This window comes from Dendropsophus ebraccatus, chromosome 12, assembly GCF_027789765.1.
Source record: "Dendropsophus ebraccatus isolate aDenEbr1 chromosome 12, aDenEbr1.pat, whole genome shotgun sequence".
Classification (NCBI taxonomy): Eukaryota; Metazoa; Chordata; class Amphibia; order Anura; family Hylidae; genus Dendropsophus; species Dendropsophus ebraccatus.
Window position 1 is genome coordinate 13,346,163 of NC_091465.1, and position 1,153,433 is coordinate 14,499,595.

The window sequence follows — 1,153,433 nt, forward strand, 5'->3', positions numbered from 1 at the left end:
ATTTTGGAAAAAAGGACAAAAAAGTCTAATTTTCTGATGGGAACACGTAAGCAAATCGGCCCCTATAACATCCTGATTTATAAGAGTTTGGTGCCACCTTTGAAGAAACTACAAACTTAAGCGCTGAATCTACAAAAGGAAACTATTAAATTATAAAGAAAACTTTTAGATTTGTCTTTAATGGAAAAAAAAAAAAAAAGTAGAATCCGGAGCAGTGTGCCACCTCTGATACTACATGGCGCGGTCTACGACTCTCTCAGTATACGGCAGAATATTGTTGCTGGGTAGTTGATACTATGCGGAATCCGGCAGCCCAGAGAAATCAATTTTGCCGTGGATTATTAGAGCGAGTGAAGGATAAGCTGCCGGTAGTAGAGACCCCAGATGATTCAGAGGACTTTATTCAATTGTGTATTTATCAAAGACTGAAAGAACAAAAGAAAGGCTGCCAGCATCCGGAGACGGCTCTAACATCTCTGTCAGCCATCACTGAACACCCAGACACGGCCTGGGCTGATGCCGTCCAGATACCTCTTTACTGCGGTACCAAAAGAGGGACAGTGTACTGGAAATTTAAGCTTCCATAGTGGGGGGAAAGGGTCATTCCTAGTGTTTGGCATGCACTTAAAGGGGTATTCCACTCCAACGTAACTTTTGATATGTTGTTGCCCATGGTGAGACTAACAATTCCTTCTATAGTTGTTATTATCTGTTCAGTCTCCTTTCCCCAGTTCTGAGCTGCTGCTTTCTGATAAAGACACAAAAAATCTGTGTGTGAGCCTTTCTCTCTGTCCCCCCCTCCCTTCTAAGACAGCCGATGTAAACAAGTCTCTGGCAGGCTGTATCTGCAACATTGTAGTTTCTTTGTAATACTTGGAGGGTTTATCACAGCGAGTTCATCAGCAACTTGATCTCAGAGAAACCCTCCCAGCATTACAAAGAAACTACAATGTTGCAGATAAAGCCTGCCAGGGACTTGTTTACATCAACCATCTCAGAAAGGAGGAGGGGTGGAGGGGGAGAAAGAGAGAAAAGCTCATACACAGATTTTTGTGTTTTCAGCAGAAAGCAGTACAATACATTATACATAATAGGAAGCATGGAAGCGTGGAATGAATGGTTAGTCTCACCATGGGCAGCAACTTATCAAAAGTTATGTTTGAGTGGAATACCCCTTTAAAAGAACTGGTGCCGGTACTTGAGTCGAACATTTTTCGAGTAACAAACCCTGTTGAAATCAATGGGAGACGAGCATATAACCAGGTGCCCTCTGCTTGGCAGAGCGGATGGTGCCCAATTAACCCATTGGGGGACATGTATCATCTGGCGTTCCAGGGGTTTTCGGCAGAAATTGCCGATTTGCGCAATATTTTATTTGCAAATGGCCGATTTGGGAATAAAATATTCGCAAATCGGCACTTTCCGCCGGGTACGCCAGGGGGCGGGGAGGGGGTGTGAAGGAGGCGGAACGGAGGGTTCACCATCCGTTCCGCAAAAAGATACCCTGAAAACCTACTCCAGTCCTCAGCTGGCGTAGGTTTTCGGCGGTGCGCACCAGAGCGCACGGGATTTATGTAGAGGCAGTCCGTAAAAAACGCCGGACTTAATAAATGTCCCCCATTGTATTTTTATGTTGTTTTAAATTTTGTATATTTCATCCCTTGAAGGGATGTGTAAAGAAAATACACAAAAATTACAAGACAAAGGTAAACTCCGCCGGTGTGATCATACAGGATTTGATTACGGTGGCTGAAAAAGTTGGATGCAGCCCTAGGCCATGTTCCCACTGTGTAAGTTTTGTAATAATCACGGCCATCATTACTATGGAACTTACGTTGTGCTGCCGTCTATGGAATCCCGTCCGGAGTGTACACACATAGGGGGAGATTTATCAAACATGGTGTAAAGTGAAACTGGCTCAGTCGCCCCTAGCAACCAATCAGATTCCACCGTTCATTCCTCATAGACTCTTTGGAAAATGAAAGGTGGAATCTGATTGGTTGCTAGGGGCAACTGAGCCAGTTTCACTTTACACCGTGTTTGATAAATCTCCCCCATAGTGTACACTCCGTCCGGGATCCCTAGTGGTGCCGCATGAAACTGATATGTCAGTTTTCTGCGTTCGCTATTCATTGAATAGCAGCCGCAGACAACCTGTCGGTTCACACAATGGAGCACGCGGCTCCGGCCGCACGCTCCATTGTGTGCAGAGGGGAATTCAGATGCGGGTGCACACTGATGCACCCGCATCCGAATTCAACTGCAGTGAAGATCATCTGGCCGCTACTGCAATACTGGCCGGGTCACGGAACGGCCGGTGTCTTAGGGAGTATGGGAAAACATGGATACAGCCATTGGCCTATGGCTGTATCCATGTTTTTAAGGACTTCTTGATTGTTCGGGATTCAAATGCTAAACAATCGGACTTGGACATGCTGGTGTTGCGCTCATGTCTAGTAATGATGAAATAAATATTTATATTGCAGGGAAATCCTGACAATGTGGTTTCAGGCATTGGTTACAATTCACATGAAGATTTTCGAAAAGTTTCTGCATGGCCTTCAGTGTTGCTCCTTACCGCTGCCAGCCGATGGAAGTACATATAAAATATTTTTTTAATAAAGTTATAGCACAAAGTATTATAACAGCCCTGTGTAAGCGTCTCTGGGGTACCCCTTTAAGATACATCCAAAATAGTCACCTGCAGGTTTATCTGGATGATTCGTCTATGATCCCGTGTGTTATTACAAAGAGAGGAATCAGCAAATCCATGGAAATGTGAAGATCTCACATCAGGATTTAAACCAGGATGTGTGAATCTGTTCATGTCACACGGGTGGATCCCATCCCCCAGCTGCAGAGATTCCCCCAGGGTAAGCTCAAAATGGGCCTCTATGTGGATGGGACTTCTCTTCCTGCCCTGGTTCATTCTGTAGCACCACCAACTCTTTAGGGGTAGTTGAGCAAAGAAAAGAAAATCTTACATCTTCCAGTACTTATCAGCTGCTGTATGTCCTGCTGGAAGTGGTGTATTCTTTCCAGTCTGGAGAGCAGGAGAAGTTTTCTATGAGGATTTGCTACTGCTCTGGGCCGTTCCTGACATAGTGCTCTCTGCTGCCACCTCTGGCTATGTCAGACTGGAAAGAATACACCACTTCCTGCAGGACATACAGCAGCTGAGAAATACTGGAAGACTTAAGATTTTTTAAATAAAAGTAAATTACAAATCTGTATAACTTTTTGATACCAGTTGATTTGAAAAAAAATAATATATATATATATATATATATATATATATATATATATATTTATTTATTTTTTTCCCACTGGAGTATCCCTTTAAATTTATTATAATTTGTTTTTATTATTTAAATTTTGTTTAAAGGAGAAGTCTGGCCACAAGCATTTGGTACCAAACAACAGGGACACAGGGGGAACATAATAAACTGTGCCAACTCATTTCTCCCCTTGACTCTCCTGTGATGTATTGTGGCTCCGGGACCTCCGCCAGGCTGTGGGATCTTCTGCTCAACTGATGTTATGACCCGGCTGATTGACAGCCCGCTCAGCCAGTCAGTAACTGGGGCGGGATGCAGGGGTGATTCTAGCCTCTCTGCTGCCCGAGGCAAACTATAGAATGACGCCCCCCCCCCCCCGTCAATCCGCCCACATTATAATCCACTACTGCCCCCCCCCCCCACTGCTGTCCCCAATAAACATAATGTTTGGTCCCTTGCTGCACAGAGGATGTCAGGAGAGGAGGAGGCTGACTTTATAGGAGAGGTCCCAGCAGCACAGAGGATGTCACGAGAGGAGGGGGCTAATCCTATAGGAGAGGTCCCAGCAGCACAGAGGATGTCAGGAGATGAGGGTGCTAATCCTATAGGAGAGGTCCCAGCAGCACAGAGGATGTCAGGAGAGGAGGGTGCTAATCCTATAGGAGAAGTCCCAGCAGCACAGAGGATGTCAGGAGAGGAGGGTGCTGATCTTTTAGGAGATGGTCCCCCTCTTCCCCCCTTATAGATGGTCCCCCTCTTCCCCCCTTATAGATGGTCCCCCTCTTCCCCCCCCCTTATAGATGGTCCCCCTCTTCCTCCCCTTATAGATGGTCCCCTCTCCCTTATAGATGGTCCCACTCTCCCCCCCTTATAGATGGTCCCCCTCTCCCCCCTCCCTTATAGATGGTCCCCCTCTCCCCCCTCCCTTATTGATGGTCCCCCTCTTTCCCCTCCCTTATAGATGGTCCCCCTCTTCCCCCCTTATAGATGGTCCCCCTCTTCCCCCCCCCCCTTATAGTTGGTCCCCCTCTTCCCTCTCTCCCCCCCCCTTATAGATGGTCCCCCTCCCCCCCTTATACATGGTCCCCCTCTCCCCCCTCCCTTATAGATGCCCCCTTATAGATGGTCCCCCTCTTTCCCCCTCCCTTATAGATGGTCCCCCTCTCCCCCTTATACATGGTCCCCCTCTTCCCCCCCCCCTTATAGACGGTCCCCCTCCCGCCCCTCCCTTATAGATGGTCCCCCCCTTATAGATGTTCCCCCTCTTTCCCCCCTCCCTTATAGATGGCCCCCCCCTTATAGATGGTCCCCCTCTTTCCCCCCTCCCTTATAGATGGCCCCCCCCTATAGATGGTCCCCCTCTTCCCTCTCCCCCTCCCTTATAGATGGTCCCCCCCCTTATAGATCGTCCCCCTCTTTCCCCCCTCCCTTATAGATCGTCCCCCTCTTTCCCCCCTCCCTTATAGATGGCCCCCTTCCCCCCTCCTACCTTATAGATGGTCCCCCTCTCCCCCCCCCCCTGCACAGCAGATAAAACAAAAACAAAAAACAGCACACAACTCACCTGCCCTCCGTTCCCCCGTCGAGCCTCTCTGGTCTGGTCCCGGCTGATGTGCGGCTGCCCGGGGTGTCCCGTCCTGTCCCCGGCAGCTCGCGCATCACAGAGCTCCCCGTGCGCCTGTGCCTGTGACTTCCGGCGCACGGGGAGCTCTCTGATGCGCGCGCTGCCGGGGACAGGACGGGACACCCCGGGCAGCCGCACATCAGCCGGGGGACTAAGGCTGCATTCCCACGTTCCGTGATCCTGACGGATCACGGACGTGGAATGCATGTACTGGAGCCCCCCCGCCCCCGGGAAGTATCTGTAATGAGATGCTGTGAGCGGGGGGGACTGTATTCATAAGCGCCGCGCTGTAGTATCAGCACCGCGCGGCTGATTTAGTACAGCGCGGCGCTTATGAATACAGTCTCCCCCGCTCACAGCATCTCATTACAGATACTGCCCGGGGGCGGGGGGCTCCAGTACATGGTACAGTCAGGGCCGTTTTAATACATTGGTGGGCCCAGTGCACAGCCCTCAAGAGTGGGCCCCCCCTTACCTTTCTGCACATTGTATAATGTACTGAATTTGCCCCCACACTGTATCAAGAGCCCCAGTACATACAGTAGTTACCTTATAACACTATTTCCACCATTCAGTGATTACATATTACATAAAAACTGCACTAAACAAAACAGAAAGATATCACCATTGATACCATTACATAATACCGCCATACCATGACCCCTATCAGTACAAGCCTATAACAGAGTGAAGTTACATCCAGTGACTCACCGGAGGCGTCTTCTCCGATCAGAGTCTGTCACCTTTTCTTTTTCTCTCCATCCAGCGTGGGCCACCTTGAAGTCTTCTCCTGGCTGTGAATCTTCTCTCCAGAATCTGCCAGACAAATATTTTAGGCTCCAACACATACAGTAGTTAGGTCCCTTGTACCCCTATACAGTAGTTACACCCCTCTGTACCCCTACATAGTTACACCCCTCTGTGCCTCCATAGTTTTAAGGTGTCCCTGTAGTATATAGACCCTCATGTGCTCCTCCAGTTATATACAGCCCTCCTGTGCGCTCCCCCATTAGTATATAGCCCCCCTGTGCACTCTCCCCAGTAGTATATAGCCCCCTGTGCTCACCCACAATAGTATATAGCCCCCCTGTGCTCTCCCCCAATAGTATATAGCCCCCCTATGCTCTCCCACAATAGTATATAGCCCCCCTGTGCTCTCCCACAATAGTATATAGCCCCCCTGTGCTCTCCCACAATAGTATATAGCCCCCCTGTGCTCTCCCCCAATAGTATATAGACCCCTGTGCTCTCCCCCAATAGTATATAGCCCCCCTGTGCTCTCCCACAATAGTATATAGCCCCCCTGTGCTCTCCCCCAATAGTATATAGCCCCCCTGTGCTCCCCCTCAATAGTATATAGCCCCCCTGTGCTCTCCATAATATATAGCCCCCTGTGCTCACCCCCATAGTATATAGACCCCTGTGCTCCCCAATAGTATATAGCTCCCCTGTGCTCCCCAATAGTATATAGCCCCTGTGCTCCCCAATAGTATATAGCTAACCTGTGCTCCCCAATAGTATATAACCCCCTGTGCTCCCCCATAGTATATAGCCCCCTGTGCTCCCCCATAGTATATAGCCCCCTGTGCTCCCCAATAGTATATAGCTCCCCTGTGCTCCCCATAGTATATAGCTCCCCTGTGCTCCCCCATAGTATATAGCTCCCCTGTGCTCCCCCATAGTATATAGCCCCCTGTGCTCCCCCAAAGTATATAGCTCCCCTGTGCTCCCCCATAGTATATAGCTCCCCTGTGCTCCCCAATAGTATATAGCCCCCTGTGCTTCCCAATAGTATATAGCTCCCCTGTGCTCCCCCATAGTGTATAGCCCCCTGTGCTCCCCCATAGTATATAGCTCCCCTGTGCTCCCCCATAGTATATAGCCCCCTGTGCTCCCCAGTAGTATATAGCCCCCTGTGCTCCCCATAGTATATAGCTCCCCTGTGCTCCCCCATAGTATATAGCTCCCCTGTGCTCCCCCATAGTATATAGCCCCCTGTGCTCCCCCAAAGTATATAGCTCCCCTGTGCTCCCCCATAGTATATAGCTCCCCTGTGCTCCCCAATAGTATATAGCCCCCTGTGCTTCCCAATAGTATATAGCCCCCTGTGCTTCCCAATAGTATATAGCTCCCCTGTGCTCCCCAATAGTATATAGCTCCCCTGTGCTCCCCCATAGTGTATAGCCCCCTGTGCTCCCCCATAGTATATAGCTCCCCTGTGCTCCCCCATAGTATATAGCCCCCTGTGCTCCCCCATAGTATATAGCCCCCTGTGCTCCCCAATAGTGTATAGCCCCCCGTTCTCCCCCATAGTGTATAGCCCCCTGTGCTCCCCCATAGTATATAGCTCCCCTGTGCTCCCCCATAGTATATAGCCCCCTGTGCTCCCCCATAGTATATAGCCCCCTGTGCTCCCCCATAGTATATAGCCCCCTGTGCTCCCCAAAGTATATAGCTCCCCTGTGCTCCCCCATAGTATATAGCTCCCCTGTGCTCCCCAATAGTATATAGCCCCCTGTGCTTCCCAATAGTATATAGCTCCCCTGTGCTCCCCAATAGTATATAGCTCCCCTGTGCTCCCCCATAGTGTATAGCCCCCTGTGCTCCCCCATAGTATATAGCTCCCCTGTGCTCCCCCATAGTATATAGCCCCCTTTGCTCCCCCATAGTATATAGCCCCCTGTGCTCCCCAATAGTATATAGCCCCCGTTCTCCCCCATAGTATATAGCCCCCTGTGCTCCCCAATAGTATATAGCCCCCGTTCTCCCCCATAGTATATAGCCCCCTGTGCCCCCCCATAGTATATAGCCCCCTGTGCTCCCCAATAGTATATAGCTCCCCCTCCCATATAACATTGAAAAAAACAAACACTGTTACTCACCTAGGTCCACGCGTTCCTCTTCTCTTTCCTCCTGTGGCCGCACTTCCTGCGGTCACAAGAGGCTGCACTCCCCTTACCCTCGCGCCGACGCTCCAGTGACGTCGGCCGCTAGAGGGAGAGCGCGGCCTCTTGTGACCGCAGGAAGTGCGGCCACAAGAGTGAGTGACTGACAGGGAGGGAGCCAATGGCTCTCTCTCTGTCAGTGTCGCTGCTGCTGCAGCGCTGAAGCGCCGCAGCAGCAGCGGGCGGGGGCAGCGGCGGACGGGGGGGCCCTGCAGGGGGCGCCATGGAGGGGTAAGTAGATTACCCATCCATGGCGCTCCCCCCTGACAGGCTGGTGGCCGGAGCCCTGTGCGACCGCACTGGTCGCACATAGCAACGGCCGGCCTGCTCGGGGGGGCCCCTTTAACCAGTGGGCCCGGTGCACGTGCACCATGTGCCCTCTGGTTAAAGCGGCCCTGGGTACAGTCAGTGGCGGATTATAATGTGGGCGGCCGCCCGAACCGCTCATATTATAATCTGCCACTGAATGCCGCCCCCATGAAGATAGCTGGTGGCGCCGCCTGAGGCAGACGATTCAGGTCGCCTCATCATTGCGGCGCCCCTGGCGGGATGTCGCTGCAGTCACGGATTGCCTAAGCGGGCTGTCTATTATCCAGGACAGGCATTTTCCCTGTCATCACAATTTGGGGGAAAATTCCTTCAGGTGCGGGTCCTGAGGTCAGTCAGGTGGGGGTCCTGAGGTCAGTCAGGTGGGGGGGTCCTGAGGTCTGTCAGGTGGGGGGTCCTGAAGTCGGTCAGGTGGGGGTCCTGAGGTCGGTCAGGTGGGGGTCCTGAGGTCGGTCAGGTGGGGGTCCTGAGGTCAGTCAGGTGGGGGGTCCTGAGGTCAGTCAGATATGCGGGGTCCTGAAGTCGGTTAGGTGGGGGTCCTGAGGTCGGTCAGGTGGGGGGGTCCTGAGGTCAGTCAGATGGGGGGTCCTGAGGTCAGTCAGGTGGGGGTCCTGAGGTCGGTCAGATGGGGGGGTCCTGAGGTTGGTCAGGTGGGGGGGTCCTGAGGTCTGTCAGATGGGGGGTCTTGAGGTCGGTCAGATGGGGGTCCTGAGGTCGGTCAGGTGGGGGGTCCTGAGGTCGGTCAGGTGGGGGGTCCTGAGGTCGGTCAGGTGGGGGGGGTCCTGAGGTCGGTCAGGTGGGGGGGGTCCTGAGGTCAGTCAGATGGGGGTCCTGAGGTCGGTCAGATGGGGGGTCCTGAGGTCAGTCAGGTGGGGGTCCTGAGGTCGGTCAGATGGGGGTCCTGAGGTCTGTCAGATGGGGGGGGTCCTGAGGTCGGTCAGGTGGGGGTCTTGAGGTCGGTCAGATGGGGGGTCTTGAGGTCGGTCAGATGGGGGTCCTGAGATCGGTCACATGGGGGTTTCCTGAGGTCGGTCAGGTGGGGGGGTCCTGAGGTCGGTCAGGTGGGGGGGTCCTGAGGTTGGTCAGGTGGGGGGGTCCTGAGGTCGGTCAGGTGGGGGGTCCTGAGGTTGGCCAGGTGGGGGGGGGGGGGTCCTGAGGTCGGACAGGTGGCACATCGTGGGCACAGGGAATGTTATGGCCGGACTTCTCCTTTAAACATCCACGTAAGTGATGAAATATGCAAACCCCACCCAAACTGGAGACAGGAGGCGTGTTGTTTCTGGACAAAGGGGGCCATGTTTATCTTATCCTGGATAACCCCTTTAAACCATGGCGGGTAATTCAGCCATCTTTACTGGCCGTTTTCTGGGCGTCTTGTCCCTTATAAGTACAGAGCAGCTGGCGGGGTGAGACGGGAACCGCGTCTTCTCGGGCCGCTACAGTGTACAGGTAGGCGGCCACATTTACCACCTCTATGAAGAATCTCTCATTGTGGCTGATCTGTATCTGTGCCGGTGGATTATTATTATTATTGCTGGTACATAGAGACAGCGCTCACCATCTGCCGAGGGCGTCTGATATCATCATCTCCGTCTCTTTTCGCAGAACTTTCCTGAGCAGTGAATCACCTGGATGTCTCACACAGGGTCCTTGCTCAGACACCACCCACACTCCTCTCTGTGCACAGAATGTGAGGGGGAGCACAAGCCAGGGTCCTCGTGTGCTTCATCATGGGCTGCTGGTACAAAAGGTATTGGAGTAGATGGGGAGAGCGCGCCCACACATCCATTAACCTCTGAGAGGAATGGCTGCTGCTGGATGATGAGCACAATACATAAGAACACTGACCTTTCTGAATGTGTCACCCGTCAGTCCTGCCAACACCTCCCACAACCTGCAGAGGAGCAGGCCGCACTCCGCTCTGACCGCCACTAACTAGTCTTATAAGGTAGGACTCCCAAATGCCTTTGTTACTGTGTGACTTATCTGCTGCTGGAATACAGGTAGGTGGGTCTCAATTATATATATTATATGATAAGAAGTCACGTACATTACTTGGCTTGTTCTTAAAGGGAAACTATCAGCAAGTTAGATGAATCTAACCCGCTGATAGTGGGCACAGGGCGGTAGGGATGGGAGGTATGTCTCTTATCTTCCTCCTCTGCGCCATTCCCGTGCAGTTTTAATGTAGTCCTTTTTCCGGTATGGCCGTTTGAAGCCCTGCCCCCGTCCGGCCGAGGTGGATCGGCCGTCTTGGGGCGGGGCAGTGCTCCCAACAAGCTTAACAGACACAGGACTACATTAAAGGGGTACTCCGGCGGATAAAAAAATCTTTGAAATCCACTGGTTTCAGAAAGTTATATTGATTTCTAATTAACTAAAATTTATAAATCTCAAGTCTTCCCATTATCAGCTGCTGTATGTGGTGTATTCTTTTCAGTCTGACACAGTGCTCTCTGCTGCCACCTCTGTCCATGTCTGCAGAGGTTTTCTATGGGGATTTGCTGCTGCTCTGGATGGTTCCTGACATGGGCAGAGGTGGCAGCAGAGAGCACTGTGTCAGACTGGAAAGAATACACCACTTACTGCAGGACATACAGCAGCTGATAAGTACTGGAAGACTTTGGATTTTCAAATACTAAGTAATTTACACATCAATATAACTTTCTGATACCAGTTGATTTGAAAGTAGATTTTAGGTTTTAAAGTAGAAGTAAGTTACAAATCTTTAAAACTTTTTGACACAAGTTAATTTGAAAGAAAAAGATTTTCGCCGGAGTGCCCCTTTAAATAAGGAGAATAGGTTAGAGAAAAAAATGAAGAAGAAAATTCAGGAAAATGAGATCCCATAGCACTATGTATTAGTGGGATCTATGGAGTCGTGTGTGAGGGACTACTATGTACACAGCTCAGTGGAGGGAGAAAGGAGAAATGGGCTGAGAGAGTTACAAAGGGCCAGTCTGCAGCAGACTCCTGGGAAATACAGTCCTGGTCACATGATCACATTGAGGTCCACCCACAGAAAGATAGTAGAGCCGCAGAGAGGTGAACATTTCGGCTAAGGAAGGTAAAAATGACCTCAGAGGGCGACTGTGTTTGCATGAATGGTGTTAGGATAGTGATATCTATTACTCCAGGGCTTTATTTTTATTTTATTTTTTTTGCATTTCGTGGGATAACCAACATACACAACCCTGGCCCAGTAATAGGCCCTGTAAGCGAGCGCTGATCTAACAAATACGCCAGGGTCGGGATTGAATGCGCTGCATGCTGACTTCTCCCAGCTTGTTCTCCTGATCGATTGTGGTCTTAACACTCAGAATCTGACCATTTCCATCATGTCTCTCTGACAGGTTAAAAGTTTTTATAATGACAGTGCCTGTGTAAGTGTATGGGTGTCTCCCGACTCTCCACCAACAGACGATGTAAGTGAAAAGAAGGATTGGAAGAGGTAAAATCAGGGTCCAGGGAGTAATATTATCAGGGGGGAGAGGTGGTTTTAGGGACAGAGAGTGATATTATTAGGGGAGAGAGGTAGCATCAGGGTCCAGGGAGTAGTGTTATCAGGGTTCCAGGAGAGGTAGGGGAGTTATATTATCAGGGGCCCGGGAGAGGTGGTATCAGGGCCCAGAGAGTAATATTATCAGGGGGAGAGGTGGTTTTAGCGACAGAGAGTAATATTATCAGGGGGGAGAGGTGGTGTCAGGGCCAGAGAGTAATATTATTAGGGGGGAGAGGTGGTATCAGGGCCAGAGAGTAATATTATCAGGGGGTAGAGGTAGTATCAGGGTCCAGGGAGTAATATTATCAGGGGGGAGAGGTAGTATCAGGGTCCAGGGAGTAATATTATCAGGGGGGAGAGGTGGTATCAGGGCCCAGAGAGTAATATTATCAGGGGGAGAGGTGGTTTTAGCGACAGAGTAATATTATCAGGGGGGAGAGGTGGTATCAGGGCCAGAGAGTAATATTATTAGGGGGGAGAGGTGGTATCAGGGTCCAGGGAGTAATATTATCAGGGGGTAGAGGTAGTATCAGGGTCCAGGGAGTAATATTATCAGGGGGCAGAGGTAGTATCAGGGTCCAGGGAGTAATATTATCAGGGGGTAGAGGTAGTATCAGGGTCCAGGGAGTAATATTATCAGGGGGCAGAGGTAGTATCAGGGTCCAGGGAGTAATATTATCAGGGGGTAGAGGTAGTATCAGAGTCCAGGGAGTAATATTATCAGGGGGTAGAGGTAGTATCAGAGTCCAGGGAGTAATATTATCAGGGGGTAGAGGTAGTATCAGGGTCCAGGGAGTAATATTATCAGGGGGAGAGGTGGTTTTAGCGACAGAGTAATATTATCAGGGGGGAGAGGTGGTATCAGGGCCAGAGAGTAATATTATTAGGGGGGAGAGGTGGTATCAGGGTCCAGGGAGTAATATTATCAGGGGGTAGAGGTAGTATCAGGGTCCAGGGAGTAATATTATCAGGGGGTAGAGGTAGTATCAGGGTCCAGGGAGTAATATTATCAGGGGGTAGAGGTAGTATCAGGGTCCAGGGAGTAATATTATCAGGGGGTAGAGGTAGTATCAGAGTCCAGGGAGTAATATTATCAGGGGGTAGAGGTAGTATCAGGGTCCAGGGAGTAATATTATCAGGGGGTAGAGGTAGTATCAGGGTCCAGGGAGTAATATTATCAGGGGGTAGAGGTAGTATCAGGGTCCAGGGAGTAGGGTTATCAGGGTTCCAGGAGAGGTGGTATCAGGGTCCAGGGAGTAATATTATCAGGGGCCCGGGAGAGGTGGGGGAGTAATATTATCAGGGGCCCAGAAGAGGGGGGGATTTATATTAACAGGGGCCTGGCAAAGGTGGTATCAGGGTCCGGAGAGTAATATTAACAGGGGCCGAGGAGTAATATTATCAGGGGTCCAGGAGAAGTGGTATCAGGGTCCAGGGAGTAATATTATCAGGGTCTGGGGAAAAATATTATCAGGGGCCAGGTAGAGGTAGTATCAGGATCCAAGTAGTAATTTTATCAGGGGCTTGTGAGATGTGGTATCAGGGTCCGGGGAGTAATATTATCAGGGGCCTGAGAGAGGTGGGGGAGTAATATTATCAGGGGCCCAGTAGAGGTGGTATAAGGGTCCACGCATCAGGGTGCGGGAGATGTGGTATCAGGGTAAGGGGAGTAATAATATCAGGGTCCGATAGAGGTGGTATCAGCATCTGGGAAGCAATATTATTAGGGGTCCATGAGAGGTAGTATTAGGGTCAAGGGAGTAATATTATCAGGGTACGTGCAGCAATATTATCAGGTACAGGGAATAATATCGTCACGGTGCAGGAGAAGTGGTATTGGGGTCCCCGGAGTAATCTTGTCAGGGGTCCAGTTGAGGTGGTATCAGGGGCCTGGGGAGTAATATTATTGGGGTCCGGTTAAGGTGGTATCAGGGTATTAAGGGGTATATTATCAGGGGCCTGAGAGAGGTGGTATCAGGGTCCAGGGAGTAATATTATCAGGGGTCCAGTAGAGGTGGTATCAGGGGCCTGGAGAGTAATATTGTTAGGGGCCCAGGGAGTAATATTATCAGGGGTTCCGGTAGAGGTGGTATTAGGGTCCGGGGAGTAATATTATCAGGGGTCCGGGAGTGTAGTATTATCAGGGTCCCGGGAGTAATATTATCAGGGGTGTTATATTATCAGGGTTCTGGATGAGGTGGTATCAGGGTCCAGGGAGTAATATTATAAGGGTCCAGGGAGTAATATTATAAGGGGTCCGGTTGAGGTGGTATCAGGGTCTGGGGAGTAATATTATCAGGGCCCGGGGAGTAATTTTATCAGGGACCTGGAGTAATATTATCAGGGTCCGGAGAGTACTGTTATCAGGGACCTAAGAGAGGTGGTATCAGGGTCCAGGGAGTAATAATATTAGTGGTGGTGGGGGAAGTGATATCAGGGGCCTGGGAGAGGTGGTATCAGGGTCGGGGGATAATATTATCGGTGGTGGGGGGGTAATATTATCAGGGGTCCGGTTAAGGTGGTATCAGGGTCCGGGGGGAATATTATCAGGGGTATGGGGAGTAATGTTATCGGTGGTGGTAGTGGGGAATTACATTATCAGGGTCCGGGGAGTAATATTACGGTAGTGTGTGGCGGGGGAGTAACATCATCAGGGTCCGGGGAGTAATGTTATTAGGGTCCAGGGAGTAATATTATTGGTGGTGGTGGGGAAATGATATTTTAGGGGTCCGGGGAGTAATATTATGTGTGTGTGTGTGTGTGTGTGTGTGGGGGGGGGGGTGAATGATATTATCAGGGTCCGGGGGGTAATATTATCAGGGTCCCGGGAGAGGTGGTAACAGGGTCCTGGGAGTAACATCATCAGGGTCCGGGGAGTAATGTTATCGGTGGTGGTGGTGGGGGAGTAACATCATCAGGGACCGCGGAGCGTTGCTCGGAGCACTGAGATGTCGCTGTCCACCGTCGTTGGTGCTGAAATTCAGTCCCGGCTCCTGTGCGCTCCTCCCGCTCCCCGGCTTGGACCGGTCTCCCTCCCAGACACCGCTGGTACTGGTTCCGGTTCTGCTCCGGTACCGGCCCCGCTAATGCGCATCATACTGCGGCGCTGCGCTCTCTGCACAACAACTCACCTTGAACCTGGAGCTCAAGAAGTCGACTGCGACTGGTACCTCCCTACGCAACGCCCGCCCACCTGTCCAAGCTGTAGCCAATCACCTTTCAGCTTTCCTGGTCGCAGCCAATAGGCTCCCAGCTTTCAGAGGCGCAGCCAATGAGCCGGGTCCGTGGGCGGTGCGAGGCTGTAAAGAGCCGGGTTAGGCTGTGGCGCGGTGCTGGCTGTCCTGACCTGCCGCTGAGCTCGGAGCGGGGCCGGGATGGAGAGCGGGCAGCGGGCCGGCGCCGAGGCATGATCCGGGGAGCGGCGGGGCGAGCACGGAGCGGCGGACACAGCGGTGTGGGGGGAGGACGGAACGTGTGAGATATGAGGCGGCTCCCGAGCGGCGCTCGGCTCTACTATGATTCGCTATGTGCTCGCGGTGATGGCGAGTGTGACCGGCGCCGGGGGACTCGCTGCTCAAGGTGAGTGCAGCCCGGGAGGGGAGGACGGGGAGCGGGGGACGGAGGGGTCAGCGCCGCCGGGAAGGTCAGCACTGTCCCGGGGAGATGGAGGACGAGGATGGGGGCGGGGGAGGCTGCTGGTGGGGGAGCAGGATGGTTACAGGGAGGAGGAGGATGGTGGTGGTGAGGAAGAGGATGATGGTGGTGGTGGTGGTGAGGAGGATGGTGGTGGTGGTGGTAGTAGAGAGGAGGAGGATGGTGGTGGTGGTAGTAGAGAGGAGGAGGATGGTGGTGGTGGTAGTGAGGAGGAGGATGGTGGTGGTGGTGGTGGTGAGGAGGATGGTGGTGGTGGTAGTGAGGAGGAGGATGGTGGTGAGGAGGATGGTGGTGGTAGTGAGGAGGAGGATGGTGGTGAGGAGGAAGAGGAGGAGGATGGTGGTGGTAGTGAGGAGGATGGTGGTGGTAGTGAGGAGGATGGTGGTGAGGAGGAAGAGGAGGATGGTGGTGGTAGTGAGGAGGAGGATGGTGGTGGTAGTGAGGAGGAGGATGGTGGTGGTAGTGAGGAGGAGGATGGTGGTGGTAGTGAGGAGGAGGGTGGTAGTGGTGGTGGTAGTGAGGAGGAGGGTGGTAGTGGTAGTGAGGAGAAGAAAGAGGGTGGTGGTGGTAGTGATGAAGAGGAGGATGATAGTAGTAGTGAGGAGGAGGATGGTGGTGAGGAGGATGAGGGTGGTGGTAGTAGTGATGAAGAGGAGGATGATAGTAGTGAAGAGGATGTTGTGGTTGATGGTGGTAGAGGTAGCAGTTATGGTGGTGGAGAAGGCTGGTAATGAGTGAGGATGATGGTGGTGGTAGTGAGGAGGAGCAGGAGGATGATGGTGGTGGTAGTAGTATTATAGTAGTGATGATGATGCTGGAGGTTATCAATGCATAATGACTATAGATGAGCATTATGGGTAATAGGGGCATTATGGGTAGTAGGTGATGAGGTCGGAATATCTTTATAATGGAATGGAGGGTGATGGTGACGGATGATGATGATGATGGGTGAGGAGTGAGGATGATGATGGAGCTTGTCCGTCAATGTTGAGACTTCTTAGTGTCCTCACCCACTGCCACAGAGTTTCTGACAGGGGACGTTAGGAAGCGGCACAGAGCTGAAGTTGCAGGCTGGTGTGAAGTTGAGGTCAGGAGAAAGCTTAGTGCTGAGGTGGCAGGATGGCGCTAAGTGGAGATCAGAGTGGTTAGAAGTCCAGGTGACAGGGTGGCTTCAAGCTGAGGTTGCAGGGTGGCACAGACTTGTAATTGCAGATGGAAGGAATTGGAGGTCACACCAGAGCTGAGGTTGCAGGGTGGCACAGAGTGTTCAGATTGAGGGGTGGTGTGAAGCTGAGGTCCTGGTGGCGCTGCAAGTCACATAAATTCTAGGTCACAGGGTGGTACTAAGTTGAAGTTGCAGGTTGGCATGAGGCAGAGGTCACAGGATGGCACTGAGCCGAGGTTGCAGGGTGGCGTGATGCAGAGGTCACAATGTGGCACACAGGTACAGCTGAGGTTAAAGGGTGCTGGAAGGTGGGGATCCCAGGGTGGCAGGATGGTGTAAAGTGGAGGGCATAGGGTGACACAGAGCTAAGTTTGCAGGGTGGTGCTGAAGTGGCTGTGGGGGAACCACCCCAGATGGTGTACGATGGACACTTCTTGCAGTGATGACACCCGGTTGTGCTCCGCTTATCCCCTCCATGTTTGTTAGGTTCCCTTCAGTTAGTGCTCATATACCATGTCATCTCTATAGTGCAGGATTACAACTGTCTTCCTCCTTCCAGATACAGCGCCCCCCTCTGCCCTCAGCTTGTGTGTGGTACTGCAGTCCAGACTTAGTCACATCACTGCAGTACCAGACACAACCCACAGACGGGCGCCGCTCATGGACCTAGACTGCAGCTTCTCACCCACTCGGAGGCGATTGTATTAGAAGTCAGTCCTTGGCCGCATCTTGTAGCGTCTGGGAGGGTCGTGCCCCCTCAGCCCTGACGCCGCCTCCTGCAGCGGGCCCCTCTGTAAATTTCAGCCGCTTCCCTTCTTCCTGCCATCACATTGTATCCGCTGCTTTTTAAGCACCATGAGATGTTCCCTGGCAGAGAAGCTCCTGCAGCCTTCACCTCATTTCACCTCCGTGCACGCTGCCGCTGCTTCCTTAAAGGGACAGGACTCTCCCCAGGCAGAAACGTCAGGATTCGCCACATGGGCAGGATTGTAAGCTCTGCGGCCCAGGTTCAGCCATCTCCTCTTGTAAGCTTCGCAAGTCATAGGCGGTGGATCACAGTTCGGGGTGCAGGGCCTAGTGGATGGTTGGTGACGGGCACTTTCAATATTTAGATCTTTAAGGGGGGGGGGGTTCAAACTGGCAGCTCTTCAGCTATTGCAAAACTACAATTCCCATCATGCCCTGGCATGATGGGAATTGTAGTTGTAAAAGAGCTGGAGAGCTGCCAGTTTGGTACCCATGATTTACGACAGGGGTAGGGAACCTTGGCTCTCAGCTGTTGCAAAACTACAACTCCCATCATGTCTGAGCTTTGGCTGGCCAGGCATGATGGGGGTTGTAGTTTTGCAACAGCTGGAGAGCCAAGGTTCCCTATCCCAATCTAGAACGTGCCACATGTGACTCCTTGGAATCGGACAGCTGCTCTAGGCCGGGTCGGGCCTGGAGACGGATAGGACTGTTGTCACATGCAGAACGTTGAGCCCTCTAGTAGTTGCAAAACTACAACTCCCATCATGCCTGGACAGCCTTCCGCTGTCCAGGCATGATGGAGATTGTAGTTTTGCACCAGCTGGAGGGCCAAAGGTTCCCCATCCCTGCCTTAGTACTTCCCAGCATTACCACTAGCCCGCAGGGCTCGCAGGCAGCCGCCTGGTACTGAGGCGTCACTTGCCGCCCCCATCGTCCCTCTGTTTGGGTGTCAACATCTCTGGGATTTTTGGAGGAGTTTTTTCTCTTGTTTAACTCTATTTTCAGTCATAGTAAACAACCTGGACTGGGTACGACGGGTGTTTGGCAGATACGGCGTAGACGCCACCCACACGGCCGCCCACGCTCGCTGGTGGATTGATATGAAACATCTTGTAAGTTCTCACTAACGCTCTATCACTTCCCGTCATGGGGCCAACAATCAAGTGAGAATTTCTTTCCCGTCATTACGTTATTGTTGTGACAGCGTTATCACAGCACAAACGGATGGGAGTGCGGCTCCTCCAGCGTCGTCTGTCACGGGAGGACCCTCGTCTCATTGGCAGCTGGTGGAGGAGCCGCTGCGTACTTACCACATCCAGAGCCGGAATGAGAGTCCATAGTGTGGACACCCGGGGGGTTGTGGTCATGTGATTGAGAGAACATACCGCCATCATACGTACCGTCATTTCCCTCAAGGGTTGTCGGCTGACGTGGTCGTGGGGAACGTGATTTGTCGTAGTCATGTGACCTGTCCCCATGGTAAGACCTGAGCTTCTGGCTGAGGCACTGTATATTTGGCTTTGGCCTGCGGAGCGCTTCAGCACCAGGGACAGCTCCCGGCCCGGCTCCTCTCATGGCTGTGGCTTCGCAGAGCTGAGGGTCTGGTGCTGCGCCCTCCATGGACGCCGCTATAGGGTCTATGATGGACTCCTGGGGTAGTGTAGATTTTTGTAGCCTCATTGCTAAACCTTGAGATAAATCATGGGAAAGCGTCTGGGGGAGGTGATTCTCACACCTGCTGACTGCAAGTCACACCTATACTATAGTGTACGTGGTTTCTGGTCTTATGCGAGAACGATAATGCAGGATATATAGAGGTGCAGAACACGTATAGGGTGTATACTGACCTCACACACGCACGTAGAGGGTGTCCATTGGCCTCACACACACACACACACACGTACAGGGTGTATACCAGCCTCACACACACGTGTACAGGGTGTATACCGGCCTCACACACACGTGTACAGGGTGTATACCTGCCTCACACACACGTGTACAGGGTGTATACCGGCCTCACACACACGTGTACAGGGTGTATACCGGCCTCACACACACGTGTACAGGGTGTATACCGGCCTCACACACACGTGTACAGGGTGTATACCAGCCTCACACACACACACACACACACACACACGTGTACAGGGTGTATACCAGCCTCACGCACACACATGTACAGGGTGTATACCAGCCTCTCACACACACACGCACGTACAGGGTGTATACCGGCCTCACACACTCACGTACAGGGTGTCCACAGGCCTCACACACACAAGTACAGGGTGTATACCAGCCTCACACACACACGTACAGGGTGTATACCAGCCTCACACACACACACACACGTACAGGGTGTATACCAGCCTCACACACACACACACACACACGTACAGGGTGTATACCAGCCTCACACACACACACACGTACAGGGTGTATACCAGCCTCACACACACACACACACGTACAGGGTGTATACCAGCCTCACACACACACACACGTACAGGGTGTATACCAGCCTCACACACACACACACATACAGGGTGTATACCAGTCTCACACACGTACAGGGTGTATACCAGCCTCACACACACACAAGTACAGGGTGTATACCAGCCTCACACACACACACACACACACACACGTACAGGGTGTATACCAGTCTCACACACGTACAGGGTGTATACCAGCCTCACACACACACAAGTACAGGGTGTATACCAGCCTCACACACACACACACACACGTACAGGGTGTATACCAGCCTCACACACACACACGTACAGGGTGTATACCAGCCTCACACACACACACACGTACAGGGTGTATACCAGCCTCACACACACACACACACGTACAGGGTGTATACCAGCCTCACACACACACACGTACAGGGTGTATACCAGCCTCACACACACACACGTACAGGGTGTATACCAGCCTCACACACACACACACGTACAGGGTGTATACCAGCCTCACACACACACACGTACAGGGTGTATACCAGCCTCACACACACACACGCGTACAGGGTGTATACCAGCCTCACACACGTACAGGGTGTATACCAGCCTCTCACACACACACACGTACAGGGTGTATACTAGCCTCACACACGTACAGGGTGTATACTAGCCTCACACACACACACACACGTACAGGGTGTATACCAGCCTCACACACACACGTACAGGGTGTATACCAGCCTCACACACACACGTACAGGGTGTATACCAGCCTCACACACACACACACACGTACAGGGTGTATACCAGCCTCACACACACGTACAGGGTGTATACCAGCCTCACACACACATACAGGAAAAACACATCACAGGGTATACACTATCCTCACATACAGGGTATATACATTACATGCAGAGTGTACACTATCCTTACATACAAGGTATATGCCTCACATACAGGGTATATGCCTCACATACGGGGTATATGCCTCACATACGGGGTATATGCCTCACATACGGGGTATATGCCTCACATACGGGGTATATGCCTCACATACGGGGTATATGCCTCACATACGGGGTATATGCCTCACATACGGGGTATATGCCTCACATACGGGGTATATGCCTCACATACGGGGTATATGCCTCACATACGGGGTATATGCCTCACATACGGGGTATATGCCTCACATACGGGGTATATGCCTCACATACGGGGTATATGCCTCACATACCTGGTATATACCGTCCTCACATACCGGGTATATATATATATATCACATGCGGGGGGTGTATATATATATATATATATATATATATATATATATATATATATATCACATACCGGGTATATACATCACATAAGGGTATATACCGTCCTCACATACAGGGTATACACCATCCTCCCAGCTCTCGTACATCGCACACTTCCAGCCACGCTCCCATCAGAGATAATGTGACAGCAGCGAGTGCTGCCCCGGTGCTGACACGGCCCCCATCATCAGTGTTTGTCATTTGGGGTCACCCTGCGCCCCCTTCCTCCCCCCATTGCTGTCTATTTTTTGTGTGTCAGAAATATCCACTGATATCTCTCCCTGGAGCCAATGATGTCACCATCAGCCAATCACATTGCCGGGAGACGGCGCTAGTTACAGACTCGGTGCGGTGTGCAGGCTTCCTCGCTCCCTTTAACCTCTTCATTGCTGCACACTGACTCCTCTGGCTGTTAACCCTTTCTTGCTCACACAGCAGGCTTCTTTCTCTCTGGTAAATCTCACATATTAATCCTCTGCATATGGCTGGAGTGCTGCAAGGGGGACGTTACATAATAGACCGTCACTACCTGCTGAGAGTCACTTTAAGAAGCAGAGGGCTGGGTAGTGTGCGCTCTGCTGTGTGTCTAGAGATTGCACAGGGGACCCTTGATAGAAGACGATGGTGGGATGAGAGTGCACTGCCTTACTGTGTAGACATGAAGCTTCAAGAGATGGACCTTCCACATTTTAAGTTTAGAGGCTGCAAAGTTGAGAGCTCTGCAGGGGGTGACTGGGTGCAGTGGGGGGAGCTCTGCAGGGGGTGACTGGGTGCAGTGGGGGGAGCTCTGCAGGGGGTGACTGGGTGCAGTGGGGGGAGCTCTGCAGGGGGTGACTGGGTGCAGTGGGGGGAGCTCTGCAGGGGGTGACTGGGTGCAGTGGGGGGAGCTCTGCAGGGGGTGACTGGGTGCAGTGGGGGGAGCTCTGCAGGGGGTCACTGGGTGCAGTGGGGGGAGCTCTGCAGGGGGTCACTGGGTGTAGTGTGGGGAGCTCTGCAGGGGGTCACTGGGTGCAGTGGGGGGAGCTCTGCAGGGGGTCACTGGGTGCAGTGGGGGGAGCTCTGCAGGGGGTCACTGGGTGCAGTGGGGGGAGCTCTGCAGGGGGTCACTGGGTGCAGTGGGGGGAGCTCTGCAGGGGGTCACTGGGTGCAGTGGGGGGAGCTCTGCAGGGGGTGACTGGGTGCAGTGGGGGGAGCTCTGCGGGGGGTGACGGGGTGCAGTGGGGGGAGCTCTGCGGGGGGTCACTGGGTGCAGTGGGGGGAGCTCTGCAGGGGGTGACTGGGTGCAGTCGGGGGAGCTCTGCAGGGGGTGACTGGGTGCAGTGGGGGAGCTCTGCAGGGGGTGACTGGGTGCAGTGGGGGGAGCTCTGCAGGGGGTCACTGGGTGCAGTGGGGGGAGCTCTGCAGGGGGTCACTGGGTGCAGTGGGGGGAGCTCTGCAGGGGGTCACTGGGTGCAGTGGGGGGAGCTCTGCAGGGGGTCACTGGGTGCAGTGGGGGGAGCTCTGCAGGGGGTCACTGGGTGCAGTGGGGGGAGCTCTGCAGGGGGTGACGGGGTGCAGTGGGGGGAGCTCTGCAGGGGGTGACTGGGTGCAGTGGGGGGAGCTCTGCGGGGGGTGACTGGGTGCAGTGGGGGGAGCTCTGCAGGGGGTGACTGGGTGCAGTGGGGGGAGCTCTGCAGGGGGTGACTGGGTGCAGTGGGGGGAGCTCTGCAAGGGGTGACTGGGTGCAGTGGGGGGAGCTCTGCAGGGGGTGACTGGGTGCAGTGGGGGGAGCTCTGCAGGGGGTGACTGGGTGCAGTAGGGGGAGCTCTGCAGGGGGTCACTGGGTGCAGTGGGGGGAGCTCTGCAGGGGGTGACGGGGTGCAGTGGGGGAGCTCTGCGGGGGGTGACTGGGTGCAGTGGGGGAGCTCTGCGGGGGGTCACTGGGTGCAGTGGGGGGAGCTCTGCAGGGGGTCACTGGGTGCAGTGGGGGGAGCTGTGCTAGGAACAACCTCTGTTATGACACATTGCATCCTGAGATGATGTGTGAATCGTACGAGCATGTGGTACTCCCAGATTTATCTAATGCCTGGATGGGGTCTCGGCACTGTGTAACATGCCATTGTATTCTAATTACAGTAATGCTTTAGGCTCCATTCTTGGGCTTCTATGATGGAAGCTCAGACAGCATATATGGAGGTGATGTATAGGGGTCTGGATGTCTGACGTGTGACCCCCAACCTCCTGTGTCTTGTCTCTGGTAAAGGGTGCTACATTAGCCTGTTCCTTTCTCACTCTGGAGTCATGTTGTCTCTGGAAGAATTTGGCCATGTTTTTCAAATGCTGGATAATCCCTTTAAACAGAGATGTGCGGCCAAGAACAGTAAATTTTACCACCGCACAAAAGAATCAGTCAGCCGATGAGTGGGCATTTTCCCTGTCGATGATTGATCGCTGGCACTTTTATGCGAGCTGATTATCAGCTATTGAGCCTTCCTAGGAACACTCATTGCTGATAATCAGCCAGTGTAAAAGTGCCTTAACCCGTAATCACCTGCAGCATCGCCTCTGAGATCCCTGACATCTAATCTCTAATCCCACTATGGGGATTGGAGCCCTACAGGCTGTAGCTCTTTTCATGGAACCAGTTTGCTGGGCCGCTCCCTTGCTAAATTTATTCTCTAGGTTCCTACCTCTTGAGTTCTAAGTCTTGTTTTTGTGATTGGCTCCATCCCTGGACTTCATATATAAGCTCGGCCTTAGCACCTCATCCTCGTGAGATGATTGTGCTTCCAATCTTGATCACGCTCTCTGCTGCTTTGCTGCCATTCCCCAGGAGAGTGCTAATAACTACACTACCTGTTCACCGACCTGGCTGATTACTGACCTGCTGCTTCTCGTACGCTGCCTATACCCATCCAGTGTTATAGCGGGGGAACTGGGATCATGCCCCCAGACAATTCCCGTGTAATCTCACAAAAAATAGAGTCCGATCTGACAACTTTAGGCAATAAGTTAAGACTGACGAACTCTATTGCCAGATCCAAAAACCCAAGGTGACTGAATTACAAGGACAACTTCTCAACTGATTTAGAAGACTTTATTTCATTTTGCTTCCAAATTGGTTTAAAAAATATACTGAAAAAGAAAGGAAAGACTGCCGGCATTTGGAAACAACCCTACCTTTTTTTCCCTCTATCAAACCACTGAACACAATGGCAAAAGACTAAAACTATACGTAAACCTACACCGATTGATGCCATCCAGAAACCTCTTAATACAGTAGAGAATGAGAGAGGTCACGTTGAAAAATGGTGGGGAAGAAAATGTCATTTATCTGCTGTAATAAATTCAAAAAGTCCATAGCCTTTACTGGTACCAAAAGGACGCTGGTTGACCTCAGGGGGATCAACCAAAACACCACAGACACCATCACGTACCTCGACGTCAGTGTATTCTAGGACATTGCATATTTACTAGTACCAAGACTGGAAGCAAGCCTCGTCCTTCTAAACCAGGGACGGGAAACCTTTGGCCCTCCAGATGTTGCTAAACTACAATTCACATCATCAGAGCGATTGGACATCTGTTAAGTCAGGATGTATTCAGTATCTTCGCAATTCGTCATTCCTATAGAGGTCACAACTGGAAATCGTAGGGTGGCATGCTCTGTCACTCCCCCCCCAACAGGTTTCCAATAGTTCTAGTAATTTCCCTGGTTTTTGATCATCGTGCCAACTGGGCATCAAGGACAATTACTTTTTCTTCTGAGCTCGATATATAGCAAAGGATAGTGGTTGTACCATGTTAGTAAAATGTATGTGATGGTAAATACTTTTGTGTCAAAAAGCCCCAAAGTATCTCAGTTGTGATACCTATATGGCCTAAAAAAAATTGTATATATATTCACAAGCTTTCGATGTACAAATACTTGTAAATCGAGATGAGAGAAGTTCTCTCATCTCTTGTTAATTTAAAGGGGGCGGATCTAATCTGCCTATAGGGCCTAGGCAGCTCTGGAGGAAGGTATGTGTCTTACCTTTCTCCTCGGCGCCAGTCCCAAGCTGTTAGTCGGGGTAAAATCTGCTCCGAAGCACCCTTAGGTGCACTGCCGCGTCATTTAGCCCACCCCTTCGAATGATAATTAATGGAGCTGGATGACGCGGCAGTGCTCCGGAGAAGAGTTTACTCCAAGTAACAGCGTGGGAATAGCGCCAAGGGAGAAGGTAAGACACATATCTTCCTCCTCATTGTCCCCGGCGCTATAGGGGGCTTTCAGCAGGTTAGATTTGTCTAACCTGCTGATGGTTCCCTTTAAGTGGGAGGAAGAAGTCTATTTACTGCGAAAGCTTGTGAATGTAATGTATATTTATATATATATTTTCGATGGCCATAAAGGTATCACTCCTAAAATTCTTTGGCACTTCTAAGTGCTATAATAATAATTTTCATCATTTCCGAGTGGCTGGACATCTGCAGTTTACTGATGTCTACAGCAAGAAAAAAAAAATTGCTGATCAGCTACATCCTCATCGCCCTACTTATCACCCTTACAACCATCCTATTGAATCGCTTCCCGGAGCAACCATTCCTTTTGGGTGAATTTATAACCTTTCTGATCCAGAATTAAAAGCGCTCAGAGAGTACTTAGATGAAAATTTAAAGAAAGGCTTCATTCGACCTTCTTCTTCCCCCAGCTGGGACGCCTTTGTTCTTTGTGTAGATTTAACTTTGCAGCCGCGCATTGACTTCAGAGAACTAAATATGGTAACTTCGCAATTCTCTCTCCTTTAATTCCGGAGTTGCTCAAAAGATTCCATCCGATCAAGATCTTCATCAAGTTAGTTCTGAAAGGGGCCTATAATCTTCTACAGATTCATCTAGGGGATGAGTCAAAAGTTTAGTTCAGAAGAACATAAAGACATTTAGTATTATGGTTATGACCTTTTTTGATCAATTTGTTGTTGCTTGTCTTGATCTCCTTGTATATTTACATACTTTGGATGAGCATTGTGGGTCCATCCTGTTAGTCTGTAATACCAACAAGAAAATATTGTTTACGTCAAGATCTGAGTATAGATCCCGGTAAAATCAAGACCGTGGTTGACCGACCCTCTAAGAAACTTAAGAGGTCTAGCGTTTTATAGAATTTACCCACCAGTAAAAACGTCTCCAACAGTATTTGACAAACTAAAGACTCACTTCTACACTTTTACAGTTTCATCCAGATCCTACAAAACCTACGGGACTGCTTCTCCAACAAGTGCAACTTCATCCATGTGCATTTTCCTTCTTTATATATTATCTGCAGACAAACTATGGTATTGGAAATTAAGAATGTTTGACCATTAAAGTGGCCATGTCATATAGATAAACTTATGATATGCCAAATCGGTGAAAAGTTTTGACCACTCGAGAAGCACAAGCTAGTGCCCTTCACTTCCTGTCTGGCCGTAATCTCCCTCCAGCTGCACTGGATTGGCTCCAGAGACTTATAATGGAGCCCGTGTATTGGAGCAGGATGGAGTTTGCAACCTGCCACACAGTAAAGGGGCAATATATCTAGAGATGGGCAAAAGGTCTAAACACTCAGACCCGAGAGAGCAAAGCTTTTGACATTTCTTACAGGTCAAAAGTTGTTTTTTTGTTTTTTTTTACGTGACAGGAATGTTTTAAGATGGCTTTCTCTGCGTAAAGAAATTGGAACTCGTCAGACTGACCTCAAAAATTTCATAGTGCAAAAAGGTTATCTACAAAACAAGCGTGATATTCAGTGTTCAATTTTATAAATGGGATTGGGCCTGGCTGAAATAACAGCAAGACTTGCACCTTGTTCAGCACACTAAATGAAACTTAAAAGGGTCTATGTCCAGTTATATGACTGGATCCACTTTCAGACTTCCCATAAAAACCCAACCTTAGCACTTCCTATTTGTGAGCTCTTCACTGTTCTTCTACCAGTCCCTGAGATACTACAATAAGGTGTACCAAACTCTGGCTGTTCATTCATCTCACTTCTGCCTTCCATATTGCTAATACCCGTGTACCAAACTTCGGCGACATGACTCTGGTCCTCACTATGACACCCTAGACATCTAACCTCAACTTATTTGCATAAGTGTCCCTCACTGTGAGACAAGGGGCCTATTATCCAGCACATGAAGCATGCATGTTTCTTGTTAGTCCTGGCTCCCATAGACCTGTGTGTCCATCCCCCAAACTGAAAGTATTGCCTGAGAGCCTTACCCCTCATTTATAAGATTTTAGGTGACTCTTAATAATCTTTATTGTCCCCACTAAAATGGAGCGGATGGAATGGTAACCCACAGCTCTTCTCTGCCCCAACAACCAATCCCTATTCCAGATTCTAAACGTAGCCAAATTTTTGGAGACATACCTATTGAAATCTAAGGAACCATCTAGGGAAACTGAGGAGTGAAGTTCTAAACAAGAAGAGTTCAGAATAGTTGCATTGAATATTCAGCAGTCGCCAGTGACGGGCATGATGTGCAGTGAGTGTGACAGGATCTCCCCCACCCCGCCACCCCCCCCCACCATGCCCCTAATGCTGCTATAAATATGTAAGTTATGAATGAGATTATAAATGTTGATGTTCTCTACGGATCCCCAAGTCGTCTCCACCGGAGCAAAATTCTTCCAGTCCACCGGATCTCCTTAAAGTGTAACTGTCATTAGAAAGCTTTACAGAATATAAGCGATCCTTATGGATCTGTCCCCTTTTGTGGAAAAGTGCTTCTCATAGGTGCACCCCCTCTCCTAATTCCTATAGTAATTTGCTAAGCAAATAGCTGTATACAGGCAGTAGCAGAGCTCTTACGTCCCTCTCTCTCGCTCTCAGGTGGTACTCGATGCTTGTGACGAAGCATTGGGTAAACTTGTTTATGGAGCTCTACTGGGAACAACAAATGCACAATGCAACACTGCCACTACCTGTACATGACTGTCAACTTAATGGGGGAAGGGGGGCTTAATACATGAGGGATCTTAATAGCTTGTCCTCACTTGGCCCCTTCTCCTATCCATATTGATCCCAGCATGCAGAGAGTGACCTGATTGGTGTCAGACCTGTAAGGGGTCCAACCACCACCCTGCCACAAAAAAACAAGTGCCGCTCAGTTGTTATTGCATTGGCAGTGGCATAGCATTGATCAGTGTAAATAATCCAATAAATTATAGTCTCCTAGGGGGACTTAAAGTGTGTGGGGGGGGAAATAATCAAAGTTTTTAAAAGTACAAAAAAAACTCCCTACTAAGAGTTTAAATCGCCCCCTTTTCCTATTTTTCAATAAAAAAAAATGTGTTATACTCGCAGGTTCTGAAATATTAAAAAATATTTGGATCCCGTAAATGAAAAAATACCACCAAATGCCAGGATTCCTGATTTTTGGTCATATCCTCTGTTCGCTAAAATGGAATAAAATGAAATAAAATGGCCCATCTTCCCGAGTCTGCTATCATTAAAAATATACGAGTTATGACTCTTTGAATGTTGGGAGTTACAGATTTGCCAAAAATTTCATACGGGGGAAGGGATTAATAAGACCCAATACAGAAAATGAAAAAGAGTGTGTACTTATTTCATGACTGTATGTATGCCTGTGTATCACTATGTGTATATTTGTATATACCCGTATGTATCTGTGTATGTGTGCCCACGTTTGTATGCCTGTCTATGTGGCAGGAGGTGATAGCTGTATACTTGTACACATGACCCGCTCTCTGCCCGCTGTGTGGATATTCTCCCCCTACACTGTAACATCAGATTCTCAATGTCCATATTTTGCAGGTGGTTCACGGGAAGAGCCACAGTTTGTGACAGCGCGTGCAGGGGAGAGCGTGATCCTGGGATGCAATGTCATCCATCCCCTCACTGCCCAGCCTCCTCCTTACGTGGTTGAATGGTTCAAGTTTGGCGTTCCCATTCCCATCTTCATCAAGTTTGGTTTCTATCCTCCTCATGTGGACCCAGAATACGCAGGTGGGTAAAGACCCAATAATGAATATACTGCTATTGACCTAATGTGACTTTAGTAGACACCTGTTGTCTCTTGTCCTCTCGTTGGCAGGCCGTGCCACCCTCCATGACAAGGCATCGCTGCGCATCGATCAGACTCGCTCACAGGATCAGGGCTGGTACGAGTGCAAGGTGCTAATGCTGGAGCAGCAATACGACACATTTCACAATGGCAGCTGGGTCCATCTCACGGTGAACGGTGAGGAGATGCTGAGGGGGAGTTCATGTTGGATAAGTTGTCTCCATTACTAACAGCAGTGATGAGTAGAAACACCATAGGCTGTATCCATGTTTTCCAGAACTCCAACTTTTGCAGCCACGGGGAGTCAAATGCCGAGTGTTTGGATGCGGAGAACGTTGCCAAACCCAAACAGTTCGGTATCTCCACTCAACACTACTAACAACCTCTTTTTTTTTTTCTGTTGTTGGCCACAATGGCTTCTCTGTGACCACTTACTGTATGGGAAGGCAGGACACTCAGGCTGCCCAATGTAGTGTAGTATAGAGGTACTGCTGCCAGGAACATGCTATCGGGCAATGCTGGTGGTCATGTGATCAGGGGGCAGGGTCCTCAGGTCCCCCAGCTATAATCTTTCTCTTTCCTCAGCCCCTCCCACCTTCACTGAAACTCCGCCCCAGTATCTGGAAGTGAAAGAGGGCAGCAGCGTCACCCTTACTTGCACTGCATTCGGGAATCCAAAACCCACTGTCACATGGCTGCGAGAGGGCGAATTTCTCGGGGGAACCTCAAAATACCAGGTAATGGTTGAACAAGAAATGTGATGATGTCTCAAAGTGGTTCTGTGCAGTGTCCGTATATACAGGACAAGAGACGTGGTAAGGTGAAATGTCGTTTTTAGTCTGACTTTTTTCCATTTATAGGTAAATGATGGCAGTCTCACCATCTTTTCTATTGGGCGTGAGGACCGAGGATCGTACACCTGCCGTGCTACCAGTATTCAGGGGGAGGCCGTGCACAGTACTCGTCTGTTAGTCCAAGGTGTGATCCTGTTCCCTGTAGTCGCCTCCTGTTTTCTCTACACTCCCTATACTCACTACTCCCTCTTCTCTCCGCGCTCCCTATACTCACTACTCCCTCTTCTCTCCGCGCTCCTTATACTCACTACTCCCTCTTCTCTCCGCGCTCCTTATACTCACTACTCCCTCTTCTCTCCGCGCTCCCTATACTCACTACTCCCTCTTCTCTCCGCGCTCCTTATACTCACTACTCCCTCTTCTCTCTGCGCTCCTTATACTCACTACTCCCTCTTCTCTCCGCGCTCCTTATACTCACTACTCCCTCTTCTCTCCGCGCTCCTTATACTCACTACTCCCTCTTCTCTCCGCGCTCCTTATACTCACTACTCCCTCTTCTCTCCGCGCTCCTTATACTCACTACTCCCTCTTCTCTCCGCCCTCCTTATACTCACTACTCCCTCTTCTCTCCGCGCTCCTTATACTCACTACTCTCTCTTCTCTCCGCACTTCCCATGCCTCCATTCTCTCTGCACTCCTTATACTCACTGCTCTCCATTCTGTCTGTGCTCCCTATTCTCCCTGCCTTCCTCATACTCCTCCCATTGTCTCTGCGCTCCACATTCTCTCACTGCCTCCTCTTCTCTTTTCGCTCCCTGTTCTCTTTACTACCCATTCTGTCTCTGCTCCCTGCTCTCTGCACTCCCCATACTCTCCTCCCATTGTCTCTGCATTCCCCATACTCGCCTCCCATTGTCTTTGCGCTCCCCATACTCTCCTCCCATTGTCTTTGCGCTCCCCATACTGACCTCTTATTGTCTCTGCGCTCCCCATTCTCTCACTGCCTCCTCTTCTCTTGCCGCCCCCTGTACTCGCCTCTCCCCGTTCTTTCTGCACGTCTTACCACTTCCCATTCTGGCTGTTCCCTGCATTCATCCCCTTCCATACAGCATCCCTGTGCTGGGTTCTGTTTCTGGCCGCTGAGGTCATGTATGTTCCTTTCCCCCAGGGTCACCGTTCATTGTTTCCCCTCCTGAGAACATCACGGTTAACATTTCCCAGGATGCTTTGTTCACCTGCCAGGCCGAGGCGTATCCAGGGAACCTCACCTACACCTGGTTCTGGCAGGAGGAAAATGTCTTTTTTAAGAAGTAAGTGGAAGTGGGTGACAGGCGATTAACCCCTCATGTGCTGAGCCCCAGATAAGCTGTTAGTAACGGGGGGGGGGGGGGATGTTTCTGGAACCAGGATGAGATGCTGTGACCCCGTGTGTCATGGTCCGGGGATTTGCTTCTTTTTTCTTTTCATATTTCCTCTTTTCTTGTTTCTGACATGCAGCGACCTAAAGATGAGGGTTCGCATTCTGATCGATGGAACGCTTATCATATTCAGAGTTAAACCCGAAGATGCTGGGAAGTACACCTGTGTGCCTAGCAATAGCCTGGGACGCTCACCATCAGCATCCGCATATCTCACTGTCCAGTGTGAGTTCCACCCAGGGGGTCTAGCTGGGGGGGGGTATCATGTCTAAGATGGGTCTGGGGGGTTCACATTTCAGTGGTTGGAAGTGTAAAACTTTATGTATGCACTACTGCAGGAATGAGGAATCTTCAGTTCTCCTGTGCTTGTAAAACAGCTGGAGAGCCGAAGTTCCCTGCCCCTGTACTGCTGTCTGGGCAAAAGATTTGCAAGAGTTAATAGCCTGCATTGTCTGCATTCTCCATATTTATAACCTAACAGACCCGGCACGAGTAGTCAACATGCCCCCCATCATCTACGTCCCGGTTGGTATTCATGGTCACATTCGCTGCCCGGTGGACGCAGTGCCGCCTGTCACCCATGTGAAATGGAATAAAGATGGCCGCCCCCTGCGGACTGATAAGGTGCGTGCTCTTAGCTTCAGGTTCCACATGTGTAGTCGTGTTTTGTTTTTTTTTTCAAATTTCCACGTGTAGAGATTATCCCAGGTAAAGTTTGAGCAGGTGCCCATAGGAATTAAAGGGGTTATCCAGCGCTACAAAAACATGGCCACTTTTTCCCCTCTCTTGTATCCAGATTGGGTGGTGTTTGGAACTCTGTTCCATTGAAGTAAATGGAGCTTAATTGCAAACCACACCTGACCTGGAGACAAGAGAGGGGGGAAAAGTGGCCATGTTTTTGTAGCGCTGGATAATCCCTTTAAAATGTGTGTGTGTGTGGGGGGGGGGGGGGGGGAGTGCACGCTGCTCTGTAGAGGGTTTTCAGGGGTCCTTACCTTTGGGTATGCAGCTCCCACTTCACAGTAAGTGCAGGATCAGTCAGGGATGTGCTCCTTACCACTTTCCTGCTTTCAGCTGTCAGGTTGGAAACTGCTTGAAGACGGATCTATTCACATTGAGGAGGCGACAGAGGAGTTACTGGGCACTTACACCTGTGTGCCTTATAATGCGCTGGGGACCATGGGCCAGTCCCCTCCCGCTCGGCTGCTGCTGAAGGTGAGTGTCATGAGCGATGGCTAAACAATCAGTACTATAAGTGAGGGAGGAAAAGGGTTCAGTCCACCATGTGTCTGCCAAGAGGAGATGATGGAGTCTCTCATTGTGATTTGGCTGCCAGGAAGAACAGAAAGAGGGTTGAATTATTTAGAGGGAATCTGTCACTAGATTTATTTAACCTTAAATGAGGGCAGCATAAACTAGTGACAGAAATGCCGAACAGATCGGTGTATTACTTACATCATTTTGCTAGCCGTTCTCCTAATATGCAGGAGGATAGGATTCTTGCCACATCCCTCCCCCCGCCCTCCAGCTGCTGATTGACAGTTGACTGCCTATACACAGCATGGATAGATAACTGCCAATCATCTGCTGGTGGGTGGAGTTTTCTGCTTCTCATGAATATCCAGTACTACTGGGCTCATGCATATAATGGAGAGGACTACTTATTGTCCATGTTATTCAGGAGGAGATCTCTGGATCAGCTGCTAAGCCCCCCCCCCTCCCTTGCACATGGCTTATTATAAGAACATTTATTATATATACATTGGCAGATGTCCCCGCTCCTCCTCCTCTTTGCTCCTGTGTTCTCGCCTTTATTGTCCTCATTAATATCCGCTCTGTAGTATTACCACCGCTGTTGCTTTGCCTCTAGGACCCGCCCTATTTTACGGTGCTACCTGGCTGGGAGTATAGGCAAGAAGCTGGCAGGGAGCTGGTGATTCCTTGTGCCGCTGCTGGAGACCCCTTCCCCTCCATCTCCTGGAGAAAGGTACGTTCAGGGTGCGGGGTGATGCATAAATGTCTAACTTTAAAGGGTTAAATTTGGGCTATGTGCCCCTGTATTTAGGTTTGCTGATTGAGACGATCAATTATCCCACCAACATGTGGCAGTCACAGGGCAGCAGCATGGTTATCCCTGTATGAGGCTGGTATCTGGGTCACAGGAGGCAGTTTGACAGGGTGAGGGGGACTGTGACCCGGATACCACCCCCCCTCATCCTGGAACCCGGATACCACCCCCCTCATCCTGTAAACCGGATACTATCCCCCCTCATCCTGTGACCCGGATACCACCCCCCCTCATCCTGTAAACCGGATACTATCCCCCCTCATCCTGTGACCCGGATACCATCACCCTCATCCTGTAAACCGGATACCATCACCCTCATCCTGTGACCCGGATACCATCCCCCTCATCCTGTGATGCCACCTCCTGTAACCCGGATGCCATCCCTCCTGATCCTGTGACCCAGATACCAGCCCTTCTCATGCGGTTTTGCTGCCTACTGTGAGCCATATACTGGCCCCCCTCATTCTTTGACACCATCTCCTGTGACCCAGATACCAGGCTCCCTCATTCTTTGATGCAACCTCATTTATCCCAGATACCATCCTCTCCATCTGGTGACACCACTTCCTGTCCCTCATCCTGTGCCACTGCCCCCTGTGTCCTAGATACCATCCCCCCTCATCCTGTGATGTCACCTCTAGATACCAGACCCCTCCCTGTCGTGCGATGCTACCTCCTGTCACCCTTATACTATCCCCCCCCCACCTGTTGATGCTGACTCCTGTGAATAAAATACCAAACCTTCTCTTCTTGTGACACTGCTACCCAGGGCCGCCATCAGGAATTTCGGGGCCCCATACAACCAAAGTGTCTGGGCCCCCCACATTAATAAAAAAAAAAAATTGTGTGTTCGACCCACGCCTTGCTGGGAGGTATAATTTGGTTCAGATCAATTCTAGAGAACTGGCTCATATTCCCCATTTTCCCCAGTGGCTTAAAATGTAACCTCTGTTATACAGTTATAAAATTGTAGAAACTAAATGTGAACAAGGTGCAATTCAAATAGACACTTACTTGTATAGCTGCCTCTTGTGCTCTGTATGCAGTGCATTATACTCACCCCTGCAACGTACAATTTATAGCGTGTCTACAAGCCCAGCGGGGCTCATTATGATGGAGACTAAAACTTATACAAGAGTGGGGTAGGGGTTCCCCTGTATTCAGAATGCTGTTGAGTACTAGGCAATGCCCCGTTTGGGGTTATTGAATTTCGAGGGTCTGGGGGGCTGTGTGATTTGTATATGTTCACCAATATACCCCCCCCCCCCCCCCCCCCCCCCCGGTATGCTCACTAACATAGAATATGTTGATAAGGCTAATATAATGAGGCTGTTCCATGTTAGTGAGCATATACAAATCACCCCCCCCCCCCAGGCAGACTAGTTTAGCTCACCCAAGCCAGTGATAGCGAATACATGGCGGTGAGAACGCTTTCTAGGAGATCCTGTTTGTGCAGCAGAGGTGTCTTTATCCTGCTCTGCATAGACCCTCGAAATTCAATAATCCCAGACGGGGCATTGCCTAGCACTCAACAGCATTCTGAATACAGGGGAACCCCTACCCCATCACAAGAGACAGCTATACAAGTAAGTGTCTATTTGAATTGCACCTTGTTCACCTTTAGGTTCTATAATTTTATAACTGTATAACAGAGGTTACATTTTAAGCCACTGGGGAAAATGGGGTATATGAGCCAGTTCTCTAGAATTGATCTCACACACAGACACCAGCACACATGTATACAGACACCAGCACACATGTATACAGACACCAGCACACATGTATACAGACACCAGCACACATGTATACAGACACCAGCACACATGTATACAGACATACAGACACCAGCACACCAGGGCACGATGAAGTTTGAACTTCTGCAACCTGGAGAAATCACCTGATATCACCTGCAGTCCTATGTAACACCACATAACACAGTGGTATCTCTGAGTACAGATAATGTAGTAGATTTCACCTGCAGTCCTATGTAACAGCACAGATAACACAGTGATATCTCTGAGTACAGATAATGTAGTAGCTGTCACCTCGGGGCGCCCCTACTAAATGATGTTCTACAAAATAAGAAAAGTGTCATACAGGGACTCACAGGTGACGTCTTCTTTGATCTGAGGCGTCACTTTCCCTTTTCCTCTCCATCCGGCCCAGTCCTCCATGATGAGTCCTTCCAAATACGTCTCATCCCCTTAGAACCTGCGAGACAAACAATTTAGGCTCCGCACATTTCTAGCAACTTCCTTTCCTTTCTCCCCCCTGTAGGCTCCCATAGTAACTGCGCTGTGTGGGATGCCCCCTGTATGTAGGATCCCCTGCTGTGCCCCCTGTATGTAGGATTCCCTGCTGTGCCCCATGAACTAATAATGCCCCCAGAGGTACCCCCATGCACTAATAATGCCCCCAGAGATGCCCCCATGAGTTAATAATGCCCCCAGAGGTGCCCCCATGAACTAATAATGCCCCCAGAGGTACCCCATGAGCTAATAATGCCCCCAGAGGTGCCCCCATGAGCTAATAATGCCCCCAGAGGTGCCCCCATGAGCTAATAATGCCCCCAGAGGTGCCCCCATGAGCTAATAATGCCCCCAGAGGTGCCCCCATATACTAATAATGCCCCCAGAGGTGCCCCCATATACTAATAATGCCCCCAGAGGTGCCCCCATATACTAATAATGCCCCCAGAGGTGCCCCCATATACTAATAATGCCCCCAGAGGTGCCCCCATATACTAATAATGCCCCCAGAGGTGCCCCCATGAGCTAATAATGCCCCCAGAGGTGCCCCCATGAACTAATAATGCCCCCAGAGGTACCCCATGAGCTAATAATGCCCCCAGAGGTGCCCCCATGAGCTAATAATGCCCCCAGAGGTGCCCCCATGAGCTAATAATGCCCTCAGAGGTGCCCCCATGAGCTAATAATGCCCCCAGAGGTGCCCCCATGAGCTAATAATGCCCCCAGAGGTGCCCCCATGAGCTAATAATGCCCCCAGAGGTGCCCCCATGAGCTAATAATGCCCCCAGAGGTGCCCCCATGAGCTAATAATGCCCCCAGAGGTGCCCCCATATACTAATAATGCCCCCAGAGGTGCCCCCATGAGCTAATAATGCCCCCAGAGGTGCCCCCATGAGCTAATAATGCCCCCAGAGGTGCCCCCATGAGCTAATAATGCCCCCAGAGGTGCCCCCATGAGCTAATAATGCCCCCAGAGGTGCCCCCATATACTAATAATGCCCCCAGAGGTGCCCCCATATACTAATAATGCCCCCAGAGGTGCCCCCATATACTAATAATGCCCCCAGAGGTGCCCCCATATACTAATAATGCCCCCAGAGGTGCCCCCATGAGCTAATAATGCCCCCAGAGGTGCCCCCATGAACTAATAATGCCCCAAGAGGTACCCCATGAGCTAATAATGCCCCCAGAGGTGCCCCCATGAGCTAATAATGCCCTCAGAGGTGCCCCCATGAGCTAATAATGCCCTCAGAGGTGCCCCCATGAGCTAATAATGCCCCCAGAGGTGCCCCCATATACTAATAATGCCCCCAGAGGTGCCCCCATGAGCTAATAATGCCCCCAGAGGTGCCCCCATGAGCTAATAATGCCCCCAGAGGTGCCCCCATGAGCTAATAATGACCCCAGAGGTGCCCCCATATACTAATAATGTCCCCATGAGCTAATAATGCCCCCAGAGGTGCCCCCATATACTAATAATGCCCCCAGAGGTGCCCCCATGAGCTAATAATGCCCCCAGAGGTGCCCCCATGATCTAATAATGCCCCCAGCGGTGCCCCTATATACTAATGCCCCCAGAGGTGCCCCCATGAGCTAATAATGCCCCCAGAGGTGCCCCCATGAGCTAATAATGACCCCAGAGGTGCCCCCATATACTAATAATGTCTCCATGAGCTAATAATGCCCCCAGAGGTGCCCCCATATACTAATAATGCCCCCAGAGGTGCCCCCATGAGCTAACAATGCCCCCAGAGGTGCCCCCATGAACTAATACCCCCAGAGGTGCCCCCATGAACTAATAATGCCCCCAGAGGTGCCCCCATATACTAATAATGCCCCCAGAGGTGCCCCCATATACTAATAATGCCCCCAGAGGTGCCCCCATATACTAATAATGCCCCCAGAGGTGCCCCCATATACTAATAATGCCCCCAGAGGTGCCCCCATACACTAATAATGCCCCCAGAGGTGCCCCCATATACTAATAATGCCCCCAGAGGTGCCCCCATATACTAATAATGCCCCCAGAGGTGCCCCCATATACTAATAATGCCCCCAGAGGTGCCCCCATATACTAATAATGCCCCCAGAGGTGCCCCCCATGAGCTAATAATGCCCCCAGAGGTGCCCCCATATACTAATAATGCCCCCAGAGGTGCCCCCATACACTAATAATGCCCCCAGAGGTGCCCCTAAAAAAACAAACATCCTACTCACCTAATCCGCGCTGTGCAGGCAGCAGCTCTTCCTCCTCCTCTTCGGGCTCCATCTTGCGAGCCGCAGGGACAGGACTTCCGGCAGGCGTAATGACGTCACATCATCACGCCTGCCGGAGAGGTCACGGCCCGGCCTCCCATAGGCTGCTGGTATGAAGTGGCGGCAGCCTATGGGAGAGAATACAGGAGGAGGACGCTGACAGGTCCTTCTCCTGTATTCTGATCGCGTTAATGTTCCGCCCGCTCACTGTGCGGGCGGAACATCAAAGCGATCAGTGCATCCCGAGAAGCTGCGCGGCCGCAGCTTCTCGGGATGCTCAAAAACAGGTGGCAAGGGGGGCAGTGCGGGCCCCCCTAGCGTAGCGGTCAGGGGGCGGCGGCCAGCGGGCCCGCCTGGCCCCCCCCCCCCCCCCCGTGTCCCTATCGGCGGCCCTGCTGCTACCTGTGACTATATCCCCTCATCTTGTGATGCTGGGTCTTGTTACCTAGTTAGAAGCCCCCTTCTCATCCTGTGACACCACCCTCTTTGACTCTGATACCAGCCTTCCTCCTCCTGTGACACCACCCTCTGTGACCCTGATACCAGCCTTCCTCCTCCTGTGACACCACCCTCTGTGACCCTGATACCAGCCTTCCTCCTCCTGTGACACCACCCTCTGTGACCCTGATACCAGCCTTCCTCCTCCTGTGACACCACCCTCTGTGACCCTGATACCAGCCTTCCTCCTCCTGTGACACCACCCTCTGTGACCCTGATACCATCCTTCCTCATCCTGTGACACCACCCTCTGTGACTCTGATACCAGCCTTCCTCCTCCTGTGACACCACCCTCTGTGACTCTGATACCAGCCTTCCTCACCCTGTGACTCTGCCTCCTTCTGTCACCCAGATACCAGCCTTCTCATTCTTCTGTTAAGATTCATCCTCTTGGTCCTCTAGTTGGAGACAACTAGAGGACAATAAGGGAGACTCCCCTTATCCTATATATGTGTATGTGTATAACTACATATATAAAATATATATATATATATATATATATATATATATATATATATATATATATATATATAATATATATATATTTGATAATTACAGGTGTGATCTCATCCCCCCCCCCCAACTGCCATATAAATTGCCCCTCAGAGGCCACTTTTGGGTAGTGTACCTCTTGGGCAGAGAGCACTAGCTGCTAGATATGGTTCCACAACGTGCTAGAAGACATTTTGCTCAGTAGAGAGGATCTCCGTGAGCATCTCCAACGTTTTCATTGTTCACCATCCAGACACAGGACGCCCCTTCATTACACTCCCTTTGTGTGCTCTGGGTACAGCATTGCTGGTCTCCTTACAGTTTGCTATCTCGCTCACTCTCTGTGTTCTAAGATGGGCGCCCTCTTTCGTCTTTGTATGTTTTGATCTTTTTTCTCTATGTTGCTGGTGGGGTGCCCTCTTGCAGTTTTATTTTTTATGCTTTCTCTGTGTTCTGAGCGGAGTGCCACCTTACAGCTGTGTGTTTTCCATTTTTCCAGGTAGGGCGCCCCTCTTCCAGCAAGCACAACGTGCTGCCCAACGGCTCCTTACAGTTTCGATCCTTAAGTAAGGAAGATCATGGAGAATGGGAATGTGTGGCCAGTAACGTAGTCACCAGTATCACTGCCAGCGCCCACCTCACTGTATTTGGTAAGTGCACCCTGGACATCCTGATCATTGTTGTTGCTCCGCTTTGTGTCCTCCCCATCGTCTCCGCTTTGTGTCCTCCCCATCGTCTCCGCTTTGTGTCCTCCCCATCGTCTCCGCTTTGTGTCCTCCCCATCGTCTCCGCTTTGTGTCCTCCCCATCGTCTCCGCTTTGTTTCCTCCCCATCGTCTCCGCTTTGTTTCCTCCCCATCGTCTCCGCTTTGTTTCCTCCCCATCGTCTCCGCTTTGTTTCCTCCCCATCGTCTCCGCTTTGTGTCCTCCCCATCGTCTCCGCTTTGTTTCCTCCCCATCGTCTCCGCTTTGTGTCCTCCCCATCGTCTCCGCTTTGTGTCCTCCCCATCGTCTCCGCTTTGTGTCCTCCCCATCGTCTCCGCTTTGTGTCCTCCCCATCGTCTCCGCTTTGTGTCCTCCCCATCGTCTCCGCTTTGTGTCCTCCCCATCGTCTCCGCTTTGTTTCCTCCCCATCGTCTCCGCTTTGTTTCCTCCCCATCGTCTCCGCTTTGTTTCCTCCCCATCGTCTCCGCTTTGTTTCCTCCCCATCGTCTCCGCTTTGTTTCCTCCCCATCGTCTCCGCTTTGTTTCCTCCCCATCGTCTCCGCTTTGTTTCCTCCCCATCGTCTTCGCTTTGTTTCCTCCCCATCGTCTCCGCTTTGTGTCCTCCCCATCGTCTCCGCTTTGTGTCCTCCCCATCGTCTCCGCTTTGTTTCCTCCCCATCGTCTCCGCTTTGTTTCCTCCCCATCGTCTCCGCTTTGTGTCCTCCCCATCGTCTCCGCTTTGTTTCCTCCCCATCGTCTTCGCTTTGTTTCCTCCCCATCGTCTCCGCTTTGTGTCCTCCCCATCGTCTCCGCTTTGTGTCCTCCCCATCGTCTCCGCTTTGTTTCCTCCCCATCGTCTCCGCTTTGTTTCCTCCCCATCGTCTCCGCTTTGTGTCCTCCCCATCGTCTCCGCTTTGTGTCCTCCCCATCGTCTCCGCTTTGTGTCCTCCCCATCATCTCCGCTTGCTTGCAGTGGATAGCGACATTTTTGTTTTATCTAGAACCTGAGAACGTGTCCTGACCTAGTTCTGGTGGTTACAGTGTATCGGCACAGGCAATCCTTACACAAGATTGAGCTTGAAAAGGTTGATTTCAATAAAACATAACATGCCCCCATTCCCCAGAGGCCGTATGGAGCCATAGACGTACATATACAGAATATTAATATGTGTGTCAGCCACTAGTCCATAAAAAGAATCTGCGTCAGACTTGCTGTATAGAGGAAACCTATAGAGATCCAACGTACATAGTCAGCTTGAGAATATGGTCCCTGCCTGCCCGAATGTACCACGGCCCTGGAGTCCCTGGCTGTGTGCCTGTTCCCTCATAACCCCTTCGGCCTACCTGTGAGCTATAGCCTCTGCTTGCCTACTCCCTGAGGCCCCCTCCTGACCTTGCCTTGTAGCCTCCACCAGCCTGCCTGCCTGTGTCCCATATCCCCCACCTGCCTGTGCCATGTAGCCTTCAATACCCTGTCTGCCCACACCCTGTATCACACATATGCCCCACTTGCCTGTCCCCTGTATGCCCTGCTTGCCTGTTCCCCGTAGCTCTTGCCTGCGCCCCATTGCCCCCGCTTGCCTGTCCCTTTTATAGCTCTTCACTGCCTGCCTGTCCCCTATTTCCCTCGCCTGCCTGCCTGTCCCTTTTATAGCTTTTCACTGCCTGCCTGTCCCCTGTAACCCCCTTGTGTCCATGCTCTGTTTCACCAGCCCACATGTCTGTGCCCTTTAGCCCCCCGCCTGGCTGCACCCACAGGCTCCATCATCCTCTGTGTCTCGCTTCTTGTTTGGGGAGATCCGTGACGTGTCGACCCTCTTTTTCCAGGCACCAGTCCTCACGCCCCTTCCAGTGTCCGGGTCCTGGTGTCTATGAACACAGCCAATGTGTCCTGGGAACCTGGCTATGACGGAGGATTTGAGCAGACATTCTCAGTTTGGTACGGCGCTCTGTGAGTCACCCAGCATGCTTTGCAGCTTTCTCTCCACTGTCTTGATGTGTCTTCCATTTTCTGCTTGGGGACGAGGCCCTGATGTTGCTGAGCATTCCTCCCTATGTGTATATGTGTGTATATACGGGATCACACATATATGGAATGCCGAAACCTCCGCCTGTGTTGTGTGATGACGTATTGATGGTTAGCGCAATCTGATGTGTATGTAGCTCCAGAAGGTAGGGAAGGCCGTGCACCTGACCCTAAACATTACCCAGAGGCCTCTTGGGAGGGTGGGGACTGCTCCTCTCTTGTGGGGGTCTTCAGATAATGAGGGGCGCACAGTCCCTTCCAGTCGGTCACCCATGGTGCGCCATGGTGTCCGGTGATTGTTACGTGTCTGTTCTGTGGCTTCTCTAAAGGATCAAACGTGCGCAGTTCGGGCCTCATGACTGGGTCTCCATGCCAGTAGCCGGTGGGGCAACCTCCCTCCTCATAGACTCTCTGGATCCGGAAACCGAATACCAGTTCAGTGTTCTGGCGCAGAACAAGTTGGGGACGAGCTCGTTCAGCGAGGTGGTGACGGTGCGGACGCTGGGTGAGGCTCTCTGTAATTCGTTATTTTGGTGATTCTTCCACTCTTCCCCCACCTGATTGTCTCTTCTTGTTCTCTTCCTTTCGAAGCCTTCCCCATCACAACCCCCGAGCCGCTGCTGGTCCTGACCTCACCCCGCTGCCTCATAGCTAATCGCACCCAGCAGGGAGTGCTCCTCTCCTGGCTCCCACCAGCCAATCACAGCTTCCCACTCGATCGCTACATTATGGAGTTTCGCCTAGCAGAGCGGTGGGACATCTTGGATGACTCGATTGCAGGGACAGAGACCGAGATCCTGGCGAAGGAATTGTCCCAGGTACGGAATACCCCAGAAGGCTCCAGGCTTGGTGCAAAGTCAACTGATGATGTCACAACAGGATAATGTCAATAACTGAAGAGGGAAAGTGTCACTGTCGTCAGAGAAAACTTCTGACGTGTCAAAAGTTTTGAACGGTCTTGGTCTGAGTGTTCAGACTGGTACCGATCAGAAGAACGAGCGTGGAGAAGACCACGCTAAGCATGTGTGCTCCCCGCTCTGTGTCACATGATCAGTCCGGCTCGATACCAGTCTGAACACTTGGACCCGGACCGATCATGTCTCTATGACATGTCTCTATGATGACAATGACACTTTAACCCCTGATACCCTCCGACCCTTTTTGTCCAGTTACTGCAGCTTCTTCTTGCTTTTTACTTTCTAGGACACGTGGTACGAGTTCCGGGTGCTCGCCGTCATGCAGGATCTCATCAGTGAGCCCAGTAACATCGCCGGAGTGTCCAGCACAGGTACGAGGAGCCGCACCTGCTGTGTGCACCAGAAGACGTCATCTATAGTCAGCATCTCAGGTCTAGGGATAGTTGCGTCAGTGGGGCGCCCTCTGCTGGAGGCTTTCTGATAATTCTTACTTAACTGAAAGCAAATGACATCACACATGAGGAAGCTCCTCTCTTATAGTCACCAGGACCCCCTCTCTTGTATAGTGCAAGCTCTCATGCTTTGGAAGGACTGTACAGCATCATGGTGTCTAGTGAAGCTTCAGTATAGTATGTTATACACTATAATAGTTATGGGTTCTCTTCTGTCCATCAAGTTGCACATATGGGGTGGGGGTGGGTGGGTGAATACTTTTTTTGCCTTACTTTTTCTTTTGACCTCTTAGGGTCAGTTAATGTGCTTCTCACTGTATGTGATGTAGACCTGGTCTCTACCTTTTTTAGATGTCTTCCCCTCCCCAGAATTGAGTGATGAAGGCTTTGCGCGGCCTGTACTCGCCGGAATAGTGGCTACTATCTGCTTCCTGGCTGCTGCAGTTTTGTTCAGCACATTGGCCGCATGTGTGGTGAACCGACAGAGAAAACGCAAGCTCAAGAGGAAGAAAGGTGAATGGAGACGTCTGCACGCTAGCCATGAAATGTTCTTCACACCTACCCTACATGTCTACATATATACACACACATGTCCGTCACACATACCATATGTCATCCTCTATGTACATATCTGCTATCTGCCTCTGATATCCACCTGTAATGATTGTCATCGGGCATCCATCACAGCATCTATGTAGTTTTGTGGTACGTCATTGATGGTCTTATTAGCACCACCATGATGTGACTGGTTGTCATGGCTGACCAGTACAGTCCCAGTTTGAATGGATCTATATAATGAATGTGTTACATTTATAGAAAAATAGAAGATTGTAGACAGAAAAAGCCCCCTGGTCCCATCTAGTGTCTGTCCTATTAGTATTTCCATTCTTATTAACTAAGATAGATAGATAGGATAGATATATTACATTTTGTTATTGTAGATTTACCAACCACATCTGCTGGAAGTTTGTTTCAAACATCTACTACTCTTTCAGTACAGTAATATTTTCTCACGTTGCTTCTGATGTTTCCCCCAACTAACCTCTCTCTGTGTCCTCTTCTTCTTGGGTTCAGTTTCTTCCCTCCTAAACCTTTATTTAGTCTTTTAACATATATAAAGGTTTCCATCATGTCCCCTTTTCCCTTCTTTCCTCCAGACTATACAGATTCACATCCTTTAGTCTTTGCCGATGTTTTATGCTGCACACCCTCCACCATTTTTGTAGACTTCTTTGGACCCGCTCTATTTTGTCTGTTTTTGTAGCTGAGGTCTCAAGATCTGGACACAATATTCCAGATGTGATGTCCCTAGATCTCTATACAGCGGGATCACAATCTCCCTCTTCCTACTGATTATACCTCTCGTTATACAGCCCAGCATACCATTATATATATATATATATATATATATATATATATATATATATATATATATATATATAGCCCAACATATCAGTATAATATATATAGCCCAGCATATCAGTATAATATATAGCCCAGCATATCAGTATAATATATAGCCCAGCATATCAGTATAATATATAGCCCAGCATATCAGTATATTTACAGCCCAGCATACAATTTAATTTATATATATATATATATATATATATATATATATATATATATATATATATAGCTAGCTCAACTAGCTGACTAATTGAGTGATCATTAACCCATATGTTCTAATTTGATATATTTTATATATTTACAAATATTTATCACTATGTATATACATTTATTTATCACTGGCACTTATATCTTTTTGTTACATGTATTTTATGTATCCTTATATACACAGAAATGTATTTCTTCACGGTTTTTTACCTTTTCCACATTGATTGATATATTTATTGTTTGCAATTGAGTGCCAATATATACCATACACTGTAGTATTCACTTGCTTGAGAAAGGACCCCATTGACGCGTCTGAAACGTCGCTCTTTGTTGTTATGAGCCAATAAATCTTGGCACGGATCACATTTTTGGAGTGCTGCAGTCGTTTTGATATTTTTGAGTGCTGCGGACTCTTTTGTTTATATCTATCTATCTATCTATCTATTATATATATATATATATACACACACCCCAGCGTACCAATATATACCGCCTAGCATACAATTAAATATACAGCCCTGCATACCATTTTTATATTCACAGCCCAGCGTACCATTATATACATTTTTTACATTTGACCACATATCTAGTAAAGCTAACCCTATTGTCTAGTAAATCAACCCTATTGCATACTTTTGTGTCATCAGCAAACAAACCTTCTCCTATGTCGCCATACTTACCTACCGAACCTTCTCCTATGTCACCATACTTACCTACCAAACCTTCTCCTATGTCACCATACTTACCTACCAAACCTTCTCCTGTGTCACGATACTTACCTACCAAACCTTCTCCTGTGTTACTTACAAACGTTAAACTGTCCGATTCTCTTAAAGATCCTTGGGAAAAGGTTTGCCGTGTCCAGAGATTGGTGAGATCTAGACAATATAAATGTGTAATGTGCTTAGCATAACCCATGTCTGTCTTCTGTCTCTGCAGATCCACCTCTCTCCATTACACACTGCCGGAAAAGCATGGAGTCTCCGTAAGTAAACCCTCACAATGGTTTCAATGAAAGGGGCCTGAAACTGGGCTGGTAATGCTCACATCTCAGTCACTAGTATTGAAGGGGTTAGGTAAAATACATGTTGAATCATCTCCCCTACTGGAGACTAACAATTGGTTCCATACAAGTCTTTAAATTTTCAGCATTTCCAATGTTGTTCATACATGACAGATGCAAAAACCAGTCAAAATCCAACATGAAAAATCAACATTTCCAAAGTCCTTGTCAGGTGCTATCATGTCAAAAGACAGATTTCTGACATTGGACGCCCAGGCTAAGCTGCAGATCACTCCAGGTGGACCATGAGCGATTACTTAAACAAAGGCACTGTCATATACCTCATATATGGCCAGGACTGAGCCATGAGGCCTAATCCTGTAAAAGAACAGCCTGGTAGGACCAGTGTCGTCAATGAATCAGAATGCAGATGTTAAATGGGAACTCCTGCACATGGCGGCTTCCTGCATTTTATCCTGCTCTGTCTGTTAAGAGACGGATTTTCCCTGACAACAGGCAGTGGACAGCGAATTTCAATGAGACACGTAGGAGGAGATTTATCAAACATGGTGTAAAGTGAAACTGTCTCAGTTGCCCCTAGCAACCAATCAGATTCCACCTTTCATTCCCCACAGGCTCTTTGGAAAATGAAAGGTGGAATCTGATTGGTTGCTAGGGGCAACTGAGCCAGTTTCACTTTACACCATGTTTGACAAATCTCCCCCATAGTGGCCAAGCTTGTTAGGAATCTCAATGACTATGAAGTTGTTTAAAACCATAGAGCCAGATATCCTTCAATTTCAGCTATTATAATAAATCCATATTTGTAAGCGGACATCTCCTATAAGTATCACTTCTCCAAAGTTTCCTTGTCATCATCAGTGATAGGATTACACTGACAGGTAACACCTATAGTATATACATTTAATAAAGGATCCACCATTCACAGTAGGTGATAAAGATTCCCCTTATCCGCTCCTTATAAAGTGACTAGAGATGAGCGAACCTGGAGCATGCTCGAGTCCATCCGAACCCGAACTTTTGGCATTTGATTAGCGGTGGCTGCTGAAGTTGGATAAAGCCCTAAGGCTATGTGGAAAACATGGATATAGTCATTGGCTGTATCCATGTTTTCCAGACAACCTTAGAGCTTTATCCAAGTTCAGCAGCCCCCGCTAATCAAATGCCGATCGTTCGGGTTCGGATGGACTCTAACCCGAACCCGGTTCGCTCATCTCTAAAAGTGACCAATGAACAGCATGCCCACAACACTATCTCATAGAAGTCTATAGGTAATTCCCATAGCTCACTACCTCCTTCTCCTTCTACAGTGACCTCTGCACAGGTCACAAAGCATGACCACAACACTTTTGTAGAAGTTAGTAGGTGATGGTCACAGCTCACATCCTTTCCTACATCGGTCACAGAGCATGTCCACAACACTTTAAGTCAGAAGGTGATGGTCACAGCTTAGCCCCTCCCTCTGACTTCTGTGCAGGCCACAGAACTTGCCACAACTCCCATAGAAGTCAGTGCTCGACGCACCTTCTTGTACAGGGATGTCTGCAGGGGCTACAAAGCATGCCTAGAACATTCTCCTATGGAAGTGATTAGGTGATGATTTTCACAGTCTGCTTCCTCTTAGTAAAAGAAAGTAGAGTTGATACATTCCCTTTAAGTACAGGCCATTCTTCCTGTCATGTGGCACATTACATCAACTACTAGCGACCGTCCAACCTGTACATAACACTGAAAGTCTATTTCCAGAAAACTTGGTCTAATTCTGTTTTTAATTATATGGACATCAAAGAACGAGGTGCCTCTGTTATCCAGAATAGGGATCCACTGGATGGACCCACTAATGTCCAGGCTGTGATCTCTAAACCTGTGGATGTTGTATTTGTCAATGTTTTAAGCCAAGATCATAAATTTGTAGCCCCCTATATGAGGCATCCTTTTATTTCTCTTTAGGTTGTCGTCTGGAAAGGTCAGTCCAGAGAGTGTTCGTACTCTTCGTGCTCCATCAGAGTCTTCAGAGGATCAGGGTCTTCCAACAAAAAGGCCCCTGAGCCCGGGGCGTGAGAAGGAGTTGTCACTGTACAAGAAGACCAAACGTGCCATGACCAGCAAGAAGTACAGTGTCAGTCAGGCAGAAGCCGAAGTCACCACTCCCATTGAGTTGATCAGCAGGGGACCAGACGGCCGTTTTGTCACAGGGGGTCCTGACCAGGAGCCGGCTTTACGTAGCAGAAGAATTCAAGGGTTTCCATTTGCGGAAGAAACGGATATGTACCCAGAGTTTCGACAGTCAGATGAGGAGAATGATGAGCCGACTGGTTTGAAGTCCCAGCTTACCCCATTGTCATCCAGCCAAGACTCCCCACTCCAACCTCCTGCCTACAGTCCACGTTTTCAACATCCATCTCCAGAAGGAAGGCAGCAGGCCTCGGGTCAGTCAAGACCTGGTGGCTACCATCATAGCCACTTGTATGGCTACTTGAGCAGTAGTCCTCGGGATTCAGATCCACCTCCACCATTTTACATGCCAGAAGTTAGTCCACTAAGTTCTGTCATGTCCTCCCCACCTTTGCTTCCGGAAGGCTCTTTCCCACCTATCCCAGAAGAGAATGGGGAAAACAGCTCTACCAGTACTTTGCCTCTTACCCACACTCCAACTGGGGGACGCTCGCCAGAGCAGTGGGGAGGCCCAGACTTTCCTTTTGGAGGATTGGAAGCTCCTCCATCTCCTTCCATGTTCATCCAGCACCGGTATGAACCTAGTGAGATGAGGCGCCCTCTACCTCCACCTCCTCCAGCCCCCTTTCCCCGGGGGCGCCCACCTCCCAACTCATTACAGGTTCCATCTTATGCAGCTATCTTGCCTCTGGAACCACATCCAGGCTGGGCAGGAAGGTTGCCTAGTCGCTGTCCACATCCTCCACACCCAACTTCTTGGCAGGATGCAGCTATGCAACTGGCTGCACAAGGCCAGCTCCGGCACACTAGCCAAGGGATGGGGATCCCGGTGCTTCCTTACCCAGATATCCCTGAACCAGGGCCTTTTGGGATGGATGCTCGATGGTTTGAAAGCCGGACGCGTCCACAGATGAGCCCCAGACAGCATCGCAGATTGGAGCCAAGCTTACATCAAGTGGTGCTGCAACCTTCCCGCCTTTCTCCACTGACCCAAAGTCCCCTAAGCTCTAGACATGGATCCCCTGAGCTCAGTGCCAGAGCCAGGCCTCGCCCCGGTCTGCTTCCCCCACCTCCAGACTGCTCTGGCATTGCCCTGCAGCCTCCAGGCTTTTTACACAAATCGCCTCCTTCTTCTGGATCGCCAGCAAAGAGCAGTCATGACAGTCCTAGCTACCGCCCTGCTCCACCTGACTCCTCCCCTCATGCAGACGGACGCAGGAGAGACGAGCGAATACACGCAGAGACAGCGGTGCTGTGCACTGCAGGGTGAGTGTGATGTTGTGGTGCGGTACAGTCTTACTACTCATGGTGGTGGTGGTGGCGGGGTGGGTTCTCGATTTATCACTGCTATAGGATAATTTAGGGTTCTAGGTAGATCACGTCCTAGCCTTATCCTGACTTTTTCCAGCAGCTTTTATCTTTACGGTCTCTTTAAAGGGGAACTAAGTATAATGTGTAGATATATAATAAGCAACCACATGTAAAAAAAAAAATTCAATGGAAAGCTCTATACCCTGAAGACTGAGCGATGGTGGCAGCTCCCCACTGCCGCAGAGATTGTTACTGTTCACCTGTAAGTCTGGTTATGGAAATATCTTGCACTTTCCACTATTCTGAGTGTTGTAGATTTAGAACTCTGAGACCTTTAATCCAACACCCTAGACATGCACTAAGACTCTATGCAGAGATGACGGGCATGTTCTGGGCCACACTTTCATTTGCTAAAAACATTGCCACCTACTGAGCGCACACTGCTAAGACCAAGCACACAAGGGTTCTTATAACTAGAACCAGTCTGTTGGTAGTATTCGCCCCCCCCCCCCCCCCCCCCAACGCTGTGCAGGAGGTTTGTACTTTTCAGACTATGTCCTGCTAAAGATTTCCAGCCCCACCATGGATGGATGAGGCTGTGTCACTACTCGCCGCCGGTATCCTACTGGGTGACCAAATTATGTGCCGCATTGAGAGGACATCAGATTGTGAGTGGTTTGGTTAATGGCGGCTGTGAGTACATACCAATAACAGGGCAAGATGCAGTACAACAGGAGTTGCCGATCCTTGACCAGGTCCTTCTCCATGATGTGGTGCAGGGGCCATTCATGTTCTGTGCCAATAAATGACATCAGTAATAAAGTGTGATGTGCACATTGAATAAAACATGTTTGTGCTCTCTGGGTCTCTCCATTCTTTACGTGGGTGTACTACCAGCATGAGAATGACAGCTGTAATGGAGAAAATGGATAATCTGTGGAGAGATTCGTTTCTGTCTGTCCTGTGATTTGTGGTGACTTCCAGAAAGTCCCTGTAGACTTCGTGTAGTTGCAGGATGTGAGGAGGTGGTAGTTAGCGACATCCCCTGAACAGCAGGACAGACATTGCTCCCATAGAGAGACCATTTTACACCGCGAGCCACATAACCTAGACATTCGAATTTACACCCAGTGGCCGCCTTGCTGTGCTTACACTTTGCCCAGAGACTTAGGGGGTCATCCACGGTCTGCAACTGGGGATTATAAGCTACTGAATGGACTTTGCAACTCCCAACATCATCGTTCTTGATAATGCCAATAGCTCCAAAACAGTTTAAACCCTCCCGCTACAGTACTGACACAACCGTGGCTGTGTCAGTACAGTAGCACAAAGATTTAAACTACCTCAGAGCTTCATGTGGAGAGTTAGATGTCTAGTTTGTAGGACATCGTCCGTGTATGGACAGCGTGGAGGCCCCCGTAGTCACCTACCAAGGCATCCAGGTGACAAGTGCCTACGACTGGGTCTAAACGTAGCAGGTTTGGCCCTAATTCCACCATTACTCGACAGCAGACTTTGTGACATAGAAGTTCTTAGGATTGGGAACATCTAAAACAGGATCTTAGACTCCAGATTCAGGACGGAAGAGAGTCTTCCTGATTGAGTGAGGCCTTATAATCTGCACACCAGCAAACCTCATGCAGCAGAAATGACCCCACCGTCTCGTGTCCCGTCCCTTCCTCCAGTGTCTCAGTATAGTGGCAATGTCTTTTAACAATGTGTCGGTTGTCTTATGTGTTGTGTAATATAAGGCATAGCAGTGACTGGCCGGATTAGTGTCAGACTATGCTGTTTCTTATACCTAGTTTGGATGCTCTTCCCATCTGTAGGTGTGCCGGAGTCCGTCTATTAGCAGCAGTTTTTGCTTATTTCTCCCCAAGTGCAGCCCCCACCACCCCGCTTGCTTTCCGTAGTGCTGCCCTTAGTAACTGTGTCTGTTTTTGATTGATCTCAGCTATCTGAGCAGTGTTGACGTCTTGAACTCCTCCATCCAATAGGTAAGGGTGATCCATGTCCGAAGGGGGAAGAGGGAAGTGCGGGGTGGGCTCCTGGAGGGTGGGGAACCATTGGGGGGGGTCTTTTCCTCTGTTTATTAACCCCAGCCTGCTTTAAAGGGGAACAGTGCACAATGCTCAGAGTAACACAACAAATTCACCATTACTGCCATTCACAAGTAGGCTCTCCATATCGTGTCACAAGAAGCTCACTATTTTGCACAAATTCAACAAGGCCGGAGAGGTGAACTTTATTCTTCTAGTTCTCAGCAGTCCTACAAGTCGCAACCTGGTGCTCACTTTAGAGAGCCACTGGTATTGCTGTAGAGGGTGTTGAAGTAGATGTTACCCCAAGTCCAGGAAGGATCATGGCTTAGCTGTAGAGTGTGTCGAAGTGAATGTTACCCCAAGTCCGGGAAGGATCATGCGTCACCTATTACATAACAGATAAGCAGCGTTCTAAATATCAGAATTATATCACAATAACCGCATGATGATGTCATTAGGGGAGGTTGGGCCATGTCTACATCAATGTTGTAGTATAGGTGGACAGGCCAAACATGATGCCAACTTTAGGTAGTTTGGGTTGGGTTTAGATAAAGCTTTGCACCAGGTTGCAAGCTCCTTAAAGGGTATTCCCATCCACAGGATAGGAGATCACAGGGGTGTAATCTCCGCAATTGACCCCCCCCCCCCCCCCCCCCCCTTTAGGCTTCCTATTTGGTGTACAGAAAGTGTGTGTAGGAGTAATATTCTATCAGTACCTCTGTTGGAGGACACATCAGTGTAGGTGTAAAAGTTTAGCCTCCGATTAAAGACTTCCAGAAGAAAAGTCCATAGTCTTTGCATGATGGGACTTACCATGTATAGCTAATTGTTCATTCCATACCTAATGGAAACCTTAGAAACCGAGACCCCCATGTTGGTGGAGGCACTGTCTAGAAGATTTTCCTTGCACTGGTGTATCAGTAACCACCTCTGCATATAGGCCACACATGCAGCTCTTCTAATGCCTTCTAGATCACCCTATACTAAACGCATTCCCAGGGTTGTGGATAACCAGATCCCATTATATTTATTCTGAGTTAGGACAGGACTTTATATCTGGTACCACCACATGATTGATATCAGACGTGAGGGGAACTTCACTTGTCAATAATAGTCTGCACATGGTAGACGGGAGTCAGAAAAGTATATGACGTAAGATAGGGGCATGGTTTAAAATAAGAAAATCCAGTCTTTGATCTAGTTCCCCTTAAAGGGATTATCCAACCTTTTAAAGGTTTGTGTATGTGTGTGTGTATATGTATATATATATATATATATATATATATATATATATATATATAAAATCTGCTTGATAAAGATTATAAACATGTTATGCTTCCCTGTCCACGCTCTCCCCGGTGTTCCGATGTGGCCTCTCCTGTTTCCCCCACTGACTGCAGCTCCGCTACTTCTGAGACCAATTTGTCTCAGGAGTGACAGCCTGCTCAGCCAATCACTAGGGGACACCAGAGAGGCCACATCGGGACACTGAGGGAAAGCGCGGAGAGGTAACAATAACATGTCTATTATATTTACCAAGACTGCAGGAATCTATATAACAACTTTTTAAACACTGGGTAACCCATTTAATCTGTGAATCTACAAGAAGGGGGGAAACATGGTAGCAGCCAAGTTTCCTCATCGTAGAACACACACACACACACACACACACACACAAAGCTAACTGCATAGAAATCTGAGTAGATCCACAAATCAATGACCCTTCTACATCCCATCCAAAGTTGCTGCCATTATGGTCTACATTAATGCACATATGGACTGAATTATTTACAGTGGCAGTCCATAATACCACCACTTCACATCTCGTAGAAGTCATTGAGTCTTGGTAGTTTGATAGGCTGCACCCTCTATAGACAGTAGGCTCAAGGTAAAAACAGGACTCCATAATTGGATGGTGCTGAACATTGGGCTTCTTCCTGGGCGCCAGGTTCCCCTTTAAAGGAGACCAGTGCAACTCCTATGCATGATAAAGCTTTGTTCTAATGGTGTGATTGTAGCAACCTCCTCCGTCTTCCTCCTTCCCTGTCATGGTGACACCCTCATGCAGTCAGCCATCCTAGCAGTGCTGTACAACCTGGGGCTTCCTCTCCTCGGGCAGTTTCTCCACCTTGTTTGCCATTACTGCAGTCTCGTCCGTCAGTAACAAGTCTACTTTAACATCCACAGTTGTCTCTTTCCTCCAGTGTCTTTTGTTTGTCCTTTTTTTTATCAGTACCTTCCTAACTTTTCAATGGTTTTCATCATTCCTTGAAATATTTTAGTGGTAAAAATGAATGTAGCGATACCGTCCAACTTTGATAACCTCTCCATTCCTTTTTGCATTGATGAGAGCCATAGTAGGAACCATTGTAAATCGGATACTAAACATTGGTCTGGTCATTCATGTTCTAAGGCAAGGATGGGGAACCTTTGGCCCTCCAGCTGTTGCAAAAATACGATTCCCATCATGCCTGGACAGCCAAAGCTTTAGCTTTGGCATTCCAGGCATGATGGGAATTGTAATTTTGCAACGACTGGAGGGTCGGAGGTTCCTCATCCTTATTCTAAAGCTAAAGGTCTGCATAGACTTCATACTTTTATCAGTATCAGTATAAGGTTTATGGGCCAACCACCCACTTACAGACAATGTAGGTGGAGATAGGGGTCGGGCATGAAGGAAAATAGTTGCCTCACTCTTTCTCGGAGATATAGGGCGGCTTATCCCTCCCCATAGAGACCACGAAAACACTTAACCGTGTTGAACATTCCTATGTATGGGCAGGACAGGAGAGAGAACTTACGGCTAAGCGATTGGCCATAACTTATTGAACGTGTATGTCCACCTTTTAGACATTGATGTACAGGGAAGTTGTGGTAAATGGTGTTTCATTACATTGTATTTCCCAGAAGCCATTGCCTGAAGTCTCCCGAAAGGTTCAATGCATCTGTGTAATGCCTTCACTTTGGGAAATCTTCATCTTTACTCAAACGTGAGCTGACCTTGGATTAAACTTGGATTCTCTCATGAGTCACACAAAAATCGGGCCAGCACTGTTGCAGGAAATGATAAATACCTCCCAATGTCTTCTATCCTAGATACATGATAAGCAGAACGTACAGCTGTGGTCAACACCATTGACGTCTTTGAATTAAATACACCGCTTAAAATATACTCTTCTATGTTTAGAGAAAGAGTGTTTGTCACAGAAATGCAAAAGACACAAATGACAAAAAACATAGAACCTAATGCCAAAACAACCTGAATCGCGAATGTGTTCACTGCTAAAAAATAAACAAAAAAAAAAGACAAGATCAGACTAACCTGTGTTGAATGAGAACAGCTCTGTTTCCATCTTTCCTGTCTTACATGACTGTCGTTAGTCTAGAATTGGCAGCTTTGATGCCTAGGAAGGCCAATTTCATTCCCTGTTCCTTGGTTCACAATGGTTAAGAATAGAGAGCTGTCTGGGCGGAGCAGTGATGCTGCCCTATCCAAGCCAAAACCGCTTACAGGGTGGTGTCTCCAAAGACCTCGGCATCCCAGCTTCAGCAACTTGAAATCTTTCCGAGAAGTTTCTCGAATGTGGTGGAAAGTTAAGAAGTGATAGGAGAACTCTACGGAAGTTGGTTCAAAATAATGAACATCCTAGAAACTTCAGCCTGAGAGTGAGCCAGAATAATGGTTCCATCATGTACCGTACATTACATTCTGAATTAAACAGGGCTCTATGGGTGAAGAATAAGATGGACCCCACTGATTAAAGAAAGGGTCCAGAAGACTATTACGGTGTGAAAAATTGTTCAAATTTAAATCATAATCCTTTCAAGTGTATGGAGGCAACGATCAGAAAGTTGGAAGGTGGAAAAAAGGACTGTTTTATATGGACGGCATTGAGTCTTGATCTCAAGGTTCCCAATGAAAAGTCTTTGGCAAGATGAAGTGTACTATTGGAAAAACTGGAAAGAATTTTAGTGTAAGAAACTCTCAGAAGAGAGGAGCAAGAAGTTACAAATGTCTACAGAAATACCTGGAGGCGGCATTGTTTTCACCGGTTAGAAAAGAGGCCGATAGTCCTGTCCATGTCATACTAGAGAGGGGGCCTATAATCCTGGCCATGTCATACTAGGGAAGAGGCCTCTAGTGCTGTCCATGTCATACCAGGGAAGGGACCTATCATCCTGGCCATGTCATAGTATTCTTTGTTTTTCAGAAATGACTAAATGTATGGTGACAGATAGCGATGAGCACAATTCTCAGAATGCCTGTCTGGTCCAATTCAATCAAATAGTCTGCGGGTTCAGTTTTGAGGCAGATTCAGATAAGGAAGTGCCTGGTTCTCTAGAAAAGTGACACTTGGAGGTCTCCTAGGACTGTATCCAACTAAGATCATTAAGGCCAAGACAATATCTATATGGTCAAAGTGACAGCAACGTATACACAATATATATATATATATATATATATATATATATATATATATATATATATAATTATTATTTTTTTTTTTTACTTTTTAGTATTAAAAACGGTCCATACTTTTTTGCGAAGAAGATGGCTGGTATCGGAAGAAGCAACATCTTTTATATTTTTTATTATTTTATTTATAATGTGTGTGAGGAAACCTTTGCAAACATGGCAGAACATACAAACTCCTGGCAGATATTGGAGCGGATTCGAACCCAAGCATTGTCTTTCCCTCAAAGCTGTAAAAAAACATTTTTTCTTCCAGGTGCAGATTTGGGCGAGTTAGATTTTACAGGGTAAGGTTTCCATAACACACACAAAGCTGTATGTAATATTATGGAGGAGGCAAAGATTTTGAGCTGTATAGGGCTCCTAGTAGCAGTACAAGGTGTAGTGGTACCTGCAGCATAGAGTATGCAATATGATAGACATGTGGGTGGTGGTAGTAGAAATGGCAGCAGGGGTACTAGTAGGTGTAGCAGTGGCAACAGCAGTCCAGTATGAAACATGACAGACAAGACTGGAGATGGGTGACTGTGTAGGGCTAGTAGTAGCGGCAGAGAAGATGACAATTTTTGCCCAGTGCTGTTGAAAGGGGCATTATATAAATAAGCACATTGATTTTTTTTATTTTTTTTTAAATTAAAATATAAATATTATTCAGACACAGGCTGAAGTTTGACAGTGCAACATCTCACTCCATGAAAATATAGTTGGATACATTGATGTGTAAAGGCAAAAAGTACAGGTAATCCCAGCACATTTCAAACACTATTGGTTCTTAACATGTTCACAATCAAAACACTGTATAAATGCTTGATGCAGAACAAAACAATATTATCAACAAGAAGAGTTTAAATTTTCACTTGGACACAGGCTGAAATGGCACGAATGCTGGCTTGATTTACGACCATACCATTTTTAGTGGCACTGACAATTATATTCTTAGTACTGACTGCATTTTGCTGTCAGCAACAGGATTTAACAGGCTGAAGTATCATTTGCTGTATGAATTCTTCTTCCATCCCTTGTCGCACTGGCTATTGTTGCAGACTACACTGCTCCATTGCTCTCTCGTCCAGTCTCATCAGGTGTAAGAAAGCATGGCAGGACTTCAACTTATACATATGAAAGGACATAATAAAATATCAATTAAGGAAGCGGATTGGTACCAGACCTACAAAAGTGTGGAAGTATCTCTACTAGTGCCTAGCTGGTGATACTAACAAAATGATTCAAGACACTAACTGCATAGTGCTATCAGCAACAGGATTAAATTGTCACTTGGACACAGTCTGGAGTGTTACATTGCTTGCTTGACCCAATGGCATGGTATCTGCTCTCATGTATTATTAAAGATGATTGGTGATTGCTGCAGTCTTAGCAATGATTTCCTTGGTCTGCAGGAGACAGGCAGTGACTCCTATCTCTATCTTAAATTTATCAACTCAATTTTCTCTTTACTAGATAACACACCACTGACACTGATCCACTATCTAGTTATCTGTATTCAGTGGCATAGCTACCATAGAGGTAGGGAAGGCAGCTGCTATGGGGCCCTTGGGGGAGGGGGGCCTGGGGATTTACAGTGAAGATAAAAGTCATCCTGTGTCCTTCTGCTTAACCCCTTATGTACTTCTGTGTGTAAGTGACCCAAAGTTCATTTACCTGCTGCAACACAAAAAAGGGTTAAAAGCAGAAGAGGAGGAGATCTCTGCTTCACTGCTCTCATACCCCTTCCTCTGTTCTCTGGAGCTTCAGCAGAGGTCAGGGGTTATCAGTGCACAAGCAGTAAAGCAGAGATGTCCTTCTCTTCTGCTTTTAACCCCTTTTTTATGCTGCAGGATGTAAGTGAGGTTTTTGTCACACAGCAGTACATAAGGGGTTAAGCAGAAGGTAGTCTGCTCCTGTACAACTTTGTGTTGTGCGTGGTAGTGGGGGGGGGGGGGGGCGTACAGTTTTTGCTGCTATGGGGCCCCCATGAATCCTAGCTGCGCCCCTGTCTGTATTCTCACTTTCTGTCTGATGTCTTCCTGACGATTTCCTGCTGCTTTATAGTGTCTGTAACTCATCCTGTCATACAGGAAGGGCTAATATCCAGCAGGATCGTTCAATGCTTTTGTCAGTACAGGAAGGGCTGACTGCAGGCATTATGGGGAAGCCTGCCAGGCCACCGCCCAAGTAATTGTGAGCCTTCATCTTGCTATCCTTAAAGTGTTGACTGCTAATTAAGATATTTCATGAAATTTGGGCCAAATCCCCAATTTTTGCTGTATCGATTCATTTATCTCTAGTGACAAGTTGGCTTTTGTTGAAAGTATTTGGGCACACTATTACATCTTTCTGAAGCTCCAGAGTTGGTCTAAATCCACTTAATTCTGAAGATATTGACTTTTTTATACTTAATTTTCAAAGGTGTCATTATTGTTGACCACAACTGTACATTTCTTTTAAAAAAATTAAATCTTAATAATTGAAAGTTCCTAAAACGGTTACAGAAATATCTTGGAAGCCACGTTGACTCTTATGACTCTCAGCCAAGGCTGCCACAACATCCAGTCAATCCACACATCCTGGATCAATCAATCAATCAGTCTTCAGCTTTTAGACCATTCATGTCTTTAGCATTGGACCACTCAGCTTTAGATCCCCACAATACCGCGCACCCATGAATTCTTTAAGCCAAATTTGGGAAATTGTAAACACAAACAACCTCATTTTACATAGGGACGGTCGGTAACCTCATAAACCAAAATATAATTGTTCACCATGATCAATTTAATATGCACCGCTACCTTTAAAGTGTACCCGTCATAACTCCCTCTGTCGGACCAACAGAGTTCCTCTGTTAATCTGGAAACTTGTGTCTTCTTGGACACCAACAAGCACTGAGACCTTAATGCGCGCAACGCATTAAGGTCTCATTACGTGTTGAAATCCAAAGAGACCCAAACTTACAGATTAACTGAGAAACTCGACACTGATTTGGCAGTGGGCGTCATGACAGATACACTTTAATTATTAAAGAAAAATGTAAAGGCCATACACATATGCTAGCTTTCAGCTAAGTATTCATGTGTTTGGAACTAAGGGGGTAAACTGATGTCAGACTCCACCGACAGCTGCTTATCTCTTCCTCAAGAATAAGAAGCTGAAATGTGACTTTCCTGCTCATTCGTTTTTCAACATAATATTTTAGAGGAGAATCAAGAGGCCTTCATACACATGAGGTGGTTGGCTAGTTCTGCTGAATTTGGTGGGTTCAGATAACATGTAGAATGTTTTTGGACAACTTAGTAAACATTTAGTTCTTTGGGACTTCATTTGCTGGGCTCTACAGCCTCTTGTTACAGTGATACATTTTTGTTCTGTTCTCGTTAGCAAAAGAGTTTAAAGGAGAAGTCCCAGGAAATGTAAAAAAAGGGAGGTAGGCAGGGTGGATGTGGGAAAAAAGAAACAAAGTAAACTTACCTGTCCCTGTGCCTCCGTAGCGCCACTGCAGGTTCCCACTGACAACTGCCGGATATACGTTTAGTCTGGAATCCGGTACGTCATGTACCCAGCTCTTCCAGCTGCAATGTCATAGCCTGGCTCAGCCAGGTACATGATGTTGCAGCTGGAAGAGCTGCGGGTGACCGACGGCTGGCAACGGGGCCCAGGAGTGTTGCTACCGGGCACAAGGACAGGTAACTTTACGTGATTATAATTTTCCGCACCACCCTTCCTCCTCCTTTTTTTGAATTTTGCTGGACTTCTTTAAGGGTCGTATGAACAGAATGCATAAGGTATAATGCAGTATAATGTTCTGGGTATTAAGTTGACCCTATGTTTGCCAAAACAAAGAGTTACTGTTCTGTGCAAAACAGTACTTTTATTTAGGAACCTATGGACAAAGTGCCGCAAGGTAAAGGTGCCCATATAATTTTTAGGATAAGGTGTATGGAGGCCTCCCAACTCTCCACCGACAGATGACAAGTAAGAGCTTGGGCGTGATCTATTCTCACTGCTCGATACTTTTGTTCTCAAAGGGATAAGCTGGCTTAAGAGCTGGCTGGCCGTGACTAACCTCTCCCCATAGAGACGACATTACCATGCAGAACGTTTTTGTATATGGGGAGGCCGGACGAGGTAACCGTCCAACGATTGTTTGACAAACCGTTATTGAAGGTGTATAGGCATCTTAGGAATAGAATAAAATAAAAATAGAAGCGTTAAGGTGGATCTGTATGTTTGGGGTTGTTCCTCTACAGCATGCTTTATTTATATATATATATATATATATATATATATAGGTGCCTTGCAGATACCTGGGAGTGAGTTATAGCAATGTGTTTAACCTCACCTTCATCTTCTCTCCGCTGCAGGCTTGGGTTAGCTGCTGTACCTGAGAGGTCAGAAGTTGTGAGAGATGATCGCGTTCATAAGCCCAAAAAGTCCACCAAGGGCAGATCTAAATCCCAGAAGTACTCCGGTAAGAACGCTGCTCCTGATGTCAGGTGTGAATGGGGTTATATATATCAGGATTTTAAAGAACCGCTCCAATAACCTTCCTCTGATAGTCCTCCCATTCTTCTGCATCAGTCCACTCACTATTGCTTAGTAATGGACAGAGCTTGGGATATGGGGCAGGGGCTAAATGGCCTTTGTGGTTAGAGCCTGGTCTGCACAGCGTTACTCAAGATCAACCAAAATGGTAAGATGCCAGGCTATATTATGCACGGTGAATGGCCGCTTTATTAGAGATGCCTGTGGTCCTCTAACAATTGGATCTTCCTGGTATGGAAGACCCCAGAGTGCAACATAAAAAACAGTAATCAGATTTCTGGGGATCAGTTTCAGCATAAAACCACATTAGATGAGAAAATCCAGGGATCTAAGAAACTTGGAGCGTGCTCTGGTCATTCAGGGTAGACTTGTCATTGCCTAAATTTCACTACCAACCTTGCGGGTTTTTCTAATGTAAAGAGACTGGGTCAATTGAGATAAAATATCCAGTGAAAGAGGACCGTTTGGATGGAAACAAGTCATCACCGGAACGTCCCAGAAGAGCGTGTCAGTAATCTTTCTGATGAACAGACGGAGCACAGTCAGGAAACAGCAGCAAAATACAAGGCTGGTGTCCCACTAAGGTGTCGGAACCCAAAACTCGCCTCTTCCGAGCTTGAATACACTATAACGGAAGATGACCCTCTTTAGCACCATTGTGTCTATAGTAAGTGCATGCCAGTGGACAAAGGGGTAAAGACTGTCTCATTGAGCAGTAGAGAGAGATGGATCCAGATTGCTGTGGCACGATGATGAAGGGGACCACAATTTGGCACAATCACTGACCTCTTCCTGTCAGGTCTAAACAGTTTAGGTTGGTGGTGTAATGGCATGGGGAGTGTTTTCTAGCCATTTTTCCTCGTCTGACACTTGTCAATGGAGGTTTTAGACAGTAAGACTTATCTATGGATTGCTGCAACCAAGTCCATCCTTCCATGGTGGCTCTTTCTTCTATTGTAGAAGGAGATGCAGCAGGACAATCCACAATCAACAAGGGTCAAATGGTAATGGAGAAATTCCATATGTTCTGGAACATGAAAGAGTTTTCCAGGCTTCACAGTTCTTATATCTCTACGCTGTGTCCATCTCTGGTATGAAGTAGAACGAGCTCATCAGAGCATGTTGGGATGTCCATCTTGCGTGCATGGACCAGTAATACTTGAGAACTATTTCATCACAAATTGCTGTGGTTCTGAACACCATAGGAGGTCCAACATGCTGCTGGATGGGGAGAGTGGCTCTAATAAAGGGGCCATTTGGTGTAGGTTATTGTAGAATCTGTAGAGTTAGTATGACCCTGCAGGATGAAGATCCTTTGGCTAGGTTGCAGTAAACCAGAGAAACTAACTCAGCAGTGATGGATGTTTTAGAATCACGTAAGAGGAGCTACCCCCCTACAATGAACAGCAAAAAGTGCACTTACTATTCTTAAATATTCAATGTCCGGACCATATCCACCATTGCCTGGCAGAATGTACTGCTCTCTGGGCCATCTTCACTGCTAAACTACAGCTGCTAATGTAACGTTAAGCTCCAGGTCCTTCTCTTCCACCGCTGCATCAGGAAATGGCTTCAGTATTTTCTCTGTGAGACATTCGGATCAGAACCTGCTGAAGGTCCTCAAGGACTGGACTGCTCCAGAGGGTTGGGGAGAATGAAATATTTAAAAAGTTATCTATTATATAAAAAGTTGGTCCCCCTTTAAAAATTATTTTTGTGCAATTTCTTTTAGGGCAATTAAAGTCCTTTTACTACTAAATACATAGCGGCACATTTATCAATTTGTGTTTTTCTGTTTGTTTTGCGCTCCCTTTGTTTCCCACCGCTGATTTATCGAGAGAGATTCACGCTTATGCTAAATCCAGCATTACAGAAGCTGCTTTGCGCTGGTGTTGATTTTTATACATTTTCCGCAGCCCATAGGGTGCACAAGGTGAAAGCTTGGAAAAAAAGCACACAGATTAGAGATTTGTATCCAGTTTACGCTAGAAGCAGACTTTGATAAACATGTCCCTTATGTTAGAGAGTAAAATGGTGGGGGATCTCAGCTGGGTCATATAAGATTAATGCAAGTTGTGTTGTCTCTAGCAGATGGATCCACCTCACAGGTCCACCAGCCAGCCCCAGCCATGTACATGGACACTCGCTGCATCCGTAGGAAGAAACGCCCAGCTCGACAAGACCCCTTCTTCCGTCTCTCTGCTCTGAGGGACGAGCTCTGTCACCGTTCACTGTCTGACGATCGGGCTGCCATCCTGACCAGCACAGAGCCCGATGACTCCAGCGGCCATGCCACACTTCTGTGACCATCTTTGGAGACAGGCCTATTTCAGGTCATTTCTGTCTCTTGGTGCTGCCACTCTCTGCCCTCCCTTTTAAAGGACTTCACACTAAAGCGTGAGCAGCGAGTTGTGCGTTCATTGCCTACCTCACCAACCCTGTGTGTGTGCCGAGTATACACTCACGCCTCACACCTTGGAGCAATGTACAGTGTTAAGACTGCTAGATCTGAAGAATCATGCGTACGTCACAGCTCGGCACTACATGTGGTTTTGACTACATCCCGCCCTGCTAGCGGTGATAGCTCGGTATCTATGAGGCAGCATACATGTCATTGCAGGCCTCACATGCCATGTATGTATGTTGCTGGAGAAGGCTTAATCATGTAGAACAAATGTTCTGTTTTTGTTTTGTTTTTCCCAAGAGGACATTAACACCACTAAAAGCTGTATCCATTTACCACGGTCTAATTTGTACTACCGGAGTCAGACACCACTAGTACTAACAACCCCAATTCCAGTCTCCAAGGGCATTCTCCGAGACACATGAGCTCAGTTGGGATTCGGTTGCACCATTTATACTGAAATATTTTACTAAGAACATTAGAAGGATTTTACTAAGAACATTAGAAGGATAAGGATGGGCCATTCGGGGCTCGGAGACACAAGACAAGGTAGTACAAGTTATCTGTCAGTGAATGGGGCTTTTTGGTGTTACCGTTTCTCTTTATTATAGGCTGATAGAAGCTTCACTTGTGGAGTTTGGGGTCTGATACCTTTGATGGTTTTTATCCAACTAACAACACTCCCAAAGCTGTCTCCTTGTGGTTACTTGGAACAAAACTTTAATGGGATAAATGTAGGTAGTCCACTGTTAGGCTATGTTCTTTTCTTTGCCATTTTGTGGCCATATTTTTGGACAGCTGTCATTTCAAGCTAAAAATACAGCCGCAATTTGCATAGTACAGATGTATTTTCTGCTAAAAGGAGGGGTGTGAACATAGCCTAAAGGTGCCCATACATTTTCAATAAGTGTCAGCTGATCGATTATTTGGCCGACATTTCTCTCTTCTGGTGTCCCCATTGACAGGAACATTTGACGTGGCTAATTGTTCCTGTGTTCTGTATGGGAAGAGGAGCGGTAAGCTGCCAGACTGTTCGGGCGGTGGCATATCGCTCCCAAAATAAAAATAATCGGGCAGCAGAAATTGCCCAAACCTTTTTTTCCTCCATGAGTGGAGAGTCTGGAGGTTCCCATATGCATATACTGTCATCCAAACCCACTAGTGACAGAGGGTTCGGCCATCTTTAGTATAAGGTGTATGGGTAACTTTAACATGTCAAGTAACAAACAATGAGGGAGAGATATGTAGTGCAACCAAAAGTTAATACAGAGTAGCAGAGCAAAGTAATGTAGCTTAAAACACAATAAAGGCGAGTACCAGAGAGCAAAGGAGAGTAATGTATAGTAATAGAGGGTGAAGGAAAGTTATGTACTGTAAAAAGGAGTAAAGAAGAGTAATGACTATATTGGAGGGTAATATACTGGAACAGAGTAAAGCAGTTATACAGGGCAAAGAAAAGTAATGTAGAGCTACAGAGACTAAAGGAGAGTAATAGAGAGAGAGAGAGAGTAATGTTGGGTAACAAACAATGAAGAGGAGTATATAGAGTAATAAAACAAAGGAGAGCAATAGAGATCAAGGGAGAGTAATATACTGTAGAAGAGAGTGAAGGAGGGTAATACAGAGTACATGAGCGTAATGGAGGGTTACACACAAAGAAGGGGAGCATTGTAAGATAGTAGAGAGTAAGACAAACTGAAAAAGAGAAATATAGAATACCAAAGAGTGAAGGAGAGTAAAACAGAGTATAAGAGAAAGGAGTGGATTAATGTAGAGTAACAGAGAATAAAAGAAAGTAGAGTAATACACAATTCAGGAGAGTAATGTGGAGTACGGAGCATGAAGGAGAGTATTACAGAGGACCTAGGTTGGAGAGTAAGGGTGGGGTTTTATAGTAACCAAGGTTGGAGAGGTTGGATACTACTAAGGTCGGAGAGTAAGGGTCCCATTAGATGAAGCGATTTTTAAGGATAAGTGATCACAAACGAGATTGTTTATTGTTAGCCTGAAATCGTTCACCATATTACGCAGAACGATAGTCGTTCATTACTAGGATCGTTTTCTCCATCTGATCCCAGCAAATGAAGGAACGATGTGCAATTACACTGAGCGATTAGTGAACGAATGTGGAATTACATCCAACGATTAACAATGATTTTAGGGTCAGATCTAAATCAACGATCAACAAAACATGAACGGTTTTTTGATCGTTGCCTGCAATTACACAGGCCGATTATCGTTTAAATTTGAACGATATTCCACACGATAATCGTCCCGTGTAATAGGGCCCTAAGGGTGGGGCTTTTTAGTCACTTGTAGGGATGAAGTGATTGGGGCGGCTGAAGAGTATTGTTGGGGTCGGAGAGTTGGGGTGAATTACCGTTGTTTGCATTTTAAGCAATAATTCCCATATTTTCAGAGTCTGCTGCCGATGGTTCTGTAGTATTTTTCCACTCCATTGTGTCATTTGCTGCAGCCGTCAATAAGGGGCGTCATGTTTCAGATCAATGACATCGCATTGTTGTCCGCTATCGGTAACATTACCCGTCCTAGTGCCAATGATAAGAGCAGATACATGAGGGAAGCCAGGAGCTCCGCTCGCTGTATATAGTTCCACCATCACAGTCTGCCTCTTCTCATCCATTGGTTGATAATGTATAGCTGCCATCTCACATACGTAGAGACTATGTGACCACAGTGACCATCAGTTAAAGGTGCTTTATAGTAGCAGATTTCTACAAGACTTTTGTGGGTCTATAGAATATAGCAATATATTTGTTTTGCTTTTTTATATATTGGGTAAAGGATGAGGGTGCATTCATTCTATCACGGTGAACTCTGGAAATGTGTTTTTCGTAGATTTACAGAGTTGTGCATGGCGGGGGGGGGGGGAATAATAGAGCACTGACAGAGCGGATCTGTAAGGGGCAAGTATCCAGGGAAATGCATTGTCTCTCTTCTCTCCTGGCTGCATTGCGTTCATATATTGCCTTCTCACTGGAGAAGCTTTACATTAACAAAATCCACAGTAAATCAACCTGTCCAACTTCCACAGGCCGAGACGTATAACCAGAGAAGGTTGTACCCAGAGTGGTTCCATCGTTCAGTATTCAGTCCCTAGGGAACTCTTGATCATTTAGCCTAGTGGTCACCACACATCATACAGTCCCTATGAGGCTTGTGGTCAGTGTACCTAGTGGTCAACACACCAAGTAGTCTGACAATTAAGTCTCTTTGGAGCTTGTACCTGGTGGTCCCTGCACAGTATCCCCATCATCCAGTCCCTATAGGGCTTGTGGTTGCCGCACATGATAGCCACCGCACAAAGTAGTCTGAGCTTCTACCCAGTGAGTAGTCTCATCATTGTCACTAGGAAGACTGTACCCAATGGTCACCACACAGAGTAGTCTCATAGTTTTCTCTATGGAGCTTCATCCCAGTGGTCACCACACAGTGTGGCCTTATCATTGTTTCTATGGAAATTGTACCCAGTGGTTGCCTCTGTCTCATATTTCAGTCCCTGTGGAGCTTCTACCCAGTGGTGACCACATACAATAGTCCCATCATTGTCTCTATGGAGATTGTACCCAGTGGTCACCACACACGGTAGTCTAATCATTATCTCTATGGAGGTTGTACCTAGTGGTCACCACACACAGTAGTCTAATCATTATCTCTATGGAGGTTGTACCCAGTGGTCACCACACACAGTAGTCTAATCATTATCTCTATGGAGGTTGTACCCAGTGGTCACCACACACAGTAGTCCCATCCCTGTCTCAATGGAGATTGTACCCAGTGGTCACCACACACAGTAGTCCCATCCCTGTCTCCATGGAGATTGTACCCAGTGGTCACCACACGCAGTAGTCTCATCTTTCAGTCCCTGTGGAGCTTTTACCCAGTGGTTACTACACGCAGTAGTCCTATCATTGTCTCTATGAAGATTGTGCCCAGTGGTCACCACACGCAGTAGTCCCATCCTTGTCTCCATGGAGATTGTACTAAGTGGTCACCACACACAGTAGTCCCATCATTCAGTTGCTATGGAGCTCTTTGGTGACTTAAACATGTTCAGGACATTTGTATGGAATGTCAATGCAGCCAATAAGAGTAATGGGTTAAACCACATTGTGTACTTGGTGTGCACACAAGAGATTAAGTAAGGCAAATATCTATATAACGTACTGCAGGCTACTCACCCTATTGTGTTATGGGGTTCCCTCCTCTCTCCTAGGCTTACATATTTTGGGAATATTCTCCGTAAGGGTTTGTGTCGATAAGTCACATGCATCTTACTTTTGATGAGATTGTATGGAACTGGGGATCCCAGGAATTACCATAAAGCTCAGCCATCTTTGTCAGTGACTACTACTTGTGTTAGGAAGGGTGTACCATTGAGTCCCTTTGGGCAGTAGCAGATGAGTGTCTTTTTAACTATCCAACAATCGTAGCCTTTTAATAGCTCGGCAAGAAGTAATGTCTATAATATAGTATTTATTGTTACCCACTAAGCAGGTGTCACATTGGCGATTAACTTTGTGAGCCCATTGGCTACAGAGATGGTGCTGTGCCGGCCTGTTTAACAATGGAGAGAAGTCTAAACGATCCATGGTGAATGGAAACGGGATCGGGTCATAAGCTGAAATAGGTGTCGAATCCTTTACTATTCCCAGATCAGCAGCAATACAAGAGACCCTGTGTACCATAAGGAATGAGAGTGATTTACCCAACCTCAAGGCTGTGTTACAGAACTCCATGGAAATGTTTCCCGTAATGGATTTTGGAGTTCTTTATGAGTTGACGGCTCCAGTTAGCTAGTCCGGTAAGTGTTAGGTTATTGTACACGAAGAAGCACAAGATGTTTATACTGGAGGAGGAGGCAGAATTATATTATATATATATATATATATGTATAGAGATGTTTGGTCTAATTCCTGTAAATGGAGAACTCTAGTGGAGTTGTTCCTCCCAGGCTGGGCCCTTGCTTTGGGTCTCAGATCTGTGGCAAAAGGTAAGAAGAGAAGTTGCGGAGTTGTTTGCACTTTGTACAGTACATTGTAAGCCCTAATGCCTCTGTGCCCCCCAGTGTAGGCTCTTTGGTGAACAGATCTAGTTCTAGAAGAGAGCTGCCACCCTGAACGGACGTGCGGATGCTTTGCGGCTGCAGAACTGTATTTATATATATATATTATTATATGTGTTGTCTGTGCTCTTCTGAGCTCTGTAGATTGTAAGAACGGGTCATGTATTGGCAAAAAACCACAGAGGGGAAACAGCAGAAGCCCAAGATAGAAAACAGCCGTCTCCCCCACACAACCCGCTGTAAACGTATACTCCCGTTTCTATGGCAGTGACGTGGACACGCGGCTGGAACTGAGGGGGGGGGGGACAATTTGCCGCGCACGTGACCGATCACGATTGCTCTGATTTTGGTCTCTGGATTTCCAGTCGCTGGAGGGATCCAGGAAGGATTTTGTGTTGTACATAACTTATTTGTATCTTGGAGCAGTTTCTTTTATATGGCAAGAGGTATTCTCATACAGTTTCTGTGCAAATATACAATTCTACATATACAAATAACCTATATAAAGAGATTATATATAGAAATATATAGTAAAAAAAAAGAGAGCAGAAAGTCTATATCTATATATAGATAGATATATGTTTTATTTTTGTATGGAGCTGCTAGTAGCCACAGGCTCGATGTGGATACAACTTTCAATGGCTGCTGTGGAAATAGTTGTCCAGTAATAATTTAGCAGTTTTCCTTATGGGGACGGCAATCTGACCTCCCTAGGTGGGAGAGGGTCATTGGTGCTATAGATTTCTGGTCATAGTTTAGATTTTTTTTTGGTGCAGTTTCCTAGCCAGATAGGTATTAACAAGGGGAAGTGGGGTCTTTGGATTATATCTTCATTGTGCTGTGTATCTGTCCAACTGGGAGGTTAGCTGGGGGGGACGACTGTTGGATGACCTTGGTTGTATGATGAGTATGAATGCTTCAGATTCCTAAAGACCTTCTGACAAACCCTGTAAATAAACAATGGTGCTCATATACCAGTGCAACTAATGTGAGATCCAACCATTTCATCACTGACTGTGTGAGTTCTGGCCACCATAAGGCCATGGATACCAAACCTATGGCAGTCGTTTTGGCTAGTAGCTTTACTAATATTCTCTTGCCTTTCTAATGACATTAAACCTCAACATACTGTACTGTCTGTATACAAGCCAATGGTGATGTGCTAGGTGCCCCTCAGATGGACAAGACAGTTGTGAATGTGCTATAAAGGACATTTTTATTTTAATGGTGAAAAGGTCCCAGGATAGGCAGGTGATGTTTAGAAAAAGCACATTGCGGTCCCATAAGTTCTACCAACTCTACTTTGATCCATGATTGTCTTTCCAGTGATCGTTTAGTATCTATGGGATAGACCTGCATGTTAAGCCCCTGAGGAGGGGGATTCTCTGTAGGAAGCCTTGCCCCTTCAGTGCCTTATTGCCATCAGAAGCACATATGCCATCTAAAAAAAACAGACCTGTTCAAGCCTTAGCTTGTAGTACACATGAGGTGGGGAAGGATCCTCTGGTGCTTGTGCTTGGATTATCTGGAGAAGTTATGTTGAAGGGTGCAATGTATACATGGCCAGAAGCAAAAGCTAAACATCCATTGCACTTAGCGACTTCTTCTTCTTCTTTGAGACTATAGAGATGTTTCACGTTACAGAAATATGTCCTCCCCCCGCAGATGACTCTACTGGGTCGCGATTGAAGAGCAACAACCACTTGAGGCTCAACTTCAGGATGGCACCTTGTAAAGTCCTGTCATGTCTTCTTGTATGTGTTCCCCATGAGGTTGATCTCACGGCCTACACCTCTAAGCCCTAAATTCTGGACTTAAAATTGACTAGACTTTGAAGTTAGCTTTCATAGTAATCTTCTTCACTTACAACCAACACATTTCTAGTAAGTGAATAGTAGCCCATTGCTCACTTTAGAGAAAAAAAGTAGAGATATCGATGAGTTCATGTTTTTTTTATTTCAATAATGAGTGAAATTAATGTTGTGCTCTGTTTACACCACATTCGGAGTATACAGCTGTCTGCCTATACACTACATAACCCTGTACTGGGATGACTCTCATTGACTCCTATTAAATCCTTAAAGAGGTTGTCCACCTTAAACTAACATGTTCCCTATCCACAGGATAGGGGACAAGTAAGAGATTGCGGAGTTTCCGACCTCTGTACCCCCTGCCGAACTTCAGAATTGCCCCTGACTCCTTTGTTATGGATACAGCCATGGGTACGACTCATGGCCCATGGCTCTATTCATTCCTATGGAGCCGGTGGAAAGAGCAAAGTGCTGTGCTCTTGTCTCTCCAACAGCTTCAATCCTTCTCTATAGAACCACCAGAGAGAGAACAGTACTGCACTTTGCTCTTTCCAGTGGCTCCATAGGAATGAATAGAGTCATGGGCCACGTGCCGTACCCATAGCTGTATTTATAACAAAGAAGCTGGGGGCAATTCTGGTGATCAGTGGGGGGTACAGATGTCAGACCCCCCCACAATCCTCTGGATAGGGTATAAGGTAGTTTAAAGTGGACAACCTCTTTAAAGAAGAGGGCACTGAAGCATAGGCAACTGAACTTTTTATTACGGTTAAAGGGGTTAACAAGGGCTACAAAAACAGCACCTTACCTGTTCACAGGTTGAGGGTGGTATAACAACTCGGTGACATTCACTTTATTATAACTGAGCTGCAATACCACAAAGAAACTGAGGACAAGAGGGGCGCTATTTCTGAAAATAAGCAAGTCTGTCTAATCTTGGATAACCCTTTTAAATATGGAATCCAAACAGAAACCAGCCCAACATATGTGAAAAGTTTTCTGTTGTCATATGGCCGGAGTCGATGAGGTCATAATGTGCACTGCCTGTAGTAATGCAAACAAAAACTTATAACCCTGTGCAAATCACAGAGCACTCCCGATAGGCATACACTTCCTCATGCATTACGTAGAACCCTCGTAGTGAGACAGTTCCTGTTACTTTGGGTCAGTACTACATTGTGGAACGTGTCAGCCCGGGCACTGTAGACCCGTGACAATGGCAGGTCCATTACAGTTGCTGACGTTGGCTGACACTCAGACCAGCTGTATAGGGGAAGAAATGATGTGTGGTAGAGTCTTTCGTACTACAGGATATAGGGACCATCATCCGCCAAGATCTTACGAGCAGTCATCAGCTTGGCTGTAAATGCGTTTTATAATGACTCTCCCGCAGTTAAAGGGAAAGAATTAAGCTTTTTAACAATCGTGGAAGGTCTCTATGGTAGTAACATCATACGAAGGACCCTCTTATGCCCTGATTTGTAGGGTTTGACGCAATATTGAGCGGTTGATGAAATCTTTCCTTCCCTGGTCATGGATTGGGTCTTCCGCATCACCAGCTTCTTTCCAGCAGCTTTTCCTTAAAGAGGTTATCCATTGTTAGAAAAACATGGTCACTTTCTTGCAGAGACAGCACTGCTCTTGTCTCCAGGTCAGGGGTGGTTTGCGATCAGGCTCTATTCACTTTAATGGAACTGAGATACAAATCCTGCTCCCAAACTGGAGATGAGTGGCGCTGTCTCTGGAAGAAAGTGGCCATGTTTTTGTCGAGCTGGATAACCCCTTTTATTCTTCCTGAAATATAAAGAAAGCTATAGGTGCAAGGGATGTTAAAAAAAAAAAAATTTGGAAAAAAAATCTTTGCATAGTAGCAGTTTCCTTTAAAGGGGTTTTCCCATCTCAACTTATATAGTTATACCTGTAGGGATTGTCGAGTTAAATATTTTTTGAAGTACATTTATTTAACAGAACTTTTTTTCCCTTCTCTTTGACCACCATTGTGCTCTTGGTTGGTATATACTATATATATATATATATATATATATATATATATATAAACTCCTACAAGTTTAACTATATTAGTTGGCATTCGAATCCCCCTTTGAGCCTGTGAGGAGGTCATGGTGGGTTATTAAGGGTAGTTTCACACATGCTATTCTGATGCGGAGTGGATAAGGGAAAACAAGTTGATTCCTATATATTTATAATTTATTTTTCTTTTTTTCCACTTTATTATTCATTCCTGGCATTGGCTTCAAAAACTGCATCCAAATGGCAGGTGGGAAAGTATCAGGAGGAGACATAGTCATCGTAATCTACCAGTAGCTCAGCCTCGGCCGTCATCTGATTCTAGCAGAACCTAAAGAGATTAATGTTTTTCACAGTTTTTAAGGGAACCTGTCATGGCTTTCACGCTACCTGAACTATGAGCCATAGGGGTGGTGCCTAGCGGATTCTTCCCGCCCTGCCAGCCTTGATTGATAGATCTCTCCCTTTACCCAGACAGAAAGAGATCAATCGAAGAAAGTGGTGCAAGAAAAAGTTGCCGGGAACCTTTGAGATGACTCGTGGTTGGGACAGAGGGTCTTTTATAGATTTGTTCTGGTCCGTCTCCTTTAAATAACCCCCATCACCTCCTCACTTTCCAGAAATCTTGGTATGTTTCCGCCCGGCACTGAGTACTAAACAATTTAGTGGTTTTTCAGCCAATTCTGGCGTTTTCCTACTGAGTCTTTAGAAGCTGAAAATCAGAGTCCAGAAACCTTCTGCTGATGCGTGAAACATTCTTGTGGTTCACTAAAGGGTAAGTTAGAATTGTTCTCACCTCACTCGTAGACATTGGGAAAGAGCATCTACAGGTCATTTTCAATAAATATTTGTACAAGTGAATGCATATTTAATGAACAAAGAGAAGAAATAAAGATATGAAATCTGTTTTATATTCCTTCTTGTCCGGTCTCTTCTTTATTACAAATAATTACAAGCTATAGATGCAAAATTGTAGACAGATCATTAAGTACCACAAAAGCAAAAGGAGGGGGATGGGGAACTGAGCCGGAAATTTATCCCAACCACTTGATATAGTATACGATTGAATAGACTCCTGTAAGTCGCTTGGTCGAATAGAACTATTAAACCACATAAACGATTAGATGACTATAATACAATGAAAAGAAAACTATGCAACCTCTGGAGGCCAACAGACTGAATCCTGGTCCATACGTCTATGGAGGATAAGGGGAAGAGTGGAGAGCAGCTACAAGCTCAGTGTTGCTGCAACGAGGTCCTACAGCAACCATATGTTCTAAAACTTTCTAGGATATTCCAGATGGAGGTTAAATATTGGAGGTATTAATTTATAATGAAAGGAGACATGGTGCGTCTTCATAAGACATTTCGCTGGAGGGTCTAAAGTAATCTTGGAGGAGGAACTGTAGTATTGACTAATAGGATACAATCTGTTCATTTTCAAAAAATTAGAAAAGGTTAGAAATATGTTACAACTAAATCTCCGGGAGAAGTTCAGATTGAAGAAGAGTGGCTGCGGTCAGTGTGGAAAGGCCGGTTGGGATCCAAGTTGGACCCAGAGGGAGAATATGGAAGGAGTCACAAAAAGTGAATGGCCTGGCCTATGTTTTAGGCTGTAAGGGTGAACAGAAACCTCCAGGAGCCAGAGATGTCCCACACTCTCAAGCAGTTAGAAAAGTGGCATTGCACTGTGGGACAGGATTGTGCAAGGAAAATACAGCAATTCTTCACCCTGGAAATTGACATACTGTAAGGGGCAGGTCCTGATCAAGATCTCTTCCTTTAATGTAAAGTCAATAATGCAGCAGATAACGGGTTTTGGGACTTAAAGGGGAACCATCAGGAGGTTAGACAAATCTAAGCTGCTAATAGCTCCCTAGTGGGCATATTGAGCATAAAAGGTATGTCTCTTACCTTCATCCTCGGCACCATTCCCATGCAGTTGTTAATGTAATTGTGTCTTTGGTAAAGCTGTTAGGAGCACTGCCCCACCCCCAGAGCACTGATCCACCCTCAACTGGCCCATCCCTTCTAATGATTATCAATGGAGTGAGCCGGCTGGATTAGTGCTCGGGGGGCATCCCCATGTTGGGTATCCAGTATGTTAATAGTTTGTAGAATGAGTTTTTATGTTTCTTCTACCAATATCTCAGACATTCACTGTGGAAGTTTCACCCTCAGCACTGTGACAAATACACTTTAAGGCTATGTTCACACTACGTAAGTCTCCGGATGTAGCGCGTTCCGTGAATAAGCGCCCGGAGATTTACGTAGTTTGCGTACAATAGAAAGTATACGATGTACGGCTGCACAGTTCACACTACGTACAAACTTACGCCCGGATCGTACGCGGCGCCGTAAAAAATGAACCAGACCATTGTTTGAGGACGAAAATGCTGTAACTTACGCCCGTAGTGTTACATGCAGTCCCGTACGTAGTGGTGATTTCTTCATTTTTTCACTTTTCTTTGCCGATCCAAAAGGTTCTGTGGGGTGTCCGGGGCTAGGCGAAGATTTCCAAGTAAAAGACCGCTGTCAGATCGCTACGTAGGGCGCTCGGGAAGCGTAAGTAGACTACGGGCGTAAGTTCGCGGTCCGTACGTAGCCGGCCGCAAGTAGCGTAAATTCCGGGACGGAGTTTAACACGTATATGTCCGGCCGCGAAAATATGCGTAGTGTGAACATAGCCTAAAAAATAAGGAGACTAACGTCATCCTCGATTTGTAATTTGTTTAACATGAGTTCACTGGTGCTCTGGCAGGGTCCAAACCACTCGAAGCTGACCATATTCTCGCTAGATAGACAGATGTGGGTACACTCGGGGATCTCAAAAGCAGGTGTAGCTGTCCCACAAAAGCTGGCGGGATTACGGGTAGGATATCAAAATGGATAAGATATCAAAGCCGCTGTGAAGAAATACCTTACGAATATTAGGGGGATGCTACTGGAGCTTGGTCCTCCCCTATTGTGCTGCTGTCCTGGGCTGGGGATGCAGAAAGGTACAAGGGGATCTAGAAAAGCCATATGTATAGCATCATTAAATGGAGAGGATGGAGCTATCTCTCAAAAGTCTATGGGGTAACAGGGCACATTTGTATGGCTGTATTGTCACTCCTGTCGGTGACTGTGTGGTCCTCTTTAGGAAGAATGGTTAGGGTCAACATGTGTTTCATCTGTTCACACACATAGCTAGACTCAACTAACTGCGTTGTGTCCCTGACAGGGGTCCTGGCATCAGCCTGGCCCTGGCTTAACTTCTGCAGGAACTGCTTGCATTTTGTCCTTCCTCTCAGAGAATCTGTATGAGACTAAAGTGTTCTTCCTCCACCAGTGAAAACTCCTCCTACAGTCGCCATCTGTATGCCTGCCTGTGACTGGTGGGGATGAGTGTACGCAGGAAAAAGAAGAGAGATGAAAGGTATAAAAGAAAAGGGCATCTCCTATTGGTCAGCATAAAACACATGGCACTCATAAAACATTAACCCATTACCTTCCTTGACTGTGCAACACATACAAGGATACACTGGCACCTGGTGGGAAAACTCAATACTTTATCCACCACTTAACCTAAGAAAAATAGCTTTTTGAAAGGTGCATAGGAGAAGAGAAAAACACCAGTGGTGGGACACCACACTAGATAAAGACGAATTGTAGTTGGCCAGCCACAGAGAATGGCGAAGATGGATCTTCCTTCATAGGTACCAAGCCATGTCCCTATGTTCTTCAGTCTTCTAAGATATGACAATCCCAAAGCTGGCCACACACAAAGTTACTGTCAACTGATCCAGCTAATTATGTTGGGACGGGCCAACCATCTCGCGTCTATAAGGGCTTCCCGAATCAGGATTTCACCATTCCTGGAAAACGTGATCCATCAGGCCAGTTCCACTTTTTTTTTTGCATTGCTCCATGCCGTACATAGTAAGCGGCAATGCCCTGTGTGTCCCGACACTTTTCTAACATAGCCAGTTGTAGCTGCTGTAGATTTCAGTGTATGACGCATGAACTGTCACAGATGCATTCCATTTATTAGGAAGCGAGCCTCTGAGGTCTGTCCTGGACCGTCAGTGCCCCCGAATTCAATATTCTCATAGGAACAGATAAGACCAGTCAACGACGCTGCTCATCAATCTTGAAAAGAAGAAATTTGCCCAGACAAGGCCCGTAGATTGTACGGCTTTATGGTCCACATTGCAGGGGTGAATTGTTTTTGTGAAATCAGATAGAAGGAGACGTACATATAAAATATAAAGAAATCCGGTAAGTGAGGGAGTCCGCTACTCAGATTACTGATAACTACAGTGATGCCTGTCTGTACTAGCGGGGTTAAGTAGACGTTCCAGAGAAGCTCGATCAGCAGCTGTCTGCGTACTTACAAACACCATTCCTTTTATTGCAGAAGTAGACAGTATTGCAGCAGTGTCTCATTCACTTGAATAGAACAACATTGCAATACATCAAAGGGTAAGCAAGTACAAACCAGCCGGCCTCGGATGTAAACATTACGGAGATTGTAGCATCCAACAAAATACCTGAGGAATAGAGATGAGCACAGCTCCAGCATGCTCGGAACTGTCCAAACCTGAGTCATTACCAGTGGCTGAAGAAGTGGGATGCAGCCCTAGGGAGTCCTGGAAAACATAGAGCCAAGCATGTTCATTTCTACTGAGGACTCCTCAAACAGTCAATCAGTGAGGTGCCAGGAGTCATCCCACCATATTCAAATATTAAAGGGGTTCTCCAGTGTTACAAAATAATGGCCACAACACCAGAGACAACATTGCTCTTTTCTCCAGTTCAGGTGTGGTCTGCAATTAAGCTCCATTCACTTCACTGGAATTGAGTTGCAAAACCTGCACCCAAACGGGAGACAAGCAATGCTGTCTCTGGAAGGAAGTGGCCATGTTTTTCTACTGCTGGCTAACCCCTTTACAGCGAATGTACCATCAGTACATTCGCTTTAAGTGCTGCCCATGAATAAAACGGCGCTGGCATGGGGATGCCGGTACCGCTGTTCTTTTTTGAACCACGGCCCGATTCCCGTGCACAGCGCCAGTCTATTAACGAGGACTGGCCTGGGCTGAAGAAGTGGGAGGAAATCCCTGCCCCTCTATGATAAGGCTCCATTGATTCTAATTCAGCCGTGTCACAGAGGGGCGGGGGTCCTCCCACTGGGGGCGGGCCGGCTTGCCTCCAGTGCTTCAGCCTGGGCCCGTGGCCGGCACTAGACTGGCACTGTGCACTGGAACCAGTGATTTAAAAAAAGGACCGTGACACTGGCTTCCCCGCGCTGGCGCCATTTTATCTATGGGCAGCACTTAAAGCGTATGTGCCTGATGGTACATTTGCCTTAATGACTATTCAGGTGGCACTCTGCAGTGAGGTCACTCCAGCCGCTCATCATTGCAGGAAGAGTATTCATGAAGAGAGAGCGGGTGGATCAGTGCTGTATCTCTACCTGAACAAAGGGGTCGGACATGATGGAAAATCACTAGAGATGAGCGAACCGGGTTCGAGTCGATCCGAACCCGAACGTTCGGCATTTGATTAGCGGTGGCTGCTGAACTTGGATAAAGCTCTAAGGTTGTCTGGAAAACATGGATACAGCCAATGACTATATCCATGATTTCCACATAGCCTTAGGGCTTTATCCAACTTCAGCAGCCACCGCTAATCAAATGCCGAACGTTCGGGTTCGGATCGACTCGAGCATGCTCCAGGTTCGCTTATCTCTAACAATCACTGTCACCACTGACATCCTCTAACTTGTGTGAGAGGTTAGGCAGGACAAAATAAGTTAGGAAAGCCATACGACTTTAATATCTGCATTAGAGATGAGTGGACCTCTTCCAAACCCGAGTGTTCAGCATTTGATTACAAGTTGCTGGAGAAGTTTGACGCAGCCCTAGGGAGTCCTGGACAACATGGATCCAACCTATGGCCTATGGCTGTGTCCATGTTTTCTAGGCAGCCTTAGGGCTGCATCTAACTTCTCTAGCCACCAGTAATCAAATGCCGCACGCTTGTGTTTGGACGGACCTGAGCTTGCTTAAGGTTGGCTCAACTCTAATATGCATATTTGTTACAATAGTTGCAAGTCACTGTAATACTTTTAAACAGCCACAAGATGGCAGCAAACAACCGGAGATGAACTTGATGTTTGCAGCATATATAACATAACAGTACAATGACATATACACAGCAGGGAGCAGCTCAGGACAAGTCCAATATGAATATATGTTCATGTGTCCTGAAAAAAAACAACAACCAGGCAGCGTAGGCGAATATTCTATGTAGTGGATATTATCCTGAGAAATATCAGTGTGTGGAGCCATATAGTGTACAAAGGAATAAAGGAGAGAAGCGGATAAAGCACACCTCCAGGCTATTTGATCAATAAGGAGAACGATGGCGTACTGCGTCAGAGGACTCGGCCTTCATAATCATTCAACCTAAACCTGATTGAGATGGTTTAGGATGAATTGGACCACAGGGTGAAGCAAATGCAGCCAACAAGTGCTCAGCACCTCTGGAAATGCATTAAAGACTATTAGAAGACCATTCCAGGTGAATACCTATGGTAACTGCACCTATGTAGTAAGTTTGCTTCTGTTATCATTTCTCTGCAGGTAGCTTGTCTCTCTTACCATATATATAGTAAGCTTGCTTTTGCTATCTACTGTATATATAGTAAACTTGATTCTGTTACCATATCTATGCTGTAAGCTTTGTTCTGTTACTATATCTCTGCAGTACAGTAGGCTTGGTTTTGTTACTATATCTATGCCGTAGTCTTGGTTCTGTTACCATATCTATGCTGTAGGCTTGGTCCTCTTACTGTATGTCTGCAGTACAGTTGGCTTGGTTCTTTTGCAGTGTCTATGCGGTAAGTCCAGTTCCGTTTATCTATCTATCTAGTAGGCTTACTTCTGTTTTCATCTGTGCATTTAGTTCCATTCTGTTATAGTATCTATGTAGTTTGTTTGGTTCTGTTACCAGATCTATTCTGTAAATGTGCTCCTGTTATCTTATCTATAAATAAAAGGGGTGGTTCAGCAAAAAATATTTTTATTTCAGATTAACTGGTGCCAGAAATTTGTAATTTACTTCTACTAAAAAATATCAAGTCTTCCATTACATATCAGCTGCTGTATGTCCTGCAGGAAGTGGTGTATTCTTTCCAGTCTGACACAGTGCTCTCTGCTGCCACCTCTTTCCATGTCAGGAACTGTCCAGAGCAGCAGAAAGTCCCCATAGAAAACCTCTCCTGCTCTCCAGATTGGAAAGAGAACACCACTTTATTTAGGACATACAGCAGCTGATAAGTACTGAAAGACCGGAGATTTTTTGATAGTAAGTAACAAAGTAAAGTAAGTAACAAATTAAAAATCATGTTCTAGCACCAGTTGATAGGAAAGATTTTTTTGCTTCCCCTTTAAACTTGGTTATTTTACTGTATAGATGCGGTGATGTTAGATTTTTTGCCTTATCTATGCCATACATTTGCTTTTGTTGTTGTATCTCTGTTGGAAGCTTGGTTCTTTGTTATATTTGAGAGTTTGGTTATGTTATACAGTATCTACTGTATGTGCTTAGCTACATTCTGGTGTTTCATTTGGTTCTGTTGCTTTATCTATATAGTGAGCTTCGTTTTGTTACCATATGTATATAAAAAGTATGCATCTCTTTTTTAACATGTGTGCAATGAGTTTGCTCCTGTTACTGTATCTATGCACTGAGCTTGGTTCTGTTACTGTATCTATGTACTGAGCTTGGTTCTGATACTGTATCTATGCACTGAGCTTGGTTCTGTTACCTTATGTATCTAGGTTTAGTATTTTCTGGTTTGTCTGTCCTACAGTTGCATGTCAAAATTAGTTCAGGTAAGCATCGCTGGTCTGTTTAATGTGCAGCAATCATGTTAGCCTTATGTTTAGGGTCAGCACTGCCATTTTGCTTGCCACCATTTTAGCATTAGACATGTTTGCTGATATGCTTGCCTTTCAATCCTTGGTTGAAGCTTTTCATTACTGTTACAATTGGTATTGCTCTTTTCTGTCTTCCAGTCCTTAGGTTAGGGTTACAGTTACACAAAAACACAGAAAAATGCAACACCTCACCGCAACAGCAGGATACAGACCCACCACAGACATGAAAATAGTTAAAAGCAGCCCCCCCCCCCCCAAATGCCAAAAAAAATTCCCACAAAAATAATGTGTCTCTTGGTTACTATTTGCGAACAGCGTAAACTGCCCCACCACGATAAGGTGGCCTCATATCGGGGCAGACCCTACACTGTAATGGCCTCTCCATGGGTGAGACAGGTAGAGTGCACGACCAAATAGAGGCAATTTCAGCCATGGCAACGTGCTCCTGCCTAGTGTGAACGGTGTTCTAGGAGAGCTGACCAATTTTTTCTTTTTCTCTGTGTAGGGTTGCAGTTAGCCTAAATGTGTTGCTCGCCTTGTGGTCAAGGGGGTTACAATTATGTAAATATTGCTGTTTTATTTCAAACTTTTCTGCTAAATCCTGTATCATCCAGTATACATTTTACTACCACGTTCTTAGCTGCCTAGCTTATATCGGCCTTCAGAAGACATTTCAACATGACCAAAGTTGACAAATAACCTGTTCTTCTTGTTCCCAGGCATTATCGATGACTGGTGAATATTAATCTATATGGCAGCTAAAATCTACTATCTATCTACTGTGCCCTGGAGACTATATCTAATTATTCCCTCATCTCTCAATCTAGGATATGTGTGCCTTACAGGGGCAGAGGTAAGATATATGAGGGGGGAGTGACTGACCATCCAGTGAGACTATTCCCTGAAGCTGCAGGCACTGTACATGTACAAATCCAAAAAGCTGATTTGCATAATGTGTAATAAAGCAGACGGACTGCAGATTCACTTACACTACCACAGACATGAGCGACATCCTGTATTATACTCCAAAGCTGCACTCACTATTCTGCTGGTGGGGTCACTGTGTACATACATTACATTACTGATCCTGAGTTACATCCTGTATTATACTCCAGAGCTGCACTCACTATTCTGCTGGTGGGGTCACTGTGTACATACATTACATTACTGATCCTGAGTTACATCCTGTATTATACTCCAGAGCTGCACTCACTATTCTGCTGGTGGAGTCACTGTGTACATACATTACATTACTGATCTTGAGTTACATCCTGTATTATACTCCAGAGCTGCACTCACTATTCTGCTGGTGGGGTCACGATGTACATACATTACATTACTGATCCTGAGTTACATCCTGTATTATACTCCAGAGCTGCACTCACTATTTTGCTGGTGGAGTCACTGTACATACATTACATTACTTATCCTGTACTGATCCTGAGTTACATCCTGTATTATACTCCAGAGCTGCACTCACTATTTTGCTGGTGGAGTCACTGTACATACATTACATTACTTATCCTGTACTGATCCTGAGTTACATCCTGTATTATACTCCAGAGCTGCACTCACTATTCTGCTGGTGCGGTCACTGTGTACATACATTACATTACTGTATTATACTCCAGAGCTGCACTCACTATTCTGCTGGTGGGGTCACTGTGTACATACATTACATTACTTATCCTCTACTGATCCAGAGTTACATCCTGTATTATACTCCAGAGCTGCACTCACTATTCTGCTGGTGGGGTCACTGTGTACATACATTACTTATCCTATAATGATCCTGAGTTATAACCTGTAGTTCTTTTATGTCAGAAATATAAAACATTACAATAATAACAATAACACAATAATACACATAGCACACGCCTCACTTCCTTATTAAACTATACAAAAATAGTCTTTTTTAGTCTGTAAATGTATTGACTGGCGCGGCCTCATTCACATCACACATCTTTTTCCTAACACCCACACTTACTTTTATTAGCACACCTACACACATGCAACAAATAGCACCGACATTTATTTAATAATAATAATAATAATTATATACCTATGTGGTGTCTCCCATTTCTGGATAAGAGGCTGAAGCCATCATCTATAGGAGAATACCCGAAGAGGAGCCCATATCCTTCCTGGGCACTTCGGGGGGAAAAACTACCGCCAGAACCCCCCTCCGCCCCTTATTCCGAAGAAGAGGAGGAGATGTCATCAAGGCCTTGGAATCTATTGGAAAGACGGACCAGATCATAGACAGTTCCACCTTCCGCACTCACCCTCAATCACTTCACCAGTCATCCACCCCAGACCACTCCCTCATATACACTGACTACTAGACAGAGCAAAGATCCAAGGCACCAAAGTAGTATTACACATCTTCTCTATAACGTATAGCATGGCACCATAACGACAATGTGTCACCTAGATTGTCTGTCACTGATTAGAGTTAGATACTAAAACTTTTATTCTAATCTCTTTCTATTCTCTGACTGTAAATTTCACTATTTGTACATTGTTATGGGGGCGGCCATCTTGCCTGGGATATTCTTACAGCATTTAGTGACATGCTTTACAGCAAGACTCATGGACATAGACAGAGTCTGTCCATTTGAGATAAATGTGAAACATTACTGAGCGCGCTCTGTGACCTTTGAAGAGGTCATTCCTCCGTCTACTGATGTCACATGACGCTGCAATGCTGTACAGATCACTTTACGGCAGCCTCTTTTCACCACAGACAAAATAGGAAGTCTCTGATTAAATTTAGCCCCAGTGGTGAGAATGAAAACAGATATCAGGATTATTATATAATATAGATAAAAAAATGGAAAATGAGAAAAAACATCACCAAAAATTCACAAAATTGAAAGTTTCCAATGGAGACCACAGGAAGCAAATTTATAGGGATGTTTTTTTGTTGTTGTTTTGTTTTGTTTTTACCTATAGATCACATTTTCCAGGTAATAGTATGACCCGGACAGAGGGATGGACAGAAGATTATTTTCAGCCTTACATGCTGTAACTATGCCACTAAGGGAAGGGTTATACATGATTTTTTTCTCTGTCTTTCTGAATATCACTTGAATATATTTGATTGTTCTTTTACTAAAGAAACTAAAAAATGCAGCGAGAATGGCAAGTGCGATCCCCCCTAAGGCTAGGTTCACACGTGGAACATGTGAAGTAGGACTTTCAGGGAGTGTTGATCATTTTCCAGCATCTGGATGGGGCTGTGTGTGTGCTGCAAGCTGAAAAATAATGAAGTGTTTAAGGACACTTAAAGGGAAACTAACAGTAGGTTCATCCACCCCAACCTGTTATCTACCTGGAGGTGAAGTGATGAAGATTCCATCCGTGTTCTTTGTATCCAGATTAGAGATGAGCTCAACTCCAGCATGTTCAAGTCTGATCACTCGGCATTTGATTACCGGTGGCTGAAGAAGCCTGTTGAGTCCTGGAAAACATGGATAAAACCTGGCCTATGCTTGTATCCATGTTTTCTCAGACTCCTTAGGGCTGCATCCCACTTCTTCAGCCACCAGTATTCAAATACTGAACAACTGGAGTTGAGCACTGTCCAGCACTTTCTTTCAAGCAGCTTCCTAACCGATTACAGTATTGTAATGGTTGCCATAGGTGCCACGTTACCCTCAGACCACTCTCAGCCTAATGTTCCCATCATCAGGAGAAGCTGGTAAAAAGCTACCTTCATCCTTGTGCACTTGTAGGGTCCCAGCACAGGTGTGCCACTAAATCTTATTGCACCTGAGTAAAGTTCACACAGAAGGGGATGAAGGAGATTTTGTTAAGTGTTTTCCCCACTAGGTGTCACTGTATTTATTATGTGTGTACTGTACAGAGCACAGCTGAAGGTCCAAGGGTTAAACTGTTGCTGTCACATGTTGTGTTTTATCCACATACAGGTGCAGGTTCTATTCCCTCACTATTCTGCCTATCCTGTCTCTTGTCTCTTACCCACACACAGCCCTATTAATCACACACTAGCTAAGTTACCCCTATAAAAAGGAGCTGGTTCTTGGTATGAGGGCTTTTTGGTGTCAGAGGGAGACGTGGGAGACACAGAGAGCACAGTTCCTGCTGCAGTGAAGCCAGGGCCTGGCTTAGGCCAGGACCCTTGTCCGGGACCTAGAGACTTATCTTTTTCTTGTGCAAGTGACCACAGCTAGCATGCAGTGCTAGAAAATCCTAGGAGGGAGTGACGTCCCCTGAGGAAAACCTTCTACAAGACACAGGGCAGTCACCTAAAGTTAGGTACTGACCCCAGTAGGGCAAATAGCATTAAGAAAGTTGAAGTATCCTACTGTAATGCACTTCTACTCTGGGAAGTCTCAGAAAGTCTGCTCAATCCAGTGCGGGACCTGGGACCTCATACTATTCTACAGGGAAAAAGGCAGTCAGATTAGAGAATCTATATGTGAGTAGAAGTATCTTCTTCTGTTCTCCACTTCACTATCCTAGCAGAGTACATTGCTACATTGGACAGGGTCTGCATAGCGGGGTCTACAGCCCTGTACCCTGACCCAGGAAGTCTCCCTCACCTTCCAAATCATAGCAGATCCACTTCAGCCTGGGGCTTACATCAGGGGACAGGACTGTGGAGGTAATCTCTACATAGCAGTAACCCCTCTCTCACCGGACAGAGAGTGCTGCATGTTTGTGCCCACATCTGTCCTGCTCATTCCTTCATGCTCCCTGCAGTCTCTGTCAGCCCTTGTGTTTCCCATGCTCTCCATTCCTGCTATAATGTGCCTGCACTTACACTCAGCTATGCACACTGCTACTATTATGTGCCTGCACTTACACTCAGCTATACTCACTGCAGCTTCTATGATGTGCCTGCACTCACACTCAGCTATACACACTGCTTCTATAATGTGCCTGCACTTACACTCCTCCATTCACACTGGTGTATAGAAAAGTTTCTGGCACTGTCCTCTGGCACAGCTCTGTGATTCTCACTTCCAGATTGGTCCATGGTGAAAACACCACCTTCCCCATTGCTGTCATGTGACAACACAGACCCTGCTTCTCTATTCTAGCCCGTTGTACTAAGCTACTGCATTATAGGGATCTGCATCTCCATCCTGTATCTACAAACTGCGGCTGTTTTTTCAGGTTTATGCCCTTACTATACATTATATACCACATGCTTATTGCTATACTGTACGGTAACTTATAATAACACATATTCTGCTGTTTCTGAATGTTTGTTTCATCTGTTTTACATGTTATTCCGAATAAAAAAAATCATTATTTTTGGGGTGTGGAACCAATTCTCTGCATATCAGTGATTTCTTATGGGAAAATTTGCTTTGGTTTAAGAGTGGATTTGAATTACAAGCACGGTCCCGGAACAAATTATGCTCGTAATCCAAGGCACCACTGTATTTCTTGCACCTATACACCTGTTCACACTTGGGTTATCAGAACCGCAAGTGCAGTGCCCGTCTGTCCGAGGGTGGGTTCTAACACCACTCCTGCCCACCGTGACAAGTGCCCAAGTGACCCTACACCCACGCAGCAGCCACACCACCGCATAGCCACCCCAGCTCACGTCACTCTTCCTCACAGTTTTTTTTTTACAATTCTCCAATGATATGAGAGTCATTTATGACCAGCGATAAGCCTCATTAATACTGCGTAATGGATTGGAATATGCTCCTGGTATTAGGCTGTGTTTAGGAGCTTCCCTTCTGCGAGCGCAGTTTTCATTCAGGAATCTCGACAGCTGTGGGTTCCCTAATATTCCGCATTGTAGGAGTCTGCATTTATCCATGCACGGCTCTCGGAGTTCAGCTCTGCAGGATGTAAGGTGTGATGGTACAGCAGATGGTAGAGATTCTTCATCTCATGCATCACTGTGTGTTACTGACCTTTTCCAAGCACAACTGGGCCATGTGATGTATGCAGAGCCATACGGAGGTGGCATGGGGGTCATTTGCCATGCATTTTGCAGCACATGGCACCAGGTGGTCATTGCGATGTATGGATGGGAGGTAAGCTACTTTGCAGGTTTTTTTCTAGTGGAGCATAGCATAAGAATCTACATGCCACTTTCTTTTTGTCTTCAAGGGGAAGAACTACCCCCTTATTATAGCCAGTGTGAAGTCTATAATATTCCTGCAGTGTGCATGGTACCCGTATTTCATGCGGCTGAGTAGTATCCTAAAGGGAAACCTGCTGATAGCTCCCTATCCGCACGGGGTGCCGAAGAGGAAGGTATGTCTCTTACCACCCTCCTTGGCGGCATTCCCGCGCTGTTAGCAGTGTAAGCCTCGGTCTGGAGCACCGTTAGGAGCAGTGCCCTTCCCCCTGACTCGCTCCTTGGGTGGGCCAGCTCGCACTCTGGGTGCGGGGCAGTGCTCCCTATGGTGCCCTGGACTGAGGATTACACTGCTAACAGCTCGGGAACAGTAATGAGGAGGAAGGTAAGAGACATACCTTCCTCTTCGGCCCCAGGCGCAATGGGGGCTTTTATATATGGCAGGTTATATATGGCTAACCTACTGATAGTTCTCCTTTAAATTTAGAGTAGTTTAGAGGGCCAGTTGTACCTTGTTCCCCTGTGGACAATGTACTGCTGGGCTGCTATGGGGTCCCTTGGGTTGTTATCCCAGTGGGCCGGAGCGGTGTAGTGACCCTCCCTGACTATTGGTACTGCCACCCACAGAAATGGGTCACTGGTGCTGGCTAAGCAGCCGGTGACTGTGACTGACGGGGACAGGGGCGTAGCAAGCACCTAGAAGGCGGTCCATGTTGGGGGCGGTCTGGGGGCGGGGAAATAGCCTAACAAAAGTAACTGGCAGGAAGTGGCAGAACACCACACCAGCGTGACAGGCAGAGGTTAAACAGCTTTCCCACCCACCCTCCCTAATGTTTTTTTCTGTGAAAGAAGTTTATTTGTTTGTATGTGTTTATTGACTGTTTAATACTGTTGTCACAGCTTGGCGCTGGGGGGGACCTTGCAGAGGAGGAAGGAGAAGCATCGGCGAGGCACCCGGCAGAACAACTAAGACATGCCCACCGCCGGAGCGGTGGCCTGGCATTCCGGTGTCCTCGCCAGGAAGGCGACAGCGCAAGGTCCTATCCTCACAGTATAAAAATATATGTTAAAAGTTTAAAATAGTTCTAAGAAAATTAAAAAAAGCTGTGGCCTACCCCCACGCATTTATAAAGAACAAAAAGTTGTCAGTGTGTAATTAAGTAGCATAAGTTGGGTTTATTGCATTTCAGAGGCAAGATAGCCAAGGTGCAATGGGATGCCGGCAGTCGGGGAAATGTCCCAAGGAGTGCGTGTATACTGTGTTGGTGTGGAGCAAAGAATCACAGAGTCTTTTTACCATAAATAATCTCTTGTCTACTTGGAAAGTACTTGTGTGCAGCAGAATATACAGCTTTGCTTTGACAGAATACGTGACACTTGATAAGACACTGTGGTAGGAGTATAGTAGAGAGTACAGTCATGCTGACTCAGTTTTGTGTTGAGAGATACAAAGAATCAGAGTAGCAGAGAGGAGGATGTCGTGAGAGTCCCAACCCAAGCAGCACCGTGCTCTGCCGGGAGGTAGAGAGAGACACTTCAGAAGAAGAAGAAAAAACTTGTGCCTTGATCCTTGAGTTTTCTCACCACGTTATACCCACCAGGGTCGGGTGACCCTTCCTATGAGGGTGACACAAGCCCCAGACCTTACCTGGTATGAGCAGAATGCTGACGGTTCTCTGCTGACAGTCGCGCTGCGAGATAGAGTTCCTGGGCTCTTAGCAACTTTGCTCTATCCGGAACAGTTCCTAGCTTTTTTGGCTTTTCTGTAGATACTGTCCTGCACTGTGATTCTCCTAGTCCACGGTGTGGGCTGAGATGATCTCTGACTTTTCCTCTCCTGTAAGAGTTCTAACACGGCATAGTGTTGTGTAGAGTAAACTGAGAAGAAACTGTTAGCTGTGTCTTGTCTTGCTTCCTACCCATATGGGGACCTGACTAAGACTAACCCTTTTAAGGTAGGGGGACCTGACAAAGGGCCAGGGCCCAGAGGGACCACCGTAGGGAGCGTTCTAGCTTGCGTCCTTCCCCTACAATGTCCAACACAGAAAGACTCATACACATCCTCTACCCATGTGACTTCCTATCTCCAGTGTATCCTCAGTGCGCTATGAGTGGGTGAAGAGTGCATGTAGAAGAAGTAAAGTGAGAGATGATAGGACAGAAGAAGAAGAGACTCCTATAGCTTCACAAATCCATGTGACACACAAATAAACAATAACCCTTTCCATACTTCAGCCGTGCACCATCTAAATACACACATCTGTAACAGTGGCATAACTTTATCACTACTTCACTTACAGGCTTTTTGGAAGGGTGTAACTACGAGCAACACCCATGGTGGGACACCACACTTACCTGTCCACATTCCCCCAGTGTCCTCCTGTCTTGTTTCTGTGATTCCACGCTCACCTCTGGCGCCTCTGGCACTTCCAAACCAATCTCCGAAGTGACAGACTGCTCAACCAATCACTGACCGCTGTGCTGTTCTGTCTCGGCCAATGATTGGTTGAGCAGCCTGTCACTTCAGAGACTAAATCAGAGGTGAGAGCTGCAGCTGCGGTGACTAAGGAATCCCAAAGACAAGGCCGGAGGACAGCGGTGGTGCCTGGAGAGGTAAGTGTACTCTTTATTATTTTACACCCTTAAACCAAAGGCTGCACGGACATCGCTAACAATGCTGCTTAATGAATGAGCCACGTAATAGGCTACAGCAATCTTCAAGTACTTATTAGCTGCTGTATGTCCTGCAGGAAGTGGTGTATTCTTTGCAGTCTAACACAGTGCTCTCTGCTGCCACCTCTGTCCATGTCAGGAACTGTCCAGAGCAGCAGCAAATCCCCATAGAAAACCTCTCCTGCTCTGGACAGTTCCTGACATGGACAGAGGTGGCAGCAGAGAGCACTGTGTCAGACTGGAGAGAATACACCATTTCATGCAGGACATACAGCAGCTGATAAGTACTGGAAAACTAGAGATTTTTTAATAGAACTAAATCACAAATCTCTGGCACTTTCTGGGATCAGTTGATATGAAAGATTTTTTTTTTTGCTGAACTCCCCCTTTAAGTATTGTACCTCTACATTGTGTAATTGTTTATCATACTGTGTTTTACCAGATACATAGACAGAGACTGTCAGTAAAGAGTCAAAGTTGTTTCTCAGAATATTGACAAATGTGTGTTGTTAGGCTGACCGCCCTGCTGTGACAACACTACACAATACATACATGTACAACAATACTAGCCGGTTACCATCAGCATTTAGTGTAAACTTCTTACCTTTAAAGGAATCTGCGGAAAAAAAAAAATAATAATCACCATCGTTTATTGGTGTCATAATGTGAAATGAAGCCACTTTCTGCTGTGCTGTTATTCTGTACAGTGTACGGATCTCCCCTTGAAGCCATCGGCCTGGGCCCTGTGATGATAGGGAGGGGGCTGAGCACAGTAGATAAGCCAGACATGAGCCCTGTTCTCTGTCACCGCTGTCTCCATCTCTGGCACTGATACTATTATTCAGGAGGACTGTGGGAGTGCGCCGGCTGTCATGGATCCTGTGAGCTGCCGTCCCTGCCTCTCCTGCCCGATGACAGCAGACACAATCCTCCGCAGCCTCTTCCCTGCTGCCATGCTGGATCTCTCAGACTGCATGCTGGTCATTTATATATAATCTCCGCTTACCATCTTCCTCGCACCATATAATACTTACCTGATCTGTCGTCCTTGCCTGAGCAGTAAGGCTCCGAACTTTGAGGGAACAGTAGATGTATACTGTGCAAACTGTTTCCAGGTGTTTAAATAAAGTTTGTGTGTTAGATTGTTAAAAAATGTTGTTGACTGGAGTACAGTGACAGGTGACTGCGGTATATAGATAACAGACAGGTGACAGCAGTATATAGATAAAACAGACTGGAGTACAGTGACAGGTGACACCAGTATATAGATAACAGACAGGAGTACAGTGACAGGTGACTGCGGTATATAGATAACAGACAGGTGACAGCAGTATATAGATAAAACAGACTGGAGTACAGTGACAGGTGACACCAGTATATAGATAACAGACAGGTGACAGCAGTATATAGATAAAACAGACTGGAGTACAGTGACAGGTGACACCAGTATATAGATAACACAGACAGGAGCACAGTGACAGGTGACAGCAGTATATAGATTACACAGACAGAAGTACAGTGACAGGTGACACCAGTATATAGATAACACAGGCAGGAGTACAGTGACAGGTGACACCAGTATATAGATAACACAGGCAGGAGTACAGTGACAGGTAACACCAGTATATAGATAACACAGGCAGGAGTACAGTGACAGCAGTATATAGATAACACAGACAGGAGTACAGTGACAGCAGTATATAGATAACACAGACAGGAGTACAGTGACAGGTGACAGCAGTATAAAGATAACACAGACAGGAGTACAGTAATATTGTCTATTGTGCCTATGATATTTAAAGGGGTTATCCAGCGCTACAAAAACATGGCCACTTTTGCCCCACTCTTGTCTCAAGGTCAGGTCTGGTTTGCAATTAAAGGGGTTATCCAGCGCCACAAAAACATGGCCACTTTCTTGCAGAGACAACATGACTGTTGTCTCCAGTTCTGGTGCGGTTTGCAATTAAGCTGCATTCACTTCAATGGAACTGAATTACAAAACTCCGCCCAAGGTGGAGACAAGAGAGGGGATGTCTCTGGAGCAAAGTGGCCATGTTTTTGTAGCACTGGATAACCCCTTTAAAGCGGCTCTGTACCCAAAATCTGACCCCCCAAATCACTTGTACCTTCAGATAGCTGCTTTTAATCCAAGATCTGTCCTGGGGTCCGTTCGGCAGGTGATGCAGTTATTGTCCTAAAAAATACTTTTAAACTTGAAGCCCTGTGCCAAACGGGAGTATCTGTGCCCTAACTTTGCACCACCCCTCCGTCCCTCCTTCCCACACTCTTCATCATTAGAAATGCCACTAAAACATTTTCTCTATGCTGAACATTGCACAGGTCCTTAACGATCCAGACCATGTGCCGGGCTGAGACAGGTGATGAATAGGAGGCAATCTACCTGGAGCATTCCTAATGATGAGGAGGGTGGGAGGAGGGACAGAGGGCTGGTGCAAAGTTAGGGCACAGATACTCCCGTTGGGCACGGGGCTCCAAGTTTAAAAGTATTTTTTAGGAGAATAACTGCATCACCTGCCGAACGGACCGCAGGACAGATCTTGGATTAAAAACAGCTATCCGAAGATAAAAGTGGTTTGGGGGTGGGGGTGGGGGGTCAGATTGTGGGTACAGAGTCGCTTTAAGCTCTATTTACTTCAATGGAACTGAGTTTCAAACCCCACCCAATCTGGAGTGGACAAGAGTGGTGCAAAAGTGGCCATGTTTTTGTAGTGCTGGATAACCCCCATAAGGCAAGAAAGCTCAGGCAAGATGACCGACTCCATAACAATGTGCCAAAAAAATTAAATAAAGTAAAGTAAATAAATTACGATCACAAAATAGAAGCAGATTAGGTGGAGAAAACCTTTCAGTATCTGTCTGTGATCAGTAAAACAACATCTAGGTGATCTATTCCCTCTGATTGGGCGTCTTATTATGATTGGTAGTATACTTATCACACATGTTATGATATAGAAGGTGCTTATGCATGCTCCGCCGCATGTTAATACAATTCAGTGACCATTTTAAGTGTACACAAATATCCCAGAACAGATATACTGTATACCTTCTGTGCTGCTGGGCTTCCCTGATCGGGGTTTGACATGAGTAGCACAGAAACTAGCAGAACTGCAGCAGGGAGGCCATTTAGCTGTGTGTAAGCAGACTCTCCAGGACCTGTGACTATGATGTCATCACAGGTCCTGCAGAGTCTGCAGAGCACTATGGAGGAGAAGAGCTGTGAAGGTATGTAAGAGGGGAGGGGGCAGGGGGGCCACTGTGTGTGAGTGTGTGGCAACGTGACCATGTGTGTGGGGTGGCTACCTATTTAAAGGGAGGGGCAAGGTGAACAGTCTGTGTGTGTGTGTGTGTGTGTGGCTATGTTGATGGGGATACCATTGCATGTGGGTGGGCTATGTATCTATGTGCAGGGATAGGCAGGGTGAACAGTGTGTGTGTGGGCATCTATGTGAGGGGAAGGGCTGGGTGAGGAGAGGGAGCAAGGCTTTGTGGGGGGGGCTATGTTTAGGGGACTGGGGGCTACGCATGTAAGGGAAGGGGCAGGGATACTTTTGTGTGTGTGGGGGGGCTATGTTTGGGGGCATACCATTGGGTGTGTGGGGTATATGTTTGGGAGGATACCATTGGGTGTGTGGGGGATATGTATCTATGTAAGGGGAGAGCAAGGGTGACCAGTGTATGTAAGGGGGGCTATCTATGTCAGAGGGGCAAGAATAGGCTGTGGGAGGAGGGCAGATTTGCCAGTCTGTTTGTGAAGGGGGCAACATGAACAGCGTGTGTGTTTTGGGACAGAATGACCAGTCTTTCAGAACTAAAAAAAAAGTTTGTTTGTTTTTTTAAGTTTCTTCTAAGTCATCCCTTTTAAAATGTAAAACTTCTTTTTCTCATTTTTCAAAGAAAACAAATCTACAGAGACTGGTATCACTGCATGTGGAAATGTCCAAACCACTTAGATGTAAGGTTATTGCTGCACATATATCTCGTGTGGTGAAAGCCACTTTAAAGCTGCTATGGGGGGGGGGGGGCTATGGTTTTCTTATCCATCACTGTGATACTTGGATTAGCAGCATTAGAGGGAAATCCATTTATGAAAAATAAAATGCAATTTTTATTTCATCCACTAGATGGAGCTCTTGTTTTGATGACTATAGGGGTCCCTTACTGAAGGCGTAGTACGAAACCTTCGCACTTGTTCAGTATCTATTGAGTAGAGATGAGCGCAACTTGAGCATGCTGGAGAGTCCGATCATTCAGCATTAGAATGATGGTGGTTGAAGAAGTTGGATGCAGCCCTAGAGAGTCAATGGCATTATTAATTTGTTCCCAGACTTCCTAGGACTGCATAAGATTCCTTCAGATACCGCTATTCAAATACTGAATGATCAGACACAACCATGCCCCCCCCCCCGTCCTGTATGAAAAGGTTTAGGGGGAGATTTATCAAACATGGTGTAAAGTGAAACGGTCTCAGTTGCCCCTAGCAACCAATCAGATTCCACCTTTCATTTTCCGCAGAGTCTGTGAGGAATGAAAGGTGGAATCTGATTGGTTGCTAGGGGCGACTGAGCCAGTTTCACTATACTCCATGTTTGATAAATCTCCCCCTTAGTCTGCGTCGCGCCCAACCAAGCCTGCTGTAAGCAAGATGACTACAGGTGGCTATACATCTTCAATAACTGAACAGTCGATCATCATTTCTCTCCCGTCCTCCCCATACACAGGAACGTTCAGCCCGGCCAAGCAATTTTGTGTTCTCTAAGAACTCTGGCTGTGGCTTATCTCTCTCAGAACAAAGGCACCTCTTAGTAAATCCGGCAGAGAGAATGGGGGTGTGGCCTAGTGTAAGAGCAGCGTACGGGGAACTGAGAGAGAACAGTTATGTGGCCAGTGATCAGATGATTGGGCTGTTAAGAGTTCATCTTAAAAATTTGGACGGCAGTGGGGGAGCAGGGTGAGGTAAGAATGAGTATGTGTATTATGTTGTACCGAAGGGCAGCATTGTGTACAAACTCTTAAAGTGGCGGAGTACCCCTTAAAGCACTGTTTTTAGGGACCTGTCCAAATAACATTTTAAAATCCTTTTTTTTTTTTCTCTTTCAGAATTTAAAAAAAGCCGGCGGGACGCGAGAGGATGTAGTATGGTAATTCTGGTAATTCTTAATCCCTCGTTCTATCATAGTGACATAAGCCTAATGCTCGAAGAAGAATAATCAGGGGTGACTGGAATCTATAACGGATACTTTGCTGGGGCGACACTGACACTGTCTCTCTGTGGAAGGGCAGGTTGTGTAGTCATGTCAGATGCCCAACACCACAAGACTTTGTCACGGATGAGATTAGAGATGAGCAAACCTCCAGCACGCTTGGGTTTGTCTGAACCTGAACTCTCAACATCTGATTACCGGAGGCTGAAGAAGTTGGATGCAGCCCTAGGGATTTCTGAAAACCGTTAGGGCTTCATCCAATTTCTTCAGCCACTGGTTATCAAATGCTGAGAATTCGGGTTTTGACGTTCCCAAGAAATGGCTGGGTCCCATAGCAAACTTTTGATTGAGCCCCCCCCCCCCCTCACACCCACCCAACACTATGCCATTAAGTGTAGTTCTAAAATGGTCACCATACATTACCATTGTTACTAAACAAATCCAGTATACTAAGATGACTTATATAAACAGTACCAGTTTACAAATACCATCACATACTGACTATTATCCCCACTCTGCTACTGTACAAAGACCAATATCACCTCCTACAATTACCATATAACAGTAAATATCAGCCCCAGGCTCTGTAGACCATATAAGTGATTATGGTGCAGTTACAGTAAATGACTCACAGGGGGCATCTTCTCTGAGTAAATCACAGGAACATCTTCTCCAATCGGAGTTGCTCCCTTTTATTTTCACTTTCCATCTGGCCAGGGCCATCTTGAGGACTTCTCTCAGTCATGTCTTGTTGCCATAGAATCTGCCAGGAAAACATTTCAGGTTCCTTACTCATACCGCATCACTAACCTCTACATTTGTATTGCTCCCTGTGTGCCCTCATATAGTAGTTAGCCCATAAAGTTTTACCCTTCTGTGTCCCTGTATAGTAGTCAGACCCCTCTCTGTTCATCTATATAGTAGTTAAGCCTCCTTGTGCAGGTATTATCCCCCATGTAGGTAATTCCTCCATAGGTAGTCCCCCGGGTAGGTAGGCATTGACCTGTAAGTAACCCCCCAATTGTAAGCCCTCCAGGATGTAGTGTACCCCTTGTACGTATCCCCTTGTAAGAAATCCCCCCTTCTAGATAGACAGATTTATCTGACTGATTATTGAAGCCAAAGCCAGGAGGAATATACTATAAACAAAGAACACGTCATAAAGGAAAGGCTGAGATTTTGTGGTATCCCACCACGGGTGTTTCTGTTTTGAACACCCCTCACAAAAGCCTTGTACTTCAAAAGTAAAGTGGTGATGAAGTAATGTAAAGGTTTTGCAGCGCAGGTGACACTGGAAATTTTATTAGACACTTAGCTCAACTCAGGTAACTAGGACTGGGGCTTGTGTCACCCTTGTAGGACAGGTAACTCGACACTACGGGGCAGAAGGTGGTATAGCGACAATGGTCGAAACCTGGGCACAAGTATTATTCTTCTCTCAAGTATTCACTTCTCAAGTATCTCTTCTTCTAAAGTTCCAGCAGAGCACAGTACTACATTGGGATGGGACTCTCAAGACAAACTCCTCTCCACTTCTCTGAACTCTCTACTCTTCTCAGCACGTAACCAAGTCCGCACTGCTATCTTACTCTGTACCTTAACAACTCTCAGTACAGAGCCAGTGAAAGCAAGTCTGTATCAGTCAGGTATTATTCACCTGTATTACGAGAGACTTGCCAGTAAAGAACAGTTTTATTTATTCTACTGGGACTCAGTGATCATTGCACCAGTACCTACTGTGGGGATGAGTTCAAATGGCAATATAAAAGTCTTTCTCAATATGCAGTTTAGCCAAACAGCAGTCCTTTTATTTTCAGCATAGAAGGGACAGCAAACTAAAACACTAATGGCTTGACTTCAGCAAAACAGAATTTAAAGTCCAAGTGGACGTCACAAACTCACAAGTCCTTTTCAGTTGCGGGTTCACCCGTTAGGATGTGGAAAGGTGGGATGGCACAGCTTCCAGACACCCACCAGCTTCCCAGCTGACACACTCCAGCACTGCAAGTCCCACAAACTCCAGAGTTGGGACCACACCCTCAGCTCTGCTGAGCTACTTGGATTCTATCCAGCCACAGAAAACCCGGCCTGGAATACGTGGGAGCAGTCATCCCACCCAGCTCTAAGACTGCTCCAGTGAAAGGCCGGCCCGGATCAACTGTGCAAACAGCCATACTATTCAACAAAAAGTGTCAGTAACCTAGGGTTACTGACAAAAGCTACCAGCTCACTTCACCGAGGCCAGGCACCTCGGTGACACGTATCGGTCATCTACTATGACCCCTTGTACCTTCTCACATACCCCCCCCCTCTGTCCAAAGCCAGGGGCTTGGGCACCTTCAGCCACCAGACTATGCACCCTTGACAATGCATCTGCATTTCCCTGCATTTTTCCTGGTCTGTGTTCTACTGAAAAGGAGAACTCTTGGAGGGTAAGGAACCAGCGGGTAACCCTGGCATTATTTCCTTTTTTATCTCTCATCCACTTAAGTGGGGCATGGTCCGACACTAGCCTGAATCTCCTTCCCAGTAAGTAGTATCTAAGGGAGTCTAGTGCCCATTTTATAGCTAAACACTCTTTTTCGATGATGGCATAATTTCTCTCTGCTGGGGTCAGTTTTCTGCTAAGGTAAATTACTGGGTGCTCCTCCTCGTTCACTACCTGGGACATCACTGCACCTAGACCGACATCCGATGCATCAGCCTGGACCACAAACTCATGGGAGAAATCCGGAGCCACCAACACTGGCTGTCTACACAGAGACTGTTTTAGTTCCTGAAAGGCCCTCTCTGCCTCTGGGGACCACTTCACCATGGCCGACTTTGTGCCCTTTGTAAGGTCAGTCAGGGGAACTGCTATCTCCGCAAACTTGGGGACAAACCGCCTGTAGTATCCCACAATACCCAGAAATGCCCTGACCTGTTTCTTCGTGAGTGGGCGGGGCCAATTCTGAATAGCTTCCACTTTATTCAATTGCGGCTTAATTTCTCCTCTGCCAACTATGTACCCCAAGTACCTGGTTTCCTCCATCCCTAGGGCACATTTATTTGGGTTTATAGTAAAACCAGCCTTCCTTAAGGCGTCTAAGACAGCCTGAACCTTAATGAGGTGACCTCCCCAATCATGGCTGAAGATGACAATGTCATCTAAATATGCAGCAGCATACTTCCTATGGGGACGTAGAACATGGTCCATGGCCCTCTGGAAGGTGGCAGGAGCCCCTTGCAACCCAAATGGCATCCGGAGGTACTGAAACAACCCCTCAGGCGTGGAGAAAGCAGTCTTCTCCTTAGCTTCTTTGGACAGTGGGATTTGCCAGTATCCCTTAGTGAGGTCCAGGGTGCTGATGTACCTAGCTGGCCCTAGTCGTTCCACCAACTCATCTACCCTTGGCATGGGGTAGGCATCCATCGTGGATACTTCATTAAGTCTGCGGTAGTCATTACAAAATCTCCATTCACCATTTGGTTTTGGCACCAACACTATTGGGCTGGACCACCCGCTTTTGGACCTCTCAATCACCCCCAGTTTTAACATTCTCTGGACCTCTTTGGCAATGACCTCCCGGCGGGCCTCAGGGATCCTATATGGCTTTAGGTTTACCCTCACTTGGGGATCTGTAAGGATCTCATGTTCTATTACACAGGTGCACCCGGGAGTTTCCGTGAAGAGATCTTTATTCTTCTGCAGCAGTTCCCTACACTGTTGTTTTTGGGAGGGGGACAGGGTCTCTGAAATTTTAACTGTCTCAAAGGTGGTCTCTGGTTGTGTCACCAGGCAAGAAACTTCAGGGGGGGTTCTCTCCTTCCACGGTTTTATCAGATTAATGTGGTAGATCTGAAAGGGCTTCCTCTTTCCTGGTTGATGGACCTTGTAGTTGACCTCCCCTATTTTCTCCACTATCTCGTAAGGACCCTGCCACTTGGCTAGGAACTTGCTCTCCACAGTAGGGACTAACACTAGTACACGATCTCCTGGATTAAACTGTCTCAGACGAGCAGACCTATTATAGACCCTGGACTGTGCCTCTTGGGCTTGCATAAGATGCTCTTTTACCATGGGCATCACCTTGGAGATCCTTTCCTGCATTTGGGCTACATGCTCTACCACACTTTTGTAGGGCGTGACCTCACTTTCCCAAGTCTCCTTTGCTACATCTAAGAGACCCCTGGGGTGCCTGCCATACAATAATTCAAAGGGGGAGAACCCTGTAGAGGATTGGGGCACTTCTCTAATGGAGAACAACAGGTATGGTAAAAGACAATCCCAGTCCCGCCCATCCTTCTCCACTACTTTCTTTAGCATCGCCTTCAGGGTCTTATTAAAACGTTCAACAAGGCCATCTGTTTGTGGGTGATAGACCGATGTGCGCAATTGAGTGACTTTCAATACCTTGCACAGTTCTTTCATTACCTTAGACATGAACGGAGTTCCCTGGTCTGTTAAAATCTCTTTAGGAATGCCTGTTCGGGAGAAGACATGGAATAACTCCCTGGCGATGTTTCTGGATGTGGGACTTCTTAGGGAGACAGCCTCAGGGTACCGGGTGGCATAATCAACAAGTACGAGGATGTATTGATGCCCCCTAGCTGACTTCATCAACGGCCCTACCAGATCCATTCCTATCCTCTCGAAGGGAACCTCAATAATTGGTAATGGGACCAGAGGACTACGAAAATGGGCTACCGGGGAGGTGACCTGGCAGACAGGACAAGATTGACAGAAATCCCTAATCTCTCTGTAACATCCTGGCCAATAGAAACGCTGTAGAACCCTCTCAAGCGTTTTGTCTGCCCCTAGGTGACCACCCAAGACATGTGAGTGGGCCATATCCATTACCATACGCCTATATGGTCCTGGCACCAGTAGCTGCTCCACCACCTCATCTCTTATCTTGGTCACCCGATATAACAGGTCACTATTCATGGCAAAATGTGGGAACCGGTCGTCTGCCCTAGGCTCCTGGGGAACCCCATTAAGGACCACAACATTCTCTAGGGCGCCTCTCAGGGTCAAGTCTCTGAGTTGGGCTGTACCGAAATTACCCCGGGACACCTCCAAGTCAGGGACATTATCCTCTGGGGTAACCTCAGTCTCATTTTCCCCTACTAGGGCGGTCATAGGGAACTCCGGGTTTACCTCCTCTTCCCGACCCCCCAGGTTGGCTGAACCCCCTGGACGATTTGGCATAGTGGTCTTTTCCCACAGGTCCCAGAACAGGGGGCAGTCACGACCAATAATAGCTTCATGCATCAGTTTTTTAACCACTCCCACATTATGTGACAGGGTACCCCAGTCTGTCTTCAGAACCACCTGTGCCACAGGATACACCTTGGTGTCCCCATGGATACATGTGACCCCCAGATTTTTCCCAGGGAGCAACACATGAGGGAGAGAGGCTGAGATAAGTGTGACCAGGCTTCCTGAGTCCAATAGTCCTGCGGCAAGAGTCCCATTAACAGTTAGGGTACACATTTGGGGTCCCTCCCCATTGGTGGGAACAGCGCTGCATGCTGGCTGCGCAAAGAGGGAAATGCGGCGGCCTGCAGAGCAGTCCATTGGCTCTGTTGTGAGTGGGCACTGGGCTGCCATATGACCTGGACCCCGACATCTCCAGCAAATGATCTCCCGAGAAGGCCCTTTGGTTATGGGTTCCGTCCCTCCCCTGGTCTTGGGACGACCCTCTCGAGAGGATTTCGGGGCAGATAACTTACTGTCCAAGTCCCTCTGGGCTCCCCAGTAGAGAGACTTATGGTTCTCTGGTCCCCTCAGGGATTTCTCCACAGTGTGAAACCTCTCCACCAGTCCCACCAGGTCATCTGCAGTCTGGGGGTCACCCTGTGCGACCCAGCACTGGATAGGTCGGGGAAGAGAGTGCATGAACCTGTCCATGACTACACGCTCCACCATTTGGGCTGGGGAACATAGCTCAGGCTGCAACCACTTCTGAACTAAGTGTAACAGGTCAAATAGCTGGGATCTTGGAGGTTTGTCCATGCGGTAGGCCCAATGGTGTACCCTCTGAGCCCTGACAGCCAATGTGACACCGAGCCGTGCCAAAATCTCCGCTTTCAACTTGGGGTACTCTTTAGCGTCCTGCAAAGCCAAATCATAATAAGCCTTTTGGGGCTCCCCGGTTAAATATGGGGCCAGGACTTCAGCCCACTGATCCGGCGGCAGCTTTTCCCTGTCAGCCACCCTCTCAAACACGGTAAGGAAAGCCTCGATGTCGTCCTCTGGCGTCATCTTCTGTAGAGCTTCCCTCACAGTCCTCCTGACTTTATGTCCCTCATCCAGCATGGCTCCGGGTGGATTTTCCCGAGCATGAATGGCATCTGACAGCACAGCCATCTGCTGGATGAACAGTTTGTTAGTCTCCTGCTGGGCCTGCATTGCCTCTGTATGCGCCCTCTGTTGTTGGAGGTTGGCTTGCATTAGCTGTTTGATCACCTCCTCCATGGCTGCTGGTGTGGTCTGGCTCTGTACTGCAGCCTTGACCTAGGACATATAGAAAGTTCACAGGATTGCTGCCCGCATCCTCCACCATATGTGGGGATGAGTTCAAATGGCAATATAAAAGTCTTTCTCAATATGCAGTTTAGCCAAACAGCAGTCCTTTTATTTTCAGCATAGAAGGGACAGCAAACTAAAACACTAATGGCTTGACTTCAGCAAAACAGAATTTAAAGTCCAAGTGGACGTCACAAACTCACAAGTCCTTTTCAGTTGCGGGTTCACCCGTTAGGATGTGGAAAGGTGGGATGGCACAGCTTCCAGACACCCACCAGCTTCCCAGCTGACACACTCCAGCACTGCAAGTCCCACAAACTCCAGAGTTGGGACCACACCCTCAGCTCTGCTGAGCTACTTGGATTCTATCCAGCCACAGAAAACCCGGCCTGGAATACGTGGGAGCAGTCATCCCACCCAGCTCTAAGACTGCTCCAGTGAAAGGCCGGCCCGGATCAACTGTGCAAACAGCCATACTATTCAACAAAAAGTGTCAGTAACCTAGGGTTACTGACAAAAGCTACCAGCTCACTTCACCGAGGCCAGGCACCTCGGTGACACGTATCGGTCATCTACTATGACCCCTTGTACCTTCTCACACTACACACAAGCTACACCGTCCTTGGGTCATTTCCCTTTTCTGTGTGTCGCGGTACCAACAGTGCGGGTGGGTCATATCTCCACTCCGGACCACCATGATCAGCGCCCAAGGGACCCGTCACAACCCGGCAGGTCACCGACCATTGGGTAGCAATATAGCTAGCCACACACTTAAAGCAGGTATACCATCACACCTGTGTGCTGAACTAGCACTGGCGTCACGACAACCTCCTAACCGGCTGAGCTATATTCCACCGACCATCCACCATAGAAGTGGCATCACACATAACCATCTAGCAAGTGACCGGTCGAGAGGCTAGCACAATTTTTCCTCTTTTCAAATCCATTCCTGGTTTTGTCTTAAAAAATCTGTCAGATAAATCTGTTGGTGGAAACGCACCACTAGTCATCCACCGTGTAGATAATCTACCCTGGTAGTTAGCCCCTTTGCCTTATGTAGTCATATCCCGTGGTAGTTAGCCCCCTCCTGTAGGCATCTACCCTTGTAGTTAGCCCCACTCAGTAGGTATCCTACTTTAAGTTAGCCCCCCATACACACCCCATGTACTCGAGGCAATTGCAGCAACCCAGGGGGGCAAGATATTATGTGCCTGGCCGAGGTGATATGATGCACCGCTGGGGAACTGGTCACGGTGGCCAGGAATGGTATGCGCCCACCCCTGGATACACTGACACACGGTTTAGGTTGTGCGGGTGTTTTGCAAGGTGAATACTGAGTCCAGGTAACAAGGTAAAACAAGGTTAAGTCTTTACTGAAAGTTTTTGTAGTGCAATACACAGTCTTTCTCAGTACAATAGGCAGTCTGTTCACAGTAATGATGGTCTCTGTAGAAGAGGGAATACTTGTAGTTTTCTAACTAGTAATAATAGGCAGAATCTGTAAGATTCACAGCTGGTACACTGGAAGACACAGCTTTCACTCTGGTAGGAATATAGAGATTAACACTTGGAACAGTCTCTGAATACAGTATATACTTGGGAAACTTGACTTTAGTGACAGTGACTTAGAATAACATTGTAACGCCCGGAGTAGTGGATCCACTGGACCGGCACCAGCGATGGCACAAACCTCACCAGGGAGCGGAGTCTAAGGGGCCGCTGGTTTTCACCAGAGCCCGCCGCAAGGCGGGATGGACTTGCTGCGGCAGGCGACCCCCAGGTCGCTACCCCTGGCTTGGTTGCTGGTGTCGGCAGGCGAGGCGTGGCAGGAGATGGCACAGGCAATAGTCTGCAGATCAGAGAGCACGTGACAGGCTGGACACGGGAACAGGTGGAGTGACAGGGGAACAGGAACCAGGAACGGGGACTTGGGACCAGGTAACGGACAGGACTCAGGAACAGGGACTTGGGACCAGGTAACGGACAGGACACAGGAACAACAGGGAGCTGGGCCAAACGCTATGGGAAGCATGTAGAGGCTCCCACACTAAGGACAGGGCATGCTGGGATTTATAGGGGAGTGATTGGTGACACTAACCAATTAGGAGCGCACTGCCCCTTTAAATCTGAGACAGCCGGCGCGCGCGCGCCCTAGGAGGCGGGGACGCGCGCGCCGGCCGGCACAGACCGCGACATGCACGGAGGAGAGGTGAGGCGCCCCAGGGGCCGAAGCAGCAGCAGCGCCGGGTCCCTACACAAGGACCCCGGCGGCTGCACGGGACAGGAGGCGGTCGCGGCGGCAACCCGGAACGCGGGAAGCCGCCGCGGCCGTGACAAACATTTGGTAGTGCAGCGGTGGTGACTTTTGACTGCCGGTTACAGGTTAGGGCCCTATCCAGACCCTAGAGTACTCAGCTGGGGGCTGTGTGAAGTAGAATCCTACATCCACTGGAATAACCTCCACCTAAGCTATCTTGTGAGCACAGAGTGACAGAGGATAAGGAATGCAGGCGACCAAGTGGGAAAGCTAGTCGTCGAGGTGACCCCTTAGGAACCCTATCACTTGCAGCAGAATCCTTGGCTAATAGCACTTACCTAACTTCTATCTTTGTCCTGGAATGATCATCAGGAACTTTGAAGATGCCGCCCAGCATGGATAGCGATTGTTCTGCCTTTTCATTGCATCCTTACAGTGAGGTGCTCTAGCTGGACATGCCTAAAATTGTGGAAGGTGACAGAAATAAGAAATAATCTCTCATAATAAGTTAATCCCGCAAATGGGTCCTGGCCGCCTGGCCAGGCCTTGGTAGAATCTCCTCAACAGGCTCTCTCTGTAATACATGCTCTCTCTCATACAATATGCTGGAATACTCTGCTCCAACTAGTCCTTACCCTATATATATATATATATATATATATATATATAACTCTTCAGGGGGGATCTAATTGGTCATAGGGACTAAAATTACCCTCTAGGATAGGTTGGTGACCTCTGAGGTAGCGAACTCAGGGATTGGTTAAACATAGAATCAGCAGACAGTGGCATGAGTCATATATGCAATACAGTGATCTGTTAAACCTTAAAGGGGCACTGTCAGCAGGTTATGCCCAGAGAACTTGCTGATATGCCGCAGAAGCTCTTTACCTTAGGAGTTGATCGCTGTTATGAACGCTCTTCTGCTCATCTGCATTCTTCATTAAATCGCTAATTGCCCCTATGAAAATTTAGGGCCTAATAGCATTTGGGGCGTCGCCTCCGTCCCAGAGCACCACAGCGTCCCACCCAGTCCGCCTCCATCTGGCTGGGCGAGCTGTGCAAGAGGGGAGGGGGCGGAACAGATGGGGTGGACTGGGCGGGACGCAGTGTCGCATCGGGATAGAGGTGACGCCCCAAATGCTCAGGGGCAATTAATTTAATGAAGAATGCAGATGAGCAGAAGAGCGTTCATAACAGCAATCAACTCCTAAGGTAAAGAGCTTCTGCAGCATATCAGCAGGTTCTCTGGGCAGAACCTGCTGACTGTGTCACTTTAAGACAGTTACTCCTTCAGCCATGTAAATAATAGAGTGACATCAAGTGGTGGGAGCAGCACACTACAGGCTTCAGCCTCAGAGCCTATAACACATAGTACCGGCCTATAGATGCTTACTCTGGGACACTGCACAACCCCCTGTAAATTAAGCCCCTTCCCCCCCATGTAGACAATCCCCTGCCTATTAACCCCTTTTCCCTAGGTTAAAAAAAAACAGCTGCAAAAGACGTCCGGTGTCTCTTTCCTGTACCTCTTCTGAGTGCACAAGCGATGTCACTCGTGCGCTGGGGGAGGGAGTGGGCTCCTGTGCCCGGAGGCTGTGTGCGGTCACAAGAGTGATTGGCAGGGTGGGGAGCCAATGGCTCTTCGCCCTATCATTTATGGTAGACGCCAGCCTGTATAAGGCATGGTGTCTTGGACTGCTGGGGCGGTTGGAGAGCAAGGGGTTAATGTGCTGTGTGAGGGGTGTGAACGGGTTAACTGTGGGAGGTTGGGATTTCTGGTCGTTAAGGGGAGGAGAAGAGGTTGGCAGGAAGAGGCAGGTTAGCAGGAGGAGTTTATGGGGTATATAAGGCTGGTAAGGGGCGGGCTCACCCTCTTTCCCGGTTTCCAGCAAGGAGTTGTGAGTCAGGAACGCTATGTCCCAAGAGCTCGAGTTAGCTGATGCGCTGTGGCTGCAGATGCAGCAGGACCCGACTTTCCTCAGCCGCCTGCTGGCTGGTGTGGGGGAAGGATCCGGTTCCATGGCAGAGCCTGTTGTGCCCAGAGGTGGCCGGCGGTCCGCACGGCGAATCCGCCCACCTGCGCGCCTTAGCCCCAGTCCTCTGCTCCCTGCGTCACTTCCGGTTGCGCGGCACTTGGCTCCGCCCCTTCCGCCTGGCGCGCACGTTGCTGTCTTGGCCCCCGGCAGTGTTACGGGTCCTCCACTACCTCCCGCAGGGCCCGTTCTCCCCGCCGTACACCCTGCCAGCACCATGGGCAATCAGGCCTGTGCCTCCCCTGCTTCACAGGAGTCGGGGGAGTGTAGCTCCCAGCCCACTTCAGCTCCCAGCCCACATCAGCAGACAGGTGAAAGCAGCCTGAACCTGCCTGCTTTGTCCCTGCCACCCACCCCCCCACTGGCTATTCTCTCTCCTGCAGATGCTCCCATCCCAGCTCCCCCACCTCTGCCTCCTTGTCCCCCTAGTGCTCCGATAGGATATCCTGCGCAGCGTGGATGTGATCAGGCCTCCTGTAAGGAGCGGCTGCCTGTGACTGTGCAAACCTGTGAGGGGCCCCGTGCCGGTGCTTGTGGGCACAGGCGTTCTCGCTCGCCATCTTATGCCTCATCTAAGGGATCTTCTAGGCATAGGCGCCGCAGATCCCGTGAGTCTAGAAGCCGTTATTCTCGGCGGCATTACAGGGAGTCTAGAAGGAGGAGTCACTCGAGGCAATCTAGGAGCTCTAGGTGGCGCTCCCCTTCCTCACAGTCATCATCAGGTACCCCCTCGAGCTCTGAAGGGGAGTCAGTGCGCAGTAAGAGGCGGGAGCCTTCCCGTCGCAAGAGGAGTTCGTGCACCTCGGTGAGGCCAGAAGCTACAGCCCCGGCGCCAGAAATCCTACCATCAGCTCCTCCGGCTCCGATCCAGACGGTCCAGTTGGCACCCGCGATGTCTTCCAGCGTGATGTCCATACCTCAAGAGGTTCCTGGTCAGTCATCGCCTGCTTTTGGGGGTGAGTTTGACTTTGCACGGGCTTGGGGGGGGGCGGGGGATATAGTTCCTGCCCTTAAGGCGATTCTCAGTAAAATTGACCCGTCCCCTGAACCGCTTCCTCAGGTGGGGGTTAAGCTGCCCCCGGCTAAGGCGAGTGTCCACAAGGATGCTTTTTTCTGCGGGATTAGCCCGCTGGGTACTCATCTGGATGAGGAAACAAAGGTAAAAATCTGGAACAATCAATATGTGGACATTTGGTCTTTAATCACTACAGATCAGCATACGGTTGACAAGGAGAGAAAAGTTACTGCTGATCGGTATGATAGAAGACCAAAAGTCGCAAAAACTATAAATAATTGGCTCCAGGCTTTCTCAGTGTTGGGTTGTGTCATGGGTATCAAGCATCCGGAGCGTTGCTCCGAGCTCTTCATTTACATGGATTCGATATACAGCGCCTTTAAATCCCATGGAGGTAGTGCTTGGTGGCGTTATGACGAAGAATTTCGCAGACGCCTTGCGCTGCAGCCGGATATTGGATGGGGAGTTAAGGCTACCGATGTCTGGCTGCGCCTAATGATGGCGCAGAAGAACAATCCCTTTCCCTCAGCGGCCACTGCCCCAGCAGCCGGAGTCTCGGGGGCAGTGGCCGTGCGACGGCCAGGAACCTGCTGGCTCTTCAATGAAGGCCATTGCAGGTTTTACGGACTTTGCAAGTTCCGCCACGAGTGCTCCACTTGCGGGGGGCAGCACGCGGTGGTTAAATGCCAGCGAGCAAAAGTGCAAGGAAAACCAGCAGCGGGTGCTGACGGGAAAGACCCCGGTGAACGTGGACGCGATGCGGCCATGGTTAAGTGAATACCCAAAGCATAACTCCGCAAAACAATTGTTAGAAGGTTTCACCTACGTTTTTTTCATACCTTTCTATTTTTCTCCCTTTCCGTTGTGGGCTGATAATCTGAAATCTGCCCGAGAGTCACCTGAGGTCCTCGCTGATAAGGTCAGTCTTGAAATATCGTTGGGCAGGGTTGAGGGCCCCTTTGTTTCCCCTCCTTTTTCAAATTTACGAGTGTCCCCTCTCGGTGTTGTCCCAAAAAAGGAGGTTGGTAAGTTTTGTTTAATACATCATCTTTCCCACCCGAAGGGCAGTTCCGTTAACGATGGAATTCCCAAGGAGGATGCCGTGGTCTCTTATGTTTCTTTTGATTGTGCTGTCCGCCTCCTTGTGGCGGCTGGCCGTGGTGCCCTCCTTGCGAAGTCTGATATCCAGTCTGCCTTTCGGCTTCTCCCGGTTCACCCTGAATGTTATCATCTGCTGGGGTTCCAGATAAACGGTTTGTATTACTATGACACTTGTCTCCCTATGGGCTGTTCCATTTCGTGTCACTTTTTCGAGATGTTCAGTTCTTTTCTCGAGTGGGTGGTACGACATGAAACGGGAAGTAATGCAGTCATTCATTATCTGGATGATTTTTTGTTTGTGGCCCCAGCGGATTCAAATTGGTGCGGGTTTTTGTTAAACACCTTCCGTTTTTGCATGCGAAAGTTCGGGGTTCCCATTGCGGAAGAAAAGACGGAGGGTCCTGTTACTTCTCTGTCTTTTCTGGGAATTGAGCTTGATTCGGTGGAAATGGTTTTCCGCCTGCCGAGGGACAAGTTGGAGCGCCTGACATCCCTTATCAACGGGTTTGTATCAGTCCGGAAGGTCACTTTGCAACAGATGCAGTCATTGTTGGGATTGCTGGTATTCGCGTGCAGAGTTATGCCAATGGGCAGGGTGTTCTGCAGGCGACTATCACTGTCCACCAAAGGGGTCAGGCTTCCCAGCCACCGCATACGGCTAACTGCCGCACTTAAGGCCGATTTGCTAGTGTGGAAGGAATTTTTGGGTTTGTACAATGGACGAACCTGCTGGCCCTCCGAGGAGGTCTCCAGCGTTGAACTGGAATTGTTCACTGATGCTGCCGGTTCCTGCGGTTTTGGGGCCATCCTGGGCAAGGATTGGTGTGCCGAAGCGTGGCCTCAGGACTGGGAGGAGCTCGGTTTATGTCGTAACCTTACACTGCTGGAGCTTTTCCCCATAGTAGTTGCGGTTGAGCTATGGGGTCGAGCTCTCGCGAATGGCCGTGTGTGTTTTTGGACGGATAATCTCAGTGTCGTTTTTTGTATTAATAAACTCACGTCATCTTCCCTCCCTGTTTTGTCTTTGTTGCGGCACCTTGTGCTGCGCTGTTTAGAGTTTAATATTGTTTTCCGGGCCCAGCATGTCCCTGGTAAAGTTAACATGGTGGCTGACGCATTATCACGTTTTAATTGGCAGGTTTTTCGACATCTCCATCCGGAAGCGGCCCTGCACGGAACAAAATGCCCACAGCGCCTCTGGGAATTGGTGACGCTCGGCTGCTCCCCTTAGTGCAGGCGTCGGTGTCTCAAACGACTTGGGCTGCGTATGGTAAGGCGTGGGCTGAGTGGCTGGGGTGTGTTGGTGCGAGGAATATCGCTGTGTGTGAGGATGACCGGATATCGGCCACGGTGGAGTACTTGATATCGCTACGGGAGAAAGGGCTGTCAGGGGTGGTTGCGCAGCGTAGGATAGCTGGTGTTAATTTTCATTTCAAGCTGCGGGGCTGGGCGGACATTAGCAGCAATTTTGTCATCCGCCAGGCCCTTAAAGGCTGGAGGAGGGGGCAGACCCAGAAGGATAGCCGCAGGCCTATATCATATTCCTTGTTAGTTCAGCTTTTGAATCAGTTGGAATCGGTTTGCCGTACGGAGTTTGAAGCCTTACTTTTCTCTGCTGCTTTCGTTCTTGCCTTCTATGGGGCCTTCAGGGTGAGCGAACTAGTGCCTCCATCAGGTCTTCGCCCTGGAGGACTTTTAACTGAGGACGTGTTAGTTTCTAATGGGATGTTGCGGGTCAAGGTTCGCAGGTCAAAAACTGACCCGTTGGGCCAGGGCTCTTGGATTTCGCTATCCCCTGTTCAGGGCCCTGCGTGCCTTGTTGGTATTGTATCTAGGTACATGGCGGCTCGTCCTCAGGGCACTCAATTTTTAGTGCATGCGGATGGCGTCACCTTATCTAGATACCAGTTTCAGACAATAATGAAAAAGACCTTGGAGGCGGTAGGTGCGCCTCCGGCGGAGTTCGGAACGCACTCCTTTAGAATTGGCGCAGCTACAGAGGCAGCTAGAGCGGGCTTGTCTGAAGAGCAGGTTATGAGGATAGGGCGATGGAGGTCAGCGTGTTATGCCTCTTATGTGAGACCGGAGCTCCTTTTCTAACGTGTTTTTCTTGCAGGTCCTAAACGCCCGGTGGTTTGGCTAATTGGCCATTCGTATATACTGGGCGGCGCAGAGAACGGCACATCGTCCTGGAGGCAGATCTCTCGGTTTCCGGGATCTGGAGGTGCACTGGAAGGGAGTTAAAGGACTTCGTTGGTCAGAGGTCCTGTTCCAGGCGATTGAAGTTGGACGTACTGTCAGTTCTCCCATGGTCCTTCTAATTCATGCTGGGGGGAACGATCTGTGTGTGTTGCGTTTGAACGAGTTGTTGACCATTATTCGCTCTGACCTCGAACGGTTGCCAGGGTTTTTTAACGAGGTCGTGTTGGTGTGGTCGGAAATAGTATCCCGGGTCAAGTGGCAGGGTGCCAGGGATGCAGCGGCAATGGAGAGAGCCCGTAGGACGGTTAATGCCCGCATGTCTAGATACGTGCGGTCAAAAGGGGGCGTGGTAGTTCGCCATAGACAGTTGGAAGGGGACAAACGGAGGCTGATGATATCAGACGGGACCCATCTCAATGATATCGGCTTGGACATATTTCTGTCTGGGCTTCAGGACGGGGTGGAGCAGGCCCTTTATATCCTTGGGGGGGGGTCGGAGCTCGGTCTAGGTGTAGCCGAGCCCCTCCGTGGCGGAGAATGAGCAGAAGAGAGCAAGGTGGCAGTGCCCGTCGGCCTTCCGACGGCTTGCACAACCCCAAAGAAGACCGTTCTGTTGTTACAAAATTTGGTTAATAAAGCTGTGGCCGACCCCGTCCACTTAAGTTGGAATAGTTGTCCGTACAGTTATTTCAGAGTTCAGCACCGACACGCTGTAGTGGGGTTATCCTAGCAGTCGAGTTCTGCATTTAACTCCGGGTTAAAGGACCGGATCCCGGGCAGCCCAGAGGCCATTTGCAGCACCTGGGACACCCGCTTGGTTATCCTATCGTATGCTGTGATTACCTACTGTAAGTGAGCCTCAATCTAAAGCTTTATTAAAATATTTATTGCTATATGAACCCCCTTGTAAAAACTATAAAGATGTTTTGGTAAAACTTGTGTTATCCTTTAACATAACAATACTTGTAGCTCCACTTCTTGCAACAGGATGACAATATTCACCCCCCTGGAAGCATAAATGAGGGAGACAAGTACATTATAAAAATGTCTATCACATCGAGCTATAAAACATCCTGTGGCCCTGGCCATTGGATAGAAAATTTCCCCTGATGAGGATAATAATATACAGAATTTGGATAGCACAAAAAACATACATGATGATTTTTAAATGAAGGGTTTGTGACACTGGCGCATAAAAGAAAAGTACTCAACTGGTTAAGAACAATACAGGATAGGGTTATGTTCCCACACAGTATTGTTTCTCAGTACTTTTGGTCAGTATTTTGCAACTAGAGATGAGCAAACCGGGTTCGGGTTCGAGTCCATCCGATCCCAAACGTTCGGCATTGGATTAGCTGGGGCTGCTGAACTTGCATAATGCTCTAAGGTTGTCTGGAAAACATGGATACAGCCAATGACTATATCCATGATTTCCACATAGCCTTAGGGCTTTATCCAACTTCAGCAGCCACCGCTAATCAAATGGCGAAAGTTCGGGTTCGGATGGATTCGAGCATGCTCCAGGTTCACTCATCTCTATTTGCAACCAAAACCAGGAGTAGATTGAAAATACAGAAAGGCTATGTTCACACAGTGTTGAAATTGGCTGGATGGCCGCTATTTAATGACAAATAACGGACTTGTTTTAAAATAACAGCAATTATTTGCCATTAAATGGCGCCCAGCTTTTCTGTGCTTTCAATTGACTGATGATCTTCACTGCAAAATTCTAAGCAAAAAAACTGTGTGGGAACATAGCCTAAAGTTGCAATTTCCACATGGACTGTCTCCGTCTATAGGGATGCCTGATCCCATATTTTGCTTTCATTGGCTCTTGCAACAGTTATAATGGGGCTGATGCACTGCACTATGGGGTTGAGATCAATGCATTATGGGCAAGCCCGCCACCGGATGCCCAAAGTTATGTGATCCTCCATCTCAGTGCCACTGGTTGCAGTGTACAAGGGGCCGCCAAAGTTCCTGGCTTTGCACAGGACAAATCGAGTCAGAGTTCTAAAAGTTCACATTTATTCAACCCAGTGTCTTCAATTTGGCGGCCACAACTTTGGAGGTGTGCGAAGGTGCATTGTTTACTGTTAAGAAAATTTGGAACCCACTTGTGCATGTCTAGTATATCGGTAATAATAAAACCAACACACTCCAAGGAGATGTCCGGTATCTGGGCTATCTTTTTGGCAGACATCCGCCAGTCCTCAAGAATCAGCTTATGGACAGCATCTCTTCTTGAGCGCCCACTGCAGGGTTTATCTTCAATGGTGAAATGTCAAGTCTTGAAACGAGAAACCCAGGTCTTTACAGTGCTGTAGGAAGGACACTTCCCAAAAGTCTGTGACCTCTTAGAGTACATGTCCTTTGCAAACTTTCCCTGGAGAACCAAAAAATTTCACGGCGACCCGTAACTCCACAGACGTGAAAACTGCTTGTGCCTCTTCCATCTCAAGTTCTACCCAAAATTAAAAATAGTTATAAGAATTGTCAACGTCTGATATTTGCACAGTTATATAACCAGATATCAAGCTTTTGTATGGCGCCAAATGATTTTTTTTTTTTATTCCAACTGGAAGGGAGCAAAGACAGGAACTTATTAGCCCTCCTCGTATTTCAACACCTCCATTATGGCCTCATTACCCCAAATGGATGAGAAGGTGATTTTGCAAAATCATTAGGAAATTTCATGAGTATCGGTGCGTAAATATGATGTAATAATCTGAAATGCTTCTTCTCGTTTCAGCAGAATCCAAGTTGATATAGCAGCCATTACTGTTATCCCTATACGCAGCAGACTATACAACCACATCAGCCATGGAAAGGAGCAAGAGTGACCTTTAGGACACAAGTCACCTACTCAAATTAGGACAACATCCATCTATTTCTAAGCGACCTTAAAGGAGTAGTGCAGCATTTTTCTTTTTCTGCTTAATTAACACACATTCCAATTAACACTACATTCTCCCGGGCACCATCTTGGGTCGATGTCGTCACAGCAGGAAATGGGAGATAAAGAGACCCTGGGGGCAATGAGGCAGTGGGGGGAAATCCCATATATCTGCTTTGCCCGGCTCATGTATTATTCACTGTTCTTCATGTTTAATTCTTAGAAGATTTTTCCCCTATTAATACAAATAAGAAGATGGGTTCTCTTATTGGATCCCCATGGCTCCCAGCATGTGGGCTCAGCATGGACGCTGGGACAGACCTACACGATGGCTCCATTAGTGTCTAACAAGGGCGGACCCTGTTCTTACATCTCACTGCTTCCTCCATCATCACTCTGGGCTTTTAAAAGGAATGGGAACCTGCTGAGTATTGTACACAGTTCACTGCAGCAAAGTGCAGGGCTCCGCGGTGGGAAAGTTATAGACTTCCGGAAGAAGAAGGTGCAGCCGGAGCGTTCGCCGTTGGTTCTGGTCGGCAGTAAAGACTTCTTGGTGACCTCATTGACTATAGTTTCCCGTCTGATTCCGGCCTTCTCTGCAGAGCGGGAATTTATCTACATTGAAGCTGTTCTGGATATTGGGGTTAATGTAGAAGTTCGGTGCTATTTATTAAGCAGTTCTTGTATGAAAGGTCTTCTTGATTTTAGCTGTGATGAGTTTAATGGAGTGCTGCTTAATGCAGTGATACATGGCAGGCCAGAGAAATGAGAACAGCCGGGAGGAAAATCTCATCTAAACGGAGATCTGACCATCGCTGCCTGAAGACTGGAAGAGGAACATTTACTTGGCAAACATCCATTAAAACCTGTGGCTCTTGAAGATGAATTCATATTCCAGAGGACGTTCTTCCAGATTACTCTCTCATGGATTTAGACTCTTCTATCCCCCTCCAGACTTCTCTGTCCTCCTCTAGTCTTTCCTGCTCCACACTACTTCTGCCATTTCCTTATCTGAGTGTTGTTGGATTCTAGCATTCCAAGCAAAAGGTTCTGTCAGATGTTTCTCCTGTACTCCTGTATATCCTGACCCTCTTCTGTCCTTCCTGCCTCTTCAGTTGCTGTCTCGGATTGCCTGACCTGTTTCTGAAGCCGCCTGTCCTGATCCTTCACCTATATGACTACGATACCCGTCTCATCCCTAGTCCTGCGCTGACTCTCCTGCTGAACACTGTGTGGCTGACATGTATACTCGGCTTATTCTCCTATGCCTGGCACCGACTCGTTCTTGGGAACTAGCTGCTGCTCAAACCGGCACCACTCTAGCCACAGAAGTTTCGCATCCTGGAGCGGGATAAAGGGTGAAGACCTAGAGGGCATTTAGACTCCGCTCCCTGGTGTAGCCCAAAGCCAGATCAGTTGTGTAGCACATTGGTTCCAACCTTGCTGTCTGTTACACCCTCCTCTAGACTCCTATGTCCCTCTCCAGACTCCTGTGCCCCTCAGACTCGCTGATAGGACCGGAACTCCCCAAACCATCACTCATTTGGTGGATGACCTGGAGCTTTGTTGCCTTCATGGCCAGTAAAGGGAATTTCCTTGCCGATTATATCTTCTTGGCTGTGGTTCAGAGATGAGCAAACCTTGAGCACGCTCGGTTGCATCCCAACCTGAGTGCACAGCATTTGATTACCGGTGGTTGCAGAAGTTGGATGCAGCCATAGGGAGTCCTAGAACACCCAGTATGACAGTGCACGTATATCTGTAGTAGAAGTCCACACATGACTGGTATTATATGCAACAAGAGGTCAGTAGGGGAGAAGACTCACAAACTGAATATCTGTACAACCACAATTCTACATTGTGCAATACTGGATAGAAGTGCAGGAAATCATGTGGATTTATGGGGCTCTTCCTTCTGCAGGTACCAAGAACAGGAGGCTTGGACTGCAGACACTTGACCTCTATCAGATAGATGCAGTTTGCATTAAATGGTACAAAGAAAAAAGGAGAAGGCAAAGTCAAGGGTTGTAAGACCGATGGATCACAGAACGGTACTTGAAGCCACATGAGGGTCATAGACCAGAGAAAGATCAGATTATTGCAAGTAATAAACAAATACAATGACTAACCTTTTAACCCTAGCACTGGAGATCACGACTACTCATCTGGGCTGTGACTAGTCATCTGGGTGGTGTCCTAGTTACGTCCCTCTGCCTGTCTGCGTGCTCTGCAGGAGCGACTGACAGGAAAACTGGCCAGAGTGGCCCCCTGACTCTCATGCAACATTAAAAAGCGGTTTACCGAGACCTGAAGTTAAGCAGCTCTTTAAAAATCTCCAGTCTTCCAATACTTATAAACTGCTGTATGTCCTGCAGGAAGTGGTGTATTTTTTCCAGCCTGACACAGTGCTCTCTGCTGCCACCTCTGTCCATGTCAGGAACTGTCCAGAGCAGTAAAGGTTTTCTATAGGGATTTGCTACTGCTCAGGACAGTTCCTGACATGGACAGAGGTGGCAGCAGAGAGCACTGTGTCAGACTGGAAAGAATACATCACTTCCTGCAGGACATACAGCAGTTTATAAGTATTGGAAGACTGGAGATTTTTAAATAAAAGTAATTTACAAATCTATATAACTTTATGAAACCAGTTGCTTTAAAACGTGACAAAACCAGTGGCATGTGCACAGCTTCTTTGGCAGTAATATTTTCTCCCATGCCCCTGGATGTCCATAACTACCACTTTAAGAAGGGTCCTCCCCTGCAGCGCTCTGGGGTCCCTTATTGTGAGACAGTGCGATGGTGTGGAGTCACTGCAGCATTACGATACAACAGGAATAGGCGTACAATACTAGTGCCTACTGCAACACTGCCAACAAATGGCTTTCTTGTCACTGTCCCTTTAAGGATGAGCTGCTGAGAATTGATTTCTACTTTTTGACTAATTTATGCTTCATATAAAGGCCTCATCTTAAAGTGCTATCCCATCAACCCCTCCATTACTCTCCAGAAAATAACAGCCCTACCACCTCTCTCTTCAATTCTCCAGAAAATGACATCCTACAGGCAGCAGCAGAGCAGGTGCAGGAGCAGCAGGGGTCAGTGACGCCGGTCCCAGTCCTATACCCACTGCACCACCTCTCCTCCTCATATCTGCATCATTCTCGCTGGCAGCGTGGAAGAGAAAATATTAACATTCATGACACGGGCAGAGAGGAGAGCCGAGCGAGCTAATCCGAGCAGGTTAATTCCCTGCTCAGTTCATTCTGTCTTATTAAAGCCAGCAGACACCCCGCAGATGCCTCATTACCTGCGCCACTCCGGCTGCAGCACTGTCTGTAATGACTGGAGCAGAAGTCTACCTGCTGGGAGCGGGGACAGCGATACAACCCCAGCCGCCACCCTCAGAAGGAACAAACAACCCTGCAGAGGAGGCTCCCAAGTGAACTCAGCAGACGCATGAGATACAGACACATAGGATACAGACAGCTGTCTCCTATAACTACCCCATAAATGTGCAGTGAAATGACTGGAGACAAAGGCTCTCAGATCTCTCTCCTCCAGACTCCCCTGTCTCCTTCAAGAAACTCCTCCTCTCTGTCCCCCTCACAGACTGCTCAGTCCTCCTCCAGACCCCTTTGTCCTCCTCCAGATTAACTCTTCTGACCCCTATAGATTCCTCTGTCCCCTCCAGACCCTTTCCCCCATCCTCTGCATGGCTCCGTCCCATCCAGTCCTCTCAGTCCCCTGCTCCAGAATATCCTGACCCCCTCCAATTCCAGACAAAGGTCCTATTACATGTGTGGTGACCACCCCCGGTGTGGAGGTACGGCCAGTCACTTGCCAGATGGTTAGATGGTTCTATGGTGGTTGGCCGAGATGTAGCCGTGCCCAGTGATGCTTTGTTGTGACACCAGTGCTGGTTGGGCACACAGGTATGGTGGCACACCTGCTTTTATTTTAGTGGGCCAGCTATACCTTGTTCCCCTGTGGTCAGTCACCTGCCGGGTTGTTGCGGGGTCCCTTGGGTACTTATCACGGTGGTCCGAAGTGGAATAGTGACCCACCCCGACTATTGGTACTGCCACCCACAGAAAAGGAAGATGAGCCAAGGAAGGTGTGTGCGCTGTGTCGGTGCTTGACGAGAAATCACAGAGTCTCTTTATCATAAATAAAATCCTATTTACTCTGAAGATACTTGAGGTAGGTAGTAGATCATACAGCTTTGCCTTGATACAATACTTTACACTTGATTAGACACTTAATACTTTAGGATTCAGATCTGTATTGAGAGTAGAAAGAGGGGTACAGATGTGCTGACTGAGCTGCGTGCTGAGAGGTAGAAGAAAGGATCAGAAGAGTAAAGAGGAGGATTTCGAGAGAGTCCCAACCCAAGTAGTACTGTGCTCTGCTGGGATGTTGGAGGTAGAAATAGAAGAATACTTGAGAAGAGAGAGGGAGAATACTTGTGCCTGTGTTTGACTCTTTGGTGTTTGCACCACCTATTGCCCTACCAGTGTCAAGTGACCCATCCTAGAGGGTGACACAAGCCCCAGACCTTGTTACCTGGGATGAGCAGAATGCTGAGGGTTCCCTGCTTCCACCCGCTCTGCGAGATAGAGTTCATAGGCTTCTAGCAACTTTGCTCTATCCGGATCAGTTCCTTACTTTCTTTATGGATACTGTCCTGCACTGTGTCTCTCCTTGTCCACAGCGTGGGTTAGGATGATCCCTGACTTGTCCTCTCTAGTGAAGGTTTAACACTACATAGTGTTGAGTGAGGTTGCTTGAGATGAAACTGTAGGTAGCTGCATGTGCTATGGTCTACCAGTAGACTGCACAACTAAGACCAGGGCCCAACTGGACCGTTGTAGAGAGCGTTTTGGCTTGTGTCCTTCCTCTTCAGAGTCATAAGGCAAAAAACGCTACACTTCCTCTACCCATATGACTTCCTTCCTACAGCCCCTGTAAGGTGTGCTGTGAGTGGGTGCGGAGAGTGTATGTGAGAAGTAAAAAGAGTACTACAGCTGTGCAATAACTGAATATACACACTTGCAATAACGACACCTTGTTGCAAAACTCTGGTACTACTACATAACCACTTACACTGAAGAAGTACAGGCTTTTATGAAGGGTGTAACCAATAGCAACACAAGTGGTAAGACACCACATATGCAACAATTTGCATATATCTTTGCTGTCAGTTTCCAGGTCACAAGCAGTGTATACTTACCATCAGTGCTGCTTGTGATCCAGCATCCTGCTCTGTTGGCTTCCTAGTCTTCTGGTTGCTCGCTGTATCTTCAGGCCCTGCCTCCTCCGGCTGTCAATCATTCTGGAGGAGGAGACGGCGGCCAAAGAGGGACGGAACAGCCAGATGCCGCATTACAAGCAGCGTGGATGGTAAGTATGTGCTGCTTGTGATCTGGAAACTGACAGCACAGATGTATACATATCATTACTGGTCACATATAACCCTGTTTACACAGGAAGATGTGCGGCCGATAACAATAAATTTTGAGGCTGGCTTAAAAGACACGATCAGTCGAGGAGGTTTGCTGGGTCCTCAGATGATTGCTGTCACTTTTACATGGGACTATTTTTAGTCACAGGAGCATTTCTAGCAATGTTCCTGTCTGATAACTGGCCTGGGTAAAAGGCTCTTTAGTCTCCTCCAGGCCACATTATCCTCCTCCAGACTATTACAGTACAAATCTGGGGCTGACTCTACTAAACATAGAAGATTGGTGGCAGAAAAAGAACGCTGGGTCCATCTAGTCCGCCCCATTAGTATTTCCCTTCTTATAGTTTTAGGATAGATTTATGTTTACCCCAGGAAGGTTTACATTCAGTTATTGTAGATTTACTTTTTTTGCAATCTGAGTACAAGGTGAAAGTTACACTACCGTTCAAAAGTTTGGGGTCACATTGAAATGTCCTTATTTTTGAAGGAAAAGCACTGTACTTTTCAATGAAGATAGCTTTTAACTAGTCCTAACTTTAAAGAAATACACTCTATACATTGCTAATGTGGTAAATGACTATTCTAGCTGCAAATGTCTGGTTTTTGGTGCAATATCTATGTAGGTGTATAGAGGCCCATTTCCAGGACTATCACTCCAGTGTTCTAATGTTACAATGTGTTTGCTCATTGGCTCAGAAGGCTAATTGATGATTAGAAAACCCTTGTGAAATCATGTTCACACATCTGAAAACAGTCTAGCTCGTTACAGAAGCTACAAAACTGACCTTCCTATGAGCAGATTGAGTTTCTGGAGCATCACATTTGTGGGGTCAATTAAACACTCAAAATGGCCAGAAAAAGAGAACTTTCATCTGAAACTCGACAGTCTATTCTTCTTCTTTGAAATGAAGGCTAATTGAAGATTTCCTACAACGGTGTGTACTACTCCCTTCAGAGGACAGCACAAACAGGCTCTAACCAGAGTAGAAAAAGGAGTGGGAGGCCGCGTTGCACAACTAAGCAAGAAGATAAGCACATTAGAGTCTCTAGTTTGAGAAACAGACGCCTCACAGGTCCCCAACTGGCATCTTCATTAAATAGTACCTGCAAAATACCAATGTCACCATCTACAGTGAAGAGGCGGCTGCGGGATTTTGGGCTTTAGGGCAGAGTGGCAAAGAAAAAGCCATATCTGAGACTGGCCAATAAAAGAAAAAGATTAAGATGGGCAAAAGAACACAGACATTGGACAGAGGAAGACTGGAAAAAAGTGTTGTGGACGGATGAATCCAAGTTTGAGGTGTTTGGATCACAAAGAAGAACGTTTGTGAGACGCAGAACAAATGAAAAGATGCTGGAAGAATGCCTGACGCCATCTGTTATACATGGTGGAGGTAATGTGATGGTCTGGGGTTGGTGCTGGTAAGGTGGGAGATTTGTACAGGGTAAAAGGGAGTCTGAATAAGGAAGGCTATCACTCAATTTTGCAACGCCATGCCATACCCAGTGGACAGCGCTTGGTTGGAGCCAATTTCATCCTACAACAGGACAATGACCCTAAACACACCTCCAAATTGTGCAAGAACTATTTACAGCAGAAGCAGCAGCCGGTATTCTATCATAGGTAATGGAGTGGCCAGCGGAGTCACCAGATCACCACCCCATTGAGCTGTTGTGGGAGCAGCTGGACCGTATGGTACGCCAGAAGTGCCCATCCAACTAATCCAACTTGTGGGAGCTGCTTCTAGAAGGGTGGGGTGCAATTTCTCCAGCTTACCCCAACAGATTAATAGCTAGAATGCCAAAGGTGTGCAATGCTGGAATTGCTGCAAAAGGTGGATTCTTTGACGAAAGCAAAGTGTGATGTAAAAACAATGTTATTTCACATACAAATCATTATTTCTAACCTTGTCAATGTCTTGACTCTATTTTCTATTCATTTCACAACGTTTGGTGGTGAAGAAGTGTGACTTTTCATGGAAAACACAAAATTGTTTGGGTGACCCCAAACTTTTGAACGGTGGTGTAGGTCCCCATACACCGTATACTTCTGTTGGCCATACCCACCAACTTGTGACGTGTTCAGCCATCAGTATAAAGTGTATTGGGGCTCTCCCAACAGTCTGCTGACAGATGATATTGGTAGAGATAGGGGGTCGGGCATGATGGAAAATCACCGCCAGACCCTTCTCTATAGAGAATACTGGATTGATTGACCGTGATGAACGTCCCTGTGTATGGGAAGACTCGACGCTGACAGCCAAATGATTGTTTGCCCGTCAGTTATTGAAGGTGTATGGAAACCTTAAAACTGAAGATAGATTAATTTTTTGTAGTCACACCCACACTATATATATATATATATATATATATATATATATATATATATTTATTCTAGAAAAGAACATACGGCACATATATCAGTGACATACCCTTACAGCATAATGTGGATGGGGCCTGAGCACCCAGTGCCGGAGCAGTACCTACTGCAACACAAACCTGCAGAACTCAGGAGCCTAAAAAGTAAACCTCAATATTGCCAAGTGAAAGTGCAGAACCTACTGGGCATCATGCAAGTAAAGATTAGAGGGCGACAGAGAGTGAATCCTCCGGGCACTTATATGGCTAAGGGCCCTATTCCACCGGACGATTATCGTTCAGATTATCATTAAATTGTTCGAATCTAAACGATAATCGTTGGGTTGAAATGCAGTTAACGATTAACGACTGAACGAGAAATTGTTGATCGCTTTATAAGACCTAGACCTATTTTTATGGTTGCTCATTCGCAAAACGTTTGCATTGAATAAGGGTGCGTTTACACAGAAAGATTTATCTGACAGATTTTGGAAGCCAAAGCCAGGAATGGATTTGAAAAGAGGATAGATCCCAGTCTTTCCGTTATGACCTGATCCCTGTTTATAGTCTGTTCCTGGTTTTGGCTTCAAAGATCTGTCAGATCAATCTGTCTGTGTAAACGCACCATAAGACGTCGTCCGGTCGTTTGCAGTAGATACGAACGCAATAGCGAAGAAATAGTGTAGAAAAAAACTATCGCAAATACGATCATAAGTAACGATTTTCGTTACATGGAAATGAGTGAATGTTTTCTGGTCTTTCGCAATAGCGGTCGTTTGAGGTCGTTAATCGTTAATGATTATGCAAACGAAAATCGTCCGGTGGAATAGGGCCCTTAGTACCATTTCAGCTTGTTTCCGTTGCTTAAAGGGGCTGTTCAGGCTAAAAAACATGGTCACTTTCTTCCAAAAACAGCATTACTCTTGTCCTCCGTTTGGGTCTGGGTTTTGCTGCTCAGTTACATTGCAGAAAATGGAGCTGACTTGTAATACCGCACACAACCTGAGCACAAATGGGGCGCTGTTTTCTTGCCAGAAAGTAGCCTTTTTTTTTTTTTCTTATTCAGGATTACCCCTTTAACAGTAATAGAGGTTTGCGGTTTGTGGCGTTGGAGTCACCATTGAGCAGTAAGCTCCGGCAGGTGTTGCAGACAGAAGGGGAGGAGGGTCAGCGAGCCCAAAGTAAGGCTCCCAGCTTCTGCATGCTTGGTTAATCGTGTAAAGCAGGGAAGTGATAAGGACCTCTATGACACTGAGCGCAGTCATTGTAGATATAGACTCTCAGCTACCACTTACATGGTCCCCCCCGCTATTAAGGCAATGAGGCACTATGCACACAGCCCCTCCGTCTGCAAACAAATTAAGACTCCATTAGCTTAATGAAGGTTCCTGTGTCCTCGGTCTGGGGTTGTCTTAGCCCAACAGCAGGCGCGCGAATGAGATGGCACAATGTGAGAAATACGCACAGTAACCCTTCAGACTCCGACTATGCCGCACATTGCCCTATTGGTTCTTAGTTTTGGCCGTTTCAAGGGAATAGTCTGTTGTCTGTTTTTCTGACCTGTCACGTCCCAATGTCAAAACTCAAATATCTCAGGCGACCACTGGTGTATTACATGCAACTGGTTCTTACGGGTTATAGAGAGGTTCCACAACAGTACTTCTGGATAGTTAAGTAGTATGGTCGTGCTGTGACCTTCTGTGCAGTTTTTTTAGAAAGTGCATTGAGCAGAAACAGACCAGAACTGAATATCCTGGAACATTCTAGAATTGCTTATTGCTTATATAGCGCAGCATAGGCTATTATTATAGAATGAGGTAGAAGTTCTAGTAAATTCCCTATGTCTACCTGTGTTAGCTGATGCAGCAGGCACACTGTAGGTTGTCAGCCATGTTAATTTGCTCTCTAAGGCCTTATTCACACGTCCCGCAAAGTTGTCCGCAATCACGGATCAACTTATTGCCCATTGATGTCTATTGGGCTATTCATATAGTCCATTCTTTTGCAGATCCGCACTCCATACTGCAAAAAAATAGATGTCCTAGTGCAGATCCGGGGCCGGCTCCATGTTTTTGCAGGCCCTTGGGCAGCAGAGCCTCAGCGGATTCCTCATCCATCCACTATGAACCCATCATCCACACACTATGCACAATCACGTGAGACACCACTAACATACACAAACACACATCACTGACTGACACAGACACTTACTGACAAACACATTACTGACTGACACACACACAGCACTTACAGCTTAGTCTTCTCCCTTCTCCTCCCTGCCTGGTCGATCTCCATACTGTTGGTTTGAGGACCGGCGGGTCATGTGATCAGGTCCTTTCCCCTTTTCTCTCTCTGTACAGCTCCTGCTCGGTCTCCTGTGTCTTGTGATGTTCACCGCTCTCACCCTGCACTACAGTGCATAGTTGCCAACAGTCCCGATTTTGCTGGGACTGTCCTGGATTTGACAGGGCAGACCCAGCAAATTAATGTCCCAGGTATGTCCTGGCAAGCCCCACCCCCGTGATGTGACGCCCCGCCCCCGGTAACAGTCCACAATGTAAAGCTGTCAGTATTGGCAGGAGGCTGTATATTCTGCCTCCAGCCACTAGATGGCGCTCTCTCCTCCCAGCTACAGGGCCGGGCAGGGACGCTGGGAGGAGAGTGAAGGGAGCCTGAAGGACGAAGATGTCCGTGTGCTGCAGGGAGACAGGTACTGAGGTGTCCACATGAGGGGATTATGGTAGAGGAGGAAAAGCTATATACACTGGTGTGAGAGGCCAGGAGAATAGTGATCAGAGCTGTGACTGGTATATACTGTATACACCGCTCTGATTACCAGTCTCCTAGCCTCTCACACCAGTGTATATAGCTATATACCTCCTGCAGCATCATCCCTCATGTGGGCTCCTCAGTATACCAGTATATACCAGTCACACCACACTGTATTACACTAGTGGTATACTGAGGTGTCCACATGAGGGGATTATATACCAGTATATACCAGTCACACCACACTGTATTACACTAGTGGTATACTGAGGGCCACATGAGGGGATTATATACCAGTATATACCAGTCACACTACACTGTATTATACTGGTGGTATACTGAGGTGTCCACATGAGGGGATTATATACCAGTCACACCACACTGTATTATACTGGTGGCATACTGAGGGCCACGAGGGGATTACATACCAGTATATAATATACTGGTATGTAATCCCCTCGTGGCCCTCAGTATGCCACCAGTATAATACAGTGTGGTGTGACTGGTATATAATCCCCTCATGTGGACACCTCAGTATACCACCAGTATAATACAGTGAGGTGTGACTGGTATATACTGTATATACCAGTCACACCTCACTGTATTATACTGGTGGTATACTGAGGGGCCCACATGAGGGGATTATATACCAGTATATACCAGACACACTACACTGTATTATACTGGTGGTATACTGAGGGCCACATGAGGGGATTATATACCAGTATATACCAATCACACCTCACTGTATTATACTGGTGGTATACTGAGGGGATTATATACCAGTATATACCAATCACACCACACTGTATTATACTGGTGGCATATTGAGGGGCCCACATGAGGGGATTATACACCAGTATATACCAATCACACCTCACTGTATTATACTGGTGGTATACTGAGGGGCCCACATGAGGGGGATGATTCTCAAGGAGGTAAAGCCCCAGTCTGCCCTAGCTACCCCCAAGTCTGCTCAAGTCACCCCCAGTCTGCTCCAGTCACCCCCAGTCTGCCCCAGCTACCCCCTATCTCCCCCCCAGTCTGCCCCAGCTACCCCCAGTCTGCTCCAATCTGCCCCATCTACCCCCAGTCTGCTCCAATCTGCCCCATCTACCCCCAGTCTGCTCCAGTCATCCTCAGTCTGCTCCAGCCATCCCCAGTCTGCCCCAGCTACCCCCAGTCTGCTGCAGTCACCCCCAGCTACCCCCAGTCACCCCCCAGTCTGCTCCAGTCCCCCTCAGTCTGCCCCAGCTACCAAGTTTTCAAGGTTTCATGGGGCCCCCATGACTCCTTGCTACACCCCTACCACTCATCTGTTCCTGTACTACTACACCCCTTATCCGTTCCTGTACTACTACTACTACACCCCTCATCTGTTCCTGTACTACTACACCCCTTATCCGTTCCTGTACTACTACATCCCTCACCTATTCCTGTACTACTACTACTACTACACCCCTCATCTGTTCCTGTACTACTACACCCCTGTAACGCCTGGAGTAGTGGATCCACTGGACCGTCACCAGCGATGGCACTAACCTCACCAGGGAGCGGAGTCTAAGGGGCCGCTGGTTTTCACCAGAGCCCGCCGCAAGGCGGGATGGACTTGCTGCGGCAGGCGACCCCCAGGTCGCTACCCCTGGCTTGGTTGCTGGTGACGGCAGGCGAGGCGTGGCAGGAGCAGTAGGCAGGAGATCGCGCAGGCAGAGGACAGAAGCCGTGCTCGCAGGTGGCGGACAGGACTCAGGAACAATGGGAAGGCAGCGGGCAAGGATAGGGACAAGGACTAAGGACAGGAACAACAGGGGGCTGGGCCAAACGCTATGGGAAGCATGTAGAGGCTCCAACACGAGGGACAGGGCATGCTGGGATTTATAGGGAGTGATTGGGTGCAACTACCAATTAGGGACGGACTGGCCCTTTAAATCTGAGACAGCCGGCGCGCGCGCCCTAGGAAGCGGGGACGCGCGCGCCGGCCGGCACAGACGGAGAGCGGAGCGGGACGAGGTGAGGCGCCCCCCGGGGCCGAACAGACTGCAGCGCCGGGTCCCAGCATCGGGACCCCGGCAGCCGCGTCAGACAGAGGGCGGTCGCGGCGGCGGCCCGGAGCACTGGACGCCGCCGCGGCCATGACAACCCCTTATCCATGCCTGTACTACTACATCCCTCACCTATTCCTGTACTACTACTACTACACCCCTCATCTATTCCTGTACTACTACTACACCCCTCATCTGTTCCTGTACTACTACACCCCTCATCTGTTCCTGTACTACTACACCCCTCATCTGTTCCTGTACTACTACTCCCCTTATCCTTTTGTGTTGTTGTGACTGTAAAGTTCTAACTGAAAAATTCTGGAAAAAAAACCCCCAAGCAATGGTGACAAGCCACACCCTGTTAACCGCACACATTATAGGCCACACCCACAATAAGCCACACCCCTTGTTGTCAACGCTAAAGTGTCCCTGGAAAAAAATCTCAAATGTTAGCAACTATGTACAGTGAGCGGGCTGACCATTAGAGCACCCTCTCTGGGCTCCGTCACTTGCCCGGGTAAGCCCTGTGCTGACGCTGGACCTGTGCCGATTGTGCAATACAGATTACCAATAGGAGTCTAATCAATCTAGTTACATTTTTTATCAGTTCAACATTTTTGCGGATTCAGCTACACTACAGATGCAATTACAGACAATTTTTACAAATAGCCGACCTATATGCGGACCTGAAAAATCACTGAACGTGTGACTGAGGCCTAAGATGATTCTAATGCTGTCTTAATTTCCCATAAAGCCTCTGACTTTGCAGAAAAATGGATGGCGTCTCATCACTGCAGTTCCCCTTATGAGATCTAAAGTGATCACATGGTGACCTAGTCACCTAGATGGCTGGTGGAGTCAGAAGAGGAGTATAACTACTATACTATATATCCCATAGAGATGGCAGGGAAGCAGAGACTGATAAGTAATGATGTCATCCTGCACGTCACAGGAAGTCACCTGACCCAGGACTGACCACTTCCTCTAAAACATTAAACACTGTGATTTTCTGTGGGTCAGATTGGTGACTACACTACCTGGTTATATAATAAAACATATAGATGCAGCTACAGTTGTACAGATGGCACTGTTGGACCAGCGATGGCGAGTGGCATTCCACCCACGGCCTAGGCACTTTACTGCCTGATATACATGAACAGCTCAAAATCCACACCGACAACAAGAAAGAGGGAGAGGTTTGTTCTGTTTGTCCTGGCGGCAGAGTGAATGTTCACAATAATCGAAATAGTGGCACACCTGCGAGGAACAATACTGAATTACACTACCTCCCTTTTGGCGTTCTGTCATACTCCATTTGACATGCAAATAATTCACTCATTGGAGGGTCCATTAATCATACAAAGGAATAATTATTGTAGTTATGACTCACGGACCACCGCATAGCAGGTATTCACGTATCTTCAGTCTTTTATTCCATGAAAAGTACAGATAAATCCACAATGCTATTGTTGAGGACAGATCATAAAGGGCATAGCCCAGTGTTGTTGCTACTTTATGGGGTCCACCTGGTTTGAGTAAAAAACAGGGGGGTGGACCCCATGACATAGCAGCAGGACTGTGCAATGCCATGTTAGAGTAGGTTCACACTACGGAAGTGTGGATTCCGTGGCTCATACCCGTTCACAGCGGCACGCATATCCCCCGGCTCCACAGACACCATTCTATGGTCGGGCCGATTCCACTGTCCTCTGAAAGAATAGACATGTCAGTTTTTTCGGCGGAAGGCGTAATCGGCCTGGCTATAGAATGGTGTCTATGGCATGACCGGATAGGCGCGCTGCCGCTAACGGGTACGAGCGACGGAATCCGCCAGAACTTATCCGCGAGGATACCGTAGTGTGAACCTACCCTAATATCTGGTTTAGCTGTAGTGTTGTGGTGCATTTTGAATTTATTCAGAGAGCTGCCAGGAAAACATGAATACGGCCTATGGCTTATGGCTTTATCCTTGATCTTAAGGACTTTTTAGGGCAGCGTCCAACTTCTCCAGCCGCCAGGAGTCAAATGCCAAGCCTTCAGTTATGTATAACGTTGCAGAACCCGAACAGTTCAGCGGGTCTTCTTCACCTGTGGTGGCCGTGGTAAAGGAACCAATATATTCTCTTCCACACCAGGAACTGTGGGACACACTTGGCATCTCTTGGGGTTTCTACCTTTTTCTTCTAACCATCTCTGTGACCAGCAGGGTTTTCCAGGTTTCTTTGCCTCATGTCATTGTTAATCGGTGCCATTTTATTGTCATGCCCTGCCTGCTTCCAGGGGCACCTCCCAAACCAAGACAGATTTGTGTAGATTTAGGAGGTCCTGGCAGGGCTATACTTGGATATCTCCTAATACAATGTCTGTAGATATTGACCAAATGGCCTGGACAGGGGTGTAGCTAGGATTCATGGGGCCCATAACAGTAAAACTGTATGGGGCCCCATGAATCCTGTACAGCCCTCCCCCCCCCCCCCCCCCCCCCACACACACACACAATTCACTTGTATCAGAGCCCTGGCATACGAGTGATGTCACTGTTGCACCGGGCAGCTGGGAAAACAAACGCAGAGGGACTGCGCCTAGCTATATCAGTACATGCATGGGGGTGCCCTTTTGTGGCTGGAGGTACAATGCCACCTTTGACCACAACAGAGGCTGGCAGGACAGTAAGCCCTGCCAATGGTGGCAGATGTGGGTGCTATGACCGGTAGCTACCACACAGGCCCTGTAGCAGTTGCATGGTCTGCCTCCTTGGTAGCTACTCCACTGGGCCTGGAACAAAAAACAAATAATAGGCCCTCATGTAATGTAATGATAAAATATTTTGTGTTCTTTTCTATGGCTACGGCTTCATCCATGTTTTTCAGGTAACCTTAGGGCTGCATCCAACTTCTGCAGCCATCGCTAATCAAATGCCGTATGCTCGGGTTTGGACGGACTCAAGCATGCTTGAGTTGCGCTCGTCTCTAATAACCCACCCTACGGATTTCTGCAGCGGTCACATGCCACGCTCCCATTGTCAGCTTAAACTTTTTTAAATCATTTTCTGTTTGTTTATTGATTCTGAAAACTACAGATAGTGATCTGACATGTGAAATGATGTGTGAGGCGAGAGCTGGGGAGGACAGGGGCTGCAAGGTTATTAACACATAGCTGGCGAGCCATTCACGGCTGATTAGCCGACATACTCTCATTACACTGCTATATTGTCCTCGGATATAGGAGGGGAGGGGTCACCATAATCCAACATAATCATCTCTAATGAATCTTGCATTTGATATCATGCACCAAGCCTGATACATGGTATATACTACATCTGACATATGGGATAGTATGATATGTAGGGGCAGTGAGTTCTAGATAATAGGAGAGGCACAGGGAAAATCTGGGAGATGTTTGTATTGGGAGCAGAATCGGGGAAGATATGTAAGGAACGTGGGGAGTAGAGATGAGCGCAACACAAGCATTCCCAAATCCAATTGTTCAGCATTTGAATACCGGTGGCTGAAGAAGTTGGAAGCAGCCCATTTGGGTTAGTTTTGGAATTAGTCTTTGATTATTGTAGTGTGTAAGCGTTATTGTTTTAAGGGTATACCATAGTCCAACACACCAGATTTAGTGGTTTGCATTTTTTGACTGCCAGGAAAACATGGATACAGACATAGGCTGTATTCATGTTTATCCAGACTCCCTAGGGCTACATTCAACTTCTTCAGCCACTGACCTTTAAATGCCAAAGGATCGGACTTTAGGTGTGCTCATGTCTAGTGGCTTAGTTACTAAGGGAAACAGTTGCACATAGTCCAATTAGAATATGACTCTGCTGATGGGGATCCTCACAGTTTGGCTTGCTGTGATTTGAGAATAAGAGACCAATCATACTCACAGGACAACTCTGAAGATCTATCACACAGAGACGTATGCAATAGCACGATCACCGATGTAAAAGCCAATCTCCGAACAGAGGCCTAAAAGAGAATGGCAAAGCCAGGGAGCCCATAACCAAGAAGCAATTTCTCTAATCGTCGAAGAAGAATGAAGATGGATCCTCGCAGCTGGAACAGAGGTGACTTGCTTTATGTGACTTTGTAAAGTCCTGTAGTTGAGGAAGTACACTGGAATCCTGCATGTAGGATAGTCTCTTTGCAGACACTTCTGGGAATCTAGATCTTGAAGTAGACCTCAGCAGACTTGGGTAAAGTAGAGAAAACTACAGGAACTGACAGGAACTGACTTTCACGAGCTGAACTAATAACAGACATGAGCACTTTTGTTAGGGTTTCTTCAGTTTTGGCTCCTGATGGCTTCAACAAAGCTGAAATGGTGCCTGGAAATGATCAGAATAAAAGGGAGGCCCCAATAGCCACAAGGTGCTTCTCCATTTCCGGGGCCAGAGTCAGGGTGCACTAGAGACACATATGTTTCTATAATTGGCAGGATCGGAATATATTGTTATTAAGTTGTGTTTCTCTGTTAACATCTGTTACAGAAAAAAGGATTAAGGCTAGGTTCACGCTTAGCAAGCACCCGGCATACTGCAAGCTGTGCCATTTCGACAGCTACCATTAACGTATATTGGAGTTACAGAAATAGCGTGAGAAAGCACACTCAGCTTTTTTCAGAATCACGGCCACCTGGGACCACAGCGACAGGGCCTGATGGGACTGGACTATTAGAGATAGGTGCAGGTCTTAAAGGTGAGTTTTGCATGCATCAGAAATATATGGCATATCCTGTCAATATGTTATACATGTCTGAGATTGAAATACCCCTATAGGCACACTGCCTACAGATCCAGTAAACTCCAGATCTATCCAGATTAAAGGGAACCAATGGCTGCAAGATCACTTGGTTGTGTAAAAGGTCCTCCAGTTCTTTGGTGAGCCAGTCCAACACTGGCTCCAAACATCCTAGGATGCACATTCCACCACTTAGCACTGATCTCAGTGACTTTGTTTCTGTCACAACAGGAAAATCCACAGCATTGACTTATTCACATGACTTGCCGGAGGACATTTTTTTCCTTATGAGAAATCACCCCAGTAAATCTCATTTCCTTATTCCCAGGGAATCTACTAATGACTGCACAGAAATTGTGCAAGGAAGTCGCGCTCTGTGAAGGGAGGAGCACCAGACAAATGATTTATGTTCTTAGGGGAAATCAACATGTAGGAAAGTTTTGTGCCTAAAGTTACGTAATGAGTAAGGGTCTCTGTACACGGCCCAATATGAAGCATTATTGGCGATTGTTTGCAGTGGCTTTAGAGGGCACAGATAATTGTGAGGGTGGGCCACACGAACAATTACTGCATCATTTGTGCGTCCATTTAAGTATATTACTATTGGCTGCATATCCTCTTATTACACTGGGAAACGTGTGGCCAATAGCAATACATTTTTTCCTGTTCCTCAGCTGATCGCTGATACTTTTACGCAGGTCGATTTTCGTCCAAAGGAGCATTTCTATGGAAGGTCCTTCTTATAGTCAGCCCGAGTAAAAGGGGCTTTAAGCCAGTGGCCATGGTGGTGAGAGAGATCTGCTCCCATAGTGCTGAAGGAAAAATGGGCTGAAAACTCAATTTGAACTAGAAATTCACGCAGGTGTTTTATATCTGCAGATTTTTATTTTTATTTTTTTAAATTGTATCGTATTGTAAATTGTAGTGGAATTTCAATGCATTGTGCAAACAGAACCTGTTAGAAAGAGCACTGGTGATACAGCATTGTAGACAAGTCGGGGAAGAACAGTATGAGTTCGGAGACACTGTGGGAAGAAATAGTGTATAGACATCAGATTCAGGAATGGAAGGGGAAATTAAAAAGGTGTGAAAATTGAGGCCTGCGATGATGCTGCGTAGTGCGGTATGCACCAAGGCAAAGACGAGCTGCTAGATACATTTCCAGGTGAATGAGTCAGAGTCTTACGATAAAGAGGCTGAGTGTAAGGACTGAAGGCAATGAGAGTAATGGTACACTGCAGACTGGGTCAGAGACATGAGAGGGATGGGGCTGGATGAAGAGGGAGACAAAGAGCTCCGTTCTAAAAAGATCCAATTTCTGGTAATGACTGTTTCATAAAGGCTCAATCCTTTGTTCTCGCTGGACACAAACCACTGCTCAGATCTGTTTGAAGGTAACAGGAGAATCTGAAGAAGACAGAGGTGTGTGAGGGGAACTGAGAGGTCTATAGGGGCAGAGGGGTTTGAGGGGAAACGAGAGGTCTGAAGGGGCAGAGGGGTCCCAGGGGAACCGAGAGGTCTGAGGGGAACTGACAGGACTGAAGAGGCAAAGGGGTCTGAGGGGAACCAAGATGTCTGAAGGGGCAAAGGGGTCTGAGGGGAACTGAGAGGTCTATAGGGGCAGAGGGGTTTGAGGGGAAACAAGAGGTCTGAAGGGGCAGAGGGTTCTGAGGGGAGCTGAGAGGTCTAAAGGGGTCTAAGGGGAACCGAGAGGTCTGAAGGGCCAGAAGGGTCTGAGGGGAACCGAGAGGTCTGAAGAGTCTGAGGGGAACCGAGAAGTCTGAAGGGACAGAGGGGTCTGAAGGGAACCAAGAGGTCTGAAGGCATTTGGTGAAAACAGGTGTGTAGAGTGGACAAAGGAGTCTGATGGAGAAAAGAAAGAGTCAGAAGGGGACAGAATAGACAGTGGAGTCTAGAAGGGACAGGAGAGACTTAGAACACAGTGTACATATGTATTAGGGGTTAGGAGTAGAGATGAATAAATCTTGAGCACGCTCGGGTTCGTCCAGACCCAAGTGAGTGGCATTTGATTGCTGGTGGCTGCAGAAGTTGGATACAACCCTAGGGAGTCTATGGCTGTATCCATGTTTTCCGGGCAGCCTTAAGGCCCTATTACACTAAACGATTATCGGCCATACTTAGCCGATAATTGTTCCCTGTAATTGTGCATGCTGAAAGATCACGATCGGCCATCATGCACAATGTCGGCTGATCGTTCAACATGTGGAAAAATTCTGATCAGTGCAGCGACGGCCTGCTGCTCATCACTCCATGCAACAGGAGCATTAGCAAGAGACTGCCGCTGACTTCAATGGGCAGCCCGAATGATCTAAGGATTGTTCAGGCAGCCCCTTCCACTGCTCGCACTGTCTGTGTATGTAATACCACAGGCAGCGAGCAGAGAACAAGGGGGAGACCAGCGCTGACCTCACAGGTTGACGATCACTTACCCTTTATATTGTACCATGTAATAACGGCCTTCAGGGCTGCATCCAACTTCTTCTAATAAACAACCAGGTTTGTCCACGCTTGCTCGAGGTTCGCTCATCTCTAGTTAGAAGGAACAGCTGCACTAGGATTTGTTATCTAAGCTGTATGGCCACTTTAAACTCCGACGGCTTCTTCCCAGAACTGAGCTGTTTTTTAGATAAATCGTAAAAAACTTCTATAATTCTAAGAAATGTTGCAGAGCGGCCACCATCACCCCATCCCGGCTCGAGAACAACTGACGCCATGACGCCCCCATGGATTTAGAAATACGCCTAAAGTGTGAACAAATTCACCTGTATACATCTGCTTTTTCCTGTTGCCAGCTGCAGTTTTTTTCCCTCTGTATTTCGGTATCTATATTCAGCTATTTATACTCACGCTAAGTTTCACAATCTATGTTTCAACCGTGCGCCGACCACATACTCGTGGGTTGGTGGTGTTTATAATAGTCTTTTGTCTGCGTTTTCATTGGAAATCTCAGTCACAGATACATAGGGCAACCTTACCGCTAAGCTTAGTTTGTATGGATTAGGTTCTTGGAGTCAGGAGTGGCTACGATGATCTCTGATGCAGACCACCAACAAGGATGACTATTGGCACATAAATAGTAATTATCCTGAATGTGTGTTTCTTATATGCAATCTAGAAGTATAGATCCAGGATGTCTAATATAACTTAACTTAAGGGTACAAACCCACACACCGTATACGCAGCAGTTTAATGGTGAAGATTTGATGCTGTGTTCAGTTATTTAGATCTAATCTGCTGCGTATTTGCTGTGTATTTGCAGCGTATCGCAGCAGTAAATACGCAGCATATACGGTGTGTGGGTTTATACCCTAAAACTTTAAAAATATAATACTACAAGCCATTGTAAAAGGCCAATGCATGTCCAGCGTTTAAACGCCCTTACTCAACCACGGACTCCTCTTGTTCTTTGCATGGGCCCAATTTCATTTTATACAAAACATAACCATTGACTAGCCCTCATGGCCACCAACCCGTGGCAAATAGAGGTTGTCGGGTAGATGTGTGTGGCATGTGTACAGCTACATGTCTACATTCAGTAGCTAAGAATCCTGGAGGACCTCGGATTGTATGGTCAGCTCTCCTGTCACACAGTACCAAAACCTCTGTAACCACACAGTCACATGATACTGACTGAACTGTTGCATAACACAAAACATTGTCTCATGGTAAGCATGCAGAGTTGATAATATAATTAACAAAGGTTAATATAATATAATTAGCCTAAGTTAATTGCCCTTAGTCGATATACATCCTGTATGATGAGCGGGTTTCTTTTCTTGTGTGAGCTTGACTGAGCATGGGACAACTCTATGGAAGCCCTTGTGCCAGTATGAACAATTACCACAATTATAACCAGTGTAAGACTACAAGTCCCAGCCACCCCACAGATGTGCTCCCCCACTGCAACATCCAGTGCTAGAGATGAGCTGCTGCACCGCCATGTTACCACGTGGCCGTAACACACCTGAGCTTCGTGTCCTTCGGGTCTTTTCTATGACAGCATCTTCCAGGCAGAATCTTTTGCCTTTGTAAATAAAGCTTTGATGTCTGCAGTCGATGAAGGGTTAAGGTTAACAATTTTCGCTACATCCATTTATTTGGAAACCCAGTGGATTTCCCTGAGTGTCCCCGCTCTCTGCTCTGCATCCAGCCGCATGCAAAGAGGTTTTATTGGCTCTAGAAACGCAATTTAGTGACGATCAATTACTCATCTCAAATGGATTCACAGCCGACCGGCTGCGGCTCTCATACTGATCAATACAGCAGCCCAAGCACTAGACAAGTTGACTTTAGTGTAACTCCTGGGACTCTGCTACATCCCAAGCATCATTCTTATCCTTATAAAGAGCAGTGGACGTGTGAGCCCAATGGGCCATGACATGGACACTACAGATAGGGCAATATGGGTGAGTAAGAAGAGGAATGGAACTAAGCTAGTAATCCCCCCGTAGATAGTGCCCCCATGGTAGGCATCTCCACTAGTAGATAGTGCCCCCATGGTAGGCATCTACCCTAGTATCCACCCATCCCTCAATAGATAGTGTCCCCCATGTTAGGCAATCCCCCCTGTAGATAGTGCCCCCATGGAAGGCATCTCCCCCAGTAGATATTGTCCCCCATGGTAGGCATCTCCCCTAGTATCTCCCCCAGTAGATATTGTCCCCCATGGTAGGCATCTCCCCTAGTATCTCCCCTTCCCCAGTAGATAGTGCCCCCCTGGTAGGCATCTCTCCCAGTAGATATTGTCCCCCATGGTAGGAATCTCCCCTAGTATCTCCCCCAGTAGATATTGTCCCCATGATAGGCATCTACCCTAGTATCTCCCCCAGTAGATATTGTCCCCCATGGTAGGCATCTCTCCCAGTAGATATTGTCCCCCATGGTAGGCATCTCCACTAGTAGATATTGTCCCCCATTGTAGGCATCTACCCTAGTATCCACCCATCCCTCAATAGATAGTGTCCCCCATGTTAGGCAATCCCCCCTGTAGATAGTGCCCCCATGGAAGGCATCTCCCCCAGTAGATATTGTCCCCTATGGTAGGCATCTCCCCTAGTATCTCCCCCAGTAGATATTGTCCACCATGGTAGGCATCTCCCCTAGTATCTCCCCTACCCCAGTAGATAGTGCCCCCCATGGTAGCCATCTCTCCCAGTAGATATTGTCCCCCATGGTAGGAATCTCCCCTAGTATCTCCCCCAGTAGATATTGTCCCCATGGTAGGCATCTACCCTAGTATCTCCCCCAGTAGATATTGTCCCCCATGGTAGGCATCTCTCCCAGTAGATATTGTCCCCCATGGTAGGCATCTCTCCCAGTAGATATTGTCCCCCATGGTAGACATCTCCCCTAGTATCTCCCCCAGTAGATATTGTCCCCCATGGTAGGCATCTCTCCCAGTAGATATTGTCCCCCATGGTAGGCATCTCTCCCAGTAGATATTGTCCCCCATGGTAGGCATCTCCCCTAGTATCTCCCCCAATAGATATTGTCCCCATGGTAGGCATCTACCCTAGTATCTCACCCAGTAGATATTGTCCCCCATGGTAGGCATCATCCCTTGTATCTCCCCTACCTGAGTAGACAGTGCCCCACCATGGTAGGCATCTCCCTTGTATCCCCTCTCCCCCAGAAGATACTGTCCTCATGATAAGCATTTCCCTTGGTAGTCCCCCCCCCCCCAACCCAGTAGATAGTGTCCCATCTCTCTTGGTAATAATGGTAGTGTGATGAGTTAGGCTAGATGATATTTGCCTGTCAGCTCAGCCAGAGATGTTAATGTTGTGACGCCAGTGATTGTCCAGCACACCGGTGTGATGTTGGTACCTGCTTGTTTGTGTGGCTGGCTGTATTCCCCAATGGTTGGTAACCTGCCAGGTTGTGATGGGTCCCTTGGGCTCTTGTCACGGTAGTCCTGAGTGGCAACAGACCCACCTGGACTATCGGTACCGCCACCCACAGTCCAGGGAGTCCTAGTAATGTAAAAAAAGAACAGCTTTACTATAAAATTCTTCAATAGTACAATATACTTTCACAGAATAGCTAAATCATTGACTGAGACTTTAGCGCTTAAACTCGTTGTGCTTAAGGAGGTGTAAAAGAGAGGTAGTTGTAGTGGTGCTTGGAGAGTTCAGTAGAGGAGAAGAGTTTGTCGAAGGAGCCCCAACCCAGTGTAGCAATGTACTCTGCCAGAACTTGAAGAAATACTTTATAGTGAGAAGTTTACATGTAGTTGTGTCTGTCCACCTTGTACCCTACAGTGTCAAGCTACCCATCTAGTAAGGGTATTACAAGTCCCACCCGTGGTTATCTGGGCATAGCTAAGTGTCCGGGGGTGTCCCAGTTACCCTCACTGCGAGATAAGATACGTAGACCCTCTTTATGGTAGCTTTGTCCTATCCAGGCTAGTCCCTCTTGTGTTCAGGATACTGCCCGGCTCTTTTTAGACGTGTTCTCGGCGTAGGTTAGAGTGTTCCTGGACTCCTCTCCCTTTAAAGTGCTTAGCACTGCATACTGAACGTAGTGGTAGTAAATAAAGAACTGGTTGTCTCTAGCTGCATCTATACACACACTGGGGGAGATTTATGAAAGAGTGTAAATATACACCTGGTGTAAACTGCCCACAGCAACCAATAACAGCTCAGCTTTTATCCTACCAGAGCTGAAAGCTGAGCTGTGATTGGTTGCTGTGGGCAGTTTACACCAGGTGTACATATACACCCTTTCATAAATCTCCCCCACTATGTCTAGACTAGACTGCACTTGTCCCTGGCAGCAGCCAGGCCCTGGCTTAACTACAGCAGGAACAGTAGGGTTTGTATCTTTCCTCTCTGAGAATCTGGTAAGAACTGACTGTGCACTTCCTCCACCATGTAACTCCTCCTACAAGGGCCTAAAGTGAGCTTCCCTGTGAGTGGTGGGGACGAGTGTGTGCATAAGAAAGGAGAAAAAAGACAGGTTAGAAGTAGAGAGCATCTCCCCTTTCCGAAGCTTTTAGAGAGGTGCACAGGAAAAAGAAAAACACATGTGGTGGGACACCACAGTAGGCATCTTCCTTGGTAGTAATCCCCCCTCCCCATGTAGGTATCCATTGTAAAAAGAAAAAAGCCATACTCACCTGGCTTGGGCTCTGTAGCAGTTCTCCAGGGCTTCCTCTCCCTGCTATGTGATCATACGATTGACATCCTTTTGTGCAGGAGAACTAAAGGGGAGCGGGTCTTGTGACCAGAGACACAGTGCCCCCCTGGTTAGGAAGGCTGTTGTAATAGTAATAGAAGTTGGTAGTACATTGTAGTAATTAATAATGGTATCTAATAGTAATTAGGGTATGTTCACACATGGAGACTCTTAGCACTAATGCAATGAATGATGGCTAGATGGGGATGAGTGACCAGGGAGAGGAGAGAAGCAGCCCTGCAGTTTGCAGTATAAGAGTCAGCACAGTAAAACATACTGCAATCTTACCTCACCAAGTCCCCAGATAAGCACTGGGCAGTCTGACCTGTGATTCCAGCCTTTTTTGTGCCCAGACAGTTTCCAAACTGCAGGGGTGGTTCTATCCTCCTTCTGCTCACACATCCCCCTTGGCCCCTCCCCCTTCATAGGAAATAATGGACTCAGTAAACCATCCTCTGTAAGCGTACGTGCACACTACGGAATCCCGATGGAAAACCCATAGCGGCTTCCGCAGCTCGCACCCGTCGCGAACTCTGGCGGCCGCGCGTATTTCTGCCCGTGCCATAGACTCCATTCTATGCACGTGCGGATTCTGCCTTCTGTCACAAAACTGACATGGCAATTCTTTTAGCGGACAACGGAATAGGCCCGGCCATAGAATGCGTGCGGCCGCCAGAGTTCACAAGCGAGTGCGAGCTGCGCAATCTGCGATGGGTTTTCAGGGACTATTCCGTAGTGTGCACGTACCCTTATGATGGAGGACTTTACCTTGATAAGGCACAAATAAGAAGTGAGGGGGGCAGGCTGTTGATCGTTCTCCTTTAAAGAGATTAAAAGTACCGACTAGCAGCACGTAAGAAAAATTTGATTTATGACATCAGATTGCTGCTATATGAGTCCTTCGACATGTTGAAAGACAAACGACTGCAACGATCGGCCGATAATCGTTCCATGTAATAGGGCCTTAAGCTATATCTCCTACGGGGTGGGGGCGTTTAATGAGTTTTAATTAATTTATATGTTCCTCCCCTGCACCTGTATCCTCCTCTCCACCATACACTCATGTACCTGTATCCTCCTCTCCAACATACCTTGCTGTACCTGTATCCTCCTCTCCACTATACCCTCCTGTACCTGTATCCTCCTCTCCATCATACCCTCCTGTACCTGTATCCTCCTCTCCACTATACCCTCCTGTACCTGTATCCTCCTCTCTACCATTCCCCCCTGCACCTGTATCCTCCTCTCCACCATACACTCATGTACCTGTATCCTCCTTTCCACCATACCATCCTGTACTTGTATACTCCTCTCCACCATACCTTGCTGTACCTGTATCCTCCTCTCCACTATACCCTCCTGTACCTGTATCCTCCTCTCCATCATACCCTCCTGTACCTGTATCCTTCTCTCCACCATACCCTCCTGTACCTGTATCCTCCTCTCCACCATACCCTTCTGTACCTGTATCCTCCTTTCCACCATACCCACCTGTATCCTCCTCTCCACTATATCCTCATGTACCTGTATCCTCCTCTACACTATATCCACCTGTATCTGTATCCTCCTCTCCACCATACCCTACTGTACCTGTATTCTCCTCTCCACCATACCCTTCTGTACCTGTATCCTCCTCTCCACTATACCCTCCTGTACCTGTATCCTCCTCTCCACCATACCCTCCTGTACCTGTATCCTCCTCTCTACCATACCCTCCTGTACCTGTATCCTCCTCTCCACCATACCCTCCTGTACCTGTATCCTCCTCTCCACTATACCCTCCTGTACCTGTATCTTCCTCTCCACCATACCCTCCTGTACCTGTATCCTCCTCTCCACTATACCCTCCTGTACCTGTATCCTCCTCTCCACCATACCCTCCTGTACCTGTATCCTCCTCTCCACTATACCCTCCTGTACCTGTATCCTCCTCTCCACCATACCCTCCTGTACCTGTATCCTCCTCTCCACCATACCCTCCTGTACCTGTATCCTCCTCTCCACCATACCCTCCTGTACCTGTATCCTCCTCTCTACCATACCCTCCTGTACCTGTATCCTCCTCTCCACCATACCCTCCTGTACCTGTATCCTCCTCTCCACTATACCCTCCTGTACCTGTATCCTTCTCTCCACCATACCCTCCTGTACCTGTATCCTCCTCTCCACTATACCCTCCTGTACCTGTATCCTCCTCTCCACCATACCCTCCTGTACCTGTATCCTCCTCTCCACTATACCCTCCTGTACCTGTATCCTCCTCTCCACCATACCCTCCTGTACCTGTATCCTCCTCTCCACCATACCTTGCTGTACCTGTATCCTCCTCTCCAGTATACCCTCCTGTACCTGTATCCTCCTCTCCACTATACCCTCCTGTACCTGTATCCTTCTCTCCACCATACCCTCCTGTACCTGTATCCTCCTCTCCACCATACCCTTCTGTACCTGTATCCTCCTTTCCACCATACCCACCTGTATCCTCCTCTCCACTATATCCTCATGTACCTGTATCCTCCTCTCCACTATATCCACCTGTATCTGTATCCTCCTCTCCACTATGCCCTCCTGTACCTGTATCCTCCTCTCCACCATACCCTCCTGTACCTGTATCCTCCTCTCCACCATACCCTCCTGTACCTGTATCCTCCTCTCCACTATACCCTCCTGTACCTGTATCCTCCTCTCCACCATACCCTACTGTACCTGTATTCTCCTCTCCACTATACCCTTCTGTACCTGTATCCTCCTCTCCACTATACCCTCCTGTACCTGTATCCTCCTCTCCACCATACCCTCCTGTACCTGTATCCTCCTCTCTACCATACCCTCCTGTACCTGTATCCTCCTCTCCACCATACCTTGTTGTACCTATATCCTCCTCTCCACTATACCCTCCTGTACCTGTATCCTCCTCTCCACCATACCATCCTGTACCTGTATCCTCCTCTCCACCATACCCTCCTGTACCTGTATCCTCCTCTCCACCATACCCTCCTGTACCTGTATCCTCCTCTCCACCATACCTTGCTGTACCTGTATCCTCCTCTCCACTATACCCTCCTGTACCTGTATCCTCCTCTCCACTATACCCTCCTGTACCTGTATCCTCCTCTCCACTATACCCTCCTGTACCTGTATCCTCCTCTCCACCATACCTTGTTGTACCTGTATCCTCCTCTCCACTATACCCTCCTGTACCTGTATCCTCCTCTCCACTATACCCTCCTGTACCTGTATCCTCCTCTCCCCTATACCCTCCTGTACCTGTATCCTCCTCTCCACTATACCCTCCTGTACCTGTATTCTGCGTTACACCATTTCCCATGTACTCTTCTCTACAAGTATCCTCCTCTATTATAACCTCAACTACATAGTCTCATACGTTTACTCTCCTCTATGTATTCCCTATACAGTATCTTCCTCTATCCTACTATACTGTACTCTCCTCTATACCGTATCCCCGGTATCCTCCTATACTCTCCTCTATACTGTATACCGTATCCCCGGTATCCTCCTGTAGTCTCCTCTATACCGTATCCCCGGTATCCTCCTATACTCTCCTCTATACTGTATACCGTATCCCCGGTATCCTCCTGTAGTCTCCTCTATACCGTATCCCTGGTATCCTCCTATACTCTCCTCTATACTGTATACCGTATCCCCGGTATCCTCCTGTAGTCTCCTCTATACCGTATCCCCGGTATCCTCCTGTAGTCTCCTCTATACCGTATCCCCGGTATCCTCCTGTAGTCTCCTCTATACCGTATCCCCGGTATCCTCCTGTAGTCTCCTCTATACCGTATCCCCGGTATCCTCCTGTAGTCTCCTCTATACCGTATCCCCGGTATCCTCCTGTAGTCTCCTCTATACCGTATCCCCGGTATCCTCCTGTAGTCTCCTCTATACCGTATCCCCGGTATCCCCCTATAGTCTCCCCTGCTGTGTAGTCTCCCGTATCTGCTGTCCGGTAATAACCCCCATGGGGGCGGGGCTGAGGCAGTAACCCTTGCAGGGCCGGTGACAGGTGCCGCGTCCCCGGCAGGACTCGGCAGCCAATGGCAGGCGGCGGGCGGGCTCAGTGCGGGGATAGAGCGGTGGCTGCTCGGAGCTGTCACTGAGCGGAGACCTCGGATTTCGGCTGCAGCATCACCGGCATCTCGGAACCTCAGAGCCGACACCATGCGGGGGGCGCCCGCCGTGCTACCCCGAGCCCTGTGCTGTCTGCTCGGCCCGGCGCTATCCGTGCTGCTCTCCACTGCAGGTACCGGCGCAGTGCGACCCCGACACCTGCTGCACCGCGAGCCCCCCCCCCCCCCCCGACACCTGCTGCACCCCGAGCCCCCCCCCCCCCCGACACCTGCTGCACTCCGAGCCCCCCCTCCCGACACCTGCTGCACCCCGAGCCCCCCCTCCCGACACCTGCTGCACCCCGAGCCCCCCCTCCCGACACCTGCTGCACCCCGAGCCCCCCCCCCCCCCCGACACCTGCTGCACCCCGAGCCCCCCCCCCGACACCTGCTGCACCCCGAGCCCCCCCTCCCGCCCCCTGACACCTGCTGCACCCCGAGCCCCCCCCCCGACACCTGCTGCACCCCGAGCCCCCCCCCGCCCCCCGACACCTGCTGCACCCCGAGCCCCCCCCCCCCCCCCGGACACCTGCTGCACTCCGAGCCCCCCCCCCCCCCCCGACACCTGCTGCACCGCGAGCCCCCCCCCCCCCCCCGGACACCTGCTGCACTCCGAGCCCCCCCCCCCCCCGACACCTGCTGCACCGCGAGCCCCCCCCCCCCCCCCGGACACCTGCTGCACCCCGAGCCCCCCCCCCCCACACACACACCTGCTGCACCCCGAGCCACCCCCCACACACACACCTGCTGCACCCCGAGCGCCCCCCCGACACCTGCTGCACCCCGAGCCCCCCCCCCCCACACCTGCTGCACCCCGAGCCCCCCACACACCTGCTGCACCCCGAGCCCCCCACACACCTGCTGCCCCCCAGCCCCCTTATGCACCCTCCAGCCCCCCCACACCTGCTGCACTCCGAGCCCCCCCACACCTGCTGCCCCCCAGCCCCCTTCACACCTGCTGCACCCTGAGCCCCCCGACATCTGCTGCACCCCGAAACCCCCCCACACCTGCTGCCCCCCAACCCTCCCAACACCTGCTGCACCACAACAAAACCCCCAACACTTGCTGCCTTCCCACACCTGCTGTGCCCCCCAACCCCCTGACACCCCAATACCTAATTCACCTTATCCCCCTTCACACCTGCAGTACCTCCTCATCCTCTATCCCCTCCACACCTGCTGCACCCCAACACCTGCTGCCTCCCCACAGCTGCTGTGCCCCCAACCCCTCCAGCACCCCCAACCCCAGCCACACCTGCAGTACCTCCTCATCCTCTATCCCCTCCACACCTGCAGTACCTCCTCATCCTCTATCCCCTCCACACCTGCAGTACCTCCTCATCCTCTATCCCCTCCACACCTGCAGTACCTCCTCATCCTCTATCCCCTCCACACCTGCAGTACCTCTTGCACCGCCCTCTCTATACCTGTTGCATCTCATCACCTGCCCCAACACTTGTTGCATCTCTTCCTCCACCCACATCTTCTGCGCCCCATCTGCTCCCTTTATTTCCTGCTGCATCTCCTCTCCTGCCCCCCAGTATGTAATTCTCCTCCCTCCCCCTCAATACCTGCAGCACCGAATCCTCTGTCCCCTCTGCACCTCATCTCCTTTGTGTTGCATCTCACTCCCTGATGCTTCCTCTGCCCCCTACACCTCAACCGCTTCCCCCATCACCTGCTGTACCTTATCCCCTGCTCACAGCGCAGCATCCTATCACCTGCTTTCTAAACCAGCTGGATATCCTCCCCTGCCCCCAACACTTTCTGTAGCCCATATCCCTTCCTCCCCAACACTTGCTGCCCCTAATTTTCTTCTTTACTAACACCTCCTGCCGCTCATCCCCTTCTCCCCCACCTCCCACTGCTCCTCTTCCCCTTCTTCCCCACCTTCCGCAGCTCCTCTTCCCCTTCTACAGCTCTTTGTCCCCTTCTCCCCCACCTCCCACTGCTCTTCTTCCCCACCTCCCACTGCTCCCCTTCTCCCCCACCTCCCACTGCTCCTCTTCCCCTTCTCCCCCACCTCCCACTGCACCTCTTCCTCTTCTCCCCCACCTCCCACTGCACCTCTTCCTCTTCCCCTTCTCCCCCACCTTCCCTAGCTCCTCGTCCCCATCTCTCCCACCTCCCACTGTACCTTGTATCCTTCTTCCCCAGCACCTGCTGCCCTCATCCCCTTCTCCCTAACACCTGATGCACCTTTTCATTTTCTTCCCCATCATCTGCAGCACCTCATTCCATTCTTTCCCTTCTTCCCCAACACTTGCCGAAACCCTCCCCCCCTCCCCCCAACAGTATGTATGGTGGAATGTGTCACCTTATTATCTTCTGGTTTCTCTCTATTACACCTTCTCCACCCCCGCTTAATATCCTCCTTATTTCTTCCTCTTCTTACCCCCCATCACAGTCGCCTCTGCTCCTGCACCTTCTGTATATTCTCTATGTTTTGTATATACTGTAAGTGAATGAGGGCCGTCGGGTCTCTGTCAGGTTGTGGGGTGGATGGGGGGATTCCGTCTGGGAAGTGAGTCGAACTATTGGACAGGATGGAGTGTACCATCCCATACAGGAGCCACGTAGTTGGTCGGACTCTGGCGCAGAGTGATGACTGGGTGTCAGGCTGTAGTAACACAATCATTGGCGCATCCATTGGAAGTTCCGTCACTTCTGATTAGAATAGTCTTGTAGTGTTATTATTGTTAGACTAAGAAGGAGATTTATTAAACATGCTGTAAAGTGAAACTGGCTCAGTTGCCCCTAGCAACCAATCAGATTCCACCTTTCATTTTCCAAAGAGTCTGTGAGGAATGTAAAGTGGAATCTGATTGGTTGCTAGGGGCGACTGAGCCAGTCTCACTTTACACCATGTTTGATAGATCTCCCTGTCCATTAGTAAGTTCTGCCGGTCATAGTTTGATATTGTGTGATGGATCCAAGCAGTAAGAGTGATGGATGTGGCCTTATCCCTGCTGTCTCCTCTGATGAGAATGTAGTTGAGCACTGAAGGGTTAATGCTTCATACTTAGAGGAGGGCATTAGGTGTTGCACACATCTCCGGGTGGATGCTGGGAGCTGTAGTCATAAGGATTGCGGGGTATGTTTTCCTATTTCAACTAACTAGGAATGTTTTTTTTTTTTTTTTTAAATCTTGGCCAACTCCTTTTAGTGACCACTGCGGTGTAAGCCGCTGGCGGCTCTGTCTGTCCCGCGGGCTGGAACTCTTGCTCCATAGTTTTAAATAGGAAAACATTACATTACCCACGTTACTTCAGCCTCTGCTCCTGGGCTCACAAATGGGCCGTGTGATGATCTATATGTGTGATGTAATGATATGTATGTATATAATGTGAGTGATTACAATATTAGAACCAGAGGATACGTTTATTGGGGATACTGTACAATTGTGTGGAGGCTCTAGTACCCTGTTGGTCGTCTCCAGCCTGGATACAGGATGAGATACGGTCAGGCATGGAGGATACAGGTTCCATATGGCGGCCTGCGGCACATTTGCCCACAGATGTTACAGCCGGGCCTGTAGATCCTGCACACTCCTAGGTTGGTGAAGCTGCGTCCCAGTTGGTCCCATTAATGGCTGGAGATAAATCTGGTGACCGGGCAGACAAGGAGGTGGCACAATCTGGTGGAGACATTACCGGGAACCCTTCCTGTGTGTGGGCGACCATTATCCTGCCAGGAGACACAATACATGTGGCCCCAGGATGTCCTGTACATATCACTGAGCTGTTGGTGTCCCCTGTATCAGTACTAGGGGTGACCGACTTGTATGTAATGGCTCTCCAGATCATCGCACCAGCAGGGGGCAGTGTATCGCTCCACAGCAGAGGCAGAATTGAAGCGCTCACCAGGAGGCCTCCATACTTCAACCCCACTGTCATCAGATCCCAAACAGAACCTGGAGTAATCACTAAAGACTATACAGTTCCAGCCTGTAGTAGTCGATATTTCTCATTCACAACCTCTGCAAATGAGGACGATTGTTGCTGGCTGTCAGTGGCAGGAAATGAAATGGGCAGGGGGACCCAAATCTTTCCTTCTATTGTGCCCCCGGAAATGGTCTGGGCAGAGATGGCGGTGCACTGAAGGGCCGTTTGGCGTAAAAGGAAACCCCGAGAGCATTTCGTTTTTGTCAGTGGATCATAAAATCTTGTACTGGTGGTCCTTCTGGGCAATCCAGAGCCCGATCACCATGTAAGCACTGCTCCCAACAGCTTGGACAGAATTCATCGAAACTACTATCCTGCTTCTAGCAGCCCAAAGTCGGTCAACTGAGAAAAATGTCTTCTAGTTCCAACATAGAGTATAGTGGGCACCACCCTATAACCTGAGTGCTAAACCAATGCAATGCATTTTCTTCATAGTCCTTCTCTCTTAGAGACATGCCTAGTAGTCAGCAATCTCTCACAATGAGGTTGGTGCTGAGTTTCCCATCAGTCTGACATTTCCATCTGGGTGCATTATTTTATGTTTTGGGGCTTAGTGTATATATACGGCGCTGAGCCCCGCCATCTGCTCATTGGTTGACTGGCACTCCGATGGATGTGCATGTATACTGATAGTATCGTATTGGGAATGGGATAATCCAATAAGCCGACATGTCAGAGGGGTCAGATGTGAAGGGGCCTTGTGCTTAACCCCTTAAGATATAAAATTAATGATTTTTACAGGCCAACGGTGGCCGGCTCGGGGAAGAGGTTGTGCAGCAGTAATATGACCGTCACAGGTCGCTGCTCTTTAAACTCAAACATTAACGTTAGGCTCATAGTAGTTCTCAGTGCTGGCAGTTCTCACTCCGCCATAACAATAAAGTCCTTCCAGTTCTGTGCTGCAGAGTCGCTACATATGTTCTTAGTCTCCTGAGCCCCTAAGGGACAGTCCGGTGGCATCAGCCCCTGTCTAGACCTTTAGAGGTGTATTCTGGAGTGTCCTGCTTTCTGTCATCCTCAGATGGGTTGTATCACCACCTATGTCCTCTCCTCTCCCTCGGATAAGTGCACCCCCACACGAGTCCTCCTGTCACTGATCGGCATCACATAGGACATGGCAGCCATGCTTGTGGCAGCACTGTGCCTTCATCCAGGCCTGGGAAATTTATGTACAGAGCCCTGAGTGCTAATCTTTGGGTACGGCTGATGTAGCTACTAAAAGTGGTCACAGTATAGAATCATAAAGAAATAGCAATCTCCGAGGCAAGAGGTCTATAGGTACAGTATAAAAAGTACATCCCCCAAAGGGGACTTCTAAACCTGGACCATCCAGTATGGTTATATAGGTTCTGCTACAAGGTAAATTCTTCCAAAAAACAACTAAGATATCATAAAAGGTTGCATAAATATAAAAATGATGTGAGTTTATGAAAGCAGGGCCTCCTAATAAAGATGCCCACCGTACAGTTACACAGTCCGATTAAGCGGGTTGTATCTGGTATGATAGGCAGGAGAGCAAAGGACCCATGCATTGTGTGAACAGAGCCTTTCTGTGCTTTCAATCCACTCCTGGTTTTGGTTGCCATGAGGACCAAATACTGCCTGAAATATACTGTGTGTGAACCCAGCCCAAGCCCTGATGCTTGCTGATTCCCCCCTCCTTTCTGGGTCCTGCTCCTTGCCACCCTCCTCATCTCTCTGGTCCTGCTCCTTGCCGCCCTCCTCACCTCTCTGGTCCTGCTCTTTGTCGCCCTCCTCACCTCTCTGGTCCTGCTCTTTGTCGCCCTCCTCACCTCTCTGGTCCAGCTCCTTGCTGCCCTCCTCACCTCTTTGATCCAGCTCCTTGCTGCCCTCCTCAGCTCTCTGGTCCAGCTTCTTGCTTCCCTCCTCACCTCTCTGGTCCAGCTCCTTGCTGCCCTCCTCGCCTCTCTGGTCCAGCTTCTTGCTGCCCTCCTCACCTCTCTGGTCCTGCTCCTTGCTGCCCTCCTTGCTGCCCTCATAACTTCTCTGGTCCTGCTCCTTACTGCCCTCCTTACCCCTTTGCTCCTTGCTGCCCTCCTCACCTCTCTGGTCCTGCTCCTTGCTGCCCTCCTCACCTCTTTACTCCTTGCTGCCCTCCTCACCTCTTTACTCCTTGCTGCCCTCCTCACCTCTTCGCTCCAGCCGCTCAGCTCCCTCCTCGGCCCTGCTGCTCACGTTTCCTCGCAGATGATCCGCACTAATGAGGTCGCTGACATTTGTGATCTGTGGACATTGCACTGTAATTTGGTCACTGAAATGTCAGCCATGCTGGTCATATAAGCCCACAAGTGTGATCTAACCCCAGAGTCTCAGTCGTGTTACACATGAAGCGGACGCAGTCTGTTAACCCTGAGGTGGTAATGGCTGGAGGCAACGAATTCCCTACAGCAAGCCCCCCCCCCCCCCTCCTTCCCCAGCTCATGGTCTTTGAGATGCTGACTTTATTTCTAGGCAATTGCAAAACCATCACTCCATAATGTGCAGGCAGCAGAGAGAATAACCGGCACACCAGACCCCTTGTCCATGGAATCCCTTTTTTTTCTCTCTGTACAGTATCTGGGAGGTGGCTTGTATGGGGTTAAGAGCTCTGATAAAGATGATGGCTCTTTACTTTCACACCTCTGGAATTGGCGCTACTCGCGAGGTCACATTGTAAGGAAAGGATAGTAAATTGGCTGCAAGGTAGAACGTTTTTCCCTTTAGTAATTCCTAAAGGAATTTGAGTGGTGAAGGGCCCATGGCATTCTGTGAGATCACAATGGAGGGGGCCCATGGTGTTCTGTGAGATCACAGTGGAGGAGGCCCATGATGTTCTGTGAGATCACAGTGGAGGAGGCCCATGATGTTCTGTGAGATCACAGTGGAGGGGGCCCATGGTGTTCTGTGAGATCACAGTGGAGGGGGCCCATGGTGTTCTGTGAGATCACAGTGGAGGGGGCCCATGGCGTTCTGTAAGATCATAATGGAGGGGGCCCATGATGTTCTGTGAGATCATAATGGAGGGGGCCTGTGGTGTTCTGTGAGATCATAATGGAGGGGGCCTGTGGTGTTCTGTGAGATCATAATGGAGGGGGCCCGTGGTGTTCTGTGAGATCATAACGGAGGGGATCCAAGGGTAACATCTTCTGTAGCCAAAGAAGACTAAAAATATAGATCCTCTATGTGGAATCCATGAAAACAGGCCGCCAGTTGCAAATATGAGGGGTTTGGTCTGACTACATCCCTCCCCTTTCTGTGGTATATCAGTCAGCAGGGAGTGGTTCTGACTACATTTCTGGTATCTGCTTCCATAAACAAAGTGTGGTGTCCCACCACAGGTGTTACTAAGCTAAACACCCCTCACAAAAGCCTGTAAGTGAAGTGGTAATGAAGTCATGTTTTGCCACTAGATGTCAGTAGTATGTGTATTCATGTATGTATATTGCACAGCTGTAGTGGGTTATTGTTTTATGATCTGTACACCAATGAGAGTTACTCCTCTCTTCCACCTATCTCTATTCTTTTTTTCTTGCACTCTCTTCTCCACCTCTCACAGCAGCTGTTACACACCCTGTAGGAAGTTCTCACATGGGAAGAGGAAGTGTAGACCCACACTTTGTCAAGTTTGTCTTTGTCTTTGTCAAGTTTCTGTAGAGAGATGACGCAAGACAGGACAGTCCCTGTTGTAGTCAAGCTGGGCCCTGGCTCTGCCGTTTCCCCTGTCAAGGACACTTAGTCACACCAATGTAGTCTAGTCTGGAGTGTGGTAGTGAACAGACATATGGAAGACACAAAGACTTTCTTTCTTAAAGGAACACTTCTACCTATAATGCAGTGCTAAACACCAACAGAGAGGACAAGTCAGAGATCACCCCAACAACCATGCTGTGAATAACGTAAACACAGTGTAGGACAGTATCCTACAAACTAAAGGAACTAATCCAGATACAGCAAAGCAGCCAAGAGCCTACCTACTCTATCTCGCAACGCAGGTGAAACCAGGTAACTTTGGACACCTTGCTGAACTCAGGTAACAAGGTCTGGGGCTTGTGTCACCCCAGTAGGACGGGTCACCCGACACTGTAGGGCAACAGGTGATTACAGCGACAAAGGTTGAAACACGGACACAAGTATTCTGAAGTATCCTTCTACTCCTTCTGACGTTCCGGGAGAGCACAGTACTACATTGGGTTGGGACTCTCAAGACAAACTCCTCTCCGCTACTCTGAACTCTCACAACCTATTCCTCTCCACTTCTTTGAGCTCACTCTATTCTTCTCAGCACACAACCAAGTCAGCACTGCTACTATACGTTCACTACCTCTTCAGTTCTCGGTGCAGATCTAGTCAAGTCCAAAGTGATTGTCTACTTGTATGCCAACATATTCGTCAGTAAAGGAAGATTTAATTTATTTTACTAGGACTCAGTGGTTATTGTACTAGCACCTACACGTCAGTTACACCGTCCTTGGGTTATTTCCCCTGTCTGTGGGTGGCGGTACTCACAGTCCGGGTGGGTCATACCTCCACTCTGGACCACCGTGATAAGCGCCCAAGGGACCCATCATAACCCGGCAGGTCACCGACCATTGGGGAAAGGTATAGCCAGCCTCAAAAACTAAAAGCAGGTGTGCTCTATACCTGTGTGCTGATTCAACACTGGTGTCACTACACTATACCATCTGGCTGAGCTGTACAACCACAATTGTAGTGGAGTCACACTCTACCACCTAGCAAGTGACTGGTTGCAGCAGCTACAACACCACCCGGCAGCTGAGCACCACCACAACAGCTCAACCACTGGTGGAACTGGAACCGTTTATTTCAACCCTAGTATTCATGGATTCGAAGGTCTGAATGTTTTCCAGGAGGCCCTGTGAACAGGACGTGACAGGAGTAAAAGGTGTCTGGATATTGGGAAGGCATGGGTACATGCTGTGGACGGGAGACGGGGGGGGGGGGCTTCCTGGAAGTGTATAATGACTATGGCAGAATATCATGTACTGTAGGATGCAAAATGAATGCCTTCTCCCTCCTTGATGGCATACATTGTATGTGCACTGACTTCCTCAAGGTGATCAGATGTGTTGTAGCCACATCACGGCAACAGAATTACCAGCACTTCATTAATTTGCAGCCCCCGACTCTCTGATGGGCCCTGACCGGGTTCACAAGCTTTTAGTTTGATATTTGGTGTAGTTTCATGTCTTTGTTGGGGACATGGCAGCACCGCAGATGTGACTTTTATTCCAGACAAATGGAAATTGCATTCCTGGTGCTGTCAGGGGTGTGCGTCATCCAGTGCTTTGCACTATGATTAATAATATACTAAATCCCCACAATAGTGTCCCACATAGTAGCGCCCACAATCGTGTGCTCCATATAGTGCCTCACTTAGTAATAGTGGCCCATGCAGTAGCCAGCCCTCACAATGGTTATTAGTGTCCCATATAGTATTCAATCCTCACATTAGTGTCCCATATAGTAGACGATACCCTACTACAAGAGTGGGCTGGACTTACCTCTCCTGACTCCTGCACTGTGGCTCCTCTGGCTGCAGGACACACCTGGCACAGTAAGTGTCTGTGATGTCACCATGCTGCCGGAACGTAACACTGTCATCTGATAAATAGTATTGCGACAGGCAGCATGATTACATCATCCCCTCACTCTCTGTGCTGGGCGTGTTCTAGGCCACAGGTCTGAAACTGCTTGAGGGACAGAAGTTAGGACAATGCAACAGATTATAATATGGGTGGTCCTGAAGACCGCCCATATTTTAATCTGTCAGTGGGCCTGTTCTAGGAAATCAATTGATTTCCTTGGCTGGCCAAAAATGAGGGCACCATGGGCAAGAGTTTGGCATGCCTGATCTAGAGGATAAGGTGTGGAGTCTGCGGATGGAGAATTCACAGGTGTGGCAAGGACGGTGCTGACCGTAACTTGTATAGTGTGTAATGTGGAGACGTGAGTAATGATTAGGAGACCTACCTGAGTCTTGTCATGTTGTGTTTTAGCTGATGGTATTCTGGCCTTGCAGAAGGTCCTGTATAGTAGTATGGTCCATTGTCTCCCTGCACCTGTGGAAGCCATCACTGGCCTACAATATGTATATCATATAAACATCCCGCCATAGAAATCAGAAATGGGTTTAAAATGGACTTTTTAACGTTTTTACGCAATTTTACAGTTTTTTTCGCTTATGTCATTTACCACACAAGATCAGGAATATGATGTGTTTAATGGTTTGTTCAATCGATCACGTACACATCGTACAAATCAATAGTACAGGCGATTTAAAAAACTTTGTAATTGGGTTTATTAGCCGGAAAATGCATTTTTATCATTGAAGCTCTCCCCCCTGTCTTCATGGTTCTCTTATGGAGAGGGGAGGGGTGGAGGGAGATGAGGCACCAAAACAGGACAACAAAGAGTTCATTTACAGCTACATCACCAGGCTATCTCCTCCGAAGTCAGCACTGACTTCTGAATACCGGCTTTCACACAGGTCCCGCTGTGTAATCCTTTGTTCTCTGCTTCCGACTAATCTCCCTCCTCCCACTCCCCCCCCCTCCATAGGTTACACGGGACTTGACTGATGTAAAAGAGTTGAGATTTCCTGATAATGAGCAGTGAATAAGAGAGGGGGGGGGGGATTTTTAATTTATAAATAATATCAATGCTGTTCATATGATCTTTGTAATCGGCGCTCAGTTACTAAGGGACCAGCGTCATAACGTCACTGAGGCCTGGTCCAGTAAGTATGACAGATCAGCTTCTCGCGATCACAATTGTGAGAAGCCGATCTGGCCACTACAACACCAATGAAGGCTTTTTACCAGCATTTAAATGCCGCTGTCAGTTTTGACGATCAGTTTGTGACGGCTATGAGCTGCTCTTCGACTTTTCATTACGGTAGGAGAATTGATATTGTGCTGACTAGTGTACTTCCACCTACTGTACGCTTTCAGCACTCGACTCTTTTCGGCAGCTCCATAGGAATGAATAGAGCAGCGCGTCACTTGCCGTACCCACGGCTCTATTCAAAACAAAGGAGCCCGTGGGGGGTATGACAAATTAGTTTAAGGGGGACAACCTCTTTAAGCAGCAGTGTCCCGTGCCTGTATCCAGCGTTGGCCCTCTTCCCCCCCCTCCCACCTTCTCCTGCTTCCACTTCTGGTCCTGGAGAATTCTTTAAAGAGTTGTGTGTTTTTTGTTGTGAGAGTAACACTTCTGATTACAAGACCCCAGGGTAGAAGACACAAAATTTGAGGGTTCCTACCCCCCCAATCAGGCTCTGTGCTGAAGGTAGGCACATGCAGCCGTTTTGTTCCAGGCCCCTCCGGAGGCATTAGGGCACTGAAGAACCTTTCAGTCTAAAGAGCCGTAATTCTCATCCTATTTTCTGCCTCTGAAATGTTTCCTAATCTCGGCCTGCGCTTCTCCTGGAGACTGCGGCACTGAGAATCAAAATGATATTTTCTAAAGGTTAAGAAGGGATTTTGTACTTATCCTCGGAGCTGCTGAATGGAAGCCGTACCCTTTTCAGCTTTCTGTCGCACATCAGACTCTTGAAGGTGTCATAAGGAGACAGAAGATCAGGATGAAGTGCGGATCCTCAGAACTTGTGTCAGCGGTTGGAGCCCAGAGGATGCAAATTTACTTTTATACTGTGCCGAGAAGAAGCCCACCATCCTGAAGCCCTTACCCCGCAGCGTGTATGGGCTATAATAATACAGTAGTCATTATAAAGCACCAACATATTCCACAGCGCTTTACAATACAGAGAACCTATGTAGACAAAATCAGACATTAGGCAACCAGTCTCCTGCCATCTTCTAGACTGAATAATGTGATTGACATGGAAGTAAAGTCATACTCCCATTGGTTTTAAACAAAAAGTAGTGAAATTAAGGAGTGTGATGGTAGATATGCAGAAAAAGAACATTAGCAGATTGTATTACATGGATAACATGGTAAATGGAGGGCAAAGATATAGGCAGGTGCAGCACTGGGGAGAGCTTTGTGGGTGAGAGTGATAAGTATGAATGTATTCTACATTGAATGGTAACCGGGCATTGATCAGCACAGGGTTTAGGCATCAGTGTAGAGAGTGGCATAGGGTTAAGGGTTATAAAATCCAGCAGGGGCAGAGGGGAAACTGATTACAAGTACTAACTTACCTTCCCCCATGCATGCGGTGACTGGCGATATCAGCCGCAGGACATTTTCCCCCGAGATGTGATGACGTCACAACTTGGGGTTGGGGGGGAGGGGTTAAGCCTGTCCTGGCTGATGGACTGGCCGCTCAGCCAATTAGTGTCTGGAGCAGAAAATTCATCAGCCAGGTTGTGACGTGTCAGCCCGGCTGGGGTTCTGCTGCCAGTCCCACCGCTTACCACGGGCACAGGGAGAGATTAGTTAGTACTTGTAATCAATTCCCCCCCCCCCCCCCCCCTTGCCGGCTGCCGGATTTTTTAATCCGCCACACTTCTCCTTTAACGCATAAGTGCAGCATCTCAAAAGAAAGATGAGGTAGACTATTGTATTCTGGATGGACAGGAGAAAGGAAAGTTTGGCGAAGGCAAAGCCTTGAGACATCTTTTTCTGTGGTTGGGTTACATGCTGAAGAAGAGTGTAGAAAATTGAGAATTCTGTGTTATTTCAACAATATTCAAAAAATTTTTGAAAAAAAAATCGACAGTTGCCAATAAAAACCCACTTGCCACTGAAAACGTCACCAATGAGGAACCATGTGTAATCCTTTATAGATATACTTATAGGCTAAATAAAAATGCTCTGCACATGTTTCCTAGATGAAGTTGTGGTGTTCTAGGTGATGAATGAGCACCACCATTAAAATGGCCTGTCCTCTTTGAGATTTTAGTAGGTTGCACTCTGGGGATGGCCATCTCCGGCACGCACTAGCCAGCCGCTGTCTTATATTCTCAGATATTGTGCCGCAGGCTCATTTGGTAACAAGAACAATTACCTGATTTCTACATTGGCGATGCTCTCTATGCACATTGTCCTGGAGATAATTTCCGGTTGGATGTTGTCCAGGTCCTCGCCTCCTGCACTGAGAAGGAAATACAGGTCTGCTCGTCTTCTCTTATGGCGGCCAGCGAAGGGAATGCCTCACATGCAGAACAAGTCTCTTCAGTGTATTAGCGGTGTTGTGAGGTGTCTGCTTCCCTCATAGGAGGTCCCCTCTTGTGTGTGTTACAGCCACAGCCTCTCGGTTTGCACCAGAAATACCCAATAATTCCTCCATCGATGCCTCCTGCATCCTCTGACATTACCCATCATGCTGTGGGATTTTACCTTCCCTCAGTGACTCTGCACCACTCCAGTCTCTTACCATGCTATGTCTCCTCTATGTTCTCTCGTCTCTGCATTCATCTTGCCCATACTCGCTCTCCTTTCGTACATCTCGCACTCTCTCCTCTGTTTACGTCATGGGCTTTCACGCTCCTCTGTTTTCATCCCACCCACTCTCTACTCTTTTTCTTCCTCTGTCTCTCTGTCTCCTCTCCAGCAGGGTTTTGGAGTAGGAGGAAACCTCCCAGCTGCCCTCTCTCTATTCTGCATATATTTTGTACTCTCTCTCCTCTGCAAATGTCACAGCCGCATACTCTTCTCTCTCTCTCTCCCTACATCTTTACTGCATCTTCTCCTTTCTTCCGCTCTCTTCTCTACATACATCTAGCACTTTGTCTCGGGGTCTTGTGATGGCCTCTGTTTGTCTCTCCCATGCTCTACTCTTCTTTGTCTCCTCTCGTCCTCTCACCCTCATTTTACTCTTCACCATCTCACTTGCACTTTGCTCTTCTCTATCCTCTCTCTATCTCGCCCACTCTCTTTTTCTTTTTCCTCTTTTCTCTCTCATTTTTCTCTCCAGCAGGGTTCTGGAGTAGGAGGAAATTTCCCAGCTGCCCTCTCTCAGGTTGACAAGTACAATTATTCTTGTTCATTGTAATTAAATGGTTTAATTAGGCGAAGTTCTTGTCAGCGGCCGCCGTCGCTCTTCTGCTTTTGGCGTTTCATGGGGAATGAGGTAAAGAAAACCGCTCAGAGGGAAAAAGAGACACCTCTTTGGCCTGAACCCCTCCTGGTGCTGATGGCCGTAGGAGTGCATTTATTTTGGGATATCAGGGCCAATTTCTCTACATCTCAATTTATACATTTTCAGGTTATGATTTTTCTTTTTTTTTTCTTGTTCAGTTTTGGGCTGTGGCTCAAGTGAATAACTTTTCTGTAATATTCTATCTAATATATCACATCTATGCTGAGACTCTGCCTCTGCTCACACTCGTCTTCTCTGCTCTGACATTTGTCTTGTCTGATCAAATTTGGCTTCCCTCTGTTTAAACTCACTATCTCTGCTCAGACCTATTTTCTGCTTAGACCCATCCTTCAAGTTCTCTGCTTAGACCCGTCCTCCGGGTCCTCTGCTCAGACTCTGGTTCTCTGCTCAGACCCATCCCTCAGGTACTCTGCTCAGACCCGTCCTCTGGGTTCTCTGCTCAGACCCATCCTCTAGGTCATGGGTCTCCAAACTGCTGCCCTCCAGCTGTTGCAAAACTACATTTCCCATCATGCCTGGACAGCCAAATCCAAAGCTTTAGCTGTCCAGGCATGATGGGAGTTGTGGTTTTGCAACAGCTGGAGGGCCGCAGTTTGGAGACCCATGCTCTAGGTTCTCTGCTCAGACCCATCCTCTAGGTTCTCTGCTCAGATCCATCCTCTAGGTTCTCTGCTCAGACCCATCCCTCAGGTTCTCTGCTCAGACTCTGGTTCTCTGCTTAGACCCATTCCTCAGGTTCTCTGCTCAGACCCGTCCTCCAGATTCTCTGCTCAGACCCATCCCTCAGGTTCTCTGCTCAGACTCTGGTTCTCTGCTTAGACCCATTCCTCAGGTTCTCTGCTCAGACCCGTCCTCCAGATTCTCTGCTCAGACCCATCCTCCGGGTTCTCTGCTCAGACCCATCCTCCGGGTTCTTTGCTCAGACCCATCCTCCGGGTTCTCTGCTCAGACCCATCCTCCGGGTTCTTTGCTCAGACCCGTCCTCCAGATTCTCTGCTCAGACCCGTCCTCCGAGTTCTCTGCTCAGACCCGTCCTCCGGGTTCTCTGCTCAGACCCATCCTCCGGGTTCTTTGCTCAGACCCGTCCTCCAGATGCTCTGCTCAGACCCGTCCTCCGGGTTCTCTGCTCAGACCCATCCTCCGGGTTCTTTGCTCAGACCCATCCTCCGGGTTCTCTGCTCAGACCCATCCTCCGGGTTCTCTGCTCAGACCCATCCCACAGGTTCTCTGCTCAGACTCTGGTTCTCTGCTCAGACCCATCCTCCAGGTTCTCTGCTCAGACCCATCCTCCAGGTTCTCTGCTCACTGCTTTGTAGATGTAAAGCTTTGTCCACAATTCTTGAACATGATGAATGATAAGTAGCTGCTTTCTAATGGAAAGGTGTGTTAAAACCAGTTTGGGAGCAATTCATTTTTCACATTAATAATATCCATAGATCATTGCGGCCTTAGCCCTGTACCCTCCTGTCTGTCTATAAATAAAGCTCCATCTTGTAATGGACTTTGGGTCACGTTTCCTAGCCTTGTTCAGTACTTAATGCAAACTTAAATGGTATGTATCTCTTAAATTTAGTTTTTTTTGCTGATACTGTCAGATACTGAAATATATTCAATTATTCTAATGAGTTTCTATGTTGTAACTTTTTATATTTACCCTTTTTGGACATTATTATGCGGGCAGTCATCTTGTCTAAGCTGTTTTTGACAGCACTTAGTGTTATGCTTTACAGCAAAACCCATGGACATTTGCAACAATGGAAAGAACCTGTCCCGTTAACATAGATGGGAAACATTACTGAGCATACTGTGACCGTTGAAGACGTCATTCTATGGGGAAGGGGGGAGGGACTGAGCTGTGAGCTTCATCTATTGTTTTCTCTATATGCTGGTGTCACTTTTCACTGTAATACTTCTCTTTATCATCACAGACAGAACAGGAAGTCTCAGCTTAGTTTTAGGCCTTGCTAGAATGAAAATTGTAAAATTTCAGGATTATTTTAGAATAGTAAAATGGAAAATTAGAAACTAATCACAAAAAAATCTTAAAAGATAACAAGTCCTTTTTACATACTTGTCCATATACAAGGGAAATGTTATTGATGGTCTATTCATTTTAAATCAGCCCTTTTGTGTTTCAGTTAGTCACAGTATTCATCTCGGATTGCCGTTGGTAAATAGAAACGTTCTTACTTGTCTCCCAAACCCGAAAACTTGTTCAGATCAAATAATGACAAGGCGGATTATTACAGCACACAGCACCACCCTCCCGCACCTGAGCTGGACCTTTACTTGGGCAGCATTATTCCTATATAAGGGCCTTATTCCACAGGAGCGATAATCGGCACAATTTGGCCGATTATCGCTCTGTGGAATAGAGAGAACGATCAGCCAATGATCGTGTCATCGGCTGATCGTTCATTTAGGTTCAGACCTAAAATCGTTGTTCGCCACCAGCGCATCGCTACGGTTGAATAGCGGTGCGCGGTGACCGACCGACGATTTCAGCAGAACCATACCTGTCCGGGCTGCAGGACTTCTTCTCCCGGTCCCGCGCGTGAGCATCGGCTTCGGAACGGAGCTGTCTGAACTGACAGACCGCTCAGCCAATCACTTGCCGGAAACGCCGCGGCAAGTGATTGGCTGAGCGGTCTGTCAGTTCAGACAGCTCCGTTCCGAAGCCGATGCTGCCACACGGGATCGGGAGAAGAAGACCTGCAGCCCGGACAGGTAATGTATGAAACAAGGGCTGCAAGAACATCGGTCACTATGCAGCCCTTGTTTCATGATCGGGGCTGTGGAATAGGCCCAGTAAACGAGCAGATCGGCGCTCATTTACATCGTTGCTCGGCTTGTGGAATAGGGCCCTAAGCCTATGGCAAGCTAAAATAAGTCTGCCAGTGAACCTGCCGTGTAGGCTGATGGATGCTGCCATCTTCTGTATGGCCTCCTTTGTTCGCCCTACTTTCTGCATTTCTTTTCTTGATGCCTTTATAGAGTGAAATGAAAGAATTTCTAAATTGTTAGGTGGAAGAAGGGACAATCCTAAAGATGGGAGATGTATTAGAATAGCCTGGACCAGGGGCTATGCAGGAATATTGTGTACATGAGGTTGTTTCACTTCGCAAAAAGAGTCGGCCTGAGGGAATCCACAGAGCCAGAGGTTTCCATCCTGAGGACACATTTGTAACATTGCTTAAAGGGGTATTCCACTCAAGAGCTAAAGAAAATAAAATGCTCCCATACTTAACTGGTCTTACGAAGTCTCCCTCAGTATTTTGAGCCATCTCCTGTCTTTCTAGCTTCCGCCGTTCCTGAGTCACACATTTTTCTAAAAGCCAATCTATATCTAAGTTGGGGCCAGCCAAACTACATTTCCCAGCATGCATTGCACCTCAGAGCCAATTGCCAAGTATCGGTCTTGTCTTGCAATGTCTGCCCATTGCTGGCTGAATCTGCTTCTGCTGTACACTGTAAACAAAATATCTATCCATCTTCATAGATTAGAAATAGAGATATGAAACAACTGTCTCCTTTCCCTTATACTGCTCAGGAGGCTGTGACTGTTCTTTTTGTTTCCCTGCCCCTTGGCCAGGTGCTCACTGATTGGTGTGATGTCAGTGGTGGGTGGGGTTACAGATGACGTGTTACAGCTTCCTGGCAACAGAAGATGATATCTGGCTAGTTCTGGGTTTTGAGACTCTTAAATGAGGCTCTACAGGATCTTTTTTGTATATTCATATATCCCAGGGAGCAATGCACCTAGGATTTTACTGTATTGAGCCCTTTAGCTGGCAGCCGACAGTGTTATCTTTGTCTGGTCTCCTTGAGATCAGTGATCTGTTTCCCTTATGGCAACAGAAGAGACAGAGATCATGTGACTTTGGTCTCAGGAGTGGAGACCGAGTGGACCAGGAAGTGAGGAGTCAGGAATGTTCTGCAGACAAACAGCCCAATTCATCTAATAGCTACACATTACGGGTAGGGATTGAACAGGGTTAAATCTTATGGGGAGTACCCCTTTAATGCCAGTCTGCAGCGCCATCAGCGAAGAATATGATTGTCGTTACAGTTGTAGGTGAGATGGATGAGGAAGCTTTGTTGCCTTACAGTTCCAAAGGTAAAAATGTTACCTTCCTTTTATAAGCGCAGATGTCTCGACATGTCTACTGTACAGTCTGAAACCGGACAATTACCCTCTATAGAGGAGACAGGAACATAGCTTACGGGTAAACGTGAAGGACATTGACTGGAGGGCGGCAGCAGATAGGGAACAGAGAACCTGAGTTTATATCAGTGTCAAAAGGGATATCTGATGATATACTGAGAATTATTATGGAATACAGTGAAATAATGTGATCCTGGGAATGTAGCATGTGCCTTGTGGCTGCGTTCACTGGCTGGTGCGTCCATTTAATCTCCTCTGTAGATTTAGGTAAATCCAATAAAGAGTTTCTATCGGAATTGGCGTCACAGAACCGTGAGACTCTGTGTCAGGTAAAGCTCTTCATATACAACTATAAAATCTTTCTATTCCTCTTCCATCCTGTGGTATAAATGCTGTAAGACTCCTGACTCTTCACTTTTATTTGTCGGATTGTGTCAGGGAAATGAAAAGCGTTCAGTGGAAAACCTGTAATTACCCCGAAAATTGTAACGAAAACAAAACTCCTCCTCATATCTATACCGAAGGCAAGAAATTAAGATTGTACTGTAAATATTTTTAACTGGTTGTATGAAGATTGATGCTGATCCACAGCGGAGCGATCTGCGGGGGGTGGTTACCCGTGAAGGAAAGTGGTCACCCAGAGGATGTGGTCTACCATGAGTGACACAATGGTCTGTGTTTTTTGCAGGTTAACTCACGATAGAATTCCCTTGACAGTGAACATTGAAAATAATGTTGATGACACGTGGCAGGGTAAGGTTGCCAACCTCTTGGTCCTCTCTTCCACAGCTCTTTTGCCAGTAGGGTTCTGCATGAGCTGGAAAGTCTTTGACCCTGGGATGCTCCGCCGATGTCCTGGCTGGTCGTAGGTGGGCATCCGTGATGTAAGCAGTGTAAATCAAGAGACTTGTTGTAGCATAACAGGGAACATTTCCTGAACATCTTTCATAGGTTGAAGGCACAAGTCTTGAATAGTTGCAATAACCAGTATCTTGGGCAGATGATGCAGGTGGTATACAGCACTGAAGGATTTAAAGAGGTTGTCCACCTTAAACTAATTTGTCCCCTATTCACAGGAGAGGGTCCAACTTCTGTACTCTGTACCCCCTGCTGATCTCCAGAATGGTCCACGGCTTCTTTGGTTGGAATACAGCTATGGATACGGCACGTGACCCACGGCTGTGCTGTACTTGGGGCTACACAGCGACTCAGACACATTGAAGATTGTCGGCAGAAAAAGACTACAGGGTCTTTGAGTATTTCCCTTCTTTTTATCTTAGGATAGATATATGTATATACCAGGCAGGTTACATTCTGTTATTGTAGATTTACCAACCACATCTGCTAAAAGTTTGTTCCAAGCATCTATTCAAGAGAGAAAGAATGGAGCCGTCCGGGAGAGCCGAGTATCCTGTGGATACGGGACAAGTTAGTTTCATGTGGACAACCTCTTTAACCCATGTGGAGTGATTCTTTAGACTAGTCCAGAGATGTTAAATTTCCTAAAGTACTTAAGCTCGGCTTTAGGCCAAATTTAAAGTTTTAGAAGAATTTGTGACACTTTAAGTCTGCGACCTGATACCCTTGTCATCTTAGTTTGTGGCACAATCTTCCACTTAACAGAGATGTGGCACTTCATGACAGGACTCCGTTGTTGCAGTGTGTCAGTGGGATGGTATGGCCCAGGGTGGCAGGACATTTTACTGTTTTGTTTTTTTGTTTTTAAGAAGGTTCTCCTCAGGGCAGGATACAGTACCTGGAAGATGATTTCCCCTCACCAGAAAAAGCACACTGTTCAGGGCATTGGTGAAACTTCTTACGGACCATGTCCTCCTCCATATAGTCAGTAGCTGTCTTTTCATCTGTCCCTGAGGGAACATCATGGAGACCTGGTGGTAGAAGCGGAATCCAGACCCCTGAGCCTCCTGTTTACCATATGAAGGTCACAGAACTAGATGAATGCATCCACACTGCTGTGACTTTGGCCCTTGCATTTACATGGCTTTAGGCCAGGGCCTGCAGAAGTGGCCCCCGGGGTGCTGACTGTGTGAGGTCTGTGCTGGATGTGAGCAGAAGCCTCACATAAGCACCAGGCCAGATTTATGCCACTTTCATCCTTCTGAAATCGACCTGCAGGGACCTATTACAGCTTTACTGCAGATTTGCGTTTGGATAAAGCATCAAATGGGGGCAGAGAGGGGCAGGCGAGTGCCGGTGATCTGGGAAGGGGAGGGGGGAGGTCTGCTGTGTGTAAGAGGTGACCTCATGTGAGGCTGCTCCCGGTGTCATGATATAAGTGACCCTACATGATGCTGACCTATGTGTGAGGGTGTAAGGAGTGACCCCACATGACTCTGCACCATGTAAGGTTGTAGAGAGTGACCCCATGTGATGCTGCTCCATGTGTGAGGGGGTAGGGAGTGACCCCACATGACGCTGCCCCATGTGTGAGGTGGTAGGGAGTGACCCCACATGTGATGCTGCTCCATATGTGAGGGTGTAGGGAGTGACCCCGCATGACGCTGCCCCATGTGTGCAGGTGTAGGGAGTGACCCCAAATATTGCTTTCCTGTTCTGAGGTTGTGCCAGTACGGATTGGATCCATCAGAACAAATCTGCTGGGAAAATTCCTATTTTCATGTCACCTCCCAGTTGGAACATGTAACTAGTGTGACAGCAGCACAGAGTGTTTCAGATGGTGATGTGCAGGTGTTGGAGGAACAGTGAGGTCACATAAATCATTGCTTTATTACTTACCCTCTATAGCTGAAAAACATTGGCACCTATGAAAACATAAAAAACTAGCTTCACTATGTTGGGAAATCCTTCCAGTTGCAGTTTTGGGGTTGCTTTTCCATTTTTATTTTATATATTTTATGCTCTTGACTGTAGAAAGGAATTGGGTATTTTATGTTCAGCAATATGTCTTCCTGCATTGGGGTGATAGACTGGTGGTTGCTTACGAATGAGGAGGAGCTCACAGTCTTGCACAATCGGAGACCATGTTATCGGATGCCAGTTACAGTACGTTTAGTAGTGTTAGGAGGAAACCCATAGCTCTTCTCCAGCTTCCCCTCCATTTACCCATGATTCTCGTGTTGAAGGTGCAGAGCATATGATTGGTATAGTACCCAGTATATAATAAATTTGTGATCTAATGAAGTCTTGGGGACTTGTCTTGTCGCCAATTGTTGATGGTTTGTTCGTCCCCAATGGGTCTGATTTTGCTGGTCTTTTAGCCTTATAATTGCAGCCCCTCATATAAGACTGAATGTCACTTCAACGAACACTAGAACCAAAAGAAGAGCACTGGGACCATACAATATATAAGAGGCACATCACATTATAGACCCACACTGTGATGTGACCTGTCTGGATTATCAATATCCTTTGTCTCAGTTTTTACAAAGAGTCCGGGCCCCGTGTCTACAGAACCTGAACCGTGATTGGCGCCCGATCCCTAGTCCCTGCTGTGTGAGCTGGAGGTCACCTCTGCCGCCGTCGCTGGGAACTCTTTCATCGCTTTGTCACATGAGGGATATTTAGTTTTGGCTCTAAAAACACCAATTACTTTCTATGTTGTTATCAAAATCCCTTTTTGTGAGCGAGATAAATTGCAGCCATTTCCTGCGAGGCTCGAATGCTGATAGGGTAGCGACGTCCATTAATAATTGACATGTTGGTCTTAACAAATGGTATCCCGGCTCATAATATCCCTCCCCGAATTGGTTGGCTTAATAGCGTTATTATCGCCGTGCCAATCAGCTGAGGCCTCGACAAGTACAAATCAAAGATCAAAGACGGCGGTTTTATTATCCGTTTACTCGTCTCATTATTTTATGGCGAAAGGGAAACAAAAATGTGTCCAGGAGATAAATAAGAAGCGTTTGGTGGAAATTAGAATGAAACACAATTATTTGTGCGCGGGATTAAAGCTGCGTCCTCAGCACTTTCTAGATGAAGCGTTGAATTGTTCTGTTTCATGTCGCAGCCATAAAGCTGATTTCTTAGGGCAACTTCTTCTAAACTGCAGAAGCAGCTTCTTCAGGAGCCTCAAACTGTAATTCAGTTCAAGGAAGCCCGTAACTTGTATCTGGTCCCTGACGTGAGGACGAGGTCACCGGCACGGTATTATGTCAATAATGGTTACAGGCATTGGGACTATAGCAGGAAAATTATGGAGAAAACCATTTATTCATGGCTAATTGTTAAGATTGGAGACTGAATGACGCAAAACAGGTGCAGCCCTGATGCTGGCACCCACCCCACTGTCCCTGCCTACTTGCCTCAACTGCCCTAGGCAGCAGCGGACAACTAGACGACTGTACCTAACTTAAACTTAAAGTAAACACGGAACAAGAGAAATTGACAAATAACACAATAGATCAGGTCAATTCCAGGTCAAACACACACTAGCATGGCAATACAGAAACGTGTCCAGAATCAAAGCCAGAAGATCAAAATGCCAGTGAATAAATGCAGGAGCATTGCTAGGTCAAGAGGGAACTCTGGGTCTGAGGCTCTATAGCAGACAAGAAATGGACACAAGTGAGGGATACTAATGGGACCAGAAGTCCCAGCCCAGACAGCTGACTGGCGGTATCAGCAGTCAGTCAGCTGATTGCAAACAACTAACACCTAGGGCCAGTCAGCGGGGGTTGGTGAGGCCTCGGACGTTGCTATATCAGAAGAAAGTGCCGCCACACCCCTAGCAACCGGTTGAGCTGGTCGCCTGGGACACCGTCTGCATGCTCTCTGCACCTGACTAGGCTGGTTGTCAGGGACTCTGTCGGCAAGGAGCCGGTCGCACGCTCTGGCAGCAGTGCGGGCCGGGCTTGCAGGTTGTTTCCTAACACTAATTCTCCACCTTTTGGTTTTTTTTCCCCATTATTTTCTTGGTATACTGGGAAGAGTTGGGTCAGGGTTCATGCATATAGGACAAAGAACACAAAGCTTGTGTCGCTACTTCCAATATTTGCCAGGAAAACCACATTTTTACATTGATATTCCTTATCAGGGTGTCGCCATCGTGTACCGGACTCACTGCGGACCTTCACATTAGACAGGATCACTATTTATATATAAATATATACTTGAGCTGAACAAGTGAACGTTTCCTCCTACTTCCTAAACCTCAGTCTCCGTTTATTGCCGGAGGAAGCTGCTGATCTAAGGAGACAGTGCTGAGTAAGAGGTCGTCCATCCCTTGGTTTATTCTGCATTATAGGAGACAATAGCTCCCTGTATGAGGGTCTCTGTATGTTTTTCTGTTTCATGGTCACTATATGAGGGCCTATATTCTAAGATAGCTATATACAGGTTTCTGAGTTAAAATCCGTGACCTAAGATTTGTGATCCTTAAATGTTCTCCCTCATCTTCTTCATGGGGTTAAATACATTGAAGATGCTACATGCTGCATTTTCTTCCAGTAGGCAGGGGCAAGGGAAACATAATAAACCAGTGTGACTTCTCCCTGTGCAACATCACTGGCTTCAGGATCCCTGCTGGAACTCATTTTCCCCAGAGTTGTGATGTCATTACAATGGATTGACCTATCAGTGACTGCAGCGGAGTCCTGTCCCAGTCAGTGATTGGCTTGGTCTATTTTTCGAATCGCTGACTGGTTCCCACCATCTGCGCCAGTTTCTTTATATGCAAATAGGGCCGCTCTGTACTCTGGAGAGGGGCCCAGCACCCCCTGTACACTGATATCCCCTCCCCTTGGTGACGCGCCTCCCTCACAATCAAGTCTGGCTGTGTCACCCAGGGGAAGACTTATCGGTGCACTGGACCCACCTCTGTTACACATATTTGCATATCAAGGAACCAGTGCAATTTCATTTAAAAAATGGGTTGCGCCACTGGGATCTATGCTACAGTGCCAACCAGCTCATGTAAAAAAAATTGTGTGAAAGGGTTCTTAAAATGTCCTAATTAACTAAGCCAGAGAGTCACTCGAGGTCAGAACTCAACGTCACATATAGCAATACTGTATACCCAGAAGTACTACCAATCTGGATGAGGGGACAGGATAGTACTCCGTACCCAGAAGAGCCTTCCACAATATTATTCTTTGTCCTTATTGGGCCATAATGTCGACTGAAAAGACCTCAGCTCTCCGTAATATTGGATGACACTGTCTGATTCCTGTCGGATTTCTGTGCTTTTCCTGAAAGGTTGAAACTTGCTTCTGGCGCAGTTGTGGTAAATTTCTCTGCTGAAAGCTTTTAGCCAGGGGGTGTATGTTTGATTTAAAGGGGATCGGACTGGGACCCCCTGAGGACCCGCCGCACAGGTAAATAATTCATAGGTCTGTACACGTAACCTTCAGATGGCCGCACTCCGGGGACACTGTCGGCAGCTGTGTCTTCGTATAATTGGGATCTGGTCCTGATGGGAAGAGACTTGATGATCATGGCCTGATAGCAGAGCGGCGACTCTCCTGGCTATTGCCTAGTTTTTCTCTTCTATAACTTTGCGTTCTGAACCCTGAGTGTTCCCCGCGAAAGTATTTGTCAGTGAATGCTACATGCATAGAGCGAGGGTCTGATGGAGAGGCACAGGCCATTCTACGCAATGACATGATTATAGCTTCTATTAATAATAGATTGTTGTGACCAGTCTGGGACACCCAGTGAAGCTCAGGTGGTGGTCACTCGCTGCCCTTCCACTTTCAATGTGACAATGGGATCAGCAGGGACCTGGTCTTGGATCGTTCGCAGCTGCACTTAGTGCACATTTCCTGCACTTGTGATGGATTTGCCTCCAACCCCCCCCCCCCCCCCCTCCATGACAACCTAGTGTATGTGGGCATTACCTAATCTTATATGACTCTTTTGTCAGGTTCTGGGTCAGTCGTAAGAGCCACAAGAAAACTGCAAATTCCAGAATGTGCAAATTATAAAATATCTTGGAGAAATAATATAGACTTCACCCAGTGGATTCTGACATGACGGCTGAAAACACGGGCAGATGGCACCACCTCTTCAGCTGTCAAGGCGTCAGCAGCCGTTCTCCGACTGTAATGTCTGTATTACATCTCAGAAGCTCGTACAGTGTCAGAATTGAGGGGAACCATGAGGGGTGAGGATCCCAAACCAAGGAGCAGCTGGGGTCTGAGTGCTGCTTCTGCTGGGCTTCCTAAAGCGATCCCTGGCAGCAGACTTCTGGTAGGGGCATTAGATACAGGATACATGGAGACTTTCTGGACCTACTGATTGATTTTAACTCTATGACAGTGAGCGTGCACCGGACTGCATGCAGCGCAGTGTATTGCCTTATACTGTGCCTGTAGCTCGATCTCTATAATCTATCAGTCTCTGTGTGGCTCTCGCCTTTGCGGGCTTCTCTAAACGGGGTTAATTCTCATTTTTACACTTGATATTGGAACATTTCCAAGATTGTTTTCTTTTTCTTGCGGATGATATTTGCATGTTCCCAGCAGATAAATTTCATTGAGATGTAGAAGAGGGATCACTCACTGCACAATGTTCAGAAGTGAATGCTTTATACCGTTGTGTTATTGTCCTCAGCGGCTGGCCGCTCCTTCTTTTGGGCCCCAAGTCCTTCTTTTTACTGGGGAAAGAGTTCAGAGTGTTACGCTGGGCCGCTGTCTGTTGCTTAGGTTTAGTGGGGTGTTTCCCATAGAAGAGAGATCATTCACATGCACATAAACACGTTATGAGTGTGTAGACAGTTGTGTGATAGTCCCAATGGGCTGCTCCTTTTTGGGCTTAAAGGCCAATTATCAGGTCGATAATCGCTTAGTGTAATCGGACATGTTGAAAGGCCACTATCAGCCGACATGAACAGCTGATCGTGGAACGTGGTGAAAGATAAGGATTTGTACAGCAATGGTCTGCTGTGTGGCGTCCTGTGTAATAGGAGTGGCGGTGGCAGACCTACGGACCGTTCGGGCAGCAAACAACCCATCCCCTCCCGGTTCTCTGCTCCTCCCCGCTCACTGTCCATGTAATATAGCACAGACAGCAATTGGGAAACTGGTTGGAAAGCAACAGGTTGGTCGCCCAGATTATCGTGCCATGTAATATTAAGTCTTTTGTTTTTCAGGGTAATGGAGTTGGGGTGTTCCACGGGACCACTGTCTGTATACTGCTCAGGCTTTATCCATATACACAATATACAGGCATGAATGCTGTATTGTAGACAATTGTGTGACAGTCCTGAGCCCAGTTGCTCTTTGTCTCGGGCCTGAGTCCTGTGTTCCTCCCATGTTATACCTGCAGCACTGAGGATGCCTGTGCTTAATACAGCGTGCGCTCTGCTACAGTGATTCCTGCCTCTCCCTCATCTTATGAACGAGGAGCGCCTTCATTTCGACGAGGTCGCGTTTGTCTCCGGGGTTAATTGATTTCCAGAGTTTTAATTAACAGAATTCCATTTTGCCCTAATAAGAAGGATTCCTGGAAGAGGAGCAAAAACTGTGAGGCGACAAGTGCGGCTCCTGATAAGCCGGGCGATGTCTGTGCGGCCGGTGTGCACCAATAAATATTCATGAATGAGGAGACGCTTATCACTTAGGACGAGGACGTGTGGCGCAGATCTGCTGACTGGTGAACTTCTCTGAATCAGGCCTCTATATTAGGCTGGGCTCCCCTCAGTATAGCATGCATGTGCTGCACAGATCTGTGCGGTAGAGGAAACTCTTAGGTTTCAGGGGTTAGTTTTACATGGGGGATGGGGACCCAGTGACCACTAATGGGAGATGGGGGGCAGAGTGGCCACTGATGGGAGATGGGGACCCAGTGACCACTGATAGGAGATGGGGGCAGAGTGGCCACTGATGGGGCATGGGGGCAGAGTGGCCACTGATGGGAGATGGGGGCAGAGTGGCCGCTGATGGGGGATGGGGGCAGAGTGGCCACTGATGGGGCATGGGGGCAGAGCAGCCACTGATGGGAGATGGGGGCAGAGTGGCCACTGATGGGAGATGGGGGCAGAGTGGCTGCTGATGGGGGATGGGGGCAGAGCGGCCACTGATGGGAGATGGGGGCAGAGTGGCTGCTGATGGGGGATGGGGGCAGAGTGGCCACTGATGGCAGATGGGGGCAGAGTGGCTGCTGATGGGGGATGGGGGCAGAGTGGCCACTGATGGGGCATGGGGGCAGAGCAGCCACTGATGGGAGATGGGGGCAGAGTGGCCACTGATGGGAGATGGGGGCAGAGTGGCTGCTGATGGGGGATGGGGGCAGAGCGGCCACTGATGGGAGATGGGGGCAGAGTGGCTGCTGATGGGGGATGGGGGCAGAGTGGCCACTGATGGCAGATGGGGGCAGAGTGGCTGCTGATGGGGGATGGGGGCAGAGTGGCCACTGATGGGAGATGGGGGCAGAGTGGCTGCTGATGGGGGATGGGGGCAGAGTGGCCACTGATGTGAGATGGGGGCAGAGTGGCTGCTGATGGGGGATGGGGGCAGAGTGGCAACTGATGGGAGATGGGGACCCAGTGACCACTAATGGGAGATGGGGGCAGAGCGGCCACTGATGGGAGATGGGGGCAGAGTGGCTACTGATGGGAGATGGGGCAGAGTGGCCGCTGATGGGGGATGGGGGCAGAGTGGCCGCTGATGGGAGATGGGGGCAGAGCGGCCACTGATGGGAGATGGGGGCAGAGTGGCCACTGATGGGAGATGGGGGCAGAGTGGCTACTGATGGGAGATGGGGGCAGAGTGGCCACTGATGGGGGATGGGGGCAGAGTGGCCACTGATGGGGGATGGGGGCTGAGTGGCCACTGATGGAGGATGGGGGCAGAGTGGTCACTGATGGGAGATGGGGGCAGAGTGGTCACTGATGGGAGATGGGGCAGAGTGGCCACTGATGGAGGATAGGAGCAGAGTAGCCACAGACAGTGGTAGGTGGAGAGCAGCCACTGATAATGGATGGGGAGGAGGGGCCACTGACTGGGATGGGAAGAGTGGCAACTGATGGAGATGGACAAGAGTGGCGTCTGATTGGAGAGGGATAGAGCAGCCACTGCTGTCCCACTGTAAGTTCGGGATCAGTATAAATTAATGGTAGAAACTTAGAAAATCTTGGTAAAGCTAAGGGAGGTATTACACGTCCCGACATTTAATGTAAGTGAGCGCCAAGCTGCCAGATTGGCGCTCTCTTACCGAGCCTATTAGACTCAATTATCATTCAGCAAAAGCTGCATGGACATTGTTAGCGATTGCTGTATATAGTAACCAATTAAGTATATACTTTACCTTTCCACGGAATGGGGTTGGGTTCTGGGGAGAGGGGTATTACAGACCAGCCTGAATTACCCATAAAGAGGGGGCTGGCATCTGAGAAGGTAGGGTCCCAGTGCTGGGGTTAGGGGGTTACTACAGAAGAGCCTGGATTATCCATACAGAGGAAGTTGGCGACTCTGGGGTCCCAGTGCTGGGGTTTGAGGGTTATTACAGATCAGCTTGAATTATAAGATAAGGAAAATCTGAGACACGGTCTGACAAGCAGAAGGAACACAGACTGAATCACAAAACATAAAACTGAAGTACCGTGGGGGGGAGCGCTCCAGGGAGAAGTTCAGGGGGTGGAGGGGAGATGTAAGGAATCTTTTCATCTGGTAAATATAAAGTCATCTCATGAAAGGAAGAGATGAAAGGGTAAATGGGTTGAAAACACTACATGTCATGGAAGGCAGGGATTAATAGGGAGTCAGTACACCGCCATGATGTGCCTCCTAATATGGCTGCTTACAAATAGCAACAACACAGTAAAGAACCCAAGTGATCTGAGCCGAAGAGACGTTTCAGGATAGAAACTTCCTCTTTATGGAAAGATTAAAAGCCAATAGTGTCAGTAATGAGTGATGTCATATAAGGAGTATGTGTGATGCTTAGATGTAATATGTGATGTCATTTAAGGAGTATGTGTGATGCTTAAAGAGACTCTGTCAGTAGGTTTCTGCTGTCCTATCTCAGGGTAGCATAAACTAGCGACAGAGAAGCTGAACAGAATGATGAATCATGATGTATCATTACATTGTTCTGTGCAGCTGATCCAGAGATCTCCTGAATAACATGGACAATAAGTAGTCCTCTCCATTATGTGCATGAGCCCAGTAGTCCTGGATATTCATGAGAAGCAGGAAACTCCGCCCACCAGCTGCTGATTGGCAGTTAACTATCCATGCTGTGTATAGGCAGTCAACCGGCAATCAGGAGCTGGAGGGTGGGGGAGGGGTGGGGCAAGAATCCTATTCTCCTGCATATTAGGAGAACGGCTGAACAAAATGATGTAAGTAATACACTGATCTGTTCAGCATTTCTGTCACTAGTTTATGCTGCCCTCATTTAAGCTAGTGACAGATTCCCTTTAAGGCTATGTTCCCACTTTAGGAACATATTAGGAGAATGCGGCCTTCTTGTACTATAGATGGACGCTAATAATTATCATGAATGTTATTAGGGGTCGTCTATATTATGGGACAGCCGCCTTCCCCATGTTATGTTCCTGAAATGGGAACATAGCCTTAATGTGATGTACAATGTCATACAAGAAACCCTTTTGTTGCTCGGATGTGATGTCATAAGTAGTCCGTATGCTGCTCAAAGGTGATGTGTGATGTCATCAGCTTTCAACAACCTGATTGGCAGGGAGATCTCACATAAGGTAGATGCCCCCTAGGACCCCTCTATAAGATTGCTTACTTGTGGAGGCTTTCATTACTTATAGATGATGCTGAATGGCATCATAACCTCGTTCTCTGTTCTAAAAGCATCAAGATTTCACCCTGAAATCAACGAAACTGCGAGTGATTCTGCTCCTAGCCCCCACCCAGCGGTGCAGATAATCGGCGGCACCAGGGGGAACACATAGAAGCAAAAGATGATGAGTAAGGTAATTTTATGCTGAAAACACTGCAGATTACTTAAAAACGGCTATTAGCAGCTCTTCATAGCCTTTCAGGACGTATGATATGAAAATGATTCTTGGGATAACCCCTATAATGGACTGACTGCGTGATAATAAACGAAATGATTATACACAATGCCAGTCTACTGCATCTATATTATCTTAAAGGGAAAGTGACAGCCGAGAGTTGTGGGTAAAACCGCTGGCGGTCATAGAAAGAACTGTGTGGTATAGGCAGGCAGTAATGGTAGTTCACCAAAATTACAGTACAATGTAAGGCTGGGTTCACACAGTATATTTCAGGCAGTATTTGGTCCTCATGTCAGGTCCTCGTAGCAACCAAAACCAGGAGTGGATTGAAAACACAGAAAGGCTATGTTCACACAATGTTGAAATTGAGTGGATCGATCGATAATCGTCCTGTGGAATAGGAGACAACGATCAGCTGACATTGTTCATGTCAGCTGATCGTTGAAGTCGTTTGTCTTTCAACATGTTGAAAGACAAACAACTTATATAGCAGCGGCAGCAGCAGACCGCCGCTGTATTCTATGGGCTGCCCGGACAATCAACCGGGCAGCTCCCCCCGCCCTCCCCGGACTCTGCCGCTCGTTTGCTCCTCAGAGTCGGGCCGTGGAATACGGCCTTGAGATCATTTTAGCCGACCAATGACAAAATGTTATCATTGAAGAAGTTCATTCCGGTAAAAATCTTTGGGTGAATGATCAGGACAGGACACTAGCAGGTTCAGCAGACAGTATATATTGTATTGGGGCCACCCAAACCTATTGTTCTCAGAGGGATAAGCAGACACCAGAGTTGTTTGGCTGCCACTTACCCCCTTCCCCTATACTTAACACATGAACATTTCTGACGAAAGTTAGTATATGAAGAAGGAGAGAGAGAGAGAGAGAGAGAGACGTTTTGGCTGAATGATCATTTGTCTGTCAGTTATCAAAAATCTATGGCTCTGACTGCAAAACTATTGTTATGGTCACTTATAGGGATTCTGTCAGGCCCCTACCAGGTACAGAGCTGCAGACACAGGCAGGTAGATGGAGAGATAAAACAAGTCATGATTTTGGCTTTGTTGATGGCCATTTGCAAAGTTATAAAACTGCATTTTTACTCAAAAGCTGAAGGGCCACAGCCATCAGCTTGTACTAGTATTTTCCTTGGAAGATGAAGGGCCACAGCCATCAGCTTGTACTAGTATTTTCCTTGGAAGATGAAGGGCCACAGCCAGCAGCTTGTACTAGTATTTTCCTTGGAAGATGAAGGGCCACACCTATCTGCAGCTCCACCTGTTCCCTTTAAGTTTCCCCTTAAGTTTTGTTCAACCATCAACCTACCTGTATCTAATGTGTATGGCCACCTTAGGTTATTCCCGTCTGCAGCATGTGTCCAGTATTAGGATGACTAGGGGTCTTCCTCTTAAGTTGTTATGCTTATTTCTTTAATTTATGACTTTGTGGCCATCTTACTATGTGCCTATTGAATATAATGGAGCCCGTAGATGATTGATGCCTGCCTACTGCACACATAACATCTGAAGATTTCAATAGTTGGACTAGAGCTGAGACTGACCCCTGTACCCGCACGAGTTGCGTCTGTGGTTGTTTCCTAGGTTGATCAGAAGGGTCCGTAACCAGACACAACCTCTTGACTTGGTCCTGGACGCTGAGCGAACTCTGGAGTGAATGATGAACATTCATTTTCCAGAAGCCGCAGCTTCTCCTCCTCCTCGGCTCCCAGGACGTGTGAAATATTTACAGCGTTCTTATCTGAAGACTTCATCTAACAAGCCAAATAAAATATTAAATCTGCCTGATTAAAATCCAATCTTTCCCGTCTGTTTCTCCACAGCTGATAATAAGGAAATGAATCAGAATGGCGTGTGTGACAGCTTTCAGTATTTAATTAGCAGCGCAGCTTGGCCCCTGGTCCCGTTACCCGCTCCACCGCTGATCTCAGGTGCAGACACTGAGGTATTAGGAAGAGATCAGTCAAATGAAAAATAATAATAATAAGAGGATGATGAGTAACTTTAATGGATCCGCTCATCCTCTGCAGGCAGCTGTGCAGACTTGACACTGTATTTGTGGCCTGTACCTTAGATGGTCAATCCTCCTCCATAAATGCTCTTGGATCGATAGTCCTTAGTTCATTGAATTTACCACAAGCAGAAAAAATAACATTAAAAACATTATTAACATTAAAATATCATTTGGTCCGGACTCTCCAGAGATACAATGGGAAAGTAGGTCCCAAGATATAGATTTATTGGAATTTATACTGGAAGTGGCCCCTTCCTGACGCCTCTAGCAACTTTTGGAATAGAGACCTTGGGATTTTTGGGAGTGTGTATTATAATGAAGTTCTCTTTACGGGAGTCCTATGTGGCCTAACTCTCTCGTTCTTGATACTCGGCCTTTGTTGGTCCATTAAACTCTTGTCATCTCTTGTGATCTGTTCCGGCACCAGCACAATTCCGAGGATAGAGGGAAGCACACAGTGATATATGGGACCGAGTAATGATGGGCTGTCATATAATAATACAGTCCAGTCCTGCACCCCTAATTAAAGGAGATGTTGCAACTCTTAAAGGGGAACTCCAGGTAGAGGTTAAAAAAATTAAACTTCTAGCATTTGTTTTGGGGTTTTTGTTCTGTATTGTGTTTCTGTACTTCCTGGTTGAGCAATGCACTTCTGGTTCCAGAATGCAGTGCTTTCCCTCAGCTGTTCATCATAGTCCACAGTCCTTGCAGCAGCCGCTTCTGGCCGGTCAGAGATGTTGAATCACTCAGGGGATTGATGGATCCACTCAAGCCTCCTGTGACATCACGCCCTGCCCCCTGTCTGCATCATCAGCCTGTGCTCAGCAAACACGCACAATGTGAGACAGAGGCATGAAATTTTTGTCTCCCAAGGTGGGAGAGCAGAGGGAGCAGGAGACAATGGGGATTGGCACAGAGGCCATTTTTCTTCACTTCCTGGATTTCTATGAGCTACCAGTGTGGCAGAACCGTAAAGATATGGTAATACATTGTATAGACATATCTATATAACTTTTAATGTACTTTTAATATAAATAGTTTTTCCTTATGTGGAGTTCCCCTTTAAGGCCCCTTTACACGGGTCGATTATCAGCCAGGAGTGTTGCTTGAAATGCTCCTTCGGGAGATAATCGACCCATGTAAAAAAGTGACAGCAACATCTTTTGTGCTGGCTTTATCTATCGCCATTGGCCATACATCTTCCTGTGTAAACAGGATGTTTAGCCAATATATTCAAATGGCCCCCGAACAATACAGTGATCATTCGTGCGGCCTGACCGCTTGATTCATCATGCCTTCTGGAGGCACTGCCAATGAACGTCAATGTCACAGATTGGCGCTCTCTTGCATCCTTGCACGGTCACACATCTGGCCTTGTAAAAGGACCCTTACATCTGAGACGGGGTCCATGTCTTGAGGAGGCAGAGAGGTAGCAGAGAGATGGTGTGAGAAAATGATGGAGACAGTAACTTCTGGATGCCTCCATTCACATGCTCGGCATTCTGACCTCAATATTTGATTTTCTGCAAATATATTAATTTTTTTTTTTTCTTTTTAAATGTTTGTAGTTTATTGTGCTGAGCACTGTATCCTTGTTGTTGGACGGGTGTGTAGCATCTGGCTGACAACTTAATGAGATAAAAGCCTGTTTCTTATCTCACTGTGGGACATGAGGGAAGTTCTGAAGGAATCTGCAAGATGTGTCAGTCGCCCGGGAAGCACAGCTCATGAATAAGAGATGCTGATCAGAGAGGTGCAGCTGCCGGCTCAATATATTAGGGGGATAAGCTCCTCAGCTGACTGCTCTGCATATGAGGGGCCACCCTGGAAGGACAGCATTAGCCATAGCCTCCACAAATCCACAGCAGAGATGGAAGGATCTGTCCATAGGACGCTGTAAGTTGTACACTACACATAGAAGATCTCTGTGGAAGAGTGGCAAGAAAAAAGACATGATTTTAAGAGTAATGGAAGAAGACTAGAGATGAGCGAACCTCGAGCAATCTCGAGTCCATCCGAACCCGAACTTTCGGCATTTGATTAGCGGTGGCTGCTGAAGTTGGATAAAGCCCTAAGGCTATGTGGAAATCATGGATATAGTCATTGGCTGTATCCATGTTTTCCAGACAACCTTAGAGCTTTATCCAAGTTCAGCAGCCCCAGCTACCAAATACCGAACGTTCGGGTTCGGGTTTCGCTCATCTCTAAAGAAGATGTGTCTGGCGTTCACCAATTGGCATGTGGCCAACTCCCCAATCACATAGAAGAAGCTTCTCTACCAATGTGAGACTAACTGGGAAGGTTTTGAGTGTCATGGCAAACGCTGTGTGTGGCACAAACCCAACATTTGCCATCATCCCAAGATACATACAGTGAAGCATGATGGAGATGAAATGGAAAACTAGTTGGGACTGAAGGAAAAATGGATTGAAGTAAATACAGATGAAAAGCACCAGAGAGCGAGGGGAAACATGGAACTCGGCCAAGACCCCAATCCAACGGAGAATGTGTGGGAGACCTGAAAACTGCCGGACACCAATACAACCATCTAACTGTGAGGAGCGGGAACAGTTTTACCTAGAAGACTGTGCACAAATCCCAGTTTCTGCATGTTCCGAACTAATAGAGACATACTCCAATAGATGGGATATACCCCAAGAAACAAACCAGACTCCAATAGACTAGACAGACCCCAAGAGACTTGCATTCCAGGCCCCAAGTCTTCTGCTACAGAAAGGAACTATAGCAATGTAAGTTGCACTTGTACAATGTAATTGAGAAAAGATCAGCATCATGTTGACCTTTCACTGAGGGCTCTTAGGAGAGGACCGAGCGCTCAGCTTAGGTTCAGTGCATAGAATAAATTGGAGAGCAGTGAGCAAAAACTAAATGCCAGATATCATCCTGGAGCATCTGTAGGAAGGGTCAGTGGAGCCACGTCTCAAGTCTTCATCCTCTTGTACCTGCTGTCATTGAGGCACAGCACAAGATTCTACACCGAAGGCGGAGGTGGAGTGTTACTAGGTAAACAGGCCAGCCATCTTCCAAGATCATCCGGCTTTCCATAGACTCTTTTTAACCTAGGATAAGATTGAAATGCCGCTCAGTACTGAGACTATCGATCGATTAAATGATCAATCTAATCTATCTCCATCTTTAGTGTGTAATATCTGTTGTTAGTTGTACTCTATCTCTTCAGCTGGTAAATTGCTTTCTTCATGCAATGCTTTGTGAAGTGACAATCGACACTTGTAGCTTCTCGGCACCTTCAGCCGATCAGTCATAAATCTGTGAAGGAAGTCATTCATTGTAGGGGACAGTACCCGGCAGATATTCCCTACCTCCGATTAGAACGCTTTAATGCAATAGCATAGTCCCTATCTGAATATGCATTTGGATTTGCTAAATCTACCAAAACAGTAGAGAATGCTTCCATCGGTGGTTGTGATGCATGTTGGAGAGCAGTCATGAACCAGTTTCCGTCACATCCGGTCGCTGTTCATATACATGGTGCTGATTGTTGTCTTCTCTATGCTGCCAAGGTTATTCGAGATCCAGGGCTGGAAGATGAATGCCAAGTTATCATCCATCTGTATGTCTAAGGATACCTGCAGAGATGAGCGCATCTTGAACATACTCTTACCGTCCTAACCTGAGCGTGCAGCATCCATATTTTTCCAGATTTCCTAGGGCTGCAGCCAACTTCTACAGCCATCGGTAATCAATGTTGCATGCTCAGGTTTGGACGGACCCAAACGTGCTTGAGATTCGCTCATCTCTAGATACCTGCAATCCTAGACCTCACATTCCAGTTTAGGTGCTGGGGCCTCTGCTGCTGTATTGGATGTGTTTTGTGTGTACTTGTCAATGGCAGTGATTCACATTGTGCAGTAGCCTGCTGCGCCCAACACTTCGTGCTCGGTTGTAGCTGCGCCTTCATCAGACGTCTGAGGACACGCGGAGTCACGAGGCTGCCTGGAGCAGTGCGGGGGGGGGGGGGGGGGGGGGGGGGTCCGGGGGAATGAAGATTTATAGATGACATTTTACTTTTGCTGCTCTTCAGAAGATGCACAGACAAATGTGACTTGTTTTGACAGTCAAATTTTGACAACTTAACAGAAATAATTCCTATAATTATCAGATCCCAGGGGCTGCCGCCGAGCAGATATGTGCCGCACAGACAATGGTGCTGAGCTATTTGCTGTGATTTTTCCTGGGAGGTGGTGCATACAGTGTGTGAAAGTCAATACATGATCACAGGGTGCTGAGGACACAGAGGATCCCGAAATACAGGAGTCAGAATGCTACCATGGGGCACTGAGGACAAAGAGCAGCTGGAAATACAGAAGCTGATATGTGACTACAGGTGCTGAGGACATGGAAGTATGTGACCGTGGGCGCTGAGGATATGGAGGAGTCAGAAACACAGAAGTCGATATTTAACCAGGGGACACTGAGGACATGGACAAACCAGAATTACAAAAGTCACTGACACCGAGTGGCACAGTCCTCTCCCCGCTTGTTCTAATGATCGTTATGGGTCTGAATACTCAAACCTGGACCAATCCAAACTTTTGACATATCTCTATGACATGATATAAAAAATTCAATGACCAGAATGCCCCTTTTAATAACACATTTTTGTGTTGTCTTTGACCACTGGGTGCCCAGTCTTTGCAGATAGTAACACATTGTGTAGGAAAGATCCTCTTCACACGAGGAATGGTAACATGCAGAGATTAATTTTTACTTCTGCAACCACCTCCACCCTCCACGGCAACACAGATTCAGATTCCAGACTCTTAAATGATTTCAGATTTCAAGACCTTTAAAGTCAGACCCCAGACCAAATCCTACTATTTGGCTGAGCGGCTGCGGCCTGTCAGTGCAGAGACCAGAACAGAAGGGAGCAGAAGACAGAGCTGCAGAGACCAGGGAAGGCCCGAGGACACCTGTGAACGTGGGAAGGTAAGTTAATACTTTATTAATTTACAATCATTAGCATTGGCTTTGTTTCTCTATTACACGTAGCGATGCGCCCCCGGCGATTTTAGGCCTGGACCTAAAGAAATGATCAGCCGATGAGCCGTTCTCTGTATTACACAGAGCAATAATTGGCGAGACCAGCCTGATTCAGCCAATTATTGCTCCGTGTAAAAGGACCCTAACTCTATAGGTCCTTCTGCAATACAGCAAACTCTGCAGCCATTTGCTTCAGTAGTACGGTTATAGCAATGCCATCATATTTGTATAGGTCCTGGACAATTCTTTGCCTTCATGGATCACTGCAAATCACAGTTTGGTTGCAGTAGCCCCCAGTAGTGTCAAAAACCACACTGAAGCTGCAGTGTATACAAACTCTTTAGCCACTTTGGGAGGTTACGGACCTCCCAAGAGCTTTGAGACCCTAACTCTCCATACTATGTAATAAGTGCTCCCCGCCACCATTCTACAGGTGATCAGGGTCAGTCTCCTTATCTAGTAGACAATTGGATTGGCCTTGCATTGCATTCTGCCCTGGTGATGGCTAAAACATTGTGCAGATGAAAGCTGACATTGTGTGCCGGTCATCTTGTTCGTGTTTTTTTTTTTTTTTCCTTGGCCATTACCCATTCCGACCTCACGTTAATTAAATAAGAACACAGCAACACTTAAAATTTTCTCCTTTCTCCTTGTTGTAACCAAGGGCAGTGCAGGCGAGTGTTGTGAGGGAGATGCTGTCACATGGAGGTTAAGAAGCTTTTATTATCAGCTTTTTGTGTTCTTTCAGGCAATGGTTCCCCTGATGCAAGAGAAAATTACAAAGGCGTTCTATGGTAATCAGCTGTAAACGCTGTTGAGTGGATGGCTGGACTCTATAATGATGCATGGGATTAGTAGGGAACTCTCCTGTGAGGTGAAGCGGCCAGGGCCAGGGGCTTTTATATCTCCGGCAATAACACTGACTCAGGTAGCGATAGGTGGCAGAGCCATATAGAATGAGGACACAATGACCTAAAGAATAGAGGCAGCAAGGACACTAACGTTTGACGGATTGAAAATGGAGACATTGAGGCTCATGATCTATTAAGGTTTCCGACATAATGTTTCCAGCTGGGCACAAGATGGTAGAACTGGACTTCACTTATAGCCGTTGCCTTTTTGAGGTCTTAAAGGGTTTATCCAGTGCTACAAAAACATGTCCACATTCTTTTAGAGACAACAGGACTCTTGTCTCCAGTCCAGGCGATTTTAAGAAACTTTGTAATTGGGTTTATTAGCCGAAAAATGAATTTTGATCATGAAAAAGCAGTTTGAAGCTCTCCCCCCTGTCTTCATTGTTCTCCTATGAAGAGAGGGAAATAAAAGACCAAAACAGGACAACAAAGAGTTAATCTACAAATACATCACCGGCTATCTTCTCTGACAGTCAGCACTGACTTCTCTTAACTCTGAATATGCTGTCACCCACCTCCGTGTTGTGTAATCCTTTGTTCTCTGCTCTCTGCTGCTAACTCCCTCCTCCCCCCTCCCCTCTCTATAGAACAAACATGTTGTGTCTGATGCAACAAGTCACAATTTCCTGATTTTTTGCAGTGGATGGAAAAGTCTTTTTAAAAGCAGATAATGGCATATTTGCCCAATAAACCCAATTACAACGTTTCTTAAAATCGCCTGAACTATTGATTTCTGGGAAAAAACCCCTCTAATCTGCAAAATTTGCCCCAATAGATGGATACTAGATGATACCAAAGACAATAACCAAGGCTGATGAGTTAAATTTAGGATAAAATGCAGCAATTTTAAAATTTGCAGAACCTAATACCAGACTACAATACAATACAAGAATGAACCAAAAACAACTCGACTGACTAGGAACAAAACTAAACTAGAACAATGGACTAGAGAACAACAAGAAATATAGAGTGCATAGGTTATAATCCGCACCATGCTACAACCATCAGGGATAGTTAGAGAGAGAGAGAGACTAACAAATCAGAAACCTAATCAAAGCTAGCCCAAAGCCGAGACATACAGTACGATCAGCCAATCCACACTAATCCGTGGCAGCTATACCAATCAAATTATTAGAAGAAGACAATAGTAGAATGATGACTGGGTTACTGCAGCCCAGCTCCCATTAACTTCAATGGGACCTGAGCTCCAGGAACTCAGTGCCATCGCTATACAGTGTAAAAAAGCAGTCTAATGTACACTGTATACATCCATTTGCTGCAGCTCACACAAACTGGTTGATCAAATACCTAAAATAAGAGAAACCCTTTAAAAGATTGTGACTCCTGGCATATAGAGAATTGGAACGCTGAGGCTCATGACACATAGGAGACATTGAGGTCGGAGGCATTGAGGGTTATAACTTATAGAGGATAGCGACATTAAGATTGATGATACACAGAGAAATCTCTTGACACATTGAGATTAGATATACGAGCACAAGGAAGACGCAATATACGAACACCAGGATCATATTTAAAGATACTGGTACCACCAGTCCACTTTGGAGGCTTAGTTAGATTGGTCCTCTAATATGTTGTACAGAAAAAAAGTGTAAGGGCCAAATATCTCATAAGATGTTATAGAGTGGGGGGAGGGGGGGGGGGTTGCCTATAGTGTAATATCCCAGACATTACTCCTTTTCATGGCGCATATTAGGTTCATGGCACACAAAGCACAGAATCCTCATCCATGAAGAATACTGCTCTTGAAGCCTTTTCATGGTTGGCGTAGTGAATGTGTCTGGCTTCACTCCCAGAGACTGCAGAATGGAAACTGATCCCGAAAAATCTGGTCAGCCTGCCAGGAGCAGCATGAGGAGGCCTCAACATCAAGGCTTAACACCAGGATGGGGGGAGGTCCAGGTGTCAGGGTCGTTGGAGAAGCATCTTGGCTGGTGGAATACTTGATGAAGAGGATGATATGGAGATTTAATGACAAAAATGAATAGGAGGAGGAGGATGGTGAAGATGATAGGTGGATGAAGAGGAGGGTAACTGTGATAAGGATGAGGATAGAATGATCAATATGGTAATGATAGGAGGAGGATGAAGGTGAGGAGGTTGATGAGAAAGGGATAATGATGATGATAATGAGAAGGGTGAATGAGTAGCATGATGAAGGGGGAGGATGAGGACATGATAATAACAATAGTGCCGTTGCCTGTGGTGCTGAGGGTAGGAAGGCTCTGGTGTTTCTAATGGGACACTTGTCACAATGGCCAGGAGTGGGGGTACTCACCCCCGATCACATAGGCTTTGGCACTTGAAATGGTAGCACGATGTTGGTGTGGCGTCAAAAAAAGGACAGAGTCCAGCACGTAACCAAAGTGACTTTTACTGGAAAACTTCAGTCCAGTACAGATAGTATTACTCAGAACTTTACAGGTGCAGGTTAGTGTAGTGTGTGAGGTAGTGACTGAAGAGTAGAGGTAGGAGTAAAGGTAGAGCTTGTTCAGGCCAGGTGTAGGGACTGTCTTAGGGGGCCTTGTCCAAGGAAGAAATGTGTTCTGCCAGGATCAGGGTGGAGAATAGTAGAGAAGAAGGAGAAAGAAGAATACTCATACTCACATATAGATAAAGATATCTGACAGTCTTCTGCTCAACCAGGTCATTGAGTGCCAGGTTGGGTAGTACGAGCCCTAAGCCTTTAAAACTGGGCATAGCAGACTTCCCAAGACCTCCCAGAATAGCTGTGCGAAACCAGTAAGATACTTCAGGTGTACTGTGCTTTGTCTTACTGAGGATCAGTCCTGAATAGACATGAGCGAACCTGGAGCATGCTCGAGTCGATCTAAACCCGAACTTTTGGCATTTGATTAGCGGTGGCTGCTGAACTTGGATAAAGCCCTAAGGCTATGTGGAAAACATGGATATAGTCATTGGCTGTATCCATGTTTTCCAGACAACCTTAGAGCTTTATCCAAGTTCAGCAACCCCAGCTAATCAAATGCCGAACCCGGTTCGCTCATCTCTAGTCCTGAACATTCTTTAGACTGTCCTGAAACTTTAGAAGAAGCCCTGGCATGGACAAGGTGTTCCCTAGAGGACGGTTACCCCTTCTGAGGTTTTAGCACTGCATCTTCAGAGAAGGTCTTTCACTGAAGAAGATCTCTCTCACTGTTTTTGTGTGTCTCTCTCCAAAACCAACCAACTGAAGACCCACCACCACCACCAGGAACTAACTGGGCTTATATAGGAGTGACCGTGTCTAACCTCCTATTGGTTGGGCTATACAGGAAACAGGAGAAAGAAGTGTAGTTGGTTCAGAACCATGTAAAGCACCTGTGATTGATTAGAAACTGCAACAGGTAACTCTTGTGTAAGAGCACAGCTGAGGGACAGACAGTTTAGGGGAAGTGAGACATCTAGTGGTAAAAGTGCAAAACAGCAACTTCATCCCCTCTGTGTAACACCTGACGGAGTTACCTTTTTACAGGTGGAATAAGAACTTAGTGGCACAACTGTACACTACACTAGAGAATGAGAGCACAAGTTTGTAATGTCAGGGTACCCCTGTAACATGGTACATTGAGTGGCACATGTATGTCCTGCACATGGCAATGACCAACCAGGCGGTATCATCAATAAGGCACCAAGGGCAAGGTGTTGTAAATGGATGCAACTTTAAATGTGTGAATGTAATGACTATTTATGTAAATACAATTTAGGGCAAAAAGTTCTTGGGGGACATGTATCAAAAGGCGAAAATTCCTTTTTTGGTGCAGATGGGGCAGATTGGTGTAAAAATATTCGCAAAGGGTATTTTTGCGAATATTTTATTCGCATCTGCCTATCTGCGCCACCTTCGCCAGTGAGGCGGAGAGGGGGCTTTATAGGGGATGTGGCAGCAAGCAGAGGGGGCGTGGCCTCTGCGTGAGCCGCAGAGGCGGAAAAATGACACTGAAACCTACGCCAGCTCCAATCGGGATTTATGTAGAGGCAATGGGCCTCTACATAAATCCTCTGAGCTCCGGAGGTGCGGGGACATTTGTAAGCTCGGCATAATGCCTCTAGCCTGGATACAAGATGAGATACACTTGGATATGGAGGATGCAGGTTCTGTATGGCGTCCAGCAACACATTTCCCTACAGATCATAAAGCTGGACCTGTAGATCCTGTACACTTCTAAGTTGTTCACATAGAAAAAAACTCACCGGCACTACGAGTCACAGGCTGATCTTTGGTCAGTATATGGATACTCACACCACGGTGATCCAATTGGTGCTCAGTTCATAAAGTAGTCCGTATGAATGTAATGAAAGAAGAGATCCACGAATGGCACTTCACCTAAAATCTTCACCTTTATTGTATATAGACAGTATAGGACATGGACATCACGGAGGAACTCGCTCCCAGCCTACGTACATTTACCGCTATCAAGCGCTTTCTCAAGGCAACATGGCTTTGTTGCCATGGCCATGTTGCCTTGAGAAAGCGCTTGATAGCTGGAAACGTACGTAGGCTGGGAGCGAGTTCCTTCTTTATGTCCATGTCCTATACTGTCTATATACAATAAAGGTGAAGATTTTAGGTGAAGTGCCATTCATGGATCTCTTCTTTCATTACACTTCTAGGCTGGGTTCACACTATGTATATTTGAGGCTGTATTTGTGAGGCTGTATAGCAACCAAAACCAGGAGTGGATTGAAAACACAGAAAGGCTCTGTTCACATAATGTTGTAATTGAGTGGATGGCCATCATTTAATGGCAAATATTTGCTGTTATTTTAAAACAACGGCTGTGGTATTGAAATAATGGCCGTTATTTACTGTTATATGGCGGCCATCCACTCAATTTCAACATTGTGTGAACAGATCCTTTCTGTGTTTTCAATCCACTCCTGGTTTTGGTTGCTATGAGGACCTGACATGAGGACCAAATACAGCCTCAAATATACTGTGTGTGAACCCAGCCCCTTCTCGTCTTCCTATTGTAGTTTCCCGATATGGGTGGTTCACTAAGTTTTATGTTCCCTGGGTAAAAGGTAACTCTGTCAGATGTCATACTCTGGGATGATAGATGTTGTTTTACACTGTCACCACTTGGTGTCTCACTGTCCCTTATTTCTGGGCACAGCTGAAGGAATGTCAAGGGTTAGCTTTGTCTACTCTTCTGTTGACCAATCGCTAGTTCAGGTGCCTCACACTTTTCCTACTATCACACTCTTACACTTTTCCTCCTATAACATTCTTACGCTCCACCAATAGTAGGTTGCTTAGTTCCTGATGGGAGCGGTCTTCTGTTAGTTGGTGTTTGGACAGAAAAGGTTTGTTTGTGAGAGAAAAGCTATGCAGTGCTAAGCCCAAACGTGGGGTAACTGTCACCTGGGTACAACCCGCCTACGCCCGGGATATCCTATACAGTCAGGACAATCTAACTACAAGATCCACAGAGGAGCAAAAAGCACAAAGCTGAAGTACTCCATTGGAAACTGTTCGACCTACTCAGGAAATCTTCAGGTTGTGCAATTCTGGGACTCGTGCAACAAACCTGACACTTGCTGGACTTATTTTACATAATGTGGTGTGTATTTTATCTCTGAGTCTTAACCATTAGTATAAGATAAATCTTCTTCTTCCACACCAAGTCACACTCTAAACCATCCTGGCAGAGTACTATACTATTAGGCCCCTTGTTCTGCAAGAAAAAGCTGTATTGCACAAAAGATCTTACGTAAAGCTTATTTCTGGTTGGGTCCTGGACTCTGTCCTTATTTCGCACCTGCACCCTCACACTGTAGTACCCTTACAAAGCCTAGTGCTAGTGTATCTGGGAGTGGGTATCACTACTCCTGGCCACCGCGACAAGTGACCAAGTAAAACACCACCTAGCCCACTGCTGTTACCACCTAACAACCCCAAGTCCCGTCACTAGTACAAGAGGAACCACACCCAGGTTCCCATCCCATGGGCCTAGCACTCCTATCCCCAGCTTCTTTTGTAGAAGGTAAAAAGGAACATTCTCCTGATTTTCTGTAAGGGGAAAAGCCTCAGCGAAATAATGTACAGAAAGATGGAGATATATGTAATCAACTAATATGAACAAGACCCTTCTGTCTGTATAACAGAGCTTATCTGCTCTCTGTATCTGAGCCTATCTACTTCCTGTGTATCTGAGCTTATCTGCTGCCTGTATATCAGAGCTTATCTACTACCTGTATATGGGTGGATTCACACTACGGAATCCGCGCACATAAGTTCCGGCAGATTCCGTCACTCATACTTGCTCGCGGTGGCGCGCATCTCCGCCCGTGCCATAGAAACCATTCTAAGGCTGGGCAAATTCCGCCGTCCACCAAAAGAATTGACATGTCTGTTCTTTCAGCGGAAGACAGAATATCCCTGACCATAGAATGGTGTCTATGGCATGGGTGGAGATGCGCGCCAATGCGAGTAAGTATGAGTGACGGAATCCGCCGGAACTTATCCGTGCAGATTCCGTAGTGTGAACCCACCCTATCAGAGCACATCTGTCTGTATATCAGAGCTTATCTACTTCCTGCTTAACAGAGCACCTCTTTTGCCTGTGTTTCCAAGCTTATCTGCTGTGTGTATCAGTGCATTTTTGCCTGTATATCCGATCTATTTATGCTTATCTGCTATCTCTATATTACAGTGTGTCTGCTGCCTGCAAATTAGAGCTTATCTGCTTTCTATCAGAGCTTATCTGTTACCGGTTATATCAGAGCTCATCTGATGACTGTGTATCAGTTCTGTTTTCTTTTGTCGTCATTATATCTGAGCATACTTGTTTATTAGGGCCCTATTATACGGAGCGATTATCAGCCAAACTGGTCAATATAATAATAAAAAATTATTTCTTATTTTCTTATGGATGTACCCTAGGGGGACTACAAATGTGTAAAGTAATATATTTTTAAAATTACAAAAAGTAATCCTCTATAATAATTAAAATTACCCCCCTTTTCCATTTATTAAATTCTTACATGGATAATGGGGTGAATGGGGGAGGAGCTTTATTTGAACCATGCGTACAGGCACGCCGGTCTTTCTCCCATAGATCTCGGTGGTTTATATTATCTCTTTAGCTTATTAAAGAGCCTTTTACACAGGCCAATTATCTGGCATAATCGTTTGAATTTAAGCGATAATCTTTTGGCGTAAAACGCGGCAACGATCAATTGACGAGTGAAAAATCGTTCATATGTCGTTGATCCCATCTGCCGAATCGACCCAATGTGTCAGATTATTGCTCCATGTAATAGAGCCCTTAAGGCCCTATTACATGGAACGATTGTCGGCCGTGATAGCAGCGATCTGCTACCGATATTTTGAGCAATAGGAGCGGCGGCAGCAGACCGCCGCTATCCTCTATGGGCTGCCCGGACAATCTATCGATCGCCCAGGCAGCCTCCCCTGCACTTACCCGCTCGCTGCCACTGTGTGCAATAGGGGCTTTTGGGTACTATTACACCAAGCTATTATTTGACGACTAACGATAAACAATCTCAAAAGACCACTATAGCAAACGACCTGAAATCGTCTACCCAGTTACACGGAATGATGATCGTTACTTATGATCGTTCTTGGGTATGTTTTGTCGTCGCTATTGCGTACGTATCAGCTATGACTTCTTATTACACTGAATGATGTGCGAACAATCAAACGATAAAAATAGGTCCAAACTCAATCAGACGACCAACGATTTCACGTTGGTCGTTTAATCGTTGTCTGCTATTACACAAAACGATAATTGATCCTTAGGGCCCTATTCCACAGTAACGATAATCGGCTGAATCGGGCCAAATGGGGCCGATCCGGCCGATTATCGTTACTGTGGAATAGGGCCCTAAGGTGAAATAGAGAGAACGATCAGCCGATTATCGTGTCATCGGCTGATCGTTCATTTAGGGCCAGACCTAAAATCATCGTTCCCCCACCGCGCATCGCTACGGTGAATAGCAGTGTGCGGCGGGCAACCGATGATTTGACAGGCTGCAGCATCATACATTACCTGTCCAGGCTTCTTCTCCATGCTGTCTTCATCCCCGAGTCCCGCGCGCTCTATCTTCAGAATGGCCGGTCAGCTGACGGAACGCTCAGCCAATCACAGGCCGGGACCGCCGGGGCCTGTGATTGGCTGAGTGTGGCCTGTCAGCTGACCGGCCATTCTGAAGATAGAGCACGCGGGACCCGGGGATGAAGACAGCGCGGAGAAGAAGCCTGGACAGGTAATGTATGATGCTGCAAGGGCTGCAAGGACATCGGTAACGATGTCCTTGCAGCCCTCGCTCAATGATCATCGGGCCATGGAATAGGCCCAGTAAACGAGTGGTGATCTAGCAGATCGCCGCTCGTTTACATCGTTGATCGGGTCCTCCCCGGCCCGTGGAATAGGACCCTTACTCTCTGTATTTCAGTGCTTATCAGCTGTCTGTGTATCAGAGCTTGTTTGCTTCTGTCCATAGATCTGCTGCCTAAAGACCATATTAGACAGCCCAGAGGCTATTACACCGGGAGATGTGGGGCTGACAGACAATTATTTTAAGTGTTTGCTAATCTGTCAGCTGACCACTGGTCCTATTACACGAGGCAATAACTGTCTGATGTTACCTTCATCTGCTACCTTCATATCAGAGCATATCTGCTACCTTTATATCAGAGCATATCTGCTACCTTCATATCAGAGCTTATCTGCTACCTCTTAAATCAGAGTTTATCTACTGCCTGTGTATCCAACCCCATTTGCTGCATGTATATCAGACCTTAACTGCTGTTTGTGTATCAGAGCTTATTTGCCATTTGTTTACCAGAGCTTGCTTGCTATCTATATATCAGAGCTTGGCTGCTGTCTATATATCAGAGCTTATCTACTTCACCAAAGCTTATTTGTATGTGTGTGTATATATATATATATATATATAATATATATATATATATGTATGTGTGTGTGTGTGTGTATGTATAATAGCTTTTCTGCTGTCTATCAGAGCTTATTATCTACCTGTACATCAGAGCTTTCTTGCTACATATATATCAGAGCTTCTGCCTGTAAATCAAAGCACATCTTCTGGCTGTATGTCAGAGTTTATCTGCTGTCTGTGTGTCCGAGCTTGTTTGTTATTTGTATATCAGAGCTTACTCACTACATGCATATAAGAGCTTATTTGTTGCCTGTGTTTGGGAACTTTTCTCCTACCTTTATATCAGGGCACATCTTCTGCCGGTATATTAGAGCTTATCGTCTATATGTATCAAAGTGCATCCTCTGCCTCTATATGAGAGCTTGTTTGCTGCCTGTATATTAAAACTTACCTGTTACATGTATACTAGAAATTATCTGTTGTTTGCTTGTCAGAGCTTTTCCCATGTCTGCATATTAGAGCTGATCTGCTGCCTAAATGACAGAGCTTACCTGTTACCTCAATATCAGAATTTATCTGCTACCTGTATATGAGAAGTTATCTGATGCCCTTATATCAAAGCTTATTGGCCACATGTTTATCAAAGCTTGTCTGCTCTTTGTATATTAGTGTATCTGTTACCTGCATATCAGAGCTTGAGAATGGTCTTCCTATCAGAGCTTGTTTGCTACCTGGGTATCCGTTGCTTTCTTCTCTGTATTAGAGATGAGCGAACCGGGTTTGGGTTCGAGTCGATCCGAACCCGATTGTTTGGCATTTGATTAGCTGGGGCTGCTGAACTTGGATAAAGCTCTAAGGTTGTCTGGAAAACACGTATACAGCCAATGACCATATCCATGATTTCCACATAGCCTCAGGGCTTTATCCAAGTTCAGCAGCCACCGCTAATCAAATGCCGAAAGTTCGGGTTCGGATCGACTCGAGCATGCTCCAGGTTCGCTCATCTCTACTCTGTATATAGGAGATCATCTGCTGCCTGAATATGAGAGCTTATCTACTGTTTTTAAGTCAGAGCATGTCTGGAAGGTTCATATAAGAGCTGTCAACACCTGCTGCCTGTACATTTTATCTATTGCCTGTATATCAGAGCTCATCTACTACATTAAGGCCAATGATTGGTGTAAGTGAGTGCCCTTGCTTTAAAGGTGTAAAACAATAAAGACTATACTTACCTCTTCATGCTGCCCTGTTGTCCTCCAGCCTTGTCTATGGGATTCCTCACTCACTGCAGCCGCTGTTGACACTTCTGAATCCATCTTTGCAGTGACCACTCAGCCAATCACAGTCTTAGATGGGACAACGCCATGCCCAGTGATTGGCTGAGCAGCCTGTCACCACAGAGACGAGTTCAGAAGTGTTAGTGGCAGCTGCAGTGAGTTGGGAAGCTCACAGAAGGACTTGGGGAGCCTGGACAGGTAAGTACATCTGTATTGTTTTCTATATCCAATGAGCCGTCGATCATGCAGCAGCTATTACAAGGAGCAATGTGTGGCCGGTGGACGATGATTTTTATATATTTTTTTTAATGTAAAAAACAAACAAAAAAAAAACGATCAGACAATGATCAACTCCTCAGCTGATCATTGTCTTTATTACATGGAGCTATATCTGCCCGATTCTTCCTAATTTGGCAGATAATCGGCCTGTGTAATAGGGCTCTTCATATCAGCCTATCTGCTGTGTGAATGGTGTTCTAGGAGAGCTGACCAAATTTGTCTTTTTTTTCTGTGTTCCAGTTGGGGTAGTGGCTGCCTCTACTTGGTCGTGCACTCCACCCATCCCACCCAGGTGGTGTAATTACTCTTGCTGGTATTAGACGTATCTTGCATGCCCAGAGCATAGGTGTATTTCATGCCATGGAGAGGCCATAGTACAGTGTAGGACTGTCCCGAGCATGAGGCCACCGTAACGTGGTGGGGCAGTTTATACCATTTTCAAGTAACCAAGAGCCTCATTATTTTTATGGAAGTTTTTTTTGGCAGTTGGGGGGGGGGCTGCTTTTAACTATTTTCATGTCTGTAGTGGGTCTGTATCTTGCCGTTGCGGTGAGCTGTTGCATTTTTCTGTGTTTTTGTGTATCTGCTGTGTGTATATCAAAGTTTATCTGCTGCCTGCATATCAGGGTTCATCTGCTTACGGTATATGACTTTTTCTTCTGTCTGTATGTCAGAGCTCATTGCCTGCCTGTACATCAGAGCTTATCTGCTGCCTGTACATCAGAGCTTATCCGCAGCCAGCTCTTCGGCTGATTAGATTTTTTTGTGAGACAGTAAAATTTATTGTTATCGGCCGCACATCCCTCTGTGTAAACAGGAGATGTGCAGCCGATAACAATTAATGTTAATGGCCGCAGGAATGTCGCTACAATCGTTGCAGCCTGGCCGTTTTATTTATTGCGAAGCACTGCAAGCGGTGCTTGTTTTCACCAAATCGGGCCATGTAAAAGGACCCTTAGAGCTTATCAGCTATCTGAATATCTGAGCTTATCTGCTGTTTTTATATTTTAACTTAAGGTATGTTCTCTCTTTATATAAGAACTTATGTGCTGCCTGAATATAAGAGCTTGTTTGTATGTCAAATCTTATAGAAAAGCCATGTATATCAGAGAATATCTGCTGTCTGAACATTAATATATTTTATTTTTATATATTTTTATATATATATTATATTTTTTAATATTTTAGTTCCGAACCCATATACTGTCTGTATGTTAGAGCTGATCTACAGCATGTATATAAGAGCATATATGCTGCCTACATTAGAGCTTATCTTCTCTCTGTATATTAGCGTTTATCTGTTGTCTGTCTATCAGCGCTCATCTTTTTTATTTTCTATATTAGAATATTATCTGCTGCCTCTATATTAAAACGTATCTGCTGCCTGTATTATCTGTGGTTTATAACTGCTTTTCTGCTACCTCTATATTAGAGCTTATCTTCTGCCTTTTATATTAGAGCTTATTTATTGTTTTTTTTATTACAATGCTTTTCCTGTCTGTAAATCATTATTTATATGCTGCCTTTCTATCAGAGTATTTCTTCTGCTTTTCCATTAGAGCTTATTTATTGCTTTTACACCAGAGCTTATCTATTGAGCTTTATTTTGAAAGCTCATCTGCCTAAATAACAGATCTTATTTGGTCTCTGTATATCAGAGCATATAGGCTGTGTGTATAGTATATCACAACTTATCTGTTGCTTGCATATTAAAGTTTGTCTGCTCGTTGTGTACCCGAGCTTATCTTCTGTTTGTATAGTAAAGCATATCTGCTTTCTTTTTATCAGAGCTTATTTGCTGCCTGCACATCAAAGCTTATGTACCACCCTTATATAATAGCTTATTTGCAGTCTGTATCAGACCTCATCTGCTACCCATACTGTGTATTAAAAAAATGCCTGTATCTGCTGCCCATATTTAGAGTTTATCCACTAGCTTTAAATTTGATCTTATCTGCTGATGGTATATCAGAGCTTATCTGTTTCCGATGTGTAGGAATTGATCTTCTACCTACTGTATATATTAAAGAATATCTGCCGTCTGTACATCAAAGCTTATCGTCTACCTATATGTCAGCACTTATCTGCTGACATTGTATCAGTGCAAACAAGCTTTTCTATAAATGATTGCTTTTCTGCCATCTATATTTTAGAGCTTATCAACTGCATGTATAGTTGAGCTTATCTGATGCCTCTAAGTTAAAGTATATCTGCTACCTGTATGTCAGTGATTATTTGCTGTCTTTACATATAAATGTTTTCTTGCTGCTTGTATATTAGAACTTATCTGCTGCCTTTATATCAGAGCTTATTTGCTGTTTTTTTTTATTAGAATGCATCTACTGTCTGTGTATCAGAACTTGTGCTTCCTTAATATCGGAGCTTTTCTGACATTTATGTATTAGAGTTTGTGGTAGTTGGTTGGTGGTTGCTCGGCCAGTGATGTTATTTGTCGTGACGCCAGTGCTAGTCAAACACAGAGGTGTGATGTTGGTACCTATTTGTATGTAGCCGACTTGTGTCCCCAAATGGTTGGTAACCTTCCGGGTTTGTTGTGGGTCCCTTGGGCTCTTGTCGCGGCAACCTGGAGTGGCAACTGACCAACCTGAGTTGTCGGTACCGCCACCCGAGCCCTATGCCCAATTTAGCCCCTACTCTGTAGTGAAGTGATACTTGTACTCACGTTTAGACTATATCTGACCGCCTTCTGCCCCCTAGTGTTGTAGAACCCATCCTAGGTGGGTAGCATGAGTCCCAGTCGTGGTTATCGATGTAGCTAGGTGTCTGAGATTTCCCAGTTACTTGCACTGCGCAGTAGGATACGTAGACCTTATTTATACGGTAGCTTTGTCCTACTGGGATCAGCTCCTCTTTCTTCTGGAGTCTGTCTTGCACTTTTTAGACATGTTCCTGGTGTGGCCTAGGGTGTTCCTTGGTGGCTGCTCTCCCGTACTTGTTGCTTTAGCACTGCATAATGAAAGTAGCTGTTGCTTTAGAAATCTTTGTGGGAACTAGTCTCTCCTGCATCTCTCCACACTAGATATCTAGTTTAAACTGACTGGTGTCCCTGACGGGCCCTGGCAAAATCCAGGCCCTGGCTTAACTACAGCAGGGACTGTCTTGTTTGTGTCCTCTCACACTGAGTCACTGCGTCACAAAGAAACTAAGTAAGACTGAACTGCTCTTTCTCCACCAGTAACTGCTCCTACAGGGGACTTTGTGTACCTGCCTGTGAGTGGTGGGGATGAGTGTGTGCAAGAGAAAAGCTAGAGAGGATAAAGAGAAATAGCACCTCTTAATGGTCAGCACATAACACATGGTACAAATAACATTAACTCATAACCTCCTTTAGCTGTGCAATAGTAATAGTACATATACATATAGAAAATACTGATACCTAGTGGGGAAACTGCATACTTCATCCACCACTTGTTTAACCTGAGAACTTTAAGACAGATGCATAAAAGAAACACTGGCAGTGGGAAACAAGTTTTTCTGCTGCCTGTTAATTAATTAAAGCTTATCTGCTCTCTGTATATTAGAGTTTATCTGATATTTGTATATTAGATAATATCTACTGCATGTGAATTAAAGATTATCATCTTATCTACTGTCTATTAGTGTATCTGCTTCCTTTATATCAGAGCTTTTTTGCTGTCTTTACATCAGAGCTTTTGTGCCACCTTAAATTAAAGCTTATCTGCTATCTGTATATCAGCTAATCTGCTGGCTTTATATCAGATTGTTCTACTGCTTGTATATCATAGCTTTTTTGCTTGTTATAGATAAGAACTTTTCTGCTGCTTGTATATTCGAGCTTATCCATTATATCAGAGCTTATTTACTTTCTCTTTGCAGAAGAGCGCATCATTTGTCTGTATCTCAGAACATATCTTCTGCCTTTTATAACAGAGCTTTTCTGCTGCTTTTAGATTAAAGCTTTCATGCTGCCTGTAAATCAGAGCTTATCTGTTCTCTGTATTAGAGCTTATCTTCTCTCTGTATATTAGAGCTCATCTTCTGCATCTATATCAGAACTTATCCTGTATATCAGAGCTTATTTGCGCTCTGCATATTAGAATATACTTGCTTTGAGATTATGACGGCTTATTTGCTGCCTGTAGGTCAGAGCTTATATTCTATCTTTACATTAGAGCTTATGTGCTGTCTGTACATCAGAACTTTTCTGCTTCCTGTATATTTGAACTTATTCGCTCCATGTATATCTGCGCTTATCTGCTCCTCTATATTACAGCTTATCTACTGCCTGCATATCAGTTTCTCTTCTGCCTTTGTATCAGAGTGCATCTTCTGCCTATATATCAAAGCTTGCTGCTACCTGAATATCAGAATTCATCTGCTGCCTATATATTAGTCCTTATCTGCTACTTGTATATCACAGCTTTTCTGATGCCTTTTTACGGGAGCTTGTCTGTTGTGTTTTTTTTTTTTTGTTGTTTTTTATAACCGAGCTTATCTGTTGCCTGTATACCTAATCTATCCCCTGTCTGTATATCAGTTCACTTATTGCCTATTAGTTTTGGCCTCTTGTTCCCTGGGAATCTCCAGATCCATAGGGTTACATTTTTTCACAGCGAGAAGATTCTCTCCTTAATCAGTAAGGTTTTCCCTGTACCATTTGCACCAGTATGGTCTATGCCGAGACCTTAGGATATAAGGTTGTACGGCTTTATTAGCTTGTGGTAAGCAGGAATGTTTTCTTTTATTGCCAAGGAGAAGAGAACTTGCAAACGGTAAAGTACCGTAGTCACCGCAATTCCAGCATGACTTCACTTCATGTACCGTAACATAAGGAAGCCAAATTTGTAAAGTGGATACAGGTTTGTGGACCTTGGACATTAGTGGATTGTGGCCTTTAGACTGCAGTCCTCGGACATTAGTGGACTATAGCCCAATAGGAATTATTGGACTGTAGACCCCGAACATTAGTTCACTTCTTTCCTGGCTGCTTCCATCCTTTTCTACTAGTATGGTTGTGAACAGTGTGGAGCAAGGATCCTTGTTTGCCTGTTGGCTGCTCATATCCGGATTCAGTTGGTGTCCAAGTCAGTTGCACTCCCGTCCTGTAGCCTTAGAGCCATATTAGAGGCCCCAATATGCCAGATAAGCTAAAAGTCTATTACATGGCTTGACTATCATACAGCAAAGGCTGCACAGACATAATTATTAATGTTTGTGCACCCCTTGCTTTATATAGTAAATAGTATACTTGCCTCTCCATGTTCCTAGTTGTCCTGCTGCCTCTTCCCAACTGACCAGAGCAGCCCCTGAAGCTTCTACACCAGTCTCTGATGTGACAGGTGGCTCAGACAATTACTGACCAAGACAGAATAGCCCCACGGCCAGTGATTGGCTGGGGCCCTGTCACTTCATAGACTGGTGTAGAGGCTTCAGCAGCGACTAGGACAGTTGGGAAGAGGCAGCAGGACACAGCGGAGAATGGACAGGTAAGTATACATGTTTATTATTTACTATATACTTTTATTGGCCGTCGACCATGAACCTCCAATTCCATGGAGCAATGCGCAGTTGGTGGCCGATGGTTTTATAACACGTTGAAAGACAGCGATTAGCCAATGATCGGCTCCTCAGCTGATCATTTTCTTTATTACAAGGCGCAATATCTGCCAGAGAAAGGCAGATAACTACAGACCTTACTGTAGGTCTGTAGATGTTGTCCTGCCACATACAGTACAAGGAGAGCAGGACTGTTGGGGACCCTGTTATAGGGCCTGCATTGGTTGAATACCATAAAGTTAATCCATATCACAATTTACTGCAATCCCTACGAGGCAGTGGCTTCGTCCATGCCTCATGTTCCTTCCATGTTGGAGGCCATGACGCAGTACAGTCAGGGGACACACAAAGCGGAAAGGTAGAGCAGAGAAATCGAGGTAAACAGGAGGAGGTGGAGGTTCAGGCTACAAATCAGTTGCAGGAACAGGTGTTGGGGTGTAACGTTCCCCCATCCCTCTCTGTGGTCGGCCATTGTTAGAGCTGCGGGGCGCTGACACTAAATTATTGGTTAAAGGTCATTGCGTTTCCTTCTGATACCCCGCTATTTCCCGGAATAATTGATTTATCCCAGACTTAATAGAAATGAGAATCTTAAGGCCTTCATGTTGTGTATTGGTTTTTGTCATGTCATCTCCCAAAAGGTCAGACATTTGTATCTATAGCGCATCTGTCTGCAGGGCTCGCCCTCTGCGCTCACCGCTCGGATTACGAGGGGCGCCGGAGACTTTGTAACACGTTTTCAGTTTGTCTGTTGACAGGTTGAAAAATTGCAAAACAAGCAAAAGTGGCCTTTCCGGGCGATGAACTGTAATGAGTTGCTGGAGGAAAGTGTCCCTAAACATCCTGACGCGTCCCTGTCATCTCCCCAAGGACGGCAGCGTCGCAGGCAGATGTTTCCTCCGCCTGAAATTGCCACAGGACACAATGAAATTGGCTCTTTTGTAGGCCTTGCAGGGGCTGAGCACAGGATCCTCCGTATCCGCCTGACTAGATAGTCTACCGTCATTTGTATTAGTTAAGTGTATGAGTAATATCGTCCTCATCAGTCAGGGACAGGACTAATGGAATAATAAATCTCTGGCAGCCAATATGGCTGTGGTGTTTATCGGGAGCAGAAGTTGCTTTCCAGCTCCGGGTCTCGGGACCCGTCTCCACACTTTTCCCTGAGATGGCGAGGAACTTGTATTCTGAACCTTCCCCCCACCATCATCCAGATTTTTCAACTGGTCGCATGTATTTTATATCTTCATGCGATGGTCTGCCCCCGTATATCGGGGTAACATATGGAAACGATGCCAGATTGCCAGGCAGCAGAATGAGCAGGGGAGCGGCACAATGTGTGGACACTGCGGAGGCGAGAGGAGGAATGTGATTGGAATGGAGTCGGCGTGATTACAGGTGATTGTGTCTGAGGCGGCACACGGCATGTGTGTGTGTTTGGAATAGAAAGAGCCTATTACTCCAGACTGAGATTTTAGGAAGTTCCGCGTTTCGTAAAAGAGGTTTGTGCATGTGAAATGAAGTGGCGTCCTCTCTACATTAGGACATGGAAATGATCCCTCCTGTGCTCCTGGAATCAAAGAGGCTGAAAAACAATCTGTAAATTGCAGCAAATACGGCCAGAGCTGTAGCACGGAGCGGCGCCCACGAACAGATAGCGTAGATTGCAGCCATGGATCACAGCGGGCGCTGATCTTTACACAGTCACACCTGGTTCTCCAACCTTCAGGATCCATGAACTGATCAGTGACCACACTGCAGCACCATGACCTCCGCGCCGTCACACTGCTGCACAGCAAAATAGACCGGAATACACCGCGAATAACTGATAATACAATGCCTGATACCATAGGACATGGGTCTCCAAACTGCGGCCCTCCAGCTGTTGCAAAACTACATTTCCTATCATGCCTGGACAGCCAAATCCAAAGCTTTAGCTGCCCAGGCATGATGGGAGTTGCAGTTTCGCAACAGCTGGAGGGCCGCAGTTTGGAGACCCATGCCATAGGACATCTCATCAATGATGTCACAACCACACCACTTATGGGAATAAGCATGTATGTAAAATGTATAGTATATGAACCATAAAAGCTGAAAGCACTAAAGGTGAAAGCTATACCAAATATCTGCATTATCTCTAATATGGCCCTGCCCAGAGAAGAAGTCGCCAATCCACATAGAGTCACCATCTAAATATTTTTATATCTGCATGCTTTTGTTAAATTAAACATGTAGTGGTAAGCTGATTTTAGTACTTTCACTGCTGTTGTTGTTGAGATAATCAGGAGCACATACAGTTAAATGTGGCACCGTGTTTGACAGAACTGAGAGTCATTGGCTCCTGGCCCTGTCAATCACTCTTCTGGCCGGAGGCCACGTTATGCCTCCAGCCACAAGAGGCCACCCCCCACCCCAGCGTTGTGGCACACGAGTCATGTCACTGGTTCGCTCACAAAGCCACAAGACAAATGGAGAAGAGACAGAGGGAGAAGGGGTTACTGATGCACTGGGGTTGCAAGGTGCTATGTAAGCTTGTAATCCCTATATAAGGCCTGGCCTATATTCTTAGTAATAGTTATTATGCAGCAGCACAGTTAGTCAGTGGAGGACATGAAGGTCTGGTGCACGCCTCAACCGCCGAGGATCATAGCAGTTCCAATGCCAATAAATGTATATTCACGAGGCAGCAATCCATTCCACTCTCAATATGTTTTCTTTCCACCGGATGCAACATTTCAACCATAACTTGCTTGAGAAAGACTGTTATGGTCGAAACATTGCATATAGTGGAATAAAGACACAGAGAGTGGATTGGATTGCTGCCTCAAGAAAATACATGTATTGGCCTAAAGTCTCAACATACCTTCAACATCTTAGTAAGTGAAGTTAAAAGTAAAGTCTAGTGGACATCAATTAAACAGATGTAGGTTGATAGAAGTAAGCACAGAAGGTGTTGCAGGCAATCAGTGTTATATACATACCTGGGCTTTTGCATTCAGGGGGAACACCCACTGGGCTTTTGGAGGTCATTTCTTTACTAATAAAAAGACAGATTTCTTTGCACTGGAGGACTTAATCTGTAAAAGCAATGTATGCGTGAAATCAGATTGAGAAGCCCTACACAATTATGTACACACTTTAAACCCCTAAACCCTGTGACAAATCCACTTTAGGGTATATTCACACAAACGGATTTGCAGCGAGATTCTCGCTGCGAGTCCGGCAGGTCCTGGCAGTTCCCACACACTATATACTCGCTGCGGTCTGCAATTCTACCGCCCTTAACCCCTTCTGCTCCCGCCCGGCTCCCCCGCTGTAAGCATACATTACCTCTCCTCGCTGCACGGGTCCGGCGTCCTGCTCTCCCGTCCGGCCAATCAGTGGCTGCGGCTGGGCAACACACTGATTGGCTGGACGGGAGAGCAGGACGCCGGACCCGTGCAGCGAGGAGAGGTAATGTATGCTTACAGCAGGGAATTGTCGGGCGGGAGCAGAAGGGGTTAAGGGCGGTAGAATTACATACTCGCTGCGGTCGTTCAGTATATAGTGTGTGGGAACTGCCATGACCTGCCAGAGTCGCAGCGAGATTCGTGTGAATATACCCTTAACATAGCAGTGGCTTAAAGGGGTAGTGCGGCGCTAAACAATTACTTACAAAATAACACACATTACAAAGTTATACAACTTTGTAATGTATGTTATGAATGTGAATGGCCCCCTTCTCCGTGTTTCCCCCCACCTGTCCCTCATGCCGGCTCCCCCTCTGCCACGTCACCAGCTGCTCAGCGGCGATTGGCTGAGCATAATTGTGCTCAGCCAATCGTGGCAGAGCATCTGATGACGCGGCATAGGGGGGCCGGCATGAGGGACGGATGGAGCGGTTTGGCCGGCCTCCCGAAGACTACGTCATTGTCCCAAGATGGCGAACGGGGGTCGACACGAGATGCGGTGCATCACACTTCCGGGTCTAGCGTGGGTGGGGGGAAACACGGGGAAGGTGGCCATTCACATGCATAACACACATTACAAAGTTGTAGAACTTTGTAATGTGTGTTATTTTGTGAATAATTGTTTAGCACCGCCCTACCCCTTTAAAGTCTCAGTATATCTTTGACTCAAAGACTCAACAAAATCTCAATGTTTCCTTGGTCCAAAGTCTTAACTTAACCTTGGCCAGAATGTAGCCTTTGCTTGCCATGAAGTCTCCACATCGCCCTGACCTTAAGCTTCAGGCCTTGACCTAAAATCTAATAGAAACATTGGCTTAAAGTCTGTGTAACCTTGGCCTGAAGTGTTAAGTTTCCTGTTGTTCTGTAGTTGTATTGTATCTTCTTGCCAATTCTCATTCAAGAGTTAAGCTTTACTCCTTAGACACAGAGATCTCTAATTTACTAGAACCTGGGGCATAGCTAAAGGCTCATGGGCCCTAGTGCTAAATTTCAGCTTGGGTCGTCTGCCACCTCAATACTGTCCCTTTTATGTTTCCTGTTCCCATTTCTAAGAATCTGTAAATTTAGGTCCTTGATTTTTTTTTATTACACTGAGCTTCTGCCGAAAAGAACAGTGTTAGGCTCATAGTGATTGCAGAGCTTGCTTCATTGTAAGTGCCGGGATAAGATCTCACATAGCAAGGAAAGGAGTTACTGTAGTCAATAAACATCTTATTCACTTTCGTCCTTTATCTTAAAAAAACACGCACATGATAGTACCCCCTCCAGACTGTTTAAACTAACTCGGATAAAAATATGTGGCAAGGGATTTGGCAAAAACATAATCAGACATGCCACGTACAACTCTATGAGCCCAGCCCAATTCCATACTCCTGCGACTCCATATTCCTGCACTTGCCAGGTGCGCAGCCATGTCCTCACTCACTGATTGTTGACTAAACGCACTGGTGGCCAAACAGCAATGTCCTCAGCCACTAATGTTTGTCCAGCCGGAGTCATTGAGGGTTATCCAGACTTACAGGCATGTCCTCAGCAACTAATGGTTGTCCAGCCGTGGAGCATATCCTCACCAACTGATGGTTGTCTAGTCGTACAGCCATGTCCTCAGCCACTGATGGTTCTCTAGACATACAGCCATGTCCTCAGCCACTAATGGTTCTCTAGACATACAGCCATGTCCTCAACAACTGATGGTTCTCTAGACATACAGCCATGTCCTCAGCCACTGATGGTTCTCTAGACATACAGCCATGTCCTCAGCCACTAATGGTTCTCTAGACATACAGCCATGTCCTCAACAACTGATGGTTCTCTAGACATACAGCCATGTCCTCAGCCACTGATGGTTCTCTAGACATACAGCCATGTCCTCAGCCACTAATGGTTCTCTAGACATACAGCCATGTCCTCAGCAACTGATGGTTCTCTAGACATACAGCCATGTCCTCAGCCACTAATGGTTCTCTAGACATACAGCCATGTCCTCAGCCACTGATGGTTGCACAACCATGCCCTTAGCCACTGACTGTTGTCCAGCCAACCATGCCTGCCCGCTGAGAGTCCACAAATTATTACTCCTAGGCTCTACTTTTCTACTAGTTGATTGTAGTAAAAAAAAAAAAACTAAGACACTTATACACCCTCATACACTCAGACAACCTTTAAATTCACCTTGCAAAGAATTGTTAAAATTTCAAGCAAAGGGGCACATCTTACAACCTTCCATGAGTCAGCCTCTGCTTTACAGAACACACGTTTCAGTGACTTTATTCAAACTACCTGGCACTTCCTCTAGTTTGAGTGATGCTTGAGTGCACCTAACTAGCCAGGCTCCAATGTCCAGCCTGATGTTTGTCAATTTGTTGCATTGAATTCATATCCGTTAAATTGTGCCCAGTTTTGATTAAACTTGTATTAGATGCTGCATGTGGCACCATTTCAGGCCTCTCTGGCCAAACCACTTACCTCTGAACTTGTAATTTGGAAGGCCAAGTCTGAATCGATATTGTTGCTTTCCAGCTTTGTCTTGTACCCAAATGACAAACCCACTAGATTTTGTGCCTTTTGATGGTTGAAGCATCACAATTCTACCAAATTCTACAAAAATGGGGGCTTGCATTATTTAGGGGCCCTCTGATCCAAGTCAACCTTTACTATGAGAATGTTTCCCCCCACCTAGAAAACCATACCTAAGGCTGTTACTTCTAACAACTAGGGTGCTGGATATTATTTCTTTATACCTTATCACATATGTTCTACTTGAGTCTTCAAGAAGGCATGGACTTATAATCTGCACTCGCCTATGGATTTCTCTTTACTCCCAGTGCTTCAACACTCTTCTTACTGCAATAACCAGAGTTGGATCCACCGTTGGCCTCAGTTGGAATAGAAAAGATCCAGCCACCACTAAAGAGTAGGCTTACCTTTGTAATCACCCATTCTCTTCTTAACAAACAGTTAGAACATCATGTTTTCCACCAATTTACTTCTCATATAACTTCAGCCAGATTCTCCTTTTTTCTGTCAGCCATGTGCTGTTCGCCATTGAACTTCTGAGGTCATATACTATAAGATAGGATCACAATCTGCCTGACGTGGGAAGGACATTTGTACTTAAGGTCCTTTTACATGGCCCAATATTGGTCCATGCAAGGACACAGATGAGGGCCGATCAGAGAGATCAGCACCCGTTTGTAGTGCCAAGGATTGGGCATTTCCCAATCTTTAGTGGATTGCTGACAGTGGCCAACTATTGGCCAGAGGAACATTTCAAGCAGTGCTTCTTGCTGATAATCGGCCCATGTAAAAGGCCCATTTAGCATGCATTCAAGGTTGGCTAAAAGTTCCCATTGACCCCTAGACAAAGCACCCATCTTGCTGTCGTTCACCCCACAATATACTTGGCTCTGTACTGAATGAATACATACCTGCATTAAATGTCTAGCCTCAACACAACCTCTGATTTACCAGAAAGTATTGGGTCCTGACGACCTAGAATCTTCTGCCCCTCTCAGTGTATGACTAGTTCTGTATGTGGTATTATATCCAGCTTCTTATAGTATAAGGAAGGAGCGACGGCCACATCCTCCACCAGGACAGCCGGGTGAATCATATAGTGTGCAGCTGATTGCTTTCACAGCGATTTAGAGCAATTTCGTTCATCAACATGACAATATAGTTCCATTTTGCAATCGCTGTGTCGTTGCACTGAAATGTCTAATTTCTGCTTGCAGTGAAATAAAACTGAAGGAAGTCGGGTTAATTGTGCTGTGTACAATTGGCAAAGATCATCAGCTCTACAGAAGTTACTAAAAAAAAAAAACATATCTGTTTTAAAAAGTTTTTAAAACTTTCTTGGCATTCAAAAATAAAAAATAAAAACAGGTAAATGTACACTTTATATTCACCATCCTTCTGGTGACTATCGGGGGTTGAATTTCCCGCCGGCCACGTCCCTGTCAGCTCTGGTTGGCATCTTTGGATCTCCCTCACTTCCAGTGAAGTGAATGGTAAAGAAAAGACTAGTGGTGCTCATATGCATTGGCAGCTTTTTCATTGGCTGGATCGCATCCAATGGCTTCCAGCTTGCTCAGCCAATCATGGTGGATGGGGGGTGGGTGGGGGCAGATAGGTATTAAACATACATTACACAGTTATATAACTTATGTTAGTTAAGAAAAAAACATTAATTTGCCGGAGTTGTCCTTTAATAGTGCACAACCATTTTTTATTTCCTACTAGAGATGGGCGCAACACCAACATGCTCAAGTCTGATCGTTCCTCATTTGATAACTGGTGACTGAAGAAGTTGGAGCCCTAGAGAGTCTGGAAAACCATGCATAAAACATATGGCAGGCATGAGGAATGAGTATTTCGCCTCAGGCGGCAGATTCTGCGCTCCTGCAGGGGGCGGCAGACAGCCTGTCCTGCCGCAGACAGCCTGTCCTGTCCCGCCGCCAACGCTCACCGCTGTCTCCCGCCGGGCTCCCACACCGTCAGCCAGCATCCAGCCATTCTGTCCCGCCGCCAACGCTCACCGCTGTATCCCGCCGTCAGCCAGCATCTCCCTCCAGCCTGCGGTGAGTGTCGGCAGGGGCCGCGGTCGAATCGGAGCGCCGGGTGGGGGGGGTTGAGAGGGATAGGGATTTCTATTAGGCTTGGTGCTTCGGGGGGGGGGGGATGTAGGGGAGGGGGCGATTTCTATTAGGCTTGCTCCGGGGAGGGGGGGGGGGCCAGTGAGGGCGGCTTGCCTCGGGCGCCAGAGACCCCAGAAACGACCCTGATGGCAGGATTTGCTGGGGCTGCATCCAACTTCACTTTCTTCTATACTCCTTTTGCTGTGCCATAGACACGAGGACACAATGGGGGAGACTTACCATACATGGTGAAAAGTGAAACTGGCTCAGTTGCCCCTAACAACCAATCAGTTTCCACCTTTTATTTTCCGAAGAGTGACAAGTGAAATCTGATTGGTTGCTAGGGGCAACTGAGCCAGTTTTACTTAACACCATGTTTGATAAATCTCCTCCATAGTTTATACCAGGGATGGGGAACCTTCGGCCCTTGAGCTGTTGCAAAACTACATTACCCATCATGCCTGGACAGCCGAAGGTTCCCCTTCTTTGGTTTATACAGTCGTAAAAGTTATAAAAGGCTGAGAACTGGGAATAGAAGTGAATGCTAGTGATGATGTAACTGTCCCCAGCTGTATATTACCACTGTATATCACGCCTTTGTATTATGTCTGTGTGTCATATATGTGAATCGACGCTATATATTACGCCTGTTTATCACATCTTTATATCACTTCTGTATATTACGCCTGTAGATCACATCTGCATATCACTTCTGTATATTACCTCTGTATATCACTTGTCTACATCACCGCATTCCTTATAATGAATTGCCAATATTCATATCCACACTGCCTTATCCCCTGGCTTACACGAGGGACGTAATGGAGACGACTTGATATCCCTCTAATATCACATCCACATCAGTAAATCCCTTAAATCTGACTCTGCGGAGAAGCGGCGGAGGTAAACGACGAGAGTCCTCATAAACCATCACAGGAGGGGGCTCTAGACTGAGGCGTTCAATCTTCGGTCTACTTTGTCCCCGAGAGCCCTGCCCCCCCGGGTGTCTTCATCGTCAGAGGCACTTGGGCACCTCGGTGGGACAGATTATCGGGGTACAATATTGGTCTGTGCTGTATGAGAAGTGCATAGTCTGTCCAGAATGTAAGGGATCACTTTTTGGGTTACACCCATGCGGACTAAGGACTCTGAGAGAGACAGTACTTCTCTTCTCATTGCTGTGACAGATAATGCCATATTGAAAATGTATCCACACCGAGCTACACTATCACCCACTAGTGAACATATGTGTGACAGGATGGCTGTTTTTATACTACAGATACGCTGGCTTGTTTACCTGCAAAAAAGTCTCATCATCCACCAGGATGTAGATTCCACCCAAGAGGTAAAAAAAATATTCTTACTCACCAAGTCTCCCTGAGTATTTTGAGCTGTCTCCTGTCTTTCTAGCTGCCGCTGTTGCTGAGTTACAAGTTTTTCTAAAAGCAGGTCTATATCCAAGATGGTGCCGACCGGGAAACTACATTTCCCAGCATGCAGTGCTTCTCCCTGATTGGTCTGTGATGTAGCAGAGCTGATACCCACATGATGTAGCAAAGCCGATCATGTTGCAGAGCCAGAGGGGTCTGTCCGCTCTTACTGCCGGCCTGTGCGGCTAGTGCCGGAAAAGTGCTGTGGGCAGGGGGTGACATTGGGATGGATGGTCTTGGTGGCATTGCGGGATGTTGGCTGAGGTGCAGGAGTGGATTGATGCCACTGATGTGACCTGGCCTGTATATCTGAAGTTGACCCAGCCAGCGTCGGACTGGGCCACCGGAGGATCCTCCGGTACGCCCTCATACAAGCGAACGCTTATTAGAGATGCTGTATCGGAAGTACCGGCCCCAGCACGCACAGAGCTTCCTGAAGCGTGCGCCGGGCGGGTGCGGGACAGGGAGCGGAGTGTCAGACGGGGACGAAGAGAAGAAGACAGCCGGCGGGGAAGCCAGTGGTCAGGTGAGTTTTTTTATTACTTTTTATCTGCACTGGGGGGCATTTTTAAGGGGGCTAATTGGGGCCGGCCATCTATAAGGGGGATATCAGGGGCATCTATGGGGGGGATATTGGGGGGTGCGTCTATAAGGGGGCTATCAGGGGGGCATCTATAAGGGGGCTATCGGGGGGCATCTATAAGGGGGCTATCGGGGGGCATCTATAAGGGGGCTATGCGCGGGGGGCATCTATAAGGGGGCTATCAGGTGGGCCATCTATAAGAGGATAAGAGGGGGCATCTATAAGGGGGCTATCGGGGGGGCATCTATAAGGGGCTATTAGGGGGGGCATCTATAAGGGGGCTATCAGGGGAGCCATCTATAAGGGGGCCATCAGGGGGGCCCATTTATAAGGGGGCCATCAGGAAGGGCATCTATAAGGGGGCTCTCAGGGGAGCCATCTATAAGAGGGATAAAAGAGGACATCTATAAGGGGGCTATCAGGGGGGCCCATCTATAAGGGGGCCATCGGGAGGGGCATCTATAAGGGGGCTATTAGGGGGGCCATCTATAAGGGGGCTATCGGGGGGCATCTATAAGGGGGCTATCAGGTGGGCCATCTATAAGAGGATAAGAAGGGGCATCTATAAGGGGGCTATCAGGGGGCTATCGGGGGGGCATCTATAAGTGGGCTATCAGGGGGGCCATCTATAAGGGGGCTATCGGGAGCCATCTTTAAGGGGGCTATCAGGGGGGCCCATCCATAAGGGGGCCATCGGGGTGGCATCTATAAGGGGGCTATCAGGGGAGCCATCTATAAGGGGGATAAAAGGGGGCATCTATAAGGGGGCTATCAAGGAGGCCATCTATAAGGGGGCTATTAGGGGGGCCATCTATAAGGGGGCTATCGGGGGGCATCTATAAGGGGGCTATCAGGTGGGCCATCTATAAGAGGATAAGAGGGGGCATCTATAAGGGGGCTATTAGGGGGGCTATCGGGGGGGCATCTCTAAGTGGGCTATGAGGGGGGCCATCTATAAGGGGGCTATCAGGGGGGCCCATCTATAAGGGGGCCATTGGGGTGGCATCTATAAGGGGGCTATCAGGGGAGCCATCTATAAGGGGTATAAAAGGGGGCATCTATAAGGGGGCTATCAGGTGGGCCATCTATAAGGGGGATAAGAGGGGGCATCTATAAGGGGGCTATCGGGGGGGACATCTATAAGGGGGATATCGGGGGGGCATCTATAAGAGGGCTATCAGGGGGGCCCATCTATAAGGGGGCCATCGGGAGGGCATCTATAAGGGGCTATCAGGGGAGCCATCTATACGGGGGATAAAAGGGGGCTATCAGGGGGGCCATCTATAAGGGGGCTATCAGGTGGGCCATCTATAAGGGGGATAAGAGGGGGCATCTATAAGGGGGCTATCAGGGGGGGCATCTATAAGGGGGCTATCGGGGGGGCTATTAGGGAGGCCATCTATAAGGGGGCTATCAGGGGAGCCATCTATAAGGGGGATAAAAGGGGGCATCTATAAGGGGGCTAACAGGGGGGCCATCTATAAGGGGGCTATCAGGTGGGCCATCTATAAGGGGGCTTACAGGGGGGCCATCTATAAGGGGGCTATCAGGGAGGACATCTATAAGGGGGCGATCGGGGGTGCATCTATAAGGGGGCTATCGGGGGCCATCTATAAGGGGGCTATCGGGGGCCATCTATAAGGGGGCTATCCGGGGGGCATCTAAAGGGGGGGTATCAGGGGGGGTATCAGGGGGGCATCTATAAGGGGGCTATCAGGGGGACCCATCTATAAGCGGGCCATCAGGGGAGCCATCTATACGGGGGATAAAAGGGGGCTATCAGGGGGGGCCATCTCTAAGGGGGCTATCAGGTGGGCCATCTATAAGGGGGATAAGAGGGGGCATCTATAAGGGGGCTATCAGGGGGGGCATCTTTAAGGGGGCTATCGGGGGGGCTATTAGGGAGGCCATCTATAAGGGGGCTATCAGGGGAGCCATCTATAAGGGGGCTATCAGGGGAGCCATCTATAAGGGGGATAAAAGGGGGCATCTATAAGGGGGCTAACAGGGGGGCCATCTATAAGGGGGCTATCGGGAGCCATCTATAAGGGGGCTATCAGGTGGGCCATCTATAAGGGGGCTTACAGGGGGGCCATCTATAAGGGGGCTATCAGGGGGGACATCTATAAGGGGGCGATCGGGGGTGCATCTATAAGGGGGCTATCGGGGGCCATCTATAAGGGGGCTATCGGGGGCCATCTATAAGGGGGCTATCCGGGGGGCATCTAAAGGAGGGGTATCAGGGGGGGCATCTAAAGGGGGCTAACAGGGGGGCCATCTATAAGGGGGCTATCAGGTGGGCCATCTATAAGGGGGCTTACAGGGGGGCCATCTATAAGGGGGCTATCAGGGGGGACATCTATAAGGGGGCAATCGGGGGGGCATCTATAAGGGGGCTATTGGGGGCCATCTATAAGGGGGCTATCCGGGGGGCATCTAAAGGGGGGTATCAGGGGGGCATCTATAAGGGGGATAAAAGGGGGCATCTATAAGGGGGCTAACAGGGGGGCCATCTATAAGGGGGCTATCAGGGGGGGCATCTATAAGGGGGCTATCAGGGGGCCATTTATTAGGGGGCTAACAGTGGCCATCTATAAGGGGGCTAACAGGGGGGGGCCATCTATAAGGGGGCTAACAGGAAGCCATCTATAAGAAGGATAACATGGGGGCCATCTTTAAGGGGGATAATGGGGGGGCATGTATTAGGGGGGTAAAACAGGGGGCATCTATAAGGGGAATAACAGGGGGGCCATGTATAAGGGTGATAATACAGGGGGGCATTTATAAAGGGGATCACATACAGTCAGCCTACCCACTAAATAAGGGTGTAAAGGGGACAATACAGATGTGCAGTTTGTATAGAGATGAGGATGGTGACAGAGTGTGGAGCCTAATATGTTTCTCTGGCAGATTCAGTGGATTCGTGGCTCCGAGAAGTTCTCATAATGGCCCAGGACAGATGGAGAAGATGAAAAGGGAAGAACTCTGATCAGAGAAGACGCCCCTTGTGAGTCACCAGATGTAACTGCACTGTAATGTATATGGTGTATAGAGCCTGTGTAGAGCTGCGTCCACCTCTATATGACTGGATGAGGTGATAGTGATCTGTGTACAGTGGATGTTATTCAGTAGCATTAGTCAGTATGTGGTGGTGTTAGTCAGTATGTGGTGGTATTAGTCAGTAGCAGCTGTATAAATGTAGGGATTTGTCACAGATACAGATGAATGAATGGAAAGGACGGGGTCAGCATGTCGTGTCTCACTGGTTCTATATTGGTGGGCCCCAAGGATCATTTCCTCTGGTGGGCCTCAGATACCCCAGTCGGACACTGGACCCAGCCCATTAAAGAGAAGGAGGGCAAGTCTTAAAAGGTGGAGGCCAGGAGCAGGGAGTGAGATGGAGAGGACTCTTTTAGCGTTTTTTCTGAATCCAGAGGGGGTGAGTCCATGTAAGATGCAGAAAAACAGCACAGAACTCATAATTACTTCATTTTACAGAGATGAAACTCTATGGGTGGGCTTTTTATTAATGTAAAAATGATTTGGGGTGAAATACCCCTTTTATTGAGAGTATGTAATAGTATTGTATCTGTGGCCACATGTATCATGGGGGCAGGGGAGTCTCCTATGTGATGTATCTCTGCCCCCTGCATTCCACCTGGACGGACATGAGAGTGTGTCCATGTTCTCTGTCTCTGTCTATGTTCCCTGTTCTATTTTTCCAGACTGTCAGAATAATCGGATGAATATTGGAACGTTTCAGGGGCTATTCGCCCCACCCCAAAAGAATGACTGGCCTCATATGTAAATTACCCTAGTGTGTATGAGATTGGGGATTTAGATTGCGAGCTTCTTGGGTCAGGATGATGTCAGTGATACATTGTGTAGAATAGGACAATTACATTGTAAAACCCTAATGTTAAGGATTATGGGAGTTATAAAGTGTGTATAATGGAAACATTACATTGTGAGCTCCTGGGGTCGTAGATGATGGGAGCAATACATTGTATGTTGGATAAGGGGAATAGAGTGTGAGCTCCTGGGGTCAGAGAGGATGGGAGCAATACATTGTATGTGGGATAAGGGGAATAGAGTGTGAGATCCTAGGCTCGGGGATGATGGGAGTGATATAGTGTATGTGCAAGAAGAAGTTCAGATTGTGAGCAGGGATGATGGGAGTGATACAATGTGTATAATAGGAAGATTACATTGTGAGCTCATGGAGTCAGGAATTATATATTGTATGTACAAGAAGTAGTTCAGAGATTGGTGTTAGGGACGTATGTGTGAGATGACACCTCTGTACAGCACTGCCTAATATGTTGCTGCTATATAAATAATAATAAATGTCTTGACAGAAACTGGATGAGTTCCAGGGCGCAGGCATTTCATCTTCTTACGCACGATCATCAGCTTCACGCCTGCCACAGAGACCCATGACACCCGAGGCAACCTCTCGGCGCTGGAGCAGGATCCTCTTATTAACATGTCAGGGAGTCATAGAGGAGGGGGCTGCTGACAGCGGAGCCCACGCAGGATCATACGGCCACAATTACCACATGATGTAGGGGGGAGAGCGAGGGCGGCTGCTCAGCTGAGGGGTTATTGTTACTCATGAGGGGGGGGAATATTTGGTAACCAGTGAATTGGAATTACAGAACCTGATACAGACGGACAAAGAGGGAAGGATAAAAAGAGGCTAATACAGAGGGACAGATACAAAGAGGCTAATACAGAGGGACAGATACAAAGAGATTGGTAGACTAATAAAAGGGACAGATAATCAAGCTGATACTGATAAAGAGAGAGAGTAATGATGTGTGGTGTCCTACCATGGGTGTTGCTTTTGGTTACACCCTTCATAAAAGCCTGTACTTATTGTACTTGAGTGAGGATGAGGGTAATGATGAAGTTTTGCCACTAGATGTCACTGCATTGGGTATGTGTACTCAGATGCTGCACGGCTGAAGTATGCAAAGGGTTATTGTTTATTTGTGTGTCACATGGATCTGTGAACCTATAGGAATCATTTCTTCTTCTGTCCTATTATCTCTCCCTTTACTTCTTCTATTGCACTCTTCAACCACTCACAGCGCACTTTAGATACGATGAGGAAGAGTAGTTCAGTCTTAGCCAGAACCCCGTATGGGTAGGAAGCAAGACAAGACGCAGCTAACAGTTTTCTTCTCAGTAACGCTACACAACACTATGCAGTGTTAAACCCCTTTCAGGAGAGGACAAGTCAGAGACAACCTCAACCCACGCCGTGAACTAGAAGAGTCACGGAGCAGGACAGTATCCACAGACCGCAGTAAGCTAGGAACTGATCCGGATAGAGCAAAGTTGCTAAGGACTATGATCTCGCAGCGTGGTTGTCAGCAGGAATTCCTTAGCATTCCGCTCATCCCAGGTAACAAGGTCTGGGGCCTTGTGTCACCCTCATAGGACGGTTCAGCCGACACTGGTGGGCATTAGGTGGTGTGAAGACCCAAAGGTCAATACACAGGCACAAGTATTCTTCTCCTTCTTTGAAGTATTCTTCTACCTCATCCTCCAACATCCCATCAGAGCACAGTACTTCTTGAATTGAGACTCTCACGACATCCTCCTCTCTGCTGCTCTGATTCTTTGTATCTCTCAACACACTAGTCAGTTCACACGACTGTACCCTCTACTACTTCCTATCACAGATCTGGTTGCTGTGTTGTCTACAAGTATTATCAAGTGTATTATCATTATTATTAAGTGCTTTCTCAAGAGAAACTTATACTGACAAAGCAAAGCTCTTTAACTTGCTGCACACAAGTACCTTTTAAGTAAAAAACAGGTTATTTAAGCTAAAGGGACATTCTGATTCTTCTCCTCACACGGACACAGTATACACTACAGCCTTGGGACACTTCCCCTTTCTGTGGGTGGCGGTTCCGAGTTCCGTCTGGGAGGGTCATTTCACCGCTCTGGCCAACCGTGACATTATCCCAAGGGACCCGGTGGCAACCCGGCAGGACACTGTCCACAGGGGGAAAAGGTACAACCGGCCTTCTAAAATAAAAGCAGGCGTGCCAACACACCTGTGTGCCTACCCGGCACTGTCGTCACAATATAACATCTTAAGGTCCGGCTGTATCTTGGCCAACCACCACCGGAGTGGCGTCACACCATAACACCTAGCAAGTGACCAGCCAATCCTCTGACAACACCCCGGGGGCATACCACAGATACACTATAGACGTGTTGGCACAGAAAGACCTCATACTGTTAGAACTGTGATGGTGAACCTATGACACGCATAGCCATGTTCGCTGACACGCGGGCACATACAGTGACGTATGCGGCCACATGCCAAGAAGGATGCTGGTATGCCCCACCGGCAGCACAATTATAGTATCCAGCCTCTGGCAGTGCTCCCCGGCCTGTCCCGCTCCACGTACCCTGTCGTGCATACCACCCAAAATTTGCGTGCTCCACGTTACTTGGCACACTGTTGATTGGATGTGCAGCGGCGCTACACTCCTGCACAACTTAATCTGTGTCTCAAAGGCGCCCAATGGGGCAGGGGGACTGGGGATGTATGCTGGTGATGGGATGAGGGGGCAGGGAGACTGGGGTGTATGCTGGTGATGGGATGAGGGGGCAGGGGGACTGGGAGTGTATGCTGGTGAAGAGATGGGGGGGCGGGGGGCAGGGGGACTGGGAGTGTATGCTGGTGAAGGTATGGGGGGGGGGCGGGGGACTGGGAGTGTTTGTTGGTGAAGGGGTGGGGACTGGGGGTATATATTTTTGTTATTTAAACTATAAATATTGCAAACTTGTTTTTTGCCGTAGTGACACATCTAGCGAGTTATGCTCCGTTTTTTGCTGCATTTTGACCCACCAAGCTGAAAAGGTTACCCATCACTGTGATAGAGGCTAATATAGAGAGGCTGAAATGCAATGTCCATGTAATAATGCAAACGCCTACATTAAAGCTGTCATAAAATAATCCGCCATCGGCTGCTAATCTATCGGTGTGATAGTCGATGTGCGGCTGACTGCTGAATAGAGGAAGGCGCTGCCCTGGCCGCATGGTTATCATGTCATGTAAGTGAGTGCTGATCTGGCAACTACTACTGAGACACTGATACAGAGAGACTGATATATAGACACCAATACAGGAGCTTTCACTGAGAAACTAAAGGCCCTGTTACACTAAACAATTATCGGCCTTACTTGTCCGATTACCGACCATTCAGGCCGATAATTACTTAGTGTTATAGGGATTTTAGTTTCTCAGTGAAAGCTCCTGTATTGGTGTCTGTATATCAGTCTCTCTGTATAAGTGTCTATATATCACTGTATGTGGTGGGCCGCCCTCCTGATGCTGTATGTGGTGGGCCGCCCTCCTGATGCTGTATGTGGTGGGCCGCCCTCCTGATGCTGTATGTGGTGGGCCGCCCTCCTGATGCTGTATGTGGTGGGCCGCCCTCCTGATGCTGTATGTGGTGGGCCGCCCTCCTGATGCTGTATGTGGTGGGCCGCCCTCCTGATGCTGTATGTGGTAGGCCGCCCTCCTGATGCTGTATGTGGGGGGCCGCCCTCCTGATGCTGTATGTGGTGGGCCGCCCTCCTGATGCTGTATGTGGTGGGCCGCCCTCCTGATGCTGTATGTGGTGGGTTAGAGGCCCTCCTGATGCTGTATGTGGGGGGCCGCCCTCCTGATGCTGTATGTGGGGGGCCGCCCTCCTGATGCTGTATGTGGTGGGCCGCCCTCCTGATGCTTTATGTGGTGGGCCGCCCTCCTGATGCTGTATGTGGTGGGCCGCCCTCCTGATGCTGTATGTGGTGGGCCGCCCTCCTGATGCTGTATGTGGTGGGCCGCCCTCCTGATGCTGTATGTGGTGGGCCGCCCTCCTGATGCTGTATGTGGTGGGCCGCCCTCCTGATGCTGTATGTGGTGGGCCGCCCTCCTGATGCTGTATGTGGTGGGACGCCCTCCTGATGCTGTATGTGGTGGGTTAGAGGCCCTCCTGATGCTGTATGTGGTGGGCCGCCCTCCTGATGCTGTATGTGGTGGGCCGCCCTCCTGATGCTGTATGTGGTGGGCCGCCCTCCTGATGCTGTATGTGGTGGGCCGCCCTCCTGATGCTGTATGTGGTGGGTTAGAGGCCCTCCTGATGCTGTATGTGGTGGGCCGCCCTCCTGATGCTGTATGTGGTGGGCCGCCCTCCTGATGCTGTATGTGGTGGGTTAGAGGCCCTCCTGATGCTGTATGTGGGGGGCCGCCCTCCTGATGCTGTATGTGGTGGGCCGCCCTCCTGATGCTGTATGTGGTGGGCCGCCCTCCTGATGCTGTATGTGGTGGGTTAGAGGCCCTCCTGATGCTGTATGTGGTGGGCCGCCCTCCTGATGCTGTATGTGGTGGGCCGCCCTCCTGATGCTGTATGTGGTGGGTTAGAGGCCCTCCTGATGCTGTATGTGGTGGGCCGCCCTCCTGATGCTGTATGTGGTGGGCCGCCCTCCTGATGCTGTATGTGGTGGGTTAGAGGCCCTCCTGATGCTGTATGTGGTGGGTTAGAGGCCCTCCTGATGCTGTATGTGGTGGGCCGCTGCTGTATCAATATTACATGATTTACCAGGAGACCTTTCCATGAGCAGAGAGCGTTGTGCTCAGCCACAGGGAAATATTCTCCAGGGTTAGATGGGATGGAAGTAAGCAGCTTGGATGTGTGTCAGATCATATCCTAGTGACAGACCTCCATTGGTCACAGTAAATGTCTGCACCCCTGCTGCAATATGCTATATCCACAGTCTCTGACAGGTGCTGGACTATCAGACATTCTGCATTACAAGACAGAGCCCAACACAGAAGAACACTATAAGATGCTGTTGATTTATTAAAACAATGGGCCGAGATGAACCAGTCTCAACCAATCACAGCTCAGCTTTCATTTCTCCCATTGGGCTGTGATTGATAAATTGATTGATTGGTTGGACAGTTTGATAAACCTGGGCAAATGTGCCCTGTCCTGCGTCCTTCCCTCTGCCCTGTCACACACATGGAGTGCTTCCCTTGCCTGCACCTGGTGTCTTACCTTCTCTCCCGTCCTCTGTTCTGTGTCCTGCACTCAGTTTTCCGTCCTCTGTTCTGTTCTGTGTCCTGCGCTCAGTTTCCTGCCCTCTGTTCTGTGTCCTGCACTTTTTTCTGCCCTCTGTTCTGTGTCCTGCACTGTTTCCTGCCCTCTGTTCTGTGCCCTGCGCTCAGTTTCCTGCCCTCTGTTTTGTGTCCTGCGCTCAGTTTCCTGCCCTCTGTTCTGTGTCCTGCGCTCAGTTTCCTGCCCTCTGTTCTGTGTCCTGCGCTCAGTTTCCTGCCCTCTGTTTTGTGTTCTGCAATGTTTCCTGCCCTCTGTTCTGTGCCCTGCACTCAGTTTCCCATCCTCTGTTCTGTGTCTTGCGCTCAGTTTCCTTCCCTCTGTTCTGTGTCCTGCACTCAGTTTCCCATCCTCTGTTCTGTGTCTTGCGCTCAGTTTCCTTCCCTCTGTCCTGTACTCAGTTTCCCATCCTCTGTTCTGTGTCCTGCGCTTAGTTTCCCGCCCTCTGTTCTGTGTCCTGCGCTCAGTTTCCTGCCCTCTGTTCTGTGTCCTGTGCTCAGTTACCTACCCTCTGACCTGTGTTCTGCTGTATGTTCTCTGTCCTGTCTCACACCTGGTGTCCTGCCCTGTGTCCTGTCCTTGGTATTCTGCCCTCTGTGCCCTGCAAATGATTTTCCTGTGCCAGATATAGCTGAGGCGAATCAGTGGTCTGGGGTTACACCGAGCTGTGCCAGGGGGGCTGCCATTTGGCTGGGCTGGCTCTCTGCTCCTTGTATTGTGCTGTCACTTTGGCTTTACTCATTGAGGGTGGATGTGAGTGATGCTTAGTGGTTTGTGAAGGAAAAACCTGATTAACCCACTCAGTGCTAGAGGCCGTAGCCTCCTGGGAGGGCAGAGGATTATTCCAGTGACTGCACCTTTATCCAGCCACACAGATCTATGCCAGGGCTGAGGGACGTTCTGCCATCAGCTACGTATTGGGGACATGCAAAATCTGTCTCTCAAAATGCAGTTCAGACATACGACATGTCATCCTAAAATACTGATCAGGGATAAGTGTCCATAGAGAAGACTTTGTGGCAACGTGTAAAGGTGACAAAAATTGGTGTAATGTGAATAGGATGTGACATAAAAAATGGAAATCGGTGTCAGGCTGGAGGGTAAAGCTCCTGGCTGGGATTCTCATAGTCATCTCAGTGCTGAAGCCATTATCTACAGAGACTTCTTCCAAAGATTTTTTTTGGGGGGGATTTTATGTTTTATGTACGTAAGACCCTCAAATCCCATGATGGAGAGACAGCCCCTCATCAGTCACAGACAGCCGCACCTGCCATCATTTAGAGAAACACCTTAACTGCCATTAGTCAAAGAGACATTAACCAGCCCCCTTAGGGAGGTCTCCTCACTGACCATAAATCAGAGAGACACCCTCACCATCCGTCAGAGAGACACCCATCAGCAGTCAGAGAGACACCCTCACCAGCCAAAGACATGCCCATTACCAGCCATCTGTCAGAGAGACACCCATTACCAGTCATCAGTCAAAGAGACATTAACCAGCCATCAGTCAGAGAGACACCCTCACCAGCTATCAGTCAGAGAGACACCCTCAGCAGCCATCAAATAGAAGCCCATCACCAGTCATCACTCAGAGAGACACCCTCACTAGCCATCAGTCAAAGACACCCTAACCAGCCATTAGGGAGACACCGATCACCAGCCATCAGAGAGACACCCTCACCATCCATCAGAGAGACACCTTTCACCAGCCATCAGTTACAGTGACACTCTCCCCAGCCATCAGTAAGAGAAACAAGATCACCATCCATCAGTCAGAGAGACACCCTCACCAGCCGTCAGTCACAGAGACCCCATCACCAGCCATCAGTCACAGAGACCCCATCACCAGCCATCAGTCACAGAGACCCCATCACCAGCCATCAGTCACAGAGACCCCATCACCAGCCATCAGTCACAGAGACCCCATCACCAGCCGTCAGTCACAGAGACCCCATCACCAGCCATCAGTCACAGAGACCCCATCACCAGCCATCAGTCACAGAGACCCCATCACCAGCCATTAGTAAGAGAAACAAGATGACCAGCAATCAGGTAGACAGTGGGGTGCTACTGTATCAGCCCAATGCTCTGGGTTTCTGATATATCCCCCCAAATTCTACTGCTGTATAGGTGTGAATCTAGCCTAAGAAACACCCTCACCAGTTATTAGTCAGTGCGGCACCCTCATCAGCCAGTAGTAGAAGACATCGCACCATCAGTATAAGAGACCGTTTACCAACCACAGTAAAAGAGACCTCCCTCAACGGGTATGACGACATATACTGTAGCGTACTGTCAGCAGCTCTGTTCACTTTAATGGTGTGTACATAGTGAGCAAGTGACTATGTTTGGGCCACTTTCCGCACATCTATACTTGAATAGAACCTAACAGCAGGTTCTTATAAAGCATGTAAAGCTGCTTTTATGTACCTGAGGACAATGTGATTCATCTATTACAATGAAGTGCAATGGAATGAAATGAAAAGGACATCATTAGAATCTTCATCAGAACGCTTTCCGATAACATCAGTTTCTTATGTCTGAACCTGCTGTTCGTTTCTATTTAAGCAGGACTCAATAGTCTGGTCTGCCGCATTATTGAGTCCTACAGAATTAACGTATACCTTTAGAAAGTGGCCTGAACATAGTCAATAGTTGACAACCTTGGTCCATGAAGCTCTATGGACTCATTGGGAGAACGCCATGGTACATATCGGTAACCTTTCTCGCTGTATACTGAAAGAGTAAGACCTGATGGGAATATAGCTTAATAACCTCATCTAAAGGCAGGGTTCCTAGCCATATACCGCATCCAGTTGTCTTGATATTTTAGGGCCCTTATATACAGCTTCAGGTACAGTCCATGAGACTGTCCCCCCACTCACATCTCAGACCAATAGTCAGTCATTACGAGCCGCCTTCACACTAAATGGCCCCTTTCTCCGGGGACGAGCCGTTACATTGATGGTGGAGAGCTCAGGAGGGGATTACAGAGTTGAAAGGAATGGATGCTTAGGCTTCAAAGAGGAAGAATTTCTGTGTGTAGCAGAGAGCGGCCGAGAACTGAGAATCCATTTCTCCACCGACCGAGGAGCTTGCTTCACTTTAACCCTTCATTTCACTGTCCGGAATAAAGTGCACCCTATTGGACATGCCATCAATAAAACAGTGACTATGACTACAGGATCCACAGGTTCCAAAATAAAGATCCGCACAATGTACAGAATCCACATGGTCTAATCTATAGAATCTACTGGATCCACACACTCTAATTCCGGGAATGTACAGGGTCTACCTGTCCTAATCCATAACGTGTGGATCCTGTACAATATAGAGATTAGAACATGTAGATTCTGTACATTGTGTAAATAAGGGATGAACCTGCTAAGTCCCCTACCCAAAGGAACCCAACACATAACCTGCACTTCATTAATAAAAATCCCTGCTCTTCATCCAGAAGCCTCAGTTCGGCCATTGAGGACTGTCTGCACAAACATGTCCCATCACACACCTGTCCCCATACTGTGGGCCCTCGTCTTGCCACTGCAGCTTTGGATGAAGGATTGTAATTTCCTCCTTATATCATAACCGACTCTTGTTAACCTTACACAAGGACCCTCCACCAGGGAGGGTGGGTGGTAACCGTACATTCTTTCTGCCTGTCCCCTGCTACCTGTAAAGAAGTATCCCAGCACTCACCAAATTCTTAAATGTTTGTTCAGTAAGTGTCACATTAAGCAGGTACAGGAGGAGGATGCGTTTCAGCCTAAGGCCTTCACCAGCTGATGCATCCTGCTCCTGTACTTGCTTGATGTGACACTTACTAAACAAGCATTTAAGAATTTGGTGAGTGCCGGGATATGTCTTTACAGTTTATTGTGAGCCATTCCTACCATGAACACCACCACCCTACAGAGTGCCGCCTTACTACTGTCACACTACTGTCCCCTGCTACCTGGCCCCTTTTATACCTGTAACCCCGGCCCCTTTGCCCTTCCTTCTCAATTCCACCTCCCCCAGGTATTTCTATGGCATACATATTCCCTTTGTCCTAAAAGCCTTCTCCTCTACATTATTCCCTTTTCTCCCTCACTAGCACCATCTTAGCTACCCTCTCAGTTTTCATTTACCTTACTCCTGTACCTATATTGTCCCTCTCAACCTAAATAAGTAACCCCCAACCCATGCTGTAGTGGTCGATGAGACCCCTATGGAGACCACTTTTCACCCAACTTGTTGCTTATTAGAACATGTAGACCTTGTACATTGTGTAGGTTCTGCTGTATATATTGTTTGGATTGGAACATGCACCCTGTGAATCACAGTGTACAACATATACACAATCTATAGGACCTATATAGTGTATATGATCTACATGTTCTAATCTACCCAGGAGTCCTTTTACATTCATGTAATATGTATTTTGCAGGCTGTCCTCTTGGGACCTGCAGTCATTCTTGGCAGGCGATGCTCTGCAGCAGCTTTGGTGTGATGTTCTGTGGTTATTCATAGGAAGTCTTCTCTGTATTCCGGTTCTGTATTACTCACATTTTGTTGTCTCTTACATATGTCGGGATAGCAGTCTCTGCAGGGAAGCTGACTGGTATGTGGTGTAGCTGCTCGGCGGGTCCTCAGGGGCCGACGTGGGTACAGATTGTCAGTGTATAGTAAGGGAGTAGTACGGCCACAGGGACCCTAGACAGAACATTTACCTGAAGGAGGGAGGGAATAGTGCAGACACAGGGACCCTACACAGAACCTGTACAGGAGGGAGGGAATAGTGGGTGCACAAGGACCATACAGCCTGTACCTGAGGGAGGGAATAGTGGGAGCACAAGGACCATACAGAACCTGTACCGGAGGGAGGGAATAATGGGAGCGCAAGGACCATACAGAGAACCTGTACCTGAGGGAGGGAATAGTGGGTGCACAAGGACCATACAGAACCTGTACCTGAGGGAGGGAATAGTGGGAGCACAAGGACCATACAGAACCTGTACCTGAGGGAGGGAATAGTGGGTGCACAAGGACCCTACACAGAACCTGTACCTGAGGGAGGGAATAGTGCAGACACAGGGACCCTACACAGAACCTGTACCTGAGGGAGGGAATAGTGGGTGCACAAGGACCCTACACAGAACCTGTACCTGAGGGAGGGAATAGTGGGTGCACAAGGACCATACAGAACCTGTACCTGAGGGAGGGAATAGTGGGAGCGCAAGGACCCTACACAGAACCTGTACCGGAGGAAGGGAATAGTGGGAGCACAAGGACCATACAGAACCTGTACCTGAGGGAGGGAATAGTGGGAGCACAAGGACCATACAGAACCTGTACCTGAGGGAGGGAATAGTGGGTGCACAAGGACCATACAGAACATGTATCGGAGGGAGGGAATAGTGGGTGCACAAGGACCCTACACAGAACCTGTACCTGAGGGAGGGAATAGTGCAGACACAGGGACCCTACACAGAACCTGTACCTGAGGGAGGGAATAGTGGGTGCACAAGGACCCTACACAGAACCTGTACCTGAGGGAGGGAATAGTGGGAGCACAAGGACCATACAGAACCTGTACCTGAGGGAGGGAATAGTGGGAGCGCAAGGACCCTACACAGAACCTGTACCGGAGGAAGGGAATAGTGGGTGCACAAGGACCATACAGAACCTGTACCGGAGGGAGGGAATAGTGGGTGCACAAGGACCATACAGAACCTGTATCGGAGGGAGGGAATAGTGGGTGCACAAGGACCATACAGAACCTGTATCGGAGGGAGGGAATAGTGGGTGCACAAGGACCATACAGAACCTGTATCGGAGGGAGGGAATAGTGGGTGCACAAGTACCATACAGAACATGTACCGGAGGGAGGGAATAGTGGGTGCACAAGGACCATACAGAACCTGTACCGGAGGGAGGGAATAGTGGGTGCACAAGGACCATACAGAACATGTATCGGAGGGAGGGAATAGTGGGTGCACAAGGACCATACACAGAACCTGTACCGGAGGGAGGGAATGGTGGGTGCACAAGGACCATACACAGGACCTGTACCAGAGGGGGGGGGAGGGAATAGTGGGTGCACAGTGACCCTACAGAGAACCTGTACTGGAGGGGGGGAATAGTGCGGACATGGGGACCCTACACAGGACATGTACTGGAGGGAGACAAAATATGCCACAAGGACCATACACAGAACATGTACCTAAAGGAGGGAGGGAATACTGCGGCCACAGGGTCCCTACACAGAAACTATACTGGAGGGGGGGGGGGAATAGTGCGGCCACAAGGATTCTCCGGTACATGTTCTGTGTAGGGTCCCTATGTCCGCACTATTCCCTCCCTACAGTTCAGGTTCTTTGTAGGGTCACTGTGCACCCACTATTCCCCCCTCCCTCTGGTACAGGTTCTGTGGCCTCACTATTCCCTCCAGTACAGGTTCTGTATGGTTCTTGTGCCCCCACTATTACCCCCCCCCCCCCCCTGTGTGGTTCTTGTGCTCCCACTATTCCCTCCCTCCAGTACAGGTTCTGTGTAGGGTCCTTGTGCTCCCACTATTCCCTCCCTCAGGTACAGGTTCTGTATGGTCCTTGTGCACCCACTATTCCCTCCCTCAGGTACAGATTCTGTATGGTCCTTGTGCACCCACTATTCCCTCCCTCCGGTACAGGTTCTGTATGGTTTTTGTGCTCCCACTATTCCCTCCCTCCGGTACAGGTTCTGTATGGTCCTTGTGCTCCCACTATTCCCTCCCTCAGGTACAGGTTCTGTATGGTCCTTGTGCACCCACTATTCCCTCCCTCCGGTACAGGTTCTGTATGGTCCTTGTGCACCCACTATTCCCTCCCTCAGGTACAGGTTCTGTATGGTCCTTGCGCTCCCATTATTCCCTCCCTCAGGTACAGGTTCTGTATAAGGTCCTTGTGCACCCACTATTCCCTCCCTCAGGTACAGGTTCTGTGTATGGTCCTTGTGCACCCACTATTCCCCCCCTCCGATACAGGTTCTGTGTAGGGTCCTTGTGCACCCACTATTCCCTTCCTCAGGTACATGTTCTGTATGGTCCCTGTGCACCACTATTCCCTCCCTCAGGTACAGGTTCTGTATGGTCCCTATGCACCACTATTCCCTCCCTCCAGTACAGGTTCTGTGTATGGTCCTTGTGGCCTCACTATTCCCTCAGGTACAGGTTCTGTGTAGGGAGGGAATAGTGAGGCCACAAAAACTATACAGAACCTGTACTGGAGGGAGAAAATAGGCCACAAGGGCCGTACACAGGACCTGTGCTGGAGGGAAACGGAATAAGGGGCCAGGAGAAGCCTACTCAGAACGTAAATTGGTGGGAAAGGAATAGTGGGGCCGCAGGAACCCTACTCAGGACCTGTACTGGAGGAAGAAGAAACACTGGCGCCACCTTTATCAGTGGGGCCCACAAGGATCCTACAAAGAACCTATACTGGAGGGAGAAGAAATAGTGCTGCCCACAGGGATCCTGCAGAATCCTGCTGTAGGCTGACTGTGTGTCTATTCCTATATTTGCCACTTTGTGTGTGTATAGAGTATGTATAATATATATATATATATATATATATATATATATATATATATATATATATAGGACTATGTCGGCGATACAAGTGTGTGCTGGCTTGCATGGCGCAGTTTTGACCGCAGAGCTCTGGACTGTCCAGATGGTCAGTTTGCAGAGACGGCTCCTTTGGGTCGGGCCGGGAGCGCTCTTGGCCCAGATGTCTCGTCAGCGCACTCTCATCCGCCGTCCTCATTAGCACATTGATGAAGGTTACACTGGACTCCAGCACAGCTTCAGGACACATCATAGGAGGTCGGGACATGAGAGCTGAGCCTTGTATACAAATGAGACCAAGCTTCGAAACGCGTGAAGGAGATAATGTGTGAGCGCTGCCTAGGATTAGTCTGCCTCCTGGTGTCTGAATGCGGTATGACAGCCAGAGATCTGTTCAGCAGCAATGTGTATGATGGCACAGAGATATATAATTACTCCAGTGGGAGTAGGTTGGTGTCAGTTCACATTAGTTTTATGCACCTTTTAGTGTCTTTTATAGAACTTTTGCCATCGGGTTAAATTGCATTTTTGTTGTCTTTTTGGTATGAATTTTCCAAATTACAGTAAAAATTGTGCCATTTTGCCCAATCAACGTTACTTTCCTTACTGGACAGAACCTGTTACTTGGGGACTATTGGTCTGCATTGAGGTCTCTTCACCAGTGGCTCTGTCTCTGCTGCCACTCCTTGTGCATCTGTGGGGCTCCTTTAAGGGGTACTCTGGTGAAAATCAGTTTTTTTCAAATCAACTGGTTTCAGAAAGTTATACAGACTTGTAATTTTACTTCTATTTAAAAATCTTAAGTTTTCCAGTTCTTATCAGCTGCTGTATGTCCTGCAGGAAGTGGTGTATTCTTTTCAGCCTGACACAGTGCTCTCTGCTGCCACCTCTGTCCATATTGGGAACTGTTCAGAGCAGGAGAGATTTTCTATGAGGATTTCTACTACTCTGGGCAGTGTCCTCAGTGTAACCATGACCTCTGCAACCCCTATAGCGATGGTCTGAGTGTGACTATTACAGTGCTCATGGTCATTGTATATATACCTTGCTCTATACAACCACAGTCTCTTCACAGTCTCTTTTCCATCTGCAACGACCCATTACAGATCATGCAGTTACTGCCATCGTATTACTCCTGTCCTATTAGTCCTATGCAAAGCATGGCTGCCTTCACTTAAAGAGGTAGGCAAGTACTTTTAGTATTGGGCAGCACTTACCATACTGTCCAAATGCAGAATAACGGCGCTTTCATACAGCGTTACAGGCGGTCTCCGGAGGTAGCCATTCTTACAAGAACCTTACCTGGAAGCACATAGGGTTAACTCATCGACTCCAGCAAAGTGTCCTCTCCTGTTGAACTCTCCAGTGTCATGGGACTACAAGGTCTGCTAGAAGGAGTTATATATCCTACGGTCTCCAGGAGAATGACTGTTTAGACTCTATGGGGGGCATTTATTAAGTCCGGCGTTTTTTACGCCGGACTTAAAAATGCCCCCGCAGCTCCGGAGATTTATGTAGAGGCGGATTGCCTCTACATAAATCCCGTGTGCACCGCCGAAAACCTACGCCAGCTGAGGACTGGAGTAGGTTTTCGGTGTATTTTTGGGCGGAATGGATGGTAAATTGTGCTGACTCTGAGTCCGCGCCCTCCGTTCCGCCCACTACACGCCCCCTTTCCGCCCCTCTGGCGTACTCGGCGGAAAGTGCCGATTTGCGAATATTTTATTCGCAAATCGGCCATTTGCGTATAAAAAAATACGCAAATCGGCACTTTCCGCCAAAAATCATCCGTACGCCGGATGATACATGTGGCCCTTTGTCTCACCTGGTACCTGCCAGGCTACTTTGTGGCTGTCACATCTCTATTCAGACCTGCTTCCTGCCATAGGAAACCGCAGCTCAGTCTTGCTGAGAACTACTTTACAACACAGATTTCACCTGCTGCCGACCAGTCAGTAAACATCTTCTTGGTGGGGAAGTTTAGGACTTTTTTTTTCAAAACAAAGGCTAAAGGGGATTTACTATATACCAGACACGCTCCGCAGGGTCTGTTAACACCAGTGACACCTCCTTTATCACTGCTGTGACAATTAAGATGGTACCCCAGGATGAGATCCCACTACTACTGCCAAATTCTAATCCTGGTAAAGTACTGCAAGTCCCAGCTTTGAATCATCTGCACCTATCTGGTTGCTTGATATATCCTAAAGTACATCTCTAGAATAAAATAAAGGCTCTCAGACACCAAATATAACTCTATAGGATGAGGAATCCTGATATCCCCCAAATGGACCCCAAGGATCACCCTGATAGGGTCAGTTTTTGGCCTGTGCTTGTAATGTGGGGCAGTATGGAGGTGTCTGTACACAATCTCTACCACATCAGCCTGTCGGTGTCAATCTGAATATGCCATCAGCTATCAATTTTTGGAGATTACAATAAGCGCTGCTGCAGGTGTTGGCCTTCATCTATTCCATCAAGAAGACTCACTTGTACACCATTATATTGTCCTGATTTGGGAGGAGAGCGATTGCAGTCCTCAGGCCTAGGCTGTAATTTATTAGCTGCACAGTACACACTGCATATGGGATTACCAAGAAGCAAATCAGCAATGATAGCAAACCTCCAGCAGATGGCGCACGGACACCATGTAAAAGCAGATCTCCAGCCAGACACCAGTATACACCACAACCTGAATGTACCCAGATACCTATACACTGTGTATACACCACAACCTGACTGTACCCAGATATACACTGTGTACACCCCACCACCTGACTGTACCTAGATACCTATACACTGTGTATACCCCAATACCTGACTGTACCCAGATACCTGTACATTGTATACACCCCAATACCTGACTGTACCCAGACACCTATACACTGTGTACAACCCACCACCTGACTGTACCCAGAACCTGTACATTGTATACACTCCAATACCTGACTGTACCCAGATACCTGTACATTGTATACACCCCAATACCTGACTGTACCCAGATACCTATACACCCCAATACCTGACCCAGATACCTGTACACTGTGTACACCCCACATCCCGACTGTACGCAAATACCTATATATGTTGTATACCCCAATACCTGACTGTACCCAGATTCCTGTACACCCCAATAGCTGACCCAGATACCTGTACACTGTGTATATCCCACCTCCAGACTGTACCCAGATACCTGTACATTGTATGCACCCCAATACCTGACTGTACCCAGATACCTGTTTACACCGCAATACCTGACTGTACCCAGATACCTGTACAATGTATACACCCCAATACCTGACTGTACCCAGACACCTATACACTGTGTATACCCCACCACCTGACTGTACCCAGATACCTATACACTGTGTACACCCCAATACCTGACTGTACCCAGATACCTATACACTGTGTACACCCCAATACCTGACTGTACCCAGATACCTATACACTGTGTACACCCCAATACCTGACTGTACCCAGATACCTATACACTGTGTATACCCTACCACATGACTGTACCCAGATACCTATACACTGTGTACACCCCAATACCTGACTGTACCCAGATACCTATACACTGTGTACACCCCAATATCTGACTGTACCCAGATACCTATACACTGTGTACACCCCACCACCTGACTGTACCCAGATACCTATACATTGTGTACACCCCAATACCTGACTGTACCCAGATACTTATACACTGTGTACACCCCACCACCTGACTGTACCCAGATACCTATACACTGTGTACACCCCACCACCTGACTGTACCCAGATACCTATACACTGTGTACACCCCAATACATGGCTGTACCCAGATACCTATACACTGTGTACACCCCAATACCTGACTGTACCCAGACACCTATACACTGTGTACACCCCAATACCTGACTGTACCCAGACACCTATACACTGTGTACACCCCAATACCTGACTGTACCCAGACACCTATACACTGTGTACACCCCAATACCTGACTGTACCCAGACACCTATACACTGTGTACACCCCAATACCTGACTGTACCCAGATACCTATACACTGTGTACACCCCAATACCTGACTGTACCCAGATACCTATACACTGTGTACACCCCACCACCTGGCTGTACCCAGATACCTATACACTGTGTACACCCCACCACCTGACTGTACCCAGATACCTATACACTGTGTATACCCCACCACCTGACTGTACCCAGATACCTATACACTGTGTACACCCCAATACCTGACTGTACCCAGATACCTATACACTGTGTGCACCCCAATACCTGACTGTACCCAGATACCTATACACTGTGTACACCCCAATACCTGACTGTACCCAGATACCTGTACATTGTATACACCCCAATACCTGACTGTACCCAGATACCTATACACTGTGTACACCAGTGGGAATTCCCGTGATGTGCTGGTTGCTCTCTCCGGGGCTCATGATTTGGGTGAGGGGTATACACTATATGACTGGGCTCAGGTGGGAGGTCTCCTCATTGGGGGAGGGGTCTGTCCATCAGGTGCAGTGTCCTCCCTCCTCTGACTTCCCCAGGTGTGTAGTGAGTAGTGAGAGGAGACCTGTATACCACTGTATGGAGTGTGATTCTCAGGTAAGTATACAGGAACATGTGAGGCTGCGGATACTGTATATGGAGACGTTATACTGCTGCAGCTGGGGACAGGTGATGTGCTGGGACCTTTCTTCTAGTTTTGATGTTTATTGATCCTTGTTGTTGGTATTTTCCACTGTGACTCCTGGCACCACCGCCCATAAGCTTCCTGTAGGGGGCAGCAGTATCACTGTCCATCTGCTCTGTGAGGGTATGTGCACACTGAGGAAATTTGACGGAAAATCCGTTGCGGAATTCGGCACTCGCGGACTGCACCAGGCGTGCGCGTCTCCACCCGTGTCACAGACTCTATTCTATGCACGGCCAGATTTCACGTTTATTCTTTGGATGGATGACGGTATCCGCCCATGCACAGAATGGAGTCTATGACACTTGACAGAGACGCGCACCCGCACTAGTACCTACAGTCATTGTACTATTCATAGTGATGGTGTAAAGTACTATAGTGTTCTGCTGGTCATCTGCATAGGCCAAGACTGCACCACTACTAAGAGTACAAAGATGGTACGGCCAAGACTGCACCACTACTAAGAGTACAATGATGGTACGGCCAAGACTGCACCACTACTAAGAGTACAAAGATGGTACGGCCAAGACTGCACCACTACTAAGAGTACAATCATGGTACGGCCAAGACTGCACCACTACTAAGAGTACAAAGATGGTACGGCCAAGACTGCACCACTACTAAGAGTACAATGATGGTACGGCCAAGACTGCACCACTACTAAGAGTACAAAGATGGTACGGCCAAGACTGCACCACTACTAAGAGTACAATGATGGTACGGCCAAGACTGCACCACTACTAAGAGTACAAAGATGGTACGGCCAAGACTGCACCACTACTAAGAGTACAATGATGGTACGGCCAAGACTGCACCACTACTAAGAGTACAATGATGGTACGGCCAAGACTGCATCACTGTCATACCTCCCAACTTTTTGGGCGACCAAAGAGGGACACTTGAGGATAGAAATTTTACAGACATTTCTATTATTTTTAATTCATGGATGCAATCACACATCCAGGATCCGCTGCAGATTGATGCAATCACACATCCAGAATCTGCTGCAGATTGATGCAATCACACATCCAGAATCTGCTGCAGATTGATGCAATCACACATCCAGGATCTGCTGCAGATTGATGCAATCACACATCCAGGATCTGCTGCAGATTGATGCAATCACACATCCAGGATCCGCTGCAGATTGATGCAATCACACATCCAGGATCCGCTGCAGATTGATGCAATCACACATCCAGGATCTGCTGCAGATTGATGCAATCACACATCCAGGATCCGCTGCAGATTGATGCAATCACACATCCAGGATCCGCTGCAGATTGATGCAATCACACATCCAGGATCCGCTGCAGATTGATGCAATCACACATCCAGGATCCGCTGCAGATTGATGCAATCACACATCCAGGATCCGCTGCAGATTGATGCAATCACACATCCAGGATCCGCTGCAGATTGATGCAATCACACATCCAGGATCCGCTGCAGATTGATGCAATCACACATCCAGGATCCGCTGCAGATTGATGCAATCACACATCCAGGATCCGCTGCAGATTGATGCAATCACACATCCAGGATCCGCTGCAGATTGATGCAATCACACATCCAGGATCTGCTGCAGATTGATGCATTTAGTTACATTGATATCTGCAGCAGATCCTGTATATGCGATGCATCCTTAGGTTCCAGTCACACATCAGTAACCCTGTCTGTGATTGCAGCCCCACAATTGCGGACAGGATTACAGATGTGTCTCAGTAACTGTTCACATTTGCACGGACGCGCTGTCAGGTGACACAGACGCACAATGTCTTAATCATTTTATGTGTCATGGATCATGGCCCCAAAATGGATCCGTAACACCTTCATATGTGTGTACAGGGCCATATGATCTGCATGTGTGATATGATGTGTGACAGGGGCCATAGTGTCACATGTAAAGATGAGCGAACCTGGAGCATGCTCGAGTCGATCCGAGCCCGAACTTTCGGCATTTGATTAGCGGTGGCTGCTGAAGTTGGATAAAGCCCTAAGGCTATGTGGAAAACATGGATATAGTCATTGGCTGTATCCATGTTTTCCAGACAACCTTAGAGCTTTATCCAAGTTCAGCAGCCCCAGCTAATCAAATGCCGAACGTTCGGATCGACTCGAACCCGAACCCGGTTCGCTCATTTCTAGTCACATGATCCATCTGAATATAACAATGGTTAGGATCCAACTCGCAGAACATGATGTAATAATCTGCATGTTAGGGTTGTTCTCGATCCGCTATTTTTACTCCGTGATCCGTGAAATTTTCTCCATAATTCCATCTGTTTCCATCCGCATAAAATGTTGAACTGGTTAAAAAAAAAATTGACTAGTTTGCTTAGATCCACGCTTTTCACGGACGTCACAGATGCGTGAAAAACACGGATGCCAAAGACTTTTATTGGCTAATCCGTGCCGTGATCCGAGTTACGACATGTCCGATTTCTTCCTGACATGGATCGTCAGAAAAGATTTTGCGGCCCCTAAAATTGTCCGTGGTTCCGGATCCGGTCACATGGAGTTTCACGGAGTACCTCAGGCTAGGTACCAGCACAGTATTTTTGCTCAGTATTTTGCAGCCAAAACCAGAAGTAGAGTAAAAACACAGAAAGGCTATGTCACACAGTACTGCGGTGTTTTCATTGGAATGATACAGTACTGTGTGAACACAGCCGAAATATTATTGTGAGTATAATGCCACCTGATGAATGACACCTGCCGCATGTGTGAAGTAAGGGAGTCCAGCCAGGAGTCTGACCTTGGGATCTGCGGCTTGTTCTGATCCTTGATGTAATGAGGGCGATTATTCAGTGTCCGCTGCCGCCTGATGAGTGATGGGAGTGATGTGCCAGGGAGAGAGGATGATTAGTCGAGCGCCATATTGATCCCGGCACAGGAGCCGGACACCATGCAGATAATGCAGCAAGTGCCCCAGCAGCGTCTCCATAATATATAGGGGGATAACTGTATACCGGGTACAGGCTGCAGGATCAGTGATGTCACCGCTGATCTCTAGTGATGGATAGGCTGTATTCTCAGTGATGTCACTGATCTCTAGTGATGGATAGGCTGTGATGTCACTGATCTCTAGTGATGGATAGGCTGTATTCTCAGTGATATCACCGCTGATCTCTAGTGATTGATAGGCTGTATTATCAGTGATGTCACTGATCTCTTGTGATGGATAGGCTGTATTCTCAGTGATGTCACTGATCTCTAGTGATGGATAGGCTGTATTCTCAGTGATGTCACCGCTCATCTCTAGTGAAGGATAGGCTGTATTATCAGTGATGTCACCGCTGATCTCTAGTGAAGGATAGGCTGTATTATCAGTGATGTCACTGATCTCTTGTGATGGATAGGCTGTATTCTCAGTGATGTCACTGATCTCTAATGATGGATAGGCTGTATTCTCAGTGATGTCACTGATCTCTAGTGATGGATAGGCTGTATTCTCAGTGATGTCACTGATCTCTAGTAATGGATAGGCTGTATTCTCAGTGATGTCACTGATCTCTAGTAATGGATAGGCTGTATTCTCAGTGATGTCACTGCTGATCTCTAGTGATGGATAGGCTGTATTCTCAGTGATGTCACTGATCTCTTGTGATGGATAGGCTGTATTCTCAGTGATGTCACTGCTCTCTAGTGATGGATAGGCTGTATTCTCAGTGATGTCACTGCTGATCTCTAGTGATGGATAGGCTGTATTCTCAGTGATGTCACCGCTGATCTCTAGTGATGGATAGGCTGTATTCTCAGTGATGTCACCGCTGATCTCTAGTGATGGATAGGCTGTATTCTCAGTGATATCACTGATCTCTAGTGATGGATAGGCTGTATTCTCAGTGATGTCACTGATCTCTAGTGATGGATAGGCTGTATTCTCAGTGATGTCACTGATCTCTAGTAATGGATAGGCTGTATTCTCAGTGATGTCACTGCTAGTGATGGATATGCTGTATCCACTTGTTGGGACACTTGTGACACGCTCCTATAGTACAATGCTGAGTATTCTTCCTCTAAGGTAACTACTATATTTCTTGGGCACCAGGGAAGGTGACAAATAATATTCTGAGATTTTAGACCCATTGTGAGGAATAGAAATAATAAGTGATGGGCAGTGCCGTCTCGGGGCAGATACCGGGGTGGTCCGGGACCTCTCAGAAGGGTCAGACCAGGCTTGTGGATTCTCAGATCTCTCATAGACTTACTGAGCTGTACACGACCTGATCCGCTCTTCCCAGGATTGGTTGTCCCTCTGGGACGGGAGACTCTGGATGACTTTCTACTCTGATCCTTGTGCCCAGTGCTGGTTCTTTGCACCCCAGATGTTTAGACCCCATGTTGCACCTGTCACCTGCCCCTAATCCGGCTGTCCCTTGCCCATGGCAGGCAGTTGCCCCGCTGCTCTCCCTTGTGGCGGTGTTGTCATCCTACACACTTCTTTCCCCAGCCCCCCCTGGTTCCTTGGCCCTCTGTGTGCCAGGGCAGGGGGTGCTGGCTGCCCGGCCTGTCACATCCTCTGCTGCCGCTCTCAGCTGCTGTCAGACTCTTTTTGTTAAGTTGTTGTGGGGACAATGAGTGGGACGGACCCTTCCCCCGACGCTTGGTAGATGTCACACACGCTGACGTTCTCTTCATGTGGCAAACAGCTGTTTGAGGTGATAAATGGCCGCCCCAAGGAGAGCAGTGTACCGGGGAGGAGGGAGGGGGTCTCATGTACTACCGGGGAGGGGGTCTCATATACCAGGGAGGGGGTCTCATATACTGGGGAGGGAGGGGGTCTCATATACTGGGGAGGGAGGGGGTCTCATATACCAGGGAGTGAGGGGGTCTCATGTACCGGGGAGGAAGGGGTCTCATATACTGGGGAGGGGGTCTCATATACTGGGGAGGGAGGGGGTCTCATATACCGGGGAGGAGGGAGGGGGTCTCATATACTGGGGAGGGAGGGGGTCTCATATACCAGGGAGGGAGGGAGGGGGTCTCATATACCGGGGAGGAGGGAGGGGGTCTCATATACCGGGGAGGAAGGGGGTCTCATATACCGGGGAGGAGGGAGGGGGTCTCATATACCAGGGAGGGAGGGGGTCTTATATACTACCGGGGAGGGAGGGGGTCTTATATACTGGGGAGGGAGGGGGTCTCATATACTGGGGAGGGAGGGGGTCTCATGTACCGGGGAGGAGGGAGGGGGTCTCATATACTGGGGAGGAGGGAGGGGGTCTCATGTACCGGGGAGGAGGGAGGGGGTCTCATGTACCGGGGAGGAAGGGGGTCTCATGTACCGGGGAGGAAGAGGGTCTCATATACCGGGGAGGGAGGGGGTCTCACGTACCAGGGAGGAGGGAGGGGGTCTCATATACTGGGGAGGGAGGGGGTCTCATATACCAGGGAGGGAGGGAGGGGGTCTCATATACCGGGGAGGAGGGAGGGGGTCTCATATACCAGGGAGGGAGGGAGGGGGTCTCATATACTGGGGAGGAGGGAGGGGGTCTCATGTACCGGGGAGGAAGGGGGTCTCATGTACCGGGGAGGAAGAGGGTCTCATATACCGGGGAGGGAGGGGGTCTCACGTACCAGGGAGGAGGGAGGGGGTCTCATATACCGGGGAGGGAGGGGGTCTCATATACTGGGGAGGGAGGGGGTCTCATATACTGGGGAGGGAGGGGGTCTCATATACCAGGGAGGGAGGGAGGGGGTCTCATATACTGGGGTGGAGGGAGGGGGTCTCATATACCAATAGGGAGGGGGTCTTATATACCAGGGAGGAGGGAGGGGGTCTCATATACCGGGGAGGAGGGAGGGGGTCTCATATACTGGGGAGGAGGGAGGGGGTCTCATATACCGGGGAGGAAGGGGTCTCATATACCGGGGAGGAGGGAGGGGGTCTCATATACCAGGGAGGGAGGGGGTCTCATATACTACCGGGGAGGGAGGGGGTCTCATATACTACCAGGGAGGGAGGGGGTCTTATATACTACCGGGGAGGGAGGGGGTCTTATATACCGGGGAGGGAGGGGGTCTTATATACCGGGGAGGAGGGAGGGGGTCTCATATACCAGGGAGGGAGGGGGTCTCATATACTACCGGGGAGGGAGGGGGTCTCATATACTACCAGGGAGGGAGGGGGTCTTATATACTACCGGGGAGGGAGGGGGTCTTATATACCGGGGAGGGAGGGGGTCTTATATACCGGGGAGGGTCTTATATACCAATAGGGAGGGGGTCTTATATACCGAGGAGGGAGGGGGGTCTTATATACCAATAGGGAGGGGGTCTTATATACCGAGGAGGGAGGGGGTCCTATATACTGTTATGTCTGGCAGGCTTCAGCTGCATGCCCTCTATTAGATCCATCCAGAAAGATGTGTCTGTATCCTGCAGCGCTGCGCCCCCCCCCCCCGAGACGCTATATACCTATATACCTGCCCTCTAACGTCTACCCCAAACATTAGCATCCCAGTCCTGTACTCCAAGTACATAACTGCCCAAATATCAGACTGCCCTGGAACCTGAGTATATGTATACAGGCGGACCAGTATGTGATAGATACAGTATACAGGGGGTCGTGTGTTATATATACTGTGGTGTATGGAGGAGGGGGTGATGTATGTGTGTGTGTATATATATATATATATATGCTGTAGTGTATGGGGGTATATCTATGTGATGTATACAGTATACAGGGGGCTTCTGTGTTATATATACTGTAGTGTATGGGGGTATATCTATGTGATGTATACAGTATACAGGGGGCTTCTGTGTTATATATGCTGTAGTGTATGGAGGAGGGGATGACCAGTATGTGCTGTATACAGTAGATAGATATTGCCGAGTATCCAGCTACTTGTCTGTGACGTCATGTGACGTCACTTTATGACGGAAGAAGCCGGTGAGTTCGGGAGGGGAGTGTAGGAGGGACGGAGAGCGGGAGGCGGCGGGGAGGGCTGATCCGGGGAGCGGAGCAGCAGCAGCGGCGTCAGTCACACACAGGCACCGGCAGGCAGGGAGCGGGCTCCGGGGACATGTAGCAGGGAGAGCCCCGGGGGCCCCTGGTGCTGCTGCTGTCGGTGTCAGCTGCGCTGTGTCTGGTTGTCGGCGGGCGGGGGAGGGGCAGGATGATGGGGGTCGTCGCCCCCTGGAGGTGGCTGCTCGCCCTGTGTCTCAGGCTGCTCTTTCTTGTGCCCGCAGGAGTGCCGGTGCGGAGCGGGGACCCCGGCTTCCCCAAAGCCATGGACAACGTGACGGTGCGGCAGGGGGACAGCGCCATCCTCAGGTGAGAGGAGAGACTACATGTACTGTGTATATAGTGTGTGATATAGGGGACAGCGCCATCCTCAGGTGAGAGGAGACTACATGTACTGTGTATATAGTGTGTGATATAGGGGACAGCGCCATCCTCAGGTGAGAGGAGACTACATGTACTGTGTATATAGTGTGTGTGATATAGGGGACAGCGCCATCCTCAGGTGAGAGGAGACTACATGTACTGTGTATATAGTGTGTGATATAGGGGACAGCGCCATCCTCAGGTGAGAGGAGAGACTACATGTACTGTGTATATAGTGTGTGTGATATAGGGGACAGCGCCATCCTCAGGTGAGAGGAGAGACTACATGTACTGTGTGTATAGTGTGTGATATAGGGGACAGCGCCATCCTCAGGTGAGAGGAGAGACTACATGTACTGTGTATATAGTGTGTGTGATATAGGGGACAGCGCCATCCTCAGGTGAGAGGAGACTACATGTACTGTGTGTATAGTGTGTGATATAGGGGACAGCGCCATCCTCAGGTGAGAGGAGACTACATGTACTGTGTATATAGTGTGTGATATAGGGGACAGCGCCATCCTCAGGTGAGAGGAGACTACATGTACTGTGTATATAGTGTGTGATATAGGGGACAGCGCCATCCTCAGGTGGGAGGAGACTACATGTACTGTGTATATAGTGTGTGATATAGGGGACAGCGCCATCCTCAGGTGAGAGGAGACTACATGTACTGTGTGTATAGTGTGTGATATAGGGGACAGCGCCATCCTCAGGTGAGAGGAGACTACATGTACTGTGTATATAGTGTGTGATATAGGGGACAGCGCCATCCTCAGGTGAGAGGAGACTACATGTACTGTGTATATAGTGTGTGATATAGGGGACAGCGCCATCCTCAGGTGGGAGGAGACTACATGTACTGTGTATATAGTGTGTGATATAGGGGACAGCGCCATCCTCAGGTGAGAGGAGACTACATGTACTGTGTATATAGTGTGTGATATAGGGGACAGCGCCATCCTCAGGTGAGAGGAGAGACTACATGTACTGTGTATATAGTGTGTGATATAGGGGACAGCGCCATCCTCAGGTGAGAGGAGACTACATGTACTGTGTATATAGTGTGTGATATAGGGGACAGCGCCATCCTCAGGTGGGAGGAGACTACATGTACTGTGTATATAGTGTGTGATATAGGGGACAGCGCCATCCTCAGGTGAGAGGAGACTACATGTACTGTGTATATAGTGTGTGATATAGGGGACAGCGCCATCCTCAGGTGAGAGGAGAGACTACATGTACTGTGTATATAGTGTGTGATATAGGGGACAGCGCCATCCTCAGGTGAGAGGAGAGACTACATGTACTGTGTATATAGTGTGTGATATAGGGGACAGCGCCATCCTCAGGTGAGAGGAGACTACATGTACTGTGTATATAGTGTGTGATATAGGGGACAGCGCCATCCTCAGGTGAGAGGAGACTACATGTACTGTGTATATAGTGTGTGTGATATAGGGGACAGCGCCATCCTCAGGTGAGAGGAGACTACATGTACTGTGTATATAGTGTGTGATATAGGGGACAGCACCATCCTCAGGTGAGAGGAGACTACATGTACTGTGTATATAGTGTGTGATATAGGGGACAGCGCCATCCTCAGGTGAGAGGAGAGACTACATGTACTGTGTATATAGTGTGTGATATAGGGGACAGCGCCATCCTCAGGTGAGAGGAGAGACTACATGTACTGTGTATATAGTGTGTGATATAGGGGACAGCGCCATCCTCAGGTGAGAGGAGAGACTACATGTACTGTGTATATAGTGAGTGATATAGGGGACAGCGCCATCCTCAGGTGAGAGGAGAGACTACATGTACTGTGTATATAGTGTGTGATATAGGGGACAGCGCCATCCTCAGGTGAGAGGAGAGACTACATGTACTGTGTATATAGTGTGTGATATAGGGGACAGCGCCATCCTCAGGTGAGAGGAGAGACTACATGTACTGTGTATAGTGTGTGATATAGGGGACAGCGCCATCCTCAGGTGAGAGGAGACTACATGTACTGTGTATATAGTGTGTGATATAGGGGACAGCGCCATCCTCAGGTGAGAGGAGAGACTACATGTACTGTGTATAGTGTGTGATATAGGGGACAGCGCCATCCTCAGGTGAGAGGAGAGACTACATGTACTGTGTATATAGTGTGTGATATAGGGGACAGCGCCATCCTCAGGTGAGAGGAGAGACTACATGTACTGTGTATATAGTGTGTGATATAGGGGACAGCGCCATCCTCAGGTGAGAGGAGAATACATGTACTGTGTATATAGTGTGTGATATAGGGGACAGCGCCATCCTCAGGTGAGAGGAGAGACTACATGTACTGTGTATATAGTGTGTGATATAGGGGACAGCGCCATCCTCAGGTGAGAGGAGACTACATGTACTGTGTATATAGTGTGGTGATATAGGGGACAGCGCCATCCTCAGGTGAGAGGAGACTACATGTACTGTGTATATAGTGTGTGATATAGGGGACAGCGCCATCCTCAGGTGAGAGGAGACTACATGTACTGTGTATATAGTGTGTGATATAGGGGACAGCGCCATCCTCAGGTGAGAGGAGAGACTACATGTACTGTGTATATAGTGTGTGATATAGGGGACAGCGCCATCCTCAGGTGAGAGGAGAGACTACATGTACTGTGTATATAGTGTGTGATATAGGGGACAGCGCCATCCTCAGGTGAGAGGAGACTACATGTACTGTGTATATAGTGTGTGTGATATAGGGGACAGCGCCATCCTCAGGTGAGAGGAGACTACATGTACTGTGTATATAGTGTGTGATATAGGGGACAGCGCCATCCTCAGGTGAGAGGAGAGACTACATGTACTGTGTATATAGTGTGTGATATAGGGGACAGCGCCATCCTCAGGTGAGAGGAGACTACATGTACTGTGTATATAGTGTGTGTGATATAGGGGACAGCGCCATCCTCAGGTGAGAGGAGACTACATGTACTGTGTATATAGTGTGTGATATAGGGGACAGCGCCATCCTCAGGTGAGAGGAGACTACATGTACTGTGTATATAGTGTGTGTGATATAGGGGACAGCGCCATCCTCAGGTGAGAGGAGACTACATGTACTGTGTATATAGTGTGTGATATAGGGGACAGCGCCATCCTCAGGTGAGAGGAGACTACATGTACTGTGTATATAGTGTGTGTGATATAGGGGACAGCGCCATCCTCAGGTGAGAGGAGACTACATGTACTGTGTATATAGTGTGTGATATAGGGGACAGCGCCATCCTCAGGTGAGAGGAGAGACTACATGTACTGTGTATATAGTGTGTGATATAGGGGACAGCGCCATCCTCAGGTGAGAGGAGACTACATGTACTGTGTATATAGTGTGTGATATAGGGGACAGCGCCATCCTCAGGTGAGAGGAGACTACATGTACTGTGTATATAGTGTGTGATATAGGGGACAGCGCCATCCTCAGGTGAGAGGAGAGACTACATGTACTGTGTATATAGTGAGTGATATAGGGGACAGCGCCATCCTCAGGTGAGAGGAGAGACTACATGTACTGTGTATATAGTGTGTGTGATATAGGGGACAGCGCCATCCTCAGGTGAGAGGAGAGGTTACATGTACTGTGTATATAGTGTGTGTGATATAGGGGACAGCGCCATCCTCAGGTGAGAGGAGAGACTACATGTACTGTTTATATAGTGTGTGATATAGGGGACAGCGCCATCCTCAGGTGGGAGGAGACTACATGTACTGTGTATATAGTGTGTGATATAGGGGACAGCGCCATCCTCAGGTGAGAGGAGAGACTACATGTACTGTGTATATAGTGTGTGTGATATAGGGGACAGCGCCATCCTCAGGTGAGAGGAGAGACTACATGTACTGTGTATATAGTGTGTGATATAGGGGACAGCGCCATCCTCAGGTGAGAGGAGAGACTACATGTACTGTGTATATAGTGTGTGATATAGGGGACAGCGCCATCCTCAGGTGAGAGGAGAGACTACATGTACTGTGTATATAGTGTGTGATATAGGGGACAGCGCCATCCTCAGGTGAGAGGAGAGACTACATGTACTGTGTGTATATAGTGTGTGATATAGGGGACAGCGCCATCCTCAGGTGAGAGGAGAGACTACATGTACTGTGTATATAGTGTGTGTGATATAGGGGACAGCGCCATCCTCAGGTGAGAGGAGAGACTACATGTACTGTGTATATAGTGTGTGATATAGGGGACAGCGCCATCCTCAGGTGAGAGGAGAGACTACATGTACTGTGTATATAGTGTGTGATATAGGGGACAGCGCCATCCTCAGGTGAGAGAAGACTACATGTACTGTGTATATAGTGTATGTGATATAGGGGACAGCGCCATCCTCAGGTGAGAGGAGACTACATGTACTGTGTATATAGTGTGTGATATAGGGGACAGCGCCATCCTCAGGTGAGAGGAGACTACATGTACTGTGTATATAGTGTGTGTGATATAAGGGACAGCGCCATCCTCAGGTGAGAGGAGAGACTACATGTACAGTGTATATAGTGTGTGTGATATAGGGGACAGCGCCATCCTCAGGTGAGAGGAGAGACTACATGTACTGTGTATATAGTGTGTGATATAGGGGACAGCGCCATCCTCAGGTGAGAGGAGACTACATGTACTGTGTATCTGTATATAGTTTGTATAGATGTCACATTGTTGCTCCTGGACCCTCTATATATTATGTACTTTATGTAGGGCAGGTATATAGAAGCAGATACATGCGTACGGGCACAGAGATTTGAACGCTATGGGGCAGGTGTGCCAGGCAGATACATGGACGGGTGTGGTTCTGGTACATTGGGGCACATACATGGACGGGTGTATTAAAAGTGTATAGGGGTAGATACCTGGACACTTATAGGGCAGCTATACAGGGGAGGATATGCATACAGGTATGGGGAAATAGATTTAGAGTGTGTATAGTAGCGGATACATGGACATGTGTAGGGCAGGTATATAGGGGTAGACAATCATATTGCAGCTGTACAGGGGAGGGTTTGGGGTAATACTCAGATTTAAAGTGTGTATAGTAGCGGTTACATGGACATGTGTAGGGCAGGTATGCTGGGGTACATATATAGACAGCAGGTATTGGGCAGATGCACAGGTTGGGGGAAGGTGTGCAGGGGCAGCTTTGTAGTAAGTTTTAGAGTGTGTGTATATAGGAGCAGATACATGGGCAGGTGTGTGGGCAGCTATAGGACAGGTGCACAGAGGTAAATGCATGGACAGGTCTAGGGCAGATACATGAACAGGTGGATGAGGCAGATTTGCAGAGGCATATAGATGGAGCGGTATACAGCAGGTGTTCACAGGAAGATACCTTGCCAGGTCTACAGGCATATAAATAGATATACATTAGTTCTACAAATACATTGACAGGTCTGGGGCAGGTGTCCTGGGGTAGATACATGGGCAGGTCTGGGGCAGGTGTCCTGGGGTAGATACATGGGCAGGTCTGGGGCAGGTGTCCTGGGGTAGATACATGGGCAGGTCTGGGGCAGGTGTCCTGGGGTAGATACATGGGCAGGTCTGGGGCAGGTGTCCTGGGGTAGATACATGGGCAGGTCTGGGGCAGGTGTCCTGGGGTAGATACATGGGCAGGTCTGGGGCAGGTATTCTGGGGTAGATACGTGGGCAGGTGTTCTGGGGTAGATACGTGGGCAGGTCTGGGGCAGGTATTCTGGGGTAGATACGTGGGCAGGTGTTCTGGGGTAGATACGTGGGCAGGTGTTCTGGGGTAGATACGTGGGCAGGTGTTCTGGGGTAGATACGTGGGCAGGTGTTCTGGGGTAGATATGTGGGCAGGTGTTCTGGGGTAGATACGTGGGCAAATACATGAGCAGGTGTTCTTTGGTAGATACATGGGCAGGTCTGGGGCAGGTGTTCTGGGGTAGATACATGGGCAGGTGTTCTGGGGTAGATATGTGGGCAGGTGTTCTGGGGTAGATATGTGGGCAGGTCTGGGGCAGGTGTTCTGGGGTAGATACGTGGGCAGGTGTTCTGGGGTAGATACGTGGGCAGGTGTTCTGGGGTAGATACGTGGGCAGGTGTTCTGGGGTAGATACGTGGGCAGGTGTTCTGGGGTAGATACGTGGGCAGGTGTTCTGGGGTAGATACGTGGGCAAATACATGAGCAGGTGTTCTGGGGTAGATACATGGGCAGGTCTGGGGCAGGTGTTCTGGGGTAGATACATGGGCAGGTGTTCTAGGGTAGATACGTGGGCAGGTGTTCTGGGGTAGATACGTGGGCAAATACATGAGCAGGTGTTCTGGGGTAGATACATGGGCAGGTCTGGGGCAGGTGTTCTGGGGTAGATACCTGGGCAGGTGTTCTGGGGTAGATATGTGGGCAGGTCTGGGGCAGGTGTTCTGGGGTAGATACATGCGCAGGTGTTCTGGGGTAGATATGTGGGCAGGTGTTCTGGGGTAGATACGTGGGCAGGTGTTCTGGGGTAGATACGTGGGCAGGTGTTCTGGGGTAGATACGTGGGCAAATACATGTGCAGGTGTTCTGGGGCAGTTGTAGGTCACTTGTCATGTACGGGGGCAGATACATGGGCAGGTCTGGGGCAGGTGTAGGTCAGTTGTCATGTACTGGGGCAGATATATGGGCAGGTACATGGGACCTGCTGACCTTGTGTCATGTCGTCCGTTTGCTCTGGGCCCCAAGTCTTAGGACTTAATCTGAGACTCGTTGGGGGGGGGGGACTATTAGGGTTATTTGAGGTCTATTATACTACACTTCTTCAGCTGGATATGTCGGCAGTGTGGGATAAGTGTACCTCCCCCCTCCGTCCCCCATCCCAGGAGGGGTAGGTAGTGTCGGGTCCCCATTCAGTTGTATATCAGCATAGATAATGGGGCACCTCTTTATGTTCCTGTTTCCTGACTCTGACGGATCCTGGCGGAGCTGATGAGGCTGATGGGACAGGATCCGTCATCAGTTCTCCTTATAGTGAAAAGTGTGAAGGGCTCCTACCGGCTATAACGTCCTGAATGTGTGTGTATGAGCAGCAGGGGGCGATATTCACCTTCCTGACTGCTGGACCCTGTAGTATCAGGATGTAAACACTCGGAGTAGCAGTAACCTGCTGTGTTCTGACCGCAACTTGTATCAGCCGTGCACGCCTTCCATTTATTACAGCGGTAAATCTGGCGGCACATTATCCTGCCCGGTGATGACTGTCCGCGCCCAATGTGTCCTCTGGATTCAGCTTCACATCATCCTCTGTGCAGTCTTTTCTGCAGGGAACTGTATGCTGAACGCCAGGACTACTACCCTTCTATTACTTCCCCCAGAGATGAAGGTCGCCCTACTGTGGAGCACATGTTAGGGTATATACAGCTCTATACACATTGCAGGGTCACATGCCCTGGCAGAAATACATAAGTACTGTTATGTGCAGGCTAGCCGTATCTTGTTATATGTGTGTGTGTGTATATATATATATATATATATATATATATATATATATATATATATATATATATATATATAAAATAAAATATTACTACTATGTGCAGTAATCTGAAGCATAGCCGGTATAGGGGACTTGTATCTCCTACTGGAGTCAGGTGTCAAACTCACAGGACTCCAGCTGTTGCAGAGCTCCCATCATGTCTGTACAGCCTAAGCTAAAGCAGGAGGGCCGGAGGTTTGACACCTGTGCCCTATTGGATACTTGTATCTAGGTATTTAAGATAATATACTGTTATGTGCAGTGACCTGGAGGATAGCCGGTGTAAAGCGACTGTATCCCGTGCTTCCTGCAGGATAGTCGTGTGTGTGGGTGTATAATAAACATATATATTAGTGACCTGGAGCATAGGCGGTGTAAAGCACTTGTATCCTGTGTTTCTTGCAGGATAGTCTTGTGTGTGTCTATCTATCTATAATGTGCAGTGACCTTAAGGATAGCCGTTTTAGAGGACCTTGAGGATAGCCAGTGTATGTCCTGCAGGATGGTCATGTCTGTATAATAATACACTGCAGGGATGTAGAGGATAGCCAGTTTTAGAGGACTGTACTTATATATTAGTATTATGTGCAGGGATCTGGAGGCTAGCCGGCTGTAGACGCATATGTAGGGATTTGAAGCATGTGCTGTGCAGGAGGAGATGTCTTGTGGCTGAAGGTAATTGCACATTTCCATCTCCCTTTTGGCGCCCGGATCTGATCCTGTCACAGCTGATGGTTAACTTGTCAGGGCTGCGCTCGGTTTTGTAATTCCAGGCGGCAGTGACGAGGACGGAGCTGACTGCTTTATGGCAGGCCTCTCTCTCTAATATGTTGATGATGAGGAACCTGCAGAGCGTTACACTAGATGATGTCGTCCATCCTCTCCCTCCTCCGATGAGTCTCCCTAATACGACGCTTAGTATTACAGGGTCATGTGATTCTTCTGCCATCTCTGGGGGGTCACCACACAAATACATTAGCGTTTTTGCAGTCGCTTTAGGCTTTTCACGAGTCCCGTGACGTCCGGGGTTCACATACTAATTGGAATCTTCTAGAGAGGCATCAGGACCGATCACCTGTCGACGCTGCGTCACTGCTGAAAAACAAAGGTGATTTTCTGTTTCTTCTCCTTCTCTTAAATCTAACGCTTTCCAAAGCAGATAAATCCAATTACCGTGTTTCCCTTCAGGCGCCGAAGAGAGAGATTAATGCCGGTGTTTTGGCAGCAATAGAAAAAGAAATGGGTCACAAGAACAATGAAAAATTGCAGAAAAAAGCTGATAAACCAGAACGTGTGGCGCAGGGAGCAGCGCGCCGGGTATTTAGTCGAACACAAATGAAATGGATCCGTCCTATTAAAGAGCCGGGCACAACCAGGGGAGGGAATCGTTCCAAGAGCCGAACCAGGTGCGGAGATGGGAGATATAGAGCGCTGCTGTGTGCGTCCATGTGACAGTCCACATAGTGCGTCACCAACCAGTGGCTGTTTATGTGGTGGCATATAGTGCACAGCTTGGTGTCACCGCCACCTCTGGGCAGTCTACAGCTTGGCGTCACTGGGCATTCTATAGCATGGCTTTACCACTGCCCCCCTGGGCAGTCTACAGCCTGGCTTCACCACCGCCCTCCGGGCAGTCTACAGCCTGGCTTCACCACCGCCCTCCGGGCAATCTGCAGCCTGGCTTCACCGCCGCCCCTGGGCAGTCTGCAGCCTGGCTTCACCACCGCCCTCCGTGCAATCTGCAGCCTGGCTTCACCGCCGCCCCTGGGCAGTCTGCAGCCTGGCTTCACCGCCGCCCCTGGGCAGTCTGCAGCCTGGCTTCACCGCCGCCCCTGGGCAGTCTGCAGCCTGGCTTCACTGCCGCCCCTGGGCAGTCTGCAGCCTGGCTTCACCGCCGCCCCTGGGCAGTCTGCAGCCTGGCTTCACCGCCGCCCCTGGGCAATCGACAGCCTGGCTTTATCGCCACCGACCAAATTTTTTTTTTAACTTAATGATGTTCATCTATAATTTAGCAACCAGGTGTTTTTAGAGCCAAAGGCACCCATGTGGTTTTTGCCATTGTGGAGTCCTGCACATGGCTCCATGCATGTATAAGTTGGCAGGCCCTGGCACTCTGACAACGAAGCTGTCCATCAGGGCCTCCTCCACCGCTCGTTCCACTCATTCATTTCTCACCATTTTTCTATACGGCTAATACTCTTCTCCCAATGAATTGTTTGCGGTGAGTGTGAGCGTGCTCCAGAGCAGGAATCATCATGCAGCCATTTAAATAGCTTGAGATCGGAGGCAGCAGAGGGTACGCCCATTGGAAGAGCAGCTCAGGACATGGCTGCAGTAGAATACTGTGTAGGGAATGACGTGATGGGTGGCCCCACCGTTCCTCTTTGGTCCAATTATATTAGTGTCTGTTGTGTAAATTCTTCAGGTTCTCCTGTCACCTGATCTCTATAGGATTCATCAAGAGAGATCAGATCTCCTGGGGATCCCCGCCGCCTGTTCTGTGGTTGTTCAGACATCTATGTGGAGGCCCCGCAGCCAGGATAATCTCCGCTCCCACATGTCCCCTCCACCTCCATACCATTGTCTGATATGATCTACTCTTATCCTGTTCTATTTTTTCATCCCCTAGACTGTGTGTATCAGTTGTGTCCTGAACATATAGATTCTTATTATGAGAGTACGTGATGGATCTTCATACTCTGCAGGGGAGAGTGCTCCGTTGTATGTATCAGGCCTCCTGTAGGTATAAATGTAAATCCTTCTCATCAGTCCTAAGCGAAATACAAGAAAAGAACTATAGCCATGACCCAGATGTAAGGCTCCATTGGGACACTGATGACGTGTCTGCTCCTCGATGGCCTGTTTTATCCATTAGCCGAAGTCCCATATGGCTGGGGGGATAAAATGGTGGGATGATGGCAGCTTCATGCAATATCTAGGATCCCAACGTAGAGTGGTGTGTAGGCATCTGGTACCTGGTGAAGCTTGTGAAACCCAATAACCCTGATCTCACTCAGGCTATGTTCACACTACGGAATAGGCAAGGTATTTCAAGCGGCATCCGCTTGAAATTCCTTGCCTATTCCATAGTGTGAGCATACCATAACCAGGCATAGGCCAATGGAACTTGGAAGTCTATTCATTGGCACTTTTATTGCAGTGGACACCTTCGCAGAGAATCCAATAAATGTAGGTTGTAAAGGGCATAGATTAACATATATTTTTTATCATTTTATAGCCCTTGTTTGCTTTTATCCTGTATATTATATTATTATTCATTAGCCGTGGTATGGGCTTCTGTATGGATGATAACGGGCAGAAGCTGTGTGTGTAGAACAGGTGCGACCTCTTTCTTTAACAATAAGGATGGACGTGATCCAAACTGTTAAAGAGCTACCAAGTTTATTGGTCTCAGACTAAAGGCCCTATTACACGGAGTGATAATCTGCCCAGTCAGGCCGATTCTGCAGATTATCGCTCTGTGTAAGAATATGATCAGCCAAACGATAATTGGCCGACCGCACATTGCTGCGTGACAACTGTGTAAAAAAATTATAAATATTATGTATACCTCTCCACGCTCCCCGGTGTGCCGATCTAGCCGTGTAATATGGCGTTAACACTTTTTGACCAACATGGTCCTTCTTCAGGTCATAGACCCAGCATCAAGCAAAAACGATTTTTAAACTCTCGATGCAACTGATGAAGAACCGTATTGCTTCCAAATGTGGATTAGAGATGAGCACAACGAGAGCATGCCCGAGTCTGATCGTTCAGCATTTAAATACCGGTGGCTGAAAGGTTGGGGTCTGGAAAAAATGTGGATACAACTATAGGCCATTGGCTGTATCCATGTTTTCCAGAACTTCCTAGGGCTGCATCCAACTTCTTTAGCCACCGGTATTCAAATGCCGCACGATCAGACTCGAGCATGCTCAAGTTGCGCTCATCTTTAGTGTTGATTATTAAGGCCCATAAACTTGGTACTTGACCACTTTAATTGTTTTATCGTTACTGAGCGGGTGCATTTTCCGTGCTTCTATCTTGTATACGCCCCGCTATTGACCAGTCAGCCTGTTGGATACAGTAGTCGACATGGCGGCACCAGATATTTTAGTCTATGCTCTTTATTTGGTTTTTTTTAGTATGCCTGTGACGTTAGGACCCCTGATTTGTATAAAAGGTACACCCTATCAGTATTATAGTAACGTTTAGCAGACCAGACGGACCCCCGGAGCCGCACGATGAATGTGCCGACACGTTTGCTTTGTTCATCTTTTCATGTGGTTTTCTGCTGTGGTCTTTAAAGGTTTTTTTCTGGCCGTATCTCTCATGATGATAATGGTCTCCTGCCTCGTAACGCCTGCAGTATTTCTTCCATTGTGGATATCATTGCTTTTGGAGCTCTCCTATTGTAATTACACTAATTCAGATCTATTTTTCTAAAGTCAATCTATTTGCCTGAATGAGCTCATCATGGAGGACGTATAGACTCTGCGGCTCCGGAGCTGACCATTGTGTCTTGCCCGTAATGTTTGCAGATAGGAGTCTTTCTGTGGAGGTTGATTGGGCCTGTAATAAGTGGCGGCATAGCTCAGGTGGATGAGTGGTCACCATGCAGTAAGTGGCCGCCATAATCTTGGTCGTCATGGTGTGAGATGAGGAATGTGGAGCTTTTCCTTCTCCCTGCTGAGGAAGAATTCCCAGCCCGCAGAGCGTTGTCTTCTCTCAGGATAGCAGCGCGTCATCACCCCTTTCAATGTGCTTCTAATTGGCAGCAAAATGAGTCACAAGAACCTCCAAGGAGCAGATGTCTCTGTATATATTTATCTAGATGTGTGGAGGGAGAGGAGAGAAGAGGAGGATTACAGTTCAAGGCGATGACTTATTAAATCTCATAACCCAACTGCTACCCAGCATTATGGGGCCCACCAGCTGTCCGTGCCAAGAGAGCCTCCTCCTGATGATGGAACTATCTAGAACCATGATGCTCTTGGTTGGGTTCTGGAGTCTTGAGCTCCATTCTATAGGGAATTCTTGTGTCCCAGCAGCAGAGACGACAGGAGTGCAGAAGACAACTCTTCGCCTACTCCGCCTGCGCCGGTGAATATGTGAGCCGGCCGGCACGTGGGGAGTAGGTGAGTAGCTGTCTTCTGCGCTTGTGTCATCTCTGCTGCCAGGCGGCCGGGGCAGGGGGCTGTACTTTGGGGGTTCCGTGCTGAATCCTCCTCTGGTCATCGCGGCACTGATCTTGTCAATCAGGCCTTAGAGTTGGCACTCACTCTGATGATACCTTGGACTAGTTGTGTTTCACGATCAAGCCAAGAGCTTTAGCTTTGGCTGTCCAGGCATGATGGGAATTGTAGTTTTGCAACAACTGGAGGGCTGGAGATTCCTCATCCCTGATCTAGTTCTTGGCTCATAGATGAGGGGTAGACAGTAGTGCAAGGCAGGGAGGTTTCTGGTGGTCCTGTTAAGAGAGACACCCGGTTTATGCTTCCAGGCCTGTTGGCTGTGCGCCCTGAGGGGGAGGCTCGCTGCAGGGTAGAGATGGCGTCACATCTGCATTGTTTCTGTAAGGACATGACCTTGCAGCATTTACCACCAATAATATTTTAATGGCTGACATTGAGGTTAAATTATTATAGTCCGACCGCATTATAAAGTCCTTTTGCTGCATCTTTAACCCGAAAGACCCTAACTCTCCGTCCTGGAACTACAGAGAGCGCACTTTTCAGATAAGAACCTCTCCGAGCTTCTCGTAACTTCTGCCAGGACGTAAGAGACTGGAAATGACAGCATCCGAGTTCGCCCTTTTATTGCACAGACTGTAATGGACGTGATAATTCTGTCTGGGGTGACTGACGGCTCTTCTCGCTGACAGGCCTGATGAATAATTAACTCCTCGCTGCTCGGAGAGAGAGGTTGGCGCTCGCTCGCCGGCCGTGCACTGTCTCTGCAGCAGTCAATCCACATCAACCATTCGGTTTTTTATTTTTAGGGTCTTGTTAAAAGCTTGAACTTCAGTGAATTTATTTGATGGGAGTGATTATCTCCTGCTGAATAATGTGCTGATCTTGGGCTGCCCATTATATATAGTGATTCATGCCGTACAGCCAGGGACTGCAGTGCAAAAAATGCATATGGTTTTACAGCAGATCGCTGCGGTGTTTCGAAGCTGTTTTTGGCCTAGTGGTTTGGGCAGATGAAGCTGATATTTTTAATATTCTTTACCTGTCGTGACCTGTGACAACTCTTCCACATGCTTCTCTGCTCTGGAGAGTGTTTCCTCCTATTGCACATTACATACTAAGATTTTTGGGATATGACATTTTTTAGGATATGGCAATCCCCCATAAACATTTTGGGCATTGGCTGTTTTGGCCATTGAGCGGCCCTCATTTCACATCCAAACAATGGCCATTATTCCACAAATATATATTTTTTAAAGGGAATATACAAAATAACCATAGCCACTTTATTCCTGAGACAGAACCACTCTTTCCTCCAGCTCAGGGTTTGCAATTAAGCTCCATTCACTTTAATAGAACTGAAAAACTTGCGCCCAAACTGGAAACAACAGCGGGGCTGTCTCTGAGAGAAAGTGTCCACGTTTTTCTAATGTTGGATAACCCCTTTAAATTAATGGCTAATATTTGGCTTTAAAAAAAAAAAAACTCCACAAAAAGACATTGTGTGGTCAGCACCTTACTCTGCAAATATTATGGTCTTTGTCTACCGTAAAAATCCTCTGTGCCCTAGAATGACAATGGAGCAGCCCTGTTGTCAGTGGTCATAGGTCGCACACCAGGCGTACAGTATATACTTGCTGGCAGCCTTGTTTGATGACCCTTGGGTCTGGGATTTACTTAGAATGTATTCTCTTGCATTGATGGTTATGATTGACACCCTGGATTATGTCGCAGAACAAGGTCTCCCCACTTGGCCGGTGACTGCTCCCTCCCCAGCCGTTCCCGTGTGTCTCCCCTGGTGCCGCTGGCTCAGCAGAGAAGCGGGTGATTAGCTTTGTTAGCTGTCACGGTCTCTGAGTCATTACTTCCCAATCACTCGTTGGGATAGATTATTGTATGCACAGGCGAAAACCTGAAATGTATTGTGACAAAGACACCGGCTCTTATGATAAGTTGGAGTAAGTCAGTAATCAAACAGATTCGCTCTGATACTAAGTGACGGTAATTCTGTTACTGCTCATTTCTCGGCTCGTTACGACGCGGCAAATGATCTACTTCCAGAAGGTGGAAACACTCGGTGTCTGACAGTAATGACCGCGCAGCCGCCGTGAGTGCTGATCTGCTGCAGGTCCGCACAGAGCTCTGACGCCCTCGTAGTGCGGCTGTGTGGCGGTCGTATTCCTGCTTTATTACAGCGTGAATGATAGTCTGGGGCGGCACGAATTACTGAGTGTAAGGTAGGAGCTGAGCAGTCACATAATGCAGGTTGTTTTCTGCTGATGTCTATGGAACTCTGTATGAAATAACCAAAGACTGTTGTGGAGTCCGCAGCGAAAAAGTTGTGATGTAACAATGGCGCTGCTGATCGTCCCTGCTTGCTCTGTGACTGTTGTGATACCGGTGTCCATCGGGCTCTTATCACCTCTGCCGAGGCCTCGTCTAGAAATGTGCATCCTCCGCAGTCTCTGGAGCTAAATGTCCATTATCGCTTCCCGTGTCCCCGAATCCCTCTTCCTATTCCGAAGCTGTCAGACACTCGTCTGCTGTCGCTCTTCTCCCTAATGTAGCGCTGTTTATTTTCTCATCTTCAGACCTGTCTCAATCAATCTCCCCTCAACCTCGGAATCTTATTCCGCAGCTGTAACCCCTTGCTGCCTGCATCCTCCACCGTTTTTTTTTTTAACAGGGATTACTCCGGGTGACTGCGGAAAACGGGGCGCTGCCCGGCGCTGATCAGATGACAGATTGGAGCACACAATAAATAACATTCATCCTGCAGTGAGAAAAGAACCCATGTTATCTGTAGACGCGGAGATTAACGCCTGTCATCATACGTCCTCCTGCGGACCCCCAGGGGCCTCTGTCTCTGCTTTAGTATTTATATTGTTTGCTCATAAGAATCCAGCGCAGTCCACAGAGCTCCACAATGGCAGATAAAAGACACTGACATTTCTCTATAAATACATAAAAGCGACTTGTCAGGGCAGACACATTACACAGACACCCTGCCTGGGAGACGCTCATCTCTCTTCTGTGCTGTCTCTCCCATTGTACTGTCACCCTGAGCTGTCTCTCCTGCTGACACTCTATTTACGGACGGCCTCGCTGTCCATCATACGTCATACTTGTCCCTTGTTTCCTGTCTGTCTCCCTCCAGTCTTCAATATATTCTTGAATTTCATGTCCTAACCAAGAACGAGTCGCCTGAGAATCAGAAAATGACTTGTAGAACTAGAAGTCTCATCTTGCCCTTCCAGCCACTTTGCAGGATAGGAAAGTTCCCATTTTCACCCTTTGTTCTAGGTATATGAGGCACAGGGTTGGGGCGATGGCAAGGACATAAACTTTGACAATGCTTCTTCAGCTATTGAGGAGGGGAAGGATAGGATAGGAATTCCTGAACAGGAATTCTGAGCTGTAAGTTTATTGGCGGAAAACCCCACATTCTAGCGTTAGCAGAAAGGCAATAAGGCACCTGCGTAGAAGGGCACCTGATCAGATAAAAGCCTGCGTATAGGTGCCGCTCCACTCCTAATAGAAGCAGCAGGAGATGTCATCAATAAACAGCGAAGACATCCAGGACAGGCAATCTTCTCTCCGAGACAGCAGATTATACAAAGCGTAGGATTATTTATGTGGCCCTGCAGGGCGCACCTGTCCTTCACAGACCCACAAGCCTCGGTGCTCTGCAGGGGCGGTGAGGTGGGGTCCAGGGTAGCTGTGGAGGGATGGTATAAAAGAGATGTCCTGTCTGCATGACTGAGATGTGGGGTTTAGGGTAGATATGGGGGATAGTATGAAAGTCTAGGCCCTTGTGTCCTGCAGGACTGAAATGTGGGGTCCAGGATGGGTATGAAAGACAGGGCTCATGTGTTCTGCAGGAGGGAAATGTGGGGTTCAAGGTGGATATGGGGGATGGCATGAAAGACAAGGCTCTTGTGTTCTGCAGGACGGTGATATAGGGTTTATGATGGGGATGGTATAATAGGCAAGGCTCTTGTTTTCTGCAGGACAGAGATGTGAGATTCAGGATGAGTATGAAAGACAAGGCTCATGTGTTGTGCAGGAGCGAAATGTGGGGTTCAAGGTGGAAATGTGGGATGGCATGAAAGACAAGGCTCTTGTGTTCTGCAGGATTGATATGTAGGGTTTACGATGGATATGGAGGATGGTATAATAGGCAAGGCTCTTGTGTTCTGCAGGAGGGAAATGTGGGGTTCAAGGTGGATATGGGGGATGGCATGAAAGACAAGGCTCTTGTGTTCTGCAGGACGGAGATATAGGGTTTATGATGGGGATGGTATAATAGGCAAGGCTCTTGATTTCTGCAGGACAGAGATGTGAGATTCAGGATGAGTATGAAAGACAAGGCTCATGTGTTCTGCAGGAGGGAAATGTGGGATGGCATGAAAGACAATGCTCTTGTGTTCTGCAGGATTGATATGTAGGGTTTACGATGGATATGGAGGATGGTATGATAGGCAAGGCTCTTGTGTTCTGCAGGACGGAGATATGGGGGTTAAGGATGCATATGGGGGATGGTGTTATAGAAAAGGCTCTTGTGTTTTTCAGGGTGGTGATGTGGCTATCAGAGCAGACAAGGCTCTCTTGTGTCCTGCAGGAAGGAGATGTTGGGTTCAGGGGAAATGAATAACAGACAAGGCCTTCACGTGTTCTGCAGGCAGAAATGGGGTGCAGGGTATAAATTGAAGGGGGGATGACCAGGTTCTTATGGACTTCAGGCAGAGATATGGAGACAGGATGTTATAGGGGGATGGCATAAAAGACCAGGCTTTAAGGCGCTCTGCAGGACAGAGATGGGGTTCAGGATAAATATGGGGGGATAGGATAAAAGACAATGATTTCTTGTGTTCTGCAGGCAGAGATATGGGGTTCAGGGTGGACACGGGTGGGGGCAGGGGGATAAAAGACTAGGCTTTCGTGTGTTTTGCTTCAAATGCTTCCAGTTTTTGTTCCAGGTAATCTTATTATCTTTATCTATAGAAGTCCAGCTCCTGATGTTCGGGGATTAACGGGATTAGTGGTAATAGATTCCTACCATTGTTTTCTTCAATTCTGATCTTAAAAGAAACAATAATGAACAGTGCAGAGTTCACCCTGATTTCGGCACTGAGGGAGTCTTGTCCATAAAGCAGACAAGTTTGGATTTCTCCATCGAAAGTCATTGTCCATAGTGGTGGACGCGAGGTGGACATCCAGTGCAGCAGTGTGGGGCATTGTCATAGAATTTCTCCTTCTAAATGTTCGTGCGGGGCTCGTGTATGTCACTACCTCTCTGTCAACTCTGCCAATGGAGGCTAATGGGAAGCGTGAGGACAAGTTGGGAGATCTGCCCGTTGTGTTCTCGTGAGATGTGGCCATTCTTCAGGGTCTCCGATGTGTTATTGTAGCCTAGAGTCTCTGTGTTGTGTTCTGCTGAAGTGTAATTAGTTATGATGTACGCATAATCGGGCGTCTTCGGATAGGTCATGTATTCTGTACGCCTCCTGTAAGGATTGTGTTTTGGTTCTGCAGCCGCCGCTCATCGCTCTCGGGAGATTCTGTACGTTGTGCTTTAAAATTCAGGAGGCCAAATATAGGAAGTAACAAATCTATTTCTGCAGTCGAGACGCCAGACTGATAACTCGTAACATGCCTGTTGTGCGGCGCTGATAACTTGTTGGCAGATCGTCTCGTTTATGATTCCAGAGGGTTTATTACATTGTGTCTGTCACCTAAACACATTCAGCTGCAAGTTTTAGGGTGGTGTTAGACAAAAAAGTTTCATTTTAGACCTCTACAAATGCTGGAACCATATGGCTTTGTCTCTTCCTTTATTTTGGAGCTTCATTGACAGCGGTTGCCGAATATTCTGTCCAGGTCATGAGGCTGAGCCTGGCAATGATATGGAGATGTTATCCTGCCTTGTGGCTCCTCTGCTGTCCTTACTAAGGACAGAAGGATTATTTGATGATTCTTGTGTCCAGCTGGACTAGAGCAGAGCAGTACAGCAGACCGCTGCTTCTATAGATCTGCTGGCAAGGCTTAAAGGGGTACTGCAACTGGGTCCTTTTTCTGTGATGCCTGGGGAGGGGCGTGGGTGAAAACCATTAAATTTACTAACCTTGGCTCCAGCAATGCCGCCCCCTGGAATTCCACTGCTCTGGTCCCCCAGTGTCCGGCTTCTTCCTGGTCTAAAACGGGACTTGCGACGTGATGTTGCAGGCCGGCTGCAGAATGCTGAGCGGGATTGCCATGTTCCGTCTCAGACCAGGAAGCGGCCAGACACCGAAGGACATGGTTTTGTGCAATTAACCCTTCAGGGTGCTGGCAAGGTTATTTTATCACTCCTTCTGCTGTTATTGAGCCTCTGAAAGCCCTCTCCATGGATCGTAGTACACATATGGACTTCTATACAGACCTTTGCTTCACTTCTCTGTCCAGTCACAGGACAGCACATACTTCTTTATGCTATCCCAAAACAGAACTCTGGACTTAAGACTGGCACTGTGCTGAGCCAATGGTTTACACACTAAAATACTAGACGAGGGAGCAGATTCACTGGGTTCGCGAGGTGCTGTGTGAGTAAACATCCATCAGGATCACAGCAAGGAAAGGGTAAATAGATAGGTAATAGGTAAATAAATTGCTGCTGGAGCGCTAAAGAGAGGGGAGGCAGATATTACACTGCAGCACTGTGGACATGCAGCCGTAGATTTACACAAGGGGCAGCTGCCCAAAACTATGGGCAGCTAGAGAAGGAAGCCTTGATTTACCTTTGAGGAACAGCGTTGATCATCTTTCTCTCCTTTTCCTGCACATAGCAGTGTGTAAACCCTGCCCCAACTTACTGTCATTTGTCCTGATCTACCTGACGATGTCTGAGACAGATTTCCCCTGACAACAGGCAGTGAACAGGATATTGCATAGAAGTGAGACACCTAGTGGCCAGGACTTTAGAGCTGTTTTTCTAAGGTAAAGAGTAATTTTTGGCAAAGGATTTACAACTATGTTAGAAACCACATAGGCTATCACATGGAAGAACATTGTTTAAAACACCAGTGACCATTTAATGTGTTGTCTGCTACTGAAACAGAAACATCCTACTACATGGCACCTCATACCTCTGTTTCCCAGCCACACGTACATCTCAGCTTGTCCCGGTAGGTGGGACACTGCCATAGAAATCACGACTTGAATGAGGTTTGTGTAGAGTGAAGGAGTAACATTTGGCTGAGGCGCTGTCCCTGGTGCTGATGACTCCCAGCCCTCGCACTCCCACATTACAGGCCATTATTTCAGCACCGGCTGATTCCAGACACGTCTCCACTCCAGTACTTGGGTAATTGCGGTAACCTTCACATTCTCGGTATGAGACATTGTGTGCCGCAGCCTTCGCTGCTCCTCTACATCCCCTGCTCCATTGACCCCTCCACGTCTTCTTCACTTCACGGCCTGAATACGAGGACTCTGTTGTCTTGTGTTGCACCTGAAGCGTCTTTCTGCCTCCGATTCCCTATGTGTGCGCATAAATTATCACTCCTAGTGAGAGGAGGCGAGTGTTTAACGCTTACACTACATGCTGCACAGACTGATTCACGACAGACCCAGCTTTCCAATAACGGACAATTTCCTTCGAATTTTTCCCTACGATAACTGTAGACGTGATGACTTGTCCATCATGGAGGCTGTTGCGTCAGTCTTACATCTCCACGTAATGTGTGTGTGACCGGCGTTTAGTGCTCTGATGCATGTCTTCAGATGTGCTATGACTTTGGGGCCCCAGGTTTTGGCATTTTATGTACAATATGCTTAGAAAGTCTTCAGGTTCTTAAACCCCCCCTGCCCCCAACCCCCTCCCCCCCAGCACGTTTTGTAATGTTGAGCCCTTGTGATAAAATTTAAAAAAATTACATTTTCACCCTATCGTTTGCACTCCCCATAATGACAAAGTGAAAACAGGATTTTAGAAGTCTTTGCTAATTTGTTGAAACAAAAAAACGAAAATCTTGCATTCAGAGTCTTTACTTAGTACTTAAAGCGTCCTTGGCAATAACTCCAGCCTCCAGTCCTCTTTGGTATGATGCCACAAGATCTACTCATCTAGTTGTAGAGATTTTCTGATATTCTTCCCTTCAGTTCCTCTCAAGCTCTGTCAGGTGGCTGGAGACTAGGGATGGTCCGAACCTGCCAAGGTTCGGGTTCGTACGAACCCGAACTCTCTGCAATGATTCCCGCTGTCTGCCCGCTCGGCAATGATTCCCGCTGCCAGCGGGAGGACCGCCTGGAGAACTGGGATACAGCCATAGCCATAGGCTGTATCCCAGTTTTCCAGGCGGTCCTTCCGCTGTATTCACCCGCTGCACGGAGCGGCCAGACAGCGGGAATCTGATGCCAGAGCGTTCGGGTTCATACGAACCCAAACCTCAGCAGGTTCGGACCATCCTTACAGTGGGGAACCATTTCTGGTCAGGGCTCTGGTTGTGTCACTCAAGGACATTCAGGAGTTGTACTGAAGCCGCTCCTATGTTGTCTTTGCTGTGAGCTTAGGGTCATTGTTTTGTTGCAATGTCCAGAGCATTCTGAATCAGGTTTTCCATAAGAACATCTCTTACTGCTGCCATAAAAGCCAGATTGGTGGAGGCTGCAATGATGGTGACCTTCTGAAAGTTTCTCCCATCTACACACGGGATCTTGTGAGCTCAGCCAGAATGACCATTGGGTTCTCGGTCACCTCTCTTACCAAGATCCTTTTTCTTGATTATTTAGTTGGTGGGGTGACCATCTTTAAAGAGGAATTCTGGGGTCGGACTGAACATAACCGAGGGGGCGGCTGAACATAACCACATGCACCTACCTCCCCAGCTCCACTACGGGAGTCTGCTGTCTCCTGCTCCATTTCTCTGTCCACTGACTGCTTCCTGGTCTGAGCAGGGACCTGGGTCATGACGTGTCAGCTCTTCTTAGCCAGTCAGTGGTCGAGGTGGGACACCGCTACTCCTCCCTGGCTCTTTGGAAAAAGATGTCTGGCCCTTGACTTCTCCTTTTAAGAATTAGGAATGGTCCTAGTTGTTCCAAATTTTTCTATATACATAAGAATATAGATTAATGAAGAATTATGGAAGCCACAGTGACCTTGGGAACTTTCAGCAGTTTTTTTGTCCCCCTTCTCCTGATCTGTGCCCCCATGCAATCTGAGCTCTACAGGCAGCTCTTTCCTCCTCATGGCCTTTCTTTGGCTCTGATATAACTTGTCAGCTGTGAGACCATATATAGACAGGGGCGTGTCTTTCCAAATCCTGTCCAATCATCTGAATTTATCACTGGTGACTCCAATCAAGCTGCAGAAATGTCTCAGAGATGATCATGCATAATGGGGGGAGCCAGAGCTTAATATCAATCATCACAGAAAAGGCTCTGAATACCTATGTCCATGTAATATTGTAGTTTTTGCCTTTTATTATAATTTTGTAAAAATTGCTTTAAATTTGTTTTAACATTTTCATCATGGGGTATTGGATGCAGTATAATGAAGGGAGGATTTTCTTTTAAGGTGTATGCGTGTATGCATGTGTCTATATATTTAAACTGACTAATCCATACAGGGGTTGCACCTGTGGATGCTCTTGAGTTCCAGACTTGACCTATTCTTGGCTGCCGACAGTAAGCTGGATGTAATGCGAGCTGTGATAGTGTCATGTCTTCTGGTGGATTATTTCGGGATCTTCATATATAGCAGTTTACATTCTAGAGGCGCTGAGTGTAGATGTTTGGATTGTTGTGCGGTGTCATTAAGATGAATGGAGCCCTCCAGGCGCTGTGCTCTGACGTACGCTGTGTTCCCAGCAGCTGTGTGTACAGTAGTGCCCGCTCTGGCAGGGAAGGGGTGCGTTCCGCTGTGACATTCATTTCCCAGTGCTGGATTTTTTTTTTTTATTTTTTTTTTTTGGCACACACTGTATAATTGATGTCATTTGCTCAATTACCCTCATATGCAATCACACAGTATTATGAGAGTGAATGTGCATTTCAGATAAAAGAAAAACGAAAAGCGAGTTTCCAGCACAATTGTTTTCTCTAATCCACCTCTGTTGACTGTAACTCCTTCCTGCCGGGGCTTCTTTGTCTTCTATGGACACACAACGCATCCTGGGAGCCTCCATGTTGCAGTGCTTCTAGTATTCTGCTCCTTGGGGGCAGGCTTATCCTACTCAGGGGAGTGTCTGCAATGAAGGTGGGCGTGGCCTGAACAGAGCACCAGCCAGCTCCTGACTTAGATTTTCTCATCTCTTTAAATAGTTTTCAATTTACAATTTTGATGACCTTAAAATATTTGGTGAGAACTGAAGTCGTGATACTGGAGCTCTTCACTTTACATGCCTGTCGTGTCTCTTCTCTTTAGCGGTTCACACGTTGCGGAAGATTACCCAGCATTCCCTGCTGCACACACCCAACTCTGCGTGTAATTAGCAGGCGGCCATCTTTAATTAGAGTCCCGACTCGCAGTTCTTCTGACACGTTATTAAACACTCATTAGACTCTTGCTAATTCTTATTAATGCTAATGTATGCGCATTTCTTAAAGCTGCGGCTCCTGACTGTCAGAACCGCATTGTTGGGAGTTTAAGGTCGGTGGCTCCTGTGACCCCCTCCCCTACCCCCTCCATTGGTCCTCGGCCATGTTCTGTGCTGTGATGGATTGCGGACTTCATCGTGTCCCTTCTTCGGGAGGTTTTTATCATACTGAATTGATTATACAATCACTGAAACTTTTATCTAGTTCAGGGACGGGGAAACCTTTGGCCCTCCAACTGTTGCAAAACTACAATTCCCATCGTGCCCGGGTTATCGGAGAGTTGATGTGGCATCTCGCCATGTTTCCTTTCCTTTCTGCAGAGATTCTGCATTGTCGCAGTAAAGCTCGGGAGGTTTTGTCGTCTCTGTGGGTGTTGTCAGGTTGTAACATGGCGCTGATCATGTCATGACTACGAGAACGCTAGTAAAAGTGCTGCATGGGGGGGCGCTCTCCATGCCGCACTTGGGGAACAGCAGGACGTCAGAAATCCACAATGAATATTTATGTTTCGTAATGTTGACAGATTAATTATGCAAATACCATTAGAGATAAACAAACATTGTTCGCTGCATGTTCAGCGTCTCATGTGGCGTCTCCGCACTCTCCACGGAGAAGTCTCCGAAGGGGACCTGCCATGCTGCATGTGGGGATCATACACCCACACTGGATCTCCTTCTGCTGAGAAGACAGTGGGAATATCATGTATAATAAGTGAGTATTAGCCATACTACTGTGGGTGCTGGAAAAGCAGTGGATAGGAGAAATAGTTGGCCTGTACACTCAGGATCTGTCCGTATCCATTGTTGTATTTTACAGGTTACTCTAGATCTGACGACAGATTATCTGCCAAAGATTTGAAGCCAAACCCAGGAACAGACTATAATCAGAGAACAGGTCATAAAGGAAAGACTGGATTTCTTCTCTTTTCAAATCCACTCCTGGGTTTGGCTTCAAATCTTTGGCAGATAATCTGTCGTCAGATCTGTTGGTGGAATAGGGCCTTGCTGGGTTCACACTACGTATATTTCAGTCAGTATTGTGGTCCTCATATTGCAACCAAAACCAGGAGTGGATTAAAAACACAGAAAGGATCTGTTCACACAATGTTGAAATTGAGTGGATGGCCGCCATATAATGGCAAATATTTGCTGTTATTTTAAAACAACGGCTGTTATATTGAAATAATGGCCGTTATTTACTGTTATATGGCGGCCATCCACTCAATTTCACCATTGTGTGAACAGATCCTTTCTGTGTTTTTAATCCACTCCTGGTTTTGGTTGCAATATGAGGACCACAATACTGACTAAAATATACGTAGTGTGAACCCAGCCTTAGGCTGCGTTCACACTACGTATATTTCAGTCAGTATTGCAACCAAAACCAGGAGTGGATTAAAAACACAGAAAGGATCTGTTCACACAATGGTGAAATTGAGTGGATGGCCGTCATATAATGGCAAATATTTGCTGTTATTTTAAAACAACGGCTGTTATATTGAAATAATGGCCGTTATTTACTGTTATATGGCGGCCATCCACTCAATTTCACCATTGTGTGAACAGAGCCTTTCTGTGTTTTTAATCCACTCCTCGTTTTGGTTGCAATATGAGGACCACAATACTGACTGAAATATACGTAGTGTGAACGCAGCCTAAAGGTGTAACCTTATGACGGTGGTGTTTTACTTTGTGCTCCGATAGTGACAGTGAATTACAGAAAGTTAGGGGTCTAAACTACTTGATCTAATGATGGTGGTGTGTTACAGGGGGCATGGGCCTATACCTTATGACAGCTTTGGCTGTCCAGATATGATGGGAATTGCAGTTTTGCAACAGATGGAGGGCAGAAGGTTCCCCATCCCTGTCTTATGCTGTAGTAGTGGGGGGTGTTACAGTAGGTATAAACGCTATTATGATGTGGTGGTGTTTTAGAAGTGGTTACGGGGTATAGGCACTATGATATGGTCGGGGCAGTGTGTTAAAGGGGAACTATCAGCAGGTTAGACAAATCTAACCTGCTCATAGCCCCGTATTGCACAGGAGACGCAGAGGAGGAAGATATGTCTCTTACCTTCCTCCTTGGTGCCATTCCAGTGCAGTTAGTAGTTTGCTCCACAGTCCTGTAAGACATTAGGAGCACTGGGACACCCATTAGGAGCACTGCCTGCCCCCATAGAGCCGATCTGCCCCTGGCCGGCTGCCCCCCTCCAATTATAACCAATGTAGCAGATCTAGATCAGTGCTATTGGGGCAGGCAGTGCTCCTAACGCCTTACTGTACCTTGGAGCAAAATACTAACTGCATGAGAGCAGCTACGAGGAGCAAGGTAAGAGCCATACCTTTCTCCTCAGCGTCTCCTGTGCCGTATGGGGCTATCAGCAGGTTAGATTCCTCTAAAGGCCCTATTCCACGGAACGATTATCGCCCGTATTCGGCCGTTATCCGCCGCTACGGACTATAATCGTCCCGTGGAATAGAGTGCAACGATCAGCCGACATCGTTCATGTCGGCTGATCATTGCAGTCGCTTGTTTTTCAACATGTTGAAAATCAAGCGACTGATACAGCAGCGATCTGCTGCCGTCGCTCCGTTGAATAGGAGCGTCGGCAGCAGACGCTGCTATATCCTATGGGCTGCCCGGACGATCAGCGATCCCCCGGGCAGCCCCCCGCCGCCCCTCCCGCACTCACTGCAGCCGCGCTGAATAGCGGCGGCAGCGAGCGGGGAACAAGGAGCAAACGAGCGCTGAGAGCGCTCGTTTGCTCCTCTAAACGACCCGTGGAATAGGCCCTTAACGTGCTGATAGCCCCCCCCCCCCTTCCATTTTTTTAAAGAGGAATATGATTGAAACCATTAAATAAGGTTCAGGAGGGAAGTTTTTTTTTTTTTTATAGAAAAAAAATAAATAATAACCTCTTACTGTGTCCTCTTGTTCTTGAGTTAGTTTGGGGGAAAGTTCAGAAGCAACACAAGAAAATATTACTTTACTGAAAGAGTAGTGGATACTTGGAACAAACTTCCAGCAGATGTGGTAGGTAAATCTACAATAAGTTAATGTAAACCTGCCTGGTATATACAGGCAAGACTGTCCTGCTGGAAGTGGTGTTTTCTTTTCAATCTAACACAGTGCTCTCTGCTGCCACCTCTGTCTGAAACAGGCACTGTCCAGAGCAGGAGAGGTTTTCTATGGGGATTTTGAAAGAATACACCACTTCCTGCAGGACATAAGCAGCTGATAAGTACTGGAAGACTGGAGATTTTTAATCTGTAAAACTTTCTGAAACCAGTTGATTTGAAAGAAAAAGATTTTTGCCGGAGTATCCCTTAAAGAGGGCATATACGCTATGTTCTGGTGGTGGTGGTGTTACAGGGGCTATATATCTTATGATATGGTGGTGGTGTTTTACAGGGGGATGTCGATCTGTTTTGTGGATGTATGGGGGATATGGTTGATAGGAGTTACAGTAGATTGTTTGACTGCACTGATACATGATTCATGAGTAGATCTTGTTTCCTGAACTCTCCAATCGTTTGCCTGACACCCGCAGCCCGGATACCACCCGCCACCATGCATATTTTTGTAAGATTCAGTCATTTGAAGTGTTTTGAGCTGCGTATAATTAACTGTGTTTATGTTAATTTTTATTCCGAACGCCGTCCTGTTCCTGCTCATGTTTATGGACAAATGTGCATCTGTTTACATTAAAGCGTATCTGTCATAGGGTGTCACGCTCGCGAACATCGCCCAGGATCGCGTACCAGGGCGTTATGGGGTGTAGCATTCACTTGACATCCATAATGTTGATTTCCTGGTGGAAGATTTATATCCCAAAGTCCCTGGACACCGATCAGGGCAGAGAGCAGGATGGAGCGGGACATTTTTTTTCCCTTATCCATGTCGCTCACCAGGCCGGTGATGTGTGGGAATTTTGGGCACATGTAGTTGGCTTGAAGTTGCTGTGATTTCCTCTCGCCCTCTAACCATGACTTTACATGTAAAGAACGGCATGTTCTTCAGATGATGTTGCCACGCTGTATGTCGTTCTCCATCTGGGGGGAGGGAGGAGATGTCCTAATGGGTGTTTGTTTGTTTTTTATGACGTCTTGAGGCCAAAACCAGTAGTGACTGTGGTGTAGAAAAGCTGAAATATTTGCTCCATCCCAGAATCAAGTATGATACATAAGGACTTGTTCTGGCACGATGGGTGGCGTTAGGTTGTTACACATCCCCTATGCGATTTCCACGGCTGCCTCCCACCTTTACCTGGTTCCCGAGGCACTTGATGGACATCTTCCTCCTGCCACACACAAGACTTGGAGTCCCCATTGTGGGCAGAGGATGAAGAAGGATTAGGTTTAATTATCTTGGCTCCGTGTGTTAATCAAGCTGGAGACGCAGCCGCACTCTGTAATCTGTATTGCTCAACTACCTTGGTAACCATCCGTAATAAAGCCGATCCTGCTGTCTCCGAATCTATTTTGGTCGCACTAACATTTTCTAGTCCCGAGATACAGAAGGATGACAAACACCGTCCCTGAGACATATTGAAATTGCTGTTATTAAATCCTCCAAATTCAGCATCTTCGATGGAAGAATTCAGTCAGTAGTTTAATATCAGGTGGTGGAGCTCGGCCCTGCCATCGGTAAAGCACTTCTGTGTAGACGTGGCAGCAGATGGCACAGTTTACATCTGTAGTACCTAGAGTCTCATCATGCCCAATACTATGATGACTCTTTGGTAGGAAATCACACTATGAAATCACACTACGAAATCGGTAAAGAATTGACATGTCAATTCTTTGGGTGGATGGCGGATTGAGCTTGAGACATCCCATTAAATCAATGGGACAGGCAGAATCTCAAGCGGAGCCTTTGCGCGAACTCTGCTTGAAATTCTTTGCCGATTCTGTAGTGTGAACATACCCTTATTTGATGTGAATAGTGGTGGCTTCAGTCCATCATCATAACTACTAAAGGCCCTATTACACAGAGATATCGTCCCATGTAAAAGGGCCAGCGATCCGCAGACAAGGGCGCAAAAGCTTGCTTGTTGGCTGATAGCCTTTTTTAAAAATCTGTCTAAAGATAATTTGCATGTTTGTGCTGACCTGTCAGCACAGTTATGAAGCCCTATAATAGACTCTGCAAGTAACTGAGGCTCCACGGACTCTTGTTTTGCATATTTAAATTTTTGGAGTGGAGACTCTTGATTGAGTACTTCATTGGAATTTTTTTCGCTGTTCTCCTTGAGTTCAGTGATTACTGTGTTTTGTTGGTTGATTTGTAATTGCCCCGAATAGCCAGAAACCTACCCCACACTGACGAGGGGCAAATACCCCGAAACGGCTGTCTGTGGGTGGAAGCCTGCCTTTGCAAGCCCTTGTCATGATCGCAATACTCGCACCTTGAGTTAGACATTGACAAAAGGGGCCACCCTGTTGTTTCCCTGTCTATGTTCTAATACTCGGAACCGAGTGGGACTTAAGGGGTTATTTATCAGGGTGGTGTGGTGCTCTCCCCATCATGGAGGCACCCCGTGGCAACAGGCTAGAGATATCTGGCTATCCCGTGTTTTGAGACTCGTAACTGAGGCTCCACGGACTCTTGTTTTGCATATTTAAATTTTTGGGGGCATCAGTGGAGACTCTTGATTGAGTACTTCATTGGAATTTTTTTTCCCTGTTCTCCTTGAGTTCAGTGATTACTGTGTTTTGTAAGTAAGCGGCGATCTAGCCAATTGGTGCTTGCTTACATGGTGACTCGGACTGTTTGACACGGCCTTAATGGTAAACCTGCTCATATGTCCCTATAGTGCTTGGTGCATTAAGGATAAAGGTAAGTTTCATACCTTCATCCCAGATGGCATTTTTGTGTACAGTGCTTAGTCATTTAGTTCATATGCTAATGAAACAGTTTGGTGCACTGGGTATGGGACTACCACCCTTTCCGATGGGGTAGCGCTCTGCAGTGAAGTCACACCGGCACTCATCAATGCAAAGTGTTGGTGGAACCTTTATTAGAAGAGGCGGGCCGGCCAGGGCGGATCTGTGCACTAAGGGTGGAAGTCCCACCCCCAGTGCGCCAAACCACCTCATTAGCGTATGGATGAAACTACAAAGTACATGGAAATGGCGCATGGCATGCTCAATGCCCCTTGCGCTATAGGAACATAATAGGCCTTGCGCGCCTCCCATTGAAACGCATAGAAGGCAGCATTCCCCGATTCCGCGGGCAGGGGTTCTGCATGGAATTTCAGCGCCGATTCTGTAGTGTGAACAGGCCCTTAGGGTTTTTATTTAACTTCAGTAGTCGCATGCTCAGGTTCAGACAAACTCAAGCATGCTCGAAGTTTGCTCGACTCTAGTGCTCGTCTCTCTGATGCTATGACGAGGTTTTAGTCTGTGACGGTGTAGAGAGCTGATACAGTTAATTTTAAGTAAAGCTCGCTGACCGAACTTGGGGCTAATTGACATCTTGGTGGAGACTACTTCCCCTTTGTTAACAATTTAAGGTCCTGGAACCTCCTGACAAGTCTTCGTTCCATCTTTAATGAAATCATTGAGCTTTCCCATGCTCATTAGTCAGTGGGAGACATTAGTAATCTCAGATAGAGGCACGATTCACGTAGGGGCTTTATGTCACTGTGAAATATAATTAGCAATTTACTTGTTATCTTGGAGAGGTTTTACAGAACGATGGCGTCCGTACCGTCCGGCCTCCCGCACGAATATCCTTTAAAGTCTATAACTCTAAGAGGAACGGACAAACACAGAGGTTTCTTGTGTTCTGCAATTTGTCGATGAGCCTAAGATGGCAAAATCTATTGATCCCATGAAAAAGAAGAAGCCCTGTCACTTCCTGCAGTATTCTCTTCTAGTGACTGAAGCCTTACTGGTGTATTATTGGTGGAGTGCTGGTGGCACAAAGTATGTATTCCTCTATTGCCCACATCACAAATTATCAATAAAACAGTGGAGACAGTGTACAGACCATGGCCAAAAGTTTTAAGAATGACACAAATATTATATTTTCACATGATCTGCTGCCCTCTGGTTTTTATGTGTGTTTGTCAGATGTTTTTATCACGTACAGAAATATAATTGTAATCATATTATGAGTAACAAAAGCTTATATTGACAGAATGAGTTAATGCAGCAAGTCAATATTTGCAGTGTTGACCCTTCTTCTTCAGGACCTCTGCAATTCTCCCTGGCTGCTCTCAATCAACTTCTGGACCAAATCCTGACTGATAGCCGTCCATTCTTGCACAATCAATGCTTGCTTTTTGTCAGAATTTGTTGGTTTTTGTTTGTCCACCCGTCTCTTGATGATTGACCACAAGTTCTCAATGGGATTAAGATCTGGGGAGTTTCCAGGCCATGGACCCAAAATCTCTATGTTTTGTTCCCTGAGCCATTTAGTTATCACCTTTGCTTTATGGCAAGGTGCTCCATCATGCTGGAAAAGGCATTGTTGATTGTCTAACTGCTCTTGGACGGTTGGGAGAAGTTGCTCTTGGAGGACATTCTGGTACCATTCTTTATTCATGGCTGTGTTTTTAGGCAAGACTGTGAGAGAGCCGATTCCCTTGGCTGAAAAAAGGGATTAATTAGAGAAAATGACTTTCCCCCAGTCCTCAGCAGTCCAGTCCACTCCCTGGACCTTTTGCAGAATATCAGTCTGTCCCTGATGTTTTTTCTGGAGAGAAGTGGCTTCTTTGCTGGCCTCCTTGAGACCAGGCCTTGCTCCAAGAGTCTCTGCCTCACAGTGCGTGCAGATGCACTCACACCTGCCTGCTGCCATTCCTGAGCAAGCTCTGCACTGCTGGTAGCCCGATCCCGCAGCTCAAACACTTTTAAGAGACGGTCCTGGCGCTTGCTGGTCTTTCTTGGGTGCCCTGGAGCCTTTTTGGCAACAATGGAACCTCTCTCCTTGAAGTTCTTGATGATGTGATAGATTGTTGACTGAGGTGCAATCTTTCTAGCTGCGATACTCTTTCCTGTTAGGCCATTTTTGTGCAGTGCAATGATGACTGAACGTGTTTTTTTTTTTAGAGATAATCATGGTTAACAGAAGAGAAACAATGATGCCAAGCACCAGCCTCCTTTTAAAGTGTCCAATGGTGTCATTCTTACTTAATCATGACAGATTGATCTCCAGCCCTGTCCTCATCAACACCCACACCTGTGTTAATGGAGCAATCACTGAAATGATGTTAGCTGGTCCTTTTAAGGCAGGGCTGCAATGATGTTGAAATGTTTTTTGGGGATAACGTTTATTTTCTAGGCAAATATTGACTTTGCAAGTAATTGCTGTTAAGCTGATCACTCTTTATAACATTTTGGAGTATATGCAAATTGCCATTTTAAAATTGAAGCAGTAGACTTTGTAAAAATATTTGTATTATTCTCAAAACTTTTGTCCATGACTGTAGATACATGATGGATCTTGTCTGTGGATTGATCCTGTTTTATACTCCAGAACTGCACTCATTGTTCTTCCAGTTGCTGGGGGCATTTGGCAGTTTCCTTTTGACATCTGATGTATTGGGACAGCAGATCCCTACGACTCATCCACCTGTATTACAATAAAAAGTTAAATTCATTCATTAGAAATGTTCTTGTAACAGACCCTTAAGGTCCTATTACACCAAGCGATTATCGGCCACTCTGTGTAATAGGAGAGGCAAATAAAGATCATCCAGACAGCCCTTACCATGGCCCCCTGCTCCTCCCTGCTCACTGTTGGTCTGTGTAATAGTTTCGACAGCGAGCGGGGAACGCTCTCTGTCGAACCATTTTGTCCCAAATGGTTTGTTTCTGGCCTGTGGGAGGTGGAGGCTGAATAAGTGTGTGTGTGTGTGTGTGTGTGTGTATGTGTAGTTGTACGGTGACCCTTGGATGGTGTCAGTTCTTCAGAGGGTATTGCTGACGCTGCGCTCTTATTATCACCTTTGTTACCTCTGTACATCACTCTTTTTGTACTTCATTGTAGGATCCTTGTTGTACAAGTTCAGTTTTGACCTGTATAGATTTCTTCCGAGAGTAGCCTCGCTCCCTCCACCAATCATTATCTGGTCTCTTATTGTGGAGACCTTTCTGGCTCTTTACAGTCACTTGGCATTGTTTCTTGGTCTTCTTCGTGTTCTGTTATATGGTGTAAGAACAGTGTGGAGTAAGATTTAGATGTACAGTGATAAGGACTGAGCAGCCATCACAGCCTGGATGATATGGGGGTCGATAGCTTTTTCAGATGTGTCCTTGTGACTTTACATGGGACTGCATATCATATGGGAAGAACTGTGAACAAAAATGAGGATAAGACACAGTAGACATGTAGAATACATTCCTGCATTTAGGGGTTAACAAAGCTATAAGCACCATATCAACCTAATAAATGACATTGACATCTAATTATAAACTAGCATGTATAGATCATCGTATACATAGAACACAGTAATAGTAACCCTTCAGATGGGGAAACAAAAATAAGTACGGAAATATCTTCAGGGAAACGCTGCGTATTTTCGGTTTGGGGTCACAAATAAGGAAAAAAATCTTCTGGGGATAAAGATATAGAGCAATGATTGGTTAGTGTCATGGTTCTCCTAAGCCTCATACATGACTGTGCAGTAAAGGCCATGCTACTTTACAGTACAGACGTGTTTCGTCCCGTATAAGCTCTGAGCACAGCAGGGCGCCCGACGCCATAGGAATGCATGACTTGCATATTCAGGATCCCTTCACTTGCTGTAGCCTGAGGGGTCGCTCTGAGCCTGTGAGCCACTCATCCTTCCTGTGATGTTCTGTGCACATTCCCAATGCTCCTGGTATATACCGAAAGCTGGATTGGGCCTAATTATAATTAATGAGCCGTTTCCTGAGAAAATGCTGCTCTGCTGCTGCATCTCCTCATCGGCAGGGAATGAGAGGATCCGGCATCTGGAGAACAATTTCTTAGCTCACACACGTCTTCATTCTCAGATTTTTTTGTCTATTAATTATATTTTCACACTTTGGACTCAAGTCTTGGCTTAAAACAAAATCAAAATATCTAATGAAAATGAATCCTAGTTAGACTCATAGTTGAAACCAAAGGGTTAATAATTGAGAGCGTCCCCTGCTGAGGGCGGCCGGTGTCAGAGAGGACTAGCGCCTCGGCGACCACTGCCGCTTTATCATTCTGATTCCTTCTCTGTCCATATCCACTGTCGTCTCGTGTAAAGCCTGGTGTCATTTCATGTGTTAAAGCTTCTCAATTTGTGTGAAATATAGATGTGTTCGAAAGGAACTGGACCGTACCAAATCTATGTATTACTCTGCCGAGAGATGGATGGGAATGTCCTGCACATGACCAATGGAATGACAATATCCTCTGCTCCCAAAGCTGCCGCTGCTGCTATTTGTTTGGTTTTTTTGTTCCATCCAGTCCTTATTATAAACGTTTTAAGAATGTTTGGGGGTAAAAAGGTTCTTGGAGGATGTCCCTAGTAGCAAGATCAGTACAGGAGGGATATGTCCCTGATGAAGGAGACTGAAATCTTCGAAAGTGGATCTGATTGGCTCAGAATAACACAGAATTAAACAATACGGGAAGGGGTAATGTCGCTACCTACCAGGAAACTGTTGGAGCCCTTTGGGAACCAGCAACACTACAGAACCAGTGGTGGAAGGCAGGTAATGACCATACGCTTATACTTTATTGCAGTGATCCGGACCAAGGGGTTCCCCCAGTGATAGGTTTGCTATAACTGTGCTTGGGTATTCATTTTTTTGTTGGAGGATGTCCCTAGTAGCAAGATCAGTACAGGAGGGATATGTCCCTGATGAAGGAGACTGAAATCTTCGAAAGTGGATCTGATTGGCTCTGAATAACACAGAATTAAACAATACGGGAAGGGGTAATGTCACTGGCTGCGCTACTGTCTCGATGTGCACACTAACCAAGCACCTACCAGGAAATTGTTGGAGCCCTTTGGGAACCGGCAACACTACAGAACCACATCAGTGGCGGAACGGTGCTTAGGTATTCACTTTTTTATGGAATTATTTCTATGGTTGACGACTTGAGTATTTTGTTTGCCAACATTTTAGATGATTGGACAACTTGTTATTATTCTTGCGAAGAGACTAATCATAATCTCCTCATAGTAATCTCCTGTAGAACTACAAGAAGTGGCGAGCCAGCAAGGCAAATGTTACCGACCCAAGATTTTAAAATTGGTTAAGTCAGTTAATTTGATTGAAAAACTGACAACAACACTGCGCAAAATAAACGCAATGACCTCACATATGAGATTGAATATCTTCGACGGGAACGGAGATGCCAAGAATGCGTCAAGTGATTTTCACCATGGAATACACTGTGGAGCCCGCAGGAGTCGACACGCTGCCAGTCTCGAGGAGTTAATGATACGTTTTAAACAGGTTCCTCCAGAAGAGAACATTTAATGGTTTTACAATAAGCAGGTGCTGGCTCTATGGATGTAATTGACGGGGAGGGGGGGGTGTCTTGGTTCAATAGGTGCGTTTCAGAATTAAATCATTTTTACTGCGTTTTCACTTCACAAACACAACAAGTGATCATTATAATGTTGCTGGAGAGACAACAAGGGGCACAGGACCCCGCATTCTGAATGCTAAATTTAAACAACCCTGGGGCTCTTTGCCAACACATGGGAAGCTCTTAATTTCATGTAGGGTCAATAAGCCGTACACTCTATATACGTAATCTACATATATTCATGAGTAGCCCATCAGTCTGAGGGCGGACCCGGTGGTGGGCTGCGGGTTTAAATAAATAGCTGCACCTGATGTAATGTGATTTCGATATAAGGCGGCATCACCACAGATAGTCCCACAAAAATCCAGTCAGGATGATGACCTGTGTGCCATAGGTACAAGTTGGAGACCTCTGAGATATAATGCTCTTGGTCTTCATTAGAGTTGAGCATCGAGGCTGGACTGTTTGGGTTCTGTATCATTCTCCGAACCTGAATGCTCGACATTTGACTCCCCCTGAACAGTTTGGCCTCCTCTCTCAACTTTGGTCTTCATCCAACATAAAAAGTTATTCTGACTTGAACAAGAACGTGCCCATATAGCTGGCATCTGTAAAAATATAATGAAAACAAATAACTTGCACATACTCAAATTCCTTACACCACTGCTGCCGTCACACAGTGCACTTTCTCTCTGAGGTTGGCATGTGTATTGCCTGCTCAGCCAATCAGCAATTGAGGTAAGACATCACTGCAGCCACTGACTGGCTGAGCAGGCACCATCCACAAGAAGTGCTGTGTGACAGGACCAGCTCTGACAGAATGGTGGCAGGGGGAGCGAGGAAAGTAAGCATATATTTGTTTTTTTCATGGTCTCCAGAAGTACCACCACATTTTTTTACAACTTGGAATACCCCTTTACAATGACAGTGAAGAGTGTCCAGTTTCATAGCCTTTGTGGAAGAAAGGGGTTTCAACTCACTGTAAAAGCTTTACGTATGGAGACCTGACAGCCCTAGACATCACACCCTCTGCTTCATGCCCCATTCTTACACCTGGCAACACCCCCCTGCTTTATGCTCTATACCTATACTGGACATCACACCCCCTGCTTCATGCCCCATTCTTACACCGGACCTCTCACCCCCTGCTTCCTTCCCCTATATCTATACTGGACATGTCACCCCCTGCTTCATGCCCCATACATACACCGGACCTCTCACCCCCTGCTTCATGCCCCATATCTATACTGGACATAACACCCCCTGCTTCATGCCCCATATCTATACTGGACATCACACCCCCTGCTTCATGCCCCATATCTATACTGGACATCACACCCCCTGCTTCATGCCCCATACCTACACTGGACATCACACCCCCTGCTTCATGCCCCATATCTATACTGGACATCACACCCCCTGCTTCATGCCCCATATCTATACTGGACATCACACCCCCTGCTTCATGCCCCATATCTATACTGGACATCACACCCCCTGCTTCATGCCCCATATCTATACTGGACATCACACCCCCTGCTTCATGCCCCATATCTATACTGGACATGTCACCCCCTGCTTCATGCCCCATATCTATACTGGACATCACACCCCCTGCTTCATGCCCCATATCTATACTGGACATGTCACCCCCTGCTTCATGCCCCATACCTACACTGGACATCACACCCCCTGCTTCATGCCCCATACCTACACTGGACATCACACCCCCTGCTTCATGCCCCATACCTACACTGGACATCTCACCCCCTGCTTCATGCCCCATATCTATACTGGACATCACACCCCCTGCTTCATGCCCCATACCTACACTGGACATCACACCCCCTGCTTCATGCCCCATACCTACACTGGACATCTCACCCCCTGCTTCATGCCCCATATCTATACTGGACCTCACACCCCCTGCTTCATGCCCCATATCTATACTGGACATCACACCCCCTGCTTCATGCCCCATATCTATACTGGACATCACACCCCCTGCTTCATGCCCTATTCTTACACCGTACATCACATCCCCTGCTTTATGCCCATTCTCACACTGAACATCTCACCCCCTGCGCCATGCCTCATACCTACATCGGACATCACACCCCGTGCTTCATGCCCATTCTCACACCGAACATCACACCCCCTGCTTGATGCCCCTTTCTCACACCAGACATCACACCACTTGCCTTGCACCCAATGTCCTACCCCAATGCCTCACACATTGTTGGCCCATTATTTCTTCTCTTTCCCAGTCTGGGAAACACCAGCTGCGGCCTCAGATCATCTTCTCTTCCCTTGAGATTTCATCTTGGTTCTTCTGGTCAGTTGTGCTCCGTCCAGCTGGCATCCTCCTTCCGCTGAGCAGATTGTGCTTCTTCTTTCCAATCATCCATTGTAAATCGCAGTTTTTTCCCCCCTCCTTATTATTATTTATCATCGCTCATTTTTCATCAGAAGACTCCTCATTGCTTTATTGGATCTGCATTGGCCTTTTGAGTAGTGAATTTGATTAATGCCAAGCTCTGATAATGAGGCGATGCCAACACAGAATGTTCTATGCGTTGTTCCTCCGCTCCTACGCGGGTGAGGGGTGCAATCCGCTCTCTTACCAAAACACAGACTGTCACATTTCTATTCCAGGCTCCTGCTCACATTTGATTGATTTGAAAAGATGGACTGTACAAGTCGGAGGAGGGGGCCATGCCATAGCAATATACTATACACGTCCAAAATATATAGTGTGCGTATATAGATAAATAGTAGGGGCTATGTCTGCTAATAACTGTGTACAAGGGCTTCCCCTGCTGCCCTATAAAAAGGCTGTCAGAGGCTACTTCTGGGTAGTGTACCTTTTTGGTGGGAGATCATTGACTTCTAGACATGTCTCTATGAAGACATCATCAGTGCATCATTGGACTGAGCGAAGCAGGACGGTTGTTTCAATCAATTTACCTGTCTATGGGATCCCCAGTGTCTGGCAGGTGCCTTGAGGTCCATTGGTCTCTGGAAGATGCCATGGGTTCCCCCAGCGTCTGGCAGACGCTATATAATACTACCACAAACAACCCAAGGCTGGAACAAAGTGGTCTCAGGGGCCCCTGAGGAAGTCCACGTGATGGAACATGTGGGGTTGTTCTCTGATCTATTTGTAAGATAGATAGGATAAAGGAAAAAAAGCTAAAGGCGGGAGGCGGCGCCTCGTGTGATACCGTAGGTACCAATGGGTAAATGGAAAGGTAGATGGAGGCTCACCTTAAAGCCCCTTGGGCTTGTAGCATATCACCCCTTTATTTTTTAAATATTACCATCATCGTTCCTGTGATTCCTCTGAGGCAGCGCTGGCATCTAGGAGTTTGACGCTTTTTTTTCCGCTATTTGTAAGATAGCAGTTGTTTATTTGTATTTTTTTTTAGATTTATTCCATATTTTTCTTGCACTTTGTGGCACTTAATAATCCGCTTATAAGACCTTTATGCACTTGCACTTACATTCAGTTATTGTAGATTTACCAACCAAATCTGCTGGAAGTTTGTTCCAAGCATCTACTACTCTTTTAGTACAGTAATATTTTCTCACGTTGCTTCTGATCTTTCCCCCAGTAACCTCTTACTGTGTCCTCTTGTTTCCACCGAGAACAATGGGCAATATTACAAGCATTTTCCTTTTACCCCATAAGGGTGTGTGCACACTAGGGAATCCCGTCAGAAAACCCATTGCGAATTCCGCAGCTCGCACCTGCTCGCGGACTCTGGCGGCTGTGCGCATTTCCGCCTGTGCCATAGACTCCATTCTATCCACCGGCGGATTCCGCTGTCCGTCCAAAGAATGAAGAAAGAATGGACCTGCCGCCAGAGTCCGCAAGCGGGTGCAAGCTGCGGAATCCGCAACGGGTTTTCTTTTGGGATTCTGTAGTGTGCACATACCCTAACACAGTGCTTCTTATACTTTTACAACTGGAGCCTCACTCAACAGACAAAGTGATACCCAGGCCTCACCAGACTAACCAAGAGGGTGCTTGGGCCTCACCATCTATGGTGAAAATCCATGCAAATATGAAAACTATTGCTCAGTTTACCCTTTATTAGTCTCCCAAACTCTGTACAATATTAAAATAAGTACAAAATAAGTCAATAATGCTCATAAAGCAGTCAAAAAGCAGAGATTTTTACAACGAGGGAAAGGACTGTGCAGCTAATAGTTTCTTTTTTGAAAAATGCCTCCCCAGCTGAGCCTCACCAACAACTAGGGGGCGCCACACTGGTGAGGCCCGGCTCACAGTTTGAGAAGCACTGCCCTAACGCATGCTGGGAGGCTATGTGAACACTGTGTAACCTGTATGGGTGATTTGTTTCCGATCATGGCCTCCTTCCTTGCACGCCCCCTCATTGTATATCCATACAGTGATCATCCGCAGCTCTATACATTTTCGGAGTATACTTTTTGAGTAAAAGTCATGAAGTTACAGGTGTCCATAAAATAAAATTTCCCTATGCGCCATGTTGGGCTCAGCTGTGTAATCTGGTTTTTAATATATTTTTGAGGATTTTTGTCCCAGCTTTTCTGATTGAATGAGATTTGCTGCTTCGGCGGAGGTTAGATAAGGTGTCGGTGATAGCGTCGGCTCTTTTATCCTCCAGAACCTCTTCTCTCAGCAGCCGAGAGGGGTAAATAGAGCGGCTCCTGCATTAATGGGGGTCCGTGCAGCCACAGACACAGCAGATGGTTCGTTCTGGTGCAGGGACTGTGGAGGGCTCCGGCTCAGGAGTGAAGAGATATGCAGGGGCATGCCGGCTGAGCAGATGGCACGATACTGCAGAACCGGCCTCCCTCCTTTGCCCTGGTGCTTTTGGCTGTGATACTCAGACCATGCATGTCCTGGATTATCGGTATACGCTGTTCTCAAGGTCATACCCTGTAGATCATCCTGGCCTGACACCGTCCACTGCTGCCCCATCACCTCTTGCTCTGCCTTGCATCTGCGGTATAATGGGCCTGTACAGGAGTTACTGGGAGATGCCAGCACCTCACCAAGTGTCAGTCATACAGAATACCTGCTGATCGTGACACCACACACTGACCGTAGTTACAGAATAACGACAGACACTAAAAATGTACAGGACAGGAGAAGTGGTACTGTGCACTGTCCATATATACAGAATAAGAGCAGATGCTGAGGATTACACCCAGCATACAGGACAGGAGAAGTGGTACTGTGCAGTGTCCATATATACAGAATAAGAGCAGATACTAAGGATTACACACAGTATACAGGACAGGAGTAGTGGTACTGTGCAGTGTCCATATATACAGAATAAGAGCAGATACTAAGGATTACACACAGTATACAGGACAGGAGTAGTGGTACTGTGCAGTGTCCATATATACAGAATAATGGCAGATACTGAGGATTACACCCAGCATACAGGACAGGAGAAGTGGTACTGTGCACTGTCCATATATACAGAATAAGAGCAGATACTGAGGATTACACCCAGTATACAGGACAGGAGAAGTGGTACTGTGCACTGTCCATATATACAGAATAAGAGCAGATGCTGAGGATTACACCCAGCATACAGGACAGGAGAAGTGGTACTGTGCACTGTATATATATATACAGAATAAGAGCAGATACTGAGGATTACACCCAGTGTACAGGACAGGAGAAGTGGTACTGTGCAGTGTCCATATATACAGAATAATGGCAGATACTGAGGATTACACCCAGTATACAGGACAGGAGAAGTGGTACTGTACAGTGTCCATATATACAGAATAATGGCAGATACTGAGGATTACACCCAGCATACAGGGCAGGAGAAGTGGTACTGTGCACTGTCCATATATACAGAATAATGGCAGATACTGAGGATTACACCCAGTATACAGGACAGGAGAAGTGGTACTGTGCACTGTCCATATATACAGAATAATGGCAGATACTGAGGATTACACCCAGTATACAGGACAGGAGAAGTGGTACTGTGCACTGTCCATATATACAGAATAATGGCAGATACTGAGGATTACACCCAGTATACAGGACAGGAGAAGTGGTACTGTGCACTGTCTATATATACACAGAATAATGGCAGATACTGAGGATTACACCCAGTATACAGGACAGGAGAAGTGGTACTGTGCATTGTCCATATATACAGAATAATAGCAGATACTGAGGATTACACCCAGTATACAGGACAGGAGAAGTGGTACTGTGCACTGTCCATATATACAGAATAAGAGCAGATACTGAGGATTACACCCAGTATACAGGACAGGAGAAGTGGTACTGTGCACTGTCCATATATACAGAATAAGAGCAGATACTGAGGATTACACCCAGTATACAGGACAGGAGAAGTGGTACTGTGCAGTGTCCATATATACAGAATAATGGCAGATACTGAGGATTACACACAGCATACAGGGCAGGAGAAGTGGTACTGAGCACTGTCCATATATACAGAATAAGAGCAGATACTGTGCTTTGGACTGAGTATGGATGAGCATATTTACAGTACTAATGAAGCGATGTCAGCCTGCTGCCCTTGAACTCTGTGCTGCTCTGCTCCAGGTGGTTGAAAAAGCTGGATCCAGTCCTGGGAAACTGGGAAGAGTTTCCAGGACTGGATCTGGCTTTTGCAGGCACACGTACCACCACAGAGTTGGGGTTACATCCAACTTCAGCAGCTACCAGTAATGAGATGCCGCACGCTTGGTTTCGGACGTGCTCAAAGTTTGCTCATCTTTAACTGATACAATTACTTCAGGTGTCCTGTACTGCTCCGAGACACAGAGCCAAATCCTTGGACAATCGAGGACTGGTGCTGAGCATTTTATATGGCTTATGTGCCTTGTAAAAGACTCTTTCTGCCTGTTTCCCCTCTTTGCAGTCTGTCCCAGACATTTTCCTCTACTACAAGAAGCCAAAGTAACTGGAGCCATAGGCGCTAGTCTCTCGTAGTTATGTATCTCTACGTCACGTCCATTCTAGAAGATGGTGGTTGTCCTTCTTCCTTGTGGATTCCGCACAGGGAATAAGCAGCTTGTATTTTTCAGCTGAAGCCTCACATCTTGCAGCGACGGAGATAAGAGTTGGTCTGTATGTAAGGAAGAAAAGAACCGGGTTGGGATGAGACATCTCAGGGTTGTTGTAGGAACCTCCCGGGGTTCTGCGGACCCGTTGACCCCTTGTAAGAGACTATTATACGCACCCTTAGTCTTCCAGAACACTCTCCAGCATCGCTTCTCGCAGCTCTCTCATCAGCAGAGCGGCTGCCACAGGGGAGGCTGCTCCTTGACCTTCACGAGCTCATTTTACTGTTCGGCAGTAGATGGGAGCTGTTCGTAAGGGAGCAGCCTCCCAGCCGCCCGCTTTACTTCTTCTTTATCATATTCTCCTTTCCATAAGTTTGAAATTTTGTGTGATCTCATTTTTTTTTTGCTATACAGAATAGAGGGGTGGTTTGATGCAAACATCACATTGGACATCATCCATTCAACGGATAATATCGGAGCAGAACATAAAGCTTTGGGGGGTGGTTCGTATTGTTGCCTTAGCACTGCGATCTTGGATTCAACTCCGAGTCTGGCTCTTCTCAGGGTATATTCATATGATTTATATCGGCATGGTTGTTCATGATTCCTGCTTCAAAAACTTTGCAGTGTCCATGTCAAAAACCCTACTGGGGAACCACTCGAAATCAATCAAAATTAATGGAAACTTTTAAAGGGGCACTCCGGAGGAAAGAAAATTTAATCAACTGGTGTCAGAAAGTAATACAGATTTGTAACTTACATATATTAAAACTTTTCGCGTTTTCCAGTACTTATCAGCTGCTGTATGTACCACAGGAAGTGGTGTATTCTTTCCAGTCTGACACAGTGCTCTCTGCTGCCACCTCTAGCAGCAGTAGCAAATCCCCTTAGAAAACCTCTTCTGCTCTGGACGGTTCCTGGCATGGACAGAGGCGGCAGCAGAGAGCACTGTGTCAGACTGGAGAGAATACACCACTACCTGCAGGACATACAGCAGCTGATAAGCACTGGAAGATATTGTTTAATAGATGTTATTTACAAATCTTCTACAATTTCTGACAGCAATTGATTTGAAAACATTTTTTTTCCCTCCGGAGTACCCCTTTAAGGTTGACTCCATGCTGCCCACGGTTCGGGGAAAGCTGCAGCACAGAGCTTCACGCCTTTTTCTAATGTGAACTTACCCTTTCTGTGTATGGGCGGGTTGCCTTTGGATACACCTGGTTTTCTCCCACGCTTGGCTCACACATGGTAGTTTGCAGAGTATTTGGTCCTCCTTCTCACCATTGATTTAGCCAAAACCAGTAGTGAAGCAGACATGCAGAAAAGATTTTCAACTAACTCAAGTAACGTTTTTCTGTGTTTTGGATCCACTCCTGGTTGTGGCTCAGTGGAAGTTGGTTTTCTGAAGATTAATGCTGGCAGAATTCCCATGTGTCTATATGGACTGGGCATATATTTTGTACACATGACACTTCACATAAAGTGCCTGATGTATTTGCTGATTCCACGCTCCTGAGTTCTGGCCGTGGATCTATTTCTCTTGCAGTTAAGGAGGCCGCTTTGCTGGATTCTTTCCCATTGCCCGCTGCTCTGACCTTTCCTAAGTGCCAAGTTCTCCTTAGACTCAGATGAGTTTTTCTCTTTTTATCCTGCTGCTTGTTCGATTTGTCAGGACTGAGATCTTACCTTAACCAACACTTCTTTGATGACAGCCACCTGTCCCTGCAAATAGTCTAAATGATAACATAGGAATATATAGACCTATGACTGATCAAAAAACAGCCCAGTAGTATCCCTGTGGCCCTAAGCCATGAGATGTGCCAAGACAGTGGGGCACCCTTTCAGGTATGCCTGAATATGTGCCCAAAAAAAACCTGGTGACTCCTGTGCGCCATATTTATTACGTGTATTGGCTAGAATGTGACATCATGTGCCAAAATGTTGTTTAAAATGCTGATGAAACGAACTAATACATTTGTTGTATCTGCAGACAAACAGCCTGAGCTACTGTGATAAATCTGGCTCATCCTAATGCCCCTATTCCACGAGTCGTTTGGAGGAGCAAACGAGCGCTATTAGCGCTCGTTTGCTCCTCGTTCCCCGCTCGCTGCCGCCGCTATTCAACGCGGCGTCAGCGAGCGGGTGAGTGCGGGAGGGGCGGCGGGGAGCTGCTGGGGGGGCTGCCCGGGGGATCGCTGATCGTCCGGGCAGCCCATAGGATACAGCAGCATCTGCTGCCGACGGTTCTATTCAGCGGAGCGACGGCAGCAGATCGCTGCTATATCAGTCACTTGTTTTTCAACATGTTGAAAAACAAGCAACTGCAACGATCAGCCGACATGAACGATGTCGGCTGATCGTTGCACTCTATTCCACGGGATGAATATCGTTCGTAGCGGCCGTTATCGGCCGAATACGAACGATATTGCTCCTCTAAACGACCCGTGGAATAGGGCCTTAAGGCTACGTTCACAGGTAGCAGAAGTGGCGTTCATTCTTCAGCGCGAAGAGAGGAGCCGCTCGAGCCTCCCATAGACTGTCATTATGACAAGGCTGGCGTCATTCCGGCGCGGAATCCTGCCACTTTTTGCTACGTGTGAACGTAGCCTAAAAAAAGCAGATTTATCTTGGTGCAGCAGAAAAATGGTCGGAAAATTTTGATGAAGACCATGTAGAGATTTACACAGATTTTTATTATTTTTTTATTGTTCATTTGTATTCTAAGCACAAAATGAATCAAAGGTGCCTTTAACTTCATTAACGTCAAGCAGCTTTTTGTTACCTTGACCCTGCACCTCCACTAATGGGGACTGCTGCAGGTACAAATTAAAGAGTAAAGTTTTACACGCCTACATTTTATCATCAAGAGCCTTTAGGACATCCAATTCTAAATACATACACATTAATATGGCCAGGCGACGTTTGTCACACAGTAGGAATGTGCAAGGGCAGATGTGCAGTCGTGTGGTGTAGTACCCTCTCATGAAGGCTGTAATAACCACCGGGTCTGGGTGTGCCGCCTGTGAGCCGGGCTGCTCTTCAGCATCCTATAGCAGACATCTGATGTATGTGAGATATTCAGCTTTCTATAGGGGACATCTGATGTATGTGAGAGGTTTCGCTTCCTATAGGGGACATCTGATGTATGCAAAGTGTTCTGCTTCCAACAGAAGACATCTGATATATGTGAGGTGTTCAGCTTCCTATAGGGGGTATCTGATATATGTGAGGTGTTCAGCTTCCTATAGGGGATATCTGATATATGTGAGGTGTTCAGCTTCCTATAGGGGGCATCTAATGTATATGAGGTGTTCAGCTTCCTATAGGGGGCATCTAATGTATATGAGGTGTTCAGCTTCCTATAGGGGACATCTGATATATGTGAGGTGTTCAGCTTCCTATAGGGGGCATCTAATGTATATGAGGTGTTCAGCTTCCTATAGGGGATATCTGATATATGTGAGGTGTTCAGCTTCCTATAGGGGACATCTGATATATGTGAGGTGTTCAGCTTCCTATAGGGGATATCTGATATATGTGAGGTGTTCAGCTTCCTATAGGGGACATCTGATATATGTGAGGTGTTCAGCTTCCTATAGGGGATATCTGATATATGTGAGGTGTTCAGCTTCCTATATGGGGCATCTAAAGTATGTGAGAGGTTTACCTTCGTATAGGGGACATCTGATGTATATGAAGTGTTCAGCTTCCTATAGGGGACATCTGATGTATGTGAGATATTTAACTTCCTGATGTATGGGGCTGACAGTTCAGGCTGTCAGGCTGAGAAAGAAGATATGTTGAAAAGCCCTTGGGAAATTTTAAATAAAAAAAAAAAAATTCCATCAAGAGACAAGAAAAGGTGATAATTTGAAGGGATCGGACGAGACGAAAATCAATTTCATTTGGAATAAGATGATAAAAGTGAGTTCATTTTGACCTGGAGCCAATGGGGAGGATGAGTCCGAAGATAATTGCTGATCCGGATAAGCTTGTCACCCACTGATGATGAGAACGTCCTCCGTCCTGCTCCGCTCTACAGGTCCCATATGGGGGCACTGTTTGTGATTATGTGTAGCAGTTGTTTGTTTTTTTTTTGGGGGGGGGGGGGGGGAAGCTAATGAATATCGAGGTTTTCATGCTGGCCAGTTATATTCATAAATACATGTGCTATCAAAATTAATAGATAGTCAGTCATATTCTGGCTACTGATGAAGAACTACCCAGTTTACGACCCCGCTCCACTCCTCCTCCAAACAGATCCTCTCCTCTTTGGACTCGAGTGGAATACTCTATATATCCCATCCTTATATTGCTGCTTCCCCCATATCCGCCATTCCATTTCCATATGATCCTTCAGTGCGGTCAGGACACAGATGAGGCCTTCTGTCCTCTGGGCCCTGCGCCTCTTATCTGTCCAGACATTCATCTCGTAAGAGATTTCCACAACATTAACTCTTCAATTGCTAAATGGGGCTGCAAATCGTGGCTCCGGAGTACAGTGCAGAGGGTCAAATACATGGAAACCTAAAGTAAACAGATTCCAGCTCTGGCAGAACAAGCATTTCCGCAACATTAAACGTTTAATATTAATAATCTCATTAACCTGGAAGAGATGGGGACATTGCTGTGTTATCCCTGGAGACGTGTCTAGGAATAAAGTGAGAATCCCTGAATAGCATCCAGCTTCCATGTCGTATGTAACAATGCTTATAATACCGCTGTCCGGGCCCATGGTGGGCTTCTACAGATTGTGGACTGGCAGGAGCTTCACAACCTTCTCAGTAGCCTCACATCTACAAATGACACCAGTCGAGGCCGGACACCGGCTAACGTCTTATCGATAGACATCCAGCTGGATGAGAATCTTTGGTTCTGGGAGCTGGCGCTGTATCTGTAGTCTGGATTAGGAGGAATCCCGATGAATTCAGGCTCTTATACCGTCTCTCGATTTGACAAAGCAATAAAAGATTTTTTTTTTTTTAAAACCTGTAGAAAAGGTGGGGGTGGTAATGTGGGGCTCGTAGTTTTTCAGCCTTGTGTCTGTCTTCTTGGATTTCTGCGTGCGATTTGGCTCCTGATATTGTCACCACTGCAGGCTGTCATCAGGTGAGACCCCCGCTCCTCATTAGTGTACTTTATATAGCTTTCCGTACATCCATTGATACGCCCTGTGCTGTCGTATTACATCAGACAGATGGGAAGGTGATGGGTGGGAGGATTCACACGGAATGTCACAATGCTGCACCTCACGCTTGGCACACTTATTCCTGGTCCAATGTATAAGTAGGCAGGCCCGGACTGGTAATCTGGCAAACCGGGCAAATGCCCGCTGGGCTGGCCGGATTACCAGTCCGTGGGCCGCCCGGGTTGCACAATAAAAAAAAAAAAATCACCGATGCGGCCCGCTCCTCCCACCGCGCAGCCCGCTCCTCTCCTTCCGGCCCGCTCCTTCCACCGCAGCCCGTCCCGTCCTGGCCCGCTCGTTCCACTGCAGCCCGCCCCTGCTCCTGGCGTGCTCATCCAATCAACTCGGAGCAGGAGCGTGGGGCCGCTGCAGCTGGCTGTGGCGCATGCGTTGTACATGCACAACAGCCAGTCGCAGCGGCCCCACGCTCCTGTTCCACATTGATTGGTTGAGCACGCCAGGAGCAGGGGCGGGCTGCGGTGAAAGGAGCGGGCCGCACGGAAAAAAGCGTGCTGAGGTGGAAGGAGCAGGCCACGGAGGGGTGAGGTGGCAGAAGCGCCGATTCGGACAGGCGGGGGGAGGCGGTGGCAGGGGCGGGATTGTCAGGTGGAGGAGTGGAGAGGGGAGGGGGGGATTTGTCAGGTGGGAGAGTGTGAGTGTGTGGGGGGGGATTTGTCAGGTGGGAGAGTGAGTGTGTGGGGGGGGGGATTTGTCAGGTGGCATAGTGTGAGTGTGTGTGGGGGGGTTGTCAGGTGGCATAGTGTGAGTGTGTGTGGGGGGGGGTTGTCAGGTGGGATAGTGTGAGTGTGTGGGGGGGGGGTTGTCAGGTGGGATAGTGTGAGTGTGTGTGGGGGGGATTTGTCAGATGGGATAGTGTGAGTGTGTGTGGGGGGGATTTGTCAGGTGGCATAGTGTGAGTGGGAGATTTGTCAAGTGGGGTAGTGTGAGCGTATGTGGGGGATTTGTCAGGTGGGGTAGTGTGAGTGTGTGGGGGGGATTTGTCAGGTGGGATAGTGTGAGTGTGTGTGGGGGGGATTTGTCAGGTGGCATAGTGTGAATGTGAGTGTGTGGGGGGGATTTGTCAGGTGGGATAGTGTGAGTATGTGTGGGGGGATTCGTCAGGTGGGATAGTGTGAGTGTGTGTGTGGGGATTTGTCAGGTGGGATAGTGTGAGTGGGAGATTTGTCAAGTGGGGTAGTGTGAGCGTATGTGGGGGATTTGTCAGGTGGGGTAGTGTGAGTGGGTGATTTGTCAGGTGGGGTAGAGCGAGCGTATGTGGGGGATTTGTCAGGTGGGGTAGTGTGAGTGGGGGATTTGTCAGGTGGGGTAGTGTGAGCGTGTGTGGGATTTGTCAGGTGGGGTAGTGTGAGCGTGAGTGGGGGATTTGTCAGGTGGGGTAGTGTGAGCGTGTGTGGGGGATTTGTCAGGTGGGGTAGTGTGTGAGTGTGTGTGGAGTGTCAGGTGGGGTAGTGAGTGTGGGGTGGATTTGTCAGGTGGGCTAATGTGTGAGTGTGTGTGTGTGGGGGTCAGGTAGGGTAGTGTGTGAGTGTGTGTGTGTGGGGGTCAGGTAGGGTAGTGTGTGAGTGTGTGAGTCTTAATTAGTGTGCCCCTGTCAGCGGCCGCCCCTCCGAAACATCATGCTCAGACTGACGATAGTGCCGCCCACCCACAGCCCACGGGACCGCAAGTTTATTGGGAGGATACGGCCTGCGAGGAGATCAGAAGAGAGAAGGACCCGCTGTATTTCAGAATAAGGTGAGTATAATGTTTTTGTTTGTATTTGGCAATGCGGGGGGGGGGGGAATGGGGGCTGTATTATGAAGCAGAGCACAGGGGGAATTACTGTGGGGGTGCAGCACGGGGGGATTACTATGGGGGTGCAGAACAGGGGGAGTACTATGGGGACAGCACAGGGGGATAACTACTATGGGACAGAGCACGGGGGGGATTATTACTATGGGGACAGCACAGGGGGGATTATTACTATTGGGGCACTGCACAGGTGGCCTTATTATTATATGGGAGCACAGCAGGGGATTCTATATACAGGGGGCAACCCACATACCTACTAACTTTACTGTAGAGATGAGCGAACCGGCTGAGGTTCGGGTTTGTAAGAACCTGAATTATCGGTTTCTGATTCCCGCTGTCTGGCCGCTCCGTGGAGAGGGTGGATACAGCCAGAGGACTGTCTGGAAAACTGGGATACAGCCTATGGCTATGGCTGTATCCCAGTTTTCCAGGCGGTCCTCAGGCTGTATCCATCCTCTCCACGGAGCGGCCAGACAGCGGGAATCAGAAACCGATAATTCAGGTTCATACAAAGCCAAACCTCAGCCGGTTCGCTCATCTCTACTTTACTGCACATGACACAAAAAAGTGGAAGTTGTTGTAAGTGCGGAACCTAAGATGTTTGTCTGGCAGGTTCAGAAGAGATGAATTGTAGCTGCAAGAAATCATCATGGAGGTCTGGGCTGGATGGAGAGGAAAAGGGAAAGTGACACCTCAGAACAAAGAAGACGTCACCTGTGAGTCACTGAATGACTTTTTTGCCTCAATTTGAAAAAGGTTGAATAACACTGCTCCATGTCATAATACACACACTGCTTTTATCAAGATTCGCCCTGTAGTCAAAATTACCTAGGGGGGGGGGGGTTAAGGTGGGGTAGTGTGTGTGTGTGTGTGTGGGGGGGGGGGGGTCAGGTGGGGTAAGTAGTGTGTAGGACTAGGACTACAAAGCCATTAGCAAAACCATGCAGCACCAGAAGTCGCACTGATGCCTGATAGAGAAAAGACACGCGCTGCCGGGAGAGGAGCTGCAGGAACGGGTCACAGGAGAGTTGTTGTTTGTTTGTTTTTTTCTCTGGTGGGGGCACTGTGGGGGGGACACTAGTAATTGGAGCATAGAGGGGCTTTAATCAAATATATGGGGCACAGATCGGACTTGAAGTGAAAAATATGGGGCATAGAAGAAGGATGTAAATATACACGTGGTGTAAACTGCCCACAGCAACCAATCACAGCTCCTCTTATATTTTACCAGAGCTGGAAGCTGAGCTGTGATTGGTTGCTGTGGGCAGTTTACACCAGGTGTATATTTACACCCTTTCATAAATCTTCCCCTAAGCGTTTACTGTGCAAGAAAGAGGCAGATCAGCTAGGACAGGTGTGTGTGAGAGCCGGTGATGCAGCACATCGCACTCACATTGTCACACAGTGTGGCTCCTGGCAGTGTCACTCTGGTTGTGTCCCCTCTGTGTTACCTGGAGGAGGTGCACACTATAGAGAATGGAGAAGTACAGAGGTGGTGCACACTATAGAGAATGGAGGAGTACGGAGGTGGTGCACACTATGGAGAATGGAGGAGTACGGAGGAAGTGCACACTATAGAGAATGGAGGAGTACGGAGGTGGTGCACACTATAGAGAATGGAGGAGTACGGAGGTGGTACACACTATAGAGAATGGAGGAGTACGGAGGTGGTACACACTATAGAGAATGGAGGAGTACGGAGGAGGTGCACACTATAGAGAATGGAGGAGTACGGAGGTGGTGCACACTATAGAGAATGGAGGAGTACGGAGGTGGTGCACACTATAGAGAATGGTGGAGTATGGAGGGGGTGCACTCGAGAGATTGGAGGTTGAGAGGATTGAGCTGTGTGGGGAGAGGCAGTCTTGGATCTGTGTTTCCTTTGGAGTTTGCAGTATAAGTTAATGTGGCCTGGGGTCTGAAGTTACATGTTGGGGTATGCATTTTAGGCCTGTGTCATACATTTTTTTGGGGTCCAGGTTATGAATTTATTTCAGCGTCTGTGAATTCCATTTAGTCAGCAGTCTGAGATAATTTATTTAGGCGTCGGATAGGGGAACAGCACAATGACAGGAGTGGGGAAAGATCCTCTGTAATGGCTGTATACTCTCAGCATCTATGTACATCTGCTATGGGATATCACTGCTGTATACTCTTCTATAGTCTGCAGGGAGTAATACTTCACATATGTAAAAATTTCTGCTCAACATGTGTGGGGAATATATATGTGGGCTGGTGGGGTTTGTGTGCCAGGGCTGCTTTTCAGCCCCAGTCCGGCCCTGTAAGTAGGTGTCCATTGCCGTACCCCTGGGTGTGTAATAACATTACATGAGAGAGGAGCCGCTCATCTGGGCTGTGCCTGTGATACCGAATAAGCATCTCCTGACATTAATAATAATAATTATGAGCGGCTTCTCGATGCCGCAGCGGACGCTCCCCAATACCCACAGAAGCTGCTGTAATGTAAAGGCCACAATGAAATTAATTACCGCTCAGTACTGACGGGAGACGCAGATCCTCTGAATTCTCTCAGGTTATTAAGGTTAATTAAATGAAGGACCGGCTACAGAATAATGACTTACACCCAGTATTATACTCCAGAGCTGCGCTCACTATTTTGGTGGAGATATCATGTACGTATGTTACAGTACTGATCCTGACTTACGTCCTGTATTATACTCCAGAGCTGCACTCACTATTCTGCTCGTGGGGTCACTGTGTACATACATAACATGATAACACATCCATAAACCTATGGATAGGAGATATATATATATATATAATCACAGTCCCACAGAAGCCCTCCTCCTCCTGCCCACCACCCAACCTCACACTAAACCCCAAACCTAGGTGCAAAACAAACACTAAAAATAACAGCAATAAATATACATAAAACAAACGTAAACACTAAATATATTCAAATAAATACACTAATATTATACACAAAACAAAGTTTATGTAACATACATATGCAGCAAACCATAGTGAGGCTTTTCCACTGCATACACAACCAACAGCACTATATTCCTGTATGATTACAGCACAAAACAAGTGTCTCAGGGGTTATTCACACATTCTGTGATTACCGTCCATGCGTGGGATATGTACTACAGACTGGATCCATGAACCTCCCAGCATTGCGTATCAATATGATGCCAAGAGCTCTGAAACTGTTTAAATGTTCATGTGCTGTATTGACATAGTCCAGCGGGGCTGTATCAATACAGTAGGGCGAGCATTTAAACTGTTTCGGAGTTCCTGGCAAGATCATGGTATGAGATGCTGGGAGGTCCATGGATCCGGTCACATATCCCACGCATGGACGGTAATCTCAGAACATGTGAAGAACTCCTAATTTGTCAGCATCAGCCCCACCAGGAGAGGAGACAAAGGTCGAGGGAAGAACTTCTACCTCCTACACCTGACCACTAACCTGACTAAGAAAGAAGTGCTTCGGTCCCAGCCTCCAATGTTTCTGAATGCTTCATGGGCCCATTCCGCATAGAAGAGACAAGCCAGCCTGGGTGAACTGATGGAAGGGTAATAAAAGGAACACGCTACCACAATCCTGGGGCACATCCTCGTTCCTCAGGGCTCCTGCATGTAAGTTGTGCCTCAGTTTCCAATGGAAGCCGCCCAACCCAACCTCCAGAACTGGACCTGGGCAGTCCTTGAGCTCCAGCTTCTTTTGGGAATGGAGTGACAAGACCCTTTTATCAAGAAGTGTCCTTGAGTCCCGACCTCCCACATCCCCAAACTGGCAAATTACCTTCAGACAAAGAGAAGCCCCCATCAGATGCAACCCAGGGTGTGTGTCCTATGCAGGACCGCTGTATCCTGCCACCATCCACAGGTCAAACAGCAATAAATCACGGACACCATCACTTCTGCAAAGATTTCTCCTATTGTATAATTCATTTAATCTTTACATCCATTCAGACTGGAGGTAAAGATTTAATGAATAATACAATTGGAGAAATTTCCGCAGAAGTTATGGTGTCCGTGATTTATTGCTGTTTGAATTATCTTCAGAACCGGGGTAGAATTTTTTTTTTTTTTATTACTATTAAATATTTATTTTTCCAAAAGAATCGGGGTAGAATAAGCTGGAAGATGCTCATGTGGGGTGTTAACTTCACTAGCCCCCTGTCTTAATGGAAGAAAGTCTGAAGCCATCCCCTACAAGAGAATATCCATAGAGGAGACCTCCAGAGATTTGCATGCAATGTAAGCCTTAAAGGTATTCACCATAGAGGTAACATCCCTCCTGACTAGGTTCAGTCTATTCTCCCAAAAGATTTAGAAGAACACTGCCCAGATATATCAGAAAAGGGAGCAGAAATGTTTGGATCAGGGTTACCCCCTTCCAGATAAAGACTTTGCTGTCCCAGTTTTTCTTGGGGTAATCCCCGTGGCCATATTAGATGCCAAGGACTTTTACAGACTCTTGGGGCTCCGGAAGGACATCTGGCAGATCAAAGCCAGGATCTCCACCTGTATGCCAAAGACTCTCTCACACTTATCCTGGTGGATCTTGGATCTAGATGCTTCCGAGTAGGGGTCCACCTCTGATCTCACTTGTTGCACTTCCCCTTGTAAAGAGACAAATATGGTGACATGGAAATGGGATGATTGGAATTGCTGGGCTTTATCGAACACTGGTTGTACTGCGTATGCCTCGTTATTTGTGTGGGTGGGATTGGTAGTGTCGGCTATGATCCTCTATTCTGTTTAGCATCATTTCATTGCATTACTACATCAATTTTGTGAAGACACTGCAGTACTGCCATGAAACTCTCTGCATGGACATAGCCCTAATTTCAATGGAGACTATTAGTGAGATGGTGAATCACTCGGGGGGTGGAAGACAAGATCCAACCAAGCCTCCTGTGACATCAGAGGATGATGTGTTATCATAGGAGAGGGGAGAAGCTGGGGGTCAAGAAATTTTTTTAGTTCTATCTTACATTTCCTTCAAAGTTGAACCACGGAAAAGCCACTAAAATGAGGACTATTGGTAATAACATTAAATTAGAAAGTTATTTATCTTGGGGTGATAGTTTAATTTGAAATGCAATTTTCTGATACTGGAGTACCTCTTTAAGCCAATGAACAACCCCCCCCCCCCCCCACAGACCAGAGGTGTTCATGGTCATCCCAATCAATTGCTTTTGCCTGATCCAATGACAGCAAGTACCCCTTCCAGTGACCCACCCTACCCTGCTCCACACCCTCTAAGACACCAGGCGCAGCACTTAAAGTACTGTGACCTGGACAGAGCAATGCTGAGCCTCTCTGGAGTCTCGTGACAGCATTGACGTCCCTTCAAAGACCACCTACTGACTACTGACCAACTGACTATGGACCATAGAGCCTCCCCATTTCTCATTTAACCTGTCGGCATTCTACCATTGCAGTAAAGAGAAAACTGCTTCTCCGCTATACAGCTTGGCCACAGCAGACTAGGAGGCTATTTATCCAGTCCCTTTTTAGCTTTAAAAATTCATGACATGTCTTAAAAAAATAAAATAAAGGACGTAATCAATACAGCTAAGAAAATCAAAGGCCACAAATCAGCTGTATCTGACAATAAAAGCTACATCAATGGATGCCCAGAGAGGCACTCAGCGACCCGGGAACCATAGCTGGACACAGGATCCTGGGCCCTCTCCATTTCCCAATGCTCCTCTACACCTCCATGGGCATTCATCATTGCTTTCCCACAGTACCTGTAGTACCTCCGAAACCTGTTGCACTTCTAATTCCACAACTTGCAGCAGCCTTGTGTCTCTATTCTGTCACTATGGGTTTAGGGAGGCTGGAGCTGCATTACGTGCTTGCTGGTGGCAGTCCTTCTGTAGCTGGTTACTGGTTTCCCGACCCACCACATACCTAGTTTGGGGGGCGAAAGTTGGTGTTCTTGTCGTCTTGCTAATAACACGATATACTCTTCTTCCTAGTGAATGGAAGAATAACTTGGGAGGCCCAGGTAGGTGACTTTCCCACCAACCCTAGAGCTCGCCAAATACTCCTTGTACCAAATACAGGAAGAAAGCTGCCTCTAGTGGCCAGAACAGGATACTTTAGAGCTGCACTCAGTATTTTGCTGGTGGGGACACTGTGTACAAACATTACATTACTGATCCTGAGTTACATCCTGTATTATACTCCAGAGCTGCACTATTGTGCTGGTGGGGTCACTGTGTACATACTGTACATTACATTACTTTTCCTGTACTGATCCTGAGTTACATCTGTATAGAGATGGGCAAACCGAGCTTCATTTAGTTTTCTTATGAACAGAACCATTGGCCTTTGAATTGCGCTGTCTGCCCGCTCTTTAGAGAAGGTGGATTGCCTGAAAAACGTGGATACAGCTTCGCTCATCTGTAATCCTGTATTAGACTCTGGGGCTGTGCTCACTATTTTGCTGATCCATAAACTTCTATAATGCGGGGGAGGACACAGATGACTGTACGCGGCATGTTGTGAAAACAAGATTTCAGCTGTAAATCTACATAAGTGTGAATTCAGCTGTAGACTAAGATACAGTTCACTGTAGTTTTGATAAATGAGTATTTTGTCTAGGGTGCTCATGCCGGACAGGTCCTGTGCAAGCTAGCTTCTGCTCCTCAGGTCTCCTATGTATGATGAAGAAGGTGCATAGGTCCTGAAACATGTAATACTGTAATACTGTGCAGGTACCAGCCGCTATCACTAGTGCAGTGCTCAGTGCTGCCACCTCGGTGAATAATGGCGCTGCCTGGACTGAACTAAGTTTGTGTTGTCTGCTTGTGAATTTCCTCCACTTTCTCATCCTGTAGAGCGAGTTATTTTAGAGCAGCGTGAATGAGCATTTAACACACAGTCTTCATCCCCAGGCGCCATGCTGGTAAAAGCTGCATTTATGGGGATGTATATAATTTAGGCGTGATGGCTGACAGCTTCCTGGGATTTGCTCGGCTGTTTTGTAATGGCTCCAATTTCCATATGTAGTCTAGAAGACTGAACAACTCTGAAGGAGAAATCTCACAGCACGACACATCTTATTCTTCGGACACTTATCATCAAGCCGCTCCTTTAACGTTGTCGTTATAGGGAAATATGTGATTCTTTACTCCGTCCAGAGACACAACTGGGCCAGACTCTGCCGGGCTGTCCCTAGCCTGAAAAAGCAATAGATGTCGTTTACCTGTTGTGCAGTGCCCAGTCTGAAGTGGTAGAATACAGGAGGCAATAGATTGAGATTTTCTTCTCTTAGTCCTAGCTCTAAGGGCCCCATTAGACAGAAAGATGATCAACCTTAGGGTGGGTTCAGACTACGGAATTCTTGCGGAAAAATTCAGCCGAATCCAGTCGCTAGAACGTGCTCGTGGCGGCGCGCCTTTCCGCCTGCTGATTCCGCTATCCTCCGAAAGAATTGACGTGACTATGGTGTCTATGGCACGGGTGAAGAGGCACACGGCCGTGAGCGCATACAGGCAATGGAATTCGCAAGAATTCTGTAGTCTGAACCCACCCTTACTTGGCCAATTACCGACCGTTCAGGAAGATAATTGTTTAGTGTTATAGCACATGCTGAAAGATCACGATGTGTGTGGTGACGGTCTGCTGTGCATCTCTCAGTGTAATAGGATTGGCGGTAGCAGACGGCTGCTTTTATTTAATGGGCTGCCCAAACGATCTAACTATCATTTGAGTGGCCCCTCCCATACAGGCAGCAAGTGGGAAATAAGGGGGAAGCAAGCGATGAGCTGACAAGTCAAAGTTCGCTGTGGTGGAGGAGGGATAATGTAGTGGGGTTGTTAGTTCCATTAAAGGAATATTTAGATATTGCAAACAATTGTATGCTACCAACTTTGACCCACATAGACCTGACCTCAATCCCATCCAACACCTTTAAGATGAACTCGAACAAAGATTAGGAGCCCAGCCCTCTTGGCCAACATCCATGTCTGGATTCACAAATGGTCTGCAGGATGAATGGGCAGAAGTTTCTACAGACACCTGCAAAATCTTGTAGACCTAGTAGAGTGTAAGCTGTTATTCCTGCAGGGAGCAACTGCTTATTATTACCATTTGGATTTGGAATGGGATGTCCTAAAAGCTGGGGATAGAATGTGGAGGGAGCCCAATAATTTTCTCCATTTAGTATAGAACATCCATTCTTGGATCAGGCCTCTCAGATTTGATTTTTTTTTTACCCCTTATATAGGCTATGTTCACATTATGTGAACATCCGGCTGTTCTGTGACCCCGGCCGGGTCACAGAACGGCCAGTCTTAGCCCGGATCATCCCGGCCAGTCTTAAGTACCGGCCGGGTGATCTTTCTGTCCGTGGAGTTTTTTCCGGCGCCGCACAGATCCCATTGAAGATAGGCTATGTTTCCACCCCGCAAAACTATGGCCGTAGTTTTACGTAGTGTGAACATAGCCATATACTGTGATGTCAGCTAAGACAGGCTGGGTCAGCTTCATCCCATAACCATCCGGTTCTGGTTCTTTGTATCCAGTTGTCTGTCTCCTGGGCCTTCACGTCTCCGTATGTCACGCATTGCTGCAGACTCTGCTTCTGTCTTGGTCATCAGCCACTGACCTTTGGTCATCCAGTCCACTGTCTCCAGAGCTTACATGTTGTCTTCCAATGTTACCCATTGCTGTCGGTGCAGTTCCTCGTGATCTTCTTCCTCTAGGTCATTGCATCCAGTTGTCTGTCCTCTGAGCAATCTTTCTTTACTTTGCACACTGTTGCAGCTGCTCCTTGTGATCTTATTCATGAGTAACCCAGTTGTTGTGCCCTACATATTTGCATTTCCGCATGTTGCACATTGCTTCGTGTGATCTTCTGATCATCTGTTGTCTACATGATCACATCTTTTCCTTATGTCACACAGATCTGTGGCTACTGCTCCTTCTGATTCTGGGTCATTGTATTTTGTCGTCCGTGGTCTGCTCTCCTCATAACACTTTGCTGTGCCTGATGGTGGCTCCTCGTGATCTTCTGACCTTAGGTTTTCGTATCTGGTCATCCATCCTCTGCACTCCCACCTCCTCTTGTGTTACACGTTGCTGCAGTTGCTGCTCCTCTTGATCTTCTTGATCTGTGGTTTCTCCAGCTCTCCGTCTCCTGCATGTTCACTTCTCCTCACGTCACACTTTGCTGCGGACGCGGCTCCTCATGATCTTCATTTGTTTTCTGCCGCCTGACGGGATTCAGCAGTAAATGGCGGAGAGCAGCTAATTTGAAATAAAGTGTAAATTGGTGGCGCAGGTGGAGTGGAATGCAGGGCAGAGCCGGCGGTTTAATAAAGCTGAAGTGATGAGCAGGCGGTGAATTGTCGCCTGCCTCTGTCTGATACTTGTTTCACATTTGTTTTCAGTGTTCACAAACGATCTTCCCGATATTTTACGTGGAAGAGGCCCCTAAAGCACTGACTGCTGCTCTGCATGTAAATGTCTCATTACTTGGAGCCCCGCACAGTGTCTCATCCTGGGGCCCCGAGAGATGGGGGAGAATACGTTAGCCAGATTGGGGTGGGAGTGTATGTGTGTGATTTTGCTCTATATATACACAATGCATGGCAGCAAATGTCGACACCTAATGTGTGAAGAAGTGGTACTGTAGAAGTGGTGACTGCTGACAAACGGGTGGTGGTACTTGAGAATGAGGAGTGAGACCTAGGCCTATGTGCAATGACCTAGGCCTAGAATATAAGAAGTTATACTGTGCAATCCCTGCACATACAACCCTCAGAGTCTTGTACTGGAGAGATACGCCCTGTACATCTTCCTTTGCCACTTTATATTTGATCCCTGGTAATAAGAGATGGACTGGCCCTCTTGGCTGCCGTCCTTTAGCAGAGCTGAAGGTCGAGGGCTAGTGTCCAGAATCCGTTCTTCTTCTGACTCACATTATGTATTTATCGATCCGTTCCTCATCTGCTCCTACAGATTACTTCTTCATGGTTGTAAAACAAGTCAGCAATGTTTTGTGTCTCCAGTAAACGGATGACGTTCTCATCAGCGGCCACGCTCTGCAGGTCAGACCAATGTAAGCCTCTCATCACCATAAAACAGAGACTCCTTCAGAGCCCCACCTCTTACTCCATCACTATGCGTCTGCTCTAGACATGCAGAAAGACCTGCAATCGCTCCAGCATTCGGGGTGATGACCGCTTTCATGATGAGGGTTCTGGCTGAGAGGTTTTCACTTGGTGTCTGCAGTGCATGGTTACATTCCCCAAGAAAGTTCCTGGCACGTACAGTATGTCAAAAATATTCATGAGCCCACATGTACTCAATGGAGACAAAAGCATGACGTTTGGCATTTATTGCGCCATTTATGTTAGGCTGCTGTGAACTACTATTCTATACAGAGATATTCAGTAAAAAATTTACTTTTATGCTATATGGGCTGTCGGCTGAGCAGATGTGGCCAGTATGGTGCTGGCGGTGCTGGCCAGGACCTGCTAATATGGACAGAGAAAGTCACTTCCTAATGTGGGAGAAGAAAAAGATTCAGTATTGTCTAGTCTTGGACTATGGATCGGTTGGCTGGATGTGTTAGTTGGTCACTTTGGTTGGCTGGATGTGTTAGTTGGTCACTTTGGTTGGCTGGATGTGTAAGTTGGTCACTTTGGTTGGCTGGATGTGTAAGTTGGTCACTTTGGTTGGCTGGATGTGTAAGTTGGTCACTTTGGTTGGCTGGATGTGTTAGTTGGTCACTTTGGTTGGCTGGATGTGTAAGTTGGTCACTTTGGTTGGCTGGATGTGTGAGTGGGTCACTATGGTTGACTGGGTGTGTGGTCAGGTCAATCGGGATGGCTGGATGTGTGTTAGGGTCATTCTGGTTGGTTGACTCGATGTTTGGGTCACTTTGGTCTGTTGGCTATCTGGTACACTGGTTGGCTTAGTGTGTGTAAATGTCCTATTACACAGAGAGATTATCTGCCAAATCAGGCAGACGTCTCCCCATGTAATAGAGCCAGCGATCAGCAGATGAGCCAGCAAACGCTTTGCTCTTTGGCTGATCGTTTTCTTTCAGCATGTTAAAAGATAATCTGCCGCTGGCCGCACATCTGTCTGTGTAAAGTGATGAGCGGCGGACTTCTGAGTAATGCTGGCCATTTTTGCCCAGTCTGAACGATTATCAAGCCATGTAATAGGCTTCGTAAGTGAGCACTGATCTAACAGATCCATGTTTGTTAACTCACAAGTCCTCCCATGTAATACGGCCTTTATGGTCACTGCTTGTCTGGGTCAGTCTCAGATTGTGGGTGTGAGGTAGATTCACTATTGGTTGGTTCGGTGGCTTATGGTGCCTTTACACAAATTTATCTGACAGTTTTTTGAAGCCAAAGCCAGGAATGGATTTGAGGAGAGGAGAAATCTCAGTCTTTCCTTTATGACTTGTTCTCTGTTTATAGTCTGTTCCTGGCTTTGGCTTCAAAAATCTGTCAGATAAATCTCTCTGTGTAAAGGCTCCCTTACTCTGACTGGGTGTGTGAGTGCGTTACTATGATTGGCTGAGTGTGTAAGTGATTCACTGTGGTTGGCTTGGTTTAATAGACTCACACTAGTCAGATGGGTGTGTGGTAGGGTCACTGGTTGGTTGGGTTAAGTTGGTGATACACCTTCAATAACTAAAGGCCAAACAATTGCTTTGCCTTCAGTTATCTCTCCCGTCCTCCCCATACCCAGGAACGTTCTGCATGGACGAGTGTTCTTGTGTTGTCTTTTGGAAAAGGAGGATGAAGCCGCAGCCAGAGAACTCTTACTGTGGCTTATTTTTCCTGCAACAAAGGAGACCCTCCTGTAGTTTTCCATCACACCTCACCCCTATGTCCACTGAAATCATCTGCCGGTGGACATGTGGGATCCACAAGTGGTGGGGATAGACGACTATAGTGAAAGCTGTATGACACGGTTGTCAAACCTGTGGCCTTCCAGGTGTTGAAAAACTACAATTCCCTTCATGACTGGACAGCCAAAGCTTTACCTGTCCGGGCATGATGGGAATTGTAGTTTTGCAACAGCTGGAGGACTTGCTCTGGTTGGGTGTCTGGTAAGTCATCTTTGACTAGTTGGCTGGGTGTGTGTGGGGGGCACTATGGTTCGCTAGGTGTGTGTGTAGGGGGGTCACTATAGTTGGCTGGGTGTGTGTGTGGATCATTCTGTTGGCTACGTGTGTGGGGGTCACTATGGTTGGCTGTGTGTGTTTGGGGGGGGTCACTATGGTTGGCTGGGTGTGTGAGTGCATCATTCTGTTGGCTACGTGTGTGGGGGTCACTATGGTTGGCTGTGTGTGTTTGGGGGGGTCACTATGGTTGGCTGTGTGTGTTTGGGGGGGTCACTATGGTTGGATGGGTATGTGAGTGTGGGTCACTATGGTTGGATGGGTATGTGAGTGTGGGTCACTATGGTTGGCTGGGTGTGTGAGTGCATCATTCTGTTGGCTATGTGTGTTTGGGTCACTATGTTGGCTGGTTGTGCAGTATGGTCACTCTGGTTGGTTGGGTCTGTGGGTGCATCTTCGTATCTGAATGAGGGACTGCCTGCTATGACCAGCCAATGTCTGACCAGCAGGTTCTGATGTTACTTGCTATCTCCTGGATTAGATTATTTGTGAAATAACAAATTTTATTCTGTATTGGGAAAAGGGGATCATAAGTGTAATAGAAAACTGGTCCTTGTCAGATGGACAGGTGGCAGCACAGGGGGCTGAGCAATGCCCCCCTTATTACCTGATTTTCCCCATGTCTCTCACTCTGTCCTGCACTGCCTGAAGGTCACATAGAATGAATCTCATTGACATTTGATTGAATATAAATTACCGTGCACTGAGCTATTGTCACACTGTTTACACCTTAATGAAGTGCAGCAGCATCATGTGACAATGTGGCAGGAGGCTGCGACCACTAGGGGCAGCATCTGTCCAGCCTCACAGCATATATGATCTATAATAAACATTTCCCTATTCACATGGCTCCATAGAAGCCTATATGTAGGAAAAAGCTTGAGCCTAAGATTCTACATATAAACACCATACAAGAACAAGAAGAGCTGCAGTGCAAAGAATGAGCGGGGACAGGGCTGCAGTGTAGAGAATGAGCGGGGACAGGGCTGCAGTGTAGGGAATGAGCGGGGACAGGGCTGCACTGTAGAGAATGAGCGGGGACAGGGCTGCAGTGTAGAGAATGAGCGGGGACAGGACTGCAGTGTAGGGAATGAGCGGGGACAGGACTGCAGTGTAGGGAATGAGCGGGGACAGGGCTGCAGTGTAGGGAATGAGCGGGGACGGGGCTGCACTGTAGAGAATGAGCGGGGACAGGGCTGAAGTGCAAAGAATGAGCGGGGACAGGGCTGCAGTGCAAAGAATGAGCGGGGACAGGTCTGCACTGTAGAGAATGAGCGGGGACAGGGCTGCAGTGCAAAGAATGAGCGGGGACAGGGCTGCAGTGTAGAGAATGAGCGGGGACAGGGCTGCAGTGTAGAGAATGAGCAGGGACAGGACTGCAGTGTAGGGAATGAGCAGGTACAGGGCTGCACTGTAGAGAATGAGCGGGGACAGGGCTGCAGTGCAAAGAATGAGCGGGGACAGGGCTGCAGTGCAAAGAATGAGCGGGGACAGGGCTGCAGTGTAGAGAATGAGCAGGGACAGGGCTGCACTGTAGAGAATGAGCGGGGACAGGGCTGCAGTGCAAAGAATGAGCGGGGACAGGGCTGCAGTGCAAAGAATGAGCGGGGACAGGTCTGCACTGTAGAGAATGAGCGGGGACAGGGCTGCAGTGCAAAGAATGAGCGGGGACAGGGCTGCAGTGTAGAGAATGAGCGGGGACAGGGCTGCAGTGTAGAGAATGAGCGGGGACAGGACTGCAGTGTAGAGAATGAGCGGGGACAGGACTGCAGTGTAGGGAATGAGCGGGGACAGGACTGCAGTGTAGGGAATGAGCGGGGACAGGACTGCAGTGTAGGGAATGAGCGGGGACAGGACTGCAGTGTAGGGAATGAGCAGGGACGGGGCTGCAGTGTAGAGAATGAGCGGGGACAGGGCTGCAGTGTAGAGAATGAGTGGGGACAGGGCTGCAGTGTAGGGAATGAGTGGGGACAGGGCTGCAGTGTAGAGAATGAGCGGGGACAGGGCTGCAGTGTAGAGAATAAGCGGGGACAGGACTGCAGTGTAGGGAGTGAGCGGGGACAGGGCTGCAGTGTAGAGAATGAGCGGGGACGGGGCAGCAGTTAAAGGGCTGCAGCCTGAGGCGAGAGTTGGGTCTCACACTGACTGTAATAGATGGTGTAGTTCAATTTAAATGACTAATCCGAGATGCTCCCAAATGAAGCAGGACCGCAGTGTAACCATAGTAACATAGATTATAAGGCTGATATAAAGCTTCCATCCAGTTCAGCCTGTTACCCTGAAAAGAAAACTTCCCGACTCCAAGTCGTGAGAATAAATCCAACCCTTTTCCAGAACTTGGTGGCAATAATCTGCAGTATTATACTACAGGATATAGTGACTATATACTCCAGACCATAGTGACTGTATCCTGTAATATTATTACACTCCAGTACATGACATAGGAGAAGGTTTGGTAGGTAAGGATAGTGATAAAGGAGAAGGTTTGGTAGGTAAGGATAGTGACATAGGAGAAGGTTTGGTAGGTAAGGATAGTGACATAGGAGAAGATTGGTAGGTAAGGATAGTGACATAGGAGAAGGTTTGGTAGGTAAGGATAGTGATATAGGAGAAGGTTTGGTAGGTAAGGATAGTGATATAGGAGAAGGTTTGGTAGGTAAGGATAGTGACATAGGAGAAGGTTTGGTAGGTAAGGATAGTGATATAGGAGAAGGTTTGGTAGGTAAGGATAGTGACATAGGAGAAGGTTTGGTAGGTAAGGATAGTGACATAGACGAAGGTTTGGTAGGTAAGGATAGTGATATAGGAGAAGGGTTGGTAGGTAAGGATAGTGACATAGGAGAAGGGTTGGTAGGTAAGGATAGTGACATAGGAGAAGGTTTGGTAGGTAAGGATAGTGACATAGGAGAAGGGTTGGTAGGTAAGGATAGTGACATAGGAGAAGGGTTGGTAGGTAAGGATAGTGACATAGGAGAAGGTTTGGTAGGTAAGGATAGTGACATAGGAGAAGGGTTGGTAGGTAAGGATAGTGACATAGGAGAAGGGTTGGTAGGTAAGGATAGTGACATAGGAGAAGGTAAAGGATTGCCAATGACACAAAAGTGTGCAATAGGGTTGATGATCCTGGATGTATCTAATATAGAAAATTATTTAGCTTTACTAGATATGTGATCAGAACAAAGGACACTGTAGTTCAATGTTTCCAAATGTAAAATAATGCACTTGGGTCCTCTGTCCTCTATCCGAGTATCATATCAGCAGTTTTGTGATCGTAAAGACTTCAGAAGAGAAGGTTTTAGGGGCAGTGACACCTACAATAAGTCACCAGTGCAGCCAGATGGCAGGGAAAGCTAATCCTATTCTGGGCTATATATAATGGTATGCTGGGCTGTGTATCTATATTTGGTATGCTGGGCTGTATATATATGTGTATATATGTATGTATATACTGTATATATAATGGTATGCTGGGCTGTGTATATATAATGGTATGCTGGGCTGTGTATATATAATGGTATGCTGGGCTGTATATATAACAGTATGCTGGGCTGTATAGCTAGAGGTATAACCAGTAGGAAGAGGGAGATTGTGATCCTGCTGTACGGAGCCAAAGATGGGATACAAAAGAGGCAGGAAGGTCTTAATGGGAATCTGTCAGCTGCAATTCACTTTCCTAACTGCTGACCGTCTTAATAGCGGTTAGGTCAATATATCCTATATATCATATATCCATGATGCATGATGCTGTCAATCAAGCAGGGATAGGGATGGGAGGGGGAAGAGGTTTGCCAGCTTGCTGCACTTAAAGTGAATCTAGCTGCAGTCTACAGTTTCTAATAGGGCAGGGGACAGGGAGGGCGGCCATACCTTTATTTAGAAGGTCCTTTGCCCCATTAATGAGAAATCGTTCTTTTTCTTAATATGTAAATTAGTCGGTTTGGTGTATCGGTCCTGTAGACTTGAGTGCACTGATCGGCCCGGGATGATGTGATGTGACTCCCTGCAGAGGGCCATTATGAATACTCGTGTGTTGCAGTAGTGGGCAGGTGGGCCCCAGAGCACCAAACTGCTATGTTTATGCAGTAAGAAAAAGCAAGCTGCGGACCTTCGAAATAAAGGTATGTCCGCACACCCTGCCCCTGTCCTATTAGGACCTCCTGGAAGATTACATCCGAGGTTCAGAAGAGAAATAAGAACCTAAATGCAAGAATGAGCAGCCACAGTCTGAGGTTATTGGAGAAAGATTAGAAGCAACAGGAGAAAGTATTATTTTACTGAAAGAGTAGTAGATGCTTGGAACAAACATCCAGCAGATGTGGTTGATAAAAATAATACAAAGGCAGACAAGATGGACTTGGTGTTGTGTTTTTTTTGTGATGACAATCTTCTATGTTTTTGTTATTAGTCTAAGTAGTTATTAGGTCACCCCTCAGCCATGTGACACTGTTTCTGGGTATTTTAGTCCTCCCGTAAAATGTGAAGGAGAATGGGAGCAGCCGCCAGAGGCGATTTCCAGCATGATGAAAATGCTCGGCTGTTTTTATTGCATCTGCGGGATGTGAATTGTTGATGGTAAAGGACAACCCTCCCCCCATAATTACCAGACATGATGTAGTACCTCTCGTGGCCACCAGGTGTGATAGACGCCATATATACAGGCTGCCTATCCTATACCCGGCACACATAGTGAGAGCCACAGTATATCTATAGGGCTGAACACCTGCAGAAACTGAAGGCGTTTCTAATTGTGACTGCTTCCCCTGTCACTAGATATCAGGCCCACCTTGCGTTGCTTAGTAACAGTCTGACTGCCGCTCCAGTGATGGGAGTTCCCGACTGGAGTCATTGGATCAAAACCAGTGTCACTCATATTGGAACCAGTATGTCTTGAATGATGTCATTACATTGTCTGTACCACACAGACTGTCCACAAGGGGAACACAACCTCCTATGACGTGAAGGCCTTCAGCAGGTCATGACGTGTGAGGTCCGCTCTGCCAGTCAGCAGCCGTAGTGGGGTCCCACCTCGGGCTCTGTTGGTCAGTGGTGTGGACCTGTTGTTTCCCCAGGGCCAACCCAAAATACTGCTGTCCGGTAAGATGGTGAGATGCTGTTTGACCAGACAACAGAGAGACAAGGAGGTTGGTGGTGTACCTATAACTCCTTTACTGATAACTTAAAGGCACATGTTCAGTCCAGTTGCATACAGTTCTTAATACTAAAGGGGTACTAATGGGTTACTGTGCTTTGTGAGGAGAATTTAGAGAGAGGGTCTGCCAGAGAGTTAGTTTGTCATTACAAGTGAGACGCTGGTGGGTACTGTGATCCTGTAGTTCTTTTCCCCAATGGTCTTTCTTTCCCTGTCAGCTAAGAAGCTTCCTGCTTAGTATTTAGGCCAAGCCGAAATTCACTACTTGCGGTTCCTGGAAGTGCCCAGGGGTCCTTGTACATCTTGCCCCTCAAACTCAGAAAGATACAGTACAGAGGCCTAAGTTTACTCTGCTAACCAAACATACTCCTCTTGCAGACCCTTTCCTGGATGTTGAAAGCACACCTGATAAACTCTCTCGCACAGTGTCTCTAAGAGGCCTATTCCACGGAGCGATAATCGGCCCGATTTGTCAGATTATCGCTCCGTGTAATAAACACAGCGATCAGCCGATGACAACGATCATCGGCTGATCGTTGATATAGGTTTGAACCTATAATTGTTGTGCGCCAACCGCGCATTGCTACATGTAATAGCGGTGCGTGGCCGGCAGCTGACAATTTACATTACCTATCCATGCTGCAGGGTTCCTCTTGCGCTCTGCTTCTCCCCGGTTCTGCGTGCTGCAGCTTCAGAGCAGGCCGCTCAGCCAATCACTGGCCGGGACCGCCGCGGCCAGTGATCGGCTGAGCGGCCTGTCAGCTGAGACAGGCCGCTCTGAAGCTGGAGCGCGCGGGGCCTGGTGAGAAGAAGACCGCAAGAGGAGCCCTGCAGTCTGGACAGGTAGTGTATAAAGTTGAAGCAAGGGCTGCAAGAACATCGGTAATGATGTCCCTGCAGCCCTTGTTAAACCATAATCGGGCTATGTAATAGACCCAGTAAACGAGTGCCGATCTAGCAGATTGGCGCTCGTTTACAGTTATTATCGGGCCCCCATCGGCCTGTGGAATAACACCCTTAGGATATGTTCACACTGAGGAATAGACTAGAAATTTCAAGTGGAATGTCCAGCCACGGATCTGCTTTCTGTCCAAAGGATTGACATGTCAATTCTGTGGGCGGATTCTGGTAGAGAAATCCCATAGAAGTCATCGGGGCTTTGAATGTCCGCTTACCACTCGCATTACGAACCTATTCTGCCAGAGCTGAAGAGGAGGAAATTTCAAACAGAAAACTTTCCTTTTCAATTCCTGGCCTATTCCTCAGTGTGAACATAACCTAAGTCTCACCTCCAATTGTCGTCTTCCCTGCTGCTCAGCTTGTAATCCATCTGTTAAAGGAGAAGTCTGTCCAGACCCATTTTTTTAGCAAATGCTAAAGCATTGGTGGTCACATAACATTTCCTGTGCCCGGGTGTGGTGTCCACCTGTCCTGTGGGTGGCGCTGCTTTAGACTCAATGGTGAATCTCTGGTGAGGGTGATACGTTCTGCTAATGAGCTCTTAATATTTGTCGCAGTCATCTTATGCCGGCAGCGATCTCCGCGTTACTGATTTACGGCTCTAGCGCCTGGCGTGGTAAGAAGTGGAATGATTAACACCACGTGTTCTGAGAGAGAATTATAAATACGCCATTAACAATCTTTCCGTAATGATCCCGGCACATGTTTTATTCTAGAAAAGTGGAACCATTTACCGGTAAAATGTATCAATAAATACTCCGGATCCGTGCCGCGCCGCGTTCTGCAAGTTCCCATAATTGCAATCAGCGCTTTTATTCTCTGTAATGTTTCCACAGGTGAATGAATTATCTCCTAATGAACGGCACAAAGGCCGCCACTAATAAAAGCCATTGTTCCCAGCAGGAGCTGGAGGAGCCGTGGAGACCACACAATCAGGAAGCCTCCGACTACCCAAACTTACATTGTGGCACACAAACGGTTAACAAGCTGAATACACATGCCCCTCCGAGAATACACCCAGCACCACACAGACAATGCACAGTACTACTTCCTTCCTCCTGTATGCGAGGAATAATTCTCATACACATATTCTGTATGTATAGATCATGCAGGTCTGGTTCTTTTCATGTCATGTGCAATAGTTAGGACTCTATGTAGCAGAGATGGACCAAGTTTGGTCAGTAGACATGGTAGAAGGGGATGTTAGATGATGACATGGAGGTGTTCAATGGAAAAATGTACAATGTTATGTAATTAGGCTTATCTTAAAAATGGTTAGTGAACTTGTGTTTTTTATGCATTGCTTTTTCTTTTCTGTAAAACTGTAATTTTATATTTTTGGAAAAAATAACTAAAAAAAAGTCCCAATTAGTTTTTGTGTCTCCAGCCATTGATGTAGAGCATAGGCCCAGTGCAGTTGCTAACCTTGGTTACATTATGGAGGCAACACTGTGTACATACAGTAGTAGAAATCTAAGGGACAGCTGCTTAGAACTTAGATACTCTGGGCTGTGGTAATTTTTTTTTGTATGGCTGGGGAGGGGGTGGATATAGAAGGCGCCGGTCACTTACCTCCCCGGTTCCAGTGCCGGGTCCCGGATTGCGCCGCCCTGTTCTCTTGTACGGCTGCCGCTTCCTGGTCTGAGCAGCGGCTCAAGGCAACTCAGCCATTTAGTGGCCGAGGCGGGACTCCACTACGACCATTAAATGGCTGAGCTGCCTTGAGATGTCACGTCTAAAGCCGCAGCTCAGACCAGGAAGTTGCAGCCGGAAGGGAGAATGGGCCAGAGCGATCCGGGACTCTGCGCTGGAACTGGGGAGGTAAGTGCCCGGCGGCTTCTATATCTACCCCCTCCCTGGTCGTACAATAAAAAATGACCCACGCCCGTAGTACCCCTTTAAGGGGCTTATTACATGTGAAAATTATTGTGCAAATTATCATTATCGTTTTGTGTAAATGCAGGCAACGATGAGTCGACCAACGAGAAATCATTGTTAGTCGTTCCACCATAATTCCACATTGTTCTTTCCTGTACTTGGATCAGATAGGATAAATGATCGTAGTAACAACTATGATTATGTGTAATTTGGTGAACAATTTCAGGTTAAAGATGAACGATCTTGTTTGCAATCATCCATGGTTAAATTTTAATCGTTAAAAATTGCTTTATCTAATAGGACCTTTAGTCAGGTTCAACAGAGAAGCCTTGATTTACCTTTCTGGACTGTGTGGATTAACTGTAGGGGCAGACCAGGTTTACAGATTGCAAGTCCACAACCCAGACTCACCCTTTCTTCTGCATGTATCACAAGCTGTACCCTGCACCGCGCAGCCTAGCCTTCTCCATACCCAGCGACTGTCCATTGCTTTTAGCCCTGATGCTGGTTACTGACTGAGGCTGCTATCTACTGCAGTTGCTGGTTATGTATGTCCATCTCAGCTATTATAGGTAGACTCATCAAGGGAAATATTTTTGTTTGTACATTCATTTGGCAAACTTGCCTCTTTCTCCTGATATTCCGCTCTTTTCCCCACATTGCTGACAACTCCTTGTCTAGGTTACTGACCACCACTCTTTAAAAGCTGTATACCTACATATATACACCAGTCAGATCACTGCTTTTACATGTGGCTGCTGCTAATGACCAGCATGGAGTATTTGCCGTGCCGGCTTTTTAACCATTTAGATGCTTCTGTCAAAGTTGACTTAGACAATGCTAGTAAGTGCATGCAAAAGGACGCTGGATGACCTCAATGAGATCAATCAAAACAACACTGAGGCACCATCACGTGTCTTAACGTCATTGTATTCTAGGACATTGCCCCCTGGTTTCCTTGACTGGAGACCTTCCTTGGCCTGGTTGTTCCTTCCCGGAGGAAGGTCTAGCTAGCTCACTACGTTGAGACATGTGATGGTGTCTCTGGAGTGTTCTTTTGCATATTTGATTTCCCAGGGGGCAATGTTCTAGAATACACTCACATCGAGACACGTGATGGTGTCTCTGTGGCGTTTTTGGTTGATTTCCCTGAGGTCAACCAACGCCCTTTTGAGTGCACTTACTAGCATTGCTCCCACTAGCCAGAATCCTACTCCACACTGATGAGGGGCAAATATCCTGAAACAGCTGTCTGTGGATGGATACCTTGCTTGGGTGGTTTCATTGACTGGAGACATTCCTTCGCTTGGTTGTTCCTTCCCAGAGGAAGGTCAGGCTAGCTCACTGATGTTGAGACTCTGATGGTGTCTCTGGAGTGTTTCTTAGCAAAGGGAAACTGACTGTGATCCGGCATCTCATTCTCTGGCTGCTGCTGTATCTTCAGCCCCTCCTCCAGCACTATTGACTGCTGGAAAGTCGAAGAGGGGGATGACAGATCACACAGCAGTAGGGATGTCACGATACCAGAATTTTGAGTTCGATACCAATACCAACTTTTTTATTTCGATACTCAATACCATTTCGATACTTGATTCAATATAATGCTGTTTTCTGATTCCCATAACTTTTAAAATCTTTCAGCCGGTAGGGCTGTCTGAGAGTCTTTTTTTAGTGCGCAGTGATTTGCAGCTTTGATTGGTAACGTGTTTGCATATATGACTTTTTTGGTGCAAACACTGTATACTGTGCGAGATTGGGAAGGTAGTATGGCTGACACACAGTATAGTATGTTGGGGGTAGTAGTTGTATGGCTGACACACAGTATAGTATGTTGGGGGTAGTAGTTGTATGGCTGACACACAGTATAGTATGTTGGGGGTAGTAGTTGTATGGCTGACACACAGTATAGTATGTTGGGGGTAGTAGTTGTATGGCTGACACACAGTATAGTATGTTGGGGTAGTAGTTGTATGGCTGACACACAGTATAGTATGTTGGGGGTAGTAGTTGTATGGCTGACACAGTATAGTATGTTGGGGATAATAGTTGTATGGCTGACTCACAGTATAGTAGGTTGGGGGTAGTAGTAGTATGGCAGATGCACAGTATAGTAGGTTGGGGGTAGTAGTAGTATGGGAGATGCACAATATAGTAGGTTGGGGGTAGTAGTAGTATGGCAGATGCACAGTATAGTAGGTTGGGGGTAGTAGTATGGCAAATGCACAGTATAGTATGTTGGGGGTAGTAGTATGGCAAATGCACAGTATAGTATGTTGGGGGTAGTAGTATGGCAAATGCACAGTATAGTAGGTTGGGGGTAGTAGTATGGCAGATGCACAGTATAGTAGGTTGGGGGTAGTAGTATGGCTGACACATAAAACAAGTATAGTATATTAGGGGTAGTAGTAGTATGGCTGACACATAACATTAGTATAGTATATTGGGGATAGTAGTTGTATGGTTGACACATAGCTATACAACTACTATCCCCAACATACTATACTGGTGCTGACCCAGCACTAGTATAGTACATTGGGGATAGTAATAGTTGTAGGGGAGCAGAACCCTCACCTCCTGCTCCATGCTGCCCGGTCCCGGCATCACTCCTCCCTCCCTCCTCGTTGTGACTCCCAGCCCCCACACCACACAGGCCGCAGCCTCCTCACTACGGGACAATCTCTAAAGCCATCGGCTGAGGCGCACGGAGCGGCTCGGATGCTGCTGACACAGCGGCATCTACACAGTTTTTTTTTTATTTCAAAAAAATTTTTTATTTTCCATTTATAATTCACATAATAAATCCTTTTACCTTAACTACAAACCATCCCTAAACACAAGTACCCCTACCCCCCCAAAATGCCTATTGTTTTGGCTGCCCAAGTACCCTTATATACAAATACAAACAATAATATTACTATCCTGTGGGATTAAACCCCGAGGACGCCCAACCTATACTTACTTTAAAATTCAAATCTTTAATATCTTTCCTCCACCACCCCCTCTAAAGTAAATAGAATTATCTATCCAGCAAACATTCGGGCATCAGCGCGGCCCCGCCCGCACCACCCCCAGGACCCCGGCGGAAAGGGACGGGGACAAAACCGGACCCCCCAACAGCCCATACTGTCACTTTATTACAAAAAGAAAAAAAAAATCTACACAGTTAAATAGCCGGTGTAACTGTGTAGATGCCGCTGTGAAGTGTCAGCACTCAGCAGCATCCGAGCTGCTCCATACGCTGCAGCCGATGGCTTTGGAGATTGTCCCGTAGTGAGGAGGCTGCGGCCTGTGTGCGGGGGCTGGGAGTCACAACGGAGCACAGCCCAGTATAAATACCGCTCCATTAGTGACAGCGGCATGCCGTACCCGGACGGCCCGTGAAGGTTGCAGACCAGGGGTCGGCCAGTGGGAAGTGTGGGGTTAACCCCCGGCCCTGACACTTGTGCTGTGGCACGCTGGCTCACTAACCTGCTTGACCGGGCAGATGGATAGAGATGGAGCAGAAGTTGGTGAGCCGCGTGGGGGAGAGAGATGACACCGGGACCAGGCAGCATGGAGAAGGAGTTGGTGAGCCGCGCGGGGGGTGGGGAGCACACAGAGAACACGGCCGGCGCTCAGATAGCCGCCGGCCGTGTTCTCTGCACTATACTCTGTTAAGCTGCGCTATTGCACATCTTAACATAAAGTATCGATACCAGGAAATCCTGGTACCGAACCGTTTTTTTGCCCCGAATATCGATATTAGTATCGATATTTCGGTGCATCGTGCATCACTACACAGCAGCACAGAGGGTAAGTACTCTATGCATTGTTTGTGATCTGTAAACTGACAGCACAGATATATGTATATCTGTTCTGTAATTTTCCATGGCTGCACAAACAATACTAGGATCAGTCGTGCAGCCCAGCAGCTCGATTTGTTATGTCATTTATAAGGACCCTAAGAGATGCACAGATATGTAGATGGGGGAGAATATGTTGCAGATTAAAATATAGGCACTTTGGGCAGCCATGGGATTCATGGGAGCCTCAGGTGCCAGGCAGCCATGTAGACTGCCTAGAAAACAGTCCGCCACAGAGTCTACAGCATTACTGCAGCCGCCGGTTGTTGTCAGTCTCACAATTGGGGACATGTTGACTGATGAGGTCTGGCAGCATCTGGGAAAGTCTGAGTCCAAGTCACAGCGCTCATCTCATACATGTACCAGGACCTTATCATCCTTACTCATTCCCTGCTGCCATAACATTTGCTGCCTTTTTACTTCCCGCAGGAAGTCTCAGTAGTCAGAAATCTGGAAAGCTTACACTCTGTGTTATATAAATGAACCGATTGTGCAGTTTGACATTAAAGGGATTGTCCGGGATTAAAAGAAACATAGCTGCTTCCTTACAAAAGCAGTGCCACACCTATCCTCAGGTTGTGTGTGGTATTACACCTCAGCTCCATTCATTTTAGTAGAACAGAGCTGAAATACCACACACGAAAAGCAGACATGTTTTTTTTTTTCTATTCCTGCGTTCTAACTCCGGATATTCAAAATTTTTTTGTAAAATGGCACAAAAATTGTGTGTGAGCATAGCCTAAATCATCTTGTTCACAGATCTATCATTTGTCAGATGTAGCTCAGCGGAGTCTGGGGGCAGGCTACGCGCACCTCATGCCACCAACATGAAGGGAATAGTTAGTGACCACCTCCCCCTCCGTCCGGCACGCTCAGGAGACAGGTCTGTGTCATGCAGAGACATAAGCTCCACATGCAGCGGCCTAATACAGCAATGCTGGGGGCTCGGCTCACAACTCATCCACTGTGTCACAAGACATCAGTGGGAGCCAAGGCTGAAAATAGCTTCAGTAGACCCCATCCTGTGTCCTCGGATCTGAGGCTTCACTAAATGATGTGCCGCTCCGCTATAGACAAAGTCTGCAAAAAGGACAATGGCCGAAAATATTGGGGTGAATTGTAAGAGTGGAGGTGTTCTGTGCAGAATTAATACTCATCATCTACGTATATCTTACACATTGGGGTTGGACCATCCTGGTGTGCAATAAAGACATCAACAGGGGTTGTGATTGTAAGCCGTTTTGCAATATACTCGCTTTATTTTATACGTTTTCTATGTTTAAATCAACATTATACATACGGCCAAACTGTGCTTCATGCTCCCTTACAATATCTGTTCAAGAGACCAAGCACAGGAAGTCCCCGTCCTTTGCGCACTGACTCAAGGGAAGACACCTGTTCGTCATGCAGGTTGTATATTAACTGAGGGCAATTAACTTTTGTGAATCCTTTTTATCATTTCTGCATCTTACCAGGAGACAATGCCTCTTTGTTATATAATAGTTCAGTCACTATAATGTCAATGTCCTGTGACAGGAGAGCTGACAATACAATGCGAGAGAGCATGCGCTGTACACATGCACAATAAAGGAAGACATATGTATAACATTGATTTAAACATAGAAAGTAAAGAGAGTATATTGATAAATTGCTTGCGATCACTACCCCTGTTGATTTCTTAAAAAAAAATAATTCTACGACAGTGTCTGCAAATTTTGGGTTTACAATCCTGGTCTTGGCTGGCTGTGCATGGTGTGTGTGGTCGTGTGCCGTGCACGTGGTCAACAGCGACCGTATATAGTCACATGGTAACAGGCGCTGTGCAGAATGTGCATGGTCATAGCTGACTATGTATGGTGCACATAGACCTGGTCACCCTATACGATGTATGTGGTGACAGCTGGCTTGGTATGGTGCATGTACTGATCCCGTTTATCCCAGACGATCAGCGAGGCTTGTAGATTCTCTCCAAGAACAGACCAAGCCTCATCCTACTGAGATGACTGTTTTCCGATCGAGTGTAATAAGATGGAGTCTGCTCATAGATCACCTCCTTAATATGCTCGTAGTATTTCATTACAGTGCCGTCCTGCCTACTGTACGCAATAAAACCACTTCTCATTAGTCTGCCAAGGGCGGCCAGGACGTTGTCTCAGAGATGCAGCCGTTCTCTTCTCCTTCAGGTCTGGAGCTTGTGCCCAGCAAATCAGCTGCCCCGTGCGGGTCTGTGCTCCACGGGGACACATGAATTCTTCTCTGCAGAGTATCGCACACTGCAGGCCTGGTGGATGGGCACAGCACACATTGCTGCCTGTATTGGGTTAATTACAGCAGTATCACCTCCTCCACCCATCATTCCTCAAGACAATCAATATATTATTTGCACCCTGTAGACAATATGAAGGCAGATTGACACCAGACCATGCTCCAGCGCTGGAGCTCCAGGGGGTGATGAGCGTCCGGCTGTCCCCTCAGCGGGTAACCTGTTATTTTCCATCTGTCGTGGAATGTTCCGCTTCCATGTGGCGATTCTCGATCTGATTTGCTGCCTGGGACGTGACATTACAGCAACTTTCATTATCTATTTCCAAACTTCTCAGTGTATTCTGTGTTGGGCTCTTGGGAGGGCCGGGACGCAGATTTCTATAAATTCATCGTCCTTGTGTTCAGTCAAGAGACGGGAGATGTTCTGTGCTCCTGATTTCTGCTTTAGTTCCGAATCTGGAAATAACAGCAGTCGAAATTGCTTTCTTTTTTTTCTTTTTCATTTTGTGAGAATTTCACGCTCAGTCAAGGAGCAGATTGAAAAGCCGGAATTACTGGAGACCTGCAGGTAGATCTGCAGAACTTCACGGCTCTGAGAGCCGATTCTCCAGCAGAGCATTGCTGCCTGCACCTTGTACACAAGCTGCCTCTTCCTGTTAATCACTAATTCTGATAATTACTATAAACTCAATAGAACCACAGAGCATCGCACCCATGGCTGCTTCACCGCTGACCCATATATTGATCTCCTTTCCTGCAGAGGGTCTAGTCTGACCACCAAAACTGCAGACATATGTGCATGCCATATTGCAGGGGTAGAGAACATTGGCTCTCCAGCTGTTGCAAAACTACAACTCCCATCATGTCTGGACAGCTAAAGCTTTGGCTGTCCAGACAAGATGGGAGTTGTAGTTTTTGAAACAGCTGGAGAGCCAAGGTTCCCTACCCCTGCCATATTATATGAGTCACCTGTAAAATTACTTGCAGGTGATTTAGCTGTAATTTCATGTGAGATCACACAGTAAAAAGCCAAGCGTTATCTTAAATGAGCCATGCGATAACCTATGTGATTCTTAAGATATTTATAAATTGCATTATTAATCAAAGATGACTCTATACCCCTGGAAAAAAACGCTCTGAAGTCTTGCACACTAGGTGTCTTACTTCTACTACTGTCTTAATTTACTGTCCACTGCCTGTTGTCAAGAGAAACTTGTCTCTAGTAAAAGATAGATCAGGACAGAACACAGAAAATAGGCATGTGTATTTGCATGAGCTATATGCAGTGAAAGCTTAGCAAGGGCTGGGCTTTTATATCAAATTACATACCAGCACCCAAGACTGTTTGTTCTTAAAGGGAACCAGTCGGCACATGACGGGACAGAGAGCCGTGACTAGTCACAGTTAAGATGACTAGTTCACTGCTCTCTCCCTGCCTTGCGCACAGGATTAAAATGCATTTTACCGGGCTCGAACCCTACAGATCCCCGACACAACAGGAGAGCTGACCACAAGGTGCGTGCAGCCATTCTGGGAGCCCAAAGGTTCAGCACAAAGGTTCCCTTTAAGATGCTCTTGCCAGTCAACTAGACCCGCCATTATGGCTCCTATTACTGTTGCTCAGATCCTTACACTTGCTCATTATTCCTGTTTTTACCGTTCACTTAAAGGACTGGTTAGTTGCACCTAATGTATCCCAGCCGTTCACCTGTCATGTATTGTGTGCTCCAGTCTATAGACGGGCCTCATCCTGTGAGGAGATCTAAGAGACTCTGTTACTTCTGCTGAGCACCCAGGCCCCTCCGTCCTCCACTTTATTTCCTTTCTATTACTTAGCAGCTGAATCCCCATTCTCCTGAATTCTTTGTAGATTTTAATTACGCCGTGTTTCTGGCGCTCATTGTTGTGTCTGCCTCTCATGCCGCTATTGTCTGCACCATTCTCTCTATTAATATTGTCTTCTGCTGCCGTCTTAGGTGCTCGGATCGTCTCTCACACATTCTTACAGGAGCGCTCTCTGTTCCTGTCCTCATCAGTCTCTCCCTTTGCTCGGATTCCTCGTTTCCCGGCCCCTCAGAGATTTGCACAGAATTGTGAGATGAGTCACTGGCTCAGCTGGGGACACAAAAGACGACTTGAATAGAGAATAGACAAGATGGGAATGTCAGCTGAGCAAGAAAGCAACAAGCCCAGGGGATGAGTGACTGCTGCAAACAAGCGTCCTGAGACCCTGGGGCCCCCAGAGATCTGGCAGCAGCTGAAGTGGGGGCCCTAGCTGGAACATAAGGGGGGGGGGGGGGGGGGGTATAGGAATTTTTCTTGAGTGTTTCTTCTCCAACACTTTTTTTGATTATAAATGAGTCTGAATTGATGCTCTGCGGGGGAATGGGCTTTGTTGGGGGAAGGGGGCAGCAGGGCTCTGTAAGATGACAAGGACTTTAGAGGAGGGGGGTCTCGATTTAAGTCAGGCGATTTATAAAATCTATCAGGGGGAAATTGATTACAACCCCAAATTTCCTTCCCCCCCCCCCCCCCCCACTGCTCTGGGATCTCTGGTGCTGACCCTGGGGCTATTATGAAGGAAGTCAGAAGATGCCAGAGACTCTGTTAGAGTGGGGGTGCCAGGGAACGTTATTAAGGAAACAGTGGAAGGGGTACTGTCAGGGTAGGGGGATTCCAAAGTGCAAGGGGTACTGTGTGGATTATGGGACAAGTGGGGTGAAAAAGTGGCTAGGACTTTGTATAGTGGAGGCTCAGAAGAAGCCATGTTGTCTTAAAGGTAAGTAGGGACATAAATAACAAGGGGCAGAAGAGAGGAGGGATAGACTGTGGCAGGGGCTGTGAGGGAGTCTGCTGCGCATCGGTCGTGTGTATTAGCACCCCATGCAGATCTGCAGCAGATTTGATGCTGTGTTCAGTTATTTACATCAAATCTGCTGCGTATGCTGGGCGCACCTCACAGCAGTACCACTTATACTTCTCTGATGGGGACCTTGCAGGTGGATTATTATATATCGTGAACATTGAGCATTAAGGATGTGACCCCTGACTGGCAGATTGTAGTGTGTGCCCACCATGGTCTGACGTTTCTAGATGTTGTACATGGGGTTGAGCGCTGAGTGCTATACACCATGATATCTATCTTTATTAGGGATGGAAAATGCATGCGGGTTATAGGTTTATCCATCTATAGGTCTCTGCGGTATCCCACATGGTGTTCGCCACCCGTGAGCACCCAAAATTGCATTGAAAAGTGGTCCACTGTGGGGTGGTCTTCTCAAAGAAATTGCCACCATATATTTTGCATAAAAGCTCTGAATATGTGCTGCCTCTCTGGTCATGTACCGTATATAGAGAAGCCACAAATTCCGCATGTTCCGCAGGCCGGACGCTGTAATGTCTGTTAGTACGGGCGCCAAGATCAAACTCCTGGCAGACAAGCGGTTAAATGATGTCTGTTCTCCTGGTAAAACACACATGTAGCCTCTAATGCTCAGAAAATCTCCAGATAATAAGACAGGGAAGAGGCTGGGATTGCGCTGCTCCATGGATCTTGTGTCCCGGATCTGATGGCAGCTGTTGAGCGAGCAGAGTATTTCAGCAGTAATAGTACCTTAATCTCTGTAGCTCCCTCATCAACAGGAGATTGGACATGAACCTGGCCGGGAGGATAAAGGATGCTCTGCTAGATTTGTAGTTTACTCAGAACTTCTATTTCAGTCTCTGCTCGTCTCGAGATTCTCACATTGCAGATAACCGAACGCACTGGATATATATGTAAGGAAAGGCGATTAACAAGGATCCTCAGCGCCTTCTTCTGCTCCCAGATATTGATCTGTTCTCCTAATGAGAACTGACATCTGGCAGCAGAACATGAAGCTACATGGAGGGTGCACGAACCTCCGCGAGGTAGATGGAGATGGATGCTGGGGGGTGTTTACTTACAGTCCACTACCGACACCAAGCCTCATCTGTCTGGCTTTTACCTGCAGACAAGATGACCAATCTTTGTTCCATTTTGACGCGTGGACATGTCACCGCCATACATCTTACTGAGGGCTATGGCCAACATATAGCACAGAAGGAAATTTCAATTTCAAGGTTTTATGTTTATGTTTTTAGGCATTCAAGGGGTTATTTGGCTATTAAAAACTTCTTTTGTATGTTGCTGCCCTTATATGAAACATAATAGACAAACATCTTAAAGGGGAACTATCAGTTAGACTAATCTAACCTGCTGATAGCCCCCTAATGCACACGGGCTGCGAAGGAGGAAGGTAAGAGACATTGTTGTTCCCATGCAGTTAGTAGTTGAATCCATGGCTGGGAGCACCATTAGGAGCATTGCCCCGATCTGGGCTGCCCTGTCCATTGATTATTATTAGAAGGAGCGGGTTGGTTCGGCACAATGGGGCAGTGCCCCTAGCGGTGCTCCCAGACATGGATTCAACTAACAACTGCACGGGAACTGCGATGAGGAAGAAGGTAAGAGACAAGTTCTGTCTTGAAAGTGGCAGCTGACCAGGAGACACCGCAGGAGGACACCGGGGGAGCATGCAGATGTTTGTTATGTTGGTAAATGCTGGACCACCCCTTTAAGAGTCTGTTCTCAGCAACTCAGTACTCCAGCTACTGCCAACTGGACTTACGGAAAGCAAAACAGGAAGTGTGAACTCGCACTTAAAGGGGTTGTCTAGGCATAGAAAAACAAGGCTGCTTTCTTCCCGAAACAGCAGCTCTCCTGTCCTCACCCTCTTTGGGTGTGGGGGGTTGCAGTTCAGTTCCACTGAAGCAAATAGAACTGAATTGTAATACCACACACAACCTGAGGACAGGGGTGGCGCTGGTTTTGCAAGAAAGTAGCTGTGCTTTTTCTAATCCCAGATAAACCCTTTAATACTGTTGTACCCCCTCTCACAACCTCATAGAGACACTGTAGCATGAGCGGCCCTAATACCGGAGTCTCTTATACCTGAATCTGCAGCGCCGAGGACTGAAGGTCCCTGATATGATGAATTACTTGTCATGTGCTGCAATATAATGACATCTTGTCTTCTACAGTCACTTTTTCTGTGGGATTAATGGGAACAGCGCTTTCTCTATGGGTCTAGCGTGGAGCTTGGAGTTTTGGGCAGGAAATAAGTGGTTAAGCGTTCTCCTCCTCAGCCCTGTAATGCAATGTTTCCCATAGTGACATGGGAGAGATGGATGCGCAGCCCTGTTCATGTCTGTGGGAGAGGTTAATTGCACTGATATGCTGAGCTCTCCAGAAGACAGTGGAGTAAATCAGGCCAGAGAAGGGGGGGATGGCCGCTCCATGGGCAAGTCACACCAATCTCATAGCCTACTTCATACAAGTGCAGGAATGACTGTATTACACGGGCTGACTGCTGCCTTATGCAAGAGACGATCAAGTAGCCTGGAATTTGTTTACAGAACCTATTACACGGCTCCACTATGATGTGGATAGGACTGCATGAGTGATTTCTGCTATAATTTCATCAGAATTGCAGAGAAACACAGAGGATTGTCATAAAAAAAAGACCACCTGGTCCATCTAGTCCAGGGATAGGGAACCTCGGCTCTCTAGCTGTTGCAGAACTACAATTCCCATCATGCCTGGACTGCCAAAGCTTCCCTTTGGCTGTCCATGCATGATGGGAGTTGTAGTTTTGCAACAGCTGGAGAGCCAAGGTTCCCTACCCCTGTTCTAGTCTGGTTTTATATTATTTCCTTTCTTACTATCAGAGATGAGCAAACCTCTGTCCAAACCTGAGCATGCAGAATTTGATTACCATTGGCTGCGGAGGTTGGATACAGCCCTTGGGAGTCCTGGAAAACATGGGTACAGTCTATGGCCAGTGGCTGCATCCATCTTTTCCAGAGACCTTAGGGCTTCATCCAACAAATTCAGCCACCAGTGCTCAAGGTTCGCTCATCTCTACTTATATCTATCATACATATATATATCCTAAGATAATAAGTTAATCCCCGGCAGGATCCAGGGGTTGCAGAACACGGCACCTCTGCCACATCGGTCCGCAGAATATTATCCCGAAAGACTTTTGGGGGCTGTTGTCTAATGTAATTTCAGTGGTGTGCTCCATTTTGGCCCTGTGTCTTCCTTATCATGGAATCATGGACATTGACCTTAGACACGTCACGCCCTCAGATCTTTAGACGTTCGTCTGGCATCTCCTTTGAGCTCATTGATGCTTCTTGGTGACCTCTTCAGCCAGGTTTCCCTATTTGTGGATAATGGCTCTTGCTGCCTTCATTGGAGTCCAGAGCCGCAGGATTTGGTTTGTAGCCCTCGCCAGACCTCAGATCTCAATAATTCAGTTTTGTTGTATCCGTAGGCGGCATCGTGTACGGCTTTCTGAGACCTTGTTGCTTTACATGGTCAGATAAGGGGGTAGAGTAAGGGCTTTATTACACCAAAAGATGTCTGACAAATTATCTGTAAGATTTTTTCAGCCAAAGTCAGGAACGGACTATAAACAGAGAACAGTTCGTAAAGATAAGACTGAGATTTCTTCTCTTTTCAAATCCATTCCTGGCTTTGGCTGAAAAAAATATGTAAGATACGATAATCTGTCAGACATCCTTTGCTGTAACTCTGCATTTGTTTATGGAACTATTACATGGCTCCTCTGTTGTGTGACTAGGACTGCCTTAATGATGGCTCGATCCTTGGTTCATCATCTCGAACATTTAGGTGTGAAAAATATGGGGAAATTGGGTTGATAGAAATACTTCTCAACAGTCCTGTATTATTCCACCCCAAACACTAACTTATCTCTAATAAGAGATGACAAGTTATTAACTATAGAAATGGGGCACAGTGACCTCTCTTGTAGAATGCTATACATTGGTAGGAGGGGTCCAGGTGATGGCCCTATCAGTAGACTATAGTACGTGGGTAAGACGTCAGAGTGAATGTTATATGCACATAGGAACGGTGGTCTAGGTTACATCACTTGTGTAATACAGTATGTAGAATAGAGGGGTCCAGGTGATGATATTACCTGTAGAATATTGTATGTAGCAAGCGTCTGGTGATGACATCATTTTGAGAATACAGTAGGTAGGTGGCCAAGTGACCTGTCATCAAGCAGATGCCTCTTACCTGACGTGTTCTACAAGTGATGTGAACCCAGATCCCTTCTACCTGCAGTATTCCACATAATTTGTGAGTACTGTATGTAAATTGGTGTATGTGTAATGATTTCACTTTTAGGTTAAGACATCACATATACATACTGTATGTAGGCAAGAGCCTTCTGAATGATATCACGTGTAGAATACTGTATGTAGGCAGGAGGCTTCTGGATGATGATATTTACTAGTAGAATACTGTATGTAGGCAGGAGGCTTCTGGATGATGACATCACATATAGATACTGAATGTAATGAAAGAAGAGATCCACGAATGGCACTTCACCTAAAATCTTCACCTTTATTGTATATAGACAGTATAGGACATGGACATCACGGAGGAACTCGCTCCCAGCCTACGTACATTTACCACTATCAAGCGCTTTCTCAAGGCAACATTTTTTCTATGTGATACTGTATGTAAGCAGGAGGCTTCTGGGTGGTGACATCACTAGTAGAATGCTGTATGTAGGCAAGAGGCTTCTTGATGATGACATCACTAGTATACTACTGTATGTAGGCAGGAGACTTCTGGATGACATCACTAGTAGAATACTGTGTGTAGGCAGGAGGTTTCTGGATGACATCGCTAGTAGAATACTGTATGTAGGCAGGAGGCTTCTGGATGACATTACTAGAATACTGTGTGTAGGCAGGAGGTTTCTGGATGACATCACGAGTAGAATACTGTATGTAGGCAGGAGGCTTCTGGATGACATTACTAGAATACTGTATGTAGGCAGGAGGCTTCTGGATGACATCACGAGTAGAATACTGTATGTTGGCAGGAGGCTTCTGGATGACATTACTAGTAGAATACTGTGTGTAGGCAGGAGGTTTCTGGATGACATCGTTAGTAGAATACTGTATGTAGGCAGTAGGTTTCTAGGTGACATCACTAGTAGAATACTGTATGTAGGTTGGTGGCTTCTGGATGATGACATCACTAGTAGAATACTGTATGTAGGTTGGTGGCTTCTGAATGATGACATCACTAGTAGAATACTGTGTATAGGCTGGAGGGGTCCAGGTGTTGATAGGCTCCGGGATCATTAAATTGGGCAGATTCTTTGCTTATACTGCAGGGTGAGGTCCTTCAGGCCCTGGGTCTATCTTGTCCTCTGTCTTTCTTCACCCTTCATTACTTCTCCCTATAGGGGGCCTGGCTGATGATTTTGTTATTTTTTCCCCATTTCCATGAAGTCCAGCAATAATTGGCGATGTCCTTCGTTCGCGGTGACTTTCTCAGCCGTCCAGCTGCTCTGCAGATAATTAATACAACAACAGAGCGGCTCCAGAAATCATTCTTCCTGCAGATAAATAGCCGAGCTCTCCTGGGCCTGGAGTGTGCACAGCGCTTTATCCAGCTTCCATCATTAACCGCTAGTGTGCCGTCATCCATCTCATACCGATAGTCCCTGTCCATGCCCTGTGTCCGGTTCACACTGCCGGCTGTGGCTGCTGGAATTTACAAAATTGTGAAGAGATTAAAGGAAATTGTCACAGGTATCAGAAGAAACTGTGCGCCGACTGCCATTATGTTCACTGCAGATTAGTATAGTAACATCGTAGGCAGTTGTATGCCCACATTCCCCTCTTAGGGTATGTGCCAGGTTTGGCGCCATTTTTGTTTTTGCTTTCACTGCCAAAGTAAAGATGGATCCAAAAATATGGCAGATGTGGGCAGAATTGACTGTAGACTTTCTGCTAAGGCGAACCTTAAAGGGGTAGTCCACCCAAATTTTTTTTCTTTCAAATCAACTGGTGCCATAAAGTGCCAGAGATTTGTAATTCACTTCTATTAAAAAATCTTAAGTCTTCCAGTACTTATCAGCTGCTGTGTGTCCAGCAGGAAGTGGTGTTTTCTTTCCTGTCTGACCCAGTGCTCTCTGTTGCCTCCTCTGTCCATGTCAGGAACTGTCCAAAGCAGGAGCAAATCCCCATAGAAAACCTCTCCTGCTCTCCAGACTGGAAATAATACAACTTCCTGTTGGGCATACAGCAGCTGATAAGTACTGGAAGGCTTGAGATTTTTTAATAGAAGTAAATTACAAATCTCTGGCACTTCATGGTAGCAGTTGATTTGAAAGAAAAAATTTTTTGGTGGACTACCCCTTTAAAATAGACTTGACGCTCTGCCATTCACTGTTATTGTGTGACCCATCAAGAGTTATGATGACACTAGTATATGGGGCCTGGTGAACCTGGCATAGTCCCGGCAGGTACCTGGCAGAGGAGCATGTATGTTTCATTCTCTGATCATTGAAGGAACATTGGAACATTCAACACCTACAGCCATAATCCATCCACCTGGCTGCCCCAGCCAACACACCTAAAAGTCTACCATATGTTAATGCCTGGAGGCTGCCGCAACCTGACTTGTCCCTGCTGATGAAAGAGCTGCAAAATCTGTTTCCTTTACATAATATAAAATCAGCACAAAACTCTTCATCACATTGTGAGATTTTTGAATGCGAGGAGCGACCATGACTTACGACTCTCAACGCTTTCCCTCCTTCACAATGGATGTTGTGTGCGTATTTCTACACTATTACACATGCATTTATTACATTCCAGCAAGCGGCCAATATAAAGGAGGTGAAGGCCTCTGGGTCAATTATTTTTATCACGAGAATGTGGTGGAGGCATCTACACAGTAACTACTCAACACCAGTGATGGCCATAATTTCCCCACTCTGGTGTCCAGTAATGCGGCAAGATGCCCAGAGAAAGCACAGTATATCTTCATCACATTGAGGGTGGATTCATGTGCAGGAGGCCTGACTGTGCCCTTATTGAAAAGGGAAGATGACTTCTTCTCTGATCAGTGACTTTCTTTGCTTTTCTATTGGGCTCCAGCTGCCCCAAAGCCGCATCTTGTCTTGCGTCTACAGAATTGTTGGAAAAGCATCTTGGACTCCTCACCTGCCCAGAACTTTTGGAACCCCATCTATAGTGCTGGTATAACCTGAGTCTCCTCTATATATAATTCTATAAGTTATACATCTTCTTGTATACAGTGATTCAGACCATGCTGGTATACTGCAATGATCTTGGGATATTAGGATGATTTCTTTTCACTTTTTCAGATAAATGATAGGTGAGTGTTCCGGTGATTGTTACATTGGATTTTGATATGTCTCTCGCCTTGTCCTTGCTTTTCTACTATGATGTTCTCTTCCATAACGTTTGTCCTCGATGTGGCTGACTCTCCCCTCCCCTGCACCTAATCAATAGCGCAATGATGATGGTTATACTGTGGGTCCTTGTAAATCTCACGGGCTTCGGTATATATTACAGCCTCTCCATTTATTCGCTCAGGATTTGCTAAAAGTAAGAAATGGAATAGGTATATGTGTGTTATATGGATGCAGGATGAGGCGGCCACAGGGATGCAGATTGGGTAACAGCCCCCGATGTAATTACAGACCCCTAGGGGCCAGAACACTCTTAGCTCTGCTCTTCCAGTGTCCATTATGAATGGCGTTTTATTACCACTTTCCCTGCAATTGGACAGAGAATCTGGTTGTAAAAGTCTTGCAAGAATTAAAATTTTTTTTCCCCCAGGGTATTGGTGACTCTATGGCCTTATACTGTGATGGTGACAACAGACCTGTAAATGAACTAAGGCTAGGTTCACATTGTGTTTTTACAATCCGTTTTTTTCAACCGTTTTTTTGCAAAAATGGAGGAAAAACGGGTGAAAAAACTGATGCATTTGTGTGCATCCATTTTGATCCGTTTTTCTATTGACTTCCATTGTAAAAAAAAAAAGATCAAAATGGATCCGTTTTTTTAACGGACGCAAAAGTAGTAGGATCCGTTTTGATCCGTTTTTTTTTACAATGGAAGTCAATGGAAAAACGGATCAAAATGGATTCACACAAATGCATGTTTTTTTTTCATCCGTTTTTTTGCAAAAAAACTGATGAAAAAAAACTGATGAAAAAAACGCAGTCTGAACCCAGCCTAAGAAACATGATTCCTGCCTATGGCTGTATCCATGTTTTCCAGGACTCCCTAGGGTGGCATCTAACTTTTCCAGCTGACGGGAGTCAGGTTCAGAGAACGTTGCCGAACACAAACAGTTTGGCAAGTCCACTCAACACTTAGGGCCCCAATAAACCTTCCGGCATTATGCTCTGCAACTGTTTATATCTTTGCGGTACTGTACTGACACGCACAGCTTCCATGCATGGACGGTGTAAATATCCCCTTGCTCTTTCCCCACCCTCTGCGTAACTGTGCATGCATCGTCAGAAATAGTGATGCACGTGGCCTGAGCCCTGTACTTTATACCCACCCTCTGCATAACTGCACACACTGTTGGGATACCATCACGTTTCTAATGCAATTTTGTGAAATCATGGTAAAATGGTGCAATTTTACCACAATTATGCAAACTGCGGCAAAAAAACTGTGTGATTTTACAGCATTTATGCAAATCACTGTAAAAATGGCTAAATTTACTGAAATTTGGATAATTATGGCACTTTTTACAGCAAAATCTTGGTAAAGGTGCAACTATACCACCACAGTTTGGGCTGTTATGCAGATGGCTGTGAGCGGTTGTTTAGCTTGGATGGCCTGCATCACTGTTAGTGTAGAGATGTGTGAACAAGGCCTATAGGTGCTTAAACACCTTTAATATCTCTCCCAGCCTCCCCGTACATTTCAGTGTCTGGCATGGCCAAATGTTTATGTGTTCCCTATGGGAGGTATGAAGTTAGCAGCCATCATAATGCTTTGGCACCAGTCTATCCACGAGAGGGGCCATCAAGGGCTCCGACTTGCCAAAAGAATGAGCTGGGCCGGGAGTGGAGATGGCTAGGAGGAGTAGAGAGAGCAGGGTGAGGTGCAGACTGTTAGGAGGAGGAGGAAGAGAGGGAACAGGGTGGGTGCAGACTGCTAGGAGGAGGAGAGGGAGCAGGGCGGGGATACAGACTGCTAAGAGGAGGGGAGGGAGCAGGGTGGGGTGCAGACTGTTAGGAGGAGAGGAGGGAGCAGGGTGGGGTGCAGACTGTTAGGAGGAGGAGAGGGAGCAGGGCGGGGATACAGATTGCTAGGAGGAGAGGGAGCAGGTTGAGGTGCAGAGTGTTAGGAGGAGAGGGAGCTGGGTGAGGTGCAGACTGTTAGGAGGAGGAGGAAGAGAGGGAGCAGGGTGGGTGCAGACTGCTAGGAGGAGGAGAGGGAGCAGGGCGGGGATACAGACTGCTAAGAGGAGGAGAGGGAGCAGGGTGGGGAGCAGACTGCTAGGAGGAGGAGAGGGAGCAGGGCGGGGATACAGATTGCTAGGAGGAGAGGGAGCAGGTTGAGGTGCAGAGTGTTAGGAGGAGAGGGAGCTGGGTGAGGTGTAGACTGTTAGGAGAAGGAGAGGGAGCAGGGCAGGGATACAGACTGCTAGGAGGAGGGGAGGGAGCAGGGTGGGGTGCAGACTGCTAGGAGGAGGGGAGGGAGCAGGGTGGGGATACAGACTGCTAGGAGGAGGGGAAGGAGCAGGGTGGGGTGCAGACTGCTAGGAGGAGGGGAGGGAGCAGGGTGGGGATACAGACTGCTAGGAGGAGGGGAGGGAGCAGGGTGGGGATACAGACTGCTAGGAGGAGGAGAGGGAGCAGGGTGGGATACAGACTGCTAGGAGGAGGAGAGGGAGCAGGGTGGGTGCAGACTGCTAGGAGGAGGAGAGGGAGCAGGGTGGGGTGCAGACTGCTAGGAGGAGGTGAGGGAGCAGGGTGGGGTGCAGACTGCTAGGAGGAGGTGAGGGAGCAGGGTGGGGTGCAGACTGCTAGGAGGAGGTGAGGGAGCAGGGTGGGGTGCAGACTGCTAGGAGGAGGAGAGGGAGCAGGGTGGGGTGCAGACTGCTAGGAGGAGGTGAGGGAGCAGGGTGGGGTGCAGACTGCTAGGAGGAGGTGAGGGAGCAGGGTGGGGTGCAGACTGCTAGGAGGAGAAGAGGGAGCAGGGTGGGGTGCAGACTGCTAGGAGGAGGTGAGGGAGCAGGGTGGGGTGCAAACTGCTAGGAGGAGGAGGGAAGAGAGCATGGGTTGGCTGCCAATGATCTACTGACTCATGAGATTAGACATAAGCGACTTTTGAGCACACTCAGGTTCATCCAAACCCGAACAGTCGGTGGCTGAAGAAGTTGAATGCCGCTCTAAGGCTACCTGGAAAACATGGATACAGCCATAGGCCATAGACTGTCCATTGTTTTCCAGGACTCCGTATGGCTGCATCCAACTGGTGCTCAAATGTCTGAGCGTGCTCAAGGGTCGATCATCTCTAGTAGACAAGTTAGAAAGCACCAAAACACAGAAAGGTATTGAAATCTATTTATTTATGCATATCCACATTTTGTATGACTTTTTTCACTTGCTGCCCTGGATAACCCCCTTCAAGGGGACCAATCACTAGGAATTCTCCCCTGCAGCTATAAATGCATTGCTTTATGCCCCCCAGCACTGTTTCCAGCCATAAAGTAATGGCTACGAGTGATCACCCCTCCCTGCGAGCGCCAGCACTCAGGGACGGCCTCTCTGTGACGCTGTAGACTCCTATACACCAACGCTCACAGGAAAGCGGGATTGCCGAAGATGTTTTCCGCCAGCCGTGACCTGTTAGCAGCTAAGGACCGCCTACATAGGTAGTGCGCTTTCAGGCCATATAAGTAACGCTCATAGCTATTACTTATATGGCTGGAAACGGTGCTCAGGGCCATATAGCAATGTACTTATAGCTGCAGGGGTTATTTTCCAGTAATTTGTTCCCTTTAACTCTTTGAGGTGATTTGTGACATTTAGAGGGATTTACAATAGTCTGTGAGCATATCGGTGAAAATTACTGCCTAGTATATGGAAGCCACGTGTTGCATCGCTGACCATGATCATCTGCACTAGACACAGCCTTGTTGTAGTCTCCTTTTCCTAGATTTGGTTATAATTGAGGTACAAGCCTCATAGGTTCCTTCTAGGTATCTGAGAATAGGATTGTGGGCCGGATACTAAAGCTTCTCATGGGACAGATGTGCAATCTAGATGATGGTTCCTCAGAGAGAATCCACTGTAAAAGTAATGAGAGAACCTGGGAATTGGGGACTCCCATAGTCACATGATGGGATGATGAACGTTATAAATATTGGAACATAATTATATCTGGGAGAATCTCTATAAGAGTTAGAGACTTAGATGGTATATGCAATGTGCTCCCCCAGTTAGGGGGGTGCAGGCAGCACTGTGTAATACAGTGGAGAGGGGTCTTGGTCTTGAAGGGTTGGTAAAGAATCCCTGACCCGTGGTGATGGTGTGTGACTACTCTGCAGCCATGTCCATGTGGCGGCAGCTCGGGGAGCAGGTGCGCGCTCTGCACACTCTATGAGATTGGATCCTCACTCGGCTGCTGATTGAGATCGGTGTTCACTTAGAATTGGATTTGCAAACAGCGTCCGTGAATGAGGGATGATTTGGCGAGTTATGACCTGTAATAAGCTCCCTGCTCCCAGACACCACTGTCCTTCCGTCTAAATCTCCTTTCTCATTTCTGCAGAGCAGATGAGGAGCACCAGGGACCATTTTGCAGCAGCAATTTTCAGGCCGCTGGTGTCAGTTTCTGTCCTATTTTCTATTTTCATGTATTTCTGGAATGACAGCCGGATAAACAGATCTGTAACCTGTGCGGCTGACAGGCCCCATCACCGCTTAGCGCTGTATCGGGCTCTGCGTACATTGGGCGCTCACACTAATCCTCATGAAATGTGCTGGGGGGGGTCACTGGCTAAATAACAATGATGCCAACCGTAAGCCAAATGATATTCTGTAATAAGCACCGTAAGCTGCCGGACACTGTCCGGGGGTGGACGTGTGACATCTTCTGGGGTGGTCTGATGACATGTGTGACGTGCTCTTCTGAGGTATTCTGATGACACGCGTGACGTCCTCTTATGGGGTGTTCTGATGACACGCGTGACGTCCTCTTATGGGGTGTTCTGATGACATACGTGATGTCCTTTTCTGGGGTGGTCTGATGACATACGTGATGTCCTTTTCTGGGGTGGTGGTCTGATAACACGTGTGATGTCCTCTTCTGGGGTGGTGGTCTGATGACATACTTGATGTCCTTTTCTGGGGTGTTGGTCTGATAAGAGGTGTGATGTCCTCTTCTGGGGCGGTGGTCTGATGACATGCGTGATAATCTCTTCTGGGGTGGTTTAATGACACATGTGATGTCCTCTTCTGGGGCGGTGGTCTGATGACACACGTGACGTCCTCTTCTAGGGTGGTCTGATGACACGTGTGACATCCTCTTCTGGGGTGGTTTAATGAAACATGTGATGTCCTCTTCTGGGGCGGTGCTCTGAAGACATGCATGACGTCCTCTTCTGGGGTGGTGGTCGGGGCAGAGCTGCTGTTCTCTCGTTTGGGCTTCGCTGTCAGTATCTTTAGTGTCAGCGTGCACAAAGCTATAAGAAGAACAAATCTGTGACATGGTAGATAGCTGAGCTGTTTTCTGAAGGACGCCTCAAGGACACATCACTTTACATCTTCCTTTTCTTTCATTACAACAAATATCTTGAGAAGGAGGTAATGACTCGATGGGCCTCTGTGTATGAGGGGGGGGCTGTAGGATAAAAGGGAGGTGATGGTTACAGCAAAGATCGGGCTAGACAGGTATGAGCCTGGTGGGCATGTGATGGGACCTCAGGCTCTCCTGAGTTGACACAGAGGGGGGCCGTCTCCCATCGATGTTACCTGCTTAATTTTTGGTCTTGAGGATGCAGCAATTTATTTAAAGTGTACCTGTTGTTATAACTTTCAAAATCTAAATTAACAGTAGATGTGATATAAAGCAAATTTGCAATATACATTCATTATTGTGTTGTTGTTTTCATGCTGTAAAACAAAGCTGAACTTACCAGAAATCCAGGTCGTCTCCTGAAGGCAGCTATATAACAGCTATACTTACCTGTACTTAGGTCCAGTCTCCTGAAGGCAGCTATATAACAGCTATACTTACTGTATCCAGGTCCAGTCTCCTGAAGGCATCTATATAACAGCTATACTTACCTGTATCCAGGTCAAGTCTCCTGAAGGCAGTTATATAACAGCTATACTTACCTGTATCCAGGTCCAGTCTCAAGAAGGGAGATTTTCTGACTTGTGCCGGTTGAAAAAAAAGAGACTAAACACAGGAGTTTTGACCAGTACAGAGAGTCACGTTTCAATGTGTCCATCAATCACATGACTGCCTTCTCTCTGTGAGCGCTCAGATGGCCTGGGATACACAGCACTTCCTGTTTTCTGACACTTTCTTGTTTTTTGAGAAAAAAAAAAAAAAGTTAGAAAATAGGAAATGCTGTGTTTTCCATGATAACTAAAAAAAAAAAAATAATGAATGTAAATTGCAGACTTGCTTTATATCACATCTACTGTTGATTTAGATTTTGAAAGTTATAACGACACGGACACTTTAAAGTGACTGTACCACCAGGTCCAGGCTGAAGCACTGGAGGCGGGCCGACCCACCCTTAGTGGGAGAAGACCCCCGCCCCTCTATGATAGGGTTCCATTGATTCTAATGGAGTCATGTCATGGAGGGGCTGGGGTTTCCTCCCACTAAGGGTGGGTCGGCCCGCCTCCAGTGCTTCAGCCTGGACCTGGTGGTACAGTCACTTCAAGGTTTGTTAGGCCGAGCTTCCAGGAGCCGTAACTTTTTAATCTTCACGTTGATGTAGACATTTCCTACAATGGGGGCCATATCATTTATTGACATATATTTGCCTGCACCGTTCCGTATAATTTACTTTATTCACAGATCATAATAAAAGCGCTTACTGTACTTTACTTCATATCTTACTACTTTTCTACAATAAAATCATGTTTTATAGAAAGAAAATAGTATCGTCAAATTCCAAGAGCCATAATTTTTGTAATTTTCGTGTTTTTTTTTATGGGACGAATTTTCTTTTTATTAGGCCCATTTCATGATACATATACGGTAGTTTGATTGCCTTTTTTTTAACCTCTTTTATAGAGATTTTTTTTTTTTTAAATGTGCATTTATAACCCCCCCCCCATGCACTATACAGTATACCTCAGTGTATATCACATAATGCTCCCAATGGTTCCCTCCATTTACACACAATTGTCTGCATCTTGCATGAATCAGAAAGTTATTCAGATTTGTAATTTACTTCTATTTATAAATCTCAACTCTTCCAGTACTTATCAGCTGCTGTATGTCCTGCAGGAAGTTATGTCTTTCCAGTCTGACACAGTGCTCTCTGCTGCCACCTCTGTTCATGTCAGGAACTGTCCAGAGCAGTAGCAAATCCCCATAGAAAACCTCTCCTGTTCTGGACAGTTCCTGACATTGACAGAGGTGGCAGCAGAGAGCACTATGTCAGAGAAGAGGTTTATGATGGGACAGTCTGAGTCCCAGATGTTATTATGGACACATGTATCTATTTCATGATAGGAATATAGGATAATGGTAATGCTGGATCCATGACATGATGGACACAGACGGCACTCTATGGACCTCACTATCGTATCTTTCATTTTACTGGATGACTATGAGCTTTAGCTATAGATCTGAACCTAGTTCTATCCATCCTATCTTATGGCAGGGGTCTGGAAGGGGAGCTCCATCTATTACAGGGGACTTCTGGGGCTGATCCGTCCTCTCCTTACCAGTAAAGTGATTTCAGATTGACTGCTGATTAATAACGTTATTATCGGTGCTGCTGGCAGCGGGCGCGGAGTGCGTTGGGCCCGCTACAAGGACATCTGGCGTCCTGCCCAGGAATCTCACCGCCACCGGCCATAATTCCCTCTTCCCTCCTCAGCCCCCCGCATGTATCCGCAGACTCCCCCTTCTTAATGAAATTAGCAGAGCGCTGAAGTCCGGCACGCGTGTAAATCAGCCGAATGGCGTCTTCTCCATGTCCAGCGATTCTCTAAAACCTTCACACTTCATTAGGAGGCTGGCGTGGTGTTAACCCATCACATGCGCCTTAATCTATAGACATGAATGTTGTCATGTTACTCCAGCACAGGAAGGGTTAATGGATTCCATACTCATCCGCCAGGTCCACAAAGGCCTGGGTCCCACCGCCTCCCTGATTTATACAGGGCCTCCCCAAGCGATGAGGAGGCTGGTGAGGATCTATAGAGGCTGCTGCACATAAGCTTCTCTTACATTGTACTAATCCATTCACTTAGAGCAGGATATCTGTAACAGCCGATCGATTCTCACATGGTGTTAATGAATTTAGGATAATGCCACCTTAATCCTCCCTGGCTTTCTGGAGACTCCCCAGTGCTGGCTGCACTCACGGCTCGACACGTTCTCTGAATCCTCTTAAGACGAGCCGCACTTTCCTCCGTCCCCGGACGTACATTGTCACGATGAATGCGCTTTGAATTTCATTTGTAGCTTACCCCAGAGAGAGCCGCATGTAAAGGTGAACGATCCCTACTAACAAAATGTCGCCTGCCCCAGCCAGGGGTGGACTAGTTCTGGTCTCCTGCTGACTTCCAGGCAGCAGCCCCTGCTGGTTCAGTGTCCGCATCTGGACATGAATATAGTTACTTAGTTAATACGGTTGAAAAAAGACACATGTCCATCAAGTTCAACCAAGAAGGGGATGGATACAGGGAAGGGGGAAGGGTGATAGGTTCTATACATATGCATTTATATTATTTTGCTCTAAGAACTTGTCTAGCCCTCTTTTGAAGCCCTCTACTGTTTGTTGCTGTGACCAGATCCTGTGGTAGACTGTTCCACAGATTCACAGTTCTCATGGTAAAGAAGACTTGTCGCCTCCGGAGATTGAACCTTTTTTTCTCTAGGCGGAGGCAATGCCCCCTTGTCTCTCCAGGCGCAGGCACCGCCCCCTTGTCTCTCCAGTCGGAGGCAGTGCCCTCTTGTCCTTTGAGGGGGTTTTACCTGGAACATCTTTTCCCCATATCTCTTGTAGGGGCCATTTATATATTTAAATAAGTTAATCATATCTCCCCTTAAACGTCTCTTCTCCAGACTAAACAAATGTAATTCTTTTAATCTCTCCTCATAACTAAGATGCTCCATTCCCCTTATTAGTTTAGTTGCCCGTCTTTGTACCCTCTCCAGCTCTAGAACGTCCTTTTTATGAATCGGGTTCCAAAACTGGACGGCATACTCCAGATGGGGCCGCACCAAAGCTTTATAAAGCGGTAATATTATATCCCTGTCCCGTGAGTCCATGCCTGTTTTAATGCATGACAATATCCTGCTGGCCTTAGAAGCAGCTGACTGACATTGTGTGCTGTTCTGTAGTCTATTATCTACAAGTACACCCAGATCCTTCTCTATCAGTGACTCTCCCAGTGTAACTCCCCCCAGGACATATGATGCATGCGGGTTATTAGTACCCAGGTGCATAACTTTACATTTATCCACATTGAACCTCATTTGCCAAGTGGACGCCCAAACACTCAGTGTGTCTAAGTCATCCTGTAACATCTGCACATCTTCCATAGACTGTACTGTACTACAAAGCTTGGTGTCATCTGCAAAGATAGAAACATTGCTGTTAATTCCATTCTCAATATCATTAATAAACAAGTTAAACAGAAGAGGGCCCAGTACTGACCCTTGGGGTACACCACTTATTACCGGGGACCATTCGGAGTAGGAATCATTGACCACCACTCTCTGGGTACGATTATTAAGCCAGTTTTCAATCCAGTTACACATTAAATTTTCCAAACCATAGACTTTAACTTACCCATCAGACGTCCATGAGGAACTGTGTCAAACGCTTTAGCAAAATCCAGGTACACGATATCCACAGCTGCGCCCCCATCCAGGCTTCTACTCACCTCTTCGTAGAAACATATTAGGTTGGTTTGACAGCTTCTGTCCTTAGTAAAACCATGCTGGTTATCACCTATAATACTATTAGCAACTACATATTCCTGGATGTAGTCCCTTATAAGCCCCTCAAATAGTTTCCCCACAATGGACGTTAAGCTTACAGGTCTATAGTTACCTGGGGAAGTTCGAGAACCTTTTTTGAAGATCGGCATTACATTTGCCTTACGCCAGTCCCTCGGCACAATACCAGTAAGCAAAGAATCACAGAATATTTCATACAAGGGTAGAGAAATTACAGAACTGAGTTCCCTAAGAACTCTGGGGTGTAATCCATCAGGCCCTGGAGCTTTGGTTACATTGAGTTTGTTTAATTTATCTTGGACCATATCTATAGTAAACCAGTTCAGTACATTACATGTGTTAGCAGCACTGGCCCCACCCACCTCAGTACTGGCCCCACCCACAACAGCTCCATCCTCTTCTTTTGTATATACAGAACTGAAGAAGCCATTAAGTAACTCAGCTTTCTCCTGATCCCCAGTTATTAATTCCCCGTCGCCATTATTTAGGGGTCCAACATGCTCTGACCTTGGTTTTTTTTGCATTAATATATTTGAAGAATTTTTGGGGGTTTCTTTTGCTTTCTATAGCTACCTGCTTTTCATTGTGAATTTTTGCTGCTTTTATTACATTTTTAGAGGTTTTGTTGACTTCTTTGTAATGTTTAAATGCTACAGCTGACCCCTCTGATTTGTATTTTTTGAATGCCCCTTTTCTCTCATTTATAGCCCTTCTAACCTTGGTTGTAAGCCATGTGGGATTTGATTTTAACCTTTTATATTTGTTACTCATAGGAATATATTTGGCAATACAGTTATTTAATGTGGATTTAAGCTAAAAGTCACTATATTGTGGTCACTATTATTCAAGTGTTCATGGACAGTGACATCCCCAACCAGCTCAGCGTTGTTAGAAATAACCAGATCCAACAAGGCATCACTTCTAGTTGGCTCCTCCACAAACTGGCCCAGAAAATTATCCTGCAGGAGGTTAAGAAATTCCCTCCCCTTTGTGGTTTTAGCTGAACCGTGACCCCAATCTATATCTGGGTAGTTGAGGTCCCCCATTACCACTACTGTTCCCTCCCGGGCAGCCCGCTCTATTTGTCTATTCAACTGACCATCTATCCCCTTAGTAATGTTGGGGGGTCTATAGATTACACCAAGAATAATTTTTTCACTCTTTACCTCCTTCTGTAGTTCTACCCATAATGCTTCCACATCATCACAGTCATCGCCCACTATTGCATCTTTTACACTCACTTTAACCCCTTAAGGACAGAGCCAATTTCGATTTTTGCGTTTTAGTTTTTTCCTCCTTGTGCATCAAAGGCCATAGCACTTGCATTTTTCCACCTAGAAACCCACATGAGCCCTTATTTTTTGCGTCACTAATTGTACTTTGCAATGACAGGCTGAATTTTTGCATAAAGTACACTGCGAAACCAGAAAAAAATTCAAAGTGTGGTGAAATTTAAAAAAAACCGCATTTTGTTTATTTGGGGGAAATGTGTTTTTACGCCATTCGCCCTGGGGTAAAATTGACTTGTTATGCTTGTTCCTCAAGTCGTTACGATTAAAACGATATGTAACATGTATAACTTATATTGTATCGGATGGCCTGTAAAAAATTCAAACCATTGTCAACAAATATACGTCACTTAAAACCGCTCCATTCCCAGGCTTATAGCGCTTTTATCCTTTGGTCTATGGGGCTGTGTCAGGTGTCATTTTTTTGCGCCATGATGTGTTCTTTCTATCGGTACCTTGATTGCGCATATACAACATTTTGATCGCTTTTTATTACAATTTTTCTGGATTTGATGCGACCAAAAATGCGCAATTTTGCACTTTGGGATTTTTTGGCGCTTACGCCGTTCACCGTACGAGATCAGGAATGTGATTAATTAATAGTTCGGGAGATTACGCACGCGGCAATACCAAACATGTTTATTTATTTATTTGTTTACTTTTATTTATAACCTGGGAAAAGGGGGGTGATTCAGACTTTTATTAGGGGAGGGGGCTTTTTATTGACAACACTATATTTTTTTTTTTACACATATACTAGAAGCCCCCCTGGGGTTAGGGTTATTCCCCCTGGGATTAGGGTTATTCCCCCCTGCGGTTAGGGTTATTCCCCCTAGGGGACTTCTAGTATATACACTTTGATCTCTCATTGAGATCTCTGCAGCATAGATATGCTGCAGAGATCCATGAGATCGGCACTCGTTTGCTTTCGGCTGCTGCAGCCGGAAGTAAACAGGTGCCGAGCCGGGGACGGCGCCATCTTGGAGTGGTCCCCGGCCGGCTTCAGAAACGGAGATCGCTCCTCCGGGATAACATCCCGGAGGAGCGATCTCCGCCACTAGACACCAGGGAGACGCTGGATCCGGTAATCGGATGCAGCTGTCATGTTTGACAGCTGCATCTGATTACTGTATTAGCGGGCACGGCGATCGGACCGTGCCCGCTAATACCTACGGTCCCGGGCTACAAGCGGCACCCGGGACCGCCGCGGTTCAGAGCGGGGTCGCCGTGCGGCCCCGCTCTGAACGCCCTTACCGGCAATAGGGCGTACCTATACGCCCTTTGTCGTTAAGGGGTTAATATCACTTCTGACATAGACATACTCCTCCTCCCCTTCTGCCCACCCGGTCCCTTCTGATGAACAATGCAAATCCCTGAATATTGACAGCCCAGTCATGTGAGGAGTCCAGCCAAGTCTCAGTCACACCAACCACATCAATGGACTCCTCCAGAACCAAGGCCTCTAGCTCCCCCATCTTGCTGGCTAGACTTCTGGCATTAGTAACCATACATTTTATATTACCATCGAGTTTAACCGCTTCATTATAAGAAATAGGATTTATTACTGTGCTGTGGCTACAATCATCCTCACTGTTCATCCGCAACATATGGATCTCCCTATCCACTGCTCTTATCCTCCCCCCACAGGACCCTTCTCCTCCCTCCTCAATGTTCTGTCCCCTCTCTAACCTATCCGCCACTATATTACATACTACATTGTCCTCCCTCCACATCCCTAGTTTAAAAACCTCTCCACCCCTTCTAGGATTCTCTCCCCCAGCACAGCGGACCCCCTTCCATTAAGGTGCAAATTATCTACGGAAAACAGTTTGTACCCCAATGAAAAGTCAGCCCAGTGCTCTAAAAACCCAAACCCTTCTCCTCTACACCACGACTTGAGCCATGCATTTAACTCCCTAAGCTCCCGCTGTCTTTCCTGCGATGCGCATGGCACAGGCAGTATTCCAGAGAATATGAATGGTGGATAGAGATATTGGGTTCCAGTCTCATTATGGGCAGGAGGAATCTATAGATGGTGATGTGTCCTCTTCTCACATATGATCTGTCTGGTCTCTGAGTTCTCCTCTCTCTTGTTATAAGGGTTTCCTAGTTGAGAATCCTGAAGTGACCTGCTCAGATTAGGCACTGAAGTGGCAGAACATTTTGCTTGCGGGGCAGCGGCTGTGCGGCTTACTGACCACGAGTCGGAGTTTCCTCAATTTTCCGTCCTCTAATTCACTTCTGTCTCCACTTTGGGAAACATGCGGAGCTTAAGAGCAGGAGAGCTAATCCCGGCAAGAAAGAAAAGGCCATTACCTTGTTTTAAAAAACATTTGTGCTGCGAGAGTTGCAGACGAGCTTCAATGTGTGTTATTGAGTGGAACCTGCGCAGCCGGGGAGCGAGCTGTAAAGCCGGAGCCCGGAAAGTGCACCGCCTCGATCTGCTCCCGGAGCTTGTGTGCCGAGTGGAATAATCACGCTTCCAGCAGAGACTGTAACAGCTTCCAGAAGCTGAGCCCAGATCAATACCAAATGCCAAACCCATGGCACCGTGCTATGGAACAAGAGGGGTTAATGGTGGGCACTGGGGCTGATCTTTGCCCAGGGTCCCCCCCCAGGCAGGTGGTGGTGGTAGAATAAAATCAAAGTCCAATATGATTGAAGCAATGGGGGAGATTTAAGCAATGACTCAGCTGCCATGTTCCAGAAGGAAAGGGAAGATGTGTGTCTGAGCCCCGTAGGCTGCAGATGTCGCCAAGTGGTTACAATACCGTATAGCGTCAGTATAAGGTCTCCTAGTAAAGATCTGTGTAGTCAATCATGCGTTTCGTAAAAAAATAAGTACAAGGCATTACCATAGAGCAGAGATCAAAAACCTACAGTCCTCCAGCTGTTGTAAAACTACAATTCCCATCATGCTTAAGCTTTGGCTGTCCAGGCATGATGGGAGTTGTCATTTTGCAGTACTGGAGGGCCGAAGGTTCCCCATCCCTGCCTTAGAGGGTGCAGCTTGTCGATTGCTATAATGTGAGAGTGATTATCGGTAAGGGATCTGCAAACCCCGTATGTGGTGTTCAGTATACTGAAGAGCTCTATATTTACCGAAGTCTCCTCTCCCTTCTCTCTGCAGGTGCACGGTGGATAACAGAGTGACCCGCGTAGCCTGGCTGAACCGCAGCACCATCTTATACACCGGCAACGACAAGTGGTCCATAGACCCCCGGGTGGTACTTGTTGCCAACACCAAGAGCCAGTACAGTATTGAGATCCAGAATGTGGACATTTATGATGAGGGACCCTATACCTGCTCCGTGCAGACAGACAATCACCCCAAAACCTCCCGAGTGCACCTCATTGTACAAGGTAAGCCGGGCGCCCAGCATTGGATGGTCAGTCTGGAAGAGGCAGGGACCTTGTTACTAGGTGCTCGGAATTGGCACAGATTTGTGGTCTGGTATTGTGCATTAGCTAATGTGGTGGAGGTCCTCCTGTGTCTGTCCAGGGCTGGCGTTATATTCTGCAGGGGGAGCTTAGTGTGTAAGCTCATGCATGCGAGCAGGGACCTCACTCCTCTTGTATGGATAACTATATGTATATCTCTGTAATGTCTGATTTCTGTCTATGTATGTACCCCAGAATTGTAAAGTGCCGCGGAATCTGTTGGCGCTATATAAATAAAAATTATTATTATATTATTATTATATCCGGATGAGATGACCGTCCCTAAAGCTGTTACGTTCACAACAGACTTATAGGGGTTATACAGCGTTAGAAAAACATGGCCACTTCCAGAGACGGCACCATTCTTGTCTCCAGTTTGGGTGGAGGTTTTGTAACTCGGTTCCATTGAAGTGAATGGAGCCTAACTGCAAACCACACCTGACCTGGAGACAAGAGCGTTGCTGTCTCTGGAAGAGGCCATGTTTTTCCAACACTGAATTTTAATGAGGCAACTATTACTATTGAATTCTCTCATAATTTGTGCCAAGATACTGTCTTACTTGACTTGCATCGCATTTATTATGTGTTTTGTTTTTTTTTTGCCTTGTATAAAAAAGGGACATAGCATCAGTGAAAAAGGGGGCATTGCCAAAATGCACCAAAAATGAGCACACAAGTCTGGTGTAAGGCGAATAGCTTGTCTGCCTAGAAGGCAGTCTATGGATACAGTAAATCTGGGGCATTTGTAGACTGTCTACATTGGCCATACACCCTCAATATCACTTCCCATCACCTATATGGGAACCAGATCACTGATCTCAGGGAGACCAGCCAAAGATAACACTGTTGGCAGCAGGCTAAAGTGCTCAGTGCAGTGAAACCTAGGTGCATTGCTCCCTGGGACATATGAATATGCAAAAAAAAAAAGAGCCCATGGAGCCTCATTTAAGAGACTCCAAATACAGGACAAGCTAGATATCCCTCCGGGAAGGACCCAGCTGAGGGGTGGCTCCTGTAGGGAAACCACCAAAACCACCATATTAAGTGGCTCTATAAGTCAATGTAATGAGAAGGGAAAAAACAAGGCCAGTCATCCATCCACTGACAGCTGTTTTAAGGTATTGCCCCTCATCAGTGTGGAGCAGGATTCTGGCTAGGTGGGAGTAATGCCTAGTAGAGCCATAAGAGAAACAGATCACTGATCTCAGGGAGACCAGCCAAACGATAACACTGCCGGCTGCTAGTGAAAGCGCTCAATGCAGAGAAATCTTTGGCTGGGTTCTTCCGGGAAGGGATATCTGGCTAGTCCTGTGTTTTGAGACTCTTAAATGAGGCTCCACAGGCTCTTTTTTTGTGTGTCACCTACATAGCATCCAGGTAGAGGGTAAGGGCAGTGACCTGCAGGGGGCATCGCTCCAGCCTGTTCTTGCATACAGGGATGTTGTATGGACTTGTCTGCTGTGACCTCAGTCACTTGTATTTGTTTCCTCGACCTCCATGATGTCACTTTCCTTCACGCTCCACAATCTTATGAGCAGAGAAATCTGTTTACGAGCATGAAATGCTTCATCTCCCTTCATCACAGAGTCCAGAAAGAGCCTCATAAATCCTCAAACTACAACCCGAGAGGGATATGTCACGTCTTGCTTTCTTCCTTCACTCTATATCTGTGTGCAGAGGGCAGGAATAGAGAGATGAGGATGGGGAGCACAGTGTCCCCACTATAGACCATTGTGTGTCCTGTCAGATCCCCCACAACCGTGCAGAATCTGGAGGATACAGACAGCAGATGAAATTGTGTATTGGGACATGAAAAAAAATAAAATAAAAAAAGAGCTCAATATTACTGTACTGAAAGAGTAGTAGATGCTTGGAACAAACTTCCAGCGGATGTGGTATGTAAATCTACAATAACTGAATGTACCTGCCTGGTATATACATATATGTATCCTAAGATAATGAGATATGGTGTCACTGACGATCACGAGTCGCCCCCTATGGTCCAGTGACAAGGGATGACACCCTGGCAGATATCGCTGTGTATTAGGGTCATCGATCAGCCAGCAAACAAGCAAAAACCGAATTCTGACTACTGAAATTCTAACTAAAAGGAATCGACTGACGGTCCTAATAATCTTTTGATCTGATGGACCGAATAATCTTTTGTTGTAATAGGTCATGTTAATAGGCAACGATCAGCCGACATGTACGATGTCAGCTGATTGTTATCTTAAAACGTGACTTATCACAACGATAACACTAGCGATGGTCTGCTTGTCGTTGCTCCATGCAGTAAGGAGCAGCGGGCAGCAGACCGGCAGTCTCTTCAATGGGCCACCTGGACAATCTAAGGGTCGGGGTAACCCCTCTCGCTGACCCGCTCAATGCCTGTGCCTGTGATAGCACAGACAGGCAGCAGGGAACGAGGAGCACTGATATGACAGGTTCGGCGCTTGCTTGATCCTCAGTATCAGGCCATGTAAAAAGGGAACTTAAGGTGGCAAATACACCTTTAATGTCTGAGAGTTATCTCTCCCATCCTCCTCATACACAGGAACGTTTGGCTGTGTTTTCTATGGGGAGCAGAGGGTTAAGCCACAGCCCAAAGAGCTCTGGCAGGAGCTTATCTCTCACAGAACAAAGGGGTCAGGCAATGAATTTCTATCACGATGACCCCTATCTCCACCGACGTCAGCTGTTAAGCGAGCCCCATATAACACCAAAACTTCAAGGTGTATGGGGGCGTTTACATCTCCATGTGTAATGCAGTATTGCTGCCGATGGCTGATTAAAGTAAGGGGCCACACAAATAATTCTATCATGATCATAAAGCCGTGTAATAGGACCTGTAACCGAGCGCCAATCAAGAACATCTTACTTACAGTGGGGCTCTGGCCGGGTAATATGGTCTTTACTAGATGATCGCGTGTTGTGATTTGTGCCCTTTGGATTGAGTGAGTGGGGTATATGGGAAATTGGGCAGAAGTGGTCAGTAAGTAGGATAGGGTGACAGAACATTGTGAATGGGGGGGGGGGGTCTGGGGGGATTCTTTAGGTTAGATGAGAGACTGTTGGGGAAAGAATAGGACTAATAAGAGATTAGTGGAGCCGGTGGTGGATGAGGAATCCGTGGCCCCCCCTGATTTCTTCTCTGAAAGAAATTTTGGTGGGATAATAATAGGTTACAAGTCCTACCTTCTGGTTGTACATCACGGTGACAAATGACGGCATTTATACGACTTTGCTGAGCTTGATTTAATCGCAGCTGTAATTATCTATGTCCTATTTATTACACTGGGTAATTCCCAGCTAATGATGCAGAGATGTCAGGCTCCAGAAAGGAAATGAATGTATCAGGCAAGCCTCTCGCTGTATGGAAGAGCGACGCTCAGCTCCAGATCACTGTGTGCAGGAGCCACGCTCGGCTCAAGGTCACTGTGTGCAGGAGCTACGCTCGGCTCCAGGTCACTGTGTGCAGGAGCTACGCTCGGCTCCAGGTCACTGTGTGCAGGAGCTACGCTCGGCTCCAGGTCACTGTGTGCAGGAGCCACGCTCGCTCCAGATCACTGTGTGCAGGAGAGACGCTCGGCTCCAGATCACTGTGTGCGAGAGAGATGCTCTGCTCCAGATCACTGTATGCAGGAGAAACGCTCGGCTCCAGATCACTGTGTGCAGGAGAGATGCTCTGCTCCAGATCACTGTGTGCTGGAGAAACGCTCGGCTCCAGATCACTGTGTGCGAGAGAGATGCTCTGCTCCAGATCACTGTATGCAGGAGAAACGCTCGGCTCCAGATCACTGTGTGCAGGAGAGATGCTCTGCTCCAGATCACTGTGTGCTGGAGAAACGCTCGGCTCCAGATCACTGTGTGCGAGAGAGATGCTCTGCTCCAGATCACTGTATGCAGGAGAGATGCTCTGCTCCAGGTCACTGTATGCAGGAGAGACGCTCGGCTCCAGATCACTGTACGCAGGAGAGACGCTCGGCTCCAGGTCACTGTATGCAGGAGAGACGCTCGGCTCCAGGTCACTGTACGCAGGAGAGACGCTCGGCTCCAGGTCACTGTTTGCAGGAGAGACGCTCGGCTCCAGATCACTGTACGCAGGAGAGACGCTCGGCTCCAGGTCACTGTACGCAGGAGAGACGCTCGGCTCCAGGTCACTGTACGCAGGAGAGACGCTCGGCTCCAGGTCACTGTACGCAGGAGAGACGGCTCGGCTCCAGGTCACTGTACGCAGGAGAGACGCTCGGCTCCAGATCACTGTGTGCAGGAGAGACGCTCGGCTCCAGATCACTGTGTGCTGGAGAGACGCTCGGCTCCAGATCACTGTGTGCAGGAGAGACGCTCGGCTCCAGATCACTGTGTGCTGGATAGACGCTCGGCTCCAGATCACTGTACGCAGGAGAGACGCTCGGCTCCAGATCACTGTGTGCAGGAGAGACGCTCGGCTCCAGATCACTGTATGCAGGAGAGACGCTCGGCTCCAGATCACTGTATGCAGGAGCCACGCTCGGCCCCAGACTCCAGATCACTGTGTAGAGGAGCAACACTCTGTTCTTGATTCCAAATCAATGGGGGGGGGGGAGATTAAAAGTATTTTTCTGTGTTATAGAAGCACAGACTGATATATGAAGGGTACAACATGTGTCTTTAAAGTGTCACTGTCGTTATAACTTCAAATCAAAATCAACAGATGGTAATAATAATAATAATACATTTATTTGTATAGCGCCAACAGATTCCGCAGCACTTTTTTTCTATGCATACAGTACAGAAGTACATAATACACAGTTAAATAATTAGAATAAATAAAAATACAAAGTATAAACGAGACCTGCTTGTTGGCGCTTACAGACTACAACTTGGAATGACACGAGGCATAAGTGCTTCATTTGTCCAAGGTCCAGCCATTGTACATAGATGTGATATACAGCAAGTCTGCAATTTACATTCATTATTTTTATTGCTGTTATCATGCTGTAAAACAAAGCTGTACTTACCAGAAATCCAGGTCCAGTCTCCTGAAGGCAGATTGTCTGTCTGACTTGTGCTGGTTGAAAAAAACAAACTAAACACAGGAATTCCGGTGAGTACAGAGAGTCACGGCTAAATGTGTCCATCAATCACATGACTGCCTTCTCTCTGTGAGCGCTCAGATGACCTGGGATACACAGGACTTCCTGTTTTCTAACGGTTTCCTGTTTTTTTGATTAAAAAAAATGTCAGAGAAAAAAAGCAAGTGCTGTGTTCTCCATGAAAACTAAAAAAAAATGAATGTAAATTGCAAACTTGCTTTATATCATATCTACTGTACTATTGATTTAGATTTTGAAAGTTAAAACGACAGGTACACTTTAACCTAACAGAGTCAACAGTTTGGATGGTCAATTGCAGATGACAGATTCACTTTAAAAATGGTTATCTGTGCCTTAAAAAAAACCTCCCTAAAATTGGCTGCATTCACTTTGGTGTAGAGATGAGGAACCTTCGGCCCTCCAGCTGTTGCAGAACTACAATTCCTATAATGCCTGGACGGCCAAAGCTAAAGGAAATTATGGTTTTGCAACAGCTGGAGGCCGAAGGTTCCCTACCCCTGCAATACCACACACAGAGGATAAGAGTGGCGCTGTTTCTGGAAGAAAGCAGCTATGTTATTTCTAATCCTGTATTGTCCCCCTTAACCATGATGCTAAATTAGCCCAAATAGTTACAGCTTGGTGCAGGTGCATTGCCAGATGTGGCAGGACATTGGCTAATGCGAGAAGATGTAGCATGACAATTGTTGTTGTGGTGGCTGTTGTATTGTAATATAGTGTGTGTATATATATATATATATATATGTATAATATAATATGTATATTAAAATATTTTGTGAACTCAGATGAAAGTGAAGACTATATATACATTCATGTTCTAGAGAGCAACAGTCTAACTTTACTCTTGGTCGGTGAGGGTTACCTAACACCCCCTGCTTCCCCTTAGCACAGTCTCTTTTTACATCGCCACTTCCGCTGTTGCTGCCCAGGATGACTACGTTTGGGTTTGTGTCTAGACCAAAGGTTACTTTCTTAGCCCTGGACTTGAGCATGCTTTATGGCTGTATCCATGTTTTCCCGGACTTTCTAGTGTTGCATCCAACCTCTTCAGCCACCGGTATTCAAAAACTGATTGATCGGCGTTGTGCTCATTATGCTTTTTTATGGAACCGCACTGATCCTGAAGACGGGGACCCAATAGCCAATAGTCCCGGGCACTGCTGGATGCCCTCCATTTACTATGCCAAACACTTCCCTATGGGTGGTGAGCGCTCCATTCATTGTGGGGAGTATTGCGGCCCCATTCTTTCGATTGGTGGAGGTCCCAGTGGTTGAAGCCCCAGTGATAAACGTGTTGCCTATGGATAGGATATAACAAGCAGAGATGGGAATAACACTTAAATTGCACTGTATGTTCTCTGCTTGTTCCCCTCTAGTAGCTGAAGTCCTTACATTGGCTTATATTACATATTAATGCCATGAGTTTCTGTTGTACAGTGTGGCTTCGCCTTATATCTATAGATACCAGTGCTATACATACTCACCCTGTGGAGCTGCAGGCCTTCAGTATCCAATGTCGCTTGTATGCTGGGCTACAAGAGTGCCTTGTGTGCTTGTGGCTACAAGAGCGTGGAACCAATAGTCACTACAATGCAACATTGTATAACTGTGGTCGTTCATTACAGTCACTCGCAGTTAAAGGGTTAGGCTCAGCCCCCAGTGGCCAGGTGCTGATGCCGGCCCTGCCACCCCCTTTGATCATCAGGTAATGCCCCCTGAGGCAGACACTTTAAGTTCCCTCATGGTAGAATTGCCCTGAGTATTTCACTATTCTATCTATTTAATGGGTTTTCCCTTCTGAGCTTGTCATCCCCTACCTGCAGGACAGTAGATAAGCCATTTGCTGGGGGTTCTACCTCTCCTGCGGGTACCCACCCATCTCCTCGAAATGGGGACACAAGCTTCCAGCAATAAATAGAGCCCCCCAATGAGAACGAATTGAGCTCCATCCTCACTGGTGCGCTGATCGTTCTATTCATTGCAGGGCATTTGTGTCCCCATTCTTACGATCAGTGGGGGTCTCAGCAGTCAGGCCCTCAGCGATCAGCTTGTTATCTCTTATCCCTCAAATATGACAAAAAAAAATGACAACTTTGTTTAATGTGCAAAACCTGATTTTGTATAAAAATGTTCAGACTTTTTTTACCTTCTGCATTGTGTGTGTGTGTGTGTGTGTGTGTGTGTGTGATTGACAGATTCATCTTAAAACCCATGGCGGTAAATTCCCTGAGTGAGATTTCTTTTTATATTGGTGGATGGGAATACTTTTGACCTTCTTCAACAATTTGGGTAAAATATCTGTAAATGCAGCAATGCTTTATTGGTTAGTTTACTACTTTTTGAAGTTTGTATAAGTTTACCAGTGATCTATTTTGGACTCAAAGGTCCTTAGTCATATACACTGGCAGCAGATTGGATATAGGATTATAGTTTTATGGATTGCTGCTGGTTTTTATAAATATCATCTTCTAAAAGTACAAGATTTTATTGGACCTCCTGCTCTATGGTGGTTAAGCAATGCACTCCGCTATGTGGACCCTGACGGGGGCTATAGAAGTCTGTATGCGGGGGGCATTCTTATTATGGAGCATGAGCAACACTCAGTCAAGATGACTGTACGAGGACCGTAATTTCCTTGACTCCAGATCACCATACTAGAGACATAATTGCCCGACTCCAGAATACTGTATGAAGAACGCAATCGCCCAACTCCAGATCACTGTACAAGGAACTAATTGCCCGACTCCAGATCGCTGCACAAGGAATGTAATGGCTTGACTCCAGATCACTGTACTAGAAACATAATCGCCCGACTCCAGATCACCGTACTAGAAACATAATCGCCCGACTCCAGATCACCGTACTAGAAACATAATCGCCCGACTCCAGATCACTACACGAGGAACGTAATTACCTTTACTCCGGATCACTGCACGAGGAACGAAATCGCCCAACTCCAGATCACTGTATGAGGAATGTAATGGCCGACTCCAGATCACTGTATGAGGAATGTAATGGCCGACTCCAGATCACTGTATGAGGAATGTAATGGCCGACTCCAGATCACTGTATCAGGAATAAAAGCCTCACTTTTTTTTTAATAACCATCAGTAAGATACAACATCTTGCTCATTGGTGACACTATTCTGTCCTGGTGCCCATATCACAATGCCGCCCACACCCAGGCTGCCCCTGTAGAGGAGGTCCACCCGCTCATTGGCCGTATAAACCGGTGATGTGGAGCGGGGCCAAGAGCGAATGAAGGATCACGTATTGCAGAGAACAATGTGAGATGAGCTGTTTACCATAATGAGGGAGATGTTGGCGATGGCTGATGTTCCTGCAGCCGCCGCCGCGTCTCTGTACATTCTGTTATAACACCTATTGATCACTTCACAGGGAGACGATCAAAGCTGATAAACTCATACGACATTATGAAACAGCCATTAAGGGATAAAGTATTGTATTGATGAGGCCTTCAGGTTCTTCCGGTGTCAGTACATTGTGGAAGCGTGATGAGCATGGCAGGTATATGGATCCATCAGTCTTCTGTCTGCACCCACTTAACCCCATACATCAGCTGATACTCTCCATCAATACACAGTCTGTTTACTTCTGCCAGTAATAATCCTTACTGACCTACACACAAGGTGTTAATGTGTGGGGAATTGATGCCGGCCCCTGCTGATCTGTGACCCAGGCTGATCCACCTGCTGATCTCTGGTGGGACACATGGCGACGGGCTCCTCTGCTCTAGATAAGGAAAATGTATAGCGGAATAGGTAGAGTAAAAATAAAATGGCGCAATACAGAAAAAGAGATGCTTTAAAACTATAATTTTATAAGGAACGCAGACACATCAGGAGAGCAGAGGGCACTTAAAGGGGTTATCCAGGCTGAGAAAAACATGACCGCCTTCTTTCTCGTCCTCAGTTTGGGTTTCGGTTTTGCTGCTCAGTTTCATTAAAGTGAATGGAGATAAATTGTAATACCGCTCACAACCTGGGGATAGAGGTGGCACTGCTTTTCAGTTGTAGACCCACATGCAGTGACCTGACCTGGGGTTTATCTCCTAATTATTGAACATATGGGGTATTTCCCCCTTCAAGGACCTGTAGTAGGGAACATCACGTGGTAATGTGTGATGTTCTCTACTACAGGTCCTTGAAGGGGGCAATACCCCACATGTTCAATTACCGCTTCTTATTCTGCCATCTTCTCTGCTTTCCTGCTGCTGACTGCACATTGTCCAGTAACAAAGCAGTGTCAGTGAGCAGCAGAGCTGTGTGTGTGAATACGGAAAGTACAACATAACCCTACAACCTGTGCTGGAGTGGCATGGATAGGCAATGTGTGTGAAAGGGACCATGGGGACTGTAGCTCTCCTGCACAGAACTTGTGAGCAATGGTGGTGTCCTAGTTAGATACATGTAGGTAATTTATTTTTTTTGTATTTTTTCACCTTAGAAAACCATTTAAATATATTTAAAGTGATATTGTCTGATTCGTAGTTTAAACCCACTATGTAGTCCCGATAGCGCTTGTGGCACAGAGGATGAAGGAAATTTCCTTACCTTTATCTTCAGCTCCATTCAGCTTGTAGTCTAATCCATATACTAATGAGACACTTTGGTGCACTGAGGGCGGGGCGGATCCATCCGGCCCCGCCCCTTTCAATGAATATTCATCAAGTGCACTGCAGTGGAGAGTCGCAGAGTGATGTCACTGCAGAGCGCTGCCCCAATATACGTAAGGGGTGGCGGCCAGACGAGACTGATAGCTGCACTGAGGGTGGTGGCCCCTCTACCAATGCACCAAACCACCTCAAAGCATATGGATTAAACTACAATCTTAACAAAAATGGTGCCAAGTATCAAGGTAAAGAAACTACCTTCATCCTCAGCATCCCATGTGGTATCAGGACATAACAGGAGGATAGATGCGTCTAACCTGTTGTTAGTTTCCCTTTAAGAGCCTTTACCCATTACTACAATGCTCTCTGTTTTTTCACAGTTCCACCCCAAATCCTAAACATCTCCACAAATATTACAGTCAATGAGGGAAGCACGGTCACCCTCCGCTGCCTGGCCACTGGAAGACCTGAACCAGCAGTAACGTGGAAACATTATTCTGGAAAATGTAAGTATGCGTCACTGTTAACATAATTATACTGCACAAGTGGCTGCAACCTACGAGTTATGTGAGTGCATGCAACCTGTAACTATGGATGGAGTGCTATCCACTATTATTATTGGGCCCTGCTTACCTGTATTATAATGTATAGGCTGCATATACTCACATCTGTATCTGCAGACTGCCTGCACTCACACATATTAGTAGCCTATAGATGCAGCCTATAAACTATATTGCAAATACATATAATCAGCAGGTAATAATGTGAGTGTATGCAACTTGCGGATACAGGTGTAAGTGTTGCAACCTACAATGACAAATGTGAATGTATGCAAACTATAAATTATGAGTGTATGTGACCTGAAGATATGGGAGCTTAAAGGGCAACTCCAGACAAAATGTTTTTCTTTTAGATCAACTGATGTTAGAAAGTTATATAGATTTGTAATTTACTTCAGTTAAAAAAATCTCAAGTCTTCCAGTACTTATCAGCTGCTGTATGTCCTGCAGGAAGTGGTGTTTTCAGTCTGACACAGTGCTCTCTGCTGCCACCTCTGTCCATGTCCGGAACTGTCCAGAGCAGTAGCAAATCCCCTTAGAAAACCTCTCCTGCTCTGGACAGTTCCTGACATGGACAGAGGTGGCAGCAGAGAGCACTGTGTCAGACTGGAAAGAATACACCACTTCCTGCAAGACATACAGCAGCTGATAAGTACTGGAAGACTGACGTAAATTACAAATCTCAGTCACTTTCTGCCACCGATGTGGAAGAAAAAAATTCTCTGGAGTATCAGATTAACATAACCTGCAGATTCTGATGTGTATTTACTTACATCCATATATGTGGGGTACATGCAATCTGTAGATTCTGATGCAAGTTTGTATATATGTATGTGAATATATGCATCTATTATTTATAATGCGAGTGCATGCAACTTGCAGATGATGATGTCATCTGTAGATAATAATGCAGTTGTATGTAATCTGCAGAGAGTACATGCTACATACACTGGGCAGGATGCATAGAGTGTGAATGTACATAAATCCTGGATGTTCAGTAGGAGACGTTTGTTTGTTTTACCGTCGTGTCCTTGTATGAATCATTGGCAGGAAGCAGCGTCAGAGTCCTGACTGTGGTGGCAGTAGCTTTCCACTCTCATCTCTTTATACTAGGTGTGCATCCATGTATATACAAGTATTAGAGTGTATAGAGGGGGAGGGCTCTATCCCTGAACTCTCAGCTGCTGGGTAGACGATGCTTTCATTTGGTTCCTGCTTCCTTGGTGTAAAGCTTCACAGACGTCTTTCTCGCTTTCTCCCTTGGTGGTCGGTTTTAATTGGAGCATAATATTTAATCTTAGTAATTATACCAAGTAACTTCACAGCAAGGTCAGATAACAAGGGATGGAGCCGGAGCCTGGGGTTGTCATTACAGACGAGCTTGTACATGTAAAGGAACACGGATAATTCCGGGATAATCAGGCGTAATCGCAGCCGGTCCCCGTGACCCCCCTGTGTCATAGTGTACCTGGCTCCCCCCCCCCCCCATGTCACTGTATGGCAGCCGCTCGGTGCGTTCCGTCTCCTATCTGCTCGTAATTAGCTCCTCTAAACCCTCCGCACATTTAAATAAAACTCTCATTTTCCAACCTGAGAAGGACGAGCACATTTGCATATTAAGTGTAAGATCTAATTAAAACTCTACACATTTCTATTTCCACTCTCCTTTCTCTGCAAGTTCCCTTGAGCTGCCGGCATCAGAGTTACTCTGTCTGCTGTCCCCATTCTGTCACTCGCTAAAGTCACAGCGAGGCTCTGGCTCATAGACATGGCGGCTAACGTGCGTGTGTGTGTGTGGAATCGGGAAGGGATGAAGGGAGCCGTGCAGGTGCCACATAAGAAATACACAGCAGCTGGGGGGGGCACCATGTCCAGTACGGAGCTGGCATCTGCTGCTATGGCACAGGGCTCTGCTAGTTATATACTGAAGCTTCACAGACTCTACAGAGATGCAGGACTAGTAACCAATGTGGGTATGGGCCCAGACCACAACAGTGCAGGGATAAGGAACCTTTGGCCCTCCGGCTGTTGCAAAACTAAAATTTCATTCATTGGCTGTCCAGGCATGATGGATATTGTAATCGTGCAACAGCTGGAGGGCCGAAGTTCCCGATCCCTGCCCTAAGAGATGGTGCTGCCCAGCCACACATGCTGGAAATTGGCTGTCCAGGCATGATGGAAATTGTAATTTTGCAACAGCTAGATGGCCGAAGGTTCCCGATCCCTGCCCAAAGAGATGGTGCTGCCCAAAATTGGTCTCTGTCCTCTGATCCCTTACGTACTATGGTAAACTTTTCTAGTGACCATCCCTCCGGTCGCTTGCACATGCTTACCAGAACTTTCCTCTAGATCAGGGATGGGGAACCTTAGGCCCTCCAGCTGTTGCAAAACTACAATTCATATTATCATTATTATTATTTATTTATAAAGCGCACTTAATTCCAGAGCGCTATACAGGCGACAGGGGTAACAAACAAGAACATTACAAGATCAAAACACATTACATGAAGGCAGATGGCAGACTGATACATGGGGAGGAGGACCCTGCCCGCGAGGGCTTACAATCTATAAGGTACTGGGAGAGAAACAGGAGGTGAAAGTGCAGCCAGTCAAGTGTGATGCCGAGTTATTGTAGGTTGTAGCCTTGTTTGAAGAGATGGGTTTTTAGGTTACTTTTGAAGGACTTGATGGTGGGTGAGAGATGGATGTGTCGGGGTAGCGAGTTCCAGAGTATGGGGGAGGCTCGGGCAAAGTCTTGGAGGCGGTTGTGCGAGGTACGAACAAGGGGGGAGCGGAGACGGAGGTCACTGGAGGATCGAAGGTTGCGTGAGGGACGATAGCGGGATATCAGGTCAGAGATGTACGGAGGGGACAGGTTGTGTATGGCCTTGTACGTCATGGTCAATAATTTAAAGTGAATACATTGGGCAATGGGGATCCAGTGAAGGGATTGGCAGAGGGGGGAGGCAGAGGCAAAGCGAGAGGAAAAGTGGATTAGTCGGGCGGCAGAGTTAAGGATAGACTGGAGGGGATCAAGGGAGTTAGATGGAAGGCCAGAGAGGAGGATGTTACAATAGTCCAAGCGGGAAATAATGAGAGCATGTATCAGCAGTTTGGTGGAGTCGGTGGTGAGAAAAGATCGGATTCTGGAAATGTTTTTGAGGTGAAAGCGGCAGGAGGTGGTCAGGGCCTGAAAAATGTGTTTTAAAAGACAGGGCCGAATCAAAGGTGACCCCAAGGCAGCGGACTTGGGGGACAGGGGATAGAGTGCAGCCATTGATAGTGATTGTCAGATTAGACGGCAGGGTAGAGCGGGATGGGGGAAAAATGATAAGTTCTGTTTTGTCCATGTTGAGTTTTAGAAAGTGGGAAGAGAAGAAGGAAGATATGGCCGATAGACATTCTGGAATTCTGGATAGCAAAGAGGTGACATCCGGACCAGAGAGATAGATCTGAGTGTCATCAGCGTAGAGGTGGTACCTGAAGCCGTGGGACTCTATGATATGTCCCAGACCAGAGGTATAGATGGAGAAGAGAAGAGGCCCAAGCACAGAGCCTTGGGGAACAAGGTCAAGGAGAAGGAGCACAGAATATTGGCGTGAGGTTTTGGCAGTTAGCAGGTCATTGGCCACTTTGGTTAAGCCAGCTTCTGTGGAGTGGTGGGGGCGGAAGCCAGATTGCAGGGAGTCAAAAAGCGAGTTAGATGCAAGGTGGGAGGATAGTTCATGGTAGACATGTTGTTCTAGGAGTTTTGAGGCAAAAGGGAGAAGCGAGATGGCGCAATAGCTGGATAAGGAAGTAGGGTCAAGGGATGCTTTTTAAGGATGGGTGTGATGGTTGCATGTTTATATGGAGATGGGAAGATTCCAGAAGTTAGTGATAGATTGAAGAGATGTGTTAGTGCTGGGACAAGTGTTGAGGAGAGGTTGGGTATAAGGTGGGATGGGATTGGGTCAAGTGCGCAGGTGGTGAGATGTGATGTGGAGAGTAGTTTGGAGAGATGTTCTTCCGTGATGGTGGAGAGGTGAGTTAGTGGGGAAGAGCACTGGATGGGCATAAGGGGGAGCTGAGGGGACTGTAAGGTGAAGCTTTGGCTGTCCAGGCATGATGTTAATTGTAGTTTTGCAACAGCTGGAGGGCCTAAGGTTCCCCATCTCTGATCTAGAAAGAAGGGTTTCTACAAATTACCCTAGTAGTGGACTTGGAGACTTTAACCATGTAGTACATGGTGGTCTTCTCCAGTATCTAACCTGTAATGCATCATGTTGCTAAGCTAGTGCACACCCCCCACCCACCATGGTCAAGTGGACTCTACCCTCGCACGTCGCTCCAGTCACCCCTGATATCCTCGTACGACCTTGTATTGGTTGCAGTCAATCGTCACAGCTCTTTCTCGTCTTCAGCCCACAGGTTTGTAAGTGACGATGAATATCTGGAAATTACCGGAATCACGCGAGAGCAGTCGGGTCAGTATGAATGCAGCGCGGCCAATGAGGTGGCGGCCCCGGCGGTGCGACACGTTACAGTCACAGTCAACTGTGAGTATTCTCCATATGTTGTGCCAGTGGGTTTCGGCTCGATACCTCCAAACTTGTCGTATTAAAAGATCTCAATAAACAGATCCTCCTGAGCCAACAGCTGCTAAACCACTGCAGAGCCTGCTCCTCCCATGTAGCTGGGGCCCCGCTGGCAGCTGCTGAGTTGTAATGAAATTTTACCGAATAATTCTGGTCTTAACAGACACCGATGTGGGATGGGCTAGGTATATGGGGTCGTAAAAGGAGGATCCAGCACTTCTAGTGCACATAATACCTTCCATTTATGTAAAGATCAGCAGAATATGTTGGTGCCATACAAACACCAGTGATGTAGTGGCCTCCCCTGGGGGTAATGACCCTCACAGTGCAGAAGGTGCCATCTTTATAACTCTCCTTTACCCCCACAGATCCTCCTTACATATCTGATGCCAGGAACACGGGGGCATCAGTCGGACAGAAGGGGGCGCTCCGCTGCTCCGCCCTAGCTGTGCCGCTGGCTGAATTCCAATGGTATAAGGAAGACACCAGGTGACTGTATTTCTTGTATTTCTTTCTGTTTTCATGACCAATAACAAATGAACAATGGTAATACTGCAGGTGCACTATAATTCTCAGTGCTATTACTATCTCGCATTTGCACCCTAAAGGTGCCCATATCAGTCAACTCTCAAAGGTGTATGGCAGTTATCAGACAGATCATGGTGTTTGGGTGAGTGATAAGCCGCCACCAGAGCGTTCTGGCTGCGGCTTACCCTTCCCCATAGAGGACTGGAGATCTGGACCTAAAATTATCATTAATCGTTCGCTGTAATTCCACGTTCGTTCGCTCAAGTTCCGCATTTGTTCACTGATCGTTCAGTGTAATTGTACATTGTTCGTTGTTTTGCTGGGATCAGTAGGAATAAACTATCATAGTAACTATCGTAACTAACGACTATCGTTCTGTGTAATATGGTGAACAATTTCAGGTGAAAGATAAGCAATCTCGTTTGCGATTGTTTATTGTTAGTTGTTAATCGTTAAAAATCACTCCATGTTATAGGACCCTAACACATATGGCCAGAGTCGATACAACTTAGGGCCCTATTCCACCGGACGATTATCGTTAGCATAATCGTTAACGATTAACGATCTCAAACGACCGCTATTGCGAAAGACCTGAAAACGTTCACTCATTTCTATGGAACGATAATCGTTACTTATGATCGTAATTGCGATCGTTTCTTCTTCCGTATTTCTTCGCTATTGCGTTCGTATCTATTGCGAACGACCGAACGATGTCTTATTCAATGCGAACGATTTGCGAACGTTTTGCGAACGAGCAACGATAAAAATAGGTCCAGGTCTTATAAAGCGATCAACGATTTCTCGTTCGGTCGTTAATCGTTACTGCATTTCAACCGAACGATTATCGTTTAGATTCGAACGATTTAACGATAATCTGAACGATAATCGTCCGGTGGAATAGGGCCCTTAGACTTTCAGGCGAACCCACCAAAGATAGCAGCTTTGGCCATTTTTACTCTTTGGGTATGGCAGCCTCCTGACTCTCCATCGACAGGTGATATTGGTGGAGAGAAGGGTCAGGCATGTTCAACATTGACCCTGTTGTTCTTGGAGAGAGAAGCTGGTACCAGAGCTGTGTGGCTGCAGCTTAGAGGACATATGGTTGCTCAGCCTCCCTCCGGGTTAGGGCCAGCTTATGGGCCCTATTCCACGGGACGATTATCGTTCAGATTATCGTTAAATCGTTCGAATCTGAACGATAATCGTTCGGTTGAAATGCAGTTAACGATTAACGACCGTACGAGAAATCGTTGATCGTTTAATAAGACCTGGACCTATTTTTATCGTTGCTCGTTCGCAAATCGTTCACATTGAATAAGACATCGTTCGGTCGTTCTCAATAGATACGAACGCAATAGCGAATAAATAGCGAAGAGAAACGATCGCAATTACGATCATAAGTAACGATTATCGTTCCATGGAAATGAGTGAACGTTTTCAGGTCTTTCGCAATAGCGGTCGTTTGAGATCGTTAATCGTTAACGATTATCCAAACGATAATCGTCCCGTGGAATAGGGCCCTATCTCGGGGCTAGTAATTGAATTGCCCCATGTAGTCTTGAGGGGGATGGTGACCAGCTCACAGAAGCGATGAACATGAGGACTGACGCTGCTCCCTCACATTGTGGCTGTGTGTGATACTGGACTGTATGAGGCTGAGCCGCAATACCAAATGCAACCAAAGACAAGAGGGGTGCTGGTTCTGGATATACATATATCTGACCTGTTCCTGATGCATCTCCTCCTGTGATCTCTAGTACGTGATAGGGGAGACACATTATAAATAGAAGCTTCTCCGTCTATTTTTGGTGTCAGGAATTAATTCACATTCTGCGTCCGCTGCTGAATCGTTTATTGGATATTTGCATTTTCTTTTGGCATCTTATTTCTGAGCCTCAGCCAAAAATGAACCGCAGCTGCTGTGAGGACTCCGATTCTCCTTACTGTGGTTTACGGAAAAAAATGTGAATATTTATAACAGGAATCAGTTTCTATATATATATGGGGGGAAAGAAGGATAAAGATATGCTGGGAAAGAAGGGGGCGCACGGTCAGCATCAGGTTGCTCAGTGCACTCACATATAGAACATTACTGTATATAGAGGAAGAGACAGTCGTCATCATACACCCAGTAAGCATGCAGGCTGTGCGGTACATACTAGATCCGTATTATTGACCCTTATCTTTTACTTTTGATCGATGAGTATGTTTCCTGATTCCCGCAGAGCCCTATTTATACTCTGCCATAACCAGTTCCATCTGAATAGCCGTCTATGTGTTATAGGATTGTGCAGACGGTCACATCCCGGAGACACCTTGCCGTCCTACAATTATTATTGTTATGTGACAAAGCTCGGCCAGATTGTGGTCCAGGCCTGTGCACCTACTCGGGCATGTAACGTGTGTCTATCTGCTCATCATAGGTTATCTAATGGACTGGAGGGGGTGAGGATCGAGAATAAAGACCATCTATCCATCCTGACCTTCTTCAATGTTTCCGAGAAGGACTATGGCAACTACACATGTGTGGCATCAAATAAATTGGGAAACAGTAACGCCAGCGTCATCCTGTATGGTGAGTAACATGATGCATGGAATACGTTCACTGAATGTCATTCACTGAATGTCTTGAAGGTTCGGAGATGTACCCAAAACTAATTTGTAGATGTGGAAAATATTATCTACCGTTTACAGGGGCTTCTGAGTAAAATCGTTCATGTGCCCCATGTCCCATCTTGGCCCCATCCCAGTGTACTGTGACACTTCCCTCTATGGTGTATGGCAGGGATGGGGAACATTTGGCCCTCCTGCCATTTCAAAACTACAAGTCCCATCATGCCTAGCAGCCAAAGCTTTAGCTCCGGCTGTCCGGGTATGATGGGAATTGTAGTTTTGCAACAGCTGGAGGGCTGAAGGTTCCCCATCCCAGGTGGTCTCAGCAAGGTCTTGTCTGCTCCGGTATACAGTCCAGCCTGTGTATATTGCAGTGTAACTTCACAATCATAGTGGATAATAGTACACGTGACTAGGATTTGTAGCTGCTATTCTGCTCAGCGTTGTCCTTTTCAGTTTGGGTCCCGTTGCGCTTTTACCCAAACATATTCACTGGTCACATGACAGACAGGAGGCGGGGCATGTAATGAATATTTATGAGCACCCATTTATATAATGATACGCATGAAGTTCCATATGTCGCAGTTTTGCTCTCGTTGTTCCCCACAGACTGCAGCAGCAGCCAGATCCGCATGTAGGACGGGTAGGGCGGCCGTCACACACAGCTTCTTGGATAAACTCATCTGCAGTTCTTGATGCAGTTTTTTTTAACCAGAGCTTAGAAGTGAACCCAGGAATAGAGGTGATCGAACATCGGAAAATCTTAGGTTCGATTGAACTTGAACCTTGTTGAACCTTCCATATTTGATTCCCGAAGCCTTTCTGGTCCGTGGGGAAGAAAGAGACAGCCCGGGTACTGCCTGGAATTCAGAGATTCAGCCTAGGTAATAGGCGGAATCCCTGAATTCCAGGCGGTACCCGGGCTGTCTCCTTCCCCACGGACCAGGAATCAAATGCGGAAGGTTTGAGTACGCTGAAACCTGCAAAATCCTGATGTTTGATCATCTCTACACAGGAAGAGGGAGAAGTAGATATCTCCCCTTCCCTTTAAATCTGCTTCTCATTTGGCCCAGTGTGTGAGCGCTCCCCTAGCAGGTGTTGTGGTTGTTCGAGGAAGGTTAACCGGGCTGCAGTGCTTATTATCAGTCCTAGATGTGGCTCAGCGTCGTGCACCGCGTGGACCTGGATGTTAGTGACTCCCGGCGCAGGATATTCAGGGATGTATTTGCATGTCGGGTGGGAAGTAGAGAAGCAATTAGCTTCCCTTTACCGCACATCAGTAAATACAATTACGGCAGAGACTCTGCCTCTCATTTCAATTACGACAACTTGTCGCCTTCTATTCACGGCCGGTGCCACCGCTACTCTGTGTCACCTGAATGGGAACAAAACTGCATTGTGAGAGCCAAAGTAAAAGCATGTATTTACAGAGGGTGTTTTTGTTTGGGGAGTTGACAAGTTCATTTCATGTCCCGTCCCCTTAATGAAGTGAGAGTCGCTGCCACGTTTCCTTCTCTGCATTAATGGAAAGTTTCTCCTTTCAGGTCCTGGAGCTGTGCAGAATAGGAGCAGCTCAGCCTCCACCACCTTGGCCGCCACCTGCCTCTGGTGCTCCATCCTCTATTCCCTCACTGCGTTTTGATGGCGCAGAATCGCGTGGAGGTGGGGGCTGTGGAGAGACATCCAGAAGCTACAGACACAATAGTCATCTTCTCCCACCCCACAGGAGAGACTACTCCCAAAAACACTGTGGGTGACGCTTCGACCCTTCCCCCATCCTTCGGGTTATTTCACGAGATTGGAGCAGATTGCTGGTCTCAACAGACCGACCTCAATCCCAGATGCCCGGGGGAGCTGAAGCTGGTTTCTTGTGTTGGTGTCTTTGTAAATCCCTGTGTGACGCTCTGCAGGAACGTAAGAAATAAAAGATGGTTTGGTGGGAGAGAGATGTACTAAAAAGACTGTATCCATGGAAGGAGCATCCCCCTCCACCTGCATCAGTAACTCTAGGAACAATCAACATTTGTGTCGAGGGACACAGAGGAGCCGAGTTACTGGACCTACTGGAAAACTCAGGCTCTGGCGAGAGAACTTACAGAAAATGAGCATAAAAAGTGAACTCTGGATGTGACGCTCTCAGAGAAGCAACATGTCACCTATACGGAGATGACTAAGACTCCACCAGTGCACCCACCTATCTACACCGCTCACCCCAACCAGTCCTTTATGCCCCCCCACTCTGTAATTTAGTATCTGCACTGTTTTCTGCCTCACTATCCACCCCCCGTAAGTAAGTCCGTCCGGTAGTATCGGCTGTGATTCAATACACATAGATTTTCTCTCATTCATTGTGCAGTGCAATAAAGGTTAAATAGTGACCCTGGTGGCCGGAGAAGTGCCTCACCGGCCGCAACCAGACTGTCACATTCCTAGATATTGATGGTTATTGTATCAAGCACATACAGCGTTCAGTAGGGTCTTGTGTAAGGAGAGCGGTTATGTTCATGCATGGTAAGGGCGGCCCTGGAGCATTGGAGGTTACTGTCGGAGTCCTACTTGCTAATTTACAGCAACTCCCCCCCCCTCCCCCCCCCCCCCCCCCCCCGATTCCACCACCTGCCTCCCATTCCCAATGTTGAAGTACTGTAAGTAAAATTGTGTCCGGTGGCAGAGTCGCAGAGCATTGCAGCGGAGCTCCATCTCACAGTCACTGCACTGTCTGGAGCAGGCACTGGGAAGTGCAATGCTCTGCGGTGCTCTGTCACTGTTAGATGTCATTGCAGCAATAGTCTGATTCTATGGAGGAGCACGTTTGGTGTGTTGTGAAGAAACTGAGTTTGGGATATTTTCATTTGGCTCTTTTAAACCCTAGGAGGCTGGCGTGTCCAATCTGTGGTAGTCAACGCAGACATGGCCAGGTCGCTGCATGTTCCACAGCGTTTGTACACTTTTCTAGGCGAGAAAAGTCAGATGGTTGTAATCCTGTGATGTGTCAATAAAGTCTGATCTTTGTATTTTCTCATCTCCTTCCATGTTTTGTTGAGCAAACACATTGCAGCAATCTATTGGCTAAAGAGCTGTATTTCACGTCCCGAGCAGCTGCGAGAGCCTGTAAAGCACATGCGTGTTTTTTTTCAACAGGTAGAACAGACCTGATCAGCTGACAAACATTTGCTCATTCGACTGCTGATCCCCAGCCCTATTACACAGAGCAATAATGGCCTCTTGGTCACATTACTGCCCCCTATGGCTGTATGTATGTTTTCCAGAAGTCCCTATCATTACATCCAACGGCTATCAAATGCCTAACATTTGGATTTGGACTAACCCAAATGTTTGGCAATGGTTAGTGTGGCAATCTTCCTTCCCCTTCACTCCCTGTTCAGGCCTGCACCAGAGGCGTAATTCTTTTGGGAACACCAATGACTGCATTGTGTATAACGGCGCTGCTGAAAGGCAGGATATTGACAGCGTATCCTGCCGCCAGGTAAGAATGATAGTTACACTTTAAAGTGTTATGGTCATGACATACACTGGACCAGATTGGCGTGCAATCCATTTTCCATACTAAGCTTGGGTATCCATGGAGATGACCACGTCGGGTCCATACTACACACAACCTACGTCCTGATCCAATTGCGACGGTGTCCATTACCGATCACATGTGGTTGTCTCCATGGATACACAAAGTTCCAATGGAAAGTGGGCTGCACATCAATCGGGTCCAGTGTACACAGGTACCATTTACCAGTCTAGCTGAAGAGATATCTGAATAAACCATAAATCCTGTGTGTCGTTTCCTAATACGTCTTACACCCACAACCCTGGGCTGTCATGCCGTGCTGGGCTACATACAATCCCCATCTGCGTCACGTTACACCGCTCGCTCCACCATATGAAAATTCATAAAGTTTAAATGAGAAAATTGAATGAAGAAATTCTCCAGGAGCTGTGTAATGATCATTGCTTCATAATAAAAACTGCTGATTTCTCAAGGAGATTTCTATTGTACTTATTAAAAAAAAAAAAAAAAAAAAAAAAAAAAAATTCTCTCTAATTATGATCATGAGAATCCAGTTGTGGATCGGGACACTACTCCTCCCCAATGATGGGACAAGCAGTGAGCACATATCTACAGCCTCCACAATGGCCGCTGCTGAGAGAAGAGCACCACCACCTTCCTCACCTTGTGTCCAGGGCAGAAGCTTCCTTTGTCTTCATGGTGACAGCTGGCACTGGGCATGTGGTGGGCACTGCAGGATAATACAAGGATTATACTATGGAGGTGACAGGATCATCTGTATACAATTTGTGGCCGCAGTATTATTACACAGTAAAACACAGATGCCTCGTGCAATGAAAAGTAAAAACCTATCCTGAAGGACATAGCCGCGATCTCACCAGGAGCCATAAGAGGTCTCCATCTGGTCAGCAGTCGTCTTTATTCATCTAGCCACATCATCATTTGGTGTTCACATTCATGATTTTTGTCTCTTTTTAGCATATATTCTGAGAAATGCTCCCAACACATGGTAAACTGAGTGAGTAGTGGATCCTAATTGTGACATCAGTGTAAAAAACACATTGTGAGCTTTTCCAAGACTCATTGTCTATCGGTGATGGTTACCACTAGAGATGAGTGAATTTACATTACAAACAACAAAGCAAAGCGCTTTGTTTGCTCCTCAGTTGACTTATACCTTGGCTGCCTTTGATCTCCGTGCCACTTAGGGTGCCTGTTAAAGCTGGACCCAGTCCTGAGAAACTGGGAGAAGTTTTCCCAGGACTGAATCCAGCTTTTCCAGGCACCGGGGGTGGAGCGGCATATAGGCCGACTGCCGACCAAACGAAGTGCTTCGCTTTGTTTGTAATATACAGGAAATTCAGTTATATGTAGTTACCACTCTTAGCCATCCACTTACTGAATCCCTCATCCATAGGTTAGAATAGCATCGGTCTAATGGCTACATCTAGAATCTTAGACAGACAGTGAGCAGGGGACATGGAGGGAGCTGTCAGAGCCACCATTCATATACTGTAGATCAGATGTCCAAATGCTGTCATGTTGATGTCTTATTTTTACAGCAATATTCTTACAAAGAACGTCGTCTATATACCAAGCATTATCCATACAGTACATGGCACATCATCTACAAACCACATATCATCCATACTCCACAAATTATCAGGCATCAGGATTTATCAATAGTTTTTCAGAAGGTTTTGGTGTAAACTTGTTGCATGTGTTTGGGCAGTCGCTTACTTACTCAAAGATGTGAGACTTTTCCAGTGCTTTCTGCAAAAATTGATTAAATACTGGCTTGACGGTGAAAGCATTGATACATTCTCTCTGTATTCTTTATTTCATCAAATTAAGAGCATAGCAGATTCATAGAAACAATAGGGAAGGGCTATTCTGCTTCAGCTGCACTTTATCCTGGTCCTAGTGCCTAATCCTAGGGCTGGGGTGCAGCCAAGAATCATCCATACGCCATGTGTCATCTATATACAGAGCGTAAGTCATACACAGTGCATCATATAACTACATGGCATTAACCATACACCACTCCATCTATATACTGATTATCCCCATAATAATAATACCTTTACTAATATAGTCATCTATATACTGACTGATCCCTGCATCAGCACACCTGAGAAGCCATAGATGCCAGCTTTTGGAGCAGATGTGCCCCATCATCATCAATGATATGAGGGGCTCTCCTGCCACCCCAAGATCATACAGACACATATAGATAATGTGGTTCTAAGTCACATACAACTAGAGCCAATGTTCCATGGGAAAACATAGTGGAAGAGACACCGTTGACATGGAGGATATACAGTATATACATATACTGCTCTACATGACGACATGTTACCTGTTTCTCCAAGGTGACGAAATGGTCTATCTGCACTAATAAAAGGGATTGCGTAATACCTTCACAGGGAATGGCATCTACTGCCTATGGGGGAGGGTGTGAGAACATGTACCTTCTGTGTTCAGGAAATTAAAGACAATAGGGACAGAGTGACAGAGAACAGTGCCCCATTCAGGCACTACGGAGAAACACAAGTTGTAGTCTTAAAGGGGTGCTCCGGCGGGGGGGGTCACTTTTTTGGGGGGATCGGGGAGGAGGTGGCTGAAATAAAAGACGTCCACTTACCTCCCCAGTTCCAGCGGCGGGTCACTCATCGTGGCGCTCCAGTCCCCGGCCGCTTCCGGATGTCTGACGCCGCCCAAGACGCTACGTGTCAGGGCCACTCAGCCACTCAGTGAAGGAGGCGGGATTTGAGCGGACCTCAAACAGATCCCGCCTCCTTCACTGAGTGGCTGAGCGGACCTGAGACGTCACGTCTCGGGCCCGCGTCAAGACACCCGGAAGCGGCCGGGAACCGGTGCACCGGAGCGCCGTGATGCGGGACCCGCCGCTGGAATCGGGGAGGTAAGTGGACGTCTTTTATTTCAGCCACCTCCTCCCCGGTCCCCCCCAAAATGCCCCCCCCCCCCCCCCCCCCCCGCCGGAGCACCCTTTTAAGGCCCTATTCCACCAACAGATCTGACAACAGATTATCTGCCAAAGATTTGAAGCCAAACCCAGGAGTGGATTTGAAAAGAGGAGAAATCCAGTCTTTCCTTTTCGAACTGTTCTCTGGTTATAGTCTGTTCCTGGGTTTGGCTTCAAATCTTTGGCAGATAATCGTCAGATTAGTTGGTGGAATAGGGCCTTTAGACCTGGCCTTAAATACTCAGCTTGGCTGTTCCCGGTGTTTAGTCGGCAGTACTTATTCTTTATATGTGTAGGGCAGCTGTGTACCCCGCTGCAAGTTTACCACAGTCATCAACCCTGTAATTTCCAGTTGGTAGGGCTGCGGACGGCACAGGACAACACACACTCACACTCAGGTGGACCATGGTATGTATGTCTCAGTATATTTATATTATGTTAACAGTGTACTCAGCTCTTTACAAGATTATTACAAATATAAAGAAAATATAATACAGTAACAAACAATAGTGAGAAGGACGGCTACTTAATGATGGTGCGGAGAAGGGAGACCCTGCTCTGAGGAGCTTACATTCTGCACAATCTCTCCTCCTGCTCTAGACGACGTGAGGTACAGAGGTCGTGGCCATCCCAGGAGCCGCTAATAATTCCCTATCATGACCGGTCACATCTGCAGCAATTCCCATGGGAGTTTATCATCATTTCCATCATGGTCTTTCTGCTCCATGTTGTAGAAAGAGGATGATGAGGGTTATACTCGTCCCAGGTGTCACCCGTTATCTTACAACTTTGCTCTAGATTCCTTGGTGGTGTGAGTGGCCAGGAGTCAAATCTTTACAGGATACTTAGCATTTCTGAGATGACCCTATTGCTCCTGGCCAGACGCAGGTCACAGTCCCTGTGATGGATAGCTCCTTCCCCTGCACCTTACGCATGACACACATGATATATCCAGATCTAGCGAAGCTCGTAGAACGGGGGCTGGTAACACTTCTCCAGTGTCAGGTCAGAGGGGTCTCCCGGACGGTTACCTGCCCTTGTGCTGTATACAGGTAGATGCATCAGTTCTATCTCCAGTGATTGATCAGTACGCGGAAAATAACTAGGCAGAAACCAAACCATGAAAGAGGTGATAGCAGAATGTTTGTGCTCGGCAAGTTTCAGGGTTGTAAACCATCTAAAAGTGATGAAGAAGAATAGCGCTGGGGTGGAGACTGGGGTCTGTAAAGCTTGCCTCATACACACCGATAACACGTTAACCTCCTAGTACATGGAAAGTCCCAACCTGCCAACTGTCCATGTGCCCTTCCCACCCGCGTGTGGACTCTAACACTAGACACATGTCTGTGCAGCACGGAGAGACATCTCATATGTGCTAGAGAACATCTTGTGACCACATCACTACTGTGGTAGCCAAGATGGTGGTCACCAAGACAGGAAGACAAGTGGTTTCTATGTGACTAGGTAACACCCAAGGGGATTCTGCGGAGGGATTAACTACTGATCAGATTGTATGCATGCAGCAAATGCTGTGGTGCTGGGCTGTAATAACATAACTATTATAACCAAGGCCTCTGGATCAGGTGTTTTAGTGGAATTCAGGTTGCAGGTTCAACCCAGTCTGAGTACAGTGGAAAAAATGGCACATACAACTAGTAAAAGAAAAAAAAAAAACCCTAATACTTTAAAAAGTGGATAGAAAAAACATGGCTGCCACCCTCCATAAACAGTCCCACCCACGACCCATGGACAAGAGTGGCACTATTCTTGGAAGATCCTAGACACCCACTTTAAAGAGTAACTAACATTCTGTCTCGGCGGCAGGATATACATTAAAATGGCAAGTCAATTATACAGCACTGTTAGAAGTCCAATAAACTTGCATTGTAATGCAATGCAAGTCTATGAAGCTTTCGGCAATACTGTATGCTGCTCGCTTTAGCAGTGGGCTATGGACTTGCTGGGAAATTTACACATATATATTCTGCTGCTTAGGAAGAAATTAGTTCACTTTTAACCACTGCTCTCACGTTCATAATAATACTTCATATCATCACTTTACCAATCTAACCGGTTCAGTCATTGCTCATCATGCGGTTGACTAGCCAATAGGTGGAACACTCTACATTACATAATATCTGTTGATATCCATCTCTCCTATCACGTGTCTTGTAGTTGAGTGGTCTTTGCTGGTGTAAAGGGTCGGCTACATGTGCTTTTTCACTGTGATGACAGAGCTGTGCAGTCCTATACCTATCCTGAGCTCATCGGGTCTGGAGAATGTAGCTGTATTGGACTAACCCCAGGATGGAGCATGGGCACTGCTCCTAGTCTCGGTACAACTCCACCACTGGAGACCAGATGGGGTCCATGCCAACTGTGACCATCTAGAGCTTTGACGTATTTGTGTGTGTGTGTGTGTGTATATATATATATATATATATATATATATATAAAATATATGTATTATATAATATATATATATATATATATATATATATATATATATATATATATATATATATATATCCCCCCCTTTGGATCCTGATCCTGCCCTTCCACCATCAAAAAATAAAAGTCTTACTGACAATCATCAGATATAAGGACAAAGGAATAAATGATCCAGAAGACCACCCCAGGTTTGTTGCTGGGCTCATTCCCCCGCTCAGGGCACCCCTCTCGCCTATACAATAAAGTCTCAGACTTTCTCTTTTCCAGACGACGTACACAACGTATCTTGAGCAGCATCTGAGAACACTGTGACGGCACCACGTTAACATTCAGTACAATCCCCTTTCTCAACAGGGAAGACCTACAGAAGGCAGCTCCACTGATCCCAGTCCCGCTGGAGAGAAATATACCAGAGCAGATATTGATTCCCCCAGCAGTGGAAAGTTTAAGTATTGCTCAGCCAGTCCCCCAGCATATAAGTAGGGTTGAGCTTTGCTCTGCAGGCGTCCTGGTTACAGAAAGGGAATTGCATAACTGATCACCCCGCAGTTCTTGAAGATAAAAGTGGAGAGACACAGTCCATGGTTTGCTTGATCAGGGACAGCGAGATGTGTGATGTCCTTCTGAAATGAACAGAACAAAGTCACATGGTTTCGTGAGCGTCGACTTGTGGCTAGTCGGCCGGCTCAGCTCAGTCCTTGGGTCTGCCCGTATCCCCCCCTCCCCCTCCCCTCGGCTGTATCCTGCAAAAGTCCCTTCACCGAGAAGGTGCAGATTGTGGTGTTTTCTCTCAGCGGTTTCCTTGTTTAAACAATCACTTGCAGTTTTTTTTTTGTTGTGGTTTTTTTTTTTTTTTTTTTTGCTTTTTTTTCTTAATATTTTGCGACATCAGATTTTGTAATTTCTTTTCATTACACTTGTTTTAATTTTAGAATTTCCCTCCTGTGAGGACCTCGGACGGTGATTTGCATTTGTCAAAACTGGGCAGGTGGAAGTAGAAGAGACAGACAAAGCACGAAGAAGAGGAGAAACAGAGGAGTGCAGAGGAGACATCGAGAAGAGCCGCTGTTCCCGTCGTGAACCGCTCCGGGGCCTGAGGAGAGAGGCAGACCACATGTGTGAACAAGCAGAAAGTAAGATCAAGAGCAAAAAAGACAAGACACAAAAACAAGACAATCTCACCACACCGAGAACATGGCAGACATGAGACATTAGATTTATCAGAGACCCCAGCGATAACATACAACATGAACCTCACTGCACCAGGATCATGGTGGACATGAGACATCAGATTTGTCAGGGACCCCAATGAGAACACAAAACATAAACCTAACTGCACCGAGAACATGGCGGACGTGAGACATTAGATTTATCAAAGACCCCAGCGGGAAAGCACAGATCTAAAAGGGAGGATGAATGAGAGATGACAATACAATCTCGGGATGATCTCTGCAAGGATGATGCGTGGAGGGTTGGGTTGCAGATAAAACCTTGGTAACAGCTGCCGCTTTTGTCTACAAAATGTATAAAACCATTGCTGGACAGCGCCCAATAAACACACATTCTCCATCTCACAGCTGTAGACATTCAGCTCCTCACCAGCAAGATGCGTATGTGTGGTGTATGGTATACAGTATATGTGGCACACAGCAGGGTATGAACAAGAAACCGAGCTGTCCTCATAGAGGACTGCCTCTACACATACACCCGCCTTATAATGACATCTACAGCATAGACAGGATGTGGCCACCACTATTTCATGATGCCACCAAGGGCTCCAGTGCCAGCCCCACAACATCTTGCCCCTTACTCTCTCAGTACTAAGAAAATAAAAGGAGAAAAGCAAATAATAAGAGATAACAACCAACAAACAAGACATCCCACATGGACACAGCGAGAGTCACAGACAAGAACATCAACCCCTCAGACAACGGTAATCTACTACCAAGTCAAGGCACGGATCAGGCAGCTATAAGGATGGGAGTAGCGGTGAGATCATGTGATGGTGCGGTGGATGCTGTATAAATAGGTGTTATGCAGGTCAGAAGCTTCACATCCATGGGGCGTCTTCCCTGCTAGATTTTATTGAGCGCCTGGTGCCCATGACCTGCAGTGCATTTCGCGCCTGACTTCTGTCTTTACCATATTGAACGGCTTGTTGTCTAATTAACCCTGTGACTGTCAGGGGAAACGTGAGCAGGAAAAGGTTAAGACACCAATTTAGGGTAAGGACAGCCGCGGTGTCTAAGAGATGGTAATTACGAATGTTAACAGAAGATCGGGCAAAGGGTTAAATATTGGAGACTATTGTGGAGCACATCTCAGGGTTGATAACTATTCATGGGATTGAATGGAAGAAGCAGCATCAGACCTGGTCATATAGGGGGACCCCTACCTAAATAAAGTCTAATCCTACCTCCACCAAAGCTCTTCTGGTACTGACAGGACCCACCCCTGGTTCACCTGCTAACCCTAACCTCTCATCTTCTAGAGCTCTACAGTCCATCTGTAGATCCGCAGAGTCTCTGACTGATAGATACAGGCGTGTGGTGCGGAAAGGGGAATTGTACAGAAAAAGGGTCTGCATGGCAGCCTATACCTGAGGAGGAAACCACTGTGGAATGACTTGTGCTGTGTCTGTAAGTGACTTTTTACTTCCCCCCGCGCCCCTATTTTCAAACCCCCCCCCCCCCCCCTCGGAGGCCGGACTTCTGATGACATGATGGCGGGGTAGAGCTCTGAAACATATATGATCACAGAAGACCAGAAAGTGAGAAGGCTGAGCCGAGAAGACCAGAGAATGAGAAGCCTGAGCATAGGAGACCAGAGAATGAGAAGCCTGAGCATAGAAGACCAGAGAATGAGAGGCCTGAGCTATAGAAATCAGGGAATGAGAAGTCTGAGCATAGGAGACCAGAGAATGAGAAGCAGGAGCAGGAGACCAGAGAATGAGAAGCCTGAGCAGACTAGACCAGAGAATGAGAAGCCTGAGCAGGAGACCAGAGAATGAGAAGCCTGAGCAGAGGAGACCAGAGAATGAGAAGCCTGAGCAGGAGACCAGAGAATGAGAAGCCTGAGCAGGAGACCAGAGAATGAGAAGCCTGAGCAGACTAGACCAGAGAATGAGAAGCCTGAGCAGGAGACCAGAGAATGAGAAGCCTGAGCAGGAGACAAGAGAATGAGAAGCCTGAGCAGAGGACACCAGAGAATGAGAAGCCTGAGCAGGAGACAAGAGAATGAGAAGCCTGAGCAGGAGACAAGAGAATGAGAAGCCTGAGCAGGAGACCAGAGAATGAGAAGCCTGAGCAGACTAGACCAGAGAATGAGAAGCCTGAGCAGGAGACAAGTGAATGAGAAGCCTGAGCAGGAGACAAGAGAATGAGAAGCCTGAGCAGGAGACAAGAGAATGAGAAGCCTGAGCAGGAGACAAGAGAATGAGAAGCCTGAGCAGGAGACAAGAGAATGAGAAGCCTGAGCGGAGGAGACCAGAGAATGAGAAGCCTGAGCAGGAGACAAGAGAATGAGAAGCCTGAGCGGAGGAGACCAGAGAATGAGAAGCCTGAGCAAAGGAGACCAGAGAATGAGAAGTCTGAGCAGGAGACCAGAGAATGAGAAGCCTGAGCATAGAAGACCAGAGAATGAGAGGCCTGAGCTGAGAAGACGAATTAGAAGCCTGAGCCAAGAAGACCAGAGAATGAGAAGCCTGAGCTTAGGAGATGAGAGAACGAGAAGCAGGAGCTGAGGAGACCAGAGAATGAGAGGCCTGAGCTGAGAAGACGAACTAGAAGTCTGAGCCAAGAAGACCAGAGAATGAGAAGCCTGAGCTTAGGAGACGAGAGAACGAGAAGCAGGAGCTGAGGAGACCAGAGAATGAGAAGCCTGAGCAGGAGACAAGAGAATGAGAAGCCTGAGCAGAGGAGACCAGAGAATGAGAAGCCTGAGCAGGAGACAAGAGAATGAGAAGCCTGAGCAGGAGACCAGAGAATGAGAAGCCTGAGCAGGAGACCAGAGAATGAGAAGCCTGAGCAGGAGACCAGAGAATGAGAAGCCTGAGCAGGAGACCAGAGAATGAGAAGCCTGAGCAGGAGACCAGAGAATGAGAAGCCTGAGCAGACTAGACCAGAGAATGAGAAGCCTGAGCAGGAGACAAGAGAATGAGAAGCCTGAGCGGGAGACAAGAGAATGAGAAGCCTGAGCGGAGGAGACCAGAGAATGAGAAGCCTGAGCAAAGGAGACCAGGGAATGAGAAGCCTGAGCATAGAAGACCAGAGAATGAGAGGCCTGAGCTATAGAAATCAGGGAATGAGAAGTCTGAGCATAGGAGACCAGAGAATGAGAAGCAGGAGCAGGAGACCAGAGAATGAGAAGCCTGAGCAGACTAGACCAGAGAATGAGAAGCCTGAGCAGGAGACCAGAGAATGAGAAGCCTGAGCAGAGGAGACCAGAGAATGAGAAGCCTGAGCAGGAGACCAGAGAATGAGAAGCCTGAGCAGGAGACCAGAGAATGAGAAGCCTGAGCAGACTAGACCAGAGAATGAGAAGCTTGAGCAGGAGACCAGAGAATGAGAAGCCTGAGCAGGAGACAAGAGAATGAGAAGCCTGAGCAGGAGACAAGAGAATGAGAAGCCTGAGCAGGAGACAAGAGAATGAGAAGCCTGAGCAGGAGACAAGAGAATGAGAAGCCTGAGCAGGAGACAAGAGAATGAGAAGCCTGAGCAGGAGACAAGAGAATGAGAAGCCTGAGCGGAGGAGACCAGAGAATGAGAAGCCTGAGCAGGAGACAAGAGAATGAGAAGCCTGAGCGGAGGAGACCAGAGAATGAGAAGCCTGAGCAAAGGAGACCAGAGAATGAGAAGTCTGAGCAGGAGACCAGAGAATGAGAAGCCTGAGCATAGAAGACCAGAGAATGAGAGGCCTGAGCTGAGAAGACGAATTAGAAGCCTGAGCCAAGAAGACCAGAGAATGAGAAGCCTGAGCTTAGGAGATGAGAGAACGAGAAGCAGGAGCTGAGGAGACCAGAGAATGAGAGGCCTGAGCTGAGAAGACGAACTAGAAGTCTGAGCCAAGAAGACCAGAGAATGAGAAGCCTGAGCTTAGGAGACGAGAGAACGAGAAGCAGGAGCTGAGGAGACCAGAGAATGAGAAGCCTGAGCAGGAGACAAGAGAATGAGAAGCCTGAGCAGAGGAGACCAGAGAATGAGAAGCCTGAGCAGGAGACCAGAGAATGAGAAGCCTGAGCAGGAGACCAGAGAATGAGAAGCCTGAGCAGACTAGACCAGAGAATGAGAAGCCTGAGCAGACTAGACCAGAGAATGAGAAGCCTGAGCAGGAGACAAGAGAATGAGAAGCCTGAGCGGGAGACAAGAGAATGAGAAGCCTGAGCGGAGGAGACCAGAGAATGAGAAGCCTGAGCAAAGGAGACCAGGGAATGAGAAGCCTGAGCATAGAAGACCAGAGAATGAGAGGCCTGAGCTATAGAAATCAGGGAATGAGAAGCCTGAGCAGACTAGACCAGAGAATGAGAAGTCTGAGCAGGAGACCAGAGAATGAGAAGCCTGAGCATAGAAGACCAGAGAATGAGAGGCCTGAGCTGAGAAGACGAATTAGAAGCCTGAGCCAAGAAGACCAGAGAATGAGAAGCCTGAGCTTAGGAGATGAGAGAACGAGAAGCAGGAGCTGAGGAGACCAGAGAATGAGAGGCCTGAGCTGAGAAGACGAACTAGAAGTCTGAGCCAAGAAGACCAGAGAATGAGAAGCCTGAGCTTAGGAGACGAGAGAACGAGAAGCAGGAGCTGAGGAGACCAGAGAATGAGAAGCCTGAGCAGAGGAGACCAGAGAATGAGAAGCATGAGCAGATAAGACCAGAGAATGAGAAGCATGAGCAGAGGAGACCAGAGAATGAGAAGCATGAGCAGAGAAGACCAGAGAATGAGAAGCCTGAGCATAGAAGACCAGAGAATGAGAGGCCTGAGCTGAGAAGACAAATTAGAAGCCTGAGCAAAGAAGACCAGAGAATGAGAACCCTGAGCTTAGGAGACCAGAGAATGAGAAGCATGAGCAGAGAAGACCAGAGAATGAGAAGCCTGAGCATAGAAGACCAGAGAATGAGAGGCCTGAGCTGAGAAGACGAATTAGAAGCCTGAGCAAAGAAGACCAGAGAATGAGAACCCTGAGCTTAGGAGACCAGAGAATGAGAAGCCTGAGCATAGAAGACCAGAGAATGAGAGGCCTGAGCTGAGAAGACGAATTAGAAGCCTGAGCAAAGAAGACCAGAGAATGAGAAGCCTGAGCTTAGGAGACCAGAGAATGAGAAGTCAGAGCAGAGGAGACCAGAGCTTGAATAGTCTGAGCAAAAGAGACCAGGCAACAAGAAGCCTGAGCCGAGGAGACCAGAGAATGAAAAGCCCGAAGATGAAAAGTCTGTGTGTGTGTGGTGTGTATTGACTCCTTGACTCCTCCACTGATCACTTTAAGTGGATGGCAGTGATGAGAGATCAGGTTACAGAAGAAACAGGGGGAGATAGAAGGGAGAGAGAGTTCTGCTTCTGATAAGTGTTCTGCTACCTTTCCTAGTGCTGGATTCACACTGGTAACTACTGTAGAGGTCGTCCTGCTCCCTGTCTCTATGTGTGCTGTGTATGGGAAACATCCTAATGTCTCTGTCCCGTCTGAAAAAAATTACAAAGTTGGAGCCTGCAGAGGGGAAACTGCCGAAAAATACTGGATACAAGTCATACCATGTTCCTATATGCTTACTCCTCATGTATACTGTTTATGCTAATAAAGTCACCTAAAATGACACTTTAATTGCTGAGCAGAACAAGTGAGGTTAGAACCTGGATGACGTATATAGCACATGGATATATAGCGAACAGAAATCAAACATCATGCATTCTTTTGAAATGGCCATCTAAAAGCGACCAGTCATGCAAGAGGACACATGCGCAAAGCCAGCACAGTGAGAGACGGACACCCCCAACATTAACAGGTGAAGGGCCCGAGTGCTCAGTACTGCTAACACATCCAGAGAGTTACAGGATGAGGTCTACACAATGCTATGCTCTGGTGATCAGCAAATAGTGTTTATGAAAGTACAAAATGTTAATACAGAGACACGAAAAACGCCATGACTCCGGGGTTCTGCTCATCACTGATGGACCCCGAGGCCTTCTCTTATATTAATAACCAGCGGTACCAGATGGGAAAGTTGTCAAGTTACAGGGAATAGAAGCAAGTCAGCTACGCAGGAGGCAGGTGAGCAGCTAGGCAGGGAAGCCAGGGGTGGGCATGGCAGCAATGTGTAATACTAACCTTTAGGGGGGGTCAAGGCAGCAGTGGTCTCTTCTAAAAATCAAAAACATTGTTTATTAGGGAAACAGAAAGGCCCAGAAAAACTAGCTGAACACTCATCACATGACTAGAGGAAAAAGAACTCCCTCAGTTCTCAATGGTCATGGCTTCCTATACAATGGAGATTACCATAGTATTTAGGCACAAGCGCCATGAGGAGGTGTCCAGATTCTATGGGCTAAAACCACTGTACCCTTCCTGCCCTCATTCCGGTCTCCTATGGGTGGTGGGAAGCAGCTACCAATGCCCAGGGAACTCATGGAGAAGTCCTGACCTGGGCCATAGAGAACATCCTGCAACATAATGCTTTACTGTGTTATGCCAGAGACTGGAGAACGAGCACACGAGAAGGTTAGAGAAGAGGGAAAACGTGAACATGAGAGAAGCAGCAATGACGGAAGAAAATGCGGCCATCACCACCGAAGAGGAAGCATAAGAGTTAAACGTCAGGTCGTGAAGGACCCATCAGAGCGCCACAAATACGACGACCCAAGACCTGAGAAGAGACCAGCACATACACAGAGTCTACCAACAAATGAGGACGACGCCAATTAGTAACCACCGTCTAGTATCAGAGGACACACAGAGGTCAAGACGCAACCAGGAGGATTATGGGTAAGTGGTAAAATAGACATTCAATGCATGGACAAGGGATTCACAAGACAGGGGGACACTGTACTGACCTTGCAGCAAGGGTGAGCTGGTGGACTGGAATTTTTCTACAAATGGTAGGAGATACGGGGTGGGGAGGGGGGGGGAATAAAAGGGGCGGCGTTTACACAACAGAATTATAAAAAATAAAAAAATAAGCAAAGCAAAAAACAGTGGTAAAACGCATTCATCTTCACATCCCAAACACCCCGCTGGCACCGCGACAGGATATCGACTTTATGATTCAGTAACAAACAGCCGCAGATGGGAACTTCTATTTATCAAGAACTCGGGAGCAATGATTATGTAAGGCGTCTGGGGAAATGTGTGAGTGAATGGCGGGGCGGCGTAATGGACTGCGGGCACACAAGCTCAGGGGTGACCCAGCAGGAGCCCCCCCCAGCAGGGGATGCAAACCACAATGATATGTGACAATCCTTCACACCAGGACAAGCAGAGATGCTCTGCAGGACGACTGCTGGGACACAGCGGCCGTCAATTCACATCCCTGCACAGAAACATCCACAAGAGATGGCGACAAAGACACGTAGAGCTATGGTGTCCTATCTATATCCACAATACTGGCATGATGGGGGGCACAGCACAGACCCACCGCTTCCCCACCATAACACACTTTATAAGACTCCAATATCTGATACATCTAAATGGAGATGGAGGAGACGGGTGGAGGGCACACACAATGCACCGGATGTGCCACACGGGAATGACGGCATCTACATCCCCGCAATGAATCATCATTAACTCATGGAAGGGTCACAGGTGGCACTGAGAGATCTGTTGCTTTCCTTCACTGCTGCAATCATGCATGGCGCTCAGATGCTGTGGGGTCTATGGCAGGTGTCCGATGTCTTGCTGTGTATTCAGCATCCACACACCCGCTCAATGCATAATGATCAGGAGGCCCCATAGAGCCAACAGAAAACCGGCACATCCAGCAGGCCCATGATTCCTCAATATAACTGCTTCCTGCCCCCCGGGACCGGCAGACATCAATCTAATAAACCACAAACAAAAGCCCCAGACACAGTATATAGGTGTATTATATATGAGAGCCACAAATATCCAATGTGAGAATAGGTTCATCATGTCTGAGCAATGGGATGAATGACTCCTTTGTACAGGATTTCACCTGAAAACCTCTATTATCTATTCAGCTCTTTTCCCCGAATTCCGGCTCACTGAGCCCTGACCAGACCTCGGCAGCACGGGCACCACTTCACTGGGCCTTGGTGTATACAAAGACCTCAATAGGCACCAATGGAAAACACTGCCCTGGTGTGTGCTCCTTCCACCAGCATCTCAGTAATGGCTGCCGTCTCAGGGGTCATTTAAAGGGCTTAAAGGGGTTGTCCGGCGATAAAAAATTATTCACAGAATAACACACATTACAAAGTAATACAACTTTGTAATGTATGTTATGTCTGTGAATGGCCCCCTTCCCCGTGTCCCACCACCCCCACCCGTGTACCCGGAAGTGTGGTGCGCTATACATTACCTGTCACGTGCCGACCACGGTCTCCGATCCTCAGCAGTGACGTCTTCTTCGGGAGGCCAGCGGATCTTCCCGAGTGCCGGCCGCCCTCTGCAGCGTCATCCGAAGCTCAGCCGCGATTGGCTGAGCATAACTGTGCTCAGCCAATCGCGGCTGAGCTTCGGATGACGCTGCAGAGGGTTGCCGGCACTCGGGAAGATCCGCCGGCCTCCCGAAGAAGACGTCACTGCTGACGATCGGAGACCGTGGACGACACAAGATGCGGTGAGTATAATGCACCACACTTCCGGGTCTAGCGTGAGTGGGGGGAAACACGGGGAAGGGGGCCATTCACAGACATAACATACATTACAAAGTTGTATAACTTTGTAATGTGTGTTATTCTGTGAATAATTTTTTATCGCCGGACAACCCCTTTAAAGTGGACACTCGACAAAGCCATAAAGCCCCTGGACACGGTGAAACTCTTACTGGACCCTGCCCAGCTTGAGACTTACCAAACAGAATGACGCTGGCGTTGCTGTGTCCCAGCCGGTTCATGGCCACACATGTGTAGTTTCCGTAGTCTTGTTCTGAAACGTTGAAGAATGTTACACGAGAAAACGTCTCTCTGTTCTCCACCTTCACTCCTTTCCTGGAGTCGCTCAGCCTGCAAGAAACAACAACCTGTCAGGTCTCCGTAATAAAACACATGGAAAAAGTAACAGAGAAAACTGGATTCTCCTATTTGGCCTCTCTCCACCCTGCCCTCCTGATCCTGATTACATCACTCCTGTCCTACTTCTGTGTGTTTCCATTTTGCCTTTCTTCCCCTTTTTGACTTCACCCACCTATTCCTGGGTGCTTCCACTCTGCCCATCTACACCTGTCTGTATCCATCCTGTCTTCCTATTCCCATGGCTTTCGCCTTGTCTGTCTACTCCTGTACGCTTCTATCCCAACCTGCTAATCCAGTGATGTTCCATCCCCTGTGTCCTCCTGTCTGCATCCACTGCTGAAACCTGTCCCCAGGCGGGACATCGCCACGGCCAGTGATTGGCTAAGCGGACTGTCACTGCTGGGATGGATTAGGTGCGGTCAGCAGTGGGTGCAGAGACACGTCGGACATACACCAGGGGAGCATGGAGAGATAAGCCTAGCTACATCGTTATTATTTTCTATATTCTAACACCCCTTTATCAGCCATTGGCCACGCATCCCCGATTACACAGAGCGATGCACGGCCGTCAGCCCATGATTTGTAAACACTAGCTCTCTCCTCAGCGGATCATTGTATATTACACAGAGCGATGTCTGATCCGGCAGATATTTGCTCTGTATAATCTGACTCTTACTCCTTTCTGCTTCCCTCCAGCCTCCTAATCCTGCATCCTGAGATTGGAGTTGCAGCTCCTGTACAGTAAGTAGCACTAAGCATCTCTGGACAATTCATCTGTGCGCACCTACCCTGCATCCACTACTCCTGAATGCTTCTAAGGCTCCTTTAACAAGGCCCAATATGGGTCTTGGCAAGAATGCAATTGAGTGTTGATCAGTGAGATCAGCGACTATCTGCAGTGCCTTTATAAAGGGATGATTAATCATGTGACCAGGGCGCAGGGACAATCACTGGAACGCAGGATGGATCATTTATATATATTGCTATCGGCCGCACATCTCTGTTTAGACAGGGGGATGGGCACCTGATAGTAATACATTTTTCTGTCGCACAAAGGATGAGATCAGCTGGTAAGTTGGCGTTTTTTGGCTCCTCAGATGATCACGGACACCTGTACACAGCAAATTAGTGTCCAAACGCAACGCTCCTTGTCAATAATCTTCCAGTGTAATAGGGTCCTGCGCACCCACTCGCCTGCTTTCACCCTACTACTGTATATGCTGCCATCCTGCCAACCTAATGTGATATAACAACCTATTCTGGAAGAAGGAGATGAAAACCAGCGCGCAGAGGTAGTCGATATTTCACTCCCCTATGCCTGTGTACCACCACATTGCTCTATTACTCTCTGCTTATCCTACTCCTGCCTGCTTCCACCCTGCCCTCCTACTCCTGTCCGCTTCCACCCTTCCCTCCTACACCTGTCTGCTTCCACCCTGCCCTCCTACTCCTGTCCGCTTCCACCCTTCCCTCCTACACCTGTCTGCTTACACCCTTCCCTCCTACACCTGTCTGCTTCCACCCTTCCCTCCTACACCTGTCTGCTTCCACCCTGCCCTCCTACTCCTGTCTGCTTCCACCCTGCCCTCCTACTCCTGTCCGCTTCCATCCTGCCCTCCTACTCCTGTCTGCTTCCACCCTGCCCTCCTACACCTGTCTGCTTCCACCCTTCCCTCCTACACCTGTCTGCTTCCACTCTGCCCTCCTACACCTGCCTGCTTCCACCCTTCCCTCCTACACCTGCCTGCTTCCACCCTTCCCTCCTACACCTGTCTGCTTCCACCCTGCCCTCCTACACCTGTCTGCTTCCACCCTGCCCTCCTACACCTGTCTGCTTCCACCCTGCCCTCCTACTCCTGTCTGCTTCCACCCTGCCCTCCTATACCTGTCCGCTTCCATCCTGCCCTCCTGCACTTGTCTGCTTCCACCCTGCCCTCCTACACCTGTCTGCTTCCACCCTGCCCTCCTATACCTGTCCGCTTCCATCCTGCCCTCCTGCACTTGTCTGCTTCCACCCTGCCCTCCTATACCTGTCTGCTTCCACCCTGCCTTACTACACCTGTCCCCTTCCACCCTGCCCTCCTACACCTGTCTGCTTCCACCCTGCCCTCCTGCACTTGTCTGCTTACACCCTGCGCCCCTACACCTGTCCGCTTCCACCCTGCCTTACTACACCTGTCCGCTTCCACCCTGCCTTACTACACCTGTCCGCTTTCACCCTGCCCTCCTGCACCTAACTGCTTATACCCCGCCCGCTTTCACCCTGCCCTCCTATTCCAGTATGCCTCCACCTGCCCTTGTATTGCCATGTGCCTCCACCTGCCCTTCTAGTGCTATGTGCCTCCACCTAACCCTCTAGTGCCATGTGCCTCCACCTAACCTTCTAGTGCCATGTCCCTCAACCTAACCTTCTAGTGCCATGTGCCTCCACCTGCCCTTCCAGTACGATGCAGTCAGCAGCCTGTGTTAGTTCAATGGCAGTCAGAATTCTTACCTCTTATCTTCTTTGTACCAAAAGAATTCAGCGGAAGGAACGGCAAGAGCGTCGCACTGCAGAATCCCTTGATGTCCCAATGGGACCCCAATGTTCCGTGCATCCAAAATATAGGGGGGATCTGCAGAAAACATGCAATCATCAGAGCCTGAGTAATGTGGGATCAATAGTTCACAGTCCAATCACATCACATCCACATCAAGGTACCGAAGCAGCAAAACCCGCAACCCTCCCGGTGCACAACGCTGGCAAATTGATAAGTACATGATGGTCAAAGTAATAGACAATCAATATGCTAATGAGCGCAGAACATGAGGAGCCGCTGTCACAGAACCGCCGCACAGGCCTCCAAACCAGCAGACACGTGAAAAACAAGCAATAAACCAGAAATTATGAGCCTGGAAAACTTTAATATGGCGGTAATGTGAGAAAGTGGAGCCGCAAATAATTATCATGCAATACATAGTGCAGCCGCTATACTGAGAATGACATAAGCATTGCCGCTATACAGAGAACGACATAAGCATTGCCGCTATAACATAGGTATCCTACACCAGCAGGGGGAGAGACCAGGAAAAAGAACATGGCAAACACCCTCTGTATATAGTGATATGCTGGTATAACCTGGGTATCCCCTGTATATAGTGACATGGAGCAGGCTGGTATAACCTGGGTATCTCCTGTATATAATTTTATATGTACAGCTGGTATAACCTGGGTATCTCCTGTATATAATAATATATGTACAGCTGGTATAACCTGGGTATCTCCTGTATATAATTATATATGTACAGCTGGTATAACCTGGGTATTTCCTGTATATAATTATATATGTACAGCTGGTATAACCTGGGTGATTCCTGTATATAAATATATATGTACAGCTGGTATTACCTGGGTATCTCCTGTATATAATAATATATGTACAGCTGGTATAACCTGGGGATCTCCTGTATATAATTATTAATGTACAGCTGGTATTACCTGGGTATCTACTGTATATAACTATATATGTACAGCTGATATAACCTGGGTAATATCTTTATATAATTATATATGTACAGCTGGTATAAGTTATACATCCACTGTATGTAGTGACATGGAGCAGGCTGGTATAACCTGGGTATCTAATACAGGTATATAATAAAACAAAAATCATAAAATCAAGAGCAGAATTGTGAATTGTCTACAGTCTGTTTGGGCAATAGCGGTCAAGTGTCCTCAGCTATAACATAGGCTTAATAATTCCAGATGACTGGGAATAGCTGTGCGGATCAGAAGATTTACTCACAGTTGACTGTAACTTTAACCCTTCTGACGTCGGGGGAGGAGACGTCATTGGCGGCGCTGCACTCGTATACCCCAGATTGTTCTCGTGTGATTCCCGTGATCTCCAGGTACTCGTCTTCACTCATAAAGCCATGTGCTGTAAATGAAGGACATACGTGATACATGTCAGTGCCGGCTCCAGCTGAGGGCTACAACAAGGACACATTAGAGAGGAGACATCACACATATGTGACCGGAGCAGGACCGGCCAGGCACCTTGATGATGGATCATGGCAGTGGACAGGAAGGGGTTACCCAATCACTGCGGGCCCCCCTCCCCTGCTCTCCCTGTCTGTCACCAGCGGACAGGGTAATTCTAGGTTAGGAGCGGAGCGGGAAGCAGGAGATGTTCTGAGCTATAAAAAGAAAGATCGGGAAATAAAAATCTCCCAGCATTTCTGCTGCTTCCACCGTCTCCTATTTAACCCTCTGTGTGCTGACAGCGGAGAGCAGCAGAGGATGGCGGCTACATGCAGGGCATCCGGAGAGCGAGGTCTCAGCCAGTGAGGATGAGGATGATGATAGTGAGGATGATGATGGTGAGGATGATGATAGTGCATAGATATAGATCAGGCTCTGGTGTGTGGTGTTAGGTGATGATGATGGTGAGGATTCCTCATCATCCTCACCCTCATCATCGCCTCACACAACAAACGAGGCCTGAACAATATACATACACTATTATCATCCCCACCATCATTTCACAATCATCATCATAATCCTCATCATCCTCACCATCATTATCACCTAATATTGCAACACAACAGGTACTGAACTATATATATATATATATATATATATATATATATATATATATATTCACCATCATCATCTCCAACAGACATTGCAACACACCAGAGCTTCAACTATATCAACACTCATCATCCTCCTCATCACCACCTAGCAGTTTAAAACATCAGAGACTAAACTGTATCCAAGGGTGATTCTAGCCTCTCTGCTGCCCGAGGCGAACTATAGGATGACGCACCCCCACCCCCCCCCCGTCAATCCGCCCACATTATAATCCACTCCGACCCCCCCCCCCCACTGCTGTCCCCAATAAACATAATGTTTGGTCCCTTGCTGCACAGAGGATGTCAGGAGAGGAGGGGGCTGATCTTATAGGGGAGGTCACAGCAGCACAGAAGAGGTCAGGAGAGGAGGGTGCTAATCCTATAGGAGAGGTCCCAGCAGCACAGAGGATGTCAGGAGAGGAGGGTGCTGATCTTTTAGGAGATGGTCCCCCTCTTTCCCCCCTTATAGATGGTCCCCCTCTTCCCCCCCTTATAGATGGTCCCCTCTCCCTTATAGATGGTCCCCCTCTCCCCCCTCCCTTATAGATGGTCCCCCTCTCCCCCCTCCCTTATAGATGGTCCCCCTCTTCCCTCTCCCTTATATATGGTCCCCCCCTCCCCCCGCACAGCAGATAAAACAAAAACAAAAAACAGCACATAACTCCCTACTATCCGTTCCCCCGTTGAGCCTCTCTGGTCTGGTCCCAGCTGATGTGCGGCTGCCCGGGGTGTCCCGTCCTGTCCCCGGCAGCGTGCGCATCAGAGAGCTCCACGTGCGCCTGTGGCTGTGACTTCCGGCGCACGGGGAGCTCTCTGATGCGCGCGCTGCCGGGGACAGGATGGGACACCCCCGGCAGCCGCACATCAGCCGGGGGACTAAGGCTGCATTCCCACGGACGTGGAATTCCGGTACCGGAGACCCCCGCGCCCAGACAGCATCTGTAATTAGATGCTGGGAGCGGGGGAGACTGTATTCATAAGTGCCGCGCTGTAGTAACAGCACCGCGCGGCTGATTCATTACAGCGCGGCGCTTATGAATACAGTCTCTCCCGCTCCCAGCATCTAATTACAGATGCTGTCCGGGCGCGGGGGTCTCCGGTACATGGTACAATCAGTGGCGGATTATAATGTGGGCGGCCGCCCGAACCGCCTATATTATAATCTGCCACTGAATGCCGCCCCCATGATGACAGCTGGTGGCGCCGCCTAAGGCAGACGACTCAGGTCGCCTCATGATTGCGGCGCCACTGACTGTATCCACACTCATCATGCTCACCACCACCATCATCATCCTCCAACAATCAGGGGCCTGTCTGCCGCATGGCGGGGCCCCCATGGCTCACTCCTGCAATACACTGGGCACCCCAACATCATTAAATGTCTTTTTCACTATAGGCGCCCCTGATGAGCACTTGCAGTTAAATGTTAAAGGTTATGACTAGAGATGAGCGAATCTGCCGAGGTTCGGGTTCGTATGAACCTGAACTCTCGGCATCGGATTCCCGCTGTCTGCCCGCTCCGTGAAGAGGGTGGATACAGCCGGAGGACCGCCTGGAAAACTGGGATACAGCCATAGCCATAGGCTGTATCCCAGTTTTCCAAGCGGTCCTCAGGCTATATCCACCCTCTCCACGGAGGTGGAAGACAGCGGGAATCATTGCCGAGAGTTCAGGCTCATATGAACCCAAACCGCGGCAGGTTCGTTCATCTCTTGTTATGACTACACTTGATGGGTTGTAGTAAGAAAACATACTAACAACACCCGGTATACAGGTAGGGAGACATTATACTGTACACTGTTTATACAAAGCAGATATTGAGACTCACATTAAGAATACAGGATAGGAGAAGTGGTACTGTGAACTGTCCATATATACAGAATAAGAGCAGATACCGAGGATTACACCCAGTATACAGGACAGGAGAAGTGGTACTGTGCAGTGTCTATATATACAGAATAATGGCAGATACTGAGGATTACACCCAGTATACAGGACAGGAGAAGTGGTACTGTGCAGTGTCCATATATACAGAATAAGAGCAGATACTGAGGATTACACCCAGTATACAGGACAGGAGAAGTAGTACTGTGCAGTGTCCATATATACAGAATAAGAGCAGATACTGAGGATTACACCCAGTATACAGGACAGGAGAAGTGGTACTTTGCAAGATCCATATATACAGAATAAGAGCAGATACTGAGGATTACACCCAGTATACAGGACAGGAGAAGTGGTACTGTGCACTGTCCATATTTACAGAATAAGAGCAGATACTGAGGATTACACACAGTATACAGGACAGGAGAAGTGGTACTGTGCAGTGTCCATATATACAGAATAATGGCAGATACTGAGGATTACACCCAGCATACAGGACAGGAGAAGTGGTACTGTGCACTGTCCATATATACAGAATAAGAGCAGATACTGAGGATTACACCCAGCATACAGGACAGGAGAAGTGGTACTGTGCACTGTCCATATATACAGAATAAGAGCAGATACTGAGGATTACACCCAGTATACAGGACAGGAGAAGTGGTACTGTGCAGTGTCCGTATATACAGAATAATGGCTGATACTGAGGATTACACCCAGTATACAGGACAGGAGTAGTGGTACTGTGCACTGTCCATATATACAGAATAAGAGCAGATACTGAGGATTACACCCAGTATACAGGACAGGAGAAGTAGTACTGTGCAGTGTCCATAAGTGGTAAGAGAAGTGATCAATGGACAGCAATGTAACAGATCAGGATTTTCAGGGTCTCCTCGGTCCCATAAGGTGTGTGGTGCCTTGGACATGGTCCCATCAGGTGTCACGGCAGTCACATGACCTCCCTTGGCTCTGTATGTATGTATGTAACCATATGATTGTTGACCCGATGCTACAGCAGCCTGGGCCTCTCTCTCCACAGGCCGTGTGATAGGAATAGTGATGCCCCAAGTCAAGAAGGATATTTATAAAACGTGTTTTCCATAAATCAGCGCAGCGTGCAGCGTCAGCCATGTCAGATTAAATATGTAAATGTCAGCCCCTTGTTTACCCTGTGAGGGGATGTGTAACCTTCATAGACGGGATGGGAGCCATCACTGATCACAACAAGATAACTGTAATCTTCCCGTAAGCAACTCAGCTAAATTACAGATTGTTTCCTTGTGCGCGGCGTCTCCGATGATGATCGCCGCGTGTCCTGATTACCTGAGCGGGATCGCTGACATGTTATTCCAATCACTCACATTTACATCCCTCGGCTGGATATGGAAATCCTCCGCAGCTATGGATACACTCAGGTCTAGTGTGAGTACACGGAGGGGCCCCATAAGGCGAGGGGACCTGCTAGCGTCTATCGTCTATAACTCCAAGATGGTTTATTAACAGCGTTACGCAGCTCTGATTCGGGTAGGCCGAAAATATTTATAAGGTTAAAGGGGGAACCCCAGAGAAAATGTTTCTCTTTCAAATCAAGTATATAGATTTTTAAATTACTTCTATGTAAAAATAACAAGTCTTCCAGGACTTATCAGCTGCTGTATGTCCTGCAGGAAGTGGTGCATTATTTCCAGTTTCTTTCCACAGTGCTCTCTGCTGCCACCTCTGTCCATGTCAGGAACTGTCTAGAGCAGGAGAGGTTTTCTATGGGGATTCTCTGCTGCTCTGGACAGTTCCTGACATGGACAGAGGTGGCAGCAGAGAGCAATGTGTCAGACTGGAAAAAATACTCCACTTCCTGCAGGACATACAGCAGCTCATAAGTACTGGAAAACTTGAGATCTTTATATAGAATTAATTTACAAATCTGATAAAATTCTATGGTATACCCCTATAATTACTAAGAAGATTAAAGGGGTACTCCAGTGAAAATCTTTTTTTTTTTTTCAAATCAACTGGTTTCAGAAAGTAGATTTGCGACTTACTTCTATTTAAAGATCTCAAGTCTTCCAGTACTTATCAGCTGCTGTATGTCCAACAGGAAGTGGTGTATTCTTTACCATCTGACACAGTGCTCTGTGCTGCCACCTCTGCCCATGTCAGGAACTGTCCAGAGCAGCAGCAAATCCCCATAGAAATCCTCTCCTGCTCTGGACAGTTCCTGACATGGACAGAGGTGGCAGCAGAGAGCACTGTGTTAGGCTGGAAAGAAAACACCACTTCCTGCAGGACATACAGCAGCGGATAAGTATAGGAAGATTTCAGATTTTTTTATAGAAGCTAATTACAAATCTTAAATCATAAGTTTATGACACCAGTTGATTTGAAAGAAAAAGATTTTCGCCGGAGTATCCCTTTAAAGTAGATAAAAATAGATACGAATCAACCAATCCTCTTACAGTATACTGCTATGTCAGTATTATTATTATACATCTCATCATTTCTCCCTACTGTCTCTATAGATGGGAGGACCCCAGAGGTGGCGATGCAGCGGAGCTGTGTCGGCTCCTTTCTCATGTCTTATAATTATGATGTTTATTCCGCTGTGTGCGGGTAATTAATAACAGCAGCGGCTCCGGGAGACATCACATTTAGCTCCATTACCTGAGCTCCCCTATTTCCAGGCTCGCTTATTATATATTTATGATTTATTATTTTCCCGATCAGTAATCAGAATTATTCATTAGAAATTCAGTTTATCTGCAATTTTTTTTTTTTTTTGCAAAAAATAAAAAATAAACCTAGAACAATAAAAATAGCTCAGCTCAAGCGACATAACAAGTGGCTTCTCGAAATTCAACACCAAATGCTGTTTTTAATGACTCCTCCAGTCCCCCCCGCCTCTCGTGCACATTAATCTGCAGATCAGGTGTTGTCTCAGACATCAAGGGCTTCATAAGCTACAGAGATACGAGGAGGCTGCAGCATGAAAACCCAAGAATATTACTGACCTGGAGGTCACTGTCCATAATAAGAGGTTAAAGGGATTATCCGGGTTTACAAAAACATGGCCGCTCTTTTCAAGAACCCCTCAGTTTGGTTGTGGTTTTGCAGCTCAGTTCTATTGAAGAGAATAGAGCTGAATTGTAATACCAATCACAACCTGAGGATAGGGGTGGTGCTGGTGTTTTTTCAAGTCCTGGATAACCCCTTTAAGGGCTTTATTACACAGGCCAATGCACTCAGCGATCACCAACCCTGTAGATCGGCAGTCACATAATGAGTCTATCACCACAAGTAATAGAAAAAGCCAAACCGACTGATGATTAAAGGGGTTGTCCAGCGAAAATCTTTTTCTTTGAAATCAACTGATATCAGGAAGTTATATAGATTTGTAATTTACTTCAAAATCTCAAGTCTTCCCATACTTATTAGCTGCTGTATGTCCTGCAGGAAATGTTGTTTTATTTTCAGTCTCACATCTCTGGCCGAGACAGGAACTCTGTCTCGGTTTTCAATGAATCCCCATAGAAAACCTCTCCTGCTCTGGACAGTTCCTGTCTCGGCCAGAGATGTCAGCAGAGAGCACTGTGTCAGACTGAAAATAAAACACCACTTCCTGCATGATATACAGCAGCTGATAAGTATGGGAAGACCTGAGATTAATGGTGGTTTTACACGGAACAATTATCGTTCGAATTTGCACGATAACGATCGCATTTGATCGATAATCGTTCCGTGTAAACACAGCGAATAATCAATCGACGAGCAAGAAATCGTTCATTTTTATCTTTCAACAAGTTCTCAAATCATCGTTGGTCGTTCGCAAAAAATTCGCAGGTCGTTCCGTGTAAACAGTCTTTCACCGATTTAAGCTATGTGTGAGATGGGCTTAAACAATCGCAAAACGATTTTTCCGTAGGATATATCGTTCCGTCTAAATGCTGATCGTTATGAAAAACACATCGTTCATTCGGAATCGTTAATGGTACGATCGTGTAAAAGTACCATAAGAAGTATATTACAAATCTATATAACTTTCTGGGAAGAAAAAGATTTAATGCTAGGGCTGCACCAACAATCCCTGGCTGTACAATTATCAAACCATGTAACGGGCTCTATAGGCGCACACTAAATACTAAAAGTCCTTGGGCTCAAACTCCCAAGATCCCACTCTTCTCACCCAAAGGCACAAGAAATGTTGGCTCCAATAGGCTCAAAACCATATAACTAAGCCCCAAAACACATGAGTTTCTGTTTAGAGGAGTAATACAGCCAAACTAAAACTTTGGACATCCGTTACTGTTTAGGTAGTCCAGAACCTAATAATCCAGTTATCCTTACCCCCCGGATATGAGATACAGGAGGCCAATGGGTGACCGGTGGCCCTGTAGCTGCAGGGGGCAACAGGGAGGGTAATTATAACTTGGTTATTATGTTCCCACCACCCCCTGAACTCAACTTTTTTTAAGTTTGCCCAGAGTACCCCTTTAAGTTCTTTCAAACGCTCAAATGATAATTCAAGTTGCATGATAACATGCCAATAATAACATTGATTTGGTCACCAAACTCATATGATACGGCAATGCTCGTACATTCAGGGGTATTGGACCTAAGTATTCTGCTTTCTTAACGATATATCAGGTACCCTGTTCCTCTGATCCCGAAGGTATGCCTACTATGTTAGACCCCCAACTGTTACTCCTCCCCAACAAGCACCGCTATATGAAGTGCTTTCCAGCGAGGACATTTTTGTCTTGTATTTGGATGACTAAGGTCGGGCTGTTGCTGTTACAATGGATTCCTTGTGCCTTGGTTGCCTACTAGAGATGAGCGCAACTTCAGCATGCTCAAGTCCGATTGTTCAGCTTCTGAATACCAGTGGCTGAAGAAGTTGAATACCGCCCTAGGAAGTCCTGGAAAACATGGATATAGCCTATGACCTATAGCTGTATCCATGTTTTGCAGGACTTGAGCATGCTCAGGTTGCACTCACCTCTGTTCCCTACCATATAAGAAATGTAGTTATTGGCAATAGGCTGATATATATATAAATATATATATATATACACTCACCGGCCACTTTATTAGGTACACCTGTCCAACCAAGGTAGGCAGAAGAGCATCTCTGAACGCACAGTACGTCCAACTTTGAGGCAGATGGGCTACAGCAGCAGAAGACCACCCGTTACTAGCATGGTGTACCTAATAAAGTGGCCGGTGCGTGTATATATATATATATATATATATATCTATTATATACACACACACACACACACACACACATACACACACATACACACACAGTGGTGCCTTGGATTACGAGCATAGTCCATTCCAGGTCCGCGCTTGTAATCCAAATCCACTCTTAAACCAAAGCAAATTTTCCCATAAGAAATCACTGATATGCAGACAATTGGTTCCACACCCCAAAAATAATGATTTATTATTCTGAATAACATGTAGAACAAATGAAACAAACATTAAGAGACAGCAGAATCTGACCAATCTCCCCTCTGAGGCGTGAGTAACCCACTTACTTCAATGATATAAAGGTTAAATGTTGGTTGCTAGAGAATAGATCGCTTCCCATTTTTTCAGTTTTTATGCCTTTCCAATTTTGAAAAACTGTGAGCTCTTAAACCAAAACGCTCTAAAACCAAGTAACTCTTAAACCGAGGTACCACTGTATATCTATCTATCTTGGTCCTCTTAGATACACCCCTTGCAAGTAGTTAGGTGTACTGTCCGATCACATGATTCACATATGATGGGTTCATCTAAATCATCTCGTTGGCTTGTTATCCTTGGGGTCCTATCCTATGGGCCGATGGGGGCCAGATCAATAATGTAAACAAGCGCCAATCTGCTAGATCGGCGCTCGTTTACTGGGCCTTTTACACAGCCGGATAATCGTTTAACGAGGACTGCAGGGACATAGTTACCGATGTCCTTGCAGCCCTTGTTTTAAACACCGTACATTACCTAAGCATGTTGCAGGGCTTCTCCTGCACTGCTGCTTCCTCCCGATTCTGCGCACAGCAGCTTCGGTGCGGCCTGTCTGAGCTGACAGACCGCTCAGCCAATCACTGTCTGTGGCGGTCCTGGCCAGTGATTGGCTAAAACAGGCCGCTCCGAAGCTGCTGCTGCGCGCGGGACCGGGAGGAAGAAGGAGCACAGGAGAAGACCTGCAACATGCTTAGGTAATGTATGGGGCTTGTGAAATCGTCGGTCGCCCGCAACGCATCGCTATTTCATGCAGCCATGCGCGGTCTGTGCCCTATGACACAATTATCGGCTGATCGTTGTCTCTATTCCACGGAGCGATAATTGGGCTGAATCGGGGCGATTAGTGCTCCATGGAATAGGCCCCTCAGTCCTGATCTGTGACACCCACATAGGTCTCCATACAGCCATCACCAATTATACATAAGATGAGATCAATTAATGACTGTGACGGAGATGCTATCCTACCTACGTATGGATTTATCCTGGCCAACCCCATTACATGGGTTATCCAGGCTTAGAGAAACATGGCCGCCTTTCTCACAGAAACAGCTCCTCTGCTGTCCTCAGTCTGGTTGGGGGTTTTGCAGCTCAGTTCCAGTGAAGTGAATAGAGCTGAATTGTAATACCGCACACAACCTGAGGACAGGGGAGGTGTTATTTTTGCAAGAAAGTAGTTGTGTTTTCTAACCCTGGACAATCCTTTATCACATAGGCCAATGCACTGTGCCAACAGTCACCAATCATTTACTATGGACAGTCAATTAAAACAATGTATAGAACAATGCAAAAAACAACAATAAATAACACATACATAACATACGCATATCTTTAAATCTTCTGTACAATATATACAAGCTGCACCCGGTATAATACTCCAGAGCTGAACTCGCTATTCTGCTCAGAAGGTAGATTGGAGACAATATGGCGTCCCTGGCCCTGAGCAGGCAGCCTGTGGACGTTGCTGGGCACGGACGGGCGGGGAGTTCACCTTGCATAACTTGCACACTCAGCTTTTATAATATGAAGCATGTGGAAACATATTGTCTCCTCATTTGTAACCATAAATAATACATTACGTGTAGTAACATTAGTCACCGTGATACGTTACAGATAAACGCGGAGAGGACAGGCCCGGAGAACCGACACCGACACGCGGCTCAGATCTGTCATGTGGGAGATTAGGATTTACACAGAATGCTGATCCGGCACTGGGAGCTCGGCTGCTGTCAGGAAATACGGCAATTACCACACTGCAGCCGCACCAACAATAACTCATGGGCTGGGATAGAACGTCTGATAATATGGGGGCTGGCCAGGAGGGCTATGGGGGAGAACAACTGCACTACTGATTCTTCACATAACAACGTCTCAGCAATCTTACACACCAGTCACCTCCAGAGCTGCACTCGCTGTTCTGCTATTACATCACATCTTATACTCACCTAAAGAGCTGCTGTCACCTTTAAGGCTGTTATATCAGGTTTTAAATGGGTAGTTCACAAAAAAATATTCTTTCAAATCATCTGATTCCAGCAAGTGCCAGAGATTTGTAATTTACTTCTATTAAAAAATATCTCAAGTCTTTCAGTACTTATCAGCTGCTGTATGTCCTGCAGGAAGTGGTGTATTCTTTCCAGTCTGACATAGTGCTGTCACCTCTGTCCATGTCAGGAACTGTACAGAGCAGGAGCAAATCCCTATAGAAAACCTTAGGTGCTCTCCAGACTGGAAATAATGCACCATTCCTGCAGAACATACAGCAGCTGATAAGTACTAAAAGACTTGAGATCTTTTAATAGAAATAAATTACAAATCTCTGGCACTTTTTGTCACCAGTTGATTTAAATGAAAAATGTTTTTGGTGAATTTCCCCTTTAAACTAGCCACAGCTGAAATCCCTATTCTGCTGTTACATGATGTCTTCTACATCCAAAGCTGCAATCACTATTCTGCTGTTACATGATGTCTTCTACATCCAGAGCTGCAATCACTATTCTCCTTCTACATCATGTCTTCTCCATCCAGAGCTGCAATCACTATTCTGCTGTTACATGATGTCTTCTACATCCAGAGCTAAAATCACTATTCTTCTTCTACATCATGTCTTCTACATCCAGAGCTGCAATCACTATTCTTCTTCTACATCATGTCTTCTACATCCAGAGCTGCAATCACTATTCTGCTGTTACATGATGTCTTCTACATCCAGAGCTGCAATCACTATTCTTCTGTTACATAATGTCTTCTACATCCAGAGCTGCAATCACTATTCTTCTGTTACATCATGTCTTCTACATCCAGAGCTGCAATCCCTATTCTGCTGTTACATCACGTCTTCTACATCCAGAGCTGTAATCCCTATTCTGCTGTTACATCACGTCTTCTACATCTACAGCTGCAATCACTATTCTGCTGTTACATCACGTCTTCTACATCCAGAGCTGTAATCCCTATTCTGCTGTTACATCACGTCTTCTACATCTACAGCTGCAATCACTATTCTTCTGTTACATCATGTCTTCCACATCCAGAGCTGCGTTCACAATTAAATACTACGCTTTGTTCATACACTTTGGGTTGAGGCCACGCCTGGTGCGCCTGTGAGCTGTGCACCGTACGGCGGACTTCACTGGAATTAATGGAGGTTTATAGAGCTGGAGAGTGAACAGAGTCGGCCATCCCCAGCCACTCCAGCGATGGAATCAAACACCTTCATTAAAAATACAGATTTGTTTCATAAATAGTTAAAAGCACACCAGCGCACATCAGAGCGAGCGGCAGCGAGAGCACAGCCGGGGTAACAACTCTAAGACACCGCTTCTCTCAACTCCGCTCCGCTGCCGGCTGCTTCTCTGATGTGAAAAATATGTTTCCATAAAGAGGATTTATGCCTAAAATCTGCTGCTCCTCTGTGTCCAGGGTGCAGAAGCTGCTCTCCCAGTGTGCCGTCCCTGGGAAATCAGCACACGGGGGTGATCGGTGCCAATGGAAAATAGTCACCAAGGGCAGATAGGGGCACCAAGGGGAGATGGGCACCAATGGGAAATAGTCCTCTATGGGAGATAGGGGCACCAATGGGAAATAGTCATCTATGGGAGATAGGGGGCACCAAGGGGAGATAGGGGCACCAATGGGGCATAGGGGCACCAATGGGAAATAGTCATCTATGGGAGATAGGGGGCACCAAGGGGAGATAGGGGCACCAATGGGAAATAGTCATCTATGGGAGATAGGGGGCACCAAGGGGAGATAGGGGCACCAATGGAAAATAGGCACTTATGGGAGATAGGGGTACCAATGAAAGACAGACACTGATGGGAGACAGGCAACAATATGAAATCGGCAGCAATGGGAGATGGGCGCCAATGGAAAATAGTCTCGAATGGCAGATGGGCACCAATGGAAAATAGTCACGAACGGTAGATAGGCACCAATGGAAAATAGTCACCAATGGGAGATAGGCGCCAATAAGAGATATTAACCAATAGGAGATGGGTACCAATGGGAAATAGTCACTAATGGGAGATGGGTGCCAATGGGAAATAATCACTAATTAGAAGTTGATCCTGATGGGAAATAGTAACCAATAGGAGACGGGTCTTGATGGGAATTAGTCATCAATAGTCATGCAGTTGGCAGGAGTATATAGACATAAGGTGATGGCACCCCCTACTGGTCATGAATCTGCCTTTCCTTCCTTTGAAGAACAGCAAAACAAAACTTACAACCAGGAACCGAACTGTGGTGTATGTGGGGGCAGGAAATGGATCTAGTCAGCCCACCCTCTAGGCCTCCAGAGCAGCGCTCACATCATAAAACCATCTGATGACACTCCTTCATTTCTATATATGACAGGGCAGCTGTCCATGCAGTAGGCCAGCATGGGGTTCACAATTTATGGATTAAAAAAGGGAATGTAGAAAAATAATTGTTATTACCGTGGCCTTGTGACTGCTCCATAGACAGTGGGTGTACGCTGTGTGTGTGGTGATGACCCTGCCAGGGAGGACATGACGGGGCTGGTCTCTTCAGCCGTAAAGTTGCCTGACTGTATGCTGCTCCTCAGATTGGCATGTAACGCCTGGATCTGTGTCGCCCATTAGAAGGACGTTTATTGACAAAAAATATGATTACTGCAAATCCCTTCATCCCTCAATCTCTGTATCCTGTCCCCGATCTCATAAATATAAATGCATGAGATCCAGGACAAACCTGATAAAGAGAGAAATGGAGGAAAATGGGTCCCGAGAGTAGCAGAAAGATGTCAACTCAACCGGGGGAGAAAGACGACAAGCTGCTGCACTGATGGAGGAATATCAACTGCGGAGGAAGCAGGAACCAGGCACAACATACAGGGCCACACAGAAGGGCCACAGCTCAGAGCACAGGACTACAGGGGCCACAGCTCAGAGCACAGGACTACAGGGGCCACAGCTCAGAGCACAGGACTACAGGGGCCACAGCTCAGAGCACAGGACTACAGGGGCCAAAGCTCCGAGCACAGGACTACAGGGGCCACAGCTCAGAGCATGGTTCACAGCTGTCCTTCTGCAGAACAAGCCCCATCCTGTGGGGTTATCACTATGCACATATAACCACCATTCACCCGAGACTGACCGCAACGGCAAGAGAATGAACCACAGAACAGCGGTCATAGAGTATTATAAGCGTATAAGTGTATGTCTTCCAACATTCTATTCCTCTGTCCATTATAAAGACCCCTCTGGCCCCTCCATACTCCGCCTCTGTCACCCTTCAGACTTCTCTAACCTCTGCAGACTAAGGGCCCTATTCCACCGGACAATTATCGTTTGCATAATCGTTAACGATTAACAATCTCAAACGACAGCTATTGCGAAAGACCTGTAAACGTTCACTCATTTCCATGGAACGATAATCGTTACTTATGATCGTTATTGCGATCTTCGCTATTTATTCGCTATTGCGTTCGTTTCTATTGCGAACGACTGAACAATGTCTTATTCAATGCGAACGATTTGCGAACGAGCAACGATAAAAATAGGTCCAGGTCTTATAAAGCGATCAACGATTTCTCGTTAACTGCATTTCAACCGAACGATTATTGTTTAGATTCGAACGATTTAACGATAATCTGAACGATAATCGTCCGGTGGAATAGGGCCCTAATCCTCTGCCCATTATAGACACCTCCAGACTTCTGCTCTGTCACCCTTCAGACCCCTCTGGCCCCTCCATACTCCGCCTCTGTCACCCTTCAGACTTCTCTAACCTCTGCAGACTAATCCTTTGCCCATTATAGACACCTCCAGACTTCTGCTCTGTCACCCTTCAGACCCCTCTGACCTTTCAATGCTCATCCACAGTCTCCCTACAGACTCCTCCTCTATCCCCCATCAAACCCCTCCAGACTCTCATGTCGTAGACTACGCTGTTCCCACCATGCTGCTCCGTGCCCTCCAGACAACTCTGACCCCTCCTGACACCTTTCCTGCCTCACTTCATACCCTTCTGACCTCTTCAGACTCCTCTGTACCTCTAAAGAACCCTGCATCCCCTCCATATTTATTTGATCCCTCAGAAATCCTCCGTTCTCTTCAAGCTCCTCCTCTGTCTCACCTTAGACCCCTCTGACTCCTCCGGACTTCTTAGTCCCTGTCCAGACTCATCTCATCCCTTTGTCAGGTTAGTTGTCTCTCGTATACAGCAGGGTCTTGCTGATAAATGAAGACGTGCCCAGATGTCACAGTTATCCTAGAACCACTGAACAATGATGGCGTGAATACAAATGAGGGCACTAGAAGAGAAGGGAAGAAGCTCTCAGGGTCTACAGTCATGGTGGGGGTATAAAGCTCTGTACATGATGATCATTGTCAGGACACAACATGGCATCTACAGTTCTCTCTACAACCTTCACACTCCTCCATGGAGCCCTGGCACCCCACAGTGAAGCTGATGCCAGCCAGTCTTCCTTTTTCTATTACCACAGGTCACAAATACACAGAAACTGTAAAGACTTCTGCGGTGCGACTCAGGGCCCAGCCACCACCCATGATCACAAGAAAGTCACTGGCTCCAAGTCTCTGATTCATTTTTAATGCTTTGCTAAGTTACTGTAGACACCAAAGGAACAACAAGCAGCAAAAGTCTGGTCACAACAGAGAACATAAGATGTGCAGAAGACGATTCCTTCTCTTCCCGAGCCACAGGAGTTAGCTCCATGTCTAACATGCAGGAACGGACCCAAACCACCCAACAAGATATGGTCAAGTCCCAAACATTACATACTGTACAACTGGCACTGCCCCGGCTATTGCCCTCTGGTGTTAATGGTTAAATGGGCAACAGAAATGTAACCACCCTCTTCTAATGACAGTGACCCATGCAACCATGGACAGTGTCTACACAGTACACGGGCGGTGTTCAAAGTCAAGACAAGCAGCATGGCCTCTGACCGTGTCACCTCTTGTATTATGTACTGTGTTATATAAGTGCCCCCCATGGAAGGAGCTGTCCATACGTTTTTCTTTTCCGTCCTCCATTATATTACATAGTAAAGTGCCTGAATCTGACTGATTGCTTACAATAAAACCGATAATATCAGAGGCTTCTCTATTAATGTCCCTGCACTGGATGTCAGCGCGTTCCTTGACAGCGGCCTGGGGAGCCATATTGTTGGGGGGCGTGTTGTCCGTGATTAGGCGATAATAATTATCTGACGCAGCGGATGCCTCGATCGCTCATTTATTCTAATTTTCTTTTGAGTAAATGAGTCAAACAGATAAGCGTCCCCCCCGGTGGGGCCCGGAGCTCTTCGACAGCGTAACGACCCCGGCAGGCGACGCTTCTGGAGGCTGCGTATAATTCATCTGGATGTGAAGCTTTCTACTTGTTGTCTGAGTGTTCCCCACAGTCCTCTGATGAAGTGGAGATCTCACAACGGGGACAGCTGGAAAGGGCACGGCTGATATAGGGGGGTGGTGCGGGGAGACGGCTTATTGCGGCCTGAAGTGTCGTTTACTTCATTAAGCGGCTCCCGAGTATCATCGCCTTCTCCATCCCACAGGACATAATAGACAGATAATATCCTGGTGATCACCGCCATGCAGTCACAGCTCACACATAACACCAGAGCGCACAGTAATTAAACAACCAGTAAATAAGGTGTACAGACGTCCGTCTCGCCGCTTAACCGCTCAAGTGCTTTCTGCTGCCATGGACGCCACGAGGCTGCGAAGCGTCACGCGCTCGGGCTCATCATATTGGAATTACTTGGGCTTCTACAAATACTGAGAAGAGTATGTGCAGCGCAGCTCTGCTGTACGGTGGTCCCTCATTATCAGTCCCTGAATACAGATCCCACGGGCTGTGGGGGAAACACTCTCTGCATGACTGACTAAACATAAGGTATAAACATTGTCTGTACACAGATTCACGACTCTGTATGTGCCTGCACCCTATAGCTTCATTATCTATGACCGCTACACACAGTAGGCCTTCCTGAATTTCTTCCCACCAAGAGTATCGCCTTGAGGACATCCACCATGTGTCCCAATGATAAGGCTAGGTGATGTAATTTTACCTGCTTCCACCGTGACCTGTGGAACAACATCTATATATATATAGCTCTCTGAATTAGCAGATGATCAGAGCGTGACAGAAAGATGGTCTGGAAGGAAGAAAGGAATATGAACTCTCGCCCACAATGATATTTTCCAGGAGCTCTGACGCATATATTACATTTGCAATACTTGAATACACTGCACATGAGCAGTACCGCCCCATATTTTGTCTATAAAAGCTAACACAAAACAATAAAGGGGGCCCTTCCCCAACTTATGTTACTGATACGTACATCAGCTGTCTGTGTCTGTGATTTTAAGTTGTAAGCAGAACTGCAGCTGCTAACTCTCTATCCCTGGGGAAAGTTCAGCTTCATTAAGTCAGACAAAACAAAAGTTAACCTTATCGGAGGTAATCTACCTTCTTGAAGAAAATCCAGCACGTGTCCCCTCTGAAGAGCATCCACCACGTGTCCCCCCTCTATAGAACATCCACCACATGTCCCCTTATAGAACATCCACCACGTGTCCCCCTGAAGAGCATCCACCACGTGTCCCCCCCTCTATAGAACATCCACCACATGTCCCCCTATAGAACATCCACCACGTGTCCCCCTGAAGAACATCCACCACGTGTCCCCCTGAAGAACATCCACCACGTATCCCCCTGAAGAACATCCACCACGTGTCCCCCTGAAGAACATCCACCATGTGTCCCCGTGAAGAACATCCACCACGTGTCCCCCTGAAGAACATCCACCACGTGTCCTCCTGAAGAACATCCACCATGTGTCCTCCTGAAGAACATTCACCACGTGTCCCCCTGAAGAACATCCACCACGTATCCCCCTGAAGAACATCCACCACGTATCCCCCTGAAGAACATCCACCACGTGTCCCCCTGAAGAACATCCACCATGTGTCCCCGTGAAGAACATCCACCACGTGTCCCCCTGAAGAACATCCACCACGTGTCCTCCTGAAGAACATCCACCATGTGTCCTCCTGAAGAACATTCACCACGTGTCCCCCTGAAGAACATTCACCATGTGTAGCCCTGAAAAACATCCACCACGTATCCTCCTAAAAAAAACCATCCACCACGTGTCACCCTGAAGAACATCCACCACGTGTCCTCCTGAAGAACATCCACCATGTGTCCTCCTGAAGAACATTCACCACGTGTCCCCCTGAAGAACATTCACCATGTGTAGCCCTGAAAAACATCCACCACGTATCCTCCTAAAAAAAACCATCCACCACGTGTCCTCCTGAAAAACATCCACCATTTGTGCTAAAAAAAAACCATCCACCACACATTCCCTGAAAACCATCCACCACATGTACCCCTGAACAACATCCACCATGAGCTCCCCTAGAAAAGGTCCATAACAAGCTCCCCAGAGGACATCCTCCATGAGGTCTCCTGGAGGACATTCACCATAAGTCCCCAAGAGGAAATCCATCACAAGCCCCCCCTCCCCCTGGAAGGCATCCACCATAAGCCCCCCAGTGGAAATCCATGACAAGCCCCCCTTCCCCTAAGAGGGCATCCACCATGAGATCCCCTATAGCACAGGTATCAAACCTTCATTCCTCCAGCTGGTGCTAAACTACAATTCCCATCATGTCTGCACAGCCATGATGAGAATTGTAGTTTTGCTAGTGGGGGGGGGGGGGGGGGGTGTCACAGGTTTGACACCTGTGTCCTATAGAACCTTCTAGCATCAGCTCTCTGGGAGGACGTCCACAATATGTCCCACTAAAAGTCATCCACAAAGAGTTCTAAGGCCACAGGCACAGATGATGACTCGTGACCTGCTCAGTAGCGTCCTCATCAGCTGGATCAGAAGCTCTACTAACCACAATAACTCTTTTACCTCCATCACAGAATTTCAGTCATTTCTATGGTGACATTCCCCTCCCCCACACCGGTATAATCCAGATGAGAGAACTCATTCCGATTCCTCGGGCCGTTTATTAATATAGCTTTAAGTGATTGACAAGATCCCTACCTATAAGAGTGTGCTATTAATACCGTCCCCGCGGTGCGTCCTATAAATCGGCGCTCAGGGCTGCGGCGTCTGCAGACAATTAGCTGTAACCCTTCGTATTCCGAGGACAGGGGTTCAGCGGATGCCGCCATCTCATTGTTCCGCCTCTTTCTGATCTGATATAATTGTGCCGGACGGCAGATTTGCCCGCTCCTCCTAATCGCGGCTCTCTTTGGGTAATGTACATTGTTATCTGGCTCCTGTGTAAATGTAGATTTTGTATCGGCCTTTACAGCACATTAATAACCAACAAGAGACTTTTCTCGGCGCTTCTGTTCTGCTCGCTGTTTGTGAAGTGATAAAGAGCGGCGAGGGTGCCGGCGGCGGTAATTACCGCACATACAAGACGCACAAAACTTTCTTATTAGCCACAGAAAGAAGCGGCTCTGTGGCAGGTCCATCTACGGGGGAGGGAGAACAATGGAGACTTTTATCACTGTGGTCAGGAGGGATTTGTGCTGTTCCGGTCTTCTGTACGTGAAGCTTCATTATTGTATATTGAAACGTTCTGCGGGTTTGTTATAGTGTGTCAGGGTCCGCTGTATTGTGTTAGCACAATATAATCTGGTTGTCAGTCTCTGGATGTACACAACACTGTGTCCACATTAATCTTATGAAGTGTGAAGAAAATTAAAAGTTCCAGAACTTTTTAAACATAAAATGAGGATGTTTCAAGGAGACTGGACGCCGGCCCTTTAAAAGAATCTTTCCTTAACATGAGGCACCAGTCATCCCTCCGCATGGCGACCACCAACAAAGCGAACAACATGGCGTCCAGGGAAGGAAAATAATCCATCGTAGGATGTCCCTCACCAGATCGAAGGCATTTAGCTTCATCAGTGGTTCCTCCACCTTAGGGATGAGGAACCTTCAGGCCTCCAGCTGTTGAAAAACTACAATTCCCATCATGCCTGGACAGCCAAAGCTAAAGCTTTGGCTGTCCAGGCATGATGAGAATTGTAGTTTTGCAACAGCTGGAGAGCCAAGGTTCCCCATCCCAGCTCCACCTCTTTGAAACAAAAATGTGGACAGTAACTTTACAGAGGTGTACCTGATAAGTGCAGCCGTCTCTCTATCCCTGTCTATATCCGCAGATTTTGGTGCATTACGGCCCCCGTGGTCACCGTCTCATCCTGCCGCATAGAACAAATTCCTTTATATTCTCTTAGTTACCCCCATGAAGTAATTACCTATTACTTTGTCACAACGGCCAATGGTAACCATGACAACGATTTGGGACTAAAAATGCAGTACCAAGAGACAAGTAACCATGGCAACATCACTGACCAGCGACGGGCCTCCAGTAACCATGACAATTGAGCAGTAAGCTCTTTTAACCCTTCCAGGAGAACGGCATCTGCGGACGGAAGATTGAGCGGATGTCACAATGCGCACATTCAACGTCCCGCACAGCAGGCGCGCGCTCCGGGGCGCAGACAACGTTCTCCATTGTTGTATTAATTAGCCGACATTGATGACATTGTACAGTAAAGAGAAGATGTCAGGTAGATGGTTGTGTCTCTGATGGATAGTGTCAGCGTGAGTGTCGCTATCTCACATACAGATGAGTATGAGCGATGGTGCCGTCATGTACGTGCTGCCTGCTCCGTACAACGGACATGTGACCCGAGATCACTGGGAAAACCAGAAACTTTTCTGTTGTTTCCAGTTAGGACATGGAAACTACAATGGGGCCGGGAATGGGGCGATCTCCACCGATGGTCACGTCAGCCTCTCGTATCACAGCACCCGACCCGCTGCAAAACCTAAAAGGAAGGAAATCCGGAGAGCAGCCGTGTATTGGAACGTCTATGGCCGTGTCCTAGTTTCTGCCTCCAGGAAAAGATTTCTGATAAACGAAATTGATCGCGGCGCTGAGGCCGGCGGAGGAGACGGGAATGTGACCTGGTTCAGCCGCTTCATCAATTCAGTCAGCGGCTCTGAGGGACGTGATTAATCATTACCTCCATGTGAGGACACTGCCCGCTGTGCAGAGCCGGGGTACAACCAGTCTCATTCCATATATCCCATCATCACAGGACCCCGGCTTATACTGGGCACTATCCTGACCATACATCCCTTATCACAGGGCCATGGCTTATACTGGGCACTATCCTGACCATACACCCCTCATCACAGGGCCATGGCTTATACTGGGCACTATCCTGACCATACACCCCTCATCACAGGGCCATGGCTTATACTAAGCACTAACCACACACCCCTCATCACAGGACCATGGCTTATACTAAGCACTAACCACACACCCCTCATCACAGGACCCCGGTTTATACTGGGCACTATCCTGACCACACACCCCTCATCACAGGACCCCGGCTTATACTGGGCACTATCCTGACCATACACCCCTTATCACAGGGCCATGGCTTATACTGGGCACTATCCTGACCATACACCCATCATCACAGGGCCATGGTTTATACTGGGCACTATCCTGACCATAAACCCCTCATCACAGGACCCCGGCTTATACTGGGCACTATCCTGACCATAAACCCCTCATCACAGGACCCCGGCTTATACGAAGCACTAACCATACATCCCTCATCACAGGACCCCGGCTTATACTGGGCACTATCCTGACCATACACCCCTCATCACAGGACCCCGGCTTATACTGGGCACTAACCAACCACACACCCCTCATCATAGGGCCACTGCTTATACTTGTCAGTATCCTAACCACACACCCCTCATCACAGGGCCATGGCTTATACTGGGCACTATCCTGACCATACACCCCTTATCACAGGGCCATGGCTTATACTGGGCACTATCCTGACCATACACCCCTTATCACAGGGCCATGGCTTATACTGGGCACTACCCTGACCATACACCCCTTATCACAGGGCCATGGCTTATACTGGGCACTAACCAACCACACACCCCTCATCACAGGGTCATGGCTTATAATGGGCACTATCCTGACCATACACCCCTCATCACAGGACCCCAGCTTATACTGGTCAGTATCCTAACCACACATCCCTCATCATAGGACCACGGCTTATACTGGTCAGTATCCTAACCACACATCCCTCATCAAAGGACCACGGCTTATACTAAGCACTAACCATACATCCCTCATCACAGGACCCAGGCTTATACTGGGCACTATCCTGACCATACATCCCTCATCACAGGGCCATGGCTTATACTAAGCACTAACCATACATCCCTCATCACAGGGCCATGGCTTATACTGGGCACTATCCTGACCATACACCACTCATCACAGGGCCATGGCTTATACTAAGCACTAACCATACATCCCTCATATCACAGGACCCCAGCTTATACTGGTCACTATCCTGACCATGCATCCCTCATCACAGGGCCATGGCTTATACTGGGCACTATCCTGACCACACACCCCTCATCACAGGACCACTGCTTATACTGGGCACTATCCTGACCATACACCCCCCATCATAGGGCCATGGCTTATACTGGGCACTATCCTGACCATACACCCCTCATCACAGGGCCATGGCTTATACTGGGCACTATCCTGACCACACACCCCTCATCACAGGGCCATGGCTTATACTGGGCACTATCCTGACCATACATCCCTCATCACAGGACCCCAGCTTATACTGGTCAGTATCCTAACCATGCAATGAAACACCTCCTCTCCGTATAGTTGTGGGGCGCAGGTCCAGGGAAGTGCAATATCAGAAGAAAAATAATTTATTAAAAATATTAAAAATAATTTATTAAAAATTCCCATAAAAAAATGACTAAAAAGCAAAAACGCGTTTCTAAACCGGACTGGTTTCTTTCTCAAGTGTCAATCCTAACCACACATTCCTTATCATAGGACCAGTGCATATACTGGGCACTAACCAACCAAACACCCCTCATCACAGGACCCCGGCTTATACTGGGCACTAACCACACATCTCGCATCACAAGACCACGGCTTATACTGGTCAGTATCCTAACCACACATCCCTCATCACAGGGCCACAGCTTATACTGGTCAGTATCCTAACCACACATCCCTCATCACAGGATCGATGCTTTTACTGGGCACTAAGCCAACCCCACACCCCTAATCACAGGACCACTGCTTATACTAAACACTAACCTAACCACATACCTGTCAACAGACACCATAGAAGAAGAAAGGGATTTCTCGTAGCGTTGTTTACCATGAAACAATGGCAATGACACAACACCACCAGGACAGGATTTTATGGTGCATGGACTTTGCTGCAATCGGACTCCTCCGTCCGCCCTCGTGTGATGGAGCTCATTGCTCCCTGTTAGAAGTCTGTTGACATTTTTCACACCATCTCTCCTTTTCGCCTGACGGAATGGTATCGGAAGGCGGACCTGGCGGGTTCCTTGGGCAAATTTAAAGGGGAACTCCGGATAAGAAAAACTTGTTTTCTATTAAAAGTACATTAAAAGTTATATAGATGTGTCTATGCAATGTATTACCTATCTGTGCAGTTCTGCCACACTGGTAGCTTATAGAAATCCAGGAAGCGAAAAAAATGGCCCTTTGCCAATCCACATTGTCTCCTGCTCCTTCTGCTATCCCACCTTAGGAGACAAATCTTCCATGCCTCTGTCTCACATTGTGTGTGTTTGCTGAGCACAGACTGATGTTGCAGACAGGGGGCAGGGCGTGATGTCACAGGAGGCTTGGCTGGATAACCCAATCCCCTGACTAATTCACCATCTCTGACCAGCCAGAAGCAGCTGCTGCACTGATTTCACTGATTGTGATGGGTCGGGGACTGTGGTGATCAGCTGAGGGAAAGCATTGCATTCTGGGAACTGCTCAACCAGGAAGGACAGAAACACAATAAAGAACAAAAAAAACAAACAAATGGATTTTTGGTAGTTTCAAAACTGGGATAGACAGGTAAGTAATGCAGAAGTTTCATTATTTTTAACCTCTACCTGGAGTTCCTCTTTAAAGTAGGAGATATTGGCCTAGTTTGGTGATTCATATGTGGGTCGAGTGAGGGGTCAGTCCATGAAGAAGGGGGGGGTTGTTTGGGATGGTAGTGTGAATTTATGCTATCATTAGATTTTCTCCTCTGCAAAGAGGATTCAGCACCCATTTTGGATTGACTTTATGTTGTACAAAAATTTTTACTTGTGTGAAAAATTTAATAAAAAAAAAAAAAAATTATATATATATATATATATATATATATATATATATATATATATATAAAGAATAAGAGATGTGATTGTTCAACTTTAGAACCCTCTTTGCCCTTTGCAAAATTTTTATGTAGAGCAGTGAAAAAAAAAGAAAAAAAAAAAAAAGCTAAAGTCACACTGACAAAGATCCTGTAGCTCTGGTCAATAACTGGTGGGGGTGGCAGGTAACCATCATCATTTCCCCTGGACTGGGCCAACCTTCATAAGTCTGAAAAGGAGTCCAGCAGAACAGGCCTGGGGCCCCCAGGACCCTTCACTTCACACAGTCTTTTGCCATCTCTGCTGCAAGTCTAAAGATAAAACCATTAAAAGTTGGAGACGTTTGCAGATCTGCAGATCCCAATGAGAATTCATTCTATTCAAAAATGGGAACTCCTGGGGGAGAGAAGCTTTAGAGAAGTCAGCAGCGTGGAAACTGGAAAGAGCGGCTGTAAGCCCCTCCACCACAGACGCACAGCCCCATCGCTCGTCTATTCTCAGCCCAGGTAATGAATAGACCCGGAGGCATCGATGACTGTAAGTGTGAGGGCACCGATGGTGGGAGGAGGAGACGGGCACCGGGCCCTGCCACTGCTTATCTGCCCTTCACGTTTTTAATTGATTGTTTTAAATTTTAAAACTTTATAGTGACGAGTCAGGAAGTGCACATACAGAAAACAATCAAGAGGAGTCTTAAAGGACGCCATCATTACCTCAGATCAATAGAGATGTAAATGGAGGGATGTGGATGATACATGTTTTTATTGCTTCAATCACCACAATATCTAATGAGATACTACAAATAAGAAGCACTGGGCTCATGGGATACAGGGTGTATAAAATACTGCTACATCTGCTGCATGGGATACGCAGTGTATAATATAATGCCTCATCTGATGCATGAGATACACAGTGTATAATATACTGCCTCATCTGATATATGGGATACACGGTGTATAATATACTGCTACATCTGATGCATAGGATACACAGTGTATATAATACCGCCACATCTGATGCATAGGATACACAGTGTATATAATACCGCCACATCTGATACATGGGATACACGGTGTATAATATAATGCCTCATCTGATGCATGAGATACACAGTGTATAATATACTGCCTCATCTGATATATGGGATACACGGTGTATAATATACTGCTACATCTGATGCATAGGATACACAGTGTATAATATACTGCCTCATCTGATATATGGGATACACGGTGTATAATATACTGCTACATCTGATGCATAGGATACACAGTGTATAATATACTGCCTCATCTGATATATGGGATACACGGTGTATAATATACTGCTACATCTGATGCATAGGATACACAGTGTATATAATACCGCCACATCTGATGCATAGGATACACAGTGTATATAATACCGCCACATCTGATACATGGGATACACGGTGTATAATATACCGCCACATCTGATAAATGGGATACACTGTGTATAATATACCGCCACATCTTACGCATGAGATACACAGTTTATAATATACCGCCTCATCTGATATATGGGATACAGGGGGTATAATATACTGCCACATCTGATGCATGGGATACACAGTGTATAATATACTGCTACATCTGATGCATAGGATACACAGTGTATAATATACCACCATATCTGACGCATGAGATACACAGTGTATAATATACCGCCACATCTGATACATGGGATACACGGTGTATAATATACAGCCACATCTAATGCATGGGATACACGGTGTATAAAGTACTGCCACATCTGATGTATAGGATACACAGTGTATATAATACAGCCACATTTGATACATGGGATACACGGTGTATAATATACCGCCTCATCTGACACATGGGATATACAGTGTATAAAATACTGCCTCATCTGATGCATAAGATACACAGTGTATAAAAATACCACCATATCTGATGCATGGGATACACAGTGTATAAAATACCGCCACATCTGGTGCATGGGATACACAGTGTATAAAATACTGCCTCATCTGCGGCATGGGATATACGGTGTATAATATACCACCACATCTGATACATGGGATATACGGTGTATAATATACTGCCACATCTAATGCACGGGATATATGGTGTATAATATACTGCCACATCAGATGCACGGGATATACAGTGTATAATTTATTGACATATCTGATGCACGGGATATACGGTGTATAATATACCGCCACATCTGATGCATGGGATAAACAGAATATAAAATACTGCCACATCTGATGCACGGGATATACGGTGTACAATATACTGCCACATCAGATGCACGGTATATACGGTGTTTAATATACTGCCACATCAGATGCACGGGATATACAGTGTATAATTTATTGACATATCTGATGCATGGGATATACGGTGTATAATATACCGCCACATCTAATGCATGGGATATACAGTGTATATTATACCGCCACATCTGATGCATGGGATAAACAGAATATAAAATACTGCCACATCTGATGCACGGGATATACGGTGTATAATATACCGCCACATCTAATGCATGGGATATACAGTGTATAATATACCGCCACATCTGATGCATGGGATAAACAGAATATAAAATACTGCCACATCTGATGCACGGGATATACGGTGTATAATATACTGCCACACCAGATGTACGGGATATACGGTGTATAATATACCACCACATCTGATGCACGGGATATACAGTGTATAATATACCGCCACATCTGATGCATGGGATATATGGTGTATAATATACTGCCTCATCTGATGCACTGGATATACGGTGTATAATATACCACCACATCTGATGCACGGGATATACAGTGTATTATATACCGCCACATCTGATGCATGGGATATACAGTGTATAATATACCGCCAGATCTGACGCCATGTGCACAGGCTGTGAGTCCACGACCGCTGCATCTGATGACCAGTGCCCCCCACCCTTTACACACAGGGCAGAGGGCTGAGCACAGAGCTGTCACTCTCCATATAGTAAGTATGAATACCATTTCAGGCTCTACATTAAGACATTATAATAAAATCTACAGTGAAGCATCAAGAACAGAATTTAATCATCGACTGAGAGGCATCGGCCTTGACTCTGAGGCTAGAAAACGCTCGCTCGTAGCTGAAGCCGCTCGCTCGATTGACAGACGCGCTCTAGAGAGGAATTTTAAAAGCAAAAACAAAGCATCTAAGAAGTCAGGAGTGGCCCCCTCTCCACCCAACAAGGAGAACGGCGTCTACTCCAACATCACAAGACAACACTAATGTTTGTATGATAAAGGGGACTCGGAACAGATCACAATTCCACCCCCATAAGCTCTCTCTCTCGGCATGGCCGCACGGTCATGTGCTCTCTATGGCGATCATGGTAGAGAGTTGGGAGGCCTCTAAAAACCTTACACTGTGGGCCAGTGTCAAGTTCATTGACTTTAGTATAAAGTGTATGGCCACCCTTATGGATGCAATATTGTAGGCAGCTGCACCATCACCAGGCTGCCACATCCACATCATAACAATGGTGGGTGCATCATCACCAGGCTGCCACATCTACATCATAACAATGGTGGGTGCACCATCACCAGGCTGCCACATCTACATCATAACAATAGTGGGTGCACCATCACCAGGCTGCCACATTCACATCATACCAATGGTGGGTGCACCATCACCAGGCTGCCACATCTACATCATTACAATGGTGGCTTCATCATCTCCAGGTTGCCAAATCTAGGAAAAGCCCCGCTTTGTGCTGCAGACACCTACTGGTAATGATTGATATGAGCAATCCTGCTGATGTCAGTCATTCAACCTATTTAAATGTCGCAATCCATAGCAGTGACAGCATTTAAGGGTCAAAATTACAGACGCCCCACTTGTTGGGTGCCCTATCAGCACCCACAAAATGTTATTTTACCGATCAATTACTTGTTCAATCGGAGGCCTTTTCTTACTTCTTTCTTGCCCATGTGGCTCAGCAAGACTCAGCACCAACCTAACTGCTCCATGCAATGTCCTGGCATTGCATAGATCACTGTTCACAATCTAATGGTTGCCTATAAAATTTTTCTAGGGGGACTTAAAAAATGTAAACAAAGAAAAAGAATGTTTCAAATTTTTTTTTAAAAAAGTTCTATTCACCCCATTTTTTCCGTCCCCCAGAAAAAAATAGTAACAATTTTTTTTTTTTTGCAGTATACTTTATGGTAAAATGTAGGATGTCATTAGAAAGTACCGTTGATAATGTAAGTCCCTAATATAACTCTGTAGGTAAAAAATGAAATGGTTATGGCTCTGTGAGGAGGAAAAAATAAAGTGAAAATCTATTTGGTCCTGAAGGGGTTAAGAAATGAGCAAAAATTTCTAATATTCTGTTTTCACATTCGCATTATAGGATATAACATGGAGACTGATGGAGACGTTACACTTTCTTGTATTTTAGCACAAGGCAAACTGCCAAGTATGAAACACACCACAGGAGGCTGCACCATCAACAGGCTGACACATGTATAACACACCACAGAGGGCTGCACCATCATCAGACTGATATGTGTATAACACACCAGAGGGAGCTGCACCATCATCAGACTGATATGTGTATAACACACTCCAGGGAGCTGCACCATCACCAGGCTGCCACATGTATAACACACCACAGGAGGCTGCACCATCAACAGGCTGAAACATGTATAACACACCACAGAGGGCTGCACCATCATCAGACTGATATGTGTATAACACACCAGAGGGAGCTGCACCATCATCAGACTGATATGTGTATAACACACCAGAGGGAGCTGCACCATCATCAGACTGATATCCGTATAACACACTCCAGGGAGCTGCACCATCATCAGGCTGCCACATGTATAACACACCACAGAGGGCTGCATCATCATCAGGCTGACACATGTATAACACACCAGAGGGAGCTGCACCATCATTAGACTGATATGTGTATAACACACCAGAGGGAGCTGCACCATCATCAGACTGATATGTGTATAACACACCAGAGGGAGCTGCACCATCATCAGACTGATATCCGTATAACACACTCCAGGGAGCTGCACCATCATCAGACTGATATGTGTATAACACACCAGAGGGAGCTGCACCATCATCAGACTGATATGTGTATAACACACCAGAGGGAGCTGCACCATCATCAGACTGATATGTGTATAACACACTCCAGGGAGCTGCACCATCATCAGACTGATACGTGTATAACACACCAGAGGGAGCTGCACCATCATCAGACTGATACGTGTATAACACACCAGAGGGAGCTGCACCATCATCAGACTGATATGTGTATAACACGCTCCAGGGAGCTGCACCATCACCAGGCTGCCACATGTATAACACACCACAGGAGGCTGCACCATCAACAGGCTGCCCCATCTACATCATATCAATGGTGGCTGCAAAATCACTAGGCTGCCCCATGTATAACACACTCTAGGGAGCTGCACCGTCAACAGGCTGCCACATATATAACACACCACAGAGGGCTGCACCATCATCAGACTGATATGTGTATAACACACCAGAGGGAGCTGCACCATCATCAGACTGATATGTGTATAACACACTCCAGGGAGCTGCACCATCACCAGACTGCCACATGTATAACACACCACAGAGGGCTGCACCATCATCAGACTGATATGTGTATAACACACTCCAGGGAGTTGCACCATCAACAGGCTGCCACATATACATCATATCAATGGTGGCTGCAAAATCACTAGGCTGCCCCATGTATAACACACTCCAGGGAGCTGCACCGTCAACAGGCTGCCACATATATAACACACCACAGAGGGCTGCACCATCATCAGACTGATATGTGTACAACACACCATAGGGGGCTGCCCCATCATCAGACTGCTATGTGTATAACACACCACAGGAGGCTGCACCATCACCAGGCTGCCAAATGTATAACACACCACTGGATGCTGCACCATCAACAGGCTGCCCCATCTACATCATATCAATGGTGGCTGCAAAATCACTAGGCTGCCCCATGTATAACACACCACAGGAGGCTGCACCATCACCAGGCTGCCAAATGTATAACACATCATAGGGAGTAGCACCATCATCAGACTGATATGTGTATAAGGGTACAAACACACACACACACCGTATACGCAGCAGATACGCAGCAGATTTGGTGGTGCAGATTTGATGCTGTGTTCAGTTATTTAGATCTAATCTGCTGTGTATCGCAGCAGTAAATACGCTGCATATACGGTGTGTGTGTTTGTACCCTAACACACCACAGGAGGCTGCACCATCATCAGACTGATATGTGTATAACACACCACAGGAGGCTGCAGCATCACAAGGCTGACACATGTATAACACACCACAGGAGGCTGCACCATCACCAGGCTGACACATGTGTAACACACCACAGGAGGCTGCACCATCACCAGGCTGCCAGATGCATAACCCACTACAGGAGGCTGCACATATCAGTCTAATGATGGTGCAGCCCTCTGTGGTGTGTTATCCATGAGGCAGTCTGGTGATGGTGCAGCCTCCTGTGGTTTGTTATACCTGACTGCCATATGTATAACACACCACAGGGGGCTGCACCATCATCAGACTGATATGTGTATAACCCACCACAGGGAGCTGCACCATCATTGGGCTGCCACATATACAACCCACCAAAGGAGGATGCACCATTAGGAGACTGCTATGTGTAGAACACCCCACAGGATGCTGCACCATCACCAGACTGCCACATGTATAACACACCACAGGAGGCTGCACCATCACCAGGCTGCCACATGTATAACACACCACAGGAGGCTGCACCATCACCAGGCTGCCACATGTATAACACACCACAGGAGGCTGCACCATCACCAGGCTGCCACATGTATAACACACCACAGGAGGCTGCACCATCACCAGGCTGCCACATGTATAACACCCCGCAGGAGGCTGCACCATTATCAGACTGATATGTGTATAACCCATCACAGGAGGCTGCACCATCACCAGACTGCCACATGTATAACACCCCGCAGGAGGCTGCACCATCCACAGACTGCTATGTGTATAACCCATCACAGGAGGCGGCACCATCACCAGACTGCCACATGTATAACACACCACAGGAGGCTGCACCATCACCAGGCTGCCACATGTATAACACCCCGCAGGAGGCTGCACCATTATCAGACTGATATGTGTATAACCCATCACAGGAGGCGGCACCATCACCAGACTGCCACATGTATAACACACCACAGGAGGCTGCACCATCCACAGACTGCCACATGTATAACACACCACAGGAGGCTGCACCATCCACAGACTGCCACATGTATAACCCATCACAGGAGGCTGCACCATCACCAGACTGCCACATGTATAACACACCACAGGAGGCTGCACCATCACCAGGCTGCCACATGTATAACACACCACAGGAGGCTGCACCATCCACAGACTGCTATGTGTATAACACACCACAGGAGGCTGCACCATCCACAGACTGCCACATGTATAACACACCACAGGAGGCTGCACCATCCACAGACTGCCACATGTATAACACACCACAGGAGGCTGCACCATCACCAGACTGCCACATGTATAACACACCACAGGAGGCTGCACCATCACCAGACTGCCACATGTATAACACACCACAGGAGGCTGCACCATCACCAGACTGCCACATGTATAACACCCCGCAGGAGGCTGCACCATTATCAGACTGATATGTGTATAACCCATCACAGGAGGCGGCACTATCACCAGACTGCCACATGTATAACCCATCACAGGAGGCTGCAACATTTCAGCACTTGGCTTTATTAAAATAGTTGACGTCTGTTTTATTCTCACATCTTTAAATCTTTTATCCCTGTGTAATGAAGCCGCAGGTAAGTGGGAGACACAAAATATTATTCCTGTCCCACAGAAGGGGTTAACCCAGCAGTTCTGACTCTTTTATTATTCATGTCTTCACATTTCCCTGGGTGGCAGCCGGAGGGAGCAGCCATGCTTTCCTTGCTGGATTCACACCCTTAAGAACTGCCTGCAGAAAGATTTCTTTTTGTAGCACAGACGGTTGGCAGGACTGAAAATACAGAAGCGGCTCTAACACCTCCAAGAAATGTGGGACAGATATAGGACGGGCTGCCACAGAGACATTCCAGCGCATGCACTCGAGCTGTTACTGCGCTCTCCCCGGGGAGACACTTTTAGCTAGAAAGTAATCCGGTAATGAGGCTGGAAGCCGACTCCGTCCATTCACTGCAGCCCCCTCCGGCTCTGCACTGTGCACACAGATTAGACACGGCTTCACACAATGCTGCAGAGTTTTCATTTTATTTTTTTGTATTTTTTGTTGTTGACCAGTTGCTTGGATTTAGGGCCACTAATCTGTTGCTACAGAAATTGCACATAGAAACACCTGAGATCCTGAGCGGCCTGGAGGAGAGCATCTCCAAATCCCCGAGCTCCAAATGTTACAAGCATGGAGAGGCAGCAGTACAGGAGAGCTGTGCACAGACAGGAGCGGAGAGACAGGGCCAGGAATGGGTGAAGAAGATCTGACGTTCATAATAACGGCCATTTTACATGGTCGAGCATAAGAATGAGCGCCAATCTCGGTGATCACACGGCTGGACAACCCAGGGATGGATTTAAAGGCAAACGAACAGCCATAGGAACCTGTTGATGTCCTTGTTTCCTTCTTCATCCTCATTCCAGTGCCGCCGGTTTTGAGCAATTTGTTTTAAAAAAATATGCAAATGAGTTCCTTTGGTGCACTGGGGGACAAACCTCGGCCCTTTAGTGCATTAATGGGGAACCTTCGGCCCTCCAGCTGTTGCAAAACTACAATTCCCATCATGCCTGGACAGCCAACGGCTGGAGGGCCGAAGGTTCCCTTTAGTGCACTTTTCCGCCCGCTGGCTCTGATGTGCATGCCTACTTATGTATATTGAGCTATGCATATGCAGGCAGGTCTCATTTTCGGGCATGTACAGTAACAGCACCTGTACGGAGGCGGTGGGACAGTGCACTGAGCGGTTGAGGGACGCCCCCCAGTGCCCCAAAGGAACTCATTTGCATATTTCTTATGGAATAATTTTCTCCAAAACGGCGGCACCTAGAAAGATTGAGTGGTAGGTGGCTACAGGGACATTATCTGATAGTTTGCCATAAAAGAAGTCGACTCACATACAGCACGATGTAGCATGCACATTTGCAATCAGAATTATCACCATTTAATTATTTCCAAAACTACCACCTTACAGCTGTTTGCAAAAAAAATAAAAAAAAAATAAAGTGCTGGAGATCAAACACTTGGACTGGCTGTAGATAGAACGGAAAGCACAAACAAGGCAGTCTGAAGGAGAGGGGGGAAATCACATAGGTTGTGTAACCACGATGAGAGAGAAGAGCACCCACTGTAGTGCAGGGATGGGGAACCTGACGCTGTCCAGCTTTTGCAAAACTACAATTCCCGTCACAACTGGACAGCCAAAGCCAAAACACTACACTGATGCTGAGGAGCGGATTTTTCCACGGAATCACCCACTCCTCAGCATCAGCGTCTGCCTAAACGAGGGAGGAGCACCCTCATGATTCCAGCAATGGCACTCCCCTTACATGATTGATTCCAGCACCGGTGCTCCTCCCCTTACATGACTGATCCCAGCACGGGTGCTCCTCCCCTTACATGACTGATCCCAGCACCAGTGCTCCCCCCCCCTTACATGACCGATCCCAGCACGGGTGCTCCGCCCCTCACATGACTTATCCTTTAGTGTATCAGTAAGGTGGAATACTTAGTGGGGGACTGATGCTCCCCCACATGACTGATCCCGGCACTGGCGCTCCCCTCCAGCATCAGTGCTCCTCCTACATGACTGATCTGAGCACCGGAGCTCCCCTCGCATAACTCATCCCGGCACCGGAGCTCCCCCACACGACTGATTCCGGCACCAGTGCTTTCCCCATGACTGATCCAGGCATTGACACTTCCCCACACATGACTGATCCCAGCACCAGTGCTTTCCTCACATGCCTGATCCCAGCACCAGTGCTTTCCTCACATGCCTGATACCAGCACTGGTGATCTCCTAACATGACTGATCTCAGCACTGATCCTTCCCCCAAATGACTGATCCCAGCACTAGTGATCTCCTCACATAACTAATCCCAGCAACAGTGCTTCCCCCACACATGACTGATCCCAGCACCAGTGTTCCCCCACATATGACTAATCCCAGCAACAGTGCTTCCCCCACACATGACTGATCCCAGCACCAGTGTTCCCCCCACATATGACTAATCCCAGCAACAGTGCTTCCCCCACACATGACTGATCCCAGCACCGGTGTTCCCCCACATATGACTGATCCCAGCAACAGTGCTTCCCCCACACATGAATGATCCCGGCACTGTGGCCCCTTGCTCCTTAGCGTATCAGTAAGGTGGGGTACTTCATGTAGTGTACATGGAGATCACATAAGGAGCTTTTGATGGACTGTCTGTCTTTTTGCTTTCAATACATTTTGTAGAGAGTGTTATAGCAAACAATGGCCCATTAGTGTGAGTTATAAGCAGCAGTCTATAAGAGAACGGACGCCCGTCTCATACACATTACTGGAGAGACTCAGGACTCTGGACTTCTCTCCATTCTGGTAATATGGGAATAATACGTGAAATTCAATCCGATGCAAATGTGTTTTCAGCAATAGTTACACAAGGTTAATCACATGTGCAATATTCAATTAAAACCGTGCAACAATGGTGCCTGTAAACACCTCCGGGTCGAGCTCGCTCCCTCGTCATTTTGTTTTCCACAGCTATTGCCAATTCTTATGGCTGGCAACATTTTCCGGTGACAACTTTCCAAATGAGTCAAGGGCGCCGGGACCACCAAGCTCCCATCTGCCAACGTGTTTGTACAACCAAGCGGAGAAAAGATACGACTCCAAGAGGCCAGCTGACCACGCAGAAAAACATCCGCCATTCTGAGCGCCATCAGCTGGGGGATAGCGTGAGCAGAACGGCCCATACATCCAGTATACAGGGTGCGGTAACACGGGCATACACTTCCTGACAATACACTCCGTGGGAATCCCAGCTCCAGAGCGCCCTCTTCTGTACAGTCAGAAGATAAAAGAGCCCGCGTTACAATGCTAAAGAGGTAGTCAGCCACTCACACAGATCCTGAATCTGCACTATTTTGTATACTACTAGTTTATAGTGTGGTCCTGGCATTCTGTTACTATAACAAGGACGGCTCTGGGTGGTGCTCTAACCCTCTGCCAAACTGGAAATTCTGGGAAATCACAGTAAACAGTGAAATGGACTCAAGATGTAACAAATAGTGTAGTCTACAGCAGCTCCCAGGAAAGATTCCTAATGTGGCTCCTGAGAGTGGTGGCTCCTGGGTCCACATGCCATCACTTTGTGCCGTCTTCATGAACTGTGTCAGTGCAGGTTATAGGGAGGATAAAACGTGTTAATCTTACTACAAACTTATAGCGCTGGTTGGACTATGGGGGAACAGAGGATGTCTCCTGGAACTCGGGGGAAGACTACAGACTAGTGTTGAGCAGACTGGCCGAACTGTTTGGGTTCAGCAACGTTCTCCGAACATAAACACTCAGCATTTGACTAGTCAACTGAAAAGGTTGGATGTCGTCCTAGGGCTGCCAGGAAAACATAGATGCAGCCTATGGTTGTATCCAGGACTCCCTAGGGCGGCATCCAACTTATCCAAATACCGAGCGTTTGGGGCTGGACAACATGGCCGAAAACCAACAGTTCGGCAAGTCCACTCAACACTCCTGCAGAAACACTGGGTCCTTTGTATGTACAGTAGATTAAGATGATGGCAGAAGGACAGCAGAATATATAAACTGAGCAATCCACACCCCTATAGTGCGTATATAACTATTCCTGATCTCTCCCATCACCTTGCTGTAATAACGGGGGGCCTGGCGGTTCAGTGAACGGGATGATCAGAGTCTAACCTGTGCCTCCACCACCCAGAACAGGCTATACACATTGGGGGGAATTTATTAATAGTGCACCTGGCGTACACTGGGGAAAAAGGCATAAACCATGGGGTAATCTCCACCAGCTCCAGAGCTGCTGCCTATTTCTGAGACCGCCGTACAACAGCCTCAGATCTGGCGGAATTACTGAGAGAAGTGTGTGCCAATCTGGCGGAGTGAATGGGGGCAAGGTTTTGTGTAAGACAGTCCTAATAAGTATCCCCCATTGTGAGTGTTTGTGTTTTCTGCTATTTATACCCTTTATGTTATACCATTTTGCTTTTTTTTTGTACCACTATGCATTGTTGTCGCTTTTCGTTTCTCTTTGTAAGCCGTGCACGGCAGGGTTATCTAAGACTGGAAAAACACAGCTGATTTCTTCCAGAAACAACACTGCACCGGTCCTTAGGTTGGGTGTGGTATTACAACATAGCTCCATTCACTTTAATGGAACAGAGCTGTAATACCACACACAACCTGAGGACAGGTGTGCCGCTGTTTTTTTTTATTTAAAGAAATCATCTGTTTTGCTTAGTTCTGGTGCACGATATATACTTAAAGTGAATATACCGTCAGGTACATCTCTAAGTTTTTCATATCAATAGACCGGCCATTTCGCAGTCCTTTTCTTGAAAGACGGCCCGGTTCACACGCACAGCGCCAGTCTATTCCCGGGCACCAACCTGGCCTGTCCCCAATGTGACGATTTCCCCTCCTGTCTGTGACGCAGCTCCATTGATTGTAACTGCGTTTATGTAGCCGTGTGTGGACTCACAACTCTGGACATATGTCTGCATAGTCTGGCGGTAAGAAAGGAAAAGGGGACATGATCAAAACCTTTAAATAGGTTTAAAGCGTACCTATCATTCTGTGATGGCTGCAGGATACGCTGGTAAATATCTGCGGGTACGCAGTCTCTTTAGGCGCGAGGAGGACAAGGACATCAAAAATGCAGCCTACGCCTGAAGAGGCTGCGTACTTGCAGCATTGTAACAGTGTATTCTGCAGCCATCACAGAGTGATAGGTGCACTTTAAGGGTTAAATAGAGTTCAGGAGGGAAGTGTTTTTAATAAAAACTGAACACAAAAACAAGGGGGCACAAACTGAGGTTATTTGGGGTAAAGATCAGACACAATATAGCAAAATAATATTTTACTAAAAGCGTAGTAGATACTTCAACCAAACTTTCAGCATATGTGGTTGGTAAATATTCAGTAATTAAATGTAAATTGATGATGATATAATAATAATAATAATAATAATAATAATAATAATAATAATATAGGGCGGACTAAACTGTTCTCCATCCCGACAAAACAGACGGCAAAGGAGGAAAGTTCTGGTGTAGAAGGAAAAGTTTAATGATATTTGTTTAGAAAATGACTTTAGATAGAAGATGATGAATAATTCAAAGTTCGGAGTTAAAGTGAGAAATGAGCAGAGCCACCACCGCGTCCTACACCACAAAATCACTCATCACATGTAATGAACTCAATGACATGGGGGCAGCACATGGACCTGAGCTAACCCAGAGGACTGGGACTGTACTCCAGACTCTCTGGACACATATGGCTCCTCTTTAAAATGCCTAAAAGTCTTCCACTATGGAGGGTCATACGATCTGCCAGTATGGAGAATCATACAGTCTGCCACTATGGAGGGTCATACGGTCTGCCACTATGGAGGGTCATACAGTCTGCCACTATGGAGGGTCATACAGTCTGCCACTATGGAGGGTCATACAGTCTGCCACTATGGAGGGTCATACAGTCTGCCACTATGGAGGGTCATACAGTCTACCACTATGGAGGGTCATACAGTCTGCCACTATGGAGGGTCATACAGTCTGCCACTATGGAGGGTCATACAGTCTGCCACTATGGAGGGTCATACAGTCTGCCACTATGGAGGGTCATACAGTCTGCCACTATGGAGGGTCATACAGTCTGCCACTATGGAGGGTCATACAGTCTGCCACTATGGAGGGTCATACAGTCTGCCACTATGGAGGGTCATACAGTCTGCCACTATGGAGGGTCATACAGTCTGCCACTATGGAGGGTCATACAGTCTGCCACTATGGAGGGTCATACAGTCTGCCACTATGGAGGGTCATACAGTCTGCCACTATGGAGGGTCATACAGTCTGCCACTATGGAGGGTCATACAGTCTGCCACTATGGAGGGTCATACAGTCTGCCACTATGGAGGGTCATACAGTCTGCCACTATGGAGGGTCATACAGTCTGCCACTATGGAGGGTCATACAGTCTGCCACTATGGAGGGTCATACAGTCTGCCACTATGGAGGGTCATACAGTCTGCCACTATGGAGGGTCATACAGTCTGCCACTATGGAGGGTCATACAGTCTGCCACTATGGAGGGTCATACAGTCTGCCACTATGGAGGGTCATACAGTCTGCCACTATGGAGGGTCATACAGTCTGCCACTATGGAGGGTCATACAGTCTGCCACTATGGAGGGTCATACAGTCTGCCACTATGGAGGGTCATACAGTCTGCCACTATGGAGGGTCATACAGTCTGCCACTATGGAGGGTCATACAGTCTGCCACTATGGAGGGTCATACAGTACCAGTAATACAGTCTTGTTTTTCTTCCTATCTCTCACTCTGCTTTGTTATTTACTCAACATTCTGACTGTCTCTGGCTATCTGCTCTGACCATCTTTTCTGGCTTTCTCTCTAGCTATATGCTCTGTCTTTCCTGGCTGTCTCTCTGGCTATCTGCTCCGACCACCCTTCCTTGCGGTCTTTCTGCTCTAACAGTCTTTCCTGGCTGTCACTCTAGCTATATGCTCTGCCTTTCCTGGCTGTCTCTCTGGCTATCTGCTCCAACCACCTTTCCTGGCTGTCTTTCTGCTCTAACAGTCTTTCCTGGCTGTCACTCTAGCTATCTGCTCCGACCACCTTTCCTGGCTGTCTCTCTGCTCTAACAGTCTTTCCTGGCTGTCCCTCTAGCTATCTGCTCCGACCCTCCTTTCCTGGCTGTCTCTCTTGCTATCTGCTCTGACCATCTCTCCTGGCTGTCTCTCTGGCTATCTGCTCTGACCGTCGTTCCTGGCTGTCTCTCTGACTCTGGCTATCTGCTCTGACTGTATTTCCTGGCTGTCTCTCTGGCTATCTGCTCTGACAGTCTTTCCTGGCTGCTGCTGTAACCTCTCTCACGCTCTGGCTGTCTCATCCATTTTTCTCAGTGAAAATGGCTTCTACCTCTCCTCCTATCTGGATGCCACAGGACACTACACATGACACGAGGTCCATGACGTGCACCATGTATGTTACTAGTTTTAAAAAAAGGGTCTGCGCTAAGGAGTCGTAAAATGCATCAAATTACAACTCAATACACTAATGTAAATGCAACAACCAAACTAATATTATCTAACGTGCCCCACCAGAACACCATGACCACTAACATGCAGGACCCGGGAGGGTGAGATGGGGAGGCACCAGAAGGCAGATCAACAGTTAGCAAAGAGGAAAGGGTGAGATGTGGGGGTGTAATGTCCCACCACGGGTATTGCTATTAATTACACCCTTCGCAAAAGCCTGTACTTTTAAGTGTAAGTGGTAATGTAGCAGTACAAGAGTTTTGCCACTAGATGTCGTTGTTGTAAATATGTGTATCCAGATATTGCACAGCTGTAGGAACTAAAGGGTTATTGCTTGTTTGTGTACCACATGGATCTGCACACTAGTGAGAGTTCTTTCTTCTCTTCTAACCTATCATCTCCCTCTTTACTTTTTGCACGCACTCCTCACCCACTCATAGCACAGTTTACACATGCTGTAGGAAGGAAGTCACATGGGTAGAGGAAGTGTGAAGTCTTTTGCCTGAGATTCTGTAGAGGAAGGACGCAAGCTAGGACACACCCTACAGCAGTCAAGTTGGGCCCTGGCTCCTGCCAGGTCCCCAGTCTAAGTTGTGGTCTAGACGTAGAGCACATGTACCTAGACACAGTTTCTCTTCAAGCAACCATATTCCACAATTTTCAGTGTTAAGTCACTACTAAGTCACTACTAGAGAGGACAAGTCAGGAATCACCCTAACCCACGTTGTGGACAAGAGGAACACAATGCAGGACAGCATCCACAAAGTAGTAAAGGAACTGATCCGGATAAAGCAAAGTTGCTATAAGCCCATGCACTGGTAGGGCAATAGGTGGTGCAAAGACCAAAGAGTCAAAACACAGGCACAAGTATTCTCTCTACTTTCAAGTATTCTACTTATTCTATCTCTGAAGTCCCGGCAGAGTACAGTACTACATTGGGTTAGGACTCTCTCGACATACTCCTCTTTACTCTTCTGATTCTGTCCTAACTCTTAGGGCCCTATTCCACCAAACGATTATCGTTTGCATATCATTAACGATTAACGATCTCAAACGACCACTATTGCGAAAGACCTGAAAACGTTCACTCATTTCCATTGAACGATAATCATTACTTATGATCGTAATTGCGATCGTTTTTTCTTCGCTATTTATTCGCTATTGCATTCGTATCTATTGCGAACGACCGAACGATGTCTTATTCAACGCGAACGATTTGCGAACGAGCAACGATAAAAATAGGTCCAGGTCTTTTAAAGCGATCAACGATTTCTCGTTCGGTCGTTAATCGTTAACTGCATTTCAACCGAACGATTATCGTTTAGATTCGAACGATTTAACGATAATCTGAACGATAATCGTCCAGTGGAATAGGGCCCTTAGTTCCCAACCCAGCCAGCACAGCTGTATCACTCTTTCAACTCTCAGTGCAGATCTGTTCCCATCTAAAGTATAAAGTAACCTATCAAGACGAAAGTATACTGTATTGTCCTGTATCAAGTATCCTCATAGTAAACAAGATTGTATTTATTCTGACCAAAATATCCATCACACAGAAGCCATTTGGCAGGTATGGAAGAAACTGGTGAACCTGGCACAAAAGGTAAAGGGTTCCCAACCCCCCCCCATTGGATCCGCCTCAGCGGTCAGGGGCCGGTTGTAGAGCAGCTACATCTGTAAAATGTCTGCATCAAACTGCAGGAGCTTGCAGGCGACTCTGCCTCTTCACCTTGTGTTTACACTTTGTGTTCCATCTTACGGAGCATTATCACAGCGGGGGACGCACAATATGCTGCTTTACATAAAATGTAAGGATGTGACGCCCCCACAACACAGCCGGGGAGGGGGGCTCCACGACGACTCACAAAACCGAGACGAACAAAGACAATAAAACTTAAACAAGTAGGTAGGAGATGTGTGAACTTGTCATCCACTGACGCCAGTGCTCGGGAGGGGAGCGGCCCATACATGACCATCATGGAGATCCCAGGGTACCAGAGACATTCCCATCAGTATATCTGCCATCACTACACACAGGGGGCTGCCTATGTATTATATTATACACTGCAGGGATTTTATGTAGGAACAATCTATTGCACATTTACTCCAGCAATAACCTGTATATCCGTCCTGCAGCCGCGTCTACGCACTATGAGGAGTACAATGACCAGCGGGCGGCCGCACACAGCGCTGCTCAGAGATCAGACCCTGTCCAACCTATATCGATACACACATCTATATTAATACATAAGTATATTCATACACAAATGTGTATATGTGTGTGTGTGTGTATATATATATATATATATATATATATATATATATATATAGATTCATAGATGAACACACATCTATAGTAATACATACACAGATCTTCTTACCTACATCGATGCACAGACATCTATATCCATACATATTGTACATATACAAAAACTTATTCTATACATTTACATTCACACATATGCACACATCCATATTGATATACACATGCTGAGACCTTCATACATTCCTTCATTTACATTCATAAACACATACATTTATATTCATGCTCACACACATACATCTACATTCATACATATACAGCTATACTGATAAAAGGAGCACGGACCTACACATGCATCTACATTCATACATATACAGCTATACTGATAAAGGAGCACGGACCTACACATACATCTACATTCATACATATACAGCTATACTGATAAAGGAGCACGGACCTACACATGCATCTACATTCATACATATACAGCTATACTGATAAAAGGAGCACGGACCTACACATGCATCTACATTCATACATATACAGCTATACTGATAAAGGAGCACGGACCTAAACATGCATCTACATTCATACATATACAGCTATACTGATAAAAGGAGCACGGACCTACACATACATCTACATTCATACATATACAGCTATACTGATAAAAGGAGCACTGACCTACACATGCATCTACATTCATACATATACAGCTACTGTACATTCACCCACATACATAATCATGTACAGACCTATATACCTACACATCCAATTACAGTCATACACATACATAATCATGTACAGACTTACATACATAAACAAACCGACAGACCCATATTTACATATATATACAATGTCACATGACAGCTGTGAACCCTTCACAATGTTTATATTACTACATAAGTGTTACCTAAAACTACTCTTCTAAAGGCCTCCGTGGCTGCCATGTAGGCTCTGCTAGTGGTATCTGCCTCATGGATTCAGACTTCACCAGCAGAGATCATGGATCAATGCAATATAGTACAGGGTGACTCAAAAGTCTCAGGCCCTTCTTTTATAGCAGAAATTAAAGGGTAAATTACATATCTGAATATCCCAGCAAGTAATGATTGATGTGTGGAACATGGCGGCCATCTTAATAGACACCATATTGGATCAAGGACAAATGTTTCCTGATGGGAAGGTGGTCATGTAGCAGATCGCAGCCAAATAGAATTGTTCAGGACTTAATTGCTGTTATCAGATTTACAATGTCTGTTGTGGTTCAAAAGTTATCACAGAAGCTTGCTTTGTGTTCAGCACCATGGACAGCACACATATGTCAAAAAGCTATGCATCACAGGGAACGGGGAACCAAATCCATGTACAGCAGACACCCACTGCTAATGGCTGACACCAGAGATGCCACTGGTGTCGGACATTTAACCCTTTCAATTCCGCAATGAAAAGTGAATTGAGCTGTCCAAAGCAGTAACAAATCCCCATAGCAAACCTCCCCTGCTCTGGACCGTTCCTGACATGGACAGAGGTGACAGCAGAGAGCACTGCACAAGCCTGGAAATAATACACCACTTTCAGCAGGGCATACATCAGCTGATAAGTATTGGAAGACTTGAGATTTTTTTTAAATAGAAGTAATTTCCAAAACTATATCATATTCTGAAAACCAGTTGATTAAAAGAAATTATAAAATATCGCTGTTGTACCCCTTTCATAGAGTTATCAATATTTATACAGCAATATACACATGCAAAAACCAACTTACAGCTACATTCATACACATATACGTACACAACTTCAGACAAAGCTACATCTACATTTACAAAGGAAGAAAGCACAAGCAGCAGTCTATCACTATGAGTTATGGTGCCAGCAGTCCGGACCAAGGCCAGGGAGGCCTCAGGGTATGAAGACATGAGCGCAGCATTCGGAAACTTTTATATTCAACCCAGGTTTGTATTCACCACTCTATTTCCACTCTTTTTACATCACCATTTATACACGAATATATAGTCAAACATGAGCACAGACCAACATGTATACATCTACATTTACAAATCTATATTCATACATAGGCATTCACACAACTATAGTCATACATAGACACACATACATACATACATACATACATTCACAGGCCTACATATGTCTAAATTCGAAGACATGTACATGCACAGACCTACATACCAGATACGTATATACATAGACATTTATATTTATTCATATACACAGATGTGCCCAGACCTACATATATACATCTGCATTCATACACCCATACATCCACACATTAAAAAAAAAAAAATGGACAGACCTAAACGCATACACTGAGATTTATACACATAAAATGCATTTGGAAAGTCTTCAGACCCTTTTGTTTTTTTCACATACTGTTATGCTGCATCTACCTTCATACATATAGACATCTATATTAATCCATAAACTTTATACATATGATGTGCACAGACCTTCATACACACTTCTATATTCATACTTACACATCTACTAATACCATTCACTGTAATGTAGTGTTGTGTCCCCTGTGTAGCCTGTGTACTCGGCGCTGGGCAGAGGCCACTTACCTTTGGGCGACAGGTATCTCCAGTTGACCACTGGCTCAGGCCTCCCTGTGGCGATGCAGCTCAGACTAACATTATTCCCTTCATTGACAACAATATTCGATGAGATCTCCACTATTGTAGGGGGGACTGCAAGACACAAAAGACAGAGACTTCAAATCAGGGGGAGAAATCAGACAGGAGCATAGCATACATCTTAGGCTGGGTTCACACTACATTTTTGCAATCCGTTTTTTGGACACAAAATTGAGGTCAACCACGTTTTTTTGTACACTAAAAAAACAGATCCGTTTTGCTCAATTTTTTTATGATGGAAAAACGGATCAAAGCGGATGCACACAGTTGCATTCCTTTTTCATTAGTTTTTCATCCCTTTTTTGCAAAAAAAAAAGATGAAAAAAAAAACGTATTGCGAAAACGTGTGAACCCAGCCTTAGACATTCACAGTACACTGCATGTACAATGGCATTGCAATTACAGTACAGCTGCGTAGTAATTACAGTACAGCTGCGTAGTAATTACAGTACAGTTGTGTAGCTGTTACAGTAGTGTGCAGTTATTACAGTACAGCTGTGTAGCTGTTACAGTAGTGTGCAGTTATTACAGTACAGCTGTGTAGCTATTACAGTAGTGTGCAGTTATTACAGTACAGCTGTGTAGCTGTTACAGTAGTGTGCAGTTATTACAGTACAGCTGTGTAGCTATTACAGTAGTGTGCAGTTATTACAGTACAGCTGTGTAGCTATTACAGTAGTGTGCAGTTATTACAGTACAGCTGTGTAGCTATTACAGTAGTGTGCAGTTATTACAGTACAGCTGTGTAGCTATTACAGTAGTGTGCAGTTATTACAGTACAGCTGTGTAGCTATTACAGTAGCGTGCAGTTATTACAGTACAGCTGTTACAGTAGTGTGCAGTTATTACAGTACAGTTGTGTAGCTATTACAGTAGCGTGCAGTTATTACAGTACAGCTGTTACAGTAGTGTGCAGTTATTACAGTACAGCTGTTACAGTAGTGTGCAGTTATTACAGTACAGCTGTGTAGCTATTACAGTAGTGTGCAGTTATTACAGTACAGCTGTGTAGCTGTTACAGTAGTGTGCAGTTATTACAGTACAGCTGTGTAGCTATTACAGTAGTGTGCAGTTATTACAGTACAGCTGTGTAGCTATTACAGTAGTGTGCAGTTATTACAGTACAGCTGTGTAGCTATTACAGTAGTGTGCAGTTATTACAGTACAGCTGTGTAGCTATTACAGTAGTGTGCAGTTATTACAGTACAGCTGTGTAGCTATTACAGTAGCGTGCAGTTATTACAGTACAGCTGTTACAGTAGTGTGCAGTTATTACAGTACAGTTGTGTAGCTATTACAGTAGCGTGCAGTTATTACAGTACAGCTGTTACAGTAGTGTGCAGTTATTACAGTACAGCTGTTACAGTAGTGTGCAGTAATTACAGTACAGCTGTGTAGTTATTACAGTACAGTTGTGTAGCTGTTACAGTAGTGTGCAGTTATTACAGTACAGCTGTGTAGCTATTACAGTAGTGTGCAGTTATTACAGTACAGTTGTGTAGCTGTTACAGTAGTGTGCAGTTATTACAGTACAGCTGTGTAGCTATTACAGTAGTGTGCAGTTATTACAGTACAGTTGTGTAGCTGTTACAGTAGTGTGCAGTTATTACAGTACAGTTGTGTAGCTGTTACAGTAGTGTGCAGTTATTACAGTACAGCTGTTACAGTAGTGTGCAGTTATTACAGTACAGTTGTGTAGCTGTTACAGTAGTGTGCAGTTATTACAGTACAGTTGTGTAGCTGCTACAGTAGTAAGCAGTTATTACAGTATCAGGCCTTGGCTGTAGAGGGTTCTCTCCAGTAATCCACAGATGTCTTGTACACACTCACAGAGGTCAATCCCTTCCATAGAAGAGTGGAGTGGGCAACCAGATATTATCCCTCCGCCACGCGGAGAACACAAGTTACAGTGCAACAAAAGCTTTTATTAATGGATTTATGAAGGAATATTCCTGCAGGTGGGAACGGCCGCAATGTGGCGTCTCATCCAGCTCCCACTAATGCACCAGGGGGGGCTGCAAACAATAACTGGCCCCTGACACTGAGGGCATCATCCTCCTGAGGAGGGCAATCCTGAGTCCCCTCATAATGTGCAGTATACATTGTCTCCTCACTGTCCTGGTCTTTTTAGCTTTTTGTAGGGTCAGGTTTAGGGTCGGATACAAACGGCACAGTCTGAGGCTCATAGGACAAATCGAGATTCATACCATATACTGAGATTCATATACCCCACTGAGATTCATACCATGTACTGAGATTCATACCATATACTGAGATTCATACCATGTACTGAGATTCATACCATGTACTGAGATTCATACCATATACTGAGATTCATATACCCCACTGAGATTCATACCATGTACTGAGATTCATACCATGTACTGAGATTCATATACCCCACTTAAGATTCATACCATGTACTGAGATTCATATACCCCACTTAAGATTCATACCATATACTGAGATTCATACCATGTACTGAGATTCATATACCCCACTGAGATTCATACCATGTACTGAGATTCATACCATATACTGAGATTCATATACCCCACTTAGATTCATACCATGTACTGAGATTCATATACCCCACTGAGATTCATACCATGTACTGAGATTCACACCATGTACTAAGATTCATACCATTTACTGAGATTCATACCATATACTGAGACTCATATACCCCACTAAGATTCATACTATGTACTGAGATTCATACCATGCACTGAGGATTGAATACCCCACTGAGATTCATACCATGTACTGAGAATCATACACCCCACTGAGATTCATACCATGTACTGAGAATCATACACCCCACTGAGATTCATACCATGTACTGAGAATCATACATCCCACTGAGATTCATACCATGAACTTAGAATCATACACCCCACTGAGATTCATACCATGTACTGAGGTCCGTTGGGTAAACCATGAGATCTGCAAATCCTGGCAGTAAATATGGCTTCAGCCAAGTAAAAGACCCCTGTGTAAACACGGTTTGATGTTTGCATTCGTGTGTCTGCAGTGCTGCCTTGTATGTATGTGTTTTACTCAGCTGGGGAAGATGGGGGGAGATGACCGTACTGTGCTGCGTCTTCTCTGGTCCACGTGTTTATCTTGTATTATAAGGAAAGTGCGGAGGCTGCAGATATAAGCAGGAGAATAAACATTTACCCAGAGGTTCGGACAAGCTGTGTAAAGAGATATCCAGAGAGGAGATTCCTGTAAGCAGTCAGTGATGGGCGAGGGCGAGCCAGCTCTGCCATGGGGTCCCCCTGAGGGGCATCTTGGACAAGCATGAGCTCACAAGGGGCCCCGACAGCTGTCAGCAAGTGACTGCTTCTAAAGCGGCCAAGAGACATGAGAGGAAAATGGCAGAAACAGCCAAACCCCAATAATGCTGGTAGCTGTGTTCCCAACAGATAATGTCACAGATGATGTCTCTTTCCTATCTGCAGCACCCCTCTGTGTATAGTATTGCCATCACTCTCTATAGTGGGGGATAAGTCTCTCCTGCCTGCAGCACCCCTCTGCGTACAGTATCACCATCTCTCTAGAGTGGGGGATAAGCCTCTCATGTCTGCAGCACCCCTCTGTGTAAGGTCTCACCATCTCTCTAGAGTGGGGGATAAGCCTCTCCTGTCTGCAGCACCCCTCTGTGACATCTCACCATCTCTCTATAGTGGGAGGTAAGCCTCTCCTGTCTGCAGCTCCCTTCTGTGTAATGTCTCACCATCTCTCTAGAGTGGGGGATAAGCCTCTCCTGTCTGCAGCTCCCCTCTGTGTAAGGTCTCACCATCTCTGTCTACAGTGTGTGGGGGGGGAGCCTCTCCTCCCTGCAGCACCCCTCTGTGTAACATCTTATCTTTCTCTATAGTGGGGGATAATCCTCTACTGTCTGCAGCACCCCTCTTTGTAGGGGTATCATCATCTCTATCTTTAGTGGAGGACAAGCCTCTCCTGCCTGCAGCACCCCTCTGTGACATCTCACCATCTCTCTATAGTGGGAGGTAAGCCTCTCCTGTCTGCAGCTCCCTTCTGTGTAATGTCTCACCTTCTCTCTCTATAGCGGGGGATAAGCCTCTCCTGTCTGCAGCTCCCCTCTGTGTAGTGTCTCACCATCTCTCTCTATAGAGGGGGATAAGCCTCTCCTGTCCACAGAACGCCTCTGTGTAGGTTATTACCATCTATTTTTATAGTGGTGGATAAGTCTCTCCTGTCTGCAGCTCCCCTTTGTGTAATGTCTCACCAGCTCTCTCTATAGTGGAGGATAAGCCTCTCCTGTTTGCTGCCCCTCTGTGTAGTGTCTCACCATCTCTCTCTATAGTGGGGGGTTAAGTCTCTCCTGTCCGCAGAACTACTCTGTGTGACATCTCTCTATCTCTCTCTACAGTGGAGGATAAGCCTCTTCTGTCTGCAGCATCCCTCTGTGTAATATCTCCCATCCCACCATGTCGGGTCTCACCATCTCTCTCTCTATGGTAGGGGGATATATTTAGAAGACCCACATTACAGCATCCCGCTGTAATCCCTGGAAAGGTGAACGCCAGGATGATTTTCACACAGGGCATCATTGCCCTCCATCATTCAAGAATCTGTGACTGCTTTTGCAGCACAATATAAATTCTTCACAAAGGTGCAGAACGGCCGCAGCGTCAGCTCCTCATCCATCATTCTGTGTCCGTCACAAAGCTGCAGAAAATGGAATCATTCCCACAACCAGTAAAAGTTTAAGCTTTATTCGTAATGGCAGCGCTCCTTCAAGAATTGTTTCCAGCCGCTCATTTCTGCATGTAGCGGGCAGGACATAGAGATGCTTACTGCTGCGCTCACGTGCCGAGGACCGCAGGGGGAAACAAACATGGAACACGCTGCAAGAGCTAACACCCCCAACACAAGGAGACTGACTAAGCAAATTTGATAATGTGGATTACATATCACACATTCTTTAAAGGGGTTGTCCAGGATTGCAAAAATCATAGATGCTTTCTTGCAAAAACAGCATCACCCCTGTCCTTCGTGATTTCAGCTCTGGATGTGATTGAAGTATAAAACCTGAGGATGTAAAAACAGAATTGCGATTTCAGCTCCAGAGGCGACTGGCGTAAAGGACATGATGTAAAAGCAGAATTATGATTGCAGATTTAGATGAGTAGATAAATAAAGCAGGAAATGAAATTCAGGCCTGGAGCCCGGCGCGGTGGAGAAGCTGCCGAGTGTGTGGAGGCCATTGTAGGATGGCATACATATATGTATTGCAGCAGCTTGCGGTGACTGGAGCTTTTTCAGGTCAGGGGGGTGTAACAGGTGCCCGCAGACCTTGTGACTGGCACATACCCTGGCCCCGGCTCATCTTGCGTCCCAGGAGCCTCCAGCAGATGGGCCAAGGCTTACACAGTGTTCTGTCCTTACCTCCCCGAGGACCTGGAGATCGGAGAAGAGGGTGAAGGTGACGCGGGAGGAGGACGAGCTGCAGTCAGCATTTCAGGAGGAAGTTCTGGGTTATCTTTTTATGGGCGGCTGGTTTCCCATGTGGGTTGTGAAGAGCTCAGATCAGCAGAAAGTAAAAGGAACGTTCTGTCACTGCACAGCCGGTCTACCGTTAACCCCGTTCATGCTTCATGGCCCTATCCACAAGGTTTAATATAGAAGTCCTCTATTCAGACGGTGCCCCATATAACCGCACAGCGTGAAACTGCTACAACAAGCAGCTGTGCAGAGCAGGATGGCCACTCCACCCGGAAGTCACAGGCCAACAAAGCTTCACTATCGGAACTATTACTACAGCAAAGAGCAGCTGTGCTGAGCAGGATGTCCTCTGCTTCTGGAGATCACAGGACAACAGACCCGACATCCAAAGGGGCCTATTCCACGGATCAACAATCGTCCCCATCGGCATGATTCGGCCAATTATCGCTCCGTGGAATAGAGACAATGATCAGCCAATGATCATGTCATCGTCTGATCGTTTATTTAGGTTCCAACCTAAAATCATCGGGCACCAACCGCGGATTGCTACGTGGAATAGTGACGCACGGCAGGCGACCGACGATTTCACAAGCACCGTGCTTACCTAAGCATGTTGCAGGGCTTCTCCTGCGCTTCTTCGACCTTCAGGTCCCGTGCGCAGCAGCTTCGGAGCGGCCTGTCTTAGCTGACAGACTGCTCAGCCAATCACTGACCAGGACCGCCGCGGCCAGTGATTGGCTGAGCGGTCTGTCAGCTCTGACAGGCCGCTCCGAAGCTGCTGCTGCGCATGCGATCGGGAGGAAGGAGGAGGGTAGGAGAAGACCAGCAACATGCTTAGGTCAAGTATGGTGTGTAAACAAGGGCTGCAAGGACATCGGTAACAATGTCCCTGCAGCCCTCGATAAATGATTTTTGGGCCGTGTAATTGGGCTTGTTTACATTATTGATCGGGCCCCCATCGACCTGTGGAATAGGACCCAAACGATTCCTACTACAACAAGCAGCTGTGCAGAGCAGAATGGCCACTTCACCCGGACATCACAAAACAATAGGCCCTACAACTATTCCTTCTAGAGCAGTGCTAAATGCCCACTTACCAGATGTCACAAGACAAGGAACCTGACACTGGAAACTACTACAAGAAACAGCAAAACCCCCTGTAACAGCCTCAGCAATGACAGAACATGACTCCATCTGACCACACAGGGTAGATACAGCCACCTCTGGAAGGGAAAGAGGTGGCGATCGGGGCGGCGGGGGTGACGATCAGAGCGGCGGCGGGGGTGGCGATCGAGCGGAGGGCCGGGCTGCGGTCGGGGGGCCGGGCTGCGGGTGCCCGATTGCAAAACGATTTTTCCGTATGATATATCATACCGTCTAAACGCTGATCGTTATGAAAAAAATCGTTATTTCGACATCGTTAATCGTACAATCGGGCCAATTATCATTTTGTGTAAACGCACCATAAGTAAAAGTGGTAATGAAGTAGTATCTAAGTTTTGTCGATGTCGCTAGTATGTATGTCTTGTATCTAGATATTGCACTGCCGTAGTACTCAAGGGGCTATTGTCTGTACTGACTCCTGTACAGAGAGGACACAAGCCAGAACGGTTCCTACAGCAGTCAAGTGGGGCCTTGGCTTATGCCAGGTCCCAGTTAGAGGACGAGTCCAATGTAGTCTAGTCTGGAGTGAGGTAGTAGATGGACGCGCATGGGAAAAACAGATGCTCGTTTCCTGAAAGCAGCACTTCTACTCACTATGCAGTGCAAAACACTCACAAAGGGGACAAAGTCAGAGATCATCCCAGGCCATACCGAGAACAAGTCTAAAGGTGCAGGGCAGTATTCTGAAGCAAGAGGAACTGATCTGGATAGAGCAAAGTTGCTAGAAGCCTATGTACTCGCAGCATGGGTGTAACCAGGAAACCTTGGACACTCTGCTCAACCCAGGTAACAAGGTTTGTGTCACCCTCATAGGATGGGTCACCTGACACTAGGGGGCAATAGGTGGTGCAAAGACAACAAGTCAAAACACGGGCACAAGTATTCTACTTCTCCTATCTCTAAAAGTTCCGGCAGAGCACATTACTACTTGGGTTGGGACTCTCGTGACATCCTCCTCGCTACTCCTCTGAACTTACTCTACAAACTTACTCTACTTCTCAGCACGCAACCAAGCCAGCACGGCTATACTACCTTTCCAGCTCTAACCACAAGTTTTGTCAGTAAAGTCCAAAGTATGTTGTCAAGTCACAAGTCTACTGTATACTATTGTATCAAGTATTTCTAAAGTAAAGAAGGACTCAGTGATTATTACTTTAACACTTACACAGTAATTGCACCTTCCTTGAGTCACCTCCCCTTTCTGTGGATGGCGGTACCAATAGTCTGGGTGGGTCACAACTCCACTCCGGACCACCGTGATAAGTATAAGGGACCCTCTCACATCCCGGCATGTCACCGACCACAGGGGAAAGGGTATAGCTCACCACTCTAAACTAAAAGCAGGTGTGCCTCCATATCTATGTGCCCAACCGGCACTGGCGTCACAACAGTACAACATCTGGCTGAGCTATATTCCGACCGACCACCACAGTAGTGGCATCACACAGTACCAGGAACAGGGCAGATCTGTCCACCTCTGGGGGTGGTTAATCTCAGGTGTGAATAGTCTGGTGAACTGAGCGCTCCATGCTGCATCACCTCCCCAGCATCCCCTGGCCTCTCCAGATAGGACAATGCTCTACGCTGCTGTCCTTACTATTAAGAGGAGGGAGAAGAGGCAATATATTCCAGAAGTTCATAGTAACAAGTGAGGGGGTCATCCACACAGCAGACAGTGAAGAGACCACCTAATAGGTGCACCATGCAACTCCCATGATGCTCTGCATTCTGGGACTTGCAGTTCACAGGCAGCAGGAGATCTCCGCAGTCCATGTGATACACGATGGGGTCGAGCTGATATATATATATATATATATATATATATATATATATATAATGAAGCATAAGCTGCGCCGCTGTCTGCTCTATACACGACCCTCGCTGGTGCTGCCGCCATCTTTGTCCTCATTCTTTACCTGACGGCCAGTTAGAGCTCAATACAAAGCCAGAAGATAGAGGTGCAGGCGGCGCGGTGATAAGGCTCCGAGGCCGGACGTGTTCAGGGAGAGCGGTTTATCAGTGGCGGCACAGCCGTCTCCGCGATTATAGTCCAGATACAGAGTGCAGCCACTTGTGGTCCCGGAGACCCTGCGAGCGGCAGATATCAGGATGCCTTTATAACTAGGCTGCACTCCGCTGAAGGGCTGACGTCTCTCTCTCGCTTGCGGCCTGTCAGTGGGCTTCACCACGGGGCCAGGGGATCCTGCCAGGATACACGTCTAATCTCTGCGCTGAAAATGTCAGACTCCTAATTATTTGTAAAATTCACTTTAAGAACCATCTGAACGCGACAGAGCTCGGCATCTGCAGCGATTCCTGCTCTTCAGGCTTTTTACCTCCCCTGTGAACGGACATCAGTCTTATCCTTCCCTGGTACAGAGGAAAGGCCACTCGGCGGAACCTGCAAAATCCGCTCTAAAGGTTCAATTACTGTCTGAGGAAAGCGGATAGGAACCTGCTCAGAGTTATTATACAGGGGGTGAGGGGGCACAAACTGCTGTCAGCTTGTCATATAGGGCGGTAATGTGGTGTGATGATGCATGATCATGTGTGGTGTAATTGTGTATGTGTGATGATGAATGATCATGTGTGGTATAATAATGTATGTGTGATGATTGGTGATGTATGATCCTGTGTGGTGTAATTATGTATGTGTGATGATGGACAATCATGTGTGGTGATGGGTGATGTATGATCATGTGTGGTGTAAATGTGTATGTGTGATGATGTATGATCATGTGTGGTATAATAATGTATGTGTGATGATTGGTGATGTATGATCCTGTGTGGTGTAATTATGTATGTGTGATGATGGACAATCATGTGTGGTGATGGGTGATGTATGATCATGTGTGGTGTAAATGTGTATGTGTGATGATGTATGATCATGTGTGGTATAATAATGTATGTGTGATGATGTATGATCGTGTGTGGTGTAATTATGTATGTGTGATGATGTATGATCATGTGTGGTATAATAATGTATGTGTGATGATGTATGATCATGTGTGGTGTTATTATGTGTGATGATGGGTGATGTATGATCATGTGTGGTGTAAATGTGTATGTGTGATGATGTATGATCATGTGTGGTATAATAATGTATGTGTGATGATTGGTGATGTATGATCCTGTGTGGTGTAATTATGTATGTGTGATGATGGACAATCATGTGTGGTGATGGGTGATGTATGATCATGTGTGGTGTAAATGTGTATGTGTGATGATGTATGATCATGTGTGGTATAATAATGTATGTGTGATGATGTATGATCGTGTGTGGTGTAATTATGTATGTGTGATGATGTATGATCATGTGTGGTATAATAATGTATGTGTGATGATGTATGATCATGTGTGGTGTTATTATGTGTGATGATGGGTGATGTATGATCATGTGTGGTATAATTATGTATGTGTGATGGTGGTTGATGTATGATTATGTGTGTCATGTATGATGTATTTGCATTATGTGTGATGTAATTGTGTATGTGTGGTGTAATTGTGTATGTATGATGATTATGTGTGATGTATGATTATGTGCAGTGTGTGGTATCATTCTGTAAGATGTATAGTTATGGTGTGAAGGTGGATGATGTATGATTATGTGCGGTGTGATTCTGTATGATGTATAGTGTGTGTGTGGTGTGATGATCTATGATCATGTGACAACAGATGATTTATGATCACATGTGATGTAATTTGATGATTTATGTGTGATAATGGATGATGCATGATTATGTGTGGTGTAATTTTGTGTGTGACAACATGATGTATGATCATGTGTGATGTGATGATGTATGTGTGATGTATGATAATGCGTGGTGTAATTGTGTATGTGTGCAGATTGTGGGGTCATTCTGTATAATGCCTGTGGTGTGATAATGGATGATGTATGATTATATATGTGTGATTATGTATGATCATGTGTGGTGTGGTGTAATTGTGAAGATGTGATGATGAGTGATGTATGATTATGTGCAGTGTGTGGTGTCATTATTTAAGATGTATAGTGTGTGGTGTGATGGTGGATGATGTATGATTATGTGCAATGTGATTCCGTATGATGTATAGTGTGTGGTGTGATAATCTATGATCATGTGATGACAGATGATGTGTAATCATGTGTGATATAATGATGGATGATATATAGTCATACAGTGTGATGATGGATCATGTTCAGTGTGCGGTATATTTCTGTATGATATACAGTGTGTGGTATGTGACATATGATCAAGTACTGCTTATGGCATGATGACAGATGATGTATGATGATACATATGGTGTATGTTGCGTATGACGTACTGTGTGTGGTGTGATGATGTATTATATACACTGTATGATGTACTTCATATGTAATAAAGCGGCACATGATCATATATCATCACACCCCATACTGTACATGATCATACATCACTACACCCCATACTGTACATGATCATACATCACCACACTATATACTGTACATGATCATAGGATCATGATTTTACATACGATGTACAGCATATAGTGTGATGATGGATGATGAAAGATATACAGTGTATGATGTGATGAAGTACAGTGATTAGCCCCTGCCCTATTCTTGTTTCCTCAAAGTGTCTATAACAAAACGTATAGCGCCCAGAGACCCCGGAGTCACCATACACTTAGTTACTGTCATCACTGTATCAATAATCGGCCGCCGTCCAGACAGCAGCAGGCGTGACGGCGCTCCAGACGCTTCTGACCTGCAGGACATCTCTGTCCCGTTATTTGTAAGATTTTACCTATGAGGAAGCAGACATACGGGGACTGGGTCACCTTCAGACGCTGCCGCCACCGCGTCGGCTATCAGGTGTCTCATCCAGCGGTACCGTCACCGGCGAGCGCTGCAGCTGAGATAATCAATAGCGAGCCATCTGCTCCGAGGCGTTATTGACGGGAGAGGCAGGAGATGAAACAGAAACAGCTGGAGTGATTACAGAGGCTACCGGCCTGACATGGATGAGAGCCGCAGCCAAATCCGAGCTCTGGTAAACTCCAGACGCTTCAGAAAGATCTAGAAGATCCAATAATGTGGCACTAACGCTGCTATGGCAATGCCACCACGCAAAGGGCCGATACCACAGCCATGAGAAGAAAGTGCAGCAACATAGGTGCAGGTCACGGAGGCAGCCATATAACCCCAGGACACCCCAGGCCGCCCCATCAACAGGAACACAACTGGGGTCAACGCCACCACACAAAGGGCCGACACCACAGCCATGAGAAGAAAGTGCAGCAATCATAGGTACAGATCACGGAGGCAGCCATATAACCCCAGGAGACCCTGTCACCCCAGGCCGCCCCATCAACAGGAACACAACTGGGGTGAACGCCACCACACAAAGGGCCGACACCACAGCCATGAGAAGAAAGTGCAGCAACATAGGTGCAGGTCACGGAGGCAGCCATATAACCCTAGGCCTCCCCAGGCCGCCCCATCAACAGAAACACAACATAAGAACCGGAGCCAGGGAACAATTGGAGAAGAGGTCACATTACCAAGAACTAACTGGGGGTATAACCAGCAACTTAAAGGGGTACTCCACTTAAGAAAGATTTAAACCTGTTCAATCCCCACCTATAATCTAAGCTTGTTTGTAATAGGTTTCTATTACAGGAATTGGGCCGCTTGTCTGCAACACATTCTGACTCACACCCTGAATCTGCAGAGAATCCTCACTGCCCGGTCCACTCTGTCTCCGCTCCTCTGTCCTTCCACTCAAAGTCACATGACCTCTGTCTTTTCTGATGCCAGGTAAGCTCTAATAACTCACGTGTAACAGAAGAGTGAAAGCCTCAAGAGTAGTATAGGGGAAAGGAAACACAGTTGTTTAATCTCTCGCTCTCTTTCTAATTATCTATGTAGATAGATAGATAGATAGATAGATAGATAGTTTACAGTGGCAGAAGCAGAATCAGCCAGCGATAGGCAGATTCTACAAGATGAGGCGGATACTTGACAGTTGGTTCTGAGGTGCAATGCATGCTAGGAAAGTTTCCCGGGCAGCACCATCTTGGATATAGACCAGCTTTTAGAAAAACGTATAACTCAGGAACGGTGCCAGCTAGAAAGACAGGAGACGGCTCAAAATACTGAGGTAGACTTGGGAAGACCAGCTAGATTTGGGAGCATTTCATTTTTTAGCTAGGGTGGAATACCTCCTGGAAGTTATATAACCAGTAACTAAATTGGGGAGGATGCTGTATAACCAGAGAACAACTAGGCATCCTTTCTATTTGCATCCTCTCTATTTGTGCCTGATTTAGTGGTTGGTTATGCGGCTTCTTCTGGTTAACTTGCTGGTTATGCAAATGCCTTTCTGGTTACTTCATGGTTATTGGTTGCTGGTTATGCCACCTCTTCTCCAGGTGCTAGCTATGCGGATACCTGAAAGGAAGATGCATAACCGGGTAATAGCCAGAGAGGATGCCACATAACCAGTAACTTGACTGGAGGTAAAGCTGTATAAATACACATTGTGTGACATCATACAAGGTGATGAGCTAAATCAGTTTGGCACAAATCGGATTCATCCTGAATTTTGCAAAATGTTAAGATTTATCATCAAAAATGGTGACCGGGTCGGCTGCCATTTTAGCAATCAAAATAGATGTTCACATGTCTTCAGGCTACGGGTTTTCCCATAATGCCTTGCAGCCTTCCTGTATGACAAGAAATCATGAAGGACTATATGGATGAGTGACAGTCTCATAGTAATGACTAAAGACACTAAAACAGCAGACGTAGAATATCCTGCTGAATTGTGGTGATATAGAAAGAGACAGGAGCTCAGAAAAACACATAATATACAGATAGACAGTAAATTAGTGTTAATCTGTGTGTTCTACACTAAGAAGAAAATAATAGAAAACACTGAAGGAAAGAGAGGTAGGAGTCAGACAGTGAGTAAGGCAGACACAAGCAGCTATTGCTACGAGTGATACTGCTTCAGCTATACAAGTGTGAATTTGGGGATATACTTCAGCCTGTGTCCAAGTGACAATTCATTTCTGACAGTGCCAGGCAGTCACTGTTTTGCATCATATCTTCGAAATCTGCATAAATGTTTGTGTTATTCTGTATCAAATTTTTATACAGCGTAGTTCACTTCAACCTTTAAATTTTACTTTAAAAAAAAATTGTAATCTTGTTGCCATTTTACAAAAATTTTTACTAGAATGTTAATAATACTAATAACAATAATATTCTACATAGCTCCATTGTATTCCACATAACTGTACATCACTCTCCTCTAACATAATTTTTTCTTTTTATATTTTATTAGAATTTAAATACTGGTTCACTATTTTTTGGCAAGTTATTAGAACGTAAATCTTAGTACTATAGTAACATGCCGCTGCCTTCTAAAACAGACATCTGCACAACATGTGTATGATGTAACTCATTGTTTTGCATGCATCTACAACTGTAAATAGTGCCACCAAACATTTACAAAGCACTGCATACTTCAGCCTGTGTCCAAGTGAGGAAGCCAATCACACGAAACGTCCATTGAGGGGGATATGGTGGCAGAAGTACACAGCAGCAAGTGAGATGGGTGAGTGATTGGGATGTTACTTTATGGATGTGCATTTGTGTTAATGGGCTGGTACTACTACTCCCATTGTGGGTGACAGCCATAGAGAGGGATAAACCTGTGTGCAAGTGAATATAAGTATTGATTGGAGGATACTCACCATAGATAGAGAAAAATAAATACAAATGGATCATTTGCAAATCTGTACACTGCCACTTATCTGTCTGTTCTATTATTGAATGTTTGTGTTTTTCTTGTATATTTTATAATAAAGTAACTGTTGTTTGCTTTTGGTATAAAGTCTATGTTATAGAGGTGTTGATGTTGTGAGGTATGCTAGATATAACCTGGACTTTGAACTGAGGTAATCAGGTAATTTTTTGGTATCTATTCAGGTGGAATTAAAGGTACAGTGGTACCTTGGTTTAAGAGTAACTTGGTTTAAGAGCTCACAGTTTTTCAAAATTGTGACTTGGTTTAAGAGCTCCATGCACTGGGTGGGAGGGGGAGCGGGTGAGGGGCATGGTCTGCATAGCGGGGTCTACAGCACTATACTTTGACCCAGGAAGTCTCCCTCACCTTCCAAATCACAGCAGATCCACTTCAGGCTGGGGTCTACATCAGGGGGCAGGACTGTGGAGGTAATCTCTTCATAGCTGTAACCCCTCTCTTCACGGACAGAAAGTGCTTCATTTATGTGCCCACATATTCCCCGCTCATTCCTTCATGCTCTCTTCAGCCTTTGTGTTTCCCATCCTCTCCATTCCTGCTATAAAGTGCCTGCACTTACACTAAGCTATACACACTGCTGCTATAATGTGCCTGCACTCACACTCAGCTATGCACACTGCTGCTATAGTGTGCCTGCACTTACACTAAGCTATACACACTGCTGCTATAATGTGCCTGCACTCACACTCAGCTATGCACACTGCTGCTATAGTGTGCCTGCACTTACACTCAGCCATTTACACTGCTTTATAAATAAGTTTCTGTCACTGTCCTCCTGATTGGTCCAGGCTGAACACACACCCCTTCCCCATTGCTGTTATGTGACCACACAGACTGCTGACAGCAGCCCTGCTTCTCTATTCTAGCCTGTTGTACTACGCTACTGCATTATGGGGATCTGCAGTTTCACCCTGTATCTATAAACTGCTGCTGTGTTATCAGGTTTATGCAGTTACTATACATTATACTCCACATGCTGATTGCTACCCTGTACAGTTACTTATATCATCACATATTCAGATGTTTCTCATTCTTTGTTTTATCTGTTCTACATGTTATTCAAGATAAAAAAATCATTATTTTGAGGGTGTGGAACCAATTTTCTGCATTTCAGGGATTTCTTATGGGAAAATTTGCTTTGGTTTAAGAGTGGATTTGGATTACAAGCACGGTCCTGGAACGGATTATGCTCGTAATCCAAGGCACCAGTGTATATTAAAATAAAATAAAGTAGGGGTTTCTTTAATACATCTACAACATATTCCATATCACTATACAAAAGTTGCTAATTTGTCATCCTATGCCACTACTGCCACTACTACTACCCTGCCTGCAGATACCTTCCCCATCATGTTTCACTGTGTACTGCTGCTACTACCACTACACAGCTGCACATCTTCTGCCTCGTTCATCTTGTTCCATATTACACTACTGCTGATACTGTCCCTGCTACTTCTACTGCTACCTCTACACAGCCACATTCCCCTGCCTGGACCATCATGTTCAATAGAGATGAGCAAATTTACATTACAAACTAAGCAAATCGCTTCATTTTGCGCGGCAGTCGGCAGTCGTTTGCAGTAGTGACAAACGCAATAGCGACGACAAGACGACTGCAAGAACGATCATAAGTAACGATTATCAGTCTATGTAAATGGGTGAACGATTTCACGTCTTTCGCAATAGCGGTTGTTTGGATCGTTTATCGTTAACGATTATGCGAACGATAATTGTACAGTGGAATAGGGCCCTTACATGTGCATGGAGTTTGTATGTCCTCTTAAACATATCAGAAAGTGCAGTGTAATAGAGCAGGATATTTTTTAACCCCATCTATTACCCAGAGCCACTCTGACAGTACTAATGCCGTCTAAGTGTAAAGGAGACGTCAGGGTGTCATACACCACTTATCTGGGTGACTGGAGCAATTTCAACCCTAACCGAAACCAAAACAAACTGGGTCAGAAATTCATCTCTGATCTTAAGGAGGTACTACAGTGATTTTTTTTAATCAACTGTGGTCAGAAATTTATATAGATTTGTAAGTTACTTCTATTTAAAAATCTCCAGTCTTCCAGTACTTATCACCTGCTGGGTGTCCTGCAGGAAGTGGTGGATTCTTTTCAGTCTGACACAGTGCTCTCTGCTGCCACCTCTGTCCATGTCAGGAACTGTCCAGATCAGGAGAGGTTTTCTATGAGGATTTGGTGCTGCTCTGGACAGTTCCTGACATGGACAGAGATGGCAGCAGAGAACACTGTGTCAGACTGCAAAGAATACACCACTTCCTGCAGGACATACAGCAGCTGTCCTGTCCTACTATGTGGATAGGTTCTGCTGCAGGATTAAAGAGACTTTGTATCATTCGCTGTGCTTTCTTACAGGTTGCGTTTTGGGCATAGTGACATCACCAAGGCTAATATGACCTCACTGTTCCATAGTTGCTGTATTTGTCCGCTTCCTATTGCGGCGCAGCGCTGACCTCATCATTCCAGCAGTTTCCGGAGGTGGTGAGAATTACATGTAGCTGATTTGTGACAGACATTTCATGACGGGCCATTAACAATCAATACCAATGCCAATAACACTTCACTAGTGCACAAATGGGCCAGGGAGGCCGCCGCAAACCCAGACCCCATCAATAGAGGCAGCGAGACGCCTGCAGCTTATCTCACCCACCATGTGACTGTCACAGCAGCTCATCTCACACTACAAGCTTTATTATCTAAATGTCACAGGTGGAGATGTCGCCTCCCCGGCTGACAGCACGGACGCCCCCATCACTGGAGACCCTGCTGTCTATCTACTTAGACCCTGTGTGTCCCTTCTCTGTGTAATTGTGAAGCATTGTCTTATGTAGGAAGCAAAGTGAACGCAAGAACAAGGGGGCACGATCGGAGGTTTCTAGATGAGAGATCAGAGGCAAGCTGAGGAAATCCTATTTCAGCAGGAGTAGTAGTTACATGCAGGAAACTTTCGACACACACCTTTTTCTTTATTCTACAGATCTTTGATACTTCCTTTGTTACCAAGATAAAGATCCGAGTGTTCATAGCTTGTCTGACAATTTAGTTAGTCAGAATGGCGTGAAGGTAATTGTAATAACGAGAGTGACTATCGGTTGATTGTCGGGATTACACAGTCAGGAGGTGTGAATGTTGTGCACTGCCAGAACAGATAACCCGAGTGTATAGAATAAAGTGAATAGACCAGTTTACTTAGTGAGCTGGGGGGAGGGGAAAACATTACAATGGGGGGGGGGGGGGGCGCTGCATAGAGCGGGCCACTGCACATAAAGAAACTGGCGACAATCGCAGAAACCAGGTGGCGTTTTGAAAAATGGACCGCACCACTGGGATCACCGGTTTGCACTTATATTGGGGAATCCATGTCGCAATCCTCCTCTGGTCATGGCGGCACGGACGGTGGTGGGGGTCGCACCACGGAACGAGTGAATGAGGTCTGAGCCATTTAATGGCAGTAAATTCTCATTTATGGCTACAGGTCCTCTCTAAAGGTAATAGTCCAGAATCTCTTTAGTTACAGGTAGCGATAATCAGTCTCCTCAGGTACATGTGACGCCACTGCTGTGGTGGTTGGTCGAGATATAGCTCGGCCAGATGGTAAATTGTCGTGACGCCAGTGCCAGGTGGGCACAAAGGTATGAAGGCACACCTGCTTTTATTTTAGAGTGGCGAGCTATACCCTTTCCCCTGTGGTCGGTGACCAGCTGGGCTGCGAGGGGGTCCCTTGGGTACTTATCACGGTGGTCCAGAGTGGAGTTGTGACCCACCCGGACTATTGGTACCATCACCCACAGAAAAGGGGAGATGACCCAAGGATGTGGTATCTACTGTGTAGGTGCTTGAGCAATAATCACTGAGTCCTGTTAGCGTAAATAAATCTTCCTTACTGAGAGAATACTTTATACAATAGCCGATAGCGTACTGTAGACTTGACAAAACATAATCTGTACTGAGTGTCCAGGACAGTGGAGAGGAGTTTGTGCTTCAGGTTCAGAGTAGTGGAGGAAGTGTGTGCTGAGAGACCCAACCCGGGGTAGAAGTGTGCTCTGCCGGAACTTTAGAAGGAGAAGGAGTAGTAGAATACTGAAGACTTGAAAGTAGATTTTTACTTGTGCCCGTGTTTCGATCTTATCTGTCATGTACCACCTATTGCCCACAAGTGTCGGGTGACCCGTCCTATGAGGGTGACACAAGCCCCAGACCTTGTTACCTGAGTTGAGCAAGGTGGCCAAATTACCTGATTACACCTGCACTTCGCGATAGGCTGCTAGCAACTTTGCTCTATCTGGATTAAATCCTCTTGTTTCAGGATACTGTACTGCAGTTTTAGACTTTTTCTCTGCGTGGGTTGGGGTGTTCTCTAACTTGTCCTCTCCCTTGAATAGCTTAAAGGAGAAGTCTGGCAAAAATTTTTATGAAAGTATTGTATTGCCCCCCAAAAGTTAAACAAATCACCAATACACACTAATTACCGAAAATGCTTATAAAGGGCTTTTTTCCTGCACTTACTACTGCATCAGGGCTTCACTTCCTGGATAACATGGTGATGTCACTTCCTGGATAACATGGTGATGTCACTTCCTGGATAACATGGTGATGTCACTTCCTGGATAACATGGTGATGTCACTTCCTGGATAACATGGTGATGTCACTTCCTGGATAAAAATGGTGATGTCACTTCCTGGATAATATGGTGATGTCACTTCCTGGATAATATGGTGATGTCACGCCCCGACTCTTAGAGCTGTGCAGGCTGTGGCTGCTGGAGAGGATGATGGTGAAGATTTGAAGCTGTAGATTCAAAGCACATCTGCAGCTTCAAATCAGCGCCATCAAATCTACTGCAGATCCTGTACGTGTGAACGCACCCTATGTGCATTTTCTGTAATAAGTGTATATTGGGGATTTGTAAAACTTTTGGGAGCAATACAATACTTTAATAAAAAAATTTGCCAGACTTCTCTCTTAACACTGCTGCTTTCAAGAAACTGGTGTCTGCATCTCCCATGTGCGTCTGCTCACTACCACGCCTCAGACTACACTACCGACTAGTTCTGGAGTGGGGACCTGGCAAAGCCAGGGCCCAGAGGGACTACAGTAGGGACCAACTTGTGTTGCGTCTTCTCTGCACAGGAACCTGACTAAGAGTGGGTGTATACTTCCTCTCCCCATGTGACAACTTCCTACATTAGGAGTAATGTCCCCTGTGAGTGGCGGAGAAGAAAGCATAGAAAGAAAGGAGCTTAGAGATAGGTAGAAAAGAAGAGAAGGTCCTCATTGGTGAACAGATTACAACAAACAATAACCCTTTAGTTATCTGCAGCTGTGCAATATACAAGTACAGTTACATAAAATAGCGGCATCTTGTGGCAAAACTTAGGTACTACTTCATTACCACAGTTACTTGAAGTACAGGCTTTTGTGAGGGGTGTAACATACTAGTAACACCCGTGGTGGGACACCATATCTGGAACATAGTGGCTTTTGAGAAAAGAACCAAAACCAGAGCAAAAATGAGTCCAGGCCTAACAGAGCAGAATAGGATGGGTACCCATCACTTCACTGACCTGGTGACTGCCCTCAGCTCCATTTGTTATTGGCACTACAAGAGTTAAGAATTGTTAAGAATATATTTTATATGTGCAGCTTAAGAATCAGTAGCTGGTAGCCTGTTGTCTTATTTGCTTACACAGATCCAGGTGGTCACCCCCTGACTCTGACCTGTCACCTCAACGACACAGCATGCAGCACCTCACATTTATGTGGCAGTCATTAGCAGCACCACAAGCTGCAGGATGGCGCAGACACCAAACATAAAGATTCAGTTCAGCGTCTTCTGCTCTCCTGATGCAGGGTAGATTCTAGAGAATGAAGGACAAGGCGAACGGGGAGAAAGATGAAGGAAGAGTGAGTACAGAAGGAATGATGAAAAGCCAAGCATCAGCCACGACTGCCCACAGAGAGGCTGCTCTGCCTGACAAACTCTGTAAAGGAAAGGCTGGCGGAAAGTGGCGACACATTCTATAGACCGAGCCCCGGCGCTGAGACTCCACTCCCTACCGCCACACTCTTGCTTTGTCTGGGAAACTAATGAGGAATAAACAGATTTACAATAAAAACGGCAAGTCCAAAACAAAGACAGCGCGGCGCCCCCAATGTACACGTCAGTGCCAAGATTACACGGGGTTACACACACAGCTCCACTACCAAGGTATAGCAGTGCTTATATATGTATGACAGCCAGTCACATGACAGTCACAGCCCGACATAAAGCAATGGATATCAACTCCAAATGCTTTGTCACAAAGAGGCCCCAACCCTGACCACAAATGATGATGGTATCATACACAATGTGATAAAAACCTGATATAGTATCCTGCACAGTGGTACCTCGGTTTAAGAGTAACTTGGTTTAAGAGCGTTTTGCAAGAAGAGCTCGCAGTTATTCAAATTTGTGACTTGGTTTAAGAGCATTGCTTTGGTTTAAGAGCTCCCTGTACTGGGTGGGAGGGGGAGTGGGGGAGGGGCATGGTCTGCATAGCGGGGTCTACAGCACTGTACTCTGACCCAGGAAGTCTCTCTCACCTTCCAAATCATAGCAGATCCACTTCAGGCTGGGGCTTACATCAGAGGACAGGACTGTGGAGGTAATCTCTTCATAGCTGCTCCCCGAAGTCTCTGTCTGCCCTTGTGTTTCCCATCCTTTCCATTACTGTACAGTAACTTATATCATCACATATCCTGCTGTTTCTGAATTTTTGTTTCATTTGTTTTACATGTTATTCAGAATAACAAATTATTATTTTTGGGGTGTGGAACCAATTGTCTGCATTTCTATGATTTCTTATGAGACAATGTGCTTTGGTTTAAGAGTGGATTTGGATTACAAACGCAGTCCCGGAACGAAGTATGCTTGTAATCCAAGGCACGACTGTATTTCACTCCCTGACCTGTAATTATATATTATATTGTATACTCCTATACTATATAAACACTCCGTGACATGTTACATACAATTTATAATACGGGGGTTCCTTGGTTTAAGAGTAACTTGGATTGAGAGCACTTTGCAAAAAGAGCTCACAGTTTTTCAAATTATAACTTAATTTTAAGAGCATTGCTTTGGTTTAAGAGCTCCCTGTACTGGGTGGTAGGGGGGAGCGGGGGAGGGGCATGGTCTGCATAGTGGGGTCTACAACTTTGTACTCTGACCTAGGGAGTCTCCCTCACCTACCAAATCATAGCAGATGCACTTCAGGCTGGGGCTTGCATCAGGGGAAAGGACTGTGGAGGTAATCTCTCCGTAACTGTAACCCCTCTCTCCTAGACAGAGAGCGCTGCATTTATGTGCCAACATCTGCTCTGCTCATTCCTCCCTGCAGTCTCTGTCAGCCCTTGTGTTTTCCATCCTCCCCATTCCTGCTATAATGTGCCTGCATTCACACTCAGCTATACACACTGCTGCTATAATGTGCCTGCACTTACACTCAGCTATACACACTGCTGCTATAATGTGCCTGAATTCACACTCAGCTATACACACTGCTGCTATAATGTGCCTGCACTTACACTCAGCTATACACACTGCTGCTATAATGTGCCTGAATTCACACTCAGCTATACACACTGCTGCTATAATGTGCCTGCACTTACACTCAGCTATGCACACTGCTGCTATAATGTGCCTGCACTTACACTCAGCTATACACACTGCTGTATAGAAAAGTTTATGTCACTGTCCTCCTGCGCAGCTCTGTGATTCTCACTTCCTGATTGGTCCAGGCTGAACACACACCCCTTTCCCATTGCTGTCATGTGACCACAAAGACCTCTGACAGCAGCCCTGCTTCTCTATTCTAGCCTGTTGTACTAAGCTACTGCATTATGGGGATCTGCAGCTCCATCCTGTATCTACAAACTGCTGCTGTTTTTCAGGTTTATGCAGTTACTATACATTATACCCCACATGCTGATTGCTATACTGTACAGTAACTTATAATATCACATATTCAGCTGTTTCAAAATGTTTGTTTTATTTGTTTTACCTGTTATTCATAATAAAAAATCATTATTTTTGGGGTGTGGAACCAATTGTCTGCATTTCAATGATTTCTAATGGGAAAATCTGCTTGGGTTTAAGAGTTTGGATTACAAGCACGGGCCCGGAACAAATTATGCTCATAATCCTCTCACACACTGACCTATGAAACATATACTACACTCCCTATACTGTAATATATTATATACAGTGTAACATATATACTTACACCCTTACCTGTTATAACACTTCCTGACCTATGATACAACTTCACGTTATAGTCTCTGACCTTTGATATATTATCATACATAATATTCCCTGACCTGCAATATAATATTTCATACCCCAGGATGTGTGATACATCATATCTAATCCTCTCTGATGTGTGATATATCACATCTAATTCTTCCTGACGTGTGATATATATCACATCTAATATTCCCTGACGTGTGATATATGACATCTAATACTCTCTGACGTGTGATATATATTATCTGTAACTTGCTGACCTAGGATATACAGTGAAACCTCTATGAGCCGATCACACAATGGTCAAAGAACTTAAAGGGAACCTGATTTTGCAAAACTCTGCAGTGAAATTAGGTCTGTGTTCACACATGTTGGAGTTTCAGTGCAGTACTGCAGCATATTCACAAAAATGATGCAGTAACACAAGTAAATGACGCTAAACGGCAGAGAGGATCAGAGTCGGCACTGGCAATCCCATCTGGACAAAAAACAGGCATAAACAGTATATCCCATGTAAGATAATATCTGATAAAGTCCTTGTTGTGAGGCTCAACTTCAAAGATAAAAGATGCTTGACCATAATATGTGTGTTGAAATAAAAAGAAAATAAAAATTAATTCAAAAAGTTTTACTTTATTCCAATATCCGCGTTACAGGTAGAGAATACAGAATACAGGGTGCTGTGTGGTGTTACAGGTAGAGAATACAGAATACAGTGTGCTGTGTGGTGTTACAGGTAGAGAATACAGTGTGCTGTGTGGTGTTACAAGTGGAGAATACAACGTGCTGTGTGGTGTTATAGGTAGAGAATACAGGGTGCTGTGTGGTGTTACAAGTGGAGAATACAACGTGCTGTGTGGTGTTATAGGTAGAGAATACAGTGTGCTGTGTGGTGTTACAGGTAGAGAATACAGTGTGCTGTGTGGTGTTACAAGTGGAGAATACAACGTGCTGTGTGGTGTTATAGGTAGAGAATACAGCGTGCTGTGTGGTGTTACAGGTAGAGAATACAGCGTGCTGTGTGGTGTTACAGGTAGAGAATACAGCGTGTTGTGTGGTGTTACAGGTAGAGAATACAGCGTGCTGTGTGCTGTTACAGGTAGAGAATACAGTGTGCTGTGTGGTGTTACAGGTAGAGAATACAGTGTGCTGTGTGGTGTTACAGGTAGAGAATACAGGGTGCTGTGTGGTGTTACAGGTAGAGACTACAGTGTGCTGTGTGGTGTTACAGGTAGAGAATACAGGGTGCTGTGTGGTGTTACTGGTAGAGAATACAGTGTAGCGGTATTAGTCATGGTGTGGTGATATTATTTGTTACTTATATACTGGTAGTATTGGCAATATTGGTGGGTTTGCTTAATAACAGTATGGCAGTAACGTGTACAGTATGGTGATAATAACTGCTTACTGGTGTTATTAACTATGACAGTATTATCATGCACAGAAAGTTCTTACCTATGTTACCATTATATATCCTAAAATTTGTCCTGGGGCCCTATATATACGATAGATAGATAGATAGATAGATAGATAGATAGGAGATAGATAGATGAGCTGCAATACCTCACACAAACTGAAGAAGTGTGTGGTCATGTTTTTCTCCTATAAAGGGAATCTGTGATGTCCAAACCAGGTCTAGGGCTGTAAATCTTAGCAGACAGATGTGAGGGAGATATCACTGACCTTTAGTCCAGTCTAAACTTATATAATTGTCCTTTTCATTTCCAACTAAAGTTTCACAACAGCAGCGGCAGCAGCCCCAACCTATACGTCCATCAGTCAGAGCAGGAAGGGACGGGGGCAGAAGGTGACACCTCAGCTGGTAATGAAAAGAATGATTATAGAGGTTTACACTGGACTAAAGATCCGATCCCTGATCTGTACGCTGGGATCTACAGCCGTGTACCTTGTATAGACCCCACAGGTTCCCTTTAAGGGCACATTCATACCTAATCCAATGTGGATTTGATGCTTCTGATTTAATCAGTTGAAATGAATGCATAAATATGCCGCATCAAATCCACAGCAGATTATGTTATATCATTACTTTTAGGTGCTGATGGTGGGTTCACATGTTTAAGGGAGTAGTGGGGACACGGCTATATGAAGCAGAATTTGCTTCAGCGCGTATTTTACACGGCTATCCATGATATGGTGTGTGGGCTGCTGGGGTTTGACTGCCAGGGCTGATTTTAAGTCCCAGTCCGGCCCTGGTTATGTGGGTGAGACCACAATGAAATGAAAGTATTGCAAATACTGAGGGAAAGCATTGCATTCTGGAACCAGTACTGCATTCTGGAAACTGCTCAACCAGGAAGTACAGAAACACAATATAGAACAAAACCCCTCAAAACAAATGGATTTTTGATAGTTTCAAAACCGGGATAGATAGGTAAGTGATGCAATATGCTTCGGCAAAAGTTTCATTTTTTTAACCTCTACCTGGAGTTCCCCTTTAAGGGCCATATCCCACGGAGTAAAACTGGCAGAATTCTGCGGTGGAATCCCTCCAGCCTATGTGTTATACTGGCAGTCTATGGGAGGGCTTGTGCGCCTCCTCTCTGCGCTCGGAAGAATTGACATGTCAATTCTTCCACGTGGAGAGAGGAGGCGAGAGCCCTCCCATAGACTGCCAGTATAACACATAGGCTGGAGGGATTCCACAGCGTAATTCTGCCAGTTTTACTCTGTGTGAACTGGCCCATATAATGAAAGAGCACACAGTCATGTCTTTTATTATGTGTTACAGAAAACAGGACTGCATTAGGGACTTTTTTCGTGTATCCCTACAAATGGGAAGTATTGCCCAGCCCTAGAACTATTCTTGAAACTGAATACAGTATAACATAAGTACAGTATCATCTGTATACACCATTCTATTACATCACTGGTGCCAGGATCTATACAACCATTCTAATACATCACTGGTATCAGCTGTATACACCATTCTTTTACACTGCTCTATACATCATTCTATTACATCACTGGTATCAGGATCTATACACCATTCTATTACATCACTGGTATCAGGATCTATACACCATTCTATTACATCACTGATATCAGGATCTATACACCATTCTATTCCATCACTGGTATCAGCTCTATACACCATTCTATTATATCACTGGTAACAGGATCTATACACCATTCTATTATATCACTGATATCAGGATCTATACACCATTCTATTACATCACTGATATCAGCTGTATACACCATTCTATTATAGTACATCACTGGTATCAGCTGCCAGTGGCAGGGAAGAGGGGGCAGAGAGCAAGGCAGGGCACACTGCAAACAAATGACCTGAGGTACAATATTATATATAATACTGTCTGACCTGTGGTATAATATCACATATAATGTAATACTACTTGACCTGTGATGTCATATCTAACACTGTCTGACCTGTGATACAATATCATACATAATACTCTATGACCTGTGATGTATCATATGCATTCTTTCCTGACACATGATACAATATCATATATAACTTCCCTGACACGTGATACAATATCATATACACTCTTCCCTGACATGTGATACAATATCATATACACTCTTCCCTGACACAATATCATATATAACTTCCCCGACACGTGATACAATATCATATACACTCTTCCCTGACACGTGATACAATATCATATATAACTTCCCTGACACGTGATACAATATCATATACACTCTTTCCTGACACATGATACAATATCATATATAACTTCCCCGACACGTGATACAATATCATATACACTCTTCCCTGACACGTGATACAATATCATATATAACTTCCCTGACACGTGATACAATATCATATACACTCTTCCCTGACACGTGATACAATATCATATATAACTTCCCTGACACGTGATACAATATCATATACACTCTTCCCTGACACGTGATACAATATCATATACACTCTTCCCTGACACGTGATACAATATCATATACACTCTTCCCTGACAATATCATATATAACTTCCCCGACACGTGATACAATATCATATATAACACTCTGTCTGCTGTAACTCTATATCATCTATAATACTTCCAGCCCCCTCTATGGTCTCCTATATCTTATATGTGCTGGACGTCTCTGCCACCATTTGGCCGCGGTGCTGTAAGTGTCGCGACTTTCGTTCCTTTTCGGGAAATTATTAGCTCAGTTTGCTGGAGAAAATTGCAGATTAAAGCTTTTCAGAGCTGAGAAAATGGCAGCTCTACAGGATGTTTAACAATCCCCCCAGAATCTCTCCTTATCTACGTGGGACACACTGGAGGATCAATGCAGCTCCCTCCGTCTCCCCGAATCCTGTGCGGCTGACTCCCCCTCCCAGCCCCCGCCACCTCCACAGCTCAGATGCAAAGCGGCTATGACCAGGTAATTAAGCCGCATACAATGGCCGGGAATGGGAGATTAACGCCGCGCCGGATGAAGAGGGAAGTTATTTGTAGCTAACAAAGGGCCGGCTGATTGTAAGAACAAGCACAATAACGCAGGGCAGATACTGGGGGCGGCAAAGTGATAAACACCCGGGGGGCGGGGAGGATGGGGGTTTACTCTATGCCATAGTAAGTATCATAAACTACATTCCAGGAGGGTCTGGAGGAATCTGCCGTACAGACCTGTCCTTACCACAACCGGCAGAGGATTGCACCGGCCCAGCAGGACCACAGAATAGCAGCTGCCTCCTCCAGACTGCCCCCAGGGACCATCCAATGCTGGGCGCCCCGCTTACCTTGTACAATGAGGTGCACTCGGGAGGTTTTGGGGTGATTGTCTGTCTGCACGGAGCAGGTATAGGGTCCCTCGTCATAAATGTCCACATTCTGGATCTCAATACTATACTGGCTCTTGGTGTTGGCAACAAGTACCACCCGGGGGTCTATGGACCACTTGTCGTTGCCGGTGTATAAGATGGTGCTGCGGTTCAGCCAGGCTACGCGGGTCACTCTGTTGTCCACCGTGCACCTGCAGAGAGAAAGAGGTGTGTAAGCTGAAAGGGAAAGAAAACTGATTACAACTGATGATGTCATAGCCCTCTGGGAATGATGTCACCGACCACACAGGCAATAAGGTCGCCGTCCACACAGGCAACAAGGTTGCCTACCACACTGGCAATAAGGTCGCCTACCACACTGGCAATAAGGTCGCAGCCCACACAGGCAATAAGGTCACCGTCCACACAGGCAATATGGTCCCAGCCCACACAGGCAATAAGGTCACCGTCTGCACAGGCAATAAGGTCACCGTCCGCACAGGCAATAAGGTCGCCTACCACACAGGCAATATGGTCACCTACCACACAGGCAATAAGGTCACCACCCAGACAGGCAATAAGGTCATCGTCCACGCAGGCAATAAGGTCACCAACCACACAGGCAATAAGGTCACAGCTCTCCACTAATGAGGTCACAGCTCTTCACTAATGATGTCCCATCACTCTACTAATGATGTCATGGTCTATACCAGGGGTCCCCAAACTACGGCCTGCGGGCCGCATTCGGCCCCCCGAGGCCTTTTATCCGGCCCCCGCCGCACTTCCGGAAGGGACAACTCTTTCATTGGTGGTCAGTGAAAAGACTGCTCTCACTGAGCACCAATAAAAGAGTTCCCCCTTCCGGATCACGCCAGCCCCTGCCCCGCATCCACACTGCTGCCGACATCAGGTAGGTACAGCGACGTCATCACTGCCCCTGCCGGAGGATCCCTCAGAGATCATGTCCAGGTTACATCCAAGGCGGGGGGGTTGGTGGTCCGTGCGGCGCGGAGGAGGCTGGCGGCAGGGCTGACATCTCACACTGCTCCGAGATCTGCGGTCCTGCTCCGGGATCTGCGGTCTGGTGCAACGGACCGCAGATCCTGGAGCAGTGTCAGATGTTATCCCTGCCGCCAGCCTCCTCCGCGCCGCACGGACCACCAACGCCCCCGCCTGGGATGTAACCTGGACATGATCTCTGAGGGATCCTCCGGCAGGGGCAGTGATGACGTCGCTGCTCCTGCTGGGGGATCCCTCCGGCGACTGACCGGCTGAAGAGGCTAGAAGAGATGAACACAGTATTAGGTGAGTATAATTTTTTTTTTGTAGCAATGCAGGGGGGCATAATAACTATATGGGGGACATTGCAGGGGGGCAATATAACTATATGGGGGACATTGCAGGGGGACAATATAACTATATGGGGGACAATGCAGGGATACAAGGGTCTTAGGGACAGTGAACTGGCCCCCTGTGTGAAACGTTTGGGGACCCCTGGTCTATACACATTAATCTTACAGCCAACTTTTATTATATCGGGTGTATTGTATTCTACTCCCAGTGATGTCACAGTCCATTCTCTAGCAATGTTTTTAACAGTTTTTCCCAATAAGGGTCTCTTCCCTATAATACTGTCATGACATATAAAAACTATAATAAAGCCTTTCAACCCTCCATGGGGCCCAGAGGTGGCACTTTTACATCTGTACCTGGAGGATCTGCCACCCTCAGATGCTTCCATTATGGTGCATGTGTATGTGCGAGAATAAAAATAGCAACATATTGGAAGAGTAGGACAATTCCAACTATCCCAGAAATTTTAGCAGGCGTCGCTTATAATTACACCATGGAACATGCGGTAGCAAGTAAAATGAATAAATACCCCAATCACGGTAAACATGAAGTAAATGGACGCACTATAATACTTGGCGTAACCCGATTGTACATACGCTCTTCACTCATCACTTCCCAATTTCGTAGAGGTGTCCATATCTCTCCTGACTATGTATCGATACATCGTTCCTGCTCCAAACAATAACTGGATTTTGCTATTTCCTTAAAACCCTGGATTTATTGTTTTTGTATATTGTTACCCCTTTGTGTGTTTCCCTCTTAAGTCCGGCAAGGTTGGAAGCCAGAGCCTCCCCCTTTGCAATATACTTTGGTATGGCTTGGACATCCGACTACATTTGTCACTGGACATTTTTTGTCCTTTACGATTTCCATGCTCTCAGTTATGCGCATGTTCATATGTGGAACTCATCAAACCTATTTGTATTACTCTGTATTACTTTGAATTACAAATATTTGTAAAAAGGAAAATTATTAAAAATTTGAAAGAAATTAATAAAAATTAAGTTAAAAAAAAAACAACAACAATAATAATAAAGCCAAGCAAGTATACACACAATGTCTGCCTTATGTATGATATCCATTTTAATTTCGCTGCTCTAGTGGCCTGTTCAGTGCCCTGGGGAGTGGATGACTATGCTGCCGCGCTCCCTCCCCGGCTATTTTTCCTCATCACAGATGAGACCGGCTGCGATCAATCATTTTTATGACAATGACTCTCTAACATTTATCATGTGACACACAGCTTGTACTAAAACCCACAATGTGTGCAGAGGGCGATACTGACTCATATACTACAAATTCTATGCATCCAGGACATGTTGGGGCACAAGGTCAGGAGGGAGGTAGCAGCCCACTAGTTTTCTTTCCACAGACAGACACTCAGGTGAGTGACCCACATTGTGGAAACTGTGATGACTCAAGTTAATTCTCACCGTCATCCCTGCCCACAATGGTAAGGATGGTGGCCCCCTACTCTTATAATAGGGCCACATGCCTCATACCCACCAATGACCCTTCACCTGCAGCATTATCACACAATCTCTAAGTCATACATTCATCAATGCTATCACTGATTCCTAAGATTACAGGTGAGTTATTCACTATAACAATGGACAGAAGGGACGCAGCACTGACAGGGACAGGTACACAGAGCAAGAAGGAACAGAGACTGGAAGATTCATGCACAGGGAGGGATAATGCAGCTGGTTCACCCTGTCGGGTGATTGACACCAGCAACAAATGAAAGATTCATAGGACGGCAGAGAGTCAGCAGGGGGCGTAGTGACAGCGCAGGTGGAGCAGAGCCGGGCGCCGACTGCTATTATCTCATAAAGACGCCATCCACAGTTCCCTACACTACATGGGGTTAATCCCGCAAAGAGCAGCGTCTGAATAACCTCCAGGTGTGGAGAAGTCGTCGCCTACTAACTGCAGAAAATAAGCGCTTATCTCCCCTCCAAACAGCACTCGGTAAATGGCTGAATCGCGGGGATTTGGCTTCGGCTGGGAATTTATCAGACGTCAGCGCTTCCTGCAGCGCATTCAAAAAGTTTCTCATTCTCCAAGTAGGTGAAGAGCTTCGTCTCCGCCAAGAAGCCAGAAGGAGGAGGAGGGAGGCACCGCCAATCAATGCTTCCGCTCATCATACGACTGACGTAGGCAGGGGGCACCACTGATCAATGTTCCCGCTCATCGTACAGGTCTTTTATAAAAGGAGGCGCCCATGTTGTGCTTGGTGCAAATGTACATGGACAACTCATGTCCCATGAACGAGGTCTTTCAGAAAAATTTTCCTGCATTCTACATATAAAGTTATTCTGAATGGGGGAGGTGGCAGGATGTCCCAATGTTTACATATCCATCCTTACATGTTCATGGAGACGCCCAGATACCAAGATGCCACCATCCAGAAGATTTCTTGGTCTTCTTTGTGGCCCCTGGACCCAGTTTCTAATTATCAGAGAAATGTTTGCGCTTTTGTACTAATGCCTTCCAGATCCTAAATGGCGGTATCATCTTCTCGGTGCCCCCCGCGAGACCCCGGCTGAAGGCTGCAGATAATCTCCCCTTCTGGAAAGACGTCAGTAAACAAAACCGGCTCAGCTCGTATTTGTCACAAAAATAAGGGAAGGGAATATGGATTCCCTATTGCCCGCTCTCCTGCCAGCTTCCACTCGCTCTCATTTGCATAACTATTAAGCCCTGAGACAATGGCTGATCAAAGAAGTCGGCATCTGCAGCGCATTCAGAGGCTCGGCACAAACACAACACAAAGGGCAAAATGCAGAGGCTGTGACCTCCCTCGAAATTACCAGGACATTTCACTTTACACAGTGGAGGGGGGGGGAGGGGAGCGGCAGCTCGGCATCTAACCGGCACTGACAACAATTCTACATGAGCCCCCCACCCCCCAATCTGCACCAAGACTGAAGAGTCTGAATCCAGAACTATTAACATGGAGGCAACAAGCGTCTGGGGACCTATAAAAGAGGCAATGAAGTGGAGCCGAGATTCTGCAGGTAACATGGAGGAGTAGAGACACAACTGGAAATTGTGACGGTCAGGAATATGGTGCATTATAAACGTCTAGGTAAGGACTCCGTGTCCACTTTGCGGGAAATAACCAGCGACCGCCCCCAGACGTGGACCCTGAGGAACATGTTACCATACCCTTAAGGTGGACACTGTGCCCTCTATGTCCAAGGTCACACATGGCAGTGTGAGCAACAAAAATGTATAATTATAGGGTCCTCCCTATAGATGGGGGGAGGGGCCAAAAGATCTGGGGTCCGCCCCTGAGGAGTCAGTATGGACATAAGTCGTTATCCCCCCCACAAAACATGCCAGACAGGGCAGTATGATCATGAACATACATATATAACATGGAAGGATCTCTATTAACCCCCCTCCCCCCAGCTTGGCTCCGGAGCTGAAGGGGTCCGGGAATATTTCATGTTCCAGCTGCATTATGGTGCCCACAAAACCTCTGTGAATCCAATTTAAGAACAGATTACCTCCTCTCACTTACTTCATTTGAAGCAATTACATGTTAATTTTCATTGAAGCTCGCCTAATGCATACCAATCGCTGCTTCCACCTTCCCGGAATATTTTAAGAAGCCGCTCGCTCTGGCAGCGCACCAGGTTAACCCCTCACCCTCCACGGGCCGCAGCAATCGACCAGCCTGGCCAGGCTGCTCCGCCCCATAATGCACTATTACTATGTATAACTCCTGCTCTCATCCATACGTATTTCTATAGACCGAATGCTCCATGTCTGTGTTTGTATCTTTTTATACGTATATATGTGCCTATTTGTGTATGGCCCTACAACAGGGATGGGGATCCTTCAGCCCTCCAGCTGTTGCAAAACTACAACTCCCATCATGCCTGGACAGCCGAAGGCTGATAAGAATTGTAGTTTTGCAACAGCTGAAGAGCCAAAGGTTCCCCATACCTGCTCTACAGTATATGTCTATATGTGTTTGTGAAAGTCTATAGGTTATAAGCATTAATGGGGGGAGAATTATCAAACATGGTGTAAAGTGAAATTGGCTCAGTTGCCCCTAGCAACCAATCAGATTCCACCTTTCATTTTCTGAAGAGTCTGTGAGGAATATAAGGTGGAATCTGATTGGTTGCTAGGGGCAACTGAGCCAGTTTCACTTTACACCATGTTTGATAAATCTCCCTCTATATATATATATATATATATATATATAATACGCATACATTATTTCCGTATGGCTCTGTATTATATGAATACATTATTTCCGTATACATAAAGGTTCATGTCTATAAGTAGCAGCTCTATAGTGCTGTAAGGCCTTTCCCGCTCTGCAGCTCAGGTCCCGCTTGCTCTGGGAGCCGCTCGTCATCCGGCGCCACATTTGCTTCACGCTGAGGAAGATTTTGTCGTATTAATTTAGTAAGAAGTTGATGAGCTTTTTATTATCAGCAGATGAGAGCGGCGTCTGAGCACGAGAATCAGTGTCGCGTCCTCCGCGGGAATCACGTCAGCCACAATGACCGGACCCCTGCTGCACGTGTGCGTACGGGAGGGGCCCTCAAATACAAGATGCCTGATAATCCAAGGCCCGAGAGGGAAGCTCATACACGATATTAGATAAGAGTCATGTCCACCAAGACATAAAAGCGTCTAGGCATCAGTCATTCAGCTGCAGTCGATCATTACTTCTCTTCTCCTCCTCACTGAGATATCACTATTCGTTGTGTTGGCCATATTGGTCTGCATAGTATACAGGGGATTCCTTTGTGTAGACTTTAATACTACACATGGTTGGATCCTACAGATACCTATGTCAGATAATAGGAGACGTCTCCTGCCCATGGTCGCAGATCCGCCCCCATCAGTGACATCACCAGTGACATCATACAGAGAGAATACAGGTGCCTCAGATGTCTCCCTCCTGTGGAGAGCAATCATCCCATAACCCAATTGTGGTTTTACCGCCATCGAGCTGAAGCCACAAATGGATTGCAATGAAATCCTCAGTAATGTCCCGGTCAGAGCTCACAATGCTTCCACCATATACAGAGGGTTTGTGGCCCCAGCGGCCGGGGCGGGGGACGGTAGACGCTCAGCACAATCTGCGGGCCGAGGAGTCTCTCTGGCAGGATGTCTAGAGATGGAACAATAATCAGCCTGTCTAATGGACTGGAAAGTGATGCGCACAGCAGCTGCTAATGGAGCGCTGATAAATCGCAGGCCGTATCCGCAGTAACTACAGAACAAGCGGAAAAATACAGACTGCGCCGTGGTAAAGGGTGAGGGCGAGAGGGCGACTGATCAGACACAGGGAGCAGGCGGAGAGATCGTATACCAGACACTGCACCGGAGAGGTAGATAGGTAAAGGGCAGAGATTCACACCAACATGCACAGCACAACCATACACACAAAAACACAACATATACATAGACACACAACAAAATATATAAACACACAACATATACATACATACACCCCTTACACACACACACAAACAACATATACATACTCACACAACATATACACACAAACATACATATACACACGCAACATATACATACACACATGACATATACACAAAAACATACATGCACACACGCAACATATAAATACACTCATAAACAAAACATACATACACACAACATATACATACTCACACAACATATACACACAAACATACATATACACACGCAAAAAGTACATACACACAAACAAAACATACATACACGCAACATATACGTATGTACATACATAAACATATACGTACACACAAACATATACATATATTCATAAACCTAAACATGCAACATACACCTTTATACACTTACACAAAATACATAGAACACATTCTTATATACAGACACAAAGCACAAAGCATATTCACACACAACACATTTATTTATGCATACAGCACATTTATACACTCCACACATACATCCATATGTACACACACACACACAAACACAGTACTTACAGCACATTCATACATACAACATACAACACAAATAGTCATACAAACATAGACAAAATACATATAGCACATTTATATACTCACAAGAGACATACAAAGCACATACATACATGCATTTATACACACATAATACATTCAAATTAGGGCTAGGCAATTTGATAATCGGAGTTTAGATTTAAAAAAAAAAAAAAAAGAAAAAGTGTGGGACTCCTGTGCCATCCTGTGCAGAGGACACCGGTGCAAGAGTGATGAAGGTGAAATGTTCTGTGTCCTGCTGCTTAACTCTTTCTTTCCTGCGGCAGAGTAAACTTTATGTCACTTACATGCAGCGGCAAAGAAGGGATTAAGCAGGAGAAGGGAGATTTGTTTTTTTTTTGTTTTTTGTTTTTTTTGAGGGGGGGGGTGATTGCTTACAGGTGGAGGTTTATTTTTCGTCCATATCACTCTGCCCTGAAACTATATAAGCATAAGCAAATATTCTTACACACAACACATACATAAAGCTAGACACCCAATACATACATTCATATGTACACAAAATACATGCAGCATATTCATATGTACAAGCACAACACAAATTCATACACCTGGAACTGTAATACACACTCGGCCCGAACAAAAAGCAGACACATAATACACAGCACATCCATACATGCAACACACATAAAAATATACATACATCACATAGACATAACAAACACATACATTAATTCATACATACAGACATACAGGAAGGATATTTTTCCAGTTTATCAGACTTCTCCTCCAATCCCCCCACTTACTGCACCGATTAATTCTATAATGTGCAGAAGAAATGACTGGCACTATTAAGTCGCTCACTCTGACTGCTAATAGATGGAATTGTACAAGTATTAGACTGCATCATCACCGAGAATCAATGACACCACACTGACAGGAGTCTGAAAAAGAACAAAGTCTGGGAGGGGACAGAGGAATCTAGGAGGGACGGAGGAGTCTGGGAGGGGACAGAGGAGTCAGACAGAGGAGTCTGGGAGGGAAGAACAGAAGAGACTTAATGGACAAGGGAGTCAGAGGACCCATATCAGGACGGTCAAGAGTGAGGGAGTCTCTTCTTGTCCATGTTGCCATCCTCTCTCTATGGACTGCCAACTGCTGCTAAACTACACCCGCCATGCCTAGAGAGCCAACGCTATGGCTGTCCAGGCATAATGAAAATTGGAGTGTTGCAACAGCTGGAGGGCTAAAGGTTTGACCCCTGTACTCTCTCTTACATGATCATTTACCAAGTATTGCCCCCGGCAAGTGGGTATTGTATCTTTAGGGGTGTCAAGTATCCTGCTTCCCAGTCCATTAACCCCCCATTTCATCACCCATGCATTTTCCTGTGAACTTTGGTGAAGGCTCCAGGTAGGTCAATAGACAAAAAAATTACATTGCTTCCATTGATGACATAACGGCATCATCAGAGACACAAAGATGGTGGAGGTCCTAAAGTCAGTACAAGACAAGCAAATAAGAGAACTCCAATATGAGCAGACAATGTCATAATGGGTTTTGAGGGACAATACCATGAATGGGGGGGGGGGGGATGTAATGATGGGCTATGAGGGACGATGCTGTGATGGGTTCTGAGGGACAATGCCATGATGGGTTATGAGGGACAATACCATGATGGGTTATGGGGTTCCAATACCATGGTGGGGAGGGGGGAAAGTTATCATGGTTTCTGAGGGACAATGCCATGATGGATTCTGAGGAACAATATCATGAATGGGGGGGGATGTATTGATGGGCTATGAGGGACGATGCCGTGATGGGTTATGAGGGACAATGCCATGATGGGTTCTGAGGGACAATGCCACGATGGGTACTGAGGGACAATGCCATGATAGGTACTGAAGGACAATGCCACGATGGGTTCTGAGGGACAATGCCATGATAGGTACTGAAGGACAATGCCATGATGGCTTCTAAAAGGACAATGCCATGATGGGTTCTGAGGGACAATGCCATGATGGGTTCTGAGGGACAATGCCATGATGGGTACTGAAGGACCATGCCATGATGGCTTCTAAAAGGACAATGCCATGATGGGTTCTGAGGGACAATACCATGATAGGTACTGAAGGACAATGCCATGATGGGTTCTGAGGGACAATACCATGATAGGTACTGAAGGACAATGCCATGATGGCTTCTAAAAGGACAATGCCATGATGGGTTCTGAGGGACAATGCCATGATGGGTTCTGAGGGACAATGCCATGATGGGTACTGAAGGACAATGCCATGATGGCTTCTAAAAGGACAATGCCATGATGGGTTCTGAGGGACAATACCATGATAGGTACTGAAGGACAATGCCATGATGGGTTCTGAGGGACAATACCATGATAGGTACTGAAGGACAATGCCATGATGGCTTCTAAAAGGACAATGCCATGATGGGTTCTGAGGGACAATACTATGATGGGTACCGAAGGACAATGCCATGATGGCTTCTGAAGGACAATGTGCCATAAGCCTCAGAGGGGCCACTGAAACCATGATGATGAAACTAAGGAAAACCAAAGCTGCGTTTAGAGTGATCGGCAATTTACTTCTAGACTTCCTAATAAAAATGTGAGGACAAGGATAATGCAGTCTAAGAACCTGACGCGTTTCTGTTCCCTATATAGTTTATTTCAAAGCTCAGATAACAGGGGTCGGATTCCCACGCATCGCCGATTTCACAATTATTCCATGAAGAAAACTGTCCCCATGAGGATGTGTGAGTGAAGCAGATTGTGAGCGCAGGACGCGCTCTCCGGGAGATGAACATCGTGTGTCTATTACAGGGGCCCGATCTCTAATTATTCCTCCGTATACAGAATATCCTAATTATACTCTCCTCGCATGTAGCAGCCGATTATGTGAAGGAACATGTGCTGTCTATTATATCCTCTCCTTGTCCTCCACGTCAAATCAGATTAAACTGCACAAACATCGTGTCACACAAAGACCGAGGACTGACGCATATCAGGCGCAATTATTCTCAAACGTTTAATGCAGAAGTATACAGCGGGAGATAAACACCCGGATCACAAGGATGATTGACTGCGAAAGATGGAGACACGACCTCCGCTCATTACTTCATTAGGAATGAGATGAAATCTCATCAACCAGTCCCCGAGGACTCTGCAAGCGGTCATCGACATCACACGGGACAGGAAACCAGGAATCATTCTGCATTCTCCAGCATCTCTCCAGACACCTCCAATCTTGTTTTCATCCTCAGATTTGGAAGCATTGAGCATTTTCATATAGAAAAGACGTCAACAACACAGGTGGACAGTGGCGTATGCAGACCAGTAATGGCCGCCTATAACAAGACTGCAAGTCTGACAGCTTTCATTACAAAACTGATTCATTCTCCACATTACCAATAGCATGACCCTATGTATAAGAATATAACTACTTTATTTATTTGTTTCTTCCATATCGCTACATCAGGGGGGCGAGAATCCATCCAGCGGATGGCAATGGATTTACGGGCTACAAATAGGGTTTCTCTATAGCTGCATACGAAAAAGTTATATATAAACATAGAAGGTGCCCTAAAAAGTTTAATAAAGTATGGGATCCTTGGTGTCAATCCCCTCTAACGTTGGCTTCCGAAATTACCAATTCACCTTGATATGAAGTTTTAAGGTGGTAACAACATCAAATGACATATATTTGTAAACCTAGGTTATTATAAATATTATACTTAGCTATATGACATAACGACTCAATTTTTCTGCTATGTTTACCCCCCCCCCCTTTTAAATTGTTCTATATATATTGTTTTGTGATGACGCAATTGCGTCTACAGTTGCTTTATTTTAGGCTAAATATTACTGTATAACAATGTTTATATGTAATTATGCCTACAGTATATTTTTGTACTTAACACTTATAATTATCCTTAATAAAAACGAGTTTAAAAAAAAAAAAAAGAATATAACTACTATAACACTACCCCCCCTATGAATAAGAATATAGGTACTACAATACTGCCTCTATATATGAGTATAACTACTATAATACTGCCTCCTACATATATACAATATAACTACTATTATGAGGGTGGTGAGATGTAGAGACCTGCACCGCGCCAAATGTTGCACTGTGTATAGTGGATCTATGAATGGGTCTTGAGTCAGACAGTGGATGAGGGTACGGCTTCTGGGCGGGGGTGCAAACTACAGAGGCAAGATCTACCAAAGTTCGGAAATAGAAACAGGCAGTAGCACTCACACGAACACACCTGACGCGAACACACCTGAACCCTTCCCCTCCCCGCAACTTGTGGATACAATAAAGTCGCTAAGCTGAAGTACGGGTCAGTGCTACTGCCTGTTTCTATTTCCGAACATAACTACTATAATACTGCTCCTATATACAAGAATATAACTACTATAATGCTGCTCCTATATACAAGAATATAACTACTATAATACTGCTTCTATATACAGGAATATAACTACTATAATACTGCTCCTATATACAAGAATATAACTACTATAATACTGCTCCTATATACAGGAATATAACTACTATAATACTGCTCCTATATACAAGAATATAACTACTATAATACTGCTCCTATATACAAGAATATAACTACTATAATACTGCTCCTATATACAGGGATATAACAACTATAATACTGCCCCTATATACAGGAATATAACTACTATAATACTGCTCCTATATACAGGAATATAACTACTATAATACTGCTCCTATATACAAGAATATAACTACTATAATACTGCTCCTATATACAGGGATATAACTACTATAATACTGCCCCTATATACAGGGATATAACTACTATAATACTGCTCCTATATACAGGAATATAACTACTATAATACTGCTCCTATATACAAGAATATAACTACTATAATACTGCTCCTATATACAGGGATATAACTACTATAATACTGCCCCTATATACAGGAATATAACTACTATAATACTGCTCCTATATACAGGAATATAACTACTATAATACTGCTCCTATATACAGGAATATAACTACTATAATACTGCTCCTATATACAGGAATATAACTACTATAATACTGCTCCTATATACAAGAACATAACTACTATAATACTGCTCCTATATACAGGAATATAACTACTATAATACTGCTCCTATATACAAGAATATAACTACTATAATACTGCTCCTATATACAGGGATATAACTACTATAATACTGCCCCTATATACAGGAATATAACTACTATAATACTGCTCCTATATACAGGAATATAACTACTATAATAACGGGTGAGAGAAGTTCAGTCGGCACCAGCAGTAAACAACACTATCGTGAGGCTGCAAGCTAGGGAACATGCAGCAAGGTTCAGTGCAGGTCAACCTTTATGATCGGGGTGCAGGAAACAGCCAGGGACAGTAGAATAAACAAATGGAGAGAAAGGAATCCGCACTCACCGGTCTGCAGATAGTAAGGTTTATTGTTCCATACACCAGAGGCAGGGGCTGGGAGGGGGAAGGTGTTACGCAGGTGTGCTCCTTGCAGCTACAATTGTCTGAAACAATTGTCTGAAACAATTGTAGCTGCAAGGAGCACACCTGCGTAACACCTTCCCCCTCCCAGCCCCTGCCTCTGGTGTATGGAACAATAAACCTTACTATCTGCAGACCGGTGAGTGCGGATTCCTTTCTCTCCATTTGTTTATAACTACTATAATACTGCTCCTATATACAAGAATATAACTACTATAATACTGCTCCTATATACAAGAATATAGCTACTATAATACTGCTCCTATATACAAGAATATAACTAATAAAATACTGCTCCTATATACAAGAATATAACTACTATAATACTGCTCCTATGTACTAGAATATAATATAATACTGCCCCGTATATACAAGAATATAACTACTATATTACTGCTCCTATATACAAGAATATAACTACTATAATACTGCACCTATATACAAGAATATAACTACTATAATACTGCCCCTATATACAGGTATATAACTAATATAATACTGCCCCCTATGTACTAGAATATAATATAATACTGCCCCGTATATACAAGAATATAACTACTATATTACTGCTCCTATACACAAGAATATAACTACTATAATACTGCCTCCTATATACAAGAATATAACTACTATAATACTGCCCCTATATACAGGTATATAACTACTATAATACTGCTCCTATATACTCCTGTGGTGGTCACTGACTGGCACAGTGTAGGGACCCATGTGTATCAGATACCTGCACGAGGTACATGGGGCAGTGTGGCTTGATCAATTCATACACAAAATTCTGATGTTTTTTATGCAGCCGAGAGGCACTAGTGTCAGTCATAGGTGTGAAGTGCAGCGCTCTTTTTCTTCCCTGAACCATAACTACTATAATTCTGCCCCTAAATATATTTAGCCAAGCGGCACTAGTATCAGCCATGGGTGTGATGTGCAGCACTCTGTTTCTTCCCTGAGCCACATTTTGTTTCTCTCTTTTCTCCGTGTATTGCACTCCTCCTGGTGAGACCCACATGACCGCAATTAGCAGGAGACACCTGAGTGCACATGGTTTTAATCCCTCCTGTTTTTTTCCCATTCTGTTTGCTGCAGCTATGGTGAGCGCAATACCTTATCCAGACTTGTGCTGCTTGGGGGCGACCTTCTCCGCCGGCGGTGCTGGCCGGGTTCTGGTGTGGTGTTTTTGGGTCTGGTCCTGTGGCATGGGGGTCGCAGGGCCGTCCCATGGCCCCCGTTCCCTGGCTGTGCACGCCTGCGGGGTTGGTGGCCACTGACTGGCACGGTGTGGACTTAGTGTAGGGACCCATGTGTATCAGATACCGGCACGAGGTACATGGGGCAGTATGGCTTGATCAATTCATACACAAAATTCTGATGTGTTTTTTATTTAGCCAAGCGGCACCAGTATCAGCCATAGGTGTGATGTGCAGCACTCTGTTTCTTCCCTGAGCCACATTTTGTTTCTCTCTTTTCTCCGTGTATTGCACTCCTCCTGGTGAGACCCACATGACCGCAATTAGCAGGAGACACCTGAGTGCACATGGTTTTAATCCCTCCTGTTTTTTTCCCATTCTGTTTGCTGCAGCTATGGTGAGCGCAATACCTTATCCAGACTTGTGCTGCTTGGGGGCGGCCTTCTCCGCCGGCGGTGCTGGCCGGGTTCTGGTGTGGTGTTTTTGGGTCTGGTCCTGTGGCATGGGGGTCGCAGGGCCGTCCCATGGCCCCCGTTCCCTGGCTGTGCACGCCTGCGGGGTTGGTGGCCACTGACTGGCACGGTGTGGACTTCGTGTAGGGACCCATGTGTATCAGATACCGGCACGAGGTACATGGGGCAGTATGGCTTGATCAATTCATACACAAAATTCTGATGTGTTTTTTATTTAGCCAAGCGGCACTAGTATCAGCCATAGGTGTGATGTGCAGCACTCTGTTTCTTCCCTGAGCCACATAACTACTATAATACTGCTCCTATATACAGGAATATAACTACTATAATACTGCTCCTATATACAGGAATATAACTGCTATAATACTGACCCCTATATACAAGAATATAACTACTATAATTCTGCCCCTATATACAAGAATATAACTACTATGAGGCTGGGTTCACACTACGTATATTTCAGTCAGTATTGTGGTCCTCATATTGCAACCAAAACCAGGAGTGGATTAAAAACACAGAAAGGATCTGTTCACACAATGTTGTAATTGAGTGGATGGTCGCCATATAACGGCAAATAACTGCCATTATTTCAATATAACAGCCGTTGTTTAAAAAAAAAACAGCACAAATTTGCCATTAAATGGCGGCCATCCACTCAATTGCAACATTATGAACAGATCCTTTCTGTGTTTTTAATCCACTCCTGGTTTTGGTTGCAATATGAGGACCACAATACTGACTGAAATATACTTAGTGTGAACCCAGCCTAATACTGCTCCTATATACTGTACAACAATATAACTACTATAATACTATTCCCTATGTATAAGAATACAACTACTATAATACTGCCTCCTATATACAGGAATATAACTACTATAATACTGCTCCTATATACAAGAATATAACCACTATAATACTGCCCCTATATATAAGAATATAACTACTATAATACTGCTCCTATATACAAGAATATAACTACTATAATGCGGTTCAGGGAAGAAACAGAGTGCTGCACCTCACACCTATGGCTCTGGTCCTGTGACATTGGGGTTGCAGGGCCGTTCCATGGCCTCCCTTCCCTGCATGTGCACGCTTTGCGGGGTTGGCGGTCGCTGACCGACACGGTGTGGAGTTAGCGTAGGGACCCGTGTGGACCAGAGGACCTGCGCGGTGGTACACGGGGCAATATGGCTTGATCAATTCATATACAGACACTCTGGTGTTGAATTTTAATATAGGCCTAGTGGCATTAGTATCAGCCATAGATGGGATCTGCAGCAGTTCCATTCTCTCCAGTTCGTGTCGATAACTACTATAATACTGCTCCTATATACAAGAATATAACTACTATAATACTGCTCCTATATACAAGAATATAACTACTATAATACTGCTCCTATATACAAGAATATAACTACTATAATACTGCTCCTATATACAAGAATATAACTACTATAATACTCCTCCTATATACAAGGATATAACTACTATAATACTGCTCCTATATACAAGAATATAACTACTATAATACTGCTCCTATATACAGGAATATAACTACTATAATACTGCTCCTATATACAAGAATATAACTACTATAATACTGCTCCTATATACAGGAATATAACTACTATAATACTGCTCGTATATACAAGAATATAACTACTATAATACTGCTCCTATATACAAGAATATATCTACTATAATACTGCCTCCTATATACAGGAATATACCTACTATAATACTGCCCCCTATTTAAAGGAATATACCTACTATATAATACTGCTCTTATATACAGGAATATAACTACTATATTACTGCCATATATATATTCCTACTATAATACTGCTCTTATATACAGGAATATAACTACTATATTACTGCCATATATATATATATATATATATATATATATATATAGCAGTATGTAGTAATGCAGTATAATATAGATGTACAAGGGAGACGGTTCCATTGAGGACAGATAACGCTCATATTCTGCTTTGTCTATTGTCCTCCCGATGTCCCCTCCTCTCTCTCCATGTCCTTCTGCCTTGAAGAAATAGCTGCTGGCTCCTTGTCTTGTGCGGCAGATCGGAGAACACGCGGCTGTGATAATACATGTAAATGTGCCGGTTTTGGCTGGAGATTGCTTTTATAAGTTAATTGGAACAATATAAAGTCCCCCCCGCAGGGAATCTTCCCAGATGAAGACGCAGGGAGCAGCCGCAGTCACACGACTCAGGGGGAGCGAGAGATCTTTATTCCTGGAGACACAGACATCTCCATGGGTTCTGGGGATGATACCCGCCCATATGCTCACTGTACAGAGTGGGGTGGGGGGCTCTGACCACATGGAGGGGCGTTCTCCCATACACTAGCTACACATAGGCTCGTATCGCATTCATAAAGCCTCATTACACCAGTTGTTTATGACAAAATATGGCGCTCTGTGCCTGAAGCAATTCCTCAAAGTTATGACTAATCTGGAAACTTCTGTGCGACAGACTCCTGAACACTACATGACCAATACATAATAGATCACCACTGATCCCCACTGCGGAAAGTCCAGGGGGGCAGGGCACAGCAAAGGTGTTATCCACAACCAAGATACTGGCGGGCTCCTCCATTGGCCACTGCAGTTGCTATGTGACCCTTAAAGGGATTCCCCAAGCCTCAACGGCCCATGCCTTTTTTGTGAGTACTGTGGACCTAATGGACTGGTTTTACAATGTGGCCCTCCAAGTGTTGGATAACTACAGTTCCCATAATGCCTGGACAGCCAAAGCTTTAGCTGTCCAGGCATTATGGGAATTCTAATTCTGCAATGGTTGGAGGGTCTCAAGTTTGAACCCTGTGATCTAATGGGTCACAAAAGGTTGGGAAGCAAAGGAGTGATGAGACTCAAGAAATCCTTCAGACCTACCGTGAAAGGGACCGACAAAACAAAGAAGCGTCCGGCCCTAGAGTTTACAGGGTGTGGCTGGTGGGGCCCAGTGTGCTCCCTTTACCTCCACACTGGTGACGTCTCCATCCTGTCCATTCGTGTGACCCGATCTCTTTATATTGATATGAGGTCTCCAGCTGTCAGAGCGGAGGAATAAGCGCGCCCCCCGCACTCGAGTTTCGCCATCCAGCGTAGCTATTATCCTGACATACTGCCTAAGACGGCGCGCTTTGTTTTTAATCCAGCAATCCTTACATTAGCGGCTTCCAGAGTCATATGTATCGATTTTATGTTGTTTTGTGTCTATACATCACTTTCCCAGCAATTGTAATGTGTTGTGGAATAAATTGCAGGTTTGTCTCTTTGTAAGTAAGTGCCAATAAAACTATAATAGCATAGTACGAGCAGAGCGCGCGGCAAAGAGTGGCGGCTGCAGCATGACAGCCATTGAGACCAAGGGCCAGTACCTGTCCAGAGCATTGAGCAAGACAATGGCAGCCTGGGATGACAACACTACTATACACCATAAGAAGACCTGCAGGACAATGGAGGCCAAGGCCCAGGATCTGTGCAGAACGCTAAGCAAGACAATAGCTACCTAAGTAGTCACCACTATACACTATGAGGACTGCAGCACAATGGCCACTGAAACCCAAAGCTAAGAAGTGGGCACAATGTGAAGCAAGGCAAAGGTGACACGAGAAGTCACTGCTATACACCATCAGATGCTCCGCAGCACAGGGGCCACAGGGCCCAAGGGGCCGGAACTGGGTAAAACATAGAACAAGACGATGACCTGAAACATCACAGACAATTCATACTATGCACTATGAGGTCTAAACATGGAGACTTTGGGCCCAGAAACTGTGCAGAACTCAGAGCTAGATAATTGTCACAAAGCAAAAAGATAGTTGCACTCACCCACGTAGTTTTCTTAAACTTTATTATTTCTTAGAAAAACATGGACATGGTGCGGACATAGGTGAGCAGGCGTCTGCTCACCTATGTGTGCACCATGTCCATGTTTTTCTAAGAAATAATAAAGTTTAAGAAGACTACGTGGGTGAGTGCAACCATCTTTTTGCTTTGTGACATTTGTCTTTGCCTTCTACAATTGGTTAGCACCACCTGTCTGAATTCACTCCCGTCTGTTATCAGTGTATAGCTATACCCACGTTAAACACCTAGAGTGCCGCTATCCTCTATACGTGCATACTCCGAGCTAGATAATAGTGACCTGGGAAGTCACTACTACACACCATGAACACGTCTGAAGCACCAGGGCCACAAAGACCAAGGAACTGTTCGGAATGTTAATCAAGACAATGGTGGGACATCAAAAGAAAAGTGTTCAATATATGTAGAGCAAGACAATAGTTATCTGAGAAGTTATAAACCACGAGCACATAGGCCACAAAGACTGAAGACTGGGAACTGCTTAGAGCACTCAGAAAAACAATAATGACCTAAGAGGTCAATACCATACACCACAAGGGCTTCAACATAGGAGTCGCAGAGACAGAGGACTGGGAACTGTCCAGGACACTCAGCAAAACAATGGTCACTGAAGGGTCAATACCATACACCATGAGGACTGCAACATAGGAGCCACAGAGACCGAAGACTGAGAACTGTCCAGAAAACTGAGCAAGATAATGGTGACCTAAGAGGTTAATACCATACACGAGGGATGGGGAACCTTTGGCCCTCCAGCTGTTGCAAAACTACAACTCCCATCATGCCTGGACAGCCTTAGGCTGTCCATGCATGATGGGAATTGTAGTTTTGCAACAACTGGAGGGCTAAAGGTTCCCCATCTCTGCCATACACCATAAGGACTGCGACATAGGAGCAACAGAGACCAAGCACTGGGAACTGTCCAGGACACTCAGCAAAACAATGGTGACTGGAGCTGGAGGGTCAATACCATAAACCATGAGGACTGCGACATAGGAGCCACAGAGACCGAGCACTGGGAACTGTCCAGGACACTCAGCAAAACAATGGTGACTGGAGGGTCAATACCATAAACCATGAGGACCGTGACATAGGAGCCACAGAGACCGAGCACTGTGAACTGTCCAGGACACTCAGCAAAACAATGGTGACTGGAGCTGGAGGGTCAATACCATAAACCATGAGGACTGCGACATAGGAGCCACAGAGACCGAGCACTGGGAACTGTCCAGGATACTCAGCAAAACAATGGTGACTGGAGGGTCAATACCATAAACCATGAGGACCGCGACATAGGAGCCACAGAGACCGAGCACTGTGAACTGTCCAGGACACTCAGCAAAACAATGGTGACTGGAGCTGGAGGGTCAATACCATAAACCATGAGGACTGCGACATAGGAGCCACAGAGACCGAGCACTGGGAACTGTCCAGGACACTCAGCAAAACAATGGTGACTGGAGGGTCAATACCATAAACCATGAGGACCGCGACATAGGAGTCACAGAGACCGAGCACTGGGAACTGTCCAGGACACTCAGCAAAACAATGGTGACTGGAGGGTCAATACCATAAACCATGAGGACCGTGACATAGGAGCCACAGAGACCGAGCACTGGGAACTGTCAAGAAAACCGAGCAAGATAATGGTGACCTGAGAGGTCACTACTAGAGAAGAACACAACTAGAGCATGCTCAAGCCTGACTGGTCGACATTTCAATATCAGTGGCTGAGGATGATACCCTAGCTGTATCCATGTTTTCCAGGACTCCGTAGGGCTGCATCCAACGTCTTCAAATGCCAAACAGTCGGACCTGAGCTGCGCTCATCTCTAGTCACTGTCGTACACCATAAGGACCTCAGCATAGGAGCCACATAGGCCACGTAGTAGAAACTGACCAGAAAATTGAGCAAGACAATGGTGGCTGAGACATTTACTACCATACACCATAAAAAGGTCTGTAGTCTAAAGACCACAAAGACCTGGGGCCAGGAAATGTCCAGAACACTGAGCAGGACAGTGGTGAGCCGAGACACCACAGAGGGGTCACTGCTAAACACAAAGAGAGGTCCTGCAGTACAACAGACATGGAGACTGGGGGCCAAACACTGTGCAGAACAACGCATGGAATGATCACTTTCACTAAAAGTAACAAGAGATCGCGAAACTGGCAATAAAATAATTGCACAATATTGTGTCACGTTCCAATGAACCAAAGCCTAGAAAGAGAGGCCTGTAGGAATTCAGGAAACGCCTTCAATAAATCCTCTTCCACAACTTTCTCTAGGAAGTTCTTGGTCCCGCTCCTCAGAGGTGGAGTACAGACACCATGCCTCCAGAGCAGCAATCCACACACACAAGCCACTTGCTGCTCCACCCACCGAAGCCTGATCTAACATCACACGCTTCACCTGGAATCACAGAGGAACCTTCTATACTTATACCAGAGGTGTCAAGCTCAGGCCCTCCAGCTGTAGCAAAACTATAACTCCCATCATGCATGGGCAGCCAAATCTATAGCTTTAGGAATTATGGGAATTGTAGTTTTGCAACAGCTGGAGGACTGCGAGTTTGAGACCTGTGACTTAAAGCATGCAGCATAGGAGGGGGTAGACTATGGCAGAGTAAATGAAGACCCCCTCCTCCCCATTGTTCGTCCCCGTCTGTGCTCAACACTGGCATAATATTTTAGTGCGGCATCAGGAACTCATCACCCTGGGCCGCAACACATCAGCGTGTGCGCTCTAATGTATTCCTTCCTTCCTCTCCCCAGCACACGGGCCCATCACGCCTCACGCCTGCCGCTACATTCTCCACATTCTGTCACACGCTTCTTTTTTTTTTTTTTTTCTTCCGATTTCTACTTTTTCCCCATCTGCCGTCTCCATGGAAACAAGAAGAAAAGAAGGGAAGGAGAAACGGAGAGAGAGATAGAATGCCGCTGGATCAACCCGTTCGATGCTGGACCCTGTCCTATCAGGACACCTGCCCCCTGGATGGTGGCACATTTCTCGGGTAACCCTCTGGTGGCAGCAGAGGGGCATCTCTTCTATCGGGATGTGCGGCCTCCGCAGACAGAACCATTGGCTGCAGCAGAACAGCTGGACCACATTCTGTATACATACGTAAAGGAAAAAAGACGTCATCAATAACGCGTTTCCATTGGAAAGTCTCAATGAGTGATGCCTCTAAGTGATTAGTGCACTTTGCACTTCCAAAATGGCTTCCTAAATAACAGCAATACATCTGTCCATAGGTAGAAAGTGATATTGGAGCCAAACCCCGTTCACTTTAATGGAGCCTAGGAGCAATACCACAACCAACCTGTGGCCAGGTGTATTGTTGTTTTCAGAGTTGCCATGTTGTTCTGCACCTGGACGACCCTTTCAAGGCATATTTCCTGAAATCCTGTATGAAGAGCAGCCTGTAGGATAGATATACAACATGTGCAGCTCTATATGCTTTGTATGAACTCTACCTCATCTAACAAACAAGGGCATAGTTGCCAACAGTCCCGGTTTTGCTGGGACTGTCCTGATTTTGAGGAGAGCGCCCCAGCAAAACCATGTCCCGGAAATGCCTCCGCTGCTGTTACAGTAGTATGAAGGTAGTAGTAGTATGATGATATAGGTTGCAGCTGCATCATATGGGCACAAACTACCAGTATATACAGTCAGTCAGTAGAGTGCCATCTCTGGGCCACAGCCCGTATACTGCTTTGAGTGGGGTGTGTAATGTACCGGAGACTTGATACTGGGGTGTGTAATATACCGGGAACTTGATACTGGGGTGTGTAATATACTGGGGACCGGATACTGGGGTGTGTAATATGCTGGGTACCTGAAACTGTGGTGTGTAATATACTGGGAACCTGATACTGGGGTGTGTAATATACTGGGGACCTTACAATGAGGCGTGTAATATACTGGGTACCTAATACTGGGGTGTGTAATATGCTGGGTACCTAATACTGTGGTGTAATATACTGGGGACCTGATACTGGGGTGTGTAATATACTGAAGACTTGATACTGGGGTGTGTAATATACTGAGGACCTGATACTGGGGTGTGTAATATACTGGGTACCTGATACTGGGGTGTGTAATATACTGGGGACCTTTCAATGAGGCGTGTAATATACTGGGTACCTGTTACTGGGGTGTGTAATATGCTGGGTACCTAATACTGGGGTGTGTAATATGCTGGGTACCTAATACTGGGGTGTGTAATATGCTGGGGACCTGATACTGGGGTTTGTAATATACTGGGGTGTATAATATACTGAAGACCTGTTACTGGGGTGTGTAATATACTGGGGACCTGATACTGGGGTGTGTTATGTACTGTGTAATGTTCCTTGTGTGTTGTTCTGACTGTAAAATTCTTCCTAGAAAATTTTGAGAGGAAAAGAAAAAAAACACTGGAGACAAGCCACACCCAGTAAACCACACCCACAATAAGCCACACCCCTTGTTGTCAACACTAAAGTGTCCCTGGAAAAAAAAAATCTAAATGTTGCCAACTATGCAAGGGCTGTAGAAGTAACTTGTGTAGTCACCGGGCACGCCTTGTGTTCAGGGTTAGAGCTGTCACTGTGCGCTCTAGGCATTTTTTATTAAGAGATGCCCAGTAACAACACTATGTTTAGGGCCGTCACTGTGTGCTCTGTGTGTATATGTTTATGGTTAGGGTTACTTCTAGGTCTGAGAAGCACATGCCCTTCTCTTCTACCTGAGCTCAGATACAGTATATGGGGGTCCTGCAGCCCAAACCCTGTGACCCTGAGCTCATATATACAAGGGTCCTGCAGCACATGCCATGCTTCCCTATCTAAACTTATGCATATGGGGGTCCTACAGCACTCACCCTACCCCCCTGTCCTAGCGTGTCTATACAGGGGTCCTGCAGCCTACACCCTTCTTTGCTGTCTGAGTACATCTATATGCTGGGGGGGGGCATACACCCTTCTCTTTCTCTTCCTCCCCTGTCTGAGCTCATATATATAGGGGTCCTACAGCTTACACCCTTCTCCCCAGTCTGAGCACATCTATAGGGGGGTCCTGCAGCCTAAACCCTTCTCCCCTGTCTGAGCTCATATATATGGGGGTCCTGCAGCCTACATCCTTCTCCCCTGTCTGAGATCCTATATATAGGGGTCCTTTACCCTTCTCCCCTGTCTGAGCTCATATATATAGGGGTCCTACAGCCTACACCCTTCCCCCCTATCTGAGCACATCTATATGGGGGTCCTACACCCTTCTCCCCTGTCTGAGCTCATATATATGGGGGTCCTACACCCTTCTCCCAGGCTGACCACATCTATATGGGGGTCCTGCAGCCTACACCCTTCTCCTGTCTGGGCACATTTATATATAGGGGTCCTACACCCTTCTCCCCTGTCTGAGCTCATATATATAGGGGTCCTACAGCCTACACCCTTCCCCCCCTGTCTGAGCCGATCTATTTGTGGTCCTGCAGCCTTCTTTGCTGCTTGAGCACATCTATATGGGGGTCCTACACCCTTCTCCTGTCTGAGCACATCTATATGGGGGTCCTGCAGCCTACACCCTTCTCCTGTCTGAGCACATCTATATGGGGGTCCTGCAGCCTTCTCCCCAGTCTGAGCACATCTATATGGGGGTCCTGCAGCCTACACCCTTCTCCTGTCTGAGCACATCTATATGGGGGTCCTGCAGCCTACACCCTTCTCCTGTCTGAGCACATCTATATGGGGGTCCTGCAGCCTACACCCTTCTCCTGTCTGAGCACATCTATATGGGGGTCCTACACCCTTCTTCCCTGTCTGAGCACATCTATATGGGGGTCCTGCAGCCTACACCCTTCTCCCCAGCCTGTACTGAGAGCGTCCCTGCACACCCCTCTGCCTGCGGCGTTTGCCTTGTATCATGTTGCAGTCTTTAGCATAGCTTTGTAGAGGAGGAAGCGTTGCCCCCGCAGAAGCCGTCACTCCATCAGTAACATAATCACACATCACAGCAGACGGGTGTCAGTCACAGCTCGCGGCTCCCCCTCACTGACAGACAATGATTAGCAGAGTCAAGTGCGACAATATAAAAGGACAGACTCCCCGGGGTTCACTATGCGCTCTCTATTATCCAGAGACTTCACATCTTACATCAGTTTGTCGGATGCTCGGAGCCTTACTCATAATGGAGCGTGGCGTTTAACCCGTCACCCTGCCAGCCGCACATCCTCCCATACTCATGCCAATTACTGCCGCCCTCACCCCAAGGTTACTGAGGGCCTGACAAGTGATCAGAACAAAGCCGGGTGCCATCGCAGGAAAAGAGGGGCTCTGCCCAATGAGTCAGAGCCCATCCTGACAACTGTGTGACAACACCCGATACAGAGCGAATGATCGACTTGTCATAAAACAGGAGAATTAGCTGAGAAATGGGAACAAAGCTCAACATTGCGGGAAGCTGCCACTCAACATCCATCATCTGTGCCTGAGGGGGCTTCAGACATGAGAGGGACCGCCAGCTAGGGGACAGCCTCTCCTCACTGTCAGCTCCTACAAATACCAGAGAGCTGCAGAGACGGAGGGATTCAGCCATCGGACTGCCATTCTCTCAGCGTTAATAAACATAACAATGAAAAGTCTTGTCTCCCGGCAGAAGAAAATGAGAACAGATTATACACTGCAATAACCACCCAGAACGAGGAAAGCTGCGAAATGCGGCCTACATGGCACACGGGGTATGAAGTACACAGCATAGTCCGCTATACACACAGGACACAACATGCCTCAACCTACATACAGAGCGAGACACGCTCTACATACAGAGGATGGATCTACCCTACATACAAAGCAGGACCAGTATGAAGTGATCCCATGTACATACAGAATACGACATGATGCACATACAGAGCATGGATCTACTGTACATACAGAGAGCATACATGACGCAGCCTACATATAGAGCGTGACGGAGTCACCCTACATACAGAACGTGGCCTGATCTACTCTGCAGAGAACGGAGTCACCCTACATACAGAACGTGGCCTGATCTACTCTACAGAGAACGGAGTCACCCTACATACAGAACATGACCTGATCTATTCTACATACAGAAAACGGAGTCACCCTACATACAGAACATGACCTAATCTACTCTACAGAGAACGGAGTCACCCTACATACAGAACGTGGCCTGATCTACTCTACATACAGAGAACGGAGTCACCCTACATACAGAACGTGGCCTGATCTACTCTACATACAGAGAACGGAGTCACCCTACATACAGAACGTGGCCTGATCTACTCTACATACAGAGAACGGAGTCACCCTACAAACAGAATGTGACCTGATCTACTCTACAGAGAACGGAGTCACCCTACATACAGAACGTGACCTGATCTACTCTACAGAGAACGGAGTCACCCTACATACAGAACGTGACCTGATCTACTCTACAGAGAACGGAGTCACCCTACATACAAAACATGACCTGATCTATTCGACATACAGAAAACGGAGTCACCCTACATACAGAACGTGACCGGATCTACTCTACAGAGAACGGAGTCACCCTACATACAGAACGTGACCTGATCTACTCTACAGAGAACGGAGTCACCCTACATACAAAACATGACCTGATCTATTCGACATACAGAAAACGGAGTCACCCTACATACAGAACGTGACCGGATCTACTCTACAGAAAACGGAGTCACCCTACATACAGAATATTACGTGATTCACTCTACAGAGAACGGAGTCCCCCTACATACAGAACGTGACCTGATCTACTCTACATACAGAGAACGGAGTCACCCTACATACAGAAAGTGACGGGATCTACTCTACATACAGAGAACGGAGTCACCCTACATACAGAAAGTGACCGGATCTACTCTACAGAGAACAGAGTCACCCTACATACAGAATGTGACCTAATCTACTCTACATACAGAGAACGGAGTCACCCTACATACAGAACGTGACCTGACCTACTCTACATACAGAGAACGGAGTCACCCTACATACAGAACGTGACCGGATCTACTCTATAGAGAACGGAGTCACCCTACATACAGATTACTACGTGATTCCCTCTACATACAGAGAACGGAGTCACCCTACATACAGAACGTGACATAATCCACTCTACAGAGAACGGAGTCACCCTACATACAGATTACTACGTGATTCCCTCTACATACAGAGAACGGAGTCACCCTACATACAGAACGTGACCGGATCTACTCTACAGAGAACGGAGTCACCCTACATACAGAATGTGACCTGATCTACTCTACAAACAGAGAACGGAGTCACCCTACATACAGAACGTGACCTGATCTATTCTACATACAGAAAACGGAGTCACCCTACATACAGAACGTGACCGGATCTACTCTATAGAGAACGGAGTCACCCTACATACAGAATGTGACCGGATCTACTCTATAGAGAACGGAGTCACCCTACATACAGAACGTGACCTGATCTACTCTACATACAGAGAACGGAGTCACCCTACATACAGAACGTGACCTGATCTACTGTACAGAGAACGGAGTCACCCTACATACAGAATATTACGTGATTCACTCTACATACAGAGAACGGAGTCACCCTACATACAGAACGTGACATAATCCACTCTACAGAGAACGGAGTCACCCTACATACAGAACGTGACCTGATCTACTCTACATACAGAGAACGGAGTCACCCTACATACAGAATGTGACCTAAACTACTCTACATACAGAGAACGGAGTCACCCTACATACAGAATGTGACCTGATCTACTCTACATACAGAGATTGGATTGACCTTACATACAGAACGTGACCTGATCCACTCTACATGACATGACTAGAATCCAGTGTACACACACAAAACAGCAAAATCCACTCTGCATAGAGGAACGTCATAATCCACCATAAATACCAGGCACAATGTGATCCACATATGACATGATCCACTCTTCATATATTGTGATCCACTCTATACAGAGTGTGTTGCGATTCACACGACATAAATGTGTATCTGATCCAACCTACACACAGGACCTGCTATAATCCACCCGACATACAGGTCAAAAACAGAGGATGAGGTGATCCACTCTACAACAGGCATGATGGGATCCCCTCTGCAGACACCACAGTCTACTGTTTGGGGGCACTGCATGCTCCAATTTTTTCCAACAGAGGTTCTGCATGGCTGTGAGCATAGGAAATATGATGGAGTCCTTCGGGTTCTGCTGAAGTGAAGTGGGAAAAATATTGCTACATGCAGAACTATTCTTTCTCCCCGAAGAAGACAAGTGTGAATAGCGCTGTAGCCTGGATTGTGTCTACGTTGTAGACCACAGTGGTATTCTTCAGTCAGCACAGAGCAGCCCACTCACCATCCTGCCCATAAAGATGACAGAAACATGATCTTAAACTAAGGGCACATTTACATGGGACGATTATCGTGAGAATTATCGTTATATCCCTTTGTGAATGCAGGCAACCGACCAATGAGAAATCAGTCATCAGAACCAAAATTATTATTAATTGTTTGTTAATCCTTTTCTGTTTCTATAGTTTGCGATAGTTTATCGTTAATCGTTAAAACCCGATTAGTCTAATAGGAAACGCATTTAACGATAAATGATCTAAAAAAAACGCTTTGGTGAACGACCTGAAATCGTTTATCTAATTACATGTAAAGAGTGTTACTTATGATAGTTCTTACGGTCGTCCTGTCCTCGCTGATCGCTAGTCGATCCTACAGAACCTATGGGAACAACTCAAGGACAATCTGCGAACGATCAATAAGGATTACTTTAGGTCCAGGTCCAAACAAACGATCGATTTCTTGCTAGTCATAGCCTGCAATTACACAAAATGATCATTTCAATCTGAACGATATAACGATTTTTCAAACGATAATTGTCCCTTAGTCACTAATCGACTACATTTAGGCGATTAAACTGTGTGGGCCGGCTGCCCTTGGCCTATATCAGTGTTATATACAGTAGATGTGCTGTGTGCCGTGGACAGTCCACATGACGCCAGATAACGCAGCGTCACACTACAGCAGTGTCACAAGTTTATTTTCATTAGCTTGAGACTGTAAATGGCGTCCCAGAACCATGAAGACCCCTGGGAGCAGCACTGTCATCTTAAGACTGACGCCAAGAGGCAGCGGCATGTCTCGTAGAATAGTGTGAAGTGCCTCTTATCCTGGCAGTGGCTGGTGGTCACCCCCTCATAGTACGGACCCTGTTAGCAGCCATACGGCATCCAGCCCTGCAACACAAGCGTCTAAACTCCAGAAATGAACGGCGACGTTTGGGGTCATGAACTTCTGCACCATAAAGGATCCGCCAGCGATTTCCTGCTCCCAATTACCAGACTGTAATAAAGACGAATGTTCAGAATCCGAGAGAAACACAAAAATCTAATTAAAGAAATTACTCAGCGTTATACGACGAGATCCGAAGCATTCCATCCCGCGGGAGGGGGGTGAGGACACGTCCCAGGAATCGGCCCTGTGACCCCCAGTGCGAGTGCAGAGGCGGGGCCCCAAAGCTGCCGCCGCAGCCGCCACCGGTATATTTAGCAAAGGCCAATTACAGGATGTTGGCGTCGGGCCCTATTAATAGTGTAGGAAGAGGAAACATAAAGCTCGGCAGGGGCCGCACCGATCACTGTGGATGATAGCGGCAATGAAGATAGAGGGGGCCCCCATTATAACTGCACAGAAACCAGCCCCCCGCCTTGTCTAATGACACCGCCTCCGCCCCTGGCAACACAAACAGTTAGCTAATGGAACTTTCCAGAAAATCTTAAGAAGCAAATCGAGGACATGGAAGCCTCTAATGAGAGTCATAGGGGCCCCTCCCGCTGCATCAGCTACAAAAGGACAACGCAACATGGAGGCGGTGCGTGCACTACTACAGCGATGTCTACAGCTACTCACGGGGGCCGAGCTAACATACAAGGGGTAAGACACAGGGGGCTATGATGTTACAGCAGACCACATGAAGAATCAGCAGAAAAGTGAGTGCAGCTCTGGAGGTGACTGCAGTACATAATGTAACAGCAGAATAGTGAGTGCAGCTCTGGATGTGACTGGAGTATAAGACATGATGTAACAGCCGAATAGTGAGTGCAGCTCTGGATGTAACTGGAGTATAAGACATGATGTTACAGCAGAATACTGAGTGCACCTCTGGAGATGACTGCAGTATAAGACATAATGAGTGCAGCTCTGGATGTGACTGCAGTATAAGACATGATGTAACCACAGAATAGTGAGTGCAGCTCTGGAGATGACCAGAGTATAAGACATGATGTAACAGCAGAATAGTGAGTGCAGCTCTGGATGTAACTGGAGTATAAGACATGATGTAACACCCGAATAGTGAGTGCTGCTCTGGATGGAACTGGAGTATAAGACATGATGTAACAGCAGAATAGTGAGTGCAGCTCTGGATGTGACTGGAGTATAATAAATGATAAATCAGCAGAATAGTGAGTGCAGCTCTGGATATAACTGGAGTATAAGACATGATGTAACAGCCGAATAGTGAGTGCAGCTCTGGATGTAACTGGAGTATAAGACATGATGTAACCACAGAATAGTGAGTGCAGCTCTGGAGATGACCAGAGTATAAGACATGATGTAACAGCAGAATAGTGAGTGCAGCTCTGGATGTGACTGGAGTATAATAAATGATAAATCAGCAGAATAGTGAGTGCAGCTCTGGATGTAACTGGAGTATAAGACATGATGTAACAGCCGAATAGTGAGTGCAACTCCGGATGTGACTGGAGTATAAGAAATAATGTAAGAGCAGAATAGTGAGTGCAGCTCTGGAGATGACTGCAGTATAACACATGATGTTACAGCAGAATAGTGAGTGCAGCTCTGGAGATGACTGCAGTATAACACATGATGTTACAGCAGAATAGTGAGTGCAGCTCTGGAGATGACTGCAGTATAAGACATAATGAGTTCAGCTCTGGATGTGACTGCAGTATAAGACATGATGTAACCACAGAATAGTGAGTGCAGCTCTGGAGATGACCAGAGTATAAGACATGATAAATTCCAGCCACATTCAGAGCCGCATTCACTATTCTGCTATTATAAGGCATAATGTTACAGCAGAGCAGCGAGTGCAGCTCTGGAGGTTACGGACATACAAGGACAACACAACAATGCAAACAAAGGTGTTTACAGGAGATACTCAGCATAAACGCACATGGACGGAAAAGCTGCACAAAAGATTCTCGGCTTATATCTCCCATGATGCCGTGCGGCAGACAAACATTATTACATCTCATTAGTGAAAGAAGATGTCGGTGCAGAAAACCCCCTAAAAAATTGGTAATAAAAAAAGAGACTAAAGGATTAAAAGCAGCTGCGCTAGAAAGAAAATCAGAAAAAGCATGGCGACCGAAATATACAGACAACAATCCCTCCACACAGGGCAAGAAGGTAAAAAAGTATTTATATATATATTTATATATATATATATATATATATATATATATATATATATATATATATACACACACACATACTATATCTATCTATCTCTCTATCTATCTGTCAGGTGCAATGTCCAAATCTACAAAATCAAACCAAATGCATAAAGCAAACAAGACACATGCCACTGTGCAGTATACATATATACAGAATAAGAACAGATACTCATAATATTCAGAACACAGGACTAGAGAGGTGCTACTGTGCAGTGTACATATATACAATACTCAATACAATTGCATCCAGATAGAAATATGTGATTACTGCTAAACTTGCCATATAGTTATGTCTCAGGCAGATAAGTACATAGTTACAGGTGTGGCCTAAATAGATACTGAATCCTGCCACAAGAGGGCATAAAAGTGCTTCTTCATTACCTTGTATAAAAGGCTCTCAGAGGCTACTGTGCAGCGTCCATATGTAGTGTCCCATTATGTGTTTTCTTTTCTCTTCTTACACCTTGGTAAAACGTGTATCACTCTAGTGTCACAGGTTAGGACAGGAGGCTGCTGTTCCTTACTCCAACCAGTAGATGTCGCACTCACACAGCACAGCTGCAGATAAAACTTAGGTGTAGCTGCACACACACTTTCTAGCAGCACACACTACCCTATAGTAGTAACTTTCCTTTAGTCTGCTTAGTTAGTGTCTGGCTATAGGCCAGGCAGGGGGTGTATATAATTGTTCCTCCCACTAGCCATCCAATCTTCATGGGTTGCTAAATTAGACCCCTAGGAAAAGAGGAGACTAGGGAGAACTCACCCTGCGCAAGGACAGACTAGATAACACAGGATAGTTGATCACCTTAAAAAAAGACAAGAAAAGAAAAGACAAGTACCAGACTGATCCTACAGTAGAGCACAGTGCAAGTTCAGCCGCTCTCTACTGACAAGACGCTTAGCTTTGTAGGAAGGACGCTACAAGCCAGCTCCACCCAGAGCAGGGACCTGGGACTCGTACTACCCCAGAGGACGTGTCACCCGACACTGTGGAACAGAAGACGGTTAGGTTAGATAACTGGGACTCACCTTTCACAACACTTCATCACATCCTGGCAGAGTACCTAGTACATTAAGCAAGGGCCCTCCTATCTGGTCCTTATCTCCTGTTGTTGTTTCTTCTATCAACTCACCTATCTACCTGTCAGAGCATTGTTATTGACTACTTTTGCATCTGAGCACTGTTTGTAACCGTTTGCACTAAGATACCTTTTTAAGTGGGACCGTCGTACCTTCACCTACACTCCGCACCTCACACCTGTCCAAAGTAAGGTCCGGTTACCTTATATCCATCCATACATACAGGAGAGTGGTACTGTGCGGCGTCCATACATACAGGAGAGTGGTACTGTGCGGCGTCCATACATACAGGAGAGTGGTACTGTGCGGCGTCCATACATACAGGACAGTGGTACTGTGCGGCATCCATACATACAGGACAGTGGTACTATGAGGCATCCTTACATATATACAGGACAGTGGTATTGTGCGGCATCCATACATACAGGACAGTGGTACTGTGCGGCGTCCTTACATACAGGAGAGTGGTACTGTGCGGCGTCCTTACATACAGGAAAGTGGTACTGTGCGGCGTCCATACATACAGGACAGTGGTACTGTGCGGCATCCATACATACAGGACAGTGGTACTATGCGGCATCCATACATATATACAGGACAGTGGTACTGTGCGGCGTCCTTACATACAGGACAGTGGTACTGTGCGGCGTCCTTACATACAGGAAAGTGGTACTGTGCGGCGTCCATACATACAGGACAGTGGTACTGTGCGGCATCCATACATACAGGACAGTGGTACTATGCGGCATCCATACATATATACAGGACAGTGGTACTGTGCGGCGTCCTTACATACAGGACAGTGGTACTGTGCTGTGTCCTTACATACAGGAAAGTGGTACTGTGCGGCGTCCATACATACAGGAAAGTGGTACTGTGCGGCGTCCATACATATATACAGGACAGTGGTATTGTGCGGCATCCATACATACACGACAGTGGTACTGTGCGGCGTCCATACATACAGGACAGTGGTACTGTGCTGTGTCCTTACATACAGGAAAGTGGTACTGTGCGGCGTCCATACATACAGGACAGTGGTACTGTGCGGCATCCATACATACAGGACAGTGGTACTTTGCGGCATCCATACATATATACAGGACAGTGGTACTGTGCGGCATCCATACATACAGGACAGTGGTACTGTGCTGTGTCCTTACATACAGGAAAGTGGTACTGTGCGGTGTCCATACATACAGGACAGTGGTACTGTGCGGCATCCATACATACAGGACAGTGGTACTGTGCGGCATCCATACATACAGGACAGTGGTACTGTGCGGTAGCCATACATACAGGACAGTGGTACTGTGCTGTGTCCATACATACAGGACAGTGGTACTGTACTGTGTCCTTACATACAGGACAGTGGTACTGTGCGGTATCCATACATATAGGACAGTGGTACTGTGCGGCATCCATCCATATATACAGGACAGTGGCATTGTGCGGCGTCCATACATACAGGAGAGTGGTACTTTGCGGCATCCATACATAATATACAGGACAGTGGTACTGTGCGGCGTCCATACATACAGGACAGTGGTACTGTGCGGCGTCCATACATACAGGACAGTGGTACTGTGCGGCGTCCATACATACAGGACAGTGGTACTGTGCGGCGTCCATACATACAGGACAGTGGTACTGTGCGGCGTCCATACATACAGGACAGTGGTACTGTGCGGCGTCCATACATACAGGACAGTGGTACTGTGCAGCGTCCATACATACAGGACAGTGGTACTGTGCGGCATCCATACATACAGGACAGTGGTACTGTGCGGCGTCCATACATACAGGACAGTGGTACTGTGCGGCATCCATACATACAGGACAGTGGTACTATGCGGCATCCATACATATATACAGGACAGTGGTACTGTGCGGCGTCCTTACATACAGGACAGTGGTACTGTGCGGCATCCATACATACAGGACAGTGGTACTATGCGGCATCCATACATATATACAGGACAGTGGTACTGTGCGGCGTCCTTACATACAGGACAGTGGTACTGTGCTGTGTCCTTACATACAGGAAAGTGGTACTGTGCGGCGTCCATACATACAGGAAAGTGGTACTGTGCGGCGTCCATACATATATACAGGACAGTGGTATTGTGCGGCATCCATACATACACGACAGTGGTACTGTGCGGCGTCCATACATACAGGACAGTGGTACTGTGCTGTGTCCTTACATACAGGAAAGTGGTACTGTGCGGTGTCCATACATACAGGACAGTGGTACTGTGCGGCATCCATACATACAGGACAGTGGTACTGTGCGGCATCCATACATACAGGACAGTGGTACTGTGCTGTGTCCTTACATACAGGAAAGTGGTACTGTGCGGTGTCCATACATACAGGACAGTGGTACTGTGCGGCATCCATACATACAGGACAGTGGTACTGTGCGGTGTCCATACATACAGGACAGTGGTACTGTACTGTGTCCTTACATACAGGACAGTGGTACTGTGCGGTATCCATACATATAGGACAGTGGTACTGTACGGTATCCATCCATATATACAGGACAGTGGCATTGTGCGGCGTCCATACATACAGGAGAGTGGTACTTTGCGGCATCCATACATAATATACAGGACAGTGGTACTGTGCGGCGTCCATACATACAGGACAGTGGCATTGTGCGGCATCCATACATACAGGAGAGTGGTACTGTGCGGCATCCATACATACAGGACAGTGGTACTGTGCGGCATCCATCCATATATACAGGACAGTGGCATTGTGCGGCATCCATACATACAGGAGAGTGGTACTTTGCGGCATCCATACATAATATACAGGACAGTGGTACTGTGCGGCGTCCATACATACAGGACAGTGGTACTGTGCGGCATCCATACATACAGGACAGTGGTACTGTGCGGCATCCATACATACAGGACAGTGGTACTGTGCGGCATCCATACATACAGGACAGTGGTACTGTGCGGTAGCCATACATACAGGACAGAGGTACTGTACTGTGTCCTTACATACAGGACAGTGGTACTGTGCTGTGTCCTTACATACAGGACAGTGGTACTGTGCTGTGTCCATACATACAGGACAGTGGTACTGTGCTGTGTCCATACATACAGGACAGTGGTACTGTGCGGCATCCTTCCTGAGAATTACATGCAGTATAGAGGAAAAGAGAGGTGGTACTGTGCATCTATCTATATTCAGAATGATTTCGGTGCAGTGGTACTGTGCACGTGTATGGATCTCTCCCTTCCCCCCATCACACTGGCCTCTTATTCGGGGTCTACTCTGGAGGAGTTTCTGTATCTGTACAATGAAAAGAGACTCTGGCAACGCGGAGGGAACATCGACCTCTCTGTGTGAGCGCGATTCCTGGAGAGACGCCTCCCCGCAAGCGGAGAACAGACGCTGAAAACGGAAGAATTTAAGGGATACTTCCATTACTAACAGATTTCAACTAAATATAAAAAAAACACTATTTTTGAATTCTCTGTGGTATTTTACAGCAGTCCTGAAATACACAATGTTGTTGTTCATAGATAGTGAAGAGATAGCTAGCTGGACGACCGGATCTCACTTTACTGCTGCTGTAAGGATGATAGGTAATGGATGGGAATGAATGACCGCCCTATTGTGCATTGATAACCATGGCCAACAGGAGCCCTGATATATACGGTGATATATGGTGATATACGGATATGTAAGCTGGGAAAAGAAGATAGAACCACTGAGCTATAGCCAAGCTTTTCCAGTCTGAGCTCCCATCCATGAATACTGGGCTGACCATGAAGACGTCTGTATTTATGCATGCTGCACAGTACTACGTCTCTCCTGCATATGCTGCACAGTACTACGTCTCTCCTGCATATGCTGCACAGTACCACGTCTCTCCTGCACAGTACAACATCTATCCTGTATATGCTACACAGTACTGTGGTGTCCCACTAGGGGTGGTGTTATTATTCACACCCTTCGTAAAAGTCTGTACTTTTTGTGGGCTTATTGCAGCTACAGTATTACTAAAGATGACAACTAGATGTCGCTGTATAGTATAACTTAAGTATGGAAGCTGAAGTGTCCTAAAGGGTTATTGTATGTGTGTGAACCAGATTCTGTTAGGACAGAAGAAAGGAAAGATCCTACTGGCTATCTCCTCTCTCCTATCCACTCTTCTGTTGCACTCTTTCCACCCAACCACAGCGCATCTTACAGGCTGGTTAGGAAGTTAGTCCCTTGGGGGAAGAGGAGGAGTTTAGTTAAGCTTCGGTGAAAGGACGCAGTTTAGATTGTTCTCCACAGTGGTTCTACCTGGGCCCTGGCCCTTGTAGTCTTAGTCAGTACCCCGCATGGGTAGGACGCAGGACAGAGCCCGCTTACAACTTTCTTTCTTGAAGCACCGCTCACGCAGTGTGATGCCCTTCAAGAGAGGACTAGCCCACAGATCACCTCAACCCACGCCAAGGACTAGGAGTACCTACAGTACCTAAAAGAGCCAAAGAGCTAGGAACTGATCCGGGTGGAGCAAAGTTACTGAAAGTCTATGAACTCCATCTCGCAGCGCGGGTGTAACCAGAAAATTCGGTCCATTCTGCTCATCCCAGGTAACAAAGGTCTGGGGTCTGTGTCACCTATTAGTACAGTTCAGCCACAGCTAGTGGGCATAAGGTGGTGTAAAGACTAAAGAAAAGATCAATACATGGGCACAGGTTGTCTTCTTCTTCTACAAGTATTCTTCTATATACTCCAACATCCCTGCAGAGCACATTACTACTTGGGTTGAGACTCTCGCAGCACCCTCCTTTCTACTACGCTACCTCAGTACAACTTTATCAACTCTACTACATCTACATCCTACTCCGCACTTATCACACAGATACGGTGGTTCTATGTTCGAGTATCTATTGGAACTGTATCGAGTGTATTTCAAGACTCCTTTTACCTGCTGTACATTAACAAGTAGTAAACCAAGTCAACGTTATCAACTGAGTCTGTGATTACTGGCTACCAGCTGCACAGCACTTACACCGCAACCTTGGGACATCTCTCCTTTCTGTGGGTGGCAGGTTCTACTATCCAGGAGGGTCATTACACCGCTCTGGAGACCTGTGACTATATCATACGTGACTACACTATCCCAAGGGACCCGTCAGCAACCCGACAGGACACCGACCACAGGGAAAAACGGTACAACCGGCCTTACACCTTAAAAGCAGGCATGCCATCACACCAGTGTGCCCACCAGGCACTGGCGTCATGTGACAATACCTTAAGGTCCGGCTGTACCTCGGCCATCCACCATAGAAGTGGCGTCACACTTCCATCTAGCACATGGGCCTCCAAACTGTGGCCCTCTGTTGCAATACTACATTTCCCATCATGCCTAGACAGCCAAATTAAAAGCTTTAGCAGTCTGGGCATGATAGGAATTGTGGTTTTGCAACAACTGGAGGGCCGCAGTTATGAGACCAATGATCTAGCAAGTGACCAGCCGTTCCACCGCTACAATGTCATCCGGGGGCTCACCACAGTACCGCGTCTCTCCTGTATATGCTGCACAGTACCACCTCTCTCCTGTATATGCTGCACAGTACCACCTCTCTCCTGTATATGCTGCACAGTACCACCTCTCTCCTGTATATGCTGCACAGTACCACCTCTCTCCTGTATATGCTGCACAGTACCACCTCTCCCCTGTGTATGCTGCACAGTACCACCTCTCTCCTGTATATGCTGCACAGTACCACCTCTCTCCTGTATATGCTGCACAGTACCACGTCTCTCCTGTATACGCTGCACAGTACCACCTCTCCTGTATATGCTGCACAGTACCACATCTCTCCTGTATATGCTGCACAGTACCACATCTCTCCTGTATATGCTGCACAGTACCACCTCTCTCCTGTATATGCTGCACAATACCACCTCTCCTGTATATGCTGCACAGTACCACATCTCTCCTGTATATGCTGCACAGTACCACCTCTCTCCTGTATATGCTGCACAGTACCACCTCTCTCCTGTATATGCTGCACAGTACCACCTCTCCCCTGTATATGCTGCACAGTACCACCTCTCTCCTGTATATGATGCACAGTACCACCTCTCTCCTGTATATGCTGCACAGTACCACCTCTCTCCTGTATATGCTGCACAGTACCACCGCTCTCCTGTATATGCTGCACAGTACCACCTCTCCCCTGTGTATGCTGCACAGTACCACCTCTCTCCTGTATATGCTGCACAGTACCACCGCTCTCCTGTATATGCTGCACAGTACCACCTCTCCCCTGTGTATGCTGCACAGTACCACATCTCTCCTGTATATGCTGCACAGTACCACCTCTCTCCTGTATATGCTGCACAGTACCACCTCTCCCCTGTGTATGCTGCACAGTACCACCTCTCTCCTGTATATGATGCACAGTACCACCTCTCTCCTGTATATGCTGCACAGTACCACCTCTCCCCTGTGTATGCTGCACAGTACCACCTCTCTCCTGTATATGCTGCACAGTACCACCTCTCTCCTGTGACAGACAGGTCGGGCGCTGAGCACAGATCGTGGAGACAATGGCAGCGCAGCACACAGAGCATGGCAGTAGGAGAGCAGCAGACAGAGGAGGAGGGGAGCGCAGCCGAATTACTATCGACTTCAGAGCGGAACAATTTGTCAGAGGCTGTAAGTCTAACTGCTGCCGTCCCACCGAGCCAATCAGTACGCCGCGCTGACGGCGATTTTACGAGGTCACATAAAAAGCCGCAAAATGAAAACTCCTGGGCAGCCGAAATAGACTGCAGGGCGTCAGGCTGCGGAGGGCTTTATGACTCGTGCCGCAGCTTTACGACCCTTTAAAGCTCAGAAGCCTCCCAAAGCAGCTCAGAGAGTCAGACGGAATAAACGCTGCGCCCAGGGCACTGCAGCCTCCGATGGGAGGGGGGGGGGCACCCAAAAACCCACCAATGACCTCAGGGTCACCCCGAGGGCAGAGGGATTAGCACACAAATCATAAGCCCCAGTAATCAGATTATTCCCACAGGAGGTGAAGAGATCAGCGGCGTCCCAGGAAAAAGGAGAAGCAGAGGAGGAACAACCCAATGCCTTACAAACATGGAGGAAGATGGGACACAGGCCCATCAACCACAAAGTGCATTCAGTGGCCCTGAATTACTATGCTCAATGAGGAATTATACCCAAGGTATGGCAGAGTGCACACCAAACTGGGAGATTTTTTTTTATTTTTTTTTGGGGGGGGGGGAGGAGGAGACTTTAAAAAGGGGGTGTGGCTTCTGTGTACATACTTTACTTATTTAAATTAAGGTACTGCAGCAATTATTTTATATTTCAAATCAACTGTGGTCAGAAAGTTATATAGATTTGTAATTTACTTCTATTTAAAAATCTCTAGTCTTCCACTACTTATCAGCTGCTGTATGTCCTTCAGGAAGTGGTGTATTCTCTAAAGTCTGACACAGTGCTCTCTGCTGCCATCTCTGTCCATGTCAGGAACTGTCCAGAGCAGCAGCAAATCCCCATAGAAAACCTCTCCTGCTCTGGACAGTTCCTGACATGGACAGAGGTGGCAGCAGAGAGCACTGTGTCGTACTGGAAAGAATACACCACTTCCTGCAGGACATACAGCAGCTGATAAGTACTGGAAGACTTGCGCTTTTTAAATAAAAGTAAATTTCACATCTATATAACTTTCTGAGATTTTTAACGGAGTACCCCTTTAATCCTGAGTTACATCTTGTATTATACTCCAGAGCTGTACTCCCTATTCTGCTGATGGAAGCATTTAGAAAGCCGAGTGTTTTCTGACCACTAGCCTCTGTATGTTTATATAATTCAGGGCCTATGTTCGGCCCTACACCTGTCCCCAAGACCCCCTCCAGGCTGCCCCCCCCCTCCCCCCTTCAATATCTTTCTTGGTCCTCTTTGCACACTGTGAAGCGATGAAGCTGAGGTCTGTATATTTCTCTCAGCAATGACTGCGCCTGATCCAGGGATGTGGCAATACCCGGCTCCTGCTTAACCCCCTCCTGTCTGTGCCCAGTATAACATGATGCCAATCACTGCCCGCTCCATCTCACCGTCCACCCTGGGGTCATCCGGCCCTCCAGAACAGTGGCTTAGTAGCGGACATCCTGCAGCACTCAGAGGGTTAACCACATCCAGCCCCTCCCTTGTGCCCCAGCCCTGGTGGAGGGTACAGACATTGGCCACCTAGCCAGCACTGAGGAGGTTAACCGTTACCCCTCACCCCCGGCGGCTCATAGTACAGACGCACGCTCCATCTAATTGGCGTTTAATAAGCCGTCTCTCTGGGGTCTCCCATCCATTAAGAGCAGCCGTCATGTCAGCGGATCGGGGGCCGCATTGTCTCTTGCCGCCGTTGCTCGGGGCCGTGTGGAGATTAATTAAGCAAAGTAAAAGAAACTTCTGACACAATTAAGCGATTTGCCGAGCACCGGCGCCAGGTCCGCTCCGCTCTCTGCCGCTTATCTCCTCCCAGATCCCAATAACCGTTCATTAAATGATCGTCTGATACGGAGACAACAGGCAATAACCGACTCATCAAAGCGCAATTACAACCCCGCGCCTCCGGGGGCAGACACTACACCGGAGATCTCCCATAATACGGAACAACTCTGACAGATGAGAGTAACGCGGTAATGTCTGAGTATTGCAGCCAGCCGAACTGTGGGTGTAAGTGTAATGACGCCAGCCGGTCACTATATGGCAGAACTGGGCTTCACCTATGACTGTCGCCCTTCCTGGCTCCTAGCACTCAGATAGGCCCAGGACTTACAGAATGACTGAACTGCATGCCAAGCAGATAAGCAAGAAAATCCTGCTGACCGATAAACGGATCAGGAACGTAGGAAGCAGAGAGGATGAATGATGACGGTGGTTAGAAACTAAAGAGGTAGTTCACCACAAAAAAGTTTTTCAAATCAACTGGTGCCAAAAAGTGCCAGAGATTTATTATTTACTTCTATTTTAAAATCTCCAGTCTTCCAGTACTTATCAGCTGTTGTATGTCCTGTAGGAAGTGGTGTATTGTTTCCAGTCTGACACAGTGCTCTCTGCCGCCACTACTGTCCATGTCAGGAACTGTCCAGAGCAGCAGCAAATCCCTATAGAAAACCTCTCCTGCTCTCCAGACTGGAAGGAATACACTTCTTCCTGCAGGACATACAGCAGCTGATAAGTACTAGAAGACTGGAAATTTTTTAATAGAAGTTAATTACAATTCTCTGGCATTTTCTGGTACAGTTTATTTGAAAGAAAAATTATTTGGTGAACAATCCCTTTAAGCAAAGTCCTCCCCCACCCCACCCTAGACAATGACCCCCAGGTCCATTTGAAGGTTGCTTTGTGGTCACCTTAGCCCTGACGTGCTGATCCTGTATTGGAGACATGCTGATCCTGTATTGGAGGGGGTTATCGTACCTTCACAGGACGATCACATTACAGATAAATGGACACGGCAGCTTTGAGGGTCATCTGATACGGTCATGGTAGCCCGCTTTCCGGCCGCCTACAATTACATCTTATCAGAAATTACCGAAGGATAAATTTAGGATATTGGTAATAAATGACGATAACATGAGATATAAGCCGCCGCCGGACACATGACACCGTCCCAGGAGCTACTAACATGCAGCAGAGCCCAGTAATAATAGCAGAGCGTACTGTGCTAGTGGCCTGTGCTGACATAACCTTCTCAGCGGCTGCGGATCACAGAGCTGCACCGAGCGCTGACGCCATTCACACAGCGCTGCCATTTACTGCAGAGACATTTATCATTGCACATCTACTACCACCCCCTCACATACTGTAACCCCCATCATCCTCAGCACCTGCTCACACATAGCTGGACACCGCATCACATGACCACAGAGGATGGACGACCACCCGGATACATCATGGAGATCACCAATAATTATCCATCATGTATAACAAAAAGGACACACACACACACTACATACACAGGAAGGAGGGATCTGTATACACACACACACACACACACACACACACACACACACTACATACACAGGAAGGAGGGATCTGTATACACACACACACACACACACTACATACACAGGAAGGAGGGATCTGTATACACACACATACACAGGAAGGGACCCGTACACACACACACACACAATACACAACATACACAGGAAGGAGGGATCTGTACACACACTATACACAACATACACAGGAAGAGACCTGTACACAAACACACAATATACAACATACACAGGAAGGGACCCGTACACAAACACACACACACACACACACACACACACACACACACACTACATACACAGGAAGGGACCTGTACACACTACATACACAGGAAGGGACCTGTACACACTACATACACAGGAAGGGACCTGTACACACACACACACACAATACACAACATACACAGGAAGGAGGGATCTGTACACACACTATACACAACATACACAGGAAGGGACCTGTACACAAACACACACACACAATACACAACATACACAGGAAGGGACCCGTACACACACACACACACACACACACACACACTACATACACAGGAAGGGACCTGTACACACACACACACAATACACAACTTACACAGGAAGGGACCCGTACACACACACACACACACTACATACACAGGAAGGGACCTGTACACACACACACAAACACAATACACAACATACACAGGAAGGAGGGATCTGTACACACACACACACACTATACACAACATACACAGGAAGGGACCTGTACACACACGCGCACACATACACACACACACACACAATACACAACATACACAGGAACAGGAAGGAGGGATCTGTACACACACACACCCACAATATACACCGTAAGGGACCTGTACACATACACACAATACACAGGAAGGGACCTGTATACACACACACACACACACAGTCCCTATGTACTATATTACACAGCTCCATGGAGAATACAGAGTCCCTATGGTCTATATTACACAGATGAATGGAGGATTCTGAATCCCTATGGTCTATATTACACAGCTGTGATACAGAATCCCTATGTACTATATTACACAGCTGTACAGAGGATACAGAGTCCCTATGGTCTATATTACACAGCTGTGATACAGAGTCCCTATGTACTATATTACACAGCTGTACTGAGGATACAGAATCCCTATGGTCTATATTACACAGCTGTACAGAGAATACAGAGTCCCTATGGTCTATATTACACAGCTGTACAGAGAATACAGAGTCCCTATGGTCTATATTACACAGCTGTACAGAGGATACAGAGTCCCTATAGTCTGTGATGAGTGAAGACAATGTATTGCTCCCTGTTATCAGCCATGTCAAATCACTGACTATAGAGCAGATAATAGACCTATGTCCCCATGATGCAGTTCAGTCTTCACTGCAGCTGAGATTTTATTCCTGATCCATAACATGAGGAAGGAGGCATCCCGGAGCGTGAACCGGAGTGGGACCCTCAGGACACAGAAGTCTGCGGCGCCCAAAGGAAGTGATACGCGAAGATGAATCACTGACAAGAGCGAAGTTCACTTCATTACTACAATATGATACTCCGCACATTACCAGCAACAATATGTAATGAGGTCACATGATCCGTCACATGGGAGACACCATTAAATTATCATCATCACTGCCAACGCGTCTAAAGTGGTTAGCGACTCCGCGAGCCACAAATGTGATCAAGAGGAGAGAGCGAGCGGCATCAATCATTAACCCTTCACTGCCCGCACACAGACGCTAACAGATACAACACGGTAAAGGCAGTATACTGGGAAGTGTCTATATATATCAATTTATATCTATAACTATTTATATCAGGGTTTATATATATCTATAAGAAAAGAGTGAGAATATGCAGAATAGGAGCAGATACTGACAATTACACCACGTATACAGGACAGGAAGAGCGGTACTATCCAGCGTATACACTAACTGTGTGCCAACCGAGGGCAGTGTATACACTAACTGTGTGCCGACCGGGGGCAGTGTATACACTAACTGTGTGCCGACCGGGGGCAGCGTATACACTAACTGTGTGCCGACCGGGGGCAGCGTATACACTAACTGTGTGCCAGCCGGGGGCAGCGTATACACTGTGTGCCGACCGGGGGCAGTGTATACACTAACTGTGTGCCGACCGGGGGCAGTGTATACACTAACTGTGTGCCGACCGGGGGCAGGGTATACACTAACTGTGTGCCGACCGGGGGCAGCGCATACACTAACTGTGTGCCGACCGGGGGCAGCGTATACACTGTGTGCCGACCGGGGGCAGTGTATACACTAACTGTGTGCCGACCGGGGGCAGGGTATACACTAACTGTGTGCCGACCGGGGGCAGCGTATACACTGTGTGCCGACCGGGGGCAGGGTATACACTAACTGTGTGCCGACCGGGGGCAGCGCATACACTAACTGTGTGCCGACCGGGGGCAGCGCATACACTAACTGTGTGCCGACCGGGGGCAGCGTATACACTAACTGTGTGCCGACCGGGGGCAGCGTATACACTAACTGTGTGCTGACCAGGGGCAGCATATACACTAGAATGTGTGTTGACCAAGGGTAGCGTATACACTGACTGTGTGCTGACCAGGGGTAACATATACACTGACTGTGTGCTGACCAGGGGTAGCGTATACACTGACTGTGTGCTGACCAGGGGCAGCGTATACACTAACTGTGTGCTGACCAGGGGCAGCGTATACACTAACTGTGTGCTGACCAGGGGTAGCGTATACACTGACTGTGTGCTGACCAGGGGCAGCGTATACACTAACTGTGTGCTGACCAGGGGTAGAGTATACACTAACTGTGTGCTGACCAGGGGTAGCATATACACTGACTGTGTGCTGACCAGGGGTAGCGTATACACTGACTGTGTGTTGGCCGGCGGCAGCGTATACACTAGACTGTGTGCTGATCTACCTGTATAACATAACACTGCACAAATACATACTGCTCCACCTGTATAATATAACACTGCACCAATACATGCTGCTCCACCTGTAGAATTCAGTATCACAATGCAACAATATTAGTTCCCCTTCAGTCCACAAAGTTAATTTCCCCAAAAATGCCACAACAGTGGTGCAGTTACTTCCCCAAATAGTACTCAAACAGGTAATTTAACTAAAAGTGCCACATTACAGTAGTTCCACAGGCTTAGACAGAGAGGCCTCAGGTACAGATGACTATATGGCGGATACTATCCCTCGGCCCATAGGTGACCTGCGTACACTCACAACGTACAATGTATACTGAGTATGGCCTGTAATGATGTGACAGTAATAATACGGTACACTACAGTCCACCCTGCCTGCGCTGGCCATATGAGCAGTGCCTGTCCGCACATTTCTGGAAACATTGTAGGCCAAATGAAAAGGAACATATTACGATGCCAAGGGACACTAGGAAATTTTGGCTGTGTGTGAACAATGGAACAGTCCGGAGCTGAACGCCAAGACTTAATGGGATGTAAAATGTAGCAAAGGAATATAATGAGATGGTTCTGGGAACTGGCCACCCCCGCCGTACACAGGGCAGATCTCCGGATGCGCCTCCAATCCCTGAGCCAGCACCGAGGAAGACGACAACCGAGTAACCATCCCCGCGCCTCAGCTCCAGCCACATGACGGACAGACACAATGTTTCATATGTCTCCACCCAATTCCTGAATGTCCTACACAAGGAAGCTGAGATATAGGGGCAGTCTGCAGATATTTGGGAAGGATATGTAAAGCAGCGCTCTGACGCCACCTCTTGGCAGTAACTTTCCATTCTGTGTTTGACTAATTAGAAACCTTAAAGGACAACTCCAGGCCAATAGTTTTTTTTAATATGTTATTACTTATGTAAAGTTAGACAAATTTCTAATGTACATTAATTAAAGGAAATGCACATATAGGGCTATTTCCCTTAAATCATGGAGTGTTCCAATTCTCTCAAAACATGTGACGTCACGAATCAGGTGTAATTCATACGGAGTGTCCAGCAGGGGGCGCATTATATGTAGAAGATGTGGAAGATGTAATGTAATGTAAAAACTACCCATTATTGATGGACTATGTTTATGGAATAATTTGGGGAGCAAGGACACTTGCTCCCCAAATGGAGGGCACCGAGCAGGGAGGGAGAGAGGTGCCGGTTCATCTAACTACCTCCTCCCTCCCTCCCTGCTTGGTGCAGTGGGACAGATAGACACTACAACTCTTCCCCATCATCTGCTCATAGCTGTAGCTGTGGAGGTAAGTGCATGTTGTTGTGTTCAGCTACCTCCTCCCCCACTCTTTGGGAAAAAAATGTCCGACACCGGACTTCTCCTTTAAAACATGACTGGCGACTTTATCCAAACTGATATCCTTCATCCCAGAATACCCAGCATAGCATGAAAGGCCTCCAAATCTCCACACTACTTTATGACGTCTTAGTCCAGAAACATTACCCCATTCATCCCACACCAATAGGCCTATCGGCAGCCAGAGAGTCCTCAGTCATGTTTTAAGGCTTCTAACTTGAGTCAAACATTGACTTAAACGGGTACCCCAACAAAAAGATTTTTCTTTCAAATCAGCTGGTTTCAGAAAGTTATACAGATTTGTAATTTGCTTCTATTTAAAAATCTCAAGTCTTCTCATACTTATCAGCTGCTGTATGTTCTGTAGGAAATGTAGTTTTCTTTCCTATCTGACATAGTGCTCTCTGCTGCCACCTCTGTCCATGTCAGGAACTGTCCAGAGCAGGAGAGGTTTTCTATGGAGATTTGCTACTGCTCTGGACAGTTCCTGACATGGACAGAAGTAGCGGCAGAGAGCACTGTGTCCGACTGGAAAGAATACACCACTTCCTGCAGGACATACAGCAGCTGATAAGTACTGGAAGACTGGAGATTTTTAAATAGAAGTAAATTACAAATCTATATAACTTTCTAAAACCAGTTAATTAGATATAATTTTTATTTTCGCTGTTAGTAACCTGCTTTACTACCTCCCATAATTCCCAGTGGACCATGAATGGCCTATCGCACATCTTTTGGCACTATTCTAAAGGAGAAAGATAACCCTTCTGGTTCCAGAATATTTCGTATGTGTAGGTGTCGCATCCTCTCTATGGGCAGCACCCCATTTCTCAGCTTCCTGGGGATTTGTGAGCATAGTGTGGAGGATAAGGCGGCCGTATATATCTCATGGTTTGTAGTTTAGGCTCAATGGTAAGTGGACAGAAGAAAAAGGTGGAAGAGGGAAGCTGCACATCTGTACAGCACTCTGGAATATGTCGGTGCTATGTGAGGGTATGTTCCCACTATGGAATTTGCACCCATTATTTAGGCGGACCGCGGATTGACCTTCACAATATTACTGGGTGATGGGACAGGCGGAACTTCAAGCGGAGTCCTCCAGGCGGCAAATTCGGTAGTGGGAAGTTACCCTAAGTGAGGCCTGGGGTTACTTCAGGACAATCGTCTCTCGTGTGCAGGTGCCAGGACTGTCCTGACATGGGGTAACCTGGTACTGCCGCCAAGAACACGGAGAGGGTTCACCCAGCAATGAGAATGGTGACTCCCTAGAAAAGCCTCAATATGTCCCATGTAATCAGCTTCTAGCTCAGTATTGCCATCTGTGTTACTCTGCAGCCGCTCAATGGGTCATAGTTACGGATTATGGCGGTACGGGTATGGGCAGCTGCAGGCAGGAGGATGGGCACAGGCATTGCAGACTGCTCTCACCATCTGCTGACCAATCACTGTATCATTGTCCATAGAGCAGGGCCGTGTCTGGCGCTCTGCAGGCCGCACACCTAGGACACTGGAACGGCCGTCGGCTCATTGGCCGCAGAGGAGTGTGAGCTCTGATAGAGTGCGCTCAGCTGGCCGTGTACACAGGTCTGCAGCGCTCTCCATGGTCCTGAGCTCAGTCCTCAGCATCACTCCCACAGCTGCATTATTAACCCCTTGAGTGTCCACAGACCTGGCACTGATGGTGGTTTCCCTCTGCTTCCATTTCCCTCCCACCATAAAGCATCAATCTCTTGGCCAGAAAGTGACCGGATGGTGAAGAGCGGCTACAGACGGCTGCGCTTCTCACATCACCGCTCACTGCCGGCACAGGCTGATCCCCCCCAAACTATATATGTGCTGTCTGTGCTTATATAGGGAGAAGTGATAACTCTCTGAGTACAGATAATGTAGTGGATGATACCTGCAGTCCTATGTAACACCACAGATAACACAGTGATATCTCTGAGTACAGATAATGTAGTAGATGATACCTGCAGTCCTATGTAACACCACAGATAACACAGTGATATCTCTGAGTACATATAATGTAGTAGATGTGACCTGCAGTCCTATGTAACACCACATATAACACAGTGATATCTCTGAGTACAGATAATGTAGTAGATGTCACCTGCAGTCCTATGTAACACCACAGATAACACAGTGATATCTCTGAGTACATATAATGTAGTAGATGTGACCTGCAGTCCTATGTAACACCACAGATAACACAGTGATATCTCTGAGTACAGATAATGTAGTAGATGTGACCTGCAGTCCTATGTAACACCACAGATAACAGTGATAACTCTAGTTATAACACAGTGATGACCCTGAGTACTGGTAATGTAGTAAATATCAACTGCAGCCCCATGTAATAACACAATAATGAGGGACTATACATGATGTAGCAGGGGTCGGCTCAGGTCAGATCCTCAGCAGGACTCTTATCATTATGCCTCTGGGTCACGTGATGATGGTGATCAGCCTGCTCCCTGGCATCTGCAATCTGGTGACCAGCAATCTGCCCATAGAGGAAGTAAGGGATGATAGGGATGATGCCCGGAGCTGCCGCCAGCACCGCACACATGGCTGAGGCATCTGAGACCTCTCCAGCCCCCGGTGAGTGCTCACAGCTGAGCCCGGGGACAGCGATACATAACACATCACTGGTGTGTACAGCGCCATAGCAGAGACCAGGCAGAGCGGAGCACACACTGTAAGCTATGGCCTCCATGTCCCCACTGGCATCCTGCCCAACCCGGGACACTGATCAGCCAGAGGTAGGGGGTATGAGGGTAAGAGCCCTATTACACCAAAACATTATCTAACAGATTTTTTTAAGCCAAATTCAGGAGTGGATTTGAAAAGAGGAGAAATCTCAGTCTTTATGACCTGTTCTCCGTTTATAGGCTATTCCTGGCTTTGGCTCAAAAAAATCTGTCAAATAATCTGCTGGTGTAATAGGGTAATCCTGGATCTAAGGGCAGCACACAGGGGGTCCAGCTATACAGGAGCCCTCTACAGAGAGAAGGCTGTGTTATACAGGAGCCCCCTATAGAGAGAAGGCCACGACATACAGGAGCCCCCTATAGAGAAAAGGCTGTGCTATACAGAAGTCCCCTATAGAGAGAAGGATGTGCTATACAGGTGTCCCCTATAGAGAGAAGGCTGTGCTATACAGAAGTCCCCTATAGAGAGAAGTTTGTGCTATACAGGTGTCCTCTATAGAGAGAAGGCTGTGCTATACAGGTGTCCCCTATAGAGAGAAGGCTGTGCTATACAGAAGTCCCCTATAGAGAGAAGGTTGAGCTATACAGGTGTCCCCTATAGAGAGAAGGCCATGGTATACAGGAGCCCCCTACAGAGAGAAGGATGTGCTATACAGGAACCTCCTATAGACAGAATGCAGTGCTATACAGGTGTCCCCTATAGATAAAAGGGTGAGCTATACAGGTGTCCCCTATAGAGAGAAGGCCATGGTATACAGGAGCCCCCTATAGAGAGAAGGCTGTGCTATACAGGAGCCCCCTATAGAGAGAAGGCTGTGCTATACAGGAGCCCCTATAGAGAGAAGGCTGTGCTATACAGGTGTCCCCTATAGAGAGAAGGCTGTGCTATACAGGTGTCCCCTATAGAGAGAAGGCTGTGCTATACAGGTGTCCCCTATAGAGAGAAGGCCATGGTATACAGGAGCCCCCTGTAGAGAGAAGGTTGTGCTATACAGGAGCCCCCTATAGAGAGAAGGCTGTGCTATACAGGTGTCCCCTATAGAGAGAAGGCTGTGCTATACAGGTGTCCCCTACAGACATATGGCTGTGCTATACAGGTGTCCCCTATAGAGAGAAGGCTGTGCTATATAGGTGTCCCCTATAGAGAGAAGGCTGTGCTATACAGGAGCCCCCTATAGAGAGAAGGCTGTGCTATACAGGAGCCCCCTATAGAGAGAAGGCTGTGCTATACAGGTGTCCCCTATAGAGAGAAGGCTGTGCTATACAGGTGTCCCCTATAGAGAGAAGGCCATGGTATACAGGAGCCCCCTATAGAGAGAAGGCCATGGTATACAGGAGCCCCCTATAGAGAGAAGGCTGTGCTATACAGGAGCCCCCTATAGAGAGAAGGCTGTGCTTTACAGGTGTCCCCTATAGAGAGAAGGCTGTGCTATACAGGTGTCCCCTATAGAGAGAAGGCTGTGCTTTACAGGTGTCCCCTATAGAGAGAAGGCTGTGCTTTACAGGTGTCCCCTATAGAGAGAAGGCTGTGCTATACAGGTGTCCCCTATAGAGAGAAGGCTGTGCTATACAGGAGCCCCCTATAGAGAGAAGGCTGTGCTATACAGGAGCCCCCTATAGAGAGAAGGCTGTGCTATACAGGTGTCCTCTATAGAGAGAAGGATGTGCTATACAGGAGCCCCCTATAGAGAGAAGGCTGTGCTATACAGGAGCCCCCTATAGAGAGAAGGATGTGCTATACAGGAGCCCCCTATAGAGAGAAGGCTGTGCTATACAGGTGTCCCCTATAGAGAGAAGGCTGTGCTATACAGGTGTCCCCTATAGAGAGAAGACTGTGCTATACAGGTGTCCCCTATAGAGAGAAGGCTGTGCTATACAGGTGTCCCCTATAGAGAGAAGGCTGTGCTATACAGGAGCCCCCTATAGAGAGAAGGCTGTGCTATACAGGCGTCCCCTATAGAGAGAAGAGTGAGCTATACAGGTGTCCCCTATAGAGAGAAGGCTGTGCTATACAGGAGCCTCCTATAGAGAGAAGGCTGTGCTATACAGGTGTCCCCTATAGAGAGAAGAGTGAGCTATACAGGTGTCCCCTATAAAGAGAAGAGTGAGCTATACAGGTGTCCCCAATAGAGAGAAGGCTGTGCTATACAGAAGTCCCCTATAGAGAGAAGGATGTGCTACACAGGTGTCCTCTATAGAGAGAAGGTTGAGCTATACAGGTGTTCCCTATAGAGAGAAGGTTGAGCTATACAGGTGTCCCCTATAGAGAGAAGGTTGTACTATACAGGTGTATCCTATAGAGGAAAGGTCATGCTGTACAGGTGTCCCCTATAGAGAGAATGTTGTGCTATATAGGAGCCCCTTATAGTGTTAAAGGGGTTATCCAGCGCTACAAAAACATGGCCACTTTTCCCCCTACTGTTGTCTCCAGTTCAGGTGTGGTTTGCAATTAAGCTCCATTTACTTCAATGGAACTAAGTTTCAAAACCCCACCCAACCTGGAGACAATAGTAGGGGGAAAGTGAGTGGCCATGTTTTTGTAGCGCTGGATAACCCCTTTAAGACTGTGCTATACAGGTGTCCCCTATAGACATATGGCTGTGCTATACATGTGTCCCCTAAAGAGAGAAGGCTGTGCTATACATGTGTCCCCTAAAGAGAGAAGACTGTGCTATACAGGAGCCCCCTATAGAGAAAAGACTGTGCTATACAGGTGTCCCCTATAGAGAGAAGGCTGTGCTATACAGGAGCCCCCTATAGAGAAAAGACTGTGCTATACAGGGGCCTCCTATAGAGAGAAGGGTGAGCTATACAGGGGCCTCCTATAGAGAGAAGGTTGCGGTATACAGGAGCCCCCTATAGAGAGAAGGCTGTGCTATACAGGAGCCCCCTATAGAGAGAAGGACACGGTATACAGGAGCCCCCTATAGAGAGAAGGCTGAGCTATACAGGTGTCCCCTACAAAGAAAAGACTGTGCTATACAGGTGTCCCCTATAGAGAGAAAGCTGTGCTATACAGGAGCCCCCTATAGAGAGAAGGACACGGTATACAGGAGCCCCCTATAGAGAGAAGGCTGAGCTATACAGGTGTCCCCTACAAAGAAAAGACTGTGCTATACAGGTGTCCCCTATAGAGAGAAAGCTGTGCTATACAGGTGTCCACTATAGAGAGAAGGCTGTGCTATACAGGTGTCCCCAATAGAGAGAAGGCTGTGCTATACAGGTGTCCACTATAGAGAGAAGGCTGTGCTATACAAAAGCCCCCTATAGAGAGAAGTGTGTGCTATACAGGAGCCCCCTATAGAGAGAAGTGTGTGCTATACAGGAGCCTCCTATAGAGAGAAGGCTGTGCTATACAGGTGTCCCCTATAGAGAGAAGGCTGTGCTATACAGGAGCCCCCTATAGAGAGAAGGCTGTGCTATACAGGAGCCCCTATAGAGAGAAGGCTGTGCTATACATGAGCCCTCTACAGAGAGAAGGCTGTGCTATACAGGAGCCCCCTATAGAGAGAAGGCTGTGCTATACAGGAGCCCTCTACAGAGAGAAGGCTGTGCTATACAGGAGCCCCCTATAGAGAGAAGGCTGTGCTATACAGGAGTCCCCTATAGAGAGAAGGCTGTGCTATACAGGAGCCCCCTATACAGAGAAGGCCACGGTATACAGGAGCCCCCTATAGGGAGAAGGCTGTGCTATACAGGAGCCCCCTATAGAGAGAAGGCTGTGCTATACAGGAGCCCCCTATAGAGAGAAGGCTGTGCTATACAGGTGTCCCCTATAGAGAGAAGGCTGTGCTATACAGGAGCCCCTATAGAGAGAAGGCTGTGCTATACAGGAGCCCCCTATACAGAGAAGGCTGTGCTATACAGGAGCCCCCTATAGAGAATAGGCTGTGCTATACAGGTGTCCCCTATAGAGAGAAGGCTGCGGTATACAGGAGCCCCCTATAGAGAGAAGGCTGTGCTATACAGGAGCCCCCTATAGAGAGAAGGCTGTGCTATACAGGTGCCCCCTATAGAGAAAAGACTGTGCTATACAGGTGTCCCCTATAGAGAGAAGGCTGTGCTATACAGGAGCCCCTATAGAGAGAAGGCTGTGCTATACAGGAGCCCCTATAGAGAGAAGGCTGTGCTATACAGGAGCCCCCTATACAGAGAAGGCTGTGCTATACAGGAGCCCCTATAGAGAGAAGGCTGTGCTATACAGGTGTCCCCTATAGAGAGAACTATCTGCCAGACATGTCCTCTATCTCCCAGGTATATAATATACACATGTAATATCAACAGAGACCTAACCCCTCTATATAGACATAACTAAAGAGGTATATAATACATATATAACTTACATCATACACATTACCTATATAATATGACTGCAGAACCTGCCTCCAATATACAGCCAGACCCCTAGTGGTTAATAACATACACATAACATACTATACACTATAACATCACAGCAGCCTGCCCTTCTATATAGTCAGACCTCTAGAGGTATATCCTACACATATCATATACACTATACATTTATATGGCCCTGTACATAATACACATAACATATACTATACACTCTGCACATATAATATACGTACACTATACACTGTATGTACATGTAATATTATCATAGACCCTGCTCCTCCAAACAGACCCCTATGGATTTATAATACATAGAAAACATATACTATACACTGTACATGTACAGTATCACCAGACCCTGCCCTCTGTATACAGTCATATCAATAAAGGTATAGAACAAACAATACACATGTTATAATATAATATACACTGATACATATATAATATCACTACCACCCCTTGCCTAAGACCTCCAGAGGCATGTAATACATATATCACATACAGTACACAGTGTACATTTATATCATGGTTACAGACGAGCTAAACATATACTACACCAAGCACTTATATATTTACAGATGACCATATACTATACACTGCATATTAATTTTTATATATATATATATATATATATATATATATATATATATATATATATATATACACACACACACATACACATATATATATATATATATATATATATATATATATATATATATATATATATATATATATATATATAAAAATAACCATAGGTATAGAATACACATAACACATACTATACACATATACCATCACACAACACCATGCTCCCTCTATACGTACAGAAATCAAGAGGTATAATACACATATAGCATGCAGGATGCACGGTATATATTACAGCAGACCCTGCCTCTATACAGCTAAACATACAGAGGTGTATAATACACATCTCATACACTATATACACTGTATATGTATAGTATCATCACAGGCCCTGTCCTCTATATACAGCCAGACCTCAAAAGGTATATAATGAACCCTATTCACTAATCTTTTATAGCCACGGACCCTGCCCCCTATATTCTGCCAGACCTCCAGAGGTATATACCAGATATACATTCTCTATACATTGTACACACAATATATCACCACAGTAGCCATTTAAAATACACCATATATTTTCCATATATATAACAAAACCACTGACCCTCCTCCCTATATACAGCCAGACCTTCACAGGCATAGAACTCTGTTATATAAGTTGCCGATAGTCGGATAATATACACTCTACTCTACATATAAACAATCTATACAGATCCTGACCCTCTATATAGCGAGACCTGCAGAGGTATATAATCTACATATATACTATATACTCTACATATGGAATATCACCACAGACCCTGCTCTCTCTATACAGCAAGACCACCAGGGCTACAGTATAGAGATATAGCAAACACTACAATATATATATATATATATATAGTAGCATCACAGACCCTGCCCCTCTGTTTACTTCCAGAACTCCAGTTATATAATACACACCTCCTATATACTGTACATATATAACAATACTGCAGGCCCTTCTACCTCTATACAGACTGAACTCCAGAGATATATTATATACATAGACCATACAATATATACTGTATATGTCATCACAGCCAGATACTACTGGTATATAATATACTTACCACATACACTATGCATATCTAATATAACCACATACCCCACCCCTCTATACAGCCAACCCCCCACAGGTATATAATACACATGTGGTATACAATTACCCAATATACAGCTCATCCTTAGACGGCGCTGTCCCCTATATCACACACTATATACACAGTACATGTAGTCTCTCCTCTCACCTGAGGATGGCGCTGTCCCCTATATCACACACACTATATACACAGTACATGTAGTCTCTCCTCTCACCTGAGGATGGCGCTGTCCCCTATATCACACACTATATACACAGTACATGTAGTCTCCTCTCACCTGAGGATGGCGCTGTCCCCTATATCACACACTATATACACAGTACATGTAGTCTCTCCTCTCACCTGAGGATGGCGCTGTCACCTATATCACACACACTATATACACAGTACATGTAGTCTCCTCTCACCTGAGGATGGCGCTGTCCCCTATATCACACACACTATACACACAGTACATGTAGTCTCCTCTCACCTGAGGATGGCGCTGTCCCCTATATCACACACTATATACACAGTACATGTAGTCTCCTCTCACCTGAGGATGGCGCTGTCCCCTATATCACACACTATATACACAGTACATGTAGTCTCTCCTCTCACCTGAGGATGGCGCTGTCCCCTATATCACACACTATATACACAGTACATGTAGTCTCTCCTCTCACCTGAGGATGGCGCTGTCCCCTATATCACACACTATATACACAGTACATGTAGTCTCCTCTCACCTGAGGATGGCGCTGTCCCCTATATCACACACACACTATATACACAGTACATGTAGTCTCTCCTCTCACCTGAGGATGGTGCTGTCCCCTATATCACACACTATATACACAGTACATGTAGTCTCCTCTCACCTGAGGATGGCGCTGTCCCCTATATCACACACTATATACACAGTACATGTAGTCTCCTCTCACCTGAGGATGGCGCTGTCCCCTATATCACACACTATATACACAGTACATGTAGTCTCTCCTCTCACCTGAGGATGGCGCTGTCCCCTATATCACACACTATATACACAGTACATGTAGTCTCCTCTCACCTGAGGATGGCGCTGTCCCCTATATCACACACACTATATACACAGTACATGTAGTCTCTCCTCTCACCTGAGGATGGCGCTGTCCCCTATATCACACACACTATATACACAGTACATGTAGTCTCCTCTCACCTGAGGATGGCGCTGTCCCCTATATCACACACTATATACACAGTACATGTAGTCTCCTCTCACCTGTGGATGGCGCTGTCCCCTATATCACACACACTATATACACAGTACATGTAGTCTCTCCTCTCACCTGAGGATGGCGCTGTCCCCTATATCACACACACTATATACACAGTACATGTAGTCTCTCCTCTCACCTGAGGATGGCGCTGTCCCCTATATCACACACACTATATACACAGTACATGTAGTCTCTCCTCTCACCTGAGGATGGCGCTGTCCCCTATATCACACACACTATATACACAGTACATGTAGTCTCTCCTCTCACCTGAGGATGGCGCTGTCCCCTATATCACACACTATATACACAGTACATGTAGTCTCCTCTCACCTGTGGATGGCGCTGTCCCCTATATCACACACTATATACACAGTATATGTAGTCTCCTCTCACCTGAGGATGGCGCTGTCCCCTATATCACACACTATATACACAGTACATGTAGTCTCTCCTCTCACCTGAGGATGGCGCTGTCCCCTATATCACACACTATATACACAGTACATGTAGTCTCCTCTCACCTGTGGATGGCGCTGTCCCCTATATCACACACTATATACACAGTACATGTAGTCTCCTCTCACCTGAGGATGGCGCTGTCCCCTATATCACACACACTATATACACAGTACATGTAGTCTCTCCTCTCACCTGAGGATGGCGCTGTCCCCTATATCACACACACTATATACACAGTACATGTAGTCTCTCCTCTCACCTGTGGATGGCGCTGTCCCCTATATCACACACACTATATACACAGTACATGTAGTCTCCTCTCACCTGTGGATGGCGCTGTCCCCTATATCACACACACTATATACACAGTACATGTAGTCTCCTCTCACCTGAGGATGGCGCTGTCCCCTATATCACACACTATATACACAGTACATGTAGTCTCCTCTCACCTGAGGATGGCGCTGTCCCCTATATCACACACTATATACACAGTACATGTAGTCTCCTCTCACCTGAGGATGGCGCTGTCCCCTATATCACACACTATATACACAGTACATGTAGTCTCTCCTCTCACCTGAGGATGGCGCTGTCCCCTATATCACACACACTATATACACAGTACATGTAGTCTCTCCTCTCACCTGAGGATGGCACTGTCCCCTATATCACACACTATATACACAGTACATGTAGTCTCCTCTCACCTGAGGATGGCGCTGTCCCCTATATCACACACTATATACACAGTACATGTAGTCTCTCCTCTCACCTGAGGATGGCGCTGTCCCCTATATCACACACACTATATACACAGTACATGTAGTCTCTCCTCTCACCTGAGGATGGCACTGTCCCCTATATCACACACTATATACACAGTACATGTAGTCTCCTCTCACCTGAGGATGGCGCTGTCCCCTATATCACACACTATATACACAGTACATGTAGTCTCCTCTCACCTGAGGATGGCGCTGTCCCCTATATCACACACTATATACACAGTACATGTAGTCTCTCCTCTCTCCTGAGGATGGCGCTGTCCCCTATATCACACACACTATATACACAGTACATGTAGTCTCCTCTCACCTGAGGATGGCGCTGTCCCCTATATCACACACTATATACACAGTACATGTAGTCTCCTCTCACCTGAGGATGGCGCTGTCCCCTATATCACACACTATATACACAGTACATGTAGTCTCTCCTCTCACCTGAGGATGGCGCTGTCCCCTATATCACACACTATATACACAGTACATGTAGTCTCCTCTCACCTGAGGATGGCGCTGTCCCCTATATCACACACTATATACACAGTACATGTAGTCTCTCCTCTCACCTGAGGATGGCGCTGTCCCCCTGCCGCACCGTCACGTTGTCCATGGCTTTGGGGAAGCCGGGGTCCCCGCTCCGCACCGGCACTCCTGCGGGCACAAGAAAGAGCAGCCTGAGACACAGGGCGAGCAGCCACCTCCAGGGGGCGACGACCCCCATCATCCTGCCCCTCCCCCGCCCGCCGACAACCAGACACAGCGCAGCTGACACCGACAGCAGCAGCACCAGGGGCCCCCGGGGCTCTCCCTGCTACATGTCCCCGGAGCCCGCTCCCTGCCTGCCGGTGCCTGTGTGTGACTGACGCCGCTGCTGCTGCTCCGCTCCCCGGATCAGCCCTCCCCGCCGCCGCCTCTCTGACCCTCCTCCTCCGTCTCCTCCTCTCTCTGCTCCGCTCCTCCTGCTCCTCACCTGGAGCTCCTGAGGGCCCGGGGCCCCCGCACATCCCCCCTCACCCCGCCCCCGGGGCCCGTGTACTGTCACTGAGACTAATACATAGTGATACATAGCGGGACATAGTGATACATAGTGATACATAGCAGGACATAGTGATACATAGTGATACATAGCGGGACATAGTGATACATAGCGGGACATAGTGATACATAGCGGGACATAGTGATACATAGTGATACATAGCGGGACATAGTGATACATAGCAGGACATAGTGATACATAGTGATACATAGCGGGACATAGTGATATATAGCGGGAGGGACATAGTGATACATAGCGGGACATAGTGATACATAGTGATACATAGCGGGACATAGTGATACATAGCGGGACATAGTGATACATAGTGATATATAGCAGGACATAGTGATACATAGTGATACATAGTGGGACATAGTGATACATAGTGATACATAGCGGGACATAGTGATACATAGTGGGACATAGTGATATATAGCGGGAGGGACATAGTGATACATAGTGATACATAGCGGGACATAGTGATACATAGCAGGACATAGTGATATATAGCGGGAGGGACATAGTGATACATAGTGATACATAGCGGGACATAGTGATACATAGCGGGAGGGACATAGTGATACATAGTGATACATAGTGGGACATAGTGATACATAGTGATACATAGCAGGACATAGTGATATATAGCGGGAGGGACATAGTGATACATAGTGATACATAGCGGGACATAGTGATACATAGCGGGACATAGTGATATATAGCGGGACATAGTGATACATAGTGGGACATAGTGATACATAGTGATACATAGTGGGACATAGTGATACATAGTGGGACATAGTGATACATAGTGATACATAGCAGGACATAGTGATACATAGCAGGACATAGTGATACATAGCGGGACATAGTGATACATAGTGGGACATAGTGATACATAGTGATACATAGCGGGACATAGTGATACATAGTGATACATAGCAGGACATAGTGATACATAGCAGGACATAGTGATACATAGCGGGACATAGTGATACATAGTGGGACATAGTGATACATAGTGATACATAGGGGGACATAGTGATACATAGCAGGACATAGTGATACATAGCGGGACATAGTGATACATAGTGATACATAGTGATACATAGCGGGACATAGTGATACATAGCAGGACATAGTGATACATAGCGGGACATAGTGATACATAGTGATACATAGCGGGACATAGTGATACATAGCAGGACATAGTGATACATAGCGGGACATAGTGATACATAGTGGGACATAGTGATACATAGCGGGACATAGTGATACATAGTGGGACATAGTGATACATAGTGATACATATCGGGACATAGTGATACATAGCGGGACATAGTGATACATAGTGATACATAGCAGGACATAGTGATACATAGTGATACATAGTGATACATAGTGATACATAGCGGGACATAGTGATACATAGTGATACATAGCGGGACATAGTGATACATGTTACAGGTACAGGTGTATAGCAGTATACCATTCATCCCTACAATGCAGTCACCATTACAGATATTAGGGCTGGCGGATGATGTTATGGAGCTGTAATAGGAGACATCAGTGTACCCCATGGCCTCCTGAACCTTCTTCCATCATCTGCTGTGACTGCTATGTGGTTGGGAAGTAGCAGTGTATAGGCTGTGTTCATACATGTTGCATCACTAAAATGATGTTGTTCTGCAAAGTGTGAACAAAGCCATAAGAAGCACATTCATAAGAGCCACAGCCAAAGGAATCACATTCATAAGAAGCAGAGCCATAACAGCCACATTCATAAGAAGCACATCCATAAGAAGCACATCCATAAGAAGCACATCCATAAGAAGCACATCCATAAGAAGCACATCCATAAGAAGCACATTCGTAAGAGCCACAGCCATAAGAAGCACATTCATAAGAAGCACAGCCATAAGAAGCACATCCATAAGAAGCACATCCATAAGAAGCACATCCATAAGAAGCACATCCATAAGAAGCACATTCGTAAGAGCCACAGCCATAAGAAGCACATCCATAAGAAGCACATTCAAAAGAGCCACAGCCATAAGAAGCAGAGCCATAAGAGCCACAGCCATGAAGGGACAAAGCAGGGTCACATAGTGCACAGAGGTCACCGGTGCTCTGCTGACTCCATAACTGCAGAGACCGGACCTCATCTGGCGTTAAAGGGGTTATTCGGGATTAGAAAAAGTGCCACCCCTGTCCTCAGGTTGTGTGCGGAATTACAATTCAGCTCCATTCACAAGGAAGGAAGGGAGCTTCAATACCACACCCAAACTGAGGACAGGAGTGGTGCTGTTTCTGGGGAAAAAAAAACAGCCATATTTTTCTAAGCCTATCTAAGCCTAAGCCTAACCCTAAGCCTATCAGCAAGTTAGTAGCATCTAACCTGCTGATATGTCCCTATAGCACACAGGGTGCTGAGGATGAAGGTACACTCCTTACCTTCATCCTCAGTGCCATTTCCGTGCTATAAGAAGTTTACCCCTATGCTAATTAGGAATTTTGGTGCACTGGGGCGGGGCTAATGTCGGTAGCCCCGCCCACAGTGCACCAAATAATCTAATTACCATACAGATTAAACCACAGAAACTTCCCTTCATCCTAAGCGCCCCATGTGCAATAGGTAGATATCTGCAGGTTAGAAACTGTCCTGCCAAAAGCTTTACAGCATCAGTGTCTATGACTGAGCAGCTGCATGCACACCTTACATCACCAAGCAGAATAACAAGCCAGCACGGAGTGGAGGACAGTGGAAACATGTTCTGTGGAGTGACGGATCACTTCTCTATTTGTTATCTGACTCTGGGTTTGGTAAATGCCAGGAGAACCTGCCTGCAGTCTGCCAGCACACATGTCTGCACAAGCCTCACGCTGTGCAAATATTTGGGACTCTTCTGTGTATGGACCTTATGTGGCAAAGGGGCGTGGCTTTGGTATAAAGGGGGCGTGGCTTGCATGTAGTTAGTTTTCAGATGCATTTAGTGCATGCCACTTTTGCACAACTCAATGATATATACGATAGATTTTTGCAATGGAAACTAACAGAACGGAGGACGTGCGGCCTAGAAAAGTGGAGTGCAAAATGCTGCTATGAGAGTGAGAGTGTTATATATAGATACTGATATATACTGCTGTATACAACAGGGTTATATAAAGTATCATATAGAGCAGGGATGGGGAACCTTCGGCTCTCCAGCTGTTGCAAAACTACAATTCCCATCATGCCTGGACAGCCAAAGGCTGTCCAGGCATGATGGGAATTGTAGTTTTGCAACAGCTGGAGGGACTGAGTTTGACATCCCTGATATAGAGTGATATATAATAGTGACACAGACATATAGGACCATATACAGATACTGATATAGGGTCTCTCAGAGATGTGATGGTGTTCTATACAGACAGTGATATATAACATTGAGATGATGATATATAGTGTCCTGTAATGACAGTGATAGAAAGTATATAGTAATAGTGATTTATAGTGACATATGAAGATGGTTGATATATAGTATCATGTAGCCATAGTGATATGAAGTGTCATAAACAGATGTGATTTATAGTATCATATAACGCCAGAGATATATAGTGTCATATACAAATAGTGATATATGGCGTCATAAACCCATAGTAATATAAAGTATAATATACATCGAAGCAAAAAAATATGGGAAAGCCGCCCTCCCTCCAGGATAGTGGGAACTGCTGGCCGTGGTTATTCAGTGTATACGAAGGTCTCATGTCATTCTCAATTAACAGTGCAGAATAATCTAATAATCACTATGATAAACATCAATGTGTTACATGCATATCACACATGGTAGTGTATACTAGAGGGAGTCTATATATATCGGATTAAGTGGCAATAAATAGCGTATCATCCAGAACATAATATATACTAGCAGAGAGGATTATTACATGTAACGAAGAGGCGAGAAGTCACATGGCCGCAGATCAAGAGTACCAAGAGAATAGAGCACAGAGTACCAAGAGAATAGAGCACAGAGTACCAAGAGAATAGAGCACGGAGTACCAAGAGAATAGAGCACGGAGTACCAAGAGAAGAGAGTACTGAGTACCAAGAGAATAGAGCACAGAGTACCAAGAGAATAGAGCACGGAGTACCAAGAGAAGACAGTACTGAGTACCAAAAGAATAGAGCACAGAGTACCAAGAGAATAGAGCACGGAGTACCAAGAGAAGACAGTACTGAGTACCAAAAGAATAGAGCACAGAGTACCAAGAGAATAGAGCACAGAGTACCAAGAGAATAGAGCACAGAGTACCAAGAGAAGAGAGTACTGAGTACCAAAAGAATAGAGCACTGAGTACCAAGAGAAGAGAGCACAGTGTACCAAGAGAAGGGAGCACAGAGTACAATGAGAAGACAGTACTGAGTACCATGAGAAGACAGTACTGAGTACCATAAGAAGACAGTACTGAGTAGAATGAAAAGACAGTACTAAGTACCATAAGATGACAGTACCAAGTACAATGAGAAGACAGTACTACAGAGTACCAAGAGATGACAGTACTGAGTACCATAAGAAAAGAGTACCGAGTACCAGGAAAAGACAGTACGGAAAACCACGAGAAGACAGTATTGAGTACCATGAGAAAAGAGTACCCAGTACCAGAAAAAGACAGTACCGAGTACCTTGAGAAGAATGTACCAAGTACCACAAGAAGACAGTACTGAGTACCATGACAAAAAAGTACAGAGTACCAGGAAAAGACAGTACCGAGTACCACTAGAATAAAGTACAGAGTACCATGAAAAGACAGTAAGGAGTACCATGAGAAGACAGTACTGAGTACCATGAGAAGACAGTACTGAGTACCATGAGAAGACAGTGAGTACCATGAGAAGACAGTACTGAGTACCATGAGAAGACAGTAAGGAGTACCATGCGAAGATAGTGAGGAGTACCATGAGAAGACAGTGAGGAGTACCATGAGAAGACAGTACTGAGTACCATGAGAAGACAGTAAGGAGTACCATGAGAAGACAGTGAGGAGTACCATGAGAAGACAGTAAGGAGTACCATGAGAAGATAGTACTTAGTACCATGAGAAGACAGTAAGGAGTACCATGAGAAGACAGTGAGGAGTACCATGAGAAGACAGTACTGAGTACCATGAGAAGACAGTAAGGAGTACCATGAGAAGACAGTAATGAGTACCATGAGAAGACAGTGAGGAGTACCATGAGAAGACAGTACTGAGTACCATGAGAAGACAGTAAGGAGTACCATGAGAAGACAGTAAGGAGTACCATGAGAAGACAGTAAGGAGTACCATGAGAAGACAGTACTGAGTACCATGAGAAGACAGTACTGAGTACCATGAGAAGACAGTACTGAGTACCATGAGAAGACAGTAAGGAGTACCATGAGAAGACAGTAAGGAGAACCATGAGAAGACAGTACGGAGTACCATGAGAAGACAGTACTTAGTACCATGAGAAGACAGTAAGGAGTACCATGAGAAGACAGTACTGAGTACCATGAGAAGACAGTACTGAGTACCATGAGAAGACAGTAAGGAGTACCATGAGAAGACAGTAAGGAGTACCATGAGAAGACAGTACTGAGTACCATGAGAAGACAGTACTGAGTACCATGAGAAGACAGTAAGGAGTACCATGAGAAGACAGTAAGGAGTACCATGAGAAGACAGTAAGGAGTACCATGAGAAGACAGTAAGGAGTACCATGAGAAGACAGTACGGAGTACCATGAGAAGACAGTACGGAGTACCATGAGAAGACAGTAAGGAGTACCATGAGAAGACAGTAAGGAGTACCATGAGAAGACAGTACGGAGTACCATGAGAAGACAGTACGGAGTACCATGAGAAGACAGTAAGGAGTACCATGAGAAGACAGTAAGGAGTACCATGAGAAGACAGTACGGAGTACCATGAGAAGACAGTAAGGAGTACCATGAGAAGACAGTAAGGAGTACCATGAGAAGACAGTAAGGAGTACCATGAGAAGACAGTAAGGAGTACCATGAGAAGACAGTACCGGTTTTGGGGCAACATAAGTCCAAGCCTGAACGTTCAGCATTTGACTCCCAGTAGCTGGAGAATTTGGATGCCACCCTAGGGAGTCCTGGAAAACATGGATACAGACATAGGCCATAGGCTGCACCTATGTTTTCCTGGCATTCTTAGGACGGCATCCACGTTATCCAGACGTCAGAAGTATAATGCTGAGCGTTTAGGTTCAGACCAATGTTGTTGAACCCAAACGCCAAACTTTTAGTCAAGTTCACTCAACACGTGTTAAAAAAAAAGAAAGAAAATCTTGCCCAAAACACAAGAAAATATGAACAAAAATGACAAGCAGCACGACAATTTGTTTCAGATTTTCACCAAAACCCATACAAAGCCAATAAATAGATAGACCAAGAGACTGGATACATTAGTCCTACAAGGACTTAAAGGGTTATCCAGAATTTAAAAAAAGCTAAACAGCTACTTTTTTTTTTCTTTTGCAAAAACAGCTCCACCCTGTCTTCAGGTTGTGTTTGGTATTACAATTCTTCCTCATTCACTTCAATGGAAGTGAACTGCAATACCCACACCCAAACTAAGGATAAGACTGGTGCTATTTATGAAAGAAAGCGGCCATGTTTTTCTAAGCCTGGATAACCCTGATTGACTATAAGCTGTCCGAACTCCCTCTTAAGGCCCTATTATACAAAATGATTATCGGCCATTAAGGTCGATAATCGGCTCGTGTAATAGAAGACAACGATCAGCTGACATGAACCATGTCGGCTGATCGTTGTCTGTTGTTGTCTTTCAACATGACTAATGGTACTTTTACACAGAGCGATAATTCGCCCGATCGCACGATTAACGATTTTGAATGAACAATGTTTTTTTTATAATGATCAGCGTTTAGACGGAACGATACATCGTTCGGAAAAATCGTTATGCGATCGTTTAAGCCTATCTCACACATAGGTGAAATCGTTGAAAGACTGTTTACACTGAACGATCTGTGAATTTTTTGCGAACGACCAACGATAATTTGAGAACATGTTGAAAGATCAAAATGAACGATTTCTCGCTCATCGTTTGATCGTTCGCTGCGTTTACACGTACGATTATCGTTCGAAATCGTTATCGTGCAAATTCGAACGATAAATCGTTCCGTGTAAAAGGACCATTAGGGTCCATTTACACAGAAAGATTATCTGACAGATTATCTGCCAAAGATTTGAAGCCAAAGCCAGAAACAGACTATAAACAGAGATCAGGTCATAAAGGAAAGACTGAGATTTCTCCCCTTTTAAAATCCATTCCTGGCTTTGGCTTCAAATCTTTGGCAAATAATCTGTCAGATAATCTCTGTGTAAATGGACCTTTAGATAGTAAAATAGTTCTTTTTTTTTAAATTAGGGAAGAGACTGGAGTCTTGCAAGGCGACTACCCCCAGTGAAAGAAGCCTCAAGGTTTGATTATATTGGTCTAAAGAGAGTATCTATGAGGGAGCCCCAAGATGTAAATTACGTCTTTTACTCACTTTTTTTTTTTTTTCCCTTTCATTTCTCTTTTCTTTCTATAACATAATTTTTTATTTTATATTATAGTTTAGTGCTAAAGGCATTTTTTTTCTTTGCATTTTAATCACTTTCACATTTTCATTTTCACACCATAGGATTTACAGCAGCATTGCCCACTGGCATACAATGGGCAATAAAGTGCAGGGTCACATTAATAAGGTTTGTTTCTTAAGAGTGCTATAAGGTTATAGGCCATTATAAATGAGGGAGAAGTAATTCTGCTTAGATCCTAGTGGACCATTGACAGACGTGGCGGCACTGAACTCCGACCACTGGGAGAACCTAACAGGGTTTGACTTTGTGAGTTTTCTCTGAAGGACTATATAGAGTATATTAGTAACGTTTTCCTGAAAATAAGACCTAGTAGAGGCTTTTCTACATTGCTAAATATAAGGCCTCCCCCAAAAGAAAGACCTAGCAAAGTTTGTTTGGATGCATGCCCACCGAACAGAACACCATGGCATGCAGCTGGGATTCTTTTTAGCCCACCGCCGCTGTCCCTTACCTTCGTCATCAGATGCAGAGCAGCTGCATGCAGGACATGAAGACCAATCTTGATGTTGTCTTCCATGGCCAGCACTTTTAAATGTGCAGGAAAGGCATCAAGAGGCCCATCACCTGCTGCCATCCCCGTTTTCCCCTACTACCAGATGTAAAAGCTGCACACAGTCTTCCGTTATCCCGTTACCTGCCTTCATACCACAAGCTGTCCGTGCTGTGCTGTACAAGTGTGCTGCGGTGAGCTCCCCCTGGTGAGCACAAGCCGCCATACCGTACGCTCTGTCCCTGCTGTGCTGTACCAGTGTGCTGTGGTGAGCTTCCCTCATGGCCGGAAGCAGTCATACTGTGCGCTCTGTCCCTGCTGAGCTGTACCAGTGTGCTGTGGTGAGCTCCCCTAATGGCCGGAAGCCGTCATACTGTGCGCTCTGTCCCTGCTGCGCTGTACCAATGTTCTGTGGTGAGCTCCCCTCATGGCCGGAAGCCGTCATACTGTACACTCTGTCCCTGCTGAGCTGTACCAGTGTGCTGTGGTAAGCTCCCCCTGGTGAGCACAAGCCGCCATGCCGTACACTCTGTCCCTGCTGTGCTGTACCAGTGTGCTGTGGTGAGCTCCCCTCATGGCCAGAAGCCGTCATACTGTACGCTCTGTCCCTGCTGAACTGTACCAGTGTGCTGTGGTGAGCTCCCCTCATGGCCAGAAGCCGTCATACTGTACGCTCTGTCCCTGCTGTGCTGTACCAGTGTGCTATAGTGTGCTCCCCCTGGTGGCCAAAAGCCACCATACCGTACCCTCCGTCCCTGCTGTGCATGTGACATGTGAATTCTTCTCCATGGAAAAATAAGACATCTCTTGAAAATAAGACCTAGGGCATCTCTGGGAGCAAAAATTAATATAAGACACTGTCTTATTCTCAGGGGTAACACGGTACGGTGTAAGGACTGTGTACGGATTATATCTTCAGTAATAGAAATAAGATAGGTTTTCATTTTAAATTGTTCTCCTTGGTTGATATTGATTTTTAATAATGAAAACATGGAGACAACAGATACTTAATTAAATTATTACATTTTTTTTCTTTATTTTCTTAAAGGCAAACTAACAGCAGGTTCATGCAAAGGACCGGCTGTTATGTACCTAAGTCCCCTCCTACTCATAGATACCTTAAAAGGGGACAACACAGAGGCTCTAACCCTACCGGTGCATAACAGCAGGTCTGTTACTTTCCCTTTAAATAGATATTATTTTCTTAAATGGCCACTGTCATTCAAACAACCATGTTATAGCCTGTGTTATTCCTAACATATTTATAAATCACTTTATTAACCAAAAATGATTCCTTACACCAGCAACAGCTCTAAAGTCTTCACCACTAGATGTCTCACTTCTCTGCAGTCCATTGCCTGCCCTCAGGGGAAAAACACCACCCAGGACAAAGTACAGGAAGTGGGAGTGGGACTTAGCATGTTCTATGTGCAGGAGAGAGTTTGAAAAAGCCTGGGCTGGAGGTCAGTCTGCAGGCTGAAGCTGATCCACAAAGGTAAATCAAGGCTTCGTTTTCATCTCTTGCCACCCATAAAGCTCTAGGCAGCTGTTCCTTGTGTAAGGGCCAGTTCACACTGGACGGCGTAATTGGCAGATTCTGCCATGCTCAGTGTGCTGCTGTAAGTGAATGGAGATGGCGCCCGCTCGTCTGCTCCCTCTCCTCTCCGCTCGAAGAACTAACATGTTAGTTCTTTGAGTGGAGGCAGTGGACGAGCGCACGCCCTCTCCATTCACTTACAGCAGCACACTGAGCACGGCGGGATTCCGACGATCTTGCTCAGAGAGAACTTGCCCTTAAAGTGTGTCTACTGCTCTGTGTCCGCAGTGCTCACAGCTACTCAGCAGCAGCAAAAAACAACAACACAATGCTTAGTGTAACCCTTTCCTTGTGCTGCTGTTCCTTTCCTTTCTGTTCACATAGTACCTTGCAAACCCAGTGTATTTGTAATTTACTTCTATTAAAATATCTCATACTTATTAGCTGCTGTATGTCCTGCAGGATATGTTGTTTTATTTTCAGTCTGACACCGTGCTCTCTGCTGACATCTCTGGCCAAGGCAGAAACTGTCCAGAGCAGGAGAGGTTTCCTATGGGAATTCATAAAAAACAGAGACAAAGTTCCTGTCTCGGCCAGAGATGTCAGCAGAGAGCACTGTGTCAGCAGAGAGCACTGCAGGACATACAGCAGCTAATAAGTATGGGAAGACTTTAGATTTTTTAATAGAAGTAACTTACAAATCTATAAAACTTTATGATACCAGTTGATTTGAAAGAAAAAGATTTTTGCTGGATAACCCCTTTAAGCACTCCATATTAGATTATTTTAGGTCCACGAGAAAAGGCAAAAACAGCTGAAAAAAATCAGCCCTTTTTTTATCGTTTTTGGGAAAAAAAAATCTAAATTTAATGGCTGGATAGATTGGGCACAAACTGATTTACAGACTGTTTTATATGGTTTAGACACTGTGTATAGTGCTGTCAGCTGAGCGTATGATTACCTGCGCAGTAGTGCGGGGGCAGGGGGGGTCACTGGCTCGTGGTTTTTACTGAGCCGCCATTATTGTTCTTCCCTTTTTATTAATTCTTCTTCATCCATGTGAATTTATTAGATGATTATGCGCCATTAATTGAGATTGATATATACGTATGCACCAGCGCTGATGACTCAATGACTGGAGGAAGACTTGAGCGAGATGTGGGAACCTTGTAGTATTCCTGCACGGTGGCTGAACAAACACATCAAGTAGTTTCCACTATAGTGGAGTGCTGCTCTTCCATGTCTTCCCCTTTGATGTGCAGCGCTCAGAGACTTAGGCTGGGTCTCTAGAAGCCTGCACCTGCACACACTGCTCCTAGGGTTATATATAGATGGTGATATATAGTGCCACTACACATAACAAGCACACTCCTCTCTGATATTACAAGGGATACAGCTTTATTCCATTTATTTTTAGCCAGATATATTACACCACGTGACTATATATGAGGGTCACATAGCGTATAGTATACAAGAGTCCGCTCACATAGCACAAAGTATTATAGGGTCCGGGCACATGGTGTACAGTATATGAGGGTAACGTAGTGTATAGTATACAAGAGTCTGCTGACACACTATATGGTTTATGAGGGTCCACTCACATAGCACAAAGTATTATATGGTTCGGGCACACGGTGTACAGTATATGAGGGTAACGTATGAAGGTCCGGTCACACAGTATACAGTATATGAGGGTCCAGTCTTACAGTATACAGTATATGAGGGTCCTGTTACACAGCATACAGTATATACACAGGTCACAGAGGATATCAGGATCTGGTCACACAGTATACAGTATATGAGGGTCCAGTCTCACAGTATACAGTATATGAAGGTTCGGTCACACAGTATACAGTATATAAGGGTCCAGTGTTAAAGTATACAGTATTTGAGGGTCCGGTCACATAGTATACAGTATATAAGGGTCCGGTCACACAGTATATGATGGTCCACTCTCACAGTATACAGTATATGATGGTCCACTCTCACAGTATACAGTATATGATGGTCCACTCTCACAGTATATGATAGTCCACTCTCACAGTATACAGTATATGAGGGTCCGGTCATACAGATACATAGACTTGTGCTTGCGGCGCTTACTGGCGAGGGACAGGTTTCGCTTGTGTCGCTCTCGGATTTATAGACTCTGCCCTGAATCCACAGAACTCATCATTTCCAGAAAAATGGCATTTTGTGCTGTATTCATTTTATGTGATGTATAGAGCAGCGACAGCAGCATCTCCGCTCCTCACCGGGGGGGAGGGAATCTGTCCTCACCTTAAAGGGGACAGTCACCTCTACTCCACGCCTGTATATATATGTGCGTATCAGTATACAGAGGGCAGCGGGCATGATGGGTGTTGTAGTCCTCCTTAGAGTGAATGCAGTGACGTTCTCCTGCAGGGTAATGATTATCCTGTTATATGGTTGGGGGCCGCATCTCCACAATTAGCAGCATCAGCCCCCAGACGATGCACAAATTGCGGGGTCAATATTAATTACCAGTGTGTGAAGAGTAATGAAGAAGATGGAGCCTCGTGGGGCCCCCGCCGCTGCCGGGGGTCAGCTCCCAGCACTCCCCGCTCCTCCTCCTATAATAATTACCGCAGAGTCACTTTAAGGCGATGAGACGCGTCCCTTTGCCAAGCTGACAGTCCGGGAGATAGATGAGAGGCGAGAGCAGCGCGGTTATTTATGGCACGTAAATAGCGGCGGATTATTGAAAGCTTATTAATGGGGGATAAACAGAGGAGCAGTTCACGGGTACACAGGCCTGCCGCGCTTATCCTGCCATTAATACTCCTTGTTAATGTTCTGTAATGTCTCCGCCATGCCATAACCGTCTTATTACAGCCTAATGAAATGGCGATTGTCTGCGTTAACCCTCGCCATCCCCGCGCATGGGAACATATGCTAGGAGGACAGCGGAAGAAGGGATAAAAAGATGCCGCTCCCAGGAGAAGACACATTGGAGGAAATATCAAGGGCTTTGCGCCTATTTTTAGGTGAATAATTGGATTTTTCGCCTATTTTTGGTCTAAGTTCTATTAATGAACCAGTATTTGACAGGCGAATATTTTTTAGATGCAACTTTTTTTTTTAAATCGGCCTATTTTGAGTATTGACCCCAAAAATTGCATGATCTGGTATTAGCGCCCAATTTATCATTTGCAACTTTTTAAAAAGTCGGAAAAACAGGTGCAGGCCTACGTCTGGTCACTATACAGTAGGTGCAGGCCTACGTCTGGTCACTATACAGTAGGTGCAGGCCTACGTCTGGTCACTATACAGTAGGTGCAGGCCTACGTCTGGTCACTATACAGTAGGTGCAGGCCTACGTCTGGTCACTATACAGTAGGTGCAGGCCTACGTCTGGTCACTATACAGTAGGTGCAGGCCTACGTCTGGTCACTATACAGTAGGTGCAGGCCTACGTCTGGTCACTATACAGTAGGTGCAGGCCTACGTCTGGTCACTATACAGTAGGTGCAGGCCTACGTCTGGTCACTATACAGTAGGTGCAGGCCTACGTCTGGTCACTATACAGTAGGTGCAGGCCTACGTCTGGTCACTATACAGTAGGTGCAGGCCTACGTCTGGTCACTATACAGTAGGTGCAGGCCTACGTCTGGTCACTATACAGTAGGTGCAGGCCTACGTCTGGTCACTATACAGTAGGTGCAGGCCTACGTCTGGTCACTATACAGTAGGTGCAGGCCTACGTCTGGTCACTATACAGTAGGTGCAGGCCTACGTCTGGTCACTATACAGTAGGTGCAGGCCTACGTCTGGTCACTATACAGTAGGTCCAGGCCTACGTCTGGTCACTATACAGTAGGTGCAGGCCTACGTCTGGTCACTATACAGTAGGTGCAGGCCTACGTCTGGTCACTATACAGTAGGTGCAGGCCTACGTCTGGTCACTATACAGTAGGTGCAGGCCTACGTCTGGTCACTATACAGTAGGTGCAGGCCTACGTCTGGTCACTATACAGTAGGTGCAGGCCTATGTCTGGTCAGTACCAGGTGAATAGGTTTGTGACTTTTTTTACTTAAACGTATTTACTATGACTGTGCGACTTTTCTGGAAATCACACACAAGACATTGGAACAATATAAACACCGACCCACATTAGAACAGTCGCACATTAGAATAGTCCCCCCCCCCATTGTACAGTAACCTGAAGGCTAAGCCTAGGGGATTTGGAGGTGAAGGAGACAACTAAGAGGCCACCATGGCCTGCCATGTCTGTGCCATGTAGATACCAGATAACATCAAGGGAGATGCAGAGAGGAGTCCGGAGCGTCCCTGATGACAGATACTACAGGGCATTAGTAATATAATATATAAGAGTCCAATGACCAGAGGCGCTTCGCCCCATCACACGGCATCCTCCTGAGTCTGTTCTGAACACACAAGTCTGGCAGCTTATTCTGAACAAAGAGCGGGGGTAATGTATGGTGTCTGGGGCATTGGTCATAGGGTGGAGCCCAGTTGTGCGGTGTCCTTCCTTGAACATGATTGTTTTAAGAAAACCCTGACTGGACACACAGTATCCCATCACAGTCCTTCTACCACCTGGCAGTCCGTCCCACTCTAGACTTCTCTCGTCTCACTCTAGTCCTGCCTCCAGGCCGTTGATCAGACGCCATCTTTTTTCCCCTTAAATTTCATTTTCATTAAGAATTTTTTCAGAACACAACAGAAACATCAATAGACATTGCAGAAAGCCCATGATGTCTCAGGGTGTAGGTGGAGTACCATCTCAGCCTACAGGGGAGGACAGTGGGATTTTTCTGGATGTGTGGTAAAATCCATGTAATAGAAGTTTGCTACAGTCCATGTAATAAGAGGTAGTCTCCCCCTCTATACAGTCCATGTAATAAGAGGTAGTCTCCCCCTCTATACAGTCCATGTAATAAGAGGTAGTCTCCCCCTCTATACAGTCCATATAATAAGAGGTAGTCTCCCCCTCTATACAGTCCATATAATAAGAGGTAGTCTCCCCCTCTATACAGTCCATATAATGAGAGGTAGTCTCCCCCTCTATACAGTCCATATAATAAGAGGTAGTCTCCCCCTCTATACAGTCCATATAATGAGAGGTAGTCTCCCCCTCTATACAGTCCATATAATAAGAGGTAGTCTCCCCCTCTATACAGTCCATATAATTAGAGGTAGTCTCCCCCTCTATACAGTCCATATAATAAGAGGTAGTCTCCCCCTCTATACAGTCCATATAATGAGAGGTAGTCTCCCCCTCTATACAGTCCATATAATAAGAGGTAGTCTCCCCCTCTATACAGTCCATATAATAAGAGGTAGTCTCCCCCTCTATACAGTCCATATAATGAGAGGTAGTCTCCCCCTCTATACAGTCCATATAATGAGAGGTAGTCTCCCCCTCTATACAGTCCATATAATGAGAGGTAGTCTCCCTCTCTATACAGTCCATGTAATAAGAGGTATTCTCCCCCTCTATACAGCCAATTATCGCTCCGTGGAATAGAAGCAACGATCAGCCAATCGTCATCGGCTGATCGTTTATTTAGGTTCAAACCTAAAATCATCGGCACCAACTGCGCATCGCTGGGTGGAATAGCGATGCGCGGCGGGCGACCGACAACTTCATAAGCACCATGCTTTACCTAAACATGTTGCAGGTCTTCTCCTGCGCTTCTTCTTCCTCCCGATCCCGAGCGCAGCAGCAGCTTCGGTGCGGCCTGTCCTAGCTGACAGACTGCTCAGCCAATCACTAGCCAGGACCGCTGCGGCCAGTGATTGGCTGAGCGGTGTGTCAGCTCAGACAGGCCGTAGCGAAGCTGCTGCTGCGCGCGGGACCGAGAGGAAGTAGGAGCGCAGGAGAAGACCTGCAACATGTTTAGGTAATGTATGGTGTTTAAACCAGGGCTGCAAGGACATTGATAACAATCGCTAAACGATTATTGGGCCGTGCCAATCCAGCAGAATGGCGCTCGTTTACATTATTGATTGGGCCCCCATCGGCCAGTGGAATAGGACCCTAAGAGGAACAGGTGATTGGTGGCAGGTATAGATCACCAGTATTGGGTGGGGGTCTTCTTTAGTACAGGCATCGTGCCTCGGAGGGGTGAAATTGACAGCGCAGAGTTTTGCTGTGTCTTTTATAATGGTGTCACACAATGACTGAGGGCCATGGTGTCCTCTCCTGTATCGGCTGTGAATGACCATGTCATGGGAGCCAAGGCACAAGGGTTAATGAACGACTTGCTTCCCCTGTATGGACGGAGTCCTCAGGACTGACACGGAGCAACGGCTGACGAAGAGTCTAATTCACTTTATTACGCTTCCTCTTGTCGTCACAATTAATAGATAATCACTTGGCAGACGGAGTAGAGCAGATCCGGAGCCGCTCATCTCCAGTAAACACCGCAGACGCATGGCCGACGTATACTCTGGTGTCACATCTCACACGCTGCAAGACGTACGGCCACTGTATACTCTGCTGCAAGGTGTGTGGCTGCCATATACTCTGCTATCACATGCCGCAGGACTCATGGCCGTCATCAGGGACGTAGCTAGGATTCATAGGGCCCCATAGCAAAAAAAAAAACACCCAAAATAGTACTACAGATATATACAGGCTCGGTAATGTGGCCAAAAACTAAAATCTCTTGTGGCCAGAGGCAGAATCCTGCCTGCAGCTACAAAAGTGACTGGCAGAGCTGAGAGCCAATGGCTGCTTGCTCTGTCAGTCCACTGTATTTAACTATAAGGGCCCATTAGGAGCCCTTATGGATAAATACATAGATGCGGGAGCAGACTACCCTTTGCTTAACCCCTTATGTACTGCAGTGTGTAAGTGACCCAAAGTTCAGAAGGACTTACTACTTGTAGGAATTGTTATATGCCATTCACAAAACAATTAAAAGGGGTTATCCAGCATAAGAAAAAGATGGCCACTTTCAGCACCAATCTTGTCTCCAGTTTGGGTGCAGGTTTTGCAACTTAGTTCCATTGAAGTGAATGGAGCTGAATTGCAAACCACACCCGAACTGGAGACGGTGCTGTCTCTGGAAGAACGTGGCCATATTTTCTTATGCTGGATAACCCCATTAACATTAGCGGAAAAAGCTGAGAATTATAATTTAAAAAAAAGAAGAGGGAGAAGTCACTGATTATATTAAGAGGGAGAAGGGGTCATTGGTTATGTTGAGAGGGAGGAGTCACTGATTACATTGAGAGGGAGGAGCTACTGATTATATAGAGAGGAAGAAGTCACTGACTATATTGAGAGGGTGGAGCCACTCAATATATTAATAGAGGGGGAGGAGTCACTGACTATATTGACAGGGAGGAGTCACTGACTATAAAGAGAGGGAGGAGTCAATGATTATAATAACATAATCGTGATTATAGAAGGATAATAGGAGGAGGCTTATAATACAAAAGTGAGAAGCCACAGATTATAACAACAGTAAAGGAAGCAGTACTTATAGGAGGAGCCTCTAAAAAAAAGTATATATCTATATATATATCTATATATATATATATATGCAAATATACAAAAAAGGGGTCCGTGGAGCCCGAGTCTCAAAACACGGGGAGTACTCCATTGGAATTTTTCACTGTTCTCCCTGAGTTCAGTGATTGTTGTGTTTTGTTGGTATATATATATATATATATATATATATATATATATATATTAGCAAGAGCAAAGAATTGCCACTAGGCAGGAATATAGGTGACCTGGATATCGGGGCCACAATGACAGTAGGAGAATGTAAAATATAAAATTCAGCAGATTGTGGGTGTTCCAGTTGCGGGGCCCCCAGTATCCTCGGTGTACGGACAGAGCAGCAGCCGTCACACTGGTCAGCAGTACAGGGCAATGTGCCAGAACGCAGAAAATAAAATACAATTTCAGCATTTTTATTGCCACTGATCTAATGGAAGCCCAACCTCTGAAATGTCTCGTCCTCCCTGATATCTCCTAATGGTCCTGGATGGGCTCCAGAACGCTCCCAGGAGTGCCGCGTCTACACCAAATTAACATGTATTAGGGCTAATTTATGTTGCTTTTTGTGGAATATCCAAGACTGTAAGTGTATAGAGCCGTTCAGGGTTATCATATCGTTACAGTAATCTCTGCGCATTCACTCACCCATCATCCTCTCAGATCCTTCGCCATCCCCTTCCTCTCATCAGCATCGCAGTTCCCAAAGACTCAGAGCGGCTGTAAAGCTTCACCCTGAAGACCCCACTCCGCCACCCCCCACATCTGATCAATACGTGTTGTCTAGTGTAGATCCATGTATAACATATGTCGGTCAGCTCATCGCCCTGGTCACCCATAACTATTATCATGAGGGAGGGGGAAGGGTGTCCTCTGACTCCGAGCACCCTACATCCATGCAGCCGCAGACTATGGGGGGGGGGGGGGGGGGGGGGAGGGCTCTTAGCTTATGGCGGAGCAGAAGCTCCTCACTTCACACTTAGCTAATGAACAAGTATAAAAAATACATATTTTATCATATTTAGGTTTTTCATCTGACAGTCTGAGGCGTAAATGAGGGGAGGGTTGGGTTGGGGAGACGAGGCAGGTATGCATAATACTTCATTGTGCCAATGCATCTGAACTATCCCCTAGGAGTCTGGCCAGTGGACGGAGGGCGACGAGTTATGTCATAGCAGGGAGTATACAGCACTAAAAACATCTCCTTCAGACTGCTGGATATGATGAAAGAAAAGCCTTCTAATCCAGGGCGTGGGTCACTATATCCATAAAGTGGGGTAAGCATTCAGTCGGAGGACCAGAGATCTCCTCCTCCATATTCCTCCTTCGGGGACTATTTATTCATTGATTCGGACCTTTAACTGTACGATTTCCTGAATCTAAAACCATTAATAATGTAAGTAATTACAGAGACGGAAAGAAAGGCCAATGGCAAAACCCCCAAGGGACGTTCATGTAGAAGAGGAGCCGATGTATAACCACAGCTTATCAGATGACTACTGTGTTTCCCCAAAAATAAGACATCGTCTTAAAATGAGACACCCCAACTAGCCTACCAACTAGCCTAAAGCAAGGCTTCCCCCAAAAAATAAGGCACTCCTGGAAAGTAGGGCCACCACGTTCGCGACTCACCTAATCTCCTCGAGTACCTTCACAGCCGCCACTGCAGGCATACTGGCCCATGGCCCCCACGTCCTGCCGCACGTCCAGATACACGCTGGAAGTCACCTGCCGCACATCCTGCTGCTTCTGCGCTCCTGCTTCACTCCTACACCGAGGGTGTTGGTGAGCATCCGTGCGCGCCCACATCCAAATTCCCCGCTGCACATAATGGAGTGTGTGGCCGGAGCTGCACGCTCCTTTGTGTGAACTGACATGTCTGTTTCTTGCGGTGCCGCTAGAGCTCCCGGCCGGAGCGTATACTATGTGTATACACTCCGGTTGGGATTCCCTCAGCAGCAGTACAATATACCGTACCGTACCGTACCGTAGTAAATAACAGCCGTGATCACTAACATAGTGTGAACATGGCCATGGGCTGATTTTGACAGATTCGCTCAGCACTGCCCAATAGTCCAGCATTTATCTAACCAGAGGTCGACATGACTGAACTATAATGTCAAGCAAGACCTGGAGACCGATGATGCCCTAGACAAGTATCCCCGATATCAAGCTAATAACAAGGAGTCCTGGTTCTAAAATCACTCCCAAACAACGTCCACCTACTAATCCAGAATGTGTGATAATCCAGCACCAGTCCCATCAATGTCGGATTACATGGATTAATCTACGTAAAGGAACTAGCAGAATCTCTCCAGATGGACGTGACCAGGGTTCATCCATCCTCCCTGCGAAGACATCAGAAATGGATCAGAGTCACAATGAAAATATTTGTTGTTTTTCCGCTGTTCGAATGATGAATATAATTGTTTTTGATATGTCGCACAGAACGTATGAGCTGCACGAAGGCGCCATCAGTAATGTGAGTGCTGAGCCTTGTCAGCAAAGAAAGAGAGTAACCCTATAATAATGCCCCATAAGACAAATGATCACAACCCGATGACCGATCAGGTTTCCAGGCACATAAACCTGTACTGATGGGGAAAGCTTCATATCAAGATGTATGAAGGGATCTGGGGGGGAAAGAGCATTAGCAGCTGAGCACTGCAGCAATGGGGGGGGTAGGACTGGCCGCCTTACCCACATCCTGTCTCCATCATTCCATTACATAGTGCGTCATTGTGGAAAAATTTTGGGTCCGGAGGTCGCTTGAGCCCACACAGAGAGATATGGCGGAATAGCCAGATATAGATATTTCAAGAATGTAGATCTGCAGCAAGCAACATCTATGGCGGATCCTCAACTTATAAAGACACTGATGTAAAGGTGGTGTGAAGTGATGTTCATAGGAGTATAGTACTGATCACAATATAAGGGGGCTCAGGGTCTGGCACTGACTTCCCTTTAAAAAAAACCACCCTAAAAGTAATATTTCCATTTTTAACCATACAGACCCCAGTGACCTTAAAGGGAATCTGTCAATAAGTTTATGCCGTTTATGAGGGCAGCATAAACTAGAGAAAGAAATGCTGAACAGATCAGTGTATTACTGACATCATTCTGTTCAGCCGTTCTAATATGCAGGAGAATAGGATTCTTGCCACACCCCTTCCCCCACCTTCCAGCTGCTGATTGACAGTTAACTGCCTGTATAGAGCATGGATAGATAACTGCCAATCAGCAGCTGGTAGGCGAAGTTTGCTGTTTCTCATAAATATCCAGGACTACTGGGCTCATGCACACAATGGAGAGGACTACTTATTGTCCATGTTATTCAGGAGGAGATCTCCGCATTAGCTTCACAGAACAATGTAAGTGATAGGAAGGACATTATAAACTGAAATAGTCTCTTTAAAGGGGTTATCCTGGATTACAAAAAGCACAGCTAATTTTCTGCATTTAAGATAACAGTGTCCTGAAGGTTCTGTAACTGGCAGTGAACGTGGGGGAAGAAATTCCACTGCACACAGCCCGACCAAAAAACAGGCATTCTTTCAGAAATAGCACCACCCGTCCTCAGGTTGTGTGTGGTATTACAATTCAACTCCATTCACTTCAATGGAACTAAGCTGCTATACCACACCCAAACTGAGGATAGGGGTGGTGCTGTTTATTTATTTTTTGGCTGTGTGCAGCAGAATATCTTCCCCTACGTTCACTGCCAGCTACAGTATCTTAAAGACGCTCTATCCCCAATCACCCTTATTTATAGTCTCACATACGGTATTTGATACAAAAGTCTGGACAGTCAGAGACGGAATCAGTGTAGCACTAATCACTTGTGGATATGGTTCCTATGGCACAATGAGAAGCATGTATCGATATAGTCGTGCAGCTTCTCGGCAGACATCTTATACGGAGCCTTGGCCAGTTTTGTGTAGAGCAGGCATAGCCTCCAGTCTAAATGAGGCAGCAGATTTATCCCGGTGTTCCTGGAGTTGGTGATGTTCCCAGCGGACGTGCATCGTATTGGAGAGTAGAGCGCAGGCGGCTGCACTAGTCCTTCAGATGGTCCTCATAAATCTCCGCCATGGGCTTCTCTGTGATAGTAGTAGGAGCGTCGGATCCTCACATCTCATCCATGTGTTCAGTGCGGCTCATACAGACACTCCAGGGATGGGGAGATTCTGCAGACCAAACACTCCATGATACAAGGCCCCAAACGCATGCGGCTTATATCCTGTCCTGACTGCCCCCTACAGCCCTGCACTGGAATGAATAATCTGTCCGGTCTGATCCCAAAAGGCTTTGATACTGGAAAGTGCAATAAACTATAAGCGAGTTATTAAATATCTCCAGGAGTGACTTATAAATCACAACTTTACAGTCTCTGATTACACATTCCATTTATTCTGTAAGCGCTAAAAGAAAGAAAAATGGAGCTTGGGGAAGATTTAAAAGGAGCCGCAGATTCTATATTTCATGGCGACTTCCCATGGATGAGGCTCAGCCAGGCCCCGCACTGACCGGAAAAATAATTGTACATGTATGATGAGGAGACCGCACTGACCACCACATGTGTACATGTATAATGAGACCGTACTGACCACCACATGTGTACATGTATGATGAGGAGACCGCACTGACCACCACATGTGTACATGTATGATGAGGAGACCGCACTGACCACATGTATGATGAGGAGACCACACTGACCACCACATGTGTACATGTATGATGAGGAGACCGCGCGGAACTGAAAAACAACTGTACATGTATGATGAGGAGACTGCACTGACCACCACATGTGTACATGTATGATGAGGAGACTGCACTGACCACCACATGTGTACATGTATGATGAGAAGACCGCACTGACCACATGTATGATGAGGAGACCACACTGACCACCACATGTGTACATGTATGATGAGAAGACCGCACTGACCGGAAAAACAACTGTACATGTATGATCAGGAGACTGCACTGACCTGCACCCCATGTGTACATGTATGATGAGGAGACCGCACTGACCACCACATGTGTAGATGTATGATGAGGAGACCGTACTGACCACCACATGTGTACATGTATAATGAGAACGTACTGACCACCACATGTGTACATGTATGATGAGGAGACCGCACTGACCACCACATGTGTACATGTATAATGAGAACGTACTGACCACCACATCTGTACATGTATGATGAGGAGACCGCACTGACCACCACATGTGTAGATGTATGATGAGGAGACCGCACTGACCACCACATGTGTACATGTATAATGAGACCATACTGACCACCACATCTGTAAATGTATGATGAGGAGACCGCACTGACCACCACATGTGTAGATGTATGATGAGGAGACCGCACTGACCACCACATGTGTACATGTATAATGAGACCATACTGACCACCACATCTGTAAATGTATGATGAGGAGACCGCACTGACAACCACATGTGTACATGTATAATGAGACCGTACTGACCAGCACCACATCTGTACATGTATGATAAGGAGACCGAACTGACCACCACATGTGTACATGTAAGATGAGGAGACCGCGCGGAACTGAAAAACAACTGTACATGTATGATGAGGAGACTGCACTGACCACCACATGTGTACATGTATGATGAGAAGACCGCACTGACCGGAAAAACAACTGTACATGTATGATGAGGAGACTGCACTGACCTGCACCCCATGTGTACATGTATGATGAGGAGACTGCACTGACCACCACCCCATGTGTACATGTATGATGAGGAGACCGCACTGACCACCACATGTGTACATGTATGATGAGGAGACCGCGCGGAACTGAAAAACAACTGTACATGTATGATGAGGAGACTGCACTGACCACCACATGTGTACATGTATGATGAGGAGACTGCACTGACCACCACATGTGTACATGTATGATGAGGAGACCGCACTGACCACATGTATGATGAGGAGACCACACTGACCACCACATGTGTACATGTATGATGAGGAAACTGCACTGACCACCACATGTGTACATGTATGATAAGGAGACCGCGCCTACCACCACATATGTATGTATGATCAGGAGACTGAATAGATACATGTATGATGAGGATACTGCGCTGACCTGCACCACATGTATATGAATAATGAGGAGACCGCACTGACCACCACAGGTGTACGTGTATTATGGGGAGGCCACACTGACCACCACTTATGTGCATGTATGATCAGGAGACAAAACCGACTACTACATGTGTACATGTATGATCAGGGGACTGCACAGACCACCACATGTGTACATGTATGACCATCTTCGATGACTTTAGGATGAATTATTGCAGGTACTGGGGAGGAGGTGATACGAGGCGAAGTGATGTGATGGGGAAGTCTCCACGAAGCCCTTGAAGAAGCAGAGGTAACGGGGGAGGATCTGCACTCTGTATAGTGCAGGCGCTGTGTATGCTCCCTTGTATAAACAGCGCAGCGCTCCCTGCACACATGAGCAGCTAAAAGCAATTACATTCACTGGGAAATACCAGGAAAAATGTAATTTCCGAGCATAGAGACAGCGCATTGTTGTTACTCACACACATCTCCCTCCAACCCGGGCAGCGGCCATATCTGCGGACAGCATCTCACTCCTGATCACCAACCTGCAATGTTATTAAAACCTCCAGACAGAGATCAGCAAGAGGTACAAGCCCAGAGGAGACACCCTGTACATATACATCCACAAATCCTACACTGATCCCTACCATCCATCAGCACGGAACATTCTCTACTGATCCCTACATTCTGCTCATCTATACTATTCATGATCATCTTTACCAATTATAACTACTGATCCCTACACATTCTGTACATCCTTACCATCCATCACCACTGATAATTGTCTACTAGTCCCTATGTTCTGCTCACCCCTACCATCCACCATTACTAATAATTCTCTGCTGATCCCTATGTTCTGTTCATCCCTACCATCCATCATGATTAATAATTCTCTGCTGATCCCTATGTTCTGTTCATCCCTACCATTCATTATTACTAATAATTCTCTGCTGATCCCTATGGTCTGCTCACCCCTACCATCCATCATTACTAATAATTCTCTGCTGATCCCTATGTTCCTCCTTTTTCTATCAACCATCATCACTGATCCCTACATTCTGCTCATCTCTACCATCTATCACCACTGAAAATTTCTACTGATCCCTACATGCTGTTCATCTTAACCCTCCATCATAACTGAGAATTCTCTACTGGTCCCTACCATACATCACCACTGATAATTCTCTACTGATCCCCACTACTCATGATCATCTTTACCAATGATAACCACTGATCCCAACATTATGTCCATCTCTACTATCCATCACCACCGGCAATATCTACTGATCCCTACATGCCCTTCATCTTTACCCTCCACCATAACTCATAATTCTCTACCAATTCCTATATTCTACTCTCTTCTACATTCCATTGTCGCTGATCCCTACATGTTGCTCACCTCCGCCGTCCCTCACCTCTGATAGTTGATCCCTACATTATACAAATCTCTCTCATCCCTTACCTATGATAATTCTCCACTAATCCCTAAATCCTATTCTTATCTCTCATCCATCCTGATACCTATATTATCCTCATCCCTACCATCCCTCTATTGATCCCTACATTATATAAATCTCTATCAACTCTTTCCATTGATTCTAATCCCTAAATCCTATTCTTCTCTCTCATCCATCACCGATGCCTATATTATCCTCATCCCTACCATCCCTCACCTCGGATAGTCAGCAATTGATCCCTACATTATATACGTCTCTATCAACCCTTACCATTGATACTAATCCCTAAATCCCATTCTTCCCTCCGATCCATCCTCACTGATACCTATGTCATCTCTACCATCCCTGCTGATCCCTACATCCTGATTATCAGCACCATCTCTGCTTCCGATCCCTACATTCCGCTCATCCCTATTCATCCCTCGCCTCCACGTAGCCATGCATAGAACAAGGGTTGTGCCTCATTTAATCATCCAGGGGCGGAACTACCGCAGTAGCAGCCCTAGCCGCTGCTACGGGGCCCGGCACATCAGGGGGCCCGGCCAGGCTGTCATGTTCCCAGTTAGCTGTTCAGGACCTTTGTCCTGACATCAGCTAACCCGGCAGAATAGTGTGTTCTGAAGCCGGGCCGACCTGTTCCGAACTTCCTGTCTCCTGGCTCCTATGATACCGCTGGGTGAGCAGAGCGGGGACTTCCTTCGGCGCTGGTGCTGTCTCTTCACTCACCCCCACAGCAGGTGTACGTAGGTAGGTGCCCCCCTGCAGTGCAACTACATCCCCTCCCTGGGCCCTAGTGCTGGGCTATGCCCCCTGCCCCGAATCCCTGCTGCTACCATTTGCAGGTAATAGCTGACACACACTGATCCCCACTTACAGTGTGTGTCAGTAGCCGGCAGCAGTGAGGAATCTCCTTCTCCGGACCCGGCCTCCTCAGAGGCATCGGACAGCTCGGGGGATGGAAGACCAGCAGGGACGTGAGTATCCCGGCTACGGAGCTCTGTGCAGCCTCATTAGCATAATCTCCTGCCTGAGATCTGTGGCTACAGCTGCAGTGTTGTGTCGGGACAGACAGGAGGGGAAGGAAACACACACAGGTCCTGGCTGTATATGTCATCCCCTTGTCCTGGCTGTATATACCCCCCCCTGTCCTGGCTGTATATACCCCCCCCCCCCCTGTCCTGGCTGTATATACCCCCCCCCCTCTGTCCTGGCTGTATATACCCCCCCCCCTGTCCTGGCTGTATATCCACCCCCCCCCCCCCCTGTCCTGGCTGTATATATCATCCCCCTGTCCTGGCTGTATATCCCCCCCCCCCCTGTCCTGGCTGTATATATCATCCCCCTGTCCTGGCTGTATATACCCCCCCCCCCCCTGTCCTGGCTGTATATATCATCCCCCTGTCCTGGCTGTATATACCCCCCCCTGTCCTGGCTGTATATATCATCCCCCTGTCCTGGCTGTATATACCCCCCCCCCCTGTCCTGGCTGTATATATCATCCCCCTGTCCTGGCTGTATATACCCCCCCCCTGTCCTGGCTGTATATGTCATCCCCCTGTCCTGGCTGTATATATCATCCCCCCTGTCCTGGCTGTATATATCATCCCCCCTGTTCTGGCTGTATATACCACCTCCTGTTCTGGCTGTATATACCACCCCCTGTCCTGGCTGCATATAACCCCCCCTGTCCTGGCTGTATATACCCCCCCCCCCCCTGTCCAGGCTGTATATATCATCCCCCCCCCCTGTTCTGGCTGTATATATCATCCCCCTGTCCTGGCTGCATATATCACCCCCCCTGTCCTGGCTGTATATAACACACACACACTGTTGTCCTGGCTGGATGTAAGTATATAAGTAGTACTATTAATATTATTGGCGTGACTGGAGGGGGGGCCCATTCAAAAGTTCGCTATGGGGCCCAGCAATTTCTAGTTACGCCACTGTAATCATCCTATTCTCATTTCTCACAGCGGAGGCAAAACGCAGAAGAATGACTCCCCGAGAAACCCGTAAAATCTGCTGTTGGTGCAGAGTCCTCTTCCCGGCAGATGAGACCACTGGAAACCATCAGAGGGGGCCGAAAATATAGAGAAAACACTCAGATACTTTAAATGCCAAAAGGAAATGTCAGAATAAATTGAAGCAGCGGTGGGAGCGGCGAGGCCCATAAAACCTGTCAGAATTGTCTTTCTTCCTCTTATCTAGTCTTCTGCTTGCCGCCTCGTATCGGCCTGTTTATTGCGCTTGTGTTTGTGTTTTTAGAATAATTTGCTCATGTAAAGTAGATATAAACCATGGAATAGGCAGCGGAGCTGGGAGGAGCGGTGACTAATGAAAGGCAGGAGATACAAGGGGGCACCGGGAGGTTTATCTCTGCCAGCTCGCTCTCCTCCGTCCCCTCCAAATGATATTTAAGGATAAACATCTCAATTTGAGCAGCAGAAGCTGAGAAAACATAAAGGCGAGGACATGAAGGAAACATGTGTCTCTGTCAGGTGACAGCTCTATCACATGCAGATTTATGGAGCGCTTTCTATGGAGCTTTCTAAAGCTTCTCGAGAACTTATCCTGTAATGAGGCTCCACAGTCCCCAGCCAGGCGGCCTAATAAAGCATCTCCCCGAGCACCGAGGAACCTGGATCCTACTGGGACTTACAGGAAATGTTCCTGTTTGCTTCCAGGTATCTAACAATAGACGCGCTCTAGATTTGCGCCCAATCTCTGAAGGGTTGAAGTGTCTGACGCTCAAAGCAATTTACAGATGATGTGTGGGACCTTGGGACCCCGGGTTTAGCTCATCGCGAGACAGGTAGGAATTCTAACTCATCTCTATAAAAGGCCAGAGTCCCATTGGGATTCACACAAAGCCCTCCTGTATACGGCCGTTGTGTGGAAGGGAGCGCGTAACCCATGGTTAAGTGGTTGGTATTTATGTGATGACATGTCATTTGAGAGCTCTGAGGACATGATTGTGCTAAGATCTTATAGGTAGAGATGAGAAAACCTTTCGAAACAAACTCACCAAATCAGCAAACAGATTGCCAGCATTTCGCTGTTTTAATGCGGTTCACAAAGTATGCTCATCAATACTTACCTATCCACACTCCCCGATGTCCTCAGCTGTTTGCAGCCGCTTCCAGCTCGCTCAGCCAATCACTCACTGAGAATGGACAGCGCCGCAGCCAGTGATTGGCTGAGCAAGTTGTCACTCTCCAGACAAGAGTGACATCCCACTCAGCCAATCACTTGTCGCATCTCAGTCCCATCTCAGTCAGCGGCTACTATCAGCAGGGGACACCAGGAACATGGAGGATGACACCAGGGGAGCGCAAACAGGTGAGCATACCTTTTTTTTTTTATGTGTGATAAATTGTGCGGCTGCAATCTTTGCAAACTCATTAAAAACTTTAAAAATAGTTCAGAACAAATCTTGATTTATAAGAGTCGGTTCCCTTATCTGTAATTATAAGCCAGAAAGGATTACAGAGATCACTTCATGAAGATCTATTAGATTTAAGGCCCTATTATAATTGATAATCGCTTAGTGTAATAAAAGGCAACAATCAGCTGACATGCACGATGCCGGCTAATTGTTGACTTTTATTGTCATTCACAATGTTAAAAAACGAAAGACAGCAATGTCAACGATCTGCTGCCGTCACACCGCGTAATAGGAGAGGCGGCAGCAGACAGTTGCTATGCCCTTTGGGCTCCCCGGACGAACTAAAGATCGCCAGGGCAGACCCCCCCACCACCACTTACCCGCTCGCTGTCGGCACGTGTAATAGCGCCGGCAGTGGGCAAGGAACAGGAGCAAAAAAGTGGTGACCTGACAGGTCGGCGCTCGCTTGCTCCCTCGGATCGTCCTGTATAATAGGGGCTTAAGTTTACAGTATATCCGAGACTATCTCAGAGGTGCGCAAACTCCATCACACAAGTTCAAGGTCCGAAGCTCAACTATTGTAACACTTGACCCCCACCTCCATTCAGTTTTCTTCCCTATCCCCATGCAGAGAAGAACGGAATAGATGACCTCTGACATTGCTTCCACCATATGAAGGACCAGTGTATGTATTTCAGTAATGGAGAACCCATACACAATGACGGTGGTCAATCAGTACAGTGACCACCGGGCTCCAGATACAGTCAATTCATGAAACACAAGATTTCTATAGTTGCCACGTGCAGTGATAACATGCCGAAAAGACATTTGGAAACAACTTGTCCGCACACTTGTAGCGGTCACCTTAAGACGTCTGCAGTGATCTTACGTCAGGGCTATGGAAAGCATCAGAGCAGGGGTCTCGGGATCCCACATCAGCCTTCCCTGTTGCAGAACCAGGCTATCGTCTAAGGTTCAGTGAAGACAACAGTAAGCAGTTGACTGATCAGCAGAAATACCATCTGGAAAGAGTCAGTAAGGGTAGAGTGCAAGCTCCTGGGACCAGTACCGGCTGCCTGTCCACTCAGCTATAATAAATTCCATCATGTTCATGGTTTACGTTATTACCGTGAACCGTGTCACACACTGCCGACTGTCAAGCATAGCAGGCAGTAAACAGAGGCGTAGAGCAGGCTGGATAGGACATTATTTTCTTAAATGACATATTGATGTAGTTGGCTGCGATAGGAAGATTCATTAATGGAGAACATAAACACTTCCCGTATTTGCTTCTTGTAGAAAATGACGATATGTTTTCCTCCGGATTCATTTAATTGTGGATATAAATTATAACATAATTATGACTCCTCGGAGTTATGATCTTAAAGGGAAAACCTGCCCCAGTGTCTGGCGTCCTACGCTGACTTCTCCAAGGAGAAATGGACTCAAGGGAAGCCACAAAGTAACGGGAAGAATCACAACAAGAGGCCATCAATGTCCATCAGGACAACAGGGAACAGCAACAAAGTCATGCAAGAAAGTAACAGGAAGGAAGGGAAGGCGGAAAGGAAGTAAGGAGGAAGAGAAAGAAAGAGGAAAGGAACAGAGGGAATGTGGAGAGGAGGAAGGAAGAGAAAGAAAGAGGAAAGGAACAGAGGGAATGTGGAGAGGAGGAAGGAAGAGAAAGAAAGATGAAAGGAACAGAGGGAATGTGGAGAGGAGGAAGGAAGAGAAAGAAAGAGGAAAGGAACAGAGGGAAAGTAGAGAGAAGGAATGGAAAGAAAGAAAAAGGAAAGGAACAGAGGGAATGTGGAGAGGAGGAAGGGAAAGAAAGAGGAAAGGAACAGAGGGAATGTGGAGAGGAGGAAGGAAGAGAAAGAGGAAAGGAACAGAGGGCATGTGGAGAGGAGGAAGGAAGAGAAAGAAAGAGGAAAGGAACAGAGGGAATGGGGAAGGAGAAAGGAAGAGAAAGAAAGAAAGAGGAAAGGAACAGAGGGAATGGGGAAGGAGAAAGGAAGAGAAAGAAAGAGGAAAGGAACAGAGGGAATGGGGAAGGAGAAAGGAAGAGAAAGAAAGAAAGAAAGAAAGAAAGGAACAGAGGGAATGTGGAGAGGAGGAAGGAAGAGAAAGAAAGAGGAAAGGAACAGAGGGAATGGGGAAGAAAGAAGGAGGAGGAAGGAAGAGGAGGAAAGGAACAGAGGGAATATGGGGAAAGGAGGAAGGAAGAGAAAGAAAGAGGAAAGGAACATAGGGAATGTGGAGAGGAGGAAGGAAGAGAAAGAAAGAAAGAGGAAAGGAACAGAGGGAATGGGGAAGGAGGAAAGAGGAGGAAGGAAGAGAAAGAAAGAGAAAAGGAACAGAGGGAATGTGGAGAGGAGGAAGGGGAAGAAAGAAAGAGGAAAGGAACAGAGGGAATGTGGAGAGGAGGAAGGAAGAGAAAGAAAGAGGAAAGGAACAGAGGGAATGTGGAGAGGAGGAAGGGAAAGAAAGAAAGAAAGAAAGAAAGAGGTAAGGAACAGAGGGAATGTGGAGAGGAGGAAGAGAAAGAAAGAGGTAAGGAACAGAGGGAATGTGGAGAGGAGGAAGAGAAAGAAAGAGGTAAGGAACAGAGGGAATGTGGAGAGGAGGAAGGAAGGGAAATAAAGAGGAAAGGAACAGAGGGAATGTGGAGAGGAGGAAGGAAGAGAAAGAAAGAGGAAAGGAACAGAGGGAATGTGGAGAGGAGGAAGGAAGAGAAAGAAAGAGGAAAGGAACACAGGGAATGTGAAGAGGAGGAAGGGAAAAAAAGGAGGAAAGGAACAGAGGGAATGTGGAGAGAAGGAAGGGAAAGAAAGAGGAAAGGAACAGAGTGACAGTAGAGAGAAGAATGCAGAAAAGAGAAAGCAACAGAGGGAAAGTAGAGAGGAGGAGGAAGGAAGGGAAAGGAAGAAGAAAGGAAGAGAGGAGAAAGGGAAAGAAAGAGGAAAGGAACAGAGAGAAAGTAGAGAGAAGGAAGGAAGGGAAAGGAACAGATGGAAATAGGAGAGGAGAAAGAAAGAGAAAGAAACAGAGAAAGTAGAAAGGAGGAAGTAAGGAAAAGAAAGATAAAAAAGGAACGGAAATTAGAGAGGAGGAAGGAAGTGAAAGAAAGTGAAAAGGAATGGAGGGAAAGTACAGAGGAGGAAGGTAGTAAAGGAAAGGGGAAAGGAATGGAGAGAAAGTAGAGAGAAGGAAGGAAAAGAAAGAGGAAAGGAACATGGAAAGCAGTAAGGAAAAAGGAAGGGAAAGGAACAGAGGGGAAGTACAGAGGAAGAAGGAAGGAAAAAAAGAGGAAAGGAACAGAGGTATAGTAGAAAGGTGAAAGGACTGGAAAAGGGAAATGAACAGAGTGAAAGCAGAGAGGAGGAAAGAAGAGAAAAGTATGTGGAAGAAAGGAAAGAAGAGATGTAGAAAAGGATAGAGGGAATACAGAAATGAATAAAAAAATGGGAAGTAAGGAAATAAAGAAGCAACATGGAGAGAGGAAGAAAACAAATTAGGAAAAATGGAAGTTATAGAAATAGGAAAAGAAAAGAGGGAAAGTGGAAAGGAAGGAAGGATAAAAAGGAAAAAGGAAGGACAAGAGATAGGATAAAGAAATAAGAGAAGGAAAAGGAAAGGGAGGATGAAAATAGAGGAAGGAAATGAGGAAAGAATTAAAGAAATGTAGGAAAGGAGAGGAGGAAATAAATAAATAAATATAGTGAAAATGTGAAGATTATAAAGGAGAGAAAACCCAATAAAAAAATCTGCTTTCTCTTATAACTTCCACATTTGTTCCCAGCACAGTGTGTTGGCCAAAAACAAGTGACAGCTCATCCCCCCCAGCTCTGTCACTAACAGCGGGCACAGTCCCCTCATCCTGATGCCTGTCACTGTGCAGTTACAGGATGAAGCCCATAGAGCTGGTGTGTCAATGTGAAATACAATAAATTAAATGTATACATGTATATGTACATGCCCAGCATATGTTGCATGAATATTCAGATACCCGCAGGCGCCAATAACTCCCTGTGAACTTCCCAGCAAATAAGCATGCTGGGTAATGCAGTGATGACATCATTGGGGCGGAGTGCTTGCCTAGAGGGCAGAAGTCAGTGGAGCATGCAGCTTGTGTGCAGCCTGGTGGAGCAGATAGAATCAGAGCTGTGCCTCACATTGATGGATAACGTCCTGATGCACACTGCTTTTCCTGTTGAGGATGTGGTGAGATGGGACGAGTGACCTCCCTGCCTCCGCTCTCATGTTCTGGGGTCACACACAAGATATTAATGCACCAGCTCCAGCTGTTCTGACCATAAAATCCTGCAGCGCACAAACTTTCTTTATGGTGCGGCTCATAAAACGCGCTGAGAAATTGCTGAAGCAGTAACCTGTTCTCTTTTACTAGCGGCCGTAAATCTGGCCTGAATCCTGGAAGGCCGCACTAACCTTTTCACTGCTCTAAAGCCGCATCAGCGTTGCACAGGCTCCCTGTAATTATTACCCTGCACCCCAATATAACACACAGTCACCTCACATCATAGTAATCTCTCCTACATCAGAGCAGGTGTGCAGATTGTACAGCGACAACAACCACAATGCGCACAACCTGGACTGACACTATCAGGGGCCACCATATCAGTGACCACCAACCAGACTACAGAGACCACCATATCAGTGACCACTAACCAGACTACAGAGACCACCATATCAGTGACCACTAACCAGACTGCAGAGACCACCATATCAGTGACCACTAACCAGACTACAGAGACCACCATATCTGTGACCACCAGACTACAGAGACCACCATATCTGTGACCACCAGACTACAGAGACCACCATATCTGTGACCACCAGACTACAGAGACCACCATATCTGTGACCACTAACCAGACTGCAGAGACCACCATATCAGTGACCACCAACCAGACTACAGAGACCACCATATCAGTGACCACCAACCAGACTACAGAGACCACCATATCTGTGACCACTAACCAGACTACAGAGACCACCATATCAGTGACCACCAACCAGACTGCAGAGACCACCATATCTGTGACCACTAACCAGACTACAGAGACCACCATATCTGTGACCACTAACCAGACTGCAGAGACCACCATATCAGTGACCACTAACCAGACTACAGAGACCACCATATCTGTGACCACCAGACTACAGAGACCACCATATGAGTAACCACTAACCAGACTGCAGAGACCACCATATCAGTGACCACTAACCAGACTACAGAGACCACCATATCTGTGACCACCAGACTACAGAGACCACCATATCAGTGACCACCAACCAGACTGCAGAGACCACCATATCTGTGACCACTAACCAGACTACAGAGACCACCATATCAGTGACCACTAACCAGACTACAGAGACCACCATATCAGTGACCACTAACCAGACTACAGAGACCACCATATCAGTGACCACTAACCAGACTACAGAGACCACCATATCAGTGACCACTAACCAGACTACAGAGACCACCATATCTGTGACCACCAGACTACAGAGACCACCATATCTGTGACCACTAACCAGACTACAGAGACCACCATATCAGTGACCACTAACCAGACTACAGAGACCACCATATCAGTGACCACTAGCCAGACTACAGAGACCACCATATCAGTGACCACTAACCAGACTACAGAGACCACCATATCTGTGACCACCAGACTACAGAGACCACCATATCTGTGACCACTAACCAGACTACAGAGACCACCATATCTGTGACCACTAACCAGACTGCAGAGACCAGCATATCAGTGACCACTAACCAGACTACAGAGACCACCATATCTGTGACCACTAACCAGACTGCAGAGACCACCATATCAGTGACCACTAAGTGGAAACATCAGGGATCAGAAATGAAAGGAAAATTACACATCTGAGCACCCCAGCAAGTAATGGGGGAGGGGTGGGGGGCTATATCTTTTAGGCTATGACTCATTTTAATGGACCACTAGAGGTCTCTTACCTTCCCCTGTGCGGGCCGATCATTGCTCTGTTGCTTGAGTCTGCCACAGACAGGCTCAATCAGCAGAGCGCCTATAACACTGTACAATGCTATGCCTATGGCATAGCATTGTACAGTGTATGCAATCTATAGATTGCAGGTAAAAGACCCCCAGGGGGGCTTAAAATGTGTAACATAAAAAAAAAAAAGTAAAAATTTTCAAAAAATACCTCAAAGCCCCTCCCCCAATAAAAGTTAAAATCACCCCTCCATTTCCCATTATAGGAAAACAACATATAAAAATAAATAAACATATAATATACTGTAGCATGCGTAATTGTCTGATGTATTAAAATATAACAATCGTTTTTGACAAGGTGGTATAGAGTACCGACAGTGCTCCACAAGATGTTTCCTACCATACCGGATACATGTTGGAGATGTGGGGTTGAGAAGGGATCCCTTACCCATATATGGTGGAAATGTCCGCCAGTATATGATTTCTGGGACAAGGTAATCAGTATTAGTCATAAACTAACTGGCATACGCTTAGAACATGACCCTGCACCTTTACTCTTATCTATAATACCTCTGCCGGATAGGCGCCTAGGTAAGTCGCTCATATGTTTCCTATTGATGGCCGCTCGCTCTGTAATCCCCCGACTGTGGAAATCTACCTCACCCCCTTCTGTAGGTAGTTGGCTTGCTGAGGTGGCCAACATTTGTAGGATGGAGGAGCTGGTAGCTGACTCTAGACAGCAAGCGGCGAAACATACAAAAATCTGGTACCAATGGATCGAATTTACATCCTCTGATGATTATAAACTTCTTTGTGCACCAGACATATAGGCTTTTCTCCTTCTTACCCTTTCCTCCCCCCTTTCATACACTATACATTTAGGGGATCTATGTTTCTCTGGGACATGTTATTAACACAAACGGTATATAATCCTTATAACTGGGGCCAGGGAAGCATTGCTTATCCCCATTGACATGCTTTTCTTTTTTTTGCTAGTATATTCTTTTTATAATGATTGGGCTCATATATATATATATATATTTTGTAATTGTTTGATTGTATACTGTATATCTTTGACGCCCCCCGCGGGCAATTTTCCCTTCTTTTTGGTTTTGTATTGTTTTATTATGGAAAAAACCTTAATAAAAATTGAATGTAAAAAAAAAAAAATAAAAAAAAATATAACAATCGTCATTGCGAACGGCATAAACAAAAAGAGGGGGGGGGGGAGTGTGCGGATTGCAGATTTTTTGTTACATTATATATAAAAAAAGAATTAATAAAAAGTGATCAAAACAACCGATGGTATTAATAAAAATGAGAGATCATGGTGGAAAAAATGACACCCCATACAGCCCCATAGGTGAAAAACTAAAACCGTTAAAAGAGTCACAAAAGAAACATTTTATTAACAATTATTTGCAAAAAAAAAAAAGGATTTCATTAAAAAAAAATATAACATTAGAGAATCTGTGTAACCTGCATATGGTTGTGTTCGGGCTGACCTATAGAGTAATTGTATTGTGTCGCTTTTACCATATAGTGCATTACGTAGACACATGAAGCCCCCAAACGTTACCATATTTCATTCTATTTTACGATTTCACCAAGTTATATCTTCATAAATAATATATTTGGGGTTCCATCATACATGTTATGGTAAAATGAAAGACGCCATTATAAAATACAGTGGTACCTTGGTTTAAGAGTAACTTGGATTAAGAGCGTTTTGGTTTAAGAGCTCATAGTTTTTCAAAATTGTGACTTGGTTTAAGAGCATTGCTTTGGTGTAAGAGCTCCCTGTACTGGGTGGGAGCAAGTGTGGGGGAGGGGCATGGTCTGCATAGCGGGGTCTACAGCCCTGTACTCCGACCCAGGAAGTCTCCCTCACCTTCCAAATCATAGCAGATCCACTTCAGGCTGGGGCTTGCATCAGAGGACAGGACTGTGGAGGTAATCTCTCCATAGCTGTAATCCCTCTCTCCCCGGACAGAGAGCGCTGCATGTATGTGCCCACATCTGCCCTGCTCATTCCCTCATACTCCCTGCAGTCTCTGTCCGCCCTTGTGTTTCCCATCCTCTCCATTACTGTACAGTAACTTATAATATCACAGATTCTGCTGTTTCTGAATGTTTGTTTCATCTGTTTTACATGTTATTCAGAATAATAAATCATTATTTTTGGGATGTGGAATCAATTATCTGCATTTGTACGATTTCTTATGAGAAAATGTGCTTTGGTTTAAGAGTGGATTTGGATTACAAGCGCCGTCCCGGAACTAATTATGCTCGTAATCCAAGGCACCAGTGTACACCTATTCCTGCAACAAACAAGCCCCCACATGGCCTTGTAGATAGAAAAATAAAAGTGCTAGAGCTCTTAGAAGGGGAGGAGGAAAAAATGAAAATGCAAAAATGAAAATTGACGCGGTCCAATGGGTCATTTTGGGCTTGGTCTTCAAAGGGTTAATCCTATAGACATCTATGAGATGAGGTAGAACCTGATCAGGGCCTCTACCTAATGTGATGTAAGAAGTGACCCTGTCCACATGGGCCGATACTCCTGCCAAGTGTCTATTACTATATCAGCTCTATAAATAGGGAAGGCGATTTCAGCTGCGAACCAATCACCGTATATACTGACCATGAAAGTGCTATGTGATAGAGAGTGTATACATCCCCAGCTCTGCAGCTCAGTCCCTGTATATACTGACCATGAAAGTGCTATGTGATGGAGAGTGTATACATCCCCAGCTCTGCAGCTCAGTCCCTGTATATACTGACCATGAAAGTGCTATGTGATGGAGAGTGTATACATCCCTAGCTCTGCAGCTCAGTCCCTGTATATACTCACCATGAAAGTGCTATGTGATGGCGAGTGTATACATCCCCAGCTCTGCAGCTCAGTCCCTGTATATACTGACCATGAAAGTGCTATGTGATGGCGAGTGTATACATCCCCAGCCATGTACTAAATAGGCTTTCTCCTTCTTACAATGTACAGTGCAGATTATTAGCTTTGCAGCCAAATCCTTGCCCAGAGTCCATGTAAGTGTGATCTTTGCAGTCTATTATCCATGTATCCTTGTTACAATAAATGTTCTGTGCAGATTGTTAGCTCTTAAAGGGGTACTGCAGCAAAAATCTTTATTTTTTCTTCTTCTTCAAATCAACTGGTTTCAGAAAGTTATATAGATTTGTAATTTACTTCTATTTTAAAATATCCTGTCACCCAGTACTTATTTGCTGCCGTATGTCCTGCAGGAAGTGGTGTATTCTTTCCAGTCTGACAAAGTGTTCTCTGCTGCCACCTCTGTCCATGTCAGTTACTGTCCAGAGCAGGAGAGGTTTTCTATGGGGATTTGCTGCTACAGTTCCTGACATGGACACAGATGGCAGCAGAGAGCACTGCGTCAGACTAGAAAAAAGACACCACTTCCTGCAGGACATACAGCAGCTAATAAGTACTGGAGATTTTTAAATAGAAGTGAATTACAAATCTATAACTTCCTGAAACCACTGATTTTAGGAGGAAAAAATTTTCGCTAGAGTACCCCTTTTAGTCTAGTCACTCTAGAGCAGGGGTAGGGTTGGCTAACATTGGCTCTCCAGCAGTTGCAAAACTACAACTCCCAGCCTTCGGCTGTCCAGGCATGATGGGAGTTGTAGTTTTGCACCAGCTGGAGAGCCAAGGTTCCCTACCTCTGTTCTAGAGTGTGGATTGCCATCTCTGTAGCTGGGGTATTGTATAGTGTAGATTGCTAGTTCTGGCAGCCCAGTCACTGTGTAGATTGCTAGTTCTGCAGCCCAGTCACTGTGTAGATTGCTAGTTCTGCAGCCCAGTCACTGTGTAGATTGCTAGTTCTGCAGCCCAGTCACTGTGTAGATCGCTAGTTCTGCAGCCCAGTCACTGTGTAGATCGCTAGTTCTGCAGCCCAGTCACTGTGTAGATCGCTAGTTCTGCAGCCCAGTCACTGTGTAGATTGCTAGTTCTGCAGCCCAGTCACTGTGTAGATTGCTAGTTCTGCAGCCCAGTCACTGTGTAGATTGCTAGTTCTGCAGCCCAGTCACTGTGTGGTGTGGGATGCCAGCTCCGCAGCCTATTAATGAGGCTGTCTCCTCACTGTTCATTGTAGGCTGCTCAGCCATTGTATAGTGCAGATTGCTAGCTCTGCCACCCAGTCGCTGTGTGTAATGCCAGCTCTGGAGTCTATTAATGAGGCTGTCTCCTTATTACAATCATTGTTATAGTAAAGTAAATTACCTCCACCGGCAGTGACTGCGCACATTAATATTTACCGCCGTGATATTTGTACAGTGACAACCGGAGACAAAGGCTGTGTTTATCATGATTATAATAATTATCCTTTATTTATTAAGCACGAGTGCTGCGCTCCACTCCATACAAAGGATCCGTCTCCCAGGATAAAGAGGGAGATTTATGCCTGCACCTGAATGCTGAGCGCTGCCTGCTGCAGGTAGAGAGGAGCGCTCGCCTCCCTGTCGCCCCCTGCTGGGGACAGGCGCACACCAACGCCCCCTTCTCCTTCCGCTCATCCGGGGGACATCAGTGAATCACTTAAAAAACCTATCAGGAGTTTCTGATTTTATAGCGAGAAATAAATTCCTCTTCGGCACTGACTGCGAGCACTGTTTGAGTTTTATTGCTCCTTTTGTGTCCATAATAAAACTGAATTAATATGGAACATATCCCGAAGTAGCTAAAAACAAACCTGTAATTGAAAATGGCTGCTTTCCCTTATTTCATGAAGAATTGCCTGCTCGCTGTATCTGGTCCAAGGACAGGACTCCGGGTCCTAGAGGGAGCCTTAACTTGTGCCAGAGAGACTTCTTGCTATGAATGTTGCCCCCAGGCCTCTCCACTGGAGGTTGTGCTGCAGAGGCTTCATGCACTGAATGTGGCCCCCAGGCTTCTCTGCTGGAGTTTGTGCTGCAGAGACTTCATGCACTGAATGTGGCCCCCAGGCCTCTCCGCTGGAGGTTGTGCTGCAGAGGCTTCATGCACTGAATGTGGCCCCCAGGCCTCTCCGCTGGAGGTTGTACCAGAGAGACTTCTTGCTATGAATGTGGCCCCCAGGCCTCTCCGCTGGAGGTTGTGCTGCAGAGGCTTCATGCACTGAATGTGGCCCCCAGGCCTCTGCTGGAGGTTGTGCTGCAGAGGCTTCATGCACTGAATGTGGCTCCCAGGCCTCTCCGCTGGAGGTTGTGCTGCAGAGGCTTCATGCACTGAATGTGGCTCCCAGGCCTCTCCGCTGGAGGTTGTGCTGCAGAGGCTTCATGCACTGAATGTGGCCCCAAGGCCTCTCTGCTGGAGGTTGTGCTGCAGGGGCTTCATGCACTGAATGTGGCCCCCAGGCCTCTCTGCTGGAGGTTGTGCTGCAGAGGCTTCTTGCTATGAATGTGGCTCCCAGGCCTCTCCGCTGGAGGTTGTGCTGCAGGGGCTTCATTTAATGCATGTGGCTCCCAGGCCTCTCCGCTGGAGGTTGTGCTGCAGAGGCTTCTTGCTATGGATGTGGCCCCCTGGCCTCTCCGCTGGAGGTTGTGCTGCAGAGGCTTCCTGCACTGAATGTGGCCCCCAGGCCTCTCCACTGGAGGATGTGCTGTAGAAGCTTCATGCGATGAATGTGGCCCCCAGGCCTCTCCACTGGAGGATGTGCTGCAGAGGCTTCATGCACTGAATGTGGCCCCCAGGCCTCTCTGCTGGAGGTTGTGCTGTAGAAGCTTCATGCACTGAATGTGGCCCCCAGGCCTCTCCGCTGAAGGATGTGCTGCAGAGGCTTCATGCTATGAATGTGGCCCCCAGGCCTCTCCACTGGAGGTTGTGCAGCACAGGATCCATGCAATGAATGTGGCCCCCAGGCCTCTTCACTGGAGGTTGCACTGCAGAAGCTTCATTCTATAAATGTGGGCCCCCATGCCTCTTCACTGGAGGTTGCACTGCAGAAGCTTCATTCTATAAATGTGGCCCCGAGGCCTCTTCACTGGAGGTTGCGCTGCAGAGGCTTCGTGCTATTATTGGGGCCCCCAGGCCTCTCCGCTGGAAGTTGTGCTGCAGAGGCTTCATGCACTGGATGTGTAGCTCCATCTCCTCAGATGGACCAATTCTTGCAGTGGAGTTGGGGATGGATTCACAGTTCCACAGCTGCAGAAGGATCAGCGACCGTTCTCCATTGAAAAAATGATTTACATGCCCTCCGTCTGGCCTATTATCCTGAACACTGTTCAGACCAATAACCAATGCGTGCGAATATCACAAAACCCGTTCTAAGACAAGATAAAACTATTGGGGACCTTGGCTCGTCGCGTCGCCTTCTCTTCCTCTGTATTTGTACCATCTTTCTGCTGTTGACATATTGATGAATGAGCTCCGCTGTATGAGAGTCGTTTTTGTACCTCTGAGACTCGGCTGCATTGAGTTACATGGGCGTCTGATTCCACAATTCTCGGGGGCGGCAGGGAGATGCAATGATAGACGGTAACATCAGCCGCCCCACCAGCCGCGGTCATGTCAGCTGAGGTTTGTGCAGACGGTGCCCATGATCTATCTCCAGATATCTGAGCTCCTGTGATGACCAAGCGGCTAAGAGCCTCAGGCCTTCAGGGGTTAAACTCCCCAAGGTAATTTGCTGGCCTCGCGCGAAGCCCTATGTCAGCAGACGAGGAATATCCAGCACGCGTTTCGGCTCGGGAGATGTTTAAACAAATGGAACATTTTGTTCTTAGTTTACAATCTTTCTCCCCGGGGTTCAGGAGTCCCAGAACTCAGCAAGAAATAAGATCCACATTTTCCGCCTCTCGTACGGCAGCCGAGCACATTAATAGCAGCAGCAGCCGAGAATGTTCTGCCCTGAATCATTTATCATGGACTAAAATGCTGAGATCCACTTTTATTTGTACAAAAATATCAATAGATGCGGGTGACGCACGCTCCGTCTCCCGTCTGGATACACGGCTGGAAGTGACCCCAGTCCTGACTCCATGACCTTCCTCTAATACAGAAGTGACCTCCTCATCTCCAGCAATAATAATCATCCCTAGGGGGTCACATCTGGCCATTCAGAGGCGCGACCCGTGTCCTGGCTCCATGGAATCCCTTCCCTTAGTATAGAAGATGAGTCGTAATCCCCTCATCGTCATCTCAGGGGTCACATCTGGTCTCTGTCATCTATATCATAACTGAAGGAGTGACCCAGGTCATTGATTCTCCTAACACCATCATCAAGAATAAATAGCGGGAAACAACATGGCCGACACAGGGACCAGAAGGAGATTTTTTTATCATTGTTATAAATATCAGGATAAAATCCACATGACAACAGCAGATGGGAGTTCCCGCAAGTAATCTATAACCAGTGAAGAAAACCGGTCATATAACAATGACCGGTTGCCTCCACCATTGCCGTATACACAACAGACATTCAGTCCCGAAACTTAGTTACCCCATGTATACATTCTACGTGGCCTCTGGAGTGAACACAGCCTCCATTAACGTAAAGTGTTGGGTCAATGATCAGTTTTCCAAGGCTCAGGTGACTACAGTGTAAGGGAACCACAAGAACACACTGGACTGTGGTGAAGCCTATGATCTATAAACATTAAGGGTGGGGGATTTATCAAGACTGGTGTACTCGTGCGCTGATCTTAAATTAGGCCCCACCACGGCCGTCTATTAAAAACATCTGTCATCATGTTTAATGCTACCTATGGCCAGAATTAATGATCATTAGTTCCGCACATAGGTAACATTAAACAATGGCCATTCACGGCGGAACGACCGCTGTTTTTAGAGCTTGTGAACATAGCCTTAAGTTGGTAATACAAATAACGTAGAAGTGGGCTGATGGTTGAGGATTGGCTGAAAATTCCAAGCTTGGCAAGTTTTTCCCAGGTGATAAGACTATCATTGGGTAAAACCATTGGTTCCTGTTAAATGTCATTCGACAACAATTTTTTAAGTTGAAATCGTTCATATTTAGCAACTTTAGACAGTCAAGATGCTAAAGGTGTCCGTACACATAGAATAAAGTAATAGGTGAATAGAATGAATGGAGTGAGGATGAGCCATTGAAGCGACCAGTCATTGAAGGGTAGGTAGGTTGTGTATTGTGGAGAGTAGCGATCTTAGTTGAAGGAAACCCAAGAGCTGAGTGTTTGGCCCCCTCCTGTGCCGCCTATAGTGTAGTCTATGGAAAGGCTTCATCTTCATTCTCCATTTCTCAATAGCTGAGGCTGAGGAGTTTGTGGCGTCCCCGCTGCTCCGGAGCCATTTGATTTATATTGCTCTTTGTATGACCGCGGTCGAGCCTCTTAGCCGGCTGTGATTCTGCATGACCAGATTTCAAGTTGAGCTGGAAGTGGTGATGAAAGGCCTCAGCCCGGATTAAACTTACTGTTACAAGCGGCGTTTTATGGAGCCTCTCTATATAATGTAAGGTGGTCGGATGTCGATGCAGTTACAGCAGCCCACAGATCAATGTTCTGATTGTTTTAGCCTCATTAAAAAGTGTTCCCTACCCCCTCCGCACCGCGCGCGGCTGCAGTCACCGTGATCCTCTATCACAAAGTCAGAACACATCACAGTCCAACATGTGCTTGGGTCTCCACCTTCCTTTATACATAGCCTGCGCCAACTATAAAGTGTACGTGCTACATCTTGTGCAAAAGGCGTTGCAACAAGTAAGGACATTGGTCTTTAAGGGTGCCTTCACACTTACCAGATCCACAGCGGATCTCACTTCTGCGGATTCAAATCGAGAACCGCTGCGGATCAGATACCATTCACCCCTATGATAGCACATATTCGCAGCGGGATTAACATCCCGTTGTGAATATGTGCTTTAACCCCTCGGTGTCCGCAGCCCTGCCGCCGCATTAGCCCATCCTCGGCCGCATCCCCCCATCCCACGCCGCATCCAGCAGCCCGCCGCAGAGAGCATAAAGTACCTGCTCGGAGGCGCGGCTACATTGAGGCTCCTGGCTCCGGTCCCGCTGTGGATCCGGTAGGTGTGAAGGCACACTAAAGGGGGTTATCCACCTAAGAGCGAAAAAATGAAAAGCTAGCTGGTCTTACTCACCAAATCCCCCTGAGTATTTTGGGACGTCTCCTGTCTTTCTAGCTGCTGCCGTTCCTGAGTTACAAATTTTTCTAAAAGCCGATCTTTTTCCAGGATAGGAAACTACATTTCCCATCATGCATCTCCCTGATTGGTCCATTTGCATACTTGCCCCCTTAGCTTTTCTTCCTGACCACTGCTGTGATTACTATTGCACAGTAAACACAGGACTGTTTTTTTCCACTGATTTTGCATCACATCACCCCAGTATGTATTCCATACTGGCTGATGGTGTAGCAGAGCTGACGTGCGCAAGGTGTAGATATGTGCTGCATAACGGGCATCTGTATACCGGGGATGGGGGGGTGTACTGTAGGTTTAGATCTCTGCTTGCTGACTGTGAATGAAAACATTCTAGTTCCATCCAGACTCTAAGAACATACATAACACTTACAACATTCAGAGCTGTGACACAAAGACAGAAAGCCTGCATTCACTAACAGCAAGCAGAGATAGCACTATAACTTTTTATATTACAGAGACCTAGGCTCAGGGACACATGTAAGTCTATGTAGGCAGCACAGGTACATGGAGATGATGCAGATATTGTCTCCTGGGGGTTGGTTTACAAAGTGAATAGACAGCTAACCCGCCCCCAGAGAGGAGATGACATGTCCTGTGACTAGAAAGGGAGGGGAGGAAGAGGGAGCTAAGCGTGGTCAGAGTGGACCCAGAGTAGAGGATTTTAGACTTCCAGAGCGGATAAGAATTAGAAAAAAAAACAGGTTATACATGTATATTAGACATAAGGTGGTATTGGGAAGGGGGATTGTTTAGAATCTTGTTTTTGTTACCCAGATAACCCCTTTAATATGGAAAGAAGGCAGGGACAGTGAGGTGAGGATGCCCACTTTTCTGTGATAAGATTCCCTGGGCCCGGTACTTGGTACCTGGTGCCCAAGCCTGATTTCCACAAGACGGTAAGCCGGTGCTGATTTATCCTACTAATCTTTAATTCCACAAGCAAAAATAAGAAAGGGCACCAGATATTGGAGCACTATCCCCGCAGTATGGATTCCCTATGTGTTCGAGCCAAGGAATAGTCAGTACACAGCTGTAGGCAAACAGTACTAGGCATGTCGTGCCGGTGTGCTGCAACACTGAGATGTCACACCGGTTACATGGGCGGACATTAACCCCTTCAGGGCAACATGACTTTAGCATTGAGAACCTGAATTCTTTTTTTTTTATGTTGCTTTGCAGTTTGGAATTCATTAGAGAAGGCAAGCTGAGATGTCAAAGGGGTTATCCACCGTTAGAAAAACATGGCCCCTTTCTTTCAGTGATAGCACCTCTCTTGTCTCCAGTTTGGGTGCAGGTTTTGCACGTTGGTTCCATTACAGTGACAGTTCCCTTTTAGGCTGGGTTCACACTACATATATTTCAGTCAGTATTGTGGTCCTCATATTGCAACCAAAACCAGGAGTGGATTGAAAACACAGAAAGGATCTGTTCACACAATGTTGTAATTGAGTGGATGACCGCCATATAACGGTAAAGAACTGCCATTATTTCAATACAACAGCCGTTGTTTTTAAATAACAGCAAATTTTTGCCATTAAATGGCGGCCATCCACTCAATTTTAACATTGTGTGAACAGATCCTTTCTGTGTTTTCAATCCACTCCTGGTTTTGGTTGCAATATGAGGACCACAATACTGCCTGAAATATACTGTGTGTGAACCCAGCCTTAATGTGCATTTACTTAGCGTTATTCTGCCATAAATTGCGTAAATTGCGATAATATACATATTTTTTCGCAATTCCTTAAAAATCATGGCAAAAAGATTGCAATTTTACAATGAAAATGCTAAATCGTGGCAAAATAGTGCAACTTACCGCTAAGTAAATGCGCATTAAAGGTAACATGTGAACATAGCTTCTGCTGCAGCGTTTTATCAGGGTATGTTTGCACAGGTTGGAGCTTCATTGCTATGCTCCCATATAGCGTTAAATTAGTGCTGTTTTGTCTCAAATTGCGCAATTGTGGTAAAATAGTGATATTTTTGCAGCCATTTTGACAGAATTGCCGCACAAATTACGACAATTCCGTGTAAATGGCAGCAAAAATATCACTATATTACCACAATTGCACAATTCGAGGTAAAATAACGCTAATTAAAAGCTATGTGTGAACACAGCCTGATGCAATGAAATGATCGATTTCTGCAATGAATTGCTGCATTCACTTTGCATTTTCATTGCGTTGCTGCATGTGTGAACACAACGTTAGTATCACAGTTAGATGTTTTGGTCCTCACCAAATTTTTTATAACCTTGGCTCTCCAGCTGTTGCAAAACTACAACTCCCATAAGGCCTGGACAGCCAAAGCTTTAGCTTTGGCTGCCCAGGCATGATGGGAGTTGTAGTTTTGTAACAGCTGGATGGCCGAAGGTTCCCTACCCGTTTTATAACGCGGCATCAAGGTGTTGGTTACGTCTTCGGTTTTTGCATAGAAGATATGGGATCCACCCGAGGAGCCCCCAGCCTGGGTACAGAGACATCTGTATGTAATAATTTTCACCTACTAAACACGGGCCTGGCCGCTACTTACAGGAGACCGGCTGCGTTTTCACAGGTTGAGCTTTCATATCCCACAATTATGATTTCACTCAGAAGCCTCTCTCGGCCTTAAGTGTGTGTTTCCCGGCCTCCCGAGCGCAGCCACTTCTCATGTTATTTGTAAATGGATAATGAGGCGGGAGTGAGAATTTTAAGGTGAATCTAATTGACCTCTTAGAGAAGCATCAGATGCTCTGCACACACTGACGGAGCGGAATCCTTCATTGCTGAGATAACGTGTGCAGATTACCACCACAATCCCGGGGACACACATCTGCTGAGCTCCAGGCGAAGCCTACACAATGTACATCTAATATCAGAACTAGACCTGCTGTAATATAATAACACACAGGGCAAGGCAGCAGGAACTTCGCCAACATCTGTTCTTCTGTGGGGCTGGACCAGATGGGTTAGCCTTCACCTACCCATACATAGCAATGAACCTTGGATGACCATGACCCAGTCCCTCGTTGTCCTTCCTTGGAGCACTTTGGTAAGTATTAAAATTGTTATATGTTACTGCCCATGGTGATACTAACAATTCCTCATACTTGTTATTATCTATTCAGTCTCCTTCCCCCAGTTCTGAGCTGCTGCTTTCTGTTGAAGACACAAAAATCTGTGTGTGAGCTTCTCTCTCTGTCTCCCCCTCTTCCTTCTGAGACGGCTGATGTAAACAAGTCCCTAGTCAGCTGTATCTGCAACTTTGTAATTTCAGGAGGGATTATTACAGTGAGGTCAGGTTGCTGATGAACTTCCTGAGATTATCCATCCTTATATTACAAAGTTGCAGATAGGGACTTGTTTACATCAGCCGTCTCAGAAGGATGGGGTGGAGGAGGGGGAGACACACAGCTCACACACAGATTTTTGTGTCTTCAGCAGAAAGCAGCAGCTCAGAACCGGGAGAAGGAGACAGAATAGATAATAAGTATTGAAAGAATTGTTAGTCTCACCATGGGCAGCAACATATAAAAAGTTATGTTTGAGTGGAATACCCCTTTAACTACAACATATCAATAAAACCACAGAGTGGCTGTTCTGAATAAGCTTCTTATAGTCGCTAAGATCCTAACACCTATTTTTCCTCCTTATTGGTCACGCTTGCAGCCTAATACCCCCTGTACCCGACCCATTGTCACCAGCCGATCCATTGTATTCACTTCACCTGTTAGTGATGTTGTGACTGACTACTGTATTTACTCATAGTATGTATATAATTGCAGTATTATAGATTCTGCTCTGAAGCACACTGCACATTTCACACACATTAGTTCATCTGGAAAAAGAATTATCTTCAGTCTCAAGGACATTAAGGCTGGAGCTGACAAAGGTCACATCCCAGGATAATCTCTGCATTGTATGGTCTGGTGTTATCTGTGCCATGGCTAGGGATAGAACTGATCACAGGGAGAAAATGGAGCATTGTATGTGGTGGAGAAGGCATAATGGAGGCATTGTCTGCAACCAGCGAGGAGATGACAGTGACCTCAGAGACATGGACTTCTGGGCAGTGAATCAGATGTGGATGACGTGACTGCTCCATGTATGTGAAGAAGACACTCTAGTGTATCACATACAGTGTCCCGGCTATCAGTCTCCTTGATGTGAGAGAGTCCAGAAAAGTTCAAGTAGCTGAAAGGGACAAGTAACCCAACTAAATGCAAACATAAAAGGAAATGATCAAACTATAAAAGTCCGGTCACCACTGACCTCCAGTCTGCAGGCCACATAAAGAAAGACTCTTCAGAAAGTCACTGTATCACATATACTGTGCTGATCCTGATATACGCCCTGTATTATACTCCAGAGCTGCACTCACTATTCTGCTGGTGGGGTCACTGTGTACATACATTACATTACTGATCCTGTACTGATCTTGAGTTACATCCTGTTTTATACCCCAGAGCTGCACTCATTATTCTGCTGGTGGGGTCACTGTGTACATACATTACATTACTTACCCTGAGTTACATCTTGCATTATACTTCAGAGCTGCACTCACTATTCTGCTTGTGCAGTCACTGTGTACATACATACGTGGTAGATAACCGGTTTTCTGGGATCTCCTGGTGACAGGCTGCTCACATCGGCACTATAGGACCCTAGCATGGTGGCTGATACCAGCGGTACTGTTACAGCAGGAGGGGGTAGACGAGCAGGTCCTGTGATGTGCTGTTTAGGCCCATTGAGCGTCTCCCTTCCCTCAGCACCTCGGACAGCTCTGAGGACTGATGTAGGATCATGCGCCGACAGTCCTCGCCCATCACTATTCCCTCACACATCTGCAGCTTCACATTTCAAACAGTCCCACTTAAAAGGCAAAGCCAAGATATGACGGTCGGCTCTGGGCGTCTGAAGTGCAGCCGAGTGATACCGGACTGAAACTTCTTTAACCTAAGACTTCCCGTTCTCTGCTCCTTCAAGCTTCAGGAAACCTCACACATTCTTGTAATGATTTTCTCAGCTTCAAAGGCCAGTCACATACAATGTGCATGATTTTGGCTGCGTTCTCACGTCGAAAAATTTCTGGCAGCCTTCACTCCAGATCTAATGCTGAGGCTTCTGTGAGGACTCCAGAACTCCAGTCACTGCTCTAATCCGAGGCTATTGTCTCCTTATAGGAACCTATTATAGCACAAGCAGATATTTCATGGTCACTGACCTTTCAATAAACTTAAAGGGGTACTCCAAGAAAAATTTCTTGTCTCCTATCCATAGGATGGGGGACAAGTAAGAGATTTGGGGGGGGGGGGTCTGACCTCCCTACCCCTTGCCAGTCTCTGTATCTGCCCCCTGATTCTGTTAAGAATAGAGACGCGAGTACAACACATGACCCACGGCTCTAATATTTCCTATGGAACTGCTGGAGTGAGCTGAGCACAGCGCTCTTCCAGCTTACTCGACTCTTTACGGCACCTCCATAGGAATAAATAGACCGTGGGTCACGTTCCAGGGATTGACGGGGGGTACAGAGGTCAGACCCCCACAATCTCTTACTTTTCCCCCAAACCTCTTTAAGCCAAAGGGTATAGACTAGCTGCTATTATGTCTCCAGATATTGTACTCTAAGAGCCCTATTACACCGAAAGATTATTGTGCGAAGAAAAAATGGTGAATTTAAACGATAATCTTTTGGTGTGTATGCAGGCAACGATCATTTATCGGAGAATGCAAAAAATTGCTTTGTCTAATAGGACCTTAAATGCCACGATAATCCAGGGGAAGCAAGTGCCAACCTGTCAGTTCAGTGCTCACTTCCCCCTTGTGTACTGCTCGATGCCTGTGCTATTACACACACAGACAGGGAGTGGGAAGGAGCAGGAGGGGCTGCCCCAACAATTCTTAGATAGTTTGGCTGCCCGTTGGAGTCAGTGGCGATCTGCTGTCACCGCTCGGGGCCATGTGCTGCAGGCCGCCGCTGCACAAATCATTCTCTTTCAACATGTTAAAAGACCACGATCAGCCGACATTGTGCATGTTAGTTAATCATGGTTTTTCAAAATGTGCTATTACGGTAAGTGATTATCAGCCTCAACGGTCGGCAATCAGCCAAGTAAGGTCGATAATTGCTTAGTCTAATAGAGCCTTAAGACCGTGACTGCTAGGGTGTAGTAAAGGGTGAGGTAGGACAAGTCTTTCCTATACAGGTCTATCATATCTGCCCATAGCAGAACCCGAAAGATGACCCTGAAAGTGGGGGGCCATCAGAATGAACTACAGAAGAGCAAAACAGCCATTGCTTAAGTGACATTGAGAGGTGGCTGCTCCTCACGACCCTACTAACAAGCAAGCATCAGGGTGTTATTAGCAAAATATAGGCCTCCATCATCCGAAAGAAGGGTATAAAACATACGAAGACAGACAGCAATGAATGGGCCCCCTAGTATCTCCTGCTCGGAGGATGAAATGTAATGATAAAAACCTCTTCAGGTCGGAATCAGGGTGAGGAAGTAAGCGCTGTCTCTAGGTTGTATGCAGCCTCCGGTTAGATATGCATGCATGAAACTGGGTATTCCAAAACACACATCAAAACATGTAGCTAAGAGAGTGTTCCAAGAATGTGGGATGAATCGCCTGATAACGTTCTCTCCTCTTCTACATATGATGGAGGACATTCTCACATTGCGTATACGAGAAGGAACTGGACAGCTCAGACACATCATCACCTCTTCTACATAGGATGGAGGACACCATTCTCACATTGCGTATACGAGAAGGAACTGGACAGCTCAGACACATCATCACCTCTTCTACATAGGATGGAGGACACCATTCTCACATTGCGTATACGAGAAGGAACTGGACAGCTCAGACACATTATCACCTCTTCTACATGAGGCTGATAACAATTGACATTTTCACACTGTATATATAGGCAGGAACCAGGCAGCCTAGACATGTTCTCTTCTCTTGTACATAAGGTGGATGACATTCTCACATCATGTATATGAGCAGGAGCTGGACGGCCTAGACATGTTCTTTCCACTTCTACATTCTCACGTTATGTCTTGGACAATAGACGTGTTCTCTCCACTTCTACATTCTGACGTCATGTCCTGGACAATGTAATGAATTCCAATGCCGGCACTCAGTGTCTGTGGTGTCCCTTGTGGACTTGTGCCCTTCTCTTCTACATTCTAACGTTATGTCTTGGACAATGCATATGTTCTCTAGACTTCACAATTTCAAATTATGGCTTGGACACTGGACATGTTCTCTCCACTTCAACATTCTCACAATAATGGAGTTGGACACCTTACACATTCCCACCTCCTCTAAGGTGGAGGACTCTCTGACATATGAATGGTAGCTGTATGACTTTGACATGTGCCCTTCTCTTCTACATTCTCAGATTATGTCTTGGACAATGGACATGTTCTCTCCACTTCTACATTCTCACATTGAGGGAGTTGAAGACTTTGGACACATTCCCTCTTCCTCTACGTAAGGTGGATGACACCCTCACATTGTGCATATGAAGGGTAGCTGGATGACTCGGACATGTGTTCTTCTCTTCTACATTCTCATGTTGTGTCTTGGACAATGGACACGTTCTCTCCACTTCTACATTCTCACGTTACGTCTTGGACAATGGACATGTTCTTTCTTTACTTCTACATTGTCACATTGATGGAGTTGGAGACTTTGGACACATTCCCTCCTCCCCTACGTAAGGTGGAGGACACCCTCACGTTGTTCATATGAAGGGTAGCTGGATAACCCGGACAGGTGCTCCCCTCTTCTACATGAGGTGGACAACAATCATACATGGTACACAAGTTCTGTGGAAGTGGAAGGAGATGACAGTGGGAGTCTCCAGAAATCTGCTGCTGAGATGGACCCATTGAGCACAGCAACAAGAAATCACATCTTTTTCCACAGTTGTCAGATCTTACATGTAAATGTAGTGACTCATAAAGATCTTTTTCACATTTTGCATTTAAAAAACACAGGTCCATCTTCAGTCGTGAAGAATAACTTTACAGATTCACACATCCAGTTTCTGTTTAAGTGATGATTTTTTTAATTTTACATTATAGATTGTTCCAGTGTAGGAAGAAATATTGGTATCAGAAAAATAACAGGATCTCAGAAATAACAGAATATCAGGTCTTTTAGTGTTAAAGAGCTATGCTGTCCTGGACTCATAATAGAAATAAGACCTTAAAGGGGTTATTCCACCTGCCCAAATCGCCTCGTGTAATAGGACCTTAATTTACCTGCAGCTACAGATTTCCTGTATCTTGAAGCTAGAACGAACCCGGAGATAAGCTCTGCTCCACTTCCTGCAGTCCATCATGGTGCGGCTGTTACTAGAGATGGACTGGACCTAACAACTGGGTAGTGAACAGCAGATTGCAGAGAAGGGAGACACCTAGTGGTTACTTGTAGATTTGCTTGGGTTTTTTGAATACTCCTGCAATCAGATGAGCACAGAAGCACAGTTTAAAGCTAGAGTCCATGTAAGCCCGGGGCCTGTATCAAGGGACTGTCAGCGCCAACAAAATTACAGTCATTATTCCAAAGAAACAAAGATACGCATCCAACGTATACACATGGGTGGGTTTTGAATACACCCCACAACTTGGCTCCACAATGGTGGTAAAGGTCTCCGGTTTTGTTCCGCAATGTGTGTGAGGACGATGGTAATGAGAGACTTGATCCGTGTAAAGTTCCTGTGTATGAAGGCCATTTAATACAGTGGACTGAGGGCATGAAATCACAGGACTTCTGGTGGCCCCCATCACTTCCCATTAGGCCCCCAGATGTCTTGTGTGATTATCTGTGTGAAGTGATGAATTTTACAGGCGCTCGGTCTCTTCCCGAGCTGCCCGGGGTCTCTGCAGAAGAAGATTTTCTGTTTTAAATGATTTCTATTCCTCCCTGTGTAATTAAAATTTTACGAAGGCAGTTTTACAGCGTGCGGAGCCGAGCTGCTCTTTAGGGCTTATTATTTCACTACTTTTATTTCCATCTTTTTCATGTTCCTCAAAAAAAGAAAAATCAATAGAAGACGCTAAAAGTGCTGCTAAGTACCTGCAGCCTCTGTGGACTGTAACTCATTGAGGACCGGGACACTGCGAAACGCAAGGGCTGACTGTGAGAGAGGCGAGGGAAACCTAAGGAAACCGCACAAGAGCTTCCGGGGGGGCAGATTTCAAGAAGGGGCAAGGGGGAGACCCCAAGAAAACAAGAGCTGTTGAGGGGGCAGAATACTGCTATGGCGGTATGATGTGAGGATGACGATGATGTGGTGGTACAATGTAAAGATGATGGATACTATGGCAGTGACAATGCTATAGTGGTACAATGTGAGGGTGACAATGCTATAGTGGTACAATGTGAGGGTGACAATGCTATGGCGGTACAATTTGAGGGTGACAATGCTATGGTGGTACAATGTAAAGATGATAGATGCTTTGGCTGTACAATGTGAGGGTGACAATACTATGGTGGTACAATGTGAGGGTGACAATGCTATGGTGGTACAATGTGAGGATGACGATGCTATGTTGGTACAATGTGAGGGTGACAATGCTATGGTGGTACAATGTGAGGATGACGATGCTATGTTGGTACAATGTGAGGGTGACAATGCTATGGCGGTACAATGTGAGGGTGACAATACTATGGTTGTACAATGTAAAGAAGTTGATGCTATGGTGGTACAATGTGCGTATAATGATAATATGGCAGTACACTACCCATGGCTTTTATGGTGCTGGCCCTTTAATTGTGCTGTTCTGCCCCCGTGACTGGCAAAGCAGCTGCTGTGCTGATGAATAAATATGTCAGTGATTTCTCCAAAAATAAGACTTTATTGTTCCTGCTATTCCAGGGCGAGCAGAGAGAGAGCGCGGCCCGGGGAGCAGGATCACACATCTGCCTTCTGTAATGAGCAGGGATGTATGACCCAGAGACACAACAGATTTATAATCCATCTGGCTCTTCCTCTGCCGCCTCTATAAACTGCCCATTATAAGGTAAAACGTTATCACCGGTATAAAGACGCCCGGGCAACAACATCGCCCGCTCTTACTAGAATCTCAATAAAGAGAGAGCACTTCACAGAACCGCGCCCGGATCGCCACCAGAGGTTGCCTGATTTACGAGCCATTTACCGAGGTGATAAGAAGGTTTAAAGCCAGGTCACAGCGACATCGCCCCAGAAGTAAGAGCAGCGCGACCGAGGGGGATACAGGCAGACTATATACAAATATACCAGCCCCACCCCTGGATAGTTCCTCCAAGCCAGCTCTTTACCCCATTGCATCATTCTGTGACCTTCCACCACACAGGCCCCACTTACTGCCCCCTACCCTGGTTTCCACCATTACTCGCCTCCTGCCACCAGGCTAATAGATCAGGATTAGTTGTAGCCATGTCACTTATTCTTATTGGAGTATATGTGTAAGATACAGACGCTCCTCAGTATCTAACACTGAACAAGCAGCCAGAATGCAGAATATAGGCCCGAGGACGGAAACTGGGAAACAGGACTGATGTCAGGAGGGCACAATGGTTGCAATGGTTCTTCTATCTATCTATCTATCTAACAGTACCCCTTCTCTCTATGCTGGGTGTAAACCTCAGTCTAACAGTACCCCTTTTCTCTATGCTGGGTGTAAACCTCAGTACATATATATATATATATATATATATATATACAGTGCACAGTACCCCTTCTCTCTATGCTGGGTGTAATGCTCTATATATATATACTTACAGTGCACAGTACTCTTTGCTGGGTGTAATGCTCTATATATATACACTTACAGTGCACAGTACTCTTTGCTGGGTGTAGATCAAAGATTTAACCAGGCTCCATTCTCCATTGCAGTTTATAAGTTTGCACCTCTAATTTCTTAATGAAATTATCCGCGCTCCCGGTCCCTGGCGTCCCCCTCCCCCATTCCGCTAATCTACATAGAAGCTGGATTGGCGGCTCTGCGCTCCCTCCCAGAATCCCCATCCTCTCCAGATGCTGCGGGGACTTCTCCTGGGTGCTAAATACGTTATTAAGAATTCATTTTACCATGAAATTGACTGTTCACAACAGAGGCCGCACTTAATATACCGGGACAGGCGGCATCGAGAACCGCATTACAGGGAGCGCACCTGATTAACCCATTATATGCCACAGACCCCCGGATTACACTGGCGGAAAGCTGGAGGGAACCAACACATTAAACAGGCATGTCCCCAACAAAAATTGTTCTTTCAAATCAACTGCTGGCAGAAAGTGCCAAAGATTTGTAAATTACTTCTATTAAAAATCTTATGTCTTCCAGTACTTATCAGCTGCTGTATGTCCTGCAGAAAGTGGTTTATTTTTTCAGTCTTAAGAGCAGAGATGTTTGCTGCTGCTCTGGAAAGTTCCTGACACTGTGTCAGACTTGTAAGAACACATCACTTTCTGCAGGTCATGCAGCAGCTGATAAGTACTGGAAAACTGAAGTTTTTTGGTGAACAACCGCTTTAAGTGGGAGGAGCTGAGTTTTTCAGGTAAGAAGTTTACTGGTCTTGTAGAAGAAGTATAGTCCACAGCAACACAGATTGTTCCAGAAGAGGAGTGTAATGGTCTTTTGGAAGCAGCATTGTTCACAGCAGCACAGAGTATTCAAGGAAAGAAGTGTAATGATCTTGTGGGAGCATCATGGTCCACAGCAGCACAGAGTTTTGCTGAGGAGGAGTGTCCTGATCTTGTGGGAGGAGTATAGTTCACAGCAGCACAGAGTATTTCAGGTGAGGGGTTTTTATTGATCTTGTTGGAGGTGCCTAGTCCACAGCAGCACAGAGTATTCCAGGAGAGAAGCATGCTGATCTTATAGGAGGTGCATGGTTTACAGCAGCACAGAGTATTCCAGGAGAGAAGCATGCTGATCTTATAGGAGGTGCCAAGTCCACAGCAGCACAGAGTATTCCAGGAGAGAAGCATGCTGATCTTATAGGAGGTGCCAAGTCCACAGCAGCACAGAGTATTCCAGGAGAGAAGCATGCTGATCTTATAGGAGGCGCATGGTTTACAGCAGCACAGAGTATTCCAGGAGAGGAGCATGCTGATCTTGTAGGAGGTGCATGGTCCCCAGCAGCACAGAGTATTCCAGGAGAGGAGCATGCTGATCTTGTAGGAGGGGCATGGTCCCCAGCAGCACAGAGTATTCCAGGAGAGGAGCATGCTGATCTTATAGGAGGCGCATGGTTTACAGCAGCGCAGAGTATTCCAGGAGAGGAGCATGCTGATCTTATAGGAGGTGCATGGTCCCCAGCAGCACAGAGTATTCCAGGAGAGGAGCATGCTGATCTTGTAGGAGGCACATGGTCCCCAGCAGCACAGAGTATTCCAGGAGAGAAGCATGCTGATCTTATAGGAGGCGCATGGTTTACAGCAGCGCAGAGTATTCCAGGAGAGAAGCATGCTGATCTTATAGGAGGTGCATGGTCCCCAGCAGCACAGAGTATTCCAGGAGAGAAGCATGCTGATCTTATAGGAGGCGCATGGTTTACAGCAGCGCAGAGTATTCCATGGAGAAGAGTTAACTGATCTTGTAGGAGGAACATTGTCCCCAGCAGCACAGAGTATTCCAGGAGAGGAGTATGCAGACTGTGTATGAGTAGCATGGTCCCCAGCAGCACAGAGTATTCCAGGAAAGTCCTGTACATGTACGACACATCAGACTATACCTGTAATTTACGCAGTGATGTCAGTGATGTCATAGTGATGATGCTGTATGAAACGCATGTCAATGAATTAGATTATTTCCTCTGTCACCTGCAATCTCTGCCATCTGACGGCTCCCCCGCCCCGGTTACAGCTGCCATTCTCCCCCCGTTATCAGCTGCTCTGGGCTGCGCTCTTTCTGCCGCCATTTGTAACATTCCGGTGAAATAAATCCATCTGCCATGTAAACATTTCTATTCGTCTTCCAGCGTCTGACAGTGAAGCGATTCAGGCCTCGTTCATAATTCATTTGCCGCCGCTCGCCTTTTATTATCGGACATTTTTACACTTTGTTGCACTCAACTTTCTCTTCTATTTCATTCTGAGCTCATTCATTCACGTGAAAGCATCTGGGATCCCGGAGATGAGAGCGAGAGAACAGACGCAGGAAGCTGTGACATGTCGACACAAAAGCCGATGGAATACAAAAGCCGGTGCGGCGGTGCCAGCGACAGGGGATCCGCACCAAAATATGCAACCTGCTACCACCGGGGGACCCTGGCACAACTTTAAAGGGGTTGTACCCCCCCCCCCCCCTCATTTTTTTTTTCTCAGATCAACTGGTGCCAGAAAGTGCCAGAGATTTGTAATTTACATATATTAAAAAATCCAGTACTTATCAGCTACTGTATGTCCTGCAGCAAGTGGTGTATTTTTCCCAGTCTGACACAGTGCTCTCTGCTGCCACCTCTGTCCAGAGCAAGAAAAGTTTTCAGTGAGGATTTGTTACTGCTCTGGACAGTTCCTGACATGGACAGAGGTGGCAGCAGAGAGCACTGTGTCAGACTGGAAAGAATACACCATTTCTGCAGGACATACAGCAGCTGATAAGTACTGAAAGACTGGAGATTTTTCAATAGAAGTAAATTACAAATCTCTGGCACTTTCTGGCACCAGTTGATTTGAAAGAAAACCTTTGAGGGATATTATAGGAAACAATGTCTCCCGGACTATACAAATCTACGGCCACAGGAACAGACTGAGGCGAGAAGCCGTCACACTCCTCACAGAAGGGGAACTCTACAGTGTGGAGGATGAGAGTCCTGAGCATTGTCTGCGGCCGTTGCTGGAGACACTCTCTCATCCATAGAAGCCCTTTATGCCAGGACGGCCTGTGGAGATTCCTCTATCCAGACTTGTCTGCAGGATGTTTTTGATGTTTTTTACAGCGTCTCGCTTTTTGTTGGTAATAATTGTGCGGCGATGTTCTCTTTGTTGGTGCGCGCAGGTTGCGCGCGTTTCTTTTGGCTGCTGCCGCCGCTGCGGTGACATGCGTCTTTGTGCGAGGTGCGCGGAGAAGAGCTCACGCCGCTGTCCTCTTTCTCGGGGAAGATTTTCAAAGGCACGGGAACGATGAATTCATAATAAGGTTTATCGCACAAAGCGCTGTTTATATGTTTTGTGTGTTTTGACACTAAGTAATGAGCGTCGCTTTCATCAAGGCGCGGAGAGCTCTTCTATTCTGTCCTCCCCGCGTGTCAGCAGAACACGGGGAGAATCCTTCATATGTTGCTGTAAAACTAAAGGGGAACGGAATAATGGAGGTTGTTTAATCAGCGTATAGTGGATTCACTGTCCCGGTCTGTGTGAAGCAGACGTAATGCTGCCACCTGCGGACCAGCAGTAGTCACTGACCGTGGCCATGAGAACGACTTCTAGGACTACACCGTCGCCTCTCTCCTGCAGGACTGACGGGATATGGGAAGACGTCTGTGCTTGGACAGTGTTCACATTACCAGGCGGTATAGTACATGCTGTAGAGCCCATAAAGGGATCTTCTTTTATTTTATTGTCTTTTATCTTGTTCTTTATCATTTTACGCCTGAGTTTGGAGCTGTTGGAGCGTCTGTCCCGGGCTCTGCCTGACTGCCTGAAATGTCAGGGCTCCTCTGTGTGATGGGCAATGCTCATATCCCACTTGCTTCATAAAGGCCAATGGGTTGTAGTACCCCCATACTGAGGACCCCAGGGGCCCCAAACAGGGAGGCACAAGAGACAGCACCATCCTCCTCTGCTCAGGAAAATACACACAGGATTGTCACAGTTTCCATGAGGAGTAACGGAGGAAGAGCACAATGCAGGACACCTCCTCTATACTACACTACACAGGACACATCCTCTATACTATACTACACTACACAGGACACCTCCTCTATATACTACACCCCACAGGACAACTACTCTATACTACACCACACAGGACACATCCCCTATACTACACTACACAGGACACCTCCTCTATATACTACACCCCACAGGACAACTACTCTATACTACACTACACAGGACACCTCCTCTATACCACACCACACAGGACACATCCTCTATACTACACCACACAGGACACATCCTCTATACTACACCACACAGGACACTTCCTCTATACTACACCACACAGGACACATCCTCTATACTACACCACACAGGACACATCCTCTATACTACACCACACAGGACACTTCCTCTATACTACACCACACAGGACACATCCTCTATACTACACCACACAGGACACATCCTCTATACTACACCACACAGGACACCTCCTCTATATACTACACCACACAGGACACATCCTCCTCTATACTACACCACACAGGACACCTCCTCTATACCACACCACACAGGACACATCCTCTATACTACACCACACAGGACACCTCCTCTATACTACACCACACAGGACACATCCCCTATACTACACTACACAGGACACCTCCTCTATATACCACACCCCACAGGACAACTACTCTATACTACACTACACAGGACACCTCCTCTATACCACACCACACAGGACACATCCTCTATACTACACCACACAGGACACCTCCTCTATACTACACTACACAGGACACATCCTCTATACTACACTACACAGGACACCTCCTCTATATACTACACCCCACAGGACAACTACTCTATACTACACTACACAGGACACCTCCTCTATACCACACCACACAGGACACATCCTCTATACTACACCACACAGGACACCTCCTCTATACTACACTACACAGGACACATCCTCTATACTACACTACACAGGACACCTCCTCTATATACTACACCCCACAGGACAACTACTCTATACTACACTACACAGGACACCTCCTCTATACCACACCACACAGGACACCTCCTCTATACCACACCACACAGGACACATCCCCTATACTACACCACACAGGACACATCCTCTATACTACACCACACAGGACACATCCTCTATACTACACCACACAGGACACATCCTCTATACTACACCACACAGGACACATCCTCTATACTACACCACACAGGACAACTACTCTATACTACACTACACAGGACACCTCCTCTATACTACACTACACAGGATACCTCCTCTATACCACACCACACAGGACACCTCCTCTTTATACTACACTACACAGGACACATCCTCTATACACTACACTACACAGGACACATCCTCTATACTACACTACACAGGACACCTCCTCTATATACTACACCACACAGGACACCTCCTCTATTCTACACCACACAGGACACCTCCTCTATACTACACCACACAGGACACCTCCTCTATACTACACTACACAGGACACCTCCTCTATACCACACAGGACAACTACTCTATACTACACTACACAGGACACCTCCTCTATACTACACCACACAGGACACCTCCTCTATTCTACACCACACAGGACACCTCCTCTATACTACACCACACAGGACACCTCCTCTATACTACACCACACAGGACACCTCCTCTATACTACACCACACAGGACACCTCCTCTATACTACACCACACAGGACACCTCCTCTATACTACACCACACAGGACACCTCCTCTATACTACACCACACAGGACACCTCCTCTATACTACACCACACAGGACACCTCCTCTATACTACACCACACAGGACACCTCCTCTATACTACACCACACAGGACACCTCCTCTATACTACACCACACAGGACACCTCCTCTATACCACACCACACAGGACAACTACTCTATACTACACTACACAGGACACCTCCTCTATACTACACTTCACAGGACACCTCCTCTATACCACACCACACAGGACACCTCCTCTATACTACACCACACAGGACACATCCTCTATACCACACCACACAGGACACCTCCTCTATACTACACCACACAGGACACATCCTCTATACTACACCACACAGGACACCTCCTCTATACTACACCACACAGGACACATCCTCTATATACTACACCACACAGGACCCCTCCTCTATACTACACCACACAGGAGAGCTGTTGGGTCCTGTATATTACACCACAAGGCAGAGCTGAATTATTGGCCGCTTCTGATTCTCTCCTCACTACTCAGTATCCTATGTCAAGGCCCTATTACACGAAACGATTATCGTCCGTTACGGGCAATAATCGTCTCATCTTACAGAAGACAGCGGTCAGTCGACATTAACAACGTTGGCTGATCATTGTCTGTCGTTGTCTTTCAACATGTTACAAGACAAACGACTATGATAGCAGCGATATTCTAGCAATCACCCGTGCAGCCCCCCTGCAGCTGCCCTTGGCCCCCTGGCTCTCACCCGCTCACTGGCGACGCGTTTAACAGCGTAAGCAGCGAGCGGGGTATGAGGAGCAAGCGAGCACTGACCGTCGCTTGTTTGCTCCTCTGCATTGCTCCTTGTAATAGGGGCTTCAGAGGTGCGGGTTATGGCCTGTCATTGTTTCTGAATGTGGATGACAGCGACGATTTGTCTCCCTCCTGGAGATAACCATCCGTCTACAAAGCGAATAGATCACACGCTTTCATTTCATTAACTGATAATGGAAATCAAGCAAATAAAATAAATGAATGAGGAGAGGCAGACGACACAGCCCACCCAATCCTGCCGCATCCCGGGGTGCAGAGCCCGGTGTGACATATGGTGGGACAGCAGGGGAGCAGACAAGGATATCAAGGACATACAGAGATGTAAGGGAATATAAGGGCTTCCTCAACGACTAAGCACAGACTGGGATTTTCAAAGGAAGCAACTCACATCATTTGCATGAATCTCTTCATTCTCTTACATTGTGTCATAACATATATGTAGATAATGGACCATGTTCTCTATACACGAGGCAAAGAAAGCCTGAGGGACACTGACACAAGACACCTGAGAAGATCATCAGGTGGTCTGCGCACTGATCCCATAGATGGAGCCCTGAAGCACTGTACACTGGCTATATACCATATGAAACCCAAACCGCTGATCATATATGAAAGTCTGGACACTGATTATATACTTTTTGAAGCTCTGAGCATTGATCATATATGAGCAGATGAAGCCCTGGACACTGGTCATACTGTATGCTGTGTAGAGCACTGGTCAAATACAACGCACCCTGAGCCCTGGTCACATATGATGAACACTGAGGATCGGTTACATGGGATGTACAGTAATCAATGGTCACATAGCTTGCACGCTAAGCACTGGTCACCTAAGATAAACACTGAACGCCGATCATATGGGATGCGCACTGGGCCCTGGTCACGTATAATGAACTCTAAGCACCAGTCACATACGATGCACACTTTGCACTGGTCAAGTATGATGAACACTGAGGATCGATTAACTGGGATGTACATTAAGCACTGGTTATATATACGCTACTGGTCACATAGGTTGCACATTGAGGATCGGTTACATGGGATGTAAATTGAGCACTAGTCACATAGCTTGCACGCTAAGCACTGGTCACGTAGGATGCACTCTGTGCACCGATCACGTATGATGAGCACCAAGGTTTGGTTACATGGGATGTGCATTGAGCACTGGTCACGCTAAGCACTGGTCACGTATGATGAACACTGGCGATCGGTTACATAGGACATGCATTAAGCACTGGTCACATAGGTTGCACGCTAAGCACTAGTCCCATAGGATGCACAGTGAGAATCGGCTGGATAGGATGTGCATTGAGCACTGGTTACTAGTCAAATATAAAGCTATGGGCACTGGTCATGTATCATGCAAACTGGGCATCCATCACATGTAATACACACCAAGCTCTGGTCATATAAGTTGCACAGAAAACATTGGTCACACAAGATGCATTTGCAGCAATGTTCATATATAAAGCTTTGGGAACCAGTCATGTATGATGCACACTGAGCTCCGGTCATATATGATGCAGAATGAGCAATGGTCACATGAAGATCTGGTCATGTATAATATACACTGTATGATATATACTGATCCGGAGTTCCAGTCTCCTCTGATCTCCGGTCACATACAACGTGCACCTTGGGCCCCCTCACGTATGATGCATGCTGAGCACCAGTCACGTATGATGTACACTGAGCACGTTCTTGTTTCAGACTGTGACTTGACATTTTTCTCGAGTCTTTTTCTTCTTTCTGAGGATAAGGAAAGTGACATTTGAGGTGACAGCGACAGACAGAAAGAGATTAATATTTTGTGTCTGGAAAAAAAAGCCCTGAGCCCGTCAGAGAGAGCAGCATGAGCCACAGAAAAGATATCGGCCAAAGAAAGGAGAATGGTGGCGGCGAGCCAAGGGAAGGGCATCCAGAAATCACACAGCGAGGAGCGGGGAGAAGGTGGACGCGGCTCCCTCCGACCACAGAAACTCCAGAACTGAGGGGGGGACAAGAGAATCTCAGGCTGGAGATGTGAGGCTCGGCACTGGAGCCAAGTGACCCACAGAGCGACAGATTACAATCAAGATGGAGGAGAAGTGGGGGGGCAGGAACCGGCCTCATTTTATACATTACTGAACTATATGTCAGGACACAGAGAGACGCTCTCTGCATATTCACTGCACATTACAAGGAAGAAGAAAGAGGAAACAATTGACTAGAGCAGAACGAATCAAAGGGGAGAAAAGCTTTGGCGGGAGGAGGGGAGCGTGTCGACTCTGCCAGCCTGTTGTGGTTGAAAAGACCCACTTTACTCCAGAGCAAGCGCTTATGTTATTATCCCTCTCAGCAGGCTGCCAGAAAGCTGCAATTTCCTCTTAGTTAATCAGAAAAGTGCGAGATGCGACAATCGCTTGCTTGGCCAGCTCGCAGAGGGCTTCTATCGCTCACAAAACGGAACAAAGGAGTGCTAATAACACCCTGCAACGCGCAAACAGAGCGGGAGAGGGTGACGCCGGGTCTGTCGTGCGCCCCTCCCCTCTGTGCCGACATCCAGGGATGGGAGGGGGTCAGAGAGATGCTGCCGTGGAATGTTATTCATTCCAGGTCACAAACATCGGAGAACTGCGCTGACCCGGCTCCGGCAACAAGGTGACGTCACGGCAAAGACTAAACCGGGAGAGAGTGGTGGATAAGAGGCGAACCTGATCATAGTGAGGTGACAGGCACCAGCAACCTACATAAAGAGGTCATAGGCACCAGCGACCTACAATGATAGGACAGAAAGAGTCCAGACCTGAGCCAATGGTCTATAACCAAAACCTTGGGAAAATATACTATGTAAGGTGTACCAGAACTGAAGAACCGGTGCACATCATGCAGCACATTTCTTATGTGTTCTGGACGCTTTTTGCACCTGACTACACAGTTTGGAAGTGTTTAGGAAATGAGAGGGGGGAGTTGTAAAATCCCACTGTGTTACGTGACACAACTTCTGACAGTCTTGGTTTTATGGTAACTAAAGATCAGCTGTCGCCCAAACCCCTGCACGTGCATGCTTTGCTGGTCTGAATGTGCATGTAATTTCAATAGGGAGACGAGGAGAGTTGCTCCTCTGGCTGCAGCTTATTTTGTAGAGAAAACATAAAAATCGGGACAACTTTTTACTAAAGTCAATGGGGGCCTTAACATTAGAAAAGCGATAATACATGTGTTGAAAAAGAAGGAGTGTAGGTCCTACACTCCAACTGGTAATTGATAAAACCTTGTAGCTTTATTCCATTGCAAAAATTAAGTTCCACAAAGGAACACACAGCAAGACAATACATTTCACATAACACGTCGTCTTGCTGTGTGTTCCCGTGTGGAACTTTTAATTTTTGCAATGGAATAAAGTTACAAGGTTTTATAAATTACTCATTGGACTGCTGGACATACATTTCTTCCTCTTCAATTCTTGTCTGGAACATGGGTTGGAAACATGGGCTGGATTTGTGCACCCCATTTATAAGATCTGTCCCGGAGCTGTGTCTAATAGGTGAGCTTACACACCTCCATTCTATCTAATAATACATGTGCCCCATTGTGTAAGAAACTTGCCCAAGGGCCGGTGTGACCAGGGGCCATACACAGGGGACAAACGGATTATAACTATTCACAATATATTAAGGCCTCATGGAAGCCATGATGGTGCCATATAGCGACACCTGTCCTCTATAGGGTCCCACTGTAAGAAAGTTGTAGGTCTTTTTACTGGATACCATTACATGTAATAGTACTATTCCATCTTCTCTTTTGGTGGTATACTGATGTATATACCAGAGACAAAAACAACCTTCTTTAGACTTCGGTCTGGCAGTGGAAGCCTATGGATACATTTAACATGTATATGGTAGCAAGAGGTCCAACAGTATCCACGTGGAATAATCTTTAAGACTTTATTGAAGGATCAAGAGTACAACGCGACAATTCGGCTCACCCTGAGCCTTGTATTCTTGATCCTTTAATAAAGTCTTAAAGATTATTACATTTGGATACTGTTGGACCTCTTGCTACCAGTTACCTGGTCCACTTGGGATTGTGGACCAACCAGTGTGCATCTGGGACTTTTGGTGCTGTTGAACTTACTATTTTTCCTACATTTAACACGTATGTCAGGATCTTCATTGGCCTTCTAAAGGAAAGCGTGTACAGACACCTTGTCATACATCACATACACCAAAAACTACAAAAAGAGGGTTTACAGCCTCACTGTCCTCCATAATTGTCATACAGGCCCTTAGTTCTTAGGACCATTTCTATGCTTATTTCCATACCATCATTGATGAAGGTCCGGCATCCTCTCCAGTCCTCTGTATTTCTTCTGTTACTAATAACCCGCTGTTTCCTTTATTTTACAGTAATTCCCAGGGACACTGCGGAGCTGTGAAGATGCATCGCAGCATTTCATGCACAATAGGAAGTGTCTGGAGAGGCCTTGGAAACACAATCGCAGAACATTCGCCGCACTTGTCACTGATGGGTTTGTTTTGCATCTGAAAACAAGACGCGAAAAGCTAAAAATAGACAAACGTGCAAGGATGAGGCCTTGGCGCCTCGAAAATCTACCCGCAATGTGCAGCAGCAAAGCACTTTGTATGGTAGTAAGACACAGAATATAACAGCTGCCTGACTCACAATTGAGTGGGGGTCTGTCACGTCTTCAGACACCTGGTAGATTGGCCACAGGACAATGAGTGGTCGGTAAATGCTGTATGTTACCTATGAAGTGCGCAATCAATTACATGCTCTCATACATGCATCATACCCTGACTTAAGCTACATAACACAGCGGGATCTCATATAAAAATGCCGCCCCTCCATGGGGGTCTTTCAAGGTTCCAGCATCTGGCAGCTTGGTGATGGGATAATGAGTGGTCAGCACGTGCACAATCCATTACACATATGTATTGCTGGTTCTACGACTAATGAAACGATCAGCGGGGTGGGATTCCTAAACATACTGTATGTTCATCTTGTAGATAGGGTCATGGCCCACACGCCGCAGCCCCTCCTCTCACCATGTCGGGCTATAGGCATCTGCTTGTGTTCTTCAGTAGCTGGTGCAGGGGGGTGAGCGGCTCCTCTAATCTGGGAGCATCTGTGCTTCTACAAGATAATACAATCCCAGCCCATAAATCCGCTCTCTCCAACAACTTCTTTCCGACTGAAGCGCTCCCCGTCAAGGTCACTAGTTCTACATATTGACGAGATTTTTATTTCATCCTGTGGTCAATAGCAGAAAAGTATTAGGCAATTACAGCTCACCACACGACAGGCATTACGGGCCATCTGCAGAACCGGCTGAAGATATTGAAGGATGAATTCTATTCTGCTGCTATAAATGCCCCCACCACCACCACCATTAACACGGCCGTTCCTCTATGGGAGCTGGAGGAGGCACAATCTAGAAAGCAGCACCATGTAAAGCAGCATTTAGCTTCTAGGAATGAATTTTCTCCAGTCCTTGTTCCTGGAGGCGATCCAAGAATAAACGCCAAGAAAGTTGTGTGTGTTCGGGACCTGCGCCGTCTCCGCTGATCCCATCATCCGTCGTCTTTGAGCTGCAGCTGCGGCCGTCATTGGCTTTTACAGCACTTTAGCACGTTAAAGAATAACAGAAGAGATCACTGATCTGACCTGTCACACCGTTGGCTTTACTCATATTCCAGCATCATGGAGTTTATTGTGTGCAACTATAGTTACTGCAAAGTGTCCACGAATCTCAGAATCCTGCCACCAATCTGGTAATTTATGGAGCGGAGGAGGGGAAAGTCATGTGGAAAAGGCTTCTGTCTTATGGTCACCTAGACTCTGTAAGACAATAGTCTACAATCTGTTTGATAGTCGGGTAGAGTCTATGAGACAGTCACCTATAATCTCCTCGTTTCCCGCATGTCTGTGCTGTTACATACACCGACATCGATCGTGCGCGGGGGAGGGGGGATGGGCGCTGTGGGCACAGAGAGCTGTAGGAGAGGCTGCACTGGCAATCATCTGGGTGGCCCCTACTACACAGGGTGACAGCCAGCAGACCATCGATATCGTTATCGGGATTTAAGGTCATGCTTTAAATTAACAATCAACCAACATTGTGCGTTGTGCCTTTAAAACATGACCTATTACACTAAACGTTTATCAGCCGGATCGGATGGTACTCAGCCAAGTACGGCCGATAATCGCTTTGTGTAATAGTACCCTAAATGAGACAGTCTCCTGGAGTTTGTGCGATGGCCAGCTGCAGTCTATGAGATGGTCACCTACAGTTTGTGTGATGGTCAACTGCAGTCTGCGTGACAGTCAGCCTGGGTCTGTGATATAGTCAGCTACAGTCTGTAAGATGGTTACTAAGAATCTATGTCATAGGGCAAAAAGACGTTCCAGTTGGTATTACATATGCTCACAGCGACTAGGAGTTTGATAGCCCGGGGGTGGAGGCAAAAGTCTGCCCCTTTCCAACTCGCATTCTATACTATGGTACAAGATGTGCGCACCATGACGCACCGTACTGCTAAGCTCAGTAACAACATGGAGGCATTTGACGTAATCTTGCCCCCATGGGATTCATATTGGATAAGAACGGAGTATAAATAACCTGGTATTAGTTCAGATACTTGAATTGTTGGGACTCTTTTTATATGTCTTCCCCCTTAGGGCCCTATTACATGGAGTGATAATCTGCTGAATCAGGCCTATAAGGCAGATCATCAATCTGTGTAATAAAGACAATGATCAAAGACTGATCACGTCTTTATGTCCAGACCTAAAAGAAGATAATAAACTGTATATATTACCTCTCCACACTCCCTGGTGTTCTCTTTGCTTCTGCCCGCTCCCCAGAGCCACCAGTACAACTGCAGAGCCAGTCTCTGAAGTGACAGGATGCTCAGCCAATCACTGGCTGGGATGGGACCGCCGTGGCCAATGATTGGCTGAGCAGCCTGTCACTTCAGAGACTGGCTCTGCAGTAGTACTGGTGGCTCTGGGGAGCATGGAGAAGTCAGGAACACAGTGGAAGCATGAAAAGGAAGCATATACAGTTTATTATTTACTATATACAGCAAGGGCTGAACAACACTTACGATATATATATATAATATATATATATATATATATATATATATATATATATATATACACACATACACACTCACACAGCCCTTGATGCACAATAAACTAGTCGTGAAATAATCTCAGTAAACGAGCACTGATCTAGCAGAACGGCACTCGCTTACTGAATTGATCGGGCCGTGTAATACGACTCTTATGCTTTTGCTTCTTCTCTTGTCAGTTTCTTCTTTTGGAATTCTCTTGTTTTCCCTATTGATAAATGTCTCTGTTGTGTACAAAGCAGTCTATTGTGATATTCTTTGGACCTCTTATGTTATATTTATTAATGTATACTTATCGCTAGTGCCTTACTGTATATTTGCCTTTCTGTACACACTGTTCTAAAATCTATTTTTCTTTAATAAAAATACAGCTGGAAAAAAAATCTATGTGTCACAATCTGTGAGACAGTCAGCATGAGCTTCTGTGATGGTCAGTTAACGTCTGTGACCGTCAGCTACAGTATAATCTGTGTGATGTCAGCTACAGTAAGGGTGGTATTACACGAAGCGATTATCGTTCGAATAATCGTTCAATCGGTCGTATTTGAACGATTATCTTTAAGTGTAATAGTAGACAACGATTAAACGACGAACGATTGGTCGCTGGTCGTTTAATAGGTTTTGAATCTATTTTTATCGTTTGTCTTTTACACATCGTTCGCACATCGTTCGTTTGAATAAGATGTCGTTAGCCGTTCCCTGTTCATTCGCAAATTGAAAGGGGAGTGTTCTTGAATTTTGTTGCTCCAATATAACCGATAATCTTTCCGTGTAGTAAAACGAACGATTATTAGGCAACCGCTATTGCGATCGTTGGAGATCGTTTATCGTTAATCGTTAATTGAAAAAACATGAATTACTAACCGGTAATTGCTTTTCCTCGAAGCCCATGACGGCACCCATGGAGAGGTCCACCTCCCGCTCCTCTGGACAGGAAACAGTTCACTGGATCCATAAAAGAAGAGACCGCCCCTTCATCGCCAGTTCGTTACCAAGGAAACTCAGGAGCATATCTAAATCTTCTTTGGAAAATCAATATATTTTCATTTCTTTTTTTTTTTTTTTTTTTTTTTTTTTTAAAACTTCTACTAGTTTAATATCATATAATACTTCTTATATGACTATCTCAATACAAAGTCTTACTACTAGTGTAAGGTCAATATATACAATATTAGGGAGGGTATTAGGCGGGTGCCGTCATGGGCTTCGAGGAAAAGCAATTACCGGTTAGTAATTCATGTTTTCCCTCTCGCCCTATGACGGCACCCATGGAGACTAGAATAGGAATTACGCCTAGGGTGGGACCACTGCCTGCAATACCCTTCTCCCAAAGATTAAGTCTTCTTGAGAGGATAACTGGAGCCTATAATGCTTAAAAAAGGTATGGGGGGAGCTCCACGTAGCAGCCCTGCATATTTGCTCAATAGACACTGAGGCTCTCTCTGCCCAGGATGTGGCTACTGAACGGGTAGAGTGAGCCCCGAAACCCTGATGGTACTTCGATACCTGCGGTTAGATAGGCAGAAGAGATGGTGTTCTTAATCCACTTAGCTATCACCTGGGCAGATGCAGCCTTCCCTCTATTCTTTCCCTGAAAGAGTATTAAAATATTATTGGAAAGCCTCCACTGTTCTGTATTCTGTAGATAATGAATAAGACATCTCCTGACATCTAGACAGTGAAAACGAGACTCCCCCTCATTAGAGGGGTTGGGGCAGAATGAGGGGAGTACCACTTCTTGGGATCTGTGGAAATCAGAAACTACTTTGGGAAGGAAGGCTGGGTCTGGAGATAGTATCACCCTATCCTCTCTAATAGACATATAGGGTTGCTGAATGGAGAAAGCTGATATTTCTCCTACTCTCCTGGCCGAGGTAATAGCTAGAAGGAAGGCTAACTTCTGAGAGAGAATCTTGATGGAGAGATCTGCTAAGGGTTCAAACGGAGGTTCTGTTAGCTGGGAGAGAACTAGATTCAAATCCCACGGTGGGAGCTTGGGCTTGATGGAAGGGAAGATTCTATCTGTTGCCCTCATGAACCTCCTAACCCAGGGATGTTCCGCCAGTTTAAAGTCAAAGAGGGAACTAAGAGCTGAAATCTGGACCCTAATAGTACTAGGCCTTAATCTCTTATTTAGACCTTCCTGTAGGAAATCTAGTACTACTGGGATATCTGGAGGAACTAATACATTAATGGGTTTGTTTACAAACCTACAAAATGCTCTCCAAGTTCTAAGATATATCTCTGATGTGACTCTCTTTTTACTGGCCAGGAGGGTGGTGATGACCTGCTCTGAAAGCCCCCTGTCTATGAGGATCTGCCTCTCAATAGCCATGCTGTCAGGTGGAGATTCTTGACTTCCGGATGGTAAATTGGACCCTGACTGAGAAGATCCGGAGTCTCTGGTAGAACCCAGGGATCTGTAACTGACATGACCCTCAACCAAGAGAACCACACCCTCCTGGGCCAGAATGGCGCTATCATGATGACCAGAGCTTTGTCCTGCCTGACCTTCCTGAGAACTCTGGGGATCATCCTGAACGGGGGGAAGGCATACAGGAGTCCCTGATTCCAAGGATGGGCTAGCGCATCTATCCCTATCGGGTTGTCTGATGGGCTCAGGGAGAAGAACCTCTCTACCTTTTTGTTCGCTTTGGAGGCGAAGAGATCTATTACTGGAAGACCCCATTTGGCACAGATCTGCTGAAACACTTCTACTGACAAGCTCCACTCCCCCTGGTTTAACTGGTGTCTGCTCAGGTAGTCTGCTTTTACATTCTCTGACCCCTTTAGATGTAGTGCTGTGAGGGAGGAGAGATGAGGTTCTACCAGTCTGAAGATGAAGTGTGCGACTCTCATTAGCTCTCTGGATCTTGTGCCCCCCTGGTGATTTATGTACGCTACTACTGATGAGTTGTCTGACTGGACCTTTACATGTCTGTCTCTTAGAAGGGGTAGGGCCTGGGATAGGGACATGAAGACTGCCCTCAGCTCTCTGACGTTCTGAGACAAGGCAGCTTCCTCTGGCTTCCATAACCCCTGGAGCATGATGTCTGTTGTGTAGGCTCCCCAGCCCCGAGGGCTGGCATCGGTAGTTAGGATGACTTCGTCTGAGCGTACCCAGGGAACCCCCTTTTCCAGATTTTTTCTCTGGGTCCACCAACTTAGGGAACGTACTGTCTGTGGAGAGAGAACACATAGAGAGTCTAAGGAGTCTGTAGATCTATCCCATTGAGAGAGGATCTGTGTCTGCAGTGTTCTGGAATGATACTGGGCCCAGGGGACTGCGGGAATGCAAGAGGTCATTAGACCTAGAACTGACATGGCCTCTCTGACTGTAGTGCTCTGACTGTACATGAGGTGTTCTATTTTAGTCAGTAACTGGGTCACTTTACTAGCAGGTAGGAAACATTTCTGAACACGGGAATCTAGGAGAATTCCTAAGAATTGGCAGGTGTGAGAAGGGGTCTTGACTGATTTCTCCTCATTTATTTCCCATCCTAATTTCTTAAAAATGACTTCCGCCTGTGTGATCTGAGATTGTAAGATCTCCGGAGAATCAGCCACCAGGAGAAAATCATCTAAGTATGGAACAATGATGATATCTTGTTCCCTTACATGTGCCATCACCTCTGCCATAACTTTTGTGAATATTCTGGGGGCCTGTGAAATACCGAAAGGCATGGCCCTGTATTGTAAGTGGAGGAAGGAGCCCTTGAACCACACCGCAACCCTGAGGAATCTCTGGTGTTCTGGGTGAACTGGAATGTGATAGTACGCATCCCTGAGGTCAAGGGTCGCCATGGAGCAATCTCTAGAAAGATTCAGAATGGCTGAAGATATAGTTTCCATTCTGAATTTTTCATAGGTAAGGAACTTGTTAAGGGGCTTTAAATTAATTATGGTACGAAAGGTACCATTTGGCTTCCTGACCAGGAAGAGAGTGGAGTAGAAGCCTGCTCCCCTCTCTTCCGCTGGTACAGCGACCAATACCTGTTTATCCAGGAGAGACTGCACCTCAAGTTCCATGGCCTGTTGACGCTCTGGATCCCGGAATTGAGTGGTGACAAATCTACTGCCTAGAGGGGACACAAACGAAATTTTTAAACCATCCTTTATTGTGTTCAAAATATTCTTACTGGATGATATTTTATCCCACTCCTGGTTATATAGCGAAAGGCGACCACCCACCGGGGCCTGGCGTCATTGGGGATTGGGTTTTTTGGCAGAATCAGCAGCATTGAACAACAGCCCTCTACCCCTTCTAGAGGTCCTCCATTCCCTTCTACCTGAAGGGCCTCCCCGCTGACCACCCCTACCTCTGCCCCTATAATTACTTTTGGGAGGCTGGGGTACCACTGGAAAGCCCTTCTTTCTATCTGAAGCTTTCTCAAGGACTGCATCAAGGGTGGAACCAAAGAGAAATTCCCCCTCACAGGGTACGGCACATAGTTTTGCCTTTGAAGTAATGTCCCCTTTCCAGTCCCTTAGCCAAACTGTACGCCTTGCAGAGTTGGATAAGGCAGCAAATTTGGCATTTAGTTTTAAGGTATCTGCTGAGGCTTCCGATAGAAACTTGGCTCCCTGGCTAATATTGGGGAGGGCAGCCAATAATTCTTCCTTAGGGGCATCGTCCCTAATCTTTGCGGTTAGTTCCTCAATCCAAATGTCCATAGATCTGGCTACAGATGTGGCCGCAACAAGAGGCTTAAAAGAAGCAGCAGCTGCCTCCCAACCTTTTTTAAGGTAGACCTCTGCTCTTTTGTCCATAGGGTCCTTTAGGGTAGCAGAGTCATCAAAAGGCAGGACCCCTTTCTTAGCTATCTTCGCTAAAGGTGCATCCACTTTAGGGGCTCTATCCCAAACAGCTGTCTCCTCTTCATTAAAGGGATACCTGCGCTTCATTGCCCTGGGCACGAAGAACTTTCTGTCTGGGTTGTTCCACTCTCTTTTAATCAGGTCTTTAATAGTATGGTGGATAGGGAATACCTTTCTCTTCTTTGGGGTAAGGCCCTGAAACATTCTGTCCTGTACAGTCTTGGACACAGGACTGTCCTCTAGTTCCATAGTGCGTCTTACTGCACTGACTAACGGATCAACCTCTTCTATGTTGGACTCTAAAGGTTCCGACTGGTGAGACTCGGTACCAATCTCCTCACCAAAATCCTCTGTCTCGGACATAGGATCCTCCTCATCTGTCACCGTGCTGGGACCAGGCCTAGGTTCAGACCTGGAGGATTCTCCAGTCTCCACGGGGACTAGGGTCTGTGAGGGAAGGGATGATTTAATTTCCCCTTTAATAAGCTCCTTAATGTCCCTCATGAAGGATGGTGTTTCTTCCTCCAGGAACCTATTACGACAGGAGCTGCATAATGTCTTATTGTGACTACTCAGCTTCCTGTCACACACAGGACATTCCCTGGACTTAGTACGGGATGTTTTCATCTATAAGAAAAAATATACATACTATGTGTAAATATCTCAAAGCATTATAAATATTGTGAGGGTACCAAGTTAGCCCCTGTCATACCGGTTGAGTCTCAGAAGGGGTCTCAGGATTATCTGCGCGCTCTTCCATTGGAAGTAGATGTGTCTGCAGAGTTTGCACGGAGCGTGCTGAATGCAGAGATTGGCAGCCGGGAACGTGCTGAAAATGCAGAGTGCACAGCCAGAAGCCTGCTGAAATACCTGCTCAGCGTGGACGCCACCTCGATGACTGCTGGGCTCCCCTTCTTAAATCCGGCGCCAAGGAATGGCTGGCTCCTCCCCTCCGCCGCGCGCCAGCACACCCTCTCCGGATCGTGCCAGGATAGGCTCACCTGACAGGCCCCAAGCCTGTGGCCCGGAAGAGCACGGCCCCGCCGGAACCCCTCCCCGGAAGCAGTCAGAGCGTCCCCGGACGTCAGACGCACGTGACGTCACCACGTCGACGCGCGCGTCCCGCCCCGGAAGTGCTAGGACCGCCTGCTTACCGGAGGACGCGTGGCCGCTGACCGGAGAGCCAGGGAGGATCCGGAGGTCGTCCATCTGACAGGTGCTGGGGAGAGAGCCAGTCTTGGCAGCTGCTTCGTTAGAAGACTTACGCCGCCGGGGATGTCGGCAGTAAGGTAGGTAAGCCGGTTGCCCCATTCCCCTCTTCCTATGATGGATCCTTTGGAGAGGTGGGAGAACCACCTCCTGCCTCCTGCTCCAAAGGACAGGAAACAGAACTGGCGATGAAGGGGCGGTCTCTTCTTTTATGGATCCAGTGAACTGTTTCCTGTCCAGAGGAGCGGGAGGTGGACCTCTCCATGGGTGCCGTCATAGGGCGAGAGGGAAAAATCGCTTCGTGTAATACCACCCTAAGGATATGTTCACACTGAAGAATAGGCGAGGAATTTCAAGCAGAATCTACGTCAATATGCACTCAGAATCCGCTTGAAATTCCACCTGTAAAATATGAACATTTCTATTTTCCATTGTGTATAATGGGCTTTCCACTCATTCGTGCACATGGCAGAATTTCCGTCAGGAAAATTCTGTAGTGGATCCGCCTTACATATCAATTCTTTGAGCAGATTGCGCTAGAGGAATCCTATAGAAGTCAATGGGGCTTGAATTCTGCTTTCATTGCGCTCAAATTCTACTCCAATTCGTCCAGAGCTGAATAGGGGAGGAATTTCTAGCAGCAAACTTTCCTCTTCAATTATAACACAGGGAGCGGTTAGTGTGAGTTCGACTGCTAATGACTTGGCGAGGTTAACCTATGTGATGTCTATACCCTAAAGACAATGGTGTATAAAGTAAAGGAAAAAGGGATTCTAGGTCCTCTAGACAAGTCAAAAAAGAAGGTGAATAATTACAAATAATGAGATATAAAGGTAATTTATAAGATAATTTTACTGGTAGATAATAAAAATGTTGTATATAGTATATGTCGTGTAACCAATAGCATGATAAAAACATATATTAAATAGCAAGTGACATGATAAAACACAAATAAATACAGATATAATATGTAGAATATATGATTTATACCAGAAATAAAAAGATCGTAAAAAATGGCAAAAAAATAAAAGAATTTAAAAAGAAAAATGTAGATGAAAAATAAAAAATGGAAAATGAAAAAAGGAAAAATGAAAAAAAAAATGATAATAATAGATGAAAAAAATGAAAAAATGAAAAAATGGTGGTATAAGATTATAAAATTGTGCACATGATTGGTATACCGAACATCTTCAATTCATCAGCACTATGCGCTAAAATTAATAATGGTAAATCATATGATTGTGGCAGAGTTCATAGTATGATGGCGCTTATATAGCACTTGGTTACGCCAAACGTTCATGAATGTGCGCTACTCAGATCCAGTTGTGAAATCTTAAATGGTAGCATTCATGTGGCGAACTGTTCATACGGCAAATGAGCCTGATATATAGTCAGCAGGAATAGGTTGAATAATGTTTATCGCGTAAATATAGCGATGTGCATGCAATTGCTAGTACATTCATGTGGTGTGTATTACACCTCTCACCGTTCCTGCGAGATGAAGGGTCCCCGGAGCGGCTGGCTTGTGCGCTCAGACTTGCCGGTCTTAGTTTAGCTCTTCCTAATGCTGGAAGCATGTACCGTGCTCAGCCCAGGTATTAATGAAGATCGGAGCTCCGTACATGCGCAGTGAGTTGTGTTGCCCGCGGGACCTCGTGCTGATGTTGGCGCCAAATAGATGTTTGAGAAGGCTGTTAACGTGGTAAGCTTTTAAGCATTAGTTCTTAGGTAGGATATTGTTAGTAGCTTACCACGTTAACAGCCTTCTCAAACATCTATTTGGCGCCAACATCAGCACGAGGTCCCGCGGGCAACACAACTCACTGCGCATGTACGGAGCTCCGATCTTCATTAATACCTGGGCTGAGCACGGTACATGCTTCCAGCATTAGGAAGAGCTAAACTAAGACCGGCAAGTCTGAGCGCACAAGCCAGCCGCTCCGGGGACCCTTCATCTCGCAGGAACGGTGAGAGGTGTAATACACACCACATGAATGTACTAGCAATTGCATGCACATCGCTATATTTACGCGATAAACATTATTCAACCTATTCCTGCTGACTATATATCAGGCTCATTTGCCGTATGAACAGTTCGCCACATGAATGCTACCATTTAAGATTTCACAACTGGATCTGAGTAGCGCACATTCATGAACGTTTGGCGTAACCAAGTGCTATATAAGCGCCATCATACTATGAACTCTGCCACAATCATATGATTTACCATTATTAATTTTAGCGCATAGTGCTGATGAATTGAAGATGTTCGGTATACCAATCATGTGCACAATTTTATAATCTTATACCACCATTTTTTCATTTTTTCATTTTTTTCATCTATTATTATCATTTTTTTTTCATTTTTCCTTTTTTCATTTTCCATTTTTTATTTTTCATCTACATTTTTCTTTTTAAATTCTTTTATTTTTTTGCCATTTTTTACGATCTTTTTATTTCTGGTATAAATCATATATTCTACATATTATATCTGTATTTATTTGTGTTTTATCATGTCACTTGCTATTTAATATATGTTTTTATCATGCTATTGGTTACACGACATATACTATATACAACATTTTTATTATCTACCAGTAAAATTATCTTATAAATTACCTTTATATCTCATTATTTGTAATTATTCACCTTCTTTTTTGACTTGTCTAGAGGACCTAGAATCCCTTTTTCCTTTTCCTCTTCAATTCTTGGCCTATTCCTCTATGTGAATATACCCTGTCTGCAGTGGCGGAACTACCGCCGTAGCAACGGTAGCGGTTGCTATGGGGCCCGCCGCATCAAGGGGCCCGGCCCAACCAGCTAGTCCTTGTGTCCTGAGTGTGTGTGAGTTCAGTTTCTCCCCGGTTAGGCCACCCGGGGAGAAACTGTCTGGACTCTGTATTTGAACGGGCCGCACCTACCCGTACGTACGGGGCCCGCCCCGGCTTCTGTCCCCGCCTCTGTCCCCGCGGCCGCCTCTCACGTTGCTTAGTTCCTGGGCGGGCCGCCTCCGAAGTCACTGCTGAGCCGTCTCCTCCCCCACGTAAGTGCACGCACGCACGCAGGTCCTCTCTGCTGTGCCGTACCGTGGGGGCGGAGTCACAGTCACAGGCGCCATTATTGAGGAGGAGGCGGACTGACGGAGAGCAAGTGACTTGAGCGCCCCAGAGGTATCCCTGCTGCTGCAGCTGCTGAATAGCTGCCTGTCACTGGGGGCTGGGGGGGGGGGAATGATGATGATGATGGGGCGGGGGGGGGGGGGGGGGAATGATGATGATGATGGGGGGGTGGGGGTTGGAATGATGATGATGATGATGGGGGGGTGGGGGTTGGAATGATGATGATGATGATGGGGGGGTGGGGGTTGGAATGATGATGATGATGGGGCGGGGGGGGAATGATGATGATGATGGGGGGGTGGGGGTTGGAATGATGATGGGGCGGGGGTTGGAATGATGATGATGATGGGGCGGGGGGAATGATGATGGGGCGGGGGGGGAATGATGATGATCATGATGGGGGGGCGGGGGTTGGAATGATGATGGGGGGGCGGGGGTTGGAATGATGATGGGGGGGCAGGGGTTGGAATGATGATGATGATGGGGGGCGAGGGGTGGAATGATGATGATGGGGGGGGGGGGGGCGGGAATAATGATGATGATTATGATGGCCGGGACCGCCGCGGCCTTTGATTGGCTGAGTTTGGCCGGTCAGGTGACCGGCCATTCTGAAGATAGAGCGCGCAGGACCCGGGGATGAAGACAGCGCGGAGAAGACCTGACAGTTAATGTATGATGCTGCAAGGACATCGGTAACGATGTCCCTGCAGCCCTCGCTCAACGATCATCGGGCCGTGGAATAGGCCCAGTAAACGAGCGGCGATCTAGCAGATCGCCGCTCGTTTACATCGTTGATCGGGCCCTCCTCGGCCTGTGGAATAGGACCCTTAGGAATAGGCCAGGAATTGAAGAGGAAAGTTTTCTGCTTGAAATTTCCTCCTCTTCAGCTCTGGTGGAATAGGTGTGGAATTCGAGTGGAATGTGAGCGAAAAAGCGGAAATTCAAAGCCCCAATGACTTCTATGGGATTTCTTTCCCCCCCAAAGAATTGACATTCCGCATGTAAATTCCGCCGGGTGAAGAGAGCCAAAATCACATTGAACACAATGGCACACCTGTACAAATTTTACAGGCGGAATTTCAAGCAGAATACGCATACAATTAAGCACAAATTCCGCTTGAAATTCCTCGCCTCTTCCTCAGTGTAAACATACACCAAGGGCTCTTTAACTGATCAGCGGGATCGGCACTCATTTGCAAAGTCTTTATAAAACAGGCACATTCCCGGCTGATGTGTAGTCGACTAATGAGGATTTAAAAAAGATATGATCAGCTGACGAATAAGTAATTTGCTCATCGGCTGATCGCTGGCCCTTTTACACAGGCTGAATATGGTCAGCGAGCGTTCTTCTGTAAGCAGCACAGCCTGATAATGTGGCCCTCAGACTAAAAAGTTTGTCCAGCCTGATGTAATTGAAGAGGTAAAAAGTTATTATCACCTGTGATCTCCACCGGGTCCTCATTACTAAAGATGAGCTGCGGCCTCGTGCCCTGTGGCTGCACAGGACAGCTCTCCTTGTGTACTTCTCCAATGCGTCGCCATCATTTACACACTGAAGCCAGACGCTTCTCATGTAATATTCATGGTGACAGATGTACAGATCTGCTCCTCTTACACTGAACCCACCAGAGGAGCCGCCTCAAACAGACTTGGGAAATCTGCACTTTTTGGAGTTGAGAGAGATCATCAGCCAATGAGACGGGTAAGGCAACACAACAAAGTCTACAAGTGCTGGGACTGAATAAGTGGCCGGAGACGTGCGTCATTGGTTTCCAAAAATTACTACAGACGTAAGGAGGAAAAAAAAAACCCCACAAGAACAAGAGAAAGTCGACGAGAAATAATCATCCTGCAAACAGAAGCCTCGCGTGAAGCGACTGCGCACTGCTAACTGCTCCAGGTGTGGGGATGAGTTTGGAAAGACATCTCATTGACGTGTCCTTCTCTCCGGCTCGCTTACAGCGTTCTTGGATTGATGAGTGCCCATTGTTTAACGGAGTATAAAGACACCAGACCCTCCCCCGCAGTACAAAGCTTCACTTCATGGGCAAATTAAATAGATGCCAATGTCTATTTATCCATAAACAGTCAAGGCTTTGTTCTACGCCAAACTCTCGATATATTCACAATACAGCAGACATCAGCCATTCACCGCCCATCCCAGATACGGCTCTGCCGGGCAGACGCGTTCAGCAAGGACGGCTCCATCTACAACCAAGGCCTCGCACTTCTAGAGGCCGGTGAATCCGTGACTGACCACTACATATCATGGTCAGATCAATAGTCTGTCCTCACCGGCGCCTCCATGACATTTTTTTTGTCTTGTCAGGACTCTCGCTTCATATGTTTTGCATCCAGTAAGATATCAGATGTACGAGCAACAGAACATTTATTAATATTTCATGATCCGCCCAAGATGCCTCGTCTGTCAAAAGCAAGAAAAGTAACAACGTCAGACGGGAAGGAAACAGATGATGCGGGACCCTCAGGAGCAAGTGTGGGGTCCTCCTGGAAAAGTGAGCCCAGTCTACAGATGGAGCCAAGAATCCACGAGATCTCAGCCGCTAAGCATCCATGAGGATGTGGTATTACACATAGAGATGTGCTGAATACAGGTAATTTGAGGAAAGGATATCATACCTAGAAAAGCGTTGTTGTTAAAGTGTGTTTAAAAAAATAAATAAAATAATAACTTCATCTTGGTAGGGTATTGTGGCAGTCAGGATATTACAGGCTTGTTCTAGGGGAAACCGCCATGAAGATCAAAAAACTAGAGAAGAACCCTGTCTACATCGATGTCAGGAATACTTGTAACACAGTAAATGCGGTTTAATAGTGAAGCTTATTACTCTGTTTTGTTGATCCAGAAGAAGTCAACCATTCCTATAAGATCTCAGAAGTGCCTGGGCAGTGGCACTATTACTATATATTCTTATTACAATGTGTAATGGTCCTTTTACACGGATCGATCGTTTAATGACTTTGAAGCAACGATTTGGTTTTCATGGCGATCAGCGTTTAGACGAAGAGATAAATCATTCAAAAAGATCGTTTTTAAGATCGCTTTAAGATTGCTTAAGGCCATCTCACACACCAAGGTAAATCTTTGAAAGACAGAGCGATCTGTACATTATCAGCAAGCGACCAGTGATGATTTGAGAACAAGTTGAAAGACCACGATAAACGATTTCTCGCTCGTCACTTGATTATCGCTCAAATAAGATTATTATCACACAGATTTAAACGATAATCACTCTGTCTAAACAGATCATTAGACAGGGTGGACCAGGTTACTAGGATCATGACCCCCTGCCCTGGATAGTCAGTAGGAGAATTGTTAACCCTCTACATCTTGGTCCCTTAAGCCCATATCCCACGGGCAATGTAAAGGGTGAGTGAGTGCCGACCTGTCATGTCAGCGCTCGCTTACCCCCCGTTCCCCCGCCAGCGCTATTACACAGGCCGACAACGAGCGAGGAGGATCGGGAAGGAGCGGGTAAGAGCGGGGGTGGAGCTGTTGGGAGGGCTGCCCGGGCGGTATCGTTTGGGCAGCGCATAGGAGACAGCGGCGGTCTGCTGTCGCCACTTCTATTGCTCTGCGACGGCAGCAGATCGTTGCCAGGCTGATCGTTGGCAATTCAGCCTGTTGAAAGACAACGATCAGCCGACATCCTGCATGTCGGCTGATCATTGTCTTCTATTACATGAAATTATAATCGTCCGTAATGGCCAATATTGGCCAATATTCGCTTTGTGTAATAGGGCCTTTATATTTTTTCTCCTTTCAACTTTGAGGCCTGTTCTATTTCTCCTTAGAACGTCCATTGCTAACCCATCAGGGACACTTATAATAGTGACCATTTCAGTCTCTCCTATCAGTAAACATCCTGGCACCACATACCCCCTCCCCCCCTGCAGCATCCGCAGCTCAGGGTAGTCACAGGTGTTGTCGTGGATGTTCATGGATCAGTCCATTACAAGCAGATTCACTCATTGCTGGCCCTCAGGGGCCTTGATTTAAAGTCGATGGCAGAGATTTAATTTGATGAAAGCTTTGTACACCAAGTATAATGGGAGAGGCGAGTAAATAAACTTTACATAATGACGACGACACCAGACCTCACTGCAGCCTCGTAAATCCAGTCCATGTGTAAGAATCCCAATGAGGATGCAGGACCCGGTGGACTCTGGCATAGCTGCTGTCCCCTGAGACGGTCACTCCAGGAAGGTCACGGGAGCGCAGTGAGATTTCTGCTCCTGCTGCAGTGATGTGTTGACTATTAGTTATACAGTGGGAAGTCGGATATACACAAGGCCCAAAGGCCCTACTACACTAAGCAATTATCATCCGACAATGATCAGCCGATATGCACGATGTCGGCTGATCGTTGTTTTTCAGTGTCTTTCATGTTCATGTGCATCTACATATAGAGTTTCTCCAGGCTCCAAGTTCATCATATTATGGGACAAGCACCAATATCAGTAGGTAATTCAGAACTGAAGACCTGTGACCATCACTTTACACACATGTCCAGCTGTTTATCCATTTCCCAGTCATTTACAGTAAATGATAGAGATCCAGTCAGGAAATGCTCCAGAATCTAACACACCACATGTGTGACATAACAGACATATATAAACTCATATCTGTACATTACTACTCATCTAGCCCCATTTCTGAGAGAATACAGAAACCATAGAGATTGTCTTCAAGTGACAGAATTCTGAACATCCTATAATTTCTCGTTGTGTTCCCTCGCCCCCAACGATGTCTGTGCAGTCCTTGCTAAATGATTATCGAGCTGTACAATAGGCCCAGTAAACAAGCGCCTATCTAGCATATTGGCATTCGTTTACATTATTGATTGGGCTGTCATCGGCCAGTATAATAGGACCCTAAGGGCCCTACTCCACGGGACGATTATCATTAAATCGTTCGAATCTAAACAATAATCGCTCGTTTGAATAGCAGTTAATAATTAACGACCGAACGAGAAATCGTTGATCGTTTAATAAGACCTGGACCTATTTTTATCGTTGCTCGATCGCAAATCAATCGTATTGAATAAGACGACGTTCGGTCGTTCGCAGTAGTGACGGACGCAATAGCGACGACAAGACAACCGCAAGAATGATCATAAGTAACGATTATCTTTCCATGTAAATGGAAGAACGATTTCAGGTCTTTGGCAATAGCGGTCGTTTGCAAACGATAATCGTCCCGTGGAATAGGGCCCTAAGGGTCAGTTTCTGCTGCACTTCTTTGAGCCCTTCACCACAGGGTTTTCTGCTGTTGCGCTATTCCAAGGATCATCTGCTACCATGCCCCTTTGGAGTCATCTGCTGTCATGCGCCTCTGAGGGTCATCTGCTGCCATGCACCTTTGAGGGTCATCTGCTGTCATGCGCCTCTGAGGGTCATCTGCTGCCATGCACCTTTGAGGGTAATCTGCTGCCATGCACCTTTGAGGGTCATCTGCTGCCATGCACCTTTGAGGGTCATCTGCTGCCATGCACCTTTGAGGGTCATCTGCTGCCATGCACCTTTGAGGGTCATCTGCTGCCATGCACCTTTGAGGGTCATCTGCTGCCATGCACCCTTGAGGGTCATCTGCTACCATGCACCTTTGAGGGTCATCTGCTGCCATGCACCTTTGAGGGTCATCTGCTGCCATGCACCTTTGAGGGTCATCTGCTGCCATGCACCTTTGAGGGTCATCTGTTGTCATGCATCTTTGAGGGTCATCTGCTGTAATGCACCTCTGAAGCTTTGAAGAGGTTGTCTGCTGCTCTGCTTACTGTGAGGGTCTCTTTCTGGAGACCACCTTTAAGGGTCACTTGCTACCGGGCACCTGTAACCAGTTCACCCCGTTATATATCACAGCCAGATTCTAATACGAAGTGAAATCTCGCTACTTGTTGAGCCTCCCCCACCCCATGCGCAGTCCGCAGCTTCAGAACAAGATCTCCGCTGACAAAGGGCCAGGAGTGATTCATGAAATGTGTCCCCTCTCCCCTCCATCTACAGGCGACCTAATGACCATCATGTCTGTCTTCCCACAACTAAGAAGCTATTTATTGCCGCTTTCTTTCATGTCCTTCTTAGAAGCTTTAATCATGCCTCCTAAATCCGGCTAAATCTTTCATTTTCGCTCTTGTTTTGGCGGCTGGCGTTCACATATTGCCAGGATAAAGGTCCTGGGCACTTGATGTTCTGACAAGAGGAAGAACATTGCTCCAGACTAATGGAATATGGCCAGCTATTGCAATGCGGCAATTATAGGTCAGCTGTACAATAAGTTCATTGCAATGGAGGATGAGGGTGGGGTGGCAAGAAATACAGGGGAGGACCACAACTCCCAGAAATCCCTTTTTTCTAACCATATGCAGGAAAACAACCTGAGAAAACACAGGAAACATTGACTAACAAAGGCCAGAAAACAGACGGGCGGGTGATGAGAGTCCTGTGAATAAGGACAGGGCAGGTGATGAGAGTCCTGTGAATAAGGACAGGGCAGGTGATGAGAGTCCTGTGAATAAGGACGGGGCAGGTGATGAGAGTCCTGTGAATAAAGACAGGGCAGGTGATGAGAGTCCTGTGAATAAAGACAGGGCAGGTGATAAGAGTCCTGTGAATAAGGACAGGGCAGGTGATGAGAGTCCTGTAAATAAGGACGGGGCAGGTGATGAGAGTCCTGTGAATAAGGGGAGAAGGACAGACCAGGTGATGAGAGTCGTATGAATAAGGGGAGAAGGACGGGGCAGGTGATGAGAGTCGTATGAATAAGGGGAGAAGGACCGAGCAGGTGATGAGAGTCCAGTGAATAAGGGGAGAAGGACGGGGCAGGTGATGAGAGTCCTGTGAATAAGGACAGGGCAGGTGATGAGAGTCCTGTGAATAAGGGGATAAGGACAGGGCAGGTGATGAGAGTCCTGTGAATAAGGACAGGGCAGGTGATGAGAGTCCTGTGAATAAGGGGAGAAGGACAGACCAGGTGATGAGAGTCGTATGAATAAGGGGAGAAGGACGGGGCAGGTGATGAGAGTCCTGTGAATAAGGGGAGAAGGACGGAGCAGGTGATGAGAGGCGTATGAATAAGCACAGAAGGACTGGGCAGGTGATGAGAGTCCTGTGAATAAGGACTGGGCAGGTGATGAGAGTCCTGTGAATAAGGACAGGGCAGGTGACGAGAGTCCTGTGAATAAGGGGAGAAGGACGGGGCGGGTGATGAGTCGTATGAATAAGCACAGAAGGACTGGGCAGGTGATGAGAGTCCTGTGAATAAGGACTGGGCAGGTGATGAGAGTCCTGTGAATAAGGACAGGGCAGGTGACGAGAGTCCTGTGAATAAGGGGAGAAGGACGGGGCGGGTGATGAGAGTCGTATGAATAAGCACAGAAGGACTGGGCAGGTGATGAGAGTCCTGTGAATAAGGGGAGAAGGACAGACCAGGTAATGAGAGTCGTATGAATAAGGGGAGAAGGACGGGGCAGGTGATGAGAGTCCTGTGAATAAGGGGAGAAGGACAGAGCAGGTGATGAGAGGCGTATGAATAAGGGCAGAAGGTCTTGCCAGGTGTTAACAGTCCTGGAAATGAGGACAGTAAGACTGGGCAGGTAGGTGATGAGTATGATGCTGTCTGGATCCAGTGATTAATCCTGGTCGGTGCTATCCCCAGCTCTGCAGCTGACAGGACACGAGACTTCACTGCAGCATCATAAATCTTCAAATAAGATTCTGTCTGCAGGAGAGTTTAGGTGCTGGAAGAGGGCAGATCGCACATCACAAGCTGACGGTTCTGATGGCGATCTATCATCTCTCAATGTGTACTGATCACATCACAGTGTATACTGATCACATCGCAGTGTATACTGATCACATCGCAGTGTATACTGATCACATCACAATGTATACTGATCACATCACAGTGTATACTGATCACATCACAGTGTATACTGATCACATCACAGTATACTGATCACATCCCAGTGTATACTGATCACATCGCAGAGTATACTGATCACATCACAGTGTATACTGATCACATCCCAGTGTATACTGATCACATCGCAGTGTATACTGATCACATCCCAGTGTATACTGATCACATCGCAGAGTATACTGATCACATCACAGTATACTGATCACATCGCAGAGTATACTGATCACATCACAGTATACTGATCACATCGCCGAGTATACTGATCACATTGCAGTGTATACTGATCACATCGCAGTGTATACTGATCACATCGCAGTGTATACTGATCACATCACAATGTATACTGATCACATCACAGTGTATACTGATCACATCACAATGTATACTGATCACATCACAGTGTATACTGATCACATCACAGTATACTGATCACATCCCAGTGTATACTGATCACATCGCAGAGTATACTGATCACATCACAGTGTATACTGATCACATCCCAGTGTATACTGATCACATCGCAGTGTATACTGATCACATCCCAGTGTATACTGATCACATCGCAGAGTATACTGATCACATCACAGTATACTGATCACATCGCAGAGTATACTGATCACATCACAGTATACTGATCACATCGCCGAGTATACTGATCACATTGCAGTGTATACTGATCACATTGCAGTGTATACTGATCACATCGCAGAGTATACTGATCACATCACAGTATACTGATCACATCGCCGAGTATACTGATCACATCGCAGAGTATACTGATCACATCGCAGAGTATACTGATCACATCGCAGTGTATACTGATCACATCGCAGAGTATACTGATCACATCGCAGAGTATACTGATCACATCCCAGTGTATACTGATCACATCGCAGAGTATACTGATCACATCGCCGAGTATACTGATCACATCGCCGTGTATACTGATCACATCGCAGAGTATACTGATCACATCGCCGAGTATACTGATCACATCACAGTGTATACTGATCACATCACAGTGTATACTGATCACATCGCAGTGTATACTGATCACATCGCAGTGTACTGATCACATCGCAGTGTATACTGATCACATCGCAGTGCATACTGACCACATCACAGTGTATACTGATCACATCGCAGTGTATACTGATCACATCACCGAGCATAATGACCACATCACAGTGTATACTGATCACATCCCAGTGTATACTGATCACATCACAGTGTATACTGATCACATCACAGTGTATACTGATCACATTGCCGACTATACTGATCACATTGCAGTGTATATTGATTACATTGTAGAGTATATTGATCGCACATTGACACATTAAGGGGCCACAGACGCAAGGGCCACATGAGATACCTACTGATGTTCACTAAGAGTAACAGGTGAGAGGAAGAAGAACAAAAACAATATCTGTAAGATGAGCCCAGACAGTGATCCAGAGCCCTCCATATAGTCTGTCTGACCTGCAGAGCTAGCACTCAGTTCTCGCTGCAGGTTTTCAGGAAGATAGACTGACTCTGGTCCCCACTTAGGTCACATACATTGGAGTTTAGTGTATCGTATATCAAGTATACATTTTCTTACATGGGACCTTGTGTATGACGGATGAGGCTTGGTGGCATCACAGGAACAGGTTGGCGGTATACATGGCGTGTGTGTGTGTGGGGGGGGTATCTGACAAGGCTCCGACAGAGACTAGGAGACAATAGCCTCACAGCACTCCACGTTCCTATGACAATTCTTCCCCGTGTGCATCTGCAGCCAGCACAGATGGTGAAGTATCAGCTCTGCACTAGGCTGACACGATAGAGCGGTCACATTGTGTGTATTTACACTTCTGTATTAGAGCATATGGTGCGAGAGTAACAGAAGGATAGATGTTATTGTATGATGGAGGACCTCTGATCCCCAGCACTAGTCTGCTCTGATTTCCAGTGTTTAAGAGAGCCGGGAGATACTAGTCATCTCAGCCGCTCCGTGTATTAATACCTTACTTACAAATTTCATCAAAAAATACATTTTTATTTATTTTTTTCTTTACATATTAAGAGGGGCAACTCTGGAAATATCTAGCAAATATCTAGCATCTCTATGGATATTTGCTGCTGCTCTGGACAGTTCCTGACATGGACAGAGGTGGCAGCAGAGAAACCTGCGTCAGACTGGAAAGAATACACCACTTCCTGTAGGACATACAGCAGCTGATAAGTACTGGAAGACTGGGGATTTTTTATTAGAAGTAAATGACAAATCTAAATAATTTTCTGACACCAGTTAATTTGCAACAATTCTTTTTTTTTTTTTTTTTTTTTGCTGGAGTACCACTTTAAGTCCCATAGAGGTTGTAGGAATGTACGTACACAGTGTAGCACATATGAGATGGGAGTACCCCTTTAAGTGTTATTTCCATTAAATAACTTTAGGTTCCTTTCTGATTTCATTCCTGGAGATGTCGTCTTCTGAGAAGTGCTCACAAATCTCATTCAGCCATTTCGTAGTGATTTCTGTTTCTGGGAAAGTAGGGTGACAACCAATAAAGCCGCCATTAGGGCTCCCAGGGGGTTCCCAGAGCCCTGGTGTTGGCTGTGAAACATTTGCAGAGTGCTGTAAAGCGAGGCGCTCGTCTTCCCCGGGGAGAGATTTTCGTGTGGGAATGGCTGCTTTATCCTGGAGAGTCTGAAGCATGGGGAGAAGATTGTCATCCGGGGAGACGTTACCGTCCTGCCGCGGCCGCTACAGAGAAGCACCGTGCACAGCGCCAGCACCGCCAGCTCCACCTACTGAGGATGAAGTGCTGCAGGTGCCATTAGCTGCCTATACGGCTTCCTTCTCTCGCTCAGTGTTGTCTGGCAGGTAACGCCAGGTGAGCAGCAGCCATTATCATCCTCCCACAGCTGAGGCTTTTAGCGACTTTACAGCAGAGAAAAGAGACAAGCCCTTAAAGTAGAGCAAGACGTAAGATCCCAGCGGGGAAAGTGTTAATGGCGGCAGCACGTGGGTGTACTGATCCAGAAAGATCACCCTGACGCTCTGACTGTGGACGTCATGTAGAGAACACTTACACCCCCTCAGCCGGGACACAGGAAAACATGTGAATGTGGCTCTACCTTGGCCTATATAGAAGATAAGAACGGCCAGGCAGATCTCAGATACTGGGGAGCACTGAGACACTGGTAGCGTATAACCAGTATAAACCTCATATAACCACTGTACTTCCATATAACCAGTATAAACCTCATATAACCACTATACCTCCATATAACCACTGTACCTCCATATAACCAATATATGGTACCTTCATATAACCAGTATAAACCTCATATAACCAATTTACTTTCATATAACCAGCATAAACTTCATATAACCACTGTACCTCCATATACCACTGTACCTTCATATAACCAGTATAAACCTCATGTAACCACTGTACCTCCATATAACCAGTATACTGTACCTCCATATAACCAGTATACTGTACCTTCATATAACCAGCATAAACCTTATGTAACCACTGTACCTCCATATAACCAGTATACTGTACCTTCATATAACCAGCATAAACCTTATGTAACCACTGTACCTCCATATAACCAGTATACTGTACCTCCATATAACCAGTATACTGTACCTTCATATAACCAGCATAAACCTTATGTAACCACTGTACCTCCATATAACCAGTATACTGTACCTCCATATAACCAGTATACTGTACCTTCATATAACCAGTATAAACCTCATGTAACCACTGTACCTCCATATAACCAGTATACTGTACCTCCATACAACCAGTATACTGTACCTCCATACAACCAGTATACTGTACCTCCATATAGCCAGTATACATGTACAGTATTACATGTAGATGAAGGACCCTTATACATCATACAGATGTGGACTCCTTGTCCTGGCTGCTTGGCGGTTCCTGAGAGTCAGGAAGAGGAGTGCAGAGCAGTAAGCTGGAGACCCCAGTGCCGGATATACAGGGGGGATGAGGAGGACACCCCCCCACCATGGCGGTGTACACAGGGCCCGAGAGCCTCCACAGTACAGGGACATCTTCATAAATTACAATATCATCAGAAAGTTCATTTATATCAGTAATTCAATTAAACAAAAAGAGATTATAGAGATTCATCAGACACATTGCCCGTCCCAGCCTTTATTTCCTATAATGGTGATGGTTATGGCGTATAGCTGATGACACCCAAACCTCAGCATCTAAGAAAAGGGGATTATTATAGAAGACCAATAAAAAAATGATTTTCAATACAGAGTTATAGGCCTACTGACTCGCAGGTAGCGTATACACACTCTATGGCCATGTTCACACGCTGTAAAATAACGGCCGCCATTTGATTTTAAAATAACAGTCGTTGTTTTCATTCTTCAATGATTAACATTGAAGTTTACAGAAAGAACGGCCGTTGTTTTACCATCCTTTGTATTTAAAATCAACAGACCTCTTAACAACAGACACACCTAAAAGGGCCATTTATGACTATGAACTAGAATAAAGTTCCCAAGTCCATGATTCCAATGGCGGCCAATGGAACATGCTAAACCATTGGCCGTTGTTTGGTACTTTAAGCATCAAATAATGGCCGTAGAAAATTGTTTCCAAATGAGATGCTAAATTTACTTTTGACATAAAGAAAGGACTTTGGACCACCACACATTTCAATTACTATGCTTACATAAAGGGGCACTTTTTTTTTCCAAATCAAAACGTGTCAGAAAGTTATATCAATTTATAAATGAGTTCTATTAAAAAAAAATCTCAAGTCAGCTTCTGTATGCCCTGCAAGAAGTGGTGTATTCTTTCCAGTCTGACACAGTGCTCTCTGCTGCCATCTCTGTCCATGTCAGGTACTGTCCAGAGCAGGAGAGGTTTTCTATGAGAATTTGCTGCTGCTCTGGACAGTTCCTGACATGGACAGAGATGGCAGCAGAGAGCACTGTGTCAGACTGGAAAGAAAACACCACTTCCTGCAGGACATACAACATCTGATAAGTATTGGAGTGCTCGGAATTTTTTTACAGAAGTAATTTACAAATCTGTATAACTTTCTGACATTAGTTGATTTACAAAAAAAAAAAAAAAAGCTCTGGAGAACCCCTTTTAAAGGTTTAGGAAAGCTTTGCGGGCGTTATGTATTGATTAGGGTGATTGGCTGATTAGAGTGTGACACCATCAGTCTACAATATCCAGCTTTTCCCAATATTCTAGTTTCCTGAGATACTGACTTTTCGGTTTCCATTAGCTGGAGGCCATAACCATCCTCATTACACAGGACGCAAGCACTCGGGATAGATCACTCTGTGTAATGAATCGCTGGAATAGATCAGGTTCACGTTTTGAATTAAATTACTGAAATAAATGAACTTTTCAATGATAATCTAATTTAATGAGATGCCGACACCAGTCCACATAGACTAAAGCTAAAGCTTTGGCTGTCCAGGCATGATGGGAGTTGTAGTTTTGAAACAGCTGGAGAGCGGTGGTTCCCTATCTCTAACATAGATGACCCCCCTGAACTGAGCCTAGACCTGGTGCTAGAGAACCAACGCAAAGACCCTGCCATAGGCTGGAGGTGGTCAGTGATTAGAGAGGATCGATCAAGGCCGAGGTTCAGGTTCGTCCTCCCGCTGCCTTCCCATTCCGTGGGGAAGGTGGAGACAGCCCAAGTACTGCCTGGAAAACAGGGATACAGCCTATTACCTACAGCCACACGCTCCATTGTGTGCAGCGGGGAATTGGGATGCGGGCGCACAGAAATAAAGATCATACGGCCGGTACTGCAGTAGCGCCTGGGATGATCTTCTCTGACACCGGGTCACAGAACGGACGGTGTCTTACGCCATGTGAACATGGCCTTATAAAGGTTATATAGGGTACACTGACTATATAGCATTACGTGGGGTATACAGGCTACTGTATATAGCGATATAAAGGTTATGTGGGGGTTATATGGGGTATACTGGTTACATGGAGGTATATGAAGATATAAGGGTTATATGGGGTATACTGGTTACATGGAGGTATATGAAGGTATACGGGTTATATGGGGTATACTGGTTACATGGAGGTATATGAAGGTATACGGGTTATATGGGGTATACTGGTTACATGGAGGTATATAAAGGTATACAGGTTATATGGGTTATACTGGTTACATGGAGGTATATGAAGGTATACGGGTTATATGGGTTATACTGGTTACATGGAGGTATATGAAGGTATACGGGTTATATGGGTTATACTGGTTACATGGAGGTATATGAAGGTATGAGGGTTATGTGGGGTTATAACTTAAGCGCAATCCCCATACCTATGTATACAAAATGTTAAGAATTTTTTCCCACACTATACATTATTGTGCAGAATAAGGAGAACTATTGAGAGGCCGTGCCCCGGGGCCAGAGAAGACATGAAAGGCTGCACCTTGCGTCCGGCTGGCGACAGCTGCGGCATTGTCCCTTGGCTCGGTTTGCGATTAGGTAGATGCACCTTCTGGAAGATAAGTGCTGCTTAGTGAAATCAAATTGATGGAGAAAGTTCCTGGTTATTATGAAGCGGAGATTTCCGTCGTATTTATTTTGCATTATCAGCCCCATATGCCGCTAAATGAGACAGAATATTTTTCTAATCATTTCTCTAAGTCTCCTCTCTATTTTCCCCATTCCCAGCAGTAATCCACAATCTATACTTTCATTTCCACTAATCTCTTTCAGTTTTTTACATGATTTAGTTCATTGCAAACGACACAACAGATGGCGGCCGAGGAAGACTTTTATTAGAAAAAATGGATTTTGACTGCTGCAAAAGGGCGATACAGTTGAAGCGTTCTTGTATTTGGGGAGAATGAAATCCTCGCGCATCACTTCAGACTTCAAAACAGGTCCTGTACGCCAGCATTCACCCCGCGGAGTGAGCGGCTTCGGGTCAAAACTTATTTTAAAGCTTTCAAAAATCCTTTCATTAACTGGAAGGAAAAGATTTGTCATCTAAAGACCGGAAATCCCGATCTACATCTGGTGTCCACGGTTTATAGGACAAGTTCTGCGAAGGGGGAGACTAAACTAAACAACATGCCCCTGCTCCAGCACTGGTGGCGGCATACCGCTGCTCGGGTCCCTGGGTGCTTCCTGGTTTGAGTGGGGACCCGGGTCATGACGCGTGCAGTCCGCTCAGTCAGTCAGCGGCTGACACGAGACCCTGATATGATGACAGGCTGAGCGGACCGCACAGTTCTTGACCTGGGTCCCTGTTCAGACCAGGAAGCGGCCGGGGACCCGAGCGGCGGTACGCGGCCACCAGTGGGAAAGGTAAGAGCATGTTATTTCTTTTATCCTTCCCAACACTTGCTAAAAAAATGGGTGTGGCCGAACTTCTCCTTTAAGTGTTGAATAAAGCATTTGGTCCCCAATACTGAGGGGAGTAAGGAATATAAACGGGTGCCCCTCCTGATGCTACGCCACCCCCTACTACTCATTCTGGTATGACAGGAGGGCCCCCAGGATGCTTCTGCCTTCCCATGTGCAGAGCAAGAGAGGCACACAGGCCAAATTATCAAAAGGGGAGAAGATTCAGCCCCCCTGACCTGTGCCCCCTTGGTGTATTTAACTAATGATGGAAATGTAAGTAAAATCTCGAAACAGTAGACAGATATAGGTCCTGTATACTAGAGCAAATAGAAAATGTGACGTACAGATACGACGACCATAGATATGAATCGCAGTGTACAGGAAGCAATACTAGGACTAATGTTGGTGCCTGTAATAAACCTTGTGAACAGGTTCAGATCTATGGTATACGATGACCTGGATGTCATGACTTCATTCAGAATTGACCCCATAAGAAGGGCTTGTAAGATACGAGGGACATGTGGAAGGCTACATAGGGTAGGACATATATGTTGTTGCTGATCTGCTGTAGATATCATGAATGAGATGAATCCAGGATGGGTCGTCACCTGATGTGTTCTTCTCTGTGTTCTTCTCTACCCCATAAATCACAACGCTGCTCTCAGCAAGCCACAGGCGTCTATACGCTGGCCACAGAACATGGCTACAGAACATGTCGGCTGGCAAACACTCCTAACGCGAGAGATTGCTCTCATTCTAATCAAGTCTCGTCACCTCCATAAGCGCCTTACTGAACACTAATGTCCTTTTATCTTCTGTACTTACTTAAGATCAGCATTAAGCCTTCAATAGGCAGCAAGAAGAGAAGAGTCAGAACAGAAGAAAACGCTGTAACCTGCTGTAACCAGAGTCCACATGAAACAAGGTCATATAAATATTTAATTCGGCTATTAATATCCATTCCTAATTTGTCTTCCATTTCTCGAGCTGTTAGACGATTCCCTGTGACATGCGATCCCTCTTTAGAAGGTCGGACAGCCACTGAGGGAAAAAGAGAAATTACATTACAAGGCTGATATTAAAGAGGAGAAATCCCTCTAAGGTCTACATGGAGTACAAAGCACGAAACCGTGAAAGACCATCGGAAAAGCAGGGGTGGGGTGGGATTGTCACGACACCTGGTGATGCAAGAACATCCAACAAAACTAACATTCAAAGAACGAAAACACTACAATCCCAAGACCCTACCACTCCAATAAAGCAAAAGAGGCCCCTAATATCAATATCGTACTGATGTTCTGATCACAGACATTCATAGAACCAGATGCTCTGATCATAGATGTCCATAGAACAAGATAATCTGATCACAGATGTCCATAGAACCAGATAATCTGATCACAGATGTCCATAGAACCAGATGCTCTGATCACAGATGTCCATAGAACCAGATGCTCTGATCACAGATGTCCATAGAACCAGATGCTCTGATCATAGATGTCCATAGAACCAGATGCTCTGATCACAGATGTCCATAGAACCAGATGCTCTGATCATAGATGTCCATAGAACTAGATAATCTGATCACGGATGTCTATAGAACTAGATAATCTGATCACAGATGTCCATAGAACTAGATAATCTGATCACGGATGTCTATAGAACTAGATAATCTGATCACAGATGTCCATAGAACCAGATGCTCTGATCACAGATGTCCATAGAACTAGATAATCTGATCACGGATGTCCATAGAACTAGATAATCTGATCACAGATGTCCATAGAACTAGATAATCTGATCACAGATGTCCATAGAACCAGAAGTTTTGATTACAGATATCCGCAGAACTAGATAATCTGATCACAGATGTCCATAGAACTAGATAATCTGATCACGGATGTCCATAGAACTAACCAGATGTTCTGATCACAGACATTCATAGAACCAGATAATCTGACCATAGACGTCCATAGAACTAGATAATCTGATCACAGATGTTCATAGAACTAGATAATCTGATCACGGATGTCTATAGAACTAGATAATCTGATCACAGATGTCCATAAACCCAGATGCTCTGATCACAGATGTCCATAGAACTAGATAATCTGATCACGGATGTCCATAGAACTAGATAATCTGATCACAGATGTCCATAGAACCAGAAGTTTTGATTACAGATATCCGCAGAACTAGATAATCTGATCACAGATGTCCATAGAACTAGATAATCTGATCACGGATGTCCATAGAACCAACCAGATGTTCTGATCACAGACATTCATAGAACTAGATAATCTGACCACAGATGTCCATAGAACTAGATAATCTGATCACAGATGTCCATAGAACCAACCAGATGTTCTGATTACAGATATCTGTAGAACCAGATGTTCTAATCACAGATATCCATAGAACCAGATGTTCTGATCACAGACATGCACAGAACTGGATATTCTGATCACAACCATCCTCAGATCTAGATGTTTTCATCCTAGACATCCACAGAACCAAATGTTCCAATCACAGATGTCTATAGAACCAGTTGTTTTACTCATGAATGCCCATAGAACCAGTTGTTTTAATCATACACATCCACAGAACCAGATGTTCTAATCATAGATATCCATAGAACCAGATGTTCTAATCATAGATGTCCACAGAACCAGATGGAACCAGTGTTCCAACCAGATGTCTATAGAACCAGTTGTTCTACTCATGAATGCCCATAGAACCAGATGTTCTAACCATAGATATCCATAGAACCAGATGTTCTGACCACAGATGTCCATAGAACCAGATATTCTGATCAAAGATGTCTATCAAACCAGTTGTTCTGATCACAGATATCCGTAGAACCGGTTGTTCTGATCACAGACATCCATAGAACTGGATATTCAGATTAAAACCATCCACAGATCTAGATGTTTTTATCCTAGAGGTCCACAGAAACAAATGTTCCGATCACAGATGTCTATAGAACCAGTTGTTCTACTTACGAATGCCCATGGAACCAGATGTTGATAAAAGACCCAGATGTTCTGATCCCAGACATCCATAGAACTAATTATTTTTACCATTATTTATTTATATAACATAATCACATTATGTAGCACTTTACATTGCCCTACAGCGGGTTAGGACTTTGTACCAAACCATAAGAGCTTACAATTAGACCTTTCTAGTCCCCAGGACTACTAACATAGATGCCATATATTTCCATCAAACCAATGGACTCAGGATTTCATGATGCCAATATTCTAAAATGAACAGACCTGGACCTGACACTAATCAGGTGAATCATAAAGATCCATAAAAGTAAAGCGGTAATATTAAGAGTTCAGTAAATCTTAATAAATCCAAGAGACAGATCTGCGGAACCCGGGGCTGTCATCAACATAATGCTCCACGGTACAATCCGCCGGACGAGGGCTCAACCGGGCATTGAACTCTGGATTGTTAAATTGGTGGAGATCGAGAGATCAGAGGAGAACGAGAGGAATAAATTCACTTAAAAAGGGCATAGTCAAGGGAGGATGAAAGAAAAGCTTAACCAAGATAATAAAGTCCCAGGTCCTAGTGTCAAACAGGCCCTGATCCTGTCAGGAATAATTACACACAACCACAGAAAAACTAATACTGATTAAAGAGCAAGCCGAGCGGTTCATGGCGGAAACACTGGAGGAATGAGCGCCGAGGCCGGATAGTCCTGAGCCAGAGATTATATATGACATTATTAACTCCTAATGCTTCACTTTAGCACTTGGAGGAGAAACAAGGACAGTGACAGCTGCTGATGACCAATGGCAGCCACTGATCCCTACCGACAGCCACTAATGGACAATGGCAACCCCTGACGGATAGCGAAAGCCACTGCCATCACTGATGGCCACTTACACCCTGGCACAACTTGTTCAATTGATGTTGCAGCAGCTGAATTGGCAGAAGAGAGGGCATCAGGCCTCTACAGCAGGTTGGGCAGAGAATACGGCTAGCGGGGATATCCAGTTATTGCTCCTACTATTATGTTATACATTCCTAGAGACTGTAGAGCACAGCGCTCTTCTTTGGTGGACCAGCAGTTACGGTGCTCTTGACATGTCAGACATGAAGACGGATGGCGGCCTTGTCTTGTATTGGATGGGTTGTCCAAATGTCTTAATTGCCTTGTCTAATTATGAGACGATAACACCGTTTTATTACCTGATTACAATTCTTAATGGCAAGCGCGGCCATTTCAAGGGCACCGGTGGCAGCGTCTCGATGGTTATTACCACCCACAAGGCCGCTTGTCATTAGAGAGCTGCTGAAGCATGTCCGTTACTAGACGGGAAGGAGCGCCAGCCCTTGTTACCTCTGCTTCAAATAATAGAGCGCTCACCCAGAGCCGTGCAGGTCCCCGCACCCACATCTCGCTACTAGCTGCCTCCATCCTCAGCATTATTGTGGATCTGTTCAGAATTGTGGACGGGGATTCTCTGGTTTGCGCTTAGCGCATCTGTTTTATAAATGTGATCTCTGCTGCTTATAGCGACACAGATTTGTTACATAATAGAACAAGCTCTCTTCAAGATACCATTATACATTATTGATTACATGCATACGGCGTCAGCACTGGCTGATATATTATGAATGGTGAACATTCGCTGTTACTACAGTGCAGTTATGCATTCAGTCTCCAGGCCATTCAGGTAATAAATGTATCTATCGTAGAGAGCAATTAACCCTATGAATGTGATAGCCCCCCCATCCCACTGACTGCGCCCTAGACCCCTAATCAAAGGCGTTAACCATCCTAAGCTCCCAGGAGCTGAGACCCCATACTGGCTAACTGCACCCTAGAACCCCAGCCACAGGCATTAAAGCCTCCACCTCACTAAAGGTGCCCTTTGACCCCCAAACCATGTGTGTTAACTGTGCTTAGCTCTCAGTAGCTGATGTTTGACTGACCCCACCGACCCTCCAATGCCTAAATCATTTATCTGTTGGGCTGCACAGCATTTTATCATGATGACACCTTAAAGGGGTATTCCGCTCAAACATAAATTTTTTAATATGTTACTGCCTATGGTGAGACTAACAATTCATTTCACACTTGTAGCCTTTTTGCAATGCAGGAAGGGTTAATCTGGACCTAGACAAGAAACAAGATGTTATCATATAGATGAGTGCACCCCACACACAATAAACAAGTACACATAAGTGAAAAAATACATGAAGGTTCTTTATTATATCACAAATAAACACAACAACACAAAAAATTAATTAAAAACACTTAAAAACCCACGAATGGGAAATACATGCAAGTATTCTAGGGCAAGTATGAAAAATAATTAGGGCAGTAGCCTACAGGGCGGAATGTGGGGAAGTAAATGACCACCACTATCTGGTAAACTCAAAATACACAAACACAATAGAAAAAAATCTAATAAAGCAAAACAAGTGTAGAGGGTTAATCTGAGGTCCAGTTGCTAATGAACCCCCTGTGATTATACCTCCCGGCATTACAAAGTTGCAGATAGGGACTTGTTTACATCAGCCGTCTCAGAAGGGAGGAGGAAGAGACGGAAAGAAAGGCTCACACACAGTTTTTTTAGTCCAGCAGAAAGCAGCTGCTCAGAACTGGGGGAAGGAGACTGAAAAGATAATAACAAGTATGGAAGGAATTGTTAGTCTCACCACTGGCAGCAACATATCAAAAGTTATGTTTGAGCAGAATACCTCTTTAAAAACCTTAACATATTTCAGAGACAAGTTTTCACCAGTCAGGGTCTGAGTGTTTAGACCATGACTAATCAAGAGAACAAGGTGGGAGAAGTCCATGCTCAGCGCATTCTCTCCCGGTGATTTGTCATGTGACCAAGAGATAAGTCTATAGGGCTGCCTCGCTGCCATATACACAGATGTTTTTTATGGTGACAAGTACGCTTTAATGATATTGATAAAACGATTTTAAAAAGTGTAAGAAAAGTTAGTGATCCATATCAAGGGAACCTGTCATCACTTTCATGCTATCAGGGTGTCAATACTTTCAAGTCGTCAGAGCATTCCCCAGTGGCTTCTGCCTCTCCCACCGGTATTGAAAGATAGATCTCTCACTTTTTGGGCTTGGGGAGAGATCTATCATTCACATAACATGAAAGTCATAACAGATGCTTATTAGAGATGGGCGAACCTCGAGCGAGTTGCTTAAAGGGGAACTATCAGCAGGTTAGATTAATTTAACCTGCTGGCAGCGCCTCTATTGTGCAGGAGATGCTGAGGATGAAGGTATGTCCCTTATGTCCTCGGCGCCGTTCTGGTGCACTTAGTCGTTTACTTCTCAATCTGCTAAGACCTTTAGAAGCACTGCCCGCCCTCATAGCGCTGATCCATTGATTATCATTAGAAAGGGTGGGCTGGCCAAGGGTAGATCGGTGCTATGGGGGCGGGTAGTGCTCCTAACAGCCCCGCAGTCGAGAAAACGACAAAGTGCATGGGAACAGTGCTGAAGATGAAGGTAAGAGACATACCTACCGCCTCGGCGTCTCCTGTGCAATATGGACATATCAGCAGATTAGATTCGTCTTCTCCTTTAAAAACATTCTTTATCCTGGTCTGACAGAGGCGTGTCTGTCACATTGTCATTTCCTGCCCCAATTTCCTTTCCGGCCATTGCTGTATTTTTTGGAGGCGGTTGGAAACTGTGGCATAGTGCCGCCACTGTGACATTATCAGTCCAGGATAAAAAAAAAAAAAAAAAAAAAAAACTTTTTTTTAACAACACGTCAAATCACACAGCAGCGGTGTGATCGACAACGGAAAACTGGCAGCACACATATCCATTCTGTCAGTATCCCTATAAGCCTACAGTTTTACTGTGGGGCAACTAAAAAAATCTAGAGTACTTCTTTAACTGTCCTTAAGACCAGGAATGCTGACAATATTGTCCTAGACCACTAGGGATGTAGACAATAACATTCACTGCATTAGATCTGGATTAGGGATGGTCCGAACAGAGTTCGGTTCGGGTTCGTACGAACCCGAACCCTTGGTAATGATTCCCGCTGTCTGCCCGCTCCGTGGAGCGGGCGGATCCAGCGGGAGGACCGCCTGGAAAACTGGGATACAGCCATAGCCATAGGCTGTATCCCAGTTTTCCAGGCGTTACCCCCGCTGGATCCGCCTGCTCCACGGAGCGGGCAGACAGCGGGAATCTGCTGCCGAGCGTTCGGGTTCATACGAACCCGAACCTCGGCAGGTTCGGACCATCCCTAATCTGGATCATGTATAATACAACCATGTTTCTCCGACAATAAGTGTTTTATATTAATTTCTTCTCATAAACATACGTTAGGTCTTATTTTCAGGGGATGTCTTATTTTTCTATGAAGAAGAATTCCCATGTCACATGCACAGCAGAGTGTACAGTATGGCAGCTTTCAGCCATCAGGGGGAGCTCACCACAGCACAATCGTACAGCACAGCAGAGACAGCGTATGGTATGGTGGTAAGCAACGGAATAATAGCAGACTTTGTGCAGCTCTAGATCTGGCGGTAGGGAACAACGGGGATGGCAGTGGGCGACGGGCCTCGTGATGCCTTGCTTGCACATTTAAAAGTGACAGCCACAGAAGGGAACATCGTGGTTGGCGGCAGGTGACACTCTTCATGTCCTGCATGTAGCTGCTCTGCTACGGACAGTGAAGGTGGGGGACAACGACGGCAATCTAAAAAGAATCCCAGCTGCATGCCCTGGTGTTCAGCAGGCATGCTTCCAAACAAAAATTTTGCTAGGTCGGGGGAGGCCTTATATTTAGTAATTCAGCAAAACCTCTACTTTATTTGCAGGGGATGTGTCTGGATGCTGTTTGGTCCTGCATACCTGGTTGATTTACAGGTAATTATTAGGAAATCAAGTGTTAATAGTTATGTCATACTGTTCTGTATTGCTCAACTTGATTATTTTTTTCTTATTATTATTATTTTGGCTGTTTCTCTATTATATTACTTGAAGGATTGTTAGAGGTTAACAGTCCCTTAAAGTCTGAGGGATCCAAGCAGTTAGTGAAGCCGGTGCCGTATCTTTCAGGGACCCGCTGGGTGTGTTGGGGGATGTCTGTGTGCACTGAAGCTGATGATCGCTCTTGTAGAGAGATACAAAGTTTCCAGGTGCCGCTCTGTGGCCCCTTCCGATTGGCTGCCGCCCTCAGACTGATTTATAATTGCAGTGGAACCAGAGGATGAAGGGATAAGGTGCAGCGGCTCCGCCGGCTCGCCACATCTCAAAGCTGAAAAAAAAAAAAAAAGGCTCCAGGAACCGCCGCTAAAACTTAAATCAATAATCCAATAAGCAATTTAGAAGGGAGAAGAAATCAATCTCTCTTTCCACCCCAAATATTGTCAGGAAAAGGCAGTTTTGTGGCAGGATTTGTGCATGATGTGTGATTACAGACAGGAGTTTATAAAGGCCGTGACGGAGCCATGTGTGACCGGGGTAGTAATTGTCAGAGGAAAACTCTTCATCCATCAATCTAACACAGTTGCAAGCAGCGGATTCTGGAGCGGTAACGCTGCCCGAGCTGAACTACACCCTGAAGTCTCCTTCACAAGGTCTCATTGATAAAACGTGCTGCCGCCAAAGACACCTTAAAGAGGCGAAGAAGAATCCGCCGCCTTCAGGGAACCGTGTGTAACGTCTTTAGTATGTGAGCCCATTAATAGAGTTCTTGGTCTCTCGGCAGAATGAATTTGCATGAATTCACCAAGCCGGGCCTCAAGCACAAGGAACCCATCAGCCATCTGCTCCTTATATATTTCACATCATTCTGATCCCCGGTGTGTGTCAGTGATTGATTCAGAGAAGACTTGGTTCTGAACTTCCATTTATTTAATCTCTGTGCAGCTCAGTGAACCACAACGTAGATCCAGGGCCGAAGCCCATCGAGTCTTCTATCTGCTCTCGACGATCCTTCAAACCATGAGATGCCTGGGGCCCTATTGCTGTCCTGGAGAAGTCTACACTCCACGAGTCTACACCAGCATATCCCGCTGAGTGTCCTGAGTGGCTTATGTTGTATGAAATGCATAGAGCCATGATTAAGGAGGGGAGCCTCCGCAACGCGTCGGCGCAATTTTAATTGTGTGAAGTTTTTAATGTACCTTCAATAAAATCTATAATTTTTATGGAGCTGTGGATTCCCAATTTTTGACTACATTTGGATACGGAGCACGGCCCGCTCTATTGTTCCACGCGCTCCCAACAGGAGAACTGCACAGTGATAAGAACAGCTGAGAAAGGGTGAGCTAAAAACTTGCTGATTTTTATATACACATCCATACCTGTGTCCTTGTGAATCCAGCCACCGGATTCTATTCAAAATTTACCACTGGATTTCTTAGAATCATACGGCACAGCCCACAACTTACTGACCCTCTGTATGTGGTCATCATTACTTCTGCCTAGATTACAGGTCCTGGGGGACCAACACACTCAGGATATTACAGTTTTCATATCTAGCCAGATTTTTCACTCTTCAAGTGATCCAAAACTTCAACCACATCCCAGAAGAGAAGCCTTAAAGGAGTTATGCTGTGAAAATCTTTTTCTTTCAAATCAACTGGTTTCAGAATTTTATATAGATTTGAAATAAATTTCTATTTAAAAAAATCCCCAGTCTTTCCATACTTATTAGTTGCTGCATGTCCTACAGGAAGTGATGTATTCTTTCCTTTCTGCTGCCACCTCTGTCCGTTTAAGGAACTGTCCAGAGCAGGAGAAAATCTACATAGAAAACCTCTCCTGCTCTGGACAGTTCCTGACATGGACAGAGGTGGCAGCAGAGAGCACTGAGTCAGGCTGGAAAGAATACACCATTTCTGCAGGGCATACAGTAGCTGATAAGTATGGGAAAACTTGAAATTTTTAAATAGAAGTACATTGCAAATCTATATAACTTTCTGAAACCAGTTAATCTGAAAGAAAAAGTTTCGCTGGATAACTCCTTAGAAGGAAAGCATCTAACCTGCTTATATGTCTCTCGAGCGCACAGGTTGCAGAGGATGAAGGCAAGTTTCTGACCCTCATCCTCTGCACTATTGTTGTGTACTCTTTAGTTTAATCTAATAATAATAATGAGGTGGTTTGGGGCACAGGGGACGGGTTAGCGCCCTCAGTGCACTGATCTGCTCTGGCCAGCCCGCCTCTTCTAGCAAACATTTAGGGCAATACACTGCAGTGAAGTCACTCCAGCGCTCAGGGCCATAACTATCACCATAGCGTCTGTTATGGGGCCCACCGCATCAGGGGGCCCAATGGCCCACTCCTGCAATACACTAGGCCCCCTGAGCCATCATCATTTGCAGCACCCTGTGCCGAGCAGATCTTCCTTCAGGGTGCTGCATATATCCTGACAACCACTTGCACTTAAAGGTTATGATTACACTTGATGGGTTTGTAGTCAGATGAAGGGAGGGAGGGGGGGGGCAATCAAAAGTTTGGTATGGGGCCCAGCCATTTCTAGTTACACCCCTGCTGGCACACATCACTGCAGAGCACCGGATGAATATACATTAGAAGAGGCAGGTCGCCTGGGGCAGATCAGTGCACTGATGTCCCTCCCCCAGTGCACCAAACTGCCCCATTAGCATAAGGATTAACCTACAAAGTACATGGAACCGTGACGAAGAAGAAGGTAAGAAACATTCCTTGCCCGTGTGCTATAGAGACATATAGGCAAGTCAGATGTTTTCCTTTAAGGACTTAAATAAAGAGAACATACTAGGCTGTTCCACCGTCGTTCGTAGGATTAACCAGTTTATTTAAGTGGTTTTCTTGGTAACCACTACACTTGTGGATATGATAATAAGTGCAGCATTTCTCCATGAAATTCTATTAGGCCGCAAACTCACAAAAGAGGCGAAAGTCTTAATGGATGAGAAACTACATTAGGCGCAAAATCCTATGAGTAAGTAAAGTGCGACTCTCATCCGAGAACAATGTGCACAAGAAGTGCGAGGCGGCCGCCACTCAGGACACCGGAGAATTAATGTGACGGCGCACAGAATCTTAGCCTCCAGGTCATTATTGGCACTCTCAAGAAAATCGTCATTGTAGACATTCTGTTGCTGCAGTCTCATCTTGTCTGAAACATTATAGGCTAAAAATGAATGGAAAAAGCGGAAGCTGTTCACATAAATACGCTCCTGGCTGCAGCTCCGGCCGTACAGATCTGTTCACACTATTTTTCGGCAATCCCTATGTCAGGAATCAGGTGATACAGACACGACAAGACAGTGAGCCCTAGGTCTGAACCACCCACTGTCACCTGCCTGCTTGCCTCAATCGACCCTAGGCGGTCGCGGACAACCACGAAGACGTTCCCTACGCTGCGTAAGTGAACACACAGAACAATACAGACAGACAAACACAATAGAGAGTAATGAACGATCCGGGTCAAACCACAATAGCAACAAGGTACAGAATCAGGAAAACAAGGTATAGTCTAAGTCCAGGCAAAGGTCAAAACACGAGTAGTCAAGCAAAAGGAATCAGGACGGGAATAACAGGAAAAGGACAGGGTGAGCTGGGACTAGAACTGATCTATGAACTGATCTTATAGCCAGCGATGTACTGCTGGCTGGCTCTGAACTATATACCAGAGGGAGGGTCCTGGACCAGAGCTAATTGGTCCGGACTCCTAATGAGCAAAACACAGCAGCTGCATCGCTGCATGCAGAGTGGCTGAACTGAAAGCCACTCACCCTGAGCGCAATGCCACTCAGCTGTGTCTCGGTCGGCCGACAGCCAGTCACGTGACCCCACGGCGTCTCCGGTCGCTAGGGACGCCATCGGGTCTCCGTGACGTCACCCGGCCCCGGCCGGCGGAGGCGGAGCGACGGCGCTGCGCTCCAGCCGGGGCAGACATCGCTGTAGCACGGTCAGGTAAGTTGCTGACACCCTAGTTACGGCTGCAAAAAGTCAAACTTGCAAAACTTTACAGAGTATTATTTGCCATGGTGAAGAACATACCCTAAAGCAGGGATGAGGAACCTTCGGCTCTCAAGTACAATTAAAGTACAATTCCCATCATGCTTGGACAGACTAAGCCACTGGCGTAGCTACCATGGCTGCAGACAATGCAGAAGCTATGGGGCCAATGTCTCAGGATGCAGAAGTGTCTGCCTCCATGGTACGGCACACAGCAGTTTCCCCACAGCCGTCCCTTCCCCTGGGCAGCCCCTGGCAGGGCATCACCCCCAAGCTGCCCCTGGACAGCTGCCAGACCGCAAATCCCTGCCCTCATTAAACAACCACCACCCCCAGACTAGCATACATCCTCACCCCCCCTCCCTTCGGGGCCCGAATGACACTTGTGCATTGGGGACAGGGGAGAATGGGGCTGCTGTGTATGCTGCTGCGGGCCAGAGGCTGCCGGGTGTGTGTGTGTGGGGGGGGGGGGGGGGGGTTGTTGTTTGCTGTGGGGGGGGGTATTGCAGTCTGGCTGCTGTCCAGGGGGAGGATAGGGGCGATGCCAAGGGATGTCAGAGGGGGTGGAGGGAGGTCGGTGCGGGCCAGTGGCTGTATGGGGAGAGGGGCATACAGGATGTTTGGGGCCTACGCCCCTGGCCTTAGCTAGTGGAGGCAAGCTAGTACCCTGCATATTTGTGTGCATGGTGCAACTACAAACAGGGGCCCATGGATAAATACTTCAATCTAACCTCCAACCCTGAGAAACACAGAACAAAACTGCAAAACCTGAAGTTTATGATCCTATATGGTCCCAGCATGGCAGCTGAGGTATCACGCACCTGTCATCCAAGTGAAACCCAAACCCCAAAAACTCAATGTTCCACAGTGCCAGACAGACACTGCGAGGCCGCTTTAAGAGACGATGATACGATCCTCATCCCAGCAAACAGATGTCATTTCTTCATTACAATATTCATCTCTGACATTTCTGCGCCATTTCGGCTTTATTTTTTCTTAAACATTTAAGTGACCTACATGGTTCCAGTCAATGAGGGTCCTCAGTTTCCATGGGAACCTGCTCCACTTTCTTCATTCTTTGGCATATTTGTAGGATGACAAGTATGTTGGAGATACTGCCGCCACTTATATCCCAGAAGGAAAAGTCAACAACGGGCCATCTCCCCCAAATGGCGGCGTTATGACTACACTTACTCAGGAAAGGGGAGGAGACAAAGGAGCCGCTGTGAAGGTCAAGAGACGCTAAATTACTGAAGTAAGAATTCGGCATCTGCAAATGGATGGTCCTTCACTTAAAGAATAAAAAACCTGAGAGTACTGTGAAAGCTTCAGAGCTCTAAGATGCTGCTCAATGTACTAACCAGTTTGTGCAGCAGCCATTATAGTAGACATGTAGCCACAGTACTAATAGGGCAATCAATTCCCCAGCTAGCACGGCCAGACCCCTCCCTGGATTTCTGAGTATGGCTATGTCCACACTAAGGAATCCTTGCGGATGACCTGCTGCATATCCTGCAGCTCACTTCCGCTTGCGGCCGCGAGCATCTCCGCTGGTCCCATAGGCTTCATTCTATGGTTTTGCAGATTCCACTGTCCGCCCAAAGAATGAGCGGGTTCAAGCTGCGGAATCCGCAGTGGTTGATCCGCCGGGATTCTGTAGTGTGGACATACCCTCTCTATGTATTTTATTAGCATATAGGTACAGTAGACTCACACTCAGCACTGTCCTTCCATATATCCTTGTATACCAACATCATGCATATACAGTATGGAGCTTCCCCTTTGGACTGTTTTTGGCTGACCTCGGTGGTGGTCTGTTGCAACATTGATGTTAACAATACTTGATGTGATGTGATGAGATGTGAAGAATAGGCGGCACTCACCATCAATTTTGTCTGCAAACAACCACCAAACAGCGCGATGTTACAACATCAGAAGGTGCGTTCTACTAAGCCGACAGACATTTCTCGCACCTGGGAAAGGAGGTGCAGGCGTGAGAAACGGACGACGCCTTAATTGAACGTTTCCTCTGATGTTGTAACATTGCTCTGTATTCGGTGGTTGTTTGCACACGGAATTGATGGTGAGTGCCTCCTATCTCATCACACGTCTGTGTATTTTATGTATAAAATAAATAACATCTAATATAAAAATACAAGATAAAAGGGAGAAACACATTTGTGCACTCTGACTTGTTCTCCTGAGGATGATGGCACATACAGAATCATCCCGTATTCAGTATAGAACATAACCACATGTAGGTCACCTCACTGTCAGCCATACACAGCAGAGGTAATGGAATTAGTCACAGGTAACTGTATATGCGGCTCGCGGGTCACGCTGCAGGAGGAAGCCATCCTATTATAAATATGTAAATTCTATTTAATATTCATGATATTACTTTATTATACTATGTAACCCCTGACGGGAAGCATTGTGTGCAGTGGATGCTGCAGCTGATGCCAAGCAGGGGCTTACAACAGCAGGCACGTCCATTTTTTTCCCCTCTAAACTGGATTGGACTACAGTTTCCAGCTGCCCTTGCTTCTAGTCCTGGAAACTAGAGAAGCGTTAAAGGGTAAACAACCGGCTGACTGGCTCTGGGAACCTGCGGAGGGGTCATGTAGGAAGGAAAAGTGAGAGCCAGAGGGGGAGCCTATGAAACCAATGCCCAGTGCAGAGAGTTCTAGATTGGGGGCCACAGACGGCAAAAGGTACAGAGACAGCCTGAGCACTTGGGAATAATCCTAGAGCAGCATCACCTCTGCAGATCATCCACAGTCCTAAGGGTCACCACTTAACACTATCCTGGTACTTGTTGCTAGTCTGGTGAGACATAATGGTTCCCATACACCTTATGGTAAAGTCAGATGAACCTGCATCTGCCAGTGGTCTTGGCCAACTCTTTAAATGTATGGAATCCTTCCGATGCTTGATGGAAGCCAGCAGACATTGCTGCAGCCAATGTTAAAAAAGAAGTCTCATGAAATTTAAAAAAAAAAAAAAAAAAAAAAAAAGGAGGCAAGTAGGTGCGGGAAAGTATACTCATCAGTTTGGCTGTGCCGCTCCTGGGTCTCGTTGAAAGTTGTTGGCTGTCATTTTCGGCTGAAATCCGGGTAGGTCACATACCTGGCTCCTTCACCTGTAATGTCACGGCTGATTTATTGCCCGCTCAGCCAGTCAGTGGCTGGGGCAGTGTCCCGCCCCAGTCACTGATTGGCCGAGCGGGCAATCAATTAGCCAGGTATGTAACATCTGGAGGAGCTGCAGGAGGCTGGCAGCTGTCAAAAGGATCCAGAAACGATGATACAGGGGACACAAGGATAGATAAGTGTACTTTGTTTATTATCTTCCAGAATCCTGTCTTTTTTTAATTTCATAGGACTTCTTCATAGTGTATCGTCTGCATTAGTTAAGTGGAGTATGTTAGCTGAATCACAATATTCTACTGGCATCTTTAGCTGTGGGTCATTGTTCTATGTGTTTGGTGAAAACTGATCCACAACCCTTTGTTACACCATCCATAGGATATTATGATGGGGGCTTTGTATATTGTTGTCCCAACCAGACCTGGCACATACCCCTTTCCTTAACACTAGGGGTGTAATCATACAATATTGTACCCATGTGGTTCTATGTCATTTGTTGCATTTTGTGTACTGAGCTTAGGAAGGGTTGCACTAGTTGGCCCCTGGCAGTGGAGGAAGCTCATCTTACTTTCCTTCAGGGCTTCCAGAAAGATTTGGGCGATGACATCCACATCATAATAAGATATAAACTACAAACCTCCCCCGCTTTAGGGGTTCACTATAAGAGGTGTTACAATTCTGTAAATTATCATATAAGGAAAAATTCTGCCACTTATTAATAGATCTTATATGGTGGTGTAGCTACCATGGAGGCAGACCATGCAGCTGCTACAGTTCCTGTGCGTTAGGTCAGGACCTGCCCCGGAGAAATTTGATCTGCGTTCCTGGTACAACTCAAACCAGCATTACTCCACTCTGCCGCCAACCGCACCAGCCTCCCAGCCCATACCCCCTGAACAGCTCTCGACCGTACCGTCCCATGCCCTACACCCCTGAACAGCCACCCACCACACCAACCCCCCGCACAGCCGCTGGCCGCACCTACCCCCTGCCCTGTACCCCCTGGACAGCTTCTGGCTGCCCCCCCTCCCCCACACCCCCTGGATGGCTGCCGGCCACGCCAACCCCCCGCAAACCCCTAGACAACGACATCAGCCCCCCCCCCGCACCCCCTTGAAAGTCAGTGGCTGCATTTACCGCCTGCCCTGCACCCCCTGGACAGCACCAACCCCTCGCCCCCCCTGGACAGCCACCAGTAGCGTTGTTTCTCGGGTCCCAGGCACTTGTGCATTGGGAAGATAGGAGTATGCTGTTTTTTTGCTACGCCCCTGCATATATGCCTAAATTTAGATGCATGGTTAATTCTAATACACTGTAACACACTGAAGCTACGCGTGGTACGTCAGATCCTTGCGTTTCCATTAAATATACGTCAGTTAATCGGCGTCATTTCCTGCAGCGCAGGCTACATGTGTGAGTCAGTGTTGTGAGCTATTGTACTGACACTGCTCCGCAGACTCCGCAGAAGATTGTCGGGGAGAAGCACGAGGAGCAGCAACACGATGATGAGTAATCAGGACATCCAGAACTGACGGCCGCTACCAGGTTAATAAAACAAGGGTCAGAAACTCAGCCGTTAGCGTCCAGACCGGCTGCATTCATCTAAATGATAATCTATCACGCTGGCACAGTACCATCTATATCAGCGACGTTCCTGGCTTGTCAGCATATCTCCTGATGTTACAGGGGAGGGGGGCACATATGGCTGAATAATAGCGCTGCAGTTGTATTGTCGCCCCTTGATCGCCCCAAGACTCTTGTCATTATAGGCTGACAGTCCAAGCTCGGGCTGTATGAAGAATCTGCAGGACTGTAGGATCTGATAGAAGATGGTCACACAGCGGAGTCTAGCTCTGCCTGGGTCGTGCAGCGGAGACGAGTTACTGGGTCATGCTGTGTTGGAATCGCCCAGGGACCGGTCGGTTTCACTCCAGTGGCTCTTATCCAACCAGAGGCAGGAACCATCTCCAAGTCATTATTTCCAGCCAAAAAGCAGAACCTTCACTTGTGATTTTCCAGCCCAGCGCACAGCGGAGGAGCGGGGGACAGGACTCCACTAAGAAGCCACATGAAGCCACTTAACATCTGGGTCACCATTTAATCCCATCAGGGTATTATGTTTATATTCTGCTGAAACAAATTATCTCCGTTCACCGCTGAGCTCTTAAAGGGCCTGACGCCTTTATTTCTGAGATGGAACGCTGCATTATAGCCAACTTTCTACAGGCGACTCTTTATAACAGACGGGAAGCCTTCGGAGTCTACATGGCTTCACGCTGAGGCGAATCTCACAGACGCAGCGGCAAATCCACTGATTTATTGAAGGAAAAGTTGTCTGTCCAGTCTTCTGTAAACAATGTTTCTACAACTTTTTCCACAGGCTAAAGCTGTCTGTACACACTCGATTAAAGTCAGCCAAACCATCTAAAGTCAGTACCATACTAAAACTTGAACACTTGACCAATACAGCTGAGTGTTTTACAGGATGTATCAGTGTACACCAGGGATGGGGAAACTTCGGCCCTCCAGCTGGTGCAAAACTACAATTCCCATCATGCCTGGACAGCCAAAGCTTCGCTTTGGCTGTCCAGGCATGATGGGAATTGTAGTTTTGAAACAATTGGAGGGCCAAAGGTTCCCCATCACTGGTGTAGACAATACCCTATGAGATGTTTCCAGGGTCTTGATTGTGGCCCTTGCAATGCTACATTCTTTATCATTGGTCATTCTTATATAGAGGACCCCATCCCCCTGTAAATGAAGTGGTAGGATGGTCCCCCTCTTTGCCTCTCATCCTTAGCTTTGAGTCCAGGATGCCCCCAGATGCCCTCACAGATGGATCCGCTCTCTTTGGCACAGTTCCTTATTGCTCTCTATATGGAATTGATTGCTCGTGTTTTCTCAATTAGCTGTTGGCCGGGAAGCATTTTCCTGTGATCAGATGGGGCTGGAGCGCCGAGGATTATCAGAAAGCAATAAAATCCAGAGGAAAATCGAAAGTTTATAGCTTGAAGGGAGGCTGCAAGGAGGGGCCCCTGGAAAAGGCACTATATAGCAGAGATAAAGAAGAGCTGATGGAGTGGACCTTCCAGGGAAAAGAGGGGAGCACTTTATTCTTTAGATCATGATATATATATATATATATATATAATCCTCACTCTAGATTTCGTCTGTCCAGCTGATAGTTCTCCTTTAAACATGCGTCTGACTTGGGGACTGATAAAAGCTATGTTTGCTGAATGCTGAAATTAGGCATAGGCAGAAATTCGCAGCTAAATGTATGTATTCTAGACCAGTGTAACCATATCAGGATAACGGTTCTTTTGACTCTACATGTATGTCCGTGTAACCATCTATGTAATTGTTGCCTTTTGTCAATGCTGACTGATTGATTATTACTCTCTCACCTGCTTACTATTTGGTCGCCGACCTTCTGCTAGGTTCGGCCACTTGTACCGCTGGCCATTGCGTCTGTGTACGTCTCACCTCCTTCAGCTTAAGTGTCTCGAATCACAAGCAGCTAGAGTGAAATTTGTGCAAACCAAACGATTGCTCTGACACACACAACCAAATTACACATCCACAGTGATTGGATCTGTCATACAGCGTCTATAGAAATCTATATTGTATTACACATGTAACTAGAGAGAATCCTGGTCAAACACAGACATGGGGACTGTCAATCTAACCTCAGATTTACAGCCAGTTATAGGTCGGAATAGGACCTGGTGTGCAGAACACAGGGCCAGACCTCCAGTGCGTGGGAGCAGATGTGGAGCACAAGAGACCAGATGTGCAGTACATGGGAGCAGATGTGCAGAACATGAGACCAAATGTCGGCATACGAGACCACACTTCCAGCACATGGGATCAGACTTTTCAGGACAAGAGACCATACCTGCAGCACACAGGACCAGATGTACAGCATACTAGACCATATCTGTGGCACACAGAGCAATAGCTGCAGCACACAGGGCCATAGCTGCAGCACACAGGACCAGATCTGCAGCACACAGGACCAGATCTGCAGCACACAGGACCAGATCTGCAGCACACAGGATCAGATCTGCAGCACACAGGACTAGATGTACAGCATACAAGACCATATCTGTGGCACACAGAGCAATAGCTGCAGCACACAGGACCAGATCTGAAGCACACAGGGCCATAGCTGCAGCACACAGGACCATACCTGCAGCACACAGGGCCATACCTGCAGCACACAGGAACATACCTGCAGCACACAGGACCAGAACGGCAGCATACAGGACCAGATGTACAGCATACAAGACCATATCTGTGGCACACAGGGCCATAGCTGCGGCACACTGGGCAATAGCTGAAGCACACAGGACCAGATCTGAAGCACACAGTGCCATAGCTGCAGCACACAGGGCCATAGCTGCAGCACACAGGACCAGAACTGCAGCACACAGGGCCATAGCAGCGGCACACAGGGCCATAGCTGCGGCACACAGGGCCATAGCTGCGGCACAATGAGCCATAGCTGCGGCACACAGGGCCATAGCTGTGGCACACAGGGCCATAGCTGCGGCACACAGGGCCATAGCTGAATCGCAAAGGGCCATTAGCTGCAGCAGACAGGACCATACCTGCGGCACACAGGGCCATAGCAGCGGCACACAGGGCCATAGCTGCAGCACACAGGACCATACCTGCGGCACACAGGGCCATAGCTGCGGCACACAGGGCCATAGCTGCGGCACACAGGGCCATAGCTGCGGCACACAGGGCCATAGCTGCGGCACACAGGGCCATAGCTGCGGCACACAGGGCCAGATCTTTAGCTGTCACCCAGAGTTTGCCTGTTCTACACAGATTCCTGCTGATAGATCCCATAGTAGGAATATGGGATAAGGTAACATTTCACATTAGGGAACTTTGCCCCAAGCCTGCAGTTCTCTGACAGAGAAGACTGTACTGCAGCCACCCCCGGGCTTCAGCAGAAATTATTTCCCTCCTTACTGACACATGAGACAATGATCGGCCACTTAGAAGAGAGATTTTCCTGATTTAGAAGCATGGCTGATCCCGCTGTGTAATTTTTGTATCGTGGAAAGAATAAAAAAAAAGTAAAAAAAAAAAAATTTCCCAGACACATTTGAGCAGAACCATTTTCCAGCCCATTGGTAAATTTCTATCAGTCGGTAATCTGTAATGACTGTAAATTACCCCGTGGATGTTAATAGTCGCAGCGAGGGGAAAAATTGTTTCACTGCCCAGCTGCTTGCAATGAATATATTCTGTGTCTTCTCCAGTGTACGGATAAAATGAATAATTACAGGCGCCCAGAAAAGCGAAGATTCTGCGGAAAACAAACAACGCGTGTTGACTTTCAGCGGTGCGTGCGCCCTACGTCTTGCTCTGTATATTATGTGACTTGATTCTGTAGTTCACAGTCGGGATGGCGATACGGCAGATCTGCGGTGGGAAGGCGCACAGTGGCGGCTGTAATGGCTCATTATGGCCTTTAGTGAATCAGCTCTGCTATACTGCCTCCTATATATAGCATCATCCATACTGACATCCAGCGCCCGGCTCCCCAGTCACCGCTCATCACTCCGCCTGAGATGAATTAACAGCGCACAGGATTCGGATCAATGTGCCGAGAGACACAATGTCCCAGAATTTGCCAAATACATATTTATTGGGCAAAATATATTCCTAAAATAATTCTTTGTTTTTCCCCTAAAAGGTCAAATGATTGCCTGGTTAAAATATCCCAACTTCATAAATATTTCAAAATGTCACATTCTCAAGAAAAACCCAAGAGTAAGTGACACCGCGGCTCATTAATGCAGCAGCCGGGAGCAGCCGGGGGACAGTAACCCAACTCCCACAATGTTTACTGAGAGCTGGGCGGGCACAGGAGCGAGCAGGGGCTCAGAGACTGGCACAGACCCTCCGTATCTGCAACCACGAATGGAGGATATATAAGCCTCCAACATTCCCACCACCACATGTAAGAAAAGCACCGTAAGAAGAGGTGCAGTATGTAAAATAACATGAATGAGAGGTGCAGTATGTGACATGTATGAGAGGTGCAGTATGTGATGCGTATGATAGGTGCAGTATAAGGTGCGTATGAGAGGTGCAGTATGTGACATGTATGAGAGGTGCAGTATAAGGTGCGTATGAGAGGTGCAATATGTGACATGTATGAGAGGTGCAGTATAAGGTGCGTATGAGAGGTGCAGTATGTGACATGTATGAGAGGTGCAGTATAAGGTGCGTATGAGAGGTGCAATATGTGACATGTATGAGAGGTGCAGTATAAGGTGCGTATGAGAGGTGCAATATGTGACATGTATGAGAGGTGCAGTATAAGGTGCGTATGAGAGGTGCAGTATGTGACATGTATGAGAGGTGCAGTATAAGGTGTGTATGAGAGGTGCAGTATAAGGTGCGTATGAGAGGTGCAGTATGTGACATGTATGAGAGGTGCAGTATGTGATGCGTATGATAGGTGCAGTATAAGGTGCATGAGAGATGCAGTATAAGGTGCATGAGAGATGCAGTATAAGGTGCATATGAGAGGTGCAGTATAAGGAGTGTATGAGAGGTGCAGTATGTGACATGTATGAGAGGTGCAGTATGTGACATGTATGAGAGATGCAGTATGGGAGGTGAATGATAACTGCAGTATGTGACATGTATGAGAGGTGCAGTATAAGAGGTGCAGTATGGGATGTGCAGTATGTGACATGTATGAGAGGTGCAGTATGGGATGTGCAGTATGTGACATGTATGAGAGGTGCAGTATGGGATGTGCAGTATGTGACATGTATGAGAGGTGCAGTATGGGATGTGCAGTATGTGACATGTATGAGAGGTGCAGTATGTGACATGTATGAGAGATGCAGTATGGGATGTGTATGATAACTGCAGTATGTGCCATGTATGAAAGGTGCAGTATGGGATGTGTATGAGATGTGCAGTATGGGCCATGTATGAGAGGTGCAGTATGGGATGTGTATGAGAGGAGCAGTATGTAACATGTATGAGAGGTGCAGTATGGGATGTGTATGAGGGTTGAAGTATAAGGTGCATATGAGAGGTGCAGTATGTAACATGTATGAGAGCTGCAGTATGGGATGTGCAGTATGTGACATGTATGAGAGGTGCGGTATGGGATGTGTATGAGATGTGCAGTATGTGACATGTATGAGAGGTGCAGTATGAGATGTGCAGTATGTGACATGTATGAGAGGTGCAGTATGTAACATGTATGAGAGGTGCAGAATGGGATGTGTATGAGAGGTGCAGTATAAAGCATGAGAGGTGCAGTATAAGGGATGTATGAGGGGTGCAGTATAAAGCATGAGAGGTGCAGTATAAGGGATGTATGAGAGGTGCAGTATAAGGGATGTATGAGGGGTGCAGTATAAAGCATGAGAGGTGCAGTATAAGGGATGTATGAGAGGTGCAGTATAAGGGATGTATGAGAGGTGCAGTATAAAGCATGAGAGGTGCAGTATAAGGGATGTATGAGAGGTGCAGTATAAGGGATGTATGAGAGGTGCAGTGTAAGGGATGTATGAGAGGTGCAGTATAAGGGATGTATGAGAGGTGCAGTATAAGGGATGTATGAGAGGTGCAGTATAAGGGATGTATGAGAGGTGCAGTGTAAGGGATGTATGAGAGGTGCAGTATAAGGGATGTATGAGAGGTGCAGTATAAGGGATGTATGAGAGGTGCAGTATAAGGGATGTATGAGAGGTGCAGTATAAGGGATGTATGAGAGGTGCAGTATAAGGGATGTATGAGAGGTGCAGTATAAGGGATGTATGAGAGGTGCAGTATAAGGGATGTATGAGAGGTGCAGTATAAGGGATGTATGAGAGGTGCAGTATAAGGGATGTATGAGAGGTGTAGTATAAGGTGCATATGAGAGGTAGAGTATAAAGAATAAGAGGTGCAGTATGGGATGTGTATGAGAGATCTATATAATAAAAATGAAAGTCTGTCTGTCTGTCCCGTATAGACTTCCAAACGCCTGAACCGTTTGACCCCAAATTTGGCCCACAAATACATTGGGTGCCCGGGAAGGTTATTACGAAGGTCCCGTCCCCGCCAGATGTACAGGAGGGGAGGGGGAGGGGGAAGAGCGGCGCCCCATAGAGATGAATGGGAAAATCTCCACACTGCAAACACAGGTGATATAATTAGCTGCATGTCTCCAGCAGTAAACGGCAGTTGGGAGCCTTAGCAACCAATAGGATTACTGCTTTCATTTTCACAGGGAGCTGGAATCTGAATGGTTGCTAGGGCATCTGCCTCACAACATCCACAGTAATAACTGGTAGACATGTATACAAGACCCCCTACTCCATCTATACAGTACATGTATACAAGACCCCCTACTCCATCTATACAGTACATGTATACAGGGCCCCCTACTCGATCTATACAGTACATGTATACAAGACCCCCTACTCCATCTATACAGTACATGTATACAGGGCCCCCTACTCGATCTATACAGTACATGTATACAAGACCCCCTACTCCATCTATACAGTACATGTATACAGGACCCCCTACTCCATCTATACAGTACATGTATACAGGACCCCCTACTCCATCTATACAGAACATGTATACAGGAAAGTATTACCAGCTGCTGCTGCCCTAAGCACTAAACCTGAAGATGCCCCATCCTCACTCACCAATTAGCATCAGGATTGGTAGGTAATAGCTCCAGACATCACATTTAACACCGCCCCACCAAGCCTGACTAATATTGCCTTACTGTGACTGGATAACACCGCCACACCAGACCTGACCAATAACGCTATACTGTGACTGGGTAACACTGTCATAACACACCTGACCAATACTGCTATACTGTGACTGGATAACACCGCCACAACACACCTGACCAATACCGCCATACTGTGACAGGATAACACTGTCATACCAGACCTGACCAATACCGCCATACTGTAACTGGATAACACTGCCATACCAGACCTGACCAATACCGCCATACTGTAACTGGATAACACTGTCATACCAGACCTGACCAATACCGCCATACTATGACTGGATAACACTGCCATACCAGACCTGACCAATACCGCCATACTGTAACTGGATAACACCGCCATACCAGACCTGACCAATACCGCCATACTGTGACTGGGTAGCACTGCCATACCAGACCTGACCAATACCCAGGGCTCCAGATGGCGACCAAAATGGTCGCCAATGCGACTGACTTTTTGCAAATGGCGCCCAGATTTATTAATCTGGGCGCCATTTGCGACTGGCCCCGGCGGCGCGCTGTCTCTTTAAGTATCCCCGGCTGATGCGCGGCTATGCGCGGCTGCCGGGGGTGTCCCGTCCTATCCCCGGCAGCGCGGCGCGTCAGTGAGCCGCCTGGGGCCCTGACTTCCGGCACAGGAAGCGCACGTCAGAGACGCTTCCTGTGTCAGAAGTCACAGCCCCGGCGTACAGGGAGCTCACTGACGCGCCGCGCTGCCGGGGATAGGACGGGACACCCCCGGCAGCCGCGCATCAGCCGGGGACAGCGTCCGAAGAAGAAGAGGATCGCCGGGGGACCGGGTTGTCAGGTGAGTTTGTGTGTTTGTTTTTTTTAAAATATTGCTTAGCATAGAGGAAAGGGGGGGGGGCTTTATAATGGGGGGAAGAGAAGGGGGGGCATCTATAATGGGGGGAGAGGGGGCCATCTATAAGGGGGGGAGAAGAGGGGGCATCTATAATGGGGGGGGGGAGAGGGGGCATCTATAAGGTGAGGGGGTATCTATAAGGGGGGGAGAAGAGGTGGCATCTATAATGGGGGGGAGAAGAGGGGGTATCTATAATGGGGGGAGAAGAGGGGGCATCTATAATGGGGGTAGAGGGGGTCATCTATAATGGGGGGGAGGAGGGGTCATCTATAAGGGGAGGGGGCCATCTATAATGGGGGGGAGAGGGGGCATCTATAATGGGGGGAGGAGGGGGCATCTATAATGGGGGGGAGAGGGGGCATCTATAATGGGGGGGAGGAGGGGGCATCTATAATGGGGGGGAGGAGGGGGCATCTATAATGGGGGGGAGGAGGGGGCATCTATAATGGGGGGGGAGGAGGGGGCATCTATAATGGAGGGGGCATCTATAATGGGGGTAGAGGGGGTTATCTATAAAAGGAGGGGGCCATCTATAAGTGTAGGGCAAACTGGCTGCAGACACTGGGAGATAGATATATGCACAATTATTATTATCAGGGCCCCTCAGGTGTCTGTATTGTAGGGGGTCACTTGCATTAGTCACTAGGTGAGAGATATATCTATCTATATACACATCTTGTGGGGGGTCACTATGGCTGCAGTCATAAGTCCAGCTCAGTATGTATAGACTGTTGCAAGCTTTTAAAGGGAACCTGTCACCCCCGGTGCCGGGGTGACAGGCTCCCAACCCCCCGTTAGAACCCCCTATACTCACCTCATCGCGCCGGGTCCCGCTTCTGAAGATGGTCGGGTCACGGAGATCTCAGCCGCTGCAGCCTGACGCGCACACTGAGAGATGAGTCTAATGCTCATAGAGAATGATGGAGCGCTGGACTCTCCCGTCATTCTCTATGAGCGTTGGACTCATCTCTCAGCGCACGCCGGGCTGCAGCGGCTGAGATCTCCGTGACCCGACCATCTTCAGAAGCGGGACCCGGCGCGATGAGGTGAGTATAGGGGGCTCTAACGGGGGGTTGGGAGCCTGTCACCCCGGCACGGGGGTCGACAGGTTCCCTTTAAGTTCAAGTTCAGAAGAGTAAGCCTCATTAAAAGGCTAGCCAAGTGAGGCTGAAGTACTGAGTCAGACTGTATATGGTTGTCAGACTGTATATGGTTGTCAAGTTGCAAGTTTCCATGTTGAACGTTTTCAAACTAAGAAAAGAGAGAATCTAAAGGAGGAGGAGGCTGCCGCGGCCTCTGCACACAGTAAGTCCCATTTAACATAACATTAATTTTACATGGTTTAAAATGTTGGCGACCAAATATTCTATTTGGCGCCTAAATTTTTCAGGTTAGGAGCCAATGGCTCCTAGGTAAATTTTTTAGTCTGGAGCCCTGCCAATACCGCCATACTGTGACTGGATAACACTGCCATACCAGACCTGACCAATACCGCCACACTGTGACTGGATAACACCACTATACCAGACCTGACCAATACCGCCACACTGTGAATGGAGAACACCGCCACACCAGACCTGACCAATACCGCCATACTGTGACTGGATAACACCGCCATACCAGACCTGACCAATACCGACACACTGACTGAATAACATTGCCATACCAGACCTGACCAATAATGCCATACTGTGACTGGATAACACCGCTCTACCAGACCTGACCTCTGCAAGGTGCTACTCTACGCATCAGACCCTACAGGACCCCAAACTTTACACTACAGGTATACAGGACCTCCACCAACTATATACTTTAGGTATACAGGACCTCCACCAACTATATACTACAGGTATACAGGACCCCAAACTATACACTACAGGTATACAGCACCCCAAAACTATACACTACAGGTATACAGGAACTCCACCAATTATATACTACAGGTATACAGGACCCCAAACTATACACTACAGGTATACAGGACCTCAAAACTATACACTACAGGTATACAGGACCTCCACCAACTATATACTACAGGTATACAGGACCCCAAACTATACACTGCAGCAGTGCTTCTCAAACTGTGAGGCGGGCCTCACCAGTGAGGCGCCCCCTAGTTGTTGGTGAGGCCCAGATGGGGAGCCAGTTTTCGTAAATTAACTATGATCTGCACAGTCCTTTTGCTTTTTTGCAGAAATCTCTATTTTAACAACATTATTAATATATTTTGTACTGATTTATTAGTATATAGAGTTTGGGGGGCAGGTAAAAGCATTATTTTCAGCTTTTAAATAGACTTTCAACACAGATAGTGAGGCCCAGGTACCCTCTTGGTCAGTCTGGTGAGGCCCAGCCATTGCCTTGGTCTGTTGGGTGAGGCTCCAGTAGAAAAAGTTTGAGAAGCACTGCACTACAGGTTTACAGGAAACCAAAACTATACACTAGAGGTATACAAGACCTCCACCAACTATATAATACAGGTATACAGCACCCCCACCAACTCTATACTACAGGTATACAGGACCCCAAAGCTATACACTACAGGTATACAGGAACTCCACCAACTATATACTACAGGTATATAGGACCCCAAACTATACACTACAGGTATACAGGACCCCAAAATTATACACTACAGGTATACAGGACCTCCACCAACTCTATACTACAGGTATACAGGACCCTCAAACTATGCACTACAGGTATACAGGACCCCCGAACTATATACTACAGGTATACAAGACCTCCACCAACTATACATTACAGGTATACAGCACCAACTATATACTACAGGTATACAGGACCCCCGAACTATACAGTACAGGTATACAGGACCTCCCTCAACTATACACTACAGGTATACAGCCCCCCCAACTACACACTACAGGTATACAGGACCCCCCAACTATACACTATAGGTATACAGTCCCCCCAACTATGCAATACAGATATGCAAGACCCCTAAAAACTATACACTGTGGGTATACAGAACCCCTCCAACTATGCACTACAGGTATACACTAATTCCCCTGATTAACTCAGATGAAACAATCCCTTTAGCTTGGCCTCCTGGGCACCTTAGAACAAATCTAATTAACACACTGACACCTTATACCCGGGCAGCGCCGGGTACATTTTCTAGTGTAGTATAAAGGAAGAGATATGCAGTATTAGGGATGTGTATGACAGCTGCAACATAAGTTGCGTATGAGAGGTGCAGTATGTAATATCTATGAGAGGTTTAGTAAAAGGTGTGTATGAAAGATGTAGTATATGATGTATTAGAGGAGCATTATGTAATGTGTATGAGCGTTAAGGTGTAGGTTGTGTATGAGGTGTACAGTTTGGGGTGTGTATGAGCGATAAGGTGTAGGGTATGTATGAGGGTTCAGGATGGGATGTCTATGACATATGCTTTATAGGGTGTGTATGACTGGTGCTGCGTAGAGTGTGGTGTATGAGCAATAAGATGTAGTGTAAGTATGGGGGGTGTATGACAGATGCCGTATAGGGTTTGTATGACAGGTGCTGTATAAGGGGTGTATAAGTGATAAGGTGTAGGGTATGTATGGGGGTACAGTATGGAGTGTGTATGACAGGTGCTGTATAGGGGGTGTATAAGTGATAAGGTGTAGGGTTTGTATGGGGGTACAGTGCGGGGTGTGTATGACAGGTGCTGTATAGGGGGTGTATAAGTGATAAGGTGTAGGGTATGTATGGGGGTACAGTATGGAGTGTATATGACAGGTGCTGTGTAGGGTGTGGTGTATGAGCAATAACATGTAGTGTAAGTATGGGGTGTGTATGACAGGTGCTGTATAGGTTGTGTATAAGTGATAAGGTGTAGAGTATGTAAAGGGGGTGTGTATGACAGGTGCTGTGTAGAGTGTGGTGTATGAGCAATAACATGTAGTGTAAGTATGGGGGGGGTATGACAGGTGCTTTATGGGGTGTGTATTAGGGGTGTAGTCTGAGGATGCTGCAGTATGGGGGGAGGGTATTTGTGGGGCTCATCTGGGGTTGGCTCCGGGAGCTGCAGTTACTCTGATATCCTGATGAAAGTGAATACAATCAAATCTAAGTCCGCAGACAGCTAGCCTCCCCCTCCTAGTGGAGGATGATAGGAGTTGTAGTTGGTAGCAGTAAGGAGGTGCTCTGCCCCCAGCACCCCCTCCCCGGAGCCGATGGATTTAGCTAATTAGCCCAATTAATTTTCTCGCGGAGTTAATCAGCGCGTCCGACACAGAGAATAATTACACGGCGACGACGCCAGATCCACCTCCCTGTTCCCAGAAACGAATCCCCGACCTCCCCCATCATTCAGGGGCCCCCGCCCGCCATCACCAGGGATTCTAGGCAGATATTTCATTTTTCTCATTACGCTTTGACACAGTCATCACTTCTGATGGGTTTAACCCTTACAGCTCAGGGACACGGGATGGGAAAAGCAAAATTATCTGAGATAAAAAGGAAAGAGAATGGATGACATCATACAGCGCCAGGAGCGAGACACGCAGACGGACAGCGGTGTAAAGCACGTGTCATGGCTGCAAGTCAGTCTGGGGCCTTCAGGATTTACTCAGCCTTACAACCCACTGGTTATATCTCTCCCCGGCAGGACAGAACCAATGTACAAAGCAAATATGGACAAAACAACAAGACTGGGACCTGAAGTCACTAAAAGGGGGCAGAAGGTAGTGTCCATGTAGTCAGAGCTGCGGTGCAGTGTCATGTGACCAGCATCAGCTCTGCTCATTGGCTGAGAGGGTCGTACTGATTCCTGCACAAGAAAACCGTAATGTGGGTAGAGTTCACAGGAACATCTACAGTGTCCCAGAACAGAGTAGTTATTGGTCACTTTATCTCTGCACCTTTATTATGGCCAGTTCTGTTCTGGAAAGCTATGGTCCACTGCAAACTGTGTGTATTGTGTCACCCCTCTCAGTGTTTAGGTCTGCTATTCCATTCATTTCTTGTATGCATATTCAGTTATCGGTGCTTAAGGGTGTTATGTCGCCCCCCAGTGTTCAAGTATGGTACTTCTCATGTATATTTAGTCCTATATGCCTAATGGTGTGATGATGCAATGGTTGGATGTCACGTGACTGACCCTGCTTCCATGGTAACTCCAATGGCCATCGAGCTTTGGCTGGGAAATACCATGTGACTTCCTCTCTGCCTCGGGTCTCTTGTCTCCCACCTTCAGGGGGATAGGTTGTGTGTTGCTGCTGCTCCTGTGTCACAAGGCCGCAGCCCTGCGGTATCTTCTGCAGCAATACCAGAAGTGTTCCTGGCTTTGTTCTATTCTCAAGTCCTCAAGATTCTTATCTATTCTCAAGATCTGGGTGCCGTTCTTCAGTCATTCCTCTCATCATCTTCTCTAATCATCAACAGCAAGTATTCATCTCAGTTCCATTCCGCCCAGCATCTTATCCTCAGTATCACTATCATCACAGCCTATTGCAGCATCACCCATTACTCTGCCTTATTCAAGTTTGCCTTATTCCCGGTTGCATCCGGAGAGAATGTTGCTACTAGTTACCACTGTTACAATAAAGACACAACTACCATTGTTTCTGAACCTTGGCATTAGTGTAATTATTGGTGCCCTGTCTAAGGACAACGAGGAATCGCATGCCTAGTCTCCGCTCGATCAGGAGCCCGGTTTCCAGCTGTGACCCCTCGTGCCTAAACCGTGACCCTCCAGCTAGCAGCTGCCCCGGTTCCTGCCCGCAACAACATCCTCTCAGCGGAGTGGCCCCTAGGGGCCCATGCATTGCACATCTGTCATAAAACATCAATGCTGCCTGCTGGATTATCAAATATTCTAGAGTATCAGAGTGGATAAAGATCTCTTAAGAGGACAGAGAAGCTTCGGGGAGATGATAGGCCCGAAATAAAAAGTTACCGGAAAATCAGCCTCTGACCCCAGGAGCTCACACTCTAATCTCCCCACGTCACACCACATATTCCTGACCCCAGGAGCTCACACTCTAATCTCCCCAATCTAATCTACCTTCGTCACACACGTCAATACTATCATGCCAGACCCTACAACCTCAGAAGATTGACATCCCGCTTCGAGTATGTAAGTTGACCCCTGGGGGGGGGGCGGAGCATACATCACCTGCTCCCCGCTTTGGCTTGCTTCGGGGGTTTCCGGCATCTGCTAGTCCCACTCAGCCAATCAGTGCACTGTCCTGCCGCAGCCACTGATTGGCTGAGCAGCACATCCAGCCGGGAACCCCCGAAGCAAGTCGGAGCGGGTAGCAGGTTAAGTTCAATACTCAAAGCGGGATTGACATTGAGTATGTATTCTGATAGGAATGAACTGCCACTGGATCCTCAGCAGATTTAGCTGCGAATTCCATCCGGTGTGTGTGAAGGCACCCCAAGGCTGGGTACATTTTTCCATTTTGATCCGTCTTTCCATTGACTTCCATTATGAAAAAAGATGGATCAAAACGGAAAAAAACCTCACCCATTTTGAACAGTCTTTGTTAATGGAAGTTAATGGAAAGACAGATCAAAACGGAATGCACACAATTACATCCATTTTTTACAACTATTTTTTTTTTTTTTTGCAAAAACAGATGAAGAAACCGACTGCAAAACATAGTGTAGCCCTACCCTAACACACAATGTATCACTCTCATCATCTGCGACCCTAGGAGCTCACAATCTAATCTCCCTATAACACCCAATATATTACTCCTATCATCCCTGACTCCAAGAGCTTACGTTCTCCTCTCCCTATCACTCCCATCACTCCCGGCAGCAGGCCTTTGGTTCTCCTGGATGATGGGTGCTGTCCCCCCATACTGATGATCCTGTCAGTGGCAGCACGGTCTGTCGGATGCCCATTACGGCGGTGAATGATGGTGTAACACGAGTAGCGGAGTACAATACACAGTATAATTATGAAGACTTGTGTCATTGGCAGGACCTGCCCGGCGGCTGCCCCTCCCCTCTGTGCCTGTGTGTTTGTGTTCCCGCTGGCTGGACGTCCTCGCAGTGAAGGACACAGAAATGATGTGAGATCGGCGAGTTTCCTGCTCCATCACTTCACTGAGATCCATCACCGCATCCAGAACCAATAAACTATTATCCTAAGTGCCTGTCACAGCCCACCGCCTCCAAATTAACTGCCTGCAGCCAGTCTGAGGGTGCGAGGGGGGCAAGGAAAGAGATGTGAGAGGAGGAAGACGAGGAGCCGCCACATCTATCTCACCCCACTACAGATTAATGGACGCTTATCGCTTTAATCTATTCTAATAGAAATGTGGAGAGAAGCGGCGGATTAAAGGGACGGCTCTGGATATAATAATCACATGCAGGCCCCGACAAGCCACCTATTGGGAGTGACACTGACAAAGACCTGGCTGTGACATTGCTCTAATCAAGCATCTGATAATCCAGAAAAGCTGATGAGAATAGAACTGCAAAATAACATAGGATTCTGTACAGGAAGAGAAATAGAATGAGGAAAGTCTGATCAGTATTTACTAAGCTTTAACGGAAGGACAAGGAGGGAACGGACCACAGATAGTTGTGGTGGGCGAAGGCTGGTCCATCTGGCCAGAAGGGCTGCCGTACAGCAAACTGCGGAAAAAGCCAGTGCTGGCTGCGATAGAAAGAAGTCAGATGACACAGGGCATTGCAGCTTGCTGTGTATGGGGCCCCACAGAGCGGTCAGAGGGCCCATGTGACCCCTGTCCACCACCAAAAGCGTCTACGATAGACAGTGAATGAACTGGTGCACAGGGCAGTGGAAGGAGGAGGCCTGGTCTGATAAATCGTATTTTCCATTATGTGGATAGCAGGGTGCATGTCACTTACCTGGGGAAGAGAGAAAACCAGGATGCACTCTGAAATGAAGACAAATCTCTGATAACGTTCCCCATAAAGAGCTGATTGAGAAGTTAAGTGAAAATTGGGGTTGGCTGAAGGATAGATATCAGAGGGTGGTTGGTAATGGTGTGTATTCCGAGCAGAGACTGGTTACAAGTGGTGGCCACAAGGGTCTGTCCTGGGTCCTGTTCTTTTTAATGCTTGTGAGTGATATAGGAGAAGGTTTAGTAGGTAAGGATAGTGATATAGGAGAAGGTTTAGTAGGTAAGGATAGTGATATAGGAGAAGGTTTGGTAGGTAAGGATAGTGACATAGGAGAAGGTTTGGTAGGTAAGGATAGTGACATAGGAGAAGGTTTGGTAGGTAAGGATAGTGACATAGGAGAAGGGTTGGTAGGTAAGGATAGTGATATAGGAGAAGGTTTGGTAGGTAAGGATAGTGATATAGGAGAAGGTTTGGTAGGTAAGGGTCGTGATATATGAGAAGGTTTGGTAGGTAAGCAGTGATATAGGAGAAGGTTTGGTAGGTAAGCAGTGATATAGGAGAAGGTTTGGTAGGTAAGGATAGTGACATAGGAGAAGACTTGGTAGGTAGGGTTAGTGACATAGGAGAAGGTTTGGTAGGTAAGGATAGTGATATAGGAGAAGGGTTGGTAGGTAAGGATAGTGACATAGGAGAAGGATTGGTAGGTAAGCATAGTGATATAGGAGAAGGTTTGGTAGGTAAGGGTAGTGATAGAGGAGAAGGTAAAGGATTGCCAATGACACAAAAGTGTGCAATAGGATTGATGATCCTGGATGTATCTAATAGAAAATGATTTAGCTTTACTAGACATGTCAAAACAATGGAAACTGTAGTTTAATGTTTCCAAATGTAAAATAATGCACTTGGGCAGGAGGAATCCTCTATCCGAATATCATATCAGCAGTTCTGTGTTAGCAAAGACTTCAGGAGAGAAGGATTTAGGGGCAGTGATTTCAGACAGCCTTAAAATAAGTCACCAGTGCAGCCAGCTGTTAGGAAAAGCTAATGGTATGCTGGGCTGTATATATACTGCTATGTTGGGCTGTGTGTGTATATATATATATATATATTATATATATATATATATATATATATATATATATATATATATATATATATATAAATAATGGTATGCTGGGCTGTATATATATATAATGGTATGCTGGGCTGTATATATAATAGTATGCTGGGCTGTATATATATATATATATATATATATATATATATATATATAATGGTATGCTGGGCTGTATATATATATATATATATATATATATAATGGTATGCTGGGCTGTATATATATATATATATATATATATATATATATATATATATATATATAAAATGGTATGCTGGGCTGTATATATATATATATATATATATATATATATAATGGTATGCTGGGCTGTATATATATATATATAATGGTATGCTGGGCTGTATATATATATATATATATATATAATGATATGCTGGGCTGTACATATAATGGTATGCTGGGCTATATATATATTGGTATGCTGGGTTGTATATATATAATGGCATGCTGGGCTGTATATATATATATAATGGTATGCTGGGCTGTATATATATAATGGTATGCTGGGCTGTATATATATATATATATATATATATAATGCTATGCTGTATATATATATATATAATGCTATGCTAGGCTGTGTATATGTATAAATATATATATATACTGGGCTGTATATATAATGGTATGCTGGGCTGTATATATAATGGTATGCTGGTCTGTATATATAATGGTATGCTGGGCTGTGTGTATAATGGTATGCTGGGCTGTGTGTATAATGGTATGCTGGGCTGTATATATATATATATATATATATATATATATATATAATGGTATGCTAGGCTGTATATATGTATATATATATACACTGGGCTGTATATATAATGGTATGCTGGGCTGTATATATAATGGTATAACCAGTAGGAGGGGTGAGATTGTGATCCCGCTGTATAGAGCTCTGGTGACATCACATCTGGAATATTGTGTCCAGTTCTGGAGACCTCACCTACAGAAAGATATTGATAAAATAGAACAAGTCCAAAGACGGCTACAAAAAAGGTGGAGGGTGTGAGGCATAAACATAACGCATAAAACATATCAGGAAAGACTAAAGGATGTAAATCTGTTTAGTTTGGAGGAAAGAAGGGAAAGGGGGGACATGATGGAAACCTTTATATATGTTAAAAGAACTAAATAAGGTTCAGGAGGGAAGTGTTTTTAACAAGAAACTCAACACAAGAACAAGAGGAGACAGTGAGGTTACTGGGGCAAAGATCAGAAACAACATGAGAAAATATTACTGTACTGAAAAAGTAGTGGTACTTTAAACAAACTTCCAGCAGATGTGGTTGGTAAATCTACAATAACAGAATGTAAACCTGCCTGGGATAAACATATATCTATCCTAAGATAATAAGAAATATAAATAATGTAAGGGCGGACTAGATGGAACAGATGGTCTATTTCTGACGACAATCTTCTAAGTTTCTATGATCTGCTGCTGATACCACAGGACACATCACATATATACAGTATGGAGTCCATGGAGTCCAGGATTCAAGGGGGATCTAAACAATATTAGGTGGGGAGTTTCATTATCATGGCTGACATTGTTAACAGCTGTGAAAAACCCATCGTGACTTAACTCTTGTCTTTCGTCAGGACACAGTGACCAGGTATCACGCTCCCTACAGATTACCTATAGAAGAAATGTTGTGTCAGAGAGATTTGCACAAATGTGGAGGAGATTTCTCTCGCTTCCGTTATATCCCAATCCCAGCGCCATAGAGGTGGATGGAGGACAGGACAGAAGCCTTAGAGATAAGCAGAGGCTCGTGGGATAGTCAGGATTACACAGCAGCTGTAACGTCATCGACAATGATGGACGTGCGGTCACTGCAGATCTCCTCGACTGGTCTACAGCCCTAGAAAATGAAGCTATTCAATCGTCAGTGTAAGACGCCGGCAGCAAGGAGCCTGTCACCTCGTCCTGGCCATTCCTCAAGATCCACCTGAGAGGTGACAGCCTGCTCCTCCTGGGAACTGAATGCTGATGTGGAGGATGAAGGTGCAGAGAGCTTCATCTACCTGGCACCACATGCATCTCTGTCAGCCTCCTCACCCTGTGCCCACCACCACTGGGAGATGAGACTGTTAGATGGCCCCGGGCAGGATCTGTCAGCACTACCTGGCTGCTCACTAGGCACAAGCCAGGGAGAATGCACTCTGGAGCTGGGAGAGCTCCGGGGATGGGGAAGCTTCATTGACTACACAAAGTCAGGAGAGAGAGACAAAAAAATATATAAGGCAAAAGGAGGCTAAATGTCTAAAAGCAGAAGTAGTAAAATGTACATGGGATGAACCTCCTCTGTTCCTCCTGTCAAGATGTCTAGAGAAACTCTGCGTAACACTCTGCGTTGAATTTGAGAGAGATCCTTTGGTGGGGTGTGGATGTGTGTTGTGTGGTGCGGCTGGTTTTAGGGGGGGGGGGGGGGGTTCCCTGCATAGGTATGACACATTTGGTTGGGAATTGGTTTTCCAGAGTTTCTCTCTGTTTTGTTTGTCGTGGTCAATGATGAATCCTTTTAGTTAAAATTATTTGCTTCAGGAATAAACTAATCCTTATAGGGTTTTACCAGCATTAGAAAAACATGGCCACTTTCTTCCAGAGACAGCACCGCTCTTGTCCCCAGTTTGTGTGCAGGTTTTGCAACTCAGTTCCATTGAAGTGAATAGAGCTTAATTGAAACCCACTCCCGAACTGGGGACAAGAGTGGTGCTGTCTCTGGAAGAAGGTGGCCATGTTTTTCTAACAATGGTTATCCCCTTTAACGTGCCGGTTCACCTGTAAGGGCCCTATTCTATAGGATGATTATCCTTTGAAGAATAGTTAGATCGTTCTTAATTGAATGATAATCGTTTTGTGTAATAAGAGACAACAATTACACGACCAATGAGAAATCATTGGTCGCTTGATAGAATTTGGACCTATTTTTATCGCTAATTGCTTGCGCATCGTTCGGTGTAATAAGACGTCGTTCACAGTAGAGACAACAGGACGACCGCTAGAACAATCATAAGGAACGATCATTGTTCCATGTAATTGGGTGAAGGATTTCAGGTCGTTCGCCATAGTCTATCGTCGAAAAATCACAACCTAAGTATCTTCTGAATGTGATGGAGAGGAGTCTGCAGGTATCGGGGCCCCACCTATCTTTGGGGTGGAGGGCCCTGGTGGAGTTGTCACAGCTGTGGTCTCCAGCTCATCACATAATTGTCATTCTCACAGTATTCCCTGTTGTCAACCATTATTCAGGTACAGGTTACTTTCTACAGTCCAGTAATCGATCTGCTGTGATTTTCCGCTGCAAATGGAAAATTCTTTGCAGAGAGGCCACGGGATGGATCGCTGGGGCTCCAGATGATTATGTTTATAATGCTATGGGAGCAGTCACCTGATGTCTAGCCATCTCGCTTGTCCATCTTTCGTCTGTAGCTTCTCGGTTGACCCTGGGGATCCGAGAAGGTTTCAGCACCTCAGGAATCCAGCCAAGATCTGAGGACCCAGGACAAGAGGAAGGAACATTGTGCAGATGTACCGGCGTTATCTGTTCCTCCAGGAGAGACGGCGCTCTGCAGCAGGCATGAGGGGGGTTAATCTTCCTGCAGTTACCAACAGCTCATTAACTGACTGCAGGGAACGATTTTTTCCTAATCCCAAGAGCTTACGCTCATCCCAGCGCAGGGCGTGCTCAGCACAAATGCGACATCGAGGGGATTTGCTGCTGTTGGGCCCAGGGGACTTGGCATTTTTGCCTATAATCTGAGCTAATGAAGTGCGGCTGAGAGCGGCGGAGCCCGAGAGGCAGTAATGCAGCCCCGAAATGGAGCACATCCCCGACACACTGTAATAATCCTCTGTTTATTGAGAAGAATCTCTGGCCGCACAGAATGATGCCAGGCCCAACTAGAACCACTTCTTAGACAGGAATCGGAGCCTTAATGACCCGACAGCCAACGTCAGCTCTCCCTCCTGTTATAGGGGGTGGTTATAGAGGTTTTGTACCCTTAGCTATGAAATGGGATGAACCCAGACCAATGCCACTAATAACGTTAACTAATAACGGATAAGGAAAAGTTCTGTTCCCAATTCACAGACGACCACTCTGAAATACGTCCGAATGTTTAAAATCTCAGGACATGGAAACCTCCATGACCGGATGGATTAAAGTGTTGTTAGACACTCTCTGGTGACTGGTATTGTGCTGAATGACTGGCACTGCGCAAATGTACAATTCTACATACATAGAACAAAAAAAATCCTGCAGCATCTGTGAAATATAAGATACTTTCTTTATTCTAACATCGCAGGACTGGTCTGCGTAGCAACAGATGACACGTGCTGGATGCTGTAGACCTGTATCGGAACAGACGCATAACAGCGCACCAGTCAGAATAGACTGATCTGAACAGAATGATCATGGCGCAACACTGAGAATGGACCAATCATAACAGACCCATCACAGTGCACCAGTAAGAATGGATCTATCATAACAGACTGATCACAGTGCACCAGTAAGAATGGATCTATCATAACAGACTGATCACAGTGCACCAGTAAGAATAGACCGTTAAGAACAGACCCATCACAGTGCACCAGTAAGAATGGGCCAATCAGAACAGACGGATCACAGCACACCAGTGACAATATAGACCAATCAGAATAGATGGATCACGGCTCTTCAGTGAGAATAGACCAATCAAAATAGATGGATCATGGCTCTTCAGTGAGAATGGACCAATCAGAATGGACTAAGATTTAATAGACAGAATTTAAACATACATATAATGGAACATGAACATAGTGAGGACTATGTGGGAGAGAACAGAACTAGAGAAGCAATGTTATCTATAAAACTTAGTATAAGAAGAGACACAATCATGAACATGGAGCAAGCCCCTCCAACTACTTTAACTGTACCCCTCACCTGATGAATAAAGGAGGAGATGCAGATCTCAGGAAAAAAGAGGTAGTGATAAGTCTCATCATGTTAGGAAACAGTTCACACACAGCAGATACCACCTCCCCCATACACAGCCTACCTGACAGCCCCAATCACCTGTTGGCTATGCTTGGTGTGCAGTTTTTGGTCTGTTCTGATTGGTCCGCTTTGATGCTAAATCCCTGCCTGTAAACAGATGCAGCAGAGCTGAGTAAGGATGCATGAGATCCAGAGCGTGACATCTTTTGCTACACTGATCAGTCATGAAGATGAAAATATAAAGTAAGCATCTTTTTTTTCATGTGAAAGGAGTTTTCGTACTGTGTTGGGAATAGATAACTAATGAAAACCTCCATATGTCTGAGAGCAGCCCTAACAATTATGATGAATTTCTTAGAAGAAACTGAGTGGTAACTATGAGGGTAACTACAGCTTCTATGGAGCCCAGAGGTTGAGAGGCCACTCAGATATAAGATCACGGTATAACCTTGCAGAAAGGTTGATGTGTTCTGTTCTCTAGAACTGTAAGTGGATGCTGAGCTATGTGCCACTATTATTCAAACTTCTTTTTATTGCTCCTTTTGCTGCTGTTGCTTCAGTTCAATGCGACCTAACTACTATGTGGGAGAACAAAGGGGGCCTAAGTACTGTATGGGGGCACAGAAAAGTGCTATCTTCTATATGGAGGCACAGGGGGCTTTATCTACTATATAAGTGAACAGAAAAGGGCCTTACTACTGTGCGAGGGAATAAAGGGGGCCCAAGTACTATTTAAGGGCCCAAATTGGGCCTAAATTCTTAATGGGAACACAAAGTGGGCACCGCTACAGTGTGGAGCAATAGAGATGGGGAGCTAGATATAGCTGTATAGAAGTGAGGATGATGCTAGAGCAAATGGCCTAAAAAGTTTGTCCGGCATATTGGGGAGGAGTTTTGGAAACTCTGATCAGAGAAGATGCCCCCTGTGAGTCACTTGATGTAGTGAGTGGAAGAAACTGAGTGTTAACTATGAGAGTAACTATAGCTGCTATGAAGCCCAGAGGTTTAGGGGCAACGCAGATGTAGGATCACAGTATCACCTTGAAGGGAGGTTGATGTGTTCTGTTCTTTGGCACTGTATGTGGGCACTCAGCTATATGATGCTATTGTTCATATTTTTCTTTAATTCCCCTTATGCTGCTGTTTCCCGTCACTGGTTGCTGGGACAGCTTTCAGTTTGCTTTCAGGCCCCATCAATGCTTGCTGCTCCCCTGACTGTGACATGAGGTCATATGACCAGTTACGAGCAACAGGTCACAAGTATCTGCCCCCCCACACCATAAAATCCAGGGCAAGAAGAATGGAATCTGGCGCTGCAGAAGAGTAGGCTGCGGCGGAGACAGATGACAGATCGCCGCTGATCTCTGATATTGCAGCCACCGAGATGTATCTGCAGATAAAATGCTCAGTTCATTTCAAATGGAAAATGTTTAAAGGGAATAAAATAGCAAATCCATTGAGAAGACAATAGCTGGCACATCTATCCATCTCTCCCCTCCCCGGGGCAGCTCGGCAGACATGCTTAATGCGGCTTCCCGTGCTCCCAGGGTGCAAATCTAATAAGAGATAAGCAAGAGGTGAAGATAGCGCGTGTGCCCGGAATACGGAGCAGGACGGGGGAGGGGACGCGCTCCCGCCGGGGATTATCACCGCCATTCTAATTTTAGTTTCTATTATTTTCATTACATGACTCCCCAACGCTGGAATCAGACGTCCATTCCTACAAAAGCTCCAGGCTGTGTTCACACAATGCAGAAGACTTCAGTGCGTGGCATCCACATTCTGACCTCATCTTGGATCAGAGTTTACAGGCAGATTATTTACAGGCAGAGCACCAAAACAGATCTGTAAGGTATATCATCAGGTTAGTGCAGGTTCTTCTGCATCGTGTGAACACTCCCTTATACCTGTAGTCCCAGGTGACAGCTGGAGAAGTGATATCACATATCTGCTGCTAGGACAGACTATACGATTCTGCGTCTATTTACCCAGCAGGACCCCAGCCTCAGCAATCATCGGGAAGGGGTCCGATCACTCAGACGCCACTGCTGCTCCATCTGTCTCCCCGTCTCCTGCAGCTGGAGCATAATACTAAAGTAATTGTCATTTCTACATATACAAACATCATTTTGAGCCTGCAAGAAAGACAAATAGCAGCGGCTGCTACCTGGGACGGGTATTCAGCACCATCTCCTGGGCATGGGCCTGACCTGGGCCCTGAGGGTTTGGGGGTCTATTCAACCTGTACACTTGCAAGGTCCCCCTGTTACTCCCCTGATACTGACTGCTCATCCATAGATGGAGGTGGTGACAGTGGTAACAAGAGTGGTAACAGTGATAGTAGTAATAACTGTGACAGTGGGGATAAGAGAAACAGTGTGAAAGATATCAAAGTAGTAGAAGTGGTGATAGTTTTGCAGTGTCCCAGAACCCATGTGCCACTGCTAAGTATATATAGGCACTGATATTGTATGTATTGCTGGGTTTAATTTGTGGATAAAGGTGTTATACTGGATTTTGGCCACTAGATGTTGCTATATGTTTCCTTGTATGGCAGATGCTGAAGTGTCAAAGGGTTAACTGTGAACCTGATTGAGCACTTGTCTCCCGTCCGCCACGTGTTGACATTTGGTTTGTCAGGCTAATCCATCCCTAAAAGGGTCAGCTCACTAAAGTTACTTTTCTCTCTCCAGCCTATCAGGGCTCAGTCTTGTTGTCTCCCCAGTCTCCTGTCCACCAATATCAAACAGCCCCAAAGTCTATAAGTCGGGGTGGAGAGGGCCACGTGATTAGCTAATCTGTGGTGGAGCGTAGTGTATGCTGATCCAGTCTATTTCCTGGCTAATACACCTCAGGTGCGACTACCACCAGCAAGGGACTAAGACCTGTCTACGCTGAGGGGGTTATCAAAGTTAACCGAACCCTGTATTCCACAGTGAGCTTCAGTCACAAGAGAGTGGATGGGAGCAGAGCCTATTCATGGACATACCCCTCTGCAACCCACCAGGTCCAAAGGCTAGTACCGACGGCTGGCTTTCCTAGTACTGAGGGCCATACCACTGCATGTTCTCACCCACCATTAGATGGAAGTTCATAGCCGTGAGTACGGGTTACTTACCAATTACCAATCACAACGTCCTGCTTTGTGCCACCAATCACATATGGGCTATTCTGTTGCAGTAAGAGTAGTTGGAATATTAATCATTAAGATCCCTGCTCTGTCCTCTCATAGAATTTCCCTGACAACCACCAGTATGTCAGATCCATAGGGTGCGAGACAGATCTGCTCGTCATGGCTGCCGACTCAGAGCCGTGATCACTGGGATCTCACGTTCTCGCTTGGATCGTTTTGAAAATTGCAACACGAAAACCTAACGTAACCTTGAAGGGAGCAGATGGCGTCCGCCTTTAGTCAGTAAAATACACTTATTAACCAGTCCTGTGCTGGTATTGTTCGATCTGACCTTGAAATGTGTACAACAATTTGCAGCACAAAGCCCAGCAGCTCCGTGTGAAGGCCTCACCACAATGAGGACACAATCCTTTATTCTCTATTCATGTTTTCAGTTTCTTTCAATGTAAAAGTAAATTTCACCTGAACAATAACCAGCAACCGCTACACCAGGGATGAGGAACCATCTGTCCTTAAGTTGTTGTGAAACTACTATTCCCATCATGCCCGGACAGCCAAAACCTCGGCTTTGACTGTCCAGGATTGTAGTTTGAAACAGATGGAGAACGGAAGTTCCCCATCCCTGCTCCAAGCCCAGACAGACCCCAACCACCTGAGCAGGAGGAGGGAGATGAGGAGCTGAGCGCATTTCACCATCACCTTATGTCGCTCCTGATTTGCTATTACAATGTGAAACATAATCTGTGACCCCCTGCAGAGATCCGCGAGCACAGACACAAAGTAACGGCAGGAATGGAATAACTATGAACAGGTCAGACGCGTAAAGGGAGCAAATTCATCATCCCATCTGACAACTAGACATAATCTGCCCTAATCTCCAGCTTCCCACTTTTCGTAATTCATTTGTCGCTTGAGTCAAATTCTGCATACCTGAACAGGTCTTACTGACATGGAGCGGTCAAGTGGTGGCCCCAAAAGGAGCGGTCCTGTCCAATGCACACAAAACTGAAATGCCCACACATTCAGACATTTAAAAGGAAGAGTCCGGCAAAAATTGTTATTAAAGTATTGTATTGCCCCCCAAAAGTTATACAAATCACCAATATACAGTTATTATGGGAAATGCTTATAAAGTGCTTTTTCCCTGCACTTACTACTGCATCAAGGCTTCACTTCCTGGATAACATGGTGATGTCACTTCCAGGATAACATGGTGATGTCACTTCCAGGATAACATGGTGATGTCACTTCCTGGATAAAATAGTGATGTCACTTACTGGACAAAATGGCGATGTCACGACCTGACTCCCAGAGCTGTAAGGGCTGTGGCTGCTGGAGAGGATGATGGCAGAGGGATGCTCAGTGTCCCTCCTGTGCCCTGTGTCCCTCAGTGTCCCCCTGACATCATCCCCTCCAGCAGCCACAGCCCGCACAGCTCTGGGAGTCAGGTTGTGACCATGTTATCCAGGAAGTGACATCACCATGTTATCCAGGAAGTGACATCACCATTTTTATCCAGGAAGTAACATCACCATTTTATCCAGGAAGTGACATCACCATGTTATCCAGGAAGTGACATCACCATGTTATCCAGGAAGTGACATCACCATGTTATCCAGGAAGTGACATCACCATTTTTATCCAGGAAGTAACATCACCATTTTATCCAGGAAGTGACATCACCATGTAATCCAGGAAGTGACATCACCATGTAATCCAGGAAGTGACATCACCATGTTATCCAGAAAGTGAAGCCTTGATGCAGTAGTAAGTGCAGGGAAAAAGCACTTTATAAGCATTTCCCGTAATAAGTGTATATTGGTGATTTGTATAACTTTTGGGGGGCAGTACAATACGTTAATGAAAATTTTCGCCGGACTTCTTCTTTAAGGATAAATCACTCTATCGGGAGGAATAGCACCATTTCTGGTTATTCTATAACTTGTATATGGTATTTTCTACCAGTTGTCCCCTCTGCAGGCTCCATCTCTAATATTTTCAGTTGTTGTAGACTAGGTGCTATGTCTCCAAGCAATGCACATACAGTATATAGAAAAGAGGACCCATATATCTCTATAGCACAGACTTAGATGAAGCAGCATGGAGGTGATTAAAGAGCAGTACTCAGCAGTGTAACCTCTCAATCCAGCACTGTGGAGGATAGAACTTTCAGAAGCTTTTCTGTGTTTCTGCCTCAATCCTTCTTCAGCCTTCCTCCCTTCCCCTAATCATAGTCTTCTATGGACAGTTGTTAGTTGAACCCTCAGTGACCTGACCTGACCTGGCTGGAGCCTTATTTTGAACTTTTTTTTATATATAGTTAAAGAAGCATTTTTCTCTGATAAGATATATTATACAAAGATATATTATACAAAGATTCTTCGACTACTGATTAATGCAATTTTTTAAGCTAGTGATCATTTGATGATATTTGCTGCCCATGAATGCCCATATTCTTGTATAGACTCCAAGTCCCACAGCTGATGTTTTTGTTGTTTTTTTTTATGTTTTTTTATTTGTATAGCACACACAGATTCCGCAGCGCTTCACCTATCTGTATGTTTTTAAATGTGGGAGGAAACCGGAGTACCCGGAGGAAACCCACACAAACACTGAGAGAACATACAAACTCTTTGCAGATGTTGCCCTTGGTGGGATTTGAACCCAGGACTCCAGCGCTGCAAGGCTACAGTGCTAACCACTGAGCCACCGTGCTGCCCACCGCACAAACTGATGGGTTGTTCCAATGCATCAGTGTATGCATCATAGGAGGAGACAGATTTGTGTAACTTTGATCTTACGTTTAGCTAACAAAGGACTGACTACTCTGGTACACTGTAACAAACCCTCAACGGTGTGCGTGAGAACGAGCTTTAGATACATACTAGAAGACCCCAACAGTTTGAGGAGAGAAGATGCAGTTCCAGAGGGTGCACATATTCCATTTCATGTCGGAGGGAGGGCTGACACATAGGACTACTGTACTCCACACATATCACGAGACCCTGGCATCTTCTAGCAGCCCACTACATTGTCTCTGAAATATCGAATCCACACACAACGCTGGTGAACTCCGAATAAATGACAGAGACAGAATCTCCACTGCGAGTGACAGCATGACACACTGTAACAGACACTCCGCTCACAAGCAGATGGCACAAGTGCCTTAGGTAATTGTATCATGAAGACATGAAGCTATCCACACTAGAAGGGCAAAAACCTGGAGGACGGCTGCCAGGAAAAGATAGAAGTGATGCACTGTGTGTAATAGGGAGATTAGATTGTGAGCTCTGAGGGTCAGGAACATTGGGAGAGAAGTTTCACGGCTGTGTCCATGGCTCTGGCGTACGTCACCACTATATAGATATTGAATCTCTCTACTACTACTGTGTCCCCCGACTTATATCTCCACACACATAGATTCCAGTATTAGAGGGGCTGTGGGCACACATAATCACATGCCAGAGTTGAGGGCATGATGGGATTGTAGTTTACACCACTGGAAATATATTCGGTTTATGGCTCTTTACCAATCGGAAAAACAATGAACAATGTATCTGGGGAGAATCTTCCCTTCTGTCCTTCTGAATTCCACAGTCTGGTGTGTATTAGGAAAGCAGCAGGGTGAGGGGTGCAGACTGGCATATGTGACCCCGGATCTGGCACTAGCTCCTTGCCAGGCTCCGGGCCCCGCTGGCTACGGCTCTCCCTGTAGCTCTGGAGAAGGACACAGTCCGTTCTGCAGCATTAGCCGGTGCTCTGATCCCATGAGGCTCAGCCGACAAACCAGAAAATGAGAAAATATAGAAGAGGCAGCGGGCATGTAATGTACATAGAGCGCCAGCCAGATCCGGGGAGAGAATCGGGAAAATCACAGAGTCAATTATCAGAGGCTGAGAAGGAAACACGAGCCACAGCCTGACATCTGAAACGCTTCACGTATGCAAATCATCACCTAGAAAAAAAACGTCACCCATGATAATCATATACCAATGTCACCCAGTCACCTCCACTCTACCCCAGGAGACTGGCAGGAGAGGGCACAATGACTGACACACAGGGAGCACAGCTCCTGCACGGACAGCTGCCCATCACCCATCACCTGTGCAGTCACTATCCCTGCTGGCTGCTAAACAAGAACTCTAGAATGTTCTCTCTGCAGGCTACCCCCATTGTGTAAGGGTCCTATTCCACGGGCCGATGGGGGCCCGATCAATAATGTAAACGAGCACTGATCTGCTAGATTGGCGCTCGTTTACTGGGCCTATTCCACGGCCCGATAATCGTTTAGCGAGGGCTGCAGGGACATCGTTAGCGATGTCCTTGCAGCCCTTGTTTTGAACACCATACATTACCTAAACATGTTGCAGGTCTTCTCCTGCGCTCCTTCTTCCTCCTGCCCCGCGCGGAGCAGCAGCTGCAGTGCGGCCTGTCTGAGCTGACAGACTGCTCAGCCAATCACTGGCCGCGGCGGTCCTGACCAGTGATTGGCCGAGCGACCTGTCAGCTAAGACAGGCCGTCCCGAAGCTGCTGCTGCTGCACGCGGGACCGTAAGGAAGAAGGAGAGCAGGAGAAGCCCTGCAACATGTTTAGGTAATGTATGGGGCTTTTGAAATCATCGGGCACCGACCGCGCATCACTATTCAAAGCAGCGATGCGCGGTCGGCACCCGATGATTTTAGGTTTGAACCTAAATAAATGATCAGCCGATGACATGATCATCGGCTGATTGTTGGCTCTATTCCACGGAGCGATAATCGGCCGAATCGGGGCGATTCGCCTGATTATTGCTCCGTGGAATAGGCCCTTACTCTGATGGCCAAAAACACATTGCCATGACTCTACTGAATAGATCAGGACTAAGGCAAATGTGTACAAATACAAATCAATAGGAACGGTCTGGGCAGACGCTGAGCAGGCAGGAGATTTCAGCTCCGAATCTAAAGTGCAGCCCTAGAGAATAAGTGACCCCACTAGCAGAATAGTGAGTGCAGCTCTGAGGTATAATTTAGGATATAGCTTATGTTCCAGTACCAATCCCCTAAGATTCTAGCTTTCTTTTCTATTTTAATTGTAAAATCTCTGGAAATATTGGCAGTAAATACAACTGTGCATATAAAAATAGGAAGGAGTGAGCAGTGGGATGTATGCTGTCCCTTCTCCTGACGGTCGCTCTGCACAGAGCACACAGGCAGCTTGGCACGTCAGACAGTCACAGTGGTGCGAGGCGGAGAGATCTCTGCTGCCGGAGTAGTGTATAATTTCGGTGCAGAGTCTTTTGTGTGTAAAGCTGTTGCTATAGATCCTGAATGTCTAGATGGACCCTTAAGCAGAAAAGCAGTAAGAAAAGCGAACAGCGGGGGCTTTCCATGCCTCTTATTTACTCTTGGCGCCTGATTCTGGATATGCAATAAGATGCACAGCGCAGAGCACACAGCAGGACGTCATATACTAGTTAGAAGCTGTTTTCTGGCCTCCCTTTATACTCTACAAATATGACAAAACTTGCAGAGCATTGCGCTGCAGCCTTCTCTCCTGTTAGCTGAGATGTAATGCAACGGCTATTGCATCTTATAGAGTGAATTGGGAATTGGCAAAGGACATGTTTTGGGGGTATCGAGGAAACTTCAATGCAGAAGATGATGTAGAAAAGTTGATGTGGTGACTTACCCAGTATACTGCCTGTTCACAATCTCCAGGAATGTAACTGGGGGCTAGGGATGGTGCAAACCGAGTTTGGTTCAGGTTCGTACGAACCCGAACCCTCGGTAATGATTCCCGCTGTCTGCCCGCTCCGTGGAGCAGGCGGATCCAGAGGGAGGACCGCCTGGAAAACCAGGTGTTACTCCCGCTGGATCCGCCCGCTCCACGGAGCAGGCAGACAGCGGGAGTCTGCTGCCGAGCGTTCGGGTTCATACGAACCCGAACCTCGGCAGGTTCGGACGAACCCGAACCTCGGCAGGTTCGGACCATCCCTAATTACTGGACATGTCAAAAGTTATTGATCCCCTTGGGTCTCACTGTAAAGACCCAATGGGATCAGGAGAGGACGTGGCATTAGTGCCATCCACTCCTCAGGCTCCTGCTCTGTCTGTCATGGTAGTCTCATAGACTTACATTGACGAACCAAAGGTTTTAAACGTAAATTTTAGACTCCTACAACATTCTTATAAATAGGTCCAGGCAGCTGTTACCCTGACGTGTAGTAAGGATCCTTGGTGGGCCGCTTATTTATAAAGGAGGTCTTCATATACATTAGAGAAAAGATGTCTTGGCTTGTTGATTTGAGCCGACTAATGCATACAGGGGTCTCCCAATTCACCCCACCCAAATGGTGTTGGGGGAGAGAAGGGAGAATCTGGAGGGGACAGAGGACTCAGTGACTTGTATACTCCACCCCAGAGCAGGGGTGTAACTAGGATTTATGGAGCCCTCATAGCCCCCCTCCCCTACACACAATACAAAGCACTATATATATAATAAAATTTCTTGTGGCCAGAGGCGGAACCTGCCTGCAGCCGCAAGAGTGACTGGTAGAACAGAGAGCCAATGGCTGCTTTCTCTGTAAGGGTCCATTAGGACTCCTTAGGGTTAAATACATCGGTGCAGGATAGACTACCTTCTGCTTAACAAAAAGGGTTAAAAAGCAGAAGACAAGGAGATCTTTGCTTCACTGCTTTACACTAATAACTCCTAACCTCTGAACGAAGGTCAGCACATTTTCCTACTTGATTGCAGTAGTGGAGAACAAAGGTCAAGAGTTAAGAGTGCAGTGTAGAAGAGATCTCCTTGTCTTTTGCTTTTTAACTATTTTTTTTGTGTTGCAGAATGTAAGTAAACTTTGGGTCACTTACACACTGCAGTAGATAAGGGGTTAAGCAAGAGGACACAGGACGGCTCTTACCTTCCCTGTGCATCCCCGGGCCCCCCTCAACCACGGGCCCCATAGAAGCTGCGTGGCCTGCCTCTATGGTAGCTATGCCACTGCCCCTAAGCCAAACATTCATGTGTGTAGGGAGATTGGCATAGAAAGCTACTAAGTGTACGGTGACCTTTAGAGATGAGCGAACCCTAACACTGTACTTGATTACAGATGGCTAAAGAAGTTGGATTCCTGCTTGGTTGTCGGGTGGGGTAGATAAGTTACTGTTAGACTCCTCTGTCACCTCTATATCCTTGTCTCCCCCAACATCATTTGTCTGGGCCGAATTAGGAGACCCCTGTACACATTAGTTGAGACATCTTTTCTCTGATGTGTATTTAGACCTTCGTTATAAGTTAGGGGCCATGGACGATCCTTACGTCAGGGTTAAAGTTGCCTAGTGATCAAATGCAGTGTGTTTGGACTATGGCCACTGCCCAACGTACCATTGTGCCTCTCCATGTCCAGTCTGGTGGAGTATGCAACTGGACAAACCCTTTCTATAAATGTCTAAGAAAAGAGCGGTCTGTAAGAAGCTGCATGGACTCTGAATTTGGTTTTGTCCTACCATGTATTAGAGTGACAAAGTCGGGATGATTGGCACAGATCTATAATACATAAAGGTGGGTGTCTTTGTTCGGAGCTTATCTATAGAAATAGCATTGCCTCTTTTCTTATATCTTTCCCATTCGTAATACAATAAGTCTCCTCTCTCATAGAGGGGTGTGACCGTGTCTGAAATAACTATCTGTCCATACGCGTCCGCCCTCAGTCCAGGCAGAAGAAGAAGCAGCGGGACCTCCTACAGTTCAGTACAAGACGCGGCCGCTGACAAGAACCTTCTGTGAAGACAAATTCCATGTTGGAGACGTTTGAGGATTGTGTTTTTTTATGTCTCAGACAAGTGCGGAGAGTTCAGTATCTGACGGGCCCGGTGAGGTTTATCCTGTTGCCCTGGATACAGAATTGCTCAGCAAAGATCCATATTCGGCGATCTGAACGCGTCGTTACCAGAGGCAACAAACATGAATCGTCCTCCATCTCATCAGTCCGCCTCGTCACAAATGGTTAAACGAAAAGTGATTGATATTCTTTCTTTCACATATTCAACTACAAGAACGGAATATGTAGAAAATGTGGTATGTGGCGAGCGCGGGCAGCGTCCTCCTCCTCCTCCACGTGGGCGTCATGAGTTGCCCTCTTTTCTCATCTCCTCCTGTGTGGGCTGGGAGGAATAGTCAGGGTTTTACACTGAGGAGTTGAGGCTCCAGAGCGGATCCTACTGGGATGTGTCTTTGGCTCGCGCCTCCTGCCGGGGTATTCTTGGTTTACCTTTACTCCTTCATTGTTTTTTACACACAGCCGCGGCGCTGGGTTTTGGAACAATCCCTAAATTCAAGACTCTTTGAGTCGGTTTTACACTAAAAAAGAAAAAGATGTGCAACGTATTCTTCATCTCTTCTTCCAACTGCATTAAGTGAGACGTCTCGGGGTAATTTCATTGGCAATGTGTCAGCGCTTTGTAAACTGTGTGTACGCGGCTCTCACAGTCGTCTGTCCCCGAGCTGCACCACGTCTACATTGTATTCCTACTAGAACCAATATTTACACAAGACTTGTTATTTTAATAAGCCGAGATGAAAGACGCTTCAGACTAAACTTGCCGCTTTAACATCTTCTGCTCTCGACGACTCTCCCACCGGTAGCGTCCTCATTACGGAGCGCGGCCACTGCCATCCCGCAAACTTCATCACATGGCGGCAGGAACTTTATTCTCTATTCAAAACGTGTGCAAAAAAGAAACGTGGAGATCCCTCACCAAACTGGAGCGGGATCAGATCAGGAACTATTCACAGGACTATCTCAGGGACCCAGTGCTAACTTAGTGGCCTGCTGATTCTTGAGCTTCCTAAAGATGGCAGAGAGGGGCCCGGATTTATGGAGGACATACTGTATATCCCCCCTGTGTTATCATGGCCTGGGGTTGTTTCTGGAATTGCATTAGACCATATTGCGTTCCAAAGTTTTGGCACAATTGTTGGTGCATAGTCTCACACACAAACCACTCTCCTTGTTATATGTGGTGCAAATATATGTGTGTGTATGTTGTCAGTATCTGGATTTGTAAATAAAAATCCTCTGGAATATAAAGTGTAGGCAACAGTCTCAAAAGCAAAGACTGCTGAAGGACCTAAATATGCTGAGACCAGAAATACACAAGAAACAGATACACAATAAACGTACACAAGCAACACACATGTAACATATTAGGCTTTAGGGACTCCAAAACTAAAGCCTACAAAACCCTTTAGGGGCAGAAAAGACGCTGTTCATACTGAAGATCAATCACACTGGACACTGATCAGACTAGAGACAATCACACTGCACACACAACTACACTGCACACACAACCACACTGCACACACAACCACACTGCACACACAACCACACACTGCACACACAACCACACACTGCACACACAACCACACTGCACACACAATCACACTGCACACACAATTACACCGGACAACAGTGTCACTGGAGACACAATCACACTAGACAAGATCATACTGGGCACATTAAATCACACTAAACACACTGAACCTGCAATCATAATGGATGATAATGACAATGGAGAAACCATAACAATGGATGCACAAAATGCTGGACAATGATCACACTCAAAACAAATCACACAGGACAAGTCACACTAGACACACAATCACACTGGACAATGATCACAATGAATACATTGGAAACACAACCACTACGGGCAGCAATCACACTGGACAAAGTGTCCATGTGCCACTATCCTGGTCCCCCAGTGTCAGTGTGTCATTGTCCTGTACCCCAAGTGTCACTGTGTCATTATTCTGTACCCCATCTGTAAGTGTCATTATCCTGTACCCCAAGTGTCAGCGTGTCACTGTCCTGTATCCCCAGTGTCATTGTCCTGTACCCCCAGTGTCAGTGTGTCATTATCCTGTACCCCAGTGTCAGTGTGTCATTATCCTGTACCCCCAGTGTCAGTGTGTCATTATCCTGTACCCCCAGTGTCAGTGTGTCATTATCCTGTACCCCCAGTGTCAGTGTGTCATTATCCTGTACCCCCAGTGTCAGTGTGTCATTATCCTGTACCCCAGTGTCAGTGTGTCATTATCCTGTACCCCCAGTGTCAGTGTGTCATTATCCTGTACCCCCAGTGTCAGTGCTTCATTGTCCTGTACCCCTAGTGTCAGCCTGTCACTGCCCTGTACCCTACACAGCAGACCCTGGTATGTTGTGGTGCTGGCAGCCATGCTGTCTGTCAGTCCTGGGGCCGCCCAGAATTCTCTATTTCGAGCGGTCACATGTGAAGGAATGTTGTGGGGATCAGGGAAGGCGCTGATTCAGCGGAGCCCGGGAGCACTGCAGCAGGTAGATTATCTCCGCTACGATGAGTTCTCATACACAGCGGAGCATTATCTTATTTGTGGTGCAGCCACACTGAAAATTACAGGTCAATAATGTGAGATAATTACCAGCGCTCATCTCTGCTCCATAATGGATTCCTCCGCACCGCTCTTCATTTACATGTTAATAGTGGAAGGTTCACAGCTCCTGCCACACTGAAGGCCTCTCCCCCCCAACAACATGGCCGCCCGACACACTCATCTTATGTGTCCCCGGTACAACCATCATCTTCATTACAGACCGAACTAAATGGGTTTTCTCACCTTACAAAGTTATCTACTATCAACAGGAAAAGGGATAACTAGATATGGTCGGGGGTCTGACAGCTGGGGACCGCGGCAATATTAAGGAGGGGGACCTGAGGATGATACAGCGGGTCACACATGAGCACTGCCGCTCCCCTCATTCTCTACACAAGCCAAAATATATTGAGAATAAATGAAGCGAGAACACATTCTAACGAAAGAGTCAGGTCCCCATTGTTGAGATTACAGGGGGCTCCAGTGGTCAGACTCCCTATCATCCGGCTACCCCCTATCAGAATCTACTGCTATTACTCTCCGACCTGCAGTCTCATGTAACACTACTGATACACACAGTAATAACTCTGAATGAAGTTATTATTGTAGATACTACCTGCAGTCCTATGTAAATCAATAAATAACATAGTGAAAGTGTGAGTACAGATAATGTAGATGTTACTAGCAGTCCTATGTAACACCACTGATACACACAGTAATAACTCTGAATGAAGTTATTATTGTAGATATTACCTGCAGTCCTATGTTAATCAATAAATAACATAGTGACAGCTGTGAGTACAGATAATGTAGATGTTACTAGCAGTCCTATGTAACACCACTGATACAGTAATAACTCTGAATGAAGTTAATATTGTAAATACCACCTGCAGTCCCATGTAAATCAATAGATAACATAGTGATAGCTCTGAGTACAGATAATGTAGCTGTTACTAGCAGTCCTATGTAACACCTCATATACTACACAGTGATAACTCTGTGTACAAGTAATCTAGTACATGTTCCCTGCAGTCCTATGCAAATCCATAGTGATAGCTCTGTGAGTAGAGATAACATAGATGTCACCTGCAGTCCTATGTAAAACTACAGATAACACAGTGATAACTCTCTGAGCACAGATAATGTATTGCATGCTCTCTGCAGTCCTATGTAACACCACAGATAACACCGTAATAACTCTGAGTACAGATAATGTAGTGCATGATCTCTGCAGTCCTATGTAACACAACATTCCAGCTTACTCTAAGTTCTGCCTGGAATAAACCCTGTGCGTGATCTTGGGCTCTCTGGGCTGACAATCAGCTGAGCTTGCGCTGACATCTAGTGGCTGACATGTGAACTGCTGTACTGCTTTCTCTAGTGACAGCAGGAAAGGACAATTCATTGGACGATCTCAAGGGGAACATTTAACCAGAAACCCTTTGGCCCAGATTTATCAATCTCAGACACACATTTGTCTAATTTTTGCCTCGGACAGACAGCAATCACAGTTCACTGTGAGAAATGAAAGCTGAGATGTTGCAATCTGTCTTTAGACTGAAATCAGACACTTTGGGGCTGATTTACTAAAGATGTCTATGTGCGGATTCAAGGGTGCCAGCAGTATCCGTGTGACGCCGGCTGATACACCTCTGCCTACCTGAAGACTGTCTACTCTACGTTCAGACCAACCATTACTTTGCTTCAACTGCGGCAGACTTCTAAATCAGATAGCGGCGCATTTTTTGGTGCAGTCATGCTGCCTAGGCCACACCCCCTTTAAAACCAAGTCACGCCCCTTTGGACACAGTAAAAAAGTCTCTTAAGTGTCTAAAACCTATAATAATGTTAAAAAAAAAAAAAAAAAAAAGTCCTGTGTAAAACTTCTTGGGCTGTGGCAATACCCGTCCTGTATCTGATCAGTGCTGTATTCGCCTCTATGTTCTCTTCTATTATCCATCCTGTATATGATCAGTGCTGTATTCCCCTGTATGTGCTGTACTATTATCCATCCTGTATATGATCAGTGCTGTATTCCCCTGTATGTGCTGTACTATTATCCATCCTGTATATGATTAGTGCTGTATTCTCCTGTATGTCCTGTAGCAATACCCGTCCTGTATCTGATCAGTGCTGTATTCTCCTCTATGTTCTCTACTATTATCCATCCTGTATATGATCAGTGCTGTATTCGCCTCTATGCTCTGTAGTAATATCCATCCTGTATATGATCAGTGCTGTATCCTCCTGTATGTGCTGTAGTAATACCCATCCTGTATCAGATCAGCGATGTATTTTCATGACTTCCCCGGAGTCTTAAGCAAAGGGGACATAAATTTGGGAGGGGGACTTATAGTCCCGGCAGTCTAGTCTGTACAATGCTATACATTTCAGCACAGGTGGTTCGGCTTTCAGAGGGAGGAGTATATGCCTAGTGTATTGCTATGAGCAGAGTGGGGTTTAGGAATAGATATAACTTCCTGTCTTGTCTCTCCCTTCCTCTCTTTCTCAAGATGATCTGGAGGACATTTCCCTCCCATACTCTCTTTTTTTATCTTTACTTTAAAATTAATTTTCTTTTTGCAAGTGTAATAATGCATGTATTGTAAATATTATCTGTTTGTGTATGTTACCATAGGTGACGACAATATCAATTTTATTATCATTTGATTACAGTTTGGCAGTTAAGCCTCTAAGCCCAAGGAACTGGCAATCCTTCAGCCATGGTTCCCTAAAAGGTTTCCTCCACAGGTGGTTTTTCCTCTCCTGAGTGCTAGAGGATGACTCTTTATGAATCAAGGTTTCGCTTTGTTTTGCACAATTTTCACAGTTTTTCCTGGACTTGTAATCCTTAGTTATACATTAATGGCGCAGAAGTGTGCAAAATTGTGTAAAAGCTTTGGCTTGGGGGTTCAAGAGTCAGATGGAAGGTGCAGGCAAGTTATGGTGGACTCCTTTTAACTTATAGATGTTAAATGGTGGTGAACAGGCTGAGCCTTGGAATTGGCCAGCCTTACGAATGGTAAGGTTAGAATGTAACGTCACACAGGGACGCGCACAGTGGTTAAAGAGAACCAATCACGGGCAAATGTTGTTTTTTTTTTATTGCTCCATTTAATAACATTTAATTTTTAATACATTTTTGTAAATATAATTAATCAATTTTTTTGCCGGGTTTTTAATATATTTGCATTTCCGTTCACTGTCGCGCGCCGGCTCTTTTCAAAAGAGCCGGCGCGCGACAGGAAACTCCCGGCATGCCGAGCGGCGGGAAGGGCTCCCATGAGCCTTTGCCCGCGGCTCTGTAAATACACAGTGATCCCGCGCTATACAGTGCGAGATCACTGTGTATGAATGTCCTAACTGACAGTTTAGTTTATCTCTGAAGATACAGACTGCCTTTGCAGTCTGTATCTTATATTTTACCTAATCCATCCTAGCGGCGCAGTAAGGCCGAGCGCGGCCATCTTGATTATGTCCCTTGCGTTCCAATGGTGCGTTCCACCGTCGGACCGCAAGTGACGTCATCAAGATGGGGCCCGGCTTTACTGCACCGCTACAGAGGACTGGGTAAAGTATAAGATACAGACTGCAAAAGCAGTCTGTATCTTCAGGAATACACTTTATGAAGATACAGACTGCCTTTGCAGTCTGTATCTTATACTTTACCCAGTCCTCTGTAGCGGTGCTGTAAAGCCGGGCGCCATGTTGATGACGTCACTTGCGGTCCGACGGTGGAACGCACCATTGGAACGCAAGGGACATAATCAAGATGGCCGCGCCCGGCCTTACTGCGCCGCTAGGATGGATTAGGTAAATTAGAAAGATACAGACTGTAAAGACAGTCTGTATCTTCAGAGATAGACTTAGGGAGAGAGGAACTTTTACAACAGGGACAGTTAAATTTAGGTGATTGGTCCTCTTTAAGCACAGTCAGGATCTTCAGTAGGGTTATTGGGGCCCTTTAAGTAGGCTGGCTCTTCTAGAATCACAAGCCAGAACGTGCTGCCCCCCTTTATTGCTGTCTGGCTGGGTGCTCTATGGCAGACAGCTGGGGATCTCACAGTATCCGTAAATCCATGTGACCTAGCACTTCACCCAACTCCTGTGATTGTTTTAGTCCTGTGATTTAAATAAAGCTGTGACCATCTTAACACCAAAAAGTGTGTTTTGAGCCTTCATTTCATTGTCTATATTTATTGTTGTTAGTTTGGTTTCCAGGTGAAGCGAGGATCCATCCCATATCCCAAAGTCATGTATGCGCTGTAGTAATATCTATCCTAAATACAGTATGATCAGACTGGTATACCCCTATATGTTCTTTAGTAACATCCTGTGACAGTGCTTGATCATTTGTATTCTTCTTCACATTTGTTGTAAATAATTAAAATATCAACTGATGAACATGAAATTGCTGGTTCATCCGCTGATAGCTAGGATTGTGTGGCCCTAAAAGTCATCACTTGTTGGCCTCACATTTCCTTTGTAAACAGGGGACGTGTGGCTGACAGCAATGTAAGTATAGAGCTGCATAAAGCGTTAACAGTGTGGCCCTCGCTGCACAATCATTGAGCTGTGTAAAAGGCTCAATAAACAAGGTCTGACCTGCTAGATCAGCGCTGGTATCTGGCAAGGGTCCATCTATCTAGAGGGATCCTAAGTTACAGCGGTAGATTACAAAGATGCCTTTCCCTTGGTCTACACTTATACAACGGTAACAAACCTTCAGCTGTGAGAATTATTGGGCCTCTACAGATTTCAGCCTAAGGGTGGGTTCATACTGAGGAATTCTCGCGGATAATGTCCGCGGAAATCCGCAGTATGTCTGCACGCACTTCCGCTGGCTCCATAGACACCATGTCTATGGTGTCACTTCTTTCGGCGGATAGCGGAATGCACAGGCCCATAGAATGGTGTCTATGGAGCCGGTGAAAAGGCGCGACCGTGCGCGCGGACATACTTCGAAATTCCGCTGAGTTTATCCGCGAGAATTCCTCAGTATGAACCCACCCTAAAGGGATACTCCAGCAGAAAAAAATATTTTTAAATCAACTGGTTTTAGATAGTTATATTGATTTGCAAATTATTTCTATTTAAAAATCTACAGTCTTTCAGTACTTATCAGCTGCTGTTTGTCCTGCAGGAAGTGGTGTATTCTTTTCACTCTGACACAGTGCTGCCACCTCTGTCCATGTCAGGAACTGTCCAGAGCAGTAGCAAATCTGTCCTGACATGGACAGAGGTGGCAGCAGAGAGCACAGTGTCAGACTGGAAAGAATATAACAGTTCATGCAGGACATACAGCAGCTGATAAGTAATGGAAGACTGGAGATTTTTAAATAGAAGTAAATTACAAATCTATATAACTTTCTGATACCAGTGGATTTGAAAGAAAAAGATTTTTGCCAGAGTACCCCTTTAAAGGGAACCTGTCACCCCCCGTGCCGGGGTGACAGGCTCCCGACCCCCCGCTGGAGCACCCTTTACTCACCTGATCCCGCCGGGTCCCGCTTCTGGAGGTGGTTGGGTGACTGAGATATGAGCGCCCGAAGCCCGGCGCGTGCGCTCCTCAGATGAGTCCAACGCTCATAGAGAATGACGGAGCATCGGACTCGCCTGTCATTCTCTATGAGCGTTGGACTCATCTGAGGAGCGCGCGCGCCGGGCTTCGGGCGCTCATATCTCAGTCACCCAACCACCTCCAGAAGCGGGACCCGGCGGAATCAGGTGAGTATAGGGTGGTCCAGCGGGGGGTCAGGAGCCTGTCACCCCGGCACGGGGGGTGACAGATCCTCTTTGAGGTCTTGAAATTGTTCAGGATAAAAGGATAATTTCTGCCAAAAAAAGATGCGTCATGGCGGTGCAGGCCTCTGTTTATTGTCTGAGGGTCCGTAGTGTATCCTGACTTCACTTCTTAAAGGAATCACAGTGTTACAGGATCATATAATAAAGTGACCTCAGCGATACATGGGCCACAGACCCCGGATTGAGCCTGGACTGCAGAAGTGATTGCACATTGTATTCAGAGTTACGTGTTGTCGCAGCGCGGTTGTATCTATAGCGTGATACTATTCTAACAAAGGTGGCAATTAAGGCTTGATTATTGGTTATGTCTCCTCATTGTCACGGTGTATTTCTTCGTTGATTTTCCTGCATTTTAATACAAGTATACATATTTCTGCTGGGACCAGGAACAAGTGAAGTGGCTCCTGACCAGAGGAACTGCCCTTGAGGGGGTGAACAACACAGAACGGCCGACACTCATCATATATACTGGCTCCTAGGGGGAGGAGCTAGCATCATGCTCCTAGGGGGAGGAGCTAGCATCATGCTCCTAGGGGGAGGGGCTGGCATCATGCTCCTAGGGGGAGGGGGCTGGCATCATGCTCCTAGGGGGAGGGGGCTGGCATCATGCTCCTAGGGAGAGAAGCTAGCATCTAAGACACCTGTCAATCACTACAGATCACTATAAGTGACCACCAGTTGTCCAAGGAGCCGGAGCCTGAGAAATGGCACGTCCTCCCCAGAACCAGACTGATGCAGAGTCCTCCTCTCTTTCCGCTTGGTCCATAATGATCCATTCTCTTTTATTTTTTCCCACCCTGTGGGTCATGGTGCTCCCCTCCGTTACCTGCCCTGTATCCTCAGGGGGAACAGTGATTACAGATATGTTCACCAGCAGCCGCTCTACAACAAGAATAAAGATCCAATTGCCAAAGCTGAAGAAAAGATGTCAGTTCCGGTTCAGTGGCCGCGGCTAGAGGAGAGCGCTGCGGCAATGAGGCCGCTACCAGAACGCTAGTGTCTAGCGGAGACGTGTCAGCCTCACAATGACAATCTCATCAGCAGAGCGCCAATGTAGCGACCTGAAGGATGGGAGTGAGACCCCTGAGAGCAGCCCCCTAGTAATCCCGCAAACATGGATCCGGTCTAAGCAGCCCCCACCACCACCCCCCACCCCCATATGGAGTTACCCATTACACTGCTCATCACAAGACGTGACCGCAGACACACAGGGGTCAGCCGCAAATCTCATCATCCTTCAGTTCTGAGACAATGACAGAGATCATCTCCTGGACACATTACAGCTTTTATAGTGCTGTAATACTGACACACACAATAACACACATCACACCGCTCCTTACAGGTATATACACAATAACTCATAACACAGCTCCTTACAGATATATACACAATAACACACATCACACAGCTCCTTACAGGTATATACACAATAACTCATAACACAGCTCCTTACAGATATATACACAATAACACACATCACACCGCTCCTTACAGATATATACACAATAACACACATCACACCGCTCCTTACAGGTATATACACAATAACACACATCACACCGCTCCTTACAGGTATATACACAATAACACACATCACACAGCTCCTTACAGATATATACACAATAACACACATCACACAGCTCCTTACAGGTATATACACAATAACACACATCACACAGCTCCTTACAGGTATATACACAATAACACACATCACACAGCTCCTTACAGATATATACACAATAACACACATCACACAGCTCCTTACAGATATATACACAATAACACACATCACACAGCTCCTTACAGATATATACACAATAACACACATCACACCGCTCATTACAGGTATATACACAATAACACACATCACACAGCTCCTTACAGGTATATACACAATAACTCATATAACACAGCTCCTTACAGATATATACACAATAACACACATCACACCGCTCCTTACAGATATATACACAATAACACACATCACACCGCTCCTTACAGGTATATACACAATAACACACATCACACCGCTCCTTACAGGTATATACACAATAACACACATCACACCGCTCCTTACAGGTATATACACAATAACACACATCACACAGCTCCTTACAGATATATACACAATAACACACATCACACAGCTCCTTACAGGTATATACACAATAACACACATCACACAGCTCCTTACAGATATATACACAATAACACACATCACACAGCTCCTTACAGATATATACACAATAACACACATCACACAGCTCCTTACAGATATATACACAATAACACACATCACACAGCTCCTTACAGGTATATACACAATAACACACATCACACAGCTCCTTACAGATATATACACAATAACACACATCACACAGCTCCTTACAGATATATACACACAATAACACACATCACACAGCTCCTTACAGATATATACACAATAACACACATCACACAGCTCCTTACAGGTATATACACAATAACACACATCACACCGCTCCTTACAGGTATATACACAATAACACACATCACACCGCTCCTTACAGGTATATACACAATAACACACATCACACAGCTCCTTACAGATATATACACAACAACACACATCACACAGCTCCTTACAGATATATACACAACACACAGCTCCTTACAGATATATACACAATAACACACAGCTCCTTACAGATATATACACAATAACACACATCACACAGCTCCTTACAGATATATACACAATAACACACATGACACAGCTCCTTACAGGTATATACACAATAACACACATGACACAGCTCCTTACAGGTATATACACAATAACACACATCACACCGCTCCTTACAGGTATATACACAATAACACACATCACACCGCTCCTTACAGATATATACACAATAACACACATCACACCGCTTCTTACAGATATATACACAATAACACACATCACACAGCTCCTTACAGATATATACACAATAACACACATCACACCGCTCCTTACAGGTATATACACAATAACACACATCACACCGCTCCTTACAGATATATACACAATAACACACATCACACAGCTCCTTACAGATATATACACAATAACACACATCACACCGCTTCTTACAGATATATACACAATAACACACATCACACCGCTTCTTACAGATATATACACAATAACACACATCACACAGCTCCTTACAGATATATACACAATAACACACATGACACCACTCCTTACAGATATATACACAATAACACACATCACACCGCTTCTTACAGATATATACACAATAACACACATCACACAGCTCCTTACAGGTATATACACAATAACACACAACTCCTTACAGGTATATACACAATAACACACAGCTCCTTACAGGTATATACACAATAACACACAGCTCCTTACAGGTACATAACACACATCACACAGCTTGTATGACACGTGCTGAGCCCCTGTGATAATTCTGGAGCGGTTCTAGGCTGTCTGTTCTCCGTATTACACAGGATTAGTATATCCACCCCGATGTGTGCAGATGATTCCTGCACATCATTGCTGGAGCCATGTTCCCTAAACTTCCCCCCTCCCCTGATGCTTTATGAAATATCGCTTGCTCGTGCGGATTCTCACGGGTCTTAAACATTCATTTAGTGCAGAAATCTGAGGCTTTGGGTGATCAGAGAGATGACAGCCGGGAGTCTAAGCTCATTGTGCAATGCAGGAAGCTACGAGAGATGTTTGTGGTGCACGGTGTGAGGGCGACACCTGGTGGCTGATTGGCCTCAGTGCAAGAGTCTCTGATATCAGTATATGAACGAAAGATAAAGCTTTATCCTTATCATATCAGCCCTACCGATCATACAGTGTACACTAGTCCTACTGTGACATCACTCTACATGGCTACAGTAATAAGGAGATTATAATAGATGATAATAGAGCAGAAGCGATTAGAGTGGACTATAATGGAGCAACAAATATTATAATGGAGCACAGGTGATTACACTTATCAAGCATCAGAGATTATGGCTGACGATAGTGGTGCATGAGAGATTATAATGTGGTATGAGAGATTATAACAGAGTAAAGGCGATAATAACAGATAATAACAAAGTATAGGAGATTATACGAGATTAAAGCATATTTATACTTCCAGACTAATTTATTAACCTGCACGGTTTGGTTCCATTAACCCTTCAGATCGTTGACAGAGTGATTTTTGGCCTCTCATTGCTGGTATTTAAATCTCCCCATAGTACACTACTGTTTCTACTTCTCTCTACCTCAAGGGCAGGTCAAGAGCTGGACCGAGAGTACTCACACCTCTAGGGGGAATATATTCAGGAGGCAGCATAGTACTAGGTGCTAGTGCTAGTACTAGTATTTACACAGGGCACAGATGCCCACAACTGTATGAATGATGAAAGTCTTGATTTACCTTTCGGGCATAGCATGGACCCTGTGAAGGAGGCAGACAGGCTCAGAATGCATTCACACAGTTCAGACTCTGTCCACTCCATAGCACTATTTAGGTCCAGCCCCTACTTTCTGTGTCCTGTCTTTACACTAGCTAAGCCCTGCCCCTACTTCCTGTGTTCTATGTACTAGCTAAGCCCTGCCCCTACTTCCTGTGTTCTGTCTATGTACTAGCTAAGCCCTTCCCCTACTACCTGTGTTCTGTCTATGTGCTAGCTAAGCCCTTCCCCTACTACCTGTGTTCTGTCTATGTACTGGGTAAGCCCTGCCCCTACTTCCTGTTTTATGTCTATACACTAAGCCCTGCCCCCACTTCCTGTGTTCTGTCTATGCACTAGCTAAGCCCTTCCCCTACTACCTGTATTCTGTCTATGTACTAGCTAGGCCCTGCCCCTACTTCCTGGGTTATGTCTATACATTAGCTAAGCCCTGCCTCTACTTCCTGTGTTCTGTATATGCACTAGCTAAGCCCTGCCCCTACTTACTGTGTACTGTCTATGTACTAGCTAAGCCCTTCCCCTACTACCTGTGTTATGTCTATACATTAGCTAAGCCCTGCCCCTACTTCCTGTGTTCTGTCTATGTACTAGCTAAGCCCTTCCCCTACTTCCTGTGTTATGTCTATACATCAGCTAAGCCCTGCCCCTACTTTCTGTGTTCTGTCTATGCACTAGCTAAGCCCTTCCCCTACTACCTGTATTCTGTCTATGTACTAGCTAAGCCCTGCCCCTACTTCCTGGGTTATGTCTATACATTAGCTAAGCCCTGCCCCTACTTCCTGTGTTATGTCTATACATCAGCTAAGCCCTGCCCCTACTTTCTGTGTTCTGTCTATGTACTAGCTAAGCCCTGCCCCTACTTCCTGTGTTCTGTCTATGTACTAGCCAAGCCCTGCCCCTACTTCCTAGGTTATGTCTATACATTAGCTAAGCCCTGCCCCCACTTCCTGTGTTCTGTATATGCACTAGCTAAGCCCTGCCCCTACTTTCTGTGTTCTGTCTATGTACTAGCTAAGCCCTGCCCCTACTTTCTGTGTTCTGTCTATGTACTAGCTAAGCCCTGCCCCTACTTCCTGTGTTCTGTCTATGTACTAGCTAAGCCCTGCCCCTACTTCCTGGGTTATGTCTATACATTAGCTAAGCCCTGCCCCTACTTCCTGTGTTCTGTCTATGCACTAGCTAAGCCCTGCCCCTACTTCCTGTGTTCTGTCTATGCACTAGCTAAGCCCTGCCCCTACTTCCTGTGTTCTGTCTATGCACTAGCTAAGCCCTGCCCCACTTCCTGTGTTCTGTCCTGGTCTTTGCTGCTAGAGACTGAATTTAGTTTCTCTGGGGGTAAGGAGTCATTTATGGTAAATGAAATGATATATAGAGATGTTCCACATCACACGGGAAAATGACTATTCAAGATATTTAAATCAATAATAGGAGATTATAAAGAATTTAATAATAGAATAATAACAGAATATGAAAGTACTGCTGTATGTCCTGCAGGAAGTGGTGTATTCTCTCCATTCTGACACAGTGCTCTCTGCTGCCACCTCTGTCCATGTGAGGAACTGTCCAGAGCAGTAGCAAAGCCCCATAGAAAACCTCTCCTGCTCTGGACAGTTCCTGACATGGACAGAGGTGGCAGCAGAGAGCACAGTGTCAGAATGGAGAAAATACACCACTTCCTGTAGGACATACAGCAGCTGATAAGTAGTGGAAGACTGGAGATTTTAAATAGCAGTAAACAAAAAATGTATCAAATTTTCTGATACTAGTTTAGTAGAATTTTTTTTTTTTTTTTGCTGGAGTTCCCCTTTAAAAGTTATAATGGATAACAGTAAAGCACAGCAGATGATAATAACGGCGGGTTTTCTTCATAGACTTCAGAGGTAACATTAGCATGTGGACTTCTCTCCCTTCTCTTTTTTTGGTAGAATTAAGTGTTTACTCCACTTGCCTGCCCCTGAGGATAGTCAGATGAAAGGAGAGGCGTCCTGTTCTCCCTGTGATCTGCGTTCCTGGGCACAGTAAGGACACGAAGGCCCCTCGGGTTACTAATCCCCCACAGCTTCTCCCTCCTCTAGACGCCGAGCACCAGCCTGTCCTATCAATCAGGGGAAATGCACAAACAAATGCGGATCAGAGTGATTTTCCTGGGCATGGCTTCCGCACAGTACAGCTGGGACGCCAGCTTCACCGCTTTGGTTTCAGGCAAGATTCTGCCTTGTTAGTGCTGGTGCTTGATGTGCGCTGTACTCACAATAACTGGGGGGTCTGGCTGGAGACGCAGAGCTGGGTGACGGACTACCACCTCCAGCATCTCTCCCTGCCCTATGTGTACCAGCAGCTTATGCCGCACATGGCTACACAGTAATGTACTGTGGGGGAGGAGGGACGCCACACACCGGAGGCGCAGTGATGGATGCCTGCCTCGGCCTCGCTGCCAAGCTCCAGTGTGGAGAACAGGATGATTAGCATTGGCTGCGCACAAGCTGAAAGTGACACCGGAGCCTGGTGACAAGACAGATGGTGAATCTGGACGAGGAGGCACAAGGAAGGCTGGTGAGGTGACGGAGCGAGGGCACTGACCCAGGAGCACCCACGACCTGAACAGGACACGGAATGGCACCGCTACCCAGCCAGGAGCCAACTGACCGAGCTGCAGACCTCTAATCCAGCCCCAGAGGAGATGCCAGTATACAGGAGGAGATGGCAGTATACAGGAGGTGATGGTATACAGAGAGCAGCACACAAAGAGAGATGGCAGTATGCAGGAGGAGATGGCAGCATACAGGAGGTGGCGGTATACACAATACATGATGGTATACAGAGAGCGGCACACAAAGAGATGGCAGTATGCCAGAGGAGATTGCAGTATACAGGAGGTAATTGCAGTATACCGGAGGAGATGGCAGTATACAGGAGGTGATGGTATACAGAGAGCAGCACACAAAGAGATGGCAGTATACAGGAGGTAATGGTATACAGAATACCTGATGGTATACAGAGAGCAGCACACAAAGAGATGGCAGTATACAGGAGGTGATGGCAGTATACAGGAGGTGATGGTATACAGAGAGCGGCACACAAAGAGAGATGGCAGTATACAGGAGGAGATGGCAGTATACAGGAGGTGATGGTATACAGATCTTCGTACCCGATTTTTCTCTCCTCTCTCCAAGCAACACTGTCACTACGGGCCCCCAATCCGGGAGTATCCCGTCCGTGGGGTCATCTAGCTTTGGCAGCCACTGTTTGCTTTCACCACTTTCTCCAGCCGTAAGGTGCAACGTATTCAGTACCCCTAAGTAGGGTGATACGCTTCAAGCCCAAGTGGCTACCAGGTGAGCGCATTACCTCTCTCACTCTCTCATCCACCCTCTGGTATCACACCAGGCGCCGATGCCTTGTCCTTTTTTTTTTTTTCTTTTTCAGTATACAGGAGGAGATGGTATACAGAATACATGATGGTATACAGAGGGCGGCACACAAAGAAATGGCAGCATACAGGAGGTGACGGTACACATAGAGAGATAGCAGTATACAGGAGGAGATGGCAGTATACAGGAGGAAGTGGCAGTATATAGGAGGTGACAGTACACAGAGAGATGGCAGTATACAGGAGGAGATGGCAGTATACACGAGGAGATGGCAGTATACACGAGGAGATGGCAGTATATAGGAGGTGACGGTACACATAGAGAGATGGCAGTATACAGGAGGAGATGGTATACAGAATACGTGATGGTATACAGAGGGTGGCACACAAAGAAATATGGTAGTATACAGGAGGAGATGGCAGTATACACGAGGTGATGGTATATAGCATACTGTACATGATGGTATACAGATGGTGGCACATGAAAGATGGCAGTATACAGAAAGAGATGGCAGTATATAGGAGATGATGGTATACAGATGGATGAACACTTGAGGAGTTGGTGGTATGTATAGAGACAACAAATAGGTCAAGAGGGAAGTATACTGGAGATGGCAGTATACAGGAGGAGATGGTAGTATACAGGAACAGATGGCAGTATACAGGAAGAGATGTCGGTGCACTGGAGGAGATGGCAGTATACAGGAGGAGATAGCAGAACACACCAGTTGGGTATATCCTAAATAGCACAACCCCTAGAGCTTTTGCTCCTTTACCTCTGCCATAACAATCCCTACAGAAGAGTCTTAGCCTCCTCGGGGGTGTATCCGGCCGGCAGTCAGCTGATCGGTCACCAGCAATGCTATTATAGGCCTCCTTAAATCTGCAAAATGCTTCCACCAAATCCCGACCAGTGCCAGCGCCTCCCCAGAAAGGTCACCGAGTCACAAACGAACGCGCCAGAATTAGCATAAATCTGCATAGAAAAAGCTGGAGAAGAAGAATGAACAACTGCTCTAAAGTCTTTATAATTTGCCAATTTGAGTAAATGTCCCATTCGCTTTAAGGCGCTGCGGCTGCTGAGTGTTAATTCACAATCCTAATGTCTGCGGTGCAGATGGAGATGGGGGAGGGTGGGGCGGGGGGAAACTCTGCATGGGGCAAAAGATTCATTACACTGCAACATCACCTTTTAACCCCTTCATATCGCGCAGGGTTAAAGGGTGCCACAAAATTACAAAGCAAAATCCACAGAGAGCTGGCGTCTGCCTGGTAATGCGGCACTCCTGCCGATAACCACAGGATGGTGCCAATCACATCACATACTGATCCTGCAAGACACCAGAGGCGGGTAAGGAACTGCGACCCGACAGACAAAAACAGAAGACTTCAGAGAGGGCCCCCACAGAGCCTAGACATATCACAGTAATGGCAGGACCCAGCAGCACAGTGACTAAGCCGTCCGTCACAGTGGCCACACATACCCCAGTAATACCAGGACGGATCAGCACAGAGACCTATCTAAGCCGCCCGTCACAGTGCCCACACGTACCCCAGTAATACCAGGACGGATCAGCACAGTGACGTATCTAAGCCGCTCGTCACAGTGCCCACACATACCCCAGTAATACCAGGACGGATCAGCACAGAGACCTATCTAAGCCGCCCGTCACAGTGCCCACACGTACCCCAGTAATACCAGGACGGATCAGCACAGTGACGTATCTAAGCCGCTCGTCACAGTGCCCACACATACCCCAGTAATACCAGGACGGATCAGCACAGAGACGTATCTAAGGGGCCCCGTGCAGAGCTCACACATACCCCAGTAATACCAGGACGGATCAGCACAATGACGTATCTAAGGGGCCCCCGTGCAGAGCTCGCACATACTCCAACCATGCCAGGAGAGATGGAACACAGGCCCATCAAAGATATTACGCAGGACAACTTAAATTTAAAGGGGTGCTCCACTCAATCATAACTTTTGATATGTTGCTACCCATGGTGAGACTAACAATTTCTTCCATACTTGTTATTATCTATTCAGACTCCTTTCCCCAGTTCTGAGCTGCTGCTTTCTGCTGAAAACACAAAAATCTGTGTGTGAGGTTTTCTCCGCCTCCCCCCCCCCACACACACACACACACACACACACACCTTCTGAGACTAAACAAGTCTCTATTTGCAACTGTGTAATACCGGGAGGGATAATCACAGTGAGCTCATCAGAAACTTGACCTTAGATTATCCCTCCCAGCATTGCAAAGAAGCTACAAAGTTGCAAATAAAGCCTGCCAATGACTTGTTTACATCAGCTGTCTCAAAAGGTAGGAGGGGAGAGAGGGAGACGAGGAAAAGGGCTCACACGCAGATTTTTGTGTTTTCAGCAGAAAGCAGCAGCTCAGAACTGGGGAAGGAGACTGAATAGATAATAACAAGTATATGAGGAATTGTTAGTCTCACCAAGGACAGCAACATATGCAACATAAAGCCACGCCCCCTGCCTTCAGCTTCAGACACCTGATTGGTTACAAGCAGCTGATAAAGTTATTTACATACAGATGGCGCTGGGACTTTCTGCTGGGAGAGGAGGGAGAGCTGACTCCCTGAAAACAGATATTTTTAGTATGGAGCTAATAATAGTCCATATATACAAAAACCAACGCCTGGAGCTAAAATATCACATCTCTTGTCACAGGAGAAAACACTCAGGTAACGCCATATGGCTTCATACCACATCACCTCATTGCCAGCGGACTATGAGGAAGGTGTATACAAATCTATTGCCCCCTGTTATCAGCCATTTCAAGCAGAGAAGAAGCGGCCACTTAGTACAGCCGGCCGGCACTTGGCAGACATTATGCAAAAGTCTATACTCCTTCCAAAGCAGGTGTACATTTTTGCCTAGTTTACACAGGTGCCCAGATGTAAACCTTAAAGTGTCACTATCGTTTATTTTATTTTTATATTTTTTTCAGCAGAAATCAATAGTAAAGGCGATTCTAAGAAACTTTGTAATTGGGTTTATTATCCAAAAAATGTATTTTTATCATAAAAAAGAAGTTTGAAGCTCTCCCCCCTGTCTTCATCGTTTTCTATGGAGAGGGAAGGAGTGGAGGGAGATGAGGCACCAAAACAGGACAACAAAGAGTTAATTTACAGCTACATCACCGGGCTATCTCCTCTGAAGTTAGCCCTCACCTCTCTGACCTCTAAATACCGGCTTTCACACAGGTCCCGCTGTGTAATCCTTTGTTCTCTGCTGCCAACTAATCTCCCTCCTCCCCCCTCCCCTCTCCATAGGTTACACAGGGCTCGACTAATGTAAAAGAGTCGATATTTCCTGATAATGAGCAGTGAATGAGAGAGAGGAGGAGGGGGGGACCTGGGGAAAGTCTTTTTGAATGTCGATAATGGTGTATTTGCCTAATAAACCCAATTACAATGTTTAAGAGTGCCTCGACTATTGATTTCTGCCCCCCAAAAAAAGTGACACAGGAGGAGGCCATGCCACTTTGTTGTGCCCCCTTGGCCCACCCATTAGACAAGCGGGGGAGATGGCTTTTTTCGTGGCATACGCCAGGGGAGCATGATGATAAATCCCACCAAATTCTTTTAAGCTACAGGATTAAAGGGGTTATCCAGCGCTACAAAAACATGGCCACTTTCCCCCTACTGTTGTCTCCAGTTTGGGTGGGGTTTTGAAACTCAGTTCCATTGAAGTAAATGGAGCTTAATTGCAAACTGCACCTGAACTGGAGACAACAGAAGGGGGAAAAGTGGCCATCTTTTTGTAGCACTGGATAACCCCTTTAAGTATTTGTCTGTCCACAGTTGCACACATAGCTGGATTCCAGTCATGTGAACACCCATTCTGGTGTGTGAGTGCAGCTCTGGAGCTCAGTGGAGTATAAGGCATGTTAGGATAAGTGTCCTCAGCGATCTGACAATGTGTCTAGTCATGTTCACAAGTGGAGTTTTCCTTTAAGTTAGTAAACTCTATGGCAGGAGAAAGCGTCGGATGATGAAGGCGAGGAGCGGATTTGTCGCATGCTTTTAATTATTCAGAAGCAGAATAGTGCGCGCGGCGGCGGCGTCTGCTGCATCCGCCTTGTTTTATTTCATTTTTCCTGGAGTGCCTGCGGGATTAACAGCCACAAGAAACAGAGTTTTGTTATTTTCCTTTGCTGGAGATTGGAGTGGTTTGACACGAGGCCGCGTTATCAGCGACGAGCAAAGAACCTCATTAAAATTCATTTCACACTAATTGTTTTCTCCTTTCATTATCCGCAGCTCCGGCACATGAAAAACGGAAAACTGCGGGAAAAAAAGCGCCAATATCGGAGCTGTGTGCTCCACGGCTGCAAAGAGTCACCTGCAAACTGCTAATTGTATGAGGGATCATCCGGGCCGCTTATGGATCAGATGCTGAGAATCAGTGGGAGGAGATCCGGTACAACCCGGGCCAACGTCACGGAGAGGACACAGGGATCTCCAGGCGAGATCCCCCACAGCAAGTCACTGAGACTATCAATACTGATACCCAGCATACATCACAAGAGAAGTGGCACTGTGCACTGTCCATATATACAGAATAATGGCAGATACTGAGGATTACACCCAGCATACAGGACAGGAGAAGTGGTACTGTGCACTGTCCATATATACAGAATAAGAGCAGATACTGAGGATTACACCCAGTATACAGGACAGGAGAAGTGGTACTGTGCACTGTCCATATATACAGAATAATGGCAGATACTGAGGATTACACCCAGCATACAGGACAGGAGAAGTGGTACTGTGCAGTGTCCATTTATACAGAATAATGGCAGATACTGAGGATTACACCCAGCATACAGGACAGGAGAAGTGGTACTGTGCAGTGTCCATATATACAGAATAAGAGCAGATACTGAGGATTATACCCAGCATACAGGACAGGAGAAGTGGTACTGTGCACTGTCCATATATACAGAATAATAGCAGATACTGAGGATTACACCCAGCATACAGGACAGGAGAAGTGGTACTGTGCACTGTCCATATATACCGTGGATTACACCCAGCATACAGGACAGGAGAAGTGGTACTGTGCACTGTCCATATATACAGAATAAGAGCAGATACTGAGGATTACACCCAGTATACAGGACAGGAGAAGTGGTACTGTGCAGTGTCCATATATACAGAATAATGGCAGATACTGAGGATTACACCCACTATACAGGACAGGAGAAGTGGTACTGTGCAGTGTCCATATATACAGAATAATAGCAGATACTGAGGATTACACCCAGCATACAGGAGAAGTGGTACTGTGCACTGTCCATATATACAGAATAATAGCAGATACTGAGGATTACACCCAGTATACAGGACAGGAGAAGTGGTACTGTGCAGTGTCCATATATACAGAATAATAGCAGATACTGAGGATTACACCCAGTATACAGGACAGGAGAAGTGGTACTGTGCAGTGTCCATATATACAGAATAATAGCAGATACTGAGGATTACACCCAGCATACAGGACAGGAGAAGTGGTACTGTGCACGGTCCATATATACCGTGGATTACACCCAGTATACAGGACAGGAGAAGTGGTACTGTGCAGTGTCCATATATACAGAATAATGGCTGATACTGAGGATTACCACCTGTGTACAGAATGAGAGATGTGATACAGTGCAGAGTCTATATATACAGAATAAGAGATACTGAGAACCAAGTATAAAGGAAATAAGAAGTGGTACTGTTCAGTATCTATACATACAGGGTGGTCAATATATGGTACAGTGTTTCATCACCATATCTTTACATACCAGAAAATGTTTCCATGTAAATAAAAGCACACTGTGGATTATTGTAGATTCAAAGGGAACCAATCAGCTGTGCTACATAGAGGCCCTAACAGGCTCCCTACCATATATGCTGTTTCTTGCTCTGTATCTTGACATCCAGGAAAAAATACTTTTAATTTAGTGCGTGGGGTAGGCAGAGCGCTGTGAACTAGGCATTGGGGTGGAGTCCAGGCCGTAACTAGTCACTGTTCTCTACATGCCCGTTAGAAGCCTCTTTGCCTGTCAACCAGCCCAGCCGAGCACACTGACAGGCAGAGAGCCATGACTAGTTACGGCCCAGACTCCGTCCTGAAGTTCTAAAACCCATGTGCTACTGCTGTAGTCAGTAAGCACTGAGAATGTCTTTATAGGGTTTGTTATGGGGAATGTAGTACTGCTTTTTGGCCACAAGATGGCTCTGTTTTCCTCCTATACAGCCAGTACATAGAAGAGCCAAGGGGTTAATTCCTGTGTAACACCAAGTGCCTGACAGGATGATTGCATGCCTACTCCCTATTCCTCAGTCTATCAGGGACTTCTTCTAGAAGCTTCTAACCTATGAGGTATCAAGGTACCACAGGCTGCTTTCCTCCAATAGGAGCTTAGCTCCAGTTTTCTGTTATATAACACCAGTTAGTTCCAAGTTTGGAGGGTTTCTAAGTAGTTGTGTTCCAGAGCAGACCTACGCTAGCAAGAGCTCCAGAGAGAGTCCCTTCCCAGGGCCTGGGCCACTTATGGCACTGCAACCTGTTATGGAATGCTAAACCATAAAAGGAGCAACTTCCACTAGGGCGCATTCACACTACGGAATCCGCGCGGATAACCTCTGAATTTAGACCTTTCTACACAGATATTTGGAGGAGTGCAACTACCAGACGTGCCCTACTAACTCCTGCTCAGGCCACTTGGGTAATCTCAAGGGATTAGCTCCACCCAAGTGGCAACCACCCGGGCCTGTACAACTGGATCTGGCACTCTGTGATCTCTCCAGCAGTAGGCAGAACTTCATAGCTGTGAGTACAGGTTATTCTCTTCTATATACCAGTCACGCAACTACAGCCAAAGTTGTAAAAAGTTGGACAGGCCCCCTACTGGTAGCCCCCTAGTCTTCTTCCAAATCTAAAACCTCTTCTAAAAAAACTTAGAGACTTTCAAGCCAAACTCGATTCAACTCACATCTTAACTGCTATCTCTAAGTAATTTACAGCACTTTGCCTACCTCGCTCGCTGGATGGCAATTAGGTTTTCTTGGGTGTCAATATACAGAGAAAGAAACAGCATATACGGTAGCTGGTTGGGGCTTCTATGTACCACAGCTGGGAGCGGATGAGACTTGTCTGCTGCGGAATTTATGCAGTAAATCGATAGGTTACGTCCGCAGCATTTCCATGTGAACTTACCCTTACTGAATTGATGAGGTCAGAATTATCAACTCTAATCCTTTCTATTGCACAGGAAGAGAATCATTAACCTGAGGTCAGCGACAAAACGAGACAGTCTGCAGGAGAACAGGGTAAAACTAATGTGTATGACCTGGCACAGCGCCCCACAGCTTAGGACCACAACTAGAAAAAGGTGTCGGCTCACCAGAGGCAGAGACTAAAGACGAGAACCACAGACTGAGGTGCAGCAGGTCGTCGCTGTCTGTGGGGGCGCTAAGGCTATCAATGTTATAAGGACAATGTGCCTGGCAATGGGTGTATGGAAGAGGACATGGTCCTCAAAACTGTGTCCATTACATACACTTTGCCTACTGACGTCAACTTTGTGGAGTAAATAATATAGGAGGTAAACCCCAAACTAATCTCCTATATAATGTGCCCCCCCCCCCCCCAGTAACCACCTGCAGACCTCCAAAACTGCATGCCCTGATCTCCTTCACCTGGCTGAACCTTCCTCTTAGATCTCCCTGCACTAGATTTGTCTACCCCACATGATCTTGCAGCACTTGATGCATCCACCCCTCATAGTCTCCTTGCATTAGACGCATCTTTTCCTCATGAACTCGCTGCACTTAATGCAAATTTCCCTTGTGATCTCCCTGCACTGGAAATATCTTCCAAAACACCATTCACACTAGGCAGGAGCACGCTGCCATGGCCGAAATTGCAAACACACAAAAACACAGAAAAATGCAACAGTAGTAGAAAAATAGTAACCAAGAGCCCTTCATTATTTTTGTGGAATTTTTTTTTAGCAATTGGGAGGGCTGCTTTTAACTATTTTCATGTCTGTAGTGGGTTTGTATCTTGCTATTGCGGTGAGCTGTTGCATTTTTCTGTGTTTTTGTGTGGCTGGAAATATCTTCCTCTTATACTCTCCATGCACTGAACCCCATCCTATCTCGCTAAAATGGACATTTCCCTGCACTGCATGTATGTTCCTATAATGGCCGACCTGCATGAGACGTGTAATTTCCTCATAATTTCCTTGCACTGGAAGCCTCTTCTCCTCATGATCTCCCTGCACTATACATGTCTCACATTCATGAACATGATCCCTCCAAACTGGACATATGTTTCCCTCATGTTCTTGCTTCACTAGACATGACTCGGCATGGGACGGGTCTTCCCCTCATGACCTCCCTGGATGGAACAAGTCTTCCCCTCATGACCTCCCTGTATGGGACGAGTCTTCCCCTCATGACCTCCCTGTATGGGACGAGTCTTCCCCTCATGACCTCCCTGCATGGGACGAGTCTTCCCCTCATGACTTCCCTGCATGGGACGAGTCTTCCCCTCATGACCTCCCCGGGTGGGACGAGTCTTCCCCTCATGACTTCCCTGCATGGGACGAGTCTTCCCCTCATGACCTCCCCGGGTGGGACGAGTCTTCCCCTCATGACTTCCCCGGGTGGGACGAGTCTTCCCCTCATGACTTCCCTGTATGGGACTAGTCTTCCCCTCATGACCTCCCTGTATGGGACTAGTCGTCCCCTCATGAACTCCCTGCATGGGACGAGTATTCCCCTCATGACCTCCCTGGATGGGACGAGTCTTCCCCTCATGACCTCCCTGGATGAGACAAGTCGTCCCCTCACGACCTCCCTGGACAGGACTAGTCGTCCCCTCATGACCTCCCTGGACAGGACTAGTTGTCCCCTCATGACCTCCCTGGATGGGACAAGTCTTCCCCTCATGACCTCCCTGGACAGGTTGAGTCCTCTCCTCTTGAATTCCCCGCATGGAACAAGTCTTCCCCTCATGACCTCCTTGAACCGGACAAGTCTTCCCATCATGATCTCCCTGGATTGGAGGAGTCTTCCCCTCATAATCTCTCTGCACTGGACCTGTCTTCTCCTGTATGATCTCCCTGCATGGGACGCGCTTTCTGATAATCTACCTGGACTGCTTCATTTTCTCCTCATGATTTCCCTGCATTTGATGTCTCCTGTTCTCATCAACTCTCTGCACTGAACCACATCTTTTCCCTATAATTTCCCTGCACTGAATGAGTCTTTTCCTCATGATGCAGTCATGTCAGCTAGTTAGAATAGCAGTGAGTGGACACTAGGTGGCTCCACAAACCTTCTCATCCATCGTCTCCTCTTCCCTGTACACCAGCACCAGCCCCCCAGCACGTTCCCGGCTCCCCAGTGACTGTGAATATCTCCCTGTCACTTGCAGATATCAGCACGTTGGGGATGAATTATGGGAGGACTTTCTCCTCCACTATTTGTGAACACTCATTTTCCCCCAGGGCAATAACCTTGTTTGCATAAGAAATTTGCATAGAGTGTGGTTTTTAGAAAACTTCCATATTTAAGGCGACAAGAGAATTAATAATGATAATTAGTGATCATTAGAGCTGGGTAATTGGTTAATAGGTTTATAATGAGCAATATGGAGGCGTCAGTCTGCTGGGGTCCATCCATGTTACCCAATGATGCTCAAGATAACTTCAAAAGCGTCAGGCACTCACCCAAAAATCAGTGACCCCTAATACACAGCTCACATAATCGTCCCTTTAGGCTACAGTCACACGTCAGCATATTTTCAAGGATGAAATCCATGATCAGCATTTTTTTTTCTCCGCAATCTGCAATATATCATCAGTAGTGCGTCCGTATTGTGCTCCGTATTTTGAGGATCCGCAAACAATGTCACTAGCTGTCCCAACCAGCCAGGAGATGCTTAAATGGTGATGTCGAATTGCAGATAGTTTTGCGGTGTGCCTAGATGTTCTCCACAAAATTCCAAGGCTCCCATAGGCTTCTATTGGAGTGTCTGTACCGCAATTGCGGACTGCATTAGAACCATACAAAAAAAAAACAAAGTGCAGCAGCAACCCACAGGTGCAAGGGCCTACCGTATATACTCCTCCCAGCGTATACAGGGTAAACACCTGCTCTGTAGTTATTAAAAAGTGAGGATCTTAGCTAACTATTTGATCAAACAGAGTGTACCATGTTGCCACGTTAAGGCGTCCTCAGAGACATGGTTCCTACTCTAGCATTTACACACTAGCAATGGCCTCTCCTGAGCTGAATAAGCCTACAACTGGGCAGATAGGAGCCAAATGATCTCTTTTTATAGCAGCCTTGGGACATGGGTGGAGTGCAAGCCAAAAGGAGGTAGCCACACCCCCCACATTCAACAAAAAAAAGGAAAAAAAATGGCCGCACATCTATGACTCTGTTCACACTGCAGGTTGCACGCTGCTTGTGGCTAAAACACAGAAATAAAAAAAAAAAACAGAGTGCAGCAGCAACCCACAGGTGCAAGGGCCTACCGTATATACTCCTCCCAGCGTACACACGGTAAACACCAGTTGTAGGCTTAATCAGCCCAGGAGAGGCCATTGCTAGTGTGTACATGCTAGAGTAGGGACCATGTCTCGAGGAGACCTTAACGTGGCGACATGGTTCACTCGGTTTAATCAAATAGTTTGCTAAGATCCTCACTTTTTAATATTTACAGAGCAGGTGTTTACCGTGTATACGCTGGGAGGAGTATATACGGTAAGCCCTTGCACCTGTGAGTTGCTGCTACACTTTCTGTTTTTTTTTTTTTGTCTGTACTTTAGCCACGAGCAGTGTGCAACCTGCAGTGTGAACAAAGTCATAGATGTGCGGCCAATTTTTCCTTTTTTTCTGCATTAGAACCATGACACATAACATGAGACCTACTGTATAAACTAACTTGTATAACATGACATGTAAACCGGTTCTAGAACACTCTGATATGAAGCCTATAACGTATCCTGAGGTCTATAACATGACCTCTATAATGTGACATGACACCTAAGGTAAGGCATATACTGTAACACGAGGCCTATGAGACATATAACATGGGAGGCCTGTAAGGTGCTATGTTATAGTCATCACCTATTACATGAGGGATAGAATATCATGCATATGAAGTTGATACATGTGAGATCTGTAATATGACGCATAAAAACCTGACATCTATAACGGTAAAGGTTAAATCCTTTAGTGTATTCATTCACTTATGTCCGCTGTAATAGACCACAGAAACGTAACGATAAGGGCTGAGCCAGTCTGGCTGCTCCTGGGAGGTTACACGGAAGGTGGAGTTTAGCTCCTCCCCCTTTGACCAGGAACATTCTGCACTAAAGCCATAGATCAGTGGTGGGGAACCAGCGGCCCTCTAGCTGTTGCAATACTATAATTTCCATCATTTCTGGATAGCCAAGTCTTGGTGTTGGCTGTCCAGGTATTATGGGATTTGTAGTTTTTCAATAGCTAGAGGGCCACTGGTTCCCCACCACTGCTAAAGATGGAGGTAATAAACATGATATAAAAAGATCATAGAGTAGAATAATCCAGGCTGCTGTCTGTCCCATGAAGAAGACCTCCTGCAACCCCATGGCTAGGTGTGCGCCCTGACTGACCCTGGTACACTACCCGCTGTGCCAACAGTGTCCTATAGGAGTCAGGTGTGAGGTTAGAATAATTAGAGTTTATGCAGTGCAGGACTCCTTTATATGGTTATTATATATAGTACATGACTCCTCTATGTAGTTATATACAGGACTGAATTCCTTTATACAGTTATTATATACAGTACAGGACTCCTCTATGTAATTATTATATATGACACAGACTATGTATTTAATATATATAGTGAAGGTCTCCTTGAAGTAACTATTATATACAGTACAGAATTCTGTTATATGGTTATTATATACAGTACAAGTCTCCTCTATGCAGTTATTATATACAGATCTCTTCTGTAGTTTTTATGTGTGTATCTGCTCTGTGCCCCCTGTGTGCCCCGCTGTGTATTTGCTCTGTGCCCCCTGTGTGCCCCGCTGTGTATCTGCTCTGTGCATCTGCTCTGTGCCTCGCTGTGTATCTGCCCTGTGCCCCGCTGTGTATCTGATCTGTGCCTCCTTCGTGCCCCCTGTGTATCTGCTATGTGCCCCGCTGTGTATCTGCTGTGTGCCCCCTGTTTGCTCCCTGTGTATCTGCCCTGTGCCTCCTTTGTGCCCCTGTGTATCTGCTCTGTGCCCCCTGTGTGCTCCCTGTGTATCTGCTCTGTGCCCCGCTGTTTCTGCTCTGTGCCTCCTGTGTATCTGCTCTGTGCTCCCTGTGTGCCCCTTGTGTATCTGCTCAGTGCCCCGTGTGCCACGCTGTGTATCTGCTCTGTGCCTCCTGTATGCCCCGCTGTGTATTTTCTCTGTCACTGTGTGTCCTCTGCATATCTGCTATGTATTTCTGTGTGTCCACTGTGTAACCACGTTGTGTTTCCTGCGTGCCCACTTTGTGTGCTGCCGTGTGTTCATAATGTACTCGCTGTGGGACCATTGTGTGTCTGGAGTTCCTGCAGTAGCAGACATGCTAGTACATGGAGAGGAGCTGAACACGGAAGGGTTAACAGTGCACGTACCTGCAGCCCCCCCCCCCCATTCACTCTCGTTCCTCCGGGGCATAAACACTCTTTCATCCCACAGCTTTGTACATGGTGCACTCTGGCATCAGACCCTCAGTACCACGAAGAAACACGGATGAAATGAACCAGGGCACTTACCTAGGGAGAGAAAGAGAGATGAATAAGTGGGGGAAGGGGGAAAAGAGAACAACAATCCTTTATAGTACTGAGCCGTGGGGATAGAAAACACTGGGGGCCCCTGAAACGTCAACCCTGGCAGTGCCGACACCCCCAACAACCCACCTCTGGGCCATCTAGCACTGGGGAGGTCACCTTACTATGTCCTTGGCCAGTCGGCTTCTATGAGCCACATATGCCGCTAAGATCAAGAAGAACGTGAACAGAGGATTCAGAGAGGACGGATGAAGGGGACGGGAAGGGATAAAATACCTCGAAATATCAAAGTCCCGGCTCCCGTATCCTCCAAACTTTTTAATCACTACAGCTTTTTCTTGTTTTTGCACAGAAATATCTCAGGGGGGGATTATTCAGAGATGACCCCGCAGTGCATCAATCTACAGAGGGACAGTAGTCACAAGGGAGCGGCAGGCAGAGCATTGCGGCATATGACTGTCTGCAGAGCATCAACAGCCGCCACTGCAAAAATACACCAAAAAAAGGTTCGCTCGGCAGTGGCGCAGGGTGCAGCCATACAGCGGCTCCGGGATAATCAGCCCATTGCTCTGTTATATTAGAGAGTCAGTGGAGTGAGCCACCTCCTGGCACACAGGCCGCTGCCGCTCCCTCACTGCCGTCACCATTACCTCTAATTTATGGTTAAAAACTTGAATGGGATCAGAGATAACACTGATATCAAGCATTAATAACAAGTGTCCACTGATAATAGTTCCTCCTTTTCTCACAACTGGTCTCCCTGTTCCCCTTCCTTTATCATATACCTCTACAGCTCTCCTCCATCACTCTGCTGCACTGCAGAACCTTTGACATGTGATGAGGTCACGAAAGGTCCTGTAGGGCTTGTACTACCTATGGAGAAGGGCTTCAGTTTTGCCAGAAATCACATAAAATACAGTACTAACAAAAACAGGCACAAAAAAATAATAAAATTGCAAAAAAGAGGTGGTGGGGGTGGCATACCTGTCATAAAAAACAACAACAGCCTTTTGATATATCACAGACATAGCAAAGGTTTTCATTGTTCGGGGTCTGAGTGTTCAGGAGAACAAGCTGGGAAGTATGTGCTTAGTGCGTTGAATCCCAACTCTGTAATAGTAAATATAGGAGACAGCACTTCTTGTGAAAAAACGTGATTTTTTATTCACATCAGACGCGACGTTTCGGCTGGTACTTCAGCCTTTCTCAAGCGTGAAGTACCAGCCTGAAGTACCAGCCGAAACGTCGCGTCTGATGTGAATAAAAAATCACGTTTTTTCACAAGAAGTGCTGTCTCCTACATTTACTATTGGACTGAAGCCGAACGGAAGGGTCCTGTGCGGTGAGACGTGCACTCCATCTAAATATTCTTATCATTTTTTTCCATTTTTTCCAGTGCTGTCCCAGTTTGATTTTTATATGATTGAATCCCAACTCTGTGTCATGTGATCAGAGCGGACTCCTAATACAAGTCTATGGGGTTATCCAGATCTCAAACACATCTCCCCTCTCTTTCTACCGAGCCAAGACCCTAACTTTTGACTTTTCCTTAAGATGTCAATTTTTTTTTTTTTATTAGTGACAGGTAAACTTTAAGTACACATATACATTATAACCACAAATACAACGTATAAATATACATTATATACACACACATACATTACACACAAATATGATAAACACACACATACATAGTACACACATAATCAGTATACATATACATTGTACACACAAACACTGTATTAACACATACATAGTACACATACATACACTGTATACACACATACATAGTACACATATTCATTACACACATATTGTTTACATATACATTACACATTGTTTACATATACATTATATACAAACATACTGTATACACACATACATAGTGGCCCACATACATTACACACATACACACACTGTACACATATACATTACACACACTGTGAACATATACATTACACACGTACACACACACTGTACACATATACACACACTGTACACATATACATTACACACACTGTACACATATACATTACACACACTGTACACATATACATTACACACACTGTACACATATACATTACACACTGTACACATATACATTACACACTGTACACATATACATTACACACTGTACACATATACATTACACACTGTACACATATACATTACACACTGTACACATATACATTACACACACATTGTACACATATACAGTACATTATGAAAACACAGACATTGTGCACACATACACTGTATACACACATACATTACACAAACACACATATTGTACACATATACATTATAAAACACACTGCACACACACACTGTATACACACAAATAGTACACACACAGTACACATATACATTACACACACACACTGTACGCATATACATTATATACAAACATACTGTATACACACATACATAGTGGTCCACATACATTACACACATACACACATTACACACACTGTACACATATACATTACACACACACTGTACACATATACATTACACACACACTGTACACATATACATTATACACTGTACACATATACATTACACACATACACATATACATTACACACATACATTACACACATACATTACACACATACATACATTACACACATACATTACACACACATTGTACACATATACAGTACATTATGAACACACAGACATTGTGCACACATACACTGTATACACACATACATTACACACACACAAACACACATATTGTACACATACATTATAAAACACACTGCACACACACACTGTACACACAAATACACATATACATTACACACACACTGTACACATATACATTATGAACACACAGACATTGTACACACACACTGTATACATACATCCATTACACACACAGTACACATATACATTATAAACACACACACACACACATTGTACGCATTTACATTATAAACACACAACAGACATTGTACACACATACACTGTATACACACATACATAGTACAGGCACCACAGCTGTGATCAGAGTGTTGTGCTGCGGACAGTCGGCGGCTGCCGCTTCCATCCTCAGACACTGATCACAGACCTGGCAGATTCTCTAAACAATACAGCAGCTTCCTCACTGTGTAATGGAAAGCCTTTCTATTAGACTTTGCTTCTATTCTTCACCATTTGCAGGTGAGTGCTGTCAGTGTAACAAACGTTTTTATTTCCATTCGGAGGCCATTCTGTCCTGATCTGCTGTAGTCTATTATTCACAGAGCTGCTGACTTACAATGTATCTGGTATAGGCAATCCTCTTATTTGCTTCATCAGTGCTGGATGCTGAATAATGATGAGGTGATACATAACGCTGTACCCAGTGACCCCCACAGCCCCCTCCACAGTGGCAGAGCTGAGATCCTGGGCCGAAGACAGCACATTCATATGCAGGGACCCCCAGCCATCCACCCGGGGCCCTCCAGCTGCTTCACACCTCTTCATCCTCCTACATCATATCTGTTACACTAAGAGATAAAGAGATCTGTTATCAAAGCAGAACTCCAGGGAGCTGGGCCGTATAGAGGCCTCCACACAAGTGAGCAAATACAAAGGCCCCCCCCCCCCCCCCCTTATACACAGGTCAAAGCCAGAGAGATGTGATGGAGGTAGAGTTGTAGCGCCAGAAGCTCAGCTGTGAACGTGTGAGGTCGGGAGGGACTCTGTATAAGCGATATAGCATTTATGAACGCAGATGTCTGTGGGGTGCAAGATTTACGTGACCGGACGACTGTACATCAGTGACCTGACGACTGTACGCCACTGACCAGTAGACCGACTGTACGCCACTGACCAGTAGACTGACTGTACGCCACTGACCGGTGGACCGACTGTACGCCACTGACCGGTGGACCGACTGTACGCCACTGACCGGTGGACCGACTGTACGCCACTGACCGGTGGACTGACTGTACGCCACTGACCGGAGGATTGTACGCCACTGACCGGCGGACTGACTGTACACCACTGACCGGAGCACTGTACACCACTGACCGGAGGACTGACTGTACACCACTGACCAGAGCACAGTACACCACTGACCGGAGCACTGTACACCACTGACCGGAGGACTGACTGTACACCACTGACCGGTGGACTGACTGTACACCACTGACCGGAGGACTGACTGTACACCACTGACCGGTGGATTGTACGCCACTGACCGGAGGACTGCCTGTACGCCCCTGACCAGAGCACTGTACACCACTGACCGGAGCACTGTACACCACTGACCGGAGGACTGACTGTACACCACTGACCGGAGGACTGACTGTACACCACTGACCGGAGCACTGTACACCACTGACCGGAGGACTGTACACCACTGACCAGAGCACTGTACACCACTGACCGGAGCACTGTACACCACTGACCTGAGGACTGACTGTACACCACTGACCGGAGCACTGTACACCACTGACCGGAGGACAGCGTACTCTATATCGGTGACTGAATAATGACTGGTGGGCTGTGGGTCAATGACACAGAAACAGATTGTTGGCAGAAAAAGACCACTCGGCCCATCTACTCTGCCCTTATATTATTTCCTCTTTTATTATCTTAGGATAGATATATGTTTAGGATAAATTTACCAACCACATCTGCTGGAAGTTTGTTCCAAATATCTACTACTCTTTCAGTAAAGTAATATTTTCACGTGTGGTTTCTGATCTTTCCCCCAATAACCTCAGATTGTGTCCCCTTGTTCTTACAGCGAACAGTTAACGATAATTTTAGATTTAGATCTAAATCAACGACATACGAATAGAGATGAGCGAACCGGGTTTGATTAGCAGGGGCTGCTGAACTTTGATAAAGCTCTAAGGTGGTCTGGAAAACATGGATACAGCCAATGACTATATCCATGTTTTCCACATAGCCTTAGGGCTTTATCCAACTTCAGCAGCCACCGCTAATCAATTGCCGAAAGTTCGGGTTCGGATTGACTCGAGCATGCTCCAGGTTCGCTCATCTCTACATACGAACAATTTTTCGATTATTGCCTGCAATTACACAGAATGATTATGGTTTATATTTGAACGATTTTTTGCACGATAATCGTCCCGTGTAATAGGGCCCTTAGAATGTATATGAGAAAAATCACAAAACGTTGTGGATGATAACGTCGTCCTCCATACTGAACACGTGTGGTTATTGTATGTGGCACCTGCGCGGCGCTGTGACACGGATCCCTCAGATGAGGCCCAGGAGCCACTCATTTCTTCCATATTTATTTCTGACAGCAGACACGGAGCTGAGGGAAGCCGAGCGAAGCCTCCGTTCTATCACACAAAGCACCTGAATATTGCAAGGCGAACGTTTTGTGAGGCCGCCCCGGATAATTAAACCTCTCCCTGGCGCCGCAGTTAATTCCCAATTAAATGAAGTCGCCTTATCGTGGCGCAGCGTACGGCGTCTATTTAGATGCAGCGATATTTACCTCAGCGAGGTTATTAATTAGACCTCGCAGGACGCGCTGTTTGCCTTCATTAATACGTGTTCCCAGCCGCAGACGCTCAGGATTGAGGAGAACATTGGATTCTATTCTTACCAATTCTCAGTTCTGTGCCTGGGAAAGAAGGGTGACAAGCAATATGGCCGTCATCAGTCACGATATAAGTCCCACACCTAGGCTTTCCATACTCCAGGGTAGGCCAAAAAATAAAATCTTGATTTTTAAAAATTGTTGGACGATTCTCGATATAAATCTAAATTTTTTTATTTTTGCTAAATAAACATAACATTTTTCTCCCTGCAGCGTCAGATACTATTTTAATGAAGTTTGAGACAACTGTATTGCTTCCCAATGTAACAGTGCTCCCGTGTGCCCCATCTCGTACAGGTATAGATGAGGGGTGTAGCAGTAGAAGTACAGGTATAAATGAGGGTCAGGGACATAGCTAGGAGCATGGGGCCCAATGAAAACTTGGGTGACTGGGGGAGCAAATCGATTTTCAATTTTCAAAAAAAAAAATCAAATCGATTTTCAAATTCTGGGCGAATTAAAGGGGTTATCCAGCGCTACAAAAACATGGCTACTTTCCCCCTACTGTTGTCTCCAGTTTGGGTGGAGTTTTGAAACTCAGTTCCATTGAAGTAAATGGAGCTTAAAGGGGTAGTGCGGCGGTAAGCAATTATTCACTAAATAACACACATTATAAAGTTATACAACTTTGTAATGTATGTTATGTTGGTGAATGGCCCCCTTCGACGTGTTTCCCCCCCCCCACCCCCACCCCGGAAGTGTAGTGCTCTATACTCACCTGATTCGACACGAATCAGGTGAGTATAGAGCACTACACCTCCGGGTCTAGCATGGGTGGGGAAAACACGGGGAAGGGGGCCATTCACCAACATAACATACATTACCAGGCTATGTTCACACTATGTAAAACTACAGCCGTAGTTTTTGCGGGGTGGAACAATGCCTTAGTTTCAATGGGATCCCGTCCGGAGCGTATACACATTGTATACGCTCCGGATGGGATCCCGTGCAGCCCCGCAAATAACTGACATATCAGTTTTCTGCCGTCGCAATTCAATGAATTGCGGCCGTGGGAAACCCTGTCAGTTCACACTATGAAGTGAGCGGCTCCGGCCGCTCGCTCCATAGTGTGCAGGGGGAAGCTCTGATGCGGGCGCGCGCTGATGCGCCCGCATCAGAGCTCTGTGGCCGGACAGATCATCTGGCTGGTACTTAAGTACCGGCCGCGATGATACGGGCACAGAGCGGCCGTTCCATGACCCGGCTGGGGTCACGGAACGGCCGGTCTGATACGTAGTGTGAACATAGCCTAAAGTTGTATAACTTTGTAAGGTGTGTTATTTAGTGAATAATTGCTTACCGCTGCACTACCCTTATAATTGTAACCACATCTGACCTGGAGACAGCAGTAGGGGGAAAAGTGGCCATGTTTTTGTAGCGCTGGATAACCCCTTTAATTTGATTAATTTAGCTTTGGCTCTTCAGGCATGATGGGAGTTGTAGTTTTGCAACAGCTGGAGAGCCAAGGTTTCCTACCCCTGTTCTATATGAAGAAAACCTGTAACTCTCTATATATTCTCTATTGATAAAGAGTATAGTATAATAAGGTTCTCATCATGGCGGGGCCCCTGAGCTTGTAAGGTTTATCCTGATAAGAACGGATACCCGAATAAAGTCAGGCTGGATGTGGTGGATATTTGCTCCCGACCCTCTGAACCTACAGGCCCCATAGGGCCCCGGCAGCCGTGTTATCTCATAATAAGATTTACCCATAGTATAATTACAGAACGAGTACAGGCGGTTTATTAGGCGATTTATCACCCCTGCCGAAAAGCGGAGGATGAGAATCTATGGGGGAGTAACCATTATATGCAGGGGCAGATGTCACCGGGGGCATGTCCACCACTGACATATTTGTTATACTCGGGGGAAATAAAGAGACAAGGAAAAATCATGACATGTAGAGGACGTGCAAATGGCAGAGAGGAGCAGAGTCACCGCTACACGTCCACGTCTTCCTATCAGGCCACAACCCTGCATGATGACTGTAGGAAGGAGAGTGATAGAGCGAATAATGGAGGACACAGGACAATCCGCCGGAACCGGCATTCTGATATAATACACCGCAACACAAGCATAGCCGGGATCATTCCTCCTACCGGAGGAGCAGCTTACACCTACTGAGCTGATTCTGGTGATGCCAGGGACGTAAGATCACATGACAAATCGGCTCTTTACTCACTTAGGGCCCTATTTCACAAGACGATTATCGTTCGAATAATCGTTAAATCGTTCAGAACTAAGCAATAATCGTTCGGTTAATCGCTTAATGAGACCTGGACCTATTTTTATCGTTGCTCGTACGCAAATAGTTCGCATGGAATAAGACGTTGTTCGGTCATTCGCAGTAGCGGCGATTGCAATAGCGACAAGACGACTGTAAGAACGATTATAAGTAACGATCATCGTTCTGTGTAATCGGGTGAACAATTTCAGGTCATTCGCAATAGCGGTCGTTTGAGATCATTTATCATTAACGATTATCTAAACGATAATCTTCCCGTGGAATAGGGCCCTAAAGGTCCTTTCACACCTGGCAATGTTCGGCCGTCTACATTTGCAAACAAGTGCCGATCAGCCAGATTGTCGCTCTTTTGCGGAGCCTTTAGAAGGCCTGGCCACACTGACTATATATTGGCGCACTGCATATATAACGGCCGCACACCCCGCTCCTCGGCTGATCGCTAACATTTTTACATGGACCGATTATGATTGGAATGGGCATTTCTAAGAATGTAAAAAGATATATATGGCTGATAATCGCTTTGTGTAATGAGTTTATACGGAACGATTATCGTTCGAATTTTCGCAATAACGATCGGATTTGAGCGATAATTGTTCCGTGTAAACACAGCAAACGATGAAGCGATGAGCGAGAAATCGTTCATTTTGATCTTTCAACGTGTTCTCAAACCGCTGTTCGCTAAAAATTTGCAGATCGCTTCGTGTAAACAGTCTTTCAAAGATTCACCCCATGCGAAAGATGGGCTTAAGCGATCTTAAAAACGATTGCAATAACGATTTTTCTTACGAATTTTCTGACGATTTATTCTCTAAATGCTGACGTTATAAAAACCAAAACGTTGCTTCAAAATCGTTAAACGATCGATTGGACAATTTATTGCTTTGTGTAAACGCAGCATAATAAAAGGCAATAATTAGTCGATATAAACGATGACGGCTGATCGTTGTCTTTTAACATGTTGAAAGATGAAAGCCAATGACAGCAACGTTTCTCCGTATAATAGTGGCGGTAGCAGACGATCCAGGGAGCCCCCCCCACTTAGCCATTCGCTGTTGGCACGTGTAATAGCGTCAGCAACAAACAGGGAACGAGGAGCAAGCGAGCGCTGACCTGACAGGTAGGCGCTACCTTGCTCCTTCGGATCGCCCTATGTAATAGGGGCTTTAGAGGCGGGCCAGTGTGCCATGAAGCCACTGACCACATAACAACCAGCTCCAGAATGGCTGTATGGTAAACAACAAAAGGTTGAAACCTCAGGAATATTCTGCCCTCTGAGCGGTCAGGGAATAGGACTTAGAGGGGCTTTGAAAGGCTATCCCATTCCCTTCAAATACTTGATAGTAGTGGTTCATCCCATAATGCTTTGACCGCACCACCTCACTTCAGGGGCATTCACTTCCATAAGGGGCCACTGTGATGGCACTATGGTTGGGCATCAGCATACATAGCGGGTTCCCAATGGTCAGTCATCCTAAATCTTATACCACCAACCACCATCCTGGGTAACAATTGGTTTCTGCATTGGTTCCTGGAGGCGACAGATACTGCCTGTCATGGTGCACCCAGCTCATTTTACCCCATTTTACCATAATTGCCTCTTATTTGCTGCACCTAACGCAAGAATAAGGGCGGTGTCTCTTTAAGTAAGGGAAGCCGGTGCCACCATCCTGTAATGTGGATATTATACTGTGCTGGACTATTAGGTAGGAGCATTGCTCCGCACATCATGCTGAGATTATATCACGTTACGGAGTAAATGACTTTTATAGCGCGATGCAGATCCGTCGCATTAGAAGGATTTTTATGCTTTATTGGCTAAAAATGATTTCCCCAATTCTTCTAAAGATTTCATAGAATGAATAAAGCGGGCTTTCCATGTGGAGCCCGTACACTACATGACACCCCACCCGCGCAGTACACATACCTTCTGTCAGGGCCGCTATTTGTAGATTCCAGGGTAATGACAGAGGCGTCACTTGTCTAACATCTGGGGGCTGCCATTGAAGTCTATGGTAAACATTGCTGTATGTGTGTACTGAATGGTAATGTCCCTAATGATCTGATTATAGGCCATAGGCTGTATCCATGTTCTTCCAGACTCCCTAGGGCTGCATCCAACTTCTTCAGGCACCGGTAAGCGAATGCTGAACACTCGGACTTGCTCAAGCTGCCCTCATCTCTAACCAGGGTGTAGTCATAAACACTGAAGGTGACATTGTGAGATGGATCATGTTCCAGACCCTCACAGTGGAGCCTCCAGCCATAAATGGATCATGCTCCAGTGCGATGCCCTGGCCCCTGGGGGCCACTTCCGCAGTGCTGGTGTTATGAGCGGGCAATGACCGGGGCAGCTGCAGGGGTTATACTTGTCACGGTATAGGCCTGAGGGCGGCACAGCTGTAGGGCCGGTCTGTGGAATCTGCGGGTGATGATGGGCATGCGATTCTTCGCTGCACTTAGTCAGGGCACCAGTTAGTGGACACCAATGCCAGGGTTCAGTAACAGCGGTTTTATTATAGATGAGGTAACTAGTAGCAACAGTCTCTCCGGATGCAACCGGGTATATAGCAGGCTTTGACAAATAAAGCAGGAGTGGTGCTGCATAGGCTGTGAGAATACGTGCCGGATGATGGGAGTAGGAGTATGAGAGGAATAGCGGTGCTGGGTGGATTAGCTTGAGAATAATACTTGCTGTGAATCCTTGCAGCGATGAGGAGAAATAACGGAATGACACCCAGATGGGAGAAAAGAATCCGGTCACTTGAGCAGGCAGAAACAGCCGAAGACTTGTATATAGCAGCAGACTTAGTCACTCTTCTGTGGGAGAGGATAGAACCACACAACCTCCTTGCTTGGAAGCCGGGGCTCAACTCTCTTGTCAGCAGGAAGTGGGAGGTCACATGGTTGCTCCTGGCCAGAGCTAGTCGGCCATTGGAGGAACCATGGTTACAGGTCACGTGATCAACAGCCTTGCATACCACTGTACACTGTAATACACAGGAACACATGAGAATACACATGAAAATGCACAATACCAGAGAATACTAGGGGAAAACCAGCAGCAGTTGCAGTGCAAACACTTACCAGAACAGGCATTGACACAGAAATAGAAATGGGCATAATAGGAGTAGTAGTCTGCATGTTCTGGGACACTGCACCAGAACCACACAAAAGAACAGAAACTACCAAACCTATTTTGCATAATGCGCCCCCCCCCAAAAAAAAAATACAAAGAAACTGAAAGATGCCAAGATAAATATTGTCTTTTATATATCTATATTCTCACCTACGTCCTATCTACACACAGTAGCATGTGTAATATACACACACAGCTCTGCTGCACATACAAACATAGCTCTGCTGTACATACATAGCACTGTTTTTCGTACACAGCTCGGCTACACACACGCACACAAATTTTGAAGGAAAACTGTTAGTTCAGTGTATAGAAACAATAGAGAAATAAACCATATCTTTACTTTACAGATGGTTGTTGGTAGATGTATATGTAGATGTATAAAATCGTCTTTTATCCTAGAAGCTTGATTGTCCTAGAGGTGGCACTGGGTGGCAGCAGACTCATCTATCCCCTCCCTGCCAGGAATGGCTGTGATGGCACAGGGCTGTATTAAAGGGGTTGTTACACTATCAGCAAAAAAAAAAAAAAAATAAGAAATTTGCTGGTGTTGTGTCTGAGGCTTATCTAAATATCCCTACCAAGTTTCGCTGCTATATGATCTTATTTGTGGCTGCTGTGGAGCTGTTGCCGACCATCCATATTCTCTTCACTTCCTGTTTCATATTGTGTTTGCCTGTGAGGTCTAAAACTACTGAGGCCAGCATTCCTTGTGAGCAAACCAGCCCCCTCGGCCACGCCCACTGCTGCAAAGCCAGCCCCCCCTCAGCCATGCCCACTGCTGCAAAGCCAGCCCCCTCAGCCACGCCCACTGCTGCTAAGCCATCCCCCTCAGTAACACCCACTGCTGCTAAGCCAGCCCCCTCAGAAACACCCACTGCTGCTAAGCCAACCCCCGCAGTAACACCCACTGCTGCTAAGCCAACCCCCTCAGTAACGTCCGCTGCTGCTAAGCCAGCCCCCTCAGTAACACCCTTTCCTGCTAAGCCAGCCCCCTCAGTAACACCCACTGCTGCTAAGCCAGCCCCCTCAGTAACACCCACTGCTGCTAAGCCAGCCCCCTCAGTAACATCAACTGCTGCTAAGCCAGCCCCCTCAGTAACACCCATTGCTGCTAAACCAACCCCCTCAGTAACGCCCACTGCTGCTAAGCCAGCCCCCTCAGTAACACCCACTGCTGCTAAGCCAACCCCCTCAGTAACGCCCACTGCTGCTAAGCCAGCCCCCTCAGTAACACCCACTGCTGCTAAGCCAACCCCCTCAGTAACACCCACTGCTGCTAAGCCAACTCCCTCAGTAACACCCACTGCTGCTAAGCCAGCCCCCTCAGTAACACCCACTGCTGCTAAGCCAACCCCCTCAGTAATGCACACTGCTGCTAAGCCAGCCCCCTTAGTAACACCCACTGCTGCTAAGCCAGCCCCCTCAGTAACACCCACTGCTGCTAAGCCAACCCCCTCAGTAACGCCAACTGCTGCTAAGCAGACCCCCCCATGTAAACATGGCATATTGACTTATCAGCACCTGGCAAAGCTGGGTACCTGCCTGTGTGAATCAAACAGAAGGGCATAAATGTATATGTTATTCCTGCACAGACTTTCATCACAGCTGGATATTTGTAACAACAGGGAGACAGAAAAAGAGCGAGATATACAGAGATAGCAGGAAATGGAGAGACAGAGAAGGGGGAGACTCAATAAGAAAAAGAGGCGGCACTCACCATCTCCTGAGAGCATCATGGCCGAGTGGCGTCTTACCTGCTGAAATGATTGCATATGTGTTTTTACAGCAATAAATGAGCACGGAGTTCTGCACAAGTATGATGGTGAGTGCCGCCTCTTTTTCTTATTGAGAATACTATGAACACTGTTACATTTATGGCTGAGCACCCCATCTAGCAGATTTTTTGCCTCTACTCCATTGCAACTAGTGGTTCTCCATGTGGACATAACAATTTAGCTCCTAGGGGGATCACCTGCTGTGCCGGTCTGTGTCTTTTCTAGTGAGAGAAGGGGGAGATATACAGAGATAGCAGGAAATGGAGAGACAGAGAAGGGGCAGGGTGAAGTGAGAGACAGAGAATGAGGTGAAAAAGGATAGGCAGAGAATAGACAGAGAGAGGGATGCAAATATAAAGAGAGAGATATAATAATGCACTTCTCGATAACAACCACCCAACTTTCCCAGGTGCTGATAATCCAAGCTTAGAAAGTAGTTGGGTCTACAGCCACACACAGGAATCAGGATGAGGCGGAGATGTGTCTGCACCAAGGAAAGCAGAGTGATATAGTGTGCACTAACACCTCACTCTCTGTCTCTTTCTCTCTCCCTGCCACCTTCTGTCACTCCATGTCCTGCCCTCTCTGTCTATCTCTGTCTCTCCTGCTCTCTCTGTCTATCTCTGTCTCTCCTGCTCTCTCTGTCTATCTCTGTCTCTCCTGCTCTCTCTATCTCTGTCTCTCCTGCTCTCTCTATCTCTGTCTCTCCTGCTCTCTCTATCTCTGTCTCTCCTGCTCTCTCTATCTCTGTCTCTCCTGCTCTCTCTGTATATCCCGGTCTCTCCTGCTCTCTCTGTCTCTCCTGCTCTCTCTGTCTCTCCTGCTCTCTCTGTCTCTCCTGCTCTCTGTCTCTCCTGCTCTCTCTGTCTCTCCTGCTCTCTCTGTCTCTCCTGCTCTCTCTGTCTCTCCTGCTCTCTCTGTCTCTCCTGCTCTCTCTGTATATCTCTGTCTCTCCTGCTCTCTCTGTATATCTCTGTCTCTCCTGCTCTCTCTGTATATCTCGGTCTCTCCTGCTCTCTCTGTATATCTCGGTCTCTCCTGCTCTCTCTGTATATCTCGGTCTCTCCTGCTCTCTCTGTATATCTCGGTCTCTCCTGCTCTCTCTGTATATCTCGGTCTCTCCTGCTCTCTCTGTATATCTCGGTCTCTCCTGCTCTCTCTCTGTATATCTCGGTCTCTCCTGCTCTCTCTCTGTATATCTCGGTCTCTCCTGCTCTCTCTGTATATCTCGGTCTCTCCTGCTCTCTCTCTGTATATCTCGGTCTCTCCTGCTCTCTCTCTGTATATCTCGGTCTCTCCTGCTCTCTCTCTGTATATCTCGGTCTCTCCTGCTCTCTCTCTGTATATCTCGGTCTCTCCTGCTCTCTCTCTGTATATCTCGGTCTCTCCTGCTCTCTCTCTGTATATCTCGGTCTCTCCTGCTCTCTCTCTGTATATCTCGGTCTCTCCTGCTCTCTCTCTGTATATCTCGGTCTCTCCTGCTCTCTCTCTGTATATCTCGGTCTCTCCTGCTCTCTCTCTGTATATCTCGGTCTCTCCTGCTCTCTCTGTATATCTCGGTCTCTCCTGCTCTCTCTCTGTATATCCCGGTCTCTCCTGCTCTCTCTCTGTATATCTCGGTCTCTCCTGCTCTCTCTCTGTATATCTCGGTCTCTCCTGCTCTCTCTCTGTATATCTCGGTCTCTCCTGCTCTCTCTGTATATCTCGGTCTCTCCTGCTCTCTCTCTGTATATCCCGGTCTCTCCTGCTCTCTCTCTGTATATCTCGGTCTCTCCTGCTCTCTCTCTGTATATCCCGGTCTCTCCTGCTCTCTCTGTATATCTCTGTCTCTCCTGCTCTCTCTGTATATCTCTGTCTCTCCTGCTCTCTCTGTACATCCCGGTCTCTCCTGCTCTCTCTGTATATCTCGGTCTCTCTCTCTGTATACCTCCCCCTATATACTTCTCCCCCTCACACCCGTTCTGCACACATGTACTTATGAGATGACATGAAACCTGTGCAGGAATAACATATAACCTCCAGTCACACATCTGAGTCACACGCACAAGCACCCAGCTTTCCCAGGTAGCAGAGTTGTGTATATAACAGTCAGTAATAGACAGATAGATGTGAGGTAATTCCATATAGAAAGGTAGAGGACTTGCCTGTGTGAGGAAACAGCCGTATATTGTAGCTGGGAAGGTGCACGGGTCATTACTGACATCCACATAGGAGAGATTCCCTCAGCATGATCATGTGATCAGGATCCCATCCCGCCTGGTTATTGGCCAGCAAGCACCATGTGACTAACAGGCCAATCACAAGTGACAGGACAACTGATGCAAATTAGCCATGAGGAAGAGGAATGGTTTACAAGCCAGGACAGAGAATCCCCAGCCCAGAGCAGTGACTGCACACTGACAGGCTGACACAAAATGGCTGCACATTGACAGGTTGACACAAATGGCTGCACACTGACAGGCTGACACAAAATGGCTGCACACTGACAGGCTGACACAAATGGCTGCACGCTGACAGACTGACACAAAATGGCTGCACACTGACAGGCTGACACAAAATGGCTGCACACTGACAGGCTGACACAAAATGGCTGCACACTGACAGGCTGACACAAAATGGCCGCAGCCAGAGATAAGAGGGGGTCACCAGTAATATAAAAAATAGAAATAGAACCAGCAGATTAAGCATCCCTATGTGAGTGATGTATATGTCGGGGAAAGGAATAGAAATGTGGGTAAACGTTTTTTAGAGTACCCCTTTAACACTTTGCCTAATGAGAAGGGAAATAGGACAGTCTTTTTTTTTTCTGTGGAATTCCATGGTTTCAATGGGAGGGCTTGGGCGCCTCCACCGCTCTCTGCTCAGAGAATTGACATGTCAATTCCTTGAGTGGAGATCTGCAGAGGCACGCGAGCCGTCCCATTGAAACAGACGACAGGCGGGATTCTGTGGCGGAGAGTTCAGCCGATTTTACTCTGTGTTAACAGGCCCTTAAAGTGCACCTCATAGTCCAAAAATTAAAGGGATGTCCTAGGCTATATAAAAAAATCTATATATTTCTAGAGGTAGTGTAAAAAATAATAAAGTAGTAATACTCACCTACCTCAAGCCCCCGCCAACACTTCTGATCCCCACTAGTTACCTCTACCCCCTGGTTCCTGATGACACGATTGTCCCAATAGGAACTGCCCCACTCTGGCCTCAGTCTGGGATGATCACGTTCTACAACCACAAAGCCTCCAGCCCGGGATGGATCACGTTGAGCACATCTCTCTCATCCTCATGCCATTTCATAGCAGTTAAATAGAGTCTATAAACACCCCCAGGGGCCCCGAGCTGTCAGGGAGGGAATCCCCAGGCCGGGAGCTGACAGTAATTGTTTTCCTATGAGCTGGTCCAGCGGCTTCCATCACTGAGGACGATGGCTGGATGTTTATTTATCAGCTGCATCGTGTGGGACAAAGTATCTTGGGATCATCAATTACACTGAAGCCGGGGCCAGAAGTGTGACAAGGACGATGAGCGGCGTAGGTGGCCATCACTCAGCGCAGCTTCTGTCTGTACGTACACGTAATTGTCTGTAGTAAACAAGTTATTTAAACTCGTGTTAAGAATACTTAGTTACTGAATTATAGGGAGGCTACGACAGAATATAATACTGAAAAGAAAGAAAAAAGCGTATGTAGAAAAGCCGGACCGGCAAACTAGATCAATATAACAATGCAAAAAATTCCATACACAATCCCATCCCATAAAAACGCCAAAATCCCCTTAGGGCCCTATTACACAGGACGATTATCGTGCAAAAAATCGTTATATCGTTCGAATTTAAACGATAATCGTTCTGTGTAATTGCAGGCGACGATTGGAAAATCGGTTGTATGTCGTTGATCGTTGATTTAGATCTGTACCTAAAATTATTGTTAATCATTCGCTGTAATTTCCCATTCGTTTGCTAAAGTTCCGCATTTGTTCACTAATCGTTCAGTGTAATTGCAGGCAACGATCAAAAAATCGTTCGTATGTCGTTGATTTAGATCTGAACCTAAAATTACTATCAATCGTTCGCTGTAATTCAACGTTCGTTCGCTGTAGTTCCGCATTTGTTCACTAATCGTTCAGTGTAATTGCACATTGTTCCTTGTTTTGCTGGGATCAGATGGAGTAAACGATCATAATAACGATTGTAGTAACAATCATAACTAACGACCATCGTTCTGTGTAATATGGTGAATGATTTCAGGTTAACGATAAACAAACAATCTCGTTTGCGATCGTTTCTCGTTAGTCGTTAAAAATCGCTCCGTGTAAAAGGGCCCTAATGGTGCGTTTACACAGAGAGATTTATCTGACAGATTTTTGAAGCCATAACCAGGAACAGACTATAAACAGAGAAGGGGTCATAAAGGAAAGACTGAGATTTCTCCTCTTGACAAATCCATTCCTGGCTTTGGCTTCCAAAATCTGTCAGATAATCTGTGTAAACGCACCATTACTCTGATTTGGATATAGCAATATCCCAAACCCCATCCTGGATAAATACTAATAGTCAATCCCCCCAACAATACAAAAGACAAAGGCTGATGTCTGACCATATACTGTACAAAGTAAATAGATCATGTGTACTAAAGTTGACAAAAAAAACTAAATAATGCAAAAAAGTTCTGTGCATGAATAGGGAAAGGCAACAATACTACCGTAATACAGGGATAATACACAGAAGACACAGGATGGGGTCCACGGTTCCGCAACTATGGACAAGATTCAGAGGTGTAGCCGTCCCCGTCTGCATTTGCACCGACCCATTGACTGAAATGGGTGAATCACGGCCCTTTTATGGATCCATAGAAACTACAGATGTATTAAAGGGTCCATTCAAATGAATGGGTACTATACTGCCTGCAGTTACACACATGGAGGGATTTATCATCTTGCGTCCTGGGGTACAACCCAGCTTGCACAAAAACCAGCGCCTTTTCCAAGACGTATCGCCTGGTGGGCAGGCAGGGGAGTGTGAGGTGACGGTCTGCTGGGTTTACTTAGAGGCGTGCAATTCTTAGTAAATCTAGCGGAGTGCTGGGGCGAGGGGCTTTATTTAAGACTGGTGGCATAAGAGAATGCCGGTCTTCATACATTATCCCCATACTCATGTGTGCAAGGGGCCTAAGGATGGACTCACTGGGGGTTTCCAAAAAACACAGCAATATATACAACATGGGGGAGATTTATCAAACATGGTGTAAAGTGAAACTGGCTCAGTTGCCCCTAGCAACCAATCAGATTCCACCTTTCATTTTCCAAAGAGTCTGTGAGGAATGAAAGGTGGAATCTGATTGGTTGCTAGGGGCAACTGAGCCAGTTTCACTTTACACCATGCTTAATAAATCTCTCTCCATGTTTTCTTCGTCCCAAACAGGCTGCGGCCAGATGTGAGCTGGGCAGTTTTGTAAAATCACAGCAGGCTACGTGCTTTGCGATTTTCCAAGAAATAATGTTTTTTTTTTTCCATCCACTGACTTTTATATCTATATCTTGTAAATACATATTAGTGTTCTTTTCTCCAATGCTTCAATAGAAATACTGGAAAAAAATCACATTACTTGGCCTTAAAGGGATCGTAAAAACACATTTTTGAAACAATTTATTTCCTCGTCTACATGCTGATCGGCGTAAAGACCAGTCGCTTCAAAATCGTTAAACCATCAATAGAGCGATTTATGTGTTAGGGCTCGTTCCCACTGAGCAAAAGCAGCTGAATTTCTGCGCTGAATCAGCGCTGAAATTTCAGCCGTTAAAATAGGTGCAGAGCTAATTTCCATTGTGTTGAATGGAAATTCTGCTCTGCAGTTCACACAGTGGAATTTCCGCACTGAACTAATCCGCTTTCCGCCAGAAGAATGAACATGTTCATTCTTCCGCTAGCGGAAGCCTATACAAATCAATGGGGCTATGATTTTCTGTTTCAGCGCGGAATACGCGCGTATTCAGCGCGGAATACAAGCGTAATACAAGCGGAAATTACTCGCTGAATCAGCGCGGAAATGGGGAAAAGGGGGGGAGGAGGATTCTAGTATATGTTCTGGTATAGTCTAGTTTACTCGCCAAATACTCGCCGAATTTCAGCGCTGAATGCATGCGGATTCAGCGCGGATTCCTCGAGTATTCCACGCTGAATTTGTCAAGAGCTGATTACGAGCTGAACACTTTCCTAGCAGAATACGCAGGGATTCTGCTTACATTCTGCTTATATTCTGCTCGGAATTCAGAGTCAGTTGATTTCAGGCGGAAATATTTCCTTGCGTAATCCGCTCCTTTTGCTCTGTGTGAACGTAGCCTTACAGGGAAGACTCAAGACTTATTTTTAGAGGGAAGTCTCAAAGTGGCCTGGGTAAAGTCAACGTAGAGGGCAAAAAAATGTTAAACTCACACACATAAAAACTTTAAAAAAAAACTGCAGATTTGAGTTAAAATTAAAGATTAAAATCTTTTTCTTTCAAATTAACTGGTTTCAAAAAGTTAAAGTTAGATTTGTAATTTACTTATATTTAAAAAAATCTCCAGTCTTCCAACACTTATCAGCTACTGTATGTCCTGCAGGAAATGGTGATTTCTTTTCAGTCTGACACAGTGCTCTCTGCTGCCACCTCTATCCGAGACTGTCCAGAGTAGGAGAGGTTTTCTATGGGGACATGCTCTGGACAGTTCCTGACATGGACAGAGGTGGCAGCAGGGAGCACTGTTTCAGACTGATTAAAAAAACAACATTTCCAGCAGGACATACAGCAGCTGATAAGTATGGGAAGAATTGAGATTTTTAAATAGAAGTCATTCACAAATCTATATAACCTTCTGAAATCAGTTGATTTGAAAGAAAAAAGATTTACCACTGGAGTTCCCCTTTAAGGCTGGGTTCACACACAGTATATTTCAGGCAGTATTTGGTCCTCATGTCAGGTCCTCAAAGCAACCAAAACCAGGAGTGGATTGAAAGCACAGAAAGGCTCTGTTCACATAATGTCGTAATTGAATGGATGGCCGTATCCATGGCCGTTATTTACTGTTATATGGCGGCCATCCACTCAATTTCACCATTATGTGAACAGAGCCTTTCTGTGCTTTCAATCCACTCCTGGTTTTGGTTGCTATGAGGACCAAATACTGCCTGAAATATACGTAGTGTGAACCCAGCCTAAGGCTGGGTTCACACTACGTATATTTCAGTCAGTATTGTGGTCCTCATATTGCAACCAAAACCAGGAAAGGATTAAAAACACAGAAAGGCTCTGTTCACATAATGGTGAAATTGAGTGGATGGCCGCCATATAACAGTAAATAACGGCCATAATTTCAATATAACAGCCGTTGTTTTATGCTATGGGCTGCTCGGACGATCTAGCGATCACCCGGGCAAATCACCCTGGGGACACCTCCGAGCTCTGTATAAATAGGATAAACACCCGTACCGACCTGGCTCACTCCATTGTCACTAAAACCTCTTTTCCAGCAGTTTTCCCTTTCGGCACTGGAGACGTCTTGTCAGAAACTTCCTCCTACTAGACAATTATTAGCCGGATCGCCTCTTGTTTATTCTACCAGAGGAAACAACACAACATAGAGAACCACAGCGGAGCAGACGCCACTGACTTCTCCCTCCTCTTTGTTGTTCCAAGTCCCTGGGGCTTTCCAAGATGAGATTTATTAGAATTTATTTTCAATTATACAGCTGAGCAAGAAAAGCCGGGAGCTTCAGAGAGACACATTCCCGCAGGGACTCCCCAGTGTGACAATCTAAATGAGGCGCGAGGTGGGGAGAGGTGAGACGCCACCCCACCGCCGCAGTGCTAGAGCTGTCACTCCATAGCCTAAGCATCTCGCACTTACTTCAAGGTACTGTGATCTATGGCAGTCTCTTTTCACATACTCACCCCAGACCCCTCACGAGTCTCAGTGCTCCAGGAGACAATTTCAGGGACAGTTTCCCTCAAAACAACTAAATCTGAGCAGAGAAAAATGCAAAAATTTCCCATCCTATCCCGAGCAAAAGCCCAAACCTCAGCACTTTACAGGAACAGAAGAATAAAACTGCACTAAAACTCAACCCCCAGGAGACAGATGACTCCAAAAGAGACCAAGCAGAACTGTGCTACACAGACAATATGAGCAAGAACCCAGACAATAAAAGATGGGGTCACCCTGCTATGGACCACAGCTTATACAAGGGGTATGTTCATTATATAAGGTTGTGAGGGTTCTCAACATAACGGTATGTTCTACAACTGAGCGCTGAACACCATGTCTGTGACTCTACGATAACGTTCCTAAGGGGAAGGGACATCTCCGGATGTTAGGAAAACACTAAAGCAGCACAAAGCGGACGGCCCCATATATCACATTGATTGATGGGATTGAGATATGGGGAATCTGGAGGCAGAGTCACCACCTCAATTACTTTGTCATGTTCCTCATTCATGGTCATGTTCCTCATTCATGGTCATGTTCCTCATTCATGGTCAGGTCAATATCCTACTCTAAGAGACCACTGCCATTAGAGGATCTCACTGCCATGTAGAGGGGGAATTGGCCTGTCCAATGGTTAGGTAGATGGTACGTGTGACAGTAATATCTACATGATTGCAGGACCCAAGGTTTCCAGCAGAACGTCCAGCCCAGTACACTGCCCCACCAGCTTTTCTTCTATAGTGCATTCTGGTACCATCTCTTCCCCAGGTAAGTCAAGTACACGCCCGTGATCAAAAACGTGATCCATCAGACCAGACCATTTTCTTCCATTACTCCATGCTCCAGTTCTGATGCTCACATGGCCAATGTAGACATCTTCAGGAACGGACAGGGGGCAGCATACATGCTCTAACCCCAGGATGGGGAACCTTCGACCCTCCAGCTGTGGCAAAACTACAATACTCATCATGCCTGGACAGCCAAAGCTTTGCTTTGGCTGTCCAGGCATGATGGGTATTGTAGTTTTGCCACAGCTGGAGGGCCGAAGGTTCCCCATCCCTGCTCTAACCGATCTGTGGAGCCCCATAAAATAGCTAGCTGCAATGCCATGTGTAATGAAACGTTCCATCACAGCCAGCAGGAACTTTTTCAGCAGTTTGCTCTACAGCTGCTCTTTTTGGGGTGATCAGCTACCCTTCCCCACTTCCAAACCCACATCAATAAACCTTTGGAGCACATGACCCAATTTAGTAGATACTAACCTCTCCATACTAAGAATACCCCCAGGACCTCCCATTCTGCACCCAGTCACATACTAATTTGGTCCTGGTCCCACTTGCTCAGTTCTATACACTTGCCTATTTTTCTGCTTCCAACAGGTGCCACTGTCACCACAAAACCAGGCGGTCTTAATGGTATGGCTAATCCAAGCATTGATAAACATATATACAGCATCATTTGATTATATACACACGGTATAGCAGTACCCGCCTCTACACCTCCATCTATTACATCCCATGAGGTGCGGCTGGTACCCACATAAGAGCGGCTCATTGCAGATTCCATTAGCGAGCGGCGTGCAGGGAAGGTATCTTGCTCCGGCAGAAGACATAAAGCAGAGAGAATTGGTCTATATTCCATAATAAAAGTGATTATGTTAATTTAAACAAAACACCGCATCCCCTTGTATCCAGTAGCGAGGGAAGGTATTAATGTAAATGGCATTACAATATCAGCGGATATTATGTGCTACTCTGACTAATTTCTCTTTAGTGTATTAAAAGTGCAGCCTTTCAGATAGTTTCAGGCAAAATAGCTGTTTAACAAGCGAGTCGGTTCTCTCTCCACCAGGAGATTTGGGGAATGCATATTTACATAAGAACGGGATGACATTGCTACCAGGGACAGTTACTATAATGATTCTATATGTATATTACACATTTAGCAGCTGATCATGTGCTTGGTGCAAGTTCTCCAGGACAATGAGGTGTCCTTGAGCGCTGCGGACATCCAGAGCAGATGAGGGGTCTGCCGCAGGGGATAGCTGCGGCCGGGAAATAGGCCACACCTGGGAAAAGGGGTATCATGGAGACTTGTGCCATGCTGTGCAGTTTGTGTGGATACATATGCTGGTACATTTGCTGTTTGCGGTATTAGATTTGTCCCCGCTCTCTTCCTGTAGTCGGCTTCTGATGTAGTCAGCCCCTCCCTTCTTCATTTTTTTTTCTCTCTCATGTTGTCTCCAGTCGTACTCTTATACATGATCATTTTCTCATTTTGACAAGACTTTTAGCTTGGAAGTAAACTTCATCTGGACTATTCAGAATGTATACCGTCTCCGCCTATTCCGTAGAGTTGAAAGTTCGGATTTTCTGGTGAGGACCCTATTACACGGGGCTGTTATCGTGCAGAAAATCGTTATATCCTTTGAATTTTAACAACAATCGTCCTGTGTAGTTGCAAGCAACGTTAGAGAAATCTTCATTTATCGTTGATGGGTAATTTAGATCAGACCCCAAAATTTATTTTAATCGTTCGATAATTGTTCTCTGTAATTCCAAATTCTTTCACTAATCGTTCAGTGTAATTGCTGGGACCAGATGGAGTAAACAATAGTAGTAACGATTATTGTTCTGTATAATATGGTTTCAGGCTAACGATAAACAATCTTATTTGCGATCGTTTATTGTTTAAAATCTCGTAGTCTAATAGGATGCTGACACTGTATAATATGAGCCCTCATTCACGCATCAGTATATTTTTGCGGACCATATTTTGAGTCCGCCATTTCTGTCTGCAATCTGCAAAAATTTATCCGTAGTATAATCTGTATCATCCATATTTTTGGGGGATCTGTAAAGTTGGAACGTACTTAAAGTGTACCTGTACCGAACATAGAGAGAAAGGAGCTGCTGCACCTCACACCTATGGCTGACACTAATTCCTCTCGGCTACATTTAAAACCCAACGCCAGGATGTTGGTATACAATCTGATCAAACAATATTGCCTCATGTACCACGTGCAGGTCCCCTGGCCCACATGAGCCTCTACACTAAATCAACACTGTGTCGGTCAGCGACCGCCAAACCCGCAAGGCAAGCGACACCCCGCAGGCACCACCGGTGGAGAAGGCGGCCCCCAAGCAACATGAGTGTAAACAAGGTTACTACTCACCAATGCAACAGCAGGTAGAATAAGAGAAAGTGGAGGTACTTACCATGTGTGCACAGTTGCTTGGGGTCACATGGGTCTTACAAGGAGGAGTGCTATCCAGAAAGAAAAGGGAGAAAAGTAAAATACGAACATGGAAAAAAAGGAGCTGCTGCACCTCACACCTACAGTATGGCTGACACTAATGCCAGGCTTTCAAATCAACCATGGGTGCAATGTGCAGCCATTTCTGTTCTTTAGGCTTGTGCATATTTTATGTATTCTGTCCTTTTTCTTTGTGGTTAGCACTCCTCCATTGTAAGACCCATGTGATCCAAATTAGCAGAAAACACCTGTGTACATATGGTAAGTACCTCCTCTTTCTTCCATTCTACCTGCTGGTGGTTTGGTTAGTAGTAACACCTTTTTCACACTTGTGTTGCTTGGGCTTTGGTCCTTGGGCTTGGGCTTTGGTCCTGTGACAGTAGGGTTGTCACTCTATGGCCTCCCTTCCCTGCTTGCGCTTGCTTTGCGGGGTTGGTGTTCGCTGACCGGCACAGTGTCGTTTAGTGTATCAGAAGACCTGCACGTGGTACATGAGGCAATATGGTTTGATCAAATTATATACTAACTTCTGATGTTGGTTTTTAATGTAGCTGAATAGGCTTTCGTATCAACCATGGGTGCGATGTGCAGCCATTCCTGTCTTCCAGGCTTGTGTACCTGTCTTTGTAACTTTTAAAATCTAAATCAACAGTAGATGTGATATAAAGTTATAATTTTTTGTGAACTGTGTTCTAATTCTTTTTTTTTTTTTTTTTCCAAAGAGTCTAAACACAGGAATTCCTGTGTTTTCCAGGTCATTTGCACTCAAAGACTGATGGACACATTGAGCCATGACACTGTGTACTGGCTCAAGACTAAAAAGCTTCAGGGGACTGGACCTGGATTCCTGGTGAGTATAACTGTGATATATCCGCCTTCAGGAGACTGGACCGGGATTTCTGGTAAGTATAGCTGTTTTACAGAGTGATACCAAAAAATTATGAATGTATATTGCAAATTTGCTTTATCTCACACTTACTGTTGATTTAGATTTTGAAAGTTATAACAACCTGTAAAACAGAGGAAAGGCAAAATGATGACACTAGCTAGAATTGCAGATCTGTATTTTTACAGGGGTAACGTCTGCAATAAATACAGATTCTATTGGTGTGTCACAATATGGGAAATGTCCTTTTTTTTGTGGCACAGCTCACTAATATATGAATAGGCACATAGAAACCAATGGGATATAAATTTGTCCGTAGTTTCGGATCCGCAATTGTGTGAATGAGGCCTAAGAATGCATCAACACAACAAGCTTATACAAGAGGCATGAACTTTGCTCCGGTAAGAGATTTTGATGTCTTTTCCACTATTCTGGACATTAACAAATTTGTACGGGACTTGACCATTAAAAGACATTTCTTTGGTCAGGAAGGAGATTTAGGTGGTGATACATCACGTAGTTTCCACAATGAATTCACTAATCTTTTCTTCCGTGAACAGGTGGCTTACAAATGTCTTAATGAATTGAGTGACCATGAATTATGTATTGCCAATGACACTGTGTATAAAAATTCTTCTTTTCGCATACGTAATCCCAATTTCTATCCTGTACATGCGCGGGTGAGTCAGATGGATCTATTCCAGGAATTTGTCCTTAGGGATCTTAGGGTTCTATCTGACTCTCCCTCACATATGTCCCGCAATAACCTGACACATGTCCAGAAAAAAGCATTGAGCGAGTTAAAAATGCTGAGTGATATAACAATAAAAAATTCAGATAAAGGTGGTTTAGTGGTTGTCATGAATACGAATATGTATGACCAACAAATGTTAGAACATCTTTCAGATAGCACCACTTACCGTAACCTACCTGGAGATCCCACACAGGTCTTTACTCGTCAGCTACAGGAATTACTGCGGGAGGGGGTTAGCTTGGGAGTCATCAGCGAGAGAGAGGCCGAACACCTGTGCCCTACACATCCCATGATGCCCTTTATGTATGGGCTGCCCAAAACTCATAAGGGTAAAGTTCCCCCGCCCATGCGCCCCATCGTGTCGGGCGGGGGCTCTCTGTGTGAGAGGCTGTGCGAGTGGCTTGATTGCCTGCTGCAGCCTCTCGTACAGAGAGTGCCTGGCTACACTAGAGATACGGGTACGGTATTGGTAGGCTTGGAAGAGCTTGTGTGGCAGCCGGATTATTGCTGGCTGGGACTTGATGTCACATCCCTTTATACCAGCATACCTCACCAGGTAGCTATGATGCTCTCCAATTCCATTTGGAAAAATATAGTGGGTATAGTGGGGAGCTCATTGAATTCGTCAAGAGCGCCGCCTGGTTCCTTATGACACACAACTATTTTAAGTTTGGGGACACATTTTACCTCCAAACAAGTGGCGTTCCCATGGGGGCCAAATACTCCCCTTCACTTGCCAACCTCACAATGTCACATTGGGAGGAGATATTCATCTACACAAGTGACAACCCGTTCCTGGACTCCATACAATGGTACACCAGATTCATAGACGATCTGTTACTCATTTGGGACGGTCGTGAATCTGATGTGCCATTGTTTTTGGAGTATGTGAACTGTAATTCAATGGGCCTCCGCTTCACTCATAATTGTCACAAAACCAACATGATTTTCCTGGACCTTGAATTAACTGGTATACCCTTGCACACTGTAGAGACCAGGACACACAGAAAACCTATCTCTGGCAATATCACACTACATGCCAACAGTTCTCACCCCAGGCATACCATCAAGTCCATCCCGGTTGGAGAATTAACTCGCATGCGCCGGAATTGTAGTACGGAACATGCATTCTTGGAGGAAAGTAAACTTAGCCAGGAGAGACTGAGAGCCAGGGGGTATCCACATTGGATGCTCGAACGTGCGGTACACAAACTTGCCAATAGAGATAGACGAGGACTACTTACCAAGAGAGAGAAATCTCACTCTGATTATGTCCCTACACTTGTCACTAAATACAGTCCACAATTCAAACAAATTAGGGAAATCATATTGAGACACTTACATATATTGCGGGGTGATCCATTGTTGGATCAAATTCTACAGTCTGGTTGTCGGGTGGTGTCTAGAAGAGCTTCCACTTTAAGGGACGTCCTCTCTCCTCCCAGTCCTAAACACAAACGTTCTTCCACATGGCTTAGCTGCAAGGGCTTTTACAGATGTGGACAACATCCTTGCCGCACCTGTACTGTGGCCATGCCGGTGAAATCTTTCACTAGCAGCTCAGGCAAAGAATTCCGGGTGGGTTCCTTTCTAAATTGTAACAGCACTAATGTAGTCTACATCGTATTGTGCAACACATGCAACCTTAAGTATGTAGGTTGCACTACACGTAAATTTAAAACTCGGATTGTCGAGCACTTATACGATGTGGGACATCAGTCTAATCGTAACCCATCCGGAGCATCCAGCCACTTCATTCACACACATGGCGGCAATACTGATTCATTCAGGGCTTTTGCCATTGACCGAGTATACCCGTCATCCAGAGGGGGCGATATTAGACATGCTCTTTTCAAAAAAGAAGCCTATTGGATTTTTCATTTGAACACTACTGCCCCCAATGGTTTAAATCTTCGTAGAGAACTTTTGTTACACTATTAAACAAACAAATTTTGTTATCTGATCTGTATCTTATATGGTTTTGTTAGTTATAAACTTCTTGATGAGATTTAGCATGTTGCCACTTACATACAGCATTCTTGCATGCATGATTGGATTTTTAGCCATGTGATTGTTTATGTAAAGATCTGACGCCATCACGTTTCCGAACGTGGGTCAGGTACCCTATTTATACACACCTGCATGGTCAATCCCTAGCCATGATTAAGTGTACGTGACGTACCGGAAACGCGTTGGCGTGGGTCTGAGAGAGCGCACTATATGTCTCCGTTGTTTTCTTGGATCACTTGAATAAAGCAAGTATATTGAAGCACTGCATCGCTGAGCCCAGGAGTATGAAGACTTGTATAACGCTGGAGACAAATTCCCTCTGTTGGCCTTTTCCGCAGGTGCTGTTTATGGGCAGAATAGCATAATCTGCAACTTTTGTACCCGGTAAATCACACAGGAAGCTGACTCATCCCACAGCAGTCAATGGGACTGTTATTACTTTCACTTCAATCTGTTATATTTGTAATGGATCGGTCACAAACAGAATCCTCAATGTTCCACACCCCAAAAAGGGGTAAAAGACACCCGATCAGGGCGAATAAAGGCTATATAGATATACTCACAGCTGAGTCTCTTCACGGGCTGGAATCCGTTCCTGTCCTCCACGTGACATTATAGGTATATACTTCACATCTATCGTGGTAACTTTAGCTGACACAGTATGGGCCAAGGTGACAATGAGGATGAAAATAGCTCAGAGCGTGGGGGCTAAGATGATCAGAGACCTCCACTACATGACCTTTCCCTTTATATCTTACAGATGGCAGAAGGATCAGCCTCAAGGTGCAAAGGCGCAATGTCCGGGGGCCACCAAACCATCAAACCCTTCTCTGCAGAACTCCACCTACGGAGTGACATCGCATTCTCACTTGCGAAGGTTTCTACATTTACTTGCAATCCCTTTTATCACCTATCTGTATAGGTGTGAATTATACTGAAGGTTGCAAACTTTACGACTTTTGTCCAGCAAAAAACTTTTTCTTTCACATTAACTGGTATCAGAAAGTTATATAGATCTGTAATTTACTACTATTAAAAAATCTCAAGTCTTCCCGTACCTATTAGCTGCTGTATGTCCTGCAGGAAATGTTGTTTTATTTTCAGTCTGACACAGTGCTGTCTGCTGACATCTCTGGCCGAGACAGGAACTGTCCAGAGCAGGAGAGGTTTTCTATGGGGATTTATAGAAAACCGAGACAGAGTTCCTGTTTCGGCCAGAGATGTCAGCAGAGAGCACTGTGTCAGACTGAAAATAAAACATTTGCTGCATGACATACAGCAGCTGATAAGAAAACTTGAGATTTTTTAATAGAAGTACAGTAAATTACAAATCTATATAATTTTCTGACGCCAATTGATTTGAAAGAAAGAGCTTTTCGCTGGATAACCCCTACCACTATAGGGGTACTCCAGTGAAAATATCTTTCTTTTAGATCAACTGGTTTCAGAAAGTTATATAGATTTGTTATGTATTTCTATTTAAAAATCTCAGGTTTTCTCATTCTTATCAGCTGATGTATGTCCTGCAGGAAATGGTGTTTTCTTTCCAGTCTGACACAGTGCTCTATGCTGCCACCTCTGTCCAAGACAGGAACTGTCCAGAGCAGGAAATGTTTTCTACGGGGATTTGCTACTGCTCTGGACAGTTCCTGTCTCTGACAAGAAGTCATTGTGTCACATTGAAAAGAATCCACCACTTCCTGCAAGACATACAGCAGCTGATAAGTACTGGAAGACTGGAAATTTTTAAATAGTAATTTACAAATCAATCTAACTTTCTGAAACAAGTTGATTTGAAAGAAGAAAAAAAAAATCTTGAGTACCCCTTTAAAAGCACCACATCCTTGTGTACAGACAACAAGAGAAGGTGAAGATCTGTGTATCAGGAAGAACTGACAGCAAACAGGGAGACGTGCGGTGTGAGCAGACAGTGATGGGAGATGCACAATGTGATCACAGGAGACACCTGGACAGGAGGATACCTCTTCTTCTCTCTCCCGACCTCTTGCATTTTCCGCTGAGAATCTGCAGCTTGATCATATGTGCAGACCCGGGATCCGTCATGTGTTACCTAGTGTGTTCAGCTCAGAGACCTGAGGCAGATGAGAGGCAGCGGGGCAGACATGACTGGGAGGACTGCAGAGACTGCAGCAGAACGCGAGGACGAGCGCCGCTCGCTGCTACATTTCATCGTGAGCACACCATCATAATATATGTGTGAAATGCCATCCTGCCGCACACTCAATAACACATTTGCCTACAGACAGGGCAATAATGCCGGTTTTAATCACTTTTCTCCAGCCGTCAGGACAATGCAGGCGATACATTCTCAAGCACTTCCAGCTGGTTAATTTTTCACCAGCTCCTGCATTATTCATGCGCTGTTATTCTCAATCCGTTCTCTATCAGGTCTTGGATTGCAGCATACTTTGTAGCGTTCCTGTATTATTGATAGAAACAGCACGCCTCCACCTAAACCTTTCCCTGACACCCCCTGTGATTGCCCCCCGGACAACACGGCTAATTACACCAAGGGTCTTTAAAAATGTATTCTGGGAAACACATACCCCGAAACACAGTATCCTTAGGGCTCGGGAGCTTGTGACAGACAATAAGACGGTGACATCACAGATAACACGCAGCCCCGTAAGAGACAAGAACTTGGCTTCCATGCCTGGAGACAGCCGCTCCTCCTTGCGAAACTTCTTAAGACTGACGTTTCGTTTTATAGACTCAGCAGAACTCAATGTGAGCAGACGTTCCAAGACGCGGGGAAGGAGCTGGCCTGAAAACGGCTGAAAACTCCTGACATGACCCGGCTTATGGGACGAGACAATTTTATTCAAAAGTGGAGGATTAAAGGGGGACGCCGGTAAAGAAAGATTTAACCCTGTTTATTACCCACCCATAATCTAAACTGGTTTGTAATGGGTTTCTATTACATGAATTGGAACGTTTGTCTGCAGCACATACTGACTCACACCCTGAAGCTGCAGAAAATCCTCACTTCGTGGTCCACTCTGTCTCCACTCCTGTGTCCTCCTCTCTCCCCTCTGAGACAGAGGTTACATGTTCTCTGTCTTTTCTGTTGCCAGGCAAGTTGTAACTAGAGATGATTGAACAGGGCAGAGGTTCAGGTTCGAACGAACCCGAACCATCGGCATTTGACTCCTGCTGCCTTCCCGTTCTGTGGGGAAGGTGGAGACAGCACGAGTACCACCTGGAAAACAGGGATACAGCCTATTACCTAGGCTGTATCCCTGTTTTCCAGGCCCTGTGCGATCATCTCCAGTTGTAACACCTTATCTGTAAAATAACAGCCTTTCCTGAGTAGTATAAGGGAAAGGAGACCCTGTTGCCTTAAGTGAAAGATATAATATTATCAGTATTATTCATGACATAGCATCTAGAGCTATAATAGATTCCAGAACAGGTTATAGGATTTATTTCATCCCGATCTATCACAAATACATAACACAAACTGCATGTCGCTGTTGCAGTGTTTTGTTTCTTTTCTCTCCAGGCTATACCACAGCACCAGCAGCTACAAGATTGGTATTTATCTATTATTTTTTTTATTTTTTATTCTTCACCTAACTGTCTGCTGTCCACTGTTTGTCGTCAGGGAAAATTTGTCTCTAACAGCTAGATCAGGACAAACTACCAGAAGTTGGGGAAGTATTTACCATGTGCTATGTGCAGCAGAAGAGGAGATAGTCTGAGAAAGTCTGGCCTGTGCACCTGAAAGCTGAGCCAGTCTGCCTGTTCAAGATGATCCACACTGTTCCTCCAAAGTAAATCAAAGCTTCCCTCTCACATGTGATTACTAATGAAGTTGTGGGCAGTTGTCTCCTGTGTAAATACCATTGTACATACTGCTTTAGGGCCATGTGGCTGCAGGGTTTCCTCTTCGGTCTCCCTTTAGGGTCTCAGCAGCAGCATGCTGTGTAACCATTTCCTTGCTATGATGCTGCTGTTTCTTTCATTTCTGCTCACATAGCACCTTGGATAGTCAGTGCCCATGCCATCTATTTTAGTGTACTGTGTAAATCATTAGCCCAGCACAGTACCAGCCTGTTTAGTCCAGTATACGCCCTCCTGGCATAGCAGAGAGGAGTATAAGCCTTGAGTGGTCAGACAAGAAAGAGAAATGAAGTCTGTGTATGTGTACTACTGGCAAATAGCCCAACTCTGGTCCCAAATGATCCACATCAGCCTCTGTGCTGGATGTGACAACACAACCTGCTCTTCTGCAGGGAGGACACAGATCTGAGGCTCAGCCCATGCACTAAAAACAGGCAGAGCATGACCACAAGCGGACTCTCCAACAAGCAGTATTCAGCACTGCCCACGCACGTCTATAACGTCTTGGATAATGCTCATTTCAGAGACATAAATGATTATATCCTAATATCAAGCTTCATCTATACAGCATGGGCAGATTCCCGAGAAGACAGCGGAACAACGAATAACAGAGAGGGGACCTTGCTGCCATAACAGCTTATAACCTAAGGGTAAGCTCAGGCGTAGCAGACTTGTTGCAGAAATTTGTGCATTCGCGCAATTCATGCGAAATATCCTCAAGGAACTAATTTTCAGTCACATAAATATCTGCAACAAACCTTCTGCGTGTGAATTGGCCCTCCAGGTGTATTACTGGTGTGGTGCTAAGCACATATCCGTCTGCAGATCCTATGTACGGAATATACAGAGCAGCAGTTCAGTGAATCCACAAAGCGGTGATGACAGGAGGAGGAGGAGGAGGGTGCAGAGCCGCGTCTCCATACACTTTACCTTCCTGAAATGACTGGTTCATTCTGTGCCAAGCGAGGCCGAGAGCTGACACTAGAGGGGGGGCTGCGAGGAGCGAGACAAGATGCAGTGACAGGAGCAGTGTCGTCTCTGCAATTATAATGCAATTTTAAAGAGGCCGTCGCAGTGTTAGAGCTGAAGGGGAAATCATGGGGGACGCTGCCTGTTTAGATAAGCAGCCGCTCCGCTGAGCACATCTTCTTGTTGCATCTGACTACTGTCTTCTCTGAGGACCCAACTACAAATGAGGCAGATTCGGGCAGATATCGCACCATTAATAAAGACAACGATCATCCGAGGAACCGATCATCAGCTGATCGTTGTCTTTCAGCAGGTTTGGAAATCATTGGCCAACGACTGTGCATCATTCCATGTAATGGCAATGGCAGAGAAAATAATAAAGCCATGCTTTAACTCTCCACGCTCCCCGGTGTCCTTTAGGCTTTTCCTAGCTCAATGCAGCCACTGCTGAAGCTTCTGAAGCTGTCTCTTCAGTGACAGACCGCTCAGCCAATCACTAGCTGCAACTCTGTCCCATCTCGCCCACTGATTGGCTGAGCAGCGGCGGCTGGGGTGAATGCAGGGAAAAGCCGGAAGAATGGAAGAAAGCCGGGGAGCGCGAAGAGGTAAAGTATTGTTTGATTATTTTCTATATATGATATATATATATACTAATACTATATATGATATATATATATATATACACAATATACAATTGTATATATAATATAATAACAATATATATATACAGCCCTTGCTGCATGATCGCTGATCTGTGTAATAGGCTCAGTAAGCGAGTGCTGATCTCACAGAACGGCGCTCACTTACATAGAGTTTGGACCTGTGTAATACGGCCCTATTGCATGAAACGATTATATGCCGAATCAGGACTATTTGAGCAGACATACTTCCATGTAATAAAGGCAGCGATCAGCTAAGGAGCTGATCATCAGCTGATTGTTGTCCTTCAATCATTGGCTGCCGACCACGCATCGCTACATGTAATAGTAAGGCATAGCCGATGGCTGGTGACTGTGTGAAGAAAATAATAATCATGTATACCTGGTGTCCTGCTGTCTTTCTCCCACTCACCGTAGCTGTCGCTCAAGTCTTATCTGCAGTGACAGGCTACTCAGCCAATCACCGGCCACAGCACTGTCCCGTCTCGGCCAGCGATCGCCCCCCCCCCCAGGACACCTAGGAAGCCTGGATAGGTAAGTATAACTTTATTATTTTCTATATAATGCAACTTGTATATAACACAAGATTCACCATTTACCATAGGTGATAGTCACCTCCTGCCTGCGCACTGACCTCTGCACTTGCCATGTCCACAACATTACACACAGGTTAAAGAGCATGCCCACAACACTCCCACTAAAGTCACCAGTCTTCACTTTTTTGTGTTTCTATTTTTTGGTACAGAGGTCAGGTGATAGTCACAGTTCACCTTCTCCTCTATGCACACTAGCCTATCCAGCATATTCACTAAAATTTCTAGAGAAGTCAATGATACCTACAGGTATCTATAATCTGTGGCTTCTGTATATCTCAGAAGCAGCTCAGGCAAGATGGCCGCCAATATAATCAGCCACAGCAAATAGAATATAAAAACTACAGTCAGTGACAACGATAGCGAGGAAGCGTTCAGTCTCATACTATTTATCTTGACAATAAAAGATTATAATCCAGGACACCTTAGTGGGTGACACAAGTGATGGCACCAGGGCTGCTGATGTCGGACGATAACGGGGCATTTAAGCCAAAGTGGTTTTGCTATTTCTGCCGTGTGATCCTGATCGTCTGTGTCACAGATGAGAGCCGCTTATCTCCCCAGGACGTCTCCCTGAACACAGAGCAGAAAACTTAAAAGAAAATAATTCAGACTCTATCCTTATACGAAAAGCAACGAAGGCCAACTGGTGATAAATCAAGAGCCATCAATGGCAAATCTACCGATAATCGAAGCAGTGGCCTGGCACCAGTACAACCTTATGGAGGAAGTGGTTATAAGGTATAAATGGACCAGGAGACCTTTATTATAGGCGAAAAACAGGCCTGACGTCACCTCTCCTATGTACATGGAGAAAAAAAAAGTACCCTGGGCTGACGAGTGAGAAAACATGAGGGGAAACAGGTCCATGAACCCCATAAGTTCACCAACCTTCGCCTGGTGGAGTCTCCCAATAAATGAAAGCCTATTTGTTAGCCCAAGCTCGGCAGTGACAGCCCAGTCAGTTAAGGGGGACATCACTGCAGCTAGTCATAGGCTGAGCGGGCTGTCACTGTCTTGGGAGCATTAAGCGAGGGACCCAATGACACAACGGGGGGACGTGGCGAGGTAAGAGTAGGCTCTTTGCTATGTTTTATGTAAAGACAGCAATATATATATATTTTTTTTAATTATTAAGGGGCTGGATTACCCCTTTAATGCAGGTTGCAATTTTACAACCCCCCCCCCCCCGCCCCAATCAATTTTTCACATCCTTTGCCTCTCAGACACACTGACCTCTGCACATGCCATGGGGCCGTAGTACACGGGCTGATTATCGTTTGAAAAAAAGTAAGATTGTTCAGATTTAAACAAACGTTTTGTGTAATAGCAGGCAACAATTAAATGACCAATGAGAAATCGTCCATTGTTTGATAGAATCCGAACCTATTTTTATCGTTGACCGTTCGAAACGTTCGAAAACCGTTCAGTGTAAAAACACCTCGTTCGGTCTTTCCCTGGTCTATCAGTCAAGAAAGGACGAGCACAGGAACGACCATAAGTAACGATCATTGCCCTGTGATCGTTTATCGTTAATCGCCGAAAAATGTCCCATGTAATATAAAGCATGTCCGCAACACTACCTTAGAAGTCAATAAATGATTATTACAGTTCACTTTTGTATAGTGCAGGTCACAGAGCATGCCCACATCACTCCTACACAGGTAAAAACCATTAACTTTATTCCGGTTTCTATTTTTTGATACATAGGTCAACAGGTGATAGTCACAGCTGACCTTCTCCTCTATGCACACTAGCCTATCAGGCATATCCACTAAAATTTTCCAGAGATGTCAATGACACCTACAGGTATGGCATGGAACTCTAGTTTCGAAACAGCTGAATAGTCACAAGTTGGGAAAGCTAATGCACTGGTGTGATGCTGTCCAGTCATGCTGGGAGTTGTAGTTGTTGTGAGAGTTATGGGTTGGGGAACGTTTCTTGTTGACCACAAAGCACAGGTTGCAAAGATTATGCACGTTTCATCTTGTACCTTGTTTTGCTATATGAGCCCATCACATATGTGGCTGACAGAACGGAGAGGGGGCGGCTGTAGACAAGATTTTGTGCTTCCTGCCTATCCCTTACACTTGTCAGCTGCACATCTATTGACTTCAGTCTATCCCAGCCATCAGGGCTCCAGCAGGGAATTCGAGAACATTGTACTTGTTGTTGTTTTTCTCTTCTCTTTTCTTCTTTTCACCTTTCCATCAAACACAGCAATTTACTATGAGCTGGGCAGTGATGTTACTAGGGAATCTAATACAAACTGCACTATAAGGTACAGGATCTTCAAAGTACATATAACTTGATGAAATCCTGGATTTTTTTTTAATTAACATACAGGGATCCATGTCTACTAAAGATGAAGGTGCCCGTGGAGGTCATAAGCCCACCCTACTGGGTTTCCTTTGGAAATTTGATTTATTTTAAGACATTTGACATAAACATTACAATAAGGATCCAATAATCTTGGCAGCCGGGCGTACTAAACCACGTCGTAAGAAACCAGCCGCTCAACCAGCTGCTCCCAGGTCTGCTGCATAACATATGTCGATAACCCCCAACCCGCTACGCCGCAGTAATCTTAATGAAAGGTCATTCTGGGAGTCAAACATGTTTATCGGAGCAAGAAAAGTCATTCTGAAATCAATTCTTTTATGAAGGCTGAAGATATTAACAAAACACCAGAACAAGGAGAACTGGACATAGAAAGAGATGGACACACGGAAAGCCAGATAGTCAGATACGTGAAGACATAGACACAGGAAGAGGCGAAAACAGCAAAGATGGACACAGGAGGAGCTGGACACAGGGTGAGCCAAACATAGGAAAAGCTGAACATAGAAAGAGCCGGACACAGGGCGAGCCAAACATAGGACAAGCCGAACATGGAAAGAGATGGACAGAGGACGAGCCAGACACTGGAAGAACTGAACATAGGATGACCTAAACACAAGACGAGCCGAACACGGGACGAGCTGAACACGGGACGAGCCGGGCACGGGACGAGCCGGGCACGGGACGAGCAGGGCACACAAAGCGCAGGACACAAGAAGAGATGAACACAAGACGAGCCGGACACAGGACGAGCCGGACACAGGACGAGCAGGGCACAGGACAAGCAGGGCACAGGACGAGCAGGGCACAGGACGAGCAGGGCACAGGACAAGCAGGGCACAGGACGAGCAGGGCACAGGACGAGCAGGGCACAGGAAAAGATATTTAGATACGTGAATACACACATGGAAGAGCTGAACATAGCAAAAGATGGACACAGGATGAGCCGAACATAGGACAAGCCAGACACAGGAAGAGCCGGACATAGCAAAAGATGGGCACAAGATGAGCCGGGCACAGGACGAGCTGAACAAAGGACGAACCGGACTCAAGACGAGCTGGACATATGAGGTAATGAACCCTCTGTAATGTTTCCCACTGTCTGCCCGCTCCGTGCAGCGGGTGGATCCAGTGGGAGGACCGCCTGGAAAACTGGGATACAGCCATAGCCATAGGCTGTATCCCAGTTTTCCAGGCGTTCCTCCTGCTGTATCCGTCCGCTCGTAGGAGTGGGCAGACAGCGAGAATCTGATGCAGAGCGTTCGGGTTCATATGAACCTGAACCTCGGCAGGTTCGGACCATCCCTAATATGAGGAGCCGAACAAAGGAAGAGCCAGACACAGGATGAGCCGAACAAAATACATGCCGGACACAGGAAGAGCCAGACATAGCAAAAGATGGGCACAAGATGAGCTGGACAGTGGATGAGCCGGACACAGGGCGAGCTGGACACAGGAAGAGATGAACACACGATGAGCTGGACAGAGGACAAGCAGGACAGAGGACAAGCAGGACAGAGGACGAGCCGGACACAGGACGAGCGGGACACAGGAAGAGCCGGACGCAGGAAGAGCAGGACGCAGGAAGAGCAGGACGCAGGAAGAGCAGGACGCAGGAAGAGCAGGACGCAGGAAGAGCAGGACGCAGGAAGAGCAGGACGCAGGAAGAGCAGGACGCAGGAAGAGCAGGACGCAGGAAGAGCCGGACGCAGGAAGAGCAGGACGCAGGAAGAGCCGGACGCAGGAAGAGCCGGACGCAGGAAGAGCCGGACACAGGAAGAGCAGGACACAGGAAGAGCAGGACACAGGAAGAGCAGGACACAGGAAGAGCAGGACACAGGAAGAGCAGGACACAGGAAGAGCAGGACACAGGAAGAGCAGGACACAGGAAGAGCCGGACACAGGAAGAGATGCACACATGAGCCGGACAGAGGAAGAGCCAAACATAGCACAAGCTGAACATAGGAAGAGCCAGTCTAAGGAAAAGCCGGAAAGATGAACAGAGGATGAGTTGAAAATAGGACAAGACGTACACAAGAAGAGATGAACACAGAAAGAGCTGGACACAGGAAAAACCACATAGACACATGGAGACATAGACACATGGAGAACCTGACATAGAATGAGCCAGACAAACGACAAGCCGGACACAAGAAGAGATGAACACAGGATGAGACAGACACAGGAATAGCCAGACACAAAAAGAAATAGATGAGCCGCATACAATGGAAAAGACAGACACAGGACGAGTCAGACACAATGGAAGAAATGGAAACAAGACGAGACAGACACAATGGAAGTGGACACTGGAAGAGATGGACACAGGAAAAGTCGGATACAATAAGAAATGGACACAATGGGAGAAATGGAAACAGGATGAGCCGGACACAAGAAGAGATGGACATAGGAAGAGCCAGACATGAGACGACCCAGGCACTGATAGAGCTGGACACAACGGAAGAGATGGACATTGATTGAGATGGACACAATGGACAAGATGAAGACAGGAAGAGGCTAAGGGTACTATTACATGAAGCGATTTTTCAACGATTAAGGATTAACGATAAACGATCTCAAACAACCGCTATTGAGAACGACCTGAAATCGTTCGCCCAATTACATGGAACGATGATCGTTACTTATGATCGTTCTTGTGGTCGTCTTGTCGTCGCTATTGTGTTCGCCGCTTCTGCAAACATCGTCTTATTCCATGCGAACAATCAACGATAAAAATAGGTCCAAACTCTATCAAACTACTAATGATTTCTCGTTGGTCGTTTAATCGTTGTCTGCTATTACACTAAACGATTATCCTTCAAATCCGAACGATTTTTTGAACGATAATCGTTCCGTGAAATAAGGCCCTAAGAGCCCCATTACACCAAATTGATTATCGGTCATACTTGGCTAATTACCGGCCGTACTGCTCAAGCCAAGCAATTGCATCAGGCTGAGGGCAAGTAATGTAATGTATTTTCACCAGCAGAATAGTGAGTGCAGCTCTGGAGTATAACACAGGATGTAACTCAGGATCAATACAGGATAAGTAATGTAACGAATGTACACAGTGACCCCACCAGCAGAATAGTGAGTGCAGCTCTGGAGTATAACACAGGATGTAACTCAGGATCAATACAGGATAAGTAATGTCATGTATGTACACAGTGACCCCACCAGCAGAATAGTGAGTGCTGCTCTGGAGTATAATACAGGATTTAACTCAGGAACAATACAGGATCAGTAATGTAATGTATGTACACAGTGACCCCACCAGCAGAATAGTGAGTGCAGCTCTGGAGTATAATACAGGATTTAACTCAGGAACAATACAGGATCAGTAATGTAATGTATGTACACAGTGACCCCACCAGCAGAATAGTGAGTGCAGCTCTGGAGTGTAATACAAAATGCAAAGCAGGATAAGTTGCCTGTAGCAAAAAATCAAATGCTATATATAATATAAAGCTAAATAATCAGTGAGATTTTTGTGATCCTCTCCTATAAATAGTGATTCTACCCAGTTCAGGCCATGGAGTCATTGTCCTCGCTGTACACGTCCAAGATGTCGCAGTGTGGAGACGATTAGCCAGGTGGCGCGGTAGCGGCTCTGGAATTGGAGAATGTTACTGCTCACAAAATAACCGGCAGCCTCTCTAATCCCTGACAATTTATATGCTACAAAGCGTGGCGGAGCCCGGAGCAGGAAATCTCTCCACTCTCTCTGCTGATCCTTAGATCTCTGCTATCAGCTTTAACCCTTCGCTGACTGCACCAACATCGACGCAAAAAAAAAAACAAAAAACTCCAGCCAAACCCGCGAACAAAAGAGAAGCCGCACATGATGAGTAAGAGATGGGGGGAGACTCTGACACCCATCCACCCAGTCAGCAAGGGGAAAATGGAGGCCGATATGAAGACGTGACAACCCAGTCAAGAAGCTCGGCTGCTCCCAGGCAAAGTATCACAGGCCCCAGGCGATAAGATTCAGCTGCTCGCATTGATCAAGATAAATTCCCGGCACACAGACAGGGGTAAACTGCGCATCAAGAACTAACAAAAAAATCTTTTGTGCCATTAACTATCTATTAAAAGATGCAATTTAATTTCGCGCCTCTCAGCATCGATGTGTCCAATAATTCCTTCGCCGCTCTCCCTGGTAACGTGTTTATAAAGGCTCCGGCTCCAGAGCGATACAGAAAACATTAGCGCTATCACTGATGATAATAATCACAAATCGATGGGACTCCTTATCTAGATAAATACGCTGCAGGTCTGGGGCCATTGCTGCAGAATTAGGAGACTCCAGCCTGGGCTTAATGGACTGTGAAAAGTCTTCAGTGTGACCGAGCGAATCCGACTGCCATCCGTCCTAATCCCGGTCAGACGGCGGCGGCAGCGGCAGCTCATAGGACAATGGGGTGGATGTCAGGAGCAGGGGGGACCCATGTCTGCACAAAAAACTACAGCAGGGTCAGGGAGGATGGGAGTGACACAGTGTGGGAATAGAGGGATTAGATTGTGAGCTCCTGGGAGCCAGAGGTGATGGGAGTGATGCAGCACTGAGATTAGATGGTGAGCTCCTGGGGTCAGAGATGATGGGAATGATGCAGCACTGAGATTAGATTGTGAGCTTGTGGGGTGAGAGACGATGGGAGTGATGCAACATTGAGATTAGATTGTGAGCTCCTGGGAGCCAGGGATGATGGGAGTGAGGTTAGATTGTGAGCTCCTGGGGTGAGAGATAATGGAAGTGATGCAGCATGGAGATAAGATGGTGAGCTCATAGGGATCTGGGATGATGGGAGTGATGCAGCATGGAGATTAGATTGTGAGCTACTGGGAGCCAGGGATGATGGGAGTGAGGTTAGATTGTGAGCTCCTGGGGTCAGAGATGATGGGAGTGATGCAACATTGAGATTAGATTGTGAGCTCCTAGGGATCAGGGATGATGGGAGTGATGCAGCATAGAGATTAGATTGTGAGCTCCTGGGGGCTAGAGATGATGGGAGTGAGGTTAGATTGTGAGCTCCTTGGGTAAGAGATGATGGGAGTGATGCAGCAATGATGGGAGTGATGCCGCACTGAGATTAGATTGTGAGCTCCTGGGGTGAGTGATATGTGATAGATAAGAGATTAGATAGTGAGCTCCTGGGGTGAGTGATATGTAATACATAGGAGATTTGATTGTGAGCTTCTGAGGTGAGTGATATGTGATAGATAAGATATACTGTAAGATTGTGAGCTCCTGGGGTGATTGATATGTGATAGATAAGATATAAGATTGTGAGCTCCTGGGGTGATTGATATATGATAGATAAGATATAAGATTGTGAGCTCCTGGGGTGATTGATATGTGATAGATAAGATATAAGATTGTGAGTTGCTTGGGTGAGTGATATGTGATAGATAAGAGATTAGATTGTAAGCTCCTGGGGTGAGTGATATGTAATACATAGGAGATTAGATTGTGAGCTCCTGGGATGAGTTATATGTGATAGATAAGAGATTAGATTGTGAGCTCCTGGGGTGAGTGATATATGATGGATAAGATTTAAGATTGTGAGCTCCTGGGGTGAGTGACATGTGATAGATAAGATATAAGATTGTGAGCTCCTGGGGTGAGTGATATATGATGGATAAGATTTAAGATTGTGAGCTCCTGGGGTGAGTGACATGTGATAGATAAGATATAAGATTGTGAGCTCCTGGGGTGAGTTATATGAAATACATAGGAGATTAGATTGTGAGCTCCTGGGGTGAGTGATATATGATAGATAAGATATAAGATTGTGAGCTCCTGGGGTGAGTGATATGAAATACATAGGAGATTAGATTGTGAGCTCCTGGGGTGAGTGATATGTGATAGATAAGATATAAGATTGTGAGCTCCTGGGGTGAGTGATATGTGATAGATAAGATATAAGATTGTGAGCTCCTAGGGTGAGTGATATGAAATACATAGGAGATTAGATTGTGAGCTCCTGGGGTGAGTGATATGTGATAGATAAGAGATTAGATTGTGAGCTCCTGGGGTGAGGCATATATTACAGATGAGGGATACATGTTTGGGGGAGGCTCCTGGTTCAGGCTATTATTACCATCATGGACTCTTATCAATGTTGTGTAATGAGAATGTTAGAAGTTTCCGTCTGACATTTTAACTGACAGCCATGAACATGATGTCAGCAGCAGCACCACGCACGGTATAACAAGAGGTCGCCTAATAACACGCCGTCCAGATAATTGGGGTCATTGTAGTTAAACGTTCTCTATGGGGGATAATTATTTCCATCGAATCTCAGCGCACAACAACATTTTTTCCAGAAGGATCCACAGAACAAGGTGGAAAAATGAATTGTGAGCCAGAATCCAGTGGAGCAGCGTGTGGGGGGTGTGAAGTTTCCTCATCCTCTGTCCTGCAACTCTCCCTGCTGCCTGTAGAGGGCGCCGACTCCATACAGAGATCACATGATGGAGCCAAGTGCTGCCGAGCTGCTGCCTTCACTGTATGGTCATCATTTTATGCAATCGTCGAAGGAGGATAAAACATTTTTATAAGAAAATCGTTTCTTGGACGATCACAGATTTGTTTTTCATTTACAGAAAGAAAATTGCCCCAAGAGAGCAGCAACCGCAGGGCGACTGACTATGTATGATGACCGCTATATATCAATGTAGAGTCCTGCATGTTATCTGCCAGTCAGGTCCCATCTCCATGCTATTCTCTAGGTCCCATATATGAAGCGTATATATGGCTATCACTAATAAATGATGCCACATTATAGGCCACAATATCCTTTTGTCAGTATACCTGAAGCATTTTCACTTAGGCCATGTTCACACAACGTATATTTTCGTAAAATCACGACCGTTGTACAACGGCCGTGATTATTACGAAAATATACGTTACCTCTCAGTCTATGGAATGCCGGACGGAGCATATACACATAGGGGGGGATTTATTAGACCCCGCCCCCTATCCCCAGCAGGATATACTAAGAGGCGAGCGCCCGGCATACGAAATCTACACCTGCTTCAAGCAGGTGTAAATATTGATCATGATTTACGCTTCGTAAATCCCTCCATGGTATACGCTCTGGCCGGGATCCCTAGCGGTGCCGCAAACAACTGACATGTCAGTTTTCTGCGGCCGCTATTCAGTGACTAGTGCCCGCAGAAAACCATGTCAGTGCACAGTGTGCAGTGGAGAGTTCTAATGCGGGCGCACACGGATACGCCCGCATCAGAACCCTGCGGCTGAAAAGATCATCTCTGCAGTACCGGCCAGGATGATCTTTTCAGAGACAAGCCGTTCCGTGACACATAATGTGTGAACATGGCCTGTCATAAGATTTTTTAAAAACCTGCCTGGGTTTATTAGGTTAACCCTTCAGAGTGGTTACAAGGTGATTTTTGATTATTGAGCTCTTAAAAAAGAAGTCCAGAGTAGGGATGGTCCGAACCCGAACTCTCGGCAATGATTCCCGCTGTCTGCCCGCTCCGTGGAGAGGGTGGATACAGCGGGAGGACCGCCTGGAAAACTGGGATACAGCCAGAGCCATAGGCTGTATCCCAGTTTTCCAAGCGGTCCTCCCGCTGTATCCACCCGCTGCACGGAGCGGGCAGACAGCGGGAATCTGATGCCGAGCGTTCGGGTTCATACGAACCTGAACCTCGGCAGTTTCGGACCATTCCTAGTCCAGAGAGGGGAATTTTTTTCAGGAAGGCAGAGGAGGTGGGGAACATAAAAAACAAGCTTAGCTCACCTCTCCCTGTGCCACTCCAGCGTCAGATCGCCACTCCGGGAATCCCACCGGGCTCCAGGATCTTCTCCCAGCCGACGCCGTGACTGACTGCCCGCTCAGCCAATCAGTGACTGGGGCAGGATGCCAAGCAGCATGGTAAACAAAACATACCTATGGTCTACAAACTGGCAGCATATCTGTGCTGTCAATTTTCAGGGCTGCACAAACATTATAGTGATTATGCGTGCAGCCCATTCAGCAAAAGAGCGGATGCTCTCCTACCTATATACGGCCTGTGTGAGCTAGTACCCCATGTATGTTCTTCTCTCTTTCTACAGACTATATGAGCTGACCTCTGTGTGAGTGCCCTCTTTATCTATAGCCTGTGAGTTGCTCTCTGAGTATGCTCTCTGAGTATGCTCTCCTTCCAATGTACAAAATGTGTGAGCTGCTCACCTTGTATGCTCTCCTCATCTACAGCCTGTATAAGCAGCCCTCCATGTGTGCTCTCCTCCCTATCTGCAGCTTGTGTCAGCTGTTCACCTTGTATGCTCTCTTCATTATTTACAGCCTGTATAAGCAGCCCACCATGTGTGCTCTCCTTCCTATCTACAGCTTGTGTGGGCTTTTCCCCATCTGTGCTATCTTCTCTTCCCTATCTGCAGCTTGTGTGAGCTGTTCTCCTTGTATGCTCTCCTTCCTATCTACAGCTTGTGTGGGCTTTTCCCCATCTGTGCTATCTTCTCTTCCCTATCTGCAGCTTGTGTGAGCTGTTCTCCTTGTGTGCTCTCCTCCCTATCTACAGCCTGTGTCAGCTATCAACCTTGTATGCTCTCCTCCCTATTTACAGCTTGAGTGAGCTGTTCACCATGTGTGCTCTCCTCCCTATCTACAGCCTGTGTGAGCTGTTCACCTTGTGTGCTCTCCTCCCTATATACAGCTTGTGTGGGTTGTTCACCTTGTATGCTCTACTCCCTATCTACAGCTTGTGTGGGCTGTTCACCTTGTGTGCTCTCCTCCCTATCTACAGCCTGTTTAAGCTGTTCACCTTGTATGCTCTCCCCATTCTGATCAGTTTACAACCCCTCCCCTTACAACCCCCTTTACATAGGTAACGCCCTGCTCCATGTCGTGCTCAATACTTTCCCATTGCTGGAACTTAAGAGAGAGACGGTTTGAATTCCGTAAGTGGCAACGCTAAGACCTGTCCTGGATAACATAACCCACATCCGATGTAAGTGATATATACCAGTATACACAGAAATACATTAAAACATGCAGTCCAGCATCACACTCACCACAGAACCAAACAATTACTGCATTTAGAGCCGCACCAATTACAATAAAGTAACCATGGCAACCATCCAGGAAAGTTTTCTTCTTCACCTATTTTTTTGCTTCTTTCTCCTGCAGGATTAAGCCTTTAAGATGAAGATCCTTAACACTCAAAGTTTTACTGCCAATAAGGATACAACGAGTTGAATGGCGCTTACTTATTTATGATAAAAAATGGCCTTGGGCTACTATCAGGAGCAGAGGCTAAAGAGTTCGGCCGTCAGTATACAGTGTACAGGGGTCTCCTGAGACCTCACGGACGGATGATGTCACTGTAGATCGGACATAATGAAATTTCATTCTTTAAAATCAACTGGTTTCAGAAAGTGCCAGAAATTTGTAATTTATTTCTATCTCCAGTTGTCCAGTACCTATCAGCTGCTGTATGTCCTGCAGGAAGTGGTGTATTCTCTCTAGACTGACACAGTGCTCTCTGAACTGTTCCTGACATGGACAGAGGTGGCAGCAGAGCAGTAACAAATCCCCATAGAAAACCTCTTCTGCTCTCCAGACTAGAAAGAATACACCACTTCCTGTAGGACATACAGCAGCTGATAAGTACTGGAAGACTGACAATTCTTTAATAGAAGTAAATTACAAATCTCTGGCACTTTTTTGACACCAGTTGATTTGAAAGATTTTTTTCCCACTGGAGTACCGTTTAGGCCATGTTCAAACAATGTGTATTTTCATTAAACAACGGACGTTATTTAAATTACAGCGGCCAATTGCTTTAGTTACTTTGGAATCCCGGCCAGAGTGTATGCACTCTGTATACACCCCATCCAGGATTCCATCCGGCCGCACAAAAAACTGACAAAATTGACTGTGCAGACAATGTAAAGTGTGGCTCAGGACGGACTTTACATTGTCTGCAATGGCTAATTGGAACGTGCCCGTATTACAGTGATGTTCATCCGGCCTGCACTGCTGAGCTATACAGACAACGGACATTCTATGACATGGCCGTGTCACAGAACGGCCACTGTCTTACAAAGTGTGAACGTGGCCTTAAAGGGGACAGGTATTGAATATTCCTACTGTCCCTTTAAATCACAGTAGAAGCACGGCCCCTCACCCACAGGGCCAGGACTGGCACAGCAGTGGCCAGGAGGATGAACCAAGACACAGTGGCATGGATAAGATGCAGGAGGCAACCACCGGTGTTACATTTACAATGATTGTGAGAGGCCTATACCTTAACTGTCTGTGTGAATGTTCATACAAAACACTTTATGTTATTGTCAGCAGCACATCGCCCCATAATACCTATGAATAAAAGATAAAAACAACAATAAACAAGTGTACTGTTGCCCGTCATAATTGCCGGTCCGTGATTGAGAGTGAACGCTTGTACAAAATCAATCAGTAAATCATCGCCCCAAGAAAAAAGGCCCTTAAAGGGAATCTTTCATGCTGTCTGAACCATGATTCATTACAGCAGCCCCCGCCAGGTTCCCCCCACCCCACCGGATTTCATTGAAAGATCTCGTATAGTTAGGGTATACTGGGAAGAAAGGGTAAGCAAAATAGCTCTGATGCCACCTTGGGAAGCTGGCGTACCTTCAAGTTAGTGTTTCACTCCATCTAGGAAACTGCGGCCTTCCAGCTATTACAAAACTACAATTTCCATCATGCCTGGACAGCCAAAGCGTTAGCTTTGCCTGTCCAGGCATGATGGGAATTGTAGTTTTTTAATAGCTATAGGGCCGCAGTTTGACCGCCATGACTAGGACTCTTAGGGTACTATTACACGGAACGATAATCGGCCGATTATCGCTCTGTGTAATAAATACAATGATCAACCGATGACAACGATCATCGGCTGATCGCTGATATAGATTTCAACCTATAATTGTCGGCCGACGACCACTCATCGCTATGTGTAATAGCAGTGCACAGCCGGCGGCATACGATATACATTACCTGTCCAGGCTGCAGGGCTTCTCCTCGGTCTTCTCCTCATGTCCCTGTCTCAGCTGACAGGCCGCTCAGCCAATCTCAGGCCGGGATTGGTTGAGCAGCCTGTCAGCTGAGACAGGCCGCTCTGAAGCTAGAGCGTGCGGGACCTGGGGAGAAGTGGACCGCAAGAGGAGCCCTGCAGCCTGGATAGGTAATGTATAAAGTTAAGCAATGGCTGCAAGGATATCGGTAACGATGTCCCTGCAGCCCTTGTTAAACGATAATTGGGCCGTGTAATAGGCCCAGTAAACGAGCGCCGATCTAGCAGATCAGTGCAGGGCAGGGGGTTGGCTAGTGAGAACTACTACTGTATTTATTGACTACAAGATGGCGGGAAGAATGAGAAAGAAAACAGACCGTGGTGAGCGAAGTCTACGATGCAAATTCTGTCCATTTCGGTTGTGAGAAAGTTGTACATTTTTCTTTGTGACATCAATGGGGAAGACAAAGCTCCTGATGAAATCTGCATGTGATGCATTGCTGCGGGCTGTTTCGCAGATTGTCCATGGATTTGCAGCAGAAAAATTTTACACTTATTTGTGCAAATTTATTTTAACCTTCACAAGTTAATCTGTCAACTGCTATTCAGGTTCCAAACTGCTGACACTGTTAGGTAGGTGTTAGGACAAGAAGACACATGATGGGGGAGATTTATCCAACATGGTGTAAAGTGAAACTAGCAACCAATCAGATTCCACCTTTCATTCCTCACAGCCTCTTTGGAAAATTAAAGGTGGAATCTGATTGGTTGCTAGGGGCAACTGAGACAGTTTTACTGTACACCATGTTTGATAAATCTCCCCCATGGTACATTTCATATTTCCAGCTGTGCTTTCCAAATGTGGAAAAAAGCCTCCTCACTCCCCCTCCCATCCCTAGCCCTGATTGGATTTCAGCTTAGAGCTGACTGTCAATCAAGCAGAGAAAGGGATGGGAGGGGGAGAAAAGTGGCATTCCAGCTTGTAGCAGATCAGGAGAGAACAATTCAGTGACACTTTATACAGTCGATTAAAAGCATTTTTCTATGTTTTGAAAACTCAGACGAATATATGAACGGTACCATGCGTCTCCATGACCTAACAGCTATCTTAAAGTGTCAGCATGTAAATTGCAGATGACAGATTCCCCTTTAAAAACCATTGCGCGCGATCTGCACATCTCCCTGTGCAATAGGGCATAGTCATTGCCCCAACTAGCCAGAATCCTGCTCCATACTGACGAAGGGCAAATTCCCTGAAACAGCTGTCTGTGGATGGATGCCTTCCTTAGCATGGATGCCTTCCTTTCCCTATTTATGTTCCAATACTCTCAACCAAGGGGCTACCTATCAGGGTGGTGTGGTGCTCTCTCCATCATGGAGGCACCCCGTGGCAACAGGCTAGAGATTTCTGGCTAATCCTGTGTTTTGAAACTCACAACAGAGGCTCCACGGACTCCTTTTTGGCATATTTAAAATTTAGGGGGCATCAGTGGAGACTCTTGATTGAGTACAGTGATTGCTGTGTTTTGCAATAGGGGATGGGCAGCCAATAATGATGAAAGTGAAGGGTCACACACACTATTCAGCAATTGCCTCTGCCCGCAGGTTAATCAAGCCCTGGAATAGGAAGGAGCGCCATTCCATTAGATACAGTCTCCCAACGGGGCACATCTGCCCATGTCTAGGGTTAAGGATTACTTTCCCCCCTTCAAACAACACATAGGAGACATGGCTGAAGTAGATTTTCTTAAGGGGGATACTCAAAAATCTTTTTCTTTCAAATCAACTGATTTCAGAAAGTTTTACAGATTTGTAATTTACTTTTATTCAAAAATCTGAATTTTTCCCATACTTACCTGCTGCTGTATGTCCTGCAGGAAGTGGTGTTTTCTTTTCAAACTGACACAGTGCTCTCTGCTGCCACCTCTGTCCAAAGCAGTAGCAAATCCCCATAGAAAACCTCTCCTGCTCTGTGTTCCTGTCTCGAACAGAGGTGGCAGCAGAGAGCACTGTGTCAGACTGAAAAGAGTACACCACTTCCTGCTGGACATACAGCAGCTGATAAGTACAGGAAGACTTGAGATTTTTAAATAGAAGTAAATTACAGATCTAGATAACTTTCTGAAACCAGTTAGTTTGAAAGTAAAACATTTTTGCTGGAGTACTACTTTAACATTTTTTCCGTCAGAAAAAATTTAGCTGCTGCGCAGGGAGCCCAATTGCAAATAAATTATTCATGAAACGAGCGTTTTTATGTGCAAGTGGGACTTGTGCACCAGAAAATGGTCGCTGTGCCACATTATAAATGTTCCCCCATAACGTTGTTCTAGAGCAGGGATGGGGAACCTTTGGCTCTCCAGCTGTTGCAAAACTACAATTCCCATCATGCCTGGACAGCCAAAGCGAAGCTTTGGCTGTCCAGGCATGATGGGAATTGTAGTTTTGCAACAGCTGGAGAGCCAAAGGTTCCCTATCCCTGTTCTAGATCCCTGGTAGAGAGCTGCTACAAAACTACATCTCCCATCATACTCTAAGATGTAGTTTCACCAGTAGAATTACCAGTTGGGGAGCCGGATGTGGCAGTGGGATGTACTGGAGGCTGTCGGTCATGATGAGATTTGTAATTTTGCCTCAGCCTTAGGAATGGGAGGCACTGAAGGTAGTCAGGACATGATGGGAGTTGTAGTTGTGCAACAGCTGAAGAGCCACAGGGCTCATTGTGCAATGTATCACCACATAATCTGTATATAAAGGCTGTAGGAAATCCGCCAGAACCCGCGGCACGTCCCCTCGTCCTATTAATTTAATCTGGGGGTGCGATAGCAGCCCCATCCCCGGGTAATGTTCTTGGCCGCTGATGACAGGAGAGTTCCATGAAGGAGGGGGGGGGGGGGCAGAGGAATTGATTGTCTGGCTTTCTGCTCTAGCGAGTAATCAGCCGCCATCGCTCACCGTAATCACTAATCTGCAGCAATTAGCGGCAATTATCATAAATAACAATCCCTTCCTGAGCTGCGGAGGGACCAACGGAGTGTGATGTGACGGAACCGACTCTGCTGCAGCAGCACGCGGGAACAGACGCCTTCCCAGACAGGCTGCGCTTGACGCCAGACCCCCCCACCCCCAGCCTATAAATTATCCTCTTCTCTACTCATTTACAAAGAGCGGAGATACAGCAACAATAAAACCTGCCCGGTAAATACTGCAAAGTGATCAGAAATGTGCGGCGGAGAGTCAGACAATGCCGACTGCGGGAGGATGATGAGGATGAGCGGCTTTTATGTGACCGGGGAAGAGACAAATCTGCGGCGGCGGCTGAAATCACCGAGGATGGAAATAGAAGAGCGGCACTCAGCCGACCAAAACCAAAAGCAGCAGCGTGAATAATCCAGACAGCAGTCATCGGGCGGGCGGTCAGGAGGGCGATAAATAATTCTTAGATTGCAGCAGAAAGTGCTGAATAATACAACAATCCTATCCGGAGCACAGGAAGCCGGCCAAACACCCGCAACTCACCTGCTGGGAGGGGGGGAGGCTAGTACCGCAGGTAGGGGCTAGTACAGACATAGCATATAACATTGCTTATCTGAATACCCAAAATCTATTTGTTTTGTAGGCCTCTTGCTATATCAGATAATCCCTGTGCTTCCTGGTTAAGCAGTAGCTCAGTACTACAAGTCCCAGAATGCATTGTTTTTAATCAAACGTTCATCACAGTCCTCCTGCAAGTTCCCAGAGGAGTTGCAGAACATTTTCTTCTTTTGAATCAACTGGTGTCAGTAAGTTATAGAGATTTGTAATTGAATGCTATTTAAAAATCTCCAGTCTTACAGTACTTATCAGCTGCTGTATGACCTGCAGGAAGTTATATTCTTTCCACTACGACAGTGCTCTCTGCTGCCTCCTCTGTCCATGTCAGGAACTGTCTAGAGTAGAGGTTTTCTATGGGGATTTGTTGCTGCTCTGGACAGTTCCTGACATGAACAGAGGTGGCAGCAGAGAGCACTGTGTTAGACTGGAAAGAATACACCACTTCCTGCAGAACAAAAAGCAGATGATATGTACTGGAAGACTGGAGATTTTTTAAATAGAATTAAAAATCTATACAATTATCTGACATTTTGATTTGAGATTTTTTTTTCCAGCTGGAGTAACCCTTTAAATGTAACAATACAGACAGGGAGATGGTGATGTAGGCTGTTAATTGGCCCCCCAAAAATAAATATACTATTTGAACTGAAACAGACATTGCACACGTATTTTGGTGTGTAAAATCTAAAAAAAAATGCACTAAAACAAACCCAAGGAAGCCGACAGTCACCATCCACATCAATATCTACATCACCAACTGTCCAGGGTACATAGGTGTGAACATTTATATGGAGAGAATCAGGAGTCGCACAGATATCAATGAAGTGCCCAATGACAGGAAGTGTTGTCATGGGGACACAGAGGCAGCTGTCTCATTTAAAGCATTGGTAACTCACTACAATGAAGGGGATGAATCAGTGGTTCTCCTATTTTGACTGGGAGGCAGATTTGGCGCTGTTCATACGATGTGTTTGTCGCCAGGTTTATGCACTTCTAGCCATTTAGACTTTTAATCCCGTTGTTTATTATTCTGCTTCTTGTCTTTGGGGTGGGATTTGTATAATATCTCCTGCAGCGGCGGCACATATCGCTGCGCCAGACCCCCAGTTATGGGAATATGAGAAGATAAGGCCAGATGCCACCGCAGCCAGCCGCCGCCAATGCTCCGTGCCACCAGTGACTCCGCGTCCTAATGAGAACCTCGTTTCCTGTTACGCTGGTACATTATATTTTATATCTATCCAGTAAGCAGGTAATCCACCATTACAGGCCGTCCATCCGCCCAGTTTTACTGCCGCTTACAGTTAATGAACGGTGGCAGGTCGGCGCTGATTCCATAAAAGTGAATGTCCTCTCGGGCTGTGTCAGGAGTTCTCCAATAAAAGTTGTAATATTGGAGCGGAGAACACAAAAGAGACACCATGAGGCCAATATACAGGGCAGGAGTCTCTTCATATACTGCGGCCATCTCAGAACCCGGTATAAATAAGTCTCCCCTATACTGGCAGCAGGAGGCCTTGGCTGAAGGGTGGAACTACACTGTGTAACTACCCTGTTTCCCAGAAAACAAGACCTAGTAGCGGTTTTGCTGAATTGCTAAATAAAAGGCCTTCCCTGAAAGTAAGACCTAGCAGAGTTTTTGTTCGGAAGCATGCCTGCCGAACAGAACACCAGGGCATGCAGCTGTGATTTTTTTCAGCCTGCCGCCGTAGTCCCCTACCTTCACCGTCCGCTGCAGAGCAGCTGCATGCAGGACCTGAAGACCCCCACCAACCCCGATGTTCCCTTCCGTGGGTGTCACTTGTATTACTTAGGCTGTATCCCTGTTTTCCAGGCGGTACTCAAGCTGTCTCCACCTTCCCCATGGAACGGGAAGGCAGCGGGAGTCAAATGCAGATGGTTCAAGTTTGTACGAACCTGAACATCAGCACTGTTCGATCATCTCTAAACAAGAGGCCCGTCGACTGCCGTCATCCCCATTGTCCCCTACCACCAGATGTAGAGCTGCACACAGCCTGCTGTTATCTTATCAGATGTCACCATACCGTACCCTGTCCCTGATGTGCTGTACGAGTGTGCAGTAGTAAGCTCCCCCTGGAGGCCAGAAGCCACCATACCATACGCTCTGTCCCTGCTGTGCCGTACAAGTGTGCAGTAGTGAGCTCCCCCTGGTGGCCGAAAGCCACCATACCATACGCTCTGTCCCTGCTGTGCTGTATGAGTGGGCTGTAGTGAACTCCTCTCGGGGGGGGGCAGAACCTACCATACCATACGCTCTGTCCCTGCTGTGCTGTATGAGTGGGCTGTAGGGAACTCCTCTCGGGGGGCCAGAACCTACCATACCATACGCTCTGTCCCTGCTGTGCTGTATGAGTGGGCTGTAGTGAACTCCTCTCGGGGGGGCCAGAACCTACCATACCATACGCTCTGTCCCTGCTGTGCTGTACCAGTGTGCTGTAGTGAGCTCCCCTCAGGGTGGCCAGAAGCTGCCATACCATACGCTCTGTTCCTGCTGTACTGTACCAGTGTGCTATAGTGTGCTCCTCCTGGTGGCCAAAAGCCGCCATACCGTACGCTCGGTCCCTGCTGTGCATGTGACATGGAAATTCTTCTTCATAGAAAAATAAAACATTCCCATGAAAATAAGACCTAGGGCACCTAGGGACACTGTCTTATTTAAAGGGAAAACGGTATAAAGAAACCATAATTCCAGTATCAAACGACAACTTCCTACATACACGGTAGGGAATGTGTCCAGTAAGTGTGTGCTTATTGTAGGATTCATCCATTATACCAGAATCTGTCACCGGCCGCCAGTCTGTGGAGAAGCTCCTGCGCTGGACGCCTCCGCTCTCAGGCTCCTGGATAATTAAATGGACGACGAATTAAGAGTCTGTTTACAGGGAATTAACCTGCGGAGAGTCACCGGCGATGTCAGATAGTGATGCCGATGAGATTTATATCTAATTACACTGCGGCATTATAGAGTCCAGCCGTCAGCAGCTAGCAGATAATAATAGACGAGGGAGGGGCGGCTATGTGTTTACATGGCATTTATGTCTGTAACCTGACTGAGCTTCTCTGTCAGATCAACACAGGCCGCAACGCTTTATGATTATATTTCATATCCAATGTCCTCAGCTGAGGAAGCCGCATATGTGGACTATTAAATACCGCCGGTCACATGACCCTGATCTCCCAGGTCCTTTACCTAGAGGGCAGTGTAATTGAAGATGGATAACAGAACAGGGTAGCTGCTAAAGAACAGAAGAGACTCCCTCCTTCATTGTAATGTATTACCAGGGATACAGCCTTGCCCTGTCCTGGGGCTGTGTTTTTTATTATTAATTATTTTTAAAGCGGCCTTGATTCCAGAGCGCCATACAAGCGATAGAGGGTGACAGATAGGAACATGCCCACGAGGCCTTACAATCTACAAGGTGGAGCGGGATTTATTGCTACACTGTGGTGTTGGTTTCCTACAGATATAGCAGTATGTATTTCTGCACTGTAGTGTTGGTTTACTACAGGTGGAGCAGTATTTATTGCTTCGATGTGGCATTGGGTTACTACAGATGGAGCTGTACTTCTGCCATGTGGTTTTGGTTTGTCACTGGTAGAGAAACATTTACTTCTGTACTGCGGTTGTTGGTTTACTACAGGTGGAGCAGTATTTATTTCTGCATTGTGGTTTTGGATTATTACAGGTGGAGCAGCATTAATTTAGGCACTCAAGTGCTGCTTTACTACAGGTGGCGCAGTGTGTATTTTCTGCCCTGTGGCGTTGGTTTACTACAGGTGAAGCAGTATGTGTTTCTGCACTGCTATGTTAGTTTACAACATTTGGAGCAGTGTTTATTGCTGCACTGTGGTTTTGGATTATTACAGATGGAGAAGTATTAATTTAGGCACTCAAGTGCTGCTTTACTACAGGTGGAGTAGGATTTATTGCTACACCATGGTGTTGCTTTACTACAGGTGGAATAGTATTTATTGGTGCCCTGCAGTATTGAATTACTACAGGTAGAGCGATATTTATTGGCGCACTGCGGTGTTGGATTACCACAGGTGGAGCAGGATTTCTTTCTGCACTACACTGTTGGCTTACCATAGATAGAGTAGTATTTATTGGTGTACTGTGGTGGTTTACTAGAGGTAGACTAGTATTTATTGCTACACTATGGTGTTGGTTTACTACAGGTGGAGCAGTATGTATTTCTGTATTGCGGTGTTGGTTTAGCGCTACTAGGGCATATTATGAGCACCATGTGGCAGTATTTAGAGCTGCACATTAGTATGTGTTTGTTGGTGAGGCCCTAGCATCAATATGGATTGCTAGTTGTGGTCTGGGTACAAAGGGTATGAGCAGCCCTGCTGTATAGCATACTACAGCAGTGTGGATGACACCAGACCAGACTCCACTAAGGGATCCTATCACCTACAAAGTACCCTCTATAGTACAGCACAGCAGTGTACGTGGCACTAGACTCCTTCAGGGGCTCCCATCATCTATAATGTGTCCTCTACAGTACAGCAGTTTGGATGACACCAGACCAGACTCCGATAATCTACAATGTGTCTTCTATAGTACAGCACAGCACAGCAATGTGGATGACACCAGACCAGACTCCTCCAGGGGATCTCATCATCTATATTGTGTCCACTATAGTACAGCACAGCAATGTGGATGATACCAGACCTGACTCTTTTAGCGGCTCCCATCATCTATAATGTGTCCTCGATAGTATCAGCACAGCAGTTTAGATGACACCAGACCAGACTCCTCCAGGGGATCTCATCATCTATAATGTGTCCTCTATAGTACGGCACAGCAGTGTGGATGACACCAGACCAGACTCCTTTAGAGGCCCCCCCATCATCTATAATGTGTCCTCTATAGTACAGCACAGCAGTGTGGATGACACCAGACCAGACTCCTCCAGGGGATCTCATCATCTATAATGTGTCCTCTATAGTACAGCACAGCAGTGTGGATGACACCAGACCTGACTCCTTTAGAGGCCCCCCATCATCTATAATGTGTCCTCTATAGTACGGCACAGCAGTGTACATGGCACTAGGCTCTATCTGGGGATCTCATCCTCTACAACGTGTCCTCTGTAAGTCTATAGTGCGGCACTGCAGTGTGGATGGAACTGGGATGCAGCAGACAATGTAGTAGTAAATTTCAGTTTATTGGACACAAGAACAGCATGGATTCGCAGATAAGCGTCTTGTTAGCAGCGCAAGAGTCTCGTGAATATAATGAAGCCTCGTTCCATCCAAGAGATCAGAAATTTGAGTGATGAGGACGCTGATATAATTATTAGCCGATGATTATCACTTACACACAGTTATTAGCTGATGGTATCGGCCGCTCCCGGAGCCCCTCCGTTATCAGGCGATGGCAGCGCACATTACTCCTGAGCAGGATGGATTGTAATGAGGGAACGCTCCCTCTGCGTGGACTACACCCGGCACCAGCAAGACGATCCCCATAGGACTCCATTCATTGAAGGGGTTGTCCAGCGCTAAAAAAACATGGCCACTTTTCCCCCTACTGTTGTCTCCAGTTCAGGTGTGGTTTGCAATTAAGCTCCATTTACTTCAATGGAACTGAGTTTCAAAACCCCGCCCAAACTGGAGACAAGAGAGGGGGAAAGTGGCCATGTTTTTGTAGCGCTAGATAACCCCTTTAACCCACTAGTCGCCATGCATGTTTGATTATTTACATCCAGAATATTAAAGGAGACATCCGGGTAGCATTAAAATCTGGCAGCCGTCAGGGGCAGGGGGGAATTTGAACAGGACTGTGAACTTACCTTTCCCCGTGCCCACTGTAAGCAGTGGTGGGAACGGCCCTGGGATCTCCGGCGAGGACACATCACAACCCAGCTGATGGACTGACCGCTCAGACAGTCAGTAATTGGGACGGGACACAGCCCAAGTCACTGATTGGCTGAGCGGCCAGTCCATCAGCTGGGATAGACATTTTCTCCTGAGCCGTGATGTCATCACAACTCAGGGAAAAATGCCTTCCGGTGGGGGTCCCAAGGACAGTCCTGTCGCTTATCGGGCACGAGAAGAGGTAAGTTCCTACTCCTGATCAAATTCCCCCCTGCCGGCTACCAGATTTTAATAAAGGCCGGACTTCTCTTTAAAGTAAAGAAAGATAAATAAAATTTTAGGGTCAGTTCACACGTACAGACTCGCACAGACTCGCAGCGTAAATCTTGCTGCGAGTCTGGCAGGTCCTGGCAGTTCACTGTCACTACATACTCGCAGCTGTCTGAACGATGCGTGTATGTAATTCTGCCGGCCTGTTAACCCCTTCTGCTGCTGCCCAGCTCCTGCTTGGCTCCCGCTCTGTATACATTACCTCTCCTCGCTGCACGGAGTCCCGGCGTACTGCTCTCCCGCCCGGCCAATGAGTGGCTGCGGCAGGGCAACAAACTGATTGGCCGGGCGGGAGAGCAGTACGCCGGGACCCCGTGCAGCGAGGAGAGGTAATGTATACAGAGCGGGAGCCGGGCAGCAGCAGAAGGGGTTAAGAGGCCAGCAGAATTACATGCACGTAGTGGAGTATGTAGTGACCGTGAACTGCGAGGACCTGACAGACTCGTAGCGAGATTTACGCTGCGAGTCTTTACGTGTGAACTGACCCTAAAATTTTTTTCTTTCAAATCAACTGGCGACAGAAAGTGCCAGCAACAGTAATTTACACTGTTTAAAAAATCTCCAGTCTCCAGAACTTGAGACACCTCTCCTCACGGAGAAGAGTACCTCGATGTTCCTGTTGTGTATCATAGCAACTTTTGAATGCCCCCCCGCTCCCTCTCCGACTTACCACAAACAAGGGCAGTCATAACCTTTAACATTTAACTGCAAGTGCTCGTCAGGAGCACTTAAAGTTAAAGGGGCATTTGCTGGAGCCAGCTTGGCCGCTAGGTGCCCCTGATGCGGCAGGCCCCATAGCAGCCACTATGGCTACTAAAGTGGTAATTACGTCAGTTTCTACGTCTTTTGGATATTGAATAAACATCAAGTTTTATGGTGAGTGCTGCTGGATATTATCTTTCTTTACTTTAAAGAGAAGTCCAGCCGCACAACCCTGGCTCCGGCCGCATTGTGTGCTATGCTGCATTGGGATGCGGGCGAACACAGATGCACCCGCATCACAATTAAACCTAAATGAAGTTTATCTAGCCAGTACTGCAATAAGTTCTTCACTGACAGCGGCCGTTCTGGGACACGGACGGGTCACAGAACGGCCGGTGTCATATGCTGTGTGAACCTGGTCTAAAAATATATACAAAAGTGAGTGCTGTGCCTGGGATTTAGCAGTACGGTGCAGTTCAATAATAGCTATTAGTGGCTGATTGCTGCCGTGTTATCACTGGGTCGGCAATTGTAGCAAATAACGAGAGCGATGCCGGTAATATTTGTTCCCTGGCCGGGGATATTCTTAAGTCAAATTCCAACACAATTTCAATTGGTATGACAAAGCGGCAAGCGATAAAGCTGAAGACACGCTCGCTGCTTAGACTGTCTCTTTATTTTGCTATCTCCAATGCCTTCCCATATTTGCGGTATACAGAATACCAGTAGGAGGAGAATTAATGGTCCCTATTACTGGGTACGAGCTAAGCTAGCTAGTCTGCATTGTGAGAGGGCGATTCGGCGGCGTGCACTCCTCCTGACTGCCTGGCCCCTGATCTCCTCCCGCTCCTTGCTGTGAAACCAGAACTGCAACAAACATTTGAAAAATCTCCTTGCCTACTCTGACAAGTTTCATCAGTCTAACGCTGACTATTTCAAATATTGGCAACATTTCCCCCAGTCCTCACATGTACATATTGAGAATCAGTGTGCCTCCTGGAATGGCTTGGATCTGTTGTATCTAATTTTATGTCATACTTGTTATTACCTTATTTGTCTCCTTCCCTCAGTTCTGAAGATGCTGCTTTCTACTCAAGTCACAGAAAACTGTGTGTGAGTTGATCACAACCCCCTCCTCCTCCCTCTCTTCCAAGATGGCTAATGTATATAGTGCCCCTGGCTGGCTGTTTATACATTGTGTGAAGCCGGGAAGGTAATCTGAGGTCAATTTGCTTGTGATTAATCCTTCATGCTGTAAAAAGTGAAGAAACGGGTGGCCAGAGAGCTGTTTACATCAGCCGTCTCAGAAGGGAGGGGGGAGGAGGGGATTGAAAGCAGAGATACAGTTTTTTGTGTCTTCAGCAGAAAGCAGCAGCTCAGAACTGGGGGGAAAGAGACAAACAAGGTAATGACATGTATGGAATGAATTTCCAGTCTCCACCCTAACCAGATAACCCCTTTAAGTGCAGTAAAGGATTCTGCACACCAATCAAGGCCAATTTTGCATGTGTGAACAACGCCTTATAGTCGCATCTTTTCTGGCATTTTCCTCCCCAGTTTTTCAATAGAAGATATGGATTCACAAGATAAAGGACCATACGACCTATACTAAATTTAAAGAAAAAATGTAGGGGATGGAAAAACTTTTTGGCCATTTTTTTTAGCCCAATAAAAAAAAAACCTGTGCAAAAGTTGTGTCTGAGAGAAGCCTTGGAGATGACAAATCTTTCCATTTATGAGCCAGTAATGCAGGTTATAGGGTAATATCTGATAGTGTAGGACTACAAGTGTCAGGATGCTTTCTTGGACTCATTGTACAGAATTTCTGCGGAGGCCATGAAGGAGTTAACCTCCCAAGGCTACTTCAGACTCTTTAGGAAAACCAGGGTTAAAGATCTTATAGCACATAACCCGTCAGGATGTTAATTAAAAGCTGGATATGCGGCAGCTTGGCCCGGAGGAGGGCGCGGGCGGAGGGGGATTAGTGCCTGTCTGCTCTTTCAGCCAATTACAGATAAGGAGCAGCTGACATTTCGGACTTAGCAGAACCTTGGTTAAACCTCGGGCACATCTCTGGGTCAGCGCTGCCTCTGATCCGGGGCATCATACACCAATCTCCTGCCAAGATAGGGGTTTAACATCCTGCGCTCAAGGTTGGATGTCGCCTTATCCTACAGCAGGAAACACGCGGCTTTGTATGGAGAGAAGACGGTGGGGAATGTAAGAAAGGTTTATCCGTGAGAACAAGGAAATCACACAAATAGGAGAGGAGAGCGCCAGAGAGCAAAGGCGCCCTCTCCGTCTACGTAAATGCTCCGGCCTGTAGGAATGACCAGGCTCAACCTTCACCTGACATGGGAAACTCCTCACAAACGGAAGGAATTGTCCCCATCCACCAGCACCTAGTTATTTCCACACAGGTTCTTGTTCCCTGTTGGTCGTCTCCAGCCTGGATACAGGATGAGATACGGTCAGGCATGGAGGATACAGGTTCCATATGGCGTCCTGCGGCTCATTTCCCTACAGATGTTACAGCCGGGCCTGTAGATCCTGAACACTCCTAGGTTGGGGAAGCTGCGTCCCAGCTGGTCCCATAAATGACTGGGATAAATCTTGTTACCAGTGAAGCCAGGAAAGTGTTACAATCTGGTGGAGATGTTACTGGGAAACCCTTCCTGTGTGTGGGCGACCATTATACTGCAGCTGGAAGCCAGAAGAGACCCCACATGGCCGCACGTATATATCAATGAGTTGTTAGTGTCCTTTGTATCACTACTAGGAGCGTCTGACTGTTGTATGCAATGGCTATACAAAGCATCACACCAGCAGGGGGCAGAGCGTCACTCCCATAGCAAAGACGTCATCCATGAAGTCAATTGTCACATTGAACGGTTCATATAGGAATCAATAGGATAATAGTTTTGCTTAGGGAGTGTCCATCATAAAGACATGTGGAGACTTAACAGCCATTCCTGCCCCACTGAGAATTCTGGGCAGAAATTATATGCAAAATAGCTCTCACACCACTTAGGCAAAGTGATGTTCCTAGCAAGTCAGGATTTCACTCCATCTGGAACTGGAAAGGTAAGACTACCCATCTGCAGACAGCTGTTTCAGGGTTATTGCCCCTTCATCAGCGCAGAGCAGGGTGTTGGCTGGCTAGGACAAGGCCTATTGATGTGGGTCAAAGGGATTCTAGTTCTCCATAAGGACAGTCCGTCATGCTTGGTATACATCCCTAGTTAATGTTCTAGGACTTTCAGGTAGAGTGAAACACTGATTTGAAGGGACACCACTTTGCCTACGTGGTGTGAGAGCTATTTAGCATAATCTTTCTCCCTAGAATTCCCAGTGGAGCAGGAATAGCCATTAAATCTCCACACTTCTTTAGGACGGACTTTAGGAGAACTAATAAGCGTATGTGCACACTATGGAATTCTCATGGATAACATCCTGTGGATTCCGCTGCTCGCCCCGTGTGCTCCCGGTTGACTTATTGGCCGTCCCATAGACTCCATTCTATGCTCAGGCGGATTCCCCCGTCCGCTCAAATAATTGAGCGGCGGAATCTGTGGGATGTTATCCGCAAGAATTCTATAGTGTGCACATACCCTAACCCTTTGACCCACATCAATAGGCCTCTGACTAGCCGGCCAAACACCCTGCTCTGCACTGATGAAGGGGCAATAACCCCGAAACAGTCTTTTTTGGAGAGATGTTTGGCTTGGCATACATCACCACACCAGTCAATGTTCTATAACTCCTAGACTCCAAGACTTGAAGGGACATCACTTTACCTAAGTGGTGTGAGAGCTATTCTGCATTTCCGGTCTTTCCGATGGTCCAGATACATAATCTCAAATTATAAGGTGTAAGGTTTGGTCCCCAGCGCACATAGCAGAACTAAGCCGATATATGTGGCGGCAATCAGAGTAATAAATGGAATGAGATTACAGTACCCAGAGAGATCATCGAACTGAGAACATAACTAACTATATCAGGTGGCAGCTGATCTCCCCCATGATCTCTTTATACCCTGGGCCAACAAGGGGCATCTCCTACATCTAGAGAAAAAAAAAAGATTTCTACATTAACATATAAGGGGATTCTTTAAAGTAAGAGCAGTGAGACTATGGCTCTCTCTGCCAGAAGAAGTGGTCATCACAACAAGAGATCAAGTGAAAAAACCGCTGTGAATCCCTTGCCTGTTAGTTTCTATGGGAAACCCCTGTTAACCCCCGCTGGCCGGAGTATACTATACTTGCTCTGCGCTCAGACTTGCTTCGGGGGTGCCCAACGGACGTCCCACTCAGCCAATCAGTGCACTGCCCCGCCGCAGCACACTGATTGGCTGAGCGGGACACCCAGATGCTGGGAGCCCCAAAGCATGCCGGAGCATGGAGCAGGTATAGTATACTCTGGCCAGCGGGGAAGGAGGGGGGGGGGGGGGCGGTTAACAGGGCTGTCACTTACATACTCGCAGCAAGTATGTATTCCCATAGAAACTAACAGGCAAGGGATTCACTGTGGATTTTGCAGGGTTTTTATTTTTTTGATGCGTTTTTATTAGTGTACACAAAAGTGAGCTCGACCACGTTTTTGTGTGCCCTAAAAAAAACTGCATCCGTTGTGATCATTTTTTTTTTTTTATAATTGAAGTCAAAGGAAAAACGGATCAAAAAAGAACCGCAAACAATTGCATCCATTTTTTGCAAAAACGGATTGAAAAAACGGACTACAAAAATGTGGTGTGAACCCAGCGTTATGTTACTCTGATATACTGAATTACAGACGTCCCTCCCAAGCGCTGATCATGCGGCGCAATTATTATGTCGGTTTCAGTAAAATTACAATGAAAACGCCGCTCACGGCCATTCTTTACGACAGGTTATTGTAACACACAGTAAAGTTTCTATCGTTCTGCCAATGCTCGGGCTGATCTATAGACGACATAACCCTCATTCTTAGCTCGGTCTCCTCCACCCCGAGGTCCTCTCTTCAAGGACTCGCCCCTGACCACATCCAATCAGGATTTTATTTAACGCTCACATCTGAAAGCTCTGCAGACGCTGCACCCCGGACCCGCTCGAGTGCCGTTAACCGCATGATCTCCCACACAGATGGATGTGATCATTAACTGGAAGTGGAGTCGTACGTCTGCTGTTCCCTATAGGGCTCAATGTGAGATGAAACATTACTCCAGCACAGTTTTACCTCAGAACATTACAAAAAAAAAAAAACCTCTGAAAAGTGTCAGCTACCCAAACATGAACCTGTTCTATGACACTTAAGGAAAATCTCGCAGGAGGAAGAACTCATCTGATTGTTCTTACAGTGAAATCTCCACCGCTCTTCATTGCTATAGAAGCCGCTCTCAGCCCCCACCTGTATTGGACTCATTTCCCTCAGTATATGTGCAGCGATAATGTGACCGCTTAAACTGCTTGTAGTTCTATTCATTCAATATTCCCCTTCCATACAAATACATCTGACAATCAAAAAGACCAAAGCTGACGATTAAGGAGGGATTCATGGATGGTGGGGTGGCTGCAGATATTACCTGCCCGGGTACAGTCTGGTGCGGATTACGGTACATTACATGAACCAGATTTGACAAATTGTGCAAGATTGCAAATTCTTCATGGAAAATTAAATGTGACATCTGCAGCGTGTCAATTATGTTGCGGATTTGTCACAGATTTTCTACACGGGTTTCATCTTTTTTTTTTTTTTTGAGAGCCAAAATCCCAGATGAATCCATGGCAAGATGCACGTGTGACACCTGTGGAATCACCGCCTATTTGTCATAAAAATTTGTAGACTTAGGCTGGGATCACACTGCGTTTAACGTATCCATTTTATGTAAAAAGAAAAAAAGAAAAAACATGCAATTATGTGCCATCTGTTTGGATTCAGTTTTCCACTGACATCCATTATAAAAAATAAATGGATCAAATCTGATCCGTTTTTTCTTTTCTAGTGTACACAAAAACATGGTTGACGTTTTCTGTACGTTAAAAGTAGGGATGAGCGAACCAGCTGAGGTTCGGGTTCGTATGAACCTGAACTCTCGGCTTCTGATTCCCGCTGTCTGCCCGCTCCGTGGAGAGGGTGGATACAAACTTGAGGATCGCCTGGAAAACTGGGATATAGCCATAGTCTTACGGTCCTATTCCATGAAGCGATTTTTTGATGATTAACGATAAACGATCTCAAGTGACCGATATGACGAACAACCTGAAATCGTTCACCCAATTACACGGAACGATGATCGTTAATTATGATCGTTCTTGCGGTCATCCTGTCGTCACTACTGAGAACGACCAGACAACGTCTTATTACACCGTACGATTTGCAAACGAAAAACGATAAAAATAGGTACAAATTCTATCAAACGACCATTGTTCGTTTAATCGTTGTCTGGTATTAAGTGAATTACCAATTATCTAACAATTTTTTAAACGATAATAGTCCCTTGGAATAGAGAAGAGCCAGAAGGAGCCTCTAAAAAGTTGTGGAATTTAGAAGACCTCAGACTCCAATAGCTTATACAGTGAAGATGGAGTCACTGTAACAAGGGTGGAGCAATAGGAACTGTGTACGCATCCCAAAGAGGCCTCTTCCACAAAAGACACCAATAATATTAAAGGGGTTATCCAGCGCTACACAAACATGGCCACTTTTCCCCTCCTCTTGTCTCCAGATTAGGTGTGGTTTCAAACTCAGTTCCATTGAAGTAAATGGAGCTTAATTGCAAACACCTGAACTTTAGACAAGAGAGGGGGAAAAATGGCCATGTTTTTGTAGCGCTGGATAACCCCTTTAATAGCATCGGCCTTACAGAAGATAATCCCTAATTGGCCTTGATAACAATATGGGTTTGATTTATCGATGATATTTCACTAGTATGGAATAAGTCACTTTAAGACCTATGTGAGAACACTGGATAAGAACCCAATAGGACTGAAATTTACATACGAGACTCATTGTTAGGCCTCACCCACACATCAGTATTTTGTGTCAGGATCCTGACTTAGGAAATAATAAGGACCAATGGATTTGTACAGAGTCATACACACATCTGATTGTAAAATGTATCCGTGTGTGGCCACCGATCCATGAGGCAAAAAAAATAGGACCTGCACTTACTTTCTATTTTTGAATCATGGAGGTTCCCATGTGACAGGGTTAAAGTGTACCTGTCTTTATAAAAAAAAAACACAAAAACTTTTGACTTGTCAGAGAGACATCAGTCCGGATCAGGATGTTCAGATTTGTACAGAAGCATCTATTGTATGGTGTCTGTATTTTTTGATGCAACTCCAGGGCAGGCTCCTTCCAGCGGCCCTTATATAAATTTTTTTCGGATCAGCTAAAATGGATGCAAACCAGATGCATCATGGATGCCATGCAGATGGTTTCTCCAGTATACAGTATCCCTGATCTTGGTTGCTGAGGTATGAAAACAAATGCTGATTTGGAGGAGGCCTCTCTATTGAAGGTTATAAGTGGAGACTATCAATGTGGTTTCAGTCTACCACAAAATATTTAAGCTTAAAGGGGTTATCCAGAGCTACAAAAACATGGCCACTGTCTTACAGAGACAGCACCACTTTCGTCTCCAGGTCAGGTGCAGTTTGCAATTACGCTCCATTCACTTCAGTGGAACTGGGGTACAAAACCTGCACCCAAACTGGAGACAAGTCTCTGGAAAAAAGTGCTGTTTTTGTAGTGCTGGGTGTATATATACATTATATATATATATATATATATATATATATATATATATATATATATTTTTTTTTTTTTTTTTAACAGGAGATACCCTAAGAATGCCTAATTGACAAAGAGGGAAAACCTATTGGTCCCTATGACAAAGAAGAAAGAACAGACAAAAATAAGAATAATTGGCACGTATGATGATAATACTTATGGGGAGATAATAAAGATCCTGGAACATACTGCAAATGGATCCCCAGATAAGAGAAGTGATGAGTGATCTCCCCGATGTTACATACTGCAGAGGGAGACGTAACCGAGACTGACTGACTACAATGTATTGGTCCTATGAGAACTACTCGGCTAGACCAAAAAAATAAAAGTGATGTTACAAATGTAGAAATGGTAATGGCGTTCGCTTCTACATAGGTCCAGCGTGATGGTGCACTTGTGGGGGATTTATTAAGGCGGGTGTGTGGGACATCGGTTGTAATAACCCCCCCCCCCCCCCCCCCATGTCTATTGACTAAGCTGTAGCAAGAACTCTCCAGTTACAGGTCCCCTTTATTTATTCATAATCTTTACATAGGAATAATAATCACTACAGCCGGCCTATTCTCTTTGGTTCGTCTACGAGACATGACAGCTATCCAATGGCGGTTGCACAATTAGGAACACAGAGCATAGTAAAAAGACAAGAGCAGAAGCTGTGATCTATAAGGGTGACATGAAAAAAACAATGTGACCTTTGTGATCTATGGCAAGACCAGAAGCAAAGCCCTGATAAAGTATATAACAATACACAGACATATATAACCGGAGCTAATAAATGACTGGAGTAATGCCTGCAGATAGCGGCTATGCAGAGCAGTCGCGGCGGGGAGGAGTGACATCACAGCTGCCTGGAGGCATCGTATCCTGATGCTGGATTCAGGGTACAATGCTCTGTGAGAGGCCATCGTACCTTGAATCCATTGCATCTTTAGGCCATCGTGTGTCGGGGGATAACTGTATATAAAAATCTTGCGGTCTTCATTCTGACCATCATCGCATACAGGGGAACACCAATATATAGATAAAACAATAGGTGATGTTTACAGCTCAGACTCCCGCCTCCTGCGGAATGACCTCTGGATGTGTCACAGAGCATGCCCAGAAACTTTATCCATGGGACAGCTCCTGGGGTTGCACAATGACCCAAAAGTCAGATGAATTTCTTGCAACTATCGAGTTGAGGTCACAGTCACTCTCACACGATGCACGCAGTGTGACACCGCAATCTATGGTCGAATGACACCGCTCCTTGACTAAGGATCCGAGACTAAAGACGAAACTTCAAATTACAGACACAAGGAGGAACCAAGGACCAACAGAAATACAAGGAGCAAAACTACACTAGTACAAGGCATAGAAACCATACAAGAAATGCTGAAAGCAAATGCGATGAGCTTAATCTGCACCACACTGCAAAAGCCAGGGATCTAAAGAAAGGCCAACCAATCAGGAACCACATCAGACCACACGAGCAGAGCAGACATGACCAGCTAATCCAGAGGGATAGATCAGCTGTAATACACCTGCATAGCAACCTAAGAGACTGGAGAATTGTCGGAAACACCCTCTCTCTCTACCACTATATGGCCTCCTCCAATAGGTTCTTCATAATATAGATGGTAACTAGAGATGATCGCGACTCGAGTAAGCTCAAGTAAGATTATTGTTCGGTATTTGAATACCGGTGTCTGAAGAAGTTGGATGCAGCCTATGGCTGTTTCCATGTTTTCTCAGTCTCCAATATTTAAATGCCGAACGATCGGATGGCGCAGGCTGGAGTTGGGTTCATCTCTAATGGTAACGTAATGTAGGAGCGGTGGATGAATAAAGGGAATGAATATACATATATGCATTATACTTCTTTATACCTGGGATCAGGCAGCGACATGTTGCCATATAGAGCTGACATTACGTTAGGTAACTGCCCAGAGATCTTTACGGACTGGGAATTGAATATCCATCGCTCGGCTGCATCAATTACACGTGAGGGCAGAATCCTGGCGGCGACCTCCGAATAAACTGCTGACCCATAAGACCTTAACGATTTCAAACACAGTGGTAATGAAATATCACAAGCCGCGGCCTGTACAGCCTGTACGGCCTGCCCTCTGCCGGTCACCGCTCAGCCATGACAGCTTTCTGGCTCTGGGAAGGATAATGGTGCATATTATCAGGAGGGTGGGGGTTGTGGTCTGTGCACGGGAAGACACGGCTCCACTTTGCACTTTAACACGCAGTAATATATATCGATCTGTGGTGCGAGAGAGTGAATCAGCAGCTCGGACTCAACGGTCTTCCATTGCCAGGGATCTCCCTGGAGAGATGCAGAGAGGCTACGACAGCAGCAGAAGCCTGTGCAATGAGCAAATGAATTAAGAGGTTGCCTACTAATTTTCACATGGATTTAGCATTAACCTTCATCACACATTAAAGGCCTAACCTCCAGCGCCGGGCGCTTTTACACTGCCAGACAATCGAAAGGCCGCCGTACAAAAAGAGCATTGTATAGTGTTTATTTCTATGAGGATGAGTCTGGCAGCGACATAAACAGACATTACATTCAATCAATTACAGTACAATAAAATAAAAGACATGAACCCCCGGCACCGGCGAGTCAGCGCTCCTCGCTACAATGAATCCACGGCCTGCGAACGGCTGCGAGGCAAAAATGTTCAGATTAAACCTGTGTCACCACAAAGACATTTTCATCCCGAGTCTCCTGACATTGGTTTAGGATGAAGCGCACATCATGGGCCGGGGAATTGTGAGCAGCTGGAAACATCATTTACAGGAGACAAATCTCACAAAATGACCGGATTTTCAACCATTTCTAAGGCAATTTTAGCGCCGCGAATAGAAGACACAAAAAGTGGTACACCGAGGACCGTCGGGTAATGGAAGGTTTAATGGGCAACCTAGGGCCCACGCAATGGAGGACAAACTGAAAGCACAATGGCACAATGTAATGGCCGCACCACTGTTACGGATGATCATCACCGGGGTTATTCAATGGCATTAATTTGTTTCACCAGTCGCTGGTCTCCTGGCCTTCACCTGCTCATGTATACAGTGCTAGGACTGCAGCGAAGACTGACACTGAACAGTAGGTGTATATATCCATGCAGATTTAGGCTATGCTCACACAACGTAGTATGAACATGGCCTTATTGTGTTCATTGGCTGCCAATAACAAATATCTTCATTTATAGAGCTATTAATACAGGGCTATGGTTTCGCAAGGCCTTGGGGGGCATTTATGAAGGATGCACCATTGGCTTACGCCAGCCATATCCCCCACTTGCCCGATTGAGGGGGGGGGGGGGCACGGCGAGAAGGAGGTGTGGCCTGATCTGTACGGCGGGCACAGGTCAGGCTGGTTTTACTAAGAGGGGTGCACCTCTTAGTAGAACCTGAGGTGCAACTGGGGCAGTGCCTAATTTAAGACACTGATTTTTATAAATTATTCAACTATAGGACAATGCTTTTCCTGCTCTATTCCATGGCATGTACTTTGATCTGGAATACAAGTGTTCTCTATAGAACTCCCATCGTCCCCTGACAGCCTTTAGTGTATATGATTAGACAAAATGCATGCAAGTAAAACTCACACCCCGCCAGTGTATTTAGTCTCTAAGGGTATGTTCACACTGAGTAAAATAGGCGGAATTCCGCCTGCCTCTGTGTCATAGCATCTCTATGGGAGAAAGCACGCTCCTCCACTGCTGCCATTCTCCGCTCGTAGAAGTGACATGTCACAGCAAAGGAGCGCGCGCTCTCCCATAGAGCAGTAGCGGATTATAACAGGTCCTTTTCGGGCGGTGGGTGGGTGGCCATTCAAACAGACATACATTCAGTGGTGTACTGTCTCCTGGCTACAGTTCTTTTTACCGCAATTTTCTATCACAAATCAAGGTATCATGGTATTATCTATCCTGTACTATGAACACCAAGCTAGTGCTGCCATAGTTACAGTAGGGTGGGGGGGGGCAGGCTTGGTGAACAGCCCAGGGCCTATGGTAAAGTTAATCCGCCCCTGCCATAGAGAGGCTATGACACACTGAGGCAGGCGGAGTTCCGCCGTGGAATTCTGCCTATTTTACTCAGTGTTAACATACCCTTATGTGTGACTCAAGTTGAACTACAACTCCCATCATTGCATGCTATTCCCCAACACGGGGCTCTCCAGCTTCTGAAAAATCACAATTTCCACCATGCCCTGGCAGCTTTTGGTGCATCCCAGCAGTGCAGACATAATGGGAGTTGCAGTTAAGCAACAGCTGGAGAGCAACACATTGGAGAGTACCGTAGCATCCACCTGTATAAGAACCTATAAAGGAGGACTGCAAGCTGGAGCGCTGAGCGGAGCCATCCACCCCGCAGCTGCAGACGCGGCACATGACTTTTATGTACTCTTCAGACGGAGCGTTGGTCTCTATTTCCGTAATTAAACACAATAATCATCATTGAGGTTTGTGTTTTTTAATCCCGGCGAGCTCCTTCTGTGCGCCGGTTACTGAATCCTTTTTACGCACAGGCTTAGAGATGGCAAATAGGATTATGGTTTAATGCAGCACATAGCAGAAAATTAAAGAAAGGCTTGCCAACACCTAATCTCAGGGGAGCGTGGCGACTACAAGTTAATGTAAGTGACAAATAATGCATTTAGCACGCTGCGTCCATGCACTGGATATGGGATTAGCGGCACATCACTAACTAGCACAATAAGAGAGACCAACAAGCCGAGCCACTAGCAGGATGTAAAGGCTTCATAAATCAATACACGGGATAAGCGGCGGCCCTGGGATCCGTGCAGTCTGGCACCAGTAAACAGGAGTGAAATGTCACTGGGATAATGTGTGACTGGGAAGAGTCGGCGCTGTAAATAGACAAAGCTCATGTTAATCAGAGGGATTAGGGGAATTGTTCAGTAGAGTTCAGGGGGTCCGTGCACCTTGAGGCGGATTAATAACCAATAAGATCTCTTCACTATCTGAATATAGTACTAGACGACCTGGGCCATCGGGGCACTTCGATTTATTTTATTTTTTTTTCAAGATGAAATGAATCGAGGGCTGATTTGTTCAATTCTAATTCAGTTTAATCTTATGTAAAATTTGCTTGTCATTAGTAGACATCTATCCTAGGTTATCGAAAGGTTATCGTGGTTAGGACACCCTCTCATAAGTATTGTGAGCCGCTGTGGTCAAACAGATCACGAGTAAACATAAGAGTCTTATGATGACGGCCTTACGATAATAGGGACAAAATCTTATGAAACTTCTTCTATACAGGTGTTAGAAAAAATAACTAGGACATCCCTATTTTTACATAGTCAGGGTTGAACTCTTCCCAACACACTTGCCATCATCGGTAACCCATCTGGCAGTGTCATGTCAGTTTTCTGCGGTCACTATTCGTTGAATAGCGGCCGCACAAGAGACGTCAGTTCACACAATGGAGTGTGCTCCGGACGCACGCTCCATTGTGTGCAGCGGTGAATATGGATGCGCGTGCGCCTGCATCCAAATTCACCAGAAATTAAGGTCATCCAGCCGGTACTGCAGTACCGGCCAGGATCATCTTCTCTGACACCAGTCGTTCTGTGACACAGCCGGTGTCTTATGCCATGTGAACATGAACTTATTGTTCTTAAGATCGATTTTTTTAGGGGAGTGATTTGACAGACCTAAAAAAAAATGGTGTGTCAGTGACACAAAGTTGCTGAAATGATAGGTATGGTTTCCTTGAAGCAAAGACCGGCAAAACGTCTGCAGACAGAAGTAGATGAAGTCGAATGTAGCGCCTCCCCAGGTATCCATTTTGTGGTTAAGGTGGCAATAATAATAATAATAAAAAATTCCTTATTTATTATTACATTTCGCCCCAAGAAAAATCCCTAAGCTCTAGCCCCACCCCCTGAGTGATGTCACCATCTCTGACCAGCGCACATCACCATCTCCCTGTCATATACACATATATCTTTATTTTGACATTTAGGAAGAGGGCAGTGAGTTTATAACATACAGCCTTGTGATGAATGATGCTACAGAAAAAGCAGACAGGAAGTGAATGCAGCAGGTGCTACAATGCAGTGAAATCACATGTTCTACAACAGCAGGAGACTGGTAGGATTGCTGGGGGGGGGGATAGGCAGAGTGGGAGGACTATAATGAATAGTTGAGGGAAAACAATGCATTCTGGGAATTGTAGTATTAAGCAACTTCTCAACCAGGAAGCACAACCACGATATGTAGAACTTAGACCTCCAAAACAAAAGCAGCATGTTAGAGTACTTGCTAATGGGTCACAACTCTTGACCCAGAGAGCTTAAAGCCAACCTGGCTGTATACAAACTCTACCATCACCGGGAATGACTGAACATCTCAAACACGTCACCAAATGAACAACATGGCACTGAAGAATCAGCGAACTGGAGACGTCTGCAAGGCTCAACATGGAGGTGGCCACGTTTATTCATCATTGCGACGATCAATAACAGAACAGGAAAAAACTAGAGAGAAGATTGGAGGAGATAGAATTCTACCCTCAAGCATGCTCCAGTCAATAGCTCCATGGCTGCTGTAGAGATTAGCCCTTAGAAACGTAAAGTGTAGTCACCCTGACACAGGATCAGCAGATGTTCCACCATCACAGAAGACTCTTCACTCCGCAAAGTCAACTTTCCTTATAAGACACAAAACGATACAAGACATGGCACTCCATTACCAAGCATTTCTGACTTCTCCTTTAGATGTGTCCTTCTGCCGCCAACCTACAGCCTGGAATATACAAGAACACTCGGCCAATCTCCAGTGAGTTCACTTCATGTTCAAGGTTGTCCCGGACTTCTGTGCAATGATCTCACTTTCAGTATTGTCTGGTTTGTGTGGTAGGAGAGAGTGAAGCGTGCCAGCATCACAGCCGGCTTGGGGATCAGTGGCAGCCGAGCTCTTATACAAGGAAGATTGGAGTGTCATTCAGACAGACATGGAGTAGCGGCAGAGCTGTGTGCGGAGATAGAACAGGCTTCGAGACACAGCCCTCAGGGATCAGCGTTTTACAACTTGCCCTGTCACTCTCAGGCCCAAGAAAAATTATCTTTCTGAGTCTAGCCAAGATTCTCCTGCCTGCTCAACTATCAAGACATGATTACTATCAGTCAGGAAAAAAACACTTTGCATTAAACAGGATGAAGCTGGAAAAGAATGAATATAGAAAATACTAAAATAAATACATTGGCTGCAGAAGACTATTCATTATCTTCTTCTATCAACAGTAGTCAAAGGTCCACAAGGCGTATAGAGGCAGCATATTCAACTCTGCACCAACTGTATAGACTGTATAGACATCAAACTAGTCAAGTTCGGAGCTCTGACTGTAGAGTCCGGAATAACAATCAATTCTGGAGCTCTGACTATAGAGTCAGGAATAACAAACTCTGGAGCTCCGACTATAGAGTCAGGAATAACAATAAACTCTGGATCTCCCACTATAGAGTCAGGAATAACAACCAAGTCTGGAGCTCTGACTATAGAAGCAGGAATAAAAAACTCTGGAGCTCCGACTATAGAGTCAGGAATAATAATAAACTATGGAGCTCTGACTATAGAGTCAGGAATAACAATAAACTCTGGAGCTCTGACTATAGAGTCAGGAATAATAATAAACTCTGGAGCTCTGACTATAGAGTCAGGAATAACAATCAACTCTGGAGCTCTGACTATAGAGTCAGGAATAACAATCAACTCTGGAGCTCTGACTATAGAGTCAGGAATAACAATCAACTCTGGGGCTCCGATTGTAGCTTTAGAATTGAAAATATGAAAACTCAGTTGTAGAGTTGTGAAAAGCTATCAATTCAGGATCTCCGATTGTAGCGTCAGGAAAAGCAATCAACTCTGAAGCTTCAACTGCAGAGTCAGGAATCACATTAACTCAGGAGCTCCGACCATATAGTCAGAATATACAATTAACTCCGGAGCCGGGAAAATCAATCAGCTCCGGAACCTCCGCTGTACGACCATTTTACAAGGCAAGAATTCGAAACTGTCCACATATTGTGCCTGAAGAAGGGCGGTAATAGACTTGAAATGTTGCCTGGCCTTGTCTGTAATTATGGCAATGGTAATAAATTACCCGTAATTGCATAATGGAACGTTTTCCTCCCTCTACTTTGGAAGACCTATGAGGGTACATATGAGATCTCCAGTAATAAAGAACACCTTCTACTGTCTCTACCACTGTCACAGACCATATATATTTAGTCTTGCACTTCTATGGTGTAAACCTAAACCTGTGCACACTTTATTTCAGGCTCCATAAATCAGTAAAGATGTGAGAGGCCGCAGCCTCCATGTAAAGTTGCACCTTCCTTCTGTTCTCCAATCCATTAACAGTGGAAAAGTCAAGACACTGTCCAGCCTGGAGTTACGACCATCAGGACCCGGGCCTTCGGAGGGCGGCTTTCCAATATAAATATATACATAACACCCTATTAGATAAATGCTAATGAGAGCAAATGTGACAATCTGCATAATCAGGATCATTAAATCTGGAATATGAGGCCATTAATAGGGACGTTAATTGTGTGGTGGCGAGGCTTGTATCCGTGCCGTAGTTTGGTGCACACGGCAGGCGAGGTGACTGGGCCTTGTCCCTCCTCACTGGGTATTAAGATGATTTTAGGGATTTTTAATCCCTGATCAGTGATAGAAGGAAGATCGTGACTCATAGAGCTGTTAAAGAGCACTAAAAAGCCCGCTGTCAGATCTTTAAAGCGAATGATACTTCCACTTCCTGCTGAACCAGCTTTTTCCCTTACAATGGCCGCTGAGGGACGCGGTGGATTATATGCAGATCTACAGAGGAGACTTATGTCTACAGAACCTGGCGGCACGTAAGCCCCCGACTGAATCTACGAGAAACTGATCAGAAGGAAGAGAAGGAAGGCAACGTGAACACAGAAGGTGGAGGCAATGATGTAATGGTGTATGTGGAGATTCATGTCATGTGAACGGCCATCCTCTTTATTTATAGGAACACACGCCTCACTATATGGGGCTTATAGAAATTCCAGTATACACTATGGGGGAGATTTATCAAACATGGTGTAAAGTAGAACTGGCTCAGTTGCCCCTAGCAACCAATCAGATTCCACCTTTCATCCCTCACAGATTCTTTGGAAAATGAAAGGAGGAATCTGATTGGTTGCTATGGGCAACTGAGCCAGTTTTACTTTACACCATGCTTGATAAATTTCCCCCTATAGATACTACAAGTCTATAACAGAAGGCCCTATGCGCGGGAATCACATCCTGGCTCACAAATGTCCGCTCAGCCAGTCAGTAACTGGGACTGGACCCCGCTGCAGTCACTGACTGGATAAGCGGGTACTTCCCACGGGGATGTGAGGATGCAGGAAGCCAGGAGAAACTGAGGACCGAATGCGTGCTCATACAACATACAGAATTTTTTGTGTTTTCTTGCCTATTTACCCTTTTAGGCTATGTTCACACACTTTATAATAATGGCTATTATTTTCAGTCAATAATAAGCTTTGAAGGCTTTGAAAATAACGGCCGTTGGTTCACACAATGCATAGAATAACGGCCGTTGTTCATAGTGGCCGTCAAATTAATGTTCAGGACTTTGTTTGCACCCATTATTTATCGGACAATGGCAGTTACTTTAAAGCGACTCTGTACCCACAATCTGACCCCCCGCCCCAAACCACTTGTAACTACGGATAACTACGGATTTTAATCCAAGATCTTTCCTGGGTCCGTTGGGCAGGGAATGCAGTTATTGTCCTAAAAAACAACTTTTAAGCTTGCAGCCCCGTGCCCAAAGGCCAGGGCTTAGAGTATCTGTGCCCTAACACTGCACCACCCCTCTGTCCCTCCTCCCCACCCTCCTCATCATTAGGAATGCCACTGGAACATTTTCTCCTGTCTAAACATTGCACAGTTGCCTTAATGATCCAGCCCACGTTCAGTATTCACACAGCTGAGGAATAGGAGACAATCTGCCTGGAGCTTTCCTAATGATGAGGAGGGCGGGAAGGAGGGACAGAGAGGGTGTGCCAGCCTAGTACATACACAATCTAAGCCCGGCCGTTGGGCACGGGGCTGCCAGTTTAAAAGTTGTTTTTTGTAGGACAATAACTGCATCACCTGACGAACGGACGCCAGGACAGATCATGGATTAAAAGCAGCGATCTGAAGGTACAAGTGGTTTGGGGGGGGGGGGGGGGTCAGATTGTGGGTACAGTGTCGCTTTAAGTTGTTCACACACAAATTTTTCTTGGGGGGGGCCGTGCTTTTACTTTTTTTTCTTTTTTAACAAAATTCAATGGACCTTTACAAATAGCCTCACCCAAAAGGGTGTTGAACATGGCCACCATTCAACCTAAAGTTAATGTACCAACGGCCATCACTGCAATGATACCCACCAAAGTGTGTTAAATAATGGACCTTATTTTGCACTCAAAATAACAGTCGTTAATTTGAGTACCAAATAACGGACATTGAAAATCATTATGTGAACATAACCTTATTGTCTATTTTAAAATAATCCTGAAATCTTGCAGTTTTCATTCTAACCACTAAGCCTAAAACTAAGCTGAGACTTCCTGGTCTGTCTGTGATGATAAGGAGGTCAGTGGTAAGCACTAAAACCTTGCTGTTGGGTTCAAATCCCACCAAGGGCAACATCTGCAAAAGAGTTTGTATATTTCCTCCCATACTCAAAACATACAGATAGGCAAATTTAGATTGTGAGCCCTAATGGGGACAGGGACCAAAACTGACAGAAAATAGAAACAAATTAGAAAAATAGCATTTTAGTATCTGTCTCTAATCGGTTAAAAGAAAGAGTCATAACATTCATACAACCTGAACCAGGAGTCATCAGGGCGGTTCCCCTATTATTTTTATCGGCCCACCAGCCTTGATTGATAGCTCCCTATACCCAAACAGGAAAAGATCAATCAAAACTGGTGAATTGGGAAGAAGGTGCCAAGGACTGCCCCAATGACTCGTGGTTCAAGAACCATGAAAATGATAACAGGTCCTCTTTGAAGATCTTTTTTTAGGAGGAATAATTACAATCAAAAAACAAATTTCTAAAAAGATTCTAAAATAATAACAAGTTGTAGTAAAAAAAAAAAAAAAAAGTAAAAAAAATCTTGGCGAAACACTAAAGACTGAAGAGATGAAATGTCACCCAGGACTATATCTGGCAATGATACTCACCCATGTTCTCGACAGAATTATAATAAAACATATGATATGTCCTTAACATACAACCACATAAAAAAAGTTTCCTGTACACACAGGTTGATGCCGCGTCTTCACACCTAATGCGGAGCCATAGGCACCAAGCACAAGGCGTCCTACTCTGGTGTGATGTGTGCACAGAAATAATGTGCTGCATGCTCAGGAACGTGCCAGCCCTAACATTAACTCAAAGAACACATCGCCGGGAGCTAGCAAACCTGATATTATACAACATATGTCTGTAATACAAGGAGAGCGGCATCCCCACAGAAACACAACTACCGGAGGCCGCAATTTACAAACACCACAATTTTCTCTAATACAATTTATTTTAATGCACAAAACCAAGAATTATCTCTAATAACACAGCAACGTAATGTACCGAATCCACCGCAGAAGAAGAACACAGAGTCGGGAATACAATTAGCTGAGATTACACCGCACCACGACGCACAACACCAACAGGAAAAACAACCCGGACGTTCACTGTGGATGGAGTCAGGCAACGGCGGAATCAGCAGGAGGTGCACCATATAGTGAGAGCTCGGCAATATTATATAATAATATGGACAGTCCAAATAAAGAGAGAAAGATGAGGGCACTCACCCATATGTGGCACTACGACTTCTTTATTCACAACATGTGCGGTTAAAAGTCCATGAAAACATCAAGACATCAAGACACGCTGGCAGACGCCATACACCTACAGCGTTAACATGATAGCCATTTCGCGCACATGCGCGCTTCTTGATCCGTAGAAGCGTGCATGCGCGCGAAATGGCCATCATGTTAACGCTGTAGGTGTATGGCGTCTGCCCGCGTGTCTTGATGTCTTGATGTTTTCATGGACTTTTAACCGCACATGTTGTGAATAGAGAAGTCGTAGTGCCACATATGGGTGAGTGCCCTCATCTTTCTCTCTTTATTTGGACTGTTCATATACTATTATATGAGGAGCAACCCATGGACGACTGAGACATAGTCCATAGTGCCTAGAAATATTCCACAAGTAAGCCGCCGATAGAGAGTGGTGCCGGTGATCTCTACACACGTGTATATAATAATATGGCACAATGCAAACAGGCGACTGGATTGGCCGATCAGGCAGTAGCGGAATCAGCAGGAGGTGCACCATATTGTGAGCGCTCGGCAATGTTATATAATAATACGCCATGATGCAAAGAGGTGACTGGATGAGCCAAATGCTGTATGTGACATGTTGAGGAAAATAGAAGGACTTTATTGCACCCTCATGTTATATGGACTATCAGCAACAACTCCAGAGTACATTGTCACACACAAAAGCAACAAAAGGAAAAGTCCAGTGAAAATACAAAATCTGGCACATCGCCGCATCACCATTCCCGGAACCCAATCTTCCCCTGGTTTCCTGGTACATTATGACCGGTGAAAGTACCCGAGCTGGCTGATGTATTGCCCGCTCAACCAGTCATTGACTGCAGCAGTGTCCCACCCAGTCACTGACTGGCTGAGAGGGCAAACCATTAACTGAGTTGAGATGTTGCAGAGGGAGAGCAGGAGGAGGCTGGCGGGGGTCCAGGAGTGGTAATACGGCAGTGCTGGGGCATGCGGAGGGATAAGTATTGTTTCTTTATGTTTGCCCCTGCCCCTGTGTGCGTCGAATTTTAAAAATTTTTGCCGGACTCCTCCTTTAAAGGCGCCCATACACATTAGTCTAAAGAATGTCGAAACAGTCAATATCAACCAGAACGACCACTGGTCAGGTGATGAGTGATAAGCGAGGTGGCTGAGGTTCGAGTTCATACGAACCAAAACCATTGTCTTTCCGGTCCGTGGGGAAGGTGGAGACAGCCCGAGTCCCACCTGGAAAATTGGGATACAGCCTATGACCTAGGCTGTATCCATGTTTTCAAGACGGGACTCGAGCTGTCTCCACCTTCCCCACGGAGAAGGAAGACGGCGGGATTCAAAATCCAATGGTTTGGGTTCGTACGAACCCAAATCTCGCCAGCTCACTCAACTCTATTTACCGTTTTTTTATATTTTGGAAGGTTAGTCTTAGTACTTTATTGGGCATAATACAGTCACCCACTACACGAATAAACATTCCATTAAAAAAACGTTCCATAAAAAGACTGTTCATCCTGATCATGTATAGTCAATCAGGACCATAATAGCCAAGGGTACAATGTGTTGGGAATCAGATAATCAACCATCAACCTCTTTCTATCTAATGCGTATGACTGAAGCCTGGTACCCGCTGCCCAGAGGCTGCAAAAATGAATAAACAGTTCATGTTAATTCTGTATGTAACAGGGAAAACACTGAACTGTGGGGCCAGGGGCACATTTTCCAAGATGGAAATGCATTGCTGTGTTGTTGTTTTTTTTATTCTTTTTGAGATTATATCCTATTACCAAGGCTGGGTTCACACAACGTTTTTGCAATAGTCTGTTTTCAACCGTTTTTTTTTACAAAAAATGCATTTGTGTGCATCAGTTTTGATCCGTTTTTTTCCCATTGACTTCCATTATAAAAAAAAAAAAAAAAAACACGGATCAAAATGGACCATTTTTAACAGACACAAAAAAGTAGCTAACCTTACTTTTGTATACGTAAAAAAAAAAAGCGTTTTGATCTCTTTTTTTTATAATGGAAGTCAATGGAAAAACGGATCTAAATGGATGCACGCACACACAAAAAATGGATTGCAAAAACGTTGTGTGAACCCAGCCTAGAGGAGCTCCTCCTAGAGGAGCTGAAGGGGCCCCATAGTCTCCCAGATTGACAGATGCAGTAGGATTCAGTCCCAATAATCCAGCGCCTGTGTAATGAATGCATCGTATATCAATGAACGACAACTCAAGGCTCTTAGCTGAAAAGAATGCCAATGGCTGTAAAATATTTAATAACGCAAATGTAGGCACTGAAAAGACTCATAAATGCTTAAGTAATATGAACACATTCCCTAATACCGGGTGATTGATCAGGACAGACTGAGCTTTCTTCTTGAAGCAGCACTTTATCTTGATGTCATAAGCGTCTCTACAAAGTCCCCAGTCAGGAGCGGAAAATGCAGATTCAGTCTCCACATGGGACTCTGGTGGTATCCCCACTGCTGGGAGTCACTTGTCAGGTCCTTTCTATTCATCTATAGAGAAATTAAGTGTTTAGAAGATGAACATCACCGTATTTATAGAGACAAAAGCCTGTAGGTCTAACGTAGACAAAGTGCCACCCTGAGATGCGGGCCCACCAGGATCTAAGGCACCCAGGATCTAAGAAAGAAAACACAAAGGCAATGAACCTGTTCATTCTTTGTGAAGACGGCGGAAACCACCTGTGCATAGAATGGAGTCTATGGCGTGGGCAGAAAGTGAAGCGGGAGCGAGCGGGGATGAGTGGCGGAGTCCGCGGGGAGTTCTCTGCAAGAATTCCTTAGTGTGGACATACCCTTAGGGCCCAATACTAAGCAGCAAGCGAGCACCGACCTATCAGGTCCAGGTTCCTCTCCTTGTTCCTAACGCACAGGCATAGAGTTGGAAGGGGGCTTCGGGGCGTAAGGAGGAGGGGGGGGGGGGCGCTACTCGGACAATCTAAGGATGGCCCATAGAAGATAGCGGTGGTCTGCTGTCGCTGCTAATCCTGTTGCACTGTGCGGCGGCTGGAAGACCGTTGGTATAGTTATTGTTTCGATAGGACACATTTTAAGACAACGATCAGCCAGTATGGTGTTGTCGGCTGATCGTTGCCTTTTAACTTGACTTATTACACAAAACAATAATCGGCTGCAAAGGGCAGTAATTGGCCAAATACGGCAGATACTCACTTGGTGTAATAGGGGCTTAGAAAAACATGGCTGCTTCTAAAAAAACATGGCTGCTTCCTTCCAAATACAGCACAACACCTATCTATGAGTTATATCTGAACTCTATTTAAAAGGGGTTGTTTGGGGAATAGAAGATGGCACTTAAAGGGGTTGTTCAGCATTAGTAAATGCTTCATGCCTGTTGAGTGACATAAGGTAAATCAGGCTTAAAGGGGTTATGCGAAGATGGCTCTCCAGTGATCACTTCCTGTGTTTCCATGTCTTCTGAGGCGGAAGGGGAGCGAGTGTTTATCCCGATCATCACGTACGTACGTTTCTAAGAGTAAAGAGCAAGTATTTACTTATGCTGAAAAACCCCTTTAAGTGCCATCCCTTGGTATTAGATGTTGTCGATGTTGTGTGTGTGACACAACATTAAAAGCCTTGTACTATCACTCGGGACCAGACACCCATCAATGCTCATCTGTGTGCTTCCCTGTGCTGTGTTTGTACGTTCCCCACGGAGCATCATGTTAATCCAGCTTCATTTTCTTCATAAAAAAACACAAGAACAAAACCGAAAATTAATTGTTTCCCTTTAATTTATTTAAATCCCGTCTGAGCCGAGCGCTCTGATGTTACAAGGTGCCTGTGCCGGGAGATTGTTCCTTCATCAGCATAACCCTGACTCCAAGATCAATCGTCTCACTCAGGAGTGGAGAATAGTTACCCTGGGACAGATCCTTCTGTGTTCATTGGAAAAGGCTGAGTGCAGGTAGACCCCCCAGGGGTCCTTCTCAGTACATGACTATGTGACAAGTGCAGATAGACCTTGGTAGACTTTGATGCTCCTTTTCTGTAGATCAGCGTGTAACAAGTGAAGGTAGATCTCCTAAGGTGCCCTTTCTGTAGCTCAGCATGTGACGAGTGTGGGCAGATCATGGAGGTCCTTCTATGTAGATCAACACGTGATAAATGCTGGTGGATCCCTAGGGGTCCTTCTCTGTAGATCATCATGTAACAAGTGTAGGTAGGTCCCTGGGAGTCCTTCTCTGTAGATGACTATGTGACAAGTGCAGATAGATCTTGGAAGACCTTGATGCTCCTTTTCCATAGGTCGGCATGTAATAAATGTGGGTAGATTCCTGGATGTTCTTCTCTGTAGCTCAGCATGTGACGAGTGTGGGCAGATCAGGGAGGTCCTTCTATGTAGATCAACATGTGATAAATGCTGGTGGATCCCTAGGGGTCCTTCTCTGTAGAAGCATGTAACAAGTGTGGGTAGATCATGGGGGTTCTTCTCCATAGGTCTGCATTTAACAATTGTGGGTAGATCTCTGGGAGTCCTTCTCTGTAGAAGACTATCTAAGTGCAGATAGACCTTGGAAGACCTTGATGCTCCTTCGCCATAGATCAGCATGTAACAATTGTGGGTGGATTCCTGGGACTCCTTCTCTGTAGCTCAGAATGTGATGAGTGTGGGTAGATTGTGAAGGTCCTTCTATGTAGATCAGCACATTATAAATGCTGGTAGATCCCTGGAGATCCTTCTCTGTGACAAACGCAGATAGACCTTGGTAGACCTCGATGCTTCTTTTCTGTTGATCAGCATGTAACAAATACATGTGGTCCTTCTCCATAGATTAGCATGTAATAAGTGTGGGTAGATCCCTGGGAGTCCTTCTCTGTAGCTCAGCATATGACAAGTGTGGGTAGATCATGGAGGTGCTTCTATGTAGATCACCATGTAATAAATGCAGCTGGATCCCTGGGGGTACTTCTCTTTAGATCAGCATGTGGCGAGTGTGGGTAGATCGCGGAGGTCCTTCTATATAGATCAGCACATGATAAATGGAGGTAGATGCCAGGGAGTCCTGCTCTGTAGATCAGCATGTAACAAGTGTGGGTTGATCCCTGGGAGTCCTTCTCTATAGCTCAGCATGTGACGAGTGTGGGTAGATCACGTAGATCCTTCTACATAGATCAACACATGATAAATGGAGGTAGATGCCAGGGAGTCCTGCTCTGTAGATCATCGAGTAGAAAGTGCAGTTAGATTTGTGGTGGTGCTTCTCTGTACATTAGAATGGCGAGTACAAGTAGTTCCACAATGATACGTCTCTTTAGATTATTATGATTATTATTTTTAGACCCTGGATGATATTCCTTTGTAGATCAGCATGAAACAGGCACAGGTAGATCCCTAGGGGTTCTTTTCTTCTTCTTCAGATATTTTCCATAGGCTTGGTCCACACAATGCAGTTTCGGGATGGTAGTGTACCATGCAGATTTTGGCCAGGTGGTGCACCACTCTCCCACAGCCACAATGTGTGAACCCAACCTTATAATTAGTGGAAGTTACTAACCAATTAGAAGACAGTTATATTCCCACAGAGGTATTTTCTCTTTAGTCGAAAGCCAATAAAAACCTAATGTCAATGACAACTAACTCATAAAGTAACAAATTTACATTGCAGCGGTAATTTACTAGATGCAATTTTCTGGACATTGTAGACCTTTTATATTCTGCAGGATGAGAAATAAACCACTTAAGCATCAGGATCTGGAGCCGATAACAAATCCTGCACACCTCCCACCAGAGTCCTGGAGCCATAGTGGAGAATGGGACTGGTGGACCCCAACCGGAATAACAACTCAAATTGTCCTCGGCTCCGCTCTGGGATCATAGACGCAGCATCTTATTTCTCCTCCAAAAAAAGTAAACTACAGGCACGACGACTGGAAAATAATACGTTTAAAAATATCTCTATCTGTAAACTTCCAAATCCCGAACCCGACTGAGCCAAGAAAGCGCAGTAATTGTAGAGATGTGAGAGGAAAAAATAAAAGTGTCATTAGATTCCAGCCGGGCCCCAATGTTTAATAGCACCATAAAAATGGTTTTATATTTGGATCTTTCCACACAAAAAGGGCGCTCGGCAGGGTGGAGTACTATTGGAGTAAAAAGCGTTAGAGGATGGGAAGATGGCGGCACGCGATTCAGGGGGGTGTAGTTATGGAACCGTCCAGGTATCTGCTTCTACTAAGGCTTCGCTTTGGCTGTCCAGGTATGATGGGAATTGTAGTTTTGCAACAGCTAAGGGGCCGAAGGTTCCCCCATCCCTGTACTAAAGTCCCTATTACACGAAACGATTGTTGCCCGTATTCGGACGCTATCAAGCGCTACGGCCGATAATTGTCCCGTGTAATAGAAGGCAACGATAAGCCAAGATGAACGATGTCGGCTGATCGTTGAAAGACAAATGACTTTGATGGCAACAATCTGCTGCTGACGCTCCGCAGACCGCCGCTATCCTCTATTGGCTGCCCGGACGATCTAGCGATTACCTGGGCAACCCCCCGCGGTCCCCTTTGCACTTAAGCCCCTATTACATGTGGCAACATACTGGAGCAAAGAGCGCTGTCAGCGCTCGTTTTCTCATCGTTTTCTGCTCGCTGCCGCCACTATTACTTATGGGGGAAGGAAGCGGGTAAGAGCATAGGGAACCGCGGGGAGCTGCCCGGTTGATCGCTAGATCGTCCAGCCACGGAGCGACGTTAGCAGATCGCTATCATAGTAGTTTGTCTTTCAACATGTTGAAAGACAAATGACAGCAAAGATCAGACGGCATCGTTCATGTTGGCTGATCGTTGCCGTCTATTACACGGGACGATTATCGTCCGTAACGGTCAAATACGGCGTGTAATAGCGGTGGCAGCGAGTGAGGAACGAGGAGCAAATGAGCGCTGACAGCACTAGTTTGCTCCTGTATGTCGCCCTATGTAATAGGATGTGCAGCTTTTCCATCCTTCTGTGGAGGAAACATGATGGAAGGTGCAAGTCATTAGCAGCAGAGAAAAGCCAACGATGTTTACACGGAGACGCATCTCATTTTACCTCTGTGTTCCCACACGAAGGAAGATGGGAATTAAAATCAAACCAAACAGCACTTCAGCCTGACCAGGGCGAATGGAAGCAACACAGCCCGTAATTGAGGTTGATTTTCCTTTAATCAGAGACAGGAAAATACAGACAACGCGAATTATGCACAAAAAAGAAAAGTCAAAGCTGTCATTTAAATAAACAGAAATTAGCGGGAGGCGGCGAGAAGGAGCGATTATCCAGAGACGCGGGAGCCGCAGAATAAAAAGCAGAAAGCTGAACTCCAGCTGCTGAAAATAGGGAACACTTTGATTAGAAGACCTAGAATCCCTTTAAGAATAAAATCAGGAGTGGGCAAAGTTATATAGCCTGGGCACTGACCCTGGCCTGACCAGTGGATTAAAGGGCAGCTCCTAAATATAATACAGGGTGTAAGTCAGGATCGATCAGTGCAGGATAATGATATATGTACACAGCGACCGCACCAGCAGAATAGTGAGTGCAGCTCTGGAGTATAATACAGGATGTAACTCGGGATCCGTACAGGGTAAGTAATGTATGTACACAGTGACCCCACCAGCAGAATAGTGAGTGCAGCTCTGGAGTATAAGACAGGATGTAACTCAGGATCAGTACAGGATAAGTAATGTCCATCTCTGTCCATGTCAGGAACTGTCCAGAGCAGTAGCAAATCCTTATAAAAAACCTCACCTGTTCTGCACAGTTCCTGACATGGACAGAGATGACAGCAGAGAGCACTGTGTCAGAGTGGAAAGAATACACCACTTCTTGCAGGACATACAGCATCTGATAAGTACTGAAAGGCTTGAGGTTTTTTTTTTTAAATAGAAGTAACTTTCAAAACTATATAACTTTCTGATATCAGTTGATTTGAAAGAAAAAGATTTTCGCTGGATAACCCCTTCAATGTTGTCAGTTTTCTATGTATAACAGGAGAAAGTAAAACTTTTTGTTCCTAGTAAAACAAATCAGTCGGGGACAATAAAGACCTGAGTGTCTGATATATGTGATGTTGCGATCCTTTCACCCTTACAGCCCGGGTTGCATTTTTCCCGGGTTCTTCTCACATTACCCTCTGGATTTTGTTGATTTAACATCCTCACTTTGGCGGCTCTGACAATATCTCTCACACCTTTCTCATGCACCGAGGAAAAATGCCGAGCCAGCAACAATGCAGAAAACTCTCAAGGTTTCAGAGTAGAAGGCAGCTTTAACTCTGTGTGGTCCGGAGAGCTGCATTCCCACCTTGAATTATCTTCTAGACATCGTAGAAATGGTTTAAAGGAACAGAATTTTGAGAAGATACTAGAAGGTTAAACAAAGGAAGGATCAGAGGCTATGTTGACATAAAGGTCAATAACAGGAAGGGCGGATATGCCCTCTGCTCCAACACATGCAAGAAAGGGTTAAACTTCCCCCATATCACACTCCTCTTACAGGGCTGCACTTAGGTTTCCCCCTGCCCTTCTGTAGATTGCCTCCCCGGGTCTCATCTTGCTCCAGGGTGTCTGACATAAGCAAGAAATGCATGGAGTTTAATTATTAAATGTGCATACTGCCTATACCGCGCGCAAATTACACGGCCATTCACTAATTCCCAAGAGCAGATCCGCTGAACACAGCAAAAAACTAAGGGAGAGATTCATGGAGAGACGGGGACACAGTGGATATGGAGGCAAAGCAAATGCATATGTAGCAAATCATATCCTATAGGTGACTGAACTGATGCTCTCTCCATCTCATTGTCTTGCACAGACTAGAGCTAGAAGACAAGCCACAGCCAAAGTGTTAGAAGCCGGGAAGGTCCAAAGCGTCCTCATCAGAACCTACACCAAACAACATCAAACACCCAAGGAGACCAAACACCCAAGGAGACCAAACACCCAAGGAAACCAAACACCCAAGGAAACCAAACACCCTACGAGACCAAAAACCAACAAGACCAACAACCCAAGAAGACCAAGCACCCAACGAGACCAAGCACCCAACGAGACCAAGCACCCAACGAGACCAAGCACCCAACGAGACCAAACACCCAACGAGACCAAACACCCAACGAGACCAAACACCCAACAAGACCAACAACCCAAGAAGACCAAACACCCAAGGAAATCAAACACCCTACGAGACCAAAAACAACAAGACCAACAACCCAAGAAGACCAAAGAAACACCCAACAACACCAAACACCCAACAAGATCTAGACCTCAAAGAGGACCCTGCAAATAAACCTATATGAAGCTGCAGACAAGAACATCTCTGCTATGTAATCCCATACAAAAAATATCTCTAAAGCTACCCGACCCACTGAGATACAGCACTCCTCTCTACATGACACTATATAAAATCTGCTTTGCTTGATGAGATACTCTGTTTCTCCAAAAATAAGCCCTACCCGGAAAATAAGTCCTAGTTACAGTCAGAGCCTCCAGGGCTGGGTTATGTCACAGAGACGGAGAACTGGCATACTGTAGCTCCCAAGCATCCTAGATGAGTGCCCTGCTACCTCCTTCCATGGCCAGGCAAAATCTGCTCACCCACTTCTGAGTTCCGCCCCAAAGTCCCACCTCCCGTGTCCACATAGTTGGGCTAAATCTAGGGTACAAACACACACACCGTATAAGCAGCGTATTTACTGCTGCGATACGCAGCAGATTAGATCTAATTAACTGAACAGAGCATCAAATCTGCACCATCAAATCTGCTGCAGATCTGCTGCGTATTTGCTGCGTATTTGCTGCGTATCTGCTGCGTATACGTTTGTACCCTAAGGGTAGCTTCACACACACACACACAATATCTCAGCGGATTTTCTGCTGCAGATCCGCAGCAGATTTGATCTTAATAACTGATCACAGTATCAAATATGCACCATCAAATCTGCTGCGGATCTGTTGCGGATCCGCTGTGTGTGAAGGCACCCTAAGGGTAGTTTCACACGTACCGTATCGCAGCTGATTTTCTGCTGCAGATCTGACTACATAAATGAACACAGCATTGAATCCGCACTGTAAAATCTGCTGCGTATCCGCTGCAGATTTGCTGCGGATCTCCAGCAGAAAATCAGCTGCGATACAGTACGTGTGAGGCTACCCTAAAGGAAACGGTACATCTTTATTGACAGACATGAGTTCAAAAAGATAAAGCTAATCTGTGGAGTACAAGAAAGGGATTATTGTGCATGGAAAAAAACACTTACTGAGAAAAAAATACAGTAATATGACATTGTCTTATTTTGAAGAAACATGGTACCAGGGGCATAACTAGAATTGCCTGGGCCCCCCTCCCCACTGACTACAAATACGTCAAGTGTAGTCCTAACCTTTAACATTTAACTGCAAGTGCCGGTCAGGAGTGCTTGCAGTTAAGGCCCTATTACACAAAGTGATTATCGGCCGTTATGGAAGATAATCGCTTTGTGTAAGATAAGGCAACAATCAGTCGATGTGCACGATGTCAGCTGATCGTTGTCTTTCAATGACTTTTAACATGTTGAAAGACCAACGATCCCGATAGCAACAATCTGCTGCCATCACTCTGAGTAATAGGAGCGGCGGAAGCAGACCATCACTACCTTCTATGGGCTGCCCAGACAATATAAAGATCGCCCGGGCAGCCCCCCCGCAGTGGCCCCCCCTTACCCGCTCTGTGTCATACTGAGAACGAGGAGCAAGCGAGCGTTAACAGGTCGGCGCTCACTTGCTCTTGCTGATCGCCCTGTGTAATATTGGCTTTAAAGGGACATTTGCTGTATTTGGGCACCGGGCCCCCTGATGTTGCGGCCCCTGTAGCAGTTGCTATGGCTGCTACGCTGGTAGTTCTGCCCCTGCACAGTACTAAACCTGCTCCACCAGATGAGACAGAAAATCAGCTCCGCCTGACAAGGTACAACACTCCTCTCTACCAGACTACAATAGAGATGAGCGCAACTCAAACAGTCAACTTTTTCAGACAATGTAATAAAATGCCGCACGGTCGGCCTCCAGCATACTTGAGGTGCGCTCATCTCTAGACACCACACCAAATCTGCTCCACCTGATGAGATACAACACTCCTGTCTCCATGACACCCTATATTGTTGCTCCACCTGAGGAGATACAACACTCCTGTCTCCATGACACCCTATATTGTTGCTCCACCTGAGGAGATACAACACTCCTGTCTCCATGACACCCTATATTGTTGCTCCACCTGATGAGATACAATATTCCTGTCTACATGAAACCCTATATACTTGCTCCACCTGATGAAACAGACCTCTCTCTTCATGACACCCTAGATCAGGGATGGGGAACCTCCGGCCCTCCAGCTGTTGCAAAACCACAATTCCCATCATGCCTGTACAGCCAAAGCCTTCGGCTTTGGCTGTCCAGGAATGATGGTAATTGTAGTTTTGCAACAGCTGAAGGACCGAAGATTCACCATCCCTGCCCTAGATAGTTGATCCACCTGATGAGATACAACACTCCTGTCTACATGACGCCCTATAGAGTTGCTCCACCTGATGAAACGGACCCTCTCTCTCCATGACACCCTATAGAGTTGCTCCCCCTGATGAAACGGACCCTCTCTCTCCATTGCACCCTATATAGTTGCTCCCCCTGATGAAACAGACCCTCTCTCTCCATGACACCCTAGATAGTTGCTCCACCTGATGAGATACCATCCTCCTCTCTAAGTATGAGGGAAGGTAGTGATAGGAACAGGACGGTCAGAGGACTGTAGGAATATGACAGGTCGAGGCTTCGCATGAGGAGATCTGGTCACAGCCTAGTTATACATGACGTGGTTTTGTTGTTCCAGTTTTTGTCATCTCTTTCACATATCACAGGAATATATCGAGAAGCCGGCATACATGGCTGGTGTCATATCAGGGAGCTCTCCAGGATTCCTGGGCTGGATGTGACTTCTCCCGACATCTTGGATGTTTGGCGTCCCTGCTGTGTGTTTACTTGCGCTCTATACAAGCGATAACCGCATGAGTTCAGCACATTACAGAGTCTGCGGCATCCTGCCACCTTTACTTCCCAGCCTGGATCTTACAGATAGAATTGCTCCTACAGGGAACAGGATTAATTGGTTCCTATCCTGGCACGTAGGATTGCACCGCGGACGTGGTTATTACACCCGCCATGCGCCTAAATGACAGATAATTAAGAGAGAACAACATCAAACCGGCGTTCACAGCCCAAGTATCATTCATACAACTTTATAATAAGGGTGATGAAAAGTTCATCCCAAGAGACAGAATTGTATCATCACTAAAGAGGCCCCAGGCAAAGAAACAGCGATAGAGCCCCCGATCTGCCGAGCGATCAGTCCATTCATCAACAAAGTTATTAAAGGAAAACTGCAAAAAGGAAAACACCAAGCCCCGCAAGACTCAACGCTGTAATATAAAATACTGAAGAAATTATCCAGGAACCACAATCAGGCAATGAGACTACAATTATACTGAGAGAAGATTATAAGGTTATACCAGCTTGGCCTATATGAAGCTTATATTTGCTGTATACATTTAATAACATACTGAAGGTGTCCACGTTATAGCGGTATCGTGCATATACAGAAAGATGTAGAACATATACCGGTTGTACATGTATAATTATACAGAAAATATACCCATGTAATACCACCGTGCTCCCTATCACTATATACAGGGGATGTTTAACTTATACCAGCTGTACATATATCATTACATGCAGGAGATACCCAGGTTATAGCAGCTGTACATATATAATTATATACAGGAGATACCCAGGTTATACCAGCTGTACATATACAATTATATATACAGGAGATACCCAGGTTATACCAGCTGTACATATATAACTATATATACAGGAGATAACCAACAAAACACAGTAATCACTGAACTCAAGGAGAACAGCGAAAAAAATTCCAATGAAGTACTCAAGAGTCTCCACTGATGCCCCCAAAAATTTAAATATGCAAAACAAGAGTCCGTGGAGCCTCAGTTACGAGTCTCAAAACACGGGATAGCCAGATATCTCTAGCCTGTTGCCAACGGGGTGCCTCCATGATGGGGAGAGCACCACACCACCCTGATAAATAACCCCTTCAGTCCCACTCGGTTGCGAGTATTGGAACATAGACAGGGAAACAACAGGGTGGCCCCTTTTGTCAATGTCTAACTCAAGGTGCGAGTATTGCGATCATGACAAGGGCTTCCATCCACAGACAGCCGTTTCGGGGTCTTTTTTTCGCTGTTCTCCTTGAGTTCAGTGATTACTGTGTTTTGTTGGTTGATTTGTCATTGCCCCAACTAGCCAGAATCCTACCCCACACTGACGAGGGGCAAATCCCCCAAAACGGCTGTCTGTGGGTGGAAGCCTACCTTTGCAAGCCCTTGTCATGATCGCAATACTCGCACCTTGAGTTAGACATTGACAAAAGGGGCCACCTTGTTGTTTCCCTGTCTATGTTCCAATACTCGCAACCGAGTGGGACTTAAGGGGTTATTTATCAGGGTGGTGTGGTGCTCTCCCCATCATGGAGGCACCCCGTTGGCAACAGGCTAGAGATATCTGGCTATCCCGTGTTTTGAGACTCGTAACTGAGGCTCCACGGACTCTTGTTTTGATATATACAGGAGATACCCAGGTAATATCAGCTGTACATATATAATTATATATACAGGAGATACCTTGGTTACACCGGATGTGTGTATATATATATATATATATATATATATACATATACATATACATATACATATACACACACACACACTACCGTTCAAAAGTTTGGGGTCACCCAAACAATTTTGTGTTTTTCATGAAAAGTCACACTTATTCACCACCATACGTTGTGAAATGAATAGAAAATAGAGTCAAGACATTGACAAGGTGAGAAATAATGATTTGTATGTGAAATAACATTGTTCTTACATCACACTTTGCTTTCGTCAAAGAATCCTCCTTTTGCAGCAATTCCAGCATTGCACACCTTTGGCATTCTAGCTATTAATCTGTTGGGGTAAGCTGGAGAAATTGCCCCCCACGCTTGTAGAAGCAGCTCCCACAAGTTGGATTGGTTGGATGGGCACTTCTGGCGTACCATACGGTCAAGCTGCTCCCACAACAGCTCAATGGGGTTCAGATCTAGTGACTGTGCTGGCCACTCCATTACCGATGATAGAATACCAGCTGCTGCTTCTGCTGGAAATAGTTCTTGCACAATTTGGAGGTGTGTTTAGGGTCATTGTCCTGTTGTAGGATGAAATTGGCTCCAATCAAGCGCTGTCCACTGGGTATGGCATGGCGGTGCAGAGTGATAGCCTTCCTTATTCAGAATCCCTTTTACCCTGTACAAATCTCCCACCTTACCAGCACCAAAGCAACCCCAGACCATCACATTACCTCCACCATGCTTAAGGCATCAGGCATTCTTCCAGCATCTTTTCATTTCTTCTGCATCTCACAAACGTTCTTCTTTGTGATCCAAACACCTCAAACTTGGATTCATCCGTTCACAACACTTTTTTCCAGTCTTCCTCTGTCCAATGTCTGTGTTCTTTTGCCCATCTTAATCTTTTTCTTTTATTGGCCAGTCTCAGATATGGCTTTTTCTTTGCCACTCTGCCCTGAAAAAAAAATCCTGCAGCTGCCTCTTTACTGTAGATGTTGACACTGGTGTCTTGCTGGTACTATTTAACGAAGATGCCAGTTGGGGACCTGTGAGGCGTCTGTTTCTCAAACTAGAGACTCTAATGTGCTTATCTTCTTGCTTAGTTGTGCAATGCGGCCTCCCACTTCTTTTTCTACTCTGGTTAGAGCCTGTTTGTGCTGTCCTCTGAAGGGAGTAGTACACACCGTTGTAGGAAATATTCAATTTCTTAGCAATTTCTCGCATGGAATAGCCTTCATTTCTAAGAACAAGAATAGACTGTGGAGTTTCAGATGAAAGTTCTCTTTTTCTGGCCATTTTGAGCGTTTAATTGACCCCACAAATGTGATGCTCCAGAAACTCAATCTGCTCAGGTCAGTTTTGTAGCTTCTGTAACGAGCTAGACTGTTTTCAGATGTGTGAACATGATTGCACAAGGGTTTTCTAATCATTAATTAGCCTTCTGAGCCAATAAGCAAACACATTGTACCATTAGAACACTGGAGTGATAGTTGCTGGAAATGGGCCTCTATACACCTATGTAGATATTGCACCAAAAACCAGACATTTGCAGCTAGAATAGTCATTTACCACATTAGCAATGTATAGAGTGTATTTGTTTAAAGTTAGGTTTAAAGTTATCTTCATTGAAAAGTACAGTGCTTTTTCTTCAAAAAGAAGGGCATTTCAATGTGACCCCAAACTTTTGAACGGTAGTGGTTTTATATATATAATTATATACATTAGATATCCAGGTTTTACCAGCCATACATATATAATTATATACAGGAAAGACCCAGGTTATACCAGCTGTACATATATAATTATATACAGGAGATACCCAGGTTATACAGGTTATACCAGGGTATACCGGTTATACCAGGTTATACCAGTTATAGCAGAATGATCTATATTACTATGGGGGAGATTTATGAAAGGGTGTAAATATACACCTGGTGTAAACTGCTCACAGCAACCAATCACAGCTCAGCTTTCAGCTCTGGTAGAATATAAGAGGAGCTGTGATTGGTCGCTGTGGGCAGTTTACACCAGATGTATATTTACACTCTTTCATAAATCTCTCCCTATTTGACTATAATAAAGTAACTCCGCCCAGTGGACTCTAGAATAAGCAGTGAGGTCAGTGATTAGGTATACTTTGTGTATATATTGCTCTCTATAACACAACACCTGCATAATAATGGGAAAATCCCCCTTATACAGAGCAGAGCTGTGCCTGTGTGTGCCGCATAGTGACAGCGGTTCTTCCATGAAGAGGATGAGGCGGGGATTCAGTCATATTTCCCCAGTTCCTATCTCTAAGTGCGGCGGACACATTCATGACAAGAAGTACATTGCTTTCCCATTTATAAACGGCTCCCGTGTGGCCCCATTAAGTAAATTACCGTCTATGAGAACTCTCCTAACAGCGTATTGAGATGTAGCTGTCCCCGCATCACCAGACCTCTCCCCACAGACGAGAAGCCCCGGCGAACGTCACGTCACATGTAATAACACTTAATTACTGCAGACACCGGTGGAGCGCCGAGGATGAAATTATAATATAGATGACCGGACGCCTGGGAGGAGATGCTTATAGATCCGAGGCCAAAGCTACGCCACGTGTCCAACTACTGGATGAGGGCCGAAAGTATTGACTGGAAAGGGATCAATACAGAATATCAGAAAGGAATGAAAAATGCTAATCCCACTCCAATGGCTCAATCCAAAAACACCAGGTAATAATGAGGAAACATACAGGATCACCGCTACCATCCCGGATCCAGGATCAGCGCTATGGAAGGCCCGGATCCCAGATCCACCTCTAGGAAGGCTCAGAAATTAATTTAATAACCTATTGTCTTTATAACAATGATGTCTCGTCACTAGAAGGCAGAACTGGGCTTCATCTATGCTCTGCCCCCAGTACTCAGATACCCCCAAAACTTCGGTTACTATTACACGGGCTGATGGGGGCCCTATAATAACTGTAATCGAGCGCCATTCTCCTAGATCGGCGCTCATTTACTGGGCCTATTACACAGTCCGATAAACGTTTAACAAGGGCTGCAGGGACATCGTTACCGATGTCCTTGCAGCCCTTATTTAAACTATATGCAAAGAAGAATACATTACCTGTCCATGCTGCAGGGCTCCCCTTGCGGTCCGCTTCTCCTCAGGTCCCGCACGCTCCAGCTTCAGAGCGGCCTGTCCCAGCTGACAGGCCGCTCAGCCAATCACTGGCCACAACGGTCCCGGCCTGTCAGCTCAGATAGGCCTCTCTGAAGCTGCATCGCGCGAGACCTGGGGAGAAGCGGACCGCAAGAGGAGCCCTGGAGCCTGGACAGGTAATGTATTCTTCTTTGCATATAGTCAGCTGCGCACCTCTATTACACGTAGCGATGCACAGTCTGCACCTGACAATTATAGGTCCAAACCTATATCAACGATCAGCCGATGGGAACGATCATCATCTGATCGTTGTGTTTATTACACTGAACAATAATCGGCCGGATAGGGCCGATTATCGCTTTGTGTAATAGAACCCTTAGGGTCCTATTACATGGGCTGACTGCAGCCTGATCATTTTCGTAACAGAGCACCGATCTGCTAAATTGGCCCTTGTTTACTGGACCTATTAGACGGCCAGATAAGGGCTGCATGGACATTGTTAGTGATGCAGCCCTTGCCTAAACACCTCATACCTTACCTCTCCCTGCTCCCGGTCTTCTGTCCTGTGCTCCATGGCTTCCCGATCCTAGCGGTAGGCAATCACAGGACAGGACCGCGTCGGCCTTTGATTGGCTGCAGCCTCCGGGACTGGGAAGCTGCGAAGCACAGAAGAGGAGATCGGGAACGGAGAGAGGTAAGGTATCAGGTGTTTGGGCAATCATCAGCCATCGGTGCCCGGCGATTTTAGGTCCAAACGTAAACCAACAATCAGCCGATGATCGTTTCATCAACTAATTGTTGTTTCAATTACACGGAGCGATAATTGGCCAAATCCGGTCAATGATTTTAGGTCCAAACCTAAACCAACGAAGAGCCGATGATCGTTTCATCAGCTGATCATTGTTTCAATTACATGGAGCGATAATCGGCCGAATCAGGTCAACGATTTTAGGTCCAAACCTAAACCAACGAAAAGCCGATGATCGTTTCATTGGTTGATCGTTGTTTCTATTACATGGAGTGATAATCGGCCGAATTGGCCCGATTATTAGGGCCCTTACAGTATGATAAGCAGCCAATAGATCAGCTGGGAGCCAGTTGGAGAAGAATGGAGAATATAAGAATTCCTGTTTTACAGACTAGAACTTTCTACTTAGCTATAACATTGTGGAAGGAGGGGGCAGTGACTTCATCGGGGGGCGTTAGGCTATAGCAATAGACTTCCTAATGGTGGATACAGAACTCATTATCCGACATCCCGCTGAGAAGCGTCACCCGGGGTCGGTGATACCTGCAGTTTTGAACATTGCAGTGTTCCCCGCACCAGACTGATGACAATTAAGGATATTACGGAAGAGACGAGCCGAGCAGATTGAGTAGTTTTCTCCTGTCGCACTGACAGTGATGGGAACTAACAGGAGAGAATTGTATAGATTACAGCACTAAATCACCCAATTTAATACTTGTCATGTAAATGTGAAAGACGTGGAATGAAGGCGCGGCCCGGTAAAGTTGATGGGGGTGTCAGACAAGCTATAATCAATTAGATGGGTCCTAGAAAATCGGCCGGGTCAGAGGTGGTGAAAACTCGCAGAGCAAAGAAAAGGCTGGAGACGTCTGAACGGAATGAAGCCGTCAATCACTCCGCAGATTCGGATCGTTAATAAGAAGAGACGGCAGAAATCATCGCCCCCGACTAGATGCACCGGCGTGGAGGATTCTGGGTACGTCTGCACCTCAGCTCCTCACAATGAGGGAGGCCAATGCTCCCTACAGGTCTGCCATGGATATTTTAGGAATCTGTGTCTCCTCCTCGAAGCCCAGATCTCTACGCAGGTTACGGAGCTGACAGGCGTCTCATTTGCATGTTGTGCTCGCTGATGAAGCTGCTCCCAATTTTAGAATCTTTCTCCTCATCAGGTATACAACACCGAGAGTAAGAGCAAGAGCGGAGAACAACTGTGTCTATAGCTAGGACAGGACTCATTGCACCCAGAAATTAACCTGATGGAGGCCTTGGAAAACATTGCAAATAAAAGCTAAAGAGGTCCTGTGGGCAGCCTTGTTGGAAAAACATTTGAACAGTGCAAGGTTCTTACCTATCTTCCCCCCTGACACTCTTTGTGTGGTTTTACAAGGGTCCTGCTCCTCTGATGCCATTTTCTGCCTGCTCCCTACCTCTTGCTGTTCCTCTTCCCATGCACTGCTATTACTACATTTCCCAGTAGTCTTTGTGGTGCATGCTCAGGACATTCTGTTTCTCCCATCGCCGTAACCCTGACCCTTTAACTATGCCCCACCCCTTTCTGTGTCAATGTCCCGTCCCCTACCCACCCCTTGTCATCTTCAGTCTGTACACAGCAAAAAAGTGAATGTGAGACAGTGGTCACATGATCTCAGTCTCCTGGAGAAGGGGGTATGAGACAGAGTGGATTGCAAGGAGGCCAGTTTTCTTCACTTTCTGGATATCCATTAACTACCAGTGTAGCAGAACTGTGCAGACACGGTAACACATTATATGCAGACACCTATTTTATTATGATGTCCAGAACACTATACAAGTGATAGGGAGTGACAAATATAACATTACAAAATCAAAGCGTGTTACAGGAATAATAATAATAAATTGCAGACTGGTACATGGGATAGAGGACCCTGTCTGCGAGCGCTTACAATATACAACTTTCAACTTTATATGAAATCCCTGTTCGCAATACCCCTTTAAGTAACGTCACATTTATGATTCCTGTAAAAACCCAAACACAATAAAAACATCTGTTCTCTTAATTTCTGTGCAATTAATGTGGGAATGGGTTGTAGTTGTAGGAGACCGGCGCTACGTTATTAAGATCCTATAAATACGAATGTAAAACATGTTAAAATAGGTGGCAACAAAGAGAAAAATAATGAAGGTGACAATATAAAGTAACACCAGAGACAGATGGTACAAACCAGGACTGGAGGGGCAGTCACAGTATACATGAGTGTGGGGGGAGGCCCAGGGCTGGAGGGGCAGTCACATTATACACATGTGGCCAGGTCCAGGACTGGAAGGGCAATAACATTATACATGAGTAAGGGGAGGCCCAGGGCTAGAGAGGCAGTCACAGTATACACATGTGGGGGGAGGCCCAGGGCTGGAGGGGCATTCACAGTATACACGTGTGGGGGTAGGCCCAGGGCTGGAGGGCAGTTACAGTATGCACATGTATGGGGGGTAGGCCCAGGGCTGGAGGGGCATTTATGGTCAGTACCAGGGCTGAAGGGGCAGTAACATTATATACATGTGTGGGGGTAGGCCCAGGACTGAAAGGACAGACACAATGTACATATCTCTAGAATACAATGTATTAAAATGTTATTGTGGCCATTAAGCTAATACAGTATGAAGATATGGCCCCTAAACCAAGAAAAGCTGGTGCACCAGTAATGATGTACTTCTTGAGGGAAAGACCTTCAGAAGGAAGACGATATGTGTCCATACTCCGCTCCACTCCTCACTGTAATCCCTGCTGTTCCTCGGCTCCTCTATGTGAGGAGAATAGTAAGGTGCTTCCATCATGTCCGCCAGTGATAAGGAACGTGTTGCTGGTATGTGAATCAGTCACCGTCCACTCCACTAATTCCAGTGTCAATTCCAGACCTCACGGTTTAATTCATTCGATGCTGAAGCCGCTTCGCTGGGATTAGGAGCTTCCACTCATTGATTTCTGAGTGCTTTAATGTGGAATTTCCGCTGGTGGAGATCTTGGCTCTGAGGACACTTGGCAGCTTCTTCACTGGGGTTGTTCACTAAATTACAATGTGATCACTTAACAGCAGGAAATATTACCAGGCTACAATAAAAGTTTTCATGTTCTGTATGTATACACGATGATCCAGCACGAGAAAATGTCATCATCTCCGGGCTGAGTGCCTCCATCTGGGATTATTGTGTTGTATACAGGTCAGGCTTGGAGATCCATCACCCACACTGTCATGTAAGGCCACAACCAACAAATAAATCATTGTGCCACGTATCAGGATCCTTATAAGACTAATGGAATCTGACAGTCTACACCAATAACTCCCAACCTCAAAGGGGCCTTGAAAATTTCCTGGTGAACCCCTAAGACTACCTCATCCATATTGCTTAGCATTTTGCTTAGCATCCTGGTTGGGAAGGCCTTTCAAACAATCTGATTTGGTAGAAAATATGTGATCACATGTGAGGCGGTAACCACCATCAAGTTCTAGAAAAGATGGCATCGCTATCCAGTTCTAGAAGAGATGGCACCAGCATCCACTCCCAAGAGAGATATCGCCACTATCCAATCTCAGGAGAGGTGACACCAGTATCAAATACCAAGAGACAGTGCCAGTGACCAATCCCAGGAGAGGCGACACAGCACCGATACCAAAAGAGAAAGTGCCAGTATCCAATCCCAAGAGAGGAGACACCAGTATCTGATAGCAAGAGACAGTGCAAGAATCCAATCCCAGGAGAGGCGACACAGCACCGATACCAAAAGAGACAGTGCCAGTATCTAATCCCAGGAGAGGCGACACAGCACCGATACCAAAAGGGACAGTGCCAGTATCCAATCCCAGAAGAGGAGACACCAGTATCCGATACCAAAAGAGACAGTGCCAGTATCTAATCCCAGAAGAGGAGACACCAGTATCCGATACCAAAAGAGACAGTGCCAGTATTCAATCCCAGGAGAGGAGACACAGCACCAATACCAAGAGAGACAGTGCCAGTATCTAATCCCAGCAGAGGAGACACAGCACCGATACCAAGAGAGACAGTGCCAGTATCCAATCCCAGGGGAGGCGACACAGCACCGATACCAAGAGAGACAGTACCAGTATCCAATCCTAGGAGAGGTGATGCCAGTTTTCAATTTAAGAAGGGACAGCTACGACACCCAAGACGTTTGGGCTCTAGAGGCTAAGAACAAGGTGTAGATGTTAGCCGGGATATAAAATTTAGTGAGTTTGTATAATATTGTAAGTGTTTCCATTCAGTCCTGACCTCCCGCACACAAAACAAGTCATGTGAAATGTCATGTAAGACTTGGACGCTTTCCCATTAGGTCTGTCATAAAAGAGTAATACATCAGACCCAGAAATTAATGGATATTTGTTCCCAATGGTCCGTGCCGTACAGTGGGGTAAGCAGCCCCAGGTCCAGTAAACTCAGAGAGCGCCTGCAGCCAGGTAAGGGTTAAGGCCTGTGTTGTGTGGCGCGGAGGTTTCTGGGCCAGTAATGAGTTGGACTGATTTATATCATCTCACATTCCGCCAATCTGTTTGATCTACCGTCTGCCCAGAGCCATATATCAATCTGATTTGTGCTTAATGTAAGGTTGTGGCGATTAATGAGTCCCCGGTATTTGGCTGGCTCCTTCCTCCGTGCACTCACCATCTATCGGATTCCTCTACACCTGTTCTATCCTTCTCTGTCTCTTTCACTTGATGCGTCTTCCCTTTCCTCAGACTGCGCTTATATTTCATTTTCCTCTTAGTCAGTGTTTATTGCTTTCCTGTCCATAGTTCCTAATGTACTTCCCACAGCGTCCTTCTAATATGCTCAGCTTTTCCTCTACAGGCAGAATTACAGGCCGCCATCAATCACCATAAACCCATTACAGCAAGAACCATCATTAGCTCACTCATAAAGCAAAGCCTCGACTGGTCTTACACTAAGTACGTGAAGGAGTTAATGCCTTATCTGCATTCAGGGTGCTGGTCTATGTAAAGGGTGGGTATGTAGAATGTGAAGGGGGTATGGGGATATATAGATCAGCTTTGCTAAGTCATCTTATGTCTATTGCGCACGGTAACTCTGTATGATGCAACATTCATACCAGCAGCCGCCCCCCCAATGACAACCTCGGAAACAATTGCAGAGAACAGAAACTAAGAAGCTATTGCTGCAAGGGGGTCATGTGACCAGGGTGGCGAAGTGAAGCTATTCCTCACCCTCAAGAGCGGAAGGGGTCCCACTGTGTAGACCACCCCATCCAACATTTATGGCAGATTAAATCATGGTTTGTTGATGGTGTCGGGGGGATACGGACAGTTCTGCAGAAAGTAGATGGGAGGAGGCGAAGATGCATGGGAGAAGCTCTGAAGGAAGGTTGAGGGGAGGCACTGGCAAGGAAGGAAGGAGAAGAGCTGCAAAGGAGAAGTCCTGAAGGAAGGAGCAAAGCTGAAAGTAGAAGTCCTGCAGGAAGAAGAAGAGATGCAAGGGAGATGGATGGAGATATGAAGTAGGGGGAGCTGCGAGGTAGAAGTCTTGCAGGATGGAGATGAGAAGAAGGGGAGCTGTGAGGGAGAAGTCCTGAAGGAAGGAGATGAGAAAAAGGAGAGCTGTGAGGGAGAAGTCCTGAAGGAAGGAGATGAGAAGAAGGGGAGCTGCAAGGGAGATGTCCTGCAGGATGGAGATGAGAAGAAGGGGAGCTGCAAGGGAGATGTCCTGCAGGATGGAGATGAGAAGAAGGGGAGCTGTGAGGGAGAAGTCCTGAAGGAAGGAAATGAGAAGAAGGGGACCTGCAAGGGAGATGTCCTGCAGGATGGAGATGAGAAGAAGGGGAGCTGCAAGGGAGATGTCCTGCAGGATGGAGATGAGAAGAAGGGGAGCTGTGAGGGAGAAGTCCTGAAGGAAGGAAATGAGAAGAAGGGGACCTGCAAGGGAGATGTCCTGCAGAATGGAGATGAGAAGAAGGGGAGCTGCAAGGGAGATGTCCTGCAGGATGGAGGTGAGAAGAGGAGGAGCTGCAAGGAAGATGTCCGGCAGAATGGGGATGAGAAGAAGGGGAGCTGCAAGGGAGATGTCCTGCAGGATGGAGGTGAGAAGAGGAGGAGCTGCAAGGAAGATGTCCGGCAGAATGGGGATGAGAAGAAGGGGAGCTGCAAGGGAGATGTCCTGCAGGATGGAGATGAGAAGAAGGGGAGCTGTGAGGGAGAAGTCCTGCAGGATGGAGATGAGAAGAAGGGGAGCTGCAAGGCAGATGTCCTGCAGGATGGAGGTGAGAAGAAGGGGAGCTGCAAGGGAGATGTCCTGCAGGATGGAGATGAGAAGAAGGGGAGCTGCAAGGGAGATGTCCTGCAGGATGGAGGTGAGAAGAAGGGGTGCTACAAGGATGTCCTTTAGGATGGAGATGAGAAGAAGAGGAGCTGCAAGGAAGATGTCCGGCAGAATGGGGATGAGAAGAAGGGGAGCTGCAAGGGAGATGTCCTGCAGGATGGAGGTGAGAAGAAGGTGAGCTTCAAGGATGTCCTTCAGGATGGAGATTAGAAGATTAGAGGAAGAGACAAGGGTGGTTAATGGAGAAACCCTACAGATTAATAAGAGGAAGAGATGAAGCAGGATCAGATTATCTGAGTTATGGCTGCTGCATTTGCAGACGATGTGTTGCGCCTTTAAAGTGCCCAGTGTTTACACAGATCCTGTACCGTGGCTCCGGGGTTAGCATTGATTACTGGCAGCACTGGGATCCTGGGTTCAAAGCTAAGGACATCATTAGTATGACGTTTGTATGTTCTTAGGTTTCCTAACACACAAAGAAACATAGAACACTGTCGATAGAATTATCCTCTCCAATCCATCTAGTGGCCCATCTATTATTTTCATCCTAGAATAGATATATGTTTATCTCAGGAAGGTTTAAAGGGGGTTTCCGGGCTAATATGACACAGTGAATGATGGAAACTTCTTTTGGTCAAACTCACTATGTCATGCAGATGCCAAAGAGATCATTGGTTGAGATGGTAGATCAGTGATTGACAGCTTATCCTGAGGATAGACCATCAATTGCAATTGCTCATAAACCCCCCAAAAGTAGATTTATTGACAGCGAGTGATGACTCTCTTCTGCGGTGTGGAATAGGTTGATGCTCTATAAATAAATAATACAATATATAAATAAGTAAATACTGATCCGGCGGCCGTTGCATAAACATACATGACCCCCATCACCTTTAAGTATTCGCTCTCTGTTCCCAGGTTTAGATCTTGGCCGATTCTTCTTCTCTCTTCTTGAACTGCTAATTCCACTCCCAGACATCGCCTCCTGTTCTTTGCGGCGGTGGCGCGGGGGCTGTTTCTTGTTATTTATTAGCTGGATGTGGTTATAAATTCCTCCAGACGTGAATCTGACACTAAAGTGAGATTCTCCCAGCTTTCAGCCGTACAAGATAAAATATGGATATAGTGAAATAAAGGCTTACAAAAGCCTCCGGAATGTAATACTGTAAGACGCTCCGCAACTGGTAATCCCACTGATTGTAATCAGCAACACCATTCATTCTGAATGATGCTATTATCTAATACACGCATTATGTTACACATTCACAGCCGTGTTCAGCAGGAAGAGACTTGTGCAGCATTGACGTTGCCTCCAGTGCTGCTCTTCACGGGCCCCTGACTATAAGGACTACAAAATGGTGCAAATTACTTAAAGGAGAAGCCAAAACAAAAAATAAATAGCAGGCGGGGGCAAGGGAACATGATAAAAAAAATGAATACTTACCCGTTCCTGTGCCTCCCAACGCTACATCAACGTTCCCCAACCGCCACTTCCTGCAGCTACCGCTAATGCTACATCATGACATGACTTAAAAAAGCCCAGGGCGAGAGACAGCTGCAGTCACTGACTGCTAGAGCAGTCCCTTCCCGCCAGGTCGTGACGACAATGGAACTGGTGGTGCATGGGAACAGGTAAGTATTCAATCTTTATTAAATTCCTACACCCCTCTGCCTGCTATGTATTATTTTTTGGGCAGACTTCTCATTTAACTCCATCATCAGCCCCTTCCCCAGAGTAGTGATGGTAAGCGTAAAAAAAAAATTGTACAAATATAGAAGGTCAATTGATGGGATATACAATGGACCTCTGCCCCAAAACAAGAGCACTAATCCATAATAATGTTACTGTGAACAAAAGGTAATATGGCACCTTAAAGCAAGTCAGTCTTAAAGGGTTTGTCTAAGCTTAAAAAACATGGCCACTTTCTTTCAGAAAAAAGCACCTCTGCTTTCCCCAGTTTGGGTGGGGTTTTGCAGTTCCATTCCATTAAAGTGAACGGAGCTTAATTGTAATACTACTCACAACTTGAGGACAGGGGTGGTGATGTTTTTGCAAGAAAGTACCTGTACTTTTACTAATCCTGGACAATCCCTTTAAGATGACATTAGAAAGGGAAATAGTGAGTGCAGCTGTGCAGTATAATACATGATATAGTATAGTGTAGAATAAGTAATGTATACTGAATGCAGCTCTGGAGTATAGGTGACATAACAATAAAACCGATGACAGGTGAAGTGAATGGCATGGATTAGCTGATGACAATGATGCCTGTCGGATGAGATGTATCAGGAGGCATATGACCAGTCAGTTCTAAAAAAATGGATAAGTGTCAGGATCTGAGCGAATGTGACATGTGACAGATTGTGATTTGTAGATGACTGGTCGGAGCTTCTCCACAATGTCCGCTCTTGTTACTATCTACCAAAACTGCTCAAAAAAAGTACGACCTGTGATAGGAACAACTTCATGGGCGCCCGAGGCTCATTGATGTGTGTGAGGGTGAAGGTTATCCCATCTGAAACTGCTGTAAAGCAAACTGCTGAGAATGTTTATGCTGGCTATGATAGGAGGGTGTCAGGTCACACAGGGAATCACAGTGTGTTGGGTATGTGGCCTCGCAGACCAGAATGACCCCTGTCCAAGGCTGGAGGTGTCTACAATGGGCATATGAGCATCAGTAGGGGAGCAGGGTACCATGAAGGAAGGCGCTTGGTATGACATCACAATTTCAATTATGTTGTCATAGGTCACGTTTTCCGTCATGTGGACAGCCAGGTGTGTGCGCCTCACTTCAGGCAGAGACTGAACCAGGATGCACTAAAAAAGCAACACAAGATGGCGGGGCAGCGTACAGGTAATGTTCTGCTGAAATCCTTGTCTCCTGGCATCACATGGATGTTACAGTGACACGTACCATCTACCTACACACAGGGCCCAAACATAACTGTATACCAACAGTAAATATATATACCATACCCTCTAATAGTGCCAGGCTAATAGACCCCCTAAAAGCACCAGCCTCAGAGACCCCCTAATACTGCCAGCCTCAGAGACCCACTTATAGTGCAGGTCTCAGACCACCTAATAGCGCCATCCTCAGAGACCCCCTATAGTGCTATCCTCAGAGACCCCCTAATACTGCGATCCTCGGAGACCCCCTATTAGTGCCATCCGCGGAGACCTCCTTATAGTGCCATCCTCAGAGACCCCCTATAGTGCCAGCCTCAGAGACCCAATAAGACTGTTAGCCTCACAGACACCCTCTCCCCATATACCGCTCCCTATAGCACCCCCATATACCGATACAGGTTCCGCCATGTGGCTGAACCTAAACACTTGGCATTCAACTGCCTACGTCTGGAGAAGTTGGATGCCACCCCAGGGCTGCCAGGAAAACATGTATACAGCCTCTGGCCTATGGCTGTATCCATTTTTCCTAGGACTGCCTAGGGCGGCATCCAACTTCTCCAGACAACAGGAATTGAATGCTGAGCTCAACATTAGTTGCGGGCCCATGACAACTGCCCAGGTAAAGCCGGCAGGACCTGCGCCTGTCACTTGCACAGAAATCTCTCCCTGCATGGTTTCTGCCTGTTCGCAGGTGTAAACCATAATACATTATGCACAGGTAAATGGTGGGGGGGCTTTAGTTAAGACTGGGGTACGAGTATGGCAGTATTGATAAATGTCCCCCTACATGTACCCCCATTTCCTCACACAGTACCACGGCCACCACTTGCATTAGGAATGAAGAAATGACTGTCGATATTAATAACCCGGTGAGACTGACTTCCTTTATACTTGGTTAGCGGGCAGATATAAGTAACGGACAAGAAGAAAAGTGCGCTGTCAATGGCTGTGATTTCCATGGCTGTATGAAGTCATCAGCGTCTCGCATCCCCCTCCCCACCAGCAGAGCGCACACCATCACTTCTCTCATACTTGTCACTGAGTGAATTTAAGAATAGAATTAAAAGGGAATTAGACGACGCTGCCACCGGCACCCGTCATTACAAGTCATTAAATTCAATTGTGCAGGTTTAAACCTCTAATCTGGACGCCGTTCACACCAGCCATCTCAGATATTAAAAATGTTTCATCAGCTCGTGAAACTCTGAATTTTATCTAGAAAACTCTGGAGCGGAGCAAGCAATCTGAAGCCAGATGGGGCTGAGCACAGAAGTGCCAATGTCATTCGGCCAGGCTTGGCTGAGCATCGTGAGGCAGCTTGGCGGAGGCTTTGTTGCAGGATCTCCAGCCGTGGTCTGAAGGCGACTCACTCAGAATTTTTAGAGGGTAAAATGCCTTTTACTTGCTGTCCTTATAATGGAAATAGAATTGGTTGCCAGCTCCATCTCTTTCTTGTTCATCCCTATGAAGCGGCAGAATATAGCCTTGATATGGCCGTGTCTATGACAGGACCCAGTATAGATGTAAGTCTAGTTCCACGTCTATTCCTCATCTTACAGGCTCCATCCTGACACCATCTCCAGTGTTATAAATGCTTCCTAAGTTAGACGTATTGAAAGAGATGTACAATACGTTGTAAGTAGTGTCGAGCGAACCTGTCAAAATGTTCGGTTTCAGAAACGTAATCTGGATCCGAACGCTCAGCATTTGATTCCCTGTGGTTGCAGAAGATGAATGGCGCCCTAGTGCCTGTGGCTGTATCAATGTTTTGCAGAACTTCCTTGGGTGACATCCATCTTTTGCAACCGCGGGGAATTAATCACAGAGTGTTAGGGTTCGGATAAAATTGCCAAACCTGAGCATTTTGACAGGTTTGTTCAATGCATGTGAGGATGTGTTCACACGCCACAGAATGCACACAAGGCAGATTTCACATAATGCATTTTTGAAAGAGAATGTGAATCTGCAGCATGTTCTGATATTTTTGGATGTTTCCGATACGTGCGGATAGGTTTTTAAAAAATATATTTGCTTGAACTGTAGCGATTTGTGTGGAATTGGGACTGCAAATCTGTAGTAAATCTACCACGACTGGACTGCGCCATAGAGTGACAGATAGAAATGAGCAAACCTCGAGCATGCTCGGGTTTGTTCTAATCCAAGCGACATAAGGGTGTTTTTACACGGGCCGATGGGGGCTCGATAATAACTGTAAACTAGGTCCGATCTGGTAGATCAGTGCTCGTTTACTGGACCTATTACACGCCCGATAATTGGTTAACAAGGGCTGCATGGACATCGTTACCGATGTCCTTGCAGCCCTTGCTAAACTGGCATACATTACCTATCATGGTTCAGGGCTCCTCTGCTTCTCCCCGGGTCCCGCACGTTGCCGCTCATCCAATCACTGGCTGTGGCGGTCCCGGCCAGTGATTGGCTGAGCGGCCTGTCAACTAAGACAGGCCGGTCTGAACCAGAGTACAAGAGGAGCCCTGGACCATGGATAGGTAATGTATTTACTTTGCAAATCGTCAGCCACGCACCGCTATTACACGTAGCGGTGCACGTTTGGTGGCCGACAATTATAGGTCCAAACCTATATCAATGATCAGCCGATGACAACAATCATTGGCTGATCGTTGTGTTTATTACACGGAACGATAATCAGCCGGATAGGGCCGATTTGGCCGATTATTGTTCCGTGTAATATGACCCTAAGGCTGCCTGGAAAATATGGATACAACCATAGGACATAGGCTGTATCCATGTTTTCCAGGACTCCCTAGGGTGGTATCCAACTTCTTTAGCCACCGGTAATGAAATGCTGCACAATCGGGTTCGGACGAGATTCACTTATCTCTATTGACAAACCCTGCAGCTCCATTAGCTGAGCAGGATTGTTCCCGACTCTTGTACAGGCAGACTCAGAGATGCTCTTGAGCAGCCCCATAACCCACGGGGGGCACCATCTATTATGAAGGGGTCAGGAAATCAGCGTCTAACATTTGCAGATACAGAGATGTTTGCTGGTTGCATCTCAGACATTTCATAGCCGCGTCATCTCGCCCTCCTAATAGTCTTCTCCCCAGCTTGTTTACAAGGCAAGAGTCGGCACTTCAAAGCCGTCAGGAAATTCAGTGGATAGCGCTTGTGTTCCCAGTGAAATTGATAGTGTTGAGGTTTGCAGCTCTGAGGACTCTGACAGCAAAATTTCATTTATGGCTTTCTTTGCGGTAATGCACATTACTGATAATACGGGAGGCCAAATGTGTTTATGTGATCGGATGAAAATTGGGTTTTTAAAAAGCACTACATAAGAAACAGCGACGTCTGAATGGAACCCTCCAGACAATTGTTGATTACAAGCCAAGATCCCATTCAGAGAGGCGAGTGCTTGGGTAATGACTTGGCTCAATCTCAAAAGGGACACACTCTGCTCATCCTAACGTCTCTGCGGACCCCCGTAAATATCTCCACTGTACGATGATGGAGGATTAGAGAAGAAGAGGCAGGAAAGCGATGCAAATGTGCTGTACGCAGAGCCAGGGGCAGCACCGAGGAGAGGTGACCGCCTCAACATCCCTTTCAACGTCTTCCACTTTCCCAGATTCATTTTTATTCATGAAGGGTCGAAGCCGATAAAACAGACTCACAGGCGTCGTCTTTATTAATGAATGTGATAAAGGGGCCGAGACGTTAGTAGCAGAGATTCGCTTTGCTACAATGTTCCGGCATGAATGGAGGCATTCTCCTTCCCACTGCATGTAATGCTATCGGTATGTTGCTACGTTACCGACAACTCGTACAGACCGAGCAAATATAGAGGAATAATGCGAGTCTGCATTCACACAAATACCAAGGTCTTCGAACTGTGGCCTTCGCGTCATTCACAGACGGCAGAGAAAAAGGAGTGAGAATAATCCAAAGAGAGTAAAAAAAAACAAAAAAAACACAAAAAATGTTTCAGTAAGGCATTTTGCACACCGCCATAATATCTTACTGACCGCTAAAGCACTGATCCGTTAGCATGGGAGGCCCACCGTGTGTAATCTGAGGGCCGCTTGCAGTCACAGACCGTGCACACAGAATAGGTACCAGGACCACAAATCTGGACTGTGTAATCACTTGTCAATTTATTTATTTTTTTTGAAGCCACTCTGTCCATTGGTCCATAGAATAGAATGGGTCCTATACTATCTGCGATTGTTATAGTATATGACCATATGGAAGCAGCCTAACAGTCCGACTCCCAAATCTCAATGAGAATGACGTCACTATTACACAGACCAATGCGTGAACGACACCCGATAGACATTATATAGTGGTCATGTGCCAAAAATAAACAGTTCTGCGAAAATGTTCTTACAATAACCTCTACACAGCCTCACAGCTCAGAAATAACGTTTAACATGGCAGTCACCTTATTAAAGTCAATGGGAAAAAAGTAATAGAAAATGGGATTGGATTTACCAAAAACAAGGGCCGCACCTACAGATACAAGGAGAATTCTAGCAGAATAAAGACAGGACACAATGTTCCATGGGAAAAGTCCCACGTGCCTTCTATTCATAAGGTGTGAAGGGGGCTGCTTAGTATTAGGCCTGTGTTCACATGGAATGGTTGTTTAGGGTTTTTTTTGCAATTTTTATTTCGATTTGAAGGTCAAGGAAAAAAATATGTGTTTTTCCTGCACGGTTTTCCTGTACGTTTCACTTGTCAAAACCACTTTACGTTTAGATAGATTGAAAAACCGCAGTGAATCATTGCTTTGTTTAAACCCACCTTTAGCCTATGTGTACATTAACTATTTTACCCATTTCTTGTCCGTACAACAACAGCACACAAATTGAGGTTGGCTGAAAAAAAGGACCAAAAAAATCACGAGTAAAACATCGTATGCACAGTGGTACCTTGGTTTAACAGTAACTTGGATTGAGAGCGTTTTGCAAGAAGAGCTCCAAGTTTTTCAAAATTGTGACTTGGTGTAAGAGCATTGCTTTGGTGTAAGAGCTCCCTGTACTGGGTAGGAGGGGGAGCGGAGGAGGGGCATGGCCTGCATTGCGGGGTCTACAGCCCTGTACTCTGACCCAGGAAGTCTCCCTCACCTTCCAAACAATAACAAATCCATGAGCCAGAGCTTGCATCAGAGGACAGGACTGTGGAGCTAATCTCTTCATAACTGTAATCCCTCTCCCCCCAGACAGAGAGCGCTGCTATACTGTGCCCTCATTCTTGCCCACACTCATTCTTTCATACTCCCTGCAGTCTCTGTCAGCCCTTGTGTTTCCCATCCTCTCCATTCCTGCTATAATGTGCCTGCACTTACCCATTCACCCTGCTGTATAAGTTTCTGTCACTGTCCTCCTGCACAGCTCTGTGATTCTCACTTCCTGATTGTTCCATGCTGAACACACAATCCTTCCCCATTGCTGTCATGTGACCACACAGACCTTGGTAGTACTACGTTACTGCATTATGGGGATCTGCAGCTTCTGCCCGTATCTACAAACTGCTGCTGTGTTTTCAGGTTTATGCCTTTACTATACACCACATGCTGATTGCTATACTGTACAGTAACTTGTAATATCACATATTCTGCTGTTTCATTTGTTTTACATGTTATTCAGAATTAAAAAAAAATCATTATTGTTGGGGTGTGGAACAAATTATCTGCATTTCAGTGATTTCTTATGGGAAAATTCGCTTTGGTTTAAGAGTGATTTGGATTACAAGCACAGTCCCTGAACAGATTATGCTCGTAATCCAAGGCAACACTGTATTAAAGGGGTTATCCAGCGCTACAAAAACATGGCCACTTTTCCCCCTACTGTTGTCTCCAGTTCAGGTGTGGTTTGCAATTAAGCTTCATTTACTTCAATGGAACTGAGTTTCAAAACCCGACCCAAACTGGAGACAACAGTAGGGTAAAGTAGCCATGTTTTTGTAGCGCTGGATAACCCCTTTTATTTTATGACCTTTTTGGCACATTCTTTGGCAAGTATTTTTGGCTGCAAATGCTCCAAAATATGTCCCAGATTAAAGGGGTATTCCAGGAAAAAGCAACTTTTTCCTATGCGCAGAATAGGGGAAAAGTAGGAGATCATGGGGTCCGACCCCTGTACCCTGTTAGTTTTGGTCATCAGTAGTAAAGAAGTTGGATGGAGCTCTAGAATACAGCCATAGACCCCAGGTTGTATCCATGTTTTTCAGGCAGCTTAGAGATGCATCCAACTTCTCCGGGCAGCGGTAATCAAATGCTGCATGCTTGAGGTTCGCTCATTTCTGGTCCTTTTACATGGAGCGATAATCGTTCAAAATTTCACGATAACGACTGAAGCTTCACGATTATCTGCCTGGGTAAATATCACCACCGATCAAAACGACGAGCGATAAATCGTTAATCGGGACCTTTCAACATGTCCGAAAGTCAGTTTGCTTGCCGATATTTCGCAGATCGGTTCATCTAAACAGTCGTTCCAAGCAAAAAAGATCAGCATAACGATCTCTTAACGATGGAAATAACAATATTTTTAAAGGATTTATCCTTTCATCTAAACCTCGATCGATTAAAAGGCTAAATTGTCGCTTCACAATTTATCTGTACTTGTAAAATGACCCTCATGCTGATATATAGTATGGCAGAGAGCAGCAAGTGCCATTCATTTCAATGGCCCCAATGGAATTAGCTCGGCAGTAAACCAGTCTATGAACCTAGCCTAATATGGACAGTGATGTGATATACGCTTGTCGGTGAAAAGCCTAAGGGGGTTACACATACGGCTTCTTTTAATCTTTGATGCAGTTTTTTGAGCCGCTGCCAGGAGCAGAACCAGCGAGGAGGAGAAGTATACATCCTTCCTCTATATTTCCCCTTCCTTCCGAATCCTAAGACTGCTACAAAAACTCCAATGTTTTTTAAAATATCGTGCGAGACAAACAACAAAAAAAAAAAAAACAGTTCCCAGCAGGATGCAGATTCCGTAATGTTAGGTTGCTGCAACATTGAAACGAAGGTTAAACCGCCACCGCCAGCTTATTGTGCTGCTGCGCTACAACCAATGACAGCGAATGGGAGCAGCCATTAATTCTCATTAGTTTGATGCAGTGCAATTCAGGCACCTGGATATGGCAATGGTAACCTCAGATGGCATGTAGACCTAACCCTATACAGGGGAGATTGCATAGGTACTAAATACTAATAAACAGTCACTTGATCTAAGTCAGGGGTGTCAAACTCGCGGCCCTTCAGCTGTTGCAAAACTACAATTCCCATCAAGTCTGGAAAGCCAAAGCTTTAGCTGTTCATGCATGATGGGAATTGTAGTCTTGGAGCATCTGCTGTTTGATGCCTGTAATCTAAATAGTGCCAGTCGCATGTAATGCACAATACTGGCTTGAAATCTATTACTGTTAGGGGTCATTCACTTGTCCGTAGAATTCAGTCCGTACACGGACGGTGTTTTTCAGACTGGACCTGGCAGCTGCCCAGTATCATGATTAATTATGATGTCGGGAGCTCATAAAAAGTAAAAAAAATTGCGCTGGTGTACTGAAACAGCCACGCGGCTGTGTCAGTACACTAGCACACAAACTTTTAAACTGCTTAGGTTTAATTAATCATGATGCTGGGAGCTCCTACGTCCAGTTCAAAAAACACCGTCTGTGTACAGAAGGAATTCTGCGGACATGTGTAGGACCCCTTACCCCCAGCACCTTCTAAATGCATCACCCTCAGCTGTGTGAGCAACACTGGGTCTAAACCAGTTATGGTCAATGGACATAAATAAGAACATAGTGAGATATTAAAACACAAACTCTATTAGAAAGTTACAGAACTCTGCCCAGTCCTGGACATTATCCTCTCAGTCTAGTGTGAAAGGGTGCAAGGTCCCCTGGGAATATAGGGGGCTGCTACCATGTTCAGCCGCCACTCAGCCCTGGAGGGGACAGGATCACTCATCTTCATCGCACATTAGGAGGAGAGCGGGGTACATGACTCTGTACACCAATCTCTGTCTCCCTTGCACATCTATATCCCTTTCCTCCCTCTAGATAAGGCGCCACCACAAATAAATGATCGCACTTTCCATCTGCTCAGATAAAGGAATCATCATTTTATCCGACTGTACGTTTTCTGACAGAAGATTCTTCATTGGAGGGGAAGGGGGGGGGGGAGCTGAACGAGAATGGACGATCAGGAGCGCCATGTAACCATTTACTTACCATTAGTTCTGCAGTTATAGAAGTCATAAAATATCAAGTTGAGGGTAGCTTCACACGGGCGGGCTCGCAGCGAGATTCTCGCTGCGAGCCCGGCAGGTCCTGGCAGTTCCCATAAACTACATACTTGCTGCGGACCGCAGCGAGTATGTAATTGTACCGCGCTTAACTCCTTCTACTCCCGCCCGGCTCCCCCGCTGTAAGCAGCATACATTACCTCTCCTTGCTGCACGGGTCCGGCGTCCTGCTCTCCCGCCCGGCCAATCAGTGGCTGCGGCTGGGCAACACACTAATTGGCCGGACGGGAGAGCAGGACGCCGGACCCGAGCAGCAAGGACAGGTAATGTATGCTGCTTACAGCGGGGGAGCCGGGCGGGAGTAGAAGGAGTTAAGCGCGGTACAATTACATACTCGCTGCGGTCCGCAGCAAGTATGTAGTTTATGGGAACTGCCAGGACCTGCCGGGCTCGCAGCGAGAATCTCGCTGCGAGCCCGCCCGTGTGAAGCTACCCTAAAGGGCAAGAATAGGATGGCATAGAGAATAACAAACTGATCACTGGGGGTCTGAATATTTGGACCTAAATATTTGAATGACTGCTCCAGTCATTCTCTATGGGCGTCAGACTCATCTCTGGTGAGCGCGTGCGCGACTTCCAAAGGGGATTTCTCGGAGGCGGGACGGCATCCGGGACCGGGACTTCAAGAGGGGGATAAGTATAAGGGGCTCCACTGGGGGGGGGGTCGGGCAGGCTTCACCCTGGCAGCCGGGGTGACAGTTCCCCTTTAATGTATCTGCTCTGTGAAAAAAAAAAACGGGTGCAAAAACAGATGGTAAAAATGGATGCTGTTGTATGCCATCCGTTTTGATCCATTTTGACTTTCATTATATTAAAAAAGATGGATCAAAACGGATCCGTTTTTTTTTTTTAATTTTGAATCTTACACAAAAACGTGGTTGACCAAAGTGAGACAGATTGCAAAATCGTGATGTAAACTTAGCTTTAGCTTGGGGTTCTTCATGTTCAAATTCGTGTCATTATGTGGATTAAACATACACCCACAAGCTGCATGCAGTTCAAACCTACTAAAAATCCATATTCTGCCTCAAAGAGGTATAGTATCGTCACAAGGGGAAAGAAATTGCGCTCCAGCATTCTACTGGATCCTTAGGGGCTTCTGGCCAGAGACAGTGCTACGTGACTTCCACTAGTTAGTAAAAGTGCACAGCATCACCACTTAACTGGGGGATAATACAGTAAGCAGCGATTTATACAGATTGCGGCTTACTGTAGAGAAGAAGAACACCTGTCAAAATGATGGGTGTTCTGCTCCTCAGTGAACACACACACAAAGCACTTACCCCTGCCCAATCCTGACAGTGTCTTCAGCAGTACTGCAACCACTAGTGAGGGTCACATTATTAGTAGAGGAGGCAGTGCAGAGGAAGACACCATACAGACAGGAATGGGGAGGGGTATGTGTTAGGCTGTGTTCCCACATGTTAAAAAGGCAATGTGGGAACACAGCCTTTTAGCACATTGCATTGTGAAGGCTAGCATACACATTTTTGTACTGGAGACGGGACCTGTACGTTACAACTGCAGTATTAGCCATAGCTGCAGGGAAGAGCGCCCACACTTTTTTTTTTACTATCTTTTTTTGTTTCTCATATACCGTATCTGCTTACTGTGGACTATGTCATATTTGGTGAACAAGGGGGCAAACACCACATGACTTCCTCTGACTCTATAAACACCACAACACCTCCCCGACTCCATATATAACTCATCACCTCCTGACTCCATATATAACTCATCACCTCCTGACTCCATATACAGCACATCACCTCTCTGACTCCATATACAGCACATGACCTCTCTGACTCCATATACAGCACATCACCTCCCTGACTCCATATACAGCACATCACCTCCCTGACTCCATATACAGCACATCACCTCCCTGACTCCATATACAGCACATCACCTCCCTGACTCCATATACAGCACATCACCTCCCTGACTCCATATACAGCACATCACCTCCCTGACTCCATATACAGCACATCACCTCCCTGACTCCATATACAGCACATCACCTCCCTGACTCCATATACAGCACATCACCTCCCTGACTCCATATACAGCACATCACCTCCCTGACTCCATATACAGCACATCACCTCCCTGACTCCATATACAGCACATCACCTCCCTGACTCCATATACAGCACATGACCTCTCTGACTCCATATACAGCACATGACCTCTCTGACTCCATATACAGCACATGACCTCTCTGACTCCATATACAGCACATGACCTCTCTGACTCCATATACAGCACATGACCTCTCTGACTCCATATACAGCACATGACCTCTCTGACTCCATATACAGCACATGACCTCTCTTGACTCCATATACAGCACATGACCTCTCTGACTCCATATACAGCACATGACCTCTCTGACTCCATATACAGCACATGACCTCCCTGACTCCATATACAGCACATGACCCCCAGACTCCATATACATCACATGACCCCCCAGACTCCATATACAGCACATCACCTCCCTGACTCCATATACAGTACGTCCGCTCCCTGACTCCATATACAGCACATCACCTCCCTGACTCCATATACAGTACGTCCGCTCCCTGACTCCATATACAGCACATCCCCTCCCTGACTCCATATACAGTACGTCCGCTCCCTGACTCCATATACAGTACGTCCACTCCCTGACTCCGTATAAAACCCTTTAACTCTCTACTCCATGTATAGTTCATCAGCTCTAGGGATACACAGCGATTCCCAGTTGTACATCCAGGAACCACCATGTTGCGCTCCCTGGTCCTGTAACTCCATCACTCCCAACAGAATCCCTTTGTGGCCCCAGCCTACAGCCCATCCCCCCCCCCCATACCCCACACAGGGCTCATCACCGGCCGCTAGAACGGACATCTGAGTACCGGCTTGCTGTCCTGAGAGCCATTTTTCACTTGATTTCATTGACACATCCAGTAGCCATGACACATCCTGGTCTTTCTGATCTCAGCCCACAATCCTCTGCTCTTTCGCCCCCTGCGCTGACAGAACATTCGCAGGCTTCCATGACACAGAATAAGGAAATAGATTTTTACCCCATGCTGGATGCAGCGCTTATAAATTCATGAGATTTCCATCGAAATTCTCTGAGACTTAAAAGCAGCATTTCTCTGCGGACCCTTTGTTTCAGGAGAAGGCAGCGGGGGCGCAGCACATACATACATATGTAGTATAGAGTGTCGCCTGTGGGAACACAGCAATGAGACCAAATCTGCCGCTAACAAGAGCTTATGTGCTGCCGCTCGCTTTCCTCTCCTGCCATTATACCGCAGTTATGTATGGGGGGGGGGCTGGATGAAAGGAATATACTGTAACGCTTGTACCATCTTAACGCATGTGCCGCCCCAGGCATCGGCCTAGTCCTCCCCACAATAAGGATGAGACAGGACTGGTCCATGCACTGCACAGCAAGTCTATATACCTCTCTATATATACTGAGGAGTATACAGTAATTTCCTCAGCTCAGGGTACAATCTCCATAATATTACAGACACATTATACATGCAGAAGGCCCACGGCTTCCCCAGCAGTCTACAAGTGAGAGTATATACTGTAACAGCGTTCAATGCCCTAGAGCATAAATTTACACTTTATACTTCATATTGCTCCAATACTTACAGCTTTATATGTTGCAGATTTTGTACTTCGCTCCACTCCGATCGTTCGGCGTTTGATTACTTGTGGCTGAAGAAGTTGGATGCAGCCCTAGGGAGTTCGGGATAGGCTTTTATATCCATGTATCTAGGGCTGTATCAAACTTCTTCAGTCACCAGTAATCAAGGGCCGGACTGGAGTTGGCCGGACGATCGGACTGAAGCCGTCTGGAGTTGCGCTCACCTCTAGGGGTTACGTTATGTTTTATACTTCAGTCACTCTTGACAATAGAGAATATGATGAAGGCAGTTTCACGTGTAAAACGCTTCTTCTTGCCTCACTGCGAGCCGAGAAGCGTTTTACGCGTGAAACGGCCGTCGCTCAGTAATTTTTGTGAAAAGCACCTACTGTTGATGCCTTTACTGTTCCAATAAAGCGTCTTTTAACCGATACTGGGGAGTGCCGCCTTATCATATTCTCTATTGTCAAGATATTGCTGGACTTCTAAAGCGGAGCACCACGAGTGGTCAAGTGTTATTGTATATGGGAGTGTCAAGCTGGGGTCTTTATATGGACTCCTGTTGCTGGGACAGTGCAGACATTGTTGCGTTTTGTAGCTATACTTTAGTCACTGACTATTCTGCTGTTCCATCATGTCTTATAGCCCCCTTTACACCGGCCGATTATCAGGCAAATAAGTATTACTAGGAACGCTCATAATTGCCTCATGTAAATGGGCCAGCAATCAGATAATCAATGATTTTGCTCATCAGCTGATTTAAAGTGGTACTTAAAGTGCCAGAGATTTGTAATTTACTTCTATTTAAAAATCAAAAGCCATCCAGTACTTATCAGCTGCTGTATGTCCTGCAGGAAGTGGTGGATTATATCCAGTCTGGAGAGCAGGAGAGGTTTTCTATGGAGATTTGCTGCTGCTCTGGGCAGTTCCTGACATGGACAGAGGTGGCAGCAGAGAGCAGTGTGTCAGAATGGAGAGAATACACCACTTCCTGCAGGACATACAGCAGCTTAGTTGAGATTTTTAATAAAAGGTAAAATACAAATCTCTGGCATTTTCTGGCATTAGTTGATCTAAAATAATTTTGTTACCCCTGAAGAACTTCTTTAATCTTTTGCGTGGCCATTAAAATCATTATTATTGGTCACACATTTCCCTGTCTAAGCATACGTTCACACATTACAGTTTTACTGAAGAACTTTTGCAATGAACTGCAATGTGTGTGAACAAAACCTAAGCAAAGGATGTGCAGCTTATAACAAAGTATTTAATGGGCCACACTAATGAGCTAGTGATTGTTTGTGCAACCCGCCTTGAAAAGGCTCTGCACACAAGCCCTGATCTCGCTGATCAGCACTCATTATTGGAGTAGTGTCAGCTAAAGGGCCCCTATATTCCAGTCACATCCAGAGCAGCACTCATTATTCTGCTGTTAAAATCATGTCTTATACTCCAGTCACATCCAAAGCTGCACTTACTATTCCGCTGTTACAGTATATCTTATACTTCAGTCACATCCAGAGCTGCAGTCACTATTCTTCTGTTACATCATGTCTTATAGTCCAATTACCTTCAGAGCTGCACTCACTATTCTGCTGTTACATTATGTCTTATACTCCAGTCACCTCCAGAGCTGCACTCACTATTCTGCTGTTACATTATGTCTTATAGTCCAATCACCTCCAGAGCTGCACTCACTATTCTGCTGTTACATTATGTCTTATAGTCCAATCACCTCCAGAGCTGCGGTCACTATTCTTCTGTTACATCATGTCTTATAGTCCAATCACCTTCAGAGCTGCACTCACTATTCTGTTGTTACATCATGTCTTATACTCCATTCATCTCCAGAGCTGCTCTCATTATTCTGCTGTTACATCATGTCTTATAGTCCAATCACCTCCAGAGCTGCAGTCACTATTCTTCTGTTACATCATGTATTATACTCCAGTCACCTCCAGAGCTGCACTCACTATTCTGCTGTTACTTCACATTATTCCATTTTTCTGACACTCATCACATGGGTGAATGTCCTGCTGTGTTTGCTGTATACCGATTCCCTTCTGCCCAGAGTCTCTGGTAGCCTAAGGAGGTAAGATGACCCCCACAGAATTCTGGATGCAATGCACACTGCGCTCTTCCTCAGGACACGTGAACCATGAATGGAAATGTCCATCTGATTTTTACAAGTGCTGACTGTGCGCGCAAGAACCAAATCTCCCACAAAATGCCGGAGATTTGCTAAACCTCGGAATTAACATGAAGTCTTTTAAGAGCGAATTAAAGATTGAACCTTGACCCCGCGCAGAGGCTCGGAGGACCTCATTAACTCATCCCCGCAGCAGCATCTCCCGCAGAGCGCTCCGCACTGTCGGCTCAGGTGTGCTGCAATATACAGAGCCGACAACCGCAGACACCATCAATTACATCAAGTCTTTTAATCTCACATTTACCCCCTTCTATGGCGGACACACATCAGCCGAACGGGCGCGCAGAGGTGAAGATCTACAACGAAACAAGGGAAGACGCTTCAGCTGAGGTGTGTGGATGATAACACAACGGCCGTCTCCTCCAGGCTTCTGGGAATGAACTGTAATCGGTGGATAATAAAAAGTTTGGAAACTTCTGTGTTTAGATTCTTTATTAGTTCCAAGATATCCATTTTCTGTGAATAAACAGGGACGCATGGGCTCCGCAGATGTGTCTATTCAATGACATCAAGCAGACATACTGGAAATCCTACAACTACAAACAGGAGAAGTGCTGGTGCACACATTAGATAAGCTGTCCCTGAATTCTCACAGGGCAAGCTGTCCCTAAACTCTCACAGGGCAAGCTGTCCCTAACCTCTCACAGGGCAAATTGTCCCTGATCTCTTACTTGGCAAGCTGTCCCTAAACTCTTACTAGAAAAGCTGTCCCTGAACTCTCACAGGGCAAGCTGTCCCTGAACTTTTATTGAGCAAGCTGTCCCTTAACCCTCACTGGGAAACTGTTCCTGAACTGGCACTGGGCAGGCTGCCCATGAACTAACTCTAACAGGCTGCCCATGAATTATCTTTAACAGGCTGCCCATGAACTCTAAGGGTACCATTACACAAAGCGATTTTTTGACGACCAACGATTAACGAACTTCAATGACTGCTACGGTAAAGGACCTGAAATCATTCACCCAATTACACGGAACGATGATCGTTACTTATGATCGTCATTGCGTTCGTCCTGTCGTCGCCACTGCGTTCGCTGCTACTGTGAACGACCAAACGACGTCTTATTACATGCGAACGATCAACGATAAAAATAGGTGCAAATTCTATTAAACTATCAACGATTTCTCGTTGGTCGTTTAATCGTTGTCTGCTATTACACTAAACGATTATCGTCCAAATCCGAACGATTTAACTATTTTTCGAATGATAATCGTTCCGTGCAATACCACCCTAACTCTAACAGGCTGCCCATGAACTCAGGGCAAGCTGTCTGTGAACTCTCGCTGGGCAGGTCATCCCTTAACCCTCACTGGGAAAGCTGTCCCTAAACTCTCACTGGGCAAGCTGTCCCCGAATGACTTGGCAACAACTCTGAGGCTTTCCTTATGAGTGTATATACCTGTAGAGCTGTCAATCACTATGTGTGGGGAAGGGAACGGGAGTCTCAGGCTCTCTCACTAGTGTGTACACATATCGAGCGCTCAGTTACAGTGTGTACAGAGTGGGTGGATCAGATCCCAAAACTTCTGCAGTTTCAGTTCCAACTCAGATGACAAATAATAATGCTGTTAATAGCGATAATTTATTCATTGCAGATCTAACAATCCACGGGAGATGCAGATGTTCTCAGCGCTGTACAGGCGGGTGTATACTGCAGGATGCAGTTGCAGATACACAGCAATAATGCAAGCAGCCGTGGGGGTCACTAGCGAATGCCATTAGCAGAGGTACTGAGCCATCACTTATTAATAGGAACTCCCCCTCCGGTCATAATGAATGCGCTAACTGTGGCCTAATTCAATATCAGGCGGGTAGTGCCCCCTCCCCCGTCCAGCGGAGCAGGAATCTGCAGCCTGATCTATGAAATTAATTTTACATGCTGACAATTTAGCACGCCTCTGACCAGATAAGCGCAATTCATTAAACGTCTCTCTGAGTGTTATGATCATGGCGGCGGCACTCGTCCCTGTACTCAGAGCTGGAGCTGCATCCAGGATCTGACATAGAGCAGACGGGATGGGAACCAGGTATGTCATAGATACCGCGGATGATGACTCGGAAGATCTGAAGTGGCTCATATTCCTCCAGGATGGAAAGCCCTTTGGCACTGCTCAGAGATTGCTGTTATAGGACCTAACACAACATTCTAAAAATGCAATTACTATCATGGCTAACAGCATCCTCCACACCAGGACTCCCCAACCTGTGGCTCTCCGGCCTTCAGCTGTCAGGGCTCAATGGGGGCTGCAGGGTCACAAATTGGGGAACCAACGAGAAATCGTTGATGTGTCGTCGATTGTTGGTTTTGTGCTGACACCAATATCCTCATTAGTTGTTTGCTAATCGCTCAGTGTAATTCCACATTGTTCGCTCTTAAAGGGCCTGTTAACACGAAGTAAAACTGGCGGAAACTTCGTGTAATATAGGCTGTCTATAGGAGGGCTTGCACGCCTCCTCTCTCCATGCCTCTCCGCTTGGAAGAATCAACATGTCAATTCTTCCGCGCGGAGAGGAGGTGCGAGCCCTTCCATAGACAGCCTGTATTACACGAAGTTTGGCGGAACTCAACCAGTTTTACTCTGTATGAACTGGCCCTTACTGGGATCAGGTGGATTAAACAGTCGTAGTAACTACTGTGGTAACGATCAACTAACGTCTGTGTAATATAGTGAGCGATTTCAGGTAGCTCGATTAACTTTTCTCGTTAATCATTAAAAACCACTTTGTCTAATAGGACCCTAATGGGATTGACCTCAATGATAGGGAGCTCTGTCCAGTACTAAAACTTCTGGGGTGTCATCTCTCTAAGGCAGGGTGTCCAACCTTTTGGCATCTCTTGGCTACATTATAGGAAAAAGAGATGTCTTGGGTCGCATAATACAAAAACACATAATAAATACACAAAAGGATGTGTACAGAGTAGAGAAACCAGCGACCGACAATTTCAGCAGAACCATTTATTACCTGTCCGGGCCGCAGCTCTTCTTCTCCCGGTCCTGCGCGGCAGCATCGGCTTCGGAGCGGGGCTGTCTGAACTTACAGACCGCTCAGCCAATCACTGGCCAGAAACGCTGCTCCGAAGCCGATGCTGCCGCGCGGTACCGGGAGAAGAAGACCTGCGCCCGGACAGGTAATGTATGAAACAAGGGCTGCAAGGACATCGGTAACAATGTCCTTGCAACCCTTGTTTCACGATCATCGGGCCGTTGAATAGGCCCAGTAAATGAGCGCAGATCTAGCATCGTTGCTCGGGCCGTGGAATAGGGCCCTTAGACTGGACAGTCTCTCAAAAGTGACAGCCCGTTCAAGAAATCACTGGCCGCAGCACTGTCAGTCAGTGATTGGCTGAACAGGAATATATTTTGGCGGCACCAGAGAAGAAGGACACAAGAGGAGCAGGGACAGGTAAGTATAGATGAGCGACTTCTTTAAACTGAACACAGCTAAATGCCTGCAATTGTTTAGCTGTTTTAGTAGGGTTCATTTAAGGTTGGAGCCTGAACTTGCCAAACTTTCCAAAACAAACTTTCAAAAAGGTTCACTCCTCTCTAGTACAGAGGCATTTATATAAATTCTACTCATTCTAGTACTATAGTTATGAAGGAAAAATTACTAGAATTTGAATGAAACGTCTATAATAGCAGAGTAATATTAATAATGGCCTGTGAGGGTCACACAATGGACAAGGCGTCTCAGTCTTTGCAGGATACAGATAGTCAGTGAGTACTGCATGACCTATTTAACTCGCTATATTTCATGGAGCGGAGACCGAAGAAATGGCAGCAGTCACCGCGAGATATGTGAGGCCATAAGCTCTTGTGCATGAGGTTACTTGTATGCGAACGCCCGGATACACGCCGTAACTACATGATGTACAGTTATGATGTGTGTCCGGGCATGGACATACTGGTAATGTTGTGTGCGTGAGCGGCCAGAGCTATGGGCCAAGCTGGTTGAGGAGAAGAGGAGGGCCAAGTGTGGCCTGTATAAAAGTAATACCTGTATAAAAGTAATACCTGTATAAAAGTAAGCCTTTTTAAAGGAGAACTATCAGCAGGTTAGAAGAATCTAACCTGCTGATAGCTTCCTAGTGGGCACGGAGAGTAGAGCAGGAAGGTGTGTCTCTTAAAGGGGTTATCCAGCGCTACAAAAACATGGCCACTTTCCCCCTACTGTTGTCTCTAGTTTGGGTGGGGTTTGGAACTCAGTTCCATTGAAGTAAATGGAGCTTAACTGCAAACCGCACCTGAACTGGAGACAAGAGTAGGGGGAAAAGTGGCCACATTTTTGTAGCGCTGGATAACCCCTTTAACTCCGTTCCTGGTGCCATTTCCGTGCAGTAGCCGTTTACTGCTCGATCTGGTAAGACCGTTAAGAGCACTGCCCCCATAGCGCTCCATTGATTATCATTAGAAGGGGCAGGGCAGCCGGAGACGGATCGGCACTATGCGGGCAGGGCGGTGCTCCTAACGGTGCTCCAGTGCTCCAAGCAGTCTTACCGGACCATAGGATAAATGACAACGTGCATGGGAGCGGAGCCAAGGATGAAGGTAAGAGACATACCTTCATCGTCAGCGCCCTGTGTGCAATAGGGGGCTATCAGTGGGTTAGATTTGTCTAGCCTGCTGAGAGTTCCCCTTTAAGTAAGCCGCACTTATAGCCACCCTGGTCCGTAAGCCTGAAGTTGAGCAGAACATAAAGCGTTCCCACATGAGAGAACATCACCCTCCCCCATCCCTTGAGTGATAGATGAATGCCTGTGATGAGATTGATAAATCAATAACTTGGTGTAAGGTTTCTCTTCTCTAAATTACTTATAAATTCCCAGAGTCCTCGGAGCTGGAGGCACAGTGCGGTGAAGCTGAGGGGGCCACACAGCCAAGATTGCTTTTTAGTGCGACACTCGCTGTGACTTTGTATTTGCCTCACACTTTCTGCCGCAGCCTGACATCCTCAGTGTTCACTTTACCGTGCAGCCCCTTCTTCTTCTTCTTCTTCATCATCATCTTCATGATTGGTCAATGGAGGCCGCGGAAAAGGACATGTGATTTCCCAACAAGGGGGAAACAGAAACGGCAGAAACCAAATGTGAAAATTTATGTATTCAAGATCAGGTCTGGAAAATCCAGCCGTCCATGAACTGCTGAGGATGTGCGCATCCCGGAGACGGCAGCTTCAAACCTTCCTCGGCAGCGGAGCTGTCAATCACGCCGCTGCTCGCTGAACTTGTGCCCCCGGTGATTTGCATGAACGCCATGTAGAGTAATGTGGGGTGACTGACAGCGACGCAACAGACGACATGCTACCGACCGAGTCACCATCTAAGAAGCAGCAAAATATGAGAGGATGAGGCTGCAGAGCATTGCATCCTCTAGCACAGAGGCAGCTCAATGACCGGCTGATATTGCACAGAGCATTATTCACCCATAATAATATCAGGAAATAATCCTACTTTGCAGATGATACTGAACTGTGCAAATGAACACAGAAGAGGCGAGGATTGCCATATAGAAAGGTCAGGATCGATGGTGAGGATGGGACACTCTACGTCTCCATCACACACTAATTGGTAGAACACAGTGTTCACCCTGTTCACACCTGGCCTGGTGTTCTCTTTAGGAGCCACTGCTGCAGATATATATGCAGCACTAGTTTTCTGGTACAACGTAAGACACCATGCCAGGACTCCATTATAGTCTGTTGAGCGCCGCTTGTTTCCATCATTTAAAGGGGAACTATGAGCAGGTTAGACTAATCCAATGCTGCGTTTACACGGAGCGATAATTTGCCCAATCGATCGTTTAACGATTTTGAAGCAACGATTTGGTTTTTATATCAATCAGCGTTTAGACGAATAAATCGATAGAAATATCGTTAGAAAATCCGTAAGGTAAATCGTTATTGTGATCGTTTTTAAGATTGCTTAAGCCCATCTTTCACATAGGGTGAATCTTTGAAAGATCGTTTACACGAAGCGATCTGCGAGCGGCAATTTGAGAACATGTTGAAAGATCAAAATGAAAGATTTCTCGCTTGTCGCTTGTTCGTTTGCTGTGTTTACACGGAACGATTATTGCTGAAATGCAATCGTTATTGTGAAAATTCAAACGATAATCGTAAACGCAGCATTACCCTCCTCATCAGTGCCGGTCCCGCTCTGTTAGGGTCCTATTACACAGAGCAATTTTTGATGATTAATCGTTCACCTGAAATCATTCACCATATTACACAGAACGATAGTCGTTAGTTACGAATGTTACTACAATCGTTACTATGATCAATTATTCCTGATCCCAGCAAAACAATGGACAATGTGCAATTACACTGAACGATTAGTGAACAAATGTGGAACTTGAGCGAACGAATGTGGAATTACAGCGAACGATTAGTGAACGATTAATGATAATTTTAGGTTCAGATCTAAAGGCCCTATTCCACGGGCCGACTGACCGGAGCAAACAAGCGTTTGCTTCTCGTTCTTCGCTCGCTGCTATATGATTCGTTTGTTTTTCAACATGTTTGAAAGACAATTGACGCAAGGATCAGCCGACATGAACGATGCTGGCTGATTCTTGCCCTCTATTCCACGGCACGATTATCGTCCGTAACGGCCGAATACGGCTAATAATGGTTTCGTGGAATAAAGTCAATAATCAACAACATATGAACAATTTTTCGATTGTTGCCTGAAATTACACAAAACGATTATCGTTTAAATGCTAACAATATAACGATTTTTCACACGATAATCGTCTCGTGTATAAAAGCCCTTAGTCGGAGCAATCTTCACTTCGGTGCACTGTTAGGAGCACTGCCGCGTCATCCGGCCCACCCCTTCTATTGATTATCATTAGAAGGAGCAGGCTGGGGGTTGGGCGGTGCTCCTAACAGTACACCGAAGCGAAGATTACACCGAATAACAGCGCGGGAGAAGGTAACACACATCACTTCCTTAGAGTCGTCTAACCTGTTGATAGTTCCCCTTTAAGGGATTCAGCACCGCAGTTATTTTTGTTTTTCTGCGCCTATTACTGAGAAGAACAATGGAAGGCAATGATAAAAATGAACCCTTACACTGACAAGGACGGGGGATATTAGAGGACAGTACAGCGAACCAGAGCAGCCGTTACCAAGGGTGGAATCTTTGACATAACAGGCACCCAGCGGACGTGACAATCTCCAATCTACCAGAGAAATATATGTGTAAATGTGTTTAAAAGAACCCCAGTTACTACAGTAAATTTGTTGTGGATTTTGCTCCACTTCTGATGGTGGCGTAAGAGAGCAAGAACGTCCAGGACTGCTGTGTCCTCCACTGGCGTCACCACCCAGAATGGGGGACCTGCAGCCCTCCAAATATACTCACACACGTTCCTTTCTTCCTGTCTGTAATATTTTAGATTTTTTTTTTAGATTTTCTGTACAAGGCTATGGTAGTGGCCATGTCCGGGCATGATGGGAATTGTACTTTTGCAAAAGCTGGAGGGCCGAAGGTTCCCCATCCTTGATTTATGGCAGCCACATAAACCATAGAAACCTGTAGTCTGACTTATTGACTTCTATGGCAGAGTATTGTATGCATGTCCTGTGACCTGTGTAGAGCTCAGTGAATAAGGAGGAAAAGGATGTGACCTGTGACTATCAGCTATTGACTTCTATGGGAGGGTGTTGTGAGCATGCCGTGTGAGTGTGCGTGTGTATATATATGTATATGTATATATATATATATATATATATACATATATATATATATATATATATATATATATGAATTTCAGGAGGCTGGGACCAGCAATCTAGCAATTGCCTATTCTCAGGACAGCCTGGCAGTCACCCCCAGCACCTATCTATCCCCAGCCAGTATCACTACGCCACATCTGATTCTTATGGCCCTTATAGTGGGGGGGGGGGGGGGGAGCTGTAAGGTGGGATGGACGTCTTATAATCTGCCTTCTCTATGACAAGAAGCTTGTGCTCCTATGTAATAATGCACATGGCCTCTTTGGGCTCTCACCATCATTTGGCTGTCGCGCCCTATGTTCAGTTTAAACCATTGCTATATCAGCCACATGACAGACCACGGGCCCCCTCCCTTTCAGCTATGTCGTATTCATAGACCTAAATATTATTTCCGCCGGCGTCTCCTTCCTCTCCCCATTTGGCCTCACACATTGACTTAAGTCGCCGATACGCATGTGAACTGATCCGGCGAGTATCACGGTTTTATTTTCCCGCTCCTTGGAGTAGTCGCCAACTGGAAATTAAAAGTTTATGTTGCTGTCGTTTCTATTGTAATCGCTGCTGTAAATGTCCAGATATGAAGTCATTCAGATCAGTGAGCAGGTTAGCGTGCCGCAATGTGTATTTGGGAGGTAAGGGGGAGCGCCGCGCATGCAGATCACAGCCGGAGCCAAGGCCAATTTTCAGGGTAATAAGCGACGGCTGGCGCTCTGCAGATGGCCTGCCTGGTCATTGGGATAATAAGCTGTAATAAGGGGAATATCTTGGCTGTTCCCAGGATCCTGCAGGACAACAATGAGGCGAGAAGCGTCTGCAGCACGTTACACCTGTAATCTGCTCATCTCGGAGAGTGGTGACTCCCAGTGTAATATACCGCAGCGGCTACATCTCCCTGCGCGTCACTTTATTAATTCTTCTACTGCTAGAGGCTACGGGAGAACGTGACAAGGTAATATCATGGTGAGTGAAGCAGGCCGAGCTGGAATACAGGGACCCTTCATATACCGCTCCGATCAATCTCATCATCTCAGCCTAGATGGGAGATGTCCTGGAACGTACAAAGTAATAGCCTCGCATCCCCCATATCAGCTGTATACCAACCCAGAGCGATTCTACTAGACACCCTACACCAGGGATGGGGAACCTTCGGCCCTCCAGCTGTTGCAAAACTACAATTCCCATCATGCCTGGACAGCCAAAGCTTCGCTGGAGGGCCGAGGGTTCCCCATCCCTGCCCTGAAGAATAGAGGCCCCTTTATTTCTGGCATAGAACACCCTGTAATATGAAGCAGAAACCCTACTGGGACCCCTCACGGTTCATACCTGCATTTATAGCCTCAGAGACGGAACAGGATATAGAAGAAAGGGTCCACCAATCCTGGGACATCTGTATCCAGCCCCTGTGATAGGGGGCAGGAAACCCTATAGATATTACCACTGATCTCGGTACAGAACAGAGCTCCATCCAGAAAACCCTATAAAAGATCCCACTGATTCTAGGACAGAAAAAGCTGCATACAGTCCCTGAGAGATACAGCAGGAAGTCTACAGATGCAGCAGGAACTCTACAGATACAGCAGGAACTCTACAGATACAGCAGGAGCCCTACAGATACAGCAGGAGCCCTACAGATACAGCAGGAACCCTACAGATACAGCAGGAACCCTACAGATACAGCAGGAACTCTACAGATACAGCAGGAGCCCTACAGATACAGCAGGAGCCCTACAGATACAGCAGGAACCCTACAGATACAGGAGGAACCCTACAGATACAGCAGGAGCCCTACAGATACAGCAGGAGCCCTACAGATACAGCAGGAGCCATACAGATACAGCAGGAAGTCTACAGATACAGCAGGAACCCTACAGATACAGCAGGAACTCTACAGATACAGCAGGAGCCCTACAGATACAGCAGGAGCCCTACAGATACAGCAGGAACTCTACAGATACAGCAGGAACTCTACAGATACAGCAGGAGCCATACAGATACAGCAGGAACCCTACAGATACAGCAGGAACTCTACAGATACAGCAGGAGCCCTACAGATACAGCAGGAACCCTACAGATACAGCAGGAACCCTACAGATACAGCAGGAACCCTACAGATAGAGCAGGAGCCATACAGATACAGCAGGAACCCTACAGATACAGCAGGAACCCTACAGATACGGCAGGAACCCTACAGATACAGCAGGAACTCTACAGATACAGCAGGAACCCTACAGATACAGCAGAAACTCTACAGATACAGCAGGAACCATACAGATACAGCAGGAGCCATACAGATACAACAGGAACCCTACAGATACAGCAGGAACCCTACAGATACAGCAGGAGCCCTACAGATACAGCAGAAACTCTACAGATACAGCAGGAACCATACAGATACAGCAGGAGCCATACAGATACAACAGGAACCCTACAGATACAGCAGGAACCCTACAGATACAGCAGGAACTCTACAGATACAGCAGGAACCCTACAGATACAGCAGGAGCCATACACATACAGCAGGAGCCATACAGATACGGCAGGAGCCCTACAGATAAGGCAGGAGCCCTACAGATACAGCAGGAACTCTACAGATACAGCAGGAGCCCTACAGATAAGGCAGGAGCCCTACAGATACAGCAGGAGCCCTACAGATACAGCAGGAGCCCTACAGATACAGCAGGAGCCCTACAGATACAGCAGGAGCACTACAAATGTGTAAGAAACAGAGCCACATTTTACCCTAGGACCCATTCCCATCACATTTTTAGGCTGGGTTCACACTACGTATATTTCAGTCAGTATTGTGGTCCTCATATTGCAACCAAAACCAGGAGTGGAATAAAAACACAGAAAGGATCTGTTCACAGATGGAGGAAAATGGTGAAATTGAGTGGATGGCCGCCATATAACAGTAAATAACGGCCATTATTTCAATATAACAGCTGTTGTTTTAAAATAACAGCAAATATTTGCCATTAAATGGCGGCCATCCACTCAATTTCAACATTGTGTGATTAGATCCTTTCTGTGTTTTAAATCCACTTCTGGTTTTGGTTGCAATATGAGGACCACAATACTGACTGAAATATACATAGTGTGAACCCAGCCAATGCTAGAAAACATATACCGGTAAAGGTTGGTAAAAGCCACAGTTGACCCATTTACTTAAATGGGCTGAATGTGTCTCGTAACTATGTTTGGCGTATTCCTTAAAAATGTGATAGTCTACACCCCCTCTAGTCACCTCCTCCAAAAAAAAATATTTTTGTATAAGGAGAAGGACTAAAATATGTTTAGTCTATTAAATAGAATGGGTCCTGTGGGTTACCCATAGTATATGCAGGAACAACTTTTTTCCACCTATGCCAGCAATGTACTCTGCAAGAGTGGGACACGCTCGTGCATGCTTCTACCCACCGTCAGTGGTCATACCCCGAGGGATAGCTGCAGTTTCCGTCCGAGTGATACCATACGCCTACAGTAGAGTTGTGCCTATCATCTGCACAACTCCTCAAGGCAGGGGCTGGCTGGCAAATTTTAGCCCGGGGGGCAAGCACACAGCACTGGCCCATAAGTAGCAGGCTGGCGGCCCATCCTTTAAGGACCACTCTGGCCCTTACCTATAACATCTTCGTCATTTGTGAGCAAATATCCTACTGTGCCCTGTGAAGGGATCAGAAGTCACTTTCCTGTATAAGTCTATGGGGCGGCTCAGCGATGACACGGAACGTACCCATAGACAGATGCTAGGAATGCTGGGTGACCTCTATCATACTGAGTATAAGATGCTGGAAAGCTGGGTGACCTCCATCATACTGAGTATAAGATGGTGGAAAAGCTGGGTGACCTCCATTATACTGACTACAAATACAAGATGCTGGGAAAGCTGGGGTTTCTGTATTTTTTTTTACAATAGTTTATATCACTTCTGTGGTCCTGTGGGTATAGGCATTCCTCTTTTTAGAACACCCCCCTCGTGTGTGCACCCCCCATTAGTAAAAATAATAATAAACAAAACAACAAACACACATACTTATATGTATCCTCTATGTACTCCTGTATATATGTATCCTCTATGTACTCCTGTATATGTCTCCTCCTGTATATATGTCCCCTCTATGCACTGCTGTGTATGTCTACTCCTGTATATATGTATCCTCTATGTACTGCTGTGTATGTCTACTCCTGTATATATGTATCCTCTATGTACTGCTGTGTATGTCTCCTCCTGTATATATGTATCCTCTATGTACTGCTGTATATATGTATCCTCTATGTACTGCTGTGTAGGTCTCCTCCTATGTGTGCGTGTATATATATATATATATATATATATATATATATATATATATATATTCACGAGGGAATATGCAATGCAGGAAAATTTGGATCAGTGTAAATATATATATAAATATATATATATATATATATATATATATATATATATATATATATATATATATACACACAGGAGGAGACCTACACAGCAGTACATAGAGGATGCATATATACAGGAGTACATAGAGGAGACATATATACAGCAGTACATAGAGGAGACATATATACAGCAGTACAGAGGAGACATATATACAGCAGTACATAGAGGATGCATATATACAGGAGTACATAGAGGATGCATATATACAGGAGTACATAGAGGAGACATATATACAGCAGTACATAGAGGATGCATATATATAGGAGTACATAGAGAATATATGATGTATCCTCTATGTACTCCTGTATATATGTATCATCTATATACTTCAGTATATATGTCTCCTCTATGTACTACTGTATATACTGTATGTATCATCTATATACTTCTGTATATATATCTTCTCTATGTACTCCTGTATATATGCATACCCCCCAACTTTTGCTGGGGGGAAAGAGGGACATAGCCACGCCCATAACTGCGCTCTATGACCCCATAGCCACATCATCTATTACCATTATATAAGTAACAAATATTATCACCACTCCTTCACCACATACGGTAGTTACTTATACCACCATACCACTGGTGCCTTCATCTAGGTAGGGTGTAGTAGTGGAGGTATAGTGAATAAGGGGTGTAGTAGTACAGGTAAAGATGAGGGGTGAGGTAGTACAGGTATAGATATGGGGGGTATTAGTAATACAGATGAGGGGATTAGTAGTAGTAGTACAGGTAAAGATGAGGGGTGTAGTAGTAGTACAGGTAAAGATGAGGGGTGTGGTAGTACAGGTATAAATGAGGGGTGTATTAGTAGTACAGATGAGGGGGATTAGTAGTAGTAGTACAGGTATAGATATGGGGTGTATTAGTAATACAGATGAGGGGATTAGTAGTAGTAGTACAGGTATAGATGAGGGGTGTAGTAGTACAGGTATAGATGGGGGTGTAGTAGTAGTACAGGTATAGATGAGGGGTGTAGTAGTAGTAGTACAGGTATAGATGGGGGTGTAGTAGTAGTACAGGTACAGATGAGGAGTGTAGTAGTAGTACAGGTATAGATGGGGGTGTAGTAGTAGTACAGGTATAGATGAGGGGTGTAGTAGTACAGGTATAGATGGGGGTGTAGTAGTAGTACAGGTATAGATATGGGGTGTATTAGTAATACAGATGAGGGGATTAGTAGTAGTAGTACAGGTATAGATGGGGGTGTAGTAGTAGTACAGGTATAGATGAGGGGTGTAGTAGTAGTACAGGTATAGATGGGGGTGTAGTAGTAGTACAGGTACAGATGAGGAGTGTAGTAGTAGTACAGGTATAGATGGGGGTGTAGTAGTAGTACAGGTATAGATGAGGGGTGTAGTAGTAGTACAGGTATAGATAAGTGGTTTAGTATTAGTACAGGTATAGATGAGGGGTGTAGTAGTAGTACAGGTATAGATAAGTGGTGTAGTAGTAGTACAGGTATAGATGGGGGTGTAGTAGTAGTAGTACAGGTATAGACGAGGAGTGTAGTAGTAGTACAGGTATAGATAAGTGGTGTAGTAGTAGTACAGGTATAGATGGGGGTGTAGTAGTAGTACAGGTATAGATGGGGGTGTAGTAGTAGTACAGGTATAGATGAGGGGTGTAGTAGTAGTAGTACAGGTATAGATGAGGGGTGTAGTAGTAGTAGTACAGGTATAGATGAGGGGTGTAGTAGTACAGGTATAAATGAGGGGTGTATTAGTAGTACAGATGAGGGGGATTAGTAGTACAGGTACAGATGTGGGCTGTAGTAGTAATACGGGTATAGCTGAGGGGTCACTGGGGGAAACTGGGGGAGCTGGGGGTGACTGGGAGAGCTGGGGGTGTATGGGGCAAACTGGGGGAGCTGGGGGTGACTGGGAGAGCTGGGGGTGTATGGGGCAAACTGGGGGAACTGGGGGTGACTGGGAGAGCTGGGGGTGTATGGGGCAAACTGGGGGAGCTGGGGGAGACTGGGAGAGCTGGGGGTGTATGGGGCAAACTGGGGGAGCTGGGGGTGACTGGGAGAGCTGGGGTTGTATGGGGCAAACTGGGGGTGACTGAAGGGGGACTGGGGACAGTTGGAGTTGACTGAAGGGGGACTGGGGCAGACTGGGGATGACGGAGGGGAAATGGGAAAGACTGGGGGTGACTGAGGGGGACTGGGGCAGACTGGGGGTGATTGAGGGGCACTGAGGCAGACTGGGGGTGACTCTAGGGGGACTGGGGCAGCTGGGGGTGATTGGGGCAGGAGTGCACATAGCCCTCCTCCTCTTCCTCTCACCCTGGCACACAAGTTCCCCTCCCCGCCACACATGCAGGTCCCCGGTCTTTGAAGGAGGCCGCAGGGACTGTAGTGGTGATATCACCACTACAGTCCCTGCGGCCTGCTCCAGAGACCGGGGACCTGCACGTGTGGCCAGGAGGGGAGCAGGACGTGATATTTATAGCTCAGGCAGGTCAGTCGCAGCTCTGTTAGGCGGACTGCCCGACCGCCCTGCACCTCACCTCCAGCCCGACACTCCACGCACCGCCATAAGCCCGCCATGCACCTCACCTCCACGCCGCCCGCTTGACCTGCACCTCTTGCCCGGCCGCCAACCCGACAATCCATGCTGCTCCGCCTGCAATGATTTTTTGTGAAAATTTAATTTAAGATTTTCACAAAAAATCTAATCGATTCTAACCTTCTGGGCGAATTAATTTGATTACTCACCCAGCCCTAATTCCTCTGTATGTCTCCTCTTGTATATATGTATCCTCCATGTACCCCTGTATATATGTCTCCTCCTGTATATATGTATCCTCTATATACTCCTCTGTATGTATCCTCCTGTATATATGTATCCTCTATATACTCCTCTGTATGTCTCCTCCTGTATATATGTATCCTCTATATACTCCTCTGTATGTCTCCTCCTGTATATATATATCCTCCTGTGTATATGTATCCTCCATGTACCCCTGTATATATGTCTCCTCCTGTATATATGTATCCTCCTGTATATATGTATCCTCTATATACACCTCTGTATGTCTCCTCCTGTATATATGTATCCTCCTGTATATATGTATCCTCCATGTACCCCCGTATATATGTCTCCTCCTGTATATATGTATCCTCCTGTATATATGTATCCTCTATATACTCCTCTGTATGTCTCCTCCTGTATATATGTATCCTCCTGTGTAGGTCTCCTGTATATATGTATCCTCTATATACTCCTGTATATATGTCTCCTCCTGTATATATGTATCCTCCTGTATATATGTATCCTCTATATACTCCTCTGTATGTCTCCTCCTGTATATATGTATCCTCCTGGGTAGGTCTCCTGTATATATGTATCCTCCTGTGTAGGTCTCCTGTGTATATGTATCCTATATGTCAGGGATAGGGAACCTTGGCTCTTCAGCTGTTGCAAAACTACAACTCCCATCATGCATGGACAGCCTATGGCTGCCCAGGTATGATGGGAGTTGTAGTTTTGCAACATCTGGAGGGCCTTGGTCCCCTCCCCCTGCCCTATGTCCTGCTGTGTAGGTACCTGGCTTTCTGCAGACACCATCTTCTCTGTCTTCAGGCTCTTCTAGCCCAGACACAGGAGAACGAGCTGGGAGGAGAGAGCGCACTCTGGTGGCCGGAGGAAGATACTGCGTACAGCAGTTTGCTTTTTACCATAAGCCTCATAGGCTTATAGAAAGCATAATGGCCATAAAGGGGGCGGGGCTTAACGTAATGGGGGGCGGGGCTTCAGCGGCCGCTTCCATCACAGTCCGGATCCACAGCAAGCCACAGGTAAATAAAACAGAAGAGGGCCGGGGCTGTAAGCAGGGGAGGCACTGAGGACTCCAGCCAGCTGTCAGCAGCCATGCGGCCCTGACAGCTGGGGGAAGACCAGCCCGGGGGGCATATGCCCCCCTGCCCCCCGGCCCAGCCCGCCCCTGCCTCAAGGTGAGTGCCTCTATCTAGCACCATGACAAGACACAACAACCTCTAGCTTTATTGCACCAGGATGTGCCCCTCTCTTGTCTTATTTTTCAGCAATGTACCCGAAAATATTATATGAATGGTGTCTAAATGTGAAGTGGAAGGCGGCAGCTGGGGCTTCTGTATCAGACACCGATTATAAGAGACCTCTCCAGATTATAAGACGCCACAAGTCACCACCGCACATAACTCTGCTTCTTCAGTGTCAGCTAGTTTAATGACTGTAAAATCCAACCTCTATCTTATCAGAAGCCCAGCCTGCTGTTTTTTTATGTTCCCCAATGCTTTACACTGTAGCTGTGATCCATTAATAAATACAGTTAAAGAGGCAGTCCGGCAAAATAAAATATATATACTTATATATTTCTTTCAAATCAACTAGTATCAGAAAGTTATACAAATTTGTAATGTACTCCTATTAAAAAATCTCAAGGCTTCTAATACTTATCAGCTGCTGTATATCTTACAGGAAGTGGTGTATTCTCTCCAGTCTGACACAGTGCTCTCTGCTGCCACCGCTGTCCATGTCAGGAACTGTCCAGAACAGCAGCAAATCCCCATAGAAAACCTCTCCTGCTCTGGACAATTCCTGACATGGACAGAGGTGGCAGCAGAGAGCACTGTCAGACTGGAGAGAATACACCAATTCCTGCAGGACATAGAGCAGCTAATAAGTACTGGAAGACTGGAGATTTTTAAATAGAAGTAAATTACAAATCTATATACTGTAAAACTTTCTGATATCAGTTCATTTAAAAAAAAAAAAAATTCCACTGGAGTACCCCTTTAAATTGCCTATTGACTTCTTGTTTAGGTATGCATCTTCAATGCTTTATACTGCAGCGATGATCCACTATGCACTAAATATCATCAATGACTGCGGCTTAGCTACATTCTCAATTGAAGTTGTATATACTTCACCTTGTGCCATAGTCTATGGGCGGTGATCTGAGTGAGAGCCGTGTGTACGAGGGCTATAGGTCGGGACCACCTCCCCAGTTAAAGGGGGGCAACAAATCTATTTTCTCACATTTGTTCCACTAGTCTGTAGCCAGGAGATATCTCTGAGGACGCAAATCCCCTCCTCCATATACCTCTGCAGGGACATGGGGGGGGGGGGGGGGTGTAGAATATACAATCACCTTCCATATGGTATTAGCATTTGTATAACATTTTACATCTCGTATAAGTGTGAGCTTTTCCCGATGCTTCATCTTACTGCGCTGACTCAGGCCGGGGGGCTCCCCCGAGGGGCTGCGAACGCCACATCAATTACGTATCACTCCGCAACCACACGGACAAAATAAATCTCAGCCGAGGAGAAATGAGCGCGTTACCGGCGACTGGTCATCAGCTGCGCTCTTTATGGCCGCATTATGAGCACTCTGATTCATTTGGCACAAAACTGCAAATTAAAAGGAAGATGAAATTGTTTGGGCATCGATAAAACATGTGAATGGCTTTGAGAAGAGAATCAGCCGGGAGAAGCGGGAGGCGGAAACCGGGACACGAAATCTCAGCACTGGAAATAGAAAGAATATTTATATGGAGGGAAGAAGTGAAGAGCCATAAATGAGACGTCTAACAGAGAGAAGTCTATAACATCTACATTATCCCGAGGAGAGTCCCACACCTTATACTACAGGAACAGCTATTCATCTATTACTGCTGACTACCAGCCTGTATATCATGTCTGAGAGGTAGTCACAGCCCCGCCCCCTGTATGACATCACTGATATCATATAGTAGTGATATAATGACATTGTGATCAGACATTACATCCACACACCCTATACAACGGGGACAGCTGTTCATCTATTAGGCTGCATTCACACGTTCCGGGAAGTTGTCCGTGCTCACAGATCCGTGTGCACGGACAATTTTACAGTCCATTGCTTTCTATTGGGCTATTCAGATGTTCCGTGATTTCCGTTCCGTTAAAAAATAGGACATGTCATTACTCGGAACGGATGCACGGAAAGGATTCCCCATAGAAATCAATGAGATTCGTGTTTTTCACGGATGTACACGGATGTCACATCCGTGTTCATCCGTGAAAAACACGGATGTGATGTAATTAATGTAATTTAGAATGCTTTAACACAGATCCGTGAAAAAAACGGACACGGATGCAAAACGGACTGTTTTGCACGGATCACGGAGGTAGCTGCCGGACCACTATCACGGACTGGGAAAAACACTGAACGCGTGAATGCAGCCTTACTGCCGACAACCAGCCTGTATAACATGTCTGAGAGGTAGTCACAGCCCCGCCCCCTGGATGACATCACTGATATAGTAATATAATGACATTGTGATCAGACATAAGACCCGCACACCTTATACTTCAGGAACAGCTATTCATCTATTACTGCCAACAACCAGCCTGTATATCATGTCTGAGAGGTAGTCACAGCCCCGCCCCCTGTATGACATCACTGATATAGTAATATAATGACATTGTGATCAGACGTGAGACCTACACACCTTATAATACAGGAACAGCTATTCATCTATTACTGCCGACAACCAACCTATATATCATGTGTGAGAGGTAGTCACAGCTCCGCCCCATTACACCATAAATATTGACATGAACTGTTATTTCAAGTAAATACCTGACTCTATGATGCTAATATAAAGCAGTATAAGTAAAGTCCTATCAATATACAAAAGACTGGAAATCACCCATCCCAAAGGTAGATCCTTTGTATCATAGACTACCAAAACCTCCATCAGAGCCGCCCCACACGCCGCTCGTTTTATGGTAAGAGGGGACAGTTTACAATGCAATGTATGTGGTGCGGATTCTCGCATTACTACTCAGCTCGGGCTCAGATGGTGTTTGGAAACTGAAGTCCAATGTACGGGGGGAAAAGGAAGAGATAATAATGAGCGCCTTCTGTAATGTCACTGTATATTCTTGTAAGTGATGGGATAGAAGTGACGCATTCACAAGGCGAGGTGTGAGGCAGCGGGATGGTGGGAGCAGATGGTAGATTTGTGTTGGAGTACAAGGCTGGAAGCTATCAAGTTAAAGAAAACTATATTTGAGCTCCTACAGCAAAAAAAACAAAACCCTCTATACCAGTCATAAGGTGTGATGAGAGTTGTAGTTTTGTAACAACCATCGGAGAGCGAAAGCTTGGGAAACACTACTCTACAGCATGTAATAGAATAGCATGGAAATAAACAGGTACCTGCAGATTAAGGCTATGTTCAGACGCTGTATGAGACCAGTCGTTCCGTGACCTGGCCGGATCACGGAACGACTGGTCTCATTAAAGATCAACCCGGCCGGTACTGCAGTACCGGCCGGATGATCTTTAGCGCCGTTAAGTCTTGGTGCAGGTGCATCCATGCGTGCCCGCAGAACTCCCCACTGCACACAATGGAGCGTGCGGACGGAGCCGCTCGCTCCACTGTGTGCACTGACAGGGTTTATTGCAGAAAACTGACATGTCAGTTGTTAGCGGCGCCGCTAGGGATCCCAGCCGGAGCGTATACTATGTGTATATGCTCCAGCCAGGATTCCATAGACGGCAAGGTAAGGTATATTTTCGTATTAATCACGGCTGTTGTTGCAATCAGCAACAACGGCCGTATCTTTACGAAAATATTTGTTGTGTGAACATGGCCTAAGGGGAGAAGCCTATCACTAGTAACATACGGGTGGTACCTTCACATCTCATGTTCCTACTCAACCAGGACTATATATTGGCAACCACTCATAAAGGAAAACCAATCTATAGTCCAATGTGTTTCCAGGGGGTCTATTGACTTTGGTGGGCTGAGCAGAGTCTAATGGCCCTATTACATTGAACAATCGTCCGAATTATTGTTATATTGTTCAAATTTGAAGAATAATCGTTTTGTGTAAATGCAGAAATCGTTGACTGTTCATTTGGTGCCGACACCAAAGTCATCGTTAATCGTTTGCTGTAGTTCTGCATTCATTCACTAATCGCTCAGTGTAATTCCACATGGTATCACATGAAGTAAATGATCGTAGTAGTAACGATGGTAAATAACAACTATCGTTCTGTGTAATATAGTGAACGATTTCAGGTTAAAGATAAACAATCTCATTTGCGATCATTAATCGTTAAAAATCTATTTGTCTAATAGGAGCCCACCTGTGACTATGTTTTGTCCATTTTCTACAATATGTACTCTTTTGGGCAAAACTTAAAGTGTCACTGTCGAAAAAACATAAATAAATACATATATATATATATATATATATATATATATATATATTTATTTATTTATTTATTTTATTTATTTTTTTTCCCCAGAAATCAATAGACCAGGCGATTTTAAGAAACTTTGTAATTGGGTTTATTAGGCCAATATGCCATTATCTGCATTCAAAAGGACTTTCCCCAGGTCCCCCTTCCTCCTTTCTGTTCTTCACTGCTCATTATCAGGAAATCTTTACTCTTTTACATCAGTTGGGCCCTGTGTAACCTATGGAGAGGGGAGGGGGAGGAGGGAGATTAGTCGCCAGCAGACAGCAGAGAACAAAGGATTACACAGTGGGAGCTGTAAGAAAGCTGGTATTCAGAGGTCAGAGAGGTCAGTGCTGACGTCAGAGGAGATAGCCATGTAATGTAGCTGAAATTAACTCTTTGTTGTCCTGTTTTGGTGCCTCATCCTCCCCCCAACCCCTCCCCACTCCATTAAAGAACCATGAAGACAGGGGGGAGAGCTTCAAACTGCTTTTTCATGATAAAAATTTATTTTTCGGCTAATAAACCTAATTACAAAGTTTCTTAAAATCGCCTGTACTATTGATTTCTGCAAAAATTAAACAACAGTGACACTTTAAAAGTGTGGTAGACCTGAACAGGTAGCGGGCACATTTGGGAAATGGACCAAATCCAGCCGTGCCTATATTTAGTCTGTTTCCTGAATGTATCCGCTGTCTGTTCAGGATAAGTGTGGTCTACCACTAGATGTTCAGGAAATAAACTGAAAATAGTCATAATTAGACTATGTCCATCCCTTTAAAGCGAATGTAGCACTAACCTTTTTCATATAAGGATTTGTGTATGGGCAGATTGGAGCAGTCACGCAGAATCCAATGATGTGCCACTTATTTAAATCAGAGGTCCGGTTCCTGAATTATTAGTGACATTGCAGATATGTTATAAGGGTCTGTGGAGCACTGGTGGTGGTCCCACCGCTCTCCCTGCCCACCCATAACACTGCCTCATGAATACTCAAAAAGGCTGAATCAGCGATGTGGCTCCCGGCCTCCCTGAATCCTGCAGAGCCTCAGTGATCATACCCCGCATACCCTGCTCCGATGCAGAGATATCCCTTTCGGAACCCCTGGCGCGCGTGCGCTGTAGAGATGATTCCGATGCCCATAGAGAATGAATAAAGCCGTCATTCACTATGGGCGTCGGACTCACCTCTGCAGCGCGCGCACCGGGGGTTCCGACAAGGATATCTCCATCCTGGGACCGGCCTCCAGCAGCGGGACTTGGCGAGATGGGGCTCTAGTATCCAGGGAAGTATCCAGGGCTCTAGTGGGGGGTCAGGCGGCCTTCACCCCGGCACGGGGGGTGACAGGTTCCCTTTAATACAACAATTAGTAGACTAACAATTAGTAGACTAACAATTCCTTCCATACTGGTTATTATCTATTCAGTCTCCTTCCCCCAGTTTTAAGCTGCTGCTTTCTGCTGAAGACACAAAAATCTGTGTGTGAGATTTTCTCTCTGTCTCCCCCTCCTTTCCCCTCCCTTCTGGGACAGCTGATGTAATCAAAGACCTGAATTGCCTTATATGCAACTTTGTAGCTTCTTTATAATGCTGGGAGGGATAATTACAGTAAGTTCATTGGAAACTTGACCTCAGAATAACCCTCTCAGCATTACAAAGAAGCTACTATGTTGCAGATAAAGCCTGCCAGGGACTTGGCTCATTAAAGTCTGTAGGTCTATTGGCAACTGTTTATATGGAGAGTGCACAGTACCACTTCTCCTATCCTGTATGCTAGGTGTAATCCTTAGTATCTGCTCTTATTCTGTATATATATATACACTGCACAGTACCACTTCTCCTGTCCTGTATACTGGGTGTAATCCTCAGTATCAGCCATTATTCTGTATATATGGACACTGCACAGTACCACTTCTCCTGTCCTGTATACTGGGTGTAATCCTCAGTATCTGCTCTTATTCTGTATATATGGACACTGCACAGTACCACTTCTCCTGTCCTGTATACTGGGTGTAATCCTCAGTATCTGCTCTTATGCTGTATATATGGTCAGTGCACAGTACCACTTCTCCTGTCCTGCATACTGGGTGTAATCCTCAGTATCTGCTCTTATTCTGTATATATGGACACTGCACAGTACCACTTCTCCTGTCCTGTATACTGGGTGTAATCCTCAGTATCTGCCATTATTCTGTATATATGGTCAGTGCACAGTACCACTTCTCCTGTCCTGTATGCTGGGTGTAATCCTCAGTATCTGCCATTATTCTGTATACATGGATACTGCACAGTACCACTTCTCCTGTCCTGTATACTGGGTGTAATCCTCAGTATCTGCTATTATTCTGTATATATGGACACTGGACAGTACCACTTCTCCTGTCCTGTATGCTTGATGTAATCCTTGTACATCCTTGATGTAATGCTCTTATATATATATATATATATATATATATATATATATATATATATATATATATATATAGACTCTGCACAGTACAACTTCTCTTGATCCACTGGATGCAATTCTTTCCAATGTGCCGGCTATATGCTGGCACAGCATGGCTCTTCTCGCCCAGTACCCTGGCTGTGGGCTGGCACAGTACCTCTCCTCCTGGATGCTGCACCGTATAACCCTCCATTGGTGCAGTGGGTGACATTCAGCATCACGCTGGCAGGATTTGTATTCTGATGCATCACTCTAACAATAGGAGTTCATTTCATTTCAGATGCAGAACATAAAATAAAGTGCGCTGGATGTGGAGGAGCTTTCATTACATTTCTTCAGCTTTGATTTTCTCCTAAAAAATTCATAGAGTCCACCTGAGCGCCCCATATATTATATACGATGTATACAGTCATCATTCCCAGGTCTTCGGGAGATGGGAATAGAAGTCTCAGGGCGGCCGTGAAGACCACGTGTCAGAGGCATAAATCCTCCCGGAGACTGTCACACAATTCCACCGGGCCCTTATTACCACTAATACTGAGCGGAGGAGACTGTCAGCGAGCGCGAGACTGCGAAAGCGAGAAAAACGTCGAACCAGATAGAAGCAGAAGAAACATAAACCCAGTAGAGTGGAGTCCATGTCCACCACTCATCCCATATCCTCATCCATACTCTAACACCTGGCAGACTGTGATGAGGTCATGTGACATCAATACAAAACAATTAAAGTAGAAAACCTATCCCGTGACCGGATAACACAATGCACTGATGAAGGGCACGGATGGCAATCTGTCACGTGCTGGAATTATTTATCCTTGTGGAGACCTTCAGCTAGTGTATGGAGTCTCACCGGCAATGCTCCTTGGAAAATAGAATTCCAGGACAAGAGCTTCCCAATGACAATGACCTCTTCTCTCCCACTGCCGTCCACCAGGGCCACAGTCCTAACATCGTTCTGCTGTGCTTAATCTTCACTTGAGGTCCTGAGACTCTCACCATCACGGTCATCAGGGTCCTAAAGCCGTCACTGCTATTCAGAGTTCTGATGCCAATGTTATTGGGGTCCTAAGATTTATGCAGTCATAAGGGTAAAGTTATCGAGGCTATGAGGCTGTGGTGGTAACTATTATTTAGGGCCCTAGTGATTATATCACTGTGGTCCCAAAGATTTCACTGTCATTGTGGGATCTTGATGTAAGGACAGTCACTGTTATTGGGTATCCTGCAGCTGTCACTGTTTTGGGGGGTCCTGGGACTGATGAGGTTATGGGACTGTAGATGTCATTGTTCTGGAGGTTGTTTAGTAGACTGTTTATTTTATCATTTTGGGGCTACATATACATTTGGTGTCTGAACGTATATATTCAATTCGCCAGGCTACTTGTAGCTCTAGAACTTACAGGAGGAAACCCTACAAATCTATTCTCTGACTCTCTTGCTATTATATGTTCGAAGTTGTAGTTTTAAACAGCTAAGAGGCCACAGAGAGGAAGCGTGCATCACGTGAGCATGCAAAACGATCGTCGCCCGTTGATCCACATCCCAGTTGCCAGACTTGGAATAATGGAATAAAAGTTTGTTTTATTTTCAATTTAACCTGGTGAGTGCCACTATTTCTTCTACGTGATTAGTTTACCAAAGACTGTATATTGGACTTGAGCACCACCATGGTATTGCAATAGTATAGCCGCCTCCGGCAAGTCAAACTATTACTACTGCCTGAAAGCAGGTAGTGCCGAGACTTCTCTCATTGCTTGCATAATCCTAGAAAGGAAGTTGCAGGGAAAGTCCTAGTCCACAATGCTGCATACGGCTGTGATACAAGGGCCAGGCCTGGACATCAATGGCTGACTGCAAGGACTGACCCAGAAGAGGCAAACTAAACATCAATTTCCATCTTATGTAAAAGTGAAGCTAGAAACCATCACTGGGCCAGAGCGTGAGCAGAGATGGGAGGGCTTGGAGATGGTAATTATAGTTTATTAACCTGAATAATGTTAGCACCAAGCTGTGACACGCCGCTCTATCTCCTCTGAATAGACGCGTATGCATCTACACTCTCTGCATTTGCAAGTCTTGAATAAACCACTAGAAAAAAAGAGCAGCGCCGGGAGAGAGGAAGGGACGTGCTGGAGCATGGCAAGAGAAAAATGAGAAATAGAAGGGTTACACAAGCTGAGGAAAACAAAAACAAGAAACGAGAGGCGAACAAGCTCCGTCTGCTGGAGCCGCCGGCGTCACTAACAAGCTCCATGGCCGCTCGCAGTCTGGATGGAGTCGACGTTTGAGTGTAATTATGGGTGACAAATAGGTAAATTGAAAACTGGAATCAAAGTGAAATTCTCAACTGCAGCCGTGAATTGGGTCAGATCATTCTTCCCGCATCACGTCCCGGGGCCCCTCCCTTCTCGCCACTTGTTACCGTGTGTGCAGCCCGCTCCCCCCCCTCCCCGCCTCCCATGTTTATGCCTCTCCCTGCACGCTCACTAATGACATAAATTCTTGTCATTAGGTTTTGTGGTGCTGCACGCGCTCTAATGGATGTCAGGGGAGCTAATAATCACCGCTGCAAAATTCATTTCACATTTTCTATTTATAGTTAATTCAGGTGGGAAATAGAGGAGGAGAGCGCTAGGGCCCCGGGGTCATGACCTGGGTGAAGTGGCGGTTCAGACTCCATTATGACATCGTTACTCTCGCTAATCTGTTCAGTTCTAGGAATGCGGCGCGGAGCAGCCAGAGAACGCTTAGGGTTGTAGTTGGAGGGGACAGGTGGAATATAGAGATGCGAACAGCGATTCTTGTAACAAGCTCCTGATGTTCTCTACAGTGCCATGTGACCTGGCCACCTCATTTACAAGTCTTCATATAAAGCAGATAATCGATCTCCTCTTTTCACACTCTGGCCGGGCTCCTCCACGTCCTCATTTCCTTCCGAAAATGACTAAATAAAGTCTCAGGACGTGTTGACAACCAGGGCAATGAAGGGGAGCTTGCGATTCTGGAAGTGGATGTGGGTTGACATGAGGAGACAATGCCATCCATCGCCCAGGTAAATTCAGGCATGTGACGCTGCTGCCATTAAATCTCTGTTTTCATCAGAAGAGTGCAAAGCAAATCAAGACAGACGGTCTAACGTCTGCTCCATGTCTTGCCCAGAAGATTTATACTCCTCAATCTACAGTCTCTGCTGCATGTAAGGACGATTCTGAGACACGACTGCAGAATGACCCTATTTATAACATATAGCCGGAGCCACCTCAGGTGACGGTACTTCCCACTTCTAGTGACAGGTGAAACTTGGGCTTACATGTCTGTCCTGACCCCAACATGAAGATACATAATCATCTTCCCTACATCTCTTTAGCACCTGGGACTGCACCCATACAAAATGCAGCCATCTTCCCTTCAGTACTTGGGGCAGCTATTAGACATCCATCCTTCAGCACCTGGGACAGCTCCTAATAGGTGCAGAGCAATCTACCCGCCAGCACCTGGGACAGCTCCTAATAGGTGCAGAGCCATCTCCTCGCCAGCACCTGGGACAGCTCCTAATAGGTGCAGAACCATCTCCTGGCCAGCACCTGGGGCAGCTCCTAATAGGTGCAGAACCATCTCCTGGCCAGTACCTGGGGCAGCTCCTAATAGGTGCAGAACCATCTCCTGGCCAGCACCTGGGGCAGCTCCTAATAGGTGCAGAGCTATCTACTCCCCAGTACCTGGGACAGCTCCTAATAAGTGCAGAGCTATCTACTCCCCAGTACCTGGGACAGCTCCTAATAAGTGCAGAGCTATCTACTCCCCAGTACCTGGGGCAGCTCCTAATAGGTGCAGAACCATCTCCTGGCCAGCACCTGAGACAGCTCCTAATAGGTGCAGAGCTATCTACTCCCCAGTACCTGGGGCAGCTCCTAATAGGTGCAGAACCATCTCCTGGCCAGCATCTGGGACAGCTCCTAAAAAGTGCAGTGCTATCTACTCCCCAGTACCTGGGACAGCTCCTATTAAGTGCAGAGCTATCTACTCCCCAGTACCTGGGGCAGCTCCTAATAGGTGCAGAGCTATCTACTCCCCAGTACTTCGGACAGCTCCTAATAGGTGCAGAACCATCTCCTGGCCAGCACCTGGGACCGCTCCTAATAGGTGCAGAGCTATCTACTCCCCAGTACCTGGGGCAGCTCCTAATAGGTGCAGAGCTATCTACTCCCCAGTACTTGGGACAGCTCCTAATAGGTGCAGAACTATCTCCTGGCCAGCAACTGGGACAGCTCCTAATAAGTGCAGAGCTATCTACTCCCCAGTACCTGGGGCAGCTCCTAATAGGTGCAGAGCTATCTACTCCCCAGTACTTGGGACAGCTCCTAATAGGTGCAGAACCATCTCCTGGCCAGCACCTGGGACAGCTCCTAATAGGTGCAGAGCTATCTACTCCCCAGTACTTGGGAAAGCTCCTAATAGGTGCAGAACCATCTCCTGGCCAGCACCTGAGACAGCTCCTAATAGGTGCAGAGCTATCTACTCCCCAGTACCTGGGACAGCTCCTAATACGTGCAGAGCCATCTCCTCCTCAGCACCTGAGACGGCTCCTGTTGGTTGCAGAACCATCTTGTCTTCAGTATCTGAGACAACTACTATTAGATGCAGAATAGTGATGAGCGAACTACAAGTACATTCGGGTTTAAACCTGAACTCTCGGCATTTGATTACCGGTGAGTGAAGAAGTTTAATAAACATGGAAAACATGGATACAGCAATAGACTGGTCCTAACAGGTGCAGAGCTATCTATTCTTCAGCATCTGGGACAACTACTATAAGGTGCAGAGCCATCTACTTTAAAGCACTTGGGGCAGCTCCAGCTATTAGGTGCAGAGCCATCTTTTTCTTCAGTACCCGAGAAAGCTCCTAATAGGTGAGCAGCCATCTTCTCTTCAGTACCCAAGACAGCTCCTAATAGGTGAGCAGCTATCTTCTCTTCAGTACCCGAGACAGCTCCTAATAGGTGTGCAGCCATCTTCTCTTCAGTACCCGAGACAGCTCCTAATAGTTGTGCAGCCATCTTCTCTTCAGTACCCGAGACAGCTCCTAATAGGTGAGCAGCTATCTTCTCTTCAGTACCCTATAAAGCTCCTAATAGGTGCAAGTCCATCTACTCTTCAGCGTCTGGTACAGTTCCTATTAGGTGCACAGCTAGGGCTGGGCGATATGGCCTGAAATTTATATCACGATATAATTTGATGCATGCACGATATAACGATATATCACGATATATCAATTTTTTTGTGTGTGTATACAAATTACAACACTAAGAATTTTTTTAACATGTGTATTGTATAACAGATCTTTTTCCAAACAATGTAAAGATTAAGTGTTAGTAAAACACTAAATTGTTTAAAATAAAGTGCCAGTTATCAGCCCCTCCTTGTGCCAGTTATCAGCCTTCCCCTGTGCCATCAGCCCACCCTGTGCCAGTCATCAGCCCTCCCCTGTGCCATCAGCCCCCCCTTGTGCCAGTTATCACCCCCCCCCTTGCCAGTCATCACCCCCCCTTGCCAGTCATCAGCCCCCCTTGCCAGTCATCAGCCTTCCCCTGTGCCAGTTATCAGTCCTCCCCTGTGCCAGTTATCAGCCCCCCCCCTTGCCAGTTATCAGCCCCCCCCCCAGCCAGGGCCATCATCAGCCCCATGCCATAGCCATCTGCACCCCCGACCCCTCTGCTACTTACCTTTCCTGCAGGGCTGGCTGACGGAGTCCGCGAGGCGAGACGGGCCGCATCTTCTTCCCAGCATGCACTGGGAGAGACCTGACGTCACACGCATCGTCAGCTAGCGCGCTGACGATGCGTGAACGGAAGGCCCTGCAGCGCGGTACCACGGAGCGGTAAGTGAGAAGCTTATTCACTACCGCTCCGTGGGCATGTATCGCGATATGACGATATGCCGAAAATCTATATCGTCATCCGAATTGATGACGATATTTTTGCATATCGTTCATATCGCCCAGCCCTATGCACAGCCATCTACTGCTCAGTACCTGAGACAAGTCCTATTAGGTGAAGAGCCATCTCTTCAGTACATGGAACAACTCCTATTAGGTACAGAGCCATCTACCCTACAGTAGCTCAGACATTTTCTCTTCCGTACCTGAGACAACTCCTTTTAAGTGTAGAGCCATCCTGCCTCCATTACCTTTGACAGTTCTTATTAGGTGCAGATGTAGGTCAAGGGGATAATAGTTCTTCTTAAGGGGAGTCCACCATAAAGACATGTGGAGACTTAAAGGCCATCCCTGCTGCACTGAGAATTATGGTAAGTAAGGATTAGCAAAATAGCTCTAACACTACTTTTTCTTAGTGGTGTGAGAGATATTTTGCATATTCTTTCCTCACTGAATTCCCAGCGGAGCAGGAATGGCCTTTAAGGAGAATTATTATCCCTTTGACCCACATCTGCACCTAATAGTAACTGTCAAGGGTGCTGGAGAGAATGCTGATAGGCCTCTTACTAGCCAGCCAACATACTGCTCTGCACTGAAGAGGGACAACAACTCTAAACAGCTGTCCACAGATGGGTAGTTTTTCCTTTTGGAGAGATGTTTTGCTTGGCATATATTACCCAATGTTCTAGGACTCCAAGATGGACATCGACTTGAAGGAACACCACTTTGCCTAAGTGGTGTGCTAGCTATTTTGCATATCCTTTTTTGTTAGGTACAGAGCCATCTACTCTTCAGCACCAGGGACAATTCCTATTAGGTGCACAGCCATCTTCAGCACTGGAGAAAACCCCTATTAGGTGCACAGCCATCTTCAGCCCCTGGGACAACTCCTATTAGGTGCACAGCCATCTTCAGCCCCTGGGACAGCTCCTGTTAAAGGGGTTATTCAGCGCTACAAAAAACATGGCCACTTTTGTCCAATTCTTGTCTCCAGTTCAGGTGTGGTTTGCAATTAAGCGCCATTTACTTCAATGGAACTGAGTTTCAAACCCCACCCAAACTGGAGACAAGAGTGGTGCAAAAGTGGCCATGTTTTTGTAGCTCTGGATAACCCCTTTAAGTGCACAAGTATCTTCTCTTTAGCATCGGGGACAACTCCTATTAGGTGCACAGCCATCGACTCTTCCTAACCTAGGACAGCTCCTACAAGGTGCGCAGCCATTGACTTTTCATAACCTTGGACAGCTCCTACTAGGTGCACAGCCATCGACTCTTCATAACCTAGGACAGCTCCTATTAGGTGCAGAGACATCTTCTCTTCAGTACCTGTGACAGTGTGTAATAATAGTCAAAACCCCAGTCGAGTCTATGTAGTTAGAGAGCCACCTAATGACATACGACATCACTGAAGATCATGGCATATGGAGCTCAACATCTCCTTTACTCCTGTTCTTGGCCCATTAATTTTTATCCTGTAAGTCCCATCTTGCCATCATAGCCTAGCAAAGCTGGATCAGCAGAAGTATGCCTGCGTTCAGCCTGAGGGGTAACATCTAGTGACCAGAAAGTGTCCTGATGATCTCATCTCAGGGATTAGTATCAGAGATCTGCTAAAGATGATCATCCACAGTAGACAAAACTACCTACATTAATGAATGAATGGATGGCGGTCTGATGTACGATCACTTTGCAGACACAGCCATACACATTTTAGTCTATATTGGCCATTATAGCCGTTCACACATACGTGATCAAGGATGCCGAGCAAAGGATGAATGATCACTCTGGGAACACTCTTTGCAGAGAGACTGGTCATGAATGAAAGATCCTGCATCGGCAACACGGCCGACTTCTTTCCAGATGATGATAGTCAGTCATTAGGCGGCCAAAACAATTGTCCGTTGTTATATCTCACCCAGTGAAAGTTCATTCAGGGTGAAATTGTTCGTTTTTATCAAACTTTATATGAATACGTATGTACCTTAATAATGTGACAGAGGTCTCCCTGAGATTAGATTGTTTCAAACTCGAAATGCTTCATTTCTGTGCAATAAACATTCCGAGTGTAGCACCTATTCCCTTCTGATCTAAAAGGGGTAGTTCACCCGAAAAATTGTTAAATCCACTCAGCAAGTGCCAGAGATTTGTAATTTACTTCTATTAAAAAAAACTCAAGTCTTACAGTACTTATCAGCTGCTGCATGTCCTGCGGAGAGTGGTATTTTTTCTAGTCTGGAGAGCTTTAGAAATTTCCTATGGGGATTTGCTACTGTTCTGGAGAGTTCCTGATAAGGACAGAGGTGGCAACAGAGAGCGCTGTGTAAGATTGGAAAGATTATGCCACTTTCTGCAGGGCATACAGCAGCTGATAAGTACTGGGAGACTTGGAATTTTTTTATTGAAGTAAATTAAAAATCTCTGGCACTTGCTAAGACCAGTTGATCTGAACAATTTTTTTTTTTGTGTGTGAATTACCCCTTCCTTGCATTAACATAATCCATGATCGGTGGGGATTGTGGGATGCAGCCAGGGGGTATTTCCACTCTATGCTATTGCAGGTGTTGTGCCCTGTGTACACCACCAGGTTGCTTGAACATGAGCACTCTGTCTCTTTCAGTTTAGAGATCTCCCTCTCGAAGAACACCAGCACCCTGACCACCTGTGTACAGTCATCTCTACACCAGGCAGGGCCCAGTCTGTCCTCATCTGCAGAGCCCATACCCTAGCTGGGTTGCAGGGAGGCTGAAATGCAGCAAAGTGTCACCAGCCAAGGAAATTGGAATATCAAAGCGCCAAGAATGATGGATTTATGGCTGAATATTAGACTTGATGCCATAATGTCAGCTGCCAATTTGCCGGGGCCTCTGCCTTGTAAACCATCCTCTTAATTAGCATCTAAATTCTGCCTGACTAGAGCAAAACCCAATTACCATGAATCTCAGCAGCAGAGACAGCGGCACAGCACCCCATCTCCTGCTCCGTGCCGCAGTCACATCTGATGACACAGACGCACTGCAGACATGGCAGACGCCGATATTATAGGCTTATTATAGTGGTCACCGCACCTGCCTGCTGCTCCATGACAAACCAAGGAAACATGTGCAACCTGAAAACACAGGAGGCATCACAGCTCCAACATATGTGTGTATATATTATATATATTACACCGTTTTTCCTCGAAAATAAGACATCCCCCTAAAGTAAGACACCCCAGCTAGCCCACCAACTAGCCCAAAACAAGGCATGCCCCTAAATAAGGCACCCCCACCCTAAACTAAGGCACCCCCTGAAAGTAAGGGGGGGAATGAACGTCGGAAATACAGTGAAGACTGCTCTGCAGGACGACTATTAGGATATAATATGATTTGTTTGTCACTATAGCTAACAATGTGCATCATCCTTAGAAATTCCCTAGTAAAAGGTTTTCTAAAGCCAAGGTTTACAGTCACTGTTGCTATTCTATTTACAGCGATTCCCATCTCTAACCCTATTACCTAAATGGCCGCCTTCATAGAGGAGAGCAATTCAGGAAATAATGGCGAGCGGGCACAGTCAGCAGAATACGGGAATCCTCCTCTAAGTGGGGAGTATAGGGACTCTCATGATGGACCGTATTCATCATAGACGCCACCGGGAGCCGTCACACTGGGCCCATTCAGTCTGTATACAGGTATACATGTGAGCCTCCACTCAGCCGGAATTAATCTCTGGAATTGAAATGTCTCCGTGTTACAGACGAAAGTGTTTCTCGGCGTGGTGATATACATATTGATCTAGATTTACTACCCACAGCTCTACATTCTCCGTACAGACAGGTAAATGAGAATCCTCCGGCTGCCTACAGCGTACATTATATACAAGAACCGTATACAGCCAGCTCCCCTCCCCCCCAAACAGACAGGTAAATGAGAATCCTCCGGCTGCCTACAGCGTACATTATATACAAGAACCGTATACAGCCAGCTCCCCCCCAAACAGACAGGTAAATGAGAATCCTCCGGCTGCCTACAGCGTACATTATATACAAGAACCGTATACAGCCAGCTCCCCTCCCCCCCAAACAGACAGGTAAATGAGAATCCTCCGGCTGCCTACAGGGTACATTATATACAAGAACCGTATACAGCCAGCTCCCCCCCAAACAGACAGGTAAATGAGAATCCTCCGACTGACTACAGCGTACAATATATACAAGAACCGTATACAGCCAGCTCCCCTCCCCCCCCAAACAGACAGGTAAATGAGAATCCTCCGGCTGCCTACAGCGTGCAATATATACAAGAACCGTATACAGCCAGCTCCCCCCCACCCCCAAACAGACAGGTAAATGAGAATACTCCGGCTGCCTACAGCGTGCAATATATACAAGAACCGTATACAACCAGCTCCCCCCACCCCCAAACAGACAGGTAAATGAGAATCCTCCGGCTGCCTACAGAGTACAATATATACAAGAACCGTATACAGCCAGCTCCCCCCCCACCCCCAAACAGACACTCTGGCTTCCTACAGCATATAATATATACAATAATCATATACAGCCAGCTCCCCACCAAACAGACAGGTAAATGAGAATACACCAGCTGCCTACAGCATATCATATATACAATAACCGTATACAGTCACCCCCCCCCCCCAAACAGATACTCCAGCTGCCTACAGCATATCATATATACAATAACCGTATACAGTCACCCCCCGCCCCCCCAAACAGATACTCCGGCTGCCTACAGCATATAATATATACAAGAACCGTATATAGCCCCCCTTCCCCCAGACAGACACTCAGGCTGCCTACAGCGTACAATATATACAAGAACCGTATACAGCCAGCTCCCCCCCACCCCCAAAACAGCCAGGTAAATGAGAATACTCCGGCTGCCTATAGTATATAATATATACAAGAACCGTATACAGCCAGCTCCCCTCTCCCCCAAACAGACACTCCGGCTGCCTACAACGCACAATATATACAATAACAGTATACAGTCACCCCCCCCCCAAACAGACAGGTAAATGAGAATACTCCGGCTGCCTACAGCATATAATATATACAATAACCGTATACAGTCAGCCCCCCCAAACAATGGCTGCAGGATTCCGTCCTTCATCTAGATGCTGATGCCAGGAAATGAAACCTTTTTATGTTTTATTTTTTTTATTAAAAAAAATAAGAATCAGACCCTACAACCATATCCTATGGACTTATGAAGCACTTGCAAGCTTGAGATTCCCATTATACGGATACAGGATATAAGTGATATAGGATAAGACTATAATAAAGCTGTGGTGGTGAATTTAAAGGAGAGTACAGGTATAGTGGGGGTTTTTTTGCTATTTTTCTTCAAGGTTTTTTTTCTTCTCTGCAAGGTGCAGCGCTCGGTACAGCACCATCTATGACCCCAGGGCAGGGACCAGAGAAGGTCTTGTAGTTTCCTTACGACCTTTAATCCAGAAGATCAGGCAGCAGCGCTCACCGCCGGCCCCAGATCAGGCAGACGCTCCTCCTGCTGCTGCCCCCGAGCCTCCATCTTTAATCTGCACACGTTTTTTCCTTGCCATCTCTCCTCGTAATGACAGGAACCTCATTTGTGAGACTGTTCTGAGACCACTATACATGTTCTGAAGGGAAAAGCACAGGCAGAGAAGCTCCTGACATCTTGCAGAACCTGCCATTTCCTTGTGTTCTGTCAGACTGCACCGCACATCAGGGATTTCAAGGGGTCTCCGGTAAACATCCTGAGGATCATCCTCCTCCTGCGAATTCATGGCTGGAAACTGCTGTCAACAAGCAAACGTATAGGAAACACGAGACGCCACCAAGAGAAGGCTAGGAGGAAGGAGGCAGAAGACTGCTGCAGGGGCTGCACTATCCTGGATGCTAGCTCCGTATGAACCCAACGTCCAAACTAACAGCAACAGAAAGATATAGAAGGCCGAACCATCAATTACAGGAGAGTTATAAGAGAGGTGGAAAAATCTAATCTTAACACAGAGCTCCATAGTGTTACCTACAGGAGAGAGCTCTATAGTGTGACTGATATAACAGGAGAGACTCCATAGTGTTACCTACAGGAGAGAGCTCTATAGTGTGACTGATATAACAGGAGAGACTCCATAGTGTTACCTACAGGAGAGAGCTCTATAGTGTGACTGATATAACAGGAGAGACTCCATAGTGTGACTGCTCTAACGATAGAGACTCCATAGTGTGACTGCTCTGATAGTAGAGACTCCATAGTGTGACTGCTCTGATAGTAGAGACTCCATAGTGTGACTGCTCTAATGATAGAGACTCCATAGTGTGACTGCTCTAATGATAGAGACTCCATAGTGTGACAGCTCTGAAAGTAGAGACTCCATAGTGTGACTGCTCTAACGATAGAGACTCCATAGTGTGACTGCTCTGATAGTAGAGACTCCATAGTGTGACTGCTCTGATAGTAGAGACTCCACAGCGTGACCGCTCTGATAGTAGAGACTCCATAGTGTGACTGCTCTGATAGTAGAGACTCCATAGTGTGACTGCTCTAATGATAGAGACTCCATAGTGTGACTGCTCTAACAATAGAGACTCCATAGTGTGACTGCTCTGATAGTAGAGACTCCATAGTGTGACAGCTCTGATAGTAGAGACTCCACAGCGTGACCGCTCTGATAGTAGAGACTCCATAGTGTGACTGCTCTGATAGTAGAGACTCCATAGCGTGACCGCTCTGATAGTAGAGACTCCATAGCGTGACCGCTCTGATAGCAGAGACTCCATAGTGTGACTGCTCTTACGATAGAGACTTCATAGTGTGACTGCTCTGATAGTAGAGACTCCATAGCATGACTGCTCTAACGATAGAGACTCCATAGTGTGACTGCTCTGATAGTAGAGACTCCATAGTGTGACTGCTCTGATAGTAGAGACTCCATAGTGTGACAGCTCTGATAGTAGAGACTCCATAGTGTGACTGCTCAAACAGTAGAGACTTCATAGTGTGACTGCTCCAACAGTAGAGACTCCATAGTGTGACTGCTTCAACAGTAGAGACTTCATAGTGTGACTGCTCCAACAGTAGAGACTCCATAGTGTGACTGCTTCAACAGTAGAAACTCCATAGTGTTACTTATAGCAGAGAGCTCTATAGTGTGACTTGTATAACAGTATGGACTCCACAGTGTAACTTCTTTAGCAGTAGAGACTACATAGTGTGACTGCTCTAACAGCAGAGACTACATAGTGTGACTGCTCTAACAGCAGAGACTCCATAGTGTGACTGCTCTTACACTAGCAGGATTTATAGTAAGGCTGCCCTTACAATAAAGACTTTAAAGTGTAACTGCTTTAACAGCAGAGAGCTCTTCAGTATAGCTGCTCTAACAGTAAAGATTCCATAGTGTGACTGCTCTACCAGCAGAGGGCTCCATACTGTAATTGCACTTACACTAGCAGCTCCACAGTGTGACTTCTCTCACAGTAGAGGTTCCATAGTGTTACTGCTTTATAGTACAGACTCAATAGTGTGACTATACTTCCAGTTGAGGTATCTATACTGTGACTGCTATACAGTAGAGTGACTGCTCTTCAACTAAAGAGCTCCACAGTGTGACCCCTCCTACATTAGAGAGCTCCACAGTGTGTCCACTTACATTAGAGAGCTCCAGTGCGACCACTCTTACATTAGAGAGCTCCATAGTGTGACCACTCTTACATTAGAGAGCTCCATAGTGTGACCACTCTTACATTAGAGAGCTCCACAGTGTGTCCACTTACATTAGAGAGCTCCATAGTGTGACCACTCTTACATTAGAGAGCTCCACAGTGTGTCCACTTACATTAGAGAGCTCTAGTGTGACCACTCTTACATTAGAGAGCTCCACAGTGTGTCCACTTACATTAGAGAGCTCCATAGTGTGACCACTCTTACATTAGAAAGCACCACAGCGTGACCACTCTTACATTAGAGAGCTCCAGTGTGAACACTTTTACATTGGAGAGCTCCAGTGTAAACACTCTTACATTAGAGAGCTCTAGTATGACTACTCTTACATTAGAGAGTTCCACAGCATGGCAACTCTTACATTAGAGAGCTCCAGTGTGACCAAATACATTACAGAGCTCCAGAGTGACCACTCTTACATTAGAGAGCTCAACAGCGTGACCACTCTTACATTAGAGCTCAACAGCGTGACCACTCTTACATTAGAGAGCTCAACAGTGTGACCACTCTTACATTAGAGAGCTCCACAGCGTGATCGCTCTTACATTAGAGAGCCCCACAGTGTGAGCGCTCTTACATTAGAGAGCTCCACAGCGTAATCGCTCTTACATTAAAGAGCACCAGTGTAAACACTCTTACATTAGAGAGCACCACAGCATGACCACTCTTACATTAGAGAGCACCACAGCGTGACCGCTCTTACATTAGAGAGCTCCACAGTGTGACCACTCTTACATTAGAGAGCTCCAGTGTGACCACTCTTACATTAGAGAGCTCCAGTGTGACCACTCTTACATTAGAGAGCTCCAGTGCGACCACTCTTACATTAGAGAGCTCCAGTGCGACCACTCTTACATTAGAGAGCTCCAGTGCGACCACTCTTACATTAGAGAGCTCCAGTGCGACCACTCTTACATTAGAGAGCTCCAGTGCGACCACTCTTACATTAGAGAGCTCCAGTGCGACCACTCTTACATTAGAGAGCTGTAAGGGGCCCCTCTCACCGCTGAGTAGTGGTGGCATCATCTCTCTATAGGGCCACGCCCTGCACTGTGCATATTTAATGGCTTATAAATCTATAATTGAATGTTTAATAACCTAATGATTTGGGAAGCGTTCCTGGCAGCCATCACCCTATACCATATAATTAAGGTGTCACCGCTCAATCACTTTACAATATCAATAGACACCAACAACCTTGGGAATTGTGAAGCTTTTACATCTCTGAAGCTCCGGAGAGAGGAAACTTTGGATTCAGGAATGAAACTCAGAAGATTTTCTGCCCTCGGCTTTCATCATCTGCAAAGGGATTTTCACTTTCTGCACATGAAAAAGAAAGTTGTGGATATTTTGCTGCGAGGGGTTGGGGGGGGGGGGGGTAGGAGAACGCGTCTGATAAGTAGTCTGAAAGTTATGGGGTCACAGATACATAGCCCCCCATAGACATCAATGGTGCCTTTCTGGGGACAATTTACTCATTTACCGGAATAAATAAAAAGAGAAAAGACTTATCAGATCTGTGTACTAATCATAAGCTCTGTACAGATACAGCCGCAGTCATCCTGCGCTGCCTGCGCAGCAACCGGAGCAGCCGCGATAACACAGGATTATTCCACTGCAAACACAAGCTGCAGAAGGAGAAGGAAACATTGCATTCATTAACTGCTTCACGTCCGGGAAATAACAGATTATTTTGTAAATTTTGGGATGTTTATAGACTTGTTGAGCTTGTCGATAGACAGATTTTAGCTGCAAAGATGCAGAATTGAGAGTACAGCTCTGGAGATCAGTAGCAGATGGGTTCTGCAAAACATACAATGGAGAGGTGGTTGTGGCTGGTGATGGAGGTGTAAGGATGGTGGGGGTTGTGGCTGGTGATGGAGGTGTAAGATGGTGGGGGTTGTGGCTGGTGATGGAGGTGTAAGATGGTGGGGGTTGTGGCTGGTGATGGAGGTGTAAGATGGTGGGGGTTGTGGCTGGTGATGGAGGTGTAAGATGGTGGGGGTTGTGGCTGGTGATGGAGGTGTAAGGATGGTGGGGGTTGTGGCTGGTGATGGAGGTGTAAGATGGTGGGGGTTGTGGCTGGTGATGGAGGTGTAAGATGGTGGGGGTTGTGGCTGGTGATGGAGGTGTAAGGATGGTGGGGGTTGTGGCTGGTGATGGAGGTGTAAGATGGTGGGGGTTGTGGCTGGTGATGGAGGTGTAAGATGGTGGGGGTTGTGGCTGGTGATGGAGGTGTAAGGATGGTGGGGGTTGTGGCTGGTGATGGAGGTGTAAGGATGGTGGGGGTTGTGGCTGGTGATGGAGGTGTAAGATGGTGGTGGTTGTGGCTGGTGATGGAGGTGTAAGATGGTGGTGGTTGTGGCTGGTGATGGAGGTGTAAGGATGGTGGGGGTTGTGGCTGGTGATGGAGGTGTAAGGATGGTGGGGGTTGTGGCTGGTGATGGAGGTGTAAGATGGTGGGGGTTGTGGCTGGTGATGGAGGTGTAAGGATGGTGGGGGTTGTGGCTGGTGATGGAGGTGTAAGGATGGTGGGGGTTGTGGCTGGTGATGGAGGTGTAAGATGGTGGGGGTTGTGGCTGGTGATGGAGGTGTAAGGATGGTGGGGGTTGTGGCTGGTGATGGAGGTGTAAGGATGGTGGGGGTTGTGGCTGGTGATGGAGGTGTAAGATGGTGGGGGTTGTGGCTGGTGATGGAGGTGTAAGGATGGTGGGGGTTGTGGCTGGTGATGGAGGTGTAAGGATGGTGGGGGTTGTGGCTGGTGATGGAGGTGTAAGGATGGTGGTGGTTGTGGCTGGTGATGGAGGTGTAAGGATGGTGGGGGTTGTGGCTGGTGATGGAGGTGTAAGGATGGTGGGGGTTGTGGCTGGTGATGGAGGTGTAAGGATGGTGGGGTTGTGGCTGGTGATGGAGGTGTAAGGATGGTGGGGGTTGTGGCTGGTGATGGAGGTGTAAGGATGGTGGGGGTTGTGGCTGGTGATGGAGGTGTAAGGATGGTGGGGGTTGTGGCTGGTGATTGAGGTGTAAGGATGGTGGGGGTTGTGGCTGGTGATGGAGGTGTAAGATGGTGGGGGTTGTGGCTGGTGATGGAGGTGTAAGGATGGTGGGGGTTGTGGCTGGTGATGGAGGTGTAAGATGGTGGGGGTTGTGGCTGGTGATGGAGGTGTAAGGATGGTGGGGGTTGTGGCTGGTGATGGAGGTGTAAGATGGTGGGGGTTGTGGCTAGTGATGGAGGTGTAAGGATGGTGGGGGTTGTGGCTGGTGATGGAGGTGTAAGATGGTGGGGGTTCTGGCCGGTGATGGAGCTGTAAGATGGTGGGGGTTGTGGCTGGTGATGGAGGTGTAAGAATGGTGGTGTGTCAGACTGGAAGGAATATACAACTTCCTGCAGGACATACAGCAGCTGATAAGTGCTGGAAGACTGTAGATTTTTAAATAAAAGTAATTTTATATAACTTTGGCACCCGTTTATTTAAAGAAAAAGATTTTTGCCGGAGTACCCCTTTAAATGCTCAGAAATAAGACTGATTGGAACGTGATGCTAATACACTCCATAACAATATAATTGCAACACCGAGAAGGAAAAGTTGTCAAATTAGGGAAATGACAGGATCAATGGACATGATATGCAAATGATAAAAAATGGAAACATATTAGTCACAACATCTAAATGTATTCAGTGTTAGGTATGAGTGAGACGCAGGCACTGCTATACCTTGGCTGCTATCAATGAGGATATTAATGGCCGTCGCAGGATTGTTTTGCCACTCGGAATACACTTGGGGATGCAAATCAAGATCCGCTGCTGGCAGCTCCCATTACCGTAACCAAAAAATGACGTCCCAGATAAGCTTAAAGTGTCACTGTCGTGTTTTTTTTTTTTTTTTTAAGAAACTTTGTAATTGGGTTTATTAGGCAAATATGCCATTATCTGCATTCACTGCTCATTATCAGGAAATCTCGACTCTTTTACATCAGTTGGGCCCTGTGTAACCTATGGAGAGGGGAGGGGGGAGAAGGGAGATAGTGGGCAGCAGAGAGCAAAGAACAAAGGATTACACAGTGGGAGCTGTGTGAAAGCCGGTATTCAGAGGCAGTGGCGGTCTTTGGCACCAAGCACCCCAAGCGATCGCTTGGGGCCCCCAACATCCAGGGGGGCCCCCACGCCCGCTCTTGTGCTCAAGACCGCTGGACAGGGCCGCTGCCCCGCTCGCTGCTGCCATCTGAACTGTAACTATGAGCACTCGTAATGAGCGCTCATATTTACATGCAGCAGCACTGACAGGGCGGGAGACATTGGCTCCCTTCCTGTCAGTGACTCTTGTGGATGCAGAAAGTGTTTTCCCTGCAGTCACAAGTGGCCGCTTTGTCCTTGTGGTGTCGATGCTGTGACATCACTGGAGCATCGGCGCCAGGACAAGGGGAGTGCGGCCTCTTGTGATCGCAGGGAAAACCCTTCCTGCATCCACAAGAGTGAAGAGGAGACGCCCAGAGCCAGGTGAGTATAAGTGTTTGTTTTATTGTGTTATATACTATATGGGAGGGGGAGCACACAGGGGCCTGTGTAACTGGGGGAGTGCACAGCGGGGGTCTATATAAATAGGGGGAGCACACAGTGGGGCTATATAACGGGGAAGACACAGGAGGGCTATATATAACTGGGGGAGCACACAGGGGGGCTATAGACTACTGGGACTTCACAGAGGGGTCTATATACTACTGGTGGGGCACACAGGGGGTCTATATACTACTGGGGGAACCACACAGGGGGGCTATATACTACTGGGGGAGCACACAGGGGTATATATACTACTGGTGGGGCACACAGGGGGTCTATATACTACTGGGGGAACATACAGGGGGTCTATATACTACTTGTGAGGCACACAGGTGGTCTAAATATAACTGGGGGAGCACACAGGGGTCTGTATACTACTGGGGCAGCACACAAGGGGTCTATATAATACTGGTGGGGCACACAGGGGGTCTATATACTACTGGGGCAGCAAACAAGGGGTCTATATAATACTGGTGGGGAACACAGGGGGTCTATATAATACTGCTGGGGCACACAGGGGGTCTATATACTACTGGGGGAACATACAGGGGGTCTATATACTACTTGTGAGGCACACAGGTGGTCTAAATATAACTGGGGGAGCACACAGGGGTCTATATACTACTGGGGCAGCACATAAGGGGTCTATATACTACTGGTGGGGCACACAGGAGGTCTATATAATACTGGTGGGGCACACAGGGGGTCTATATACTACTGGGGGAACCACACAGGGGGTTTATATACTACTGGAGGAGCACACAGGGGTCTATATACTACTGGGGCAGCATACAAGGGGTCTATATAATACTGGTGGGGCACACAGGGGGTCTATATACTACTGGGGGAACCACGCAGGGGGTTTATATACTACTGGAGGAGCACACAGGGGTCTATATCCAAGTGGGGGAGCACACAGGGGGGCTAAATACCCCTGAAGGAGCACACAGGGGGCCTATATACTAGTGGGGGAGCACACAGGGGGTATATACAACTGGGGCAGCACACAGGGGGTCTATATACAACTGGGGCAGCACACAGGAGGTCTATATACTTCTGGGGCAGCACACGGGGGGCTATATATAACTGGGGGAACACACAGGGGTCTATGTACTACTGGGGGAAGCAAACAAGGGGTATATACTACTGTGGGCAGGACACAAGGGGTATATACTATTGGGGGCAGCACACAAGGAGTATATATTACTGGCGGCTGCGCACAAGGGGTATATACTACTGGGGGCAACACACAGCGGTCTATTGTTTTGGAATGTGTGTCGAGGGGGGGCCCCAGACATAACTTCGCTTGGGGCCCCAGAAATGCCAAGACCGCCCCTGTTCAGAGGTCAGAGAGGTAAGTGCTGACCTCAGAGAAGATAGCCTGGTGATGTAGCTGTAAATGAACTCTTTGTTGTCCTGTTTTGGTGCCTCATCTCCCTCCAACCCTCCCCTCTCCATAGAGCACCATGAAGACAGGGGGGGGGGGGGGGGGGGCTTCTAACTGCTTTTTCGTAATAAAAATGCATTTTTAGGCTAATAAACTCAATTACAAAGTTTCTTAAAATGGCCTGTACTATTGATTTCTGCAAATAAATTTAAACGACAGTAACACTTTAAAGGGAGACGTGCCCAGAGACGCTGCACACCATGATAGCACCGCACACCATGATAGCACCGCACACCATGATAGCATGTGTAGGCCATGCAGGCTGCTCACAGTACAGCATCATCAGCCATATGAAGAGGATAGACCTCGCTCACAGCTTTGCTTGTCCTCTTGCTCTGCATCCTGATAACCATTGAGAGCAGTGGAGTGAGGTTAATGGAGCACTTGTAGCTGCCACCTAATGTCCTGCGAGTACCTTGTGTAGACGCTGCTCTTTACCCTATGATTGCCATGTAACATCCAATCTGACTTGAAGTACAGCACAGATCACTGCTGGCTATTCATGTAATCTGAGGATCTGTCGGTGCAGGGGGTTCACCTCGGTCTACCTCTCACTATCATTCCAGTTTGCCATTGGTCTCCCAACCGCTGGGACAGACAGCAGTGCTGCCATTGCGGCTCACGTCTGCTGAAGTGATACGCGCTAAAAAAAAACTAAACGATGAACTGTTACCTGCCACAGATTGGAGCAAAGTGCGACTGCTACTTCTTCAGGCTATGTTCACACATAGTATAGTTTTGTAAAACCACGGCCGTTGTACAACGGCTGTGAATTTTACGGAAATAAACGTGCCATTGCCGTCTAGGAATCCCGGAAGGAGCGTATACACATAGTATACACTCTGGCCGGGATCTCTCGCGGCGCCGCAAACAACTGACATGTCAGTTTTCTGTGGCCGCTATTCATTGAATAGCGGCCGCAGAAAACCATGTCAGTGCACACTATGGAGCAAGCAGGGTCGGCTGCTCGCTCCATAGTGTGCAGTGGAGAGTTCTCATGCGGGCGCGCAGGGATGCGCCCGCATCAGAACTCTGCAGCAATATAGATCATCCGGATGGTACTGCAGCACCGGCCGGGATGATCTTTACAGAGACCGGCCGTTCCGTCACCCGGCCGGGTCACGGAACGGCCAGTCTCATTTGTTGTGTGAACATGGTCTCAATCTGTATAGTATTATGACTTGTCCTTCTTGGTGCTGCAGTTTAGAGGCGTACTCCAGTAAAAAAAAAAAAAAAAATTCTTTCAAATCAACTAGTGTCAGAAAGTTATATAGATTTGTAATTTACGTCTATTTAAAAATCTCAATTCTTCCAGTACTTATTAGCTGCTGTATGTCCTGCAGGAAGTGGTGTATTCTTTCCAGTCTGACCCAGTGCTCTCTGCTGCCACCTCTGTTCATGTCAGGAACTGTCCAGAGCAGGAGAGGTTTTCTATGGGGATTTGCTGCTGCTCTGGACAGTTCCTGACATTGACAGAGGTGGTGAGGGTTGTGGTTGGTGATGGAGGTGTAAGATGGTGGAGGTTGTGGCTGGTGATGGAGGTGTAAGGGTTATGATGGAGGTGTAAGGGTCGTGGTGTGTCAGACTGGAAAGAATACACCACTTCCTGCAGGACATACAGCAGCTTATAAGTACTGGAAGACTTGAGATTTTTAAAGCGACTCTGTACCCACAATCTGTCCCCCCCCCCCCCAAACCACTTGTACCTTCGGATCGCTGCTTTTAATCCAAGATCTGTCCTGGGGTCTGTTCGGCAGGTGATGCAGTTATTGTCCTAAAAAACAACTTTTAAACTTGCAGCCCCGTGCCCAATGGCTATGGCCTACAGTATCTGTGCCCTAACTTTGCACCACCCCTCCGTCCCTCCTCGCCAGCTTCATCATCCTTAGGAATGATGAATTCCTCTGTTCCTCTATTCCTCTGCAGTAAACACTGCACAGGTGCCTTAACGATCCAGCCCATGTTCAGTATTCACACAGCTGATGAATAGGAGGCAATCTGCCTGGAGCATTCCTAATGATGAGGAGGGCGGGGATAAGGGACAGAGAGGTTGTGCCAGCCTAATGCATATACAATCTAAGCCCCGGCTGTTTTTGCACTGGGCTGCAAGTTTAAAAGTTGTTTTTTAGGACAATAACTGCATTACCTGCCGAACGGACCCCAGGACAGATCTTGGATTAAAAGCAGCTATCCGAAGGTACAAGTGGTTTGGGGGGTACAGATTGTGGGTAAGCTTTAAATAGAGATGAATTACAAATCTGTATTTTTTTACACCAGCTGATTTAAAAGAATTACCCTTTTAAATGTTGAGGAATAGTGTTGGAAGGGGTCACAAGCCACATAGTTGGGACCAAGTGCTACAGAGCTAAGAGGTCACAAGCCACTGGGTGGCTGCCTTACTGAGTCTATGTACAAGCACAGGGACGGGCATGGTTATAGAAGTCATCATGGGTGCCCTGCCCTTGAGTGTTGTCATAGGGTCGGACGTCCCGATTTCAGAGCATTCAGCCACTCAGCAATACCATAAAACCACCTCTCCTCTCTAGATAAATGTACTCGGAACAAATTCTCTTGTGTTCCAAGATGCCGAGACTTTTCCAGCTACAAGGAGAAACTCTCTGTAACAATGAATGACTCTACAGCGACCGGTCTCTCTTTCCATCCAGCACAAAACGACTCCCACAAGTGGATTAGGAAAATATCCAATTCTCTCTATCAGTCTGCAGATTAAAATGGATGGATATTACGGAATGCCATTTTCTACCACTTACCTCCAGCTCCTGAGAGCAGAACAATGTTACCAGAATCAGATTGCTGAGAGAAGACACAAATATGACAGCGCTGCCTCTGTGCAAATAACCCCGGATGCTCCGCCGCTGACTGAACACTGCTCCATGCACCGGACGGGCCCGAGATTAGATCAGGAAACAGCAGGAGAGGTCCCCCGGCCCTATGACAGCGCACATCCCATAATGCCTAGATGAGATCTTTATATTACTCTCCGGATGAAAGTGTAATAGTATCCCACAGCCTGCCCTACCAGTGACCAGAGACCGAGACACTAAGTGTAATAGTATCCCACAGCCTGCCCTACTGGTGACCAGGGACCGAGACACTAAGTGTAATAGTATCCCACAGCCTGCCCTACTGGTGACCAGAGACCGAGACACTAAGTGTAATAGCATCCCACAGCCTGCCCTACTGGTGACCAGAGACCGAGACACTAAGTGTAATAGCATCCCACAGCCTGCCCTACTGGTGACCAGGGACCGAGACACTAAGTGTAATAGTATCCCACAGCCTGCCCTACTGGTGACCAGAGACCGAGACACTAAGTGTAATAGCATCCCACAGCCTGCCCTACTGGTGACCAGAGACCGAGACACTAAGTGTAATAGTATCCCACAGCCTTCCCTACCAGTGACCAGAGACCGAGACACTAAGTGTAATAGTATCCCACAGCCTGCCCTACTGGTGACCAGGGACCGAGACACTAAGTGTAATAGTATCCCACAGCCTGCCCTACTGGTGACCAGAGACCGAGACACTAAGTGTAATAGTATCCCACAGCCTGCCCTACTGGTGACCAGGGACCGAGACACTAAGTGTAATAGTATCCCACAGCCTGCCCTACTGGTGACCAGGGACCGAGACACTAAGTGTAATAGTATCCCACAGCCTGCCCTACTGGTGACCAGAGACCGAGACACTAAGTGCAATACTATCCCACAGCCTGCCCTACTGGTGACCAGGGACCGAGACACTAAGTGTAATAGTATCCCACAGCCTGCCCTACTGGTGACCAGAGACCGAGACACTAAGTGTAATAGTATCCCACAGCCTGCCCTACTGGTGACCAGAGACCAAGACACTAAAGGTCCTATAACACGAAGTGATTTTTAACGATTAACCACTAACAATAAACAATCGCAAACTAGATTGTTTATCGTTAACCTGAAATCGTTCACCATATTACACAGAACGATGGTCGTTAGTTATGATTGTTATTGTGATCGGTACTATGATCGTTTATTTCTTCTGATCCCAGCAAAACAATAAACAATGTGCAAATACACTGATCGATTAGTGAACAAAAGCAGAACTTGAGCGAATAAGTGTGGAATTACAGCGAACGATTAGCGATAATTTTAGGTTCACATCTAAATTACCGATCAATGACATACGAACGATTTTTCGATCGTTGCCTGCAATTACACAGAGTGATTAAATGCTATAACAATTTTTCGCACGATAATCGTTCAGTGTAATAGGGCCCTGATGGTCCTTTTACACAGAGCGATAATTGGGCCAATCGATTATTTAACGATTTTGAGGCAACGGCAAACGGTCAGCGTTTAAACGAAAAGATAAATTTTTGAAAAAATTGTTATTGCGATCGGTTAAAGATCACTTAAGCCTATCTCACACATAGAATCAATATGTGAAAGACTTTTTACACAAAGCGATATGAGAATTTTCAGCGAACGATCAACGATGATTTGAGAACAAGACGAACGTTTTTTCGCTCATCGCTTGCTATGTTTACACAAGCCGATTATCGCACAAATGCGACAGTTATCGTGAAAATTCGAACGATAATCGCTCCGTGTAAAAGGACCATTAGTGTAATACAACGCAGACTGGACTAACAGGATCCTGATGAAATAATGCACCACGTTGGCTAACCCAGGGTTAAAGGGGCACTCAGACATTGCTTAAAGGGGTTGTTCACCAAAAATGTTTTTCTTTCAAATCAACTGGTGCCAGAAAGTGACAGATATTTGTAATTTACTTCTATCTTCTGATTACTTATCAGCTGCTGCATGTCCTACAGAAAGTGGTGTATACTTTTCAGTCTGGAAAGCAGGAGAGGTTTTCTAAAGGGACAGTCCTGGACAGTTCCTGCCATGGACAGAGGTGGCAGCAGAGAACTCTGTGTCAGACTGGAGAGAATACAACACTTCCTGCAGGACATACAGCGGCTAATAAGTACTGGAAGATTCGAGATTTTTTAATTTTTAAGTAAATTACAAAATTTCTGGCACCAGTTTATTTAAAATAAAAAAAAATGTTGGTGCCCAGCCCCTTAAAATGTCTGCCCTGATTGTGAAGTCGGCAAAAATCCATTTGTTTGACCAGTTTTCCGTATTACAATTGCCAGAATGCATTGCTTTTCCTCATCTCCCTATCGAGGTGCTCCCACCCTGCCTTTTCCCCTCCCACAGCACTCCTGCCAGTTGCCCATGCTACATTATGATAATAGTCTATCACTTTCTTTTCCATAGAGACCAACTCTTTATTTTGTCTTCTTAATAAAGGCTTAAGGGACGTTTAGGTAGAGAGCGGTGGTTGTTCATGTTACTATTCATTGCTGCCTAATGAAGGCCAGCTACTGTTCCCACATCACTACCTGCCTGACGTTTTGTTGCATTAGTTGTTCTCTCTTGTTGGTTGCTCTGTCATAGTTTCTGTGCTATAGAATGCTTATATGACACGATTTTCCTTCCTTTTTCACGGACCACTATGATATTACTAAGGCTGGATTCACACTACGTTTTTCCGATCTGTTTTTTTTTCATTCTTTTTTTGCAACGGAATAAGCGATGGAAAAAACAGATTCATGTGTGTATCCGTTTTGATTAGTTTTTCCATTGAATTCCTTCAAAAAACGGTTGAAAACTGATCCTTTTTTTTAACGGACAAAAAAATAAGGTTGACTACGTTTTTTGTGTACGTTAAAAAAATGGATCAGTTTTGCTCCTTTTTTTTGTAATGGAATTCAATGGAAAAACGGATGCATACATGCATCTTTTTTTTTTTTTTTTTTGCAAAAAACGGATTGCAAAAACGTAGTGTGAACCCAGCCTAAGCTGTTAGGGGTTCAGCAACCTTCTCCGAACCCAAACCTTTGGCCACGGGCCACCCATTCAGGTAGAGAGAGAGACATGGGCCCAGCAAATTCACATTATATTTTTATGTCAGATTGGCAACTAAGACATTGATTTGGCTCTTATATTTTTTCAGTTCAGGAGCCAGAAGTGTGTGGGTAAAGTTATTAGCCCGGAGCCCCCGGTATATCATGGTAACTTCCCGCATGTCAGGATAACATTCCCCCCTTATTCTCCAGCTATTGTCTACGATTCTCAGGGCACCACACACCTGAACCTGCAATCATTCTGCATGAAAATACACAAAGAAGCAACTGAAAGACAAACGATTAGTTTAAACAAGACAATCCAGACCTCCCGGACAACCCCGCACCGGCAATAAGAATTTTCAGCAGACCCCAGGGAACCATTTGCCTGTAATACAGATCCGGCGAGGTTACGGGGTCTATAAATCTCGTCTCCTGCCTGTTACCCTGCAGCATGTACGCATCACTCTCCGGATATACCGAGCAATCCACATAAAATGGAATATTCCCAGGGATGATGTCACACACCACCCGGAATGTTACCCTGCAGCCTGTATGCATCACTCTCCGGATATTCCCAGGGATGATGTCACACACCACCCGGAATGTTACCCTGCAGCCTGTACACATCACTCTCCGGATATTCCCAGGGATGATGTCACACACCGCCCGGCCTGTTACCTGCAGCATGTATGCATCACTCTCCGGATATACCGAGCAATCCACATAAGATGGGATATTCCCAGGGATGATGTCACACACCACCCGGAATGTTACCCTGCAGCCTGTACACATCACTCTCCGGATATTCCCAGGGATGATGTCACACACACCGCCCGGCCTGTTACCCTGCAGCCTGTACGCATCACTCTCCGGATATTCCCAGGGATGATGTCACACACCACCCGGAATGTTACCCTGCAGCCTGTACGCATCACTCTCCGGATATACCGAGCAATCCACATAAAATGGAATATTCCCAGGGATGATGTCACACACCACCCGAAATGTTACCCTGCAGCCTGTATGCATCACTCTCCGGATATTCCCAGGGATGATGTCACACACCACCCGGAATGTTACCCTGCAGCCTGTACACATCACTCTCCGGATATTCCCAGGGATGATGTCACACACCGCCCGGCCTGTTACCTGCAGCATGTACACATCACTCTCCGGATATTCCCAGGGATGATGTCACACACCGCCCGGCCTGTTACCTGCAGCATGTATGCATCACTCTCCGGATATACCGAGCAATCCACATAAGATGGGATATTCCCAGGGATGATGTCACACACCACCCGGAATGTTACCCTGCAGCCTGTACACATCACTCTCCGGATATTCCCAATAACGATAGTAACATAAGGTTGAAAGAAGACAAGAGTCCATCAGGTTCAACCAAGAGAAACCCTACTGTGTTGATCTAGGAAGGGAAAACCCCTATGAGGATAAAAATTGGCCCATCACAGGCAGAAAATTCCTTCCAGACTCCAATGGCGATCAGAATAATCCCTGGATCAACGCAACACTGGAAATCTAACGCCCACAACATGTAATTTATATATATATGGAGAAAAGCATCCAGGCCTCCCTTGAACTTATTTAATGAATCAGCCATGACAACATCATGTGGCAGAGAGTTACACAGTCTCACTGCTCGTACAGTAAAGAATCCGCGTCTGTTCTAGAGATAAAATCTTCTTTCCTCTAGACGTAGAGGATGCCCCCTTGTCATGGTTACAGACCTAGGAGTAAAAAGACCACTACAAAGATCTCTGTACTGTCCATTCATATATTTGTACATTGTGATCAGATCGCCCCTAAGACGTCTTTTTTCTAGCGTAAATAACCCCAAGCTTGATAACCTGTCCTGGTACTGTAACCCACCCATTCCCTTAATGACCTTTGTCACCCTCCTCTGCACCCGCTCCAGTTCAGCTGTGTCCTTCTTATATACCGGTGCCCAAAACTGTACACAGTATATTCCATATGTGGTCTGACCAGTGATTTATAAAGAGGCAAAACTATGTTCTCATCTTTACCATCTCGGCCTCTTTTGATGCATGCCATTATTGAATTAGCCTTGGCAGCTGCTGCCTGGCACTGATCACTAAAGTTGAGTTTACTGAGTTAGTAATGTCACACACCGCCCGTCCCTGATTGTCCGTCGTTCTCGCTCACAGAAGCCTTGCCGAGATGTTATTTTCTCCCTTGCACTGACCTTTAGGTTTACTGACTGACTTGCAGGACCAAAAAAGAGTCCACTGGGATCCATCACTACATACCAATGCAGATGTCAGGAGTCTAAGGTTTGGGCTACATGGCGGCTTTGGATGGCAGATAATGTCAGTGAATGGTGTTGTGTTGTGACGTGGAACATACCAGGACTACAACGCCACATCGGGAAGACATTGAATGAGGCCCGGTCATCGGGGTAAGACTAGGTAGGGCCTGGATTTCATATAATACTTCTCATATAAAGTTATGGAGAGCATACTGTATAGAGCTAGGGTAGGGAACCTTGGCCCTGTTGGAAAACTACTAAAGTTAAAGCTTTGGCTGTCCAGGCATGATGGGAGTTGTAGTTTTGCAACAGCTGGAGAGCCAAGGTTTGTTACCCCTGGTATAGAGGATGGTGTGATCAAGGGAAATGATCCAGGGAAAAAGGGGCTCCTGGGGATGGAAACAATTCATTGTAGTAATGGGTCAGAGGAGGACACAGGACAATACACCATCCATAAGGGTCATACAGTCTAAATTGGCTCCATGAAGAAGACAAGAAGGTTTTAGGATGGAGCGCAACTTGAGCACGCTTAGATTCGTCCATTTAATTTGAAAGAATATTTTCTTTTGGTGAACTATCCCTTTAAGGCTTGTAAGCTGTGATCATTGATTTATTTCCACAGTTCTGCACTTCTCTGTATGAACAGCAGGTGGTGCTGCAGTTACCCATGCAGTTTCGCCAGCGACCAAGATCTATTCTCAATAAATTCTTTAAAAAAAAAAAAAAAAAAGTTATCTACAAATGAAATAATTTTTTGTAGTGACAAACGCACCATGTCCAATTATCCTTCATTTTCCACATCATTTAATAGATGTATTAGGAGGCTTGTTTTCCTTTAAAGCTGATAATATTCCATGTGCGGGGCCCTTATCAGGGTGATGTATGGAGGGTGATGATGCATGTAATAGACTCGTATGATGCATTTAACAGGGGTGTAAATGAGGCAGAGAATACTCCGCCATGGTGAGCACTATATCACCTTCTTCCCTCTCGCAGGCGTCAGGTGACATCACTTGCTGTTACACAAGCTGCTCCATCTGTGTCCGCGCAGGAATCCGCCCCGGCAAAGGACAGAACAGAACAGGCAGGTGATGCGTAGAAGTGTGAAAGTCTCATCAATCTGTAGGCGGCCGCTGGGATCGATGAAGAGAGGTGTTTCTGATAGTCAATGGTGATGAAGCGCCTTCCAATGATCATCTGCTGCGTAACCTGAGGATAGTCCATCATCACTCGCCATTATCTCTAACATCGCGGCTCATGGACCCGCAGGGCGGATGTGCACGTGTATGAAGTTGCGGTATTTCACTGGGATTCGATACTTATGGCTGCCATCTTTGCAGGGTTAGGTTTATGCCGCATCCAGTTACATGTACGACTTGTAGTGGAGGACTTTAGTCCTCATAGAGATTCTCTACAGCTCAGTTCTGACACGGGGAGATTAGCCGGCCTTGTGTACTAGGGCCAAAGATCAGCCAGCAAATGAGCAAACGCTCGTTTATCAGGGACGTGACCGGGACGTTCTGACATGTTAGATCCCCCCATGTAATAGGGGGATGTGTGGCTGACAGCCCGGCCGCACAAATAATCAATCTGTAGGCGAGCATGGATCACCAAGTCCGGCCAGTGTTTACGGATACGCTTAGGCTGTCTAATAGAGACGTCCCTACAACAATGACCCGGATAATTCTCAGACAGTATAAGAGATGTATGTGTCTAGTCTTAATTTAGACCACTGATTAGTTGGCTTGAAAGGATTATCCAGGATTGGAAAAAGCGTAGCTACTTCCTTGCAAAAACAGCATCACCCTTGTCTTCAGGTTGTGTGTGAAATTAAAATTCCGCCTCATTCACTTCAATGGAAATGAGCTGCAGAACCTACTTCCAAAACGCGAGGAGAAGAGTGGTGCTGTTTCTGGAAGAAAGCGGCCAAGATTCTCTAAGCCTGAATAACCTAATGTAAATTGTACTAGGATTTTGCACCAGAATTTTAGTGGATTTTTGGCACACAGGGGGAGATTTATCAAGTATGGTGTAAAGTGAAACTGGCTCAGTTGCCCCTAGCAACCAATCAGATTCCACCTTTCATTTTCCAAAGAGTCTGTGAGGAATGAAAGGTGGAATCTGATTGGTTGCTAGGGGCAACTGAGCCAGTTTCACTTTACACCATGTTTGATAAATCTCCCCCACAGTGTTGAATCTTCAAGCCTCAAAAAACGTTCCCAAACCCCACTCTTATTGCTCATCACTCCTCCGCGATAATTTGATACCTCTTCCATCTTTTTAGGTCCCACTTTTCCTCTGGTCCATTTTTGTTTTCTATTACTATGCCGGCAGCAAAACTACATTTCCCATCATGCTGTGTGCCTCCTTGCTATTCCAACGCGTACCCATCCCTGTCTTCTTAGAAACACAGTCCGTAATTGACAAACTTCCCCCAGCGGTGACGTCAGTGGGGGCCTTGGCTTAAAAGGGATTGTCCAGCCAAAATCTTTTTCTTTCAAATCAACTGGTGTCAGAAAGTTATATAGATTTGTAATTTACTTCTATTAAAAAAATCTCAAGTCTTCCCATACTGAAAAGTGAGATTTTTTAATAGAAGTAAATTACAAATCTATATAACTTTCTGACACCAGTTGATTTGAAAGAAAAAGATTTTCGCTGGACAACCCCTTTAATAGTACAAGCCCAGGTCTGCTTCTGAGATGCTCGCTACCATGTGGGAGCCATCTCCAAAGGTAGAGGAGGGGGGGGGGGGGGGGGGGACGGTTGTGGATGGCCAAAACAGCAAGTTTCATCACTACAAAGGGGTGAGTGGCCCAGGCTAGTGAGTGCATATTACAAACTTGAACACCTTGGGATTTAAGCTTTTTAATGGTGTAAAAAAGTTTTTGGGCAGGTCAGAAAAGTGCTGAAGAAGTGTCTAAAACTACCCACAAATGTGGCGCAAGTTATGTACGCCACCTGAAGCAGAAGTCTGTCCCATTTCTAATAGTAAAATAGAGCGATTGTTGAGTACAGTGGTGCCTTGGATTACAAGCATAATTCATTCCGGGGCCGCGCTTGTAATCCAAACCCACTCTTAAAGCAAAGCAAATTTTTTCCATAAGAAATCACTGATATGCAGACAATTGGTTCCAAAAAATAAAGATTTATTATTCTGAATAACATGTAAAACAGATGAAACAAACATTCAGAAACAGCAGAATATGTGATAGTATAAGTTACTGTACAGTAATGGAGAGGATGGGAAACACAAGGGCGGACAGAGACTGCAGGGAGCATGAAGGAATGAGCAGGGCAGATGTGGGCACATACATGCAGCACTCTCTGTCCGGGGAGAGAGGGGTTACAGGTATGGAGAGATTACCTCCACAGTCCTGTCCTCTGATGTAAGCCCCAGCCTGATGTGGATCTGCTATGATTTGGAAGGTGAGGGAGACTTCCTAAGTCGGAGTACAGGGCTGTAGACCCCGCTATGCAGACCATGCCCCTCCCCCACACTTGCTCCCACCCAGTACAGGGAGCTCTTACACCAAAGCAATGCTCCTAAACCAAGTCACAATTTTGAAAAACTGTGAGCTCTTAAACCAAAACGCTCTTAAACAAGTTACTCTTAAACCAAGGTACCACTGTATTTGTTGCACATTCAGTAAACATTATAATATCTTTATAACATTATGGATCATTATAACCTCTCATCCATCACTAGCGACAATGAAGGAAAACACCAGAAGTTGTGAATGCTGAAAACCTCTCCCCGCACATGTTAGAGCTCCGTAAAGGATCTGACTCCAAAGGACTCTTTATTCCATCCCCCAGATCTTCTTCAGGGGTTCCCCTCCCCCATAGGGGCGGCTGTCAGACACCCGGACCCGGTTATAGTAGACCCAGAGTGGGAAATATTTCGGCGGCTACTTACATGTACATTACAAGCCTTATGGTCATTGTTTCCTGCAGTTGCTATGATGTGATGAGCGGAGGGTTTCGCTCCTTCCTCAGGGGGTCACCATGCCTTACAATTCTCTCAATGGCTACATACACAGAAGCCCATTAGTGAAGTGACACTTTAGTGAAGCAGAAGCAACAAAGTCACAATCTGCTGCATGTTGCTAAGGTGCCAGAACTGTACGTGGCTGCAGACAAGTTCCCCTTTACGCCTCATGATAACACATATCTACAAAGGTGGCCATACACCTTAGATAGCTGACAACAGATGGAGCCCTCCAAGCCTCTCACTAGCCTTTACACTTGACCTGTATGTGTTTTCAATAGAGAAAGGGAAATCAGCCCCTGCCAGACCCCTCAATCACCCCATCCAACATGCCTGTTCTTCTCTTCCTTAAAAATCATCAGGGGGAGATGGCTGCAATTTTTGCCTCTCCATCCCTGTGACACATGTAAATGAAGCTCATGCGGCTGTACTATTGCCGGCAGGTGGTGTATGTGGGCAGCCCATATGGTGAATACAGTGAACGAAACACGGAGTTCCAGGTCAACAGCTTGACAGCTTTACTGGTGCAGATGCCTGGTGGTTCGGTATACCTAGCAGTGCACTGGCTGATAGTGTCCCTCAGTAGATGTCCTAGCCTAGTCCTAGCCCTATGTTCCCACAACGAGAAAATTACGCCTGCTATTGATAATATGACAGCCGCAAATAATGTTCAAGATCATTATTTGCGGCCGTCATTACCTGTAGATGGTCGTCTTTTGATGCTAAAGTGATGGCCTTCCAGAAAGACGGCAATCATTTTACTGTTGTGAGAACACAGCCCTATATTTGGGAATGGAGATGGGCAAATCTCAACCTGAGCACGCAACATTTGATTACTGGTGGCTGCAGAAGTTGGATGCAGACCCTGTAAGTCCAGGAAAACATGGATAAAACCATAGGCCATAGGATGTATCCATGCTTTCCAGGCAGCCTTAGGGCTGCATCCAACTTCTTCAGCCGCCAATAATGAAATGATGCTTGCTCGGGTTCAGGTTCACCCATCTCTATTTCCCATTATAGGGTTGTGTTCTCAGTAAAATAACTGTTTGGAAGGCCATCATTTTAGCACCAAAAGATGACCACCTATTGGTAATGGCGGCCGCAAATAATGATCTTAAACCAGTAATCTCTGCAGTCTCTAGAGCCACCGGTAATCTCTACAGTCTCTAGAGCCACCGGTAATCTCTACAGTCTCTACAGCCACCGGTAATCTCTACAGCCACCAGTAATCTCTACAGTCTCTACAGCCACCAGTAATCTCTACAGTCTCTACAGCCACTAGTAATCTCTACAGTCTCTACAGCCACTAGTAATCTCTACAGTCTCTACAGCCACCAGTAATCTCTACAGCCACCAGTAATCTCTACAGTCTCTACAGCCACTAGTAATCTCTACAGTCTCTACAGCCACCAGTAATCTCTACAGTCTCTACAGCCACCAGTAATCTCTACAGTCTCTACAGCCACCAGTAATCGCTACAGTCTCTACAGCCACCAGTAATCGCTACAGTCTCTACAGCCACCAGTAATCTCTACAGTCTCTACAGCCACCAGTAATCGCTACAGTCTCTACAGCCACCAGTAATCTCTACAGTCTCTACAGCCACCAGTAATCGCTACAGTCTCTACAGCCACCAGTAATCTCTACAGTCTCTACAGCCACAAGTAATCTCTACAGTCTCTACAGCCACCAGTAATCGCTACAGTCTCTACAGCCACCAGTAATCTCTACAGTCTCTACAGCCACCAGTAATCGCTACAGTCTCTACAGCCACCAGTAATCGCTACAGTCTCTACAGCCACCAGTAATCTCTACAGTCTCTACAGCCACCAGTAATCTCTACAGTCTCTACAGCCACCAGTAATCTCTACAGTCTCTACAGCCACCAGTAATCGCTACAGTCTCTACAGCCACCAGTAATCTCTACAGTCTCTACAGCCACCAGTAATCGCTACAGTCTCTACAGCCACCAGTAATCGCTACAGTCTCTACAGCCACCAGTAAAGTTACCAGTAATCGCTACAGTCTCTACAGCCACCAGTAATCGCTACAGTCTCTACAGCCACCAGTAATCGCTACAGTCTCTACAGCCACCAGTAATCTCTACAGTCTCTACAGCCACCAGTAATCGCTACAGTCTCTACAGCCACCAGTAATCGCTACAGTCTCTACAGCCACCAGTAATCTCTACAGTCTCTACAGCCACCAGTAATCGCTACAGTCTCTACAGCCACCAGTAATCGCTACAGTCTCTACAGCCACCAGTAAAGTTACCAGTAATCGCTACAGTCTCTACAGCCACCAGTAATCGCTACAGTCTCTACAGCCACCGGTAATCTCTATGCTCATTTTGCCTATCTCGGGAGATTTGCACTTCTGTAGTGGGAAACCATTGTCATTTGGAAAGCAACCACACGTATATACATTTAACCACACAATACTAAATAAAAAGTACTACTGTATTGTAAAAACATTACACCCTCAGTCAGAAGTTTTGAGGGACACTACATCAGCACTTTAAGACGTGTGTCTACAGATTCCATTATCTTCTCCCGAGGCCGCAGATACACGCTGCCTTGTGAGGCATTCACCGTGCGAAAACTCCCCGAAATAGTGATTGAAAAAAGAAAAACACAGAAATATCTGCAAATCACTTCCTCAGATGACTCAAAATGTTTCCAGCATGGAATCCCACCCACACAGTAAAGCTGCGCCACCAGAATGAAGAAAATTAATTGTTACCGAGTAGAGAATGTAGAAGAGACGAGGGATAAGAGACCAGGAAATTGTGAGAACACAGGGGGCCGCTGGCACCCACAAGGTTACACTGGGTCAAAGAGGATCCTAGATCATGAGACATTGTAAATCCTTTGGTAATGGTGTATATGTATAGATATATATATGAAAACTGCCCTACAAAGTATACAAAGTATATGTCATAGTTAGAGAGCACTTACAGTAGGTTCGGGTTCTCGCAAACTAGAGTGTTCGGTTTTTGAATCCCTAGGGCCACATCCATCTTCTCCAGCCACAAGGATTCACATACCGATCGTTTGGGTTTGTGCAAATCGGAACTTACTGTAATTTCGCTCATTTCTAGTGATAGCATAGGTGTCCGCCTACAGGTGACCGTCAGTACTGCACAATGTTTTGACATGTTAATTTCCTCATAAGTTTTCACTGCCCTCCTCAGAAAAGCCATTTGTTCACGTTAACCGTTCCATCGGGAACACAAAGCGAGATTTCTCCACTGTGAACAAAACTTTATAAAGAATCAGATCTGTACATGTTAACCCCGACATGCAATTAGAAGCGGTAATTTAGCCGATGTCGAGAGCCTTTCACACACACGTCCTCCCCGTGCTCAGGCACGTCACTTTCTAGAACTCACTCACCTCACTCATCAAACAACCATTAGGAAGCTTTCAATAGAAAAATGGGGTCCGTGGGAGGCGAGTGACTCCCCCAACGGCATCTCAATTAGTCGCTGAGCACAGACCGGTCTTTAATACGGTTCAGATGGCTAAAACAGCGGCCTTATTCCTACGCAAACTAAAACTGCTGCTTTAAGAGAGAGACGCCACCGGTGATAATTGTAGGAAAAAAACCCCAGCAGGACGGCCAAATAATTAGTTCTTTCCAATGCTTCATATAAACATCTTCCTGCGGGCGGAGTGCCCTCCTTTCCGTGCAATTAGCAGCTCATCGTTTGTAGAGTAACCGCGTTTTTTGTTGTCAGCGGGTCGGATACATTGCCTAAAAGGGGCTCCGAGCGCGGGGACTGATAAGGACGTTTAGTGTGCCGAATACATATTATGGAACATGTGATGGAACGAAGCAGCCAGGACCACAATACACAGGACTGCAGATTAAGTGCTGGACTATTTGCTGATCTATGAGCCGCGCACGGATGGCAGATACATCTTCCCTCCTCTTCCCTCTGACATTTGTATCTTCTCTTCTTCGCTCTAAACTGTCTGTGTTTTCACCTCGGCTGAACACAAAGCAAAACACAATAATAACAGCGGTATGAAAGGCGTGAGTCCGAGGCTAGAGCCGCCGCCGCTTACCAGCACGGAACAAGCTGTCCGAAAAAAAGAAAAGCTCAAGTGATGGAAACAGCTCGGAGACAATGGCTTGTTTGGTTATTCCATCCTCCTCAGCCCTGAACGTGTCTAATGTGAACAAGTCTTAGAGGGCAGATTAAACATTTCAGCATCGGGAGGTCCAGAGATGGAGCAGATACAGATCGGAATCCTAATGAACCCAACGCTTACACGTCACAGGCCCCGGAACCATTAGAGGAAGAGGATGATGAACACAGCTGGCTGCACACAAACAAGAGCTTCACCCTTGTGTCATGTGGCTAGTAAACCAATGCGGTTTATGGCTTCTCCCTACCACAAGGAGAAGACATCCACTATTATAACCCCCAATGTTCTTCAGTCCTACAATCCTCAGCTAATGACATGCATGAAGCGTATATTACCAGCACAATCTACCGACAATCTCATGTCTTTGGGTATAAGGCTGTATCCACTCATCACTCGGGCTGTCTCCACCTTCCCCATGAAACGTATTCAAATGCCGATGGTTCAGGTTCGAACGACCTGGCTCGCTCATCTCTACTCCTGTTCCATCTCGGAAACATTGCATGGCTAGAGATGACAGCATTGGGGGATGGTATCACCAACATGTGGTGACTGCAATGTGAGAATGCAGCCTAAGGCCATGTTCACACAATGTAAGTTTTATGGCCGCTGTTGCCGATTTGCAACAATGGCCGTGATTAATACTTAACAAACATTGTGCTGCAGCTATAAGGAATCCCGTCTGGAGTGTATACACATAGTATACACTCCAGCAGGGATCGCTAGCGGCCGTACAAAAAAACTGACATGTCAGTTTTGTGTGGGCGTTATTTATTGAATAGCGGCCGCAGAAGACATGTCAGTGCACACAATGGAGCTTGTGGCTTCTGATGCACGCTCCATTGTGTGCAACAGTGATTTGGTATACAGGCACACACGGATGCGCCCACATCCCAAATAATCAGAAATGTGAACATGGCCTAAAGGGGCATTTACATGTTCCGTGATTACAGTCCATGCACGGACCATGTGCTACGGACCGGAATCTTGGAACTCTAAGCATAGTCACTCATTATAATGCCAACAACATAAATTTTCAATAAATAACAGCCGTTGCAACACCGGACGTTGTTTATTGAAAATTAAAATACCATTGTGTCCTATGGAATCCCGGCCGCAGTGTATACACTCCGTCTGGAAGTCCATGGGACCGCATAGAAAACTGACATGTCAGTTTTGTGCGGCGTTATTTATTGAAAAGCGGCCGCGCAAAACAGACAAAGCAGACTATGTAAAGTGAAGCTCCGGCCGCACTTTACATTGTCTGCTATGGTGATTTGGAATGCAGGCACACCCTAATGCACCCATATTCCAAATCAAAAGAAGTGAAGTTCATCCGCCCGGTACTGCTGTACTGGCTGGCGTGAACTTCACTGACAGCGGCCATTCAGTGTCACAGAACGGGCACTGTCTTACACTGTGTGAACCCAGCCTTAATGTTGAATCCCGCAGCCCCTGCTGCATCCATTTTCTCCAAACTGCGGGATTCGAATGCCGAGCGATCGAGTTCGCATGAACTTACTGTAAGTTCGCTCATCTCTACTCATCAGCATTACCAAGCTGTTCAGATTATTGTTTATGACAAGCAAAGACTGATGGTAAATGATGTTTTGTCAGCTGCTACTCATGAAGCACAATGTAAAAGACGCCTGCGTTTTCTCGCAATGTGTTCTTTATTAAGTTCTCAGACACAAATGTAGGAACGACCTTTATTGTTATAATACTACAACTCCCCCCACCCCATGCCGGGAGCTGTAACACTGCAGAAGCCGGAGCACCACACATTGGGGAACATCAATCTAAAGCTCAAGTACGATCAAATCAGAGTGGAGGAATTTATGCTTATAGATACATGAATTATGCTGATCACTCAGGAGAATACAGGATCAGCTGGAGCCATCACATTCAGTCTCCAATAGATCACACTGTGAATGTGAACCTGCAGCCTGTACTGTGATGTCTATAGGGGTGTCCGGACTCTAAATAGATGGCTAGTGTTTGGGGAAGAGGGGATATCCAGCACCATGGGTATGGCCACATTCACTGTTCATGAGGTTTCCAATGCAGGATGGGTGTTAAAGGAACACTCCAACAAAAACAAAAAATACAGAGCAGGCAAGGGGGTCGGGGAGAACCTAAAGAATCTATACTTACCCATCCCCGTCCCTCCACAGTGCTGAATCACTGCTCCCTGACTGCTGTTGGCCTCCTGAAGCTCCCACTCCTGCAACGTCATAACCAGCGTTCCCTTTAAGCTTCGCACACAGCTTAAAGGGATTCCCCACTTACTGCTGCCACCAACCCCCTCAGCCTGGGATTTCTGAGCGGCAGCTGGCAAAGCCAGTGCTGGACTCCTTGCTCTACCAAGCAATCTTGTTGCGGGAGCCAGTATTATGTCTCCTGCCACAAGAGGCTACGCTCTCCTTTAGCGCTGTGGCACCCATGCGCCTGCAGAGCGGGGAAGTGGAGGGAATGCCTGGGAAGGGAACTGTACAGGAGGCAGGTAAGTATGGTTGTTGTTTTTTATTTTTAGCAATCAAGGATAAACAATCAAGGATATTGCCAACGAATGGTGGGCTTACTACAGGGGAAGCTTATCTATGGGGGCTGGTCTAGTGGGGGAATATATATACAGTGGTACCTTGGTTTAAGAGTAACTTGGTTTAAGAGCGTTTTGATTTAAGAGCTCACAGTTTTTTCAAGATTGTGACTTGGTTTAAGAGCATTGTTTTGGTTTAAGAGCACTCTGTGCTGGGTGGAAGGGAGAGTGGGGGAGGGGCATGGTCTGCATAGCGGGGTCTACAGCACTGTACTCTGACCCAGGAAGTCTTCCTCACCTTCCAAATCATAGCAGATCCACTTCAGGCAGGGGCTTACATCAGGGGACAAGATTGTGGGGGTAATCTCTTCATAGCTGTAACCCCTCTCTCCCCAGACAGAGTGTGCTGCATGTATGTGCCGTATAGTATGCCGGCCACAGCAGGCTTTGGGACCATGTGAAATCCCGGCTTGTATAGGGCGCTGGTGTCCAGTAGACCACAGATTGAAGTGGTTATCTCATAGAAAGGAATTTTATTAAAATGCAACAACGCGTTTCGGCCGCCAAATGTAAGGTGGCCTTTCTCAAGTTTATGTATGTGCCCACATATGTCCTGCTCATTCCTTTATGCTCCCTGCAGTCTGTCAGTCCTGATTGGTCCAGGCTAAACACACACCCCTTCCCCATTGCTGTCATGTGACCACACAGACCTCTGACAGCAGCCCTGTTTCTCTATTCAAGCCTGTTGTACTACATTACTGCGTTATGGGATTTTGCAGCTCCATCCTCTATCTACAAACTGCTGCTGTGTTATTAAGTTTATGCACGTAGTATACATTATACTCCACATGCTGATTGCTAAACTGTACAGTAACTTATAATATCACATATTCAGCTGCTTATAAATGTTTGATTCATTTGTTTTACCTGTTATTCAAAATATAAAATCATTATTTTGGGGTGTGGAACCAATTGTCTGCATTTCAATGATTTCTTATAGGAAAATTTGCTTTGGTTTAAGAGTGGATTTGGATTACAAGCGCCGTCCCGGAACAAATTATGCTCGTAATCCAAGGCACCACTAATATATATATATATATATATATATATATATATATATATATATTCATAGTGGTACCTTGGTTCAAGAGTAACTTGGTTTAAGAGCTCACAGTTTTTCAAAATTGTGACTTGGTTTAAGACCATTGCTTTGGATTAAGAGCTCCCTGCACTGGGTAGGAGGCGGAGTGGGGGAGGGGTATGGTCTGCACAGGGTGGTTTACAGCCCTGTACTTTGACCCAGGAAGTCTCCCTCCCTCCCATAGTAGATCCACTTCAGGCTGGGGTTTACATCAGGGGACAGGACTGTGGGGGTAATCTCTCCATAACTGTAACCCTTCTCTCCCCGGACAGAGAGTGCTGCATGTATGTGCCCACATCTGCCCTGCTCATTCCTCCATGCTCCCTGCAGTCTCTGTCCGCCCTTGTGTTTCCCATCCTCTCCATTACTGTACAGTAACTTATAATATCATAGATTCTGCTGTTTCTAGATGTTTGTTTCATCTGTTTTACATGTTATTCAGAATATAAAATGATTATTTTGGGGGAGTGTAACCAATGGTCTGCATATCTATGATTTCTTATGGGAAAATTAGCTTTGGTTTAAGAGTGGATTTGGATTACAAGTGCGGTCCCGGAAGGAATTATGCTCGTAATCCAACTCACCACTATATATATATATATATATATATATATATATATATATATATATATATATATATATGGTACTGCCTACAGGGTGAGATACAATTTACTGGGAGGGGATTGGTACAAGGACGTCTAACTACTATGCAGATGCAGAGAGGTGGCCACACTAATTTATGGGGGAACCTAATTACTATTTTTAAGGGCACAAAGCAGACCTTACTATTATATGCCAGCACAAAGAGGTGTAACTACTTTAGGGGTGCACAGAGGGTATCTAACTACTATATAGGGCACAGAGAGGTCTAACTGCTATATGGAGGCACAAAGAAGACCTATACTAAACAAGTGTAAAGAGGGGACCTATACTATATGGCGGAATAAAGAGGGCCTATACTAAATGAAGATACAGAGGGGGTCCAATATTATACATAATATATACTACCATTTAGAGGCTAATGTACATGTGAATGTACTCTAACTGTTCAACTATATTTAAACTGCTATGCTATTTTAGCTTCTGGAATGTTCTTAACCTGTTAAGTTTGTCCAACTTTGCTTGAGCATTGCCCAGCTCTCTTGCCTCTCCGCTCAGCAGTGGCTGAAGCTTGGAGGGAACGCTGGTCATAACCCGGCTCAGAGAATACCCACTCAGCTAGTCTGTGATTAGTTCTGGACACCTCTGCAGTCACTGACTGGCTGAGCAAGAACTGGTCGGGTCATAAACACGGGAGAAACTGGAGACCAGAGGAAGAGAATAAAGGTGGTGAAGCAGCGCTGTGGGGACACGGGACAGGTAAGTATGATCCTTTTTTTCCCCCGCACCCCTCTTCTTGCACTGTATTTTTTGCTTTTGCCAGAGTTCTCCAATACTTGAGTTAAAGGGGTATTACTCCAAGATATACAGTATAACCCACTAATATAATGTATGCAAATTGCTCTGGTTTTAGTGTGATTTTTCATGATTAACCCCTGACAGAAAGCTGTACGTTTCTTTAAAGGGGTTGTGCCATGAAGATAAACAGGTCTATACCGGTGCATTATGTTAAATAAAACATACTTCAAATGTACCAGCTTTGCTGAAAATATACTGTTCGAGAGCTAGAGACTCACTATTCCCTGTGTGCCTGTGTTGTGTTGGTAACCTGTTGCCCTTGCTTACGACCTGCCTTTGGGCATCAACTAAGGTGGGTGACCCGTGCTCAGTAAAACTGCAGTCTCCTTATCTGTCCCATTAGTATTGGAAATTATTCTTGGTTGCACTTGCAAGTAAGTAGGATTGTGGGAAAGTGTGCGCTCTGTTGCACAGCAACAGCAAGGTCACAATTCAGATCCAGGAGGTGATCACATCCATGGGGAAACAACAGTGTATGGAGGCAAGTTCTACAGTACATTTTCACTTCTCTATATTTATGTATGTGCAACCTCATGGAACCAAGCTGTTGCAGAAGATCTCATTTCACAGCAGACTATTGCACAGTGAGGTCGCAGTGATGTTGCAGCACCTGCTGTGCTCGCTCCCTGTCTGTTCCTTTGGAATCATTAATCACAAAGCAGCATGCTGTAATGTAACACATCTCATTTTTCCATAAATGTTCCAATAAATATATCTAAATACCTGTGCATATCACAGGGAGGGGGTTATGTAGACGGGGGGGGGGGGGGAAGGCTGGTCAGAGGAGATGACATCACTTGGGGGTGGGGCTTAAGCTCAAATCTAGCCAAGCCACCTGTAACATGAAAGGGTTATGATTTCTCCCTAAAATTGTCCTTAAATCAACTGGTGTTATAAAGTTATACAAATTTGTATATTATCTCTATTTAAAAAGTCTTCCAGTATTTATCAGCTGCTGTATGTCCTGCAGGAAGTGGTGTATTCTTTGCAGTCTCACACAGTGCTCTCTGCTGCCACCTCTGTCCATGTCAGGAAGAGTAGTAGTAGTAGTAGTTCTAGGGAAAAGATGCTGAAATTCCCCAGGGTCAATACTTATCTTTGGGGTCAGGAGGTCCCAATATTTAGTGGGAAAGGGGGGGGGGGGTCAGGAGGTCTTTGCCAACAGCGGAGGAGGTTCTATAGGTCCCAATATCCAGAATATCCAGTGGGTTTAGCCAACTTGTATGTAATGTGTATGGGAGCTTAAAGCTGTACTCTGGCGAAAATCTCTATTTTTTCAGTACTTATCAGCTGCTGTATATCCTGCAGGTAGTGATATATTCGTTCCAGTCTGACATAGTGATCTCTGCTGCCACCTCTGTCTATGTCAGGAACTGTCCAGAGCAGGAAAGGTTTTCTGTGGGTATTTGCTGCTGTTCTGGACAGTTCCTCACATGGACAGAGGTGGCAGCAGAGAGCACTGTGGCAATCTGGAAAGAATACACCACTTCCTGCAGGACATACAGCAGCTGATATGTATAGGAAGACTTGACATTTTTAAATAGAAGTAAATTACAAATCTATATAACTTTCTGAAACCAGTTGATTTGCAAGAAACATTTTTCCCCTTTAAGGGAGTGGGAGCAGGATAGACCATCCAATGAATAGTGTATAAGCAAAGGCAGCAAAGAATCAGGACGTCTGCAGTGCAGGATAGTGGAAGCAAATCACAGTCACATCAAGCAGAATACATTCACCCCATTATTATATAATGAGCGCTGCAAAGACAGAAGAGGAAAACAGCATTGTGCTGACAGACGCACTTTAAGGGAAAGTATCCAAATGGGGTACGCCAAAAAATCATTAGGAAGACCCATTGCTGTGTTCATTAGCCCTTTCCTCAGTGTGCGGGGGAGCGGCTCAGGCAGCTGAGGTTCACCAGATCACAACGAATTTCTCAGCAATGTGTATTCTGCATTTTAGCATTCAGATTATGGCCCACCTATATGGGTCATCATGTCCTAAACCAGGGATGGGGAACCTTCGGCCCTACAGCTGTTGCAAAACTACAATTCCCATCATGCCTGGACAGCCAAAGCTTTAACTTTGGCTGTCCAGGCATGATGGGAATTGTAGTTTTGCAACAGCTGGAGGGCAGCAGGTTCCCCATCCCTGTCCAGCAACATCAAGATGTAGGAAGCTGTAAGCTCTGGTTATTAGACCCCTGGTCTGAATACTACAACATGGCTGCATTATGCCCATCTAAGTGAAGTGTAATGCTGCAGTCTATGTCGGCCGCTGTATGCATCCCCCCTATACTGAGGCTGTGTTCTCCACATAAGGCTCCAGCCCTCCACATTATATACCAATCCTGACTGGTGGCTTATTCTCTCATCTGCTCATATTCTGGGTTATTTGGGGACATGTCTGGGAACAATTTTAAAGGGAATCTGTCAGCTGCAATTCAGGTTCTAAACTGCTGACACTGTTAGAAATCCGCTAGGTCAAGGAGACAGGTTACCTTTCATATATCTGTCTGTTTCTATAACATAATCTTTAGTGCAAAGTGACAAAAAGGCGTTCACAGGCCCCTGAAGTGCTAGAGGCTGTAACGTCTTGTTGCTCCCCCTTCCATCCCTATATCTGCTTGATTGACAGACAGTTGGCGGCTAAAGGCCCTATTACACAGGCTGATATATATAGGAGCAAGTGAGCACCGACCTGTCAGATCAGTGCTCGCTTGCTCCTCGTTTAGATCATCCATTGGCCCATAGGAGATAGCAGTGGCTCCTGTTGCGGCTGCCGGGCTATTTGGGGGTCCCTTGGGTACTTATCACGGTGGTCCTGAGTGGAGTAGTGACCCACTCAGACTAGTGGTACCGCCACCCACAGAAAGGGGAAATGACCCAAGGAAGATGAAATGGCTGTGTAGGTGCTTGGATACGGATCACAGAGTCCAGTTAAAATAAATAAACTCTTCTTTACTGCCAGAATATTTGGCAGTAAGTTTCACCTTGATAAGTTACTTTAGACCTTAGTGATCGGACCTGTGCTGATAGCTGAGAAACAGTACAGCAGTGCTGACTGAGTTGCGTGCTGAGAGGTAGAAGAAGTTCAGAGAAGTAGAGAGGAGGATGTTGAGAGAGTCCCAACCCAAAGTAGTACTGTGCTCTGCCGTAACTTTAGAAGTAGAATTAGTAGAATACTCAAGAGTAGAGAGAATACTTGTGCCCGTGTTTTTATTCCTTTGGTCTTTGCACCACCTATTGGGCACCGGTTTCGGGCGACCCGTTCTAGAGGGTGACACAAGCCCCTGACCTTGTTACCTGGGATGAGCAGAGTGGCCAAGGTTTCCTGGGGACACCCGTGCTGCGAGAGAGAGAGAGTACGTAGGCTTCTAGCAACTTTGCTCTATCTGGATCAGTTCCTATTTCTTCCGGGTACTGTCCTGCCCTTTTAGACTTGTTCTCAGTGTGGGCTGGGATGATCCCTGACTTGTCTTCTCTAAGTGTGCGCTCAGCACTGCATAGTGTGTAGAAGTGCTGCTTTCAAGAAACGAGTGTCTGTCCCCATGTGTGTCTGTCCACTATCACACCTTAGACTAGACTACACTGGACTAGTTGTGGGAGCCCCTTAACAGGGGACCTGACATAGGCCAGGGCCCAGTTTGACTGCTGTAAGGAGCGTTCTTGTGTGTGTCCGTCCTCTACAGAATCCAAAGTAAGACTCACTAAGGTGTGGCTACACTTCCTCTCCCCATGTGACAACTTTCTACAGTATCAGTAATGTGTGTTATGAGTGGGTGAGAAGAGAGTGCAAGGAAAATAGAAGGACAGAGATAGGTAGAAAAGAGAAAGAGCTTTCATTGGTGCACAGATCACAGAGACAATAACCCACACCACAGCTGTGCAATACTCAGGTATACAGTACATATACTAGCGACATCTAGTGGCAAAACGTAAGTAATACCTCACCACCACTGATACTTTAAAGTACAGGCTTATGTGAGGGGTGTAAGAACACCTGTGGTGGGACACCACATTCTGTACTGGGATATATGTATATAGGCCCCTGTATGTATCTGTTATACCAGGGCAGATATGCAGTAAATCTATTGCCGGACCTGTTATTTATGTCACTATAAGATGAATTCTTCCCCACCGCTGGCACATATATCCTCTCCATCACTTAAGTGTCATCTGCAAATGACCAGTCGTCGTCCTGTCAATATGCTGCTTAACCCCTCCTGTGCTGGGTGCTGGCCCCTGCCTTGTAGTGCCGTTCCAGCATATAACCCGCAGGTTAATGTCCTTTACAGACATTGACCTGCGAACCGACCCCTGAGGATGAACATCAGCTCCGCTTGGCGATGAATTGTGTCCATAAATTACGTCTGGTTCTTTTATGGTGACAGCACCGTCAGTATATATTCACCTAATGTACTGCACATGATATATCGGACAGATCGCTTATTCCTACTTCACACTTGGAAATTCTGCTCCTCCGACAGTCAGCAATTCATCCTATACCAATAAAGAACTTCACACACAACTTCAATGGAGGAGACATCGGAGGTGACGGGAGACCGTCCCCAACACAGACAGGTCTGAGAATACCGGGCAGGTCACTACACCCAAAAACTCAGCACCCTCCTGACATACTCTGTGCTGCTGAAGGCCTTGTTTCTTCAAGGATGTCATGCAAAATATAGGTAAGAAAAAGAAAAAAAAAAAGAACTCTCCATAAATATTTGTGCCATTAAGCAACTTGATCTTTCCACTAAGTTAGGGGTAAGAGATCCTTGGATCTCCTGCTGTTGCAAAACTACAACTCCTATCATGCCTGGACAGCCAAAGCTACAGCTTTGGCTGTCCAGGCATGATAGGAGTTGTAGTTTTGCAACAGCTGGAGGGCTGAAGGTTTCCTACCCCTGCACTATGTAATCCTCTAAATCAATACAAGTTTCCCCTGAAATAATCTGTGCTGCTGGTTACCCCGATCCTTTGTATTTACTAAAGCTTCCCTCAGACACAAATTTTGCACAGTATTTTATTTGGGCTGAAAAAACGCAGCCAAATGTCCCGCAAACTGCAGTTTTTCACACTTTTTTTTACATTTTTTCTGGTGTTTTCTCATTTTAGCATAACTTACGTATAGGCATTTTTCCCTCTGGTGTTTTATCCCTCGCCCGTTTTCTTGGTACAAGTCATGTGATTACATGATTACTACTGAAGAATTGGGGAAAAAGCACCAGATAGACATGATAGGGGGAGATTTATCAAACATGGTGTAAAGTGAAACTGGCTCAGTTGCCCCTAGCAACCAATCAGATTCCACCTTTCATTTTCCAAAGAGCCTGTGAGGAATGAAAGGTGGAATCTGATTGGTTGCTAGGGGCAACTGAGCCAGTCTCACTTTACACCATGTTTGATAAATCTCCCCTGATGTCTTTTTCAGCAATTTTTGATGCTAATTCTTGTGGGTTCTGCCTCTCGCCCCCGCACGCTCCCACTTGACTCTCCGCCCGTCCCATAGTCTCCATTTTATGCTTGTCCAGATTCCGCCGTCCGCCCATAGAATTGACATGTCAACTCTTTGAGCGGATGTCAGAATGCGCCGAATGGAGTCCATGGGACGGGCGGAGAGTCAAGTGGGAGCGCGTGGGGGGCGAGAGGCGGAATCTGCGGCAAGTTATCCACGCGAATAACTCAGTGTGCATATACCCTTAGCTCTGCCTGAGATTTCCAAAAATTGTAAATGCAATGAAAGCCGACAAACTGCCCTAAAAAACACCCTAACAAGAAACGTCCTGTGGGTATTGCTTATTGATTTACTCCGCTGACCCGCAGGTAACATCTGGCCGCAGCATTTTTGTTCCCCCCCAAAATGCTATGCGCCAAATTTTTCCAGCCTAAGGCCTCATTCACACGTACGTAGTGCTCCGCAATTCACAGACCACTGCATTGAACATAGTGATCCGTGCCGCAATTGCTGGTCGGCACTAGGACCTGGAGGGTGGATCACTGATCTGAGGTTTGCGGATGTATGATAGGCACATAGAAACAAATGGGATAGAAGTCTGTCTGTGATTGCGAATCTGCAGCAACATTTTCCGGTTGTGTGAATGAGGCCTCAGACGAAGGTTTCATACGAGCCAGTGATACACATATTATTCTATATAACAGCTGTTCAGGCTGGACGGACGCCATCAATGTCAGCGGACCAAGGACTAACCGTATTAGTGGGAATATTCGGAGAACGCTCTGTAAATATTCTTTGCTGATAGACTGAAGGAGCTTTCCCCAATAAATGATCCCTGGTCTGTGGCCTGAAAGTGTCGCTGACATCCGGCTTCTTCCCGCACAATCACACTCCGCCATTAGAGATGAGTAAACTTCAAGGAAGTTTGGGAACTCTGAGCATTTGATTACTGGTGTCTGCAGAAGTTGGATGCCGCCCTAGGGATTCCTGGAAAACATGGATACAGACTATGGTCTATGGCCGTATCCATGTATCCATGTATCCCAGGCAGCCTCAGGGCTGCATCTAACTTCTCCAGCCGCCGTGTTCACTCGGGTTCAGATGAACTAAAGCATCATGGATATAGAGAGAAGACACCCCAATGGTCGGGCTCTGCTGCATGTGTTTCTGGGCTGCAGTGAATATCTCACCTATAGAGAGCGACGCTCCGGCAGCTGCCATACTCACTGTGTGATCCAGGTCACTTTCCATGCAGACAATGTGACGGTCAGCAGCGGCCTAACCTCAGGTGACCTGATCTGTTACCGGGCAGTCACATATCCCCATGGGGCCACAGTCATATCCGATCATTTTCTAAACCACAACATGTTCTATGATATGATTTACAATGAACAGCCATAACAATAAAACCACTGACAGGTAAAGTAAATAACGTGGATTATCCGGTAACGGGGTGGGGGGTGCAGGGTGTATAGCCGGGGCAAGTGACCGGTCAGGGGTTGAATTTGATGTTGGACACAGAAGAAAAGAGCAAAGTGTGAGGATCTGAGCGACTGTGGGCCATATTGTGATGTGTGGATGACTGGGTCACAGCCCCTCCAGACACGACAGATCCACCCAGATATAGTCCAGTATCAGATGACAGAGCCTCTGTATACAGCTCAAGGGGAGCTGATAGAGCCCCCCCATATACAGTCCTGTGAGATGATAGAGCCCCCTGTATACAGTCCTATGAGATGATACAGCCCATGTATACAGTCCTGTGAGATGATAAAGCCCCCTATATACAGTCCTGTGAGATGATAGAGCCCCCTATATACAGTCCTGTGAGATTATAAAGCCCCCTATATACAGTCCTGTGAGATGATAGAGCCCCCTATATACAGTCCTGTGAGATTATAAAGCCCCCTATATACAGTCCTGTGAGATGATAGAGCCCCCTGTATACAGTCCTATGAGATGATACAGCCCATGTATACAGTCCTGTGACATGATAAAGCCCCCTATATACAGTCCTGTGAGATGATAGAGCCCCCTATATACAGTCCTGTGAGATGATAGAGCCCCCTATATACAGTCCTATGAGATGATACAGCCCATGTATACAGTCCTGTGACATGATAAAGCCCCCTATATACAGTCCTGTGAGATGATAGAGCCCCCTATATACAGTCCTGTGAGATGATAGAGCCCCCTATATACAGTCCTGTGATATGATAGAGCCCCCTGTATACGGTCCTGTGAGATGATAGAGCCTCTGTATACAGTCCTGTGAGATGATAGAGCCCCTGTATACAGTCCTGTGAGATGATAGAGCCTCTGTATACAGTCCTGTGAGATGATAAAGCCCCCTATATACAGTCCTGTGAGATGATAAAGCCCCCTATATACAGTCCTGTGAGATGATAAAGCCCCCTATATACAGTCCTGTGAGATGATAGAGACCCTGTATACAGTCCTGTGAGATGATAGAGCCTCTGTATACAGTCCTGTGAGATGATAGAGCCCCCTATACACAGTCCTGTGATATGATAGAGCCCCCTGTATACGGTCCTGTGAGATGATACAGCCCATGTATACAGTCCTGTGAGATGATAGAGCCCCCTATATACAGTCCTGTGAGATGATAAAGCCCCCTATATACAGTCCTGTGAGATGATAGAGCCTCTGTATACAGTCCTGTGAGATGATAGAGCCCCCTGTATACGGTCCTGTGAGATGATACAGCCCATGTATACAGTCCTGTGACATGATAAAGCCCCCTGTATACAGTCCTGTGAGATGATAGAGCCTCTGTATACAGTCCTGTGAGATGATAGAGCCCCCTGTATACAGTCCTGTGATATGATAAAGCCCCCTGTATACAGTCCTGTGACATGATAAAGCCCCCTGTATACAGTCCTATGAGATGATAGAGCCCCTGAATACCGTCTTGTGAGATGATTAAGCTCATGTATACAGTCCTGTGAGATGATAGAGCCCCTGTATATGGTCTTATGAGATATACAGCCCCCTGTATACAGTCCTGTGATATGATAAAGCCCCCTATATACAGTCCTGTGAGATGATAAAGCCCCCTATATACAGTCCTGTGAGATGATAGAGCCTCTGTATACAGTCCTGTGAGATGATAGAGCCCCTGTATACAGTCCACTATCCATCATTACACTCAGTAGATGCTGTTATATAAGGTAGCGCTGTGTGTATGAGGTATAACAGCTCCCAGCACCTGATGTGGAATCTGCCTGCTGGGGCCAATGAGCTGCCACCGGGCTGCCAGGTACAGAGAGCTGCACATCCTGACATCACCAGTCGCCCGACCAGTCCTGCTATCTCCAGCCTGTGCCCACAGCCTGCACAAGGATGGCACCTGCCCCAGCTGTGACCGGACCCTCTACAGGAGAGACCCCCAGAGGAGAGAGGGGTGAGGGGCACAGCTAGACCTCCCAGAGGGGTGATGGAGCTGAGGGGCAGGAGACAGTGACAGCCCTGGGGGCTCCAGCATCAATCACTACCTGTAACACCACACAGATTCCCTGTGTATACACCACTACACACTATACAATATAAAACACACTACATAATGTATCACACACACACTATACAATGTATCACACACACACACACACACACACTATACAATGTATCACACACACACACACACACACACACTATACAATGTATCACACACACACACACACACACACACACACACTATACAATGTACCACTACACACACTATACAATATAAAACACTACATAATGTATCACACACACACACACACACACACTGTACAATGTATCACACACACACTATACAATGTATCACACACACACACTATACAATGTATCACACACACACACACACACACTATACAATGTATCACACACACACTATACAATGTATCACACACACACTATACAATGTATCACACACACACACACACACACTATACAATGAATCACACACACACACACACACTATACAATGTATCACACACACACACACACTATACAATGTATCACACACACTATACAATATATCACACACACACTATACAATATATCACACACACAAACACACACACTATACAATGTATCACACACACACACACACACACACACTATACAATGTATCACACACACACACACACACTATACAATGTATCACACACACACTATACAATGTATCTCACACACACACACACTATACAATGTATCATACACACACTATACAATATATCACACACACACACACTATACAATGTATCACACACACACACTATACAATGTATCACACACACACACACACACACTATGCAATGTATCACACACACACACTATGCAATGTATCACACACACACACACACACACACAGGCTATACAATGTATCACACACACACACACTATACAATATATCACACACACACACACAGGCTATACAATGTATCTCACACACACACACACACACACACTATACAATGTATCACACACACACACACACACACCAGCAGAAGCCACAGGTCTTCTCGCAGATGCCGCACTAGTCTCGGGCACACATGGGTGAGTTTGTGGGTGCAGTATGTGGTGGGGGGCACAGCGGGGGAAGAAGAGGGGGGGGGGGTCACTGCTGAGGGCCAGGCCATAGGATCAGACACTGTATAGTGAGGTGACACATATATGGGGGTGCAGCCCCCACCACACAGGAGGGCAGGCAGGGGCTCATTCACATGCAGACTGGCGCCTCTGCAATGGGGTTGCGGGCACTGCCACCTACTAACCCCGACACCAGCCGCGGGGACCGGGACATGACGAGACACACGCCGGGGGTCTGCGGCTCCCCGATATGATGCTCCCCACATTATGCTCCCCCCAGGTGCTCCCCACATGATGCTCCCCCCCCCCAGGTGCTCCCCACATGATGCTTCCCCCCAGGTGCTCCCCACATGATGCTCCCCCCCCCCCAGGTGCTCCCCACATGATGCTCCCCCCAGGTGCTCCCCACATGATGCTCCCTACCTTGCAGGAAGCAGAGCGCGGTCATTCCACTCAGCAGGAACCAGGGGACGGAGCGCAGCATCCTCGCCCGCAGCATCTCCATCATCTCCGGCAGCGGCGGATCAGTCAGGGGTTCGGGGGTCCAGTAATCCGGAGCGGCTGCAGCAGGAGCGCAGACTGGATACAAACAGCGCACCGCAAGCCCAGACCGCCCCCGACCACGCCCCGCGCCTCCTGATTGGCTGCAGCTTCCCGTGAGTGACAGCTCCTGCCTGCTCACACTGACAGCCACTGCCTCACACTGACAGCTCACCTCACACTGACAGCTCCTGGCTGCTCAGACTGACAGCTCACCTCACACTGACAGCTCTTGCCTGCTCACAATGACATCTCTTGCAAGTTCACACTGACAGCTCATCTCACACTGACAGCTCCTGCCTGCTTACACTCACACACACTGACAGCTCCAGCCTGCTTACACTCACACACACTGACAGCTCCAGCGTGCTTACACTCACACACACTGACAGCTCCAGCATGCTTACACTCACACTGACAGCTCCAGCATGCTTACACTCACACACACTGACAGCTCTAGCCTGCTTACACTCACAGCTCCAGCCTGCTTACACTCACACTGACAGCTCCAGCCTGCTTACACTTACACTGACAGCTCTAGCCTGCTTACACTCACAGCTCCAGCATGCTTACACTTACACTCACAGCTCCAGCCTGCTAACACTCACACTGACAGCGCCTGCCTGCTTACACTCACACACACTGACAGCTCCAGCCTGCTTACACTCACAGCTCTAGCCTGCTTACACTCACAGCTCTAGCCTGCTTACACTCACACTGACAGCTCCAGCCTGCTTACACTCACTCACACTGACAGCGCCTGCCTGCTTACACTCACAATGACAGCTCCAGCCTGCTTACACTCACACACACTGACAGCTCCAGCCTGCTTACACTCACTCACACTGACAGCGCCTGCCTGCTTACACTCACACTGACAGCTCTAGCCTGCTCATCCCTTGTAAAATGTGTAATGTGACATTAGTCTCCAGATCCACTAGGATGTGAGTGTACGTCTACTCTAAATTACTAGTGAGTGTCACAAGTGTAGCCGGCCATACAGCTACATGTTACTTGTTGTGGTCCCTCCTCACTTGATGGGTGCAGTCCTGCCATAACTGCCCCTTGTAATAGCAGGTCACCCCTTGAAATTTCTGTGTGACCATGTCCCTGCTCCATATCCATATCCTACCTGCAGATACTGGCACAGGGTTTGTGTCAGCTGGAAGACTGATCAGGAGATCAGGAATTACCCCTGGAGGAGGCTTAATACCCTCTGACTACCTAAAGAATTTAATCTGCTGGCTGAGCCCAAGTGTGATTTATTGAACTTTACCCCTCCCCCAGCCAGACATACTGTGCACCCTCACCATGAAGCAGAGCTCTACATGAGACCCACACAGAACTGACACATAGTGACTCTCATAGTGCTGCGGGAATGATGGGTGCTGGGGGCCTGCACCTATATGGGGAGGGAGACACCAGCCCCAGCTCACTCACCCACTGGTACATCTGTATACATGCAGCCTGAGAAGCCTCATAACATAACAGATTACCAGCTGTGCCCACCTGTCCTGCATCAGATCCACTTACACATCCAGAGCCGCATGCTAACTTCATTGCTGATTCCTGTACAGGGGGTTATATGAAGGTTGTGATCACACTGGGGGCAGCTGCAGCCGGACACAATGCTGTGTTCTAACAACCATAGCTTCTGCTTCCTCACTCTCTGACAGCTCCAGCCTACTCACACTCATTCTCTAACTGCTCCTGCCTACTCACACTCATTCTCTAACTGCTCCTGCCTGCTTACACTCACTCACTCTCTAACTGCTCCTGCCTGCTCACACTCACTGACAGCTTCTGTCTTCTCACACTCACTCTCTGACAGTTCCTGCCTACTCACACTCACTGACAGCTCCTGTCTTCTCACACTCACTGACAGCTCCTGCCTGTTCACACTCACTCTCTAACAGCTCCTGCCTGCTCACACTCACTCTCTAACAGCTCTTGCCTGCTAACACTCACTCTCTAACAGCTCCTGCCTGCTCACACTCACTCTCTAACAGCTCCTGCCTGCTCACACTCACTGACAGCTCCTGTCTTCTCACACTCACTGACAGCTCCTGCCTGCTCGCACTCTCTCTCTAACAGCTCCTGCCTGCTCACACTCACTCTCTAACAGCTCCTGCCTGCTCACACTCACTGACAGCTCCTGTCTTCTCACACTCACTGACAGCTCCTGCCTGCTTGCACTCTCTCTCTAACAGCTCCTGCCTGCTCACACTCACTCTCTACCAGCTCCTGCCTGCTCACACTCACTGACAGCTCCTGTCTGCTCACACTCTCTGACAGCTCCTGTCTGCTCACACTCACACTCTGACAGCTCATGCCTGCTCACACTCACTGACAGCTCCTGTCTGCTCACACTCGAACTCTGACAGCTTTTGTATGCTCACACTCACTCTGACAGCTCCTGTATGCTCACACTCACTCTCTAACAGCTCCTGCCTGCTCACACTCACTCTCTAACTGCTCCTGCCTGCTCACACTCACTCTCTAACAGCTCCTGCCTGCTCACACTCACTAACAGCTCCTGCCTGCTCACACTCACTAACAGCTCCTGCCTGCTCACACTCACTGACAGCTCCTGTCTTCTCACACTCACTGACAGCTCCTGCCTGCTCGCACTCTCTCTCTAACAGCTCCTGCCTGCTCACACTCACTCTCTAACAGCTCCTGCCTGCTCACACTCACTGACAGCTCCTGTCTGCTCACACTCTCTGACAGCTCCTGTCTGCTCACACTCACCCTCTGACAGCTCCTGCCTACTCACACTCACTGACAGCTCCTGTCTGCTCACACTCACACTCTGACAGCTTCTGTATGCTCACACTCACTCTGACAGCTCCTGTCTGCTCACACTCACTCTCTGACAGCTCCTGTCTGCTCACACTAACTCTAACAGCTCCTGTCTGCTCACACTCACTCTCTAACAGCTCCTGCCTGCTCACACTCACTGACAGCTCCTGTCTGCTCACACTCACTCTCTGACAGCTCCTGTATGCTCACACTCACTCTCAGACAGCTCCTGTCTGCTCACGCTCACTTTCTGACAGCTCCTATCTGCTCACACTCACTGACAGCTCCTGTCTGCTCACACTCACTGACAGCTCCTGTATGCTCACTTTCACTCTGACAGCTCCTGTCTGCTCACACTCACTCTCTGACAGCTCCTGCCTACTCACACACCCTCACTGACAGCTCCCTATCTGCTCACTGACAACTGCATACTTATACTTACTCCCTGACAGCTCCTGTCTGCTCACACTCACTCTAAGAACTCCTGCTTACTCACACTCACTGACAGCTGTTTGATCGATGACAGCTTCTGTCTGCTCACTCTCTAACCGCTCCTGTCTACTCACACTCACTGTGACAGCTCCTATCCACTCACACTCTCTGACAGCTGTTTACACTCTCTAATATTGCCTGTCTGTTCCTACTCACTGACTGCTCTGGCCAGCTGACATTCACTCTGACAGCTACTTCTAGCACACACTCACTCTTCAGCAGCTTTTGCCAACTCTGACCCCTCCTGCTTGTTGACACTCTCCTGTTAAAGATGTATTCATATTTTGCTACACCTGTACACTGCTGGTGTATGTCAGATACCTGCACGGTCATATACCGCAATATACTGGCAGTTAACTTTAATGGCCTCAATGTAAACAACTAGCGACTACATCCAATTTATTTCCCACACATATGTTTATAGGGACTCAAAAACGCATTACACAGCACTTTTGATGCCCATTAAATAAACCCTGCTGGGCATAGTCATAGTTGACTATGATGGTGCCATTGTTAATATGCTGCGGTATATGTCCGTATCCCCCTATTTCCAAGGTATACAATGTGAATCCAGTTTAAGGTGAAGTTCACACTCTGATTCTGTGTATGGTTAATGTATATGGCTGAAAAGTAAAAGCGTATGTGGCTGTATGCCATGCAGCACGACCAATTTCCATAGATTTACTGTATGAAGAATAACAGATCGCAATGTATACACGGTTGACTACATTTTTGTATATAGCATTGAAACCAAAACAGTGTGAACTCAGCCTAACAGACACTAATGCAGAAAAGATGGCCCTGTTAGAGATGGTCGTCATATGGCCAAAAAAGATGATGTGTGAACCCAGTCTAACAGACACTGATGCACAGGGGTGTGTGATTCCCCTTCATTGTTTGCTATGGGGGCCCTGCTTTCTCTTTATACTGATACCCCGACTGCCATCTTGTCCACTCATGGGTTATGTGTTTTCTTTTTTTGTCCGTTTTGAGGCCTAATAACGGACGTTATTTCATGATAACGGACGTGACTGAAAAGATAACGTCCATCATTATGCAATAAAGGCCATCCTATAAGATGGCTGTCATATGGCCAAAAAAGATGGAGTGAACACTATAGGATCATAGCAAAGGAAAAGCAACCATCTCTTAATATTGACGTCCGCAAACAATCATTTTTCGCAGATGTCAGTATTAAGAAACAGCCGCCTTTTCCCGCTATGATTCCGTAGTGTGAACATAGCCATAAGATGTGGTTTTTGATGGGTTTTTCAGCCCAAACCAGGTTTTAATAAAAAAAAAAAAACATCCTGATTTTGCAAAACCATTCCCTGCTGGTTCAGTGTCTGCACAGTCTCCTCTAGGCATTTGCATCCTGGCAACCTTTTATACAAGGATACATTAACATGGATTATATTCACCCCTAACCTGTAAAATGGCTGTTGAAGAGGACTGTGCGCTCCACCAACTGCACACTTTATTATACTACCGAGGGTCATAATGTGTGTAAGAGACAAGTGACAAGAGCTTTTATTGATTAGGGATTTGTTTCTGTGATGGATGGGTGGGCTCCTAACATAAAGCCTCCTGACTTGGGTTACATTAGTGCAAAGATGGTACCAAGATGTCCATTCTGCTATTACCTGCCTGTTAACTGCACAGTACACTCAATGTCCCATTTATTAGATTCCCCATCAGGAATATGGACCCCCAGACGGACCTCATTTGGCCTTCACAACAACAGACATTTATTGTGGCATAGGTAACATAGTTAAAAAAGGTTAAAAAAAGACAAAGAGTCCATCAAGTTCAACCTAAGATTTCAGGTGATGACTTTGTTCTTCTGGAATATTGGTCCATGTGGACATGGACACTTCTCTCCTGGAGACAAACTATGTCTATACAACCCTAGTGGATGATATAATGTTGCTGACAGATTCCTTCTGCCATAGAGGAAACTTTTTCCACAAAGGGATAAACTTGGTCCCCACAATAGGTAGGTAAGCCCTACTGTGCAAAGGTCCAATGAGGAACCTGGATGTACCTTTCCTTCACCAACCTGAATCGTTCACATCTGAAAGAAAGAGGACAAGGGGTCTTGTGCTGAACTCTGGGGTTCAGACACATAGTTGCACAGCAGCGTTATATTTGGCTGCGGTTTCCTGACTGTGCTCCACCCAGTGGCCTAGCTACCATGGAGGCAGACCACGCAACTGCTATGGGGCCCTGGCAGCAAGGAGGCCCCGGCCCCCCCCCCCCCCCTTGGCAAAGCATGGCCTTCCTTCATGGTACTAACTACACCTATGGTCCTTCTCCAGGACTGACAGAGGACAGCCTTACAGCATTAACACCCGGAACCCCTGGTGGCATTGTGCCCCCCGCCCCGCCGACATCCTCCTTTGTTCCCTTTCAGCCACAAATTGTTTCTATCCACAAGATCCCCTTTTGCTGATGTTTGCATCATTCTCTGTATATTCTTCATGCCGTTACGAGTACAGGTCCCAAAAGGTTGGCAATGACATCCTGGCCCTGTCTAGTCTAAAGACAACTTCATATTTTACTCAATCACAGTAAAAAATAAAAGTCTCCAGTATCATATAAAATGTCAATATTTTATTCCATCATAATAAAAGTCAGTAGACTATCCACCACATTTCAGGCTCATCACCACCTATTCATTACAAATACATCATGTAAGTGGCTGGCGTCTCCCCATTTCTCCAATGTACATCTGGAAGGACACACTGATGCTATGTGGGGGTCTGCAAAGTGCTTGGGTGGTCTTCCCATTTCTGTGTTGGAGGGATGGTCTGTGCACTGCTGGTATATGAGGGTCTGTGGCTGGTTGGTTTATGTTATGGTCAGGGTCTACATACTGCTAGCATATGGGGGTCTGTGGCTAGTTGGCTCTCCTTATTTGTCTGCATTGGCAGCATGGACTGTGCATTGCTGACTATTTTTGTCACTTACTCTGCAGGTCTATAAAAGTTTGGAGGGGGCCTTTGCTCTGTGGGTCTTAATAGTTCTGGGCAGGGAAGGCGGGATTGGCAGGAGAGCGCTGTGTCTTTCATTACCCGCACCATCTGAGCCCCATACATTGCAGTGAGTGCTGTGGTGCTGTCAGAGGGGAGTGTTGCGCTGCATAGTATCGGTAATGGGAATGAATGCAGCTGAGAAAGGAATTGCATAGTGAGATTACCGTGTCAGCGGGTCACACTTCTCTTACAGAAATGACTCCAAGTGGCTAATTCTGCAGACCTCCAGCTGAGATCAGCAAAACACTCAACTCACATGCGCTGCGCTGCCGTCACTCTCCGGATCTGTGATGTACAGTCCTCGGTTTATTTCAAATGGGCCAGAGCTGTCTGAGACATTTGCTGAGAGTCTCTATTCTAATACTGTGTGAGAACCACTAGGTAGGAGAAGGAGACATGTCAAAAGTTTAGATTGTAATAAAAAACAGAACAGTGCTCCATAGTGTAATTTAGAGAGCAAAACAGGAGAGAAAACTAATGGAGGTTCTCACCTGATAGCGTTGTGCAGACCATGGCACTGCACCCACAACAGCATAAGGTGTGGACCCCGGCCACTCAAGGGTCGACAAACTTCTCCTCTCCACACTGGGTAACACCGGGTGCAGATCCAGATGGACAGATCATGACAATGGATGATATAAAAAAATCCTCTAAACAACGTGTTTTGAGATTGTAAGCGTCTTATAATAAAAACTCTGAACACTCTGTCCCACTGCAGCCACTGATTGGCTGAGCGGGCCGTCAGTATCTGGAAGCAAGGTTACTATTACATGGCCCGATGGGGGCCTGATAATAACTGTAAATGAGTGCCGATCTGCTAGATCAGGGCTTGTTTACTGGGCCTATTACAAGGTCCGATAATCGTATTACAAGGTCCGATAATCGTCTTACAAGGGCTGCATGGGCATCATTACCGATGTCCTTGCAGCCCTTGCTTAAACTGCATACATTACCTTTCCATGGTCCAGGGCTCCTCTTGCAGTCCACTTCTCCCTGGGTCCCGCGTGCTGCAGCTTCAGAGCGGCCTGTCTTAGCTGACAGGCCACTCAGCCAATCACTGGATGGGACCACCGCGGCCAGCGATTGGCTGAGCGACCTGTCAGCTAAGACAGGCCGCTCTGAAGCTGCAGCGCACTGGACCCGGGGAGAAGTGGACTGCAAGAGAAACCCTGGACCATGGATTGGTAATGTATGTACTTTGCAAATCGTCACCCACCGGCCGCACACCACTATTACAGGTAGCAATGGGCGGCATTGCCAGCGCCCAACAATTATAGGTCCAAACCTATATCAACGATCAGTCGATGATCGTTGTCATCGGCTGATCATTGTGTTTATTACACGGAACGATAATCGTCCGGAAAGGGCCAATTTGGCCGATTATCATTCCATGTAATAGGGCCCTAAGAGAAGCAGGTGGGAGTGCGGACAGGTAAGCATGTTTAAAGCCCGGCAGCTAATTAGTTAAATACGCAGTGACTACATAATCACAGAGGGATGAATATACGCTGCCCGAATGCAGAGCCATAGGCCATAAAAGCACCCAGTATCTCAGCGGATTTCGCAGGGAAACTCGCTGCATGAAAATCCGCTGCAAACTCAGTATATGTGAATCTACCCTAAACAAGCTTGCAAGTCAGTGCCAGTAAGCAGAGATCTTGAAAATGATAATAGAATACAACGTTTATTCCAATGTTTCAGTCTTCTTAGTGCAGATTGCTCTGGTGCTTTAAGAGGTTTTCCAAATTACTGAAAAATCTGCTGTTATAATAAAGAAAACGGAGCAACAGGCATCACTGTGACCCCATGCTGCCCTCAGCACCAACACACCGGACCTCCAGGTCAGGATATGTTTACTCGTCTGCAGAGATGACGCATCTGTATACCACTGGGGACTACTGGTTGTAGCACTGACCTGCACGTATACATCATTGAGGACAGTGACTGGTGGTTGAGCTGACCTGCACGTGTACATCATTGAGGACAGTGACTGGTTGCAGTGATGGCATTACCATACCATACCATTCCCGGTAATGCACAGCTATACGATATGTTCAATGTGTTGTCCATGGTGCTGAACACAGAACAACTCACTGTGTGAGCAGGGATCACTGTAACAGATAATTTCTCAGGTCTTAGAATATGGGGGGGGGGGGTGTGGGGGTGTTATGAGGTGAAGTGGTCACAGAGGTCACTGTGCCTCATGACATCATACACAGTCTGCTGACATCACTGTGTATCAGTGAATTCTGGACTATCAGATATTGGCTACTGTTAGGTGTTTCCTGTACTAGAAGATGTGAGGAGCGACACACAAGGTGTCAGGAAACATCTCCAGTCTACTAAAAATAAGCCACATATGCGCCATTTCTTCATTTACTCCTCCTCCATTCAGCCTCAGTCTATCATACACAGGCTCCCTACTTCCTCTCAACTTGAACCTCTTTTGTATGACTTCCCTCCTTTACACCCTCCATCTCTTTATACTCCTTACCTGGCCTCCCAGATGCATGGTCCTCCCTCACAGAAGTCTGGTCCTCCCTCACAGAAGTGCGGTCCTCCCTCACAGAAGTCTGGTCCTCCCTCACAGAAGTGTGGTCCTCCCTCACAGAAGCGTGGTCCTCCCTCACAGAAGTCTGGTCCTCCCTCACAGAAGCGTGGTCCTCCCTCACAGAAGTCTGGTCCTCCCTCACAGAAGCGTGGTCCTCCCTCACAGAAGCCTGGTCCTCCCTCACAGAAGCGTGGTCCTCCCTCACAGAAGCGTGGTCCTCCCTCACAGAAGCGTGGTCCTCCCTCACAGAAGCGTGGTCCTCCCTCACAGAAGCGTGGTCCTCCCTCACAGAAGCATGGCCCTCCCTCACAGAAGAGTGGTCCTTCCTCACAGAAGCGTGGTCCTCCCTCACAGAAGTGTGGTCCTCCCTCACAGAAGCCTGGTCCTCCCTCACAGAAGCCTGGTCCTCCCTCACAGAAGCGTGGTCCTCCCTCACAGAAGCATGGTCCTCCCTCACAGAAGAGTGGTCCTTCCTCACAGAAGCGTGGTCCTCCCTCACAGAAGTGTGGTTCTCCCTCACAGAAGTGTGGTTCTCCCTCACAGAAGGGTGGTCCTCCCTCACAGAAGCCTGGTCAATTCTTACAGAAGCGCGGTCCTCCCTCACAGAAAGGTGGTTCTCCCTCACAGAAGGGTGGTCCTCCCTTATAGAAGGGTCATCCTCCCTCACAGAAGTGCGGTCCTCCCTCACAGAAGCCTGGTCTACCCTCACAGAAGCGCAGTCCTCCCTCACAGAAGCTTGGTCCTCCCTCACAGAAGCCTGGTCCTTCCTCACAGAAGCGAAGTCCTCCCTCACAGAAGTGCGGTCCTCCTTCACAGAAGCCTGGTCCTCCCTCACAGAAGCGAAGTCCTCCCTCACAGAAGTGCGGTCCTCCCTCACAGAAACGCGGTCCTCCCTCACAGAAGGGCAGTCCTATCTCACAGAAGCCTGGTCCTCCCTCACAGAAGCGAAGTCCTCCCTCACAGAAGTGCGGTCCTCCCTCACAGAAACGCGGTCCTCCCTCACAGAAGGGCAGTCCTATCTCACAGAAGCCTGGTCCTCCCTCACAAAAATGCACTCCTCCCTCACAGAAGCAAAGTCCTCCCTCACAGATGCGCGGTCCTCCCTCACAAAAACACGGTCCTCCCTCACAGAAGCGCGGTCCTCCCTCACAGAAGGGCAGTCCTCCCTCACAGAAGCATGGTTCTCCCTCACAGAAGCCTGGTCCCCCCTTACAGAAGCGTGGTCCTCCCTTAGAGAAGGGTGTTCCTCCCTCAAAAGAAGCGTTGTCCTCCCTCACAGAAGCGCAGTGTCTCTGTGCAGCCCCCACAGAGGATTCCGTACTGTGAGGGCATGAAGGCGGGAAATGTGGGTTATATATGTATGTATGGACCCCCTCGTACAGCAACACTTGGAACAGTCAGCCCAAGGAGTCTGTGAGAATAAGGACCAATCCAAGGAAACTGACAGGGGGCGCTTCTCCTCCACACATTACTAGAGCAGGGCCTGGACCCTGACTGTGACCTGACACAGGCAGCCATCTTCTCTGTTACCCCACCCATCTCTGTCACTCTGACCTTACCCAGGCGACCATCTTCTCTGACACAGGAGGCAATCTATGACTTGACACAAGGGACTATCTCTGTCACCTCAAACTTACATAGATTCTCAGTCTCCTTGGACTTGTGCATTGCCAAACATCTTCTCGGTCATCCATAAATTACATATAGCAGGCATCTTCTCTGTTGCCCTGACCTGACATAGACCACCATTTCTCTGTCACCCTGACCTGTCACAGAAGGCAATCTTCTCACCCCCACTGACTTTGCACAGGCAGCCATTTTCTCTATCACGCAGGACTTAGATACAGGCGGCCATCTTCTCTATCACCCAGGACTTAGATACAGGCGGCCATCTTCTCTATCACCCAGGACTTAGATACAGGCGGCCATCTTCTCTATCACCCAGGACTTATATACAGGCGGCCATCTTCTCTATCACCCAGGACTTATATACAGGCAACCATCTTCTCTGACATAGTTTTTATCTTACAAGCGGGAAGATTTATCCTCTGTTTTATAGTAAGCTTTTCTTTATTGTTCATAGAAACCAATCACAGCCCAGCTTTCATTTTACCAGAGCATTATGTGAACTGAAAGCTGATCTGTGATTGGCTGTTATGAACAACGCAGAAAATCTTACTATAATAAGATATACTATAAGACTTACTATAAGAGAAAGCAATATCTATTACCAATTGTTTGAATGACTGATATAACACATTCTTCCATCCAGATCTGCCTATTTTCCTGCAGTGTTGATCCAGAATAACATACTCATGAGCTATATTAGATGAATAGATGAACAGTGCAATATAGGTCAGATGTTTCCGGCGTGGCCAATGCAATATTATAGGAGAGTTTTATTCAGGTAAAGTAAACATGGAGGTGCACCATCCTGCTGAAAAGATATAATCTGTATGGCTTTTAGTAAAATATGCCATACTGTGGTTTGTAGCACCTGTACTTCCCTACTAGTCAGCTTGACCCATAGGCAATTAACCCGTTCAGGACCAAGGGCGTAATCGTACCTCCATTTTTGTGGTGCGTTCGCGCTCACAGACGTAAAGTTATGTCCATGGATAAAATGGACTCAGAAGCAGCACCATGCCATCCGCGACGTGTCCTTGTACAACTGTTGGGACCAGAGCCCGAAATTAGAATATCATTTTTTTTTTCTTTTTTAATTTTACCTCCCCAATTTTATTTTCGGTTTCGAAGTGTCATAACTCATATGGGTCTAAAATAAAAAAAAATTAAAGAGCTACCAGGAATCGGCCGAGATCGGAGCTGCGGGATACGGGCATCAGCGCTGGAGTGGGGGAGGTGAGATTATGTTACTTCTTTTATCCTCCTCCTCCTTCCCAGCACTCTGTCAAAAATCACCCACAGCCCGAAACTGTCCTTTAAGGCCGTTTTGGGCCTGGTCCTGAACGGGTTAAAAAGTTGCAGAAATTTTAATTTTCCAGTTATGAAACTTTAATTCCAGGAGATTGAGCCGATCCCTTTAACTACAGAGGTGCGTGTTTCTGGTGATGTCAGCTCTGGAAGCACTAAATGTTTGTAATGCAGCAATCAGAAAGAAAACACTAAGCGTGCGTGGTGCAGACGGCGTCGGTGCGCTCGCTTACAAACAACTTTTCCATCTGCAGGAAACCTCATAATGATTTATATAACAAAGGTCTGAAGGAAAACAGAACGCATAACGCTGAGGAGAAGGCGGAATCTCAGTGCTGGGACCTGGGGAATCCCGCATGTTTCATCTTTCTTCTTTACCTGTTTTCTGCATGTTTCTAATTTGACTTTCTAAACCAGAATTTGTTTTCGGCGTTAAAGTAAGAACCTGAAAATCTTGAGCCGAAGGATCCCGTGACACCAGGAGCGGAGTGAGAACAACATCTGTGAGGACGGGGAGGGGCTGATAAACTAACAGAATGTGATGAAAACAGCAATTATAGCGTCAAGAAAAGGAACATCAGTGTTTAGTGTAACAGAGCCGGAGCCCCTGTCAGCGGTATACTCGCCAGGAGGAGCCACAAAATATACACAACAGTTTGCAGTATGATACTGCAGTGATTGCAGCTCTGGAGTATAATACACGATGTAACTCAGGATCAGTAAAGGATATGAACTATGTGTACACAATAAGAGTAGCAGAATAGTGAGTGCAGCTCTGGAGTATAATACAAGATGTAACTAAGGATCAGTAAAGGATAAGAACCATGTATAAACAATAACAGCAGCAGAATAGTAAGTGCAGCTCTGGAGTATAATACAAGATGTAACTCAGGATCAGTAAAGGATAGGAACTATGGGGGACATGTATTAAGGTGCGTATCGGCGGAAAGTGCCGATTTGCATATTATTTTACTTGCAAATGGGCGATTTGCGAATAAAATATTTGCATATCGGCACTTTCCGGCGGGTACGCGTGGGGGTGGGGGTAGGGGTGTGTGTGTGAAAGGGGCGGAACGGGGGGCGCGGACTCAGAGTACGCGCGATTTATCTTTTGCTCCGGCAAAAGATACGCCGAAAAACTTCGGACTTAATAAATGTCCCCCTATGTGTACACAATAACAGCAGCAGAATAGTGAGTGCAGCTCTTGAGTATAATAAAAGATGTAACTCAGGGTCAGCGTGGCAGTACATAGTGACTCCACCAGCAGAATGGTGAGTACAGCTCTGGAGTATAATGCAGTATGAAACTCAGTTTTAACCAAGGGAAAAGTAATGTCTTTACACAAAGTAGGGAATTTATCAAGACTGTCAATTATAACTAAAGTGCCACCCCTCTCACCCATGCCAGATTTATGAATAGGCACACACCTCCCAATGAATCCGGTATAGCTGAAGCTGCAGTGCAGCAGCCTCAGAAATATACATCAACTTGCAGGCATCAAACATAGTAAATTCTGCACAGGGGAGGGCACCCCCCATGCCATGTTACACCCCTGCACACCCACAGAAGCAAAAAAAAAAAAAAAAGCGTTTGTGCAGCAATTTGCACTGAAGAGGGAATGCTATTTGAATCTGTTACCAAAAACACACATCTGTTCCTTTAAGAAAACTGCCAGTGGACTTCAACTGTTTCTGTGCTCTGGGCTTTAGGGCAGGTTAAGACTGCGGAATTCTCGCGGATAGATTCCATGGAATTCTGTCGCCTGTACGTGCTCACGGCCGCGTGCCATTCCGCTGGCTCCATAGACACCATTCTATGTGACGGCTGATTCCGCCGAAAGAATTGTAACGTCAATTCTTTCAGGGGAATGCAGAATCAGCCGACCCATAGCATGGTGTCTATGGAGCCAGCGGAAAGGCGCGCCGCCGTGATCGTGTACAGGCGGCGGAATTCCGTGGAATCTATCCGCGAGAATTCGGTAGTCTGAACCCGCCCTAACTCAGTGCTTTACTACCCTCCATCTGCACACTACAAGGGGCACCAGGGATTTCAACTACACCTTTTAACCCCTCGCCTGCCGCCTATTTTGGCCTTTAGGACCAGGCCCCATTTTTCATTTTTGCGTTTTTGTTTTTTCCTTTGCGTTTTTATTTTTTCACTTACAGAGCTGGTTGGGGCGTCATTTTTAGCGCCATGATCTCTAGTTTTTATTAATATCATACGTGTAGATTGATTATTTTTTTTGCTAGATAATGTGACAAAATATTTACAGTCTTTGCCTTTTATTTTCCTCTTATCGTTTACATTTCCGTTCACTGTGCGGGAACACTATTGTTATATATTACTAGATCGGGCAATTACGCATGGAACGATATAAATTATGTTTGTTTATTTTTACGTGTTTTATTTTTAGAATAGTAAAGAAGGGTGATATAAATTGTTTATTTTCTTTTTTTACACTTTATAAGTCCTTCTAGGGGACTATCATCTGCAATCATTGGATTGCATATACTGCTCAATGCCATGTCATTGCATAGCATTGATTGGTATTATCACTGATCTTCCCTTAGAGTGTGCCTGTAGAGGCAGAGTCTACTAGAAGATTGCTGATCAGACCACAGTATGGTAAGTATAGCACACCGCCAGGGTTCCAATCGGACAGCTCCTGTCACTGACAGTTAAATGCCAAAGGGTGCTAATGGTGGCAGACGTGTGATTTTGGCGGGCCATTATTAACGGTGAGGGTCCGGCTATTGATAACAGCCTGTCCTTGCGCTGTATGAAGCAAGCTTCATGCACATCGTTCCGAGAACGCCATGATGCGGGAACTCCCTGGTTTTCATGACATTCCTGAAACGTCATTTTGCGGCAAGGGGTTAAAGGTATATGGTGCGACCCCATGGAAAGTGCTGCAATGGTACCCCAACATCAGCCCTTGCAAACACCACCTAACACCCCCGGGTCACCACATGTATATGCAAATGGGTTCTGCCTATAAACATTAAAATGATAGTTGCAGATGAACCTACAATAGAAGAGGCCACATAGTGCCCAGGAAAGGAGAGTTCCTCAGTCACTCCTTGCTTCACTTGATGATTGTACATGATTTCTATTGACATGTACATTATTGATAACCCTTTGTTCGGCCCACATTGGATTCAGCCAGTGTAATAGGAATGCCATCCATCTGCTGGGAATATGGAGTATTACAGCTGGGAATCCTGTAAGTACAGTATATGGAGTCAGATGAGTAGGATATGACTGATCAGAGATTATGAGGATATTAATGTGCTGTAATGTTTAATAATAACCATGGCTGATACCGTGGCTCAGCGATGTCTCTATACCTGCTCATCAATGTCCAGGCTTCCTATCCACTTTACCTGTCCCGGCCTCAGCACTGGCAGATTTCCTCTTGGGAACCACGTCTGGTGTTGTGGTCACAGCGGAGTCTATGGCTGCGGTTTTATGGCCGTGAGTTATTAGCAGACTGCCCCTTTCAGTGAATTATTTCTGCACAAATCTGTGAATGAGATTATTACAGCCACTGACTTCAAAGGCTGATGGAGCTGGATCTGTGTACACAGCTCTCTGCCGGTATTAATGTGCCGCCCACTGTCTTCAGTCAGGGGGGACGCTGCACATTGTCTGTCCTCTCAGCATCACCGTCTGCTTCGCGCCGGGCTCTGCTCCCGGACATCATCTCATTCTCACTCTGAGCTCCGTGTAATTTCGGGGTAATTCTTCAGCAGCGCTTCCTAGTTTAGAGGACATTATACCATTAGACCTTGACCAGAGGAAAAAAAATTGGATGATTATTACCAATAATATTTTTGGCTATGAAAGTAAAAACAATTATTAAGACTCTACAATGCGTGAAATATACGGTATGATATTTACCATAGAATACAATGCAAGAGACAACCCTCATCATGTATTTGGAGAAGAATACTATGCAAGAGACAACACCCATCATCCAGATGGAGAAGAATACTATGTAAGAGACAACCCTCAACATCCAGGTAGAGAAGAATACTATGCAAGAGACAACACCCATTATACAGGTGGAGAAGAATACTATGCAAGAGACAACCCCCATCATCCAGGTGGAAAATAATATTATGCAAGAGACAACCCCCATCATCCAGGTGGAGAACAATACTATGCAAGAGACAACCCCCATCATTCAGGTGGAGAAGAATACTATGCAGGAGACAACACCCATCATCCAGGTGGAGAAGAATACTATGTAAGAGACAACCCCCATCATCCAGGTGGAGAAGAATACTATGCAAGAGACAACACCCATCATCAAGGTGGAGAAGAATACTATGCAAGAGACAAGACCTATCATGCAGGTAAAGAAGAATACTATGTGAGAGACAACCCTCATCATCAAGGTGGAGAAGAATACTATGCAAGAGACAACACCCATCATCAAGGTGGAGAAGAATACTATGCAAGAGACAACACCCATCATCCAGGTGGAAAAGAATACTATGTAAGAGACAACACCCATCATCCAGGTGGAAAAGAATACTATGTAAGAGACAACAATCATCCAGGTGGAGAAGAATACTATGTAAGAGACAACACCTATCATGCAGGTGGAGAAGAATACTATGCAAGAGACAACACCCATCATCAAGGTGGATAGAAATACTATGCAAGAGACAACACCCATCATCCAGGTGGAGAAGAATACTATGTAAGAGACAATACCAATCATCCAGGTGGAGAAGAATACTATGCAAGAGACAACACCCATCATCCAGGTGGAGAAGAATACTATGCAAGAGACAACACCCATCATCCAGGTGGAGAACAATACTATGCAAGAGACAACACCCATCATCCAGGTGGAGAAGAATACTATGTAAGAGACAACACCAATCATCCAGGTGGAGAAGAATACTATGCAAGAGACAACACCCATCATCCAGGTGGAGAAGAATACTATGTAAGACACAACACTTATAATCCAGGTGGAGAAGAATACTATGTAAGAGACAACACCTATCATGCAGGTGGAGAAGAATACTATGTAATAGACAACACCAATCATCCAGGTGGAGAAGAATACTATGTAAGAGACAACACCAATCATCCAGGTGGAGAAGAATACTATGTAAGAGACAACACCCATCATCCAGGTGGAGAAGAATACTATGTAAGAGACAACACCCATCATCCAGGTGGATAAGAATACTATGCAAGAGACAACCCCCATCATCCAGGTGGAGAATCTTTCATAGTCTGCATGAAATGCCCCCCATCCCCCTGTTCAGCATTGATCTGATGCTGTGGTGATTGATTCTTTGCACTGCTTCTAGTCTATGATTATTGAACATTTTCTCAGAATCCTCATCTAATTGGATGAGATTTGTCGCCTCATCTCCTGGGTGACTGTACATCGTATATTATCGCTGCCCTCAGATATGACCCTGGGTAATATTTCTCAGGGGATCTGCTGATCACACTGGAAATTATCTGATGATCAAGTGCAGACAACAATGATATGATGTTAATGATGGAGATCCTACCACTTGCCTGAAGTTGTCAGGGGATATACATAGTTCAGAGGAGGGACATAGAAGTCCTGATTTACTAATGCTTTTCCATCATCAAAGTTGACGTTGATGTTTTTTTTAACTAATTTACTAATTTCTTCTGATGATTTCTTGTTTCACCATATTTACTAACGTTGTGCGCCACAAAAATCTCTGAAAACCAATGCACTTGTCATTTTGTGCATTTAAAACTGAAAAGTGTCCCTTTTAAAGGGGAACTATCAGCTCCCTATTGCACAGGAGACGCGGAGGAGGAGGTATGTCTCTTATGTTCATCTTCGGCACCGTTCCGGTGCAGCTAGTAGTTTTGATCACGGTGCAGTAAGACCATTAGGAGCACAGGGGCGCGCTTTAGGAGCACTGCCTGTCCCCATAGCGCTGATCTGCCCCTGGCCTATAATTATGGAGCGGGCTGTCCGGGACATTCTGGATCAGCGCTATGGGAGCGAGCAGTGCTCCTAACGACCTTACCGGACCGTGGAGCAAACTATACCTTCCTCCTCAGCGTCTCCTGTGCAATAGCATCAGCAGGTTAGATCCAACATATTTATTAAGCAAACCATAATTTTGGGACAAATTTTGCATTCTAAAAACCAACCACCCCTAGTGTGGCGGGAAGGTCGGGTTTTATTTTATGCCATGTGAAAATCCCGCAGTATTTAAAAAAGGCAATGGGGCACATTGTTAAATCTGTTGGTTTGGGAAACTAGAACCCTGGGGTGCATGGTTGTTGAAAACTAGACAATCTTAAAGTAAATCAGGGCTAGAATTCATGGATCGAGAGTCCAACAGCAGCTAATGAGTTACATCTTCCAAAAAATGGAATTGGGTGACCGAATGCAAATACGACATTTGGACCTCACAGGGTCTTTGCCAAGTACGTGGTGCTGCTGTACTACATTGTGTCATAAAGGTCCCTACACATTTTTACTAACTGATGTTAGACTGATTGTTCGGCCATCAGTTCTCCCCATACACAGGAACATTCTGCTCAGATGAGAGTTCTCTATGGGGAGGGGTAAGCCACAGCCAGGGAGCTCTTGCTGCGGCTTATCTCTCCTGAAGCATAGGGGTCGGTCGCGATTTTCCATCATGGCTGACCCCTATTATCATCTGTCGGTGTTTGTTCGGGGCAGCCCCATACACCTTAGGTTGATAGGCTGTTTAAAATCTAAGGTGTATGATGACCTATAGCATTCATGGACACCTTCATACCTCACGTCCGCTGTGATCAGTGTGTCACACAATTCACTCTTGTCCAGTAGACACATATCCTGCTTTGGGTCCATGCAGGGTGTCAGCATCCGTACATCTCCCACCGGTGAACCAAGTGACTGTAGACCGAGTATCCAAGGTCCCTGCTGGAGCCTCTTATCTGCTGCCTGCAAACATCCGGAAAAAATAGAAAAAGAAATAAAAAATAAATGTAGGGTAGAATGAGCGCGGTGCGGAGCCCTGGGTGCTTAGAACTTCTATAATTAACAGCCAATTTAATCTCTTCGGCAGTTTACCAGCCGCTCGCTAACTTTTCTGTGTGTGATAAATCCAGGCGAGGTGTAATATAAAATAAAGGGCCTAATGATTCTTGTGTTGCAACGCGCTAAATTATATCTGCTTTATCAACATGTGGTAAAGCTATCTCGCCACAAAGTCCCCTCCGTTCCTCTCAGCTCATCAAAGATTAATTGTGCTTCTCAGTCTGAATCTTCGTTAAGGTGCGAATCTACTTGACATCATCGGGGAGGCAGGAATCTCATAGCAATAATGGGCCGCCTTCACTTCTTGTCACAGCACAGGGAAAGGCAGAACAAAAAACATGGCCGCCGGCAGTCATGACGATCGTAAAGCCACGCTAGACAGTTCAGCATCGCAGCATAAGTCTCTCATCGAGTCTCGGATTGCAGTTTTATCTAAAGCTGCACTCACAAATATGTTTTAGTTAAATGAATCCGAGACTCGATGAGAGACTTATGCTGCCATGCTGAACTGTCTTTACGATTGTTATGACTGCCGGCAGCCATGTTTTTTGTTCTGGCTTTCCCTGTGCTGTGACAAGAAGTGAATGCAACCCATTATTGCTATGGGATTCCTGTCTCCCTGGTAGGCCCCATCCCTTCCTCTCTAGTAGGCCCCTTTCCTATCTCACTGGTAGGCCCAATCCCTTCCTCCCTGGTAGGCCCCATCCCTTCGGAAGGCCCCCATCCCTTCCTCCCTGGTAGGCTACATCCCTTCCTCCCTGGTAGGCCCCTTTCCTATCTCACTGGTAGGCCCAATCCCTTCCTCCCTGGTAGGCCCCATCCCTTCGGAAGGCCCCATTCCTTCCTCTCTAGTAGGCTCCATTGCTTCCTCCCTGGTAGGCCCCATTCCTTCCTCCTTGGTAGGCCCCATCCTTCCTCCCTGGTAGGCCCCATCCCTTCCTCCTTGGTAGGCCCCATCCCTTGCTCCCTGGTAGGCCCCTATCCCTTCCTCCCTGGTAGGCCCCATTCCTTCCTCCCTGGTAGGCCCCATCCCTTCCTCCTGGTAGTCCCCATCCCTTCCTCCCAGGTAGGCCCCATGCCTTCCTCCCTGGTAGGCTCAATTCCTGCCTCCCTGGTAGGCCTCATTCCTTCCTCCCTGGTAGGCCCCATTCCTTCCTCCTTGGTAGGCCCCATCCCTTCCTCCCTGGTAGACCCCATCCCTTCCTCCTTGGTAGGCCCCATCCCTTGCTCCCTGGTAGGCCCCTATCCCTTCCTCCCTGGTAGGCCCCATTCCTTCCTCCCTGGTAGGCCCCATCCCTTCCTCCTGGTAGGCCCCATCCCTTCCTCCCAGGTAGGCCCCATGCCTTCCTCCCTAGTAGGCTCCATTCCTGCTTCCCTGGTAGGCCTCATTCCTGCCTCCCTGGAAGGCCCCATTTCTTTCTTCCTGGTAGGCCCCATCCCTTCCTCCCTGATAGGCCCTGTTTCTTCCTCCCTGATAGGCCCCATCCCTTCCTCCCTGATGTGCCCTGTTTCTTCCTCCCTGATAGGCCCCATCCCTTCCTCCCTGATAGGCCCTGTTCCTTCCTCCCTGGTAGGCCCCATCCCTTCCTCCCTGGTAGGCCCCATCCCTTCCTCTCTGGTAGGCCCCATCCCTTCCCCTCTGGTAGGCCCCATTCCTTCCTCCCTGGTAGGCCCAATTCCTTCCTCTCTGGTAGGCCCCATTCCTTCCTCCCTGGTAGGCCCAATTCCTTCCTCTCTGGTAGACCCCATCCCTTCCTCCCTGATAGGCCCCATTCCTTCCTCCCTGGGAGGCCCCATCCCTTCCTCCCTAGTTGGCCCCATTCACGTGTGTTTTTTGGATTACATTACTAGCATACATTGTCATTCCACTGATTTAAATGGAGTAGTCTGTGACGACATTAGGTCTGTTTGCCTAATGCACAGGTATCAAACTTGCGGGCATCCAGCTGATACAGAACTACAATTCCCAGGACACCCCTGCTCTAATGCACACTTCTTAACCCAAATGTGTGTCATGCTAATGACATATACCTTCAGGAAACAGACTATATCCAGACCAATAAAGTCAATAGGCCTGCCTCAGTATACATTGGAATACTAAGGTCCAAAAACCTTATGTGTCTATACAGATTATATAGAAATGGGTTGATGACTGAATATCCATTGATCCACTGAAAGTTTGTCTAGTGATGAATGGTTTTCGCTGACGCAGGCGTACACATTCCACTCTGTATTGGCCGCTACAGTCGATCATTTCGGCTGTAAATGATCAATAACACTGGGCAAAAGGGAATGTTCTTTTACAAAAAATTGTTTGTGGACTAGTGACAGATTTCCAAAAAAACAATAATCAGACTTTATTTCAGATGAGTAAAGCTGGTCATCTGGCAAATAGATCATTTAAAGCAGTTGTCCACCTTAAGATTGGGTGGGGGTGGGGTTTCCGGCCTCCGTAAATCGTTAATGGTACCATTGGGCGAATTAGCGCTCCGTGTAAACGGATCATTAGAGATGGTTATTGTCCAAACGAGTAATCAGCTGACATGTATCCAGCTACCGTAAAAAAAAAATTCTTTCAAATGAACTGGTTTCAGAAAGTTATATAGATTTGTAATTTACTTTAATTTAAAAATCTCAAGTCTTCCAGTACTTATCAGCTGCTGTATGTCCTGCAGGAAGTGGTGTATTCTTTCCAGTCTGACACAGTGCTCTCTGCTGCCACCTCTGTCCATGTCAAGAACTGTCCAGAACCGGAGAGGTTTTCTATGGGGATTTGGTGCTGCTCTGCACAGTTCCTGACATGCACTGTGTCAGACTGAAAAGAATACACCACTTCCTGCAAAACATACAGCAGCTGATACATACGGGAAGGCTGGAGATTTTTAAATAGAAGTAAATTACAAATCTATATAACTTTCTGACACCAGTAATTTTGAGATACTTTTTTTTTACTTACCTTGTACTGATTGTGAGATACATTATATCTCTTACTACTGCTATACCCAGCAGTAACAATTCTGCTGCTGCAACACACACTCCAGTTACACCAGGAGCTGCATTCTCAATTCTGTTCTTATGTCATGCTTTATACTCCAGTCACATCCAGAGCTGCACTTACAATTCTACAGCTCCAGCACATCCAATACTCCAGTCACATCAGGAGCTTCATTCTCCTATTCCATCATCATGTCTTCCCATCATATCCAGAGCTGCAATGACAGTTTCGCTGGCTTCCTGTTGGCGCTCAGGCTTATTGACCTCAAATCTCTCTATTTCAGTGTCAGTATGTGCATCGTTCTCGTGGATTGTGGGAGGTGTAGTGTAAACTGGAGAAACCATCCCAGTGCTTATTGCTTACATGGAAAATCTAATATTGCCTTATGTAACAGCGATGAGGCCTCTATAGAGAATTCAGCAGAATAGCTGCTGCTTATTACCAATAACCCCAGCAACTTGCAGCAGACAGATCCAGCATAAGGGCCTGCACCCGCAGCAGTAATATGTGAACCTGTCAGGGAGTAGAACAAGGCTTGCAGAGGAATGAAACCTATGTCAATACAGGTCCAAGACCCCATACATATATATTACACGGATCTCAGATATGGCATCTATAGCCTGCTACAGGACCATACTGCACTACTGTGTGATTTTAAACCAGCCCATACAAATTCTCATTAATACATTGATACTTTGAATTCCGTAGGATGAACTCATGTGTTACAATATTTAAAGGAGAAGTTCATGATTTCTAAAAGCTGGAAGTTGGCAGGGATAGGGGGAAATAGATTACAAGTAGGAACTTACATCTCCCAATGGCTGGAGCGGGACCCCTGCCGGAAGGCATTTCCCCCCCAGTGACGTCACAACACGGGAAAAATGCCTGTCCCGGCTGATGGACTGGGCACTCAGCCAATCAGTGACTGGAGAGACGTCCTGCCCCTGTCACTGACTGGCTGAGCGGCCAGTCCATTAGCTGAGTCGTCATGTGGACACCCTGGAAACGCCAAATCCTGGCAGGGGTCCCACAGCCGCTCACGCCACTCACCTCAGGCACGGAGAGAGGTAAGTTGTTACTTGTAATCAACTTCCCCCTCCCACTGCAGGCTGCCTGCTTTCAGAAAGCGCTAGATTTTTCATTTTAAAGGAGAACTCCGGGGAGGGGATGGGTAAAAACCAGGGGCGTAGCTAGGATTCACGGGGCCCCATTTTTAAGGTGCCCCCCTACACACAACACAAAGCACTGCACATTAAATATATATATATATATATATATATATATATATATATATATATCTGCTTTACTGCTGGTGCACTGATGACCTCTTACCTCTGCACGAAGCTCTGCACATTTTCCTTTCCTACTTGAATGTGCAGCTGGACAACAGAGGTCAGAGGTTATCAAAGCAGTGAAGCAGAGATCTCTGTCTTCCACTTGTCAACCCTTTTTTTGTGTTGCAGCATTTAAGTAAACACTGGGACACTTACACACTGCAGTACATAAGAGCTTAAGCAGAAGGACACACGCTCTTACCTTCTCCCCCGGCCCCCCTCCTGTACGGGCGCCATAGCAAGTGCCTACCCTACCTCTATGGTAGTTACCTACACCACTGGTGAAAACATAACATCCACTTACCTCCCTGGCTCCAGCGCTGATGCCCGTAGTCCGCCGCTCCGGTCCTTGGTCACCAGCCGCTTCCTGGTGGTGAGAAGAAACCAAGGACAGGATGTGGCAGGCCCGCTCACCCCTTCTCGGCCATATTGAAAAAATGGTGTTCTCTTTTGATACCATATGGCAACAAAGAGTGGCTATTAGTGTTGCGTGGACCTATAAAACCTATTGAACTTGGCAGCCTATGGCTGTTTCCATGTCTTCCAGGACTCCCTCGGGTAGCATCCAACTTCTGTAGACGCGTGTAGAATCAAATGTTGAGTGTTTGAGAATGTTATCAAACTGTTTGACAGATCCACTCAGGACTAGGGGCTATGAGTATAGCACACAGGGTCTGCACTAATCATTGCCCTTTGGCCTCCACCATACGTAGCTAAAGAAATGTAAAAAAAATATATACATATGGTTTTTTTATGGGTTTTTTTTTTTTAATTTTTCTTATGTGCAGACTATTCAAGAACTTTTAAGAACAGGATGCTTCCACCCCAACTCCATTAAAACAGAAACCAAAGTGATGGGGACAGCAAAAAAGGTTCAGCGACCAATGCGCAGAGCGGAACCACCATCATGTTACTATAACTACAACTGCCAGCACGCCCTGACAGCTCTTTGGTTGTCCAGGCATGCTGGGAGTTGTAGTTTTGAAAGATGGAGAGCCACAGGTTGGAGGTCACTGCTAAAGACTCCCAACATCAACAGAATGTCACTGAGGTATGAGTGGTCATAAATTATCGTGTAGGGTCACAGTCCAATAACATACGGTTTAGCCGGCCACAAAGCAAATAACGTATCGTTCTCCTTTCTGTTATGCGATGCTGGAAGGTTATTGAGCTGCGGCTTTTCCCAACTTGTAGAGCAGCTTCTCTGCAGGACATCGGCTGCTGTTCTTACTTAGCTGTAATATTAATATTGCACCCACAAAAACCCAACATTAATTCTTGGCATCCTTTTTCGTGACGCCACATAATGTGAAATGAATGGCGGTGTATACGGAGATCCCAAGGGTCTCAGCAGGTGATGTCGGTGGCGATGGGTCAGTGGCGCGGTGGCTGCACTTATACAGGGACATGGATTCAGCTCCATTCCTGCATTGTCTGCCTCTCCTCGGTGTCTGTAACCTGGCTCTCCAGTGTGGACGTGCGGTGCATTATGCATGCAGAGCATCTTCACAACAAGCCCCGTGGGGCACCGTGTTGTAAGAAAGCAGCATAGATAAGGGCTTGGCAGCTTGGCGCCTCCACTGAGTCTATATCATTGTTTGGCATTAAAATTTAACTGATGATGAATTAATTGTTCAGGGAGGATCTGATCTTTTGAGCACATACAGCAGTAACGGCGGCGGCGGCAGCAGCAGCACACTGCCTGCCATGCCATCTCGCCATGCTGTTTCTATGGTAACACCTAGACTTAGCTTCCCTCTGCAGCAGCATGCACAGGGTTAATGCACTGGTTTGGGTTCTCCGCAGTGCCACATTGGACATGATGTGGACTCCCAGACATTACAGGCATCAGACTCCCTCCTCCCCAGTGTCCGCACCTGCCTGCAGTACCTGTGAAATGAGTCCCACCGGGCTGTAATACAGTGTGATAACAACCCTAACAGGACACCCCAGACAGGTAGATGGCACATTCACTACCCTCAGGTATCATGTCCCTATTATGGATACTATGCAGACCCCAGGAGCTTACAATCTAATTACCCATCTCAGGACACAGTTACCATTACAGTAAGGGGGTTCTTAATGGACGGAGTGTAGAGGGAGTCCACCTCTTATAGTCCAGTATATCTCTATGATGATACTCTCCAGCCACAACTCTCATCAGATACGGAGATGTAGTCCGCAGAATACGACCAGTCTATATGAGTATATACAAGTCTTCTCACAGATGATGTACACTATGGTGGATAATATGGTACTGCTACATTGCCCCACATGGATGATAAGTTGTGATGATGTGTCCGACTGATGGAGCAAGACAGAACTATTACCATGACCAGACATGGACTTATAATCTGTGGCCCCTAACACCATGTAGCATCTATGTGCAATAATAAATAATATACAATGTAATACAGAGATCAGACCAAGTTACATCATTGAACAAATAGTATGATGTCATCACATCCATGTCCCTCCTTTATGAGGTCATGGATTGTGTAGTCCTTTTATTCTAAGGGCCCTATTACACAGAGAGATTTATCTGACAGATCATTGAAGCCAAAGCCAGGAACAGACTATAAACAGAGAAAAGGGCATAAAGGAAAGACTGAAATTTCTCCGCTTCTCAAATCCATTCCTGGCTTTGGCTTCAAAAATCTGTCAGATAAGTCTGTGTGTGTAATAGGGCCTTAAAGGGGTACTCTGGGCCAGCTGTATAATCCGTATCTGGCCGGGGAGGGGGTGGAAATAGAAGACTCATTGACTTACCTCCCTGGTTTCAGCGCCGGCTCTCGGATCGTGTTGCCCCGTACTTCCGTCCCGTGGACGCTTCCTGGACTGAACTGCGGCTTGAGACGTGACGTCTCAAGGCAGCTCAGCCATTCAGAGGCCAAGGCGGGACTCCGCTGCGACCGCTGAATGGCTGAGCTGCCTTGAGACGTCACGTCTCAAGTCGCAGCTCATTCCAGGAAGCGGCAGCGGGACAGGAGTACGGGGCGGTGCGATCCGGGAGCCGGCGCTGGAACCCTGGAGGTAAGTCAATGAGTCTTCTATTTCCACCCCCTCCCCGGCCAGATATGGATTATACAGCTGGCCACGGAGTATCCCTTTAAGGCCTACTAAGGTCTGCAAAATTTGGCAAAATTGTAGAGAAATTTAGATCCCATTGCTTTCTATGTGCCTATTCAGCAACTTTGCATGTCCTAGTACAGATCGTAATTGCGGCATAGAACAACAATAGAGGTCTATGGGATCCGTATTTTTTGCTGATGTTATGGACATTTTCTCAGCAACATCTGAAAAAAATAAGGATCTGCAAAAATATACTTAAGGGTGAATAACGCCTAAGGGTCTTAGAGGTTGGACCCCCATGAATATCCTAGCAATACACAATCAATTTTTGACATGGAAATATCCCTTTAATATGTATTGGAAATCCATTGGTAGGCATGCATGCTTATTGCCATAGGCAGAGGGATAAGCAGCTACACGATACCCCTGACAACACAAAAGTGCGTCAGCAAACTTCACATCACCACTTGTAAATGTGCGCCAATATCTCTATATGTAAATGAGCGCTATATGTGGAGGGGTCATGCTCTATTGACAACCAGAGATGGGTTCATAAAGGAGATGATGGGTGTGATGTGTAAATCATATGACAGATCAATGAGTGATGCAGTGGGGGATGCAGAGAAGGATGCGATAGAGGATGCACTGGGAAGGGGAGGGGGTGGACAGGAGGATGCAATGGGGGGTGCAGAGAAGGATGATGCAGTGGGGGATGTAGTTGGGGAGGGTATGCAGTGGGGGTGTAAAGGATGCACTGGGGGGATGCAGCAGAGGATGCACAGGAGGATGCAGTAGAGGATGCGGGGGCAGTAGAGGATGCACAGAGGAATGCAGTAGAGAATGCATGGGGGATGCAGTAGAGGATGTGGGGGGGATGTGGTAGAGGATGCTCGGGTGCAGTAGATGATGCATGGGGGGGATGCAGTAGAGGATGCAAAGGGGGATGCAGTAGAGGATGCGGGGGGCAGTAGAGGATGCTGGGGGATACAGTAGAAGATGCACGAGGGATGCAATATAGGATGCGGTGCAGTAGAGGATGTAGGGGGATACAGTAGAGGATGCAGGGGGGATGCAGTAAAGGATGTACGGGGGATGCGGTAAAGGATGCGGGGGCAGTAGAGGATGCAGGGGCGGATGCAGTAGAGGATGAATGGGGGATGCAGTAGAGGATGCACAGGGATGCAGTAGAGGATGAACGGGGGATGCAGTAGAGTATGCAGGGGGATGCAGTTGAGAATGAATGGGGGGATGCAGTAGAGGATATACGGGTGATTCGGTAAAGGATGCGGGGGGGCAGTAGAGGATACAGGGGGGATGCAGTAGAGGATGCACGGGGGATGCAGAAGAGGATGCATGAGGGGTGCAGTAGAGGATGCACGGGGGATGCAGTAGAGGATGCACGGGGATGCAGTAGAGGATGCACGGGGGGCAGTAGAGGATGCACGGGGGATGCAGTAGAGGAATGCGGGGGGGGCAGTAGAGGATGCACGGGGGATGCAGTAGAGGATGCATGAGGATGCAGTAGAAGATGCAGTAGAGGAATGCGGGGGCAGGAGAGGATGCACGGGGGATGCAGTAGAGGATGCACGGGGATGCAGTAGGGATGCACGGGGGGATGCAGTAGAGGATTTGGGGGGGCAGTAGAGGATATAGTGGTGGAGTTAAAGTAGAGGATGCACGGGGGGATGCAGTAGAGGATGCATGGGGGGGCAGTATAGGATGCACAGGGGATGAAGTACAGAATGCATGTGGATGCAGTAGAGAATACACGGGGGGATGCAGAAGCGAATGCACGTGGATGTAGTAGAGGATGCACGGGGGATACAGTAGAGGATGCGGGGGGGGGGGGGTAGGGGATGCATGGGGGATGCAGTAGAAAATGAGGGGGGGTTGCGGTAAAGGATGCAGGGGGGATGCAGTAGAGGATGCACGGGGGGATACAGTAGAGGATGCACAGGGGGATACAGTAGAGGATAGACAGGGGGATGCAGTAGAGGATGCAGTAGAAAATGCATGGGGGATGCGAGTAGAGGATGCGGGGTGCAGTAGAGGATGTAGTGGAGGAGTTGCAGTAGAGGATGCAGTGGGGGAAGCAGCTTTACAATCCTGGGGTCAGCGATGGATCTAGCACCAGAATAGTCCATGAATGACATGATTGTCAGCTGCAGCCTCAGGGACTTTGCTATTGTTAGCACTTGCTGGGATATGAGCGACGTCTCCAGGAAATCATATATAGTCACCCCACTGGGGGCCATAATGGGCTGGACGGTGGGGGAGGGGGGGTAATTCAGAATTACTAATAGATCTGAAACACTCTACAGAAAAATCTACAATACAAATCCTTCATGTAACACCAGTCAATGTCCTTTGTTGTTGTCTGAGAAAATACCTTCAAGGACTTGAGCCTTAATAGAGGCCGGCATTACAGATGAGCGTCTGCAGCGCTGAAGAGTTATAGCCGTGATATTCTATAGCCGTGAATAGGAGACGGAAGAGAGCACCTTATAAACGGCAGACATTCCCGCACAATGTGCAACCTGCAGGAGAGAGGCACAAACATCGCATTTATAAAGGGACCCGCCATTGTCCTTCAGTCATATTGTAGACACAAAGCAGCGTCTAAACTCCCTGTATTATAAATGAAGGCAGACCGGAGAGAAGAGGGCAGCAACTGGTGCCATCCAGAGCCAACACTACAGCCTGGAGCAGCATGGGGACAGCCAGGATACTGGGGTGCACGGTACACTGGGCTCTGCATTGTATATGTGTCTGCACCTATGAATCCCACTGGCCTTAAAGGGGTATTCTACTTAAAAATAAATTATGATATGTTGCAGCTAGAGATGAGTGAACCTGGAGCATGCTCGAGTCCATCCGAACCCAAACTTTCGGCATTTGATTAGCGGTGGCTGCTGAAGTTGGATAAAGCCCTAAGGCTATGTGGAAAACATGGATATAGTCATTGGCTGTATCCATGTTTTCCAGACAACCTTAGAGCTTTATCCAAGTTCAGCAGCCCCAGCTAATCAAATGCCGAACGTTCGGGTTGGGATCGACTCGAACCCGAACCCGGTTCGCTCATCTCTAGTTGCTGCCCATGGTGAGACTAACAATTCCTTCCCTACTTGTTATTATCGATTCAGGCTCCTTCCCCCAGTTCTGAGATTTTTCTTTCTGCTGAAAACACAAAAATATGTGTGTAAGCTTTTCTCTCCATCTCCCCCCCTTCTGAGACGGCTGATGTGAACAAGTCCGTATCTGCAACTTAATCACATTAATCACAGTGAGTTCTTCAGCAACTTGACATCAGATCTACCCTCCGAGCGTTACAAAGAAGCTACAAATTTGCAGATAAAGGCTGCCAGGAATAGAGGGGGAGATGGAGAGAAAAACTCACACACAGTTTTTTGTGTCTTCAACAGAAAGCAGCAGCTCAGAACTGGGGGAAGGAGACTGAATAGATAATAACATGTATGGAAGGAATTGTTAGGCAGCAACATTGGAAAAGTTATGTTTAAGTGGAATAACCCTTTAACCCTATTTACAGGGATGTACAACCTGCGTCCCCTCGAGCAATTGAAAAATCACAATTCCCACCATGCCTGGATAGCAGAAGAGTGTCCAAGCATGATGGAAATTGTAGTTCTGCAACAGCTGAAGGGCGGCAGGTCGTGTACCTCTACTACACACCGAGTGATCACTTTATTAGAGCCCCCAATGTAGTAGAGCATTGGACCTCGTTTGGCCGACACTACTGCAGCAATTCATCATGGCCGAGATTTCACTAGGTGATGAAATCAATCTGCAGGAATATTGACCCATGCGGACAAGATCGCTTCTTGCAGTTTTCTCAAAGCAGATTAGATGGAGGTCCTGACATGCTCTCAACAGCCAGCCATGTATATAGAATTAAGATGTGAGTATTGTAAAGACCAGGGATGCAAGAAATCCTTGCTGTCATGTTCATGGAGCCATTCTATGACTATAAGACCCTTGCAGAAGGTACATTGTCCTGCTGACAGTCTCCTGCCTTAGGGTAGACAGCCACAATAGAAGAACAATGGTAAAGTGTTGCCCTCTGCCAGATACCAAGAGATGACCTTGAAAATACTACATAGGGCATACTTTTTCCCACACAAGGAATACCCAATGGGCATTTATTTTACAGATACATGCCTTAAAGTGGTATTCCACTCAAACATAACTTTTGCAATGTTGCTGCTCATGGTGAGACTAACAGTTCATACCATACTTGTTATTATCTATTCAGTCTCCTTCCCCCAGTTCTTAGCTGCTGATTTCTGCTGAAGACACAAAAATCTGTGTGTGAGCTTTTCTCTTTGTCTCCCCTTCCCCCCCCCCCTTCCTTCTGAGATGGCGGATGTAAACAAGTCCCTATCTGCAACTTTACATCAACTTTGTAATGCTGAGACCTCAGATTATCCCTTTCAGCATTACAAAGAAGATACAATGTTGCAGATAAAGCCAACTAGGGACTTGTTTACATCCGCCATCCCAGAGGGGAGGGGGGAGGAGGAAGAGATAGAGAGAAAAGCTCACAAACAGATTTTTGTGTCTTCAGCAGAAAGCAGCAGCTAAGAACTGGGAGAAGAAGACTGAATTGATAATAACAAGTATGGAAGGAATTGTTAGTCTCACCAAGGAGAGCAACATATGAAAAGTTACGTTTGAGCAGACGACCCGTGACGTACCCATATGTCTCTACCTCTTATGGCGCTTATATTGCGAGCTCCGGAGCTGAGTTTGCTTCATAGTGGGTGCGGACCGGCTGTGATTAGTAGCTGTGTCCTCACCGTGAAGGGAAGGCTGCCGCGATCGTGCCGCACCCTTTCATTAAGCCCTCAATCAACATGATCGTGGAGCTGGAGCCACTCCTGTCACTTATCGATCAGGACCCCCGCAGTGTGATTGCGAGGGCCCCAATAATTTTCCCTGACTCCCAGAGGTATGCTGCTTACCTCCACGCAGTCAGCTTGAAGACTCTTAACCAAAGACCTCCCACCAGGAACCGATCTCCCCTTTATAGGGGCAACTAAGCTTCCCTGTGATTGGTAGCATTGTAGAAGAGAGGAAAGAGAAGAAGTGTAAGAAGTTAGAAAGTGAGGGGAAGCATCCGCACCGGTGATTGGTTAAAAAACAACATGTGACACATAATTAACCCATGGTTTTCCTTCAGCTTCCATAGTAAGACTTACACAACACACAGACAGTGACACCTAGTGGGGAAATGAGAATTAGCACCTTCATCCCCTCTAGTGCAATACCTGACAGAGGCACTTAACCCAGGTGGTTCATACCGGGACACTACAATTAGACAGGATGTTTCCCACCAGCTGGGACTACTTACCCGCTGAGGATCGCCCTGATGCCTACATAGGTGTCATTTGCAAGTTACGTTTTTAGGGGTAATAGTTATTACTTATGTATATATATCTTCTGGTGATTGGTTCCCTTTAAGGGTTGTTCCCATCTTATAAAGTGATGGTATAGAGCTTGGATTTTCCATCACTTCATGATCAGCAGTCGTCCAACCTCTGAGACCTCCACTGATTATGGACTGAAGAGAACACAACACTGCAATAGTGATGCAGAGCTGAGTTTTTCCTTGCACAGCAGTTCCTGGTCGCCCGCTGTGCATAGAACTACTGCCGGCACCATTCACTTTAATGTACCTGCACGGCCGGGTGGGTGGGTGGTTGTGTGTGTGTGTGGGGGGGGGGGGGGGGGGGGGGACATAGAGCTACACCAGCTATACATCCCCTTCATTCTCACAATTGGTGCAGGGCAGAGGTTGGATCCTTGTTTTAAGAATAGAGAGAGGGAATAAGCAGCTTCACGATGCATCTGACCACACTTATCCCATACTCTGAACCCTATGTGCCTTCACAGCAGACAGTAGTACGCTCACATAGACGATAGACTGTGGTCAGGCACTATAGACATCAGCATGTAGGACAAGACAAAGTTAAGGCCTCATTCACACTTTCAGAGATTTTTCAGGTCCGCATATAGGTCCGTTATTTGTACTCTGTGATTCATGAAATCCGTAATTGCATCCGTACTGCATCTTTATGTGCATCAGCAAAAACTGATTTAAAGGAGAAGTCCGGCAAAAAATATTAAAGTATTTTATTGCCCCATAAAATTTATACAAATCACCAATATACACTTATTACAGGAAATGCTTATAAAGTGCTTTTTTCCCTGCACTTACTACTGCATCAAGGCTTCACTTCCTGGATAACATGGTGATGTCACTTCCTGGATAACAGGGTGATGTCACTTCCTGGATAACAGGGTGACGTCACTTCCTGGATAACATGGTGATGTCACCTCCTGGATAACATGGTGATGTCATGCTCGACTCCCAGAGCTGTGCGGGCTGTGGCTGCTGGAGAGGATGATGGCAGGGGGACACTGAGGGTTCCTACTTGTTATCAATTCCCCCCCCCCCCAGCTGCCATATTTTAGAAATTGCCGGAATTCTCTTTTAAAGGTGAACCAAGCACCCTCCGCTCTCTGCTGAGCAGGGGGCACCTGGGTAAATGCTTGAGTGTCCCAGTGACTTAAATGGGGTTGGTTACTCAGGTCGAGCACTCAAATATTTTAATTTCTACAAGTTCTTTCTGTTGGGTCTTCTCCTCTTAAAGCGACTCTGTACCCACAATCTGCCCCCCCCCCAAACCACTTGTATCTTCGGATAGCTGCTTTTAATCCAAGATCTGTCCTGTGGTCCGTTCGGCAGGTGATGCAGTTGTTGTCCTAAAAAAATACTTTTAAACTTGCAGCCCTGTGCCAAACGGGAGTATCTGTGCCGTAACTTTGCACAACCTTTCTGTCCTTCTTCCCCACCCTCCTCATCATTAGGAATGCTCCAGGCAGATTGTTTCCTATTCCCCACCTGTGGCAGCCCGGCACATGGGCTGGATCGTTAAGGACCTGTGCAATGTTCAGCATGGAGAAAATGTTTCAGTGGCATTCCTAATGATGAAGAGTGTGGGGAGGAGGGACGGAGCGGTGGTGCAAGGTTAGGGCACAGTTACTCCCGTTTGGCACAGGGCTGCAAGTTCAAAAGTATTTTTTTAGGACAATAACTGCATCACCTGCCGAACGGACTTGGGGGGGACAATTTGGGGGGGGGGGGATTTGGGGGGGACAGATTGTGGGTACAGAGTCGCTTTAAATAAGATTGTAGGATTCAAATCCTGTTACTGTGCATGCCTCAAACTAAAAATAGATATGCAAAATGTATGGAAACATGAGTCTTTACATTTCTAGATGTTTCCCTTTGGCACTGGTAAAAAAAAAAATTAATATGTTACATATACATTTTTTATGAAGCACAGTGCGCAGTATGCTCGGATGTTCTATCCCACTATATATATATATATATATATATATATATATATATATAGCAAAATGTAATCTGGACTGTTTGTACTAAATGTTTCCAATAAAAGCCTAAGGGTATCCTCACAGAGGCACAGGATGGGGGGCAGCCCTGAGGCTCCCATTGACTTTTTTTTATCCTGTTTCCTCCGCTCCCATTGAAGTCAATAGGAGTGGGATTTGGGCTTTTTCCGAGTCCAGAGCAGCTGGTTTCATACCCCTGTGAATGTACCATATGGGTATGTAGACAGATATTCAGGAATTCAAACCTACACTCAACAGATTGTAAACTCACAATGTGAACAGTGCCTTATTCTCAGTCTTTTGAGTAGTATATCCTTGTATATCCACTGCCTCTCTCCCTCTTTGTACACACACATATAATTCCCATACATCAGCATGGAGGCGGTGGTGGGCGTCCTGGCCCAGGCGGTTGCATTTGGTTTAGTGGTAGCTGATTAGAGAGAGAGAAGGATCAGCGTCATATCAGAGAATACTGTGTGCAGAAAAAGCAGCGGAGAGACCGGGCTCGGCCAACCTCCTAACAGCAGGGCCTCCAGCCTGCGACCCCTGCACACTCCGCTCTGCTCAATCACCGACGCTTCCTCCGGATTCATTTCCACTTCTTTGCTCAGACTTCTTGTGGCTTTTGAATAATTCAATATCCATGGCTTCTTTATATTTGCACATCTGACCATGATGTAAAGCTCTTCACTGCCTGATTGTTCCCTCCAGTGAAATGTATGGAAAGCTTAAAGTGAGGAGCTGCAATAGCATATCTGTAGGCTACATGTGCTTTATCATGTGGACGTTCTCACCCCAGGCCTTCCCTTTGCAGAGTTCAGACTATGGACATATACAGTAACATACACACGACTAATAAACATAGAAGAGATCACCGGGGATTGTGTGTAGTCATGTGTGGCCGATGCGTCTGACAACAGTAATGGCGACTGCAGACACAAACGTTATATCCTGAAGTCCATGTAGCTGCCATGTGTCACTATTATATACCACAGGATGCAGGGAAGCCCAACGCCTCTCTATATATCACACAGCACGTAATAACCTGTGGAAAAAAACACCAGAAAGCTGCTACAAACCTGAGAGCTGTACATAATTCTCCATACACTCTGAGGCACACAGCATCCAGTATGGGCCCCATCCACTGCCGCCCGTACAGGCTTCATCATACACGAGTACAGGTATATTTCTATAGATACAATGCTTTCTTATAACTGTAGGGAGGTAAACGGATGAACAGTACAGGAAGGAAATCAGAAGCAGGGCCAGATAATAATACATGTATGAGGGTTGGCCTTCTGATCCACAAGCCTCATCACAAATTATGCTCTACACAATAGACAGCAACACAGCAACGCAAACAACATTACACAATGTAAGTAGGTAGCCCCCATGCTCTACACACTCCCCTCTGCAGGTAGCCCCCCATGCTGTATACACTTCCCCCTGTAGGTAGCCCCCATGCTGTATACACTCCCCCTCTGCAGGTAGCCCCCACACTGTATACACCCCCCCCCCCCTCTGCAGGTAGCCCCCACACTGTATACACCCCCCCCCCCCTCTGCAGGTAGCCCCCACACTGTATACCCCCCCCCCCCTCTGCAGGTAGCCCCCACACTGTATACATTCCCTAACATGGCCATACTGTATACGTATCCCAAGTTTCTTGATCCCTGACTAGGGTCCTTGCCTAAGCCCTGGCTTCACTGCAGCAGCTCTCTGTGTCTCTCCAATTCTACTGACAAAACACAAAGACCCTCCCTCCAGGAACTAGCTCCATTTTATAGGGGTACCTTAACTAGGTTGTGATTGGTGGGGCTGTGTGTGGGTAAGAGAAGGATAGGAGGATAAGTGATGGAACAGAGCCTGCACCTGTAATAGGAGGAAACATAGCAGATGACATAGAACAGTTTAAGGCCCCATTCACACATCCGTGTCAGTTTTTACTGTCAGGAAATCCTGATCAGGAGACCTCAAACGTCATCAGGAAAGTATCACGATTTCCCGACAGTAATCCGTTTTTACCTTCAGGATACCATCAGGAAAAACCTTCTGGATTTCCTGATCAGAAGGAAAAATAGGACATGGTGGAAGATGTATTTCTGCAAACTGGATGGCCACAGCTTGCAGAGGTACAACTCCCATCATGCCCTGCTGAGAGGTCATGATGGGAGTTGTACTTCTGCAGCCTGTGGCCATCCAGGCTGCAGAAGTACAACTCTCATCATGACCTGTCATCAAAGCATGATGGGAGTTGTATTTCGAAAATCTGGATGGCCACAGGCTGCAGAAGTACAACTCCCAACATGCCCTGTCAGCAGGACATGGTGGGAGTTTTAGTTCTGGGGGGGGTGGGAGGGGTGATCTCACCTGTCCTGCGGCTGCTGCTATCCGGTAGGCATCATGAGGTGAGTTCAGGGGGGGAGGGGGGGGGGGACCGGAGTCGGCAACAAGGACGGATGGAGAGGGGGTCCGGGGGTCACCGGTCCGGTAAGTGGCGCAAAGGTTTGGTGGTGGTTTTGGGGGTAGTGGCGCTGAAGTGGCGGGCGGATGGGGGAGAGGTAGTGGTGCTGAAGGTTCGGGGAGAGGGGCCGCGGGTGCAAGGCAGAGAGGTGTGTGGGGGTGCCAGCGGGCTCTTAACCAGTCCGGAATCACGGGCACTTTCCTGATGCACATCGGGAAAGTGCCCGTGATTCCGGCGCTCCCATAGACTTCTATGGGGGCGTCCGGGCCGGAATTCCGGACAAAAATAGGACATGTCCTATTTTTTCCGGATCTATTTTCCATAACGGACACCCTTCCGGAAAAATCCGGAAGGGTGTCCGTGACTAATTAAAGTCTATGGGTCCAGAAATCCGTCCAGATTTCCTGATAGGAAATCCGGATGTTTTTTCCGGTCGTGTGAAGGGGGCCTAACCAGTTCCTTCAGCTGTTTTAGTACAATCTACGATAAACAATACAGTGACATCTAGTGAGAATAAACATAATAAAATCTCCTTCACCCCCTTGTGTGTGAACCTGAGAGAGTTACTTTACTTAGGTGTATAAAACTTAGTGGCACCCCTGTGCTGGGACACTAAAATCCCTGTTAAGGTCACAGAAAAAGACAACTTTTCTGTCTCCCCAGGTTCCTCTCCACCAACAGGAAACCTCCAGCAAGTCTGTAAGTAGAGGTGGAGTGGGCCATGTGCTCTATTAGTTCCAGAACTAGTCTAGTTAGAGAAAGCACAAGAGTGGCTCCTGCTGAGCGTTTTCCCAGGGTCCCCAGGCTGGTTCCTAAAAGAAAGCCGACCTTCTGCAAGTCTTCCAGTTTTCCTGTATGATAGCCATGTTGGACTTTTACACCTTGGCTAGTACAGCCATTTTGGGTGCAGAAACAGTTAAAAGGGAACGCAACAACAACCTATCAGTGCTGAGGGGCTTTTCTATTCTCTCCGAGCCCTGAATTAACCAGGAGCTTTAGTCTCAAGCCAGCTGGTTAGAGAAGAGCAACTATGCCGACGTACCCTGCTGCAACTTGCCAGGACCTTGAGGGAAACCCAATGGTTGGCTGACCCTTAACAGGGGCCTGTAATACTGGACAAGTCACTCTGTGCCTTCGACTAGCAATAAATGGATCTTCATAGCCGTGAGTACAGATTGTGTCTTCAAGTATACAGCCACCTACTCTAAAGCGGTGAGAACCCCAACTGCAGATTACAGTACTATTTGGATAGGTCCCCCTTAAGGTAGTCCGGATAGTTTAAAGACTTTAAAGACTTTGCACTTGTTGTACTGTAGCTTCAGACTGGGACTTCCTTATCCTGCACACCCCACTACAGGGACACAGGGACTACTCCTTTAATGGACATATGTTGGGACCCAGAGAGGACTTCTACCAGTCCGAGCCCCATGACAAGTGCCCCACAACTTGCTCATAGCACCTAGCACCGCTGGGTCACCACCCCAATACACACTGTAACATAAAAATCCACTATATCACACATCACAGATCAACATTACACACAGTACAACACAACAATGTAACACGACATTGCGGTCAGGATGTGCAGTGGAGGAGGTGGATGCGGATGGCTCAGGGTGGGAACACATCTTTGGCCTGGGGTCAGGTTTAGCTTCTGGACTCATAGACTAATTAATAGGATGCAGCGTTTATTGATTGCGGCTCCGGAGGAAGTCTCTTTCTCTCATCAGCCGCGCTCCAGTCTATAACACACATTGTCTTCCTGACACCTTTAGGTTTTCTCTAATTAAAAGCATCTTAGGCCGATTAAACCTGCAAATCTGAGTCACTTGGGTGAGGATCCCGGAAGCCAGCCAGCATCTGCTGCAATGTGCTGCAGAGCCTGTCAACCTGTGCGGCGATGTGCTGCAGAGAGCATTGTGTACTACGTTGTGCGGAATAGCCTGTACCTGTGTGCTGCAGAGCCTATAAGCACAATGTGCTGCAGACAGCACTATGTACTGAAAGGTGCTGCAGAGCCTACAGGCACCATTTACTGTGATGTACTGCAAAGCCTGCAAGTGTGAGAGCATTTTGTTCATGCCTTTAAGTACTCTGCTAGGATAGCGTAGTAGAGAAGAGAAGAAGAAGATACTCGTACTCACGTTTAGTTAAATGTGATCTGACCGCCTTATGTCCTATAGTGCTGGGGTACCCGTCCTGCTAGGGTAGTATGAGGTCCCAGGTCCCTGCTCTGGATTGAGCAGACTTCCCAGGGTTTCCCAGAATATCTGTGCATTACAGTAGGATACGTAGGCATGAACTGCACCTTTGTCCTACTGGGGTCAGTACCTAGCTCAGGTATACTGCCCTGTATCATTTGAAGGTATCTTTGGTGTGGACTAGGTGATCCTCAGACGTCCTTCCTCCTGAAGGGTCTAGCAATGCGGTGCGTTACTGCACAAAAGACAAACTCTCTTTCTCTGTCTTGCTCTCTCTCTAATGGTGCATTTACTCAGAACGATTAATGTTCGCAATTTCGCGATAACGATCACATTTGAGCAAAAATCGGCTCGTGTAAACACAGCGAACGATCAAGCAACGAGAAAGAAATTATTAATTGTGATCTTTCAACATGTTCTCAAATCGTTCATGGTCGTTTGCTAAAAATTCGCAGATCGCTTTGTGTAAAGTCTTTCACCGATTCACCCTATGTGTGAGATAGGCTTAAGCGATCTTAAAACGATCACAATAACGATTTTCTAAACGATTCTTCACTTCGTCTAAACGCTGATCCCTATAAAAACCAAATCGTTGCTTTACAATCGTTAAACGGTCGATTGGGCGAATTATCGCTCCCTGTAAACGGACCATCACACTCCTGATTAGAGAATGCAAGGACCCCACCCACCAGGAACTAGCTCCTTCTTTAAGGGTTCCCTTAGCTATTGTAGGATTGGTGGGGCTGTGTGTGTGTGAGAGAGAGAAGAGGTGATAGGTAAAAAGAAGAGGAGAAAACAGAGCTGCACCTGTGATAGAATGAGAACAAACGTGACATAACACAGTTAACCCAATGCTTCCTTCAGCTGTGCATAATATCACACATACAGTGAATGCAGCAGCGACACCTAGTGGGGAAAAACACATAATACACTTCTTCATCCCACTGTGAGAACTTGAGTGAGTTAGGATCCTATTCCACGGGCAGATGGGGGCCTGAGCAATAATGTAAACGAGCGTGGATCTGTTAGATCGCTGCTCGTTTACTGGGCGTATTCCACGGCCCGATAATCGTTTAGCGAGGGCTGCAGGGACATTGTTATCTATGTCCTTGCAGCCCTTCTTTTAACCACATACATTACCTAACCATGCTGCAGGGCTTCTCCTGCGTTTTTTCTTCCTCCCGGTCCCGCGCGCAGCAGCAGCTTCGGAGCGGCCTGTCTGAGCTGACAGATCACTCAGCCAATCACTGGCCAGGACCGCCCCAGCCAGTGATTGGCTGAGCGGTCTGTCAGCCCAGTCAGGCCGCTCCGAAGCTACTGCTGTGCGTGGGACCGGGAGGAAAAAGGAGCGCAGGAGAAGCCCTGCAACATGGTTAGGTAATGTATGCTGTTTGTGGAATCGTCGGTCGCCACCCGGTGGGTGCCCGATGATTTTAGGTTTGCACCTAAATAAACGATCAGCCGATGATACGATCATCGGCTGATCGTTCTCTCTAATGCTACGTTTACACAAAGCGATAATTCGCCCAATCGATGGTTTAACGAATTTGTAGCAATGATTTGGTTTTCGTAACGATCAGCATTTAGACGAATAAATCGTTAGAAAATTCGTAAGAAAAATCGTTATTGCGATCGTTTTTAAGATCGTTTAAGCCCATCTTTTATATAGGGTGAATTTTTGAAAGACTGTTTACACAAAGTGATCTGCGAATTTTTAGCGAACGCCGAACGATGATTTATGGTGGTTTTACACGGAACGATTTATCGTTCAAATTTGCGCGATAACGGTCGAATTCGAACGATAATCGTACGTGTAAACGCAGCGAACGATCAAGCGACGAGCGAGAAATCGTTCATTTTGATCTTTCAACAACTTCTCAAATCGTCGTTGATCGTTCGCAAAAAATTCGCAGATCATTCCATGTAAACAGTCTTTCAACGATTTCACCTATGTGTGAGATAGGCTTAAGCGATCGCAAAAACGATTTTTCCGTACGATGTATCGTTCCGTCTAAACGCTGATCGTTATTGAAATAAAATCGTTCATTCAAAATCGTTAATCGTGTGATCGGGCGAATTATCGCTCCGTGTAAAACCACCATTAGGAACATGTTAAAAGATCAAAATGAACGATTTTTCACTCATCGCTTGATCGTTTGCTGTGTTTACATGGAACGATTATCGCTCAATGCGTTCGTTTTTGCGAAAATTCGACCGATAATCGTTCCATGTAAACGCAGCATAATCCTCAGAGCGATAACTGATTATCGCTCCGTGGAATAGGCCCCTTACTTTGCCCAGGTGCATAAAGAACTTAGCGGCACACCTGTGCAGGGACACTACACATGTAGAAATGTGCAGCACAGCCCACCACTGCATGTGCCACAGAGCCTCCCCTAGAAGCATATGGACTGGAGGCATACATGTTCACCTGTGTTGTGTGCAACGCTCTGCAGAGCTTACCAGTGAGGTGTTTTGCAACGCTCTGCAGAGCTTACCAGTGAGGTGTTTTGCAACGCTCTGCAGAGCTTACCAGTGAGGTGTTTTGCAACACTCTGCAGAGCTTACCAGTAAGGTGTGCTGTCATGCTCTGCAGAGCTTACCAGTGAGGAGTGTTGTGATGCTCTGCAGGGCTGTGTGTGTTGTACATGCTGCAGCCTCTCCAGCTTTGACGGATGAGACAGAGGTCCCAGCGCTCCCCTCTCCCGTCAGACAGACGATAAAGCAATGTTATAGGGTAAATAATAACCAGAGATAATCCGCGCTTAGCCGGACAGAAAAACATGTCTAAATATGCGCTAAAACTTTAATTAAACAACGACGAGTCCATAAATATCCAGGTTATTGCTGCCATTTCCTGTTTAAATGGCAAATAAAAGCCACTTTATGAGGTATCTTTATAATAATCATCGCTAATGAACCCAACTTAACGCGCGCCGCTAATGCACATGAAACGCCGCTTAATTCTGCTCCATCCTACGACAGCCAAAGAAAAACAACCGATATACGGCACCACCGAAATGTCACCGCCAAATCAAGACGCCAAAGTAAGAGCGTCACCGCGGAGGAGGGGAAGCATGATGGGGGGAGTAGTCCTGCAAGGAGACTCTTATCCAGAGGTTATAACAGCTCATGTGTGTTGTGTAGACTGGTGAGGATGATGATGAAGGGGATAAAGGTGATGATGATGGTGAGGATGGAGGTGACAATGGTGATAATGAAGTCAGTGGAGGTGATGAGAATGGAAGTGACAGCGATGATGATGATGATGATGGTAAATATGAGAGCGATGGTGGGGATAGGGAGGATGACAGGAGTGAAGATGGTGGGGAGGAAGATGATAAAGGCGATGGTGATGCTGGTGCTGAGGATAGGGGTGATAATGAAGATGATGATGAAGATGAAAAAAATTAAAGGGGTTTTCCACTAAAAAACTAACCTGTCCCCTATCCACAGGATAGAGGACAAGTAAGGGTGCCTTGACACAGAGAGATTTATCTGGCAGATTTTTGAAGCCAAAGCCAGGAACAGACTATAAACAGAGAACAGGTCATAAAGGAAAGACTGAGATTTCTCCACTTTTCAAATCCATTCCTGGCTTTGGCTTCAAAAATCTGTCAGAAAAATCTGTCTGGGTAAAGGCACCCTAAGAGATCACCCTAAGAGGGTCCGACCTCCATGCCCCCCAGCAATCTCCAGATCCGGCCCCCGGCTTTTTTGTATTGAATACAGCCGTGAATCGGCACATGACCCTCAGCTCTATTCATTCTCTATGCAGTCGCCAGAGCCATGGGCGATGGGACACAAAGATAGGACCCCCTGCAATCTCAGATCACCATAGAAAACCTCTCCTGCTCTGGACAGTTCCTGACATGGACAGAGGTGGCAGCAGAGAGCACCGTGTCAGACTGGAAAGAATACACCACTTCCTGCAGGACATACAGCAGCTCATAAGTATGGGAAGACTTGAGACTTTTTAATAGAAGTAGATTACAAATCTTTATAATATTATGACACCAGTTGATTTAAAAACGTATTTTTAATCTGTTGAACCCCTTTAACTCACAAAAGATGAAATTGATACACTGTAAAAAAAATCTCAGCTGTGAAAAGGATTGGATCATGGTCCCTGGATGGGGGAAATAAACTACTTGCAGCTTTGAATGTGAAGCTGAATAGTGAGTGCAGCTCTGGAGGTGACTGGAGTATAATACATGATGTAACAACAGAATAGTGAGTTCAGCTCTGGAGGTGACTGGAGTATAATACATGATGTAACCTCAGAATAGTGAGTGCAGCTCTGGAGGTGACTGGAGTATAATACATGATGTAACCTCAGAATAGTAAGTGCAGATCTGGAGGTGACTGGAGTATAAGATATGATGTAACAGCAGAATAGTAAGTGCAGATCTGGAGGTGACTGGAGTATAAGATATGATGTAACAGCAGAATAGTGAGTGCAGCTCTGGATGTGACTGGAGGATAAGATATAATGTAACAGCTGAATAATTAATGTAGCTCTGGAGGTGAGTACAGTATTAGACATGAAGCAGCAGCAGAAAAGTGAGTGCAGCTTTGAAGGTGACTGGAGCATAAGATATAATGTAGCAGCAGAAAAGCGAGTGCAGCTCTGAAGGTGATTGGAGCATAAGATATAATGTAGCAGCAGAAAAGCAAGTGCAGCTCTGAAGGTGATTGGAGTACGATGTAGAGGAATCGGATAAGTAAAGTATTTCTGAAGTGACTGAAGGACTTGGGGAAGCTGATATCCATGTGTGATGATAGTGATAGGTAATTCCTCCAGTCTGTGCGGAGACTCTGAGCACTTCTCTGTGACTTCTTTCCATGTGACCTAGTAGAGAGAAGCGGCTGAAGGTAAAGCGCTCAGCACATTTCAGGTTGTGTCGTCCCATTTGTTTTTATCTATGGTGATGATGGAGCCTGAAGCTGCGGCTGAGATTAGACGCCACGGATTAGTTGTAGAACAGTCCAATCTCCAGAAGACATCGCGCCCCATCACCGAAGGGCCGGAACTTCAAACAGCCCAATCCTGCCTCTCGGTGATCGGTGGGAAGACGCGTTTTACTGAACTATTCATGTGTGACATAAGACAAGGCGTCTCAGCTCCGGGGGTCACAGGTTTACATGGAAATTCTTACAAGGGCTGCACAGAAACACTTTGAAGAATAAGCAAAATGTAAGACGCATCCCAACAAGAGACTGCCAAGATTCTCCACACATCAGCCGAAAAAAGAGACCCGAGCAGCGGATAAAGAGCCCAGGACTGCCATCAAATGGGAAAACGTATCCCACCACACCAACAAGGACCCAAAACACTATCCAACACTCTATCAGATGCAGGAAACAGCATAGAAAGTGCAACAGCACCAGCGTGTGTGCCTACTGTACACTATCATACACACTCATATACCTCATACACACTCACACATGGTTATACACCCCAATACACTCTCATACAGGCCCATACATTGTTATACACCCCAATACACTCTCATACACTCACACATGTTATACACCCCAATACACTCTCATACACTCATACATGGTTATACACACCAATACACTCTCATACACTCACACATGGTTATACACACCAATACACTCTCATACACTCACACATGGTTATACACACCAATACACTCTCATACACTCACACATGGTTATACACACCAATACACTCTCATACACTCACACATGGTTATACACCCCAATACACTCTCATACACTCATACATGGTTATACACACCAATACACTCTCATACCCATACATGGTTATACACCCCAATACACTCTCATACACTCATACATGGTTATACACCCCAATACACTCTCATACACTCATACATGGTTATACACCCCAATACACTCTCATACACTCATACATGGTTATACACCCCAATACACTCTCATACACTCACACATGGTTATACACCCCAATACACTCTCATACACTCATACATGGTAATACACCCCAATACACTCTAATACATGGTTATACACGCCAATACACTCGTTATACATGGTTATACACCCCAATACACTCTCATACATGGTTATACACCCCAATACACTCATACGTGGTTATACATCCCAATACACTCTCATACATGCTCAGATTTCCTAATACACACTCATATACCCCCATACACACTCATACATGGTTATACACCCCAATACTCTCTCAAACAGGCTCATACATTGTTATACACCCCAATACACTCTCAATCACTCATACATGATTATACACCCCCAATACACTCTCATACAGGCCCATACATTGTTATACACCCCAATACTCTCATACACTCACACATGGTAATACACCCCCAATACACTCTTATACAGGCCTATACATTGTTATACACCCCAATATACTCTCATACACTCATACATGATTATATACTACAATTCATTCTCATACATGCTCATATTTCCTAATACACACATATACACCCCCATACACACTCATTCATTGTTATACACCCCAATACTCTCTCATACAGGCTCATACATTGTTATACACCCCAATGCACTCTCATACAGGCCCATACATTATCATTCACTCTCATACATGCTCATATTTCCTAATACACACTCATATACCCCCATACACACTCATTCATTTTTATGCACCCCAATCGACTCTCATACATTGTTAAACACCCCCAATACACTATCATACACTCATACATGCTCATATTTCCTAATACACACATATAGACTCATACATACTCATATTTTTTATACACTCTAATACATTCTCCCACACTCATACATTGTTTTTCATCCCCAACAGACTCTCATACATGCTCATATTTCCTAATATGAACCCATAAACCCCCGTACATACTCATACATTGTTATACACCCTAATATACTGTCATACACTCATACATTTTCTTACACAAAAAAACCCATAAAATACACACTCTTATATTCTCATACATTGTTATACACCCCCTATTTATGCTGAGCTCAGATCCTTAGTTGTAAGACCCCCTACCCTATAAAACATGAAATATGTTCCCCTATATGTTGCCCCATCCCCATTTTGCACTTCAGTAGTAATTATTATCTCATTTCAGCAATCAGGTGATTGACAGGTCTGCTTCTAAAGAGTTTCTGCAGCGGCTGCTATTCATGCTGGGTTCTTACTTTTGATCCTATGATCATCCTGCACATGATCTCTGTACTGGAAGATGTTTCCCTCTATCATGTTCCCCTTGATGAATAATTCCACATAATAATTCCATTTCCCAAGATGTTCTGCAGCAGCTGCTATAAATGCTAAGCTTTAATCTTTAATTCTAAGATCCAGGGAATGGAGCCACTTTTGACGTTAGGGAGCAGAAAGGATAGATACAGCTCCCTGTATGACGGTATATGTATAGTGAGAGGATTTATTCCCCGTATGACACTATTATTTGTAACTGTATGAATATCACTTAGAGGTACAGGGGGTTCTGATGCTTTCACCAGATTTTAAGAAATCATAAAGTTAATAACTTCCCCCACAACGTCTATATTGTTAGTACTGCTATATACTGCATATTGTATGTGTGCAAACCGTTCATATGATTGTTGGGGGGAGGGGAGCACAATTTCAGTTTTTGCCTCTCATACATGTTTATACACACTCCAATTTTCTAATACGCACTCATATTCTGTCATACATACACACTTATATTCTGTCATACATACACACTTATATTCTGTCACACATACACCTTATATTCTGTCATACATACACACTTATATTCTGTCATACATACGCACTCATATTCTGTCATACATACACACTTATATTCTGTCATACATACACACTTATATTCTGTCATACATACACACTCATATTCTGTCATACATATACACTCATATTCTGTCATACATACACACTTATATTCTGTCATACATACACACTCATATTCTGTCATACATATACACTCATATTGAATCACACACTCTCACACACACATCACTACATACTGCATCAGTATAGTACAGTGTATGATTATGGCTTTGGAGATGCACATTGATCATCCAGTGACTCCATAAACATTTTCTGAACTTTTCTACATTGGATCTGTATGACAGTATAGGGATTTTCAGTAGTAATCCGAATGATGATGGTGAGTGAACGGAGATTAGCAGGGCCAAGCTGGGGCAGGCTTTGTGTCATCAGCAGCAAAGCATCCATAAGAGGGATACAGCATTGTCCATAAAAGTGACAGAAGTAGAGGAGAATTTCGCAGTGAACGGGCGAGGAGATAAGGAGCGTCAGATAAGCGGTGACAATAATTACATATTCAGAATGAGGAACTGCTGCTGCTTCTGACACTTCTGTATAAAGCAATACACTAGAGGCTGCTGCAGAGGAGTCCAGAGAGAAGGGAGGCAAGATGGCGAGACTAAGGCCAGGACACGTGAGGTGCAGACCCTGGCACTGCATAGTCTGTGGGAGAGTCTGTATGGAGTGACCATCTGGGAAAAGTAATGTACTCAACTGTATATAGCAATAGTATATAGAGTAGTTGCGTGGAGTCGGGTGATATCTAGAAAGTAGTGAACCAACAACTCAGCTGCTCCGTGCTGTGAATAAGGGCCGCACAAACAATCTAAGACTAAAAGGGAGAGATTTGTCAAACATGGTGTAAAGTGAAACTGGCTCAGTTGCCCCTAGCAACCAATCAGATTCCACCTTTCTTTTTCCAAAGAGTCTGTGAGGAATGAAAGGTGGAATCTGATTGGTTGCTAGGGGCAACTGAGCCAGTTTCACTTTACACCATGTTTGATAAATCTCCCCCTATGTAAATTGTCACTGAAATACTTTAAAAAGGTGCCAGAAAAAAGTGTCAGCGTGTCATTATCCTGTACCCCAAGTGTCAGCGTGTCATTATCCTGTACCCCAAGTGTCAGCGTGTCATTATCCTGTACCCCAAGTATCAGTGTGTCATTATCCTGTACCCCAAGTATCAGTGTGTCATTATCCTGTACCCCAAGTGTCAGCGTGTCATTATCCTGTACCCCAAGTATCAGTGTGTCATTATCCTGTACCCCAAGTATCAGTGTGTCATTATCCTGTACCCCAAGTGTCACTATCCTGTACCCCAAGTATCAGTGTGTCATTATCCTGTACCCCAAGTGTCACTATCCTGTACCCCAAGTATCAGTGTGTCATTATCCTGTACCCCAAGTATCAGTGTGTCATTATCCTGTACCCCAACTGTCATTATTGTGTACCCCAAGTATCAGTGTGTCATTATCCTGTATCCCAAATGTCAGTGTCACTATGCTCTACCCCAAGTGTCAGCGTGTCATTATCCTGTACACCAAGGGGGGATTTACGAAGCCCGAGGGGATTTGGCCTGAGGCGTACGCCAGGGAGAAGGTGTAGATTTGCCCATTCTCCCTGGCGTACCCCTCCTGTGTGCCCCGCTCGCCAAATGGATGGGTTGGCGGAGCTTGTGGAGGCGTGGAGGAGGCGTGGCTTCCTCCCGCGCCTCATCTATCATTAGTTACGCCTGCTCGCAGGCGCAAATCATGTCGCAAACCTACACCTGCTGGAAGCAGGTGTAGATTTGGCACGCCGGGCACAGATTCCGGCGCCCGCCTGGTTTCACTAAGGGGCGTATGCCTCTTAGTGAATCCTGCTGCGAAAAAGGGGGTGGGGCTTAATATAAGTCTTCGTAAATCCCCCCCCCAGAGTGTCAATGTCCTCATCCTGTACCCCAAGTGTCAGTGTGTCATTATCCTGAACCCCAAGTGTCAGTGTCATTATCCTGTACCCCAAGTGTCAGCGTGTCATTGTCTTGTACCCTGTGCCAGCATGTCATTGTCTTGTACCTTAACTGTCAGCATGTCATTGTCCTGTACCACAAGTGTCAGTGTGTTCTTATTCTGTACCCTGTATCCCCTTTTACATAAACTGCAGCTGTGCACAGATTGAGTGAGACACCTAGTGGCTACAGCGGAGAATGCAGCTAAAATCACTTGGTGTGACACCTGAATGAACTAGTTTTACCAAAATGTGTCACTTTCCTGTATGCCAAGTGTCACCTCGGGAGCAGGTGTAGATTTGTATCATGATTTTTGCCTGATCATGGGAAATCTGGTGTGGGAGGAGGCTACTCCTCTTCTCCCCCTTGCAAATCTGCCCCTTTTCCGTGGCGCACGCCCCAGGCGCATCTTGGTGAGTCTTCCCCTTAGAAAATTACTGTGCAATCAATTCAATTTCAATCCACATTACAGAGTAAACAATATCATATCACATTAAAACAATACAGAGAAAAGCAAAATCACAGCAATCATATACATATTGTGACGGCCCGGCATCCTTTACATGTATATATAACCTCAGATCGGAACATCTATTATTCCTGTGCAACAAAATACATTAATAACAATAACACAGGAATAATAGATGTTCCGATCTGAGGTTATATATACATGTAAGGACGTCACAATATGTATATGATTGCTGTCATTTTGCTTTTCTATATATTTTTTTTAAATGATGTTATATTGTTTACACTGTAATGTGGATTGAAATTAAATTGACTGCACATAATAGCAATTGACTAAGTGTTTTATAAAAGACGTGATGCATGTACTATGTTCACTGCTCTATAAAGGTTGTTACCGAAACATTGCATGGTGGAATAAAAGCGTCAGTTTACTGAGTATTAAGAAAAAGGTGAGCGGCACTCACTGGTTTGCTGTGCGTTTTTCTTCATTTGAAGGTGCGGCCTTTGTTGACAGTTCATAGTGTTGAGGGAGAGTGCATGGTGTTGAGAGAGAGAGTGCATGGAGTGTAGGTCAGCGACGGCCCGTATTGTGTCTGATTGACACCTCCTCCAGCTGCATCAGACATGAAACGGGCCGTCGCTAACCAGCACTCCATGCAATCTCTCAGCTCTATGTACAAACACCGCACCTTCAAATAATGAAAACTGCACAGCAAATCGGTGAGTGCCGCTGACTTTTTTTCTACTCAATTCACTGATAATCTTATGGACATACCAGGCGAGAACCACGATATAGCGGTTTAGTGTCTTGCTATATGGGGATCTACCACCAGCAGGTGTAGTGTATGAGGAATTGTAGTGCCGGACCTCTCTTTGTGCTATAAAGACTGTGGTATATTCACATGTCATCTTTGTGCCGTCTAGGAAAAAGTTAATTGAGTGTGGTGGACCTTGGATGGGGCCCGGTGAAACGTGCAATGACCACTAGTTACTGCTGCTACTATAGACTGTATATTACTGTACCCAAAGTGTCAGTGTGTCATTATCCTGTACCCCAAGTGTCAGCGTTTCATTGTCCTGTACCCCAAGTGTCAGCGTGTCATTATCCTGTACCCCAAGTGTCAGCGTGTCATTATCCTGTACCCCAAGTGTCAGCGTGTCACTATCCTGTACCCCAAGTGTCAGCGTTTCATTGTCCTGTACCCCAAGTGTCAACGTGTCACTATCCTGTACCCCAAGTGTCAGCGTTTCATTGTCCTGTACCCCAAGTGTCAGCGTTTTATTGTCCTGTACCCCAAGTGTCAGCGTGTCATTATCCTGTACCCCAAGTGTCAGCATGTCACTATCCTGTACCCCAAGTGTCAGCGTTTCATTGTCCTGTACCCAAGTGTCAGCGTTTCATTGTCCTGTACCCCAAGTGTCAGCGTGTCATTATCCTGTACCCCAAGTGTCAGCATTTCGTTATCCTGTACCCTGTGTCAGTGTCATTATCCTCTACCCCAAGTGTCATTGTCCTGTACTCCATGTGAGCGTGTCGTTATCCATACCCTAAGTGTCATTGTCCTGTACCCCAAGTGTCAGTGTGTGATTATCCTGTACTTTGTGTCAGTGTCCTGTACCCCAAGTGTCCGCATGTCATTGTCCTGTACCCCAAGTGTCAGCGTTTCATTGTCCTGTACCCCAAGTGTCAGCCTTTTATTGTCCTGTACCCCAAGTGTCAGCATGTCATTGTCCTGTACCCCAAGTGTCAGTGTGTCATTGTCCTGTACCCCAAGTGTCAGCGTTTTATTGTCCTGTACCCCAAGTGTCAGTGTGTCATTGTCCTGTACTCCATGTCAGCGTGTTGTTATCTGTACCCTAAGTGTCATTGTCCTGTACCATAAGTGTCGGTGTGTCATGATCTTGTACCCCAAAAGTCAGTGGTATTATCGTGTACCCCAATTGTCAGTGTGTCAGTGGAGATATATATATATATACAGACAGGCCCTACGCTCCCCGCCGGATCCTGGACTTCTCAGTTTGTGCCTGTTGCTTTGTATGACTCAGATTTCGCAGTGGAGGAAGTGAGAGGTTCGGACTCAGCTGGCATCACTGCCCCACACCAGTAAACTGGAAGCCTTGCCAGCAGCGGATTAACAATGCCCCTCTGTGCCTGCTGGGGGGAGGTACGCCACAAACCCCCAATTCTGTACTCGGGTCACATCTCCATGGAAACCACTCCAACATCTGCAAGTTCCAAGAAACACAACAGTGAGACATCCTGATCCCAGGACAGGTCCGCTGTTTGTTCCTTCATCCTGATGTCATGAAGGGGTTAACTCGTAATCTGCCCCGGCCTCCAGTCATGGACGTGACCTCCACCATTATGATGATGACAGAATAGATAGAGTCAAGGGTTTTGCTCCTATATTCTCTTGTAGAAAAGTTTCACGTCTTCCCTGCAGACTGGAGCTGAGTGAATGGAGGTAACTGGTGTCCAGCTGGAGCGGCGACATTCCTGCGAGCTGCGGCTGCCGTGCCATGGGAGATGGCCGCCTCTGGCTGAGTAATTGCTGGTTGTGTAACTGCTCCGCACATCCCGTAAACAGCAGTGCATGAGATCCAGGATTTAAGGAGGAATCATCTGCACAATATTTCTTACCTTATCAACGTGGCGCAGATGCTCGGGCAGATGGCTCCTCCGTCTGTGACTGTCGCTAATGGTCAGGATATATGGAAAATGAGTCCAGAACATCTGGATTTGGGCTGAAGGGGTGACGCTCTGGGCCACAACCTGTCTGGGGCTCCAAGAACAGCGCTGATAACTGCAGACAACAATTTCTGGACGTTCACATAGACATATCCAATCACATAGCCCCTTATAGATGGCATCCTTGTCTCCATAGATTGCTGTCCCCTATAGAGGGCAACCCCACCTGTATACATTGCAGCCCCCTATAGATGGCAACACCGCCTCCATAGATCCCAGCCCCCTATACATGACATCCCCACCTCCCTAGATTGCTGCCCCCTATAGAGGGCAACCCAACCTGTACAGATCAGAGCCCCCTATAGATGGCATCCCCACCTCCATAGATTGCTTCCCCTTATAGATGGCAACTCCACCTATACAGATCAGAGCCGCCCCCTATAGATGGCATCCCCAACTCCATAGATTGCTGCCCCTTATAGATAGTAACCCCACCTGTATAGATTGCAGCCCCCTATAGATGGTAACCTCACCTCCATAGATTACAGCCCTATATATGGCAACCCTGCCTCCATAGACCACCCACAGCCCCCTATAGGTGGCATCCCCTCCTCCATAGATCGCAGCCCCCTTTAAATGGAAACCCCACATCTATAGACCACAGCCACCTATAGATGGCAACCCCCCTCCATAGCTCACAACCCTCTATAGATGGCAACCCAGCATCTACACACCACAGCCACCCCCCTCCATAGCTCACAACCCCCTATAGATGGCAGCCCCCTATAGATGGCATGACATGATCTATGGATGATGTGTGTGATGAATCAGTGCAAAGATCTATGTGACGACTTGGTGCAAGGATCTATGGATGATGTGCATTATGAGCTGATGTGATGAAACACTGCAAGGATTTCTGGATGACGTGTATGATGAGCTGTTGTGAGGATCTGTGGAAGACGTATGTGATGAGCCATGGCGAGGATCTATGAATGATGTGTAATGAGCTGCTGCATGGATTTATGGCTGATAGATGTGATGAGCTGTTGCGAGGAGCCAAGGATAATGTGTGTGATGTGCCATTGCAAAGATCTATGGATGATGTATGTGTGATGAGCAGCTTTATGTATGTATAGATGATGTGTATAATAAGCAGCTTTATGAATCTGGATGATGTGTGTGATGAGCAGGTGTGAGGCTCTATGGATGATGTGTGTGATAAGCAGGTGTGAGGCTCTATGGATGATGTGTGTGATGAGGAGGTGTGAGGCTCTATGGATGATGTGTGTAATGAGCAGGTGTGAGGCTCCATGCAGAATGTATATAATGAGCTAGTCAGGATCTATGTGTGATGTGTGTGATGAGCAGGTGTGAGGCTCTATGGATGATGTGTGTGATAAGCAGGTGTGAGGCTCTATGGATGATGTGTGTGATAAGCAGCTTTATGGATCTATGGATGATGTGTGTGATGAGCAGGTGTGAGGCTCTATGAATGATATGTGTGATGAGGAGGTGTGAGGCTCTATGGATGATGTGTCTGATGAGCAGGTGTGAGGCTCTATGGATGATGTGTGTGATGAGGAGGTGTGAGCCTCTATGGATGATGTGTGTGATAAACAGCTTATGGATCTATGGATGACGTGTGTAATGAGCAGGTGTGAGGCTCCATGCAGAATGTATATGATGAGCTAGTCAGGATCTATGTGTGATGTGTGTGATGAGCTGTTTGATGGAAAAGAGCAGAATTATACTGTAGACATTGACCTGCAGCAGCCATGAGGCCGTGATGCAATATGCTAACAATGTGGATGAATCATAACCCGGAGCCTCGTCCGTATATCAGACAGGGCCTGACCGTAGAATACACGATGAGGCTCCAGCACCAATCTGCAGCATCTACAGCCAGCAGGATATTATCTTCTATTAAACAAGTGGTTCTGCATTGGTAAAAAGAAAACTACAAAAATACATCTCTGACTCCCTGACCGAGAATCAAAAGGAGAAAATCTTCAGTGACCACAAAGCTAGAAAATCCACAGCGTGATGGCCCTGCAAACAGCTCCTCATATCTCAGCTTCCGAGGCCTCCATGGACGGCACATTATGAGAGGGTTGGGGTTCAGTGCAGTCACAGCTGAATCTACACTCGCTCGGGGGTAAACCTTGATAAATTAGGCGGGGGAGGGGGCCATAGCTCTTCCACACCTTGACGCGCCCATTGGGTGAGCAGGGGGTTACAGCTGGTGTATGCCACAAAACAGGTAAGAATTTGCGTCTGGTCGGTGGTATACGCCCGGGATGCAACCTTCATAAACCTCCCCCATTGTGTTGCTTCTAATAGACAGTGTGGTGCGGGCTGTGGCCTAAGGGTCCTGGACAGTTCGGGCCTTGGCCTGGTCACATCTCCATTGTAGCCATCGTTACCTCCACAGCTCTTCAAGTCCCTGTAATATAATCCCCCAGAAATTAAAAGATCTTCGTGCACCCTCAGACCTACAGCCAAGAAAAGATAGAAAACGTTGGATTTGAGAGGTAACTCGTGAGGTCACGTCCCCGCACTCAGACATTATTACCCTTAGCGTCACAGACAACGTGAACCTGTACAGGACCCATATGAATAATGACCCTCTGTATCCCAGCATCAAAGGGGTTAAATGATGTAACAATTTACATTGTGGATAGTTTACTTTGTAATTACTGATTTCTTGATACAATGATGGTTAAAGATCTGGAGCGGTCGCCGACAGTAAATGCAGGAAAGAGGGTCAGAAGAAGGAATCTACAGTAGAGAGGAGCATGACTCGAGTCCGATCGTTTGGTATTTGAATACCAGAGGCTGAAGAAATTGGATGTAGCCCTAGAGAGTCTGGAAAGACATGGATACAGCCCAAAAAAAAGTTAAAAAAAAATCTGGTATCGCTGCAATTATACTGACCCACATAATAAGTTATCATGTCACTGTGAAGGGCATGCCTATATGGTCACTGCTGAAACATCTCCCCCCCCCCCCCCCCATCCCATACACGATTCCTAACATATTTGTAAATCACTTCATGTACCAATTTTGTCTTCTTACCCCTGGAAAAAGCTCTAAAGTCTTTGCCACTAGGTGTCTCACTTCTTTGAAAACTGCTGTTTACTTCCTGATGATCTGGAAGACCAAGACAGAACACAGGTTGTAGTTAAAGGGTCTACACAGATGGATCACAGGAAGTAGGGGGTGGGGCTTAGATAGTGCTGAGAAGAAACACTAAAGGTTGGAGCAGGGCTTAGGCTAGGTTCACATCAAGGTTTCGCAAGCCGTCTCACTGTATCTGTTTTAAAAAAACATGGTCAAGTACGTTTTTGTGTACGTTAAAAAATGTAAAAAAAAAAAAACAAACAAAACCTGATCCGTTTTGATCTGGTTTTATGATGTAAGCCATTGGAAAACAGATCAAAACGTATGGCATACATCAGCTTCTGTTTATTTTTTATTTTTTTCCATAAAAAGGATGCATTAAATGGATAGCAAAATCATGACGTGAACCTAGCCTTACATGTACCTTGTGTTATTCCGGGGTAGACAGTCTGGTTTGTATGCATGCATGCTGAGCCTTGTTGCCTTTTCCAGAGGGTCCATGTTGTACTCCTGAAGGTGTACACTGTGCCTGAAAGGTAAATCAAGGCTTCCCTTATCTCAGACTACCCATATAGTTCTGTGCAGCTTTCCAGTTAAACAATTTGTTTCTAATTTTTGTATGCAAATTTTAACTCTCTGCAACATGATGTTGTCATGGCTTATTCACTAAATAAGTTTAAGGAAGGCCTGGATGCTTTTCTTAAAAATATACTGCAATATTACAAGTTATGGGCACTAGATTACATGTAAAAGGACATTGATCCAGAGATTTATTCTGATTTTCATTTTAAAGTCGGGAAGGATTTTTTCTCCCTGTGATAGGGAAATTGTCATCTGCCTTATAAGTTTTTTTTGTGCCTTCCTCTGGATCAACACAGTAGGGTTTCTGTAGGTTGAACTTTATGGACTTTTTTTTTAACCTTATTACCTATGTAACTATATATTACTATGAATGTAATCCCCACTCTCGTCACATTATTCATCATACAAACATAAACAGTTCACTGCTTAGACCAAGGCTGCTTATATGATATAAGTCTTTCCTTGCCGCGAAAACGCTGTTTCCATCCTTTTCTACTCACATAGCACCGTTAAACCTAGTCCATCAACAACCCCCCCCCCCCCTAAAAAAAAAAAAATGAAATTAAATTAAAAAAAATCACTTTGTAACAAAACCATGCAGGGTTGTATAATTTTCTTTTGAAAGTACCAATATGCTTTAAGGCAGGGGTGGGGAACCTCCGGCCCGCGGGCCGCATCCGGCCCCTGACACCTCCGGATGCGGCCCGCGGCACCCCTGTGACATGCGCTGCTCTGGAGGAGAAGGAGCCGGCATTCACAGCTTCCTCCTGTGTCTGTGACAGTTACCAGACACAGGAGGACACTGTGTATGCCGCCTCCTTCTCCTCCAGAGCGGCACACGTCTTCTGCGGTTTGCGGCTCTCCTGTCATGTGCGCCGCGGTGGTGAGGCAGGAGCCGGCATACACAGCATCTTCCTGTGTATGTGTCGGCTCCTTCCCCAACAGAGCGGCGCACGTCTTGTGACTCCTGCAGGCCGCGCGCGATGACGTCATTTCACCGCGCGCCGCCTGCAGGAGAAGACCGGCACAGAAGAGAGGAGGGAGAAGAGGACCTGGATAGCGTGGGAGCGGAGGAAAGGTGAGTGGGATGTTTATTTATTTTTTTATTTGGGGCAGGCACTGGGGATTAACTAGGCCACCAGGGACATGACTGGGGGGGGATGGGGGGTTAAGAAGGCCACCAGGGACCTGACTGGGGGGTTAAGAAGGCCACCGGGGACCTGACTGGGGGGTTAAGAAGGCCACCAGGGACCTGACTGGGGGGTTAAGAAGGCCACCAGGGACCTGACTGGGGGGTTAAGAAGGCCACCGGGGACCTGACTGGGGGGTTAAGAAGGCCACCAGGGACCTGACTGGGGGGTTAAGAAGGCCACCAGGGACCTGACTGGGGGGTTAAGAAGGCCACCGGGGACCTGACTGGGGGGTTAAGAAGGCAACAAGGGACCGGACTGGGAGGTTAAGAAGGCCACCGGGGACCTGACTGGGAGGTTAAGAAGGCCACCAGGGACCTGACTGGGAGGTTAAGAAGGCCACCAGGGACCTGACTGGGGGGTTAACTAGGCCACCAGGGACATGACTGAGGGGGTTAAGAAGGCCACCAGGGACATGACTGGGGGGTTAACTAGGCCACCAGGGACATGACTGGGGGGTTAACTAGGCCACCAGGGACATGACTGAGGGGGTTAAGAAGGCCACCAGGGACATGACTGGGGGGTTAACTAGGCCACCAGGGACATGACTGGGGGGTTAACTAGGCCACCAGGGACATGACTGAGGGGGTTAAGAAGGCCACCAGGGACATGACTGAGGGGGTTAAGAAGGCCACCAGGGACATGACTGAGGGGCTTAACTAGGCTACCAGGGACATGACTGGGGGGGTTAACTAGGCTACCAGGGACATGACTGGGGGGTTAACTATGCTACCAGGGACATGACTGGGGGGTTAACTAGGCTACCAGGGACATGACTGGGGGGGTTAACTAGGCTACCAGGGACATGACTGGGGGGTTAACTATGCTACCAGGGACATGACTGGGGGGGTTAACTAGGCTACCAGGGACATGACTGGGGGGTTAACTATGCTACCAGGGACATGACCTTGGGGTTAACTAGGCTACCAGGGACATGACTGGGGGGGTTAACTAGGCTACCAGGGACATGACTGGGGGGTTAACTAGGCTACCAGGGACATGACTGGGGGGCTGACTAGGCTACCAGGGACATGACTGAGGGGCTTAACTAGGCTACCAGGGACATGACTGGGGGTATTAACTAGGCTAGCAGGGACATGACTGGGGGGATTAACTAGGCCTACCAGAGGCATCATTGGGTGTGAGGGGGGGGGGGGGGGTAATTAGGCTAACAGGGACATGACTGGGGGGTTAACTCAGGCTACAGGGTATCACTAAGGATTCACATCAGGTACAAGGGGCATCACAGAGGGTTAACTACAATAGCAGGGGCATTAGGGGAACAATAACTTTGCCTTGCCCCGGGTGCTGCAAACCCACACTACCCTGCTGCGCACGGTATGCGGCCCTCGAATGATTTTATAAATGCCCGACCGGCCCTCGACATGGAAAAGGTTCCCCACCCCTGCTTTAAGGGGTAAAAGTTATGCGTTCCAAACCTTTTTCCTTTCTGACAGGATGTGAAAAATAACCAGACAAGGTTTAAACTGTGTGGTTTTTATGAAGATGTTGTAATGAAAAATGAAAGTTTTAATGGGGATTGAGTGCCGGATGCTTCCAAGTTGTGGATATTACAGGATAATTGGCTGTGCTGGATGGATGGAGGCTTTTATTAGCCTCACAATCTATGTTATCCCTGTCAGGCTTCGCTGACGTACACACAGTGTATATGTTTGGGAAATGGACCGTAGTCACAATTAGACTACATTTAGTCTATTAAAGTCTATGCGTCTGTTGGCAACACGTCAGAATCCCTTTTTGACAAAAAGCCAACATGTAGCCCTAAAAATGTGATGGAATAGAGCCGTACCATGTTACTATCTATCAGTCTCTGTCATGTGTGTGAGCTGTGGAGATCTGCCGCCTGTCCCCGTCATGGTGGTAATTGGACAGGTGGCGGGTGATGCTGGGTGTAACGCGCTGACCCTGTCTCCTGCACGTCTCCATGTGTCCACCAGCTGCTTCCTCTGCTCCGAGCTTCATGTCTTCACGTTCTCAGGGTTAAACCATTAACCCGAGTCAGAGGAGACAGCGCAGTATTGTGTCCGGCTCCAGGGACGTGAGTAGCTACAGAATAACGTGTCGAGATTCAGGCCCTGTAACTGTACGGGACCCAGTGCACAGCCGAGGGTCCTGCACCCTCCATCCTCATCCCTGCCACTGTGTGGTCATGAGTCACATTTAATACTGGATGACTATAAAACATGTAACCCATGATGGACCTTCATATTATGATACTGTACAGGCTTCACAAGGACCACAGAGATACTGGGAGTGATACATTGTCTATGACAGATAGACAATTAGATTGTGAGCTTCTGGGGTCAGCGATGATGGGAGTGCTACATTATGGCCACATTTATCATCTGCACCCCTGCCGTACTGCAGGAAAAAGATGCAGTTTTTTGGTGGCATAAGCCCCGCTTGCCGGAAGGGGGGGGGGGGGGCAAGTGGGGAAGGCGACGTGGTCTCCTGCTTTTGTTGTGGCTGGATCCATGTTTTCCTGGACTCCCTAGGGATGCATCCAACCTCTTCAGCCTTCTGTATTCAAATGCCGAATGATCAAACTTGAGCTTCCATGTAGATGCTTCCTTCTTACCCTCTTCCTGCATTTACTGTCGGCGACCGCTCCAGGCCTGCAGGCGTTAAAACCATCATTGTACCAAGAAATCACTAATCACAGAGTTAACTACCCACAATGTAACTTGTTACATTATTTAACCCCTTCCATGCTGAGATGTAGAGGGTTATTATTTTAATGGACCCTCTACAGGTTCACGTTGTCTCTGACGTGAAGGGTAATAATGTCTGAGTGTGGGGACGTGACATCCCGAGTTACCCCCTAAATCAATGGTTTTCTATCTCTTCTCTTCGTGTCATGTAGGTCTGAGGATGCACAAAGATCTTTCATCTCTAGGGGATTATATTACAGGGACTTGAAGAGCTGTGGAGGTAACGATGGATTGTATATTAGCCATGGCTACAATGAAGATGTGACCAGGACAAGGCCTGAACTGTCGCAGGTCCCTTAGGCCTCAGCCTGCACCACACTGTCTATCAGAACCAACACATGAACACCAAGGGGGACTTGTATCAAAATGCGCTCTAGGCGTACATCATGGAAAAGAGGCAGATTTGCCTCTTTTCTTTGGCGTATACCAGTTGTATCATAGAGTTCCCATTTAAGACCAGCCGTCGAGTATGCCGGTGTTGATAAATACCCCACTATATGGGAATTAAAAAAATTAGAATGTGAGCTCCTGGGGTCAGGGATGACGGAAGCAATACATTGTGTGAGAAGTGAGACAACTGTTTCTGACCGACACCTCGCAGACTGTTTTGGACCAACACAGGTGACACATGGACCTCAAGAACAGTGCACACACCGGAGAGCCCAAACGTCCATACCACCAAAGAATTGGTTTTATCAGGGTACCACATGTGGCCTTGGGAGAGCAGGATACATTAGGGTAACTATATAATCACTGCTCACTGTTGGGGATTATACAATTGTTGTAAATTAGATGAAAATACCAGAGAAATGAATCACTGTGACATCACCATCCATAATCTGCTGTAATGAGACAGTACGGGGTCCCTGGTCACTGACTGCAGCCACAGGACGCAGCAAGTCGTATCCTCGCTGTGAACATCTCTCTTGTTCCAGTCACTTGGCTATAAAGTAACTTTACAGAATAAATTTGATTGTTTGGCATCATTTATATAGAGATCAGCGACACACCCGGAGAAACAGGGAAATAAACTTCTGATAAGAAGCTCAGGCTGGCACCGCTCGTCTCTATGGATTATACACTAGGGCTATAGTGATGTAACATCCGGTGTCTCCGGCAATCGCTCATCGATGAAGGGCGTCCCTATAGACAAGACATCCCCTGAGGCCTGGTATATTTATAGTCTACAGAGACAGGCGGCCGCACAGCGGAAAACAACAAATGATCTTTTCCTGTTTTTATAGCTCGTGCTGAGGATATGAAGAGAAGATGATAGCTGCCACCCAATGTGCTGATCCGAAGAATTCACAGTCATGTGATACGGCACGGCTCCCTGTGTCTGCAGGGACACAGATAACAATCCCAAAATGATGGCCTCTGAGTGATAATCACAAGATGGATGATCCTTCAGTCCATCCAACCAATGGATAATGACCTCTGAATGACCAGAGGGTGATGACGTCTAGAGGATGAATATTAACGGGTGATTGTAGATGATGGTCCCTCTATGACGATCGCATGCTAACCCCCGTAGGGTGAACTCTGCGTTAGGATCCCAGATAACCTTTGCATTATAAACCAAAGGTGACCACTGCATGATGATCCCAAGATGATGACCACTGCACGATGATCCCAAGATGAAGGCGACCACTGCACGATGATCCCAAGATGAAGATGACCCCTGCATGATGATCCCAAGATGATGACCATTGTACAATGATCCCAAGATGATGACCACTGCACAATGATCCCATGAAAACCACTGCATGATGATCCCAAGATGATGACCACTGCACGATGATCCCAAGATGATGACGACCATTGCATGATGATCCCAAGATGATGTCCACTGCACTATGATCCCAAGATGATGACCACTGCATGATGATCCCAAGATGATGACCACTGCCTGATGATCCCAAGATGATGATAACCATTGCATGATGATCCCAAGATGATGTCCACTGCATGATGATTCCAAGATGATGACCACTGCATGATAATCCCAAGATGATGACCACTGCACAATGATCCCAAGATGATGAAGACCACTGCATAATAATCCCAAGATGATAACCACTGAAAGGGGTTCTCTGGAGGATGAAGCATAAGGTGATGGCAACTTCATGATGACTCTATGATGATGGCCCCTGAATACCGACAGAGCCGGTTTTAGACTAAATGTGTCCCTGGGCAAAGTTGAAGGTGGGGCCCCAAATGCTGAAATATTGTAGCAGCAATTTAAGGTTACAGTTTTGTTGGTGGTACCTGCTGCTCGTGGTGGGTTCGGCCATCAGTGTGAGGAGTATGAGGCTCTCTGGACAGTCCTCTGACAGAAGATATCAGTGGACATAGGGGGTTAGGCTTGACAGAAAATCAATGCCCAACCTCTTTGTTCTCAGAGAGACAAGCCGCCATCAGATCTGTGTGGCTATGGCTTACCCCTCCCATAGAAAACACAGTAAAACTCAGCTGTGCCAACATTCCTGTGTATGGGAAGGACAGGGCCAGATTATATATATATATATATATATATATATAAAAATAAAAATATCTATATATCTCATTAGTGATGTGTGTGCAGCCCTTGCTGTATATAGTTAACAATAAAGATATATACTACGTTCAGGTTCCCCGGTGTCCTCAGGCCTTGTCTGTGGGATCCCCCAGTCCCAGCTCTCACTTCTGGTCCCCCTAACGCCGGCCCTGGATACTTACCGCACAATGGTGACCTCTTAGAGATGAGTTTTGGATAATGATCCCAAGATGATGATTACTTAATGATGTCCTTTAGAGGATCGCCAGGGGGGTGATGACCTCTAGAGTCTGCATGATAACTGCAAGTGATGCCCTTCCATGTGATGAATCTATAATGATGGCCCCTGGATAGTAACTTGATGATGGTGACCCCCTAAAGGGTGAGCTCTGGATCATGATCCCAGGATCACTGCATAGTGTCTGGCAGCTTGATAATGACCACAGGAGTACACATTTTGGAGAATCAACACTGGATGATGACCCTAAAGATCCCCATTCACCTTAGACTTACGTTGGCTGAACCTGCCGCTCGTGGCGGATTTCGCTTCCAATATAAGGTGTATAGGAGCCATCTAGAACAATCATGATGTTGGTGGTGATAGGGGTTGGCCATGATGGAAAATAACAGTTGACCTCTTTGTTTGGAAAGAGACAAGAGTGCTCTCGCTGCGGCTTACCCCTCCATGCGTAACATTTTTGTGTATGGGGAGGGCAGGTGGTGGACGGTAGATGTAAACGAAGGACGATTGTTCGACTCTCAGTTATTGAAGGTGTATGGGGACCTTAAGATGATAAGATTAGGATGATAATACCCAGGTGATGATATGGATAACTTGATGCCACCATTTCCTTTGCGGCACTGATTCTATTAGTGACGACCTGAGGGAGAGTCATCACCTGTAGTCACTGGTGGGGCGGATCACCTGACCGTACGGTTGCGCCGTCTCCATGATAATAATTTTGAGCGGTGATTTGTGTTGTGACTTGTCTGTTCATCATCTGTTGCTCTGGGAGCGTGTGGATTTGTTCTTTTCGTAGACAGGGGGATCACTTATCCGAGGTCGACTCATCATTCATATGTAAACCGGCACAACTCTGCTTCACCCGCCACCGCCGCATCAATTTACAGTAAATATCACATCCAGGCTTTCGACGGTTTTCCCGCGACCTCGGCGCTGACCCAATTAACGCATCACTTTTGTTGAAAAACAGAAAATATCAAACTGCACTTGAGGCGGGAAATAAATAATAAATCGTTTGGAATGAATCAGGAGAAATTACAGTTGTTATCGCGCCGTGTTAAAGGTGATGAGTGCGTGACCATGGCAATCAGCGGCACCTGTGTATGGCAGTAATGGCGGCTCCCAGACACAACGCTTACTTATCGCTTTATTTACCTCTCCTGATATAATATACAAACGTTCTCCCTGTGAGATGAACGGATCTTACGGCTGAGAATGCAACCGCGGTATATGGGATCAATGCAGGAAACAATGGCGCCCCTTATCTTTACTATAATGAGTATTGATGAGACACATTCTTCTCTCTAGCAAGACGGCAGCAAAAAAACCTGATGACTAGGTGGGCAGGGTCTGTACTGCAGACAGGATTCATGAAAGCGACTGATAACAGAGAACAGCAGCTTCATTATTACAGTCAGGTCACCCAGCTTTCCAGAGACCCTGAATTGCATGCTATTTCCACACACCCACTGCCTGTCTTACTACTTTGTACAGGTGGTAACCTTACGTCTGGTATTCTGTCCATGAACTAGGAGGCTCGGGATGTACAGAGGTCTACATCCCATAATGAATCAGTGATACAGGATAACCCTGATCCATGGATTCTGGAGGAGGGGATCTGGGGAGGATGCTCTGTCCTGGGGGATGACCCATCCCAATGATTTTTTTGGGAGGTCTTTGGAGGGGCCTTGTGATCTATGGAAATTATGGGAGAGGGGCCCTGTGATCTATGTGGGTTATGGTGGAGGCGCCCTATGATTTATGGTGTTTAGGAGAGGGGCTCTGAGATCTAAAGTCCTGGGGATGGGGCTCTGTGATCTATCAGGTCCAGGAGAAAGAATGCTCTGAGCTATGAGTGATCCTGGGGTGGGGCCCTGAAATCTATGTATTGTCTTGTCATCTATGGGTGGTCCTGTTTAGCTGGGTTTTGTGGTCTATGGATGATCCTAAGGTAAGAGTGTAGCTATGGGTGGTCCTGGAGAACGACTCTGTGGCCTGTTGTTGTTACTGGAGGAGGGGTTCTGAGGTTTGTTGATCCGGGGGTAGGATTTTGTGATCTATATTGGTCCTGGGGGAGGAACACTGATCTATAGGTGGTCCTGGGGGAGGAGCGCTCTAAACTATGGGTTGTCGTGGGGGAGGAACGCTCTAAACTATGGGTGGTCCTGGGGGAGGAGTGCTCTAAACTATGGGTGGTCCTGGGGGAGGAGAGCTCTAAACTATGGGTGGTCCTGGGGGAGGAGTGCTCAGATTTATTGGTGGTCCTGGCTGGGACTTAAGTAATCTATGGTGGTCCTGGGGGAGGACTGCTCAGATTTATTGGTGGTCCTGGCTGGGTGGGACTTAGTGATCTATGGTTGCCCTGGGGGTGGAGTGCTTTGATCTATTGATGGTCCTGAGGTGGGGTTCCGTGATCATTGGGTGATCCTTGAGAAGGCGCCCTTTGATTTGTATACAGTCCTTGGGAGGGGCTCTGTGATCTATGCATGGTCCTGGAGAAGAGTGTTCTAATCTTTGTGTGTCCTATGTGAGGGGTGGTGTGATCAATGTGTGGTACTGGGAGTAGGAGTCCTATAATCTTTGGGTGGTCCTAGGAAGATCATGTCAGTATAGGTATAACACAACTTTCATGGTCACCTTTCATGATCACGCTACATATTAATGGGGTTTTCCATTTAAAACCTTCTTGTCCCCTATCCACAGGGGGACCTCTGGATAGGGGACAAATACTGTAACTTTATATCTGAAAATCCCTTTAAGACAATGACTGCAGTAGTCACTGGTAAATTTCTGAGGCAGCCATATATTGCTAGTCTCTCCTATTCTCTCGTTTTCTCTTCCCTTCCTCTCTCTTTAGGGGTTAGCAGTCCTCTGCAGATGGTGCAGCATGCTGGGAATTATAGTTCCACCCCACCTGAAGGACAGGACAATGCCGGTAAGGGATAATGAGGAGATTTTTTGTGTAATATGAAGGCGACTCTGTCGTTGATGTTCCCTCCTAATCAGATATTGTTGTCAGATCCTTGGGGGTCGGAGGTTAAGCCTCGGTTAATGAATGTGGTGCAGTGTACGTGGCCGTATAAGAAGCAGTAATCACGCCACGGGTCTGGTGCCCTGACGAGTCCGCGGCCGATAAGAATCAGCAATTAGCAATTACCATATTATCAGAGGACGGAGCTGCGAGGCTTAACGCTGCAGCTGCGAGTCCAGTGTGACGCGTCCTCGAGTTCAGCTCCCAATGTGTCACAATGTTTATCACTAATGGGCATAGGCACACAGTTATTACTGGTTTTGACCAGCATGGCAGGATTCTTAATGGAATAGACCATCACAGCTCTGATCCTGTGGTTATATACGGAGGGGGTGTATATACAATTACAGCCATCGGAGCCATGTCCTGGACAGATCATTATCCAGCTAATTTTTCTATTGAACAACAGGAGATATCTTAAAAACTACAAGGAATTTATTTTTTTACAATTTTTATTTGCTGAATCTGTAATGTACCTTCATGAACAAGAGGAAATATCCACAACTTAACTTTACCGTAAAGACACGCCCATCTTCCTGTGAGCCCCGCCCCCGAGGGACTATGTAAAAAGGAGAAACACTGTGAGAGACAGATGTGGTGTGTGTGCCCCCCCTCCAATATCACAGATGGTCATTAGAATAGTGATCAGTCATATAGACAGAGCTTCTCGGCACCTCCACTGCCCTCCATACCAGTTTGAGACTGTCAGAGCCCGGTGCAGATGAGCGATTGGCCTCACTTGTCTCCTGGGATGAAGAAACAGCCAGAACATATGTTTATAGAAAAGTGTAACACAGAGTGCAGGAATATGAACCCGCTGGGTGCAGCTGCATCCACAGAACAGATGAGACTGTAACGTTAGAGAGATGCCAGCCCCAAAGCACTGCCAGCCATGCTGCTGAAATACTCTGTGCTGCTGGGAGGAACCTGCCTGGGACCTTGCAGAAGATTTGTACACTCCTCTCCTGAAACAGCCCGCTTCTCTGAGAATGGGACCTCCAACAAGATCAGCACACTCTTCTCCCGCACATCCCTTACCTCCATCTTCAGATATGGTGTCTGACATGACACACCTTATATTACAATAGCAGCTATTCATATATTACCGCTGACAACCAGCCCCTATATCATGACTGAGAGGTTGTCACAGCTCCACCCCCTGTATGACATCCCCGATATATTAGATAGATAATGTCTGAGAGGTAACAGCCCCATGCCCTGTATGATATTACTGATATAATTTTATAGTATATCATGTCTGAGAGGTTGTCACAGTCCCGCCCGTTATGACATCACTGATATAATAGTATATAATATCTGAGAGGTTGTCACAGCCCTGCCCCTGTAAGACATCACTGATATAATTGTATATAATGTCAGAGAGGTTGTCACAGCCCCACCCCCTGTATGACATCACTGATATAATTGTATATAATGTCAGAGAGGTTGTCACAGTCCCACCCCCTGTATGACATCACTGATATAATTGTATATAATGTCAGAGAGGTTGACACAGCTCCACCCGCTGTATGATATAACTGATATAATTGTATATAATGTCAGAGAGGTTGTCACAGCTCCACCCCCTGTATGATATAACTGATATAATTGTATATAATGTCAGAGAGGTTGTCACAGCCCTGCCCCTGTATGATATAACTGATATAATTGTATATAATGTCAGAGAGGTTGTCACAGCCCTGCCCCTGTATGATATAACTGATATAATTGTATATAATGTCAGAGAGGTTGTCACAGCCCCACCCCCTGTATGATATAACTGAAATAATAGTATATAATGCAGGAATGGGGACCCTTCGGCCCTCCAGCTGTTGCAAAACTACAACTCTCATCCAGTGGCGGTCTTTGACACCAAGCACCCCAAGCGATCGCTTGGGGCCCCAACATCCAGGGGGGCCCCCACGCCCTGTTCTTGTGCTCAAGACCGCTGGACAGGGCCGCTGTCCCGCTTGCTGCTGCCATCTGAACTGTAACTATGAGCAGTCGTAATGAGCGCTCATAGTTACATACGGCAGCACTGACAGGGCGGGAGTCATTGGCTCCCTTCCTGTCAGTCACTCTTGTGGCCACAGGAAGGGTTTTCCCTGCGGTCACAAGTGGCAGCTTTGTCCTTGTGGTGCCGGCGCTCCAGTGACATCACTGGAGCATCAGCGCCAGGACAAGGGGAGTGCGGCCTCTTGTGATCGCAGGGAAAACCCTTCCTGCAGCCACAAGAGTGAAGAGAAGAGGAGACGCCCGGACCCAGGTGAGTATAAGTGTTTGTTTTATTGTGTTATATACTATATGGGAGGGGGAGCACACAGTGGTCTGTTTAACTGGGGGAGCACCCGATGCGGTCTATATAAATGGGGGGAGCACACAGGGGGGCTATATAACAGGGGGAGCACACAGGGGGCTATAGACTACTGGGGCTTCACAGAGGGGTCTATATACTACTGGGAGCAGCACACAGGGGGTCTATATACTACTTGGGGCAGCAGAATGGGGTCTATATACAACTTGGAGAGCACACAGGAGGTCTATATACAAGTGGGGGAGCATACAGGGGGGCTATATACTACTGGGGGAGCACACAGGGGTCTATATACTACTGGTGGGGCACACAGGGGGTCTATATACTACTGGGGGAACATACAGGGGGTCTATATACTACTTGTGAGGCACACAGGTGGTCTATATATAACTGGGGGAGCACACAGGGGTCTGTATACTACTGGGGCAGCACACAAGGGGTCTATATAATACTGGTGGGGCACACAGGGGGTCTATATACTACTGCGGGAACCACACAGGGGGTTTATATTCTACTGGAGGAGCACACAGGGGTCTATATCCAAGTGGGGGAGAACACAGGAGGTCTATATCGAAGTGGGGGAGCACACAGGGGGGCTAAATACCCCTGAGGGAGCACACAGGGGGCCTATATACTAGTGGGGGAGCACACAGGGGGTATATACAACTGGGGGCAGCACACAGGGGGTCTATATACAACTGGGGCAGCACACAGGAAGTCTATATACTTCTGGGGGAGCACACGGGGGGCTTTATATAACTGGGGGAACACACAGGGGTCTATATACTACTGGGGGAAGCAAACAAGGGGTATATACTACTGGGGGCAGGACACAAGGGGTATATACTATTAGGGGCAGCACACAAGGAGTATATATTACTGGCGGTAGCACACAAGGGGTATATACTACTGGGGGCAACACACAGCGGTCTATTGTTTTGGAACGCGTGTCGAGGGGGGGGGGCCCAGACATAACTTCGCTTGGGGCCCCAGAAATGCCAAGACCGCCCCTGCTCTCATCATGCCTGGACAGCCTTTGGCAGTATATAATGTCTGGGAGGTTGTCACAGCCCTGCCCCCTATATGACATCACTGTTATAATAGTATATAATGTCTGAGAGGTTGTCACATCCCTTCCCCCTTATTTGACATCACTGTTATAATAGTATATAATGTCTGAGAGGTTGCCACAGCCCCGCCCCCTGTATGACATCACTGATATAATAGTATATCATGTCTGAGAGGTTGCCACAGCCCCGCCCCCTGTATGACATCACTGATATAATAGTATATCATGTCTGAGGTTGCCACAGCCCCGCCCCCTGTATCACAATAATAGTGACATTGAATGATATATACAGAGTATAAATAATACATATATAATAAAGCTGACATGTAACTGGTGAATAGTAGTTATTTTTTATCTATTATTATGACCGCTCATTATTAGACTATATTCACACCCAATTTATTTGTTGTTTCAGGTTTCCAGAAAACAGCAAAATCCATAACAAGGCCACAAGTAGACGGCCAGCCCAGCTCCCTTCAGCTCTTCCCTGTCTGCTCTCCTCCATAGATGTGCTATGCGGCTGCTGCAGACACTAAATCCTCCATCCCTGAGCTCCTGTTTATTGATCCCTCCGGCTGTTTATTTACCCCGAACTTCTCAGCACAAACAATTAATCCCTTATTATGAGCCGCTCACAGCAGACAATGTGCTGAGCCCACACCCCAGGCGGAGGCGCGAGGGTCTGCAGGATGTTCACAGGCCCCTGTGTTATTACAGCCACCTGCCAGCCATCTCTCCTGCCGGCCTTTACAGGAATAATGGCTGCACCGTCATACCATTAGAGCAGAATGTATGTGCTAGTATTAACTAGAAGCAGTCAGAATCACCGGCCATAGACAAGGTAGTGGCTGAAAGCTCAGGGCAAGGAGAGGAAGCTATGACTTAACCCTCAGGACTAGGAGAGGAAGCCAAGACTAAACCCTCAGGACTAGGAGAGAAGGCTATAACTAAACCCTCAGGACTAGGAGAGGAAGCCAAGACTAAACCCTCAGGATTAGGAGAGGAGGCTATGACTAAACCCTCAGGACTAGGAAAGGAAGCCATGACTAAACACTCAGGACTAGGAGTGGAAGCCATGACTAAACTCCCAGGACTAGGAGAGGAAGCCAAGACTAAACCCTCAGGACCAGGAGAGGAGGCCATGACTAAACTCTCAGGACTAGGAGAGGAAGCCAAGACTAAACCCTCAAGACTAGGAGAGAAAGCTATGACTAAACCCTCAGGAATAGGAGAGGATGCCAAGACTAAACCTTCAGGACTAGGAGAGAAGGCTATGACTAAACCCTCAGGACTAGGAGAGGAAGCCAAGTCTAAACCCTCAGGACTAGGAGAGGAGGCTATGACTAAACCCTCAGGACTAGGAGAGGAAGCCATGACTAAACTCTCAGGAATAGGAGTGGAAGCCATGACTAAACTCTCAGGACTAGGAGAGGAAGCCAAGACTAAACCCTCAGGACCAGGAGAGGAGGCCATGACTAAACTCTCAGGACTAGGAGAGGAAGCCATGACTAAACTCTCAGGACTAGGAAAAAAGGCAATGATTAAACCCTCAGGACTAGGATAAGAGGCCATGACTAAAACCCCAGAACAGGGAGAGGAGGCCATGACTAAACCCTCAGGACAGGGAAAGGAGTCCATGACTAAACACTCAGGACAGGGAGAGGAGTCCATGATAAAAACCCTCAGGACAGGGAGAGAAGGCCTTGACTAAACCCTCAGGACAGGGAGAGAAGGCCTTGACTTAACCCTCAGGACAGGGAGAGAAGGCCTTGACTAAACCCTCAGGACAGGGAGAGAAGGCCTTGACTTAAGTCTCAGGACTAAGAGAGGAAGCCATGGCTAAACCTTACGGACAGGGAGAGGAGGCCACGACTAAACCCTCAGGACTAAGAGAAGCGGCCATGACTAAACCCTCTGGACTGGAAGAGGAGGCCATGACTAAACTCTAAGGACTGGAAGAGGAGGCCATGACTAAACTCTAAGGACTAGGAGAAGAAGCTGATGCTAAACCCTCAGGACAGGGATAGGAGGCCACAACTAAACCCTCAGAACACGGAGAGGAGGCCACAACTAAACCCTCAGAACAGGGAGAGGAGGCCACAACTAAACCCTCAGAACAGGGAGAGGAGGCCACAACTAAACCCTCAGAACAGGGAAAGGAACATGACTAAAGTCTCAGGACTAAGATAAGAGGCCATCACTAAACCCTCAGGACTAGGAGAAGATGCCATGACTAAACCCTCAGTTCTGGGAAAGAAGGTCATGACTTTGACCTAATGCATATATTCTGTTAATGACGAAACATGTGCATGAGGCCTAAACCCTCAAGACTAGGAGAGTTGACCATGACTAAACTCTAAGGACTCTTACAGAGGTGATTAAGAGAATCCTTGTCACTCGAAAGGGGAGGTCATTACTGTTTCCTCAGGACTAGGAAAGTCAATGTTTTCTGCTGGGCTGGATGATGTCCTCCCTTATCTGAGTGATCTCCATACTGGTCTGAGTCATGTCCTCATTAATCTGGGTGATGTCCATGGTAGTTTAGATGATGTCCATACATGATAAGTGGACCATTAACCTTCTGGTGCCTTCACCTTGTGCTTCAGTTGTGAGAGTCAGGTCATATTCAGTACACAGCAGTGAAAGTCGTAACGTGTGATAAGCCGGAGTAGTGATCCTGTTGGGGATAGGGTCACTGCCGCATCTTGTTGTTTGTCTCTCACTTACTTTATATGGCCGGGTGTTTCATGCTCTTTATTGTGCAGCATAATTCTGTGTTTAGGAGAAGCGTTCTCTGAGGAGGAGACTTTATGAGGACGCACTTTACTGGAGATAAAACCTGACAAACCCGCCAGAAATTAGCACAAGATAATTGTCACCCGCGGGCGGCTCATAACCTGCAGCTGTGAACTCCGGGCTCCTCCATGTGTCCGTCCGGTGCACTTCAGGCTACTATCTGGTAACTGGTGCTAAACTGAATAGTGTCAACTATCTGTCCATTCATTGTCCAGACCCTCATCTCATCTTCTGTAGCCAGACTAGAGTACTTTTTTTTTTGCATAGTTTACTGCACTTTTGAGTACTACAAAAAATGCACCTATGGAAAACCGACCAAACATAGTGACTAGTAGACTACTTTTGGTCTATTAATCTTAATGGGCCCACCATGGATATGCCGCAGTACATGTTGCGGGTATCATATGTATAACAGTGGTGTTATATATAATACCATAGAATGATTGATATAAGGGGTGAGCCTAAGTGACTGATATACAGTAAGTGATTTAAGGATCAATTAAATGAATTGATCTGGAATTCTGGACTGTAGAGGATTCCTAACATTTTACACTACAAAGGACAGAACTATGGGCACCATGACTGATTGGGAACCCTTTCAGAGTATCTATCAGTTCTGGGGGCACTAGGTAAGGGACCATATGGCTTTGTGCCCAGGCACTACCTGATAAGTGCATGATGTCAGGTAGTTTGTGACATGAGGTATATAGTGCCCCCAGGATGGTACCCCTGGAAGTGCCCCTTGTTGTTTAGCTGCTCAACCCAGTATCCTCAGTGATGGTACAGGATGCCACTTCAAGGGAGCTTTGGAGCACAGAGCTCTGTGCGGGCATGAAGGAGCCCATAAGGCGCACTACTGGAGCCAATCTGGGTCTCACAGATGGGATACCAATTGTAGACCATCTAAACCAAGTAAGGCATCTTTGTCTCTGATCAGTGTCCGTAGTGTGTCCTCCGGAGGCAGTCACAAACAATTCTAATGCAATGGGGCTCAATGTATCTCTGGGGAATTCTATGGCCAGTGCCAGGTGTGGCAAAGGGAAAACCTTATTTAGGTGTACACCTTAAGTGATGTGTTAAGGAGAGAAGGCTGAATTGACTCTTTCTTCGGTGCCCCTGGCTGATTTTCCTGAGAGCAAAGGGGTGATGAAAGAGAAGGGGCCGAGAAGAAGCAAGTCCTTTTACAGAGAGCCGATTTGGCAGGACATGGTTCTGTGTAATAAAGACAATGATCACCAGAGGTCCTGAGCTAAAATCATGGGTGGCTGGGAGCGCATTGCTACATGTAATAGCTGTGCGTGGCAGGAGGCTGATGAATCTGTAAATAAAATAATATAGTTCATATGTTACCTCTCCACGCTCCCCGGTCTTCTCTTCCCTTCTCCTCCCACCCCACAGCCGCAGATGTAACTTCAAAGATGGTGAGGAAAGTGACAGACTGCTCAGCCAATCACTAGCTGGGACTACCGTAACCAATCATCGGCTGAGCAGCCTCTCACTTCACTGACATACTGACATAGTGACATATCACAGCGTAGTCATGATGGGCATGGCGTCTTCTCTGACTTAGTGCGCTTATTGGATGTTTTAACCGCACCTTGAAATAAAGAATGAAGTTTGTACACTACAGATGGGTGAGTGCCCTTATCTTTTCTTCTATACACAAGAATACTTTCAGAGGTTGGTTACAAGCCTTTTGCATTTTCCAGCTTTGGAATGCTAGATTGACAGACAGGTGTTCTTCTATGTTCTTCTTTGGGATGCTTGGAGAACCTTTGGGGGAGGACCATGGTGGAAATATGATGAAGAGTTCATGCAGCGCTTAGCAGTCTGTGACCAGTAGACCAGGAGTGGCAGTCACGCCTCCTGTACAGTAATAATACTGGGTGCTGTACAGTATGGGGGAGCGTTTACTGATAGTGAGGGCTGTACAGTTTAGAGGGGCTCTCAGAGACACTCAGTGCCATAGAGTGTAGAGCGGCTCTTATACATGGTGCTGCACAGGGGATGCTCACTTAGAGGCACATCTTGCAGGTTGTGCACTGGATGTGGATAGCACTGGTACGTTGTTCGCGCGGTCATTACTCTTGACCTTTTCGATCTCCATTAACATGATGAATGTTGGTTCGCTCCTTGGTGCTTTATTAAGAATTGGCCGCCATTGTGTGCAGAGCTACAGCCTGGGGATCAGGGAAGGTCTCTACAACCCAAATTCATTATTCATAATAGTGCAAATATTAGTTCTGTGCTGGGGTCACCCCGAGCTGCTGCAAATAGAGCGCATATGTAGAAGAGATAAATCAGTGCACAGATGAGGCTCCAACATGCATGCTATTATATCTGCATATCTCTGCACATATGGCATCCACTGGGATGTGACTTTGGATACATTCTTTTGAAGAATGTATCTAACTGATAATGAGTTGCCGTTTACAGGATGCATAGAGATTAATAGGCCCTTTTGGGTGCTGGTATTGTTTCCATATTTCTGGGGTTTGTGTCTCTTCAGCTCCAGTTACACTAGGCAAAAAACCTCCACCAGTTATACCAGACATGGAACCTCCACTAGGTACACCAGGCAGTGAACCTCCTCCAGTTATACCAGACATGGAACCTCCACTAGGTACACCAGGCAGTGAACCTCCTCCAGTTACACCAAGCAGAGAACTTCCACTAGATATATCAGACAGGGAACCTCCACCAGTTATACCTGACAGGGAACCTCCACTAGATACACAAGGCAGGTATTCTCCTCCATGTACACCAGACAGGGAACCTCCTCCATTTACACCAGACAGGGAACCTCCACCCGTTATATCAAGCATGGAACCTCCACTAGATACACCAAGCAGGGAACCTCCACTAGATACGCAAGGAAGGTATTCTCCTCCATTTACACCAGACAGGGAACCTCCTCCAGTTACACCAAGCAGAGAACCTCCACTAGATACACCAGGCAGGGAACCTCCACTAGATACACCAGGCAGGGAACCTCCTCCAGTTACACCAAACAGGGAACCTCAACTAGATAAACCAGACAGAGATCCTCCTCCAGTTACACCAAGCAGGGAACCTCCACAAGATATACTAGGCAGAAACTACTACCATTTACACATAGCCGGGAAACTCTCAAGTAGTGTTGTTAAACTCTTCAGGTTCAGCAACCTTCTCAGAATCCAAAAACTCTTCATTTGATCCCCCCGCAGCTGTAGAAGTTGGATGGCGCCCTATGGAGTCCTGGAAAACATGGGCCATAGGCTGTATTCATGTTTTTCTGGAAGCCCAAGGGCGGCATGCAACTTTTGCAGCCGCGGGGGATCAAATGCTGAACATTTGGTCTTGGAGAATGTTGTCGAACCCAGTTTGATGGGTCTGCTCAACACTACTCTCCAGTTATACCAGAAAGGAAATTTCACCCAGTTGCACCAAACAGAAACAACTGTCTAGATACACCACACAGGGAATATCTTCCGGGTTACACCAGACAAGGAACCTTCTCTAGATACACCAGACAGGGAATCTCTTCCGGGTTACACCAGACAAGGAACCTCCTCTAGATACACCAGATGGGAAATCTTTTGCAGTTACACCAGACAGGGAACCTCCTCTAGTTATACCACATAGGTAACTTCCTCCAGTTACACCAGACAGGGGACTTCATCTAGTTACACCAGATAGGTAACTTCCTCCAGTTACACCAGGCAGGGGACTTCATCTAGTTACACCAGATAGGTAACTTCCTCCAGTTACACCAGGCAGGGGACTTCATCTAGTTACACCAGATAGGTAACTTCCTCCAGTTACACCAGACAGGGGACTTCATCTAGTTACACCAGATAGGTAACTTCCTCCAGTTACACCAGGCAGGGGACTTCATCTAGTTACACCAGATAGGTAACTTCCTCCAGTTACACCAGGCAGGGGACTTCATCTAGTTACACCAGATAGGTAACTTCCTCCAGTTACACCAGGCAGGGGACTTCATCTAGTTACACCAGATAGGTAACTTCCTCCAGTTACACCAGACAGGGGACTTCATCTAGTTACACCAGATAGGAAACTTCCTCCAGTTACACCAGGCAGGGGACTTCTTCTAGTTACACCATATAGGAAACTTTCTTTGGTTAAACCAGACAGCAAATGTCCTCATACATCCTCACCACTCCCATATTGCCCTGTACATGTAAAGAAGCAGAACACACAACTACACAGATAAGTCCACAACATGCACAGTATCAAGAATACAAGACCACCACCATCATCATCAATTACAATGTGAGGCAGCAGTGCTTTCCCTTTAAGAGGTACAGACAGTACAGCAATGTAAGTAATAGTACTGCAGGTGTCCTAGAAAGCTGCTGATCTGGTTTATGTGTTTATGACCCTTTAAGAACCCATTTTCCTGCGTCTCCATAAATCCGGACAGTCTTTGATGGAGAAAGGCCATGGTGGTCGGTGACTGATTGATGGATGTTGACTATAAATCTCTGAATTGAGAGTTTATTTTTAGTACAGATACGAGAAAAATGAACAGAGTTTATCTTCCGGACCGTTTTGCAGTAAACGTCTCGTGCAGCTTCACTTTGTACCAACCTTGACACCATCACAGAGACACAAACTCTGAGTACCCTAGCTCATTTAGGCGTCCATTGTTATGGGGGTACTGAGGCTGCATTGCATTGCGGTTGGCACTTACAAAGTACCATTGGATGGTATTGTGGATTGGGAATACTGTGCCAGGTTTCGAGATAAACTAGCGGCTTTCTTCCAGACTGATGTATCCTGCAAGTATAGCCATGAGGCTGAGGTTGGACTCTGAACAGAACCCAAAGACGCTTCATGAACTCCAATGGCTCCAATATTGCCGTTTCTGAATATTCACGCTGCGCTGTTCTTCATCGTAGAGAACTGGAGACAGAAGCTCCAACAGCAATCTGAACATGACCTTAGTCTCTGGGAAACTCAACTGCAGATCAGACACGATGAGGATTGTTACAGCAGAGAAAACAGCGACAATAAAGCTCGCAGTGTGGGGGAGACCATGAGTGAGCGGGAGGGTGCTGCGCCACTCATGTCGCTTCTTATTGTGCTCACTGCTCGTGGATGGCGTGGACTCATTAACCTGGAGACAACCAAGAACCTGAAAATTATCCAGGAGAATAGTGGGGGAAGGGATGCGTGTGAGAGCTGGATGCTCTTTATGTGGATGCTGTATCTCATCTACCTCCCTCCGGAGAGGCTCTGCGCTCTGCAGACTGTCACACCCTCCCTGCACTCTGCATTCTGCACTCCTCTCCAGGATTCAGAGCACATTATAGCCGCACGTGCGCAGGAATGTCTGGACTGCAGGGGGCGAGGAGCCGTATACAGGGCGACAGGCAGGCAGATAGAAAACAACACACACAGCCTGGCAGGGCTGACGTGCATGTCAATGGCGGGTACATGGCTAAATGATTCTGAGGCCTCCCCTGAGACGTCCCAACAGCTACTGACAACTCGAGCGACTGTGGGACATCTGCAATCCAACCCAATCCATTATATCATAGAATGTAATAACATAAGCATGGACAACAGTGTCTACACTGATCACCCACAGGAGATCTCTGCCGAAAATCAGATAGATGTGATAACAGTGAGACGGAGAAAGCTGGTACAACATAAGCATCATCACGCATAGTGCTCTGAACTATGATGGTATATATATATATATATATATATATATATATATATATATATATATAATGATATGTATAGCTTTTACTTCCACACTAAACCACCATGTAATGTATCTGGCCACAGTTTCATGATGACCTTGCACATAAACACGCTTTACATTTGAGATGAAATATGATAGAGATAACTATTGGTGTATGTAGAGCACCATGCAAAATATTCCCAAATGCCCTACCCATATCTATAGGCTTATACTGCTGCAGTTTCTGCCTAGGGCCAGGTTATACTGTAGGTGACTATTGTACAGAGCTGTTAAATATCAGGGCCCCTCCAACTAATACAGGGTCTTCTAACAACTCATACCCCAAGTGTGAGATAAGGGTGTTGATAGGGTCTTAAAAGGTCAGGAATATGAGCTCCAAGACTACCTCCCCCCCCCTCCCCCCAAAAAAGGAAAAGAAAATTAAAACACATATATATTTAACAATAATATATTTAGTTTGAGCAAATATTACCACCATACAGTGATGCAATATTACCTCTACTATACAGTAGAAAAAAGGAATGAGCAGCACTCACCGAAGAACTGGATTGACGCTTTATTTCAGTGGGAGAGGGATATTGCAGACACGCTTACTCCTATGCTACCTCTATTATGCTACTGAACAAAATACCGAAAAAGATATTAAAAATTATATCACTACCATGACATGATTACTATCATTAATACTGTAGACCATATAAACGATTACAGTACAGTTACGTTCAGTGACTCACAGGGTTCTTCTTGTCTGATGGGAATTGTTCACTTTGCTTTTGTTCTCCATTTGGCCCTGACCAACATGATGATATCTTCCAACTCATCTCTGCCAGAAAAACATCTTTAGCTTTATACTTTTTCATCCTTTTCCTTCTCACCTTTTTACTTATAATTAGTGCCCCAAACAGTAATACGCCCCCTTGGTGTCCCGTACAGTAAAGTGATTAGATAAGAGGGTTAGAGGGAAGGTTAGGCTCCCCATCATATGGCTTTTGTGTACTTAAAAGGGGTGTGTGTATGTGTGTGTCGGGGGGTATTTAGGCCTGTGTACCTTATCGCTGTACATGCCTCGGAAAACTTTAAATAAAAATTCATATGAAAGGTCCCCCATATGTAGACAGTTGCTATCACTAGGTAGGTGGCCCCTGTAGGTAGTTTTCCTACTTTCTATTAGATAGGTGGTCTCTGTAAGCATTTATCCCCAATAAGATAGATGGCCCCTAAAAGTAGTCTTCCCTATAAGCTAGGTGGCCCCTATAGGTACTTTCTATTAGTAGACAGGTGGCTTCTGTATGTAGTTACCCCCATTAGATAGGCGCCCCCTGTAGACAGTTACTTCCTGTAGGCAGTTGTACCCTGTAGGTAGGTGCCCCAGTCTGTACTTGTACCCTGTATATAGTTTTCTCATTAGACAGGTCTCCCCATTGCCTCTTGTGCACTTCCCCAGCATCTCCTCCTCCTCTTTCACTTTGCAGTCACATTACCTCCTCTCCTGCACTTCTTTTGAGGTGGGGGTCCCTCCATAGGTGCACCACTATAAGTTATACATCCTCTTGTATATAGTGACATTAGTTATGCACCTTCCTGTATATAGTGATATGGTATAACCTGGGCCTTGTGCTGTTCTGTATTACATGTGTCTCAGTCCCTTGGCCGACATCACACACATCCATACTGTATGTATAATCATGTATTGGAACTTGCGCTATATGAAAACAGTTGACTGTATTGAACAAAGAAGAACGACCTTGCTGAGCCGCCACGTCCGCCAATCCCCATTAGATCTGATAGAATTGAAGGCGTCATTCAGTCAGTCCGCTGTTAAACACCTTCTCATCTCTTCTGCTCCAGAGTTTTGTGCAATTCTCAGGGGGTCAGTAAGACGCAGCAATGAGAGGAGGTTTTGAGGTCAGCGGCGACGGCGCTCTCTTAAACACTTTGCCTCATTCCTGCTCTCTCTCTGAACAGTTTCATTCCATGCAAAATCTCCAGGTGAATCTCCCAGCTGTAAAATCTGCGGCACGCTATTGATCTATACTTAAAATTTCATCTATGTTACTCAACATTTGGTCCATAAAATTCGGTCCCCGTGGATAAAGCGACTGGAAGAAATGCGGTTGAAGTTTTAACAACGGATCAATAAAGAATTAAGTTTTAACCTCTTTATCTTGAATATGTTTGGCCTAATATCTCAGTAACATGATAGAGCTGGAGCCGGACCCGTAGCGGCCCCCGACATCCACCGACGCATTGCAGGGATCTCAGCAAAACTTCAGCTTTTTAGCGTGTGAGAACGCTGCCATGTCTGTAAGGTATCAGGCCCCATACTGACAGTGTCCCAGAGGTAGAGAGAGTTTGTGTCATTATACTGTGCTTCTCCAAAGACAGTCAACATACTGTAAACATCCCCCTCTCCAGGTAGTGCCCATACTGTATACATTCCTCTCTGCAGGTAGTGCCCATACTGTATACATTCCTCTCTGCAGGTAGTCCCCATACTGTATACACCTCCCCCCCCCTCTGCAGGTAGTCCCCATACTGTATACATCCCCCTCTCCAGGTAGTCCCCATACTGTATACACCTCCCCCCCCCCCTCTGCAGGTAGTCCCCATACTGTATACATCCCCCTCTCCAGGTAGTGCCCATACTGTTTACACCCCTCTCTGCAGGTAGTCCCCATACTGTATACATCCCCTCTCTGCAGGTAGTCCCCATACTGTATACACCCCTCTCTGCAGGTAGTCCCCATACTGTATACACCCCCCTCTGCAGGTAGTCCCCATACTGTATACATCCCCCTCTGCAGGTAGTCCCCATACTGTATACACCCCCCCCTCCTCTGCAGGTAGTGCCCATACTGTATACATCCCCCCTCTGCAGGTAGTCCCCATACTGTATACACCCCTCTTTGCAGGTAGTACCCATACTGTATACACCCCTCTCTGCAGGTAGTCCCCATACTGTATACACCCCCCCCCCCTCTGCAGGTAGTCCCCATACTGTATACACCCCTCTCTGCAGGTAGTGCCCATACTGTATACATCCCCCTCTGCAGGTAGTCCCCATACTGTATACACCCCCCGCCTCTGCAGGTAGTCCCCATACTGTATACACCCCCCCTCTGCAGGTAGTGCCCATACTGTATACATCCCCCTTTGCAGGTAGTCCCCATATTGTATACACCCCCCCCTCCTCTGCAGGTAGTGCCCATACTGTGTACCCCCCCCCTCTCTGCAGGTAGTCCCCATACTGTATACACCCCCCTCTGCAGGTAGTCCCCATACTGTATACACCCCCCTCTGCAGGTAGTGCCCATACTGTATACACCCCCCCCTCCTCTGCAGGTAGTGCCAATACTGTATACACCCCTCTCTGCAGGTAGTGCCCATACTGTATACACCTCCCCCCCCCTCTGCAGGTAGTCCCCATACTGTATACACCCCCCCCCTCCTCTGCAGGTAGTGCCAATACTGTATACACCCCTCTCTGCAGGTAGTGCCCATACTGTATACATCCCTCTCTGCAGGTAGTCCTCATATTGTATACATCTCCCTCTGCAGGTAGTCCCCATACTGTATACACCCTCCTCTGAGGGTAGTGCCCATACTGTATACACCCCCCTCTGCAGGTAGTGCCCATACTGTATACACCCCCCTCTGCAGGTAGTCCCCATACTGTATACACCCCCCCCCTCCTCTGCAGGTAGTCCCCATACTGTATACACCCCCCCCCTCCTCTGCAGGTAGTCCCCATACTGTATACACTCCTCCCCCTCTGTAGCCCATGTACCCACTGTCTCCCCTTACACAATCTCCCCTACTGGGCCTTTTCTTACCCCTCCTGCCTCCCCTGCAGCTTGTTGAAGTTTTAACAACGGATCAATAAAGAATTAAGTTTTAACCTCTTTATCTTGAATATGTTTGGCCTAATATCTCAGTAACATGATAGAGCTGGAGCCGGACCCGTAGCGGCCCCCGACATCCACCGACGCATTGCAGGGATCTCAGCAAAACTTCAGCTTTTTAGCGTGTGAGAACGCTGCCATGTCTGTAAGGTATCAGGCCCCATACTGACAGTGTCCCAGAGGTAGAGAGAGTTTGTGTCATTATACTGTGCTTCTCCAAAGACAGTCAACATACTGTAAACATCCCCCTCTCCAGGTAGTGCCCATACTGTATACATTCCTCTCTGCAGGTAGTGCCCATACTGTATACATTCCTCTCTGCAGGTAGTCCCCATACTGTATACACCTCCCCCCCCCTCTGCAGGTAGTCCCCATACTGTATACATCCCCCTCTCCAGGTAGTCCCCATACTGTATACACCTCCCCCCCCCCCCTCTGCAGGTAGTCCCCATACTGTATACATCCCCCTCTCCAGGTAGTGCCCATACTGTTTACACCCCTCTCTGCAGGTAGTCCCCATACTGTATACATCCCCTCTCTGCAGGTAGTCCCCATACTGTATACACCCCTCTCTGCAGGTAGTCCCCATACTGTATACACCCCCCTCTGCAGGTAGTCCCCATACTGTATACATCCCCCTCTGCAGGTAGTCCCCATACTGTATACACCCCCCCCTCCTCTGCAGGTAGTGCCCATACTGTATACATCCCCCCTCTGCAGGTAGTCCCCATACTGTATACACCCCTCTTTGCAGGTAGTACCCATACTGTATACACCCCTCTCTGCAGGTAGTCCCCATACTGTATACACCCCCCCCCCCTCTGCAGGTAGTCCCCATACTGTATACACCCCTCTCTGCAGGTAGTGCCCATACTGTATACATCCCCCTCTGCAGGTAGTCCCCATACTGTGCCCATACTGTGCCCATACTGTATACATCCCCCTTTGCAGGTAGTCCCCATATTGTATACACCCCCCCCTCCTCTGCAGGTAGTGCCCATACTGTGTACCCCCCCCTCTCTGCAGGTAGTCCCCATACTGTATACACCCCCCTCTGCAGGTAGTCCCCATACTGTATACACCCCCCTCTGCAGGTAGTGCCCATACTGTATACACCCCCCCCCTCCTCTGCAGGTAGTGCCAATACTGTATACACCCCTCTCTGCAGGTAGTGCCCATACTGTATACACCTCCCCCCCCCTCTGCAGGTAGTCCCCATACTGTATACACCCCCCCCCCCTCCTCTGCAGGTAGTGCCAATACTGTATACACCCCTCTCTGCAGGTAGTGCCCATACTGTATACATCCCTCTCTGCAGGTAGTCCTCATATTGTATACATCTCCCTCTGCAGGTAGTCCCCATACTGTATACACCCTCCTCTGAGGGTAGTGCCCATACTGTATACACCCCCCTCTGCAGGTAGTGCCCATACTGTATACACCCCCCTCTGCAGGTAGTCCCCATACTGTATACACCCCCCCCCTCCTCTGCAGGTAGTGCCCATACTGTATACACCCCCCCCCCTCCTCTGCAGGTAGTCCCCATACTGTATACACTCCTCCCCCTCTGTAGCCCATGTACCCACTGTCTCCCCTTACACAATCTCCCCTACTGGGCCTTTTCTTACCCCTCCTGCCTCCCCTGCAGCTTGTGTTGAGCAGGTGGGGGGGGGGGGGGGGGGGGGGCGGAGCATAACAAGTATGGCCCTGATTGGCTGATGCTCAACCACCCAGTGTCAGGGATCTGGTCAGCTGACTGTAGCTAGGGCTTATTATTGGTGTATATTTCAGGCCTACTACAGAAAGACAAAATAAAGTTAGGTCTTATTTTTGGGATAGGTCTAATTTTCAAAGAATCACAGTAGCACCATTGGAGGGGTAATATATAATATATAGGGGTAACAGGCCCTGGATTCTGTTTACTCACTCTGTTGGTGCATGGGCTCAGGGCCGGCCTTTGGGGTGTGCGACCTGTGCACTTGCACAGGGCGCCTCACTCCCGGCCAGCTAGGGGGCGCTCTGGCAGAGAGCTGCACTGCACATCTATGGACGTTAGATGTGCTGCCTGTGTGCTGGAGCGCCCTTCCAGCTGGCCGCCTGCCCTCTTTCATGCCTGGTGGGCTTGCTGAGGGCCCCTGCTGGATTGAGGAGGCTCCAGCAGCTGCCAGACATAGGGAAGAGACCGGCTCCATCCCCCCTCCCCCTCCTGCACTCTCCGTGGATGCCCCCTCCCTCTCAGCAGCTCCCAGGCTGGACATACCACAGAAGATCCAGTGAAGAGCTGTGGCCCCCTCTTCTCTGTCCTGGTCCCCCTCCCCCTGCAGTGATGTCTGCCCCCTCCTTTATACAGCTCTGCAGTCGGTGCAGAAGGTAAGGGGGAAGGCCTGCAGAGTCATGAGGAGAGGAAGATGGAGATAAGTGCAGGCCTGGAGCCTGAGGCCAGCATGAAAAGTAAGTGTCTGTGAATGTCTGTGTGATGGGCCTGTCTGTGTGTGTCTCTGTGTGTACATAGCTCTGTCATGTGTGTGTGTGTGTACATAGCTCTGGCGTGTGTGTGTATACATAGCTGTGTGTGTGTCTGTGTGTGTACATAGCTCTGTCATGTGTCTGTGTGTGTGTACATAGCTCTGGCGTGTGTGTGTATACATAGCTGTGTGTGTGTCTGTGTGTGTACATAGCTCTGTCATGTGTCTGTGTGTGTGTGTACATAGCTCTGTCATGTGTCTGTGTGTGTACATAGCTCTGTCATGTGTCTGTGTGTGTGTGTACATAGTTCTGTCATGTGTCTGTCTGTGTGTGTGTGTGTACATAGTTCTGTCATGTGTCTGTCTGTGTGTGTGTGTGTACATAGTTCTGTCATGTGTCTGTCTGTGTGTGTGTACATAGTTCTGTCATGTGTCTGTCTGTGTGTGTGTGTACATAGTTCTGTCATGTGTCTGTCTGTGTGTGTGTACATAGTTCTGTCATGTGTCTGTGTGTGTGTGTGTACATAGCTCTGTCGTGTGTGTCTCTGTGTGTACATAGCTCTGTCATGTGTGTGTGTACATAGCTCTGTCATGTGTCTGTGTGTGTGTGTACATAGCTCTGTCGTGTCTGTGTGTGTGTACATAGCTCCGGCGTGTCTGTGTGTGTGTGTACATAGCTCTGTCATGTGTGTGTGAACATAGCTCTGTCATGTGTGTGTGTGTGTACATAGCTCTGGCGTGTGTGTGTGTGTGTGTGTACATAGCTCTGGCGTGTGTGTGTGTGTATACATAGCTCTGTCATGTGTGTGTGTACATAGCTCTGGCGTGTGTGTGTGTGTGTGTGTACATAGCTCTGGCGTGTGTGTGTGTGTATACATAGCTCTGTCATGTGTGTGTGTACATAGCTCTGGCGTGTGTGTGTGTGTATACATAGCTCTGTCATGTGTGTGTGTACATAGCTCTGGCGTGTGTGTGTGTGTGTATACATAGCTCTGTCGTGTGTGTGTACATAGCTCTGGCGTGTATGTGTGTGTGTACATAGCTCTGTCATATGTGTGTGTGTGTGTGTGTGTACATAGCTCTGGCGTGTGTGTGTACATAGCTCTGGCGTGTATGTGTGTGTGTACATAGCTCTGTCATATGTGTGTGTGTGTGTGTGTGTGTGTGTACATAGCTCTGGCGTGTGTGTGTATACATAGCTGTGTGTGTGTCTGTGTGTGTACATAGCTCTGTCATGTGTCTGTGTGTGTGTGAACATAGCTCTGTCATGTGTCTGTGTGTGTACATAGCTCTGTCATGTGTCTGTGTGTGTGTGTACATAGTTCTGTCATGTGTCTGTCTGTGTGTGTGTGTGTACATAGTTCTGTCATGTGTCTGTCTGTGTGTGTGTGTGTACATAGTTCTGTCATGTGTCTGTCTGTGTGTGTGTACATAGTTCTGTCATGTGTCTGTGTGTGTGTGTGTGTGTACATAGCTCTGTCGTGTGTGTCTCTGTGTGTACATAGCTCTGTCATGTGTGTGTGTACATAGCTCTGTCATGTGTCTGTGTGTGTGTGTACATAGCTCCGGCGTGTCTGTGTGTGTGTGTACATAGCTCTGTCATGTGTGTGTGTACATAGCTCTGTCATATGTGTGTGTGTGTGTGTGTACATAGCTCTGGCGTGTGTGTGTATACATAGCTGTGTGTGTGTCTGTGTGTGTACATAGCTCTGTCATGTGTCTGTGTGTGTGTGAACATAGCTCTGTCATGTGTCTGTGTGTGTACATAGCTCTGTCATGTGTCTGTGTGTGTGTGTACATAGTTCTGTCATGTGTCTGTCTGTGTGTGTGTGTGTACATAGTTCTGTCATGTGTCTGTCTGTGTGTGTGTGTGTACATAGTTCTGTCATGTGTCTGTCTGTGTGTGTGTGTGTACATAGTTCTGTCATGTGTCTGTCTGTGTGTGTGTACATAGTTCTGTCATGTGTCTGTGTGTGTGTGTGTGTGTACATAGCTCTGTCGTGTGTGTCTCTGTGTGTACATAGCTCTGTCATGTGTGTGTGTACATAGCTCTGTCATGTGTCTGTGTGTGTGTGTACATAGCTCCGGCGTGTCTGTGTGTGTGTGTACATAGCTCTGTCATGTGTGTGTGAACATAGCTCTGTCATGTGTGTGTGTGTGTGTGTACATAGCTCTGGCGTGTGTGTGTGTGTGTGTGTACATAGCTCTGGCGTGTGTGTGTGTGTATACATAGCTCTGTCATGTGTGTGTGTACATAGCTCTGGCGTGTGTGTGTGTGTATACATAGCTCTGTCATGTGTGTGTGTGTACATAGCTCTGGCGTGTGTGTGTGTGTGTGTATACATAGCTCTGTCGTGTGTGTGTACATAGCTCTGGCGTGTATGTGTGTGTGTGTACATAGCTCTGTCATATGTGTGTGTGTGTGTGTGTGTACATAGCTCTGGCGTGTGTGTGTGTACATAGCTCTGGCGTGTATGTGTGTGTGTACATAGCTCTGTCATATGTGTGTGTGTGTGTGTGTACATAGCTCTGGCGTGTGTGTGTATACATAGCTGTGTGTGTGTCTGTGTGTGTACATAGCTCTGTCATGTGTCTGTGTGTGTGTGAACATAGCTCTGTCATGTGTCTGTGTGTGTACATAGCTCTGTCATGTGTCTGTGTGTGTGTGTACATAGTTCTGTCATGTGTCTGTCTGTGTGTGTGTGTGTACATAGTTCTGTCATGTGTCTGTCTGTGTGTGTGTACATAGTTCTGTCATGTGTCTGTCTGTGTGTGTGCACATAGTTCTGTCATGTGTCTGTGTGTGTGTGTGTGTGTACATAGCTCTGTCGTGTGTGTCTCTGTGTGTACATAGCTCTGTCATGTGTGTGTGTACATAGCTCTGTCGTGTCTGTGTGTGTGTACATAGCTCCGGCGTGTCTGTGTGTGTGTGTACATAGCTCTGTCATGTGTGTGTGAACATAGCTCTGTCATGTGTGTGTGTGTGTACATAGCTCTGGCGTGTGTGTGTGTGTGTGTGTACATAGCTCTGGCGTGTGTGTGTGTGTATACATAGCTCTGTCATGTGTGTGTGTACATAGCTCTGGCGTGTGTGTGTGTATACATAGCTCTGTCATGTGTGTGTGTACATAGCTCTGGCGTGTGTGTGTGTGTGTATACATAGCTCTGTCGTGTGTGTGTACATAGCTCTGGCGTGTATGTGTGTGTGTGTACATAGCTCTGTCATATGTGTGTGTGTGTGTGTGTGTACATAGCTCTGGCGTGTGTGTGTGTACATAGCTCTGGCGTGTATGTGTGTGTGTACATAGCTCTGTCATATGTGTGTGTGTGTGTGTGTACATAGCTCTGGCGTGTGTGTGTGTGTGTGTACATTTCTCTGTCATGTGTCTGTGTGTACATAGAAGAAGACATTTAAAGAGAACCAATTAGCCCAACTGGGCTGATATGGTTCCCAGGAGCGCTGTATGAAGCTCCTGCAGCAGCCGCAGGACATACCGCCCGCAGTTGCTGCAGAATATTTATACTGGAGAAAAATGAGTTATATTCCCCAGGAGCACAACAGGCAGAAGCGGGAAGGTAGTCATCTGGGCGGAGGCCATAGAGGCCAGTAACATACCTCTCTTCCTGTCAATCATCCCTCCGAGCGTGCTGACAGGCAGAGAGTGGTGACTAGACACAGATGGTGAGCCACCCAGATGACTACCCCCCTGCCTCTGACTGTCACGCACCAAGAGAATAAAACGTGTTTTTCTATGGTATAAAGCTTTTGCAGCAGCCGCGGCTGGTACGTGCCGCGGCTGCTGCAGGAGCTTTATACAGCGCTCTTGGGAACCATATCAGCCCAATTGGGCTGATTGTTTCCCTTTAAGTTTCATTTCCACTTTGCTGATAGACTGCAGATTTTCTGCACTCAAACCTGCAGAAAATCCTTAGTGTACCTGCCCTTGTATGAATAGACCCTTGGCGTGGAGGCTTATGTGTGTGTCTGCATGTACTGTGTGTATGTATGTGTCTATGTGTGCTGTGTGTGTCTACATGTGCTGTGTGTGTCTATGTGTATTTGTTGGTAGCTGTGTGGGGTGCTGGGGTGGTAGTTTGGGGAGCTGAGGGTGGTAGTTGTTTGGGGGCTGGGGGTGGTGATTGTGTGTATGGCTGGAGGGGTTGGTTGTTGTGTATATGGCTGGAGGGGGTAGATGTGTGAATGGCGGAGGGGTAGTTGCATTTATGGCTGGGGGGCAGAGTAGTTGTGTGTATGGCTGAGGGGTAAGGTAGTTGTGTGTTTGGCGTGGGTAGTTGTGTGCATGGCAGGGGGGTCAGGTGATGGGTGTTGCCTGGGGAGCAGGAAGCTTTATGTTACTTTAAAGGTGTCGGGGGGGGGGGGGGCGCCGAAAGAAAGGTTTCGCACAGGGCGCCATTTACCCTAAGGCCGACCCTGCATGGGCTAAATCCTTCCCCATGTAGCAGGTGATATCTGGGCCCCACACTGACACAGATGTGGCCTCAACCTGCATTGGATCTGGGGGCCCAATGAGCGCAGTGATATCTGTTTGCACCAAACCGGTGGTGACCGCCATGCAGAGGAAGCCCTGGAATCTGTGGAGGAGAATATCAATCTGCTTTGTGCTGGTCCTGCTCAGGATGTAAGGGGAGGCTGACACCTAGTGGACCCTGAGGGTCCTGCAGGTTAATTGCATTTGTGCTCCACTCATCAGTTAAACACCTACTTGCTCCTTGGAGTGTCTGGGGGTCAGCGATGATAGGAATAATACATTGTATGTGAAAGGATGATTAGATTGTGAGAACCTGGGGACAGGGATGATGGGAGTGCTGCAGTATGTGGGAGTGATACACTGTATATGATAGGGAGATTATATTGTGAGTTGATAGGGATGATGGGAGTGATACATTGTGTGAGTGATAAGGAGATTATTTTGTGAACTTCTGAGCTCAGGATGATGAGAGTAATACATTGTGTGTGAGATAGACATATTAGATTGGAAGCTCTTGGGATCAGTGAAGATAGGATTGATACATTGTATGTGACATGGGAGATAAGATTGTGAATTCCTGGGGTCAGGGATGATGGGAGTGATACATTGTATAAGCCTGGGAGATCATAGTGTGTGTTTTTTGGGGTCAGGGATGATGAGAGTGATACATTGTGTGAGATAGTTTGATACACTGTAAGGCTATGTTCACATTATGTGAACACCCGGCCGTTCCGTGACCCTGGCCGGGTCACGGAACGGCCGGTCTCATTTTTCCGGCCGCGGAGCTCTGATGCGGGCGCATAAGCGCGCCTGCATCAGAGCTTCCCATAGCCCACAGTGAAGCAAGCGGCCAGAGCCACTTGCTTCACTGTGTGAACTGACAGGTCTTTCTGCGGCCGGAATTCACTAAATTCCGGCCGCAGAAAACTGACATGTCAGTTTTTTCCGGCGCCGCATGGGATCCCGGCCGGAGCGCACACGGTGTGTACGCTCTGGCCGGGATCCCATTGCAAATAAAGCTATGTTGAACTCCTCAAAACTACGGCCGTAGTTCTGCGGCGAGAACTACGGCCGTAGTTTTACGTAGTGTGAACATAGGAAGATTATATTGTGAGCTCCTAGATTTGGGGATAATGGGAGTGCTACTTTGTCAGTGCAGTGCTGTATATGTAATAGATAACATTTGTGGTCCAGTCCACCGTTTGCTCCGGATCTTGTTATTGATATACCGTAGATTCACTCGGTACGTTCTCTCTCTATAGTCATTGATTCTTTCCCTGAACATTCACTGATTTATATTTTATGTATGGCGGAGGAAAGGCCGGGCTCAGAAAATGGAAACGGCCTAATAGAATCATCTGTCACCTCTGACCCCCGCATGACCGCTGCTGGAGGACTCTATTACAGCGCCATCAGATCTCTGCTCCTTCCATGCTTCGTATCTAAAGTTAGAGCCAGAGTTTGGCTCAAAATCAAGGCGGTGCAACAGCGTGCTGCAAATGCTAAGACATGAGCTTAATATAGATATTAAGAAATGCAAAACTCCTAGAGGAAAAAATGAGTTTTTTACCAAACCATTTGATCTAATAGTTTCCAAAGTTTGTCTGTCCAGTCATAATGGGAATTGTATTTTTCCAACAGCTGGAGGGCCGCAGGTTTGACATACAGAATAGTGTGGCCAGTAATGGACTGGCCTACCAGAGGACCGGAGAATCCTCAGGTGGGCCCCCAGCTTTAGAACCTGCACAGACACTGACTGACATGTTGTTTCTCATTGGTTCTTTATTGGTGGCCCCCAGGATCATTTTTTCTGGTGGGCCCCAGATACCCCAGTGCGACAATGAGTGTGGCTATGTTCTGCAGGACATGTGGGGGCAGTGCATTGCAGGACGTTCTCCTTGTAGGTCAGACTATAGTGTACTTTTTGTAATCTGTAACCAACCCTACACATAATTCTGCCTAGGACAGGGGTAGGGAACCTTGCTTCCCCAGCTGTTGTAAAACTACAACTCCCATCATGCCTGGACAGCCAAAGCTTTAGCTTTGGCTGTCCAGGCATGATGGGAGTTGTAGTTTTGCAACAGCTAGAAAGCCAAGGTTCCCTACCCCTGGCCTAGGAGCTGTATACAACAATGGAGGAAGACTTCTTAAAGTATTTTTTTCCCATGCATTTGAGCCATAGAAATCTCAGTTGGACACACAGAGCCGCAGCCACCATTTTGTCCTCCCTTATGCACAGCCGGACTCTGCTGGCAACTTTTACACTCTTCCTCCCGCTACAGTGACGTCAGGAGTGAGTGGCTGGAAGTGGCGCTTCTGAAATCGCAGGTAAGAGCCGGTTTGGGGATGACGTTGCTGTCGCCTCCGGCTTCTCTTTACACCGTTGCGCGCTGCAGCTTGATGCGGCGGATTCCCCGGTGTCGTCCGTGCTCCTCATCTCCTTCATTTACCTTTCTTTTCCCTTCGATCTTTTATTCGGCTTTCTTCTTTTGTTGTGACTTTTTTTCCTAATTACTTTATAACAGTTGTCATGGAAACACGAGACCTATTCCGAACTTTTGCTCCCCCGATGTGCCTTTAAATTAATATATCTGCGCTTGATCACAGCGCTCTGTTCTGCACCCCCGGCACCGGTGAGACGCGGCTCTTTTGTCCATTCATTCCTTTGTCTAACACTTTGGAATAACAGACGCTGATAGTGAAACAAAGGCCCGATCTCTGCAGAACACAAACCCCCAGAACAATGTGACAAAGCCTCTGCAGAATGAGCAGCTTCCAGTGTAGCTTGTAGCATCGTCCTCCATTATATGGGGCAGATTCATAAATCCTCGATATCGGTGAAAGGATATTGTGACTGGTACCACCGCCGTTGCTTAACACTAGTACCTGTAAATGAATTGTACTCCAGAGCTGCACTCACAATTCTGCTGGCTTTTGTTGGAAACAGTCAGCAAGTTTGATCACAGCTGCCAGGGTGGGCAGATAATCTGCATTAGGAATCTCTCATATGTCCAAAGCTTCTATAGGTCCTCCTTGACTTCGGCACCTCGGTAAGCGCTTGGAATTCGTCAGCAGGTGAGTTGTCCTGCGCCCTTCACAGTCTTTCCTTCATTTCGCGGCCCAGAGAAGTGAGAAGCTCTGGGGATTCTGACAAGGAAGGAGAAAAAGCAGCAAATCACAATCATTTCCTTCCACATCAGGAAACAGCAAACGCGAATCCCACAGGAGCCACAATCTGCTGCACCGGCTCATTGTGAAATTACTGCGGCGACAGGAAGGTCGGAAATCAGTCAGATCGCTTCTCCCGTAAATACGGCTTCTCTTTATATCAGTATAAAGTAGGGCCCGCCACTCTGTTCGGCAAAGCGTCAGCCAGGTTACTGGGAAAAACTCAATGTTGACTAGGGAGATTACCTTAGTTGTAGGGGAGAGACATAGCGGGGTATATTGGGGACGACGACACATAGGAGGTTGAGGTACATTACAATATTGGTGGTCTGGGCAGACACCTGGGGTAGTGGCTGTGGCTATATCCCACTTTGGTCCCTACTCAAGGTATCCAGGACTGCTGTCCCAGACTACTGTGTAAGCACTGCTGCCCAGTAACACGGAAGATAGCAATAAGCTTTCTGTCCCTCTCTTGTAGGCCACAGGCTACACTGAGCAGGAAGTGGAGGGGCCACAGTGTGAGTGCCACAAGAAGTGAGTTTCTCCGTTTTTTCTTGAATTATGTTGGCACAAATGGGACAATGCTAGGTGGTGGATAACTACTGTGTTGGGGCATGACTAGGAGAGCTATGTACTATATAGGGGTACTTTTGAGGAGTAAATACTGTGTTGAAGTATTACTGGGTGGGTAACAACTGAATAAGGGCAATATTAGGGGGCTAAATACTATTTGTGGACACAACAAGAGCAGTAATTACCGGGTGAGGACACTAATAGGGAGTAACTACTGTATTGGAGCACTTTTTTGGGGTCACTACTTTGTGTTGGCATTATTAGGAGGCTAACTACTGCGTTGGGGCACTGTTAGGATGGTACAGTAACTAGTGTGTAAGGGCAGTACTATGTGGTATAACTACTGTGTAGGGCACTATTAGAAGTCACTACTGTGTTGAAGGCACTATTAGGGGGTAACCATTGTGTTGGGGTAATATGGGGTTCCTACTTTGTAGGGACAATAATAAAGTGCTAGCTACTATGCAAGGAAAACATATATGCATTAACAACAGTATTGGGGCAATATTAAGGGGCTAACCAATGTGTGATGGCAATATTAAGAAATATAAGTACTGTGGGGGCATTTTTGGGGGTAACAACTGTGTGGGGGCAATATTAGGGTGTCACCATTCTATGGGGTCACTTATGTGTGAGGCATTATTACTGAGTCTAACTACCATGTGAGGGTACCATTAGGGGGTAACCACAATGTTGGGGCAATTTTATGGAGTAACTATTGTGTGGGACAACACTAAGGGTTAGCTACTATGTGATGGTAAAATAAAGGGGTTAATTACTGTATGGGGCAATATTAAAAGGGATAATTAACAAGTGGGTTTAATATTAAAGAGGCTAACTACTGTGTGGAGGTACTATTAGATGGGGTAACTACTGTGTGGTGGCACTGGTTTCCCAGTACAGGGTGCTGTTCTAGTGCACCTGAGCGACTGATTGCTGAGGTTCACACAAGTATGAGATGGTGTAACTGTACTATTGTGTTTTCCCACCTAGGTCTCTACTTGTATTTTTATGTATATTGTGTATGTGAAGAGCCAGCTGAAGTAACAAAGGGTTAAGTATTTTATGTCACATGTTATGTTTGTTCATTCACAGGTGCAGGTGTTTTTTCCTCTGATTCTATCATATCCTATCCTCTTTCTCCACCAACACACAGCCCCGCCACTCACAGAAGGGTTTAGTTAGCCCCTGTAGGAGGGGTTAGTTCTTGGTGGGAGGAAGTGGGGAGTTCTGGTCTAGTTCTCAGTGTGAGAGGAAGCAAACAAATGAGTCTCTGCTGAAGTTAAGCCAGGGCCTGGCTCTGGCCAGATCCCCTGTCAGGGACACAAAACAGTAACTAAAGACTTTCTTTCTTATGCAAGCAGTCACCTAACTATGCTAAGCTCTCACAAAGGGGAGAGAAGCCAAACAGGAAACACATCTTGCCCACGCCAGGAAAAATGTGCAGGGCAGTTACCTCAGAAGCTATAGGAACTGACCCTCAGTGGGACAAAGGTACGGAACATCTACGTATCCCACTGCGCAGTGCAGGACAAGTATAAAGCGGTCAGGACTAAAAGTCAACAGTAAGTGCGAGTATTCTCTGTCACTTCTTCTATTCACCTCAACTGTTCCGGCAGAGCACACTACAACCTTGGGCAGGGCTCCTCTGGCAACTCCTCTCTCTCTACTGAAAAGCACTTTTCTACTAAAATCCCCCGTTATCTACCTCAACTACCAGCACCTAAGTCTTCTGCAAGACTGTTGTATTGCACTGTTACTACGTGTACTGTTCTTGGTTTTGCACTACGTAGATACAAAGTAAACTACCTTATTTTTGCCAACGCACTGGACTCTGGCCTATATTTGCACACCTGCACCTACACACACCTGTACACTTGGGTTAATCTCTTTTTGTGCTGGTGAGGCGCCAATTTTCTGAAGTGGGTCCAACACCACTTCAGGCTACCTTGACAAGTGTCCAAGTGACCCTGGACCCAACCAGCTACCACACCTCCCTGGACCCAACTCCCCATGGCACCAGCCACCGCAGCACTATTAGAAGGGGTAACTACTGTGCGGTGGCACAAAGATCACTCTATGGGGGGAATTTTGGAACCTTGTATATTAGGGGTCTTTATTCTATTTGTCAGTCACCAAGTGGTGGTTATTTGTTATATTGTTTCTTATATATTCTTAGTATACTTTATCAGTAACAGCCTAGTGGTAATATGTATGATGGCGATAATATTTGCTCCTTGTATATTGGTATTATTTAATAACTACAGTATATGACAAATTTTTAGAAGTATACAGTATAGAGATATCTTTGCCTCACAAAATCTTCAGCCTGTCACCTCTGTCTGAATACTATCTTTATGTGGAGGTTTGTAAGGATGATGATGTCTGTTTTATGTTGGTTTGTTTTTAACAAAAAATAACAAATAAGCAGTAAATGTAATAAAAAAGCTAAAGTGAGGTGTCTTGTAGGAGGAGCTATATTGGAAAAGTCATGTAGGAGGAGCTATATTGGAAAAGTCATGTAGGAGGAGCTTTATTGGAAAAGTCATGAAGGAGGAGCTATAATAGGGAGAATAATGGATATATATCTTACATTTGATATAGGCAGCCATAGTGGAAGTTGCTCCTTGACCTAGTCATCAATATTCCTGCTCTACTCCAGCCTCTTGTCCCTGGGAGCCACATAGCTCTGCCTGATGTTACCTCACTGGGAGTGTCCCCGTCTTGTCACTAAAGGGAGATCCCCTGAGACAAAACATAGTAATAGCAAGGTCCAATATGGAAAAAAATTGTGCAGTCAGCAACTATTATTCATTTTTCTGATAACAATCCCTAACTACCACCCATGGGCATACCTGTCCCTGGTATCAATGCTCCTCCATAAGCTCAACTGCCCACTTTTATAGCCATCAGTGCCTCCTGAATCCAGTTGTCACCCCTAGTAGCCCAAACCCCAAACAACCTCATTGGTGTGCACCTGGTGGCTGGTCGTGACTCCATGTTTTCCTCTATGGGACCTGTATACCACAGTGAGAGAAGCCATTTAAGTGGACTAGGAGAAGACTTGTGAGATGTGGTCATCCCCTCTTATGCTCAGATTTTGGACATGACAGCTCCTTATAAGTCATTACTGAAGTCCTGAAGTTCTCGGCAGACACCTTGTCTCGTCTCTTCATGCAGTCAAGGCCACAGGCATCCTGATCATGTACGACCGTTCCTACAGATCTCTCTTTTCTAGAACCCATCAACGTCCTGACAATGAGGCTTAGAGGTCTAAAAAGTTGGTTCTATACATTTAGTTGAAACCACACATGGGTAAGTGTGAGGGGGTCCCTGTGCCCTCTGTCCATCCTGGATTATTCATCTCACAATCACTTTGCATCACTTTTCTTGTACTGTGCTCACAATTCTGCTGGTGCATTGTGGAAGTTAAAGGGGTAGTTCACAAAAATATAAAATAAAATTCTTTTGAATTACCTGGTGCTAGAAAGTGCCAGAGATTTGTAATTTACTTCTATTAAAATTCTTACATTTTCCAGTACTTATCAACTGCTGTATGTCCTGCAGTAAGTGGTGTATTCTTTCCAGTCTGGACAGCAGTAAAGGTTTTCTATGGGGATTTGCTGACATGGACAGAGGTGGCAGCAGAGAGCACTGTGTCAGACTGGAGAGAATACACCCTTTCCTGCAGGACATACAGCAGCTGAAAAGTACTGTAAGACTTGAGAATTTTTAATAGAAGTAAATTACAAATCTCTGGCACCAGTTGATGTGAAAGAATTTTTTTTTATGATCTACCCCTTTAAAGTCACAGTCACACAAAGTTAAGCTGTGAAGTCACACGTAACTAACAGAATTGTGAATGCAGCTCTGGATGCAATTAGTGATCAAGACAAGTAAGGCCTACGGGGTGAGAAGGATGTTATCATATGAGGGTTATAACCTGGGACATCTCCCCAGGTTGTCAGTAACGGCCAGAGCTTGTACGACCTCTCATCAGTGAGTGAACAGTATATTTTCTGCAGAAACGGTTAATTTCCAGAGAATGCTTCCCCCTCACCCGAGTCACCCTGACAAGCACAGCTGCGGAATCCGCGAGCGCTGCCTGCCCAGTCCTGCGTTGGCCGGGAAATCAGCGACTGCCCGAGTTGCTATGTTAATTGCAGGCTCATTTGCATTTAAATTAGGGTTATTCTCTAATTACTGCTCAGCGTGCGGCGCCGGAGAGGCGAGGGCGCCGCTCTTCACTCCACTGTTAACCCAAATTCACAGCTACAAAGACCTGCAAAGATCCTGCTAATCCTTAATGTAGGGGGGCACAGAGCAAGCTGGGGGGCTTACAGGCAAGGAGCGGGTGTGTTATGCAACCGCCACTAAAAGCCACACAGCATAGAGATCAAAGAGGGTGGTGGAGATAAAGATGGCGGTGGTCATGATGAAGAAGATGATGGTGGTGAACACAATGATGTACATGATGATGAAGAAGATGATGGTGGTGGTGAACACAGTGATGTAGATGATGATGAAGAAGATGATGGTGGTGGTGGACACAATGATGTGAGTGATGAAGAAGATGATGGTGGTGAACACAATGATGTGGATGATGATGATGAAGATGATGATTGTGGAGGTGAACACAATGACGTGGGTGATGAAGAAGATGGTGGTGGTGAACACAATAATATGGATAATCAAGAAGATGATGTGGTGGTGGCGAACACAATGATGTGGAGGATAAAGATGATGATGGTGAACACAATGATGTTGATGATGAATAAGATGATGATGATGGTGGTGAACACAATGATGTTGATGATGAATAAGATGATGATGATTGTGGTGAACACAATGATGTGGAGGATGAAGAAGATGGTGGTGGTGAACACAATGATGTGGAGGATGAAGATGATGATGATGATGGTGAACACAATGATGTTGATGATGAATAAGATGATGATGATTGTGGTGAACACAATGATGTGGAGGATGAAGAAGATGGTGGTGGTGGACACAATGGTGTGGGTGATGAAGAAGATGGTGGTGGTGAACACAATGATGTGGAGGATGAAGATGATGATGATGGTGAACACAATGATGTTGGTGTTAGAAGATGATCGTGGTGGTGGACACGATGTGGATGATTAAGTAGATAATGGGGAACACAGTGATGTGGGTGATGAATAAGAAGATGATGATGGTGGTGAACACAATGATGTGGAGAATGAAGAAGATGGTGGTGGTGGACACAATGATGTGGATAATTAAGAAGTTGATGTGGTGGTGAACACAATGATGTGGGTGATGAATAAGAAAATGATGATGGTGAACACAATGATGTGGGTGATGAATAAGAAAATGATGATGGTGGTGGTGAACACAATGATGTGGGTGATGAATAAGAAAATGATTGTGGTGGTGAACACAATGATGTGGAGAATGAAGAAGATGGTGGTGGGGAACACAATGATAGTGAGATTAGATTGTGAGCTCCTGGGGTCAGGGATGATGGGAGTGATACACCATATGGGATAGTGAGATTAGATTGTGAGCTCCTGGGGTCAGGGATGATGGGAGTGATACACTATATGGGATAGTGAGATTAGATTGTCAGCTGCACCATTGATGTGGTCCCCATGCAGGAACCAATGAGAGAAAGTGACTGATCTCTATCCTCCATGATATGCAGTGTAGGGGGGCAGGAGATGCGTCTTAGGATAAACCCTCGCTGCGGACTCATGTGACTCATTATTGATGAACATTATTCACATCCATGCCTGGAATAATGAGGCCGCGATCCGAACGCTGATTATGTGGCAGGAGCAGAGCACAAAAAAAGATGACAAATAAACAGGAAATTCACAAAATCTCAACAAACACAAGAAATCCAAATTAACATGCAATAATCATCGAGCATGAAGCCGCCGGCGCGAGACTCCACGCTGGGAGGACTCTGCACGATCGGCTGTGAAATGCGCACACATTGGTTTCTACAGCTGCGGGGCGTACAAGGCGCGGGTCGCAGGGTTAATACGGTGTAAGTGGTGCCTGATTGACAAGCAAAGGCTGGCTCCGCTCTGGTCAGTGATCGCTGATTCCTCCAACAGATGGAAAGACGACACGGGTGAGGGTCCAGTCATTTGGTTCCTCTCAATAAGTAGAGGAAATGATCGGACAATGACGGAGGAAAGGACAGGAATGATGGTGAGGTTTGAACTGCGGCGACGTGCCTCAAGACCAATCACTCTGTGGACGTGCTCACATGGTGCTACCTCCTTATTTGCTTGTATCACCCTCTCTATGTTGTTACACAGGATACTGAGAAAACACACAGTAACTAAACTGAACAGCTGACTTAGGCTGGGTTCACACTGAGTTTTTTAAATCTTTTTTATGCCCCCCCAAAAAAAAGGATAAAAAAACAGATGAAAAAAACAATGTGCACCCATTTTCATCCATTTCTCCATTAACTTCCATTATAAAAAAGGGATTAAAAAAGGGACCAAAATGCATCCTTTTTGTGTAGACGTGATCAATCACATTTTTGTGTACGCTAAAAAAAGGGATGCGTTTTAATCCGCCTTTTTAAACCTTTTTTTTTTTTTTTTTTTTATGGAAGTCAATGGAGGAACAGATCAAAACAGATGCACACAAATGCGTCTGTTTTCATCCTCTTCTTGCATAAAACGGATTTTAAAAAACGGATTGCAAAAACACAGTGTGAACACAGCCTCATCTGAGCTGAGGTAGCAGAAATGCTTTTGCTAAAAGGCTGGCTCAGTTTAAGTCTAAGGGCTGCCCTTACTGGTTAAAAGAATCATGTGACCAAAGCATCTTACTTTCATACATATGGGTGTGATGTAGACACAGCAGTAATGTTCACTGTTGTTAATAGAGTATGCTGTTAAGCAGTGTAACAAATAGCAATAAAGCGTGATGTTGCTGAGCCACATGACAACCTTATATATACTGTACATAAAGTAGCTGGGATACAAGTGCTAGGACACTGCTATACCCTATGAGTTATCTATGATATTCCCCCTTCCAGTCTGTTAGATGCCAGCCACATAATTAGTAAAATGTAACCAAACAGATGTGGTATAACAAAACATAAGCTTTACATCAACTTTGAGCTGTGCTAGCCTCACTACTTTTATTTGAAGTGACACTGTCACCCCCTTTTTACATTATGACTTCTCTACACAGGTGTAAAGGGTAAATTTAGCAGTTTTTATACCTTATTTTATATCATACGTCATGGTGCTTGTTACAGTAAAAAGTGATCTCTCATCATCTGTGGATTGCATTACCTGGGCGGGGCTTCACGGATGCAGTGCCACTTAGCCCCGCCCATATAGGCCTGCCCCCTCAGTGGCCATTGGTATGGGCTGACCTAGAGGGATGGGGCCTAGCCTTTTAGGCTTTAGGCTGTCGAGGGGGCAGAGCCTATGTCTCGATTAGGTCCTGAAGGGGTGTAGCCTATGGTGGTGATGTGGGTGGGGCTAAGTGGCTGAGCTGCCGCGAAGCCCCGCCCAGGTAGCACAATCCGCATTTGATAGAAGATTACTTTTTACTGGAACAAGCACCATGACGTATGATATAAAATAAGGAAACTGCTAAATTTACCCTTTACACCTGTGTACAGAAGTCATAATGCAAAAAGGGGGGACAATGTCACTTTAAACTCTATCAACTATTCCTATCATCTATATCATAAAAATGAATGTCTGTCTGTCTGTCTGTCTGTCTGTCCCAAATAGACTTCCAAACTCCTGAACCGTTTGACCCCAAATTTGGCCCACAGATACATTGGGTGCCCGGGAAGGTTATTGCGAAGGTCCCGTCCCCGCCAGATGTACAGGAGGGGAGGGGGAGGGGAAAGAGAGGCGCCTCATAGAGATGAATGGAAAAATCTCCTCACTGCAAACACAGGTGATATAATTAGCTGCAGCAGACACGGCAGTTGGAGCCTTAGCAACCAATAGGATTACTGCTTTCATTTTCACAGGGAGCAATGGTTGCTAGGGAAGCTGCCTCACAACATCCACAGTAATAACTGGTAGACCCCCTACTCCATCTATACAGTACATGTATACAGGACCCCCTACTCCATCTATACAGTACATGTATATACAGGACCCCCTACTCCATCTATACAGTACATGTATATACAGGACCCCCTACTCCATCTATACAGTACATGTATATACAGGACCCCCTACTCCATCTATACAGTACATGTATATACAGGGCCCCCTACTCCATCTATACAGTACATGTATATACAGGGCCCCCTACTCCATCTATACAGTACATGTATATACAGGACCCCCTACTCCATCTATACAGTACATGTATATACAGGACCCCCTACTCCATCTATACAGTACATGTATATACAGGACCCCCTACTCCATCTATACAGTACATGTATATACAGGGCCCCCTACTCCATCTATACAGTATATGTATATACAGGACCTCCTACTCCATCTATACAGTACATGTATATACAGGACCTCCTACTCCATCTATACAGTACATGTATATACAGGACCCCCTACTCCATCTATACAGTACATGTATATACAGGACCCCCTACTCCAACTATACAGGACATGTATATACAGGACCCCCTACTCCATCTATACAGTACATGTATATACAGGGCCCCCTACTCCATCTATACAGTACATGTATATACAGGACCCCCTACTCCATCTATACAGTACATGTATATACAGGACCCCCTACTCCATCTATACAGTACATGTATATACAGGACCCCCTACTCCATCTATACAGTACATGTATATACAGGACCCCCTACTCCATCTATACAGTACATGTATATACAGGACCCCCTACTCCATCTATACAGTACATGTATATACAGGACCCCCTACTCCATCTATACAGTACATGTATATACAGGACCCCCTACTCCATCTATACAGTACATGTATATACAGGGCCCCCTACTCCATCTATACAGTACATGTATATACAGGGCACTACATGTATACCAAACTGTGACTGGGTAACACTGCCACACCAGACCTGACCAATACCGCCATACTGTGCTGGATAACACTGTCATACCAGACCTGACCAATACCGCCATACTGTGACTGGATAACACTGCCTGACCAGACCTGACCAATACCGCCATACTATGACTGGATAACACCGCCACACCAGACCTGACCAATACCGCCACACTGTGACTAGAGAACACCGCCACACCAGACCTGACCAATACCGCCATAATGTGACTGGATAACACCGCCATACCAGACATGACCAATACCGACACACTGCGACTGAATAACACTGCCATACCAGACCTGACCAATACAGCCATACTGTGACTGGATAACACCGCTATAAAAGACCTGACCAATACCGCCATACCCCCCTCGAAAAGACACCAGATTTTCTGGCAAGTCTGAATGGGAGGGTACTGCCCCTCTGCAAGGTGCTACCCTACGCACCAGACCATGGGTGCCTAATGGTAAATACGACCCTGCAGGTATACAGGACACTACAGGTATACAGGACCCCAAAACTATACACTACAGGTGCATGGGACCTCCACCAACTATATACTACGGGTATACAGGACCCAAAACTTTACACTACAGGTATACAGGACCCCAAAACTATATACTACAGGTATACAGGACCTCCAACTATATACTTCAGGTATACAGGACCTCCACCAACTATATACTACAGGTATACAGGACCCCAAACTATACACTACAGGTATACAGGACCCCAAAACTATGCACTACAGGTATACAGGAACTCCACCAACTATATACTACAGGTATATAGGACCCCAAACTATACACTACAGGTATACAGGACCTCAAAACTATACACTACAGGTATACAGGACCTACACCAACTCTATACTACAGGTATACAGCACCTTCACCAACTCTATACTACAGGTATACAGGACCCCAAAGCTATATACTACAGGTATACAGGGACTTCATCAACTATATACTACAGGTATATAGGACCCCAAACTATACACTACAGGTATACAGGACCTCCACCAACTCTATACTACAGTTATACAGGACCCTCAAACTATGCACTACAGGTATCCAGGACCCTCAAACTATAAACTACAGGTATACAAGACCACCAACTATACATTACAGGTATACAGCACCAACTATACACTACAGGTATACAGCCCCCCCCAACTACCCACTACAGGTATACAGGACCCCCCCAACTATGCACTACAGATATGCGAGACCCCTAAAAACTATACATTGTGGGTAGACAGAACCCCTCCAACTATGCACTACAGGTATACACTAATTCCACTGATTAACTCAGATGAAACAATACCTTTAGCTTGGCCTCCTGGGCACCTTAGAACAAATCTAATTAACACACTGACACTTTATACCCGGGCAGCTCCAGGTACATTTTCTAGTATTCTATAAGGAGGGGGCCCTATGGCTCTTTGCACTAAGTCCCTGGGTCTTTGTCACTTTTTGCTACTGGGGATGACTCAATCAGACTCAATCTTAGCAAATTATGTAAAGTGATGGGTCAAAACTTCACATCTAGATATAATCTCCAAATATTGTCTAATCTTACACTCCAGAGCCGTATTCTCAATTCTACTGTTACATCATGTCCCAAGACATTTATACTTAAAAGTTTTCTTCCCTTAAGAAAGATTTAAGAAACATTTGTTCTATCCCCACCTATAATCTAAGCTAGTTTCTAATAGGTTTCTATTACATGAATTGGGCCGTTTGTCTGCTATCTTGACTCACACCTTGAAGCTGCAGAAAATCCTCACTTCCTGGTCCACTCTGTCTCCACTTCTCTGTCCTCCCCCTCCCTTCTGAGACCAAAGTCAAATGATCTCTGTCTCTTCTGTTGCCAGACAAGCTGTAACACTTCATTCATAACCTCGCCCAACACTGACATCACACCAATCAGTGATCACCTGGCCAAGGGAGGGGAACAACAGAACAGTGACAGCCTCCTGAGCAGTATAGGGATAAGGAAACACAGTCATCTTTCTCACTGTTTCTAATCTATCTATGTAGATGGATAAAGATATGAGAGACGGGAGATGTCTCAAAATACAGATGCACTGTCAGTAGTTTAGCTGATAGTACAAGTGTATGGTGGCTTCCCGACTCCATCAACAGATGATGTTGGTGGAAGATAAGGGTTGGACATAATGGATTTTCAATGCCTGACCCTTTCGACCCACAGTATATCGTGGTAGATAGAGATGAGGGAGGAGAAGTAGGGAGAGACAGCACTTGGGAGCCGTCTTCAGCCGTCTGAAGATATATGATGAGTGGAACATGGTGAGACAAACACCCTCCATACATATTGTACAAACTCACAGTTATCAATCAATGCTACTTCATCAGTACTCAAAGGAACATAATCACCACTGTATAGACATACTGTACAAATGATAAAGCAGAGCCATGGCGGAATAGAAGCTCTATGTGAGTGAACTGCGCTCATTACGATTCTTTGGTTCTGAAGGAGGCGGAGACGTCTTGGTGATTAATGAAATGTAAGGTGATTTCGGACTTATGGTGGTTATCTACGACGAGGCAGATGCAGGACCATTATTACTATCATGTGACTACCCTGCGCTTAATCTGAACGCGGAGAAAGCGTCTGGCGTTCGTGAAGCAACAGGGGACACTAATCCCATATTAGATGATGGCGTCTATGAGATCATCTGCGTTCTCTGGTTTCTGTGACTCACGAGGAACTGTTATTATTTACTGTGATTGTTTTCTTTTAATCCCATGGAGAGAATTATCCGCAGATTATTTCACAGCGAGGAACCTGCTTGTTATTGATATTATGTTTAGAACAAGGGATCGCCCATGAGGTTACAGCTCAGCGCCCTCATACGTCCATGCCAGTGGTGACCACGGCTTCAGTGTGGAACCAAAGAGTCATGGACACAGGATAGATCGCTACCAGTGTTTGGAATTTTTTGGGCATTGGCCTTATGGATGTGGTTAAGGGCATGGTGTATTGGAGGTGATGTTTGACAAAATAAACATTTTGTTGTTCTGAAAATTTTATTTATATTGACCTCACTATACTGCACTTATATGGGGAGGTGACAGGTAAGGTGAAGACATTGTGGAGCAATGACAAAACATCAAATCATTCATGGCTACTAATGATGGAAGATGAAGAATTCCCCCCAAAACACCCAATGTGGTAATGGTAGTACCCTCACAAGTATTACTAACAATAAAACATCATATAAGGGCCCAATATTAGAGCCAGACCATGACCACGTAGAATATTACCACTATACTGTAAAGGTCCACATGCACTATAGGATTTAGTGGGGGTGGGGGGGAGAAGAGTCACCGCCCGATCCCTTTGTTTTCGGGAGAGATAAGCCACAGTGAGAGCCATTGTGTGGTACCCAGGAAGAGGGGCAGCTCTATACGAATCAGAATGCAATGTACTAAGGGAGACACGGCCCACCGAGGCAGATAGCGTGAGAACAGCCACATAAATAAGTTATACTGCCCAAGAAGGAACAAGGCCTGGGGAAAACCATCAGCCACTGCTAAAACATTCTGCAGTCAGGCATGTCAAAAGTTATTGAGTCATCAGGCATGTCAAAAGTTATTGAGCACAGTGGGTCTCACTGCTGAGACCAGTGGGGATCGGGAGATATAGCCGGGGAGAGAGCAAGGCTGCAGCGCAATCCACTCCCCTGCTGGCCACTACGTCCGACCATGTAGTCTCATATACTTACAGGGTCGGAATAAACTGTTACAGAGATACGACCAGGGAGTGTATGTCACTCTCTCTATATGCATAAGAGTTATTTTTCATGACAGGTACTCTTAAAGCTGTTTTTATAAAAATTTCTTTGGGCCACCCACATGTACAACCTGCTAGGAAAAATAATGTGAACTTCATCTACATTTGTCACTTGATTTAAAGGGGTACTCCAGCGGGGGGGCACTTTTTCGCTGGGATGGGGGAGGAGGTGGCTGAGGCAAAAGACGTCCACTCACCTCCCTGGTTCCAGCGGCGGGTCGCGGCGCTCCGGTGCCCGGCCGCTTCCTGGTGTCTGACGCAGGCTTGAGACGTGACGTCTCAGGTCCGCTCAGCCAGTCAGTGACGGATCCGTTTCAAGTCCGCTCAGATCCCGTCTCTGTCACTGACTGGTTGAGCGGACCTAAGACGTATCGTCTCGGGCCCACGTCAGACACCAGGAAGCGGCCGGAGACCGGAGAGCAGCGAAAAAGTGCCCCCCGCTGGAGTACCCCTTTAAGCAGGAAAACTGGCACCATTGTGCGGGCTAGTGACACTTAGGCCTTTCAGTGATTATGTCCCAATCTCAGTAGAAACAAGCCAGAATACACTGAGCAATTGTAGTGATCTCAAACAAATGTAATATTGGTCCCTTATACTCACCTGACCCTGTTTTCAAGATGAGATCCTCCTGACGGTCCTGGGGCTCCTTCGTGTCCCTGCTATCGTCTTGTAGGCCATAGGTAGTGTAATCTCTAGATAACTCATTCACTGTATACCTGACTAGTCTACACTCTCTTCTCCTCAGACTAGGCAGAGCTGCAACCAGACTACAGACTGACTGAAACTTAAACTTCTTCACTTACATCTGCAGGGAGCTCTAGGATTGGGCAAAACCCACCCTGTGACTTAATCTAAGGCCTCCGATAGGCTGTGTGTGAGAGGAGGGTGTTGTGTGAGGTACCCTGGACAGGGATTGGATCTTGGATAACTTACAAATAAGCTATGTGATAGGCCACAGCATATGATCAATCACAGACAGTTAACTTATTACATAGTGTAGTGTAGTGTACAACAGTGACACCAAGTGGCAGGAGTTGCATACTACAGTTACCTATTGCATTGCACACACATATACAGGTTACCGACCTATACCTGCTAGAAGAAGACAGAGGACCCCTCTCTGGGACACTGCAGCAGGACATGGTTTGGGCCTGCAGCCTATGATACACTGAGTACCTGGGCTAGAGGCCAATGCAATTCATTGATGTCATCACATCACATTCATAGGGCCACTGATGTCCTTATTGTGCTATAGGCCGTAGTAAATGGTGGGATAGAGAGCTGATGACTCTCTGCTCTGCCCTGGAGCCCTGCACCCTGAGATGTCATCTATTTAGCTTCCATGCTTTTAAAGAGGAGGACGGGAGACAAAACTGCTGGTCTCTATGTGTGTGTGAGATTACATGTTGTGAGTAGGGAACTCAGCAGTGGCTGAATTTTTCTTTCTCTATGGCTTATATTAATGATGGGGAACCTTTGACCCTCCAGTTGCAGGATTGGGGGGATTTTATCCACTTAGGGGGCTCTTATAGGCTATGGGTAGCAATTGCGATTAGCGCTAATTGCTGGGCAGCACCTACACTCGCAGCTTACAATGACCTTCCAAGTGGCACCCAGCAATTAGCGCTAAATTGCAATCACTACCTACGGCCAGACGTGACCTTCTAAGAGCACCGTCATAGGGTAGCTTCTCAGGATGTGCCATAGATGGCCTGTATAATCAGCTACTCCACAAGTTATTGCATCATAATATATCTCCAGGTCTCCCGCCCCGAGGCAGCTAAGAGAAGCGTTAATGGAAATTGTTTCCTTTGGGTCAGTGAGATGGAAAAAAATCAAACAAACATAAAAAATTCATAAGAATAAACATAATTTATTGATCGGTGACCACCTGCAGAGCGTCGCCCCTATCAATCCGTCTGCCTCCTAGAACCATATCCCTTCAACACAGAAAAATATTCCTTGCTGATCGGAAAATGAAACGTGTGGAGACATGTAACATGAGGAGGACACAAGACTCATCAATATACATGTATTTATAGTGTAAGCCTCCAGGAAAGGTTCTGCGTGGAGGTCTTTATGGCCCCACTATTCCTTCTCCCTCCAGTACAGGTTTTGTGTCGTGTCCCCATGGACCAACTGTTTTTTCACAATTGAGTAAAGGTTCTTTGTGGCCCCATTATTTCTTTTCCCTCCAGTATAGGTTCTGTGTAGGCTCCTTGTAGCCCCACTATTTCTTCTCCCCCTATTACAGGTTCTGTGTCGTGCCCCCATGGATGTACTATTCCATGGGGGCCATACATGTAGGGTCCCCCTTGGCCTACTATTACCTCTTTCTCCAGAACTGGTTCTGTGTTGGGTCCTTGTGGACTTCCCGATCCCTCCAGCACAGGTTCTCTGTAGGGTCCCCTCAGCCTTAATATTTTCTCCCCACACAGTAAAGGTTCTATGTAGGGTCCTAACAAGCCCATTATTTCCTGTCCCTCCAGTACAGGTTCTGGGGAGGGACATTATAGGTCCATTTCTACAATCCCTCCAGAACAAATTCTATGCAGGGTCCTTGCAGCCCCACATTTCCCTCTCCCTCCAGTATAGGTTCTAAGGAGTGACCTTATGGGGCCACTACTATTTTTTCTCCAGTACAGGTTTTATGTAGGCTCCTTATGGCCTTAATCCTTCCCGTACCTGTATAGGGTCCTTGGGACTCCACATTTTCCTGTCCATCCCATACAGGTTTTGTGTAGGGTCCTCATGGGCCCACTATTCCTCTCCCTTCAGTAGAGATTCTGTGTAGGCTACTCAGTCATGGCCCAAAAGATTCATCGCTCATCAATATAGGTTCCATGTATAGTCCTTGTGACCTCTACTATTCCCTCTCATTACAGCACAGATTCTGTATAAGGTTTTTGTGACACCCACCATCCTCTTTCATTTTAACACAGGTTCTGTATAAGGTTCTTATGGTCCTTGTACACCCACTATTCCCTCTTTCCAGTACAGGTTCTGTGTAGGGTCCTTGTGCTCCCACTATTCCCTCCCTCAGGTACAGGTTCTGTATAGGATCCTTGTGAACCCACTATTCCCTCCCTCAGGTACAGGTTCTGTGTGGTCCTTGCGCACCCAATATTCCTTCCCTCTGGTACAGGTTCTGTATAAGGTCCTTGCGCACCCAATATTCCTTCCCTCTGGTACAGGTTCTGTATAGGGTCCTTGCGCACCCAATATTCCTTCCCTCTGGTACAGGTTCTGTATAGGGTCCTTGCGCACCCACTATTCCTTCCCTCTGGTACAGGTTCTGTGTAGGGTCACTGTGGCCCCACTATTCCCTCTTATTGCAGCACAGGCTCTGTATAAGGTTCTTGTGACCCCAACCATCCTCTCTCTTTTTCCAGTACAGGTTCTGTGTTCCTTGTGCACCCACTATTCCCTCCCTCAGGTGCAGGTTCTGTATGGTCCTTGTGCACCCACTATTCCCTCCCTCAGGTACAGGTTCTGTATGGTCCTTGTGCACCCACTATTCCCTCCCTCAGGTACAGGTTCTGTATGGTCCTTGTGCACCCACTATTCCCTCCCTCCGGTACAGGTTCTGTAGGGTCCTTGTGCTCCCACTATTCCCTCCCTCCGGTACAGGTTCTGTATGGTCCTTGTGCACCCACTATTCCCTCCCTCCAGTACATGTTCTGTATGGTCCTTGTGCACCCACTATTCCCTCCCTCAGGTACAGGTTCTGTATGGTCCTTGTGCACCCACTATTCCCTCCCTCCAGTACAGGTTCTGTGTAGGGTCCTTGTGCTCCCACTATTCCCTCCCTCAGGTACAGGTTCTGTATGGTCCTTGTGCTCCCACTATTCCCTCCCTCAGGTACAGGTTCTGTATGGTCCTTGTGCTCCCACTATTCCCTCCCTCAGGTACAGGTTCTGTATGGTCCTTGTGCTCCCACTATTCCCTCCCTCCGGTACAGGTTCTGTATGGTCCTTGTGCTCCCACTATTCCCTCCCTCAGGTACAGGTTCTGTGTAGGGTCCTTGTGCTCCCACTATTCCCTCCCTCAGGTACAGGTTCTGTATGGTCCTTGTGCTCCCACTATTCCCTCCCTCAGGTACAGGTTCTGTATGGTCCTTGTGCTCCCACTATTCCCTCCCTCAGGTACAGGTTCTGTATGGTCCTTGTGCTCCCACTATTCCCTCCCTCAGGTACAGGTTCTGTGTAGGGTCCTTGTGCACCCACTATTCCCTCCCTCCGGTATAGGTTCTGTATGGTCCTTGTGCACCCACTATTCCCTCCCTCCGGTATAGGTTCTGTATGGTCCTTGTGCACCCACTATTCCCTCCCTCTGGTATAGGTTCTATGTAGGGTCCCTGTGGCCCCACTATTCCTTCTCCCTCTAATCCTCAGAGCTTTGATGTTTCGCATTCATAGTCTGAGATGTCTTGGCGATTCTTCCCTCTGCGGATTCCTCTTCACGCTGCGCTCCAGTCATTAGTCCAGACGGATTACAACAAACATAAGTCTGGGAACCAAACAGCAATAAATCTGTAATTATCTCCTCAATGATTCCACAATTAAGCAGAAGCGACGATTGTCTCACAATTGTTTCCGTTTTAGCTTCGCCACTAAAACTGAAGAGCTATTAAGTTATCTAAATAAAGAAAGACATTATTAAAAGGCTGGCATAGTACCGCTCTGCTGTGGTCGCTGTGAGCCATTTAGGAAGATTGAGGCCTGTGCTTCACACAGTAGAGTTGTCTCCAGAGCAGGACTCATCAGAGCGCCATCCTCTGGAGGCAGGAGGGATTACAGCCTCCTCACAATGTGTCATATACATTGATTACAAACTGACATAAGATTTAATTCTATTTCATTCATATTTTCTTCCAGTCTTGTTTATTTCTCGATTCTTTATTAGTCTCTAGGGACGAAACTACTGCCATCTCACCATAGCAGCTATGACAAAAGAGGAAAAGACGCTTTTAACTGTATGTGTGTTGTAAAGGTGCCCATACAGCTGAAAGATTTCGGATAATCGTTAACGATAAACGATCCAAACGACCGCTATTGCGAAAGACCTGAAATTGTTCACCCATTTACATGGAACAATAATCGTTACTTATGATCGTTCTTGCGGTCATCTTGTCGCTATTGCGTTCGTCACTACTGCGAACGACCAAACGACATCTTATTCAATGAGAACGATTTGCGAACGAGCAACGATAAAAATAGGTCCAGGTCTTATTAAACGATCAACGATTTCTTGTTCTGTCGTTAATCGTTAACTGCATTTCAACCGAACGATTATCGCTTAGATTCGAATGATTTAACAATAATCTGAACGATAATCATCCCGTGGAATAGGGCCCTAAGGAGTAAGTGCAACAAGATCAAACTGGGAGAGCCAACCGGACAGACACAAAGGGGGGCATTTATTAAGTCCGGCGTTTTTTACGGCGGACTTATAAATGCCCCCGCAGCTCCGGCGCTACGGGGATTTATGTAGAGGCGGACTGCGCGCCGGTGCGCACCGCCGAAAACCTACACCAGCTGAGGACTGGAGTAGGTTTTCGGCGTACATTTGGGCGGAACATTTGGGCCCACAACACGCCCCCTTTCCGCCCCCCCTGGGCAAATCGGCCATTTGCGTATAAAATAATACGCAAATCGGCACTTTCCGCCGAAAATCATCCGTTCGCAGGATGATACATGTGGCCCAAAGACTACACAAGAATGAACCAACTAGACTGACAAGGAACAAAACTAGGCAAGAACAAGGTAATAGATAAATACAAGGAATATTGTGTATAAGCCCACAGAGCATATGCTATTATCTGAACAGAGCATATGCTATAATCCGCACCACACTTCAAAGGTCAGGTAATAGCATGCAGATAAAAACATACATAATAATGTACAGATAATAACATATAGATAATACACAGATAACATTGTGCAGATGAAGACTTTCTATTATTATCTGCATGTAATTATCTGCGCGTTATCTCCACGTTCTGACTAGACTCTAGAGATGACTTTATGTTTTGGAATTGTTACATAAGCGATCTGTGCGGATGTTCTCTTCCCTGCGCCCCCTCTTATGTTTCCCCTTCCCCCGGATACTGGCGCACTACCTCGGTTATAGAAGTGACAGGATTACGCTCAGCTAATTGTGGCTGCTGCTGATTAATCGCAGTTCGCGCTATAGACGAAGAAATGTGTTTAGGATTCCAGAGCCGTGCGCCACTAGCAGAATTAATGGCACAATTTTAGGAGATCTCCAGCCTGGAAGCTGCAGAGATTCCTCTTCGGCCTGCTCACTGCCCCTTCCCCTCCCTGGGTGCAGAAACGGGTGTTTTGTGCCTTATTGTAACAATATCTTTATAGATGTCATCAAGTAATGAACACATGATAGATAAGCGAGAGTAAACAATATATCTAATATATAAGGAAATCCCTGCTAAGGAACCCATGGAATCTATTGAAAATGGAAGATCTCCAGTACAGTATGTGAGCCGCTTCTTTCCCCATTGAATTAACATTAAGGGTGCCTTCACACGTACCATATCGCTGCGTTTTTAATGCTGCATATTTATTGCTGCGTTTTTGGTGCGATTTTTACATGCAAGTTTTGATTTTCACATGATGTTCATGTGAAAATCAAAACTCGCAAGTAAAAATCGCAGCAAAAACGCAGCTCTTGTGAACACTGCCTCTACTTCAATGGGATCCCGGCCGGAGCGTACACACATCGTATACACTCCGGCCGGGATCCTGTGCGGCGCCGCAAATAACTGACATGTCAGTTTTCTGCGGCCGCAATTCAGTGAATTGTGGCCGTAGAAACCCATGTCAGTTCACACAATGAAGCGAGCGGCTCTGGCCGCTTGCTTCCTTGTGTGCAGTGGCATGTTCTGATGCGGGCGCGTGCTGATGCGCCCACATCAGAACACTATGGTCAGAAAGATCATCCGGTCGGTACTACAGTACCAGCTGGGATAATCCGGGCAGAGACCGGCCGTTCTGTGACCTGGCTGGGTCACGGAACAGCTGGTCTCTTATATAGTAGGAACATAGCCTTAGTAATTGTATGGACTTCCCTCCTCCAGGCTGTGCTGTCCTGCTCTGTGGTGATTCTGTCCATAAGATGGCCAATCATGGAGGAGCAAGTGACCATGCCCCACCTCCACAGGCATATACTATCTCAGTGGTGGACACTGAGGGTGGGGCATGGTCACATGATCCTCCATGCTCAACCATTTTATGCACAGAATCACCACAGAGCAGGACAGCACATTTTATTATAAAGTGACCAAGCACTTTTAGGCAATACATGCATCCAATGTGAGGCCTTATACAGGCCACACAAAATGCCACATACAGACAAAAGATCACTAGAAGGGGATTGCAAAAGAAGCACAAATGTTCTCCACTTGTAGGTGGTTACTATGGGGCCGTTACCACTATAAATGCATAGCGGGGACTCCTACAGGTCTGTAGCCATGATATAACACCAGAATAGCGAGTATAGCTTTGGATATAACTAGAGGAGAAGACAACTGCTCACCAGTTAAGGCAATACTACAACTCCTATAATTCCCTGACAGCCACAAGCCTGATGGGAGCTGTAGTTTTTTAACATCTAGAAGGGTTGGGATTCACTGGTGTAATGTAAGTCTATTAGCAGCTTCCCCACCACCTGGGAAATCACATTCAGAAGATATCTGTTACTTGCGGGATGAAGACATTGGTAACAATTCATACCGATAACTGATTTAATCCGGTTCCATCCTCCTGCGCTCAGTCCCTATCGCGTTGCGGTCTCGGCTTCGATACGGCAGAAACGCTCCTGATGTTTTGCTTTTTTAATTACGATCAGAGCGGAGTTATCGTTGCAAACAATAAAAATGTTTTATTTGAATAACTGATACGATTTATCACCTTTCAGTCATTTTATCACCGTTCCGCTCCTCCGCCACCGCCGCCGCCACCATTCTAACAGCCGCAGTACATTAACTTGCTGAGATACTTAGCGGAGAAAACCCAATGAGAGGAGGGAGAAAGAATAAACTGCAACGTGAGCGAAACTGCACCCCGCAAGCCTGCGCCATTCCTCACCACTTCTAGGATTATTGCTTATTGTCAGTCAATGGAAACAACAAGGTTCTGGTTTTCTATATTATATATACACTGCATAGCACCTGTTTTAGAACCCAAGGCCCTCCCGTCCCTTAAGATCTATGAGCCTGAAGCACAGTACTGACCCAGCATGGTTGTATGCAGAACAGATTTCAGGCTGGTCAGGGTCAGAATACTCCATGATAAGTACACTTTATCAGATAATAACTTATTGTTTTAATAATACTTTTATGTTAAACATACTGTATTTTTTAAGCATTTCTGGTGAATTTTTTTCTGATCTTACATTTTTCTATCTATATAATAAAATAAGGTCGCCCCCCCCCCCCCCCCAACGTTGCCATGGAGGGGCGATCCTTGCCCCCGGCACCGGCCGGGGGCTGCGCCGTAATGGCGCTGATCCCGGCTCGGTACTCGATTGCTTTTGGCTGCAGCCGAAAGCAATCGAGTGCAGATCTAATTGATCTATGCAGTATAACTATACTGCATAGATATCAATGACAGATCAGTGTGGCTAACCCTAACCCCAGGGGGAATAACCCCAACCCCGGGGGGCTTCTAGTATAAATGTAAAAAAAAGTGTTTTTATTATTAAAAAGCCCCCTCCCCTAATAAAAGTTTGAATCACCCCCCTTTTCCCATGTTATAAATAAAAATAAATAACTAAATAAACATGTTTGGTATCGCCGCGTGTGTAATCGCCCAAACTATTAATTTATCAAATTCCTGATCTCTCACAGTAAACGGCATAAGCGTAAAAAAATTTCAAAATTTTGTGTTTTTGGTCGCATAAAATCCAGAAAAATTGTAATAAAAAGTTATCAAAAAGTCGCATATGCGCAATCAAGGTACCGATAGAAAGTACAAATCATGGCGCAAAAAATGACACCTCATACAGCCCCATAGACCAAAGGATAAAAGGGCTATAAGCCTGGGAATAGAGCGATTTTAAGGAACATATATTTGATAAGAATGGTTTGAATTTTTAAAAGCCATCAGATAAAATAAAAGTTGTACATGTTACATATCATTGTAATCGTAACGACTTAAAGGAACATATGTAACAAGGATAAGAGATGGACTACACTGACAGGCGGGCGTAAGCCACTTACCTTCGTCCTGTTGGATCGTCGATCTGTGCATAGTGTCTGCTCTCAGGAAGACTCTATTCACAGATGGCCGATTGAACTGATCAATGCTATGCTATGGCATAGCATTGATCAGTATATGCAATCTAATAATTGCATATTTAACTGTGAGAAAAAAAATATAAAAAAAAACTTTTTAAAAGAAACCCCAATAAAAGTTTAAAATACCTCCTTTCCCATTCTAAAAATAGAAATATGTCAAAAATAAAATTAAATAAACATATTATATTGTAGCGTGTGGAATTGTCCAATCTATTAAAATATAACAATATTGCTCCCGTATGGTGAACGGTGTAAAAGACGAGAAAATAAAAACACCAGGATTGCTGATTTTTTTTAAATTATGTATCAGAAAGAAATTAATAAAAATTTATCAAAATTTTGCTTTTACACCAATATGATACCAATAAAATCTAGAGATCATGGCGCAAAAAAGTATACCCAGTCAACCAGTCCTGTAAGTGGAAAAATTAAAGCATTATGGCTCTTAGGTTACTATTCCACGGCCCGATCAACGATGTAAACGAGCGGCGATCTGCTAGATCGCCGCTCGTTTACTGGGCCTATTCCATGGCCCGATGATTGTTGAGCGAGGGCTGCAAGGACATCGTTAATGATGTCCTTGCAGCCCTTGCAGCATTATATATTACCTGTCAGGTCTTCTCCGCGCTGTCTTCATCCCCGGGTCCCGCGTGCTCTATCTTCAGAATGGCCGGTCAGCTACCAGCCACACTCAGCCAATCACAGGCCGCGGCGGTCCCGGCCTGTGATTGGTTGAGCGCTCCGTCAGCTGACCGGCCATTCTGAAGATAAAGCGCGCAGGACCCGGGGATGAAGACAGCGCGGAGAAGAAGCCCTGCAGGTAATGTATGATGCTGCAGCCTGTCAAATCGTCGGTTGCCCGCCGCGCACCGCTATTCAACCGTAGCAATGCGTGGTGGGGGAACGATGATTTTAGGTCTGGCCCTAAATGAACGATAAGCCGATGACACGATTATCGGCTGATCGTTCTCTCTATTTCACAAAACGATAATCAGCCGAATCGGGCCAAATGGGGCTGATTATCGTTACTGTGGAATAGGGTCCATAGAAGGCGAAGAGGAACATTGCTTCAATTTGACCTGGACATACGTGCATCAATGACCTTCCATCATGAAGGAGTTAAGAACGGCCAAAGCAAGATGGCCACCCCCAAAACAAACTACAAAAAGTGAAATAAAATAAAAAAGTCAGAAAATAGAAACAGATTAGAATAAAAAAAAAAACTTTTAGTATCTGGTCAGTAAAAGAAAATTCAGGTGACACATTCCCTTTAAGGTAGGGGTTTCCATCTTGCTGCCCTCCAGCTGTTGCAAAACTACAATTCCCATCATGCCTGAACAGGCAAAGCCTGAAAAGAAAATGTCAGCAATTGTTCTAATGAAAAGATGGGACGCAGTCAATACCTGCAGCTGATTATAACACTGGTGTCCAATCAACATATCTTAACCCACATCTTACCACAGATAGGCTAAAAAAAGCAGACAGTCAGCTTCTGGGCCAAGGGAACCAGGATGGAAAAACCCTAAGGTCAACCACAGGTTAACAACTATGTGTAAGGCTTGAACAGGCTGATGGAGAAAGTGTAAAGGCCTTATTCAACGGAACAGTTATCGGCCGTATTCGGCCGATATCGGCCATTATGGCTGATAATCGTCCCGTGGAATAGGAGGCAACGATCAGCCAACATCGTTCATGTCGGCTGATCGTTAAAGTCGTTTGTTTTTCGACATGTTGAAAGACAAACGACTTATATAGCAGCGATATGCTGCCACTGCTCCGTAGAGCTGCCTGGACGATCCGTAGGGCTGCCTGGACGATCAGCGATCACCGCAGCTTCCCCTGGCCCTCCCCGGACTCACACGCTCGCTGCTGCCACGTGGAATAGCGGCGGCAGCAAATGGGGTACGAGGAGCAAACGAGCGCTGACAGCGCTTGTTTGCTCCTCAGAGTCGGGCTGTGTAATACGGCCTTAAGGCTGCATTCCCATGTTCCGTGTTCCTCATGGAACACGGACGTGGAATGCCTGTAACAGACTCTCCCTCGTCCAGGCAACATCTGTAATTAGATGCTGAGAGCGGGGGATCTGTACAGATATGCACCATATCTGTACAGTTCCCCCGCTCCCAGCATCCTATCACAGAATGCAGCCTAATGGTGGGGGCAATGTTTTCTTGGTGCACCTTTGACCTCTGATGCCTGTGGATTGACATTTAAACAGTAGACCTAGATCAAGTTCATCCTTCCACTTCAATTGTTTTTCCTTTGATAGAAGACTGTCAGCAGGACAATGCCTCGTCTCCATGGCTCAAATGGTCATGGCTTCTCTGAACTTTATAGTTCCCAGATCTTATCCCTATAGAAATTTCTGGGATGAAGAAGAACAAGCTGTTCAGAGCACATCAGGACATATGACTGGACATGGCACGGGTGCTGTATGCAGATGTTCTAGCAGCTAGTAGGCTTCTGCTCTTTGAGGTTGGTTTTGGTAGTGGTAATTCCCACACCTGGACACACGGGCACCAGTCCTTTGGTAGAACAATAGTGAGGTGTGAGAAGGCAGGTGCAGGTGCGCCACAAAAGAGTTGACAGAGTCCAGCACTTAATATGATAATTTACTTAAGAAGCTTCGGTACAATACAAAAACACACAGTAGGTGACTGCTCACAGGTGCTTAGTGCAAAAATAGTATAACACGTGGGGTAGACTTCAGGTAGAGGTTAGAGTAGAGAAAGACTTAGTAGTGAGGGAAGTGTAGGGGCCTTTGTCTAAGTAGTAAAGTACTCTGCCGGGATGGTGGTGTAGATACTTGAAAGAAGAACTTCTCATACTAACGTGTATATAAGTACTGGGCATATATGGTCGCCTTTTGCCTACACAAGTTCGGACACCACCTTGCGAGGTAGTACGAGTCCTAGGTCTCTGTCTATAGGTCGAGCTCCCACTGATTCCTCTAAGTGGACAAGTGTTTGTTTGTAAGATACGTCGGCACTTAGCAGCTTTTTCTTACTGGGGATCAGTCCCTCTCCCTCACTTCTAGGGGGTGACTGTCCTGACATTTAAGAAGATCCACGCTTAGACAAGGGTGTCCCATCCCACAGTTACCCTGCTCCTAGGGCTTAACACTGCATACTAGCAGTCTCAGTCTCTAGTGAAGGAAACAACTCCAACTCAACTAGGTCAGAATGTAGACTCCAACTGACTAGAACTGAAAAAGAGCTCCCCTAGAACAGGAAACCCCTATCTTATATAGGGTGGTGTGACAGGAAGAAAGGAGAATAGAAGAGGAAAGGGTAGAGTGTCTTTAATCTGTGACTGGCTAAACACAACACATAGCTAAATCTTTACACTGCAGCTGTGCACAGGGGAGAGTGAGACACCTAGTGGCTGGAGTGGAAAATCACCTCTCCCAGCTCTTGGTGTGGCACTGGCCAGAGTTACATGCTGGGGGTGGTGAAAAGCTTAGTGACCTCGGTACTGGGACACGACATATACTTTTAATGTGCAATAAGAACATTCTGTCCATATGGGACGATATCCCTGTAGATATTTTACTACTTAGTGGATTCCATGCCATTAATAATTACTGTGGTTTTGAGAACCAAAGGAGGTCCTATGTGCTATTAGATGAGGGGCTCTGATGAAGGGGACAGTATATAATGGATTGTATGGACACAGTGATTGCACCAGCAGAATAGTGAGTGCAGCTCTGGAGTATAATACAGGATGTAACTCAGAATCAGTACAGGATAAGTAATGTAATGTATGTACAGAGTGACCCCACCAGCAGAATAGTGAGTGCAGCTCTGGAGTATAATACAGGATCAGTATAGGAGCTGTATAATCCAGGGACCATGATGTTACAGTGACACATTCCTGTAATAATATGAATATTTGTGCGGTTTCTCCATAGTTAATGTTCTCTTAGTAATCTAGAACCTCCTCTGTTATTATTGCCGACCTCCTCCCAGTAAACAGTCTGCGTCATCACTTGAGAACACTCATCCCGGCCGCTTTCAGTAGAGGATTTATTCCTTTATTTACAACCATCTGTTTCTCGCTTCTATTCACGTGTTTTATACCAAAGGAAAAGGCTGTAAGTTTAATTATAGCGACATGAAACAAGACTCAGGCCTCAGCTCTTTGCTGGATCCCGGCACTTGAGAAGTAAAGAGCGGCAGAATAATGAGGCGAGTCCTCAGGAGCGCTCACATCAGATCCTCATACAGATAAAGGAGAATGGACGCAGTGGGGGAGGGGTCACTAAGTCTAATAAAAGGAGATTTCGACATTCAGATTAGGAACAAATGATAAAAGGTATTTCCATATGGCACAGCTCCTGACTGGAGATACGAGAAGTGTCCTGCATCCACCCTGAAGCCTCCTCCCCTCTAATAATTTGTTAAATCTTTGCTGTTTCCCAGACAAAGTCATGTTTGCTACACCGTTCTCCAGCAGTGGTCTGTATGTGCTGAAGTGCAGAGGAAAGCTACTCTGTGATTGCTAATGGAACCATTGGGGACTGGTGACTCTGTAGTAACTGGCACAAGTGGATTAGAGTATGGTACCTAGCACTGGTAGGCTAAATCTGTAGTACCTAACACCAGCAGGTTGGAGTCTGTAGTAACAGGCACCAGTAGGTTAGAGTCTGTAGTAACTGGCACCAGTAGGTTAGCATTCGTAGTAACTGGCACCAGTAGGTTAGAGTCTATAGTAACTGGCACCAGTAGGTTAGAGTCTGTAGTAACTGGCACCAGTAGGTTAGATTCTGTAGTAACTGGAACCAGTAGGTTAGAGTCTGTAGTAACTGGCAGCAGTAGGTTTCTGTAGTAACTGGCACCAGTAGGTTAGAGTCTATAGTAACTGGCACCAGTAGGTTAGAGTCTGTAGTAACTGGCAGCAGTAGGTTAGAGTCTGTAGTAACTGGCACCAGTAGGTTAGAGTCTGTAGTAACTGGCACCAGTAGGTTAGTGTCTGTAGTACCTAACACCAGTAGGTTGAAGTCTATAGTACCTAGCACCAGTAGGTTAGTGCCTGTGGTATCTATCAGTAGGTTAGAGTTTGTAGTGTCTAGAACCAATAGGTTAGAGTCTGTATTACCTAGAACCAGTAGGTTAGAGTATGTAGTACCTAGCCTTAGTAGGTTAGAGTCTGTAGTACCTAGCACCAGTAGGTTAGAGTCTGTAGTACCTAACACCAGTAGGTTAGAGTCTGTAGTACCTAGCCCCAGTAGGTTAGAGTCTGTAGTACCTAGCCCCAGTAGGTTAGAGTCTGTAGTACCTAGCACCAGTAGGTTAGAGTCTGTAGTACCTAACACCAGTAGGTTAGAGTCTGTAGTACCTAACACCAGTAGGTTAGAGTCTGTAGTACCTAACACCAGTAGGTTAGAGTCTGTAGTACCTAACACCAGTAGGTTAGAGTCTGTAGTACCTAACACCAGTAGGTTAGAGTCTGTAGTACCTAGCAACAGTAGGTTAGAGTCTGTAGTACCTAACACCAGTAGGTTAGAGTCTGTACTACCTAGATCCATTAGGTCAGAGTCAGTAGTACCTAAAACCAGTAGGTTAGAATCTGTGGTACCTAGCACCAGTATTTTAAAGTTTTTAGTAACTTAAACCAGTCGGTTAGAATCTGTGGTACCGAAGACCGATAGGTTAAAGTTTTTACTGCCTAGCACCAGTAGGTTAGAGTTTGTAGTACCTAACACCAGTAGGTTAGAATCAGCAGTAACTGGCACCAGTGGGCTAGAGTATGTAGTAACTGGCACAAGTGAGTTTCAGCTTGGTAAGGTTTAGCTTCGGTGGGTTATAATCTAGTAATAACTTGGATCAGTGGGGTAGCATCTGGTAACAACTGGAACTATCAGCTTAGAGTCTGTAGTCTCTGGCCCCAGTACGCTAACAAGTCTTGTAATATTTGGCACCAGTGGGCTACAGCCTGGTAATAATTGTCACCAGTAGCTTAGAGCCTGTACTCCTTGGCAACAATGAGTTAATGCCCTATTCCACCAGACGATTATTGTTCGCATAATCCTTAACGATTAACGATCTCAAACGACCGCTATTGCGAAAGACCTGAAAACGTTCACTCATTTTCATGGAATGAAAATCGTTACTTATGATTGTATTTGCGATCGTTTTTCTTTTCTATTTCTTCGCTATTATGTTCGTATCTACTGAGAACGACCGAACGACTTCTTATTCAATGCGATTTGCGAACGTTTTGCAAACGAGCAACGATAAAAATAGGTCCAGGTCTTATAAAGCGATTAACGATTTCTCGTTCGGTCATTAATCGTTAACTGCATTTCAACCAAACAATTATCGTTTAGATTCAAACGATTTAACGATAATCTGAACGTCAGTCGTCCGGTGGAATAGGGCCCTTAGTCTGATAATAACTGTGGGTTGGAATCTGGTAGTAACTGGCACCAGTGGAGTAAGATTCTGGTAAGAACTGGAACTAGTCTGAAGAGTTGCAGTCTGATCACTCATGGAAGTTGCGTGATACATCGACAATGACTCCTCTGGTAACAGAAGAGGGGATCATACTTTTTCTTGACTTTCAGAGACGTTTTTGAGAGCAGGAGATATAATATAGAAGATGAATGACGTCCTTCTATGTCTGCGCCTCCTGTCACCACTAAGGTTTTGAGTAATTTTATTTACGTTGGCCTCTAACAGGTGAGGAGCCGGAGACCTCTTCATCCCCTGTATAATTTCCCTCCATTCTTCTTCCCGCAGTCCTGTTCTGCAGGTGGTGCCGCGGTCGGTGACTTATAGATTTCTCTCCCAACTCTTCTCTCTTTACTGCTCTCAGGATTTTCCAATTATTTTATGACATTTAAACATAAAGTTTCTGATCTCGGTGATAAAACTGCAGTGTGGAAGCTCCATGACAACTGCTCGCAGGTATCAGCCGGGCACCCTGCCCCCCCTGTGGAAGCTATTGCCGTGAACACATCTATGTCCCATCATAAAGGCAGCTGATTGCCACCATCATATCGTCTATAGACCATGGACAATCACTCGTCGGCCATTATACATCACCCTTCCTGGTTATGCTACCGCTTGACGCTACTGCTTTGTTACATGATCAAACTCAGTTTATTATGTATTACAAATGACCATTGTGATCGCCTATTAGTATTACGATTGCCATTTATTATTCTTCCTCGACTTTCCCTGTACCCTGACTCGGCTGGGATCACTCCCCCCCCCCCATATCGACCTGCACTGCTGCTACGCATGGCGGTGCTATGAGCCGCATTGGTTACGTTGTACTCATTAGACGTGAATTATTGGGAGAACATTCGCAGCTGTGAACACAAAAGAAACGAGAATAGAAGACTAAAAATATCCGACAGCGATACAATGCCAGTGGACGGGTATCCCAGAGTCACCGCCTGTGTGAATGGAAGCTTTGTCCATAAAGATAAAGGAAGACTCTGCAGATGGAGTGTCACTGTGTGCGGCTGCTGCGGGGGAAGATTTATCAATCATATGTTTTGGCGCAGTGTAACGTGAGCGACGTCTACGACATATTTATGGGAACATCTCCTGATAGGTGTCTGCAGAGTTATACACCGGTCCTGATCCCGGGATCTCCTACATGGGCTGTATGGTGCCTGCGGTCTCTTGTACTGATGAATCCCAGTAATGCTAAGTTTACACGAGGCGATTATTGGCCCGATCGTACGATTAACGATTTCGAAGTAACGATTTTTTTTTTATAACGATCAGCGTTTAGATGGAACGATATATCGTACAGAAAATTCATTTTGCGATCGTTTTGCGATCGCTTAAGCCTATCTCACACATAGGTAAAATCAGTGAACGACTGTTTACATGGAACGATCGGCGAATTTTTTGCGAACGACGAACGACGATTTATGAACATGTTAAAAGATCAAAATGAACGATTTTTCGATCGTTCGCCACATTTACACATACGATTATCGTTCGAATGTCTTCCCCTCCTTGTGAAACAATTGCTGCACAGTAGCCTGGAGGTCGGCAATGATTTGTCCTGGGTTTGCAGAGCTTTATTGTTGTCTCCTTCATTCTTGCTGCCATCTGGCAGATACTGGAATTACATTTTATGTTATTTGATTTAGTGTATCCATGAAGTTTACCTATATTCTGCTGTAGACAATGACATCACACTATGATATAGCACAATGTAGCACTGATGACATCACTACAATACCCACAGCCCATTCTAGAAGTCCTGACCTATGAGCTACCGAGGTACCCCAGGCTGCTGTCCTCCAATAGGAGACTAGCCCCAGCCTTTCTGTATATAACACTAGCTAGTTCCTGGTTTGTAGTATATCTGAAGTAGGGAGAACTGTATGCTGTTTCGTCTTTAAAGGGAACCAATCACACTAAAATTGGGCATAAAGGTAAGGAAACGTGCTGGTAGTCACGGCGGGCGGGACGGCTGTTCGAGTGGTCACAGTGGGCGGGGTCTTCGTCAAGTAGTCACTGGGTCCTGGGCCGGCTCCTGCGCTGTAATCACGCCCCTCCGGGCGTTTTGTAAAGCGGCGCCTGGTGACGTCACTTGGGGGGCGGCATTGCACGCCGGCCACGCCGACGTCTTTATTAAGCTGCGCATGCGCAGTGCAGCCTGAGAAGACGCTGCTGTACTGCGCTTGCGCGGCGTAGTACAGCAGCGGCTTCACCCACTGTACTGCGCATGCGCAGCTTAGTAAAGACGTCAGCGTGGCCGACGTGCAATGCCGCCCCCCGAGTGACGTCACCAGGCGCCGCTTTTCAACACGCCCCGGAGGGGCCGGCCCAGGACCCAGTGACTACTTGACGAAGACCCCGCCCACCGTGACTACTTGTATGGTAATTTTCATAGAGTGCGGGACATGATTAAACTAACTTTGCGGGCTGAATGTTCATGGGACGGAGGGTACAGGGGGATGGTTAGGAAGCGTGCTGGCTGATGTACCAGCACGTTTCCTTACCTTTATGCCCAATTTTCGTGTGATTGGTTCCCTTTAACTTCCTGAAACCAAGGTTATGGCCTGCTAAACCACAAAAGGGGCAACTACCACTATAGAGAGGACCCAGCTTGTCCACGTTGTGGAGGATTGTTTTATTCAAGTATTCTATAGTCTACAGGTCTGAACAGAGACCTATTTTCACAGCGGTTTGGAGACATGCGAAACTTGAGGGATTACCTCCGCCTGGTTGTGTAACCCTTGGGTCTGTACTACTGGATCTGGCGTTCTGTGATCTCTCCAGCTTTATATGGAACTTCATAGCTGTAAGTACAGGTTATTTCTCTATATTCGAGTAACGCAACTGCAGCCATGGTTGTAAGAATTTCCCCAACAGAGTACTGCACTAATTGGACAAGCCCCCTACTGGTAGCCCTCTAGCCTAAACTGAAAGCCAACACTACTTCTCAAAACCTCCCTAGAGACTGTGCTAGCCAAGTACTATTTACCTCAAGTCTATATATATATATATATATATATATATATATATATATATATATATATATATATCTATACTGCTAAACAGTATTCTCACCAGTCTTCAAAGGGAAACACTGGCAACAACTTTTTCTCAAGAACAAAACGCAATGCACATCTGCACATATGAACTTGTTACTAAACGCATTTTCTGTTCCTTTAAGAAAGCTGCCAGTAAACGTGTTCAAATGTTTAAGTGCCATGGACTCTTACTACACCACAAGGGACACCAGGTGTGTGTTGAGATCTTCCCACCCTTTGTTATGGGCTTTCCTTTCCAAGTGCCACAGGGGTAACACACCATCAGCCCTGGGTCACCACACCAGTCTGGTTGCACAACCGGGGGGAGCTAATCCCTCCAGTTTACCCTAGCGGACCAAGCGGGGCACGTCGGCTAGTTGCACTTCTCTGAACTGCTGTGAAAATATGTATCTGCTTAGACCCATAGACTTTTGAATACTTTAATAGAACAATACACAACAATGGAGACAAGCTGGGTCCTCCCTTTAGTGGTAGCTGCCCCTCTTGTGGCTTAGCAGGCCATAACCTTGGTTCCACAGCATACAATTCTCCCTTATTCAGCTACTAAGCGACACTTCTACAAACCAGGTACTAGCTAGTGTTATATAAAGAGAGTCTGGGGATATTTTCCTATAGGAGGAGTGCAGCCATTGACCTTATCTGCGTTGATAACTGATAATGATCAGGAATGGGGGGGGGGGTGGTATCTGACAATATTTTATAGTTGCAGATCCAGGATGATCCTCATGACGGATGAAGTTTAGTCACCTAGAGAGCATAATACATGATAAAAGGAAACAAATAATCGTCATTACTGGTGCAGCAAAGCATCCGAGCTGCGATAACATAATCTGCTGCTCAGATTTATCATCCCCCAGGCACAAGCTAAAGGAAGGAAGCAAATTACAGACTCCAGTAAACCGGCATCCAGTGGCTGTTGATATATAGACACAGCTGTAGAAAGTACAGGAGGAATCCTTTAATTTGCCGTTAACAAGACCAGACAGCTGCCAGATTAGAAGATACTGCAGATTACTAGATAGAAAAGAACAAGAGTCCAAGATACAACCTGCAGCCCAATCTTATCATCCTCTGGTTCCAGTCCCATGAGACCCCAGATTTTATAGTTCTGGTGTAGAAACCACGACTGGACTATGTGGATGTCTGACATTGGTAACAATGTGCTGCAACTGGACACTGTATGCCCCTCCACATCACGGAAGACTTACTTCCAAGACGTGGAATAGCCAGAAGTGAGCACCAGGGAGCAAAAGACGTCTTCTGCTCCAGGGATAAACCCTCTAATGTGTTATAAACTCCAGTGTACATACAGATGAGTACCAGCCACTGGGGGGTGCAAATATGGAAGGCCCCCCTTTAATTAAAGGGGGGGGACACAAAGTTGCCCGCAGTCGCCCCCCCTTAGAGGAGTAGGGTTTTACTTAGTTAGATACTTGGTACGTTCTGCTGTGGTGTTTCTGCCCCCTCCCCCCCCCTCTATTGCAGGTGGACTCACCTTTCCAAAAGATTCCCATGTCTAGGTAGAGACGAGCGACAGTTTTGATTGGTTGTAAGGTTGAGGACTTTCAGGTCATGTGATCAGGTCCTTCACACTTTTCTCTCTCTGTGCAGGTCCTTCTCCATCTCCTGTGTCTTCTGATGTTCAGCTCCTCACCCTGCACTACAGTGAGCAGGCCATTAGGAACATTAGAACACCGGGCCCCTTTCCCTCTCTGGGCCCCTAGAGGCGCTGTGGGCCCTGGCACTTGCCCGGGTAAGCCCTGTGCTGACGCTGGACCTGCTGAGTAGTATATCACTGTCTCCATCCTCCTAAATGTGCTGCCATTCGGAGCTTTGTTCATCCTGGGCCTCCTGGTTCATGATTAGAATGCTAGAACCACAGTGAAGACTGACACAGAAGGAGCCTAAAGGTATACCCTATCAAGTACATAGATAGATGCGATATTCCAGTGAATTTTTACTGACGCTGAACTATTCATGTGTCAGTAAGTCTGTAAGTCGCTGACCCTAAAACAAGCCAAACAACATAAAGACAAAGCGGCCTGCGAGTGATGGCGCTCAGGGATTGTTTGTTTGTTTCTCCCTCTAATGGTTGTAGTTTGGGGGGGAAGCTCCGTTGGTGCAGGATTACCATATAATGACAGCTCGGGCCTAGAGCGCTGGAATCCATTACCTGACAGCAGGATGGGCTGCGGAGGATTAAGATGCAGAGCATCTCGGCAGCCGTCTCCACTGAGAGCCTATAATGGACAATTACCACCTATAATAGGACGGCGGCAGATAAGGGGGAGCGCGAAGCAGCGCAGGTTTCTGACACGGTGTCAGGAGACACAACACGAAGAGCAGACAATCGCGGCAGGAAGTTTGTCTCATAAATAACGCGCTCTCTCCGACACGAGACGTCTCATTAGGCACCAAATCTGGAATGGCAGAATTTCATGATGTTTTCAAAAGGTTGGGAAATTTCCCAGTCACGTATAAAATGACTTTTATAGGAGGCGGCGGCGGCGGTTCGAGCTGCCGGTGCGCGGTGTCAGTATTTGCCTTGATGGGATTCTCATTTGGGGCTCCAGGGAAGCAGAACACGATAAAGAGATGGCGACAGGCAAAGGCTCAGCGCTCAGGTGTCGCCCTCTGGAGGCCACAGTGGTGGGTGACAGATGAAGCCGCAGGAGCGAGATACTGGACAGTGCAGGAATCTCCTGGACCGCGGCAATAAGCAAAATAGCCTCCATCCACCGCATTAAGAGGTGATCATACACATGATATTGCAGTCATGTTACATAGAGAATACATAGGGGACAAGGCGAAATTAGCTCTGGCCCCTCATGGTGTCACCCCCACCCCTGTTTATATTTCATATTGATTTAATGTCATGATTATAAGTTATGGACTGGTCTCCATTGTCAACAAATGGTTAACGTTTAATAGACTAGTGGGAAGATCTAGTAGAATTGTCTTAGTTGCCCCTAGCAACCAATCAGATTCCATTTTTCATTCCTCACAGATTCTTTTGAAAATGAAAGGTGGAATCTGATTGGTTGCTAGGGGCAACTGAGCCAGTTTCACTTTATACCATGTTTGATAAATCTCCCCCTCCCCCCTATGTGTTAATAAAGTTGGTTTAAGCCGGGGGTTATGTACTTGTGTTACAGGAAGAAATTTAATTGGGTAAAGGGTGCCCAATGGCATGCGTAGGTTTCTCTCCTCGTTGCTGGATAATCTCCAAGGTGAAAGCCCAGTTTTGATTGGCTGTTCTATCACTACCCTGGGTAGAAACGTGCTTTTGAGTGGCTGGCTATCTGAGGGGCGTGGCTAACTGTTTCTTACTTAAAGGGGTACTCCAGAGAAAAGCTTTTCCCCAGTCATTGAAACACATTACAAAGTTATATAACTTTGTAATATGCTTCAATCACCTATCTGCCCCCCTTCCCTATCTTTCTCCCCCTTAATCCTCCACCAGGAAGTGAAGTAAACACATTCTTACTTAATGACTGTTGACCCCAGACTGCTCTGTAGCAACCATTTTGTGACAATGACATCATCAATATATATATATTGGAGGCTGGCTATTATATGGAGCACTACTGGAAGGGCTGCCTACTATATAGGACATTTGGGGGGCTGACTATTATATGGGTCACCATTGGGAGGGCTGGCTACTATATGGGACATTTGGGGGGCTGACTATAATATGGGTCACCATTGGGAGGTCTGGCTACTATATGGGACATTTGGGGGGCTGACTATTATATGGGTCACCATGGGGAGGGCAGGCTACTACATGGCTACTATGTGGGGCACCAATAGTAGGGCTAGCTACTATGTGGGGTAATGTTAGGAGGGCTGGTTACTATGTGGGACACTATTGGAGGGGTTGACTACTGCACAGGGTACAGTTATGGGATTAGCTACTGCTTAATGGGTAATGGGGTAACTACCATTGGGGTTGGGGTTCAACCATGTCAAAGCAATTTATCTTATCCTTTATCACAGTGCACATTGCTGGGAGCCGCACAAGACTGACCAGGCGCCAGGACCACCGCATGGACTCTTCAATAAATATTGAGGTTGGCCTGCGACTTTGTCTAATTTTTTTTTTATTTAGGCCCACTGTGTATTTGAGTTTGACACCCCTGTTTTTAGATTATAATGTAATCTCTGTATTTTCTGTGACATCATCATCAATACATGTTCACTCAGCCGTATCTAATGCTCCATGTGATCTGTCTTATACCCAGACTCATAACATATAACCTGGAGAAACGCACCAAACATGATGAGCAGGAAGAACAAGAATATATACTACGTATGGTATATGATCAAATTAGGTTATTGGACGTGACATCATATATAATATGTATTATAGTATATTATATATTATATTGTTACACTAAATTATAATATAGTGTATTATACATAACATTATATCTCATTACTTCATTTTATACTGTGTTACATCATATTATATGGTGTTATGGTATATTACATTATCATTATACTATATTACGTTACATTATGTTCTACTTAATTTCGCACCACATTATATGACATATTACATTACATTAAGTTCTTTCCCTATATTACATTGTGTTACAATTCATTATTATATTACGTTACACTGTATTGTTAAATCACATATTAAATTATACAATTTTACACTATATTAGGTCGACTTCACACGTCCATGGCCGTCTTTATGGTCAGGAAAACATTCAGGAGACTTCAGGAAACCATCACTGTTTCCTAGCTGTAGAAACGGAGGTTAAAAAAAAACATACTCACCTGCTGCAGGTTGCAGCAGTGTCTTCCTTGGGCTTCTCCTTTGCTTTTCTGTCTCTGTGTGCAGGCAAGTGATATCACTCCTGCGCTGCAACGCTGGGGGGAGGTAACAAGAGTACCTGACTGGGTTGAAGGGCTATGGCTCCCGGCCGTGGTCGTGCTGACCAATCAAAGGTGCTTCTTCTCTCTTATCCCTCTCACATACACTCAGCCCCACCACTCACAGGAGGGTTTAGTTTTAGCCCCTGTAGGAGGAGCTAGCTTAGTGGAGGAAGTGAGGGGAGTCCTTACTTAGTTTGCAGTGTGAGAGGATGCAACCAAACTAGTTCCTGGAGAAGTTAAGCGCAGGCCTGGCTTAGCCAGGACCCCTGACAAGGGAGTTAGTGGTTAGAAGTCCAATCGGAAGGATGTGTGAAGGCACTACCTCCTTAAAAACTTTTCCTACTAGACACTACAGCAACTATACAGTGCTAAGCTCAAGTTAGGGGAGAGAAGCCACCTAGGAAAACCCTTTCCCATGCCAGGAACCTCTCTAAAAAGTGCAGGGTAGTATCCTGGGGCTCCTGTTACCCACCTAGGACGATGATCTCGTAACTAGGGGGCATAAGGCGGTTCAGAGCCACTATTGGTATCCGTGAGTATGAGTATCTTATCTCTTCTTTATCTGCACCTGTTCTGGCGGAGCACATTCACTACATTGGGCAGGGCTCCTCTGGCAACTTCTCTCTTTCTCTCTAGTACCTTCTACTTCTACAAGCACTGGTTACTTCTGTGTCACAGTAACATTGTGTGTCAAGATTTGCACTACTGTATCACGTGTACTGTTAAACATGAACGTTACTTCAGTAAAGTGTTATATTTTTAACTAAAAGCATGGGACTCGGATCAAATCTGTCAGCACCTGCAACCACACACACCACTGTATACTTGGGTTATTTCCCCGTTTTGTGAGTGGCCGTGCCAACTACCCGGGTGGGTCCGTTACCACTCCAGGCTACTGTGACAAGTGCCTAAGTTACCCTAAACACTCCTGGAGGTTACTGACCATTGGGGATAGCAAACCGGCAAAGCAAGTTGCTGCTGACTCTATGTGCTGTACGGGTCTTGCTAGTGTGTACACCCCTCACAAAAGCCTGTACGTAAAAAAAAGCCTCTAAATAAAAGTGGTAATGAAGTAGTACCTAAGTATTGCCACTAGATGTCGCTAATATGTATGTCTTGTACCTATGTATTGCACAGCTGTAGTACTCAAGGGGTTATTGTTTCTGTGATTTGTGCATCAATTAGAGCTCTTTCTCTTTTCCACCTATCTCTATTTTTCTTCTTTGCACTCTCTTCTAACTCACAGCAGGTACTGTATTACATACCCTGTAGGAGGTTCTCACATAGGGAGAGGAAGTCTGGTTCCTGTACAGGGAGGACGCATCCAGAATGCTCCCTACAGCAGTCACATTGGGCCCTGGCCTCGCAGCACGGGTGTAATCAGAAAACTCTGACCACTCTGCTCAACCCAGGTAACAAGCTCTGGGACTTGTGTCACCCTCTAGGACGGGTCACCCGGCACTGGTGGGCAATAGGTGGTGCACAGACAGGAAGTCAAAACACGGCACAAGTATTCTCTCTACTCTCAAGTATTCTACTTATTTTACTTCTAAAGTTCCAGATGAGCACAGTACTACATTGGGTTGGGACTCTCTCGACATCCTCCTCTCTACTCCTCTGCACTTACTCTACTTCTCAGCATGCAACCAAGCCAGCACGGCTATACTACTTCTCGAACCCACAGCACAAATCCTGTCACTAAAGTCTAAAGTCTAATGTCAAGTAAGAAGTCTATTGTATATGACTATATCAAGTATTTCTAAAGTAAAGAAGAGTTTAGAGTTTATATATGGTAACAGGATTATTACTTAAACACCGACACGGTGATTGCACCTTCCTTGGGTCATCTTCCCTTTCTGTGGGTGGCAGTACTAATAGTCCAGTTGGGTCACAACTCCACTTCAGACCACTGTAATAAGTACCCAAGGGACCCCCTCACAGCCCGGCAGGTCACTGACCAAAGGGGAAAGGGTATAGCTCACCACTCTAAAATAAAAAAACCTGGCTGAGCTATACTGCGACCAACCACCACAGTAGTGGCGTCACACTCTACCACCTAGCAAGTGACCGGTCAAGCCTCACAGTGGGGCAGCACCACAGAATTGGCATCACAAACAGGATTCATCCGAAAGAACTGTGTACAGTGTGTGTTATACTATCTACGAATCATCAGGAACTGTGTACTTTCAGCCGCTAAAGTGGATTGCAAACTGTTTACCACCAAAACCACTATTGCCTAGAAGATAAGTGCTCCAAAAATAATTGTCCTAGCTGTGAAAATCTAAGTGGGGGAGCCATCTTTATGGTTTCGGGACTGTATCCTGCATTTACTAACTACACCGCCACCTTTGAAAAGCCCGCCAACGCAGATGCGGGAAAGTTGTACCACAGTGCGGGAAGACTTCAGCAAAAGCGCACCAAAGTCTCAACACCGCCCCCTGGCGGAACGTAAGTGTACAGCCTTGTTTCCGAGAGGACATTTGGTGCTGGGTCGAGCTGCCATGCAATGCATCTGGAATTAAGGAAAGATTACAGATTTGGAGCTGTCCGGAATTCCGGATGCCCCCATAGGATTCTATGATGGATCCGTGACGGAATTACAGTCTAATCTAGGACATGTCCTATACACTCAGACTACCAGACTACCTACTGGGGGCACCAGCAACCTATTAGAGGGGCACCTATCTACTTATGAAAGGGGAATATGGCTAGCTACAAGGGGGCAATTACCTACGGATGGGGGGAGGGGTATATACCTATTAGGTGTCACCGGCTACCTACTGTAGGGCACCTATCTAATTATGAAGCTAAAGGGGCCAACTACCTACTGGGGAAAAAAACTACAGGGACATAACTACCTACTGGGGAGGGAGCACTTATCTATCTATAGGGGCACCTGGCCACTTACAAAGGGGGCTACTTACTGGGGGTCTGACTATGGCTTTGGCTGCCCAGGTTTAATGGGAATTGTAGTTCAGCAACAGCTGAAGGTTCACCATCGCTGTTTTATATCATATTACAATCATTTTAGGACACTATACAGTATTACACTAACATACGGTATTAATACATGGTATTATTTGTGTTATATTCAGTAATCAGACATAGGGTAACACTGTGATTGGTTAATTCTGGATTGGAGGCGGGGTTATCTCCTGCTGGTTTTACATAGAGATGATTATTGCTCTGCGCTGGTTGAGTAGTTATGATCTTTGCCGTGTCTGGTGGCAGCGACTGTATGAAGAGACGCACAGCTCTCTCTACTCTACTGAGTGTAATGGGCAGAATAATAATAATTCGGGGTTTTGGTCGTCGGCCAGCAAATCCTTTGTCACCTAAAATATAGAAGATATTTAAGTCTTTAATTTGAAGCTCATTTGCAGAAGAAGCGAGAAGTGAGAAGTGCGGCTTCGGAGACGATCGCCCTAATCCTTCATAGCGTTAAATGGCGTTAAGCACCAATGACTCCAAATAATTATTTTAATTACAGGTTTTAAATGAAACTTTATTCCAGTCCTGATGCTCAGTGCAGCAAATACAGCACACATCCCCCACTGCCCTGGTCCGCGCTGCTGCTCCTGGGGTCAGTAACCCTGATGTCTGATCAGTGATGGCCGCTTAAAGGGTCAGTAACCCTAATGTCTGATCAGCCATGGCCGCTTATGGGGTCAGTAACCCTGATGTCTGATCAGCCATGGCCGCTTATAGGGTCAGTAACCCTGATGTCTGATCAGCCATGGCCACTTGTGGGGTCAGTAACCCTGATGTCTGATCAGCCATGGCCGCTTATAGGGTCAGTAACCCTGATGTCTGATCAGCCATGGCCACTTATAGGGTCAGTAACCCTGATGTCTGATCAGCCATGGCCGCTTGTGGGGTCAGTAACCTTGATGTCCAATCAGCCATGGCCACTTGTGGGGTCAGTAACCCTGATGTTTGATCAGCGATGGCCGCTTGTGGGGTCAGTAACCTTGATGTCTGATCAGCCATGGCCACTTGTGGGGTCAGTAACCCTGTTGTCTGATCAGCGATGGCCGCTTATGGGGTCAGTAACCCTGATGTCTGATCAGCCATGGCCGCTTAAAGCATCAGTAACCCTGATGTCTGATCAGCCATTGCCGCTTGTGGGGTCAGTAACCCTGATGTCCGATCAGCCATGGCCACTTGTGGGGTCAGTAACCCTGATGTCTGATCAGCCATGGCCGCTTGTGGGGTCAGTAACCTTGGTGTCCGATCAGCCATGGCCACTTGTGGGGTCAGTAACCCTGATGTCTAATCAGCCATGGCCGCTTATGGGGTCAGTAACCCTGATGTCTGATTAGTGATGGCCGCTTATGGGGTCAGTAACCCTGATGTCTAATCAGCCATGGCCGCCTATGGGGTCAGTAACCCTGTTGTTTGATCAGCCATGGCCACTTGTGGCAATGACCTTTACTAAGTCTTATTTAAAGCTGCTCTATAGGGTCCTCTTCTTTACTGTATAGTTCCTTATATAGTATCCCTGCCCATGCTGGGACTCCTCCCCTTATTGTGACCCCTCCCCGTATTGAAGCCAATCTCTGTTGAGGCCCCTCCCTTTATGTAAGCCACTCCCTGTGGACACTCCTTCCTCTTATTGTGACCCCTCCTCTTTATAGTGACTCCTCTTAACCTGCTATAGTAAAATGGGCTGTTGTGAAATTGGTCTCTCAAATCCGCACCATGTTCCACACAGATTTCAAGGCAGAATTTTAGCCATATTTCAGAGCAAGTGTGCCACTGCTCTTTTCTGCACAGTTTCAGCTTGGAACCAATGTAAGGCATGCTCTGGGCTGAAGGCCGTTACTGTGCAACTCCCACCACTAGGTGTCTCACTATCTTCTATTCACTTAGCACAGCTGAAGGGAAAACTACTGTAAATAGTTAACTCTGCACTTGTGATTTCCTATGCTTGCCACTATATAGGTATAGAGGTATATAGAGTTGGGGTGGGAGTGTGTTTCTACAGAGAGTGTGTACCAAAGAGTTGTTCCTGCTGCAATGGGGCCTGGCCTGGAGGCCAGGACCCATTGTGGGGACTATTGATGAGAGACTGTATCTTTATTCCTTTCCAAGCTTTTTTGTTCTAGCCATGTCCAGCTAGAGGGGAGATTGCAGTAACTAGGGAATCCAGGAATCTCTATCCAGGCTGGGCGGCTATTCTTTTATTCAAGTCTGATAACAGACAGGTGAAAACGACAGTAGTTAGCTAAGACCAACTAAAGCCAAGAACTCTAATGCAAACTGCTAGGTTCCCTTAGTGGTCTCCCCGATGGCTAGCTCTGCCTACTAGGTGGGGCCTACGTTCTTTATTGGTGTCACTTCATGCCTACAGACAGCATTAAGCAGATGTTTATACCCGTGGATGTAGGCACTCTTCTTTTACAACCCCCACAGCTGAGTACCTTAGGTTCTGGATAGGGCCCCATTTACCCCGAACTTGATGTTAGTCCACCACCACCAACTTAAGTCAAATAAAGTCTATTCCAGTCAGGTAAGTATATTCCCACCAGTGAGAGCCTGTGGTTTACTATATACTATATCTGCCAGCGAGAAGCTGTGATCTCTGAAGTCTTTTCAAGTATTTCAAATCTCAAGTATTTTAGCTCAAGGGATCTCAGTATTGATTGTTTTGCACCTTTAAAGTGACACTGTCGCCCCCATTTTGCATTATGACATCTCTACACAGGTGTAAAGGGTTAATTTTGCAGTTTTCATACCTTATTTTATATCATACGTTATGGTGCTTGTTCCAGTAAAAAGTGATCTTTTATCATCTGCGGATTGTGCCATCTGGGCGGGGCTTCACAGCCGAAGTGCCACTTAGCCACGCCCACAATGCCACCGTAGGCCCCCACTGCGTCATCCACCATTGGAACAGGCCAGCCTAAAGGTCTAGACCCCATGCGCCAATGATGTCACGGGGTGGGGCCAGTGGTGGTGCTGTGGGCGGGGCTAAGGGGCCCAGCCCAGATAGCACAATCTGCAGATGATAAAAGATCACTTTTTACTGGAACAAGCACCATAAAATAAGGTATGAAAACTGCAAAATTTACCCTTTACGCCTGTGTAGAGAAGTCATAATGCAAAAAGGGGGTGACAGTGTGACTTTAAAGAGTTAGTAAACAGCCTCCTGGTTAAGTTATCTGCTGGACTCTGTGGTTCCTCTCACATTACACCTGCACTACAACTGTTTTACTTAAAAAGTGTATATTAGTACATCCAGTAGCAGGTATCTACCACTTCTGGCCACCATGACAAGTGCCTCAGCGCTAGGGCTGGGCGATATTGGCCTAAATCAATATCGCGGTTTATCGCATATATAGCTGCGGTAACGATAAATGGACGATAACTATGACACGCCCCTTTGTAAGCAACACCCCCTTTTACAAGCCACACCCACTTGGCCATACCAAACTGGGAATATTATGTTTTTAAAAAAGTACAGTAACTCAATGAGCAGCAACCCAAACTATGTACACACCACAGGTCGTGTATATACAGCATACAGCTATGGACACACCACAGGACATGTATATAGCTATGTACTATAGGCACTCAGAGTGTATACAGTATGATGTGTATGTAGTATATACAGGTTTATCTGTCATCTATCAATCTATCATCTATTTCCTCTACCTATCTATCTCCTATCTATCTATCCATCTATCTCCTTGATCAATCAATAGATAGATAGATAGGAGATAGATAGATAGAGATAGATAGAGATAGATACAGATAGATAGGAGATAGATAGATAGGAGATAGATAGATAGATAGATAGATAGATAGGAGATAGATAGATAGATAGATAGATAGATAGATAGATAGATAGATAGGAGATAGGAGATAGATAGATAGATAGATAGATAGATAGATAGATAGATAGATAGATAGGAGATAGATAGATAGATAGGAGATAGATAGATAGATAGATAGATAGATAGATAGATAGATAGATAGATAGGAGATAGAAGATAGATAGATAGATAGATAGATAGATAGATAGGAGATAGATAGATAGATAAATAGATAGATAGATAGATAGATAGATAGATAGATAGGAGATAGATAGATAGATAGATAGATAGGAGAGAGATAGATAGAGAGATAGATAGATAGATAGATAGATAGATAGATAGGAGATAGATAGATAGATAAATAGATAGATAGATAGATAGATAGATAGATAGGAGATAGATAGATAGATAGATAGATAGGAGATAGAGGGATAGATAGAGAGATAGATAGATAGATAGATAGGAGATAGATAGATAGATAGGAGATAGATAGGTAGATAGATAGATAGATAGATAGATAGATAGATAGATAGATAGATAGGAGATAGAAGATAGATAGATAGATAGATAGGAGATAGATAGATAGATAGATAGATAGATAGATAGATAGATAGATAGATAGGAGATAGATAGATAGATAGATAGATAGGAGATAGATAGATAGATAGATAGATAGGAGATAGATAGATAAATAGATAGATAGATAGATAGGAGAGAGATAGATAGATAGATAGGAGAGAGATAGATAGAGAGATAGTAGATAGATAGATAGATAGATAGATAGATAGATAGATAGATAGATAGGAGATAGAAGATAGATAGATAGATAGATAGATAGATAGATAGATAGATAGATAGGAGATAGATAGATAGATAGATAGATAGATAGATAGATAGATAGGAGATAGATAGATAGATAGATAGATAGATAGATAGGAGATAGGAGATAGATAGATAGATAGATAGATAGGAGATAGATAGATAGAGATAGATAGAGATAGATACAGATAGATAGGAGATAGAGAGATAGGAGATAGATAATAGATAGATAGAGATAGATCTATCTATCTATCTATCTATCTATCTACCTATCTATCTCCTATCTATCTATCTATCTCCTATCTATCTATCTATCTATCTATCTATCTATCTATCTATCTATCTATCCATCTATCTCCTTGATCGATCAATAGATGATAGATAGCTAGATATGCTTGTGCTTGCCGCGGAAACTGGCTGAGGCGAGAAGGGTGGTGTGCCATGCCGGGCGGGTGACGCGGGGCGCTCTGACACGCCGAGAGGTTGGGAGACGCGGGGGCGGGCGGGTGGCGGCTCCGTTGTGCTGTGCCGGGCGATGCGGGGCGCTCTGACACGCCGAGGGGTTGGGGGACGTAGGGACGGGCGGGTGGCGGCTTTGTTGTTGCTGTGCTGGGCGGGTGATGCGGGGCGCGCTCTGACACACAGTGCTAGTCTCTTATGTGCTGTCTGTGCGTCCCTGCACACACAGCACACGAGACATCCTTCAACCTGTGCAGCTTAGGGCTCAGACAGGTAGATGAAAGTGAAAATACCGCAGATACCGTCCTGGCAAAGTTGAGGTCGGTTAACCGACGCCAGTGACGGTATCGGTATTTTCACGGTATACCGCCCAGCCCTACTCAGCGCTGCATACTATCTCACCCAGCTATACATCACCTGGCTCCCCTGGGTCGCCACATTTTCAGGCCTTATTGTGAGTAGAGAGCACAGCACACCGTGTCCCCCCAGCCGCACATCACGTGCATCGGGTTTGGTTTATAGATTTTCAGACCCTTTAGGCGACGCAGGAAAAATGACGGCTTTATTGCCTTTTTCCACTTCAAAGATTAAACTGCAGCAGCCTGGGGCGTCCGTTGTGTGGAGCGTGAACGGTGATCTGCCCCCTATTAAGCCAGATTGATACTGCCCCCTGCTGCCACTCCGAGAAGTGAGAGAGAAGCGACCTGATTGTTAGTCAGAGACTTGAAGGGGTAGTTCACAAAAAAAAAAAAATCATTAAAATCAACAAGTTATATAGATTTGTAATTTACTTCGATTAAAAAATCTCCAGTCTTCCAGTACTTATCAGCTGCTGTATGTCCTGCAGGAAGTGGTGTATTCTCTCCAGTCTGACACAGTGCTCTCTGCTGCCACCTCTGTCCATGTCAGGAACTGTCCAGAGCAGCAACAAATCCCCATGGAAAACCTCTCCTGCTCTCCAGACTGGAAAGAATACACCACTTCCTGTAGGACATACACAATTATAAATCCCTGGCACTTTCTGGCACCAGTCGATTTAAAAGAATTTTTTTTTTTTTAAATTACCCCTTTAATCCGTGCGATGTGTGCGGCCCTCTCTTTAATGATAATAAGGGGCATTGTACCTCATTTTGTATCCTTCGAGGTGGCAGATCTGACAGCTTCTTCGAGGGTCAGTGCCCCTCAGCCACATAGGAATCTGTTTATGATGCTTCTTCCTCTTGTGTTCTGCCTGAGCGGCCAGGACACGTGCAGCGACATCATTCTGTGCTATTCACTGAGTAACAGAAGGTGCCCTGTCTAGAGATGTCATAAAACTGCACTTTCTGCTGATTTTAATGTACAAAATCATCTACAGATGTGCAGCCATCGAAACGCCATAAACACGAGATGAACGGGGAAATATCTGTGCATCACCTAAGAGGACGGGAAACTGACAGCTCCCGCAGGTGCAATGTATGCAGGAAACATGTAATGTGTGTGAGGAAAACTGTGGGTCTATAATCCTGGGCCTGAACCCCTCACAGAGAGCGGCTGCAGCCTGGGGGGAGAGGGCACCCCAATATAGATGAGAGGCAGCAAGTCATGGTGTATACTCCAGTTACCTCCAGAGCTGTACTCACTATTCTACTGTTACACCATGTCTTATACTCCGGTCACCTCCAGAGCTGTACTCACTATTCTGCTGTTCCCTCATGTCTTATACTCCAGTTACCTCCAGAGCTGTACTCACTATTCTGCTGTTACCTCATGTCTTACATTCCAGTCATGTCCAGAGCTGCACTCACTATTCTGTAATTACATCATTTCTTATACCCTAGTCCCCTCAAGAGCCGCACTCACTATTCTGCTGTTACATCATGTCTTATACTCCAGTCACATCCAGAGCTGCACTCACTATTCTGCTGTTACCTCATGTCTTAGGCTGCATTCACACGTTCAGTGATTTTCCCGGTCCGTGATTGTGGTCCAGCAGCTACCTCCGTGATCCGTGCAAAACAGTCCGTTTTGCATCCGTTTTGTATCTGTGTCCGTTTTTTTCACGGATCTGTCTTTTTAAATGACATTGATTACATCACATCCGTGTTTTTCACGGATGAACACGCATGTCACATCCGTGTACATCCGTGAAAAACACGGATCTCATTGATTTCTATGGGGAATCCTTTCCGTGCATCCGTTTTGAGTAATGACATGTCCTACATTTTAACGGAACGGATCACGGATCCGTGAATTCACGGAACATCTGAATAGCCCCATAGAAAGCAATGGGCTGTAAAATTGGCCGTGCGCACGGATCCGTGAGCACAGACAACTTCCCGGAACGTGTGAATGCAGCCTTACACTCCAGTCACCTCCAGAGCTGCACTTACTATTCTGCTGTTACCTCATGCAAAAGGATGCTGGTTGACCTCAGGGAGATCAACCAAAACACCGCAGAGACACCATCACGTGTCTCGACATCAGTGTATTCTAGAACATTGCCCCCTGGGAAATCAAATATGCGAAAGAACACTCCAGAGACACTATCACAATTCTTGACGTCAGTGAACTAGCCAGACCTTCCTCAGGGAAGGAACAACCAAGCCAAGGAATGTCTCCAATCAAGGAAACCAACCAAGCAAGGTATCCATCCACAGACAGCTGTTTCAGGATACTGACGTTGAGACACGTGATGGTGTCTCTGCGGTGTTTTGGTTGATCTCCCTGAGGTCAACCAGCGTCCTTTTGCATGAACTTAATAGTCATTGCTCCCACTAGCCAGAATCCTACTCCACACTGATGAGGGGCAAATACCCCGAAACAGCTGTCTGTGGATGGATACCTTGCTTGGGTGGTTTCCTTGATTGGAGACATTCCTTGGCTTGGTTGTTCCTTCCTAGGTCTGGCTAGTTCACTGACGTTGAGACATGTGATGGTGTCTCTGCAGTGTTCTTTTGCATATTTTACACTCCAGTCATGTCCAGAGCTGCACTCACTATTCTGCTGTTACATCATATCTTATACTCCAGTTACATCCAGAGCTGCACTCACTATTCTGCTGTTACATCATATCTTATACTCTAGTCACATCCAGAGCTGCACTCACTATTCTGCTGTTACATCATATCTTATACTCCAGTCACATCCAGAGCTGCACTTACTATTCTGCTGTTACATCATATCTTATACTCCAGTCACATCCAGAGCTGCACTCACTATTCTGCTGTTACCTCATGTCTTACACTCCAGTCACATCCAGAGCTGCACAGATTAGCTGGTTTCCTGTTAGCTCTCAGGCTGTATCATCACTCATGAGATCACACAATGGCTGCTGTGTCTGCTGCTGAACCACTAATAACTGTATCTGAAAACACAGGTAATGTGTAAGAAATGGAGAAAAAGAAACGTTACCCCCCCCCCCCCCCCAGACATGGCAGAGATACGGCCAGCCCCCCAGTAACATTTGCCGTCCTTCCCCCCACTTAGCCCTATGTCTCAGATTACTATAATAGTGACGTACACAAGAGAGAGAGATAAGCGAGCGGGAAATCGTAGGCCGCACTTCTAAGACCCTGTTATTTCACTGATAAAATGTTCTCAGGACCCAAAATTGCTTTTGAAATGGCAGAAAATTAATTCCTAATCCGCGTCTGTGTGAGGGGGTTCAGCCGCTCAGAATGAAATGTCAGAACATTAGAGGAAGGATTGTCACTGGCGCACCGAGAGCGTCCACCGTGCCAGACTGCAAATGTGAATGGCTGAGAGGTTCCTATATGAAATCCCAGCCCCCCCCATTACTGCAGCCCACCCCCTCCGTCAGTGTGCACCACTTACCTGATAAGCTTCTTATTGCTTGTACTTTATAATCTTCTATACTTCTTGTTATAGAAATCAGCTCTCTATATACTGACCTCCTGCTGAGCTTCTGCTTTTACACGGCACTCAATCTGAACAGGAAAAGCTGCAGTGTAAAGCATGGGAGAGGGACAGAGCAGCAGCCTGGGCCTCTGATGGGACAGGGGGCGGGGTTTAAACTACCTGAGACAATGCAGCTGATCTGGAGTCACTGATCAGTAATAGAGCTGCAGCAGATATGTATAATGGTGGCACGCTTCATTGCAAGTCTCATGGACATAGACCCAGTGAAAATCCCCAGACCCTATTCTTTGTATGAGACACATATGTGAGCATGCCTTATGGGCTCATTCCACATGGGAGTAGGGCTTAGTTGTGAGCAGCAGGCCTACTAATAGAACAGTAGATGCCAGGTGACCCCTGAGCAGATTCTCCAACCCTGGACTAGAAGAAGGTTGTAGGACAAAAAAACTTATCCTCACAGCGTGGACTGGAATTGGTGACTGGTACAGACAGGTTGAGCTTGTCTTGGAACGTCTTCCTATTTTCTTGCCTCTTCCTGTCCATATTCTGTTACACAGGAAACAGCTAAATAGCTGATTAGACTATTTGACCTAGTAGTCAGGTTCTCTGCTCACTGGCCAGGCACAGACTGGTCTAGATTAGGTTTAGGTCCACTTTCTTCCATGGTTAACAAGGGCTGGATTAAGGACTGCTCTCATTGGTTGAGATACACCATGTGGCCAAAGCATCTTACTTCCATACATGTGACACTGAGTGTGGTAAAGACACATGAATAGCAGAATATACAAAGAAAATAAAATACCCAAACACATTTCAGCATGCTAAGAAAGTTATTCCTCAGCCACTCCAAAATCCTACAATAAAATATCTGGGAAACAGGTACTGGGACACTGCATAATGTCCTGTCAGGTGGGGTCACTGGCTGTGGATGTATTGGAAGGTGCCGGAGGGGATCAGCCGCTATGAATGTAATGTATGGAGAGGCAGGGAGGAAGTCAGTGGTTGTGAGAGTATTAGATGGTGGGATAGAAAGGGGGTTTGTGTGTTGGGAGTAATGCAGGGTGTGGGGGGATGTTTATTGCAGTTAAAGCAGTTCACAAAAAATTATTATTGGCCCCCCTCGGTAGGCGCTGGCACGTATACTCACCGCAGTTGATTGGTGTCCCCAGCCGTGGCTTTGTTCTGGTCCCGCAGCGCCGTTAAATTCTGGCGCACGCTCATGTCGGCCTCTGCTGTGACTCCTCTTCTGTTTCCTGTGATTGAACGCCTGAAGTGACGCGCTTCCATAGAATGCAGGGAGGCTGCCCAGGTGATCAATTGATCGTCTGGGCAGCCTATAGCAGATAGCAGCGGTCTGCTGCCGCCGCTCCTGTTCCACAGAGCAGCTGCTATATTAGTCGTTTATCTTTCAGAATGTTGAAAGACAACAGCATTGATCAGCCGACATCATTGTCATATCGTTGTCTTCTATTACACAAGACGATTATCGGCTGAGTACGGCCGATAATCATTCTGTCTGATAGGGCCTTTAGATTTGTGTACAGTTGGGGCATTCTGTTTTTGCACTTGCTGTAAGCTGAGCAGTATCCTCGGTATACGTGATGTAGATTGAGAGTGTGAGGCTCGGCACCAGCTAAGTGGCGCTGACAATGCCTGTGATTAGCGCAGACGTCTCTGGGAAGTCACTTGTCACGAGCGCTGCAGCCAGTAACTATATCTGCATGTGCCCCGGGCAGTGGGATGAGCTGCCAGCTCTGCTGCTCCGGACTATGAATAGCACCAGGCATCCTGTCGCTGCTCTAGAAATCTAAATTACTCTCGTGTGTCTGCTTAGGGGGAAGGAGCTGGGACCAGTGTATGATGCTGGGAACCCGCAGAGACACCGTATGAGTGGATCAAGCAGGTTGGTGCCGCAAAAGTGACTCCCAGCAGGAGTGGACACAAATGTCTTCATTTACATGCTCAGATTACGACCTTGAGGGGTCAGCGGATGATGAGCAGCAAAGCAATGGCTCTAGAAAATGGTCCAGTAAACCCAATACACGGGAGAAATCTCCAGATAATGAGAAATAACCACGAACATCCTGTACATTACTTCTCTTTACGTCACGTCTTCTTCTCTGCTCTGCATCAACTCCTTATGCTCCAGTCACCTCCAAAGCTGCAATCAGTATTCTGCTGTTATATCGTGTCTTCTACACAAATTGTAAAATCCTAGGAACTTTTCTGTATCTCTCCTGCATGGACCTACGTCTGTCCTGCATGGACCTCTCTGTATCTCTCCTGCATGGACCTCTCTGTGTCTGTCCTGCATGGACCTCTCTGTGTCTCTCCTCCTGCATGGACCTCTCTGTGTCTGTCCTGCATGGACCTCTCTGTGTCTGTCCTGCATGGACCTCTCTGTGTCTCTCCTCCTGCATGGACCTCTCTGTGTCTGTCCTGCATGGACCTCTCTGTGTCTCTCCTCCTGCATGGACCTCTCTGTGTCTGTCCTGCATGGACCTCTCTGTGTCTGTCCTGCATGGACCTCTCTGTGTCTCTCCTCCTGCATGGACCTCTCTGTGTCTGTCCTGCATGGACCTCTCTGTGTCTCTCCTGCATGGACCTCTCTGTATCTCTCCTGCATGGACCTCTCTGTGTCTCTCCTCCAGCATGGACCTCTCTGTGTCTCTCCAGCATGGACCTCTCTGTGTCTCTCCAGCATAGACCTCTCTGTGTCTCTCCTCCAGCATAGACCTCTCTGTGTCTCTCCTCCTGCATGGACCTCTCTGTGTCTGTCCTGCATGGACCTCTCTGTGTCTCTCCTCCTGCATGGACCTCTCTGTGTCTGTCCTGCATGGACCTCTCTGTGTCTGTCCTGTATGGACCTCTCTGTCTACTCTATTCTTGTAATCCTATCTATCTACCAAGTCCAAGTTATAGTAACCAAGGTACCCCCTGAAGCTAAGGACTCTGATCAAGCCAACATATATTCATCATCAAATGCCCCTGTATTGTATTGTATATAGTTATTATTCAAGTAAAGTTTCCATATACTTCCACCACTACTGTGTAAAGACTTTTATTAAAGATATTCCCCTGTGTATATGCTGAGAGGAGAAGGGCCCCGCCACCCTCGGACCCCACCGTGACAGGAAGTTTACAGAAGGTGAGCCCTAAGGTTGCACTACACCACCCAGCAACAAATCCTCAGTATATTACAGTACACCGCATTATGACCCACCCGGACTGTCGGTACCGCCAGGAAGGATGGTGTAACTACTGTGTAGGTGCTTGAGCAATAATCACTGAGTCCAGTTATAATAAATAAACTCTTCTTTACTGAAGGAACACTTAGTACACCAGCTGATAATAGACTTCTGACTTGACTAGACAAAATCTGTGCTGAGAGCTTTGGAGGAAGAATAGCTGTGCTGACTTAGTTGTGTGCTGAGAAGTAGAGTAAGTTCAGAGTAGAGGAGTTTGTCTCAAGTGTCCCAACCCAATTTAGTACTGTGCTCTGCCGGAAATTTAGAAGAAGATGAAGTAGAATACTTGAGAGTACTTGAGAGTAGAAGAATTCTTGTGCCCGTGTTTCGACCTCTGTCGTGATACCACCTTTTGCCCTGCAGTGTCGGGTGACCCATCCTAACAATGTGACACAAGCCCCAGACCTTGTTACCGGAGTTACGCAAGTTGGCCAAGATTACCTGGTTACACCTGTGCTGCGAAATAGAGTACGCAGGCTTGTAGCAACTTTGCTCTACCCGGATCAGTTCCTTTAGCTTAAGCATACCGTCCTGCACCTTTAGAGACGTTCTCAGCGTGGGTTGGGGTGATCCCTGACTTGTCCTCTCTTGAGTGGTTTAGCCCTGCATATTCAGAAGAAGTATTGCTTAACAAGAGTCTGGCTAAGCTTCTGCAAGAGACCCTGGTCTGTGTGTCTTGCCTCTACGAGAACCAGAGAAGAACTGCCTAAGTGTGGGTGTACTTTTCCTGCCCCCATGTGACAACTTCCTACGGGATGTGTAACGACTCCTGTGAGTGGTGGAAAAGAGAGTGCAAATAAAAAGGAGAATAGAGATAGGTAGAGAGCAGCTCTCATTGGTGCACAGATCACAAATAAACAATAACCCCTTGCTCACTATAGCTGTGCAATATACATAAGTACAAATATATATTCTAGCGACATCTAGTGGCATAACCTTATTACCACTTTTACTTTGAGTACAGGCTTTTGAGAGGGGTGTACAGACTAGCAACACCCATGGTGGGACACCACACATGGACCTCTCCGTGCCTCTCCTGCATGGTCCTCTCTGTGTCTCTCCTGCATGGACTTCTCTGTCTCTCCTGCATGGACCTCTCTGTGTCTGTCCTACATGGACTTCTCTATATCTTCACTGCATGGACCTCTTTCCTGCATGGACCACTTTGTATCATTCCTGCATGGACCTTTCTGTGTCTCCCCTGCATAGACCTCTTTGTATCTCTCCTGCAGGGACCTCTTTCCTGCATGGACCTTTCTGTGTCTCCCCTGCATAGACCTCTTTGTGTCTCTCCTGCATGGACCTGTGTCTCTGCTGCACATACCTCTTTGTATCTCTCCTGCAGGGACCTCTTTCCTGCATAGACCTTTTTGTGTCTGTGCTGTATGGACCTCCTGCTATCTCTCCTTGTCTCCATGCTGTATACTTACAGGGCATTTAGACAGCGTTGTATTTGCTGTCCACTTTGTGGTCATTCTATTACTGCAGCTTTAAGTGTGCTCTATGCAGTTGCTGCTTTTATTATTTTTTAGAAATAACATTTTTATTTTTTTAAATTTTTTAAATCCCTATGTCACTTGCTCAGAAATTTTTTGGAGGTTCTATGTCCAGCCAGATACCTAGCACAGACCTTATAGTACTTGGAGGTGGAGAAGGTGCCATAGCTAACACAAACAATCTGGTCAGAGTACCTGGAGACCACCCAGATGCACAGTGCCAAGTCCACAGTAACAAAACAGCAAAAATTGGGTCAGCACTACACCTATGTTCACACTGTGCAGTTTGCACGTCGCTGTGGCTAAAATAGACAAAAAACAAGAAAGTGCAACAGCAACCTGCAGGTGCCAGTAGTTACCGCACATACTCCCTCCAGCGTACACATGATAAAAACCTGTTTTAAAGATTTTAAAAAATAAGGTTCTTAGCAAACCGATCAAACAGAGTGTATCATCTTACCACGTTAAGGTGAACCTCAGAGAAGATGGTCCTACACTAACAATGAGCATGAAGCCTACAAACTGGGAATGAAGGATCCAATTAATCTCTGTTTAAAACAACCACAGGAGATGGGAGAAGTACAATGAGGAAGTCACGCCCTTCACTTATAACAAAAAATTTGTAAGATTAATGTGAGTCCAAGAGAGGCCATTGTTAGAGTAGGAGCCATCTCTCTGAGGCCATCATATGTTTAATCATATAGTTTGCTCATTTTTTAAAACCTTTAGAATAGGTTTTTATCGTGTGCTCGATAGAGGGAATATCTGCGGTAAGTCCGGGCACTTGCACTTTTCTGTTTTTGTCCACAGAAACAAGTCATCTAGAACATTAGTCATTGGCAAAGCCCATTCATCTTTTGATGGGGAAGATAGCACCAAACTCAGGTGTTAATATTGAGGTACCAAACTCCTTCTGGCAATCTAGTCAGAGGACCTAGAGACTGCCTGAAGGGACATTGACAAGTTGAGATGTAATCAGTTCTTGGCAAGGCTCATTTGCGAACAAGCAACGATAAAAATAGGTCCAGGTCTTATAAAGCGATCAACGATTTCTCGTTCGGTCGTTAATCGTTAACTGCATTTCAACCGAACGATTATCGTTTAGATTCGAACGATTTAACGATAATCTGAACGATAATCGTCTGGTGGAATAGGGCCCTTACTCTGAAAAGAAAGACAGTACTACACTCAGCCTTTAACATTCAGAAGGTAATAACATAATTTGGCCAATCTGGTCAGAAGACCTTGAAACTGCCCAGAGGGACAGTGACAAGTCTAGCTTCAGGATGCCTAGTAGTTTTTATGTTGACATATCTATCATAGCTGTGATGCTCTCCAAATATACCTTATTATTAAGAGACTGAATAAGAACTTCCCAGCAGGTGCCCCCCCCCCCCCCCCTTCAGCAAGATGGTTGTGGCCAGTGGCCATAGTCAGTCTCTCAAAAAGAACCTTTCTATCTGAAGGTTCTAATCTCAAGGAACCTATCGACAAAAAAGCTGAATGTGCCTTTCTTAAAGGTTTCCAAACAGCAGCTGCCAATATCTGGCTGGCCAAGAGGCTGGAATAGCTCAGTTGGGACAGCGTCAGACTGAGGATATAAAGGTCCCGGCTTGGATCTGGGCTTTCGGCACACTGCCTTGTGCATTACTGAACTGGTATAACGATTATAAGCCCAATATGGTTCCTTAGGAACCAGTTATAACTAATTAAAGATGGCAGTTATTTAGGACCCGGTGTCCTTTAAGAAGCTGGCATCGCCCTGTCTCTGCAGACATCTTGGTATAGCAGAGCTATGGAGGTGCTGGAGTCTCCACTGATGTGTAGGGAGCTCACGTCGCATTATAGCAGAGCTGTAGATGTGCCGCAGTCTCCAGTGATGTGTACAAACCACATATCCCAGCATAACAAAGCAGTGAAGGTGCCGCAGTCTCCGTTGATGTGTCAGGAGGGCATGCCTCTGTATTACAGAGCAGTGAAGGTGCCGCAGTCTCCGTTGATGTGTCAGGAGGGCATGCCTCAGTATTACAGAGCTGTGAAGGTGCCGCAGTGTCAGGTGATGTGTATAGCGCAGACATAGCAGTAAAGCAGAGTTATGGAGGTGTCGCAGTGTCCACTCGTGTCGTGAGGGCATGCCTCGGTATTATAGAGCTGTGAAGGTGCTGCTGTCTCTGTTGATGTGTCGGGAGGGCATGCCCCGGTATTATAGAGCTGTGAAGGTGCTGCAGTCTTCGTTGATGTGTCGGAAGGGCATGCCCCTGTATTATAGTGCTGTGAAGGTGCCGCAGTCTCAGGTGATATGTTTAGCGCAGACATGGCAGTAAAGCAGAGCTGTGGAGGTGTCGCAGTCTCTGGTAATATTTAGGGAGCACACGTCCCAATATAACAGAGCTGTGAAGTTGCTGCAGTCCACGGTCATGTCAGTAATTGCAGCCGGAGGTTCCTTATCATGTAATAAGTGTTATAGTAATTGGGATGTGAGTCTGGAGATAGAGCGCTGCTGCCTGGAGTAGCCGGAGGCTCTAATATTAATGACATAATCCCGGGTGAAGCACACACAACAATAATCATTATAATGTCTGTGAAATGTGAATGCACTCCATATGACAGCAAATCTACTGCTGGAGGAGAAGAACCTGGAACCATGTCAGCCGCCTCATGTGTATACAGTCATATCAGCAGTGTTGTGTATGCAGTCATGTGAGGGGTGTCATGTGTATACAGTCATGTCAGCGGTGCCATGTGTATACAGTCATGTGAGGGGTGTCATGTGTATACAGTCATGTCAGCGGTGCCATGTGTATACAGTCATGTGAGGGGTGTCATGTGTATACAGTCATGTCAGCAGGGCCATGTGTATACAGTCATTGCGGGGTGTCATGTTTATACAGTCATGTCAGCGGTGCCATGTGTATACAGTCGTGAGGGGTGTCATGTGTATATGTGGTGTCCCACCACTGGTGTTTTCTCTTTTCTGCACCTGTCAAAAAGTTCTCAGGTTAAGTGGTGGATGAGGTATTTTACAGTTTCTCCACTGGGTGTCAGTATTTCTTATGTGCCTATGTATTACTAGTATTGCACAGGAGGTGCACTAGGAGGTGCTCTTTCTTTTCTACCTATCTTCTTCATCCTTTCCCCTGCACACACTCCTCACCACTCACAGGCAGGAACACAAAGCCCCCGTAGGAGGAGTTACTGGTGGAGGAAGTGCAGTTCAGTCTTATCTAGATTGTCAGTGAGAGAGGACACAAACAAGACAGTTCCTGCTGTATTTAAGCCAGGACCTGGCTTATGCCAGGACTCCTGACAGGAACCAAGCTCAGATGCAACTAAAGACTCTATTCTTCAGATAACCAACGACTTTCACTATGCAGTGCTAAGCCGTACACCACAGACAGACTTCTGACACTAAGATTCTTGATACAATGTTTTACTCAACTGTTCTTGTGCAAAATCCAATAAACATACAAGGTATCTACAGCTTTTACAGTGAAGAGTAGTAACAACTGATCACTTTCCCTTTAAAAAATTTACATATGCAAAACAAGAGTCCGTGGAGCCTCTTGTTTTGCATATGCATTTTTTGGGGGCATCAGTGGAGACTCTTTATTGAGTACTTCATTGGAATTTTTTCACTGTTCTCCTTGAGTTCAGTGATTACTGTGTTTTGTTGGTTGATTTTTCATTGCCCCAAATAGCCAGAATCCTACTCCACACTGACAAGGGGCAAAAACCCCGAAACGGCTGTCTGTGGATGGAAGCCTGCCTTGGCAAGCCCTTGTCATGATCGCAATACTCGCACCTTGAGTTAGACATTGACAAAAGGGGCCACCCTGTTGTTTTCCTATTTATGTTCCAATACTCGCAACCGAGTGGGACTGAAGGGGTTATTTATCAGGGTGGTGTGGTGTTCTCCCTATCATGGAGGCAACCCGTGGCAACAGGCTAGAGATATTTGGCTATCCTGTGTTTTGAGACTCGCAACCGAGGCTCCACGGACTCTTGTTTTGCTATAGCAGGTTAGCTGAAGAATTAAGCTTTGGTGAGAACGTAAAGCTTGCTAAAAGGATTGCAGTCCAATTAGACTTGACTCTACTGAAGAGAATCTTCACAGTTTGGCTTGATGTGATTTGAGAAGAATTGTACTCAAAGGACAACTCTGCAGATCTGTCACACAATATCCTGAGGGATTTATGCAGGAGCAGGATTACTGATGTGGAAGCCGATGTGGAACACCGTCTCCGACCAGAGGCCTAACAGAAGACATCAGTGTCAGGGGGCCCGCCATAAAAAAAGCAATTTCTCCAACCCTGGATTAGACGAAGAAGAAGAACAAAAAAGTATCCTCACAGCGTTGACTTGAACAATGGTGACTTGCTTGACATAACTTTGGAACATGATTCAGAGGCAGCATGACACTTCTGGAAATCTGGATCTTAAAGGAGGGCTCAGTACACTTAGGGAAAAGGAAAGACAAACTACAGCTGCATGGCTGACAGGAACAGAGCTAACACACACATGAGCACATCAGGCTCCTACTCCTAACTAGACCTGTCTCAGTCCACCCTTTATATGCATTATTGATTGTTCCCATTGGTGGAGAGAAATAAGGTGATTTGTCCACTCATTGGTAGAGAGACATGAGTTGATTTATGGATTGCTCTGAATGGTTTAGAAAGGACCCATGTGACCAGACATCCTGACTCCTTTTCATGTGACAGGTGTGGTATAGTGAAACAGCAGAAAATATTTCACCCTTGCACTAACAAAACCCCTCAGTGTATGCTGTTAAGCACTGTGACAAGTGAAACAAATGTATATACACAAATATAAACAAATGTATATGACACCCAAGAAAACTTTAGGCTGCACAGCAAAGTATTCATTAAGAATTTAGTAAAGTGATGTGAAATCTGTTGGCACTTTATAAATAAAAATTAATAATTTTTATCAGCTGCTTGACAATATTAAACATTTAGCAGCTATGAAACAGATACCGGGATGCTGCATACTCCCCCTCTTAAGATAAGCTGTCCTCAGTGATATGCTGAAGGGAGGAATCTAGGTGCAGGTTAACATGACATATAAACCTATAGTTTGGTTAAGGTTTCATCCTGAGACTGATTGTCACATGAATCACTGTATGTTTACAATTAAACAAGGCAATTTAATTAATAACACCTGCATCTCATTAACCCCTTAAACACCACAATCTATAGTGATCATGGCGTTTAAGGTACTCAGTGACAGGACAGGCTGCGGGGGTCCCGATCACATGTACTGTAAGCCTTTCACCTCCGTCCTGTCGGTTTGGCGATCTGTGCATAGAGTCTGCTCTTAGGTAGGCTCTATGCATAGATTGCCGATAACACTGATCTATGCTATGCTATGGCATAGCATAGATCAGTATATGCAATTTAATAATTGCATGTTTTACAGTGAAAAAAAGTGCAAAACAAAGTGTAATAGAAAAGTTTTGTATTAAAGTATTAAAAAACCCTTATAAACCCCCTCCCAATAAAAGTTTTAAATACCCCCTTGCCTATTATTAAAATAAAAATATTTTTTTAAAAATAAACATATTACATATCGTATCATGCGGAATTGTCCAATCTATTAAAATATAACATTATTGTTCCCTCACGGTGAACGGCATAAACGGAAAAAAAAAACACACAAGGATTGCTGATTTTATTAAATTATATATCAGAAAAAAAATAATAAAAAGCGGTCAAAATTTTTCTGTTACACCAATATGATATTCATAAAAACTAGAGATCATGGCACAAAAAAATAACACCCCATCCAGCCCTGTAGGTGAAAAAATAAAAGCGCTATGGCTCTTAGAAGGCGAGGAGGAACATTGCATTAATGTGACATCTGGACATCAAAGGGCTCGGTCTTGAAGGGGTTAACCTTGTAACTTTCAGCAATAAAAAGCCAATATCAAAAAAGAGTCTTTTGGCATAAAAACTTTTAGAACAAATAGTACATATGTATCCTATGTTATTGCAATTTGGAATGTCTTCCTAAGGAAAAAGGCAAAATGTCTATGCGTCTATTATATACTGGAAGTACATTCTTGTAAAATGTAAAACCTTAGTGTATCACATGTAAGACAAATAAAGCGCATAGCAATAAAACTCTGTAAGAGCACTTAAAGTTTGTCACAATAGACTAGCGTCCTTGGTAGTAAGGTAGAAACATGTACCAGAATGGTGTTCGGATTGTAGTCTTTACAACAAGAAGTATGAAGGTTGTGTAGAAGTTCATGGCTTATGTCAAGCACAGAGTCTTGAACAAGTTGCAAACTAGAAAAGCAAGGCACACCTAAAACTTCTACATTAACTTTGTCAGAAAGGATATTATAGTGTCCAATAGGACCTTATCCACTGGCCAGACACCAAATAAGATATGTGACTAGAACATACCAAATAGGATATGTCAATAGAAGTGTGGTCATCCTAGTGACTCCCGTGTAACACACACAAGTTATTCCTTCCCTACAGAGCTCAGCGCTTGGGTAGAATTTTAGCCTAATATTTGCCTAACAGAGGCACAAATCTTAATAAGTTTTGCGTACAGGGAGGATACACTTGGGGGGGGGGTATATTGGTGCACTAGGGGTGCTGGTCCCACCATTTCCACAGAGTGACCCTCTGTGGAGGCACAGATGGAAGGAACCAGGCGGCAGTTTAAAAATGGCCATCGCCACCAGGATCTATGTTTCAGCGCTTACCAGTTCAAATAAAAATATTTTTTTAATATGGGAAGTGGTTCATTTGCTTTAAAACAAATGAACCATCAGGTACATCGCTTTAAGATTTTAACTTCGATAGACCAGCGCCGGTGTGGGGATGCCGCTGCCACGGTCCTTTTTTTGGATTGCGGCCAAGTTCACGTACACGGCGCTCTAAAGGAGCCGCGTCACAGAGGGGAGGGGGTTTCCTCCCACTGGGGGCAGGTCGGCCCACCTCCAGTGCTTCACCCGGAGCCGGTGACCAGGAATAGACTGGCGCCGTGCACAGGAACTAGACTGCGGGTCAAAAAAAGGTTCGCAGCACTGGCATCCCCGCACCGGGATCGGTCTTTCGACATGGAAGCCGATGAGCCGGTCAGATGATGTACTCAAAGACAATTTGCTCAGTTGACAAACTTTGAGAGGAGCACATCAACGGACTGAGAGGGAATTTAAACAATTTAGGCCCACCATCAAGACCAAGTTCTGACCAAGTGTATAGGAGGTGTTGAGAGTTGTGTCAAGTGAGTGGTGCCACATGTGTTACGTCAGTGATGTTATGTGTGTGCAGTCATGTCAGTGTTGCCATGTGTGTATAGTCACACTAGTGTAGTTATGTATATACAGTGGGGTCAGCTGTAGTGTCAGGAGTCTATTGTCCCACTGCAGTCTGGTCCTCTGATCATATTACTTTGGCCTCATTCCTATCTATATGTTGGTCACATGTATATAGACGGTGCTGTGATCCTGTAGGCCCATGTTATGTATGACTGTACACTGTTTCTCGCCATCGTCCCACCATGGTGAAGAACTTTGCTCCACGTCCTTGCCTGGTGACACCTGTGGCTTTCATATGGTCCGTTCATTTCGGCCACTTTGTGCTTAGGACAAAACTTTGAAGTGAGATCAGAGATGACACGAGGCGCGTTCTGCGCTAACTCATAATTCCTGGCTGATTGATGGCGTGATAATGGTTTCTTGACATCCATATTTTCCAGGCGGGAAAAGAAGTGACAGGAACACATTACAAGGCCCTTGATAGAGGGGAAAAAAGTGATGAAAGCGGCACATTGTGCACGTCGCTGCAGTCCAGGATGGAGTCTCGGCACTCAGGATGAATAAGATGGACGGCATTTTAATGCAGACGACTCTCACCTTCTACCTATTTTACATGAATCCTGGCAGGCGGCACAAAACACATTTAAATGTATGTCAAAGAAGAACGAGAACTTACACAAAAGCAATTCTAGCCGGAGGTCTCCTATAATCTGTCATCCGGCAGGCACTCTGTAGCTGTCACCTGAAGCCTTCACTGCCGCCTGATAACCCTGCACTGGGGGCACATACTTTATAGAGGGGACCCAACTGCAGATGTCTCCCTGCCTGTCCGCAAAGTGGACTCTCGCCCCTCATCAGGAAGTCACAAGATCCTGCATGAAGGATAAGTGGTATGGATGCAACCGGGATCCACCACAGCAAGGATCTGTCCCTGGGAGGATTTGTCCATTGCAGGACCTTTCCTGGGAGGATCCGTCATGTGAAGGTTCTGTTCATGGGAGGATCTGTCCTGAGTAGACTCTGTCTGTGGGAGGATCTGTCCTGGGAGGATCCATCATGTGAAGGTTGTGTTCATGGGAGGATCTGTCCTGAGAAGACTCTGTCTGTGGGAGGATCTGTCCCAAAAGGATTTGTCCTGGGAGGATCTGACTCTATGAGGATCTATCCTTGGAAGGACCTCTTCTTTAGATAATCGGTAAGTAGAAGGATCAGTCCCACTATTGCAGTCTTGACAAAGGAAGGGCACGGAGCGGGAGGCGCAGACCTAGCGGAGGCCCAGCATGACTAGGTTAGCTGGGAATGTAGTTTAAAGGGTTAAGTGGGGCAGTAAGGGGTTAAGTGTGAGCCAGTTGGGAGGGGGTGAGGGGTTTGAGGAGAAAACGCGGGAGTTGCTAGGTGAGTCACTTACCAACGGACGCGGTGTTATAAGAAGAGGAGGAAGAGGTGGAGCTACAGTTCTTGCCGGACCTGATTCAGCGCGGGGGTGCCCACGAGGAGCTGCTGGTTTCGTCTGTGGAGAGCTGCTGCTGCTGCTGCTGTTGTCGCGGATCCGGATGGCAGACCAGACCTTTCTTCAGTCCCTCCGGGGGTTGGTGGCACAGCACGGGGCTTCCTGGCTGGAGGAACAGATGAGGTTAGCCATGGAGCCCCCACCTGTGCCTCCCTCACCGGCCCCCACCCACCACCCAGCCCCTGCCCAGGACCCCCCTCCGACGGCCAGAGCTGTGCGGGCGCGCAGGAGCCGCCCGCCGGTCCGTCTCAGCCCCTCATCCAGCCCGAAGCGGTCCCGACGTGCCAGGAGCCCCTCACAGGACCCTCTGGTCGGCGCCGGCGGCCGGGCCCGCCCTGCTGCTGGTGGCCGGCCGGGCAGGAATCGCGCGGCTCGGCGGGGTCGCCGCAGGGCTGCGGATGCGGCTGTCCCCCCTCCTCTGGCATCCCGGCTGGCTCCGTCTTCCAGGGGAGCTCCGGCCTTCTCCTCTGGTGGCCCGGCTCCTCCCCCGGCTCCTCCCCCCTCACCTGGCCTCTCTCCGCCCCCTCCGGACTGCCGGCGGCCTAACGCGGCCCGCACACGGGCTCCCGCCCGGTCCCGGCGGCCAAGGAGCCCCTCCAGGGACCCTCCGGTCGGCTCCGGGGAGCAGGGCAGGATCTCACCTGCTGCTCGAGCCGGGAGGAATCCGGCGGCACCGCGGGGCCGTGCTGCTGCGGGAGGCCCCGCCCCCTGGTCTCCCCCGTCTCTCCTGTCCCTCCTTCCACTTGCCGGCCCCTCCGCCTTAACCCCGACGCTGCTGGGGGATCGTGGGGAGCGGCGGGGAGGGTCCCGGCAGGTGGATTTTGCTGAGGAGGGGATCTCTCTCCTGGCCTCCCCTTCCTCCCTCCTCTCTTCCCCTGGCCCCTCCCAGAGCAGTGCAGCAGCCTCTCCAGAGCTGCAGAGCGGAGAGGCTGCCTTGCATGATGTCCCTGGTGCCCAGCGCCTGTCCCCTTCAGCTGCCGCAGGTGCTGCTGCTGCTGCAGCAAGTGATGTCCGTGGGGGGGCAGGAGCTCCGCCCGCTACCTTCGCTCACCAGGCGGAGGGAGCCCGACGTCGCAGAGGGTCCAGGAGTTCGTCCCGCCAGGTGGCTCCTCCTTCCAGTCGGACAGGACCGGTGTCGATGGTCGTGGCGGCGGCCGGGCCCAGCAGAGACGACGCACAGCGGCAGACGGCTTACACCGGGTCCTGGGCGCCAGAGAGTTCGGGAGAAGAGTCAGGAGACGAAGGCTTCCGTCATCGCGGATCCGGGCATTCGGCTGTTCCGGCGCCTGGCCAAAGTCAGCTTGGTGAGCATAACCCCTCTATGTCCTCTTTTCTTCCGCTTGCTTCTTCTTCTTCTGTGTGGATGGGTGGGAATTCGTTAGCATCTGTCTCTTCTGCTGTCCCTGGTGTGTCTGCGCAGAGCGATTGGGTGGGTCCTTTACTGGCGGGTATAGGTCAGCTGTTTAGTCGCCTGGTCGCTGCTCCCTCAGCGGAGCCATCCCCGGTTAGTGCTTGGGTGGAGGCGGGCGGTCCAGGGGGTGTCCAGGTTACGTCGGGTGGGAATCAGGCAGCTGTAGTTGACACGCAAAGGGGTGATGCGGTCGCGGGGGTTGCGCCTGCGCCGGTGGCAGCGTTATCTGCCTCTGACCCCGTGGTGGATCCGGTCCGTTTGGACGATGCAGCTCGGGGTGAGGTTTATGTTTGTTTTGATGGCCCGTTGGGGGCGCACCTGAAGCAGGAGGTCAGGGAGAAAATCTGGAAAGACGAATACGTCGAGATTTTTTCCCTGTTACCTTTGGAAAAATTTAACTTGGACAGGGTGAAAGTGACGGAGTCCAAGAAGGAGGAGGAGGAGCGGCGGCGATATCGCCTTATCCCCCGCACCTTTTCTAATTGGTTGCAGGCCTTTTGTATTCTAGCGTGCGTTATTGGTGAGAAGGCCCCGCAGCATTGTTCGGGGTTGTTTTGTTATTTAGATTCTATTGCAGAGGCGTACAGGGTGTATGGCGGGACGGCCTGGCTTCGGTATGACGAGCAATTTCGTCAGCGGAAGGCAGTACGCCCCGCCATTCGTTGGGATCACAAAGACATCAGTCTTTGGATGCGTCTCATGGTGGCAGCGCGTTTGCCTCAGCAGCCGTTTCGGGCCGGGGCCGGGGGTGTCTCCGAGACACAGGGCCCCCCGGCCTCTCGCCGACCGGGTTGCTGTTGGCAATTTAACGAAGGGCAGTGTCGTTTCCCAGGCACCTGCCGCTTCAAACATGAATGCTGGCATTGCGGGGGGTCCCACAGCGCAGTTAGGTGCTTCAGGAAACCGAAGGGCGGACAATCGGACGCTGTTAACAAGAGGGGTGACACCGGTGAGGGTAGACGAGATGGTCCCGTACCTAAGTAGATATCCTGATGCAAGCGCTGCGCGGTTTTTGGAGGAGGGTTTTCGTTTTGGTTTTCGCATCCCATTTTTGGTTGATGCGCCGGTTTTTCGCCCCAGGAACTTAAAGTCTGCTAGAATGCACCCTGAGATAGTGGCCGATAAATTGGGGAGGGAGGTGGCGTTAGGTCGTATGGCGGGCCCCTTTAGGGAGCCTCCTTGGCCTCACTTGCGGGTATCCCCCTTGGGAGTCGTTCCTAAGAGGGAGCCTAACAAATTCCGTCTCATACATCATTTGTCTTACCCGGTAGGTTTTTCTGTGAATGACGGTATTGATGATGAGTTGTGTTCAGTGACATATGTTTCGGTTGATAGGGCAGTGGCTTGGGTGCGCCGATTGGGTCCGGGGGCCCTTATGGCCAAGACGGATATCGAGGCGGCATTCAGGCTCCTGCCGGTCCACCCTGACTGTTTTCATCTCCTCGGGTGCATGTGGGACGGCTCTTTTTATGTGGACCGCTGTCTCCCGATGGGGTGTTCGATTTCTTGTGCGTACTTTGAGTGTTTCAGCACTTTTGTTGAGTGGGTGGTCCGGGAGGAGGCGGGTCTGAACTCCGTCTTGCATTATTTAGATGATTTCCTGTGCATCGGCCCTCCAGAGTCCCGGGTGTGTTCGGTGTTGCTTCATACTCTTGAGCAGGTTGCGCAGCGTTTTGGTATCCCCTTAGCTCCTGAGAAGACGGAAGGGCCTACTACCACTATCCGTTTTCTGGGGATCGAAATAGATTCGGTGGCTATGGAGTGCAGGTTACCCGAGGACAAATTGCTTGACTTGGTGCAGGTGGTGGGGGAGTTGAGAGTGGCTAAGAAGGTGCGCTTGCGTCAGTTGCAGTCTGTATTGGGTAAGCTGAATTTTGCCTGTCGGATTATCCCTATGGGGCGGATATTTTGTAGGCGTTTGTCTTTGGCTACGGCAGGAGTTAGGAGCCCGCTACATTTTATCCGTTTGAATGGGGAGCATAGGGAGGATTTGCGAGTGTGGAGTGATTTTCTGGCACGGTACAATGGGAGGTCGGTGTGGCAGGAGGAGTGGGCTGATAATGCAGGTTTGGAGTTCTATACTGACGCGTCGGGGAGTGTGGGTTACGGGGCCTATTTTCAGGGTCGGTGGCTTGCTGGGGAATGGCCAGTTTCTTGGAGAGAGGCGGGGTTCCTGACTAACCTTGCCTTGTTGGAGTTGTTCCCTATTGTGGCTGCCTTGGAGGTTTGGGGGGGGGAGTTGGGTAATAGACGGTTACGGTTTCATTGTGATAACCTGGCTGTGGTCTATGCCATCAACTCCTTGACGGCGTCTTCCCCTCCGGTAGTGCGGTTATTGCGTCACCTGGTATTGTTGTGTCTATCTTTGAATGTATGGTTGGTGGCGGAACATGTTCCCGGTGTGTCTAACTCTGTTGCTGATGCCCTCTCTCGGTTTCAGTGGGACAGGTTCCGTCGGTTGGCGCCGGACGCGGAGCAGCATGGCGAGCCTTGTCCTCCCCGACTCTGGGACCTGGCGTTCGGACAGCGTTAGGGCTTCTGCGGCGCTCCTTGAGTGAGGTGACGTGGAGGGCATACAGTGCGGTATGGCGGGAATGGGAAGGGCTTTGTCTTGAGGTGAGTTGTGATCCGTTGTATGGGGATGTGTTGCCTGTTTTGTTGTTTTGGATTGGGGATTCCTTTTCTAGGTCAGTTTCGAAGTCTGGGATGCAGCGGAGGTTAGCGGGTTTGGCCTTCTGGTTCAAGGCCTTTCAGGTAGTTGATGTCACCAAACATTTTTTGGTGCGGCAGGCCCTGAAGGGGTATGCTTTAAGGGCTTCTCCGCCGGACGGCCGGAGACCAGTGACGTTTGGGGTTTTGCTGGAGTTGTTGGGTCAGTTGGCGGGGGTGTGTCGTGATGATTATGAACATAGCTTGTTTAGTGCAGCTTATTCGTTGGCCTTTTTTGGGGCGTTTAGGATCGGGGAGTTGGTTAGTCGTTCTTGTGTGAGTAGTGGGGGTTTGCAGTTTGCTGATGTGCAGTGCGGTAGTGATTCTGTGGTTTGCTGGCTTAGGCGGACGAAGACTGTACGGACGGGGAGAGGCGTTCGGGTGGTTTTACACGGTGTAGAGGATTGTGTGGCTTGTCCGGTTCGTTGTGTGGCTAGTTTTTTGGGTGTTCGGGCCATGGTTGGGGGTCCTTTGTTGGTGCATCGGGACGGGAGGTCCCTTTCGCGGTTTCAGTTTGTGGCTATTTTTAGGAGATTGTTGCAATGTTTGAATCTTCCTGTGTCGGAGTTTAATTCTCATTCCTTTAGGATTGGGGCTGCCACGGAGGCGGCCAGGTGGAATCTGCCTGAGGAGGTGGTGATGCGTATCGGGCGCTGGGAATCCAGGCGGTATCGACTCTATGTGCGGCCTGACTTGGTGTGTGCATGATTGTTGTCTTTCCTGTCCTTTCCCTACTTTTGGTGTGGGTTGTGGTTTTGCATGGTGGTGACTTTCTCCTTACTGTGTTGTTTTGTTTGCGTTTCCCCCCCCCTCCTTTTAGCTGACGGTGCGGGCCTCGTGTGGATAGTGGGCCACTCGTATGTGCGGAGGGGAGCTCGGAGAGCCGACGTTAGGCCTGACGGCCGGCAGCTGGGCTTCAAGAGAAGTGAGGCCGTCATTAGATGGATAGGTATAGGGGGACTGTTGTGGAGCGGGCTACTGCCGGAGGTCCATTTTTATTCAAGGATGGATCGCTCTCCAGATGTGTTGGTGATTCATGTCGGGGGCAATGACCTGGGTGTGAGGTCGTCACGGGAATTGATTAGGGACATTAAGTTTGATGTCCTCCGCCTCTGGTCATTGTTCCCTGGCATTGTGGTAGTCTGGTCGGAAATTGTGGCCCGGCTGAATTGGCGTTATGCCAGATCCGTGGACTGCATAAATAGGGCCAGGCGCAAGGTTAACAGGGCCGTGTCTAGTTTTATAGTTCGGAATGGGGGGATTGCTGTGCGACATAGGTGTTTGGAAACTCCTGCTCCTGGCCATATGCTGGATGATGGGGTTCATCTTAATGGGGTGGGCACAGACATCTGGTGTTTGGGGCTTCAGGAGGGTATCGAGAAGGCGCTGCAGGTGTGGCGGGACTCTCAGGCGTAAGGGGTCACGCCTGATCGTATGGCGGTAGGGAGGTCTTGCAGGGCACGTTAAGGTGGTAATTTGGATGGGGACCCATAAGAGGGATGATACTCCCCGCTTGTTTGGTGGCTTGTGGATGGGAAATGGTGCAGTGCCAGATGACAGATTTGTCAGCCCCTGAGTCGGCGCGGTGCGGCTGGGGGGATAGCCAGGAATACTGGTGCTGCTGCAGGGTGCTCTGCCAGACCTCCCTAGTCATAATGGGTTAACTAATGTTATGGTTATTATTGTTATTTATTTTTATGTTTGTTAATTATTGGAAGCACTTTTAATAAAGAGGCTGTTATGGCCAATTTTTTCCAACGTTAAAGGAGGTGTCCTCAATTAATGGGCAAAAGGGGGGAGGGGGTGTGTGGTATACGGGGTTTTAGTGGGGGGGTAGTGGTCGGTAGGGGATAGACGAAGGGACTCAGCAATACCTTAAGTCAAGGAAGGGCACGGAGCGGGAGGCGCAGACCTAGCGGAGGCCCAGCATGACTAGGTTAGCTGGGAATGTAGTTTAAAGGGTTAAGTGGGGCAGTAAGGGGTTAAGTGTGAGCCAGTTGGGAGGGGGTGAGGGGTTTGAGGAGAAAACGCGGGAGTTGCTAGGTGAGTCACTTACCAACGGACGCGGTGTTATAAGAAGAGGAGGAAGAGGTGGAGCTACAGTTCTTGCCGGACCTGATTCAGCCCGCCCGCCCGCCCTATTACAGGCTTTTGGTGTTCGGGTGTGGGCTTTGGGTGCTTTCTTTGTCATGGCAGCCTGCGGTAGGGAGGTCTTGCAGGGCACGTTAAGGTGGTAATTTGGATGGGGACCCATAAGAGGGATGATACTCCCCGCTTGTTTGGTGGCTTGTGGATGGGAAATGGTGCAGTGCCAGATGACAGATTTGTCAGCCCCTGAGTCGGCGCGGTGCGGCTGGGGGGATAGCCAGGAATACTGGTGCTGCTGCAGGGTGCTCTGCCAGACCTCCCTAGTCATAATGGGTTAACTAATGTTATGGTTATTATTGTTATTTATTTTTATGTTTGTTAATTATTGGAAGCACTTTTAATAAAGAGGCTGTTATGGCCAATTTTTTCCAACGTTAAAGGAGGTGTCCTCAATTAATGGGCAAAAGGGGGGAGGGGGTGTGTGGTATACGGGGTTTTAGTGGGGGGGTAGTGGTCGGTAGGGGATAGACGAAGGGACTCAGCAATACCTTAAGTCATGTGCACAGTAACTTGTTAAAGGAATAGCACATATTAAAGTGCAATTAGCAATATTTATATATAGCAATATTAAAGTGCAATAAGTATACATATATAAGAGGTGACATACTAAGGCTACTTCTACCAGTCTCATGGCAACAGGTGGCCCTGGCAGAGACCTTCCACCTTTTTGGAATGAATGACAACTTGCACTTTTCATTGACTCTGATAACAAAAGCTGGTCTGAGCTCAGTGAAGGACATAATCATCATAATCATCTCCCACTTTGCAGGTCATTTTAGCAGCACACCATCTCCATAGCCGAGAAAATAGAATGAAACATTAAAGGGGTTGTCCAGGATCAACTCATAATAGGCAATGCTGCCGGGGCTGCGGGGCACATGACAGTGGTGTATACTTACCTGTCCTGCTCCAACGCTTCTGGCTCCCGGTTTGCTTGCTCTCTGCTTCTGTCAACATTTCCACAACATTGGTCACCTACCTGCTGCTCCTACCAGAAATGGCTTCTATACTGTCTATGCTGAGCAGCCATTTCAGGTGGACAGACCGGGAATCATCAGCTGCAGTGGAGTGGGACAGGTAAGTATATATATCACTGCCCCGCACGTTATTAGTTTACCCCTTTAAGGGAACCTCTAATGTATACATAGGATCCACCATGCCTTTACAGGATATTTAGGATATGTGGCCTCATCTCTTCCACCTTGGCCTCCTGTTGATAATAATCTTGAATATTTTCCCACATAAGATCCATCACATTGAGAGATGTTAAGTGTTTGCAGAGGATTGTAATCATAAATTCTGTTTCAAGTCCCAGTGCGTCCCGGCAGCAAGTGATGTCTCTTTATAATGTACGGTATAATGCTCCCCGGGCACACACACATGGAGACTATCAGCGTGAGCCAATGTCAATATAGAAAAGTAGTGTCGGTATTAATGGGCCCTCCCGGAGGCTGTAGCTGAGTCCCCATGTGGGTGCTGTGTGATTGACATGTGGGATTATAGGAGACCTGGTACCCTCAGCATACATTCGGAGACCCAGCTTCCTCTGTATATATGTGTCCGGCCTCCTCCCCACCCATGGGTCCAGGAGACTGAGCCACTCTACTCATGTGCCGAGAAGATCCAGCTTCCTCCACACGCACACATCCAAGAGAAAGCATCCTCCACCCATACACATCCAGAAGACTGGGCCTTCTCTACACAACCATTTGGAGACCTGGCCTCCTCCCCACACATGGGTTTAGAAGACTAGGTGCCTCCTCCACCCATACATGTCCAGAAGACCAGGCCTCCTCTGCACACGCACATCCAGTAGAATCAGTCTCCTCCACCCATACACATCCAGACAACCCTGCCTCCTCCACCCATACATATCCAGAAGACCAGGCCTCCTCTGCAAACACATCCCGTAGAATCAGTCTTATCCACCCATAGACATCCAGACAACCCAGCCTCCTCCACCCATACATATCCAGAAGACAAGGCCTCCTCTGCAAACACATCCAGTAGAATCAGTCTTATCCACCCATAGACATCCAGACAACCCAGCCTCCTCCACCTGTACCTGTCCAGACGACCAGGCCTCCCCTGCACACACATCCAGTAGACTCAGTCTTATCCACCCATAGACATCCAGACAACCCTGCCTCCTCCACCCATACATATCCAGGAGACCAGGCCTCCTCTGCACACACATCCAGTAGACTCAGTCTCCCTAACCCAAAGACATCCAGACAACCCAGCCTCCTCCATGCATATCCAGGAGACCAGGCCTCCTCTGCACATACATCCATTAGACTTAGGGCCCTATTCCATGGGACGATTATCGTTCAAATTATCGTTGAGTCGTTTGAATCTAAATGATAATCGTTCGGTTGAATAGCAGTTAACGACTAACGACCGAACGAGAAATCGTTGATCATTTAATAAGACCTGGACCTATTTTTGTCGTTGCTCGTTCGCAAATCGTTCGCATTGAATAAGACGTCGTTCCGTCGTTCGCAGTAGTGACGAACGCAATAACGACGACGAGACGACTGCAAGAACGATCATAAGTAACGATTATCGATCCATGTATATGGGTGATCCATTTCAGGTCTTTCAAAATAGCGGCCGTCTGTATCGTTTATCGTTAACAATTATGCGAACGATAATCGTCCCGTGGAATAGGGCCCTTAGTCTCCTCCACCCATAGACATCCGGGCAACCCAGCTTCCACCACCCATACATGTCCAGAAGACCAGGTCTCCTCTGCAAACACATCCAGTAGACTCAGTCTCCTCCACCTGTACCTGTCCAGGAGACCAGGCCTCCTCTGCACACACATTCTAGAGAGCCAACATCCTTAAAACATACACAAATTTAGAAGACCTCTCAGGTCACTGTGTCAGTACAGTAGCGCAAAGATAGTGGACCATAATGCCGGGAACTCTCCTCTCCATTGAAAACCATCCTTATATACTCACTATTCATGGAACTAGGTGCTGGGGGTGAGAAATTAAAGTTCACCCAATGTGAGTGTGGCCCTTACTGTACACACAGCTCTACCAAGAGCCTCTTCTCCTGGCCGCCTCCACACTATATTACCTTCACACTCGCTCATACAATAATGTGCACAAATTTATGCGAACTATATTGTCCAAAACATCAAACATGGAGAACAATCAATGCATAAAAGAATCGGGACTGACAGAGCAATCCGGCATCACACAGGTGTAAAATGTCCCCACGCCCCAAACTGCTGACATGACAGCCGCAATCTTCATGTCTGTCACTCTGACAACTAACCGCCCTGACACCTTCACTTACTGGATTCTATAATGAGCTGACGGCTCAGATAACATACAAAGGAACAGCTGCCATGTGACAGCTACAACGACTGTACCCTGTGATCGACGCTGTCACTTGCACAGTTTACTAAGTATAATAATTCCTGATCTCCTACAACCTGGAATGTCATGAAGATCAATTCAACAATTATATTCCTATTTTTGTATTTCTGGAACATGGGGGCAGTATTATAGTAGTTATATTCTTGTATATAGGAGCAGTATTATAGTAGTTATATTCTTGTATATAGGAGGCAGTATTAGGCTGGGTTCACACTACGTATATTTGAGGCTGTATATTTCAGGCCTCATAGCAACCAAAACCAGGAGTGGATTGAAAACACAGAAAGGCTCTGTTCACACAATGTTGAAACTGAGTGGATGGCCGCCATATAACGGTAAATAACTTCCATTATTTCAATATAACAGCCATTGTTTTAAAATAACAGCAAATATTTGCCATTAAATTACGGCCATCCACTCAATTACAACATTATGTGAACAGAGCCTTTCTGTGTTTTCAATCCACTCCTGGTTTTGGTTGCTATGAGGATCTGACTTGAGGACCAAATACAGCCTCAAATATACGTAGTTTGAACATAGCTTATAGTAGTTATATTCCTGTATATAGGAGCAGTATTATAGTAGTTATATTCTTGTATATAGGAGCAGTATTGTAGTAGTTATATTCTTGTATATAGGAGCAGTATTATAGTAGTTATATCCCTATATATAGGAGCAGTATTATAGTAATTATAGTCTTGTATATAGGAGCAGTATTATAGTAGTTATAGTCTTGTATATAGGGGACAGTATTATAGTAGTTATATTCTTGTATATAGGAGCAGTATTATAGTAGTAATATTCTTGTATATAGGGGCAGTATTATATTAGTTATATTCTTGTATATAGGAGCAGTATTATAGTAGTTATATCCCTGTATATAGGAGCAGTATTATAGTAGTTATATCCCTGTATATAGGAGCAGTATTATAGTAATTATAGTCTTGTATATAGGAGCAGTATTATAGTAGTTATATCCCTGTATATAGGAGCAGTATTATAGTAGTTATATCCCTGTATATAGGAGCAGTATTATAGTAATTATAGTCTTGTATATAGGAGCAGTATTATAGTAGTTATAGTCTTGTATATAGGGGACAGTATTATAGTAGTTATATTCTTGTATATAGGAGCAGTATTATAGTAGTTATAATGTACGAAGAGATACAGTCAGAGCACTCACCGGTAGTAGGTTCTTGCGTGACAGCAGCTTTATTAGCTCAACATCACAGGGAGGGATAGATGGAACAGGTGCGGGAGTAACAGAGGCAGCCGAACGTTTTCGCACCGCAGCGCTTTGTCAAGTCTTTTACACGTCACTACCGGGGTGGGGGTAACTTATATACCAAATTAGCATAGCGAGTCATGCATCAGTGTAACAAAAAAATTATAGTAGTTATATTCTTGTATATAGGGGCAGTATTATATTAGTTATATTCTTGTATATAGGAGCAGTATTATAGTAATTATAGTCTTGTATACAGGAGCAGTATTATAGTAGTTATATTCCTGTGTATAGGAGGCAGTATTATAGTAATTATAGTCTTGTATATAGGAGCAGTATTATAGTAGTTATATTATTGTATATAGGAGCAGTATTGTAGTAGTTATATACCTGTATATAGGAGCAGTATTTGTCAGGAACTTACCTTTCCGGGCTCCAGCGACGTCTGTCTCCAGCTCGGCTCCGGCAGCTGGCTCAGGAGCGTGCCGTCGCTCCGCCCGCCAGAGCCGAGTGACGTCACGGAGACCTGGCGACGTCCCTGACAACCAGGTATGCCGTGGTCACGTGACTGCCGGCACTCAGCTGAGCAGCTTCAACGCAGGCTGAGTGACGGATCGCTCTGCCACTCAGCCTGCAGTGCTGCAGCTGAATTGTGTCTGGATTCAGGAGGCCAGACCAATTAGCCTTTGGTCCGGGCTCCTGATCCAGTATAATAGCAAGTCAGAGCCAGCCTCTAATCGCTGGCTATTATGTTCATTCTGATCCCAGCTCCCCCTGTCCTATTCCTGCGAACCCCTCCCTAATTCCTTTCTGCCTGATTTACTCGTGTTCTGACCTCCGCCTGACTTTTGACTATCCCTTGTGTTACTGATTGTGTACTGCGTTGCCCATGTGGTTTGACCCGGATTGTTTTACTATTCCATATTGTGTTTGTCTGTCCGTCTTGTTCTGTGTTTCATTTACGCAGCATAGGGAACGCCTTTGTGGTTGTCCGCAACCGTTTAGGGTCGACCGAGGCAATTAGGTAGGGTCAGTGGGTGGGTTCAGATCCAGGGCCCACTGTCTCTGTCCTGTCTGTGCTTGCCAGTCCTGACAGTATTATAGTAGTTATGAAGAATCAAGAAACAGAGTCTCGCACTCACCGGGCTGAAGATGCAAGTGGTTTATTGCCGATACATCAGAGTCAACGTGGCGGGGAGAGGGGAGATGGTGGAGCAGGTGTCTTCAGCAGGAGCAACAAATGTTTCACGCCAACCACGGCGCTTCGTCGGGCTAGGAAGCAATTATCGTTTAGATTCGAACGATTTAACGATAATCTGAACGATAATCGTCCAGTGGAATAGGGCCCTAAGGGTATGTTCACACTGAGCAAATGTGTCGGAATCCCGCCTGCCTCAGTGTGACACTGCTTCTCTATGGGAGGGCTTGAGCAGGGGCGTAACTAGAAATGGCTGGGCCACATAGCAAACTTTTGATTGGGGCCCCCCTCTTCCTGACCAGTAAGCTGCAAGTGTAGTCATAACTGCAGGTGCTTGTCAGGAGTGCTTGCAGTTAAATGAACAATTCACAGAACCCAGGAAGCCCGCTCAACCACTGGGTTCTGAAAATGATGACAGCTTAGAGGTCCCAGTGTATTGTACGAGTAGGCATTGGGGCCCTCTCATGTGGTGGGCCCCATAGCAGTCGCTATGGCTGCTATAGTGGTAGTTACGCCCTTGGGCTTGAGCGCCTCCGCTCCCCATGCAAAGAATTGACAGGTCAATTCTTTGAGCGGGGAGCAAGGCACACAGAGGCGGGCAAGCCCTCCCATAGAGAAGCAGTGTCACACTGAGGCAGGCGGGATTCCGCAGCGGAGAGTTCCTCCACATTTGCTCAGTCTGAACATACCCTATTAATAGTTGGGAAGGTATAATAAAGCCTGCACTATGCACCTGGCAATAACACTGCCAATGTTGTATGTAACCAGGCTCTGTATAACACTGGCAATGTTGTATATAACCAGGCTGTATATTACACTGGCAATGTTGTATATAACCAGGCTGTATATTACACTGCCAAAGTTATATATAACCAGGCTCTGTATACATTCTTATGACGTGACACCTCAGTTTGGCTATTACTTATTTAGGATGTTAAAAGTTTTTAGTTTATTTCTAATGTGCACGAGTAACAATTTACACAAACAGCGCAATTTACATAAACTGTTGGGGTATATAGTGTATAGGGTATATAGGTAAACGATAAAGTGGCCTCCTTAACAACCTTGGAACAAATCTGATTCACACACTGACACTTACATACCCGGGCAGCACCTGATACATTTTCTAATACAGTACTCTATATTTTTCTATGTTCAAATCAGTGTTATACATATGGCCAAATGAGCTCCATGCTTCCTCCGAGCCGATATTTGGTCTTTTCTCTGTTCAAAACAAGAGACTAAACACAGGAAGTTCCCATCCTTTGCCGCTCAGACACCTGTTCATCATGCAGGTTGTATATCAACTTAGAGGAATTAACCTAGACTAATTATATTATTAACTTTTGCTAAATCTATTCTCAGCTCTGCAGCTTACCCGGAGACAATGCCTTGTGTTATGTAACAATTCAATCATTATAACGTCAATGTGTGGTTACAGAGGTTTTGGTGCTGTGTGATAGGAGAGCTGACCATACAATCCAAGCACCCCCAGGACTCTCTGCTACTGACTGCAGATGCACTGCAACTCTACATATGTGCAGTGAAGACTTACTCCTCTTCGTGCATGCTCAGGAATGGCTGTCAATCAATACTAAGCCGTGAGCGTCAAAGGACGGGGACTTCCTGTGTTTAGTCTCTTTTTTGGAACAGAGAAAACACGAAATATCGTCACGGAGGGGAAATGGACCGCAGTATGACAGAAAGGGAGGCGCCTAGTGGTTGTAAGTATAATATTGATTGAAACATATATATGTACACTTAGGGGGAGATTTACTAAACATGGTGTAAAGGGAAACAGGCCCAGTTGCCCCTAGCAACCAATCAGATTCCACCTTTCATTCCTCACAGACTCTTTGGAAAATGAAAGGTGGAATCTGATTGGTTGCTAGGGGCAACTGAGCCAGTTTCACTTTACACCATGTTTGATAAATCTCCCCCTTAGGCCGGGTTCACACTGAGCAAAACTAGTTTTGCTCAGTGTGAACCCGGCCTTAGCGAGTATATTGCAAAACTGCTTGTGATCACAACCCCTGTTGATTTTATTTTCGGGTTAGCGCCTCTTTATGACAGTATTATAGTATTACAGCTGCACTGACTGTTCTGCTGCTGGTGGTGTCACTGTGTATATATGTTACATGGTGCCTGGTTCTCTCTCCGATTCATGGATCATCATCCTATGTGTTTTTCCCCTGTGTTCCGTATACTGCAGGATTTGGCCTCTTACATTGATGAGTTAATTCCATGTTATCTGGATAATTTGTACAAGATGTTTCATTCACGCAGATAAAATCTTACCAGGCCGCAGGAATCTTACCAGGACTTCACTCTGAATCTCCTTTGTCTCCTCTGTGATGAGTGACAACTTCTTCCAGGCCTGGGGTCTTCTGTCCTCCACCCCAACCCCTGCATATTCGATCACATGATCACAAATCTCTTCTTCACAAAAGCCGATGAGTCTGACTGACCATTCTATAAAGCAATTCAGAGATGGTGTCATGCCAGTAGTGCACAGGTGCAAAAAACAAAATACATAGGGAAATCTCACAATCGTGTGATGATCAGTCCCCCAAAAGGCGGAACATAGAGACCCCCAAATACTTAGGGAGGTTTCCATGCAGTTACCAACCACATCTGATGGAAGTTTGTTCCAGATATCTACTACTCTTTCAGTGTAGTAATATTTTCTTGTGTTGTTTCTGACCTTTTCCCCAATTACCTCACATTGTGCCCTCTTGTTCTTGTGTTCCGGTTTATATCCATTGTGGGGTATCCAGCCGAATATCTGGAATGGTAACTGGCTTCTGCGGCATAACAGTTGCAGCTGTGACTACGGCCATAAATCAGAGGGGCCAGAAATAATATTAAAGTTAGTTATTATTTTTTTGTGATTTTTCTCTTTGCAGTCCAAAAATGCTGCCCGGTTCCCGCGATCAGCATTGATTTCTTCCTGTGTACTTCGGCCCTCTCTCTGCAGTGGAGGTGGGCCTGGCGCCCCCAGTGTCACTATATCATCTCCCCTCTGTGATGCGGTCTGACTTCATTCTGATGGAGGTCATCCAGGGAAGGGGATAACATTACACTGGGGGTGCCGGGCCCGCCATCAGTGCATAGAGTGGATAGAAATGCACATGAAAAAACTGTGCAGATCGTGGGAACCTGGCAGTGTGTTGAAAAATGGACCGTGCCACCGGGATCTCTGCGCTGGCACCAGGTAGTTAAAAAAAAATTTGCTAACTGAACTGGTACAACTGCTTTAAGATCGACTGCTTATGTGTGACCTGTTTAAAATCAACTCCAATACTCAGTATACAAAGGTCTGTGCGGCAGCACTGACAGGAGCAGAAGTATCACATAGGTTATAGGAGGTGACAAGGTTGTTAATGGTTCCTTTCACATGGTGGTTGTCAGGAATACATATAGCAGTGAGGGGATTCTTGGTAGCCCATCGGCACCTATGATATCTGGGATGTAGTAAGTCCTTTAATATTTAATCCGTTTGGAATATTTTAGAATCAGAAAACCCGAGGGCTGAATCTCTTAGACTTCTCTAAAATACCATGTGCTGATATTTTAGTCATGGACTATTCATTTTACCCGTAGAAGGTAGGATAGGGAGAATGTAGCAGATGGCTGCTGTTAGAATACAACAAACTCTTCGTCAGCAGGTTTTTGTATATGTCACAAGTCATTGAGTTACGACCTCCAGTAAGACGTCAAGGTATCCGTGTGCTGTCAGCTTCCATGGAGAGAGAAATGGTGGATAAGGATGGTTCATGTTCATGTAAAGTCATATTAATTTCCCTGTCCCAAGCCTGTGTGATTCTCTCCATGCAAACTGCCATATATCTGCTTTCCTCCCTATCTACAGTAGCTCCTGTAGATACCACAGATGGGGAGACGGATAGTATAGATGGAAGGTTCTCCCTGGTGGATGAAAGAAAGGATGAGGAGAGGAGTGATGAGAAGAAGGACGACACCGATCTCTGTTGTCCCATAATGCTCTTGGTCTTGCTGTGGATGCGGTTTCCCCCCTATATCCTGAAATGTGCTGCATCCCTGTGTATCCTACAGCACAGAGGCGCATTAAATGCACCCTGGGCCCTGGGCTATCCACACAACCTGGCAGCCCTAGTAAGAAGGTGCACTGGTGCAAGGCCCTAAAGCAATTGACTTCTTCTATTATTAACTGTACAAAGGTAGCAAAGGCTTAGGGTGGAGTATGGGGTCACAAAGCCGCCCAAACCACCTACATTATAAGCCGCCACTGCTACAGCATGCACTCCTGTATATCCCACAGTGTGCACCCGTATATCCTGGACTATGCGCCCCCTATGAATGCTACAGCACTCACCAGCGTATCCTGCAACATGGACACATATATATTCTACAGTATGCATCCCTTTATATATCCTATAGAGCTCAACCCTGTAAAATCTGCAGTGTGCACCGCTATATATATACTACAGCATGCATCCCTCTACGTATCCTAGAATTCAACCCTGTGTATCCTACAATATGCTCTCCTCTGTATGCTGCAGTATACCTCCTCTATATATCCTACAGCATGCACCCCACTATATATCCAACATATGCAACTCTATGTATTCTGCAGTATACATCCCCTACATATCCTACAGCGTGCAGCACTGTGTATCCTACAACATGCACCCCACTATATATCCAACACATGCACCTTTGTGTATTCTGCAGTATGCATCCCCTATATATTCTACAGCATTTTCCTCCTTCTGTATATCCTACAGCATGCATCCACCTATATATCCTACATTATGCACTCTCCTATATATCCTACACATGCACTTTTGTGTATTCTGCAGTATCCATCCCCTATATGTCCTACATCATGCACCCTCCTATATATCCTATAACATGCACGCCTGTGTATTCTGCAGTATCCCACCTGTATCCTGCTGCAGACCCTTTGTGACTGTGCTGGCGGATATAAGGGGCTATATCTTGCAGCACGCTCCCCGAGGGTCTCCTATACAGTATTACTCATTAGTTTGTTGTAGACTCAGGATTCAGGTTAAGTTTCTCTTTACACGTGAACTCAGAGCTTCCCACTTTTCTGCAGTGTGACAGGTAAATTGTCTATTAGCAGTGGAAATAATGTGAGCTGTCAGCGACCTCGAGCCCCGCTAGCACAGAGGTCACTATGACTGCAGGCGAGTAAGTGCTGATGAAGTAAAAGTCCCTCTGATGATGAGGGTTCACAGGAAAGGCTCAGGATCCCCCCGGACCCCCATCTCCTCCATAATGACACTCTCAGATCTCAGCTTTTCATTGGAGAGGTAAGAAGCCCAGAGGAGAAGTGATAGGAAAGTGATCTTATTACTGATAATAAGACTCTGTTCACATCTGTGTCTGACACTCCATCCCACAATACACATTCAGTTTTGACAGGAAAAATAACTTTACATGAACTTTTCCATCAAAACTCCCAACCCCATTATATGTCAGCCGGGTCCCTGCATGTGTCACTGGTTCATTGTGCAATGGATAAGGCACTATGTTTTTAGTCTGCTATCTATCCATTATCTATCTGCTATCAGTCCTCTATGTGTCCGCTATTAGTCTACTAGAGCTTTACTTTCTGTCCATTATCTGTCCTCAGGTGACAGATCATGGAGTTCTTGGGAAGAGAAGGGCAGTATAGGCGCATATGGTGATATGGAGCTGCATCACTCACACAAAAACACAAAAAAGAAGCAACAGCTCACTGCTAATGGCCAGACATAAACCCAATACAGATATAAAAATCACTAACAGCAGCCCCCCCCCTCCAATAAAAAAATCTCCATAAAAATAATGAGGTTCTTGGTTACCATTTGCAAATAGTGTAAATCATCTCACCATGATAAGGTGGCCTCACACCCGGGATGGCCCTACACTGTACTTTGGCCTCTCCATGGCATGTAATACACCTATGCACTGGGCATGCAGGATCCATCTTATACTGGCAAAAATAGAGTCAATGGTGTTGTAGGAGAGCTGACCAAATTTGTTTTATTGGTTTAGTGGCTGCCTCTACTTGGTAGTAAACTCCTCCCATCCCACCCAGGTGGTTATTATATTTTCCCATATTAGTTGGATCCTGCATGCCCGAGCATAGGCTTATTATATGCCATGGAGAGGCCGAAGTACAGTGTAGGCCAATCTTGGCATGAGGCCACCATATTGTGGTGGGGTGGTTTAGACAATTTGCAAATGGTAACTAAGAGCCTCATTATTTTTATGGAGATTGTTTTTAGCAGTTGGGGAGCTGCTTTTAGCTATTTTCAAATGTGTAGTGTGTCAGGACGGGGAGGTAGGGACAAGACGAGACAGTGGGCCCTAAGCCTGAACCCACCCACTGTCCCTACCTACTTGCCTCAATCGGTCCTAGGCAGCCGCAGACAACCACGAAGACGTTCCCTATACTGTATAAGTGTAACACAGAACCAGACAGATGGACAAACACAATAAAGGAGAGTCAACAAGGTACTGTAAGTCAGAACCAAGCGGGCAACGCAGTACAAAATCGGAGATCAAACAGATAGTCAAAGGTCAGGTGGGAGGTCAGATAACGAGTCAAGCAAGCAGAGGAATAAGGAACGGGGATCGCAGGGATCAGGGAGAACTGGGCACGGAGAACTGGGATCAGGGTATGAACCTTAATTGGCAGCAGGGAATAACTGGCTCTGCTTTCATATATGAGGATCAAGAACCCGGTCCCCATTGGACCGCCGTTCTGATCCTCAAGGTTCCGGACAGGTAGAGGCATGTGTCAATCAAACAACACTGCTCAGCTGAATGGATCAAGGCTAGCAGTAAGCAGTGTAACTGCCTGCAAGAAAAGCGGGTGTGTCAGACAAAAAGTAAAAACCAGGCCCAGTTCACACCAGGCTCACTGCACATTCCTGACATAGTGGGTCTATATCTTGCCATTGCAGTGAACTGTTTAATTACTGAACGTCCGCAAGGTTTCCTCTTCTCCTTTGGAGTCAGAAGTGGTGTAGGGGCATAAGATGGCAGCAAGTATAGATCCCGTGGGCACAGGATGTGGGTTCTAGGTATATCTAACTATATCTACTAGGGGGAAAATTGACATCTACTAAAGGGAGCTGTGCTTTCTGGGGACAACTGAACCTACTTAGGGCAAATCTGTACCTACCAGACCAAGGACACCCCTACCTCCTGAGGGCAAATCTATATCTACTACATTAGACTCTTCCAACTGGGGGACAGTTCTATACTTACTGGGAGAAGCTCCCTAACTTCCCCGGAGGCGCCTCTATACTTAGCGAGTATTTACCTACTGGGGCACCTATCTACCAAACAGGGTATTATTACCTGTTGGGACAATATGGGTCCGGGCAGAATGGGTGAAGATGGTGCTGGAAAAATGAAGAGCCTAAGGTTTGTCCAACAAATTCTACAAAGAAGAGTTATAGTTGGAAGAAATCTTTATAATGGCCTGGGATGAAAGGAGAAGAAAAGGAAAGAGAATGTTCTGACCATCACCTGTAACACATTTATAAGTGACGGCCATTGAAGGGGACATCGGGGTCGGTGGCAGGTGACGGCCTTCATGTCCTGCATGCAACTGCTCTACAACAGACAGTAAGGGTAGGGGACAATGGTGGTGGGTTAAAAAGAATCACAGCTGCATGTCCTGGTGTTCCATTCGGTGGGCATGCTCCCAAACACAAACTTTTCTAGCTCTTACTTTCAGGGGAGGCCTTTTATTAAGCAATTCGGCAAAACCTCTGCTAGGTCTTATTTTCAGGGAAACAGGGTATGTATGGTTCTATTTGTTCCTTGTATAGTGGTATTATTTGGTAACTGTATGACTAGTATTAAAAGATATAGAGGTATACAGTCTGATACTGTTTTATGCCACAGTTTTTTTTAATGTAAATGTTAATGGGGGGAGTGACATTTGAATGTTCACACCAAGCAGCAAAGATATCCCTCCTATCACTATCCCTCCGCTATTCATTGCAATCTGCTCTCTATCAAGAGGATCATCTATAATTTCCATGAGGCCCCAACAGCCAACACCTGTCTGTCCGCTATCTCTCCTCTATCTGTTTGCTATAGGCTTCCATCTGTCCTCTTATCCCATAGTCAGGGTCGGTAACCATCGTTTTCTTTCCGCGCTCACAGACATTAGATCTAGAAGCCGAGATTTTCCCTCACTGCTGAAAAGTGGCGATTTTTGTGCCAGCAATTACATTCAATTAAAGTGAATTCAGAATGATTTACTCACTTTATTAGATATAATCTTCACCTAAAATGTTCTAGATGGCAGCAAATGGCTCCGGTACAGCGAGACCAGGCGCATATTAACTGCTCGTCGCCATCTCTGCATGTTTTCTATATACTATAATAATGACCTTGCATTCCTGCAGGATTCTCCCACTGTGATCCTAACACTTATGTTACACACAGGGACTTGGCGGCCATCCCTGTCTGTAACGCATGTAAACTAAGCAAAAATGGAACATGCATTTTTCAGATTCAACCCTTTATCGGCTTAATATAGTGTCAATACTGCGCTAACATGCATCATACTGGAAAGATGTATAAAAAAATGAATCCGAACATGATGCAGGCTGTAGTGCTGCAACTTGGAGAGACACAGGCTGCAAAACTACAACTCCCATCATGAGCTGTCAAAAGAAGTTGTTGTTAAGTGGGGGTTAAGCTCACCTCTCCTGGTTCCTGCTCTGAAAGCTTCTGGTCAGGTCTGCAGTAAAATGTAGTTGGAGCTAATTGCTCAGCTCCATATTAGTGGCAGGACAGGGAGCACAGGGCTCCCTGGCTTTTGCCAGTAATTGGTTATTCAGATGTATTAGAGATTGCTAATACAGTTGAATAGGAGAGTAGAGCAGAATGCAGTATTGCACACTGCAGTTACCCTGAACCGGCTGTCATTTTTACAGCCGATTTGGGAGAACTGCAGAATTACAGCAGGTGGTGAGGGGCCCGCGGGGCCCCCCTAGGATGCAGTAGCTACGCCACTGCCTATCATGGCCTGAAATTATCCAAAAGGATCTGATCCAAAACCACAATTTTCAGCATTCTCTAACAACTGCTGGAGGCCAATAGGTTATGGAATAGGATGCACCAGTAGGAGGCACCAAAGGTTGTAAGGGCATGATGGGAGTTGTAGTTGTGTGACAGCTGGAGAGCTACAGGCTAGGGAATACAGAGGACAATTACTGCATTCACATCTAGTCAAAAAAGTAGTAGTTCGCCTTTTAGGTGATCACAGCTTATTGGGCAACAGAACCTACAAGGTGGCAAACATCATCTATACCCATGCCTGCTGCAGCAGCTCCATCAGTTCCAGCAAATCTCAATCATATTCAATAGGGTTACAATCTGGCGAGTTTTGGGGATAAGACAGTGTAGAGAATATATTGTCATGTTCCTCCAACCAAACAGTGAATCTGGAGCATGCTTGGGTTCGTCCGAGCCTGAACTCTGTCCATTTGATTACCGATGGCTTAAAAACATGGATGCAGCCCCAGGGAGTCATAGAAAGCATGCATGTAACCCATAGCTGTAGCCATGTTTTCTAGGCAGCTTTAGGGCCGCATCCAACTTCTTCAGTCACTGGGTTCGTCCACCATGCTTGGGAGGACGATACTGAGCATGCTCCAGGTTTGCCCATCCAGTCCCTAGTGATCCAAGCCCAATAACACAGAGCATTGCCCTGTTGAAAAATGGCACTGAATATATGAGTGCAGATGGTCAGCTAACAGGTCCCTATAGTGTTCACCATTCAAAGATTGTGGCTTGATGATTAATGGTGCTAGAGCATGCCAGGAAAACTCTCCCCAGACCATGACACCCCTACCATCTGCCTGCTGAACCCCAACGGTGCACCCACAGGATATGGCTTTATGCTGTATATATACCACATGTGGACCTGGCTCTTCATATGGCTCAGCAGGAAATGGGACTCATCTGGATATACCAGCTCAAGGCTCTCACAGCATGATGGGAATTGTAGGTTGGAGTACACTAGCCTTCAGTGTCGGAGTGGCTTACCAGAGGACCGGAGGGTGGCTCCCAGCTTTAGAAACTGCACAAACACTGACTGACATGTTGTTTCTCACTGGTTCTTCATTGGTGGGCCCCCAGGATCATTTCCTCTGGAGGGCGCCTGATACCCCAGTCCGACACTGCTAGCGTCTGGGGTAACTACCAGCTGTGATCATTGTGGGGTGTTGTAATACAGGGAGCTCTAGAGGTAATACAGAGGTTAAACCTGACACCATGTCACATTCATCCTGTAATATCTGTGCTAAGGTGACACCTCGGGTGGTTATACAGAACTTCTGTCTTTAAGGGAATCTAAAGGCGTTATTACGGAGGGTTCATTTCACTTTATCTCTCCTTGCAGTAAACATGCGGCTGAAGCTGATCCTGCTCATAAATCTTCATATTTAGCTGTCAACCAGCGTCAAGGGCCATTTTATTGGTACGAGTCTCACACTGCAGTGAATAGCACCCTCTGGTGGTCAGTCTGTAACATGACACCATGGTGGAAATCTTTAGGAATCCAGATCCGTTCTAATGTGACAAACATAGTCAACCGGGAAAGAAAACGCAGGAAGAGGATGAGGGGTGCCTTGGATACGATGGTAACACAGAATCAGAGATGAATGTGAACGGCCAGATCTCCATGGACATGAGTGTATGAGGTTGCAGCACATGGGAACTATAATATACCTGTGTAAAATGTACAGAATATATGGATGCCAGGACCGGCAATATATGTGAGTTTGTAGGATAGAACCAATTGGTCACCAATGGGCCAAGAAGAAACAAGCCGTGGCCCTGTGATTGTTGAGAAATAGTCGTATCTCTTTCCAAAGAACTGGTGCAGCTTGAGAGAAGTTTTGGAGATGTTAGTCTTGGCTTAGAATGTAGAGCCTCAGAGTGGTACACAGAGATGATGATGATGAGGGGATTACAATATTAAAGAGGAAGGATATTTTTATAGCAAGAACCTGTACAATTCAATGGAGGTTCTAGTACCCTGTTGGTCGTCTCTAGCCCGGATATAAGATGAGATACAGTCAGGCATGGAGGATACAGGTTCCATATGGCGTCCTGCGGCACATTTGCCCACAGATGTTACAGCTGGGCCAGTAGATCTTGCACACACGTAGGTTGGGGAAGCTGCATCCCAGCTGGTCCCATTAGTGCTCAGTCTGCAAATTGAAAAAAGATGTGTAGCAATCTGTTGGAGATATTCCTGAAAATCCCTTGCTGTGTGTGGCGAGCATTATCCTCCTGAAAAGCACCAACTGGAAGCAATGAGAGACAACACACATGGCCGCAGGATGTGCCGTACATATCACTGAGCTGTTAGTGTCCCCAGTATCACTACTAGGTGTGACCGACTGTTCTATGTAATGGTTCCCCAGGTCATCCCACCAGCAGGGGGCAGTGTGTTTCTGTACAGCAAAGGCAGGATTGAAGAGCTCACCATGAGGTTTCCATACTCGACTGTTCCCATACAGAACCTGAATTAGTTGCTTAAGGCGATACAGACCAAGTCCATACCAGACCAAAATTTTTATTCGCAGCACCACTGCAAACAAAGGCGACCATTGCTAGCTAACCATGTCAGGGCATGTAATGGGCTCCATGACACCAAATCTACTTTTTCCTAAGCGCCTAAAAAAGGTCTATGTAGAGATAGGGGATGTAAGGAACAGTTCATCTGTGTCTGGACGGTGCACAAGTAAAATATGAGAGCTGCTCATGCTTGTCAGGGGATCAAACAATCCTCCCCAAACTGGTGGTCTGTCCAGGCCATCCACAGCCTGTTTGCTGTACATGCTTGGCCTCATGTAACCACTGCTCCCAACACCTTCTACCAGCTTGGTCAAAATGGCCTAAGGCTGCAATCACACATTCCGTGTTCTGCAGAATGGCAGTAATGACAGCGCGGCGCTTATTCATACAGTTCCCCTGCTCCCAGCATATTATCACAAATGCTGCCCGGGTGTGTGTGTGGGGGGGACTCCGTTACAGGCATTCCACATACGGGATGTGTAAATGTGGCCTCAATTGTGGGCAATTTGTCAGGGTAACCAACCTTCTTTTCTCAGTCCACTGCCCAAAAGTAGCATCTGAGAGTCTTTTTATAGCGCAGCAGGGGATGCACATGTGTCTTACCAAGCTACTTCTGTTATCATTTATGTATCTCCCCGAGACATAACTACATTATGAGTTTTGCAGCAATTCGACATTTCTATCTGAAATCTATTTTTACCACCTTACTTAGTTTATATAGAGAGCAGATGATGGACGCAAAGACATACGATGATGCAAACTGCTACCACCTAAAGCCTCACACCACAATACATACTATGGCTACATTGTGACTAGAGATAAGCACAGTTTGAATACCGGTGGCTGAAGAAGTTGGATGCAGCCCTAGGAAGTTCGGGAAAACATGGATACCACCTATGGCATATCTGCTCTGCCTCCTTAAGCTCACCCTCCTGGACTTCCCCGGCCTCTGTAACTTTGTTCTTCATTGACTAGATGTCCACTCTGAAGGACAGACTCTGCAGGTCACATACATCAATGGTTCTGTCTTCCCTGTTTATGGTATGCTGCATCGTTCTCTGACATCATCATGTGACACCTCCTGGTTTTCTGCAGGTTTTCCGCAGCCCCATCACCATGAGCAGATCACGTCTCTGAGGAGGATTAATTTCACAGATTCAGAAGTCGTCTCCGTTTTCTCCCAAGTAAACACTGACACAATCTCAGAAATCTCTGGCTTCAGTGAGTGGGCGAGCGCCAGTGTAAGGGGGGGATCACATGACACCTGCACAAAACACCGCCCATCCCCCACATGATAAATGTCACATTAACTGCTCATCTACCACACAGTCCATCAATGCTACAGATACTACAGGAGAACTCTACAATGGAATATATGGAGGAGAGATGAGCACTCCCACATGTCTGTCCTGTGTCATATATCAGTCCGGGCCTATATTATCTCGAGACCTATATGTATACTACGTAACACACTGACTGGCCCCCCTTTATTACAGCCCATGGCCCTTTCAAGACTCAAGTGTCCAGTATGGAGAATAGACCCTCGACACCAACGTGCAATGACTGGTTTCGGCTAGAGATGGACTAGAGCTTGACATAGGCTGTATACATGTTTTCCTGGACTCGCTACAGCTGCATCCAACTTCTTCAGCCACCTTAATCAAATACCAAACAATCAGACTCGAGCATGCCTGAGTTGCGCTCATGTCTAGTTGGGCAGAACTGAGCCCTTCCTGCCATTGTGATAAATTAAGTTTATCCCTTCATGGCAACTGTCTCCCCTATGGACGAAGAACACTGTCAGTAGGACAATGCACCATCCACAAGGCTGTATGGTCATGAATTGTCTTCAGAAACAAGACAGCTAGTTAACCTTGCTTCAATTGCCTTCTCAGTCCACAGATCTTGATCCTAAAAGGTATCTATGGTTTAAGGTGGAAAGGTCCATTAAAAGAAGATCAGGACTAGGGCTGGGCGGTATACCGCAAAAATACCGATACCGTCACTGGCGTCGGTTAACCGACCTCAACTTAGCCAGGACGGTATTTGCGGTATTTTTGTATTTTTTTTGTATTTTTCTGCTGCTCCTCCAGCTCGGACATGCCGGCGTCACTGCACACACAGCACAATAACTTGTGCAGGGACGCCGGTATCAGAGCGGGAGGTGGAGGAGCAGCGGGGTCCAGGTGACAAAGCCGCCCGCCCCCCGCAGCCAAGCGCCCCCCGCCCGTCCCAGCGCCCTCACCACTTCCCTCCCCACCCGTCCAGGCCCCGTCCCGCCGCACCTGTCCGTCCATGCGCCCACCCGTCAAGTCCGGTCCCATCCGGCGTCCCTGCACCTGCACACACAGCATTGCCCTCCCCGCCCCGCTCGGACGGGACTTGTGCCGGGAAGTGAGGTGCAGGTCGGTCGGGCATTCCGCCTAACAGCCGCGGCTGACCAGCTGTACATATCGCGTCCCGTCGCCGTCACATGCAGGTCCCGGTCTCTGGCTGCAGAGACTGTAATGGTGATAGCGTCCTGCGGGTCCTGGAGCTGAACAGCGGGATCTGCATCCCCCGATCCCGCTCTACAGCTCCAGTAATGGCAGCGACGCTATCACCATTACAGTCTCTGCAGCCAGAGACCGGGGACCTGCATGTGTGGCCGGGAGGGGAACCTGTGTGCCTGTGTGCCCTGTGTCCCCCCCCCCCAGCTGCTCCAGTCCCCCTGTGTCCCCCCCCAGCTGCCCCAGTCCCCCTGTGTCCCCCCCCAGCTGCTCCAGTCCCCCTGTGTCCCCCCCCCAGCTGCTCCAGTCCCCCTGTGTCCCCCCCCCCGCTGCTCCAGTCCCCCTGTGTCCCCCCCCCCCAGCTGCTCCAGTCCCCCTGTGTCCCCCCCCCCAGCTGCTCCAGTCCCCCTGTGTCCCCCCCCCCCCCAGCTGCCCCAGTCCCCTGGTGTCTGCTCCAGTCCCCCTGTGTCCCCCCCCCAGCTGCCCCAGTCCCCCTGTGCCCCCCCCAGCTGCTCCAGTCCCCCTGTGTCCCCCCCAGCTGCTCCAGTCCCCCTGTGTCCCCCCCAGCTGCTCCAGTCCCCCTGCGTCCCCCCCAGCTGCTCCAGTCCCCCTGCGTCCCCCCCAGCTGCTCCAGTCCCCCTGTGTCCCCCCAGCTGCTCCAGTTCCCCTGTGTCCCCCCAGCTGCTCCAGTCCCCCTGTGTCCCCCCCAGCTGCTCCAGTCCCCCTGTGTCCCCCCCAGCTGCTCCAATCCCCCTGTGTCCCCCCAGCTTCCCCAGTCCCCTGGTGTCTGCTCCAGTCCCCCTGTGTCCCCCCCAGCTGCCCCAGTCCCCCTGTGTCCCCCCCCCAGCTTCCCCAGTCCCCTGGTGTCTGCCCCAGTCCCCCTGTGTCCTCCCCAGCTGCCCCAGTCCCCCTGTGTCCTCCCCAGCTGCCCCAGTCCCCCTGTGTCCTCCCCAGCTGCCCCATTCCCCCTGTGTCCCCCCCCCCAGCTGCCCCATTCCCCCCCAGCTGCCCCATTCCCCCCCATGTCCCCCATCTGCCCCTGTCCCCCCCGTGTCCCCCCTGTCCCCCCGTGTCTGCCCCTGTCCCCCCGTGTCTGCCCCTGTCCCCCCGTGTCTGCCCCTGTCCCCCCATGTCCCCCCCAGCTGCCCCAGTCCCCCCCGTGTCCCCCCAGCTGCCCCAGACCTCCTTCAGTCACCCCCAGCTGCCCCAGTCCCCCTTTGTCCCCCCCCCCCCCCTGCTGCCCCAGTCCCCCTGGTGTCTGCTCCAGTCCCCCTGTGTCTCCCCCAGTCCCCCTGTGCCCCCCCCCAGCTTCCCCAGTCCCCTGGCGTTTGCTCCAGTCCCCCTGTGTCCCCCCCCCCCCCAGCTGCCCCAGTCCCCCTGGTGTCTGCTCCAGTCCCCCTGTGTCTCCCCCAGTCCCCCTGTGTCTGCCCCAGTCGCCCCATTCCCCCTGTGTCCCCCCCCCCCCCAGCTTCCCTAGTCCCCTGGTGTCTGCCCTAGTCCCCCTGTGTCCCCCCCAGCTGCCCCAGTCCCCCTGTGTGTCCCCCAGCTGCCCCAGTCCCCCTGTGTCTGCCCCAGTCCCCCTGTGTCTGCCCCAGTCCCCCGTGTCCCCCCAGCTGCCCCAGTCCCCCTGTGTCTGCCCCAGTCCCCCTGTGTCCCCCCAGCTGCCCCAGTGTCCCCCCCAGCTGCCCCAGTCCCCCCGTGTCACCCCCAGTCCCCCTGTGTCACCCCCAGTCTGCCCCAGTCACCCCCTGCCTGCCCCAGTCACCCCCAGCTGCCCCCCTCTTATAATCATACACCCCTGTCCTCCCCCCGTATAGTCATACGCCCCTATCCGCCCCCCTATGTATAGTCATATGCCCCCATCTGCCCCCCTGTATAGTCATACACCCCTGTCCGCCCCCCCATATAGTCACACACCCCTATCCACGCTCCCTGTATAGTCACACACCCCTATCCGCCCTCCCTGTTTAGTCATACACCCCTATCCGCCCCCTATCCCTATGCGCTGCCTGTATAGTCCTGTAACCCGATCCCAACCTCCTGTATAGTAATACACCCCAATCCATCCCCCCCATATAGTCATACACACCTATCCCTCTGTGACCTGTGTATACCCTGTAGAGGCTGTATACCTGTATATACACATGTCCAGGTCTCTGCTGAGACCCCCTAATAATGACTAATAATAATAATAATGATAATAGACTAACCATGGGTTGCTGCTCAGTGAGTTCTATTTTACTTTTTTGAATCAAAATATCGCCAGTTTGGCACGGCAAGTGGGTGTGGTTTGCAAAAAAGGGGTGTGTCATAATTATCGTTCAATTATCGTTACCGCGGCTACATGTGCGATAAACCGCGATATTGATTTAGGCCAATATCGCCCAGCCCTAATCAGGACAACCATCTAATGTGTTGTGAGAACTGCAAGAAGTGATCCTGTCCACATGGGCCAATACTCCTCCATGAATTTATAACCTAGTACACCGATGTCAAAACTGCGGCCCCCCAGCTATTGCAAAACTACAATACCCATCATGCCTGGACAGCCAAAGCCATGAGTTTGACACCTCTGACCCTGAATGGTAATTAAATGTACAGCGTTCAGGTTCAGACGAGGTTATCTCATCTCCAGTGGTAAAATTATTAAAGGGGTTATCCAGTGTAAGGGCCCTATTCCACAGGACGATTATCGTTTGCATAATCGTTAACGATTAACGATCTCAAACGACCACTATTGCGAAAGACCTGAAAACCTTCACTCATTTCCATGGAACGATAATCGTTACTTATGATCGTAATTGCGATCGTTTTTCTTCGCTATTTATTCGCTATTGCGTTCGTATCTATTGCGAACGACTGAACGATGTCTTATTCAATGCAAACGTTTTGCGAACGAGCAAGGATAAAAATAGGTCCAGGTCTTATAAAGCGATCAACGATTTCTCGTTCGGTCGTTAATCGTTAACTGCATTTCAACCAAACGATTATCGTTTAGATTCGAACGATTTAACGATAATCTGAACGATAATCGTCTGGTGGAATAGGGCCCTTAGATAAACATGGCCACTTTCTTCCAAAGACAGCACCACTCTTGTCTCCAATTCAGATGAACTGAGTTGCAAAACCTGCACCCAAACTAGAGACGAGAGTGGTGTTGTCTCTGGAAGAAAGTGGCCATGTTCATCTAACACTGGATAACCCCTATAAGGCTATGTTCCCAAACATTATTTTTGCTCAGTATTTTTCAGCCAAAACAAGGAATGGTTTGAAAACACAGAAAGGCTATGTTCACACACTGTTAAAATTTAGTGGATGGCCGCCATTTAATGGCAAATAATTGCGGTTATTTGTCATTAAATGGCGGCCATACACTAAATTTTAACAGTGTGTGAACATAGCCTTTCTGTGTTTTCAATCCATTCCTGGTTTTGGCTGAAAAATACAGAGCAAAAATACTGTGTGGGAGCAGAGCCAAAAATGTAACCACTAGAGATGAGCGAACCTCGAGAAAAACTCCACCACATGGCTTCCTCATCCGTAGCAACTGTAAAATATGGGATGTGGGAATAAGCCCTTATGGCGAAGGCTCCACTATGTTTTCTAGGACTCCATTCTTCAGCCACTAGTAATAAAATGGCAGATGCTTGGGTTTGCTCATTTCTAGTTACGGCTAAACCAAGAATGATCCAAGAAGGCAGCGACAATCAGAGCCGAGCAGATAGAAGGAAGTTGCACAAATTAATCCCCTGCTGGATATGCTGCATAGGTATGGAAAGGGGCCAGTCACAGACTGGTCAGTTGCAAACTAGTCACTGACCAGCCACATACCACAAAACCTGGTAAAATAGGGGGAGGAAGGGAATCAAACTGCCCCCCCCCCAGAACCCCCACATATAATTGACCCTCCCTTGCAGACACCACCATAGTTGACTGCTCCTCCCAGGACCCCTGCAGATCACTTCTGCTTCTCAGAGCTCATTGCTGCAGCTTGGTTACTGGTGATCATTATTATTTTTTTTTTTTATAATTATGGATTCATGTTATTTATAGTTTTTCTTCCCACAATTCCTTGCTCAGCTGCAGGGCCCTATCTAGGTGAAAACCATAGCTGTGTATATCCCAAGATTGCTGTTTTTTTTATGAAACTCCACATCTTCAGTAAATTCTGATCCATAGGCAGCATCATGGGAGTGTGGAAACTGTGTGGAGTGTCGAGGAAGCCAACAGTTTTTACCATCCTAGGTGCGTTGTCTGCATGGGGAAGTCTGATATTCTGCACTCATACCTGACTACACTTATTGCAGCATTTCTGAGCCCCGCCACTATCAGCTTGTCCACCTGTCACATGGTCGGCTGCACCGAGTCCACTGTTGGGGAGACATGCGGGGTGCAGCTGTCGCACTCAGTCAGCCGCTGATCTGCATCTTCTCTGCTCATAAAATATTGAACACTTCTAAGAATGAACATAAGACGCCGCGATTCTGTGCTCGTCCTCCCTGCTGATAGTCAGAACCGCTGCTCTGAAATCCCCCAATGAGAAAGGCGGCAGTGAAGGACTTGGCGCTTTCATGTGCAATCTTCCGCTTATTTGTCAAAAATACAGAAGGATCAATTTTCCCATCACAGGCTCATTTACATGCGAGCGCCGACATCCAGCAGGTGCCGCGCAGTTATCATATCACACGTTATTATTCCGCCAACTCATTTCAGCTCCTTCCTAGAATTCGCCGCTGCGGCCGTGCAGTCACAATGAATTACACTGACAGATACGGAATCACAAGAGTCTGAGATGGTTTATTTATTGATAATCTTCAGCTGTTAGTGAAGCAGCAGGATGGCGACCTGATGTCAGTGCAGGGTCACATGCCGGGGAATGATCCGAGTACCTGAGTATATCGCTACAATAAGTGGGGGCTGCTCCATGAACAGATCAGAAGAGACCCAACATCCAAAAAGACTCCAAATCTAAAAGAGAACGTCCAACTCAAAGAAACCTTGGCTCAGAAAAGAGCATCTGCCTCCATTCACTTTGCTTTGATTGGTCTTCAATGGTCATGTGGTCTCTTTCAAGCATAGTACTTCCCCAGGCAAGAGGTCTCTTCCACACAGAGAGTCTCTTTCATGCTGTTGGTCGTCTCTTGGTGGGAGTTGTCTTACAGGTGAGTGTCTCCTCCAGGGAGGTAGTCTCTTTCAGATAGGAGTCCCCTCCATGTCAGTCGTCTCTTCCAGGTGAGTGCCTTCTCCAGGCAGGTAATATCTTTCAGGTGGGAAACTTCTTAAGGCAGGTTGTCTCATTCAGATAGGAGTCCCCTCCAGGTCAGTGGTCTCTTCCAGGTGAGTGCCCTTCTCTAGTGAAATGGTGTCTTCATTTAGAAGTCTCCTCTAGGTGGGTGGTCTCTTTAAAGTCGGAGTCTTCTTTAGGCAGGTAGTCTCTTTCAGATGGAAATCCCTTTTGGTCCAGTGGTCTGTTCAGGTGTATGTCTCCTTCATGAGTGTGGTGTCTTCCATTTGAGAGTCTACTCCAGGTAAAAGGTCTTTTCCAGGCAGGCGGTCTCTCTTTATGATCTCTGTGATGCCGCTGACCAATGGCCTATGTGCCCTGCACTGATGAATCCACAAAGAGAGGAACAAGAGGCGCAGTCTGAATGGAAGAAGATGGCCACACAACAAAGGGGCCACCAAAACAAACAATGGGAGATCTGTATAAATGTTTGACAAATAACAGTAATCTCCCCGCTATTCTACCTTCTATCAGTCTGCTATACAATCCAGGCGATCCATTACTCTAGAGCAGCTAATCTTGACTTTCTGTACTAGATTGTTTAATGTTGATTTACTATTGATAAGTCTCACTACAAAAGTTTCTGGCTTTTGCAGTTCTGTGCATTAGTTATCGTGCATGGTTTTTAAATCTGTACCAAGTATTTCATGTATCTCTTTAGTTCTTGTCCTTGTTCCTTAGGTATTTCTTTACTCTCGTTTGTGTAGTCCCAGTTTTTATATTTGTAGCTGTTGCTATTTGATTTTATCTTGCTGCAAGATTTTGTGTTTGCATTTTCTGCCCGGCCTTCCTTTCCTGGGTCTGGAAGTCTCCTTGTTAATTCTGTTGGAAAAGAATCAGTCCAAGGTTTCCATAGGGACATTGCATAGAACATCAGATATTTTTGTTTTCAGAGGAAGATTTGGGTAAAGATTAGGGACTGCTAGCTAGTATCTTTGTAATCTGTTCATCACCTTCATCCTTGACTGTCATCATCGTTCTCCAGAGCCATCATCTATTCCATCAGTTCTCATCTATTGAGTGAGTTGCTATTCTTGTTTTTTATGCTTTGTATGTTTCTCTTATGACTGTCTACTGGTCATTCTATTTGGCTCTACTGTAAGTCTTGGGGAAATATGAGTATTAGGAGCCACAGATAGGACCTAGAGAAGGCGACTGTTATAGGTTAGGCCCAATCCTGCCATCTACTGATTAGCCAGCGTTGGTACAAAACATAGGGGGTGGCTTCTCTATTACATAGAGTGTTGTAAAGTGGTCTTCTGCAGGGTATATAGGCCCCTGAATCACTACTTTCATCTTCTCTTCTTACCTCCAGTCACCTCATTCTGCTGGACTTCAATGGAGGCACTGTCTATCACAAACCACTAGGTGCATTACTGTCTTCTGACCCAGCATGGCTCACAAAAAGTCTTTCTATTTCTCCAGCTCACTGGTTCGAATATCCAGGCCACTAGCCTCAGTATAGTCTCTAAATACAACTGCTGGTATGTTCAGGTGCGGTACTGTAGGAGAAGCCGGAAGATAGAGTCATACAGGCAGAGGACAGGGAAGGGGGAGTACAGTCTGTATAGGTAACAGGCTATACGTCAGGGCAGGCATAATTTGGTCACCATTGGGAACACACTGAAGATCAAGACAGGCAACAATAAAGAGGATAGTCAGGAAAAGTCCAATAGAAACACAAAATACACCGCTGCTCTTCTCTATGTCTAAGATCCTTATTTCTCCACGTGTGGCCAGAAGAGTCAGCAGAGTGGTAGGGAGGACATCACAGAGAAGAGATGTCGGGGAGCAGTAAAGAAGAGGCCGGCGGACGTGATGGTAAGCTTTGGAAATCGTGATACTTTTCTGTCCTTTCTCACATTCCTCCTCCCGGCACAGTGCAATTCTCAGTGCCACAATGCTTTAGTATTGGCCTCTGCCTGACCTGTATACATTTCAGCAACTTTTCCTGCAAGCCAGCATCAAAGAGACTATGTTTCCTGGTGCCCAAAGACACTAAAAGGGTCCGGTGAAGACACTGTGAACGGCCTGTCACCCCATAACACAAAAGGGCAGCAGGTGCACAAACTAATGTGGGGACCCGGCAAGAGGACAACTACAATATAGGATCAGTTGACATCCATGTTCCATCAAAGAGACAGAAAGAAAAAAATGACAGTGTACTGGACCCATCACATGGCAGACGGCAATGCAGACCTACAGACCTCATTGAGATCAAATCTGTCAGGATTCATCACGGTGTCTGTCATCTCACTGGAAAAAATGTCAGACGTCTTAAAGGGAAATACAATATTACATACTTAGGGAAGGGTTAAGCTTTAAAAGACTCCTAAATGACCGGTATGTTCTGACGAGGGGCATGGTGGCTACCTCTCAGCTTTCCCAGAAACAGACGGGACATTGAGTGGAGGATTCTCGAGGTTCTTCCTATTGGGGATAATGGAAGACATGAAGATTCCATCACACTTTATATACTCCAGACAGAACAACACAGGAAGGGAGCGGCTGGGCAAACACCAAGATTCCTGCAAGGAGCTGTCGTGTCTGAGGGTCATTCAGATAGATGAGAGGCTCTCACATCGAGGAGGACACACCGGGGGGAGAAGAGTAACGTCACAGAAAAAATTGAAAGAATGACAGCTGTGGAATGAGGGACGAGAGATGATGCAGCTGTGATCTGCTCCCATATAAATCCGGCTGTGGTAGTAATCAAATGAAGACCCCACAAGAGCTGTGCCAAGCCTGTACCTAACCAGCAGGACCAAATACCCATCCTGTACCCACACCTAACCAGCAGGACCAAATACTCATCCTGTACCCACACCTAACCAGCAGGACCAAATACCCATCCTGTACCCACACCTAACCAGCAGGACCAAATACCCATCCTGTACCCACACCTAACCAGCAGGACCAAATACCCATCCTGTACCCACACCTAACCAGCAGGACCAAACACCCATCCTGTACCCACACCTAACCAGCAGGACCAAACACCCATCCTGTACCCACACCTAACCAGCAGGACCAAACACCCATCCTGTACCCACACCTCACCAGCAGGACCAAACACCCATCCTGTACCCACACCTCACCAGCAGGACCAAACACCCATCCTGTACCCACACCTCACCAGCAGGACCAAACACCCATCCTGTACCCACACCTCACCAGCAGGACCAAACACCCATCCTGTACCCACACCTAACCAGCAGGACCAAATACCCATTCTGTACCCAAAATAACCAGCAGGACCAAACACCCATTCTGTACCCACACCTCACCAGCAGGACCAAACACCCATCCTGTACCCACACCTAACCAGCAGGACCAAACACCCATCCTGTACCGACATCTAACCAGCAGGACCAAACACCTATCCTGTACCCACACCTCACCAGCAGGACCAAACACCCATCCTGTACCCACACCTCACCAGCAGGACCAAACACCCATCCTGTACCCACACCTAACCAGCAGGACCAAACACCCATCCTGTACCGACATCTAACCAGCAGGACCAAACACCTATCCTGTACCCACACCTAACCAGCAGGACCAAACACCTATCCTGTACTTACACCTAACCAGCAGGACCAAACACCCATCCTGTACCCACACCTAACCAGCAGGACCAAACACCTATCCTGTACCGACATCTAACCAGCAGAACCAAACACCCATCCTGTACCCACACCTAACCAGCAGGACCAAACACCCATCCTGTACCGACATCTAACCAGCAGGACCAAACACCTATCCTGTACCCACACCTAACCAGCAGGACCAAACACCTATCCTGTACTTACACCTAACCAGCAGGACCAAACACCCATCCTGTACCGGCATCTAACCAGCAGGACCAAATACCCATCCTGTACCCACAAATAACCAGCAGGACCACACACCCATCCTGTACTCACACCTAACCAGCAGGACCAAACACCTATCCTGTACCGACATCTAACCAGCAGAACCAAACACCCATCCTGTACGCACACCTAACCAGCAGGACCAAATACCCATCCTTTACCCACAAATAACCAGCAGGACCACACACCCATCCTGTACTTACACCTAACCAGCAGGACCAAACACCCATCCTGTAACCCACACCTAACCAGCAGGACCAAACACCTATCCTGTACCCACACCTAACCAGCAGGACCAAACACCTATCCTGTACTTACACCTAACCAGCAGGACCGAACACCCATCCTGTACCCACACCTAACCAGCAGGACCAAACACCCATCCTGTACCCACACCTAACCATCAGGACCACACACCTATCCTGTACCCACACCTAACCAGCAGGACCAAACACCCATCCTGTACCCATACCCAACCAGCAGGACCACACACCCATCCTGTACCCACACCTAACCAGCAGGACCAAACACCCAGCCTGCACCAACACCTAACTAGCAGGACCAAACACCTATCCTGTATGCACACCTAACCAGCAGGACCACACACCCATCCTGTACCCACACCTAACCAGCAGGACCACACACCCATCCTGTACCCACACCTAACCAGCAGGACCAAACACAAAACCTATGCTCACACCTATGACCTAAGCAGCGTGACCACATGCTGAAACAAACACCAGACCATGGCCCAATGTCACACCTAAAATAACCACTACAATGCCTGACACACAGCACTAAGTCATCTACACCTGTACTGAACTTGTGCTGGCACCCCAAGACCTAGACCAGAACCCCAAGACTCATACCAGAGCCCAAAGATCTATGGCTACACACAAGACCTATACCAGCAACATGACATATACCAGAACCCTGAGAACTCAATACCTATATTAGTACCCTAACACCTGTGTATACTGGCAGCACTCTGTACATCTCTTTATACTGTCAGCTCTCCGTACATCTCTGTATACTGTCAGCTCTCTGTACACCTCGGTATACTGCCAGCTCTCTGTACACCTCTGTATACTGTCCGCTCTCTATACACCTCTGTATACGGTCAGCTCTCTGTACATCTCTTTATACTGTCATCTCTCCGTACATCTCTGTATACTAGTAAAAAGAGAAGAAAAAGAGGGCCCGGCGCCTCGTGTAATACTATCAAACAAGGGACGATTATTGAAGAATAATAGGCTGCTCACCTTTTTGCCCCTTGGGCTTTATGCGTATAACCCCTCACTGTCCGTGGGGGTACCAGTACTACGGTGGTCCGTGGAGTGGCAGGAGGTTTCCAGTGGCTAGGATGCAGGAGGGCTGCTAAAGCTGATTGTACCACAAACGGGATGCTCCCAGATACGGGGCCGTGGAAGACAAATAGTGAAAAAAATAAAATAAAAAACAGGGTACTTCTTACTCAGCGCTGCCCAAGGAAGACATCCAAGAGTTGCCAGATAGAATAAAGATGCAATTTATTCATGAAAAGCACAGAAATTGACGCGTTCGGGGAACAAGCAGGTCCCTTTCTCAAAATAAGGCGCATCTATGGCTACACACAAGACCTATACCAGCAACATGACATATACCAGAACCCTGAGAACTCAATACCTATATTAGTACCCTAACACCTCTGTATACTGTCAGCTCTCTCCAGACCTCTGTATACTGTCAGCTCTCTGTACACCTCTGTATACTGTCAGCTCTCTGTACATCTCTGTATACTGTCCGCTCTCTGTACACCTCTGTATACTGTCGGCTCTCTGTACATCTCTGTATACTGTCAGCTCTCTGTACACCTCTGTATACTGTCAGCTCTCTGTACACCTCTGTATACTGTCAGCTCTCTGTACACCTCTGTATACTGTCCGCTCTCTCCACGTCTCTGTATACTGTCAGCTCTCTGTACACCTCTGTATACTGACAGCTCTCTCCATATCTCTGTATACTGTCAGCTCTCTGTACACCTCTGTATACTGACAGCTCTCTCCATATCTCTGTATACTGTCCGCTCTCTGTACATCTCTGTATACTGTCCGCTCTCTGTACACCTCTGTATACTGTCAGCTCTCTGTACATCTCTGTATACTGTCAGCTCTCTGTACACCTCTGTATACTGTCAGCTCTCTGTATACTGTCCGCTCTCTGTACACCTCTGTATACTGTCAGCTCTCTGTACATCTCTGTATACTGTCGGCTCTCTGTACACCTCTGTATACCGTCAGCTCTTCACACACACATATACTATCAGCTCTCTGTATAGTGTCAGCTCTCTGTACACCTCTGTATACTGTCAGCTCTCTGTACATCTCTGTATACTGACAGCTCTCTGTACACCTCTGTATACTGTCAGCTCTCTGTACATCTCTGTATACTGACAGCTCTCTGTACACCTCTGTATACTGTCAGCTCTCTGTACACCTCTGTATACTGACAGCTCTCTCCATATCTCTGTATACTGTCCGCTCTCTGTACATCTCTGTATACTGTCCGCTCTCTGTACACCTCTGTATACTGTCAGCTCTCTGTACATCTCTGTATACTGTCAGCTCTCTGTACACCTCTGTATACTGTCAGCTCTCTGTACATCTCTGTATACTGTCAGCTCTCTGTACATCTCTGTATACTGTCGGCTCTCTGTACACCTCTGTATACCGTCAGCTCTTCACACACACATATACTATCAGCTCTCTGTATACTGTCAGCTCTCTGTACACCTCTGTATACTGTCAGCTCTCTGTACATCTCTGTATACTGTCAGCTCTCTGTACATCTCTGTATACTGTCAGCTCTCTGTACATCTCTGTATACTGACAGCTCTCTGTACACCTCTGTATACTATCAGCTCTCTGTACACCTCTGTATACTGTCAGCTCTCTCCAGACCTCTGTATACTGTCAGCTCTCTGTACACCTCTGTATACTGTCAGCTCTCTGTACATCTCTGTATACTGTCCGCTCTCTGTACACCTCTGTATACTGTCGGCTCTCTGTACATCTCTGTATACTGTCAGCTCTCTGTACACCTCTGTATACTGTCAGCTCTCTGTACACCTCTGTATACTGTCAGCTCTCTGTACACCTCTGTATACTGTCCGCTCTCTCCACGTCTCTGTATACTGTCAGCTCTCTGTACACCTCTGTATACTGACAGCTCTCTCCATATCTCTGTATACTGTCAGCTCTCTGTACACCTCTGTATACTGACAGCTCTCTCCATATCTCTGTATACTGTCCGCTCTCTGTACACCTCTGTATACTGTCAGCTCTCTGTACATCTCTGTATACTGTCCGCTCTCTGTACACCTCTGTATACTGTCAGCTCTCTGTACATCTCTGTATACTGTCAGCTCTCTGTACACCTCTGTATACTGTCAGCTCTCTGTACATCTCTGTATACTGTCCGCTCTCTGTACACCTCTGTATACTGTCAGCTCTCTGTACATCTCTGTATACTGTCGGCTCTCTGTACACCTCTGTATACCGTCAGCTCTTCACACACACATATACTATCAGCTCTCTGTATAGTGTCAGCTCTCTGTACACCTCTGTATACTGTCAGCTCTCTGTACATCTCTGTATACTGACAGCTCTCTGTACACCTCTGTATACTGTCAGCTCTCTGTACATCTCTGTATACTGACAGCTCTCTGTACACCTCTGTATACTGTCAGCTCTCTCCAGACCTCTGTATACTGTCAGCTCTCTGTACACCTCTGTATACTGTCAGCTCTCTGTACATCTCTGTATACTGTCCGCTCTCTGTACACCTCTGTATACTGTCGGCTCTCTGTACATCTCTGTATACTGTCAGCTCTCTGTACACCTCTGTATACTGTCAGCTCTCTGTACACCTCTGTATACTGTCAGCTCTCTGTACACCTCTGTATACTGTCCGCTCTCTCCACGTCTCTGTATACTGTCAGCTCTCTGTACACCTCTGTATACTGACAGCTCTCTCCATATCTCTGTATACTGTCAGCTCTCTGTACACCTCTGTATACTGACAGCTCTCTCCATATCTCTGTATACTGTCCGCTCTCTGTACATCTCTGTATACTGTCCGCTCTCTGTACACCTCTGTATACTGTCAGCTCTCTGTACATCTCTGTATACTGTCAGCTCTCTGTACACCTCTGTATACTGTCAGCTCTCTGTACATCTCTGTATACTGTCCGCTCTCTGTACACCTCTGTATACTGTCAGCTCTCTGTACATCTCTGTATACTGTCGGCTCTCTGTACACCTCTGTATACCGTCAGCTCTTCACACACACATATACTATCAGCTCTCTGTATAGTGTCAGCTCTCTGTACACCTCTGTATACTGTCAGCTCTCTGTACATCTCTGTATACTGACAGCTCTCTGTACACCTCTGTATACTGTCAGCTCTCTGTACATCTCTGTATACTGACAGCTCTCTGTACACCTCTGTATACTGTCAGCTCTCTGTACACCTCTGTATACTGACAGCTCTCTCCATATCTCTGTATACTGTCCGCTCTCTGTACATCTCTGTATACTGTCCGCTCTCTGTACACCTCTGTATACTGTCAGCTCTCTGCACATCTCTGTATACTGTCAGCTCTCTGTACACCTCTGTATACTGTCAGCTCTCTGTACATCTCTGTATACTGTCAGCTCTCTGTACATCTCTGTATACTGTCGGCTCTCTGTACACCTCTGTATACCGTCAGCTCTTCACACACACATATACTATCAGCTCTCTGTATACTGTCAGCTCTCTGTACACCTCTGTATACTGTCAGCTCTCTGTACATCTCTGTATACTGACAGCTCTCTGTACACCTCTGTATACTGTCAGCTCTCTGTACATCTCTGTATACTGTCAGCTCTCTGTACACCTCTGTATACTGTCAGCTCTCTGTACATCTCTGTATACTGTCAGCTCTCTGTACACCTCTGTATACTGTCAGCTCTCTGTACATCTCTGTATACTGACAGCTCTCTGTACACCTCTGTATACTGTCAGCTCTCTGTACACCTCTGTATACTGACAGCTCTCTCCATATCTCTGTATACTGTCGGCTCTCTGTACACCTCTCTATACCGTCAGCTCTTCACACACACATATACTATCAGCTCTCTGTAAGCCGCTGGTGACCATTCCATTATAATTTGGGGTCCCTCGCCTTTCTGCAGTGTCCTGACTCCTGAGCCCACGCTGAGGGAAACAACGCAGGTTGCCGGTCATTCCTCCCTCCGGCCGCCAGATGCCGCTGTCTGTAAAGGAGAACCAGGGCGCAGCCGTCATTGTGCGGATCACCGGCGCCTGTGACGTCACTCCCGGGACTGCGACTGCGAGAGACCGAGACACCGGGTACAGTAGACAGAGACTGCATGTATAGTGACAGCAGAGAGACTGCATACAGAGTGACAGCAGAGAGAGAGAGAGAGACTGCATACAGAGTGACAGCAGAGAGAGAGAGAGAGACTGCATACAGAGTGACAGCAGAGAGAGAGAGAGAGACTGACTCTGCATGTATAGTGACAAGAAAGAGAGAGAGAGAGAGACTGCATGTATAGTGACAGCAGAGAGAGAGACTACATGTATAGTGACAGGAGAGAGAAAGAGAGAGAGAGACTGCATGTGTAGTGACAGGAGAGAGAGAGAGACTGCATGTATAGTGACAGGAGAGAGAGAGAGACTGCATGTATAGTGACAGAAGAGAGAGACTGCATGTATAGTGACAGAAGAGAGAGATAGACTGCATGTATAGTGACAGGAGAGAGAGAGACTGCATGTGTAGTGACAGGAGAGAGAGAGAGACTGCATGTATAGTGACAGAAGAGAGAGACTGCATGTATAGTGACAGAAGAGAGAGATAGACTGCATGTATAGTGACAGAAGAGAGAGATAGACTGCATGTATAGTGACAGGAGAGAGAGAGACTGCATGTATAGTGACAGGAGAGAGAGAGAGAGACTGCATGTATAGTGACAGGAGAGAGAGAGAGAGACTGCATGTATAGTGACAGCAGAGAGAGAGAGACTGCATGTATAGTGACAGCAGAGAGAGAGACTGCATGTATAGTGACAGCAGAGAGAGAGAGAGAGAGAGAGACTGCATGTATAGTGACAGGAGAGAGAGTGACTGCATGTATAGTGACAGCAGAGAGAGAGAGAGACTGCATGTATAGTGAAAGGAGAGAGAGAGAGACTGCATGTATAGTGACAGCAGAGAGAGAGACTGCATGTATAGTGACAGCAGAGAGAGAGACTGCATGTATAGTGACAGCAGAGAGAGAGAGACTGCATGTATAGTGAAAGGAGAGAGAGAGAGACTGCATGTATAGTGACAGCAGAGAGAGAGACTGCATGTATAGTGACAGCAGAGAGAAAGACTGCATGTATAGTGACAGCAGAGAGAGAGAGACTGCATGTGTAGTGACAGCAGAGAGAGAGACTGCATGTATAGTGACAGCAGAGAGAGAGAGAGACTGCATGTATAGTGACAGGAAAGAGAGGGAGAGAGAGAGAGACTGCATGTAGAGTGACAGGATAGAGAGTGACTGCATGTAGAGTGACAGCAGAGAGACTGCATATATAGTGACAGCAGAGAGAGAGAGATACTGCATATAGACTCAAAGCAGAGAGAGGCAGAGTCAGCATATAGAGTGACAGCAGAGAGACTGCATGTATAGTGACAGGAGAGAGAGAGAGAGTGCATGTATAGTGACAGGAGAGAGAGAGACTGCATGTATAGTGACAGCAGAGAGAGAGAGAGAGACTGCATGTATAGTGACAGCAGAAAGAGAGAGACTCCATGTATAGTGACAGAAGAGAGACTGCATGTATAGTGACAGCAGAAAGAGAGAGACTCCATGTATAGTGACAGAAGAGAGACTGCATGTATAGTGACAGCAGAAAGAGAGAGACTCCATGTATAGTGACAGAAGAGAGACTGCATGTATAGTGACAGCAGAAAGAGAGAGACTCCATGTATAGTGACAGAAGAGAGAGAAAGAGACTGCATGTATAGTGACAGGAGAGAGAGACTGCATGTATAGTGACAGGAGTGAGAGACTGCATATAGACTCAGCAGAGAGATGAAGGGTCTGCATATAGAGTGACAACAGAGAGAGACTGCTTGTATAGTGACATGAGAGAGAGAGAGACTACATGTATAGTGATAGAAGAGAGAGACAGACTGCATGCATAGTGACAGCAGAGAGGGAGAGACTGCATGTAGTGTAACAGCAAAGAGAGAGAGACTACATGTAGAGTTACAGCAGAGAAAGAGACTGCATGTAGAGTGACCGCAGTGAGAGAAAGAGACTGCATGTAGAGTGACAGCAGAGAGAAAAAGAGACTGCATGTAGAGTGACAGCAGAGAGAGACTGCACGTATAGTGACAGCAGAGAGAGACTACATGACGTCGAGTGACCACAGATAGAGAAGAAGACTGCATGAAGAGTGACAGGAAACAGAGAGACTGCATGTAGAGTGACAGCAGAGAGAAAAAGAGACTGCATGTAGAGTGAGAGGAGGCAGAGAGAGAGACTGCTTGTAGAATAACAACAGAGAGAGAGAGACTGCATGTAGAGTGACAGCAGAGAGAGAGCGAGACTGCTTGTAAAGTGACAGCGGAGAAAAAGACTGCATTTAGAGTGACAGCAGAGAGGGGAGAGACTGCATATGAAGTGACTGTTTATCATCTACAGATACAGAATGAAGCAAGTGACAGCCTGTGATTTCCACATATTAAGAGGGCGGAGTCACCGCCTGTGACCGCCGTCATCTGCCAGGAGATGTGACGCCCTGACTCTTTTATCAGCGAAGGAGACAGCATGAGCCTGTGATAATGGCACCTGTGCAGAGGGCGGCCGGAGAGACAGGCGAGTGTACGACTGCGGAGACAGCACCTACTGGGCCCTTACTAAGGACCCTATTACATGGAGCGATTATCGTGTGAAAAAATGTTATATCATTTGAATTTAAACAATAATCGTTTAAATTCTTCTACTCCCTACTGTTCTCTTCTCCTCTCTGATGCTCTCTTCTCCTTCTCTCTGATGCTCTCTTCTCCTCTCTGATGTTCTCTTCTCCTCTCTGATGTTCTCTTCTCCTCTCTGATGCTCTCTTCTCCTCTCTGATGTTCTCTTCTCCTCTCTGATGTTCTCTTCTCCTCTCTGATGTTCTCTTCTCCTCTCTGATGTTCTCTTCTCCTTCTCTCTGATGTTCTCTTCTCCTTCTCTCTGATGTTCTCTTCTCCTTCTCTCTGATGTTCTCTTCTCCTCTCTGATGTTCTCTTCTCCTCTCTGATGTTCTCTTTTCCTCTCTGATGTTCTCTTCTCCTCTCTGATGCTCTCTTCTCCTCTCTGATGTTCTCTTTTCCTCTCTGATGCTCTCTTCTCCTCTCTGATGCTCTTTTCTCCTCTCTGATGTTCTGTACCCCTCTCTGATGTTCTCTTCTCCTCTCTGGTTCTCTCTTCTCCCTTCTGGTGCTGTCTCCTCCCCTCTCATGCTCTCTTCTCCTCTCTGATATTCCCTTCTCCTTTCTGATGCTTTCTTCTCTGATGCTCTCTTCTCCTCCCTGATGCTCTCTTTTCCTCCCTGATGCTCTCTTTTCCTCCCTGATGCTCTCTTTTCCTCCCTGATGCTCTCTTTTCCTCCCTGATGCTCTCTTTTCCTCCCTGATGCTCTCTTTTCCTCCTCCCTGATGCTCTCTTTTCCTCCCTGATGCTCTCTTTTCCTCCCTGATGCTCTCTTCTCCTCTCTGATGCTCTCTTCTCCTCTCTGATGCTCTATTCTCTCTGATTCTCTATTCTCCTCTCTGATGCTCCGCTCTCTTCTCTGATGCTCTCTTCTCCCCTCTGATGCTCTCTTCTCCCCTTTGATGCTCTCTTCTCCCCTCTGATGCTCTCTTCTCCCCTCTGATGCTCTCTTCTCCCCTCTGATGCTCTCTTCTCCCCTCTGATGCTCTCTTCTCCCCTCTGATGCTCTCTCTTCCCCTCCGATGCTCTCTCTTCCCCTCCGATGCTCTCTCTTCCCCTCTGATGCTCTCTTTTCCCCTCTGATGCTCTCTTTTCCCCTCTGATGCTCTCTTCTCCCCTCTAATGCTCTCTTTTCCCCTCTGATGCTCTCTTCTCCCCTCTGATGCTCTCTTTTACCCTCTGATGCTCTCTTTTCCCCTCTGATGCTCTCTTTTCCCCTCTGATGCTCCCTTCTCCTCTCTGATGCTCCCTTCTCCTCTCTGATGCTCCCTTCTCCTCTCTGATGCTCCCTTCTCCTCTCTGATGCTCCCTTCTCCTCTGATATTCCATTTTCCTCTCTTATGCTCTCTTCTCTCTGATGCTCTCTTCTCTCTGATGCTCTCTTCTCCTCTCTGGTGCTCTTTTCTCCTCTCTGATGCTCTCTTCTCCTCTCTGGTGCTCTTTTCTCCTCTCTGATGCTCTCTTCTCCTCTCTGATGCTCTCTTCTCCTCTCTGATGCTCTCTTCTCCTCTCTGATGCTTTTTTCTCCTTTCTGATGCTCTCTTCTCCTCTCTGATGCTCTCTTCTCCTCTCTGATGCTCTCTTCTCCTCTCTGATGCTCTCTTCTCTTCTCTGATGCTCTTTTCTCCTCTCTGATCCTCTCTTCTCTTCTCTGATGTTCTCTTTTCCTCTCTGATGCTCTCTTCTCCTTTCTGATGCTCTCTTCTCCTTTCTGATGCTCTCTTCTCCTCTCTGGTGCTCTTTTCTCCTCTCTGATGCTCTCTTCTCCTCTCTGATGCTCTCTTCTCCTCTTTGATGCTCTCTTCTCCTCTTTGATGCTCTCTTCTCCTCTTTGATGCGGTCTTCTCTTCTCTGATGTTCTCTTCTCCTTTCTGATGCTCCTTTCTCCTCTCTGATCCTCTCTTCTCTTCTCTGATGTTCTCTGATGCTGTCTTCTCCTCTCTGATGCTCACTTCTTTCTAATGCTATCTTCTCTGATTCTCCCTTCTCTCTGATGCTCTCTTCTCCTTTCTGATGCTCTCTTCTCCTCTCTGATGCTCTCTTCTCCTCTCTGATGCTCCGTCTCCTCTCTGATGCTCCGTCTCCTCTCTGATGCTCTCTTTTCCCCTCTGATGCTCTCTTCTCCTCTCTGATGCTCTCTTCTCCTCTCTGATGCTCTCTTCTCCTCTCTGATGCTCTCTTCTCCTCTCTGATGCTCTCTTCTCCTCTCTGATGCTCTCTTCTCCTCTCTGATGCTCTCTTCTCCTCTCTGATGCTCTCTTCTCCTCTCTGATGCTCTCTTCTCCTCTCTGATCTTCTCTTCTCTGATGCTCTCTTTTCCTCTCTGATGCTCTCTTTTCCTCTCTGATGCTCTCTTCTCCTCTCTGATGCTCTCTTCTCCTCTCTGATGCTCTCTTCTCCTCTCTGATGCTCTCTTCTCCTCTCTGATGCTCTCTTCTCCTCTCTGATGCTCTCTTCTCCTCTCTGATGCTCTCTTCTCCTCTCTGATGCTCTCTTCTCCTCTCTGATCTTCTCTTCTCTGATGCTCTCTTCTCCTCTCTGATGCTCTCTTCTCCTCTATGATGCTCTCTTCTCCTCTCTGATGCTCTTTTCTCCTCTCTGATGCTCTCTTCTCCTCTCTGATGCTCTCTTCTCTTCTCTTCTCTGATGTTCTCTTTTCCTCTCTGATGCGGTCTTCTCTTCTCTGATGTTCTCTTCTCCTTTCTGATGCTCTTTTCTCCTCTCTGATCCTCTCTTCTCTTCTCTGATGTTCTCTCTGATGCTCCCTTCTTTCTAATGCTCTCTTCTCTTCTCTTCTCTTCTCTGATTCTCCCTTCTCTCTGATGCTCTCTTCTCCTCTCTGATGCTTTCTTCTCCTCTCTGATGTTCTTATCTCCTCTCTGTCCTCTGCACAGGTGGGGCCATGGACCGTATAAAGTTGACATCTCTGCCTAAAGACAAGAGATGGAAGTTCCTTGTTGTGGGGGTCATCATAGCGTGGCTGATACTGGTCCATCTACTGGTGAATGTCTGGCTTCTCCTGCTGTTCTCTGCCGTCATGGCTGCTATCGGAGCCTGGTTGGGGCCACAGTTTATCCTCGGCAGCACCACCCCCATTCACCTGGAGAGGTTTATTACACTAGAACACAATAGCCAGTCTCCAGATGCTGAGGCCCAGCTGGACAAGGAGATAGGCCTGACCATACAGAAGATTGTTCAGGACTTTGTGTCTTCCTGGTATCGGAGACTGAGCCATGAAACAGCATTTGAGGACGAGGTCCGTGGAGTCATGTGGGATCTCTCAATGGAGCTAAAGAAACGGCTAAGCTCTACAGATCGGGAGGATCTAACCCGGAAGCTGCTTATTTTGGCCGGTTGCCATCTGCAGTGTTATAAATGGGCTAAAGCCCGAGTGCAAAGCATCAATGACCAGTCTGAGAAAGAGTCCCTGATATGGGAGGCCTACCAGGAGCTGAGTCCTGCCCATCAGGCTATGGCCAGCCCCACAGATGAGGTGGCCCACACTCGATGGTTGGTGGATCTCCTTCTGGGAGAGCTACTTGCTCGGCCGCAACTTGAGACTCGGACAGGTAGACACTTGGTGGTGGAACTCATCGCTTGTAATGTCATCCTTCCCCTGGTGGGCAGAATGTCTGATCCGGACTGGCTTAACATTGTTTTGACCAATGTATTCTCTAAGCTTCTGCTGAAGGTGGAAGACGAGAAACATGATTCTCCAGCCCCACCAGCGATTCCCAGGTCACTGCCATTGGGGCTCAGTCAAGATCCGGCTCCTCAGCTCATCCTTCCCTCACCGCAGCCGGGTAACATTTCCACCTATGAGGTGGTGGACAGTGCTGACCTAGAACATGAGGGTGATGGGAGGGCTAGGGAGGCTGTGGAAGCCATGGAGGAGCTGGGCTCTTGTAAGGACAAGCTGGATCTTTACTCTGTGCAGTATCTTCAGCCCCCTAAGCCGTGCAGCCCCTTCTTCCTCTGTGAGGAGTCTGAGCTGGAGTCCCCCCTGTCTGACCTGGGCCGGGACATGGACCCTCCGCTGCTGAACTCATCTGATGACCTCTTATCTGACTGCTGCTTGGACTCTCTAACCCCAGCTGAGAGTCCCATTGTCCCGGCTCTTGACGACAGTTCGTGTGCACTGTCAGAAGAGGCCTGTTTATCACTCCCTGGGGGGACACCTTCTCGCCCAGAGATCCTCATTGAATCCACAGGTTTAGCCCCAGAATTTATAACCACCCCACCCAACGACAAAGAAGGGTTAAGTCCAATTGATGCTTCCCCCGTCATCACCTCCTCCCCCACTGTCCCTATACATCCATTCAGCTTTGTACCACTCAGTAGCCCTGATGGACCAGTACTGATCCAGAACCTCCGGATCACAGGGACCATAACAGCACGTGAGCACAGCGGGACCGGCTCTCACCCCTACACGCTTTACACTATAAAGGTAATGGCGATCATTAAGATCTTATCCACAATTACATTCCCCTTTGGGTTACTGACCTGACATCTCCCAGCATGCCTTGCCTTTTTGGTGTCTGTACAGTAATTTCACCTGACTTTTCCTTGTAAAAATTTAGTCTGCACTTCCTCGAATGTTGCATAGAGCGTTATAGCTCTAGAAGTGACTGGAGTATAAGACATGATGTAACAGCAGAATAGTAAGTGCAGCTGTGGAGGTGAACAGAGTATAAGACATGATGTAACAACAGAATATTGAGTGCAACTCTCGATGTGACTACAGTATAGCTCTGGAGGTGACTGGAGTATAAAATATGAGGTAACAGCAGAATATTGAGTGCAGCTCTGGATGTGACTGGGCTGGAGTGTAAGACATGATGTAACAGCAGCTCTGGAGGTGACTGGAGCATAAGTCATGATGTAACCGCAAAACTGTAAGTGCAGCTTTGGATGTGACTGGTGTCTAGTGTATACTGGTATATAGTGAGTGCAGCTTTGGATGTGACTGGTGTATAGTATAGTAATGATTACAGTTACACCTTATAAAGCAGCACTCCTCAGCAGCCCTATATGATTATAGATTGGAGCTGTGGTGCTGCTCCTTATGCCTCGTCCGTCCGCGCTCCCATTGGCGTGCTGCTTCTTCTCACCCCGGAGACTGTTATTAATTTAAGTGGAAGTCGACAGCCGCGCTGTAATTACCGAACACGGAAAGTTAATCAGGATTTGTTGCACTGAGCGACTTCAAAGGTGCGGTAATAGTGCTGGGTGCCTGCAAGGGGCCGAGCATAAACCCACGGGGCGTCACGTCTTCAAAGGGAGCGAGCGGAAGTCGGCCAGGCATTTAATTAAAATGAGAACAATGTGAGTGTGGGAAAGTGACCGTGGCGGGCGAGCACCATGCTAATCCCTGTATGTGTGTGGTGTGGAGAGCGGGCTGCAGGTGGAGCAGTCACTGACCTCTTCATCACTGTCTCCCTATGTCTTACAGTATGACACGGCTCTGGACAGCCAATCCCTGGGCACCCTGCAGCCTATGGCGTATCACACTGTCAACCGGAGGTATCGCGAGTTTCTCAACTTACAAACGCGTCTGGAGGAGAAAGCCGATCTGCGCAAGTTCATCAAACGTGAGACGCTTATCTATCATTGTATATACTCGAAATGGGGAACCATTGGCTCTCCAGCTGTTGCAAAACTACAATTCCCATCATGCCTGGACAGCCAAAGCTAAAGCTTTGGCTGTCCAGGCATGATGGGAATTGTAGTTTTGTAACAGCTGGAGGACGGAAGGTTCCCCATCCCTTCAGTAGAGCATCCATTGTGTGTTTAGGGCAGTCTACCCCAACCAGTGGGTCTCCAACTGCTGCAAACAAGGTTGGGCATGGTGGGAGTTGTAGCTGCTTCAGGCGGAGAGCCACAGATTCAGAAAACCAAGATTATCCAAGTCTTTCCGTCACAGCCACAGTTGTATCCAGTATAGACAGATTCAGATTGAAGCATTTTACAACCGATGATATTGTAACAGACACTGAGCTGTTGCGGTTACACAGTTATCCTGCTTCATTCCGATGAAGTCGTCACACCTAACAGCTTCCATCTGCTGCCTCTTTTTCAGACATTAAAGGACCCAAGAAGTTTCTTCCAGATTTACCTTTTGGAAACATGGACAGCGAGAAGGTGGAAGCGCGAAAGAGCCTGCTGGAGTCCTTCCTAAGGGTCAGTGGGGTCATGGGGCAGCGTTAAAGGGGAAGTCCAGCCATTTTGAAAATCTGGCAGCTGGCAGGGGGGAATTTTATAACAAATTCACACTTACTCTTCCCCATGCCCGCGGTGAGCAGCGGGATCGGCCTTGGGACCCCCACCGAGGTCTGGGATCTCTGAGGTGTACACGTCACAACCCGGCTGGTGGACTTGCCTCTCAGCCAGTCAGTGACTAGGGAGGAACGTCGCTCCAGTCACTGATTGGTAGAGTGGCCAGGCTATCAGCCAGAACGTCATCACAACTCCGGGGGGGGAGGTCTGTTGGAAAGTGCCTTCCGGTGGGGGTCCCAAAAGCCGGTCCAGACGCCCACCGTGGGCACGGGGAGAAGTAAGTGCGTACTTGTTATCAAGTTCGCCCCTGCCTGCTGCCTGATTTTCAAAATGGCCGGACTTCTCCTTTAAAGTGTCGTTTACATTTTTTTTTTTGCAGAAATCAATAGTACAGGCGATTTTAAGAAACTTTGTAATTGGGTTTATTAGCCGGAAAAATGCATTTTTATCATGAAAAAGCAGTTTGAAGCTCTCCCCCCCCCCGCGGCTTTATGGTTCTCTTATGGAGAGGGGAGGGGTTGAGGGAGAGGAGGCACCAAAACAGGACAACAAAGAGTTAATTTACAGCTACATCACCGGGCTATCTCCTCTGAGGTCAGCACTGACCTCTCTGACCTCTGAATATCGGCTTTCACACAGGTCCCACTATGTAATGCTTTGTTCTCTGCTGGTGACTAATCTCCCTCCTCCCGCCTCCCCTCTCCATAGATTAGACAGGGCCCGACTGATGTAAAAGAGTGCAGATTTCCTGATAATAAGCAGTGAATGAGAGAGAGGAGGGGGGGGCCTGGGGAAAATCTTTTTGAATGCAGATAATGGCATATTTGCCTAATAAACCCAATTACAAAGTTTCTTAAAATCGGCTGTACTATTGATTTCTGAAAAAAAAAAAAAAAATAATATATATATATATATATATATATATATATATATATATATATATATATATATATATATATATATAGGACAGTGACACTTTAACCGTAGGTCCCGGGTAACCCGCCGCGGTCCCGGGTGCCGCATGTAGCCCGAAACCGTGGCTATTAGCAGGCACGGTCCGATCGCCGTGCTGCTAATTAGATAATCGGATGCAGCTGTCAAAGATGACAGCTGTATCCGATTACCTGATGCAGCCGTTCCCTGGTGTCTAGTGGCGGAGACCCTAACCCCAGGGGGGAATAACCCTAACCCCAGGGGGGAATAACCCTAACCCCAGGGGGAATAACCTTAACCCCAGGGGGAATAACCCTAACCCCAGGGGGGCTTCTAGTATAAGTGTAAAAGTAAAAAAAAAGTGTCATTAATAATAAAAAGCCCCCTCCTCTAATAAAAGTGTGAATCACCCCCCTTTTCCCATGTTATAAATAAAAATAAATAAATAAACATGTTTGGTATCGCCGCGTGCGTAATCACTTAAATAATCACATTCCTGATCTCGCACGGTAAACTGCGCAAGCGCAAAAAAATCCCATGGTGCAAAATTGCGCATTTTTGGTCGCATGAAATCCAGAAAAATTGTTATAAGAAGCGATCAAAAAGTCGCATATGCGCAATCAAGGTACCGATAGAAAGAACATATCATGGCGCAAAAAATGACACCTCACACAGCCCCATAGACCAAAGGATAAAAGCGCTATAAGCCTGGGAATGGAGCGATTTTAAGGAACATATATTTCTTTACAATGGTTTGAATTTTTTACAAGCCATCAGATAATATAAAAGTTAAACATGTTAGATATCATTGTAATCGTAACGACTTGAGGAAGATATGTAACAAGTCAGTTTTACCCCAGGGCGAATGGCGTAAAAGAAAATACCCCCCAAATAAAAGAAATGCGTTTTCTTTTTTCAATTTCACCACACATTGAATTTTTTCCTGGTTTCGCAGTGTCCTTTATGCAAAAATTCAGCCTGTCATTGCAAAGTACAATTAGTGACGGAAAAATTAGGGCTCATGTGGATTTCTAGGTGAAAAAATGCAAGTTCTGTGGCCTTTTAAGCCATAAGGAAAAAACGAAAACGCAAAATTGGCCCGGTCCTCTAAGGGTTAAGCTATACATACACTTTATATATTATTAGTCTTACTTTAAGTGTTAAGGTTCCCTACACTTCATACTTATATAAAGTGTATGGATGTCTCGAGTCTCCATCGTCAGATGATGTTTTCTGAGAGATAAGCCACCACCTGAGCTGCCTGGCTGCGGCCTACCTCCGCCCTTAGATAACACTGGAACATTTGGATGACAGGTATTGAAGGGGTATGCGCACCTTTAGGATCACCCCAAGGATGACTCCTCCCTTTCTTCAGCTGCTTAGTGTGATAATAATTTTATTCCGGATTTGTCTGTTTGCAGCAACTGTGTGCGGTGCCAGAGATTGCGAGCAGCGAGGAGGTGCAGGAGTTCCTGGCACTAAACACTGACGCTCGCATCGCATTTGTGAAGAAGCCGTTTTTGGTGTCCCGGATAGACAAGGTACGACACTCTATAGACAGAGGCGGCTGTGGGGCTGTCCTCCTGTCATGGCAGCTGGATGGTGGGGCGAGGGGGACACTTCGTCATGCTTATATGCTGGTATCTCCATTTTGTCACCCTTGTCTTAAAAGGACAGTTACCCTGTATAACACAATCCCTTCAGCCCTCAGCTTCTTCCTTTTCTGCAGATTGTAGTAAACGCCATTGTGGACACCCTGAAGACTGCGTTCCCACGCTCCGAACCCCAGAGTCCAACCGATGATCTGAGCGAGAACGAAGTGGATGGGAAGAGTCAGAACGACACCAAGAAGAGCTCAAAGTGAGTGTCAGAAAGGGACACACTGTAACAAGCCGCAGCTGTGTGCAGTCATGTCCTGCATCTCTATTGTCTGTGCTGTGAGCACACTGAGGGTCCTATTACACGGAGCGATTTTTAACAACTAACGATAAACGATCGCAAACGAGATTGTTTATCTTTAACCTGAAATCGTTCACCATATTACACAGAACGATAATCGTTAGTTACGATCATTACTCCAATCGTTATTGCAATCGTTACTATGATCGTTTACTCCTTCTGATCCCAGCAAAACAATGAGCAATGTGCAATTACACTGAACGATTAGTGAACAAATGCGGAACTTGAGCGAACGAATGTGGAATTACAGCGAACGATTAACGATAATTTTAGGTTCAGATCTAAACGATTGTTGCCTGCAATTACACAGAACGATTATCGTTTAAATTCGATTGATATAATGATTTTTCGCACAATATTCGTCCCGTGTAATAGGGCCCTGATCCACACACGGCTGCCATGCTGGTCACAGACCATGGAGGACATAAGTCTCGCACACCTGCAGATGTTTTTGCTGACGTCACTTTCCAGTTGTTACACGTGAATGCAGATAAGTTGCTTCTCTGCATCTCACATGAATCTCCATCTGTTCTCAGGTCTCGTCTCAGATTCCCTTCCAGCAAAATCGCTCCGGTGCTGAGCTCAGCTGACGCACAGGAGAAGATCATGTATGCTATGCGAGAAGGCAGCACGGTAAGCACGGGGAGATCCATCTGTCTGTGAGCAGTAACTGTAAACTGACAGATCTATGCACAAAGGAATCCATCCATCATCTAAGCAGTCCTGTGTAAACTGACAGACCTGTGTACAGGGAAATCCATTCGTCATCTAGACAGTCCTATGTAAACTGACAGGCTAGTGTACAGGGAGATCCATCTGTCATCTAGGCAGTCCTGTGTAAACTGACAGACTAACCCAAAGGAGAATCCATCCGTCATATGGGCAGTCCTGTGTAACCTGACAGACCTGTGCGCAGAGAGGAATCCATCCCTCATGTAGGTAGTTCTATGTAAGCTGACAGACCTGTGTTCGGGGGGATCCATTCCTCATCCCCTGTAAACAGACCTGTGCACAGTGACGTGCTGCTCATACATTTAGGCTGCGCTCACACCACACAGTAAAGAACTGCATGGGGTTATAGACAGCTCAGTTCTAACAGGTAAAGCCATTGACTGCGTCTTTCCTGATAGATATCCGACATCTTGTCTTTGAGTGGAATGGAGTCCTTCATCCAGAAGCAGGAGAAGTTGCTAGAGGAGATGTCGGAAACTCAGGAAAGGTCATCGGGCGGTGCGTTGGTGCCGCAGATCTTTACCATCAATCCCCGGGCAGCAGGTACGTCCAACCTGTCCCCTACTGTACTGGAAAAAGGCTGGTGCTGTGTATCCATATAGAAGACAAGATGGCAGCAGCTCCAGAACTCACTTGAGACATTGATGCCTGGTGCTTGTACTGTACAGGGCTGGAGGGTAATCTGTCGGCTGTGGCCTTGGAGGTCCTGTGGCTCCTGATGCGGGAGCAGTGGAGCTGGCTGTGTACCGACACCATGCAGAAGGTCACCCACCTCCTGTGTGGAAGCCTTATCCAGAGGTGAGACCCGTCCTGCAGCGTTCACAGTGGAGAAGTATGACGTTAGTCTCGTATTTGTAGCATTGCGATGTTTTATTTGGGGAGTTCTCTTCGTAGAAAAATCATATGTCCTCATTAAAGGGTTATTCCCATCTGTCGATAATTTGGATTGGCACCACTGTGTCCCCGCTCACTTCCTGGTTTGGTGCGGGGACCCAAGGAGTAAGGGAAGGTATAAGCTGAATCAGCTTGGCTTTGCTGTGTCTCCTAGTGACGTTATACATGTCCCCGGGGACAATTCAAGCCCTGGAGACATGGGTGACTGCAGTGGGAGACTGGAGAGGAGAAAAACCATACTTACCGCTTCCTGAGGTCCCGACCAGCCAACTGACATCTAAGCCCGGCCACCACTGTCATAACAGTGATCAGAAACCTAGGCAATGAACTGAAAAAAGCTGAACTGGAACAGTACAGGAACACCAACAGGCCAAATGTAAAAATAAAGCAATTTTGCTAACTGAGCAGTGGGGTCTGACTGCTGGGACCGCCCTCCAAATTTAAGAATATGAAAAATATTATTCCCAGAATGATTGGTACTCACCTTCTCTATGGGGCTGCTGAACATTGCCAAGATCAGCACTTGGTTTTGTTTGGCCACACCATAGAGAAGTGATGGGGAACCTTCAGCCAATTCTTATCATGCCTGGACATGGCTGGAGGGCTGAAGGTTCTCCATCCCTGCCATAGAGAATAAATAGAGAGCATACCACACATGAGCGGTGGGCTTCATTTATTTTACACACAGTTTGTTTGTTGTCTTGGGATCAGAGGAGTCCTAGCAGTCAGACCCCACTGATCAGCTTGTTATCCCCTATCCCGTGGATATGACTTTCTGTCTGAATATGTCTCAGAGCTGTAAGTCTGTTACAGTTGTATCCCGTCTAGATAGCCCCCTGTTAGGTATACACCGTGCACTCCACACTGATAGGTTTTACCTGCCCTGTTTTGTAATATATCAGGAGAGTTATTTGTCCTGTAGAATTAAACAATGCATATTTCCATTCACTAAAAGCCAGCCAAGATCTTAAAATGGTGAAGAATTTAAACATAAAGTCCATTAGAAAGTTACATAAGGCTGTCCAGCAGCTTATAGGCCTGTGGTGTCTCGTGTGTGGACCAGGAGGTGGCGCTCCTCTCTCTCGTTATTGAGAGAGGACAGATCTTCCCAACAAGCAATTATCTTCCATTCCTCATTTTGTTACTTTCCGTCTGTTCGATGTGAATCTCACAATCTGTCACAGTCGGAGTATCTGCCCCTGGAAGAAGTCACTACAATACAAGCAGACACTGGACATGGGAGCATTGGGGACAGGCTAAGATGTGGGCTGTCAGGTGCCCCCTGTTTTCTGACCCCCTTTTGTTGTTGTCAGGTGGCTGGAGGTGCAGGTGGTGAATTTCACATGTTTGCAGCGTTGGGTTCTTTACCTCCGTTTGCTACAACAGGCGATCTGGCCAGGAGGCTCACTGCGCACTCAGCCCCGGCCTGTAAGGACACAAGAACAGAAGGAGACGGCGCGCAGGCAAGCCCTGCAGAGCCTGATGGGTATATTACCAGGTGCGGCCCCCTCTCTCTTCTATATACTCCTCCAACTTCTCTGTTCCATTTCTCATCCAGTTTTCTCTCCACAGATCTGGTGCAGGAGATACTGGGGGTGGAGAAGTGTCAGCACGTCTGGGAGGCGGTACTGGAGTCGCTGCAGCATCCCCAAATCAACAGGTAAAGAAAGACGTAAGATGCTGAAGGTGCCATATACACGCCATGTACGGCACCGTAACAGATCATTATATACACTCATGTACATCATCACTGCAGATACTCATATATGGCACTTATAGAACAGGTGACCGTATCATACAGCGGGTGAAAGAAGGATTAAACACATCACCATTTACCAAGTAAATATATTTGTAAAGGAGGTATTGACATCAAATTTTCACCAATGTCAGTAACAACCCGTCCAATCCACACCAAGCCGGCCAAGAATTCAAACCATAGCTGTCCATAACGTTATGTGTAACACTGAGAAATGGCACAGGGGAAAGGGATTTAAAGGGGTTATTCAGCATTAGAAAAACATGGCCACTTTCTTCCAGAGACAGCACCACCCTAGTGTTCACTTCAGGTGTGGTCTGCAATTAAAGGGGTAGTGCGGCGCTAAACAATTATTCACTAAATAACACACATTACAAAGTTATGCAACTTTGTAATTTATGTTATGTTAGTGAATGGCCCCCTTCCCCGTGTTTCCCCCCACCCACGCTAGACCCGGAAGTGTGATGCACTATACTCACCTTGTAAAACTTTGCAATGTGTTATTTAGTGAATAATTGTTTAGCGCCGCTTTACCCCTTCAAGCTCCGTTAAAGGGGTACTCCAGCTGAAATCCTTTTCTTTCAGATCAGCTGGTTTCAAAAAGTTATATAGATTTGCAATTTACTTCTATTTCAGGACTGCATACAGCTGCTGTATGTCCTGCAGGAAGTGGTTAGAGATGAGCGAACTTGCCGGATTTCTGGTTCGTATGAACCAGAAATCTCGGCGTCTGATTCCCGCTGTCTGCTCGCTCCGTGCAGCGGGTGGATACAGCGTAAGGAACGCCTAGGGAACTGGGATACAGTCAATACCAATCGCTGTATCCCAGTTTTCCAGGCGTTCCTTACGCTATATCCACCCACTGCACGGAGCGAGCAGACAGCGGGAATCAGACGCCGAGATTTCTGGTTCATACGAACCAGAAATCCGGCAAGTTCGCTCATCTCTAGAAGTGGTGTATTCTTTCCAGTCTGACACAGTGCTCTCTGCTGCCAGCTCTGTCCATGTTAGGAACTGTCCAGAGCAGGAGAGGTTTTCCTTTTTTTTTTTTTTTTATTAAAGATATTTTATTAAAGGTTTTTTATGTTATAACTGTACAAGCATTAATTCGGTACATTAAGAATGGTGTACATCTAATCAAGAAAAATTACATGGAGATTGTAACGGTTTTCTATGGGGATTTGCTGCTGCTCTGGACAGTTCCTGACATGGACAGAGGTGGCAGCAGAGAGCACTGTGTCAGACTGGAAAGAATACACCACTTCCTGCAGGACATTCAGCAGCTGATAAGCATGCTGGAGATTTTTTAATCAAAGTAAATTACAAATCTCTGGTACTTTGACACCAGTTAATGTGAAGGAAAAACATTTTGTTAGAGTACCCCTTTAATTTCCTTTTGCTTTCCGTTATGTTAGCAATGTGCTCCGTTCTGAAGACAAAAACTGTTAAAATTCAACCCGACTGGGTGCTGTAATGCAGTCTGCTCCAACACTGGTTAAATAGAATCAGAGCGTTTGAAAGTAATCTTCAAAAGTTGAGTCACCTGTAGGAATAGTAGTTTTCATCCAATTTCAAACCGTAATTTACTTTCTGTGCCACAGAGCAGCCTTCCTTGATGTCTTCTCAAAAAAAAGCCCTTCGGTTAAATCAGAAATTCTGACTATTGTTGCTTTTGAGTTTAAAAATTTATATTTTTATATTTCACGTAGAACCTTTGAACCACGTTATTTGCTGTTCTAGACCTGGGTTAATGTAAAATGAACTGGGAAAATTGAGGTGTTGCAAAACTTTTGACTGGTAGTGTGTAATATATATGTGTGTGTGTGTGTGTGTATATATATATATATATATATATATAATATACTGATGTGTAGTACCTAGGAGGTAACGCTGTGGGACCAGAACCTATAACAATAAATCTGTAAGATTGCTTATGCCCCATTGTGCCTGCAGGTAGTGCTGTGGTCATTACTGAGGGTCTCTTCTCTCCACAGGCATCTGCTCTACTGTATATGGGACATTATCCTGGAGAGCGTGACATCTGCCCGTCCCTCGTAGGACGATGTCGATGCTATCATCCGTTTCGGGAAGTGACCAGTTATTGTGGATGCGGGCACTGCTTCATCATAAGGATGTGAGTTTGTGAGAGGCCGCAAGACCATGACTGTATGTCACACAGAACATTGGATACGGCGCCCCCCTGCTGTCTGGATCCAGAATTGCAGGGGTTTTTTGTGACCGGATGCCCCTCCCTCACTTGGCGCTCACTGTTCATGTCGTACTGAATGTTGAACTTTTTGTTTGTTTGTGCGATATTGTGGTCGTGAGGGTCTAGCCGTCCCTGGAGGCCCAGGAGGATCGTTTACCGCATCGCTGACACTTAAAAGATTTGCACAGATTGTGAAGCTGAGTCTACACTGGATTTAAAGGGCACCTCACCTAATATAGGAAAAGAAAGGGCGCTAGTCCGTTCCTGAAATAATATGCTCTTTCTTAGAACTTCTTAAAACCCTGGGAAAGCTGGGTGCAAACCTCCGTGGCGGATACCATAGTGACACTATTAGTTGTCACCCAGTTTTTGCAGACATGGATATTATAAGAAACGGCTAAATGGACTCTACAGAGGACAGCGACTGAAGGACTGGGGGAGGGGATAAGGGGTTATTTATGTAAAGAAGGGGTTATATCTCACTAAATGCACATTCCACTCGAGTTTTGGGGAAAAAGGGTCACAGGTCAGCACTGTAGCACCACAGTGGTGCTGGGTGCGGTGTTGTCACTATGTGTCAGTTTCCTCGGTAGGTGGTTACCGGCCTCTAATCCTGCAGTAAGCAGGTCCCTGCGCCAGGTCGTATGCAGGAGGCAGTGTATACCGCCATTGCTGTGCTCTTCTCTGTGCAGGTGTCTTTGTATTATGTTGTGTCCTCGCTGTAGCATTTTATCATTGCCCTGATTGGTTTTACATATTATTTTAATTAGTAAATTGCGGTAAAGTCTGACTCTGTGCCGAATCCTCTCTGTGCCACCCAGGATCCTGCTCTGGAGTAATGCATAGCATTAGATAGATAATCCGCTGTACTGACTGACGGTAAATGGGATAGTGAGGATAACAGTCCTGATAATGGCCCGATCCAAAACCGGTGGCGTGGACGGAAGAGTTTGGGATCTTCTATGTGTCCGGGGTTGGACATTCAACGTCTCCAGGGAATCGTGTGCTAAATCCATCGCCATCCTGCTGGATTGTCTCCCCCGGATTCCTCTTAATTTGCCATTTCTGGGAACGTGCAGTAATAATACCGCAGTCTTGTCTCTGAGCCATTCGGCAAACAGCCCCCAACCGGCCCCGAGCTGCCACGTATTTACCTTTCATTTCCCTTTTACAAACATTGCGGGATCCGCTGCTGAAGGAGACTTAAGACGTTAATAAGTCAAGTGACATAATCCCCTACACGGAGAGAGGATTAGATGAGAGTCAATAGTGGATGTGAAGAAGACTCCATCATTGCAGAAGGAGGTGAAACCAGAGAAAAACAGAATAACATGGAGCCTTTAGGATCAGTGGGGTCTTCTTTGTATGGAGATTAGAACTCTGGCCCTGGGGCTAGCATTAAATCCGGTGATCAGTTTTAGTGTGTATCCACATTAGATGGGAAAATCCAGTGCTTGGAACGACTCGCAGCGAGGCCTAGTGATCAGCGCTAGACAAGCCAGGGTCAGGATTTTACTGCCAACCTTGTGGGTTCAATATTTGGTGTGACTGCCCTTTGCCTTGAGAACAGCATCAATTCTTCTAGGAACACTTGCATGAAGTCAGGGATTTGGTAGGGTTATAGTCAGGTGTATTATTAACCAATGATACCAAACAGTTAATCACTTTTGTATGTATGTTCAACTACGTTCATATTGCAGAAGCCTTAAAAATAGGCAAGGAACAGCCAAACTCTCCTACAGAGGTTAAGGCTGTGTAAGAAGTTTCATGTCTCTGGTCATACCTGTACATCATGGCAAGACACAGCGACAATACACAAGGTAGGCATCAGCGAGGTCTCTCCCAGACAAAGATTTCAAAGTACAAGGTTTCAAGATGTGCTGTTCAAGCTCTTTTGAAAAAGCACAAAGGAATATGCCGCTTCCTTTCAGTCATGTGTTTCCTATGTACAGGAATAGACGTCTGACCTGTCATTTGTATAGAGGTAAGTATGTTCTTGTCATGAGCATCTCTGCTTCTTTTGATGCATCCCATTATTTCAGTTTTGTACAGTTTGTGTTTTGGAGCCAAGGGCATCTCCTCAAATAGGCATATAAATATATATACACTACCAGTCAAAAGTTTGGGGTCACCCAAACAATTTTGTGTTTTCCATGAAAAGTCACACTTATTCACCACCATACGTTGTGAAATGAATAGAAAATAGAGTCAAGACATTGACAAGGTTAGAAATAATGATTTGTATGTGAAATAACATTGTTCTTACATCACACTTTGCTTTCGTCAAAGAATCCTCCTTTTGCAGCAATTCCAGCATTGCACACCTTTGGCATTCTAGCTATTAATCTGTTGAGGTAAGCTGGAGAAATTGCCCCCCACGCTTCTAGAAGCAGCTCCCACAAGTTGGATTGGTTGGATGGGCACTTCTGGCGTACCATACGGTCAAGCTGCTCCCACAACAGTTCAATGGGGTTCAGATCTGGTGACTGCGCTGGCCACTCCATTACCTATGATAGAATACCAGCTGCTGCTTCTGCTGTAATTGGCTCCAACCAAGCGCTGTCCACTGGGTATGGCATGGCGGTGCAGAGTGATAGCCTTCCTTATTCAGAATCCCTTTTACCCTATACAAATCTCCCACCTTACCAGCACCAACCCCAGACCATCACATGACCTCCACCATGCTTAACAGGTGGCGTCAGGCATTCTTCCAGCATCTTTTCATTTCTTCTGCGTCTCACAAACATTCTTCTTTGTGATCCAAACACCTCAAACGTGGATTCATCCGTTCACAACACTTTTTTCCAGTCTTCCTCTCTCCAATGTCTGTGTTCTTTTGCCCATCTTAATCTTTTTCTTTTATTGGCCGGTCTCAGATATGGCTTTTTCTTTGCCACTCTGCCCTGAAGCCCAAAATCCGGCAGCCGCCTCTTCACTGTAGGTGTAGACACTGGTATTTTGCAGGTACTATTTAATGAAGATGCCAGTTGGGGACCTGTGAGGCGTCTGTTTCTCAAACTAGAGACTCTAATGTGCTTATCTTCTTGCTTAGTTGTGCAACGCGGCCTCCCACTTCTTTTTCTACTCTGGTTAGAGCCTGTTTGTGCTGTCCTCTGAAGGGAGTAGTACACACCGTTGTAGGAAATCTTCAATTTCTTAGCAATTTCTCGCATGAAATAGCCTTAATTTCTAAGAACAAGAATAGACTGTGGAGTTTCAGATGAAAGTTCTCTTTTTCTGGCCATTTTGAGCGTTTAATTGACCCCACAAATGTGATGCTCCAGAAACACAATCTGCTCAAAGGAAGGTCAGTTTTGTAGCTTCTGTAACGAGCTAGACTGTTTTCAGATGTGTGAACATGATTGCACAAGGGTTTTCTAATCATCAATTAGCCTTCTGAGCCAATGAGCAAACACATTGTACCATTAGAACACTGGAGTGATAGTTGCTGGAAATGGGCCTCTATACACCTATGTAGATATTGCACCAAAAACCAGACATTTGCAGCTAGAACAGTCATTTACCACATTAGCAATGTATAGAGTGTATTTGTTTAAAGTTAGGACTAGTTTAACGTTATCTTCATTGAAAAGTACAGTGCTTTTCCTTCAAAAATAAGGACATTTCAATGTGACCCCAAACTTTTAAACGGTAGTGTATACACACATAATAAAGGCACATATACTGTATATAATAGGCACTTAGGGTACTATTACACAGAACAATAATCGAGGGCAAATCGGCCCTATCTGGCCGATTATCGTTCGGTGTAATAAACACAACGATCAGCTGATGACAACGATCATCGGTTGATCGTTGATATAGGTTTGGACCTATAAATGTCAGGCACTGCCGGCGCGTGACGATATGCAAACTGCATACATTACCTATTAATGGTCCAGGGCTCCTACTGCGCTCTCCTTTCCCCGGGTCCGCTGCTTCTTCAGAGCGGCCTGTCTTAGCTGACAGGCTGCTCAGCCAATTACTGGCCGCAGCAGTCCCCGCCTGTGATTGGCTGAGCGGCCTGTTAGCTAAGACAGGCCGCTCTGAAGCTACAGCACTCGGGACCCGGGGTGAAGCGGACCCGAAGAGGAGTGCAGCGAAAAAGGTTTTCCCCCATTCCCTCCCCACGTAAAAAGTTATATAGATGCATAATATACATTGATAGCGAATTCAAGCCCCTTAGCCCACTTTCCCTGGTCCCGCTGGTACCAGAAGTGGCTGACTTCCAGGTTGAGGCAGGATCATCTTACAGCCCCGGGCCGCCATACGTCACGGTCCAGGGCATTCCTGGGGCTCACGGGCACTCCCTCCCTGCCTTGGCACGCCTCCCTTGCGCTCTGCTATTGGTTAGCGTGTATAACAGTAATTTCACTACTATTAGAACTGCGAGTCCCAGCGCACCCAATGTCCATACACTGAAATGACATGTGTATGGCCGTCGGGTCCTCTGGGACTTGCAGTTCTAATAGTAGTGACATTGCTGTAGATAGCGCAGCAGGGTAAAGCAGGTCATACACTGACAACCTGCTTTACCCCGCCACGCATTACCCCATATACACCTACATGTGCCCCATACACTATACAGTACCATCAGGGGGGGAGGGACGTCCCTGGAGCTGACCCCGCAGTGTACTGTCCCCAGAGAGCCCAGCAGCTACCACCCCTCTGCCCGGCTCTGTTATCTACCCCCCACAGTGCACCAGCCCGGACAGTCCAGCAGCGATCACCCCTCTCCGTTATTGCCCGGCTCCATTATCCACCTCCCGGTAGACGGCAGATGGGCTCAGTGTGTCCAGGGCTCGGGAGCTGTCAGCGTTGCTCACCGCGCGCCTCCGGCCACTGCACCCCCGTGATTGTGGGAGTTGGATAATGGAGCCAGGCGATAACGGAGAGGGGTGGTAGCTGCTGAGCTCTCTGGGGACAGTACACTGCGGGGTCATCTCCGGGGATGGCCCTCCCCCCTGATGGAACTGTATAGTGTATGGGGCACATGTAGGTGTATATGGGGTAATGCGTACTATTAGACCTGCAAGTCCCAGCGGACCCGATGGCGGCCCGGGGCTGTAAGATGATCCTGCCTCAGCCACTTCCAGTACCAGCGGATTTAGTGTAAGGCCAGGTGAACACTATGTATAACACTGGGCGTTCTGCAGTACCGGACGGATGATCTTCACTTCTGGTTAATTCAGATGTGGGCGCATCTCTGTGCGCCCGCATCCCAATTCACCGCTGCACACAATGGAGCATGTGGCTGGAGCTGCATGCTCCATTGTGTGAACTGAAATATCTTGTGCCGCCGCTATTCAATGAATAGTGGCTGCAGAAAACTGACATGTCAGTGTTTCGTGTGGCCAGATGGATTCACGGCCGGAGCGTATAGTATGTGTATACGCTTCAGACGGGATTCCATTCATTCCAATACAACGTATGTTTTGTCACGATCCCCGTGACTTAGGTTCTGGCTAGTAGGCAACCGGGCTCACCTCGGACCGTCTTGGATCAGCTACCAACCAGAACCTAACACCAAGCTACACTTTTTCTGCTGCCACCACACGTCACAATAAGGCTGACGTGACACCTTACCCTTATGCACACCTAAGGCAACTACAAATTACATCTATCACAATCTTATGGTAATCACTTACCCCTGGTAACGTTTTACTTCAGAGACATAGGGCCTTTTTAGAACACAGGAAAGCTCTTATTAAAGTGAAATTTAATATCAAATAAAAAAGGACAGTGCATACAGTACAGGTCACAATAAAAAAGAGATGGTACAAAATATACAGACACATACACACACAGTAAAAACAGTTCTTAAAATAAAAAGGAGAAAACCAGAACCTACTTTGCTATCGGGCTGTTTGGAACTGGAACGCTATGGGGATTAGCAGGAACGGCGGGCCAACACACTCATAACAAGTTCCCCAAGTGTTGATCCCACCGCTGCCACCAATTTGTCACGACCACGCGCGCCAACCTGCGCCGGCCCTGACAAGGGGGAGGGGAATCCTAACCACACCAGGCGGAAAGGATCTAAAACAAGGACCAAAATGGGGGGGAGAAGGACAAGACAAGTAAATCAAAGGAACTTGGGGCTCTGGACTCCCCTGGGTTGCTCTAGCCCTACAGGTCGATTCACCTCACGCACTCACGCTTTACGCCCTGCTCCCGGGCCGTAACTCGAGCGTAAATCGCCACCTGCCGCCTTCCGCACACCCAGACACCAGACACCCACTTGGCCACGAACACTGCCTGCTCGTTGGCCAACACAAACACGACACTTCGCTATATCTGGACCCACCAGTCGCTGTCATACACGTGACCCACTGACCGCAGCCAGACACACATCCACGAAGCACGCACACCGAACCTTGCTATGTTGGGACCCACCGGCTGTCGTTATACACGTAACCTTCCAGCCGCTGCCAGACACCCAAACACAACATACATACACAACTTTGCTGCCACCACCCTATCTATTACCTTACTGGGGAGACAGGGAACCCCAAGAGTGTTCCACTCGCAAGCAGACACACCCACACGGTAGAGTAAGCCACCCGGTCATACACTATACGGTCACACACCGCACATGCACTCTTCCTGGAGCTAACTAGGTTCGTTTAGGCTACAAGACAAACCATCAAACTTTTAGGTTTAATGCATTAAAATGGACAGTACTTGGTTACAAAAAGATGGTTACAAAAAGACATACAGACACTGCAAACAATGAAAACAAAAGGGATAAAATAAGAAAGTTCTAATACTTAGCACAGGAAGCGTCGTATAGGTTCTTCCTTCCCAGGGGATTTGGGCTTAGAAAGTGGTGCACAAACCAATTCGATTGGATCCCCAACTTTGTGACAATTACATGTTCCCTAGGTCTCACTTTTATGTAAGACCTGAAAGGGTTGGGCTGAGGGCGTCACCTGACATCTGTAACTCAGCCCCTTTGGGCAGCGCTTCAGCTGCCCCCCTCAGCCCTCAAGGGAACACACTTGGACATATCAAAAAAGATACTTTCCCAGGCACCATATCAATGGTACGGGCCCCAGCCCTTGTTCATAATTTATATCTCGTCATCCTGATTCCTGGCATATCAAACATCATATGCCTCGGACACTCAGAAGGTGAGATACCCCTTATGGCATGATGAGGACAGGTAGACAGGCCATGTTTGGACTCCCCGCGATGTCCTCATCATAACCGACACTAGGAAATTGGTTCTGTGGCTCTATGTTTTATCTGAAGAAAGTTATGGAAGATTTCATATTCCTATTCCTTTCCTCAAAGAGAGTTCACCCCCTGCTGGCATGGAGTCCGTGAGCCTGCCTCAGAGGTGCGAAGTCAACACTCTAGTCACAATCTACTCCACCATCTTCTTTACAGCTCCATGCTTATTCCCCCATGCAGAGAGACTTTTGGTCTTTTACACAAGGTAATCAGACGGCCTGACTCCAAGCTAATCAATAAGTCCATATGATTAACTTGCGTCAGCTATGGGTTATTGCCATTAGACTAAATCTATAAAATATCAATCACAATCTATAAAATATCCACTGCATGAATACATATAAACCACACCACACCTAAAACCACTTTACATATTCATGAATAAGGACAGGGCTGTCCATATTCCTTACACCTCCCCCTTTTATGAGATGGCAAGGGAGATCGATTCACAGATCATCTCCCGGCCATCTCCATGCTCCTTTTCTCTAATGGGACAACCCATTAGCAGGGGGAAGCACATTCTTTCTGACCAAGTCCCAGAATTATGAGAGGAGGTCAGCCGACCTCTCACACAGATATCAAGTATATCATAACCACTGGTGGCCACAATTACAGAGTTTACATAGCAATGGTACAGGAAACATCCTCCAATCTTAAGAAAGTCCTCTAACTTCCTAGAATCCCAAGGCATCTCATGAAGAGGTCTCGTCCCGGCCACCCACAAACTGTTGATATCTGGGGGGTCAGTTTTGATGTTGAAGGGCCTCTCATCTTTGACTCCTCTCGTAGTTAGAGAGACAACAAGTTCATTGACCAAGGACCCCAATGATCCAGATGGATCCACTGAACTTTTTCCACCTTGTAATCCATTTGGATAGTCCATTTTAATAAGGACTCCAACGGTTCCCATCACCTCCATGGTTTCCTCCACACAGTTCCTAGTCTCTGCATCTGGGAACTCTTTAGAAATGTTCTTGTACTTCAGGCTGCATTTAGCTATAGGAACACCGTCCATGCCTTCCTCAGTTGGCTTATGGACAACAGCCTCCGCTGCAGGATGTCCCTCCTGTATGGCAACACAAGAAAAATCTTCAGCCCCGGCATCACAGGGCCCTTTACATATATCACAGTCTCCCACATCAGTATCTGCTTTATCAATGGGATACTCCACGCTAATGTCCATACCTCCACCAGGTTCCTGGACATTGGAGTCCTCGGACTCCACACAGCTTTTTGGGGACAGCTCCCTAATCCCAGGGTGGCAGGCTGTCCCTTGCACAGATTTGGACTCTTCACACTGCTGAGACACAGAATCCATAGTGGCAGGAACACAGTCCATTTTCAAACTTATGGGGGCTTCCGGGCTGACCACCCCATCTCCTGTTACAGACATCAGGGTTCCTTGCACCACCTCCACCATGCAAAACATCTCAAAAGGACAGTCAGCCTCTTGGGTACCCACCACCTCAGCATCAGTGGGTTCACAAGCAATATCCTCCTTCGACAGTCCATTTAGATAAAGTGGTGTCTCCAGGGAGGGGTTACACCAGATGCTAGTGGTTGCAGCACTTCCCAGGTCCTTGGAACAGTCCAACAATCCTCCACCATTTCCCACAGGCCCACATGTTGTAATATTACAGTCCTTGCCATCGGTATCACACAGTACCTGGCTGGTTCTGCTGATCTCCTCCTCAGGTGCTGCTGTGTTTTCCATAACTGGGGTCTCCACATGCTGGAGTGTCCTCGGCTCCACATTGGTTCCCAGCCACACACTAGTAGCCACCTCTTGTTCTGGCACAGTCCTTGTAATAACAGTGTCCTTGGGGTTTAGCATCTTGGCACTCCTTTTTCCACACTCTTGGATGAGTGCACGTTTAATGGTGTTATAGTCCTGGTAAGCCTCCACAGGTAAGCAAACCAAAGTTTCCAGCAGGTTTCCCCTAAGGCAGCAGATGAAGTTGTGTGCCCATTTTTCCGCCGGCACATAGAATTGTAGACAAATCTCTTCAAACAGAGGCCCCAGGGTGTGTAGGTCCTCATCTGTCTCCATGATGGGCAAATAGTCAGGATCGGGCCCATACAGCATTGCCCCCACACAGCTCCCAAGCAGTTGTGCCAACTTCCTCTGGAATTCTCTCATAGCTTCTATCTCGGGTTGGACGTATTTCAGGCGTATCAGGGGCTCATATATACTTAGATTCCGCAGGTACCTTCGCAGGCAGATATCTATGATCCTCATGGTTTAAAAATAAAACGATAGAAAAGAAAAACAAGATAGGGGAGGGGAATTGTTTGCACGTATGTCTACAGAACAAAAATCAAGCACTGTGTTTGTCTTGTATGCTGGTCCACCTCGCAAGGTATCTACCAGCCTTTAGTGTCAGGAATAATTCTGTAAACCAGACACTAAAGCCTAATCACACAAAAAGGTGATATCCCACCGCTGCTAACCAATTTGTCAGGAACACTCGCGCCAACCTGCGCCGGCCCTGACAAGGGGGAGGGGAATCGTATAATTCACTGACGCTGTTGCAAATTGCAAAAACGGCTGTGATTTATGCAAAATGTACGTTGTGTGAATATGACCTAATAGCGCATGTTGAAAGGCATGCATGATGTTGGTTGATCGCAGTTTTTCAACATGTTCCGATTTGTGCAGCGAGAGCCTGCTGCACATCGCTCCTTGCAACAGATGCTTCCCACTCACTGTGTGTGTAATAGCACAGGCAGCGAGGGGGGAACAAGGGGAAGCGAGCGCTGAGCTGACAGGTCGACGCTCACTTCCCCTGTATTATTGGGACGTGTAATACAGCCTTCAGCCTTAGACACAGAGCAGGAAGAGGAGCATGGGGCAGCCTGCTCATTTTACTGACCCTGATCATTTTAATTATAGACAGTTACTCTTTAAGCTGTCCATATTATTACAATAAAGTCGGCCGAACCCCCTACAACGTATTACAATAGATAGAACGGAAAGAACAGTCAGGTCTATTGGATCCTTTTGTTCTTGAGGAGATAAGCCACTAAAAAAGAAGTCTGGCAGCAGCTTTCTACCACCTTCCCATACACACACACGTGTATGTCTTGGTCTTTGCCATTTTTCAAATTGTGCTAATTCTGGGTGATCTGCTGATTGTGGGATCTTTATCTCTACGTTTCGGACGTGTATTTTCGGGTCTGTGTTCTTCTGATTTGCCATCTCTAGTGTTGTTTCCATCAAGTTGTGCAGAGATGAAATTGTGCCCCCCACAGGTCGATCTCCTGGAGGGTTCGCCTCCTCTTCCCATCATTATTATAACTTCGGATTATCCATGGAGGTGGGCTCTTCCTGCTCTGTCCTGTGTACCTGCGCCCCCCAGCCTCTGACCTTTGACCCCACTCTTCTATTCAATACTCACCCCATTATGGTAGATGTCATGCTCGGGCAGCAGACAATGGTGACTTGGCTGAGCCACCGTGTAGGTAAATGAACCCTGGGTGGGGATTTAAGCCGTGAAGACTTTCTGAAAAGATGTCAGTGATTAAATATAAGAGTCAATGGGAGTCGAGTCTGCAGCCATCACGTAGAGACCGAGTCGCTTCCTTTAAGTCTGTTTCCATAGCAACTGACGAGGCCGCGTCTTCATAATGTCTAGTAATGTGCGGAACGGGAGTCTTAATGGACTTCACTCAATAAACTGACATTAAGACACGGACATCCTGGTTGCCGTGGAAACAACCACCAGGGACGAGGGTAGAACAAGGTGTGTGGTGAAGGGTTAAAAGCCTTTGATTTCTATTATTGTGATATGGGGGGGACTGTTTGTTTGGAAGGTTAAGTGACGATCACATCGCTTGAACCAGGGACCAGATATAATGGAGGAATGACTGAATACAGTGGTACACAGTGTGACAGAAGAGGCGGCTACGGGGGGGACGGACGACTGATCTGAATAATGGATTCTGGAGGCAGAAACGGGAAGGAAAATATTATCAAACGTACGGTCCCATAGCAACCATCTGAGAGGATTAAATGTTCACATCAAAGGTGGTCTCCGGTCAAAAATGATTGACGGCCTATCCTCAGGGGGCCTTTACACGGACAGATTTATCTGATGGATATTCGAAGCCAAAGTCAGGAACAGACTTTAAACAGAGTCATAAAGGAAAGACTAAGGGCCCTATTCCACCGGACGATTATCGTTCAGATTATCGTTAAATCGTTCGAATCTAAACGATAATCGTTCGGTTGAAATGCAGTAACGATTAACGACCGAACGAGAAATCGTTGATCGCTTTATAAGACCTGGACCTATTTTTATCGTTGCTCGTTCGCAAAACGTTCGCAAATCGTTCGCATTGAATAAGACATCGTTCGGTCGTTCGCAATAGATACGAACGCAATAGCGAAGAAATACGGAAGAAGAAACGATCGCAATTACGATCATAAGTAACGATTATCGTTCCATGGAAATGAGTGAACGTTTTCAGGTCTTTCGCAATAGCGGTCGTTTGAGATCGTTAATCGTTAACGATTATGCTAACGATAATCGTCCGGTGGAATAGAGCCCTAAGGTTTCTCCTCTTTTCAAATCCATTCCTGGCTTTGGCTTAAAAAATCTGTCAGATACAAGTCTCTGTGTAAAGGCGCCCTCAGGGTACACCAATGGCTGCAGTAACCAAACATGGCCACTAGGGGGTGCCAACTGCTTTTAGCCTTTCACAGTATAGATCCAGCCACATTGTAGTTGAAAGGCAGGAGTGTCCGGAGTTGGAGCTGCTCCACCAGTGATGACCTGTTTTGGAGATCATTTTTACCCTGAAGACCCCCATTAACGTTTTTCAAAGGCCGTTATTTGATACTCAAAACCATGGCCATATATTGTTTCCATTGAAGACTGAAAACAAGGGTCGTTATTTTAGAGTGTGTGAACATGGTTACATGCGTTCATGTGTAACGAGTTTGGAGCAGATTTTACAATGTGAGGGTTTTGCAGCATATCTGCTGCGATACTCTGTATCATATTCTTCTTGCACCAAATTTTCATTTTCGGAGAGAATATAGCGACAACCATATTTAACTCATTGGCTGCTGGTAAAAATAATAAATAACAACTGCTTACCTGCCCGCGCTCCCTCGTCATGCTACTGCTGCAATCTCAGTGTCCCTGACACTGATTGGCTGAGCAAGCTGTCAGTGAGCAGTCACCTGCAGACTCGAGCAGGAGCGCAGGCAGGTAAGCAGTTACATATGGCTGTGAGAATGCCGGCCATAGGGTATAATTATACTGAGTAGTGCAGTGGATTTGCTGCTATACTTGTAAGCGTTAAATGGATACTCCAGCGATTTTTTTTTTTTTTCTTTCAGGTCAACTGGTTTCAGAAAGTCTTTCAGTACTTCTGTATGTCCTGCAGGGAGTGGTGTATTCTTTCCAGTCTGACACAATGCTCTCTGCTGCCACCTCTGTCCATGTCAGGAATTACCCAGAGCAGTAGACAATCCACCATAGAAAACATATCCTGCTCTGGACAGTTCCTAGCATGGACAGAGTTGGCAACAGAGAGCACTGTGTCAGATTGGAAAGAATACACCACTTCCTGCACGACATACAGCAGCTGATATGTACTGGAAGACTTGATATTTTTAAATAGAAGTAAATTAGAAATCTATGTATCTTTCAGGTGATTGGAAAGAAGAAGATTTTTGCCAGAGTAACCCTTTAAACACGCTGGAATCCATTGTGTGTGAATGCAAACCTGGCATGATCCAGACATGATCATACAGAAGGCCTGATATTTGTTTCTGTTGTCCTCCTCCATCACAGGAGCAGAAGAGCAAAAACAAATAAAACTGTGGCTCTGGCTCTGGATCTGCTACAATTGACTATCCGTCAGGTTTCCATCATGGTGTTTAGGATATATTATTATATGAAAAGTTAGATGGAACCTTCACAGAAGGCTTCTTACAGGTATCAGCCTGAGCCAGCCAGGCTTGTTACAATGTATCAGTGCAATTAAAGGGATTATCCAGCGCTACAAAAACACGGCCACTTTCTTCCTCTCTTGTCTCCAGATTGGATGGGGTTTAAAACTCAGTTCTATTGAAGTTAATGGAGCTTATTTGCAAACCACTGAACTGGAGACAAGAGAGGGGGGGAAAGTGGCCATGTTTTTCTAGCGCTGGATAACCTCTTTAACAGCCTAGGACAATAGGGGAATTGTGCTGCTGCTCTGCCTCCAGATATATATATATATATATAAGCCCCATGAGTGTGACATACCATAGGTACAACTGCAAGGGGGCCTAGTAGGTAAAGGGTCCATGGCCACCCTCAGAGCAGCGCTCTACTGTCTGGTAGATTATGGTTAGCTTTTGGACTCCTATACTGTTCTTGGTATATACCATTCTTGCACAGGGGTCCTCATCTCTGTATCCACCTGTAAGCCCCATATAGTGAAGGTGACACATAGCCCGGGACCCAATCACATATGAGGATCTCAAGCTTCTAAAGATTATATTAGAGATTAGGAAGAATCCTAAAAACTGAGGAAGATGGAGGGAAGAGGCCCGCTCTCTGCTGCCAGGGATGGGTGGTCCATGTTCTTACACTTCAGTGGTTTAGACTTGGAGAACTTCTGCTTCATTTGAATGAGTCATAAGGAAAGTCAAAGTGAAGTGACGGGGGAGGAGTGTGGGAAGATGGCAGCTATTCATGTGTGCTCAGCCAGGGGCCATTGTCTCTTCTCACCGGCTAACACTCTGTGACGGCCCCGGGGCCCCCAGTGTAGCCATACAACCAACCTCATGGCCTCATTTCCCTATGATAGGGGCTTCTTATTACATCTCATCAGAATAGCGGATACCAGTAATCTGTCATATAAGCGAGAAGTCAACCACGTACTATGATCTTTACTGCAGATTATTCCAGTTATTAGCCAATGATCCCCTTTATAGAAACAACAATCACTTCACATGTGACAAAAAATTTCCATCTCTATTGTTTGTACAAAATATTTTACCTAATATTGTAATGTCCCTTGCAGTTATTCTGCAGAGATAATTGACCGCCAATGAGTGGACGGCACATGATGGGCCTCATTACAATGATACTGGTAATATTATATATCACCCATCGCTCTCTGTATTGGAACTTTGTCCTACATTAGAGATTAAGAATGTGGCCAGAATTGTGCCCTGATTTCTTCACCAATGTTGCGATATTCCCAGCAGATAACCTGATCCTGACTCCTCAATAAACTAAAGGCAAAAGGCAGACAAGTATAATAAAGTTTACTGCATCAATCTGTTGTCATACTCAGAGTGGCCACATGAGGGCGCCATTCACCACGTCTTGTAATGAGGATTTAGCCAGCAGGTGGCGCTGCATTATCATATATCATATTCCAGGTGATTAGTGCTGCTGATTCTCTGTGCAGAGCTCTAGCTATTAGGCTACTGCAACATATTCTGTGTGATCCTAGCCTCAGGGAGTCTTCTTCATACAGTCATTTCTTGTCTTATAGTATCAATTATATGTGAAGACTGCAGTAAAAGAAGGGGGCCCTAAAGCAGCACCCTTCCTACCATCCTACTGCAATCTGCATCAGTTGTGTAATTCTCAGTATCTGCCATTATTCTGTATATATGGACACTGCACAGTACCACTTCTCCTGTCCTGTATACTGTGTGTAATCCTCGGTATCTGCTCTTATTCTGTATATATGGACAGTGCACAGTACCACTTCTCCTGTCCTGTATGCTGTGTGTAATCCTCACTATCTGCCATTATTCTGTATATATGGACACTGCACAGTACCACTTCTCCTGCCCTGTATACTGGGTGTAATCCTCAGTGTCAGCCATTATTCTGTATATATGGACACTGCACAGTACCACTTCTCCTGTCCTGTATACTGGGTGTAATCCTCAGTATCTGCTCTTATTCTGTATATATGGACAGTGCACAGTACCACTTCTCCTGTCCTGTATACTGGGTGTAATCCTCAGTATCTGCTCTTATTCTGTATATACGGACAATGCACAGTACCACTTCTTCTGTCCTGTATACTGGGTGTAATCCTCAGTATCTGCTCTTATTCTGTATATATGGACAGTGCACAGTACCACTTCTCCTGTCCTGTATGCTGGGTGTAATCCTCAGTATCTGCTCTTATTCTGTATATATGGACAGTGCACAGTACCACTTCTCCTGTCATGTATGCTGTGTGTAATCCTCAGTATCTGCTCTTATTCTGTATATATGGACACTGCACAGTACCACTTCTCCTGTCCTGTATACTGGGTGTAATCCTCAGTATCTGCCATTATTCTGTATATATGGACACTGCACAGTACCACTTCTCCTGTCCTGTATACTGGGTGTAATCCTCAGTATCTGCTCTTATTGTGTATATATGGACACTGCACAGTACCACTTCTCCTGTCCTGTATACTGGGTGTAATCCTCAGTATCTGCCATTATTCTGTATATATGGACACTGCACAGTACCACTTCTCCTGTCCTGTATGCTGGGTGTAATCCTCAGTATCTGCCATTATTCTGTATATATGGACACTGCACAGTACCACTTCTCCTGTCCTGTATACTGGGTGTAATCCTCAGTATCTGCTCTTATTGTGTATATATGGACACTGCACAGTACCACTTCTCCTGTCTTGTATACAGGGTGTAATCCTCAGTATCTGCTCTTATTGTGTGTGTATATATATATATATATATATATATATATATATATATATATATATATATATATATACAGTGCACAGTACCACTTCTCCTGTCCTGTATACTGGGTGTATATATAGTGCAGTCCTGGCGGCGGCTGTGTCTGCTCTCGCTCTGTGCTGTATACACTTTTGTTCATGGTTCGTGACTCTACATGTATACAGTGTATGCAGAGGACGGCGCAGAGTAAACGCTGTGATGTGAGGATTTCCTTTTTGTCGCTCGGCTGAGGCTGGTGCAGGAGGTTGGGGTCCTCCTTGCAGTTGTATGAAGACAAGATGTTGGCACAGAGGTAACTGGTAATCATTGAGAAATTATTGAATTAAAACTAGATTTGCATTTACAGGGAAATACACAATGCTTTAAAAGAGCGCCCCACCAGTGACTTCCAGAGCGCCCCTTTACCATTGACTTCCTTTTAAGAGAAACTTTAATCCTGGGTGCCATCTCTTTAAGAGCGACTTGGGTCGCATCCCTTTAAGAGCAACTTGGCTCCCGTCCCTTTAAGAGCGACATGGGTCCCTTTAGGAGCGACCTGGGTCGCTTTAAGAGCGACCTGGGTCCCTGCGCTCTTAAAGGGACCCAGGTTGCTCTTAAAGGGACCAAGGTCGCTCTTAAAGGGACCCAGGTTGCTCTTAAAGGGACCAAGGTTGCTCTTAAAGGGACCCAGGTCGCTCTTAAAGGGACCCAGGTCGCTTTTAAAGGGACCCATTTTGCTCTTAAAGGGACATATTTTGCTCTTAAAGGGACATATTTTGCTCTTAAAGGGACCCAGGTCGCTCTTAAAGGGACCCAGGGCGCTCTTAAAGGGACCCATTTCGCTCTTAAAGGGACCCAGATCGCACTTAAAGGGACCCAGTTCGTTCTTAAAGGGACCCAGATCGCTCTTAAAGGGACCCAAGTCGCTCTTAAAGGGACCAATTTCGCTCTTAAAGGGACCCAGGTTGCTCTTAAAGGGACCAACTTTGCTCTTAAAGGGACCCATTTTACTCTGAAAGGGACATATTTCGCTCTTAAAGGGACACAGGTCGCTCTTAAAGGGACCCATTTTGCTCTTAAAGGGACCTATTTCGCTCTTAAAGGGACCCAGGTCGCTCTTAAAAGGACCCATTTCGCTCTTAAAGGGACCCATTTCACTCTTAAAGGGACCCAGATCGCTCTTAAAGGGACCCAGGTTGCTATTAAAGGGACCCAGATCACTATTAAAGGGACCCAGATCGCTCTTAAAGGGACCCAGGTCGCTCTTAAAGGGACCCAGTTCGCTCTTAAAGGGACCCGGATCGCTCTTAGAAGGACCCATTTTGCTCTTAAAAGGAACATATTTCGCTCTTAAAGGGACCTAGGTCGCTCTTAAAGGGACCCAGGTCGCTCTTAAAGGGACATATTTCACTCTTGAAGGGACATATTTCGCTCTTAAAGGGACATATTTTGCTCTTAAAGGGACATATTTCGCTCTCAAAGGGACCCAAGTCGCTCTTAAAGGGACCAATTTCACTCTTAAAGGGACCAATTTCACGCTTAAAGGGACCCATTTCGCTCTTAAGGGGACCCAGGTCGCTCTTAAAGGGACCCAGGTCGCTCTTAAAAGGACCCATTTTGCTCTTAAAGGGACATTTTTTGCTCTTAAAGGGACATATTTTGCTCTTAAAGGGACACAGGTCGCTCTTAAAGGGACCCATTTTGCTCTTAAAGGGACCTATTTCGCTCTTAAAGGGACCCAGGTCGCTCTTAAAGGGACCCAGTTCGCTCTTAAAGGGACCCGGATCGCTCTTAAAAGGACCCATTTTGCTCTTAAAAGGAACATATTTCGCTCTTAAAGGGACCTAGGTCGCTCTTAAAGGGACCCAGGTCGCTCTTAAAGGGACATATTTCACTCTTGAAGGGACATATTTCGCTCTTAAAGGACCCAGGTTGCTCTTAAAGGGACCCAGGTCGCTCATAATGGGACTGAGGTTGCTCTTAAAGGGACCCAGGTCGCTCTAGCGACATGGGTCTCTTTAAGAGCGACATGGGTCCCATACCTTTTGGAGGGACTTGGGTCCCTTTAAGAGCAATATGCGTCCCATCCGTTTAAGAGCAACTTGGGTCCCGTCCCTTTAAGAGCGACTTGGATCCCTTTAAGAGCTACATGGGACCATTTAAGAGCGACTTGGGTCCCGTCCCTTTAAGAGCGACTTGGGTCCCGCCCCTTTAAGAGCGACTTGGGTCCCGCCCCTTTAAGAGCGACTTGGGTCCTTTTAAGAACGACTTGGGTCCCTTTAAGAGTGTCATGGCTCCCGTCCCTTTAAGAGAGACTTGGGTCCCTTTAAGAGCGACTTGGGTCCCTTTAAGAGCGATCTGAGTACTTATAATGGTAAAGATCATTGCTCGGTTACCATGACAATCTTACTCTTGGCAGTGACACAAAATCGTTAAGGACCTTCCATATATTACATCTTCTATTGGCCAATAGTGGACATGTGACTCTGGATGGTGTGATACATTGCCTGACAAGACCTTAGAATTCCTATTGGCTGCTATATCTCAGCTATTTGCATATGTGCTGTGATTGGCTGTTAGCGGTTAGAGTGTGGCCATTATTTGCAATGGGCCATTATTTTCTATGGGAAATTCGGGGTCTTTAAACGTAAATTTCTTAAAAACGACAAATCCGATTAAAACGAAAAATAGATAGCACACCACACACCGCCGAGGGCTTCGAAACGCAGTTCGAACGGAGTGTGTGCGCAAAGCGGTTCGGGCTGTATTACACGCAGGAAAATAGCTGGAAGAAGAAGAAACGGATTACAATATAGTGCTTTTCAAGCACTATAATAAAATTCTAACCAGACTGGGGAGATCTGAAAAAAAAATTAAACCCGAATTACCCAGGATATTTACATGAAATAGAAATATGGAAGACAAGGATGCTGCGGTCACTCACTATTCTGCAGTTACATCATGTCTTATACTCCAGTCACCTCCAGAGCTGCACTCACTATTCTGCTATTTCACCATGTCTTTTACAGCAGTCACCTCCAGAGCTGTACTCATTTTTCTGTGGTTACATAAAGGATGACTACATACCTCCTGCCTGTGATACTGAGACTGCAGTAGATATAATACAAGGAGACGGTAAATAATGGTGCATTTTGTAGCGGATGGTTCTATGGACTCCATTTCATTCATTGTTAGCTCGGCAGGCCATGAGCCTTGTGTGCTGCCTGTCAGATACGGGACGGTTGTTAGGACAATGGCGCTTGTGTCTTTATGTGGTGTGGGATGCGGCGCTGAATGCTATCATTACTCTGTCACTGGTTTCTTTGATGACATGGTGACCCCTGTGAACTGCAGAGCCAGCGTCCATCCAGAAGTGTGCCGCTCCTGTCCATCTCCCACCCTCTGACCTTTCCCTGATTGCTGCGTGGGTCAGGCCATGGGATTCCTGTGCCAGGGTCAGGGCGGCATCAATGGCGCAATGTCTGAAGGATTCTGTGCAATTCACCAGCTACAAAACCTTAGATAAGATAATCGCCAGTAAATGTATACAGTATATTCATTGTCTTGGTTGTGTGTAAGGCGCTAAATGTAAGTACATTCATACCTCTTTTCTGGAACACAGTCTTTTTTGGAAGACTGTTACAGAACCGAGCAGTTCGAGAACTGAGCTGTGTTTTCCCATTGGGAACAATGTAAATCTGTTTAATTGGTTCTTAATCTCCATGGGTCAGGCGCTGAGCGCTCGGAGTGCAAAGAGTTAAGTGGGGATGCTATAGGAAGTGCAGTAAGTAGCGGTGAATAGCAAACCACTTTATACTGTACAGGACCAGAGAATCCTGTATCCAACTCCAAGTGGGTGCGTATAAGTATTGGAGTTGAGCCGGAGTCATATACTACATGCCTCCTGCTCAGTTTGCCAGGCAGGGGTTAAGTAGGGATGCCGTGCATCCCCACTTAAACCATTCTTAGCTGGGCCCAGCGCACAGTGCATTCAAACCAGCGAGGAAGGAGTTAAAGGGAACCAATCAGTATGAATGTGCTGATATGGCTTCCAGCTGCATCCTACAGATCTAGGATGCAGCTCTCCTGGCATATGAGAAGCATTTCTCGGCTTATCTTTATACTGGGGACTGGGGGTGTGAGGTCGGGAAAGGGTCGGCCCGTGACTAGTCCTGCGTGGATGATTGACAGGCAAAGAGACCACTTACAGGTCTCTCTGCCTGTCAATCATCCTGGCAGAGCACAGGGATAAAGTTACTCCGGCAGACGCTGCTCGTATGCTAGGGGGGCTGCATCCTAGACCTGTAGGATGCAGCTTGGAGCCATATCAGCACAATCCTGCTAATTGATTCCCTGCTAATTGATTCCCTTTAAGTGGTGATGCACAGCATCCCCACTTAACCCCCTAGGAGGAGCAGAACACCTGTCAATATGATAGGTATTCTGCTCCTCTTCGGGGAGATGTCACTTACCACTCCAGGCTCCTGGCTTTGTCTTCATCTGTACTGCAGGCTCTAGTGATGGTCACTATTATAAATAAGCTCATGGCGAGTCAGTTCAGAGGGGTTCAGGTGCTGAGACCCTGATAATCGTTAGAACAAAGGGGCAACAGTGTACAATCTGCCTTTTCATTTCCACTGTAACTGCTAATGTGGTGGTGCTCTACTGATTATTGGATGTTATTAGTGTTGCTGTACAGCTCAGCCAAAGATGGTATAGTCGTGACGCCAGTGCTAGTCCAGCACACAGGTATGGTGGTAGTACCTGCTGTGTATTGTGGCTGGCTGTACTGCTCAAAATGGTCGGTGACCTGCTGGGTTGTGATGGGTCTCTTGGGCTCCTGTCACGGTAGTCCTGAGTGGCCAGTGATAGAAAAATATAACAGCTTTACTGTACAGTCTCTTAGTAGTACAATACACTTTTGCAGCAAATAGACAAATCTTTACACAGCCTTTAGTGCTTGAACTCGTTCGTGTGGAGGAGATGCTTGAAGAAGTAGAGTCGAGATAGTTGTAACGGAGCTTGAAGAGTTGAAAGTAGAGTAGAGTAGTGGAGAGAAGAGAAGAGAAGAGGAGTTTGTCAAGGGAGTCCTAACCCAATGTAGCAATGTACTCTACCGGAACTTGAGAGAATACTTCTTTTTGAGTGAGAAGTTTACTTGTACCTATGCATAGACTTTAGTCCGACCACCTTCTGCCCTACAGTGTCGAGTGACTTGTCCTCCTGGGGTGATACAATCGCCAGTTGTAGTTACTTGGGTGAAGCTAAGTTCCTGGGGCATCCCAGTTACCTGCACTGCGAGATAGGATAAATAAACCTTCTGGTAGCTTTGTCCTATGCAGGCTAGTTCCTCTTGTGTATCAGGATACTGCCCTGCACCTTTTAGACTAGTTCACGGCGTGGGCCAGGATGTTCTATGCTCCCTTTCTGGTGTTTAGCACTGCATAGTAGATGTAGTAGAAATAGTGAAAGAACTAAGTGTCTCTAGTTGCTTCTGCAAACACGGAACACACTTTGGTACCAGAAAGGGGTCCTGGCACAGCTAGGCCCTGGCTTGGCTACAGCAGGGACGTTTGCTCTGTGTGTCCTTCTCCCACAAGAATCTGGATAAGAACTGACACTACACCTCCTCCCACCAAGTAACTTCCTACAGGTAGTAAAGAGCATCTCCTATAGGTTAGCAAAAGCACATGGTACACATAAAACAGTAACCCATTCCTAACTTCAGCTGTGCAAACAAGAACGGAGGTGTATAAAGAACACTGACATCTAGTGGTGAAACTATAGAATACTACCTTTGTCACCACTTAAACTGGAGTAAGAAGCGTTTTTGAGAGGTGCAAAGGAGATATATGAAACATCCGTGGTGGGACACCACAGTAATAAAAGCGGTCTATGGTTATAATGGAGCCCTATAGAACTTCCGGTAGCTGAAATCGCAGGAAATTCCATAGGCTTCAACTAAAAATTGGTCGACTGTTAGTTTAGTAGTTATAGCAGAGAATGAGGGGAGAGCACACGCTGCAGAGCCCATTTGCCCTTTCGTTCTAACGATCGGCAGGGCACTTCGCACCCGGACCACCACTGACACAAACGTCTGACATTTTGCTATTCCACGTCATTTTTTTTTTTTAAATGATCGGTGCCCTTTAAGGGAGAGTTTCTCCTAAAGGTACCTGGTCACTGGGGATAAACTCCTCACCAGCACAAATAGTTATCTCCATATCAGACGCATTTCATCCTTTAAGACCAATCCATCAGAGAAGGTTTTTAGCTATGTTGCCCCCACACATGGTGTCGGCATTCCAGACATTAGCGTGGAAACATTGTGATCCTGCAGAAGAAACAACCATGGAAATGACAAACACAAATCAGGAATTTTACAAAAAATACGTGAAGCGAATCAAAGAAGAAGGGTGAGGTGTAGACCCAGGACCTTCTCAGACCCACCATCTCATCATAGTTGTTTACTCTATGATTTGTATTCACAGTTCTTGCATCTAATATGTGAAGGCGGCCTCCTCCCTTCCTTCCTGGAGGTTCCTAAGAGGGCCTCACGTATGACGTGTACCCACCACACCCATTATAATGCCAACAATCTGTACCAGTCCTCACCAGTGGTCCGACAAGTTGTCTCATCGCCCTCGGTTCTGCAGGGCTTTGTAGTCTTTAGAACTGATCATCTTAAACATCTTTACAACATCTGTCAAGGATAGGTAAAGATCAATGTGAAGATGACTAGAAAGGTGGACACAGGATGAGGGATTGGGTTATGGAATTGGGGTGTAGATTACATTAAAAAAATTAGGTTACGGATTGAAATATGGGATTGGGGTACAGACGTTACTTCTTCCAGCCTCAGATTGTCTTTTCAGCATCTCCTGGGGTAAACATTAGAGATGATCGAACATCATGATTTTGCAGTTTCAATCAAACTCTAACATTTTCGAACCTGCAGCATTTGATTCCCGATGCCTTCCGGTTCCGTAGGGAAGGTGGAAACTGTCCGAGTACCCGGGCAGTCTCCACCTTCCCCACGGAACGGGAAGGCATCGGGAATCGAATGCTGCAGGTTCAAAAAGGTTCGAGTTCAATAGAAACTACAAAATCCTGATGTTCGATCATTTCTAGTAAACATCTTTAGACCCTATTACATAGAGTGATCATCTACTGAATAGGACAGATATCATTCTGTGTAATAAAGACAACGATTAACCGAGAAGCAAGCTATCATTCCCTTGTCGACTAATGGTTGTCTTTCATGAAGTTTACAAATTATCGTCCACTGGCCGCCCTTTGCTGTCTGTAATAACTGATTCATGCCCGAAAGCTGATTAAAGTGGTACTCCGGCGTCAGTATGTAGAAACAATAAGGAAGCTATGCTTACCTCTGCATGCTCCCCGGTTTCCTCCTGAAACCTATCTCTACAGTGACATGCCGCTTATCCTGTCACCGACCGAGAATAGATATCACTGCGGCTGAGTGGGTTGGCATTGCAGAGATGGGCTCAATAAACAGGTTTGTCCTCAGATAGTTCCCCCCTCCAGTCAAAAGGTATGTCCTCAGATAGTTCCCCCCTCCAGTAAACAGGTATGTCCTCAGATAGTTCCCCCCACCAGTAAGATATTTCCCGTATACAGAGCTGCCACACAGCTGGCTTTGGACCTCTCTGGAGGACAGAGCCCCGGGCAGTAGCCTATTTTGTCTTTATAACCCCCCATTGGGTTTAGATCAGAATATGGAGTTGAGGTAGAAGATGGGAATATGGACCTGGGGTGGGCTAAGGACAACTGCTTGGAGCTTGGAGTTATTTTGTTGGGATACAGAATGGACTTCATGAAAACCCTGCACATGATCCAGTCTCCCCCAGTACAGTGTAGGGCTGCGTTCACACTATGTATATTTCAGTCAGTATTGCAGCCAAAACCAGGAGTGGATGGAAAACACAGAAAGGATCTGTTCACACAATGTTGAAATTGAGTGGATGGCCGCCATATAACAGTAAATAACGGCCATTATTTCAATATAACAGCCGTTGTTCTAAAATAACAGCAAATATTTGCCATTATATGGTGGCCATCCACTCAATTACAACATTATGTGAACATAGCCTTTCTGTGTTTTTAATCACTCCTGGTTTTGGTTGCAATACTGACTGAAATATACTGACTGAAATATACATATACTGACTGAAATATACGTAGTGTGAACGCAGCCTAGAACAGGATATCATGTCAGCAACCAGATGCTTACATGTCCATCAGGGATTGTTCTCAGCCCATATCGTTACTAGGAATGGAATTCTGGGAAATATAGTTCGATTTTGACATCTGTGCTAGACAAACTTACTCCTCCGCTGCCGTCTGGGATAAAATACAAGTAAAATACTCAGACCTGGGATTATGAGTAAATCTTGTGACGCAGATGTAGTGCAGGCGTGTGTCCAACTCTCCGGAGGTGACATTGGAGGAAATGGTGGAGGACTTCTAATACCTGGGATTCAGGGACTAGGACGTGGGCACCAACGGTTTGACGATGTAACAAGAAAGCCACAAACTGCATTTTGTACATCTCCGGCCCAAATGTTCCATCTTCTGAGCTTCAGGCTTCCTTTCTGCCAGCCGAGGTCTGTACCAGAATTTTCCATCCTCTATTCCCAGAACACGGACTTTACGACACTTATTATTCTGCGTACTGTAATGATTCATGAGCTGTAAGTGTTGTCAGCAGAGAACATGACCCCCTGATCAGCCTCATTTACAAAAAGTGGGATCTCTGACCCGGCACCATCTGTGACTACAGAGTACAGCACCATATGAGGACCGTGGCCTACCCATGCAGTAGGGGTATTACTGAGAAGTGGAAGCGTGGCCTATAAAGAAATAGAGGGAGAGTCTGGAGTGGAAGGACTTAAAGTGACTCTGTACCCACAATCTGACCCCCCCCCCCCCAAACCACTTGTACCTTCGGATAGCTGCTTGGGGTCCTGGGGTCAGTTCGGCAGGTGATGCAGTTATTGTTTTAAAAACTACTTTTAATCCGGCAGCGCTGTGTCTAACGGCCGAGGCTTACATTTGTATATGCATTAGGCTGGCACCATCTCTCTGTCCTTCCTCCCCACCCTCCTCATTATTAGGAATGCTCCAGGCAGATTGCTTCCTATTCCCCTTCTGTGTGCATTATGAACATGGGCTGGATCGTTAAGACACCTGTGCAAAGCTCAAACAGCAGTTAATGTTCCTGGAGCATTCCTAATGATGAGGAGGGTGGGGAGGAAGGACAGAGAGGGTGTGCCAGCCTAATGCATATACAAATGTAAGCCCCGGCCGTTAGACACAGCGCTGCCAGATTAAAAGTTGTTTTTATGACAATAACTGCATCCCCTGCTGAACGGACCCCAGGACAGATCTTGGATTAAAAGCAGCTATCCGAAGGTACAAGGGGTTTGGGGGGGGTGTCAGATTGTGGGTACAGAGTCGCTTTAACTGACCCTCACAGAGCCCTGACCTCAACCCCATCCAACACCTATGGGATGAACTAGAATTGAGAGCCAGTCCTTCTAGTCTCAAGGTCACTGTTGGTGGTAGGTTTGGCTGCTAGTATAAAGTGTATGAGGGCTTCCCAAGACTCCACTAACAGATGATGTTGGTGGAGATAGGGGAGGGACGTGATAGAATTTCAATTCCCGACCCCTTTTTTGCAAAAAGAGAAGATGCCACTAGAGCAGTTTGGCTGCGGCTTAGGGAACACAGGAAAGCTAGGCTGTGATAAATGTTCATGCATATGGGGAGGATGGGTGAGGTAGACGGTGCAAATTTTTACATTACTCCACTTACTTACTTCTTCTGCTATTGTTAACTTGCAGTGCATTTTATATATTTAAAGGGGTACACCAGCAATTTTTTTTGTAATTTTAAATCAACTGGTGTCAGAAATTAAATAGTTTTGTAATTTACTTCTATTTAAAAATTTCAAGTCTTCCAGTACTTATGTGCTGCTGTATGTCCTGCAGGAATTGGTGTATTCTTTCCAGTCTGACACAGTGCTCTCTGCTGCCACTTCTGTCCATGTCAGGAACTGTCCACAGCAGAAAGGTTTTTCTATGGGGATTTGCTGCTGCAGAGAGCACTGTGTCAGACTGGAAAGAATACACCACTTCCTGCAGGATATACAGCAGCTGATAAGTATTGGAAGACGCGATTTTTAAATACAAGTAAATACAAATCTACTTTTTTGAATCTAGTTATTTTAAAAGAAAAAGGTTTAGTTCCCCCTTAAAAAGAACCAACATAATCCACGGCGCTGTACAGAGATTGAGAGTACCCATATGTGAGTCCTTGCCCCCAGTGGGGCTCTCAGTCTAAATACATGATATTCTCCTTCATCCTGTGGCACAGTATATTGTTGTAGTAGTAGATGGTGATGTGAATGGAGCCAGTTGTGTGCTGCCAGTACAGCAGATGACATTCCCAGATCTCCTATTCCTGTAACATGCGTCTCGTGCTCTGGGAAATGTGATGCTTCACATCTGGATAGAAGAGGCTTTGCCTGAGTGCATCTCCCAGCACTTACCAGATCCTGAGTATAACCAGTGGCCGAACGCCTGGACCGACTAAGTATAATGGTCTGATATAGTGATTTACTAAAGTGTCTCCACTATACATAACACACAATTCATACGGCCATACTGCGTCCATAGAAAAATAGGCAAATATATTCAGACATTCTAGAATATTTTCCAGATTTAGGCTATGTTCACACAGCGTATATGTCCGGCCTCATATTTTCGCGGCCGGACATATATGCGGTAAACTCCGGCCGGAGATTTACGTTACTTGCGGCCGGCTACGTACGGACCGCGAACTTACGCCCGTAGTAACAGCGGTCTTTTACTTGGAAATCTTCGCCTAGCCCCGGACACCCCACAGAAACTTTTGGATCGGCACAAACAATGGTCTGGTTCATTTTTTACGGCGCCGCGTACGATCCGGGCGTAAGTTGTTACGTAGTGTGAACTGTGCCGCCGTACATCGTATACTTTCCATTGTACGCAAACTACGTAAGTCTCCGGCCGCTTATTCACGGAACGCGCTACGACCGGAAACTTACGTAGTGTGAACATAGCCTTATACTGATAGAAAGGTAGTCATTCTAATGCTACTCTGTGAGCAAATACTGTAGAGGGAGACAGAGTAACCTTGAAGAGTAAGGGTCCTATTCCACAGGCCGATGGGGGCCCGATCAATAATGTAAACGAGCGCCGATTACTGGGCCTATTACTCCGCCCAATAATCGTTTAGCGAGGGGCTGCAGGGACATTGTTAAGGCCCTATTCCACGCTCATTATTAGCGCTCGTTTGCTCCTCGTTCCCTGCTCGCTGCCGCCGCTATTCCACGCAGCAGCAGCGAGCAAGTGAGTGCAGGAGGGACCGCGGGGAGATAGGGGGGGCTGCCCGGGTGATCGCTAGATCGTCTGGGCAACCCATAGCATACAGCAGCGGTCTGCTGACACCGCTCCTATTCCGTGGAGTGAAGGCAGCAGATCGTTGCTGTATGAGTCGTTTGTCTTTCAACATGTAAAGACCCTATTCCACGTAACGACTACCGGCGATATTGGCCGTTACGGCCGATAATCTTCCCGTGGAATAGAAGGCAACGATCAGCTGACATGAACGATGTCGGCTGATCATTGCCTTCTATTCCACGGGACGATTATTGGCCGAATATGGCCGATAATCGTTCCGTGGAATAGGGCCTTTACCGATGTCCTTGCAGCCCTTGTTTAAACACCATACTTTACCTAAACATGTTGCCGTTCTTCTCCTGCGCTCCTTCTTCCTCCCTGTCCTGCGCTTAGCAGCAGCTTTGGTGCGGCCTGTCTGAGCTGACAGAATGCTCAGCCAATTACTGGTCGTGACGGTCCTGGCCAGTGATTGGCTGAGCGGTTTGTCCGCCAAGACAGGCTGCACCGAAGCTGCTGCTGCGCGCGGGACCGGGAGGAAGAAGGAGCGCAGGAGAAGAACGGCAACATGTTAAGATAAAGCCGATTATCGCTCAGTGGAATAGGACCCTTAGGGATCACACGCAGGAATAGAGATGATTGAATATCCGGAAATCTTAGGTTCTATCGAACTCGAACCTTCTCGGACCTTCCGCATTTGATTCATGATGCCTTCCCGTTCCATGGGGAAGAAGGAGACTGCCGGAGTACCGCCTGAAAAACACGGATACAGCCTATTACCTAGGCCATATCCCTGTTTTCCAGGCTGTACTCTAGCAGTTTCCACCTTCCCCACAGAACGGGAAGGCATCATGAATCAAATGCCCTTACTGCTAAAAAGATGGTCAACATACTGAAGTCTTCAGCTCCAGGAAACTACAGTCTCCTGCCTGTCACCCTGGTTCCTGTGTCTACACAATAACCCAGGGTTTCATTATGTAAACTACCCATCTTACTGTATAGAGGCAGTGAGGGGCAGGATCAGGGGCAGATTAACTTTACCATAGGCCCCGAGGTGTTCACCAAGCCTGGGCCCCCCACACCACTGTAACTATGGCGGCACTAGCCTGGTGTTCATAGTACAGGACAGATAATGTCATGATGTCCTGATTTGTGCAAAATTGCCATAAAAAAGCTGTGATTTTTTGAAAATCATGGCGGAACTGTAGCCAGGAGACAGTACTCCACTGAAAGCTCAGGGCCCCGGGCTGCCGCCCGAAACGCCCCTATTATAATCCACTACTGGGCAGGATGGCAGGAGTGTGCAGCTACATGGGGGGAAAATGTTCACATGGGCTACAAGCAACTAAACATGGAGGCCTGACACATGCTCTCTAGTTTGGGGCCCATCAGGAGGGGAGGGACCGCCGGGCTATTCCCCGGCTCCCCGATGACCCTGTCCGATGGCCCCTATCCTGTGTGCAGGAAGAATGGCATAAACATTTCCTGTCCTGCAGAGCATCATTCCTCCTAGGAACTGGTGATATTCTGAAACTCCTTCTGTATAGTCTATGGGCTTTATTACTCTCTACTACACAATCAGGCTGATTATCGCTCTGTGCAATGAAAACAATGGTCATCTGAAGAAACTATCATTGGCTGATCAATGTCTTTCAATATATTCATTGGCCACTCCACTGACCACGCATAGCTACGTGTAACGGCGGTGCGCGGCCAACAGCTGAGGAATGTGTAAAAAAAAAAAAAAAAAAAAAAAAAAAAAAGGAATAAACTTTATACATTCCTGGTGTTCTTCTAGCTTCTGCCCGCTCCCCACAGCCACCACTGGAACTTCAGAGTTGGTCTCTGAAGTGACAGGACGCTCAGCCAATCACTGGCCCATCTTGGGCACTGCAGAAACGGGTGTAGAAGCTTCCACTTCGGACCGTGACAGTGGGGAAAAGCTAGAAGCACACCGGCGAGCATGGAGAGGTATATAAAAAAAAAACTTTTTTTCATTTTCTATATTCAGTCCTGCACAGATATCACTAAGGAGATATATATATATAATGACCAGGGTATTGACAAGGCCATCCAACCTTAATAAGACCACCTTTCTGCACTACCCCCACCCCTTCTTCTAATTAATATCCCAAAAAAACAGCCTTGGATTCCATTGGCCACAGCAGCTGTTTATTATACAACATCTTGAAAGTGTATAACTCACAAATAACACAGTTACCATAACATAATGTATATAACATACCCTCAAATATACTTGACGGGGCAGTCCTCCAAGCCCAAAACCCCCAGGCGGCTTTATGCCCTAAATCACCCGCAGACAGGATTTGACTAGCCGGGGGCAACTTGACCCAGAGGCACCAGACTAAGTACCTGTATGCAAACCACTGGAATCTTATGGAGGTCGTAACCCCCACCTAAGCCAGTGGTTGACTACTGCCACCCGGCCATAAGAGTCTACATAGTCCAAGGGTGTCCGTAACCACTCCAAGGTCCCCTCCTACAACATCCAAGTCCACTCCACCGACTCTAACCCCGAGGACCCCCACCACCTACACAGCTGCTGTGACAAGCAGTACAGAACTCTTGCCCAAACACCACAGCTGCTGGACCACCCCAAAACACAGCACCCAACCATTGACCCCCTCAGCAATCAAAAGAAAGAAGAAGGGAGTCTGTATGGAAGATTTCTCTAACTGCTCACCAAAAATGGCTGCCGACCCCCCGTGTGGTTATCTTTTATAAACTGTCCCCCCACCCCCTGCTACTCCACCCCTCCCTTGCCCAATCACTGCCACTGTTTTTCCGCCCAGGACTAACTCCCCTTCTCTTTGCCTCCACCCCCTCCTACACCAATCCCACACTATATCCCCCTCCCCAGCTAAATTTTACCTCTTCCCCACTTACTGACCTGTCAAACCCCTGTCATGAGGGACTCCCCCTAGGTTATGCCACAGTCCGTCCCCATTGCCCTTGCTGCACGATTGTCGAGCTGTGTAATAGACTCTGTAGGCTAGCGCCTATCTAGCAGATCTAGCAGTGTTTTACGGCCCGAAATCTCTGTCTTCTTTAGTCTGCAGAACGGACATAGATTATTTTCTCATTGAGAGACTCAACTGAGATCCAAAAAGATTGCCAGATTTTTGGATGGAATTTCAATAGACCATACGGCTCTATGAATCATAGTAGATTAGGCCGGGGTCTTGGAACTCAACCAAAGGGAGTGTAAAGAAAAATCAGCCAAAAATCAGCAGCTAGTTTCAGATCCAGAATATTATGAAGAATTTCCTCCCCGGGAACACCGTCCTGAAGAGCAAAAGGTAATTTAGAAAGCCGGATATTCAAAGCTCACTGGTAGTAAGGCCAGAGATGCCTCCTTACACACTGCCATAAGGAAAGCCAATTATACTCTGTAACATAATGTATAGATTTGGGTATCTCTACCATGAGTGGATCTGTGGCAGGATCGTCTAATCTAAGGAGGATTTAGAAACAAGATTATAAATCATTTAAAATCTACATACCAAGTCCATTTTTTATAGGTCTTATCCTATTCTGATTGCATATTCTCATTACCAGCGGTTTTTAAAGAAGCATAAAGAAAATAAAGAAAAGCCTCTCTGGGTTGTCCAGTGTTATAGTAGTTATATTCTTGTATATAGGAGCAGTATTACAGCAGTTATATTCTTGTATATAGGAGCTGTATTATAGTAGTTTTATTCTTGTATATAGGAGCAGTATTATAGTAGTTATATTCTTGTATATAGAAGCAGTATTATAGTAGTTATATTCTTGTATATAGGGGTCAGTATTATAGTAGTTATATTCTTGTATATAGGTGTCAGTATTATAGTAGTTATATTCTTGTATATAGGGGTCAGTATTAAAGTAGTTATATCCTTTTATATAGGAGCAGTATTATAGTAGTTATATTCTTGTATATAGGGGGCAGTATTATAGTAGTTAAATTCTTGTATATAGGAGCAGTATTATAGTAGTTATATTCTTGTATATAGGAGCAGTATTATAGTAGTTATATTCTTGTATATAGGGGTCAGTATTATAGTAGTTATATTCTTGTATATAGGGGTCAGTATTATAGTAGTTATCCGACATGGAGAGAGAGGAGTGGCTGCACATCACACCTATGGCCGATACTAATGCTGCTAAGCCTATTTTAAAAAACCAACTTCAGGATGTTGGAATATGAATTGATCAAGCCATAATAGCCCCGTGTACCAACGTGCAGGTCTCCTGGTTCACACGGGTCCCTACGCTAACTCCACACCGTGTCGGTCAGTGACCGCCACCCCCGCCAAGCGTGCACATGCAGGGAAGGGAGGCCATGGAGTGGCCCTGCAACCCCCATGTCACAGGACCAGACCCAAAATGCCCCCCCAAAAAAGTCCCAGCCAGCACCACCGGTGGGGAAGGCTGCCCCCAAACAACACAAGTATGGATATGGTATTACACTCACCAAAAACTGCTGCAGACAGAATGGGAAAAAACATGGAGGTACTGTCATGTGAGCACAGGCATATGCTCTGCTAACTTAGGTCACATGGGTCTTTTAAAGGGGAGTGCCAGCGGGGGTGGTGGTCACTGACCGGCACAGTTTGGACTTAGTGTAGGGACCCATGTGTATCAGATACCTGCACGCGGTACATGGGGCAGTGTGGCTTGATCAATTCATACACAAAATTCTGATGTTTTTTATGCAGCTGAGAGGCACTAGTGTCAGCCATAGGTGTGAGGTGCAGCGCTCTTTTCTCTCCTGTATTGCATTTTGCTTTCTTTCTTTCTCAGTGTTTTTGCACTCCTCCTGGTAAGACCCACATGACCGTAATCAGCAGAAGACACCTGAGTGCACATGCTTTTAATCCCTCCTGTTTGTCGCATTATATCTGCAGTAGCTATGGTGAGCGCAATACCTTATCCAGACTTGTGCTGTTTGGGAGCGACCTTCTCCGCCGGTGGTGCTGGCCGGGTTCTGGTGTGGTGTTTGTGGGTCTGGTCCTGTGATATGAGGGTCGCAGGGCCGTTCCATGGCCTCCCTTCCCTGACTGTGAACGCCTGTGGGGGTGGTGGTCACTGACCGGCACAGTGTGGACTTAGTGTAGGGACCCATGTGTATCAGATACCTGCACGCGGTACATGGGGCAGTGTGGCTTGATGAATTCATGCACAAAATTCTGATGTTTTTTGTGCAGCCGAGAGGCACTAGTATCAGCCATAGGTGTGAGGTACAACGCTCTTTTCTCTCCTGTATTGCATTATAGTAGTTATATTCTTGTATATAGGGGGCAGTATTATAGTAGTTAAATTCTTGTGTATAGGAGCAGTATTATAGTAGTTATAACCAAGTCAGTAGAGAGCAGAGCCCGCACTAGAGGTGTATGAGGCTATACAGATGGATAGGTACGTAGACAATCAATATCCAGTGGACCTGAAGCTGGGGTGCAGCGGAAGAAAAGGAGGCTGTATATGGCAAAAGCAGGTAGAAACACAAATCCAAAGCACTCACCAGCAGATGCGGTCTTCAGAGGTTTATTGGACACAAATCACCATCGGGAGGGGAAGAGTGGAACAGGTGCGGGAGCGTAAGCAACACAACAGTTTCACGCTGCAGCGCTTTGTCAAGTTTGGATACGTCAAGTTTGGATACGTCAATGGGCAGACCTTATATGCTGATAAGTGAGCACGTGAACAACATAACATTAAAGTGTATACAAGTGAATAAATTCCGAAACAAATAATAAAAATGTGACGAATAATCTTACAAGAAAACGCTCCAATCATTTCTTTCATTAAGTCCATTAGGGCCGGTGGCATCAAGTTCAGCGATCCATATCGCCTCCCTTCTGAGGAGTTTCTGATGTCTGTCTCCTCCCTTTTCATTAAGATCTACCCTCTCGAGCCCCAGAAATCTCAGGCATGTTGTGTCGCCCGCATGTACGTTGTTCACATATCTATGAGGCGGGAACGCCTTTCCCTGTTTTTATGGAATAGGCGTGTTCTTTATAGCGGGTCCACATAGGTCTTTTAGTTTTGCCAACGTAAAATTTGTTACATGGGCAAATGATAGTGTATATGCAGTGTCCCAGAACACGCTGTCTGTTTCTCACTGTTAGTTCACTTTTGCTAATACAGCCATGCTTGTTCTGGAAACTATTTGCACTGCAACTGTGACTATATAGTCCCTATTACTCTCAGGTTCCTGTATATTGTACATGTGTTTAACTCTGTGCAGTGGTATGCAAAGGCTGAGGATCACGTGACCAAGCCCTGTAACCATGGTTCCTCCAATGGCCGTCGAGCTTTGGCCAGGGGTTACCATGTGACTTCCTCTTGCCAGGGAGTCTGCTCCCTGCTCCCTGCTCCCAAGCAAGGAGGTTGTGTTCCTGTGTGTCTCTCTTCACCTTCAGAAGAGTGGACTTGGTGCTCTGCTGTACAGATCCTGGCTGCTCAACTGCTCAAGTGCCTGGAGTATCTCCTCCTCATCTGGGTGACGTTCCTGTTATTCCTCTGCTCAACAAGTCAAGATATTCACAGCAGGTATTCTAAACCACCCAGCATCTCTATTCTTCTCTCACTACTACTCCCATCATCCGGCACGTTTCACCTCAGCCTATGCAGCACCACCTTTGCTCTGTCTATATAAGTCTGCTATATACCCTGTTGCATCCGGAAGAGACTGTTGCTACCAGTTACCTCAGTTACAATAAAAGTGTAACCACCGCTGTTACTGAACCCTAGGCAAATAGCGGAAAAAAAAAATTTTTGCGTCAAACTCCTAGATGCCAGCGCTGCCTCAGAGGAATCACAGGAACGATGATGGTAATATTTAAAAGGTTTATTTAGAATACGCACAGAGTATTACGCGTTTCAAGTCTGTCTCTCCCAGCTAGCTGCAGCCCTGAAACACAGACGCCAAGTTGAAACAGGATACAGTACCCCATAAAGGGGTGATATGCAACAAGCCCAAGGGGCTTTAAGGTGAGCCTCCTTCTATCTTTTCATTACCCATTGGTACCTACGGTATCACACGAGGCGCCGCCTCCCGCCTTTCGCTTTTTTTATTTATCCTATCTAGTTACTGAACCCTGGCATTGGTGTCCGTTTACTGGTGCCCTGACTAGGAACAGCGAAGAATCGCATGCCCAGTAGCAAGTATACCGCAGTATCTGCAGACCGGTCCCTCAGCTGTGCCACCCTCAGGCCCTGTACTGTAACAATCCTATACCCCGCAGCTGGCCCGGTTCCTGCCCGCTCACAACATCTGCACTGCGAAGTGACCCACACGGGTCAGGGCATCGCATATACAATAAATGAAGATCTACAGGTGATTAAACTGTTAATCTGACAGTCTACGCCATTAAGTGTTATGAAATCGGTGGGCACTAGTTGGGGGCAGTATTTACATGTACCACATCGTTTGTTGCCTTTCATCTGAGTTCCTGTGAGCCAGTTACTCCCTGTCTTTTTTTGTTGTTTTGTATTCATATTAAGGAGATCACCAAGAGTACGGTTTCTCCGGAAAGTGATGAGGGGGCCGGTGGATGCTATATCGCCAATGTCATCATCCTGCTCAAGTATATGCCAGTACTTGTGGATACTTTCAGTTATGATGTTATTCAGTGGTGAGTTTTGGAAAGCGAATGTGAATCTTTTGGGTGATGTGGTGGCTCTAGATTTTGGGGCAAATAGGTTATTCCTAGTAAGGGCGTCTGCTTTTCTTCTGGCTTCATGTATGACTCGAATAGGATAATCTCTAGCCACTAATCTTTGTTCTAAATCTGAGGCTTGTTTAGCGTATGTTTCTGGAGTGTTATTGACCCTTTTTAGGCGTACCATTTGGCTGAAAGGGATGGAGTTTTTTACTTGGGCTGGATGGGAACTTGTGTAGTGCAATATGGAGTTACAAGCAGTCTTCTTTCTGAAGACCGATGTGTTGTGCAGGAGCTATTGACAAACGTACGGCAGAAAAACTGTTGCCACTGACACCCCGAGCGCCCAGGTGGTATTTTCTTCCAAAAGTCCATAAAAATTTGAACAGACCACCTGGGCGCCCTATTGTGTCAGCAATTGGCTCTACCACAGAATATCTTTCACAATTCCTAGATTGGTCACTTAGACCCCTCCTGGTGGAGACCCCGGGCTATCTCAAAGACTCGGGTGACTTTATCACCGCACTGGAGTCAGTCCATCTCACTAATAACTCTATCCTTGTGTCCATTGATGTAGAGAGCCTCTACACCCGCATCCCCCATGATGCGGGTGTAGAGGCGATCGATTGGTTTGTTGCTAGATGTGATCAGACCCCCGAGTTTAGAAGCTTCCTTAAGGAAGCTCTCATGTTTATTTTGCAGAACAATGTGTTTTTGTTTGAAGATCGGTGGTACGTGCGGGAGATCGGCACAGCGATGGGCACGCCGGTCTCCTGCACGTACGCCAATCTATTTTTGGCCAAATTGGAAAATGATCTTGTGTTTAACGCCCACAATCCATATATAAGCAACATCAAAACATATTTCAGGTTTGTGGACGATGTTTTTTTGGTTTGGGAAGGCGAGGAAAGAGATTTTGTTAATTTTGTTAACTTTCTTAACACCAACAATGGGGTTAACATGTTCTTCACCTACAAAATAGGAGGGAAGTCCCTAGAATTCCTTGACGTCCAAGTTGACATCATAGAAGAAAAACTCAAGACATCAATCTTCAGAAAGAAGACTGCTTGTAACTCCATATTGCACTACGCAAGTTCCCATCCAGCCCAAGTAAAAAAAACTCCATCCCTTTAAGCCAAATGGAACGCCTAAAAAGGGTCAATAACACTCCAGAAACATACGCTAAACAAGTCTCAGATTTAGAACAAAGATTAGTGGCTAGAGATTATCCTATTTGAGTCATACATGAAGCCAGAAGAAAAGCAGATGCCCTTACTAGGAATAACCTATTTGCCCCAAAATCTAGAGCCACTACATCACCCAAAAGATTCACGCACCTGCCTCTATCTCCCTTCCCCGTACACATGCTAAAGTGAACTCCGAATAAAATGGACTATGTTTTGCAGTAAATGGTGAGTGCTAGCTCTTTTTTCTATTGGATAAAATTATGTTGTCTTGCAATATTGGACACAAATCACCATCGGGAGGGGAAGAGTGGAACAGGTGCGGGAGCGTAAGCAACACAACAGTTTCACGCCGCAGCACTTTGTCAAGTTTGGGTACGTCACTGCCGGAATGGGCAGACCTTATATGCTAATACGTGAGCACGTAACACGTATACAGGGAGCAGTTATATTCTTGTATATAGGAGGCAGTATTGTAGTAGATATATATGGTTTTTTTTTACATATGTTGAGCATACTAGTAGACTGTGCTGGTGTAAATGTACAATATTAAACCAGTGGTTGGGAGGAAAGTGACATACTCTTTTATAGATGTGCTGTCAGCAGTTGTCATGTCTCCTCCCCTGCTTCTGTTCTCTCTCTTACACAGTACATAAGGGCACAGGAAAAAGCTCTTCCCAGGGGGAGAAAAAACATGAAATCTTTGCTGCATCCTGAAGCCTGATGGAAGCGATATTCTCATGAAATTGAAGCAAATCGTCTGAAAATGCCTTTCCCTTGTGACTCTGGGATAATTCCTGCTCCGGTCCTGTTATTATCACCAATGATTGGAGTCTTGGATATTTAGATCTGGGGATTTGATAGACAGGGATTTATTTCACCGCCATTCTCTTATTATTTATGACATCAGACCAAGAATATAAAACCAAGAACTGGAATTATGAAAACGTTTCGATATATTTTTCTTCCTAATCCGTCATATGTGACCCCTGACCCCAGGGACCATGTCTTTAGGCGGTAGATAATGGATCTAAATCCCTCAATCATATAGTTAATAAAATAATACCACACAACGGACTCTGAGTGGTAAGTGCGCTCTTTCTGCATGCCAAACATCTGAGGCTTTCATGAAGTCATCAGTTTCTTCAGTCACGAAGGGCATAGATGGGGGTCAGCATACTGACGGACGTTTCTGGTTGACCCATGGCGTTATCTTCCTGGACACAGGAGAAAGATAACCGTGTCTTCAATCTGGCTCTAGCCGAGTCTCTGGCTCCTGATGCTTTGTTCTGGAACATTCTTGGCATCTGCTGTGGATCTGATCTGTGATCTGCGTTTGCTGAATGAGCGCCGATCAGATTAGCAGATGGAGACGTCACAGAGCGGATGTCCTGCTGGAAGTTTAATCGGGGAGATAGTGGCTGCAGGACGTTCCTGTACCGTCAGGGGTCACAGCCATAAGAACAGAGAGCACAGAAGCTCCCGGAAGATGCAGATCCCTGAGTTATCCTCATTCTATATAGACCGAACATAATACAAGAGTAAACAGGTCTATCATCCTCCATACAGCAGTACAGTCCTGGATTTCAGGCACTGTCCTAGGAGATCTACTGCATGCCCCAGGAATCCAGATCCCTGGGGGTGATTACTAGTTTTCATCTGCATCCGCATCCTAAGGGTACTATGACACAAAACGATTATTGGCCATTCTTGTCTGATTACCGGCCGTTCCGGATAATTGTTTAGTGTAGTAGGCCATGCTAAGAGGCAACGATCAGCCAACATGCATGATGTTGACTGATGATTGTCCTTCAGCATGTTTTTAAAAGACAATCGCGATAGCCACGGTCGTCAGTAATAGAGGTGGCAGTAGCAGACCGCTGCTATCTTCTGTGGGCCACCCGGACAATTTAAAGATCATCTGGGGAGCCCTCCCTTGCTGCTCCCTGTGGCTCCCCAGTTTGATGTCTGTGCGTGAAATAGCCACAGGGAAAGAGAAGCAAGCGACAGCTGACCCCACAGGTCCTTGCTCCTAAATCTCGGGCCGTCTAATGCGGCCCTTAGAAGGCACATGAGGTTAAAGACTACGGTGGAGCAGACAACCTTTATCCCTTATAGACCACTTGTTGCTTCATGCCGTAAGACCGTGTTACATGGCACAATATTGAGGAGGAAGTGAGCGCTCACTTCCTCCTCATTTTCCGCCCACTGTCTGTGCTTTTACATGCACCCACAGCAAGTGGGAAGGAGCGGGAGGGGCTACCCGGACGATCCTTAGATGGTTCGGGGTGGCCATTGAGGAGAGCGGCGGTCTGAGCAGCAGACAGTCGTTGTGATCTTGATTTTTCAACATTTTGAAAGAGTACGACAAACCAACAACGTGCATGATAAACCGGCAACGTGCATGTCAGCTGATCGTGGTCTTTTAACAATGTCCTATTACAATGGTAATGTTCCATTACGACCACTAATCTGCTGAGTACGGCCAGAAATCGTTTGGTGTAATAGGGCCTTTAGTGACTGACCATGTCAACGTCCTGGTGCAGGTGACACGATGCGTACACTTTCTCCTGACATCATCTGTTGGTGGAGTCTCGGGCGACCCCTATATACTTTATACTGACAGCCGATATAAGGGAAAAAGTGTATGGGGATTTTAAGATGTTTTCCCTGCTGTCACGGTGGTCTGTGCCGAGGTAAAAGAAAAGAGAAAGTGATTGGCATCTATATTCATTGTATGTAACCATAGTATTATCTTCTATACCATCTACAGAGCCCTAGTTAGTGTCTCGTACTGGTGCTGGTGGAGGTAAGGCATGACTATACATAAACATAGGGCACATGCTGCTTATTGTGTTCCTCATGTTTATTGTGTTATCATGTTTTGAGGTATGTGTAAGAGGGTAAGGTAAGGCAGGGTGATTCCTCCGTAGTGCAGTGACCATATGGTGGCCATACGTTGCTGTTACTCTGTAACCATTGTATAACACAGGAGGATGACCCCCAGGCGGACATGCCCAGTGATCTCTCTCATCCAGACTCTATACATCAAGGAACCAAACAATAAATAGCGTCACAAGACTTTCACCAGTGACATATGTTTCCAATCTAATGGAACGTAACACTGGGGGTAACTTTACACTGGAGGCAATCACTGGGAATTTAGAGCTTATAGCACAGCTGATTGTGACAACATTGTGAACCTCGGACAAGTGGACAGAAGAACATGGAGCCAACATGTGGGGCCGCTCTCCTCCAATCATCGCCGTCAATCAACCCCATTAGCTCAGAAACAGACGCCTGTTCCCAGGGATGGATACAAACGCGACCGTGACAAATCAATGCTGCCGCCTCTCATCTTCCACTTACTGAAATAAAGGGGATTAATCATCACCATGCCTGAACTGGGTCTAATCATGGGAAAATGCCAAAAATCCCATAAATGAATTAAGGTTACACGATGGATCCTACATGACATGACGCAAATAACATATAAAGGTAGTAAACATTGCACCACAGTTACAGGGTAAGGCTACGATCACACAACGTCGTTTTTTGGCCGTTTGACAGGTGTCATTTTGTGCCCAAATAACAGCTGTTTTTTTGTTGTTGTTTTTTTAATGGCCATTATTTGTGGAATAACGGCTGTTGCTTTAAAATAATGGTGCAAATTTTTGGTGAAAATTGACGTCCGTAAAAGAAAGGAAAAAGACATTGTGTGGTCATGTCTTAGAGTCCCTTTAGGCCCCCTTCACACTTTAGGAAAATCTGTCTGTTTTTTTAAACAGGAATTCCTGTTAGGATTTTCTGACCCATAAGGTTGCATTAAGTACTGACACCCTTCAGGATTTTTCTGAAGGGTGTCCGTTCAGAAAATAGTTTAAGAAATTGTAGAACCTGTCCTATTCTCTTGATGGTTTCCTGATGTGAAGACACTCCTGATAGTTTCCTGAATGTAGAAACTGATTACTGTCAGGAACTTCTGGTGGTTTCCTGATTCGAACACACTCCTGATTGTTTCCTGAATGTAAAACTGGTTACTGCCAGGAAATCCTGATGGTTTCCTGATGCAATGACACTCCTGATGGTTTCATGAATGTAGAAACTGATTACTGTCAGGAAATTATGATAGTTTCCTGATGCGAAAACACTCCTGATGGTTTCATAAATGTAGAAACTGATTATTGTCAGGAAATCTGATGGTTTCCTGATGCAAACACACTCCTGATGGTTTCCTGATTGTTTCCTCAATGTAAAAACTGGTTACTGCCAGGAAATCCTGATGGTTTCCTGATGCAAAGACACTCCTGATGGTTTCCTGATGCAATGACACTCCTGATGGTTTCATGAATGTAGAAACTGATTACTGTCAGGAAATTCTGATGGTTTCCTGATGCGAACACACTCCTGATGGTTTCATGAATGTAGAAACTGATTATTGTCAGGAAATTCTGATGGTTTCCTGATGCGAACACACTCCTGATGGATTCCTGATTGTTTCCTCAATGTAAAAACTGGTTACTGCCAGGAAATCCTGATGGTTTCCTGATGCAAAGACACTGCTGATGGTTTCCTGATGCAATGACACTCCTGATGGCTTCCTGAATGTAAAAACTGGTGCGAAAACACTCCTGATGGCTTCCTGATGCTTTCCTGATTCAAAGACACTCCTGATGGTTTCCTGAATGTAAAAACTGATTACTGTCAGGAAATCCTGATGGTTTCCTGAATGCCTCCTGATCAGGATTTCCTGACAGTAAAAACTGACACATATCTGTAAAGGGGGCTTTATAGGGTCTGAAGTGAGGCCCCATTCACATGTCAGGAAATCCTAATCAGGAAGCGATTAGCACTGTTTTGTAGAGCATCTACAAGGCTTTATTAATTGGGTGGCCAGGCCAAAGGAAAGATTTGATCTGCACAGAACAGGAAGTCTCATCTTTATTTTAGGCTTAATGGTCAGAACGGAAACTGCAAAATTTCAAGATTGTTTTCGAATAAAGATGGTAAAAAAAAAAGATGGACAAAAAAACAAACAAAAACTACAATTTCCTTTAAGTACATTGTAGCCCTGAATATATTTGGCACATGACCCATTGCTGCCGCTGTTTTATCCTCCTAACCTTATGTTTCCACTCTAGCGAAGAAGCGCCATGATGTCACCTCCAGGAATGCCACACAATGAGGACGAGACCGGTGCTAACATGGATTCTACCTCATATGGTGTCTTTACTAGAAGCACCCGGCTGAGCTCTGCAGGGGGCAGCCACATATATACTTCATTCTTCCGTCGTCTCCTGGCATAACATTGGACATCGTCTCTTTAATTTTCTGCCTTTATATAGTTTGAGTCAATTGCTCAATCCTCTGCCAGAATCTTGTAGACAGAGCCAGGTCGCATAGTTTGGTGTCGATGTCACCGGTTATAAATCTCTCATTGTCAGCAGGAATTTTTTGTTTTAGTGGGTTTTTCTTTTATAGACAAATAACTGAACCATTTTTGGAGAATCCGTGCACACAAGGTTGTATGGCACCATCATGCATCAGGGGGCACCGCATGACCCTGGGCACTGTCATATCTGTAACCCCAGCTCCCACTAGACCCCTGTACCTGCTGGATGGCCCTGCTGATGCACGCAGTCTTGGTACAGCTTTATATATGTATAATAACATGGCAGAAGGATGTTTGTATAGCTTGGTATCCATGACGTGCGGGAGATGGCAGCCTATATATTTTTCAGCACGTCTGCCCATATTCTACACCAGACCTGGCTATCACGCAACATTCACTGGACTGCAATGTTCTTGCTACAATTGGTGGCAGAAGTCCAAGCACCTCCGATGATGCGGAAACCTCATAAATATTGATAAGCTCTCTCTCCACGTTGTCCTGTTACAATAAACCGTTCCCCAGATGTCACTTGAGTGTCCCAGACTAAACACCTTCTTGGTCCTACAGGAACGGACAGAGACACAGACATGGCGTTGCTTGCAGGGGTGTAGTACGTGTCTCCACAAATCAAAATCCCAGGCTTTTCCCCAGTTTTCCATCACCAAAGGCAAAAAGCAAACTGCAGATTATAGACAGTGCTGCCCGATAGACTTAAAGAGGTTGTTTAGGGAAAATTAACTTGTCCCTCTTGCCGTGGCCTGGGTTGCTGGAACTGATGTTGGGTCTGCTGGTGGGTTCTGGTGTTTTGGAGGCTACTTGTCACGGTGACCAGGAGTGGTATCACCCACCCCCGGACAAACGGCAACCGGACCTTAGTTTGGACTAAGGTGAGGTGCGAGGTGTAGGTGCAAGTGCAACAATTTGTAAACTTTACTTAGGAAAAAGGTACTTTGTGCAAATGGTGACAAACAGTGCTCAGGTACTTAGTGCAAAAAAATATCAATACAATACCCCAACAGGTAGATAAGTGACTTGAGAAAACAGTAACAGGTGTCAGGGATCGGATAGGAGGGCCCTTGCCTAATGTATTATGTACTCTGTCGGGATTTGGTGAAGTGTCTTTAGAGTTTTAAGTCACAGTTATCTCACCTAACCGCCTTCTGCCCCACAGTGTTGGGTTTCCGTCCTATTGGGGTAGTACAAGTCCCAGGTCTCTGCTTTGGGTGGAGCTGGCTTGTAGAAACCTTTCTACAAAGCTGAGCATCTATAAAGAGTGGCTTACTGGCACTGTGCTATACTGCGGATCCAGTCTGGAAATCATCTGTCCCTTTTCTCTAAGGTGGTCAACTGTCCAGTTTTAGCTGTAATGTCCACGGCATAAGTATCGGTAAAAACTCCCTTGTCTTCAGTTTCCCTAGGAGTCTTGTCTAGCAACCCATGAAGGTTGGGTAAGTAGCTGCAGGAACAACTATATAAATGTCCTGCCTGGCCTGTAGCCAGGCACTAACTAACTGGAGGGAAGTAGTTGCAATAAAGTACACATATGTGTGTAGCTAGACCGAAGTGTTAGCTGCAGCTGTGCTGCACAAGTGCGACATCTAGTGGTTGGAGTAAGGAACAGCGGCCTCCTGTCCTTACCTGTGAGTGATACACGTTTTTCCAAGTTGTAAGAAGAGAAAAGAAAACACATAGTGGGACACTACATCCTATGCACAGAACTTTTCTCTGATGTGTATAGAGGCTTTTACAGACTTCATCTCAGTGTGTAAGGATGGTGGATGAGAAGTCTCTGTCTTACCACGCCGAAGTCATGTAATCACATTTAACCCCACAATCACCCATTAGAACTAGTCGTAATGTCCCTATACACTTTAGGCTTTTGATAGCTGTACCCGCCGCTTGCGTCAGTATAAGATGGATAGTACTCTCACAACCGTCAACCAACAGATGATGCAGGTGGAGATAGGGGTCGGGCTTGTGTATGGGGAGGATGGGGGGCCGGTCACCAGAGATAATTAGTGGCTAAATGATCGTTCAAGCAATGCAGCTAATTAAATTAAAGGAGTTATGTAGGGTTAGAAGCTTGAAGCGGCCATGTTTTTCTAAACCTTGCCAACCCCTTTAAAACTTTTAGGGAGAATCAGAGAAAATCATATGTTTATATAAAACTTTTCTCACAATTTTTTCTAACCTCCCCCCATATACTGTACACTGCTAGTCCAATCTACCTTCTCAGGCCAAAGCTGTGGATGATGGGAGTTACCGAATCACATCTGCCGGCACTTACAGTGCCCCCGATACTGTGAATCCCATTCCCCTGACATCACCATCCTACAGGGACCATGGTTCATTCCCACATTGTTCTTTCCTTGTTATCTTGTAAGATTATCTGTGTTACACGCGGCTGAGTGTGATGGGATCGATATCTCACATGAGGAGGTCACGTCATCACCGATCCCCTCCCAGTACAGACTGGACGCAGCTGTTCCCACATCTGGACCCTGCACCCTCGGCCGTTTGTTACATTCTAATAAATAGGACCCTGAAAGTAAACAAGAATTTCATCATTGTCACTGTTGTAAAGCCGCAGTTAGTGAACACTGACTAAATAAAGTACAATAACAACCATATGGATATGTTTATATAGTTAAATGGGTAGGTCAGCAAAAACATTTTCTTTCAAATCAACTGGTGCCAGAGATTTGTAATTTACTTCTATTAAAAAATCTTGTCTTCCAGTACTTATCAGCTGCCGGATGTCCTGCAGCAAGTGATGTATTCTTTCCAGTCTGATGTGTGTACCACATACATATTTGTTAAACGGGACAAAGGGTTTTTCTTCTTTTTTTTGTGTGTACTGTAGAGTTCTTCTCCACCTTTCTTCTCACTATACAGTTCTTTTCCACCATGGATCTGATCACTTCCTGGTTTCCTCTCCAAACTGTACACGGCAGTGTGCACCACCACTGTCAATCAAATCAAGACTCTTTCCCTTCATTACAGTCTATGGCGCTAATTAGTTAATTGTTCTACTGGCTGGGGAGTGGGGCCAAACACACTCCACCCAGTTGTATATCTGGATCGCAGTAGGGCTCAGGAGTGAGATCCACTGCAATCAGTACCTTTTGACATGTCTGATGTCCAATATATATAGTGCTTGGGGCCATGAAGGAAACCATCAGCATAAGAAAACCAGGACCAACTTTCACACCCCGGTCCTGTCCCAGGAAACAGGGCAAACTATGGAAATGATTTTTGCCTTGGTGTTAATTGTTGTTCATCGCTCCATAAAATCTCCTCATGCCACATTGTTCTCAGTATCCCAGGAATACACCATCTGCGGTTCACTGCACGTGACTCTGCCCGCAGACGGTTATTCCGTGTAATAAGAAGCAGATTGACGGGATTAACATTGGAGATTTTGATATAATCAGCTCCGTTTTGCACAAGTGATTTTCAGGATATCCCACACAATTCACTGGTAACCAGAAATTACAGCCGCAGAGATGCTGTCACTTTAAATCCGAAGACGTCTCCGGCTGAAGGCTTTGAAATGTTTTCATACCGGCGCGCGGTGACATCACAGGGTAATTATGTCATCAGATTCTCTGGGTCGGAGGTTATGGCCATTAATGTCATGATCAATTTAAAGAGAGCAAATAAACACGGGAAAAAAAGGATAAAAATCCCGTCCGGAGACACTTGATACTTTGCGTCCATTTTTTTCATTAGGTCTCTTGCTTCGCAGCCAATGAGGGTCGCGCACATGGGTGGCTCCCCCGTAGCCATGGTGTCGGGAGAAACACAAATACAGCCCGAGTCTTCATACTGTCCCAGCCATTTCTAGATACAATTTATTCTGATTTTCCTCCTCTTTACTCTTCGTCCCTCCTCGCGAAGCGTTACACAAGTGATGGCGACGTACAAACATCGCCCCCTCTAATGACGGCGAAGGCGCTGATCCTTAACTCTCGATTTTCTAATCTCTCGGTAGAAGGCATCCATAGTCTTCACCTCCTTATAGGACATGTAATGTGTTTACATTTTTGACACGTTGTAAAGAGGCGTCCAGAATAAATCACGAGCGCTGCCAGTAATGTGAATCATTCCAGTGGGCCTGGATCTAGATTGGGAACCACCAACTAAAACATTTCATTATGTTCTGGTCGTCCTGTGATGCGGCAATGGCAGCTGTGGGGCGTCCAGCTGGGTGGCTCTGTATATGACCTTATTATTGGGGTTTTGGAATATTTTGTACACAAGTTCTAGTAAGGGGAAACTCTGGTAAGATGAAGCATGATGTTCCCAGGTTTCCTTATGAATCTTATGCTCTCTGCTCCTAATATCTGCAATATAATAAGATGCACTATCATTCCAGAGCACATTCCCTAGTAGTTCTTCACTCTTAAAGGAGAAGTCTGGGCAGTCCTCTTTTTTTTTTTACAAGTGTCAGGAAAGATAAAAGAAATAACATGCACTCACCTCTGTGGCTCCATCGCTGGTGGCCGTATACCGCCGATCTGGTCCCTGGGTCCTGGCCGATTCCTGGTCTGAGTTGGGACCTGGGTCGTGACGTGTCAGGTCACGGCCGAGGCGAGACCAAGCTACAGCCGCTGACTGGCTGAGCGGACCTGACACATCATGACCTGGGTCCCCAGGAAGTGGCTGGGCACAGGATCACGAGTAGCTGGCCACCAGCACTGGAGACGGGGAGGTCAGAGTGTGTTATTTCTTTTATCCTCCCCAGAGAAAAAGAGAAAAATGTCTGCCCAGACTTCTTCTTTAAGCTTTAGATGGCACATAACATTGCTGACACAATGAAAAACTACATGTCTTACCATTGCTCAGGTAACAGTACCCCTACACTTTACACGTTACAATCAATTGAGCAGCTGGGCAGCACAAATGATCCTTATATCGTTCATGTAGCTGTGGAAACTGATAGCATAGATATGTCTATATCAGTGCTGTCAGTTTCCAGATCGCACATGCAGTACCTATGTACCTTCTGTGCTGCTGTGTGATTCAGTATCCCGCTGTCCTGTCCTGCCCTCTGGCTGTCCCGCCTCCTCTGGCTGTCAATCATTCTCGAGAAGGCAGTGGCCTGAAAATACAGCCAGAGAACACGGATATATGCATATTCTGCTGTTAGTTTCCCTTTGCTGTCGGACGCACATCCCCTTAGGGGGGTTGTGGGTGGGTACAGGGAGATGTGCATCCGATAGCGCTAAATTTTGCAGTAGTCAAAAAGACGAGATCAGCCGAATATTGGACGTTTTCTCGCTTCTTGGCTGATCGCTGTCACTTTTACATGGGTTGATGATTGGCCGAAGGATTGCTTCTAGTAACACTTCTGGCTGATAATCGGACGGTTTAAAAAGCCCTTATCTAATAAAGGGGGTGCCCATGTGTGGTGTCCCACCACGGGTGTTTTTTCTCTTTCCTGTGCACCTGTCAAAAAGCCTTCTCTTTCAGGTTAAGTGGTGATGGGGTATTCTAAAGTTTTGCCACTAAGTGTCAGTGTTTTCAATAGGTCTATGTATTGCACAGCTGACGTGACTAATGAGTTAAGGTTTTATGTATGTCATGTGTTTTGTGCTGACCTATCACAAGGTGCTCTTTTCTTCTGGCCTATTACCTTTCTCCTGCTCACATTCATCCCCACCACTCACAGAGAGGCCCACTGTAGGCCCCTGTAGGAGGAGTTACATGGTGGAGGAAGTTAAGTGGAGTTCCTACCAGATTCTCAGAGAGGAAAGATGCAAAAACTACTGTTCCTGCTATAGTTAAGCCAGGGCCTGGCTGATGCCAGGACCCCTGTCAGGGACAACGAGTGCAGTCTAGTCTAGAAACAAGAGTGTATAGATGCAGCAAGAGACACCTGTGTGCTGGATAAGCATTGGCGTCATGACTATAACATCACTGGCTGGAAATCCAAAGCTTTAGCTGTCTGAGCATTATGAGAATTGTGGTTTTGCAACAGCTGGAGGGCCATGACCTAGGCTATCCAGTGGAGGGAGGTTGCTTGAAACAGCAGCCACCATTTAACATGTCAATCCTCCCCTCCCTCAACTTAATCTGTTAGGGGAAGAGTTAGGAGGCTCCCATCCCATCAGATGATCATCTGGTTTTGCTTTGTCAGGTTCAGCTCACACAGGACTAATGTATATGGGAATCTTCATGCCGCACAATTAGAAGACCGCTTAACCTGCAGAGCTGCAATCAGCCGCATCAACATCTCTAGTGTGTATAAATGAAGTTCAGTAATTTTCCAGTACAGGAGCTGTCAGTCACACTGAAGAAGTCGTGCCCCAACTCATCTGTTTGCTCTGTAAACATTGCAGACAACACAGCATTGTTGTCCTATTATTGTACCTAACAATACAAACAATTAGAAATGCTTACATTGTATCCAGATCCCTGCACTAATGGTCTGTGAAGCTGTATGATGGGGACACTGAGTGTAACATCGGAACATCATCTCGTTTTATGTATACAGCTTGGAGTCTGCAATCACTTTACTCCATGACCGTTGCACCATGGTTCACGTCACAGAATAATGAAGCATAAAGATTGCATGAACTGTGAACCTAACCCAGATATGCCCCCCCCCCCACTCTCCACCCCTGCTACCTCTACCCCCCCCCCCCCCCTTAGTATTTACTGGGCATTTTTCCTAAACCAATAAATGCAGTATAATGGGACGTGAGCCCCCTGAGAACATTTACGGTTGTCTAATCATCGGCCTCCCCTGGGGGTAATTCCTTCTTCGGGGAACATGATTAGAAAAATATACAAAAAATAAAAGATTAAAAATATGATTGTCCGAGATCAAAACACAGAAATAGCCATGGAAAACTACCATGCTCCAGAAATAGCGCAGAGTCTTTGTTTCTTATTAATCACGGTTATTTCTATAATGAAAAAGACGGAGACCTGATTATTGTCAATGTACAATATAATCAGATATAATCAGCAATATTATCATCTTAAAGGAAAACTACAATCAAAAGTAAAAGCTGATATTTGCTATAGAATCTATATGAGCCACGTACCCAGATGGTGCTCTCTGCAGACACCCATACAGTATAGCTACTATCCTGTAGAGCAGATATATATCAGGCTGCACCCCTGTAGGCTTTTAAGAAAACATTTACCCCCTCCCCCCCATCGGCCATTATGCCTCCTTCACCACCCTGCACTGTTCGCCCCAGATCTGGATCCATCTCATTAGGTGACGTTTCTCCACAGAGATCTGGATCCACCTGACCAGGTTGTGTTTCGCCACAAAGATCTGGATCCATCTGACTGGCCATGTTTCTCCACAGTCTTCTGGATCCATCTGACTGACCATGTGTCTCAACAGAGATCTGGATCCATCTGACTGGCCATGTGTCTCCACAGAGATCTCAATCTATCTGACCGGACCATGTTTCTCCACAGGGATCTGGATCCATCTGACTGGCCATGTTTCTCCACAGAGATCTGGATCCATCTGACTGGCCATTTGTCTTCACAGAGATCTCAATCTATCTGACCGGACCATGTTTCTCCACAGGGATCTGGATCCATCTGACTGGCCATGTTTCTCCACAGAGATCTGGATCCATCTGACTGGCCATGTGTCTCCACAGAGATCTGGATCCATCTGACTGGCCATGTTTCTCCACAGAGATCTGGATCCATCTGACCGGCCATGTTTCTCCACAGAGATCTGGATCCATCTGACCGGCCATGTTTCTCCACAGAGATCTGGATCCATCTGACCAGCCATGTTTCTCCACAGAGATCTGGATCCATCTGACTGGCCATGTGTCTCCACAGAGATCTGGATCCATCTGAGATGGCCATCTTTCTCCACAGAGATCTCAATCCATTTGGCTGGCCATGTTTCTCCACAGAGATCTGGATCCATCTGACCGGGTCATGTTTCTCCACAGAGATATCATTGCATCTGGCCGCCATGTTTCTCCACAGAGAACTGGATCGATCTTATCGGGTTACGTTCCTCCACAGAGGTCTCGATCCACCTGATCTGATCATGTTTTTCGACAAAGATCTGGATCCATCTCATCTGCCATGTTTCTCCACAGACATCTGGATCCATCTGACTGGCCATGTGTCTCCATAGAGATCTGAATCCATCTGAGATGGCCATCTTTCTCCACAGAGATCTCAATCCATCTGGCCGGCCATGTTTTTCCACAGAGATCTGGATCCATCTGACCGGCCATGTTTCTCCACAGAGATCTGGATCCGTCTGACCGGCCATGTTTCTCCCCAGAGATCTGGATCCATCTGACCAGGTGATGGTTCTCCACTGCTCAGTAATACAATTTTTTTTCCTTTGCCTCCCGGAGTCTCCCCTTTCTGTCTCGATGGCGCTGGAGCTAATCATCTTCTCTTATAGCCCATAACAAATTGTGACTTTGCAATACACATAATAAAGATTAATGAGCGTTAAGAAATCACTGAGTAGTTGCATTACCTGTGTCAGAGGCTCTGCCCCGATCTTATACTTACATTGAATGTAACTACTGCTCTTACTTTACAGACAGGAGACAACATCCCAAACATACTCATATACATAAAACTCTGGTTCTTGGAAGGAGGAGCAGGTGTCACAGCACATTGTGGTAGAACATGTATGTAACATGGTAGGACACATCCTAATACTGAACTCCAGCTGGGAAGCCTCATCAAAACACTAAAGCCGCAGTTACTCAGTAACTATACATGGAGTCATCCAAAATAAGTCCAGATGTGATAATTACAGGCCTCCCGATATGGAATCTGCGACTATTTATAAGCCCACGGAGACTGAGAATTCAGTTTACACTCTGTGAATCTAATTCTAGCATTCACATGACTGAGACCATTTATGTGTATAATGGAATCACAGGAACCCTGGGTTGGGGGCTAAATATCAAATGTAGAGCAACATCTACCCCCTCCCTCTTTTATAATGCTCTGTGTCAGTTTACTCTGTAGTTTTGGTATTCTATTCATGAACCAAAAAGTCATGGGTGACTTTTGCTTTGCTTTGTTAGTTCCAACTTTTTGCCTTCTGATTGTTCTTCTATAATTGTGGCTGGATGAGACTCATTGACTCCTGTTCGCTCCTCTGCTGTACGCCATGCTTGTCCTGGGACTGCTCTGCATCTTCTTCCTCATTCTGTTGCAATGGCACCTCTATCAAATAGCCAACTGCCCTGGATGTATAAAGGCTGCTACTGCTGTCTGCCAATCCAGAGCCACCTGCACCTATTTAAACTGGCTTTATCTGCCCCTCCCATGCCTGAGCATTGCTGAATTCTAGCATTCCAGGCAAAGGTGTCTGTATTCACGTGTATCCTGACCCATGCTTGTTCTTTGGATTGTGTTTTTTACCTGACCCTCATCTGTTCTGCCTCCCTCTGTGGTGCTGCCTTATGGTGGTCAACCGGTCACTTGTTAGGTGGTAAGGAGTGACGCCACTGCTGTGGTGGTTGGTCGAGATATAGCTCAGCCAGATGGTAAAGTGTTGTGACGTCACTGCCAGGTGGGCACACAGACATGGAAGCACACCTGCCTTTAGGTAAGAGTGGCTGGCTATATCCTTTCCCCTGTGATTGGAGACCTGCCGGGCTGTGAGGGGGTCCCTTGGGCGCTTATGACGGTTGTTCGGAGTGGAGTTGTGACCCACCCAGACTATCGGTACTGCCACCCACAGAAAGGGGAGATGACTAAGTAGGTGCTTGAGCAATGGTGCAGATAGCATAAATAAATCTTCTTTACTATAGAAATACTTTGTACAATAGCTGCTAGTGGACTGTAGACTTGACAAGACAGGAGCTGTACTAAGGACCTTTAGAGTAGTAGAGCTGAGAGTAGTTAAGAGGAGTTTGTACTGCAGTTTCAGAGTAGTAAAGAGGAGTGTGTCGTGAGCGTACCAAACCCAGAGTAGAAGTGTGCTCTGCAGGAACTTTAGAAGAAGAAGAAGTAGAATACTGAAGACTTGAAAGTAGACAGTTACTTGTTCCCGTGTTTTGACCTTTGTCGCTAAAACAACTTTTGCTCACCAGTGTCGGATGACTCATCCAGTGAGGGTGACACAAGCCCCAGACCTTGTTACCTGGGTTGAGCAGAGTGGCCAAGTTTGCCGACCATGTATACTCATCCTGTTCCACAGTGTCTGGTTCTTGGGAATCAGCTGCTGCATATACCAGGCCAACACTTGTGGAGCAACCTGATTCCATCTAGCCGCAGAAGTCCAACTTCCACATCTTGGTCGGGGATGAAGGGTGAAGACCTAGAAGGTACTTGGGCTTCATTGTGTCCCAAAGCCAAACCGGTTGAGTAACCCAGCGGGTCCATACTCGCTGTCCATTACAAGTTGTGTTGGTTTTTACCTTTTATGTTGCCATGTTACTTCAACGACCTCCCGTCCCACCCTCCCCAGTCTAGGTGTTTTCTTTATTTGGCCTATTATCCCATGTTTTGTTTTTTGGTTCATTACAAGTCATGTAATTCTTTCCTCATGTAAGGACTTCTAGCTGTAATAAGGACACAAAAATGCAGCCATGTAGTCTGAAATTAGCCTAATAAACGATATACGGGAAGAATTCAGGTTCCTGCTCAAAATCAGGTCTGGACCTCCCAGAAGTCTTTTTCCCTCTAAATGAAGACTCCAAAGTTTGAGCCCTGAGGTTCCTGATGCCTCAGTTTGGTTTTAAGAGTCATGTAATATCAATCATTTCAGGTTTTGTCTTTTTTCTTCACGTGGGGATATGGTCTATGAATAGCTGGGGTAATGATCGCTCACAAACCTTGAGAACAGAGAAAGCTGGAAGATGTTCACACAATCCCAGTTAATATAAGTAACCCCTGGTCTTATGACCTGCTCAATCCTCCTACACAAGTCGATGTGGAATTATAAAATTAGCTTTAAAAAATAATGGTGGAAAAATGAGCTGAAGATTCCCAGACTTATTCATGGGGCTCCAGAGAGCATGTGGATGAAGGGCCGAGATACACGGAGGACAAAGAAACACCACAAAGTGTGGCGGAGTGCTTTGCTGGCCCCAAGTACAATAAGTGTGAATTGAGGGTTGAGACCTGGACATTGGCCTAATGCCCCACATTACTCAACAACAACCCCCTCATCCTCAACTAGATCCTGACATCTGCTGCGAGGTTCCTGATCCTTGACTTCTCAGCTATGAAGGTCCTCAGCATAAGTCCCATGTCCTGCAGTCTGTGGAGCAGCGAGTGGTGACTTACTGGTTGGTCTTACAGAACCAGGGCAAAGGGTTCAAGTGTGAGAGCAGTGAGAAATCTGACTGAAGATCGTATGTTCTCCTCAGTTCCCAGGTTCTAAATATTTGGACAGGATCAAAATGACATTGTACCATGTTTACATGGCGTAAAACACTGGCCGTTCTGTGACCCGGCCGGGTCACAGAACGGCCGGTGTTTGTGAAGATCTTCCCGGCTGGTACTGCAGTACCGGCTGGATGATCTTCCTTTGTGCTGAATTGCACATCTATGTGTGCCCGCATGCCAATTCACCATAGCCGACAATGGAGCGTGCGTCCGGAGCCGCACGCTCCATTGTGTGACTTGTCAGGCTTGTGCGGCCGCTATTTAATGAATAGCGGCTGCAGAAAACTGACATGTCAGTTTTTCGTGCAGCCGTTAGGGATTCCCTCAGCCTGAAATGCACGTAAGTTTTGAATTAATCACGGCCGTTGTTGCAAATCGGCAACAATGGCCGTGATTAATTCAAAACTTACGTTGTGTGAACATGGCCTAAGAATGTAAACAATAGTGAGTGCCGATCGTGAGATCTCTGCCCATCTTTGGGAGATCCTCTTCTCCCTTTAAGTAAAATGATATCCTCTCTGAGCTCCTCTTCCCCTACCTGGTATAAAGTTGTCATCTCTAAGCTCCTCTCCGCCTACCAGATATAATGATGTCACCTCTAACCTAAAAATCCCTCACAAATATATTGATGTAATCTTTGAGCTCCTCTACTCCTACAGGTATAATGTATGTCATCTCCAACTCCAGTTCCCTTACCAGGTAAAATGATCCCTCACCCCCAGGTAAAAAATCTCTGAGCTTCTGTCATCCTAGCAGGTATGAAGAAGTCATCTTTGAGCTCCTCTCATCAGGTATGAAGATGTCATCTCTGAGTTCCTCTTCTCTTATAAGGTATGAAGATGTCATCTCTGAGCTCCTCTTCTCTCATCAGGTATGAAGATGTCATCTCTGAGGTCCTCTTCTCTCATAAGGTATAAAGATGTCATCTCTGAGGTCCTCTTCTCTCATAAGGTATAAAGATGTCATCTCTGAGGTCCTCTTCTCTCATCAGGTAAAACAATGTCATCTCTGAGGTCCTCTTCTCTCATAAGGTATAAAGATGTCATCTCTGAGGTCCTCTTCTCTCATAAGGTATAAAGATGTCATCTCTGAGGTCCTCTTCTCTCATAAGGTATAAAGATGTCATCTCTGAGGTCCTCTTCTCTCATAAGGTATAAAGATGTCATCTCTGAGGTCCTCTTCTCTCATAAGGTATAAAGATGTCATCTCTGAGTTCCTCTTCTCTCATAAGGTATGAAGATGTCATCTCTGAGGTCATCTTCTCTCATTAGGTATGAAGATGTCATCTCTGAGGTCCTCTTCTCTCATCAGGTATGAAGATGTCATCTCTGAGGTCCTCTTCCCTCATAAGGTATGAAGATGTCATCTCTGAAGTCCTCTTCTCTCTTAAGGTATAAAGATGTCATCTATGAGGTCCTCTTCTCTCATAAGGTATAAAGATGTCATCTCTGAGGTCCTCTTCTTTCATAAGGTATAAAGATGTCATCTCTGAGGTCCTCTTCTCTCATCAGGTATGAAGATGTCATCTCTGAGGTCCTCTTCTCTCATCAGGTGTAATTATATCATCTCTGAGGTCCTCTTCTCTCATCAGGTATGAAGATATCATCTCTGAGGTCCTCTTCTCTCATCAGGTATGAAGATGTCATCTCTGAGGTCCTCTTCTCTCATCAGGTATGAAGATATCTTCTCGGAGCTCCCTTTCTCTCATCAGCTGTAATGATGTCATCTCTGAGGTCCTCTTCTCTCATCAGGTATGAAGATGTCATCTCTGATGTCCGCTTCTCTCATCAGGTATGAAGATGTCATCTCTGAGGCCCTCTCACCAGGTATGAAGTTGTCATCTCTAAACTCCACTTCTCTCATCAGGTATAATGATGTCATCTCTAACCACCTCTAACATCACCAGGTGTTGTAAAGTCATCTCTGAGGTCCTCACCAGGTGTAATGATATCACCTTGGAACTCAACTCACTAGTGATGTCATTTCTAATCTCACCATGTATAATGATGTCCTCTCTAAACACCTCTCATTTTACGGGGTGCTGTCATCTCAAAGCTCCTCTCATCTCTCCAGCTATAATGATGTCATCTCTGAGCTTTGTTCCTCTCACCAAACATAGTGATGTCATCTCTGAGGTCCTCTCGGCTCACCAGGTATAATGATGTCATCTCTGAACTTTCCTCATCCCACCAGGTACTGATGAAAGAGCTCTCTCTTCACTAAGTAGCCTGTGCTCACATTCCTTTTACTGTCTGCCAGGTTAGTGGCTGTGCCAACTAAAAGCTTCCATTACACAGAGCTTTTACCTAATCAGCCCAGGTGCACTTAAAAGTTGCCTTTTTACAAGGTCACAGGGGACACCGCCTATTAGACTGGAAAGTGTCCACCTCAAACTAATCCCCATACACAGTGAGGTTCATTGTTAGGCTTAGAAGCTTTGTTCTGTGCACACAACACATCACATGTAGGGGTATGCTAGTAATGTGCACAGGAACATATGTGCCCAGGGTGGAGATGAAAGGGCAGTCATGTCCTTGAATGCACCTTTATAGGTTTATTGATTACATCCACTGCATAGAAGATGGATCAGAACATCAGATTCCAGCACATTAACTAGTCTGTTTTTTTACGATGTTTTCCTTGGCCACTCTGGATCTAAACGGAAAACAAATTCAGAGCCTGCACCACCAGAACATAAATGATATCTCCCGATAAGGAAAGAATGTTCCAGCTCCCTCTGGAGATGACAAAGAACCTTGCGAAACAATGGAGGCTTGGGCCAACTATGAGGTTCTCTGCAGACGGGACATAATACTACGTGGACCGTCACTCTGTCCTGAATAAAATTCTTCATGTTATCACTTACTGGTTCATAAATAGAATCTCAGCACTACAGTAAGGACTGACACACAGGCTAGACTGAAAGATAGAGAGAGATGAGGTAACTCTACTTAAGGTGGCACTGTCACCCCCCTTACTCTATGTGCACTTCTCCACACTATCCACAAGCTTAGATGCTGGTTATTGGAGATATACCTGTATAAATCTTGTCCGAGTCTTCTTTCTGCTCTAAAATCGCTTCATCAGTGGACAGTGTCACCTGGGCGGAGCTTCATGGTAGCTGAGCCCTCGCCCCAGCTGGAAGACAGGGCCAAACCGCCGTGAGGCCCCACCTAGGTAATACTGTTAAAGGAGAAGTCCAGGGTTGGCCTTTTTTTTTCTTCCAAAGAGCCAGAGGGGAGCTGGCTGAACATAACAATGTGCACATACCTTCCCGGCTAAGCAGGGACCAGGATCGTGATATGTCAGGCCCGCTCAGCCAGTCAGCGACTGTAGGAGGGTCCTGCTGAGGGACCGAGAACCTGAACAGAGGAAAGTGGACCCCAACGCTGGAGGTGCATGTTGTTATGGTCAGCCACCTCCTCCCCGACTCTTTTAGAAAAAAAGGCTGACCCCGGATCAAATGAAGCAAAAATAACAGAGGTGACGGTATCACTTTAACCCCAGCTCTCATATGTCATATTATGCATGATAAGGTCTTTGGGTACAGTAACAACATCCAGAATCTAATAACAATGGACAACTAAATAAAATAATAAAATACGTCACACACAAGAATGACTCAGGTTGACTCTGCTCGCTTATATATTAAGGCTATGTTCACACTACGTATATTTCAGTCAGTATTGTGGTCCTCATATTGCAACCAAAACCAGGAGTGGATTAAAAACACAGAAAGGATCTGTTCATACAATGATGTAATTGAGTGGATGGCCGCCATATAACGGTAAATAACTGCCATTATTTCAATATAACAGCTGTTGTTTTAAAATAACAGCAAATATTTGCCATTAAATGGCGGCCATTCACTCAATTTCAACATTGTGTGAACAGATCCTTTCTGTGTTTTCAATCCACTCCTGGTTTTGGTTGCAATATGAGGACCACAATACTGACTGAAATATATGTAGTGTGAACCCAGCCTTATGGAGGGTATAACCAATAGTAACACCCGTGGTAGGACACCCCACTAGGGGGGACTATCCTGGTACGTACGGAACTTGATGTGGTTTGCTTTCTCAGTATGACTATAATAAATGTTCAGTTTGTCTTCACCACATCTTCTTCATACACCCATCATACCTCTCCTCTTTGACTTTACAGATAAAAAGTTATGAGGAGCAACCAGTTTTCTTCTAGGAGGGTCCCCACTTCTTTCCTTGTCTTGAGCTCAGACTCTGTGTGTGTCCCGCAGCAGATGATGAAATGTTGGTGCTGGAGGTGACGTTCCTTCATGGAAACACTTCTTCTCAGACTGTTTGGGTCTTATCTCGGTGGCTTCGCTCCAGACCTCATGCTGCAAAAATTTCAACAAATTTTAGAGATATCTGAGACTTGGCCGCTCTGCAGCAAGTTCTAAGAAGGTGGCAGCTCCTTCCAAGACATTCCAGGTCTGTGTTGTGTCTACTGCATCCTTTGTGCCCAAAAGTTTCCAATTATAATGTGTCTGGTTAGCCAGCAAATGTATTTTTCTCGTCGTCCAAAATTTGTGACAGATTGTATTAACGGTGCACAGGCTGAACATGGTCACAATCTGTACTTTAAGAGTTGACTAAAGTCTTAAGTTCTTTGAAGGGATGTCGGGTGGGGAACTGCCCAGACATTCACCTTTCCATTAGACTTGCTAGTTGACTGTGGTGCCTTCTCTTACGACCTGCCCCAACTCCTAATGACATCACACTTTATCTGCAATGATGTCACACATACAGTATGAGGTCATTCTAATCATTTCCTATGGAGATTTTGTCTCCTGTCTGGTTCTTCTTCTGGCTGCCTTCATGATCAGAATCATAATTATAGTTATTATACCCCACCATAATTACAGGAACCTCGACCACTAAGTCAATGTAATAAAGGAGCAGGGACGTGCCCTTTTTTCCCCATCATTGTCCTTATGTAGTGTCCCAGCACAGGTGTGCCACTAAATCTTTACGCACCTGGGCAAAGTAACTCACTAAGTTTCTCACCAAAGGGGAATGGAGGAAAGTGTATTGCATGTTATCCCTGATAGAGGTCACTGTTGTATTTATTGGATGTACTGTACTAGGCACAGCACTAGGCATTAGGCAAAGGTCTTATGGGTTAACTGTCTTTGTCACATGACATGTTTTCAACCTATTGCAGGTGCAGGACTCTTTCCCTCTTCTTTCACCCTATCACCTCTCTTCTTTCTTCCACACACACAGCCCCACCAATCCTACACTATCTAAGGTGGCCCTATAAAGAGGAGCTAGTTCCTGGTGGGAGGGTCATCTTTTGTCAGTAGAGATGGGGATGGACTGAGACACTTGAGCAAGCTACTTGTTTCCTGCTGTTAACTACCCCCAGCATGCAGTGCTAGACCCTCAGGAGGGAGTGACGTCTTCTGAGGAGAACCTTGTCCACACCAGGGATACCTTCAGCAAAACATAGGGCAGTATACCTTAGGCTAGGTACTGACCCAAATAGGGCAAAGCAGCGAGCAAGCCTATGTATCCTACTGTAACACTGTAACAGCTATTCTAGGACATCTTGGAAAGTCTGCTTAACCCAGCACAGGGACCTGGGACCTCGAACTACCCTAGTAGGACGGGTACCCCGACACTACAGGGCAAAAGTTCACACTTGGGATACGCAAACCGCAAATGCATTGTCCGTTTGTCCTGGGGTGGGTTCCACAACTACTCCTGGCCATAATGACAAGTGCCCAAGTGACCCGACACCCACGCAGCAGCCTCTAACCCGGCATACGGCACTTACTCTGGAACACGTACACCGAGGCCCCAGATTTACCCCTAGCTCTTGGTTCCTTCATTGCATTTAAGCGGATGTTATAGTCCTGGAGCTGTTCCCTGAGACTTTGGCTTCTTGGGACACATGTGGAACAGTCGCTCCTAAACCTGGAATATATGAGGATGGGATCAGAGAGACGTTGCTGACAGATGTTCCAGCCTGTAATATAAACAAGGGCCGGGTGCTCACACATCTGCGTTACAGCAACGAATCCAGAATCTGAGGTTCCAAAGTGTGCTGCCGGCTCTGCAACATCCACGGGGTCCCATAATAAGTGAGACTCTAGTGCTCTTAACCACTGAGCCAGTACTTACAGTCTACTATCTTTTTTTGCTTTTCTCATTTCTCGTACGACGTTGTGGGAGATGTCGATGTTTCTCCTCCAAACTGTCTTTTTTTTTAGCCATTTTACAGCTGACATCAGTGAACTGCATAATAATAATAATAATGTTATTACAATGCAGTAATAACCATGTGATCGGCCTCGCCAGCTCTTTCATTGCTCCAGGTCTGACGTCGCCAAGTGTCCACCCTGATGTGATGCTGGGCATAATAATAATAGGGCGTGGGACGATCTGCCATTGCTGAGACATCTAATCATTTGGGCCTAAGTGCTCACATATGATGTGCTGAGTAACAGGCCTGGATCGTGCTCGCTCTGCGTGTGCCAGGGCCGATAAGTAAATACGTCAATAGATTGTGAGCCGTTTCCTGCACACATCACGATAGGCTGCGTTCAGCTGGACAACATATAAGGGATACATGGAGGCTGCTACAGCTGGCAGATGTGGAGAGGTGCAACACAACGTGACAAGGTCCCCATCCGCTAAGTGCTTATATTATATTATCCTATGCAATGTAGAGATCAAACCCTCTGCTTATGTGTTACTGATCTCAAAGAGACTCTGTGGCTCTCTGACTTTATGGTGTCCTATCTCAGGGAAGCATAAACTAGTGACAGAGAAGGTGAACAGAATGATGTATCACTTACATTGTCCTGTGCAGATGATACAGAGATCTCCTCCTGAATAACATGGACAATAAGTAGTCCTCTCGGTTATGTGCATGAGCCCAGTAGTCCTGTATATTCATGAGAAGCTGAAAACTCCTTCCACCAGCTGCTGATTGGCAGTTATCTATCCATGCTGTGTATAGGCAGTCAACTGTCAATCAGCAGCTGGAGGGAAGGGGTGTGACAAGAATCCTATTCTCCTGCATATTAGGAGAACGGCTGAACAAAATGATGAAAGTAATACAGCGAACATTTATATCACTAGTTTATGCTGCCCTTATTTCATGTGGCATAAACCTAGTGACAGATTCCCATTAAGTGACATGCCATATACTCCAGTCACATCTAGAGCTGCAGCAATATAATTACATTAGTACAGAATATAGTATTATGCTGGTGACGATGGTGTTTGGGTGGATGGTGATAACCAGCAATAGGGATCCAGGTCTGATGTCACCAAGTGTCCACCCTAATGTGATGCTGGGCATAATAATAATAGGGCGTGGGACAATCTGCCATTGCTGAGACATCTAACAGGGGACAGATAAGTTCTGGGGTCTATTAGGGTCCTATTAGCTTTTTACAACTAATGATAAATGATCGCGAACGACCTGAAATCGTTCACCATAATATAACATACGATAGTGTTTACAATCATAAATACCATCATTTGTGTACTCTAGTATACAGATTACCATAATTGCGAAAGAACGATGTGTTCATACTCCGAAAGATTTGCGAACGATAAACAATGATTTCATAGTCATCTAAAAAGATTAATATATATATATATATATATATATATATATATATATATATATATAAATAAATTATATATATATATATATATATATATATATATATATATATATATATATATATATTGGTCGTTTGATAGTTGCCGACATACACACAGAAAGATTATCGCTTAAATTTGAATGATATAATGATTTTTCGCACGATAATCGTTTCATGTATAAGGGCCCTTAGAATTTCTTCCTTTTCTTAAAATCCCCACTCAACCTTTATCCTCTCCAGTCTGTGACCGTGTATGGCTGCGAATGGCGCTGTTCGATCACAAATGTATGGTTTGATATCCGACACTGACAACATTATCTGCAAAACAGCGTCCGGGTACAAAGGCAATTACAGGCCGAGCCCCACACCCCCTCCACTCAGTGGGTCCCCTGGTAGCAGCCGCCACCGCCACCCCTCATGCGGGTCTTGTGTGTTTTTATTATGGTCCGGTGTGTTATTCTTAAATGTTCCACAGTCACTCAGCAAATATGTAAACTATAAGAATCTATAGAGAGGATGGAAATACACAGGGGCTGAGGGCAAACACACCTTGAACGACTGGGAAAATACGCAATACGGTTCACTGCGTAAGGTCATCCACCTGCTGACCAGCACCAGATGGTGGAGGATGCTCTGTAGTGAGTCTATTGTTTCATCTGTAAAGCTTCTTCTGTTGTTGTAAGGTGCCATGAAGGTGAAATAATTCTGTTTTCAGAGTTCTCCAAGTCATGACATCACATGATTAATGGGACCACATCTGCAACTTTTATTTCCAGGTTAGGCCCCTTGCTCTTCTGTTAAAGGGGTTGGCCACTTTATAGTAAAATTTCTCAGTGTACAGTATTCGTAAGTGTACTCACTGTATATACTGACAGCAGCTCCCTGTGTATCTCTTAGAGCTAAAATCACACTCCCCTACTCCAGGCTGTGCTGTCCTGATCTATGGTGAGTCTGTCCATGAGATGGCCAACATGGAGAAGCATGTGACCATGCCCCGCCCTCTGTGTTCACCACTGAGCCTCTATATGCCTAGGGAGACAGAGGGCGGAGCATGGTCACATTCTCCTCCATGTCGGCCATCTTATGGACAGACTCACCACAGAGCAGGACAGCACAATCTGGAGGAGGGAAGTCTGATTTTAGCTTTATGGGGTACACAGGGAGCTGCTGTCAGTATATACAGTGAGTAAACTTACTAATACTGTACACTGAACTATTTTACTATAAAGTGGCCAACCCCTTTAAATTTCGATCGAGTTCAGCTGCAGCTTTCACTTCTTGTATTGTAACAGTTTTAGTTTAGGAGAAAGTTCACATGACATGATGGCACAAAGATTTCAGCCCAGAATCTGACACCTCTGTCCATGTCAGGAACTGTCCAGAGTAGTATCAAATCCCTCCTGCTCTGAAACCTATCCTCCTCTCCTGGACAGTTCCTGACATGGACAGAGGTGGCAGCAGAGAGGAGTGTATCAGGCTAGAAAGAATACACCACTTCTTGCAGGACATGCAGCAGCTGATAAGTACTGGGAACTGGAGATTTTCAAATAGAAGGTATTTACAAATCTATATAACTATCTGGTACCAGTTGACTTTTAAACTTTTTTTTTCTCTGGAGTACTCCTTTTAATGAACCATTAGAAGTTATAGCGATGAAGAAGGAAGCACAGTAGATCCGCGCAGTAAGGACCGCAAGACGGGAGCTTCATGGCCCCATGTTGGCCATATGTACATGTACATTCTTGGACTTCTGGATCATCGGCGGCTCACACTTGTGCCGTACAATAAATGACACATGGACTGAAGGTAAAACGCTGCGCATATTCTCCCCATCTAATGAGATGAGAGGTCACACAATTCACCGCAGATGATGTCATCTCCAAATCTTCCTGCTACATTTTTAACATATTTATTGGGCTGAGAACATAGAACACTATGAGCGAGAAATTCCTTATCATTGGTCTCCTGCAGCGTTACTGGACCTCACACAATATAAAGTGCCTGCGTGTCGTCTGGAACATTATTATTATAATGTCTGGATAGTCTACATTCCCTTCTATATCTCAGCTCTACTGCTCCCATGTATGAACAGGCTCCGTGTAAGCGGACATGCTTCACGCTGACCACACAATGAACATTCTCTATGGTCACCATACATTGGACATGTTCCATGCTGACCATACAGTGGACATGCTTTAAACTGACCATACAGTGGGCATGCTCCATACTGACCATACAGTGGGCATGCTCCATACTGACTATATAGTGGACATGCTCCGTACTGACAATACATTGGACATGCTCCATACTGACTATATAGTGGACATGCTCCATACTGACAATACATTGGACATGCTCCATACTGACTATACAGTGGACATGCTCCATACTGACCATACAGTGGACATGCTCCATACTGACCATACATTGGACATGCTCCATACTGACTATATAGTGGACATGCTCCATACTGACCATACAGTGGACATGCTCCAAACTGACTTTACAGTGGTCCAGCCTCCATACTGACCATACAGTGGACATGCTCCATACTGACCATACAGTGGGCATGCTTTATACTGACCATACATTGGACATGCTCCATACTGACCATACAGTGGATATGCTCTATGCTGACTTTACAGTGGTCCAGGCTCCATGCTGACCATACAGTGGACATGCTCTGTACTTACTATACAGTGCTCCATGCCCCATGCTGACCATACAGTGGACATGCTCTGTGCTTACTATACAGTGCTCCATGCCCCATGCTGAACATACAATGGACATACTCCATTTTGACTGCACAGTGGGGATGCCCTGTGCTAACCATGCAACTTAAGACTGACCATATAGTGGACATGCTCCATGTTGATCATACAGTAGACATGCTCTATACTGACCGCACAATAGACATGCTTCATGCTGACCATGCAGACCATACAGTGGGCATACCACATGCTGACTGTAAAGTGGACATGTTCCACACTCCACAATCTGCACACTGACCCTACATGCTCCACTCTGACCATACAGTGGACAAGGTCCATACTGAACAATGGACAGGCTTCACCTTGACCATAAAATGGACATGCTCCATACTGACCATACAGTGGACAAGGTCCACACTGAACAATGGACAGGCTTCACGTTGACCATACAATGATGTGCTCCATGCTGACAATACAGTAGACACATGCCATGCTGACCACACAGAGGACACGCTCTACACTGATCATACATGCTCAAGACTGACCTACAGTGGACATATTCAACGTTGACCAAGCGGTGGACACATCCCATGGTGACCATACAGTGGACACACTCCATACTGACTGAACAATGGACAAGTTCTTCTTGCTCTTCAGTCACAAAATGTACCTCTTCTCCAGGACCTTACCAGCTCTGCACCCAGTTTCCTGCATGTGTTAGGCCTAGGCCTCGTGGCTTCTCTGGTGAAGTGCTGAGCCCTGTTAGTTTTGGCTGCTGGAAGGTGTCATTCAGTACGGGCTGGGGTGTATGACCCTGTTATGGCAGCTGCCTAAAGCTAACACACCTGCACCAGAGGCATGCGCAAGGCCCTCAGCTTAATATAGCACATGATGAGAAGATTCAGTGATGCAACACAGCGTGTCCCTGCTATGATATCATCAGTTTATATAAGCACTGTTGACCCACACAGCTGGAATAACGCCCTTCTCTCCGCTGACATCTCATCAGCTGAGGGCCCTTCCAGCCCGTATCCCTCACTCCTGCCAACAGAACATGGAATAGCTCATCGCTCATAATAAGACGGGAGGGACGTTGGTGTCGTTCACGCTTCACTTGAAGTGACGTCTTCGTACATTGAGCTGGCTCTCAGCTCAGTCTTCAGGAATAACATTTTACACTTAGGGCAGTAATAATGCGGGGCCTTACCATCAGGATTCATGGTGGGTTCTTCATTCATCAGACTGTAAAGCTCTGGACAGGAGCCGGAGGTCGGCAGATGAGTCTGTGGAGATTCCGAGGCCAGGAACATCTCGGATTAATTTTTGTGCTGGCTTTGTGTTGCAGTAAAATGATTACATGGGAAGACGATTAAAGCCGACAATCACGACCTCTGATGGTGGACGAGAAGCGTTCATCGAATCTATCTGAAGTTCTTGCCAAAAGAATTTAACCGAGAGAAAGTAACGTTTAAAATAAATTCTGTAAACTGCAAATTCTCATAGGGTGTGGTGGCTGGAAAATGATGGAGAAATGTGGCCTTGTATACACTGAGGTTATTACTTCCATTAGAGGTATATACACATGATATATACAGCCCATGGGAGGTGTGTAATTGATACCATAAAGTGGTATCCATCACCCACAAAGCGCGAGCATGCCTATAGATATAAACCATGAGCTTTCTAAAGCATGTATGATAAACAAATGCATAGTGTACTCAGCCTTAGTTCTCTCTTGCTAGGTAGAAAACTGCGGAGAGTACAGTCTATTTCCCTACATCACTGGAAGTGCAGTCTATCCATCTCCATAGAGTACAGTAGTGACATCACTGAGAATGAAGCCTGTATGTTTGCTAGAGAGAACAGACATCACTGAGAATGGAGCCAGTCTGCCACTTCCTCGCTTCCTATTGACCTTCTAGTCGATCTTCAATCTTTTTCCATTCTTGTTGAGAAGTCTGGACAAGGCCTTCTCATCATATTTTGAAGTGTGACCGCAGAAGAAGAGCATCTAGCTCCAGGCTCCTGTCCGTGGTCTGTCCGTGGTCCGTCATCTAGCTCCAGGCTGTCAGTCTGTGGTCACTGGGGACCTTCTCTGAGGGACGTTTCCTACAGCGAAGACCATCCCACCTTGCAGCGGGGTCTGGGGAAAACTCTTTGACTCTGCTCCTTGGAGAAGGTACATCAGCACTCCTCGGTGATCTAGGGATTCTTATGCCAGGTCCATCCATTATACAATCCCTTTCCTAGAGAGTAGATATGACATAACTAGAGATGAGCGAACCTCGAGCATGCTTGAGTCTATCCAAACCCGAACGTTCGGTATTTTATTAGCTGGGGCTGCTGAAGTTGGATAAAGCTCTAAGGTTGTCTGGAAAACATGGATACAGCCAATGACTATATCCATGTTTTCTACATAGCCTTAGAGCTTTATTGAACTTCAGCAGCCACCGCTAATCAAATGCCGAACGATCGGGTTCAGATAGACTCGAGCATCGCTCATCTCTAGACATCACTGAGAATGCAGCCTATACATTCACTAGAGATCAGCAGTGACATCACTGAGAATACAGCTTATCCATGACTAGAGATCAGCGGTGACATCACTGAGAATACAGCCTATCCATCACTAGAGATCAGCAGTGACATCACTGAGAATACAGCCTATCCATCACTAGAGATCAGCAGTGACATCACTGAGAATACAGCCTATCCATCACTAGAGATCAGCAGTGACATCACTGAGAATACAGCCTATCCATCACTAGAGATCAGCGGTGACATCACTAAGAATACAGCCTATCCATCACTAGAGATCAGCAGTGACATCACTAAGAATACAGCCTATCCATCACTAGAGATGAGCGGTGACATCACTGAGAATACAGCCTATCCATTACTAGAGATCAGTGACATCACTGAAAATACAGCCTATCCATCACTAGAGATCAGTGACATCACTGAGAATACAGCCTATCCATCACTAGAGATCAGCAGTGACATCACTGAGAATACAGCCTATCCATCACTAGAGATCAGTGACATCACTGAGAATACAGCCTATCCATCACTAGAGAGCAGCAGTGACATCACTGAGAATACAGCCTATCCATCACTAGAGATCAGCGGTGACATCACTGAGAATACAGCCTATCCATCACTAGAGATCAGCAGTGACATCACTGAGAATACAGCCTATCCATCACTAGAGATCAGTGACATCACTGAGAATACAGCCTATCCATCACTAGAGATCAGCGGTGACATCACTGAGAATACAGCCTATCCATCACTAGAGATCAGCGGTGACATCACTGACAATACAGTCTATCCATCACTAGAGATCAGTGACATCACAGCCTTTCCATCACTAGAGATCAGCGGTGACATCACTGAGAATACAGCCTATCCATCACTAGAGATCGGCGGTGACATCACTGAGAACACAGCATATCCATCACTAAAGATCAGCAGTGACATCACTGAGAATACAGCCTATCCATCACCAGAGATCAGTGACATCACTGAGAATACAGCCTATCCATCACTAGAGATCTGTGACATCACTGAGAATACAGCCTATCCATCACTAAAGATCAGCGGTGACATCACTGAGAATACAGCCTATCCATCACTAGAAATCAGCGGTGACATAACTGAGAATACAGCCTATCCATCACTAGAGATCAGTGACATCACTGAGAACACAGCCTATCCATCACTAGAGATCAGTGACATCACTGAGAATACAGCCTATCCATTACTAGAGATCAGTGACATCACTGAGAATACAGCCTATCCATCACTAGAGATCAGTGACATCACTGAGAATACAGCCTATCCATCACTAGAGATCAGTGACATCACTGAGAATACAGCCTATCCATCACTAGAGATCAGTGACATCACTGAGAATACAGCCTATCCATCACTAGAGATCAGCAGTAACATCACTGAGAATACAGCCTATCCATCACTAGAGATCAGCGGTGACATCACTGAGAATACAGCCTATCCATCACTAGTGGTAACTCATCCAGTCATAAGAAACAAGCAGTGACATCAGTGAGAGCTCAGCCTTAAAAATTAAAAGAAAAGACTTCATAGTAGCGCACAGGACACCTGCTCATCTGCATCCATGAGAAGCTTTGCTATAGAGGCCCCAGTGCTGGGATCAGGAATACTTACAGTATCTAAGAATCAGGATAATAGTGGTACATCCCTTCTGTCGGGGTGGTATTTATTTCCAGGAGACAAACCTTCCGTTCACAGTGAAGCTGGATCAACGCAAAGAATGAACGGGATTACTGTGATTTCACTGAGATGAGTCACTGTATAGAGTCCACCATGGGAAAGAGATTCCCACACTATAGAATGTGTCCTAGAGCAGAAGGTCGAGCAGAAAGTTTTTAAAACACACGTTATCCTGGTGTCATCTACTGTAACCATTAACTCACAGGAGTATGTGAATGGCCTGTACAACAACACCTGGAAAAACCTCCATAAAAATTGACTTTTCATGGCTTAAAGGTTCAAAAGAAAAAAAACACACAATATTAAACAGTATAGGGAGTACCCTACATTTATAGATATAAGGGCTACGCATCAATAATGTCTGCTTGTAATAAGTGTGGCAGACATGCCACATACCAGCCTACTTGCCACTGTAAACCAGGAACACCACATCCTTTTTTTATGCAGGGAGTGAAGATATTGAAAGACCCATATGACCATTCATACACCATCAAAGCACTTTCAGTTTCAGCAGAGCACGGTATTGGTAGGAAGCCTAATAGAGGACAGCACTGCCAGGAGACCTGTAAGAAAGAAGCAACTTCTCCAACCCTGGACTAGACAAAGAAGAAAACAACAATGATGAATTGCTTCACATGACTTTGGAAAGTGCTTTAGTGTACTCCGAGGCTGGAATCTGCATGTAGTAGATTCCCGCCTCTGCCACTGACTGGCTGAGATGACTTGAAAGGTCACGTCTGAAGCCTGCGTCAGTGACCAGGAAGCGGTCGGGCAGCACAGACCGGGAGCTGCGCGATCCAGGACAGGGCGCTGGAACCGGGGAGGTAGGAGGATGTCATTGCCCTCATCCCCGGCCATAGACAAAAAAGCCCCCAGCCCGGAGTACCCCTTTAAAGAGGGGCGGTGTGACCAAACATCCTTGTGATGTTAGGCAGTGTGAAAAGTGAATCAGAAGTACATATACAAAATACATGGTGCCCCAGCATAGCATACAGTGTAAAATAAAGTACTTATCAGACGCCCCACAATATCATACATATAGCAGCTGTGAAACGGGGACCAGGACACTGCAGTTTCCCTTAAAAAAATTAGACACGTTTGGGATTCTATAAAAGTCAGAAAATGAAAAACGTTCCAAAAGTTGCCTGATTTTCCAGCTTTTAAAATGGAGTCTAAAAATTGCCCACTCCTACTCACTTTTCTTGTCAATTTTCCAAACTTTTGGCCAATTTGGTGAGCGCTATGAATTACAATGTTCTGTTAATGTCCAGATACAGACGTTTAGACAGCGTCAGTTTCCCCAACACATGACCTCTTCTCCATATCACAGCCCACATCTGCTGCTCTCACGAGGAAAGGGGAACAAAACCAGGCAAAGCAAATAGGCACAAATGCCGAGGCTGATTCCAGATCTGTTCTGCTGGAGAAGGCCAACACCACAGGGTGGGAGAATACAACAGCTGGACATGGGCTCTAATCTATGCCCGCCTATCCCAGGAACAGCTGCTGTCAACGTCACAGCGTCAGCTCCGCTATCTCTCTGCTATGCTGTATGGTAACAGCAGCCAGCAGAACTATGAATGCAGCTCTTGAGATGGCTGCAGCACAATGTGATACAATTTAAATCAGTATAGAGTAGTAGTAACAAAAAGGGGTTATCAAGCTCTTCCAAGACTCTCTTCAAGACACAGCACCACTCTTGTCTCCAGTTTAGATGTGGTTTGCAATTTAGCTCCATTCACTTCAATGGAATGGAGTAACGAAACCTGCAACCAAACTGGAGACGAGAGTGGTGCTGTTTCTGGAAATAAGTGGTCATGTTTTTGTAGCCCTGGATAACCCCTTCAAAACCTAGTTAGATTTTGTATAACACCTCTTCTCTTCTGTAAGGTCTCTATATAAGTTTCGCCATCGTACTTGTGTAACTGATCTTGTTCATCACATCCCCTTTGTACAATGGATCCTTTAGAGAACAATATCAGTGTCACCATCCCACTTGTGTAACAGATTGTGCTCGTATTCCTCGCCTTCCCTAATACAATGGATCCTTTAGAGAACAATATAAGGGTCTCCCTGGAGCAGTGATCTTCAGGTTTGCGTGATCTGGACTCGGAGATCTCTGCAATTCTTTAAATGTCTCAGCAGAAAATGAGAAAAATTTATGCAGAGTCGGTGTGAGAAAAGCCGTTCCCTAGCAATATCTGTATACATCCCTAACAACCAGCAGTGGGAAGGGGGGAAACTCATTCTCACTAGTTCACAGCTCCCTTGGGTTGGGCGGTTGGAATAAAAAACAGATCTCCACAAAATAGATCAGAGACCAAATAATCTGAAGGCTACAGAGAAATGTAAAGACTTCACACATACAACGTACATGTACAAACCAAGAAACCAAGCACTCACACTCCAGTAATAGAGCATATTACAGTATCATAAGGCTGTGACAACCTCTAAGACATAATATAGAAGCTAGTTGTCAACAGTAATAGATGAATAGATCTTTGGATCCTACTACACGGGAAAATGAAGGTGTGGTATCCCACCACGGGTGTTGCTATTAGTTACACCCTTCGTAAAAGCCTGTACTTTTTGAATGTAAGTAGTGATGTAGTAGTAACAAAGTTTTGCCATAAGATGTCTCTATTGTAAGTATGTGTATTCGGTTATTGCACAGCTGTAGTATTGAAGGGGTTATTGTTTGTTTATATGTCACATGGATCTGTAGATCAATGAGAGTACTGTCTTCTTCTATCCTATCATTTCTCTCTTTACTTCTCACATATGTACTCTTCACCCATTCACAGCACACCTTTCTGGGGCTGTAGATAGGAAGTCACATGGGTAGAGGAAGTGTAGTGTGTTTTGTTGCTAGACTCTGTAGAGACAAAATGCAACCTACCGTTTCTTCTCAAGTAACTCCACTTAACACTTTGTAGTGTTAAACCCTTCACTAGAGAGGACAAGTCAGAGATCATCTCAACCCACACTGTGGACATAGAGACACAGTGCAGGACAGTTTTCGCAAAGAAAAGTAAAGGAACTGATCCGGATAGAGCAAAGTTGCAAGAAGCCTATGAACTCTATCTCGCAGCGCTGATAAGCCGGAAACCCTCTGCATTCCGCTCATCCCAGATAACAAGGTCTGAGGCTTGTGTCACCCACTAGGATGGGTCTACCGACACTGGCACGCAATTCGGTCAACACGACTGTACTCCCTATCCTCTCACTACTGATCATTATCCTGAATAGAGATGAGTGAATGGGTTCGCGTTCGAGTCCATCCGGACCCAAACGTTTGGCATTTGATTAGCGGGGGCTGCTGAACTTGGATAAAGCTCTAAGGTTGTCTGGAAAACATGGATGCAGCCAATAACTATATCCATTTTTTCCACATAGCCTTAGGGCTTTATCCAACTTCAGCAGCCACTGCTAATCAAATGCCGAAAGCGGGTTCGGATGGACTCGAGCATGCTCCAGGTTCGCTAATCTCTAATCCTGAACTATCAAGTGTCTTATTAAGTATGAAGTCTTATATAAATGCAAAGCTGTATGACCTGCTGCATACAAGTATCTTCAGAGTAAAACAGATTTTATTTATGATAAAGAGACTCTGTGATTCCTTATCAAGCACCAACACAGTACACACACACTCCTTGGGTCATCTCCCCTTTCTGTGAGTGGCAGTGCCAATAGTCTGGGCGGGTCACTATTCCACTCAGGACCTCTGTGACAACAGCCCAAGCGACCCTGCAACAACCCAGTAGGTCACTGTCCACAGGAGAACAAGGTGCAACCGGCCCTTTAAACTAAAAGCAGGTGTGTCACCATACCTGTGTGCCCAACCGGCACTGTCATCACGACATAACATCACTGGGCCCGGCTATATCTCAGCCAACCATCATAGAACTGGCGTCACGCTTTACCATCTGACAAGTGACCGGCTGTGTTGCCTTCACATCGGGGGTGTACTACCACCAGCACCAGCGCACCGCTACAAAGACACAATCAATACTGTAACCGAGCGCTGATTTGCTATATCGGCGCTCATATACTGGGCCTATTACATGGACCAATAATCGTTTGGCAAGGGCTGCACAGATATCAATTGCGATGTATGTACAGTCCTTCCCCAAACAGTTAATACTTCACCTGTCCACGCTCCCGGTTTTCTCCTGCAATCTGTATGCTTCCCATGACTGCACACTGCAGCTTCAGAACGGCCTGTCTGAGCTGACCGGTCGGGGGCCAATCACAGGCCGGGACAGGTGCCAGCCAGCCATTACATGTAGCGATGCGTGGTCTAGGCCGATGATTTTAGGTCTGGGCCGAAAGAAACGGTCAGCCGATGATCGTTTCATCAGGTGATCATTGTCACTATTACATGGAGCAGTTATTTGCCAACTTGGGCCGATTTGGCCGATTATCGCCCCGTGTAATAGGGCCCTCACTGCAGTATAAAGTTAATGTGGGTCTTATGTCTGATTACAGTGTCATCATACTACATTGTAACAGTAAAGTCAGAGGAAGCGACCTCTCAGACATGATACAGAGACGGGCTATAAACAGTAAAATATGACTAGCTGTTGATGAGCAGTTGTGTTAATAATATTCTAAAATGTTTCCACTCTCTCATGAAGAACTTTTAGTACTTGGTTGCTTACACTTGATGCCTAATATTATTCATCCAGCACTGACCTACACCCAAATTAAACAAAGAGGAAAAAAAGAGGGGGAGTTTGCAGTGTCCCAGTACATTGTTTGTTTCTGTGGTTAGTTGAGTGTAGGTCATGCTATCAGAATTGTACTTATATTACCACACCAGCCCTGAGCTGGCCTGAAGAAATTTGTATTTTGTGGCCACTACATTTCATGGTGGACCAGCATCACTTGTGGACATCCAAGAAGACAAGAGTCAACATAATCTGAGAGGGTAAAATTTTTAAGGACCACTTAGTTTGGAACCTTAGTTGTCCTCTGGACAGGTTCAGGTCAGCTCTACTATCTCAGAAGCCAACCTTTGTGATATTTTTCCATCACTAACAACTAACACTAATCTCAAGCCTGCACACACTTATCTGGTACCACCTGTACCATGTGTTGTTGCCTCGGTCTGTTCTAGCTCCCTCCTGGCTTGCTTTTTCCCTCTTGAAGTGTCCCTGCTTTACCTGCACCTGTATAACTCTTAGTGCAGCTCAAAACACCATCAGTCGGTCACTGCATTCAGGTGCGCCCCAGGCAAAACAAGGGGCTACCATCACCCAAACATTTATGCCACCATTTTCATTTGTGCTTCACATTAACAAAGCTTCTCCTCAGAGTATAGGTCCTCATACACTTCATACTGCTGTTGTGTTGTCTCCCTTCATGGGTGCTGTCTAGAGCACATGAGTAAGTCATTCTTTCAGGTTAGCCAGTGGGAGATGTAGTACCTTGTTTTCCCCACTAGGTGTCACCACCATTGTTAGTGTCTTCTATGCACAGCTGAAGTCAAGGGTTAACTGTTTTATATCACGTGTTTGTGTGCTGACCAGTCATCGGTGCTTGCTCTTTCTAACCTATTCTATCTTTCCTCTCTTTTACACACACAGCCCCACCACTGACAGGAGGATTTAGATTTACCCCTGTAGGAGGAGCTAGTTTTGGTGGAGGAAGTAAGTGAGTCCCTAACTAGTTTTTAGAGTAAGAGGACACAAACAGACCTAGTTCCTGCAGAAATTTAGCCGGGACCTGGCTTTGGCCAGGACCCCTGACAGGGACAAGAGACACAACAAGAGACTTTCTTTTATGCAAGCAACTATGTTCACTATGCAGCACTAAGTTTCCCTTAGGGGAGAGAAGCCACCTAGGATAACACTTGCCCACACCAGGAACCCTTCTAAATCATGCAGGACAGGAACTAACCGCAGTAGGACAAAGCTACCATGGAAAAGGACTACGTTTCCTACTGTGCAGCGCAGGACAACTGGGAAGTCTTGGCAACATGCTACACCCAGATAACCCATGACTGGGACTCCTATTGCCTACCTAGGACTAGTCTCTCGCATAGGCAGTTCAGAGCTACAACTAGGCATCTATGAGTACGAGTATCATTTATCTCTTCTTTCTACACACTTTTTCCAGCAGAGCACATATTCTACATTGGGCAGGGCTCCACTGGCAACTCCTCTCCTCTTCCTTTTCTATACAAAGCACCAACTCTCAAAAGCGTTGCTTCTACCTCACTGTCAGCCACAGCTTTTACTGCACCAAGATTTGTATTGTTACCTTAGGTGTACTATTCACCATAAGCCTTACCAAGTAAAGTATTATATTTTTATTCAATTCACGGGACTCTGTTAAATTTATCAGCACCTGCACCCACACACACACCACCCAACACTTGGGTCACTTTTCCCCTTTCTGTGAGTGGTGGTACCAACATCCCGGATTTGTCTGCTACCACTCCAGGTTAACGTAACAAGTGCCCAAGTGATCCTCAACACTGCCGGAGGTTACCCACCATTGGGGACAGCAAACCGGCCAAACAGGTACCTACATCACACCTGTATACACCTACTCCCAAGCAGTATCACAGAGGTGGCCAGGTATTGTAGTGCAAGGCAAATACTCTATCACATTAGCAGTATCAAATGTATAGGGG

General features: G+C 46.5%; 4 protein-coding genes and 2 long non-coding RNA genes across 17 annotated transcripts; 4 read left to right on the forward strand and 2 right to left on the reverse strand.

Annotated features, from left to right (window-relative positions):
- Positions 1–14,986: 14,986 nt before the first annotated feature.
- Positions 14,987–63,004, forward strand: IGSF9B (immunoglobulin superfamily member 9B). 4 transcript variants are annotated; one of them, XM_069947716.1, is made up of 20 exons: positions 14,987–15,255; positions 28,816–29,007; positions 29,096–29,242; positions 29,651–29,802; positions 29,926–30,043; positions 31,028–31,169; positions 31,357–31,502; positions 31,759–31,901; positions 32,352–32,492; positions 33,148–33,264; positions 39,340–39,490; positions 41,372–41,495; positions 41,900–42,075; positions 42,162–42,388; positions 42,774–42,858; positions 43,291–43,452; positions 45,496–45,541; positions 47,531–49,021; positions 59,938–60,044; positions 62,207–63,004. In XM_069947716.1, exons 1-20 carry the CDS (start codon positions 15,192–15,194, stop codon positions 62,422–62,424), a joined length of 4,149 nt encoding a protein of 1,382 aa, XP_069803817.1. In that variant the 5' UTR covers positions 14,987–15,191; the 3' UTR covers positions 62,425–63,004. The 4 variants fall into 4 exon arrangements, with proteins under 4 accessions (XP_069803817.1, XP_069803818.1, XP_069803819.1 ...); XM_069947717.1 differs by having other exon boundaries at positions 62,210–63,004; XM_069947718.1 differs by having other exon boundaries at positions 41,372–41,483.
- Positions 25,216–32,797, reverse strand: LOC138769320 (uncharacterized). The gene is made up of 3 exons (XR_011359235.1): positions 32,733–32,797; positions 32,273–32,606; positions 25,216–25,888 (listed from the first exon to the last, which is right to left on the reverse strand). It is a non-coding gene; the product is annotated as an uncharacterized lncRNA (long non-coding RNA).
- A 77,088-nt stretch (positions 63,005–140,092) lies between the features above and the next one.
- On the forward strand, positions 140,093–353,423 carry LOC138770041 (opioid-binding protein/cell adhesion molecule homolog). 3 transcript variants are annotated; one of them, XM_069948918.1, is made up of 8 exons: positions 140,093–140,191; positions 232,827–232,911; positions 332,537–332,769; positions 342,957–343,082; positions 347,540–347,674; positions 348,082–348,202; positions 350,665–350,816; positions 352,399–353,423. In XM_069948918.1, the coding sequence occupies exons 1-8, from the start codon at positions 140,110–140,112 to the stop codon at positions 352,494–352,496; spliced, it is 1,032 nt and encodes a 343-aa protein (XP_069805019.1). In that variant the 5' UTR covers positions 140,093–140,109; the 3' UTR covers positions 352,497–353,423. The 3 variants fall into 3 exon arrangements, with proteins under 3 accessions (XP_069805019.1, XP_069805020.1, XP_069805021.1); XM_069948919.1 differs by lacking the exon at positions 140,093–140,191 and adding an exon at positions 177,970–178,007; XM_069948920.1 differs by lacking the exon at positions 140,093–140,191 and adding an exon at positions 232,504–232,527.
- Positions 352,671–867,743, reverse strand: LOC138770040 (protein CEPU-1-like). Of its 7 annotated transcripts, none has more exons than XM_069948910.1 (10): positions 867,611–867,743; positions 503,381–503,465; positions 445,121–445,353; positions 417,552–417,677; positions 373,772–373,906; positions 372,481–372,601; positions 369,826–369,977; positions 367,848–367,883; positions 367,126–367,158; positions 359,898–360,907 (listed from the first exon to the last, which is right to left on the reverse strand). In XM_069948910.1, the coding sequence occupies exons 1-10, from the start codon at positions 867,693–867,695 to the stop codon at positions 360,789–360,791; spliced, it is 1,125 nt and encodes a 374-aa protein (XP_069805011.1). In that variant the 5' UTR covers positions 867,696–867,743; the 3' UTR covers positions 359,898–360,788. The 7 variants fall into 7 exon arrangements, with proteins under 7 accessions (XP_069805014.1, XP_069805011.1, XP_069805017.1 ...); XM_069948916.1 differs by lacking the exon at positions 867,611–867,743 and adding an exon at positions 689,819–689,897; XM_069948917.1 differs by lacking the exon at positions 867,611–867,743 and adding an exon at positions 552,203–552,275.
- Positions 524,274–530,720, forward strand: LOC138770042 (uncharacterized). The gene is made up of 3 exons (XR_011359379.1): positions 524,274–524,386; positions 527,365–527,438; positions 530,562–530,720. It is a non-coding gene; the product is annotated as an uncharacterized lncRNA (long non-coding RNA).
- Positions 867,744–1,061,727: 193,984 nt separating the features above from the next.
- On the forward strand, positions 1,061,728–1,079,966 carry SNX19 (sorting nexin 19). Its single transcript, XM_069949068.1, has 13 exons — positions 1,061,728–1,061,800; positions 1,064,145–1,064,318; positions 1,067,312–1,068,864; positions 1,069,870–1,070,008; positions 1,070,497–1,070,597; positions 1,073,048–1,073,167; positions 1,073,356–1,073,486; positions 1,074,122–1,074,218; positions 1,074,716–1,074,860; positions 1,074,986–1,075,115; positions 1,076,525–1,076,709; positions 1,076,784–1,076,871; positions 1,078,962–1,079,966. Exons 2-13 carry the CDS (start codon positions 1,064,285–1,064,287, stop codon positions 1,079,023–1,079,025), a joined length of 2,787 nt encoding a protein of 928 aa, XP_069805169.1. The 5' UTR covers positions 1,061,728–1,061,800; positions 1,064,145–1,064,284; the 3' UTR covers positions 1,079,026–1,079,966.
- Positions 1,079,967–1,153,433: the final 73,467 nt, after the last annotated feature.

Bases quoted from the DNA above. Each gene is read 5' to 3' on its own strand.
- SNX19 (XM_069949068.1), top strand. From the start codon at position 1,064,285: ATGGCACCTGTGCAGAGGGCGGCCGGAGAGACAG. The intron at 1,064,319-1,067,311 runs GCGAGTGTACGA...TCCTCTGCACAG, and splicing joins GAGGGCGGCCGGAGAGACAG to GTGGGGCCATGGACCGTATA. The intron at 1,076,710-1,076,783 runs GTGCGGCCCCCT...TTCTCTCCACAG, and splicing joins CCTGATGGGTATATTACCAG to ATCTGGTGCAGGAGATACTG.
- LOC138770040 (XM_069948910.1), bottom strand. From the start codon at position 867,695: ATGATGGAGATGCTGCGGGCGAGGATGCTGCGCTCCGTCCCCTGGTTC. The intron at 445,354-503,380 runs GTGAGAGGAGAG...TTCTCTCTGCAG, and splicing joins GGGGACAGCGCCATCCTCAG to GTGCACGGTGGACAACAGAG. The intron at 369,978-372,480 runs GTAAGAATTCTG...TGTTTCTTGCAG, and splicing joins TGGTACAAAGAAGATAAGAG to GCTGAGCGACTCCAGGAAAG.
- IGSF9B (XM_069947716.1), top strand. From the start codon at position 15,192: ATGATTCGCTATGTGCTCGCGGTGATGGCGAGTGTGACCGGCGCCGGG. The intron at 29,008-29,095 runs GTGGGTAAAGAC...TCTCGTTGGCAG, and splicing joins TGTGGACCCAGAATACGCAG to GCCGTGCCACCCTCCATGAC. The intron at 29,243-29,650 runs GTGAGGAGATGC...CTCTTTCCTCAG, and splicing joins GGTCCATCTCACGGTGAACG to CCCCTCCCACCTTCACTGAA.
- LOC138770041 (XM_069948918.1), top strand. From the start codon at position 140,110: ATGCGGGGGGCGCCCGCCGTGCTACCCCGAGCCCTGTGCTGTCTGCTC. The intron at 140,192-232,826 runs GTACCGGCGCAG...TTGTGCCCGCAG, and splicing joins CGTGCTGCTCTCCACTGCAG to GAGTGCCGGTGCGGAGCGGG. The intron at 332,770-342,956 runs GTAAGCCGGGCG...GTTTTTTCACAG, and splicing joins AGTGCACCTCATTGTACAAG to TTCCACCCCAAATCCTAAAC.